Source organism: Sus scrofa, chromosome 13 (assembly GCF_000003025.6).
Source record: "Sus scrofa isolate TJ Tabasco breed Duroc chromosome 13, Sscrofa11.1, whole genome shotgun sequence".
NCBI classification, from domain to species: domain Eukaryota; kingdom Metazoa; phylum Chordata; class Mammalia; order Artiodactyla; family Suidae; genus Sus; species Sus scrofa.
This window is the reverse complement of record NC_010455.5, coordinates 131,536,995-132,661,136: the sequence shown is the minus strand read 5'-3', so window position 1 is coordinate 132,661,136 and position 1,124,142 is coordinate 131,536,995. Positions and strand designations below refer to the sequence as shown.

The window sequence follows — 1,124,142 nt, the reverse complement described above, 5'->3', positions numbered from 1 at the left end:
GAAAGCAGAGGCTGATAGGGCCTCGGAATCTAAAGAGTCGTGCTTCTTACTTTTACATGGCAGATAAAAATCTTGTAGCACATCCTCCAGTCAGCACGTCTTTACAAGCAAGAGCTTTGAGGAGTTCCACCGTGGCCAACAGTTAGTGAACCCGACTAGCATCCATGAAGACACGGGTTCGATCCCTGGCCTCACTCAGTGGGTTAAGGATCCAGGGTTGCCATGACCTGTGGTGTAGGTTGCAGATGCGGCTCAGCTCCTACGTCGCTGTGGCTTTGGTGTAGGCCAGCAACTGTAGCTCCGATTGGATTCCTAGCCTGGGAACCTCCATATGCCGTGGTTACAGCCCTAAAAGACAAAAAGGCCAAAAAAACAAAAAAACAACCAAGCAAGAGCTTTGGAATTTCAGAGTCACTGCTCCTTAGCCAGGAGGCCTTGCTTCTCTAGTCATTTAATCTCTGGGTCTCAGTCCCGCCATGGGTAAAGTAGAACTCATAAAATGCTGCTCCCAGAGGGAGCTGTGAGGAAGGAATGCAAAATCCTGCCCCTCCTGAGTCTTATTGCACCTGTACTTTTCCTGAAGAGACTGCACTCTGGTCATCTATTCAACAGATTTTCCCACTTCTGGGACCCTGAGTCTACTCTAAAGAACAAAACATGGGAGGAAATAAACAGAGAGTCAGAGGGCACTTACCACGCTTCCTGATGCCTCCAATAATAGGATGTCAGAGCCCAAAGGCCCTGGGGACCATCTAGTCTTGTGGTCTCAGATATCAGTGGGCCTCAGACCCATCCAGAATCACCAGATGAACAATATAGGTTCCCACAGATGTCGTTAACCCCACAGCTGATCCGCTAGGCCTAGGGTAAACCCCCACATCAGGGTTTTGTACAAACTTTTGCAGGCGATCCTAACATAAGTTGTTTTGAGAATAGAGATCCCAGTCCTTCGTCCCATCTTACAGAGGAAGAAACTGAGACTCAAAGAGAAATGTCCTCTGACAAGGTCCCCACTTGTGGACCTGAACCCCAAGCCCAGGCCTCCTGACTCCCACTCCCCTGCACTGGCTGGAGCTGGGACAGGGGCTGCAAAGTGCTTCTTCCCAGATGGGTTACATGGTTTTTGTTGCCTGAGAGGGCCCTCCCTTGCCAATTGTAAGAGGGACAGCTTGTCACAGGAAAATACCAGAATCAGCATGGATACCCTGTTCTTTGCCAGAGAGGCTGCTGTGGCCTTAGCTGAGGAGGAAGCCCTGTGGGCAAAGCAAAGCCCTGTGGGTAAACAAAGCCCTGAGCCTGTCCTAGGCCTCAGGCCCAGCTGCCAGTTCTGGGCCTTCCAGTGCCCTGGGCGACCTAGGACAAGTCACTCCCCTCCCTGAGTCTCCATGGCATCCAATTGATAAAATGGAGCTAAATCTGCTTCCTGTTGTCCAGCCTGCCTGCCTCGTGGACCTCTGATGCTGGTGTGCTTTGTAAACTCCCAAGTGCTGCCCAAGCAGGAGGGATTTCAGCCACTGGAGATGTGACTGGAATTCTGATTTCCAGCCAGGGTCCCTTGAGGACGTGCTGGGCCCATCTTGGAAATAGCAGAGGAAGCTAAGAAGCTGCCAGCAACGCTCGTGGGAGATTCTCAGAGCCTTATGGGCGGGCTGGCAGGGAGAGCCCCTCTGCTCACACAGCGCTCCCGCGTTAGGGAACCTGCCCTGGCCGAGGACGCCCCTCGCTTCCAGGAGCGTGTGTTGGGAGTGGGGAAGTCACTGGATAGGGGCCTTCCTGCCTCTCGCCTGGTGCTGCCAGGACCCTCTGTCCATCTTAAAGCATCCTGGTTCAGGACTCCTAGGAAAAGGTAAGAACACGCCAGGGGTCCAAGAGAGGTGACACGCCACTCTTTCTTTCCATGCCTGCTTTGGCTCTTAGAGCAGATTCCAGAGGGGGGATTAGCTCATTCAGAGTATTTTTTCCTTCTCACCAGATCGCACCTTTCAGAACCATTTCCCCAGCCGGCAGGAGTCCCAGTTTACCTAGAGTTAACAGGATGCTAAGATTCTGCCACCATTCTGCCCAAAACCTGCTTTGTCACCTTGCTCAACCTCTTCACCTCCTTGAGCCTGTTTTTTCATTCATATATGAGGGAAATAGTACCCATCTCTCCCTCCATCATAGGTCTGCTGTGTCAGAGGAGGATGCCGTGGGGGAGGCTCTGTTGTCATTATCTTGTAGGAGAAGAAGACAGCGGAGGCCTGGACAGGGAGGGAGACCGGGAAGGCGCAGAAATGACCTTCAGTTCCCCTCGTGACACAGCAGAAACGAATCCCACTAGAAACCATGAGGTTGCGGGTTCGATCCCTGGCCTTGCTCAGTGGGTTAAGGATCCAGCGTTGCTGTGGCTGTGGCGTAGGCCGGCAGATGTAGCTCCAATTGGACCCCTAGCGTGGGAACCTCCATAAGCCATGGGTGCAGCCCTAACAAAAAGACAAAAAAAAAAAAAAAGAAATGACCTTCAGTTCCAGGAGGCAGGAAAGGGCTGAGGAATGATTTCATTCCTGTCTAAATCTGGGGCTGTCTCAGGGCAGCAGGTCCTTTGTTTTATGATGCTCTTATTCCCGGTGCTGGGCTCAGCCTGGCCACTCAGAGGAGAAGCCAGGTCAGACTCGGGGACCTCGTGGTGATGAAGCCTATGGAAAAGTTTTCAGTCAAAGACCTCATCAGAGAGTTCCTTGACACACAGTTGTGAGGTCACCTAGGCCAGTGCTTTTCAAATCTTTTTTTTTTTTTTTTTCAGCTGAAACCCTTCTTCACAAGATCTTAAAGCAAACCCCTTATTAGTTCCTTCTGAAGAATCATTGAGTCTCTAGGAAGCACCACTGATTTATTGTGCAGATCGAAGAAACAAAGCTCAGTGCAGGACTGGAATATGACCAAAGCCACACAATAAGTCAGTGGTTAAAACAAATAAATTTCTAAAACTACCTTGGGGAGTTCCTATTGTAGCTCAGTGGTTAACGAACCTGACTAGTATCTGTGAGGACAAGGGTTCGATCACTGGCCTTGCTCAGTGGGTTAAGGATTTGGTGTTGCTGTGGCTGTGGTGTAGGCCGGCAGCTACAGCTCTGATTCAACCCCTAGCCTGGGAACCTCCATATGCCGTGGGTGCGGCCCTAAAAGACAAAAAATAAAATAAAATAAAACCACCTTGAAGTCAGGTCTCTAACCCTCAGCACAGGTGTCTCCAGGTCAGTGAGGGATCAAACAAAAAAAGGAATTTCCTTCATTTCTAGGCCATTTACACACATGGAGGGAGGAGGCTCAGAATGGAGGTGTGGGGGGTAAATGAGGAAATGTGTGGACTCCGCTGTAATAAACAAATCTTAGTGGAGAGCAGGGAACTCATGGTCTCCTTTGAAAACAAAAATGTTTGGCCAAATGTTTCTGAGGCAGTGAGCCCCTTGTTGACATAAGCAGAAGCCGCCCCAGCAACTCTCCACAAGTGGAAATTCCTTCCAGCTGCCTTAGCTCTGCCTTCCCATTGCTGGCAGCCAGGTTTTGCCAGCGGCCACCATGAGACTGACCCACCCACGGAAGGGCCACAGGTGTCTCCCACAATGGTCACCTGGCACTTGCATGTGTCATCAGCCAGCAAGTGACTTTTTGGTGGACTTTTGGTGTTGGCTTCCTGCGGCGGGGAACTTACAGCCTAGGGGTGGGGAGCGGGCAGAGTGAGACACGCCAATCACTCCACCACGTTGTCGTTAGGCAGATGCTAGAACTAGGCACAGTCCACAGGGGGGAGGAGAGGCACAGGCTTGGTTGCTAAGAGTTTATGAGATCAAGGTCCCATGTGGCGCCTACGGAGCTGGGGCAGGGGGCCGCCCAGCCGAGGAGCGGGGAACGCCTCCCGGCTGCCTGGCCGGGAGGCACGGAAGTGCGGAGACGCTAAGTGCTGGGGCCAGTGCCGCGGGGTCACCCGGACGCCCCGCCTCCTGCTCCTCACCTGGAGCCTCCCCGGCTGGGGCGGGGCTTCGGCAGGACAGATGGCTGCTGCTTCCCTTCCTTTGGTCCGGGGGTGGGTGTCGCCACTAGAGTAAAGCAGAGATGCTTCCTGAAAGGAGCTGAGATCAAGCAGAAGGCCCCAGCCCTTCTTGGCGGCTCACCTGGAACAGGGACAGGCCATGGGGGGCGGGGGGCGTTAATCGCCGTATGCGGGAGCTTGCAGACAAGTTCTGATCCAACCCTTAATCCCAAGTGTCAGTTGACAGATGGCAGGGCGCCCTGCCTTCTAAACCCCAGCCACTCCTGGCCATGAGAGACTCAGAATATTCCAATAGGAATGGATCTTAGATACTAGAGCTCGAGTTTTGTGGCTGTTTTGTGGCTCCCACATGGTCGGGGACCATAGGTGAGGCCTCCAGGTTAGGGTGCAAGTCGCGGAGGGAGGGGGATTAGATCCCACCCCGCTTCCCACCCCTCTTTCATCTTTACTGCCTTGAGATTGTGCTGGAGAGGTCATTTAAAGGAGACACTGTAACAAACAGGGTGTGAGGTCGTCTTTCAAGTTCTCTCATTTTGACTTAGTTGTGGGTGACCTTGGGCAAATGAAAAACCTGTGTGTCTTGGGTTCTTCCGGAATAAGAATACTGCTGTCTCCTTAATAGGGTTGTAAGAATTAAGCATGCAGTGGGTTTAGAGCATGTTCTGCCTGGGTCACAGCGTGTTAGGAATGGTTATGATTGTTGTCATTACTGCTATTTTTAAATGAGGAGAGTGAGGCGGGAAATGGAGAAGGGACTTGCCCAGGTGACAAGGGAACTTGGTAGTAAAACAGCGAGCAGTACCAAGCTTTCCCATCCAGATGGGGTCCTTGATGACTTGGACATTTTGAGGTTGTTGTTTCTTGGAAATCTGTGAAGGTAAACGAAAGCCCATTTAGAGGAAGCCACTCTGTATGAGAGGCCTGGGGCACAACTCCATGATCGGGAGGATGTAAAGGAGGACGGGGGTGGAGGGAGAAGAGAGGAGCAGGAGGAAGTGGAAGAAGAGGGGGTCTAGGACCCTCTTAGCTCAGCCACTAAGCCACTAACAAGTTAGCTCAAGCTGCTCTATAGCAGGACACCAGACTTGGCAGCCTCTAAACAACCCTTCTGGAGGCTGGTAAGTCCACTGGTCACTGTGTCCTCACATGACAGAAGGGGCCAGGGAGCTTCCTGGAACCTCTTTTATCAGGGCACTAATGCCATTCCTGAGGACTCCGCCCTCATGACTTAAGCCCCTCCGAAAGGCCCCACCTCCCAATACCATCATCTTTAGGGGCTAGGATGTCAGCATATGAATTTGGGGGGCACACAAACATTCAGACCATAGCAGATGATCACACTGGGGATCCTCTTGAGGGAGACACCCTCATTTAGGTGGAGAAACTAGACCCCAAACATACCTCAATCTAAGAATTTTGTTTGGAGAATAAGGACGATAGTTTGGGATGCCCAGGGTTCCAACCTGACTTATGGTCAATTTCAGTGTGGTCACAGCCTCGTGAATCTCTCCTCTCAACCAAGCTGAGCCTGCTTAGCAGGGACTCTCCTTATAGCCTAAGGAACCCTCAGGGCTTAATAGCAGCAGTTAAAGAGAATCTGGTTCTGAATCCTGTCACTTTCTGACTGACTGGGCAAGCATTTAAACCTAAGCCTCAGTTTAATCATCTATAAAATTGGGATTATAAGTTTTGCCTCATAGTATCATCAGGAGGATCAAATGGGATAACACATATAAAGTGCTTAACCCTGGGCCCGGCACGTAGGAAGTGCTCAATAAATGTTTGTAACTATTATTATCTAATGTGGCTGCCTGTCCCCCCGTGTGCACAATGGCTTCTTCATCTTCTCTCTAGCTGCGGCCTACATCAGTTAGGACTGGTTTGCCTGCAAAGAAATAATCTCAAACTAATGGTAACGCGGAAAAGATGGAAGTTTATTTCCTCTCACATAAAATCCAAATAGGTGATGAAGGGTGGAAAGTGGCTCCCCAGTGTCTGGGATCCAGACACTATCTTCTAATGCCATACATGGCCTTGACCTCTTGGTCCAAGATGGCAGTTCCCACGTTCCAGGCAGCAGAATGAAGGAGCCTGAAGGCTGTTTATAAGCTATCTCTTAAGGATGATTCCTGAAAGCTGTTGTACTACCATGTCTGCTTATACACCATTGGCCAGAACATAGTCACATGACCACCTCTAGCTGCAAAGGAAGCTGGGACATGTAGTCTTTATTATGAGCAGCGAAACTTGGTGGATGGATATATCTCTATAGAAAGGGACATGTAGTCTTTATTATGCCGGCGAAACTTGGTGGATGGATATATCTCTATAGAAAGGGACATGTAGTCTTTATTATGCCCAGCGAAACCTGGTGGATGGATATATCTCTATAGAAAGGGAGAATGGATGTCAGAGACCTGTAGCTGTGTCTTCCCCAAACCTCTGGCTTGTCCAGGACAGCTGGGCAGCTGAGCACTTAAAAACAGGGACAGGAGCATGCTGCTTCTCCTCAGCTTTCCCCAGTGACTGCAACTGAGATGTGGAACAGGAACTCAGGTCTCCTGCCATGGGTCAGAGAAAGTCCTATCCTGTTTAACCACTTCCCCACCCCTCAACCCTGAAGGCAGGAAAAAACACTGGAGAGGCAGCTGACTGCCCCCTCCTGGCCAGGGAGAGAACATTGCGCAAAACAGGGCTTCAGAAGGACAGAGTGACCCAGCAAGCAGGTGGGCTTGGCACAGCCTAATGGAATGGCCCAGGGCAGGACACACACCTGAACATTGTGGTGAGGCTGGGCCCCCAAACAGTGCCAAAGTCAAAATGCCAAACTGGACAGACAGAAATGCACTGCAGCCTTCCACCCTGATAACACTCCAGTAGGCCACCTGGCCTCAGCCAGAGCTCAGGGAACACCTGTCCTTCTCCCTCCTAGCCCTTCTTTCACCCCACGAAGTTCTTTGAAAAAGGGAGGAAAGTTCACCAGCATCTCCCTTTGCTGGTCTTTTTTTTTTTTTTTTTTTGCCTTTTTTTTGGGGGCCACACTCACAGCATATGTAGGTTCCCAGGTTAGCCTATACCACAGCCAAAGCAATGCCAGATCCAAGCCACTTCTGTGACCTACATCACAGCTCACAGCAACACTGGATCCATAACCCACTGAGTGAGGCCAGGAACCTCACAACCTCAGGGTTCCTAGTCGGAGTCATTTCTACTGCAACACAGTGGGAATTCCATGCTAGTCCTTCTAAAGCAAGCTGCCAGGCCCTTTCTGCTTCAGGAATTTCCCTGCTAGCAGTTACTAAGGGATAGACAAACCCACAGTCACAAATGCCCTGGCTCTCCCTCATGTGTACAGTGGAGGAGCACAGACTAGGGGCGGGACACCAAGCTTCTAGGCCCAGATCTGTCACTAACTCAAGATGCAGTGTCCCCTATTCTTTCACTGCCCCTTTCCTGGCTGTGCCTTGGAGTCCCATCTTAGAAATAAGATTCCTGGGCTCTGCCCCAGACTCACTGGTCCTGTTTCTTAACCAGTTTCCCAAGAGATGCACATGCAGTTCGTTTGGGAACCAAGAGACTGGATAACTTTGAGGTCCAGCTTGGAATGATCTGGCTCTGACGGTTCTGAGGGTCAGGTCTGCCTGAACACTGCCCTCTGAGATCTCACACCCCTGCCCTTGATCATCCATTTTATACCCAGGGGCTGAACGTCTTCAAGCCTCCCCAAATTACGGCCCTTTTTTTTTTTTTTTGTTTTTGGTTTTTTTTTTTTGCCTTTTCTAGGGCAGCTTCCTGCGGCATATGGAGGTTCCCAGGCTAGGGGTCTAATCAGAGCTGTAGCCACCAGCCTACACCAGAGCCACAGCAACGTGGGATCCAAGCCGTGTCTGCAACCTACACCACAGCTCACGGCAACGCCGGATCCTTAACCCACTGAGTAAGGCCAGGGATCGAACCCTCATGGTTCCTAGTCAGATTCCTTAGCCACTGAGCCACGGCAGGCACTCCACGGCACTTTCCCTTCAAGAATTCTGTCCTTCCCAGATGCTGGGCCGGTCCCATGCTGTTCCCTTCAGTGCGAATGCCCTGCCGAGGGCCCTCCCTCCTGTGACTACCGGTCAAAATCCTCTTCACTCATCAAGGCTCCGATGAAACAAGACCGACCTCCATGTAGGGAGCATCTCTAATCTGCCCAATCTGAATGCTCTTCTCCCTCCCCAGGCTTCCCACAGTGTCCATGCCCTGTAGTACCGGATGTCCCCAGGTGATGGCTCTCTCCCTGGGTAGGTGCACAGCCCACCTGTCCCACAGGACTGGGAAGCCCTCAGGGGCTGAGAATGAAATCTTACTGCAGATCCCCTGAAGCCTGACTATAAAGAGCCCTTAACCTTCAGAACTGGAATGCCAAAGGAGAAAAGATGGAGAGGCAGCAGGACCTGGCTAAAATATAACTGAGAGGGAACAGGAAGAATCCAAACACAGATAGCCGGGGGTGGGAGAAACAGGTCCATCCTCCCATCCCCCCACAGCCAAACGAATGGTCTGATTCCTGACCCACCCTGGACAGTTTCAAGGGTTCATGCTGCAGAAAATACCTCCTTCTTTGCCTGGGATGCACTGTTATCCAGGCTTTGAGCTGACAGCCCTTCCGGCCAGTAATTCCTTAATCCACTTGGCATCCTCTTCAGGGATTTCCAGAAAGGAGGTGATACAGGGCTGTAGAATTTGTTCTGCTTTTAGCACCCAGAAAGAGGCACCAGGAGGAGGAAATTACTTTCTCTGCCCCAGGCCCTGGAAGGAGCAGGGTGGGCAGGAAAGTGGGCTCTGGCTGCTAGGGTTCAATTTTGAGTATTTCCTGATTTTTGTCTCTGCCTTTGGAACATTAAGGTCTATTCATTTCTCAGAAAGGTTGGAGTGGGTTGGCTGGGAATGGGAAAGGGATATTTAGGCCCTGGCTACACTGACCGGGACACCTTCTAAGTCCCTCCCTTAGGCAGGCGTTGCACTAGGTAACCTTTTTACGCTCACCTAACAACAGTGCAAGGGATCCATTGTTATCCCCATTTTAAACATACAGAAACTGAGGCTAGGAGAGACTAGATCACTTGGTAGTATTACACAATCAGAAGGTTGCAGAACAGGATTCAAAGTCAGGTCTGTCTGGCTCCAGAACTTGTATTCTTTCTACCCCACCTTGTCCAGAATGCAGAACAAAAGTTCCAGCAAAGCTTGTTTCTTTCCCATCCTATGGCTGCAGGCTCTCTGAGGCTCTTCCATCTCTAACACAGCATCACTGGTGGGCTCCTTTCCCTAGGAGTGGCCCACTCAGGGACCCCCAGATCTGCCCCTTCTTTCTCTGCTGCAGAAAAGCAAGAGCCTCCCCCCAAATACCTTTGTGTGTGTGTGTGTGTTCTGTTGCATCCTTTTACTGTGCACTTAACCTCCCAGAAAGTCAGCCCCCAAAGCCGAAAACTCCAATTTGTCACATTCCTCAAAGTGGCGTCCACTCCTCCCTGTCTGAGCCTCTGGTCTGCTTCTACCTTCAGCCTTCGGACCACGTGCCCAGCCCCCGGCATCGCAGAGCCCCCGCGTACCCCCCATCATTCTGCAAGTGGTCGTAGCACTGTTTGCTTGGCCACTGCATGTTGCTGGCAGCTGGGCCATGCCCAGCAGTGATTTTCCAGAGACATTCCGTTTTTATTTTTCCTTTGAGGAAGTCAAGGGGATTCTGCAAGTAGGGAAAGACCCCTTCACATCTGGGGGAGACAGCGAGCTGGGACCCTGAGGCTAGAAAGGAAGGGAGACAATTTTGGTTGGGTGAAGATTGAAAATGACTATTTTTCTTCATTTCTGAGACAATAAAGTATTGTATTTGTCCTCTAAAACCTGCTACCTGTCACCCTGGGTTCAAGTTTCCTAGGAGAGCAATGAGCTGCCTGGCACAAAGCAGGAACTCAAATAATAAAGGGGGAAAAAAAAAATAAAGGGGGCAGAGGGAGAGGGAGCAGAAGCTATTAAGTACAGAAGCCGCTGCTGCGCCTCTGAATGCGAGGACGCTCAAGACACTGGTATTTTCCTCCACAACTGCTCCTCCAGTCCCATCAACACCCCTGAAATCACACCACGCCTTCTGCCAGTTTCTTCCACTGGAACAAGTCTGTCCATCCTGCCAGGCTGCAGCAAACTTGATGGTACCCTTCATAATGTCACAGACCTCTCACCAATCACTAGTGGCTTGCCGCTCCTCACCTGTTTCCTTGAAGGGACCCTCGAATCTCCATAAAGTGTGGGTTTTCTCATCCAGCACCATGGCTTTTCCTTGTGTCTTCAGGCAAGTCCCGCACTACCTTGTACACCTTCGGTCAGACATTATGAGCCAAAACCTTTGGCCACAACACAACGCAAGTAGGAGAGAAAGAGAGGCCCCAACAGAGTAAACGACCCAGTAATGGAACAGACATGGCCCAGCAGAGCACTCGCTGGCTGTAAGCACACCAGCCAGTCAGTGCCCAGTGCCGCTCTGCAGTCCGCCAAGCCCGTTTCCACAGGCTTGGAGCAAGCTTTAGCAGCACGGAGACCCTGGGAACAGTGGGCGCTTCCTCCCGAAACCCGGGTGGCTACAGCTGAAGCTGAGAAGAGCAATCAGCCCACTGCTATTTTTGAAGGCACCAGTGTGGTTACTCAGCGAGCTGTAATTAAGCTCATCTATAATTTGATAAGTGGGAGCAGCCTCACATTTTATAGAGTAATTAAGTTTCACCAAGAGAGCAGTGCAGGGAGTTTCTGGGTCCTGGTATCCCCTGAGGTTGGTCCACATTCACACTGTCTCCTCTAACATATGCACATCAATGCTGAGGCCAGAATGGTCTCGGTCCGGCCCTGGGAATTCTTCCTGGCCTTGTGCTCTCCACCGCAGGTTCCCCATTAGAGCCCAGGCTGCTGGCAGATCCAGACACAATAGACATACCTGGGACGAAAGGCTCAACCTCACTTTCTCCACTGCTTTCTGCAAAACTGTGGACTGGAAGAAAGTTGAGGGTTTTTTTTTTTTTTTTTTTTTGGCTTTTTAGGGCTACTCCCACAGCACTTGGAGATTCCCAGGCTAGGGGTCTAATCGGAGCTACAGCTGTTGGCCTACGCCACGGCCACAGCCATGCCAGATCTGAGCCGAGTCTTCAACCTACACCACAATTCACTGCAACGCTGGATCCTTAACCCACTGAGCAAGGCCAGGGATTGAACCATCTACCTCATGGTTCCTAGCCAGAGTTGTTAACCACTGAGCCTACAACCTCATGGTTCCTCATTGGATTTGTTTCGCTGTACCATGATGGGAACTCCGAAAGTTGAGTTTAATGTTCCCTGCCATCACTCCTTCACAGGCTACATGGCCAGCCTCTGGCTAAGTGGTCCAGCCCAGCTCCAGGGCCCTGATGGACAGACAGAGGCAGCCTGGGGGTAAGGGAGAGGGGCCTAGGGATGGAGGCCAGGACTGGATTTCTGTCTTGGCTCTCCCACTTCCTGGCTCTGTGATCTTGGGCAAAGCACCCAGCCCCTGAGGCTCAGTTTCCTCATTTTAAAGTAGGAATAGTAGCCCTGCCTAACTCATAAGCTGTTGATGAGGATCAGATAAGACATGACTCAGGTAGACAATTGTGAGGGGCACGTGTGGGTAAGAAATTTTCATCAGCTCAACAGATGTATTTAAAACCTGTCCCAAGTTTGGTGCTGCTCGAGGGGGTTTAGGTGACCATTCACCTTGGTATGTGTCATCAAAAATGAGATGGGTAAACCCAACTGAAACTCTGTTCAGACAGCGAGGAGTGTGGAAGCTGTGTCAGATGAGGGACCTGGGCTCTCGAACCTGACTTGGCCATTTCCAATCCAGTGTTCTGTGAAGCTCTGGGTCAGAGCCAAGTGTCAAAGGACTTAGGTCAGAGATGGTAGATTTTAGCTCAGTCTTGGGTAAATTTTCCCTATCCAAGGAAACGCCACCTTAGGAAGTAAGGAGATTCCTGCCCCTGGAGGGCTTCGAAGCCTGGCCCCTGTCTAGAAGCTGGGGGTCAAGCTTGATGTTGCCTGAGTCCCTCTTCCTTCTCTGAGGTCCTAGGGGTTCTGGCAGCCCTCCCAGCTCTAATCACAGGCCCTGGACCCTGCCCAGTAGGTACGCACCCTATTCCTCCGAAGCCACAAACCTCACAAACCACCTTCCTTGTACCTACGCACACCAGGAAGGTCTTAGATGCTCTAGGTTTCTTGTTTGTTGTTTGTTCTACACCACAGCCCCATAGCCCTTCTTGTCCCACATCCTTATCTGAGGATTCTCAGGCCTTGTGCTCCTACAACCCTCCAGTCCTTGGAGGGCAGCTCCAGAATCTGTTTCTGTTCAAGGTTAAGGTGTTGGTAGTCTTCGAGCATGTCTTCAGAAATACCCAGGATGGGGCAGTGTGAGCCCAGGCAGATTTCCTCTGGGAGGGATGTGGATGGGCTCTTCTGGCACATCCCCTCCCAGGGAGCAGCACCCAGAGCCCAGGGGGAGGGAAGAGGGAGATGGGGGAGGGCAGAAGGAGGTGGGGGCAGGGGCAGGGGCAGGGGGAGGTGGCTCGTGGGGTAGCACTCCATGGTTGTACTGTGCATATGCCTACAGATCTCTCTCACTGTTACATAATCGAGGTATTTTTTTCCCTCCTTATTTTAGATCCTGGTGCCATCTGCCCTGCTTTTCATGCATTACTAGCTGGAGGTTAGGTCTGACTTGGCCACCCAGTTCTACCCCTTCCTGGGTGAGAGACTTGGGGTGGTCTATTTCCTTGTGTGTAAAATGTCTTACTCCCAGGGCTGCTGTGAGAACCCGGGGAGAGGAGGAGTTGGGCGGGCTGCCTACTGGGCCCAGGCCTGCACAGATGTGCCGGTTGTTCTCTGGCAGTCGGGGCCTGGTGCTACCCAAGCCGAGGGAGCCTCTGCTTGCTCATGTCTGCACCTGCACCAGAACCACTTGGCACAGCTTTGCAGGGCCAGGCCATTTGAAATGCAGGAAGTAAGCAGGTCTCACAAGAGGAGAGTCTGGCAGTCCCCCATCATGGGGAGCAGAGGCACACGTGGCAGGCAGGGCCAGGCTAGCCAGTCACCTGCTCTCCCAGCCCTTGGCCTCAGGGAAAGGGGGACGGGGGTGGGAAGGGGCTGTAACAAGGTGCTGGCAGGAGCAGCTCTCAAAAAGCCCTCACCCAGCCTCCAGCCATCAGGGGAAGGGCCGTTCGGGCTGAAGCACCAGCCCATGGGTCCCCATAGACAGAGATACTACTGGACAAAGTTTCAGGGTCTAGCCCCGCCCAGCCCCCCTCCTCCCTTCCCCAAGTTCCAGGCTTTGCCTCAGACCCAGAGCAGCCTGCTCAAGGTTACACCCTGCAGAGGTGGCAGAGTGGCCCCAATTCGGCCTTCTCCTGGCACCAAGCTCCACATTTAAGCCAGCAAGCTCTTAGAAGAGCGGAAAAGTTGTCACTGAGGAGGTTTGTGTCTTTGTGCCTGGACTGTTTCTGAGTTGGAGATCACGAACCCTTTCAACACTTTGAGACCTCAGGCTCTGGTGGCTGGGAGCTCCCAAATCAGCAGCTGGGGCCTCTCCTGCAGCGAAGGAGGCAGAGCGCCCTCTTGCGGCAGGCGTGGCCATCCAGGACAAGGCGGAAGTCCTGATTTGAACCGTAGGGCTGGAACTCAGGACCCTCTGCTACCTGGAGAAGGGTGTTGCCTGGTTTTGGTCCAGACATACAGGCTCCGGGCAATTGCAGGGATACTAGCCTTCAAACCCAAGCCCAGGAAGTGATAACACAGACACTGCTTAGTGCCCTGGTTTTATTAAAATTAAGGCCATAATAGGAAGGTGAGCTATCAATAAGGCCACCCTGAGAGTCACAGAACAGGTGTGTGTGTGTGTGTGTGTGTGTGAGAGAGAGAGAGAGAGAGAGACAGACAGATGGGGTACCTGGACCCGCCCCTGGGGGAGAAGATGCCACAGTGCCCATCCTATGTATCACGGCTTCTATCAAGGATGCCCCTTCAACATGGGTCCCACGCCAGGTAGAATCAAGCAGACACAAACCAGAAACAAATCACCTCTTAGTCAATGAGCTGCTCCACACAAGTGTGTCCTAAGACAGGCTGGAGAAATCTCAAATGGAGATCTCCAGAATGTCACCACCCCCTCCTCACAGTCAGCTCTGAATCACTGGCTGCAGGCTGCACCCAGCAGCACCACAGACATGCAAAGAGATGCAGGGCGGGCACATGATGGTATGTACGGCTCATGTGAGGCTACAGAGCTCATCAGAGGATCCTTGGATAACTGGGCCCAGAGCAGCCCTGCGACATAAAATGTGAAGCCTTTTGGAGTTCCCATTGTGGCTCAGCAGGTTAAGGACCTGATGTTGTCTCTGTGAGGATGCAGGTTCAATCCCTGACCTCGCCCAGGGAGTTAAGGATCCCCAGCTTCTGCAAGCTGTGGTGTAGGTCACAGACGCAGCTTGAATCGGGTGTGGCTGTGGCTGGCAGCTGCAGCTCCAATTTGACCCCTCGCCTGGGAACTTCCATGTGCTACAGCTACAGCCCTAAAAAGAAAAAAAAATTCGTGGAGCCTTCCTAAGAAGAGGCAGGAATACACAATTTGGACCTTTATATTTTATATAAAGCAGTATAAAAAAACCGACCTATAAAGCAACGAAAGGGTAATTCATGTATCCTCTGTGGGCCAAAACTTCATCATGTACAAAAGAAAAAAAATTTTTTTTGTCATTTTTACTCATGAGGCTGGTTTAAGGATCAAGTGAGACAAATTTTTTGAACTGATGTTCTGTCTTAAAAATGTAAAGGATTTGGGGAGTTCCCGTCGTGGCGCAGTGGTTAACGAATCTGACTAGGAACCATGAGGTTGCGGGTTCAGTCCCTGGCCTTGCTCAGTGGGTTAAGGATCTGGCGTTGCCGTGAGCTGTGGTGTAGGTTGCAGACGTGGCTAGGATCCCGAGTTGCTGTGGCTGTGGTGTAGGCCGGGGGCTACAGCTCCGATTAGACCCCTAGCCTGGGAACCTCCATATGCCACGGGAAGCAGCCCTAGAAAAGGCAAAAAGACAAAAAAAAAAAAAAAAAAAAAAAAAAAAAAAGTAAAGGATTTGGCTTCTAGTTTACAATAAATCTGTTGTTAATTTAACGACATCTCACAAAAAATCTTTGTATAAAATCAACCTCAGAAATTTCTGACAGATGCACCATGTTTGCCCTGAGGTTTGAGGGTCCTGCCCACCACTCTGCACCCCGATCGAGAAGGTCCAGCCAACTTACTGGGCACATGAGTTGGGCTAGGTGACCAGCTTGGGTTAATGGTCAAACTGGCCATAGGTCCTCCTGGGATGGGGATAATCCACAAATGGGTAACCAAGAGGTGAGGACATAAGCTCCTCCCCCTCCCTCCCTTCTTCCTCTCCCCGCACCCAGGGCTCCCCAGCAGAGGCCAGTGTGACACTCCTCAGTGTATGTAGATCCTGTCGGAGATGGCTCCAGGCAAGTGGGTCATGATCTGCATTCGCACCCACCAGTAGTAGTCCATGGGGTGGTAGCGAGTGTAGGGGGTGGTGGAGGTCAGGGCGTGGGTGACAGCATTGATGACGGGAGACGTGTCCGTGGAGCCGCTGTTGCAGAAGTTCTCCATCCTGGCGACCATCTCATCAAAGTACTTCCTGCCGTAGTCTTGACGCACCGCCTCGGGCACCTGCTCCCACATCTTAGTGGCGATGGCCCGGATGCGCTCAGGGCTGTAGAGGCTGGTGGCGACGATGAAGTTGCCGGGCTCCACCACGCTGACCTTCACTCCCAGAGGGTGCATCTCGTAGCGCAGGCAGTCAGAGAAAGCCTCCACCCCGAACTTGGTGATGCAGTAGGGGGAGCGGCTCACATTGGCCAAGCGGCCCATTATGCTGCTGATGTTGACCACGCGGCCTGCGGAGGGAGACAGCAAGCCCCTGCTCAGGACGCACCGCATGAGGACGAGGGCCTGGCACATTTCCCAAGGTCTGGCTGGAACCTGGCTTCCAACCCCTGACACTTGCTTTGCTGTCTGCCAGGCTGGGGCTTGGCCTTCTGAACCATCAGGGACAGGGGGCCTTCTCATTTATAGTCAAGGCCACCTCGGGTCCATACAGCAGCATCCGCAGGCCGGATATTTCCTGGATAGCCAGCTGCACCCGGGCAGCACAGGGAAGGAGAAGCATGAGAAGCAGCCCTGCATAGCAGGAGGCCACAGTATAACTGGGCAGCACAGCTAAGCTATTGTCAGTAACCCCGAATTGTTATCACTTGGCTGCTAAGCCAGTAGGGGCACGGTGCCCAACTTGACTTCAGGGCTAAAGCATGTGGGTATAGTCTCAGGCACAGAGCCGGGAGGAGACCTGGGGGTGTTAGGAGCTGACCACAGCCTCTCCCAGCCCTGGGACAGTGGGTGGAGGAAGAGTCCATCCAGCCCTCAGAGTAAGCCCGGGTGGACTTGAGACCTGATGGCCTTGGATGTGCATGCAGGAAGCTAAGGCACAGCCCCATTCTGGGCACTGTGGGGAGGTACCTTTCAGAAACCTCTAAGTCAGAAGTCAGTGAAGGGTTGGGGTTTTCTTCTAAAACCATACTGCTGCTCTCTGGGTTCATCCTGTCATGGCTGGGACCTTGGGATAGAGCCCACGAAACTCCCCCTTTTAGCCAAAATTAATTGTAGGGAGAAAAATTTGAGTCAGTTTCTTCTTAGGTGGTTTGCTGACATTTGGCTACCGAGCATAGTTCGGGTGTTTTGTCTGTTTTTGCAATTTCTAATCTTGCTTATTATTATTTATCATTTTTACTTACTACCACAATTGTCTATTTTTTTTTTCCATCATACTGTTTTCCATAGCGGCTGCACCAACTTACATTCCCACCAACAGTGGAGGAGGGTTCCCTTTCCTCCACACCCTCTCCAGCATTTGATATTTGTAGACTTATGGCTGGCCATTCTGACCAGTGCGAGATGGAAGCTCATAGTAGTTTTGATGTGCATTCCTCTGAAACTTAGTGATGTTGAGCATCTTTTTATGTGACTGTTGGTCATCCACACATCTTCCTTGGAGAAATGCCTATTTAGGTCTTCTGCCCATCTTTCAATTGTTTGTTTTGTTGTTTTTGAGTTGTATGAGGTGTTTATATATATATATATATATTGGAAATTAAGCCTTTGTCAGTCACATCACTTGCAAATATTTTCTCCCATTCTTACCACGTCTTTTCATCTTATTTATGGTTTCCTTTGCTGTGCAAAAGCTTGTAAGTTTGATTCGGACCCATCTGTTTATTTTTGCTTTTATGTCTATTGCCTTGGAAGACTCACCCAAGATGACACTGGTACCATTTATGTCAGAGAATGTTCTGCCTATGATCTCTTTTAAGAGTTTTATGGTGTCATGTCTTATATTTAAGTCTTTAAGCCATTTTGAGCCTTTTTTTGTGTGCATGGTATAAGGGTGTGTACTAACTTCATTGATTTATATGCAGCTGTCCAACCTTCCCAGCACCACTTGCTGCAGGAGGCTGTCTTTTCCCCATTGTGTAACCTTGCCTCCTTTGTCAAAGATTAACTGACCATAGGTGTGTGTGTGGGGGTTATTTCTGGGCTCTCTATTCTGTTCCATTGATCCATACATCTGTTTCTGTGTCAATACCACACTGTTTTGATTACTGTAGCTTTGTGTATTATCCAAAGCCTGGGAGGATTATGCCTCCTGCTTTATTCTTTTTCCTCAGGATTCTTTGGTCATTCTGGGTCTTTTACGGTTCTGTATAAATTTTAGGATTATTTGTTCTAGTTCTGTAAAAAAAATATGTCATGGGTAATTTGATAGGGATGACATTAAATTTGTAGATTGCGTAGTATGGCCATTTTAACATATTAATTCTTCCAATCCAAGAGCATGAGATATCTTTCCATTTCCTTGAATCATCTTTAATTTCCTTTATTAATGTTGTATCGTTAGCATATAAGTCTTTCACCTCCTTGATCAGGTTTATTCCTAAATATTTAAATTTTTGGTGTGATTTTGAAAGGTTTTTTTTTACATTCTCTTTCTAATATTTCATTGTTAGTATAAAGAAATGATATGCCAAAAGTTACTTAAACACACCCTTGATGATACCTGCTGTGTACACACAGCTCTATGGTTATTTGTCCTGATTAATTTCCCAGATTGGGATTACTGCTGTAATCTTTTAGTCTTTGATGCAGACTGCTGACCTCTTGCCTGTTCTACTTTCTGAAAACCACCCACCCCTTTCCACCCAGCTGTCCAGAGCACCTCTGCTCGCCACCATCCACAGGCCCCTTGTGGACCCTGGGGGTCATGTGCTCAGCCAGTGAGGGTGGTGGATATCGGGTCTGCTGAGACCTATTTCCATTCCCAAAATGAAAAGGTAGAGCAGGTCCGAGGGTAGGAAGAAGTTGTCTTTCTAACTCACCTTTGGCCCTCCGGATGAGAGGGAGAAAGGATTTTGTCACCCGCACCGTGCCCCAGAGGTTCACTTCTGCCACCTCCTTGTAGGTCTCCATGCTGGTGAATTCCACGTCCCCGAACGTTGAGATGCCTGCATTGTTAACCAGGCCCCACAAGCCTGGACAGGAGGAGAAAGAACTGCTGTCATCACAGGGCTCGACCTCAGGGATCACCCATCAGCCCGCAGCCCATTTCCCTCCCTGTTTTTATTCCTTTTCCCCATCACTGGCCAACGTCTTGTCCAAGGCTCTCGGGACACATTCTAGAGTCACTCGGGAAAAGGGGAGATAGAGAGGCCTAAAGAGCTGGCTGTGAGCCTCCCTTCAGTCTAGAGTGTCCAATCCTCATCTCACTTCCACCTGCAGTGGTTCTCTGACCGAACATGACCCAGCCCTGTTGGGGGCCCTCAGCCTGGAGCTCCACCTTCTCTCACTTACTCCACCCTATTCCCTCCAGTCAGGTCCCACACCCTGCACCTGGGCACCTGCATATTCATTCCTGTCTCTGAGCCTTCTCTCACACACTCCCTCTTGTAAGAAACCAGGACAACCTCAGGAGTCTTCCAGACCAAGCCCGTCTCCAGAGGACCAGAGAGAGGACCCAGTGGCACAGAGCAAGTTAGAACCTCAGCCAAGCCTTGATGTTGGGTCAGGCCCCCACGGTGGCTCCACCCTGAGACCCTCCTAACAATGACTCCATTCTCTGATCTCCCCTTTTGTGAACCACGCACACACTGGGTATCATGTGGTGAGCCCCAGGGACCTAGCAAGCTGTTCATCAATATCCCACAAGAATATAGTTTTGCTGGCCGAAAACACCCCTCAGCCCTGTGTGGTTCCTCAGAGCTCAGTACAGGGTCAGAGCAAACACACACTCTTTGAATATACTTGTATTAGGGAGCCATTGACCAAAGCCACCGGCCTTGGCCTGACACTATAGTAACCGCTCGCATGAGCTGTCTCACTACAAGAGGTCCTGACAAGGAACTCGGTGCTGCTGCTGAAAACTGACTGGGAGAATCTGGGAGGGACCAAAAGAAGAGGGGAGGCACCAGCCCATAATATGTTCTGCCAGCCTCCCAGAAGCCCTCCCCTGGGAATCCATCTTGACTGAGAGATGCATGTGCTGCTACAAAGAGCCCAGAGTCAGACCAAACATGGGCAGGAACAGGATATTTGGCTGGAGACAACCCAGAAACTAACCCCCCCTCTGGAAAACCTGAGACTGTGAGGCATGTGGCAGAGCAGTTCTCCTGGGTTCCCTTACCCTGCTGATCTCTGTCCAGGCACCCCTGGACACATGCTTTGTCAGTGCATGTGTTGCCTCGGACAGCTCATTTCTGAGTGTTAGATAAGACAGCTCTCTTGGGCCATGGAAGGGGTCCCCCGTCCTGCAACACTGGGGTGACTGTTCCCTGAAAGACCAGTTAAAGGACAGCTGGCTTTTGTAGACTCCGAGAACACGGGTGCTGGAAGGATCCTTGGAGTTCACTGAGTCAGACAAGTACTCTCACAGCTAGAAAACAGAGGACCTGAAGGGGAAGCCTGGCTTCAGTGTGACCAAGAAGGCGGAGGCAGAGCTGAACTGGGGGATGAGGCAATGAGGAGGCAGCCTCGTGCTGCAGGGCCCTCTCTGAGTTCTGCTTTTGGGGTGCAAGGACTGGATGCGCTGGAGCCTTAGGGTATAAGGGCCCTGTGTCTTTGCAGAAGAAACCCTCAGGGTTTAATCTCCCATGACCATGAGAGGGCTCCTTCCCAAGGGGCAGCTGCAGAGCAGAGCTGCCCTCCTGGGGGCTGTACCAGCTGTGGGAACTCTGGCCCCACTTCGCTTCTCCAGTTAGTCTGTGTAAATGACAGAGTAATTGGTCTCTAGCTGCTTTCCTTCCGTGTTACCCAAATTAAAGCCTTGCCAACTGACCTCTGGTGCCTTCTCCTTCAATTATGGAGAATTAAGGACATTTATTAGGGAAAGGAAATTGCCGGTTAACAAAGAGCTCGTGACATTCTTCCTCCCACTCCCCGTGGCGGCCAAGCTGAAGCCTCCATGCTCAGTCCTCGTGGGTGACCTCACAGTGACGCAGCCTCTGTACCACTCACCCCCCTGCAGGCTTTCCCCCAGGAGGCTTCCCCGTTCTCCTCTTCCCAGGAACAGCAGGAACTCCCCCGTTGTCAAGGCTGACACTTTACCCACCACCTCCCAAACCATCAGCCAGCCAGCCTTCTCTCTCTCTCTCATTTTTTTTTTTCTTGTCTTTTTGCCATTTTTCTGGGCCGATCCTGCAGCATATGGAGGTTCCCAGGCTAGGGGTCGAATAGTTGCTGTAGCCACCGGCCTAAGCCACAGCCACAGCCATGCGGGATCTGAGCCGTGTCTGCAACTTACACCACAGCTCATGGCAACGCTGGATCCTTAACCCACTGAGCAAGGCCAGGGATCGAACTTGCAACCTCATGGTTCCTAGTCGGATTCGTTAACCACTGCGCCACAACAGGAACTCCCATCCTTCTCTCTCTTTTAGGCAACTTGCACACTTCCTTGCCTCTGGCTCCCTCCCTTCAACATTGTTCACATAAAGGCTCAATAAATGTTTCTCAGGTGAATGAATGTCTATAAAGCCCATGTCCCCATGTCCTAAAGAAGCTTCTCTTAACCATGCTGCCCCCTCAGGCCACTGTCCTCTCTTTCCCTCCGCAGCCAGGCTCCTGAGAACACAAGCTATACTCTCCAGTTTCCCACTCCCCTGCCATTCTGAGTCCCAGACCCATGCTGCTCCACAGGGTCCAGGGGGTCACAGGCTAAGGACACCTCCCTCACCCCCCACCCTCACCATCTCACTGGCTTCAGCCTGCCCCTGTGTGAGTTCTACTCATGGCTCCCTGTCCCCCAATGTCCTGTCTTGATCCACCTTCCCTCATAGGATACTCAATGCTTAGGCAGCCTTGTCTTCTTTGTGTACATGGAAATTTCCAGCTGCTTTGTGTTTGATTCATATGGGACAGTACCATACAACATAACACATACAGTCCTTTTATCCACCTAAAAATTAATTTATCTGATATCGACATTGATAAAAGTTTGACTGAACTTGAGCGGCAGAAGCACAGTCCCTTCCTGTGCTGCTGGATTACAGCTCTGCTGACTTGATAAGCAGCAACAGTCTGTGGACCCAGGAAGTCCCTGGAGTCCTCCCAACAGTCTGAATAAACTCACGACATTCCCACTGGTCTGGGTGGCAGCTATTTTCCTGCAACGGCCTCATCACCACCTCTGAGGGCCTATTCCCATGTACATCTCAGGAGACATGGCTCGCTCCTAACCCCACCTCCTCCTCCTGATGGTCACCTTCACCTGATTGTCCCAAAGGTCCCCAACTCAGCCTAACCCACACACCAAGTGCGCAGCAGACTGAGCCTGCTCCTATTTTTTCCTAATAGTTTCACTGTCATCTTCGAGCCCTCCCCTTCATTGCTCCTCCATCTGAGTCATAAATACTGTTAATGTCACTGAGAAAGAGCGAAAGGACAGCTGCTGAGCCCTAAACTACATACTTTGAATCCATTCATTGACCTGATCCTCACAACCAACCTATCAAGGAGACACTAAATTGCCCCATATCTGGATGAGGTGACTGAGGCACAGAGAGCTTAAGCACTTTGCTCAATGTCACCCAGCTAACAGGAAGACAGGATGGCATTAGGACGCGGGTCAGTGTGAAGACACAGCCCTTGTGTTTAATGCAATGCTGCTGCTGGCTTCCTTTGCTGTATCACTAGAATCAGTGTCTTCTTTCCTAATGCACAGCATGAGTCTAGGTCCTGGCTGCCTCCCTCCTGTGTTATTGGAGAAGCACCCCCAGGTTTCCCTGATGCAATCTTTCCTGATCCAACCCCCTCCACCAGACTCTCCTCCTCTGTCAGGCACTCCCTGTTCCTGGGCTTCCCTTCCTGAGCGAGGAATGCGAGTCCTTCTTTCCCATGCTTCTCACTGGCTCCCCACCATGGACTCTGCCCTCTGGGAGCCTGAACAGCCAGCCACCCTCTGCCATCATGGCCTCTCCTGCCTCCACTGCTTCCTGGCTCCCCTCAGCTCCCCTGCCCCTCAGCCTGAGAGCAGCCTTTGTGGACCTGCTCCTGCTGTGGTTGGATGGAGGTGTGAGACTCACAAATGGGTAAGCAGAGGCCCACGTGGGACAAGGTACAAGCCCAAGCTCACACTTATAGTAAGAGGCTAAGCCCAGGGTAACTCCAGTCGTCTCACTCCCAGACCAAGCAGGCCCCAGATGTAGAGTCTTCTCTATCCATGGCATAGCGTCCCCAGGGCTCATAACTGTCCCCAGTGCATGAAGCCACCACTTGGACTTGGCTGGTGCCCAACCTCAAACTTCTCCTACCAGCTCCTGTCCTGTCGGGTGCTCGGCACACTACCAAGTACACAGTAGGCACTCAATAAATGCTTACAAGGTAAGGGGTGGTTTTAAGATCAGGCAATGCCCACAGACTGCTGATTGGTCCACTCACTTGGCCCTTCCCAGAGGTGGGGGAAGTGAGGGCTGGTCACAGGCTCTGGATGTCCAGTCCCTCAGAACCCTGCTGGGGAGCAAAGGGGCTGGTGGCAGAGGGCTCACCAGCTCTAATCTGACAGTCCCCTTCATCTCAGTGCCACAGCTGGCTCCCCTGGCTTTGGCAGCAACTATTCCATGGAGCCAGGGTGAACAGTATCAAACTTGTATCAAAATGTGCCCTCCATGGCTGGGGCAGTGGGGGTGAGGGGAATGGACTTGTCTCCTAGAAGGTTCCTGCCAGGATGGATGGGTGGAGTAAGAGCCAAAAGCAGCCACCGGCTTAGGAAGGCATCTGGTCTGAAAGCTCAGGGAGGGCACCACCTGGAGGTCAAAAACAGTATTGCCTGAGAAGGGGGGAATGTGTTCTGTTTTACCACGAAAAAGGTGGTCCTGGGGGTGAGGGGGGTGGGCAGGAAGAGAAGGAAAGGGAGAGACCTGAGCAACCACACATCTGACAGATTTGTTCCTTTTTCAGACCTAAAAGCTTCAAATCTTTTTCCAAAAAATGCAGTGTTGGTTAAGTAAGGTCTTGAATGGCTTAACAACCCTCACTGCAATGCATCATATGGAAAAAAGCAGCCGGGAAAGGTTTGTGCCTCAGGGTGGTGCTGGGGTTTGAGCCCAATCGAAGGGCAGGGGGTGAGGTGAGTGCCTCCCCCTGTGGCCCAAGTCTGCTCTGCCTTGCCCAGTTAGGCTAACTGGCCAGACCAACACAGGCACTAGAGGTGGTTCTGCCCCGGTGGCAGAGGACAAGGAGGACCAGGGCCCCGAGCAGCCCTCAGCCCTGGTGCAGCCTGGTTCTGTGCTCAGGTCTATACTGATGATTCCTTTCCTTGGCCATTTTAATCACTACAAACCCGCAGGCGGTAATGGAGTGGCTTTATGGCGCTGACTGCAGCTGTCTTCCGGCCTGAAGTTTATGAAGGCAGCACAGGGAAGGCGGGTGGGAGGGGACAAAGCAGGCTGTACCTTCCAAGCTGGTAATCATCCCAGTGGGACCCAGCCTGCCTTTTCTTAATGGCGCAGGAGCCCTGGCTCTGCCTGTTAATTACTAAACAGATGTTCAGTGAGTTTAGAAACCCACAGGCCTTTCCTCAGAGAGCAGAGGGGCCTGGGAATGGCCTGCTGTGATGGTAGGGGTGGCACTGGGCTGACAAGGTGATGCATTGATGACAGCTTCTCTGATAGCCACACAGCAGAGCACAGGAGCCCCTGGGAGATGACTGATAAATGCTCAGCAGAGTGGGGAGCACAGGCCCTGGTCACCCCACCCTCTTTCCTCCTTCCTACCAGCCACTGAAGTCACCATTCCAGAGACCTACCCCCACCCCATTCTATGGGCGAGCAGAGAACTGAGTGAAGCATGCCCTTTTTGCCTGGGCTGTCAAGAAGCTTAAAGGTAAATGTCTTGGATGAAGCAAGGGGCCTCTGTTGTACAACACAGCCCCTCCCACCAAGGTGCTCCATGAGCCGAACTGAGAGGGTACTTGCGGGGAGCCGAGAAAATGCAGGGACTCAAAACAAGGACCTTGCCTGATGGCAAAAAAAAAAAACAAAAACTGAAGGCAGGTTCCTAACCAAGAAAAGGAGCTCACCTGAACGGTACAAGCCGAAGGTGGGCTTCTGGTCAGGAAAAAAGCTCACCTGAACGGTGCATGCCGAAGGTGGGCCTCTGGTCAGGATAAAAGCCTGCCTGAATGGTACAAGCCGAGGGTAGGCCTCAGGTTACACGGCTCTCACTTTGATGTTGATGGGGAAGAATTGGGGCTTTCCTGGGAAAATAATTTCCATGTTTGCACCAGAGAACATGGATTGTTTCTCAGGTGACCTAGTCTTTCCTGCTGTTTTATTTGTTATTCAGTTTTCCTCAGTCTTTCCTGATTATTTACTTATTATTCTTATTTTCCATTCTTATTTTCCTGTGGTGATTTGTGATTTAACAAAGTTACAACAATAATATAATAAGAATTTCATCCTGAAGGACTTTCCCCTATTTTAATCCAACTTAGTTAAAACATAGTGTTTATCTATTAACTAGTTATACAGTAACTTTAGAGTTAGGATCTTAATGAGGTTCATAAAAGTTAGGCATATATTATCCAAAAAACTAGCTGTGAGTTTTGTCTTTGATTTCAAAAGCTTTTAAGTGATAGCTAGTTTAGTTAAGTTGGTTTATATTTACTTACACTGTCTCCCTGCCATAACGCTTTGAAAATATGCACCAGTCTACAAACAAGGTTTGTGAATGCCAAATTCTTGTGTCTAGGGCCTCTTCAAAGTACTCACTAAGTTCAGTTAAGATAGAGACCTTCAAACAGGATGTATAGCTGCTACACCACGTAATAGTTAACCGATGTACTTTTAACACTGGGATGTAATCTGTAGTGAAAAACTGTCTATATAATCAATCACTGTTGCCAATAAACTTTGAGCAGTCCAGCGCCCTGAAAGATGGGACAAAGAGGCTGTCTCTGTTGCAAAAGCCGACATCCCTCCATCTTCTTCGGGAAAGTGTACACTCCCTGGCCGCTGGAGCTGGCCTCCGGCAACAGGCACTTAAGTTCTTATGTTACAGAATTTTCTGCAAGCATGTGACCTTGTTGACGGCAGACCCCCAAACTTTCTGTTCCCTTAGCTTCTGGGGCACTGTACCCAACCACTCTGACATTATCCTTCCCTCCTCTGGCCTCTAGTTGCTTTTATTCCCCAGGAGTCCCTCCTCTCCTCTCTCCCACAGCGAATCTCACTTCCAACCTTGGACACTGATCTCCAGCCCACACACTCCCCAGGGGGCCATGGGCACTTCAGCAACTCCCATCTCTCGACCTCCAGTGAGGGTACCAGGGGGCCAGGACAGAGACCTCTTGCCTCTCCCTCATCCGTATATGCATCCGTCGCCAAGTCTGGCCAGCCCTGTCTTCTCAATACTCCTTGAATCGGATTCCTCCTCTTTCTCAAAGCCCATTGCCCTTGGGTTACACTCAGGCTCTCCCTTTAAATCCACCCTCCACACTGCACCACAGGCCCCAGAGCGAGCCTTTGCAAGTCTGACCAGGTCGCTCCCCACAGCAAATCCCCTTCAGTGGCTCCCACTGCTCTCAGGAGAGTGGCTACCCTCCTGTGCCTGACCCTAAGGCCCTGGATGCCCTCCCTCCCTCAGCTCATGTGCTGCCAACACATGCACCAGACCCGAGCCCTGACTTGCCCCCAGCACAGCCTGTGTGCTTCCCACCATTGTTCATGCTCTCCAGCCTCCTAGAAGGCCCCTCCAGTGCGCTGCTGATCTGCCCTAATTAACCCATTCCCCTGGGCCACCCCAACACCAGGCCACATCCCTCTGTCCTGTGCTGCTCCCCAAGAAGGGATGTGGAAATAATCTGGGTCAGCTCCCCCATGCACGTGAGATCTTTGGGGTCCAGGGCTGTGTCTTGGCCATCTTTGTGTTCCCATCATCAGCCCGCCACCTGGCCCAGAGCAGGCACTCATGAGCATTGGCTGGAGTAAGCTATGTGGCCTCATTGCAACATGATGTTTAACCCACGTCCTGCTACCAAGCAGGAGGGAGAGCTCAAACGATAGAGGAAGCCATCTCTCGGCAGGATGTTAGCGAATGGAGGGTGGTGTTTGGGGAGAGCCCCCTCAGAAAGGCCCAGGCCCTACCCTCGCTGCCCCTGGGTGCTCCTACCTTTCTCAGGGTCCTGCAAGCTCGAGCGGATGGTCTCCACCACTTTCTCTACTTCTTCACTTTTGCAGACATTGAGCTGGACGGTTCTTAATCGATCACTCTTCAAGCTGTCCAGTTCCTTGACCCCGTCATGCCCTTTGTCCTGGGGAGGAAAGAGGAGCTGCCTTGCCCGCCTCCTTTCCACCCTATCTCTGGAATGAGGACCAGGGCCAAGGCGGGGAGGTGCCCCAAGTCCCAGCCAAAGCCTGGGGCTTACTCTCAGACATGGGTGATGATCTCCGGAGGCCCAAGAGGCCTGCTCCACCAGCAGGTGATTCTAGCCAATCCCTAAGCACTGATGACACATCAAGCACCAAACTAAGTGCCACAGACACAAGCCCCCAAAGCCTCACTGGCAGGATGTTTCTCTGAGCAGAGGTTACAAAACTCAGTGCTTATCCAGGCCAAGCATGGGGGTATCAGACAATGGGGAGGTGGGGCCTCAGGAATGGAGCACAGCCCTTGCCTCTCACCCCTGCCGGCTATTGTCCATGTGGGTAAGTAAGCTTAGGTAGTTCCCGGCACAGTGGAAATGAACCCAACTAGTAACCATGAGGTTGCAGGTTCAATCCCTGGCCTCGCTCGGTGGGTTAAGGATCCGGCATTGCCATGAGCTGTGGTGTAGGTCTCAGACATGACAGATCCCAAGTTGCTGTGGCCCTGGCGTAGGCCGGCAGCTGTAGCTCTGATTGGACCCCTAACCTGGGAACCTCCATATGCCACAGGTACGGCCCTAAAAAGCCAAAAAAAAAAAAAAAAGTAAGCTTAGGGTTGCCAGATGCTTAGATTTTTAAGCTAGTAATTAGGATCTCCTTATATCTTAAGTGTTGACAACTTATGCTTTAAAAAAAAATACTACTACGTGGGCCAAAACACACCCACAGCCACATGTGACCAGCAGGCTGCCAGTTTGTCACCAAGGGCCAGTCACCACCAGGTTGGTCAGAGTCCAACTCTAATTTCAGTTCAGTCACTATTAGGCGCTGGGCACTCAGGTGTCTCCCTTAACAGGTGCTCAGTTTTCCCAGCTACAGTTGAAAAGAAGGGCATCATTACCTGTTGTGACCTGCTCAGGTTTATGCAATGAGGAAATCACTTTTTTAAAAAACCTGTTTATGATAAAACGCTGTGCAAATTCAGGTATTATTAACAGGAGAAAAGTGTCACTCGCTCAGCAAACATTTCTCGGGCCTCTCTCATGTTCCAGCACTGTGCTGGGAACAAAGATGCAAAAATAGATAACTCAGCCTCTGTTCTCAAAGAGTCACATTTTGAGGAAGGGGGCAGATGAGCAAGCAAACAATACAGGGCAACATTGCTGTCTGAGAGCTTGAGGGAGGTGGGAGGCTGCACAGCAGGTGGGGCGGGCAGGGAAGGCCCTCCAAAGGCAGTGCCAGCTGATGACATTAACCAGAGGGGCCCCCAGGGACCGGGGACCAGACACTTCAGAAAGAGGGGCACCAGGGACCTGCTGCAAGCCATTGCAGTGGTGGGACAGGAGGCTGGAGAGGTGGACAGGGGTCTGTTTGGGGGGCAGTGGGGAGCTGCTGGAGGATTTACAGAAAGTAGACATCATGCATTGTTCACTGTGCTTCAGGCAGTGCTAAGCACTGGACAGGCCTTATCTCATTAGTCCTCGCATCCTGAGCGGGCTGTACTGCCGTACTTCCTCTAGTCTGTGATATGTATTTTTTTCACCATAGGGATGAGCTACAATCGATGTAAAAATTAAAACACGGTCGGTCATAATTTAATGGGTAGTGACTTTTCTCCGTGATGCATGGAACAGTGATGCATCTCACAAGAGGACAGGAATAGCAGCCAGAGGATGAAATGCCTACTCTCAGCCAAGGGCTTGCCTAGGGCACATCTGCTACTGAAACAAACATCCCCAACAAGGCCAGCGTGGGCAGCATGAGGATGGTCAGCACACGTCAGCAGGGGAAAGTTCTCTGCAGGTTGGGCTGAGTGTTGTAAGCGGTTTGAACCAGGAGGACCCTAACCCCGGGCCTAGAGAATTTACATCATACAATGTCAGAGGGACGTAGGAAAAAATGGTGAAGGGGTTTGGGTCAAATGGAACCAGTGGTGGTGGAGACAGTCACTCTGGAAATAAGGCTCTGGAGAACAGGATGATGAGGGGGCTGACTTGTCCTACGCAGCTCGGAAAACAGGACCAGGGCCGAGATGTCAGATTTGGAGTTTCTGCTCTGGTGCAACAAGTTAAGGATCCAGGGTTGCCACAGCTGTGGTGTAGTTCAAAGCTGTGCCTCGGAGTCGATCCCTGGCTCTGGGAACCTCCAAGTGGGGCACAGCGCTTGAGGCACTAGCCTGCCATGTTCCCTCTTTGCCTGGCAGTTAAAGCTCCTTTTTCTGTCTCCCCCACCTCTGTTTCTGAGTTTCTATTTGGCATCAGTGCACAGAGGCAGCCGATGTTTCGCCAACAGCAGCCAAGAGCCTTCTCACAGAGGAAACTGGGGGTTAATCTCCCTGCCCACAGCTTCAGGCTCAGCATTCAGGCCCCCGGGAGAACTACCCCATCCCACCCCACTCCCCCGCCACCGCCACTTCTCCTGACAGATCTCCCCAGGAGTCCTCATCCACCTCTAAGCTGTCTGCATGACCTCCTGTCCTGCTCCCAACAGTAGGGACAGTGATGGTCAGTTTGCCTCCACTTGTTCAAAAGAAACCTGTCCCAACCCCCCTCAGCCCACAGCCTGCAGACCCCGGAAGCCCCCCGCTTCCAGATTCACCCATCCTGGGGCCAAGGCTGCACTGCCCAGGCCACCTCGCTTCACTGCCTCCAGGGTTTCTGTCCTTGTTCACGTCTTTCTTGCTGCTCAAGGACAAGCGTTTGGTCCTACTGTGTTGGTACCTACGTAACTGGTTTACTCATAAACTCACTTCTTGGAGTTCCCGTCGTGGCGCAGTGGTTGACGAATCCGACTAGGAACCATGAGCTTGCGGGTCCGGTCCCTGCCCTTGCTCAGTGGGTTAAGGATCTGGCGTTGCCGTGAGCTGTAGTGTAGGTTGCAGACGCGGCTCGGATCCTTCGTTGCTGTGGCTCTGGCGTAGGCTGGTGGCTACAGCTCCGATTCGACCCCTAGCCTGGGAACCTCCATATGCCGCGGGAGCGGCCCAAGAAATAGCAAAAAGACAAAAAAAAAAAAAAAAAAAAAAAAAAAAACAACTCACTTCTTCCACTATCCCTTTAAACTTCATCGTGGCTATTCTTTCCACCCCTAGATGAAATATCAGGCAAGTCTCTTAGCTTCCCCACTCATTCTCAGATAAGAAAACCTCTTTGTTTTGGCATAGAGCCCAGTTCAACCTACTCATCAGATAAGTCACATCTGCAACCTATACCACAGCTCACACTGGATCACATTTTGGCATTTGTGCATGTGTGCCCTTCACCATTAGAGGGAGTAGCTCTGGTATAGCTTTGGAGGGAGCAGTTTAGCAGATTTGAGTAAATTCTAAAATCTGCACACCTTCCCACCTAACACTTGCACATCCAGAATTACTAATGAAAGCCTGCAAAGACAGGTGCAAGACTATTCACTGTGGCTTTGTTTATAATAACAAAAGTAAGAAATAAAGTGCACACATGAATTCTAGTTACTTTGGGGCAAGAGACTGAAATGAAAAGATTTCTCTTTTTACATCATATACTTCTGTATTGTTTGAATCTATTATGAGTTTGTATTACTCTCGTAATTCCCAAGAAGTAAAAGTTAAAAGGACTAACTAACTCTGATCTGGAAATATGTTCAGATCATGGTAATACAAATTACTATTTATATCTGTTTATATTATAGAAATTTTTACACTGAACAGATATTGTTTTACAGACATTAAACCTAGTTTAAAAAATTCCTTCCCAGGGTTCCTAGGGCCTTAAAAATAAAGAAAAATGTCTCATCCACTGAGCAGAGACAGCAATTTATCCTGAATATCCATTCTTCCCTTCCTCTATAGCAGTAAAATACCTGACTTAAAGCAGGGTTCATATTGTCTCAGAGTACAGACTACATTTTCCAGCTTCCCTAGCAGCCAGGTAAGCCATGTGACTAAGTTTTGGCCAATAGAATGAGAGCACAGGTGCTATAAGTGCACCTTCTGGGTCATGCCTTTAAAGACCAATAAGAGAAACACTCACGGTAGGAGAACTACAAACTAAACATATATGGAGGTACATTTCTCACCTATCAAACTAGCAAAAATCAAAAGTTTGAAGCACATTCTGTTGGTGAAATTATGTAGAAACAAGTATTCACCTACATTATTGGTGGGAATGTAAAATTACATGATAGGAAATTGAAATGATGACATATTTCATTAACCCTTTGACTTAAGTGTAATCTCACTCCTAGGAATTTACCCTGAAGACAAACCTCCAACAATACAAAACTATGCATTCACAGGGTTATTCATAGAGGCAACAATTGTAATTGCAAGATATTGGAAAACAACCTAAATGCTCCTACATATATAGGAAACTGGTAGAGCACTATGATGCTGTTTAAAAGAGTGAGGGAGATCTCTGTGAACCCATATGGAGTGGTTTCCAAAATATACTGGTAAGGGTTTTTTTAGGTACAAAAGGGGTACATACAATATATAAACATTTATGTAAGAAGCAGGAAATGAAAGAATGGAATAGAAAAGAGAGGAGGTGGGAGAGTTCCCATTGTGGCTCAGCAGGTTAAGAACCCAACTACCATCCATGAGGATGAGGGACCCATCCCTGGCCTCACTCAGAGGGTTAAGGATCTGGCATGGCCGCAAGTTGTGGTATAAGCTACAGACACAGCTGCATCAGGCATTGCTGTGGTTGTGGGGTAGGCCTGCAGCTGCAGCTCTGATTCCACCCCTGGCATGAACTTCTATATGCCACAGCTGTGGCCATAAAAAGAAAAAGAACAAACAGATAGGAGGTTGGAGAACAGTACTACTTTGAGGTTACTCTTTACATAATTTTGACTTTAGATTGTTGTTAATGTTTTACATTTTCTAAAATTAAATTAAATCAGTAAGAATGAGAGGAACAAAATACAGAGAAATACATAAACCAAACTATTTTCAAATTAATAACAACAATTTAAAAAAGAATTAATCCAAGTAATTTTAAACACAGTGTTTTGCATACCTTTGGTCAACAGATAAAAAATACTTTAATGAACTCTTGAGCTCTACTGCGGTGGCCACAATAAACTTCCTTGCAGGACAACCTGCTGTGGGAGCAGCTGACAGAAGGTCTCTGGCTGCTGTACCTTCAAATCCACTGTAGCATGAATGCCATGGTCACAGTCATGCGTGCCTGGGCTTCTCTCAGCCAATCGCCAAACACGGAAGGACCTTTGCTTGAGGACTCCCCATCATCCCAGCTGAGACTCTCTAACTGGACTGCAGTCTGCACTCCACCTAACTTATCCTCTTCCTTCTAATTTCTTTCCACAGACCTGCATTACAATCTAATGGATTTCTCCACTTTTCCTGCTCCATTCCCCTTTGGCCATTACAAGCATTTCTCAAATCAATCCCTTGCACATCCGATCCTATTCCAGCATCTGCTTTTGCAGGATCCAAGCTGACACAACAACCTAGTAGGTTTGCTGTTTTTAATGGTATGAATATAGCAATTCTGAACCAAATGTGTGTGTATTGTAGGATTAACCAAATTAGTAAATATACCTATATGGTTGAGAATCAAAGTTCCAACTACAGGAAAAGATGAAACAAATATGGAATACAGGAAGCAAGAAGAATGTTGTTATATTGAATTGGAATAGGTCAGTATAACCTCATGAATTTGTGTGTGCGTGTGTGTGTGTGATATTCATAGGAAACATATAGGAGATAGGCAAATATAAATACAGTGTGTGCACATATATGTGTGTGAGATTATATTTATGTCTTCTAACTTTGCCCACTCAGAGAAACAAGAAGCATCAATGCCTCATAGCAATGAGCTCCTCTAATGCCCAGATGTTGGTTTCTAAATTCCATTAAAAGGAACTAGGTAAAATACATGCCTACACAGAGTCATGTACATAATGTTCATAGCAGCAATAGTCATAATGGCCAAAAAAATCCAAACATTTTTATCCAAATATCCATCAATTAGTGAATAAAATTTTTAATATAGCAAATCCATACAATAAAATACTACCCAGCAGTAAAAAGGAATGAACTACTGATACATTCTACAACTGGTGAATCTCAAACATTATGATAAGTGAAAGAAACCTGACACAAAAGACTATCCACTCTATGATTCCATTTATATGACTAGTCCAGAAAAGGCAAATCCAAAGAGACAGAAATCAGAAGCTACCTCAGCCTAGAGGTAGGTGTGGGTAGGCATGCAAATTGTCAAGAAAGAAATTTCTGAAAGTTGGAAATGTTCTGAAAGTGAATTGTGATAATGGTTGCACAACTCTCTAAATTGGGGAAACTGTCCCCTAATTACTTTTGCAGCTTCATTTCCCAGTGCTTCCTTTCATGCACCCTAAGTTCCACTTGACGAGACTCAGAGGAGCCTCATGCTTCCAAGCTTATGCCCAGGTTAAGTCTTCTGTCTGACAGCTTGTTGCTCTGTCTCCACCCCTGACAGCATTATTCACTCTCCACAGCCCAGAACAAATGTCACTCCTCTGTCATGCCAGAGTCAATCCCTTCTTTCTATGCATTCTCATTATTCTTTGCACGACCCTGAGAACACTCTCCACTCTAATTCCTCCAGCTGTGTCTCTGTATGGCTGTCCCATCACCACTGAATAGTGCTCCCTGGGGGAGGGATCAGGTCTTACTCTTCTTCAGCACTTAGCAAAGTGTCCACACATAATTAGCACTTGGCAAATGAATGAATAAATGAATGAATGAATGGAGCTATGAAGAACAAGAGAGATGAAGTGAATGGAAAAGAAATCAGCTGTTTTAAGCAACAGATGAACCAGTTGTTAGGAAAGCAATTTAAAAACAAACACTGGGCAGTTCTGATAGTGAATACTCAGCTTGGAATAAGATTCTGGGAAGATGACAGAGTAGGAAGTACCAGGAATCTGTCTCCCTACCTAGACAGTAAATGCATGGGCAGAATCTGTCAAATGCAACCACTCTGGAACTCTCGAATCTGTTGAAGGCTTCCAGCTTCCAGGGGAATGCTTAGATGGTAAATTGTGGCTATCTGAGCAATTTCACCACTTCTATTCAACACGTTACTAGAAGTTATAGAGCAATTAGGCAAGAAAAAGAAATGAAATACATCCAAATTGTAAAGGAAGAAGTAAAACTATCCGCTTGCAGGTGATGTGATCTTACATGAAGAAAACCCTAAAGATTCCACAAAAATAAAACCGTTAGAACAAAGGAATTAAGCAAAGTAGCAGGATGAAAATCAATACAAAAAATCAGTTGCATTTCTATATGCACAAACAATACAAAATCTGAAAAAGATATTACAAAAATAATTCTGTTGATAACAGCATCAAAAAAGGCTAAAATACTTAGAAATTAACTTAACCAAGAAGGTGAAAGACTTGTACAATGAAAACTACAAAACACTTCTAAAAGAAATTAAAGGTGATAGAAATAAATGGAAACACATCCTGTCTACATGGATCGGATGACTTAATATTGTTAAAATATCAATACTATGCAATCTACAGATTTTATCCAATACCTGTCAAAAACTTAATGATTTTTTTAAAAAAGGAAAACCATCTTAAAACTCATATGGAAGCTGAAGGGACCCCAAATAGCCAAGACAATCTTAAAAAAGAATGAAACTAGAAAACTCAGACTTACTGATTTTGAAATTACTACAGAGCTACAGTAATCAAAATAGTCTACTACTGGCATAAAGATAGACATATGGGCCAATGGATTAGACTAGAGAGCCCAGAAATAAACTGTCATATAAATGGTCAAATGACTTTTGACAAGGCTGCTTTAACCACTCATGTGGAAAAGACAGTTTTTTCAGCAAATGGTGCTGGGAACACTGGATATCCTCGTGTAAAAGAATGAGTTGGACCCTTACTTAACACCATACACAAATTAATTCAAAAGGGATCAAGGACCTACATGTAAGACCCCAAAAATAAAATTCTTAGAAGAAAACAAAGGGCAAAAGCTTCACAACATTGGATTTGGCAATGATTTCTTGCATATGCCACTAAAGATACAGGTAACAAAATTTAAAATAGGCAAATGGACTTCAAAATTTTTTCTTAATTCTGTACATCAAAAGACACTATCCACAGAGTAAAAAGGCAACCCCCAGAGTGGGAGAAAATATTTGCAAGTCACATATGTGATAAGGATCTAATATCCAGAATATATAGAAATATACATATATAGTTACAAGAGAAAAGTCTATAACATATATTATAAATATATAATATAGTCTATATACAGAAAACCAGAATGTATGTACAAAACTCAATAGCAACAAAAGCAACAACAAAACTTATTCAAAAAATGGGCAAAGGATTTCAACAGATATTTCTCCAAAGAAGATATATGAATGGCGAATAAGCACATGAAACAATAGCCGTGTATAGAAGAATATGATGATGAAGATGATTCATCTCTTACCTTCATCAAGCAGCCAGCAAATACAAGGAAGCCTTTTGAATGCAGATGCTTGGCCAGTGAGAACCCAAATCCAGAGTCACAGCCTGTGACCAGGACAGCTTTGCTGCCAACCTGTTTCCAAAGGTGAGACCCCATGTTAGGAATGGAGGATCCTGAGGGCTGAGTGACTGTCCTCCCCCAGGCAGTGACAATTAGGGCTTCCTAAGTGGGCCAGGCCCGCCCTCCCCACCTGACTCTCACTGTTGGAGAAGCACCATGGTATCGTAGAAACGCCTGGACTCAGAATCAGGAGACCAGATTCTAACCCTGACTCTGCCATCAATGTTACAGTGTTGCTTGAGGACACTAATTCCTCTTTCTGGACCTCAGTTTCCTCATCTAGAATCTCCATTATCACCATCGCCATCATCACTGCCATCTTCACCGTCAAGTATTGAGTATTTACCATATTCAAGGCATTATTTTTATTTAATTCTCACAATAACCCCATATAGTAAGTATGATTATTATACCATGTTACAAGTGAAGAAACAGACTGTTTTGGTTTTTTTTTTTTTTTGGTTTTTTTTGTTTGTTTGTTTTTTGTGTGTTTGCTTTTTAGGGCTGTACCCATGGCATATGGTTTCCAGGCTAGGGGTCGAATCAGAGCTGTGATCGCCTGCCTGCACCACAGCCACAGCAATGCAGGATCCAAGCCACGTCTGCAACCTACACCGCAGCTCAAGGCAACGCTGGATCCTTAACCCACTGAGCAAAGTGAGGGATCAAACCCCCGTCTTCAAAGATACTAGTCAGGGTCATTAACCACTGAACCATGACAGGAACTCCAGAAACAGACATTTTTTAAACGCCCATTAGTGACAGAGCTGGAATTGAAAACCAGGACTGAGACCTCCCATAGTCCCATAGTCCAAACTCTTAACCCCTCGTCTCACTTGATTGGGGAAGGGGGTTGTTCAGTGAGCGAGAGAGTGGCTCCAAGTGCCCTGGCAACACTGCAGCCCTGCTCTGAGGGTGGTTCCAGGCCTGGGAGCTGAGAGGAGGGTTCTGACCACGTGGCTGGTTCCCAGGTGGCCAGGCTGCCACTCACCGGGTTCACCGAATCAGCATAAGTCCGACGGCTGCCAGGGACAAAGGAGGGAGAGTAAAACAGCAGCGAGCCTCTGCAAGAAGAAAGACAGCCATGAACAGAGGCCGTGGTCACACCAGACCTTGTCCCCGGGGTGGAAGCACCTTCGCAGACCCTCAGTCACCAGTGAGCACCACACTACACCCACCCCAGTCCTCTGAGGACAACCTGCTGGTACTACTGAGGAGAAGGGCCTATTTCCTCCAGGGTTACTAGTCTGGGAGAAAGTTTGCCAGCAGTCGCAGTGGCCATTTTCACCACTGTGTAGGAAAAGCCTCCTAGCAACAGACCTTTGTTAACAAAGCCTTCTGCAAAGTCAACGTCTTAACACTTAGGTTTCATATGGCTTCCTGATAGTTTTTTATTTCGAAATAATTCTAGATTCACATGCAGTTAAGAAATAATACAGAGAGGGAGTTTCCTTGTGGCTCAGCAAAAACGAATGCAACTAGGATCCGTGAGGACTGGGGTTCAATCTGTGGCCTCGCTCAGTGGGTTAAGGATCTGGTGTTGCTGTGAGCTGTGGTGTAGGTCACAGACACAGCTGGGATCTGGCTTTGCTGTGGCGGTGGTGTAGGCCCGCAGCTGTAGCTCTGATTCAACCCCAAGCCTGGGAACTTCTACATGCCGCGGGTACGGCCCTAAAAAGCAAAAAAAAAAAAAAAAAAAAAAAAAAAGAAAAAAGAAATAATACAGAGAGATGCCCTGTACCTTTTACCTAGTGGCTCCTAATGGCAACATCTTGCAAAACTCTAGTACAATATCATAACCAGGATACTGACAAATGCAGTGAAAATGCGAACCATTCCATCACCACAAGGAGCCTTCCTTTTATAGCCACTCCCACTCCCTTCCCACTCCACATTCTTTTTAACCACTGTCTGTTCTCCACCTCTATAATTTTGTCATTTCAAGAATGGAATCATATAGTATGTAACCTTTTGGGATTGCTTTTTTCATGCAACTTAAGTCTCTGGAAATACACTGATTGTTGCATTTATCATAAATGTTTCTTTTTACTGCTAAGTTGTATTCCTTGGGATCATGTACCACCTTTAATTCACCTACTGAAGGTCATCAGGGTTGTTTCCAGTTCGGGACTATTGACAAATAAAGCTTCTAGGAACATTCCTGCACAGGTCTTTGTGTGAACCTGTTTTTCTCTTGGGTAAATGCCCAGGAGAGCAATTGCTGGGTCACATGGCAGTTGCATGTTTAGTTTTTCAGAAACTTTCCAAGTGTTTCTCAGAGTGGCTGTGGCATTCTACATTCCCAGCAGCAATGTTGAGTGACCCTGTTCCTCCATATCCCTGCCAGCAGTTGGTGTATCTCTATTTTTTTATTTGAATGATAACTGTGTAAAGATAGCCATTGTGGTCTTAATTTGCATTTCTCTAATGGCTAAAGATGTAGGATATCTTTTCCAAGTGCTTATTTGCTGTCAGTATGATAGAGTTAGTTTCTTCAGTCCCCATCTTGCCCTTGCTGTAGCAAAGTACTGGAAGGGCAGAGAGGTCACAAATTTGTTAAAGTGAAAATACATTTTCAAAGAGAGAGAGAGTGAGTGAGAACTCACGTGTGCGCAGGTTAAAAGAGGGCCTGACTCATTTTACAATTGCTCTTATACTACCCCCTCTACAGGCAATTTGAGTGGAGACCCAGTTTCTCCTGCTCCAGCCCCCTGTGTAAGGGCTGAGTGCTGTTTGATCTTGTATGGGACATATTTGATCTGGTTGGTTTCCAGCAGGATACGTTATTTGCATGGGGAACAGGTTGCAGAGAGGTGGGGTGAGGAATGGGCCACATTCCTTCCTTACCAGGCTGGTGGAGGGGGGGAAAGGGGCATTACAATGAGACACGACCAGAGGCTTTTGGGTTTAATCTCCTTGAAGGGGACTTGAAGCCTATAACAAGGATATCCACTTTGGTAAAATGTCTCTTTGACATCTTTTGTGCATATTCTAACCTGATTGTTCTTTTACTATTGAACTTTTGGAGTTCTTTCTATATGTTCCAGATGCTAGTCTTGTGCTGCACAAAAATAATTTCTCCTCCTCTGTGATTTGTCTTTTCATCCTCTCTAGAGGTCTTTCATAGAGATAAAGTAATTCATTTTCATGAAATCTGACTATTCAATTTTTCCTTTACAGATCATGCTTTTGTGTCAAGTTTCAGAACTCATTGCCTATGCCCCAAACCAAAGATTTTCTCCTGTTTTTTTCTACAAGTTTTAGAGTCTTGTGTTTTACAAGTGAAGTCCGTGATCCATTATAAGTAAACTTTTGTATAAAATGTGAGACTTATTAAAGTTGGTCGATTTTGGTTTTGCCTATGACTCTCCATGCTCAAGCACCATTTTGTTTTCCTCCATTGAATTGCTTTTGCCCCTTTGCTGAATATTAGTTGGCATACCTTTGTGGGTCTATTTCTGGATTCTCTGTTTCACTGAGCTCTGCACTCTCACTTTATCTTTCTTTTTCGAAATTTTTTTTGCTATTCTATTTCCTTTGCCTTTTCATATAAATTTAGAATAATCTTTATAAAAATCTGATGAGGATTTTGATAGAAATTCTGTTAAGCTTGTATATCAATTTGAGGAAAGTCAACATCTTTACTTTTTTGAGTCCTTCAATCTCTGAACATAGGGTGGGTCTCCATTTATTTAGATCTTTGATTTTTTTTTCCTCAGCATTGTAAAGGTTTCAAAGTACAAATCCTGTATATTTTGTTGTATTTATACCTAAGTAACTCATTCTTGCGAGCAATTGTAAATGGTATTGTTTCAGATTTTGATATCTACAAATTCGTTGCTAGGATATATAGATACACTGATTTGTGTTATCTCGTGTTCCGTGTCCTGATGAATGAATTAGTTCTAGGAGTGTTTGTGGATCCCTTGGGGTTTTCTATATAGTCGATCATGTAATTTACAAATAAGAAGAGTTTTATTTCTTCTTTCACAATCTGTAGGATTTTTATTTCCTTTTCTTGCCTTATTGTACTTACTTATTGCACTATGGCGAATCAGGGCTGAGAGCAACATTCTTGCCTTGCTCCCCATCTTGGAGGAAGGCATTAAGTCTTTCACCGGGAAATATGTCAGCTACAGGGTTTTTGTAGATGCTCTTTATCAAGTTTAGAAAGCTCCCTTCCTTGCCTACTTTTCTGAAGGTTTTTATCATACATGGGTGTTAAATTTTGCTTTTTCTGCATTGATAGAGCCTTGTGATTCTTCTTCTTTGGCTTTCGATTTGGTGGGTGAACTGATTTTCAACAATGAACAATCTTTTAAAATTGACAGAACATTGTAAATCAACTATTCTTTAATTTTAAAACATTTTTTAAAAGAAGGGTTAAAAAAACCCACCTTAAAAAAAAAAAAAGTGGACCATCTTTGCATCCCTGGAACAAATCCAATTTTTCATGGTTTGTAATTCTTTTTATATTTTTTGATGAATTCTATTGGAAAATATTTTAAGAATTTTTGCATCTATATTCATGAAGGATATTGGTCTGTATGGTTTTTTGTTTTGTTTTGTTTTGTTTTTTGTACTGTCTTGGTCTGATGTTGGAATGAGGGTAATAACAGCTTCATTAAAATAAATTGGAAGGAGTTACTGCTGGGAACTGATGGGAGTTTCAGCTTCCCAGTGGGTCTACACCCATACCTCCCAGTACCTCATTCCTGCTCCCCACTCTAAGGGAGAGTGTGCTTTCATTACTGCTAAGAGGTGGAGATGGTCCTGACAGTCCTCTCTCTTCACTAGATATCCTCAAACACTGCCCTACCCCACCCCAAGAAGGCTGAGTGCCTTAGTACCAAGGGGTGAGAATGTACGACCTGGCGCCTACTTGGCTTTCTCTGACGCTACCCTAGGTGGGAGCATTGGTCACAAGTGAACAGAATTATATGGTCTGTATGAACAAACCTAGTTAAATGATCCTATTTAGGAGTTCCCGTTGTGGCGCAGTGGAAACGAATCCGAACTCTGAAGTTGTGAGTTCGATCCCTGGCCTTGCTCCGTGGATTAAGGATCCAGCATTACTGTGAGCTGTGGTGTAGGTTGCAGACGCGGCTTGGATCTGGCGTTGCTGTGGCTGTGGTGTAGGCTGGCAGCTGTAGCTCTGATTAGACCCCTAGCCTGGGAACCTCCATATGCTGCAGGTGCAGCCCTAAAAAAGACAATAAATAAATAAATAAATACTGACCTTATTTAAAAATAACTGTATGACTTTTTGCTCTACAAAAAAGGACTAGGTGTCCCTGGCAGAACTAGATTATATGTGCTTGTCCCAGTCATCCCCTTTGCATACTTTAATACTTTTAAATATAACTAAAAGGTCACAGAAAGAAAAAAATTTTATTCCAAACTGACTTATTTCCAGATTTTTTTCTAACCCACCTCCCCATCCTCAAATGTATCCACTCAAACTTGACTCTCTCAGGGTGTATTATATCAGGAACTACTGCTCATACCCAGCTGTCAGTGGCATAATTCTGCTTCTCCAGAGAGCATAAGGCTCCACCCTCCACACCCAATCCCCAAGAGTCAGAACCCCTGGCACTGCTGGGAAGCACCAGCTGACACAGGCGGGCCCTCCTGGGCACCACCTGGCTTCTCAGTCTCCTTCTTTTCCACTGCTGGGACTGCCTCTTCCTGCTCTTATTTCTCCTCTCATTTTTCAGCTTCTGCAGGTGCCAGGGGATCCCTGGCTTGGGGATACTTCTCCATTCACAGGGGACTCAGGCCTGGGAAGGCCTTAGCAGCTCAGTTATAAGCACCTGGGGAGTTTGTCAAAATGCAGGCTCCTGGGTCCCTGCCTGACATTCCGATTCAGTAGGAAGAGGTGGCCCTGGAAATCTGCAGGATTAAGCAGCACCTCAGATAATTCCAGCACAGCAGGACCTGGGAAAGGTTGATGTAGGTGCATTGCGCTCTTCTCAGGTTCTCCCCACTGGCTGTTTACTAGAATCACTTGGGATTGCAGCATGACTATGTGCTTACATTATGAAAAAGAGTTCTTACCACTTAGAGACAGCCAGCTAAGTATTTACACATCAAACACGATGTCCAGGATTTGCTTTGAAATAATCCAGGGGAGGGACGTGGGTGGGGACATAGATGAAACAAGATTGGCCATGAGCGGATAACTGTTGATGCTCAAGTCTGCCAGGGATCAATACACTACTTTCTACTTTTGCGTATCTTTGAAATTCTTTCCAAAATAGTTTAAGAAGAATAACCAGGGAAGCTTTTTAAACTACTCCCATGGTTGGCTTCATTCCTAATGAATGAAATCCAAGTCCCCAAGGGTAGGGCACAGGGATTTTTTTCTTCCCCGCTGTGCTCTAGGTGATTCTAACCTGCAAACAGACAAGTTCCCTGGTGCCCCAGCAGGTTAGGGATCTGGTATCGTCACTGCCGTGGCTTGGGTTCAGTCCCTGACCTGGGAATTTCCACATGCCACAGGTGCAACCAAATAAATAAATAACCTGAAATCCGAGTTCATAACTGCTGTCTTAGAAAAAAAAAAAAAAAAGCACTTTTTCCCTATGGGGTTTCCTTTACAAGCCTCTTGACTGCCAAAGTCTTAACATCTCTGGGGGCAAAATCAGCTCTAGGCCACAGCTCAGCTGGGCCAAGGCAAACACTGCTGTTTGTCACCATTATTTATTCTTTGCATCTGTCTCACTCTCAAAATTTTGTCTAGAGGAGCAATGTGCCCATCTCCTTCCACACAATCACCTACCATGATCACATGACCTCCTCCTGGCCTGTAAGTTACAGAGTCTGCAGGGATTGCTGGGAGAGCTTTGCTTTCCTGATGCAAGTGCAGTTCCTCCCTTCCTCTATGTTGCTTTGCCTCCTGCCTCGACTGAGGCTGGAGGTGAAGGAACATCATGGCATCCTGGGGTGAGAGCCACTATCAGGATGACAGAGCAGAAAGATACAAGAGTCCTGGGTCCACGGATGCTTAGCCAGCCCCAGCCTTCCGGAGGTCTCTGCCCTTCTTAGTGTGACACAGTCCTGATACACTGGCTGATCAAGGCCAGGGTAATGCCCCTGAGGGGTTAAGTCCAAGCCCCATAATAAGAAATTGTGTCCATTTCCCTGGAGGGTCCCCTCTCCCCAGAAGAGTCTTACAGTGGCAGCAAACTACTGGTCAATCAAACCACTTACGCCAACAGCTATGTCAGTCTCACAGGTGATACAAGTTAAATGCAAGATTGTCAGTAGACCTGCTGAGGGATGAATCTCAAAGAGGTGGCCACCAGGTTCAGAGGAGGAGAGCTTGCTGATTTCTATCCTAACCTGGAAGTGCAATCAGATGGGGTGGAGAAGGTGAGATCTGGCTCTTTCCCAAGGGCCTGTGGAAGAACCAGCTGGTTCCCAGAGCACTGGCATCCAGGAACTTACCAGGCCACATTTGAGATGCCACCCCATGCTGGCCAAGGCCTTAATGCTCTCTTCTCCATCCTTCCAGTCTGGGTCTTTATCTCTTTCGTTCCTTTCATCACGAATCAGCAACAATAACCAGTAGCCCAGCTTTCTGCTAAAAGGAGTCAGGAGTCAATTTGACAGGCTGAGTCTAACAAGATGGGTTTAGGAGGGACAAATGTCAGTGACCCAAGTGCAGCTGGGGGGAAATGCTGCCTCACACAGCAGCATCTGTGAAAATAAGTTTAGTCCGAACCGTTACAAGTGACATAGCTGCCAAAAGAAGCTAAGTGAGACTAGGCTGGACAGGAATAAGGGAGGCAAGAGACCCTCCCCAATCTACCCAGGGCAGGCTGCCCTGAAGTATTACATAGTATGTCTGGGCTGGCAGAGCTGAGCACTGGGGCTGAGCCAGCTCAGGTGTGTAACCAGAATCTGGGAGATAGTGTCCTAGAAGGGGCGGGGGTCAGGGGGAATGCATCAGTAAGTCAACCTGCCCCAGAGGGGAGCCAGAGCCTTCTGGCAAAGCCAGAAATCCCAAATCTGAGGGCTGTGCAAAGCCAGTAAGCAGATGTCAGAGCAGGGACCACCTGGCCACTCATGGGGAGGTTTCATATGGACAGATGCTGGGTGACTTGCTGTTCTGAGGTGTCTGGGATGGGGGGTGGGGGTGGGGTTCTGTTTAGAGCACCACATCTAAAGAAGGAGCATAGGCCAAGTGGACATCATTCAGGTGGAAGACCTAGATTCTGAGCAGAGAAACCATGGGAAGTGAGCAAGGAACATACACACAGATGCAATAAGAGAGGTCAGGTGGAGGTACTGGGGTGGCATGGGGTCCCCAGGGATAAGAGATTAACTTGTTCAGTACCAATACAGAATGCAGACCAGGAACAAGGGGCGGCATCTCCAGAGGAAAGATCTCTGCTCCATATGAAGAAGGACTTTATAATATCACTGCCCAAAGACAAGAGGCCTGATGTGAGAGGTACCAACTGCCCCAGGGCTGGAGACAGTTAAATAGGGGCTAAAAGGTCACCTTTTAAGGATGCGATCACAGGATCTACCCATAGGTGGTGACTGGAGTATGAAGCCCTTTCCAAGTGAGATTCAAGCAAAATGATCAGGCCACCGAAAGATCATCTGTCTGATCCAGGAAGAGTGATCACCCAGCAGACCATTCTCCTCACACACTGGATCTCCTTCCCTGACCTCTGCCGACACCTTTGCCCGAAGGACAGCTAAAATTACTCTGACTCAGCTCTGCCCCAATCACCCTGTCCCCACCCTCCCTCAGCCTAACCAGGTTATCTCTAAAATCCTTCCAGGAGATTCAGAATCCCCCATGATTCAACAATTTTTAAAAATTAAAGGGAAGTGAGGCATTAGTCAAGCTCTGGCTCATTTGAGGGGTTTCCCTCTAATTTTTCTTCCCTTTAATTTTTAAAAATTGTTGAATATTTCATGTAACTTACTGAATACTGTACTTAAGTGAAAAACTGAACGTTTGTATGGATAGATTGGCTGTATCACTCCCTTTACTTTGAAGATAAAATCTTTGTAAAAGTATTTTAACTTCCTTCTGGATTATTTTCTCCTCTATAAAAAGTCTCCAGAAATCTCGAAGAGTAACTTTTGACACCGACTGTTACCACATCTATCACTCACTGGAAAAAAAAAAAAAAAAGAAAGAAAGAAAAAATTGCAGCAAACCATCTTCCTTCAAAAGCCCTTCAACAACAGAACCAAGCTCCAGTCCGTCTTCGATGGGATGCTGCCTCTACAGCAGGAGCTATTTTTTTAAACTTTTCTTATATGCTGTCCTCCAGTAGGTGAAGCCCCATCTCCAATCAAGTTTCTGTATCTTGTGGAAATGTTTTTAAGCGAATGCTGCTAAAAACCTAAATGCATGTTCTTTTGATGTATTTACTGGCATGGAAAGTAATCATCCATTTTCTAGCTGCTGGGTCTTTGACTTTACATCTGCCACTTGATTTCTCTCCTCTCAAATACAAAAGAAAGAAAAAGAGCATTATTTTTTCCTTGCTCTGGCTACAAAAGAAGAAAATGAGGCAGCAGAGCACACCAAATCCCCTTGGAAAATGCAATGTCCAGAAGCTCTCAAAGAAGAAGAGCTGCTTGTTTAATGTGGACTTCCTGCTTTCTCTAAATCACACTGTTCAGTGAAGTCTTGTGACATTTTAGTTAACAGCTTTCATTGCTTTCATGTGCAAGATTTTAAAAGTGCCATTATCCAGGTAATCAGAGTAATGAGATCTGTGCCTCCTGATTCAATGCTCCAAGAAGGACATGACCTCGCCCAGGGCGGGGGTGGGGGTGGGGGGTGTAATTCTTCCAAACACACAAATCTGAGTTTAAACACCAGGATATCACACAATCTGCACTGAGAGACATTCTTCCATGGTGTCAAGGTCATCAGTGACAGACAGAGGAACCGCCCTCATAGGAAGAGAATAAGGAGACAGGACAACTAAATGCACTGGGACCCTGGTTTGTATCCTGGACCAGGAAAAGGTCTATTTGTGGTCCACCTGGTGGAATGTGAGTCAATTCTGTAGGTTAGTTAATAGCATTATATCAGTGGTAATTTCCTGTTTTTAATGATTGCACTATGGTTTTGTAAGATGTTAATATTTGCGGAAGTTAGGCAAAGGGGATATAAGAAAACTATTTGTACTTTTGTACTATTTTTGCAACTTTTGTATAAGTGTAGAGTTATTTCAAAATGAAAAGGTTAAAAGGTATCTGATGAAAGATATTCTTCTGTGCCCTGTGTGCCATGGGAAGGTCTCTGTCTTCCTATGACAACTTGGAGTGTCCTTTGCTGGTAGATGGCAGGTATTGAAAGATACCTTTGAGAGTCAGGCCTTATTATGTGTGAAGAGCTCTGCTGGGCCCAGAAAGTGTAGCCTCAAAGCCACCTCCAACCTTCATTTTCTTACCTTGCTCCATTTTCTCTCTCAGAGAAATTCAGGGTTTTCCTTGGGAGCTGCGACAGGGGTCTGGAGAGGCGGGCGGTCAGCATTGTGGCCATAAGAGGCAGAGTGGTCAGGCTCCTCCTGGTGGGTTCGGAAACATAAAATGTACCTTCAGTATTGCCTTGCTGCTTTTAGGGGTTTAGGCTGGCGTGGCCGTTTTCCTTCCAGGTTGTGAAAGTAAAATCGGGCTCTGCCTGTTTGACTCCGGTCCAGTCTGACACCAGACTTCCACCCTCCTCTCAAGCTACAGCCTTCGCGTGATGGAAAAAGTCAGGAGGCTGGGAGTTCCCGTCGTGGCTCAGTAGTTAACGAACCCAACTAGTATCCGTGAGGACATGGGTTCGATCCCTGACCTTGCTCAGTGGGTTAAAGATCTTGTGTTGCTGTGAGCCGTGTTGTAGGTCGCAGATGTGGCTCGGATCCCGTGTTGCTGCAGCTGTGGGCTGTGGTATAGGCCGGCAGCTGTAGCTCCAATTAGACCCCTAGCCTGGGAACGTCCATATGCTGTGGGTGTGGCCCTAAAAACCAAAAAAAAAAAAAAAAAAAAAAAAAGTCAGGAGGCTGGCACAGAAATCTGAGTTCTGGTTCAGGCTGTGCCACCGACTCACGGGGCAACCCTGGATGAGTCATCACCCATTTTGTAGCATAAGGAGGTTGGACCAGACCAGTGTCCCTCAAACCAGGCTATGCAGTAACCACTGGCACACTTGGGGACCAGCCCCTCAGGGGTTCCAGCTCCATGAGTCCCACTCTCTTGTCTGTGTTCCCTGTATCCAGCAAAGCATCCATCTCAATCTGTTCACATGTCCCCAGAGAGCTTTTCCAGCCCCAGCCCATGTATCCTTTGATTCAGCTCTCCACCTCACCTCACCCCAATGCATAGGGTCCAGCTCTGGAGCTGAATTCCACAGCATGGAGGCTGGAGCTACGAAATGAGACACGCTCTAGTCAACCTAAATTAACACACACACACAGAGACACACACATATACACACGGAGACTCTCCCACCACCCTATCATTCCCTTTCCAGGTTAAAACAACCTTATTGCAACAAGGCCATGTATCACTTGGTGTCAACTTAAGGCTATTCAGCATGGTGACTAATTTATGCATTATGAATTGTTGATCGGTGTAGACATTAGTTGCCTTCCTATTCTGGTTAATTCTGCTCTGGTGATCCCTCCTGGCCTAAGAAAAGAAAGGGAGGTGGGGAGGAAGTGAGCAAGGCAATCACAGCTGGGGAGCTGTGACTCTTTTCCTGGGGAGCCACCCCAGTCTCTCTTTGCACACCTGCCTGCTTGTGGTTTGTTATGCAGCTCCTATCAGTAACAACTATCTGCCCAGAGGCAGCTCCTCCTCTGCCCTTTGGCCACCTCTCCTAATTTCACTGATAACCAGCCGTCTGGGCCAATGGGGCTGTGATAAGTTCAATAACCAGCCAACTACTGCAGTGTTTACTTCAAGAGGCAGGTGGGGCTGTCTCCTCTGTTTAATCCTCAGTAGAGGAAAACAAATAGGGCTCTTTTGTCTTTTGTGATCCTTCCTGGACCGTGCACTAGGCTCTCACTTCCACTCCAGCTTACTCGCCACGGTCCAGTCTCAGCGCTGCAGCCAGAAAAACCTTTCTAACACCAGTCAGGTTATGTGAGTCCATTGCCTAAAAGCCTCCTCTCCATGCCTTTTATTTATTTTTTTTTCAATTTTTTTTTCTTAGAGTGACTCAGGGGTCGTATGGAAGTTCCCAGGCTAGGGGTCAAATCGGAGCTGTAGCCCTTAGCCTACGCCACACGGATCTGAGAAACAAGGGATCTAAGCCACATCTGCAACCTATACCATCACTCATGGCAAAGCCAGATCCTTAACCCACTGAGCAAGGCCACGGGTTGAACCCGCATTCTCATGGATACTAGCTAGTCGGGTTTGTGACCACCGAGCCACGAGGGGAACTCCTCCATGCCTTTCAAAGCGAGCCTCTGCCTCCCTTCTTCCTGTGTTTTGGTTCCACCCTTCCCTGTGCTCACTGGCTCCCTGCGCTGTGGCCACGCTGACCTTCCAACCAACATATGCCACACTCTTTCTCACCTCAGGGCCCTGGACCTTGATCTTCCTCACTCTAGATGGTTGGTCCTGCAGACCTGGACCAGTTCGACTTCAGAGAGGCTACCCCAACCCCCATGCAACACACAGGGCTTGTTCTCCTAAAGATCACCCTTCAATTCAGAATCCTCTTGTTTTATTACTTTACCTTCCCCTTCTAGATCCTAAGCTCATTGAGGCCAGGCACCTTGTCCAAATGCTCACCACTGAATCCCCCATGCCTGGAAGAAACCTGACTCCAAGGGGCATTCAGTGAGTCTCTGCTAAGTGGGGGTGAGCTGTGTACTCGAACCCCACCTCCATCCCCACACACAGACTGACCCTTCCATGGAGGGCCCCGGCCCAGGCTGGGCTCAGCTTCTTTAAGTGGGGCTCCCCCATCTCACTCAAGCATGGACTAGCTGGCTGAGTGCAGACATCTCCACCTCCTCTCCCCAGGACTGGAGTCTGAGGTCTCCAGCACTGGGTGATTTTAAATCCAGTTGTCTATAATTCAAGCCCTTTCCATCCCTTCGGCTTAATGCCTGTGGCAGAGAATGCCTCAGTTTTATCTCCAAATAGAGGGCTGCTTTCAATTTTATTTTCCTTTGAGTCAGCAATATCTAAAAGCACTGGAGTCAAAATTGCTTAAAGTACATAAAAACTCAGCCCCTTTAATAATGCACGATTGACAATGCACAAAATGCTAGAATTTTAGATCTCTTCTTCTTCTCCCTTTTTCCGGCTCTTAAATATGTTGCTTATTTTCACCCCCAATACAGTGCCACAGGCAGTGGAATTCCTGCACACTCTTCAGGGGTGCCTGCTATCTTAAGTCTTGTGCTGGGCTTTAGTCTCTGTAAATATTAGCTTCTCAAACTTGTAATGCCATTCACTTGCCTTTGGGTCTGGAAACAGAAATCATTGTGGGAGGTGGGTGCTCCCAGTGGATAAGCAGAGCCTCTCTGGGGGCAGGGACCATCTCTTTGACCTTGAACTCAATTAGCTGCTCCAGGGCTACCAACTTCATAACATGTGTCAAACATGCATTCCATTCATCCAGAATCTTCTAACACTGGGAATACTTAGGTCCACTCTCAAGGATACCTCCTCTCTACTGTCAGTGCGTAACCCATAGAAAGCACCCCCTCTCTAAGAAAAAAACCTGTGTGCACCTGGCTGCACTCCTGGGTCAGAGTCAAGGTCTCCCCCGCAAGTGGCAAACATTCCCAGTATTGACATCCTCAGAAGAAGCAGGGCATCAGCAGTAAACAGAAATTCAGGAGGCGAGACTTTGGCAGGAAAGAGAACACTTGAATTACAACCAAGTGGGAGGGGGAGGTCCTGTTCGATGGAGGAGGGCAAGCTGGGTTTAGGCAAAGAACCAACCCGTGTAGGGACCCTACACTGAGGCGCTTAAAGCCAGTAAGACTCCAAGGTCTGACAATAGGCAACCTGTTTCCAACACACGCTACTTGGCTGTTTTATTTGGCCAGCCTAGGGTTCTAAAGGGCAATGTAACCATGGAGCTATGTTATGCTTGAACTCAATACAAAAAGTTTACACTGACTATTTTAAGCCTACCCATGTCGTCTCTTTGAACCACCTGGACACTGTGGACATCTGAGTTTGCGATCTCTTACCAGATAGATGTTTATTATCCTTTGGCTATTTCCCTTCTGATCACTTAGCACAATCTTGCCTAAAGTTTCAGCTGAGCTCAGCTATGTGTGCCAACTGTACAGTTAATGAGGGCTTCCTTGAGGCCATGCAAAAAGGAAAACTGAAAAATTCCTTAGATAACTATGCCTTAAATAACTATTCTAGAACAAAAGTCTAAAAGCATTATACAGCAATATCAAATGATACAGAATGATGTTCTTACTACCATTCTTCATAAACACACAAGTAACTTTTATACAGCTGCCTTTAATAATGCCCTTCCAGGAGTTCCCGTTATGGCACAGTGGTTAACGAATCGAACTAGGAACCATGAGGTTGTGGGTTTGATCCCTGGCCTTGCTCAGTGGGTTAAGGATCCGATGTTGCCATAAGCTGTGGTGTAGTTTGCAGACATGGCTCAGATCCTGCGTTGCTGTGGCTGTGGTATAGGCCGGTGGCTACATCTCTGATTAGACCCCTGGCCTGGGAACCTCCATATGCCGTGGGAATGGCCCTAGAAAAGGGAAAAAAAATTAATAATAATAATAATAATGCCCTTCCATAAAAGCCAAGGATTTAACTTTATAGCCCAGTTCAGCAGAGGCGAACCAAAAGCAGATACCTGGATTAGTCCAACAGACACTCTAGCCACCAGATTAGTCTTAGGTGAAAGCCAGTTCTCCTCAGAGAACATATCACACTTTGTCGTGGCCATCTTTGGGCATCTGTCTTTATAAATATATACAATGATTGCTTTGGTTTCATTATAGCTGGAAGGGTATCTGTCTTGCTCAGCCCATCCCTGTCCTCTCTGACCTGCCTCTTGCCCACAGGATTTGGCCTCTGCAGCTGTGGTTGCCCACCTCTGGCCATGAAGACTGGGTCAGGGAGAGATACCTGTCCCCAGAGGAGCCCACCATTCTGTCCCCTGGCACTGTGAAAGAATGTAAATCAGCCTCTGTGGGGCAGAGACATGTCAACTGGCTGCTGGAGTGGGGAAGGGGCAGCTATGTGACATGCAGCCTGGAGCCAATGACAGAAATGGAGAAAGCCAATCTGCAGAGAGAGAAAGAGAGAAGAGTCAGGCACACGTGTAGCAAGAACCAGAAGATGGAGGTGGAGAGAGAGAGGGGAAAAAAAGAAAAGAGTCTCCTGCAGGCAGATCTGCTCTTGAGACCCAGCTGCCTTCCTGCTCTCACAAGTAAAGTGTGAGCTGTCTTTATTTTCTGTGTTGATTTAAGCAAACTTCAAGTTCTGTCAGTTGCAGCCAAAACAAATAGTGGTGAAAACACACTGAAACCAAGTTCTTTGTCCAGATCATTACCATGAATTCTTAAGCTTGCCCAATATTCTGAGAATGCCACGCTGCCAATCTCGTAATGACAAGAGGAACACAAGCCTCCCCATCACACTTCTTCCCCAAGATAAAATGTCACCAGAGCTATCAAAATGGCCATAATTCCAGCTGCCAGATTTAGCCGGCATCCTGTGCCTCAGAGAACAGGGCTTGCCTACCAAGTTCAAGTCAGACCACTAAAAATGCAATCTCAGGGACCCCTTCTTGGTCTCTTCTCAACACTATGCTGAGCTCTCATAGCTTTAAATATAGTTTAGATGCTGTTATCTCCTAAATGTTCATCTCCAACTGGCTTCTCCTCTGAGAAGTTAGGTTTCCAACTGCCCACCCAACATCTCCGTTCGAATGTTTACTAGGTATCTCAAATATAACCTGTCCAAAACTGAACCTGTGCTGAGATAAGGCCTGGAATATCTGTTCCCCTAGGTCTTCCTCATTCTTGACTCCTTTCTTGTGCACTTCACAGCCAAGCTGTCAGCAAATCCTGGCCCCACCTTCACAATATCTCCAGCATCCTTTTCTCCCATATTTGCCTAAGCCTTCATCCCTTCTTGCCTGGATCATGGCAATGGCCTCCCAACTAGGTGCCCTGCTTCCACTCTAGCCCCTCTTCAGACTCTGCTCAACACTGCCCGCATGATCCAGATCACATCACTCCTGCTCCAAATTCTTGCTCAGAGTAAAAGTCAAAATCACTACAGACTGCCTACAGTCTGGCCTTCTTGCTGTACTTGGAACATGACAGGTAAGCTCCTGCCACAGGGTCTTTGCCTGCCTTTTCTCTCCACCTGAAATGTTCTTCCTCTCACTATCCACAGGGCCCATTCTCTCAATTCAATCTTTTACTCAAATGGTTTCTCAGTGAGACATTCCCGGAGCCACACCATTGATCCCAACACCATCCTGACATTTTCATCCCCTGTCCCTGCTTCCTTTTTTTTCCTCCTTAACAATTTGCCACATTACAACATCATACATACTGTGCGTATTTATTATCTTTCAGGCATTAGAATGTAAATTCTGAGAGCAGGAGTTTTTGTCTATTTTGTCACCATTGTATCCCCAATACTTAACAGTGTCCTGTACACAGTAGGCACATCATATTTGAATGAATTAAGAGAGTTTTCAGCAGAAGAATACCATATGAGCCTTACATTTTAATATGATAACTCTCACTGGGTTAAGCACAGGCTAAAGATGGACAAAAGCAAAAGCAGGGAGACCATTTAGAAGCTGTGCATTAATTCAGGACCATAAGGTACGGCCATGCAGGTTGCATACTGCACAACTCCAGTGAAAGGTGAAAAGGTACTCCCTGGAAATATATAAAAGAGCTGCCATCCCTGGTGGAAACCATGGAGGTGATTAGATGTGGTCAGAGTCTGGCTGTGTTTTGAAGGCAAAGCCCACAGTGATTTACTGACAAATAAATGTAGGCTATGAAAGAAGGAGCAAAGATATTTCCAAGACTTCAGGGGCAAATGCAAAAAATGACATTAGTACAACTGACAGAATAAGAACAGATAAGTGCTTACCACCTTCCAAATCAATGTACAACCCAGGCAGTCCCTACAAATCATATCTCCAACTATACTTTCCTCATGTATTGGTTATACCATTTCTCAATAAGCCCTGCACTTCCCAAGTCTTGTGCCTTGCTCATTCAGCACTGAATCTGAGGTCCCCTTCATCCACCAAATCCTGTTTCAAATAACACCTCCTTCAAGATACCATTCCTAATCCCCTAAGTCAAAAATCAGTCCCTTGCATGGATAAACAATGAAGTCTTACTATATAGCACAGGGTACTATATTCAATATCCTGTGATAAAGCATAATGGAAAATAATATAAAAAAGCATATATATCTATATATATATATATGATTCACTTTGCTGTACAGCAGAAATTAACACATTATAAATGAAATATACTTCAATTGAAATAAAAATCTCAGGAGTTCCCATTGTGGCTCAAAGGAAATGACTCTGACTAGTACCCATAAGGGCACAGGTTTGCTCCCTGGCCTCGCTCAGTGGGTTAAGGATTTGGCATTGCTGTGAGCTGTGGTGTAGGTTGCAGACGCGGCTCGGATCTGGCGTTGCTGTGGCTGTGGTGTAGGCCAGCGGCTACAGCTCAGATTGGACCCCTAGCCTGGGACCTCCATATGCTGTGGGTGAGGCCCTAAAAAGTCAAAAAAAACAAAACAAAGAAACAAAAAAAAAAAAAACAAACCACTTCTTGCCTGTATTCGCCTGTCACTTCTTCCTTCTGTGCCTCTGAAATAGCAGTTAACTTAGGCTGGGTAGTATTAGAGGTATTTCTGTTTATAAACAGCCCATGTCAACCTGGAACGTCAGTGCCCCACAAATAGCACCCACGTAATGTTTCACTGCCCTCTGCCTCCTCCAAAATAACAACTCTGGTATCTGTCAGGAGGCAGACACTGTAAATGTGTATTGAGAGATTTAAAAGCTATACACATTTCAAAGGTCAGCTGCTTCTCCCGCCCGCCTCGGGGGGATATACCCCGTGCAGGGTCAAGCTCAAATACTCTGGTACAAAGTAGGCCATTCGATGCGTCAGAAAGGATTCTGGCAGCCGGAAACCCGCTGTAATGAAACGTATGCCTCTGCAAACCCTCACAGGGTTAGACCGTGACCCTGCATCACCTGACTCTGGACAGACTTAGACTGGAAAAAAAACACGCAGAGCTCAACGGCCTGCGCAGCGCCAAGCCCTCACTCAGTAGGGCGCGGCTGGGAGGCGTGCAGCCGGCGTCTCCGGCGAGCCCTAGCGCGCTGGCAGAACGCAGAACTCCCGAGACGCGCAGGCGCCAAGGGCCCGCGCCGTGTGCAGCACCGCCAGTCGCAGGGCCGCTGTCCCTTACAGCCTACCAGAGGCTGGGAGCTGAGGGGGCCCGGCCAGAGTCGGGCTCCCATTGGCTGAGACGGCACCGCCCAAACAAAGCCCGAACCCTTGCAGGCCCGAGCCCACCACTCCACCCTACCCCCTGCATTCCCCACCTGTCCCCGCGGGGGACCTTGCTCAGTTTCTCCGTCCGTGCGGTCCTCTATATCAACAGCCGGCTCAGCTCGTGCTCAAGAAAGCTGGACCAGCAGTCTGCCGCTGTCCAGTATCTTTCCCGAGGGCACAGCGGGAGGGGAGGAAGCACACCCTCACCAAGTCCTCGAGAACGGAGCCTTGTAGAGGACGCGGAAGGAATGTGGACAAAACCGGGAAGATTTGGTGAAGAAGGAAGCAGTGACTAGTACAGGGGCCAGAAGTCAGTACTGCTCGGCTCAGCCTCTGACTACAATGTTACCTTGGGCGGGTTTTTCTCCCGCCTTGGGGCAGAGTTGTTCTTTTGTAAAAGACAAAAGGCAGGGAAGGTAGTGCCTAGGGTTTCGCCTGGGAACCTGGGGACTGCTAATTCAACTGAGCCTCCTGCCAGGCACATTATTCCGAAAAATAAACGTCAGGCTGAGCTCCCTGAGCATGGGCAGAAGGCCCAGGAGGGCGGCGGACAAGGATCACTTGGAGAGCATACTGTCTGGGCGGGATCCGTACATCTTTCCACCCTTATCCCGGCCGCGGCTGCAGGGCCAAGCCTACAAGACTTAGTGCCTCCTTCCCCACCCACATCCCAGCGACCCCGCACAAATCCAAACCGACCAGAGGGCGCCTGCGCATCACTCCCGAGCTGCAGAGACGCGGACCCCTCCTCTTACCACAAACCAAAGGAGGGTGGGGGTTGCAGTACTAAGGGCTCAGCTGGTGCGTTCGCAGTAACCCGGCTTTCGGAGGGACTAGCGTTCCCCTCTTGTACCACCGAGTGAGGTCGCTACCGCAGTTTTCTTCTCAAAATCCCCTCCACCGTCTCCCGCTCCTGCGGCTTCCAGCCTCCCCTACACGAACACGACTGCAAACCGTGGGTTTGCCGGTTAGGGCTGTGCAGGGCGGAGCCCAAAGGCGGGCGTCGCTGGGGCGGGGAGCGCTCCCGTGCCGCCTCCTTACCTTTGCCGCATCCGGCCTGGCCCCCCTCCCGTATAGGGTACCCCCAGTCCCTAGGCGCCCACCCCGGGATTAACCCCCTGCCACCCATCCGTTTTAGCCCTAAATCGCGCTCAAATCTCCTCCACAGCCATCCCGATTCTGGAATCGGCGATGAAAGATTTCAACGCCAGGCGTTGCGGGTACGGCTAGGTGAAGGTACCGCTCCAGGAAGTGAGAAAACCTGGTGAGGCTGAGGCTCCTTTCAGGTCCTGTGTCTATTTGCTGTCTTTAGAGCTCATTAGGGTTGGTTGATTTTTAAATTTGTCTTTAGATCAGATGAAAATTTTTTCCCCTATGGTTTTAAAAAATAATGGCCCAGCTTCCAGAGTTTAAACAATAGAACACCAGAGGCCAATCCACCACAGATCAGGATCCCCTGCCAAGTTTCCAGGATGAGAAACAGGCCAAGGAGAAGGAATCTATCAGGACAGTTAAGTGGCAGCTCTATGTTTAGGTCAAATGACAGAGGGGGCCTGAATGGAAAGGGACAAGGCAGATGAAAACAGGAAGGAAATAAGGCCGGGGTGGAGCTTTAACGAAGCCTGTCAGCTGTTATGTGAGCTTCTAGAGGGCTGAGACTGTGTCTTCCTTCTTCCACCTGGTCTCCCCCTGCCCATCTCCTGGCACTTAAGAATTTTGAAGACTGGGAGAGCCATGTAGGTAGGATGAACTCGGTTCTCTGTACCCATTTCACACACTCAAGCTTGTTTCAGTGCTGTGTTTCAGAATAGTCACTGGTATGGCATGCCACAGCCACAACACAAATGATTAGACTGGGTCACCAGGTTACACCTGGAGGGTTATGCATTGCCAGAAAAGCAGTTAACTAAAGAAAGAGTTAATATTTCCATTAGGGAAACCATAGATCCTGACTTTAGACTGAGAATTAATGGAAATGAAGCTCAATTTATGGAAGACCAGGACAGAATTGTTCACCAGTCTATGGTGATATCAGACTCCACCTGTGGCTGACCGCACACCTTCCCAGCCTATCTTCTTCCAGCTTTGCTGTGGCTACCAGCTGCATACCGGTGTGACAGCCTGAAAGCACCTTTTCTCAGCTATACCTGGTTATCTTCCTCTCTGGGTACTTCTCAGTCACTGCAGCCTGGGCCCCCTGCAGAAAGCCACAGCCCATTCTGCCACATGCAAAAACCTGGAAGTGCAAAGAATTAACACTTCTGGGACAGCCCTAGACCAAGGCAGACAGACGCTGGTAGAGAAACAGTCCACTGCTCCGTTCTTCCATTGGGCAGTTCTAAGGTACATTCTGTATAGCACCTAAGATGATAGAGCCCTGGGTGCCCACGGTAGTGCCCAGCTTGATCAGCTCAATAACACAACCTTGGATTGCCTTTCTCTTTCCTTCCTGTTAGAGTAGAAAATCAAAGAAGAGGTAGGAGGCTGCATCACTGAGACTTCAAGTGAGTTTTATTGACCAACAGACTGGCCAGGAGCACTGAGAGAGAACTACGGCTCCCCTGGTGCTTAGGGAGCAGTTAGTTATATAGGAAAAGGGGTAGTTTGTATTTTGAGCACAGGTTTGTTCTTGGACTAAGTCAATATTCAAGGGTTAGGGGGGAGGCAATCTCCTTAGGAATATTGGTTAAGGTTTGGGGCAGGGGGTAGAGGGAAGTTGTAAAGAAACATCCCATGACAAATGACTATTTAACCAGTCTCCAAGGCAGCTCCTTGTTGGGGGAGGGATCAGCCTTCTAGATTGTAAGTCTGATTAGAGTTTTGGTGGCGCCTAGCAAGTCACGTCCGATTCTCCACCCAAGACTTCCTTAACTGTTTGACCCTTTCCAGTCCTCCACTCCTATTCCTTGGGATTTGTTCCCAAAATAAAGTACCTCTACACAAGTTCTTGCTCAGAGTCTGTTTCTTGGGGGGGAACCCAGACTAAGCCAATGGTTATCTCAAAAGAAGCCTCTCGGCCCACCTTTCAGGGTCATTCTCAGCAGACTTATCCCAAGTCTGCTAATGAGCAATCCATTTGTTTGAGCTTTTGCACTTTTTATTCTCCAGTTGCCCCACCCTCTAGGGTACCATTAATAAGCTCTCAGACGCAGGCAGGAAGTATCAGAGACTCGCAGGAGAACGGGGCCAGCTGAAGGGCTGGGTCTAGGTTAGGGTTGGACACAACAATTCTCAGCCCCACCTTAAACCTTTTCCCTCCTTCCAAGGTGGGTCTTGGCTGCCAACTTTTTTTTTTTTTTTCAGGTTTATTCATGTATTTACTCTCTAGAAAAGCTGTTGGAGGAAATGCCTGTTAGCACATGAGAATGCACTTTACATTCAGTTTACTTCCAGCAATAATTCAGCATTTTTGGAAATTCATAAATTATTTTTTAGGGCTACACCCGCATATGGAGGTTGCCAGGTTAAGGGTTCAATTGGAGCTGCAGCCGCCGGCCTAGGCCACAGCCACAGCTATGCAGGATCCAAGCCTTGTCTGGGACTTACACCACAGCTCACAGCAACATTGAATCCCCAACCCACTGAGCGAGGCCAGGGATCAAACCTGCATCCTCATGGATACTAGTCAGATTCATTCCCACTGAGCCACCATGGGAACTCCAGAAATTCATAAATTGAAGGCATTATAGATGACAGAATTTTCCAAGTTATAACTCTATGTAAATACAAAACATACTACACTAGGGAAATTTTTCAATATCATGCAAGATAAGGATGTCCCCTTTTAACCCTATTCTTCAACTTTATAGTAGAGATCCTATTGGCTGCTAACTTGAAACTAGAGAAACTCTGGAGTGGGGTTGAACGAGGAAGCAGAGACTGTGTAACCCAGGTCACTGCCAACATAGCATGTGCCAAGATAATGTCTCCTTCCTGCCCTCCCCTCCCCCTGCCTCCCCTGTAAAACAGTTCCTCTGCCCAGATACAAGGTCTCAGGACAGGGTCTTTGGCACCTAGCACATTTCATCTCATTTCCATGTCAAGAGGGTGCTGCTGCAAATTACCGAGCTAGGTTTGGGGAGAAAGAGCCCTTAGTCAGCCTAAGAAGGGAAATGAGACATGTACTTAAGCTAAAGGAACTATTAGAAGCCCTGTAAGTCTGCTAAAAGAGAGACATGTAAGTGTAGTGGGGGTTCTGGTGAGGCTTCAGGACAAGTTTTGGAGGAGGGTGGCATCCTAAAAGACTCTCCATTGGAAAGAAACCCTCAAAAGACACCCCCTCCCCAGAGAGACACAAGGTTTGCTCCTGTCCCTATGTCAGCTCCTAACTACCTCCTTGAATCTCAGCTCAAGCCAATCATCCTCCTAGGCCCCAGCCCTCCCCTGCTAGAACTGGCCCTGCCGCATCTCTGAGTTGAAACTGACAATATTAACAGCCTGAACCTGGCCAGAACACAGATGGACTTGAAACCTACATTTTAAATTAGCACTCACCCGATGTCTGGACTTACCAAAGTTCAGGTTCTTTATGCCTCCACGCAGAAGGATTTCAGAGAGAGACAAAGTGATTGGCAAGAAATAGATTTATTAGGATAGGACACTTGCGAGAGAGGCAAGCGGACAAGAAAGGAGACTCTGCCCCGAGGATCCGGTGGGCTACACTTTCATCATCCAAGGGGAGTGGGGGTGGGGAGTGGGGGAAGACCGCCTCTTCCTCTTTCTTGCAGCAGTAGCTCCTCCTTGGTATCCGGTGAGGTGTGTATTCAAATCAGCAGAAGGGTGGTCCTCAAATTCTTGCCCTTGGTCTGAATCTGAAAGCAGGCCTGATCCCATCACGCCTCCAATAGCCGAGCAAGCCTGCCTTGTGCTGATGGCTTTCCTGAGCAGTTATTAGTTTACAGTGATCTCCCAACGTTCCCTAAGTTTCTCTCTTTAACTATGGTCCTATATCAGGACTTCTACAACTACCTGTGCCTACTCCATTCCTATCAGAATGACCCTGCTGTTCTCTGCCTCCCGCATTGTCGAATGCCAGGTGGTGCAGGTTAAATCCCTTAGCCAGCCACCTGGAAGCCCTCCAGGAGTCCACAAGTGCTGTGCTAAGTTCTAGAGGCTTACAACACCATTTACTATCCCAAACCCCTCAGGGCTTCTGTTTGATGCAACTGAATTTTCTTTAAAAAAAAAATTTTTTTTTTTTAGCTAAAAATCATACTCTTAATCAGCAAAATTTTAGAAGTGTCAGGTAGCTTTTTCAATAATTGATAGTGAAGGAAAGAAAAAGCCCAATGTATTATTTTAAACAAAGCTGTGCTAACTCAGAATCTAGTGTACTGAAGAGCCCTGGAGCCTGTAGTGACTATGACACTGAATTCTGCCCATGGATGAGCATTGGAGGGCCCCAAATTCTCCCTGCAGTGAATGAGCAAGTAAAACAAAGGCTTGGACCTTATGGGGGAGAAAGAGGGGTGTAGCAGGAATCCACATCCCCACTCCCTTTCTGTCTCTTGACTCTAATGTATTTAATTAAAATGATTGTTTAAGCCACAGAGTTGTGCGTGTGTATGTGTTGTTTCTTTTTGTGTGTGTATATTGCGGGCGGAAGGGGCAGTTTGGAAATTTAACCAAAGTTCTTCTGAGATAACTGGTATCTTTGAAAGGGTAAAGTATAGGGAAATTAAAATATCTGCATCCCGACCTCTGCCCATCCACCCCAAGCTACAGAACCGCATGAAACACCTTCCTTCCTGCCGCTTAGCTCGATCTAGCCCTTAGATCCCAGGCATTGCACTTTGTGCTGGGAAAGCAGTGCTAACCCAGGGCAGGGTCCCTGTCTTCAGTAATACGACTTAGTTAATGACCGTTCACTGTGTACCAGATACCATGCCAAGTGCCTTATGTGCATTATTTCACTTAATCTCTGCTGCAATCCTAAAAGTGACTAAAGATTATACCCATTTTCCACCTGAGGAAGTTGAGGCCTAGCGAGGTCAAATAATTGCCCACAGCAACAAGGCTGGGAAATGGCAGAGACAGATCCCATGCAAGTTTGTCCACTCCAAAGACTACCAACTGTCCTAAGGTTGCTACTCTGGAAAAAAAAAAAAATGATGAAAATCCCAGTTTATAAGGCTATTTGGACAACAGAATTATTTTATAACCAGTTGAGCATTGTTTCTGTGAGTAATCTGAACAGAAGCTGGAATTGCTCTGTTATACTGAAATTCCTTTCAATACCCATGCCAAGGTCTGATGCCCTCAACTAGGAAACGTAATTATAGGTCCTAATTGACAATAAGAACTTTGAAAGACAAAAATATGGGACAAAATCCTCAACCCTGAAATCTGACTTAATTCTGAACTACAAATTCTATTTTTCAAGGAATAGTTAATATGTTACAATAAACTGTTTTAAAAACCAGGATGCAAAACTATATGCTTAATATATATCCTACTGTATATAAAATAGGTAAGTAACAAGGTCCTACTGTATAGCACAGGGAAATCTACTCAATACTCTAATCACCTACATGAAAAAAATTTGAAAAAGAATGGATATATGTATACATATAACTGATTCACTTTGCTGGACACCTGAAACTAACACACTGTAAGTCAACTATACTCCAACAAAATTTTTTTTAAAACAACATATGCTTATTTCAATTAATCTTTTCATTTTTCCCAATGAATACGTATTATTTATATTTTATGTTATTGCTTCCAGGGACAGAGCTATTTTATTTTATTTTATTTGTCTTTTTAGGGCCACACCCACAGCATGTAGAAGTTGCCGGGCTAGGGGTCTAATCGGAGCTGTGGCCGCTGGCCTACACCACAGCCCCAGCAACGCCAGATGCGAGCCATGTCTGTGACCTACACCGCAGTCCATGGCAATGCCAGATCCTTAACCCACTGAGCAAGGCCAGGGATCGAATTGGCAATGTCACGGTTCCTAGTTGGATTTGTTTCTGCTGCACCACAATGGGAACTCCCCAGAGCTGACTATTTTAAAAGGGAAATCAAATTACAAAGTTGTTGCCTCCCATTTTGGGTTGTTAGTACCTCTTTCCAAAGGCCTATTTGTTCCTCTCCAAACCCCTCCCTCACACCAGGCTCTTCCCAAGCCTTGAAGGCTTTCCTTCTGCTAATAGTCCTCACGCTCAGCATTCTCTCACCTTGACCAGCTGTGGCAAGTCTTCTTCAGCAATAGTGGCTCAAAGGATTCTCTCTAGGCAAGTCACAAGCCATATACACCTGGAATCCTCTTTTTTTTTTTTTCTTTTTAGGGCCACACCTGCAGCATATGGAAGTTCCTGCAGCTTGTGGCAACATCAGATCCTTAACCTACTGAGCCAGGTATTGAACCTGCATCCTTAGGGAGACTATGTCAGGTTCTTAACTCACTGAGTCACAATGGGAACTCCCACCTGGAAGCCTCTTAACTCTCAGTTGATAGGGTGTAACAGACACCCCTGAAAACGTCTTCCAGGCTTTATGTGTATAATTTTAATGCTTGTCTTTAGCTGGGAAGGGAAATTCTCACATTCATATGATAAGCAAGGCCAACTAATGATAAAATACAATATTTAGAGTTCTGGATGTTTGTGTGCTGGTCATTGAACAGGTAAAGTTCAGCTTTACAACTGTTTGTTTTAAGCTTAAAATGTCTGTGAGTTTGGCCCTCCTTCAAGCAGAGGGTCAAGGTAGGTGCTGTTGCTTAGGGATACATTGAAAAAAAAAAAGATGCCAAAGGGCAGCTCTCCCTGCCAGGCATGTGTGGGCATACATGAGCTTAGGAACAGACCTAAACAGAGTAAGAAATATCCAGAGATTGCCCTGAGCATGACCCAGAATCTGGACCCGATCAAGATTGTGAGATGGTTTTGGACAGGGTCAGCTGCAAGAAAATGGGACCAAAACATACCCACCCCTGAAACCTCCCAGTGAAGGTGAGGAAGAGCACTGTCTGGAATCCAGAAGACCCCTTGAGAGCATCCCTTAGTATTACCAGACCCTGTGACTCAAGTCAGTGGAAAATTACAACAGCTGAATTCAGGCAGCACAACTAATGGTCTAGAGCCTTCCTAAATGAAGGTTTGGGTCACCCCACCAGGTAAAGAACCACGAACTGCTGCGGGCAAAGGGAAGATGGAACGGGCAGTGGAAAAATGTAATTAGAAATACCAGCTACTGGGAGTTCCGGTCCTGGCACAGTGGTTAACGAATCCGACTAAGAACCATAAGGTTGCAGGTTCGATCCCTGGACTTGCTCAGCGGGTTAAGGATCCGGAGTTGCCGTGAGCTGTGGTGTAGGCTGCAGACGCAGCTCAGATCTGGTGTCGCTGTGGCTCTGGCGTAGGCTGGCAGCTACAGCTCCGATTCGACCCCTAGCCTGGGAACCTCCATATGCTGTGGGAGCGGCCCAAGAAATGGCAAAAAAATACAAAAAAAAGAAAAAAAAAAAAAGAAAAAGAAAGGAAGAAAGAAATACCAGCTACAACCATGTGACCAGTTACAGAACAAGGACTGTAACTGTCTTGAGAATTTCTTCCTTATTTTTTATAAAGGTGGGTGATGTCTTTCTTTTCTCTCTTCTCCTCTTAACATGTAACATAAGATGCTTTGACTCTACATCATATGCCATACTATTGCTAAGGTCACATCACAGCGTTTAAATTATGGGATATCAAGGAGAAGAGTGAACATCACCCAAAGGCCTATTTGTTCCTCTCCAAACCCCTCCCTCACACCAGGCTCTTCCCAAGTCTTGAAGGCTTTCCTTCTGCTAATAGTCCTCACGCTCAGCATTCTCTCACCTTGACCAGCTGTGGCAAGTCTTCTTCAGCAATAGTGGCTCAAAGGATTCTCTCTAGGCAAGTCACAAGCCATATACACCTGGAATCCTTTGCATCCTCTTTCGGGGAAAGGGTTAGTGCATTGCTAGTTGTATACAGGATAGTTGTATCTGTAGGTCGAATTACGACCTTGTTATTGCCTTTATGGGGAGAATAAATATGGTTGAAGGAGATGTGTACGGGTGCCAAGTTGACAAGGGGTGAACTATGACGGTTAATTTTATGTGTCAACTTTGCTAGGCCAAATTGCCCAGATATTTGGTCAAACATTATCCTGAATGTCTCTATGAAGTTGTTTTGAACGAGATTAACACTTAAATTGGTGGACTTCGAGTAAAGCAAATTACCCTCCATAATGTGGATGGGCCTCAGCCAACCAAAGAAAGGTGTCCATAGAGAAAGACTGACCTCCCCAGAAGGAGAAGGCATTCTGCTGGCCGACCACCTCCGGACTTGATACAAGGTACAGACCTTGGTACACAAGGTACAGACCTCTTTCCCTGGGTCTGTACCTTGCCAGCCTAACCTAGATTTTGGACTCCAGGTCAAGCCTCCGCAAATGTGTGAACTATTCCTTAAAATCAGTCTCCGTCTCTCTCTTTCCATCCATATAAGCTGTTGATTTATTCCTCAGGACAACACTGACTAATAGACCCACTCAGAGTAGTCTGCTTCCCTGATTGGACCCTAATACGGCATTGAAATAGATTCTTCTAGGGAGTTCTCTGATGGCCTAGCAGGTTGAGGCTCCTGCGTTCTCACCGCTGTGGCTCTGGTTGTTGCTGTGCAGTGTAGGTTTAATCCCTGGCCCAGGAATTCCCACATACTGCCTGTGTGGCAAGAAAGAAAAACAAAACAAAAAACAAACAAACAAAAAAAACTGAGAGAACCTGAAATAAACGTTGCAACTCTCATTTAAAAAAAGAAAAGAGGGAGTTCCCGTCGTGGCGCAGTGGTTAACGAATCTGACTAGGAACCATGAGGTTGCGGGTTCGGTCCCTGCCCTTGCTCAGTGGGTTAATGATCCCGCGTTGCCGTGAACTGTGGTGTAGGTTGCAGACGCGGCTCGGATCCCGCGTTGCTGTGGCTCTGGCATAGGCCGGTGGCTACAGCTCCGATTCGACCCCTAGCCTGGGAACCTCCGTATGCCGCGGGAGCGGCCCAAGAAATAGCAACAACAAAAAAGACAAAAAATAATAATAATAAAATAAAATAAAATAAAAATAAAAAAAGAAAAGAAAAGAAATAGGTCCTTCTAGGAGTTCCCATTGTGGTTCAGCAGTACTAGTATCCATGAGGATGTGGGTTCAATCCCTGGCCTTACTCAGTGCGTTAAGGATCAGGCATCACCCCAAGCTGTAGCGCAGGTCACAGAGGCAGCTTGGATCCTGAGTTGCTGTGGCTATGGCGTAGGTCAGAGGCTACAGCTCCAATTAGACCCCTAGCCTGGGAAGGTCCATATGCCTCACCTTCAGCCCTAAAAAAGAAAGAAAGAAATAGCTCTTCTATTCTGTAATTGGTCCCTCTTTCTGTCTGAGAGGGCAGGACTCAACAGGAGCAGGGAGGGTCCTTACTCACGGGCCTGGGGCACAGCCCAGAGGGGGGCAAGTTGGTCCCAGGCCAAGCTGGGACATGGCAAAGCTTGCTTTTCACCCTCTCCATCCCCTGAGGTCTCTGCGGTGGTCACTGCCTTCCAGGGGCTCACAGTCCAGAGAGGGGGACACACAGGTCTGCAGCTTGCTCCACTCCAGAGCAGCAGGGGCCAGACAATGTAAACAGGCAAAACTGTGATGCTCTGGGAGGATGGAAGAGGGAGCTATTCCTTCAGGTTGGGGCCAAGGAACGGGCTTCATGGAGGAGGTGACTGCCTTGGATCTCAGACTATCACACATATAGGATATTTTTCCTCCAAACTTTTATTTTGAAGGAGTTTAAACATGCAAAAAAGCTGAAGGAAGAGGGAGTTCCCATTGTAGCGCAGTGGAAATGAATCCGACTAGTATCCATGAGAATAAGGGTTCGATCTCTGGCCTCAATCAGTGGGTCTGGGAACCAGCGTTGCCGTGAGCTATGGTGTAGGTTGCAGAACCCGTTTAGATCTGGCATTGCTGTGGCTATGATGTAGGCCAGCAGCCGCAGCTCTGATTCTACCCCTAGGCTGGGAACTTCCATGTGCCATGGGTACAGCCCTAAATGACAAAAAAAAAAAAAAAAAAAAAAATGAGGGAAGAATATAATGAGCATCCACATAGCCACAACCTAGATTCACCAACTGTTTGTCATGTTCCAATTTATACACACACACACACACACACACACACACACACACACTTTGCTGAGTCGTTTGAAAATATTTTGCTGACATCAAAACACAAATATTTCAGCCTATAGCTCAAAATACAAGACAAGACAATTCTCCTAAACCATCATGATACTGTTGTCACAAGTCAAGAAATTTAACATTGATAATAATATGATTTAATAGTCCATATTCAAATTTCATCAATTATCCCAATAATATCCTTTACAGATTTAGAGTTTTTTCCCCTTAAGATTCCAGTCAAGAATCATGACTCATATTTGGTTGTCATGTCTCTTTAGTTTCCTTTATCCAGAACAGTACCCTGCCTTTTCTTTTGGGGGAGGGAGGGTCTTTCATGACATTGACAGTTTGATGATTCTAGGCTAGCAGTTTTGTAAAATATCTCCAAAGCTGGATTTGTTTGATCATCTTCTCATGATTGGATCCAGGCTAAATATTTTTGGTAGGCATACTCTACAAGTGATTCTACCTACTACATAGGACAGACTGAGATGGGGAAAGATACCCCAGACATAGGGAACAGCAAAAATGTTGTCCCTTAGGGGTGAAAAAAACCAACATGTCTAGGAATAGCTGTGGCCCCAGGTAGCTGCACTGTGATATGTGCCACATGGGAAGAGGGCAGGAGAAGGGTAAGTGGTGGGAGGATGGCCAGGGAAGTTTGGTCCATGTCCACTGGCCTTTGTTCAGAGGACACTGGGGAATCACAGCCTCTGGAGGCATACTAGCTTTTGAAAAGCGTCTCAAAGACCCAAAAGCCTTCAAGACCTAAATAAATGAGTTTCAAATGGTAGAATGTTGTCCCCAGAAGAGATTTTTCAACAATGGGGCTTTCCCAAGCACCCAGTACACAACATATTATAAACTGGGGAAAAAAAAGAAAGAAAATCTCATATTAAAAAAAAAATCTCATCTAGGAGTTCCTGTCATGGTTCATCAGAAACGAATTTGACTAGCATCCATGAGGATGCAGGTTCGATCCCTGGTCTTAGTCAATGGATTAAGGATCCAGCATTGCCCATGAGCTGCAGTGTAGGTCACAGACGTGGCTCGGATCTTGTGGCTGTGGTGAAGGCCAGCAGCTACAGCTCTGATTCAACCCCTAGCCTGGGAACCTCCATATGCTGCAAGTGTGGCCCTAAATAGACCAAAAAAAAAAAAAAAATCCTCATATAATTACTTTTCATGTCATTCCTCTTTCTTTCACTATTATCTATAGTCTGTCATTAGCTGTTTGCCTCAGAGAGGTTTCCTTCAGCCCCTCCTACCCTTTCCTCTCCCTTCTCTCTCCTTCCCAGTCACCCAAGCCCAAAACCTAAGATTCCCACAGGCGCCCCCCCACCACATCCAGTCTGCAGGGCCCAGCCCTCTGTGGGCCAGGGGAGGGTGGGGGAAGGCAGTGGGGGAGAAACTGACCAACCGATTCTAAATGAGGAAATATGCAAAATTAAGCAGGATAATTTTGAAATAGGTCTCATAAGATCAAAACATATTACAAAGCTAAGCTAGTGAGAAAAGTATGATGCTGGTGCATAAATGATATGCATGTTAATGGAACAAATAATAAGAAACAGAACCACAAATTAATGGAAATTTAACAAACAATAAGATGGTATTGCCAATCAAAAAAAGATGAATTATTTAAAGACACAGGGACAATTATCTACGTATATACCATACACAAAAAAAATTAAAGTAGGAGTTCCCTTGTGGTGCAGTGGATTAAGGATCTGCATTGCTGTGAGCTGCAGGATAGGTCACAGACTCGTCTCTCAGATCCTGCACTGCTGTGGCTGTGGTGTAAGCCAGCAGCTGTAGCTCTGATTCCACCCCTAGCCTGAGAACTTCCATATGCCACAGGTGTGGACCTAAAAAAAAAAAAAAAAATCTAAAAATGAAAACTAAAACTATAAAAAGAAAATATGAGGCTATTTCTATAATTTTATGTTGGAAAGGATTTGCTAAACCCCAACACACTACCCAGGAGACATAAAGAAAAAGACTAAAAAAGCAGACTACTTAAAAAGTTAAGCTTTTGTACAAGCAGAGCCACCATTCAAATCACTGGCTGAGAGAAAACATCTGTAACATATTTAACAGACAAAGGTTAAAAATCCACAATACATAAAGAAAAATATACAAAGGGCAAATAACTCACAAAAAAGAAAATCAAACGGCATAAGAAATATGTTCCAATATGATAATGAATCATAATTTTTAAAATGCAAGTCAAAATATATATATTTTTATAAATCACATTGGTGAAAATTAAAAGCCTAGAGAGACACGGGGAAGCAGCACCTTCATACACTGCTGGCAGGTGTGAAAGTTGCAATCTTTTTTTTTTTTTTTGGGGGGTCTTTTGTCTTTTGGGGGCCATACCCACAGCATATGGAGGTTCCCAGGCTAAGGGTTGAATCAGAGTTGTAGCTGCCAGCCTACGCCACAACCACAGCCACAGCAATGTAGGATCTAAGCCACGTCTGCGACCCTACACCACAGCTCATGGCAACACCTGATCCTTAACCCACTGAGCGAGGCCAGGGATTGAACCTTCATCTTCGCGGTTACTAGTCGGATTCGATTACCACTGACCCATGATGGGATCTCCGAAATCCTTTTTAAAATCTATTGGGCAGCATGCATGATATCCCCTGACTCAGCAATTCCATTCTAGGACTCTGTTCTACAAAAAATATTAACATACTTCATAAAGATGAGTGTACATGGATACCTGATGCAACATTATTTGTAACCTGATGCAACATTATTTGTAACAGATAAAAAGGGAAGTAAATAATCTAATAATGGAATTTTGAATCAACTATGTACCACCTATTCCCAAAACACCGTCTTCCCAGAATGGCTGCTTTTCTGAGATCACCCTTCCTTGCCTCCTAGCCTTCTCCATCCCCTGAAACACCCTGAAACATGATTCTTTTTGTTGTTGTTGCTTTTTAGGGCTGCACCCACAGCATCTGGAAGTTCCCAGGCTAGGGGTTGAATCGGAGCTGTAGGTGCCAGCCTACACCACAGCCGCAGCAACACCAGATCCAAGCCACATCTGCGACCTACAGTGCAGCTCACAGCAACACCAGATCCTTAACCCACTGAGCAAGGCCAGGGATCGAACCCGAGTCCTCACAGATAATAGTCGGGTTCGTTACTGCTGAGCCAGAAAGAGAACTCCCGAAACATGATTCTTGTTAGAGCAAGTCTGCTTTCCTGGCCACAAGTCATCGATTTATGTGTTCTCCTCTCCTGATCCACAGCAGCCGAACAGAGCCTTTCGCTAAACTGTTGAAACTGGAAGAAAGAGAGCCAGTCTAGGGATGTAAGATATTAAGCTCGGGAGGTGGCTGGGGCGTTCCCAGAAGCTGCACTTCTGCCCTGGGAACCCGACAAAGACAGCTGGTCAGGTCATAGGAAGTGTTAACAGAGACACAGAGGAGCCCTGCAAATAGAGGAGGTGAGAGAGTCCTGCCCTGGCTGCAGATGTCCCTCTTTCTCACGAGCTTCCTGAGATACCCTCTTATTACTCTTATGCTCAATTCTCCTTCTTGCTTAAACTAGTTCTAACGTCCATTCAGTCACAACCAAACAAGAACTAGGATGACTTCCCACCGTGGAAGAGCCATTAAAAAGACTGACATCAAATATATGTAAAGACAGGATACAATGTAACATGAAAAAAAGAATCAAGGTAAGAGTTCCCATCATGGCTCAGCAATAATCCCACTAGCATCCATGAGGATTCGGGTTTGATCCCTGGCCTCCATCAGTGGGTTAAAGATCCAGTGTTGCTGTGAGCTGTGGTGTAGGTAACAGACCCGGCTTGGATCCTGCATTGCTGGGGCTGTGGTGCAGGCCAGCAGCTGCAGCTCTGATTTGACCCCTAGGCTGGGAACCTCCATATGCCTCAGGTGTGTAATTTTAAGAGAACTATTTCTGTAATATACAAAATTACAAATCTTTACTTGGGCATGGAAAAGAACGTGGAATACTAGACACCAAACTCCTAATAGTTATTATTTCTAAGGGATTAAAAAGGCAGAGGGGGTGAGGAACTTTTACTTTTTGCTTTACTTCCAACTTGTTTCAATTTTTTACGCTAAGAATATATTGTTCTTTTATGCTTTAAATAAGCGTTTTACTTTGAATTAGATGTACAGAAAAGTTGCTAAGATAGTGTGTAGAATTCCCATATGCTTCCACCGAATTTCCCTAATGTTAATATTTTATGTAACCCAAGTTTATTTGTCAAAACTAAGAAACTAATATTATTGGCACATCACTATTAACTAAACTCCAGGCTTTATTTGGATTTCACCAGTTTTCCTCGCAAAGGTTCTTTTTTGGTCTCAGGATCTGATCTAAGATACCACATTGCATTTAGATGTCATGTCTCCTAGTTTCCTCTAATCTACAATAGCTTCTCAGTCTTACTTTAATTTTCAGGACCTTGATAGTTTTAAAGAGTTCTGTGGACTGCTCCTCAATTTTTATCTGATGTCTTTCTCATGACTCAAAAAGGGTTTTTAGTTTTGGGGGAGAATATCACAGGGTGAAGTGTTTTCCTCATCACATCACATCAAGAGAAATATTATCAACATAACTTCCCATTAAAGAGGTCAACCTAATCACTTGGTTAAGGCAGTGACTGCCAGGTTACCACACAGGAAAGTTCCTATTTTTCCCTTTCCATATTATTTTTTGGAGGCAAGTCACTAAGTCCAGCTAACACTCAAGGGGGAAGGAATAAAGCCCCAAATCCAGGTGTATTTCTGTTTTAATTAAAATGACTTTTTGGAGTTCCCATCGTGGCGCAGTGGTTAACGAATCCGACTAAGAACCATGAGGTTGCGGGTTCGGTCCCTGGCCTTGCTCAGTGGGTTAAGGATCCGGTGTTGCCGTGAGCTGTGGTACAGGTCGCAGACATGGCTCAGATCCCGTGTTGCTGTGGCTCTGGCGTAGGCCGGTGGCTACAGCTCCGATTAGACCCCTAGCCTGGGAACCTCCATATGCCGCAGGAGCGGCCCAAGAAATGGCAAAAAGACAAAAAAAAAAAAAAAAAAAAAGACTTAGAGCCATTCCTGTGACATATGGAAGTTCCCAGGCTAGGGGTCAAATTGGAACTGTAGCTGCCGACCTACACCACAGTCACGTGGGATTCTGAGTAGCATCTGCCACCTATACCGTAACTCACAGCAACGCCAAATCCTTAACCCACTGAGTGAGGCCAGGGATCAAACCTGCATCCTCATGGATACTAGTTGGGTTTGTAACCCGCTGAGCCACAACAGGAACTCCTGCAATTAAAAAGACTTTTGAGAGCAGGGGTGCTGCCCTACAGTGTTCGGTTCTTGTTTCTGTCTTTCTTCTTTTCTTTTTTTGCTTTTTAGGCCCACACCCTTGGCATATGGGAGCTCCCAGGCTTGGGTTCAAATTGGAGCTGTAGCCACTGGCCTATACCACAGCCACAGCAACGTGGGATCCTTAATCCACTGAGCAAGGCCAGGGATCGAACCTGTAACCTCATGGTTAATAATTTCCACTGCGCCACAACGGAACTCCCTCTTTCTTTTTTTTCTTTTCTTCTTCTTCTTCTTCTTCTTCTTCTTTTTTTTTTTTTACAATTGTTCCAATATTTATTTATGCATTCTACAAATATATATTGAGCCCTACTATGGGAAGTATTAGCTCCTGATCAAGACACTGGAGACACTGCAAAGGAGTATTTTTATGGAGCATACATTACCAATAATGAATGCACAAGAGGTTAAAAGACAAATAAAAGCCTACAGGATCCCAGGAGGTGGGGTGTGCAGGGCACAGTCTCAAAATCAGGTGAGAGAAAGGAGAAGCAGAGGGTAATGCAATCCTAGAGACGCAGCCAATGTCTACAGTGCAAATGACAAGTCTTACCACATATATGAACAGGCAAGCTGGACTTATATGAAGGGGCTGAGCCAACTGGATAGCATATGAGAGGACACCATAAGCAATTTCAGGCACAGAATGGGCACTTCATAGATATTTGTTAAATAAATAGATGAAGGAATAACTACATTAAACAGGCACATTCCCCCTTGCTCACTTCAGCACTAAAAAATCCACCAAGACCTTCCAAGGTAATCAGAGGGAGAAGAATTTCAACACCGGAGAATGTGGCTGCCCCTTCCAGCTCCAAATCCTGCCTCCCCTTAGGTACGCCCAAAGCTGCTCCCCTTTCCGTGTACACTCAGGAATGGGCACAGACCTTTTCCCTAATTTCATCAGGGTCAGGGGTGCAGAGTTTTCTGAAACCAGGATGATATGTTTGCCCTGTCTTGGCTTGAGGCTCAGAACAAACTGAAGGGAACATTAGGAAACAGGCCGCCTGATTCCAGAAGTGATAGCAATGTTCACTCAAGGGTTACTGTGATCACAGCCAATGTGGAGGAGTCCCTGGGAACAGCCACGCAACCTGTGCCCATCTTTACTCCATCGTCTCCTTTTTTTAATTTTTTTTTTTTTAGGGCCATATCTGTGGCATATGGAAGTTCCCAGGCTAGGGGTTGAATCAGAGCTGCAGGTGCTAGCCTATGCCACAACCACAGCAACGGGATCCAAGCCACATCTGTGACCTACACAGCAACTTGTGGCAATGCCAGATCCTTAACCCACTGAGTGAGGCCAGGGATCGAACCCACATCCTCATGGGATACTAGTCGGGTTCATTACCGCTAAGCCACAATGGAAACTCCTACTCTATCTTCTGACATCTCCCTAGCATTTCTGCTCCCTGGGGTTCAATGGGGCAAAAAGCAAGTTCACCACCTCCTCTTCCTCCTGAGGGCAGAGAACCAACAAGGAGGCTTGAAAATGGTGGAGCCCCCTTTTCCTGTTCTGTTCTTTGCTACTCTCAGGGTGCTCTGAGGGGTGGGATCATCAAGGGCAGCCTGTGTCAAAATGACAAAGCTGTGGAGAACTCCTGCTCTAGAATCGAAAAAGAAACTAGTGACGTAGCAGGCCTGAAAACTTCTCAAAGTCAATAAAGCAGCATCCAGTTTCGGCCACGCTCTTGCCATGTGACCTTACAACTTCTCCTCCCTGGCCCTTGTCAGTCTGAGTACATAGATTGACAAGGCGGGCTTGGGTTATACGGGAGGTTGCTTAGAGGTCTCATGGTCCATCACTTTGATCCAGTGCAATGCCCTCCTGACCCCTCCATGAATTTTGCTGACCTTTCAAGTTCCCAAGACCTGTGATCCAGGGCGCACAAGCTGGAGACAAGGCGGAGAGCCAGGAAAGGGCCCAGTACCCTTTCCAACAGTAGTACCAACACTTATAAGAAACCGCAATGAACTGAACTGGCTAGAGGTGGAGCCCTCTACCAAACTGAGAAAGAATTTAGCTGTATGTTGAGTTGACGGTTTAATTAAATATTATCATCCAACAGTGTATCACTGAACATCTTAGGTAAATAATACCCCCTCAAATAACAATAAGCCTCTGCCAGCAATGAGTGACTTACCATGTGTACAATCATAATTGCCTTGCTTCTCTTCTGGAAGAAATTAATCTGAATGTGACACTAAGTTTGGACCAGAAAAAGTAAGAAATTCAATTTAATGGGTTTAATTAATTAAAATAAAGCTTTAGAAGATGCCTCTAAAATCAAGGGTTGAAAAAATTTGGATTCCATGCAGTTGCAGATATTTATTCCCTTAATAAAATTACCATGTAAAAATATATCATTTTCATGTACCTCCTAAAGGCTCAATGGCATTTAAAGCAGTAGCAACCTCAAACCTTTGAGGGTATTTAGAACCTCACCTTCCTGACCACTGCTCTCTCTCTCTCTCAAATCCTTTAGATACTCGGAGCAGACCTGTTTAGGTCTTTGAAATCCAGGACAAAAGGTGCCTTAGAAAGGCAGTGAACTGTTTAAAGATCCAAGTCAACCAATGATGGGCCCATGGCAGGACAACTGGCAGAGATTTAGGCCTTGGTAGCTTCTTCTGCAAGATGCACCTGTGCTTCCTGCCACCACCAAGCCTCCTGGCCTCTGTACCATGTAACCTGTCCTGCTCACTGCTGAGCCTTGAGCATGGTTCAGGGCATTTGTCCAGAGCCATGCACCTTGACCACGACCAAGTCCATGCTGACTGGTCTGGACTTTCCTGCTGTGTCTTATTTTCCTGTTTTGGGAAAACAGGAAATCTCGCATGCTCTTTATATCTAATGCTGACACCCTTTCTCTTAACTTTGCTGCTATTCTACCCCACTTCTTTTTGTTGTTCAGTGATCCCCTGGGGCATTACTGGGGAAGAGGGACGTCTTATTTGGGAGAAGTCTCTGAAACAGAGGGATTCAGCAGTGGAGCATCCTTCCAGTGGGAGGTGCAGAGATAATGGAACAGAAATGGGCCCTCAAACTTCCTTTTGCCACTAAGCATCTGTGCCTTGCAGAACATCCACATTCCCCTGGCCCCAACACATCCAGATCAAATACCAATCTTGAGCATTGTCAGGGAGACTGAGACATCCTGCCCTGGGTGAATGCAGAGCCACCTGTCTTTCCATTTCTCCCACCTCTGTCCTCTTTCCAAGGTCCTGCTGCCTTTCATTTTGAGTCCACAAATACGAATCAGCATATTCCACCTCTCACTCCAAAAATTGCCCTTCATTCATTCAACAACAAAAAATTTGAGTAATTAACTATTTGTTCTAGACACTGGGGTTATATCTGGGAAGAAAGCACATAAAAATCTCTGCTCTTGGAGTTCCCATCATGGCTCAGCAGTTAGCGAACCCGACTAGCATCCAAGAGGACACAGGTTCAATCCCTGGCCTCACTCAGTGGATTAAGGATCTGGTATTGCTGTGAGCTGTGGTGTAGGTCACAGACATGGTTTGGATCCCCCATTGCTGTGGCTGTGGCATAGGCCGGCGGCCACAGTCCCGATTGGACTCCTAGCCTGGGAACCTCCATATGCTGCAGGTGTGGCCCTAAAAAAGACAAAATGACCAAAAAAAAAAAAAAAAAATCCCTGCTCTCACTGAGCTTAAACTCTAGTGAGGGCCAAAGAAAATAAAGAAGATAAACAAGTTTTAGTACTGTCAAGGGTGGTAAGTGCCAAGGATAAACATAAAGTAAGAAAAGAAGAGAGGTCGCTGCCAGAGAGGAAGGGATGGAGGTATCACTTAAAATAGCTTCATTTCAGGAGTTCCTGTTGTGGCTCAGGGGTAATGAACCTGACTAGTATCCATGAGGACACAGGTTCGATCCCTGGTCTCACTCAGTGGGTGGGGGATCCGGTGATGCTGTGAGCTGTGATATAGGTCACAGATGCGGCTCAGATCTGGTGTTGCTGTGGCTGTGGTGTAGGCTGGCAGCTGCAGCTCCTATTTGACCCCTAGCCTGGGAACTTCCATATGCCACACCTCCCCACCCCCCCAAAAAAAGCTTAATTTCTAAGGTAATTTTTTTCTCTTTTTTTCTATTCATTGACTTCTATCATTATTAAAATGTACTTGATTTACAATGTTTCTTCAAGTTCTGTTATACAGCAAAGTGACCCAATCACACACATTTCCCTGTGCTGTACAGTAGGGCCCCACTGCCCATTCATTCCAAATATAACAGTTTGCATTCAAAAATCCCCCAAATGCTCCCACTCCCTCCCCTTTCCCCAACCCTGGGAACCTGCTCTCCTTGGCCATGATCTGTTTCTGTTTTTTCATATAGGAGCATCTGTTCCTCAAACGTAATATCTGAACAAAGACTTGAAGGAGCCGAAGTACCAGTCCAGAGAGATATTTGGGGAATAGGAGTTGATCCAAGGTTGGCGGTCCATTTTGAGACCTTTTTTAAGGAAAAAAAAAAAATGTATACAAAATTTGGTGCCAGGCCTTAGGGGTGCCTGTGAAACAGAAGGGTAGGAAGCCTACGCTTGATTAGCTCAAGTGTTCCTCTACCTGGCTCCTCAGAACTGCGTCTGCGCAGGGACCATCAAGCGCAGAGGGAGGCGTGAGCATGCGCAGTGAGTTCAGGCACATAAGGAGGCCCGGGGATCCCGAGCCAAGCCAAGGAGGATGAGAAGCGGGTGAGGTGGGCGTGCAGCCAGAGGGAGCTGGGGACCAGATTGCAGGGGCTGCTGGACTTTTGGCTTTATTGGTTGGATGGGAGCCACTGGTTTTGAGACGCGGAGTAACATGACCCGTCCTGGATTTTGAAAGAATTCCTCTGACCACTATTTGAGGACAGAAGAATGGAAGCAGGGAAATCAGGCAGTTGGAATAATTTAGGAGAGACGTGATGGTGGCTGGGACACGCTGGTAGCAGTAGTGTGAGGAGTGGCCTGATTCTGAATGTGTTTTGAAGAGTAAAGTCTGCAGGATTTGCTACCAGATCAGATGTAAGGGTAAGAGATAGATGTCAGAGATGACTCTGAAGATTTAGTCTGATAACTGGAAGGATGTAGTTCCATTAACATGGATGAGGGGGAAATTTGAGAGCAGATTTTAGGTGGAATATTAGAGTTCAGTTTTGAACATGTTCACACTGAGATGCTTACACACACAAAGAGAGAGATGGAATCTGGAACACAGTCTGCAAAAAATAAATCCCTGGAGCTAGACTAGATGATTAAGGGAGCAGATGTGGAGAGAGAAAAGAAGTAGGTCTAGGGAGTTCCCGTCGTGGCGCAGTGGTTAACGAATCCGATTAGGAACATGAGGTTTCGGGTTCGGTCCCTGCCCTTGCTCAGTGGGTTAAGGATCTGGCGTTGCCGTGAGCTGTGGTGTAGGTTGCAGACGCGGCTCGGATCCCGCATTGCTGTGGCTCTGGCATAGGCCGGTGGCTACAGCTCGGATTAGACCCCTATCCAAGGAACCTCCACATGCCACGGGAGCGGCCCAAGAAATAGCAAAAAAAAAAGACAAAAAAAAAAAAAGAAGTAGGTCTAGATCTGAACCCGGAGCTCCTCTGATATTTACAAGTCAGGGAGGGAGTTCCTGTTGTGGCTTACTGGTAAGGAACCTGAGTATCCATGAGTGACATGGGTTCGATCCCTGGCCTCACTCAGTGTAAGAATCCTGTGTTGCCATGAGCTGTGGTGTAGGTTGGACGAGGCTCAGATCCTGAGTTGCTGTGGCTGTGGTGTAGGCCAGCAGTTATAGCTCTGATTTGAACTCTAGACTGGGAACTTCCATATGCTTCGGGTGCTGCCCTAAAAAGGCCAAAAAAAAAAAGTCAGAGAAGAGAGAAGGAACCAGTGGAGGAGACAAAGAAGGAGCAGGCATGAGGTAGGAGAAGAACCAAGAAAGAGTGATGGCCTGCCTGCAGGCCGGGTGAGTGAAATGTCTTAAAGAGGCAGCAGTGATCAAGTGCTTCGAAGGCTGCTGATGGGCCAAAATGTGAGACCTGGAAATTGACCACTGAATGTAATAGCAAGTGGAGGCCACTGGTGATCTTACCAAGAGGAGAAGGCATATCAGTGAGAATCCAGACCTTCCTAGAGTGAAAATCAAGCCCCCATTAAATCTTCAGCCTGATACATCTGGCTGTACCGCCTTTAGCCCCATTAGGCAGTTCCCGCCATCTGGTCTGGTCCCTGGGACCTTTCCATCATCACCCAGGACTTTCGGGCTTTTTTTTGCCTCCAGGTTCTTTCCAACCCTGCAAACAGAACTCAGACACCTGGACCAGCACTTCACTTACTGGATGCCACTCATCTCCCAGAGAGCTAGGACTCTGTAATTCCCTTTGTGGAAAAAAGAGACAGAAAAAACAAGAGTGACAAGGAGAGAAAAAGAAGTAAACCTGAGAAAACTGAGTTGCCCATTTTGTCCTTGATGGCAGGAAGTAAGCACTGCCTTCACATCACGAGTTAATTATTACAAGACCGGATCAATGACCACAGGACAGTGTAAGTTGGTAGGAAGATAACTAAAACATATTTATCTGTTTACAAAAGTACTTTTTTTTTTTTTTCTTTTTAGGGCCACACACTCAGCACATGGAAGTTCCCAAGCTAGGGGTTCAATCAGAGCCACAGCTACACCACAGCCATAGCAACACAGAATTGGAGCTGCATCTGCAGCCTACACCACAGCTCACAGCAACAAGGAATCCCTCATCCTCTGAGTGAGGCCAGGGATCAAACCCACATCCTCATGGATACTCTTCGGATTCGTTTATGTTTCGCCACAATGGGAACTTCCAAGTTTTTTTTTTTTTTTCCCAAGTAAAAATAGGTAACTAAACTAATGTGCCCCATTTCTAGAAAGTAAACTTAGCACGGTTTACTTTCAAGTGATATAATTCACATATAAGAACCATACAGTGGTTTATTTTAATATCTCCCCTCCTGACCTTTCTGCTGTTGTTGTTTACATTTTTCTCTACAGATGTTACAAAGCCTACGGTTGTCCTTTTTTTTTTTTTTCCCCGACACACCTGCAGCATATGGAAGTTCCCAGCCTTCGTGGAATCGCAGCTGCAGCTGCAGGCCTACACCACAGCCACAGCAATGCTCAGGTCCAAGGCATATCTGCGACCTACGACACAGCTCACAGCAACACCAGATCCCCTTGTGCAGCTGCAACCCTGCTGGAGGAGCAGAAGCTCAGCTCTGACCTGGGAGACCCTAAGGTGGTACATGGCTGGCAGAGTGGCTGCCAGCTCAAGAGAATGCCATTGCTGCTCTCAAGACACAGCCTGACCCCCAAACCCTGATCTTCAGAACCTTCCCTGCCCTGAATGCTCAAGGCCCTGTGAGCCGCTGCTTCTCGGTCCTGCTTTGTGCTTGTGCGGCGCCCCCTGCTGGGTCCTGGGTGTCCACTTCTCCCTACTGATCCCAGTGCCGTCGGTTTCCTAAGCCCCAGCAGGGCAGCCAGCCCCGCCACTACCTCACTCCCGCTTGACCTTCAGTCTTTGCAGGCACTAAGACCACCACCCGCTCCCAGGAGCTGATGGGAAGTTCTCCATCTGAGGTGGAAAGGTGGCTAAGAGGCAGAGTTCTGCCCTTTCCATGGGCACCACTTTCTCTAGCCCTCCCTGCCTTGCCTTAGGAGTAGTTTCCATGGTGACAGGGTCTGATGTATAGTATTCAGTATAAATATTTTGTAAATAAAGTGTTTTGTGGCAAAAAGAAAGAGTAAGATAGGATTTAGAAAAACATAAATAGAATGTAAACAGCGACCATTAAAAAGAGAGATGGGTTCTCTTGTGGCACAGCGGGTTAGGGATCCAGTGCTGTCACTGCAGTGGCTGGGGTCACTACTGTGGCACAGGTTCCATCCCTGGCCCAGGAACTTCCACATGCTGTGGGTGTGGAGAGAAGAAAATAGAGAAAAGAAGAAAAATGATAAGATATATTTGAAAGCACAAAATGTTTAAACACTGGCAGAAAAGAAAAGAAAAAGAAAAATACCCTAAACAAAATCAAAAAATAAATGACAAAAAGAGAGAACACATATGCAGCAAAGGTGACAGCTCATTAGCTTAATACACAAGAGAACATTTATAAAAAAGATTAAAAGAAAAGGAAGAAAGGAGCAAAGATGAAAAGGGAGTGCATAGAGAAAAAATGGCTAAGAAACATGTAAATGTGCTCAACATTACTAATTTTAAAGCCATACCTATCCCAGTTACATATGCCATTTTTTTCCTGCAGCAGATGGGCAGAGGTTAAAAACTTAGAAATGACCCACCCTGAACATTTGCAGGATTAAAGCAACAATACAAATGCATACCCACATATCATATTATTGAATACTTAAAGGTTATCAATCAAGCAAGCTATTAAATAAAATGTGTTCTTTTTCTTACCTTAACAAATACATCTCAATCACAGTCTGAAAGGCCAGGTTCAAGTCCAGACTTCTCACACTGCCCAGACTTCTGCACCAGAGACAGCTCCTAGCCCTTAGTCCATAGCCTGCCCCTTTGTTTCCCACCCCAGCTCCATCCTCTACTGTGAGATGCCTTATGCCTGGGGCGGGGGGAGTGCGCGCACATGCGCACATGCATGTGTGCACATCCAGCCCACACATCCAAGCTCCATGTCCACTTCATGTCCACCTTAGGGCCTAGGAATGAGTGTACAAGTCATACACATTCTGGAAGATGGATCTGGGAAGAGGCCTATGCAGATCCCAGAGGTAGGCTTAGGACTGTGTGGGAGGGAAATTCTAGAGTCTCATGTACCCAGAGGATGGTTAAGAAGGGGAGGGGTGCAGGCTCTAGATGGGCACATCCCCTTGACCCCATAGAGCCTATGCCATGTGGGAAGGGCACAGCCTGAGGAGAGCCAGAATGGAGCTTTCTACAGCTTGGGTCTGAAGCCAGGGATCCCTCTGGCCCTGGCCTCCGGGAGGTACTAGATGTAGGGCAATAGGCAGGTTTATACAAGAACTGCTTCAAATAAATTTTGCGGAGAGAACAATTTGGCAGTATCCTCCAAAATTCAAACTGGCAGTTCCACTTCTAGTAATGAATCATCTAGAGTTATTTGCGGACGTGCCCAATGGCATACGCATAATTATATTCACTATAACACTATAAAATAAAAAAGTTGCAAACGATATAAATATCCACCAAACAGTGAATGGGTAATTAAATCATGGCACACTCATACCATGAAATATATTCGGCAGCCATTAAATAGGTTAGGCTGCTATGGAAGATCTTCAATATATAGTTTGAAGTGAGAAAAGCAAACTAAGGATCTGTCGTGTAATATGACCAACCCTGTGTGTGTGTGTGTGTGTGTGTGTGTGTGTGTGTGTTATGTGTACATTTGCCAAAAATTTTTCTAGAAAGAATTACAGGAAATACTATGAGTGATTACTTCTGATTAGTAAGAGCAAGGGTTGATGCGGGCCAGGTTTTATTTACACTGCTGTCCATCTGTCTCAATTTGTCAGTGCATTTCGTCCTTTCATAATTAATTTAAAAATGGTACTCTGGGAGTTCCCATCGTGGCTCAGTGGTTAAAGAATCCGACTAGGAACCACGAGGTTTCAGGCTCCATCCCTTGCCTCGCTCAGTGGGTTAAGGATCTGACCTTGCCACGAGCTGTGGTGTAGGTCGCAGATGCAGCTTGGATCCCGAGTTGCTGTGGCTATGGTGTAGACCAGCAGCTACAGCTCTGATTAGACTCCTAGCCTGGGAACCTCCACATGCTGCAGGTGCAGCCCTGAAAAAGACAATAAATAAATAAATAAATAAAAATGGTACCCTGTACAATTTCTCACATGTGTCCAATAACAACCTTGCCTCAGTCAATGACAGCAAATGAGAGTCCACCCCAGGGTGACCCAACCAAGAATCTCTCTCCAGTCAAGTGGGAGTTTGTTCAGCCATTTGCTGCCAGTTGTTTCTCATTCTTCATTTTCAGGGTGGCAGGAACCCTACAGACACCCTGGAGAAAATCTGTCCCACACCAAAATGTGTTTCCTTCATGGGTTTTTCTAGAAGGCTGCAACTGGGCAGTGGGCCAGCAGTCCCTCTGATGCTGGTTCATGCACAGGGCCCTGCAGGCTTAGGGACAAGCTCTGGCCCTGACCTGGCCTAATCTCACCAATGTGGGCACTGGATCAGAGGGTTTTTCTGTTACTAGGAAAACAACTCAGAGTTCCCATCATGGTTCAGTGGTTAACAAATCCGACTAGGAACCCTGAGGTCACCGGTTCCATCCCTGGCCTCGCTCAGTGGATTAAGGATCCAGCGTTGCTGTGAGCTGTGGTGTAGGTTGCAGATGAGGCTTGGATCCCTCATTGCTATGGTTGTGGTGTAGGCTGGCAGCTGTAGCTCTGATTGGACCCCTAGCCTGGGAACCTTCATATGCCACAGGTGTGGCCCTGGAAAAGACAAAAAAACAAAAAAAGAAAGAAAGAAAGAAAGAAAGAAAGAAAGAAAGAAAGAAAGAAAGAAAGAAAGAAAGAAAGAAAGACACAAAGTCACCCTTTCCCAGCAGTGAGTATAATATCAACCCCACCAACTTCTGAGAGAGGCCCAAAGAGATGATCTCTACCAGGCATGAAGTCCTCCATGGCGGGGAGAGGTGATTATTGGTCTGGGAGCTCCTGGATCTCAGGGACCAGAGTGGATTAATAGTACTCCTGATGCCTGGCATAGTGCCAGGCACACAGGTGTCGCTGGACAAGTGTTTGCTGAATTGACATGGGATCTGTCCCCACTCCTGCCATATCACACCTCCTCTGCAAAGAGCTGGCTGTTCCTGAGCTTCATTCCTTTGGGTCTGGAACACTCCTCTCCTAAAGGTGGTCTGAGCTCTTGCAGAAGCTGCACTGTGCCTCTGGCAAAGCTCACCAAGGGAACTCTTGACAAGTTTCTCGCTTTAATACAGCTTATTCTAGAACATCTAGAAAAGGAACATCACTGGTCAAATAAGATAAAAATTATATTTCCCTCCACTTTCCTGCTTCAGCATAAGCTCCTGTGGGACAAACTCCTCTTGGATCTTCTGGTCTTGCATTATATATTCATCCCAGGTGCCTATTTTCATCAGTTTTTTTTTTTTTTTTAGGGCCACACCCATGGCATATGGAGGTTCCCAGGCCAGGGGTCAAATCAGAGCTGCAGTCATTGGCCCACACCAGACCCGGGGTCCAACGCAGGGTCCAAGCCGCAGCTGCAACCTACACCACAGCTCACGGCAATGCCAGATCCTTAACCCACTGAGAGAGGCCAGGGATCAAACCCGCATCCTCACGGACACTAGTCAGGTTCATTAACCACTGAGCCACGAAGGCAACTCCATTCCTCAGTCTTTTTATTGCTTCACCACCATCTGCTGGGGCTACTCAGGCATTTCCACTCTAGCATTCAGCATTGGCTATTGCTGTCTCCAGGCTTCTAGGAGCCACCCTAGAGTGTGCCTCCTCCCGTGGGGTCCCTGCTAGGATGTTAAATCCGTCATCCTGAGACAGTGCCCCTAAGTCAGCCCTTGCTTAGCTCATCTTACATCCCCACCCACTGGTTCAAGCAACCAGCTGTGTTGGCTTAAGACCCTAAGGCCTGTTTAGTAATGAACTTCCTTGTATTTGCTCTGCCTCCTCACTCCCCTTTCGCCTTCACTCGTACCTTCTTGGAACTCAGTCCCTTCCCCCAATAGAGATAATTGTCCAGGCTTTGCCTCAGACTCCATTTTCTGCAGAAACTGGACTCAGGCCAGGATCTTCATGTTTTAACCTGTTCTGAGAAGAGGAAAGGTTTTCCTTCTGGCCCTTGAACTGGGCGTGCCCAGAGCAAGTCCCTCTAGCTTTGGGATGAAAGCAGAAAACCCACCTTTTATGGAAAGATACAGAAGGTAAGGAAGGGTAACATAAAGGCTAAATAGACATTGAACAGGTTCAAATTTAGTCCCTCCCTGAAATGGCACAGCATTTTTTCATTGAAAACAGCTTGGGATGGCAGTTAGCTGAGACATCCCCAGACAGCAGAGGGCAGCAAAGGAGCAGGAGAGAGAATACCAGATGCATCCCCTGTTCACAAGCTATGGTGTATTTCTCCTTTTACTGTGGTCCATGAGGCTCCAGATCCTGACAAGAATGTGGTGTATCCGTGTGTCAGGGAGGATGGAGAGGTGGGGGAGGGACTAGGGGAACCTGTTTCAGAATTTTTAAAAAGGCTTTAGTGTTTAGAAGAGCCACACTGCAAGAAAGAAGGAGGGGAGTGTTCTTTAGGCAAGAACACTCCCAGAGGGTTCTAGGTCCAGCTCTGTCATCAGTCTGTGGCTAACTTTGGCAAGGCACTGCCTCTGCCCAGATCAAAGTCCGTCCTTTCCTGCTACTTTAACATTCTATGACTGCGATTTGGTACCTAGCATGGAGAGAAGACAGGACCCCAGGCAGGTTAGGGGAGCCAGAAAGGGAAGTGAGGGGAGGTCGTATTAACTTAGGAACCATTAAAATCCTTAGACTGGAGTTCCCATCGTGGCTCAGTGGTTAACGAATCCAACTAGGAACCATGAGGTTGTGGGTTTGATCCCTGGCCTCGATCAGTGGGTTAAGGATCTGGCGTTGCCGTGAGCTGTGGTGTAGGTCACAAACGACGTGACTCGGATCTGGCATGGCTGTGGCTGTGCCATAGGCCAGTGGCTACAGCTCCAATTCTACTCTTAGTCTGGGAACCTCCATATGCCACAGGTACGGCCCTAAAAAGACAGACAGAAAGGAAGAAAGTCCGTCCAGATTACACTTTCACTTAGCGTAAGATCCCCCTCATTCTACATCAAGGTCCTTGAGGTCAGAAGAATGAAGAAAAATACAAGCAGGACAAATGAGAAGGTGCCCAAGCCCTGCAAAAAAGGCAGGAAAACAGCAGTTACTAGAAGTGAATGCTAGAAAGATGGTTCTCAACCCTGGCTGCACATTGGAACCACCCAGGGAGCTTTAAAAAAATGCTGCTGCCTGGGTACCACTCCCAGAGATTCTGATTTAATTGTTCTAGGCTACGGCCCAGCTGTCAGAAATGTTAAAAGCTTCAAGGTGATTCTAATGTCAGCTCAAGGCTGAGACCTAGTATTCTGGAGGAAAGAGTCGTCTCTCTTTTTTTTTTTTTTTTTGCTTTTCAGGGCCAAAAAACATGGCATATGGAGGTTCCCAGGCTAGGAGTCCAATCAGAGCTACAGCTGCTGGCCTACACCACAGCCACAGCAACACAGGATCCTTAACCCACTGAGCAAGGCCAGGGATCAAACCCACAACCTCATGGTTCCTAGTGGGATTAATTTCTACAGTGCCACTTATCCAGCCTCCCTGCTCTTAAGAGTCTTCCCAGAGTTGTGGTCCAGCCGGTTAAAAATCTGACTAGTATCAGTGAGGATGCGAGTTTAATCCCTGGGCCCAGTCAGTGGGTTAAGGGATATGCGTTGCTGTGGCTTCGACCTAGGCTGGCAGCTGTAGCTCCAATTCGACCCCTAGCCTGGGAACCTCCATATGCCGCAAATGCAGCTCTACAAAGGGGGAAGAAACAAAGGGAGTCTTCTGTTCTTGTCACTTATTAGCTAAGACGGCTTGCTCCAGAGCCCAGGTGTGTTGTGTAGAAGTCAGCTCTGGGGCACACCCTCCTGCTTATCTGCGCAGGGACTCGGCCCCATCCTCGGGCTTCCAGCTGTCCTCTGCCTCACTGAGTAGGAAAAAAATCCCACTCTCCTGGCAGCATGTTGCACACAAAACAAAGCTCAGGACAGAGTGTCTTGAATAGTCCAGAAAGCTCCACCAGGAAAAAAGACTTGGAAGAAGGCAATTTGAGATGCATGCGGCCAGACTTTTTTTCATTTCCTTTTCAGTTTACATGTAGTCAAGAAAAGCCCTCCGTGGTAAAGGTCGAGGGTTCTTTCCTTGTTGATAAGTCCACACGCACTAGACTGGCCTGTTGTGGGACAGCGTGAGCAGGTAAAACTGTTAGGCTCATTATGGCCTTGAAAAGTGAATCAATATTCCTTGAGGTTCGTTCAGATAGACTCTTTTTTTTTTTTTTTTTTTTGGTCTTTCTGCCGCTCCCGCAGCATATGGAGGTTCCCAGGCTAGGGGTCTAATCAGAGCTGTAGCCGCCAGCCTACACAGGAGCCACAGCAACTCAGGATCCGAGCCACGTCTGCAACCTACACCATAGCTCACGGCAACGCTGGATCCTTAACCCACTGAGCAAGGCCAGGGATCGAACCCACAACCTCATGGTTCCTAGTCGGATTCGTTAACCACTGCGCCATGATGGGAACTCCCAAATAGATTCTTTCTACTGAGACCCATTTGGAAATGTGAAAAGCTCTTTTAGAAGTGAAATGCAGTTTCTACAGAATTCTACATTCTAGATGACCATAGCTTTCACTTCCTGGAGACCTGATTAAACTTTCTAAAAAGTGGGGTCCTTTAAAATGTATTCCAACTGAAAATTAGCCATAGATATCAGAGGCTGAAGAGAGAAAGGTTTTTTTCTTTAAAAGACTATAGTGCTCTCAAATCTGGCACATATGACGTGCTGGGTAAAGGTAGTTTTTTGTTATTAGCTACACAATCCATCAAACAGAGGGCATATGACATCTTCATTTTTGAGCAAATCCAGGTGTGATGGCCACATTTGGAAAAGCAGTGGTTATTATGAGTTTGAAAAGAACAGTCTGCGTGGGGGGTGAGGAGAGCAGCAAGGGGAATAGTTGCCATATTTTATTTCTCTTCTCTTGGAAGCCAGGCAGGGCCCTGGGAACAGCCCGGAGCAGTGGTTCTCATACCTTAGTGTGCAACAGAATCACCCCCAGTTTCTCATTCAGTGGGTCTGGGGTGGGGCCTGAGAATGGGTATATCTAACCAGTTTCTGGGTGATGCCGATGCCACTGGTCTAAGACCACACTTTGAGATCCACTGGCCAGGAGAAGAAGCTGAAAAGAAGGTGGTGCCATTATGCTGAAAAACCCACTGCTGGGATTAGGGCTATGTCCCTGGAAATCAGACCCGGAACAGCCTGTTTCTGAACTGGCAGAAAATAGATGCCTTGTTCTTTTTAGCCAGGAATGACTCAAACACCACAAGAAGCCTTTTATTTGGCTAAAAGAAAATTATATTAATAACATGTCTCTATGATAATGACTTAAACACCATTTCTAGCTTCTGTGTCTGGGCTGTCACGCCCACTACTGTCCAAAGGACTCCAGCTTCATCTTCCCACCCCCAACTCCAGGCTGCACTGGTGGCCTCACGGAACCTCAGAATGTCTTGGTGAAGAGGTTTTATTTATTTTTTATTTTTATTTTTTTGTCTTTTTGCTATTTCTTGGGCTGCTCCCTCGGCATATGGAGGTTCCCAGACTAGGGGTCGAGTCGGAGCTGCAGCCACCAGCCTACGCCAGAGCCACAGCAACACAGGATCCTAGCCGCGTCTGCAACCTACACCACAGCTCACGGCAACGCTGGATCGTCAACCCACTGAGCAAGGGCAGGGACTGAACCTGCAACCCCATGGTTCCTAGTCAGATTTGTTAACCACTGCGCCACGACGGGAACTCCAAGAGGTTTTATTAACCCTAAGAGTTAAACAGAAGTCTTTTCCCATTTTTTAAAAATTATAGTTGATTTACAAATTTGTGCCAGTTTCTGCTGTATAGCAAAGTGACCCAATCATACGTATATATACATTCCTTTTCTTATATTATCTTCCATCATGGTCCAGCCCAAGAGACAGGATATATAGTTCCCTGTGCTATACAGGAGGACCTCATTGCTTATCCATTCTAAATGAAATAGTTTGCATCTGCTAACCCTAAAGTCCCAGTCCATTCCACTCTGTCCCTCCCGGCCCCTCAGCAACCACAAGTCTATTCTGTATGTCTGTGAGTCTTTAAACAGGAGTCTTAATTCCTGTTTTGCCACCAACTAGCCACATCACTTCTCTCTCTCTCTCTGAGCCTAGACCTCCCCATCAATAAAAGGAGTGTTGTCAACAAGATAATAAAAATGAAAATGACAGTGTTTTGATAGTCATGGTTTACTTGGTATTTGCATACATATTAGCTGCAGCACTAATGGTTAGCTCAGTTAACCCTTGTGAAATAATTTTTATTCCCTCCCCATTTTTCACAAAGAAAGACAGAGAACTAGAAAGGCACCATCATTTTGAGGATCAATGTAAAAAAATGGCCACATAGAAAATTCTGCAAAAATTGGCACTGAAGACATAGTCTCTTATGTTACTCAGTGTCTCTTATATACAATATGTGAAGAATTCCTCCTAAAATTTAGTGCCTGATAAATATATCCCTCCAGAACACATAATATACATCATTTTATAAAACAGAATTAACCTCCTAACGCTTCATGTTTTCCTTTTGTTTCAGCTGCCAGGAAGCTTAGCACTAATTATACCAAGATTATAATAACCATTCCTCAAATTTCTGGTAACATTATCTCTCACATCCTCTAATTCCTAATACCTAAATGTTTTCTTACAGAGATAATCTGTGATTAGGATGACGGTGTAATTTACCATCTAAATGGGGCTGTTTTCAGAATGAAAGAGAACACCATGAATAATTATATCAGGGTGACAGATGTAAACCAGGACCATTCCAGGCGAACAGGGCTGGGTGATCACTGTACCTATGATTGGAAGTAGATATGACAAAAATTATATACAAATCATGGGACCTCAATTTGACCTTGTAGATGTGGCAGTTTGGGGTCTCGTTGAATGCAATAAAGTCACACAGAGCTGAAGATGGATTATAATTCAGAAGAAACAACAGCCACAAAAAGATTCTGAATGTATTTGTAAAACTGAGACAGAGAATGGAGCCTCCTCCCTTCAAGCATCCTTGTACCATTTCACTTCCCAAAGCCTCAGCCACCTAAGCCCTGTGGGCATCATGTCCCATGGTCCTATGGCCTAGGGCAACTTGGCAATTCCTTATAGGATGGGCTGAAATCAAGCAGTCTTTTTAAAAGGGAAAGGGGAAGTGCTACCGAATAGTGTAGCACTTAACTGAAGATTGAGAAAAAGTGTGGGTTTTCCATCTCAAAGAATGAAGTGGTGTTGATGAAGGTGGTAGGGCCCTGAAAAGTCACAGTCACCAGGCAGTTTCAAAGGGCATGCCACCCACCATTTGCCTGCTCACACATGCTCTGCCCCACCTCCCTGCAGAAGACTGACCCATTGGCCATGGCAGGATCTGGGAGGAACAGATGGAGGCCATCCAAGGGTTGGTTCTTCTGACCAGGTGCCCTTGTTCACACCCAGACACACTGCTAGATACCCCTCCCACCTTCCCCTTCTCAGAGGTGCAACTGAGTGGGGACCGATGGGGCCTTCCCCCAAAAGACGTTTCTCCCCTCCCCCCACCACAATGTCCTTTGCCTCCTCTTGTCTTCAGGAAAACTAGCCTCCCAGGCCCTTCCCAAGTTCCAAAGAATCAATTTAATCAGAGAAGTGAGAAAATGCAACAAGAAAGGAAAACATTCAAGCAAGACAAAAAAGTAATAATTTAGCCATTAAACAGCCAAGGACTTTTAGTTACTCCTCAAGGGCTGTAGATAATACTATGGGCCATATCCTTTGAGCTATTTTGGATACTGAAACCTCCACCCGGTGGAAGAAGTTAACAGGATGCCGCCCACAAGCACCTAGACCCCAGACCAGTTAAACCAGCAGTTGATGATGTTGACTCCTAATTACATCCCCACCAACCAATCAGAAGTGTGTCCCTGAGCTGATCACAGCACACCACAACTTCCTCTCTCACCCTGTCTTTAAAAATCTTTCCCTGTGAAAGCCATGGGGGAGTTTGGGGTTTTTTTTTTGTCTTTGGGTTTTTTTTTTTTTCCTTCATCTTTTATCTTTTCCAGGGCCGCACCCACAGCTTATGGAGGTTCCCAGGCTAGGGATTTAATCCGAGCTGTAGCCACCGGCCTAGCCAGAACCACAGCAACGCGGGAGCTGAGCTGTGTCTGCAACCTACACCACAGCTCACAGCAACGCCGGATCTTTAAGCCCCTGAGCAAGGCCAGGGATCGAACCCGCAACCTCATGGTTACTAGTCCAGTTTGTTAACCACTGAGCCACTACAGGAACTCCCAGTTTGGGTCTTTTAAGCACTTGCTGGTGAACTCCTTGTCCTTGGTGCCCTGTGATAAATGCTGTGCTTTCCTTTACCACAACCAGGGGTCAGTAGATTGGCTTTACTGAGCACAGGTGAGCCAACTCATATTTGGCTCAGTAACAGGGACAGGTGTGCTTGTTTTGGCCCGGTGAGTCACGGGTGAGGGGTGGGCTAAGTCTTGGGTGTTTCCAGAGGAAAACCAAGGACAGATGTGTTCGGGTGCATGATCAGGCCTCAGAGGCCAAGTGTGGTCAGGCTTCCTGGAACTCAGCAGTCTCCTCCTCGCCTCTCTAATACACCCAGTTAAGCTCTGCTCCTCTTAGTTTCCAATAGGACTGGTCCTAGGAGCCTCATCCCGGCGGCAGGAAGCCATTGCGTCTTTTCCAAGAACCAACACTAGAGGGCGCCCTTCTCCAGCGTCAGGCAAATTTCACGGGGAAGGAGATCTCCAGCTTCTGCCTAAATTGCACGGTGGGAGGCCGGCCCACTCTCCCGCCCACCTTCCACGTGGAAGGGCCTTACCCGGCCAGAAGAGGAGGCTGAGCCACAAACCTCTGAGGAGAGGCAGCGCCGGGCTGGACGGTGAGAAGTGCGGCGATGAGGGAAAAGACCCATCTTCAGAGTCCTTTCTCGGGTCCTTGGGTGGAGTGTTCCCTGGTGGGGAGGAACCTGTCTGCCGGGTGTCCAATGCCTTGGGATGTGAGGAGCTGCCAGGGCTGGGAAAGATCAAATCCAGATAGAAATACTTTTCACAAGGGATGAAACTTCAGGGAGCAAGAAAAGCTTGTGCAACCTGGAGAGTATGCAAGACAAAGCGTGTGTGTGTGTGTGTGTGTGTGTGTGTGTGTGTGTGTGTGTGTGTGTCTCTGTGTGTCTGGTGTGCGCGGTATGTGCGCGCACGTGCCCCCACGTTATAAGGCGCCACCCACGCCCTTTTTATTTTTTATTTATTTTATTTTGTGTCTTTTTAGGGCCACACCTGCAGCATATGGAGGTTCCCAAGCTTGGGGTCCAATCAGAGCCACAGCCGGCAACCTACACCACAGCCACAGCGACTCCAAATCCCCAGCGGCGTCTGTGACCTGCACCACAGATCCCCGCAACGCCGCATCCCCAACCCACTGAGCGAGGCGAGGGATGGAACCCTGCGTCCTCATGGAGCTAGTCGGGTTCGCCAACCGCTGAGCCACAACAGGAAATCCTCCACACCCTTTTTAAAATTGTCCTGTTAAAAAAGGACACTGATGGACACTGTATAAGAGAAGCCCAGGCGTCTTGTAAGAGCAGCTTTGGGCCCGGGCTCATCCCCTTGTTCGTCTGTGGTTCTCTCTCCCTTGTATTCTTCTTGGCCAAGATTTTCTCACAGAGCCCTGGTTTTCTGTGTTAAAAAGGAGGATGGCCTCCAACAGGTAGATGCACAATCTTTAGTTTTCTGGTCACAACCATTTTCAGCTGGAAGCCAGGAGGCCTCGTTCTGCGTGCAGGTAGGAACACGGTGGTTCAAGGAGGTGCAATGTCTTGCCGAGACCAGACTAGACCCCTTGGAGGCTCACTCACTGCCCCTGGCTGCCTCTTCTCACCTCAGAACTACTTGCCATCCTCAGTAAAGAACTCACAGCTGAAAAGAAAACTGCTGGGGCCAGAAAGTTTTTAACTTGGCAAGGACCTCAAAACAAAAACAAAACGGAAAACGCACAGGCGCAAGCATACCTCAGCGCTGTGAGCAGACCTTCAGTCCCTGAGGCAGCACCAAACTAACACCCATCAGCCCTCTGGCTTGGGCCTTTGGGATGGACATGGAGGTCAGCTGCTTGCCTCTACAGCACCCCAGACTTTTCTTTAAAAAAAAAAGTTTATTGGGGTATTGTTGATTGACAATGTTGTGTTAGCTTCAGGTTTATGGCAAAGTGAGTCAGATATATAGATATATCGATATAGATATAGCTATATCTATATATATATCTCCATTTTTTCCATATAGGTTATTATAGAATATTGCATAGACCTCCCTGGGTAGACAGTAGCTCCTTATAAGTTATCTGTTTTACATAGAGTAGTGTGTATGTGTTAATCCCATTCTCCCAGTGTATCCCACCCACACCCCCAGCCCCCTGCCAGGTTTCCCCTTTGGGAACCCTAAGTTTGATTTTTTTTTTTTTTGGTCTTTTTAGGGCTGCACCCACAGCATATGGAGTTTCTCAGGCTAGGGGTGGAATGGGAGCTGTAGCTGCCAGCTTACACCACAACCACAGCAATATGGGATCTGAGCTGCGTCTGCGACCTACAGCACAGCTCACAGCAATGCCGGATCCTTAATCCACTGAGCAAGGCCAAGAATCGAACCTGTGTCCTCATGGATGCTAGCCAAATTTGTTTCTGCTGAGCCACCATGGAACCTCCCCTTAAGTTTGATTTTGAAATCTGTGAGTTTGTTTCTGTTTTATAAATAAGTTCCTTTGTATCATTTTTATTAGACTCCATATAAGTGATATATGATATTTGCCTTTGTCTGACTTCACTTAGTATGATAATCACTAGGTCCATCCATGTTGCTGCAAAAGGCATTATTTCATTCTTCTTTATGGCTAATAGTCCATTGTATATACACACCACATTTTCTTAGTCCATTTCTCTGTTGATGGACATTTAGGTTGCTTCCATGTCTTGCTATTGTAAATAGTGCTGCAATGAACATTGGGGTACATATCTTTTCAAATTATGGTTTTCTCTGGATATATGCCCAGGAGCGGGATTGCCAGGTCATATGGTAGTTCTGCATTTAGTTTTTTGAGGAACCTCCACACTGTTCTCCATAGTTGTTGCACCAACTTACATTCCCACCAACAGCGTAGGGGGGTTCCTTTTCTCTACACCCTCTCCAGCATTTATCGTTTGTAGCCTTTTTGATGATGGCCATGCTGACTGGTGTGAGGCGAGACCTCACTGTAGTTTTGATTTGCATTTCTCTAGTAATTCGTGATGTTGAATATCTGTCCATGTATATCACCCCAAGATTTTCTTCATCCAGACCAAATGATAGAGCCCAGCTGCGGTGGTTATGCACCACTAGTGCTCTGTGTATCCCAAGTGAAATGCAGCCGTTTGTGTCTTCAGTTGGAGAACAGATAGGAGATGGCTGCACATAAAGCCCAAGGTAGCCTGGCAGGTCCACAAATACAGCACATGGCAGCCCCTCCTCTTCCTATTGGGAGGAAGAGTGCAATCCATTGCCTACCTGTGACGTGACCTAACAGTCCTCCCTCCACAGACTGGCATCCTTGGGGGCTATAGATCATGCTGATTTTGGCATACAGCGAAGCTCAATGTCATGGCAGAACCCAAGTTTAATGTAAATGTTGAATTGACTCACCCCGCTGAGCAGTAGCCCTCTCTACAGCCAGAGTGTGGGCAGCTTGAGGACAGGAAGTGTGGCCGTTCATCTTAGATGAGTCTCCGCACAAGCCTGGACACAAGGATGATGGGTGCCTAGGGAGTACCCTTCCAATCCTACCTCCAAGCCAACTGTCTTACTTCCCTGCTGAATTGAATTAAGCCTCAGCTACTTCTCTTGGAAGAAATTGTTACTCTGGAACACAGGGCTAGGATCCTTGGATGTAATCAGTCAACATTTTGAAACACAATAACAAGTAAAAGGCATCTGTTTGTTATTTTTTTAATTAACTCCTGAAGAAAGGACCCTTTACTAGCAATTTTGATAGTCTACCAAGAGTGCACCATTGTTGTCATATTTCTCTGTCTCTCTCTCAAGAATCAACATTTTTTTTTCCCCAAGAGAGTGCCTTCCTCAGAGTGTTTCACCACCCGTGAGAAGCTGGATGGTGCCAGAAGGGAGGTAAATCTTCTGAGAACGGGCTGTTATTCCACTCTTCTTGACCTTGAAGCTCATCTTCATGGAATAAGACACTGAGATTTTTATGTGTTTTCCTTGCTGGTGGATAGATTTTTTTTTTTTTTCCCTATCGCCAGAATGTTCCCAAGCCCCAGCTTGTGCTTTAAAGAAAGTCATGTTAACATAAGAGTCATATTTTTGTTTTCTGTCCCCCACACCCACCTGACTAAGGATCTCAGCCCACCCCTCCAGGGTCCCCCACCTCCCCCAGTCATTTTGGGGAACCCCCCAAGTGCCTCGACCTCCTCAGGGTCAGCCCCCTCACCCACTTCTTTCCTGCCACCATTCACACTCCCGCCCCAGGGCTTCATGGCTTTCTGGTTTCATCGCCCCATTCAGATCCCACAAAGTACTCACCAGGCATGCCTACTCTGCTAAATCAATTCTGTACCAAAATAAATATAACCCCCAAGTGACCCCTTTCTCAGGACTATGCCTTGGGAAAAGTTTTAACAATTTAACAATTTAAGATTAAATATAATCTTAACTGAATAAGATTATATATGGGGAACCCAGAAAACGAGTTAAATGTGGAGAAGATAGAACCTAGTGTAAATTTTCTTTTTTCCTTTTTGGTCATTTTTTGCCCCCTTCTCCCCCCACCCCCCTGCATATGGAGCTCCCGGGCCAGGGGTCAGATCAAAGCCACAGTCTTGACCTAAGTCTCAGATATGGCAACACCAGATCCCTAACCCACTGTGCTGGGCCAGGGATGAAAACCACCTCCCAGCGGCTTCCGAGACACCGCAGATCCCATCCATTGTGCCACAGCAGGAGCTCCTCTTTTTTTTTTTTTTCTTTCTATTACGATTGATCAAATGTTTCATTTTCTTCTAAGACCTCTTAGTATGAGAGGATCATTTGATGATGAAGTGATAAATAAGTGATCCTATGCATGACATCTGCATGATAACCAGACCTCATTTCCCCCGGGCAACAGAGCTCTCCATCCTCATCCCAGGCCCCTTTCAGTCCCTTTGAACCATTTATCATAGATTTACAATCTGCTGGCTGCTGCTCTTCAAAATTCTCATTCTGGTCACAGTTATTACTTCTGCAACATGTTTATCAAGTTGAAGTTTACATGGCAATTAAACCTGCAGAGAATGCTTAGATTTGGTGCAGTTGCAAGGGGAAAAACCCTCTCTCTTTCTCCTGTTATTTCCACCCTTCACCTGCTCAAAAGAGGGTTTGCATCTCTGGGGTGGATTGTGGTTAATGCAAACCCAATCATTTATTTTCTCTGCCTCAGAAATCTTTATCTTTTGTCAAGAACCTTTTCTAGGAGAAGATTGACACTGATGATTGTTTCTCTTCACCACTGGTGGGAAGGGCATGGCTGTCACCCACCTGCCAGTGTCTGAGTCACCCTGATTCAGAGGCAGGAGGCGCCCCTGTGTCTCTCTGTTCTTAATTCTCAGACCCAGCAGGCTGCTATCCCAAAGGAACTGATAGAGCCTTGGGGTTGGTGATGATATGCATGCATCTGCATTAGAGGCATTTGCCTTCAGGGAAACACAAAGACCCCTCTCCTTCTTTTTGGCCACCCCAAGGCATATGGAGTTCCTGAGCCAAGGATCAGATCTGAGCCTCAAGTGCAACCTAAGCCACAGCCGTGGCAACTCGGAATCTTTAACCCACTGTGCGCACTGGGGATTGAAGCTGGGTCCTAGTGCTCCCAAGACACAGCCAATCCCGTTTTGCCACAGCAGGAACTCTGCGACCCCTCTCCTCTTAAGGTGCTCTCCCCCAAACCTTTCCTTACAAAGGGGACCATCTGGGCCAGCCATTTCTAACCGAGAATAATGTCATGCCGTGATAATAGAAGTATTCATCACTAATGTTCATCAAGCACTGACTAGGAAATTCCCCCATGGCAGCACAGGTTGTGACTGTGGCTTGGGTTCGATCCCTGGCCTGGGAACTTCTAAATGCCTCGGGTGTGGCCAAAAAAGAAAAAGATAAAAGCACTTTGTATGTGCCAAAAGTGCTGCATTAAACATAGTATGTGTATTATTACTAATGATGGCCTTTCTGACCGGTATGAGGTAGTATCTCATTGTAGTTTTGATTCACATTTCTCTAAAAATGAGTGATGTCGTACATCTTTTCATGGGCCTGTTGGTCATCTTTATGTCTTCTTTGGAAAAACGTCCATTAGTTCTTCTGCCCATTTTTCAATTGAGTTGTTTGGTTTTTTGTTGTTCAGTTGCATGAGCTCTTTGTATATTTTGGACATTAACTCTTTGTTGGTCTTATTGTTTGCAAATATTTCCTCCCATTGTGTAAGTTGTCTTTTCATTTTGTTTATGGTTTCTTTTTCTGTGCAGAAGGCTGTGAGTTTGATTAGCTCCTATCAGTTTATTTTGCTTTTATTTCTATTGCCTTGGGAGACCTAATAAAAAACTGGTGCAGGGAGTTCCCATTGTGGCGCAGTAGAAACAAATCCGACTAGGAACCATGAGGTTGCAGATTTGATCCTTGACCTCGCTCAGTGGGTTAAGGATCTGGCATTGCTGTGAGCTGTGGTGTAGGTTGCAGATGTGGCTTGGATCCTGCGTTGCTGTGGCTTTGGTGTAGGCCGGCGGCTACAGCTCCAATTAGACCCCTACCCTGGGAAACTCCATACGCTGCGGGTGCATCCCTAAAAAGACAAAAAGACAACAACAACAAAAAAATTGGGTACAATTTATGTTAGAGAATGTTTTGCCTGTGTTCTCTTCCAGGAGTTTTATGGTGTCGTGTCTTATGTTTAAGTGTATAAGCCATTTTGGGTTTATTTGGGGGCCTGGTGTGAGGGTGTGTCCTAACTTCATTGATTTACATGCAGTTGTCTCGCTTGCTGGAGAGATTATCTTTTTTTCATTGTATATTCTCGCCTCCTTTGTCTAAGATTAATTGACCATTGGCATGTGGGTGAGACTGTCTTGATTGCGGTTGCTTTATAGTAAGTCTTGAGGTTGGATGGTGTCCATCCTCTGACTTTGTTCTGAGTATGGGTAGGGTTCTGATAGGGAGGAATGGAGGTGAGGGCACTCAGGAGAGGGAACTGAGCAAAGGTTCAGTAGGGGGAAAGGGGAGATGCACTGGATGATAGTGGGTAGTTACTGTTGTCTGTACCCTAGTTTTGTAAATGTAGTAAGATTATGTTTTCTAGAAAATAAATGCTTCCAAACACAGATGGGATTGTTGTTTCCCATGGGGATTTGAGTACCAGGACCTGCAGAGGAAGAGGGAAAGGAGATCCTAGAAGCACTTTGACTGGCTGTCAAGGGCATTTGCCAGTCAGGGGGCCCGGATTTAATGTTGTGACCTTTAGTTGATAACGTGTCTCACTTTCAGCTTGATATAAGCACAGACAGAGAGAGAGCCCCCAAAGTGTTTTCCTGGGAAGTCAGTGATATTTGGGGAAAGGCCCCGAATTGGAGTCAGGAGACCTGAGTTCTAGCTTGGGCTCTGCCATTTCTGGCCTCATGGTGGGTACAGTTCTCTTCCCCCTTGTGCCCCAGCCCCTTTGTTTCTATAGTGAGGTAATGATAGGTGCCCTTTCAGCCTCCCAGGGGGGAGAGAGTGAGGAGCAGTTAGGTAACATGTATGCAAGCATTTTGTAAACACTGAAGCACTGCCCAGGGGTAAACAATGATGAGGGAGCAAATGCTTGAAGGAAAGACATTGTCAGGCAGGAGCACATGGTCACCTTTTTCACTTTTCCACTTCCCTTCCCACATAACACAGCCTGCACCTCACCAGTGGGTTTTCATAAATAATTAGCATCAATGAGGATACTCCACATATAGACCAAGCCCTGCCCACAGTTTGCCATCATATAGTTGTTAAGTTCCTTGAAGGCAAAGGACCTCCAATTTTCTGTATGCCCATGGTTCCTAGCACAGTGTCTTGCATATATGAGCCATTCAGTGAGTGCGACGTTGCTTTTTTCATTTGTTTGTTTTTTAGAGCTGCACCCACGGCACGTAGAAGTTCACAGGCTAGGGGTCAAATCGAAGCTTCAGCTGCCAGCCTATACCACAGCCACAGCAACACAGGATCCAAGCCACATCTACAACCTACACCACAGCTCATGGCAACACCGGATCCCCAACCCACTGATCGAGGCCAGGGATCAAACTCTCATCCTCATGGATACCAGTTGGAGTCGTTTCTGCTGTGCCACAGCAGGAACTCCCAATGTTGCTTTTTAAAAACAAAACATAATGGGCTTGATAGGTGTTTATATGATAATGTTAGCTGGCCATGAGCCTAGCATGAATCAGATGGTTAAACAAGTAAATGTGCAATGACTAGCAAAGGAAGAGATGCACACATGCCATGACTCAACCATTCCCGTCACAGCTACTGACCCTAGAGAGACTCCCGCACAGGCGCACAAGGAGTCAACAGTGTTGGCAGTGTTCATGCAACATTGTCTGTATTGGAAAGTTGGAAACAACCTAAATGACCATCGCCAGGGCATGAATAAACACATTGTAAAAAATTCAACTGATTGCTAAATGGTAGTAAAAATGAATCAAATCTGAAAAGTTATAGAAAAATACATATAGTGTCACAATTTATTTGAGGTTGGAAACTTCATGTAAAACAATGCTATATAGGCATCCTCACTGTGGTTCAGCAGTAACAAATCCGACTATCATCCATGAGGATGGGAGTTTGATCTCTGGCCTCACTCAGTGTGTTAAGGATCTGGCATTGCCATGAGCTGCAATGTAGGTTGCAGATGCAGGTTGGATCTGGCGTTGCTGTTGCTACAGCTCTGATTTGACCCCTAGCCTAGGAACTTACATATGCCATGGTGCAGCCCCCCCCCCAAAAAAAGACACCCTCCCCCCAAAAAAACAATGCTATGTATTATTTTCTGATTCATGCATTCGATTGTACACAAGCATGCATAGGAAAGATTAACAGGGAGTTCTGATAATGGCTTCTCCAGGGTAGAGTGGGAAAGGAACGTGAGAGGGGAACCTAGGGGGCATCAGTTGTAGCTATAATATCTCAAGCACATGTGGCTGAAAAGATGACTTTTTTTTTTTTTTTTTTTTTTTTGGTCTTTTTAGGGCCACACCCGAGGCATATGGAGATTCCCAGGCTAGGTGTTGAATCAGAGCTGTAGCTGCTGGCCTACACCACAGCCACGGCAATCCTTAACCCACTGAGCAAGGCCAGGGTCCTTAACCTTCTGAGCAAGGCCAGGGATCGAACCTGCATCCTCATGGATGCTAGTCAGATTCGTTTCTGCTGATCCATAACAGGAACTTCTGAAAAGGTGACTTTAAAAATCTGAAGCAAATGTGGCATCATATTAGATGGCCAAAGCAGAGGGGTGGGTGATTAGGTGATTATTTTACCCAATGCTTTTTATATATCTGATATATTTCCCAATTTGGAAAGTCATTTGTCAACAAAGGTTGGGAGAGCTTTGGATGAAGCTTAGACTGCATTACTAAAAGCCATGTGCCCTAGAGGAGAAATGCGATCAGTTTCTCAACGCTGCCACATGGTGGCACCGCACTCCCCAGGGAGCACTGACAAGCCAGATCTCAAGGAGGGGGGGAGTAAGGGAGGGGAGGGGGTGTGGGGTAGGATGCCTGAGGGCCTGGGAAACTTACAGAGTGAGGAAAGTTAAAGGAACAGGAAATGTTTAACTTGGGAGAGAGAGGATTCAAAGGGACATAGGACCACAGCCTACAAATAACTCAAGTGGAGCAGGCAGCCCACACAGATGGAAATGGGATAGAAGCTGGGAGGGAATATCCCAGCTCATCCTCAGAGCCACTGCTGCCGGACACTGGACCCCGCTGCTGCCGGGTGACATCTGAGCACGTTTGTCCCACATGATAAGGTGAAAGAGCCCATATTCCATGCTTTGGGGATGCTGCAGAGAGGAGTCCTGCTCCGTGTCAGAGGCTGACCAGCTAACCTACAAGGTCCTTTCTAGTGCTGAGAACTGTACAGGTTCAAATTTATATGAGCCTATCTGTAGTTTTAAAACTGTAACAGCATTTATTTTTCATGTTGACATTCCAAAAGGTAGCAATAGCAAATAGTATTCTATCATTGTTTGTCACCTCTTCTGAGAGTTTCTATTCCTTTTTTCTTTCTTTCCTACTATTTTTCTCTGCATGTGTCTCTGTTGCTGATTGATTTGTCCCCTGTGTTTATGTGTCTGTCTGCATCTCTGGTGTCTTTGTCTTTCCTTTCTGGTTCTCTGTCATTTTCTCTTTGTTTCCCACTCCTCACCCATCAACACTCAACCTTCCTCTAGCTTATTTTTTTTCTGGTAGCATTATCTTGTGTATCTATATTTTAATCAGTTTTATTGAGATACAATATACACATGTAATAAAATTCACTCATTTTCAGTTGTCAAATGTATCCATTTGGGAGGCCACCACCAGCCCAAGACAGAGCATTTCATGTTTCCTGCTGCCCTCTGCAGTGAGTCCCTTCCCCCACCCCCTGGCACTTGGCGACCACTGATTTGCTTGCTGTCACTATTGTTTTGCCTGTTCGAGAATGTCATATAAATGAAACAACAGGTAGTTTTTGCACTTGGCTTCTTTCACTTAGCATAATGTTTCTGAGATTCATCTGTTCTGGTGGGTGTCTGTATTTCATTCCTTTTTGATTGAGTAGTTTTCCACCCTATGGATTTATCACTCTTTGTAGTATTCAGCACATTCATCTAGTCACCAGATGATGGATATTAGGGTTGTTTACAATATGGGTCGATAAGAATAAAGCTGCTGTGAACATTCATGTAGCAAGTCTTTATGTGAATGTATGTTTCTCTTGGGTAAATACCTAGGAGTGGAATTGCTGGGTCATATGGCCTATGTGTGTTTAACCTTAGATGAAACTGTGAAACTGCTTTCCAAAGTGGCTACACTATTTTGCATTCCCACCAGCAATGTCTAAGACATTCCATTGCTCCACATGCTAACACTTGGTATGGCAAGTCTTTTTAATTTTAACCATTCTAGTGGGTAAATGGTAATATCTCATTACTTTGTTTTGTCTTTTTAGGGCCATACCCATGGCATATGGAGGTTCCCAGGCTAGGTGTCCAATCAGAGCTATAGCCACTGCCTATGCCACAGCCACAGCAACATCAGATCCGAGCCACATCTGTGACCTACACCACAGCTCACGGCAATGCCAGATCCTTAACCCACTGAGCGAGGCCAGGGATTGAACCTGTGTCCTCCTGGATGCTAGTCAGATTCATTTCCACTGAGCCACCATGAGAACTCCTCATTGCAATTTTAATTGTATTTTCCTAGTAACTAATGACATTTTTTCATGTGCTTATCAGTCTTTCATGTAACTTCTGAGGAAGTGTTTGTTTATTCTTTTGTCTATTTCTTTACTATAGTTGTTCTTTATATATTTAGTGTATAAGACCTTCATCAGATATATTTGCTGGTATTTACTTCCTAGTCTGCGGCTTGTCTTTCATTTTCTTAACAACGTTTTTTTGAAGAGCAAATTTTTAAAATTTGATGAAATCCAATTGATAATTTCTCTTTTATGGCTCATATTTTTTGTGTCCTAAAAAATTGACCTAACCCAGGGTCTCAAAGATTTTGGCTTAGGTTTTCTTCTAGAAATTTGGCTTAGGTTTTCTTCTAGGAATTCAGCCTAGGAATTCTAAGATTTGATTGGACTAAATCCTGACTCTCTCACATGGACGCATGGGCCTCCCTCCACAGGAATTGGGAATTTCAGGTTTCCCATAAGCCACAGCCCACAACACCTGGTGATACTCCTCTTTCTAAATCTGCCAATCTAATCCATGTAAAGTGATGTTGCTTTGTCATTTTAATTTGTCCTGCTCTGCTGACTTATTTAAGTCAGTGTACCTTTTATCAGTGTGACTCCCAGTTGATTTTTTTTTTCTCGTGTGTCCTCAATTGAAAGTGTTTCCCAGGCCCTTTTATAGAGCTTCCCACAGGTATCATTTGGTCCTTCTGCCTTGTTTACTGTCATAGCTGATGGCAATCAGAGGTAACCAGAGGCAAACTAATTCTTTCCTGCAGTCATTAGCTCACACGGTGAATGGTGTCATGAACATGCAGGTGCCTGAATTTCAGGACGAAGCTTCTGTCAGCAGGGCTTTTGCTGCCATAGCATTTGTTTTACTTTTAAATGCCACAAGTAACTAAGTAGCCAGACTTTTTTTTTAGTCATCATACTGGGGGCTCTGTACTCAAGAAGGGAACCCATTCCTTTCTCAAGATGTTTGCTGCTTACTAATAACATCAAAAAATCATCTGTGAGAAAGACAGATGTGGCTACATGAATTATCTGGTTTAGAGTCCAAGGCTATATCTTGAATATGCGTGATTCTGTGAGGAGGGTCAGGCCTATGCTGTGGAAAAAAATTGGCTCAAAGTAGAATTTGGAAAACAAATCATATTCTGCCCAAACATTCTCACAGTAACAAGCCAAATAAAAAATGCTATTAACTTCTTCTAAGTACACTAACATTTCTAGACAGCATTTTAAGTATCATTCTAAAATGCCAGTGCTTATAGCACTGCAGGCTGACTGCACAAGTTATGCAGGGTCAAGATCAAGCTACATAAACCCCTCTAGGGGTGGCTTCTTCCAAGATCAAAAGTGTAGTCAGATTTCCTTTTGACAGTCTCTGGGACTCCTGTCACACAACGTCTCAGAAACTGTCGCCAAGTATGGGCCATCAATTTCTCTGGTCATCTGTCAATGGCATTTTCACCCTGGATATTTTCTAGTTCTACCTACATTTTCACAGTATGGTCTCCTTCTCCTTCTCCTTCTGGTCAGGTCTCCTCCCCTGCACAGATGGCCACATTTTGCTACTAGATCAACTACTTGTAGCAAGGACAACCTAATGCTTTAAGAAGCAAAAAGGTGCCTCTCTACACCTCACCCCCATGGATGCACATCACCTCAGCTATGGATACGTTGAGAGGAAAGGGCTGTTTTGGTTTCAGAAGAATAATTCATTGGCCTCCATCCGTGTTTAGTAGCCGAAAGGAAGTGTGTGTCCAGGGCTACCATATACGGTTGTATGGCTTGTGCACTGCACATAAAGGTCCAATAGAGCTGATGAATGGGGACTGAAATCCAAGTTGTGTGTCCTGACTTAGAGCTGGCTCTTCCCAAAAAGGGTTGCACAAAGGTGCCCAGAGGCCCCCACAGGATCGGTGTTGATCCCAAAGGGCAAGACCCAGAGCTTAGGGAAGGATGAGAACATGCTAAAGTTGTGGTTCTCTTGCACCCTGTAGAAATGAAAATGCTTAGGAGGCTGCCAGAAAGATTGCACATGAGTGCCTTCAGATCCTGGGGGAAAAGGGCTGCATCCATGGTTTTCAATGGAGCAAGGCGGGGTTGCCCCAAATGGACACTCAGCAACATCTCAAGGTGGTTTTGATTGCCATGATTGGGTGTGGCTACTGGTGGTCAGAGGCCAGAGATGCTGCTAAATATCCTGCAGAACTTACAGGACATTCTCCCACATTAGAACAATCTGACCCAAAAGATCATTAAGGCTGATGTTGAGAAACCCTGGGCAACGTCAAGAGAAGAGGAATGGGTTTCCTCCGTCGGTGGATTGTCGGTAATAATGTGGTTCTTTTAACCTATATTTAAGCATGGCCAGTTCCTCCTCCACCCCAATTCTATCCCATCCCATCCTCATTTCCTTCCCACCCGTGCCCCTGGGGCCGTGGGAAAACACAATACTCAAAAGAAACTCCCACATAATGATCGTGCGAGTGTCCATGTGCACAGGTCTGCGTGTATGAGAGACACCGAGGCACACAGAGAAGCAGAAAAATTCACTTAGAGGAGTTCCCGTCGTGGCGCAGTGGTTAACAAATCCAACTAGGAACCATGAGGTTGCGGGTTTGATCCCTGCCCTTACTCAGTGGGTTAACGATCCGGCGTTGCCGTGAGCTGTGGTGTAGGTCCCAGACGCGGCTAGGATCCCGAGTTGCTGTGGCTCTGGCGTAGGCCGGTGGCTACAGCTCCAATTCAACCCCTAGCCTGGGAACCTCCATATGCCGCGGGAGCGGCCCAAGAAATAGCAACAACAACAACAAAAAAGACAAAAGACAAAAAAAAAAAAAAAAAAAAAGACACTTAGAAAGACAGGAAGAGGAGTTCCCGTTGTGGCTTAGTGGGTTAAAAACCAGACGTAGTGTCCTTGAGGATGTGGATTTGATCCGTGGCCTTGCTTAGTGGGTTGAGGATCTGGCGTTGCTGTGGCTGTGGTGTAGGCTGGCAGCTGTAGGTCCAATTCAACCCCTAGCCTGAGAACTTCCAAGTGCCTCTGTTGTGGCCAAGAAAGACAGACAGACAGACAGAAAGAGGTGTGTAGAGAAAGATAGTGAGGGAGTCAGGTGAGAGGTAGTTGGAATGAGAGGACTGACCTCCAATTTTTTTTTTTTTTCAACAACTCCTACCTCCATTATGCCAGAGCCTAAAAATTCAGTGATAACAAGACCAGGTCCCTGCATGCCACAATCTCTCCAGGAGACAAAGGCCACCAGCTGTCACATGTGTGGAAAGTGGAAAGCTCACGGTGAGTCATAAACAAAGCTGGAGGGGAGATGGAGAGGGGGTGGAATTTCTGCTGGGGGTGGGGGCGCGGGGACACCTCAGGGGAAGGTGACCGTTGAGGTGAATGGGGAGGAGAAGCATTTGTGGGAGGAACAGAAGGAGAAGTGAGGATTCTGGGGTGGGTTTGGGACATGGCAGAGGGCTGGGAGGTGAGGATGCAGGGCAGACCCAGGCAATGGAGGGCAGAGGGGAAATGAGGTTGAAAGGGCAGGTATGACCCCTGTGATCCCCCAGGGCAGGATTAGACCTTGGATCCATGCTTAAAGTTGTAGACCTGAATGATGCCTGGAGTTTCTTGTGTAATAGTTCCTCACCTCTTTCAAGCCTTTGCTCGGGTCTTGCCCTTTCAGTGAGGTCCACCCTGACAACCCTATGAAAAGTCTCACCCCACCTCCCCAGCATCCCCAGCCCTCCATCCTTTCTGTACTACTCACCACCAGGTAACACGCCATGTATAAATCATTTATTAATTTTTTTATTTTTGTATTTCCTAGGGCCACTCCCATGGCATATGGAGGTTCCCAGGCCGGGGGTCTAATCGGAGCTATAGCTGCCGGCCCACACCACAGCCACAGCAACGTGGGATCTGAGCTGCATCTGCGACCTACACCACAGCTCACCGCAATGCGGGATCCTTAACCCACTGAACGAGGTCAGGGATCGAACCCACAACCTCATGGGTCCTAGCTGGATTCGTTAACCACTGAGCCACAACAGGAACTATTCATTTATTGATTTAATGTTTGTATTCCTTGACTAGACTATAAGCTTCATGAGAGCAGGGATTTTCTTTTGTTTACTAGTATGCGTAGTAAATGCTCCACAAATATTTGCTGAATGAATGAATGAACATGGGAGCTGGAAGCATACCTCCAGCCAGCAGCCCCTTCCCAGAACTTTATCTTTCTGACAGTTGCTCCTCAAGCAGTATAATAGTTTTCCAGTGTTGTGTAACAAATTACCACAAACTTACGGATTTGTTTAAAAATCCTGTGGCATGTGAAATTTTCCAGGCCAGCAATTGAACCCACATCACTGCAATGACCCAAGCCGCAGTAGTGAAAATGCTGCATTCTTTTTTTTTTTTTGTCTTTTTGCCATTTCTTGGGTCGCTCCCGCGGCATATGGAGGTTCCCAGGCTAGGGGTCCAATGGGAGCTGTAGCCACTGGCCTACACCAGAGCCACAGCAACATGGGATCCGAGCCACGTCTGCAACCTACACCACAGCTCAGGGCAATGCTGGATCTTAACGAATTCCTAGTCAGATTCGTTAACCACTGAGCCACGATGGGAACTCCAAATGCTGCATTCTAATCTGCTGTGCCACAAACTTAACCTGCTGAACTCCAGACTGAGGGACTTAAAGCAACGCATGTGTTTTATCTCACAGTTTCTGTAGGTCAAGAGTCTCAGCAAAGTTTGCCTGGGTCCACTATTAGGGTCTCATGAAGCTGTGACCAAGGAGGTAGCTGGGACTGGGTCTCATCTGAGGCTCTGCCGGGGAAGGGTCCGTGTCCAAGCTCCCTCAGGTTGTTGGCAGAGCTCACTTCCTGAGTTACAAGATAAAGAGCTTTGGTTTCTCACTGCCTTTTGGCTAGAGGCTGTCCTCAGCTCCCGGAGCCCTCCTGCAGTTCCTTGCCCCGTGGGACTCCCCAGCGTGGCCACTTGCTTCTTCAAAACTGGCAAGGGAGGAGTTCCTGTTGTGGCGCAGCAAAACCAAATCCAACTAGTAACCATGATATTGCAGGTTCAATCCCTGGCCTTGCTCAGTGGGTTAGGGATCTGGCGTGGCTGTGGCATAGGCCAGTGGCTGCAGCTCTGATATGACCCTAGCCTGGGAACCTCCATTTGCCACAGATGCAACCCTAAAAAGAAGAAGAAGAAGAAAAAAAAAAAACTGGCACAGGAGACAGAGACTCTAGCGAGATGACACTACAATTTTATGTAACAAAATAATGTAATCATGTATAATCACCCACATTCCTGTCACCTCTGCCACATGATAGAACTAAGCAAGTCACAGGTTCAATCCACACTCAGCAGAAGGGGGTTGATCATACAAGGGCATGAACACCAGGAGGTAGCATCTGTGGGGCCATTTTAAGAGAAAGTTCACCACAGGAGGTGACAACTGGAAGTGATACTTCTGCTTTGAATGCAGGCAATCCCTTGGTCTTAGGCACACCTCAACCTCTGTGCCATATTAAGGTTATTTCCATATGTGTCTGTCTCTCCCATGAGATTTTGGGCAAGAATTGCTCCCAATCCTCTTTAGAGTCAGCTTTGAGCACAGAGCCTGGCACATAGTAAGCAAGCACTTTGGAATGAATGGGTAGAAGGATGGATGGATGGGTGGTTGGGTGGCTGGCTGGATGGGTGGATGGATAATGGATGGATTTAGGATGGATGGATGCATGAACGGAAGAAAGGCAGAAAAGAAGGGGACATGTGGTAATAAAACAAGGTGAAGGCAGAGCATCTGGACAGAAGGCGTGTGGCCCTCACCTGACAGCAGGCCACACACTGTCAAGTGAGGAGATATAAGTATCAAGGGATGGATCTGCCTATAGATCCAGCCTCATTCCTGGAACTGCCACTTGGAGTCTTCCTATCTGGGCAGCCAGGAGAGCAGAAGCAGACAGCCCCCCTTTCCCAGATATTCTGTTTTCTCTTCAGGAAATAGGAGTAGAAAAAAATCATGAGGGATGTCCAAGTGTTCCATGTGTGAAGACACCAGTGACATCCTGCAGCTCTTTGTGACTTTGCCAGGTCTGGAGGTAATTTCCTAAGAAATAAACTGAAGGAAGAAAGCATTACTTTGTAATCCTCTCTGAGGCTCAAGGGAAAGGCTCTTGATAACAAAGGATTTTATTTTATTTTATTTTATTTTTAGGGCCGCACATGGGGCATATGGAGGTTCCCAGACTAGGGGTCGAATTGGAGCTACAGCTGCCGGCCTACACCACAGCCACAGCAATGCCAGAGCCGAGCCACATCTGCCACCTACACCACAGCTCACAGCAACACCGGATCCTTAACCCACTGAGCGAGGCTAGGGATCAAACCCACAACCTCATGGTTCCTAGTTGGATTTGTTTCTGCTGCGCCAGGACGAGACTCCTGATTTTTAAAGTGCTTCATGCAATAAACATTGTGTTTTGAGTGGAACATCTTTGAGCTCCCTCTACAGTAACAGATGGTAAATCCAGACCTTGGCCTCTGATCCAAGAAGAAAGCCACAGGCACTGCTGGTGCTGGAGGTGGGGTCTCAGGCTGCAATTCTGCTGTCAGAACTGTGAGCTGGCTGCCCCTGGGTGGGCTCACCTCATGATGCTTAGTGTTTTCCACCTGTAATGCCTCTTGGGAGGAAAGACTATGACACATGTTCTGTGATTTTTTTTTTTTTTTTTTTTTTTTTTGTTCACCTGATCCGTGACACGTAATTTGTTTTATGTCAGGTAAAGGCCATTAATAGCCAAGGTGAGTGAATGGAGACAAGGTCACACCGGAGGCTGTACCATTTATGTCTTTGCCAATCAGGGCCAAACAGTAAGGCTAAGGTGGCAACTGAGCCTTTGCATGGGTCCATGCTTGTAAAAACCTGTGTGAGAGAAATCTGTGAAATGTTTGGGGCTCCGTCTCCCAGGGGTTGATACACCACAGAAACTCTGCATATTCTGACCCATGTAAAGAGAGTGTCACATTCCAGGTCAAGGCACTAACATTTTTTTTTCTTTTTTTAAATCTAAAATGGAATGTAATGCCATCTAGGAAAAGGTAGATATTTATGGGTATTTTGAATTTATTTATGTATTTATTATTTTTTTAAATTTATTTTTGTCCTTTTTTGCCATTTCTAGGGCCACTACCGCGGCATGTGGAGGTTCCCAGGCTAGGGGTCCAATCGGAGCTGTAGCCACCGGCCTACGTCACAGCTACAGCAACTCAGGATCTGAGCTTCATCTGCAACCTACACCACAGCTCACAGCAACACCGGATCCTTAACCCACGGAGCAAGGCCAGGGATCGAACCCGCAACGTTATGGTTCCTTGTTGGATTTGTTAACCACTGAGCCACGATGGGAACTCCCATATTTTGAATTTAGAAGTAATGGGATATATGGAAAGATATATAGAGACTGAATCAAGTGGTAACCTCAAGGACCCTAACTTTTAAATAAACATTTTAGCCTGGATTTCTCTTCCTGGGTTTTCTTTATAACCTATCAGCCCAGCACCACCAAGCTCGAGGAGCTTAAAGCAAATCTGGAAGAGCTGATGAATAACAGTGGGGTCTTGGAGTTCCTGTTGTGGCTCAGTGGTTAATGAATCCGACTAGGATCCATGAGGTTGTGGGTTTGATCCCTGGCCTTGCTCAGTGGGTTAAGGATCCACTGTTGCCGTGAGCTATGGTGTAGGTTGCAGACGCGGCTCGGGTCCTGAGTTGCTGTCGTTCTGGTGTAGGCCGGCAGCTACAGCTCCAATTAGACCCCTAGCCTGGAAACCTCCATATGCTGTGGGAGCAGCCCTAGAAAAGGCAAAAAAAAAAAAAAAAAAAAAAAACCAGTGGAGTCTTATTTGCTAAAATTGCCCTGAGAGCAAAACAGTAAGGAGACCTCAAAATTTCCCAACACAGTGTTCATCCTTGTTTTGAAAGCAGTGTCCTCATTTGAGAAGAAAGGGGCTTTAATCTGTGCCTCATCACATGGGCTCATCTCCTGGCTCCATGTTTGAGTTCTTCCTCACATCTGTAGAATTCCAAACAGGAGGAACATCGTTCCCCTGGATCTACAATCAGGAACTTGACCTGGAAGCATCATGAGAAACATTAGAAGACAACTAGTTCCCTGCTGGGGTGTCTGAGCCCTGAGTCCACACATTAGGCCCCGACCTTTAAAAAGCTCTAAAAGCTGATGTGGCGCCGGTGGGAAGCTTTCATATAAAGGCATCCGTTAAGTACCCATTCTCCTGCTGGATACACAGCACGTCACTTAGCATGCGGAAGGGACACAGAAGGATTAGCGTCATGGCTCTTACACTCTGGTGACAGATGTGACTTATTCCAGGGCCAGGGGACTGACTCTTAACTGGGGAGCATTTCCCATTCAGGTAGCACCAGGTGTTCACAGCCTGTCTGAGTGGATTGATCCTGGTTTCCTGGGTGGCTTCAAAGAAAATACAGAGCCATCACCTCACTCATTTCCCCAGAAGGGGCTGGTCTGGCAGGTTTTCTCTGTAGAAAAATGTGCATCACATCACACACACACACACACACACACACACACAAACATACCCAGTTGTTCATCCCAAGCAAGTCCTGCATGTTCTCTCAGGGTCCACCTTGTGTCCCATCCTCCCCCCGACTCCTGCCTTAATGGAGGGGTTTTTGATGGCACAGCCTGGGCTCACTCTCAGTAGCTCATGCTTAGTAAATCGTCTCTGTTAGAATGAAAGACTTGCTTTCCATGTGGTCCCCCCCTTTCAACATCAGATCAAGAGGAAAGAAAAAGGTGGGACTCACCATCTCCTCTTCTCCCACTGAATCACTTATGACTCTTTCCTCCTCTTAGTTTTCCATCTCTACTCATATTTCCTCTTAAAACATTTAATCTCAGTGGAGTATTTTCCGAATGAATGAACACTTCTGACAAAAACTGCTTTCTTAATGCATAACCCCTTGACCTTCCAATATTTAAAAATGCATTTGGATACAAAGGCTTTCCCCATCTATTTTACCTGGAGCAGGTTCTAACCTCCTGCTAACCCTGGCCCACTTTCTTCTACTTACGCAGCCCCATTCATTCATTAAAAATTGAGTTTGTTTGTTTATTTGAATTTTGGTCTGTCCTCCGTTGGACTGTAAGCTTCACGAGGACGGAGACCACGTCTCTTCTGCTCTCCAAGGTACCCCCAGCACCCAGCAGCGCGTTGGCCATAAAGGAGAATCTCGTTGAAATACCTGTTGAATGGATAAAAAAATAAAATGGAATGTTCATGATAAGTGATATAGCATTTAGCTAATTAAACTTAAGGTTAACAAATTTAAATACATTCCCTTAGCTAATTAAAAGTGAAAAGGGGGAGTTCCCATCGTGGCTCAGTGGTTAACGAATCCGACTAGGAACCATGAGGTTGCAGGTTCGGTCCCTGGCCTTGCTCAGTGGGTTAAGGATCCAGCATTGCTGTGAGCTGTGGTGTAGGTCACAGATGCGGCTCAGATCCCGAGTTGCTGTGGACTGGCGTAGGCCGGCGGCTACAGCTCCAATTCAACCCCTAGCCTGGGAACCTCCATATGCCACAGGAGTGGCCCAAGAAATGGTAAAAAGGACCCCCCCCCCAAAAAAAAAGTGAAAGGGGGAGTTCCCGTGGTGGTTCAGTGAAAACGAATCTGATTAGTATCCATGAGCACACAGGCTGGATCCCTGGCCTCGCTCAGTGTGTTAAGCATTGGGTGTTGCTGTGAGCTGTGGTATAGGTGGCAGACACAGCTCGGATCTGATGTGACTGTGGCTGTGGCTGTGGTGTAGGCCAGCAGCTACAGCTCCGATTGGACCTCTAGCCTGGGAACCTCCATATGCTGCAGGTGCAGCCCTAAAAAGACAAAAAGACAAAAAAAAATTAGTGCAATTTGTTAGACATGCAAGTTTCTTGTGACCCACCCGGTCCAAAAACATACAGGAAAGGAAAATGTAATGCAGCCTAACCCAGTTAACACATTACAAAGCCACTATAGTAGACACTATTTATAGAACGAATGCTTGAATGAATGAATGAATGAATGATTGGTTGAACGAGCTGGCATAGCTGCAAGAGGCATTTGGCCATCTGGACTCACCAGCATGAGTGCACCATAAGGGATGGCATTTTTGCCTGTTTCATTCATTGTTGAATCCTCAGTACCTAGAGTGGTGCCTGGCCCATGTGGGTGCTTAGGACAATTTTGTGGTATGAATATTGAAGGGGTCTGGCCCCAAATCAAAGGGACTTTTATGGAGTCATTAGAAGACACAACTGGGAGTTCCTGTTGTGGCTCAGCGGGTTAAGAACCCAACTAGTATCCAAGAGGATGTGGGCTCAGTCTCTGGCCTCACTCACTGGGTTAAGGATCTGGTGTTTCAGTGAGCTATGGTGTAGGTCGAAGATGAGGCTCAGATCCCGCGTTGCTGTGGCTGTGATGTAGGCTGGCAGCTCCAATTGGACCTCTAGCCTGGGAATTTCCTTATGCCACGGTTGTGGCCCTAAAAAAAAAAAAGAGTTAAAAAGACACAACTGAATGAAGAGTTTTCTTTGGTACAGAGCGTGGGAAATGCATGAGGAGCCACTTTATACATTTGGCGTAGATGGGCATGAAGTGAAACAAAGGAAAAAACACATTTCCTTCTCTTACAATATATCTCAAGAGAGTACACTATAAAACCATTATAGTAACAATGAGCAAATATCATAAATAATAAACTAATTACAGAGAAGCTTGGCGACTGAGAGCCAAGCATCCTGGCTAAGGGGAAAATAAGGGGAAAGGAAAAATGAGTTAGAAGCATTTTATTCACAGCCTTCCTCCAGGTCCATGTGAGAAACTGCACAGCAAAGTCAATCCTAGAAGGGGCCTTGACCCAACAGGCCATGGATACCCCAGGGCCAGAGCCATTCAGTTAAAACCAGGCTGTACCCTGAGACAGCTTCCTAGTACTTAGTCCTGGGACGGTTCAAGGTTTAGCTCAAATGTTCCACTCCTCTGTTGGAAGGTCTCTGTCAGAAGGTCTCTCATTAACTCTTGACAAAACTGCAGCATCTTGTCTGCATTTTTGTCTCCTTACCCCTCCTACAGATTTCATTTTTGTTTCAAAATATATATGCCTCTCTATGACTCTTCTACAACTCTGTCTCTATATATCAGAAGTACCAAATGTTAACCATGGTTCTCTGGCTGGTGGAATTACTTTTCTTCTTTGTGCTTTCTTGCGTTTTCCACTTTTTCTGAACATGAATTGCTTCTATAATCACACACCCAAAACAATTACAAAAGTGCTTGTAATTGGTACTGAATTTCACCAGATGTAGCACCTTGGGGAAGTTTATTCTCAGCCAAATGGTTTTCAACTTGAATTAGACTTTCTTTGATCTGCATGCCTCATATAAACTAAGAGACTCTATATTTGTCCATCAAAATGCAATAAATAAAATAAAACAAAAGATCGCTTTCCATTTATTACATATGGCATCTGTAAATTGCATATCTAAATGTTAAAGATGTCAAGGAGCCAATGCCACCAAGATCCAAGATAGCAGCCAGCAGGAGGCTGATGAGGGAGCTTGAAGAAATCCTCAAATGTGGGATGAAAAAATTCCTTTACATTCAGGCTGATGAAGCTAATTTATTGACTTGACAAGGACTTATTGTTCCTGACACCCCTCCATATGATAAGGAGATCTTTGGAGTTGAAATCAGTGTTCCAGCAGAGTACGCATTCAAACCACCCAAGATCACATTTAAAACGAAGGTCTCTCACCTGAACATCAATGAAAAGGGGCAGATCTGGAGTTCCCATCATGGCTCAGTGGTTAACGAATCTGACTAGGAATCATGAGGTTTCGGGTTCGATCCCTGGCCTCACTCAGCGGGTTGGGGATCCAGCGTTGCTGTGAGCTGTGGTGTAGGTCACAGATGCGGCTCAGATCCCGAGTTGCTGTGGCTCTGGCGTAGGCCGGCGGCTACAGCTCCAATTCAACCTCTAGCCTGGGAACCTCCATATGCCGTGGGAGCGGCCCTAGAAAAGGCAAAAAGACAAAAAACAAAAAAAAGGGGGGGGGCAGATCTGTCCACTGGTAATTAGTGCTGAAAATTGGAAGCCCACAACCAAAACCCACCAAGTCATCCAGTCCCTCATAGCACTGGTGGATGACCCCCAGTCTGAGCGCCCCTTTGGGCTGACCCAGCAGAAGATTATTCTAAAGGACTGTAAAAAATTCTGTGAGAACGCTGAAGAGTTTATAAAGAAAGAATGGGAGAAGTTGACCTGTGGATTAAAATTTGCCGCGATTGATTCCTGCATGTGAGCATAATCTCTCAGCACATTCAGACAACCTGCCCACAAAACAGGACTCTGTGGAAAATTGATCTGTACCACGGCCTGGCATCCACTTATGGCAGTTGCTAATTTTCTACAGTTTTCTTAAACAAAAGTGGTCTAGGTAACCTATAAAGAAAGGGTTAAAAAGTTAAGATCTTAAAAAAAGGAAGGAAAGAAAAGATATCAATAAATGGTGTCGATATACAAGAAAAATGCGGTTACCATTGTGTCATGGATCTAAATTAGTATAAGGGAAAGAAAAAAAAAGGGGGGGAAAGAAAAAAAACTGAACTGAATATTTGGCTTTAAATTAAAGGGCGTATCTGAGGACTAAGCTTTATGACTCATCCCTGTTTTCATAGCTGGATAAAATCCACTGACAATAAAAAGTATAAAAGTTTCTCCATCCACATTTCTTCAAACAAATCACTAGAGGTGTCCTCACTAAAGTAGATATGGAAGATTCAGGGAGTTCCCGTCGTGGCTCAGTGGGTAACGAACCCAACTAGGAGCCATGAGGTTACGGATTCGATCCCTAGCCTTGCTCAGTGGGTTAAGGATGCAGTGTTGCTGTGAGCTATGGTGTAGGTCGCAGATGCGGCTCAGATCCCACATTGCTGTGGCTGTGGTGTAGGCCGGTGGCTTCAGCTCCAATTTGACCCTCATCCTGGGAACCTCCAAATGCTGCAAGTGCAGCCCTAAAAAGACAAAAAAGACAATAAATAAAGTGGATATGGAAGATTCAAATCATTCTAGACTTTGGAAAGATAAATTTTATATTTCCTCCTGTCCTAATTCTTGGGAGAAATGAGTCACTAAGAGGAAAGCTCATTTCTGTCCCCAAGTCATAGCCCTGGTCTTCCTCTGCCTCTCTGCTTCTCAATGGTTCAGCCAAGCAAGGCTCAGGGCCCTCTTGAGGGGTGAAAGCTTGGAGTGGGGACAAGCTCACTGCCTTCTTCTGTCATTTGTGTCCAAGCAAAAGCAGGTGCAATAAGCATCAAGGGCAGCTTTGGGCAGAGCATGAAGGATGGAGATGGAGGGAGAGTCATAAGAGGGCCGGGCTGCCAGAAGCATGAGGAGGGGGATGAGCAGCCCTCGTGGACAGACGGGAAGAATTGGGGGAACACTCTGTCTGTGTCTTCGTTCTGAGTTTGGTTTGCACTAGATGAGAGAGTGACTTTTTTTCCCACAAGGAAAGCCTGTCCAAAATTAGCCAGATACGGGAATTCCCTCATGGTGCAGTAGGTCAAGGATCCAGCCTTGTCACTGCTGTGGCTCTGGTTACTGCTGTGGCATGGGATGGATCCCTGGCCCAGGAACTTCTGCATTCCACAGGTATAGCCAAAAACCAAACCAAAACAAAACAAAATCAGCCAGGTATTTTGTTCTACCCTTTCTAGATCAGCTCAGGACTCTCACTAACTTCCCAAACCTGGTCTGATCTGACCACCAGAGGCTTATCATAAAAAGTCTGCCCTTCTCCTGGAGTCCATGGACCTCAGCTCTAAGCCACATGCTTAGTCATATACCTACAATAAACCCTCCTTCTCAAATAATCACTTCTGCAATTTGGTGGAAGAACCAACCAGACCACTTGGGTCCTGCAAAGAAACTAACTCATGGAATCCTGGAATGTTTCATTCTCAACCAGTTCTTTTGTGCTGGAGAAACAGACTTTATATTCACCAAGTGTCCCCTAGACTGAGCGCTAAACAAGTTCATAGGGGTAAGACATGAGAACAACACCCAGAGGAAATTCTTCTGGTGTCAGAACAAACTCCGTGAGCACAAAATGTACTTGCAGTTCAACCCCATCTCTTCTGTCTCATGGTGGGTTACTACAGTTCATCAGGAAAAGAGTTTGGAATTTGCAAAATCTCCAAATCCAGCCTCAGGGAGTCTCTGCCTCTTGGCTTTCTCACTGCTCTTTCATGACCGTAAGAGAGCTTTAATAATCACACTGTGGGTTGCACAACTGTTATTATACCCATAAGAGAGACATAATGCAGAAAAGCAGAATCTGTGTTTGCATGTCCTGTTTCAGATAAACAATCTCATCTGAAGAGAATAGCAGATGCTATGGACCCATGATGCTAGTCCTCTCCTGGTGCTGAGGCTGGAGGGCCTGCAGCAAATGGTTGCAAAACAGAAGCATCTCCACATGCCCTCCTTTCTCACCTTGTAGCCTTTATCTCTGGCTCTCCTCCCCCATGGTGGGTGCATATGTGGAAAAGAGAGGGGGACCCAATGAGTCCTGGTGCTTGTTAGAAGGCCCACAGGCCCTGATGAGAGCTGACAGTTTGGAATCTATGTAGAGTGTAGACTTAAAGACTCAGATAGAGTTATGCAAGGGTCCAAGGATTTTCTTTCTTTCTTTCTTTCTTTTTTTTTTTTTTTGTCTTTTGTCTTTTTAGGGCCGCACCCGCGGCATATAGAGGCTCCCAGGCTAGGGTTCTAATCCGAGCTGTAGCTGCTGGTCTATGCCAGAGCCACAGCAATGCCAGATCCGAGCCGCATCTGTGACCTACACCACAGCCCACAGCAACGCCGGATCCTTAACCCACTGAGCAAGGCCAGTGACTGAACCCGCAACCTCATGGTTCCTAGTCGGATTCGTTTCCACTGCGCCACAATGGGAACTCCAGTCTAAGGATTTTAATGGTTCCTAAGTTAATACGACCTCCCCTCACTTCCCTTTCTGGCTCCCCTAACCTGCCTGGGGTCCTGTCTTCTCTCCATGCTAGGTACCAAATCGCAGTCATAGAATGTTAAAGTAGCAGGAAAGGACGGACTTTGATCTGGGCAGAGGCAGTGCCTTGCCAAAGTTAGCCACAGACTGATGACAGAGCTGGGCCTAGAACCCTCCGGTCTTGATTCACAGACCTCTGCTCTTTCCAGAAGCCCCAACATGCAGGGGATTCTTTCACTGAGCTGTTATGGAGAGTCTCACAGATTCTTGGCTATAAATAATAATGACCTGTCAAGATACCAAAACCACAGTAAGACAAAGCAGGAGCAACCTTCGCTGGCTATGACCTCATTGAGGGCTGACTACAAACTCCCTCATCCTGAGAGTCTCAGGGATCTGAGTGGGGTCCAGTGTCAGAAAGAATAAATTCGGTCACATGAATCCTTCCTTCTCTCTGCTGTTCTGCCCAGGGACCAGTCATAGCATGCCTCATCTCTACCATGTTTTGCTGCAGGTCTCTGTAAAATTATAGACGCTAAGGAAAGGAGGGGGCCTTAAAGAGCATACAGAATAACGCACATCTGTGTGCCTGGAAGATCATGTGTTCGAAGCAGCTGCAGATTTGAAGGCAGCCAACTGTGCCTGTGCCCACTGATCCTGGTGGGACTTGAAAATTTGGCAGGCAGCTGGTTGGTTCATCTGAACAGGTAGCAGTATATTTCAAGCCAGAATATTGACTATGGCACTTGCCTTATTCTATTTGGCAGCCTACATGGCAGGACTCCTAAGAGGAAAATAGAAATTCCCCTCCACTTATCCAATTTTCCTATCTAAAGTCCTGAGGGTATCCCTGTGCTCTGCAGGATGTCCTAATGTAGCCATTTATCCCCTGGGCCATTTCCTTGGCCCATGCTGTCCCTGGACCAGAGACGCGCTTCCTCCCAACCCAACACAGATGCTGTGGGAGGCCTGGTACAGCGACCTGGGCTGGGCTGACTCCGCCACTCCATCTGCTCACAGGAACAGTGCTTCCTTTGTACCATTGTTTGGTGGTTTTTATGTTTGGGTTTTTTTTTTTTTTTTTTTTTCACTTTTCCTTGTCCCCAGTTTCAAACCCAGTCCCTCAGGGTCTCAGCTGAAGCCATCCCTGCCCATGCACATCCCCACACCAGAATTTGTACTTCTTCCCCAAGCAGGCCCTGGGTAGCTTTTCAAATGACCGTCCTGAGGTGGGAGGGTCCTAGGAAATCCAGTCACTTCCCCTCAAATGGAGGCACTGGGCTTCTGGAAAATTCCACAGCCCTGAGCCCTGGCAGGTGAAAGAAAAGGGGAAATGATGAATTAGGTTGATGCCTACATCTTTAGGTCATCTGTGGGGTTCTTTTGAGTGAGTTAGGGTGAATCGCAAGTCAGTGAAATTCTCAAGCCCGAGTCGTTTACTCTGACAACATGAAGATCATCTCAGGCCAAACTGTAGAGAAAAAAAGGCAAAAGTGTGTGTTCCTGCCTTAGGATTGTGAGGCGGGACCCTCCTTCGGTCCCAACAGACTTTCTTTCAACCCCCCTCCTTGGCCCTTTTAGGAAAGTCACAGGCCTTCTGGTCATGATTGAAATTTCCCAATTTGAAGCAGATTTGATGAGCCAGATCCTTCACATGTTTTTCTTTTAAAAGCTGAGTTTGTTTTTCTAAATTTTTGTTATTCCAACTACCTCAAAGCAGCCCAGTCTAAAGACACAGAATGTACCAGGAAGGCAGACACTGGATCATTAAAGGCAAGTGTATATAAGGCATGTTTACCTGAGAGTTCATGATGCCAAATATAAAAGGATTCCTAGCTGACAGGTCAACAGGCATTTTTCCCTGGCGACCAGGGGTCCCCTGTGGTCCCAAGGTACCCAGGGTGGTGTTGCCACTAGGGAAGGAGAGAGTGAGTGAAACAGAAATTTAGGAGGCTGGGAGTTTCCATCGTGGCTCAGCAGTTAACGCATCTGACCATGAGGATGCAGGTTCGATCCCTGGCCTTGCTCAGTGAGTTAAAGATCCGGCATTGCCCTGAGCTGTGGTGTAGGTCACAGACGCGGCTCGGATCCTGTGTTGCTGTAGCTCTGGCGTAGGTTGGCAGCAACAGTGCCAATTCGACCCCTAGCCTGGGAACCTCCATATGCCACGTGTGTGGCCCTAAAAAGACAAAAGACAAAAAAAAAAAAAAAAAGATATTTAGAAGGCTGGATGGAGACAATTTGGAAACTGAAAGTATGTAGGTGTGGAAGGAAAGTGACTCAAAAGTGAAAATCATGTAAAGACAATATCTACTTCACAAGGTTGCTGTAAAGACACAGAGTCCCTGGAATAGTATTTGAGCACCATTGGGTAGATTCTTTTGTTTTTTAAAATTTTCTTGCTAATGTATTTTTTACATTTTTAAAATTAAAGTATAGCTGATTTACAATGCTGTGCCAATTTCTACTGTACAGCAGTGTGACCCCGTCATACTTATATATACATTCCTTTTATTCTCTTATCTTCCATCATCGTCTGTACCAAGAGATTGGATGTGGTCCCCTTTGCTATACAGTAGGACTTCATTGGGATAGATAGTTAATAGAAACAGCTTCTCTCCTCTTCATTGTCTCTCTCCACTTTCATTAAAGGTAAAACCTTCCCATCTGGAAACCTCAAAGGGCCCACCCCAAGAAGGCTCTGCCAGTGGTGTCTTTATCTGAATCTCATGACTAGAGGTCATGGACACACCCCTGCCCCTACTGGTCCCCACTGAACAGATAGAAATAAAAATATCTCTCCAGAGCCGCATCAGGAAAATCCTGAAAGGCATTCTCTTCCAGTCAGAATGTTTTCTTTGTTCCTCTGAGACAAAACCAACATCTCTGTAAGGGACAAAGAGGCAGCCTGACTCGTAAGCCATGCAGATACTATGGGGTTGAGTGATGGCTGTACAGTGGTAGCTGGAGCAGAGCCCTTGAGATTTCAGGACTTGTTGTGATGTATGTTGTAACAACCTGCAGGAGATCTTTTTAAAAACCAAACACACGTATTTCTGAATGTCAGGTTCACATTCAGTCTCAGACCTTTCCAAACACACTCATCCTATGCTCTCCTGATATGTCTTCAGGGCCTTCAGGGAACTGGGACATGTGGACCGGACATGTGTCTGGCCACATTTCTGATTCTTTTCCCCCAAATAGTTTCATCCTCTCATTTATTCAACAAACATTTACCAGGCTCCTACCTTGTGCCAGGCACTGTGCTAGAAGCTGGAGCTTCAAAGAAATATGGCCACATCCCTTCCCACACACAGCCTTGTAGGGAAGACAGACAAACCACAGACTAGAGTGTTAGGTGATGTGTTGCAAGAGTTGGTGCAAGCAGCCCTGGGAGCACAGAGGAGGCCACAGAACCCAACCAGGGTTTCAGGGAGGACCTCCTAAAGGACCACAAGAGTTGGCCAGGTGAAGAGGGCAGGGAGACCTTCCAGGTAAAGGAGCATCAAGTGGCATAACCAAAGAAAAGCAAGGCTGTGGCTCAGTGATTCTCACTTCCCTGCACATAGAGATCATTGGCAGAGCTTTTAACAGTTACTGAGGAATATTTGGAGGTGGGGCCCAGAAAATCAGTCTTATGAAAAGCACCCCAGTATATATAACCAGAGTTAAGGATCACTGGTATAAGGAGGAGTCACTAACACAAGTTGTTTGGAAAAGAAAAACACAAAAAATACTATAATAGGTCACTCCATCAATAATTCTAAAACAGTGGCTCTTAGACCTCTGTGCAAAGGATGCCAGACCAAGGGATGATTTGATCTAGTCTCAGGTCTGTAACAGGTGGACCATACAGCCCCCACTCAAATCCAGAAACCAATGAAAATCTGTGGTTCTGAGTCACCTCCTCTCCCCCATACCCATTCCTCTGCACGCCCACTTGCCCCCTCCAGGAGATATAGCCCATGCAAAACCACTTGCCCTTCTTAATGGAGTGTGCTGTGGTTTTCAAAGCCTGTAATACTCTGCTCATCGCTGTAATGAGAATCTACTTATAAATACTAGTTTCAGAAAATTTAAAAGGAGGCTTCCAGGCCAAACACAGAACTCTAGACACAGTACAACAATACCACTTCTGACAAAGTAAATAATGAGTTAATGATCAAACATGGCCATTTTCTTAGAGACTTAAATGAAAGTATAGAAATCCTATTCTCCCAAGTGGGGCATGGCTCAGTCTGGGAGGGAAAGGGACTACCTTGGACCAAGAGACTGGCCAATGGCTCCCATTTACAAGAAGAATTCACAGGTGGGTGTGGATCCCAGTTCAGCTGGTCACTGCACCATGCCAGGCAAGATATTTAACCTCTGTGAGCCTCCTCTCTGCTCCACAAAATGGGCTGTAATCACATCTACGTGTTGTGGTTGCTCTTGGCTTAAAGGGGATAATATATGTAGAGTACCCAGCATAACAAGTGTCCAGTATCCAAGAGCTGGCTCCTCCGTCAGGGGTAACTCTTAACCAGGATGTCTTCTGGCATCACTTTATTATCAGGTACTGTGTTACAGGAGAGAAGGAACGCAGGAGGTAGAAGGATGGGCCAGGGTGTGGTTGTCCTCCTGCTGCCACACTCTCCCTCCCTCTAGCTTCTCTTTTGGGGCAGCACGTGGCCCCTGGGACAGCTCAATCTGCAGGCTGCTTCTGCCTCTTGGGGTGCAACGCCTGAGTGTGTGGATGGTTCAGCCCCTCTCCCCAGATGAGGATAGCATGTGAGAGCCTGAAGCCTAGGTCTCTCCTCTGCCACCTGGGCCCCCGCCTGTGTGTGATGCTTCATCACTTCCTTTACTGGCCCCTCAGACCAGCTTTAGGAAACCACCCTTCGCTCCTCCGCACTCAGCTGGACCTTGTGAAAAGAAACTCCTCTCCTGGAAGGTAGGTTAATAGCAAGTATGTCAAATCAAGAAGAGACCCCAGAGATCCTCTGGCAGGGTTTTGTGCCTTGGACCCATTGGCAGTTTGGCAAAACTGTCCATAAACGCATAAAACAAAACAGGATCACAAAGAATTCAATTTTATTGAAATATAATTCTACCAACTTCCCATGGAGATCCATGGAGTCCGTATCATAAACACCCACCAGTCAAACCCCAGACTAAAAGCCTGGGAAACTCTCCAGGGTCACCCAGCTAAGAACTTAGAGAGCCAAGGCAAGTCCCCCATCTCCTGATTCTTGGACCTGAGCTCTGTCCTCTGATCTATTTATTATCTTAGAAAGTTTAGGGGAAAAAAGAGAGAGTGAGAGAGATCTTATTACTTCCACATTAAAAAATCCTGAACTTTGGTCACATTGGAAGACATGGAGGTGGCCCTGAGTGCCCTGTGTATATTCCTAAGAACTGGCCTCACTTTATACTGGATTATAAAACTGGACAAAGATTGTTTTCCCAGCAAACATCTGGAAAGGCTTAAGACCATAATAACTTGACTGAGAATTCATTTAGTGCATAGGTAACTGGTAGCAGATGTCCCAGCTCCTGGAATATGTTGGACGACAGTGTTGGATTGTGGACAAGATAGATATGTTCAATTCCTCTGCTTTCAGGCGGGCTTCATCAAGGAGTCCAGGACACTAGCGGAGAAAACTCAGCCCTCCCGCTTGCCTCAACATTTCTCTGGAATTAATAAGCAGTTGGTATCATCCTTCTCTGCTAAGAAGTTTGGAAAGTATTAACTTCCCAGCCAATCTCCTTGTGAACCCTTTCACCCATTTCTGTTGCTGGGGCCATAGAACATGATGGTTACATGTATGGGTTTGGAGTCACACATTTGATGTTAAATTCTCGCTTCATTACTTTACAAAGGTTGCATGACCCCCTCTTCCCACCTCGGTTTTTTCATCTCTCTACTGGGAACAGTACTAATGTATGCCTTGCAGGATGTGTAACAATCAGCACTAATATATGGAAAGCACTGACACAGACCTGGTGTTGCAGTGTTCGGTTGTCAGGAGCTTTATGACAATGAGTGCTCCACCTTCCCCACTATGGCCCTTAATGAATGAAGCCGGTGTGAAGGCAGGTGTCATTAGCAGAGTGACTCTATTCAAAGAAGCCCATTCACCATAGTCAGGGCAGACCTGTTTAGTTTCTTCAACAGATCTCAGCAAGAGGAGTGACTCAACCACAGTCACACAAAGAGAAACCCCCAAATCTTACCACCAAATTGACACACCTCTCCGCCTCTGTTTTCCTCCCCTCGGCCTACCCTCCTGTTTCTATGGACCCAGAACCCTTGCTCCTCTCAGAAGCCAGCCTCTCCACCTGTGCTCTGGATCCCAGGCCCCCCTCCTTCTCAGGATTGCTCTTGTCTCTCCTGCATGGTCAATATTCCTCCTCTACAGGATCATCCCCAGGCACATGCTCTGAGCGTCTCCCTCAACCTCCATGTCTCCTTTCAGCTGCTAACTCGTTTCTCTACTATCCTTCAGCTTCACTAGAGAGTTGCTGTCTCCATATCTCTTTGTCAACACACTCACATTACCATAGAGACAGCCGTTGTCAGAGTCACCACTGACCTCCACTTACTAAACCTGGGGAGTTCTTATCTTCTTTGAATTTTCAGCAAAAGTTGATTACCTCCTCCTTCTTAAAGGAAACATTTTCTTCCCTTGGCTCTGTGATAGCCCATTTCCCTCTTTTTCTTCTGTCTGCATGATTGGCTCCTTCTCCTCCTCTCAGTCTCTCTAGGTTAGAGGGTAGCAGGGATCTGCCCTGAACATCCTTTTCTCCCATTACTGTGTGCTCTCCTTTTGTAACTCCATCCAACCCAATGGCTCCGAGGACCATCTATGTGCTCACGATTCCAAAATCTCTACCTCCAGCCCTGGCTTTTCCCCAGATCTTGACTTGAATACCCAGTTATCCTCTTCACATTTTCACACAGATATCTAACAGGCAACTCAGACATAATTTATCCATGAAGAACTCGAGTTTTCCTCCCAAACTGGCTCCTTCCACAGGCTTCCTAGCTTTAGTTATTAGCATGAGTACTCACCTGGTTGTTCAACCTGTAAATCTAAGAGTCAGTCTATATTCCTTTCTTTCTTTATATTCAATGTACACGCAAGTCTCGTCCGCTTTATCTCCAAAGCATATCCCAAATTAATTCACTTCTCTCCATTTTCATTACAATCACTCTGGTCTAAGCCACTGTGACCTGAGTGACTACAATAGCTTCCCAGCTCAAGCCTCTGCAAACATTCTATAATCCAGTCTTGACAGGGCATTCTGAATGATGTTGTCACACTCTTGCTGAGAACCCTCCAATGCCTTCCCATTGTTCTTGAAATACAATCCAGATTCCTCAAAGCAAGATGTAACATGGCTTCTCCTACTGCTCCAAACTCATCTTGAGCCACTTTCCTCCTCACTCTCTCCACTCCAGCCACACTGGTCTTTCTGTTCCTTGAAAATGTGAAATCTGTCCCCACCCTAGGACTTTTGCACTGGCCATTCTTCCTGGAATGCTCTTCCCCAAGATCCTCGATGACTCTTTCCTTTTGATCATTCACATCCTCAGCTGAAAGTCAGTACTCAGAGAGGTCCTTCCTGACCACAAAACTGAAGTAGCCCACCAGTCACTCCCTGTCACATCACCCTAGTCTCTTGGATAAGTTTTCCTGTCTGTGTGTCTGACTCTCTTCTGCGTGGTAAACTCCTCAAGAGCTTGGACCTTGTCTTCCTTCTTCATTCACCATTACATCTGCAGAACTTAGAGCAGTGTTGAACGTGGCAGTGCTCAATATATATTGTTGCAAGAGTAAACCAATAGATAAATGGATTAGTAACAAGGCTAGGATCAGAGCCCAGGACTCCTGCCGTCCAGTTCCGTGTTCCTCCCCCCATGCCATGTCAAGTTGTAATTCTTACTGGTTTGATTGCTTTCATGCTGTCTACCAGATGATTGGCATCCTTCAACTCTCAACTGGTTCAAAGCTCCTGGAGATAAAGGAAATGGCCACAAGGGAGCAGGAAGGAGAGAAAAGAGGGCATCTGAATAAATCAGAAAGTACATGGTACTCCCCACAAATAATGAGACTTAGTCAATCACCCAATAACTTTCAGTAAACACCTATTCTGTGCCAGGCATTATGCAATTTACCAGGGACAAAAAGACACACCGACTCTGAAGGACCTGACAATCTCCAGAAGGAGACGGTGGGCTTTGTGGCGATGCCCAACATGGTGTGATGGGCCTGAAAACAAAGTAGCACGTGCTGTGGGAACACAAAGCAGAAATGCTGGGGGCTGCATGGCGTGGGCAAGAAATCAGGAAGACCACCAGCCAGTGGAATTTTTGAACTGAGTCTTAAAGAATGAATATGTGTTATCAAAAGCTCTTAGTCTGAAGTTTCACCTGACAAGTACTGTTGTGTTTCCCCTTCATTTTATTTTATTTTTTTTTAATTTTTTTGTCTTTTTAGGGCCACACCCATGGCATATGGAGGTTCCCAGGCTAGGGGTCAAATCAGAGCTGTAGCCGCCAGCCTACATACACCACAGCCACAGCAACACCAAATCCGAGCTGCATCTGAGATCTTCACCACAGCTCACGGCACCACCGGATCCTTAACCTACTGAGCAAGGCAGGGGTGGAACCCATGTCTTTATGGATGCTAGTCAGGTTCATTTCCACTGAGCCACAGTGGAAATTCCACCCCTTAATTTTAACTGACAAAAGAAAAACTCACTTTAGAAGGGCATACAGAATGACTCTGACAGTTGAAAGAACCACTTATTAATAAAGAGAGAAATTTCTATTAGGGAAACTTTTTTAGAGACGGAATAGTTCTTTATTCCTTGCTATAAAAAATCCACCAAACAATTTCATCTTCCCTGAGGGTCTTAAAGTGAAAACACTGAGGCAATTACCTATATGATGAAAAATCACCCAACTGCAGAACTACTTCCCTATAAAACCACAGGCCGTCTCCTTGAAGAAATGTGCTGTCAGGTAAAAGCAAGGTTTCCCATCAGGTGAAATAATGAAGTGGATCTGTGTGTACTGATACAGAGAGATTATTGCCTGAAAACAAGCAAGTTTCAGAACACTGGATATTGCTATTATTGTTATTATGTTGGGATCCGTTTAGGAATACCTAGAAGAATAAATGCAGGAGTCCTCACTGTGGTGCATCAGGTTAAGGGTCCAGCATTATCTCTTTTGCAGTGTACGTTCAATCCTGGGCCTGCTGCAGTGGGTTAAGGATCCAACATTGCTGCAGCTGTGGTATAGGTAGCAGCAATGGCTTGGATTCAATCCCTGGCCCGGGAAATTCCACATGCTGCAGGTGTGGCTGAGAAAAAAAGAATAAATGCAAATGTAACAATCTCTGAGATGTGGGATTATGAGATACACTTTCTGAGGCCTACATTTTGGTACTATTTTCATTGTTTACAACAAAGGTGCACCATTTTGGAATTAAAAAATAAGGACTTGCTCCCCGGCCTTGCTCAGTGGGTTAAGGATCCGGCATTGCCGTGAGCTGTGGTGTAGGTTGCAGACACGGCTCGGATCCCACATTGCTGTGGCTCTGGCATAGGCCGGTGGCTATGGCTCCAATTAGACCCCTAGCTTGGGAACTTCCATATGCTGCGGCAGCGGCCCAAGAAATGGCAAAAAGACAAAAAAATTAAAAAATAAGGACTTGTTTAGAACACAGTTCCTATTCATTTTATGATGCTTAAGAACTTGTACTTGGCTCTACATTCCAGAAACATCTAAAGAGAGGATTTCTCTAAATTATATAATTTTCCAACATTTATAGGAAAAAATAAACCAAGACCCAGGAAGGTAAAGTGATGTTTTTTCTCATGCTATGACTCCTAGGCTAGTACCTTCAGCTCTAGAGTTCTTGATTTAATGCTGATGATTCCAATATACAAATAGATCAATCTTAACTTACACATTTGGAAATTTAGCAGCATTGCTTTGTGGAAAACCATGCAACTATTTAGAATAATAGTTACAGGCTGGCACTTTCCCTGGAAAACGGTTCAAATAGAAGTCGCTTGAATACTATCTCTATCTCTTTTTGCATGTCTTAGAAGACTCAGTGAATTCTTTGAATAGCTAGGTCCTTTCCATTCAGTTTACAAGTGGTTATTGAGCACTTATTCCATGTTCTGGCCACTAAGGGTATAGTCGTAAGTCAATGAGACAAATCCTCTGCTCTTGCGGACCTTAGATCCCAGTGGGGAAAACAATAAGCAAGAAAAAGCATAAATAAAGGATATAATATCAAGAAACAACATGGAAAGGATATAAGGAAGCATGTAAAAGGATAGTGCTATTTTCGAAAGGTCAGAAAGGCCTTTTAAAGGAAGTGACATTAGATCAGGGACCTGGAGGTAGAGAGGGAGCCAGGCAGAGGTCTGGGGGAAAAGCGTTACAGGAATACAGCAAGAGTCAGTGGTCTGAACTGGAATAAGAATTCCTTCTTTCCCTGAAAAGGTAAAAAATATCGCAAAAAAAGAGCTCTCAGTTTGGTATGTGAAGGTTCTGGTATGTGACGGTGTGGTTTGTTGTTACGTTCATAAGGTCTAGTGCTGAAAATTTCACTCTATGGCTTACAAATGTGAGCGTGAGTTTTATTTAGGAATATAAGTCTACTAGAAAAGTACTGTCTTATTTATATGCCACTAAAGATGCCTCCTGCCTTTCACAAAGGCATAGGCTCCAACTCCTGAGAATCATTTCAAAACTGTTCATTCCACAGAGATCAGGCCCAAGCAAAAGTGCCCCTGGGCTGAAATCTGTATCCCTACACACACACACACACACACTCTCCCACCCTGGGCTGAAATCTGTATCCCTACACACACACACACTCCCCCACCCCAAGCAAAGCAAGGCTGCCTAGAGTATGTCTCTAGGAGGGTCATCTGAGGCACAGAGAGGGGAGCTGCAGAAGATGCCTTTGGCATTCAGCTTGAGCCCTGACTGTTAGAGAGCTGGTATCTTCCCTACACACCCAGCTCGGGTGGAGACAGAAATGACAGTCTCTCCTTCACAGTGAAGAGGCTGTGGCTCAGAGACGTGGGTGGCTTGCCCAGGACCACGGAGACCACCAACACTAATTCCTAACCTTTGCTCTGTTGCCTGCGTCCCATTCCAGGCCAGGGACCACATGGGTGGATTTCATGCTCCGTTTTCAGGAAGTAGGATTGTTGATTTTTCATTTACACAAAAATGAAAAATAAATAGCAGATGTTTGAAAACATGTTGCAAGTCCTCTTACTGGAACTTAAAAGTGCGTTCTGACTGAGAAAATTTGGTTTGAAAATGCACAGAGCCAAAAAAGATGTTTTGAATGAAACACACTTTGTCTTTCTCTCTCTCTCTCTCACACACACACAAATATCTCCTTGTTTCGTCTTCAGGGAGCAGCTGTGAAGGAAACTGGGGGAGGGAGTTGAACATAACATCCCATCTTTGTGTTTCATACAGAGCTCAGCTTTTAGGCCAGCCTTCCTGAACTGTAGGGGGTGTGGCATGCATTAAAATTAAACATCAGTGACCCTGAGGAAGCTTATAAAATAGCTTAGGAGAAGCCAGTCACCAACAGAAGGCATCTCACCTTGGATGATTCTGCATGTGGAAACTTCTTTCATCTTGATTTAAAAAAGGTATGTACTGTAGTCTTAATTTTCACTTACGATAAATAATGCTTAAAATAGAGAGAGTCTTGACTTTTCATTGCCCCCCTTTCAGCTAAAAATAATAACTAACATGACTGATGGCCTTTGCAGACTTGGTCTCATTTTTTCCAAAAACAACCTTATAAGGGAAATGTTGTCAGTGGCGTTTTTCAGGGGAAGAAACCAAAGTCCAGATATCCTAAGCAACAGGCCTAAGGTAAGATCACCCACAAATGCCAGAGCTGGGGTACCAACATGGTGTTGACTCACCTCAAAGTCTTCAGCTTGCCTTATGCACCCCCCTCTATACTATACAAGACAATGAGGAATTTTTCCATACACCAATACCACGCTAGGTGAATTCTCAGGGGGCCGTTATCTGGTGTGCATTGCAGTAAAACTGACCCAAAAGTGCTTTGGAATGCATTGGGTGAATAGAAAATGCATGTCATATTAATATTAATCGAATTAACTATTAAATTAAAAATTAATATTAATAGAACATGCAAAAATACTTTCTTCAGAAGATATGTTTTCTTGTTAGATTTCGTAGTGAAATGGTTTTTAAGACCCATTTACTTGTGGGAATGCATCTCATTTTATTATGTGTAATCTACAAAGCTCATCCTTAAGGTTCTGTGGTTCCTGGAGACCCAGGTGGATGCTGACACACAGATGTGTAGACTTGTAGGAGACCTGGCCTGAGTTCTGGCTTCACAGCCTACCAGGAGGCAATTTTACTGAGGTCACAGAGAATGTCAGTGTAGGACCCTTCCAGCGAGGGTGTTGGAGAGATTCAGGCGTCTGTGAAATACTGAGGCCAGGGCTTCTCCCTGAAGAAGCTCAATGAGTATGAGCAGTGATTCATAGAGTCAATTTTGGCCCAGTGTGGATGCACCAGAACCTTAGTAGAATTATGTTTTAATAATTTAATATTTGGTTAAAATAAAATTGAAGTTACGTCTATTTTTTAAGTGTGTGAGCTCACCTCATTAGGACCATCTTCCCACTAGTATGAGAAGATGATACAAAAATAAACCATATACACCCAAGTTCAGAGATATATGTTAATAATGTGATTTACCTTCAGAAGGTGGTCAGTAAGTTTTGGGTGAGTTAGAATGTAAGGGGCGCTAAAAAACATTACAGCTGATAACAGCCCTTTCTCTCACACTCAAAAATTGAATCCTAGGAATAAAAGGACTGCAATAAAGAGGCATCTTTGAGAGAGATGCAAGCAAGGGCAATTAGTTGTGCTCTGAAAACCTCCTACAGAGCCCAAGAACATGTTTCAGCCCACAAGAGAACATTTTATAACAAGGTATTTGTCAGAGTAAGACATTGGGGAACTGACTTTTGGTGTAACTGTCACATGGTGAGACAAGACTCATCTGGTACAAAGGTAGGTGTTTGCTGAAGCCACTGAAGGTGGTGCACAGAGGAAAACACGGCTCAGAGGTGCAGTAGAAGGAAGAGCTGGAGATGGGACCCGAGCCCCAGCCCTCTGCCCCTTCTGGGCCTCAGCTTCCCCATCTGTACACCGGAGAGGAGGGTTTGGGTAAAGGACTTCTAAGGTTCTGTCCAGTTTGAGGGGCCCTATGGAATATGCATAATGTGTGGCCTTCATTTGAGGTTAGAACTCCTGGGCAAGGTACTGAGCGTGGAGCCTCCTTGGGCCCAAGGGTAGAACTGTAGTGGTTCTGAGAACATCTTAGAAATAGATGCAAATTTTTATGGGTTCAGCCTGGGTTTTGGCAAATCCATCATCCCTCGCGGAGGTTAAAAGACAACTAAGTGTTGTTTACCTGGTGGTAGGGGCTGATGGAGAGTGGAGCCTCAAAGACTAGGAAAGTGGTCCCTCAAGGAGGGGACCCAGAGACCACTCCTCCAACACCCACGCCCCCAGACCCTGAATCTGCTTTTACTCATTATATAACTGTTCTTTTGAAAAACAGGCAACAAAACCTCCAGAAGAAAAGCTATTGATTAGTAAAGGTTATTTTGAGGTTCAGAGATTCCTAAGAAAGTGGCTATAATTATTCCTGTTATGACACATCCTTTTAAATACTCAAATCTGAGAACATCTTGCTTTGAGTCGGTCCTCTTCATCCCAGGGAGAAAGGCAAAGAGCTGGAAATAACTCTTGTGCAGCTCCAGGCAAGGAGTCACAAGGAAGAGAACAGACTGAGAGCAAGTCAGTGAAAGAGGTATGGAGCAGCCCAGGCTCCCACCCTGCAGCCCCCACCCCTGCCCACTGCCCCTCCCCAGAGCAGCTTCCACACCCAAGGACACTGGGCTCAAATGCTTGTGGGCACAGTCACAAGTCAGCTGCTGGTCCCTCTCTGATTAAATGTATATCATCTATGAAAAATACCCACAAAAGAAAGAAGGAAGGAAGGAAGGAAAAAAGAAAAGGAAAGAAATTTGGGGGGTTCCCGTTGTGGCTCAGCGGGAACGAATCCAACTGGGAACGATGAGGTTTCAGGTTCAATCCCTGGCCTCACTCGGGGTTAAGGATCTGGCATTGCTGTGAGCTGTGGTGTAGGTTGCAGCAGATCGGATCTGGTGTTGCTGTGGCTGTGGCCTAGGCCAATGGCAACAGCTCAGGTTCGACCCCTAGCCTGGGAACCTCCATATGCTGCCGGTGGGGCCCTAAAAAAAAAAGACAAAAAAAAAAAAAAAAAAAAAAAAAAAAAAGGGAAACAATAATTTGTTTCTGCTTTTCGTAGTAATAATAACTAGCATTTATTGGGCATTTTCTCTGTGTCAGACACTGCTCTAAATGTTCTTAATATTTTCTCATTTCTTCTCATGGAACTTCATGAGGTTGGATGATTATTATTCCCACTTAACAGCCAAGGAAACTAAAGCACCCAATGGACACAGTTATCCTTAGTATGTGCAGAGCCAGAGTTCAAACCCAGTCACGGGGACCCAGGGAGCATGGTGCTTCCTGTGCAAGTTTCCAGGCCTGCTCTTGGGTTGATACACAGCCCAGCAAAATGGGGACAGGGTGGAGAGGTGGAGAGAGGGAGGCATTTCTCTGATGAATCACACAGGTCACTAAATGTAGCGCATGGGTTGTTTTCCATTTGTTTTTTCCCACACTGTTCACTTGGTGGCTTCAGTGTCCCCGTTGCCTACTGCACCCCCTCCCCCACCATGCACACATGGTTTCTGTTCTTTCCACAAGTATCTACTGCGCCTGGCACTGCAAGGTTCTGTGGCTGAGTCCAGGGAGAATCAGACAGATATTCATCTTTGGAAAAAGCACAATTTGGTGTGTGGGGTCAGGGGCAGCTCACAAAATAAATCCAACAAACGCTAATACCAGGCAGAGTGTGTTCTAACGGAGGTACAGAAAGTTGTAGAGAGGCTCCTGGGGACACTGATGGTTCAGGGGGCCTGCAGGATGGTTCCGGAGGCAGAGGAGGGGGCTGCTCATGGAGGGACTGGCCAGCCCCGACATCTTCCTCTGGGAACTCAGTGTCCTCAGAACGCCTCCAGCTGCTTTGTTGTCCCCACGCCAGGTCCATCTCCAGCCACCCAGCCCCAAGATGGTGCCAACGCTGCTGCTGCTTCCCGCCCTGGCTGGCCTCCTTGGAGTGGCTGAGGGACAAGCCTTCCACCTCGGGAAATGCCCGAATCCTCCAGTGCAGGAGAATTTTGACGTCAATAAGGTGCGATAAAAGGCAAACTCCCACTTGTTTTGCTGTCTCTTGTTTAAATAAGCATCCTACCAGGTTCAGTTTAATGATTCCGCTTTGTTGGCCACCACAAGCCTTGGGGTAGGTACTTACTGGGGGCTCCCCCAGAGAAGACCCCGCCCGAGATGAGAGCTGGGGAGCAGAGAGGTTTTGGAAGCATGAGCGGGCATGCGGGGAAACCGAGACAGAGAAACAGGAAAGCAGTTTAGGGTGAGTTGAGAAGCAGATTGCTCTGGTAACAGCCAAGGTCAGTCCTGCTAGGGATCCTCTGCGGAAATGCATAGAATGTGCCTGAATGCCCACGGAGGCAAGTGGGCAAAGGGGGCTCCCACGGCACCGGCCAAGCGTCTGACAGAGGAGACACAGGGGCTCGAGGTGGGAGGCTGGCCCTGTGTATGGGAACTGCCCACCATGACGGAGGTGAGCCCAGAGCTGGGCTAAGAGGGCGTGGAACAGGGCATCTACAGCAGCTCCTGCAGATGAAGATGTTGAATGCAACCTATCTGCTCAAGTCACACAGCCGCAAATGTCAGGTAGGATTCAAAACTAGGCTTCCAGGAGTTCCTGTCGTGGCTCAGTGGTTAACGAATCCGACTAGGAACCATGAGGTTGCAGGTTCGATCCCTGGCCTTGTTCAGTGGGTTAAAGGATCCGGCGTTGCCGTGAGCTGTGGTGTAGGTTGCAGATGCAGTTTGGATCTGGCATTGCTGTGGCTCTGGCTCTGGCCAATGGCTACAGCTCCGATTCGACCCCTAGCCTGGGAACCTCCATATGCTGCAGGACCGGCCCTAGAAAAGGCAAAAAGACCAAAAAAACAACAACCTAGGCTTCCCTGTAGGGCAAGACCCCTGTGGGTTACTCAGACAGGGCCTAGAAGAGGACAGAACTCTTCCAAGGGGCTTTCTTGTTACCTACATTAAACAGTTAGCAATATAATTAGCTCACCCATATACAGCTCTTCTTCCTCAAATCAGGCCCAGCCTTAACTTTATATGACTAGGAGTGGGGTGGGGCACTGAGCAGCAAAAAGAGGCAGCCTGACTTAGAGGCTCCCATTGCTCCTAACTCATGCCTAGAATTTCCCCATTAAGACATATTCTTTCTCTCTCTCTATTTTTTTTTTTTTTTTTTTTTTTTTTTTTTTGTCTTTTTAGTGCTGCACCGAAGGCATATGGAGGTTCCCAGGCTAGGGGTCCAATTGGAGCTATAGCTGCTAGCCCACACCACAGTCACAGCAACGTGGGATCCAAGCCGCGTCTGCGACCTACACCGCAGCTCACAGCAATGCTGGATCCTTAACCCACTGAGCAAGGCCAGGGATCGAACCCGCATCCTCAGGGATGCTAGTCAGATTTGTTTCCACTGAGCCATGATGGGAACTGCAAGATGTATTCTCTTTCTGGAAAGTTTGGCTCTCTTTTAAGAAGCAACATGTTATAAGTAATATTGAAGTTGTCATCAGTTATTCACATGCCAGTGTGAATGTGTGTTGTGAGCTCTTGGGGATGGATTAGGTAGGGAGCTTAAAACCTGACAGGGTGGGGAAGGAGCACCATCAATGTAGAACTGACACAGGTGAGGTAAGAAGGGGAGATATGGTACCCTGGAGTCTACACTGACTTACTCCATTAATTCTAAGGGCTGATCCCTTTATTTAGGTAACCTGGAGGTCCACAGGAGGCTTTCCAGAAAAACTCCGGGAAACTGGAGCTACGTTTCAGTTTTAGGGTAAAAGTCTCAAGACACTTTGGATATTATAGTTGATCTGCATTTACAAAAGTCCTTTAAGGAGTAATTCAGAATTTTTAAAACAGGAGTTCTTGTCATGGCTCAGTGGTTAATGAGCCTGACTAGCACACATGAGGATGCAGGTTCGATCCCTGGCCTTGCTCAGTGGGTTAAGGATCCAGTGTTGCGGTAAGCTGTGGTGTAGGTTGCAGTCATGGCTCAGATCCCGTGTTGCTGTGTCTGCAGTGTAGGCTGGTGGCTATAGCTCCAATTGGACCCCTAGCCTGGGAGCCTCCATATGCTGTGGGTATGGGCCTTTAAAAAAAAAGATTTTTTAAAACAGTTCTATTGAGATATAATTCAAATACTACGTAACTCACCTGTTTATAGTTGTTTTCACTTTCAAAGGTTTTTAGTATATTCAGAGAGTTCTGAAACTGTCATCAAAATCAATTTTAGGACTTTTTTTTTTTTTTTTTTTGTCTTTTCCAGGGCCACACCCGAGGTATGTGGAGGTTCCCAGGCTAGGGGTCAAATCAGAGCTGTAGCCGCCGGCCTATGCCAGAGCCACAGCAATGCCGGATCCAAGATGCATCTGTGACCTACACCACAGCTCAGGGCAATGCCGGATCCTTAACCCACTGAGCGAGGCCAGGAATCAAACCCGAAACCTCATGGTTCCTAGTCAGATTCGTTAACCACTGAGCCACAATGGGAACTCCAGTTTTAGGACATTTTCTATAAATCTGAATATCATTCCAGAAAGAAACCCTATGCTCATTAACAGTCAATCTTCATTTCTCCCCAATCTTCCCTGCTCCAGGCAACCAACTTTCTGTCTCTATGAATTTGCCTATTCTGGACATTTCATAGAAATGGAATCCTACAATATGTGGTCTTTTGTGATTGATTCCTTTTACTCAGCATAATGTTTCCAAGGTTCATCCATGTTATGGTGTGTATCAGTATTGCATTCCTTTTCATTGCTGAAGAATATTTTACTGTGTGGATTATGCCACATTTTATTTATCTGTTCATCATTTGGATTATTTCCACTTTTAAAAAAAATTTATTTGTAATGATTTTTATTTTTTCCATTATAGCTGGTTTACAGTGTTCTGTCAATTTTCTACTGTACAGCAAGGTGACCCAGTTACACATACAAGTATACATTCTTTTTTCTCATATCACCATGCTCCATCATAAGTGACTAGACTTAGTTCCCAGTGCTACACAGCAGGATCTCATTGCTAATCCATTCCAAAGCAATAGTCTGCATTTATTAACCCCAAGTTCCCAATTCCTCCCACTCCCTCCCCCTCCCCCTTGGCAACCACAATTCTATTCTCCAAGTCCATGATTTTCCTTTCTGTGGAAAGGTTCATTTGTGCTGTATATTAGATTCCAGATATAAGTGATATCATATGGTGTTTGTCTTTCTCTTTCTGACTTACTTCACTTAGTATGAGAGTCTCTAGTCCTATCCATGTTGCTGCAAATGGCATTATTTTGTTCTTTTTTATGGCTGAGTAGTATTCCATTGTGTATATATGCCACATCTTCTTAATCCAATCATCTGTTGATGGACATTTAGGTTGTTTCCACGTCTTGACTGTTGTGAATAGTGCTGCAATGAACATGCGGGTGCATGTGTCTTTTTCAAGGAAAGTTTTGTCCAGATACATCCCAAGAGTAGGACTGCTGGGTCACATGGTAGTTGTATGTATAGTTTTCTAAGGTACCTTCATACTGTTTTCCATAGTGGTTGTACCAATTTACATTCCCACCAACAGTGCAGGAGGGTTCCCTTTTCTCCACACCCTCTCCAGCATTTGTTATTTGTGGACTTAATAATGATGGCCATTCTGACTGGTTCGAGGTGGTACCTCATGGTAGTTTTGATTTGCATTTCTCTAATAATCAGGGATGTTGAGCATTTTTTCATGTGCTTGTTGGCTGTCTGTATATCTTCCTTGGAGAAATGTCTATCCAGGTCTTTTGCCGATTTTTCAATTGGGTTTTTGGCTTTTTTGCTGTTAAGTTGTTTAAGTTGTTTGTATATTTTAGAGATTAAGCCCTTGTCTGTTGCTATTTCCACTTTTTGACTCTTAAGAATAATGCTGCTATAAGCATTCATATACAAGGTTTTGTGTGTTTGTTTTTGTGGAGTTTTTTGTAGACATATATTTTCAGTTCTCTGGGATATATGCTTAGGAGAAGAATTGCTAGGTCATGTCATAACTGCATGTTTAAACTTTTGAGAAACTGCCAGCCTATTTTTCAAGAGTCAAACCATTTTGCATTCCCACTGATAGTGTATCATTCTGATTTCTCTGTATTTGACCACACTTTTTACTGTCATCTTTTTGATTGTAGCCATTTTTAGTAGGTATGAAGTGGCATCTCGTTGTGGTTTTGATTTGCATTTCCTTAACAGTTAAGGATGTTGAACATCTTTTATATGCTTCTTGTCTATTTCTATATCTTCTTTGGAGAAATATCTTTTCAAGTCCTTTGCCCATCTTTTAACTGGGCAGTTTATCTTTTAAGTATTGAGATGTGAGTTCTATATATATTTTTAGATACAAGTCCCTTATCAAATACAAGATTTGAAAATATTTTATTCCATTCTAAAGATTGTCTTTTCACTTTATTGATGTGTCCTTTGAAGCATGAAACTTTTTAATATTTATGAAGTCCAGTTTATCTGTCTTTTTGTTGTTGTTGCTTGTGCTTTTGGTGTCATATCTAAAAAAATTTTCTGCCTAATCTAAGGTTATAAAGATTTACTCTTATATTTTCTTCTAAGTGATTTATAGCTGTAATTCTCACATTTCGTTCTTTGACCCATTTTAAGTTAAGGTTTTTTGTTTGTTTGTTTGTTTGTTTCTTATGTTTTGGGGGCCACACTTGCAGCATATGGAGGGTCCCAGGCTAGGTCAAATCAGAGCTACAGCTGCCAACCACAGCCACAGCCATAGCAATGTGGGATCCACAGCAACCTACACCTCAGCTCATAGCAACGCCAGATCTGTAACCCACTGAGTGAGGCCAGGGATCAAACCCGCAGCCTCATGATTCCTAGTCAGATTCATTTCCGATGCACCATGATGGGAACACCTAAGTTAGGTTTTGTATATAGTGTGACATAGGAGTTAAACTTCATTCTTTGTCATGTGATGATCCAGTTGTTCCAGAACTATTTATTGAGAAGATTATTCTTTCCTTATCAAATAGGCTTGACATCCTTGTTGAAAATCAATTGACCATATGTGTAAGAGTTCATTTTCAGACTCTCAATTCTACTGAACTATGTGTCTGTCCTTATACCAGCATTATACAGTCTTGATTATTGTAGTTTTCTAGTAACTTTTAAAATCAAAATACCTGAGTCCTTCAGATTTGTTCTTCCGGCTATTCTGGCTACTCTGATTTCTTCTAGTTGTCCTTTGGATTTTTATATAAATTTTAGGATTGATTTGTCAATTTCTGCAAAAAAGCCAGTTGGAATTTTGGTAGAGACTGTATTGAATCTGTATGTCAATTCAGAGGGTGTTGCCTTCTTAACAACTCTGTCTTCTAATCCATGAACAGAGGATATCTTTCCATTTACTTAGGTCTCCTTTAATTCATTTCAACAATGCTTTGTAGTTTTTGGAATATGTTTTATGTTTCTTTGGTTAAATTTATTCATAAGAATTGTATTCTTTGGATGCTATTGTAAATAGAAGTTTCTTAGTTTGCAAATTGGTCATTCTGCATATTGAAATACATTTGTTTCCTCTATATTAATCTTGTATCCTTTAACCTTGCTGAATTCATTTATTAGTTTAATAGTTTTGTATGTGTATTTGTGTGTATTCTTTAGGGTTTTCTATGTACAAAATCCTGTCATCTGGAAATAGAGATAGTTTTACATCTTCCTTTCCATGATTATTTTAAAATATTGCATTCTCCTTAAATAGAGAAAACGAGACCCAAAAAGACAAAAGGATCCTCATAAAATAATATAATATCATGAGGGAATATGACTTGAAAAGCAATCTTCCACCTCTGAGTTTCCTTTTTTCTGGAAAATCATGCTTCCTCAGTTTTCACTGTGGAGCACTAAAGTCACTTTAACAATAATAGAACTATTTTAAATGCATTGTATATAAAGGAGCTTTTTCTGATGATGCCTTTGCAACGAGTTGAACTCTAACCTTATTCTTTGGTGCTTTAAAAAAAATAAGTCCAGATGAAAACTATTACATTCAGAATGGATAAGCCATAAGATCCTACTCTATAGCATAGGAGTCTATATCCTGTGTCCTGGGCTAGACCATGATGGAAAAGCATATTTTTTAAAAAGAATGTATATATAAATATACACTTTGCTGTACAGCAGAAATTGGCACAACATTATAAATCAACCATACTTTATAAAAATTTTACGAAAGAAAAAACATTTTTAAATAAGTCCAGGAGTTTACTGTGGTGCAGTGGGATTGGCCACATCTTGGGAGCCCTGGGATGCAGGTTCAATCCCCAGCCCAGCTCATTGTGCTGGGGATCCAGTGTTGCTGTAGTTGCAGCTTAGGTTGTAACTGCAGGTGGGATCTGATCCCTGGCCCGGGGACTCCATGTGCTGTAAGGCAGCCAAAAAAGAAAAAGAAAGAATAAGCCCAGTGATTTCAGTCGAAAGCTATGCTTTAATGAATGAGTGGAAAACTTATGTCATAAAGGTGGGCATATATTCTAGCAGAGAGCCATGTGACCGAAGCAATACTGCCCCCTGTTTGCAGTATGTTCTCATTTCAAATTCTGACTTTTTCAAAGTAACTGCATCTCCTTGATTTTGTTTGGTTGAGTAATGTATTTTCAAATTTCTAAATGATTTCAGTTAATACTTTGACTACATAAATATATTCACATCATTCAAAATTCTGAAGATGCAAAAGAACATGCAGTGAAAACTTTCCTCTCCACCTCTATATCCCAGCCTCAGTTTTCCTCCCCAGTAACCAGTAAAAACAGCTCATAGTGTATTTTTAATGTATATGTGTATAAACAAGTACTTGTATAAAAGCAGTAGGCAGCATGATGTCCATGCCCTATCCCCCAGAATCTGCAGATATGTTTCTTTACATGGAAGAGGTATTTTGAAGATGTTATTAAAGTTATGGACCTTAGTATATACACTGTTTTGCACCTGGCTCTTTTCCATTAAATATATCTTGGAGATAATTGCATGTATCTCTCTCTCACTTTTTTTTTTTTTTTTTTTGTGGTCTTTAGGGCTGCATCCGTGACATATGGAAATCCTCAGGCTATGGATCGAATTGGAGCTATTGTTGCCAGCCTACGTCACAGCCACGACAACTCAGGATCTGAGCCGCACCTGTGAGCTACACCACAGCTCACGTCAACTCCAGATCCTTAACCCACTGAGTGAGGCCAGGGATCAAACCCACATCTTCAGGGATACTAGTGGGGTTTGTTACTACTGAGCCATGATGGGAATTCCTGCATATCTTTCTTTTAAAAGAGGATGAATGGATGTGCCATCATTTATTTACCCAGTTCCCTACTAATGCTCATTTAGGCTGTTTCCTGTCTTTTGTTATTACAAATAGTACTGCAATGAATAACCATATACGTACATCATTATCAGATACCTTCTCAGAAGTAAAATTGCTGGGCTGGAGTAGAGTATGCATGGTTTTAGTTTTGCTAGATATTGCCTAATTGCCCTCATGAAGGTGGTAGATTGGACCACCATGCAGGGCAGTGTGTGGCAGCAGGAGTGTGCGCTTGTCTCCCCTCACCCTCACCCTTGTTGGGGACATGGCTCGGATCATCAGTGTCAGAAAATGAGACACATGAACACGGGGAGATCTTGACAAGGCTCTTTACTTCTGCAGAAGGGCCCGGGTACTCAAAAAGGGCACACAAAGAAGAAAAGACCCTCCCTATTTATCCCTAATGCAGGTGATGTACCTGTCCCCTTCCCATTGGTCAGGTCAGAGGGCACATGCTTCTGGGTTGGCTAATTTGAAACAAATTGTTACTGGGAGAAGGGGTGGGGGGTTCTTAGGTGGTTCAGCCCAAACCATGGAGTAACCAAGATTTCCTTTGATGGAAAAGACATTATGTTACTTTCCACACCCTCACCACTGCTCACTTCTTTAAAAGTGGACACTGCAGGGAAGATATGACCCAAGAGCAAACCCCCAGGGGAAGAATAATACAGGTCTTCTAAATCCCGATCACCTGCCAAAAGCCTTGGTGACCAACTCCTTCTGTGGTGGTGGTGGTGGGGGGGCGTCTAGCTAGGAGGAAAATTCAATCAACTCTGGAGCCCCCGCTCCCTACAGTAAACATATCTGACTTGGCACACGATTTGAAGATGCGTTGTTGAATCATGAAATATTTGAGGTGGCACCTTACATCATCTAAACCCATCCCTTCTTTTTACAGAGTTTAGAATTTCACATAGATTTTGACTGAAAGGGACACCAAGAGCTAAATAAGGAGCACTTTAGGAATAGACTGTGGCATTCGACCATTGCCTACACATCCAATTCACTTGTTCTCATTTGAATCAATATCTTACTCAGTGGCTGCTGGGAACAATGCAGCCCATTTAGTCTGGTTTCCCCAGGAAAGGGCTCTGCTCTGAAAGACAACAATGGGGAAGAGTTTGCAGGTCCCCAGAGAGCCACAAGGTTTGCTCTGCTTGTCGTTGTCTCTGCAGTATCTTGGAAGATGGTATGAAATTGAGAAGATCCCAGTGAGCTTTGAGAAGGGAAGTTGCATCCAAGCCAACTACTCACTAAAGGAAAACGGAAACATCAAAGTGATAAACAAGGAGTTGAGGTGAGTGGCCATGGTTTCAAAATTAGTGCACGTCCCAGAGGCAGCCCCACAGAGAGCTGTCCTGAGGTGACTGGTGTCTTTGCCATGTGGGGAGGTTGCAGACATCGCTGGGTCTGAGCTGCCTGCTCACCATAGGTCCTGAGAGGAAAGCTTTGGCAAATAGGATGATAGGGACTAGGAGTCACTCATTCACTTGTGAGCCCCTTATTGTGTCCCAGACCCTATGAGGGGACCTAGGGATTCAATGGTAATGCAAACTGCAAGGTTCCTGCCCTCATTGCAGAATAGACCCTCTGGTAGCCGAGGACAGCAGGGATCCTCTCGTCTGACCTCCAAACCAAGAGAGAAGCCCTTTCTATCGCATCTGCTAATTGAGGACATTTAGCTTAGCTTGAAGCCCTCCAGAAACTGGGAGCTCATCGTTTTCCATGACAGTTTATCTCATCTCTGGACAGTTTTAACTGTTAGAAAACTCCTTTTCTTGTTAAGCAAGAATCAAATATGTATCTCGTTACACTTTAGGTTGTGTGAACGGGAGAGCCTACAGAAATATACTTATCTGCTATTGACGGCTTCTCACAGGTTGATATGTGATCCAAAAATTCGTACTTTAGAAAGCATACTTTTATTTTATTTTATTTTATTTCATTTTATTTCATTTTATTTTTGCTCTTTTTGCCTTTTCTAGGGCCGCTTCCTGCAGCATATGGAGGTTCCCAAGCTAGGGGTCTAATTGGAGTTGTAGCCGCCGGCCTACACCACAGCCACAGCAACGCAGGATCCGAGCCGCGTCTGCAACCTACACCACAGCTCATGGCAACGCCAGATCCTTAGCCCACGGAGCAAGGCCAGGGACCGAACCTGCAACCTCATGGTACCTAGTCAGATTCGTTAACCACTACGCCACTACAGGAACTCCTAGAAAGCAAACTTTTAAAAAGAGCCCTAGCAAGAACTCCGACCCACCTGCCATCAACAAAGATGAAAGTAACAATAAACAATGGTAGCTAATATTAATAGGCATTCTCTGTGGGCAAGCTTCAGTTCTGTATGTGTATGTATATAGGTGTAGGTATGCATGTATATATATATATATATATATATATATATATTTATGTGTGTATATGTAAATGAACATAGATATTTATTGAATCCCCATAGCAACCTGAGGTAGGTACTATTATTAACCCCATTTTTATGGATGAGGAAACTGAGGTAAAGGAATTTGCCCAAGGGTCATACAGTTTATACACAATGAAGCTGCAAGTTTCAAAACCAGGGAGAAGTGAAATGGAGAAGAGACTAGAAGACATGTGAAAGAGGCTGAGAAGGAAAGCTTGCCATTCCTGTTCCCTAGTTTGTCTAAGAACTCTGTTCAACTCCAAGAAAACAACTACAACTCAGCCTGGAAGTTACTCAGGCTCAGAGAGGCTTTGTGTGGCCATCCTACTGCCTGTTAAGCATCCTGTGAGCCAAAACACAGAAGTTTGACCCTCTGATCTTGCATAAGCCAAAGCAACAAAGTAAGAATCTTGAGGAGCTCTAAAGGAAACTCCTGCTCATTTCAGAGCCCAGTAAGGGCTGCAGGAATTGAGATGCAGACCCCTAGAAGATCTTGCAGGAATTTTGTAGGCCCCAAAGTTGCAATGACTTTATTTTAAATATTTGTTCCATTCTAAGGCCAAGAGTCAGACAATGAAACAAATTCCCAAACCCATGAGATGCCCCTAGCTCTCCTTCCGAGTTGGCCAGGAGTCTCTTTAACTGTATCCCAAATGTTAGGTCACTCTGCCTCTAAGGTCACTCCTACTTAAGAGCAAGGGCACATGGAAGGTTTGTTTAGTTCAGGAAAATGGTATAGTTTCTCCTCCCAGATGTGCTGCGGAACAAGCAGGGGACATGGCAGGGAATCTAAGCAAAGTACCCTTAGGTAGTGTTAGAATGTGAGGGCCAACACAGGTGGCAGAGGCTAGGGGCTGAAGGACTCAAGCTTTGGAGTTAGGCTGCCCAGTTTCAAAGCCTCATTCTACCACTTACTAATGATTTGATGGTAGGTTGGTTATGACAATTTTCTAAACCTCAGTTTCTTCCTCTGTAATATGGCAATAATTATAGTCCCTCCTTCCATAAGGCCGTGTGAGGGTTAACTAAGGTAACACATGTACAGCACATAAAACAGTGTTTGGTATGTAGTAATCACTGAATATTACCTATTATGGCTAATCCACTTCTACTGTTGAAAATGCAAATGCGTATTTCCTATGAAGAAATTGTGAGTTTATGATCAGACACCAGTGTTTTGAAAACTGTTCTGGAGCCAAACATAAATGAAGGTGGAAAGGGGAAACGTCTTTTGGGAGGCACCTGGTTCGTTGCTAAGCAATTGCATGCAGATAGAATGAGATAGGTTGAGATCCAGGTGAGAGAGCAGGGCATGGTTTCCAGCTCTACTCAGTAATAAACAGAACCTGTAATCCAGGAGCATCAGAGAACACTTCCCATGCCCCCTAACCTGCTACTTATTGTCTGGTTTCTAGGACATCTATCCCCACTAACCATAGCTGACTTTACTGACTTCCTAACACAGGCCATGGCTTTAGTTTTAGATTGTCTGCCCCTCAGAGGGCTGGTGAATGGGCAGCTCCTCTGTTGGCCTGCTAGGAAGAGCACCCTGAATCCTGAGCGCCCTGCTTCACAGCCTCAATCCTTAGCCCTTTCCGCTTGCCCCTATGTCCACGGGGTCTTAGGAAATTATCCAGAAATGAGACTAGCTCCCTTCAAAAGAGTAAAATATTTCATCCATGCAAGCAAAGCACATCACTTTTAAGACACACCACCACTGGGAGTTTCCTGGTGGCTCAGCAGGTTAAGGATCTGGTGTTGTCACTGCTGTGGCGTGGGTTCAGTCACTGGCCTGGGAACTTCTGTATGCTGTAGGCTTGGCCAAAGAAAAAAATTAGACACACCACCGTTTTATATACCACTGAGAAAGAAATGACACTAACATTTGTAAGGTGGCATTAATTGTAAGATGCATATTCACATTTAATGGCTCTGAGATCTGGATGCCTTGGAGAATCCCTGAAGTGAAGTAAATGTTTCCTCACTGCCTGCTTTGAGGAAACCTGGCCTAAGTCAAAACCTCCCACCCTCAATCAGGAGTTCTCTTCTGGCACAGCACGTTAAGGATCTAATGTTATCACTGCAACAGCTCGGGTCGCTGCAGTGGTACAGGTTCGATCCTGGGCCGGGAACTTCCATATGACATGGACGTGGCCAAAACAAAACAAAATACCTCCCACTCTCAATCAGAAGCTTGCTGAACTGGAATAGGTCTCACTGCTCAGGCACATGAACCCCTTTATGGGACAGATGATGTCACATGATCTTACTGAGGTCCAAAGAGGGGGAAAGTTTGCATATCTCCAGACTTCATGTTTTGCAAGATTTTCAGTAATCTAATCAGTCCTTATTTTTCCCTTTGGCCCCTTCTCATTTTTAAAGAAGTGAGTCTTCTCTCTGTGTTAGGTTGTTTCATCTGCTTGCTTTTGCCTTCCTTTTCCTCCCTCTTGATTTGGAGGCCGGGAGCAGGAAATGGCCTTGCAGGCCACTGCACACACTCCAAAAAACAATGTTGACATGCCAGGGCCTCACATATGATCCAGTCCTGGGACACTGCAATTGTTGCTTCCTATCACCCCAAAGCTGCCTGCCTTCCCTTCCCAAGACAGGAAGAAAGCAAAGGGGAGGGAATGGAACTAAGACCCAGCCAGCCTTCAAGAAGCCCCTGACCAGAAATTGTAATGTTGGCCACCATGGTCATTCGTGTCACAAATCTTGCCTTTTGCTGATTTTGGGCTTTTAATGAGTTCAGGTTTTTGTTTTTTGTTTTTTTTCAACTCATTGCAGAGCTGACGGAACTGTGAATCAAATTGAAGGTGAAGCCACCCCAGATAACATCACTGAGCCTGCCAAGTTGGGAGTTAAGTTTTTCTGGTGTAAGTATACCGGTCCCTCAGGAGGTTATCAGGGACAGGACATATCCCAGCTGAAGGCTAGCGCCCTGGGTCAGAGCACTCCTGTCACATCTGAGTGTCACCCATAGTGAATCAACGCATACTTATTTGTTCAGCGCCTACTACCTGCCGTGTGCTGGACTAGGCACTGGAGATATAAAAATGAGCAAGACAGAGCTGGCCCTTGTCCCTACGAGGCTTACGTGTCAGTGTGGATACCAAGAAACACCCAGGGATTTACTATAAAACTACAGTAAGTGTGTCCATAGAGGAAGCGCAGATTGAAGCACATTAGACCTGAAAACCCAATCTCCCCTTATTTCCCAGAGGAAACGAATCACTGAAAAGTTTGTAGTTATTAGCAGAATAGCTAGCATTGCGAAAGCTTGGAGGCAGCAATAAGAGAGAAGGTAGGTTGGAGTCCTGGCTCTGTCTGCCACTTTCTAGCCACATTGTTGGGGTCTGATGGGGGTCCATCTTCCACTTAACTTGAACAAGCTGTGCAGTGAGGTTTCCTAGGTGTTGGGAGGTGGAGTTATTGAATAAGATCCTCTGAATGGAAGGGGAACTTTGAGACCAAAAAATGAAGGCAGCTTCATAAAGTACAATTATGAAATCTATTGTGGGTACCTTAGATGCAGGCAGAATCAGGTGAATAAGAGGCATTCGCAGCTGCACCGCACATCATGAAAGGGGTACAGGGGACTTAAAGGGCAAGGCTAAAAGTGGAGTCTGATTACGAGGGAGAAGCACATCCACACTAATTGGAACTGAGGGTTTTTCCCCCACCCCACCCCCATCCCACCCCCAGGGTCTCATGACCATGAACCATCTGTGTCAGCAAGTCATTCTTCCAGTTTTCATTATCAGATGAAGTGTAAATGTTGATGGGGAAGTTATCTGGCTTGGGTGCATTCCTTGTGAGTAGATTTCAGCTCAGTCATGCAGTCAGGGAGAGGTGTGGGGGCCTAAGAAGGAGCTGACAAAATGGAGTCAGCGTGGTTCAGCCATACATTTGTCTTGGACCCTGACTGTGGATGTCAGATTCACAGAGGAAGTTTCTGGATTCAGATGGAGAAAGTAAATCCTCCATCTTTCTTCTCAAGGACCCTTTTAATGTTGAGTTTTTGGTACTATACAGATATCAATGGATGAATCTTTATAGCTCTTTGAGAGGAAGTGTTTGTAACCTGTTACCCCCTGAATTACTATAGTCTTAAGCCTGGAAGGATTTTCGAAGGTCAGGTGAGAAGAAAAACAAACAAACCAACTTAGCCGCTTCGTCCTCCCTTAGGCAAGTTCTAGAGGAAAGTGGGTGGCACAGACTTGGAAAGCCTGAGGCCCCCGACCTTACATTCTTGATTCTGCTTCGCTAAGTGGTGGCTTCATGTGCACTAGCGTTAAGGGCCGCCTGTCAACCCAGAGGGTCCAACCAAACCCACAGCTACTATGGGCTTCCAGGCACCAACCTGCAATCAGGGAGTGGGGATCCAGAATGATGGCTCTGAACTCTGGCTGCACATTCAAATCACTGGGGAGCTTTCTAAAGTACCCACACCTTCCAGTTCAGAATCTAGGAGTTAGGGGTTGGGGAGGTGGGTTTACTGTTTTTCAAAATTCCCATGTGATTCCCACACGAAGCCAGAATTGAGAACCACTGATGCAGAAGAACTAGGACCCCAGAGCCTAGCTCCCAGGATCCTGAAGAAGGTGTCTCTTGCCTGGTCCCTCCTAACACTGCCCTCCTCTGGTTCTCAGTGATGCCATCAGCTCCATACTGGGTCCTGGCCACCGACTATGAGAACTACGCCCTTGTGTACTCCTGTACCACAATCATCTGGCTTTTTCACCTGGATCATGTTTGGATCTTGGGAAGAAACCCTTATCTCCCTCCAGAAACAGTGACCTATCTCAAAGATATCCTGACCTCTAATGACATTGACATTGAGAAAATGACTATCACAGATCAGGTGAACTGCCCCGAGTACCTGCAATGAGGCTTTAAAGGGAGGCTCCATGTTCTTTCTTTTGCTTTGCGTCCCCCCACCCCGCCCCCGCCCCCAGCCACCCCTCACAAGGACACACCAACCCACCACGACAGATCTCTGCAAATACCAGAAGGGAAATGTGACAGCAGAAGCTAGTGGTGAGGAATTCAAGGCAAGTTGACCCAAACACTTAGCCGTGCACCACCGTGTTACTTTGCAAGCCTGATAATAAAATTGCTGCCGACCTGCTGTTCTCACAGTAGATTCCAAATTGGACTAATTATTATGGGGTTTTAATTATAAGCTTTTGTTTGAAAATCCTTAAGCAGTTGTGTTGAAAAAAAAAAAAAAAAAAAAAAAAAAAAGCTAAGCACTGAACAATTTAAAGGTAACAGTCCCGTTGCTGGAAAGGGAAAGCTGATGGCCAAGACACATTCCAGGTGACCTGAATCCAGGTGTCCCCACCCTGCAGTAGGCATTCCTTGAGGGGAATCATTTGAAGTTTTTGAGTCTCTGACAGTCAATTTCCTGGAAGCATTTACTTTCTCATCAGGAAATCTGCAGAGTCAGGCTGAAGAATGAGCCATCTTGGGTCTGTGCAAGGAGGAAGAGAATCCATAAGGGAGAAGCTGTGGGAATATTTTTAAGAAAATAAAATTTTCCCGGATTTACTGGGACCCAGTTGCATTCCAGGCACTGAAAAATACAGAATCCCTGTCCTCCCAGAGAAACTCACAGACTAGAGAGGGAGACTGACAAGTAAAGATGCAATTTGGGAGTTCTCATTGTGGCTCAGTGGAAAAGAATCCAACTAAGAACCATGAGGTTGTGGGTTCGATCCCTGACCTTGCTCAGTAGGTTAAGGATCCAGCATTGCTGTGAGCTGTGGTGTAGGTCGAAGACCCGGCTTGGATCTGGCATTGCTGTGGCTGTGGCGTAGGCCAGCAGCCTTAGCTCCGATTTGAACCCTAGCCTGGGAACCTCCATATGCCACTGGTGCAGCCCTAAAAAGCAAAAGAAAAAAAAAAAGAAAAGAAAAGACACAATTTGAATCCAAGCTTAGGGATGCAAAGGTGGAGGCATGTGAAGGGAGCTGTGGGAGCTTTGAGAAGGTTTCCACCCCTGCAAGGCACAGGTACCTACAGGGTTGTACATGCACGCCTTGGTGTGTTCCAGCTTCATGGGGTCAGGAACCTCCTGCAGTTTGTTGTTTTGTTTTGTTTTTCTCATGTTGGCTATTAAAATCAGAACAGCCTCAGAATTATCATCCTGCAATTGCTCTTAGCTCACATACCATTTGTAATTGACGAATGTTTTGGGAAATGAATAGAAAATGAAGCCAGTTGATTACATTTTTGCATTTTCAGCATGAATATAAAATATTAATTTCCCCGAGCACTTGAGACTCTTTAATGCTTTATAGTAAAGGCTACAAAAAGTCAGAGAAAACTGCATATGTATAATTTTCATTTTACTAAATAAACATGACCTCAAATTTTGGAATTCGAAATTCCTAAAGGCTGGGGTTCCTGTCGTGGCTCAGTGGTTAACGAACCTGACTAGCAACCAAGAGGATACAGATTCGAGCCCTGGCCTCGATGCAGTGTTGCCGTGAGCTGTGGTGTAGGTCGCAGATGCAGCTAGGATCCCAAGTTGCTGTGGTTGTGGTGTAGGCTGGCAGCCTCAGCTCTGGTTGGACCCCTAGCCTGGGAACCTCCATATGCATGGGTGTGGGCCAAAAATACAAAAAAAAAAAAAAAAAAAAAAAAAAGAGAGAGAGAGAAAAAGAAAAAAAATTCCTAAAGGCTGAAAACCACTAGACAAAAAGGCAGGGAGGAGAAGGTAGATGTTGAAGGAGAACCTCTTCCCACAGGTTGGCCTGCTGTTGCACCCAGCGCTCTACCACACCGCCCGCCCTAGCAGAGGACACCGGGCTCCTCTTCTAAAATACATTTCTTTCCAAGAGCGTTAAGATGCCTATCTACCTCTTTCTCATGCTACAAGATAAGTTTTGATTGTGTTCCTCTTAACAGTTGTCTGGTAGCATCTAAGACAATGAACATGGAGTTCCCTTCATGGCTCAGTGGAAACAAACCTGACTAGCATCCATGAGGATGCAGGTTCGATCCCTGGCCTCACTCAGTGGGTTAGGGATCCGGCGTTGCTGTGAGCTGTGGTGTAGGTTGCAGACGAGGCTCCGATCCTGCATTGCTGTGACTGTGGCGGAGGCCAGCGGCTGTAGCTCAGATTTGCCCCCTAGCCTGGGAACCTCCATATGCCTTGGGTGCAGCACTAAAAAGACAAAAAAAAAAAAAAAGAGAGAGAGAGAGAGAGAGAATGTGTCTTAATGGGGAAATTCTAGGCATGAATTAGGAGCAATGGGAGCCTCTAAGTCAGGCTGCCTCTTGAAGGGAAGGGTAAGTAAACAGCAAAATAGAGACAGAAGTAAATACCCCTGTGCCCATAAATAAATGAACCCCATGGCCCCATCCTCAGCTCCACCAGTCATCAACATAGCACCAATTTTCTTTCTTTCTTTCTTTTTTTTTTTTTTTTTTTTTTTTTTTTGTCTTTTTAAGGCCGCACCTGTGGCATATGGAGGTTCCCAGGCTAGGGGTCGAATCGGAGCTGTAGCCACCAGCCTACACCACAGCCACAACAATGCCAAATCCGAGCCGCATCTTTGACCTACACCACAGCTTACAGCAACGCCGGATCCTTAACCCACTGAGCAAAGCCAGGGATGGAACCCGCAACCTCATGGTTCCTAGTTGGATTCATTAACCACTGAGCTACAAAGGGAACTCCACCAATCTTCCTTCAGCTATCACCCACCCACCCACCTACTCACCCCCTTTTTTTTTCCTAGAGTGGTTTTGAGACAAATCCTAAATAGCATCTTATTATTTTGCCTGTTGACGATCTAAGGATAAATCTGTAGCAAGTACAGACACTTTTTAAACAAACAAACAAAAAAAAATGCAAGTTTATGTTTTATATCCTGAAGGTGCTCAGAGAATGTCATTTAATCTATGTAATTAAAAAAAATTATTATCCAGATGAAAGGGAAGATACATGTACAAAAATGTCATCATACTTTTATTCGTAGCAGCCCCCAAACTGAAAGGAGCTAAACTAAAACTAACAGCAGAGGGGAGTTCCCGTCGTGGCTCAGTGGTTAACAAATCCAGCTAGGAACCATGAGGTTGGAGGTTCGATCCCTGGCCTTGCTCAGTGGGTTAAGGATCTGGTGTTGCTGTGAGCTGTGGTATAGATTGCAGACGAGGCTCGGATCCTGCGTTGCTGTGGCTGTGGCGTAGACCAGTGGCTACAGCTCCAATTAGACCCTAGCCTGGGAACCTCCATATGCCACAGGAGTGGCCCAAGAAATGGCAAAAAGACAAAAATAAATAAATAAATAAACAAATGATGCTTGGTTATAATCCACCTTCTTCCAGAAACTGCCTCATGCATAGAAGACACTATAATACATTGGTTAATGGAAAATGTAGATATAAAAAAATAAATAAAACTAACAGCAGAGGAATGGGATCATAAATTATGGAACAGCCCCTTGATGTAATGTGGTGTACTCATTAAAATTCGTGGATATGGGGAGTTCCCTGGTGGCCTAGTGGTTAAGGATCCAGCATTGTCACTGATGTGGCCGGGGTTCAATACTAGGCCTGGGAACTTCTGCATACTTTGAGCACGGTCGAAAAAATTCATGGTTGGAGTTCCCGTCGTGGCGCAGTGGTTAACGAATCCGACTAGGAACCATGAGATTGCGGGTTCCATCCCTGGCCTTGCTCAGTGGGTTAAGGATCTGGTGTTGCCATGAGCTGTGTTGAAGGTTGCAGACTCAGCTCAGATCCACATTGCTGTGGCTCTGGCTCTGGCCAGTGGTTACAGCTCCGATTCGACCCCTAGCCTGGGAACCTGCATATGCCGCAGGAGTGGCCCTAGAAAAGGCAAAAAGACAAAAAAAAAAAAAAAAAAAATTCATGGTTATAAAGACTGCAAGGCCACTTGGGAGCTGATACCTGCCCGTCCACATTCACCCCTTATGAGGGGAGGAGGTTGCAGCGGGGAAGGGCAGAAGGAAGAGGAGGGGTCCCTGCTTGTGACCTTGCTGCTGAGATAGGGTCTGGAACACCATCTCCCCAGCCACATCTGATCGGACCAAGGTGTGTCCACCTGAACTAGTGACAGCTAATCCATAGGCTGAACAGAAACTTCTGATTTTTGTGGCCTACCTGGACAGAAAAGATAAATTAGGCCAATCTAATCAGAATTTGACTTTAAAGGATCTAGAGAGAGGATAATGGAAAACTCTGCAAGTCATGAGGTCATGTAGTTTGGGGTGGCCATTTTTTAGCAATGCACAACTGAAGTTATGAGACTGCAGATCAGAAATGCAAAGATAGGAGTTCCTGTCTCAGCAGTAACAAACCCAACTAGTACGCATGAGGATGCAGGTTCGATCCCTGGCCTTGCTCAGTGGGTTAAGGATCCGGCGTTGTCCTAAGTTGTGGTGTAGGTCGCAGATGCAGCTCAGATGCACCATTTCTGTGGCTATGGTGTAGGTTGGTAGCTACAGCTCTGATTAGACACCTAGCCCAGGAATTTCCATATGCCACTGGTGTGGCCCTAAAGGATGAAGGAAGGAAGGAAGGAAGGAAGGAAGGAAAGAAGGAAGGAAGGAAGGAAGGAAGGAAGGAAAGAAAGAAAGAAAGAAAGAAAGAAAGAAAGAAAGAAAGAAAGAAAGAAAGAAAGAAAGAAAGAAAGAAAGAAAGAAATGCAAAGATAAGCTCAGACTCTACCCAAGGCCCCAATAGAGCAGCTTTAGTAGCTGACAGCTATCTGAATCCTGGCTCCAATTCCTGTAGAGCTTAGCTGGCTTAGGTTCCTATCCTTGAATTTCTGTGAGATTAGGCTCACACACGCCTACACACACACACACACACACACACCTTTTTTCTGAGGTAATGTAACTGAGTAAATGTTCCTTGCAACCTAAAATATCCCCAAGACAAAAGCGTTCACAATATAATATTGAGTGAAAAAAGAAGGCAACATAAGTTGTAGTTACATAAAACGATGGCATAAAATCAAGGACTAGAAATGAAAGAAATATGCTAGAATGGGAGAATTACAGAGAGATTTTTCCTTTTTTATTTTTGGTGCTGGTGTTTGTAGTGTAGGCCCTAAAACTTTAGACCCTAAAACTGCCTCCTAGTTTAGCCTGACCCTCTGGCAAGTTGAGTGCCAAGCCCCAAAGAAATCAGCTTCTTCCAATAATAAAGGTCTCTGGCTTCGAGACCTTTCTGGATTCCCATCCTACTGCACTCCCATCACATCTGAGATGATGGCTTGATTTGTGAATATAGGACATGTTATTAAAACAATTTTTATTTAGTACCAACAAGGTCCTCTGTACACCTGCTTCTAGGAGACATGAAGGGAGAGAAGTCTTTGAGAAAGTTTTTATTTTCACAGTGGGCTAAACATCATGTTCTTTTATTTTAAAAATTCCTCCAAAGCAATCATTTTCACCTTGATAATTAGGAGCGACTATAACCTTTTTAAATATCTGTTAAATATGGTCAACTTTTATGCTAAAATCAATATTTTGACTAAATGCCAAATACAAGACAAAAATAGGTTTATCAAATCTAAGATTCTCCAGTAGAATAAAGCAATCTTAACTAGTTGGTGGTGCTAGAGGCAGTGTGCTGGAAAGCTCTGGAAGGGGACCCGGCCCTAGTCCCTGCTTCAGACCGTCAGCCCAGCTTCCCCCTCCTTCTCCCCCGCCCCACCCCCACCCCCACCCCCACCCCCCACCTCGCCCAGCCTGTCTCCGCACCTGCAGGCCTTCAAAGAACTGAACCAAATGAGGTACCTCTAAGGACTCTTCCAGGTCAAACATTTATAGTTCTGTACATCATATTTTGGGAGATTTTTTTGTTTATTTTTTGTCTTTTGTCCTTTTAGGGCTGCACTAGCGATATAGGGAGGTTCCCAGGCTAGAGATCAAATCAGAGTTGTGGCTGCCAGCCTACGCCACAGCCACAGCAACATGGGATTCAAACTGCGTCTGCCACCTACACCACAGCTCACGGCAACGCTGGATCCTTAACCCACTGAGCAAGGCCAGGGATGGAACCCCCAACCTCATGGTTCCTAGTCAGATTCGTTTCCGCTGCGCCACTAGAGGAACTCCAATCATATTTTCATACATGATTAATAAAGTTAACGGTGTATGTGTACCTTTATAGAGAAAAGAAGCCCAACACTTTGAATTGTTTTGTGTCTCCTAACCCTTAGCAATGTTCACACACACACACACACACATACACAGACATACACGTTACACATTACTCTTTTTTAATTGATACATATATCTTTTTCATACTATACAGTATTTGCATACATTTGTCTATAGGGATATAAACACACATTACTCACATAACGTGTTATGTTCTATAAATGCATTAGGAGTATTATATTTAACTCTCTTGAATTAGGCTGCTAATTATAATTCAAGTATAAAGATGCCAATCTGAAGTTAACTTTTTTTTTTTTCCTATTTTAGGGCCACACCGTGGCATGTGGAGGTTCCCAGGCTAGGGGTCTAATCGGAGCTACAGCTGCCAGCCTATGCCACAGCCACAGCAATGAGGGATCCCAGCTGCTTCTTCGACCTACACCACAGCTCACAGCAATGCCAGATCCTTAACCCACTGAGCAAAGCCAGGGATCGAACCCCATCCTCATGGATATTAGTCAGGTTCATTAATCGCTGAGCCACAAAGGGAACTCCCTGAAGTCAACTCTTAAGCCTCTTCAGTGACCCCAGAGACCCAGGGAGCAATAGCTCATTGAATTATTATTATTATTATTATTATTATTTTTTGTCTTTTTGCTATTTCTTGGGCCGCTCCCGCGGCATGTGGAGATTCCCAAGCTAGGGGTCTAATTGGAGCTGTAGCCACCGGCCTACGCCAGAGCTACAGCAACGCGGGATCCGAGCCGCTTCTGAACCTACACCACAGCTCACGGCAAGGCCGGATCGTTAACCCACTGAGCAAGCGCAGGGACCGAACCCGCAACCTCATGGTTCCTAGTCGGATTCATTAACCACTGAGCCACGACAGGAACTCCTGAATTATTATTTTTTTAACCTTGCAATTTATTTTATTTTACTTTATTTTTTATAAAGATTTTAATTTTTTCCATCATAGCCGGTTTACACTGTTCTGTCAATTTTCTACTGTACAGCAAGGTGACCCAGTTACACATACAAGTATACATTCTTTTTTCTCATATTACCATGCTCCATCATAAGTGACTAGACTTAGTTCCCAAAGCTATACAGCAGGATCTCCTTGCTTATCCATTCCGAAGGCAATAGTTTGCATCTATTAACCCCAAATTCCCAATCCATGCCACTCCCTCCCCCTACCCCTTAGCAACCACAAGTCTGTTCTCCATATCCATGATTTTCTTTTCTGTGGAAAGTTTCATTGATTATGAAGTGACCCTTCAATGAGCAAGGTTCGAAGGGGATTTGAGACAAGCAAGAAGCCAAAGCTCGACACACATGGTCAGATGTGCAAACGTTTATACCCAAATCTCTTCACCCAAGCTTGCTGAAGCCCTACGATGCCTCTGGATACCTGCAAAGAGGTAGGTGCTCGGCTTCTCATTTTCCACGCCCCTCGATCTACATGCACCCTCCTGGCCTGACATCTCAGTCTCCCAGTGGCCCCTCAGCCCAGCTTTCCTGTCTCTCTTCTCTTTGCCCCTTCTCAGGCACCCAGTCTACTGGCTCTCAACCAGAGCAAGCCACAATTTCCTGAGAGAATACAGGCATCCCTTGGGAAGAGAAAGTGGGCAAAAGAGAGCAAATTTTACAAAAACATTCCCCCAAGCAATTCAGATTTGCTTTCATGCCTCAACTGAGAGCTCTTGCTCTGTCAGAACTAACTACTTACCTACCCCTGTGTCTCCCATCTCAGCCCTTTTGGTATACATCATTCCCCTTTCTGAAATCTCCTGCTGTCAAAATCCAACCCACCATGTGTGCATCAATACTTTTGCAGAGCAACTTGGCGATAGCTAGCAAAGTGGAGGAGGACACGACCTTTGGCCTAGTAAATCTTATTCTCTAGTAAATATCCTAGAAATACTGCTGCCCATGAGTACGAGGAGACATGCAAAAATGTTCACTGCACCCCTGCCTGAAAAACTGAGAAACTGAGAACAACTTCAATGTCCACCAATGGAAGAATTTATTTTAAAATTATGGTACCGACACACACAAACACATACACACACAGAGAGAGGAATAGTATGCAACAGTGCAAATGAACTAGAGCTACATGTATCAACACATATCATTTATAAAATATATATTAACATATGTATAAATTTAAATATGCAGAAGGAGAAAAGCAAAAAGCAATGTGCAGAAGGATAGAGTATGATACTATATATATAATGGCATATCATTTCAGAATATATACAAATGCAAGAAAAGTATAATGAAGTTCAGAGAACATTAAGCAACAAATTCCAGGTTACCTCCAGAGGGTGCAGAGAGGGGATTACAATAGGGTAGAGCAACACAAGTAGCTTCCATTACATTGGTAATTGTACTAGTTTCCTATGGCTACTGTAACAAATTGCTACAAAATTAGTTTAAGACAACAGAAATTTATTCTCTCACAGTTCTGAAAGCCAGAAGTCCAAAATATGAAGATGTGAGCAGTGCCATGCTCCCTCTCAAGGCAACTCTGTTCCCTAACCTCTTCCAGCTTTGCAACCTCTGGCATTCCATGGTTTGTAGCCACATCACTCCAATTTTCAAATCTCTTTCTGCTCTGTTGTCACAGGACCTTCTGGTGCAGACAAGGGTGTGTGTGTGTGTGAAATCTCCCCCTGCCTCCCTCTTTGGACACTTGTAATGGCATTTGGGGTCCATCTGGATAATCTAGGATAATCTCCCCATAGCAAGACCTTTAACTTTTGTTTGTTTGTTTGTTTGTTTGTTTTGTTTTTAGGGCTATACCTGAAGCATATGGAACTTCCCAGGCTAGGGGTCCAATTGGAGCTGCAGCTGCCAGCCTATGCCACAGCCACAGAAATGAGGGATCTGAGCCATGTTGGGATCTGTGGGATCTGCGGGATCTGCGACCTACATCACAGTTCACAGCAACACCAGGTCCTTAACCCACTGAGCAAAGCCAGGGATCAAATCTGCATCCTCATGGATACTGGTTGGGTTTGCTACTGCTGAGCCGCAACGGGAACTCCACAAAACCCTTAACTTAATCACATCTGTAAAGATCCCTTTTTCCAGATTTAACATTTACAGGTTTCAGGGATTCGGACCTAATATGGTTGGGAGGGGGTGCATTTTCAGCTACCATAGCAATGTTTTATTCTTAAGCTGAATGGTGGGAAACAGCAAACTTGGGCTTATGACTCTCGACCTTGATTACGGTTATCCGTGCCTGTGCCTGACATCAGACACAGACCATGAACCCCCGATGGAAGCAAAGGTCTCCAGGAGGCTGAAGATCGGTTGTAATGGGAGTAACTCAGCGAGAAGCTTAGAAGACTAGGAGTCATGCTCTAAGAGTAGGGTGTATGAATTTCATGTTAGGGGCAGGGCAGTTCTTGCTAAGAAACCCAGGGTATGACACCTATAAACTGACTCTTGCCATTTTTAGAATTTTTGTGAGTCTCTTTTAAGATGTTAAATTAAAGTGTTTAAAGAGTGAGCCCTCCTCCAAAAATTAAGTCTTAGAGTCCTACAGGCTAAGAAAGAAAGAAAAAAAAGAGAGAAAGAGAGAGAGAGAGAGAAAGAGAGAGAGAGGGAAAGAGGGAAAGAGGGAAAGAAGGAAAGAAAGAAAGGAAGGAAGGAAGGAAGAAAAGAAAGGTGCGGGGAGCCGAGAAGATGCAGGGACTCAAAAAAAGGACCTTGCCTGATGGCAGAAAAACCTGAAGGCAGGTTCCTAACCAAGAAAGGGAGCTCATCTGAACTGTACAAGCCGAAGGTAGGCTTCTGGTCAGGATGAAAGCCTGCCTGCATGGTACAAGCCGAGGGCAGGCCTCAGGTTAACGCAGCTCTCATTTTGATGTTGATGGGGAAGAATTGGGGCTTTCCTGGGGAAACAATTTCCATGTTTGTGCTGGAGAACATGGATTGTTTCTCAGGTGACCTAGTCTTTCCTGCTGTTTTATTTGTTATTCAGTTTTCCTCAGTCTTTCCTGATTATTTACTTATTATTATTTTCCATTCTTATTTTCCTGTGGTGATTTGTGATTTAACAAAGTTACAACAATAATATAATAAGAATTTCATCCTGAAAAACTTTCCCCTATTTTAATCCAACTTAGTTAAAACATAGTGTTTATCTATTAACTAGTTATACAGTAACTTTAGAGTTAGGATCTTAATGAGGTTCATAGAAGTTAGGCATATATTATCCAAAAAACTAGCTGTGAGTTTTGTCTTTGATTTTAAAAGTTTTAAGTGATAGCTAGTTTAGTTAAGTTGGTTTATATTTACTTACACTGTCTCCCTGCCATAACGCTTTGAAGATAAGCACCAGTCTACAAACAAGGTTTGTGAATGCCAAATTCTTGTGTCTATGGCCACTTCAAAGTACTCACTAAGCTTAGTTAAGATAGAGACCTTCAAACAGGATGCATGGCTGCTACACCACGTAATAGTTAACCGATGTACTTTTAACACTGGGATGTAATCTGTAGTGAAAAACTGTCTATATAATCAATCACTGTTGCCAATAAATTTTGAGCAGTCCAGCACCCTGAAAGAAGGGACAAAGAGGCTGTCTCTGTTGCAAAAGCCGTCATCCGTCCATCTTCTTCGGGAAAGTGTACACTCCCTGGCCGCCGGAGCTGGCCTCCAGCAACAGAAAGGAAAGAAAAGAAAGAGAAAGAAAGAAGAAAAAAGAAAGAAAAAATGAAGGAAGGAAGAGGAAGAGAAACCTCTCAAAATCTGAGTGGACTAGATGCTAACTTCTAGCAGTGGAATTTCGGGCATCAAGGACAGGTCGAGGAGAAAAAAAATCCAGTCATATTACATGGGCAGCCATCAGCTCCACTTGCTTGTAATCCAAGCCTTTTGTCTCCAATCCTTCCCAGGACAAAAGAACTACCTGTGCTCTGTGAGTCTGCTCTGTTGAGGTGACAAATGGACTCAGGAGCTCCCTGGCCAGAATGCGCAGTACTGGAAAAAGCAGGGGGCCACTCCTTTGTCAGCAGAGTTCAGCTGTGACTAAGCACATGTTCATTCTTTGCCAGCAGCCTGGTCAGAACAGGACTGGTGAGGTCAAAGCCTGTTCCACGGAGTCAGAGCACTCCTTCCATCTGCCCTCCCTAAACAGGGGAGTGGTTGGTAATGACCAGGACCAACTCTAGTAGAGGATGCTATGGAAATCTTCAAAACTGAGGCTGACATGGCTGTCATTCTTGCTTGGGGCATTGTGTCAACAAAGCATTTTGCGCATGGGAAACAGTCCAGATGGGTCATTTTTGCACCTATGAGTTACTAATATAAATAACCTCTCTACCTTGCAGGCTTAGAAGCTAAGGCTGTTGGCATTTCATTTGGCATTCATTTCTCAGCTCAGATGGCATCTCTGCAGGCATGTACCTAAAGGGATGGCCCCAATTACCATCCATCCCATTATACTTTTTTCTTTCTTAGCACTTTTCACAATCTGTGATTATCCTGTTTACTCATTTGCTTTTATATTTATTGTCTATTTATCCCAAAATGTAGGCTCTCTGAAGATAGGAGCCTTGCTGTTTTATACATTCTTAGATTCTCAGAGTTTAGGATAATGCCTGACACTCAAGAAATTTTTATTGAATGAATGGGTGAACAAATGAATGAATAGATTCAGAGGCTGAATAAATGCCCTAGGATACAGAAAGAATCAGTCATGGAAGTGAAAACAGAGCCCAAATAAATAAATTTGCTACTTTCATATTCATGTTCATTTTCCAAATGGGGAAACAGGTGCCAGCAAAGTGAAATGACTTGAACAAAACTCTGTGGCTAGTTATGGTTATGACTTGTACACTAATGTCTATCAGAGAAAGAATTTACTCATAGGATAATGTGGGGGGTTTCCCTCATTCTGTTTCCCCACCTCCCCAAAAAAAACCAACAAAACACTTGGGAAAAAATTGTTTTTGTCTCTGTGAGACCAAAAAAAACCAAAAAAACCACAACAACAAAAACCTGTGGTACAAAGTCAGTATTACATTTGGTGAGTCAATAACTCTACATAGGAGGATATAGTCAAGGAATAATGACTAAGGGGGTAACTTTGGCTAGGCTTGGTGATACTCTGTGTTAGGAAAGATGAGTGAGAGGAGGACATCCTGCTCCCCAGGACTACCAGACACATGAGATGTCAACAAGGTCTTGGACTCAGACTCTGGTTATTTTTAGCATTAGGAATATGATTTCATATGGCTAAGAGGCAACTCTACCTGGATGCAGGGGACTGACTGATTTCATGAGACTTCCCGGCGTCTAGAGCCATCTGGACAAGGACAGTACAGGAAGCAGGAAGAATAGGAGCTTTTAATGCCCCTCCTCCCATGAAGACTCTGCTGCATCCTTCTGATTTGAGGGACAAATGCAGATTGTGTGTGCTTAATGCATCAATTGAGAGACCAATTAATTTCTTTCTAAGTGTGAATGCTTTATCTATGTCCAGTTCTCATTTTCCCTTTGGGTGTTATAGAACGTATATCCTAGTTCATTCATTTATCCTTACTTTTTCGTCTTTGAAAATGTCTCCCGTTCTGAAACTTGTTTTGATTTATAATGGAAAAGTATCACTGTCATTGAAAAGAGAAAGAATTTTTTTTTCACTTCAAACAAATAAAAGCCCTGAGGTATCATAGCTTCTCATAAGTTCACTGCCAACTGACAGCAAAAGAGTTACCCATAGTAAAGGGAGACTCTAGAAAGATAAGATTTCCCAAAAAACAGTCTTTCTTGGGAGAATCTTTCTTAGCTCTCAAACCTCATCATTAAACTGATGTTGTTTATTAATTATGTCTAGTATTGTGACAACCACTTCAATCACCATCTTAAAGAAAGGCATCTCTCTTTAAAGTCACAAAGAACAGCCAATGGGTAGCTTCCTGAGAGATAATTTTCCATATAGAATGATGGTAACCCTAAATGCTAAATACAAAACTGAAAAAACAAATTGCAAAGCAGTTTAAAATGAAAAAATGTATTATTTTAGAACAATAAAAGAAAGCTAAAAGGAAACTCTTCAAGTAGTAGAGCACCTCTGTTTAAACAGGATCCAGAGAACATCCAAGAAGACATTAGAGGAGGCCAGCAATTTCAACAGGATCAAGCAACAATATGATAGTTTTCTGCCTGAGGGACAAAGACTGGTAACCTGTGCGATCTTTCAGTTCTCTGCTCTGAGGACTGGTTTGACTCATTATCTGAACTATGCCTAAGAATGCCAACAGCTCACATGATAGCTTTGGCAGGAAGGCAGTTCTTCTGTCCTTAAAATTACTGCCTCCAAAGATAAATGCATCGTGTCAACTCTAAATCTCCTTCACTCCTAGCTATTGGTTGGTCAGCTGATCTTTCCCATTAGATGATGAGGACCTTAGGGCAGGAAAAATGTCATTCATTTTTGTAGCCCCCACGTCTAGTACAGAGAAAGGAAGTTAACATACTAGTAGGTGTGGTGCCTGCCTCAAAAGTCAATCCCCTTTAAAGTACTTTTACATTTTTATCTGTTCTACCCTTTCTTTCTTTTTTTTTTTTTTTTTTTTTTTTGGTATTTGAAAGACTTTTTAAAGTAGTTTGACCAAAAGCACTTGGGAATTTTTACTCCAAATTAGCTTATAATAGATTTGCAACATGTTAAAAAGGATGGCATGTTAGTTCCTTTGTGCCTGTTATTTTTCTTTTATTTGCTATAAATCAAGATCTTAAAATGGCTAAATAATATTTTGGATTCTGAAGCACTAATTATAAATCCCACAAATTATGAAAGCTAACTTGGGAGTTCCTGTTGTGGCTCAATGGGTTATGAACCCAACTAGTATCCATGAGGACTCGGGTTTGATCCCTGGCCTTGCTAATTGGGATCCAACGTTGCTGTGAGCTATGGTGTAGGTCAAAGACCTGGCTCAAATTCCACATTGTTGTGGCTGTGGCGTGGGCCGGCAGCTGCAGCTCCAATTCAGCCCCTATCCTGAGAATTTCCATATGCCAAGATGAGGCCCTAAAAAGCATTAATTAATTAATTAAAGCTAACTTGTGGGAGTTCTCTGGTGGCTCAGCAGGTTAAGGATCTGGCATTGTAACTTCTGTGGCACAGGTCTGACCTCTGGCTTAGGAACTTCTGCATGCCATGGGTATGGCAGGAAAAAAAATTGTGCCAAATATTGAGTGACTGAGAAAGCAAGTTATTTTAAGTATTTACAATTGGGAGTTCCTGTCGTAGTGCAGCAGAAATGAATCCAACTAGGAACCTTGAGGTCGTGGGTTCGATCCCTGGCCTCTGTCAGTGGGTTAAGGATCTGGCATTGCCATGAGCTACGGTGTAGGTCGCAGACACCCCTTGGATCTGGTGTGGCTGTGGCGTAGGCTGGCAGCTACAACTCCGATTAGATCCCTAGCCTGGGAACCTCCATATGCCTCGGTGCGGCCCTAAAAAGACAAAAAGTAAATTTTTTTTAAAAAAAATCAAGTATTTACAATTGGGATCAACTTACAGACAAGTCTTTGAGTCTCCATATAGTCTCCACATCTCATCCACAACAGTGCTGTAAGTGCCCTATCCCCGTCTCATTCAGGCTCTGCTGCTCAGCTTCCATCATGAGTAAAGCCAACATTACCCATTTGAAGGGGGTTGCCTTAGAGTCCACATCTGACGTCTGGAAATCTAGCAATTCTATCAAGAGAAAGTAAAGCAAAAAGGCCAAAAATTAGGGCCTCCCCATAAAAAGCACAGGAAGCCTCCAGAGATGCCAAAAGGGCAGTACATTTGTTAGGTACACTGCTATTAGGAGAACTGACCTGGAGTCCACTCACGTTCTCACAATCTAGAGGGGAAGATAGACAAGAAAATCAACCATTACAAAGTGGGATTCAGAGGCCGCACAGGATTAGGCGCTGCAATTGAGGTTAGAATTGGGCACTATGGGAGCACCAAGGAAGCTCACCTGATGCCAGTCTAAAGAGTCAGGGAAGGTTTCTCTCAGGATCAAATCCTGATCTGCATTTGGAAGTGCAAGATGAAGTTAGCCAGAAATAGAAGGGTGAGGAGGCGGCATCCAAGACAGAAGAAAGACTGTCACACAAAAGAACTCAAAGGATTCGGTAGCATCCAGGGTCCAGGATCTATAGAGGGGCTAGGTAGGTGGCCAAAGTCAGACCACCCACAACCTCATAAACCATGACAAGGAGTGCATCTGAAAGTGGAGGGGGGGGGTGATCGAAGGATTGAAATTTAGGAAGTAATTTAATTTGCATTTAATAAATAAAATCAGAATACCAACTTATTAATTGGCAGTGAAAAAGGTCCCTGAAGAGTAAAGGTCCCCCGCCTTCAGTTGGTTGCGGGGGTGCCAGGGTCTGACGAGGAAGGGGCTGGTGAAATTCAGGCAGCAGCCACCTCAACCATGACCAAGTGGGCATCCACCTACCACCTGTCCAGACACCTTCCCCCCAGGGAAGGGTGCTGTCCTGAGCTGAGCGATGGCTCTGGCAGCAAAGGAAGGTGCAGGGGAGCGTGAACGTGGGAGCATCCACGAGGTGGCTGTTGCGCTAATGTGTGATGACAATGGCCTGAACTAAGGCAGTGGGGATGGGAAGGACAAGGCAGATGTAGGAGATTCTGAGGCAGCGGAGTCCGGTGAGCTTAAGGACTAGCTGGGTGGAGGAAGTTATGAGGGAGTAGGAATCTAAGACAAATGGTTACCAGGAGCCAAAGAGGGAGAGCAAATATGTGAAGACGTGTTTGTGTGGGAAGATAACTGGATTCATGACCTGCTTCCCACCACATTTCAGGATTATCTCTTGCCACAGATGAGCCTAGATCCTTCACACCTGCCAGACTGGACCACTTGTAATTTCCCAACGGTGCCTTGGTACCTTTGTACGCATCGCTCCGGATGACATGACACTGTCGTCCTCTCCTGCTCTACCTGGATGACTCCAATTTATCAGCTCACCAGTGCTGTCCAACCAGCCTTCACTGGCCCTTCTCTTGCTTTCCTTCCCACCCAACTGTTATAGGTTGAATTATACCCCCGACCCCAAAGATGTGTGAACATCCTAATCCTCAGTACCTGTGAATGTGACTTTATTTGAAAATAGAGTCTTCGTGTAGCCATTCTCACTGTGGCAAAGCAGGTTAAGGATCCGGCATTATCTCTGGCTGCACGGGTTAGATCCCCAACCCCACACAGCTGTGGCCCATATTTGCTCCCTGACCCGGGAACTTCTACCTGCCATGGTACAGCCAAAAGAAAAAGAAAAAAAGGGGGGGAAAAAAAAGGAAAATAGGGACTTTGCATGTTTAATCAAATTGAGATGAGGCTATTAGGGTGGACCCTAATCCAACATGACTGCTGTCTTTATAAGAAGAAAGTGCCATATGAAGACAGAAACATGCGAGGAGAACCCCATGTGACCACAGAGGCAGAATGATGCAGGGGCCATTAGGGAAGGCCAAGGTTTAACAGCCAGCACCAGAAGCTCTTCCTTGGAGGAGCCAACGAAGGATTCCACCCAGAGTCTCAGAGGGAGCATGGCTGACACCTTGATTTCAGACTTCTAGTCTCTGGAGCTATGAGGTATTAACTTCTGCTATTTTAAGCTACTTGGTGATACTTTGTTATAGCGGCCACAGAAAACTAATACACCAACCATTACCATGTACCCATGGTTTCATGTTTATATGCTGTATGTTCACTCAGGCATTTGCCATCTAGTCTGCTGAGTGTTTGTCTTATATTTATTCTTTAAATTATGACCTTATCTTCAAGGAAAAGGATCATGTCTTACACATCTTTGTGCATATAGCCCACTGGCACAGTGAATGTTTAATAATAACTTTTTTTTTAATTTTACGATTTATTTTTTCCTCTATAGTTGATTTACAGTGTTGTCAATTTATACTGTAGAGCAAAGTGACCCAGCCACTAATATTCTAAATATTCTTATGTTTCCTATATGAGAGAAAAATGAGCCAAAGTCTTGATGAAATGTTGAGACTGGCAGGAACTTATGAGGTGACAGCAACTGAAAGGGGCAGACTGGGATACATAGTAGCTGATAGGAGCCTTAAGAAGCAGTTTTTACCTTGGGATGTGAATCAGGGTAGGGGGAGTGATGATTGTAGACATAGCCTTGAGAGTCAAGGGGAAAGGCCCACCCCTTCCCAGCCCTGGGCTCCAGGGCACAATGGTGAACTGCCAGCCATGATTTCTAAGAGCTGCATGGGTGAGAAAAACCAGAATTCTCATAAGGTGAGGAATGCAGGCAACACTCTGGGAAGTCCTCTGCAATGTCGGGCTGATCCTTGGCCTGTGTGCCATCGCAACAGCCCACTTGGTAAGGACCCACTCTTCTGAGCCTCCAGAATGCTCCCCATCACTTGTCCATCCTTGGGTCCCCCCATTGAGCCCAGAAACTAAAGGAGAAACACTCAGTACAGCAGAGGCCTCCGTGAAATATATGAACCCACACCTGAGTGATGGCCACTTTTCTTTCTGCTGGGTTGGGGCCAGCCCATGCCCTTTTGGTTACTGAATATTCTGAATGGTATGTTTGGAGGAATGGAGGCTGGAGCGCCAGCAGAAAGGGCTGAGGAGGACTGAGATGCCTGATGATGGCAGTAAGGAAAAAGGTCGCATGTCCGGGAGGCTGAGCGTGAGAGGGTAGGGAGGCCTAGTGAGTGGAACTGGCCTTAGGTGTGAAAGTGCTGATCCGTCGAGCCACTTGAACTCTCTGAAAGCTGCCTGAGCTAGAAGAGAAGCACAGTTTCAGGTGTGGCCCTGAAAAGAAAAAAAAAAGTATGCTAACTTGATTAATCAGAAAATTTTATTCCTGCCCACTCTGTATAAGTTTTCTTTATTTCTATGTCCATCTATGGAGCGAGATGAAACGTGAAACAAAAGCAGTTAATGTTTCATGTGTTCTGTTTAACCCTGAAAGAGTTGGAGGGAATTTATCCTGCAGCCTTAATCTGTTGTTTCCTATTTAGAGGGATTTAGCAAGATCAAAGTGAGTTTCAGCTACGGTCATCCAGGAAGGCCCCCAATCCTGCCCTGCAGCCATTTTAGTATAGAATCAAATATGCTTCTGGACTCTCTTCTGGGATGTGGCAAATAGAATTCATTGCCTTTGACAAGTACCTCTGAGTAGTGTATTAAGAATGTTGGAGTGTTAGGGATACAGTGGACTTTCAAACAATTAAGATTAAAATTAATGTTTGCTAAGGCCTATCTCAGACACAGTTGGGTTTCCAAGTAGGCAAACCATTCATGACAGGCAATTAGAAAGAACATTCTAGTTAGTTGCTAAGAATACAACAGCACAGGTGCCAGAGTTAAAAAACAAAAAATTCTAGGGACAAAACTAGTATTCACTTTGGCTTCATTTTTTGTTCAATTCAGTTCAAGAGGCTGGCTAGAAAACCTCATATATGAGAAAATATGAGGAGCAAATTCCTTAGGGCCCTAGAATGTTCTTGATAGGAGATAGTAAAAAGAAAAAGAGATTATTGGAAACCTTCAGCATTTCTTCCTTTGTTTCATAGATGAGTATACATGCACTGAAACCACCCACCCACATGGCACCCTGCTGCTGGTTTCCCAAGCCTGAGTTTTTCTCGAAGTCTCTCCTAACCTGCTTTCCCCCCGCGACCAAAACAGCTAGACCTCAGTTGCTCCTGCGAGAGCTTTGTGGTTCTAGTGAAGGTTCTCCCCACCTGCCTTAGCCACAGGAGAAGGCAGAGGGTCTGGACTCTTATCCAGAGCACAGGCCCACTTCATAAGAACGCCTGATGGCACAGGTTAGACTTACCCTTCAGGAGAACAGCAACACTGCTCTCACACAACACAGACCCAAAGCACAGAGAGACCCCATTAAAACTGGATGTGTATGTGTGAAAATTTTTTTTTTAGAAAGGGTTCTGAACCCAAGATGAAGAGGGAATGGCTGTTTTAGTTCAATTTATGAAACCAAGCAACCTGTGGTAACTTGAAAAGGACCTGATGCATAACAAGCCCTTCAGTGAAGATTTTTGACAGACTGTTGTTGACAGACACTGCTACTCCCCACCTTTAATGCCTCCTCTGCTTTGTTCAGCAGCCTTTCTTTCCTTTTTTTTTTTTTTTTTTTTTTTTTTTTTTTTTTTTTTTTTGTCTTTTTGCCTTTTCTTGAGCCGCTCCAGCGGCATATGGAGGCTCCCAGGCTTGGGGTCTAATTGGAGCTGTAGCCGCCAGCCTATGCCAGAGCCACAGCAACGCAGGATCCGAGCCATGTCTGCGACCTACACCACAGCTCACGGCAATACCGGATCCTTAACCCACTGAGCGAGGCCGGGGATCGAACCCACAACCTCAAGGTTCCTAGTCAGATTCATTAACCACTGAGCCATGACGGGAACTCCTCAGCAGGCTTTCTTATTTCTCCTGTTTCTTCTTCCAGGGTTACAGCTGGTTAATAACTCACCCTGCCACGTAGAAAAAGATATACAAGCTGATAGTTTTCCAAGAAGATGATGTGTTTAAGGGAACCATTGATTGGGAAAGGATTTCAGAGGTGCTTATTTATTCACTGATTTGACCAACACTAATCAGGGGCTTTTCATGGAAAGACACAGCATTCATTCATTTTATGCTGTTGGGGAGCTGAGAAGAGAAATGCACCAGCTGCCAAAGAGGCCACCGTGGGACAGACAGACAGAGAGAATTATGATACCATGATACAAACAGTTCCTCAGGATCCCAGTGGAGGAAAAGACTAACTCTGCCTGAGTGGAGTGGGAAGGAGATGACCTTTGAACTGGGGTAATTCCAGGGCACAAATAGGGGACAGCACTTCACACAAACTAGAAAAGCGTGAAACAGGAGTTCCTGTCATGGCTCAGTGGAAACCAACTAGGAACCGTGAGGTTGCGGGTTGGATCCCTGGCCTCACTCAGTGGGTTAATGATCTGGTGTTGCCATGAGCTGTGGTGTAGGTTGCAGACACGGCTTGGATCCTGCGTTTCTGTGGCTGTGGTGTAGGCCAGCAGCTGTAACTCTGATTTAACCCCTAGCCTGGGAACCTTCATATGCCACAGGTGCAGCCCTAAAAAAAGCAAAAAGCAAAAAAAAAAAAAAAAAAAAAGCATGAAAAAAGTGAAAGAGGAACATGGGGTGGTCTTTTTATCAAACCAGATTTGTCTTGCCTGATGCACAGCAAGCTAAAACACAGAGACCCTGACACTTGCAGCAGAGCGGCTTTATTTGCAAAGCAACCAAGAGAGAACAAGTCTCAAATCTGCCTCCCAAATGCATGGGGCTCAGGGTATTTATGGGATAAAACAGCAGGGTACCTTGAACTGTGGGGAGCATAGGCTAAGGTGATTGAAAGAAGGTACAGTAACTGTCATTCTACGAAGGTGTAAAAAAGCCACAGGCTCCTGTGAGGTCAAAAATGGAGGCTCTTAGCAGGATCTGAAGGTAGACGTTTTCAGCTCTCTGATGTCAAAAGGTCACCAAATGGACACTCCCGCATGTCCATTTGGAGGGTTGGTGGTCCTATCCAGTCTCAACTAGCTCAGCTCAAACTAGACACAGCTGACTCCAAGTTCCTGGAAAACTACCCAGGCAAACATTGTATTAAGCTTTTGCTCCTTGGAGGTCATGCAAGTCTTAAAATGACCTTGATTAGTGAAGGCAGGTGAAACAGATTTGACTCACAGCCCATGGTTTCTCTCTGGGACCTTGAGAATGCTATGGGACTGGCCTGATGAACATGGGAAGAGAGAAAGTGGATGTGAAAAGACAGGGAGCCTAGAATAACAGATGGGGCCATATTGTGAAGGCCCAAGGTGTCTGAAATTTATCCTGGGCAGGGAGCAGTCACTGAAGACTAAGATCCTTGAGTAAAAGATGAAAAGGCAGGAAGGGTCTAGTTAACTGTTTGCTTCGTACCTAACATCGCATCTGACAAAGCAGAGTTGATTTTATAAATTAAGCTTCATTACATAACTCTGGTTTGGTTTTTTTTTTTTTTTTTTTTCAGTACAAGAGCAGTATGAAGACAAATGGACAGTGAGAAAAAATGAGATTGTTCCCTAGGCCAATCTAGAGATTGTTACAGTCAAATGAAAATAGTAAGATTAGGAGTTCCCATCGTGGCACAGTGGTTAACGAATCCGACTAGGAACCATGAGGTTGCGGGTTCAATCCCTGGCCTTGCTCAGTGGGTTAAGGTGTTGCCGTGAGCTGTGGTGTAAGTTGCAGACGTGGCTCGGATCCCCGAGTTGCTGTGGCTGTGGCGTAGGCTGGCAGCTGTAGCTCCGATTAGACCCTTGGCCTAGGAACTTCCATATGCTATAGGTGTGGCCCTAAAAAGGAAAGAAAAAAAAAGAAAGTAAGAAATCTTCCTATTGTAAACAATTGGTATATAGTCTTCAAAATCCGTTTAGTGTTTTCCATAAAGTACCACAGCACATGTACTCTGAATCAGTTTATACTCCTTATTCCATCATGGGTTCATAGAATAGTGAAATGCAATATGCAATAGAATCTGGCAATATTACAATGAAATTACAATATATAGCATTTGCTTACTTACTACTTGCAATAATTTACAAACTAGACCAGTTGACACTTATGGAAAATTTACAGTCACAAAAAGCTGAGAGATTTTTTGGCAGGCACAAGATAAATTTGTAGTTTAGCCAAGAAAATAATTCACATTTACTACTTATGATTCCAAGACTCTTCACACTATTTATCCTGCCTTCTTTCCATTTTTTGACTGATAGATTTTGAAAAGAGTGCTTCTCTAGATTTCATCAATTTAACTAGTTTTTAAAGGGTCAAGAAACATCTAGGAAATAAACCTTTGTATACCTGACAGGAGTACCTATGCTCTGTGGGTCTTCTCAGAAATGTATTTTGGCAGTGTTTTTGGGGGGAGGGTAAGGAATCTTTTTTGGTATGTGTCTTTGAAGAGAAACAGTGGAGAGTTGCAAATCAAAGCCATTTTTCAAACAGAAAATGATTAATCTTTGTCCTTGGCTTTCTCTCTCTCTTTTTAATACGTTTGTATTTTTGTTTAAATAATCTGTCCCCTGCTACCATGAATTGCCACCTCGTACTATAAAATCTGTGATTTTTCTTGTTCTATGGAGGGATTACCTAAAAAGGGAAAGAACAATGGCTATTCTTGGCAAGCCAAGAGTTGCTGCTGATTCAGTGGTCATTAAGTTCTAAGCTTTGGGTATTTTTTAATACAAATTTTATTGGAGTATAGGTGACTTACAATGTTGTGTTGGTTTCAGGTATACAGCAAAGTGAATCAAAGTGAATCATACATACACATATATGCCCATTCTTTTTCAGATTCTTTCCCCATATAGGCTAGCAGAGTATTGAATAGTTTCCCCAGAGCTATATAGTAGGTCCTGGTTACCAATGGATTTTGTGTATAGTGGTGTGTATATGCCAATCTCAAACTCCCAATCCCTCCCCTCAAGGTTTCCCCTTTGGTAAGCATAAGTTTGGTTTCAAAATCTTTGAACCTGTTTGAGTCTTTTGAGTCTGTTTCTGTTTTGCAACCTTTGGGTATTTTTCCAGAGATTGGGGGCGGGCACTATAACTTCTCTGCTCAGTAAGCCCTGGCTGATGACTTAGGTGGACCAGCCACGGAAGCCATTTCTCGCCTGTTCTTGGTGAGCAACCAAGTGATATTGCCTACTCCAAAGAGCAGAGAGCCAACTGGCTCAGCCACATAAGGAGATACAACTGATGTCTCTTCTCTTCCTCTCTACACATAGCATTGAATCAGGCAGCCATGATGAAGTCTTAAAAAGGAGAGCAGAAATACAAATAATTCTTAAACTTGTATATATTTTTAATATTATGATTTGCCTTGAGCTCAATATCTACCTCCAGAAACTGAAACCGGAATGGAAGATTCCATCCACAATCCATCTCTTGGCAGCCAAACCCTCAACACACAGGAAATATAATACAAATTCAGCCAAATTCAATGCTTGGGCTGTTTGGTTCAAACGACTTCCTGTAAGAGAGGATCTCAGCAGAGGTATAGGAGAGGAGCTGTGTTTAGAAGCATTTGGAAATCTTCTTTGGGCAACACTAAGTTATAAAGTGACTCAATTCTTCTTTTTGGTCTTTTTAGGGCTGCACCCATGGCATATGAAAATTCCCAGGCTAGCGGTCAAATTGGAGCTGCAGCTGCCAGCCTACACCACAGCCACAGCAACGCCAGATCCAAGTCGCATCTGTGACCTGCACCACAGCTTACAGCAATGCTGGATCCTTAACCCACTGAGTGGAGCCAGGGATTGAACCCACATCCTCATGGATACTAGTCCACCTTGTTACTGCTGAGTCACGGCAGGAACTCCCTCAATTATTCTAAAATGCAAAGAAAAGATGTACTGGCACTCATAATCTTGCAGTCAAACTAATATTTCATTCATTTTTTTACATATGAAGACAGTCCTCTTCATCTACATTCACTTTTAGTGGGGCTGGGAGTGGAGAAATAATATGAGGCAAAAGTTTGACTTTTGATAATGGAAATTTTTTTTCAAAATTCTTCAGAGAACTCTATACCACTCCCTGTTCTGATGCTTTTTATTTTATTAACTGTAACAAAACACATTATGTCATACTCTGCTAGCGCCTTTCATTAGCGCCTCAAAGCAAGGCAGTGCTTAATTGAAAGCCAAGTCACAGTTAGGTCCAGGGAGATGACTGCTGGCCCCAAGCAGGAACCAAGCAAATCTGCCCAGTAATTTACAACATGAAAGGAAGTTTTGTGTATTCTCTTGAAAACAGGATTACCGCCACTGAACTGGGCTCCTGCTGACAAGGCAGAAGAGGCAATGCAGGTGTTGGAAACTTGGATGGAAAGAACTCAGGAAGGGAGACGGCCGTCCAGCTTCCCCCTCAAAGAGAACCCTCTCTCTCTCCCAGGAGCTTGGCAGGGACTGCCAGGGTATGACATCAGAACCACTGGGCAGTGGAAGACCTGTGGCTAGGAACAGAAGTGGGGCCAGGAGGGGGAGGAGCCAAGGGGGGCTGTGAAGGCCTCTGCCTGGGGAGATCCTTGGAGAATACCTGCAGTGCTGACTAGCAAAGCTGTCGCCTTCCTGCACTTCCTGCTCACTTCCCCCTCCATTGTCTCCATTCAGCAATCTTGCCTTTCCTGAGGCCTTGTTCCATACCAGGAACTCAGCTACAAACCGGGGGCCAGGCAATAAAAACAGAGTCGTTTTCAGGAACCCTGCAATCGTTCCTGAGGAGCAGAGTTCTAAAGCAATGAGCTGAGTGTTGCTCAAGGCACAGACCCTGTGTTAAGGGAGAGGACATTTGGGGTGAAGGAGTAGGAGATTTTTGTGAGATCGCTGCCATGGGGGGAAGTTAAAGTACCTCCACCTTCTCTTCTCCCACCCCCTACATCAAAGGCCAGACCAGGCTAGGAAACAGGTGTCAGTTCAATCTAAGGAAGAACTTTCTGAGTCAGAGCTGCCCAAAGATAAAATGAGTTGTGTTGTGGGGTAGTGAGCTCCTGGCCACTGAAGTTGTTGGAGAAGAGACTGGTTAGCTACCTGGTAGGATTGACAAGGTCCCTTCCCAAAATGGTAGTCTGTGAATCCACCGGGGCTGGTCCACCGGAGGTGGCAATTCTGGATGGACTAGTCTGCTCTGCTCTGGCCTGTCATGAGGATTATGAGGCAGCCTGACCAAGGAAGGGGTGATGGGAAAGAGCCTGGTGATGAGGGGGTTGGGGACTAAGGGTAGGAGCTGGGGGTGGGGGTGGGGAGGTGGGTGGGTATATAAAGCTGCCATCACAGAACCACACGTTGGGTGGTTTTAAACAATAGAAATGTAATGTCTCTCAGTCTGGAGACTAGCAGTCCAAGATCAAGGTGTCAGCAGGATTGGTTCCTTCTGAGAGCACTAAAGGAAGTCTTTTCCATGCTTTTGCCACCTTTGGCTAGCCCCAGGTGGCCCTTGGCTTGTAGATGCATCACCCCAATCCTCTGTCTTCACATGGCCTTCTTCCTATAGGGACATCAGTCATTTTAGATTAGGGGCCCACCTTACTCCAGTACAGCCTCATCTTAACCAATTAGATCTCCATGGAGTACCCTTTGTGGCTCAGTGGAAATGAATATGACTAGTACCCATGAGGATGCAGGTTTGATCCCTGACCTTGCTCAGAGGGTTAAGGATCTGGCATTGCAGTGAGCTATGGTAGAGGTCGCAGACACAGCTTGGATCCCGTGTGGCTGTGGCTGTGGCGTAGGCCAGCAGTTGCATCTCCTATTCAGCCCCTAGCCTGGGAACTTCCACATGCCATGGATGTGGCCCTAAAAAGACCAGAAAAAAAAAAAAAATATATATATATACATTGACACTATTTCTAAACAAGTTTACATTCTGAGGTACTGAGTGTCAGAGATTTAACATAGCTTAATTTTAGGGAGACATGATGCAACCCATAACAGAAGGCGACTTGCTTAAATCTCTGAGACCTCCACATTTCCCACCTGTACAACTTCAGTGTGAGTGCTGCATGCAGAGAGCCTGGGTGGCTGGAGTAAACACCCCCTCCCCCCGACCCCAGCTTGACTTTAGATACAGCCTAGTTCTGAGATTGTTCCCAGAGCTTCAAATTCCTGTCCTTTTCAAGAATCCACTTCTCCTTACTAGAGCCACAGCACCCGCAACCAGGAAACCAACACATCCTGACACCCTAGAGCCTGAGGTCTCTTCGCTTTCATCAAAGTCTTCCCTGGTATCTTTCATTCACACTCAGGCAGAGAGAACTTGGGGAGAGTGTGTGCCAGAGAGTTGTTGCCTCTGCCCTCTTTTTCCTCATTTGGGACTCATCTTATTAAGAGCTAGATAGTTCCTAAGGCTTCTGGCCTATTTCAGCCAGTGTTAGACAGCTGGTTATGCTACAAAGAGTTCCCAAGATGTGGGGGGAGACAGGTTATAAACCACAATTCTAGGAATTCCTGCCATAGATACCTTCCATGGGATTACCAACAAAGAGGGAGAAGGTGGTAAAATGGGGAAATATCAGACTAGAAGAAGTTTCAAGTTCTATGACGACACTTTAAAGATAGGTTGTGTGACAGCAGTGGTCAGGTCACTTCCTCTATCCTTCAGCTTTTCCAATGGTAAGAAGAAGTTGGATTATTTCAAAGCTGATGTTCTATGACTTCACAAAAGTCAATACGATCTCACAATACGTCTCTAAGGACCAATCCAATGCTGATATTTCATGAGTTTATAATGGAGGGTTCAGTTTTTTATGCTAGTTAAACGGAAAGAAACTCCATTTCTCTCAAAGTCAATATTTTGGGAGAATGATGTCACTTTCGAGCCTCAATTTTCAGATCTATAAAATACAGAAATAAAACAATATGAACCTCATGAACTGGTGGGAGCGAGGGAGCTTCAGAGAGATGCACAACTCTGTAACGACTCACGCCAGAAACCTCTCCAAGGTTCTTTGAAACAGCTCCTGGGTTCAACTCCGCGGAAGGGGCGAGCCCACCCAGCAGACCAGAGAGGGCGGGGCGAGGAGGTTGGCATTGTTCTGGCCCCGCCCCCGCCCCGCCCTAGATATCGCGAGAGGGCGGGCCCGCTTGGCTTCGGCGTCGGCGTCGCTCCGGCGCTGTGGCGCTAGGCCGCCTTCATTCCGCGGGCCACGGATAAAGTGCCGGTGGACAAGGGCGCGCGAAGGGCCGCCAGCCACGCGGGGTCGGCGAGACGCCTGAGCGTCCGAGTCGTGTCGTGACAACGATTCTGGTGGGTGTCTCCGCGACAGCAGGTGCAGCCGCTTCAGCCCCAAGCGGGCTCGGCGGCTGCCTGGCGAGTCTCTGCTCGCGCCCAGCCTTTTCCTTCCTGGACCCAACGCTAAGCAGCGACGCTGAGCCGACCGCCGGAGCGGCGGGCAATGGCGGCCTCGACGGCCTCGCACCGGCCCATCAAGGGGATCTTGAAGAACAAGAGTTCTACGACTTCCTCTATGGTGGCCTCGGCCGAACAGCCCGGCAGGAGTGTTGACGAAGAGCTGAGGTGAGAGCCGCGAGGGACGGCCGCTGGTCGTCCGGGGCAGCCTGGGAAACCCCTCCTTCCCGGCCCGGGCGGCCTCGCCCTCCCCCTGCTGCCGTTGCCGACCCGCAGACCGACCCCGGACCTAGAGTTCGAGTGCGGGCCGGCAGGCGGGGCGGCCCCGTAGGTACGGCCCCGGCGCTGCTCGGGTCTCCCTCCGCCGGCTGGGCAGATGGGTGGAGTGATTTTGAAGTAGGCAGGAGTTGTGGCATTTACTGGGTTTTTCTTTCTCTTTTTTAAAGTATGGACCCATATATAATATTTTTAAAACGTATGTCATGATCTTTGAGCTTTTGGAAACTGGGAATATTAAAGAATCAAACGGAAATTTCAAAGCTTCACCTGTTAGGCATTTATTATTTCTTCACCTCCTAATCGAGTGTCTGAAAGTCCTCAGTAATCAAAAAGTGTGTTTCTTGGCTTGGGTACCCTTTAAGATCTAGTCTCAAGCTAATAAGAGACTCTCCGAAAAAGAGATAATTTCTCCATTTTCCTAATTGCTCTTCTTCCGCAGTCATTCCTTTTTAGGTGAACATTATCAAAAGCATCATGCTACATGCACTCTCTTGGGTCCTGGTTTGTCATTATCTCCGCACTAAAAGAAACCGAAATTTTGCTAGTCCTTGATCTGTATTTAATGGAAAGCTACTTATTGTTAACTGTTTTGCATCGGCAACAAGAGCTTGAGCACTTTCTAGTCTTTGTTCCTCTTGAAAGACATTTAAGCTCGGAACAGTTCTGAAAGTACCAACTTAAAATGATCCAGTGATAGTTTAGTTGCTCTTACATACTTAACACACACGTGTGTGAAAACATGTTGACTCATAGCATTGTATGTAATAGTAAATAATTGAGAACAACCCAAGGTCCATTAAGAAGGACTGGTGAAATATTAATTACGGTACATTAGTATAATGGAAAAAAAAGACCAGCCTTTTAAAAAGAATATAATAGGTGTTAATGCGAAGAGAAAGCTATCCTAGGTGCAGTCAATGGATAACACTGAGTTAGAAGTCCTGGGGGGCTTGGGTGTTTTAAGATAGGAAATTCATAAGGACTCCACATTCTGGAAATGAGCCTTAAGAAAAGTTATTGTTGAAATCTGTGAAGTCATAAAGCTAAAATGAGGATGTTCATGAAAACTTAGAATAGTGGAACTAGGGCACACCTGTTTGAAAGGATCATTTTAGGGCTATAAAAGGAACTACAGCTTAGTGATGGTAAATTTATGGGGATTTGTGTTACCTCGAAGAAATCATTAGGTAGGATCACAGCTCAGAATCATGGCCTTTGGGGGCTTGAAAGAACCTTAATTTGTTTAGCAACTAACTCCCCTACTCCCACCCTCTTGGACTCTCTTATATTCTCCACTTGATTTTCCAACCTCTGGGGTAAGCCACTTCAAATGTTGTAGCTCATGGGATTAGGAAAACAGTGTCGCCAAAAGAAAACAACCTCATCAGCACACAGCTATATCAGGAGGACCAAGATAGTCTTAAAAACAAAAATTATGGAAGGCTTTTCTGTGACTTCAGGATATTCAGCATAGGAATATGATTCTCACTGGCATCTAAGTTATTTAGCTATTCTCCAGTGTGAGCTTCTTTTTGTTTGGCTACCATGTAGCTTGTTATTTTCTTCTATCTTCCTGTGCTTCCTTATCTTCTACTTACTCTCAGCCTTAGCCTGCTGTAATTTCCGGTGGCCCCACTCTGTGTGTTGGCCTCTTTTATGTAATTGACTGGGATTTATCTCCAGATCCTTCTTCCTTGAAAGCCACTATGCTACACTGACTCACCTAAACAGGGCAGCTCCTTTTGCAGTAGCTGCTAGCAGGGCAGGTTCACTTAAAAGGGGCCTTTTTCCAAAGACGGTTGACTTAGATTCACTTGACTAAATAAGAAGGTTACAGTCTTTTCTTCAAAGGAAGCTACCAAACCCTAATTCTTTGAGGTTTATGATGTTTGGTTCTAAGTAGTAAAAGGGGGTGGGTTTTTTCATGATAGGTGTTATATGACTGTAAAGAAACTAATTCTTTTGGTAATAGAGTATACATTAGCATTTATGTCACAGCTCATGCAAACAATATTAGTGACTTTATGAGCGCCTCTTTGAACAGAAACACAGTAAAGTTGAACAAATTTGAAACACATTTTTTGTAGCATTTAATTGAATTACACACAGTATTTTCCCTTTCCATAAAAAGGACTGAAAAGAAATAGCACTTTAAATTACAATGCACTTAAAATTCAGAAACTAATAATAATGTTGGAACCAGAGTATAAGGCAAAAAAATCTCATATTAATGTGGAAACGATTAGGGATCTAAGTCAATTCTTACTATTCTCAATAGGTACATTCTATAAAGTCATCACAAACACTGAATTAGTGAATACTGAACTGTTGCTTCTGGGGGAAAACAGACTTAGTTTCCTGCAAGCTTCTGGTCACAGCGTTTTCATCAACCAATCAATCTATAACCTTTTAAAATTTCTGTTTCTGTTTAAAGATATCTAATAAATATATCGTTGATTCATTCATTTGAACACCTGGCCAGCAGCACTATTAAGTTTATCTAACATATTTTTTCCATGAGACACATAATAGCCTTCTTGGGCTTAGGAACACTAGATAGCACTTAAACACCATCCTCGGCAGCCATTTTGAACAGCCAGTTCACCCAAAAAGCAAAACACATGGTTCTAAATAGACACTTGTTACAGTAAGAGCTAAAACAAAAGGTAAAGTATCGCCCTGTTTAACCTAAGCTGGGAACCTGTGCATAGGGCCACTCAGATATGTCTGAAAGAGACCGAGAAAGCTCCTCAAGTTCTGACTTTGGAGTTAGAGATAAATTTTAGCACAAGTTCCCATTGTGGCTTAGCAAGTTAAGAACCCAGCTAGTATCCACGAGGATTCGAGATCGATCCCTGGCTTTGCTCAGTGCGTTAAGGATCTAGCATTACCCCACGCTGTGGTGTAGGTCACAGATGTGGCTGGGATCCTGTGTTGCTGTGGCTATGGCCAGCAGCTGCAGCTCTGGGAACTGCAAGCCTGGGAATTTACACATGCCCTAAAAAGCAAAAAAAAAAATTAGCAAGCAGACAAATTTGCAAATACACAATCTGCGAATAACCATACCTTTTATCGGTGCCTTTATCATGTAAAATACACTGGTGGCTTCCCTTTTCTGCACAAACCACTCCCCTACCACCCAACACCCCATCAGTTGAGAGAGGATATTATTTAACAGAACATTATATTTAACATAGAAAGGTATTACTAAGGGATTTTTCTTTAAGTCATGAGTTATGTTATTCCAGTGGTCTCTAAACTTTTTGATTGTGTGTCTTTTTAGTAGGAAGAAATTGAAATATGTTCCAAATATGTTCATTAATGTTTTATATACATATACTATTACTGTTAGATAATACATCTCAAGGTTCAGTATACACTTAATGCCATATTTTGAATAGTCTTTAGAATTTTTTAAATACAGTTCTTGTCAAACCATCTTTTTTTTTAATGTCTTAGTGCTGTTATTTTTTTTCTCTTTATACTTTGCATTGGTACTGTTATCTTCAATGATTGGTTTCTTCAGGTACCACTTTTTTTTTTTTTTTTTGTCTTTTTTGTTGTTGTTGTTGTTGTTGTTGATGTTGTTGCTATTTCTTGGGCCGCTCCCGCGGCGTATGGAGGTTCCCAGGCTAGGGGTTGAATCGGAGCTGTAGCCACCGGCCTACGCCAGAGGCACAGCAACGCGGGATCCGAGCCGCGTCTGCAACCTGCACCACAGCTCACGGCAACGTCGGATCGTTAACCCACTGAGCAAGGGCAGGGACCGAACCCGCAACCTCATGGTTCCTAGTCGGATTCGTTAACATTAACCACTCCGCCACGACGGGAACTCCAGGTACCACTTTTTGAGGGCTAGTTCAATTAAAACTGGATAGAATCTGTAATCCATATTATTAGGCATTGACAATCTCAGTATATTCCAGCACACTGCTCAACTAATTAGCTTTTTTTTTTTAAAGGGCCTCACCTGTGGAAGTTCCCAGGCCAGGGCTTGAATCCAAGCTGCAGCTGCAGCTGCCAGCCTACGCCATAGCCATAGCAACGTGGGATCCAAGCTGCATCTTTGACCTACACCACAGCTCACAGCAACGCCAGATGCTTAAAGCACTGATCGAGGCCAGGGATTGAACCCGTATCCTCATAGATACTAGTTGGCTTCGTTACTGCAGAGCCACAATGGGAATGCCCATTGCCCACTGTCATCCCTATGATTGTGGAATTCCCATTCCTTCTGGATATTTTGAATATAGTGAACAATGTGTGAAGGTCAGACATAACAGATCTAATGAGTAGATATGTGTATTTCATCAAAAACAAGATACTGTTGATTCTGAGATGCACCATGATTTATGTAGCACCAAGGAAAAAAAAAATACTGCCTGTAAGACACCATCCATTTTAAGATATATTCTGTTTTCAGAAATATTAAAGTGAGAAAAATGTGTGCTTGGAATTGTTGAAATATGATAGTAAGTGTCACTAAAGCCTATTTTATGAGAAGTGTTAAAGGTTTGTGATTAATCTGGGGCCACATTGCCTAGGTTCAGAGCCTGTTTGCTGCTACTTTTTTTTTTTTGGGGTCTTTTAGGGCTGAACCCGCAGCATATAGAGGTTCCCAGGCTAGGGGTCGAATCTGAGCTACAACTGCCAGCCTTCACCACAGCTGGCATCTGCAGCCTACACTACAGCTCATGGCAACACCAGATCCTTAACCCACTGTGCGAGGCCTGGGATGGAACCTTCGTCCTTATGGATACTAGTCAGATTCATTTCTGCTGAGCCAGGACAGGAACTCCCCTGTTTGCTACTTATTAATTCTGTGACTTACCATGAGTTATTCATGATATCCCTACCTAGTTTAATTATTAAATGAGTTACTAAATGTAAAGTGTTTAATCCAGTACCTCACCCTCAAGTGTAGTCTTATTCAAATAAAAATATAGGGATCTAATTTTCTCCACATCTTAGGGGGTCGTTTTACACAGCATGCTTTGGAGTCACTATATTCAATTCAAATTTTGTAGTAGTTTTAGGTAATATAGGCAAATTCTGCTTGGAAAAATTGTGCTTGAATTAATTTCCTTTAATTTAATTTAATTTAATTTTATTTTATTATTTTTTTTTTTTTGTCTTTTTTTTGCTATTTCTTGGGCCGCTCCCGCGGCATATGGAGGTTCCCAGGCTAGGGGTCAAATCGGAGCTGTAGCCACTGGCCTACGCCAGAGCCACAGCAACGCGGGATCCGAGCCGCGTCTGCAACCTACACCACAGCTCACGGCAATGCCGGATCATTAACCCACTGAGCAGGGGCAGGGACCGAACCCGCAACCTCACGGTTCCTAGTCGGATTCGTTAACCACTGCACCATGACGGGAACTCCCTTCAATTTTATATAAGCATGCTTCAGCTTTATCTTTTTCTGCCTATAAGGGGATTTGGAAAAATGTCACGGGTTCACTGAACAAAAATTTCCAAAAGTGACCTTTTCTTTACTAATTGCTTTTATTGTTAAGTCTTAATTAACTGTTAAGCACTTTAATTGTTCAAGCTTCAAATTCTTGTAGTTTGTCAACCTATGTAAGTTGAATCTTCATTTAAGAAAGAACCATTTCTTGAAATGTGTGGTTAAAGTTTAACACATTGAAGCAAAATCTTGCATCCCACTCCAGGCTTGGCTAAAATTGTAAAAAAGAGCAGTTCACAAGCAATAAGAAGTATGAGCAGGCCTTTGAGAAATCATAGGGGCTATCAAAGCAAAAGTGAGAAGCTGTAACTTTTTCTGGTGCAGATCTAGGCTGCTGGGATAGGGCGGGAAACCATCACCCGAGAGAGAGCGGGAAGCTGAAACCAGCACGTGCTTTCACCCTTACAGCAGATGTTCATGTAAGTGGCAGTGCCCCTGTTTTTTGTAGGTGGAAGTAATGACCCAAGGAAAATTCACACAAACAAATTGTGATAGTATTGGTATTAAACTTAAATTCACTCCTAGGGTTTTGTTACTCAGCTGATGTGTTAATTCTACCTAAACTTAAGATATGCTAATTTCCATATCCGTTGCCCTCTGCTCAGTTTCTTCTACTTCATTGCGGTCCTCCTAAGAATTCCTAGCATTCTTTGCAGTCTATGCCCTTATTTAAATTCATGGTTTTACGGGATACTTATCTTCTTTGGATCTTGGCAATTGTAAGGATTTCTTTTTCTCTTAGTATTGTGTTGAGGAAGTGGACTGAAGCTTTGGGTATATAAAATATTAATTCTGTTTAGAGTGGGGGATTAAATGGCAAGCTAACTAGGAAAAAAATGGGTTATATATAATGTTTTATGTAACATGGTTTTTACCATACGTATGTATATCTTTGAGTTATATGTAATGTAACTTAAACCTTCTAATAAATTTGAGTTTTTTACATTTATGTAGAGAAAAAGAACTCAAATTAATGAGGATGTTTCTAATAGATAAAGGATGTCAGCATAATTCATATAAGGAAAGTAAAATAACAAGCATTTTTCGTATTATTTACTAGGTAGTGAGCAGAGAAACACAGAACAGGTTTAAATTCCACCTTATACCTGCTCAGGTGGAAAAAACACACAGATACACACCCAGTCCTGGCAAAGTTTTGGTAGTTATTTGGGAACATTACAAATTCTTTTTAAAAAGCTATGTGGTGACATGGAGTGAACTATAAAGCTCTTGATAAATTTAACCCAGATATGCTTGTCCTAGCAAATTGTCCTAAAAACATCATTGACTAGACTATGCACAAGTAGAAGTTCCTGTCATGGCTCCATGGAAAGGAATCTGACTAGCATCCACGAGGACGCAGGTTCAATCCTTGCCTCACTCGGGTTAAAGATCTGGCCTTGCCATGAGCTGTGGTGTAGGCCGGCAGCTACAGCTCCAGTTTGACCCCCTAGCCTGGGTACTTCCACATGCCTTGGGTGTGACCCTAAAAGACAAAAAAAAAAAAAGAATATGCACAAACATTCATTTCTGCTTTATTTATTTATTTATTTATTTATTTTTGCTTTTTAGGGCCACACCTGCGGCATATGAAAGTTCTTAGGCTAGGGGTCAAATCAGAGCTGCAGCTGCTGGCCTGTGCCACAGCCACAGCAACATGAGATCCGAGCTAGCCTACATAACAGCTCAGGGCAACGCTGGATCCTCAACCCACTGAGTGAGGCCAGGGATTGAACCCGAAACCTCATGGCTACTAGTCTGGTTCATTACTGCTGAATGAACTCTCCATTTCTGCTTTACTTTAAATAGGAAAACAATTGATTCAATCTAAAAAACTAACATTAAAAAAAACTAACATTAGGTGTTAGATATTTAGATTGAATATTATGCACATAGTATTAAAGAAGTGAAGACTAGAAAATACAAGCAGCTTATGATAAAATACATTTATTGATAGCTTCTGTATCAGTAGATGTATTTTTATATATACTAATAGCTTGTGTGTTTTTTTTCATATGTGTTATACAGAGTGGAAAGAACATACAGAAATCAAAATTATTAATGGGTTAAAGTGCTTTGATTGTGATTATTAAATTTTATCTCCAATTTTAAGAAAATAGCCTCTCTGGAGTTCCCACTGTGGTTCAGTGGGTTAAAAATCCAGCTGCATCAGCTTGGGTCACTGTGGAGGTGCGGTTTGATCCCTGGCCTGGTGCAGTGCATTAAAGATCTGGCATTGCTACAGCTGCAGCATACATCACAACCGTGGCTTGGATTCAGTCACTGACCCAGGAACTTCCGTATGCTGTGGTGCAGCCATAAAAGTGAAAAATAAATAAATAAATAAATAAATCATTTCTTCTTGTATCCTACAGTTCTTTTTCTTCCATAATTATCTCACAAAACAGATTAACAAGGGTGTTGGGGACAGGGACTACCCTTTTAACTCCAATGGGCTATCTTCATTCTTCTATCTTGATGATGAATTGTCATTTTTAATTCAATGTTGTTAACATCATTTAGGAAATATATTTGTTTTACTTTAAGATTAGGAAGCACCTGAAGTTCCCGTTGTGGCACAGTGGTTAACGAATCCGACTAGGAACCACGAGGTTGTGGGTTCAATCCCTGGCCTTGCTCAGTGGGTTAAGGATCTGGCATTGCCGTGAGCTGTGGTGTAGGTTGCAGACGCGGCTCGGATCCCACGTTGCTGTGGCTCTGGCGTATGCCGGCGGCTACAGCTGCAGTTAGACCCCTAGCTTGGGAACCTCCATATGCCGCAGGAGTGGCCCTAGAAAAGGCAAAAAGGCAAAAAGACCAAAAAAAAAAAGATTAGGAAGTACCCAACAAAATCATTTATTTTATATATATTTATTTCTTAAATTTTATTGTGAAGTTTCTGTTGTGGCTCAGCTGGTTAAGAACCTGACATGGTGTCTATGAGGATTGCGGGTTTGATCCCTGGCCTCACTCAGTGGTGCAAGAATCTGTTGTTGCTGCAAGCTGTGGTATGGCAAAAGAAAAAAATATTTTATTGTGATATAGTATACATATAGAAAAGTGTGTTAAATGTAATTTTAAAGCTAAAGGGATAATTCTAAAACAAAGGCCTCTGTAAGTACCATCCTAGTGAAGAAAGGAGTGTTTCCATCACCTCAGAAATGTCTCCTGCTCTTTCTAGTCACAGTCTCCTTCCCTGTAACATAATCACTGTCCTGACTTTTTTTTTCTTAACAGCCTCCCCTGTGGCATATGCTAATGCCCAGGCTAGGGATTTTATTGGAGCTGCAGGCGTATGCCACAGCCACGGCAACACTGGATCCTTAACCTACTGAGTGAGGCCAGGGATTGAACCCACATCCTCACAGACAACATCAGGTCCTTAACCCGCTGAGCCACAAAGGGAACTCCTGTCCTGACTTTTATGGTAATCCCCTAAGTATATATCCCTACACGCTTGAGTTTTTATCTGCCTTTGAAGTTTATATAGAGATGTGCTAGTTATCTTTTAATATCTTTTTTTGAAATTTTATTTATTTTTTACAGAATAAAATACATATATTTAAACACAATTACATTCACACAGATTATTATATCATGACTCTTAAGAAAGAGATTAAGTGACTCCCTCTGGAGAAGTGGAATGGAAAATATGCTGAGACAAATATGAAATTTATTCTATACTTTATCCCATTTTGTATGGCTTTCATCTTTACTATTTAATATTATCTATTAATTTCAATTTTTCTTTAAAAATTAGCATTATATTAAAATTGTCTATATTATGCAACTAAAGTTTATAAAGAAGAAAGCCTTTACCATTAAATATTTTACATAGCATGATAAAAAGAATAACTTAAATAATAATAAAAATAATACAGCCTCTGAAAATAAGTAAAATATAAAATGCATAAATTGGTTAAAAAATAGTGTAAATATATAAATATGTCCTCACAATTTGTTACATCTTATTGATTCTTATTGATTCTTCAATATAGGCATTACACCATTCTAGGTGATGTGATGAACAAGACGTTATAGACTTTACATTGTACCATGGAGGGAAATGGTTATTAATAATACAATTGTAGAACTGTATTATTTAATTGTACAGTGGCATTTTTTAATTATAATTATCATAAATTCTTTGATGGAGAGGAAATCAGAATCAGATCTAAGAAGACTTCAGCATTCCAAGAATGATGTCAAATGACCCCCTTCATGGTGGATTATGCACTTATTTACTATGAGATATATTTCTTCTCCAGAGTTTCCTTGTTTGTGTATCAATTGTAGATTTTTGGTGTGCAGTTATTCTGAAGTTTTGATATGAGTCTATATGTATATGAGATTGTTTTAAGTTGTTGTTCTCTTAATTGCAAGTTCATCTCCAGTGTCCTGCATTTGTACCCACCTCTTCTCATGATTTCTGATTTTGGTGGTATAATTGTGCATGGATGATTTCGTATCTTTACTATATATATACCTTTACTGGTGAGCCTTGTCATTTGTGGAATTTTTGTTTCCTGTTGCTCTCTTTTCTTTTCTGCCTAGAGAAGTTCCTTTAGTATTTGTTGTAAGGCTGGTTTAGTGTTGCTGAATTCTCTCAGCTTTTGCTTATCTTTGAAGGTTTTGACTTCTCCTTCAAATCTGAATGAGAGCCTTACTGGGTAGAGTAATCTTGGTTGGAGGTTTTTTCCTTTCATCACATGAAGTATATCATGCCACTCCCTTCTGGCCTGTAGAGTTTCTGCTGAAAAATCTGCTGATAACCTTATCAGGGTTCCCTTGTATGTTACTTGTTTCTTTTCCCTAGCTGTTTTCAAGATTTTCTCTTTGTCTTTAATTTTGGTCAGTTTGATTAATGTGTGTCTCAGTGTATTCCTCCTTGGGTTTATTTTATATGGTACTCATTGTGCTTCCTGGATTTTAGTGAGTGGTTCCTTTCCTATGTTAGGGAAGTTTTTGGCTGTTATCTCTTGGAATATTTTTTCTGTCTCCTTCTCTCTCTCTTCTCCTTCTGGCACCCCTATATTACAGATGTTGGAGCTTTTAACATTGTCCCAGAGTTCTCTGAGACTCTCTTCATTTGTTTTCAATCTTTTTTCTCTTTTCTGTTCTGCATCCGTAATTTCTTCTAATCTGTCCTCCACCTCGCTTATTCGTTCTTCTGCCTCCTGTATTCTGCTGTTAGCTGCTTCTAGTGAGTTTTTTTATTTCAGTTATTGTATTTTGCATCTCTTCTTGTTTAAGTTTTTTTTTTTTTTTTTTTTGCCACTTCTTGGGCCGCTCCCACGGCATATGGAGGTTCCCAGGCTAGGGGTCAAATCGGAGCTGTAGCCACTGGCCTACGCCAGAGCCACAGCAACACGGGATCCGAGCCACATATGCAACCTACACCACAGCTCACAGCAACGCTGGATCCTTAACCCACTGAGCAAGGGCAGGGATCGAACCCACAACCTCATGGTTCCTAGTTGGATTCGTTAACCACTGCTCCACGACAGGAACTCCCCTTGTTTAAGTTTTATATCTTGTATCTCTTTGCTCAGTGTTTCCTGTAAGTTATCCATCTTTGCCTCCAGTTTATTTTTGATGTCTTGCATCATCTTCAGGATCAACAATCTAAAGTCTTTTTCCTGGAGGCTGATTTTCTGGGGTTATGGTCCTCTGTCTTTCAATTTTTATAGGTTTTTGGTGTGGTGACCTTTTTACTGATAATAGAGTTGTAGCCTCTCTTACTTCTGGTGTCTGCCCCCCTTGTGGCTGAATTCAGTGTGGGGGCTTGCTGTAGGCTTCCTGATGGAAGGGGCTGATGCCTGGTAGGTGGAGCTGATTCTAATCCCTCTGGTGGGTGGGGCTTAGTCTCTGGATGGGATTAGAGGTGGCTGTGTGCCTGAGGGGTCTTTAGGCAGCCTGTTTACTGAGGGGCGGGGCTGTGATCCCACCGGGATTGTTGTTTGCCCTGGGGCTTCTCAGGGCTGACTGATGGGTGGGGCCACATTATCCCAAAATGTCCACCTCCAGAGAAAGGCAGCTGCTGAATATTCCTGAGAGCTTTGCTTTCAATGTCTGTCCCTCACAACAAGCCACATTCACCCCTGTTTTCCCAGGATGTCGTCCAAGAGCTGCAGTCAGGTTTGACCCAGATTCCTATGGAGACCTTGCTCTGCCCTGGGATTCAGTGCACGTGAAAGTCCATGTGTGCCTTTTAAGAATGGGGTCTCTGTTTCCCCCAGTCCTGTGGAGCTCCTGTGCACAAGCCCCACTGGCCTTCAATGCCATATGCTCTGGGGGCTCCTTCTCCCAGTGCCCGATCCCCACAGTTGAGGGTTTGTCGTGGGGCTCAGAACTCTCACTCCTGTAGGTGAGTCTCTGTGAACCAGTTAGTTTTCAGTCTGTGGAGCTTCCCACCCCGGAGGTATGGGGTTGTTTATATCGTGAAGTCAAGTCGCCCCTCCTACCTTGTGATGTGGCCTCCTCTTTTTCTTCTGGAGTAGGGTATCTTTTTTAAGGTTTCTGGTCCATTTGGGTGGAGATTGCTCAGCCTTTAGTTGTGAATTTTGTTGTTTTTAGGATAGAAGTTGAGCTCCAGTCCTTCTATTCGCCATCTTAATCCTCTCTCCCCTCTTTTAATATCTTTAATAGGAAATCTTATTAGGACTATTTGTTAATACAGCTTTTATGAAATTTTTACCTGTGCTTTTGTTTCTGATTCAGACTTAATTCTGGCTTCTCATTTCAGAGGCATTGCCAATACTTCTCTTAAAACTTGTCTGTGTCTTTAATTATCCTAATCAGAAGCTTCCTGATCATTTCTGCTATCTGAAATCTTTAGAAGTATATCTCTTTTCACTGTCGGTTTCCTCACATAGGATATGACCATGGGTAGACCTAATCATTTACTTTCTAAATTTATAGAAATTAGTAGAAAATAGAAGTATTTAGCAAAATACCTGAAACTGTAGATTTAATCAAATAGAATACTGATTGCTTCTTAGAAAAACTCATTCTATAGAAAATTATAAATTTTTCAAAATCATTTAAATTTTGAATCTTGCAGAGCAATCGCAGAAAGCATTCAGTACAAAAGCAATTTAAACATCTTTTCAGAATGCCCTATCTCAAACCATTCTCCCCATTGCTAAGTGATATATAGTTTTAGGACTTTTAATAAAACTTTAGATTTAAAAATCATAAAAACTCCATTTTATTATAATTTACATGTAGAGTAAATATCACCCAAGAGAGAATGTGTGTTGAACTTGACTGTAGTAACAGTAATGAAGCATAACAATATATACTGACAAAATTTAAGTTTGATTAGTTGGAAATTCAGATGAGTACCATGCCGAATGAATAAAACAGTTGTTTAAAGAAGAAATTTTATTTCTGTTCTATAAATTGAGTCATTATTTTTAGCTTCTCATAAGCTCTTAAGATTTTGACTTTTTCCTGAAGACATTAAATAAGCCATTAACAGAAAAAATAGTGTTTGAGTGAGTCCACTTATATGAGATAGCTAGAGTGGTCATAGATACAGAAAATGGAATGGTTGTTGCTGAGAAGTGGGAGTAGCAGATTAGTGTTCAATGGGCACAGAGTTTTAGTTGGGGAAGATGAAAAAGTTACAGAGATGGATATTGGTGATGGTTGCACAGTAATATAAGTGTATTTAGTGTCACAGCTATACATTTAAAAATTGTTAAAATGGTGAATTTTATGGTATGTATATTTTATAGCAATAAAAATATGAAGGAAAAAGGTGCTTAGTCTTAAATGGGGACACTGTGGGCCCTTTTGGGTAGAAAGCAAGAGAACATAAAGTCAGGCTCACCTGCCACGAGTGGGCACATACGATTTTTAAGGTGACTCAACATGGAGAAGAGATAATGATATTAAATTTTTAAGTATGTCATTCTTCAGGAGCATTTCAGGATCTGAGAATTGGTAGATTTAGAAATTGAAGATATCTGCATTAAAACTTCACCAATGTGGAGCAGATATGGAGAGAATGATTTGAATCTGTGTAAAATCAACATTAATTCTTTTGAAAGTAGTTTTATTTTCAAGTATATAACCAAGTTATACATTGTATATGTAACAGAATATTGTTGACTGGCAGAGAGGTCTTTGATGTGCTTTTAAATGAGTAGATAAACGTTTAATTATGGAGCACCGTAATAGTTGTATAAGTATTTTGTTAAATGGATATTGATGGATGTTCATAAAGCACTTACAAAGCATTTCTGTTTCTCTTAAGTAAATTTATCCCAGGTGATCTGAATACATCATTTCTCAGCAAACAATTATTTTTCTAGATTAAAAAAATCTAAGCTATAATTATGTGTACAACCTAAGTCTTTATTAATGGTATTTGAATTTAATGAGGTTTTCCTGATTCTTTTGATTGTTGTGAACACTGCTAAAAAAAATTAGGCCAAGGAAAATACTTCTGTTGTGTTTTTTTAATCAAACTATTAAAATTTTATAGTTGATCCCAAATCCTTAACTACTGCAATCAGGCAATGTGTCAATTCCATTTTTTGCTGTATTCTATAGGCCAGATGAAGATTAAATGCATAATATTTTTTGAATGCCTGGTGAAGAATCTGAATACCCCTCCTTATCCATAGGTTCCACATCCTCAGATACAAACAACCATGGATAAAAAAAATTTCAGAAAGTCTCAAAAAACAAAGCTTGAATTTGCTGTGTGCTGGCAACTACTTGTATAGCATTTATGTTGTATTTACAGCTACTTACATGCCATTTACATTGTATTAGGTATTATAAGTAATCTAGAGATAATTTATACAGGAGGATATGTGGAGGTTATATGCATATACTATGCCATTTTATAGAAAAGATTTGAGCATCCTTGGATTTTGGTATCTTCGCAGGTCCTGGAACCAATCCCCTGAGGATACCGAGGGAAAACTGTGATGTGTTTTAATGTGTGGGCACTAAGTATGCTATAAAGTATTTACTGACATTTTATTATAGTTATAGCTTTTACGCAAGTCAGTTTCTATTCCAAGAACATAGATGTAAAAATAGAAGTCAGATAGAAATTGAAATACGAGATTTGGATGTTTGTGAATTTTAGGTGTGTACATGTTTTTAATCTTTCACTACATTGAGGAAATTTTTTTTCTCTTTCTTTTAGTAAAAAATCCCAGAAGTGGGATGAAATGAACATCCTGGCGACATATCATCCAGCAGACAAAGACTATGGTTTAATGAAAATAGATGAACCTAGCACTCCTTACCATAGGTAATATTTTGTAGAAACCTTTCCTTTTTTGACTTGTTTCCATTTTGCATTTGACATGAGCTTCTGTATAACAGATGATTTGAATCTTTGTTTTTAATAGAAAGGAAAATGAAAATTGGGCTTGTTTGCTTTCTAAGTAGGTATCAGGGGCTTATGGATTCTCTTTGCAAAAAAAAAAAAAAAGTAACTACATATATGGTAACTCATTTTTAACCTTTTCAAAGGTCCTGGATATTTCTATGGTTTCATGTCTTTTTTTTTTGGCTGCATTAGCAGCATGTGGAAGTTCCCAGGCCAGGCATCCAACCTGTGCCACAGCAGATCCTTAACCTGCTGAGCCACCAAGGAACTTTCCCATGTTCTTATTAACTCACATGATATTATAGTTCATATAATTGCATTGTAATGGTTGGCAGTTTTGAGTCTTCCACAATTTCTTTTTGGCTGAGTCCACAGTGTGGAAGTTCCCAGGCCAGGAATTGAACCTGTGCCATAGCAACCTGAGCCACAGCAGTGACAGTGTTGGATGGATCCTTAACCTGTTGCACCACAAGAGAACTCCCACAGTTTTTTTTAATGCATTGAAAAATGATAGTGTGTGGCAGTAGTTACTATGAAGACAAAAATAATGCACCAATAAATACGAGAGGATGGAGATTCTAAATAAGAAGAAATAACCTAATTCAGATCATGTCCTAGACTGTGTTGAAAAAATACAGATTTTCAAGACCGAAAAATCTTATATTTGTCATTGAAGTAAGACAATATAAATACAGAAATTACTATTAGGTAAAGAAATTCTGTTTTAAGTCAACAGAGGAAACTTTGGAAGGTAATGAATTAACTTCATCGTAGCAAAAACAGTAAAAACAAGAATAAACGTGAAGATCTTGACAAGGGGAGGCGTTCCTGTTATGGCTCAGCAGGTTAAGAACCCAGCTAGTATCCATGTAGATACAGGTTCAATCCCTGGCCTTGCTCAGTGAGTTAAGGATCTGGCATTGCTCCAAGCTGTGTTGTAGGTTGCAGATGTGGCTCAGATTTGGCATTGCTGTGGCTGTGGTATAGGCTGCAGCCACAGCTCCAATTCAGTTCAAAACCCCTAGCCCAGAACCTTATGTATGCCATGTACTAGTGGAAAAAAAAAAAAAGCTACAAAAAAGAAAAAAAAGGAAAGAAAGAAAAAGAATATGACAAGGGGAGTAAGAAATAATGAAATAGGTGATATAGATACTGAAACTCAGTACTAATAAAACTTGAGGGAAGAAATAGATACAGCATTTATGTAAATGATTTTTTTTTTCTTTTTAGGGTGGCACTGCGGCGTATGGAGATTCCCAGGCTCAGGGTTGAATTGGAGCTGCAGCGGCTGGGCCCAGCCCCAGCCACAGCACTGGGATACTAGCCGCATCTGTGACCTACATACATCACAGCTCAAAGCAGCGCCACATCCTTAACCCACTGATGGAGGCCAGGAATTGAACCTGCTTCCTCATGAATACTAGTTGGGTTCATTACCACTGAGCCATGACAAGAACTCTGAAAATGATTCTTATTTTTCTTCTAAGTCATGGATATATACTTTAAAACATATCCTAAAACTTCTGTTATACCAGAAGCCAAAGTCAGTGCTTGCTTTCTTTTCAGTAAAGGTAGTAGACATCCTTATCTGTGTTGGTTGGAGATAACCATCCTAAAAAAATTAAGATCAAATATGATTCAAAAAAGTACCTGTTGCCATTATTTTAAACTGTTTATATTTTAAAATAAATATAACAATTTTTGCATTTATGTGGGGAGCAGATTTTTCATTAGAAGGCAGATTGGGAAAGCTAAATAGCTTTTAAACTTCCTCAGGCCTTAGGATCTAATTTTGTTATTTTACCTAACCTGTGTCTACATAGATTATTTGTCTCTTACCTTCAGGTTGATGTACAAATACACATTCTAAAACCATACAAGGGTTTTTTTTGCATTATTTATTCCCTCCCATTGGATAGACTAATTGAAGTGTGTTTCCCCTACCCCCCCCCCGATTATTCAGGTTTTCAGTATTTATGTATTTTTTCTTTTTTAATCATAGAAGACCTTTTTATTTTTTTTGTTTGTTTGTTTATTTATTTGTCTTTTTGCCTTTTCTTGAGCCGCTCCAGCGGCATATGGAGATTCCCAGGCTAGGGGTCTAATAGGAGCTGTAGCCGCCGGCCTACACCAGAGCCACAGCAACGTGGGATCCGAGCTGTGTCTGCAACCTACACCACAGCTCACGGCAACGCCAGATCCTTAACCCGCTGAGCAAGGGCAGGGACCGAACCCGCAACCTCATGGTTCCTGGTCGGATTCGTTAACCACTGAGCCATGACGGGAACTCCTAGAAGGCCTTTTTAAAATTGATGCTTTACTTTTAAATATTTGCATTGAATAGAAACTATTTAAAATTAAACTTCAAAGATGATGGTAGAGTCATAAATATATTGATAATTTTAGTCAGTAGAATTTTGTTTCTCTACCTCTTTTTTCTACTTGAAAAATTGTAGTTCAGGTATTAATTTATAATATGCTTGTCATCCTAGTATGGTGGGTGATGATGAAGATGCATTGAGTGACTCAGAAACCACTGAAGCCCTGTCCCCAGATATCTTAGCTAAGAAGTAAGTATTGATGATTATAAAGCATTTCCCTCATGCTGTTTTTAATTGTGCAGAGTTAAAGGCATCTTACTTTACTTGTATAAGTGTACATAAAAACAATGTGCTAAAATGAAGTTTATATAGATTTTTCATTGCAACTTTTATAGTCTTATTTCTAGGTTAAGATCAAGGTATGTAGAGGGCAGAACCTGGCACACAAATTCCCTATGTCATTTCCCCAGCAGGGGGAAGGTGTTGTTTGTTGGTTTTAATATCCTCCCACCCGGGTTTTTAAGATGGAAGTGAGAAAGGCAAAAATAAGTTGAAGAAGAAAACTATTCCTTTTCTGTTCATTGATTCTGCTACTTTCCACTCTTCCTGTTGTTTATTGGTTTCTATACCCATTCCAACTCTTTTTTTTTCTTCATCAGGTTAAAGCCAGCATATTCATGATATATAGGTGTTTTTATGAGACTCAAAAATTGAATAAGACCCACAACTAATAAGCTTATCATTGTGTTGATTTCTTTGTAAATTATTGTTGTACATAGATTAATTGCTGCTGAAGGCGCAGAGCCGAAGTACCGGGTTCATGAACAAGAAAGTAGTGGAGATGAGGATACTGACCTCTCACCTGAAGAACAAGGTAGGTTATTCTTTTACTGTTCTTAGCATTATGCTAATAATTTTTGCTAAAATAAATCCATTATTTGAAAGATTATCAAGTGATTTTCCTTTTGAGGAAGTGGATGGTGGGATATTAGGGAGCAACATTTTTATAATTCAGATTCTGTTTGTGTGGGTTTATTGTATAATAAGTTTTGTCCCCCTGGTTTCAAGAAAATTAATTATATTGGAGTTCCTTGGTGGCTTAGCTAGTTAAGGATCCAGCATTGTCACTGCTATGGCATGGGTTACACTCTGTTGTGTAAGCATAGCCAAAAAAAAAGAGAAAACTGTAGGTATTCATTTCTTTGTACCAAGCATTTACTCTATACCAGGAAGATGCTTAGTGAATATTTATTTAAATGTTTAGAGTCATTTAGTGTTTGGATGATCTTAAAGCGGATAGCAGTGAGACCTAATTTCCCATTTGCTTATGCTTTTTCTATATTAAGACAGTGGTGACACCAAATAAATCAAGATGGTCAGACTTGGAGTAAATTTTTTTATTAGGTCCCATTGAACAAAACAGTAGTGTCATAGGAAAGGAGATAAAGATAACCCTCTAAACAACGATAGAAGAGGCTCTTTTAGCCATTATGGGGCATACATAGTTAAGGCATTGCTACCTATTCATTGTTTCTGTTTTTACAAGTAATAATGGTTATCTGCAGAGGTAAGGAAAGAAGGAAGATATTTTACCTTCTTGCTTTTTTTGAGCATTTTGAACCGTGTGAACGTATAATCTCAAGAATTAGGAGTTCCTGTTGTGACTCAGAGGGTTAAGGACCTGATGTTGTCTCTGTGAGGATGCAGGTTTGATCCCTGGCCTTGCTCAGTGGGTTAAGGATCTGTCATTGTCACAAGCTGTAGCATAGGTTGCACGTGTGGCTGTGGCATAGGCTGCAGCTACAGCTCCAGTTTGACCCCAGCCTGGGAACTTCCATATGCCACAGGTGCGGCTATAAAAAGAAAAAGGAAAAAATGGCAATTAAAAATTGTCCAAGCCTATGTATAGGAAAAAAGATGCAATAAAAACACCCTCACAAAAAGGAAAAAGAAAACAGACATTCGTGTACTTGAAGCTTTGAAACATCAGAACTACCTGTACTGTAAAAGAAGTTTAGAAACCTTAGAACTAAGATTCTGAATATTTGCTGGTTTACTGTCAGGGTCTTTGTCATGTGTAGCTGCAGAGGTACAATTTGCTATTCTTTCCTCTTTAGAATATAGTTTATTGAATAAACTGAGAAATTTTACATATAGCATGATCTCAGATTGTATTATATAGATCTTCTACCCTCGGTGACTTCCTTATTTTCCCCAAATATACCCCAAAAGGGCTTTGAAAAGGGTTTCAGATAGAAATTGTTTCTAGAGTTTAATTCATTATTCTCTAAAAACGTGCTCTATTTGCGAATGGGGATTTTTTTTTTTTGTATTTTTAAGTTCATTGATTTTTAAGTATAGTTGATTTACCGTGTTGTGATGATTTCTTTTGTACAACAAAGTAATTCAGTTATACATATACACACAGCCGTTCTTTTTCAGATTCTTTTCAAGAACAGGGAATTTTTTTTAACTTCTTTCTCTGTCTTCATTAGGTATTTTTCCCTCAAATTTTAGTTCCATGAATTAGCCAGCAGGGGGAGCTGTTACACTAGTCGGAGTTTTCATTAGTTCCGTGCCCACTAGTAGAGCTCCTGATACAGGTGTTTGTTGTTTTTAAACAAATTGCATGTTTGAGCATCCTTGTTTATTGACAGAAATTCTTAGAAGATTTTATCTTGTAAGTAGCAGCATAACAAAATACTGACTATGGAGTCAGTATAAGTTATGTCACTTCAGATATATCACTTAACCTAATTGCTTGATTTCTCTCTCAGTTTCCTCATTTTTAAATTTCGGGGCTATAAAAATATTTAGAATCATTGTTGAGCATTATGAGATAAAGAATTAAAAGCACCTTAGCACTGATTCTGGCATATTATAAATACTCAATAAACATTAACTTTTAATAACTTAAAATAATTGGTATATTCTCCATCATATTATTTTGTATAACAGTACAAGAAAGTATAAAAAAGATAATTCACTTGTCAAGTTCACATGGGTAGTTGGTTATTATTAGAACTGAGCCTGAAACCTGAGTTTTTGGACTCTATGCAAGAAGGTTGAGACCACTTGTGTTAACAGCTTTCTACAAAATGAATCCATTGCATATTTTTAAGTTATATAATATATTTTTAGTATTAAAAAACTAAAATACAGCTATAACAAACAAAACCAAATTTAATATCACTGAGAATTAAAAACAAGTAATTTTCTTAGGCTATAAGTATAATTGACAAAAGAAACATATTGTAATAACTCCTAGGAATAAGAAGCTGCAAATTAAAAGTACCATGGTGCTTTTCTTTACTTTCAGATCAACAAAAATTAAAAAGAATGAAAATTTCCCTTTTGGTGTGACTATGGAGAAATAAGTTATTCATATATGGTTGCTGGGCCTGAAAAATGTTTTGACTTTTCCAGAGGGCAATATAGCAACTATATAGCAATCAAAGCCAAAAACTTTAAAATGACACCCTTTGATCTAGAAATTCAATTTCTTAGGGTTTATTTCAGTATTTCTCAAACATTTTTGACCAAGTCCCACTCAATATACACGCATAAATAAAATTACAAAAATTAAAATTTCATGAAACAGGACTGTACTATTTGTAATACATTCCACTTTATGTCATTTCTTTAACATGCTGGTTATGACTTACTAAAGGGTTATAAGGCACATTTTGAAAAGCAGTAACCAGTTGTTGAGAAACTAATAGAACAAAGCACAAAAGCGTATATACAGTTGACCTTTGAGCACCCTGGGTTCGAAGTGTGTAGGTCCACTTACACATGGATTTTTTTTTTTTCTTTTTCACTGAACACCTCCAACAGCACTATATGATTTGTAGTATCTGGTTGAATACACAGATTTAGAACTGTGAATATGAAGGGCCAACTGTAGAGTGGATTTCAACTGTGAGGAGGGTAGGTGCTCCTAACTCCTACATTGTTCAACGTTCAACTGTATATTACATCATAAAACTATGAAAATGCAAAGAGGGAAACTGGAAACCTTTGACAAAGATAGGGGATTTTATAACTCATTACTTTGTAACCTTTTTTTTTTTTTAATACCCTTTTATTTTTATTTTATTTTATTTTATTTTTTTTGTCTTTTTGCCATTTCTTGGGCCGCTCCCGCGGCATATGGAGGTTCCTAAGCTAGGGGTCAAATTGGAGTTGTAGCCACTGGCCTACGCCAGAGCCACAGCAACGCGGGATCCGAGCCACATAGGCAGCCTACACCACAGCTCACGGCAACACCAGATCCTTAACCCCCTGAGCAAGGCCAGGGATCGAATCCGAAACTTCATGGTTCCTAGTGGGATTTGTTAATCACTGCGCCACAACGCGAACTCCATGTAACCTTTTAAAAATTATATCAATCTGCTATGTATGTGGCAGAATTTTACTATATCTTTATATATTTTATTGTGTAAACTCTAGATCATTTTAAGAGTGGGAGGGTCACTATTATAATTCCATCAGACAGTAGATATAAACCGAGATTTCCAGGGACATGGTCATTTTAACTATATAGTAAGTGAGAAAACAGCATACACAACAACATAAGATTGATTTTTAGAAAAAAATCTCTAGTCATAAAATATTAATGATAATTTCTGAGTAAGGAAATTGAATGTTTTAAGTTTCTACCATTTTTTCAGTTGTGTTAGTTTGTTTTGGTTTGGTTTGGTTTTTGGTTTTTTTGGCTGCACCCAAAGCATATGGAAGATCCCAGGCCAGGGATCGAATCTGAGCTGCGGCTGCAACCTATGCCACAGCTGTAGCAATACCAGGTCCTTAAAATCCACTGTGCCACAGCAGCAACTCCTCTACCATTTTTTAAAAGTTTCATTAAAAAGAGCGTGTATTTTTTGTAATGACAAAAAGTCTTACCTTTTTAGTAAATATATCTGGTATCAGAGACATGTAGAAACTTTTTTTTTTTTTAGGTCCGCACTTGCAGCATGTGAAAGTTCCCAGGCTAGGGGTTGACTTGGAACTGTAGCCACCAGTCTACACCACAGCCACAGCAATGCTGGATCCTTAACCTACTGAGTGAGGCCAGAGATCAGATCCGAATCCTCATGGAATACTAGTTGCGTTCATTGCTGCTGAGCCACAATGGGAACTCCTTTTTGGCTCTTTTTTAATATTGGCTTTTGCATTATCTGGAAGTCATCACTAAAAATTTAGTGATGAAGATTTGTTTTTTTTATTTTAATTTTACTTCCTTCTACAATATGGTACTCTGAAAGAGTAAAGCAAATCACAAAATTAACTTATAAATCGGGATGAAGACAGGTGCCTGGCAAGATCTTGGTAGTTTGAAACAAATGTTTATGAGATGATGATATGGATGTTGATCTTGGAACTTTCCTTCCCCCAGCCCAAATAGAGGCTGAAAAGTGACTTGATAGGTAGTGACAGTATGACTGTAAATGCTTGTTTTTAAAACATAAATAAGTATAGATGATAATAAAAGCTTAGAAATATTGAGAAAGTACTTTGAATAGCCGTATTCTGAGAAATTTCTCTATGCCTTTTTGGCCCTTTTTTTGGCTGCACTTGCAGCATGTGGATGGTCCCAGGCCAGGGATCAACCCCATGCCACAGCAGCAACCATGTGCATGTACATACATGCAGGCTTTATATATTGTGATATTATAGTTTGCCTTTTTTTCCATTCAACTCTATCTGGAGAATTTTCCTGTATTTTTAAGTTTTCTTCACAAATATAACTACCAATGGCTCTTACTTCTAGTCTCCCATTAGGATGTACTTGAACCATCTAAGGCAAAGGTTGGTAAACCTTTTTCTATAAAGGGCCAAATAGTAAATATTTTAGGTTTTGTGGGCCATTATGTTCTCTATTGCATCTATTCAACTCTACCATTGAGCACAAAAGCAGCCTTAAGACCTATTTTTTGTATCTTGTAGAAAAAAAGCGACAGTTTGAAATGAAAAGGAAACTTCACTACAATGAAGGACTGAATATTAAATTAGCTAGACAATTAATTTCAAAAGACCTACATGATGATGAGGAGGATGAAGAAATGTCAGAGACTGCAGCTGGAGAAAGCATGAATACAGAAGAATCAAATCAAGGTTAGATGTTTTAAAATTATCATTGAGACTCTTGTGATCCTTTGTGCCTAAATAATGTACTTTATTTTGCTTGAAACTTTTAAGAACCCTAGAAAATTTTGCTAAAATTTAGTTTTTATGCCAAGAGTTTCAAAAGTTTCAGTGCCTTTTGGCCAGTTTCAAAATAATAAGGTTTTTGTGCTCAAGAGTTGATTTAAGACCCTACGTTAATGTTATATGTCTATGTTGTTTGGTTTACTTGGCTTTAAGCAATGATGTTTTGTCTTCATATTAAGCTGTACTTTGTTTTTAATGTTTCAGATCATATTTTATCTGTCATAACAATGTAAATTAAGGTTTAAACTTTTTAAAGAAACGTGTTTGTAGTATGAAAGATTTGTTTTACCTTCCCTTTAGGTATAAGTACATCGTATTTCTCCGGTGTTGATTCTGTTGACTGTTAGGTAGACAGGTTACTTGGTCGATTTTGTTTGCTTTGTTTTTAAGTCTCAGACAGCCAGCCCCTGCAGCCTACCAGTCCTTGATCAGTCATAGGAAATTGATTTTATTTATTTGTTTTTAATAAGCTGTTATTCTGGCATTGGATACAGGTGGAGCTTCTATACCACGAACACAATTTTTTTTGCCCATCTACATACCCTGGGCTATAAACTAATGCTTTTTAGGAGAGATGTAACTCACTTTTATATGTTGTGGCTTGGATGGTTAAGTCTTATGAAAGTAAATAATTATTATTGTTGTGGTAAACACATATGAAATATAAGTGATTTTATGGTAGAACCTGATGACTGTCTTATTATGTCAGGATTACAATATTTTTTGTTATTCCATGTTATGCTTTTGCCTTTCAGTTTGTTTCATATAGCACTTCCATTTTTTTCACTGTAGTCTGTTTAGCTTATATTTAACTTGAAGAAACTTTATCTTGAGTAATTATTATTACATGTTTCTCTTCTCTTTCTTTAAATTTATTATCCCTTTTTAGGTGACCTGTCTCCTAGTTGGTCCTTGTTTCCCTACTGTATATAGCTCGGTAACTTCTTTGGATGTATTCAAAGTAAAATGTTTGATTATAACTTTTCATCAATTTCTACTCAGACTTAAGAGTGACTTTTAGCACTGGGAATACCATTCATTTGCCACTGGAAAGGGGATTTCTTTTTAAGCCACAGCTTTTGAAAAATGATTCTGGCTTTTGTCTATATCTCTGCCTGTAAAAACATTAGATTTCACAGATTTAATGCATAAATACATTTTTTTCGTTTAAGTATAATAATATATGGTTAAAATTTACATTAGCTCAATGCCTGATTTTTTTTTTTTTTCTTCAGTGGAGATGAAGTGCTCCTTACAGGTGGAATGTATCCTATTTAGCTTCAATAAAGTCCACAAAGGAGTTCCCATTGTGGTTCAGCAGTAATGAACCCAACTAGTATCCATGAGGACATGGGTTCGATCCCTGCCCTTACTCAGTGGGTTAAGGATCCAGTGTTGCTGTGAGCTGTGGTATAGGTCGCAGATGCAGCTAGGATCTGGTGTTGCTGTGGCTGTGTGTAGGCCAGCAGCTATAGCTCCAATTTGACCCCTAGCCTGGGAACTTCTATATGCCACAGGTGCAGCCCCCCCCCCCTCAAAAAAAGGTCCACAGAGGATCCAGTGTTGTCACTGCAGTAGGTGGGTCACTGCTGTGGCATGGGTTTGACCCCTGGCCTAGGAACTTATACATGCCGTGGGCAGGGCCAGAAAAAGTCCACAGAGACAGAAAAGACTACATAATAGAGCATAGGGAAGAAAGTCCCTTATTTACATTCTGACTTTTTTGGAACCTTAAAATTTTTTTGCCAGGTTTTGAAATCTCCAGGTTCTATAGAACCCATTACTTAGCTCCCAGGCTAGGGATGGTACCAGAGCTGCAAATGCTGGCCTATGCCACAGCAGCAGCACTGTGGGATCTGATTCATATGTTCAGCTTACACCATAGTTCACGGCTATGCCAGATCCTTAACTCACTGAGTGAGACCAGGGATTGAAACCATGTCCTCATGGATCATGGGTGCTAGTCAGGTTTGTTACCGCTGAGCCATTACAGAAACTCTGGAACCCATTACTTTTTCATCATTGTCTTTCTCTTCTCTCCTATACTCGTGCCCGGCCTTACCTTTTTTTGTTTTTTTTATAAAAAGAAATGTGGTATGTTTAGACTCTGAGGAATATTTTATAATTTTGATATCATAAATGCAAATCTTTTCATAGCTTTGGATTTTTGAGTTGTAAAAAACTCATAGCTATCCACCTGTGATTTATTCACAGAAGTGTTCAATCTGAAACCTATTTGTTCTACCACTAAGTAGATGCACCTCTTCAGAATTTTTAGAGGGTATACAGATTCTGTCATATCATACTAGTTAGTCTGCATGGAATATACCTTACCTATTTTTTAGATCTTTCTATTTATCATCCATGGCAGTGGGAGGGAACTTTAGCTCAGGTAGTTGTTTTGGCAGTACTCAGCAAATTATGTTGCCGTTTTGTTTTTGTTTTTATCTTTGCAGGATCTGCAAGTGACCAACTGCAAAACAAATCACAGAGTTCATAGAAGAGATTTGCTCAACACTGTAATTGCCACATACAAACCCTGTTACTATAATATACTGCTTCTTGTTCTCTACAATTCATGACTTAAGTACCAAAATGCATACCAGTTATTATATATTGCCAATAATTAAATAACTTTAGAGACTAATTAGACTGAAAATGCCTAATTGATACATATATTCTTGTGCCTAATACTTCACCACAAATACAGTATAGTGTCATCAGTGCAGTCCAAAACTATATTACTTTTGTAAGAACACTGGCTAATTTGTATCAGATATGTAGCTTTTTATGTTTTAGAAGTTATCTTGGGTGGTGAGGGGATCTAATTTATTTTCTTCACTTCTAGATGTGATAGCTCTTATAAAAAGTTGAGTTTTATTAAAAATCAAAATCCATTTGGAACAACCGATCATACGCTGATAGATATTCAGTTTGAAAAGTATTTTAACACATGCCCTTCTGTTTAATTGAAAAGGATTATAAGAGTTACAGTTGCATTTCTGGCATACTGTCTTTAAAGTTCCTGTTGAGTTTCTTTTATGTTTAAAGGAAAGGATTAAACTTTATCTCATCAAAACTAGCTGTTTCCAAAAATAAATTATCAGGTTAAACTTGCTCTAACGTCTGCTCTTACTTTTTGTGTACACTCCATGGGCAGACTTCAGATCAGTTTTTAAATACATATGATATAGTCTCCACATTCCCTTTGTATACCTGTCTAAATCTCCCGCCTTTGTTTCTTACTCCTTTCCACATATACGCACACAATCCTTTACCTTTATAAAGGGTCATAAAGATTGTCATGATTTTAGTAACTTTTCCTTCTCTCACATATCCTGTCATTTGCTACAACAATGAAATCTTATTTTGACTATCAATGCCTATTGGTTTTTCTAATACATGGAGAAAATAGATTGAATAGCAGCAGTACTATAGATGGGAAATACAATTCAACTGTGGATTTCTACAGTTCTCTGATTTACAGCTTGCTAGTTAAAGTGCTATTATTAGTTTATTGTTTGACTTAATTAGACCTTAGAAAAACAACTGAGAGTTTTTATTTTTTGCATGATGAGAGAATTGTGTGTAACCAGTGATGATAGTTCCTAAATGTATAGACAGAAGTAATTCTGAACACATTTTAATTTAAAAACTTTAAATAGTCCCTGCTTTAAGGGAAAATGATAATGTATACTATGACAAATGTACTTTATTCTTTTAACACAGTAAGATTTGGACTTTTTCCCCTGAAATGAAGTGCAGTTCCTATATATCTTGGTTTAGTGATGGTTTCATTTCCAGTCAATTATTTGTGTCTTAATTTTTTTGTTAGCACCAAAAGAATTCATTATATGAACAGACTTTTAAAATAACTTCTGTATATTGTGTATATGAATTGGCTTTTATTCAACAGCTTATCTTCCACTTGCAAGTTTATGGAAATATCAATATGTCAAAATAAATAAAAAGTGGGAGAATCCTTTGCTGTTAGAAGAATGTTTTTATTTTGAATGTCTTTTTTTTTAAACGGGATCCAATCAGTACTTCTGAACTGCAGGTACAGTATTCTAAAACATGTTAGCTAGTAATACCACTGATTTATAAAGAAAGCAGTGTTTATCTCTGCTTTCTGAATTTAGAATGTTGAGGTATTCTTACCTGTTTAAACCTATTTGGGTGTATTTAAGCTCATAAATGTGTATGTTCATGCACACAGACCTCTGTTTCTAGTTTTCTCATTTCAAGTTCTTAGACTGTATCCACATGCTCTTTAGTTGTAGAAATAGCTGCTGTACATTGAAGGAAAGGTAAGACCTTTAACAACTGATCCTTTTGGTGTACAAACTCTTTCTTGAAAAATCACAGGTGAACTCTCATTTCTGCTTTCAGGAGGTAGGTAGTTATCTTAGAGGAATAAGACATGACGTATAGCATGCTCAGTAGGATTTTAGATGGTCACATGAAACTGTTTTCATTATCATGAGTTCTTAATTGACATGGTATTGAACTGTACCCAAAAAGATGAACTTTGGAGTTCCCATCGTGGCTCAGTGGTTAACGAATCTGACTAGGAACCATGAGGTTGTGGGTTTGATCCCTGGCCTCGATCAGTGAGTTAAGGATCTGGTGTTGCCGTGAGCTGTGGTGTAGGTCACAGACGCAGCTCGGATCTGGCATGGCTGTGGCTGTGGCGTAGGCCGGTGGCTATAGCTCCGATTAGACCCCTAGCCTGGGAACTTCCGTATTCCGTGGGTGCGGCCCTAAAAGGGACAAAAGACAAAAAAAAAAAAAAAAAAGAACTTTTATGACTCAAGTTAGGTTTTTCTGTGGAAAAAGCTGTCAATGTTCAATTCTAGCCAAAGTCGACTTAACTTTTAAATCAGTATCATTTTTCTGCTTAACTCTTCCGGTGTCATCTTTTCTGTTTATTCATTTTTCAATCTGAAACTCAGCAGTGATGCTCTTTATAACCTGCATATAAGGGTATTAAAGTGATTGTAAAAATAATTTTAAATTGAAGATTAAAGGAAAGTGCCGCTTTTCCTTAGACTTTTTGTTTTGTTTACACTTTTTTCCTTTTAAATTAGTACACTAACCATATTGTAATAAAATTCAGTCATATGACAGTTGCTTGTGTGTGGATTTTATTTTCTTGCTACCCAGCTACCTCAGGAGTATCTCATGGGCTAAGTGTTCTGGATACCAGGGGGGATCTTGGACTCCATTGTGGAAGAGTAGTTTTTATAGTTGCCCGGCCTTGTGTTAGGTGTCTATTATATAATCCTCAAAACAACTATCTAATCAGCACTTTGGAAGTGAGGAAAATGCTCTTGGCCAAGTTCTTCAATGTCTCATCCATGCCTTTTTAGATGTAGAAATTCCCGCATTTTTGAAGTTGCACTTGACAGGCAAACTTTATTCGGATTATGGTACACATCACATGCTTTAGGAGAAACATTTTTCAGGTGTTTAGTTTGAGTATTTTTTAGTTTAATCTTAAAAAAATTGTTAATTTTATTTGGGCTTTATATACCATTTAGGAAAAATCACAAAAGCACAATTATGCAGTGGCTGGAGATGTCTAAAACATGTGATATGGTTGTGTTCCACAAGTTTGTTTCTAAACAGGATGTTTTAACTTGAGACATGATTTTTTAAATAAAAATCTGTGTTATAAAGAAAGAACTGAACTAGCTTGTATGTACCTAAGGCAGCATTTCCCAGTGTGTTCGATGAAACCCTCAATCCTACCTGTTCCATGGAAAAGATTATAAAAATACATACATAGCATATCCTATTAAAGAGTCTGAGACATTCTGCATAAAGAACCTGTCTAAAACTTGGTTTAACCTAGCATTTTTCAACCATTTCACAACCAGCCCAGTCCCCTTTTCCCTCCAGTAGCACCCTAAATATGAGTAGGGGAATAGGCTGGGGTCTGTAATATATGAAAGCTGAACTTCTCCTAAAATAAGAAAACAGCTTACCATTGAAAGAGGAAAAACATGGTAGCAACAACTGTACATTATAGATTGTGTAAAATTTGCCAATCATAAGACTTTAATTTTCGGTAATTTATGCAAGAAACTGAAATACATACCCAGGGCACATAAGGGTATGGCTGATGTGGTTTGTTATAAGCTGCTGTGGTTTAGTATTGATAACAACTATTGCTCAAAGACTTGCTGCTCTAAGCAAATTTCCAAAATGTCTGTCCTCCCCATTAGCTCACATAACTGATTGACAAGAGCACATCTGTTATTGGGAAAATCAAAGAACAGATAGTAAGTGTTCCCCACGCCTTGGTTACTGCCCCAGTGTTTAGTGGGAGATGTTGGGGGTTTGGGGCTCCTACACTTTAAATTTGGGATTGACTCATCTAAGTTTATTTGAGGAATTATTTGGGGGAGGTAATGCTGAGAGGTGGTAAGTGAGGGTGGATTTGGCAAGTGTATAGTCATGATTTTATCTCAATTGCCCAACCTGAAATTTTTTTCGGTAAGTCTGCCAAGTGAGTGTTTAGCATTTCAGTCCATTAATGGAATTGGAAGAAAACTATAAATTTTTGTTCTCTGTTTAATTCTTTTGGATTGATGGCATTGTTTTGACTAGAAATAGAAGAGGATTGTGCAGGCTGATCTTAGGCATCTTAATATTATTTGACCTCACTTTTTAGGCAAAGGAATTATAAGCAACTTTGCAGTATATCTTAATCTTAATAAAACAGTTCAGCCTGAAAAAGTGTTAACCAGTAATGCACCTAACAAGTATAGGAAGAAGAAAGTTTAGTTATGTTCTTGTCCAGTTTTACTCTGGTATCTGCAGTGTCTCTTACATAAAGCAGTTACTTAAAAGAATATATTTTCATCTTCCTTTCTAAGAGATGCCTGTGTGAAAAATTAGGCACTTTATCGTAGGGCATCATGCCAAAGTAATTGGGAAATATGGGCAGAAGACTTGCCCTGCCTTTAAACATTTTTAAAGTTACATGAACCTAAAGAGCATATCTTTGGGGGAAGAAGGAAGGAGTAAGCTACATGCTTCTCTAGTCGTTCTGAGAAGGCCTTTCTGGTAGGAAAGCCTGGGCTAATTCTAATTAACAAAACTGTTATTTAGCGGATTTTTATGTAATTTTCCTGAAAAAAACCAATGTAAGTTCTCCAGTGACCCATGACAAAATTGTTACTAAGCAAGATATTCTGCAGAAATAAATATCATGTGACCATTTTTAAAACAAATCCAAAATGTTGGATTTCAAAAGTTGAAGCAGATTTGTGGATTGTTGCCAATATAGCCTCTGCTACCATTTTAGTAATCCCTAAATCAGGTTATTGGGAGAAGGGTTGGGTGAGAGGGTCTGTGTCAAGACCACATTATGGGAGCGCCGCTGTAGTTTGAAACATTCAGGAAATGTGCTCTGGTTCAGTGCTAACTTTGAAAGGCAAAGTGGTCCCTGCTTCCACAAGTGGGAGTATGTTGAGTTTTTTATGGTAAATCACAACATATAGAATTCCACCTAGGAATTTTTTAAGCAGCCCTGGTTTGGGGGTGGGGGGATTAGCCAGACTGCAAAGTGAATTGGACCCAGAATAGTAATCTCTATTCTAAGTTTCAGGCACTGTTCTGAAGACCTAGACTGGAATCATCTGAAATTTTAGTCTGGATGAGACACATTAATAAATGTAAAGTTGAAAGATGTTTATTTTTGAGATGATTTTTTTTTTTTTTTTGGATCTTTGCCCCACCCACAGTATATGGAGGTTCCCAGGCTGTAGCTGCTGGCCTACAACACAGCCACAGCAACTCGGGATCCGAGCCACATCTCCGACCTACAGCACAGCTCACGGCAACGCCAGATCCTTAACCCACTGAGCAAGTCCAGGGATCAAACCTACATCCTCATGGTTGCTAGTCAGATTCGTTTCTGCTGAGTCCCTACGGGAACTCCCTAGACAATTGTTAAATATTAAGGCCAACTGTTTGCCCAGGAATTTGCTGGGCAATGTACATAAAAAGGTAAAATAAAAGTTGGTTCTTAGAAAAAAAGGTAAGGTATTACTGTGACCAAAATCAAAAGATAGAAGAACAGAGGGTTCAGATGTCTATTGGTTACATCATGTATCTCACACATATCAAACATTTCTAAACTGAGCTCTTTTATTTTTCCTCCAGTTCTTAGTGGCATTCTGCCCATATCAGTTAACTTAGCACCATATTATTTCTCAACTTTGATTCATTTTCTCAAATATGCAAAAACAGTCTATTAGTAAACTCTTTTGATTCTACCTCCATGATAAATCTCTCCCCTTCCCTAATCCTCACTGCAGTATCTTAGTCAAACAACCATCATACTTGACCTGTAACTACCACAACCTCCTAAGTGATTTCATACTTCCTAAGTGATTCTATCCCTTTCCAGTCCATTTTCTACAACAGCAAGTATTGCTGCCCTACTTAAAGTCCTTCAGTGATTTCTCCACCATCTTCTATGAATGAGTCCTGATTTCTTAGAACAGCTTAACAAGACTGTCCTGACCCTTAAATACCTCTTCAGACCTTCTTGTGCCACTTTTCTGCTAAATTATTAGGCATACTTTTCCTTTTTTTCAGTTTCTCCAGTTCACTAAGTTTTTCCCTTTTTTTTAGGGCCTAGGCACTAGAAGGTTACTCTCCCTGAAATGCTCTTCATATGGCTTTTTTCATTATTTAGGTTCAGATATAACTTCTCCGGAGGTGCCATTCCCTGACTATCTTATCTAAAAAATGTTTTTCCTATGATTCTTAGACTCTTGTTTCTTTGTCTGGTTGGTTTGCTTGGTTGTTGCCTGACTTCCTCATTGGTAGGATCTTTCTTACTCTCGTATTCTCAGAGCTTGGTATGGGTCAATTCAGTAGAAGCCTCAGTAAATGTTTGCTGAATGTACAAAAGGAAGACAGTTGTTTATAATGTGATTTACCTTCTCCCCGTTACTCTTTAGCATTTTCATATACTTAACGTTTGAATATTAGAAGTGGAAAGGGTTTTATCAACTAGTCTAATGGTCATTGTTTTTCAGAGAAGTCAACCAAAGCAAAGAGAAGTCAAGATTACCCAGCTGGTTTTTGGCAGAGGAGAGGCTGGAATCTAATTCCTCTGACTATTTACACAATAAATCTCTCCTTGGATTGACCAACTGTGTGCTGTCTTGTCTTAAATGGAGGGAGTTAAGAATTAACTCATATGGCGTTTTCTTCATGGCTCAGTGGAAACGAATCTGACTAGTATCCCTGAGGATATAGGTTTGATCCCTGGCCTTGCTCAGTGGGTTAAGGATCTGGCGTTGCCATGAGCTGTGGTGTAGGTTGCAGATACAGCTTGGATCTGTCATTGCTGTGGCTGTGATGCAGGCTGGCAGCTGTAGCTTGGATTCAACCCCTAGCCTGGGACTCTCCATATGCCACTGGTGCGGCCCTAAAACACCCAAAAAACACAAAAAAAGAATTAACTCATTATTCAGGATTATCTGAAAATGAGTTCTTCCATTCGAGTAAAATTTCTCAAAACTGTATTCAAACTATGACTTCTCTTTTTTTGTTATAGTTAACATACACTATTATGCTATTTTCAGGTGTATGGCTTAGTGATTCGTTATTTTTATACACCATGAAATGATCACCATAATAAGGCCAGTTACCATCCATCACCATTCAAAGCTGTTACAATGTTATTGACCTTGTTCCTTAGGTATACAAGATATCTCTGTGACTTATTTTATAGCTACAAGTTTGCACCTATAAGCATGTTGGAAGTAGATCTTGCTAAAGGATGGTGCATCTTGCAATATTCAGATACCAAAGACCCCAGACATCATCTTTATTTACCGACCCTGGTTTGTTCTTATCAACATTGCTTATTATACCGTGTGAAAGACAGTCTTGCCCTCAAGAGCGCATTGAAAGGATTTTTCCCAATCCTTAACATGCTGATCTCTTACAAAAGTAAGACATCTGAGGGTAGTTACCAACTTCTGGATGTGGCCTTTGTGGCTGATTTCCTTGATGCCAAGAGGCTTGTCACTTCCAGCTTCCTGTCTTTGTTTCTGGCTGTAATTGCCAAAAAGCTCACAATGGGTGAATAGTTTGCTACTATAATACTCCCTACTTGCTTTAGGAAGGTCTTTAACATTTCTGAAAAGATAATCAGTTGCCGGGTTCTCTGGTCCAACCAGAACATGAGTCCAAAAAGTTACAAATTTTGAGAACCAGACTTTAAATACTTAGCTTTCTCTTCTGCCCTAATTCTGGAAAATTATATTACGTGTGTTGACAAGATTCTCCTGAAGAATTAAAATGGAAGGGCATGTTTTGCCTTATTCTTCTTGAAAGCTATTTTTCTCAATTATCTAAATGCAAGTGAGTAAAACTGAGAGGACTTTTCAGTTACGTTAAATGATGAGGAGTTCCCTTTGAGGTGCAATGGAAACAAATCTGACTAGGAACCATGAGGTTGCAGGTTCAATCCTGCCCTCGCTCAGTGAGTTAAGGATCCAGTGTTGTCGTGAGCTGTAGGTCACAGATGAGGCTTGGATCTGACGTTGCTCTGGCTGTGGCAAAGGCCGGCAGCTGTACCTCCGATTAGACCCCTAGCCTGGGAAACTTCATATGCCACCGGTTCAGCCCTAAAAAGAAAAAAGACAAACAAAAACAAAAACAAAATAAATGATGGAAAGGTCATTTGCTGAATTTACATAGTCAGAGGGTACCAAGAAAAGATAGAAGAGTAGGAGTTCCCGTCGTGCACAGTGGTTAACGAATCTGACTAGGAACCACGAGGTTGCGGGTTTGATCCCTGGCCTTGCTCAGTGGGTTAAGGATCCGGCATTGCCCTGAGCTGTGGTGTAGGTTGCAGACACAGCTTGGATCTGGCATTGCTGTGGCTCTGGAGTAGGCTAGTGGCTACAGCTCCAATTCGATTCCTAGCCTGGGAACCTCCATATGCCCTGAGAGTGTCCGAAGAAATGGCAAAAAGACAAAAAAAAAAAAAAAAAGTGTGGAACCTATCTTGTATATTTCAGATACTCTACTACATATATTACATGAATTAACTTATTTCGTCCTCCAAACAATGGCTAACAGGATAAAGTCTTCATTAAATTTAGGGTCACCTAGAGTATGTTTATCTTGGTGAGAATTGATTTCATTGGCCTCATGAAGGTGGAAGCCACATCGCAAGGGGCTGAGGAGTGAGTACAAGGTGTGGAAACGGATATTGCATGTGTAGGCAACTTGTTCAAGAACTTGAGTTGTGAAAGGGAAGATGAAGAAGTGGTACAGAGATTTGTATATTTATATTTTAGAAAATGTTTAAACTCAGGAGATGAGAACGTTCATCCTTTGCATATAGGTAAAAGCACATATTATCAGATAAAGTTTCAAATAACGTTTGAAAAAGAAACCTATGAAAGTACCTGATGAATTACCCTGCCTTGCTATTCTTTGAAATAGTTACCTCCCTATCTATGCACGTTATAATGTACACATAATGTTCATTCAGCATCTCATTGCGGTGTCATCTCAGCCTGTTCTTTTAATGCAGTGCCTACAGCACATCGTTTTCTGCAGTGTAGGTTTATGAGATCTATATTAATATCTTCCATTATTTTCATTTGCCTTCAAAAGATCATCTATTTTAAAACCATTAATTAGTCTGTAAACAGATGGCACAACAATTAAGGAATCTTTTTTAGAGCCAGAGGCTTTAGTTTATATTGTTAGAACACCAAGCTTTATGGTTTTTTGTTCACACATTAACAAAAGTTATTGCATCCAAAATTTAGTTAGAAAAATTTAAATAGCTACTGATGGCAAAAAAAAAAAAAAAAAAAAAAAAAAGGCTGCTGAGAAAAACATTACATTTAAAATTACCATCCTTTATCTTGTGTTAAATGAAATTTTGGACAGTAAAAACGGCAGGTCTTAGAGAAGGGGGATATTCCAATGCCCTAAAACAAAACACTTGAGCACAGACCTAGACAGCTTGGAACTAATTTTGGAACTCAGCAGTCAAAGCAAAATTCTTCCAAAGGATATCTGAGAAAAAAACAAGTTTACATTCTTTTGTTTAAACTCAATGTGTACAAAAACTAAACTCATAAAACCTCCCTACCAAACAATGCCATCTTTGTGGAGCAGTGTCTGCCTGTCACCCAATGCTCTGCAAGGCCCTCTTTGATGCCCTCCCTGCCCTCACCCTTACATCTTGTAAGTTATAAGCTCTGTCAATGTTACCTTCAAAATAGCACTTGAATCTGTCCTTTTTAAAAAACATCTTTGTAACTCCTTTCAGTCTGATCCTTCATTACCCACCCTCCAGCTAGTCTCATTCCTTCAGTCCCTCCTTTGTCACCCTTTCTAGTATACATCCATTCTATTCCTGGATGTTAATTTCCTTTTTAAGACAAATGTAGTCATATCTTAAAATATTCCAGGTTCCGAAGACCCTGGTTCCCTACAGCTTACAGGATAAAAATCACAACTTATTTCGCCCTTAGGTCCTTTATGCTCTGCCGCTGGTCCATCTTTCCAGCCCTATTTCTTTCTCCCCTCTGTCTGTCCCCTGGGTTTGTGTGAAACTGGACTGCTCTTTTTTACAGCAGCACAGCTCTTGCGTTCTCACCTTTTTCTTTTCTCTATCAACTCTCTGTCATTCTCACCTCTTCTGTCTCTTGGGTCAAGACTCACCTCTTTCATTAAGATTTTTCGTATGTCATTTTTTCCTTTGGGTCCCTATTACATAATGCATGTTTTTCCCTTCCCACATTCTGCTCTGTGTTATAATTATTTGTGTATCTGTCTTCTCTTCCCTTGACCTAATTACATCTTTCCTATATTTTCTAACACATGGGAAGGTGCATGACAGATGTTTAATTATTCTTGAGTCTTGAGGTATATTGACTAGTGAAGCATTAGCATGTGATTCCAATCTGTAATGATGGAGCCCTAGGGTCGGTTTACAAGATGATGTAGGCAGAAGGACCAAGAGGAAACGTGGCATAGGTTCCAGTGCCTTGGACCTATTTCTTTATCGGATGTAAGAAAACATTCCAGCGGCACGACTCTTAATTCCTCTATAGATCTGGGCACCAAGCAAACTTGCTGGATTGTGAAGGTATCTATATGCAGATCCCAACACATCAGGCTCTCCCAGACACATCTCTTCAGCTTAGTTTGAGCTTTTATTCACCCTGTGCAAGGCCTTACAATATTCAAAGGAGATAAAGATTGGCGATGACATGGTCCCTCTCTCACAGGACTAGAGTAGATTTGGCTTGAACAGCTGTCTGCTTCTAAATCCTGGTTAGCAGAAAAACATAGTGATATTTTATATTTCTCAGTGACATGTGGGTCCAAGGAGATAAAAATGTTAATTTCAGCAGATGTGCCGGTTTTACTCAGGGAGAAGGTGTCAGAATACTGCACCATCACCAAAAATAGCTTCTTGAAGGCACTGGGTGCCTGAATTTAGAAAGATTAAAAATAAAAACAAAAACATTTTGGAGTTCCTGTTGTGGCTCAGTGGTTGACGAGTCCCACTAGGGACCATGAGGTTGCAGGTTTGATCCCTGGCCTTGCTCAGTGGGTTAAGGATCCGGCATTGCCGTGAGCTGTGATGTAGATCACAGATGTGGCTCAGATCCCGCGTTGCTGTGGCTCCCACGTAGGCTGGTGGCTACAGCTCCGATTAGACCCCTAGCCTGTGAACCTCCATATGCCGCAGGAGTGGCCCTAGCAAAGGAAAAAAAAAAAGACAAAACATTTTAACATACTTTTCAAATGGTGGTAAAATATGCTATGCTTTATACAAGGACATGTTCAGTGTGCTTATTTATTAGGACAGTTTCTTGCATAACCCAAATGATAAACATCTCTGCCAAGTTTTTATAAATTCCCAGAGATTTTTCATCTGCCTCTTGCAAGTTATTTACTGATATGGGAAGACTTGTTTAACAGCATTTTGTTATCCACATGCATCTTAATCCAGTTTTGAAGAGAATTTTTATTTTGGCTGCTATTCAGTTCCAAGAGAACAAATTAAGTAAGGTGGGTGACTGTAGCTGGTTGGCAGCTGGGTTTTAGAATAGCTTTGTTCTTAATCTAGTGTGCTTCAATTACACATTACTCCAATTTCCTTCTTAGATTCAAACAACAAAAATAAGATTTTGCTGGAGTTCTTATTGTGGCCCAATGGGTTAAGGATCTGACTTAAGCAGCTCAGTTCACTGAAGAGGTGGGGGTTCAATCCCCAGCTCAGCACAGTGGGTTAAGGATCTGGCATTACCACAACTGTGGCTCAGATTTGATCTCTGGCCCAGAAACCTGCATATGTCGGGGTCTGCCCAAAAAGAGAAGAAGAAGAAGAAGAAAAGATATTGCTAAATACTGTGAAAGTAAGGGAGAAGTTACTAAAATATGGAATAAGGTGATTTTGTGGACATGGAATCCCATTACACTGTGGAAAATAGATGACGCCTTTTAATTATCACACAAGGACGGCAGAAATGGCATGACTGTGATACTACTACATGTATTTGGTTTTACTGAGATCGAAATCACTTTTCCTAAAAGGTAACAAATACAATGAAATTTCAATATGACGTAGGTCATAAAGTGCCTCCCATAACTAACATGAGATCCTCTGTAGATCTGAAAACAGGGGTTACCAACAATATTGACAAAGTCTGTGCCTTGGGTTATTAGCTAACCTGACAACTGTAATCCTTATACATTATGTAACATCTGTATTGATTTTTCTTTATTTGTCAGGTTCTTGAAGCATCTTATAAAGAATATTGTGTTGATACAGACTATAATATATCTTAGAAGATCAGAGACTGTCTTTCATAGAAAATATGTACATCAAGAGACTTTTGGTGCAAAGAAACAAAATCCTTAAGCAAATGGGAATTTATGGCTCTCATAACTCTAAAGTCCAGAGGTAGATAGATCTGACTTTAGAGGTGGCTCTGTTTCCAACTTTTTTTTGGCCATGCCTGAGGCATGCGGAAGTTTCCAGGCCAGGGATGAAACCTCTGCCACAGCTGTAACCAGAATCAACAGTTGTGACACTGCCAGATCCTTAACCTGCTGAGCCACAAGGGAACTCTTCCACCTTTGACTCTGCTTCTCTCTGTGCTGGCCTCACCCTCTCTACCTGGTGGTCGAGTTGGCTGTTGCTGCCTTAGAGCCTCTCACTCACAGAGACCTGAGATGCCAGAGAGAGAGCATCCTTCCACTAAGCTCAGCAAAAATCCCCTGGAGAACTATGATTTGACCCAATCTGGAGCTTGTGCTGCTCCTTCCTGGAACAGTCACCCTGTATGTACATGGTGGGAATGGAGATGGCAAGAGGGCAGATGGAGGACTCCTGGCAAACCTGGATCTCATCTTCACTCCTCACCCAGACTGAGGGACCAAAAAGAATCACTAGGGAGAGGGAGGGCTGGTCCCCCAAGGAAGGAGCCACAGGCAGATGAAGGCTTGTAGTGTGCTCATTCAAACCCTGTATATTTAAGCACATTCAGAATATTGGGGGAGGCTAATTTCATGTATTGCCTAAACTCTATAATATTTTATTTAAAAGAACATTTATGTAAACATTTATATGCATTTAGTTTTTCTGTTTAAAAATGTTTTTTCTTTACAGGTGAATTTTCTGCTTAGAAAATAAATTGCAGTTTCTGAATTAGTGAAGTCTACCTTAATGAACACAACTGGTTGTCCAACTTGGTAACTGATAGTAATAATGACTAACATTTACTGAGCAGTTTAGTTCTAGAAATTATTCTGTTATATATGTAATGTTTCATTTAATCTCCGAAACAACCCTAATGTGGTAGGTAGTGTTACTGCTACTCTTTTACAAATGAGGAAATGAGGCACTGAGAAAGTACATACCCTGTCCAGGGCCACACACAGTAAATGGTGCACCCAAGAGGCCAACCCAGGCCATTTCTAGAGCCCGGGCTCTTCTTAACAAATGTACTATATTGCTGCCTACGTCCATGTTACACCTCTGTTGCCTATTGTTTGTGTTGGTCTTTGCATATTTTTGCTTTCATTATCTTCTTACCGAATGCGTCATAAAATCCCAGTTCTCTGCCATGGCCTGCAAAGCTATGCCTAACCTGGCTTCTTCCACCTCTCTAGCATCAGCTACCACCATCCCCCCTGCTCACTCTTGGCTATTCCTCAGAGAGAAACACCACTCATTCTGACTTCAGGATTTTTTTTTTTTTCTGTCTTTTTGCCTTTTCTAGGGCCCCTCCCACAGCATATGGAGGTTCCCAGGCTAAGGGTCTAATCGGACGTGTAGCCACCGGTCTACACCAGATCCACAGCAATGCGGGATCCGAGACACGTCTGTGACCTACACCACAGCTCACAGCAACACCAGATCCTTAACCCATTGAACAAGGCTAGGGATTGAACCCGCAACCTCATGGTTCCTAGTTGGATTCATTAACCACTGAGCCACGACGGGAACTCCCTGACTTCAGGATCTAAACAAATTCTTTTCCCTCTGCCTGGACTGCCCTTTCCCCAGATTATTGCCTAGCTTGCTTTCTTTTCATTCAAGTCTCTGATGTTACCTCCTCTCTGCTCACTCTATAACCCCACCTTATTTTATTTTTCTTCATGGCATGTAATCGCTCTTGCAGTTACCTACTATTTGTTCCTGGGTTTGTCAATCCTCCTTTCCACTAGAATGCAAACCCCATGAGGGCAAAGATTTTTGTCTATTTTGTTCACGATGTGTTCCTGGTATCTAGGGCAGTGCCAGGCATACGTAGTAGGTGTTCTCTGTTTATTGAATGAACAAATCTAGTTTCTCCCAAGACTCTAAGAGATAGATAAGGGAGAAAATATATCCTTTTTATAGTTGAAATGATCTCCGAAAGATGAAATAAATGCCTCAAGTGTATTGGCTATTGATTGGATGGGACTAAAGTGAGACTAAAATCCCTCCCTCTTGACTCTCGATCTGGACAGCTTTCACTGTGCCCCCATGGTCTGCCTGATGTCATCTGTTTTTCTCTTCTCTGCATCCAGACTGGTTACAAAACATTTCTGAAATTACTGTCTACATAACTCATCACAGTAACCAAACCACAGCTAAGATGGATTATAGTTTGAGAATTCTTAAGTTAGTGGCCCTAACTTTTGTTGTTTCTTGACTTGGTTTTTCTACCGTTAACACTTTGAAATATCTGTAAATCTGTGTCCTTTTCTCCATCTCCTGTTCCATATGTGGTTAGAATATTTAGCAAAACCCAACGTTCGCATAACTTGAGTGAATTATTTCATTTATTCCATATGGACTTGAATTCCACTCTTGTGTTTACTGATATACGTCATTTCATCTCTCTGGGTCTCAGTTTCCTCCTTTAGTAAATGAGGATAATAATAGGACTTACCTCATCAGGCTGTTCTGTGGATGAAATGAGGTTATGTAAAGTGCCTGACATGTAGTAACAGCTCAAGAAATAGATTCTGAGCTGTGTCGCTATGTTCTATGCAGTCATTGTTGTGAGAATACAATGAACAAGCCAAATCTGCTCCCGTCTCCCTCAGAACTTTCAGTCTAACAGGGAAGATAGTTAAAGAAATAAACACAACACATGTGAAGTACTTTGGGGGGGGTGCAAGGGTGTCAACCTTGGAGTTACCCTTGACTCCTCTCCTCTCATACCCCCACATTCAATCCATCAGCAAATTATGTCAGCTCTACCTCCATAAAACATCCAGAATTTGGCCTCATCTTGCCACCTCTTACTGCTGGCACCTTGACCCAAGCCTTGATCGGCTCTCACCTGCATCAATCTAATAACCTCCTACTTGGTCTCCCTGCTTCCACCCTTGTCTCCTCCAGTTTGTTCCCCATAGAGCACCCAGGCTGGTCCTGGTAAAACTTGAGTGAGAGCATGTCATTTGTGTAGGCAGAATAATGCCATCTCCAAAGTTGTCTATGCTCTAATCCCTGGAACCTATGTCTATATTGCCTTATTTGACCAAGGGAATCTGCAGATGTGATTAAGGACCTTGAGATGTAGAGATTATTCTGGATTATTCAAGTGATCCCAGCCTAGTTGCATGAATCCTTAGAAGTGGATAACCTGGAGTTCCCATTGTGGTTCAGCGGAAACGAATCTGAGTAGTATCCATGAGGATGCAGGTTCAATCCCTGGCCTCGCTCAGTGGGTTAAGGACCCAGTGTTGCTGTGAGCTGTAGTAGGTTGCAGATGCGGCTCAGATCCTGAATTGCTGTGGCTGTGGTGTAGGCTGGCAGCTGTAGCTCTGATTCAATTCCCAGCATGGGAACCTCCATATGCTACGGGTGTGGCCCTAAAAAGACCCCCCCAAAAAAAGAAAAAGTGGGTAATCTTTCCTGTCTGTGGCCAGAGGGAGACATGGCTACAGGAGAATGGTCCCAGAAATGTATATTACCAGCTTTGAAGATGGAGGAATAGGACCTTCCACAGAGGGCTAACTGTACTCCTATTTTCAGAAAGTTTTACTATGTACGTAATTAAAAACGGGCTAGGTCAGAGATCTCATTGTGGCTTAGCGGGTTAAGAACACGACTAGTATCCATGAGGATGTGTGTTCGATCCCTGGCCTCGCTCAATGGATTAAAGACCCAGGGTGCCAAAAGCTACAGCTCAGATCTGGCGTTGCTGTGGCGGTGGCTGTGGCTGGTAGTTGTAGCTCCAATTCGACCCCTAGCCCGAGAACTTCCATATGCTGAGGGTGGGGCTTTAAAAAGAAAAAAAAAACAAAAAACAAAAAACCATGAGCTAGATGGTTCAGAATGCAAGATTTTGCTTATGGGGCTCTTCAAACTGCAGATTGTGACTCACAAGTGGGTCATAGACCAATATGGTGGGTCTAAAGCAGCTTGTAAAAAACAATAACAGACAAGAAAACAGAACATAGCATTTGGGAAGGGCAATACTTCGTGTGTCTTGCCATTTCTGTTTCAATCACACGTACGTCTACATTCCACTCGCACTCCTTGGTCACGAAGTTAAATATATATCTGACCATGGATCCTGGTTTCGCAAGTTTGAGCCACCCTGCAGCAGAGGACCTGTTCTAACTCTCGTTCTGCAGGCTAGCTGTGTCACCTGGGGTGAGTCCTTTCCAGGATCCCTAAGGTTTTTATGGCTCTGTAAGAGCATGACGCTTCATACAGGAGGTCCTCCCTGTTGGTCGTGTGGCCAAATGTCTTGCTGTGACCTACAGTGAGCTAAAAGGCAAAACCCAAGCACTCCTTAAGGGACAGCCCCAAGGAAGCAGTTGGCAAAGCAGAGCAGCTGCAGGCGGCTGATTTCAGATCCCAAAGTACCTTGTGTTTCCAAGTTAGGCAGTGGGCGGAAAGATGGGGAAGTGTGAATTGCTTATCTCCATAGTGCCACCCACCTCGGCTGCCTTCACGAGTCCCATCGACAAGCTGCCGACAGCTCTGTGGCAATGCCCCGGCTCACCCTGGCCCCTTTAAGCTGCCAATTATGGGATCAGCTGAAGAGAACAGTGAGGGCTGGTATGTCCATCAGGAGACCAAGGGGGCTCTGAGTGCCCGATAGTCATCTCTGTGGAATTTCTTTGCCAGAAGTTGCTTGGCAGACCAGCTGTTCCCTGGGCGGAGGGGAGGGTTGGCTCTGGCTAATTATGTGTATGTAGCAACTTAACCAACGCCAGTGGTGATACACATTCCCTTTGTCAGTGGCCGCAGGCCCCTGGCACTAGCCCACCTCTTAGTTTTGCTCTAACAAGTTTTCTGAGTCTCTGAGAGAGGTAGGAAAGCCAGAGTCAGAGCTCAGAGGAACTGCAGCCCTGGGGACTGGGGCCAGGGGAGTTAGATGTTCTCTGTTCTTTGAACGTAGTGATGTAGTGACCAGGTAGAAGCCAGAGTTCACCGAAACAGTATTACACTTAAGGCTCTGAGGGCCCAGGGTGGGCATGGGGTGGTTAACCCCTCGTACCCCTGACCTCTGCCACTTCTCTAACAGTTTATTCCTTGTTCTCAACATTTTACTAGCTTGAAACATCATCCTTCCCTCTTGCATTTCCAGAGTGCACACATCTGGCGATTTGAATGTGTAGTTGTGGATTTATAGCATTTGGGCAAGCAGCTGTTTTGGTGCAAAAGGCCATTAGGAACGTCAACACTACAATGTTTTAAAAAAGAATGCTTCCCTCTAGTGAAACAAGACCTCTTTTAAAAAGTTTTTTGTTTTTTGTTTTTTTTTTTTTTTTGTCTTTTTAGGGCTGCACCCATGACATATGGAGGTTCCCAGGCTAGGGGTTGAATCAGAGCTGTAGCTGCCTGCCTACACCAGAGCCACAGCAACTCGGGATCTGAGCCATGACTGCGACCTACACCACAGTTCATGGCCATGCAGGATCCTTAACCCACTGAGGGAGGCCAGGGATGGAACCGCATCCTCGGGGATACTAGTCAGATTCGTTTCCTCTGAGCCATGATGGGAACTCCTAAAAAGACTTTTTTTGAGGTCAGTATTGTACTGCAGATCTGTACCATGATATTGGACAGTGCGTTCAAAGGAACTAACAAAGAGGTAAAATTTGTGAGCTCTTCCTCCCTCTTTTTCTTTTTTTAAAACAACAAGCCACCTTTTCGTTAGGAGGGATTAAGGAGTGAGGTAGATAGCTTTTCTAGTAAGGGGCATATTTGGCTCTATTCCTACTGTTGATAAAAATTGAAAAAAAAAGTTTTTAATTTCAGCCATGCAGGTCAAAACCTTGGTTTTCTCTATCAGTGCCAACTTTAGCACATGAAGGAAGAAGAGGAAGAAGACAAATTTATTTCTGTTGCCTTCTACATCCCTAGCACCTCCGCCAAGAGGCAGTTACAGGGAAAAGCCAGATCTTCAGAAGAAAAGCAGTACATGTTCCTCTGAAGGCTGTGGGTGGCACAACACTCGTGTGCCCCTGGCATCAACTGCAGTGAGAAAGGAGGCCTACTCTTCACTGCATACCCCTTTGTACATGCGCAAACATTTAAAATATTTTTATCATAGGAGTTCCAGTCATGGCCCAGCGGAAACGAATCTAACTAGCATTCATGAGGACGCAGGTTCGATCCCTGGCCTCACTCAGTGGGTTAAGTTTCTCGCGTTGCCGTGAGCTGTGGTGTAGCTCGCAGATTCAGCTTGGAACTGGCATGGTTGTGGTGGTGATGTAGGCCGGCAGCCGTAGCTCTGATTCAACCCCTAGCCTGGGAATCTCCATATACATCGGGTGCGGCCCTTAAAAGACAGTAAAATAAAATAAAATATTCATATCATAAACAACATCAGAAAACTAAAGTCAGAGTAACTGCCGTGGTGCAATGGGACTGGCCGCATCTCTGGAGCACTGCGACGCAGGTTTGATCTCCAGCTCCAGCCCAGCGCTCAGGTCACCCCTACAGCTTGGATCCGATCACTGGCCTGGGAACTCCATGTACCACAGGGCAGCCAAAAGAGAAAAAAAAAAGCAAAAAAACCCATAACATCCCCTAATATTTGGATTAAAACTTCATTTTCATAATTCTTGAAAAGAACAAAAGTAAAGAAAACAGGGACTGTGTTTTGAGGCACAAGGCACACTGAAGGGAAGTACCATGTCCTTGTGATAATACCACATCCTCATGTGTAAGCACTTTTAAAGTCATGAATTCAGCACTACAGAGAGGGTTTAGTGGAATTGCACGTTAGTTGGCTAACAGGTGGTAGGAACAGAAATTAAATTTGTATACATTTCTCTTGGAATGCAGGAAAATGTTTGTCTTTGCTGACATACTGGTGTAAGTTCTTTCCTCATTTGATTAGAAAAACATAAAAGTATCTATATCTATATATCTATATCTATATTTTCAAACCTGTCCACAAAAAAAAAGCCTAGGTTCTTAGCATAACTTTTTATTCTCTTCCCTGTAGTCTTCATTTTTTTAAAAGAAAACTCATTTTCACTGCCGTAGTATTTAATATTTTTTAAATTTGAGAGACATGCAGGATATAAATCATTAAAATGAAACAATTAAAATCCGAAACACTTCAGAGTCCACTTTTCTTGGAATAAAAGGTCTGAAGATTTTTTTTTCAGATTATAAAAGCAATATGTATATTTAGAAAAGGAGGAGAGATGACAAAGGAGTAAAGCAAAACAAATAATCATTGCAAACCTTGGATTTATTTCCGTCTCACTCTCTTCCCCCCTCCACCCAAGAATAACTCACATTACATAGTATTCTACTGTATGGATATATTATAATTTATTTAACCCATCTATTAATAAAAATGTAAGATACATCGCTTTTTTTCTCTAGAAACAACATTGTAGTAAACATGGCCATGTACATATCTCCTAGCCTTTTCCAAGATAAATTCAGAAGGTACACATATTTAGCTTTGAGACATAGTGCCAAATAGTCCTTCGGGAACGTTTTGTGTTCCTACAGTGTTTGAGAACCTCTATCCACACAGTCTCACCAATGTTTACTTAATGTTTCCTCCTTATACATGTTTCCTGATTCCGGTTTTTTTTTTTTTTTTTTTTTTTTTTGGTCTTTTTGTCTTTCTAGGGCATATGGAGGTTCCCGGGCTAGGGGTCTAATCGGAGCCGTAGCCACTGGCCTACACCACTGGCCTACACCACAGCCACAGCAACGCAGGATCCGAGCCAGTCTGCAACCTACACCACAGCTCACGGCGACGCTGGATCCTTAACCCACTGAGCAAGGCCAGGGATCGAACCCGTGTCTTCATGGATGGTAGTCAGGTTCATTAACTGCTGAGCCATGACAGGAACTCCTCCTGTTTCCTTTTTGAAGGTAGTTTATCTTCTCATGCACCAGAACTTTCAAAACTATGGGGCATAGCCGGCCATACTTCTTTTGAAGAACAGGTATTTTCTTACCTGTTGTGTGTGGCCAAGGGAAGCCTGCAGGGCTTGGATTTTCCCACCTCCTTCTGCAATAAGGAAAGCCCATCTCTTGCAGGTGTGCTAGTCACTTATTTACTATTAAATATTAAGTGGCCCTCAACCATCCTCTTGGCTCTGTGCCATGTGATAGGGGCACAGTGGAAGGCAGAACAGAAACCTCTGCTCTCAGGGAGTTTAATTCTAATGGGTTGTTTTCCAAGGCATTCTTTCCATCTCTACTATCTGAGAGGAGAAGAAAAGTATAGTTTTCTAATTTGCATATGTTTGATTTCTGAATTCAGTAATTTCTTTGTTCATTTGTGTTTCTTCCATTTTTTAATATGACCAATCTTGGGTTTTGTTTGTTTGTTTGCTTGTCAGGGTTAGGCACGTTCATCTTTTGCCATTGTAGTGGACACCAGTGCCCCTCTTTATCCCTGATGACTGGCCCCTGACTGCGTTCAGGTGCTGGGTGACCTTGGGAAATGGAGCTGGACTTGGTGCCTGGGTTTTTTAGGAACAGTGTGCTGAGCCTCGGCTCTGGCACAGAATCCCCGTGCAGTCTGATAAGTGCACAGATTACTCTCACTGCACCTCTGTTTCTTCACCTGTAAAGGAAAGGGGCTGGACCAGACAATTTATTTTCAGGTTCCTCTTCCTTCTATGACTTGAGACTAAGTCTGGGGTGGCTGCTTCTCACTGGCAAAGCCTGGGTCCCAATCTCTCCATCTCTGTGTGAAGAGGGCTAGGAAAGAAAATGAAAGCCATCTTCCAGCTTTGCTGGTGGCAGGTTGACTCTGCTGTGTCAAGGGAGGATTCTCCAGACATTTGGGGTATTCAAAGACAGAGTGACTGCATTCGTTTGCTAGGGTTGCCATCACAAAACACCACAGGCTGGGTGGCTTAAGCCACAGATATTCATTTTCTCACACTTCTGGAAGTTGGATGTCCAAAAGCAGGTTTCTCCCGAGGCCTCTCTCCCCGCCTTGCAGGCAGCAGCCTTCTCATTGTGCCCTCGCTTGGCCTTTTTTCTGCGTGCCTGCATCCCCGGTATCCTTTCCTCTTTTTACAGGGACATCAGCCATACTCTATGAGGGTCTCATCCTTATGACCTTACTTAACCCTAATTACCCCCCCCCCCCAAAGGCCCTATCTCCAATACAGTGCTATTCTGAGGTCCTCAGGGTTAGGGCTTCAACATATAAATTTGGGGGGAACACTGTTCAGCCAATAAGAAGTAAGGAGCCCAGTCAGGATGCTATTTAGAATAATTCTGGCAAGGGATATTGAAGGCCTGAACCAAGGCAATGATACTGCGGTTTGGAAGGTGGGCACAAATTCAAGAGCTATTGCACAGGAAAAAGTTAATAGATCTGAGGATCAATTAAATGAGGTGGTTATGAGAGAGGAAGCCTTTCAGGAAAGCACACAGAGATAGACCATAGCCAGAGCAAGCAGTTTGGAAGCAAGTGCTTAGAAACTTTGGTGTTTTGGGGAGTTGTCATGTGGCTCAGCAGAAACGAATCTGACTAGCATCCGTGAGGATGCAGGTTCCAGCCCTTGACCTCATTCAGTGGGTTAAGGATTCGGCATGGCCATGAACCGTGGTGTAGTTCGAAAACTCAGCTCAGATCTGGCACTGCTGTGGCTGTGGTGTAGGCTGATGGCTACAGCTCTGATTCGACCCCTAGCCTGGGAACCTCCATGTGCCACGGGGGCAGCCCTAAAAAGAAAGAAAGAAAGAAAAGAGGAGGTCTCATTGTGGCACGGTGGAAACAAATCCGACTAGAAACCATGAGGTTGCAGGTTCGATCCCTGGCCTCGCTCAGTGGGTTAAGAATCCGGTGTTGCCGTGAGCTGTGGCATAGGTTGCAGACTCAGCTCAGATCCTGCGTGGCTGTGGCTGTGGTGTAGGCCGGCGGCTACAGCTCCAATTAGACCCCTAGCCTTGCTGCAGGTGCAGCCCTAAAAAAAAAGACAAAAAGACAAAAAGAAAAGAAACTTTGGTGTTTTCGATCTATGGGGATTGTAGTTGGCAGAGAGTAAGTCTTCTTACTATGCAATAAAGGCAGGAAGGTGGGAAGGGGGTGGAAAGAAGGACAGCAGCAGAGGGTACAGGTGGTACTGAAGCATAGACCCAACAGGACCTGTACCAGGTCCTGGAGGTACAAAATGAACATTAGGTAGCGTTTATTGAGTTTCAGTTATGAAGGTCGCGCATCAGAATTGTCTGTAGGGCTTATGCTCCAGCCCCACCACTGGAAAATCTACTTTAGTAGGTAGGGCCCACACATTCAAACAAACACAGAACAACTCTAAAGGACTCTGTTATATAACCAGGATGAAAAGCTACCAATGAATCAGGCATTGTTAGGCCCTTTGATGTATATCTTATTTCTCATAATCACCCTAACATAAAAGTATCATTATCTGAGCTCGTAATCTGGTGGGGAAATACATGTGCACAAATAATCATGGGAATTTGAATAAAGAAAAGATCATTTAGGGGTTCCTGATGTGGCATGATGGGGTGAGAATCCAACTTTAGTGGCTTGGTCAATGCAGGGGGAGGTGGGTTAGATCTCTAGATCAGCAAAGTGGGTTAAAGGATCTGGTGTTGCTGCAGCTGCGGCTCAGATTCAATCTCTGGCCCAGGAATGCCTCATGCCACAGGTGTGCCCATTAAAAAAAAAAAAAGACAAAAAGACAAAAAATAAAAATAAATTTTTAAAAAAGATAATTTTGGGAGAAAAATACATCCATTTATTCAGCATTTATCAGACACTTAGTGCCAGGCACTGGGCAAGTTTCTCGAGCTACAAAAAAGAAAAGAATATAATATCACCACACCCAGAAGTTCCAGGTCTGAAGAGAACAGGGGTAAAAAAATCTCAAATTGCATTACTGAGCTGAACTCTGTGCTAATGGAGTTTGCATGCAACAGGTGACAGAACAAGCAGAGCACAAAGAAGTCATGTCACATGACGGGGAAGCACCTGAGGAGATTCCATTTAAGCCAACTTTCAAATAATCAATTGGCGCTCACCTGGCACACAGAGGGAAGGCCCACTCAGGCAGAGGAAACATAACATACCAAGATGGGGCTGAGAAAAAAACACATGGAAGCAGCTGGAAGAATTCCTTTGTGGATGGCTGAAACTGTTTGGAGTAGAGAGATGGGCAGCAAAGAAGGTAGGAAAGGTTGGCGAATTGAAGGGACCTTACTTATGAAATTAAAGAATTTGGAGCTTATCCTACACATCTGTGGTTTTCAAATTATACCCAGTAGAACTGTGAGTACTCCTTGGAGCCCCCTGGTTGGTCATCTGGAAATAGGTGGCAGGAGGCTGGGTCTCCCTCTCTAGCTCAGGATCAGATCTGAGCTGAAATTGCAACCTACACGGCAGCTACTGCAATGATTCTTTAACCCACTGTGCCAGGTGGGGATTGAACTTGCATTCTGGTGCTGCAGATATGCCACAGATCCTCTTGCACCACATTGGGAACTCCTGGGCCTCCCTTTCCTGATTCAGCCATGATAAAACCAGCTCTGCTTTTGTCCATTTAATAGTGGGCACTGGTGAAGGACTTTTTTCTTTTCTTTCTTTCTTTCTTCTTTTTTTTTTTTTTTTTTTTTTGTCTTTTTAGGCCTCCACCCGCAGTACATGAAGTTTCTCTGGCTAGAGAATGAATCGGAGCTGTGGCCTACACCACAGCCACAGCAATGCGGGATCTGAGCTGTGTCTGTGACCTACACCAGAGCTCACGGCAATCCCGGATCCTTAACTCACTGAGTGAGGCCAGGGATGGAACCCCCATCTTCGTGGATATTAGTCGGTTTCCTTAACCACTGAACCATGATGGGAACTCGGGCTTTTTCTTTTAAACAAAAGAACCCATGATTAAGGAAAGTTTAAAAACCATAGCTTTAGGTTATGATAAACCATTGAAGAGTTTTAAGCAGGAGAGTGCTAGGAATTTCCAAGGTGAAAACAGCTGCCAACCGTATGTATCAAGATATCAAGAAAAATGGGAGTTCCCGTCGTGGCTCAGTGGTTAACGAATTTGACTAGGAACCATGAGGTTGCGGGTTCGATCCCTGGCCTTCCTCCGTGGGTTAAGGATCTGGCGTTGCCATGAGCTCTGGTGTAGGTTGCAGACTCAGCTCAGATCCCACATTGCTGTGGCTCTGGTGTAGGCCGGTGGCTACAGCTCCAATTGGACCCCTAGCCTGGGAACCTCCATACGCCGAGGGAGCGGACCAAGAAATGGCAAAAAGACAAAAAAAAAAAAAAAAAAAAAAAGATATCAGGAAAAATAAGCACTGAAGTTCTCCTGGCTTGGCAATGGACAAGTGACTTTGTTGAAAACAGGTGATGGGGTGGACTGGGCATGGGAACAGAGTGCAGTGGACAGTGGAATGAACTGGAGGAGAAAATGCAGTGACTACACTATTAAGATTCTTAGAGGAGTTCCCGTCATGGCTCAGTGGTAATGAACCTGACTAGTGTTCATGAGGACACAGGTTTGATCCCTGGCCTCACTCAGTGGGTTAAGGATCCGGCATTGCCCTGAGTTGTGGCATAAGCTGGTGACTACAGCTCCAATTCGACCCCTAGCCTTGGAACTTCCATATGCCCTAGGTGTGGCCCTAAAAAGAAAAAAAAAAAAAAAAGAATTCTTAGAAAGCAATGAAGGGGTGTTCCCATTGTGGCTCAGTGGATTAAGAATCCGAGTAATATCCATAAGGATGTGGGTTCCATCCCTGGCCTTGCTCAGTGGATTAAGGATCCGGCCTTGGCATAAGCTGTGGTATAGGTTGCAGAAGTGGCTCAGAACCAGCGTTGCTGTGGCTGCGGTGTAGGCTGGCAGCTGCAGCTCTAATTTGACCCTTAGCCAAATGTGGGTTTATCCAACCCATGTGTCCCCCTTTTTGCTAACCATCTCCTATCCACATGGTCACAGAGGCAAGCTTCTGGAAGCTATGTTTGTATATGGCTGTCCCCTTGGCTGTGGTCAATTGGCCCTTGATGGGTACATCATCCAAGCTGGGCCAATACTTCCTCCAAGATATTTAGATATTGGGTCAAGAGAGAAAACCCTTTCTCTGCTGTTGCTTGGTTAGTCTCAGGAGCTGGGCCTGGACAGTCAGATGAAGTGAGCTTCGGGTGTACAGAAGAACAAAGCAGATGTATGGGAAGGCTGGGTTGGGGGGTGGAATATTCAGCCTTTACAGGCTCTAGTTCCAACTACTTCTCATGGTCTACGGAAAGCCTGCCATCCCCATTCGGGATGAAATCATCCTATTTTACCACGAACTCTTTATTTTTGCCGTACTCAAATAATTTTTCTTATAACAAAAATGATCCTCTCTGATACAGAGGATATATGCTTCTATTTATCTGTTCTTCAAAAAGAAAAGAAAGGTCAGTTGAGAGAAGGGGTGAGGATAACAAGAAAGACCATTTCCCAGAGGAGCTTGGAAGGGGTGAGGTCTGGAGCACAACGAAGAGATATGCTTTCCTCTGAGACAGGTAAGTGAGACGTAAGGCAGATGAGAATGGAGATGAGTTTGTAGGGCAGGGTTGGAAAGAGTATTCCTGCCTAATGACTCCTATGTTCTTTGTGATGGGGCAGAATTATCTACATATCATGAAGGGGTGGGCCACAGCTTGGGTGACAAAGTTTGGGAATAGCCATTGTGTTAGGACACCAAGGATCTGCAGCAGATAAATAATACAAAGACAGTTAAAAATCCTAAGGAGCACCCAGGTCTTGTGATACAGTAATGGAGTGATACAGAGTTGTAGCCCTATAAGCCTGCAGCCCTTGCCTAGCTAACCCCCTTGAAAATACAAACTGGATCACATCATACTCCACCGCTAAAACTTTTCCAATGACTCCTATTGCTTTAAAAGATAAATTGTCTCCAGTATTGCTCAATTAGGGAAGTGGCATCATGAAGGAAATCTCTGGATGCTGGATGTGTGAAATAGCCAGAGAATAAACCTAGGGAGAGGTATGGGGCATGGTCAAAAAAAAAAAATATATTGGAGTTCCTGTCATGGCTCAGCAGAAACAATCTGACTAGCATCTATAAGGACGCAGATTCAATCCCTGACCTCGCTCAGTGGGTTAAGCATCTGGCGTTGCCGTGTGCTGTGGTGTAGTTTGCAGACATGGCTCAGATCTGGCGTGGCTGTGGCTGTGGTGTAGGCAGGCAGCTACAGCTCCGCTCTGATTCCACCCCTAGCCTGGAAACCTCCATATGCTGTGGGTGTGGCCCTAAAAAACAGACCAAAAAAAAAAAAAAAAAAAACCTTGTTCACTGTAAATCAACTATAATTAAAACACACACAAAAATTAAAAAAAAATTGTTGAAGTGATGGAGAAAGACATCTCCATCCACTGTTGGTGGATACCAACAGCCTGAAAGAGAGTCTGGGGGTGTGAAGTGAATATGTGTGAGTGAGACAGCAGGAAAACTGAAGGTTGAGCTTGTGCATAGAATGTTCCGGGTGAGACAAAATTTAACGTGGGAACATTTAAAGACTTTCTGGAGTGACAGATTTTGAGACAAAGAGATAACTTTTCTTCTCTCTGTGTGAATGGCACCACCTTCCACCAGTCACCCAAACCTGAAACTGGAGTCATCCTAGGAGTTTGGTCTTTATTTCATCCCTCATATTCAGTTGGCTCCCAGAACCTAAACATCTCTTGACTGCACTCTCCTTGACTGAAAACCTCAAAGTTGCTGAGCCTTTGTCCTGAAAGCCCTGCTCTCCCTTAAAATTCTAATCAGATCTCACTCCCAGGCTTAAGTTCTTCCAATGGCTTCCCATTGCCCTAAGATACAAATTCCTTCATGTGGCAGACAAGGTCCTTAGTATCTGGTCACTGTTTACCTCTGTGCTTTAGTCACATAGTTCTCTGTGATTAAAGGTCCTTGGAAAGATCTTCCTCGTCTTCTTTTGGATCTTACTTGTTCAAGATTCCTCATATCTGCAGAGGTATGAGAAACCGTATTTCCTTCCCTAGGTGAAATGACCATCAGAGTAGGAGTAGCCCCTGTGCATGCTCCTAGTCCAGAACACATCCCATGTTCCCAGCTCCAGTCTGACAGCCCTAGATGGGAAATGCTGTTTATTTCACCTGTAAACCTTACCATAGGGTTTGGCCAGAGCACATGCTCAGTGGATGTTACTGAACAAAGAAAGAATGAGCGGATGTTGAAATCACCTGAGCTGAGGATAGGAGTTGGGGTGGAGGGCTGTGAGTCAGAGGTCAAAGTCTTAGATGAGAGTTTACTAGCTGTATTTTATGGGACCTGACCGTTGACACCTTCTTTTAGCGAAACTGCCTTGTCCAGCAGTCAGCTGTCCTGCATTCCCCATCCTGACCCTATTCCTGTACAAATGACTAAGTTGAATGATCCTGGTCTTCTGTTGGCTCCCCAGAGACCTGTGTGACCTGTCATGAAAAGATGACCTGGGTTCATCAGATTTTCTCCTGGGATCTGGGAACTGGGAAACAGATTAAAATGATAAGCTTGGGGAATGTAGGTGGAAAGGCTACATCAAGAATTGTCGAGAAATACATAGCAGAAGTTGCAGTGGCCCTGAAACCTTTTTGTGACCTGTGCAATGTTTTCTAGTATTTTGAATGAGTTACCAATATTTGAAAATTGGAAGGTTTCATATTGCAATCTGGCTATTTGGCTTCTTTTATAAAATTTGAAGGTCTGGTATGGCAAAAACTGACTGAAGCTGAGTGGAACACAGGGCCTCCTCCCCCACGCCATATGCTTACACGTGGCCAGTTTCACTCATTTACATTATCTGCTTGGCCCCCGTAGCTATCTGACAACCAACTTGTTGAAGCCCTAATGAGGGCTTGCATGAAAGCCAGGTTCATAGGGGAACAGAACCCCTAAGGGAATAGAGAGGAAACTTGGTGGGAATTGAGGAATAGGTGAGAAAGAGAGCAGATACAGCTGCTAAGAGAGGGAAACCAGTGCTCAGAGATGCCTGGGTTCCTGGGCCTCCCAGTTCCAGTAACTCATGGTTACCCTCATCATAGCTCCCTTTACTTGAGATAATTTTCAGTGCAATTAGCCAGGCTAATGCAGGGAGTTACTAGAAAATTGGTGGATAACAGCAATGAGGAAAGGAAGACAGCAGTTTAGTTAGATGATAGTAACCTCGATGAAAAAAATTCTTACATGAAGGTGGAATATAAATTGTGTTTGCTGTCAAGAGTTAGACTCTTGCTGACTATGTATCCTGGCCCAGAAGGATCAGGGAGCGGGTACTGAACAAGCTCTGCTTGAGGGGGTGTATAGTCAGAAGTATTCTCAGAGGAAATCAGAAGCATTCTGGGAAGGGCTATGAATATGCAGGATTCCAGAGGGTTTGGAGGAAGAAACGGATCTGGGGAGAAGAATTTGGAAGAGATTTAAGTTTCGATCATTTACATCCTTTAAGAGTGTAGACTGGGCCTGGTAACAAACTTTCACTGTGTGTTGAGAAGAGAGGTCTATATTTCAGCAAGCAGAGAAGGCTTCCTAAAAGAGATGGCATTTGAGCTGCATTTTACAGAAGAGAGGAAAAAAGGAAGTGCTTCACGAGCAGACAGGGCCACAACTGCAAAGGTCGAATTCTAAAGGGAGAGTGGGCAGTTGTAGTCAGAGTCTGGCATCATGTGGCTTGAGACTCTTAGCAGGTTATTTCTAGATCTTGAGGTTTCCATTATTATAATAAATAATATTATTATAGTTCTTCTACTCTAAGACTCAGTATTCCTATCCTATCTTATTTTTAATATTTCTCAATTTAGGACCTATCTTAAATAGGCTCCAAAGGCTTGCTTTACCAGAGGGCAAAGGAAGATTGTGACAGTGTTATCACTGAGTATATGTAAACTGAGCCATCCACAGAAAGATGTTCATTTGATAATTAGCTTAGTTGAGTTATTTGCACTGATGGTGTCATGCAGTTGAATTTTAATTTGAATCTCAAAGTGTCATTTTAGGTGTCTTTACATTGTGTTCAATCATTGTAACAATGTTGTGTGTGTGTGTGTATATATATGATATATGTAGTATATAATAATCTGTATTATTGTATATATAGATTAGTTGTCATGCATTAGGAATACAATTTAATGTAGAAATGGCTAACTCCCTAAACTTGACATAGAAGTTACAAATCTTGAAAAGGTTGTCTTGACCAACTGAAGTGTCTGAGGACATTGAAGGTTTAACTGTCAATAGTTTCTAGTTGTTAAGAGAAGCTGTGTAGATTCTAGGAATATGGAATTCAATTAAAAAAAAAGAAACCAAGTTCATAACCCAAGAAGAAACATAACGCTTGTATGTTATTTGAAATGTCTCAAAATTATGCTGTTAATTTCTAAAGGAGATCAAGATATAACCATAGGTTTTGAAAAGAGCATGCCATCATGCAATACTTAGCCACATTGTCAAAAGCGTTATATAATATATGACTTCAGGCAGTGGAAGTGAGAAGACTTAACCTTTGGTTATTGTACTGAAGAAGAAAGTGGTCCAATTATGATAACAGCCAACATTTACTGAATGATTACTATGTGGCACTGTGCCTTTAGTGTTTATATCTATTCGGCCTCAGGACAACTCTATGAGATTCGTGGTATTACCTTCATTTTGCAGTGGAAAAGCTAGCAGACAAATCCAGGAAGTCTACCTCCAGAGCCACTATGCTGTTTGAGCACCCTCCCTGTGTATATTTATGGATATGCTTTTTAGGTTGGGTTTAAAAGTATATACTTAAAGAAAATATCTCCATGGTACTTCTTAAAATTGATGACATCTAAGAATCAGAAGTATGAGGTTGTGGGATTATTGTTAGGATCAGATGATGAATATCTGATTTTTCTAGCAGTGGCTCGTAGAAAAATCGTGGATCAGAGGGCAGGTGCTGCAGGTTGGAGTAAGTGAGTCTGCAATTCTCACAACCCTATCATCTTGGAACTGGCAAAGGCTACTGAGAAAGGCGTCAGTAAGGAGGAATGTCTTCTGTGGTTTTGAAAGTGGTTCCTCCACACGAAACGCCCTACCTTTCATACCTGTCTAAATCCTTCTGATCTTTTCATGACTACTCCAAATAACCAGAACCTTCAAAAGTAGTCTCTGATTATATGAAAATATATACATGGGTGATACTTCCAAATTATTAAGTGATGAAGCCAGTAAGTGAGAGATGTATTTTACCGAGGGAGTTACCCTCGCGCCTCTCCTGGCCTCAGTTTCTCTAAAGTGACAGGAAGTAGTGGCCCAGCCAACCTCTTCCTTTTATAATTTATACTCTTAACCTTTTCAGATTTCTGCCAAAGCTGCCTTAAAAAGCGACTCTCCTTCCTCAGACCTGCAGGAGGCGGCCCCTCCGCGTCAGCAGCTCAGCAGGGCGGGGCTGGAAAAGCTGGAGAAGAGGCGGGGGCTCCGGGGGAAGCTCGGCGCGCAGCCACGTGACTTCCTTCCCTAGGAGCCTCAGCCGCCGGCCTCCCAGCAACCGGTGCGTCCCGCCTAACGACGCCTGGCCCTCCGGGACGTAAGTGGCCAGAAGGCTCCCACGGTCGCGCTGCTCATTGGCTCGCGTTGCCGTCGCTCAGGCGCGTTGCCCGAGCGCCCGCAGGCGGTGCTACCGGAAGCCCCGCCTACTGGCCGCCTGTTCGTGGCTGGCTGGCGGAGGCTGTCACTCCCAGGCGGTTTCCCTGAAGACCGGGCTCTGCTGGGGGCGGGAGGAAGAGGGGCCGGACTGGGGCCTGAAGAGCCTTCGCTGAAGCCGCCGTTTTCGCGGCTGCTATGATCAGCGGACTAGGCGCCCTCCGCAGTTCCGCGCAGCGCTAGTCGCGGCCGTGCGCTCGCCGTCGCCGTCTGGGTCCCCAGTGCGGCCGCTCCGGCGGCTCCCTCGGCTCTTCCAAGGCTAGGCGAGGCGGAGGCAGGATGAAGATGACTGTGGATTTCGAGGAGTGTCTGAAGGACTCTCCCCGCTTCAGGTAACCAGCGCGGCCGCCCAGCTCTGGGCCGACGTCACCCGGAGCTGCCTTCCCCAGCGGTGGGGGCGTGAAAGCCGACCCGCGAAACGCTCAGTGGGGCCATTCAGTCCGCGCCCTCCGACGGGGCGGCCGGCCGTTGCGGCCGCTCCCGATCCTGGTTTGTGTGTGTGTGTGTGGGGGGGGCGGTGTGCGGCGGCGGCACTACAGCCCCGACAGTCCCTTAGCAAGGGGCGAGGCTGGTCCAGGAGGGGGACGTCTCCTCTTTATCCCCCTTCCTCGCCCTCTGGCCGGGGCGGAGCACCGGAGAGGCCGAGAGCACCGCCTCGGAGGAACTGGGGTGCAACCGCGTCCCCGAAGACTCGTGCCCTTTGCTGGTGCGCGCTCTCGTCCCCTTCCTCTTGCCTCTCATCCTTTCCCCTTCCTTCCGCTCCTTTTTCGTTTCCACCCCACCCCAACCCCTCTTTGAGGGAGCTTGCTGGGCACCCTCCTGCAGTTCACTTAGTTCCTCTTTGCGCTTTTCCGCTCCCCTTACCCCGGGGAGTAGGGAGTGGGGGTCAGTTGGGGACCTCGACTTCTGCTGCTGGCGTGTCCCCTGCCTGGGGGACCCTTAGGAAGGCGCTGGCGGTTGATTTGCACGGGAGTCCAAGGGTGGGAGTGCTTTGACCAACGGCATTCTATCGACCGCGGTCCGAGACTATAGGCTTTTTTTTTTCCCACTTAAGCTCTTTGAAGGTGGCACCGCTGCCGAGAGGTGCTGGGCTCTGAAGGGTGAAGACTAGGAGAAAGAGTGCATATCTGTTTTGAAAACGGAAGTAGGAGGACCCTGAAGATTGTATTTCTGTTCCTCTTCCAGCAGCGTCGGCCCGAGAGGGCCGGGATCACACTCGGATGCTCCCTGTGCATCTGTCACAGAAACTGACGTGGTGGCACTCTGATTCACTTGGGCTGGCCTCCCTCCCTTGAGAGGCGGCGGTCCTGAGTGAGAGTGTCTACAGCACGGGCTCTTTCGGTTTCGTGCATCGTAGGAAACTCAAGAATTGTTTTGGAGAATGGAGTTTTACTAGGTTGTCTTTTACAGCGCTTTCGTAGGATTGTCCTTAGGCCTTAAAAATAAGGCCTTCAAACTTCCGTTAGATTGTGACATGTCTTGAAAGCGTCCCTTGAACATTGATGTGTGTGTGTGTGCCCGCTGATCTCTGGGCCAAGCCTCGGTAGTAAATTCCTGCATCCTCTCCCTGGGAACTAGCTGTTCTCATCGTTATCGCTGTTAATTTGATTTGCCATTTTCTTTTCTGTGAAAAGGAAACTATTGTGAAGCTAAGGAACTCGTATGTCTAAGAGAATGGCCTTTGTTTTTCGTTTTTTAATGTTAATATTATTTGAGATTAGGGCTATTGCTTGTAAAAAGATGCACCTGGTTTGATTGCTGTTGTTGGCATTGTAAAAACTTGTATGTTGGACGTGATTTGACTGGACTCAGAGGAGTTACAAATGGATTGTTTAGGACAGCTTTGCAGTTTAGATTCCAGGACTGTGTGGCCAAGGAAGTAATTTTTGAAGTGTACCTTAGGAAGTTTTGCTTTTTTTGGTGAAATTTTTATTAATATGACCCATCTATTACTGGGTAATGATATAATCGCAGCATATTTTTGTTTGGAGAGTGTGGCTTTGTACTCTGTTTCACATGTTAAATTTCATGAAAAGAAAAAAGTTGAGAGAAGTGATTTGGAAATGCTTCTAACCACTGGTGTTGGTCACAAATCACGTGCTATCCTTGTTTTTGAAATAAAGGAATCATTGAATATAAAATAAGAGGAAAAGATACTGATTAAGTTGTATGGAATATTATAGTGAATGTTACACTTGAGTATAATATCTCTTTTCTGTTAATTAAGATGTTAGGGATTTTTTCAAGAGTTGTTTCCAGTATTCCGTTTACCTTTGGCTGCAAATTGGGAAGAGAAACCAAGATTCAGGAGACTCCAGTATCTTGTGTACATTTGTGGGACTAGATTAGTTTTGCATCAGCGGCAAGAATGCCAAGAAATAAAAATCTTCATTATTCATGTTCTTAATTTTTAAAATTTCCCTATAACCTCATTACAGGGTATAGGTTTCTATTGCATTTGAGAATAATATTTCAGAAGTCTTTTTATTCACTGCCTTTGTGTAAGAGAAACTTTTATGAGCATTGTGCATGTTTGTGAGTGATACATTGAAATGTTTGTATCAAAAGAGAAGATTTGTGAGGGCTGGGCTTTTTTATTCCTTGTAGTGTCCTGATCTATTTGCTGTTTTTAAAACTAATTCCTATTTTTATTCTCCTTCACAAATGAATCTTGTGGCATTTAAGTCTGGCATGTGGACATAACTGCTTTGAGTATTGTGGAATTAATGTAAATGGCAGTTCTTGCTGAAGAAAAATTTTGCCAGTTTAAGCTTTAAACATTAATTTTCCTGTTGTATTGTTAAGGAAAAGAAGAGGAGGTCTGGTTGAAATAGGGAGAAAAGGATGTTGCAGTTGCAACATTGTCTCTAGTAATTTGAATCAAGTCAGTGGTTACTTTTACATTCCTGTGAACATTTCGTTTTGTTTTTAGATTGGAAAGCACATATCATTGTGTAATTTGGGGCTCTCAGTTTTTTAAAAACCAGTCTAAAGGTCAAAATCTTGTTCATTTAAAATCTACAGGAAAGTAAATGTGTCCAAGAGTACTTTTTTTTAAGTAAGGAATTTTCCATTTTGACCAACATTTGTTTGGGCCCTAAATTGTGTGTGTAGTTGCTCTTTAACATTTTATAAAATTTAATAAAAATTGTGCTTTTCCTATATATAAACATTTGGTTCACTCAGGAAGAGAATATTTTGTTTGAAACAAAAAGTTGAATAAATTAGTGCTTTTTGAATTGTGAAAGATTTTTGCTCTAATTCAATCAGATAAAAAATTGAGTCTTTATCTGATGCATTTATTTTTTTTAATCCTTAAACAATGTTTATCTTGCATCATTTGAAGGTTTTTTTTGTTTGTAGATTGTATTTTAGCTGTGGTCCTTGTTCAGTAACTTAGGATAAACATCTTAAAAGATGTTTTAGTGTGAAAGGTTTTAATGGGTGAGAGACATTGTAATAAAAAATATATATTTTAAAATATATACTTTAAAAATATATACTTATATTCAGGAACACACCATATAGATATAATGTTTTGCTATTAAGCTGGTGCCAATCCTGGCTGGTTTTCCACTTTACCTTCCTGCCATCTTTAGAACATGTATATACTCTTAATAACTAGTGCTGTATATAGGAAAAATATAGTGGGCAAGAGATGAAGCAAAATGTGTTTTTATCTCAGAAGTGGTACAATGGAATTATAAAATAGTCTTTGGAGTTCCTGTCGTGGTGCAGTGGAAGTGAATCCAAGTAGGAACCGTGAGGTTGCGGGTTCGATCCCTGGCCTTGCTCAGTGGGTTAAGGATCCTGTATTGCCATGAGCTGTGGTATAGGTCGAAAATGCTGCTCGGATCTTGTGTTGCTGTGGTGTAGGCCAGCAGCTGCACCTCTGATTTGATCCCTAGCCTATGAACCTCCATATGCCTCGGGTACGGCCCTAAAAAGACAAAGATCAAAAAAAAAAAAAAAGTCTTTTCTTGAACCAAAATATAGGAACCCAGCTATTTCTTATTGCAGCTTTTAATTAATCATTTAATGTAGTATCAACTTAAGTTGAAACAGGAAGAACAAATCTTTATAACATGCCAGACCTCATACCAGATGCTTTTATAGCTTCAGGTTATCTCATTTAACTTTAAAATATATTATGAGGAGTTCCCAATGTGGCGCAATGATGGTGGTATCTCTGGAGCACTGGGATACAGGTTTGATCCCCTGTCCAGCTCAGTGGGCTAAGGATCTGGGATTGCCACAGCTGTGGCATAGGTCGCAACTGCATCTCAGATCTGATCCCTGGCCCAGGATCTCCACATGCCCCAGTGCAGCCAAAAAAGAAAAACAATATATATATGTAGGAATTATTATCTTCATTTAAAAATTGTTAAAAAAAATCCTTAACCTACTCTGCTACCAGGGAACTCCTAAATCAACTTGCTTGACGGTGGAGTTTGAAGTGGTGGACTTGGAAGTGAATTCACTCTTGTACTCCTTCTCTCAAGCCATAGGCTTTAATTGCATTAATTTAATGTTGCATCAAGTTTATGTATGGTGTCTTTTATCATACAGAAATTTAAAAACTGACTTTTGTGTATTGCCTAGAAAAATCTTCCCATTGTCATTATTATAGGTTATGCTTCTACTATTTTATAGCAATTTTTTTTTTTTTTGTCTTTTTTTGTTGTTGTTGTTTTTATTGTTGCTATTTCTTGGGCCGCTCCCGCGGCATATGGAGGTTCCCAGGCTAGGGGTCGAATCGGAGCTGTAGCCACCAGCCTACGCCAGAGCCACAGCAACGCGGGATCCGAGCCGCGTCTGCAACCTACACCACAGCTCACGGCAACGCCGGATCGCCAACCCACCGAGCAAGGGCAGGGACCGAACCCACAACCTCATGGTTCCTAGTCGGATTCGTTAACCACTGCGCCACGACGGGAACTCCTATTTTATAGCAATTTTTAGTTTCATGTAATGCAGCTAGGTTTAGTTTTGACTGTGGGAGGTAATCTTATTTTATTTTCTTCCAAATAGAAGCCCTTGTTTTAATACTTTTTATTGAATAATCCATTCTTTCCCCATTGATTTAAAATTATACACATACATGCATCTATCTTTATCTATCTATCTATCTATCCATCCATCCATCCATATGAACATGGGTCTTTTTCGGGATTCTCTTCTTTTTTTACCAATGTATTTGTCTGTTCTACAAATACTGTTAATATATTAGTTGTAAAACTTTATGGAGTTTCTGTCACGGTGCAGCGGAAATGAATTCAACTAGGAACCATGAGGTGGGGGTTTGTTCCCTGGCCTTGCTCAGAGGGTTAAGGATCTGGCATTGCCATGAGCTGTGGTGTAGGTTGCAGACCGAGGCTCGGATCTGCTGTTGCTGTGGCCGTGGTGTAGGCTGGCAGCTGTAGCTCTGATTAGACCCCTAGCGTGGGAACCTCCATATATCGAGGCTGTGGTCCTAAGAAGCAAAAAAAAAAAAAAAAAGAAGAAAACTTTATAATTTGTTATGATATCTGATGGGGTAAGTTTTCCTTTTTTTTGAAAACTTAATGGCTGTTCTTAAATATTTTGTCTTTACAGTAGCTTCTTCAATATCTACAATATGTCTTTCTATGTATTTTGGCCTTATTTATTTATAACTTTTTATTTAAGATTTCAATGACAAACCAACTGTATGTTGTTTATAAAAGATATTAGATTCAAGGACCCAAATCAATTGAAAGTAAAAGGATAGAAAAAGATGAACAGTGCAAGCAGTACCTAAAAAAAGCGTTGGAATGGCTGTACTAATATCTGATAAAATAGATTTTAAGACAAAAATTACTAAATATAAAGGACATTTTATAAAGATAAAAGGGTCATTCCATCAGGAAGACCTAGACTTATAAACATGCACTTAGCAGAGCTTTAAAATACATGAAGCAATTGACAGAATTGAAGGGAGAACTAGAAAATCCAATAGTAATAGAGACAAATGCTTTTAGTAATGGATTAGAACAACTAGGCAGATGGTCAACAAGAAATAGAAGATGTGAACAATACTATAAACAATAAGACTCAATACATATTTACAGAAAACTTCACCACAGCAATAGCAGAATTCATATTCCAGTATACATAAAAATATTTTCTAGCACAGACTGTACATTAAGGCATTAAATAAGCGCCAATAAATTTAAAAGTATTGAAATAATACAAAATTTGTTCTTTGGCCACAGTGGAATGAAATTAGAAGTTAATAACAGAGGAAAATCTGAAAAATTCGCAATACATAGAAATGAAGCAAAACATTCCTAAATAACCAGTGGGTCAAAGAAGAAATCACAAGGGAGTAAGGAAATACTTTCAGACAAATGAGAACAAAAATACAGCATAGTGAACTTCCAGAATGCAGCTAAAGCAGTGCTTAGAGGGAAATTTATATCTGTAAACACCTGTATTAAAAAAATATCATGAGTTCCCATCATGGCTCATTGGTTTAAGTGGCCTATTATATACATGAGGATTCGGGTTTGATCCCTGGCCTTGCTCAGTGGGTTAACGATCAGGCATTGCCGTAGACAATGGCTATAGTCACAGATGAGGCTCGGATCTGGTGTTGCTATGGCTGTGGCATTGCCCAGAAGCTGCAGCTCTGATTTCAACTTCTAGCCTGGGAACTTCCATGTGCCACAGGTGTGGCCCTAAAAAGAAAAGACAAAGCAAAACTCAAATCAGTGATATAACCTTACATCTTGAGAAACTATAAGAAGAGCAAACTAATCTCAAAGCAGGAAAGGGAGGAAATAAAAAAGACTAGAGCAGAAGTAAATGAAAATGGAGAATAGAACAACAATAGAGGAAAATCAATGAAACCCAAAATTGGTTGTTCATAAGGATCAACAAAAGTGACGGCCTTTATTTAGAACAGGAAAATACAAGAAGACTCAAATTTCTAGACTCTGGACTGAAGTAGAGGACATCACTGCTATCTTACAAAAATAAGAGAAATTATAAGAGAAAACTGTGTATAATTCTCAGATAATACATTAGTTAAGCTAGATGAAATCGACATATTCTTAGAAAGATACAACTACTAAAAATGACTTAAGAAGAAATAGAAAATCTGAAAAGACATGAAAAAATAGATTGAATTAGTAATCAAAAAACTTCCCCAAGAGAGAAGTCCAGGCCAAAATGGCTTCACTGATGAATTCTATCAAATGTTTAAAGATGAATTAACAATCCTTCTAAGAAATAGAAGAGGAAGTGTCGCTTTCCAACTCTTAACTCTGAGGCCAGTATTACTCTGCTATCAAAATGAGACAAAGATATCACTAGAAAACTATAGGCCAGTATTGTTACGAATACAGCTACAGAAATCCTCAACAAAATAATTAAGCAAATATAGCAACATATAGGAAGTATTGTATACCATGACCAAGTGGGAGTGCAAAAATCAATCAGTGTAATGAACCATATTAATAGAACAAAGAATAAAAAACACAGTCTTGTTAATGGATGCAGAGAATGCATTTGACAAAAATGCAACCCACTTTGATGATGAAAATACTCAATAAACTAGGAATAAAGAATTTCCTCAACCTGTTAAAGGACATCTATAAAACATTCTCAGTTAGTATCATACTTACTTTTGAAAGACCAAAATTTTTCTTTAAGATTAGGAGAAAAAAGTCTTTTTCTGTTTCTGTTCAACAGTGTAGTGGAGGTTGTAGCCAGTGCAGTTAAGCAAGAAAGAAAAGTAAAGGCATCCATATAAGAAAAGAAGTAGTAAATCCGTCTTTACTTTTAGATTATATACAGTTGCTTCTTGGTATCCATGGGAATTGGTTCCAGTGCAATATCAGTTTGATATCCCTGCAGATATCAAAATCTGTGGATGCTCAAGTTCTTTATATAGAGTAGTGTAGTATATATGATCAGCCCTCTGTACCTGTGTGTTCTGCATCCAAGGACATGGAGGAATGACTATCTTGTATGTAGAAAATCTTAAGGAATGCACAAAAATCAATTAGATCTAATAAGCTCAACAGAGCCACAGGGTGCAAAACCATTGTCAGGACACCACAGTTTATTTATCCATTCACCTACCAAAGGACATCTTGATTGCTTCTAGGTTTTGGCAGGTATGAATGAAGCAGCTATATATATCTGTGTGCAGGTTTTTTTTTTTTTTTTTCTTTTCTTTCTTTTTCTTTTTCTTTTTAGGGTCATGCCTGCAGTATATGGAAGTTCCCAGGCTAGGGGTCGAATTGGAGCTACAGCTGTGGGCCACAGCCACAGCAATGCCAGATCTGAGTTTCGTCTGTGACCGCCACCACAGCTCCTGGCAGCACAGCACACTGAACTGCTACGCCACAGCCCAGGGATTGAATGAACCTGCATCCTCATGGATACTAGTCAGGCTTGTTGCCGCTGCCACAGTGGGAACTACGGGTGGAGGTTTTTGTGTGGACATAAGTTTTCCACTCATTTGGGTAAGTACCAAGGAGCACAATTGCTTGGTTGTATGGTGAATGTTATAAGAGTATGTTTAGTTTTGTAAGAAATGCCCAAACTATCTTCCAAACTGGCTGTGCCAGTTGCATTCTCAAGAGGAATGAATGAGAATTCCTGTTGCTCTACTTTCTTACCAGAGTTTGATCAGTATTGTGGAGTTTTGCCATTCTTTTTTTTTTTTTTTGTCTTTTTTTGCCATTTCTTGGGCCACTCCCGAGGCATATGGAGGTTCTTCTCAGGGTAGGTAGGGGTTGAATCAGAGATGCAGCCGCTGGCCTATGCCAGAGCCAAGGCAACTTGGGATCTGAGCCACGTCTGCAACCTACACCACAGCTCACGGCAACGCTGGATCCTTAATCCACTGAGCAAGGCAAGGGATCGAACCTGCAACCTCATGGTTCCTAGTCAGATTCATTAACCACTGAGCCACGAAGGGAACTCCGAGTTTGGCCATTCTATTAGGTATGTAGTGGTTATCTCACTGTTTTAATTTGCATTTCTCTGATCATCTATGATATGGAGCATCTTTTTATATGCTTATTTGCCATCTGTATATCTTCTTTGGCAAGGTATCTTGTAAGATCTTTGGTCCATTTTTTATTTGGGTTGTTTGTTTTCTTGCTGAGTTTTAAGAGTTCTTTGTATATTTTGGATAACAGTACTTTATTACATATATATTTTAGGAGTTTTTTCTCTCAGTCTGTGGTTTGTCTTTATTTTCTTGATTCCAGTATTTTTGATATGGGAATTGTGTCCTTCCTATATATATTTGTTGTTGTTGTTGTTGTTGTTGCTATTTCTTGGGCCGCTCCCGCGGCATATGGAGGTTCCCAGGCTAGGGGTCGAATCGGAGCTGTAGCCACCGGCCTGCTACGCCAGAGCCACAGCAACTGAGCAAGGGCAGGGACCGAACCCGCAACCTCATGGTTCCTAGTCGGATTCTTCAACCACTGCGCCACGACGGGAACTCCTGTCCTTCCTATATTGAGTTTACTTTCTTTTTTTTTTTTTTTTTTTGTCTTTTTAGAGCTGCACACGCGGCATATGGAAGCTCCCACGCTAGAGGTCCAATCAGAGCTGTAGCCACTGGCCTACACCGCAGCCGTAGCCATGGGGTATCCAAGCCACGTCAGTGACCTGCACCGTAGCTCATGGCAACGCTGGATCCTTAACCCACTGAGCGAGGCCAGGCATGGAACCAGAGTCCTCATGGATACTAGTCAGGTTCGTTAACTGCTGAGCCACAATGGGAACTCCTTGAGTTTATTGATTTGTATTATTATGTATATATTTAGCTTTTTAGGACCACACTCTTGGCATATGGAAGTTCCCAGGCTAGGGCTCAAATTGGAGCTGTATCTGCTGGCCTACACCATAGCCACAGCAATGTGGGATCCAGGCCGTATCTGTGACCTATACTGCAGCTCGCAGCAATGCCAGATCCTTAACCCACTGAGTGAGGCCTTCGTCCTCACGGATAATAGAATTGTTGCCGCTGAGCCACGACAGGAACCCCCCTTGATTTTCATATCGTTGTTTTTTTTCTATTTACTTATTTTGGCAGAGTGCAATTTGCACTATCCTCCCTCAGAAAGATGCATTTTTTATTCTTTTAGATCTTACCTGTCTGAAAATATAGGATTTTAGAATGAAACCATTTTATCTCAGATTTGCAGGCATTGCTTTTTAATTTCTGGTTTTGTGTTGCTGTTGACATATGGTGTTATTTTTATGTCTTGATTCATTCTTTGTCCCTGAGGTATTTTTAGTTTTTTCTTTAATATTGGTATTTTGAAATTTCATAACAATGCGCCTTTGGGTAGGTCTTTTAAATTAATTGTTGTGGACACTTTTTTTTTTTTTTTTGTCTTTTTAGGGCTGCGCCTGCAGCATATGGACGTTCCCAGGCTAGGGGACAAATCAGAGCTGTAGCTGCTGGCCTACACCACAGCCACAGCAACTTGGGATCCGAGCTGGGTCTGCAATCTACACCAGAGTTTATGGCAATGCTGGATCCTCAACCCACTGAGTAAGGCCAGGGATTGAACCTGCATCCTCATGGATACTAGTCAGATTCGTTTCCGCTGAGCCATGATGGGAACTTTGACACTTTTAATCTAAAAACTCACATCTTTTAGTTCTGAGAAATCGTATTATTTCTTTAATAAATTTTCCCCTTTTTTTAATGTTATTTTTATATTTATATTTTGAATGAATCCTCTAATTTTCTTTTTTCTCTCCTTTTCTATTTCTTTGCTTTTTTGGCCTCCTCTCTGGATGATATATCCTACTTATTTTCCAATCCTAGTTCTCAAGAATTCTTTCTTACTTTCTGAATATCCCTCCCCCCCACTTTTTTCAGATGGCCATACCTGCGGCATATGGAAGTTCCCAGACTGGGGGTTGAAGAGGGGCTGCAGCTGCTGGCCTACACCACAACCACAGCAATATAGGATCTGAGCCATGTCTGCAACCTACACCATAGCTTGTGGCAAGATGGCATCCTTGACCCACTGACTGACGCCAGGGCTCAAACCTACATCCTTCAGGACACTATGTCAGGTTTTTAACCTGCTGAGCAACAGCAGGGACTCCTGAATATTCCTTTTAATGTCAACTCATTCTTTAAGAGCTTTCCTTTTCCTTATACATCTGAAAAAATTAGTCATATTAAAAATTTTTATCTCTGAATTATTTCTCTTTCCTCCAAGGTTTTTGTTTGCCTTTTTTTTTTTTTTTTTTGGTTGGTGTTTGCTTTGATCTCTGATTTTCTTTTAGGAAGTTTTCCTCAAGTGTTTTCTATTGATCCTTAACTCTGTTCTTTTTTTCCCACTCTTTAGGGCTGCACTCGCGGCACATGGAGGTTCCCATGCTAGGGGTCAAATCTTAGCTACAGCTGCCAACCTACACCACAACCACAGATGCAGGGTCCAAGCCACGTCTGCGACACAGCTTAGGGCAATGCCAGATCCTTAACCTGCTGACCGAGGCCAGGGATTGAACCTGCAGCCTCATGGTTCCTGGTTGGATTCGTTTCCACTGCACCACAATGGGAATTCCTTTAACTCTGTTCATATTAAAGAATGAGGCACATAAAAAGTCACTGAGGAGTTCCTGCTGTGGCACAGCAGAAACAAAATGCAGCAGTCTCTGAAGCACCTTGGGTTGCTGCAGTGTCTTGGGTTCAGTCCCTGGCTGGGTACAGTGGGTTAAGGATCCAGTGTTGCCACAGCTGTGGCTTGGATTCAGTCTCTGGCCTGGGAACTTCCATATGCTATGGGGCAGCCAAAAAAAAAAAAAGGTTATTCAAAGTGTGGTATATTTCATTATGGCTTGTTGACTGGTGGGTTTCACTAGAGGATAGTATTTTCATTAGGACCACTCCAAAATGTCAGTGTCTTTAGGTCTTATTTTCCTGATATGTCCTTAAAGAGCCATCTTCTGCCTGCTAGATTGAACCTTAGTATTGGATTTCAGGGAGCTGAGCTAGGGAAGGCCTGGAGAAGGGCTGTGGGGTGAGATTTCCCACTGGAGTTTCTCAGGGGTTTTTTCACTTTGTTTTGTTTTGTTTTTTTTTGTCTTTTTAGGGCCGCACCTGTGGCATATGGAAGTTCCCAGGGTAGGGGTCGAATCAGTGCTGCAGCTGCCGGCCTACACCACAGCCACAGCAGTGTTGGATCCGAGATGAGTCTGTGCTGCAGCCTCTAGCATTGTCAGATCCTTAGCCCCTGAGCAACGCCAGTGATCGAACTTGCATCCTCATGGATACTCATGGATACTAGTTAAGTTTCTTACACTGAGCCACAACAGGAACTGCATTCACCGAGTTTTACGTAGTATTTTTGATTTAATTCTGTTAACCTTTACGGAAATACAGCTCTCGTCTTTTGTCTCTGGGGGAGGGGTGGTCATGTCTGCTTGGTGGAGTGGAGTGAGTATCTGAAGAGTCTAGTTGCTCCTTATGAATATAACATTTCAGCTAATCCTGTTTTTACCCTCTGACCCCTCCTACCTCCATCCCTGTATTTAGAGACATGTGACATCTTCATGTCTCCAACCATTTTGGGATTCTATGTTGTGAATCATCTTGCTTGAAGTTGGCTGAGTTGGATTTTGGCTTTTTCTGGTCCAAGTTACTGTTCTTTTTATTTGCCAGAACTGTGTTGCTACTGTTATTGCCTCTCTTCTTTTCTTTGTGCATTAGCCCCCCCCATCATTTTAGTTGGATTTTTTGAGAAAATGGAGATAAATGGGTGTATATGGTTTGTGATTACCTGTAGGTTTCTGTGCTTTCAGTAGGCAAAGCGTAATTTTCACTGGGAAACAACACTGTTAGGGTAGTGAGTATGAGTGAACCCAAGAATGTAGGCTCTGAAGGTTGATTACCAGTTTGACTTCTTTTTCACTTACTGGTTGTGAGACCTTGGGTAGGTTTCTTAATTTTTCTTAGTCTCAGTAGGAACAATACTGCCATAATGAGAATTCAGAATGCTTTTCGAAGAAGTAGGTGGGGAGTACCCACTTAGTAATGCTAATCCTTCCTCTTGTTTCTTTAAAAAGAAGCTTGAATGATTTAGTTAGGGATGCTGGCATCCCGAAGTGGAAACAAACTATTGGTTGGAAGAATCTAAAATTCATGAAAGATTAGGCATGTTATTGGTAAATATGAAAAATGATCTATGTTGTGGATTATGAAACAGTAAAAGTAAATGGACAAACTTCACTTTGTTGAAGGGGAGCAGTAAAGGTCTTTAAAAAGGGCCATATGTAGATTTTATGGATAGAGTATTTCAAAAGGTAGAGTGAGCAAAAGAATAATAGAAGGAAAAAAAACAACCAAGAACATAATGTCTTAAGGATTTAAATCTAGTGATGGCAGAGCAAAAGATAAGTGAACTGAAAGGTTATAGAAGAAAACTACTGTGAGAAAATGTATGTGTTTGAGATTACAAGAAGTCTTTCTCCATTGAATTGTATCTTCAGGAATTTGGAGGTTAGACAGACGAGAAGCAGTGCAAATTAAACCTCTATAAAGATTTAGGTAAATGAAGGAATTTATTCTAATCTTATAGTAATGTGTACCTGAAATATGTTAGGATTCTTTATTGAAATATAGTTTTTTTCCTTAAAGTTTTTATATTTTCTGTGATGCCACAAATATATATTTAAATATAAGTTTTTTCACTGCTTAAAAAGTTACAGTTCAGGGAGTTCCCTTGTGATGCAGTGGATTAAGGATCTGGTGTTGTCACAGCAGCTCCTTGGTTCACTGCTGTGTTGAGAGTTGAGGCCAGGGAACTTCCACATGCCTTGGTGTGGTCAAAAAGAAAAAGGTTACAGTTCAATACTGAATTGTAAAAATGGTAAATTAGTTTAACTAAAGGCAGGCAATGGAGAATGGGCACTAGGACACTAGGACACAAGGATTTAACTTTTTTTTTTTTCTCCATTTTTGGTCACCCTGAGGTATAGGGAGTTCCCTAGCCAGGGATCAGATCTGAGCTGCAGTTGTGACCTAGGCTGCAGCTGCCTCAACACAGATCCTCAACCTACTGTGCCTGGCCAGGGATTGAACCCACATCCCAGTGCTTTCAAGACTCCAGTGATCCTGTTGCACCACAGCAGGAACTCCCTAACTTAGTATGTATTTTAGGGTCACTTTTAGACAAAGATGTGAGCAGAGTATGTGTGCTTTTTAAATTGATTCATACAAAATTAAAGTTGATGGAACTAATGATTTTGATTTTTTAGTTCTAGCCAGATATTCATTTTTTTAAAATGAAAATTTTTTGGGCAATATTTTAAATGATTTTTACTTTTTCCATTATAGTTGGCTTCAGACATGTTCATTTTTAAACAGATAAACCTTTTTGTGTTGATTCTTTTTTTAAAACATATTTTTTAATAGTAGTATGTTTTACTTTGATTTTCAGTTTTCTGTTCAAAGGAGACCATTATATATAGTAAGTTAAAAATTCATCTCTGGATTTTTAAATCAAAGTATTTAAACTAATATAATAATAAAGAGACTAGATTTTATTAGTTTTGGTCAGGTAATGTTTTATGTGAATAAAATAAAGATATTTCCTAGCACATTTATCGTTTTATTTGAAGACCTTTTTTTGACGTTTCTTCGAGTTTTATCTGCTGGCTAAGTGCCATCTCCATTTGTCTGAAAAAGCCTTTGTTTTTCTTTGATGTTTGAAGGCTGTTTTCCCAAAGCATAGAATAATTGTTTTTTTTGTTGTTGTTGTTTTGGAGCACAATGTCATTTCATTGTCTTTTGTTTATGTTATCATTTATTTTACAAGTTTGTTCATTTTATTGTTGCTCTTTTAAGGATTATGTGTCTGTTTTCCTCTGGCTGTTTTTAAGATTCTTTTTCTTTGACTGGTTTTCAAGCAGTTTTACCATGATATATGTTGGTGTGGTTCCTGCTGTATTCATCCTGCTTGGGGCTTGTAGGGTTTCTTAATATGTGGGGTTTGTAGACTATCTTTCATCATTTGTAAAATCTCTGGCTATTATATCTAAATATTGCCTCTGCTGCAGTTCTTCTCTTTGGGACTCAATTCCATATGTGTTACACTTTTTTTTTGCTGTGTTCTGTATGTCTCTTGTTCTTTTCTGAAATGTTATGCTTCATAGAGAAACAGGACATTTTTTATTGACTTGTATTTCATCATCTGCTGTTTATAAGCGACTATTAAACCTATTTGTGGCATTCTTCAGTTGTGCTTTTTCACTTTTGGAAATTTTATTTGATTTTCTTTTTTATAGATTCTTGTTCTCTGGTCAAAATTGGTAAATTTTCATCTGTTTTGTGCAGGCTTTTTTTCAAATTTGTGACTATATTGCCACTTTTAAGTCCCTGTCTAATAAAACCAGTTTGTAGATCATCTCTATTTGTTTCATATTTTATTGTTGTTATTTAGTTCTTTCTTTTGGTGGACGTAGTTTTTAATTTTTTTTTCTTTTTAGGGCTGCAGCCATGGCATATGGAAGTTCCTAGGCTAGGGGTCAAATTGGAGCTGCAGTTGCCAGCCTGTGATACAGCCACGGCAACACGGGATCTGAGCCGTGTCTGTGACCTGCGCCACAGCTCGCGGCAGCGCTGGATCCTTAACCCACTGAGCGAGGCCAGGGGTCAAACTTGCGCCCTCATGGATACTAGTCAGATTAGTTTCTGCTGAGCTATGATGGGAACTCCAGAACTCCTGGTTTTTGATTTAATGCTGTACATTGTATATGAAAAATTGTAGATGCTCTGAATGATACTATCTTTCTTCAGAGAGGGTTCACTCTTTCCTTTACGTAGACAGGGTAGCAGATGGTCATCCTGGTCCAATCACTGAATAAGCTTTGTTAGTTCTCTATTGCTGCTCTAATAAATTACCCTAAATTTTGTGGCTTAAAACAACACAAACTTATTATCTTACAGTTCTGGCTGTCAGTTTCAACACAGGTCTCACTCAGCTAAAGTCAAAGTGTTGGCAGGACTGCATTCCTTTCTAGACGATCTTAGGAAGAATCTTTATTTTTTGACTTTTCTAGTTTCAAGGGGCTGCCCATATTTCTTGAATCATAACCCCCTTCTGTCTTCAAAGCCAGCAATGATTGTGACACTCTCTCACTCTCTGCTTCCGTCTTTCACTTAAAAGGACTCTGTGGTAATATTGGGCTTACCCAGATAATTCCAGGATAAGAAATTTGGATTTTATGATTAGTGCAATAGGAAGCCATTAGAAATCAATGGTGAGAAGTGATAAGGCTTATATTTTTAGACTATTTTGACTTGCTGTTTGGAAAATGAATTGTCTCTGGGTGGACAGAGGTATTGTTTGCTGATTAGGGGAAGGCAAGGAAAGAACAGGTTTTTGGTAAAAAAATCAAGAGTTCAGTTTTTTGTTTTGTTAAGTTTGAGGTACTTAGTAGACACCCAGGTAGAGCTGTTAAGTAGAATTGGCACAGAACTGTAGCCTTGTAATTTTACTTTACAAACTGATATGATCTTATTCCATACTCCCATATAGATTATAAACTCTTTGGGACAGGGACTACCAGTGTCTCTTTTCTTTCACTCTTTGCATAATTCCTTGCACACAATAGTTAGGCTACACACTGTTTTTGCCAAAAATTACATTCATATAATAGTCATACATTCTCCATTTTCACATATCATACTGTTTTTATTTTAGAAATATTTCTATTATTGTACTGTTGATGAATTTGTAAAGCTGTTAAGTAATACATGACAGCTGCCAGGACTTGTTTAACTTCTCTTTCACAACTTCGTAATTAAATCAAACCAAAATCCTTAGGTACTCATGGGTAGTTGCTGTGATTCTTGAGAGCCTAGTCTGTTTCTAGGCTACCAGAATATTTATACATGTGGTTTATGAGGAAATAGTTAATTTTACAAATTGAACTATTCAGAGAAATAATGCTTATTGCAGTTGTATAGAAAAAAATATCATATGCTGTCACCTTGATAAACTCTTAATTTTTCATTTGGATGTCTGCTTAGACTATCTATAACAGTCTTTAAGAAATTGTCATTACTGTATAACCTGAATTAGAATGAGATATTTGAAAGAAGTAATTAAGGCTCCCTAAGTAATTATAAAAGTTGTTCTTAGGATGATGCTCTTAGTAATAGTGAGATCATTGGAATAAGCATTTTTCTTTAAGATAAGCTTTGAAGTGAATGTTGACTTGAAAGTAAATGATCTGAAAATTTTTATCAGTTTTTACTTTAAGTCATGTTTTGGTTATTTATTGCTCTATAACAAACCAGTCTAAAATTTAGTGACTTAATATGACCATTTTATTTTGCTCATGATTCATGGGTCAGAAGTTTGGAAAGGTCTTGGCTAGAAGGTTCACCTCTGATGCATGTTATAACTAGATGGTTGAGGCTGGAAGATCCAGTTCCAGCATGGCTTCTTCATTCTGATGCCCTGGTGCTTTGTGGTCATGTCCTTTCTTCACATGTCATCTCATCCTTGTGGGCAGTTAAGCTACCAAACCATTAAGGGCTAAGACTGGAACAGGTTTAGCATTATTTCTGCTGTGTCCTGTTGGGGCAGTCACAGGAGTCATCCAGATTCAAGGGAATGGAGAAATAGACTTTGTATCTTGATGGGGGAATGAATGGCAGGGTCATGTTCCAGATGATTGTGTGTGGCCATCTTTGGAAAATATAATCTGTTATGCATTATGTCCAAAAGTGCCTTGGCAGTGATGATGAGGAAAATTATAAAAGTGCAATAAGATTGCATATTTAGAGCTAAAGTGAGCTATTTTTGTCTGTCAAATTGACTGTTTTAAGAGTTTCCATTTCTAGGAAAGTTATAGGGAAACAGTCCTTATACTGTTGGAAGAGTGTGGTTTGGTAGTGCTTTTGTGAAAGAGAAAGGAATAAAATATCTCTGAATTTAAAAATACGTATGATTTGAGGAGTTCCCATCGTGGCTTAGCAGAAACAAATCTGACTAGCATCCATGAAGACATAGGTTCGATCCCTGGCCTCCCTCAGTGGGTTAAGGATGTGGCGTTGCTGTGAGCTGTGGTGTAGGTCACAGATGTGGCTGGGATCCTGCATTGCTGTGGCTGTGGGGTAGGCCAGCAGCTGTAGCTCTGATTGGATCCCTAGCCTGGGAACCTCCATATGCCTTGGATGCAGCCCTAAAAAGACAAAAACAAACCCTAAAACACTTTTTGTGGGATCCCAGCCGGGTCTGCCACATGTACCACAGCTCACGGCACAGCCAGATCCTTAACCCACTGAGTGAGGCCAGGGATCGAATGTTTATCCTCATGGATGCTAGTCAGGTTTGTTTCTGCTGAGCCACAATGGGAACTCGACTCAGCTTTTTTATATCTAGGAATTTCTCCTAAGGAATAATAGGAAGTATGTGCAAAGTTATATGAACAAGGATATTTTTCAGATACATTTATCTGGTTATTTATAAGAAAAATTGTGCAAGTAGAATGTTGGTTAAGTAGAACACTATTCAGCTATTAAAATATAATGATAACTGGAGTTCCCATTGTGGCTCAGCAGTAACAAATCCAACTAGTATCCGTGAGGATGTGGATTTGATCCCTGGCCCCACTCGGAGGGTTAAGGATCCAGTGTTGAGCTGTGGTGTAGGTTGCAAGCCATGGATCTGGTGGTGTCGTGGCTGTGGTATAGGCTGGGAGTTGCAGCTCTCATTTGACCGCTAGCCTGGGAACTTCCATATGCCGAGGGTGCAGCCTTAAAAAAAAAGATAACTAACACTTAAAAGTACTTTATGTTTACTAGGACCATTCTTTGTAGTTTATACAACTTGTGAAGTCATGTAGGCCTCACTCTTAGAAGGGCCCTGGGCTTGGTTTAATGCTCTACTGTCACTTTTTTGAAATTATTTATTTAAAAAAAAAAAGTCTCGGAGTTCCCATTGTGGCTCAGTGGTTAATGAATCTGACTAGGAACCATGAGGTTGCGGGTTTGATCCCTGGCCTCGCTCAGTGAGTTAAGGATCTGGCATTGCCGTGAGCTGTGGTCTAGGTCGTAGATGCAACTTGTATCCCGAGTTGCTGTGGCTGTGGTGTAGGCCGGCAGCTGCAGCTCCGATTGGACCCCTAGCCTGGAAACTTCCATATGCCGCGGGTGCGGCCCTAGAAAACACACACAAAAGAAGTCTTGTTTATTTTTTTTCCAGTGGTCTCTGAGAATTATGCTGTCATTTCTTCTTGTGAACTAGGTTTTTGCTTTTTTAAAGTTGAAAAAACCCAAAAGATAATTTCATGACACAGTGAAAGTTATACAAAACTTAAATTTCAGTGTTCATAAAGAATGTTTTATTGAAACACAGCCGTGCTTATTCATTTACGTATTATCAATGGTAGGTGTTTTTTGGTTTTTTTTTTTGTTTGTTTTTTGTTTTTTTTTTTCTACAACAGCAGAATTGAGTAATTGGAACAGGGACTATATGGCCCTCAAAGCTTAATATTTATTATTATCTATATGGTAAATTTGCCAATACTTGTTCTAATTTGCTTGATGCTTGGTTTATATAAACCACTTCTCTACTCTGCCTTTCATAAGAGAATGAGATACAGACCTCAATTTATGGGGATAATGTCCTGTTATATTATGTGAAAAGAAAAAGAATTTAGAGTAAAATTTAGAATGTGTAATATGACACTGTGTATGTCAAAGGGCTAGATATTAAAAAGTCTGAAAAGCCATTAACTTATTTTATCTCTGGGAAGTGGGAATATGCTTGTCAGCCATTATTTTTGAAGTTTTGTTTACAAAAATAAGTGCTGTTAGTAAAAAAACATTATGGGGAAAAAAAGCAATACATTCTTCGACTTTCCCCTCTGCCCCCTACAACTTTTTATTTTAAAAATGTTCAAACTTACTGAAATGTTGAAAGGATGTACAGCAGATACCTAACTCTTCTAGATTCACCAGTTGTTAACATTTTGGCACATTTTCTTCCTCTATCTGCATTTCTCTCTCTCACATACACATACACACGTTTTTACAGGTTGCGTGTACATATTTTTAAAAAAACACTTGAAAGCTCAGCATGCATCTTCTAAAAACAAGGACATTCTCCTTAATAGTCACATTTATAACACTAACAGTAATTACACATTTGAATTTTCCCAGTTGTGCCAGTATGTCTTTCATAAGTAGGTTTTTTTTTTCTTTGATTCAGCATCCAATTAAGGTTCATGCAGTGGATTGCTTTTTGATTACTTTTAGCCGACTGTACATTCTGTATTCATCATCTCTCACTGGAGCAACTTAGCATTAAGAAAATACTAGATTACTATGGTGCTAGGTGAGGTCTCATTCATACCTGAGGCCTTGATTTGGGTAAGGGCCAAATTGTGCAAGACTTTGTGTATATCATGTAAAGGATTTTGGTGGATCGTCATAGAAGTATTGTAGGAAGCTTTTATAAAGATATGACATGTTCAAATTTGTATAATATATAAAACTAACTTTTGAGGGAAAATATTTTAGTATATTACAATTTGCTACAAAATGATATACATAGCCTTGAACAAAAGTGTAAATACATTTTTGAGATAATCCGGGAAAGCCAAACATGAAGTGATTATTGGTTATTATTAAGGAATTATTGTTATCATGTGTGATAGTGATAAAGAGGTTCTATTAAAATTCTTTTAATCTGTTCAAGGTCAATAAAATAATATAACATCTGGTGTTTTTTTTGAAGTGCATCAGCAGAAAAGTAGCATAGGATTACATGAAACAAGAATGACAAGTTTTGGGAGTTCGTCTTGTGGCTCAGTGGGAACAAATCTGACATCCATGAGGACGCGGGTTCGATCCCTGGCCTTGCTCAGTGGGTTAAGGATCTGGTGTTACCGTGAGCTGTGGTGTAGGTTGCAGATTGTGGCTTAGATCTGGCATGGCTGTGGCTGTGGCATAGGCCAGTGGCTACAGCTCCGATTGGACTCCTAGCCTGGGAACCTTCATATGCTGCAGGTGCAACCCTAAAAAGACCAAAAAAAAAAAAAAAAAAAGAATGACAAGTTTTGGTAATTATTGAAACTAGGTGATGGGTAAGTGAGAGTGTATCATATATTCCCTCTATTATGTGTGTTTGATTTCATTAAAAATGAAAAAGATATAACCACTGATACTTCATTTTGGACTTAAAAAATGAACTCTAGTAGTTCCCATTGTGGCGTAGCAGAAACAAATCTGATGAGGAACCATTAGGTTGCAGGTTCGATCCCTGGCCTTGCTCAGTGGGTTAAGGATCCGGCGTTGCCATGAGCTGTGGTGTAGGTGGCAGATGTGGCTGGGATCTGGCGCTGCTGTGGCTGTGGTTGTGGCTGGCAGCTGCAGCTCTGATTGGACCTCTAGCCTGGGAACCTCCATATGCTGTGGGTGCGGCCCTAAAAAAAACAACCTTTAGAGCGCTGACTTGTATGTGGAAGTTGTCTGGTATACAAAACTTTTATTACTTTCCAGAGGAGTTCTTTAGTATCAAATAAACATACCAAAGAGACACTTTTTTTTTTTTTTTTTTTTTCCCTGCCATTTCTTGGGCCACTCCCGCGGCATATGGAGGTTCCCAGGCTAGGGGTGGAATCGGAGCTGTAGCCACCAGCCTACACCACAGCCACAGCAATGCGGGATCCGAGCCTTGTCTGCGACCTACACCAGGCCTCACGGCAACGCCAGATCCTTAACCCACTGAGCAAGGCCAGGGATGGAACCCGAAACCTCACGGTTCCTAGTCAGATTCCTTAACCACTGAGCCACGATGGGAACTCCACCAAAGAGACACTTCTAAACACTTGATTAGGAAAATAATTCTGGAGTTCCCTGGTGTTTCCTGAATTGTCACTGCTGTGGCTTGGGTTGCTGCTATGGCATGCGTTCCATCCCTGGCCTGGGAACTTCTGCATGCTGTGGGTATGGCCAAAAAAAAGAAAAGTATTTCTTAGTAAAAATAATTTATTATGTTTCTGAATCTCTTGAAAAGAATTCAGCATTTTAAGGTATTAAGAAATAATTTTGCTCTTACCATATTTGTTTAAAAAGTGCAGTCTTTTTAAGAATGACAGAAAGCTAGCTATGACAATAGAAAAAGTCTGTACAAATTACAAACTGTTGAATTCAAGCCACAACTCACAATTGTAGAACACTGTTGTGGAGATTTCTTATCAATCAGCTATTGTGTTAAGTTCTTTGTAATCTTTCCTATGATTACAGCACTAACACATTACTAGTACTGCTTTTCTATGATTCCAAAAGATGTCAACAATGGCATCTTTTTTGATTTGAATCCAGCAGCTGTATTCTGGCCACCAGTTCAAGTTGTAGTCATTGAAGTAAGGATATGACAATGTTATGAAGGTAGAGTTTGATTCTAAAAAAGTAAACAGATTTCACCGTCTATATTAGCAATGTATTAGTTTTCTCTTTATTTTAATGTCTTATTGAGATCGATGCAGTCAGATAAGCAATTTTAAACCAGAGGGACACATCAAAATCACCTGGGGAGCTTTACCCAAAATACCTTTGTTTGGACACTGCTCCAGGCCTATTGAATCAGAATTTTCCGGGAGAAAATAGGCATGGATAGTTTGAAATAGGCATAGATACTTTGAAAATGCCTTTTTAGGTGATTTTGATGTGAACCTTTACTCAAAGACTGCTGCTTTAAGAGCGTCAGAATTCTTCTTTAACATATGTAAACAGATAATAAAACGGTGATTTTCAGTCTTGTCTTTTTAACCTAATGATTATGATGGCATGATTCTCTACTGGCTGTCTCTAAGTTCATTCCTTATTCTTGCGGTAGTTCTTAATGACCTGATAGCCATTAAAGTGTTTCTAGCAAGCAGGTGATGTGATAGCATTTATAACAGTTAGTAACAGTTTATTAATATTATTACTAACATTATTAGTAACAGTTATTTTGTCACACCTCGTATTGTTCTCAGTAACATCCCAGGGTAGACAACTTCATTGTAGTTTTTCCCTAGATAACCTATTCTCTGCCCAACCCAACAGTACCTATTATTATATTAATAATAATTTTCCTGAGATATTAATTTCATCATTTTTACTTTTATACATAAAAATGCTGTGTCTCTACACTGCCTTTGAGGTAAACTTTGCTGAGGCCTTCTTATTTATCTCTCTTGTATGTCTTCTACTCTAATTTTTTCTTTTCTTGCCACATAAAAACTGCTATAGAGACCACTTCAGACTTCTATATGCAGTGCCCTTTTCTTTAAAAAAAAATTATGAAGCTCTATTTTTTTCTCATCCAAGTTTTAAAAACAATTTATATGAATTGGAAAAATAATATGAGTTGGAAAAACATTCAAAATTAATTCTAAGTGCTAACAACTTAGTGTATATGCTTTCAGACATCTTGCTCTATTTATGCTAACACTCATTTTTCTTGCATGAATGAGATCAGATCATATTCAATCTGTTGCACTTGGCTTTTTTTTTTTCATTTAATGTAATATTCATATTTCTTTGTCAGTACATAGAGATCTGCCTTACTCTTTAAATAGCTCTTACTAATTCTTGAATGGTAATTTGAATATCCCCTGATGAGTTTTTTATTTTCAGTTTATTTTTCCCGTGAGCTTCCTTCTTTACTCCTGGTGTTGTCTTACTCTATTTGTAGCATAAATACCTAAAGGGATCATAATAAGTTGTATAAAAGAGGATATACACTTAAACTTTTAGAAGCTACTGCACATTTTTCTCCAGTAAAAGAAGAAAAATGATGGAGGAATAATTCAAGAAAATATTAATGCTGTCTCTTCTGTTTATGTACATGCATATCATCTTAAAGAAGTAACTTTCTAAATAGATTTTATACATCAGGAGTGGATGTTTAATTCTGTCAAATGCCTTTTATTATCTGAGATGGTCTTAGTTTGGACTGCCATATCAGATTATCATAGACTGGCTGGCTTGGATAACAAACATTTATTTCTCACAGTTCTGGAGATTGTAAGTCCAAGTCAGCGCTGGCATGTTTGAGTTCTTGATGAAGGCCTTTTTCCTGGTGTATAGAGAGAATTCTGATCTCTTCATCTCTTTATAAGGGGGTAATCCCATCATTCCCCTTATAACCTAATCTCATTCTCACTACTTCCCCAAAACCCTACCTCCAAATATCTGGAGATTGGGATTTCAGTATATAAATTTTTTGGGGGAAACCAACATTCAGTCTTTAGTAGAGATAATCATGTTGCTTTTCTTCTTTGACCTGTTAATAGTGAATTAATTTAGTGGATTTCCTAATATTTAAATATTATTACAGTACTATAAGTAATCTTCATTTGGTCAGCATTTTTATAAACACAGATGGATCTTATTAAATTTTATTTATGATTTTTCATTAATATTCAGAATTTATAACGAGCCATTGTTCTGTTTTAGGTTTTGGTAATATAGTAGTCTCCCCTTATCAGCAGGGTATATGTTCCAAGACCCCCAGTAGGTGCCTGAAACCTAGGGTAGTACTGAATTGCCTATGTACTGTTTTGTTTGTTTGCTTGTTTTTGTTTTTTAAGGCCACACATGTGGCATATGGGAATTCCCAGGCTAGGGGTTGAGTTGGAGCTGTAGCTGTCAGCCTATGCCACAGCCTCAGCAACTTGGGATCCAAGCTGTGTCTACAACCTTTAGCCACTGTCTATGGCAAAACTGGATCCTTAACCCACTGAGCAAGGCTAGGGATGGAACATGCATCGTCATGGATACTAGTCAGGTTCATTACCACTGAGCCACAACAGGAACTCCCTATACTGTTTTTTCTTATACGTGTACACCTGCGATAAATTTTGATTTATAAATTAGGCACTGTAAGTGATTAGCAACAATTTATAACAAGATACTGTAATAAAAGTTATGTGAATGTCGTCTCTCTAAATATCTTATTGTAATGTACTCACCCTTTTTGTGATGATATGAGATGATAAAATGCCTTCAGATGAGATGAATTCAGATGAATGACTTTGATATTGTGACAAAGCATTAGGCTGCTGTTGATATTCTGATTATTTGTCAGCAGGAGGGTCATCTGCTTCAGATGATCCTGGATCATCAGGCCATGATGATGTCAATGGTTGAGGATCCAGGGCAGGTTGGAGCAGGGTGGCTGAAGCATTGCTCAGGATAGTGTGCAGTTTAAAATTTGTGAATTGTTTATTGGTGGAACTTGCCATTTGATATCTTTGGCCTGTGGTTGACCGTGGGCAACTCAAACTGTGGAAAGTGAAATCATGGATAAGGGGGGACTACTATAGTGTTATGTTAACTTTTTTAAATGAAGAAAAACAAAGAACAAAAAACAGCAACCCAGCAAGTACCCATTTCTTTCTTCATTCTCTGGTGTAATTTGGCCTTCAAATTATTTGTTCTTAAAGTTGTTACATAATTCACTTAGATATGGGACCTTTCTGACTGTCACTCTTTGGCAGTTTTTTCTTACCCAGAAGTATCTGTTATGGGTTAAATTATGCTCTCCCCCCCCCGCCCCCCGGATGTATGTTGAAGTTCTAACCCCAGTATCCCAGAATGTGACCTTATTTGGAAATAAGGTCATAGCAGGTATAATTAAGTAAAGAGGAAGTCATGCTTGAGAAGGGTGGAGTTTTTAATCCATTATAACTGGTGTTCGTATAAGAAGGCAGAAGGTAATGTGTGAAGGAAGACAGATATACAGGGAGAAGACCCTCATGTAATGACAGAGGCAAAGATTGGGGTGATGCTGCTGCAAGTCAAGAATTGACCACCACCAGAATCTAGATAGAGGCAAGGAAAGATCCTCTTGTACAGGTTTTCAGAGGCAGCATGACCCTCCCAATACCTTAAACTATACAGTTGTGAGAGAATAAACCTATTGCTCTAAGGTACTCAGTTTTTTGTAATTTGTTATGGGAACCCTAGGAAACTAATATACTATGTATTTCACTCAGGCTTTCAATTTAAAAAAAAATTTATTTACTATAGTTGATTTACAATATAGTATACCTTATAGTTTCAGGTATACAGCTTTAGATTCTTTCCAATTATAGCTAAATAGAAGATATTGAATATAGTTCCATGTGATACACAGTAAATTGTTGTTGTTTATTTTATATATAGTGGTATGTATCTTTTAATGTGATATTCCCAATTTATCTCACCCCCTACTCTCCCCCCTTTGGTAACCATAATTTTGTTTTCTATGTCTTTGAGTCTGTTTTTGTTTTGTAAATAAGTTGATTTGTATTATTATTTTTTAGATTCCACATATAAGTGGTATCATAGAATATTTGTCTTTCTCTGCCTGACTTACTTCATTTAGTATGATAATGTCTAGGTCCATCCATGTTGCTACAAATGGCAATATTTCTTTTTTATGACTGAGTAATACTCCTTTGGGTCACATCTTCTTTATCCATTCATTTATTGAATGGCCATTTCGGTTGCCTCTATATCTTGACTATTGTGAATAATGCTGCAATGAATGTTGATGTGCGTGTATCTTTTTTTTTCTTTCTGCACTTGTAGCATGTGGAAGTTGCTGGGCCAGGGATCAAACCCACACCACAGCTATAACCAGAGCTACGGCAGTGACAATGCAGGAACCTTAACTGGCTGAGTCACAAGGGAACTCTTGCATGTGTCTTTTTGAATTAAATTTTTCATCTTTTCTGGATATATGCCCAGAAGTGGATTGCTGGATTATATGGTAACTTTTAATTTTTTAAGGAACCTGCATGCTATTTTCCATAGTGGCCGTACCAGCTTACATTCCCATCAGCAGCGTAGGAAAGTTCCCTTTTGTGCACATCCTCTGGCATATGGAGTTCCCAGGCCAGGGATCAGATCTGAGCCACAGTTGTGACCTGCGCCACAGCTCTGTGGTAGTGCTGGATACTTAACCCACTGTACTGGGCCAGGGATTGAATCTGCGTCCCAGTGCTCCAGAGACACCACTGATCCTGATGTGAATTTTTTTTATCATTATTTATCATATATTGTTACTGTGTAGTTTTGATTTTCTCTTTGAGTCTGTACTCTTTAGGAGGAAAATTAAAAATACCTAAGATTGGATTTTTTTTTTTTTTACTTCTGCTTTTTGAGTTTTCATTACATACTGGTTAATGAGTACGATTAGTTGTATTTTTGCTTTATGAAACTTATGAATTTTCTTTGTGGCTTAATCAGTTTTTTAAAGTGATCCATAAATGTTTAAATGGAAGATGTATACTCTTTTTTGTAGAGTACAAATCTTGGTTGATAGCTGTTATGTCTATTGAATCATATTAATAATCTTACATAGTTTCTATCAGAGGTTATAAACTGGCTAACATGGTTTTATTTGGCCCACAGACATATATTTGCTTGTCATGCATTGTGTTGGTCTACATAATGTTAAAAATTAAAATTGATTAAAAGTACCAACATTTAAAAATTTGGAGATTTCATATACACATGTAGATTTTTGGTTTCTTCAGAGGTCTTATTTCAGCTCCTCAAATAGCTCATACTCTGTCCTGCCTCCTCTAGGCTTTGAATAGACTGGATTGTTTGTTCCCTTTGGCTGGAAGACTTTTTCCACTCCCCTTTCCTAGCTTATTGTTCATCCTTTCTTAGTGTCAATCTCAGAAGTCTTCCTTCACCTCTCACGACGAGCTTAAGAAAGATATAGGATAGCAAATAAGCTTATGAAAAGATGCTCAGCTTCATTAGGGAAAGACAGATTATTAATACCCACTGAGATGCCACTGCACACTTTGTATAATGGCTCAAATGATACAGACCAATCATACCAAGTATTGGCAGGTATGTAGAACAACTAAAATTCTCACACACTCTAGTGGATATGTAAAATGACAAAACCACCCTGAAAAGCAATTTGGTAGTTTCTTAAAAGGTTAACGTACTATGATGCAACTCTTTCACTTCTAAGCATTTATCTATGGGAAAAGAAAACATAGATCCGAAAAACAGACTTGAGCATGAATGTTTATAGCACCTTTATTTGTATTAGCTGAAAATTAGAAACAACCCAAATATCCATCAATAAGTGAGTGGATAAACTGGTATATCCTTAAATTATTACTCAGTAACAAAAAGGAATGAACTATTGATACATCCAACAACTTGAATGCATCTCAGAATAGGCATGCTGATTAAAAGAGCCCAGGTCAAAGAGTACATGTTATATTAATTTATTTAAGTTCTTGGAAATTTTGGAGGGGGAGGGAGTGGGATAGACTTGGAATTTGGGGTTGACAGATGCAAACTATTGCCTTTGGAATGGATAAACAATGAGATCCTGCTGTATATAGCACTGGGAACTGTATCTAGTCACTTACGATGGAGCAAGATAATATGAGAAAAAGAATGTATGTATGTGTGACTGGGTCACCTTGCTGTACAGTAGAAAATTGACAGAACACTGTAAACCAGTTATGATGGAAAAAATAAAAATCATTAAAAAATAAGGTCAAAAAAAATAAAACTATGGAATGTCCTTAGGGAGGGGAGGGGCAGGAGGCAGAAATTACAGAGGGGCATGAGGAAGTTTTGGGGGTGATAGATATGTTTATTATATTGATTGTGGTGATGGTTTCATAGATGTGTGTGTATAGATCAAATTGTACATTTAAAATGTGTGTACTGTCTGTTATACCTCAATAAATCTGTTTAAAAAAGAAACTAACCTAGAGAATGTTATTACTGTTACTTCCTAATTTGTCATTGTGGATCTCTAACTGCTTTTCTCTTGTCACACAAAGGCCAGTGCTTCTTGTTATACTGGTTATTTACAGTATTTCTGTCCTTAGCATCCGGTGGATAGTTTAGCCTCTGCAAAGTTTTCCTCATTCTAGGATATAAAACAAGCCCAAGACAACTCTTAAGTGCCTTTTCAAGTGGTTCACATTTTTTACATGGGAAACACTCACCTTGGCCTGTAATCAGCAACAGTGCTACTGCAATTGTAGTCTCCTATTCTAATGGATCTAATTAAATGCTAGTTTTTAGATTTCTCAGGTAGAAGTCAGATAAAACCAGTCCACAGAGTCCCTAAGCTCCAAAAGACAGACACCCACTTTTCAGAATGGTATCCCTAAAACCCTCCTTGTTAGGTGAGAGGTAGGGGAAAACACCAGTCCATCCCTCTCTTGATTTGAAAGTGTTATTGATAGCTTACTCTAAATCTCTCCTCCCAGTTTCCATCTCCTCTTTAGATCTCTTCAGATCCTCCCTACCTCCACCCTTTTAAAAAATATCTGTAGGAGGGTGATCAGCTAAGTATTGTGAGACTACATTTTTTTTTTTTTTTTTTTTTTTTTTTTGCCACTTCCTTTGCAGATCTTGTCTGTGTGGTCTAGCACTTCTTTTTGGATAGTGGAAATAAGTACTTGGTAGATAAGACTCAGCTAAGACTGAGACAGTGGTTTATTTGGGTATCATGTTATAGCTTGTTAATAGGACTTTTCTGAACTCTGTTTTAATTTAAAAATCTATACTTAAGATTCTGAAATTGTGGGAGCTCCACTATTCATTTTGTCCAGATTTCATAGTATTGGATGTATACTGTGGTATGGAATTGCAGCCATTCCCTAGTTTTGTAGTAGGCGAAGTTTTGTATAATAATTATTTACTTGTTTTTTGTCTGCACCCATGGCATATAGAAGTTCCCAGGCCAGGGATCGAATCTCCGCTGCAGCTGTGACGTTCCCCACAGCTGTGGCAACACAGAATCCTTAACCCACTGTTCCACAGCGGGAACTGCATAATTTTTTACTTTTTGTTAATGTTTGTAAACATCAGGGAAAGAAATAATCATGCTCTTACAACTTTATTTTTAAAGTGGTCAACTCTCCTTGTTAAAACAGTCATCTCTTCATTCCCTCACCGACTTCCATCTTCACTAAATTTCTGTAGAATGTATTTCTTTGTAATAATTATTCTTAATATTTATTGTTTTATTCTTTTTTATTTATTTCCTTTCAGGTGCTTTAGTGGAATTCATTTGTTTTCTATATTTTTGAAACAATTCTGTATTTCTGTATTGAATTTCTAATTTCTTTATTTTTGGAACAATTAGAATGGGTTATCTTTGATCTCCCCTGATTCAGAGATTTTAGGATTCTCAGAGCCCCTTTGGGAGAAGTCAGGTCGTTATATTATTTGGAGTTTTGTTTTTTTCTTTTTCTTTTGGCTGCCCCACAGCACATGGAGTTACCCAGGCCAGGGATCAGATCAGAGCTGCAGTTGTGACCTAAGCTGCAATTGCAACAATGCTGGATCCTTAACTCACTGGGCCAGGCTGAGAATTGAACCTGTATCCCAGTGCTCCTGAGATGCTGCTGATCCTGTTGCATCACAGTGGGAACTCCTATTTGGGTTTTATAGGTAATGAATAAGTCATATTTGAAGTGACTGGCCAATATAACATAGCAAATTAATGACAATAAGGATTAGAACGCAGATTATACACACTCCATTTTGTTGTCCGGGTTGTCTGGAAATTTTAAGATTTGATTTCTGCTAAGGAATGTGTACCCCCTACCTCTGCCTCCCATAATTAGTTATTACTGCTAGAATAATAGGTAATGTGGGAATGGGGACTACATTTAGTAAAAGTCTCATTTATTAATCGTTTTATTCTCTCCTTTGTCATGCAGTAGGGAGTTATCAAAGTAATTGATCAGAAATGACTGTTGTACTGAAAAATTTACTTACGCCACAGGCTAATTGCTTAATTTTATGTTTTTTCCTGCTCTTTTTTTTATTTGTTGTAACAGTATAGGCTGCAAAAATATAATTCGAATAATGAAAAAGGAGATTTTCAGTACATTGCCTGTGTTAAGAGGTAGTATGTCCTCTGACATAGACCTGACTGTGGGGTCAAGTGAAACATTAAGGACATAAAAGAATGTTGTCAGAGTAAACAGGAAGAAAAGCAATAGGATGCAATGCTGTCTTTTTGCCCAGCCTATGCTAGTGCTAGTCAGCCTTTAACAGTCTTAATCACCAGGAAGCCATTGGTATAGTAAGATTTATTGTGATCAATATAATTAGGAGGCCATTTATTTTGATCTTGAGTCTTGACAACATAACCAAATGCCTAAGAGAAGGAAGAGCACCATAGTCACCCTCTTTATGAAGGTGAAATCATTCTGAGTGGTTCACCACTAAAAAGATTTTCATGGTTTTTCTATCATATCTTATTCCAGACTTAGTGAGATTCCTCTTAAACAAGGATATGGTTTTGTGGCATGACAATAAGTCCTCCCCCCACCCCCTGGAAAACAAATACATGTTAGTTTGTGAGACACATTTATTTTTATTTTTATTTTATTTTATTATTATTTTTTTGTCTTTTAGGGCTGCACCTGAGGCATATGGAGGTTCCCAGGCCAGGGGTCCATTCAGAGCTGTAGCTCCTGGCCTACACCACAGCCACAGCAAAGAGGGATCTGAGCTGCGTCTGTGACCTATACCACAGCTCACGGCAAAGCTGGATCCTTAACCCACTGAGTGAGGGCAGGGATGGAATCCTCAATCCTCGCTCTCATGGATGCTAGTCGGTTTTGTTAATCACTGAGTCACAACGGGAGCTCCTGTGAGACACATTCAACAGTTACGTGGTTAAGTCACATTTTTAGATTGAAAGCTATGTCAGATGGATTCTGAGTAGAACAGCATTCTATTCCTTGTACATCCATCGATGGTCCTCTTCTCCCAAGTTATGGCTGTGTAATTCCTTTCTGCTGCTTATTTCTCTGATCTTTTTTGAGAAATTTAGCTTGTTGAATATAGCCAGAGATAAATCTGTTTTCTCTCTTTCTTAGCTTTTGCATTATAAAATAAGATTATTCTGTTTTTAACACCCTCAAAAAAAAAAAAAAAGTAAGCTACAAAAGTGAAACGCTTGAAAAAAGTAACGTACAGAACAGTGTACACTGCTCTTAAAGGAATGGCTAGGTAGTATACATTGTAGAACAGTGTCTGGAATCATGTGTAAATGTTACTCTGAATCTCATACATTTTCTGATCATAATTTTTTTCAGCTTATAATGTTTAGATTTGATTAGTATAAGGCAGATATAATGAAAAACGAATAAAACAATTCAAAAAGGGGAGTTCCCATCAGAGCTCAGTGGTTAATGAACCCGACTAGTAACCATGAGGTTGCAGGTTCAATCCCTGGCCTCACTCATTGGGTTAAGGATCCAGCATTGCTGTGAGCTGTGGTGTAGGTCGAAGACGTGGCTTGGATCCCGAGTTGCTGTGGCTGTGGCGTAGTCTGGCAGCTAGAGCTCCGATTTGACCCCTAGCCTGGGAACCTCCATATGCCATGGGTGCAGCCCTAAAAAAAAAGACAAAAAGATAAAACAAACACAAACAGAAAATTCAAAAAGGACTTTGAACATGTTTATGCATTAAAGTTAGGACCTTTCCTGTATCCAGATTAAGCAGATTGAAGTAAAGACAGGTTTGGGGAGATCTCACTCAAGTTAATGAAAAAAAATACATAAAATGAATAGAAATGAAGTCAACAAAAAATATGTGGGACTTTATACAACAACGAAAAACTTGATGACAGAAAGGGAAAATATGACTAAGGAATCATATCTGTTGCTTGAAGACTCAACATTGTAAAAGTATAAATTTTTCCTATAAATTTAAATTTCTAGATTTAAATAAATTTAAATGTAAGAACGAATGTTTGTGACTAGCCAAGAAAATTTTGGAAAATAAGAGCAATATTAGAGTACCAAGATTAAAATAGTGATGTGTTTTGAACTGACAGATGAAAAGGAACAGAATTTTTAAAAGTTCTGATACAAACTCAAATGTATATAAGAGTTTAGAGTATGATTAAGGTGATATTTTAAATTTATGCAAAATAGTTATCTGAGAAATAAAGAGAAACAACTGGCTCACTACTTGGCAAAAAACAAGGTAGGGTACATATAATTCTCCAGAATAAATTTAGGTGGAGTGGTGATTTTGCAGTTAAAATTGAAGTTGTGAATGTACTAATGGAAAATATAGATGAGATATATATTAATTTATGATCAGGACAGTTTTTCTAAGCATGACACAAAAGACAAAAGCCTTAAATAGATTTGACTATATAAAAATACTAACTTCCCCTCCATAAATGGAAGATGGGAAAATATTTGGAATATGTGAAGTAAGTTTCAACTCCTTTATATTTAGGGAGTTCTTTGAAGTGTCTTGCAGGAGCTACTGGATTGGTGAACACAGGGCTGTTTAGGAGAGAGTGGCATGCTGTGCCCCTTCCCACATATCTTGCCCATTCTCTTCTGTCTAGCTGTTCCTGAGTTGAATATATTTCTACTGGGTCATAGGAATGCCTCTGCTAATCTGTATTCTCTTTAGATTAGACCTGATACAGATGTATTTAACTGGACTCAAGAATGTGGTTGGAAATGCAAGTAATCTGTAATTAAAAATTGGAAACATAACACCTAGCTTGGATATCTGAAAATGTCTCTGTCAACTTCTGATCTGTGAGAGTAGACTCTAATGTAACAGTTCTTCCCTGTCTTCTCATCCAAGGCCATTCAAATACGTTCAGAATAATATCCTGGGGGAAAAAAAGTCTTTTTTCAGTTCCATTTATGTGAAGTGTCCAGAATAGACCAGTCTGTGGAGATGGAAAGTAGATCAGTGGTTGCCCAGGCCAGGGAGCAGGGGAAGCAGGAATGGGAAGTGACTGCTAATGAGCATGGGGTTTCTTTTGGGGTGATGAAAAATATTCTAAAATTAGTGTTGATGGGTACACAACTCTGTGAATATACTAAAAAAAGATTGATTTGTACATTTAAATATTTTTTTGGCAGTGTACATGATGTGAAGAAGTTCCTGGGTCAGGGATGGAACCTACCCCACAGCAGTGACCTGAGCCACAGCAGTGACAGTGTGGAGTCCTTAACCACTAGACCACCAGGAAACTCCTAATTGTATATTTTAAATGATTATGATATTTGAATTATATCTCAGTAAAGCTGTTAAAGTTTTTAATTGCAAATGTGCGTCAGTAGAAAATAGGCTAGTATCAACTCAGCCATAAAAAAAAGAATGAGATAATGTCATTTTTAGCAACACGGGTGGACCTAGAAATTATCATATTAATTGAAATAAGTCAGAGAAAGAAAAATACCATATCACTTACATGTGAAATCTAAAAGAACGATAGAAAGGAACCTTTTTACAAAATGAAAGTAGGCTCACAGACATAGAAGACAAATTTATGGTTACCAAAGGGGATATTGGGAGGGGGAGATAAATTGGGAGTTTGGGATTAACACACACACACTACTATATATAAAATAAACAGCAAAGACCTACTACTATATAGGCCAGGAAACTATTCAATATCTTATAATGGAAAAAAATCTGAATATATGTATGTATATATAACTGAATCACTTTACTGTACCCCTGAAATTAATACAGTATTGTAAATTAGGAGTTCCCATTGTGGCTCAGCAGGTTAAGGACCAGCATAGTCTCTTTGAGGACACACGTTCGATTCCTAGCCTCTCTCAGTGGGTTAAGGATCTGGCATTGCTGTAAGCTGTGGTGTAAGTTGCAGCTGCAGCTTGGATGTTATGTTGCTGTGGCTGTGGTGTAGGCCTCAGCTGCAGCTCCTATTTGACCCCTAGACTGGGAACAGGTTTCAGACCTAAATAGAAAAAAAAAAAACCCAAACACAATATTGTAAATTAACTGTACTTCAGCTAAAAGTGGTTAAAAAAATAAAATAGGCTAATATCATAAATAGAAAAGAAATTGCAGGTGGCTAGGAAACCTAAAAGTTACTCACTTTTTAAAATTAAATAAATGGTAATAAGTCTGCATTAAGATAGCATTATTTAAAGTCTTTCAATTGACAAAGATTTGAGTATACGCATATATAGTTGGTAGGAATGTAAATTGATTAGACTTTGTGGGAGGCTGTGTATCACTGTGTAACAACAACAACAAAAGCCTTTAAAATATTTATACTCATAAAACATTTATTTTAGCAATTCTACTTTTAGAAATTTCCTTGAGGCTTTTTTCACTTAATAGTCTATTGCAAGTATCTCCATGTTACATAATGTTTTCAGTATTTTGAATAGCCCTGTGTGTGTGTGTGAGAATATTCCCTGCAAACATTTTTACAGGAATGAATGTCCCCCCCCCTCCTTTTTCTTTTGCTATACCTGCAACATATGGAAGTTCCTGGATCAGGGATCAAATCTGAGTTGCAGCTGTGACCTATGTCACAGTTGCAGCAACTTGGGATCCTTAACCTACTGCACTGGCCAGGGATTGAACCTGCCCCTCAGCAGTGACCTGAGCTGCTACAGAGACAACTTGGATCTTTAACCCACTGTGTCACAGTGGGAACTCCAGGAATGAATGTTCTTATCTAAACTTCTTGCTTATCTCTTTGATTGTTGAGAGTTTATTAAAAAGAATCTTTAAGATGGGTTTCAGGCAGACTAAGCAACCACCCAAGAGCAAGTTAATTGCAAATTGCATGAAATTGCAGTTTCTTGCTTTTTAAAGAAAGTTAATCCTTTAAACTAGGTTTTGGAGCTTTTTGCTGGTGAGGAGATTCAGTTTCTAACTCATGGAGCAAATGGATGCTTAAATTACAGTGTGTTAAGTGACACAATTGAATTGAATCTTAAGAGCAGATAAGAAAGATCTCTATTGTGCATGGGCAAGTAAAACTTCCTAAAATTAGGAATCTTTCAACTGACAGATGAAGGACAAATGGGGAATTACCAAGGTGAAGAGTTTAAGAAGGAGAAGGGCTTCAGGCAGAGAGCTGCCAGTGCCATCATGTAGAATGGTGAGGATGGAGACACAAGTAAGGGCCACATTATGGGCCTTTTGAATCACATTAAGGATAGTAGCGAACCATCGAAAAATATTAGGTAGGAGGTTGATGTATCTTGATCACATTTTTGCTTTTGGGGGCCAAAGGTACTGAATATGGAAGTTCACAGGCTGGTGGTCAAATCACAGCTATAGCTGCTGGCCTACACCACAGCCACAGCAATGCCAGAACCTTCACCCACTGAGCGAGGCCAGCGATCAAACCTGTGTTCTCATGGATACTAGTCAGATTCGTTTCTGCTGAGCCACGATGGGGACTCTTAGTTTATTTATTTGCACAGTTTTCATGGTGTTTTGAAATCCATTGTAAGAAAATACTTAATTGTACTTATCCCGTTTTCTGTGGATAGACATTTGTTACCTATCTTTCTCAGTGCTATGTTCATAATTAGTGTTACTGTGGAGTTCCTGTGCATGTCTCTGCACATGTGAGAGCTGGGGGTGAAACTACCAGGTGGAATTTTACCTGATGTTGACAGATTGCTTTATAGAGGGGTTTTATCAGTATATACTCCTTCTAGTTATGCATGAGCCTGTCTGTTTCATATCCTCTCCTATTGTTAGGTATTGTCAGACTTTAACATTTTTGCCAGTCTGATGGTTGTGAAATAGTATCTCATGATTTTAAATTTGTTTCTTAACTGCCTGTGAGGTGGAGCATCTCTTTTGTGTCAGTTGTCCACTCATGATTTCTGTTTGTGTTTTGCCCTACTGTTTGACCTTTTCTTTCTGATTTGTGGAATTTTTGAACAGATGTACTAATCTGTTATCAGTGAAAATCTCTCCTTCCAATCTGTGGATTTTCACTTTTTAATTTTTTAAAACTCTAAAACTTTATCTTCTGTGACTTGAGACTTTTAAAAATTTACTGCTTCATTTACCGCTTATTTCGAATGTATATATCTATATTATTTTTTAAAGAAAGTTACTTTTATATTTTATACATAGAAAATTTATCAAATCCATGGTATTGAATGGTCGTATATTCGAAAATATTTTAAAGTTATAAATGCTGGAGTTTCTGTTGTGGCGAAGCAGAAACGAATCCGACTAGGAACCATGAGGTTGTGGCTTCAATCCCTGGCCTTGCTCAGTGGATTAAGGATCCGGCATTGCTGTCAGCTTTGGTGTAGGCTGGCAGTTGTAGCTCAGATTCGACCCCCTAGACTGGGAACCCCCATATGCCATGGGTGCGGCCCTAAAAAGCAAAACCAAAACAAAATAAGAGTTATAAATGCTGATGATACAGACATCAGCAAATGCATTTTTAAATAAACTTTATTTTTTAGACTAGTTTTGGGTTCACAGCAAACTTGAGCAGAAAGTACAGAGAGCTCCCATAACCCCCTGCCTCCATATACCTCCCCCACTGTTGACATCAGGCACCAGAGAGGTACCTCTGTCACAATCAAAAAACCTACACTGATACATCATTATTGCCCAAACCTGTAGATTACATTAGGGTTCACTCTCAGTGTTGTTCGCTCCGTGGGTTTTGACAAATGCACCCACCATGATAGTGATATACAGAATAGTTTTGCTGCCCTGAATATTCTCTCTGCTCTGCTGATTCATCCCTCCCTCCCCCTTAATCCCTGTCAACCACTAATCTTTTTAATGTCTCCATAGTTTTGTCTTTTCCAGAATGTCATATTGTTGAAATCATACAGTATGTAACCTTTTCACAGTGACTTCTTTCACTTAGTAATATGCACTTAAGTTTCATGTCTTTTCCTGGTTTGGTATCTCATTCCTTTTTAGCACTGAATAATGTTCCATCATTTGGATATACTGCAGTTTATTTTTCCATTCACCTACTGAAGGACATCTTCGTTGCTTCCAGGTTTTGGCAGTTATGAATAAAGCTGCTGTATACATCAGTGTGCAGGTTTTTGTGTGGACTTAAGGTTTCTGCTCATTTGGGTAAATACCAAGGAGCACAGTTGCTGGATTGTATGCTGTGTATTCTAAGAGTATGCTTAGTTTTATGAAAACAAACTCCTGAACTGGCTCCTAAAGTGGCTTTGCCAATTGCATTCCTGAGAATAGTGATTGATAGTTCCTGTGCTGTACCTTTCACCGGATTTGGTGTTGTTAGTATTCTGGAGTTTGGCCATTGTAATAGGTGTGTAGTTGTATCTTGCTGTTGTTTTTTAAAAATTAAGTAATTAATTGAGGTATAATCGATTTACACTATTATATAAGTATCAAGTGTACAACACAGTGACTCATGATTTTTAAAGATTGTATTCTATTTATAGTTACTTCAAATATTGGCTGTATTCCTTGTGCTATACAGTATATCCTTGTAGCTTATTTATTTTATATATAGTAGTTTGTATCTCTTAATCTCTTACCCTGATCTTGTTCTCCTCTCCCCATTATTGTTTTAATTTGCATTTCTCTCATCACATACGATATGGCGCATCTTTTCAAATGTTTATTTGTCACCCGTATATCTTATTTAGTGGGATGTCCAGATCTTAGGCTCTTTTTTTTTGCTGCATACACACCCACAGTACATGGAAGTTCCTGGGCCAAGGATTGAACCCATGCCTCAGCAGCAACCTGAGCCACTGTAATGATAAATGCTGGATCCTTAACCCACTGTGCCACAAGGGAACCCCCTTTAAGGCCCATTTTTTTTTTTTTTTTTTTTTTTTGTCTTTTTGAGGGTGGCACCTGCGGCATACGGAGGTTCCTAGGCTAGGGGTTTAATCAGAGCTGTAGCTGCTGGCCTGCACCACAGCCATAGCAACACCAGATCTGAGCTGCACCTGCGACCACAGCTCACAGCAACATCGGCTCCTTAATCCACTGAGTAAGGCCAGGGATCGAAGCCGCGACCTCATGTTTCCTTGTCGGATTCTTTTCCGCTGAGCCACGATGGGAACTCCTAAGGCCCATTTTTTAAATTGGGCTGTTTGTTTGCTCATTGTTGAGTTTTAAGAGTTCTTTGTATATTTTGAATAACAGTCTTTTACCAGTTGTATATTTTGCACATATTTTCTCTCAGCTTATGGTTTGTCTTTTTATTCTTTTAAGCGGTATTTACTTTTTTTTTGAAATACATGAACCCAATATTTTTTATTGATTGGGGGGTTAAAATATAGAACGATGATAATATTCTCTGGGTTTTCTTTTATACAGTATAGTTGATTTACAGTGTTGTGTCAGTTTCTGCTGTGTAGCATAGTGACCTAGTCATACGTATATATTCATTCTTTTTCTCATACTATCTTCCATCATATTCTACCCCAAGAGACTGGATATAGTTCCTTGTGCTGTACAGTAAGACCTCATTGCTTATGTATTCTAAATGTAATATTTTGCATCTACCAACCCCAAACTCTCCACCCCCCCCCCCCCCCACCGTATGATCCAGCAGTCTCACTCCTGGCTATATATCTGGACCAAACTTTCATTCGAAAAGATACATGCATCTTTGTGTTCATTGCAGCACTGTTCACAATAGCCAAGACATGGAAACAACTTAAATGTCCACTGACAGATAAATGGATTAAGAAGATGTGTTACATATGTGTAATGGAATACTGCTCAGCCATAAAAAGAATAATGCCATTTGCAGCAACATGAATGCAGCTAGAGATTCTCATATTAAGTGAAGTAAGTCAGAAAGAGAAAGACAGATATCTAAGTTATCACTTACATGTGTAATCTAAAATATGGCACAAATGAACCTCTTTACAAAACAGAAACAGATCCTGGGCATGGAAAGCCATATTTACTTTTACTTAGACATCAGGCATTCTTGTTTGTGGACTATACTTTCTAATTAATTGATTTGTGTCCTAAGATAGTAAATCAAGTGGTGGTGTTACCCACCAAATAAGGTAAAATCAGTAAAATTTTAAATCAATAAATAGTTCCAATCAGTAAATTTTTTTTTTTTTTTTTTTTTTTTTTTCCTTTTCTAGGGCCACTCCTGCGGCATATGGAGGTTCCCAGGCTAGGGGTCTAATCAGAGCTGTTGCTGCTGGCCTACACCACAGCAGCAGCAATGCAGGATCCGTAATGCACTGAGCAAGGCCAGGGATTGAACCCTCATCCTCATGGTTCCTAGTCAGATTCGTTAACCACTGAGGCATGACGGGAACTCCAATCAATAAAATTTTAAGTTGATTAATACTTCACTAGAAATTTAAATCAATAAATAGTTATGAAAAGAACAAAGTTTTAGTGCTTTAAGGTCTAAGTTTATGCAGAACTCCCCTCTATGGAATATAATAAAACATTTATTCAGCTATTTTCTTCACTATTTATATGGTTGAAGCAATTTCTTTCCATTCTTCAGTATATTTCAGCCATGAATATTTTTTTCTTAAATATTTAAATTTGAAACCCCCTTCCACCACTGTATTTTTTATCCTGTTTTTTCAAAAAAGTGCTTATACTACCTGTTATTTGTATATATTTGTTTATATTTAACAAATATTGTTTGTTGTCTTACCCTCACTTAGATTTCTTTATTGTCTTAAGCCCACTAGATTCCATGAGAGTTGAGATTTATTTTGTTTATTACTGTATCCTAAGTCCTATATATAGTTTCTGATAGCCAGTAAATGCTAAGGAAATATTTTTTGAATGAATAAAAAAATCTTATATTTTAATATGCAAAGCTTTGATATTGTCCAGTGGCATGGCTGTAAATACTATGTGCCATGATTCTAAATTTGTACCCTTAGCTCAGAATTCTAAAATCCAAACTTTCATATTTATTCACTTATTTGATATCACTACTTTGTACATCTAATCAGTATTTCCGAGTCAGGTCCAAAACAGCTCCAGATCTTTTCTCCCCATACCTGCTCTGCTCATAGTCTTCTCCATCTCAGTTGGTTGCAACTCTGACCTTTTGGCTGCTCCAGCCAAAAACTTTTGATCCATCTTTGATTACACATCTGCCTGCTCACTGGTGTACCTGTGCATGCATGCACTCACACTCTACGTCCAGTCTGTGAAGGAGTCCTCTTTAGTTTAAGCCACCTTCCAAATCCTGTATTATTGTACATTCTAGAGAATTTTACTATTAAAAAAAAAATCCCGTTTCTCTCAACTTGAAATTATAGGACTTGCAATGGTTCAATAAAGGTAGTATAGGCTCTTCATTATGTGCGGAAATAACTGACTTTTTTGTTGTTTCATTGTAAATCTATTTTTGAGGTATGTGTGGTTATATTTGTACTTTTTTCTTTTATTTTTCTTTAAAGACTTTTTTTTTTTTTTTTGGTCTTTTTAGGGCTGCACCTGCAGTATATGGAAGTTCCCAGGGTAGGGATTGAATTGGGGCTGTAGCTGCTGGCCTATATCACAGCTCCAGGTAACACTGGATCCTTAACCCACTGAGCGAGGGCCAGGGATCGAACCCACATCCTCATGGATCCTAGTCGGGTTCATTACTACTGACCCACGACAAGAACTCCTATTTTCTCTAAAGACCTTTAAAGTTACACTTATATGAGGCTGGAAGAGTAATGGCAGATTGGAATCATTGAAGCCTGTAATTTGTAATTGTAGTTGTAAAGGGAATCGGAAGGTTACGCATAAATACATGTGTACTGAGATACAGGTTAAATCATCATAAGTGGCCCTGGGCCCTAGATTACATAATTGTTTTAAAAGCTGCATCTTTCCATATGTCCAGTAAACAGATGTTTTACTTGCTAACAACTGAACTAGGGATATATAGCTAAAGGAACCATAGACTCTGCTCAAGGCATCTCTCTTGAGGCATCTAGACCAATAGATGAATTATCATCTAGCGTGCCAGTGCACTATTTGAAATGAGCATAGGGTGCTTTGTGGAGGAGGTGGTGGTATCGAGGTGCTTATTTCACTGGGGAGTAGAAGGGGTCAGTGTCACAGGTTTCCTGTCCAAAGATGGTTTTGGTGTGAACATTGTAGAACTCTGAGCCTGTTTATTAGGCTCTTGAATTTATATTTTTCTGCATCCTGTTTATAGATCTTGTAAAATTGCATGGATTTAATGGAGATAAAATACTCTGTGAAGTGCTTTTCTAAACACAGCTGCTCTACTTTGATTAAACAGTTTTGACATTCAGAAGTTTGCTAAGATTTCTTCCTTTTCAATTCTGTGATTCTGGGGTTGTTGCTTATTTCCTCTTAATATTTTTTCTTTTTTTAAATTTAATGTACATTATATTGGTTCAAAGGGTGTGTAGGAGACAGTTTACAAATAATCTTGAAGCAATTCTGTACAATATTCTGTGTTGGCAATTCCATACAGCCACGGCCTTCTCTAAGAGGTCCTTTTTAAAAAATTTATTATTATTATTATTATTTTTTGTCTTTTTGCCATTTCTTGGGCTGCTCCCATGGCATATGGAGGTTCCCAGGCTAGGGGTCGAATCAGAGCTGTAGCCGCCAGCCTATGCCAGAGCCACAGCAACGCGGGATCCGAGCCACGTATGCAACCTACACCACAGCTCATGGCAATGCTGGCCGGTTTCTTAACCCACTGAGCGAGGCCAAGGATTGAACCTGCAACCTCATGGTTCCTAGTCAGATTCATTAACCACGGTGCCACGACAGGAACCCTGAGAAGTCCTTTTTCACTGATCTTTTTTGTTATTTTTATAATTTTATATTAATTGTAGAATTAATTGTATTAGTAAATTAATGTATAGTTGATTTACAGTGTTGTGTCAGTTTCTGCTCTGTAGAAAAGTGACCCAGTTATACATACATATACACTCTCTCATATTGTCGTCCATCATATTTTAATCATGAGAGATTGGATATAATTCTCTGTGCTATAGAGTAGGACCTCATTGCTTATCCATTCTAAATGTAATATTTTGCATCTGCTAAGAGTGTTTTTTCTGTTTACTATTTCATATTACTGTTTGATAGTCTTCTCTTAACGTAACAAATGCTGTATCATGCACAGAGTTTCCACCCAAATTGTAAAACACAGAGAAGATGTAAGGCAAAATTGTTTTTATTGTGTATTAAAGTGGATTTTTTTTTGTTAATGGAGGAGACTGGGAAATTTATAGATGTGATTTGTCTCGTAGCCTATAATATGTCACAGAGGGAACCTTGAAAGGCCCAGTAGGTAGTTACCTTACTTACCTGCTCTGATTTGCAGGATGTCTTGTATCTTAAGTACCATTTCTAGTTCTTAAAAAGGGTGAAGGGGGGACAGTCATAAACAAAAGAATATGGAAGGTCTCTGATCATAAGAGTTGACAATTTTATCTGAGCCTGGCCCTAGATGTCTCTACCATTTTGCTGCTTTCTCTCGTTGTGAGTCTGCTGATAGTCCCATCTTACTTGAAGTCCTTAGTCATCTTGACAGTATTATCAGTCACAGTGTTCTTTTCTCACAGAAATCTCCTCCCCCCCCACCTCCCCGTTATGAACCTTGAAGTTTACAGAGCTTTGTCTCCTTAAAGTTATCACTTGTGGCACTCCACTAATGTAATAAGTGTTGCGGTTTAACTGCTTTGGTTGAACATTTGATTTTAATCCTTTAAACAGTAATGGTCACTACCTTATTTTCCTATACGTCAGCACCTACTACAGTAATAAGAACTCTTGGGACTGGATTGACTTTATAAAAAGTCAACTTAATTTTTTTTTTTTTTTTTTTGGAAGTACACCTGCCTGAGTTTGTTGTGATTTCAAGACAGAAATACTCTTCAGCTTTTTTTTTTTTTTCTTTTTTTCTGGGCCAAGCTGAAGGCAATATTCTTTGTTTGTAGTTGTTTTTTTCCTTAATCTTTTTTTCTCATGAAAGTGACCTTACCCTTCTTTAGAAGACTAGTGCTTTCATTCTAGCTTTACATCCTCTACTGTGAAAATTGAAAGGGACTGTTAACCAGTCATATGTTATTTACTGATCCTAACGTAATAGATGGACCATCTCTTCTTCTACCACCTTCTTTTATGGCACACTAGAATGGTGTTAACTCCTGCTGTAATTATAGTGCCATTTCACCTGTGCTAACTCCTTGGACAAGAAATTCAACCTGTTGGAGGAGGGTGAAATGGAAATAGAGCATTCTGAACTAGTACTGTTTTTTGTGTGTGTGATAAAAAATATCATTTCTTATCTGATCAAAATAAAGCATTATCAGTATTTCCTGAGAAAAGTTTCCTGGAAATAGTGAGTATTTGCCATTGCATATGATAAAAATACAAGGTTGTGTATAGTTCCTCTCTGCTCTGCAGAGCAAATTCTGGAAGTGATTATTGAAATCATACTCCTGTTAAAGAAAGAATCTGGAGCCCTAGGAACAGAAGATCCTTGTACTTTTCCTCCTTCTCCTACCCCCTGTTCTCTGTGTAGGATGATCTGGATAATATTTTACGAGTGTTACCTTTTTCTTTTTTTTATGATGGGCTTTGACTCATAAAGTTATTGACATTATTGACATCTGAGTAATGACTTGAGAGTGTTGTATTCATTCACTTGGACCTGGTGCCTTACATCTAGACCTTGGACTGTGGTTTGGTTGCCTTTTCAATTACTCTCTTCTCTGGCCTCAATGGTTTTACCTTTGCTGCTGTTATCAACAGGGGAGAACTTGAGAGGAGAGGAAGTACATGTCCCTTTAACTACCCTCTGAGAATGGCAGAATAATGTTTACAATCTTTAAAAATGAAATATAATGAAGCTCACCCGGAAGACACATGTTTGAACAGAAGATACAGTTTTTACCCTAAAATGTTAAGCTGAAAAAAAGAAACTTTAAAAAAATCCTACTATTTTCACCTTTATTTATTATCTTGTCTTTTAAGAAGTATGTAGAGGAGGCTTTTGAAAGGGATGAGTGAAACTTAATACTATAAATTTTGTTGAGGTTTTAATGGCTTACTTATATGTTTTTCCTTTTTATCTGACTCTGTTGAAAGCATGAGTGAGGGCCTAGAGGAAATCCTGCTTGGGAGAAGATAATCAAATCCAGGTTCTAGCTTTCCTTTGAATGTTTATTCCAGAATAAAAGAATGTGAAGATGTGGAAGTGGTATTAAAAATGATCCAGACTATCCTTCACTTTTTATGGGATGAGAGAACTGAGGTCTAGAGAGATTCAGTGATCTTTCAGGGACTTATTTGGTAGAATTAGACTAAAATTTGGCTTCCATGTCTTTTCTATTACAGACTTGAATTTGCCATGGATCTTGCCAGGTTAGCTTAAGTTGACAAATCTGAGTGAATAGGAGCAGTTACAATATTTTCTATGTAATATTTGGAGAATGTCCTTTTTTTTTTTTTTTTTTTTTGGTCTTTTTGGGGCTGTACTCACGGCATATGGAGGTTCCCAGGCTAGGGGTCTAATCAGAGCTGTAGTAGCTGGCCTAAGCCAGAGCCACAGCAACACAAGATCTGAGCCACATCTGGGACCTACACCACAGCTCATGGCAATGCTCTGGATCCTTGACTCGCTGAGTGAGGCCAGGGATCGAACCTGCAGCCTCATGGTTCCTAGTCAGATTCATTTCTGCTGTGCCACGATGGGAACTCCTAAAAAATGTCCTTTTAATTTCACTGAAACTTCTCAAAAATAAAGACAGTTTTTTTTTGTTTGTTTGTTTGTTTGTTTTTTAAATAAAGGTGGCTTATTGGAGTTCTCTTGTGAAGCATTAGGTTAAGGATCTAGCGTTGTCACTGCAACAGCTTGGATTTAGTCCCTGGCCTGGAAACTTCTACATGCTATGGGCACAGCCAAAAAAAAAAAGTGGCTTATTGTTATTGTGAAATAAATGCATATTCAGGGTCTTAACTCCACCTGGTACTGATTGCAGTGTTGATTTTCTTCTGTTTGTGAGCGCTTAGAGGAGTCAGATAGAACTGACCTTGATAACCTTGGAAGAGATTTTCGGATAATATTTTATCATATTATAAAGAGCAGTGGCCTAGATTGAAGTTATGGAGAAGTTAGGAGAAGATGACATTGTGTGTTAACATATGATTTTTGTAAAAGGGCAAAAGTATTGAAGTAGTTTCTCTTAAAGCAATTTGGACTTGCTGTTTTATTTGCTGATCATAGGCCTACTGTAATTTTTTTGTTCCTTTTTAAAAACCACTTCAAATTCTTGTTGGAACTATGTGGTAGCTTAATCTTTTTTTTTTTTTTTTTTGTCTTTTGTCTTTTGTCTTTTTAGGACCAGACCTGCAGCATATGGAGGTTCCCAGGCTAGGGGTCTAATCGGAGCTGTTGCCACCAGCCTATACCACAGTCACAGCAACGTGGGATCCAAGCCGCGTCTGCAGCCTACACCACAGCTCATGGCAACGCCGGATCCTTAACATGCTGAGCAAGGCCAGGGATTGAACCCACAACCTCCTGGTTCCTAGTTGGATTTGTTTCCACTGCTCCATGACGGAAACTCTGTGATAGCTTACTCTTAATACTGCTTTCTTTCCCTTTGGCCCCATAAAATGAAAATGAAAAGAGATTGTGTTTTCTTTAACAATATAGATAATTATAGCTGATATTCACGGGTTACTTACTGAGTGTCAGGCACTGTGCTAAGGTTTTTTAATATATAAAATGTAATTCTCATACATCTCTATGGGAGATATGGTTTTTATTGTCTGCATTTTATAGGTGAAATTGAAACACAAAAAACCTGTTCACTGTTACATAACTAGTAAATAGTAAAATATGGATTCAAACAAGGCAGTCTTTTAAAACTCCATTCCATTGCCTCTCAACATAAAAAAGTGTTACAGATACCCAATTATAAAGGACTCAGAACTTACTGAACAAGATAAGGGGAGGCCATTCATATTACAAAATGATCTAATTAGGGATTTCTCTTAAAAAGTAAGTTTCCAGGGTGTGCAATCTCTGTGTTCTCTGCTCAAAAACCCAGAAGGAGCCTTCTCATAATATGGGGAGTTTTGGTCATCTAGTTTTCCCACCTTTTGAGTTATAGAGCTGTTCTTGGGTCAGTGAGCTACCTGTGATCCTGCTGTTTTCCTTTCTTTGCAAAGATTAACCCAGCATTGCCCAGAATAGATAAAGCCATTGAACTGAGAGAGTTGGTTGGGGGTGGTAGGTCATAGAGATGTATGGGCAACTACTCTGAGTATCTAACTGGTTATTCAATTTATATGCAACTTTTAAGAATATATCTCTTATATAAAACAAAGACATAGATGTTAGTTTCAAAATGCATACATTATAGTTTGAGTATTTGATCTCTTTTATAATTCTTTAGGAGGTGGTTATGGCTCAAATCCGTCTTTAATTATTTGAGGGTATTTATGTACTTAATAAATGAGCTTGAATATGCTGTTAGTTGCATTTTAGATTGCAGCATCATGTGACCTAGTCTTAGATTATCAACTCTATTTTAAGAATATTGCCAGAATTGAGGTGGAAGCTTTTTTTTTTTGGTTCTCAAATGGGTGGGTAGAATAATTCTTTATCATATTTCCTGTTTTTTTCAAATAATTTTCTTTTATAAATGCTCATGCTGCACATACTATTTAGTTATTTTTATGGATAATCTTGTAAAATACAGTGGCTTAAAAAATTTATTTTCTACACCAGGGATATGCAATTATCTGGGTGGGGAAGAGTTCTATTTTTGTGCTTTTCATAGAGATTTACTTATTTCAGAGCCCAAAGTAACCACCATGTGATTAGAAATGTCTCAGTGTTAATACTTGTGCTACATTTTTTCCTATTCTAGTTTCATGTTTTTATTTTTAGTTAACTATTTTGTGAGTTGATCGTTAAAACTGATGCATGAATAGATGAAAGAATGAAGTTGTTACTATTAAAAATGAAGTTACTCTTTCCCTGAAATCTGGGCCTATTAGGGTACAGCCAACTAGAGCTGAGTCCTAAAAATTATTTTCTTGTATATAGTTCATATATATGAAAAAGCATTTTCATCCATGTTCTTGTATTTGATATTCATAGTAAGGAGTCAGTAAACGTTTCCATAAAGGACCAAATCATAGTAAATATTTTAAGCTGTGTGAGCCGTATGGTCTCTCTTTCAGCCACTCAACTCTTCCATTAGAGCGTGACAGCTTATATAGACAGTATGTAAATGGATGAGCTTGACTGTGTTTCCATAAAACTTTATTTATAGACATTGGAATTTGAATTTAATATGATTTTCATGTGTCATTAAATATTCTTCTTTTGATTTTTTCTAACCATTTAAAAATGCAAAAACAATATTTAGTTCATGGACTGTGTGAGAATAGGTTTTGGGCCAGACTTGACTGAGAGGCTGTCATTTGCTGACCCCTGCTCATAATCCTTTGAGACTTTGCTGACTGCCTTCTGTTTTTTTCCCCCTTTATTTTAACATTTTATGTTTTTCTCATTTTGCTACTTAATCGTAAGTTTTCTTTCATTGTTAATGTATGTTTAATGTTTTAATTTTAATAATCTTAAAAAAATCCAGTCATTATTATTACATTTTAAGCTATGGAGGGTAGGATCTGTAATACTGTCTTCTTTAATGCCTTGTACATTTATAAAAATCATATGCTCAATAAATATTTGAGAGAGTTAGAAAGGAGTAATATTATCTTTCAGTAGTTGGATTGTTGTGTAGATTGCTTACTGACTCATTTATGAATTAAACGTGTTCCAGGATGGTTCTCTTGCATTAATGAGTGGAAGTAATAGGCAAAACTCATCTCAGAAAGCAGGGAAGAGAAAGGAAAGAATAAAGCTCTTATTGATTGTATTCTTTGTGTTGTAGTATGTATATATTATGGTCAGTGATATGGAGAATCCCTTATTTAACCTTTACAACTCTTTAAAATAGGTATTTCTTTACTCACTTTACTGGTGAGAAAAACTTAGGTAAAATACTTTAGAGTTAGGTAAGTGAGTGGTGGAGCAGAATTTGAACTGAGGCCGTGATCTTTTCCATATACTTTTCTTTATGTACTAAGGAATATTCAGCAATTAATCAGGCTGCTGTAAACACTAGCTACTTACTTACCGCTACAGGTATTCACACACATCTTAGATGACTAAGAACAGAGATTTTTTTTTCTTTTAAGAAGGTGAAATGTTGAAGAACCTACATCATAAAATTTCAGATTCTTTGAATGTGTGATTACAAAGGGCTTTATTTTAAAATGACAGGCAAATACACATTTTCCTGCTTATTTCTCTTACATCTATTTAAAGATAGGTGTTTAAAAGCATTTGTTTCACAAATTAGTAGAGTTGCACAATGAAATAAGATTGAGTAATGTACATGCAGTTTCTATCAAACTGTATGCTTAGTAGAAACCAATGATTAAATCAGATCTTAAGCTGGTCTTCAACTAATTTTCTAAGTTGAAGATTGAGTCAAGCTAAATTAAATGAAAATGAAAGTATAACTGAAGAAAGATTTTGGCAGGGTCAGTCATTGTGGAGTTTCTTTTTTTTTTTTTTCTTCTTTTGTCTTTTGTTGTTGTTGCTATTTCTTGGGGTGCTCCCTCGGCATATGGAGGTTCCCAGGCTAGGGGTGGAATCGGAGCTGTAGCGACCGGCCTACGCCAGAGCCACAGCAACGCGGGATCCCAGCCGCGTCTGCAACCTACACCACAGCTCACGGCAACGCCGGATCGTTAACCCACTGAGCAAGGGCAGGGACCGAACCCGCAACCTCATGGTTCCTAATCGGTTTCGTTAACCACTGCGCCACGACGGGAACTCCTATTGTGGAGTTTCTTTCTTGACTCAGCAAACATTTTAAGTATCTGTACTGCTATTGGAAGCTCAAAGTAGTGAGAGAAGAGAATAGTGATAAGATGTGCATGAGATGCTGTACACAGTCCACCTTAGTGGGTAGGGGAAAAGGTTCCAAGAAGATCTATCTCCTGGGAAGGTGATAGCTGAACTTACTACTATTCCTTCTTTATTAGCTTTAAAGATTATTTAAAAACACATAGTCATTGAAAATATTAAAACAATTCAGGAGTTCCCGTTGTGGTGCAGCAGAAACAAATCTGACTAGTCTCTGTTTGATACAGGTCTGATCCCTGGCCTCACTCAGTGGTTCAGGGATCCTGGTTGCCGTGAGCTGTGGTGTAGGTTACAGACGCGACTTGGATTTGTTGTTGCTGTGGCTGCAGCTACAGCTCTGCTCTGATTCGACCCCAGCCAGGGAACTTCCATATGCTTTGGGTGCAGCCCTAAAAAGCAAAAAAAAAAAAAAAAAAAAAAAAAAAAAAAAAAAAATCCAGAAGTATAAGATAAAAAAGTATAAATCCTTATTTTCACTTTCTTCTCTCCAATACCCATTCTTCAGATATAAAATTGGCAGGTTGGTAAATATGCTTCCAGATTTTTTCTTAAAAATATTTTTTTAAATTACAGTTGATTTACAGTGTTCTGTCAAATTCTGCTGTATAGCAAAGTAACCCAGTTATACATATATATACATTATTTTTTTCATGTTATCCTCCATCATGTTCCACCACAAGTGGTCAGATACAGTTCTTTGAGATATACAGCAGAAGCTCATTGCTCATCCATTCCAAATGCAATAGCTTGCATCTACTAACACCAAACTCCCAGTCCCTCCCAGTCCCTCCCCCTCCCTCTTGGCAACCACAGGTCTGTTCTCCATGTCCATGAGTTTGTTTCTTTTCTGTTGATAGGTTCATTTGTGCCATATATTAGATTCCAGATACAAGTATATCATACGATATTTGTTTTTCTCTTTCTAACTTACTTCACTTAGTATGAGTCTCTAGTTCCATCCATTTTACTGCACATGGCATTATTTTGTTCTTTTTTTTTGTGGTGAAGTAGTATTCCATTGTGTGCATGCACATCTTCTTAATCCATTCATCTCTCCATGGATATTTAAGTTGTTTCCATGTCTTGACTATTATGAATAGTGCTGCATTGAACATAGGGGTGCATATATATATCTTTTTCAGTGAATGTTTCGTATGGATATATGCAAGGTTTTTTTCCTTAATGCATGTACCAAAAGGCTTCCTCCCCCCAAAATTTTGGCTCACACTCTATATAATTTCATAACTTTCTTTTCCCTCTATGGGATAGTCTATAATGGATATGTTTCCATCTCGGTATATATAGATCAATCTCATTTTAAAATCTGCTGTCTCACATAATGGGATAATTTATTTACATTACTTTCTATTTTTGGATATGTAGGTTTCCAACCTATTTTCAAACAATGAAAATCATTGTACGAATATGTTTTCTTTTGTGAATTAAGTTTTAAGTAATGAGTAGCATATAGGCAGTTGAAGAGAGTGAGGATTAATGTGAAGGGGAAATATTTTCTAGGTTAAGGGAACAATGTATAATTTGAAAAACACTGCTGAAGAAAATGACAAATTTTAGTTAGGGGAGAAACTTTTCTGTTTCTATGAAGTGTAATACCTCATATTTTCTTGAACCGTATACTAGAATATGTCATTTTGTGAAATAGGCATCTCGTTACTGAATAATTTATAATTCATAATTTTCTTACTTTGAAGATTAAAAACCATTTTTTCAATAACTGTTACCAGGTAGAGAAGTAGAACCACAAGCAGATAAAAATGATTGAGAGGTAACATGGACGTTAAGTGGGTAGTTTTAGGAATAGAGCTTATATCTCAGCTGTTTTCCTCTTCTTAACTCTAATTGGGAATTTCTTCAGAGTTCAACATAGCTTTTTGGATGACTAGTCACCCACTATTATGCAACTGAACAAATTTAGCTTGATTCAAAAAATATGTATTACAGAGTTGCTAGCTTATCAAGTAGTTATCTGAAAATGGAATAGAGAGATGGCTTAAAGTAGGTGAATGGCATTTTTCACTCATAAGTATAAAAACATATTATCTTTAAAGTTTTAGTTGCTACTGTTTTTGTTCCAAATTTTCAGTTTTGGAATGTTGCATTACAGGGGTCATATCAAGTACAATTTAGTGTTAGAATTTTATTATTCCCTTGACAAGGAAGAGCGTCTGCCAATTTAAAAAATACATGGGAGGAGTTCCCATCGTGGCTCAGCAGAAACGAATCTGACTAGCAACCATGAGGGCACAGCTTCAATCCCTGGCCTTGCTCAGCTGGTAAAGGATCCAGTGTTGCTGTGAGCTGTGGTGTAGGTTGCAGATGTGGCTCGGATCTGGTGTTGCTGTGGCCGTGGTGTAGGCTGGCAGCTACAGCTCTGATTTGACCCCAATCTGGGAACCTCCGTATGTGCTGTGGATGCAGCCCTAAAAAGCAAAACCAACCAGCCAACCAACCAAACAAAAATACATTGGAGGAGTTCCCGTTGTGGCTCAGGGAAAACGAACCTGACTGGTATCCATGAGGATTCAGGTTCCATCCCTGACCTTGCTCAGTGGGTTAAGGATCCAGTGTTGCTGTGTGGTCTGATTAGACCCTTAGCCTGGGAACTTCCATATGCCATAGGAGTGGCCTGTGTGTGTGTGTGTGTGTGTGTGTGTGTGAGAGAGAGAGAGAGAGAGAGAGAGAGAGAGAGAGAGAGATATGAGTAAAGTAAGTAATTTTCTTTCTTTTTTTTATTACTCAATGAATTTATTACATTTGTAGTTGTACAATGATCACCACAATCCAATTTTATAGGATTGCCATCCCACAATCCCAACTCATCCCCCCACCCCCTGAACTGTGTCCTTTGGAAACCATAAGTTTTTCAAAGTCTGTGAGTCAGTATCTGTTCTGCAAAGAAGTTCATTCTGTCCTTTTTTCAGATTGTGCATGTCAGTGAAAGCATTTGATGTTGGAGTCTCATTGTCTGACTGACTTCACTTAGCATGATAATTTCTAGGTCCATCCATGCTGCTAAAATTGCTGGTATTTCATTCCTTTTAATGGCTGAGTAATATTCCTTTGTGTGTATGTATCACATCTTCTTGATCCACTCCTCTGTCGATGGGCAGTTAGGTTGTTTCCATGTCTTGGCTATTGCAAACAGTGCTGCAATGAACATCGGAGTACATGTGTCTTTTTGAGTCATGGTTTTCTCTGGATAGATGCCCAGGAGTGGGATTTCTTGGTCAAATGGTAGTTCTAAGTTTAGTTTTCTGAGGAATCTCCATACTGCTTTCCACAGTGGTTGTGCCAATTTACAATCCGACCAACAGTGTACTAGTGTTCCTTTTTCTCCACACCCTCTTCAGCACTTATTGTTTGTAGATTTATGGATGATGGCCATTCTGGTTGGTGTTAGGTGGTACCTCATGGTGGTTTTGATTTGCATTTCTCTAATAATGAGTGATGTTGAACATCTTTTCATGTGTTTTTTGGCCATCTGTATGTCTTCTTTGGAGAACTGTCTGTTTAGATCTTCTGCTCATTTTTTGAGTGGTCTTTAAAACAAACAAACAAAACATTTGAAACAAAATGGTGTGTTAAAGAAGGGCAGTAACATCTTTCTGAACTATTTCTAAAAGTAGAAGCCTTTCTTTTTGGTTGCCAGGGATTCTTTGCTGTTTAGTTACCTTTGCTTTATTCTTTGTAAGGCTCAACTTTTTAAAATTTCGTACTCGTTTTAAAAAACATATGCTAGTTTTAATTACTATTATTAGTTTGAATAATGTGAATGCTTTGATTAAATTAGCCTAATTTAGTGTCCTCTCATTACTTTAAACAACAATTGTATTATCTGTTGTATTACATGATTATGAAGAATTCATACCTCATCTTAAGGTAGTTAGTACTCTGTGTGAAGTGTAATTGTTAAGCATTCATATCTGTATTTTTCATTTGGAGTTATTTTTCGTGAATAAAGTATACATTTCAACACAAAATAATTTTATGTTTCATTTTTCTAGGGCTGCTTTGGAAGAAGTAGAAGGAGATGTGGCCGAATTGGAACTGAAACTGGATAAGGTAAATTTTACCTTAACTTTTTAAAACATTAGTTCTTGTTTTCCATAATGTGTGCCTATGATACCAGATAGTTCATGTGAGTTCTTTTATCTCCATAAGGGTAAGTGCTGATATTATCCTGATTTTATAGATGAGGAAACTGAGTAGTTTGTTGTTAATCTAAGTGCCAGAGCAAGAATTTGAACCATGTCTTACTAGACATTTTTTGTATTGTTGCAAGTTTATTTCCTTCCCCATCAAAAAGATTGCAGTCTGTCTTTTTTGATGCTTAGTGGATTTCACATATAACCTGGCCACTGTTTTTTATACTTTTGGGTGTGGTCATGTTCAAGTATAAAATTTTAAATAATCTATTTTTTTAAGCTAATGGCAGAAATGCGGTATACAAATTCAGTAATTGATATTAAATGGTCATATTCTATGTAAGGATAAATGTACATTGATTCCTATTTTCTGTACTAATTATTGATAATTTTTTTTTTTTTTGCCTCTACCCAAGAAATGTCATCTGCTGTGTAGTGGGGAGAAATATGAGAATGAGTAAGACATTGCTTCTGATCTTAAGTGAAATGTCTCTCTTAAAATTTCTGGAGATAAATCAGATGCATATACTTGAGATAACTTTTCTGAAAATAATTTGCTATTTGTGTAATTATTATTGTAAATTAAATTGTTATGTAAAGCAGTACTTCTCAAACTTTACTGTGCAGGAATACATGGGGCTTTTGTGAAAATATAGATCCATCCAGAATCAGTAAGTCTTGATATCTGAGATTCTGTATTTCCAACCAGATTTTAGGTGGTAGCAATGCTATTGTTCCATAGATTGCACTTTGAATAACCAGGATATAAGATATATTAAGTAGACTGATGGTTTTCAAATGTTTTAAATCATGAAATGTATGTATATAATATGAATAGTATAAAAACTAAAGTAGTAGAATTAGTTATATATGTAAAACAAAATAATTTTAGAAAATGTTTAGTAGTAAATTATTTTTTTACAGCACTCTGTAGTTTTCAAAGCACTTTGATATACATAATGTTTTGGGATTTTTACAATATTCTGTGAGATAGGTAAGACAAGTGGATTATTCTCATTTTGTAGATGAGGATACCAAAGCCCAGGAAGTGAAGAGGACTTATTTCAGATCACAGAGTTAGAAAAAGCAGATCCAGGGTTAGAACCCATCCGTTTTATTCTTAGCTCAGTGTCCTTCTTGTGCACCACTGTACTTCTGGATCCATGTTGAGGGAGCCCATGCCACATGGAAATTTTCCGAGCAACACTAGCAAGCTTCCAGTCAAGTGTTCTTTACAAACTAATGTTACAGTTTTTGGTAAGGATTTCATTTTCAAAAACTTTATTTTCTATTTAAAATTATATATGTGAGAGCATTGTTGTTGTTGTTGTTGTTATTTTACCCCAGGTATTACATTTATTTTTAAGGACTCTGTGAAACAAAGTTTTTAAATCCTTAAGGCAGGCGGCAGAAGATGTAGTTCTGATTTTCTGGTAGATTTATGGGAGAATATGTAGAAAGGCAAGGCTTTTTAAAGAATCACAGAGTGGTATAATAACGATATCTATTCTCTTAGGGTAAAACTGCATCTAAATCAAACAAAACACTTTGCATTGGGGACCTCAAAATTTAAAATGTCAAAACAGAATCCACTGGCAGCATTTTTGTTAATGATTTTGCTTTTATGAGCTGCTGAGCAGCTCCCTCATCCCCCTCTCCCCCTTTATAATTTGGTTAGAGTTGGGAGACTGGTAGAATCTTAAAACCAAAAGATTCAAATGTAAAGCAAGTTATCAAAGTATTGATGTTCAGTACTTAGAACTCTGAACCCTTTCTAGAGTCTGTATTACCTGAAGGGCTCCTACTAAGGGCATCAAGGAAACTTTGACGTCTTTTAAAATACCATCTTCTACCCAAATAGATTTCCATAGTTACTTTTCTGTTTCTCTAGTTTAAGATCTTGATCCTTTGCATAATGTACCTTTCCTCAGTTCTTAAGCTGTTATTGATAATTTTTACTTTAGCATTATGAGGAGTTACAATTAGAGAAGAGAGCCTGAGAGGAGCAGGAAATAGTTGTTGAAGGTGGTGGCATTGAAGGGACCAGTGGAGGGGAGGGGTTGCTTAAGACTAATTTAGTGACTTCATAACTTTTTGCAGGGCAAGTTGTACCTGTAATATCATTGCAAATCATGCTAGAAACAGGTTTAACTAGCTTGATGGCTTAGCTTATATTTATTTTGCTTATAATGTATGCCATTAGTAGTTATACTCTTTGTGTGAATAATGCCCCATGAATTGATGGCATTGTTTTACTTGGTCCAATTGTTTATTCATTCTGCCTGGTATTCTGTCATTGGCAGCATCATAGAGCATCATAGTTACCATCTAGATAAGTTTCTGTATCTATTATATCTTCTTACTGAAGTGCTTCCTCCTTGTTTGCTAAGCAGACACCGGCCCCCCCCCCCTTTTTTTGGTCTCTTTAGGGCCACACTCAAAGCACATGGAAGTTCCCAGTCGGGATCGAATCAGAGCTGCAGCTGCTGGCCTACGCCACAGCCACAGCAACAGCAGCGCTGGATCCAAGCTTCATCTGTGACCTACAACACTGCTTATGGCAACGCAGGATCGTTAACCCACTAAGCGATGCCAGTGGGATCGAACCTGCATCCTCATGGATGCTAGTCAGGTTCTTTACCCCTAAGGCACGATAGGAACTCCAAGCATGTACCCTTTAAATCACAACTCAAATACTATCAAGCTTAGGTTCTTTTTTATGTATTACATAAATTTTTTTTTTTGCATTTTTATGTTTCTTACATTTTAAAATTATATTTCAATTTAAATTATTACAATACTATTATAATTTTTGGTTTGAAGCATAGTTTAGTAATTAAAAAGCACAAAGCCTGGAGCAAGTCTGCCCATATTTGAATCAAGCTTTACCACTCACTATGCCTTATGGCCTTGGTCAAGTTCCTAAACCTTCCTATGTCTCAGTTTCTTCATCTTCAAAATGGGCAAAATAAGAGTGTTTATCTCATAGAGTTATTATGTGAATAAAATGTGTTAATACATGTTAAGTACTTTCTACATGGTAAGTTCTAAATGGATGTTGGATGGTGGTATCTTTTCATTAGAGCTCCTTGAAGATAGATTGTTGTTAAAGTGAAAAGATTCTTATTTTACTCTTAGGTAAAAATCTTCCCTCTTTGTAGGCTTATATTATTCAGTTATATCTGTCATCACTGTCATAAGGACTTTGACAACTGGCAAAGTATCTGTCACCAAGTCAGTCCTTGCCCCTGAATAGCTGCTGTGTATGTGCAGTTTAGCTATATGACAATTTCATTTTCTTAGCAACTCCTGTGACAGTGACCTCTGTTCCAACTCTGAACAGAAAGTAAGTATCTTACTTTCTGAAGTGAGTCTCCAGTCTTTCCAGTTTGCATCTTCACTCCTCCTGCTTCTGTTTTTCAGGCTTATCTAGATCTCTAGTCTTTCAGTCTGTCCACTTCCAATATTTCAGATCCCTTTTATAATCACTTCCCTTTCAGTGTCCTTTTTAAAAAATACTTTTTTATTGAGTTAAAATTCACCTAACATAAAATTGATCTTTTTAAATTGTACAGTTTGGTGGTTTTTAGTATATTTGCAGTGTATGCCACCCTTACCACTGCTTTGTTCCAGAACATTTCCATTACCTTAAAAAGAAAATCTGTACCTGTTAGCAGTCACTTCCAGTTTCCTTCTCCCTACATCCTCTGGCAACCAGTGATTTACTTTCTGTCTCTGTAAATTTGCCTCTTCTGGACATTTCATATAAATGGAATCATGCAATATTTGACCTTTTGTAACTGGCTTCTTTCACTTAGTGTAATGTTTTTAAGGTTCATCTGTCTATGTAACATCTTCCAGTATTTCCATTTTATGGCTATTGTATGGATGTACTGTATTTTGTTTACCCATTCATTGATTGATGGACATTTGGGCTGTTTCCACTTTTTGGCTATTATGTATAGTACTGCTATGAACTCTTTCAGTCAACTCTTAATTTTATACATTATTTTATTACATTAATGGAGACCTTCATTTCCCTTCTAGAATACCTACTCTGCAAAATTCTGACTGTATTTGTCTAACCATCTGTATTCTCTGTGTCATATCTGAGCTATAAAGCCCTGCAGGAGAAATTACACAATTATTTGGTGAAACTAAATTGGTGGAGCTAAACATTTCTGGAGTTGTTGATGCAAAGTAATTTTTCTAAGAGTCAATCCGGTTACCTTACTTACTATCTTTAGCAGCTCTTATACTTAACTGTTTCCTCAAGACTTACCACCTTGCTCTTCATTCTTAGTAGAGAACCTTGACTCTTCCTTCCTTTTGGTGGGAACACCTTTATTTCTTGTTTTTATTCAGAAACTTAACAGAATGTGTCCTTATTCCATTTTTACCCCCATTTGAGTGGTAGAAGTATCCCATTCCTATGCAATTCCAAATTCTAACTCCTCAGGACTTTGCTTTGTCTCTCTCCTTTCCTTTCTCTACCAACTCTTTAGGTAGACAGACATGTTTGTTTCTCTTGAATGAAAACAAAACAAAATCTCATCTCTGAAAGGAGTTGCAAATCTTTACCAAGTAGTTACCATGTGCCAGTAACAGTTTGTGCTAAGATCTTGTGTCTAATCTTGACTCTTTTATAGTAACCTTATATGGTTTGGTACCATTGTTAATATATCATACAAAGAAACTGAAGCTTCTTGATGTTAAGGTCACTCAGAATCACTTAGAGTGTTAAGTATGTCAGCAGAATTTGAACCTAAGCCAAGTGAACCTCTGTTTTTGTTTGTTTGTTTTTTCTTTTTGCCTTTCCTAGGGCTGCTCCCAGGCTAGGGGTCAATCGGAGCTGTAGCCACCAGCCTACACCACAGCAACCTGGGATCCGAGCCACGTCTGCAACCTACACCACAGCTCACGGCAACGCTGGATCCCCAACCCACTGAGCAAGGCCAGGGATCGAACCTGCAACCTCATAGTCAGATTCGTTAACCACTGAGCCACCACGGGAACTCCAATGTGATACATTTCTAAAAGTGAAGTTGCTACCTTAGAGGGAATAGTGTTTAAAATTTTGATAGTCTTGCTAAGTTGCCTTCCATAGAGATTGTACCAGTTTGCATTCCTACCGACAATGTGTGAGAGTGCCTAGTTCCCCATACCTATGTACTCTAACACAGCATGTTATTACACTTTTTGAGTTTTGCTGTTCTGTAAAAAATAGTAATTTACCTTTCTTTTATAGTGAGTGAGATTGAATTTCTCACACTTTAGGTGTATTTGAATTTCTTTTCTGGAAATTACCTGTACATGTCTGTCAGCCAGTTTTTTTCTAGTGCTGATTGGATTTTCAAAAATGAATTGTAGGGAGTTCCCGTCATGGCTCAGTGGAAACAAATCTGACTAGTAACCATGAGGATACAGGTTCGATCCCTGGCCTCACCCAGTGGGTTAAGGATCCCGTGTTTCCGTGAGCTTTGTTGTAGGTTGCAGACGTGTAGGTTCTGATCTGGCATTACTTTGGCTGTGGTGCAGGCCCATTAGAGCTGCAGCTCTAATTCGACTCCTAGCCTGGGAACTTCCATGTGCTGCAAGTGCAGCCCTAAAAAGACAAAGAAAAAAAAAGAAAAAATGAATTGTATACCCTTTCTTATAGTAGGGAAATCAGTCCCTTGTGATTTGTTGCTGGTATTGTTTTCTGATATTGTTATTTGACTAAATTTTTTTGATTAAGTTTTTTTTTTCCTCTTTAAATGTTTTGTTGCTGTGTATTTTAATTGATCAGTTTCTTCTATGGCTTTTGAATTTTGCATCCTCCTCAGAAAGACTTCCTACTTCGAGATTACAAAGAATATTACTTCCTGTTTTCTCGAGTTTTTTTTTTTTTTTTTTGCCTTGTGGCATGTGGAATTCATGGATCAGGGATTAGATCTGAGCCACAGTTGTGACCTATGCTGCTGCTGTGGCAGTGCTGGATGCTTTAACCCATTGTGCTGGGCTGGGGATCGAACCTGTGTCCTGGTGCTACAGAGACAATGCTGATCCCATTGCTCCACAATGGGAACTCTTGGTTTTCTGATTTAATATATTTGTTTAAATTTGTATTCCATGTGAAATTAATTTTAAGTTCTGGAATACAACTTAGTTTCCTTTTTTTCCCTTTAGACAGCTAGCCAGGGTCCTATATCATTTATTTTTTACCCCTACTGGCTAGAGTGTTATTTTAATCAACTATTGCATATTTGTATCATTCTTGACTCTGTATTCTCTTCCACTGACTAATTTGTCTATTCACATCCATTATCAGACTTTTAATTACTGCACCTTTATATTTTAATAACATATGGGGTAAAGTCCCCACCTCATTATTACTCTTTTTCAAATTTTTTCCGGCTCTTCTTGCGTGTTGGTTACTCCATATGAATTTTAGAATTAGCTTCTTTGTTTGTTTGGTGGAACACTGGTCCTATGAGAATGTTTCTTGAAATGTTTCATCAAATACTTTTGAGAAATGCTGCTTATTATTCTCTCTTTCTAGAATTCACAGTACACATTTATATTTCAAAAGCTCTTAAAAGTTTAGTAATAAAGGAATCTATTTGAATTTACAAACTGAGTTTCCCAGACTTATGTGATCACAGAATCCTTATTTTGGTACAGAATGTTCCTGTGGGATAATCTGTAGAATATATAATGGGGATTCCGTCATGCTCATGGTTAACGAATCCGATAGAGATGAGTGGGTTCGGTTGCCTTGTCAGGGTGACGATCGGCGTTGCGTGAGTGGTGTAGTCGTAGCGGCTCGATCCGCGTTGCTGTGCTCTGGTAGGTGGGCTACGTCGATAGATAGCTGGAACTCCATATGCCAGGCCAAGAAATACAACAACAAAAAAAAAAAAAAAATATATAATAAAATGTCTATCGTTATGTTTTTTTTTTTTTTTGGTCTTTTTGCCTTTTCTTGGGCTGCTCCCATGGCATATGGAGGTTCCCAGGCTAGGGGTCTAATTGGAGCTGTAGTCACTGGCCTACTCCAGAGCTATAGCAACGTGGGATCCAAGCCACGTCTGTGACCCACATCACAGCTCGTGGCAACGCCAGATCCTTAACCCACTGAGCAAGGCCAGGGATCAAACGTGCAACCTCATGGTTCCTAGTCAGATTCGTTAACCACTGCGCCATGATGGGAACTCCTGTCATTATGTCTTCTTCATCTACAGTCCATAATGCACTGTAATCTGGCCACAGCCCTGTTAGAACAATTCTTGCTAGAGATGCTGGTAACTCTTTTTCACCAAACTCAAAAGACCTTTTTTTTAAAAGGCTTTTAAAAAGTTTAAAAAGTTATAAAGTTTTAAAAAGTTGTTCTTTATGGATTTTCAGTCTATTCATCCTTTTTTTGTGTGTGTGTCTTTAGAGCCACACCCATGGCATATGAAGGTTCCCACAGCCACAGCAATGCCAGATCCGAGCCATATCTGTGACCTGCCTACACCAGAGCTCACGGCAATGCCAGATCCTAACCCACTGAGCAAGGCCAGGGATCTAACCTGCATCTTCATGGGTGGTCGTCAGATTTGTTTTTACTGAGCTTCGATAGAAACTCCTCATCCATCTCTTGATAATTTGTTTTTTCTTGACTTTGATGATATTAATCTCTTGGTTTTCCTCCTACCTTTCCTTCTTCCTCTTTGGTCTCCTTTGTGGTCACACTCTGACCTCTGCTTTTTGTCTAGGCTATGGTGCTGTAGCACTGACACTGTCTATTTGCTGATGACTCATGTGTTTGTATTTACAGCATCCTTCTCTTTTTTGAGCTTTAAAAATCATTTTTACTTGGGTTTGATAGACTTTCCACTTAGCTTGTTTTACAGACCCATCTAGTTCAGGCCTACTTCACAGACCCAAAGCTGTTAAAACAAGTCTCTGATGGACAATACAGCGTCTTTGGGCAAATTAGCATCTTGCAGCACATGTAGTCTTCAGCAAGCAGGGCTCAGGCTGAATTTCAGCCCCTACTTTTTCCTTTTGGTAGGACACTGTCTGCATAACTGTACAAGGGTTCTCCACTAAGTTTTTTTTTTTTTTTTTTTTTTGGTCTTTTTGTCTTTGTTGTTGTTGTTGCTATTTCTTGGGCCGCTCCCTCGGCATATGGAGGTTCCCAGGCTAGGGGTCCAATCGGAGCTGTAGCCACCGGCCTACGCCAGAGCCACAGCAACGCGGGATCCGAGCCGCGTCTGCAACCTACACCAGAGCTCACGGCAACGCCGGATCGTTAACCCACTGAGCAAGGGCAGGGACCGAACCCGCAACCTCATGGTTCCTAGTCGGATTCGTTAACCACTGTGCCACAACAGGAACTCCCCTCCACTAAGTTTTAAATTTGTCTCTCCTCTTTTCTATCTGCACACTACCTTACTTTAGTCTCTCATTGTTTTTGGTCTAATCTCCATATCTTTATTCTTTCTACTTTAGTTTTTGTTCTTCTAGGACATCGTTCTAAAATGAAACTCTGGTCAACTCATCCATTTAATATCTATTATTTCCCATTTTCTTTGATATAAAATGAGAACACCTTAGCATTGCACACAAGGCTTTTCTTGATCTGGTCCTTGTATATATATTTTCACACTGCACCAAGCAACTTAGTGTCTCTGGTTTGCCCTGCCCTCTAAGCTTCTAGGCATGATTTTCCTAGAGTAGTGTCTTCTTAATACTCTCTTCTGATTGCCTAATTGCTGTTGGTCTTCAAGACTTTTTTCGAGTGTTACCTTTTCCGAGAATCCTTCCTGGATCCCCATAGTCCTGGTTAGTAGATGTTCTTCGTTTGTTCCTTCTTTTTTTTTTTTTTTTCTTTTTTTCTAGGGCTGTACCTGCGGCATATGGAGGTTCCCAGGCTAGGGGTCCAATCGGAGCTGTAGCTGCCAGCCTATGCCGGAGCCACAGCAACGCAGGATCCAAGCTGCATCTGCAACCTACACCACAGCTCACGGCAACGCTGGGTCTTTAACCCACTGAGCAAGGGCAGGGATCAAACCCGCAACCTCATGGTTCCTAGTTGGATTCGTTAACCACTGCGCCATGACGGGAACTCCTCATTTGTTCTTTCTTACGTGCTTTTGATGAGCATAGCAGTTGTGTTTGTGCTGTAAAGAATTTATCTGCTTGTCTAATGGTTTCAATTAGAACAGAGTTAATATTTTTTATTTCTGTTCCTCAGGGTCCCTGAGTAATAGCTTTAAATTATACTTCTGAGATCCTTTAGGTGTTTTCTCAAGTTTTTCTGTGCTCTTTATCCTCTTCTTGGTGGTCCCTCTTCTACCCTCACGTTAGCCTTTCCTCCTTCATCTAGAGCAGCTCCATTTTGTCTTTTTTTATATTTGACCTTCACCCATGATTTTGTTTACTTACAGAATATGTTCTGTGTCTGAGTTAAAGAAAAAAAAGAAAGGAAGGAATAGAAAAAAGAGAGAAGAAATGAAAGGGAAAAAGAGAAAGATGAAAGAGAGAAAGAAAAAGGGAAGATGTGGGGGAGGGGGAAAGACAGGGAGGGAGGAAGGGAGAGAGAGAATCTCAGTCCTAAGATTTAGCACAGTGCCCACAATGGTAGGTACTGGAGAAATATGTTTAATTAATCAATTCTCCTTTGATAGTCTGATATTAAAATAACCAGCATGACTAACCCACCATGCCAGTTTACTTCCCTTTCCTCTGACATACCACAGTTTGTTTTTTAAAGATCTTTTTTCATACTTCTTGCTCTGCCTAAAGGTTCCTTTTCTTCCTTCTAAGAGGTGCTTACTACATTTTTATGGAGTTAATTTGTGGATTGAATTTCGCTTGATAAAATGATTGGTTGTTGTTATCAGACAGCCTCTGCTTCCTGAAAGGTCAGCTTTTTTGGTACAACTCTCAATTTTCAATTAAGTCTCTGGGGTTTTCTGATGAATTATGATTTATCTTAACTAGGCTGACTCATGTGGTTATTGCTAACACTTGTTCAACTAAGTAATTTGTAAAATTATTTTCAATGATATAATGTTTTTCTTTTTCAGCTTGTGAAACTTTGTATTGCAATGATTGATACTGGAAAAGCCTTTTGTGTTGCAAATAAACAGTTCATGAATGGGATTCGGGACCTGGCACAGTATTCTAGCAATGATGCTGTAGTTGAGGTTAGTATTATTAAAAGTAGTTAAAATGATAAAGGCAACAAGATAGAATTATGCATCCATTTACCTAACAGTGGTCCTTAAAATTAGAAGAGCTATCACTGGTTGGTACTGTCTTATAAAATCCTGTTTTCTAGGACTGTTAGAAGTTGATGGTTGATTTGCATTGTGAATGTGTTTACTGTACTTGCCATCAGGTGAGCTGAAGCATCCACAGGAGGACCTGGGCAGAGGGAGCAGGGTTATACCTATTAGTAGCTGCTTCTAGGGAGAAGCAGAGAGCATTAGCTTAAGACTAGTATCTAACTGTACATATGGGGAGGTGGGGGCTGCATAGAAAAGTTCTGGTCACCTGGCTATGCTGTGTTAGCTATCCCATGTGGTATTATGACATTTCTTTTATGAGGAATGGTAACTGGTGAAGAAGAAATGGGTATGGTTTGATGGTTATTTGATCTGTAGATGCCTAAATGGGCATGGTCTTGATACACTCAATTTTATCTTTAGGTTTATATATCCCACTTCAGTTTGTTAGTGTAGTAGTATTGATAGGTTTAGTGTAACAGTATTGATAGGGCAGTCTAATTCTTTGCTTGTTCTAGGGTTTTATGTTACTATATGTAGATCTCTATAGAGTGTGCCTGTGAGATAGTGAGATTGTTTTGAGAGATAAATGTTAATGTTTATAATGTGATTTGATCTTTCTGTCAGAAATGCTGAGGTAACATTTATAGCCTATTTTAGTGGCTCTTAAATGACTTGGCTTTCTTTTTTCTTTTTTTTAAATGTTTATCGAAAGATAGTTGATTTACAATGTTGTGTTACTTTAAAATGACTTGGTTTTCTTTTGGTTTCTTTCTCATAGACAAGTTTGACCAAGTTTTCTGACAGTCTTCAAGAAATGATAAATTTTCACACAGTAAGTGTCAGTAAGTAGGTGTTATTATGACCAGGTTCATGTTTTAGCACTTTTTCTTTAGTGGCAGTCTTTTATAAAATTACTTAAGTAGGAGTTCAATGACTTTGATTTGTCAACAGACTTTTTAGCTGGGTGGATCTAAAATGTGTGTGTGTGTGTGAGAGAGAGAGAGAGAGAGAGAGAGAAAGGAGAGAGAGAGAAAGTTATTTATAATCTTCCATTCTGTAATAGTGAACCTTAATGTCAGTGAAGTATACACCCATAACAGTTAATTTTTTCCCTTAAGTTGTGCTTTTGTAAGTTTTTAAGCAATTATTTTAAGAATGAAGACATACAAGTCATCATTCTAAATTTAGCTATTTCTTTTGTGATATAAATATATCCCCTTTGTGTAATCAGTTACCAGTGTTAAAGGCTGCTGTATTTTTTGAGCTATTTAAATGTGTGTTTAAGATTTGAGGGCAAATCTTCAAGAATAAAGGATATATATTTTGGAATGTCATGATATTCCTTTATACATTTTGTAAATTTTATTAAAAATATGGTACCTTGTAAGCTATATACTTGTAATTTTTAATGTGTATGGCTGTCATGTAATACTTCAGTGCTTCAAAAGTTGTTAACAGCTATTCATAACAGGAATATCAACACTTATATTCTTTGTAAAATATGCTAATTTTCTGTTCTTAGTTAAGTTGATTTTCTTAATTTTTTTGCCAACATATTAAGGATGAAGTTATCTGATAATACTTATTTTAATTGTGGTTTGCATTTTAACAGCAAAATTATCATGAACAAGTATTTGCTTCAGCTTTTGCTTTCAGTTCTCTTGGGTATATATCTAGGTGTGGAATTGCTGGGTAATATGGTAATTCTGTTTCTCTTTTTGAAGAACCATCAAAATGTTTTCCACAGAGGCTATACCATTTTACATTTCTACCAGCAATGTATGAGTGTTCCAGTTTTTCACATCCTTGTGAACGCTTGTTACTTTTCTTTCTTTTTAAAAATTATTATAGCCATCCTAGTAGGTGTGAAGTGGTATCTCATTGTGGGTTTTTTTTTTTTTCTTTCTACTTTTTTGGCCACCCTGCGGCGTATGGAGTTCCTGGACCAGGGATCCTATCTAAGCTACAGTTGCCACAATGCCAGATCCTTAACCAACTCCGCTGGGCTGGGGAGTGAACCCGTGCCCTGGTGCTGCAGAGATGCCATGGATCCCATTGCCCCACAGCAGGAACTCCTTCATTGTGCTTTTGATTTGCATTTCTGTAATGCACTGGAATGTCTTTTCATCTGCTTATTGTCCATTTTGTATTTTCTTCTGACATTGTTACTCTTGTTGTTCATTCAAGTCCTTTGCCCACTTTTAAGTTGATTTTTAAAAATTGAATTCCTTATATATTCTGAATATTAAACCCTTATCAGATATGTGATATATAAATAATTTTTCTCATTCTGCAAATTGTCTTTTCACTTGTTTGATAATGTCCTTTGATGTATAAAAGTTTTAATTTTTTAATTGATGTATAGTTAATGTTGTGTTAGTTTCAAGTGTACAGCAAAGTGATTGTTAAACTTTTCAGATTCTTTTCCATTATAGGTTATGATAAGATATTGAGTGTAGTTCCCTGTGCTGTACAGTAGGTCCTTGTTGTTTTCCTGTTTTGTATTTAACCGAGTGTATATGTTAATCTCAAATTCCTAATTTATCTCCCCTCCCTGCACCCCTGCTATCCCCTTTGGTAACCATAAGTTTGTTTTCTATGTCTGTGAGTCCATTTCTTCTGCTTTATAACTAAATTTATTTGTATCATTTACAATTTTTTATTTTTTTATTCTTTAAAGTTTTATTGAAGTATAGTTGATTTACAAGGTTGTGATAATTTCTGCTGTACAACAAAGTGATTTTCAGTTATACGTATGCACACAATCCATTCTCTTATCAGATTATTTTCCCACATAGATTATCACAGAATATTGGGTAGAATTCTTTGTGCTATACAGCAGGTTATATTGGCCAATCATTCCATATACCTTAGTGTGCATATGCCACTCCCAAACTTCCAGTCCATACCCCCCCCCATCTCCTTTGGTAACCATACATTTTATAAAGTCTGTGAGTCTGCTTCTGATCTGAAAATAAGTTCATTTGTATCCTTTTTTTTTATAACGATTCCACATATAAGTGATATTATATGATATTTATCTTTATCTGACTTCCATTAATTTGTCTGGTAATCTCTAGGTCCGTCCATGTTGCTGCATATATCATTATTTTGTTCTTTTCTGTGGCTGAGTACTATTCCATTTTATCTATCTATCTGTCTATCTATATCATATCTTCTTTATCCATTCTTCTTTCAGTGGACATTTAGGTTGCTTCCATATTTTGGCTGTTGTAAATAGTGCTGCTATAAACTTTGGTGTGCATGTATTTTTTTGAATTAGAGTTTTCTCTGCATATGTGCCCAGGAGTGGGATTGTAGGATCACATAGTAACTCTATTTTTAGTTCTTTGTTTTGTTTATTTTCATTTTTATTTCCATGTGTGTAGGAGAAAGATCCAAAAAGATACTGGTGTGATTTATGTCGAAGAGCGTTCTGCCTGTGTTTTCCTCTAGGAATTTTATAGTATTGTTCTTACATTTAGGTCTGTAATCCATTTTGAGTTTGTTTTTGTGTAAGGTGTTAGAGAATGTTTTTTTTTTTTTTTTTTTTTTGTCTTTTTGCCATTTCTTGGGCCACTCCTGCGGCATATGGAGGTTCCCAGGCTAGGGGTTGAATTGGAGCTGTAGCTGCCAGCCTACGCCAGAGCCACAGCAATGCGGGATCTGAGCTGCGTCTGCGACCCACACCACAGCTCACAGCAACACCGGATCATCAACCCACTGAGCAAGGGCAGGGATTGAACCCGCAACCCCATGGTTCCTAGTCGGATTCGTTAACCACTGTGCCACGATGGGAACTCCGAGAACGTTCTAATTTCATTCTTCTGTATGTAGTTGTCCAGTTTTCCCAGCACTACTTATTGAAGAGACTGCCTTTTCCCCACTATATATTCTTGCCTCCTTTGTTGTAGATTAATGGACCACAAGTGCTTGGGTTTATTTCTGGTCTTTCTATCCTGATCCATTGATCTGTGTTTTTGTGCCAGTTCTATACTGTTTTGATTACTGTAGCTTTGTAGTATATTGTGAAATCAGGGAGTGTGATTCCTCCAGTTGTATTCTTCTTTCTCAGGATTGTTTTGGATATTCAGGTTCTTTTGTGTTTTAACACAAATTACAAAATTTTTTGTTTCTAGTTCTGTGAAAAATACCATTGGTAATTTGATAGGGATTACATTAAATCTGTAGATTGTCTTGGGTATTATAGTCATTTGAACAGTATTGATTTTTCCAATCCAAGAACATGGTGTCATCTGCAGTTTCTTTCATCAGTATCTTACAGTTTTCAGATTGCAGGTCTTTTGCCTTCTTAGGTAGGATTATTCCCAGGTATTTTATTCTTTTTGGTGCAATGGCTAATAGGATTGTGTTCTTAATTTCTCTTTCTGATCTTTCATTGTTAGTGTATAGAAATATAAGAGGTTTTTGCATATTAATTTTATATCCTTCAACTTTACTGAATTCATTGATGAGCTCTGATAGTTTTCTGGTATTTAGGATTTTCTATGTTTGTATAGTCATCTGCAGTGACAGTTTTGCTTCTTTTCCAATTTGGATTCCTTCTATTTCTTTTTCTTCTCTGATCGCTTTGGTTAGGACTTCCAAAACCGTATTGAATAAAAGTGAGAGTGGGCTTCCTTTTCTTGTCGTTGATCTTAGAAGAAATGCTTGAACCTTTTCACTAATGTAAGCTGTGGGTTTGTCATATGTAGCCTTTATTATTTTGAGGTAGGTTCCCTCTATGCCCACTTTCTGGAGGATTTTATCGTAAATGGATTTTGAATTTTATCAGAAGCTTTTTCTGTATCTCTTGAGATTATCATATATTTTATTCTTCAGTTTGTTAATGTATATATCCTTCTTCTTGTATTGATCCTTTGATCATTATGTAATGTTTGTCTTTGTCTTTTGTAATAGTCTTTATTTTAAAATCTGTTTTTTCTGAAAAGAGTATTGCTACTCTGGCTTTCTTTTGATTTCATTTTTGTGGGATACCTTTTTCCATCTCCTTACTTTGAGGTGTGTCTCTAAATCTGAAGTGAGTCTCTTGTAGCATGCAAATATGTAGGTCTTACTTTTGTTTCCATTCAGCAAGTCTGTATCTTTTGGTCTGAGTATTTAGTCCATTCACGTTTAAGGTATTATCAATGTGTATGTTCCTATGGCCATTTGTTAATTATTTTGGATTTGTTTTTGTAGGTGTTTTATTTTCCCTTTTCTTCTTTTGTTCTCTTCTTTTGTGATTTGATTACTATCTTTAGTGTTAGGTTTGGATTCCCTTTTTTGTATATGCCTTAGAGATATTTGTTTTGCAGTTATCATGAAGTTTTTGTATAGGAGGCTATATTTTTACATGCTAGTTTTAAGTTTCTGATTTCTTAATTTTAAATGCATTTGGATCCCCTGCTTTTGCAGTCTCCTCCCCTCACAATTACTGTTTTTGATATTATATTTTACATCAAATAGTTTTGCATATCCCTTAGCTGCTTATTGCGGATACAAATGATTTTACTACTTTTGTCTTTTAACTTTCCTCCTAACTTTGTGCATGGATATTTCCTACTTTTTTGTATGTTTGCCTTTACCAGTGAACTTTTCCATTACATAATTTTCTTGTTTCTAGCTGGCTTTTCCTTTCTGCCTAGAGAAGTTCCTTTAGCATATGTTGTAAAGCTGGTTTGGTAGTGCTTGATTCTTTTAGCTTTTGCTTGTCTGTAAAGGTTTTGAATTCTTTATCAGACCTGAACAAGAGCCTTGCCAGATAGAACATTTTGTTTGTAGATTTTTCTCTTTCATCCTTTAAGTATATTGTTCACTCCCTTATGGTCTGCAGAGTTTCTGCTGAAAAATAAATTGATGGTATTGTAGGAGTTCCCTTGTATGTTATTTGTTGTTTTTCCCTTGTTGCTTTTAGCATTCTCTCTTTAATTTTTTCATTTTGATTACACTATGTTGTGGTGTATTCCTCTGTGAGTTAATCCTGTTTTGGTCTCTGTGCTTCCTGGACTTAAGTGACTGTTTCCTTCCCCACTTTAGAGAAATTTTCAGTTCTAATGTCTTCAACTATTTTCTTTCTTTCTTTTTTTGGTCTTCAGCTATTTTATTAGGGCCTGTCTCTTCTCTCTGAAACCCCTATGATGCAAATATTTGCATATTTGATGTTGTCCCAGAAGTCTCTTAAACTGCTCTTTATTTTCATTCTTTTTTCTTTTCTTTTTCCATTGGCAGTGATTTCCACTACTATTGTCTTTCAACTCACTGACCCATTCTTTTGCCTCATTTAATCTTTTGTTGACTGCTTCTAGTGTATTTTCAGTTTTGTTATTGTGTTCTTTAATTCTGTTTGGTTGTTCTTTATCTTTTCTAATTCTTTGTTAAAAACTTCTGATTTCTCACTCTGTGCATCCATTCTCCTCCAGGGTTCTTTGATCATTTTTATGATCATTACCCTGATCTCTTTTTCAGTAGATTGCCTGACTTTGTTTCACTTAGTAGTCCTTTTGGGGTTTTAATATGTTCTATCATCTGAAAAATATTCCTTGGTTGCCTCATTTTGTCTAAACTGCTGTTTGTGGAGTTCCCACTGTGATGCAGCAGGTTCGATGGTATCTTGGGAGTGTGCTGGGACACAGGTTCTATCCCTGGCCTGGCACTGTGGATTAAGGATTCAGCATTGCTGCAGCTGTGGCCTGGGTCTCAGTTACATCTCAGATCTGATCCCTGGCCTGGGAACTCCATATGCCTCAAGGTGGCCAAAATAAATAAATAAATAAATTTCTATTTGTATTTTTATGTAGTAGCTTATGTATGTAGTTATGTTCCTCAACCTTGGAGAAGTGGCCCTCTGTAGGAGACATCCTGTAATCTCAGCACTGTACTCCCCTCTTGTCACCCAGAGGCTGGTTCCAGGGAAGTGTCTGGCCTGCATTTGCAGACCTGGTCTTCAGTCTTTAAGACTCTAGTTTTCTTGCTTGCCATGTCTGTCCCCTGGTGGGTGAGGCTGCTCTAGAGGTTTGTGTAGGCTTCCTGATGGGAAGGGCCAGTGCTTGCCCCCTGGAGGGTGGAGCTCAGTTGCAGTGCTCTGGTGGGCAGGGCTATATCTAGGGGTGTATCTAGAGAAGACGGTGGGCTTGCGAAGTCTTTAGGCAGCCTGTATCCTGATGAGTGGAACTGTGTCCCAATTCATTGTTTGCCCTGAAGCATCCCAGCACTGAAGCCTGTAGGCTTTTGGGCGCAGCCAGGTCTTGGTGCCAAAATGTCAGCCTCCAGGAGACCTCATGCAGATGAATGCTCCCTGAGTCTCTGTCCCCACGGTGGGCCACAGCTGCTTCCTGCCTCCTGAGGAGATCCTCCAAAACCAGCAGGTAGGGTATGGCCCAGCCTCCTGGCAAATTACTGCTTTTATGCTTAGTCACAACATGTGTGAGACTTTGTGTGTGCCCTTTAAGAGAGAGGTCTCTATTTTCCCCAATACTGTGGCGCTCCTTTAATCAAGCCCCACTGGCTTTCAAACCAAATGCCGTGGGGCTCCTCTTCCTGAGGACTCCCCAGGCTGGAGAGCCTGGTGTGGGGCTTAGTACTCTCACCCCTGTGGGACAACCTCTGTGATATAATTATTTTCTAGTTTGTAGGTCACCCACAGTGGGGGGTGGGACAGAATTTATGAGATTTGATTATATCATGAGGCCATCCCTTTTACCTGTCTTGTGGTTCTGTCTTTATTTGTAGAGGATTTTTTCTGGTAGGTTCCAGTCTTTTTCAGCAGTGGTGGTTTGCAGATTGTTGTGATTTTGGTGTGCTCCTCAAAGGTGGTGAACTTAGAACTCTTTTACTCTGCCATTTTGGCTGCTCTCTAAAAATTTTCATTTTAATGAATCCCATTTATCATTTTTTCCCCCCTGATATTCCTGCTTTTGGAGTTTTATCCAAGAATCCATTGCTAAATCCCAGATCATGCCAATTTATCCTTTTTTTTTTTTTTTCTTCTAAGAGTTTTGTGATTTTAAGCTGTAATGCTTTGCGTCAATTTTTTTTTTTTTTCTTTTTGGGGCCGCACTTGCGGCATATGGAAATTCCCAGGTTAGGGGTGGAATCGGAGCTTCAGCTGCCGGCCTACCCCAGAGCCATAATAACGCGGGATCTGAGCCATGTCTATGACCTACACCACAGCTCACAGCAACACTGGATCCTCAACCCACTGATCGAGGGATTGAACCCGCATCCTCATGAATCCTAGTCGGATTTGTTAACCACTGAACCAGGAAGGGAACTCCTACACCAATTTGTTTTTAATGACCTCTTATTCTCTTTTGGCTTTGTGTGAATTTGGATGCTACTGTATAGTATGTTTGATTTCTCATTAAATCAAGGGATTTGACCTTTTGTTTCCTTTTTCTTTCTTTCTTTTTTTTTTTTTTTTTCTTTTTAGGGCTGCACTTGCGGCATATGGAGGTTCCCAGGCTAGGAGTCCAATCGGAGCTATAGCTGCTGGCCTGTACTGCAAGCCACAGCAATACCAGATCTGAGCCAAGTCTGCAACCTACACCACACCTCATGGCAACACCCGATCTTTAACCCACTGATCGAGGCCAGGGATTGAACCCGCAACCTATTGGTTCCTAGTTGGATTCATTTTTGCTGCGCCACGATGGAAACTCCAATTTGATCTTTTGGATTCACACTTCTTAAAAAATGTAATATAAGTATTAAGAGTTTGTTCAAAATTACTGATTATAAATTAATGTAATAATGTAATATAGTATCCTTTGTAATAGTCCTAGTCTCTAATATTTTCTTTAGATTATTGACTTATTGCTTTATATAAGAATGTCTTGCTTTTGTTATAGTTTTATATTGAAAAGTTACGATTAAGATAAACTTTTGCTAAATAAATAGTTTAAATGTATGTTGTAATTTTTCTTGCTAAGAAATCTTAACCTTGGAGGATTTTATAAATTATTCTCTTAGAGTAAATTGAGTCTTTAAATATTAGGTTTGTTTGAAACCAGCTTTTAGGGAGTGGCCAAGATGGCAGAGTGGAAGAATTCTGTGTAAGCAGAGTTTGCTTAAAGAGGATAGAGATTGGTCTTTTTAGTGCTAGTGCAGCTAGCTTCCTGACCTGATTCCAATATTTTTTTTTTTTTCTAAAATTGAAAGCGAATAATATTTTTTTATTTTAACAGTGTGAAAAGAATATAGTATTGTGATAGAAACAACTTCGATTGAGTTAGGGCTCCACTGTTATTAGCTGTATTTTGGTTAATTTGTTTAGTCAGTTTAGTATTCTATAAAAAGTGAATTTGCCATGCCAGTATGTAAGGGTGTTGTGATGAAGAACAAAATATGTGCAGATGTCACCCTAGAGAGTGTTATTTCTTCCTTTACCATGTTGGTTGGTATCCATTTGGGAATGTAGGAACCACATAGGCTATTTCTTATAGAAAGATTTTAATACAGTGAATGATTACAGTGTATTGTAAGGGTTAGAGGAATGAAAAAAAGCCATGATGATGCCACCTAGAGATTAGTCAATGTAGTAGGAGCGGATGTCTCTAGGGTTACAGGGAACACGGGTGAAAGTGGTGGTACCAGAGCCCCTCCCCGCTGCACTGTTGAGAACTCTTCCATTGTTCCTGAGCCAGGAAGCTAGAGCTTGCCTTTTTGTTGCTGCTGCAAGAGCCACAGAGCCTGCAGTCCCATTGACATGCCCCGATTGGTCACTGAAGCTGCTGAAAGTTGGAGTAGCTCAGTTGCTCACTGATGGCTCTTTCAGCACAGAAGCAGGAAAACAGGTGGCCTCTCCTTACCTCCTGACTTGGAATTTAATGTCAGCTCCCATTTGCAGAACCTAACCTCTTATCCTGAAGTGGGTTTGGGAAATATACTTTGCAGATTTTAGTTCCTGGTAGTACAGAAGTGATGTAATGGTGAAAGCCAATAAACAACCAGCACTCCAACCATGAAGGCTGTGATTTTGAAAACTTTTTAGTAGGCAAATTATTATACAACCTTGAGTTGATTTTTCTTGTTTGTTTATCAGTTGAAGATTTTTGGTTTGCAGTTACTCTGAAGTTGTAATATAAGAGTCTATATATATACGAGATTGTTTTAAGTTGTTGGTCTCTTAATTGCAAGTGCATCTCCAGTGTCCTGCATTTGTACCCTCCTCTTCTCACGATTTCTGATTTTGGTGGCATAATTGTGTGTGGATGATTTCATATCTTTAATGTGTATATGTCTCTACTGATGAGCCTTGTCATTTGTGGTATTTTTGTTTCTGGTTGCAGCCTTTTCTTTTCTGCCTAGAGAAGTTCCTTTAGTATTTGTTGTAAGGCTGGTTTAGTGTTGCTGAATTCTCTCAGCTTTTGCTTATCTGTGAAGGTTTTGACTTCTCTCAAATCTGAATGAGGGCCTTACTGGGTGAAGTAATCTTGGTTGGAGGTTTTTTGCTTTCATCACATTAAGTACATAATGCCACTCCCTTGTACAACCTTAACAGTTTTTATCTTTGAAACTTTTTTCTGTGTCTTTTTTTTTCTGCATACTTCGTATCCCACACATTACCAAAATATGCCCAAATCAAACTATAGTTTCTCTGTCACCTTCAAGTCTAAACTACTACCACTTTTTGTTTAGCACTATGCAACTTGTATCTGTTTCTCTTCCTGCCCTTTTATAATGAGTTCTGTAACAGCAGCCAGAATGAACTTATAAAAACACAAATTAATTCACAGTATTCCCCTGCTCTAGCTTCCTATCACACTCAAAATAAAATCCTAACCAAGTCCTGTATGATGAGCCTTTTATTGATAACTTCTTGATCTCATCTCTACTCTCTGCTTGGCTGTACCCACTTGGGCTCTTTATTGTTCTTTGAATATGCCAAAGTCATTCTCATTTTAGGGCCTTTGCATTTGCTATCTGTTCTGTGCAGAATGTTCTTCCTCCACATCTATGTGTGACTTTTTACTTAGTATATTCTTTCTCTGTCTGTAGATCTCCTCACTTTATTTAGATCACTGCCTCTGAGAGAAGCCTTCCTTCACCACTGTATGGGCACTTTCTATCAGTTTACTCTGCCTTTTATGTGTGCGTGCACCCCCCCCCCCCCCGCCACATACACGCATCATATATATGTATATGGTCTGGTTCTTAAATATATGTAGTTATGTAATTATTGTTCTTCTCTATGTTCTATGATTTCAGGCACTTTGTTATATTCATCTCTGCTTCTACCACTTAGGAAGAAATTACTCATGGCAGGGTTGAGGAGATAGGTTATGAACTTATGACAGCTCTTGTATGTTGTTTTATTGTCTTTAAATGAATAAAGATTTGTTAAATCAGTGACAGCTCAGTGAACAAATAGTTAAAAGTATTTAATATTCCTTTAATTTTTCTTTTACTCTTTTGTGTACATGATCTCAGATTTTGACTATACAATTTATGTTGCTTTAGAAAGATATTTGCAGGTTGAGAGGAGATTGCTGTTTGCTTGCCTTTCTGTCTGGAGGTCTAAAGGCTATAGGTTGCTAAGCTTGTGTGTATTTACATGTATACTGGTATGTGTATATACAGAGAGAATTCTTTGTTACCTAGAGGTCTGGTGCCTTTCTAATTTTATCCTATATTCCTTTTATAGCATCTCAGAAATTTTCCTAGTAATAGCTACATATATATGAAACTAGAAGACCTTGATTTACTTTCTTTTAATTTTCTTTCCTTTGACAGTTTTTTAGGCTGTCTACTTTACCTGGGTTTTTTGTTTCTTGTTAAAAATATTTTTCTCTTAAATTTTCCCAGTAGAAGTATCCTCTGTGTACATGAATCAAGATTCTTATTTTTGTGGCAAAGGTTCTTTCCCCATCATAATGCTATATACCTCACTCAACTAGATTAAAGATAGGAAGGGCATATATATTCTTTGCTGTTATATCCCCAGTACTTGCATAATTCTTATCCTGGGAAGTCATTTAATTTTTCTAAGCTTTATGTTCCACCTCTGTAAAATAAAGAGGCTCTACTAGATGACTTTTAGTTATAAAATTCTAAGATTATAAAGTATTAATTATTATAAAATTTAAATATGATCTCAGAGCCCTTTGTTAAAATATGGGAAAAACCTAGTTTTATAGAAAATATTTTAGTAGCATTCTTCACAGTGATATTTTAATTACATAGCATTACAGGATAAAAGAGGCTTTATAGGATAAGACAAACTGCTTTCTAAAAGATAATAAAAGATAATAAAACTGAAATTTGCTTTACATGCCATAGCAGAACTCATAGCACTTGAGTTTCAGTGTATCAGTTTGTATCAGGATAAAAGGGTGGATGTTCTAGAGATGGCATTTATGAATAACTTTGTGGGCTTAAATAAATGTTTGAAATAATAGAACCATTTGGGTCATTAGCCAAGATTAAACATAGATTAGGTTTAGATTATCCAGTCATTTTAAAAATATTTTTTTTGGATTCTTTTGTGATTTATTTCCTTTGTAAAAATGGATAGTACTGTTCCTTATTCCTTATAGAATGAGAATTTTGTAGGGTTGTTTTTAATTCATATGTTTTTATAAGATACCAACTCATGACTTTTCCAGAGCACGTCATATATGCTACATTCTGTTACATACTAGAGTTGGTTTGATTACTTACTTGTTTTCCTGAAACTTAGAGCTCTGTTACTGTAACGTCACTGATCACTCTTTTGAATTCTAATTTGCTTTTGGTATAAGTAACATGGAATATTTATTTGATTATTTGCTGAATGAAGTTTTAAAGTTGAATTGGGAGTTCCTCTTGTGGCTTACAGTAATGAACCCAACTAGTATCCATGAAGATGCAGGTTCGATCCCTGGCCTCACTCAGTGGGTTAAGGATCCAGTGTTGCTGTGAGGTGTGGTGTAGGTCACAGATGTGGCTGGGATCCCGCATTGCTGTGGTTCTGGTGTAGGCCAGCAGTGTAGCTCCAATTCAACCCCTTGCCTGGGACTTACCATATGCCACGGGTGTGGCCCTAAAAAGACAAAATAAATAAATAAAGTTGAATTGTTGCATAAAATTCTATGAACATGTGTAGCCTTTTTCTTTTTTATAATTTTGGTTTTGCATATTATAGCTTCCTATTCATTTGCTCAACAAATGGTTTAAGTTAATAAGAATATGGTAGTTTAGTATTTCCCAGCTGTTTCTTATCTCATGTCACAGGTAGAAATTGATGGTTGTATTTTTATGGGACGCTGTAAAAACTGTAGGGGAATGTAAAGATGTCATGTCCTATCTGGTGTGGGTAAAAAATGTTTAAATTTATTTTTTATGGAATTATAGTAAATATAAATAAATATTTAATAATTTCTTTTTAATAAAATTATGTCAAAATACAATATATAGTGTTAGGGAAGGTATTATATATTGAATTATATAATACTTTAATATATTTAAAAAATATCTTAATGAGAAATTTGCACTAGCTTCTGTGAACATTGAAAAAAAGTCTCATGAATGAAATGGTTCAAGAAATTTTTTTTTCTTTTTGTCTTTTTAGGGCTGCACACACGGCATAATGGAGATTCCCAGGCTAGGGGTCAAATCGGTGCTGTTGCTGCCGGCCTACGCCGCAGCCACGGCAACACCAGATCCGAGCCGTGTCTGCGACCTACACCACAGCTCACAGCAACGTTGGATCCTTAACCCACTGAGCAAGGCCAGGGATTGAACCTGAATCCTCATGGATGCTAGTTAGATTCGTTAACCGCTGAGCCATGATGGGAATTCCGGTTTCAAGAAATTCCTTTTTTTTTTTTTTTTTTTTCATTTTTCTATTTGTTTTAATATTTTTTTTAATTTTCCCACTGTACAGCAAAGGGGTCAGGTTATCCTTATATGTATACATTACAATTACATTTTTTCCCTCACCCTTTCTTCTGTTGCAACATGAGTATCTAGACATAGTTCTCAATGCTATTCAGCAGGATCTCCTTGTAAATCTATTCTAAGTTGTTCAAGAAATTCTTGGTCAAGATTTAAAAATTGATGATCTTGGAGGATCCGCCATTGCCATGAGCTATGGTGTAGGTCTTAGATGTGGCTCTGATCTGGCATTGCTCTGGCTGTGGTGTAGGCTGATAGCTATAGCTCCTATTTGACCCCTAGCCTGGAAACCTCTGTATGCTGCAGGTGTGGCCCTAAAAAGACCAAAAAAAAAAAAAAAAAAAAAAAAAAATCGATGATCTTTTTAAATTCTTGGCAATTGTCAATGATGACAACTTTGTCAATGTAGGTAGACATATTAGTGAAAATCAGGTGAGCATTTGTTTGCACTTTCCTTCTGATTGATGGGAGCTCGTTATCACTTATACTTAGAATTTAAATAATTCCATGTCTTTATATTATACTTTATTTATTTTTTTATTTATTTATTCTTTTGCTGTGTCTTTGGGCCGCTCCCGTGGCACATGGAAGTTCCCAGGCTAGGGGTCGAATTGGAGCTGTAGCCACTGCCTACGCCAGACCACAGCAACGCTGATCTGAGCCCTCTGCACCTACACCACAGCTCACGCAACGCCGATCGTTACCACTGAGCAAGGCAGGACGACCGCCTCATGGTTCCTAGTCGGATTCGTTAACCACTGTGCCACGATGGGAACTCCTATATTATACTTTAAAGGAGCAATCATTTATTTAGTGGAAGTGCTCTTACTTTTCTTTCACTGATACATGTAATGCTTAAATTTTTCTGGGATTAATTGAATGGATTTTGGATTTTGAATAAAATAATAATGAAACTTTTCTGTAGGTATATGTAGAAGTTGCTCTACCTATTACCCCTTCTACCCACTCCCCTAGCCCTCCCCTGGCTGCACCTGTGGTATATGGAAATTTCAGGGCCAGTGATAGAATCCAAGCCACAGTCATGACTTATGCCATAACTGTGGCAATGCTGGATCCTTAACTCACTGCACCACAGCGAGAATTCCTCTACCCACTTTTAATAATGCTCTTTATAATGTAAAAAAAAAAAAAGAAAAATAATGCTCTTGGTAGATTCAGATTATAGCACTGACTTTCCAGTGACTCATTCTCAGCCTCTTGTTACCAACATTCTGAATCCATAAAGATTATTTGTACTTGTTAATTGTCAAAAATATCAGGGATTTGGAATTCCCATTGTGGCTCAGCAGTAGCGAACGTGATCCATGAGGATTCAGGTTCCATCCCTAGCCTTGGTCAGTGGGTTAAAGGATCTGGCTTTGCTGCAAGCTGTGGCGTAGGTCTCAGATGAAGCTCAGATCTAAGTGTTGCGGTGGCTCTGGCGTTAGCTGGTGGCTACGGCTCTGATTCCACCCCTAGCCTGGGAACCTTCATATGCCGTGGGTGTGGGCCTTAAAAAGACAAGAAAAATTTACAAGGATTGCTTGAAATGAGATCATCAGATTGCAGAACTTCAGTTAGGTAAGCCATCTTTTAAAGTTAGTAACTAGCACAAAACACACCTGCAAATTGAAAGTTGTATGTCTGAAACCTTTTGAATGCTACTTATAAGTCATAAACTTGGACAAAAATTCTTCTGTTGGACAGTTGTTTTGTACGAAACAGCAGAGCATGATGTCCTCATATCATTTCTATACAGCTGATAACTTTTTATTTTTGTGATTCATTCATTTTATTTTTTTATTGATTTAATTTTTTTATATTATATTTCACATTTCTATGTCTGGATCGAATCGGAGCTGTAGCCACTGGCCTACGCCAGAGCCACAGCAACGCAGGATCCGAGCCACGTCTGTGACCTACACCACAGCTCACGGCAATGCCGGATCCTTAACCCACTGAGCAAGGGCAGGGACTGAACCCGCAACCTCATGGTTCCTAGTTGGATTCGTTAACCACTGCGCCACGATGGGAACTCCCCTAAATGAATTTTTAATGCAGATTTACATCTTGCTGTCTTTGTGGCTGCACTGTCAGTATGCAGAATTGCAATGTTTCCAAATTTATCTTCTCTATTTGTTTTACATTTTTCTTTTAGCATTTGAGTATTTCATCTCTAGAAGTTTGTTTTGATACTATGACAAACAGTTAGTGTTCTTCCAAGTAATCTCCTATTCAGAAAGTTTAACTGTTGCTGTTAATTTAAGCACAGTTATTAACATGTAGAATCATTATTCAGCTATGAATACTTTTGATGCAGCTGTCTTCTGGGTTAGTAATTATTGCTGTGTTTGTTTATCTGGCATGTCACCAAACGCATCTGTTAATTCTGTATTTGAATGTGGCATGTTTTCTATTTCTTTTGCTTCTTTGGAAATTACAAAGTTCTGACATTTTCCTTGTAGGCTGGAATATTATGCAATTTTGCAATTGTATGAGATACTCTAGGTCTTTAATTGGCTAACCTTTGAACCATATTTTTAATCTGATATTGTTATAACTAATCTCATAAAAGAATTTTGTTTATATTTTGTGTTTGCAGAATTTTAGATTACAGATGTTTTTCATTATGAAATGGATATTTTGTGTCAAAGTCCTGTGTGATTCGCATCTGCCATTGCTTTTTTAAATAACTTTCCTATAAAAATATATTTTAGTTGCAGAATCTTGGAACATTGTGTTTGTCTTCTGAATGTAATGACTTTCCAGCATCATTTAATTAAAAAGTTGTCCATTATGGTGGGAAAAAAAAATCAGTAAAAAAGAATTATATTTAAACGTGAAATTAAATAGGATTTTTTTTAAAGGTCACACCCATGGTATATGGAACTTCCTGAGCCAGAGTTTGAATCCAAGCCACAGCAGCAGCCTTCACTGCAGTTGTGGCCGCACTAGATCCTTGAACCCACTTCACCAGTGCGGGAATGGAACTTCCACTTCTACAGCCACCTGAGTGCTGCAGTTGGACTCTTAACCCACTGCACCACAGTGGGAATTCCAAAATAAGATATGTTTTAAGGTTCAAAAATTGGTAATTTGTAAAATTTTCTGAATTCTTAAAATGTTATAAATTAGATCATATTGCAAGGTTATAAAATTTGGCATTTTAGTAAAATAGAAAATATTCATTTTAGTTACTTCAAGATATGTTACACTCATGTATGATCACAAAACAAATTTTCAAAATGTTTTTGAATCTGCAAAAGCATACAATCCCATTTAAAATGATTTAATTATGTACAATTAATTTCATTTTCAAAATGTTTATTTTTTTATTTTTTATTTTTTAAAATTAATGAAATTTTATTACATTTATAGGTGTACAACGATCATCACAACCAAATTTTGTAGCATTTCCATCTCAAATCCTCAGTGCATCTTTAAAAATAATTTAAAGTAAAACAATGAAGTTTCATCAAGAGTCAGACTTTGGCTAATTAACATTAAAAGTCAAGAAGTAAGAGCTCCCCCACTCCCCCAATCAATTAATTTAATAGGAATACCTCATAGCAAATAATGATGATGCTAAGAAAGCAATCGTGTATTTTACTAGTAAGAAAAATGTAAAAAATAAGAAATAAGAGCAGTAATTGTGAGAAATAAGCCAAAGAAAGATGCGGTATTTGACATGGGGTACAAAACATAGAAGTGATGACAAACAAATTGTGACTAAAAGAGTTTTGGATGATTTCAAATGGTAATGGCAAAGGAAAAGTACAGTTTTGCCAAAGTAATGCTTATTGCATTTAGTCCCTTAGCAAAGCAAGTCATACAACTGATATTAAAATATAATTTCAGCAGTTGTTAATTTCTGAATGCTTAAAATCACTATAAAAACTTTCAAACATCAATACCTTGTGCATGACTATTGATATCTTCTCAGTTTTCTCTGTTTAACAGCCATTGCTAAATTTAGTGACTTCAAACAGCCACCATCATTTATTTGGGTAGAGCTTGGAGGGGCTTGTCTCTGCTCCTGTTGGGGTTTGCTGAGTGGCTTGTCTATGGCTGGAGGATCTAGCCGCAGCTAGATGGCTAGAGTGTGTTGCTGCAGCTGGGGTGGCTAGAATGGCTGGGGTTGGTCAGGCTTCTCCAGCCTGCTGGAGTATCTCATCCTCTAGGATTTTCCTCTTACAGTGTGGCCTCTGTCTTCAGCAGGGTAGTCAGACTTCTTAATGTGATAGCTGACCTTCAAGAGGGTGAACTTATTGGGTGTAAGACTTCTTAAAGCCTAGGCTTAGAAGTCACACAGGATCACTTCTGCTGCATCTTTTTGGTCAGAGCAACACTTGGGGCCTCCCCAGATTTAGAGTAAAAGGAAATAAACTCCACCTCTTGAGGGGATAGTGGCATGCACATGGAGGGATGAGAGGAATTGTTGGTGGCCATCCATATAGACATTCTACCATATCTTTCAGCACACCTGTAATGTGTGCCATGACCCAAGCATTGAGAACCTTTATAGTAGTAAATTGGTCCTTGTCCTTAGAGATTTTTTTTTTTTTTTTGTCTTTTGTCTTTTTTTGTTGTTGTTGCTATTTCTTGGGCCGCTTCTGCGGCATATGGAGGTTCCCAGGCTAGGGGTTGAATCGGAGCTGCAGCCACCGGCCTACGCCAGAGCCACAGCAATGCGGGATCCAAGCCGCGTCTGCAACCTACACCACAGCTCACGGCAACGCTGGATCGTTAACCCACTGAGCAAGGGCAGGGACCGAACCCGGAACCTCATGGTTCCTAGTCGGATTCGTTAACCACTGCGCCATGACGGGAACTCCTGTCCTTAGAGATTTTTTTTATGTCCTTTGGAGTATGGCATTAGAGTTAAAAAAAATCTCCCTAGGTAATTCTGACATTAAAATTTGAGAACCACTGCTTTAGATCAGTGATTCTTAAATTGTGGTCCCTGGACCAGTAGCATTAGCATAATCTTGTTAGAAGGTCAGATTTTTAGAGCCCATCCAGATCTACTGAATCATAAGCTCTGAGGCTGAAAGCCAGCAATCTGTATTTGAGTACACCTTGCAGGTGATTTTGATATATTCTAAAACATGAGAACCACTGTTTGAGAATAGGAGTTGGCAAACTACAGCTTGCAGGCCATTTTCAGCCCACTGCCCCCCCCATTTCCCTTTTCATACAAATTTTTATTAGAACACAGATAGCTCATTTGTTTCTGTATTGTCTTTGGTTACTTTGGCACAGTGGCATAGTTGAGTAGTTGTGACAGAGACCACATGGCCCATAAGCCTAAAATACTATCTAGCTCTTTACAGAAAAAAAATATGCTGACCTCTGTTCTCAAGACTATTATTGCCCATTTCCAAGGAGTGTATCTGCTGTAATACTAACTGGAAAGAGGCCCTTTTCTGCTTTAGCGAAAGTGATTTAGTGATTTAGTTGCCTTGATGAATTCTTCTTAGTGAAGTGGTGGATGAACCAAGGCTATAATCCAGACTAGTTAGAATTTCTGGGAGTAAGAACCAGGCTTCAGTAATTTTCAGAGCTCTCCAAATCATTCCAGTGTGCAGCCCAGTTTAAGAAACAATGCATTGCTTCCCCCAGACACGCCACTTGGAAATCTTGATAAATGCAGATTCTGATTCTTTAAGTCCGGGGTGGGTGTGGAGATTCTTCATGTCCAAGAAGCATTCAGGTGATGTGGATAATGCTGGTTCACACCTGGGGAACTTTAAAAATACTGATTCCTGAGTCTCATTGTTCTCTCTAGTTATCTTAGCATCAGAGTATTTAAAAGTTCCCCAGGTTATAGTGCTGCCCAACCAATTGAGAACCCTTGAGTCAGAGCAGTTGGTCTCAATCTTTGAGTAACAGAATCACCTAGTGAACTCATTAGAAAAATACAGGGGAATTCTATCCTTCTTTAGCAAACTTGGACTTTTGTATTTTCTGTTAGTTTTGCAAGTAATTTTGATTCACACCCAAGGCAGTTAAGAACCACTACCATAGAGGAATGAAGAAAGGGAGAAAGAAGAGTTTAAATAAATGTATAGGTTAGGACAGGCAGAGGTGTAGAAAAAAACAGAAACAAAGAATAAATATTCACTTGTATACTGGGACCTGTTTCTGATGATAGCAAAAAAGAGTCTTCTTAGTTTTAGGCCTATTTATTATAGGCCTCATGAAATTAACTAAAACAGTGAATCCATCGTGTCAACAGCCACAGCCTTGTGCCCTTCTGTAGATTCTGGAAAGGTCAGGAATGATTGTATTACGTAAAACTGTAAGAAGAGACTGCTGTGGTAGCTCAGTAATATTTACATGGACCACAAAGACTTTAAACTACAAAATTTCTACTCTCAGCCAATGAGACTTAAGTGGTAAGAACTGGAAATAGTTCAGTGCTATCTATGGATGTGTAGCCTTTTCTACTAAACTTCCTAGCGTATGTGCCATCTGTGTAGTGTATCTCAGCTTTCATTCTTTCTTTATCACAGCAGAGAGAGTGTTGCTTTAACTGGGTGCAAACATGAATGGGGAATAACCTGAGTGTAAGGCATTGGTTTTAATCAGCCATAAATTTATGCACTTTAGTAAGATCCTTATATAACTAACAGGTCAAATGACATTGTTGATTATTTGTCATACACATGTTTCTAGGAATAATGCTATTCATTTCCAGAAAACCGAACCTTAGCTTTTGTGTTGGTAGCTTTTTCCGACGCGCCCTCCCACCCCCAGTCTGTCATTGTGGCTTTATTATACATCCCAGGTTTTTGTGGTATATACGTGGAAGAGAAGACCTGAGATGCACTTGATTCTGAGGATGAAACAAACATTTTTTTTTTTTAAGTCTAAAGCCTAGATAAAGTCATGGATGGGTGTTTGCTGAGCACTTTGGGTGAGATCTGGATCAGAAACCCCATCTAGTCAAGATAGTAGAACTTTACACAAGGAAAATGGGAAAAATTTAGGCAAGAGTCTTGCAAAACTTCCTCTGGTACCTAACTTCCAGGGACATTGACAAGGCTGCTTTTATTTCAGTCCTTGCTTCTTCAGTCTTACAGCTTTTTACTTTCACACATCAAAAGAAATGTTGTGAATTCTCTCTTAGTGGGTTATAGATTAGTGACCTGGGATATGAGACTGAGGCAGCTCAATGCAGTAGTTCACCAGAGAAAAGAAAGTTAGTTGGGTAGTTTGTAATTGGCAAATGGGAGACAGTTTTTACTCACTTGCCTTTGCATTAGCAGCATATTTTTCACTCTAATGGAGGTGTTTAAAATAGGTAGGCTAGTAGTTCTCCTTGTGGCTCAGTGGGTTAAGAACCTGACTAGTATCCATGAGGATGCAGTTCCATTCCTGGCCTTGCTCAGTGGGTTAAGGACTTGGCTTTGCAGCAAGCTGTGGTGTAGGTTACAGATGTACCTCAGATTCAGTGTAATTGTGGCTGTGGTGTAGGCTGGCAGCTGCAGCTTCAATTTGAAACCTAGCCAGGGAATTTCCGTATGCCACAGGGAGGTGCCATAAACAGAAAAAAAATAGGTAGGCTAGATTATTGACAATCTCCTGAAATACTTCTCATTCTGTCTAAATATATGCAAAGGTTAGGTAATGCTGTATTTTGAAGAATTTAGATAGTAATGTTTTTATAGCTTTTAAACAACAGTAATAATACATAGAAAAATATTGTTTTTCTGGAATATATTGATTTTTCTAAACTGAAGAATAATTGATATAAACTGCCTATTAAAATGTGCCATTTCATAAATGTTGACATATGTATACCTCCGTAAATATGTCACCCTCAGTTAATTTAATGAACGTACCAATTATGCCTCAAAAACTTTCTTATGCCACTTTATAATTCATTCTCTAATTTGCCACCTTCTCATTCCTAGTCAGTCACTGATCTACTGTCTCATTATTAATTAGTTTGTATTTTCTAGATTTACATGTAAATGTATTTTTTTTTAGGTCTGATTTCTTTCAATGTACTTATTTTGAGAATCATGGTCTGTATATCAATAGTTTATTCCTTTTTTTAATGCTTAATGGTATTGTATTATATAGGTATATCACAATTTATTTATCCATTCATCTGTTAATGGATGTATTAGTTACCTATTGCTATATAACAGATTACCCCAAAACATAGTAACACAAGGAAATTTACTCAGTACTCTGTTATAACCTATATGGGAAAAGAATCTGAAAAGGAATGGATATATGTATATGAATTTACTTTGCATATGCCTGAAATTAACACAACTTTGTAAGTCAGCTGTATTCTAATAAAATTTAAACCCAACCAAAAAAAACCCCAAATGACAGTAAATATTTACCATCTCATAGTTTCCAGGCCTCAAATTTTTCTAGAGACTAAGCTGGGTGGTTTTGGCCCAGAGTCGTTATTTATTTATTTATTTATTTATTTATTTTTTGGCTTTTTATGGCTGCACCTGTGGCATATGGAAGTTCCCAGGCTAGGGGAGCTGTAGCCGCCAGACTTTGCCACAGCAACTTGGGATCTGAGCTGCATGTGTAATCTATACCACAGCTCACAGCAATGCCAGATCCCCAACCTCCTGAGTGAGGCCAGGAATCCAACCCATGTCCTCATGTATACTAGTCAGGTTTGTTCTGCTGAGCCACAATGGGAACTTCTGGCTCAGAGTCTTCAATTAGATTTCTGGTCAGATATCGGCTGGAGCTTCAGTCATTTGAAGGCTTCATTGGTGCCGGAGAATCCAGTTCCAAGATAGGGCCGTGCATACGGCTGTTGCCTCCAGGCCTTGGTTCCTCACAAAGAGCCTCTTTTTTTTAAATTAAAAAAAAATTTTTTTTTAGGGCTGCGCCTGTGGCATGTGGAAGTTCCGAGGCTAGGGGTTGAATCAGAGCTGCAGCTGCCAGCCTACACCACAGCCACAGCAACGTGGGATTTGAGCTGCGTCTGTGACCACACCACAGCTCACGGCAACAACCGATCTTTAACCCACTGAATGAATCCAGAGATCGAACCTGCATTCTCATGAATACTAGTCAGGTCTGTAACCCGCTGAGACACATCAGAAGCTCCACAAGGAGCATCTTTGCAGGGTTGCTTGAGTCGTTTTAACTACTTGGAATCTGCTTACTCCCAAAACAAGTGATCCAAGTATAAGGGCAAAGAAAAAGATGCAGTACTTTTCATGACTTTAGTTACTCTTTGTTACTTCTTCCATATTACCCTTTGTAAGAAATAAGTCGCTCTTAAGGAGAAAAGAATTAGGCTCCACTTTTGAAGGGAAGAATGTCAAAGAATTTGTGGGCATATTTTAAAGCTAATACAATGAACATTTGAGTTTTTTCTCCTGGTTTTGGCTATTACAAATAAAGCTGCTTATAAAAACATAACATAGGAATTCCCATTGTGGCTCAGCGGTAACGAACCTGACCTAGTATCCATGAAGACGCAGGTTGGATCCCTGGCCCTGCTCTGTGGGTTAAGGATCTGGCATTGCCGTGAGCTGTGGTGTAGGTCACAGATGCGGCTCGGATCTCGTGTTGCTGTGGCTCTGGCGTAGGCCAGCAGCTGTAGCTCCAATTCAACCTCTATCATGTGTAGTAGAAGTGATGAGAGCTGACATCCTTGCCTTGTTCCTGATCGCAGAGAGATCAGTAAATATGATTTTACTAGTGATCTTTCATTAGTAACTATGTCAGCCCTAGGTTTTTCTGTGTGCCTTAAGGATAAAGGAAATTCCCCACTATTCCTAGATTCTTGAAAATTTTTATTAGGAATGGATGTTGGATTTTGTCAAATGCTTTTTAACATCTGTTGAGATGGTCGTACGGTTCTTCTGTTTTAGCTTGTTAACATAGTAAATTGGTGGATTTTTGAATGTTAACTTAGTCTTGTAATTGGTCATGATATGTTGTCCTTTTTATGTGTTGTATGTCATTGTAAGAATTTACATGTGTTAATGAGAGATACTGGTTTGTAGCTTTCTTTTCCTGCAATGTCTTTGTCTAGTTTTGTCCCTCCTAAGAATTTTCTCTTTGAATAGATTTTCTGATAGAAAAGATTTTAAGGGGAAAAGTTTGAGTAGAATTATTTTTTTCTTAAATATTTGGTAGAATTTACCAGTGAGGATATCTTTGTGGAGGGGTTTTTCCCTTTTATTTATTTAATTTGGGAGTGACTTTTTCTGATATTTTATTAGAAGTTGAAATAGCTACTATAAATCTTCATATAGTCATTTTGTTATTGATACATTTTAAAATAATTTATAAAGAATAGTATATTTTACTCCTAAACATATTCCCATACATAAATTAAGAATTTTAATATTTTTAAAAGTTAAAAAAATTTCTTGAGGTAGAATTCAAATATAGTTAAGTTCATGCCTTAAGTATACCATTCAATGAATTTTGACAAATGCATACACTTGCATAACCTAAGTCCCTTTTAAGACCGAGATTGTTACCACTACCTAGAAAATTCTCCCATACCTTATTTTTAGAGAGTCCCAACTCACACCCTAGAGCAAGTACTGTTCTGATTTTTTTGCTTCTTCTATAACTTCATGTAAATAAAATCATATAGTATTTGTGTGTGTGTGACTTCTTTCACTTGGCATACAATTTTTTGGAATTGATCTATACTGTTACATTATCGCTAGTCTCTCCTTTTAATACCTTGTTGTGTTACTTAATTTTACACGAGGTCAGAGAACATGTTCTATATGATGTCACACTGTTGTTTTGTCCCCTGTTACACAGTCTGTTTTCCTAAATGTTAATTTTCCTGAGAATGGAATTTTCTTTTGGTTGGTTTTATGTTTATCTGTCGTTTTAGTAAACCTCATTAGTCATGGTATTTGTTTCTTCTTTTGTTTTTCAAAGTATAATTCTTTTTTTTTAATATTTTATTTTATTTTATTTTTTTTTTTGTCCTTTTGCTGTTTCTTGGGCCGCTCCCGCGGCATAGGGAGGTTCCCAGGCTAGGGGTCCAATCGGAGCTGTAGCCACTGGCCTACACCAGAGCCACAGCAACGCGGGATCCGAGCCGTGTCTGCAACCTACACCACAGCTCACGGCAACGCCGGATCGTTAACCCACTGAGCAAGGGCAGGGACCGAACCCGCAACCTCATGGTTCCTAGTCGGATTCGTTAACCACTGCGCCACGACAGGAACTCCTCAAAGTATAATTCTTCTAGCTTTACAAAGTTTGGTTTTACATAGGTAAATTCTGGAGTGTTTTCCATTTCTCTTTCATAGAGGTTTAACATTTACGATGGCATTTTCTAGTATTATAAATATTTTCAAGCATACAGCAAAGCTGGATTGTACAGTATACATCCCTCTATACATCATGTAGATTCTACCATTATTTCTGTACTTGCTTTGTCATGTGCCTGTACATCTATCCATCAAGCTATGGTAGCATTTTAACTATTCTTTAAAAAACATTTTATACTTTGATTTAGACAAGGAAGTCTATGTGAAAATAAATTCTCCTGGATATTATCTCTTTTTTTTTTATTACTCAAATGAATTTAATCACATCTGTAGTTGTATAATGATCATAACAATCTGATTTCACAAGATTTCCATCCCACAGCCCAAGCACATCCCCCCACCCCCCAAACTGTCTCCTCCAGAGACCATAAGTTCTTCATTGTCTGTGAATCAGCATCTGTTCTGCAAATAAGTTCAATCTGTCCTTTTTTCAGATTCCACATGTCAGTGAAAGCATTTGACGATGGTGTCTCATTGTATGGCTGACTTCACTTAGCATGATAATTTCTAGGTCCATCCATGTTACTAAAAATGCTGGTATTTTGTTCTTTTTAATGGCTGAGTAATATTCCATTGTGTATATGTACCACATCTTCTTGATCCACTCCTCTGTCAATGGACATTTAGGTTGTTTCCATGTTTTGGCTTTTGCAAATAGTGCTGCAGTGAACATCGGAGTACATGTGCCTTTGTGAGCCATGGTTTTCTCTGGATAGATGCCCAGGAGTGGGATTGCTGGATCAAATGGTAGTTCTATGTTTAGTTTTCTGAGGCATCTCCATACTGCTTTCCACAGTGGTTGCACAAATTTGCAGTCCCACCAACAGTGTACCAGAGTTCCTTTTTCTCCACACCCTCTCCAGCACTTATTGTTTGTAGACTTATGGATGATGGCCATTCTGGTTGGTGTAAGGTGGTACCTCATCGTGGTTTTGATTTGCATTTCTCTAATAATGAGTGATGTTGAACATCTTTTCATGTGTTTTTTGGCCATCTGTATGTCTTCTTTGGAGAACTGTCTATTTAGATCTTCTGCCCATTTTTGGATGGGGTTGTTTGTTTTTTTGGTACGCAGCTTATTAATTCTTTTAAAAATCTTCATATCTGTTCTCTTGTTCTTCATATTTTAAAGTTACTTTATTATTTTTTCCTTCACTTTGTTGGGTATAATTGAAATACAGCGCTATATAAGTTTTAGGTATATAGCTATAATGATTTGATTTATGTACACGTGAAATGATTACTGCAGTAAGTTTAGTGAATATCTATTATATAGATACAATATTAAAGAAAGAAGAATTTTTTTTTCTGGTGATGAGAACTCTTATATAGCAGTGTGAATTGTATTTATTGTATACATTACATCCCTAGTACTTATTTATCTTATAAGTGGAAGTTTGTTCCTTTTGACTGCCTTTATCCAGTTCTCCTTGTCCCCATCCTCTGCTAGCTACAAATATGATCTCTTTTTCTATGAGTTTGTTTTTGAGGTATAATTGGTTTATAACACGTTAGTTTCTGGTATACATCATAGTGATTCAATATTTGTATACATTTCAAAATATCCACTATGATAATTCAATTTGTCATCTGTCATTGTACAAAGATATTATTATGTAATTATTAGCAGTATTCCCCAGACCATATGAATTGACTCATTTATTTTGTAACTGAATGTTTGAACCTCTTAATCTCCCTCACCTTTTTCTCTCCTCCCCCCACCCTTCTCCCTTGTGGTTCCCACCTGTTTGTTCTTTGTATCTCTAACTCTGTTTCCCTTTATTATGTTTGTTCGTTTGTTTTGTTTTTTAGATCTCTCATATCAGTGAAATCATATAGTATTTGTCTTTTTCTGTGTTACTCATTTCACATAGCATAATAACCCCTAGGTTCATGCACGGTGTCACAAATGTCAAATATTGGAAGTCCTTGCCACAGCAGTCAGACAAAAAGAAATAAAAGGAATCCAGATTAGAAAGGGAGATGTAAAACCGTCAATGTTTGCAGATGACATGATATTATATAGAAAATCTTAAAGATGCCATCAAAAAACTATTGGAGGAGTTCCCGTCATGGCGCAGTGGTTAACGAATCCGACTAGGAACCATGAGGTTGCAGGTTCGGTCCCTGCCCTTGCTCAGTGGGTTAACGATCCGGCATTGCCGTGAGCTGTGGTGTAGGTTGCAGACGTGGCTCGGATACTGCGTTGCTGTGGCTCTGGCATAGGCTGGCAGCTACAGCTCCGATTCGACCCCTAGCCTGGGAATCTCCATATGCCGCAGGAGCGGCCCAAAGAAATAGCAAAAAAAAAAAACCAAACAAAAAAAAAAAACTATTGGAACTTGTCAGTGAATTCAGTAAAGTTGCAGGATATAAAACTGATACGCAGAAATCTTTTGCATTTCTATACACTAACAATGAAGTAATCAAACAATTCCACTTATGGTTGCATCCTAAAGAATCAAATACCTGGGAATAAATCTAATCAAGGAAGTAAAAGACATACGCTTGAAAAATTATAAGACACTGATGAAGGAAATTGAAGACAACAAAAGTAGATGGAGATATATCCTTTGCTCACAGATTTGAAGAAGTAATATTTTAAAAATTACTATACTACCTGAGGCATTGCAGAGATTCAGTGTAATCCATATTAAAATACCGATGACATTTTTCAAAGAACTAGAAAAAATACTTCTAAAATTTGTGTGGAAATACAAAAGACCTCAAATAGCCAAAACAATCTTAAGAAAGAAAAACAAAGCTGGAGGTATCATGTGCCCTGATTTCAAAATGTATTGCAAAGCTACTATTAATCAAAACAGTATGGTACTGGCATAAAAACAGACGCATAGCTCAGTGAAACAGAATAGAGAGCCTAGGAATGAACCCACATTTATATGGGCAATTAATTTGTGACAAAGGAAGTAAGACTACATAATGGGGGAAAGGTAGCCTCTTCAATAAATGGTTTTAGGAAAACTGGACAGCTGTATGCAAAAGAATCAAGTGATTACTTTCTCACACAATACAGAAATAAACGCAAAATGGATTAAAGACTTAACTCTAAGATCTGACACATTATAAAACTTCTGAAAGAAAAATAGGCAGTATGTTCTTTATTCATTTGTTTTTGGGCCACACCTATGGCATGTGGAAGTTCTCAGGCCAGGACTTAAACCCTTGCCACCGCAGTGACTCAAGCCACTGCAGTGACAGAGCTGTATCCTTAACCCACTGAATCACAAAAGAACTCTGGCAGTATGCTCTTTGACATCTGTCTTAGCAATATGTTTTTTTAGATGTGTCTCCACAGGTAAGGGAAACAAGCAAAAATGAACAAATGGGACTACATCAAACCAAAAATACTTTTATACAGTGAAGGAAACCATCAACAAAGTGAAAGGCAGAGCCTACTAAATGGGAGAAGATGTTTGCAATGTCATATCCAACAAGGGGCTACTATGTAAAATATACAAGGAACTCATACAACTCAACATCAAAGCAACAACAACAAAAAAACCCCAGTCTAATTAAAAAATAGAGGACCCGAGTAGACATTTTCCTAAAGAAGATATACAGATGGTCAGCAGGCACATGGAAAGATGCTTGCCATATCAAAACCACAATAAGATACCACCTCACACTTGTCAGAATGGCATTTATCAAAAAGATAACAATAAGTGTTGGTGAGGATATGGAGAGAGGGAGACCCTTGTGTGCTATTGATGGGAATTAAGTAACCATATGCAAGCTGTGAGAAATGAAGTTTTATTCTTGTCTTTAATCTTAGCAACCATTTAAGTTAAAGGGCCATATGATACTTGAATTCAGAATGTAAAACATTTAAATCCACAGATCTTTCCAAATGATAAACCTCTCACCAAGGTATAAGGCAGGTCTAGACTTGTTTTCACTTGTTGTGTTTAATGTATTGGAGTTAAGAAATTTCTGTGGTGGCTAGAGTAGAATTTGTACTTCTCATTTAAGTTGTCTTCCAAAGCCTGAATTAGGATCAAGGAAATAAATTGCTCTACTGATTGAGCATTGTATTTAAATATTAATGTAGATTTGAATTCATTTCTAAATAGAACTAATTTTGTTTTTTAAGCAGAGGATATTGGCTTAAAAATCAGTTGGTTTCTTTTAAAAATATTTATTTCTTATGTAGTCTTCCCTAAGAAATATAAGTGTTATTAGGATTGGAATGTTGTGGGAGGAATATAGTATTTTCAGAACTAAATGAAAATTAGTTTCTTTATTTCTTATTTTTCTAATTGTTTAATGTTCCTTCTTTTAGATCCTATTTGACCAAACTCAGAGATCAATTAAGGCACAGCTTCAGAACTTTGTTAAAGAGTAAGTCAATTGCAGTGAATACAACAGAAAAGCAACTAGTTAATTATCACATCTGGGAGCTGGTATCTTTTGAGAGAACTTATGAACCATGACTTACTGAAAATATTGAAATTATTGTTTATTTTTTTGCTTTGTGAAATTTTTGTTGCATTTCTTTCCAAATTACTTTGTAAAAGAATCATACTTTATGCCTTTCAATGAATCATTATACTATGAACCTTGTGTTCAGAATATATAGCTCAAATTGTTATAGATAAAACATTTTTCTCCTTTTTATGGTCACACCTGCGGCATATGGAAGTTTCTGGGCCAGGTTGAATCGAAGCTGAAGCTTATGCCACAGTCACAGCAACACTAGATCTGAGCTGCATCTGTTACCTGCCCTGCTGTTTGCAGCAACACCAGATCCTTGTCCCACTGAGCCAGGCCAGTGATCAAAACTCACATCCTCACAGAGATATCAGGTCCTTAACCCACTGAGCCATGACAGGAACTCCAAAACATTAAAAAAAAATGTAAATAAATAAGTGGTTGAAATACTATCAGTTATTATAGTTGTCTCACTATGCTATTTTCTTTAAAGAGAAGATAATAGAATATATAAGAGTGAGTAATGAAGTGCATAATAAGTAATGAAAGTGAACCTTTTTTGTCACATTCATCACATTTGGTATGTACACTAAAATGAATCTAGAAATAATCTAGGAAAGTTTTCCTTTTTCACCTTAATAATTCAGTTTTTCTCTATTAACTCCTGCCTGAGAATATATTAAATTATAAAGTTGATTATGATATAGTATTCAGATATTATAAGCTGTAAATAGTGGCAGATCTTATGAACATAATGCATTGATGTTTTAGTTGGTTAGAATTTGTTGTCCTGGGGGTGATGTCTTGCAGATTGTTTATAAATTACTTTATAATATACTAATATTGAGAATGTCCTTATAGACTGTATACATGAAAATTTATGGTTTCTTAGAAAGAGTTTAAAGTCTCTGCTAGGCGTACTTTATTATTATTATTTTAAAATCTTTTGTCTTCAAGTTATTTTGCCTTGATAGAAAAAATAAAAGCAGAGGGATGTTAGGTATTTACCTAAGATCATTGATGAATTGAGGTTTCAGACTTTCAGGCTATTGAAATGGATACAGTTGCCCTTTATTGGTACATAATTCTTTTAGAGAGCATTATGTGTGTGTTTATTAAGAATATATTCGTGTCCTTTGGCCCACTGATTTTCTTCAACAAGAAATGAATATTATTTCTTAAAGTGTGGTCTATAGGCTACCACAACAATATAATCAAGGATGTGTCTTAAGGAAACCCCTCAGGTTTCTAGGATTTATCCCAAAGACATGAAGAGTTATAATCTTTGGGAGAAGACCCTTGGAATTTACATTTTAAACAAGTTCTCTATGGTATATAAAACTGTTGAAAAATCATTAAATATTAAATATTTAAATATTGGTTCATGTCCCTGAATTTGTCTTTAGAAAAATAACTAACTTAGCTTTTTATGTTTCTGTAATGTTAATTTGATAATTTATTTTTTACCTCAAATTGTATAGATTTAAGTAAGGAAGTGTCAGCTGACTATATCAGGAATAATATGTACTTAGAAATCAATATATATGTTAGTTGGAAGAGCTATTGAGGGTCATTGCACAGTGAATCAAATAAGTAGAGGAACATAAGAATTAAATTTTAAATGTTACTTGGCTAAAGTTTTTGATTAAGAAAGTTTTATGAAAGTTTCACTATGTTAATATTTTAGAGATCTTAGAAAATTCAAAGATGCCAAGAAGCAGTTTGAAAAAGTCAGTGAAGAAAAAGAAAATGCATTAGTAAAAAATGCTCAAGTACAAAGAAACAAACAGCATGAAGTTGAAGAAGCCACAAACATTCTGACAGCAACAAGAAAATGTTTTCGACACATTGCCCTTGATTACGTACTGCAGGTATAGTTATTATATTTTTTCAAAAAATGCTTACTGAATATGTCATTGCTTTTGAGCAATTGGACTGGAGGGACTAAGTAATACTATTTCTTTGAGTTCAAGATTGAACCATGACCTTTTGTGAAAAATTTTCATGTGTCTGTGTGTCATCTGTATGCACATATATGTTTGCAGATGTATGTACCTTTGGTTCTGATTTCTTTCCCTGTTCACTTAACATGGTATTTTTTCCCCTTTCTGTGTTTTGTGAAAAGCATTATTAATTACTGTATTTGCTTCCGTGGAGATGCTGTGTCAATTAAGATCCAGTTATTAGATGTAGTGTTGCCAGTTTTTACTGGCAGTAGTGGAAATAGCATTTTCAATGATTATAAATGATAACGTTTTTGTATACAGATCTTTTGCCTCATCTCTGGTTATTTCCTTCTCTCTCTCTTTTTTTTCTTTTAGGGTTACAGGTGTGGAATATGGAAGTTCCCAGACTAGGGGTCGAATTGCAGCTGAAGCCGCTGGCCTATGCTACAGCTACAGCAACGCCAGATCCAAGCCGTATCTGTGACCTACACCACAGCTCACGGCATCACCGGATCCTTGATCTACTGAGTGAGGCCAGGGATTGAACCCGCATCCTCATGGATACTAGTCAGATTTGTTTCTGCTGCGCCACAACCAGAACTCCCTGACTGTTTCTTTAGAGTAGATTCTTAGACATATGAAGGCTCACGATATTGCCAAATGAAAAAATCTTTCTAGAAACAGTGTACTCAAACTTGCATTAGGTGCTGCTTTTGAAAAGTAGAGACCAGTATTTGGTAAGTTGCCATATGATCTGGGACAGGGGAATCCCCCATAGATTGTTGACTTAACAGTGGTCACAGAGTATTTCTTAAAAAAATACTGAAGTAACCATATGCAAATTAGTTTTTAAAAACTATTCAGATAGTTTTGCAGAAGAAGTTGACTTTTAAGATTTTTTTCTATTAAGTTTCTAGTCAGTAAGTGGGAAGTTAAATTTTTGAAAATGAAATGCACTCCATTTATTAATGAAAGGCTTCTGGAGTGGAGTGGTCTCTTAGCTACCTCACCTTTCTAGCACTTCTGCAGTAGTATGAGTACTGAGTTTGCCTACCCCATTCTACTGAAATGGCTCATGTTAAGGTCTTATTCATGAAATACATTTTGCTTTTTAACCGACTTCACTATTGTGTTCCACTGAAATGGTAGACCATACTCTTTCTTGAAACATAACTTTCGTCTCCATGTATCTTAGACCACTTTTAGGTTTCTTAGCTACTATTTCTTTTCAGCTTCCACCTTGGGTTTCTATCTTTTGTCTGCCTTTTCAATCTCTTTTTAGGGTTTCATCTTTGGTTTTGTTGTTTTCTGATTTTATGATTTCTCTTACAGTTTCATTATGCCCTTTGCTTGAATTACTGCCATATATAGGTGAAAAAAAGCTGTTTTCCTCAGAAGTACTTCACTCTTTTTGTGTTGGAAATGGAAATGTCTTCTTCTCAAATGGCTTCTTATGGCTGTTACCTAACTGAGTGGTGTCACCCTCTTAATAATAGAAGTTCAAAGTTGGAGAATCACGTCATATATTCTGCTTTGTTCTCAGCTTCTATATCTGTCAGTCAGAATTGCCTTGAAAAGTTCTGTGTACCTCTTAAATCTGTTGTTCCTCACTCTTTTGCAGCCCCAACACAGTTCTTGTCTGGAGTATTAAGATGTTCTTATAAAAAGATTGATCTTTCTTGCCTTGCTTTTACCCACCCATTAGCAGTTCTTTCTCTGTTCTGTGATCAGAGTTACTCAAACTTCTCCAGGCGGAATGAATCATTCTTGCTTCTGCTTCTTCTGTGCTGCCATAATGTTGTTATACACATTGCTGTTAGAACACTTATTGTAATTATTTACTTACATGTCCTAGATGATATCCCTTTCCTCTACACCAATGATTAGAAAATAGGTAATGTTTTTTGAAAGAATGTACAGCTTAATTTAAAATTTTATTTGGGGAGGGTGAAATTAGCTAAAATAGTCATTATTACCCAACTTACACACTATAAACTATCCATTTCCTTTGGTGTCCATTCATCAGTTTCAAGTTAGGACCTTACCTCTCATAACTATTAGCTCATTTGATTCTTCTAATGAGAACTGTTGTATTATTTTATTATATGGCGAAAGTATCTATTTAGGAGAATAGTAAGTAATAAATATTCAAATTTATAGTTTGTTATGCTTTACTAGAAATATTTGAATATACTTTTGTTTTTTCAAATATATGCTATTTTTCACTTCTAAACAGGCATTTTAAACATTTTCCTAAGGTTTTCTTTAGGACATTTGAAAGTTAATATATTTATTCCTTAAAACTGAATGGGGAGTTCCCGTTGTGGTTCAGTGGAAACGAATCTGACTAGTATCCCTGAGGATGCAGGTTTGATCCCTGGCCTTGCTCAGTGGGTTAAGGATCCGGCGTTTCTGTGTGCTGTGGTGTAGGTCACAGACGCGACCTGTATCTGGCATTGCTGTGGTAGGTCAGTGGCTACAGGTCTGATTTGACCCCTAGCGTTGGGAACCTCTGTGTGCCTCAGGTGCAGCCCTAAAAAGGCAAAAAAATCCCCCAAAACCAAAAAACCCCGCACAACTGAATAGACCTTGAAACAGATATGCAGAAGAAACTAGTGCTTAATTAAGCAAAGTTATTTAAATTTTTATTTTTTTTAATTCAATGAGTTTTTTTACATTTGTAGTTGTATAGCAATCATCACAACCCAACTTTATAGCATTTCTGTCCCAACCCCCCCCAGTCCAGCCCCCCAAATTGTCTCCTTGAAAACCATAAGTTTTTTAAATTCTGTGAGTCAGTATCTGTGTCCACTGTATCCTTTTTTTAGATTCCACATATAGGTGAGAGCATATGATGTTGGTGTTTCACTGTCTGACTAACGTCACTTAGCATGATAATTTCTGGGTCCATCCATGTTGCTGCAAATGCAATTATTTCTTTCCTTTTTTATGGCTGTGTAATATTCCATTGTGTATATGTACCACATCCTCTTTATCCACTCCTCTGTCAGTGGACATTTGGGTTGTTTCCATGTCTTGGCTATTGTATTTAGTGCTGCATGTATCTTTGGAGTACATGTATCTTTTTGCGTTGTGGTTTTCTCTGGATAGATGCCCAGGAGTGGGATTGTTGGATCAAATGGTAATTCTATTTTTAGTTTTTTGAGGAATCTCCATACTGTTTTCCATAGTGGTTGTATCAATTTACATTTCTACCAACAGCGTAATAGGGTTCCTTTTCTCCACACCCTCTCCAGCACTTATTGTTTGTAGACTTATGGATGATGGCCATTCTGGCTGGCGTAAGGTGGTACTTCATAGTGGTTTTGATTTGCATTTTTCTAATAATTGGTGATGTTGAGCATTTTTTCATGTGCCTGTTGGCTATCTGTATATCTTCTTTGGCGAATTAGATCTGCCCATTTTTTGATGGGGTTGTTTGTTTTTTTGGTATTGAGATGTAGGAGGTATTTATAAACTTTAGAGATTAATCCCATGTCAGTCGTTTTCCTTTGCAAGTATTTTCTCCCATTCTTTGGGTTGTCTTTTTGTTTTGTTTAGGGTTTTCCTTTGTTGTACAGAAGCTTATAAGTTTAATTAGGTCCCATTTGCTTATTTTTGTTTTTATTGTCATTACTCTGGGAGGTGGATCAGAGAAGATATTGCTGTGGTTTATGTCAGAGGGTTTGGTCTATGTTTTCCTCTAAGAGTTTTTCTAATTTCATTCTTTTACATGTAGTTGTCCAGTTTTAGATTTTTCTTCATTTGTTTTTATTTTCTGATCAGTGCTTTAAAATTATCCTATTAGGAGTTCCCGTCGTGGCGCAGTGGTTAACGAATCCGACTAGGAACCATGAGGTTGTGGGTTCGATCCCTGCCCTTGCTCAGTGGGTTAACGATCCGGCGTTGCCGTGAGCTGTGATGTAGGTTGCAGACGCGGCTTGGATCTGGCGTTGCTGTGGCTCTGGCGTAGGCAGGTGGCTACAGCTCCGATTAGACCCCTAGCCTGGGAACCTCCATATGCTGCGGGAGCAGCCCAAGAAATAGCAACAACAACAACAACAACAAAGACAAAAAGACAAAATAAATAAATAAATAAATAAATAAATAAAATAAAATTATCCTATTAAAAAACAGGCAGAGTATTCAGTGGGAAGGACGTACTCTAAAGGCAGATATTCTATAATCTTTTGACAGTTTTTAGAAAAAAGTGAATAGTTCTTTTTGTATGTAAACATTTTATTCATTAAGTGTATATGTAAGAACGGACAAAAATAAAATGATTTTCTAAAATGAATTTCTAGAGTTGGGAGAGATAGTACAAAAGGCAACTTTCATAATTTAGTGATCTTTCAATAGTTTAGTCTAATTAAAATATTTGTTTAAAGTCCATTAATTTATTTAACAAATGCTTATTGAGTACTTAACATAGACAATTTGGGATGTAGAACTGGGAGTAAGGCAAAACCTTGCTCTCATGGAACATATGTTTTAGCTGGGGAAAAGACATAAATATATAAGAAAGTATAAGATAGTCATGAAAACTACAAAGAAAATACATAGGGTTGATATACTAAAGAGTGCTTAAAGGCCTACTTTTAAAAAAAGTTTTATTTATTTATTTATTGGGTGACACCTGTGGCATATGGAAGTTTCTAGGCTATGGGTCAAATTGGAGCTGTAGCCTCCGGCCTACACCACAGCCACAGCAACACGGGATCCTTAACCCACTGAGTGAGGCCAGGGATCGAAACAGCATCCTCATGGATCCTAGTTAGGTTCGTTACCACTGAGCCACAATGGGAACTCCCTTAAAGGCCTACTTTAGACTTTTGTGAAGAAGTGCTATTTAAGCTGGTACTTGATAGATAAGAGCCTGTGCCCATCTGGGCATAAAAACCATGGCATGAAGACAGAACATATATAGAATGTAGGCATTGAGGTGGGAGTAGTTTTGGGTTGTGGTTGGAGCGCGGGAAGAGGGAAGGTTGGAGTTCCCGTTGTGGTGCAGCGGAAACGAATCCGACTAGGAGCCATGAGGTTGCAGGTTCAATCCCTGGCCTTGCTCAGTGGGTTAAGGATCCAGCATTGCCATGAGCTGTGGTGTATGTAGGTCACAGACGCAGCTCGGATCTGGCATTGCTGTGGCTGTGGTGTAGGCCAGTGGCTACAGCTCCAATTAGACCCCTAGCCTGGGAACCTCCATATGCTGTGGGTGCGGCCCTGAAAAGACAAAAACAAAAAAACAAAAAAAACAAAGGGGGAAGTTAGTAGAAAATTGGGTTGGAGAGGTAATCAGGAGCCTCATCACAAAGGGCCTTGGAGGTTGTAGTAGGGAGTTGGGAGATTTCAAGGTAGATGTAATATGATCTTATTTATTGTTTAAAAAGATCACTGTGGTTGCTATGTGAAGAATGGAGTAAGGAGTCCAGAGTAGAAACAGACTGGTTCATAGATTGTCGCAACACTCAGGAAAAGATGTGGAGATTGGTGGTAATGGTGAAAAGTAATAAGTATTTGTATTAAAGATAAGTATTGAAGGATCTTCTTTTTTTTTGTGTGTGTGTTTTTTAGGGCTGCACACACAGTATATGGAGGTTCCCAGGCTAGGGGTTGAATCAGAGCTGCAGCTGCCGGCCTACACCACAGCCACAGCAATGTGGGATCTGAGCTACGTCTGTGATGTACACCACATCATGGTAGTGCTGGATTTCCAACCCACTGAGCAAGGCCAGAGATTGAACCCAAATCCACATGGATACTAGTCAGATTCGTTTCCCCTGTGCCACAACGGGAATCCCTGAAGGGTCTTTTTTTTTTTTTTTTTTTTTTTTTTCCCGTCTTTTCTAGGGCCGCACCCATGGCATATGGAGGTTCCCAGGCTGGGGTCTAATCAGAGCTGTAGCCGCCGGCCTATGCCAGGGCCACAGCAACGCGGGATCCGAGCTGAGCCTGCAACCTACACCACAGCTCACCGCAACACTGGATCCTTAACCCACTGAGCAAGGCCAGGGATTGAACTCGCAACCTCATGGTTCCTAGTTGGATTCGTTAACCACTGAGCCATGATGGGAATTCCTCCCTGAAGGATCTTAATGACTGGTTAAATAAGGAGGGTGGAGAAAAGATGGAATTATAAGAAATTCAAGTATTTATCAAGGTAATGGTTTAATCAGTACAATTTTATGGTTTTAAACATGGCCAGTTTTTCCTTTGAGTTGAAAAATGGAATGAATTTTGTTGGTATGTTTTTCTTAACTGTTTTTGCAAAAAGGTTAAAATTTTTGTTTTTGTTTACTTTTCTGGAAAAGTATTAAAGTGTTAGAATAAGCAAATTTTACAATGTTTCATTCTGGGTTAGTTTTTAGAATAATGCTTAAGTGATTAATCAAGTGTATTTTCCCTCAGATTAATGTTCTTCAATCAAAAAGGAGATCTGAAATCCTAAAATCAGTAAGATATTTATTGTAATGATGGTTTAAATATTTTAGTATGGCATTAAATGTATGTATTTAAGTATTTTAAAATAGCACCTTATATGTGTGTGTATGTGTGTATATATGTATATTTATTGACTTATTTATTTATTCCAGGTTCATAATTAATCTTCTTAATGTTTTTGTATTTCTTATGTGTCCCTTAGCTGCTTTTTTGTCTCCTTTATGTTACAGTTATTTATATGTGTCTCATCCTCTAATACACTGTAAGCTCCTTAAATCAGAATTTCAGTATTTGAGATTGAGGGCACACATAAATAGTATCATTTTACAGAGTTTTTCCCTTAGGATTGTTGATAATGTATTAGCCTTTTGGAATGAAGTTAGAAAACAAACAAGATGAAATGTGAGGATCACTTTTATTCCCTGAGCCTTTACACAATCATGGCAACAATGATTTTTTAATTTTTTTGTCTTAAAGCTAACAAGGAAGTGGGCAGAAGATGGTAGTGGTATGGACATTACATTCTTTCATATTTTGAGAACCTTAACAATAATTTCTCCTCTCTGATTTTATTCACTAAAGTTTTTTTTTTCTTCTTTTCTCAAAGGGTCTCCTGAAATTGCTTTTGATCCTTGTCCCCACCTAGCTTTTTCCTAAATTCTCTGATAATACTTATGTTATTTCTTATCAGATAAGTACATTATACTTCCTTTTTACCTCCACATCCTTTCTAGATTGAGAGTAATGTGTGTTAATGGCAGAAAATGGGAAAATAAAATGTATGAAGAAAGAACGAAAATATTTATAAATGCTACTACCAAGAGAGAACCATTGTTAATATCTTGGTGTAGTCTGTGTGTGTGTGTGTGTGTGTGTGTGTGTGTGCATGCATGCCTGTTTGTGTGTGTACATGAATGTGTATATATACCTTTTAAAATTACATTTAATTTTTGAAACAAAATAGGTATCATTACCGTATACTGTTTTATAATTTTCTTTTTTCACTAATACACTCCAGAATCATCATGTGCCACCAAACATTTTTTTTTTTAATTTAACAGTGACTTTTGTGCAGGTAGGATTCTACCATATGAAAATAGTAGAAGTAGGCACACTTTTTTTTGAAGGGTTGGATAGTACGTGTTAGGTTTTGTGAGCCATATGGTCTGTGTTGTGCCTGTGCTATTGTAATGAGAAGGCAGTCATAGGCAATATGTAAATGAATGGCATGACTGTGTTCCAATAAAACTTTTTTTAGGAGCATGGAAATTTGAATTTTCTATAATTTTCACATGTTATGAATTACATGTCTTCTTTTCATTTTCTTTAACCATTAAAAAATGCAAAAATCATTGTTAGCTCATAGGCAATCTAAAAAGTTTGGAGGGTGGGTAGTTTGTAGGTTATAGTTTGTTGACTTTGAATATACCTTATATTAATTACTTATTGATGGGTTTTTAAGTAATCTCCCTGTTTTTGACATAAAGGATAACATTATGAGGTCATTCTAATGAATAATATGATTATGTCTTTAGAATAGAGTAAGATGAGATTACTTAGTCAAAGGATTTAAGCATTTATTAAGTTTTTAAAATATATTGTCAGATTTTAAAATATATAAAATATATTTTAAAATGTACTGTTGAATTTTCACGGATAGTGTGTGAGAATGAACGTTTTCCCACATTTTACCAACATTGGGTGTTAATTCCCTCTACTCTAACTGTAATTTGGTAGATAGGAAGTATCATCTCATTGTTAAATTTTGGATTTCTTTGGTAGAAATGAGTATGAACATCTCCTCCCCCCTCCCCCCCTGTTTTTGTTTCCTTCATCTCATTTTCTGTTGGTGTATTCATGTTTTTCATATTCATTTGTAACATCTCATGTCTATTAAGACTATTAACCCTTCGTCATTTGTTTTTTTCCTAGCTTATCTTAACTTTTAATATGCTTATTATGTGTTTTGATGTGTAGGCATATTTAAAATTTTTATGTAGTTGTAGCTATTAGTTTCCCCACTCTTTTAAAAAAATAATTGTTGGGTTTTTTAAAAGTCATGGTCACAAAGCTGTACAACTGCTGTTGACTGATTCCATAATAATATTTTAGTGAACTGTCATTGTGTTTTTTTCATTGGTTTTTCTCTTCCAAAAAAATTTCTTTTGAATGATTCTTGAGTATTAAGGACCTTACGACCTGTTTTAGATTTCAGGGAATTAAACAGATGTCTCTTCTTGATAAAATTGTATGGATGTTTGAAGGATTCTTTCAGTGTTGTGATTGAATTATTTTAGTTCTTTCTCATGTAAAAACTTAACTAGTAAAAATAAAAGTGATTTTTCTCTCATGAAGAGATAAAATATAGAAAAACTTAGTAAAAAATCTTAACTCATTAACAATAGTTATGGATTTTTGGAATGAATACAGCAAAATCTCCATATTGACAAAAATCTCTTGCCTCATTTTATTTTGGTAGCTTGAGAAAAAAAAATTGTCCTACTTTGTGTTGTGCTTAGTGATCTGGCAGGTTGTAAAGTGTTTGTGATTGTTTTGTTTTGAAAAGCTTTGTGGAGTTCCAGTTGTGGCTCAGTGGTAACGAACCCGACTGGTATTCATGAAGTTGTGGGTTCGCTCCCTGGCCCTGCTCATTGCGTTAAGGATCCACTGTTGCAGTGAGCTTCGGTGTAGGTTGCTGGTGTGCCTTGGATCTGTTGTTGCTGTGGCTGTGGTGTAGGCCGGCAGCTGCAGCTCTGATTCTACCCTTAGCCTGGGAACTTCCATATGCCATGGGTGTAGCCCTAAAAAGAAAAAAAAAAGAGGGAGAAAGCTTCATATGTCCCCTCCTAGTTTTTTAATATTTTATTTGTAATTTTAGGTATTGCCAGTGTGTTTGGTTGAAAGACACACAAATATTTTATAATGTACCTTGGGAGATGTTGAAGCTATTGAAAACTTGATTCTTTGCATTATTGCAATATGAATTTTGATCATTTGGATATATTCTAAACAACTGTAATTTGGGACATTGTTAATTTTAATCCACTCAGAAATTTCTTTTGTATAAAATTCTTATATTTGCAAATATTTTTAAAGTATTCTCAGTTTAATTTTAAATAGATTTAATATTTCAGGCTCTTATAGAGTCATTTTTAAAGAGTAAATAGGATCAGAATTTTAAAAAAAATTTAGAATATTTATCTAAGAACTGACTTTTAAAATCCTAACCTTCGTTTCCTCCTTTTAGATGCTATCCTTTATGTATGCACATTTGGCCTTCTTTCATCAAGGATATGATCTATTTAGTGAACTTGGGCCCTACATGAAGGATCTTGGTGCACAGGTAATGTTCTCTATTTCTTGATTCTGTGTTATATACCAATATATGTGTTTTTTTCAGTTGAGATGTAATTGACCTGTATTTATTTCAGGTATACAACATAATGATTCAGTATATGTATATACTGCAAAATGATTACCCCAGTAAGTCCGGTTAACATCCATCACCTAACATAGTTATAACTTTTTCTTTCTTCTGGTGAGAACTTTTAAGATCTACTCCTTAGCAACTTTCAGATATACAATATATTATTAACTATAGACACCATGCTGTATATTACATCCCCAGGATTTGTCTATGTTATAACTGGAAGTTTCATATCTTTTGACCTTCCTCACTCATTTTGCCCACTCTCTAACCTCCACCTCTAACCATCTCCAATCTTTTCTGTGAATCAGGGATTTTTTCTTTTTTTTTCCTTTGGATTCCACATATCAATGAGATCATACCAAAGTTATCTTTCTCTTTCTGACTTAGTGTAATGCCCTCAGACTCCATCCATGTTGTTGCAAAAGACAAAATTTCCCCTTTTTATGACTGAATAATATTCCTGTGTGTGTGTGTGTGTGTGTGTGTGTGTGTGTGTGGTTTTTTTTTTTTGTTTTTTTGTGGTGTGTGTGTATGTGTGTACGGCACATTTTAAAATCCATTCATCTGCTGATGGACGATTAAGTTACTTCCATATCTTGGCTAAATAATGCTGCAGTGAACATGTGGTACAGATATCTTTTCGAGTTAGTGGCTTCAGTTCCTTCAGATCAGTAACTAGAAGTGGCATTTCTGGATCATGTAGTAGTTCTATTTTTAATTAAAATTTTTTAAAATTGTAGTTGATTTACATTTTCTGTCAGTTTCTCCTATACAGCATAGTGACCCAGACATACATCCATATCCTCTCTCTTTCTCAAATTATCTTTCATCATGTTCCATCACAAGTGGTTGGACAAAGTTCTCTGTGTTATACAGCAGGACCTCATTGTCTATCCATTCTAAATGTCACAGTTTGCATCTGTTAACTCTCAACTCCTAGTCAGTCCCACTCCCTCCCTCTCTGCCACTGGCAACCACAAGTCTACTGTCCATGTACGTGAGTCTGTGTTCTGTAGATAGGTTTATCTACAGAGGAATCTCCATACTGTTTTATCATGATGGCTGCACCAGTTTCATTCTAACCAGCAGTGCTCAAGGTTTCCTTTTCTCCATGTCCTTGACACTCATCTCTTGTCTTTTTGCTGACAGCTATTCTGACAGGTACGAGGTGATATCTCATTGTGGTTTTGATTTGCATGCCCTTCATGATTAGTGACATTTGGCCACCTGTTAGCCATATGTATGCCTTCTGCGGGAAAATGTCTTTTTTTTGGTTTTTTGGTTTGGTGGTTGCTATTTGGTAGGTTGCCTTTTCATTTTATGGATGGTTTCTTTTGCTGTACAGAAGCTTTTTGGTTTGATGTAGTCTGACTTACCTATTTTTGCTTTTGTTGCCTTTGTTCCAGTATATGTATTTTTAAAGAAATTTAACATATTGGGAAATTTGACATTTCATGGAATATGTTGATAGGACATCCAACCCAGATTTGGAAAAAGGCAAGACCTTCTCATGCTCTAGGTATTCCCCACATCTTATCGAACATTAGATTCCACCCTCATCCTACATTAAATATAAATTATCAAAAAAAAATTGGTTTGTAATTGGCTAATTTCAATAACTGCATATGATGACATTTATTAACTTCAGTTTTGCAGTTTTTAACCTTCCCGGGTCTCAGGTAATTTTGCAGGTCCTTGAAAAGCATCTAAAACCCCAATGCCTATAGTGCCTAGTGGGTAAAATGGCTTGGTTGGAAGTGGCCATTTAGGATATTCTTTCAGTAATTCAGTTATGAGATGATGACATCTAAAACTAGGGTCATGGCAGTAGGGTTGGAGATAAATAGATATACTTGGGGTATATTTAGGATATAGCTAATTGGAGGATGGAGGAACATGATGAATTCAGGTTTAAATGTGTTGATTTTTGAGGATAGGACATCTAAGTGGATGCATCTGGAGCTCAGGAAAAAGCTAGACTAAAGGAGGTAATAATTGCTAATGTAATTGCTAACATATAATTGAAACCCTAAGAGTGGATGGATTGACCCAAGTGGAGTTAATAGGTATTTCAGAACTGTGGAGCCATTTTAGAAAAACATAAGTGCCCAAACCTAATAATTTTGATTTATGTAAGTGAAGGTCAAGGTCTACTAGCATGGAATAAAAAGAGAATCTAGCTCAGTACAGAGCCCTAAAAATGACCTACTCTTAAGAGATGGCTGGTTAAGAAGGGCTTGATGAGAACATAGATGAGAGAGGACTTGGAAAACCAGGAGACCGTGATAGCACAGGACAAGGAAGGAGTGTCTCAATAAGATAGGGGTGGTTGTCAGTACAAATATTGGAAAAAAGTTCAAGTAAATCTAAGACTGAGAACTATCTCTTGGGTTTAGCAGCAAGAAGCTTATGTGTTACTTCTGTGAGAGTTGAGGGTCCAATTACAGTGGGTGGATGAATAGGAAATGGGCAAGTGGAGAACAGGGAAAAGTTTTCAAGAAGGCGAAGGAGAGAGAGAAAAGTGGTAGCTAGAGAGGAATAAGCGTTGGAAAAAGGTTTTATTTAAGATACTATTTTATGTATTAAATTTCCACAGATTTAAAAGCAGATAGGAGTGGGAGAAGTTGAAAAGCAGAGAAGTGGTAAAATCGTAGATGGTAGGAGTGGAAGGGATTCAGAACATAGGTAGAGGATTGGGGTCACCTGGCTAGTTAGAGGAGCCTATTAAACTCGTGATGTCCAACCCTAATAGAAATATGAGAAACATCCTCCTGGGCTCCAGACTCTCTCTTCCCGATAGAGTACCCAGAATCTGGGAGAGAAGACTAGCAGTCTTCACATCTATGTCCTCCAACACTCCACCATGTTGAGAAATTTATTTTTCTTTATGCTTCTCCCCCAGCAGAGGGAGGGGAATCTTCATTTCTGCTGCAATAGCAGCGGGGTGGGATACAGCAGAGAGATTTACTTACCGATTTGACAGTTTTACTACCAGCACTTGCATTGAAGTACTGGTGTAGAAGAAGGTACATGCATGCAAGTTTATAAATACTAATTTGAACCTTGGCAGCTGCCTTCTACTGCATTTCAATCTGAATGTATGAAAAACATCAGTATGCCATTCAATTAAAGGCTATGAAACTGTGGTATGGTGGTTATTCCACTCATTCAGTATAAGAAGCTGTTGAGGATAAACATTTTTCTAGTGCACCATGTACTGGAATTACCCATTAAATCAGTGTGATATGTCGTTAAGGTATGTTTGCATTAGATCCTAAAGTGGAGTAGTATAGTTGATATCTAAAAAAACACTTTGTAATAGTGATACTTCTATTTCAGTTCTTTTTCTTTTAGTTCTTTATAATTGTTCAGTGATATTAAGATTCTCTGGCTAGTACTAGATTCCTGTAGGGAAAAAAATACCATTTGTGATAGTGAATAAAGGACCACATAGTATTTTAAGAAGGCCTTTTTCAATTTAATTTCTAAAGGATATCAGTTAAAACATTTGGACGCTTAATAGTTTGTTTCTCCATATTCTGTTGATATTTACATTTTTATTCATTTATCACACATTAGAGGTTGATGGCTCTTCAGAGTTGAAATGACATCTTGATCTAGAAGATAATAGTATATTTTATAACTTCATCGTTTGTCATTCCAGAAAGAGGAGTTCAGAAAGCCAGAGCTTTTGTTATAATACTGGAAATCGTATAATTTTCTTCTGATGGAAAGGAACAAGAAAGAAATGGGGAAGTTCCTTTTGTGGCAGAATGGGTTAAAAACCCGACATAGTGTCTGTGAGGATGTGGGTTTGATCCCTGGCCTTGCTCATTGGGTTAAAGATCTGGCATTGCTGCAAGCTGTGGCGTAGGTTGCAGATGTGGCCGGGATCTAATGTTGCCATGGCTGTGGCATAGGCTTGCAGCTGCAGCTCTGATTTGACCTGTGGCCCAGGAACTTCTGTATGCCTCAGGTGTGGCCATAAAAGGAAAAATATAAAGAAAAAGAAAAAAAAAAAAAGAAATGGGATTTTATGATTTCATAATTTTTGGTTTTTTAAAAAAAAGAACCTTAAAAATTGCTGATTTTATTTCTTGGCTTAATGAATGATTACTATTTTATTATTATTACTATTAGTAATTTTTGTTTAGCCTTTTCTTTTATCTGTTGAATTATTTTTTTACTTTTTATATTTGATTATAACATTAGGAAGCTAACTTGAAAACATACGCATCTTGAGTGGTTGGAAGTGTCTGTGAGAACTTGTGAGAGCTGGCACACACTAGCTTAGTGGCTACTTTTTGTTGTTTGGGGGAAAAGTCACCAGTGTATCTTCTTTCTGTTTTTGTTGGTGACACTCAGAATTGCTGAGTAGATCAGCAGGCAGCCATCTAGAGGCATTCTCCTTATTCAAGGAGTGAGTGTATTATCACTATTGTGCCCTTGACAAGGCCTTCTGTCACATTTGCTTGGCACCGTGATTGTTCATAGAAACATTTTCCCTGGTAGAGTTATAGACCTTCTCAAAGAGGATATGATACCAGAGGGAAAAAAAAAAAAAGAACTTCCATTTTTAGCCAAAGTGCCTTTATAGGTAAACCTAAATTGACTGGCTTATTTTGAATATGATTTTTAAAAAAATAATCATGTCTTTAACTTTTAAGTCTGTACAATTTTCTCCTTTTATAGTTGGATCGACTGGTTGTGGATGCAGCAAAGGAGAAAAGGGAAATGGAGCAAAAACATTCCACAATTCAACAAAAGGTACTTGAGGAGAGAAGTTAAAAGAGATTAATTGCTGTATTACACAATTGTTTGATTATTGGTTTCAGCAAGTTATTTTTGTGTTGAAACAAATCCTTTGAGTTGCTTTAATAATTAAATTGTATAGATAAATTCCTCCGTTTTTTGTGAAACATAAAATGTTTTTCCAGTGTTCAGGTATGTATTTTATTGTTCTTTTATATCAAAATATTTGATAGTCATGCTCTTGCACCAGTTTATAACAACCTCAGTATGTTAGGGCCTTAGGGCCCTAACTGATTAAAAGACTACTTATAGTTTCAATTAGGATATCAGCAACACGTACCCCTGTAAAAGTATGTGTGTGTGTGTTTGAGAGCGGGAGAAAAGGGGTGTGTGTTTGAGAGAGAGAGTGCAGGGGTGTGTGTTTGGTGCTAGACGTTTCCAGCTGCAGTCACTCTAGGCAGCACTTACCCTCTCAAGTCATGCTGAAATTTCACTTGTATTTCTTTTTTTTTTTTTTTTGTCCTTTTTTGCTATTTCCTTGGGCCGCTCCCACAGCATATGGAGGTTCCCAGGCTAGGGGTCGAATCAGAGCTGTAGCCATCAGCCTACACCAGAGCCACAGCAATGCTGGATCTGAGCCGCGTCTGCAACCTACACCACAGCTCACGGCAACGCCGGATCGTTAACCCACTGAGCAAGGGCAGGGACCGAACCCGCAACTTCATGGTTCCTAGTCAGATTCGTTAACCACTGCGCCACGACGGGAAATCCTCACTTGCCTAAGCCTAGCTACACTGATGTTTGAAAAAATACATTTTTAAAAGTGAAAATATAAGTGTGAAACCCGTTTTTATTTCTGTGTGCTAAAAGCTTTGAATATGCCATACCTGGAATTTAGGCTAATAATATTTTATCTCTATATAGTCATTGAATTTGTGTGTGTGTATGTGTAGTAATCTGAAAATAAAGGGAGAGAATTGGGGGTTAAATGTAATAATACTAGTATGTAAAAAGATGCCTTCTAAACTTACCTCATAGAGGAGATACCATGATCATGAAGGTTGTTTTCCCAGGATTATCCGTCAAGGAAGCTTAACCATGTCATTCCTGAGATTTCCCCAAATGTAGGAAACTTAACTGTGTAATATTTTGGTAGTGGGCAACAATAGTCATAACTTTCCTCTAAAAGGACAAAGAAAAAAGATGCCTTCTAGGATTTCCTGTTGTGGCACAGCAGAAACGAATCCGACTAGGAACCATGAGGTTGCAGGTTTGATCCCTGGTCTCGCTCAGTGGGTTAAGGATCTGGTGCTGCCGTGAGCTGTGGTGTAGGTCACAGACGTTGCTCTGATCTGGCATGGCTGTGGCTGTGGTGTAGGCCGGCTGCTACAGCTCCAATCAGACCCTAGCCTGGGGACCTCCATATGCCACGGGTGTGGCTCTAAAAAGCAAAAAAAAAAAAAAAAAGAAAAAAGCCTTCTAGCATTGTTTTAAGAAATCTGTTCCCTTTGTATTAAGCAGTCAAATCAACTTTAGTTATGGCTTATTTATTTAGAATTTAAAATATCAGTCTAAAATATCATTTAAAACAGATTTGGCATAGATGATATTACCAGAAAAAAAGTGAGAGTGAAATCAGTAAAAAAGGAAAATGTTACTGGTGATGTTATTAATACTCAAAGAGAAACATTATTTTAAAAGGGTAAGATTTTATACCAGATCACATTCAATTCATTACTTCTGACTACAGTCAGGTAAGACGTACCTCCATGATTTATTTTTTGTTTTGGTCTTTTTAGGGTCATACCTGTAGCATATGGAGGTTTCCAGGCTAGAGGTTAAATTGGAGCTATAGCCTCTGGCCTACGCCACAGCTACAGCATTGCCAGATCTGAGCTGCATCTGTGACCTACACCACAGCTTACACCATGGCTCACAGCAACGCAGAATCTTTAACCCACTGAGTGAGGCCAGGGATCCAACCTGTGTCCTTATGGACACTAGTCAAATTTGTTTCCACTGAGCCACAAGGGTAACTCCTGATTTGTGTTTTTTTTTTTTTTTTTTTTTTCCTGATTTGTTTTATTTAAAGTTAGAATCACTTTTCTGAGTTCCTGTTGTGGCTCAGCGGGTTACAAACCTGACTAATATCCATGAGGATGCTGGTTTGATCCTTGGCCTTGCTCATTGGGTTAAGGATCCAGCATTGCTGTGAACTGTGCTGTGGGTCTCAGATGCAGCCTGGATCCTGAGTTGCTGTGGCTGTGCCGTAGGCAGCTGCAGCTTAGATTCAACCTCTAGCCTGGGAATGTCCATTGGCAGATAATGTGGCCTTAAATAAAAAAGCAAAAAACGTGAGAATCACTTTTGGTTGGATGACTTGTTTTAATGATATTACCATGGAAAGATTTTTAAAATTTGTTCGAATCATTTTTAGTTAAAATGAGAGGTGATGATTTTAGAAACATGTGACTGTTTGTTTAAATTGAATTATTTAGTGAATATTATGCATCTTTTAGTTTCTTATCCTATTATATGCACAGCTTAATGTCCAAAAGTAGTAGATTATTAAATCTGATTAATTTAAGTAACTGTCAAATTATTGTTTTCCTTTGAGAAAGTAATGCTATTTTTTTGCTCATTATGAATACTTAACCTTTTTTGTTTTTATTTTTGCCCCTAAATGCTGACACAAGGCTGCATTACAGGTAAAAAAAAAAAAAAAAAAAAAAAGGAAAAGAAAAAGACCCATCAATTCAAAATTAAAGTGTATCTAATGTAATTATTGAGATTTTTCAAGAATTGAAATTAATCAGTTGAAGAAACAATGATGCCCTGCATATCCATGTACATGCCTTTGGATGTATGCACATATTTCTGATAGATTTATACCCAGGAGTAAAACTACTGGGTCAGAGGGTGATATATGTTGAGCATTAGTAGATAATGCCAAATTATTTTTCAAAATATTACGCCATTCCCAGTAAGCAGCACTGTGTGAGAGTTCTCAGTGTTCCTTGCCACCTTGTCATATAGTGAGAGTTTTAAACTTTTGGCTAATTTTTGTGGGTAGGTATTGACATCTCATTGTGGCTTTAATTTATGCTTTAGTCACAAATGACCTTCCATATAGGGGCACTTAGATATCTTGTTTGTTAAATATCTATTTGTCTTTCTCTTGTTTTTCTATCAGGTTGCCTAACTACCTGTTGATCCTATCTTCAAATGTTCTAAATATTAGATCCCTCTTGGGAGATAGACACTTTTAATTTTCACATAGTTGTAAAAATGTCTTTTCTGTTTGGTACTTTTTGTGTCCTTCCCAGCTCATATTATGATGATATATATCCTGTATAATTTTTTTTTTTTTTTGCCACACTTGCGGCATGTGGAAGTTCCTGGGCCAGGGATCCAACCTGAATCACAGCAGTGGCCCAAGCTCTACAGTGACAGTGCCAGATCTTTAGCCCACTGAACCACCAGGGAGCTCCTCCTCTATTATCTTCTAAATGTTTATAGATTGGCCTTTTATATCTAGATCTTTAATCAATCTGTAATTGGGTTTTTTTTTGTGTGTGTAATATGAAGTAGAGATCCAGTTTCATTTTATTTTCACATTGGTTGCTAAATGACCTGGAATCAGTTATTAAAAAGTGTGTTTTGTAGTTCTCTGGTGGCCCAGTGGGTTAAGAATCTGGCGTTGTCACTGCTGTGGCTCTGGTTACTGTTGTGTCACAGGTATCTCCCTGGCTGGAAACTTCCACATGCCGTAGGTATGTCCAAAAAAAAAATTGTTTTTGCCCTGATACTAAATGCTGTATTCTGCTATACATCACATTTCCATATATAAGAGGTTTGTTTCAGGCTCTCTATTCTGATTTATTGGTCTTTTTGTCTTAATTATGCCAATATTATGCTATCTTAATTATTTTCAGTTTATAGGTTATCTTGATATCTGCAAGGCAAGCCCTTCTACCTTCTCTTCTTCCAAAGTAAATCACCAGAGTTCTCTGTTTTCATATAAATTTCAGGAGCAGCTTTCCACATTGCATAAAAATAGCTTTTGAGATTTTATTTGGGATCACATTGGATCTCTGAGTCAATTTGGAAAAGAATCGCTATCTTTATTTTATAATATCCTCTAGTCCATGAGCTTAAAATATTTCTTTGTTTTATTTAATGTCCTTCATAAAGCTTGATAATTTTCTGGTACATCTTTTCTAAGATTTATTTCTAGATGCTTATTCTGCAAGTGTTATTATAAATATTTTTTAAAAAATTACTTTTCTTATGTTTACTTTTGTCATATGTTAGAATAAAATTGGATTTTTCTGTATTGATTTTGTAGTCTGTAGTCTTGTTAAGCTCTCTTTAATACTCATTTATCTCTGGATTCTTTTGGATGTTATGTATACAGTGTCACATCAATTTGCAAATAATTTTTTCCTTTACTTTTTGTTTGTTATCTTGCTGGCTAGGACTTCCAAAATAATCTTGAGTCAAAGTGGTAATAGTGGTTCTTCTTGTTTTGCTTACAAGTTCAAAAGAGAAAGCTTCTATGAGAGTCCTCTCACTGGCCAGTCTTGGTCTTGCCTTCTATTCCTTGGGCCCCACACCAAGCTTCAAGTTCTCCTGTGAGGCAAATGCCCTTAAAGTGAAACTTGGCTTCCTTGCTCTGTTTACATTCATGGCTTCCAGTTTTCACTTATTCTTTTGCCTTTGAGTATTCTTTCTAATTTGTCAGCTCACCAGTGTATTTAAATTATAATATATGTTTTATTCAACATTATTAGTTGCTTTCATTATGAAAGTCTATCTCATTTTAAGTACTATAAAATATTAATTATATTAATAGTAATTATATTTAAGATTATATCAAGAATATAGTTGAAAATTATAATACTTATAATACACTGCAATTTCAAAGAAGTCTTATTTTATATTTTAAGTGGCTTTGGAATTATTAAAAAACTGCTGTTACAGTTGCTATCTTTAGAATGTTGCCAAACTCAATTACTTCTATTGCTGCCTTAATTCTGTCTACCTGATTAAATAAATTTTAAATGAAGGAATTAAAGTTTTGCTGATTGTTTTCCCAAAAGTTAAGGTAGAAAGAAACATAGCAATTTATTTACAGATTGTTTCATTTGATTATTTTGGATTATTATGTCTTTTATGGTTAAATTTTGACAGATGTCAGCAGTTTTTTTTTTTATATATAATGATTTTTATTTTTTCCATTATAGCTGGTTTACAGTGTTCTGTCATTTTTCTCCTGCACAGCAAGTTGACACATACATGTATACATTCTTTTTTTCACATTATCATGCTCCATCACAAGTGACCAGATATAGTTCCCGGTGCTATACAGCAGGAAGCAGTTTTGTTTTTAATTCTTAAGTTAGTCTGTTTCCTTTTCTCACTGTCATAAACAGAGATTTGTAAAGTCCTTAGATTATTCTCACTCTGCTTCCCTTCCAGTGCAGGGCCCCCACATCCCAGCATTCTTAGCATGTGATCTCTGCCACATTGGCATGCCAGTCTCTGCCAGAATCATTTTCAAGACAGAAAGTCTACTGCTGTCTAATAGGATGGCATTCTAAGTTTGATCATTGCTCCAGAAGTAATTTTGAAAGTTTCGAGACTGATTTTTAATTTGGGGATTGCAGCAATATTGTAGTTTTATTGAAATTACTTTGGAAGTTCACCAGGAAGTATTTTAAATATAGGATTTATTTTAAAACTCATTGAATCCTTGGAGGAAAATTGATAGTTTGAATTGCATGCATGTGAAGACTAGGATGATTAGAATGACAGTAGTAGATGACAGTGTCATTCTATAGTCCTCATAGAAAGGTGAGCTTGGAATGCCCACTCAACACTGTGGTGCCTCTCCTTTGCAAAAATAAAGTTTGTTTTAGGAAAAAAATGCGTTTATCTTTTTCTGAACTCCAAATAGTGGAGTTATTATTCCTACCTGATTAAAAAAACAACCATAACTTATTTAGACAATAGTGGTAAATTTAAATAATGACAATTAAATATACCCAATTACTTTTTCATAAAAATTGTTAGCAGGCATATCACCATAAAATGTTGGGATTAATTGAAAACATTTTAAGTGTAATACCTGTAGAATATCAAGTTGTTTTCTTTGTCTATTTGTATAAATTTTTTTTGTGCTTTTAACCACAATGTATGTACAATTTATTATACAAGTTATTCTATAAAATTTACATTGCTTTTTCTCTTTTAATGTGTATTCTCTATAATCATCTTTGTTTTTACACATCATAATAATTATTGCATAATAGTCCACTGAATCGAAATACATTATTATGTTGAAGCATTTTTCTGTTAATGAACATTTAGGTCTCCTCCTTTATGAATATTGTTGATAATAACTGTCTTAATATGTAAAGCTTTTCTACTGTATGAGCTGTTTTCTTAGGATAGATTTGTTGTCTAGGGAACTTAGTAAAAATTATATGAACTTTTTAATATGTTATTTTGTCTAGGATTTCTCCAGTGATGATTCTAAGTTAGAATATAATGTAGATGCTGCAAATGGCATTGTTATGGAAGGATATCTGTTCAAACGAGCCAGCAATGCCTTCAAAACTTGGAACAGGTAATATATTTCAAATCCAGTCTTGCTCTTTCCATATTCTCAGTTTTCTGACTTACCCTGTGGTTTGGCAACTCTTTCCTTCTTAATTCTCAAAATTCACAGCCCATAGTAACTTTCCTGAACCCAGTGCATTGAAGATACGATGCCCTTCTAGAAAATGGGCTTTAAAAGCAAGTGAAAAATAATAGAAACAAGTGGAAAATAACAGTAGTAATTCTAAATTCTAAAATTTAAGCAAAGTTTAAACCAGGAAGCAAGGAGAATTTTTGTAATGCTTTGTCTGTAGTGACTCGATGGTTAAAATGAGTACATTTTTAAATGTGAGCTACCACCCAAATTTATTGTGAATGAAATAGATCGGATCGCAAATTTTATGTAGAGTATAATGGATGAATGAGACAAGTGAGCTTTTTTTCCCCTTTGGGTTCTTCCCCTATATGATGTTTATACACATTTTTACTTGATGTTAGCTTGTGAATCTTTAAGCAGCTGATCCTGATCTTTTGATCTTTGCAATAACTTTAACCAGGAATTTTAGGAAGTGGGATTGTTCTTTTTTTTTTTTGTCTTTTTTTTTGTCTTTTGTCTTTTTTGTTGTTGTTGTTGCTATTTCTTGGGCCGCTCCGGTGGCATATGGAGGTTCCCAGGCTAGGGATCGAATCGGAGCTGTAGCCACCGGCCTACGCCAGAGCCACAGCAACGCGGGATCCGAGCTGCGTCTGCAACCTACACCACAGCTCACGGCAACGCCGGATCGTTAACCCACTGAGCAAGGGCAGGGACCGAACCCGCAACCTCATGGTTCCTAGTCGGATTCGTTAACCACTGCGCCACGACGGGAACTCCGGGAAGTGTATGTGGCAGCTGGTGCTCCTTTATTCTAAACTTGATGGCTATCAAAACCTTGGAATTTTTTTCTAACTTTTTAAAAACATTTTTACTTTCTAGGGCCACTCCTGTGACATATGGAAGTCTGCAAGCTAGGGGCCTAATTGGAGCTACAGCTGCTGGCTTACACACAGCCACAGCAATGCCAGATCTGAGCCGCGTCTGTGATCTACACCACAGCTCATGGCATCGCAGGATCCTTTCCCACTAAGCAGGCCCAGTGATAGAACCTGTATCCTCATGGATACTAGTCGGGTGTGTTTCTGCTGAGCCACAATGGGAACTTCCACAATTTTTTTTTGAAACTATTTTTATGAATATTAATCCAGTGAATGTCTTTTGAATAGTGTATAGAATATTTTATTGTATCTTCTGATGTATTAATAAAGTAAAATAATTTCAGACATTAAGGCAAAAAAAAAGAGATTGGATTGTCTCAGGATCATCCTTCTGAATGACAGTGATTAGTCTTTTATTCAAGGATGCCTCTGTTCTTGCAAAAAAAAGAAGAGTAGTCAGAAAAATTTTGTAATAATTGAGAATAATATTTATTGGATTCTGGTTAATTGATTTACTATTTATTGGTTGAATGTGTATATTTTATTTGCTACTTGAACAGGATATGAATTCACTTAATGATAGAGAAGATTGTTTTCTTTTAAAAAAATGGACATTAGCAAAATAAATAGAGTGTTCTTGGTAAGTTTAATTTAGTGTATGTTTTTATTAATTTAAATGGAAACGATTATGCTTAAAAATTTAATGTATTGAAATGGGTTCTTAGTGCACTTATATTGATTTCTTGGTGATGAGGTAATGTAGAAAAAACATTCACTGATATTTTTCAAATATCAGTGATTCATTGAGTATTTCTCTAGCATTTGATATTGTCAGATGTTTAAATGGTACATGGTGTGTTGTATTTGAAATAATTATTCTTTACCTGAGAATGAACATAAACTGATAAGAATAAGATTATATTTGATATTAAGTCCCTTTGAGTTAGTAAAACTTTAAAAATAATACACAATATAAAAGGATCAACTAAGTTGGTATGGTTAAGAAGTAATGTTTTAGCTGTTATAAAGTGAACGTGAAAGATTAAAATTCTACTTTTTAAGCTGTAAAAATGAAGCCAATAATCTTTTAAGCCTATCCTGACAGATTTCTATAGCCGGAGTAGGAAATTAAAATAAAAAATAGTGTGATGGTCAAATTTTTATAATAAAGATTTCTCACCCAGTATGGTTTCATGAGATAATGTTAGAATTGAATTTTAACCTTCAGATTTCCAAACAACCTTCCTAAAGTTTTTTGTTTTTTTTTGTCTTTTGTGTTTTTTAGGACCTCACCTCGGCATGTGGAGCTTCTCAGGCTAGGAGTCTAATCGGAGCCGTAGCTGCCGGCCTACACCACAGCCACAGCAATGCAAGACCGAGCCACGTCTGCGACCTACACCACAGCTCACAGCAACGCCAGATCCTTAAGCCACTGAGCGAGGCCAGGGATTGAACACGCAACCTCATGGTTCCTAGTCAGATAATTAACCACTGAGCCATGACAGGAATTCCCCTTAAAGTGTAACACAGTGAAAATACAGTAAATCTGTAGAAACCATACCATTATGTTAAGAAGAAATGAAATGAACTTCCATCAGAAATGCTCTCACAGTTCAAAATGAAGCACAGTTAAGTGTTAGTGGAAAATTGCATTCCCATCTAGGACAACAGAAAAAAATTAATTCTGATTTAAGCATGGACCTTTTCATTTCTTATTATATATTTGATGAATTCTATTAATTGGTATAGACATTAAAATGTAACTAAAATCACATAGAGAATAACTATAAAATTCTCAATTGTAGTTATGTTACCTACCACTTGCAGAGTAAGACAGACAATTACTTTGGAAATGAGACCATTTTTTACAGGAGATGCCACCTCTCTATGTAGTGTGATGGCAGATATTGACTAGAATCATAGATTGTAGTTACCCTGATTTTTAGTAAAGAAACGGAGGTGCAGGGAGATAGTTGTTCATTCAAGGTCACACAGCTGGTTTGTGGTAAAATTGAGCCTCAAAACCTGGCTAATTAAAAGACTTAATATGGGGAGTTCCCGTCGTGGCTCACTGGTTAATGAATCCGACTAAGGACCATGAGGTTGCAGGTTTGATCCCTGCCCTTGCTCAGTGGGTTAAGGATCTGGCGTTGCCGTGAGCTGTGGTGTAGGTCGCAGATGCGCTCGGTTCCCATGTTGCTGTGACTCTGGCATAGGCTGGTAGCTGCAGCTCCGATTGTACCCCTAGCCTGCGAACCTCCCATATGCCGTGGGAGCGGCCAAGAAACGGCAAAAAGACAAAAAAAAACCCAAAAAAAACAAACAATATGAAATTCCAAACAATCTATATTTTGGTAACACAAAATATAACTTCGCTATAAAAAATAAGCTTAAAAACTTTTTTTAAAAAACCTTCCTAATCCATTTGCATTATTAGGAATTAAATTGTGGGTAGCAAATTGATTTTATTTTCATATGCTTTTTTAAAGAACATTTTAATGGAACACTAGTAAAAAGCAGACTTGTAAGGAATATGGCATATAAACATTACACAAAGCTCTTTTCAAAAACAGAAGTCAAAACCTTGAAGCAAAAGTCTTCAGTATTTTCTAGGTTATAGGTTAGTAACTTTATAGTTACTATAGTACTATAAGTACTATAAGTAATCTATTAAATGTTATTTAGGATTCCCTCTGCTTTTCAATTTGAAATGTATCTTAATTTTTTATATGAGATTTTCAAAAAACTAATCTTAAGAATCCTTCTTTTTTGGCCACCCAGGCATATGGAGTTTCTTAGCTAGGGATCAGATCCCAGCTACAGCTGCCACCAGCAGCTGCAGCAATGCTGGATCACTAACCCACTGTGCAGGGCCGGGGATAGAACCTGCTTTCCAGCAGTCCAAAACGCCACCAACCCCATTGCACCACTCCTAATATTTTAGGAAATATTTGCAAGTAATTTCTCTTTACCTGTATATGATTTCAGAGTCTGCCCTACTTGATTCTCTATCCAGCTTGATTTAATATATTCTACCAGCCTTTGAATAAAAGACTGAGTGTTTGTGATTTTTATGCCTTAACTTTAAAAATCCCAGAATCTGGAGTTCCCATTGTGATGCTGCAGAAAGAACCTGGTATCTTTTCTAGTATCCTCGAAGATGGGGGTTTGATCCCTTGCCTTGCTCAGTGTTTCAAGGATCCACTGTTGCTGTGAGCTGTGGTGTAGGTCACAGACACACTCAGATCCCACATTGCTGTGGCTGTGGTGTAGGCTGGCAGCTGCAGCTCCGATTCTATTCCTAGCCTGGGAACTTCCATGTACTGTGGGTGCGGCCCTAAAAAAGCAAAAATAAGTAAATAAATAAAAAATCCAGGAGTCTGAGTTTCCATTGTGGCTCAGCTGGTTAAGGACCTGACATTGTCTCTGAGGATGAGGGTTCAATCCCTGGCCTCACTCTGTATGTTAAGGATTTGGTGTTGCCTCACAGATGTGGCTTGGATCCAGTGTTGCCATGGCTCTGGGATAGGCCCCAGCTGCAACTCTGATTTGACCCCCTGGTCCAGGAACTTCCATATACCGCATATGCAGTTGTAAAAAAAAAAAAAAAAAAAAAAAAACCCAGGAATTCAACTATTCAGATACAAAGTTTTTTTTTCTGCCCACTGTTGAAGTATTTTTTTTTTTTAAATATTGTGGATAATTTTAGGGAATAAATTTTCTCATAGTCACCATGAGATAGTAATTATATATACATTTTGTTGTTTATAGTTTTATGGAATAGTGGTATATAATATCTTCAAAAATCAACTTTTAAAAAAGATCTCATTCCTGAAGGAAATGTGAATTAGACTAGGAATTCCCAGATGGTTTTAAAACCTGACACTGTACTTCATAAAATCTAAGTATATCTTGAAAGCATCATTCTATAATCTAAAATTTAACTGAAAAGATTTTATTTTATGTGATATAATTAAAATAGTGTAGGGAGCGAAACATTTCATGTCTCATGTGAATTGTTGAGCTTGTTTCTGATTGGTTTCAGATTTCCGGTTTGTGATGTTTCTTAAGATTTTTATATGTTTTTTGTATTATATATATATAATATATATATTTTGAAGATATGATATATACAAAATAATCTTTTCCTATCAGGCCATCTTCTCAGTGTGGCAGCTTCACTTCAGGCTCAAGTCGGTGCTAGATGGATTGCTAATACCTATATTTCTTTTCTGCTTTATGATAAATTTAGAAAAACTGAAGGAGCAAGGAAAACAATTAAATATTAACATTATTTAGTTATGAACTGTTAAAACTAATAAAGAGGTTGAATAATTATGTGCTCAGTTTTTGTTGACCTAGAAAATACAGCTAAATGCCTAAAACGTATTATTATACAATATCTGAAAGCAATGAATTCTGTATACTGCTAGAACAGATAGAAATTTTAATGTCTGTGGGCTTTTTAGTTTAAGAAATGTATGCATAGATTAAAGATAAACTACTTACATGTGGCCAAAAAGTCTGCTATCATTTGATGAAAAGAGAGTAAGCAGGTGGGGGGAATTTTTCCGTATGAAACATTCTCATTTGTTTCAGGTTTATATAGATATTTCTGTAGTGATTATTTCCATTAATTTTTTAGGATGAGAAAAGGTGCTATCTATATTTCATAGCTATGATCGTAGTGGCAGAAAATGATAGAGTGTACTTAGTGCTATCAGAGCCTTCTGTACCATAATGCCTGAAGAAAATTGTGAATATTTTTGGAATATTAGCGATTCAGACCCCTAAGAGTTGGAATTAATTATATAAATGCCTGTACATATAATATGTGAGCGAAATACAACAGATATTTTTGATTATTTCATTAGGTTATGAGCTTAAGCTGGTTCCTTTAATTCTTGCTTTATTTTCATATCATGCTAGTCTTTTGCTTATTTTGCACATTTGCGTTTTCATTCTTTTACCACCTTTCCCTTATGTTTTAATCCTGCCCCATTTTTTCACATGACAGGAAAAAGCCCGATCATACCAGGTACCAAATGGCTTCCTTCCCCTCACCCCTACCTTACTCCAGTTTCCTCTTTGGCACGAGAAAGCTCATAATTAACCTGCATTTATTTGGATTACTTGCAATGGATATAAAGTCTCTTGTGTTTTAAATCGGGAAGAAAATGTGAACATCTGATTTTAGGAATGGAATTGTACCTTTTTATTGCTTATCTCCTCAATTTGTTTTAATCTGGAAAAGAACATGTGATATGTTTATAGTTATCCAAAGCAGATATAGATTGAGTAATGCAAATATCTTTATATATATATATATTTTAAAGGGAAATAGGATAATAAATGTTTTTTAAAAATTTTAAATAGTAACGAGGGGTTAGTCCCTTTGTTAATAACCCTATTAATTATGTTTAAAGGAAACATTGTCAGTTCCTAGATTTTGTTGTTTTACTATTTTGATGTTTTTCTCTATGAAAAATTAAAATGAATTTTAAACAAAGAGGCATGTTCAAGCTTTTAACTTTGTTAAAGTCTCACCATTTGGCACCTATATGAAAGTGTACATGAATCCATCATCTGTATAGTTTTAGTGATAAAGTTTCTACAGATTTAGAGGTTTTAACTTTTTTTTTTTTTTTTTTTTTTGCTTTTTAAGCCTGCCCCTGCAGCATATAGAAGTTCCCAGGCTAGGGGTTGAATTGGAGCTACAGCTGTCAGCCTATGCCACAGCCATAGCAGTGCGGGATCTGAGCTGCATCTGTGACCTCTATCACAGCTTATGGCAATGCCAGATCCTTAACCCACTGAGTGAGGCTAGGGATCGAACCCCCAACCTCATGGTTCCTAGTTAGATTTGTTAACTGCTGAGCCACAAAAGGAACTCCTTAACATGTTCTTGATTTCAAATGCGTCTTGGAACTAGTGATTGAAAATTGTAAAAGATACTTGAGTTATTTTTAAATGTATTCCCCTCCCCCAAATTTTTGGAAGTGCTCACTGATATTTAAAAATTAATGTAATATTTTGGTATGAAATGTTTATTGAGTTATCTCAATTTGAGATAGAAAGTGATGTCTTACCTTTCTTAAAACCAAGAAATTTTCCTTCTAAAAACTTTGTTTTGATTTTGTGATCACTTTCTGAATCTCATAGAATATAGTGTAGTTGTCAGCACAATAGTTTCCAACATTTGTCTTTTTATTATTTAATTACCTTTTAAATTATCTTCAAATTGAAAGTAGCATGAGCTTGAAAAATTAAGTACTTTTCTGTAGTCCATATATGATGAACCTTTCATTTTCCCTTTTATTAGAAGTGTTATTAGCAACTAGGATTATTCTATAGGAGCAGTTAAAAATTACATTTCATTTTACTTGCCTGATTAAAGTCTTGGTCAGTGTACGTGAGTATAGCTAGCTCTTTTTCCTTTTTTGCTTTTTAGGGCCATACCTGCAACATGTGAAAGTTTCCAGGCTAGGGTCAAATCGGAGCTGTGTCTGCCAGCTTGCACCACAGCAGTGCCAGATCTGCACTGCGTGTGGGCCTACACAACAGCTCATCACAGCAGCTGGATCTTAACCCACTGAGGGAGGCCAGGGATGGAACCCACAGCCTCATGGATACTAGTCAGGTTAATTACTACTGAGCCATATGGGAACTCCCATCTTTTTTCTTTTTTTAGTTACAGAGGAGGGGGTATAGTATCATAAGACATACAGATCTTAGTTATTAAAATTTTTTCTGCCTAGGATACATTGTGATTTTTTTGTTTGTTTTCTTAGGAGGTGTCAAGTAAAGATGAATTTATAGTGTCTTGAGTACACAAAAGCTGGTGAAGTGGGAATGCCATCTAGAAACAGATCGATGTCAGGGGAGTTAGATTTCAGAAGTATAAGTGATCTACGAAGTTAATAATAAGAGGAAATGGTCTCTAACAAAAAAACATAAATTTTTTTAGTATTTTATTCTTATATTTAGAGGCTGTTATTCTAAGATTTATCAGGTCAAACAAAAATTATTTTTTCAAGACCTCAGAAGCATGAAAAGTTTACATGGATGTTTTTCCATTGTTCAATAAAATTCTTTGTAGTTTTTCATCAAATTATATAATTACTATATATGAAATATAAGAATTTTTGTTAATATAGTTTATTTCAAGTGATTTTTAAAAACACTTTAATCAACATCAGAGATTGTTTCCATTGCATGTCATCCCATATGGCAGGGCTCACCATTTTGTATGTTTGTAGGTATTTCCTTTAACACTTCTAACCAACCATGTGTCTCAAAGCAAAGAAACCCGGAAGTTCTTCCTTTTCTAGCCTGCCTCTTGATGATTTGCATTTAGAGGCAACCCACTTGGTTTTATCTAGATGCTTATTTAACAGATCTCTGTTTTAATAGTAAAGGTGATGCCTGTTTAAATAGCAAGAAAATCTAACAATCTGTCTAGTTTAAAAACAAAAGCATCTAATCATTTTCTCAGCTTTGGAGAATTAATTTTTTAAAACAAATTCTAAATATGTCTAAATATAATTTTTAGTGCTTTGTGTTAGTTTCAAATGAAAAGGTAGAATCTCTATCTGCTAATAGATTAATTACTAATGTTTATACAGTAGAAATCATCTCACATGAAACTAATTTTAAAATAATGACTCAAATATTGTTTTACCTTTCATGCTTGATGAGAATTTTTGCTTCCTTTTATGAATGGCTTTTGGCTGTGATTTTTTTTTTTTTTTTTGTAAGCCTTTAGGTCCTTTTACTGTTTTGATAAATTAGAATTAGTAAATATGCCGAACATAGCATAGTTGTTTCTTCTAAAGAAGATTGCAAGTAAAGAGTTTGTCAGTTAACTTAGAATAATGAGCAGAACAATATAAATAGTTGGGTGAATCATTTTTGGTAATAACTTCAATTATTCTGCTTAGAAGTATTTTATATGAAAGTAAGTCCAAGTAAATTGGCGACTATCTCCTGTTTGATATTAATTCTAAAAGAATGATTAATTTTTTGTTTTGCTTAACCAATCAAATGCTTGCCAGATTAGCTGTGGAAACGTTGAAAACAAAGCACCCTTTATTTCAGTCTTTTATTGTATGCAAATGGATGGTCTTATTTATAATATAAATTTATTTCTACTTTATAACAAAAAATTTTAAAGCAAATGGTTTTGGGGAGAAGATTTATTTTTGAGGAAGATCAAAACTAAATTTTTATTTTAAAACAATTTATTTGGTAATAGCATAAAGGATAACAACTCTTGTTGGGATATAAATTTCTGACATAAAAATGAATCAAAATACAGTAATCTTACTGTCCTACTCTGTGGTTTTAAAATTGTTTAAAATTGTTATTTACCTTCAGTAGTTATTTCATTGATATCATCAGTTTATATAAAGCAAGCCAAAACAATGCATTTCTAAAAACATAATTACTCTAAACTGATTTTCTAGTGCTTTCCCAAATATTTCATTTCTAACAACTGAAATAAATTATATTTGTGAAAACTTAATCTATTTTGTATTTATTTAGACGCTGGTTTTCAATACAGAACAATCAGTTGGTTTACCAGAAAAAGTTTAAGGTAGGTGCTTTGTTAAGTAATTAAATGAAAACCCATTGAGTCCTCAGTTTTACTTTTTTCTTCTTTTTTTTTTTTTTTTTGTCTTTTGAGGGCCACACCTGCGGCATATGGAGGTTCCCGGGCTAGGGGTCCAATCGGAGCTGTTGCCTCTGGTCTCTGCCAGAGCCACAGCAACACCAGATCTGAGCCGCATCTGCGACCTACACCACAGCTCACGGCAACGCCAGATCCTTAACCCACTGAGCAAGGCCAGGGATCAAACCCGCAACCTCACGGTTCCTAGTCGGATTCGTTTCCGCAGCACCACGATGAGAACTCCCCCAGTTTTAATTTTTTAACCTGCTCCTCTTGGTAATAAATTGCAGTCCATAAATATTCTGTGCAACATTACTGTTTATTAGTTTTATGTTTGAGTATGTATAAGAGGACTCGAAAGTCAAAAGTATCAACATTGATTCCTGAATTGTTAATTCCTAGCTTTCAGATGAATTTTTCTGTGTCCCAGGATTATTATTTTTATTCCATCACGTTTTTCTTTGTCCAGGTGTATAGCAGGAATTCCTTAGTATTGATTTGATGCTAAAGGAAAGGATGCCCTTTCAGAAATATCACCTTAGGGCCAAAAGCAGTAATATAGAAAGGTTAAAAATGACATTAAAATATAAGCTTGAAGTGATTCAAGTAGAAACCTCTAAGTTTGTTGATATTTCTTTTATGTATTTGTTTTCCTGAACCTTATTTTAAGGGTGAATTATATTTATTTAGTGGAAGGTCATATTGAGATTATATGTGATTTGAGAATGTAAAAATATAATTAGAGAAAAAGAACTATTAGTTAACTCTAGCTTTTATGAATGATACATTCAACAGTCAGTCTGAAATATCTACTTTAATCTTGCGATGTGAAATTTTTTTTGCTAGGTTCTTTGTGGCAGGTTTATTTCACACCAAGTTCTTTATTTTTTTTTATTTTATTTTTTTTCTGCCTTTTTTCTAGGGCCGCTCCTGCGGCATATGGAAGTTCCCAGGCTAGGAACAACGCAGCAGTATCCGAGCCATGTCTGCAACCTACACCACAGCTCACGGCAACGCCAGATCCTCAACCCACTGAGCAAGTGCAGGGATCGAACCTGCAACCTCATGGTTCCTAGTTGGATTTGTTAACCACTACACCACGACGGGAACTCCCAAGTTCTTTAACTAAATATTTTTTTTCCCTACTCTGATAAACTTTGTTTTGAGTTTATATTTTTATTAAATATTAAAGTGATAAAAAATTTCTTATTTTCTTAAGTATTTTAAGAAGCATGTATATAGTCTTCTTATTTTTCTTATAGTCATTTAAACTTGACTCGTGAAAGGCCTCTCTTTTGGAGGAAAGTAGCTTTTACTGTATGTGAGTGGGGACCAGAAGAGAAATGGATATGAAAAAAAGTAGAAGAAAGTTAACAAGAGGCTAATATTTATTGAGCACCTGCTAATTAACTACCAAGTGTTGGACTAAGCTCTTTATAGAAACTATCTCATTTAATTTTTATAGAGCAGTTTTATGAGGCAGATAAAATTAACAGTACAGAATTACCTTTATTTATATCTATATTGATAACTCCTATTTCTAATCTAAAATAAGATACAAACTTTTGAAATTAGACCGTTTATTCCACATGCTGTTTTTAAGTGTGTTTTTATTGATAGTGGTTGATAAATGTGGGAGTTTCATTTCCTTATTGTAGGATAATCCCACTGTGGTGGTGGAGGACCTAAGGCTCTGCACAGTGAAACATTGTGAAGACATAGAACGGCGATTCTGCTTTGAGGTGGTCTCTCCAACAAAGTGAGTAGTTCTAAAGAATTTGAGAATGGCTTTTATGTTTCTATAGTTCTATCTTAAAGAACTTTCCCCAAATACAGAAAGATTTGTGTTTCACTTGTGATTATCTGAGCTAAAGCAGGAAAAATTGTTCTAAAAGTAAATTTTAATAATTAATGATTGTACAAATTAAGTCAGATATTTATGTAACTTCTACCCTGGTTCATATTCTTTAAATTCTGTAAAGATTATTGATGTGGCCATATGAAAATATTTTTGCTGTCATCGTAATGAACTGAAGTTATATATCAGCGCAATCTCTCTGATAAATGTCATTTCATATTTCATCCCATTTGAAAAATTAGTCTTATTTTATATGTTAAATTTAAAGTTTTATATATAGATACAAAGTTTCAAATATATATGTAAAGTTTTATATTTATATTATATATATATATATATATATGTGCACACATACATACATACTGATCTTTGATATCTTTATGAACTTACTCTGTCCTAAAGTTAGTTGAAATAAAACCAAGAGAAATTACTTTGGTGAAAAAATTAGTAAATAGCAAACTGAACAAAAAAAGTAAACCTTCTTCTTGTTTTGTGAGTTAATTTAATGTCTGAGAAAACAATGTTATTTCCTTTTAGAAGCTGTATGCTTCAGGCAGATTCTGAGAAACTACGCCAGGCATGGATCAAGGCTGTTCAGACCAGTATTGCTACTGCTTATAGAGAGAAGGGTGATGAATCAGAGGTTAGTAAACAATATTGCAATACCAAATGATATACTGTCAAGATTTTTAATTTTAATTGCAACATTGCAGGATTGTAACATTCTTTTTTATATATAAGATGATTATTTTGTAATTGAAATAGATTGTTTAAAATTATAGACTCACTTTTTCTTTTATTCTCTTATTTTATTCCAGTATTTCAATATACATTTAATCCAATATTTGAATGTGTCCCAGATTGACATAAGGTATTCTGATGTAAATATTTTTCCCCAAATATTTTATCATTCTAATAAAATAGTGAATATGAGAGGGATTTAAAATTAAAACTGGGTAAAAAACAATATAGGAAAGCTCATATTTTTAGTTAAAATTTTCCTAGAGAAGATAAGCTCAGCATGGAGTCTTGCCTCATACATCATCTGGCTTCAGCTACCTAGTGAGTTTACAGACTTTTGAGCAAGGCCGGGAGTGAGTCTTGAGCAATGGAACTCACCCCTTTCTCCACTAGCTTCCTGAAAATGTGGCATTTAAGTCTGTGCATGTCTGAAAAAATCTTTATTCTGTTCTCACATTTGTTTGATAGTTTGGTTGAGTGTGGACTTTTTAGGTTGGAAATAATTAACCTTAAGAATTTTAATAGCAGTGTTTTTCTAGTTTCTAGAGTGGCTGTTGGAGTCTGTCTTGTAACTGATCTTTAACGTTCCTCCTCTCCAATATCTTTGTTTTCTTTTTCTGGAATTTCTGGACTGGTCTAATGATTTTCTTATTTTTTTTTTTTTTTTTTGTTTTTTTTGCTCTGCATTCTGGAAGATTTTATTCATCTTCCAAGCCTTCCATTGAATATTTCAGTTCTGCTAGCACATGTTTAATGTGCAAGGGTTCCTTTTTGCTTGCTGAATGTTTATACACAAACACCTGTTCTTTTCTTATGCCTGCAGTGTTAGAGTTAATGGTTCTTAATCTTGACTGCATATTATGATAACACAGGGAGCTTTAAAAAAAAAAAAAAAATCCCAGCACTTAGGTCCCTTCCCAGAACAACTGAATAGAGTTGAGACCCAGACATCAGTATCTTAAAAAGCTTCCTGGGTGATTTCTGCTTACAGGCAGTATTGAAAACCATTTTATTAGAGGCTTTCCTTGGTTATCTGGTAATCTGTTCATGGTAGCAAATTAAGGACTAACCTTTTCGGAAGCTCTGAGAATGTAGTTAACTCTGTTCTTTGACTTTGTTGACTGTGAGCGTCACCAAAATCTGGACCATTTGTTGAGGAACAACCAGAGAGGTAGGGTCTTTAGAGTCTTTTCAGCTAAGATTCACCAGAGAAGACTCACCAGTCTCCTATTTAGGGGTAAGAGGCTTGCTGGGAGCTAATTGCTGGGCATCTCAGTATTCAGTGTGTATATGTCCATTTAATCCATTGCCTTTCAGGAAAACCCGATCCAGTCACTCTCTGTTTTACTTTCTCAGAGGATAACACCCTGGTCACTTGCTTGTCTTTGTAGAGAGTAGTCCTAATAGTAATTTCCACACCTAATAGTAATTTATTAATATCATCTATCACCAGTCTATATTCAGATGTCTTCAGTTGTCCTAAAAATGTCTTTACAACCATTGTACAAAGTAGGATCTTTTTATGACTGGGCATTGCATCTGGTCTTAGGCCCCTTATCTTTCAGTCTGGAACAGCCTTTTTTTTTTCAATGATGATGAAGACTTGCTGAAAAGATTAGGTTAGTTGTTCCTTTAGATTCCTTCTCATAAGAGTACAACATAGGTGATGTGTATATTTCATGTTGCAATAGGAGATACACAGTATTTAGTTATCCAGCCATTGCTAATGCTAAGATCTTTTGTGTGAAGATGAAACAGACACATTGGATCAGGGAGATGAGAATATGATCCCCCTATAGTGGTATTAAATATCCTTTCTTATTCCCAATCTACTTGGTTACTTGGTGTAACAAATCTACTTTGTGTTACTTTGACCCTATAAAATCTACATCTCCATCAACCACTAATCTAGTGGTTTTATAACTGAATTTGTAATTTCATTAGGAATTACAAAATGATGATTTTTCTAATTCTGTCATCCCATCTGCATTTATTAACCTTCAGTCTTATGTGAAATACAGGTTTTTCTTCATCAACTAGATCTATTTAATAAAATGCTTAATTTTTTTGCTTTTAATTACCACATTTGGTTGATTTATTAGCTATCTTAAGTGGGGACAGTATATGATTTTGGGGATATCATTATGAACTCATGAATTTTGTAAATACAGTGGGTTCCAATGAATTGCAGTAATTACTCTTTTTTCATGTTCAGATTATCACAACTTTGTCTAATAAGAGCTCTGGGTAATGGCTTTTAAAACATTCTCTAATTTTTAGCAGAGTTTTGAGAGGAAACAAATTAAGGTGTGTATCCACATCATCTTGATGAATAAGCTAGTGGTATTACTGAAATACTAGTGTTAGCCATCATACACCAGAAGTAATAAGGATTATGGGAAAAATAGGGATAGGGCCAACCTAAAAGTCTGTGTAAATTTGTAACATGAATACTTTTAGGAACTTAGAATCTCAATAAAAATATAAGCATATTTAAATTCCTAATAAGTGAACACTGTAGTTTAGAATATAGATGAGACTTAACTTTAAGAACTGGTGAAGATGGCTTGGAAGGGTGCAGAAGGTCTGAGGCTTTGGTGACATACGCAAAATACATGAAGATCAGAGAGTATGGTGCAATAAATGCTTTTCAGTCAGAGCACGTGGTCAAAATGAGCTAAGAAGAATAGGGGGATGGGTGTCATGTTCAGTCCTGTGTTTCTTGAGGTGGCCAGCCTAGGTTTTGCTCTGGTAGTGTACTTTGCTTTCAGCGCCTATAAGCTAATGTCTTCGCATTAGCTTAAAAGAGGAAGAATTGGAAATGAACCAACATGATTTCTGCATTATATTGATGTCTTTTCCCTACATGATGATTGCTTATGAGCTAATTCACATTATCAGACACATCCTGGTAAAGCAGATTGTATTTATTTTTTTCAATGTTAAAATAATCTCAAACTTATAGAGAAGCTCCAAGTATAACACAATTTTTTCTCCTGAACTATTTCAGAGTAAGCTGCTAACATATGCCCCATCACCCATTATTACTTTAGTAAGTACTTCCCACAACTAGGACATTCTCCTCTATTTACCATAGTAAAGTCATCAAAATCATGAAATGACCATTGATACATGGCTACCATTTGGTTATTGAATATCATTAAATTTTAATAGTTGTCCCAGTAATGTTCTTTACAGTGAAAAGATCCAGTCCGGGAGCACAGGTCACTTTTAATTGTTATGACTCTTCAGTTTCCTTCAGGAATAATCCCTCAGTTTTACTTTGACTTTCTTAACCTTGATTATTTTGAAGATTACAAGATCCCCCCCCGCCACCTCTTTTTCTTTTTCTTTTCCTTTTTGGCTGCGCCCACAGCATGAGGAAGTTCCCGTACCAGGGATTGAAACAGTACCACAACAGTGCCAGTACCAGATCCTTAACCCACTGCATCACCAGGGAATTCCCTTAAGATTACAAACTTTTGTAGAATGTCCCTTGTGAGTTTGTTTGATGTTTACTCACAAGGTTATGCATTTTTGGCAGGAATATTATATAAATGATGCTGTGTTCTTTCCATTGCATTCTCTCGGCGGCACATGATTTTGATTTGTCTTATTATTGGTGATGTTAACTTTGGTCATGTGATTTCAGGTGGTGTCTGTTAGACTTCTCTACTGTAAAGTTCTCTATGTAATAGTATGGGGAGAACTATTGAGATTGTTCCTCATTGCACTTTGAATTTTTAAATTATATTAGTATAGGCCCTTATTTTATTCAATGTATTATAATTCCTTACTATCATTATTTGTTTTGTTGTTCAAATTGACCAAAGTTTGGCTAGTGGAGCCCTGGCTCTGTATCCTTTGGCATATTCCTAATTATCTTTGAGTTTTCTAACTTTCTAGCATGATGAGATATTCCCAGTTCATCTTCTTGTACTTTCTCTGCACTAACCTTGAAGTCAGTTTCTTCAGAGTGCCCTAGTGTTTTTTTTTTTTGTTTGTTTTTGTTTTTTTGTTTTTTTGTTTTTGGTGGAGAAAAGTTTTTAGAAACCAAGAAAAGGGAATATACATGATATATGTGTGTATGTGCACTTACACATTTATATCTATAGTCCTTTGGGGGGGGTTGCACCCATGCATATGGAAGTTCCTGGTCCAGGAATCAGACCTGCACCACAGCAATGACCTGAGCTGCTACAGCAACAATACTGGACACTTAACCCACTTTGTCACAGGGGAACTCCATACATCTGTGTGTGTGTGTGTATTTATATTGAAACCACTAGTATGCCTGTTGATATCTTGCATAAGAAATCTGACTCCTATTTATTTTTTAGCAGGTTTACTTAAATGGTCAGTCCCCCTGTATGTGACCAGTACCCTTTCTGCTGCATTACTCCTCCCACCCCCCCACTCCCCAGGGCCCTAACACCTCACTCTAGGTGGCACTACCACTTGGTAGTTCCTTTCCATCCTCAGGCTCTCATTTCCTTTGTTGGGCTGTCTTGCTCTACAGATATCCTTCTTACCCTGCTTGGGAACCAACACCTGCATGAGGTCATGCTCATTTGAGCATATGCTCCTCTCCCAGTGCAATCCACCTAGAGTATTGTATCCCCCACTTTCTTTGCTTAGCTCTACCTACTAGCTATTGGGTTGAGTTTTTAAGAAGAGCAAGACTATGGCTAAATTATATTTCTGTTGATTCCATACTAAAATACTGGCTTGTTAAAAGTTGCAATGTTTTTAAACTGGGAGACTTTTTAGACAATATCTTTAATTGCTTAGAATCCCCAAACTATATCTTTGTATTTTATCATTATTGGCATAGAGTTTTCTGTGTATTTAAAAAATTAGCTTTCTTGGAGTTCTCACTGTGTTGCAATAGGATCAGCGGCATCCCTGCAGCATCAGGGTGCAGGTTTGATCTTCGGCCCAGCACAGTGGACTAAAGGATCTGACATTGCCATAGGTTCCACTGTGGACTGGATCTGATCTCTGACCTGGGAAATCCATATGCCATGGGGTGACCAAAAAATAAAAAAGAAATAAAATAAAATGGTCAATTTGAAAAAACTTAGCTTTTCCTTATTTGCTACCTTTTGCTTTTCTCCCATTTTCCTAATTGCCTATGGGATTTTAGACATTTTGCATTCCCTTGTTGATTTCCTTGTAATTATAATTATGTAATTGATCTATTCTTTAGTAAAAGGCCATACCATTTCCAGTAATTCACTGCAATAATTGAAACACTTTGCCTGCAGTTCAGTAAATACCTTTGAAAATACTTGGTATATGATAATATTAATTTTATTCTTGAGTCTTAATAGTCTCATGTTTACTTTTTCTGTCTCTCATCCTGCCATGTTAAATTCATGTTTCCTTTTCTCTTTGCCACTATATTCTGTACATACATTCATTATGTTGAGTTATTTTTCAGTATTAATATGTTTCTTCCTATACGACTAAAGGCCAGTTGATGGAGGAAGCTATATCTTTTCATCCTGGAATCCCCAGTACTTAGAACAGTGCCTAACTTAAGCCCATAATAGGCCTTCAGTTTATTGATTAGAAGCTTTTGTTTGGAGTATGTATTGTTCAATGTAGTATTACAGTCTTCTTTTTTTTTTTCTTAAATAATTCTTAATTCTTTTAGAAGCTGGATAAGAAATCATCTCCATCCACAGGAAGCCTGGATTCTGGAACTGAGTCAAAAGATAAATTATTGAAAGGAGAAAGTGCACTGCAGCGAGTCCAGTGTATCCCTGGCAATGCCAGCTGTTGTGACTGTGGTCTGGCAGACCCACGGTGGGCCAGCATCAACCTGGGCATCACCCTGTGTATCGAGTGTTCTGGGATTCACCGGTGGGTAGGCATGCCCAGGGTGAGAAACTTCTTCTGATAAACACACATTGTAAATTACTGTGTCCTCTTGGTTAGGGAACCTTGTCCACTTGCGTAATTTGACTGCCAGTTGCTGTCTTGTACCTTTTGCAAAGTGGATAAAATTCTGCCTTGTGAAGTCTTTTTGAGGACTTTGATTCACTATTCATTATTAACCAGAAAGTCTGTCCCTATTTATATATGTGTTGAGGGCTATATTGGAGACTTTGTCACGCTAAAAGGGAAAAATAAGTTGCATAATATGCAAATAGAGACTTAATAGTTTTATATATTAATGCAGTCTTTTTTTCCTCCCACTTAGGAGTCTTGGAGTTCATTTTTCAAAAGTACGATCTTTAACTTTGGATACCTGGGAGCCTGAGCTTTTAAAGGTAAAATAAATATTTGCTTAAAAATATTTTATGTTTTCACGTAAAAGTCAAGATTTTTGAATCTTGGTTCACAAATGTATGAGTTTCTCAGTGCTCACAGTCAACTAAATTGTAGTGTAACAATCTGATACTATTTTGGCAAATCTGGTCTTTTCATATTGGTTATTTTGTATTGCTAAGCTTATATAGCACTCTTAACTCTCTCAATTCACTTTTTAGGGAAACAGCATCCCTGCATTTTTATGTTTTCTCAGAAATTACCTTAGATTCTGTACTTTAATTTTAATTTTTTGTAATTATATCAATTCTTGCTAAAAATATGCAAGACATTGCTCTAGTGAGCTCCATAATGGATTGGCATAGCATATTATTATCATTGCATTATTTTACCAAAGGCCCATTTGCAAATTTATATTTGTCATGGGTAGTGGTCATCAAACTAAGATATCCTTTTTTCCCTGTTCAAGAATTCATGTCCACGAAAATGTCATAAATAATTTTAAGTCACAACTGGATTTTCAATAAGATTTATAAAATTTATATTGATTAATAGTGTACTCTTTTAATTCCACCATTTAGTTTACCATATTGCAAAAAAACATGTATTACTTTAAATGTTGCAGTGTATTCTGCATTTACTTCTGTCTGAAAATTGTGTTCTTAATGTGCTTCAGTTTTTATTTCAATTCATAAATAAACTGATGATCCAGTCAGTTATTGCAAACTAAAAAGTTTGCTTTGTAGAATTATTGTGTAAACGTCTAAATGAAAGTGCTAAGTTGGCTTCTGTGCTAGAGCCCCAGTTTAGATGGCTTCTATCAATTGTTACGAATTCAGTGGAAAAGAAAGTGGGAGGTGAGGGTACAAATCTAATTTCTGCATCAACTCTGTGGACTCAATTTAGAATCTTTGGTTGACACACAAATGTACAGTACATTAAAAAATACTGAAACTTAAAAAATATTTTGAAATACTTGTAAATAAAGTATTAGGAGAAAATAGGTTTGGGATGGCATAGACATAGTATTGTCTATGGAATGGATGGTCAAGGGGGACCTGCTGTATAATGCAGGGAACTCTACCGAGTGTCCTGTGATAACCTATATGGGAAAGGAATCTGAAAAAGAATGGATGTGTGTATGTTTATAACTGAATCATTTTGTTGTACAGCAGAAATTATCACAATATTGTAACTCAACTATACTTCAATAAAACATTTAAAGATGGGGAAAAAAGGAGATGATAGTTTCATTTCTGAGTTGTTTAAAACTTAACCTGTCTGGACTTAGGCTTCCTTTTTCAGTTAATTTAGCAGACGTTGTGAATAATATGTAGCCTTCTGCTAGCCATAGTGGAAGGATAGAAATTCTGGTGGAATATGGGTGAGGAGAAACCCTTTCTTGAGGAGGGTAAACTTCAGGAGGAGGTTTTCTGGTGAAGAATGGCAAAAGAGTGATATTGCTCTTAGTCCTTGTCTCATTTGGCTTTCACTTTAAATATCTTTGTGACATGAGCATTTGAAGACATGTAAAAAGAATTAAGTAGCTGTATTTGCTTAAAGATCTTTATAGTATTTTTAGGAATTTATAGCTTTTTTTTTTCTCCTGTCCAACAGCTTATGTGTGAGTTGGGGAATGATGTTATAAATAGAGTTTATGAAGCTAATGTGGAAAAAATGGGAGTAAAGAAACCACAACCAGGACAAAGGTATTACCTCAGTTGTGCTAATGTGTCCCCTCATTTTCCCCCTAATTAGAAATACAGCTATTACTGTATTTCACCATAATGATATGTAATATTGAGACAGACTATTCCGAAGAGATCATTACCGCTTCTGTTAAAATGTGGCTGTCTCTTTTTGGATAGGTTAATTAGTTAATTATATTCTATTAATTAGATAATCAGTTATAATTTCCCGATGAGAATCTTAAAAATTAAAGCTCAAATAGGAATGATAAAAACTCTTAGCAGTTAAAGTCGACAAAGTTCTGTTGGTGGCAGACCTTTAAAAAGAGATAAACTGTTCATTCATGTTCACAAGGATCAAGTTTCCACTACCTACAAGGAATAGTTTCACATTGTTTGACTTAGTTCAAATATTTCTTGGTTACATATTTCATACTGGCATTGTTATATTGAAGAGTTAAAGGTGAAAAGGTAGCTTCTTATAGGGAAGAGTATTTATTTAACTGCTGTATGTGAAATTTTACTTCCCAGTTCTATACAGAGAATTCATTGAACGAAGCGGCATAGAGTACTTCAAGGTGGATAATTAGTTTTTGTTGATGTTATTTTTCATCTTTATGATTCTTTTTTTTTTTTTTTTTTTTTCTTTTTAAGGTGCACCAGTGGCATATGGAAGTTCCCAAGCTAGGGGTCGCAGCTGTAGGCGAGACAGCAATGCAAGATCCCAGCTGTGTCTGCAACCTACACCACAGCTCGTGGCAACGCCAGATCCTTGACCCACTGAGTGAGGCCAGGAATCGAACCCACATCCTCATGGATACTAGTTGGGTTCATTAACCGGTGAGCCATGATGGGACTCCCTGTGATCCTTTATATTAGGTATTAATATTTTATTTGCCATAATCCTAATTTGGCTTTATGATAATTAATACTTTTAAAAAGTTATTGCTCTCTAAACCAATTCCAGTTAAATTAGATTCTTATTTTTTTTGCTAATACATGGCTGTTTGTTATTTCGGACCTTGAGATAGCCTATTTTAGCCAAAGACCTAAGCATTTTAAAAGGATATAAGTAAGAAAAGATACAGAACAAATTGGACATTTTATAATTGTATCATAGATCAAAAGTTTAAAATGTGGAGTTCCCATCATGGCACATCGGAAACAGATCCAACTAGCATCCACGAGGACGCAGGTTTGATCCCTGGTCTCGCTCAGTGGGTTAAGGATCAGGAGTTGCCATGAGCTGTAGTGTAGGTCGAAGACATGGCTTGGATCTGGCGTTGCTGTGGCCGTGACATAGGCTGGCAGCTGTAGCACCCATTTGACCCCTAGCCTGGGAACCTCCATATGCCGTGGGTACAGCCCTAAAAAGACAAAAGACAAAAAAAAAAAAAAAAAAAAAGTTTCAAATGTGATACATTTTTGGTTTCCCCACTTAGTTTAGAAATGCTCTATTGTTTTAAAGTAGTTGTCTGATGAAAAATTATGGTCATGAATAGTAGTAGTTCAGTATGTGACATTATTTATTGGAGTAAAAATGGAATTAAAATTAATTTCTGTAGATTTTAATAGGTTCTTGGTAATGCTTTTCATTCTGTAAAAAAATTGAAATGAATGATAGAAATTAAGAGAATATGAGAGGGCCATGTTAATACTTGTGATTTTTCAATTAGTTTATTATTTGTATTTCATTTAAATGCGAAATCACAGTTCATTAAATATTTGGAAGGAATATGTTGCATAATGTAACAAATTCAGTTTTAACTAGTATTACATATAGTGATTTTCTTTGAAAAATTCAATATGTAATAGCTTCGTTTCAGTATTAACCATGTTAAGAGATTAAGCAGAACATCCTGACATTTTTATATATACCAACCAGACAGGAGAAAGAGGCATATATCAGAGCAAAATACGTGGAGAGGAAATTTGTGGATAAATATTCTATATCATCGTCACCTCCTGAGCAGGAAAAAAAGATTGTCTCTAAAAGTAGTGAAGAAAAGAGGCTGAGCATTTCTAAACTTGGACCAAGTGAACAAGTCAGAGCATTTCCCCAAAGTTCAGGTATTGCAGTCAACTTGTTGTCTATATGATATTTTCTTAAGCTGAAGTCACTTTGTTAATCTCTGAATTAGTAGGTCTTATAGATTTTTTTTAAATGGTAAAAAAAATCTGTTTACTTCTACATATCCTAAGGAAAATTGGCTTTCTCTGTCTTTAAAACAGTTGAATTTAAATAGCGTCTTGGTAATTCACATTTCTAAGTACAGTTGACCCTTGAACAGCTCAGGTTGGGGCATTGACTCAGTTAAAAGTTCACATATAACTTGTTCACATATAACTTGTTCACATATAACTTGTAGTTGGCCCGTTGTACATGCGATTCCTTGTATCTGCTCTGCAGGTCCTCTGTATCCTTAGTTCCACATCCCTGGATTCAGCCAGCCCCGGATTGTGTGATAGTGTAGTATTTACTATTGAAAAAATCCGTGTCTAGGTGGACCCACGTAGTTTAAACCTGTGTTTGTTCAAGGGTCAACTGTGTGTATATGCTCAGGAATAAAACTGCTTAAAATGCAAGGGGAGATGGGAAATATAAATCTATCATGCAAAAAGCCCTAAATATCTGATTAACCACCTAATATCCTTCCTATTTTTCCCTCCTAAATTTTTCCCAATAACGTTTTTTCCTGCCCTTTTCCCTTCTTATGGCCTGCTTTGTGCTTTGCTAACTTGCATGTCCCCAGTGGTTGCTGTAAATAGCGACGAGGCCAGGCGGGAGTCTCTGTTCTGTCCTGATGAGCTAGATTCACTCTTCTCCTACTTTGATACTTCTTCAAAACTACGTAGTAGTAAGTACTACTCTTGTGGAGCATTCCAAGTCTGTGCCGGTGGTCATTGTGCGGTGTGGCCATTTCTCTAGCTGTTACCCATTGTCTCAGAATTCCACATTACTTAGAGTGATACAATAAATTAAGCTCTTTCCTACCCCTGACACATTATGGGGTAATGAGATATGTAACGACTCTGAAAATAAGTTTATTTTCAGGATTCATGATTAATTCATATTTTGATAAGTGAAGCATTCCATAAGCTTAAAATTGTGATAAATTTATTCCGCTGGTGGTGGCTGAGTTCACGTTGATGTATCAGAGCTCATTTTAAAACCTCGTTGTTTGTGGGACATTTTTTCCTTAATGGTGTGAACTTTAATCACTAGCTGTTTTTCTCTAAAACAGTCAAAAGTAATGACAGTGGAATCCAGCAGAGCTCTGATGATGGAAGAGAATCTTTACCCTCCACGGTGTCAACGAATAGTTTATATGAGCCTGGTGAGTTTGAGTGAAAGTCAATGTTAATTGGTATTGTTGGCTGAAAAATGCATGTGGTAAATGCCAAGTTTGATTAAATAGTTTCTAAAGGAAGTGGTGAGTCTTTTAGAAGGTACTAAGGGGCAATTATAATTCTGCTAAATGAGAAAGCAGCTATTTCTTTTGAAATTTAGAAGTCCTCTCCTAGCTGTACATTCTTCTAAGCCTCATGATAAGTGCTAAAAGTGACTTGTCAATAGCTAAGGATAATGTTTAATCCACCTGAACTGCACGTCTTATTACCTTTATCTTTTTTTTTTTTTTTTTTTGTGGCTGTCTTTTCTTAGGAAAAAGATCAGAAAATCCCCCTCACCTGCCCTCCGAAATAGGTTTTTCTTCTGACCTGTGCTTTCTTCCTATATTCTCTCCTTTATGATTTCAGTGATTTTTGGTCTTGCACAATGTGCGGGGTCATTCTTTAAATTATTTGGACTGCTTGTACTGCAAATTGTGATGGTATTAGACCATCCTAGGAATAAAGTAAAGTAGTGAAATTCTGTAGGAATTTCTTACTGCCTCTTACTGCCTCTTCTGAGTCCTTAAGTCCTGGCTTACAGTAATATACCTAATTTTAATTTAATACCTACCCATCAGATACTGGCAAGAGCTTTGTTTACCACAAAGACCTGGTGAACTAGTTGATATCTTTATTAAGAGAAGTTCACTGGGGAGTTATTCGTCTACAGGAAAGAAGATAACTTTGTGAAAATTTCCATTATCTCATTTTGTTAAACTAGCAGTTTCTTATGTCCCAACTTTCATAATGTGATGCAAGTAAGAATTCATTTAAAAATTTTTATTTATTTATTTATTTATTGTATGTACATTCTTTTTATTTTTATTTTTTATATATAGTGATTTTTTTTTTTCCATTATAGCTGGTTTACAGTATTCTGTCAATTTTCTACTGTACAGCATGGTGACCAAGAATTCATTTTTTAAAGACGTTATACAGTATGCATAAAATTTATTCATTGTAACCGTTTCCAGTGTGCTGTTCTGTGGCATTACATCTGTTCGCATTGTTATGCTGCCATCACCACCATCCATCCGCAGAACTCTTCCTCTTACAAAACTGAGATTCTGTACCTATGAAACAATGACTTCCCATTCTCTCCCTCCCTGCCAAGAGCTCATTTTTTATTGCTGTATTTGTATTTGCTTTTCAGAGGGAGAAAGGCAAGATTCTTCTGTGTTTCTCGACTCTAAGCATCTTAATCCAGGACTCCAGCTTTATAGGGCGTCGTATGAAAAAAATCTTCCTAAAATGGCTGAAGCTTTGGCTCATGGCGCTGATGTGAACTGGGCTAATTCCGAGGAAAACAAAGCAACACCACTTATTCAGGCTGTATTAGGGGTATGAGTTTGTAAATTCAGGATTTCAGTGGTAGTATAAAAAAATCATAGTTCATTCTGAGCATAGCATTAGCATTATCTTTTGCTTTAAGAGGTGGGTTGGAAAATAGAAGCAGCAATTAGTAGTAACTTCTGAATACCACTGTGTGTAAGCTTAATTTCCTTTTCTTAAAGAATTTTAGTATTGAAAGTATGGGCTTTGCTAGATCACAGACTACAAATTGAATTCCAATTAGAAGTTGTTCTTGGGGGGAGTTCCCTGGTAGCTCAGCAGGTTAAGGATCCAGCATTGTCATTGTTGTGGCTTAGGTCATTGCTGTGGCCTGGGTTTGATCACTGGTTTGGGAACTTCTGCATGCCATGGGTGCCCCCCCCCCAAAAAAAAAGCAGTAGTAGTTGTTTTGGGGAAAAAATAATTTATCATTTCTCTTTTTTCTGGGGGGGTATTTTCTCTTTGAGGGAAAATGCAATAGAAAGGCTATTAAAGTTTTTGATAGAAATATATTTTTGTTCACTTTTTGTACATCACTATTTTTTTCACTATTTTTTTTTTTTTTTTTTTTTCCTCTAAGGGCTCTTTGGTGACATGCGAGTTTCTCCTACAGAATGGTGCTAATGTGAACCAAAGAGATGTGCAAGGGCGGGGACCACTGCACCACGCCACCGTCTTAGGGCACACGGGGTAAACTGTAGTGCTTATATGTTTAAATAGATTTTATCTGAAAAAAAGTTTTTGCTTTTTCTCAGGTCAAGATCATTAGGTAGAGTTGTAAAGTACTTTCCTGTGACTTATAGTGTCACAATGGAACTTGAAATTTTAAAAAATTTCATTCTGAGAAAAAGATACTTTTACTTCTCAGATAAGAAAAGTGCCAAGCTTATTTTGAACTTTACTGGTTCTTTATATAGGTCTGTTTTTATATTTAAAACTGTTACTGAAATTGTGGGGATTTCATCAGACAGCTTAAGTCTATGTGTGTATTTATGCATGTACAGATAAATTATATACATAGCACACACATTTTGGGAGAATTTTGTAAGTTGATAAATTTTGGTTTTCCCATGGGGTAAAGTCAAATTCTAAAGTAAATTCTTATTCTGTGCTATTGATATTGTCGTTTCTGGAACAATATTCACATTCACAAAATAGTGAAGCTATAAAAGTGGGCTTCTGCTAGAGGATACAAATAAAAATGTTGGCCTTATATGAAAAGTTTGTGTCATAGGTGATTGTTTTTCAGTAAACCTCTCAAGATCTCCAGTTCTCATTATCTGGACAAGCAAGAAGCTGTCATTTTTTATGTTTATTTTATCTCATCTTCTATTTTTATCATAGCTAATTTTCTTTGCCTATATTAGCAAAGGAATTCATTTCAATAACTTTATCATAAAACTTTTTCTGTACTTAAAAATGGTTGTATTTAATTCATCCTGTGTATTTTCTTCTTTGTAATAATTATTCCCATTTGACATCATAGACTCCATTTATTCATTCTTTAATTTTTTTTCATTTTTGTTGGGTTTTTTTGAGTTATGGGTATTTGTGGAATACAGTGGCGAGATTGCCTCCCATTCTTTGTGGTTGAATTATCATTAATATATTATGCTGTTAACATTACCTTGATTTCCTTCTTTCTCAGATCACGACCTTGAATGATTTTTGTCTTATTTAAGTGTATAGGTATCTGTGTACATACATCTTTTTATATTTTTCCAGGGTAGGGACCATAATTTATATATCCTGCTATGCTATGTATTATCAGGTTAAATATGAAAATACCTTGAGATTTATAAAATGTTGATCATGACAGATTTTTATTATTAAAGTTAGTATTCAATAAAGCTTATAGAATGAATCAAGAATTCCTAATAAAATGTTATTTCTATAAGTGTTACTTTTTTTTTTTCAGGTGAATACTAATTTTTTTCTTATTAGCAATATCTCTAAAATACTGTTTCCTTAAACAGGCAGGTATGTTTATTCCTAAAACGAGGTGCCAATCAACATGCCACTGATGAAGAAGGGAAGGACCCTTTGAGTATAGCTGTAGAAGCAGCCAACGCAGATATAGTGACCTTGTAAGTCTTTTCTTCTCACTTGATTATTGTCCATACAGTGCATTACTTGTACAGAGTTTTGTGCATAGGTGTGAAATTTAAACTTGGTTATTCACTAAAAGCCACACTACTTCTCTGACCATGCTAAATGTATTTATTAAGCACTTTGCATACATGAACTTACTTGCCCCCCTCAACCCTACGAGGAAGGTTTTATTATTATCAGCTTCATTATATAAGGAAGCCACACCACAGATAATTTGAGAAACTAGTAAGTAGTGAAGCTAGGGTTTGAAATCAAGAATCTTGGCTCTAAAACCCGTGTAATAGCTACTTCTCTTATTCTTCCTGGTCAGTAAGAATAGAAAACCAGAGACTTTACTGAGCTGGATTCTGTAACTCTTAGTACAGTACTAGGGTGGGAATTGGATTGATACGGTAACCAGTAATTATACTACTACCAAACGAATTAGAGGATTATAAACAGGGAAGCCAACTGCATTGATGTTAGTAACTTTTGCAGTTGTACTGCCTTTGGTCACCACTGCTTAGGAGACCTGTTAGGGCTTATTTTTTGAAAGAATTATTCACATGAGTACTCTATTCTGAGATAAACATTGTTCTTGAATGTTTGGATACAATTTAATATGATCTCTTAAAGAAAGAATCTTGAAGTCTTAATTTGATTGTCATCTTAGATCACAGTTCTTTGTGACACTTGGAATCTAGGAATGTGATTGTCACCTACACTTTACTGTCAGGTAGGAGTCTCAAGCTTAAGTTGTATGAAGGAAGCCTGGGACTGTTGATTCTTTGTTTCTCTTTGTAAACCACTGAAATTCATGTGGATGAATTCATTTGTAAGTGACTGAAATTCATGTGGATGAATTCATGAATTCGCTTTCAAAGAGAAACTCCCTTGACTATCTTGAACTGAGCTCCCACTGGGAATTCTTTTTTTTTTCTTTTCTTTTTATGGACACACTTACTGCATATGGAAGTTCCTGAGCTAGGGTTTGAATCAGAACTGCAGCTGCCGGCCTATGCAGCACTGGATCTGACCACATCTGTGACCTATCCTGGATCCTTAGCCCATTGAGTGAGGCCAGGGATCAAACCTGTGTCTTCATAGAGACTATGTTCGGCTCCTTAACCAGCTGAGCCACAGTGGGAACTCCCCCACTGAGAATTCTTGACTTGCCATATATCCCCTCTCTCTGACCCCTGCCAGATTGAAACAAAACAAAACAAAAAAGCAAAACGTATTTCTTTGTACTCAGCTTCTTTTTCTCACTGGAGGGATTATTGTTATTGTGGAGGTAATTGTAGGAAAATAAAGAACTATTAAAACATTATAGACTTAAAATTGGAGAAGGGTAAGTTATTAAAGAAAAGATGAGTGGTGTGGAGAAGTTAACCTTGGCTGCAGCTTCCCAGCCAATTCTTATAGTAATAGCCCTTCCTCCTCAAAAATATGTTCCCACATTGTCTAAATTTTCTCATTTTGTTTTGTATGAGGACGCCAGTTTCATTTAAAATTCTTTTTAAATAGTCATCCTCTCTGAAAAGTCCAAATACGAAAGGGAGACTTATGTTGCTATTATTAATTCACACAATAGTTAAAAAAGAAATTGACAAGGAATTGTATTTTGAAGATAGGAAAAGACCATGTCAGTTACCAGAGAGAGGACGTTAGAAGAGGGGGTAAAAATCTGGGAAGGCCATGAGTATTTGCTGGCCTGACGGACAGGCCAGACGTTCTGAGTAGCAGAGGGGCATCACAGGCATCATTTGCCTCTTCCAAAATGTTACTTATGTTTAGTAAGAAAATGGGAAGAAATTCTTGTTTTCTTAATCCAATGCTGCATGTCTTCCTGCTACCAAGAAATGTAACCCAAAAAAGAATGTATAGTCAGTATGTAACTATGGGAAAATCTTGGTAACCTATGGTCATTTAGTATAATGTCTATATGTCAGAATATATCCCTAGAATTTATAGGTAAGACATACTGTTTGTATGTCTGGAACTACCTTACTTCAGTGTACACTAAGTGTACTTCAGTGTGAGTTCTAGAATGAACTTATGACAGGCTACTGCTTCCATGCTACAGAAGCAAAATTTCAGCAGTTGGCAGTTACGAGTTTGACAGTTGCTTTAGAAGCCAGGAATTCTCCGTGTCTGAAGGAAGTAAGCTGCCAGTGGTGCTGCAGGGAACCTGCTTAAGTGGAGCTGAGATGTAATTTTTTGAAGTCTTTTATTGTCTTCTCTCATGAGAATTACATAAAATACACAGTTGTTGCTTTTTTTGTGTATCCTTTTTCAGCCGCAGCCATGGTATATGGAAATTCCAGGGCTAGGGATTGAATCCATGCTCCATCTGCCATCTGTGCTGCAGCTGCAGCAACACCAGATCCTTAACCCACTGCTTTGGGCCGGGGATCAAACTGGCAATGCCACAGAGACAGGCTGGATCATTAATCCATTGTGCCATAGTGGGAACTCCAAAATACAGTTATTTTTGTATTTCAGATTGCTAAGAATGATAAGAGCCCTTTTATTTCATTGGTAGATACTAGTAAGAGAAAAAATATATCAGTACATGTCCTAGCTATTTATACAATTCATTAGCTTATGAATATTTATATTGTATAACTTTATCTGAAAATCCTTTTATTTAATTTTAGGTTACGTTTAGCAAGAATGAATGAAGAGATGCGGGAATCAGAAGGACTTTATGGACAGCCAGGTCAATATTCTACTAATAACCATACTGAAATGCAGTATAAGAAATGTATCCAAGAATTTATCAGTTTACAGTTGGAAGAGTCATAGTTCTTTAGCAAGCTAACCTAATACTATAGAGTTTTTATAAATTACTTATAAAATGTGAGTTGTTAGTTATGTACTGTAATTACTGAAATCTTGAGAGTGGCTCACTCTCAAGCCTTTAAAAATCTGTAACTATTCCTCCTACAGTACACATTTCCTTGCTGTATTTAATTCTGGCTGCTGACTTCTTTATCTGCTGTACAGATGTCTTCCACATACATTCCAGTAAAGTGAATGGAATGATACTGTATCTTTCTACACTTACAGCAGCACAACAGTCATTTTCTTTTTGGCTGTCAAGTGAATATAACAAAATTGTTTTCTTTTTGTCATTCAGGGAATTTCTATAAATTGTGTTCAGGGAAAAAACCAAATCACTATGTGTTGACGTATAAAAAGTCAGTATGGAAAATACCTAGAAAAAGTTTATTGAAGTAAGAGTTCTATATTTGACTTAAAAATGAGTTGGAGGTTTAGAAATAAAATTTACCAGTAGGTTAAGAAGTTCATAATGAGAATAGTTTATAAGGTATAGGGAAGAGGTCTCATTTTATCTTGTAGCTTTGCCCCAAGCAGTTGTACAATATCTGTTGGATAAATGGAAGTATTTAGAACAATAATTTGTGAACTTGATGGCAAAGTAGACTTATTAGAGAAATCTCAACTCAAGATCAGCTCACATCTCCTTTTGAGCAATTTTTAATCTTTGAGTTGAGATGTTAAAAATAGCAAGAAATGTTGCTGATCAGATTTTTCTTTGATGAATACATCCTAATTAGACATTCTTCACAAGACTATAATAATTAGATCTCCGGTTTCATGAATTTGAGTATATGAATTACTGATTTATCTGTTTTAAATTCATATACATGCTGGTTAAAAATTTTAGGAATTCATGACTGAAATAATTGAGACTGTTCAGTTTTCAGTGAGTATATTTGACTTTTTTCAATGAATATTATTTTAAAAGTGGCTTGTGATTTCATCTATTTTTCCTGTTTAAGTATGTTTTGAGATTTTTGTACTTTATGCTAGTATCAGCCATTTACTTTTATTTTAACCAGATTAATATGTAATTAATATAAATATGGGGCCATTCCTTTCTCAGAAGACTGTATTTATTACTTAGTTTTGGTCTAATTTAATAGGGAACAAGTAAGACCTTTGAGAATAGAGGCACTTCAGCTAGATACTTCTAATCTAGGGTGTCCCACTTTAATCCTATGGATCAAATAATACTACTGACTCATGATGTACCAAGATGTAAGAGTGCTGATTAAGGGTGAAGTCTCAGCATTAATTCTGAATTTCACCCATTTGTTTTAAACTTGAATGTTAGATTTTAAATAAGTTATAATTTTGTAATAGATATACTTAACTGATAGTATTACTAGGCCATTTTTGAGGCCTTTGTGTTTAAGCACTTTAAAATGAAAATTATTCAAAGAACATGACCTGATATGCGAGATAAGAGTGAACGTCAAGATTTTAAGTTAATTTATTTCCCCCCCTGACATTTTAAACATATGCGTCTGGTCAGCTGCTCTCTCCTTAAGGTGTTTGCCGATGAAGTTGCACCCAGCTGAATAGTCAGAAGGTCACTGGTCGACTTTGCCCTGGAGCTGGGCAGGTCCTTTATGTTCTTGCAGCTTCTAGTTCCACCCAAACTGCTTGGGCTTCTGCCCCCATTTAGGAGCATTTCACTGTCATTTTATGTATTAGTTTATGAGTGTATACTTTCCATTCATCAGTAGAAAGATTTTTCCAATTTATGGGAATGAATTTTTTTAAAGCCTCATTTAGAAAAACAAGCTTTCCTACTACCCTCAAGTTTTAGTTTAGAAAAGATTAAAAAATAGAAGTCTAGAGATGGTATATCACTAGAATAAAATGAGATTCTGCTTTGATAATAATTAGGTTTTAAATTCATTTAGAGGGCCTCACATTTGAAGCAGAACAATTTTATACAGGTTACATGATGAAATGGCTTAGCAGTTGTTCTCTGGTTCCTTTTCCTTTATAAGTTTTTGGAGGGTAGATGTTTTTGCTCAGGCAACAGGTCCTTTTTCCCCTCTCTGCTTATCACTGTAAATTGCTCTGTCATAGATTTTGGTTGGTTGTCTTATCCAGATCTTTTTTTTTTTGTTACCTAACAGTAGAAGGGAAACCTCAGAATTCTGGGTAGTTTTAAAATGCAAGTGGAGTTCTGTGCTGCAGTGGATTAAGGATCCAGCATGGTCACTGCAGTGGCTTGGGTCACTGCTATGGCTCAGGTTCAATCCCTGGCCTAGGAATTTCCACATGTTGTGTTTGGCCAAAAAAAAAAAAAAAAAAAAAAAACAGGTATTTTCATTATGAAGAGCCCTACCATTTAAAATATTCAGATATAATCTTCAGATATCATGAACCTCTTTTTAGGAAATCCCACTTTTGAACTATCAACAATCCTAAGGTCCTGAGACTCCCTATTTCTTTGCAAGGTGATGTAAGAGCACATATTTCCTAAACAGAAGATGTATTCCCCTTTCAGTTCCCACAACTCTTAGGAGGATTGGGTAGGTGGGTGCAGTATCACACGCTGCTCTCCACTGTTGGAAACCAGGTTGGTGCTTCCCAGTTTCTGGCTCTGTGACTACTCTTTTTTTTTTTTTTTTTTAATTTTATAATGATTTTTATTTTTTCCATTATAGCTGGTTTATAGTGTTCTGTCAATTTTCTACTATACAGCAAGGTGACCCAGTCACACATACATGTATACATTCTTTTTTTTTCACATCATCATGCTCCATCATAAGTGACTAGATATAGTTCCCAGTACTATGTAGCAGGATCTCATTGCTTATCCATTCCAAAGGCAATAGTTTGCATCTGTTAACCCCAAATTCCCAATCCATCCCACCCCCTCTCTCTCCCCCTTGCAACCACAGGTCAGTTCTCTATGTCCATGATTTTCTTATCTGTGGAAAGGTTCATTTGTGCCATATATTAGATTCCAGATATAAGTGATATCATATGCTGTTTGTCTATGACTCTTCTTGATTGTTGGCAGAGTTTCTTAGCCAATGAAAATCACCTCTTTAGTGAACCACTGGTTATGTGAGCATGTTGCTGGCAAAGACTGATGGTTGATCTAATCAGTTATAAAAATGAAGCTGTAATCAACCCAGAAAGAGCAGGATCATACACTGATCACCTAGGGGTGGGGTCATACATGCTGCCGAATCTTGCAGGGGAGTACATTTAAGAGAAAATCAGCAAAATCTTGGATCATAACTGCTGTTGCAGTGCTTATTCTGAATACCAAAAATCAAAAACCTTTTTAAACTATCAGTGGAAATTTAGCAGTCCATTTTTAAAAACTCACATCTGTCCAGGCATATAGGAAAGTTAACCTTCTGAAGAGAAACAGAATGTGATTAAGTAATTTAAAGAATATAACTTAGTATTACAAATATTGGGTGGTTAGTTGTTTACTGTTGATAATAAAGTGTTAAATGTACTTATATGAACTTTCCAGGGCAACATATTCTGGGTTGTGGTTTATGTATTCTAGTGTAGAACAAGTTATATTTGCTGTGGGAAACATTTCAAGTGATTAAAATTGTATTTAAAAAATCACATTGAAGTTCAATTTGTGTTAACTATATTAAATATCTTAGTCACTATTGTTATTGTAATGTATGCTTTTTGACTATATTTTGAGGTCTAAGAAAGGTATTATATTAATTAATGTTTGGTTAGAAACTGAATGTTAACAAAAAGTTTTGTGTATGTGTGTGAAGGTGAGACTTCTTTTTGTATTGTATTAACTCTTCTAAATGTGTTCAGTAAGTGAAACCAATGATTAGTGTAGCACCAACACTTTCCTTCAAGGAAGCATTTAATTCAGTGAATAAAAAGTCTTATAATTTATTTTGCATGGTACAATGGTACTACTAAAATGTACTTGTGGACTGGATACTAGATAATTTAAAAACAAAAAACTGGAGAACCACAAAAAGAAAAAAATCCCATAGCTTGTTATGCAAAATATGCATTGCTAATAGTAGAAGCCATATATTGCCATTGTACTGTTGTAATACTTAAGAATGCTCATCTGGTGCTATCTGTAAACTATTTGGCATTAGTGTCTGCTAGATCCTTCTTCCTACTTTTTCTCGAATGTATAATGTGTGCCTTTTAAGTTACTTCTGGTGTTGAATGGTACAATCAGTGTGGTATTTTTGTATTATAATCTGCACTTTACACTTTCTTGGAAAGTAAAATTCCAGACTCTCCAGTTCGAATAGTATTTTTAAAATATTTATAATGTTTACAATAAATATTTTAAATATTTTAATTCAACATCTAAGAATAAGAAAAATTTTAAATATTTTGTATGGTTTGTTAATTGATATTTTCATGTTTGTCTCTTCTTAGTTTATTTTATATCTTTTAGATTGGCTAAAAACGGGAATAGATTGTAGTTTATCTTTTAATGTAGGGTAAACTTTTATGAAATCATGGGTATATTTGGATTGTCTCACCAGTTGTTCCAGCATATCAACCTTTATTTTTATTGTTTTAGTAACAATGATATGAGTTAGATCTTACTCTTAGCCTACCTATTATGATTCTCTTCTTACTGTATTTTTTTCTTTTTAAAGTAGATTGATTCAGGTCATGAGAAAATTTCCAGGGCTAAATGAAAACTATCTAGAGATTTTAATAACTTGCTTTTTACATTGACTAAATATTAAAAGCATTAAAATTTTTATTGAAAATCCTGGGTTATTCTGTTAGACCTTTTTACTAGATCTTTATCCCTCTCCACCCATTTTTTTTTTTGATTCTCCAGCTTTTGGTATGACATCTGTTGCCTCAAAAAAAAAAAAAATCTCGCTTTTTAAAAGCTGACAAAACTTACTGCACTATTAGCAACAACTATAGCAATGAGTTTGTAACAAGATGGATGCAAGGTATTTTATGGGAAATAATTATAAAACCATGTTGCACCAATAATCACCTAAAACAGTATTTGAGAGTCTAAATCTTGAAAACAGAACTATGCCAAACATAAACAAATTAATGTGTTTTACAGGAATCATTCATGATGAATGATTCATTTTGAAAATAAGATTTTATTTTATGCAAATCTATTGTCTGAGGAGTTAATCTGTATGTGTGTATATAGTTTTTCATCACAAGAAGAATAGTATTTAATCTGCTATAATATCAGTATCTATACACTTCTCTGCAAGCATATTTGTACGTACATACACATGTATTACTCTAACAAATGTCTGGTGTTTATTATGCTTCTCTCATAGCATCCCTGCTCGTATGACTTACCCTTAACAAAAACACTTCTGACTAAACTATGATTTTAAAGTCATTTTCTAGGCTTTATTATTTTATAAGCTTAGTAAACACTGGATTAGGTGCATTAGTTTTAGTTAAGTGTTGAAATTTGAGTACAGGCTTACTTTTTCATATGTGTTTAAAATACCTTTAATGAAAAAATATTAAAATAGGAGGCTTTTTTCTTTCTACCTGGTCTTGTCTTTCTAATAACTTGCATCCATCAGAAACATTAGTATTTGTTTTTGGTCTTTTCTTTGACCTTGATCAAGGGAAATATTTATTTAAAATATGCCTGGTTTATTATACTTCATTCAGAATGACTTTTATTTCTCATGTGTTAATAAATGTATTTCTTCACATTGCTTTAAAACACTTGCATCTTGCTCTTTTCTAACTCTGAACTTTCCTCTGTGGCTGCATCTGAGGTGCTTTTTTCAGGTATAGTTTTATTTTTTCTTTCACTATATACTTTCCCAGAACTTACGTTTAGTTGGTCTTATTTCTTCCAAAAATGCTCATCTGAATAAAATTTTAATGTAATGAATTATAAAATAGTTACTAATCATAAAAATGAATGTTGTTTATTAGTACTTTCATTGTATACATTTTAAAAGTCTCCTTATTTTACTTTCATGCAGGTGATGAAACTTACCAGGACATTTTTCGTGATTTCTCCCAAATGGCGTCCAATAATCCAGAGAAACTAAACCGTTTCCAGCAAGATTCACAGAAATTTTGAATTTTTTTAAGAAGGGGAAAATAGTAAATCTGGTTACTCCCTAAAGTATACATCTGAAAACTCACAGATTTTTACTGTTTCAGTGTCTACTTAATTTTAGTAGATACTGAGTGGTTTGAAAAAAAGGTGCCCATTCATTGATATTTTTATAAATCAAAACATAGAGCTCAAATAGTTGGGAGAGGAACCTACCTTAAGACTTGGCTTATTTTTTTTTTAATATCTGTTTAAAGGTCTATTTTTTACAGATAAAAGTTGAATCTAGACTTAGCCCATCTCTAGGTTGCAAGATGGTAAGAGTTTAGACAGATCTCTTTTTGCCAGTGGGTGATAGCATTGATTTTTTTGTTGTTGTTCTGAGCACTGTGCCCAGGGTCGTTCCTTCAAGTACGTTTGCATCACATGGGAGCCTGATGTCCTATATGGCTGAAGAGTATGTCTTTGCTATAGCTCCCTGATGTTGGTGGCTCAGAAATAGCTTTTTTGCTTTTTGGTAGCCTAGCTATCATATACATATTATGTAATTTAACTGTTAGAGCTAGAGAATATGTGTCCCCTACTTGTTCGTAAATGCAGTACTCAGTTATTGTCCAGTGCTTTAACATACGTATAATGACTGTACAGATTGACATAACTCAGTTCTTTAGATTTATTCCATTTTATGAAGCAAAAAGAAGCCCTTAACATTTTTTTTTTTTTTTTTAATTACCAGAAGACTCTCATAGAAGTTGTAGTTCTCTATTGTTGGGTTGATTCCTTAAAATCTTGACAAACTTATTGATGTAATAAAACTGTGTTTCAAAGGTTACTTGAATGTTGCAAAATTATGCTTTCATCAGATTATAACCATCAAAGGAAATGTTGATTTATAAGATAATGTGGAACATTTTTATATTTGAAATTTGTCCTTTTCAAGATAGATTTTTGTTACTGCTCCTAGTGAAAGGAAAATCTCCATAAAAGGAGGGGGGAAAAAACCTGTTTTTTAGTTTATCCTAAAATATATGGCAATAAATTGCTTTTTAATCTTTCTAACTTCTACCCTGTGTACTCATACACAGTATATACTCTTTTAAATTATAGCATCTATATTGCTTTAGTATTTAGTTACATGAGTCATAGACCCTTGAGTTTTAAAGTATTATGGATATACTAATTTTCCATGTTTATATTACAGATTAGTCCGATTGACACAGCTTGTCAGAAGTATAAAATAATTTGCCTTATGGTTTCTTTCTAATATTGTCAGCAATTAAGTTTAATTGTCTTTTCCATGTTACGTGTAATATTACTGATACTCAGTTTCTAAATAAGAGAGATTTTAAAACTTGAGTTATCAGATAAGTGGAGAAATTATATTGGATGAATAATAAATTTTCCAACATTTTCCAATGAGAAGTAGTAGAATTTTCTAAGTTGATTGACCTTCAAATCAGAATTTGTCTACACATCAGTTATACTAAAAATTCACATCACAAAAAGGTTCCATATTTGGCCAAATTGCCTGCATGTGATGCTTAGTTAATAATAATCACTGTGCATTAGATCAGGATAAAAATATATTTAAGGATTATTTCTAAGGCAGTGCTAACTGTCAAAGCCTTGTATGTTAACTACAACAATAACAGAAACATTAAATCTTTGCTGATTCACCTCAGTCACAGATCACCTGACTGCAAAAGTTGGATTTGTAGCATTTTTATTAGTGTACCTTGAAATTAATTGTCTGAAAGCTCAAGGATAAGGAAATCTGTTGAGAAAAGAAAGAAAGAAGGAGAAAAGGGAAGAAAAGGAAAAGCCCCACTTTTCCTTTGTGGTGTCTCTTTCCTGTTTTGACCCTAGGACTTCAGCTGACCTTTACCTGAGGCAGTTTTTCTTTTGGATCCAGCCTTTGGTCTTCAGGGCACTTTTGGGATCTCTAGTTGTGAAAGCAGTTCTTTATGACACTCTTAACATCTGTGGCTTCAGTCATGAGTTGTTAATGTGGCAGTAATTAGTGTCTACTTAAATTTAGTAATTAGAGATGTACTCACAGTTCACTAAAGATGATCAACATCATGGTTCTAAATATCTTCAGAGAAAGTGAAATCTTTAAGAGTACAAGGGTACCTGTACATACAAAAATACATTGCTGTGGCTTGATTTCTTGAAGGTGCCAAGACTCAACTTGCATTAAATTTGGCAGAAATGATTCAGTAGTATAACAGCAAGGCTTTAAAGTAAATTAATGGTTACAAGTAGTTACAGAGTAGCTTGGTTCTTAACCAAGGTGAATTTAGCTGTGTCAACTAATAGCTTTTCTATAGTATGTAACAAATCTGAGTTTTCTATGCTGTGAATTATTAAATACAATATGATATATTATAGTGTAAAGAATGTTAGTCATACTCTTGGGCTTCATAAGTAAGTTCATTTGTGCTTTGTTTTCTTACTCTAACTGATCAGCTGGTATTAGTTTAGGATTCCTTATCATTCCATCAACTCATTATAATTAGCTCATTAACTTAAAAATTAGATTAATCTCAAAATAAGAATAGCAGTACTATGAGGAATTCATAAAATGCAATTTCATGTTAGAACTAGACTAAAGGTAATTGCATGGTTATTTGCAATTTTTCATTATAACACTTACATGTTTACGATTTCTAAGGTTTTACCTTTGGTACAGTCCTTAGGAATTTAGAAGTTTCCAGGGATTCACTACATTACAGTGTTCGCCTAATTGATACTGGTCTTCACTGTGGATTTTAATGAACTTTAGTGTTTACTTTCTAAAACATAGATTGCACTTGGAATGTTACTTTGGTTCTTCATGAATGCATTTTGTGAAAAAAAAATGATACTTTCACAGTTGGAGCAACTTGTTTGTGACGTGTTAAGCAATATTTAAAAAATATAATTTTACACATGTAAAGTGTAGTCATAATAAGCCAAATTGTATTTAAGACTAAATTTACTGTCCATTTTGAATAAGACATTCCCACATTACTTTTATATCGTCAGATTAACTCTTCTGTTTGATAGCACTTTCCCCTGTGGACATGAGCTGGAAAAATGATATATTTTTATAGGATTGTTTGTCCAGAATGACTTCAGATATGCATGATATAGTGGAAAGAGCACTGACTAGTAATTTCTACGCTTTTTGGATTCAGAGCTCCTCACAAAAAGAAAAAATGAGGGGGCGGGACAAGGTGAAACTATAACAACATCCCTTTGTGTACTGTTCCGCTGCTCACAGCGTACTCTGGCATTACTTTCTCTCTCAGGATTCTCACGGTAGGACTTCTGAGATCTTAATCAAGGAGTGCCAGCGTTGTCTCTGCCAGCAGAGGGGGTCTCTGCTTTGTCCATTGATGGCATAGCTGACACCAGAACCCCTGTACGGCTGACTACTAGTCAGAGGCACTTTACTCGTATCATGGAATGATTTGAAATCTTTGTAAAGCAGCAAAATCTGATAATGACTGCCAGCTTTCCTTGTATACTCCAAGTATTCCGGAGAACCTGGATATAAGATTACTTTGAAGGAATAGATTAGGATTTGAAGACATTACAGTGTAGGGAATTTTATATTTGTGCAGTAACAAACATTAATCAAGGCAAAACGTTGTAAAAGTAGTTTTAATTCACCTTAGGTTTTATTAGTGTCTTAATGCTTCTAAATGAAGACAACTAAAAGGGGCACCAATTTTGTTTGGCTAAATCCTGACATCTAAAAATACAGATTTGTGGGCATCTTTTTCTATTCACATAAATTTATTGACTAAAATGAGAAGGGGGGGAAGCAAGGTTCGATTAAATAAAATTTTCTCTGCATTGGTCTTTTCCCTATCTTATCTAGATTTTCTTATTTTTCCTCACCATGCCTCCCACTTTTTGGGTGTTAATTTTAAACAGGGAAAGCTCGCTACATTACAAAGGATGTTGGCACCACTTATTTTACACAAAGGCTAAAGGTTGACTTTTGGAAATGATGAGCTACTTTTCCATATGTGTTTACTTGTGCTTTGTGATATTTCTGGATCATTCCAGTCATAAAGACTTATTACATGTAATATTTCTTGCTACTTGTGAAAAGGTGTATTTTTAAAGAATGTATAACCAACAATCCATTTACTTTTTATTAGTATGTAGAGAATTTATTTGTATCTAATTCATGAATGTAGTTTTACTATAGGATGTCATTGTAAATGGAGCAAAGTACATTATCTTTATAGTTATTCTAAAATGTACATTATGTAAGAATTGTAAATATTACACCTGATTAAATACTTTGTATACTGAGAAATTATGTCATCAATAAAATCTCACCTCTGGCACAGTTCTTCTATGCTCAGACTTCTACTTTGTTGTGAACTACAGTTGTAAACATACTTGCTAACAACTATCATGTTTAAGATCCTGAATTCATGTCCAGCCCTATCAGATTGGTCCAGATTGCTTCAATCATCAAGTTCATTTTTATCTTTTAAATATTTTTTTTCTGCCTGATTATGACTCCCAGTTCATTAGCCAAAGACCACAAAAGGCTTTCTTGGCCCTCGTTCTTATTTTTTTCCATTATGATTGAATATCTGTTGAAGTTTCTAATCTAGGCAACACATTCACACTTGATCCTTTTAGCAAGCAAACAAAAACATGTTTTTGCATGAATTGAAATTAAAGGAACAAACCTGGAAGTGAACCGCCTGCTTTTGCCTTTTCTTTAAAAGTTAATCAAAAGCCTAGACATAAAACTCTCCTTTGTAATTTGCTTTATTCCACTTCGTTTCATTCTCAGAATGGTTCTTTGATGAAGAGAACCCAAACTGATAGTGCTTTAAATGAAAAAATTAAAATTGGACAAAATCAAGAGTTCAGCTTATCTGCTGACCTGTCACATTTTGAGAGCTCCCAGGCCATGCATCTCGTCAATACTGTTTTGAACAAGGCAGATTATAGAACATGCTAATCAGTTTAGGGAGTGCCGTTCCTAGTACTGAGGAGGAACTGTTACTTCTTGGTATATGTATCCTTCTAGACCTTTGGGCATATGTATTTATATACAATGGGATGATACTGTTTTGCTACCTGCTGCTTTTTTTTTTTTTTTTTTCCTTTTCTTTTTTTGTAGGGCTGCACCTACAGCATATGGAAGGAGTTCCCAGGCTAGGAGTTGAATCAAAACTGCAGCAGCTGGCCTACACCACAGCCACAGCAACACAGGATCTGAGCCGCGTCTGCGACCTACACCACAGCTCATGGCAACGCCGGATCCTTAACCCACTGAGCAAGGCCAGGGATTGAACCCGCAACCTCATGGATACTAGTCAGGTTCATTACCACTGAGTCACAACAGGAACTCCTGCCTACTTTTGTTAATAATGAGGAACAATTTTCTAAGTCCTTAAGTAACCTGCATCACTTTGGGGAGAATTTGAAAAAATATTTTTATGAAAAATTTCGAGCAATAAAAAAGTAGAGATAATAACCTTGGTAGCATTAGCTCATGGCTAACATTGTTTTATCTATATTCCCACCCATTTTTCTCTTCCCTGTTTTTTTTTTTTTTTTTAAACCAAATGCCAGACTTTTCAACAAGTTGTCAAGTATGTATCTCTAAAAGAAGGACTCCTAAGAATCACCTCCTTAAACTCTGAAACTATATACTCGGTATTCAAACTTGCCCAGTGTCTTAAATTGTTCTTTGAAAAAAGGTTTTTCAAATCGGAATTCACGTAAGTTCCATTCGCTGCAATTGGCTAATACATCTCTTGAGTCTCTATAGGTTCTTCCTCCACTTATCACTTAAAAAAAAAGTCGGATTCGTTTCCACTGCACCATGGCAGGAACTCTGGATATATTACTTTTAATGACAGTACTTATTTTAGTTTCACTTTAGTGATGAACATTTGGTTCCAATAGCAACATAAGCCTAGGTCTGCATTACCCTTACGCCTGAATATTTTGAGTACATTCTTTATTGTTTCCTTAGGATGAATTCCTAGAAGTGAAAATGCTGGTTCATAATGTATGGGTATATCTTTCAGGCTCATTCAGTGAATCAGGCACTGTTTTAGGTACTGGGAATATTATGGGTGAAAAAGTAGACATACTATCTGTTCTCTTGGAGTCTTTTCTTCTTGCAGTGGAGAAAGATGGGACCGGGTAGTTCATAGATGGCCCTATGGGATCCTTGAGGATGGTGCCTCAACTGGACACTGGATGGGCTGTGTTTAGAGACCACTTCTCTGGGCAGTGACCTCTAAGACAAGGTCCGAAGCAGGACAGGTTGGCGGGGTGAATATCCAGGACAGTGCTTTTCAAACTTTGGCTTGTAAAAGAATCACCATCAAGGTCCAGGCTCATGGATAATAATAGGGCCCTTGTGTTTTAACTAAGCTTCCCATTGCTTCTAATGTCACAGCAATGCAGGATCCCAGCTGTATCTGCGAACTACACCACTGGACAAGGCCAGGGATCGAACCCGAGTCCTCATGTAGACTAGTTGGGTTCACTAACCACTGAGCCATGATGGGAACTCCTCTGTAAAATTTATTTTGTTGTTCACTTTTATTCATAAATTCCAGGAGTAGTGATCTTACAAAGGTTTGAAAAATAAAATATTTGTTGAATGGATTATAAAATAAGTGGCAGGGAAAAAAACCCACCTTATTGATGGTGTGTGTGTGGGGGGTGACTAAAAGGCACAAGTCCAGAATTATCTCTCCCTTATAAATGAACAATAGTTAGAATGTAATAATACAGCAGTAGCACTCTGCTTTGGGGATTCTGTGGTACATGTAATAAAGTCTTAGTAGAGATTTGGGATTTAGTATTGTAAATACTCTAGAGAAGCTATGATTGCTAAATTATATTTTGCACTTGTTGGATCTCTAGACTTCGTTTTAGAATTTGGTGTTTAGGGAGTTCCCATCATGGCACAGTGGAAACAAATCCAACTAGGAACCAGGGGGTTGTGGGTTCAATCCTTGGCCTTACTGGTAGGTTAAGGATCCGGGGTTTCTGTGAACTGTGGTGTAAATCGCAGATTCTGCTTGGATCTGGTGTTGCTGTGGCTGTGGAGCTACATAGCTGGGAGCTACATAGGCTGGCAGCTACAGCTCCGATTGGACCCCTAGCGTGGAAATGGTAAGACTTGGGTAAGGATCCTGGCTCCATTATTTGTTAGTCAACTACATTTGGGGAGTTAGTTTCTCTAAATCTCATGTTCCTCAATTGTCAAGTGCAAATAACACTGCTTCTTAATGTTGTGAGGATTAAATGAACTAAAGTAAAACCCTGTTATTCAAGCAAGTTCACTCTGCTATTGCGGTCCCCACTCTGCCCCGCAAGGTGAGTAGTATGTTGAGTTTGTTGCCAAGACTGCTTCGGAAGTCCAGTATTATTCAGATAAATGTTGCTCCAGTTGAAAAGAACAAGAGTTAAAAATGAGATGAATTGTGTTCTGGGAACCCAGTTGAGAAATAATGGGATGTTACAATAAATGGGCGGAGGGAATTTGTGTGTGCCTGTGTTTTCACCTGCACCTCTTTCAAGCATGCAGACCCTTGTGCATGTTTACTTATGTAGTTGGCAGTGTCCAACTATACTGTCAAAACTGCCACTGTGTGACCTTGGACGAGTGACCTCAGCTGTGCCTCAGTTAGGAATTTCCTGGAGTTCCTGTTGTGGTTCAGTGGGTTAAGGACTTGATGTTGTTTCTGTGAGGATGCAGGTTTGATCTCTGGTCTTGCTCAGTGGGTTAAGGATCCCACCTTCCTGCAAGCTGTGGTCACTGCTGTGCTGCTGTTTCCATCTCTGGCCCCAGAGCTTCCACATGCTACAGGTGTAGCCAAAAGGAAAAAGAATTTGCAAAATTACCTGTTACATATTAAGTCTTTTTTAAAATGTTTAAGTTTTTGTTTTGTGTTTTGTGTGTGTGTGTGTGTGTGTGTGTGTGTGTGTGTGTGTGTGTGTGTGTTTAAGGAGTATCACGATCTTTGGTATTACTCCCCTTCAGAGCTCTGGGCTCCTCTAAATTTTGGGCATTTGGGCCCCCCTGGTGGCCACACCTTTAAATTGCTTCCAGTGGGCCTCAGAGTTGCAAGTGAGGTGGGCAGGCGATTTACACCTTGGTTGTCATTCCACCTTCACTGAGAATGGGGAAGGAGTGGCCAGTGTAAATTCTTTAGCCCCAGCTAAACTCCAAGGTGTGAAAGGAGTCAGAGAGAGGACTTGAGGCCTTCAAGAAATTAGAGGAATAACGGTATAAGAGAAAAATGTTTTTTGCCCAATTTAGTCTTTTGAGTAGCCGAGGGCTTAGCTTTGGTTTCTAGCGTCTGGGGCTGGGCACTTAAGAGGGCCATTTTTCACAGACGGTATAGCCAGCTGGCCTCTCTGTCTTGGTCCTCACCAGATCCTCTGACCACCTGGGGGATGGGGGTCGGGGGTCGGGAGTGAATCCCGTGAACTCGCGGCACATCTCGGCTGTAATCCTTCCGAGCCTAGGACCCAGCGGCTGCAGGACAGCCCTGGCCCCGCCTCTCGAGCATCAGCGCTCGTGGATTGGCCCTCGGCAGCAAGGCTCCGCCCCCGCCATGGCTGCCGCCCGCCGACTGAGCTACTAAGTGGCTGCCGGGGTATTGGTCTCCGCTGCAGTTTCCCGGCTGCTCTGTGTCGGCGGGCTGGTGGCGCATGGGTCTCCTCCGAGGCGTGCCCCCATGCGCTCGGGCCATGGCACGCCTGGGCGCTGTGCGCTCCCACTATTGTGCGCTGCTCCTGGCCGCGGCGCTTGCGGTCTGTGCCTTTTACTACCTCGGCTCCGGCCGGGAGACCTTCTCCAGCGCCACCAAGAGGCTGAAGGAGGCCCGCGCCGGGGCCCCAGCCGTGCCCTCGCCGCCGGTGCTGGAGGTGGCGCGGGGCTCCGTGGCGCCAGCCCTGGGTGCTAAGGCCAAGAGCCTGGAGAGCGGCGGGGCTGGGCCGGTGGACTACCACCTGCTGATGATGTTCACCAAGGCGGAACACAATGCCGCGCTGCAGGCCAAGGCTCGCATCGCGCTCCGCTCCCTGCTGCGCCTTGCTAAGTTCGAGGCGAATGAGGTGCTTAACCTGCACTTCGTGAGCGAGGAGGCCAGCCGCGAGGTGGCCAAGGCCCTGCTGCGAGAGCTGCTGCCGCCCGCCGCCGGCTTCAAGTGCAAGGTGAGCAGGGGCCTCAGCTGGAGGCTCCGGGCGGGTGGCTCTGTCAGTGCGCGCGCCCCACCAGGCTCAGGGGGTCGGGAGGGAGGCGACTTCGCTGCGCTGCCTACTGTCAACGCCAACTCGCACCCTCTCCCCGAAGTGGACTGGAGGCATCGTCGGGGGCGTGTCCGGGTGGGTGCCTCGGCGTTAGCTGACTACCCTGACCTGGTATCCCCCTTTAACTGTGGCCCCCTTGAGAATCGGCACGCCCCTTCCTTACTAGCGTTGCAGGGTTCACTGGTGAGTGCCTTCCAGTCTGCCCCTCTTTTTAATCTCCTCCAGTCTTTGGCTTTTGAGGATGGAACAGGTCATTTGAAGCACCAGTATTCTTCTGCTGCAGAATCTGATAGACAGGGTCGTAGGCCTCTTGAATTCTTGAAGTTACAGTGGCATTTCTCATAGCTCCAAGGTATCTCAGTCGGAACTGGTCAAGCTCCAGTGTGAACCACCTCATCTCCTTTATGTGTCCCTTCTCCCCCACCCTCTAGGGTCATGAGCTCATTTAGAGAAGCAGAGGGTTCTTCCCAGGGAGGAAGAGAACGCTCCAGGAGGTACAGATAAGATCTGGGGAGAGCAGGGCAGAGCTAGTCATTGGACCAACCTGCCTCCTCATCCTCTGGCTTCACCACCTGGCTCTGCTCGGGGATTCCTAGCTTAGTGTCAATGGCCTCAGTTAAATTGCTTGCCTCCTTTTAACCTCATGGTTGCACAGAGGGGACTGATTTTGGAATAGGAATAGTAGGTGATCTTAAAAGATGGAGCCTGATGGTGGGGGGAGGGGTGGTGAGGGGAGCTGATGCCAGCATCCTGCAGGCCTCCAGGTCTCTTGTTTGTTGACTACAGAATCGATTTCTGGGTGGTGGGCCTGGCTCTCCACTCCAACCTACATTTTTGTCCTTCCTCTGCATGTACCTTAGATCTTAATTGTACTGAATGAGCCTTTATACAAGCTCTCTTCTCCACCCAGAATGTCCTTCCTTCTCTCCTGGGCCTTTGGCCACTCTTTGCTTTCAACTCCCCCAGGAATGTCCATAGACTTAGGGACAATCTGTGCCCAGCCCTTGACAGATCTCTATTCCAGCTTCCCCTGCCCAGAAGAAATGAGCCCTCCAGGAACACCCACCGTAGTCAGAGAGTCCATGATATAGAAATCCAGGTCCTGGAACTTGTGGCTGGAGGGGCCCCAGAGACCCACTGTCTCTGTTGGGGTTTTTCAGCCTGGGGCTCAGTTTCCCTAATTGCAGTCTCTGGGGGTGGCCCTTAGGATTCTAATGTTTGAGAGATTCTGTGCTAGTCCCAGGGAGCAAACCAAGGGCCCTTGATCATAGGGCCAGTCTGTGCAAAACTGGGATTTGACTGGCTCTCCAGACATCAGCTCGAAGACTGTCATTGTCATCGCTTCACTTTCTGAGTCAGAGTTTGTAACTCCCGCCTACTGTACCACATTGCCAGGGCTCTACTGTCTCCTTGAGCTCCAGCTACAGTGTCTTGTCACATACCCTCTGCTGTCCGGCCTACCTGCCCCTTCTTCCGTCGTTCCACTGGCAGGGTACCCTTACTCTCTGCATCACTGAGAGTTGCCCATCTTCAGATGCCAGCCCCCCCCTTGGAGCCTTCCAAAGAATCCCCATCTGAAAGACACGTCTGCCTCTTCCTTGCATACCTCCCTGTGCTGTGACTACAAGACGTCTTATCTCCCATCCCTATGCTGGCCATGCAGCAGAGGCACGGAGACTACTGGTCCAGGGCAGGTCCAGCCTCAGGACCAGGGTTCCCTTCTTGGAGTTTGTGTTTCATGCTCTGACTCCCTTCCTCTGCTGGGCCCAGTTCTGACAGCCACAGCCATTGCCCAAGGCCTGAGGCAGCTGCAGATGGCCACAGGGAATTGACACCACCCCTGCTGAGGCACCAGGAATGGGGCTATGTTCATATAAGGACTCATCACTTCTAGCTAAAATGACTCCTATTCCTTTTGGATTGTTTTTTTGTGAACCTATTCTCTGTTTGTGACAGAGGATGCTCTTTTTTCTTTAAATGTGTTGTCCTAAAAGATTCGCCTCATTTTATTTGTCATTGAATTCTTCCTTGGGTTTGGAATATTCCTGAAAGGAATGCTTCTCTTGGAACCACTTCACACCTACCTTTCCCTCTGCTTGGAGACTGCCTCCATCCCTGCTCCCCATCCTTGACTAGTACTCTGCTTTCAGGTCTCAGTGTAAATGTTATGTCCTTGGTCAACCTTTCCTTGGCCCCCATTGTGCCCTCTCATCACACCAAGGACTTCTCCTTACAGTGACATGACTGTATCACTTCTCATGGTTGTCATTATATAGGTATTGAATGAATTAGGTATCTACCTTGCTAGACTGTAAACTCCTTAAGGACTTGGACCCTGACTTCCTTTAAGGGTCAGCCCCGCACTGAACATCACGTCTCACACGTGGGAGTGCATCTTATACTGAGAAGTATTTTTTTCAGTGTTAATTAGGAGGAAGGAACTAATTGACTCTGAGCTGGAAGGGATCTTCAAGAATGTACGGCGCGGCACCCCAGGTGAGGAGACTTATCTAAGGCCCCATGGGGAGTTACTGACCTGGCTGGGGCTGGACCCAAGTCCTGGGCCACTGTTTTTCCCTTTGTACCATGTTCTCCCTTTAAGGAGCACATCTCTCTTGTAAGAGAAGGTGAGAGAACAATCCACTCCTCGGGAGAGTTACTCTAAAGTGTGTTAGAACTCCTTGGGAAGAGGGAGGCAGCTCCTGGCTCAGCCAGCTGTCTGTGAACAGCCTGGGAGCTCTTCCTCCTCAGGGAGGGATCTGGGGCTCTGCTCTGCAGGGGAAAGGGCAGGGCAGGACAGCAGGGAGCCGGCCTAGGACTCAGCTCACACTCGGGAGTTCTCTTCTCTGGCCATTTTCAAATGCCACTGAAATGGTTGCAGAAATCCATCACAGAACATTACTAGTGACTTTAGGTTACATTTTGGTTATTGCGTATTAGCTAAAAAGCCATTCTCTTAACCAGAAAAATCTCGTTTTGATTATAATTGAAAGTCTTTCTAAATCTACTGGTTTGTTCTCTCCTAACAGTATGGAAATATATTATTTGCTCACATATTTAATAAACCTGTTATGTTCAAGGTACTGGCTTAGGAGCTGCTCATTTAATAGGTCTATGGAGTAACTGCATCAGACTCTCCTGGGAATGCTTACAAGTACAGAATCATGGCCCCTGCCCCAGCTTATGGGTCAGAATCATCTCCTGGTGGGGCTTAGGCTGTATGAGGCTGTAAACTTGTACGAGGCTGTGGCAGCAGGCGTAGGGGGGCCCTGCTGTGAGGGATTTAGGAAGGCCCGGTGCTCTCCTGCCCTCTTTCAGTCCCAGCTCTGATGTCCTCTCCTCTGAGCAGCCTTACCTGTGAGCACAATGCCTGGCACATAGTAGGCCTTCAGGAAGCATTTGCCTTTCATCCGGACTGTGCTGGCTCTGCTGGACTGAGGAAGGCTACCTCATGCCTCATTCCCACTCAGAACCCCTGCTCCTGGGCTCGCTGTCACTCCACGTCATGCCAGCTCTCCAGCCCCACAGCAGCTGGCTTCAGTGTCCCTGTCCAGCCTTTCCGCCCTAAGCTGCAGAAGGCACCGTCCCTTCTCTTGGAGCTTTGCTCGCTTTGCTTCCAGCCATCTGTTTCCCCATTCTGTCCATCAAGTGGGATCCCACACATCTAAAACTTAGGTCCAGACCTGTTTCATTTATAAGGCTTCCTAGCTGTATTATGTTTGATAGAATATGCTATGGGGACCCCAATTAGTGGTAGTTTAAGCACGATGGAGCTTTATTTCCCATTTGAACAGAGTCCAGAGGTAGGTATTCCCGGTCCGGCATAGGAGCTTCGCGACATCCTCAGGGTCCTAGGCTCCTTACACCTCTGTTTCACCATCCCCATGGGCTGGCCCTTGTCCTCAGGGGCCAGGATGGCTGCTGGAGCTTGAGCCATCACATCTGTGTTGTGGCAGCAGGATGGAAGAAGAACCACAGAAACTTACCCAGTTAAAAATAGGAGTTCCGTTCATAAGGAGAGAAGAGCAGGTTTGGGGTGGGCAACCTGTTATCTCTGCCCAGCACTCTGTGGATGCTGAAACCAACGTGAATGACTGAGCATCTGCCATGTGGGACCCTGAATTCACAACTGCAGGGGGCACATATGGGGCAGGCAGAGCCCCTGCCATCCAGGAACCCATGTCACTTAGCCTCACACCCACGCATGGCCTGTCCTGTGGCTAAAACTGCTGGGTTGGGCAGGAGATGGTTCCGAGGGAAAGAGACACCCAGAGTTTAAGCCAGTGGCCAGTTACTGGGTGACGTGGGTCACCCTGCTCGCCTCTCATGGCCTCCGAGGCCTCCTCTGAAATGAGATTGAGCAGCTACCTCGCAGGGCGGTGAGCATCAAATGCCTGCACTGTAAGGTGTGTAGCCCAGTGTTGCTGTGCCCGTTGTCAGGTGTCCAGTCTCACAACACAGTTCTACTCTGCTGACTCCTGGGGATTCAGCACTGAAGGGACCCTGTGGCCATCTCCCTCCTTTTCAAGGTGGCCAGCCCCCTGCAGAGGCCTGGGGGGCTTACCCAGCTCTGTGGGGACACCATCAGGGTACAGCAGGACTGCTTCTTGTGCTGTTGCCTTGTTATCACTCATCTTAACCACCCAGCAAAGCCTTCCCCGAACCCCTTTTCTAAAGCAACCGCCACCCCAGCCCTCATTGTCTTTCCCATCACCTTGTCTGCAGCACGTGTGAATCTGTTCATTCATTCAGAAGAGGTTAGTGGTGCTTACCCTCTGCCAGGCGCTGTTCTAGGTGCCCGTGAGGATTGGGAAGAGAACCAGGTCCCTGCCCTCGTGCGGCTTATGTGCTGGGACTTTTTGGGGGTGGTGGGGGGGAGGTCGACTTTAAACAGATCAACAGGTCCACGTAGAGTGAGTTGGATTGTGATGAGTTGTAGAGAGCAAACTAAAGCTGGGTAAGGACACAGGGAGTGGTTGTGTGTCGGGGTGGGGAGTGGTGGGCTGTTTTGTACAGATGGTCAGGGAAGGCCCCACGGACATGGGGACAGCTGAGCAGCGGCTGAGGGAAGTGAGAGTGAGAGCTATTTGGACATCAAGAAGCAAGTTTGCAGAAGTCACTACCCTGTTTCCTACTTTGCATCTGCCTCTCCTCCTAGAGTATCATCTCCATGAGGGCAGGGCGTTCCTCACCTTCTTGCTCTGCTGAAGTGGGCAGGCACCCCAGAAACACCACCCTTGTTTCTGGCCTCAGCTGGGAGTGACAGACACAGGGGCAGGTGCCTCCCAACCTGGAACAGAGACCAGACAGATTTCTGGAGGGACAGACAGCTCTGGACAGCTGCTGGCTGCCCTGCGGGAGGGGCAGGCTCTCTGAGGCTAATTCCAGGGGAGGTGGCAGGGGGGCAGACCTGCCTCCCAAACTCGATCATCATGTCAGTTTCTCTTCCTGCCTTAGGGAGGTGGTGGTGGGTAGTGTGGGGTGGGGAAGGAGATGGGAAGGGGGCAGGAGGTAGGGGGTGCTGGTCTAGTGGGGTGTCCTCCAGGTGGAAGGCATGAAACAGAGGAAACAGGTGTTCCCCCTTCCTCCATCACCGTTATATTTTTTGTACAGTTCCTGGCATCTTCTGGGCTCTCGGTAATATTTTATAGTCGACTGCCTAGTAGCTTATATTAATTAAACACAAGAAGTCATAGAAGAGTTCTGGGTGATCTGGCCTTGTTCACCCAACTTTAGCATCCTCAGTGAAGGAGGCTGGGTTGTTCCATCTCCACATGACAAGTTAGAAATAAGAGGGAGGCTGTGTGCTTTCCACACTTAAAAGTAGCCATTGTGGGGGTTCCTGTTGTGGCTCAGCAGATTAAGCATCTGACTAGTATCTATGAAGATGTGGGTTCAATCCCTGGCCTCACTCACTGGGTTAAAGGAGCGGGCATTGCCACAAGCTATGGTGAAGGTGGCAGTTGCGGCTTGGATCCTGTGGTGTGGTGGCTGTGGGGTAGGCCAGCAGCTGCAGCTCCAATTCCACCCCTAGCCTGGGAACTTCCATATGCCGCCATTGCAGCCCTAAAAAAGAAAAAAAAAAAAAAGTAGCTGTTGGATTCCAGGATGAGTGTGTGCTGAGGACTGGGGGTGACGAGACACATGAAAGCGCTGCACACTGTGAGGGAATTCCCAGTTTTCTTTTACTCTAAGAGCAAAACTGTTGGGAGTTGCCATTGTGGCTCAACAGGTTAAGAACCTGACATAGTGTCTGAGAGGATGCAGGATTGATCCCTGGCCTTGCTCCGTGGGTTAAGGATCTGGCGTTGCTGTGAGCTGTGGTGTAGGTCACAGATGCAGCTCAGATCTGATGTTAGGTGTGGCTGTGGTGTAGGTGGGCAGCTGCAGCTCTGATTCGACCCCTAGCCCAGGAACCTCCATATGCTGCAGAAGCAGCCTTAAAAAGAAAAAAAGAAAAAAAGAAAAAAAAAAAAAAAAGGGAAAAGGAAAAAAGACCAAAACTGTGAGTGGCTTTGAAAAGGTGAATCCCTCAGCTCACAGCTGGTGCGTGAAAGAAGCCTGGAGGGTAAAGACCTGGCTGCTGGCTGCCACCTCTTCATTGTTGTTGTGGATGAAGCTAATGAACAGCAGGTGACCTTGCAATGCAGCTTCTCCAGCTTGTCACAGCAGCAGTTACCATGACCAGAAGAAAACTTTTGAGCAAATTAGGACAATCTGGGAAAGAGATGTTGAAAGAAAGTGTCCCGTAATAAGAGGTTCTTTGAAAAGATCAGCTGACATTTGATACTATAGAATTTAGAGAGCAGTGGTATTTTACCAAATGCAGTGGAACTCTTTTAAATGATAAGATTTTCATGAAACACCTGTAGTACTTTGGGTACCAGTGCATGTGTCTCACGGAAAGCTTTCATCATGGATCTATAGGGGAAAAACTCTGTATAGTGTTATTGTATCTTGTCCAATATATTCTGGATAATTTCACAAGTATGTGTTGAAATTTCAAGGCTAAGCCCATAACATAAGGTCAGCGATCATCATGTAGAGGAAATACACTGATACCAGGGTGATTTGCAAATGCCTTGGGGCCTTCAGCGCACAGATGAAATGTGCCAGCTTGGGCTAACAGTCATTCTTCATGATTAACCTGACTGTTGTCTGTTCCAATAGGTCATTTTTTGAAGACAGATAATTACATGTCCTTGCAATAAAAAAACCCTGAACTATATTTCACATGCCACTAAAATTTACCCTTTTAAAATATACATGAGGACAAAACTGGAAAACTTTGAGATCTCCCTTATTATATCATGGTCACAGGTCATGGAAAATACAGTTCTATCATGATGTCATTAGAATCAGAAGTATGTATTATTAGCTTTGTAGATAGGAAGAGATACTGTTTAATATTTTTAAAATGCACAATTCAGTGGTTTTTTAATATATTCACAAGATTGTTTAGTTATAACCACTAATTCTAGAACATGGCATCACCCCATGAAGAAACCCCATGCCCATCAGCAGTCCCTTCCCTCTTTCCTCTCAGCCCTCTCTGCTTTCTGTCTCTATAAATTTGCCTTTTCTGAATATTGCATGTAAATGGATCTTTTGTATCTGGCTTCTTTCAATTAGTGTAATTTTTTTTTTTGTCTTTTTTTTGCTATTTCTTGGGCGCTCCAGCGGCATATGGAAGTTCCCAGGCTAGGGGTCTAATCGGAGCTGGAGCCACCGGCCTATGCCAGAGCCACAGCAACGCAGGATCCAAGCTGCGTCTGCAACTTCACCACAGCTCACAGCAACGCTGGATCCTTAACCCACTGAGCAAGGGCAGGGATCGAACCCGCAACCTCATGGTTCCTAGTCGGATTCGTTAACCACTGCGCCACAATGGGAACTCCTTTTTTTTTTTTTAAAGGGCTGCACCTGCAGCATATGGAAGTTTCCAGACTAGGGGCTGAATTGGAGCTGCAGCTGCTGGCCTATGCCATAGCCACAGCAACTCGAGGTCCGAGCCGTGTCTGTGACCTACACTACAGTTCACGGCAATGCTGGATTCTTAACCCACTGAGCGAGGCCAGGGATTGAACCCGCATTCTCATGGATGCCAGTTGGGTTCATTGCTGCTAAGCCACAATGGGAACTCCTCAGTGTAATGTTTTTAAGGTTCATGTGATAGCATGACTTTGTATGGTTGAATAATATTCCGCTGTACGGTGATTTACTTTTTATTTATTCATTTGTTAGTCAACAGACATTTGAGTTCCCACATTTTGGCTTATCAGTAATTGGCTGTGGACATTCACTTACACTGGATACATGTTTTCACATCTCTTGGGTACACACCTAGGAGTGGAATGATTGGTCATATGGTGACTGTTTAACTTTTTGAGGCATCACCCCATGAAGAAACCCCATGCCCATCAGCAGTCCCCTCCCTCTTTCCTCTCAGCCCTCTCTGCTTTCTGTCTCTATAAATTTGCCTTCATGGGGTGAGGCACTGTTTAACTTTTTGTCAGACTGTTTTCCAAAGGAGCTGTAATATTTTCCGTTCCCATCAGCAATGTGTGAGTGTTCCAATTGCTCCGTGTCCTTGTCAGCACTTATCATTGTCTGCCTTTTGGATTCTAGCTATGTGAGTGGGTAGGAGGTTTGATTTGCATTTCCCCAATAACTAGTGAGGAGATGACTACATATTGATACGGACAGCTGAATAAGTGTATTTGGTATTTTTCTCATATATTTACTGAAACGCATTTCACATGAAAAACCCTTTCTCTTGACTCTCCCCTCCCCGTCCTAAAGGGTGTTGTAACATCTCTGGAATTGCTTGTATTCTGAAGCACATGGAGATTTCTGATAACGTTATGCCTAAAGTCACCGAGGTGTTACTAGTATGAAGACTTGATTAGGAGAATTGTAACATTTGTTCAGCGCTTTAGAGCCTATGGAAGTGGTTTCAGGAACATCTCCCTTAAGCATCCCTGTGACCTGTGAAGGAGCCCCAGAGCTGAGAGCTCCAGTGACTTACTTGTGCTCCCACCCTAGGCCCTGGGGGGTGGGGGTGTGTGAGGGGGGGCTGGACTGTGTAACATACTTTGAGGAGTAGGAGGCAGGACAAGACAGGCAGCCACTGAGGGGCAGGTGTAGCCCACCTTGCAGTCTGTATCGTCCCCCTGCCCAGATGCCCCACATCAGTACATTCAGTCTGAATAAAGATGGTGCTTGCTGCCATCCAGCTTTGAAGAGTCTCTCGGAATCATCAAACACTGTCCTCCCCGTGAGCGGACAGATCCTGGGGAAGAGGAGGGGCAAGGATTTATCCAGAGGTTCTCACAGCTGTGGTTAGAATGAATTCAGGCCTTTCACTCTTCTCTTTGAGTGTCACTGTTTTCAGAGTCCCCTGGCTCTTCTGGAAGGGTGGGTGAGACCCAGTGGAGCCTCTTCTCCCTGGGTCCCCAAGGATGCCTCTGGCTGGGATGGGCAGGGGAGGCACCACTCTGACCATCAGGGGGCCGTCCCTCTGTGGGTCCTTTGGGGCCAGCTTGCCAGCTGTGCAGTGTCTCCGATGGACCAGGGAGTTAGGATTGGGGGAGCTCTATTCCTCCCGGGGAAACTACATGGTTTGTCTTCCGCTTGAGGGTTCCCGCAGGAGGGAGCTTCAGGGCTAGAATCAGCGCCCGGGCCTCCTGGGCCAGGAGCAGACAGAGGAGGAGCTGCAGGAGTGCAGCCCATACTGGACCTCAGGCCTCCTGGCTGGTCACCACATTGTCCCAGGGACCCGGTAGGGGGAGAGCTTGCCCTCCTGCTCCCAGGCTGGGTCACCTCCCCTGCCTGTCGAGCCGAGTGCGGCGCTCAGAGCAGCCACTGGAGGGCGCTGCTGCACCGCGTTTGCTCAACCGGAGCCCCAATCCCGGCAGCCCCAAGGCCGGGAACCCAGAACCAGAGCTGCTTCTCCCTCCAGGAAAGCCTGGGGCACAAGCAGAGCTGTTTTTGTTCAGTCTCCATGAGCATTCCCCTCTCTCCCCTTCGTGTTTTAGAAAGGAAGCTGATATGAAAGGGGATCTGCCTGGCAATCGTGGGCTGTCTTTTCCTTCCTGCATCGAGTGTAAACCTGCTCTGATGAGGCCCTTTGAGAAAGGCGGATGGAAAACAAACTGGGATGGTTGGATCCTGGATGGAGAAGCCTTCAGTGCTTCTCTGCAGCACAGAGGGAAGAGTGTGGATGAAGGGCGGGGTGTGTCTGGGCATCCTTAGCTGTCCTCACCCCTCTTTGGTCCCTGCCCTGTGACTCTAGCTGGGCCCTGCCCACGGGCCTCACTGCTTCCCAGGGCCCATCTTTACTCTATCTGGGGTCCATCTAGCACGTGCCCTGCGTCCAGGTGAAGGGAGGCAGGCTTCTGCTTAAGAGGGGGAACTGTGCTTATTGCAGCTTGAAGGTGGAGCCCCTCCCACCCACTCTTGAGCTCCCCGTTGCGCCACAGGATTTCAGATCTCTCCGAAGCTCCATGTATCTTGCTTCTTGGTGGGCGAGAGGACAGCACGGTGGGGAGGCTTCAGTGACCCAGGTCCTGGGCCTGGCAGGCCCCTAGCTGCCTGACTGCCTGATCCTATGCATCCTCAGCTGTCAGATGGGCTGCAATCCCCACCTCAGGCCGTGTGGCAGTGGTGAGAGGCCTCGGCAGAGAGGAGGAGCCAGGCTGTAACTGGGAGGAGCCAAGGGAAGCCTCCTGCCCCTGTGGCCACAGCAGACTCCCAGGCTACCACAGGGCCCCTCCCAGCTTCCCTTCCTCACACCCTTTCTGGTTGCAAGCTCTTGCCTTTGGCCTTGAGGCTGCTCACACTTGCCTGAGGGCTGCACTGGGCGGTCAGGCTGGCTGGTCAGGATGGTCAGGCCGGGCCCCAGGAGGCAGCTCTGTGTGCTCCCATTGCTGTTTCAGGTACCTGTTCTGAGCAGCTGAGCCAGGCCCTGTCAGCTGGCACAAAGCCTGCTGTTAGCTTAATGTCTTTTAAATTAAAGCCATTTGTTTTATTTATTGGGGTAATTACTGTTAAGCAGCCCCATTAAGTGATCTGCCTGCTGGTGGGATGTGTGCTGCTGAGAGCCTGACCTCTTCGCCCTGCATTGGTGTTGATCTGGCCACAGCCTGGGCGCACATCTCTCTCCCTTCCTCTTCCTCTCCCGCTGGAGCGCACCACCCCTCCAGCCACCAGCGGGGTTCCATCACCAATGGGAGGCGCGAGGGCAGGAGGGCAGTCTGTGACATTTGGGAACAGTGTAGCTCAGGATGTAAACCTTCTGAGCTGAGCCTCCGACCCCTCACACATGACCTTACTAGAGGGGCTGTAAGGCAAAAATGAGGCAACATTGGGGCTCTAGCACATGACAGGTGGCTAGTGTTGGCTGCCACTAGTGGTACCTGAGTAAGTGTTGGGGGAGGAGCCTTCTCTCATCATTTTAGAAGGCACGACGCTTGTTGATTCAGTTGGAGCACAGCAAAGTTAGCTTGAAGATGTTTATTTCAGGGTGTTTTAGTCTGTTGAGGCTGTTATGACAAAATACCACAGATGGGGAGGCTAATAAACAACAGAAATTTCTCTCTTGGGGGTCTGGAGGCTGGTCAAGGTGCCAGCCTGGTGGGGTTCTGCCAAAGGCCTTTTCCCGATTGCAGACTGCCAACTTCTCACTGTGTCCTCATGAGGTGGGAGGGCCTAGGGGGCTCTCTGGAGCCTCATGTATCAGGGCACTAATCTCTTTCGTGAGGGCCCCACCCTCATGACCTACACACCTCCTGAAGGCCCCACCTCCTCATGTCATCACGTTGGGGGTTAGGATGTCAGCATATGAATTGGGGGGGGAGACACATTTAGACTGGAGCACAGGGTGTCCTCACGTTCTTTCAAGTCTTCCTCAGTTCCCTTAACTAGAGTCTCTCCTCTGACCCTCCCCAGGCCCCCATTCCCTCAGCAACACACGGTTTGCCTCTCTCTGAAGGTACTGCGTGCTGTGGCTGCAGTTGGTGCTCAGGTGTGTCCATGCTTCCTCTCTCCTGCTGGAAGGAAGAGGGCCTGGTCATCTCTCCCTTCTCCCCTGGGCCTAGCACATGCCTGGCTCTGGGCAGAGGCTCAGCAAAGGCTATCTTGCCTTGGCCTGTGCTCTGGAGCACATGCTGCTGTTTCTTGTCAGGATGGTGAAGGTGGGCTATGCTTTGCAGTCTTTGTGTAGGCAACATGGAAGATCCTGCTGCATCCTCTCTATGAAGGTTCCTTTCTAGAAATTCCAATGCTAGAATTTTCTAGAAGGTTCCAGTTCAAACTTGTTTATAGTAAACAGAGCACTTTTCATGTTTTGTTTACCTCTTTTTTAAAAAAATTATTTTTATTTTTTCCATTACAGTTGGTTTACAGTGTTCTGTCAACTTTCTACTGTAGAGCAAAGTGACCCATCACACATACATATATATTCTTTTTTTCACATTATCCTACATCCATGCTCCATTGTAAGTGACTAGATGCAGTTCCCAGTGCTATACAGCAGGATTGTTTACCTCTTTTTAATGGTGTTTGTTTTCTTGGTCTGATTGCATACAGCAATTGTTCATAATCTTTTGGGATATTTAGCAAAGTATAAATCATAAGTGATTTTAAAAAGCCAGACTATGGGGGAGACCTCCCATCCCCCAGAGCTTGCTCACTTCCCCTGTTCCCACCCAGCCCTCTGGGGGGTGGTGTCTTGGGTCTTGCCCTCTGTGGCTCACACCCCACCAATGGCTGTGAGGGGGCCCTGTTCTTACCAGATCTTCATGGCAGTCCAGGACGTGGGCTCTGTGAGACCTGCCCAGACGGTCAGACTCCTTGAGTCCTGGTCACTGGATTCTGGAGGGGCTTCGTTATCTCTGGCAGGTGGACGGGTGGCCTGGCCATTGTCTGACAGCCCGTGCAGGATCAGGCAGAGTGCAAGCTTTGCTCTGGGCACCACTCTCTGGGGGGGCAGGAAGACAGAGGGCAGTGGATTCCTGGTGTGCCTGGGGCTAGCCCTTGGGGATGGAGGGGGCTGTCTGTGAGGACAGAGGGGGCTGTCTGTGGGGGTCAGGGAGCTTTGGGGAGGTGGTGCCATCATAAGTTGGTAGGATGTGACCCTCCCAGTCTTGAAGAGGAGGAGGGGCAGCCGGGGCAACAGGCTGGCCTTGTTTCCTATACCTGGCAGGAGAGGCATGACCAGAAATTGAGGGGATGGGCTGGGCCACTTGGCTGGTGGGCATTGCTGGGACATAGCCTGGATTGTCCGGACCCCAGAGTAGGCAGAGGGAGCCGGAGAGCCTGTGCAGCCTGGCTACAGTAGGCAGCGGCTGCCTGGAGCTGTGGGAGCCTCTTCATGCCTCTGGGGCTTTGCTCAGGTGCTTCCTCTCCTGAACACCCATCCTCCCTTCTTGATCTGGTTGACACGTTTTGCCCTTCAAAATTAAGCTCTGGTGGGTGCCAATTATGTGGGGAGGCCACTCCACCCTGGGTTAGTTTAGTCCTTTCCTTAGGAGGCCTGCTGTGCAGAAGTCAGCCAGTCTGCAGGCTCCGGGGACAGGGCTGTCATGTCCTGTATCTCAGGGCGTAGTGTCACCCGGGGCCTGGCATAGGGGCAGACCCAGCACGAGCTTGTGCAAGCGGAGCAGGTGGGCAGTGCAGTGTACATGCTTGCTCCTGAGAGCCTGCTCTCACACGTTAGGATGTGGATGGCAGCTTTGGGAATCCTTGCCATCTACAGAGGCCTCTTGATTGAAGTGAAGGCTTCCTTGCACCTTGTAACATAGACTCTCCAGACAGCAAGTCGTCCAGCCTGAAACCAGCCTGAAACTAGATTGGAGACTTCCTCCTGGGTTCCAGAACCATCTCCTGGATATAGCTTGCAGATCCTGATGCTGATCTGGGGGAGTGGGGAGGGGCTTGGCTTGTGTTCCTGTCGTAGGTGTTTCATTCTCCCCCGCCCTTTAGGGGTAGGGAGGATGGGGCTGCTTTGGCCCCTTGATCTGCCTGGAGCCCCTGCTGGTGAGCAGCTTGGGGCTGCGGTTCAGCCTCTTGGGTGCGCAGCCCGGCCCTGCCCATCGGCACCTTCTCGGCTGCAGTGTGGTGGGCAGAGTGATCTGGGGTTCCAGGGCTCTCCCTGGCCCTGGCTTTCATTGCAAAGCCTTTCAAGTTCTCTCATCTGTAAGATGGGCAGGGGGTTCTAGCCCTGAGTCGTAGTCCATAGCTCTTCTACCAGCATGTTGACACTGGACATGGGAAGTGGTAAAACAAACGTCCTTTCCAGACTTTTCCTGAGTCAGAGGTAGGAGGCCAGGGGTGGGGGGTCGGGGGGCTTGAAGCCGCTGTTTGTGTCTTTCTGGGAGGGTCCTCCCAGACCCTCCTTGCCGACTCTGCCCTCCCCCTGGGAGATACTGGTTCATTTCGCGGCCCCGGCCCCCAGCCAGGCTGCACCTCAGGGAGGCAGTGGGGCGTTTGGAGGCAGCCCGGCTCTCAGCTGTTCCCAGCGTCTCCATGATGCTGGGTTCTATGTCTGTTCTTTTATTGAAACTTGGCCATTCCTCCTTTGAGGAGGGAGGGATTCTTCCCTAGGAAGAGGTCTCCCAGGTGAAGATTTTGGTTCCAGAGGTGGTTCAGAGCTTGCTTAGGGCCATGCAGCCCTGAGGTGGCGGAACGTGGATGAGAGCTGGTCTTTCTGACTCGTAGGCACCCTGTCCTGATGTCTGTGCTGTCTGTTGTTTTGGTGGGTCCTTCCAGGCCCTGCAAACAGGGAATCAGGAGGGCTGGGGTCCCCCAGGAGGGTGCCCGCTGCTCGCTAGGGCCTCACACACACAGCCTCTTCCCCTTGTCAGCTGGTGGCAGGACCACACATTGTGTGAGAAGGGCAGGGGAACCTCAGTGGGCCTAGGGCGGAGCTCATTCCTCCTTCAGGTTCTGCCCTAGAACCAGCCGGGAGCCACCGTTTAGGATGTGGGATCTTAGAGGACTGTCACGTTTGGAGCCCTGCCTCCCTCAAGTGGCAGTGGGTCACAAGAGGTCAGAACGAGGAAACTGGAAAGGCCATGGGGTTCTGTCCCCTGTTACCCATGAGGAAGCTGGCCCAGAGAGGGAAAGTGACTCGGGCAAGGCCACACAGCTAGTCAGCGGACAGGGGTTTAGGCAGGTCCCCACTGCCCACACTGCCTGCCTGCCGTCCATGTCATTTGCTCTCAGGCCAGCTCTGGCAGTGCTGGTCTCTGTGTGCTTCATTGTCTTCTGCCTTTGTTCTTAGCCTGACACATTTTTCAGATCTCACCCACCTGTGACTGCCCTGCAGTCGCCTGTGTTTTGTGTGCATTGAATGGTCTTGCTTCCCGCCCCGCTGAGCAGCGGTTCTAGAATCCAGCTGATTGGGCCTCCTCAGGTGCAGGCCCCAGAGCTGCCCGAAAGGCCCTCACTGCCCCTTTGCCAGGCATTGCTCAGCCCGAATGGGGGCTCATCAGGCCTTAGTGTGTGTGTGTGTGTGTGTGTGTGTGTGTGTGTGTGGTGGGGGTATAAGGAATCCCACTGCTGTCTCCTGCTTGGGTCTGCACCCCTTCAGACCCAGTCCTGCTGTGTCTGTTACAAGGCTGTTTGGGTGCCTGCTCCCCATCATGGGAGCTGATACACATGACTCACAGTAGGTGCTCTGGGAAACTTTTCCTGCTGTACCGTCCAGCTCACCCCACCTGGAGAATCTACTCTGTCTGGAGACCCTTTGCCTGACCTATGCCTCCGTCCTCCTCTGCTCTGTCTGCAGTGGGAGTGAAGCTGCCCAATGGGAGGCCTTGGGGGCAGGGTCCGATTGGGCTCCCTGTGCAGCCTAGTGCAGCAGTGGGCCTGCACCTCTCCAGTGAGCATGGTGTTGGCTACAGATGGGCCTGTGCAGACTCCCAGTCCACCTGGTCCCTCTAAGAGGCACAGTATCATCACCCATCTCAAAATGTGGGGATGAAGTGACGTAATGTGTCTAAAGGAGCTGTGTGTGCACAGCACTGCTGAGGACTTGAGGCTGGGCTGCCCCATCCTCTGTGAAGGCTGTCCTGGCCTGCCTCCTGCCCCCAGAATGGCACCTCATGGCTCATCCTGTGTCCCAGGTCACATCCTGGTGCCGGTGACTGGGCCCCAGCCGGGGATGTGTGAGCCAGCTGCGTGGGTGCTCAGGTGTGTCTTATAAAAGAGCAAATTTGGCACAGAGGTGGCCTGGCTGCCCACCTTCTTCCATTCAGTGTACATACTGAGTAGGAGTGAGAGGATGACTGAGCCCTGGGGGTTGTCTGAGCAGCCTTGCATCCCAGGGTCCCCAGCTCTCTCATAGGAGAGAAGGAGAAGGAATGGGCTTTCTGCTCAGGAACAGAGCTCCCAGGGTGGGGGTGGGAGGAGACCTCGATGTGGGAATACCCTGGAGGGAGGGGCACCTGTACCCCGTGCTTGGCAAGATGCTTGTGATTTCGGCTGCTGCTGATCTGTTAAGGTGAGTTTAATCTGCAGTCCGTGTAGGGAGAGACTCTGGTCTTGGGTCCCCAGGATGGGGCACTGCTGGCGCCTGAGTCATGGCCAAAGTCTCAGGTCCCTGATCGTCCTCCCAGTCTGTGGCTCAGTCAGCCAGGCATGGGCAGTGGACAGGGTATGGGCTGCCCAGCTCCAGGCTTCCCAGTCTTGGGAGCACTGGTCACCTCGGCTGGCTAGTGGCTCCTTTTGTCAGTGACAACTGGACTGTTACACAGTGGGGTGAGCAGTGCTCCAAGAGGAAGTGAGACGGTGGGGAGGTCCGTTGTGTTTACTTGCTCTGCTTCCGACTCCCCAAGCAGCTTTGCTTTGATCGGAAACGTGAGCAACCGAAGTTCGTCACCGAAACGGCTCTCAGAGAGTTGCAGGACTTTGAGAGCAAATGCAGAACGAAGACATTTCTCTTTCCTTAAAGGGAGAGCTCTGTCTCAAGCCCCGGGCTCTGGAAGAGGAAATATGACCTTGCTGTTCAACCTCCTAGTTTCTGGAGCTGTTGACTTCGGCCCTGCCCTGTGACATGTGCAGCATCTGGAGTTGATTTATGGAAATCTGTGGGGATCTGTGAGAGCCTGGAAAGAATGAAAGGGAGTTCTTGCTGCCCTGTGAGAGTATTCAGCTCTGATCCCTGGGCCTTGGGGGGGTATGAGGGGGAAGGGCCCCGAGAAAGGTGGGCAGGTGGGAGCAGTGACAGCCCCCACTTTGTGACCCACTTCAACCAGGAGTATAAAATTATAGATCAGATGGAACATTCTTATTTCTCCAGGTTCCCTTTGGTCCTTGTCCCCTGGCCGGGTACCTCTGGGGTGGCAGGGACAGGGTTTCTCATGGTGGCGCATCTCAGAAACACCCACCCATCTTTCTGTCTCATCTTGTCCTTACTGTTAATGTGGCTGCAGCGTAAATGACTGTCCTATTTCTTTTGTAAGCCATTCTGCAGTCTTCTAATGAATAACGCCACAGAGAACATCTGTGTTTTCCTTCTTTTCAATTTTTCCTGGGAACCCTTCCTTGACTCTTCACAAGGAACACTTTCCATTCCTAAAGGGTCCTCCATCTAAAAATTAATATCAGAAAATCAGGACTCAGGAGTTCCCATTGTGGCTCAGTGGTTAATGAACCCGACTAGCATCCATGAGGACGTGGGTTCGATCCCTGGCCTTGCTCAGTGGGTTAAGGATCCAGGGTTGCTGTGAGCTGTGGTGTAGGTCACAAACGAGGCTTGGCTCCCTGCGTTGCTGTGGCTGTGGTATAGGCCAGCAGCTGTAGCTCTGATTCAACCCCTAGCCTGGAAACTTCCACATGCCCAAGTATAGCCCTAAAAAAGCCAAAAAAAAAAAAAAAATTAAGCAACAAGGATTTATTGTATACCATAGATTAACTAGATTCAGTATCTTGTAATAACTTATAATGGAAAATAATCTGAAAAATATCTATAACTGAATTACTTTGCTGTAGACCTGAAGCTAACACAATATTCTAAATCAACTATACTTCAATAAAATTTTTTAGTATTTTGTTTTTTGTATATTATGAAGCATCAAAAAATCCAGAAAAAAATGTAATAGGTACCTTTTTTCCTACTATATACGTTAAATAGGGGCTAACATTTTGCTCTCTTTGCTTAGATTCTTTTTTTATTTTTTATTTTTTTACTTAAAAAATTTTTTTTATTACTCACATGAATTTATCACATCTATAGCTGTATAATGATCATCACTGTCCAATTTCACAGGATTTCCATCCCACAACCCAGGCACATCCCCCCACCCCCCTAGATTCTTTTTTTAAAATAAAAATAGATGCAGCTCAAGCCCACCCTGTTTCCCCCCCCCCCCACCGTGGTGTCCACTGTCACATACAAGAAGGTGATGTGCTTTGTGGGATTTGTGTTTTTGTATTTTTACCAGATATATGTCTGTTCATGGACATACACACATATACACACATATAAAATATACATTTGATTGCTTTATCTTAAACAGTTATGTAAACGCTCTTGTTATATACCCTTTCGATACTTTTTTTTTCCCACTGGACATTATGGTTTTGAGATGTATCTGTGTTGATATGTGCAGGTACCATTTGGCCTCAGTAACAACCTGAGCCACTGCAGTGACAATGCCAGATCCTTAACCCACTGAGCCACAGGAGAACTCCTTGTGTGACCATTTTAACTGCCACATCAGATTTCATCGAGGGGAGACCTCAGCAGATTCATTTTCCCTCTGAGGGATGAGCAGGTTGCCTCTGTGTTTTTTTGTCCTCGTAAGCATCACTGCAGTGAACCTCCAGGTGCGCATCTGCGTACTTATAGTACGTGAGTTCCTCCAGACTCCACCCCTGTAAGGACCTTTCCACCTGGCCGGGGGTGGAGTGGGGTGGGGGGTGGTCCATGCGTCTCTCCAAGAGCCTGCTAAGCTCTTCCCCAGGATGGCGGTCCCCGCCCACTGCTCATTCTGTGAGCACTTAGTGTAGACTCCCTTTTCTGGGTGTGGGTCCAGCTGCCTTTGGAAGGGAGGTGGAAACTTGAGGGCAGCTTTGGGAATGGGAAAGAAGGGCTGCTGGAGGCAGGCCTGAGTGCCCCTCTGTGCTGCCGCAGGATTTCTGGTCGTGTCGAGACTTAGACCAATCTTCCTAATATTTTCCGCTTCTCTGTGGTTGTGGGTGGAGAGGAGGGTGCCCCCAGCTGCAGGTGGCTGCCCTTGTCCGGGAGGCACCGTGCCTGGTTTTGGGGCTGGCGCCTCAAGTGACTACCCATGTAACCTGGGGAGAGCCCCGTCCCCCTTACTGGGCCTCACTCTCCGTCTCTGAGACGTGAGGGATGGAATCTGTGACTCTTAGGGCCTCTTGGCTCGCCCACATTGCTCGCCCATTTTGGCTTTTGCAGTTAGCAGAGGGGCTCCCCCTCCTAGCCCTGCCTGCTAGGCCTGAGCCTTGGTCAGCTGGCAAGTCGGCTGGAGGTCAGGGGCTGCCTTGTTGGGCAGCGGAGGCCTGGTGCTCCTCGTGACCTGCCTGTCCCCTCAGTGGAATGGTCTGTGCTCTCATACAGTTTGAGGGAGGGGCCTCAGATCCCAGGGGCTTAAGGACAAAGCAGATGACAGGGGCTGCTGCTGGCCCCCGGAGATGCCCAGGAAAGCCAGGGGCAGAGGAACACTGCTTTCTTTCTAAGGCCCGTGTGAGCCCAGGCTGTACTGCTGCCGTGTGAAACCTTCCTGGAGCCAGTGTTTACTGCCTAGGTGCCCCTGCCAGCCTGGTGCACACTGGCTGTGTTGGGGGTCAGAGGGGAAGTCACAACCCCCGCCCTTGTGCCACTTACCTTCTGGCAGGAAGCCTGTAAATGAGCCAATAATACTTCTCGGCTTTGCTGCCTGGCACACCATGATGTAGGGGCTCAAAAAGAGTTAGGGTTCATGTCATCTTTGTTGTTCTTTGGGAAGCAGGTGAGCAAATGGTGCATCCTCGGAGGTGAGTTAGGAGTTAGCGGGATGAGAAGCTTGGGGTGCGGGGCAGTCACGATCTTCAGTCAGACAAGTGGGGGCTCCGTCTCTGAGAAGGTGGCATTGGAGCAGAGGCCTGCGGGGTGAAGGAGCTGGCCAGGCAGCTGCTGACAGAGAGCCTTTGGGCAACAGGTGCCTGGCTTGTTCGAGGAGCAGCGGACTCCCCTGGGGGACATGGTGGGAAGGGGCAGGGCTAGCGGGAGGAGGGCGGGTCCAGGCCAGGCCCAGTGAGGGTTCGGATCTTGATGGAGTGATGGAAGGGCTGCTTCTGGGTTTTGAGCAGAGAAGGGTCACTCTGGCTGCTGGGTAGAGGACAGAATGAAGGGGAGCCCCGTTAGGAAGCCAGTGTCTTAGCCCAGGGGAGCGAGGATGCTCGTCTGAGAGGGGGAAGCTGGGGGTGGGTGTGGGTGTGGGGGAACTGCTGGGCCCACCAGGAGAAGGGTTCTCTACCCTAGAGGTTATTGAGACACGACTTGTGGCCATGAGAGGGCTGTAGACGACGTGTGTGTCTTTGGCAGAACCGGGGTGTAGTGTACACACTTAGCAGGGCATTGCGAGGGTGTGAAATAAGAAAAGTGGAGCAAGGGTGGCCCACAGTGCTTATGTGGGGTCTGGACTCAGAGAGGCCTGGGCTTGAATCGCCATCCACCAAGTCACCTGGGCCAGGCAATGACACCGCTCCAAGTCCCCTCTTCCTCAAGGGCCCGGCGTTGACGAGAAGTGATGGACGTGTGGCTGTCCACATTGCTGGCTGACCCCTGTTTCATTTTGCTCCACTGTAGTCCTGCCACAAGCAGGTGCCCATGCTTCGAGTGGCAGGGCTCAGAGAGGTGCTGGGACTGGGACGTGGCCTGGGGACTGTCTTAGCCTGAAGATCCAGGCGGGGACTCAGTGGACAGGCTGTGGACGGGAGTCCGGAGATCCGGTCCTGACGTCACTGTGTGACCCTGGGGAAGGCAGGGACTCAGCCTCTGGACACCTCCCGGCTGCCCGTGTTGTGCTCGGCATTTTAAACACATCCTTGTGCCCTCAAAAGGAAGTGATGGACACGAGCAGTGCCCCCAGAGTTGAGCCATTGACTGCTTCCGTCATGCTTTTTGCCAAGATCCTAGAACTGCCGGCAGCATTGACGGCTTACTATGTACTCTAAACTGACTCACCTCTTCTTCTTAGCCTCTCCCTAGGTAATGCTTATGAAATCATAATTCTACCGTGTTTTTACTCATTTTTCTAATGTTTTATATCTCAAACTATGTCCATGTGTGTTAAAATAAAGCGGTTGGTCTGTGTGCCTCTTGGGAGCCCCTTTTATTCCCCTCCAGAGGTGTGTACCACATCTCAGGGGTCACAGGATGAGGAGGTTTCAGGAAACCCAGGAGAGCAGGCAGCCTCGGAAAATAACGGACACTGTCCTGGAGTCCGGCTGGTCTGAGCTCAGCCGGGCGCTCCAGGGGTCATGGGCGCCCTACTTCGGGTGCCCACTGTGTCCCCCATCCTCGGGAGCTAGAAGGGGAGGGGGCTAGTGTGGACCGAGGAGGGGGTGCGGGAGGCCTGGCGGAGACTGCCTTCCCACCTGCCCAGTGAAGCAGGAAGCTGGCTGAGTGCCTCCCTTTGGGTGTCACCCGTGTAAATCAGCAGTGTTCTTTGGGAGATCATAGATCATGAGAGATGCTCCCACAAATCAACAAGGCATCTGGGGGAGAACGCCTGACAGGCCGATAGCCACCCGGCTCCCGGGCTCACAATACGGTCCTGACACTGCCTGGTCGGCACTGTCCTCCCATCTCCTCTCCCTTCCTGGCTGCTTTTCTCTCGCTCACACCTTTGCTTTTCTGTGGTGGTAGAAAACAGTATATTGTAGAAAACTGGATCCTATTGTCAGAAAAATTCAGTATTAAATGAAACAACCCAAACCTCAACATTGATAGAAGAGGTGAGTTAAGGAATGATGATAGGAGTGCCCGTCATGGCTCAGTGAATGAATCCGACTAGGAACCATAAGGTTGTGGGTTCGACCCCTGGTCTTGTGCAGTGGGTTAAGGATCTGGTGGGGCTGTGGCTGTGGTGCAGGCCTGTGGCTACAGCTCCAATTAGACCCCTAGCCTGGGAACTTCCATATGCCATGGGTGTGGCCCTAAAAAGACAAAAGAAAAAAAAAGGAATGATGATACCCACTACACAGGTTGTTTGAAATCATTGAACAGATTTTTCAGTGAGTGCTGGAGGAGGTGGGGAGCCACTGGGGGCACTTGCTTTTAAGGATGACTGCTCAGCATCGAGAGAAGGGCCCTGGGAGCAGCAGGCAGGGCCGCGGGTGTTGGTGGCTATGGCCTTGGGGCTGGGGGCTGTGGGCATTGGATGGACTGTGCTGTAGAAATCATAGATTTCTGCTCCCGGAACCCCACAGCTATGTTGCAGACGTCTGCAAGGGCACATGGCCTGTCTGAGGGTGCTGTCAGCTGGTCACGGACACGTGCAGACTCTGGAAGATAGCACAGACTCTTTTTTTTTGCCCCCACGTTTCCTTTGGAGTCACTTATGGCTCGTCAGCCCTGGAGGGGCATCTGGGTCCGATCCTCTGTCTCTCTCCCCGCCTTTCAGCGTGTTTGTCTTCTCTTGGATCCTCTTTCACCCTCCAGGGACATGCTCTGTCCTGGTGATTGGCTGTAGTTCTGGTGGTCGTCCTGGAAATTCATGTGGAAGGCCCCGGTGTGTGAAGGTCTAAGAGCAGAGTACCCGCAAGTCAGACCAACCTTTTTATGGCTTATACCCCGTCTGTGCCTTGCTGTGCTCACAGGTCTTCCTCTCTTTCTCTTCTTACCCAAGACCCTGTCACTCTTGGGGGGGGAGGTGGAGCTCAGGGCAAGGGGGAAGCGAAGTTGGCGCTGCCAGCTGGGTGCACAGAGGAGGCTCCTCTCCTCCGGACACGGTGGCCTGCGCTTCCTGGACTCCTTGTTGGGGGCTCCTGAGGCAGCAGGCAGTTTAGGTCTCAGGGGGAGAAGGGGCTTATCATCGCCATTTATTCTCTCTCTGTCACTGGCAAGCAAATGAAACCAGGTTTTAACATGCGTGGGGATGGAGGCAGAGCTGGAGAGAAGGACCCGGCACATGTGTGCGCTTGTAGAAGTCCCGTCCCCTGCCCTCACCTGTGCCCCCTCAGCCTTCTTCTTTGGACTCACTGGGGACTTGCCCAGGGCTGCACTGCCTGTGGTGTCCGGACCTGAACCTGTCTGGTTCCCTGAGTCCCACTGGCACTGGGTTAAATGGGGCCCTCTGTCACCCTCCTTTTCAAAGTGTCTGGGGGCCACCTACAGTGGTGTCCCTGGGGGTGGCTTTTATTTATTATTAATATTTTTTTTTGTATTTTGTCTTATTAGGGCTGCACCCATGGCATATGGAGGTTCCCAGGCTAGGGGTCCAATTGTAGCTGCAGCTGCTGGCCTACACCACAGCCACAGCAATGGCAGATCTGAGCCATGTCTGCGACCTACACCACAGCTTACGGCAATGCCAGATCCTTAACCCGCTAAGCGAGGCCAAGGATCGAACCTGTGTCCTCATGGATACTAGCTGAGCTATGATGGGAACTCCCTGGGGGTGGCTTTAAATGAAGAGTCCTGAGCCTCACCTGGGACCCTGACTTGGGATGTCTGGGGTCAGGACCCAGGAGTCTGCATCTTCTCCAGGCTCCCCAGGGCGGGCCTGCACACATGAAGATGGACCTCGGATCTAGACCCCCCCTCCAGGCAGTGTATCTGGAGCTCATGGACTTGGTAGACACACGCCCCTGTTGAAGCTGTTCAGCCCTCAGTCACTCACTGTCCAGGGGTCCTTTTCCACAGGTGCCAGGCCTGTTCCTCTTCTGTCCTGTTTCTTCCTCATCCTGTCCTACCCTGGCCATATGGAGGTGTGTGTGTGGGGGGGGGTGCAGACAAGGATGCCCTGTTGTGGGTAAGGCGGGAGGGGCTGCAGCTTTTGAGCTGTTAGTAAACTGGGTCATGAGAATGGGGTTGGAAATTACTTTGGAAATTAGACGGGCAGGCTTCTTTTTTCCCCTTCAGCTGCTGGTGGTTCTGCCTGACAAAATGGAATTATATCCAGGACATCTTGCAGATGATGAACAACAAGTGAAGTCGCATGGAGGGGGGCAACCTGTGGATTTATATTTTTCTTTTCTCATAAAAACTGCACATCAGTGATGGTTTTAGTTTTTTCGTTCCCCAAATTTATAGCGTTTTTCACTTATCCTGGGAGATCTTTGTTTGCAAAGGGCACTGAAAGTGTTGAAAGAGGACAGTGTGCAGCCGCGGATAACTGATAGTATTTTAGGGCTTGATAGTGATTAAAAAAAAAAGAGTTCAATTTATCTCTCTGTTGCTCCACCTACCTTTCAATCAATCATCTGTCTATAGCTCCATCCAGAAAAGCTTCATTTAAGGAGATGATATTTTTTAGTAATGTCATAACCTTTAATAACCTTTGATATTATTTCTGACAAAATTTAAAAATAGGGCATAGGTGGAAACAGCTTACAGGTTGGGTACCAAATTTACTAGGCAGCAGCTCTCCTTCTGACAAAGTGAGGTATTGCAGGCAGCCCCGCTGGACATTCTAACCAGCAGATTAAACAGAAAACCCATATTCCTGAAGGTTTAGAGTGAGTCCCATGGGCAAGAAACTCCTCTCCTTTGGCTGAAGAGCCAGGATGGAGGTGGGGGAGCTCACGATGCGCCCCAGGGGGGTCCTGAGGTCAAGAAGGAGCCTCAGGTCCTCAGGGCCTGCAGGGCCACTGCCCTGTCTCCTGTGAGTTGTGGTGTAGGTTGCAGATGCGGCTCTGATTCGACCCTAGCCTGGGAGCTTCCATATGCCCCAAGTGTGGCCCTAAAAAAAAAAAAAAAAAAAAAATAGCAGGGACTGGCTGTGTGTGTTGGGGGGGGCGGTTGGGGGAGGAGCTACTTTTTTGATCAGGGAAGTTCTCAGGAGGTGGCATTTGAACTAGAAGGACCTAGGTACTTGATGATTCTGGGGGAGAGTGTTCTGAAGAGGCAACAGCTGGTGCAAAGGCCCTGCGGTGTAGGTGTGTTTGGCATGTTTGTGGGATTGAAAGACTGCCAGTCTATTAGCAGATTTTTCTATGAGAAAACAAACTCCTCCCCACCCCAGGAAGTCATTTTTCCTCCAGCTCTTGTTGGAATTGATTACTAGGATCACACAAATGAGGAATGTTTTGTGGGTGCCGACCAGCCTGTGGTGGGGCTCACTCTGTCCCCAGCCAGTCAGAACACTGCAGAGCTAGGCACTTCCTGTAATTTCTGTATCATATCTTGGGCTATTTATTGCAGAGCGTATTCTTTGATCAAATCTCAGCATTCTTATATGGGACAGGCACTCATACTCTCGTGGAATGGGGTGATAAGGTCATTTGTCCTTAATTGAGCTCCTGCTATGTTCCCCATAAAAGTCTGTGAGGCGGGCACCATGATTCTCTCCCATTTTATAGACAAAGTGGTTTCAGTATTTTGACCAGTATTGCCAGGTGACAAAAAGGCGGTTTTAGCATCTGAACCCAGAACTGCCCACCCCAGCCTGGGCCTGACTGCCCAGCACAGGTGTGATTCTAGCTCAAACTGGTGCCCGCAGAGCCGGGCAATCGCTCCATGGAAGGTGAATCTGCCCACCCACTGGTGGCTGTTGCCCTTGGCACTTTCTTGCTGCATCCAGATGTTGCCTCCAAAGCCTTCCTACCCAGTGGCCCGGGCCGTCCCTCGGGAAAACCAGACACCTATTTGCTGTTCCTCTGCAGCACGGGCATTCCTGCATGTGGCTGGTGCACTGGGAATGTTGCATCTCAGCAGGCGCCCCAGAGCTTTGTGTGGTCACTCTTCCCTCACTGGCTTTTCTATGACAGCTGAATCCATTGAGGTGACGTGACTGTCCCTTGGCACTGTGTCCATGGCCAGAGGAGCTGCTGCTTTTCAAGAAGCCACTGGTGTTTCTTAGAAACCTTTGCATCTCCCTGTGTGCAGGGCCACCACCTCCTTCCTTGGCTCCAAGAGCTTGGTGTGGCCTGACTTCCAGTGGGCATGCCAAGTGATAGATGAGTTTTCTCCATCGGGTTCAGCTCCGGCGTGGCATGGCCTGTGTCCCCAGTGCATGTTTGGGGGAGCAGTGGTCTGGCTCTTCAGGCCTGTCTGTCCCTGCCTGGCACCAGGCTCTGCTGTCCCGGGTGCTTTGGCCTCCTGTGTGGGACATGTCGAGCAGGTGCTGTGCCTGGTGGATGAGACGCAAGCTCCCCATCCCCGCCTCCCCAACCCGCTTTGCAAGAGAGGTGAGTTTTTCCAGTCTCTTCGTCGACACAGTGCCCTCTCAACTACATGCTTTATTTTGAACCATGACGTATAGCTTGAGACCACCTTAGCCTGAAACTGCTTTAGTCATGACTGAACTTGGGAGCTTCTAGACTTTACTTGGCAGAATTCATGAAACCTAATAGGAGGCAAAGAAATTGAACACAAATGTAGCCACTGTTTCTGGGATTTCCATCTCATAGTTATAAGTGGGGAATATTTTAATTTAAGAGAATCTTTCTTTTAAAGAGGCTACAAATATTTGATTATAGGCTAATGAAAACACCAACCACCTAAGTGATATGAACATGGGTTGGGATAGATACCATTTCCAACAACAACATCCTACACAAAGTTTTTAGGAACTGTATCCAAAACATCTTAAATGGATGATAAGAATGATGTGTTCTGGAAAACTGCTCTGAATGACGGAACTTGACCCCAAGGTCAATAAAGACATTGGTGTTGAGGAAGCACATGAAGGATTTGACAAAAATTGTTTTTTTTTTTTTGTAAGCTGTTTTTTTTTGGGGGGGTGGGGGAATAATAATAAGATTTTTTATTTAAAATGTGTAGATAAATGAGTTAATAAAAGCTGGTAATGATTGGGCTTTTAAATCTACATCCCTAAAATATGTATCTAGTGAACCATTATTTTGGATCTTCTCAGTGGTCAGTTGTCTTCATTACGGGGAGTCACCTTGTGGTCCTGGGTTTCTAGGGTGTATGGTACTTCTTCCTGCAGCCCATGAAGTGGGGGTTTGAAAAGGAGGAACGGAGTGAGGGGTGGCATATTCCCTGCCCCTCTTCTTCTCTCTCTCTCTCTCTCTTTTTGTCTTTTTAGGGCAGCACCTACGGCATATGGAAGTTCCTATGATAGGGGTCCAATCAGAGATACGGCTGCCGGCCTACACCACAGCCACAGCAACGCCAGATCCGAGCCGTGTCTGCAAGCTAAGCCACAGCTCAAGGCAACACCATTTCCTTAACCCACTGAGTGAGGCCAGGGATCCAACCCACATCCTCATGGATACAAGTGGGGTTCATAGTCCACTGAGCCATAGCAGGAACACCCCTCTTTTTCTCTTTCCATCGTCTTGCTTCGCTTTGCCCTGCAAGGCACAGCCCCTGCCTGGGCTGGGTGGGGGCTTCAGAGAGTGCCAGACTCCAACCTTCCCTCTCAGGAGACCACAGTTTGCAAACCTGTTTTAGACGCTGAAGGGCCTGGATGTTTTGATTCACCCTTGCAGTGTCTTGGTTTGTTTGCTTCTTGCTGCAGAAAGTATATTCCATGGAACATATTAATCTATCTTTAAGTAGATTTATTATGTGAAATAGTCATTGGAGCGGACTCCACCGTACAGCCTTTGGAACAGCATACCAGGTGGTACTGTTTGTCCTCATAAATCTATTAATGCTGATGGGAGGTAACTGCCTCCTGTGAAGCTTTGGGGTGAGATGGGGGCCTGGGTAGAGGAGGAAGCTGCCTGCGGCTCTCTCCCCCTCATGGCTTGGCTGCGGCAGTCCCTGCTCTGTGTGTGTGTGTGTGTGTGTGGGTGGGTGTGGGTGGGTGGGTGTGTGTGTGTGTGTGGTTGTACATATCCATTCTTTCTCTTCCTTTTTGATGACTACAGAGGCTTTCATTTCTGAGGGCCCTCTTGTCAGCTGCCAGCTTCTCATCAAATTCCAAGCTTCCAGCAGTGGTTGGAAGTATAATGAGGCTCAGAGGGAAGAGCTGCCTCATGAGTAAAGACTGATCTGTGAGCAGAGGGAATTCAGGGGACCGAGGAGGGGGCAGGATGCTAACACTGAGGAAGAAGCAAAGCGTGGCAACCCCTGGGCTGGGTGTCTTATCTGCTTGTCCCATGTGGTCCCTAACAGCCACCCGGGAAGGAGGTGTCATCGTTCTTGTGTTATCCATGAAGAAATGGAGGCTCAGTGGATGTTCTGAGAGGTCTGGTAACTTGTGCAAAATGCAGCTCATTTAGTTCAGCCAGTCTATCCTGATGGCCTGGGCCTGGGTGCAGGGCACGGTCATAGCCCCTGGCTTCTAGGAGTGCCCCATGCAGCAGCCGCAGAAACAGGACCTGCAGAGGAGTCAGGCAGGGAGGTGGTGCCTCCTTCCCTGTGACCTGGGGGGCACAGGATGGCGTGACAAATTGTGGGAGGTGGTGGGAAGGCTGTAGTGGGCATCTGAGCAAAGTTGGAAGACTGAATGGGAGTTTACCAGGCAGGTGCGGGCTGGGAGAGGGAGTTCCAGATGGTGCCAAAAGCAGGTACAAAATACGTGAGGACAGAGGCCACCAAGCTGTGGCCAGCGGGGCGGGGGAGGGGGGACGACCTGGCTCAGTTCTGCTTAATCCCCAGGAGAGGGGAGTGGAGGGTTAGCCAGAGCCACTAGGGCAGGGCCTTGCTGGGGCATTTGGACTGTAACCCAGGCTCTGAGGACCCACTGGAGGCGGTCACGGAGAGAGAGAACCAAATTTGTATATTTGGAAAATTATTGTAGGGGCACAAAAGAGGCTGGTTTGGAGGGGGTGGGCAGGAGTGGGAACCCGTGAGGTTTGTGATGCTGAGCGGCCAGGATGTCAGGTGAGTGGGGCGGGGGGTGGGGTGTGCCAGGCAGAAGCCATCACTTGGTGCCTGTGTTGAGAAACAGCAGAACCGTCTGGAGGCTCCATCCCAGGCTGACAGGCCACAAACAAGAAGTCAAAGTCAAAGAAAAAAGCAGTCAGTGAAAGGATAAAGGGAAATAGTGCATTAGAAGAGAAATGTCAAGAAGTTGTAAAAAGATCTTTTATGAAGAGAGAAAAAAATTGGAGTTACAGTTAGGGAATGATGAGAAATAACACAATATAAACTTTTTTAAAAAAAGTTTAATAGTGTTTTCGAAACTTAAATGGATCTGAGGGTAAAAGCAAATACTTGAGTTAAAACAAAAGCAGGTTTCTGGGCAAAAGCAGAACCCAAAGCAGGGAGAAGCTGAGGGGGTGGCTGGCTGCTGCGGGGCTGTGAGAAGTGCTTATTCTAACCATCTGATGGCTGTCGCCTCTGGGAGTGCAGGCTGGACGGGTGACACTGCAGGTGACATGGGGTCACTGGGCCTGGGAGAAACTGACAGAAAGGGCAGAATAAGTGACAAAACAGATCTTCCCTGTGTGGCTGTGTGGGGACTTCTTGGGCGCCGCCTACACCGGTCATTTCTCCTGCAGGCAGGGCCACAGACAGCGTGGCCTCTCCTTTCATTGTCAGTGCCCTCTTCAGGCAGGTTCTTGGCCCTACAGTTGGGGCGGTGGCCGCCTCACGGGTTTGTCCCGTCCTGTTAGCGGCCAGGGAAGAGGGAGGTGGAAGGTCATCACCAGATCTCTTGTGGGGGTTAAAGGAGGAGGAACATCTGGGCTTCTGTCCTGAGTCTGGTTTCCTGTTGTTCTGCAGGGTCCACAGAACAACAGGAAAACTTGTAGGACGTAGGTGAGCGGAGGGCCCCGCAGGCTGGTATCTTGTATGAGGCTGCGGCTCCGTGTGGGACAGGCTGGTAATCTGGAATAATGTCAAACAAGGAAAACCAGCTCGTTGGGGTCTCTTAGCTCCTCTCATCCCTGGTCGTGCTGATGTGTTCCTCGGTCGGTCACCGTTAAGGAAAGAGGAAGCATGTGTAGTGGAAAGAGCGTGGGACTGGGAGTTTGGAGAGCAGGGGTCAAGTTCTGGGTCTGGCACTATGTGACCTCTCTGAGCACCTGCTTTCTCATTTGTGACTTGGAGCTGTAATATCGTGATGGCTGCTTGCTGAAGTCCAGGCTGTTGTGGGGCATCTGCACACATGTGAGAGCATGTCATAGACTCCAGAGATCTGTTCAATAGCTGGTGACATCGATAGACTCTAAGTGTTTTTAGGAAAGCGGTGCCTGGTTTTTCCTGATGCCTCTGCCAGGCCCTCCAAAGTGTCTGAGACATTCAAGAAATGCTGGTTGAGTCAATGAATGAGTTTACTGTAGCACTAGGCACGTTCTGGTCCCGTTTTCTAGTGCCAGAACCTCTCACTGTTGCTTTGTTGGACAAGGGGGGCGGTGGAGTCTGCTGAACATGTGTAGTGGCTTCCAGGTGATGCTGGAGCCAGTGCCAGCCCCCCTGACTTTCTGAGGGTCCTGATTTCAGGACCTGACCTTTAACCTGGTTTTCAGTCACTGGGCACAGAGCTCTCTCCATGGCGGCCCAGTTTGAAGTTCACAAGCAGCAGACTGGGGGCTGCTCTCATGCCCCTCCTGGCTCCTGCTCCTCTTCCACTACTTGCATGCCTGCCTGCACACCCTCCCTCGTCCCTGTCTCTGTATCCAGCCTTTGCTGCCTCTTTGTTGCTCCCTGTGGCCTTAGCTCCTAGGGTTTCTGAGTCCCCTGCTCCTGGGCCCCCTGCTCGTAGGTTCTAGAGAGGCAGCGTCTGCCCCCTCTGCGGCCTGAATGTACTGGGTGCCTGGGTGGGGTGTGCTCACTCTTGCTGTCTCCCGCGCCCTCCTGCAGGTCGTCTTCCACGACGTCGGCGTGCTGACGGACAAGCTCTTCCCCGTCGTGGAGGCCATGCAGAAACACTTCAGTGCCGGCTCTGGGACCTACTACAGCGACTCCATCTTCTTCCTCTCGGTGGCCATGCATCAGATCATGCCCAAAGGTAACCTGACTGTGCCGCAGTAGTCCCCGGGGTGTGGCTTTGTGTCTGTTTCCTGGCCCCAGTACTGCTGGTGCCCTATATCAGAGAAGAGCTGCCCTCCAACACAAGGGAGAGGGTGAGGGGGCCGGCCAAGGCTTCTGTGTGCAGAGCTTCCCCCACAGAGACTCCAGGGCAGGGCCTTGGGCCGCACAGCTCCTGGGGCCCAATCACAAGGACGTGGTGTGAGTTGTGTGGTGCAGAGTCTCTGGATCAGGGCATCTGGGCTCCAGCCCTGACTTTGCTCCTTGCATGCATGCCCTGTGGGACTCAGTTTGCTCCTCTGTAACTGGCAGGTTGAACTAGCTGACCCTCCATCCCAGTCTGTGGTCTTCTTCTTTCTGGTTTGAACCTATACTTATCTGATTTTTAAAATGTCAAATCTAGATGTGAGAGATGCAAATTATGACTGAGTAAGACTTATTTGGAGACTCTGATGCACAATAAAGTATTTTCTGGTCCCTCCAGGGCAGAAGAGATAGGATTGTCTGGTCTGTGTTAAGTCAGCCTTATGTGGAAGTGCTGGCAGGTTATCCTTGGACTGGAATGATAGGGGTGGGGGGGTGGAGCTCCCATTTGTGGGGTGTCCCACCCTTCTGGGTTCTTCTCTTCCAAATGGCTCTTGATTGATTCTGGAGCCCTGGATATTGCTCTACCCCTATTTCTGGGTATGGTGAACTGAGAATTTTGGGGTGGGGCGGGGAGTTTTGAGGTCTTTGGGTAGCAGCTATCCAAACTGTGACTAGTTGACTTTCTAGCAGTCCTCAGATCAAGCAGAACCTGATGGCCCACGGGATAGCCAGGCCACTTGGTGGAGGCCGCTGCTTGGGCCCAGCAGACAGAGCGGAAGGGCAGTTGGGAGCAGTGCTATTTGAAGGGGTCAGTGAAGCTGGTCCCAGCTCGGCCGCTAACCCCTATGTGCCTTTGCTGAGGCCTCAGCACCTAAACCCACCTAAAAATAGGGAGGCTGATCTGGTGAAGAGTCCAGAGTTATAGGAATGTCCATATAGGTTTCTGTAGTTCGGGGGAGCAGAGGGAAGAGGGCTTCTACCTCTCTGTCCCACCGCCACCTCACTCCTAGCGCTCCGTCTTGACACTGTGCAGATCAGGCCTGCCTGCACAGGAGCAGGATGCTATTTGGTCAAAAGGTATTGCAGTTAAACTGGCCCTTTGAAATATCTTGACTAGATGGGCCTTAAGGGCCTGGCCAGTCCGTGTTGCCCGGCATACATGACTGACCCTGAATGAAGCTCTGTGACAGAAGAAGTGGAAAAGGACAGCAGAGGACCTGGGAGGAGGCTTGCCTGACCTTCCTTTCCCTCCTCCCTCCCCATGCCCTCCCTCTCTCCCTCGTTCCCTCCCTGCCTCATCAGCTGATGGCTCTCTGCCCATAATGTGCTAAACTCTAACCCAGGTTTTGCTTTGGGGCACACAGAGGGAGGGGATTATCAGGACGGAGAAGATGCTTTGGCCTTGCAGTGCTGGAGAGGATGAGGCAGTGACCTGTAAGTGCAAACGACAAGAGTTAGGGACCCCAGGCTGAAGCCTCTCTGGTCCCTCACTCTGCTTTGTCCCATAGCCTGGCCTTGGCTCCGGGCCGTGTCTGTGGAAGAGAGGCTTTGGCCCGAGCTTCACTGTCCAGACAGGAGACCAGATCATAGGTGTCCCTCCCAGTGGTCCAGGGGCTCCGAGGGGCCAGGGTCAGGAAGTGGGGAAGAAGCTGCCTGAGATGTGCCGACCCAAACATGAACGCTTCTCCTGCTTCTCTAGGTGGTTTGATTTGCTGTCAGAGATTCTTTTTTACATCTGCCCAGAAAAAAAAGCGCGTTATTAGAAGTTGATAAAGTTTGATAATTGTACAATGAAAGGAGCAGTCCTGGGGTTCCCCGCGGAGTTTGGGTGTTTGTGTGAGCAGTCTGGCCACTATGCACTTGGCAGTGTGGCGAAGCTCCCAGGGGCAGGCCCTTGGGATTGCCTACACTTCTGGGGAGGGCGCTTTGTTTCCTAAACCGTGAGTGCTGTCCTGGGTTTGTCATGGCTCTTTAGTGCTGCCGTGTTTTGTATTCATTGTTTTAAATTATAGACACTGCTGTTGTTTTGTGCCTTGTTGATGGTTTTGTTCTTGTGTAATTGCTGCATTCTTGCTATTTTGGTTTATTTTGTCTCTTTCACAGTGTTCTTATTCCTCCGGGAAAGTGAGAATGGGGTGTGGGTGGATCGTAAACCCTTGGTTTCACCCAGAAGGCCGGGTCAGAGAAGCCTCTGCTCCCCGACTTAGGTCTCAGGAGGCCCTGTCTGGTGTTTGCCCTAGAAATCCAGGTTATTTCTGTGCCCCAAAGCCTTCTTCCCTACCCTTTTGGAAGCATAAGTGTCACCCTTCTGTACCCAAACTACCTTTTACAATGTATTCTTCTTTTTCTATTTTAAAAGTAAAACTCATTCCACGGAGTTCCTGTTGTGGCTCAGTGGTTAACGAATCCGACTAGGAACCATGAGGTTGTGGGTTCGATCCCTGGCCTTTCTCAGTGGGTTAAGGATCCGGTGTTGCCATGAGCTGTGGTGTAGGTTGCAGACACAGCTCGGATCCTGAGTTGCTGTGGCTCTAGCATAGGCTAGTGGCTACAGCTCCGATTAGACCCCCAGCCTGGGACCCTTCATATGCTGTAGGAGTGGCCCAAGAAATGGCAAAAAGATGAAAAAATAAAAATAAAAGCAAAACTCATTCCTAAAAAAAAAAAAAAAAAAAAAATCGGAAAATTACATTAAAAGAGAAAAGAAGTTATCCCTTGGAGTTCCCGTCATAGCTCAGCGGAAACAAATCTGACTAGTATTCATGAGGACACAGGTTCGATCCCTGGCCTCTCTCAGTGGGTTAAGGATCCGGCGTTGCTGTGAGCTGTGGTGTAAGTCTCAGACTTGGCTCAGATCCTGAATTGCTGTGGCTGTGGTGTAGACCGGCAGCTACAGCTCTGATTCGACCCCTGGCCTGGGAACCTCCACATGCTGCGGATGCAGCCCTAAAAGGACCAAACCCCCCCCCCAAAAAAAAACCAAAAAAAACCCAAAAACCAAAAAAGAAGTTATCCCTTTACGACTACATAAACATCACCACTGTTAGTTCTCTGATCATCTTCTAGTACTTCCTATCATGGAGCTTTGTTGAAAAATCTAGGCAAAGTAGGAGTTAGTTATACTATATATTTTAAGCTTTCTGCATCTTTTTTTAATATATCAAAACATGAAATTGAACTTTCATTTAAGTGAAAAAATGAAAGAAATGGTACAAGTAAATCTGTTTCATGACTTTTCAGCTAATGCCACTCATCACCATTTTCTGTGTAATCAGTCTTTGAAAATTTTTTGAATGGATGCATTGAGTAGATGAACCTTAGTTCACTTCATCATTTCTGTGTCCTCAGCTGTCTGTTTTTCCCTACAGTCATCAATTATGCTGCTGAATAGCCTCACGCATGACGATTATTTTCCTTGCTTAGGATTATTTCCTTAGGCTAGCTCCTCACAGAAGAAATTTGTGGGCCAAAGGTGACCCTTACAAAGCCAGCCTGTGTCACCTGCCCTCGCCCTGGTGTCTTGGCCTGCACATGAGAGGTTCTGTACAATTTTCTAAGCCCATGGTGTCTGACCTCTTGGAGGGACTTGAGGCAGTCACATAAGAGCTCTAGGACAGTTGCTGTCCCCACTTGACAGGAGAGGAAGCGAGGAGCTGAGGGCAGGCCCCTTCTCCGAGTCCTAGTTCTCCCTGAAGAAGTCCTAAGGCTTTGGCCTGAGCTCATTTTGATGGTGAAACTTGGGTGCCAGCCTCTCATCCTCTCATACCCGCCGAGCCCCCTGAGGCTTCCAAGGCCTGAGCTCCCTCCTCTTCCTGGCCCCTCCGCTTCAGCCCTGCCTAGGGGGTCTGGCTGGGCCAGGTGGGTGATGGCGAACCCTGTGCTTTACCCTGACTGTACCCACCCCGGGTGCAGTGCTGCTCAGGCCACATCTGCAGAGAGAAAAGAGAGGCTTTGCTGGTGGAATACGCTGGCTCTGATTTTAGTCAGACTTTGTTTTTCCTTCCTTTGCTTGTTGGAGGGGTCGCGTGCTGCTGGCTGGTCCTGCCACTCACATGTGCCTGCCCATGCATTCTACACAGACATGCAGCCTCTCTCTGCGCCTCACTCACACCCACAGGGCTTTTATCTCCTCCTGCCAGAGGTGTTGGGTTTGTCGCCATTGGAAGCATCTTATGCAATGGAAAAGAAAATATTTTTTGTCCAACTGGAGTTCGAGAGAGCAAAGTGCAGCTTCTCTCTCCTATGCCACATGGCTCCAAGGAGCTGTTGGCTCTGGCTTAGAAACACGGGTCATAAAAACAGCCCTGACCGAGACTGAACCATGATTCCTGGTCCATGGTTGTGGTGGGGTTCCTCTTGGTAGGGAAGCAGGTGCCCAGACAGTCAGCAGAGGGTGAGCCTGGCCACAAGCCCCAGGAGACTTTTCTGGAAGGCCCTGCTGTCCTGTGGTCAATGCTTTGTTAATAGACATCCTTTGCCAGGGGTCTGGTGTTTGCATGACATGGTGCTGGGCTCTCTGGGTGTCCCAGAGATGTTTGTTGGGTTGCTGCTTCTTGGGCTCATGGTGGTGGGGGGTAGGTGGCATAGTCTAGCAATTAGGCAGAAAGTCATGAAGACCACAAGGGAGATCCATACAGGGCTGAGCATTCAGAAAAGGATGAGTCCCAGGCATCTGGCAGGAAGGAGGGGGGCTTCATGGAGGAGGTGGTACTTGAGGTGGGCTTTGAAAGGTGGGTGAGAGAGTTCCCGTCGTGGCTCTGTGGTTAATGAATCTGACTAGGAACCATGAGGTTATGGGTTCGATCTCTGGCCTTGCTCAGTGGGTTAAGGATCCGGTGTTGCCTTGAGCTGTGGTGTAGATTGCAGAGGTGGCTTGGATCCTGCGTTGCTGTGGTTCTGGTGTAGGCCGGCAGCTGCAGCTCCGATTCAATCCCTAGCCTGGGAACCTCCATATGCCGTGGAAGTGGCCTGAGCAAAGGCAAAAAGCCAAAAAAAAAAAAAGAAAGGTGGGTGAAATATCATTGTGTGGAAACAGGCAGGAGCAGTTCAGGCAGCTGGGGAGAGGGTGCCACCTTTTTGGAGAAACCCTGAGGGCACGTGTCCAGAAATGGTGAGAAGAGAAGTTGGGCGAGAGAGGTTGGCTTGTGCTATGGGAGCTTGGATGCCAGGCTTAGGGGCTGGCTCTGAACACTGAGCCTTTGTGAGCATTTTGACAGGGAGGAGCTTGACCAGATCCATGTTTAGGATGTGTCTGAGACTGGGAGTGGATTACAAGAGGAAATGTTGGGGTCTGGGGCATATCTTTACCATATCTTAGCTGGACAGGCTGTAAGAGATCCACAGGCGGACTCCATGGCCTCAAACAGCAACTGATCTGAAGTGTGCAGGTGTGTGTGTGCATGTGCACGTGTGAACCAAGCATGTCACATACGGAAGGTGAACTGCAGGACCGGGTGAGACCTGACAGGCACCCACAGCTTTTGCACAGCCTCCCTCTTGCCACCAGAGCCCAGGGACTGTAGATGTTACGCTGGCTACCGCGGGAACAGCTGTGAACTAATTTCAGCTTTTAGCAACTCTGTGGCTTAAGAACAAGAGGAAGTGAAGAACTTACCAGAGTGGGCAGAGCAGACAGTCTTCTACTCTGAGCTCATAAGCCCCTGTAAAAACCAGTGCAGGCATTCCTGTTGTGGAACTTCTTGCTAGTCAGTCCTTTGCACTTGAGTGTGAATTAGTCCCCAGTCTGATTGCTTTCCTGTAACACTGAGTGGAGATAGATGGCCCAAGGGGCTGAGGTGAATAATATGTTAAATAATGACAAATAAATGAGGTTAAGGGAAAGGTGGAAGGAAGGAGAAAAAACAAATTTTGGAGCCCTGTGTTCTCCTGGGGTCTTCTGGAGATAGGCTCAGGCTAATCCAGAGAAACTCCTGAGTCCAGGCAGAAGGAGGTTGGGAGGGAGGCCAGTTGCCTGATTAGACCTTGACGAGGTCTCAGTCCTGGGAAGGTCAAAGAAACTGCCCTCCTCGTCTAGTATGTTCCCTTTGGGGCCCCACGTGTCTGGCCACTGGGCCCTGGAACTCAGGCCTGAGTGATGAAGCTTGGCTGTAGTCACACTGTTCATCGACCTGGCTTCTGTGGGCTGGTCTGGTCCCTGACCCTGGTGTCTGTTGGGGTGGGAATGTAGAAACTTCCAGTTGCTTGACTTCTTGTTGAGCCTTGGGCAAAACTAGCTCCATGGGAGATGGGGGTTTATACATCTTGGGCCCCAGTGGGGCCTTGGCAGCTGCTCACTGGGTCTGTGCCCGTCATGGTGTCCTGTCTCCAGGGGCCCTGGGTTTTGGTGGGTTTCCCTGCCTGCAGTTGAGGAGTAAGTTCTGCATAATCCTTTGTCTGCACAGAGGAGGGTGGCTTGGAATTGCAGCAGTCTCTCCTGGCTTGGCCTGTGGTGGCGGCATTGATGCCTCTGGGCTCAGGATTCCAAGGTTGCTGGCTGTGGGCTGTGCCTGCGGCACTGGTGTCTGGTCTGCTCTGTGTGTCAGAGCAGGTGGGGTCACCCATGGAGTGTGGGGACTGTCACTCTGGCTCTGCTTGGGCCATGCCGAGGAGGGGGCATTTGAAGTGAGGAAGAGGGTGTCCTGCGCTTATCTAGGGACAAGATCTTCAGTCCTAACCTTTCATCTTTATAGAGGATTCTCATGTCCACCTGTAAGTGTGTGAGGGGCGCGGTACAGCAGGCACCATGATCCTATTTTTCAGATAAACGAATTGAGGCACAGAGAAGGGCAGAGACTTTCCTGGGGTCACAGAGCCTGACTGAGGCCCTCTGATTCCCAGCGGTGTGCACAGGGACATCCTTCCACATCCCTCCACGTTCCTGGCTTGAGCTAGAGGCCGGGCCGGCCGTGCTGCTCACGTGTCCAGTCTCACCCTTCAGGCCTGGCCTCTCAGACGCGTGGGAAGTTCATATTTGCGGAAGCTTCTCTCTGTCTGCTTCAGGGTCAGTCAACCAGAATCGGAGGGCCAGCTCAGCCTCAGCCCTATTCCTGGGCTTTGGGGTTCTTTTTTTTTTTTTTTTTTTGTCTTTTGTCTTTTTTTTGTCTGTTGTTGTTGTTGTTGCTGTTGTTGCTATTTCTTGGGCCGCTCCCGCAGCATATGGAGGTTCCCAGGCTAGGGGTCGAATCGGAGCTGTAGCCACTGGCCTACGCCAGAGCCGCAGCAACTCGGGATCCGAGCCGCGTCTGCGACCTACACCACAGCTCACGGCAACGCCAGATCGTTAACCCACTGAGCAAGGGCAGGGACCGAACCCGCAACCTCATGGTTCCTAGTCGGATTCGTTAACCACTGCGCCACGACGGGAACTCCGGCTTTGGGGTTCTTAAAGAAAATTCAGTTTTGCTTGTTTCTTCTTTCCAGCATTAGTTTTCTGATCTGTGAAGTGGGGGTAGTTTTACTTTTTTTTTTTTTTTTTTTTTTTTTAAATTTTGGTTCCAGACTATTGTGGGGTGAGGAAAGTGTGGGAAAATACCGAATGAACTGTGAGTTGGGGCTGCTATTATCATTATTATTATTATTACTTCATTTTGATGATTCTTCGGGTCAGATGCCCCTAAAGCAGTGGTTCCCAAGGCTAACCACTGAGGGGGCCTCCTGCCCCCACCCCAACTGTCCAGTCACCAATGGCTCTCTCTCCCATTTGCCCCCAGGAGAAAAGCAGTGCTCACTTAGGGGGAATGGACTGTGCTGGATGGGGTGCACTGGCCAGAGAGGTGGGGTCTGGCCGGTTGTCACCTCTAGGCTGGCACAGGGCATTGTGTTATCCTCTACTGTGTGACCACGTAATTCATAAGAGGTTGGAGCAGGGATTGCTGAAGGTGGTTGAGGAGATCTATTATTTATTTCAAGCCTCCTAACAATTCTGTGACTTAAACAGGAGTTAGAGGTTGCAGTTTTACAGGTGGACCTTATGAGGCCCAGTGAAATGAGGGGATTTGGTCAAAGTGACCTAGTGACTAAGAGGCAGAACCCAGATGAGGACCTCAGCCTGTCCGACTCCAGTTCTCTCCTGGCCTCAGTTTCCCCAGCTCTTCAAAGAGGGTGTCAGGTCCCATCATCTCCCCAGTCCTTTCCAGCCAGGCATTCGCTCCCCTAAACACGTACTAGGAGTGTACTGCTGTGGAGGGGTGTGTGTGTGTGTGTGTGTGTGTGTGTGTGTGTGTGTGTGTGTGTGTCCCATCATCTCCCCAGTCCTTTCCAGCCAGGCATTTGCTCCCCCTAAACACATACTAGGAGTGTACTGCTGTGGAGGGTGTGTGTGTGTGTGTGTGTGTGTGTGTGTGTGTGTGTGTGTATGTGTATCTTCTTCACTCCAACTTATCAGACTCCCGCTCTGGTCTTCAGCCTTTGCATCTTCTCCATGTCTGTTGCAATCTGTAGTTGTAGGTAGTCACGTAAAAAAAATAATAATAAACTGTATTTTTTAGAACAGGCTTAGATTTATAGAAAAATGTGAAGATAGTACAGAGTTCTCATACATCTCAACCCAGTTTCCCCTAATATTAACATATTACATTAGTGTGGTGTATTAATAAACGTAATAAACCGATATTGATAGATTATTATCATCTAAAGGCCACACTATACAGATGCCCTTAGTTTTGTTTCAGGTTCTTTTTCTTTATGTTTTGTAAATTTTTTTTTTTTTTTTTGGTCTTTTGTCTTTTTAGGGCCGCACCCTCAGCATATGGAGGTTCCCAGGCTAGGGGTCTAATCAGAGCTGTAGCCGCCGGCCTACACCACAGCTCACAGCAACGCTGGATCCTTAACCCACTGAGCGAGGCCAGGGATCGAACCTGCAACCTCATGGTTCCTAGTTGGATTCATTTCCACTGCGCCACAATGGGAACTCCAGTTTCAAGTTCTTTTTCTCTCCCAGGACCCATCCAGGACACCGCATTACATTTGGTTGTCATGTCTCCGTAGGCTTCCCTTGGCAGTGACATTTTCTCCAGCTTGCCTTGCTCTCAAACATAGCAGTACTGAACAGATATTTTGTAGAGGGTTTGTCAGTTTGAATTTGTCTGATGTTTTTGTCATCATTAGACTGGAGTTAGGAGTTTTAGGGAGGAAGTGATGTTTTTCTTACATTGTATCAATGATGCATCGCTTTATCTCAGGGGTGCATGATTTATCACTGTTGATGTGGACCTTGATCAGCTATGGTATTTGTCGGATTTCTCCACTGTAAAGTTTCTCTCTCTCTCTCTTTTTTTTTTTTTTTTTGTCTTTTTGCTATTTCTTGGGCCGCTCCTGCGGCATATGGAGATTCCCAGGCTAGGGGTCCAATCGGAGCTGTAGCTACCAGCCTACACCAGAGCCACAGCAACGTGGGATCCGAGCCGCATCTGCAACCTACACCACAGCTCACGGCAACGCCGGATCGTTAACCCACTGAGCAAGGGCAGGGACCGAACCCAAAACCTTATGGTTCCTAGTCGTATTCGTTAACCACTGCGCCACGACGGGAACTCCTCTCTTTTTTTTTTAAGGGCTGCACCTGAGACATATGGAGGTTCCCACGCTAGAGGTGGAATCAGAGCTGTAGCCACCGGCCTACACCACAGCCACAGCAAGATGGGCTCCAAGCCGAATCTGAGACCTACACCACAAGATCTGCAACGCGGATCCTTAGTCCACTGAGCGAGGCCAGGGATCAAACCTGCATCCTCGTGGATGCTAGTCAGATTCGTTTCCGCTGAGCCCCGATGATATTGCCTAAAGTTTCTCTTATTTCCCCCGCCCATGCTTAAAAAATGTAGATGGTCACTTTTCAAAAGATGAGTGTTTACTGCTGGGGCCTCATCTTGCACATTGTGCTGGTCGTATCTGCCCCACGCCCGCAATGCCACTCGTCATGGTCTGTGGCAGCCCAGACATTTCGAAAGACTGCTTTACCATTCAAAAGGTAGGCTCTGTTTTGCTATATGTGAACTTCTCTTGACATCCAGGCCCAGAGTCTGCAGAGAACCCTGAGCTAGGCAGGTCTGGAGCAGCCTGAAAGGGGAGTCTGTGTCATAGGGAATAGGAGTTCAGGCTCTGGGTTGGACAGAACTGGGTGCAAATTGCCTCTTAGACTCACTAGATTTGTGACCATGGTAAGTTACTTTAACAAGGCTATGCGGTCTTTGTCTTTCTCTGTCTGACTTATTTCACTTAGTGTAATGCCCTCCAAGTCCATCCATGTTGCTGCAGATGGCAAAAAAAATTCAAATACTGTATAACTTATATGTGGAATCTAAAAAATACAACATATAGCGAATATAACAAAAAAGGAGCAGACTCATAGAGAACAAAGTAGTGGTTACCGGTGGGGAGAGGGACAGGGGGAGGGGCAAAATAAGGGTGGAGGAGTAAGCGGCACAAACTGTTAGGTATAAAATAAGCTACATGGGCAGTTCCTATTGTGACTCAGGGGAAACAAACCCACCTAACATCCATGGGGACGTGGGTTTGATCCCTTGCTCCACTCAGTGGGTTAAAGGATCCAGCATTGCTGTGAGCTGTGGGGTAGGTTGCAGACATGGCTCGGATCTGGCATTGCTGCGGCTGTGGTGTAGGCTGGCAGTGGCATCTCCAATTCGACCCCTAGCTTGAGAACCTCCATATGCTATGGGTATGGCCCTAAAAGCCAAAAAAAAAAAAAAAAAAAACCATAAAATAAGCTACATGGATATATTGTATAACACAGGGAATATAGCAAATATTTTATATGATAACTATAAATGGAGTATAATCTTTAAAAATTGTGAATCACTGTATTATATATACTAAATTGTGTAACATATAATATTGTACAGTAACTATACTTCAATTAAAATAAATAAATAAAAAGGCTGTGTGATATAGTAGCTAAGAACTTGGGCCTGGAGCCAGAGTGCCTGGGTTCTTGGCAGCCCCCTCATTGACCTGCTGTGTGACTCTGGCCGAGTTATTGTACCTGCCTAGGCCTCAGTTTCCTCATCTATAAAATCAAGATTATAGCTCCCATCCTATGGGGTTGGTGTGAGAACTTGATGAATTAATAGATGTGGTGGGCTTAGAACGGTGCCTGGTATATGATAAAGTGTCAGCTTGTCTCCTCTCTGGATCGGTTTCCTTATCTGGAAACGGGGGCTGATGAAGTACGTGAGAGGATTAACGAGATGCTACCTCCAACAGCCCTCAGCACGGTGCCTGGCACATGGTGAGTGCCTGGTAATTATAGCAGCATGAGTCATGCCTCCAAACGCAGCACCAAAGGGTATGGGGCTGGAGTTACGCTCAGTCTCTCAGGCCAGCCACCTTTACCTTGGAAAGAGCTTCTGATGAGGGAGAAGGAGATTTTCTGGAGGATCCCGGGCAAGTCGAGTGACCTCTTATCTCCCAGGTGCAGATTGCCATCTCTGGCCTGCCTTCCTCTCAGGATTACCATGAGCGAGAGATGGAGTAATGCAGCTTAAGCTGCTCCTTCCCCCACCCCAAGGCCTGTTCCACCACCTCCCAGAATCAGAGCGCCTGAAATCAGTGCAATGACAGCACTTACTATAACCAACTGCCCCATCCTGCTCATGCTTCCTAAGCAGACCTGTGTGTATAACATTCAGGCAAATGCAAAATGCTGTAAACGCCCTAAAAATGTAGGACTCGGGACCTCTGCCCCAGAGTCACCTCCTAGAAGCCTCACGTCATGTTTGCTGCTGTGGAACAGAATGACAACGATGACTGGTGATGAGTGGGGGGGTGACCCCATCCTGTGCCCAGTCCCCTTCTCCTGACATCATGGGTGCCATCACCCCTAAGCATCCTTATTTCAGCAGTCTGTCCCTTGGGCCTTGCTGTCCTGAGTCTGGAGGCAGAAGCCTGGACTCCTGTGAGGACTTTCTTGGATCCACTTGGAGTCGCTGGTGCTGGATGAGAAAGGCAGGTGCATCTCAGCCCAGGTTACAGGCCCAAGTGAGAAAGAATGGAGTCAGGGCTAGAAAGCCTGTAGGCTGCGGACAAACCCAAGTGGGAAAATCCAGACTGGCAACTCTTATTTATTCATTTGTGCTTCGTAACTGAGGGCAGTGTGTAGCCTTTTGCAGAAAGCCTTTAAAGTTTTCCATCTTTTTTTTTCCCCCCTTAAATGAAATTGGACAGAGGTAGTAAAAGCTTTATTCAGTTTGGACTTCTTTGTTCTGTGCTTTTTGTGTTTTTACTCACTCCTGTGGGGGGTCTTTAATGTTCTCCACTGTTGTCTCATGGCAGTTTCATAAAAGAGAAGGCTTTTAAGGCTGGTTTGTGGAACTTCGTAACTTCATTCAGTGTGAACCCAAATCAGGAAGCTAGTCTATAATCAATGTGGAATCATCCATCAGCGAGGCAGACCTGTATCTAGTGGGAGGGGTCCTGCAGTGGAATGGACGTGGCTCTGGAACCTGGGGTGCGGTGGAGAAGGGGTGGGGATCCTGGGGTGACCTCTTCTTACCCCTGCCTCATCAGCTTTGCTCTCAGGAGAAAGCAGAAACAAGGGGCCCCCTAAACTCACAGATGGTTTAATCGGTTTTCCAGGCTCCAAAATCCTTAACGGGAAACGTGGCCACCAGCCTGTGCTGGTACCCACAGCTATCCCATGGCCTCTGCTTATTTCAGGGCTGAAGAGGTCTGAGGCGTGGTGTACTGTGGATGTGGGCTCAGCAGGCCTGGGAGTGAGTTTTTGCTCTGTCCGCACTGTTCTGGCTGTGGGCTGTAGGACAGAGGGACAGCTTCCCCCGCTGCCCTGATTCTTCCAGGGGATGGTGAAATAGGATCTGATTCTAGGACCCTGTTTGCTAGTGGGCACGGTCACTGTGCCAAAGGTCACATCCTTGAGGGTGTCTTCCCTTCCATCTGGAGTTTTCTTCTCGTTCCCGAAAAGGTGGAAACAGGGCTGCCTCAGCCTGGCGAGTGGGACACCCCTCCTTCTCTCTCCTGCACCCCTCAGGCTGACTTGGGCTGGAGGGGAGTGGGGTTCTGCTGAGACTGGGCCTCACCACAGTCTGGTTTTCTGGAGAGTTCTGCCTCAAAGCCCAGCTAATGCGGACTTGATGCTTGACTTCCCCAGCTGCCCTTACTGCTGGGGTGTCTAAATGTGTCAGAAGCCTCTTCAGGAGTAGGGTCACTGGGCTGCTCTGAGTTCTCTGAGCTCCTCAATTTTTTTTTTCCAGCTCGAATCTTTGGATTTCTTTTCTTTACTTCTGGAATTATTCTGGAAAAAGGCAGCATCTAGGACTGCCAAACCCCGCCTAACTCCTAACAGAGGCTCTGGGTGAACAACTGCATGTCTCTCCCTCTTTGTTGAGAAAGTGGGGACAACTGATTGTACAAATGTCATCGGGTTGGATGGGGACAGAGATGGCATGACTAATAACAGGTTATTAGCACTTTTCCTCTCAGAGGGTCCAGCGCATAGCAGCACGCCAAAGCCTCTGATAAATACCGATAAATAAAAAAAAGAAGTTTAACTCAGTGCTTTTCAAACATAACTTCTCATCGAACCCCTTTCTGAGGAATCCTTATTGACATTCTGAGACAGGGCTGTGTCACAGAACTCACTGTCAGCCATGCTGCCCTGGAACTAGCTTAATGAATAAGCCGAGGTGTGTGTGGCTCTCTCTGTGGGGGCTTGGGGGTCAGGAAGCCTCAGCCCTCAGGGAGAGGCGCTTGCTTTTCAGCCAGTCCTTCCTCTTCCCCCTGCAGCTGCCCAGGCTCTAATTATTCACTGTTTTGTTGCCTCTCCCACGACCACTTCCTGAGCAGATCTGCAGTTGCTTTGGGGATGCCTGAAGTTGGCCTCAGACCCAGAAGGGTTAGGAAGACTTTCTCTGGATCATGAAGCATGGTGGGGACCACGGGGAACAGGACTGCTTAACGGGTGTGTCTGGTGTCCCTGTGCAAGCAGGGTGCCCTGGGGGCCTTGACAACCTGGAGTGGTTTCAGAGGAGGCTGACCCTGCGTGGTCCCAAACGGACCCTTGAGGGAACAGGGCCTCTGCATCAGAGAAGACTCAGTGGGAGAGAGGAGGCAGGCCTGTTCTGTGTGGGAATTTCCAGCTCTGTGTCCACCTTTCTGTGAGCCCCGGGGGCAGGTCCTCACCTTCACCCTGAGGGCTTGGATGAGGTCCAGGGAGGAGACTGGTCATTTATGGCCATGGTCTGCCATCTGTTTGGCCACGTTAGCCTCCTTACAGGGGCGTTGAGTGGCAGTGGCTGGGAACTGCCTGGTCTCGTCTCGTAGCCCTGGGTTCCATGTCATGTCGCCTGCGATGCTATGGGCTGAAGCCCTCTTTAGAGCTGTGCCCGTCAGCTCTGCTCCTCCTGCAGCTGCATCACTGCATTGCTTCCCTGCCCCTGTGCCCAGACCACCCTCCCCCAGGGATCCCCAGTGGAGCCCCTTCACCTCCTTTTCTCACTTCCCCTGTTAGGCATCTCTGAGCATCCAGCGGAACAGTGGGCTCATCCCCTCTGGAGCATCTGCCGTGACCCCTACTCTACCCGATAGAAAATGTATTTTACTTTTTTCTTTCCTTTTTAAAAATTTTAAAATTTATTTTATTTATTTATTTTTTTTGCTTTCTTTTAGAGCCGCACCCACAGCATGTGGAGGTTCCCAGGCTAGGGTCTAATTGGAGCTGTAGCTGCCAACCTACACCAGAGCCACAGCAACGCCAGGTCCGAGCCATGTCTGTGACCTACACCACAACTCACGGCAATGCCGGATTCTTGACCCACTGAGCGAGGCCAGGGATTGAAGCCGCAACCTCATGGTTCCTAGTTGGATTCGTTTCCACTGCACCATGACGGGAACTCCCACTTTTTTCTTTGATCATCTGTCTCCTGCACCCAAATGTAGGCTCCTTGAGAGCAGGACGTCTTATGTGTTTTGTTCATTGCTGTGCTCCCAGTGCCTAGAACAATACCATGCACATAGTAGGTGTTCAGTAAATATCTGTTGAATGAATCTAAATAGCGTAAATGAATCTGTTTTTGTCAGGTGTATATCTTTCCCTTGCCTATTTTGCTGGTCACCTCAGTGCACCAGAGGCGACTCACTGCCTCAGCACTTTTTCTTTTCTTTTAATTTTTTTTATTGAAGTATAGTTGGTTCACAGTGTTTCTTTGGTTTCTGTTGTACAGCAAAGTGACCCAATCACACCCAGTTCCCTGTGCTGTGCAGTAGGGTCCCCATTACCCATTCATTCCAAATATAACAGTTTGCATCCAAAACCCCCAAACTGCTTGTCCATCCCACTCCCTCCCTGCTTCTCCCTGGGAAGCACAAATCTGCTCTCCTTGGCCATGCCTGGCTTTTCTTAAGCATGTTTAGAACTGCCTGGAGGTAGAGTCCAGCAGCTCTGATCCATTGCATAGAAACAGGGTATTCATGTGGATTCATCTCCACCAGGAGCTTGGGTTTTCTGGACAGCACTTCCTGGTGGGTCCTTAAGCCGTTTCTTTTTTTTTTTTTTTTTTTTTTAAGGGCCGCACCGAGGCATATAGAAGTTCCCAGGCCAGGGGTCGAATCGGAGCTGTAGCCGCTGACCTATACCACAGCCATAGCAACAGCAACGTGGGATCTAAGCCGTATCTGTGACCTACACCACAGCTCATAGCAATGCCAGATCCCCGACTCACTGAGTGAGGCCAGGAATCCAACGCACATCCTCATGGTTCCTAGTCAGATTTGTTTCCACTGTGCCGCAATGGGAACTCTGGGTCCCCAAGCCTTGAGGAAACACAGCCAACTCTGATTCCTGGGGCAGCCAGCAGTGCCCTGACTGCCAGTGTTCATGAGGCACAGGAGTTCTCCTGTGGCAGAAAGCAAGAGGAAAAACAGATATTCAGGAACTTGCCTGAGTGGAAACATCTGAGTAAACACTGAACAAAGGTTATGAACATGTATCGCGTGATTGCAGTGAAAACTGTTTTCTGGCAGCTCCCATGGAGCAGTCTTGAGGCATTTTGTCTTCTTATTCTGAAGCAGGACAACTGAGCAGATTTCTCGCAAAATGCTAAAAATAATATTGTGACAGGGACCACTTTCTATTAACTTAATGCCAGAGGCTGCTGGTAAGCTAATGAAAATAGTTGCCAAATTGATTGAACAGTAATACTTCCATTTTGGTCCCCCCATTAGATTCTGTCGCTTAACTTTTCAAGATCCTCTTTTAAATTCTTGGCCACCCGTCAAAGGCATTAGCCATCATTTATTGCTGTCAAGAGGTCAAACAGTGTTTATTCTCGGCATCTCGTCACCGGTGAAGGGTCTGCCCTCTCCTGCCTTATGTGGGGTGCTGGCTGGTGCTGCTGCCCTGGCCTCTGGCAGCTCCCCTTCTCCTTGGGGAGGGAGTCCAAGCGGGTGGGTATTCACAGAGCCAGAGGTCAGAGGTCAGCAGTCCAGGGCCTAGACTTAGGGAGATAGTGGGGGATTCTCTGCATGGAGAATGGACCAGATATTCTCACTTCTGTCAGAGTTCAGAGGGGGATCTTTGTCATGGAGGGTGCGGTGGGTCTGTGTCAGCCTCGGAGGCTGAGGGGTTGAGAGTGGTGAGGAGAAGGACGGGCGTTCTGGGCAAGGGAAGTGCTGGGCAACCTGGGTCTCAGCCTGGGCGGAGGCCAGCGTGCCCTGGGAATGCTGCCTCCTCTTCAGGTGGCATCAGATCCCAAATCCATCAGCCAGTGGACCCAACAAGCACCTCCGGCCTTGATGTTAAGTACGTGTCTTCTTGTCCCTGTCTCTGTGCATTCAGTTTCTCTACACAAGCCATGTGTGTAATTGGCGAGGACCAGGTCCTACCGGTTGAGCATCTTGCATCGAATCTCAGGCCTGTTCTTCCTTCCTTTCCCCCACCCACTTACTTTGGCTCCTGGACTGAGCCTTTGTTTGGAATGTTCCTGGCTGTGCTGGGCCTTCCCGAGAGAGCGCTGCAGGGATCCATGCTTTGGCTGCTCCTGTCGGCCCTTCCTCTCCCCTCCATCCCCCCCCAGCATAGTTTCTTGCTGCTCCCCAACAGCCGTCCTGTTTGCCAGCAGAGTAGCTGCCTGAAATTGGTCTCGGCTTCCTGCATCCTGGCCTTGCTCGGCTCTTCCTTCGGCCGGGAGCGCCTCCCCCATGTACGCAGTCACTGCATGGCCTATCAGAAGGGCCCCCAGAGGGCAGGCTCCCCGAGCACACAGGGTGTCAGCAGGGCCTCTGCTGGACCTTAGAGAGTCCTTGGTCAGGTGTAATGAGACATGATGTGAACTGAAACTTTTTGTAAAATCTGAAAGCCCTTGGTGGATGGGTAGCGTGATTCCCATCACGTATGGATAAGAACTCTCAGGAGGCCAGTGATTCCACTGAGTGAATGGGATCACCTTGTGGGTGTGGAGTTCTGATGATAAAAGAGCTCTCCCAGGGAGCTGTCACAGGTAGTTCTAAAGGCAGCCTTAATCCTTGGTTTTTTGTCTTCTGTCTCACACCAGCTTCTTGCCTTGCTTCAGGACTGACTTTTTTTTTTGTCTTTTCTAGGGCCGCACCCACCGCCTATGGAGGTTCCCAGGCTAGGGGTCTAATTGGAGCTGTAGCCGCCGGCCTACGCCACAGCCACAGCAACTCTGGATCCAAGTCGAGTCTGCAACCTACACCAGAGCTCACGGCAACGATGGATCCTCAACCCACTGAGCGAGGCCAGGGATTGAACCCACAGCGTCATGGTTCTTAGTTGGATTTGTTAACCACTGTGCCACGACGGGAACTCCAGGACTGACTTCTTAACCAGGTTTAGTTGCTTCCTGCCCTAATCTCGCTCCCATCTAAAGCTCTGGGACATAACTTCTCTGAGAGGTGACTGAGCGTGTGGGGTACAGGGAGTGATGGTTTCCTTTTGCACTGAATTGGGGTAGTCAGGTTCAATATTGATTTTTTTTTTTAATGGCCACACTCAAGGCATATGGAAGTTCCCAGGCCAGGGATAGAATCCGAGCTGCAGCTATGATTATGTTGCAGGTGCAGCAATGCTAGATCCTTTAATCTACTACACTGGGCTGGGGACTGAACCCACACTTCCACTGGGGCAGTCAGATTCTTAACCCACTGCGCAACAGTGGGAACTCCTCAAGATTGATTTTTTTTTTTTAAAGCATTGCCTATCACAGAAGATGGTTTGTCTATTCTAGTCACTAATCACAGAACTGTGAAATTTAGGGGAACTAGAAGTGCTTGAGACAGGAGTGAACTTTTGACCGTGAGCTGACTCGGTGGCTAACCTCCAGTAAACTCCCCCAGGCAAGCCTTCTGACCGGGGGTCCTGGCCCTTGTCTGATGACCTCTAAGGAGCCCTAGGTGCTCTCCCGCCTTCTCCTTCTTTTCTTCCTCTTCTCCTTTCCTATGAGAAATGGAGACTCACGCAAATCAGCACGGGATGAGGGATTATTATGGGATGAGCTAGAACAAGAGAGTCTGGGAACAGGGGCAGCTCTGGGCATTCGGGGGATTCTTTCCCTTTCTCTCTCTCTAACGGCATCTCTGTTTCTGTCTGTACTTCTCCATTTTCTTTTCTCTACACTGCTTTTTAAGAAGGTGTTTTTTTCTGTTCCTGAGGAACTGAAGCTTTCGTGGGCTTCTGTTTGTTATGACTTTCCCATATCAGGCATCACCTCTTGGTATTTTTTATCTCAGATCCTGAAAGAGAGTCTCCTGGCCCACAGGGCATGAGGTGTTGATTTTTTTTTTTTTATTACTCAAGTGAATTTATCACATCTGTAGTTGTATAATGATCATAATCTAATTTCACAGGATTTCCATCCCACAGCCCAAGCACATCCCCCCACCCCCCAAACTGTCTCCTCTGGAGGCCATAAGTTTTTCAATGTCTGTGAGTCAGCATCTGTTCTGCAAAGAAGTACAGTCTGTCCTTTTTCAGATTCCACATGTCAGTGAAAGCATTTGATGTTGGTGTCTCATTGTCTGACTGACTTCACTTGGCATGATAGTTTCTAGGTCCATCCATGTTGCTAAAAATGCTGGTATTTCGTTCCTTTTAATGGCTGAGTAATATTCCATTGTGTATATGTACCACATCTTCTTGATCCACTCCTCTGTGATGGACATTTAGATTGTTTCCATGTTTTGGCTTTTGTAAATAGTGCTGTAGTGAACATCAGAGTACATGTGTCTTTGAGAGTCATGGTTTTCTCTGGATAGATGCCCAGGAGTGGGATTGCTGGATCAAATGGTAGTTCTATGTTTAGTTTTCTGAGGCATCTCCATACTGCTTTCCACAGTGGTTGCACCAATTTACAATCCCACCAATAGTATACTAGGGTTCCCTTTTCTCCACACCCTCTCCAGCACTTATTGTTTATAGACTTATGGATGATGGCCATTCTGGCTGGTGTAAGGTGGTACCTCATGGTGGTTTTGATTTGCATTTCTCTAATAATGAGTGATGTTGAACATCTTTTCATGTGTTTTTTGGCCATCCGTATGTCTTCTTTGGAGAACTGTCTATTTAGATCTTCTGCTCATTTTTTGATGGGGTTGTTTATTTTTTTGGTATGGAGCTGCAGAAGGTGTTTATAAATTTTGGAGATTAATCCCTTGTCAGTTGATTCACCTACAAAGATTTTCCCATTCTGTGGGTTGTCTTTTTGTGTTATTTGGGGTTTCCTTTGCTGTGCAGAAACTTTGAAGTTTGATTAGGTCCCATTTGTTTATTTTGTTATTATTGTCAATACTCAAAGAGGTGGATCTGAAAAGATGTTGCTGTCGTTTATGTCAGAGAGTGTTTGGCCTGTGTTTTCCTCTAAGAGTTTTATAGTGTCTGGTCTTATATCTAGGTCTTTAATCCATTTGGAGTTTATTTTTGTGTATGGTGTTAGGGAGTGTTCTAATTTCATTCTTTTCCATGTGGCTGTCCAGTTTTCCCAGCACCACTTATTGAACAATCTATCCTTTCTCCATTGTATATTCTTGCCTCCTTTGTCATAGATGAGTTGGCTGTAGGTGCATGGGTTGAATTCTGGGCTTTCTATCCTGTTCCACTGATCTATATTTCTGTCTTTGTGCCAGTACCATACGGTTTTGATGACTGTTTCTTTGTAGTATAGTCTGAAGTCAGGGAGCCTGATTCCTCCAGCTCCATTTTTCTTTTCAGGATGTCTTTGGCTATTCTGGGTCTTTTGTGCTTCCAAACAAACTTTAAAATATTTTGTTCGAGTTCTGTGAAAAATGTCCTTGGTAATTTGATAGGGATTGCATTGAATATGTATATTACCTTAGGTAGTATAGTCATTTTGATAATATTAACTCTTCCAATCCATGAGCATGGGGTGTTGATTTTTTTGTTATTGGTCCAGTCAGCTGGGATCAGAGCAGGTGGGGTCATGTGGTCCCAAACCTAGCCACCTGGGCCTGCCTCTCAGCAAGGCTGAGGGGGACAGGTGTGTGACTGCTGCTCTCAGAGCAGCCATGGGCATGGGGGGAGGGAAAGGAAAAGACATGCATCAGATGTGGGGTTTGCCCTCATGACTTCATTTTCTTCTTCTTTTTTTGGTCTTTTCTAGGGCCACATCCACAGCACATGGAGGTTCCCAGGCTAGGGGTCTAATCGCAGCTGTAGCCACAGCAACACAGGATCCAAGCCTCATCCTTGACTCACACCACAGGTCACGGTAATGCCAGATCCTTAACCCACTGAGCGAGGCCAGGGATCAAACCTGCAACCTCATGGTTTCTGGTGGGATTCGTTTCGCTGTGTCACAACGGGAATGCCAATATTTTCTTCTTCTACTAAAGTATTGTTGATTTACAGTGTTGTGCCAATTTCTGCTGTGCAGCAAAGTGACCCAGTCATACATATATAAACATTCCCTTTTTTATATTATCTCCTGTCATGGGCTATGCCAAGGGACTGGATATACAGTATCCCTGTGCCGTACAGCAGAGCCTCATTACATATCTATTCTAAATGTAATTGTGTGCATCTACTAACCCCAGTCTCCCAGTCCATCTCACTCCCTCCCTTCCTCCCTCTTGGCAATCCCTTTTGTCATTTTAAGAATGTTATATGAATGGAATCATAATGTAACCTGTTGAAATTGCCTTTTTTTCTCTCAACGTAATTCTTTCACATTGTTGCGTGTATCATATGCATTCTTTTTTTTTTTGTCTTTTTAGGGTTGCTCCTGTGGCATATGGAGGTTCCCAGGCTAGGGGTCAAATCAGAGCTGTAGCCACTGGCCTACACCACAGCCACAGCAACGCCAGATCCTAGCCACGTCTGCAACCTATACCATAGCTCATGGCAACACCGGATCCCTAACCTGGCATTGAGCGAGGCCAGGGATCGAACCTGGGTTCTCACGGATACCAGTCAGATTCATTTCCGCTGAGCCACGATGGGAACTCCAAACGCATTCCTTTTTATTGCTGACTAGTATTCCACGCTATAGATATACCCCAGTTTGTTTCACCATTCATTCATTGAAGGACATCTGGGTTGTTTCCAGTTTTTGGTTATTTTGAAGTAAGCTGCTGTGACATTTATGTGCAAGTTTTTGTGCAAACTTAAATGGTTATTCCTCTGGAATAAATGCTTAAAAGAACAGGAGCTGGGTCTTATAGTAGTTTCATGATTAGTTTCATAAGAAATTGCCAAGCTTTCCCCGAGTGGCTATGCCATTTTACACACCTGCCAGCGATGTGCATGTTTTCTCTATAGGTCCATCTATAGGTCTGCTTTCCTTTTGCCTCTATTTTCTTCCCTACCAGTTGGAGATAGAAAACTGTGTTTTGATATGTTGCATAATTGAGATGATACATGTGAAACTGCTTTATAAACTGTCCCTAACTGGGATTATTGGTGCTTCTCTCTTGTGGGGTGTCTGAAAATGGCATTGTAGCACCTTTGGGCAGTACGGTAGTTGTTGACTATCTGCTCCTGCGTTTCTCAGCCTGGCTGGATTCTGCAGGGCAGCTGGGTCACCAGGGTAGCCACAGGTCAAATGTCTTGGCTTTTAAAGGACCTGGGGGCCAGGAGTGAGATAGTCAGGTTGCCTGAGCAACCGGTGAGACCGTAGTCCCTGCCCACCACCCTGGCACGCTCCAGGCCACCGCCCCAGCTGCTGCAACTGGTCCTCCAGTCACCTCCTCATTCTTCCTTGTCCCAGCTGGCAGTTCTGCCGACCAGAATACGGAGATGCTTGGGTGTGTTGAGTGTGTGTGTGTGTGTGTGTGTGTGTGTGTGTGTGTGTGTGTGTGTGTATACTGACATTTTAGCCACACGTCCACACCAGATTTGCTTGAGATCATGGCAGTTTTCTAGCACAACATGTACAGCAAATTTCAGAGTTTATTAGAAATAAACATGTGAGGCTTTTTCAAAGCACTTCCTCGTCCCTCCCCTGTGCTGTGTCTGCTACGACTGTAATTTCCTCAGTGTTGTCAGCCTTCCCCCTCCCTTGCTGAGCTGTTGCCTGATGTCCCTGACGTTACGGGCAGCCTCTGTTCCAGGAGCTGACCTAACTGAATGTCCCCAGGTTCCTGGGTGATCTCAGACAAGAAGCACAGCAGTTACCGAGCCTCCAGCCCCATCGGCATTAAGAAGGCCAGGCCTGGCGTCCCACAGCAGGGGGCTGAGAGGGATTAGTAATAGACTTGTGGAAAAACACTACGTTAGAGGAACCGTTCTGGAGAGACACTAACACCACAGAGAGGATGGATCTGTCAGGCTGTTTGCATCTTATGCTAAATGCCAAGCAATTGCTAGATCTCGTGCTGTGTGTTCTAGAAAATGAGATTTCAGTTTCGTTAGACTCGCCGCTTTGGTGGGTTTTCTCTAGTGCTAGCCTGCTCCCCTTTTGCATTGCTGTCCACCCCTGGCCTGGGGTTGGGGTTGTGTCTGCTACTCTCTTGAAGGACATGTGGGCCCAAAATGGTTTTCCCTGAGGTGCAGGAGTGGGAACAAGTCACTGAGTTCACTAATGGTGGTGAGGGTGGGGAGTGGGGGGCCCTGGCATGGGTGTTCCTGTTGAAGTGTCACAGAGCTGTGAACATGAATTGCAGCCAGAGGGCAGTTAGGTTTCTTTGGGGCTGGAACCTGCTCGCCGTTTTTATCTCCTTGTCCCTGACACATTACCCTTCCTTTGGGGGTGGAGCTCAAAGAGTCAGACCTCTTGCCTTGGTGGCATTGTGTCCCTCTTCTTTGGGCCCCTGTGACTCCCAGTGGCCTTTCTGTGGGTGGTCACTCTCCTGGTAGCAAGCTTGGTGGCCCTGAGAGCCCAGGGGCATGCTGTTTATCACACAGTCCCTTTCACTCACCTCTTACTTTCTATAACACTTTCATTAACGCCTGCCCCAGACTCGATCCTGTGGGAAGTGCTCAGATGCAGCCTCCCTGGCTCTTGGCCCCACAGAGCTTATAGGCTGTTTAGAAAGAGACCCCATTCCTAGCAACCTACCCCGCCTCCATATTCTTTTCTTTTTTCTTTCTTTTTGGGTCTTTTTAGGGACACACCCATTGCACATGGAGGTTCCCAGGCTAGGGGTCAAATCGGAGCAGCAGATGCTGTCCTACACCACAGGCCCAGCAATGAGGGATCCGAGCCACATCTGCAACATATACCATAGCTCACGGCAACACTGGATCCTTAACCCACTGAGCGAGGCCTGGGATCGAACCTGCATCCTCATGAATACTAATCAGATTTGTTTCCATTGAGCCACAAAGGGAACTCCTCTGTATTCTTGCTGCGGTCTCTTTGGGTCAGATCCCTGTGGTCTGTTGTTATTGTAACAACAGAGGCCATGATTAAGAGAAGGCTCACCTTGTGCCAGTCAGGTGTGGAATGCCTTTCTATTTTATCTTATCTCCCATTAGCCCAGAGAGGTGCAGCTCCCGACTTTACAGCCTAGAGGGATCAGGTGAATTGCCCCAAGACACAGCCCTGATGGGAGAGCTGGACAGAAGGTGGACTGCCAGCCTCCAGGGCCTGCTCTTTACCAGTAAAAGGGAGGTTGGCTGATCCACAAACCTGGCAGAAACTTAGCTGAATCTCTCCCTGGCCACCTTTATATTCATTTTTAAGGACAGTGAACAGTACACAGCCTCAAATAACCAAGCACAGAGAAAGCAAGGTACAATGAGTGAGAACGAGCAAAAACAAGAGACAGCAGAAGTAGACCCTCTGAGACTTCAGATATTGGAATTATCCGATACAGATCATAAAAAAGTCTAATCTCTTTAGAAAAACAAAAGACAAGCCTGAAAATACCTGCAGGAAGCTATAAAAAATGACCTGACACATTTGAAAAACAACCGAAATGAACTTTTTAGAAATAAAGAATTCAGTAATCAAAACAAAAAATTATGGGCGGTCAATTAGAAAAAATCTTAAAAATGAAGATTTTTAAAGGTAACCAGTGCATGGATTCCTTTGTTCCTTCTTAACTACCTCAATTCCACTCCCTTCTTCAAGGGTAAGCACTGTAAATAGATCGGTAGGTTTCATTTTAGGCCTTTTTCCATGCTCTTATGAACACACATGTCAACACACAACAAAAGTGTTTTTTTAAAAATATAAATGAGGAGTTCCCGTCGTGGCTCAGAGGTTAACGAATCCTACTAGGCACCATGGGGTTGCGGGTTCGATCCCTGGCCTCCCTCAGTGGGTTAAGGATACGGCGTTGCCGTGAGCTGTGGTGTAGGTCACAGACGTGGCTCAGATCCCGTGTTGCTGTGGCTGTGGCGTAGGCTGGCAGCTGCAGCTCTGATTTGACCCCTAGCCTGGGAACGTCCATATGCCGCAGGAGCGGCCCAAGAAATGGAAAAAAAAAAAAAAAAATTAAAAATATAAATGAGATTAAACTCTACATTTTGACTTGCAACTTGCTTCTCCCCCCTTAATAACATGATAGACATTTGGATATCAGTGCATATAGATTTACCACATTGATGAAATTAATTTAAAATTTTTGTTGTCTTATTTTTCAACCACCTCCCCATGGTAGAAAATTCAGAAAACACAAAAGGATATACAGAAAAACTAAGTCTTCTTACCCTTATTCCTGCCACCAAGTTCTCAACTTCCTGGAAAATTTCTGTACATTATTTCTTTTTGTCACTTTAACAGCATGTCTTGCTGATATATTCAGGTCAGTGTGTTTAGGGGTGCCTCATTCTTTTATAGTTACAGAATATTTTATTATATAGGATTTAATTGACTTAACTGGTCCCTTGTTGACGTACCTTTAGATTATTTCCAAATGTTATGATTAAAAACAGTGCTGCAGTTACTACCTTGTTCACAAGGATTTTACACATGTGCAGGGTTTAGGGATGAATTTTTATTTATTTATTTATTGTCTTTTTAGGGCCACACCCAAAGCATATGGAGGTTCCCAGGCTAGGGGTCTAATCGGAGCTGTAGCCACCAGCCTATGCCTGAGCCACAGCAACACCAGATCCGAGTTGTGTCTGCAACCTACACCACAGCTCATGGCAACGTGGATCCTTAACCCACTGAGCAAGGCCAGGGATCAAATCTGCAACCTCATGGTTCCTAGTCAGATTCGTTTCTGCTGAGCCACGACAGGAACTCCCTGTTGGATGAATTCTTAAAAGTGAAATTGTTGAATCAAAGGTGTTTGCATTTAAAAATTTGATAGATATGGACAGATTGCCCTCCATCATGTTTATATCAATTTCTAAACCCACCAGCAATGAATGAGATTATCTGTTTCCCCATACCCCGCCCTGAAAGTAAGCAAATTATTGGATCTTTGCCAGTTTTATAGGTGAAAAATTATATCTAATGGAATATTAATTTTTCTTGTTCTTATTTTGGGTGAATTGGATCTCCTTTAATATGGTAAGAATCACTGAATTTCCTTTTCTTTGAACTATTTATATTTTTAGCCAATTTTTCTATTGGGTTGTTGGCTTTTTCTTACTGATTCCAAGAATCTCTTTATTCATTAAGGCAATTAGTATTTTTGGGCCTGATATACATTGAGTTTTTTTTTTCTTGCTTTTTAGGGCTGCACTCACAGCACATGGAAGTTTCCAGGCTAGGGGTCCAATCGGAGCTATAGCTGCCAGCCTACGCCACAGCCATAGCCACAGCCACAGCTGATCTGAGTCTTGTCTGTGACCTACACCACAGCTCATGGCAATGCCGGATCCTTAACCCACTGAGCGAGGCCAGGGGTCAAACCCACATCCTCAGGAATATTTGTTGGATTCGTTTCCACTGCAACACAATGGGAACTCCTTGAAAATATATTTTTTTTTAAAGTTTGTTCTCTTTGACTCTTTTTTTCCCCTACAAAGACTGAAAAAAAATTGTGTTGTCAGATGTGCCAGTCTTTTGTGATTTTTAGATTTTTTTGTCACACCTAGAAAAGTCTTCTTCACCTCAGGATTATAAAAAACATTTCGTGATTTCTGATGAAGCAGTCTGTAAATTGTAGTGTGTCAATAGGAAAACAAACTATTATTATCCTTAAGAATTGTCCTGACCTACTTTCTTCTCTAAATTCATTTAAAGTAACTCTTTTTTCAAGGTGACCCAAGTGGGTGACTCAGAACACAGAAGGTTGGCACTAGGGATCTGATAGTCTTAGGATAGCCTTTTAGCTCAGGCTTGTGGATGCCAGATCAACAGTCTTCTCAGGATTCCTAGATTTTCCTCTTTGGGGGCCATTGGTAGAGATGGCAGGCTCTACATATGGGAATATGTATATAGAAATTTACAGGATGGCGGGGGGACCAGTGTGCTCTAAAGCCCTTGCCTAAGGCCTCCTCTTCCCAGAACAGAGCTTGGATGGGCACTTCATAGCATCTGCTTCTAGATTCTCTTTGTCTTTTGATTGACAGCCCACATCTTAAGACTTAGCAGTGTATTCTGTCAGTATTGCCAACTTTTTTGGGACCTAGTTGGTCTCCTTAAGATGACCTTGCAATCTCTGCCCTATTCCATTATGTGTCAATTTTAGGATTCATTCTAAACACTATGTTTAGTTCTTTTGTTTTTTTGGTCTGAGAAGTCTCTCTGTAGCCCTTTGTGCTGACACCTGGAACAAAGTGAGATTCAACACCCTAGAAACTTGTTCCAAGTAGGAAATTGACCTCATCCAGTTCCTTTATACTCTTGGCTCTTAGCTCTCAGTTACCTGTGCGGCTGGAGGAAAGGAGCAGAAAGGTCGCTAAGTTCCAAACTCAGAGTTAATCAGAATGCCGAGACGTTGGGGCCCTCTGGGCTCAGGATATGATGCCTTTATCCCTTGGCCAGCCAGGTTCTCTGAGGGTGAGACGGTCCCTGGGACATCATCAGCCCAGTAGGGGCTTGGGTTTGGGGGGTGAGCCAGGATGGGTCTTCTACCTGAGATGGCCCAAAGTGTGACAAGCCGTGGAAGTCAAGCCAGGTTCCTTGTGAGAGGGATGCTTGAGACTCCAGTACAATTTCTGAATCCAAAAGGGCAGAAATGGGATCCTCAACAAGGAACAGCCACGACAAGACTTGGGGTAAAGTGAGTGTGGAACTGGGGAGGAGGCTCTGGGAGGGCTGGTGCTTCCTTCTGTTGGCATGTGCTCTGAGAGTGTGTTAGGATGGCTTAGAGACCGAGGACCGAGATGGACCTGCAGGGGTAGGTAGCTGGATAGAATGTCCCAGAGCAGCTGGGTTAATGTGTGTGCTGGGCCTCCCAGGATATACAGAGCGCCTCTCTCTGCAGGGACTGGGGACCCTGCCCAAATAATCCTGACCTTGTCCAGCTGATGATTTGAAAGGCCGTAGATTCGACACCCTTTTCAAAGAGGAACCCCGAAGTTGGGTAGTCTCTTATAAGATGCTGGAAGGGATGCTTGTGATCAGCCCTGCCATTTGGCTCCTAACAAGAGGGTGGAGTGAATCACCTAGAGAGTGTTTTCAAAATCTGTTGCTTGGGATCCAGCACTTAGGGATTTTTTTTTTTTTTTAAGATGAATTTTATATCCAGTGAAAAATGGAGATTCTTGACTCAGTAGGTCTGGGGTTAGATCTAGATGGATTATTTCCAAAAAGTACCCTGGCTAAGTCTAATGTTCATTTCCAGTTGAGAACCTGGGTTCACTTTACCCCTGAATTTTACCAATGGAGAGACTGAGGCCCAGAGAGGTGGCTGGTGGTGGAACACAAGAGCACATTGGATTCAGGGGCTCATATTGGGCCAGGGGCAAAAGCCTAGATTTCCTTCTTGTGGTCCAGGGCTCTTTCTACCGAGTGACTGTTATCCTTAAATGGGTAGCCGATGAAGTCAGAATAGAACACGGCTCTTCGACCCTCTCTTCCCAGCCCAGTCTAAAGTCACAGTGTAGTCCCAGATCCCTGCTCTCCAGAGCCCAGGAGGGGGTCCACATGAGCCAGCTGATTGTAGGTCAGTGAGCACTGGTCACCAAACCTTTTGCCTGGGGGGAGCCAAGATGTAAGGCCTAGAGGCAAGTCCCGTGTCCTGGTGCAGGTCTCCTGGTAAGCCCTGAGCGAAGCAGTTTCCAGGCTTGATTCCAGAGGAGTTATGGCATTCCACTACTGCTAGTGAACTGTGCTATGCACTTGGATGAATTATCTCATGTGATCCACCCTTGGGAGGGGGTAGTCATTTATTTCATTTTACGGATAAGGAAGCAGGTTTAGTAACAAGGCCAGGGTTACCCAGCTGGCCGGACTGGAGCTGGAGTTCAAGCCCAGGCAGAATGACTCCAGCCCTGGGCTCCCACCCTGACTACTCTTGCAGATCAGATGCCTTCCAGAGCGCTGGCTATGAAAGAAATCTGTAGAGCAGTGTTCTCTAAACTGCATGTTCCTGGGAAGACCCTTACAGGAAATGGGAAAAGCAGTGATGGAAAAATATGTGGAGAAAGAGCATTTGATCCCTCCTTGGAGACTGATAGTGAGCTTCATACCGGAGACTTGGAGATCGGCGACGAGGAAATGTGGCGACAAGGAAATCTCTAGCTTTGATTAACTGGCAGTTCCCCAACTGATTCACCCATGGAGCCCTTTTTTTTTCCATATCACCCTACATGGCTTTCAGGCCGCTGTTCCTCAAACACCAGTTTGGGAAACACCATCATGAAAGTTAAGTCCAGTTCTCTCATTTTTAGTGAATACAGAAGGGAAGGACTTATCTAACATCCAACATGTGTGTGTCACAGGGCTGAGGGTGTCTGTGTCCTGAGCCTTGTCACGATGGCCATCTTCATGGGGACCCCTGAGGGGAGGCGATGGATGATAACTCCAGAGAGGCCCTTTAGATCAGACCTCTATAAAGGTGGTGGAATGTTTTGATGGAAATGGTTCGTTCTGTCTGTAGATACACAGAGACACAGAGGTTGTATTTTGAGGGACTCTAGATAAAATTCAAAATTCCACTTTCTTTCCCCTATGGATAAAATCCCACCTCCTCTCTCCCAAGGTAGTGATGCGACCCCTGAGCCAGAGGCTAAGGGAACAGACTGGTTGCTTAATCTGGATTCCTCCTCTGGTCCTGCCAGTGGGGCCTCTTCCGTGGGCCCCGTGTTTCCTCCCCAACACTGGAGCCCTGGCCCAGTGGAAGCATCCACACATCCCACCTCTTCACTCACACTGCAGATTAGTTTCAGTCCCTGGTAATAGAGTTGATCAAAATTTATTTCCAAGAGGCAAGGCGCTATCCATTGATGTTTAGAGAGGTTTGTTTTCTGCAGTGTGCTTGGCAAAATGCCTACCAGTATTTACTCATTAACTTGAGAATTGGTTTTTGTGCTCCCATCTGAGGACTCTGCAGCTTTAATCTGAATTTTCTGTAGTCATCAATGCTCTCAGTGGGGAGCGGAGGGGGTATTTTGCTCCCTGTGACAGAGAAGTCACTTCCCAAACTGGCTCTCAAGAACTGTGGGTGCCCTGTCCTTGCAAACACCATGGAACTTTCCTCTGACCACAGAGGCGTTCAGGTTAAAGGTTTTGTTGTGTGTTGCATGGTGGTTAAGAGCCCTGGAACAACATGGCCTGGGTCTGAAGGCAGCTCTGCCATAAGCGACTGAAAATAATAGTCTCTGCTTGTGGAGATGATTGAGTTAATATACAAAATGTGCTTGGGGATCCTGGGCACATACCAAGTGCTGGGTGAGGCTTAATGTTCCTGCCCTTGTTGGAGTGGCTTCACTCGGGACCTCCCGACAGCCCAGATCTTTGGACACCCAGGCCCTGGGCTCTCTGTCCTCGACCCTCTTTACTTACCACGGAGTCACTGGGGCCTGGAACTCCCTCCTTAGGCCCAGGACCTTCCCAGGCTGAAAGGCCTGGGCGGCTTGCTCCTGATTGGCTCTTTCTAAAACTCTGGCGAGTGGGAGGAGTAATGCTACATTGCTTGGCTCCTCATCCTTTTCATGAGTCACCTGTGCCAATTCTGACCGCCTACATTTTGCATCCCTCCCTTCCCAAGCCTACTTCTGGGCTGTTTTCCTCAAGGATTACTCCACCATCAGGAAAGGCAACTTATTTTTTTCTAATCCAAGCCAGACAGAATTGGGTGAGCCTGACATATACTGTCTCTCTCTAAGCCCCAGTTGAATGGTTATTGGATTATCTGCCATTATGAATTAGTCTCACTTTGGCTAGTCTGATTTTATGGATGAGTGAGAGCCGGGGGTGAGGTCCGTGATTAGCCCAGGAGCCAAGCCCAGCTCTGGGTGACTTCTCTCTCCAACTTGAATGGAAGGTAATGGGTGGGCGGGGCTGGTGTCTGCTCCCCCACCAGTTTGGGGCCTGCAGGTCCTTGGAGGGAAGCCTCTGGGTTTGCTTTTCTCTAAGCTCCCCATCTGGGTTAGGGGAGTGTGTGGAGAGGCCCAGTGAGCAGAGCATTTCTAGAGAGGGAGCGTGATTGCCTGTGTCAAGTGCTGATGATGGGTTAGTGTGAGGAGGGCTGGCTTTAGCAACGTGAAGGTCATCTGTGACCTTGACGAGCAGCCTCACTGGAGCAGTGGCGAGTGTGAGCCTGAGTGAAGTGGATATATAACCGTTTCCCTTTTTATAGGACATTTAATTTCTTTAGATTGTTTCAGTTTTTGTCATTTTATGTTATGATGCTTGTGAATATTTTTAGGTATATAGTTTTTCTTTTCGAATATTGTTTCATCACTGAACCGAAGGACTAAAACTTTTTTTGTTGTTGTTGTTGTCTTTTTGCCTTTTCTAGGGCCGCTCCCGCAGCACATGGAGATTCCCAGGCTATGGGTCTAATCGGAGCTCTAGCCTCTGGTCTACACCACAGCCACAGCAACGCGGGATCCGAGCCGTGTCTGTGACCTACACCACAGCTTATGGCAACACCAGATCCTTAACCCACTGAGCAACGCCGGGGATTGAACCCACAACCTCATGGTTCCCAGTCGGATTCGTTAACCACTGAGCCACGACGGGAACTCCTAAAACATTTTTAATATTATACCACTAATATTTGACTCTCAGTCTGTCTTTTGCAGATTCCCCAAAACAATTTGTAATAGCATTGCATTTTTGCTATAAATATTTCTGGTAGAAATAGAGACTGGCTCCTATTATTTTAAGTTAAAAGCCAGTTGAGCCACGGAAACTCTTTGCCAATTCAGTGCGGAGGTGCGGAAAATAATTGCCTCAATGCATATTGATTTTTTTCAATCCAAGGTGGTTATGCTCTGAGATAACTTACCAACAATGGCTTTTTAAAAGGACATATCCGTCCCAAAGCAAAGAATTTCCCTTCGACTAGTTGCTCTGCCTGTCTTGAAATCTGCTACTTCTTTATACAACATTTCCGTGAAGTGACAATTAATGACTTGAAATTATAGCCAACTTAGTCTCATCTCATTCTAATATTCCTCATTACCTTGGTATTTTAGTTTCTGCAAAGCATTTTATAATTATCTCTTTTTCCTGTCTGATATGACTCTTAAATTTTGTTTTACATAATCTGGGCCCCAACTCTTAATATGGTGATGAAATGATGACAAAATTCCAAGCAAGTTATTTATTCGGCTTTCGAAAGAGAGAGAAAGCTGGGGCCTCATTCCTCTTTCATGTTTGCCTCACGGGTCTGACTCACCCACGTGGTCTCTCCCTCTGGGTGTTTTTTCCCCCTAAGATGCTTAGCTGAAAGGTTAAAGGAACCATCCCCAGACCTCTATGAGCACACCTGCTGCCCTAGGGGGAGTGTTTGTATATATATAGGGTTGCTGGTCCAGTGGAAATGCTGGAGGGGATGCAGGGGAAGGCAGGGCCTGGGTGGGCTGTGGGGGGGGGGGGTGGCGCAAGGTCCGTGGGTGAGGTCAGGAAGCACCCAGCCCTGCCCAGCGGCCCCCCTGATGGGTTGTTGGCCAGTGTTCAGTGGCTAGAGCTGTGCTGTCTGAATCAGTAGCCACTGGCCACATGTGGCTATATAAATTTAAATTAATTTAAAGTAAATGAAGTTAAAAGGTCAATTCCTCGAGCACACTGGTCGGTCGTATTTGATGTGTTCAGCAGCCACATGTGATGGGTAGCGACTGCATTGAACAGCGCAGAATCGGAAGCTTCCCATCATTGTAGACATTTCTATGAGCCTGCGCCGATCTAGACGGCGTGACAGCACCCCCCTTCCCTCACCCGCTTTGAGAGGCCAACATTTAGGGTTCTTTTTGCTCAGACCCCTCCTACAGAGGATGGAGTTCAGCTTCCTGAACAAGTGAAGTTGACAGTGATCTGGGGAAGGAGGCTGCGACCTCAGGACAGAGTCCCCCGACGCACACCTGAGGCACCCCCAGTGAGGAGGCAAAGGGACTGTGCCTTGGAGGTCAGGGCAAGTCCCAGGCCCACGGAAGCACCCTGGATAGCTTGGTGGAGAGCCTGCAGCTGTGGCTGGGTGGCTGAAGTCCTGCCCACCAGGGGGTTTAGCTGGGATGTGGGGGAAGGCCGAGCTCCCAGGGCAGCACTGCCCACCTCTCAGAGCTGTTCCAGAGAGCTCTGTGAGCGGGGTTGGTGGGGCGGGCAGAGGGAGTGTTTCAAGAGCCGAGCAAATGGGACACAAAGGCTTGTCATTCCTGAATCTCTTTCATTTATAATATACTAGGAGTGGCCTCTGCCCAGGCATCCGAGTGATTCCAAGAACAAAGGAACAAATAAGAAAAAGACGGCTTTTTTTTTTTTTTCTTTCCCAAAGCTAAAAGTGACTCTATCCAATGGACTTTTCAGTAGGACTCCTTTTAGCTTTCTCAAAGCTGCTGGGGAAGGAGTCCACAGTGGCCACCCCTGGGGGTGCTCAGGGCCACCTTCTAGAGCACTTCAAAGGCGTGCCTATGGTATGAGTAATAGTAATAGTGATAGTGAGATTGAGGGTGTTATTGAGTAATAACAGTAATGCCAGTACAGTTGACCCTTGAACGACGCAGGGGCTGGGGTACCAACCCTCCCTGCAGTGAAAATCTACTATAACTTTACTATCAGCCCTCTGTCCCTGTGGTTCCACATTTGCGTGTTCAGCCAACCTCAGATCGTGTCATGCTGTAGTGTGTATTTCTTGAAATCCTGTGTAAGTGGAACTGCACAGTTCAAACCTGAATTGTTGAAGAGTCCACTGTAGTGAATACAGGCATAACTCATTTTATGGTGTGTCCTGTTACTGTGCTTGCAGTTTTCTTTTCTTTTTTTTTTTTTTTTAAATAAATGGAAGCTTTGTGGCAGCCATGCATCCGGAAAGTCCACTGGCACCATTTTTCCAACACTGTTTGCTCATTTCGTGTCTCTATGTCTTATTTTGATAATTCTTACAATATTTCAAACTTTTTCGTTATTATTATGTTAGTCATTGTGATCTGTGATCAGTGATCTCTGACGTTACTATTGTATTTGTTTGGGGGCACATGAACGGCACCTGCATAAGATGGTGAACTTGATAAATGTTGAGTATGTTCTCACTGCTGCACTGACAGGCCCTTCCTGCATTTCTCTCCTCCCTCTACTTGGGCCTCCCTGTTCCCTGAGGTACAATGATATTGAAATTAGGCCAATTAATAACCCTACAGTGGCCTCTCAGTGTTTAAGTGCAAGGGAGAATTGCACATCTCTCACTTTAAATCAAAAGCTAGAAAAGATTAAGCTGGGAGTTCCCATTGTGGTGCAGTGGAAATGAATCCGACTGGGAACCATGAGGTTGCGGGTTTGATCCCTGGTCTCGCTCAGTGGGTTAAGAATCTGGCATTGCCATGAGCTGTGGTGTAGGTCGCAGACATGGCTCAGATTCTACATTGCTGTAGCTGTGGTTTAGGCTGGCAGCTGCAGCTCCAATTTGACCCCTGGCCTGGGAACCTGCATATGCTGCAGGTGCAGCCCTAAAAATGAAAAGAAAAGAAAAGATTAAGCTTAGTGAGGAGGGCCTGTCCAAAGCTGAGACAGGCCAAAAGCTAGGCCCCTTGCACCAGTCAGCTGAATTGTGAATGCAGAGGAAAAGCCCTTGAAGGGAATTAAAGTGCTACTCTAGTGAACCTACCTACGAATAATAAGAAATTGAAACAGGCTTGCTGCTGATATGGAGAAAGTTTTAGTGGTCTGGATAGGAGATCAAACCAGCCAGATATTCCCTTAAATTAAAGCCTCACCCAGAGCAAGGCTCCAACTCTCCTCAGTTGTACCAAGGCTGAGTGAGGTGAGGAAGCTGCAGAAGGCAAGTCTGAAGCTACTAGAGCTTGGTTTATAAAGTTTAAGGAAAGAAGCTGTGTCCATAACATGCAAGTGCAAGGGGGAGCAGCAAGGACTGATGTAGAAACTGCTGCAAGTTATCCAGAAGATCCAGCTAAGATAAGTAATGAAGATGACTACACGGAACAACAGATTTTCAGTGGAAGTGAAACAGCTTCATATTGGAAGAAGATGCCGTCTAAGACTTTCATAGCTAGAGAGGAGAAAATGCCCGGCTTCACAACTTCAAAGGACAGGCTGCCTCTCTTGTTAGGGGCTAATGCAGCTGGTGAGCCAATGCTCACTTACTATTCTGAAAGTCCCAGGGCCCTTAAGAATTATGCTAAATTGATTCTGCCTGTGCCCTAGAAATGGAACACCAAGGTCTGGATGATGGCACATCTGTTTATAACACGGTTTGCTGAATATTTTAAGCACTCCATGGAGACCTACTCCTCAGAATAAAAGATCCCTTTCTAAATATTACTGCTCATAGACAACACACCTGTTCACCCGAGAGCTCTGATGAAGATGTACAATGAGATTAATATTGTTTTCATGCCTGTTAACACAGCATCCATTCTGTAGCCCCTGGATCAAGCAATTATTTATTTATTTATTTATTATTATTATTATTTTTGCTGCACCCATGGCACGTGGAAGTTCCTGGGTCAGGGATCAAACCTGTGCCATAACAGAGACCCAAGCCACAGCAGTGACAATGCCGGATCCTTAACCCTTTAGGCCAGGGCACTCTGATCAAGGAGGAATTTTGACCTTCAAGTCTTATGATTTGAGAACTACATGTTTAAGGCCATAGCTGCCATAGATGGATCCTCTAAGGGATCTGGACAAAGTCGACTGAAACCTTCTGGAAAGGTCTCACCATTCTAAATGCCATAAAGAACATTCATGATTCACAGGAAGAGGTTATCAACATTAGCAGGAGTTGGGAAGACGTTGAGTCTCACCCTCACAGATGACACTGAGGGGTTCAAGACTTCAGTGAAGGAAATAACTGCAGATGTGGTAGAAATAGCAAGAGAAATGGAATTGGCAGTGGAGCCTGAAGATGTGCTGTCTCGTGATAAAACTTGAATGGATGAGGAGTTGTTTCTGCTAGATGAGCAAAGAAGTCATTTCTTGAGATGGAATCTACTTCTGTTGAAGATGCTGTGAAGATTGTTGAAATAACAACAAAGGGTGTCGAATATTAATCAACTGAATTGGTAAAGCAGGGGTAGGGTTTAAGAGGACTGACTCCAGTTTTGAAAGAAGTTTTCCTGTGGGTAAAATGTTATCAAAGAACATTGCATGCTCCAGATAAATTGTTCATGGATATAAGGGTCCATTGATGGACAGACTTCATTGTTGTCTCGTTTGAAGAAATTGCCACAGCCACCCTGGCCTTTAGCATTCACCATCCTGATCAGTTAGCAGCCATTCAGACCCTCCACCCAGCAAAACATTATGACTTGCTGAAGACTAAGATGGTAGTTAGCATTTTTTTTAGCAACAAAGTATTTTAAAATTATAGTACGTACATTTTTTTAGACATAATGCTATTGCATACCTAATAGACTACAGCATAGCATAAACTTTTATATGCACTGAAAAACCAAAAAACATTTGTGACTTGCCTTACTGTAACATTTGCTTTATTGCAGTGGTTTGGAACTGAACCTGTAATATCTCTGAGGTATGCCTGTATTTGCATAATGCTTACTAAGATCCAGGAAGCGCTGTAAGTGATTGATGTAAATTCTTTTAAGAGAACATTTGTGAGAACGGCAGCAACTTTTGCCTTTGGAGGGTGCCCAATGAGAAAGGCCTAACACTACAGCATTTAACAGCATCAAAAACCAATGTAATAGCAGATGCTATATTTTATGGTTTAAAACTTTGCTTTATATACATTTCTTTTTTTCCAAACATTTTTGTTGAGATACAATTTACATACCATAAAATTCACTCATTGTAAATTCACAATTCAATGATTTTGGTAAATTTATAGTTATGCAACTATCATCGCAACTCAGTTTTAGAACCTTTCCATCACTTGGAAAAGTTACCTTGTGCTTGTTTGCAGTTAATCCCTGCTCCCACTTTTAGCTATAGGCCATCACTGATCTTTCTTTCTCTATAAATTTGACTTATATGAAAATTACTTATGAATGGAATCATACAGTATGTAGTATTTGGCATCTGGGTGCTTAGCATATCTTTTTGGGGTTTATTCACTTCTAAGTGTTAAATTGTATTCCATTGTATGGATATACTACATTTTGTTCATGTATTCACAGACTGATAGACATGTGGGTTGTTTCCATTTTGGAGTAATTTGAATAATTTTACGAACATTCATGTTTATGTTTTTGTGGGAACATATGTTTTCATTTTTCTTCAGTTGATTCTTAGGTGCAATGGACTGAATGTTTGTGTCTGCCCATAATTCATATGTTGAAATTCTAATCCCCAAATGTGGTAGCATTTGGAGGTGAGACCTCTGGGAGGTGATTGGTTCTGGTAGTTTTTCTGTGCAGATTCTTTGGGATATTTTTTTTCCTTTTTTCTTTTTTCTTTTTTTTTTTTTTTTTTTTTTTTTGGGCATACCAAAGGATGTGGAAGTTTCTGGGCCAGGGATCAAACCTGAGCTGCAGCTGCCATCTACACCACAGCTGCAGCAACACCAGCTCCATTAGCCCAAGGATGGAACCTGTGCTGTCACAGAGACAATGATGGATTCTTAACCTGCTGTGCCTCAGCAGGAACTCCCTCCCAGGGATTTTTAACATGCAGGATCATGGCATCTGTGAATAAAGACAATTTTAATTCCTCCTCTCTAATCAGGAGAGCTTTAATTAATTAGATGATGATGATGATGATGGATATTTTTGTCTTATTGCACTAGCTAGAACTTCCAGCACAGAGTTGAATATAAGTGGCAAAAGCAGTGCCCTGTTTCCAGTCCCAGAAAGAAAGCAGTATGTTTTGCATGTATGACCTAATAAATCCTTCAGTCATAAGATGGGTGAAAAAAATTCTCTCACCATTTGTGTATTATGATTGTCTGTAGTTTTTTTTTTTTAATTGTGTAGTTGCTCTTAATCAAGTAGAATAAATTCCCTTATATTTCTAGCTTATTGGAGTTTTTTATTTTGTCTTTTGAGATGATCCATGGTCTTTGTCTTTTATTCTGTTAATATGGTGCATTACATTAATTAATTTTGGATGGTACACCACCCTGGCATTCCTGGGTTAAGTCCCCACTTGGTTATCCTACATAATCCTTTTTATATGTTGGTAGGTAGTGTTGACTAATATTTTGTTAAGAATTAAAATTTTCTTTTCTTGTGATGTCTTTGGTTTCATAGAATATGTTGGGAACTGTTTCTTCCTCCTATTTTCTGAAGGATTTTGTGAGGGATTGGTATCATTTCTTTAAAGATTTGATATGATTTACCTTTGAGATCATCTGGGCCTGAGCATTTCTTTGTGGGAGGATTTTTAAATTTCCTGTTATAGATCCATTCAGATCACCTATTTCTTTTCTGATCGGTTTTGATCATTTATGTCTTTCTATACATTTCTGTTTTATCTAAATTTTCTGCTTTGTTGGTATAAAATTCTTCTGTAAGATTGGTGGTGGTGTCCCTTCTTTCATCACACATTTTGTAGAATTTCTCTTCCCTCTTTCTCTCTTTCATTCTCTGTCTCTCTCTCTCAGCAGTCTAGTCAGGTATTTGTCAAAAAAAATTTTTTTTTTTGGTCTTTTTTGAGGGCCGCACAGGCAGCATGTGGAGGTTCCCAGGCTAGGGGTCTAATTGGAGCTGTAGCTGCTGCCTTGCGCCACAGCCATAGCAGTGCCAGATCCGAGCCGAGACTGTGACCTACACCGCAGCTCACGGCAATGCTGGATCCTTAACCCCCTCTGAGTGAGGCCAGGGATTGAACCTGCAACCTCATGGTTCCTAGTCAGATTCATTTCCGCTGCGCCACAATAGGAACTCCCGGATTTGTCAGTTTTTTGATCTTTAAGAAACGGCTTTCGGTTTCTTATTTTCTCTAGAGTTTTCCCTTCTCTTTAATTGATTTCTGCCCTAATATTTTTGATTTCTTTTCTTCTGATTGCTTTAGTTTTTGCTTGTTCTTTGGTTTCTAGTTTCTTAAGGTGAAGGTTAAGTTATTTGTTTGAGACCCTTCTTTTATGACATAGGCATTTAAAGCTATACATTCTTCTCTAAGCATTGCTTTGGCTGTATCCCACATATTTTGATATGCTGTTTTCATTTTCATTGAGTTCAAAATATTTTCTAATTTCCCTTATGTCTTTTTTTGACCAGTAGGTTATTTAAAAGTATGTAATTTTTTGGAGGTGTTTTTGGGTGTCTTCCTGCTGTTGATTTCTAATTTTATTTTTTTTTTTTTTTTTTTTTTTTTTTTTTTTTTTTTTTTTTTTTAATTTTATTTTCCCACTGTACAGCAAGGGGGTCAGGTTATCCTTACATGTATACATTACAATTACAGTTTTTCCCCCACCATTTCTTCTGTTGCAACATGAGTATCTAGACATAGTTATCAATGCTATTCAGCGGGATCTCCTTGTAAATCTATTCTAAGTTGTGTCTGATAAGCCCAAGCTCCCGATCCCTCCCACTCCCTCCCCCTCCCATCAGGCAACCACAAGTCTCTTCTCCAAGTCCATGATTGATTTTCTTTTCTGAGGAGATGTTCATTTGTGCTGGATATTAGATTCCAGTTATAAGTGATGTCATATGGTATTTGTCTTTGTCTTTCTGGCTCATTTCACTCAGTATGAGATTCTCTAGTTCCATCCATGTTGCTGCAAATGGCATTATGTCATCCTTTTTTATGGCTGAGTAGTATTCCATCGTGTATATATACCACATCTTCCGAATCCAATCCTCTGTCGATGGACATTTGGATTGTTTCCATGTCCTGGCTATTGTGAATAGTGCTGCAATGAACATGCGGGTGCATGTGTCTCTTTTAAGTAGAGCTTTGTCCGGATAGATGCCCAAGAGTGGGATTGCAGGGTCATATGGAAGTTCTATGTATAGATTTCTAAGGTATCTCCAAACTGTTCTCCATAGTGGCTGTACCAGTTTACATTCCCACCAACAGTGCAGGAGGGTTCCCTTTTCTCCACAGCCCCTCCAGCACTTGTTATTTGTGGATTTATTAATGATGGCCATTCTGACTGGTGTGAGGTGGTATCTCATGGTAGTTTTGATTTGCATTTCTCTTATAATCAGCGATGTTGAGCATTTTTTCATGTGTTTGTTGGCCATCTGTATATCTTCCTTGGAGAAATGTCTATTCAGGTCTTTTGCCCATTTTTCCATTGATTGATTGGTTTTTTTGCTGTTGAGTTGTATAAGTTGCTTGTATATTCTAGAGATTAAGCCCTTGTCAGTTGCATCATTTGAAACTATTTTCTCCCATTCTGTAAGTTGTCTTTTTGTTTTCTTTTGGGTTTCCTTTGCTGTGCAAAAGCTTTTCAGTTTGATGAGGTCCCATGGGTTTATTTTTGCTCTAATTTCTATTGCTTTGGGAGACTGACCTGAGAAAATATTCATGATGTTGATGTCAGAGAGTGTTTTGCCTATGTTTTCTTCTAGGAGTTTGATGGTGTCCTGTCGTATATTTAAGTCTTTCAGCCATTTGGAGTTTATTTTTGTGCATGGTGTGAGGGTGTGTTCTAGTTTCATTGCTTTGCATACAGCTGTCCAGGTTTCCCAGCAATACTTGCTGAATAGACTTTCCTTTTCCCATTTGATGTTCTTGCCTCCCTTGTCAAAGATTAATTGACCATAGGTGTCAGGGTTAATTTCCAGATTCTCTATTCTGTTCCATTGGTCTGTCTGTCTGTTTTGATACCAGTACCACACTGTTTTGATGACTGTGGCTTTGTAGTATTTCTTGAAGTCTGGGAGAGTGATGCCTCCTGCTTGGTTTTTGTTTCTCAGGATTGCTTTGGCGATTCTCGGTCTTTTGTGGTTCCATATAAATGTTTGGATTGTTTGTTCTAGTTCTGTGAAAAATGTCATGGGTAATTTGATAGGGATTGCATTGAATCTGTAGATTGCTTTGGGTAGGATGGCCATTTTCACAATATTGATTTTTCCAATCCAGGAACATGGAATATCTTTCCATTTTTTTACATCTTCTTTGATTTCTTTGATTAAGGTTTTATAGTTCTCGGCATATAGGTCCTTTACCTCTTTGGTTAGGTGTATTCCGAGGTATTTGATTTTGTGAGGTACAATTTTAAAAGGTATCGTATTTTTGTATTCCTTTTCTAATGCTTCATTGCTGGTATACAGAAATGCAACTGACTTCTGAATGTTAATCTTATATCCTGCCACTTTGCTGAATTTATTAATCAGTTCAAGGAGTTTTGGGGTTGAGTCCTTAGGGTTTTCTAGGTATAGAATCATGTCATCTGCATACAGTGACAGTTTGATCTCTTCTCTTCCTATATGGATGCCTTTGATTTCTTTTGTTTGTCTAATTGCTGTGGCTAAGACTTCCAAAACGATGTTGAAGAGCAGTGGTGAGAGTGGGCATCCCTGTCTTGTTCCAGATTTGAGTGAGAAGGCTTTCAGTTTTTCCCCATTGAGGATTATATTTGCTGTGGGTTTATCATAAATGGCTTTGATTATATTCAGGAATGTTCCCTCTATACCCACTTTGGCGAGGGTCTTGATCATGAATGGATGTTGAACTTTGTCAAATGCTTTTTCTGCATCTATTGAGATGATCATATGATTTTTGACCTTTTTTTTGTTAATGTGGTGTATGATGTTGATTGATTTGCGTATGTTGAACCATCCTTGAGAACCTGGGATGAACCCAACCTGGTCATGGTGTATAATTTTTTTGATATGTTGTTGGATTCGGTTGGCTAAGATTTTGTTGAGAATTTTTGCATCTATATTCATCAATGATATTGGGCGATAGTTTTCTTTTTTGGTGGTATCTCTGCCTGGTTTTGGAATGAGGGTGATGGTGGCCTCATAGAATGTCTTTGGGAGTATTCCTTCTTCTTCAACCTTTTGAAAGAGTTTAAGGAGGATGGGCACCAATTCCTCTTTATATGTTTGATAGAATTCACCTGTGAAGCCATCTGGTCCTGGGCTTTTATTTGTAGGGAGTGATTTTATGACCTCTTCAATTTCATTTCTGGTGATTGGTCTGTTCAGTTGGTCTGTTTCTGCTTGATTCAGTTTTGGCAGGCTGTAAGATTCTAGAAAATTGTCCATTTCTTCCAGATTGTCAAACTTATTGCCATATAGTTGTTCATAGTATTCTCTTATGGTTTTTTGTATTTCTGCTGTATCCGTTGTGATTTCTCCTTTTTCATTTATAATTTTGGTGATTTGGGTTCTTTCTCTCCTCTTTTTAGTGAGTCTGGCCAGGGGTTTATCAATTTTGTTCACCTTTTCAAAGAACCAGCTCTTGGTTTTATTAATTTTCTCTATTGTTTTTTGAGTCTCTATTTTATTGATTTCTTCTTTGATCTTTACAATTTCCTTCCTTCTGCTGACTTTAGGACTTCTTTGTTCTTCTTTTTCTAATTCATTTAGGTGGAGGGTTAAGTTGTCAATTTGGGATCTTTCTTCTTTTTTGAGAAAGGCCTGTATTGCTATAAATTTCCCTCTGAGCACTGCTTTCGCAGCATCCCATAGATTTTGAGAGGTTGTGTCTTCATTATCATTTGTTTCAAGATAGTTTTTAATTTCCTTCTTGATTTCCTCATTGACCCATTGGTTTTTTAGTAGCATGTTGTTTAGTCTCCATGGAGTAGGTTTTTTCTCTTTCCTTTTCCCATGGTTGATTTCTAATTTCATGGCATTGTGGTCAGAGAAGATACTTGAGATAATTTCTATGCTCCTAAATTTATTGAGATTCGCTTTATGTCCCAATATGTGGTCAATTCTTGAGAATGTTCCATGAGCATTTGAGAAGAATGTGTATTCTGATTTTTTTGGATGTAGTGTCCTGAAGATATCAATTAAGTCTAACTTTTCTATTGTTTCCTTTAGGATCTCTGTTGCTTTATTGGTTTTCTGTCTAGAGGATCTGTCCATTGATGTGAGGGGGGTATTTAGGTCTCCTACTATGATTGTATTCTCATCAATATCTCCCTTTATGTCTGTTAATATTTGTTGTATGTATCTGGGTGCTCCTATGTTTGGGGCATATATGTTGATGATAGTAACATCCTCTCCTTGGATGGATCCCTTAATCATTAAATAGTGTCCTTCTTTGTCTTTCTTTATGTCTTTTGTTTTAAAGTCTATTTTGTCTGATATGAGCGTTGCAACTCCTGCTTTTCTGTCATGTCTATTGGCATGAAATACTTTTCCCCAGCCTTTCACTTTCAATCTATATGTATCTTTTGTCCTAAGGTGAGTTTCTTGTAGGCAGCATATTGAAGGTTTTTGCCGTTTTATCCACTCAGCCATTCTGTGTCTTTTGATTGGGGCATTCAGTCCATTGACATTTAAGGTGATAATTGATAGATGATTATTTATTGCCATTTGATCCTCGTGTTCCAGTTGATTCTATGGTTCTCCATTCTTCCTTTCTTTTTTTTTTTTTTTTTTTTTTTTTTTTTTTTTTTTTTTGGTTGGATGGTCTCCTGTTATTATCTGCTTGAGTGTTTTTTTTTTCATTTTTTGCAAATGCAATATTTGGTTTTGGCTTGTGGTTGCCCTGTTTTTTAAGTATGCTAACCCCTTCCCATAATTGTGTGTTTTAGCCTGATGGTCCTGTAAGTTCAAACACTTCATTATTATATTAAAATTAAGAAGAGAGACATACATACAAACAAAAAGGATTATTTACCTCCTAACATCCCTTGCCCACATTTTATGGTTTTGATGACTCTTTTATTTTTTTCTTTTTAATTTTATTTTGTTTGAAGCATGTTCATGATTAAATCTGTATGCTGGCTTATTTGAATGACTGCTCTCTGATTGTATCTTCCTCTGTCCTAGTTCTTCCTCTTCTTCTTCTTCTTTTTTTTTTTTTTTTTTTCTTTTTTCTTCCCTTTCCTTCCTTTCTTTTGGTTTAGAGAAGCCCTTTCAATATTTCCTTTAACCTGGGTTTTGTGTTGCTGTATTCTTTAAGTTTTTGTTTGTTGGGAAAAATTTTTATTTCCCCTTCTATTTTAAATGATATTCTTGCTGGATAAAGTATTCTAGGTTGCATATTTTTTCCTTTGAGCACTTTAAATATCTCTTGCCATTCCCTCCTGGCCTGTAGTGTTTCTGTAGAGAAATCAGCTGATATTCTTATGGGGGTTCCCTTGTAGGTAACATTCTGTTTTTCTCTTGCTGCCTTTAGGATCCTCTCTTTATCACTAACTTTTGCCATTTTTATTATGATGTGTCTTGGTGTGGGTCTGTTTGGGTTCAGTTTGTTTGGGGCCCTCTGTGCTTCTTGTATCTTGAATCCAGTATCCTTTAGATTTGGGAAGTTTCCAGCGATAATTTCTTCAAATATATTTTCCATTCCCTTATCTTTTTCTACTCCTTCTGGAATTCCTATTATGCGTAGATTGGCTCGTTTTATATTATCCCATAGGTCTCTTATATTGCTTTCCAGTTTTTTGATTCGGTTTTCTGTCTGTTGACCAGATTGAGTGATTTCCATTATTCTATCTTCCATATCACTGATTCGTTCTTCTGCATTATTCATTCTGGTTTTTACTGCCCCTAGTTCAGTTTGCATCTCTGCAAATGAATGTTCTAGTTTTTCTTGGCTCCTCCTTATATTTTCTAGCTCCTTTCTGAGGGTATCTGCATTGCTGTTCATATCTTCTCTTAATTCCTTCAGTATTTTCACTATTTCTCTTTTGAACTCCAGGTCTGTCAGACTGCAGAGATCAGTTTCATTGTTGACTGTTTTAGGTGAGTTCTCCTGTTGGTTTGACTGGGGGTGGTTTCTCAGCTTCTTCATCTTGCTTGTTGTCTTCTTTCTCCTGAGGGAGTTGTACTCTCCGTTATCGGGTAGTGTTTGCCTTGTCACTGCCGTGGAATATTTCCTGAGGGCTGTCGTTGTTGGTCAATCTTTTTTTGAGGCAGTGTGGCTTTTCTGGAGTGTTGATGGGACTAACAGTGTTTCTTTGAAGCAAAGGAGGACTTCCTGAGGGCAGACAGGACTGGGAGGTCCACCCCACGATGGTAGCAGATTTCACTTGGTTCTCAGCACCCCCTGGGGTCTTGGGCGGGTAGCAGGGCCCTTGGAGACTCAAGAGGTTCCTCCCCAGGGCAGCCCGATTCAGAAAGACCGTCTGAGATCTTTTCCCGATTCCGCCAGGCTTGTTGCAGCTTTTCTGGGCTGCAGGGGGTCCTGCCTGGAGCTGGCAGTCCTATGCAGCTGGTCCACTAGGTCTCAGCACCCCTTGGGGTCTTGGGCGAGTAGCAGGGCCTTTGGAGACTCAAGAGGCTCCTCCCCAGAACAGCCCGATTCAGAAAGACCGTCTGAGATCTTTTCCCAATTCGGCCAGGCTTGTTGCAGCTTTTCTGGGCTGCAGGGGTCCTGCCTGGAGCTGGCAGTCCTATGCAGCTGGTCCACTAGGTCTCAGCACCCCTTGGGGTCTTGGGCGGGTAGCAGGGCCCTTGGAGACTCAAGAGGCTCCTCCCCAGGGCAGCCCGATTCAGAAAGACCGTTTGAGATCTTTTCCTGATTCGGCCAGGCTTGTTGCACCTTTTCTGGGCTGCAGGGGGTCCTGCCTGGAGCTGGCAGTCCTATGCAGCTGGTCCACTAGGTCTCAGCACCCCCTGGGGTCTTGGGCGGGTAGCAGGGCCCTTGGAGGCTCAAGAGGCTCCTCCCCAGGACAGCCCGACTCAGAAAGACCGTCTGAGATCTTTTCCCGATTCCGCCAGGCTTGTTGCAGCTTTTCTGGGCTGCAGGGGGTCCTGCCTGGAGCTGGCAGTCCTATGCAGCTGGTCCACTAGGTCTCAGCACCCCTTGGGGTCTTGGGCGGGTAGCAGGGCCCTTGGAGACTCAAGAGGCTCCTCCCCAGGACAGCCCGACTCAGAAAGACCGTCTGAGATCTTTTCCCGATTCGGCCAGGCTTGTTGCAGCTTTTCTGGGCTGCAGGGGGTCCTGCCTGGAGCTGGCAGTCCTATGCAGCTGGTCCCCTAGGTCTTAGCACCCCCTGGGGTCTTGGGCGTGTAGCAAGGCCCTTGGAGACTCAAGAGGCTCCTCCCCGGGGGAGCCCGTCTCAGAAAAACCGTCGGAGAATTAGGTCGATCTATTCACGGCCTGGCTAGGCTTGTTCTAGCTTTTCTGGGCTGCAGGCCTTTTCTAGGGGGCTGGTGGTGTTTGGTGCTGCTCTGTGGAAGTGTAGCCCCTCCAAAGGGCAAGCAGGCCTGTGCAGGGAGAGCCCCTGCGGTGGTAGGCTTCAGGCAATTGTTGAGGCCAGCCCTCCTGGATGGCAGGCAGCCCCAGGTTTGGCGAGAGCGTAGGGGGTGGCGGGGGTGGGGGGAGGGAATGCACTGGGAAGCACAGCTTTCTGCTAGCTAGCGGGCCTGTAAGCTTGCTGTGGCGTGGGGGGTATTCTATGGGGACCCACCCCTTCTTCTCTCCCCTCCCCAGCACGGGCGCAGACCAGGCTCTTCTCCCAGGTTCCCTCTGAGGCGGCTTTCCACTTCCCCGCCCCTAGAGTATTGCTCCCTTCCTCTGCGACAGCTTTGTTTTCTAGTCTCCCAGGCAGTCTCTGCCCCGTCAAATGGTTTAGAGACCTCCCAAGCAGTTTCCGCTCTTCCCCGCCCCCCTAGCCCGGGGACTAATCTCTGGAGCCGAGGTCTCGGTGCCCAGCCCCCACCCAGGCGGCGCCCCCCGGCCCTTTCTTGGGGACTAACCTTCGGAGGCGAGGTCTCGGTGCCCAGCCCCAACCCAGGCGTCCCCCGGCCCCCTCTCGGGGACCAACCTTCAGAGCTGAGGTCTTGGTGCCCAGCCCCCACCCAGGCGTCCCCCGGCCCTTTCCCGGGGACTAACCTCTGGAGCCGAGGATTCGGTGCCCAGCCCCCACCCAGGCGTCTCAATTTTTGGTGACTGTGCCCGTAGTTCAGATGGTCCGTTGGGTTCTTGATCGTTTTTCCGTACTCCGACTTACTGCTACACTCTTCTCTGCATCTGGAGATTCCTCCGGTTCGTTTGATCTTTCCCCCGGTAGGAGACTTTCCAGGGTGCGGGATCCCTTTCTCCTCCGCAGTTCCCTTTCGGGAGCGCCCGTCCCGCTCGGATTCACCTTCTCTCACTCTCCTCTTTTCTCCCGTTCTGCCCAATAATGTCACGAACTTCTTGCCGTTATTGGAGTTTAGGTTCCTCTGCCAGCGATTGGTTGTTGTTCTGTGCGAGTCATTTCTTCTGTAGATGTGCTTTTTTTGTTGTGTTTGTGGGAGAGGGCGAGCGTGTCCCCCTACTCCTCCGCCATCTTGTCCTCCCGCCGATTTCTAATTTTAAACAGAGAACATACTTGATATGATTTCAAACCTTTTAAGTTTATTTAGGCTTGTTTTATGGGCTAGCATACAATCTGTCCCAGGGAGTCTTTCATGTGTTTTCAGTGTGCTGAATCTGTATATTATATGTTCTGCAATCATTAGATGGAGTGACATATATATATTAGATGAAGTTAGTTGATTGTGTTGTTCAAGTCTTCTATATTCTTGCTAATATTCTGTGTAGTTGCTCTATCAGTTATCAAGAATGGAGTATTTAAATTTCCAACTATAATTGTTAAAATTCTCTATTTCTCTTCTCAGTTCTCTTAGTAGTTGCTTCATGTATTTTGGGGGATCTGTTTTATTATTGTCTATTTATTTATTTATTTATTTATTTTTGTCTTTTTTATTTATGGGCCACATCAGTGGCATATGGAGGTTCCCAGGCTAGGGGTCAAATCGGAGCTGTAGCCACCGGCCTACACCACAGCCACAGCAACGCGGGATTCCAGCCGCGTCTGCAACCTACACCACAGCTCATGGCAATGCCGGATCCTTAACCCACTGAGCAAGGCCAGGGATTGAACCTGCATCCTCATGGATGCTAGTCGGGTTCATTAACCAGTGAGCCACAATGGGAACTCTGGAGGATCTAGTTTTAGGTACATATGCATGTATAATTGTTACATCTTCTTGGTGTATTGACCCTTTTATTATTTAGAACTGTCCCTCTTTTTTCTCTAATAATAATGCTTGTGTTACAGTCTGGTTTTGTTTCTTATTAATTTGGCCACTCTAGTTTTCTTATTTTTTTTCACGATGTAGTTTTTTTCCCATTTTGCTTTTAACCTGTTTTTGTCTTTGAATCTTTAAAGTGTTTCATTTATAGATAGCACATAGTTGGATTCTGCTTTTTATCCAGTCTGGCAATCCTTGCCTTTGTTTAGAATACCTAGATTATTTATGTTTAATATAATTAATTGATATGGTTAGATTTACATTTGCTATTACAATATTTGTTTTCTATATATTGGCTACATTTTCTGTACCTGTATTTTTCCTTGATTTCCTTCTTTTATGTTAAATAAATATATTTTAGTGTATTTCAATTCTTCTGTTGGTATTTTCACTGTATTTTTTGAGTTATTTTCTTCATGGTTGCTCCAGGGCTTACAAGGTGCACTTTAAGTTAACACTATCTACTTTAGATTAATAGGAACTTAATTCCTATAAAACAGAACATTTAGGAATTTCCCATCATGGCTCAGTGGTAACAAGCCTGACTAGTATCCGTGAGGATGTGGTTTCAATCCCTGGCCTCACTCAGTGGGTTCAGGATCTGGCATTGCTGTGAGCTGTGGTGTAGGTTGCAAATGCTGCTTGGACAGGTATTGCTATAGCTGTGGTGTAGGCTGGCAGCTGTAGCTCCAATTCAACCCGTAGGCTGGGAACTTCCATATGCTGCGATGCAGCCCTAAAAAAAAAAAAAAGAAAGAAAGAAAGAAAGAAGGAAAGAAAGAAAAATTATTCCAGTGAAGTTCCATTCTCTCTCCCTTCCTTTGTGCTATTATTGTCATATTTATTACATGTATATATGTTATAATCCCAATAATACAGTGTTAAATATTACTTCATGAAATATTATGTTTCTTTTTTTCTTATTCTTTTTTTTGCCATGCCCACGGCATGAAGACATTCCCAGGCCAGGGATCAAACCCATGCCATAGCAGCGATCCAAACCACAGCAGGATCCTTAACCCACTGAACCCCTGGGAGACCCCTATGTTTCTTTTTTAAGTTAAGAGAAGAAATGAAAAAAATAGGTAATATACATATTTAGTGCTAACATATATATTTTTAAAACATTCCTGGTGCTTTTCATCTTTTCCTGTAGATTCAGATGACCATCTGACAGAATTTCCTTTTAGCCTAAGGACTTCCTTTAATATTTCTTAATATGGCTTGTCTGTGAATGATGAGTCCTCTGTGTCTTTATCTGGAACTGTCTTTATCTTGTTTTCACTTTAGAGGAATTGTTTTGCCAGACAATTTTCTTTTGCTGCCTTCAAGGTTTTGCCTTTCTCTTTCTTTTTCAAGAGTTTGATTACGCTTTGTCTAGGTATAGATTTCTTTGTATTTATCCTGCTTGGTGTTTGTTGATCTTCTTGCATGTGTAGATTAATGTTTTTCATCCAGTTTCAGACATTTTCAGTCATTTCTCCTACAAACATTTTTTCTTTGCTCTTCCCTTGTCTATTCCTAAAACTCTCCTTGCATGTTTATGGTATATTTGATGTTGTCCCACAAATCCTTGAGACTCAGGTTCATTTTTCTGCAGTATTTTCTATCTATTCTTCAGATTGAGTAATTTCTATTTCATTATATTCAAGTACATTGATTCTTTTGCTTTCTTGAATCTTCTGGTGAGCTCCTCTCGTAGCTTTTCATTTCAGATATTGAACTCTTTTACTCTAGAATTTTCATTTGGTTCTTAAAAATTTTTTGTCCTTAATGGATTTCCCATTGTGGCACAGTGGAAACAAATCCAATTAGGAACCATGAGGTTGCAGGTTTGATCCCTGGCCTCACGCAGTGGGTTAAGGATCTGGTGTTGCTATGAGCTGTGATATAGGTCGCAGATGTGGCTCGGATCTGGCATTGCTATGGCTCTGGTGTAGGCTGGCAGCTATAACTTTGATTAGACCCCTAGCCTGGGAACCTCCATATGCAGCAGGTGTGGCCCTTAAAAAAAAGCAAAAAAAAATTTTTATCCTTATTGAAAATCTTTGTTGACTCATTATCATATTTTTCTTATAATTCTTTAAACATGTTTTTCTTTAGTTTGTTGGACATATTTATAATAATCTGCTTTGAATTTTTTGTCTGCTAAATCCAACATCTGGGTACGTTAAAAAATAATTTCTATTAACTGTTGTATTTCCTGAGTATAGGTCACACTTTTCTGTTTCTTTGTATGTCTGACAATTTTTTGTTGAAAACTTAACATTTTGATTATATATTTAGCAACTCTGGTTTCTGATATTTTTCCCTAGTGGTTGTTATTTCTATGTAATTTTTTTTTCTCTCTTGAGTAATTGCCTGGAGTAAATCTGTGAAATTCATATATATCTATATCTACCTATCTATATCTATATGTATCTATATCTATATTTATCGTTTTAGGGCTGCACCAGCAGCATATGGAAATTCCCAGGCTAGGGGTGGAATCAGAGCTGTTGCTGCCGGCCTACACCACAGCCACAGCAATGCAGGATCTGAGCCATATCTTTGACCTACCACTGCAGCTCATAGCAACGCCAGATCCTTAATCCACTGAGTGAGGCCAGGAACCAAACTTGTGTCCTTATGGATACTAGTCAGGTTCATTACCACTGAGCCATGATGGGAACTCCTGTGTGTGTGTGTGTGTGTGTGTGTGTGTGTGTGTGTATACATATATACTTTTTAAAAAAAAAATTAATTTCCTAATTTTAAAGCCTGGATCACTAGAGGTTGCCCCTATGTTTGTGTAGCTTAGTGGGCAAGTCATGTATGTTTTAGATCTCTGTTTCCTGTGTAAAATGGGAATAATGGTTCGTGGGGGTTTGAATTACCTAATCAGTGTGAAGTATCAGCCTAGTGATTCCTATATAGTTAGTGCTCAATGTGTGTGAGTATAATTATTATTTACTATTGCTGTGTGAGGAAAGTAAGGCTCAGAGAGATGAAGTGACTCAAGATGACACATATGGTGAAAGCTAGAGCAGGGCTTGAACTTGGGCCAGGCTGATGCTTTTCTATCAGGCTGACACCTCCTGATTCTGAGATGTTTCTGTCATGTTAAATCATAAAATGTTTAAGTGCTTGATGGGGTGAGGATTGCAAAATATTTTGCCCCTTTAACCCCAAGATTCTGTGATTCTGAGATAGTGCACAATGGACAGAAATGGGAGCAAGTAATTTTAGCTGTCAAACCTTGAGCCGGGTGGGCCCCTGTGATCACCTAGCGCTGGCAATCAGGGCCTCAAGATGCCTGAGGATCTAAAGTCGGGGAGACCACGTCTACCCAGGAGGCATCTTTGGCCCTTAGTCTGGAAAGTGTCTGGCAGAGCTCACTTCACCGGTCCTTTGCAGCAGTCTGGATTTCTGGAGAGCTCCCTGGGGCCAGCGTACCTTACGTCACTGTCTGCCCAGCTTAGGAAATGAGAGGAAACTGCAGAAGAGAGTTTGCAGATCAGATCTAGCTGTGGCTGGAATGCCTGTCTCTGTGGTCCCGCTGACCCGCAGCCCTCTCCAGCCAGCACAGGGGATTGTTTGGGCTCCCTTCCTGGATTTCCTTCCTCAAGGAGTAAAGGGCAATTCCTACATTTGTAGCTAGCTGGCTAGAGACTACTTCTATGAACTCTGCCTTTGGGAGGCACGCTAATTTAATGCTGTCCCTTCGACTTTTTTCCTGTTAGAAGCGGTAGCTCTGGGATCAAACCTTTTCTAGAGTCAGGGGTTTGCTCCTGCATCTAAATTTAGAACCAAGGAAAGTCATTGAGGCCTTACTTGAACTCATGTCCTTGGGATGCGTTGAGTACCACAGTGACTTTCTTTAGTAGGGCCTTTGTCAGAGAGAAAGAATTTGTCTTTAAAAAAAAAAAAAAATTGGAGGGGTAAAAGGTTGACAGTAAACAAGGACACGTCTTTGAAGTGTTTAGTGTGAAAGGGAAGTTTTGACTATTTCCTGGCATTCGTCTAACTCATAAGGGCACAACTTTGTTAATGATGCCCAGGCATGTCCATTAGCACCAAGTCTCCCCACGATATTAAGAGCATGTTCCCTGGAATGCAGCTTGCATTCATCAATTCTGGCTACACATGAAAGGTTCCAGCCAGCTGGGATTCTCCCTCAGTTTGCGTGCAATTAGAATTAGAGGAGTCTAGGGGAATCGTTTCCAGAGGTGGAATCGCCTTTCTTTTGCCTTCTCTGTGCTGTCGCTCTCGAGTTCAGAGTAAACCTTAGGTGGAGACACTGGGGGAGATTGCCAATGATGAACTGCATCCTTATGGTTCCTCAGAGTGCTGCAGAGATAATTTGAAATTTCCTGAAAAAATGGCGTGGGATAATGCCTGTGGAGAAGATATTGAGAGAAGGGATTCTGTAGAGGAAGTTGGGAGAATGAGAAGCAAAGCTTCAGCTAGTATTGCCAGTAAGAGGACTCGGGTAGATGGAGGGGCGGTCGCCAGACTTCATTCCTTCACTCATTCAGCAAAGATCTATTAAATTCCTACTGCGAGCCAAATCCTACCCTAAGTACCGGGGATGCAGAGGTTAGAAAAACAGATGTGGCCTCTGTCCTCATGGAACCTACAGTAAAGAGCCATTAATGAGAGAATGGAGCAAATGGTTAATTAATTGGGATAAGGGCAGTGGAGGGGAGCTGCAGGGGCTGTGTTAGTGGGGATTTGGGGTGTGTGTGCTGGGGGCTATTAAGAAGGGCCTCCCTGAGAGGGTGATGTTTAAGGTGAGACTGATTGGATGGATAGTTGGGACTGAGCTGGGCCAGGAAGCAGAGCAGGAGGTGTATAGCCCAAGAGCCTGGTGGACATAAAGGCTTTGGGGGTGGAAGGAGCTTGATGTGTCTTAGACTCAGCGACCTAACTGGTGTTGTGGAGCCCAGTGAACTGCAGACCAGGGCTGGAGGGGTGGGCGGGGCCGGGATTGAGAGCTGGGGACTTGATCCTGGGGACTGTGGGGTTTATAACCATCGATGGAGTTTCAAGCAAGGTTTAAAGTGGTTTGCCTTCTCATCTAGTGCCTTATTTAAGTGCTTTTTCATGCATTCTTCTGTGGCATGGATTGGAGTGTGGCCTGGATTTGAGGATCCCCATGGAGCACATCAAAGCCCAGTGGAGAGTTCTGTTTGTGGCATGTGGTCTGGGAGCCAGCGTTGGGAGGTTTTGAAGAGGAGGATGACATAGTCTGGGGAGCAGCTCTGCGGTGGCTTTCAAGTTCTGGGGAAACATAGTATGTCCCAGAAGGCAGCTGAGGAAGCCGGTCCAAGCATTTAGGAGGGAAGTGGCTTGGGATTTGTAAGTGAGGGGGGAGGTTTAGCACTCCGGGCAGGTGTCAGAGGGATGCTGGAGCTGGAAAGTTCTAGTCTGAAGTCTTCAGAGCTGGAGTGCTCAGGAGAGAGACGGCCTTCATAGGAAAATGAATACGGGTTACAGATCTGACTGAGGAGGGGAGGGAAGAGTGGCAGGAGGGGCTTCTGGCCTTGTGGTGAGAGGAAAGGTGGATATCCAGGTGCAGAGGCGGCCTATGAGGCCCCCCCCCCGCCGTGAGAGAAAAAGGGTTAGGGCTCACTTTCAGCATTCAGGAAGGACCTGATGGAAGAAGTGAAGCCACTGTCCCTCTGTGTCCCTCAGCATCTGGAGGGTACTGGTAACTCCACGACCTCAGAGCAGAGGGCTAGAATCATTTGGGCCACAGCTCTAAAGTCAGAAAGCTGACATTCATAAATCAGCACAAATTGAGCTCATTACATAGTCATTCAGGGACTTTCAGTGAAAAAACAAAAGCAGATCAAAAACCCCTCCAGACCAGAGCCTCGTTCTGGAAGCAGGACCCAAACAAAGATCCCAGCAGCTGGCTTTCTGCTCAGGTGTGTCTGTCCTCCGGGTGCTGGTTCTGGGGAAGGTCCCCTCCAGCCGTCATTCTTCCCGGTTCCCTGCAGATGTGCTCAGAGTTTTGAGTTCCACTCATCACATTATCCTGATGGGACATTCCCCCACCAAACTGCTTTTTCCGTTCTTAAGTCTTCTGAGCTCTGAGACTGTGAGCCATCCAAAACCCTGCCTTTTCTCTATTTCTCAGAACAGTTCTTTCTTCTCAGTACTCTAGTGCATTCCCCTTTCCTTCCTTTCCCCCCTTTTCTCGCCTTCTTTTTCTTTAACTGAAGTGAGGCTGTATGTGGAGCTGTCACTGCCCAGCAGAAGGGTAGCCAGAAAGGGACACCAAGCCCTTCTTGCTACGACTTCTGATTTGTACAACCTGTAAAATGAGCTGTATGAAACACGGAGCGTTTGGAAGTGAAGTCAGTCAGACAATGAGACACCAACATCAGATGCTTTCACTGACATGTGGAATTTTAAAAAAGGACACAATGAACTTCTTTGCAGAATAGATACTGACTCACAGACTTGGAAATACATATAGTTTCCAAAGGTGACAGTTTGGGGGGTGGGGGGGATGCTCTGGGGTTGTGGGATGGAAATCCTATAAAATTGGATTGTGGTGATCATTGTACAATGATAAATGTAATAGATTCATTGAGTAATTTAAAAAAAAGAGAAAGGGACTAAAAAAATATGGAGCATTTGGGAAAATGAAACTGAAGGAATTGTTTAAGATACAAGAATAAACTATAAATCTCTCTCTTTTTTTGTCTGCACCCATGGCATGCAGAAGTTCCTGGGCCAGGTATTAAACCCACACCACAACAGTGACTCCAGCCACAGCAGTGACAACGCCAGATCCTTAGCCTGCTGTGCCACCAGGGAACTCCTATAAAACTCTTCTTTATAGTGTAGTCTATTTTCTTGGTAAAGATAAGAGTGATTGGCATGAGGGGGGAACTTCAGATTTTTTTTTTCCCTTAACTAAAGTAAAGACATGTCCTTCAGGACTGGTCATTTCCCCAGAATATTTTCCTTCTCCTCCTCTCTAGATGATAGACTGAGAAGATCTAACAGAGATCTTCATTCTGGAATTTAGGATGGTGCTTCTCTCTTAAAATGAGATGCCTCACAGGAGGGCCTAGGGCCATCAAGTGGATCTCAGAGCTCTTTGCCCCTGGAAAGTCTTAGGCCTTTAGCCCTTTTCTGGCTGTTCAACCTTCACTAGTTCCCTTCAAGCCTTGGGATTTTGAGGGCTGGGATCTGAGTTGGTTTCAAATTACCCCTTTCCTGGAACTGGAGTAACAATTGGGTTCTGGGCCATTTCACTTCCTTCTTGTTCACAACCATAGCAGAGCCGTGACCCCAGTCTGGAGGGACTTGAGTCCTCTGGATTCCTGGAAATGGCTTGACTGTCTTTGACGGTTGCTGCAGATGAAAGCTGGTTTCTCCGAGGGCCCCACAGCAGGCCCATCCCAGTCTGAATCCCAAGAGTTCAGTGGGAGGTGGACAGTGGGTGGAATGGAGGGAAGTATTTACAGTTCCCAAACCCGAACTTCAGCCCAGCTTTGCTACCCACTGGTTGTGTGAGTTTCCTTCTTTTTGTCATGCCTGAGCCTCAGTTTCTTGATTTGTAAAATGAGTGTAATAACAGATATCCCACAGGGTCTTAGAGAATATTAAGGAGATTGGAGTTCCCTGTGGCTCAGCAGGTTAAGGATCCAGCATTGTCACTGCTGTGGCTCGTGTCCAATCCCTGGCCCAGGATCTTGCCCATGCACAGGTGTGGCCAAAAAAAAAAAAAAGAAAAAAGAAAGGACATGAAGTAAATAAAAATGTAATGTAAGCTTTAATAACATTATTAATTTTTCCTGTTTTGTCTAGATTGGGGAGTTCTTTTATCCTCAGTACATGCTTTAGCACCAGACACATTACAAAACTCTCAGTAAACCTTTGCATGTTTAGGGAGTTGTTTTGGCAGCCCCAACTTAATGGTTCACATTCTGACCTTTTATAGGGAGGTAGTTGTTGTTATTGTTGGGAGAAAAAATAGACTTCACATAAAGGGATGAAAAATGTAAGGTCTTTTGTTCCTTTTTTTAATTTCCTTCCTTCCACCAAGACTTTTCGTATTATCTTCACCTCTTGATGGGGAAAGCAGACCTTGGCTTATTGCTAGATTTCCAGGAGGAGGAAGGAGAATGAAAAACAAGCAGGATGTTTTCTCCTCTGCAGAACTGTTTACAAGCTTTGGCCGTGGGAGTAACACACCCCAGGGTCTGGCTCTGTGGCCTTAGGCTTGGCCACTTGCATACAGGGCTGACTGATTTATTTGGAAAGTGATGTGAGACTTAGAATCTTTACAATGGAGATGCTTTGTTCCAGTCCCTTGTAGAGTAAAAGCTGCTATTGCTTTAGATGAACAGGTTGCTTTATGTATTTGTCATTGTCAGATAGTAGCAGCATTAGCAGTAGCAGTAGCTGACATTAATTGAGCAATTACCAGATGCTGGCCGCTGTTTTAGGTGCTTTATGAGTGCTAATCCATAATCCATGTAGCCACCATGTGAAATCAGAAAATAGGTACTATAGTTTTCTCATCTTAAAAGTGAAAAAAATCCAGCACAGAAAGGTAGGTGACTTGTCCACAAACACACTCCCGGTTGAGTGGCTGACACAGTGTTGGGGAAGATGACAACTAAGAATCAGGGGATTTGGATTAACGAATTAACGTGCTCTTCACTGTGTCTGGCACAGGCAGGACCTGAACCAATGGCAGCTTTTAGTCACATTGGTCTAGAAGTAGCCTGGAGGGGAAGTGGGGTGTCTCTTGAGATAGAAAGTATGTTTGGTTCCCATTGTGGCTCAGCGGAAACGAATCTGACTGGGAACCATGAGGTTTCGGGTTCGATCCCTGGCCCTGCTCAGTGGGTTAAGGATCTGGCATTGCTTTTGCTGTGGCTGTAGTGTAGGATGGCGGCTACAGCTCTAATTCGACTCCTAGCCTCCATATGCCACAAGTGCTGCCCTAAAAATACCAAAAAAAGAAAAAAAAAAAAGTGTGTTTGTAGTAGCATATGTCACTGGAGGTCTTACGGGAACAGGGCCATCAAAAAAAATACTCCAACTCCTTTGGAACTAACCTCAGAATTGAGCCTAAGAGCTTAACGAATGTCTGTGAATGAATTAGACAGTTCATTCATCTCTGCCTCATTTATCCATATATAGCACGTTGGGCAGGGGTATGGCCCATGGAGGAAAGCCTTGCTGATTCAAACCCTCTGCCAGATACCGCCTGTGACACATAACTGCTCTGCGTCCAGATTTCCTCCTTTACGAAGGGAGGATAATGATAATATACCTATCTCCATGGTTGTTGTGACAACCAATTGAGTGTATATAACAGGAAGACCTTAAAATAGTATCTGGCCCATGGTAAGCATTCAGACAACAATAATTTACTATTATTGTTGATATTTATTACCAGCTTCCTACTTAATCCCTTGCCTTATTCCTCAGAATGTTGCAGATGCTCACTAAAAGAACACAGAGTTAAAAAAAAATAAAGATAATATGAGAAAAATGATATTTATATAATTGGGTCCCTTTGCTGTCCTGCAGAAATTGGCATAACATTGTAAATCAACTATAATTAAAAAACTAAAAAAAAAAAAAAATCAAACAGAGACTCAGGGCCAGGGAGTAAACGTATAGAAAATGAAAGCTTAGGTCTCATAGACAAAGATGTCAAGACATAGTTGCGGAAGCAGCTCTTCAGCTCACAGCCAGTGCAGCGGGGGAGACTGTGCCCCTTCATCAGTGAGGAGGAAGCAAACTCTCCTGAGCATTGACTTCTGAAATAAATGACATGTTTATTCTCTTTTATTAGAGAAAATGAGCCCTAAGTTCTAAACACTGGCTTTGTTCACTGTCCATCAGACACATGGGAAACCTTTACCCGAAATCTTTTGTTAACACTTAATTCTTTGGAATCATTTGGGCGTTTTCTATTTTGGTTTATGGTCCACACTCATTGGCCCAGCAGGGACGAACCACATCACTTACTTTTTTACAGCTAAAGGTCTTATACCACCTTGCCTTTGAAAAGCTCTTATGAACAAAATCCCATGGTAGCGATAGGGTTCTGAGGAGCGCCCTTGTCGCCGCTGCTCCCGGCGAGCGGATGTGCGGTTGTGGGGTGAGGAGCAGTGGATGCCTTTCCAGTCTGCTGGGGCGTGTGCGGAGCCGTCAGGCCGTGAGCTGGGTCACGTTTGCAGTGGCGCTGGCTGCCCGGGTCACTGCTGCCGCCTGGTCCTCTTGGCCAGACGGGGCCACATCGTGCTCTGGGGCTGGGAGGGGCCACGGGGACTGTCCCCAGAGGCTGACCCTTATCTGTTTGTTTGCCTGTTTCCAAGGGCTACAGAGCCAGGAAGAGGAATACAGCTCCTGTAGAAAGAAAAAGGAACAGGAAATTGTTCAAAAGGGAATGATGAAATGAGAAAGGCAACAGGAAACGGCTCGGGAGTCAGGGGAGGCATCAACCGAAGGAAAAATAAGTTTTGAGGACCAGGTGGGCCGGAGGGATAAAGCAGCCCCAAACCTTGGGGACGCCTTCCTTGTTGGCCCCGACCAGCCAGGTCTCCAGGACGGAAGTGACCTCCCTGGGTTCTGAGGGTCTGTGCCACCCCTTGCTCTGGCTTCAGCACAGACCTGGGCTTCTGGAGCTAGAAATGAGCCTGTGCCCATGGGAGCCAGACCCTCCCAGTGTGCTCGTGTCCATCTGCCCCCCCCCCCGCCCCTCCTCTGCTCCTGTCCTTCCTCTGCAAGGTCAAGAGTGTTCTCCCAGGGACCCTGGGGCCCCAGGTCACTCCCTGGTGCTGCTCAGAGATCTCTGTCCCACCCCAGTGGCTCCTTTACTCCACTTTATCCTGGTCCCATTCTGTCCTGGTGAGCGACTGCCCATGTGTGAGGGGGTCAAAGCAGGAGTGGGGGTGAGGTGGTGCGTGGGGAGCACAGTGTTCTCAGAGGAGCGAACACCCGTCACTCAGCTTGGAGGGTGCAGACGCAGGGCTTCTTGGGTCAGAGGCCACACTTAGGACGTCATTTGGTGAAGGTGGCTTGCTTTAACATTTGTGCCACATCTTTATAACTGAGTGGGATTTGGGATGTCGCCTTTTAGTGTTTCTCTTCCAGGAAGGAGGAAATAGAGTCCCCAGTTAGAAACCTGCTTTCCTCTGAGTATGTCAAGCTGGTTTGTTTTGTTTCTGGGGATCGATGATCAATTTGTAACCTAATAATATCCTCTCAGAGGTTTGTATCTCGGGGCCATTTCTCACCACCCCCACCTATTCCCATGAGCACACACACAGAGATCTCTTGAGCGTAATGATTCTTTGGCTGGGATTCAGGTTCGGTTTAAATAGGACGTGACTGCAAACCAGTCCGTGAACTTCCATATCCTCTTTCTGGTCAGACTATTGAACATTGCAGTTTTTAGTGGCGATAAGGGAGTAGCTTCGTTGGGTGAGAGAATTTCAAGGTTGGAAAAAACTGGAAGGTTTGATCCCTTCATCTGTTTCTGTCTCTCCCGTGGTGTCTCCAGGGCCAGAGGCTGTGCAGTGCATCCTGCTTGGGCTCCTGATGACAGGGAGCTGCCACGGCCGCCGCCAGAAGCAGCCTCTTTCATCTGCAGACATGTTTTGGTTTTAGAAAGTTCTTTCTTACATTGTCCAAAGCCTGCTTTTATCTGTTGATGCTTATACCAACTCTTGACCTCAGTGAAGAAGCCTAGTTCCTTTCCTTCAGAAATTCAAAGGCAGCTTTCAATCAGGGGAAACAGCCCTGGTTTCCTCGTGTGTTCCCCACGGGAAACACTTCTAGACTGTTCACGAGCCAGATGCCTGCTTCTGAGGATGCCCCTGTTGGTCTCTGTCCTCTTCAAATATGGATCTGAACACAGTACTTCAGAGATGGGCACCATGAGAGGGACAGATGCAAACTGGACTACAGAGCAAGGCAATGTCCTTGTACACTTCTGCTGATGGAGCCGCACGGGGCTTCTTAGTGGTTGGCTGCTAGAGATGCAGTGCATCAAGGCACAGCAAGTCACTGTGTACCCCCTTTGCTGTGGCCACCCCTCCTCCAAGAATGGACCCCCCTCAATTTGAGACTGCATAATGAGACCTCCTGAGGGGAGCAGGGTGGCTTCCTAAACTGGTCCGAACGTGACTTGGGAGAGTGAGGAAGGAGGCGGCATGGGGTTTCTGTGGTGCTTGTGGGGTGCAATGGGGTGAGGGTTTGAACATTCTGCTAGTTCCAAGGGCTTTCTCATCAGCTGGCCCAGGTGTGGAGCAGAAGGGCAAGAGGAGGCATTGAGGCTTGAAAGCTGTCAGCAGTGAAGTATCAAAAACTGGAGTCACACGACCATTCTTTGTCTGCTTCCTGAACTCAACAAACCTGTTGGGTCTGCTTCTTTATTTTCTAAGTCCTTGGTGGGAATATTTAACAGAGTGAGTTTGAAGAGAGCACCCTGAATTCATACACATGAACTCATCGTGCATTTGAGGTTCTCCTTCAGATCTGGTTCCCTGGGCTGGGGATAAAAGGAAGGGGAGACATAGCACAGTGGATTGACACACAGATGCCTCATGAATATTACGAGCATAAGGTAGAATTGTGTAAACAATTAATGTAAAGGAGCAAGTATTTCTGCACGGATGGCCAGGGAGGTCTGCAGAGGATAAGGAGTTTGGCCGGAGGACACCTGCTCAAGCCTGAGGAAGGGGCAGAGCTGTCACAAGCAGGGAACTCCTGGCTGGTCATGCTGGTGTGACCGTCCAGAGAGAGGAGGTGGCATGTGGTCCCTGACATGCTAGAGAGGGGGCGTCAGCTGTGAGGGGCTTGCGAGCTCCTTCCCCGTTGGTTCTAAGTCATTGGCTGTGTCCTACATCTAAAATCACATTTCTAGCAAGCCCTGTAGGCATGTATTCTGTGAGGTAAGGAGTGTTGCTATGGGAACAGTGACTCTTGCATCTTTGTACTGAGCTATTCACATTGTCACTTCCGGCCCCAAACTTCTGCCTGCTGCGTGTTCAAAGTCCCTAGGTGAGCATAAGGAGGCAGTGCACGCAGGCTGCTCTGAGAAATACACACTGATGTCACTCTGCTCAGTTCTCCAGCCTCCTCAAAGTCAGCACTTCTCCAAAGGTGAGGACTGGGGAGCTGAGGGGGCATAATAGATGTGGTAAATGAATCAAGTTACACCAGCCAATCAGAGAGGTGGCGCCCGCTGGTGGTTTGTAAATATAGATTATTGAGTTTGCGACTGAGACCCGGAACTGGATTTATATTCACGATCTGCTTGTCTTCTCACTTCATCCAGGTATTCTTAGATCAGGCAGGTGGAGGATGAGCCCAAAGGTATTAGAGTTACCTGGAGGAGATTTAAACATTTTATATAGCCCCCCTCTGCCTATGATTAAGTAATGCACCCCAGAATGGGGCAGGGGTGCCTCTTCTCCCTTTTAGTATGTGGGCAGATAAAAGATTGTGCTTTCTCACCATATCCATGGCCTGATCTCAGCTATGGCCTGTACACGGTACCCTGAACAATGATGACTCCTGCAGTAGGAAGACTACGCTAGACAGGCTGCAGTAACAAACACGCCCTGGGAGCTCAGCGATGTAATAGGCATGTGTTATTCTCCCAAGCACATTGCACTTTGGATATAGCAGCTCTCTAGGGCAACTTCCTTTCAAGCAACAACCTCGGGATCCAGACCACTTCCATCCTGTCGCCACAACCCCTGGAACACAGGCTTACAGAAGAAGAGGATGGGGCTATGCAGTGACTTTCACAGAAGATAAAACAGGCATCACTTCTGCCACAGTTTGTGAGCCAGGAACTAGTCAGAGGGCCACCCACCTGCAAGGAGCTAGGGAACAGGATGTGGATGAGCACTGGTAATAGTCTGACCACCATGTCCATCTGAGATCTGTTTTAAAAAGTCTTAGGGGAGTTGCCGTCATGGCTCAGCGGTTAACGAATCTGACTAGGAACCATGATGTTGAGGGTTCAATCCATGGCCTTGCTCAGTGGGTTAAGGGTCCGGCGTTGCCCTGAGCTGTGGTATAGGTCACAGATACAGCTTGGATCCCGCAGTGATGTGGTTGTGGTGTAGGCCAGCAGCTACAGCTCCGATTCGACCGCTAGTCTGGGAACCTCCATATGCTGTGGAAGCGGCCCAAGAAATGGCAAAAAGACCAAAAAAAAAAAAAAAAAAAAAAGCCTTAGTTAACACTGGCCCTGGAAATCCCCGTCGGAATAGCGCATAGGTACATCAGAGTCAACATGCAACCCGGAACTGATGGTCTTCCTCTCCTCAACTTTGCCCTTCTTATCTTGGCAAATGATAGACTGTCTGAGCTGGAAACAAAGGACTTGTCTTTGATTTCCCTTCCTGCCTCATTCCCCGTAAGATTGTCACAAAGTCTCACCAGTTCTCCTTATACCTCTCTTTCTTTTTTGGCCAACTCATAGCATGTGGAATTCCCAGGCCAGGGATCAGATCTGAGCCACAATTGCTACCTAAACCACAGGTGTGGCAACGCGGGATCCTTAATCCACTGTGCCAGGCCAGGGATCGAACCTGTGTCCCAGTGCCCCAAGGCACCACTAATCCCATTGCACCACAGTAGGAGCTCTACCTCTCTTCTCCTCTCGTCTCTTCTCTTCTTTTCTCTCCCCTTCCCTTCTTTTTTGACCATCCCACAGCCTATGGAGTTCCTGGGCCAGGGATCTGTTCCAAGCTGTAGTTGTGACCTATGCTACAGCTGTGGTAAGGCTGGATCCATAACCCACTGTGCCAGGCAGGGAATTGAACCTGTGTCCCAACATTTCAGAGATAGCCCTGATCCCATTGTGTCATAGCGGGAACTCCTCTTTTTTTTTTAGCTGTTAAATGATTTTTGTTTGGCAACAGGCAAAATTATATGTGCAACTTTCTTTTTTTTTCTTCCAGTTTAATTGAGGTATAATTGACGCACAGCTCTAGATAAGCTTGAGTGCAGCATGATGACTTAACTTATATATATCATGAAATGCCTCCCACATAACCTCTTGATAGCTTCTGCCCCTGTTCCTGTCCATAGGGCTGGTGCCCTGTCAATGCATATTGCATGGCCACCCCAGTTGTAAAAAAATTTGAAATACTTACAGTCTGGTTGGTGAATTGACATCCCCCCAGCCCTCAGCAACACTGGCTTGTGGACTCCAGGATCCTTCTCCAGGGCTCCAGGCAGCTTCTTTTCCCATTGGTTCATTTTCTCTTGTGCTTCATCAACCAGTAGGTCCTCTTGTTACCTATGAGGTCTTGCCACTTGTCCTCTAAGGACGTGGCTTGAGCATTACCTGCTGGATGTCTTTTCCTGACCTTCCTCCCCAGCAGAATTTGTGGTCCATCTCTGTGGCTCTTAGGATAGCCCTGATGGCTCTGAGGAATGACTGCTTAATAGTCACCTCCATGAGACACTGAGCTCCTTAAGTGGGCAGCTCCCTCCCAAGTGAGTCCGGTTCTTGGAGGGTCTTGTCTCTCCTCCTTTTCAAAACGGTAGTTAGTGAATGTGCCAAGCACTGTGCTGCGTGCTAACATTATAAACCCTTGTGGAGCCTATGGTCCCCCTGGAGAGGCCAACCCTAAATAAGTAAACAATTAAATGTATAATTGCAAATTGTAAAAAGTCCTTAGAGGACAAACGATGGGGTGCCTGGAGTAAGAGAGTCTGGGAAAGTCATTGGACTTGGTCTGTGGGGATCCTCATTTCATGAGGGAAATGGAAGGCTCATCCGCTTTTGAAGGTCCTGGTATTTGAGACAGAGGTGGAGTGGGGACCGCGAGGGTTTCCCAGCTGCCGTGAGATGTGTTTTTCTTCGGTTTTGATTTTTTTAAAATTATTTATTTATTTGTTTGTTTGTTTGTTTTTTGGCCACACCTGTGGCATGTGGATGTTCCCAGGCCAGGAATCAAACCCATGCCACAGCAGTGACCCGGGCCACAACAGTGATAACACCAGATTCTTTACTGGGCCACCAGGGAACGCTCAGATGTGGTTTTAAAGAAGCTGATGGCTGGGATGATCCACAGCCTGCATTAAAAAAAATCACCAGAGCAGAATCCGTGGACATGGGTCCTCCTTGGGCTGTGGGCTTGCTGTTGGCTTCCTGTCCTGCTGCCAGATGGGTGACTCTGACCCCTGCAAAGTGAGGGAGCCAAAGGCTATGTCAGCAGCGTCCCTGCTGACATGGGTTCTGTGATCCACTCACTGCCTGTGGAAGACACGCCGGGAGGGACACCTGGACCCTTTCCTTCAGGGAGGGAAGGTCTGGTAGACAATAGGAGGGCCCTGTGGCCAGAGGGGGCGCAGGTGCCCCCTAGACGGTGAGCAGGTGCTGAGTGGGGGTGGGGCAGTGCCTGCCTTCTAAATGGAAGTTCACTTCCTCCAGGGCGATTCCTTTAGAGTTTGCTTCTCTGGAGCCTGTCCTTTAGCCTGAGCTGTTTGACAGCTGTGCTGGGGATGGTGGGAAGAAGGAAATGGGGAGAAATAGGAAGCTCACTGGCCATTTGAAAACCAGGCAGGAAGATGAGAGAGCTTTGAAATGATGCTTTTAATCATTGATAAAATAGGATCCAATTAATAAAAATACAGTTTGTCTTAGGCACATATCAAGTGTGTCCCGGGAACTGTTCTTCTGCCAAGTCTCCTAAAACTCAGAATGCCATTTGGCGTCAGGTGCCACCTAGGTCAGCTGCCTCCCTGGCATGTGTGCCGTGATGGTGACTGCAGAGTTAGAACCAGCAGGGGCCCGAGGGACCGCCTGGGCCTAGCCCCTGGTTCTATGGAGAGGACGTGGACCCAGGTCACAGCGGGATGGACTACATGTGCCTGGGACCCTGTGATCGACACCGGCTTCCTGGTCTCACCAGGAAACCACAGGGGCTGCCCAGGTTTGTGCTGTTAGGAATGCCGCCTCTGGCTCAGGAGGCCCCTCTTCCTTCCATCCAGCAGTGGGGCCTGAGGCGGGCAGGGCAGGGGCTGGCTTGGGCAGTTTCCTCATCTCCGGAGTCAGTGAAGAACAGCATAGGGAGGTTTGCTCTGATGCGAAGCAGTTGGCTTCAGCCTAGCTGGAGAGACCCCTGCTTTTTACCTCCCTTTGGAGCCCCAGCCCTTTGTGGCCACCAGGGGCCATATGTGGCCCCACCTCCTCGCTGGCAGGACCATGCCACTGTGCTGGGGCAGGGCTCCCCACTGGGCAGCCAGAGAGCAGAGGAGTGTGTTTATTAGGGGACTCAGGCAATTTCTTGGTGTTCGGAGGGGGGTTTGGGGTTCGCAGCCCCGGGTATAGGAACCTCCACTTTGCTCCCCATCATCCTGGGTGGGCTCCAGTTGGCCAGGCCCAGAAAAGCCTGCATTCACGTGGCCGCAGCAGCACTCTGTTCTGAGCCATAGCCTTTTTTTTTTTTTTAATCTTTTTAGGGCTGAACCCGCAGCTTACGGAGATTCCCAGGCGAGGGTTCAAATCGGAGCTGTAGCCGCTGGCCTACACCATAGCCACAGCAACGCCAGATCTGAGCCGCCTCTGTGATCTGCATCACAGCTCATGGCAACGCTGGATCCTTAACCCGCTGAATGAGGCAAGGGATCGAACCTGTGTCCATGGATACTAGTCAGATTAGTCTCCACTGAGCCATGACGGGAACTCCTGAGCCATAGTTTTAAAGCAGAGCCTCATCCTCTCTGGTCTCTCCTTTGGCAGCTGCCCTCTCACCATCCCCTTGCTCAGTCTGCCCTGGGAGAGCTGTCCAGCCTGCAGGCCTGACCCTCTCAGTCTGGTGATCAGTAGCTTCCCTGGCTCCCTGGCTCCCGGCCAAAGTGTGTCACTGGGATCCTCTGCAATGTGCCCCCAGACTGCCTCTGCAGCTCATCTGCCCCCCTGCCCTGTACACGCCTTCACTCCAGCCCAGTTGGCTGGCTTTCTGCTCTCCCCTGAAGTCTTGCAGGCTCCCAGCCTTCTGTCATGCGTGTCCCACATAGGAAGATGGGTTCATATCTGCCTTTCAAAGCCTGCTGTGGACTGGATTATATCCCCCGGATTGCTGTGTTGAAGCTCAGCTCCCAATGTGATGGTATTTGGAGATGGGGCCTTCGAAAGGTTGCTGGGGTTAAATGATGTCATGGGGTGAGCCCTGTCCTTACTGAAAAGGGGGTGATAGCAGAGTGCTGTCCCCCTCTGAGCGAGCACAGAGGAAGGGCCCTGTGAGGACACAGTGAGAAGGCCGCATCTGCAATCAGGAGAGAGAGCTCTCACAAAAAACTGAATTCGCCAGGACCTTGATCATGGGCTCCAACCTCCCGAACTGTGAGAAAATCACTGGCTGAAGTTTAAGCCACCCAGATGGTGGCCTTTTGTTACAGCATTCAGAGCAGACTAAGACCCCGTCTTCACTAAAGCTGCCTCCTCTCTGCACCCACAGCACTGGCTCTCCCTTCCTGGACACTTATCCTAGGCTTCCCGGGATTATCATTGTCAATAATTGCAGGAGTTCCTGTGGTGGCACAGCAGAAATGAACCTGACTAATATCCACAAGGACACAGGTTTGATCCCTGGCCTCACTCAGTGGGCCAGGGTCTGGCATTGCCGTGAGCTGTGGTGTAGGTCACAGATGCAGCTTAGATCTGGCATGGCTGTGGCTGTGGTGTAGGCCGGCAGCTGTAGCTCTGATTCAGCCCGTAGCCTGGGAACTTCCATATGCTGTGGGTGTGGCCCTATAAAGCAAAACAAAAACAAAAAACTTAATCTCCACCCCTAGACTCTCAGTAGTTTGAGAGACGGGACGATGTTTTGCTTCTCCTAATCAGAGTGCCAGGTACTAAATATTTATTCAGCCAATAACTGAATGAATTAAACACACACACACACACTCAGTCCCTGCTCCTTGCCAGTTGGCTGTTAGGCTGCGTAGAGTCCTTTTGTGGCCGCTTTTCACTTCTCTCCGCTCCTGGTGATCATTTGATCTGCTCTCTGCTGGGTACTCAACCTGTGCGTGAGGGAGGGGCCCACAGTGTTATCTCCCCACCCTCCTCCTGGCCTGGTTGGCCTGGTTGTGCAGCTTGTCCCAGCTCAGTTGCTGGGAGAAAAGGAGTTGTTTTGGTGATAGCACAAAGGGGAGTCAAGGCCAGGCCCAGACCCAGACCATGATGACAAGGAAAGCGAGAGTACACGTGTCCCTAAGCCTTCCTGGTATTGTCTTCCTCCAGAAATAGCTGCCCCGTTCTCTGTCTTTGGACCCCAGCCTCACAAAGGTTAGAGGATGGAGAGAAGCAGCTCCCTGAAGGGGCTGGGGTGGGGTTGAATCTCTCAAGTTCAGCCAGGGTGCCCGAAGTCCCTGTGCTGCCTGAGAGTGACACGGAAGCAGAGCCCTTGCCTGTCATTTCCCTGATAACATCTGCTGTGGCGAGAACAGTGCCTGGCATAAAGCTGGGGGGTAGTAAGTATTTGTTGACCGATAGGAAGAATGCAGAATTACTCATCACGAACAGGGAGGCATCTGGTGTCTTCGAACTGTGTGTAGCGCACACCAACCATGTTGTGTGTGTGGCTAGTGGGACGGTCCCTTGGAGGGGCGGTTGTGGTGCTTCCCCAGGGCCAGGAGAGGGCAGGGCTGTGCTCATGCCCGGCAGTGCCTAGCAATTGACTTCCTAGGGGAGTGTTTTCCTCCTGAGCTGTTTTACTTCTAGCGACATTGAGTTTCCTTTTTTTTTTGTCTTTTTGGGGCTATACCTGTGGCATATGGAGGTTCCCAGACTAGGGGTTGAATCAGAGCTATAGCTGCCAGCCTACACCACAGCCACAGCAACTCGAGATCCGAACCACGTCTGCAGCCTACACCACAGCTCATGGCAACCCACTGAGTGAGGCCAGGGATCAAGTCCTCATGGATACTATTCGGGTTCATTAACTTCTGAGCCACAACGGATGAGTTTCCATTTTTATTACAGCATCTGAAGCTTCTCATTAGATGCAGAAGGCAAATTTGGTGCAGTTTCAGATTTCTCTTTTGAAAAGGAGAAAGCTCCGTTCTTGGACGGAAAATCCCAGCTCTGTCTGAGCTAGAAGTGTTTTTGATAGTTAGGAAGATCTGAAGTCATAGAGACCTTGTTTATATTCAAGGAATTAAAGCTACAAGCCTCATGACTATACTTCAGATAGAAGTGGAGGTGAAAATCTTTTAAGAAGAAAATAAGGCGTCCACAGAAAAGGAACATTCTTTTTTCCTTGTGGTATGTGTTTCTTCATTTCTATAACCACATAGTCACGCCTGGCTTTATAATCGAAATCAGCTGGAAATAATTCTAAGATTGTTCAACTCTTTCATCACTGGCAGTTCCCAAACTCTGTACCTGGCTGTTTATCACCAAGGACTCTAATGATGTCACAGCATACTGTTAGATGAATTTCAAAGGTGACTTGATCTCCTAATGTTGGACTGGAATATTCAGAAAGCCTATTTGCCCTGACCTAGCATCGCGGTGGCCAGACCATGGAGTCCTGTGGGAATCCTCCTGCCTGGGTAGAGAAGAGGAGGGCCGGGCCATGGCCTCCCTGATTAATCAGAGCAGTGGAGCCTTCGAGGAGAGGCAAGGCACCGATCACTGGCCACCCTCCTGCCAAGAAAAGGTTAAAGTGTCATATGTTTCCATAGGAATGCTGAAGTTTTTCCTTCATGCAGGCATGCAGGAAATTAAACCACAAGAAAGGCCAAGTTGAATTTCTTAATCTACCCCAAACAATGAAATTTGAAGTGTGGGTTTATGGTTGGAAAGTGACTGGGTAAAAATAGCACCAACTGACTCAACAAATCTGCTGCCTCAGGCTCCCAGAGCCACTGGTGCGTGCGGACTCTGCTGACAGACCCCTGTTCTTCGGTCAGCGCTTGCCCTCCCTTGGGAAGGCGGGTGGCCAGGAGAACTCGGGCCCACTTGTGTCGTCATCTACCTGGGTTTCCTGCTTTCTGCATTCTCAATGCTGTGAGTCTCCAGTCCAGGCTCAGCAGTGTCCCTTGGTGGACGTGACTCGGAGGGAAGCCCCCTGTCTGCTTTGGGTGTTGGGTGGAGATGGTCTCTGTGCCTGGGGCAGTGGCAGCTTTTTTGCTTTCAGCTGTCCTTGTCCACACAAGGTTTGCACGGTCACTCCCCTGGCAGGGGGGACTGCTCTGCCTCGGGCTACCTTGCTTGCTGCAGAGGGTTGACTGAACTTCTCTGTGATCTCGTGTCCTCTTGAATCTCTAAGGCTGACCTTTCCGTTCTGGGTTCCTGGAGGGCAAATTGGCCTCTGAGAGACTCATCCCAATAAACGTGAGGATTTTTCTAAGCTGTTTAGATACCCAAAGCACCTGCCATTTGCCTTGGACTTCCAAGATGTGCTTGGCAAGAGAAGATGGGGAAAATGTAGCACAAATTCAATTAGATAAGTAACAGGAAAAAGAACCAGATGAGAGTAACTCCAAGCTCAGCTTATCGTTTGCTTTTTCTTTGAAAAAATGCATTTGGAAACCCAGAAAACCACCTTGTGGTGAAGTAGGAGGCAGGCAGCTGTTTCTAGATGGACTTGACTTAGGAAAGCGATTATAAATATGGGTAACTCTGGCCCCTTTGAGAAGAATCTTGAAGAAACTTGAGGTTATGGCAAAATGCCTTAAATCTGATCTACTTTGCCAGAAAATGAATATTTTTATGAGGTAGTTAATTAATCCCTTTAGGAATGTTTTTAATTGAAAAGCAATACATGTCCATTTTGAAAAGATGGACAAGTATTTAAAAATAGGTATTTTCTTCTACTTGCGTGTGTGTATATACTATAGATATATACACACATATAAATATATATTTGACATACTGATAACATGATCACAATATTACATATTTTAATATATTCATGTATTTCTGTGAAAACAAAACTGCATACATATATACTGTAGGATATTTAGAATAGCATAAAGAAGACATTTAAGGTAAACTGTAATTTCACTATGGAATGAGCATATGTGGTAGTTGGTCTCCATAGATGACCTCCTAAGGAGCCATCCCTCCCAGCGTTCACACCTGTGTGCCATCCCCTCTCCCCTCTCCAAGGCTCTGTGGCTTGTTTTTGCTGGATAGGATACAGTGGAAGTGATGCAGCTTGACTTCTGAGGCTCAGTTACCAGGAGCACTATGCAGTTTCAGCCCGGGTCTCTGGGAACACTTGTTCTTGGCAAGCTCTCTTTTGGAATCCAGCTGCCTTGCTGGCAGAAGCCAAAGCCCTGGGGGAACCCACATGAAAGTGTTCTGGTTGACAGCCCCAGCTGAGCTCTCTGCTGATAGCCAGCATCAACTGCTAGCCATATGTGTGATGTGGCTGTCCAGCCTGGCTGAGTCTTTGGAAGACTGTAGCCTCTGCTGCCATTTTCCAGTGTCCACAAAGGCAGCCCCAGGTGAGGACCACCCAGCTGAGCCTCCCTGACCCACAGAACCGTGAAGGATAAAAACTGCTGTTTTAAGCCTCTAAGTTTTTTTTTAATGATTTCATTTTTTCCATTATAGTTTATTTACAGTGTTCTGTCAATTTCTACTGTACAGCAAAGTGACCCAGTCATACATGCATATATATATATATATATACACATTATCTTTTTCTCACATTATACTCCATCATGTTCCATCACATGTGACTAGATATAGTTCCCTGTGCTATACAGTAGGATCTTGTTTCTTACCCACTCCAAATGCAATAGTTTGTATCTGTTAACCCCAAACTCCCAGTCCATCCTATTCCCTCCTCCTCCCCATTGGTAACAACTTTGTTCTCCAAATCCATGAAATTCTTTTCTATGAAAAGGTTTATTTACGCCTTATATTAGATTCCAGATATATGTGATATCATATGGTATTTGTTTTTCTCTTTCTGACTTCACTTAGTATGAGAGTCTCTAGTTCCATCCATGTTGCTGCAAATGGCATTATTTTGTCCTTTTTTATGGCTGAGTAGTATTCCACTGTGTATGTATACTGCTTCTTCATGTACTAATCTGTCAGTGGACATTTAGGTTGTTTCCATGTCGTGGCTATTGTGAATAGTGCTGCAATGAACTGGTGCATGTATCTTTTTCAGTGAAAGTTTTGTCCAGATATATGCTGAGGAGTGGGATTGCTGGGTCATATGGTAGTTCTATATTTAGTTTTCTGAGGTATCTCTATACTGTTTCATAGTGGTTGTACCAATTTACATTCCCACCAACAATGTAGGAGGGTTCCCTTTTCTCCACATCCCCTCCACCATTTGTTATTTGTTGACTTGTTAATGATGGCCGTTCTGACAGGTGTGAGATGGTACCTCATAGTAGTTTTGGTTTGCATTTCTCTAATAATTCGTGATGTTGAGCATTTTTTCTTGTGCCTGTTGGCCATCTGTATATCTTCTTTGGATAAATGTCTGTTCAGGTCTTCTGTCCATTTTTCAATTGGGTTGTTGGCTCTTTTGCTGTTGAGTTGTATAAATTGTTTGTATATTTTAGAGATTAAGCCCTTGTTAGTTGCATTGTTTGAAACCATTCTCTCCCATTCTGTAGGTTGTCTTTTAGGGTTTTTTTTTTTTTTTTATGGTTTCCTTTGCTGTGCAAAAGCTTGTCAGTTTGATTAGGCCCCATTTGTTTACTTTTGCTTTTATTTCTGTTGCCTTGGGAGACTGACCTAAGAAAACATTTGTAAGGTTGATGTCAGAGATTGTTTTGCCTATGTTCTCTTCTAGGAGTTTGATGGTGTCTTGTCTTATGTTTAAGTCTTTAAGCCATTTTAGGTTTATTTTTATGCATGGTGTGAGGGCATGTTCCGGTTTCATTGATTTACATGCAACTATCCAGGTTTCCCAGCAGCACATGCTGAAAAGACTTTTTCCCATTTTATATTCTTGCCTCCTTTGTCGAAGATTAATTGACTATATGTGTCTGGGTTTATTTCTCGGTTCTCTATTCTGTTTCATTGGTCTGTATGTCTGTTTCGGTACCAGTACCACACTGTCTTCATTACTGTGGCTCTGTACTATTGCCTGAAGTCTGGGAGAGTTATGCCTCCTGCTTGGTTTTTGGTCTTCCTCAGGATTGTTTTGGCAATTCTGGGTCTTTTATGGTTCCATATAAATTTTTGGATTGTTTGTTCTAGTTCTGTGAAAAATATCATTGGTAATTTGATAGAGACTGAATTGAATCTGTAGATTGCTTTGGGCAGTATGGCCATTTTTACGATATTCATTCTTCCAACCCCAGAGCATGGAATAGCTTTCCATTTCTTTGAATCCCCTTTAATTTCCTTGATTAATGTTTCATAGTTCTCAGCATCTAAGTCTTGCACCTCCTTGGTCAGGTTTATTCATAGGTATTTAATTTTTTTAAATTAAAATTTAATTAAAATTGTGCAATTTTAAAAGGTATTTTTATATTCCTTTTCTAATATTTCATTGTTAGTATACAGAAATGAACCTGATTTCTGAGTGTTAATCTTGTATCCTGCTACTTTGCTGAATTTGTTGATCAGTTCAAGTAGTTTTGGGGTTGAGTCCTTGGGGTATTTCTATATATGGTATCATGTCCTCTGCATACAGTGACAGTTTTACCTCTTCTCTTCCTATTTGGATGCCTTTTATTTCTTTTGTTTTGTCTGATTGCTGTGGCAAGTTCTTCCAATACTATGTTGAATAAAAGTGGTGAGAGTGGGCATCCTTGTCTTGTTCCAGATTTTAGTGGGAAAGCTTTCAGCTTTTCTCCATTGAGTATTATATTTGCTGTAGGTTTGTCATAAATGGCTTTGATTATGTCAAGGTATGTTCCCTCTATACCCACTTTGGTAAGAGTTTTTATCATGAGTGGATGTTGGACTTCGTCAAATGCTTTTTCTGCATCTATTGAAATGATCATGTGGTTTTTGACTTTTCTTTTGTTAATGCGGTGTATGATGTTGATTGATTTGCATATTTTGAACCATCCTGGTGAACTTGGGATGAATCCCACTTGGTCGTGGTGTATGATCTTTTTTATGTGTTGTTAGATTTGGTTGGCTAAAATTGTGTCGAAAATTTTTGCGTCTTGGTTTTGATGTAGTTTGTTATACAGCTACAGAAAACTGGCATGGGGTGTGGGCTAATTTCAAAGTAAACCCATTCAAAGGGAGCATGATGAGGCCAAAGAGCTCAGCCTCTAGGACCAGAAAGGCCTAAGGTATATTCTTGTTCTGTCACTCTCTAACCATGTGAACTTAGGTGGGTTTTGGCTGCTATAAACCTTCATTTTCCACATTTGTTAAATGGGAATTGGGAGATTTAAAAGTATCCCAGTGTCTTGCACTTAGTAGGTGCTAAGTAAGTGTTAGTTTCTTTCTTTCTTTTTTTTTTTTTTTTTGTCTTTTTGCCATTTCCCAGGCTATGGGTCTAATTGGAGCTGAGCTGCCAGCCTACACCACAGCCACAGCAACGTGGGATCTGCGCCACATCTGCGACCCACACCACAGCTCACGACAACGCCGGATCGTTAACCCACTGAGCAAGGGCAGGGATCGAACCTGAAACCTCATGGTTCCTAGTCAGATTCGTTAACCACTGCGTCACGACGGGAACTCCTAAGTGTTAGTTTCCATATGGTCACATTGAATAGTCATGGAGAACTGTGATAAGGAATCATTGACAACAGCAGTGGCAGCAGCAGAAAATACACAATGAAAATGCTGCTATATTTGCATGTTTTGCGGCTCTAAATGATCTCATTCTTTTTTGAACCTCTGCCACACTTAGCAGAGTACTGGGCACACAGTAGGGACCTCATGGCTTGCTTGACTTGGCATGGCTGAGGTCAACATGGTGAGGCATATTTTTTGTGCCTGATATACCAGTGGTACTCTGAGGACAAGCTGCTAGGTTATGAGTGAGGGAGAAAAGGCCACCATCTCTGTTCAGAGTCACAAGGAGGCAGGGCTGGGAGGGGTTTCAGAGAACATCTACTCTGATGCTCTCATCTTCAGTCTGAGAAGATGGATGTCCAGGGGGAAGTGGCTTGTCCAAGGCTGGACCTAGTGGCAGAGTCAGGCCCGTGAGCCAGGGATTTAAGCCAGTGCCCTGTCAGCTCTCACTTGGCCAGAGTTCCTAGGTTCACATTGCATTAAATAATGCAGAGCATGTTGTATGCTGTTTTTAAAAAGGGGGGCTCAAAATTAACGTCTCCCAATAGTGGGAGAAGTTGACGTGCTACGCCTCCTGACATGATGGACTGAGATGGAAGTTCCCAGGCTAGGGGTCAAATTGGAGCTATAGCTGCCAGCCTATGCCACAGCCACAGCAGTGCAGGATCCAAGCCATGTCTGTGACCTACACCACCGCTCACGGCAATGCTGGATCCTTAATCCACTGAGCGAGGCCAGGGATCCAACCTGCATCCTCATGGATACCAGTCGGATTCATTTCCACTGCACCGCAATGGGAACTCTTCTGTGCTTTTCTTGACAAAGATGCGTAACCTGAATCTAATCAGAAGGAAATATTAGCAAACCCAACTGAGGAAGATTTTACTAAATAATTGGCTGTGTTCCTCAAATTGTCCCAGGTCCCGGAAGAAGAGGAAGGACTGAGGAGCTATTTCAGGGTGAAGAGACGTGACAACCATATGCCATCCTGGACCAGATATTTTGTTTTTGGTTTTGGAGAGTTGACAACTTTTGAATGAGATTGTAAATTAAATGGTAGTGATGTATTACTGTTAATTTCCTGAGTTTGATGGTTGTTCTGTTATTGTAAGAGTGTCCTTGCCGTAGAATGTACATACTGAAATATTTAGAGGTTAATTTTTTCTTCTCTTTCATTTGCAATTATGTCAGTTTGGCATTATATTTTATGTCTTTAATTTAAAAATTACAACAAATGACTTAATTTTATTTAATTAAAAACTAGAAACTAAAGTAATTAAATGGAATTAAAATTTAATTAAAATAGGGAAATGAATCAATCAGTGCTTAAGTACAATTTGGTAGGATCTTTTTAGTTGTTGTGTCTGTGATGGGAACAGGTTATAAAGAGAGTTTCAAATGCAAATTGGAGTCTGGGCTCATAGCACAGGACCAGTATTTGACTTCTCCATGCTCTTGGATAATTCTTATTAGATTCATATAGGAGGGGCTCTCTCTTTCTCTCTCTCTTTTTTTGTCTTTTTAGGGCCACACCCACAACATATGGACATTCCTAGGCTATGGGCTGAATTGTAGCTATAGCTGCCAGCCTGTACCACAGCCACAGCAGCGCTAGATTGGAGCTGCGTCTGCGACCTATACCACAGCTCGCTGGCAATGCCAGATCCTTAACCTACTGAGTAAGGCCAGGGATCGAACCTGTGTCCTTATGGATACTAGCTGGGTTCGTTACCTCTAAGCCACGATGGGAACTCTGTAGGAGGGGCTCTCTTAACCAAGGTTAAGGTTAACTGGGATGAAAACAGTGAAATGTGGGCTCTATCTTCAGTGGGAGAAAACTATAAAATGGGGACAATAAAGCCTACTTGTAAGGATTAAATGAGGTAAAATATGTAAAAATGACCCAACCCAGTACTTAGTTCCTAAGCATATGGGAGCCTCACCATTTTACAGTTGACGATGGTTCATCATTTTTTTAATTGAAATATAATTGATTTACAATATTATATTAGTTTATGATCTACAGCAAAGTGATTCTCTCTCTAGTTTTGTTCTTTCTTTTTTGTATTCTTTTCCATTATGGTTTATTGCAGGATATTGAAATAATTCCCTGTGCTGTGTAGTAAGCTCTTATTGGTTATATATTTTATACATAGTAGTGTGTATATGTTAATCCAAAACCCCAGTTCATCCCTTCTTTGCCCCCTTTATCTTTTGGTGGCCATAGTTTGTCTTCTATGTCTCTGAGTCCACTGCTCTTTTGTAAATAATTTCATTCGTATCATATTTTAGATTCCACATATAAGTGTTGTCATACAATATTTCTCTGATTTACTTCACTTAGTGTGATAATATTTAGGTCCGTCCATGTTGCTGCAAATGGCATTATTTCATTTTTTTAATGGCTCAATTATATATTCTGTCATGTATATGTACCACATCTTCTTTATCCATTCATCTCTTGATGGACATTTAACTTGTTTCCCTTTTTTGGCTGCTCTGAACACTGATGTGTATGTATCTTTTCAAATTATAGTTTGTCTGGCTGGAAGCCCAGAACTGGGATTGCTAGGTAATATGGCAACTCTATTTTCAGTTTTCTGAGAAACACCCATACTGTTCTCCCCAGTGGCTGCACCAATTTCCATTCCCACCAGCAGTGTAGGAGGGTTCCCTTTCTCCCACCCTCTCCAACATTTATTATTTGTAGACTTTGGTGATGGCCATTCTGACTAGTGTGAAGTGGTACCTCATGTAGTTTTGATTTGCATTTCTCTAATAACTAATGATATTGAACATCTTTTCATGTGCCTATTGACCGTCTGCATTTCTTCTTTCCAGAAATATCTATTTAGTTAGGTATTCTGACCATTGTTTGGTTGGGTTGTATTTTTTTATTATTGAATTGTATGAGCTATTTGCATATTTGGAAATTAATCCTTTATCAGTTGCATTATTTGTAAGTATTTTCTCCTAGTCCATAGGTTGTCTTTTCGTTTTGTTCATGGTTTCCATCTTTTGTTTGTTTGTTTTAATGTAGCCTAAAAGGAGTTCCCCTGCGGCTCAGTGGTAACAAACCTGACTAGTATCCATGAGGACCCAGGTTTGATCCCTGGCCCCACTCAGTGGGTTAATGATCCAGTGTTGCCTTGAGCTGTAGTGTAGGCTGTAGACATGGCTTGGATCTAGCGTTGCCATGGCTGTGGTGTAGGCTGGCAGCTGTAGCTCTGATTAGACTCCTAGCCTTGGAACTTCCATATACTGCAGGTGCAGCCCTAAAAAGACAAAAATAAATAAATAAATGTCCATAAAATTAAAATAATATGACATCTTTTCAGAAGGCCTGGCTCAGGAGGCAGGAAACCTGGAGAGCCGTGGGACCTTTGGCAAGTCAGTTTGCAAACTGTCGCAGAGGGACAAGTGTTCCTCCTGAAAACACTAAAACTTTTAATCTTTTAGAAAGGAAAACAGAATTTCTTTTCTTCCTGCTATAAAAAGGTAACGGGATGGGTAGTTATTCACCGAAAAATCTCAGGGAGATATTTCTGGGTTTGTAAAGTGGAGAAACTGGTTTTTGTCGTTGCAGTTTGCCTTAACGTGGATTTCTGGGCACAAAGAATGATGTGGGGGCCTTTCCTTCCTCAACTCTTCCATGGTCCTGGGGTGAAGTCATGTGCTCGCATGTGCCGAGGGGGGCTTCCACCCTCAGGGGAGAAGCTGGCTGTTCTCTGCCTGATCTACTCACCTTCCTGGTGTAAGCATCAGGTGGTGCCTGTCCCCCTCTTGCAGGTCCTCCTGCTCTATCAGCTATAGAGGAGGCTGAGGGCTGCTGGAAATGCTGGTGGACTGCAAGACTCCTTGTCAGAAGGATGCATCTGCCTGGTGAAAGGCACTCTGGCAGCTCAGCCCCAGCAAAAGAGTGACCGATCCATTGCTTACGTCGTGAAGAACCGCTGCCAAAATACAGAAATTTCTTTTATTAGTGAAATGAAAGTGACCAAGGTACTGGGACCTTGAGAACAGTACTGCCTGTGCTGGCTTTGGTGCTGTTGTCAGAGCCCTCGGGTCAGCATCTGCTCTAGCATACAGTCAGGCCATGTGCAGGAAATGTGATTTCAGTGTTGGAGTGGAACGAAGCCACTCAAGAGGTTCACCACCGGAGACAGTGTTAGGAGATGTCACCCATCCTGGTCGTGGTGGTGGGGGGTTGGGGGGGTTGGCAAGCGAGGCATCCTGCTCACAGAACTCCCATGGGCATTACAAAGACAGTTTGGGGGTGTGTCCCAGCTCACTGGGGTCTGGCTATTTCTGGCTTGGCTCACCTTACTAGTGACCAGGCCAGGATTTAGAGACCTGTTGGGACACAGGGCAAGGAGCCAGGCCGGGAGGAAAGCGTGAGGCGGGTGATGAAGGACAAGAGTCCTTCAGGATGGCAGCTTGGGGCTGGTAGGTGCACATCTCAGTGGTGGACCAGCTAGGAGCAGACGAGGGTTGAGCAACCATCTAGGAGGTGAGCAGACAGGAGTCCTGGCAGGAACCACGCTAGTGGCGCCACTGGAACAAGGGAACTTTGTGAACAAGGAAAAGGGGTCTGGACGTGGGTCAGATGATGTGGATTTAGTGCCTGTGTTGACAGTATTGACCATGTGAACTCAGCAAAATTTAATCTCTCTGGGCCTCGATTTTTTCATTTGCAAAGTGGGTGGAATTAATACTGCCTGCTGGGAACTACTGCTAGTTGCTGCTCTGTTCTCTCCTTTTCCATTTTTAACTGAATCCCATTTATTTGGGAGCAGTGTCATGCCCAGTAAATGAATACATTTTACAGCTTTCCTTGCAGCTAGGTGTGGCCATGGGACTAAATTTTATCTGATGTGATGTAAATAAACTTTTTTTTCCCATTTTTTTTATTACTCAAATGAATTTATCACATCTGTAGTTGTATAATGATCATAACAATCTGATTTCACAGGATTTCCATCCCACAGCCCAGGCACATTCCCTCAGCCCCCAAACTGTCTCCTCTGGAGACCATAAGTTTTTCAATGTCTGTGAGTCAGCATCTGTTCTGCAAAGAACTTCAGTCTGTCCTTTTTTCAGATTCCACATGTCAGTGAAAGCATTTGATGTTGGTGTCTCATTGTCTGACTGACTTCACTTAGCATGATAATTTCTAGGTCCATCCATGTTGCTAAAAATGCTGGTATTTCATTCCTTTTAATGGCTGAGTAATATTCCATTGTGTATATGTACCACATCTTCTTGATCCACTCCTCTGTCGATGGACATTTAGGTTGTTTTCATGTCTTGGCTGTTGTAAATAGTGCTGCAGTGAACATTGGAGTACGTGTGTCTTTGCGAGTTGTGGACAGATGCCCAGGAGTGGGATTGCTGGATCAAATGGTAGTTCTATGTTTAGTTTTCTGAGGCATCTCCATACTGCTTTCCACAGTGGTTTCGCCAATTTACAATCCCACCAACAGTATACTAGGGTTCCTTTTTCTCCACACCCTCTCCAGCACTTATTGTTTGTAGAAATTCTCAATGGTGAAAAGCTGAAAGAGTTCCCACTGAGATCAGGAACAAGACAAGGATGTCTGCTCTCACCACTACTCTTCAACATAGTTCTGGAAGTCCTAGCCACAGCAATCAGAGAAGTAAAAGAAATAAAAGAATCAAAATTGGATGTAAATAAACTGTTAAAGGCTTCCAGGAAGGTTGCTTAAAGGGTCTGCCTTATTGCAGGGGGCAAGGGCAGAGGGGCTTTCCCCTTCCTCCTCTCTGTTGCCTGGAAAGCAGCCCTGTTGGCTGGAGCATCACTAGCTGTCTTGAACAGGACAGAAACCAGATCTAGGATAGAAGAACAAGAAGGTAGATGAAGCCTTGATAGCGTCACAAAGCAGCCATACCATTAACTGGATGGCTTAGCTATGGTCTTATGTGTATTTAAACTATTGTTATTTCAGGTCTTCTGTTATATGCAGTTGGACCCAGCCCACACAGATGTACCTGCCCCCTGGCGTTGTTGGAAAGATTAAAAGGGCTAAAGCACAGGAAAGAGTTTTGTGAGCTGGGAATACCCTTTGAACATTGCCATGTGCTGTAAGATATAAGGAATCAGGAAAACATAAGGAATTATTGTCATTGTCATCTGAGTAGATCAGAGGGGGAGAGCTGGCCAGATCCAGGAGCAGGAGTGTGTGTCAGGGTGAGTGTGGTGATGGGGAACCACAGGGCAAAGGGATGAAACTTTGCTTTCCTAATTCTGCCTGGAATCCATGGGTATGGGGTCAGTTCAAATGCCAGTGCAGAGGGAGAGAGGAGGTGGAAGGTGTAGAGAGAGAGGCCGGATGAGATTAGAATCAGGAGCTACCATACTTCCAATAATGAGCCTCACAATGAGGAATTTGCCAAGTTGAGCTTTGTCTGTTTGGGCAGACCAGTGGTAGCTGTTGTATCACTATTTCCAGAAAACACCTATTAATTCTTCCCAAAGAGGATTGCTTTCTGCAGCCGCCATCCTCAGGAGTCTGTGAAAAAAGCCTGCTGGTAAAGAGCAGAGACCAGGTTCAGTCTCAGTGTTGGGGGATAAAGTCAGGTGTGGTTCTGCCCCAAACGGGGAGGAGAGCTTACACATAGCAGACACCAGAGAGCTGTAAGCTGTGGAGAGGCCAGCAGGGACCACAGACACCCATACCATAGAAATGAACGGATGGGGGACATTCTGCTTTTCAAATCTAAAATTCAATTTCCCCTGCATATTGAACTTCATAAAGAAGTGCCTGAGCTATAATTTCACATTGGCAGTAGAAATGAGAGGGAAATTGAGACCGGGTGTTATATTTGTTGTCATCTTATATATGGCCCTAAAGTTTTTCAGCCAAGTTCAAAATAAATTCTGTCCTCTCCTAAAGGATGTGATTTATAGCAAGTCACAGAAGGTGCCTAGGGTGAGGGAGGAGACCCAGGTTACCCTGCTGCTGAAGCCAAAAGCATGTCTTTTCATAATACTTTATTTTGTCCACAAAACAGGAGCTGAAAGTTGTAAAAAATGTTATGGCTGAGCCATAGCTAACACGCCATGCTTAATTTTGAGAGGGGTGAGTAGGGTTCATAGAAGGAATTTGCTGTCTAGCTAATACATAAAACTGACTGTGGTCATTAATTTCAACCTCTTGGCCCCAAAGCCTTTCACCAGAGCTGCTAACAGGTTGTATAAATCACTCATATGAACTCCATTTCCTCTCCCTTTCCCTCCTCCCTCCGGAGAGGGGCTGGCCGCTAATGTGGAAAGCGGAGATTAGCCCAGAGGACTTCCTGACTGAGCAGAGCCTGCTGACCTGCGTGCTGCTTGCATCCTGGCCATCCTGGGACCCGGAAGGCAGGGAAGCAGGGCGCTGAGGAGCAAGCATGGGTTTCAGAATTTCCTGTCGACTTACTTTTGTGGCCTGAAACCTCTTTTTCCTGCAGTGTCTCCAGTGACCCTTGCTCAATGCAAGGGAACCCCAGTAGCTTCAAGTTCCTTGAGGGTGGGGGTCTTGAGGGAGGTGGCTGTGGGCAGTGGGAAACGCCTTCTCTGTCCATAGAAACCACAGTCACTGCCCACGATGCTCTGGAGCAGTATGGTATTTGCGCTCTTGACATGGCAGCATTTCTTGTCTTCTTTAAAGATAGTGGAATTTGGCATTCCCGCTGTGGCACAGTGGGATTGGCAGCGTCTCTGCAGTGCCAGGACCAGGTTCCATCCCCGGGCCAGCACAGTGAGTTAAAGGATCTGGCTGCAGCTGTGGCGTAGGTCGAAACTGGCTTGGATCTGATCCCTGGCTCAGGAAGTCCATATTCCGTGGGGCGGCCAAAAAAGAAAAAAGAAAAAAAAAAAGCAGAATTTGAAAAGGGGCTTCAGGGGTGTCTGAAGGGTTTTCTCAGAAGCCTGTATAAGGCAAATCTGTGCTTGCTCTCAACTCCGCGCTTCCTCGCCAGGTCATCCCTGACAAGTCAGCAAAACCTCTCTGAGCCTCAGCTTCCTCAGTTGAAGATGGGACGTCCTAACACCCACGCGGCAGAGCCGCTGGTGGAGGGTCATGAGCTGAGTCAGTAACTGTTAAGCCCTGGCACGGGCCTGGCACACTCCCGCTCTCCCTGCTCCGAGGGAGGGAGCACCCGGTTGACCAGGCTGGAGGAGCCCCAAGAATCTGAGCCCTTGGACCCTTGGCAGTTTGCACTGTGTTCCTTCGTGCCAGCAATTCCCACCGTTAGCCAGCTGTTCCGCAGCTGGGCCTTACATGGCCAAGGGACTGGAGAAGGGGCTCTGAAGGAGGGGGAGAAGCCCAGCTGGGAGGCGACCCAAGCTCCCTGTTGGATGTCAGAACCACCCCAGCCCATTCCATCCTCGGACCCCCTCAAGGACACTGCTTGGGTCTGTGCGCCGCCCTGGCGGGCCCTCCGTCACGCACAGCCTGAGACCCTCCAGTGGGAAGAGCCAGGCTGGTGTGGTGCGTTGGGGACTGTCTCTTCCCAGTCAGGAGCCTCTGACCCTTAGAGGAAGTCTCTACCCTTCGCAGCTGCCCTTTAACTCCTGGAGGCCAGAGGTGCTGCTGGGCAGCAATTAACAAGCTCCAGAGGATGATAAAGCAGGTGGCGAATTGCTGCAGTTTTGCCAAGCAGACAAAGAGAAACGAACTCCGTTTCCAAGCAGCTGCTTCCAGGTCCTCACAGGCTCAGGACGCCCTGCATAGTTTGGGGTTGTCATAATTTCCCTCCCTTCCCAAACCCCCTCCCAGTTAGTGGAAAGCTTGGGCTGATGTTCTGAGGTGAGAGCCCTCTGATGTGTTATAAATATTTATCTCCGGGAAGCTCTGATGCAGAAAGGGAGAGAAGGAGCTTGCATTGTTCATCTGCCCCTTGCAGAAGTCCTGTCTGCTGCCCAGGGTGGTGGACCCAGCGCTTACCTAAGCACATCTTATCTTTTCATCATTTCCTGACCAATTTTGTTGTGTGTTGTTTTGTGTGTGTTAAGATGTGTCTATTGTTTCTGGGGATAGGAGAAGGGAGGGGAGAGGAAAAGGAGGTTTTCTTTTTTTTTTTTTTAAATCCTTTTGTTTGTTTGAGGGTATCATTAATTACTCACTCTGGGTTGTAATTCCATCCATGGTCAGATGACATGCCTTGTGGCCAGTTTAATTGGAAGCTGATGATGAGCGGTCTCAAGCCTGTTTCCACCAGGGAGTGTTACTTGGGAACCTCCCAGCTGGTTCTAAGGCCATGGATGTTGCCTTCTGCAGTGTGCTTGTGCAGAGATCGGCCTTACAGCCCACCATGCTGGTGCTCAGGGCCTCAGATGCAGCAGCAGAGGTGGGCTTCCTGAACCCCCGAGAACAATCACCTCCTCACTTCTGTCCAGGGCAAGGGTCTGAGGATGGTTATGGGGTCTCGAAGGTCTTGAAAGTGCATCTTGAGCCAGTGCTTGGGATCTTGTCCTTTTTTGCTAGAACCGAGGGGCACCCTTCTGTTAGCCTGAAACTGGAGCACGAGAGGATGAAGCAAGCGTACCTGTCCCCTTGTAAAGATGGTACCACATTTTTTACTTTATCCCCTGGAGTTGAAGGTCAGGAGGAAGTATGTCTCAGACCAGCAAGCCTGCCCAATGTTTCCCAGTCTGAGTGGACATACAGCCGTGGATCCTATCTTGTGGTCACACGTTCATCAGTCCTATGTGACCCCTGAACCACCTTCTGTACCTCGTAGGCCGTAATTCTTCCACTTCCTAAAATAGCCCAGATCGTCTTGCCTGATCTCTTGCCAGACTACCACCCTCCATGGAAACCAGTGTTTAAAACTCCGACCGCTGACCTGTGAGGTTGGAATGCCGGAAGCTCTTCCAGTTTCCATCATCTACCAAAGAGGCCGGGACAGCCAGCATCAGGGGGCTGAACTCATCTGAGGAGGCTGGCCAGCCACAATTATGTTCCTCAGACACTGGGTGCACACGCAGGCCTTTTCCTAACACTCGAGCCAAGCTTCCTTTACCTGAGAAAATGACCAAGGCACAGACTGAGGTTAAGTCCTTGTTGTTGTGATGTAAGCACATGTGTGAGAAGATTTTGAGTCGGAGGGGCTGCTTAGAATGTCCCTCCCCTAACTAGTTGGATGTAGCAGGAAACACATTCTCAGGAATGCCCAGATCTACCTAGAACAGAGGACGCTGGGCTGTGGGGCAGTCAGTGGTTGACCTCTGGTTGCTGTGGCTTCACACTAGGCCCTGAGCCATGTCTCTATGGGTGACTTTTGGATGCTACATCAGGTTCCTGCCTCCCTTTGAAGTTAGCAGAGCTCAAGGTATGTTCTTAGAGGAATGTAAAGATTCCTTTTGACATCCCTGCCTGGTGATATGTGAAGAGATGGAGAGCCTTTTTCTCCTTCCCAAAAGCTGGCTATAAGGTGGGTGACTCATGAAGGTCTCTTTCTTTTTTTGGCTACTACTTAGTAATCTTCAGGTCTTCATGTTCATGGGATGAAATGCTGATCCTCCATGAGCTAGTCGTGCTGGGTGCCTGGCAAGTCTTGTCACAACGCTTTGGGCCATTAGACAATGTCATCTGCTCCCTCAGCATTCATGGCCCGTGCTGGGAGTGGGTGGTTAACATGAGTGTGTTGGCTAGGGACCCAGAAGATCTGAGTTCTGGGATCAGTTTTGCCACTCAGCTTGACTGTATGATCCCTGACATGTCCCTCGTCTTCTTTGGTCCTCAGTTTTCCCCATCTCTGCAACGGATATATTGTCCTTAGTTATTATCAGATTCTCTTTTCGAATTCGTTACCCTCAATTATTCTGTCCTCTATGTTTTTGCTATCTTCTCATTGGATTTTGACACAGTGGGCATTCAACCAGCCTTAGATGCTAGCCATTCTTTTGAATTTTGTAGATGACTAGGCCTCCTTTTTCTTAGACATTCTTCCGCATGCTTTTTAGATTTCATCTCTTTGCTTTGGGAGCCATTATCTTATTCATTTATTCCTTACATTTCAGTGGTCCTTCTGCTCTCATCACAGTGGTCCTCCATCCAGCATCCTCTCCAGGCCATCCCTGTGGCGGCCACGTCTACATGTCAGTCTTGTTTCATCCTTGGAACGGCCTTTGAGCATTACGTGTAAAACCCTTGGTGTATAGTTCCCACAGAGAGATGACTGTATCAAGGACCAGAAACCAGAGGAAGGGGCCCTTTAAAAAGATCCCATCCTAATGAATTCCAGCATTCCTGGTAAGCATCTTCCTCTTTTCGGCAGCAACGTTTACAACTTGGCATCTTATTTCACAATTGCATAAAAGGATAACCATCTGGACAGATGCCTGCAGGATAGTACAGGCTGTGTTGGGAGCTGTCAGACTCCCTGCATAGAAGGGAGTGTCCTCTTGCCTCTGCCTGAGAGGTGACAACTGGGTCAGTCCTTTCACATCATGTAAAGGAGTCACTTCATGCTGTCTTCTTCCTTCCTAACCAGTGAACCTAGTTTGGTGAAGTCTCTTTTGAAAAAAGTGTTACCAATTTTAAGCAAACCCTTCCTGAAAGGTGCTTTACAAATGAGGAGTTATAAAAAAAAAAAATTGTAAAGCATCTCAAATTCCTGTGTCTAGGGCTATGTGTGACCTTCCCAAGTTCACTCCCAGCCAGTCCCTAAAGGGCAGGGGAAATGCTCAGATTTATTGAAGGGCTCCACCCAAATGCAGGAACTGGATCTCCTCAAAGACATGGCCCTCTGCCCAGGGCCTGTCTGGCAGGGCCGAGAAGGAGGCATTTGGGCTGCTCCTGGCAGGCTAGGTAGGATTTACATGGGCTTGCAAGACCAAAGCCTACACACAGCACATGGTAGGCTTTCAAGGAAAATGACAGACAGACCGAATGGCCCCTCTATCAGGAGTTCCTTTAATTAGAATGAAATTACCACTTTTATATACAGGACTTCCTCCTGATTCCCCTTTGGCCAGGTTGTCCCTCTGCTTTTTGACTGTCAAGGTCTTTGGCACTTCTGTGCTCCTAGGCCCCCCATGTGGGTAGCACTGGAGCTCAACTCTGCCTCCCTGGAGCTCCTCTCCCATCAGAAGCAGAATCAGGGTCTACTGGGAAGAGCGTGCTGGGCCTTCCAGTCAAGCAGACCTGGGTTCAGATCCCAGCTCTGACACTTGTTGGTTATGAGGCCGTGGGCAATTGTTTTTAACCTTTTTAAGCCTCCATTTGTTTGTTTCTCTTTTTTAATGAGGAAAATTTTTATTTTGATATCCAGCATCTTGTAGAAACTAATATTCTCAATGAAATATTCACTTATTCATTGAAAAAAATGTAATGGCCTAGGAGTTCCCACTGTGGCACAGTGGGTTATGAATCTGACTGCAGCAGCCTGAATTGCTGTGGAGGCATGGGTTCAATCCCACAGTGGGTTAAAGAATCCAGTGTTGCCCCAGCTGCAGCATAGGTTGCAGCTGCAGCTCAGATTTAGTCCCTGTCCCAGGAAACTTCCCTATGCCATGGGTATGACCATAAAAAAAAAAAAAAAAAAAAGTAATGGCCTAGCTATGGCAACCACTATTCTGGCAATGGAGGCCTTCACTGTTAGAATTGACATCCTCTTTGAGGCAGAGACACATACAGCGAGTGCTCACCCTGCGTGGTCCTGATAGGCATGAATTTCGGTTAGACAGTTTAGCTCAATACCATCAGTCCCCGCAACACATGGTTCAAATTTAAGTTACCACCATTTACTGTGCACAGTTGCATAAAGTACACACTCTGCTGCTAGCTCTACTTCAGTCCACAAATCATCTTGTAACAGACTAAGCCTCTCTTCATCTGAACATGGGATGACTCCACTTTACTTGTTGGGCGGTGAAGAGAAATAAACTCTTGCCTGTGTCATAATAGTGGACACATAAGAACCACTCGGAGAAAGGATGCTTCCATGTGGCCATCGCAGATGTTATTGGAAGTACTCCCAGGGCCTGGAAGATGAGAGCTCCCCCTCTTTCATAACCCTGACGATGCCACGAAACCACCACTGTACATCCTTGAGGCCTCCCATCTCAGGCCAAACACCCTTGTGCTCGCCCCCTGCATCCCCAAGATGATGTGGTTTCTCTGCTTGGGATGGTGGTGCCATCCTGTCCCTGCTTACGAGGGCTCCGCTCTGCCTCATGTCAGAGCTGCCTGAGGCCCTGGGTGTGGTGCTCGGGACACCAGAGATGGACCAATAGAAAGAAGGGAAATGACTGCAGGTGGTTTAGTGTGTGTGGTGGGGCCGCCTCATCATGACTGGTAATGACTGCAACTAATCAGAGCTGTAGCCATTGGCCTACGCCAGAGCCACAGCAATGCGGGATCTGAGCTGCATCTGTGACCTACACCACAGCTCACGGCAACACCGGATCCTTAACCTGCTGAGCGAGGCCAGGGATCAAACCCACAGCCTCATGGTTCCTAGTTGGGTTCATTAACCACTGCGCCACGACGGGAACTCCCATCATGACTTGTAATGACTGCAACCTGTGCCTGGACATTGTCTCCTGGGACACAGTGTCTGTCTGTCTTTAAGGTCACCATCAGGTTCCTTCCCTCTATTCCCAGGGCCACCTCTTGGGAGCAGCAGATGCCCTGAGACTCTGCCCTGTGCCCTGTCTCTCTTCTCCTTCCTGGTTTAGGGCAGCTTTCTGAGAGACAGCCAGGTCACCACGAGGGCTCCCCGACCTCCAGGCTCTCAGGTTATCACCCTTCCTCCTTTCTCGGTGGTTGTGATTGTTGTCTTCCGTGCAGAAGGGAAAGCAGCAATTTTGCTCACATTTATGTGTGGGGTGGGCAATGTGAAGGCTGGCAGCTGGGGCCCCGCTGGCCTGGGCACCCATTCTCCTCCACTCCTCTTCCCACAGGGACCCCGGAAGCCACCTGCTTCCCTCTCACTTGCCTCTGGCCTGGGCAGCTGGATTCTCGCTTACTGGCACTTATTTATTTACTTATTTTTTGCAGAAAACTGATATAGGATGTCAGCTAATGATTTGTTTCTGTGTCACCAAGGAAAACAGAACAGGAACAAATGAGTCAGTTTTTCTTGAATCATAAGCTGTGATTTCTTCATAAACGAATCTAGAGAAAGGTTGTAGAATTCCACAGATGTTCCTGAGTGTTTACTGAATGCCAGGCCCCGCACTATGAGTGGATGGAGGCCAAGATGCCAGAGATGGGGTCCCTGGCTTCAGGGGGCTTCTGTGGGCAGCTGGTCCTGACAGCATTGTGCTCTGTGTGCTGGGTCCACATGAAATGCTGGTGGGGAGCCGAGGGGGGAGCCCAGCCTTCTGGGTGGATGACATGGTATTTCACTGCTCCTTGCCTGCCCCAGTCCCCCTCTTTGTTAAGTCTTCCTTGACTGCCTCAAATTCTAGTGAGTCCCCTACTCTCCAGACCCTGGGTTCCTGTGGTGCCCATAGCTCAGATGAATAAGATGTTCCCACTTGTCATCTAGGATCACAGGCTCACCAGGCACAAGTCTCAGCCGCACATTTTTTTTTTTTTTTTTTTTTTTTTGCTTTTTTAGGGCTGCACCCATGGCATATGAAAGTTCCCAGGCTAGGGGTCCAATCGGAGCTATAGCTGCCGGCCTACACCACAGCCACAGCAATGCCAGATCCGAGCCGTGTCTGTGACCTACACCACAGTTCATGGCAATGCCAGATCCTTAGCCCACTGAGTGAGCCTAGGGATCGAACCTGCAATCTCATCGTTTCTAGTTGGATTCATTTCTGCTGCGCCACGACCAGAACTGCCTCAGCTACACTTTAACAAATGAAACAACTGAGGTTTAGAGAAGGAAGCAATTTCCCTCGAGTCACAGAATCAGTCAGCAGCAAAATCGGAATCTGTACCACATGCTCTGATGCCCAGGCCAGGGCTTCTCTGAGTACCGAGTACTTACCCTCCTTCACCACTGAGCCCCGAGCCGCCCCTCTTCCGCTTCACATCAGCTCTGGGTGCCCCGCTGTTTCTAGTCGCCTGTGTGTTTCTCCCTGAGGGCAGGGCCCCATCCTCCTGTTGTTGGGTCCCCTGATGGCACTGCCAGCCCAGGAGCTCAGACAGGCTGGTTGGGTGAAGAATGGAGAACCAACTCAACATTCTCTCCTCCCTTCTCACCCCTGACTCATCTGGAGGCAGAGGAAGCAAACAACTCTTCGGAGCCGGTAACTGTGAGACTCAGTCTGCCTAATTATAGCTCAGTTAGTCTTTCAGACAGTGGATTAAATATACCTAACAGCATCTGAGGTCTCTTAGCTGGATCTCTCTGGGTCAGCATCCCAGCTCCACGTATATCTAGGTTTGCAGAAATATTAACAAGAACCTGAAGTGACAGCAGTTTTTACTCCCCTTCTCTGTGGGTCATTTACTACCTGCCTCCCCCAACACCTGTATGCTTTGAATTTTAAGTATGGTGTGCAGGTACCGTATCATCTAAATCAGATACTTTTGAGAAGAAATGGTGCTCTCCTGACAAGGACAGTGGCCTAAACTGGGCGACCTGGTTGCCTAGCTTTATAGAAAACACGTGTCTGCATTTGGAAGTAAAGCTACCGGGCCAGTGTTTTCCACGAAGGCTTTTTGTGAATGGGAGGGAGGTTGCTGGTCGATGAAGGGCCTTTGTTTCCAGCAGTGTCTCTGCATTATTTGGTGCCAGCAAGCATAATCTAGAACGCTTTTCTGCACCCTCCTCCTTATCTTCTATCATTGACTGAGCCTCTGAGGATGTGTGTCTATGTCATTGTTGTCCTTTTCTTTCCTCCAGAGATCCTGCGGATAATTCAGCTGGACCTAGACCTAAAGTACAAGACCAACATCCGGGAATTGTTTGAGGAGTTTGACAACTTCCTGCCAGGTGCTGTCATTGGCATAGCAAGGGAGATGCAGCCCGTGTACAGGTATGTGGCAGCAGCTGGCGGGCAGCCTCAGGACACTGCTCCCCCCAGCCACCTCTCCTTCATCCCTGGTTAACTGGGATTGGGAGTCTGCAGTCTTGCCCTGAATATCTCAGGGCCACATTTGTGCTTACTGCTTACGGCTACTAGTATGGGAAGTGGGCTTGCACCAAAATGGTCCATGTTACCTCATTCATGTCGGGGAGTTTGTGACATTTTTTTCTTGTGGAAAGGCCAGCCATTTGGGTTGTTGGTTCTGGATCAACTCAGGATTTTAAAATCTGGGGCTTTGCCTTAACAGAAGAGGTATGAAGATATAGCTTTAACTTGGGAGCTCCTGTCTTGGCTCAGTGGAAGCGAATCCAACTAGTATCCATGAGGACGTGGGTTCAATCCCTGGCTCCCCTCAGTGGGTTAAGGATCCAGCACTGCTGTGAGCTGTGGTGTAGGTCACAGATGCGGCTTGGATCCTGCATTGCTGTGGCTGTGGTGTACGCCAGCGGCTGTACTTCCGATTGGACTCCTAGCCTGGGAACCATCATATGCCACAAGTGTGGCCCTAAAAAAAAAAAAAAAAAGATATAGCTTTAACTTGCCAGTCTGGTGATGAATGAGGTTTCCTTGGCCTCTAAGTCACCAGTAATGCACAGACACTGCTGGAAACAAAGGTCCTCCCTGTATAAGCGGAGGGGATTTGTCAACATCTCCCAGGGAGGGTCCCAGGGAGGGGGAGACAGCACAGCCTCCAGACACAGACTGGCATCGCCTAGTGAAGAGTGTGTTCTCTTGTGAAGCAGTGTTTCCTTGTCAGGTGTGCAGTGCAGAGAAATGGCAGCCCCTGAGAATTAAGAGCACCATTCGGGAAGGTTCGTTGCGGTCTTGTTTGTAGCAGCCAGGGCTGAAAACAACGTAAATGCTCAGAGAGCAGAATGGGTAAATAAAATATATTTATCCAATTCAGGCCGATATTAAGGTAAAAACGAGCAGACGGCAGCTCTGTGCACTGATAGGCAGAACGAAACTGTACACTTTAGGGACATATACACAAGTGGTAAACATTATAAGGAAAAGCAAGGAAATGATGATTCCCAAAAGCCAGCATGACAGTTACCTGTGGAGCTGGTGGAGGAGTGGTGGGGAGGCGGACGTGGGTGGGGGTTGCCTCCGGGGGCTGCAGTGCTTTCATGCTCGCCTTGAGGTGCTGTACATATATTTGCATGTACTACTTTATGTGTAATATTTGTCTCATATTTTTTATTTTTTTGTCTTTTTGCCATTTCTTGGGCCGCTCCTGCGGCATATGGAGGTTCCCAGGCTAGGGGTCCAATTGGAGCTGTAGCCGCCAGCCTACTCCACAGCCACAGCCACGCGGGATCTGAGCCACGTCTGTGACCTACACCACAGCTCACAGCAACGCCGGATCCTTAACCCACTGAGCAGGGCCAGGGACCGAACCCTCAACCTCATGGTTCCTAGTCGGATTCGTTAACCACTGAGACACGACAGGAACTCCTCTTATATTTTTTAACAATTAGAAAAGGAAAGGAAAAGAGAAGCACCTATGGGTCTTTGCTAAAAACGAGGCCCATGGTGCTGGGTGCAGAGTCCCACGTTGCTGGCTCTTCCTCCTCTAGGCAGAGCTGTGGCTCACCCAGGGCCTGGAGCTGGGATTTCCCTCCCCGCCGGGGCCTGCTGCACTGGATTCTCATTGCGGCCCTTCATGCTGGCTCCCGGTGCTGGGAGCCGGGCCCACTCTTTAAAAGCTGCAGGGCACAGGCAGCTGGTGATTCCAGAACATGATTTCCTCTAAGATCAAGGAGAGTGACAGCCTCAGCTTGGTTGTAGATCCCGTAACAGGAAATTCCTGCAAGGCGCCTGAATGAGCTGATAACTCCTGGGCCTGGTGAGCTGTTCTCCCTCCGTAAGCCTCTCACAGGATGGAGCATCACAAAGTGGAGCCCTTGACTCTGCTGTGGGTGGGGAAGGGGGAGACTTTGGGTACACACCTGCCCTTGTAGTCAGAGCAGCCTTCCCACCTCATCCCCCACTCTCATACAAGGCGAATCTTACGTCTGAGGCTCTAGATGTGACACGAGGAGGAGATGGGAGGAGCAATGAACTGGGAGTCCTACGTGTTGGTCCCAGCTCAGCCACCAAGCCTGGGGCTGTGGCTCCCCCCGGCTGAGAGTGGGAACAGGTGGGCTCCAGGCCTCCATCCTGCAGCCCTGGCCCTCGCTGGTTCCGCGTTGTCTTTCTTTCTTTCTTCTTTTTTTTTTTTTCTTTTTGCTATTTCTTTGGGCCGCTCCCGTGGCATATGGAGGTTCCCAGGCTAGGGGTCGAATTGGAGCTGTAGCCACTGGCCTACGCCAGAGCCACAGCAACGTGGGATCCGAGCCGCGTCTGCAACCTACACCACAGCTCACGGCAACGCCGGATCGTTAACCCTCTGAGCAAGGGCAGGGACCGAACCTGCAACCTCATGCTTCCTAGTCGGATTTGTTAACCACTGCGCCACGACGGGAACTCCCGCGTTGTCTTTCTTCATCCCGGGCGGCTTGTTGGCTGGGGAACTCCTCTCTGCTCTGTAGGGCCTGTGCCCCTGGATTGTTAAACCAAGCTAACTGTTAGGTGCAGTTAGAGCTATGAGGCTGCAGACCCTGGTGTGAAATCCTCTTATGGAACACACATGGAAAGATGACCACACTTAATTTAAATGGGATTGGAATATATTTTCTATAGAAACCGATTTTATAAACGGTAATACTTCGAATCTATTCCATGGGCCTGTTCAAAAGAAATCTGGGAAAGATTTTAGACCCAAAATGAAATTGAGTTTTCCTTACCTTCAGAATCTTTAATTATCATTCTGTACAAGGAGACAGATGAGCTCCCTGCGACAGGGCTCCTTGAGTCCAAAAACTGCTGTGTCTGTAGGGCTCGTGGGCTTGGAAGCAACAGAAATGAAAAGTCCTTGACAGGCTCTTCCCCCTTCCATTCTCCTCCAGCTGAAATGTTTCTAAAGGTCTCTGATAATTACGGTCTGCAAATGACTGCCCTGTGCTAATCTGCGCCCCACCGGCTCTGGGTAATTACCTTTGGATAGTTGCCGCCTGTCTCGTGCTGGGGCTGGGAATGGTTCGGTGCTGGCTGGGGCCGACAGGAATGGAGTGTGGTTTTTTTGCCGACTTCCATGAGAAAACTGGAGACTCCAGTGGCCCAAACAATCAAGTGTTAGTGGCTGCCAGTTTGGAGCCTGTGTCTGGGTGTGGCTGGGGTGGGGGGCGGAGATGCAGGCAGGCGAGTGAGTGAACAGAGACAGAACAAGGGCAGGCAGAGCCAGGCGCTGTCGTGGGCAGTCTCAGCCCCATCCCTGTGGCCTTGGCGGTCCCGTCAGAGCTGGTGGTGAATCCCTGAGGCCATCTGCCCACCTCTGTGGCACTCGCCGCTCCCCAAGCAACTGGCAGCAGGGACCCCGCTGCTACGTGGTCTCCCTGAGTGTCCACTGTGAGGCGGGCAAGGATTTTTATCATAAAAAGGATCTGCTAGCATCTGTGAAAAGAAAGGAAAATTTAGAAACCAAACCGCACAAAAGCAAAAATCGACTGATTAACGGCACATTCTGATCTGGAAATTCACGACGCAGAAATAAATTTGGACCGCCCCAGCTGTGTTATTTTTATCATCACTTGTCCGACAGTTACTATACTTCAAAAAGGGCGCGTATTAAGTCATTTTTATGGCTATTTCCCTTTGATTGTGTGCCATGAATGTTAGAAGCTTGCGGGGAGGGGGCAGAAAGTATTTCCCACTGTCCTTTTGACAAACAGCTTTTTAAAAAACAATCCCCCCACCCCCACGCCCGCCCTTCCCCAAACATAACACCAAATCAGCTGTGCTTTCAGGAAACTGATGGCTCGTGGGATGCTAGCATAGTGATAGTGGAGCTTTTTTCACTTGGGTCCCTGTAGGATTCTTTTGCGTCAAATATTGCATGAGCGACCTTCCTCGTCTGAAAACTGGGGGCGGTGGTCGAATGGGGGGAATGTCGTCCTTCCAGTGTTGACACTGCGTCTTCGTCAGGGAACTGTGCTTAGTCGGGCAATGTGGTTAGCCAGGATAAAGGGCCAAAAGGAGAGAAGGGTCTAGTGCTTTCTCTGAAAACAGAATGCTTTCCATAAAGAGACAACTCCATTTTGCAAATATGGGTTAGTCCAGGATGCCATTTGGCATTTACTTCCTTGTAAATGTATTGGAAAAGTAAAGGACACTGTTGGATTTGCTTTGTGTACAACCTATGAAAGTTATAAAGGTGTATCAGCAGGCAAAGCAGCCCTATATAAAATTTTTTTTTTTTTTTTGTCTTTTAGGGCTGCACCTGTGGCCTATGGTGGTTCCCAGGCTAGGGGTCCAGGCGGAATTGTAGCCACTGGCCTACGCCACAGCCACAGCAACCTGGGATCCAAGCTGCATCTGTGACCTACACCACAGCTCACGGCAGTGCGGGATCCTTAATCCACTGAACGAGGCCAGGGATCAAACCTGCATCCTCACGGATCCTAGTCGGGTTTGCTAACTGCTGCGCCGTGACGGGAACTCCAAGCAGCCCTATATAGAAGTAGTGCTCAAGTTATACCCAGAAGCCATGAATTATAAACCTGCCTTTCATGAATTAACCCATGTGACACTTTGCAAGTCAGATGATTCTCTGCACTTCTCTGTTTTCAGCTATAAGTAGGGATAAATAGATCTAATACACAGAATTACTGGAAAACATAAATGAAATAATGCACATGAGTGTTCCTGGTGTAAGAGAGACCCTCAGTAAGGAGTATGTCCGTCCTCCCTTATTATCACAACTCCATCTGTGTTTTCCTTTCCAGCTGATCTGTGGTTCTGTGGCCCTCCTACTCTAGTCCACCCCCAACCACAGAGAGTTGCCGCTTAAAATACAGGACACTCTGTTAAACGGAATTTCAGATAAACAACAAATATTTGTTTTCTGTAAGTGTAGCCCAAATTGCACGGGGATATACCTATACAAATAAGTATTCTTTGTGTGAAATTTAATTTCTTGCGTATCCTGTTTTTTTTTTGTTTTCTGGTTGTTTTTGTTTTGTTTTGTTTTGCTAAGTCTGGCAGCTCTACCCCTCCCTTTGAAGTTGAAGAAAGTGATTTGGCTTTTCCATGAGATGCCTGAGTGAGCAGGAACAAAGGGTATGGACGTGGAGTCTGTGAGGGAGATGAGTGTGAGAGAGCAAGTGTGTGGTTGGCAGTCCCTCAAAGTCTCTGTGAGGCACCAGGTCTCCAGGTCTGGGGTTCACCCACCCCTCTGCAGGAGCCAGTCACCTGGGAGGTCACTGGGGTTAGGAAGCCTGGCAGTGGCTTAGCTTCTGGCCACAGGGCTCCAGCTGAGCCTGGAGAGAGAGAGCGAGAGAGAGAGAGAGCGAGAGAGAGAGAGAGAGAGAGAGAGCGAGCGAGCGAGAATGTGTGTGTGTGTGTGTGTGTGTGTGTGTGTGTGTATTGAGGAGCTGGGGTCTTGGCCATTGGTCACAGTCACTCTGTCTTGAGCTGGCCACCTGAGGAGCTGCTGAATGGCAGCTTTGTTGGCTGGCGGGGGCCGTGGGCTTCCGGTTCATTCTCTCTTGGCTCCTCAGGCTGGCTCTTTGCTGGTTTGAGCCCAAACCCACGGTGAGGTGGAAGCAGCAGGCGAATCCTGTTAGCTGCTGATAACACACCACCAGGCAGGAATTTGCTTTTGTGGTAAATATTTTAATAGTGTCCACTCTTTTACCTTTTTTAGGTCCCATGATTTTTATTGACAGCGTTTGTGCTAGCCTAGCCTCTTTCCAGATGCTTGGAATGGAAATGTCCAGCTTATCTGCAGGGCAGCCTTTTTCTACTCCTGGGACTGGTGAAGGGCTCTCAGGGGTATTGGGAAGGCGTTGAGGACTAGCTCAGAAGTGGGGGGAGTAAGTAGACTGACACCACCTCTAGTGCTCGTGGCTGTGTGACCTTGGACAGGTTTCTAGACCTTTCTGAGCCTCAGTTTCTTTAGCTCAGACCTGGAGATTCCAGCACTGTACAATACCATGCATGGCAGAATTGATTGAGGACTAAATTGGACATGGGTCCAGCACAGGGTAGCACCCCCTTTTGGTGGTGGCAATTTCATCTAGTCCCACTCAGCCACTTATTAGTTCTTTGACCCTTAACCTCTGAGTTTGAGGCTTTTTTGTTTTTGTTTTTTGGCTACACCCACAGCATGCCCAAGTCCCCCGGGGTCAAGGATCAAACCCGGCACCACAGCAGTGATGACACTAAATCCTTAACTGCTAGCCCAACAAGGAACCCCTTCAATTTCTTTATGATATGTAAAATTGGACCAACTGATAACTTACTAAGTAGTACTGATATTTTGGCTTCTCAGCATCTGAACCCCCTTCCTATGTTTGAGGAACTTCTTGCCAAATAGGCCTGCTTCCCTTTATGGAAGACATAAGGGCTGGAAGCTCTCTTTCCTGGACTCCTTGCAGCTAGGGGTGTTCTCTCCCTGCCCCCCTGAGGAGAGCACCATGAGAATTTAATATCCATGCAGGCTGGGTTTTATACTTTTGCTATATACCCTAAGCAATATCAGGCATTTGTGAAACAAAAACTGACAGTGTTACAAGGAGAAAACAAGGAGTCTGCATTAGTGGAGTGACATTTTCTCATGCTTCTATCAGAGGCCAGGAGCTCAAAGAGGGGGGAGAGACGCATAAAGACTGAGCAGAGGAGGAAGGAAAGAGGAGGGGCTGGGAGAGGGAGGAGGACAAACCGAGCCTGAAGCAGGCTCCGGCCCCCGTTTCATACCCAGCACCCTGGCTGGGGGCCTGGGGTATCTCAGGGCCCCACAGAGGGCGAACTTCTGGCCACTTGCTGCTTTTGGTGGCTGGTGGCTGTAACCTTGATCACCAGGGTGGTTTCTGTTCTGTCTTCTGGTCCAGGGAGATGTGCGTCTCATCTTTCACCCCTACTGCTTCCCTGCCCCTGCCACTTTCCTTGCATTAAAAATATTATATAAGAGTAATACATTTTCATTAAAAATGCAAACGGTATACAAGGATTATTATTTTCCCAGAAATTGTCTGCAGATTTATCGGTGGTATGCGTGTGTGTGCCCGTGGGTGCTTGCTTTGTAAATACCCTTGTGCATCTTTTTTTGTTCACTACACAGTGTATGTGGCTGTCCTTCTACCTCAGTATTCCTTTATTAAACATTGCTAGTCACCCAAGAGAATTTTTTTTTTTTTTTTACTTTTTATTTTGCAAAACTTCTAACAGACTAAAGCAGACAGAATCATGTCTTATTCATGGAGCTTCAATAATTATCAACTCTTAGCCAACCTTGTTTCATCTCTACCCGCATCCCCCACCGGAGCTGCCCCCATAATTTTGCCCCATTATTTGTCTGCCCGAGACGGCACACTGTTCCATTGGTAAATGTCATTTGTAATCTGTTGTGTTCAAAAGTTATTCTATGTGCCGTTGCTGGGTTCAAAGCCGAGGAGGTTGTGTGGACTCATGGTGTCATTTTGTCTTTAAGCTCCTCTGTCTGAAATCAGTTGGCATGACGGAGGAAAAGAGACAGATATGCTCTAACATCTAGCCACGCGGCATTTTCCATCCCTCTCCAGATCGTCTTATGTCAGGATGTTAATGTAACACTCGTGTCTGGAAGGTTTTACGGCGGATATAAATTCAGGTCCATTGTTCACTAGGCCTGAAGCTCTGCTTTTTAAGAGAACCCTGCCAACACCATCATTTCAGGATGAGTAAGCCTAGGACTTGGAGATGAAAGGTAGTAGATTTTCTTCTTCCTGCTGACACCTCAGGATGAACTTCTTGGCTCTTGTTCTTGTGTTTTTTTAAAAAAATTAACCAAGATTGAAACTGTCAGTTTCCATTAGAGTTAAATGTGAATAGAGAAGAGCCTGCCAGCTTGTTAAACAGTGACTGATAAAGCAGCCCAGTATTCCTCTGCCCCCGGGGTGTGAGCAGATGGGGCCGACTGCTTTCGCAGAGCCCAGGTGACCAGGAGGCAGTGGTGAAGCCCCTGCAGAAATCACTGATAAAAGGGGGGAGAGATACCTGCCCTGTGGTAGAGATAAAAATATCTATTAGGAGGTTGTTATTTCGAAATAATACCACTGGGAAAATGTATTTTAAAAGGAAAAAGCTGCACACAGAAGAACCTGAGTGGAACTGTGTGACTGTTAATATAATTGTTCCCTCTCTGATGGCTGTGCCTCCTGGGGAAGCTGCAAACATCCCAAGGTCATCTGAAGGCCAAGGGAGTCAGGGAGGCCCCTGAAAGTTGAGCATTTAGGCTAAGATGAGGTCCTGGTGACCATGTGAAGGGTTGCCCTTCTCTGAAAACAACTCATTGCAGCTCTTCGGTCACCCTGTGCATCATGAGCCCTCTGGCTCTACTGAATCAATAAACAAGATCCATCGCAGGGTACCTAGCACAGATGTCACTGAAAGAACGAGTGAGGAAATGACTGAGCAGATGTGGTGGCACCAAGTGGCATGCTCTCTTTAGGGTGTGTGAACCGAGTGCCATGCACATAGTAGATGCTGGCTGAATACACGAAGGAACAGTTGTTTAATCAGAGGATGCTTCCTCAGTGGTGTGCAAGCCAGCTATTAAGTAAGGGTCCATGGTCTCGTTGCTGCTATTCTTACAGAAATGGCTTTCACATTTTTTTTTTTTAAAGACAATCCACAGGAAACATTGTTATTCTCAATTTTTATTGGGCTCATTGCGTGTGAACCACAGGATTAGGTGCTTGGAGGAATTACGAGGCGGAACACATGGTTCCTGCTTTCAAGGAAATTATGAGAGGAAGATGGGGCGGATGAAATTCAGTAAAGACACCAACGCCAAAGATGCAAACACCAAGTCAGTGCTGCTGTTCAGAGGTTTCGTTGGGATGGGACGCTTTGCCGCAGGGAGGAGGAACTTCGCTGTGTGGCCCACATCATCCTCAGTTAAATATTGTGCCTTCAGAATTGGAGGATGTGTGTGTGTGTGTGTGTGTGTGTGTGTGTGTGTGTGTGTGTGTGTGTGATGCTTCTGTCTTTCCTCTGAAAGGTCCCTTGGAAAGGTGGTGGGATTTACAGGCCTAGCCTCCAGGAAGCACGCTTAAGCTGGTCCTGGCTCTGGGCACAATTAGCAAACTCACCCAGTGGGCTTTTGCCATGGGTGTGGCTGAGCAGGAGAGAGAAACTAGATACATCCTCCAGAAGCTGGCAGCCTGGTTGGCAGGACCACCTCCCTGGATGGCTCTACTGGGGGGTGGGCCGGGGCAGGTGCTCCAACTGAGGCCCAACCAAGGATGACAGGCCCAGAAGGACTGTCCTTTTTTGCAGTACTACAGCTTGTTTCTTTTGCGGGATAAACATCTCATTGAGAGAACCTCATTTGTAATCTAGGCAACGAAAAAGACTTATCTATAAGCATCTTCCTGGGGGAAAAAAGGCAAAATAGCATAGTTGAATCACAGTGACATATGTACAAGAGGGACTTTCTATGACAAACAGTGTGTGAAAAGGGCTGAGTTAAGCATGACCGGCTCCATGTGAGGGGAATTTCAATACAGCTCCACAGCCACCCCAGGCACACATTTCAGCCACATGACTGCATTTCTGCAGGTGATTAAGTGAAATGGATGTTTAGTCCCTAGGCCCTCTGCCTCTAGGTTAGCTGCAGAATTGATATTGCAGAAATATCAAGCTTTTAAAGTGGACTTGTGTTTGAAATGAACGCCTTACCTCCTACTCCTGCATCGGGTGACTTCTTTAACCAAGCCATTTACCGTTGCTTGTCGGGCATGCCTGTGATCTTCTGTCTGGAGGTGGCAGAATTGGTCCCCCCCCCATTAAGGAACTGCCATAGAAGCAAGTTGATCTTGGGACCCAGACATCCTAGGCATCCCCATCTTCGAGACTTTTCTGTCACTCTTCGTAAAAGAGAAGAAGCTTATTTAGAAGTCAGAATTGCTTTTTATATAATAATTTTCCTGGACATTTGCTATGTTCCTGCCTCTGTAGGTAAGCACTCCTTATGAGGTTTGATGGTCCTGATGTGTTTTCAGGAACACGAGGTCATGGAGATGCTCATGGGGCCTCCTTACTGTCAGGCAGCATGGAGTGGGTGCCAGTGCATTTGGCCTTGGCCCTCACTGTAGGGAAACACTGCCTCCCTTAATAAGATGAGGCCCAGTGTCTGCATCGAGTATAAGCAAGGGACACCTTTCCCTAACTGCTAAGACCATCATATCCTGCTTGATCCAAGAATCATGAACTAGGAACTGTAAAGAAGGCAATATAATTCTAGCTCTCTAACTTGGCTCAACAGTGAGGAAGATTTTAATGTTCCTAATAATGTAACTGTGGTTCATTGGTATTCAACTCTCGGAGAGCCTAGAAGAAGACAGTGTCTAAGCAAGGTAAAGGCAAAAAGATGAAGCATATTTTTTAGCAGGAACAACCAAAGCAGAGGATGGGCATCTGCAGTTCTTCCGCCTGCTTCTTCCTGCCAAGGGGTCAGCAGGGTGTGGGAAGGGTACGACGTGACCTTGTTTCTTCAGCCCACCTCTCTGCTCACACCTCACACACCTCCTTTCAGCTCCTGTCAAAGGTTCGAGGCATCATAAAGATGATCAAGCAATACATTCTGTATGAAAGGAGTAGAGAGAGACTTTGAGGCCTGGTTGATGCAGAAGGCACTGAAACAACCAGCCAGAACCTGGGAGAGAGGTGCAGGTAAATGGAATAGCTGGACTGCATGTGATTAGCTGCAAGTTCAGGTCCCCACCAGCCCCACGCATAGGCCAGAGCAGAGGAGCCCCCGTCTCCAGGCCACCTGCCCTGGGACACTCAGGATCCGAGGGAGATGAGTGGTTTTTAAATTAAAAACTATAAAATGAGAGAACATCTGGTTAGGCTCTCAAAAGAAAAGGGGAACATCCTGCGAATATAACATCTTGTAACAAGCACAAGAATCTTTGTGATTCAGAAACTCAGGATCCAGCCTATAGCAGTTTAATTTTAGGTAAAGGCCTCCAGGAAGTAATATGCGTTTTTGAAGATTAAAAATGGATTGTGACTGAGAAGGAAGGAGAGCAGTTGACTGAAAAGCCATCTATGCCCTGGTTCTTAACTGGTGTTTTTAATGTTCTTATTTATTTTGCATGAATATGGGCCTGATGTTTGGATTTTTTTTTTTTTTAAGAGAAGCCAGAAATCTGTGTTATTGATATAAAAGCTCCTGATTTTAAAATAGTGATAATTAAGCAAACAGTCTGCTGGACAAAACAAGACAAAATGGTGCATCAGATTCAACCCGAGAACTACCAGTTTGAGGCTGTGACTCTAAAAGTTCACGGAGGAAAAAAACTGACCAAATGCCTCCTACTTGGCCTGGACTTTCTGAAGGCTTTGGTTGGCTGACCCTTGGAGACTCATGGTAACAGTTTTGGGGTCTCAAACGTTATTTTTCTCAAAAGTTTTCTCCCATTACTTGAAGCACTTGATTTTTATTGGTATTTTAAAATTCCATCAAATGGTTTCCCAACTAACCTCATGCTTTAATCATAAAATGCCAAGGCCAAACGTAATTCTTGACCAAAAATGTAATTTGGGACGAAAATAAAAAGATCCCCAGACTTACCGTTTATTAGAGTGGGCAACTGCTTCCACTTTAATGTGTGTGAGAACGACCCTCAGTGTCTGAGGGTGCTTTTAGGAGGTTGAAGGTCTAGACGGGAAGGGGAGGAGCAGAAACGCCCAAGGCAAGAGGGAAGAAGATGGGGCTGGAGTCGCGTGGCAGCTGTAAGTTTGCTGCTTCTCATCCACCAACCTGTCTGTTTGGTGCTTCCTGATGAGCAAACCAGGGCAAAGCGTAGCCTATGGCGACCCCAGCCCACGCCCCACCCCCCACACACGCCCCCGCCTCCCAGCCTTGCCCTCTGCGCAGGCCCGGAAGTGAGGACACTGGGGCGTGGCCTTCTTGCTGGCCCTTCTGGAAATCCTCCTCCCTGGTCTTAGAGTCACAGACAGGTAGCTAATGAATTGGTTTCCCTTTCTGTACAATTTATCAAATGTCCCTTTTTTTTTCCCCGCCAAGTTGACGAACAGAAGTCTTAGAGCCAAGATTGGGTACACTTCTCTGTAGGATGCCTCCCAGCATCTTTGCTGGCTAAGATAAATCCTTCTGGAACAAAGCGGGGGGTCGAATGTAAAGAGAAGGAGGGAAGGAGGCTGGCTGCACTCTGCATTCGACTCCCCTTTCTAGACCTGCCTGCCTATTGTGATTCAAGTGAGAAATGGTCCTGGAGGAAGTACGACTTGTGTAGGGTGGCCATTTAACTTCACCATCAATTTTTGGTGAAACTAGAACATTTTGAGAGGGAAAAGGGGATGCTGTTAACAACCACGCCGGGCCCATCCTGGGCCACCCGAGGGTGTGTAATCACCCTAAGCTCGAGGTGACAGAGTGGGAAGGGTGGAGGGAAAAGGACTGGGTCGGGGATGAGGCAGGGGAAGGAAGCTGTGAGAGGCTGAGGTATTGAGGGTCGGAAATACTGCTGAGGTTGGCAGTGTGTCTGGATCCATCATCTTAAGAACCAGGAGTGGAAGCATGGGCCGGTCTCGGGCCAGAGTTTGGCTTATGCGTGGACTTGCAAGTTGGAGAGTGAAAGCAGCCTGTCTCAGTGAATACATCTTACCAGGCCTGCCCCACACTGGTTTCCCATTGTTAATGCGGGAGCTTGATTGGCCCTGGATTGAATGGGAAGATGGGCCTTTCTCTGTTGGGTTGGCTCACACGCCATAGAAAATAACTTGAGAACCAACCACTGAGCTTTGGCCATAATTCTCCATGGAAGGAATCAGGGGAAAGAAGTGAAGGGGAGGTGATTGCCTCTCAAAAGTGTAAATGCTTTGTTTTCACCATTGCTTTTTGGCTGGTCTCAAAAATCCCCAAGAGCCACTTTGAGTGTGCACTCAGTGCAGGCAGAATTTCACCAAGGCTGCACCCTGTCAGGCTGTGCAGCTGGGTGGCCTAAAGATAAGGGGCTTGTCTCCCCAGACAGGGGTGGAGGGCCCAGGAAATGTGGCCACATGCCTCCTGGACAGTGCATTATGTCTGGAGCAGAATTTCCAGAAGCTGGGAGGGGCCCTTGTCTGGCAGAAACCGGCCGGGGCTATGGGTAATGGTAGCGCAGCCCAGCACAGCCCAGCACAGCCCAGCACAGCCCATCTCCAGGAGGGGAATAGAATGGAAACTAGATACCACTGTGGATTTCCCTAGGCCTGGCCTGGGTTCATCCAAGATGAAGGCCTTAGGCAGTGAACCAGAGCTGGGCATTTCAGTGGTTGGGTACATTTTGGGGAGGTGGCCTTTGTCCTCTCATCTCAGGACATCCCAACTTATCCATGCTAACTTGGTGACTTAACAGCTGAGCTGAGGATTTCACAGGTATTGCTGAGGGTCTGCCCTATGCCAGGCTCAGTGGACAGGCTACTCCCCCTGCATCCGCTTCCCCTCTTCCCCAGCAATGTACAGTCTGGACAACTGGCCCTGCTGGCAGCTGAGGGGCCGGGCACCCTGTGAAAGAGTCTGTGGCTGCATTCCTAGAACTCAGAGGTACCTCCAGACCTCACTTCATTCTTGCTGCTAGTTCTGACACTCAAGGTCCTGGTTCCCTGCTTACCACGTCATATCATGTTCTGCCTCTTAGACATTCCTTAGCCAGACTGGCCACTTGGCTTTCACTGTCATTTCATGCTAGACACAGTCCCTTGGCTCATTGACAGCTTTGTCTTGAGCAGCCAAGACAACCTACCCCTTCCCTGTCTCCCTGGCCCCGAATTAACCAATGACCTCACTCTTAATGCTTTCTTGCGTACCTACTATAATGCTAGTCTCAAGTCCAAATGCAGCCCTCTGCCCAGGGATGTTCTTAGTCTGCCCCACCCTCCACCCTTACCTTCCCTCTCTCCCACCCCCTCTCTGTGCCTTTTGTTTCAGTCGCACTGAACCCCTGCTGTCTCCCAGACAGGTGCTCACCTGCATGTGTGGCCTTTGGGGATGCCCTTCCCTCTGGCTAGGATGCGCTCCCTCTGTCCTGCTCTCCAGTTTACCCCACTTGTCCTTCAAGGGCCGCGTGAGAAGCCACCACTTCCAGAGAGCCCCCGGAGGGCATTCTTGCTCCCGGCCGTAACTCCCACCCCTTACCACCCACCGACTGCCCTGAGATCATTTAACAGGTCATAACTCGGAAGCCAGGTGCTTCCCGTGTGTGCACGCGCGCATGGCTGCCCCGACAAGGCTGTGACCCCTTTGAGGACAGGGCCTTGACTAATAAAACATTGCCACCCTTTCTTCCAGGCTCACAAATACAGTTTGGAAGCCTTGAACTTTACAGTTCCTCCAGCCATCATGCGACTCTGGTTCTCTAAAAACATCTTGGAGTTTTAAGGCTTGGTTATCATTTTCAAATAGTGGCATGCAGGATCCAGAGGAAGCAGAGGGGACTGAACTTTAGCCATGGGGATAAAAATCCAATCACTTAGTTTTGGGGAAGATACATGCTGTCGTTGCATTGTGAAGATAGGCTAGAATGTTGGGAAATTATCCGACTGTGAAATCTGATGGACCCAGGTAGATATCTGGTTCCACAAAGCCATATTACTTTGCATAATATATTTAAACGTTTTAAAACCTCATCTTCCTTTTTTTTATATAATGATTTTTATTTCTTCCCTTATAGCTGGTTTACAGTGTTCTGTCAATTATGTACTGTACAGCAAGGTGACCCAGTTATACATACATGTATACATTCTTTTTTCTCACATTATCATGCTCCATCATACATCATAAGTGACTAGACTACACAGCAGGTTCTCATTGCTCATCCATTCCAAAGGCAATAGTCTGCATCTGTTAACCCCAAGCTCCCAATCCATCCCACTCCCTCTCTCTTGGCAACCACAAGTCTATTCTCCAAGTCCATGATTTTCTTCTCTGTGGAAAGGTTCATTTGTGCCATATATTAGATTCCAGATATGTGATATCATGTGGTATTTGTCTTTCTCTTTCTGACTTACTTCACTCAGTATGAGAGTCTCTAGTTCCATCCATGTTGCTGCAAATGACATTATTTCATTCTTTTTTATGGCTGAGTAGTATTCCATTGTGTATATATACCACATCTTTCTAATCCAATCATCTGTCGATGGACATTTGGGTTGTTTCCAGCTCTTGACTATTGTGAATAGTGCTGCAATGAACATGTGGGTGCATGTGTCTTTTTCAAGGAAAATTTTGTCCGAATATATGCCTAAGAGTGGGATTGCTGGGTCATATGGTAGTTCTATGTTAGTTTTCTGAGGTATCTCCATATTGTTTTCCATAGTGGTTGTACCAATTTACATTCCCACCAACAGTGTAGAAGGATTCCCTTTTCTCCACACCCCCTCCACCATTTGTTATTTGTGGACTTATTAATGATGGCCGTTCTGACTGGTGTGAGGTGGTATCTCATGGTAGTTTTGATTTGCATTTCTCTAATGATCAGTGATATTGAGCGTTTTTTCATGTGCTTGTTGGCCATCTGTACATCTTCCTTGGAGAAATGTCTATTCAGGTCTTTTGCCCATTTTTCAATTGGGTTGTTGGCTATTTTGCTGTTGAGTTGTGTAAGTTGTTTGTATATTTTGGAGATTAAGCCCTTGTCCGTTGCATCATTTGCAACTATTTTCTCCCATTCTGTAAGTTGTCTTTTTGTTTTCTTTTTGGTTTCCTTTGCCATGCAAAAGCTTGTCAGTTTGATTAGGTCCCTTGAAAACCTCATCTTCCTTATCTATGAAATGGGGATACACTCAGCATATTAGTTATAAGTGATTTCTGCTCCCTGCTCCATGGCATATATGACAAATGTGACTCACATGTCACAATGCAGGCAGAAGGATGTGTGTAGGAAAAGCTTGCCTGCTGATTCTGATGCTGGAGTTTCTGCCTTCTCTTTCCCTGTTTGAGCATCACTTGCCTAATCCTGTGGGTGCTCCATGAACAGTTAAAAATGAACTGATGTCATATATACATCACACAATGCCAGGTGTAGAGGTGCTCAGTGAGTGTCCCCCTCCCCGTCCTACACAATTCAGACCTTCCCTTGGTGCTAATCAGTGGTGGGCAATGTTCCCAGAACTCAGAGGGGCTGCTGTAGAGCCTGAGGTGGGGCCACCTTTTGAAGCCAGAAGGACTTTGTCCCAGCTTGGAAAGGCAGCATGCTGTGCAGGAAGAGGCTGCATCCTGCCTGACACGAAGCTGCCACTGGTGCTTCTCTCTTCACAGTCTTTGAGGTTCCAGGCCAGTTGCATGCTCTTGGCCATGATGAAGAACATGACTTTGCTTTTCTGTTCCAAGAGCCAGAAGACCAGTGGGGAAAGCCCAGTGGCAAAGGTGCAGAAACTGGCTAGATTGGAGCTGACCTTGAGCAGCAGCTATGTTTTGGAAATTGCAAAGGGAAAACAGCTCACAGCATATAGTGGCAAGGGTTTTTGAAGAACCTGTCTTAAAGCATTTCAGCTTCTTCTTGTAATGTGCCCATCCCTGTGTGTCACTCTACCCCTTTGCCCCCAAAGAAGAGTCGCACTTCACTCTCTCTCTCACTCCACTGTCTCAGGGTCCTTTATCTGTCCCAGCTTTACCAAGCTGGCTGACGCCAGCAAATTCTCCACGGTTCATGGGTACCTTGGCCTCCTGTAAATGTGTGGGGTGACCCCGGGGGCCCTCAGCTAAGCCTGAGCTTGTGGACAGCCTCAGAGGGTATGACCAGGTTGAAATCTATCCACCTCCATTTATGTATGTATGTATGTATGTATGTATGTATGTATGTATGTATCTTTTTAGGGCCACACCTGTAGCATATGGAAGTTCCCAGGCTAAGGGTCAAACTGGAGCTGCAGCTGCTGCCTGACACCACAGCCACAGCAACGCCAGATCCAAGACCCATCTCCAACCTACACCACAGCTCACAGCAACGCCAGATCCTTAACCCACTGAGTGAGACCAGGGATTGAACCTGTGTCCTCATGGATACTAGTCAGATTTGTTTCTGCTGAGACAGAAATTGATGGGAATTCCTATCCACCTTCATTTAGACACCTGTCATTCTCAGTGTGAGAACCTGTCTTTGGAGCCAGGCTCTTATGATGGAGGTATTAGCATCCCATGCCACTTTTGTTCTAAAGACAAAGAATAAGCCATTTACTTTCTTTTCTTTACATTTATTTTTATTTTTATTTTATTTTTTATGGCTGTACCCACAGCATATGGAAGTTCCTGGGCCAGGGATTGAATCAAACCTGTGCCTTTGCAGCCACCCGAGCTGTTGAGTCAGGTTCTTAACCCATTGTGCCATAGTGGGAACTTCCAAGCTGTTTACTTTCTTGAGCCTCCTCTTGGTCCTTTCTTGCCCAAGCCCTTGGACAGGCGGGCCATCACCTTACCGGCAACTCAGGTGTGTTCTGTGAGCTGTGAGCTTCTCGCTGTGCTTCTTTGCTCCTGCCAGTGGTCAGAACAGCACTGCAGTCCCTTAGGCTCCAACAGAGCTCAACTGTTTCCACATTGGTTTCACATTTGCTCCTCATACTAATTTAGCGAAGTAGGAAGCAGAGAGTTTTATCCCTGCTTCGCAGAAGAGACTGATTTGGGGGGAGGTTAGATATGCCCAGGGTCACTCTGTCACTTGGTCAGGACTAGAGCCCAGGCCCCTGGCCTCAGTGCCCTGCTGTTGCTCTCTGTGCCTAAGGTCCTAGGTGGATGGTTCCTGGATTCTGCCCTTGATTTCCTGAATTATAAGGCAGCAGATCTGGGGAGTTTCCGTCATGGCTCAGTGGAAACAAATCTGACTAGCATCCATGAGGACTCAGGTTTAATCCCTGGCCTCACTTGGTGGGTTAAAAATCCAGTGTTGCCATGAGCTGTGGTGTAGGTTGCAGATGCAGCTCAGATCTGGCATCGCTGTGGCTGTGGTATAGGCCAGCAGCTGTAGCTCCGATTGGTCCCCTAGCTTGGGAACCTCCATATGCCATGGGGTGTGGCCCTAAAATTAAAGAAAAGAAATAAGGCAGTAGATCTGGAGAGGTTTTCCCGTCTCATGCCCAGCTACCTCGCAGCCTGAGTCCCCTTCTTTGGGATTTACAGCATATACAGTCGCCCCCACCCCAACTGCCTGTATCCTCAGGTTCCACATTCATCATTCAACCTACCATGGATCAAAAACAAAAAAAATTCCCAGAAGCAAACTTGAATTTGCCACACACTGGCAACTGTTTACATAGATTCTACATTGTATTTACAACTATTTACATAGCACTGACAGTGTGTTAGGTATTATAAGTAATCTAGGGATGATTTAAAGTGTGTGGGAGGATGTATATAAGTTATATGCAAATACTGCTGCATTTTATGTAAAGAACTCGAGCATCCACAGATTTTGGTCTTCTTGGGGGGTCCTGGCATCAGTCCCCCACAGATACCCAGGAAAGGCTGTACTGACTTGCACGTTAAAGACAGTCACAGCCTTTCCATGAAAACATTGAAAGAGCACTCAAATCCTTCCTTCGAGGTTGAGCCCCCTGACCTCTGTCCCCAATTTGGCAAAAGCTGGATTTCTGTCCCAGCTTGTATGGGTTCCCCCTGGCAAAAGCAGTTACATCACTTTTCCTCACAGCACAGTGACATCCCTGTCTGTGATGAAGGTGTAATTAGACTTGGTGATGGCTCTTCTCGGTCTGTTTCTGGGACTTTTGGCTTTGGGGCATCCCAGTGGTATAGGTTTTAGTAGGATTTGTGTTCAGTCAGTCCACTCATGGGTTGTATACCCGAGAGGGAATGTGTTTGGCTCTTAGAGGACTTGGGCTTCATTTCTAGATGTCTGCAGCTTGACTTGGATTGAATTTCTCTTACTGTTAAGGAAGCATTAGTACATTTTCCTTTCTTCCCTCTTTCCTTCTTCCATCCATCCATCCGTCTAGTCCTCTTCCCCATCGAAGATGACAGAAGAGATTTCCTAGGGCGTCTTTGAATCTGATGAGTTTCAACATCTACCCCCTAACTTACAGAAACCCCATCCTGCTACTTACTGCAAAAGCAGCCTGTTTCTATTCTAGTGTCTGTCCTCCGGTCTCACCCTCCTGGAGCTGAGCCTGGGGATCATGCGCAGAACCGGACTGGGGTTCCAGGGAGGTCTGGAGGTGCTCAACGTGTCACCAGCTCTTGGAAATTGAACCTACCTACACTTTGCCTCTTCCCTCCCATCTCCTGCTGCCTCTTTGCTGTCATTGCAGTGCGTAACGAGCCTGCCTCATCCTGCTGAATGATTGTTGGATGAGAAGCTGGAGAGACAGCCTTGGGGTGGCTTGAGCCAAGTCCCTTCCTCTCTGTCGGTGCTGGTTTCCTCTCTAAACTGAGAAGGATGAATTGAAATGTCTTTCCTACTTCTAGCAGACAATTAGAAATTCTGTTAAAATAATTACAGGTCTCAGGCATAGGGGAAACATCTGAGGGCATCTTTTCTTGTGTGTACCTTCCCCTTGAGAGTCCCTGACTTATCAAGTTTCAGCTTGATTACCTCCCATAATGGGGAACTTGCCACTTCCAAAGCAGCCCATTATTTTATTTTTGGCCAAGTTGAAATTCATTAGCATGTTTTTCTGTATATTAATTAAAAAAAAAACCCAAAACCTGCTTCCCTGCGGTTTCTACCCATTGTCACTTCTGAACTCTGGGGCCATATGGAGGTGTGTGTGTGTGTGTGTTTGTGTTTGTACACGCTACCCCACAAAAGTCATTTGGATAGCAGAGAAGTTCTCATTTCCTCCTAGTCGTCTTTTGTGTGGCCAATAGCCCTTCCCTGCCACACACACCCTTCTCCCTCCCCCAAGGAAGGACCTTCTACATCTGGACATCAGCAAGTTGGAAATAGGGGTGGAAAAGCCTTCCATCTTGCCCCAGGCACCCAGAGGCAGGAAGGATGCCTCTCTGGAGCAAGGCTCTGTGGGCACACATTTCTCACCAGGGAAGCTAGGCTCCCAGCCTGTAGCTTTCCCTGAGTCCCACCCTGCCTTCCGGGGGCTGACTGTCTGCTCCTGGGACACAAATGTCTGTGCAGACTGCATGCAGAACCCTCTTCCTCGGGCCTTCCCTGGGCCTCTGCCCTGTGCACACAGCTCAGAGGCGTAACGACAATAGGCATCATGCTCTTGTTTTGGGTCCAAGGGACCATCAAGGTTTCCAGGACATCTGGAGCTATTTGAAGAAGAAAGGGGCAAAAGAGAGAAAGCTTTGGGACAGCCAGGGTCCAGAAGAAATGTTTGAACGTATTGGGTGCTGCCCAGAGGACCCAGGGCTACACGGGCTGCCCCAGGCGTGGCTGCACGGATGGACCGCCTTCTTTGCTTTCCCCTCCTCACTTGTCTCCTCCCATCTCCATTTTAAGGAAAAAAATAGATTCTTGGTGATGTGTCCTTTCTCCTGACGGGTGGGCTGGCCTGGCCATCTTGAGCCAGAGAACCACAGTAAGGCGGGTGTTAGAGGATTCAGGCAGTGACGGGCACATGCCGGGATGCTTTTCCAAACAATGCTGTCCCAAAGCGCCACTTTTTCTTCCTGCTGTCTGGGCAGGCCCTGAACCTCCTGGGGTCCCCGCCAGGTGAGGCTGGTCTATTTTCACAGCTGTGAGCTCCAAGGGCCTCTTCCTGGCAGCTGGACGTCATGGCTGGGGACATCAGCTTTGGGGGATTTCTCTAGGGCCACACTGAGACCGTACAGCTTCTATTATCACCTAAAAACTAGCTTAAATTTTATATTGGGATAAAAGTGAATGGAACCCCTAGTTATTTCTGATACACATCCAGGCTGATCTCTAGAGGTTTTGAAATCTTGAGCTTCGCACAGAGGGGTTCTGGTGGGAAGCCGTAGTTCTGCCCTCACATTCAGGGCTCTGAGTGTCTAGCCTGCAGGAGGTTCTGGGGGAGCGGGGCTCCCAGCCTCTCAGGTTAGGAAAGCCGGGTCACTTCCTTCTTCCCTCTCTGAACTGGGCTGAAGGGGATGCTAATGAGACAGCAGAATGGAGAGGTTAAGGGTACAGGCTGGGCTGGGATTGAAATCTGGTTCTGCCCCTCATTGCCTACATGACCTCGAACTGGCCGTTTGACCTCACTGTGCCTGGGGCATGGTCTGTAAAATAGGACCTTCGTGGTGGGTAGGGGTGGACCTGGGAGGACTGAACAAGTTAACATTTGTCTATTGCCTAGAACAACGCCTGGAACAAGTGCTCTGTGAATATTTGTAACAAGTAAAGCAGTGGTGCCAAAATATGCAAAGCAGCATGGTGACTATTCACCAAGACTATACCTTTGAGAGGTTTTAACCACCAGATCATCCCCCTGTGGTGGTTATTCCAACAGAGGTGATTAAAATATGGAACGCTGTCATTCCAAAATCAGAGGCTGAAGACCTGATTTTCTTGGTACAGACATGTTCCTTTAGAGCCCAGTAGATGCTGTCACATACGGAACAATTTCTCCAGACAGTCTCTGGTCACCTTTGCCTGCTGTCCTTCTAGAAATCTTGGGCACCTATTGGATGTGCCAGCATTTTTTCTTCTTCCCACTTGGGAGAAAGGTCCCACCTTTCTCCCCCCCCCACGGAGCTGGCAGAACTGTCCACCTGCAGATGTAGCTGCTGTGACTCAGATGTCATTTAGGAAACATTCATTTTCCATTCCTCTTCAGTGCTTCACAGCCTGGCCACCACCTTTCTGTTTAGCAGGACGTGCATTTCAAGCTTCAGCTGTCTCTGTCTGCCCATTTCATGCTCCTTGATCTGCCTGATTCCTGTCTGCACCATCCTCATTCCATGAGGCTGCTGAGACCATGCTGGTGTGTACACCTGCCCGCTACCTCCGCCCAAAAGGTCTTTCTGCATGAGATGGTGTGAGATTCTATCTCACTGGAACTCAGTTAACGGGAAGATTTGGTTTACAGAATGTAGCTACTTCTGCCCTTGATAACTAGAAAATCCAGTTCATCTGAATATATGGTTTTGGGAGTTTTCCTGTTGTGGCTCAGCGGTAACAAAATGAGGATCTGGGTTTGATCCTTGGCCCCACTCGGTGGGTTAAGAATCTGGTGTTGCTGTGAGCTGTGGTGTAGGTTGCAGACGGGGCTTGGATCTGGCATGGCTGTGGCTGTGGCATAGGCTGGCAGCTATGGCTCTGATTCAACCCCTTGCCTGGGAACCTCCATATGCTTGGGTGTGGCCTGGAAAAGAAAAAAGAAAAAAAGAATATATAGTTTTGATGGAGAATTAGTGTGGAATTAGGCAAACTGAAGTCCGTCTTCCTTCACCTTCCTTGGTGGTAAAATAAGAAGCATATTGTATGTCTCATGGAGTTGTTTGAAGATCTGCAGAAACCTTAAAGCCCTATGTCCATCTCTGAAAAATTATTTTATTACTAGATTTCAAGTGTCCAGCTTCATGGGGTCTCCTGAATGGTGGGCATCAGCTATGAACCTCCAAGTCAGTGACCACTAGAAACGTGGCATCACCCCTGGGCTCTTTGGCTCTGACTTGGTGCCTCAGGAAGGCTATCCATCATCTCCTTGGCCAAGGCAAAGGTCATTTGTGCCTCTAAAACTTTATTTTCCTCTGTTGTAGTTTAAATTAAGGGTGAACAGAAATATGCTTTATAATAGCAATAATAACTCATACTTAGCGTGTGTCATGCGTCAAGCGCCGTTCCCAGTGCTCGGATGTCTCATTATCCCACTTCCGTGACGTCAGCACTGTTTCTCTCCCACTTTATAGGTGAAGGAGTAAAGGCCCTGAAAGGACAAGTGCATGCCCAGCATGTTACAGCCTGTCACGTGGAGCCTGGCTTCCGACCTTGGCACTGCCCCATCACTGTGCTGTCCTTATTCCCTGGGTGTGCAGGTTGGCATTGATGGGTCCCAGGGGTGCCCCTTTAGGTGGTGGTCCCACTCTGAGGAAGGAGTGCCCCAGAAAATGACTCGGTATTCCGAGCTGCTGCGAGAACCTCAGTCTGTGTCCCAGGGGCTCTGCGTGTGAGAAGGAAGCATTGTATCCAACGCTCCTGGGTCTGTTTAAACAGGGATCAAGGGCAGGAGCTGGCAGTGTGCCTGGTGTTCTGGGTTTTAGGCCATCCCGTTAGTAACCTATAGGGGAGGCCACTCCTTTCCCTGGGGCCTCAGTGTTGAGCCCTGGGCTTGCGGACACTCTGATCCTGGAGGGTGTGGTTGTCAGGGGCCCGTGTAGTTGTTTAATACCTTTCCCTTAAAGTAGAAATAAGAATGAAGCCTCCTGCTGGTGTTTGGGGCCTGCTCTGTCCAGGCAGCACTGGGCGCTGGGGACGCAGAAAGGAGCTGGACCCAGGCCGGCTGCCCCCAGGGGTGCTGAGGTTGAGGACTGGAGGGGCCGGGGTGGGAACTGGTCCTGGGGCTGACACTCTAGAAAGGCCATTTTCAGCAGAAGGAGCATCCAGAGTGAGGGCAGGGGCCAGAAAGGGTAGGGCTGGCTTTAGGACTGAAGGACAGGGGCTGGGGCACAGGGGCAGGAGGGAAGGAAAGTTGAAGGCAGCAGGTTTTCAAAAACTCAAGTGTTTGCGACTGTGCTCGTCCCCTCTGCGGGCTGGTCCAGGGGCCGTGTCATGTGTGTGTTCGCCCCTTTCCAGCCCATCCCTGACCCCATTCACAGCGAGGCCCAGGGTGCAGACATGGCCCCACAGCAGTAGCAGGCAGGCCCTCGGCCCTCTGCCTCCAGCTCACCAGCCTGGCTCCAGCCTCAGTCCCTGTGTCTGAGCTCCTGTTGCCTCAGCTCTGTTGGGATCCTCAGTTCTTTAGGAGTGAGGCCCAGCTGGGCTCCCTGTGGTCTTGCTGCCTGGCTTCCAGCATCTTCCTGATGGCCCTCCCAGATGCTAACCAGCTGCCTGGCCTTCTTTGTGGCCATGTCTACTCCCTGAGCCCTTTAGGGGAGAACCAGGAGTGACTGTATCCCCATTTTACAGAATTTGCCCAAAGTCACAAAGGTAGAAAATGGAGGTGCCAGACTCAAGCATAATCCAGTATTCTTTTTACTACATTGTAACACTGTAATCTTTGCAGTGAAAATAGCCTGTTATGTCCTGTGGCTAGAATTTCGTCATCTCCTGCCTGCTCTGCCAGGCTAGCGCTGCCCTACAGCTCATGCTCAGAGAGCAGTCTTCTCAGAAGGAGATTCTCACCTCCCAGCTTGAAGCGTCACTGCATGGCTGACTTGTAACCACGTGGAGGAAAGAGAGTAGGAAAAGTGTCTTTCAGGTGGAGTGGAGCTTTCTGGAGATGCATTTTCCTGCTGCAGCAATTCCCAGCCATTCTTCCTGACTGCTGATTTGTGCATTCTGCTGCACTTGCAGAAACAGCTGTGCAATAGCTCGCCAAACACTCTATGTCTAGTTTGCTCCGGGACAGGTAGCTGCAAAGCCAGGGCCTGCCGTTGCTTGCATGGTGCCAATAAGAATGCAGAGCTAGGACTGAAAAATGCACCTGCATTTTAGATGACCATGTCAAAGTCTTGTGCCGACAGTGACCTGTGTGTCCCTTTCATGGGCATGTTTGGAAATGAATGGGGTTGGCCAAGAGGGTGAAAGAGACCTTCTCCAGCTGCTTCAGGTTCTGATCTAGGGTGACTGACCACGATGGGGGGATGGTCTTTGGCAATTAGGATGCTTGTGCAGAGAGAGGCTGCTGGTCCCAGCAAAGGAAGAGGAACAGGCAGGTGGAACAGGTCAGCGGAAGGGAGAACATGTTTGTGGTGCGTTTCTGCGGGCAGGCTGCAGGGGAGGGGGCCGGATGGGATGGTATCACGGAGAGGGAGGCGCCTGACTGGTGCTATTTGCACACCTCGCAGGCTGCCTTCCTTCCTTGTGGCTTATAGTTGGTGGGACAGCCCCTTCTGATCTGATCTGGCTTCAACCTGATCTTTTAGCCCATTTCCCTCCCCGCCCTCCCCCTGCCATGAAGCCGTGTGCTTTGTGAGCTGTGTGTGGGTCTGAGTGCATCTCTTCAGATTCTCAAAGGCCCTGGTCTGAGTCCAGCCCCTTGGGATCGCCTGTTGCCTCTGTCCTCCTTCTCCTCCAAGGCTTTGCATGTGCCTGTCCTCAGCCTGGCATGCCCTTCCCTGGCTCCAGCTGTTGAAACCCTACGTGTTTTGTAAGCTGACCTCAAGCAGAGCTGCTTCCATGAAGTGTTCCCTGACCCTCGCAGCCCCTCAGGTGGACGCACGTCTCCCTTTCCATCTGCTCCTGAAGCTCTTTACTCACGGCTGTAGCGTCACCGCAGCTCGACTGTCAAATTTTTGAAAGCAAGCAAGTTCTCCCCTCACTCATCCCTCTATCTTTCACCCCCAGCCCAGGCCCATCTTGCAGTTTCCAAAAGACAGCAGGCTGCACAGTCCCCTGTCCATTGAGTTGAATCGTTGTCCCTTCCAAGTCAGTTCCAGAGTCATCCCTAAAGGTGTGGGGGGCCACTGGAGCTGTAGCCCATGTTCCTCAGTGAGGGATCCAGAGATCTACCAGGAAGTCCCGGGAAAAGTGCCTCATACTGAGTATTTGCTGAGCCCGGCACAAAGGCCAAGAGCTGTGCAAATGGCCAAAAAGCCGATGAGAAGATGCTGGACGTCATTAGTCTTCAGGGACATGCAAATCAGCACCACACTGAGATGCCACTACACACCCACCAGAATGACTATAGTACAAAGATAGGCACGAACAAGCGTTGGTGAGGTGGTGGGAAAATCGGAACCTTCACAGACAGCCTGTGGGAACCTAAAATGGTGCAGTTGCTTTGGAACCCAGCCTGGCTATTCCTCAGAAAGTGGAACATAGTTACCACATAAACCAGCCATTCTGTTCCTAGATATATGTCCAAGAAATTGAAAGTATATGCCCACTCAAAAAGTTGTGCATGAGTGCTCCTAGCTGTACTGTTTATGAGGGGCACAAGGTGGAGACAGCCCAGATGCCCATCAGCTGGTGCGTGGATAAATCAAATGTGGTATATCCATATAAGGGAATATTATTTGGCCATTAAAAGAAAGGAACTATTGACACATGCTATGACATAGATGCAATGAAAACGTTATGCTGGTAGTTCCCGTTGTGGTTTAGTGGGTTAAGGACCTGACATAGTGTCCATGAGGATGCAGCTTTGATTCCTGGCCTCCCTCAGTGGGTTAAGGATACGGAGTTCCTGCATGCTTCCGCATAGGTTGTGGATGCAGCTTGGATCCTTCATTGCTGTGGCTGTGGCTGTGGCCTCAGCTGCAGCTCCCATTCAACGCCTAGCCCGGGAACTTCCATGGGCCACAGGTGTGGCCCATGGGGAAAAAAAAAAAAAATGAAATGAAAACATTATGCTGAATGAAAGAAGCTGGTCACAGAAACCCACATGTTGTCTGCTTCCATGTATCTGAAATGTCCAGAAATAGGATGACACGTTTGCTTAGGGCTGGGTTTGCAGTTGAGTTTGGGAGGTTTGTGGGAGTGATGGCTACTTTAGTACAGGAACTCTTTTTGAGGTGATGAAAATGGCTTACGTGGATTGTGATAATAGCTGCACCACTCTGTAAATATACTGAAGACCATTGGATTTTATACTTTAAATGGGTAAATTGTATGCTATGGGAATTATGTGCCGATAAAATCTTGCTCCAAAAAAATCAGGGTGGGAGTAGATATACTGCTGTAATTTACGTGTAGACGTCAATGTATGTGCTAAACTTGTTTTTGTCTCGGAAGGAGACATCTTTTAATGCTCTCCTTGTCTGCCTGGAGCCTACCACCTTTCCCCCACGCAATATTTTTTCCGGAATGGAACATGCATAAGTACTGACAGATCTGTATAAAGTCGTTTTTTAAAGATGAAAAATTTTATTTCATTTTTATGATTGAGCTGCCCTTTTTCTTTGCAAGAGAATTGAAATGACTCAGATTGCATTTGGATGTCTTGGTTGGCCCCTGGGACGACAGAGCTCTACTCATCTTTCAAGGCTGGTGACTGCTCTCACTCACTCGTTCAGCTGTTCGGTCGGCCCTCCATTCTTTCCCTGCAAACGTGTGTTGTGTGCCAGTGTTTTAGGATCTGAAGAGACAGAAATCAAAGTCTCCCCCACCAAGAAGCTTATAGTGCAGTGGGAGAGACATTCACCCAAGCCACAAGGGATCAGTATTGTGACAGTAGGCTCTGTGAACACATCAGAGAGGCCCCTGAGCTCAACTAGGGATAATCCGGGAAGGCATCAGGAAAAAGGGAATTGTCGGGAGACAAGGAGGAGTTGGCCCGGATGAAAGGATATTTTAGGTAAAGAGAGCTGCATGGGCAGTGGCCAGGGTGCTTCAGGGAACTGTGGAGCTCAGTCCAAGGTGGGCAGGGTCAGGGTCAGACATGGAGTGCCTCAGAAACCATGCAAAGGTTTTTTGTTCTTTGTCCCGTAGGGAATGGGGAAGCTTGGTTTCATTTTCATTTTAGGAAGGTCCAGTTGGCTGCATGATGGAGATTACGATGGAAATTACATCAGAGAGGAGTGAAAGCATGGATTCCTGGGATGGGGGTGAGATTTAGGGGGGGAAGCTGGGTGGGAGGGTGAGAGCACCATGGGGTCAGGGATGTTCCCTGAGATGATGCTTGGACATCCTGGTACGTGATGGTGCCCATTTGTGAGCTAGGAGGCAATGGGGGACATGTAGGCTTTGGTAGGTCCTTTGCCTCCTGGGGCAGCACTGGCTCTGAGCTCTCCATGCTTACATAGGCAGCCCTGGGCCACATGTGTCCCCGAATCAGCCGGAAGCCAGCGGTGTGACCCCTTGCGCAGTCACAGGTCCCAGTCCCCGTGGTCCTGGGCTCCTGGCACACCAAGCTCTCTCACTTCTCTGGACTCAGGGTTCACTCACTGTCTGTAATGAGGAGGTGGGTTTACTGATCTTTCTGCTCCCTTCCAGCTCTGATAGTCTATCATTCTGTTGGATGGGAGATTACACATTTGCACAATCACCTCTTTTGATGATTTACCTAATCATTTCAGAGACACTTCAAATTCATTTCTGACCATCCATCCACTCTGAGAGAATTGCCAAAACTTAGATTTTGATCTTTCCGTTCCTGCCTTCCCAAGGCCTCTCTTCCAAGCGCTCATCTCTGAACATTCAGATTTACTGGGGAGCTGTGTTGGTGAAAGCTTTTCCCAAGGACGCTTCCAAAAGGTGATGCCCATGCCAGGTAGTTCAGGTTCCTCCCACCGTCACCTCTTAGGGCCTCTTCCTTTAATTTCTTAGCCTAGTTCTTTTGTCTTTTTAGGGCCGCACCCACGACATATGGAGGTTCCCAGGCTAGGGGTTGAATTGGAGCTGTAGCCGCCAACCTACACCACAGCCACAGCAATGCCAGATCCGAGCCATGTCTGCGACCTACACCACCGCTCATGGCAATGCTGGATCCTTGACCCGCTGAGCGAGGTCAGGGATCAAGCCTGCAACCTCATGGTTCCTAGTTGGATTCGTTAACCACTGCGCCACAATGGGAACACTGGGAACTCTTTTTTTATTTACTTATTTTTATTTTTTTTCTTGGCCCCGTTCTAAAAGTCCACCAGAAGAACATTCTCTAAAATGGACCAGGTATGGGTTGCTATTCTCGAGTTGCAGAATGGTACCTACGAAGATGAAAGGACTCTTTCTCTCTGCTTCTCCATGAGAGTGTTTTGGTCCCTGTGCTTTACAGCATCACAATTACATCGCAACCAGGCAAGAAAATCAAATCACCTCCTGCCAGATTCTAGTGTTTTTCCACTAGGCGACCAGGGCAGGAGGAGGGCTTCTCCCGCCTCCGCCCAGCTGACAGACACGTGGCCTGGCTGTTGACTATTTTCTCCAGGGAGGGGATGGTGGACAGGCTGAGGGAAGGAGCCAGACTTCTTCAGGGCTGTCTGTTGTTCTGTGTCACCTCTTTCTCAAGAAGGGACAATCTGTTCCTGCACACTTCTTTCCCTGGCAGTCACTTTGTCCTTTGGGGTCTTTGCCAAAACTGTCCCAGTATCCGGGAAGGTCAGAGGTGGACGGTCTAGTCCAAATCCATGAGCTCCTTCCTAGAGAACAGGGGTTGTGTCTTCATCACCTTTATATGTCCAGCACTGGACATGGTGCTGAGCACATAGAATCTCCACGAACGTTCACTGAGTGAATGAAGAAATGGCAGAATAACTGATTCGGTTTACGAATGAGGAGGCAACTCTGCCCTTCCTTGACCAGGGGCATGAGATTCTATTAGCGCCCATTGGACTGTGCCCAAGGCACAGGCGATGTCTCGGCCACATCGGCACCCATGGGCCGGCCCAGCGCAGGGTGGGAGTGGGTGGATACACAAATACCCGCACTGCTGCAGAGCTGGCGTGGCTTCTTCTTCCAGCCCAAGAAGAAGCCTTGGCGGTGGTCTTGGTGGTGGGCCCTTACCCTGTCTCAGGCTGACAAGGGAGCTGGGTGTCTCAACCACCTAAGTGAATTAGGAGTGGGACACAACCCATTAAAAAAGAGAAGGAGAACTGCATCAGCTTGCTCAGGGAAGGTCTGCAATGAAGAGAAATTTAAAAATAACCCTACAGAGTGTGTATGTGATGTGGCTGTTTGTCACTGTTGACATTTTTCATTTGCTGACTGCAGAGCAATAATTCCTAGATGTGGTTTTGTGGTCTTTCCTGCTCTCTTACTCTGTGATCTCAAGGGTTGTCAAGAACTTGCCAAAAGTTGCTCGACTCAGAATTTTAATTCACGTATTTTTATTGATTTACTTATACCTTAGGCCCCATCAACTTGCAAAGATTTTTTTTTTTTTTTTGGCTGCACCCACTGCACATGGAAGTTCCTGGGCCAAGGATGGAATCTGAGCTGGAGCTGCCACCTACCCTACAGCTGTGGCAATGCTGGATCCTTAACCCACTGAGCCAGGCCAGGGATCAAACCCATGCTGCCACAGAGAATGATGGATCATTAACCCGCTGTACCATGGCGGGAATTCCAACTTGCAAGGATTTTTTTTTTTTTTTTTTTTTTTTGTCTTTTTGCCATTTCTTGGGCCGCTCCTGCGGCATATGGAGGTTCCCCGGCTGGGGGTCTAATCAGAGCTGTAGCTGCCAGCCTACACCAGAGCCACAGCAATGCAGGATCCGAGCCGCATCTGCAAACTAGACCACAGCTCACTGCAACTCCAGATCCTTAACCCACTGAGCAAGGCCAGGGACTGAACCCGCAATCTCATGGTTCTTAGTCGGATTCATTAACCACTGCGCCACGATGGGAACTCCCAACTTGCAAGGATTTTTAAGGTGGCATCTGATAAAGGTGTCTAGGGAATGTTTAAGTAGAAAAATAAAAGGTTTTAAAACGTGTAGAAAGAGGGAATAAAAAGTAGGATACTTAATTGCTTTGATTGAGGAGTCAGTGAGCACTTAGCTTCTTGGAGACCAAGAAAAAATGGTGAAATTCATGATAACATTTTGCAGCAGAAGCCGGTGGAGTCAGACGCCCTCTGCCCTCTCAGATTTCAGCTGTGGTTGTAGTGATTGGACTCAGAGCTTAGACTCACTCTGAGGCATCCATAGGGCGTGGGACCTGGGGACGAAGGGGCCAACCTCTTGCCCGCTTGGAGAGCAGTTCTAGGAGGCCCCTGGACACTTCTCTGTGTCCTGGCTGGACCAGCTGCTGTGCCTCCAGCTGGAGTCTAGAAAACGCACCCTTAGGTTGGTTTCACAGTGTTCCTTGCCTGCCGGGCCCCTCTTGGACCCCACTACCCTGGTTCCTGGGCAGACACTGTTTTCCTCTGGGTGTCTCCCCTTCAGGGGGCTCAGGGGTCATGTGTACAGTAAACACCACCCTTAGTTTAGCTCCAGGGCTCCAGCGATTGTGGTGAACACTCAAGGATCTATAGCCCCCATGTTTCCATTTCCATCCTCTCCTGTTTTCGCCGTCACTTTTCAGAAGAGACTGTTTTGTGACAAGGATCAAGGAAAGGACTCCTGGACAGGACTCTCCTTTGTCTTGCCCAGAACTACCCTCTGCCCACTTTTCCCGGCAGCGGGCACTGTCATCTGATCAGGCTCCCCTGTCGTGGAAGACGGGGGTGTGGGGACCGAGGCCTCTGGGGTTCTCCTCACGACAGGCTCGGCCCCTGCTTCTAGATTGGCACTGTCAGGGCCTTGCAGGCTGATCCTACTCCTGGCCGCGGATTCTGCTTGTGGACATTTCAGCTTTTTCAGCTTATTTCATTTCTGTTGGAAAGCAATGAGCTGGTTGAGCTAGTTTTGTACCCGGAAGCCTGGGGGCACCCAGGGCCACAGGGGATAAACTGAGCTTGGTTTCCAATGCGGGATCACTCCCCACCCTAGGAGATCTGAAGCAGGTGGCCAGCCTGAAGGATGACTGTTACAGACCTGCTCTGCTCACCCTGTCCTTGAAGCTGCCCTGGCACCCCTCCTGGTTAGGACCCTGCTGTTTCATGGCACTTTCTAAGAGACCTGCCTTGGGTGGCACCCTAATTCCTGAGGCCCCCAGAGGAAGGAGATGGGGGTGAAAGGAATCAGCTCCAGGCTTTCCCCACCTTTACTGCATCCCTTACGTTCTGGGGGCTGTTCTAGGCAAAGGGAGGAGTGGAGGCTACACGCATCCTTTTTCAGGCCCCCAGTTATCAGTGCCGCTTTCTGTCAACATCAGGCTCTTTGTCCTGTTCTTAGCAGAAGAGTTTCTCTTGTATCTCTGGTAACTTTTTTCCTTGTTCTGTGGTTCTGTGGTCACTTCTTTTCTTTCTTCCTAGGCCAGAGCTTCTGGAGGGTGGAGAGTAAATAAGCCTTTCATCTTTTATTTTTTTTTAATTTTTTTTTCATCTTTTTGTCTTTTCTAGGGCTGCACCCACATCATATAGAGGTTCCCAGGCTAGGGGTCCAATTGGAGCTATAGCCGCCAGCCTACACCACAGACACAGCAACGCCAGATCCAAGCCTCATCTGCGGCCCACACCACAGCCCATGGATCCTTAACCCACTGAGCAAGGTGAGGGATCGAACCCACAACCTCACGGTTCTGAGTCAGATTCATTAACCACTGTGCCACGACGGAACTCCCCTTTCATGTTTTCTTTCTCCTTGTGAGTAACTGCATAGTAAATATGTAATAAATGAATGGATACTGGGTTGGCTTGAAAGAAGTTGGGATGCCTTTTATTCCTGCTGTATTTGTTTCCCCCCAACATGTGTCAAATAACTCTCAGCCTTCTTGCTCACAGTGCATCAGTGTTAGGAAATATAGGTGTGTCTTGCATCCATGAAAAATGGTTCCCCTGCTGGCTCGGACTCCAGCTTTTCTGGAACCAGCCCCTTTTCACACTCTGATCGGCTCTAGTGGAGCCTGGCTGACCACAACTAGCAGAGGCAGCCCTACCGTGCTGACAGTCAGTACCCGTTGTTCCACGGGGCTTTAGCATCTGGAAGCAAAAGGACTCATTGTCGAGGTGTCTTGGGCTCTTGGAAGGAGATATTAAGGCTCGTATTCATTAGTCTATCAGTCCACAAATATTTACCGAGTGCTGTCTGCTCGCCAGGCCCTGTGCCGGGGCCAGGATGCATTCATGAACAAAACAGACATGGTCCCTACCCCATGGAGCCCACGCTCTAGCAGGGGAGACATAGAAACATTACGCAAATGATTAACAGGAAAAAAGTGTTACTCTGTGCCGAGCCAGAAGGTCTCAGCGCTCTCTCACGCTGTCATTGCAAACCATCGCCTTCCAGGTTGTTCCTCCAGTTTGGATTCATACCCATCGGCTTCCCAGAAGCATTTCAGTCCCCAGCTATCTTGTCAGCTCCTGGAGAAAGTCTTGGCACTTTCCCTATAGCAGCTGCCAAGCACCTGGGACATTACCATTTAGCATGAGGTTCCCTGTGTGACCACTCTGGTCCTCAGTCTCTTCATCTGTACAATGAGGGCTCTGTGGTCCAGGGCAACGCTTCTCAAGGTGCCCTCCAGAACATGTCCTGGAGAAAAGGGTTTCATGATGAGATACGTTTGGGGAGTTGAATATTTTATGTAAATATATGTATTCCCCCACCTCTCGATTCATAGAGGATATTAAGGACTCTGAGAAGTTCTGTATACACAATCTGGCCTGGCTCTGTTGAGTGTAACCTTTCTTAAACTTTGGACCCAGATCCTTATTTTCCCGAGGCTTTGAGACTCCACAGAGGCTGCTGGTCCAGAGACCTGGAAGGCCCCTTCCGCTCTAGCCCTCTCTAGGTAGGGCTCTGGTGACGCTCTGGGCTGGAGGACAGAAGCTGGTGTGGGGCATCGGTCCAGAGCCTGGAGCATGCCACAGCACCCCTTCCTTTGGGACTGTCTTGCCTGTGTCCAAGGAGACGGCTGACCACATTTCCTGCAGCAGATTCTGGAGACATTTTAAGATACTCACTCTTGGTGGCACTGCCTCGGAATCCACAATCCTTCTTAATTGGCCTCAGAACCATCCGCTCGCCAAACCATCTGTCATGGGAAACCTGAGCAGTAGTCAGGGTTTCATTAATAATTCAGCTGACAGCTCCTTCAGACTCAGGCCTTCTAGCCCTTGGGACTTACTTTTCTTCTACCTCCAGAGATGTTCCAGGGAGAGTTCTCTGTTAGGGTGCAGGTGTTAATGGCTCAGGCAGCAGTACCTCCATGCTCTCCCAGAATCCCCAAAGCCTCATCAATCAGAAGAGGGAAGATCGATACAGGTTAATCCCACTCTAATTATTCCAGCCAGCTCGGAGGGATGGGCTTGCTGACGGGAGGCTCGGGGAGTGGATGCCAAGGGCAGGCGTCAGGCAAGCCCTTGTGCTGGGGTGATGGTGGAAGGGGCTTATGCACTGTAATAGACTCCTTCTATCTATAGCTTCTCCAGCCATTCAGTAAAAACTTACATAGCATCTTTTTTTTTTTTTTTTGCAAGTTAGAGATACCTAAAAATATTGGTTGAATTCGTTCTAGCTGATTAGATCTGCATCGCATTCCCATTTAGTAGAATGATAGACTGTCACAGCTGAATGGGAACATAGAAATCATCTCCTCCAGCTCCTTCATTTTTCAGTGTAGGAAGATGAGACTGGAGGAGAGTGACAGTCAAGGTTACCCAGCTGGTTCGTGCAGAACCTGCCCCGTCCCCAGGCCTCCTGGCTCATAGCCCCTTGTCCTCTCCAGCATGTCACACACACCCCCTGCCCTGGGCTCAGTGAGCACAGTGTTCTTCTTGGAGTGCGGCGAGCGGTCCCAGGCACCGTGATCTTGGGACACCAGATGCTCTTTTCCTTCTCAGGCGCTGTGACGCCAAGGATAGCACATCCGTCCTGGCTGTCATGCTGATGGGGCTAAGAGGCAGCTTTGTTATGTCCTATCAATAAGGTATTAAGAAAAAAAGAGCCGGGCTCTCTTCCCTTCTTCTCTCAGCTTCCCTGCTCATTTGTGGTGACTAGTGCTGGCTGTCACCTCAAGTCCCCTCTTCCCTCGGAGAGACTCGCCTCCAGTGGAGTCACGGAGGCCTGGGAATCAGCCCTTCGCATCCTCCTGTGGGCTCCCCCAGGCCTGGCTGGGGTGTTCAGGCTCTGGCTACTTCCTGGCTAGACACTGAGCTGGATTTTCCACCTCCCCCTGGAGCCCGGAGAGAAAGGGGGGAGGGGGAGCTCAGAGAGCCTACCTTCGCCATCTGCATGGGGGGAGGGTGACAGAAGAGGGCCCTGGGATCCTGAGTTTCTCATGGAGTCTCAGGGCTGAGGTGCCCTTGGACATGACTGGGTCCCGCACCCACTCTTTATAGATGAGGACCTGGAGGCCCTTATTTAAGGTTGAAGGGCCAGTTGATGGCAGAGCTGGGGTAAAGCCCAGGCTGCTGGATGCCCTCTCCATGTTTTTCCTGTTGTTTCAGCTACAGGCCTTCAGCCTTTCTAGTTTGGGATGTCCTTTTCCAGGGTAGGGCCAGCGTGTCTCAGCCCAAGCCCTAATGGTTAGAAAGTAGAGAGCAGGTGTGGGGAGCAGAGAGTGCTCTGTTGTGGCCGATGGGGATTTTATAGTGAGGTGGAGGGAGGAGCTGGCAGAGTTGGCAGGGGCTGTTCAGCAGAGGGACGCATGCCCAGAGGGGCTGTGCTCTGCGGGCAGAGCAGAGCTGGCATGAGCCAGGGCTCCCGGGGCCTCTCTGCACCCCTTCCACATAGGGACCCAGACTTCCTTTACTTCCTCTCTGCACTAGAGGGAGCCCCTTCTCTCCTAACTTTTTTTTTTTTTTTTTTTTTTTGGAATTTTAATCTGGGACAGTACTTGGCCAAGTTTCTGCCTGGAAGATTTAGGGAGCTGCCCCCAAGACTGGGCCTGGTTGGCCTGAGGGGAGGGCTGACCACATCTCAGGTGGGAAGACAGACAGACGCCTGGCTGGCTTGGCAGCTTCAGACCCCCTGGGTGACTCCAAGGCCCCCAGGAAGCTCAGTGAGGCTTTGAGTAAGTGCAGTGTCTCCAAGGGCAGTGTGTCAGCTGAGTTAAGGATGCTGTGGGTGCAGGTGTTTGAACTGCCGAGAGGGATTCAAGGAGGCGGCAGAGGCAGCCAGACCTAGCCCATGCCCCTCCTCTCCCGCTCCAACCTTGACCACCTCCAAGCCACAACTCACACAGTCCTGTCAGTGAGCACAGAACAGGGTGCATTGCCAGGCCCTGTGGCAGGTGAGGGTTCCGGGAAACAGGTCCTGGGGTCCTGGCTCCACGGAAGCTCAGGTGAGGGAGGGGCACGGGGTGCAGGAACTATGCTGGCTCAGAGCTTCTTCCCTCCAGGATCCGGCATAGTGGATACTCAGTGACTGAGCCACAGAGAAGGGACGTCTCAAGTGAAATTAGAATAATGGAAACAGGTGCTGAGCTTTTGCTTTTGAGCAACATTGGAGCATTTTTCATGGACCTGGACTCATCTGAAGAGAACGCCAAAGGGGTGATAGTAATGCCGACAATGGTAATAATATCATGAGAGCATAACAGCAATGGAGCGATTCTTGTACTCAACCTGCCACTGCTGATGGAAATGTTTATTAGGGCGCATACTGTGCCAGGCACTGTGCTAAGCACTTTATGTGGAACCTTCGTTAATCCTCATGGCAATTTTATAAAAATCATTATTGACATTACCCCCATTTTCCAGATGAGAACGCTGAGGCAGATTTTTTTGTGGGGGATAAAAAGCAGCTTTGTTGAAGCTTTCATTCACATACCATACAATTCATCCATTTCAGATACAATTCAGTATTTTAAAATATATCTGTAGAGTTGTGCAGATATCATCACAACCTGATTTTTTTATGATTTTTACTTTTTCTATTATAGTCGATTTACAAGGTTCTGTCAATTTCTGCTGTACAGCAGAGGCACAGATTGTTGACACGCTCGCTCATGGTCAGCCTCCGAGCCAGGAGGTGGTGGCGCCAGGATTCTAGGCACGGTCTGAGGCTCTTTACCCGGCTATCCTCTGTGGTCCATGGGGGGCATCTGGGCAGCAGAGGGGCGCCAGTGGTGTTTGGAAAGAGGACACCCCACGAGGTTGGGAAGCAACAGCAGCAGTGCAGGAGAGGTGGGGCCCTTGCTGGACATCTCAGCTCTTCTCTTCTTTGAGCACATGGTCCCCTTCCTGGGGCCTTGATGGAGGCCTTAGCAAACAGGGTAGAAACCTAAGCTTTTCATTTGCAGAGAGCAAAGAGAGACCACGTGAGTTTTGACTGGAATCCGATCTGGAGAAAGGGCAGCTGTGCCCCAGTCATCCCGCAGGAATCCTGCAGAGCCAGTGGGGTCTTCCCTCCAGGGGGAGCACGGGGACAGTGCTGGGGGCGCCCCCCCCAACCCCGGCCCAGACCCTCCTGCCCGCCTTTCCCTCCTTCAGCCAGAAACCCTCAGCCTTGTTGTTTCAACTGCACAGCGCAGGTTACCAGCTATTGTTCTTGGAAGCTTTTCTGTGATCTTAGGACCTTTGAGAAAAGAACAAACAGCTACAAAAACACAGGGTAGTTAAAAAATGTTTGCGATTTTTGTGCTGCATGGAACAAAAGAGGCATTCAGGAGACTCAGCATTGTTCCGGGGGAGCGGGACGGCCCCCTTCTCCCTTGGGAGCATCCCACTGCCAGCTGTGGAATGTCTTAGACCGTAGTCTCGCGGTGTTGGGCTTCTCCTCCATACGGGGTCTGGCCTGGGGTCGCTCTTGCACTTGGAATCACCTTTAATGCTCACTCGGTTTCCATCTAATGCAGTCTTTCCTCTCATTGGGAAAAGTGGCTCCATATTATCACCCAGTCGGTCCCCTTAGTTTCGTACTAGTTACCAGCTACCCCGTCTCTTTCTGAATGCCTTCGACAGCCTATCCTCAGCAGGGATAATAAAGTCATATTTATTTATATAGCAACACAGTGTACATAGTAATTTCCTTTATTGTTTCATTATACAGGAATCACCTCTATTTTATCAAAGGTAGAATTGAGGTTCGAAGCAGGGATATTGCTCAGCTAGTAACTAGCGGAGCCCGATGAACGCAGTGCTCTTAGAACCCTACTAAGATGCCGCCTTCAAGAAACTAAATTTGGAAGGCCTATGGCCTCCGCTTCCTGGGGAATCCTAAAACACTGTGGACCCACTGTTGTCTTTGAGGCTCTCAAACCCTGGGCCCAGGACTCTCTCATTCTGAGCTGGTGCATTTCCCCCATGGCGGCCCAGGGACCCCCAGCCCTGCAGCAGGGGGCTGTAAGGAGCCAAGGTGCTCCTGGGCCTTCTCCGGGGCCACACGCTTTAATCACCTCTTCCTGTGCCTCCTGCTGCTTCCACGCCTGGTTTAATCTGCGCAGCCTTCCCTGTGTAAGTCAAGGCCAGACGAGCTCAGCAGGGGGCATCTGGGGCTGAGCGTGGACACCGCCATTTGGACGTGGAGGGTCTTTGCCTGCATCCTCTCCAAATCCCCAGGCTTCTCTGGAAGAGTAACGGCTTGACCTGCCATCAGGAAATTCCTGAGACGCATACTCAACACCAGTCTGAGGAACTGGGGCTGTTTAGTCAAGATAAGAGAGAGCCCGTGGGGGCACGATCCCTGTCTTCATGTCAGAGGAAATACGCTTGTTCCTTGTGGCTCCAGGGGGCAGGGCTTTGAGCAGAGAGTGGATGCTTGGATGCGGTGAGGTTCAGCACCATGTGAAAAAGACCTCACTACTCGGAGTTTTCAGAAAGAAAAAAAAAAAAAAAGAGAGTATGTGATCCGGGGCAGCGTGCATTTTCTCTCCCTGGAAATTCCTGTTCCTCTGAGGAGGAGGCTATGACGTGGGCTTCAGGGAACGGCAGCTCCAGCCCTAAGTGGTGAATGAGATAACCATTTCCCTTTACACCTATTGGCCTGTGATGGCACCGTCCACGGTGTCCTTTAGAACCAAGCTGCCCTCAAGGACCAAGTCGACCCAGGACAGGGCTCTGGAGGCACTCCAATGGCTGAAGAGGATCAGGGACAAAGGAGGCCACCGACCTCTCTCCCTATGAGGGACCCGTGCTTTTGGTCTTAGCCTTATTTCTCTGGGTGCGGAGCGGGTGGTGGGGGCGGTAGCGGTGGTGGTGACCACAAGGGCCTATGAGTGGTTTCTATAGAGACGATGAGCTGAGTTGGCGCACGGCTGGGCTGTCCTGATTGCTGGCTCTCCTGGTGGGGTCTTGAGAGAGGAGAGGATATGTTACAGCTCATTTCCACATTCTCACCTTGCAGACCGTGGGAGAAGTTTGCTGGAAAGAGCAGCGTGGCGGAAGGGCGGGGCTGCCCTTCCAGCAGCCTTGTGAGTTGGAAGTATGGATGGAGGGGGGCAAGGACTCCCCAGATTGTGACCTTTTCATGATTCATCATTCTTCAGTGCAGGAACGTGTGTGTGTGTGTGTGTGTGTGTGTGTGTGTGTGTGTGTGTGTGTGTGAGAGAGAGAGACAGAGAGAGAGAGAGAGCGTGAGAGAGACAAACACACGTGGACAGACAGACGGACAGAGGAGAGATGCTCCAGTTTTGTTTTCTCTGTTCCCTTTGTCTCCCTGTCTGAGCTCCACACCAAATAACTCATTTTATTTTATTTTTATTTCCCCAATACATTCTTTTTTTTCCTAATGTTCAGCATGGCGACCCAGTTACACATACATGTATACATTGTTTTTTCTCACATTTATCATGCTCCATCATAAGTGACCAGACATAGCTCTCAGTGCTGCACAGCAGGATCTCATTGCTCATCCATTCCAAAGGCAATAATCTGCGTCTATTAACCCCAAGCTCCCAATCCACCCCACTCCCTCCCCTTCCCCCTTGGCAACCACAGAATCTTTCCAGACTTTTACCTATGCTTATCAAAATTATATAGTTACACACACCAACACATATGTGTTAAGATTTTTTTAAGTAATTGTTTTCTAAAAATGGGATATTAATCACAGTCACTGCACACTGCTTTTCTTATTCATCAGTACTTTATAGAAAATCCCTCCAAGCCAGCTGGTATACCACTTACTTCATTTTTTTATTCTTTAGAGCGGATGGTCTTTATTTTATTAAACCATTCTTATGTTGACGGGCATTCACTTTGTCTCCAGTTTTTAAATTTACAATAACTACCTCCATAAACATCCATAGACTGCTTCCATAAACTTCCTCGTGTATGTCTGTATATCCTTATGGACTACTGCTTTTATTTCCCAGAGGTAGATTCCCAGGAGTAAGAGTGCTGAGCTGAAGGGTGGAGTGTTTTTATTTTTGATAGATATTTCCAGACTGTGTTCCAAAAGGACTACTGCAGTTCTCATTTCCATTAGGGGTTGGTGGGGGTACCTGATCCCCCATCCCCACAGCATTAATTGTTACTTCCTTGTTAATGTCAGCCCTCTGATGGCTAGACAGTAATATCTTACTGTTACCCTGATTTTCATTTCTCTGACTCCTGTTGAGTCTGAGCATCCTTACACACGTGTATCTGCTCTTTGCATTGCTCTGCCATGAATTGCCTCCTAGGATCCCAGGGGAAGGGACCAACAAGACTCCGGTGAGGCGGCAAGCAAGGGTGTATTTCCACAAGAGCTTTCACTGGGTCCTGGGTAACTGATGGCTCTCTCTCCCCCACCCATCCCCTTCCTTTCCCCTCCTCATCTCTCCCCCCACCCCATCTCTCTTCCCCCCTCCCCCTTCCTTCTCTGCATCTCTCCCCCTCTTCTCCTCCCCATCTCTCTCCCCCCAATTCCTTCTCCTCTCCATCTCTCTCCCCCCCTTCTCCTCCTCTCTCCCCCACTTCTCCTCCCCATCCTCTCCCACTGGCATAGGTTTTAAAGTCCACAGACATGAGAAATTCAATCACATTCTCCCAAAGGTCCCGGGGCAGGGCAAGGGTAAGCAGAAAATGAAGCTGTAAGCAGGTGAGAGCTGGCAGGCTGGTGGGTGGTTAGTTGCCCTTGTCCCTTGTGTGGCCCTGGGCTGGTTCCTTCGCTTCAGCCTGTCTCTCTTGACCCTGGCTGCAGGCTTCGCTTTTCCAGCTGTCACATTGAACTTCCCACATCAGACCTCGTCACCCTTTAGGTAACTGAGCCCCAGTCCTGGTACTGACACACTTAGCTCACACTTCCACCATCTCCCTCCACTCAGACATGCCCCCCAGGCCCCCCTGCCCTCCATCTCAGCTCCAAGATGAGCACGTCAGGGCCCTCCTCCAGAGCTGCCCTGGAGACTGACTAGCCCACCCTTGGAGTCTCATGGTGCCCTTTAAATAACGATGCTCACAGGAGCACTTCTATTCTGGTTCCCTGGCATTTGAGCTTGCTTGGTTATATCCAGATGGTTTATCCACCAGGGGTCAGCACTGGAAACAGGAACCACGCAGGTATTCCAGGTATTATAAGCAGAAGGGGTTTAACAGTGGGAACTTGCGTGCTTACAGTGTTGATGGAGGGGCTGAAGGGCAGGTTCTAGACAGGGCCTTTTGAGTGACTCCTAGATCATACAGCTGCCAGTCCCACAGCTATTTCTGGACTCTCCAGGGGGTGAAGGACCTCGACCCTAAGGTGAGGTCCAGGGATTAGAGTTTGGACAAGAAGCTGCCTCCACCGCCCTGCTTTTTGGATACCCAGGAAGCTGCAGCATGATGCCTCGGTTTAGAGCAACGAGGAGCAGTGACAGCCAGGAGCTGCGTCCCCTCCCTCCACGTCTCCCTCACTCTTGCTTCACAGATCCTGACTTAGATGCACGGCTCCCAGTAGGAGTTTCCCTGGATCTGAGCTCCTGATAGGAAGGTGAAGGAGAGGCTTAGGGGGGACTAACCACACATCTGCCTCAGACAGGTTGGATTTTGACGGGGGAAGTGGGTGGGGCATTCTGCACTCACACCACAGAATTCAGCATTCTGAATTTTAGTCCGAGGCCTGTGTGACTGGCCTGGTGGGCTCCAGCCAGACTGGATGTTCGTGTCCCCCCGCCCCCAGCCTCAGGGAACTCGGGCCCAGAGGCCAGACTCGCCCACCCCCACCCCCCAGGTTCTTCCCAGACTGCGCAGCAGTGCTCCCTGCAGGTGGCGGCCCCTCCGTGGAGTAAGTTCCTCCCTTCCAGTGGACATGGTTCCACTGCGCCAGCAAGGGGACTTCCCTCACATCTCAGCTGTTCTAAGCATATCAGGCATTGCTGCCCGCCTGAGTGCTCCCAAAGCTTTATACTTTTATTTTTACCTAGTTTTCCCTGATTCCAGAGTGACAAGCTTGATAGAGATGCAGGCAATATGACTGTACAAAGTCGTGTCGGCTTCAGCAGGAGATGCTCTTTTGTTTGGGGTCATTAGGATTTCGTGTCCAATCCTGGTCTTCGTTATTCAGCATGTTAAAGGGATGTTCTCCCGGCGCTGTAATGACAAGAACATTTTCTTTCTCATGACATGGTGGTGTGACATGATGCCTGTGGGCTTTGGAGGGGAAATGTGTTTTAGGTGTCAGGGAAGTGACAATGATTGGGTCTCAGGGGGCCGTGGGAGAGCTCTGAGTTTGGGGGTGTGAAAGCTGAAAGCAGCTTGTGGCTGCAGAACTGGCGGCACATTTAGTGTCTGGAGGTAAAGATTGGCTTGTCATAGGAAGTGGAATTCAGGGGCGATCATGGACCCGGGCAGAGGCCTCTGGGCCTCCTCTCAGATCCCGGCACAGCACCTTATGCAGAGGAGGTGCTCAAAACTGTTTATTTATTTCCTGGAAGGAGATAGTAAGAGGTTGAATGCATGTAAGCAGGAGCTAGGAGGCTGGTGAGTCCCAGCGTTTTCCAGGTCTGCAGGCAGTAGATGTCCCCCAGGCCTAGGCCCTCTGTTTGGGGGAAAACAGACCAGGGCTCCAGGGTGTTCAGGGCTCCAGGATGCGGAGAAAGTGGCCACCCCCTGCAGCTCTCCCAGAGAGCCTTTAGAAAGGGGCACAGATTTATAGGAGAAGTTGCCAGCGTGATGGAGCAGAATCCAGAGGTGCTTCTCCAGCGTATTCTCATGGTTCTTCCAGAACTAAATCTTGGGATGCGTTCTGAATTTTAGTCCAAGGCCTGTGTGACTGGACTGGTGGGCTCCAGCCAGACTGGATGCTCTTGTCCGCCCCACCCCCCGACCCCGGCCCGATGTGTGCCAGGCGTTCACCTTCTCATCGTTGCTTGTGCCGCTTCCTGGGGGCCTTCTCCTCTCCTGTCCCCACCTTGAGAAGCCCTCTTTGTCTTTCCCGGCCACACCTTCCTCATTGCATTTCGTGAGCATCAGCCACGGGAACGCCCTCTCGCCCGATCTGAACACCCAGAGAAGCTTCTCTTCCCTTCCTGCTGGCCCTTGCCCCTCTCTGCCCCCTGGTTCATTCTGTGGATGCCCTGCAAGCCTCCCCCCTCCACAGCCCAGCTCTGCTTCCCAGGTTCTGGCTCAGAGTTGGTGTCGACACTCGTTTGTGGAATAAATAATTAAAAAGTGAAGTGAAACATCCATTAAACAGAGGGGAAATCCCAAACCAGTTGCGGAGAAAGGATTCTGACCAAAAACAGCAGCGTCTTTGTTAGGAGAGTAAATCCTCAGAGTTGTCATCCCAAAACAAAAATGTTCTTTTCTGTTTCTTTAATGTTATTTCTATAGGAGATGGTGGATGTTCACTAAATTCAGTGTGCGAATCATTTCATGATGTGTACAAGTCAAATCATTATGCTGTACACTTAAATTTATACAGCGCTGTAGGTCAACTATATCACAATAAAACTGGAAGGAAATAAATAAGAAAAATGAGTAAACAAACACTTTAGTGGGAAAAAAAAAAAAAAGGGACAGTGCAGTAGTGTGGTTAGGCCAACAGGTGCTAGATCCACACTGCCTGGGTTTGGTCCTGACTCGGCCACTTAATAGCTCTGTGACCTTAGGCAAGCCCTTAACCTCTCTGTGCCTTGGTTTTCTCATCTGTTAAGCAAGGATAAGGCTAATACCCACCTCACAGGGCTGTTGTGAGAATTCAAATATTATGAAGTGTATAAAGTTCTTTGACTAGTGCCTGGGGTATATGAAGTGTTAATATACCCACCTTTCCCCAAATAAACTTTTGAAACTTTCTTACTTGCTTGTCAGAAGATGGTGCCAGATCCTGGGGGTTTTCTGGGCACCCACTGGATCTGCACCTCTGTTTAAATCCCATGCTCGGGGCCAAATCAGAGACATTCCCCTGAGAGGGCTCGCTCCATCCATCCCATGGAAGAGAAGAAGGGTAGGAAGTTTCCCCGACGGAGGACTGGCTACGGCCAGGCTCTGTGCGAGGGCTGCTTATACAAAATGCTGTTTAATCTTTACAACAGCCTTTAGATGTGTATTAATATTCCCATCTTGCAGGAAGCTGAAGCCCCAAGAACTCAGCTAGTGAGTGGCATGGCTTGCAGCTGAAAAGCAGATCAGACTTGAAAACCTGTGTTCTCCTGGCTGCCTCCAGCGGCTGGGCCATGGAGGAGTGTGTGCGTGGTCCCAACAGGGGCAGAGTGGGCTTGTTGGCCCTGCCCCAAGTGCCTCACAGGATAGCCCTGCAGGTGTCAGGAGGGGGAGGAGTGGATGGCTTCCAGCGCCTAGAAGACCCACAAGCATCCATTAAAGTGTTGCCCACTGTTGAGCTGTGATAGTTCACAGAATCTGACCTGGATTCCTTGGATTTGCCAAGAGGTCAGAGGTATCAACAGCCTTATTTCTGTTTTCTAGTCTTTGAATTTTCTTCTTGGTTAGAAAAGATCCTGTTGGTTTTAAAAATAAATATACTCTGGAGTTCCCATTGTGGTGCAGCAAAAACGAATCCGACTAGGAACCATGAGGTGGCAGGTTCGATTCCTAGCCTCGCTTAGTGGGTTCAGGATCCGGCGTTGCCGAGAGCAGTGGTGTAGGTCGCAGACACGGCTCGGATCCAGCATTGCTGTGGCTCTGGTGTAGGACGGCGGCTACAGCTCTGATTAGACCCCTAGTCTGGGAACCTCCATGTGCCGTGGGTGCGGCCCTAAAAAGGCAAAAGACAAAAATAAAAAAATATATATATTCTCATTTTTTTCCTCACTTCAGCTGATGTGATATACCAGTTTACTGATTGATATCAGCACCTCATCATTTGCACATTTATGCAGCCACAGTAATGCCAAGTAAACTGTAGAAGGAATGAGTTCCTCTGCCATTTACACCCATCTCAATGTACACTTTGCACATAGAACCTGCATGTGCTATTTGAAGCAAGCTTTCATCACTGGGCTGAGCAAATAATGTTTAATATTTACATGGTTTTCTCCTGTGGGAGGCAAGGAATAAGGACACCTTACCTCTATTTTAAATCTTTAAGGAGTTCCCTTTATGGCGCAGTGGTTAATGAATCGGACTAGGAACCATGAGGTTGCAGGTTTGATCCCTGGCCTTGTACCCCCAGCCTGGGAACATGCGTGTGCCACGGGAGCGGCCCTAGAAAAGACCAAAAAATAAATAAATAAATAAATAAATCTTTAAATTGAGTTTGTAGTTCTGAAACTGTTTTGTTGTAACAGGTAAAATAGCCCCAAGCGTCTCTGAGGATGGCATATATTCAAAGCCCATCTTTGGCTTGAAGGCAGCAGAATTCCATGGGACAATATATGATTCAAGAGTCATTGCTGGTGGTGGTGGGCTGGGGACCAGTGGCAGAGATGGCACCATGGGGTCAACCTTGGCCACAATTAGCATGTCCCTTACCTGCTGCTTACAGATGGCCACATGACGGGTACACCTCCCTCATAAGAAACACTGACACCACCCCACACTGCCCTGGAGAAGTGTCCTGGCAGAGGGAGGACCTACAGCCAAGCCAGTCAGCCCAGCCCCGTCCCCTCCTTTCCTGCCCTCCCTCTCCCCTTCCCTCCCCACTCTCTTACTCTCTCCCTTCCCATCATCTGCCATTCCCCCCCCCCATATATTTCTCTCCCTCTCACTTACTGTTATGGGTTGAACTGTGTCCCTATGTTGAAGTCCTAAGCCCAGTGCCCCAGGATGTGACCTCATTTGGAAACAGGGTCAGTACATGTGATTAGTTAAGGTGGGATCGTGAGGACGGGCCCTAATGCAATGTTTGATGTCCTTATTAAAAGGGGAATTTGGGACCCAGACATACTTGCCCTGGGAGAGCACCATGTGGGGAAGAAGGCAGAGATCGAGCTTCACTTCCACCAGCTAAGGACACCAAAGATCACTAACAAACCACCCAAGCTAGGGAGAGGCAGAGAGCAGATGGGGTCTCCCAGGCCTGGGAGGGACAACCCTGCCCACACATTGATCTAGGACTTCTGGCCTCTAAAACTGGTGCAACAATATATTTCTGCTGTTTAAGATACCCAGTTTGTGGTACTTAGTTCCAGCAGCCCTAGCAAACTTACACACACACACACACACACACACACACACACACACACCCCCTCCTGGCTTGGGAAGCCCTGGCCTGGTTATTATCACTGTCTCACAGCCTACTGCTTTTTTTGGGGGTGGGGGTGGGGGGGTGGGGGGTGGTCAGGTGAACAGGAATTCTGCAGGGGTGTTGGCCTCTCATGTAGATGCACCATGCGTGTATCTTCCTTTTTAATATTGTGCTCTTGTTCAAGAATGGAGATCTGCAAAACAAAACAAACAGACAAAAAACAAAGAAAGGATATGATCTGATGTAGTGAGCATGCATTTTTGGGGGTAGATAGACTAGGATGATTTAAACTCCGGATTGTGTCATTTTCTGGTTATTTTACTTCTCTGAGACTTTGTCGCCTTATTGATATATTGGAAATAATAATAATGCCTTTGGGGTTGTTAGGAGAACTAAAGAAAATGCAAGTAAAACTCAGAGCATAATGCTTGATTTATAAGATGAGAGCTGCCTTAATTGTTGTTATTGATGAACATTTTGTGGGAAATGACTCTGAACAGTAGCATGTTGTAAAGGTCAATCCTGGGGTTTGCTTTGCTGAAATACCGGAGTTCTAGTTTGTGTCTGGTTGGGACTGTTGCATGTTACTCTTTCTTTCTGGTTTGTAGTGTTTTCCAGCTTTTAAACTTTGAACATATATTTTACAGACAAGAAATTGATTTTTTTTAAAAATGGAGAAATATTTTTATTAAGTCTCATGAATAAACATTAATAAACAGCCATTTGATAACAGTTGAAGGTTGTTGAGAAAGGTTCCACTTATGCCTCATTTGGGGATTTTTTTTTTCTGTCTTGCTCAGAGTGCATGTTTTGGTAAACGTAGTGGTTTGCATTTCTAATTAATCTTTATGCCTGGATGATTTTAATATGCAGTTATATTTAGTAAAGAAAAACAAGGGTGGATGGAAGGAGCAGCATGCTGTGGCTGGCCAGGCTGGGACCAGCACTGGAGCCTGCAACCCAGGGCCGCCCCTGTAGGCCAGTGGAGGAGGGGCTGAGCGCCACCCACCCCTGTGGGGGGGCGAGGACCGGTTGCTGCCACCAGATGAGTGGGGGGGGGAGGCTTTCCCCTTCAAACGGGGCATAGTTCGATTTTGCGACAGGTGCACTGCGATGGAGTAGGTACCCAGGTAGGGCTGTTTTTGTTTGCTGTGTGGTTGTGGCAGGCAGGCAGCGGGGAGTGGAAGAAGGGCCCTGCCGCACAGGAAGCGTGCTTGGAGGGCGACTGGAGCATTCAAAACGTGAGGTGCCTCATCCATTCCAAAGGCAATAGTTTACATCCATTAACCCCAAGCTCCCAAACCAATGAGATCCTGCTGTGTAGCCCTGGGAACTATGTCTAGTCACTTATGATGGAGCATGATAATGTGAGAAAACAGAATGTGTACATGTATGTGTAACTGGGTCACCATGCTGTACAGCAGAAAAAAAAAATCGTATTGGGAAAATAATTTAAAATATATATATACATAAAGATGAACAAACAAACAAAAAGGTGCCACATCTACCACCTGGCTCCTGAGGCCGCGAGGGTTAAAGCAGACTGAGCTGGATCATCAGATCCACTCACAGTGGGAATCCTGGGAGGGATAACGGTGGAGGGTGGGTTTAATTTTGCCCCTGGCACTTTGTGGCCCCCTCACTTCTTTCTGAAAGGAGTTCGGAGGCAGTTTTTAAATCTTGCGGAAACGAAGCTGTAAATGGAAGGTGAAAGGTCGTTCTAGGCAAAACAAAACAAATGTGCTCTTTCCACAAGGCACAGGGTTTTATTTTTATTTTCTAATCCTGTTAGCAACAGAAAAAGACTCTGAGGAGCCCCTGATTTTATTACCACCGGGAGCACTTGATCTGTCGTTGGTGGGCACCCTGGCCAGATATCCAGGGCTCGGTCGTCTTCTTCCCCGGGGTGGGGGGCTGGTCTGGGAACTCAGCCACCGCGGCCTAGGAGCGGGGAGTGCTGATGGTCCCTTCTGTCTCCTGTCTGGGTAGAGGGGTGTCCATCATGTCCACTACCGAGGGGTACTGGCTTACATCCTGAGGCAGAGGTGGCAGGGGGAAGACGGTGGTGAAAGGAAAGTGCGAAGAGAAGGTGGCGCGGGTTAATCGGATTGGGTGGCTCCTCGCAGAGCTGCGCTGCTGAGAGGCCCCCAGACCCTTCCGCGTGGGTGCAGTTTCACGCTTCACCAGCAGGGGTCGCTCCTGGGTCACGCCCAGGGCTGCGTGCAGGTGGGAGAACTTTTTGGGCCTCCTCCCCTACAACAGCTTAGAATCACTGAGCTCTGGAACGTTCCAGCTGATGAGATTTGACACCATCTTGAGGCGCTGAGAGAGGAAGTGGCTAGTCCCTTGAGAGAGGGTGTATTTGGGTCCCAACTGCGGCAGAAACTTGCGGGCTAGGGTGGGGGTGAGACCAAAACAAGAGCATCTCTGATGATGAACATTAGTGAATGAAGGTATATATGTGGCTTCCACAAAGAGATGTTATTATTTTTCTCAGTGATAATATGAAGTAACTTTATTGTTTGATCCCCACTTTATTAATGATAACGAGTTGGTCACATTGGCTTAAAGAGCCCACGTTTAATTTATAGCATCTTTTTCATAGCAACAGTTAAATGCTACTAGGCAGTGAAATGCTGCCTGAAATGAGAAATTCACATACTTACTAATATGTATTATTTCCAGAGAAAGGTCGGCATTAAGCTTACTAAGAGGTAATGATATTCGGGTAAGAAAAGGTAGGAAAACAGGAGGTGTGACTTTAGTGCTGGTGGTTGGCAGTGTCACCAGGAAAGGAGAAGTCGAGGCTTTGCAGCCTCACAATGCAGACAGTGGCTTAACACCTGCAGAGGTGCTGATGCCTGTGGATAATGCTCACCCTCTGACCCCAGTGTCTGAACCAGGGCTCCAGGTCATTGCTCTGAGGCCTGTGTGTAGAGTCGGAGCCTACACTTGACTGGAGCTTCTGGGATGAATTGTGGTTTCTGAAGGAATCTGAGCTGCTGACACCTCAGAGCAGCGCAGTGAGCAAAAAGTGACCCTAGACGCCCACACCTACAGGGCCTTTAGAGCAACTTAAGTGCTTAATTTCCTCTGCCTGCTTCTTTTTATGAAAAATGTAAATAAACCACTCTTGAGCCATTAACCTTTGAAAGCTGTGTGTTAAAGAATGATTTCTTGTTATTATATCGTTTGCTCTCCCTTCTAACAGACACATGCTTCTTTTTTTTTAAGAGTAGAAATTTAAATAGTCTTAATAGAGCCCAGATAATTTTGCAGGTGAGCCTCTCACCTGTGTACTTCTTGTGGTATTTTGCCAGTGGACCTAGATCAAATAAAATAATATGGTATCTTGGAGTTCCTGTCGTTCCTCAGTGGTTAACAAACCCAACTAGTATCCATGAGGATGTGGGTTTGATCCCTGGCCTTGCTTATTGGGTTAAGGATCCAGCATTGCCATCAGCTGTGGTGTAGGTCGCAGACATGGCTCGGATCCTGTATTGCTGTGGCTGTGGTGTAGGCCGGCAGCAACAGCTCCGATTCGACCTCTAGCCCGGGAACCTCCATATGCTGTGGGTGCAACCCTAAAAAGACAGAAAAAAAGAAATAATATAGTATCTAGAAATGCCTGCGCTTCTCAAACTTTGAAAACCACTTATGCTGGGGGTGCTGCAAATCACCGGATAAATGTTCTGCATCTTCCAAATGAGTCAGTTTTACTTAAAGATTTGGTAGGGGGAAAATTGGCACATTCAGACATATTTGGGTATGTTATAGAATAGAATATTAAAGTTTTGTAGATCTTTTAGGAAGAAGTTTCAGTAGTCCCGGTATGTTTATGGTGTTATCATTTTATTATTATAATATTTTAGCTTTATGCACTAGACGTATGAGACAAAAATGAGTGTTCAGTTATATACTTGGGAAGATGAGGAGAGGAGTACCACCTTACCAGCGGTTCCCCAAAGTCATTGTGGCCACGTCACAATCACGCCCTTAAAATACGGGTTCCCAAGCCTTCTCCCGGAGGGTTTCTGATTCAGTTGGTCTAGGGTGGCGCCTCCAAATCTGCATGTTGGACATAAACCCCCAAAGTGATTCTGGTCTGTAACGAGACTTGGGAACCTAAGAACAAGTTTATTCTGACTATAGGCACTGGGAAAGGGGCTGCAAACTAGTATCCCCCAAACCAGGCAGAAGAGTGGTTTTATTTTTGCGTGTGTGTGTGTTTTTTTTTCCTGTAGCATTTTTAAAACTATGTATTCGTTGTCACTATTTAAAATCAGGATATTTTATAGCTTTTCTTTAAAACTCAGACATCAGGGAATACTACGCTTGCCTTCTCTCCAAGTCCCACGGCCAGAGCTGTGCAGTGGCCGTCGTTTGGATGGCCCATACTTCTCAGGTCTCCCCAGCACCTCCACCACATGCACCACCCCAGCTTCACTCAGCCACATCACTACCTGGCCCTCTGGGCACTGGAGTTTTGATCCTGCTCAGTGGACACGTGGTTCTGCATAATGTTCTTTAATCATAACGAACAGCTGAGTCACAGGCATCCTGGTCCAGTGAACAGCCGGAGTCTGCCGCTGCCTCCGCTGCCCCTGCCCCATCCTGGCCCCAAGGGAACAGCTCACCTCTGTTCTCACCTGGGAAGTGAGTCCTTTTAGTGAGAAGGACTTCAGCTGAGAAGTTATTGGGATTCACAATCCTCCTGCTTGGTACTTCTCCTTGTCTTGTGGTCACTTCCCTGTGCTGCTTTTGCTGTTTCGAGAGGCCCATTTTTCTCTCACAGGACCTACCCTCCCACAAAACACACACGCATATGGATCCCTTGTGGCCATCATCATGGGAGCGTGGTCCCAGAGTGCTCCCGCTCACCGTCAGTTTCACCGCCGTGAACGCCCCTTTTCCCTTCACCACTGGTCCTATTCTAAACTCCGGGTCATTCTGTTTCATATATAAAAAGGAGCCCAGGAGTTCCTGTCATGCCTCAGCAGAAATGAATCCGACGGGTAACCACAAGGTTGCGGGTTCGATCCTTGGCCTTGCTCAGTGGGTTAAAGATCTAGCATTCCCTTGAGCTGTGGTGTAGGTCCAAGGTGAGGCTTAGATCCTGCGTTGCTGTGGCCATGGCCATGGCTGTGGCTGGCAGCCGTAGCTCCAAACTAGACCCCTAGCCTGGGAACCTCCATATCCCCATATCCTCTATATGCAGCGGATGCGGCCCTAAAAAGCAAAAAAAAAAAGGAGCCCAAATGCCATGAGGAGACAGTTTTTATTTATATTTTATTTTTTTCTTTTTAGGACCACACCTGTGACATACGGAAGTTCCCAGGGGTCATATCGGAGCTACACCAGGTCCAAGCCTCATCTGCAACCTATACCACAGCTCACAGCAGTGCCGGATCTTCAACCCACTGAGTGAGGCCAGGGATCGAACCCACATCCTCGTGGGCGCTAGTTGGGTTCATTATTGCTAAGCCACAGTGGGAACTCTCGGAGACAGTTTTTATAGGCGATTGTGTTCAGAATTCCACACAACAGACATGAAGCTATGACCCATTAGAGCGTGGTACTCCTGTGCCCTTGTTGGGACGGGGTGTCCCACCCAGCATATGGTTTGGCAGGAACGGGAAGTGCGATAGGCGGGTCCTAGCCCTGCTCAGCAATCAGAGGCATGACCCCCACTCCTGTTGTCTTCTGAGAGACCACAGGGGTTCTCTTTTATTCCATGAGGTCAAAGGCTGCCATTTGGATTGCTCACTTGAGAGGACTGCATTGTTTCTGTCATTTTTTGTTCTAGTGTCCCAGGCCCTGAGTCACAATTCTCTTGCCTAGCAGCTTGCCCCTTGCTGGATCCCAGAGGTCTAGACCACAGGGCATCACCTCTTCCCACAATTATCTGAGTAGGTAAAAGTGCAGAGATGGTGAACGGCAATAACCTTTAAAAGGCTTTGAAAGGCAAATAACATTTTCCTTTTAAAATCGAACCCCTCTGCCTTACCTAGATTGATTCTTTCTGGGCCCTGAGCATGGATGACTTATCACTCCAGAAGTGAGGAGTACGCTGCTACATGGAGATGCGTTTCTGCCCTTCTTTTTTTCTTGCCACCAGATGGCTGGCATTAAGAGGCCCAGTCTCATGGCCCCGAATCCCAGTCTCTGGTCCTGAGCAAGTCACCATTTCCGTGTAGGATTTCCAGCCTTACCTTCGTCTGCTGCCTGGGGCACCAATGGTCACTACCTTCAGCCCCTGTCCTCCCCATCAGGCACCGACATTTCACTCTTAGAGATATAAAAAGTAGCTAAATCAGAAAACATTCTAGCTTCACTCTTGGAAAACATTCTAACTTCACTCTTGGAAAAACCAGACCTGCCAGGCATCCTTTCTGACACGTCCCAGTTTCATCTACTTCATCTTAATTAAGGGCCAGGTGCTCTCATTTTCATTCAAAACATGTTAATCAGAGAAACATGCGGAACCACCCTGTTTTAGCCACATCTCACTGAAATGTATAGTGTACAAAAAAATCCCTCGGGCTAATGAATGTTTGTAAATATTTACTTAAAGCAAATGAAAATTGCGTGTATTTCTAGAGAAATTCATAAAAGAGGGGAGGGAGTGGTTTTTGCAAAAGGAGCTGTGTTGACCTGTTTCACCATGGCGATGCCCTTGGTGCGTAGATGCTAACCTGCCAGGGAGACACTGTGGGTTTATCCCAATGGGTGAGGGCGGGGGATGGGGGGGACTGTGTTTATTCTGTGCTGTAAATTAATTAGGTAGATTATGTTCAGTCTGGTGGTGCACATCCAGGCTCTAAAAGGGTAGTACAGCCCTGGCAAGTGGCCCAGTAGCCTCTGAGATAACAAGGTTTATTGGTTGCGGCCTCACTGTCATGAGCTGTGAGGTGCTTTGTGGCCGCCCTACCGAGGCTGGGCATGGCTGGAACAGCTCCCAAACGCCTTCACAAACACCAGCCCCAGCCTTGGCTGCGTGGGGCCCAGCTGTTTTGAAAAGGCAGATTTTTGTCCTTACTCTTTGTTGGTGAAATATCCCCGTCTAGAAAAATTCACTTCAGTCAATGGAGACAGTCCTTCCTGCCTGCCAGGCACTGGGCTAGGCAGTGGGGATTCGGATATAAAAAAGACGCAGGCCCTGTGCGCCGAGGACTCCCAGCTGAATGGGACAGAGAGGCGCACAGAGTGATTATAGACACCACAGCCACGGATGTGACCAAGGCTGGGAGGCGGGAGGAGAGAAGTACACCGAGGACGCCGCCTCTGGGCTGGGTTTGAATGAAGAGACGTCTCTGGTAGACTTGGGGGGTAAGGACGCTGTGCCCAAGAGGAACAGCAGCACGGCGGGTGGTCATGGCAGGTGGCACATGCGGGGACTCCAGCAGCTCCGGGCTGGGTGTGCACACGGGGCAGGGCTGGGGAGCAGAGGAGGATGTGGTGGGGCAGGGGCTGGATCGTGGGGTCCACGTGTTGTGCCGAGGAGCTGCAGTTCCTTCTCTAGGCAGTGAGGGCGTGATGTCACCCTAATGTCAACGTAGACGACTCTGTAGACCTCTGCCTTCCAGGAGAGGGGTCACACCCCAACCCCATCCTAGCCAAATCATGCTGTCTTGTTATCTGGCTGGTCAAGATGCCGAGCTGTGACGCACTTCCATGTATGCGAACAGGTCGCACTTTCTGAGCAAAACCCCAAGCCGGTTGCTGACCCAAGATTCAGATATGAGTAGGAAACCAGCCCTGTCCACCTGTCCATCAGATGTCCATAGGCTAGGCGGGGAAGGGAGGATGAGTGGGGCTGGACCACTTGTTGTAGAGTGATTATAGCCTGTTGTATGAAGCAGTGGAAGCAAAAGCGATGGGGAGATTCATTCCAAATTCTCCTGGAACCTGCAAGTTCTAGATTCTACCAGACTTTTCTTCTGAACAGTTATTATGGTACTTTATTTAATCTGGCTTCGTTTTTTTGAGTGTAGATAGGGAGACTTTTTTTTGCCCCCCCTTTTCTGAGCCTAGTGATAAACAGATCCCAAATATTACACTTGAAAAACAATTTTTTCTTAAGAGCCTCTATACTGAACAGGATTTCAAATATAATTAGTGCATTTAATTCTTTATCTTGTAGTTCTGTCTTTGCTTAGTTTTACAGGGAAAGGGGCTTGTGGGCCAGTTTATTATTATTATTTTTAAATGGACTTTCCTTCTGACGACTTGGCACATGCAGACTGACAGTTCAATGGTGGCCTTGCTGGGGTGACAGGTGCTTCAACGGTGTGTGTGTGTGTATGCAGACTAGCCTCTGTGGTCGCAAGGCGGGGTGGTGATGGGGGCAGAGCACCGTCTGTCCAGCTACTGCCCTTAGTATCCCCACCCCTGCACCAGGGCCTGCTTCATACGTGTGAAATAGAACAGGTTTATCTCTTTAACTCTCTGCGGTTTATTGTTTCATCTCCCGGGAAGGGAGAAGGAGAGGAAAAAAAATAGTCCTCCTTTAGCAGAAAGCGGGTGTTGTTTGAGAGCCTGACCTCTGTCCCCTGTGTCCTCTGTTCTCTCGGAACATTCCACGTTAATTACACAGTCCACCACTGCCACGGCTTTTCCTTTGGCATCTGCAGCTTTGGAAACCAGATGGATTGTGATTGCAGAGCTGGAAGCAGTGAGAGAGAGAAAGCCACCGCCCTGCAGGGCCGACGGCCTGGAGGCAGCTTGGAGATGGGCAGCCTGAGGGAGAGGCCCAGGGTGGGGTCCCATGAGCTGCGGGTGTTGGGGCTACAGGCAGGAGTGACGCTGCAGGCAACAATCCCCTGCCAATTCTGTCACCAGACACCAGGGCTCCGGTGCTCAGATGCGAAGGGAAAGAATGCATCTTCCCTGGCACCTGGGCTCAGCAACCGGCCAGCCCAGCCCAGTGAGAGGGCAACTCCCAGGGCCTTGCCAAGGTTTGGGCGTGTGTGTGTGTGTGTGTGTGTGTGTGTGTGTGTGAGAATATCGGTAACAAAATCTGCCACATTAACGTTTGTGTAGTCATTGGCATTAATTCCATTCTCAGGGTTGTGCAACCATCACCACTATCTATTTCTGGAATATTTTCATAACCCCAAACAGAAACTCTGTACTGGTTAAGCAATAGCTCCTCACTCCCCTTCCCTCCGCCCCTCGGACCCTCTAGTCCACTTTCTGTCTCTGTGAATTTGCCTGTTCTAGGTGGTTCAGATGCGTGGACTCCCAATATTTGTCTCCTACGCCATTCTTTGTCACCTCCAGGCCCTGGAGCACCCTGTCTGTCCCTCCGCTGCCCCCATGCTGGGCTCCGGGCCTCTCGGTCCTTCCTCCTCATTCTTTGCTGAGGCTGTGCTCCCCACAGGGCCTTTCTTTTTTGAAATCGAAGTACAGCTGATTGACGATATTATATTAGGTTCAGGTGTCTGGCATAGTGATTCAGTATTTTTGCAGATTATACTCCATCATTGGCTATTACAAGATAATGGCTATAATTCCCTGTGCTGTGTACCATATCCTTGCTGCTGATCTCTCTTTCCCTGGGCCCTTTTTGATTCCCCTCAACCAGCCTGCTCTTTCTCTGTCTGGAACATTTGGTTTGAAGCGCCCTTTCAGGTCACGCAGACTGCTCTGTGGGAGCTTATCCGTGTAAGGGTCTTTTCTGCATCTGGGCTCCCCCGATGAACCAGGAGCCCCTGGAGGGGGCGGCAGGACTGGGCAGCGTGGATCTCGGGGCTGTGCTTGTCTAGGTGGGATGTTCCTTGGGGGTTTGTCCCCTGAGGTGTGGTGAGGATGGTATCATTAGAGGGGCTCTGCCTGCCTTTGAACCCAGGCTTCACTTACTCGGTGAGTGGCTTTGCTAAATTCCTTAATGTCTGTAAGGTGCAGGTTCCTCACCTATAAAATGAAGATAATAATAGTGCCTAAGTCACAAGCTCACGACGAGTAAATGAATTCAAGTTAGTGAAGCACCTAGAACATGCTGACATGCGCTGTGTCATACGTGTTGGCCATGATTGTTGTCACCTACGTCACAAAGTCATGAGGAGAAAGTGAGATCATTCATATAAGTTGTTTTAAAAGCGGCTGGCATCTAAAAAGCATTTAGTAAATGTCAGGGACCATTTTGTGTGTGTGCGCATGCGTGCAAGTCTATGTGTATATGTATTTTTACACCAAAGCCAGCTTAGCTCTGAGACCCATCCCGGGGGCTGCCTCTAACTTGAAGTTGCCACTCTTCTGATAAAAGGGGATTGAACCACCTCGGGGGCAGATAAAAACACACCTGCCAGCATCTCCTGTTCTTTTGAAGACAAGAACAGAGAACATGGAAGCGCCAGAAGGTGGATGCTAAGGGAAGGGCTCAGGAGTGTGGTGAGGTGTCAATCAGTACAGCCTCAACCAGGAGGTGTCATCCGAGTTCATAGCAGTCTTAGCCTTTTAGCCTTAAAAAAAATTTTTTTGGAAACAAATCATGCGAATTTGCATTCCTTCTAAACCTCAGGCAAAAGATCCTCACACTCCATCTCCGTTTGGAAGACCGAGTGGGCTTTACCATTCATGCGAGTGCATATAGTTTCAATCAAGCATCTCATTTCTTTAAACCCACAAAAGAAAAGTTATCTTCGGTGGAAACCAAGCTTTAAAAACTGTCTCTGCGCTCTGATTTTAATTGCCGGTTAAGAGAGACCTAAACCCTGCTTGTTAAATAGCTGTGTGAGTTGTTAGCAGGGCATGGAGGAGGGCTGGGGTTAGAAATGGCCTCCTTGCAAATTTCTCTCTCTTCCCGAAGAAAAGAGGACACAGAACTAGCTGGGAAATTGAACCTCAGCTTCCCCAAGGCAGAAGAAACGTGTGTGTACATGTGTGCATGTACACGTGTGTGCATGTATGTTGGGGGGGGCACTCTGGGAACAGAGCATGGTTTCCGGGGCTCACAGGGCCACGTGTGTCCCTTCGCACTGGATGTGGGCTGGTACCATGCCAGGGGGATCCTCCAGTCCCAGCAGGTACCCTCTACAACTATGTTGAAATGACATGATTTTTTCTTTTTCTAAATTGAAGTATGGTTGTTTTACAATATCATCTTTGTTTCGGGTGTACAGCATACTTTTCAGATTCTTTTCCATTACAGGTTATTACGAGATAGTGAATATAGCTCCCCATGCTTTACAGTAAATCCCTATCACCTATCCATTTTATTTAGAGTAGTTTGTATCTGTTAATCCCATACCCTTAATGTATTCCTCCTTCCCCTCCCTTTCCCCTTTGGTAATCATACATTTTCTATGTCTAGGAGTCTCTCATTTTTTTTTTCATTTTTTAAATTAGTTGATTTACAGTATTGTGCCAATTTCTGTTGTACAGCACAGACCCCCAGTCATACATAAATATACGCAGTCTCTTCTGTTATCTTCCATCATGTACTATCACAAGAGACTGGATATAGTTCCCTGTGCTGTACAGCGGGACCTCATTGCTTATCCATTCTAAATGTAATAGTTTGCATCTACTAACCCCAAATTCCCCATCCATCACACTCCTTCTCTCTTCCTCCTTGGCAACCACAAGTCTGTTGTGTCTGTGAATCTGCTTCTGTTTTATAGATAGGCTCACGTGTGCCACATTTTAGATTCCACATATAAGTGATGTCATACAATATGTCTTTCTCTGACTTATTTTACTTAGTATGATAATCTCTAGGTCCATCCATGTTGCTGCAAATGGCGGTATTCTTTTTATGGCTGAGTAATAGTTCATTGCATATCTACCACATCTTCTTAAGCAAGTTGTTGATGGACACTTCGAGTTGTTTCCATGTCTTGCCTATTTAAATAATGCAGCTGTGAACTTCGGGGTGCAAGTATCTTTTTGAATTAGTTTTCATCTTTTCCACATATATATGCCCAGGAGTGGGACTGCTGGCTCATAGGGTAGCTCTCTGATTAGTTTTTTCAAGGAATCTGCATACTCTTTTCCACAGGGGGTGTGCCAATTTACATTCCTACCAACAATGTAAGAGGGTTTCCTTTTCTTCACACTCCCTCTGGCATTTATTATTTGTAGACTTTTTGATGATGGCCATTCTGACCAATGTGAGGTGGTAACTCACTGTAGTTTTGGTTTGTGTTTCTCTAATCATTAGTGATGTTGAGCATTGTTTCCTGTGCCTATTGGCCATCTGTGTCTTCTTCCAAGAATTGTCTATTTAGGCCATGTGCCCACTGTTGGATTGGGTTTTTTTTTTTTTAATTGAGTTATGTGAGCTGAAACAGCATAATTTTCTGATTAAGATCAAAGGCGCTTGCTTTTGTATATGTGTTGGGGGCAGGGCTAGAGTACAGACTGATTATCGATAAACGCTTGCTGCAATCGTTGGCTTTAGTCTAATTCCTCTTCTTGCCTTTGCCTTAAATCTTGGAAGCAGCACTGAGGAGTTCCTGTTGTGGCTCAGCGAAAATGAATCTGACTAGTATCTATGAGGATGCAGGTTCAATCCCTGGCCTCTCTCAGTGGGTTAAGGGTCCAGCATTGCTGTGAGCTGTGGTGTAGGTCGCAGACGTGGCTCGGATCTGGCGTTGCTGTGGCTGTGGTGTAGGCCAGCAGCTATAGCTCAGATTTGACCCCTAGCCCGGGAACCTCCATTATGCCGTGGGTGTGGGCCTAAAAATCATGTACTGAGCTCCATTCTTGGAGCCCCTAGCCTTTCCCTCGGCCCAATCAAAACCTCTGAAGCTGCTTGAGAACCTTAGGCCAGGAAAAGGGATGGGGAGGAGGGGTTCTGCTGCATGGTCCTTTTCCCAGCCAGACTGAGGAATGCAGCTTCTAAAGCACCTAGCTTTCTTCTATTGAGCTGCTGGCCTGTGTAGTGAGAATCAGTAAGTGGGGACATGCAGTCCCCTCCAGTGGTCGCTGCCCTGGCCCGCAGGGCAGGAGGCAGAGGGGCTTGGTTGGGCCCTTACCCAGGGCTCTCCAGGCGGCCTGACCCCTGCAGGTCCTTGCTCTGTATGGCTCCTCCTATGTGTTAGCTGGGTCCTTGTCCACACAAATAACAAAGTCACTTAAGGGATCGCCCATCACCATGGTCTGAACAACCCCCTTCCTCAGCATCAGGTACACAGCACTCCGAGCAGGCTGTGGAGACCCCTGGCCTGGGAGATGGGCTTCTGGGCCCTCCCACTCCCCTCCCTGATCACATAGGGCACAGGTTATGTGCCAGATCCAGGACTAACAGCAGAAGAAGAGGAAGACCTCTCAGCCATCACCTGCCGTGCTCCGCGGTCTTCAGGTGTTACTTCATTTAATTCTCTGGCAGTACCTCTCCTGTGAGGTATCATGTTCCTGCTTACAGGGAGAAAGCTGAAGCAGAAGGCAGAGAGGCTGCACTTGCATGCCCCAGCGGCCTCTGGCTGTCGGTTCTGCATTACTTCGTGTCACCCTCAGGGTGGTCACTGGAGGTGCGATGCTTGGTTCTGGTGGAGCTGGTGCCAGGGCGCAGCTTGACTGGCCCAAGTCTCTTTCCTCTTTCTGCTCACTCCCTAAAGTGTGGCCTTTGTACCACAGTAGCAGCATCACCTGGGAGCTTGTCAGAGATACAGTGTCCCACTCCTCTCCCCTGCTGAACCCCAGCTGCATGTTAACTGGCTCTCCAGACACACATTTTGTGGGCACAATAATGTCTGCTCCTATGGACGAGCAGACGGCCTACATACTGAAGATTCAGCACCCGCACAGGTCTAGAGGCCGCATGCATCCAGGGGCTGCGGGAGTAGGGAGGCAACTCAGAGTTGGCTCCTTGAGTCCTTTGTACCTGGATGGCACTCAGAGAGGAGGGCAGAGGCCGGAAGGGCTTCGTTGGGAAGAGTTTCCTGACCTCCCGCGAGGAGTCCAGCTCTGAACCAGGTGAGGAGCAGCCTGTGTCGGCAGCCCTGCGCAAGTGTCTGGGCAGAGCGGCAAGAGGCCTGGCGGGGCCTGCATGCGTGTGGGCAGGTGTCTGGGTCTTGGAGAAGGGGGCGCTGGGAGGAGGGGAGGGGAGCGTAGAGGACGCAGGCGGACACAGGGGTGTGGGCAGGGTGCCAGCGCTGGGCTCCGTGGGGCCCAGCCCAGTTCTGCTGCGTGCGTTCATTCCTCTCCTCCGCCTCCTTCCCAAGGTGTGTCTACAGCCCAGGTTTCTTCTCGCTTTTCGTCAGGCTCAGACCTAGTCGGGAACCTGTCACCACCCCAACTCTCCTGCCCCAAGCAGAAGGGCCCTGCAGGTTCCACATGGGGCACACGGCAGGGCCGCTTAGCGCCTCCGCTGGTGGTACGAGGATTTGCAGGATGAGGGCCCCCACTGAGTGTGCGAGTGAAAAGCAGGGCCTGATTCTTTTGGGCTGGTTCAGGGGGTCAGGACACTTATTCCTCGAGCAGCAGTCAGGCAGCCTGAAGGGCTGTGGGGAGACAGGCAGGGAGAGGGCGGCCAGGAGCCCTAAAGGAGGAAAGGCCGCCCCCTGGATGGCCAGAGAATTCCAGAAGAATGGCTCTGGGAGTGGCTTCCAGCAGACTGCTGCTGTCTTCAGAGGATTCCTAATTACTCTCCACCATGGGTAGTGGCTTGGCCTAGCATCTCATTTGAAGGCCAACTTTGATCTCTTTTTAAATTCCACTCTTCACATTCACTCAAGTCTCAGGTGGCTGTTCTGGTTAAGCCAAGGCCCTCCACCCCCACCCCAGAAAGAGCTGAGAGGTCACAGGCCCTGTGTGCCCTGGAGCCGGGTTCTCTCCACTTGCTCTTCCAGCCCTGGGAGCCCCCGGCATGCCTGTGGGCACCTGACGGTGGGGAGAGAGCAGGAAGGTAGTTCCCATGTTTTTCTGCCTTCAGAGGGAGCACCCCAGGCTCGCAGAGATCCTGGTGAACCTGACGAACCATCTAGAAGACATGGAAAAGAGACCTGAGCAGAACGAGGAGGTGGCTCAGGGGCACACTCCAGTTTGAAGAGAAAAACAGCCCCCAGGAAGGCAGCAGGATGCACCAGGAAGACAGAGGAAGCCCACCGGCCCTGGGAGACACTGAAGGTGGCAGAGGCCCAGAGGGAGCAGGGGAAAAAAGGCAGGTTTGCTCCAAGTCATTTGGAAAGAAGTCAGCGTGTAAATGGCCCACCCAGGCCAGTGTCTCACAGCCGACCCTTCCCCATCCCACCAGCCTGGTCCTGTGTTCGGAGAGATGCACAAAGGCAGTGAGCGTGGTGCCTGCACTGAGGCGGGTGTGGGTGGCACAGAGCCACATAGATCTGAGCTGGGAGGGTCTCCTTGTTGTGCAGGTAGGAAAATGAGGCTTGACAGGGGAGTGACATGGCTGGCGTCCCTGTGTGAGTTGACGATGATTAAATAGCTGTTGCCATTTATGCTGTACCCAGGCATGGAGCTCCACCCTTCTTCAGTCCTTCTGTCCATTCACCCGTCCTCAGGTCCTGTTCTGCACCTGCTGACCATCTCCTGAATCCCCCTCTTCCCTCCATCCCTGCCACCACCATGCTGCCCCCACCCGGGTCACTCCACCTATCTTGCTGCTTCCAGCCCTGCCTCCTCCACCCCAGGCCTGACCTTGCTCCTACACAAGCTGCCTTGCTTTGACCCTTTTTTACTCCCAGCATCAAGGTCAGCCTCCCTGACCTTCCTCACAGAACCCTTCCTGGTCTGACCCCGGCCTGCCACCCATCTCACCCCAGCCGAGCTGGACCACGCTCTGTTCCCCAGGCCAGACACACCCTCGCTGCCCACCTGTATTCTCTACCCGCCTGACTCTTCACGTCTGGGCTCACATGCCCATTTCTCCAGGATGCCTACCTTGAATCCCTCAAGACTAGGAGAGCCTCGCTTCAGGGGTCCCAAAGCTCTCCCTTGCTATGCTCTTCTGTCTCTTGTCGCCCAGAGTTGTGATGGCCTCTTGGCTGGTCTGCATCCTCACCAGATGCGAAGCTCCAGGAGGGCAGGAGTCGTAATCGTCTTGCAGGTTCAGTGTTGTCTCCCAGGGCCTAGAATGGGGTCTTGCACACAGTAGGTTTTCAGTCTGTCTTCAGTAAATGTGCCAGGCGCTCCTCTGGCGCTTTGCATACCCTCCTTAGCTGATTTAAGCCTCAAGGAGATCTCAGTCTCTCAGGTATAACAGGTGACCACACCAGAAAGTTAAAGTAGAACGGGCTGGAGGCCCCGCCTCTGGGAAGGGACAGCCCTGAGTTTGCAGCCCAGGCCTGATTCCACAGCCGCTGCTTGGAATCCCTGTGCTAGTTGACTGTGGGCTCGGCTGGACCCTGGCAAGTTGAGAGACGGATGGGGTGGGACCTAGTCCCAGCCAGCGAGGCCCAGGCAATGCCTGAGCTTCCAGGCCACTTTGGAGGAGTTATGTTCTGAACCAGACTGTTCAGATACCCCACTAGGAGTGTCGCTTTTTGAGTCAGCCTAGCGCACCTGTTATCTGAGCTGGCCTGTCAGGAGGACAGACTATGTTGTGGATTTTCTTCTTCTCTCCTTTAAAAGGGAGAAAGCAGCGAAGACGACGAGGTGGAGTGCCAGACTAGGAGGGTTCAGGGCACAGTGTGCAGGCAGCTGTGTCAGGATGCTGGCAGCCGGGGCCAAGCTGGATGTCTGGAGGTCAGGTTTAAGGGTACACTATAAAGAGGACCTCTAATGCTGCCGCCCCCTGCATTGGGCCCTGGGCAGCCCTTGGGTGAGGAGAGGCTTAAACAGTAGAACGATATTTCTGCATCTCAGGGCACCATGGAGCTGCAAGAGGCGGCAGCACTGAAGGGGTGGCTGCCCCTGGGGCTGCGGAGGTGGCTGGCCTGGCCAGCAGTCCAAGGCCTCTTTCCTGTGCTGAGTGCAGGGGTTGTGCCATCCACCAAAGGGCAAGGCTCTGAGGGGCCTGAGAGCATGAATTAGACCCTGGGCCAGCCACTGGTGGAACGGTCAGAATGAGCCCAGGATAGGAGTGGTTTCCCTTCCTGTCCTGGACTCTGCCAGGCTGTCCCCACATACAGACTGTAGCTCAGAAACACCCACCACAGCCCCAGGCAGGGCAGGGCTCTCAGGGTGTGAGGGGTGCATGGAGGGCACACCAGCTCCATTTCTGACTTCACTACAGGGCCAGGGATGAGGACGGGACTCTGACACTGGTGCCACGTCACTGTCCCCTGCAGAGAGGCTGGTAAGGGGTGGAGCTTTGGGCCAAACCGATAGATTCTGTCTCCAAAGCACACACCCCTTCTGGAAACCATCCTGCGGGGACCCCCACGGAGCCTCCTTTTGTCCTTAACTTGAACTTCCAAATGACAACAGTTTCCTTGCCCACTTGCCCTCACAGGAGGACTTAGAATGCATGAATAATGTAGGTCCCACAGGGCGAGCCCTTTGTTTTAGAGGTGACGTCCACATGAAGACACTGTGGCCACGCAGAGAAGCATGGACTCTGGAGGGCTTCTATGTTTTGAGAGATCTGGGGAGTGGCTGCCTCTGTGGCCTCCCTTTCTTACCTTGTGCTCCTGTGGCTGGCAGGAGGCCTGTCTCAGGAGGGTCAGAAAGACCTTCTGCTGAGAGCCAATGTGGGCTGTCCCCAGCCTCGTGACTGGTTGTCCCATCCAAAGGGGACCCTGCGGGACGGCGGTCTCTGTGCAAATTCTCTTTGCGGCCTCAGTGCCCTCGCATTCTAGGGCACCAGGATTCGCTTTCCTAGGCTGATGGGGTCCTGGGATCATGTGTAGAGAGCATGCTTGGGTGGTTGAACTCTCCAGATGATGGCGCGCTAAGAACAGGCAGCAAGGATTGACCTAAGTATTCTAGGGAAAGAACTGGATGTACTATGTCCCTTAAAAAAAAAAAAAAAAAAAAAAAAAAAAAAAAAAAAAAGATTTTCTTTAGTCAAAATCTGGAAGCAAAAGCAGAGGCTTGCTGGGGCGGCAGGGCCCACGGGCAGCTTGGTGGTGCCTGGGCTGGCCATGTGAGCGGTTATGTCCTAGCTGGGTAACGCTGTGCAAGCTGCTTCCCCTCTCGGTGTTGCTGGGTGATCTCCACAGGATTGGGGTGCCAGGGCCATGACTGGAACCAGGCTTCCTTACCCCAGCCTGCTCTGTGGTTGGACTGGCCTGATGTAATTCAGACCCCCCATCCCCAGTCTTGGTGTGTGGACCCCCCCCCATCCTGTCTCACCACTCCACCAGCCAGACCTCCTGTGACAACCAGAGCACTGAGAAGCCCTTCTCAGAGTTCTTCCTCCCTCCGGCTCTGAACTTGAGAAGTGCACATTGAGCAGGCGGGCAGGAACATCCCCGTCTCCCCAGAATTCCTTTCCGCCAGTCATTTCAGCATAAACCCGTGGAACCCCAGTGGAAACGGGGGTCATAGCAGGAGAAGAGAAAGTGAGGGCCTCTGAAGCAATGAGAAGTGCGATGAGAGCGCACATTGAGAGGCCAACCCATAGGCTCCACCTATGCACGGGCCCCCCTGTGGGGAGCACAGTGCTAAGCAGAGAGGGCACTTCCTCCTGCCCCTGCAACCTCACCCCCAGGCTTAGCCTTGTAGGAGGGCTGTGTGACCACCAGCCCATGACTTAACTTCTCTGAGCCTTCATGTTCTTATCTGTGAAACAGAAAGAGTACCGACCATAGATATTGTCATGAGGAACTGAGTGCAGGTAAAGCTGAGTAAGAGCTGCAGCGAGTGGCGGCAGCTCTTCTCCCCCGACCCCCTCATTATTGCAGGCACAGTGTTTGGTCCACACTATGCTCTGAACAGCTGTTTACTGAAGACGTAGGGATATGGGGGTCCTCCCTTCTGAGAAGGAGTTGATGAGTTCAGAAGCCTCCGGTGCTGGGGAAACTGGAGGAGAGGCCCTAGGGGTCATCTTGGTGGGGGAGAGGTGGGTACAGAGCTACCTGCATGGGGCTGAGGCCAGATGTCTGGGACCTGCACAGAGGGAGCTGGCTTCAGCACGTGTGTGTGTAGTGTGCCTTGTGGCTGAGGGCAAAATTGGAAGGGTCTTGCTTCAGAGGCCCTCACTTTCTCTTCTCCTGCTCTGACCCCTGTTTCCACCGGGGTTCCACTGTAATGACTGTGGAAGGGAGTTCTGGGGAGATGGGAATGTTCCTGCCCCGCCTGCTCCAGCTCGGGTGCTCAGACAGCACTCCAGGGGGAGAGGGGAGATGGGCAGCTTTCTGCAGCATCCAGTGATTCCACCAGGAAAGGAGGGAGGGAGGCAAGAAGCTAAGAACAGTCTACCCCCAGTTCCTGAGACCTGCATCTATGAGCGCCCACAAAGAACATAAGAGGACTCGGCAGAAGCCAATACATACACCGATTGCCCCCGACCCCTGACACAGGGTGTGCGCTGCTGCAGGGCTTATGACTGAGAAGCACCCAGGAGCCCAATACTCGACAACAGTGGGGCTTTGCTGGCGCATGGAAATGGGTTTTGAAACAATCGACAAAAACCCAGGTTGTAGCCACATGCTGGTGCTGCACGCAGAGAGAGATTGATAGTGGTGTCTGGTGATGGCTACACTCCTTGAACTTCACCCCCAAAGTTTCATGCACAGTGACCCCTAGTCCTGGCGTGGAACCCCAGGCTTGGGAAAGGGAAAGGATCCTAGACCTGATTAATCCACTTGACAGACACAGGAACTGAGGTCCCAGGAGGGAAGTAACTTGCCCAAGGTCATCCTGCTTGGGGGTCAGAGCCAAGTGAACCAGATTCAGTGCCCCAGCTTGCCACAGACCAGGCCAGGGAAGCATGCATTTGCCACCGAGAAGTCACACCGCTGCTCACGGAACGTGATCCGTGTCCTCGGCTTCCGTATCTCCTCTGATGGGATTGAGCGTTTCACCTTCAATGCCTCATTAAGATTCAACCACCTTGTTTCTGTAATGAGAAGCCTGAAGCACAGAGAGCTCTAGCGCCTCGTCCAGGGTAGTAAGCGGAGGTCCAGGATTTGAACACAGACTGTCTGCCCCAGAACCTGCGTTCTTAGCCTGATTGTACATTGGAACCGTTTTTAAGTCAGTGGACAAGTCATAGATACCTGCATCCCCCTCCCCTCAACCTGACTGCTAATCCCTGGGGATGGAAGCTGGCAGAACCGGGCCCACCCTTCTGGCACCAAAAGCTCTCTGCTTCCAGAAAGCATCTCCCCAACAGTGCCACCCAGGACCGTGACAAAGTGAGAAGGCGCAGCGAAGAATTCGCATAAACTTGGCAAGTGGCCATGCCACTTATTTCCCGGCCATTCGCAGCATTAAAATGGTATCCGTGCTTACTCGTGTGGTTTTCATTCCTTTAGAAAATTATTAGAGTCATTAGAAAGTCTTTCTGAGTATGACCCTCAGGCCAGCAGCATGAGCATTACCTGGGAGCTTGTCAGAAGTGCAGCATCTGAGTGGGAACCTGCACTTTAACAAGTCCCAGGTGTGGTCTGCTGCCAGGGACAGGATTCCAAGGGGCAGAGCCTGTCTGGCCGATCGCCGTCCCCCCACGGTGCCTTGTGATCCTCATTGTTTGCATCCATGTGCTGACCACTCACTTTACTGTTGACCACGACCCATGCCATAAGTGTGTAGGATGGGGATGGGGACGGGGACAGGGGCAGGCAAAGGTGGAGGTCAGCCGGATGAAGTGGGAGGGCTCACAGACTGCTCTGGGCTTGAGAAGTAACGCACTTTCCTGTAGCTTGGTTGCCTCTGTGCAGGGTCCACCGCACCCAGGTAGTGGGCACTGGGCTGGCTGGAGCTGGATTCTGGACACAAGGTGAAATTCCCCCCGTGCCCCTCCCCATCGCCCTTCCTGCACATGCCTGTGTTCAGCTCACTGTCCCAGAAAAGCACCCCAGCGTGTGTCCTGGGCACTTCTCTCCCATGTCCCCTAGTGCCGCGGGGCTGTTGGGAGCAATGAGCCAGTTCTGAAGGTGACTCTCAGCCTCTCTCTTCCCCCTGATCAAAGTCCTTCCCTTCAGCCCAGCGTCAGGGAAGGGGCAGATTGTGGAGCTGAGCTGGGCCCCTGCACGGGGGTCATGAGCAACCCGGCCTGCTGGCTGTGGGCCCTGCAGTCTCCTGCTTGGGTCCCAGGGTTCCCCCCAGATTTGAGCTGTTCCTTAGCAGCAACACACAAGCCCCTGTACTTGGAGGCCAGGGGCTCTTCCAGGACCAGCTCTGGGAAGGACACTGTTGGGTCAGGTTACCATCTGGGGCTCTTCGTGGCTCACCTTTCTCACCCCTGCATCCCATCCCAGGTGTGGAGTCCTGGGCTCGCAGAGCCAGCTTTTCTCCTTTGCCTCCTCTGTCCTCCCCCACTCAGGGAGACCTGGCTCCTCCCTCCTGTGAAGGCCTCCTGGCCCCAGCTCACAGGGCCCAGGGCCCTCTCCCCTGTCTACCTCTCTGAACTATTGTTCCACCACTTTCATTCGGCTTCCTCCTCTTTTAAATTTCTGCCATCCGATTTTACAGACTCTTATTCCTTTGTTCATTCATTCCTTCTTTAATCCATTCCTCTGAAACGTAGTGGTTCCCATGGGCCTTCTGTGACTCAAATGCCCATGCCAGGCTCTCAAGACATAAAAATGAACAAGACATTCCAGTCATCAATCCAGGGCTTCCTGCCTCCATGCACGCCCTCACTACTCTTTCATTCAAATTGGATTGATGAATTGCTTTTCCCAGGGGCCCTCATAAACAGTTTCTCTTTCTCAAGCCCTTCTTTGCACCCCAGCCCCTCTCTCTCACCCCCCTCAACCTTTCAAGATTGAGCATTCATCAAAAAGGAGTTTTTTCAATATTCCTAATTCCTGCCTCAGAACCACTGCACCTTCTTTCTTCTGTCCCTTCCCTAGTCTCAGATGCATCCAAGATGTCCCTCTTGGCATATGCTTCTGCCTGGCTCTTCTGACCTTAGGCAAATGTCTTATGTCTTTCTTTCACACTCATCTGTAAATTGGAGCTAAGAGTACCTACCCCATGGGTTTGTTACAAATATTGAGTTAATACATTTAAGGACTTAACACAGGGCCTGACCCATAGTAAGTGCTCACTAAACACTAGCCACTATCATGATTATCATTCCTCAAAGGCCACCCTCCCATTCACCCTGGGTTTTTCCTGTTCATTCGGGCACACGGGCCCCTTTCCCTCAGCGTGTACACACACTTGGTTCCCTCTCTGTAAATACACTTCCCTCTGCCCTCCCTTTGCTGCAGGTGCTGCTGCCTGCCCTGCCTGTACCCCCTGTGCTTGCGCCCCCCAGGCCAAGTGTCCAGCCTCTTAGTCTCTATCACTCACCCTTCAAAGGTCCCCGAGAGCTCCCGTAGCATTTCCAGGTCTTCCTCCTCCATGGCTTTCAGCACCGTCGGGTTGCAGGCAGGCAGTGAGGAGCTGTTGAGCCTGGGTCGGGAGCCAGGAGACACATCATCTAGGGCACAGGGAGAGATGGACCCCACAGACTCCCAGGGGGCCGAGGGCAGGTTCCGTGGGGGTGGCGGAGGGCAGGAACGAGTGGTCCCAGGGGCTCTGTCTCTGCTCCCTATGCCTGGAGCAGGGCGCCTTCTGGTGGCGAGATGTATGGAGGGGGAACCAAGTGGGTGGCTCAGGTGGGACTTGAAGGACCCTGAGGCTAAGGTGAGGATGTCATCATGGTCATTGAAATTACTGAGGGTACCCCTAGGGATGGGGCGGAGAAGGGGGCATGGATGGTGGGCAGAGCTGGTAACAAGCAAGGGGGTGAGGAGGCAGCTAGACTGATGGGTGGTGGGAGGGCAGCTCCGTAGCAGGAGGCAGTGTGCGTTCCTGGGGGAGGGTTGGGAGCCTGGCTGGGGTGTCATTCTGTCCCCATCCATGTCTGTTCAAATGGGAAGTTGATATCAGTAAGAGGGTTTGGGGGGTGTGTGTCAACATCAGGGGAGAGGCCCACTGGATTGGATGGGGATGAGGGGTGGGGGAGGGAGGCTGGGGGCATTTTTGGGTGCCTGGGGGACCAGGGGTTGGAGTGGGCACAGTGGGTCTGTAGGTCCATCTCACAGCAGATAGACAGCCCCATGGCCTAGTTGGTACCAGCCGCTTAGGCCGTCCTTGGTGGGGACAGGTGGCTGGCCTACCCCAAGGTCCTACATCTTTCCTTGCTCTTCTTCTTCCATTCCGTAAATGTCAGAACTCTCCAGAATTCTGTCCTGCCCACTTTGCACTGTGCTCGTGATGTGTTGCCAGCCCCTTGCTGGACTTCTCCACACTGCTACTCTCTCTGGCGTCTACTGAAGCCTGGACTGGTCACTCCGATCTTCCTCCTAGTCTTGCAGTGATGTTAGCACCTCCACCATCCCCGTAGTACCCTAGGCCTGAAGCCCATCAGAGCTCCATCTGCCTGGCTGAACCCTCCAATGCCTTTTCCCCATCATCTCTGCCCAAGTCTCTCCCCCGGTTCCTCCACCCTCCAGGGCTGCCCAGTTCCGCATGTCCATCCACACTCCAGAACTATTTGTCAGACTGAGGGATGCTGAATCCCCCAGCCTCGCCTACCTAGTCACAGCTCTGGGGCAGCAGGCACGGGAGGAAGCCAAGACATCAGGCAGGCTGGGGGCTCCAGCCAGGACGATGCTTTACAGAAGGGCATCCCACCCCTCCTGAGGGCACAGGGAGCAGCCTGCACCCCAGTGGTGCCTCAGGCCCACAGACAGTCCCCCAGAGGCTCCTGAGCAAAGAAGGGCTGTGTGCCTTTGGAGGGCAGTCCTGTGGCAGATAGAGGCCTTGATGGCAGGGGTGTTCATGCTCCATGATTCCAGCGCCCTGCCAGGTTTCGCAGAACCCCACAGAAGTGGGCAGGTCATAGCAGGTACTGCTTTGGGAGAGATACACATGATGTGTGTCACTTTTATCATTCCAGACTCTTTGGAGCAGGAAGCCATGTTGAAACATAACCCTGCAGAAGGCTGGATGAGGGCCCGTCCTCGGGGCACCACCAGACCCGGGGAAGAGCATGGGTGGGGAGGGACGTCTGCCTTCTGGGGCCGAGCACCATGGTGCCAGCCAGGGCCACTCCTCAGGGGCCTGGCGCTGGGCAGGGTTTGGCATGCGTTTGCTCCTAGAGTCCAGGACAGCCACAAGGGGTGTCTCACCCTCAGTCCCACTTTTGCTCAACAAACCAAGGTCCTGAGAGGCCCCGTGGCTCATACAGCCAGTCTTAGCCCAGACCCGGGGTTCCAGGCGCAGCCCCCCTCCACTTCAGGACTGCCACTGACGGTGTATTCACACCCGACTCTCAGCTCCTCACTGCCATGTCCTAAGGATAGGGGTGCTGTACTCACCTCCGTGTTGGTTGGGTCTAGTAGGTGCTCCATTAAATAATCTGAGTGATTGCTGATTGACTTCTCCGTTCAGTGTGCTCTCAACACACATTCCTGCTTGTCTCACGAAGACCTAGGGACACGGCAGAGGGGAGTTTGAGGCACCTCTCTGCTGCCTGACCAGTCCTACTGCCCGTAACCTGTGTGACTTTGAGAAAGTATCTTACCCTCTCTGACCAGCAGGGTCAGAGACCTACCTGCCTAGGCTTTGCTAGCAAGTGATCCCAGCAAGGATCAGTTGTGACTCTTGGCGGTAAGAAATGCCCAGGGCAGTGGGCAATTTTACAGCCTCAATGCCCCCCCCCCCACAGTCCATACCCTCTCCAGTTTGATACCCAAGCAGTGGTTCCCCTAGAGAACTGAAGGGTCAACACCTGTCCTGCCCAACCACAGCCTCAGCTCAAGGCAGGACAGAGAGACGGTGCCACTGCTCTACAATCAACCCCCGGAACTGTCACCCCACAGGATGGGGCTGGCTGGAACACTAGGCTGCCGCCGAACCTGGCTCCGCATCCTGGCCCTTCCTCTCAGAGCACTGGAAAGCAGAGTCCCTTCCAAGTCAAACAAGAGCTGATTGGGCCTGGTACACCACACAGGCACAAGGGAAGCAGGGCTTCCTGATTCCGGCCTTTTTGCTGATTAGATGCATCCAGATGGCGAGCTTCCTCCAGGGGAGGCTGGCCTCGCTTGCCTCTTAGTGACTTGCCCTCAGCGTGAAGACCTTGAGCCACAGTGGAATGTGCCCTGTGCGAGGCCGTCCTTGAGACTTACACTGGAACCTTCTTGGCCTGAGAGCCTGTGGCTAGAACTCAGCCTGAGTTGGCACAGGCCTCTCAAACCTTCCTAGAGGGTGTGTGCAGACTGCCCAGATCCAGTGTGTGTTCCCATCCTTGCTTCTCCCCACTTGGATGTGAACGTGGGGAACTGAGCCTTAGGAGCTGAGAAAGGCCAACCTAGGAAGAAAAAATCAGGAAGAAACAGGGAGGCAAAAGGGTCAGTATTTGGGGGGCTCTTTTCTGGAGAACGAGAGCTTTGGGTCTCTGGCCGAGAGACCTGTTAGATGACCTTAGCGGTGATCATCAGGGGAAAGGCCTGAGGGAGGAGAGGATGCTGCTTTTCAAAATGACTTCAAATATCCCCCCTTCCTGTAAAGATGGCTTTTCCTCATAACAACTAGTCCACTAGCTTTTAGGTCTTTTTAAAGACTACTTTTTTTTTTTTTTTTTTTTTTTTTTGCTTTTTAGGGCCGCATCCACGGCGTATGGAGGTTCCCAGGCTAGGGGTCCAATGGGAGCTGTAGCTGCCGGCCTACACCACAGCCACAGCAACACCAGATCTGAGCCGCGTCTGTGACCTACACCACAGCTCACGGCAATGCCGGATCCTTAACCCACTGAGCAAGGCCAGGGACCGAACCCACAACCTCATGGTTTCTAGTTGGGTTCGTTTCTTCTGCGCCATGATGGGCACTCTCTTTAAAGACTATTAATAAAACATATTTGATAGAAAAAATTTAGAAAATGCATCACCCATAATTAGAATGTGCTTGAAGGTTCTTCAGTTGCCCTTTCCCAGTAAGCCTTGTTGACTTCTGGAAGGACTCGCTATGTACATGGACCATCTATCTGCTCGGGGGCTTATCTCACAGTTAAGGTTATTTCTAAAGGGGCAGGAACCTTATCCCCTCTGGCAGGGTCACCAGGTGACCGTGGGGGATGGGACCAAGATTCTGCAAGGCCTGAATGCAGACAGGCAACACAACATGGCTGGGCTGTGCGCATGGACGTTAATCTGAGAAACTTCTGGAAACTGCAGGACTCAGAACCAGATTCCTTCATTCAGAGAGGTTTCCTGCAGCCTCAGCATGTGCCCCTGGCAGTGCCCTGTGAGTATATATGGTTGGCCCAGGCCCTGGGAGGAAGGCAGGGGTCTGGGGTGCTCTCTGATCCATCCCGCAGTCAGTGAAGCACCAGCAGCGGCTGCATCACCTGATGGCTTGGTCCCTAGCGCCCGTGGCCTTGGGGTGTGCCAGCCAAATTCAAAACAAGATTGAAATCCAAGTGTTGTTCCTTGCAACACTAGCCCGTGGTGGCATCTGAGGCCGTCAAAGATGAAAGGGGCCTCGAAGATCAGAAGCCCTGGATATGAGTCGGGGCCCTGCCCCTGACAATTGAGAGCCTCTGTTCCTTCCCATTGAACTGCAGGCTATAGTGCCCCTGCGGTGCCAGAGAGGAACGAGGCAGAGAATGTGAGAGGAATTTGCAGCCCTCGTGTGCAGCGGCGGATGAGGAACTGGGGACCCCACCTCGGTAGGTGGGTCCACATTTGACCAGAGCCCCTTATGTGAGTGCTCATCCCTTCCACGTGCCTGTATCACTCTCATCCCCAAGGCTGGCGCGGTTTCTCTGCAGGACCCAGCTGACGTGGAGGCCAGAGGAACCCACCATTCCCCTAAGCAGCTGCTCTGTTTTGCTGGGTTCATCGCAGGTAGTAGGCACACTTTAAACAAGAGCAGGAATTTTGTTCTTAGACAATGACTGGTTCATCTTCAGGCTGTGTTCCTGCTTCAGCAGACACTCTGGGCAGCTTGCATTTCCAATTTCCTGTCCCTCCCTGGCTTCTCCTTACAAATCATAATATGTTGATGTCCCAGACCTGCTTCTTTCTGGCTGTTATAAGATGCTTCTTTGTGCTGATGGAGTGGCGGTGTGAGGCAGCATATTCCCGAAGAGCCACCTGGGTCATTGTCTCTGCCGGGAAGGATGTTCTGTCCATCTCCCTGCCTATGGCTCCGCCCTCCTGAGCCCAGCAGTTTCAGTGCCAGGTCACTCTGGTGTAGACAAGATGATGTGGGGGAGCTTCCCTGCTGAGGTTGGTAAGGGCACCCCAGGGCTGCTGAGGGCCCCTCACCTCCCCAGCTTTCAGGAGAAGCCCTTCTGAACCCTTTTAAAACCTCTGAGCACCCTCCCATGGGTCCCTTTTCCTCACGCACCCCTAAAGTAGATCTGGCAATGGTGGCTCTAGGGCTCAGAGAAGCAGCAGGTTTTTTTTTTTCAGCAGCAGGAGCTCTGTGTCCTGACATTTTCCTGTCCCTGGTGTCAGACAACATTGATGGCCACGTAGCCTGAGCTGTACTGACCCCTCCCTTGGTCCTCGTCATCACTCACGGTTCCTGAGGTGCTGCTGTGCCAGGCGCTGAGGAAGGAGAGGTGATGGTGGTCCTGGGAAAAGTCACAGAACAAAGGGCGGCAGACCTCACCCTCACAGCCCATGCCACCAGCCCGTGCCACTTTCCCCCGCCCTGTCCTCTGGGAAGGGAAGAGACAGAGCTGTGGGGGGAAGTACCGCAGGACGAGGGGGCTGGATGGCATGTGAGATGTCCAGGGGCTCCGGGCACAGAGACTCTGCTTCTCTGCTGCCATCTTCTCCTTTCCTTCAGGTCTCCTCCTGGAGGGTGAATCCAGTGCCTTGGCGATAAAATAACCCTCCCCTTAAAACAGGCAGAGATACAAGCCCTATACCTAAGGTGACATATAACTTATAATCTGACCAAACGTTTCAATGGATGACCAGCTGTGCAGATTTGCCAGGACCCAGGAGCTTCTCAGGACATGGGACAGTTGGTCCCTCTGCTTTTGAAAATAAAAAGGGAACATGACTATTCATTCAATTTGCAATATGTTCTGATTCCCCTTATGATTTCCTTTTGGCCAATGGATTGTTTAAAGGTGCCTTGCTTGATTTTCAGCTATTTGGAAATTTTCTAGATTTTTTTTTTTTTTTAAGTTTCCAGTGCAAGTCCATTTTGGTTAGGGAACATTCCTTATATGATTTTAAAACTTTTTCCATTTATTGAGACTTGCTTTGTTATCCAGCATACATGGTCTATCTTGGTGAATGTTCCATTTACCAGACAAAAAACAGGTGTTCTGCTGTTGTTGGGTAGCAAGTTCTACAAATGTTGCCTAGGCCAAGTTGGTTGATCTTCTACAAATGTTGCCTAGGCCAAGTTGGTTCAGATCTTCAATATCCTTTTTCTACTTGGTCAGTTACTGAGAGGGTTATTAAAATTTCCAACTAGAATAGTAAAATAAAGAACAAAACAAACAACCCCCCCCCAAAAAAAACCCTCCCCTGGTTGGAGGGTCCCTCCTTTACCATGCTGTGGTGGCCCAGGTCTATTGGTAGAATTTTGGTTGGTTTGCAACCTGTTCCTCAAATTAACCATTAGGAAGAAACATGGTTAAATGAACTAGCAGTTGTCAAACTGCATTCTTACCCCGCTATGATCCCATCACTGCAGGCTTTAGTGGCTGGAAAGATCCAGCATCTCTGTTTGCTCTTTGGAAGCTTATTTTTGCCAAGGTTGTTATCACCAAGTAGGCGCCAGAGCTCTGCTCCTCTCCCAGTCCAATTATGGTGAAATTTAGACAATGAACCTGTGTGTTCCATCTGTAAGAATGTCCAAATGGAATGCACTGCCCCTGGCCATGAGCACACTTTCGGCCCCTTTGTGATATGCAAGACCTCAAGGAAGGCGTCTCGATTCCCAGACCTGGGAAAATGTGTTAGAAGTGGAAAATGGACGGGGATAGCCAGGCCTCTGGTTTTCTTTCCACTGCGCCACCGTCACTTCACCACCTAGCTCCTGCCCTGAGATTGGTTGGGGAGCTGCTCCGTGCGAGGCCAGAGGGTGGCATTACCAGGCTTGGAACAGAGCTGATTTTGCCATGATGCATTTCCCAATTTACTGACTAGGGAAGGGGTAAAGCTGGTAAAGTAGGTGGGAACCCTCCCCCGCCTGCCCCTGCCTGGAACAAAAGGCTCTCAGTCATTCCTCTTTCCTCCAGGCCGCAGGCCCCTCTGCTGTGACTGCATTATCTCAGGGGGTGTGCAGCCTGGGGCTCTCTCTGCCCACCCAGTGCAGGAACTTGATAGGGAGGATGGGGGAGAACCGAGTGGCTAGTGCTCTAATCTTCTCATCCCTGGGGAGGGTTCTGGATCCGACTTCCCTTCTCCAAATGGAAGCATTTGGACCGAGGACCTAAAAGGTGGCCCCCTGGCTCTAGCATCCGTGAGCTGTGGGCCTAGGCTGGATTTCTAAATCTGCCTAGAGAGAAATTGAAATCAATCGAGCTGACCTTCTCTCTAAAACAACCGTAATTCTACCTGACTGTCCTGCAGCTGCTTTTTGCAGTTTCAGAAATGCAAGGCATGGGGGTCTTTAGGAAAAGTGACTTATTTTCAAGCAAAAAGAAACCGATTTTGATTCAGCCTGCGTTTAGCTCCCTGTGTCTTTATCCCATCACCACCTAGATTGTTGTACCTTCAGACTAGATGCTGGAGCTGGATGCTGGGTTGAGTTGCTGCTTGTGCTGGTTGCTGGTTGTGTGACTTTGGGGAAGTTCCCAAGCCTCTCTGACACCTCGCGTGTGCGGTGACGTATTGTCTCAGAGGGGACGGTGCCTGCCGTTCCCCGAGTCTGTACAAATGTGAGCAATGGTGACAATGATGTCATCCCGTGGTGGCCGAGGGTGGCAGGCAGAGCATGAGCCTTGGCCTCGGGAGACTCAGACTGGCTCTCCTCTTGCTGGCGCAATGATCCATCCAGCTTCTGAACCTCAGGATGTCTCCGTTCCCCTGAAACTGGAGCGAAAACGGAGCCTCCCTGCAGGGTGCTCCTGAAGACCCAGGGAAAGGGCTGGCAGGCTGCTCCCCCCCACAGCAAGCTAAGTCTCTTCTCTTTCCCCTTCCCAGGCACACGTTCTGGCAGTTCCGCCACGAGAACCCCAAGACCCGGGTCGGGGGCCCTCCCCCCGACGGGCTCCCCGGCTTCAACAGCGGGGTGATGCTGCTCAACCTGGAGGCCATGCGCCAGTCCCCGCTGTACAGCCGCCTGCTGGAGCCGGCGCAGGTGCAGCAGCTGGCCGCCAAGTACCGCTTCCGGGGTCACCTCGGGGACCAGGACTTCTTCACCATGATCGGCATGGAGCATCCTGAGCTCTTCCATGTGCTGGACTGTACCTGGAACCGGCAGCTCTGCACCTGGTGGAGGGACCACGGCTACAGCGACGTCTTTGATGCCTACTTCCGCTGCGAGGGCCACGTCAAGATCTACCATGGGAACTGCAACACACCCATCCCAGAGGCCTAGGCACCTCTCATCCGCTGGGTCCTCGGGCTCTGGGGAAGGAGAGGGGCAGGGTGCCCCGACAGGCCTGGAGTGCTGTCCCAACTCCTACAGAGACACCACAAGGATGTCCTTGTGACCAGGTGCTGCAGCTCTCCCACTGCGGGTCATTGTCCTGAGGCCACCTAGTGACGACTGGCCTGTACCCCACTGGTGCTTGGGACCCTTTTGTGGCCAGGGGGCCAAGTGTCGTGAAGGATGAACACATAGCCCTGGCCTGGTGGGCTAGGAAGCCTTTGAAAAGAAGGAAGAAAACGGTCCCCCTTGCCTTCAGCCCCCAAAGCATGGAAGTCCTTTTAAGAACTGGGCTTTCCTGGACCAAAAATCAATTTATTTTCAATCAACAGGTGAGAGAGAAAGAGTACTGCTGTAGCTCCCAATGCCCCCTCTGAATACGTGAGCCAGGGTTTTAACAACCGGCCCAGAGTTGAAGCATCCAAACGAATGCCAGCCTTCCACGTGCACACCCTGGGAGGCTGTGTGCTTCTTGCCACGGTGCTCACGTCACCCGGCACAGGTGTAAAGATCACCTCCTCTCTGGGGAGGGCCTTCAGCACCAATTGTGGCCCACAGAGGAAACCTGGACTCATTATTTTAGCCTTCATAGCATTTCTCTCGCATTTCGCTCCCAATTGCATTACAGAAGCTCATTATCCCTGACTCACCCGTGCCAGCGCCAGGTGACCAGACTCTGCTCAGAAATCAAACTCGCCATCAAAGAACAGAGATGGGCCATTCCCAAGGGTGCCTGGATTGGGAAGACCCATTCCAAAAAGGAGCCCAGCAGCACCTGTGCAGCTTGGAAGGGGTCTCGCTCTTAGGCTTACAAGCATTCTAGTCTCTTGATTTAGCAGAATCACCCTTGTGACTTTGTTGCACCAGGTCAGACTCTATACCTTAGAAGAAATTAGGCTGTCATTTCTTTCTTTGTGGCAGCACTCACAGCATGTGGAAGGTTCCTGGGCCAGGGATCAAACCCACACCACAGCAGCCACCCAAACCGCTGTAGTGACAATACCGGATCTTTAGCCGGCTGTGTCACAGGAGAACTCCGGGCTGTCATTTCCTGATTTCTGCTTTTAATGAGTTCTCCTGTAAGCGGACTGCAAACATGGTCCATTCTGTATCATCTAGCCATGGTCCTCGGGGGAAAATGTTGTTGAACTTTCATCTTATTTCAATTGCATTTACTTTTTTTTTTTCTCTCCAGGAGTGGGAATAATAATCTTTGAGAATGCAGTGGTTTATACTGTTTGCTCTCTGATCAGTTTTCTACTACCTGAAGGTTCTGAATCAAGAGTGTGGTCACTGTCATTCAACGTCTCCCTCCCCACAGGATTAAGCTGGGGTGCTCACAGCGGGTCCCCCAGGCCTAAGGGGGAGCATGTCTGGGAAGGCAGCGGGGAGGCCAGCAGTGTTGTATTGGACTCAAAATAGAGAATCATTTCGTTCGAACTTGTGCGCAGGCCTATCTGCTCCTGGGAGCAAAACCCACCACCTCATCCCTGCTCATCAAGCATAGCCCTGACAGTCTGGTCACCTCATCGTCTGATGAAGCGGAGCACACATTTCTAACTCAGCTCTCGCAGAGCTGGTCTGTCTTCTTAGGTGCCTGATTCCCTGTTCTTAGCTACCAATTACTGAATGCCTGCTGCGTGCCCAGCATTGTATTAGGAGTGTGAGAACATGCACTATCACTGATGCTCATAAAAATCTCATGAAGCTCATTCAGAATTTCTAAAATTTGTTGTAAGAAAATAACGAGATTTGTGGACAGAGGGTCCTTGTTTATCCCAGCCTTTTTTATAGTAGAAAGAAATTGAGAGCAATTTAAACTGCTGAATAGGGGAGTGGATAAATAACCTATGTTAATCCATACAATGGAGTACTTTAGGCATTGAAAATCATATTTTTAAAAAATAATGCTTTGGAAAATGCTTACAATGTGCTACTGAGAATGCAAAATACAGAGTTACATGGACAGTATGATCCTAGTGTTAGTCTTTAAATTACATATATATGTGTATGGTGTTTGTAAATATTTAAAGAGCTTGTTCTGCTATGTTTCATTCGTTCAACTCCTAAATTAATCATGCGTTTCAAACACCATATTAAAAAAGCCATCTATTTGGGCAGTTCTTGTTGTGGCTCACTGAGTTACCCAACTAGCATCCATGAGGATGTGGGTTCAATCCCTGGCCTCGGTCAGAGGGTTAAGGATCGGGCGTTGCCGTGAGCTGTGGTATAGGTCACAGACATGGCTTGGATCTGATGTGGCTGTGGTGTCAGCCGGTAGCTGTAGCTCCAATTCGACCCCTAACCTGGGAACCTCCATATGCCACAAGTACAATCCAAAAAAAGGGGGGGGGGAGTGAGTGAAACACTAGAGTATTTAGACTTACAACAGCAAATATATTTTTCCAACAATTTCAACCATTTCAACAACATTAAAGTGTTTCTATAGCTATGAGTGTATTTTTTCATTGTGAGGAGAAGGCAGTCAGCTGATTGATCACAATGGGCAAAAGCCAAACAAAATCTCGTTTACCTTTGAGATCACCCACTCACGAGTGTCGCCCCTCTCTGTCATGAGTAGCCTTGACCTCACACCTTCATGGTGAAGAGCGAAGAACTAACCCTGCCAGACTAACAAAGCCATCATGTGCTCCTCTGCTTTATCACGAGCAACGTTCTGACAAATCCTGGCAGCCTGGTTCCTGATAAGGATCCTGTTCTGATCCATGCAGTGCAAACATAACGAATTGTGTTTAATTTGTCTTGTAAGTAGAGCATATGCCTTAAGGATGATCAGAAGTCTGAAAAGAGACACTTCCTGGAATAAGGTGCTTTTTAAAATCTCCACCTGTATTTATGTTTATATTTTCCATAGTGAAAACTCTTCCATAATAAACAATACAGGCTATAAAATTCTAGCCACCCACCTTCCTCCCAGTTCCCTCTAAGTATCATCCTGGCCACGTGACAGCTCATGCTTGGCCATGGTTACCATTATCCATAAGAAAACATCATCGTGGTTCCGTAGGCTCTGGGTTTTTGGCTTTCCTTATGGATGCCCTAGCTCTCCAAATAAAAGGGACCTAATAATAAATAACATCTCCAGACTCTGCTTTCTTTTCTGATACCGTCATCTTTTGTGTGTACACCAATGATAGTGGCCTTTGCAAGGTGTGTGGGCTTGTTGAAGAGATTTATTCTTGTATATGTGTCGAAACCAAACGACGGCATCCCCTTTCCCATAACATCACTTCACGCCAAAGAGTGATGTGTTGGTTCCACAGGCCAAGCCTAGGCCCCCTGCCCCCCTGGGGCTCATGGGCTAAGGAAACAATTACATCTATGACTTGTCATCTGCTTTGACCAAAGGCCAAACCTCCGCTCATTCTAAGACCTCCTGGCTGATCTCAGCACGGAGACCCTAGGTGGGGCGGCATGGAGTTTGGCAGGGTGAGCAGTGATTTCTGAGCAAGCAGGGGTGCCATCGCAAGAACCTAGGCCCTGAGACAGGCCTGGCTTTGAGTCCACATTCTGCCCTCGCTACCCTGGCAATCTTGGACAAGCAAGGTCACTTCTTTCCTTATTTCTAGACCCAGCTAATGAGAACTCCCTCAAAAAGTGCTGTTGGAAGAAAAGAGATGTGTAAGGGTTTGTAGGCTGAGAAATAATACATAGATGCAAGTGAATTCTTAAGAGTTATTACTTAAAACACCCTTTCTAGAAAATAAATGAGCCATGGTGGTGGGGGGGGACATTAAGCGTCATCACTAAACTGAGTAGATGACCAGATGCTTGCTTGTAGGATGATTTTTGTTGGTGACTCCACTCTGCAGAGGCCTAGATGGGCCCAGGAGCTCTCAGGTCCTTGGATAAACCCCCTCCCTCTCTGGGCCCAGTTTCCTCATCTGTGAAAACAAGGGGGCAAGGGGCATGGCCTCAATCTCTGAGCAGCACCTGCCCTGGCTCAGTTGGAAGTAATGTTTGCATCCATTGGGGTTCACACGTGCACATGGCAGGGGGTTGAAATCAAAGGCAGAAACTGCAGACCCCAACGCACCCGTTGCCAACTTGGAATTGACCGTTCACACTGCAACTCACTCAAAAGGCACTGAGAGCACACTCCCCCCTCCCAATCCGGAGAGGCCAAGTGAGGAGCACAGACACACTGGAGAACTGGGGGTGGTATTAAAATCCAGAGAGAGCCGACTGCTGTCCACGAGCCCCAGCCCCTCTGCTTGGGACTGACTTTAGCTATGGCAGCTAAAATCTTGTCTGAGCCTTCGGCTTATGTGACCGGCTCCCACAGGGCCTCCCAGGTAGAGCTGCTCTACAGAGGGACCCACGCCCCATGGGTCTTTCCCTGGGGAGGCCCGAGCCTTGAGTCCTTGGCCAGGGACCCCATGGAAATGCCCTGCAGGACACTCTTTGAGTGGACTGGCCAGCCATTCCCAGAGGTGCTTGCAAAGATCAAAAACCTTCCTGGAGTGAAGGCTTCCTTACCTGGGACTGGCTAGGCTCCCAGGGTATGTACAGGCATACCGCAAATCTGAAGATGTGTCTGCTCCACTCATTCTGCAGCCTCACCGAGCACCCCGCATTCTCAGAGCCTCAGAAATTCTGCTGCCTCCTCGCCAGACCCTCTTCCCTGATAGGACGTGCTCCAGGCCTCCCCTGAGCCCTGCTCTCTGCACACAGGTCCGAACAAGACCATGGAGCACTGAGTCTGGGGTGTTTCTGATCCTAGTGTAGAGTTCCCTCTTGGTACCAAGATTGAGTCAATAAGAAACAGATAATTTTTGAGAACTATGTCTAGATACTCATGTTGCAACAGAACAAAGGGTGGGGAAAAAATGTAATTGCAATGTATACATGTAAGGATAACTTGATCCCCTTGCTGTACAGTGGGAAAATAAAAAAAAAAATGAAAAAAAAAAGAAACAGATAATTTGAACAGACTGATTACTACCAGTGAAATAGAATCTGTAATAAAAAAACAAATAAACAAAAAACAAACTTCCTACAACCAAAAGTCTAGGACCCGATAGCTTTGCTGCAAAATTCTACCAAACATACAAGAACTTATATCTATCCTTCTCAATCTCTTCCAAAAGACTGAAGAGGAGAGGACCCTCCCAAAGCCATTCTATGAAGCCATCATTACCTTGATATAAAACCAGACAGAGACACCACAAAAAGAAAATTATGGACCAATATCTTTGATGAATATAGATGCAAAAATTCTCAATAAAATATGAGTAAACCAAAGCCAACAATACATAAAAGGATCATATACCATGATCAAATTGGAGTCATTCTAGGGTTATAAGGATGGTTCAACACAATCAATCAATCTACAGCACATCAACAAAAGGAAAGACAAAAACCACACTCAAGCTGCCCTGGGTAGAACCTGGTGTTCCTGCATTACAGCATCCTGCCCTCTCAGGAAGGCCTCCCCTCTCTCACCCCAGGCAGCCAGGAAGCTCCAACCCTATCACCCTCATCCAGCCTGGGCCTGGCACTTCCCAAAGCACAGAATGCCTTTACCCAAAGCCCAAATCTATACTAAGAGTTTCCACTAGATGTGTGTGGAATTTCCAAGCTTGAAGGATGCTGTCAGAGATGCAGATAATCCTTTTTTGTTAGCAACAGTCTGAGCCATAAAGTGGCAGGGATGTAGATAATCTTCCAAGGCTAAGTCAACATATGCTTTGAAAAATGTAAGTTCTTCACAGTCACAGACAGGCAGCTTCAACGTCAATTTGAGTCCATCTCATCTTGTCCCTCCTTTCAGGAAAGCTAACCTGATCTCTAATCCAGGAAGCCATGACAACCCTTCTCTCCAGCATCCCTCTGGGGGCTTTTGTGGCCCCTGCTCTCCTGCCTATCTTTCCTGGCCCAGCCTCTTTCCCCAGGGACCCTGGGATACCCCCTTCCACCCTGTGTGCTTTGAAACTTCTCAGCCAGGGCTCCCACCATGTCACCCCATGTCCAAACCACTGTGTACTCTGATCTCATACCACTCCCCACCTCTCCTTACAGGGATTTTGCTGCCCCGAGGAAGGGAGCTCTGAGGTGGAGGTTTATGTGCAGGAAGCTTCCTGGGGGGATTCCGTGGGAAAGGAGGGGGAAAGAACTGGGCAGGGAGAAGCTGAGCTGTGAGGCAGTCGTGATAAAGGCCTCAGCCAGCCCCACAGAGAGCTGCCAGGTTGGGGTGGCCTTGCAGAGGAGCCCTGGTTGAAGCCTGGCAGTGAGGCCTTCAACTCTGTCAAGTCACTGGGCACAGGCTTCCCCAGGGTAGGCTTATCTGTGCAGCACACCAGAGTGTCCACTCTGGAAGCCCTGGCCATGCAGCCAAGCTGTTCACAACCCACCCCCCTCCTGCATCTTCCTCCTTGGCTTTCCTCTGAACTAATCTTTGTTCTTTCTTTCAAAGTCCTTCAAAGCAGAAGGCCTCTCCTGCTTCAGCTCTACCCTATTCCAGGTTTCTTGGCCATCTCCCTGAGCAGGAGCCCAGACTTGTAGTATAGGCTGCTACCTCTCCATGGTGACACCACCCCCACTGTTACAGCCCAGATTGCCCCACGGTGTCAGGCCAGTTCTGCTGGCAACACTAGGGAAGATAGTATGCTGTCTGTAGGAAGCAAGGACTACTCTTCCGTTCCTTCCCTCTAGACTCTGATCCCTGCAGGATCCCAGGGACCCACCTGCCTCTACACTTTCCAAGATCTGTACATGGCCCAGAGTCCATGGACAGGCTGGAGGCAAGCCACTTGGCACAAACAGCAAGACCTGGGACAACTTGACGGGTGGGATGCTCTCCAGAGATCAATAACCAAACACCAGGAAGAAACTGCCCTTCCCAGGGGTGATGTCTGAGTTATGAGCCTCTGCCAGAATTTCCTCCTGCTCACTGTGGGGAAAGGAAGGAGGAATTCTGCACATAGAGTATGGGCTTTGGAGGAGGTGGGCCCAAGCTTATATCCTAGCTGTGACACTGTTGATTTATGTATGTCATGGATGTTTACCAAGCCCCAGCGATGGGTTAGATTCTTGGGTCACTGTAGTAGAGAGCGTGGGTCAATCCTGCTCTAGCAGAAGTTCCTATACAGTGAGGTAGTCTCATTGCTACAGGTTAAGTACACTGAGCGGGGGCTGCATGTGCACCTAGAGGGGTACCCTAGGGTCCAGACTGATGGTAAGAGATGTGCTCTATAGATATAACAAGAACCCCAACCCCTGGTGAGAGAGCATGGCTCTGTGGCCTTCAGGAACATACTTTACTTCTCTAAGCTTCCCAGTTATAGCCATCTGATGGCTATCATCCTCACAAAAGAAATAATGTAAGTATCAAAGTCTCTGATCCCTATTCATGGACTAGAGTTCCAACTCATTACTACGATAAATACAGGGAGCTACCATTTTCTTGGTATAAGAAAATTCCTTAAGTTCTGAGAATAAGTAGGGGCTAAGGACACTATCCTATCCAGGGCTGGGTGGGACTTAAGACTGCAAAGATTCACAGCCTTGCTGTGCCATGGCCACCAACTTGCTTTGCAAGTTACATCCCATCTCTAGAACTTACTTGACTGCTTTGTAACAGAACAGAGCTGAACCAGAATCTGTCATTCAAGGCCACATTTAAAATCCAAGTTGGGGTAGAGGGGATCAAGATGGCAAAGGAGTAAGACATGGTGTTCACCTTATCCCACAAATGCATTAAAAAAATATATACATGGAGAACAATTAGCAGAGAACATCTACTGAATGCTGGCGGAAGACCTTAAACCTCCGAAAAGGGCAAGAAACCCTCCACATAACTGGGTAGAACAAAAGGAAAAAAGAGGAAGAGAGTTAGAAAGAAAAAGGAATCAACACAGGACCAGAACTCCTGAGAGAGATCTGTGAAAGAGGCAAAGAACACACACCTTGGGAAACCACCTAACTGACAGAAAGATCAGCTGATACGGAGGGACCTCAAAGCCACAGAGAAAAGTGCAGCAGCTGAACTGAGGAGGGAAAAGCAGAGAGAGAATCACAAAGACCATTGGTACCACTGCCCCTGGACACCCCAGCTCAGGTGCTTGGGTGTGGGCTAGGTGCTGAGACTCAGGCTCTGGAGGTCAGTTCTGGGAGAGGACCAGGGTTGGCAGTGTGGAAACAGCCTGAGGGAGCTAGGGAGTGGTGCAGCAAGGGTTGGGGAGCAGAGTGCCACAGCCAAGGGAACCCATGAGGAGGTATGGACTGGCAGGAGAAGCAAGGCACCATTGTTGAGGAGGGCAAGAGGAGGAAGGGTAGACCATCATAGGAATATATTTCCCTGCACATTCACAGACTCTCAGAAGTTGGGAATATGGGCAGCAAGGAGCCTCTTGTGTGGGCTACAGGTGACTGCTCCTACTGTGCTGGCTACAGGTGGCAGCACCTCCTGCATGGGCTAAGTGTGGTCTAAAGGCAGCACACACAAACCATCTTAGTTACCTCTGATTCCAGAGGTGGGTGTGGCCTGCCACCACTAGGGGTCCATGAATAGTCACAAACTGCAGCCCCAGTCACCTCAGAGGTCAGCACAGAGGAGGGCACTGCAATCAAGCACCACTTATTGTTGCTCTCATTCCCCTGGGAATGCACATTCCCTGCTACTGCCAAATGCTCCAGGTGCCACCCAAACCTGCCTGAGGCTCACTGGCACTTCCCAGGGCCCTGCAACTAGGAGCAGCCCACACCACCTTCCCAGAGGTTCTTGCTACTGCCAAGGGTCCAGCAACCAGGCACTGGCTACTAGCCCTGCCCACTATCTCCATCTCCTTGGAAACACATGCAGCACCACATCAAGGGGATAACAGCCTGCACACACTGAGGAAAGAGACAGAAAGCATCCAAAACCCTCATGCCAGGAATAAACAGCACTAACAAAACAACTAGGGGGGCTCTAGCATGTAAACATCCCTCCAAAACTACAGTAGTTGGTTTCCCTAAACTCATAGAATAAGAAAAATATAAGCAAAATGAAACAGCTCAGGAAACATTCCTAGTTAGAAGAATAGGAGAATTCACCTGAAGGAGCAAACAATGAAATAGACCTCTGCAGTCTAACAGACACTGAGTTCAAAAAGGAGATAGTGAAAATACTGAAGGAATTAAGGGTGAGTAAGAACGAATTAAGAGCAGATATGAACAGTAATGCAGATAACTTTAGAAAGGAAATAAAAAATATAAGGGGGAGCCAAGAAAAAATAGAAAATTCATTTGCAGAGATTCAAACTGAGTTTAATGCACTGCAGAGCAGAATGAATAAAGCAGAGGAATGATTTAGTGACTTGGAAGATAGAATAATGGAAATCACTCAATCAGGACAGCAGACAAAAAACCAAATGAAAAAAACATAAAAGCAATATAAGAGATCTATGGAATAATATAAATCAGGCCAATCCATGCATAATAGGGATTACAGAAGAAGAAAAAGAAATGAGGATTGAAAATATATTTGAAGAAATTACGGCTGAAAACTTTCCAAATATAAAGGGAACAGATATAAAGATATAGGAAGCACAGAAGGCCCCAAACAATGGCCTAAATGCAAATAGATACACACCAAGACATATCATAATATAAATGGGAAAAGGTGAAGATCCAGAGAGGATTCTCAAGGCAGTAAGAGAAAAAGAGTTAATAATAAGGGAAGCCCCATAAGGCTATCAGCTGCTTTCTCTACAGAAACATTACAGGCCAGAAGAAAGTGACAAGATACACTCAAAGTTCTAGAAGGGAAAAATTCAGAGCCTACAATTCTCTACCCAGCAAGAATATCACTTAAAATAGAGGAGAAATAAAGAATTTCTCCAAAAACAAAAACTAAAAGAGTACAGCAATACTAAACCAATTCCAAAGGAAAAACTGAAAGGGCGCCTCTAAATAAAAGAACTAAGAAGAAACAGGATGCTGGAAATCACGATTGGAAAGTAATCAGTAAAATAAGCCAGTATACAGAGCTAAAGGAAAAAAAAAAAAAAAAAACCTACTGTAAAAGTGATGAGACAGGATTAAGACGGTGGAATAGAAGGACTGGAGCTCAACTTCTCTCATAAAAGCAACAAAATTACAACCAAATGCTGAGCAATCTTCAACCAAATGGACTGGAAACTTTCAAAAAGATATCCTACTCCAGAAGACAAAGAGGAGGTCACATCAAGAGGTAGTAGGGGCAGGAGTTCCCGTCGTGGCACAGTGGTTAACGAATCTGACTAGGAACCTTGAGGTTGCAGGTTCGGTCCCTGCCCCTGCTCAGTGGGTTAACGATCCGGCGTTGCCATGAGCTGTGGTGTAGGTTGCAGACGCGGCTCGGATCCCACGTTGTTGTGGCTCTGGTGTAGGCCAGTGGCTACAGCTCCGATTCGACCCCTAGCCTGGAAACCTCCATATGCCGCAGGAGCGGCCCAAAGAAATAGCAAAAAGACAAAAAAAAAAAAAAAAAAAAAAAAGAGGTAGTAGGGGCAATTATGCAATATAAGCAACCCCATACCTCCTGGGTGGGAAGCCCCCCAGACTGGAAAGTAACTGGATCACAGAAACTCACCTACAGGAGTGAAAGTTCTGAGCCCCGTGCCTGGGGCTCTGGCATTGGGAGAAAGAGCCCCTGGAACATCTGGCATTGAAGGCCAGTGGGGCTTGTGTGCAGGAGCTCCAAGGGACTGGGGGAAACGGAGACCCCATTCTTAAAAGGCACACACAGAATTTCATGTGCATTGGGTCCTGGGGCAAAGCAAAGTCTCAATAGGAATCTGGGTCAAACCTGACTGCAGTTCTTGGAGGACCTCCTGGGAAAACAGGGGTGAATGTGGCTTGTTGTGGGGAAAGAGCATTGGAAGGAAATATCATGGGAATATTCATCAGCATACGTTTCTCTGGAGGTGGCCATTACAGGAAAATCTAGCCCCATCCATCAGAGCTGAGAAGCCCCAGGGCAAACAACAATCCAGGTGGGATCATAGCCCCACCCATCAGTAAACAGGCTGCTTAAAGACGCCCCAGGCACAGAGCCTCTAATCTCACCTAGAGACAAAGCCCCACCCACCAGAGGAATAGGAATCAGATCCACCTACCAGTGGGCAGGCACCAGTCCCTCCCATCAGGAAGCCTACAGCAAGCCCCAATACCAACATCAGTCACAGGGGGGGCAGACACCAGAAGTAAAGAGGCCATAACTCTATTATCTGTAAAAAGGTCACCAGGCCAAAAAACTATAAAAATGAAAAGATAGAGAACTATAACTCAGATAAGGGAGAAAGAAAAAAACCCAGAAAAACAGCTAATCAGGAGACTCTCAGCCTCCAGGAAGAAGACTTTAGACTGTTGGTGCTGAAAATGATGAGAGACATTGGAAATAAACTGGAGGCAAAGATGGATAATTTACAGGAAACACTGAGCAAAGAAAATACAAGATATAAAACTTAAACAAGAAGAGATGCAAAACACAGTAACTGAAATAGAAAATTCATTAGAAACAGCCAATAGCAGAATACAGGAGGCAGAAGAATGAATAAGTGAGGTGGAGAACAGATGAGTGGAAATCATGGATGTGGAACAGAAAATAGAAAAAAGATTGAAAATGAATGAAGAGACTCTCAGAGAACTCTGGGACAATGTTAAACACACCAACATCCGTAATATAGGGGTGCCAGAAGGAGAAGAGAGAAAGGGACAGAAAAAATATTCAAAGAGATAAGAGCCAAAAACTTCCCTAACATGGGAAAGGAACCACTTGCTCAAATCCAGGAAGTGCAATGAGTACCATATAAAATAAACCCAAGGAGGAATACCCTGAGACACATATTAATCAAACTGACCAAAATTAAAGACAAAGAGAAAATATTGAAAGCAGCTAGGGAAAAGAAACAGAAGACATACAAGGGAACCCAGATAAGCTTATCAGCACACTTTTCAGCAGAAACTCTGCAGGCCAGAAGGGAGTGGCATGATATACTTAACGTGATGAAAGTGAGAAACCTCCAACCAAGATTACTTTACACAGCAAGGCTCTCAGATTTGGAGAAAACAAAAGCTTCACAGATAAGCAAAAGCAAAGAGAATTCAGCAACACTAAACCAGCTTTACAACAAATACTAAAGAAACTTCTCTAGGTAGAAAAGGCCATGACCAGGAAAAAAAAAAAAAAAAAACCAAAAATGACAAGGCTCACCAGTAAAGGTATATATAGAGTAAAGATACGAAATCATCCATGCACAATTATGCCACCAAAATCAGAAATTGTGAGAAGACGAGGGTACAAATGCAGGATACTGGAGATGCACTTGCAATTAAGAGACCAACAACTTAGAACAATCTCGTATATACATATATATATACACACACACATATATATACATACTTGTATATCAAAACTTCAGAGTAACTGCAAACCAAAAATCTACAATTGATACACAAACAAATAAGAAAAATCAACTCAAATACAACACTAAAGATAGTCATCAAACCAGAAGAGGAGAGTATAAGAAGAGAAGAAAAAAGAGCAACAAAAACAAATGCAAAGCAATTAATAAAATGGCAATAAGAACATATATATCAATAATTGCCTTAATTTTTTTTTTGGTCTTTTTGCTATTTCTTTGGGCTGCATCTGTGGCGTATGGAGGTTCCCAGGCTAGGGGTCTAATCTGAGCTGTAGCTACCGGCCTACGCTAGAGCCACAGCAATGCAGGATCCAAGCCACGTCTGCAACCTACACCACAACTCACGGCAACGCTGGATCGTTAACCCACTGAGCAAGGGCAGGGACTGAACCCACAACCTCATGGTTCCTAGTCGGATTCGTTAACCAATGCGCCACGACGGGAACTCCTGCCTTAAATGTTAATAAACTACACGTCCCAACCAAAAGACACAGACTGGCTGAATGGATACAAAAACAAGACCCAGATATATGCTGTCTTCAAGAGACCCACTTCACTTCTAGGAACACATACAAATTGAAAGTGAGAGGATGGAAAAAATATTCCATGCAAACAGGAATCAAAAGAAAGATGGAGTGGCAATACTCATTATCAGACAAAATAGACCTTAAAATGAAGACTATTTTAAGAGACAAGGAAGGTCACTACATAGTGATCAAAAGGTCAATCCAAGGAATTCCCATTGTGGTGCAGCGATTAACAAATCTGACTAGGAACCATGAGGTTGCAGGTTTGATTGCTGGCCTTGCTCAGTGGGTTAAGGATCCAGCATTGCCATGAGCTGTGGTGTAGGTTGCAGATGCGGCTCGGATCCTGTGTTGCTGCGGCTCTGGCATAGGCTGGCAGCTACAGCTCCGATTTGACCCCTAGCCTGGGAACCTCCACATGCCGCAGGAGTGGCCCAAGAAATGGGAAAAAGACAAAAAAAAAAAAAAAATCAATCCAAGAAGAAGATACATCAATTTTAAATATCTATACACCCAACATAGGTTCACCACAATATATAAGGCATCTTCTAACAACCTTAAAAGGACAAATCGACAAAAACACAATCATAGTAGGGGACTTTAACACCCCACTTACAGCAATGGACAGATCATCCAGACAGAAAATCAATAAGGAAACACAGGCCCTGAATGAATCATTAGACCAGATGGACTTAATAGATATTTATAGGACATTCCATCTGAAAGCAACAGAATAACATTCTTCTCAAGTGCACACGGAATATTCTCTATGATTGATCACATCCTGGGCTACAAATCCAACCTCGGTAACTTTAAGAAAACTGAAATCATATCAAGCATCTTTTCTGACCACAATACTATACAACTGGAAATCAACAAGAAAAAAAATGCAAAAAACACAAACACATGGAGACTAAACAACATGCTGCTAAACAGCCAATGGATCACTGAAGAAAACAAAGAGGAAATTAAAAAATACCTAGAAGCAAATGACAGCAAAGATATGACACTCCAAAAGCCAGGGGATGCAACAAAAGCAGTTCTAAGAGGAAAATTTATAGCAATACAAGCCCACCTCAGGAAACAAAAAGCTCAAATAAGCAAGCTAACTTTACATCTAAAGCAGCTTAAGAGAGAACAGACAAGACCTAAAGTTAGTAGAAGGAAAGAAATCATCAAGATCAGAGCAGAAATCAATGAAATAGAAACAAAGAAAACCATAGAAAAGATCAATGAAACAAAAAGCTGGTTCTTTGAAAAGATGAACAAAATTGAAAAACCCATAGCCAGACTTAATAAAAAAAAAAGACAGAGGACTCAAATCAGTCAAATTAGAAATGAAAAAGGAGAAGTAACAATGGACATCACAGAAATACAAAGGATCATAAGAGACAACTTTATGCCAATAAAATGGAAAACCTAGAAGAAATGGACAAATTCTTAGAGAAGTACAATCTTCCAAGACTAAACCAAGACGAAATAGGAAAGATGAAAGGACGAATCACAAGTACTGAAATTCAAACTGTTATTAAAAAACTTCCAACAATCAAAAGTCCATGACCAGATGGCTTCACAGGCGAATTCTATCAAACATTTAGAGAAGAGCTAACACCTCTCCTACTGAAACTCTTCCAATAAATTGCAGAGGAAGAGACATTCCCAAATTCATCCTATGAGGCCACCACCACCCTGATACCAAAACCAGACAGAGATACCACAAAAAAAGAAAACTACAGGCCAATTTCACTGATGAACATCGATGCAAAGATCCTCAACAAAATACTAGCAAACCAAATCCAACAATACATTAAAAGGATTGTACATCATGATCAAGTGGGATTTATCCCAGGGATGCAAGGATTCTTCAATATCCACAAATCCATCAGTGTGATACACCACATTAACAAACTGAGGAATAAAACCCATATGATCCTCTCAATAGATGCAGAAAAAGCCTTTGACAAAATGCAACACCCATCTCTGATAAAAACCCTTCAGAAAGTGGGCATAGGGGGAACCTACCTCAATATAATAAAGGCCATATATGACAAACCCAGGGCTAACATCATTCTCAATGGTGAAAAGCTGAAGGAATTCCTGCTGAGACCAGGAACAAGACAAGGATGTCTGCTGTCACCACTACTATTCAACATAGTTTTGGAAGTCCTAGCCACAGCCATCAGAGAAGTAAAACAAATAAAAGGAATCCAAATTGGAAAGTAAGTAAAACTATCACTATTTGCAGAAAACTGTTAGAGCTCATCAATGACTTTGGCAAATTTGCAGGATACAAAATTAATACACAGAAACTGATGGCATTTCTATATACAAACAATGAAAGATAAGAAAGAGAAATTAGCAAAACAATCCTGTTTACCATCACATCCAAAAGAATAAAATACCTAGGAGTAAACCTACCTAAAGAGACAAAAGACTTGTACTCTGAAAACTATAAGGAACTGATCAAAGAAATCAAAGGACACAAATAGATGGAAAGACATACCATGCTCATGGTTTGGAAGAGTCAATATCATCAAATAACTATACTACCCAAGGCAGTCTACAGATTCAATACAATCCCTATCAAATTACCAAGGACATTTTTCATGGAACTCGAACAAAATATTTTAAAGTTTGACTGGAAGCACAAAAGACCCAGAATAGCCAAAGACATCCTGAAAAAGAAAAATGGAGCTGGAGGAATCAGGCTCCCTGACTTCAGACTATACTACAAAGAAACAGTCATCAAAACCATATGTGCTGGCAGAAATATAGATCAGTGGAACAGGATAGAAAGCCCAGAATTAACCCATGCACCTACAGTCAACTAATCTTTGACCAAGGAGGCAAGAATATACAATGGAGAAAAGACGGCCTGTTCAATAAGTGGTGCTGGGAAAACTGGACATCCACATGGATAAGAATGAAATTAGAAAACTTCCTAACACCATACAAACAACAAACTCAAAATGGATTAAAGACCTAGATATAAGACCAGACACTATAAAACTTAGAGGAAAACATAGGCCAAACACTCTCTGACATAAATGACGGCAACATCTTCTCAGATCCACCTCTTAGAGTAATGACAGTAAAAACCAAAATAAACAAATGGAACCTAATGAAACTTAAAAGTTTCTGCACAGCAAAGGAAACCCTAAACAAAACGACAACCCTCAGTATGGGAGAAAATCTTTGCAAATGAATTGACTGACAAGGGATGAATTTCCAAAATTTGTAAACACCTTCTGCAGCTCCATACCAAAAAAAACAAACCACCCCATCAAAAAATGGGCAGAAGATCTGAACAGACAATTCTCCAAAGAAGACATACAGATGGCCAAAAAAACACATGAAAAAATGTTCAACATCACTCATCATTAGAGAAATGCACATCAAAACCACCATGAGGTACCACCTTACACCAGCCAGAATGGCCATCAGCAAAAAGTCTACAAACAATAAGTGCTGGAGAGGGCGTGGAGAAAAAGGAACCCTATTACACTGTTGGTGGGATTGTAAATTGGCGCAACCACTGTGGAAAACAATATGGAGATGCCTCAGAAAACTAAAAATGGAACTACCATTTGATCCAGCAATCCCACTCCTGGGCATATATCCTAAGAAAACCACAACTCGCAAAGAGACATGTACTCCAGTGCTCATTACAGCACTATTTGCAACAGTCAAGACATGGAAACAACCTAAACCATTGATAGAGGAGTGGATGAAGAAGATGTGGTACATATACACAGTGGAATATTACTCAGCCATTAAAAGGAATGAAATACCAGCATTTTTAGCAACATGGATGGACCTAGAAATTATCATGCTGAGTGAAGTCAGTCAGACAATGAGACACCAACATCCAATGCTTTCACTGACATGTGGAATCTAAAAAAAGGACAGAATGAACTTCTTTGCAGAAGAGATACTGACTCACAGACTTTGAAAAACTTATGGCTTCCAAAGGAGAGAGGTTGGGGTGGGGTGGGGGGATGCTCTGGGTGTTTGGCATGGAAATGCTATAAAATTGGGTTGTGATGATTATTGTACAACTATAAATGTAATAAATTCATTGAGTAATAAAAAAACTTGAAAAAAACGATAATAGCAAAAGGATATACATGATGATGTTAAAAAATCAATATCATAAATGAAAGAAAATCTAGACTTTTTTTTAGAATGTGTTTGAGCCTATTTGACTACAAGGCTAAATCAAGCAGATACAGGACAGGGTTAAAATACTTTAAAAACAGGGCAACTGCAAGTCAAAACCAAACATTACATTCACAAAAAGTAAAGGACACAAGCATAAAATAAATGGAAATCATCCAACCAAAAAAAGAAAGGAATGAAGGAAAAAACATAGAATCAACTGGAAAACAGAATCAACTAGAAAACAAGGTTTAAAATGGCCATAAACACATATTTATCAATAATTACCTTAAATGTCAATGGAATTATGCTCTCATCAAAAGAAAGAGCGGCAGACTGGATAAAATACAAGAGCCTAAAATATGTTGCCTACAAGAGACTCACCTTAGGGCAAAGGACACATACAATTTGAAAGTGAGAGGAAAAAGATATTATATGTAAATGGAAAAGACAGGAAAGCAGGAGTTGCAAAACTACTATCAGGCAAAATAGATTTTAAAACAAAGGCCATAAAGAAAGACAAAGAAGGACACTAATGATAAAAGGATCAGTTCCAAAAGAGGATATTATACTCATCAATATATAGGTCCCTAATATAGGAGCACTCAAATACGTACAACAAATGCTAAGAGACATAAAAGGAGAAATTGATAGGAATACAATGAAAGTTAGGAGACTTTAACACCCCACTCAGATCAATGGACAGATCTTTTTCTTAGGCAGAAAATCACTAAGTCAACAGAGATCCTAAGTGACACAATAGAAAAGTTAGACTTAACTGATATTTTCAGGACACTACATCCCAAAAAATCAGGATGTAAATTCTTTTCAAGTGCACATGGAACATTCTCAAGGAGTGACCATCAACTGGGGCTGAAAACTTTTCCAAAATCTAAAGGAAACTAACATGAACAAATTTAAAAGTGCAGAAATCATTTCAAGTATTCTTTTTGACCGCAATGGTGTGAAACTAGAAATCAACCACAGGAAAAGAGGAAAAAATGACTACATGGAGAGTAAACAACATGCTACTGAAAAAACAATGGCGCAATGAGGAAATCAAAGGCAAAATTAGCAAATACCTTAGACAAATGATAATGAAAACACAACCATTCAAAAATCCATGAGAGTATGCAAAAGCAGTGCTTAGAGGAAAGTTCATAATGATACATACCTCCCTCAAAAAAGGAAAATATCAAATTGACAACCCATAATCTAAAACAATTAGAAAAACAAACAAAACCTAAATCATCAGAAGGAAGGAAATTATCAAGACCAGAGAGGAAATCAATAAAATAGAGATTCAAAAAATAATAGAAAAAAAATCAATAAAAGAACTGGTTCTCTGAAAGGGTAAACAAAATCTACAAACCTCTGGCCAGACTCACCAAGAAGAGGAGAGAAAGAATGCAAATAAACAAAATAAGAAATGAGGGGAGTCCCAAAGTCGTTAATGAACTTGACGAGTATCCATGAGGACGTGGGTTTGATCTCACTCAGTGGGTTAAGGATCTGGTGTTGCTGTGAGCTGTGGTGTAGGTTGCAGACACAGCTCAAAATCCTGCATTGCTGTGGCTGTGGGGTAGGCCAGCAGCTAAAGCTCTGATTCAACGCCTAGCCTGGGAAACTCCATATGCTGTGGGTGCAGCCCTAAAAAGATTACACACACACACACACACACACACACACACACACACACACACACGAAATGAAAGAGGAGAAATCTCAATGGATACTGCAGAAATACAAAGAAATCATTAAGAGAATACCATGAACAATTATACGCCAAATTTGACAACCTAGAAGAAATGGACAACTTTCTAGAGACATACAGCCACCAAAACTGAATCAAGAAGAAATAGATGAACTGAACAGACCAGTCGCTAAGAATGAAATTGAGTATGTAATAAAAACACTGCCTACAAACACAAGTCCAGGACCAGATGGCTTCACAAATTCTACCAAACATACAAAGAAGAAATTATATCCATCCTCCTTACATTTTTCCAAAATGTTGAAGGAATAATCCCAAAGACATTCTATGAAGCCACCATCACTTAATAACACAACCAAAGATACTACCAAAAAAGAAAATTACAGGCAAATATCTTTGATAAATATAGATGCAAAAATTAGGTAACCAAATTCAAAAAATATACAAAGATCATATACCACAAAGTGGGATTCATCCTAAGTTCACAAGGATTGTTCAACATCTGCAAATCAATCAACATCATATACCACATTAACAAAAGAAAAGTGAAAAACCACATGAACTTCTCAATTAATGCAGAAAAAGCATTTGACAAAATCCAAAATCCATCCATGATAAAAACTCTTACCATGTGTCTTTTTTTTTTTTTTTTTTTTGTCTTTTGTCTTTTTAGGGCCATACCTGTGGCATATGGAGGTTCCCAGGCTAGGGGTCTAATCCAAGCTATAGCCGCCGGCCTACGCCAGAGCCACAGCAACACCAGATCCGAGCTGCATCTGCGACCTACACCACAGCTCATGGCAACGCCGGATCCTTAAGCCACTGAGCAATGTCAGGGATCGAACCTGCAACCTCATCATTCCTAGTCGGATTCCTTAACCACTGAGCCACGATTGCAACTCCCACCATGTGTCTTTAAGGAAAGTTTTGTCCAGATATATGCCCAAGAGTGAGATTTCTGGATCATATGGTAGTTCTGTGTACTGATTTCTAAGGTACCTCCATACTGTTCCCCATAGTGGTTGTACCAGCTTACATTCCCACCAACAGTGTAGGAGGGTTCCCTTTTCTCCACACCCCCTCCACCATTTGTTATTTGTGGACTTATTAATGACTGACTGGTGTGAGGGTATCTCATGGTAGTTTTGATTTGCATTTCTCTAATGATCAGGAATGATGAGCATTTTTTCATGTGCTTGCTGGCCATCTGTACATCTTCTTTGGAGAAATGTCTATTCAGGTCTTTTGCCCATTTTTCACTTAGGTTGTTGGCTTTTTTGCTGTTGAGTTGTATGAGTAGCTTGTATATTCTAGAGATTAAGCCCTTGTCCGTTGCATCATTTGAAGCTATTTTCTCCCATTCTGTAAGTTGTCTTTTTGTTTTCTTTTTGGTTTCCTTTGCTGTGCAAAAGCTTGTCAGTTTGATTAGGTCCCATGGGTTTATTTTTGCTTTTATTTCTGCTGCTTTGAGAGACTGACCTGAGAAAATATTTGTGAGGTTGATGTCAGAATGTTTTGCCTATGTTCTCTTCCAGGAGTTTGATGGTGTCTTGTGTTATATTTAAGTCTTTAAGCCAATTTTGAGCTTTATTTTCGTGCATGGTGTGAAGGTGTGTGATTTGCATGCAGCTGTCCAGGTTTCCCAGCAATTCTTGCTGAATAGACTGTCTTTTTCCCATTTTATGTTCTTGCCTCCTTTGTCAAAGATTAATTGACCACAGATGTCAGGGTTTATTTCTGCGTTCTCTATTCTGTCTCATTGGTCTGTGTGTCTCTTTTGGTACCAGTACCACACTATCTTGATGACTGTGGCTTTGTAATATTGCTTGAGGTCTGGGAGAGTTATGCTTCCTGCTTGGTTTTTGTTTCTCAGGATTGCTTTGCCAATTCTGGGTCTCTTGTGGTTCTATATAAATTTTTGGATTGCTTGTTTTAGCTCTGTGAAAAATGTCATTGGTAATTTGATAGGGATTACATTGAATAGGGATTGCATTGACTCTGTAGATTGCTTTGTGTAGTATGGCCATTTCTACAGTATTAGTTTTTCCAATCCAGTAACATGGACTATCTTTCCATTTCTCTACATCTTCTTTAATTTCCTTGATTAATGTTTTATAGTTCTCAGCATATAGGTCCTTTCGCCTCCTTGGTCAGGTGTATTCCCAGGTATTTGATTTTTTGGGGTGCAATTTAAAAAGGTATTGTGTTTTTGTATTCCTTTTCTAAAGTCTCATTGCTAGTACACAGAAATGCTACTGCTTTCTGAATGTTAATCTTATATCCTACTACTTTGCTGAATTTGTTGATCAGTTTAAGTAGTTTTTGGGTTGAGTCCTTAGGGTTTTCTATCTATAGTAGCACCTGCATGTTCACTGAAGCTCTATTCACAATAGCCAAGACATGGAAACAACCCAAATGTCCAATAACAGATGACTGGATTAGGAAGATGTGGTATATATACACAATGAAATACTACTCAGCCATAAAAAAGAACAAAATAATGCTATTTGCAGCAACATGGATGGAACTAGCGAGTCTCATACTAAGTGAAGTAAGTCAGAAAGAGAGAGACAAATACTATAGGATATCACATATCTGGAATCTAATATATGGCACAATTGAACCTTTCCACACAAAAGAAAATCATGGACTTGGAGAATACACTTGTGGTTGCCCAGGGAGAGGAGGAGGAAGTGGGAGGGATTGAGAGCTTGGGGTTAACAGAGGCAAACCATTGCTTTTGGAATGGATTAATGATGAGATCTTGCTGTGTAGCACTGAGAACTATGACTAGATACTTATAATGCAGCACAACAATGGGAGAAAAAATTATGTATACATGTATGTGTAACTGGGTCCTCATGCTGTACAGTGGGAAAAAAAGTGTGTTGGGGAAATAAAAAATTCAAAAAAAGGTAAAGGAATGGTGCGTATCCAATTTTTTGTCATATTTTAAACTCTGGGTCCTCTGATGTTCACATGTGCTGACAGGTGAGAAAATCTCTCCTTCCATGTTGAGCATTTGAATATGGGATATTGAATCTTTGTTCAGGAATTATGTTCAAAATTAACTTCTAAATGCAGATCCATCAAATGCATGATTAATTTAGACTACAAATATTATCTTTGTCATTATAAATCTTTATTCAGAAAAAAAAAATCTTACCAAAGTGGGTATAGAGGGAACATACTTTAACATAATCAAAGCCATTTATGACAAACCCACAGAAAATATAAGACTCAATGGAAAAAAGCTGAAAGCCTTCCTACTAAAATCTGGAACAAGACAAGGATGCCCACTCTCAGCACTTTTATTCAACATAGTATTGGAAGGCCTAGCCACAGCAATCAGACAAACAAAAGAAGTAAAAGATATCCAAATTGGAAGAGAAGAGGTAAAATTGTCACTCTATGCAGATGACATGATACTATGTATGGAAAACCCTATTGATTCCACACAAAAAAATATTCAATTGACCAATGAATTCAGCAAAGTAGCAGGATACAAGATTAACATTCAGAAATAGGTTGCATGCCTGTGCAATCAAATATTAGAAAAGGAATGTAAAAATATAATAGCTTTTTAAATTGCACCCCAAAAATTAAATACCTGGGAATAAACTTGGTGAAGGAGGTAAAAGACTTAAGATGCTGAGAACTATAAAATATTAATCAATGAAATTAAAGAGGATTTGAAGAAAACGGAAAGATATTCCATGCTCCTGGGTTGCAAGAATTAGTATCATATCATACTACTCAAAGAAATCTACAGATTCAATGCATTCCCTATCAAATTACCCATGACATTTTTCACAGAACTAGAACAATCCAAAAATTTATATGGAGCCATAAAAGACCCAGAATTTCCAAAACAATCCTGATGAAGAACAAAAACCAAGCAGGAGGCGTAACTCTCTCAAACTCCAGGCAATATTACAGAGCCACAGTAATGGTAACCAAAACAGATATACAGACCAATGGAACAGAATAGAGAACCCAGAAGTAAACCCAGACACCAATGGTCAATTATTTTTTGACAAAGGAGGCAAGAGTATAAAATGGGGAATAAAACAGTCTTTTTCAGCAAGTGGTGCTGGAAAAACTGGACAGGCACATGCAAGTCAATGAAACTAGAACACACCCTCACACCATGTACAAAAATAAACTCAAAATTGCTTAAAGACTTAAGCATAAGACAAGACACCACTAAACTCCTAGAAGAGAACATAGGCAAAACATTCTCTGACATCAACCTCCCAAATATTTTCTCAGGTTAGTATCCCAAGGCAACAGAAATAAAAGCAGTGGGACCTAATCAAACTGACAAGCTTTTGCACAGCAAAGGAAACAATAAAAAAAACAAACAAAAGGACAACTTACAGAATGGGAGAAAAGAGTTTCAAATGATACAACTGACAAGGACTTAATCTCTAAAATACACAAACATCTTATACAACTCCACAGCAAAAAAAGACAACAACCCAATGGAACAATGGGCAAAAGACCTAAATATACATTTCTCCAAAGAAGATGTACAGATGGCCAACAAGCACATGAAAAAATGTTCGACATCACTAATTATTAAATGCAAATCAAAACTACTATGAGATACCACCTCACACCAGTCAGAATGGCCACCATTAATAAGTCCACAAATAGCAAATGCTGGAGGGGGTGTTTAGAAAAGGGATCCCTCCTACACTGCTGGTGGGAATGTAAATTGGTAAAACCACTATGAAAACAGTATGGAGGTACCTCAGAAAACAAAATATAGAACTACCATATCCCCCAGCAATCCCACTCTTGGGCGTATATCCAAAAAAACTTGCCGTGAAAAAGACACATTCACACATATGTTCATTGCAGCACTATTCACAATAGCCAAGACATGGAAACAAGCTAAATGTCCATTGACAGAGGAGTGGATCAAGAAGATGTGGTATATATACACAATGGAATACTACTCATCTATGAAAAAATAATGTCACTGGCAGCCACATGGATGGAATTGGAGACTCTTATACTAAGTGAAATTAAGTAAGAAAGAGGAAGACAAATACCATATGGTATCACTTATATGTGGAATCTAATATACAGCACAAATGAGCCTTTCTACAGAAAAAAAAAACCTCATGGACATGGAGAACACACTTGTGGTTGCCAAAGGGGTGGGAATGGGATGGACTGGGAGTTTGGGGTTAGTAGGTACAAATTATAGCATTTGGAATGGATAAACAATGAGATCCTGCTGTATAGCACAGGGAACTGTATCTGGTCATTTTTAAAAAAATTATGTATCTAGGAGTTCCTGTTGTGGCTCAGTGGTTAACAAATCCGACTAGGGACCATGAGGTTGCAGGTTCAATCCCTGGCCTTGCTCAGTGGGTTAAGGATCTGGCATTGCTATGAGCTGTGGTGTAGGTTGCAGACATGGCTTGGATCCCGTGTTGCTGTGGCTGTGGTGTAGGCCAGTGGCTACAACTCCAATTAGACCCCTAGCCTAGGAACCTCCATATGTCGCAAGAGCGGCCCAAGAAATGGAAAAAAGACAAAAAAAAAATTACGTATCTAGTCATTTGTGGTAGAACATGATGGACGGTAGATTTGAGAAAAAGAATGTATGTGTATGTGGGGGGGCACTTTACTGTACAGCAGAAATTGACAGGTTATAAATAAATCCAAGTTGTGACCAGGGATCAAGATGGTGGGATAAGAGTACATGGATCTCACTTTCTCCTACCAATGCATCAAAACTATATCTACATGTGGGACAATTCTCATAGAAAATCAATTGGAAATTGGAAGAAGATCTCTTATACAACCAAAGCTGCAAGAAAGAACTCCACATGATCAGGTAAGAGGGGAAAAAAATCAGGAATGGGCCAGCACCCTGGGAGGAATATGTATAGCTTACCCTGGCAAGCTACTTTGCCCACTTAGAAGTCTGCCAGGATAGACAAAGGGGCTGAAGGGCCTGGGTGCTGCTCACCATGAGTGTGCATGGGTTAGGTTGCTAACAGTAAAGGTGGAGAGAGACTAGTGTTGACAGCTGCAGCCTTGCTGCACTTCCAGTCCAGAGTGTGTACCAGGCAGGGCTTCTAGTACATGTAACTACTAGGTTCTGAATCTTGGGTGTATAGGCCCTGGGAGAGGCTGCATGGAGATAGCCCAGAGGGCCTAGGGTATGGTCTATGCATAACCTCCAAGCCCATAATCAGTGTGCATATGGTTGTGGTCGGGTCTGGCTGAGAAGACTTTATTGGTGCACACAACTGGTGGTGCCACAGAAATTTGTATCTTAGGTGGATAGTCCCTGGGGAGAAGTTCTTGTGGTTCAGAGTGCTCCAGCTCTTTCCATCCTGCACTGCAGTTTAGAGGTGGATCTGCAGCAGACAGTTTCTAAAAGAGTGACACAGAGGCAGCCCAAGTCTCAGGCAGCAGCACAACCACCTTGATTCCTGCAGCCACAGCATGCTGGCCCCCTACACTAGCACACTCAACACCATGGCCTAGCATTAGGTCTGGGACAAACACAATAGAGAAAGGTGCATAACCTTGGGAGGCTGCTAAGCAGAACCATGGACACCTGCGTAGGCAGCACATGTTTGCTGTGACCACATGGGCCTCACTTGCTTCAGCACTCACCTCTTTTGGGACAGAGCAGGCACTCAAGGGAAACACAGTCATATCAAACCCAAACCTCAAGATGTCTATTCAAACTGGAGAGCAGACCCCATAGCTGACAAGTCTGTGACAGCCATGGAACAAAAAGGAGTCCCTGCCCAACATTCACTGAAGGTTCTGGTCACCACAATACTGATCACACCCACTATCAAAGTGACAACAGTTAGCACACTCTGAGGAAAGACATGGCATGCATCCATACCAATAAAAGGTCCTCATACAAAAAATACTAGACTCACAGTCTAGACAGGGATAGTTCCACATAGAAACATCACTTCAAGACCACAGTGGATAACTGTTTCCCCTAAAGCCATAGTCAGAGAAATTTAAGTAAAATGAAAAAGTAGAGGAACTACTTCCAATCAAAAGAACAAGAAAAATCCCCTGAAAGAATGAATGAAACAGACCATATCAGTCTACTAGAGCCCAAGTTCAAAAAGGAGACCTTAAAAATGCTCAAGGACTTAAGATAGTAAATAGAAATTCAGATAACTGCAACAGGAATTAGAAACTATAAAGAGGAACCAATAAAAATTAGATTTTTATCTTGGCAACTGAGTTGTATATCTAAAAGCAATGAATAACAGACTACATAATGCAGAAGAACAAGTAAGTGATCTGGAAGTCAGAATAATGGAAATCACCCCATCAGAATAGCATACAGAAAAACAAATGGAAGATAATGAAAGCAACCTACAAAATCCATAGGGTAATATAAAGCATGCAAACTGATGCATAATAGGGGTTTCAGAAGAAAAGAGAGGAGAGGGTCAAAAATATAGTAGATGAAATTATGGCTGAAAACGTCCCTAACCTAAAGAAGAAACAGATATCTAGGTACAGGAAGCACAGAGAGACCCAAACAAGATGAATCCAATCAGACCCATACCAAAACATATCATAATTAAAACAGCAAAATATACAAAGAGAGGATTCTAAAGGCAGCAAGAGAAAAACAAGGAGCCATTTACAAGAGAATTTCCATAAGGCTATTAGCTGATTTCTATACATCAACTTTGTAGGCCAGAAGGAATGGCATGATACATTCAGTCTTGAAAGGGAAAAACCTGCCACCTACAATGCTCTTACACAGCAAGATTTATCATTTAGAAAAGAAAAATAATCTCTCAGACAAGCAAAAACAAAAGAATTCAGCAATACTAAACCTACCCTGAAACAAATACTGAAATTCTAAGAGAAGAATCTGCAAGAGAAAAATCACAATAGAAAAGGAAAATATATAAAAAATATTGAAGATCAACCTCAATAAGTCAGTATATAGATTAAAAAACAATTTTTTGATAAAAATGATTATAATTACAATTAACAAAAGAAATAAGCATGAAAATGCAAAATAGGACATCAAAAATCACAAACTATAGGAGAAAGAAGTATAAACATGCAGATCTTTTAGAATATGTTTCACATTGTCAGTTTAAAGCAAAGAGATATAGGTATGGGTTAACACACTTGAAAACCAAGGTTATCACAAATCAGAAAAATACCAGTAGGTTCACAAAAACCAAAAAAGAAAGGAACTCAGGATAATACAAAAGAAAAACATCAAGGAGAGTTCCCATCATGGCTTAGTTGTTAACGAACCCAACTAGTATTCATGAGGACATGGGTTTGATCCCTAGCCTCACTCAGTGGGTTAAGGATCTGGCATTACCATGAGCTGTGGTGTAGGCTGCAGATGTGGCTCAGATCCAGTGTTGCAGGCTGGAAGCTACAGCTCCATTTTGACTCCTAGCCTGGGAACCTCCATATGCTACAAGTGTGGCTCTAAAATGGCAAAAAAAATAAAACAAATAAATCAAACTACAAAAGGAGAAACAAAGAGTATAAAAATCAACTGAGAAACAAGGTTTAATGTGGCAATAAACACATACCTGTTAATAATTGCTCATAGACTTAATATCCCAATAAAAAGGTAACAGTGAAGGTTGGATTAAAAAAACAAAAACATATAACATGTTACCTACAAGTGATTCACTTCAGGGCAAAAGACACACATAGATTAAAAGTGAGAATGGAAAAAGGTATTTCATGCAAATGGAAATGACATGAAAGCAGGGGTAACAATACTATTATCAGACAAAATAGACTTTAAAACACAAGTCCATAAAGAAAGACAAGGGACACTATACAATGACAAAGGGGTCAATACAAGAAGAATATATTACACTCTTCAGCATATACGCACCCAATACAGCAGCATGTAAACATGTAACAAATACTAACAGACATAAAAGAATAAATTGACAGGAATACAGTAATAGCAGACAACTTTAATACCTCCTCTGGCATCAATGGAAAGGTCATCTGTAGAGAAAAATCAGTAATGCAAAGGAGATCCTAAACGACGCAATAGAACGTTGGACATAACTGACATCTACAGGACACTATATCCAAAAAAAAATTTTAAGCATACCCATGAAACATTCTCAAAGATTGATCATGTACTAGGACATAAAACAAGCCTCAATAAATTTAAGAGGATAGAAATTATTTCAAGCACATTTTCTGACCACAACAGTATGAAATTATAAATAAAGCACAGAAAGAAAAAAATGGGTAAAAAATAAGCATAAGAAGACTAAACAACAAGCTACTAAAAATTCAATGGGTCTATGATGAAATTAAAGAAGAAATCAGAAAGTACCTCAAGATGAATGACAATGAAAACACAACCCTACAAAATCTATGGGATGAAGCAAAAGCCATTCAAAAGAGGGCAGTTCATAACCATATAGGACTTCCTCAAGAAAAAAAATTTCAAATAAACAATGTAACATACCACTCAAAATAATTAGAATAAGAATAATATGTAAAACCAAAGCCAGCAGAAGGAAAAAAATAATAAAGATCAGAGAGGGAATAAATATAGATCCAAAAACAGAAAAGATGAATAAAACCAAGAGCTGTTTCTTTGAAGGGGTTAAAAAAAAAAAAAAAAAGACAAACATCTAGCCAGGCTCATCAAGAAGAGAGGACCGAGATGAAAAAAAAAAATGAAATTAAAGAGGAGGAATCATGACAGATACCACAGAAATACAAAAAAAGTCATGAGAGAATATTATGAACAGTTATATGCTAAAAAATTGGACAATCTAGGAGAAAGGTACAAGTTTCTAGAAACATATAGCCTGGAAAAACTGAGTCAAGAGGAAATAGATAATTTGAACAGACTGATCACCAGAAGTGAAGTAGAAGAATCTATAATTAAAAAATAAAAAACTTTCTGCAAGCAAAAGTCCAGACTGGGTGGGCTTCACTGGAAAATTCTACTCAACATATGAAGAATGTATACTTATCTTTCTCAAACTCCTCCAAAAGACTGAAGAGGAAGAAACACTCCCAAAGTCATCCTATGAAGTCACCAACACTCTGATACAAAACCAAAGACACTACAAAAAGAGGACATCACAGGCTAATATCTTTGATGAATATAGATGTAAAAATGAGCAAACTGAATACAACAATACATTAAAAAATCATACAGCATGATCAAGTGGAATTTATCCCAGGGATGCGAAGATTTTTCAGTACCTGCAAATCAGTGTAATACACCACATTAACAAACTGAATAAAAAACCATCTGATCATCTCAATAGATCCATAAAAAGCTTTTGACAAAATTTCAACACCCATTTATGATTTTAAAAACTCTCCAGAAAGTGGAAATAGAGGGAACCTACCTCAACATAATAAAGGCCACATATGACAAACACATAGCTAACATTCATACTCAATGGAGAAAGACTGAAACCATTTCTTCTAATATAGGAACAAAACAAGGATGTCTACTCTTGCCACTTTTATTTAACATACTTTTGGAAGTCCTAGCTATGGCAATCAGAGAAGAAAAATAAAAGGAGTCCAAATTGGAAAAGTAAAACTCACTATTTGCAGATGACATACTATACATAGAAAAGACTTAAGATGCTACCAGAAAACTACTAGAACTCACCAATGAATTAAAGTTGTAGGATACAAAATTGGTACACAGAAATCTCTTGCATTCCTATACATTAGCAATGAAAGCTCAGAAAAAGAAATTAAGGAAACAATCCCATTTACTATTGCATTGAAAACAATACCTAGGAATAAACCTACCTAAGGAGCCAAAAAGACCTTTACTCTGAAAACTATAAGATGCTGTTGAAAGAAATCAAAGATGACTCAAATGGAAAGGTATGTCACATTTTTGGATTGGAAGATTCAATATCATTAAGATGACTATACTACCCAAGGCAATCCACAAATTCAGTGTAACCCCTATTAACTTACCAATGGCATTTTTCAAAGAACTAGAACCAAAAAAATCTCAAAATTTGTATGGAAAAATCAAAGATCCCAAAGAGCCAAAGCAATCTTCAGAAAGAATAACAGAGCTGGAGGAATCAGACTCTCTAGTTTCCAACTATAAAGCTACAGTAATCAAAATATATGGTACTGGCACAAAAGACAGAAATATAGGTGAAACAGGATCAAGGCCCAGAAATAAACACACACATCTATGGTCAATTAATCTATGACAAAGGAGTCAAGAACATAAAATGGAGCAAAGACAATCTCTTCAATAAGAGGTGCTGGTAAAACTGGAAAACTACATGTGAAAGAATGAAATTAGAATGTTCTCTAGCACCATACACAGAAACAAACTCAAAATGGCTTAAAGACCTAAATTTTAGTGCAGATACTATAAAATTCTTAGAGGAAAACATAGGTAGAACACTCTTTGACATAAATCATATCAATACCTTTCCTGACCCACCTCTTAGTAACGAAAATACAGAAATAAACAAATGGGGCCTAATTAAACTTAAAAGGCTTTTGCAGAGCAAAATAAACTATCAACAAAATGAAAAGACAGGAGTTCCCATCGTGGTGCAGTGGAAACGAATCCAACTAGGAACCATGAGGTTGTGGTTAGATCCCTGGTCTTGCTCAGTGGGTTAAGGATCCAGCATTGACATGAGCTGTGGTGTAGGTTGCAGACGCGGCTCAGATCTGGCATTGCTGTGGCTCTGGCATAGGCTGGTAGCTACAGCTCCGATTAGATCCCTAGCCTGGGAACCTCCATATACCGCAGGTGCAGCCCTAAAAAGACAAAAAGACAAAAAAACCAAAACCCAAAAAACAACCAAAAAAACCCCCCAAAAAAACAAAATGAAAAGACAACTCACAGAATGGGAGAAAATCTTTGCAAATGAAGCAACCAACAAGTGATTAAGCTCCAAAATGAACATCTCAAACAGCTTTACATAAAACAAACAACCCCCCCCAAAAAACCAAGCAAACCAGCTAAAAAAATGGTCAGAAGATATAAACAGACATTTCTCCAAAGAAGACATAAAGATGGCCAAAAAGCATATGAAAAGATGCTCAACGTCACTAATTATTAGAGAAATGCTATCACCTCACACCAGTTGGAATGGCCATCATCAAAAAGTCTACAAACAATAAATGCTGGAGAGAGTGTGGAGAAAAGAGAATTCTCCTATACTGTTGGTGGGAATGTAAGTTGGTGCAACCAGTATGGAGAACAGTATGAAGGTTTCTTAAAAAACTAAATATAGAACTACCACATGTTCTAGAAATCCCACTCCTGGGCATATATCTAGAGAAAACCGTAATTTGAAAACATACCTGTATCCCATTGTTCATTGCATTGTTATTTACAATAGCCAAGACATGGAAGCAACCTAAATGGCCATTAGCAGAGGACTGAATAAACACGATGTGGTACATATAGATAATGGAATATTACTAATCCATAAAAGAGCATGAAATAATGCCATCTGCAGCAACATGGATGGACCTAGAAATTATATTAAGTGAAGTCAGAGAAAGGTATCAGATAAAATCACTGATGTACGGAATGTAATGGAAATGATACAATAGGACTTACAAAACAGAAACAGACTTAAAGATTTTGAAACCCAACTTATGTTTTCCAAAGGGGAACGTTGCGGGGGGGATAAATTAGGGGGTTGGGATTGATATGTAAACACTACTGTATATAAAATAGATGGATAACAAAGACCTACCTGATAGGACAGGAAAATTTACTCAATACTGTGCAATAACATATGGGAAAAGAATCTGAAAAGGAATGGATATATGAGTATGTATAACCAATTTACTTTGCTGTATGCCTGAAATTTAATATAACTTTGTAAGTCAACTATACTCCAATAAAAATTTTAAAATGTATGAGCAAACTGAATATAAAAATACATAAATGAGATCATAGATCATGGTCAAGCTGGATTCATTCCAGGGTCAACAGGATGGTTCAACATAATGCAAATCGATTGATGTGATACACCACATTAACAAAAGAAAAGACAAAAAGCATGTGATCATCTCAATAGACACAGAGCAAGCATCTGATAAAATTCAATATACATTCATGATAAAAACTCTCACCATAGTGGGCATTAAGGGACTATATCTCAATGAAATAAAAGACATCTACAATAAACCCATAGCCAACATAATATTCAGTGAAAAGTTAAAAGCCTTCCTGCTAAATTCAAGAAAATGACAAGGATGTCCACTCTAGCCACATCTATTCAACATACTATTGGAAGTCCTACCCACAATAGTCAGAAAAGAAAAGTAAATTAAAAGTATATAAATGTGGAAGGGAAAAGGTAAAAACTCACTATTTGCAGATGACATGGTACTCTATATATAGGGAACCCTAAAGGCTTAGAACTAATGAATTCAGCAAGGTTAACAGAATACAGGATTAGTACACAGAAATCTGTTGCCTTTCTTTACACTAGCCATGAAATTATCAGAAAGAGAAAGTTAAAAAAACCTATTTAAAATCTCATGAAAAAAATAAAACCATAGGAATAAACTTCACCAAAGAGATGAAAGACTTATCACTATGAAACATTGATAAAGGAAACTGAAGATGATTCAAAGAAATGGAAAGATCTCCCATGCTCTTGCACTGGAAGAATATTGTTAAAATGGCCATACTACCGAAAGCAATCTACAGATTTAATGTGATCCCAATCAAAATACCTACAGCATTTTTCACAGAACTAGAATAGTTCTAAAATTTACATGGACCCACAAAAGACCTGGAATTGCAAAGGAAATCCTGAGAAAAATAGAATAAATCTGGAGGAATAATCCCCCCATGCTTCAGATAATACTACCAACATATAGTTATCAAAACACACTAATATTGGCACAAAAACAGACATATAGACCAATGGAACCGACTAGAGAGGCCAAAAATAAACACACATCTCTGCAGTCAATCTACAATAGAGGAGGCAAGAATATACAATGAAGAAAAGACAAGTCTCTTCAGCAAGTGATATTGGGAAAGCTGTTCAAATAAATTAGAACACTTTTTCACACCATATGCAAAAGCAAGCTCAAAATGGTTCAAAGACCTATATATAAGGCATGACACCATAAAAGTCCTAGAAGAGAACATAGGCAAAACACTCTCAGACAATGAGACATAAACTGTAGCATTATTTTCTTAGATCATTATTCTATTATTGCAGATAATTATTCTATTATTGCCTTAGTCTCCCAAGGCAAAAGAAATAAACAAATGGAACCTAATCAAACTGAAAAGCTTTTACAAAGAAAAGGAAACCACCAAGAGAACAAAAAGAAAATATTTTCAAATGATGCAACTGACAAGGGGTGAATATCCAAAATATACAAACAACTCATACAACTCAATATCAAAACACAAACAATCCAATCAAAAAATGGGCAGAAGACCTAAACAGACAATTTTCCAAAAAGACAAGACACATAGCCAACAGGCACATGAAAAGACATTTAACATTGCTGATTGTTAGAAAAATTCAAATCAGAACCACAGTGAGCTATTACATCACACCAGTCAGAATGGCAATCATTAAAATGTCTGCAAATAATAAAATGCTGGAGAAGGTGTGGAGAAAAGTGAACCCTTCTACACTGTTAGTGGGAATGTAAATTGGCACAGCCATGGTGGAAAAGAGAGATTCCTTAAAAACCTTAAAGTAGAAGTACCATATGATCCAGCAATCCCACTCCTGGGCATATATATCCAGAATAGACAAAAACTCTAATTTGAAAAGATACATGCATTCCAATGTTCATTGTAGCACTGTTTACAATAGCCAAGACATGGAAGCAACCTAAATGTCTATTGAAAGAGTAATGGATAGAGATGTGGTACATATATAATTGATATTACTCAATCATAAAAAAGAATGAAATAATACATTTGCAGTAACATGGATGGACCTAGAGATTATCATATTAAATGAAGTCATACAAAGAAAATATGATATCACTTATATGTGACATCTAAAAAGATGAAACCAATGAACTTATTTACAAAGCAGAAACAGACTCAAGAACTTATGGTTACCCAAGGGGAAAGCTTGGGGGAGGGATAAATTAGGAGTTTGGGATTAATGTATACACACCACTCTATATAAAATAGATAAATCAACAAGGACCTACTATATAGCAATGAGAACTATATTCAATATCTTGTAATAACCTATAGTGGAAAATAATCTGAAAAAATATATATAACTGAATCATTTTGCTGTACACCTGAAACCAACATGTTATTATAAGTCAACTACACTTCAATTAAAAAGTAACAACAAAAAATCCCCAAATCCCCACAATGAGGTATCACCTCAGACCAGTCAGAATACCTAGCATCAAAATATCTATAAATAATAAATGCTGCAGAGGGTACGGAGAAAAAATGAACCCTCCTACACTGTTACTGGGACAGTAAGTTGATGTAGCCACTATAGAAAACACTATGGGTATTCTTCAAAAAACTAAAAATAGAGTTAATGTATGATCCAGCAATCCCACTCCTGGGCATACATCCAGATGAAATACTAATTTGAACAGATACATGCACCCCAAATATTATAGCACTATTTACAAATAGCCAAGACATGGAAACAATCCAAGTGTCCATCAATAGGTTATTGGTTTAAGGAGATACTGCATATTTATACAATGGAATATTATTTAGCCATAAAAAGAATCAAATATTGCCCTTTGCAACAACATGGATGGACCTAGAGAATATCATACTAGTGAAGTGAGTCAAAGACAAATATTATGTGTGGAATCTAAGTCAACTTATTTAAGAAACAGAAATAGGAGTTCCCGTCGTGGCGCAGTGGTTAACGAATCTGACTAGGAACCATGAGATTGCGGATTCGGTCCCTGCCCTTGCTCAGTGGGTTGACGATCCGGCGTTGCCGTGAGCTGTGGTGTAGGTTGCAGACATGGCTTGGATCCCGCGTTGCTGTGGCTCTGGCATAGGCCAGTGGCTACAGCTCCGATTCGACCCCTAGCCTGGGAACCTCCATATGCCACGGGAGTGGCCCAAAGAAATAGCAAAGAGACAAAAAAAAAAAAAAAAAAAAAAAAAAGAAACAGAAATATACCTACCGACATAGAAAACAGACTTATGGTTACTGAAGGAGTAAAGGAAGGAAACAGGATAAATTAGATTAGTATAGGATTAACAGGTACAAACAGATATACCCAAAATAGATAAGAAAGATTTACTATTACAGGGAATTATATTCAATATTTTGTAATAACCTAGAGTCTAAAATAAACTGAAAAAATATAACTGAAGCACTTTGTTGAGCACTTGAAATCAGCACAGTATTGTAAATCTAATATACTTCAATGCAAATGGGGTTTGTAGATGCAAACTATTACATTTGGAACAGATGGGTAATGGGATCCTACCATACAGCACAGGGAACTATGCCCAGTCTCCTGGGTTAGAACACGATGGAAGATAGTATTAAAAAAAAGAAGAAAAAAGAAAAAAGAATGTATGTGTATGTGCGGTTGGGTCACTTTGCTATACAGCAGAAACTGAAGGAACACTATCAATCAACTATACCTTTTGTATGTGTATGTCTTTTTAGGACACCCATGGCATATGGAAGCTCCCAGGCTTAGGGTCAAATTGGAGCTGTAGCTGCTGGCCTACACCACAACCACATCAATGCCAGATCTGAGCCACATCAGAGGCTTACACCACAGTTCACAGCAACACCAGATCCTTAACCCTCTTAGCGAGGCCAGGGATCGAACCACTTCCTTATGGATACTAGTCAAATCTTAACCTGCTGAGCCAACATGGGAACTCCAACTATACCTTGATTAGCAACAACAACAACAAAACCCACATCTCCCCTCCCCCCAAAGAAGAGTATATTCAATTGTAACCCCCCAAAAAGATTATATTCGGCTGCAAACAAAACAAAAAACGAGTTGATTATTCAGCCCTTGCTAACGTGATGACTTTATATCCTCTTATGTACTTTACTGCATGTGGTATTGTTTGCTTGTTTAGAAGAAATAGCTATTCTTTTATTAAGACTTAGGTAGAATAGACAACAGTTTAAAAAAATAATTTTAGAAAAAGAAAAGTAAAATCCAAGTTGGCATCCTCATGTTCTAGGGAGTCACCAAGGGGACAGGAGAGGCGCCCCAGGAATAGTCTGGTTGACTGTCCTTGAACTATCCAGTGGAGAAGTGTGAAACCTGTGATTGCACCCGCTTGGTACCAAATGACAAGAAAATGCAAAATGTATGAAGTGCAGAGAGTGGCTTCCTGCCTCAAGTCTATGGGATGTGTCTTTGTGGTAAAAACTTGCTTTCATCCACATGAACTTTCAATAGCCTGTGAAAATGAAGGAGCAAATGGGTTGGTCCTTGTGCTTCCCCAAACAAGCCCAGCCCAGAGTCTCATGTGGCCCTGTCCAGAGCCCCCTTCCTGCTCCTTGCTCAATCTCATTTTCCCCACCTCCTGCTCCTCCATGACAGCATAGCTCCTCCAGCTCAGAGCTGGAGGAAGCCTTCTCTGAACTCCTAGCTGAGGTTAGAAATCCCTTCTCTGTCACCCAGACGCTTGTGCACCCCTCTGCAACAAAAAATGTGGAGAATTTCACATGTCAAGGGTTTCTTGTAACAGAAAGCAGTCACACTGAAAAGTGAGCTCCATCTCTTGCATAGCAGGTGTGAAGGAGGTCCAGGAACCTCTGGCTAACAACATCCTATAGTCCTCAGCCTGGCTTGCAGAGGGAAACAGGAGTCCAGGGGTCCCTGGGGATGCAGCTGTGAGGCCGGGACTATAGAGGAAAAAGACAGAAGAGCTAGGATTTGTTTTAAGAGAAGAGTCACAAGTGAGGGATTTGGAGCACGGGGGGCGGGGGGCATACAGAGATGTGGGAAGAGTTTTCCAGAAAGTCTAAGATTCAGAGACACTGGTGGCAGGGGGTTATGAATAGGATCACCTTTCCCCTTTTTCGCAAAACAGAGATATTCATTGACCTCACTCTTGTATTTAGTTTTGGTTGCTGGACTACATGCTGTTGACTATGACTGGGTTACATTGGGTCCCAGGGTTTGTTGCCCAGACATCACTGTAATCATGGTGCCTCTCCAATTTTCCAACTCTGCCTGTAGTCTATGCACTTCTGTAAGACAGGAACCCTGGCATCCTTGTGCCTCCAGCAGCTAAATCAGTGCCTGGCATTTGGTGGGTGCTTATCCAAACTTCAGTTATTTGAGTGCATGAGTAAGTGAAACTCATGCTCACACCTTGAGCATAGAAGAGAAATGGCATGAGTGGATTTGGGAGTAAGAGAAACGAGTGAAGAGAGGCCTAAAATTCCTCATGTCATAGAATCCCACTAGGGGCCAAAGGAGAGGGGACAGGAAAGTATTGAGCAGCTGCGAGGACACGGCATTAGAGCTGAATTGGGGGAGATGAGTAGAAGCCCAGAAGTCAACAGTCATGACAGGAAATCTCCCTGTGTCCCCATTTAATGACTATCCTGTACTCACATTGGTCCTTTCATCAAACTTAATGAAATCCTGGGATCTGACATTCTCTCTGGTGATAGTTTTGCCTATAAAACTCCCAGAATCTGATTGAGGATGCCCTCGAATGTTCTATTAGCCCTGCTCAGTGAGACTGAGAGGGATGACCCTCAGGTGAAGGTAGAGTGGAAAAGAGATGCTTACAGAGGCAGTGAGCTCCACGTCACTGAAGGTATGCTAGCAGAGGCTGTGAAACCTCTCGAATAGACATGAGATAAAAATTAAGCCACAGGTGGGAGCTTATGCGGCTTGACCTGTGCGTCCCAGATAACCCTGAAATTCTCGGATTTCCAAGCCCTTTCCCACAACAAAACTCCACTGAGAAACATTTACTCTCGACACTTGAGCATTTTCAGGGTTCGAGTTCTAGGGGTTCTGCCTACTTCTAGGAAGGAGGTTCCTCTAAAGACTATAGGACAAGGATCTTATGAAAACCCCTTCCATACTCGCTTCAGTCTTCCTTTTCCCAGTTTCTATGTGGGAACTTCCTACAAGCAGTACTATACAAAGCCAAGCTGAACATCCCACAGGCAAGCAGAGACCTGCATAGAGAGAGATGGCTCAGGGAAGGGGCATCAGGCTGGGCCTGGCCTGAAAGGTAGTGAAATGGCACTTGATGGAAACTCATCCTCCTGCAAGGATTTTAACTGTGGACCCAGCCCAAGTGCTGGTCAGCCCCCAGATTAAGCTACATACATGGGCTAAAACCTTGAGAAGGGAGGGCGATTAATAAAAGCAGCATTAAAGAGTAAAAGATGATATCCTTTTTTAAAAAATTACAGTGGCATTTTAAAAAGGAAGATTAATGATCTTAGCAAAATGAAGAAAGAACAATCCTGACCCAATCAAGATAACATTTTCCAGTGCCAAATTGTGCTTGCTGTGATTTCTGTTTCATTAAAAAGTCATTAACAAGCACTATTGGTGACAGGAGACAAAAATGGAGCAGAAGGAGTTGAGCTCACCCCCCCCCCCACAAAAAACACCAAAATCACAATTAACTGAACAACCATCGACAAAAAAGGCTAGAACCTACTAAAAAAAGATATCCTACATCCAAAGACAAAGAAGAAGCCACAAGAAGACAGTAGGAGGGGTGATCTCATGATCTAATCAAGGCTCATGCACAATGGGTGGGTGACCCACAACCTGGAAAATGGGAGAAAGAGTTATGAGCCCCTTGTCAGGTTCCCCAGCCTGGGGTCCAGCCACCAGGAGAAGCCTCCAGTGCATTTGGCTGTGAAGGCCAATGAGGCTTGTGTGCATTGGCTCCACAGGACAGGGGGAAACAGAAATGCCACTCTTCAAAAGTCTTCACATACACTGGGACCCAGAGCAAAGTATGTCTCTATAGGAGCCTGGGCCTAAGTCTAGACCTCTGCTAGGGTCTCCTGGGGAGGCAGGTATCAGCTGTGGCCCTCTGTGGGGGCAAGACCACTAGTGGCAGAAGCCCCAGGGAATATCCATCAGTGTGAGGTACCCTGAAGGTTGCTCTTTTGGCACTGAGACCTGGCCCTACCCAACAGCCTGCAGTATCCAAGGCTAGGACATCTCAGGACAACAACCAACCGGGTGGGGACACAGACTCCCTCATCAGCAGACAGACTGCCTAAAGTCATCCTGAACCCACAGCCACCTCTAAACACACCCCTTGACACAGCCTGGTCCACCAGAGGGATAAGGCCCAGCTCCACCCACCAGCAGGCAGGCACCAGTCCCTCCCACAAGGAAGCCTGCACAAGTCCCTGGAACAACCTTATGGGGCAGACACTAGAAGCAAGAGGAACTACAGTCCTGCAGCCTGTGGAATGGAGACCACAAACACAAAGTGAGACAAAACAAGATGGCAGAGAAATATGTTCCAGACAAAGGAACAAGATAAAACCCCCAAGGTGGGATCAAAATGGTGGAAGAGTAGGATGTGGCACTCACCTTCTCCCACAAACACAAAAACCTTCCACTTGTAGGACAGTTTTCACTGAACATCTATTGAACACTGGCAGAAGACCTCAAACTTCCCAAAAGCACAAGAAACCCTCCACTTAACTGGGTAGAACAAAACAAAAAGAGAGAAAAGGAATAAGGATGGGACCAGAACTCCTGAGAGGAGGTTGTGAAAGATGAAGGGAATATGCACCCTGGGAGGCCACCTAACTGATGGGGAGATCAACCACTACAGAGGGGGAGACTCACAGCCTTGGAGAAAAGCGCAACAGCTAATCTGAGGAGGGCAAAGCAGAGAGAGAGCCGCCCAGACAAGCATTACTCACAACCAGGTACACTAAAACCTGAGACACTCGAGGCAGGGGGCTGGGCACTGAGGATCAGGTTTCTGAGGTCAGTTCTGGGGTAAGGACTAGGTTTGGATGTGTGGAAACAGCCTGAGGGACCTAGGGAGCAGGATATCATAGCTGAGGGAGCATAGGAGGATGTCTGGACCTGCTAGAGAAGCAAGGCACCATTGTTGGGGAGTGTGAGAAGAGGGGGGAGTGGATCACCATAGGAACTCTTTCCCCTTCACATGCATGGGCTTTCAGGAGGTGGGACATCTCTTGTGTGGGTTATGGGGGTGGAGTGTAAACCACTACAGCCATCTTGGACTCCTGAGGTGGGCTTGACCCACTACCACTAAGAGTCCCATGAAGAGGCACTGCCTGTGGCCCCAGCCCCCCCTTAGGGGTCGCTACCACAGAGAGCAGTGCAACCAATCTCCACCCACTGCCCCCACCTCCTTGCAAGCACAAGTGGGCCATATACATTCACATTACCTATCAAGGGGATAACAGCCTGCATACACTGGCAAAAGAGAAAGCAAGCATCCAAACCAAAATCAGCCCTCACACCAAAAAAAACAAACAAACAAAAAAGTAAGCCCTCACAAGCTGTTCAGGGATGCTCCTGCATGTAAATAGCTCTACAAGACTACAGTAGGTATTTATTTTCCCTAAACCCACAAAGTAAGAGAAATATAAGCAAAATGAAGAAACACAAGGAACCATTCCCAGTTAAAAGAACAGGAGAATTTCCTGAAGAAGCAAACAATGAAAAAGACCTCTGCGGTCTAAAAGATACTGAGTTCAAGAAGGAGGTAATGAAAATACTGAACAAATTAAGAACAGATACCAATGGTAACACAGATTCTTTTTAAAAGGAACTAGAAAATATAAGGAAGGGCCAAGAAAAATTAGAAAATTCATCTGCAGAGACAAAAATTGAGTTCAAGGCATTGAATGGTACAGTGAATAATGCAGAGAAATGAGTAAGTGTCTTGAAAGATAGAATAATGGAAAGCACCCAATCAGGACAGTAGACAGAAAGCCAAAAGAAAAAAACACAAAGCAATAAAAGATCTATGGGATAACAGAAAGTGTGCCAATCTATGCATAATAAGGATTTCAGCTGGAGGGGGGGGAAAGGATTGAAAATATATTTGAAGAACTCATGGCTGAAAATTATCCAAATCTTAAGGAAACAGATATCAAGACAGGAAGCACAGACGGCCCCAAACAAGTTGAACCCAAACAGACCCACACCAAAACATTGTAATAAAAATGGCCAAAGATAAAGTTAAGGAAAGGATTCTAAAAGTAGCAAGAGAAAACAAAATAATTATAAGGAAACCTCCATCAGACTCTCAGATGACTTCTCTACAGATATGCTACAGGCTAGAAGAGAGTGGCAAGATATACTCAAAGTTCTAAAAGGAAAAAGTTTACGACCTAGAATATGCTACCCAGCAAGATTATCATTTAAAATAGGAGAAAGAAATAATTTCTCAGGCAAACAAACACTAAAAGAACAAAACCACCCTAAAAAGAAATATTGAAAGTTCTCCTCTAAATAGGAAAAAAGTAAGAAGATATAGGATGATGGAAATCACAGTGAGAAAGTAATCACTTAAAAAAGCCAGTATACAGATTAAAAAAAAACTATTTGTGAAAGCAATGATAGAAACAAGGAACAGCAAAAGGATAAACAAAATCATAAAAGGTGGGGAAGGAGAGTAGGAAAATTTAGACCTTTTTCTTTAGAATGTATTTGATCCTAAATGACTATCAGTCTAAAGCAAACAGATACAGGAAGGGGTTAACATACTTGAAAAACAGGGCAACCACAAATCAAAAACAACACATTTACAAAAACCAGAAAATAAGGTAAAATGAAATTATCCAACCAAAAAAAATTGAAAAAGAAACAAAGGAGAAACATACAATCAATTGGAAAACAAGATTTAAAATAGAATACATATTTATCAATAATTTTACTTTAAATGTCAATAGACCAAATGCTCCAATCAAAAGACAGAGCGGCAGACTGGATAAAAAAACAAGAGCCTAGAATATTCTGCCCATAAGAGACCCCCCTTAGGGTAAAGAACATATATAAATTGAAAGTGAGAAGATGGAAAAAGATATTTCATGTGAATGCAAATGATAGGAAAGCATGTGTTGCAATACTCATATCAGACAAAAGAAGACTTTAAAACAGAGGCCATAAAGAAAGATACAGGACACTAATGATAAAAGGATTCGTGAAGAGCATATTATACACATCAACATATGTGTCCCTAAAATAGTATTTATGTATTTGCATGCTTCCAACAGACATAAAAGAAGAAATTGATGGGACTACAATAACAGTAGACTTTAACAACCCACTCATAACAATGGACAGATCTAACAGAAAAAAAAATCAATATAGCAACAGAGATACTAAATGACACTATAGAACAGACCTAAATGATATTTTCAAGACATTACATCCAAATAACCAAGAATACACATTATTTAAGTACACATGAAACATTCTAAAGGATTAGCCACATACTGGGGCACAAAACTAACCTCAACAAATTTATGATTATTTGAAGCATCTTCTCTGGCCAAAATGGCATGAAACTAGAAATCAACCACAGACAAAAAATGAGAAAAAACCAACCACATGGAGATTAAACATGCTGCTAAATAACCAATAGGTCAACAAGGAAATCAAAAAGGAAATTAAAAAATACCTTGAGACAAATGACAATGAAAACACAACCATACAAAATCTATGGGATGCCGCAAAAGCAGTTATTAGAGGGATGTTCATATCAATAAGGCCTTCCTCAAACAAGAAGAATCTCAAATCAACAACCTTACCTACTGCCTGAAAGAATTAGAAAAACAAAACCTAAAGTCAGCAGAATGAAGGCAATCAAAGATCAGAGAGGAAATCAATCAAACATAGATTTTAAAAAACAATAGAAAAACCCCAAGATCTGGTTCTCTGAAATGGTAAAGAAAAGTGACAGACCTCTGGCCAGACTCACCAAGTAGAAGAGAGAACTCAAGTAAACAAAAAACACAATGAAAAAGGAGAAATCTCAACTGATACTGCAGAAATACAAAAAAAACATAAGAAAATACTCTGAAAGATTATATGTCAACAAATTTGACAACCTAGAAGAAATCAGCAACTTCCTAGAAACATACAGCCTACCAAAACTGAATCAAGAAAAAAAAATAGATAATTTGAATAGACTAATCACTGCAAATAAAATTGAACATGTAATAAAAACACTTCCTACAAACACAAGTCCAGGACCAGATGGCTTCACAGGCAAATTCTACCAAACATACAAAGAGGAAATTTTACCCACCCTTCTTAAACTTTTCCAAAAGATTGAAGAACATTCCCAAAGACATTCTATGAAACTATCTTCATCCTAATACAACCAAAGATACCACTAAAAAAGAAAATTATAGGACTATATCTTTAATCAATATAGATATAAAAATCCTCAACAAAATTTTAGCCAACAGAATCCAATAATACATAAAAAAGATCATACAACATGACTGAGTGGGATTCATCCCTAGATCATGAGATTGGTTCAACATATGCAAATAAATGTCATATACCACATTAACAAAAGTAAAAACAAAACAAAACAAAACAATCATTTCAACAGAGGCAAAAAAGCATTTGACAAACTCCAATATCCATTCACGGTAAAAACGCTTACCAAAGAGGATATAGAGGGAATATATTGTAACATAATAAAAGCCATTTATGACAAACCCATAGCCAATATAATACTCAGAGAAAAGCTGAAAACCTTCCCACTAAAATCTGGAAAAGACAAGGTGTCCACTCTCACCACTTTTATTCAACATAGTATTGGAAGTTCTAGCCATTGATATATAAAATATATATAATATGAATGTATAATATATACAAATTGGAAGAAGTAAAATTATCATTATATGCATATGCCATGATACTATATATAGAAAACTTTAATGATTCCACACAAAAACTTTGGAACGGATAAAGGAATTCACCAAAATAACAAAGTACAAGATTAACACTGTATTAATCTTGCTTGCGTTTCTGTATGCTAACAATGAAATATCAGAAAAGGAATATAAAAAATACCTTTAAAATCACACCCCCAAAATTAAATACCTAGGAATAAACCTGACCAAGAAGGTGAAAAACTTAGATGCTGAGAACTATAAAACATTAAGGAAGTTAAAGAGAATTCAAAGAAATGGAAAGATATCACATGCTCCTGGATGGGAAGAATATTGTTAAAATGGCCATACTACCCAAAACAATCTATAGATTTAATGTGATCCCTACCAAATTACCCATGACATTTTTCACAGAACTAGAACAAATAATCCAAAAATTTATATGGAACCATATAAGACACAGAATTGCCAAAGCAACCTTGAGGAAAAAAAGCAAAGCAAGATGTATAATTCTCACAGAGTTCAGACAATATTACAAAGCTACAGTAATCAAGACAGTGTGGTACTAGTAAAAAAACAGACATGCAGACCAATGGAACAGAGTAGATATCCCAGAAATAAACCCACACACCTATGGCCAATTAATCTTCAACAAAGTAGGCAAGAATATAAAATGGGAAAAGACAATCTCTTCAGCAGGTAGTGCTAAGAAAACTGGACAATTGCATGTAAATCAGTGACACTAGAAACACCCTCAGGCCATGCACAGCAATAAACTCAAAATGGCTTAAAGACTTAAAACACAAGACTCCATGAAACTCCTAGAAAGGAACATAAGCAAAATATTTCTCTGATATCAACCATACAAATGTTTTCTTACATCAGTCTCCCAAGGCAATAGAAATGAAAACAAAAACAAATGGGACCTAATCAAACTTAAGTTATTGCACAGCAAAGGAAACCATTTTTAAAAAAGGCAAAAAGCCAACCTACAGAATGGGAGAAAATAGTTCCAAATGATGAAGCTGACAAGGGCTTAACCTCAAATACATACAAACAACTTATACAAATCAAAAACAACCCAATTAAAAAATGGGCAGAAGACCTAAATAGACATTTCTCCAATGAAGACAGAGAAGGCCAATAGCCACATGAAAAAATGCTCAATATCAGTGATTATTAGATAAATGCAAATCAAAACTACAATAAGGTACCACCTCACACCTGTCAGAATGGTCATCATTAACAAGTCAACAAATACCAAATGCTGGAGAAGGTGTGGTGAAAAGGGAACTCTCCTACATTGCTGAATGTAAACTGGTACAACCACTATGGAAAACAGTATGGCGGCTCCTCAGAAAACTAAATATAGAGCTACCATATGATTCAGCATTTCCAGTCCTGGGCATATATCTGGACAAAACTGCAGTTCAAAAAAATACATGCACGTATATGTTCATAGAAGCACTATTCACAATAGCTAGGAAATGGAAGCAACCTAAATATCAACCAACAAATGGTCTAGGAAGACTTGGTATATATATGCAATAGAATACTACTTAGCCATATAAAAGAATAATACCATTTGCAGCAACATGGATGCAACTAGACACTAAAATACTAAGTCAAAACATACCATATGGCATCACTTATAAGTGGAATCTAAAATATATCATAAATGAAGATATCTGCAAATCAGAAACAGACTCACAGACACAGGAACAGACTTTTGATTGACAAGGTGGAAGGAGGAGGGAGTGGTGTTAACTGGGAGTTTCAGGTTGGTAAATGCAAAATATTATATTTATAATGAATAAGCAAAAAGCTTGCCTTGTATAGCAAAGAGAACTGTATCCAGTGTCTTAGGATAGATCATGATGGAATACAAAAAAAAAAATAATGTATATATATGTATGACTGGGTCACCTTGCTGTACATCAGAAATTGGCACAAAAATATAAATCAACACACTTTAATTTTTAATAAGGAAACATGGACTCCTATGTTCATAGCAGAAGTATTCACAGTAGCCATGACATGGAAGCAACCTAAATGTCAATGGACAGATGAATTGGTGTACATATATACAATGGAATACTACTTAGCCATAACAAAGAAGTAATGTCATTTGAAGCAACATGGATGAAACTAGAGATAATCCTAATAACTGAAATAAGTCAAAAAGAAGGACAAATATCATGATATCACTTATGTGGAATCTAAAATATGGCACTAATGAACTTATCTACTAAGCAGAAACTCTCAGAGAAAAGACTTGTGTTTGCAAGGTAGAGTAGAGAGGGATTGGGATGGACTGGGATTTTGTGGTTAGTAGATACAAATTACTGCATTTAGAATGGATAAGCAATGAAGTCTTACTGTATAGCACAGGAAACTGTGTCCAGTCATTTCAGATAGACCATGATGGAAGATAAGAAAGGTAGCCATGTATATATAGGTATGACTGGGTCACTTTGCTGTACAGTAGAAATAGGCACAACATTGTAAATCATCTATAATTTAAAAAATATACATGCCACTGTATGTTCATAGCAGCACTATTCACAAACCAAGACATGGAAGCAATCTACAAGTCCCTCAACAGATGAAAGGGTTAGGATGTGGTATATATATACAATGGAATCCTACTTAGCCATAAAAAAGAATGAAATAATGACATCACATCTGCAGCAACATGGATGCAACTAGAGATGATGACACTAAGTGAAGTCAGTCAGAAAGAGAAAGAAATACTACAGAATATCACTCATATGTGGAATCCAAAATAGGCACAAATGAACTTTTCTGCACAACAGAAATGGACTCCCAAACATACAGAACAGCCATGTGGTTGCCAAGGGGGTGGGTGGAGGAGGGAGTGGGATGGACTGGGAATTTGGGGTTAGTAGATGCAAACTATTCCATTTAGAATGATCAGGAATGAGGCCCTACTGTACAGGCAGGTTGCCATGAAATTAGAAATCAACCATGGGAAAAGCAAAGAGAAAAAACCTACTCCATGGAGACTAAACAACATGCTACTAAAAAACCAATGGGTCAATGAGGAAATCAAGAAGGAAATTAAAAACTACCTTGAAACAAATGATAATGAAGACACAACCTCTCAAAATCTATGGGATGCTGCGAAAGCAGTGCTCAGAAGGAAATTTATAGCAATCCAGGCCTTTCTCAAAACAGAAGAAAGATCCCAAATTGACAACTTAACCCTCCACCTAAACGAATTAGAAAAAGAAGAACAAAAAAGTCCTAAAGTCAGCAGAAGGAAGGAAATTATAAAGATCAAAGAAGAAATCAATAAAATAGAGACTCAAAAAACAATAGAGAAAATTAATAAAACCAAGAGCTGGTTCTTTGAAAAGGTGAACAAAATTGACAAACCCCTGGCCAGACTCACTAAAAAGAGGAGAGAAAGAACCCAAATAACCAAAATTATAAATGAAAAAGGAGAAATCACAACAGATACAGCAGAAATACAAAAAACCATAAGAGAATACTATGAACAACTATACGGCAACAAGTTTGACAATCTGGAAGAAATGGACAATTTTCTAGAATCTTACAGCCTGCCAAAACTGAATCAAGCAGAAACAGACCAACTGAACAGACCGATCACTAGAAATGAAATTGAAGAGGTCATAAAATCACTCCCTACAAATAAAAGTCCAGGACCAGATGGCTTCACAGGTGAATTTTATCAAACATATAAAGAGGAATTGGTGCCCATCCTCCTTAAACTCTTTCAAAAGGTTGAAGAAGAAGGAATACTCCCAAAGACATTCTATGAGGCCACCATCACCCTCATTCCAAAACCAGACAGAGATACCACCAAAAAAGAAAACTATCGGCCAATATCATTGATGAATATAGATGCAAAAATTCTCAACAAAATCTTAGCCAACCGAATCCAACAACATACCAAAAAAAAAATTATACACCATGACCAGGTTGGGTTCATCCCAGGTTCACAAGGATGGTTCAACATACGCAAATCAATCAGCATCATACACCACATTAACAAAAAAAAAGTCAAAAATCATATGATCATCTCAATAGATGCAGAAAAAGCATTTGACAAAGTTCAACATCCATTCATGATCAAGACCCTCGCCAAAGTGGGTATAGAGGGAACATTCCTGAATATAATCAAAGCCATTTATGATAAACCCACAGCAAATATAATACTCAATGGGGAAAAACTGAAAGCCTTCTCACTCAAATCTGGAACAAGACAGGGATGCCCACTCTCACCACTGCTCTTCAACATAGTTTTGGAAGTCTTAGCCACAGCAATTAGACAAACAAAAGAAATAAAAGGCATCCATATAGGAAGAGAAGAGATCAAACTGTCACTGTATGCAGATGACATGATACTACACCTAGAAAACCCTAAGGACTTAACCCCAAAACTCCTTGAACTGATTAATAAATTCAGCAAAGTGGCAGGATATAAGATTAACATTCAGAAGTCAGTTGCATTTCTGTATACCAGCAATGAAACATTAGAAAAGGAATACAAAAATACGATACCTTTTAAAATTGTGCCTCACAAAATCAAATACCTCGGAATACACCTGACCAAGGAGGTAAAGGACCTATATGCCGAGAACTATAAAACTTTAATCAAAGAAATCAAAGAAGATGTAAAGAAATGGAAAGATATTCCATGTTCCTGGATTGGAAAAATCAATATTGTGAAAATGGCCATACTACCCAAAGCAATCTACAGATTCAATGCAATCCCTATCAAATTACCCATGACATTGTTCACAGAACTAGAACAAACAATCCAAACATTTATATGGAACCACAAAAGACCCAGAATCGCCAAAGCAATCCTGAGAAACAAAAACCAAGCAGGAGGCATAACTCTCCCAGACTTCAAGAAATACTACAAAGCCACAGTCATCAAAACAGTGTGGTACTGGTATCAAAACAGACAGACAGACCAATGGAACAGAATAGAGAATCCGGAAATAAACCCTGACACCTATGGTCAATTAATCTTTGACAAGGGAGGCAAGAACATAAAATGGGAAAAGGAAAGTCTATTCAGCAAGCATTGCTGGGAAACCTGGACAGCTGCATGCAAAGCAATGAAACTAGAACACACCCTCACACCATGCACAAAAATAAACTCCAAATGGCTGAAAGACTTAAATATAACACAAGACACCATCAAACTCCTAGAAGAAAACATAGGCAAAACACTCTCTGACATCAACATCATGAATATTTTCTCAGGTCAGTCTCCCAAAGCAATAGAAATTAGAGCAAAAATAAACCCATGGGACCTCATCAAACTGAAAAGCTTTTGCACAGCAAAGGAAACCAAAAAGAAAACAAAAAGACAACTTACAGAATGGGAGAAAATAGTTTCAAATGATGCAACTGACAAGGGCTTAATCTCTAGAATATATAAACAATTTAAACAACCCAACAGCAAAAAAGCCAATCAATCAATGGAAAAATGGGCAAAAGACCTGAATAGACATTTCTCCAAAGAAGATATACAGATGGCCAACAAACACATGAAAAAATGCTCAACATCGCTGATTATAAGAGAAATGCAAATCAAAACTACCATGAGATACCACCTCACACCAGTCAGAACCGCCATCATTAATAAATCCACAAATAACAAGTGCTGGAGGGGCTGTGGAGAAAAGGGAACCCTCCTGCACTGCTGGTGGGAATAGAAACTGGTACAGCCACTATGGAGAACAGTTTGGAGATACCTTAGAAATCTATACATAGAACTTCCATATGACCCTGCAATCCCACTCTTGGGCATCTATCCAGACAAAGCTCTACTTAAAAGGGACACATGCACCCGCATGTTCATTGCAGCACTATTCACAATAGCCAGGACATGGAAACAATCCAAATGTCCATCGACAGATGATTGGATTCGGAAGAAGTGGTATATATACACAATGGAATACTACTCAGCCACAAAAAAGGATGACATAATGCCATTTGCAGCAACATGGATGGAACTAGAGACTCTCATACTGAGTGAAATGAGCCAGAAAGACAAAGGCAAATACCATATGATATCACTTATAACTGGAATCTAATATCCAGCACAAATGAACATCTCCTCAGAAAAGAACATCATGGACTTGGAGAAGAGACTTGTGGTTGCCTGATGGGAGGGGGAGGGAGTGGGAGGGATCGGGAGCTTGGGCTTATCAGACACAACCTAGAATAGATTTACAAGGAGATCCTGCTGAATAGCATTGAGAACTATGTCTAGATACTCATATTGCAACAGAAGAAAGGGTGGGGGAAAAACTGTAATTGTAATGTATACATGTAAGGATAACCTGACCCCCTTGCTATACAGTGGGAAAATAAAAAAAAAATTAAAACAACATTGTATGTCAACTATACTAATAAAAAAATACATGTGCCCATATGTTCATAGCAGCATTATTCACAATAGCCAAGACATGGAAGCAACCTAAATGTCCATTGATAGATAAGTGGATTAAGATGTGGCACATGGGAGTTCCCATTGTGGCTCAGTGGAAACGAATCTGACTAGTATCCATGAAGACACAGGTTCTATCCCTGGCATCACTCAGTGGGTTAGGGATCTGGCATTGCTGTGAGCTGTGGTGTAGGTCGAAAATGTGGCTCGGAACTGGCATTGTTGTGGCTATGGGATAGGCTGGCAGATACAGCTCCAACTGGACCCCTAGCCTAGGAACTTCCATATGCCATGGGTGTGGCCCTAAAAAGACAAAAAAAAAAAAAAAAAGATACGGCACACATAGGAATACTACTTATACAATGGAATACTACTTAGTCATATAAAAAAATGAAATGTCATTTCCAACAACATGGATACAACTAATGATTATCATACTAAGTGAAATAAGTAGAGAGTTAAGACAAGTACCATATGATATCACTTTTATGTGGAATGTAAAATATGGCGCAAATGAACCAATATACAAAACAGGAATAGACTCCCAGACATAAAGAGACTTGTTACTGAGGGGGAGGCAGAGGGATTGATTGGGAGTTTGTAATTAGCAGCTTCAAACTATCACATTTAGAACAGATAAGCAATGAAGTCTTAATATATAGCACATGGAACTATATCCAGTCTCTTGGGATAGATCATGATGGAAGATAAGAAAGGGAATGTGTATATATATGCATGACTGGGTTACTCTGCTGTAGAGCAAATATTGGCACAAACTTGCAAATCAACTATACTTTAATTAAAAATAACAAGATACATGCACTCCTACATGCATAGCAGCAGCATTCACAATAGCCAAGACATGGGAACAATCTAAATGTCCATTGACAGATGAATGGATTAAGAAGATGTGGTACATAAACAAAATGTAATACTACTCAGCCATAAGAACAAAATAATGCCATTTGCAGCAACATGGATAGAAACAAACTCTCATACTAAGTGAAGTATGTCAGAAAGAGAAAGACAAATACCATATATCATCTCATATCTGGAATCTAACATATGGCACAAATGAACCCTTCCACAGAAAAGAAACTCATGGACTTGGAGAACAGACAGTGGTTGCCGAGGGGGAGGGCATGAGATGGACTGGGAGTTTGGTGTTAGTAGATGCAAACTAGAGCATTTAGAGTGGCTAAGCAATGACTTGCTGCTGTATAGCACAGAACTATATGTAATCACTTGTGATGGAATATGATAGAAGATAATGTGAGAAAGTTATATATAATTATCTATAACTGGGTCACTTTATAGCAGAAATTGACAGAACATTGTAAATCAATTATAATAAATTTTTCTTTTGAAAACAAAATTGACAAACCTTTGCTAGACTAAGAGGAGGACTCGAATTAATAAAATTAGAAAAAGTGACAACTGACACCACAGAAATACAAAAGATCATAAGAGCAACAATATGACAATAAAATGGACAACCTAGAAGAAATGGACAGATTCTTACAAAGGTACAACCTACCAAGACTGAACACAGAATAGAAAACATCCACAAATACTGAGATGGAAAATGTGATTTAAAACTGTCAAAAGCAAAACAAAACAAAACAAAATAAACATCCAGGATCTGATGGCTTCACAGGAGAATTCTATCAAAAGTTTAAAGAGTTAACACCTAATCTTCTGAAACTTTTCCAAAAAATTGCAGAGGAAGGAATTTCTATTCATTGCCAAGCTCATTATATGAAGCCACCATCACCCTGATATCAAAATTAGACAAAGATATCACAAAAAAGAAAATTACAGGCTAATATCACTGATAACTATAGATGCAAAAATCCTCAACAAAACAAACTGAATCCAACTGTATATTAAAAGGATCACATACCATGAGAAAGAGGGATTTATCCTGGGGATGCAAAGATTCTTTATTATCTTCAAATCATTTAGTGTGATATACCACATCAACAAACAGAAAAATAAGAACCATATAATCATCTCAGTAGATGCAGAAAAACCTTCTGACAAAATCAACACCCATTTCTGTGGAAAAACTCTTCAGAAAGTAGGCATAGAGAGAACATACCTCAAAATAATAATAGCCATAAATGATAAACCCACAGCCAACATCGTTCCCAATGGTGAAAAACTGAAACCATTTCCATGAAGATCAGGAACAAGATAAGGATGCCCACTTTCACCACTATTATCCAAAACTATATTGGAAGTCCTAGCCACAGCAATCAGAGAAGAAAAAAAATAAAAGGAATCTAAATTAGAAAAATGGAGTAAAACTATTACTGTTTACAGATGACATGATACTATACCCTGGCGAAATCCTAAAGACACTACCAGAAAACTGTTAGAGCTCATCAATGAATTTGGTAAAGTTGCAGGATCCAAAATTAATATACAGAAATCAATTGCATTTCTATACACTAGCCATGAAAGATCAGAAAAAGAAATTAGGGAAACCATCCTATTCACCATCATATCAAAAATAATAAAACAATTAGAAATAAACCAATTATTTTATTAATTAGGAATAATAGTTAATACAATAATAGGAATAAACCTAAAGGAGACCAAAGACTTATACTCTAAAAACTATTAAGACACTGATGAAGAAATTCAAATATGACACAATGGAAAGACACACATGATTTTGGATTGGAAGAATCAATATTGTGAAAGTGACTGTATTATCCAAGGCAATCTACAGATTCAATGCAATCCCTACTAAATTATCAATGATATTCTTTACAGAACCAGAACATTTTAAAATTTGCATGAAAACACAAAAGACCCTCAATAGCCAAAGCAATATTGAAAAACAGAGGAGAATCAGGCTCCCTGATTTCAGACTATACAACAAAGCTGCAGTTATCAAAATATATGGTATTGGCACAAAACAGGATAGAAAGCTCAGAAATAAACCCAAGCACCTATGGTTACCTAACCTATGACAAAGGTGACAAGAACATACAGTAGAGAAAAAATAGTCTCTTCAATAAGTGGTGCTGGGAAAACTGGACAGCTACATGTGAAAGAATGAAATTAGAATATTCTCTGACACCTAACACAAAACCAAAATCAAAATGAATTAAATACCTAAATTTAAGGCCAATACTATAAAACTCCTAGAAGAACACACAGGCAGAATGCTGACATAAATCATAGCAACATCTTGTTTTATCTACTTCATAATGACAATAAAAATAAGCCAGTGGGACCTAATTAAACTCAAAAGCCTTTACACAGCAAAGGAAAGCACTAAAAAAAAAAAAAAAAATGAAAAGTCTACCCACAGAATGGGAGAAAATCTTTGCATACAATGCAACTGACAAGGGCTTAATCTCCAAAACATACTAACAACTCAACAGAAAAAAACAACCCAATCAAAACATGGGCAGAAGACCTAAGCAGACATTTCTCCAAAGAAGATATACAGATAGCTAACAGGCACATGAAAAAATGCTCAACATCACTATTTATTAGAGAAATGCAAAACAAAACTACAATGAGGTACCTCTTCACACTAGTCATAATGGCTATCATTAACTATTAAACAAATACCAAATGCTGGAGAGGGTATGGATAAAGGGGAACCCTCCTACACTGGTGGTGGGAATGTAAATTGGTATGACCACTGTGGAAAACCACATGGAGATACCTCAGAAGACTAAATATAGACTACTATAGGATCCAGCAATCCCACTCTCCTCAGCATCTATCTAGAGAAAACCATAATTCAAAAAGATATATGCACCCTAATATTCACTGCAGCACTATTCACAATAGCCAAGACATGAAAGTAACCTAAATGTCCATTGACAGAGGAATGGGATAAAGATGTGGTACATATATACAATGGAATATTACTTAGCCATAAAAAGGAAATAACGCTACTTGCAGCAACACAGGCAAACCTAGAAATTATCATACTAAGTAAAGTCAGACAAAGACAAATATCATAATGTCACTTATATATGGAATCTAAAAAAAGATACAAATGAACTTATTTACAAAACAGAAACATTCACAAACTTTGAAAACAATTTGCAGTTATTAAATGGGAAAGGTGGGGAGAGGGATAATTAGGATTTTGAGATTAACATAAATACACTACTATATAAAATAGATATGATCAACAAGGACCTGCTGCATTGCGCAGGGAACTCTATTCAGTATTCTGCAATAACCTATATGGGAAAAGAATCTTAAAAACAATGGATATATATATATATTTGTGTGTATATATACATATATATATAACTGAATCACTTTTGTATACCTGAAATTAACACATTGTAAATCAACTATACTCCAATATAAATTAAAAATTAAATTGAAAAAAGATCTGATATAATCATGGAAGGTGGGTATATTGAGCAAACACATCATAAAACAGTAGGACAGATGTCAGTAAATTTCTTTTTTTTTTTGTCTTTTTAGGCCCACACTCACAGCATATGGAGGTTCCCAGGCTAGGAGTCTAGTCAGAGCTGTTGTTGCTGGCTTATGTCAGAGCCACAGCAATGACAGATCTGAGCCATGCCTGTGACCTACACCACAGCTCATGGCAATGCTGGATCCTTAACCCATTGAGTGAGGCCAGAGATCAAACCCTCAGCTTCATGGTTCCTAGTCAGATTCGCTTCCGCTGCACCATGACAGGAACTCTGACGTCAGTAAATTTCTTGCAAAGAGTTTCAAAATGCTATTTTGCCTGTTTATATAAATTGGTTATATTTCAATATTTTCACTTTTAGTAACTTCAAGTTTCAATTAAGTCCACACCTAGAGAAAGGAACCCAAAACAATTTTTTTCCCTTAGTATAAAAGTGTAAATTTTTAAAAAGATGGTCTGGATAATCATATCTCACAAACAATAGGGATAAGAAAGTATCAATCTCCATAAATACTTGCAGGTGCTTCATGATACTACCGACTCAAATATTTTGACAATTGATTTTGAAGTACTCATATTCATATGTACAGTAAAAATATGATCAGAGAAATAAAATTGTTTCTGTAGAAGAGTATTACAACAACAAACGAGCACTATCATTGCTCTGTACTATGGTTGAATGAGTGCAGTCCAGGAAGTCTTTGGTCAGAGATGGGCTTAAGCTCTCTCTGGGTTCAACTTGCTGTGCCTGGGCCACTGCATTGCTCAGCCCAGTCGAGGTAGTGCAGGAGCCCTGTCGGCCTGAGGTCTGAAGCATATAACTAGAAATGCCAGCCAGCTGCTTCCTGCTGTATAAATGACGGTGGGGGCTTTCCCCTCTAAAATAAGGCATTCTACCCAGTTACCCTCACCCATTTATAGCCCTCTTTTCACTTCTGGTTCTTTTAGGGATAAGAGAGAACAGTAGGGGAAGTAGTTGCAGGTGACAGCCTTTCTGTATGTGTTCACAGTACTTCATGAGGGTTCCTAAACAAGCACTTACAAAGGGCCTTCACTTTCACAACCTCACTCAGTCTTACAGCAGTGTACCAACCACCTCCCTGCCCCCACCCCTGCCATCAAAGACGGAACAGAGACAATTATCCACATGGTACACAAAGGGTAAACCGAGGCTCAGAGAGGTCGAGTTAATTGTTTATGCTTGCCTAGCTTGAAAATCATAAAACTAGTATGATAGGAAAGGACTCCTGGCTCTCAACTCTTATATCAGTTCCTACTGTATATCAAACACTGCTCTAAGCACTAGGATATAGTAGTGATCAAGATAGACATGGTCCCTGCCCTCATGGAACTTATCTTCTAATGGGAAGAAACAGGTAACAAAGATGTAAACCAATAAACAAGCCGGATCATCTTACACAGAGATGAGTGGATAGTGATTCAGTAGCTACTGGAGTGGGAGATGCTCTTTAGGATGAATGCTCAGGGAAGTCCTCTCTGAGTTGTTGACATCTGAACCAAGAACTGAACAAGGAGGAGGAGGGTTTGTGAAACCTTGGGGAAGAGGATGCCAGGCAGAGGAAACAGCAAGAGCAAAGGCACCAAGGAAGAAAAAAGCCAGGGAATTCCTGTCATGGTGCAGTGGAAACAACTAGGAACCATGAGGTTGTGGGTTCAATCCCTGGCCTTGCTCAGTGGGTTAAGGATCCAGTGTTGCCATGAGCTGTGGTGTAGGTCGCAGACATGGCTCAGATCTGGCATTGCTGTGGCTCTGGCATAGGCTGGCAGCAACAGCTCTGATTGGACCCTTAGCCTGGGAACTTCCATATGCCATGGGTGTGGCCCTAAAAAGATAAAAGACAAAAATGAATAAACTCACTTAAAAGAAAAAAGCAACACTTGTTGAGGGACTGTTAGAAGGCCAGAGTGGCTGAGGACAGAGAAGAGGGCCAGGGGAGGAGGTAGGGTAAGAGTTAGAGGTCATATCAGGAGGGCCTCATTAGCCACAGGGAGGAGTAGTAGGGTTTTTATCTGAAGTGTGATGGGAAGACACTGGAGAATTTCAAACAGCGAAATGACATGATCTGGTTGTTATATAGAAATTGTAGGTGGGCAAGAGTGTCACAAGGAAGACCGATAAGGAGGAGATACAATAGTTTAGGCAGAAGGTGATAGAAAGGTGTAGGCTTGGGTTGGTGACTGGTTAAGGAGGAACAAGAAAGGAAAGAGAAGGTTTTACTTTGAAGAGAAAGCAGCCAGGTCTTGCCATGAAAGAGGCCCACAGTCAGGCTGGGATGAATACAAGAGGGGAATTACAGCTTTCTCTTGTGTTTTTGGCTCAAGCAATTGGCCTTTATTAAGACAGAAGACTTAGAAGTAGTCTTGAAGTAGTTCTTTTTTTAGGGGAGAAGAAATAGTGTCTTACTGATGACAAATGGGAGATGTTTATTAAAGCAACCAAGTGTAGATCTCAAACATACTGACAGAGTTCAGGGGAGAGGCTGGTTATGGGCTATTCTTCTGAGTCAGATTTGTGGTTTCAAGATGCTAGGTGAGGACATATCACACCCTTCCTTCTCCTCTTTAAAATTGCCTCCAAAACAAAACAAAAACCTAAAATAAAACTCCAAGTCTGGTGAAGTGAGGAGATGTCTGTAACTCCAAACAACAATATATGAAGATGGGAAGTAGATAGAGAAATAAGAAATAAACTTAGCAGAAAGGAGAAGCCCCAACCTAAGTGAAGGCGGAGGATACTGGCAGGAAGGGAGCTGGTCTACCTTGCAGAACCCCTGTAGGGAACAGGAGTTAGAGGTACTAGACAGGAATGATGGGAGTGAGGCCAGGGAAATGGAGGCTGAAAACTGGGCAGGGGTAGGGGCAGGGAGTGTCTGAAAATCTGTGTAAGGAGAAGTAGTCCTTACCCAGATCCTCACTAGAAAGTACCCTTTCTCCAATCTGGTAGGAAACTGGAACTTTATTCTCTGGATAATGAATCAGGGAGGCCTGAGAGCAGGGAGCAGGGATGAAGCCCTAGGAACAACAAACTAAGCTCCTTCCCAGAAGCTAGCATCTATCCTTGGGCAGACAGGAAGAGGAGGAGCTTTCTAGTCTCTGGAGAAACTGAAGTGCCCACGAATACCTGTAGCTACTGACTCTGCGGACACAACGTGAAAATACCAGTGATCACCTAATCACCCCACAAGGAAGCTCTCCAGTCTCCTAATCTTACTCGTGCCCAAAGTTTCCTATAACATTTGGCCACAAAGGCACTGTCGAGTTCCAGCAAATATTTGAGGAAAGCATCTACACAAAATACAAGAGACCAAGACAATCAGAAGAAGAAAAACAAACAAACAAACAAAAAACCAAAAAACAAACAAAAAATACCCAGAAGAAGCAAATAGTACCTAAGAGATTTTTTTAAATGTCAAAATAAAATCCTCAGAAAGATGAGATTGTTTTAAATCCATGAGACAGAAATAGAAACTACATTAAAAAAAAAAAAAACAAAAAACAGCCAGAGATCACAATATATTCTTGGAAATCAGAAATGCTAGCTAAAATAAAAAAATTTAATTACAGGGTTGGATGATAAATTTAGGGAAATTTCCAGGAACTAGTGGTGGGGGGAACAAAGGTGGAAAACAGTGAAGATGTTCTTAAAATCAGCAGATCCAGTAGGAGTTCTAAGAAGAGAAATCAGAGAAAGTAATAAAGAGGATATTACCAAAAGAATAGTATAAGATATGTAAGAAAATATAAGAAAATAACTAGGGGACATAATGCTCACTCCAAAGAATGCAAGAAGTCCTAAATCAGTGCAATCAACATGAAATTTAAGAGTGCTAGAGATAGGAGTTCCTGCTATAGGTTAAGGATCTGGCATTGCTGCAGTTACAGCACACGTCACAGGTGTGGCTCAGATTCAATCCCTGGTACAAGAATTCCATATGCCACAGATGAGGCCATAATAAGAAAATTAAAAAAAAAATTTAAACAGTGCCAGAGATAAAAATACTAAAAAATTCTAGTCAAGTGTGAGGCTGGAACAAAGATGTTTTCCAACACACAAAATCTCAGAATATTTTCCTCCCACATGTTTCACAGGAGGCTTTTAGAAGAAAAGCTCCACCACAATGATGGAGAGAATCAAGAAAGGATCATTCATGGGATTGAGGCAAGAGGGCCAATTAAGGTTAAAGGGAACACTCACCTGTACAGCATGCCTGGAGAACAGAGTATAGTATAGTTTTGAGGAGGCAGTCAAAGGGGGATTGTGGGGGTACAACTGATAAATTTAGTGACATATTTGACTAAAAATTTATATTGATAGGCCTTAGATGGTATAGGAAGATATAGCCAGATGGTAAAAGAGAACTAAAACTTTTTAGGCTGGAGTTATTTTCATTTAATTAAAGAAAGAAAATACATACACTTGGCCCATCAATGAATATTATTAACATAATTGTATAAATAAGATATTACTGCACATTTCTCTAAAACTCACATGTAAGGAGAGGGGGGAAGGGATGTAAAATTCAAATCATTATTGTAAGAAGTTAAAAGATATTATATAAAATTGATCATTAGAAAAGAGCAAGATGCATATTGTTTAGAAATATGGAGGGAAATACTAGAAGGAAAGTAAAGGCCTTTACAGAGACCATTTCTGAGGAGTATGAAGAAGGGTAGGGAAGATATCACTGGTTTTTAGAAATAAGATTGGGAGTTCCCATTGTGGCTCAGTGGTAATGAACCCAACTAGTATGCATGAGGATGCAGGCTTAATTATTTACCTCATTCAGTGGGTTAAAGATCTGGTGTTGGTGAGAGTGAGAGAGAGAGAGTGAGAATTCCTGTCATGGCACAGTGGAAATGAATCCGACTAAGAACCATGAGGTTGCAGGTTCAATCCCTGGCCTCACTCAGTGGGTTAAGGATCCGGCATTGCCATGAGCTGTGGTGTAGGTCACAGACATGCCTTGGATCCTGCATTGCTATGGCTTAGGCTGGCAGCTGTAGCTCTGATTGGCCCCTAGCCTGGGAAACTCCATATGCTGCTGGTGTGGCCCTGAAAAAAATAAATCATCAATAAAACCAAGAGCTGGCTCTTCGAAAAGGTAAACAAAACTGACAAACCTCTGACTGGACCCACCAAGAGGAGAGAAAAAAACCCAAATAAACAGAATAAGAAATGAAAAAGGAGAAATCTCAATGAATACTGTGGAAATACAAAAAAACCGTAAGAGAAAACTATGAACAATTGTATGTCAACAAATTTGATAACCTAGAAGAGATGGACAATTTTCTAGAGACTTTACAGCCTGCCAAAACTGAATCAAGAAGAATCAGATCAACTGAATAGACCGAGCACTAGAAATGAAATTGAATATATAACAAAAACACTCTCTACAAACACAAGTCCAGGACCAGAGGCTTCACAGGTGAATTCTACCAAACATACAAAGAGGAACTTACTCACATCTCAAACTTTTCCAGAAGGTTGAAGGAATACTCCCAAAGACATTCAATGATGCCACCATCAACCTAATACCAAAGCCAGACAAACGTACTACCAAAAAAGAAAATTACAGGCCAATATCTTTGATGAAAATAGATGCAAAAATTAACAAAATTTTAGCCAACTGAATCCAACAATATATAAAAAAGATCATATACCACGACCAAGGTTCACAACAAGTATGGTTCAACGTATGCAAAAATCAGTATCATACACGGTCACACGGTTAGAGAGTGACAGAACAAGAATATACCTTAAGCCTTTCTGGTCCTAGAGGCTGAGCTCTTTGGCCTCATCATGCTCCCTTTGAGGGAGCCCACACCCCATGCCAGTTTTCTGTAGCTGTATAACAAACTACATCAAAACCGAGATGCAAAAATTCTCGACACAATTTTAGCCAACCAAATCTAACAACACATAAAAAAGATCATACACCACGACCAAGTGGGATTCATCCCAAGTTCACCAGGATGGTTCAAAATATGCAAATCAATCAACATCATACACCGCATTAACAAAAGAAAAGTCAAAAAACCACATGATCATTTCAATAGATGCAGAAAAAGCATTTGACAAAGTCCAACATTCATTCATGATAAAAACTCTTACCAAGGTATTGAGGGAACATAACTTAATGTAATAAAAGCCATTTATGACAAACCCACAGCAAATATAATACTCAATGGAGAAAAGCTGAAAAGCCTTCCCACTAAAATAGGGAACAAGACAAGGATGCCCACTCTCACCACTTTTATTCAACATAATATTGGAAGGCCTAGCCACAGCAATCAGACAAACAAAAGAAATAAAGTGTATCCAAATTGGAAGAGAAGAGGTAAAATTGTCACTCTATGCAGATTACATGATACCATATATGGAAAATCTTAAGGACTCCACACAAAAACTACTTGAATTGCTCAACGAATTTAGCAAAGTAGCAGGATACAAGATTAACATTCGGAAATCATTGACAGAACACTGTAAACCAGATATAATGGAAAAAATAAAAGTCATTATGAAAAAAAATAAAAACATTTGGAAATTTCTTGCATTTCTGTATACTAACAATGAAATATTAGAAAAGGAATATAAAAAACGTAACTTTTAAAATCATACCCCCCAAAAATTAAATACTTTGGAATAAACCTGACCAAAGAGGTGAAAGACTTAGATGCTGAGAACTATGAAACATTTAATCAAGGAAATTAAAGAAGATTCAAAGAAATGGAAAGATTATTCCAAGCTCCTGGGTTGCAAGAATTAATATCATAAAAATGGCCACACTACCCAAAGCAACCTACAGATCAATGCAATCCCTATCAAGTTACCCATGACATTTTTTGCAGAACTAAAACAATCCAAAAATTTATATGGAACCACAAAAGACACAGAATTGCCAAAACAATCCTGAGGAAGACCAAAAACCAAGCAGGAGGCATAACTCTCCCAGACTTCATGCAATATCACAAAACTACAGTAATCAAGACAGTGTGGTACGTGTACCAAAACAGACGTACAGACCAATGGAACAGAATAGAGAACCCAGAAATAAACCCAGGCACCTATGGTCAATTAATCTTTGACAAAGGAGGCCAAGAATATACAATGGGAAAAAGATAGTCTCTTGAGCAAGTGGTGCTGGGAAAACTGGACAGCCATATGCAAATCAATGAAACTGCAACACACACTCACACTACGCAAAAAAATAAACTCAAAATGGCTTAAAGACTTAAAGACAAGACACCATCAAAATCCTAGAAGAGAACATAGGTAAAACATTCTGACACCAATAGTGCAAATGTTAGTTTAGTCTCCCAAGGCAACAGAAATAAAAGCAAAAGTAAACAAATGGGACCTAATCAAACTGACAAACTTTTGCACAGCAAAGGAAACCATAAAAAAAAAAAACCCTAAAAGACAACCTATAGAATGGGAGAAAATAGTTTCAAATGATGCAAATGACAAGGGCTTAATCTCTAAAATATAAAAACAACTTATACAACTCAACAGCAAAAAAACCCAACAACCCAACTGAAAAATGGGCAAAAGACCTGAAAGGACATTTATCCAAAGAAGATGTACAGATGGCCAACAAGCTCATGAAAAAAATGCTCAACGTCGCTGATTATGAGAGAAATGCAAATCAAAACTACCAGGTACCACCTCATACCAGTTAGATTGGCCATCACGAATAATTCCACAAATAATAAATGCTGGAAAGGGTGTCGAGAAAAGGGAACCCTCTTACACTGTTGGTGGGAATGAATATTGGTACAACCGCTACAGAAAACACGCATGGAGATAACTCAGAAAACTAAATATAGAACTACCATAGGATCTAGCAATCTCACTCCTGGGCATATATCCAGATAAAACTTTCCTTGAAAAAGTTACATACACCTGCATGTTCATTGCAGCAGTATTCACAATAGCCAAGACATGGAAACAAGCTAAATGCCTATCAATAGATAAACAGATTAAGAAGATATGGTACATACACACAATGGAATATTACCATTCAGCCAAGAAAACCCACAAAATAATGTCATTTGCAGCAACATGGATGGAACTAGAGACTCTCACACTAAGTGAACTAAGCCAGAAAGAGACAGATACCATATGATATCACTTAAATCTGGAATCTAATATATGACACAAATGAACCTTTCCACAGAAAAGGAACTTGGAGAACAGATTTGTGGTTGCCAAGGGGGAGGGGGAGGGCATGAGATGGACGGGGAATCTGGGGTTAATAGACACAAACTATTGCATTTGGAGTGGATAAGCAATGAGATTCTACTGTATAACACAGAGAACTGTATCTAGCCACTTGTGATGGAGCAGGATGGAGGATAATGTGAGAAAATGAATGTGTATATATGTGTGTGTGTGTGTGTGTGTGTGTGTGTGTGTGTGTGTGTGTGAGAGAGAGAGACTGGGTCACTTTGCTGTACAGTAGAAAACTGACAGAACACTATAAACCAACTATAATAGAAAAAATAAAAATTAAAAAATACAAGAACAAAATCTACATGATCATTTCAATAGATGCATAAAAAGCATTTGACAAAAATCCAACATCCATTCATGGTAAGAACTCTTACCAAAGCGGGTATAGAGGGGAACATAATAAAAGCCATTTATGACAAACCTATACCAATATAATACTCAATGGAGAAAAGCTGAAAGCCTTCCTACTAAAATCTGGAAGAGACAGGATGCCCACTTTCACTGCTTTTATTCAACATAGTACTGGAAGTCCTAGCCACTGCAATTAGCCAATGAACATAAAATGTACCCAAATTGGAAAAGAAGAGGTAAAACTTGCCACTCTTTGCGGATGACATGATACTATATGCTGAAAACCCTAAGGGCTCTACCCAAAAATTACTCAAACTGATAAACTAGTTCAATAAAATAGCCAGACACAAGATTAACATTCAGAAATTGGCTGCATTTCTGAATATTAACAATGGAATATTAGAAGAGGAATATTTAAAAATATCTTTTAAAACTGCACCCCCCAAAAATAAAATACCTAAGAATAAGCCTAACCAAGAGGTGAAAAGACCTATATACTGTAAACAATAAAACATTAAATCAAGGAAATTAAAGAGGATTCAAAGAATTGGAGAGATATTCCATGCTCCTGGATTGGAAGAATATTGTTAAAAGATCATACTACCCAAAACAATCTATAGATTTAATGCAATCACCTATCAAATTACCCATGATGTTTTTCACACAGAACTGTAACAATCCAAAAATTCAAATGGAAACATAAAAGACCTAGCATTATCAAAGCTTTCCTGAGGGAAAAAAACAAAACAGAAGGATAACTTTCCCAGACTTCAGACAATATTAAAAAGCCAGAGTAATCAAGACATTGTGGTACTGGTACAAAAAACAGACATGTGGACCAATGGAACTAAATAGAGAGCCTAGAAATAAATCCAGACACCTACAGTCAATTAACATTCAACAAAGGGGGCAAGAATTTAAAATGGGGAAAAAACAGTCTTTTCAGAAAGTGGTGCTAGGAAAAATAGATGGCTGCATGTAAATCAATGAAACTACAACATACCCTCACACCATGCACAAAAATAGACTAAAAATGGCTTAAAGACTTAAGAAACCATAAAACTCCCAGAAGAGAACATAGGCAAAACATTCTCTGACATCAGCTGTATAAATGTTTTCTTAGGTCAGTCTCCCAAGGCAATATACATAGAAGCAAAAACTTAAGTTTTTTCACAGCAAAGGAAATGATAAAATGAAAAGATAACCTATGGAATGGGAGAAAATAGTTGCTAACAATGCAACTGACAAGGGTTTAATCTCCAATATATACAAACAACTCATACAACTAAACAACAACAAAAACAACCCAATCAAAAAACAGGCAGAAGACCTAATTAAACATTTCTCCAAATAAGACATATGGATGGCCAACATATCCTCAACATCACTAACAGAGAAATGTGAATGAAAACTACAATGAAATACTGCCTTGCACTGATCAGAATGGACATCATTAATAAGTACACAAATAACAATGCTGGAGAGGGTATGGAGAAAAGGGAACCTTCCTACACTGTTGGTGGGAATGTAAATTAGTACAACCACTATGGAAAACATGAGATAACTCAGAAAACTAAATTTAGAACTACCCTAGGACCCAGAAATCCCACTCTTTGGCATATACCCAGACAAAACTAGAATTCAAAAAGATACATGCACCTGAATGTTCATAGCAGCACTATACACAATAGCCAAGACATGACAACACCTGAACGTCCATCAACAGATAATGGATTAAGGAGATGTGGTACATATACAAAATGGACTACTACTCAGTCATAAAAAAGAACAAAATAATGCCATTTGCAGCAATGTGGATGGAACTAGAGACTCTCATACTAAGTGAAGTTAAGTCAGAGAAAGACAAATACCATATGATATCATTTATATGTGGAATCTAAAATGTGACACAAATGAACCTATCTACAGAAGAAAGACTCACAGACATGGAGAATAGATTTTTGCTGCCAAGGGGGAGGTAGTGGGATGGACTGGGAGTCTGGAGTTAGCAGATACAAACTACTACATTTAGAATGGATAAACAATGAGGTGCTACTATATATCATAGGGAACTATATCCAATCTCTTGTGATAGAACATGATAGAAGATAATGAGAAAAAATGTGTATATATTTACATACACAACTGGGTCATTTTGCTGTACAGCAGAATTTGACAGAACATTGTAAATCAACAAAAAAAAAAATACAGATAAAGCCCTGCCCCCAAAAAGAAAAAGAATGTGTATACATGTATGACTGGGTCACTGCTGTACAGCAGATATTGACACAATACTGTAAATCAACTATAACTGAAAAATTTTAAAAAACCATTAGGTTGAAGTTATTCTGGTACATGAATGAAATAGAATTAAAGATGGCTTTTTAAACTATATAATTCACACTCACCAAAATCAGACTGGTCTTCTCTCCCCCAGCACAGATTTAAAACTTATTGGCTGTCATATCACTAGCAATCCCTTTTTAACACCTGCCCCCAGTAAAAACAAAATGAACAAAACTACTTTATCTCCTGTGCCTCAAATTTACTTTGTGCTGGAGCTGGCTCATACCAGCTTGCAAGAGTTTGATTGTTAATTTGTCAAGAGTTGTGCAATCTGGTTCTGTGGTATTGTGATTTGTTATAAGAAATAAATAGTTCAGTTTCTAGAACTTTCTAAGCTTCTAAAACCCTTAAGTGATAGATAAAGGTATCTTTTGTTGTTAGCGAGGTGACTTTTGAGATGCCCCTAGGTGACTGAAGGATGGGGGATGATTGCCAGGGGAAATAACCCATGACTGGAGGTTGGAACTTTCAAGCCACGTCTCCCCCCTCAACCTCCTGGGGAAAAGGTGAGGGAAGATAGGCTGGAGGTTGAATCAGTTGCCAATGATTTAATCAATCATGCCTCTGTTTGAAACCTCCACAAAATACCAGAAAGATGGGGTTTGGCAAGCTTCCCGGTGGAACACATGGAGCTTCAGGTAGAATGGCATACCTCACCTTATTAGGGCCTGAGATCCCTTCCCACAGTACCTTGTCCTATGCAGCTTTTCCATCTGGTTGGTCTTGAGTTACAACCTTTCAAACTGGTTATCTAGTAAGTGAAATGTTTATCTGAATTCTGTGAACCACACTAGCAAATTAATCAAACCCAAGAAAGGTGATCATGGGAACCTCTGATTTACAGCTGATTTGTCACAAGCATGGGTAACAAATCTGGACTTGTGACTGGTATTGGAACTTGGGCTTGTGGGGGAAGTCCTGTGGGACTGAGCCCTTAACCTGAGGGATCTGATGCTACCTCTGGATAGAGTGTCCAAACTGAGTTACATTGTACAACACCCAGGTGGTATCTGGAGAACTGCTAGTTGGCAAAGTGATCCCTCCCCACCACATCACACACATACACCCTTGCATTGGAATGAGTGATCAGAACCACCTTTTAGGTTGTTAGATGCAACCATCATTTAAGATTAAACTATATAAACTTCAATTAAATTATCTTAAAAGCAAAAATAACCAATACTCAAAACTTACCACCTTATAATTATTTTATACCATTTTACAATTATCTATGCTATTGAAGTTATCTGTATCTGTGTGGTGGAAATATCATCTAAAAACAGGCCATTGTGCATCTTTCCCCACTCTGCCTTGGTGACATTGTTTTGGTAGCTTGAATTCAACCACAGTGGGAATATTTATGTCATAGAAATTGGCCAGATTCAATGCAATCCATATCAAATTATCAAGGACAGTCTTCACAGAACCAAACGAAGTATTTTAAAATTTTTATAAAAACAAAAAATACCCCAAATAGCCAATGCAACACTGAAAAAGAAAAATGGAAACGGAAGAAAGCAGGCTCTCTGACTTCAGACAATACTACAAAGCTACAGTTATCCAAACAATATGGTACTGGCACAAAAACAGAAATATAGATCAATGGAACAGGATAGAAAGCCCAGAAATAAACCCAAGCACGTATGGTCAACTATCAATGACAAAGGTGGCAAGAACATACAGTGGAAAAAAGGTGGTCTCTTCAGTAAGTAGTGCTGGGAAAATTGGACAGCTACATGTAAAAGAATGAAATTAGAACACTCTCTAACACCATACACAAAAATAAACTCAAAATGGATTAAAGACCTAAATATAAGGCCAGATACTATAAAACTCCTAAAGGAAAACACAAGCAGAATGCTCTCTGACATAAAATCACAGCAACTTCTTGTTTGATCCACCTCCTGGAATATGGTCAATAGAAACAAACAAACAAACAAACAAACAAAAAAAAACCAATGGGACCTAATTAAACTCAAAAGCTTTTGCATAGCAAAGGAAACCTAAAACAAAACAAAACGACAGCTCTAGAATGGGAGAAAATCTTTGCAAACAATGCAACAGACAAAGACTTCATCTCCAAAATACACAAACTCACAGAACAGCAAAACAAAACAAAAAACAAATTCAAAAATGGGCAGAAGAGCTAAATAAATATTTTTCCAAAGAAGATAATACAGGTGACCAACAGGCACATGAAAAAAATGCTCAGCATTACTAATTACTAGACAAATGCAAATCAAAACTACAATGAAATACTACCTCACACTGGTCACAGTGGCCATCGTTAACAAGTCCATAAATACCAATCGCTGGAGAGGGTGTAGAGAAGTGGGAACCCTCCTTCACTGTTGGTGGGAATGTAAACTGGAACAATCGCTAGGAAAATAGTATAGAGGTAGCTCAGAAAACTAAATATAGAACTACCATAGGATCTAGCAATCTCACTCTGGGCATGTACCTGGACAAAACTTTCCTTGAAAAGGATACATGCACTCGTATGTTCATTACAGCACAATTCACAATAGCCAAGACATGGAAACAACCTAAATGTCCATCCACAGATAAATGGATTAAGAAGATGTGGTACATATACACAATGGAATACTACTCAGCCATAAAAAATGAAATGCCATTTGCAGCAACATAGTTGGAAACAGAGACCTTCATACTAAGTGAAGTCAGAAAAAGACAAATACCATATGATATCACTTATATGAGGGATCTAAAATATGGCACAAATGAACCTATCTACAGACAGATTATGGCCATGGAGACCAGACTTGTGGTTGCTGGGGGGAGGGGAGAGGAGTGGGAAGGATGGAGAGTTTGGGGTTGGAACAGCTACATTTGGAATGGATGGGCAATGTACAGCACAGGGAACTGTGTATGACTGAACCACACTGCTGTACAACAGAAACTGAAGAAACATTGTCAATGAACTAGAATATATATAAAAAAAGAAACTGTCAAACACCACGAACCAGGGTTTTTGCCTCATACTGCCAGTGATTAAACATACCAGAACATCACTGCTTATACAATTCTTTGCATATTCCCCTTGGATTCCAGTTGGATGAATGGATAGATTGCTTGTTGACTGGTTTTATGGCTGTCTGCTAGATAATTGGCTGGGTAGTTGGAAGGCCCCTCTCTTTCTGACAGTCACTGGAGCCTAAAGACCACAGTCCCAGTGCAGGATCAGCAGAGCATGAGGAAGGCCTGGCTCTAGCTGCTAAACGTCTCTCCTTAGCTAAAATGGATCATCCCTCTGCTCAGTCTTGCCTAAGCCTGGATAAGGAAGAGCTTGCCTGGAGAAGTGGGCTATCTCTACCATTTTGCCAGAAGGAAAGCCTTCTGTGCAGAGGGAAGAGGATACCTTTTATTCTCTTCATGCCTTTAAGTGGCTTTGGTCCCCTGCCAACTGCACATACACACCCAGCACTAGAGGTTGACAGCACCACTCCTCACTGATACACTGCTTATTTTCATAGAGCCTTGATTGACAGCTAGGCTGAGGGAAGAGTTAGATACACATCTCAGATCATAAAGAAATTACTGGTAAGAAACTCAGGCAGATATTGGTACCAGGGAATATGAAGAGACCAGCATTAACTAACAATGATGGGTGAATGGCAGCAGGCTGTTGTATAACCTGATTCCACTGGAGAAGCAAAGCGGGGCCCCTCTGACTCACCAGTACCTGCCCCCACTGCCATCCCAGCTCCCTCAAGAATGTCAGGAAATACCTCCTACCATTTTCCCATTTTCCAGGGCTTCTTGAAATGGTGGAGGGCTGGGTTTTCATCTCTGCTCTGTTTCTCTGTGATCCTGAATATGTTAATTCATCTCTCTGGGCCTTCCACCTGTTAAAATAATGGAATGAACTTAGATCAGCATATCTCAGAACATGTTAATGGCTATTAAAAAAAAAAAAGATTTTGTGGTCAGAAGTCAAAAGGTTTCTTAGGCAAATGTTTGCAAAACCCCATATCCACCCTGAATCCCTTTCTCAGAGATTTGCAATCCTCTCTTGCACAAATTAAAGGCTCTGAGAAGTTCTGCAGGAGAGAACTATGTCTATTTTTCCTCTAAGACATCTCAAATCTATTTCACCACAGAATCCTTTTTAAAGAATTGCTGTTGTAGAGTATCTTCAAGGATGGGTAACAACCGTTTGCAGATAAGGCCCCTGCAGTATGACCTGCCTGATTCCAGGGGTCATTGTGATTGGTCCATATTTATTTCCAAGTCACCAGCCATAGGGTAAGGTGAAACAGGATGGAACAAACATTGTGGGCCTCATCAGCCCCAGGTGCTCTACATCACTCACGTTATTTAAATCTAATGAAAAACTCTGAAAGGAGAGCAGCTCACACCAATTTAACAGATGAAGACTATGAGGCTTAATGATGTTACATTACTAACTCAAATCCTCCCAGTTGGCCAGCAGCAGAGCTGAGCAGCAGCCTGTCTGCTTCTTAGGCCCCTGCCCTTCCCTCCCCGCCATGGGTCTCCCAGGAGGGAGGGTGGGCTCAGCCTGGGTTCTTTCTTTCTGGGAAAGAGCTGCAGCAGTTGCCATTGCTTTCTGGGCCTGAATAAACCCTCCCCCTACACACAGAGCTCCCCTGACTCAGCCTCCCAGAGCAGCTGTGCCTGCAGGGCTGCTTGGGCTCTGTCCCTGTCTCTGTGCTGTGGCTGCTCTGTGGCCTGGCTGCCACCAAGTATTTGGTCTTTCTGGGTGTCTGCCTTGTGTCCAGCACCTCATTTCCCTCAGGAAGTCTCCTGTTCTCCTGGGGCCCTCTCTGTGCCCCCTCCCCTTTCTCCTTCCTGGCACTCTCACAGGTACCCTTAGAGACAGATTTGTGCTTTCTCTACCTCAGGACTGAGGGACTCAGGAGCCCTGGCTTCTGGCTCTGGGGATATTGTGGGCAGCCTGAGGTCAGCCCAGCACTTCGTTGAGTGTGTCAGTGAGTTTCAGAGACCCTGCTCCCAGACCCTCTACATCCCCACCCCAACTCCACCCCGCCTCAGAAATAGGGACATTCCTGGGAGATGGGAGGGTGAGAAAAGGGAAGCTTGGTAGATAGAAAAATATTGGCATCAGACAGGCCCTGACCCTCCAGCGGAACCACTCTGAGCCTCACCTGGGAGACGGAGATCCTGGGTGGGTCTGAGAATGAAACAGGATGATGCATGCAGAGTTCTTAACGCCCAGCTCTGCATGCAGTGTGAGTGATGCGCAGTGGGGAGGGTGAGGAAGATGGTACTGCTGAAGACGAGAGGCTCAACCGCATAGCGAGCCCTCTGAGGCTGTGGCTTGGAGGGGAGGCTCGCTTGGAAGTGGACTCCAAGGTGAAGCTCAGCGTCCGGGGTGTGTACTAGGGAGCGCTGTTAGCATCCACACCTGTGGGCGCAAAGGGCGGAAGCAGGATCGCATAAAGGAAGAAGCTGAGGCTTCAGCTGATTCCAGAGGCCCTGGAGTGCGGGTGGCGGGGTGACGAGCCAGAGATTTATACCCCTGGGTTGATCGCTCACCCACTGTGGGACACCCAGGAGCGAGCGAGACCTTGCTGCAGGCGGCTTTCTTCAGCCCCACCCCGCCCACCCCGCCCACCCCGCCCACAGGCCGGGAGTGGAGACGGACTTCCGGCGGTGCTCCCAGCAGCCGGGAAGATGAGTCACTCTTTCCAAGGAGGTTTCCGCAGTGCATCAGGGTGCCCACCCCAGAAGTCCTCGAGTGTAGTGGTTCTCAAACTCAAATCACCTGGAGGCTGTGTTAAATCATTGCTGGAACCCCAAGTTCTGGAGTATCTCTTTCAGTGGGTCCTAAGCCGGCCTAAGAATTTGTTCCCAGGTGGAGGTGGGACCACATTATCTCAATGTTCTAGTCGAATCCCTTCATACCCTACAGGTGGGGTATCTCTTGGGAACTAAGTGAATACCCTATTCCCCAGCGACCTCTCTCCCAATGGTTTTAGGCTCTGTGGACTTGCTGGTGTCAATTTTTCTATAAATGGCACTCGCACATCTATGAAGAATGGTGGGCAGGTGGGGGCCCAGAAGGCCCATGGGCTTGTGGAAGAGAACATGACACTGCTCAGTGGTTGCGAAGGGTGGTTTGTTAAGTCTCTAATTCCTTCTAGTTTTGTTAGTTGGCATTCTTCTAGAAAGAGATAACTTTCTCTTTACCGTTTAGGCCAGTGGGTCTATGCTTGAACTACCTAGGAGCTTTTAAAAATGACTAGAGCCCACCCCCATCCCCCAAATTCTGTTTTAATTGATCTAGTTGGGGCTTGAGCATCCATAGCTTTTTAAAGCTCCCAGGTGATTCTGCTGTGTAGTCAGGGCCTAGAGCCTGCCCTGGGTTCTGGGCCACCATGGAAGAGTTGGAGGCAGGGGAGCAAAGACCCACTGAGGGTTCAGAAGGGGCCTTCTCACTGCAGAGGGGAAGGTGCTTGGGAGTGGGGAGTAGGGCTGGGGGCGGGGAGTGGAGTGAGAATGATGCTGTAATAATCCTGTGGAAACACCGTGAAGGGCAAATCGAAGGAATAAAGGTCATGTGTGAAAGCACTTAGATGTTGCAGTCCCAGGGGCTGTCTCTGAGGATGTTGTGGGCTGGAGTTCATAAAAAGTGAATCTCTTTCACGCACCTGGCATGGCCTGCGTTTCAAGCGTTTCACATCCTTCACATCTCACACTTAGAAGCATCTGGGAGGACAGAGAAGGGCTGAGGATGAGGGTGAGGTATGTGCCCTCCCTTCCGCTTTGCTCTCCAGCCCCTGAGATCTGAACGGCTGCCTGCCCCTCACTTGGCAAGTGGCTGTAAGACACAAGAGGGAACATGATCCTTTCGGCTTATGATTCTCATTAGTTTTGAGACTACCTCTGGGGTTGGCTTTATGCTGCTCTTTATTTAAATGGCACTCGCACATCTATGAAGAATGGTGGGCAGGTGGGGGCCCAGAAGGAAGAGAACATGACACTGCTCAGCACCCTGGCAGAGTGTGACCAGACAGGTTGGTGGCTGCTGGGGCTGAGCAGACTCCAGGGCAGCTCAGGAAAGCCCATCGGGGGTGACAGGGTCTGGCTTTGCAGAAGGGGCCCTTCTTGGGCATCTGAAAGCAGCTTTTTTAAAGGGCTGCAGCTAGAATCGTTGGCATGCTGACCCTGGGTTGTTTCGTCTATCTTTCCTTAGCTCTGCAAACCCCTCAGGAAAGGCCTGGCCTGGGCCCAGCCTGTCATCACTCTCTTTCGCTCCTCTGTGGCCCTGCACTGAGTACAGCAGCAGGGAACACCAGGGGTTTGTGGGCTGGTGAGCAGATGAGACCAACTACTCTCTCCAGGTTTATCCACTGCAAGCTGCATGTGCAGGGTGGGGGTGGGGAGGCCTTTGGGACTTCAGCTTTGGTGCCATATGACCTTAGGTGGGTCACCTTCCCTTTCTGGGTTTCAGGCTCCCCAACTTTTAAAAAGGGCAATATTTGTCTCTGTCCTCCAAGAATTTTTGGGCAGATCCAAGCTGTTGGCCTTGGAACCCAGTGAAGAGCCTGGTTGAATGTGGGGGAGAAGAGTTATTTCCATCATGAGGGAGAATCCTCAGGTCCCTCCCTCCCCACAGGAGCTTTGCAAATCTGGGGCAGTGTTTTTCTCCTTATAGCTGGGTGGCTAGATTTCATTGTCTTTCTCCTCCTGCAGCTCTCCATCTCTTTCAAAAGATGAACCTGCCTGCCACTCAACTCTGGAGCAGTGCTGTGAGGTTCAATGGAATAATACTTGCAAAAATCATCTGGCTATGAAACCAGCTCCTTTCTTTGCCTTCTCGGGGCTCCTCAGGCCTGCCTCTCCACTCCCAGAGGAGGCTGGGGTCCTTTCTGGGCCCCCAGTTTCAGAAGTCCCCTCCTCCCCCATCCTGTCCTCTTGCTGCCCCAGCTCTGGGTCCCCGGCAGTTTGTCCTGGGTCCTCTGACACCCCAGAGCAGGCCCCTTTGTGGACTGCCAAGCCCTGGCCACCTGGCCCTCTGAAGGCCAAAGATTTATCCAAAAGGACCAAGCTTTTTTCTTGCATTTTTTCTCCCTTTCTTGGAGAATGTCAAACAGAGAAAGGCAGTTTAGAAGAAATCAATATCCTCAGATGGAGGAGAACCTGCTGCATTAAAAGCAAATCAATTCGGCACAAATTTACCCGGCACCCGCTGTGGGTGGGGCCCTCAGCCCTGGAGGGAATCAGAGTTGAATCAGCCCCCGCTGGGCCACAGAGAAGCTCACTGGCAGGAGGGAAGATGGACACAGGCATTAATAATTTTTATTTAACCTGAAGAGTGTGGCCAAACCAGAAAGCCATTTACCCCTTTGAGCTGCCACTTCCTTACCTGCGGTATGCAGGTAATATCTAGCTAGGGCTGTTGTGCAGAAAACAGGAGGCGAATTTTTAGACATGTATGTGAAAGGGCTCTGCAAGTAGCAACCTACTATCCATGCTTTTCTATCCATAATGACCAGTGTTATAATGGTGGTCTAGGAGAAGGAGAGATCGACTTGGACTTGGGGGGGCTATGGCCATGTTTCTTGGAGGAGGCTGGATGTGCACCTTGCGAAATGGTGTGATACTAAGTTTGATATTAAGTTAATACCAGAGTAATGAGATAGCAAATGGCATAAGCATAACACAAGGCTCTTTCCTTTTCACAGAACAATCCCAAGGTAGGTGGCCCAGGGCCGGTATAGCAGCCCCATGGAGTCAAGAACCCACAGTGACCTTCTGTCTCATCGCTTTTCTATATATTGCTTCAGACCCAAGATTACCTCATGGCCCCAAATGGCTGCTCCCATTCCAGCCATTAAATCCACATTCCAGACACTAAGAAGGAGGGAAATAAAAGGAGAAAGGTGCATCCCTTCAAGAAAATGTCCTGGCCTAGATCTTAGTCACATGGCCATATCTACTGCAAGAAATGCTGGAAAATGTAGTCTTTATTCTGAGCAGCTATATCCGTAGCTAAATATCCCATGGAACAGGGGAGAACAGATATTAGAACCAACAAGCCTCAGCTGCTACAGGTAGGCAGGCCTCTGGTTGTCTGCAGACTTTGTCTCCAGCCCTCATTTCTGTCTGCTTTTAGGAGACCTCCTGCTGCACCTCCCTCCCATCTGGTATCCAGAAGAATGAACTCAAAGGGCTTGGCCAGCTGGCTCTGAATTCTGACCTCCCTGCGAAAGCATAGAAGGTTACTTACACTGTTTCAGCTGCTCCAGAAAGAGCTCTACCAGGGGGATGGGGATGAGGGTTGTGTGCTGTTATCTGTACAACCTTGGGGGCATGAACCCACTGATCTGAAGAAGATTTGTCCCCAACAGAAGAGGCCCTCTCTCCGAGGCACCTCTGAGGCCCCAGAGGAGAAGGCGGGCTGAGGAGCTGAGAAAGATGCACCCCCTTCTCTCCCCAGAGGTGGGAGGGAGACTCTGTCCCTGACCCCCTTCGACTCTTCCCAAGTGGACAGGGCTGGCCTGTCCAGACCCTGGGCCCCTCCACCTGAAAAGGAGAAGCCTGGGGAGGAGCTGGGCAAGTTGCTAAGAGAAGCTGCCTGGAGAATTCCACCTCTGCCTGCCTCGGGGTGTCCAGGCTTCTGGAACACGGGGTGTCCTGTGAGACTCTTGGTGTTCATGTTCCTGCCCAGCACTGCCTGGCTTCCTACAAAGGCCTCCTCTCCCAGCTCAGGGCCTTGCCCTGGCCCTGTGCCTGCCTTGTCCCCGTCCTTCTGCAGTCTGGTGAAAAAGCTCATCCTATTTTCACTTACACTGATCCTTGGCCTGGAATGCACCCTCCTCCCTGCCTGGCCTCAGGCCAGCCCCTCCTCCAAAGCCCCCTGTGTCCTCTTGCCTCAGTGCCCTGCTTCTACTGCACTTGGCTGTGACCATTTCCTACCACCCCCACCACGCGACAAAGTGAATCCCCTTTGCGCTCAACTCACACCTCTCCTAATGGCACCACTTTTGGTCTCAGGTGTAGGTATTTGGTTCCTGTCCTGAGTTCTCCCCTAAACTGAGACCCTTGAGGTAGAGGGGCCATCTCTGTGTCTCTCCCCAGTTAGGACCTGGCCCAGAGTAGGTGCTCAGTGGTGTGTGCGGAGGGAACGCTGCTGGGCACAGGTTAACCCATCTCCCCACTGCCCCCTGAGTAAGAGGAGTTTGCTCATGGTAACATGGTGGTGGGTCCCCAGAACTATCAGGACTTTAAGGCTATATGGGTAGATTTAAAAGACTTGGTCGGGGAGCTCCCCCTGTGGCTCAGTAGTAATGAATTGGACTAGTATCCCTGGGGATGTGGGTTCAATCCCTGGCCTTGCTCAGTGCGTTAAAGATCTGGTACGTGAGCTGTGGTGTAGGTCGCAGACGCGGCTCAGATCCCGCATTGCTGTGGCTGTGGTGTAGGCCAGCAGGTGTAGCTCCAATTTGATCCTTAACCTGGAAACTTTCATATGCCACAGATGTGGCCCTAAAAAGACACACACAAAACAATCGGCTTGGTGGGCAGGCTGGACACTCACTGCATGGGACATATACTCTAGTTCCAAACAGCCTGGTTTCAAACAAACTCACGGGAACAAGTTGTCTTTGGTGAATTTGGGGACTCATGGCATTTCCCAGACCCCAGAGCCCTGTCTGAATCAGCCGAAGATGGGAAGGACATAAAGACTCCTGAAGTGGGAAGAAGCAGATGTGACATGGAAAGTCCTCCAGCCCCTTGTCCTTGTTCTTTGAAACCATAAAGGCCTGAAACCTTCTCCCCACTCCATCTCTTCTGCACTAATGAAAGCCTAGAAATTCCACAGTGGTTGGGATTGAAGCTGTCAATTTCGCTGTGTCCTAAACAGACTTCTCTGAACCTTGAAGGTCAAAGTTGCATCACTTCCTGGATGGGAAAGAAAATGATCAATCATCAGCTCCAATCACTCTTCCATTCTCTTTTAACCTATGCAATGAACCCCGTCTGATTCAGTGTGGACACTGCGAGGTGTGTCTGTGCAGGTGCACCGAAAAGTCCCTGCCTGATCCCTGTCTCTGCTGATCTTCACTCAGACCTATTTATCCAGCGCTGCTATTGCTGATATGTACCTGTTAAACACTTTAGTTTCAGGAGAAAAAGTGTATCCAGGACTGTTGTTATACTCTCCTACCCTCATGCTGAAGGTAATTCAAGATGGAAAGTGACCATTCTGAGGAACTTTCTCTAGGACTAAAATTTTAGATTTTGTTCAGCTATTTGTTTTAGCATCTCAACTTTTTTTGGATGATATAGCTGATACCTGAGAACATATGCAGTGTTTTAGCTTTTTACCATATCTACTTTGCATACAGAAGAGCATACTTAAGTGTGCAGCTGGATGCATCTTTGCAAATAGTACATACCTGGGTAACCACTTCCTCATTTTTAAAGTCCTCATTAATACAAATAAGATTCCATCAGGAGAGGAAGCCTCAGCTGGGGCTCCAGATCAGAGCTGTATTTAGACTTACCAGCTAGAAGGTAGGTTTAACCTTCAGAAACCACCCATGTAAGGGCCCTTGTCTCTGCTTCCCAGTGGGCCTGAGGTGGTCCCTGAGTTATCATATTGTATTCAATTTTTAAACACTGAAGTATAGTTGATTTACAATATTGTACTAGTTTCAGGTGCACAGCAAATTGATGCAGATTACATATACCTGGCAGGTTATTTTCCATTATAGGTTATTACAAGATATAAATACATTTCCCTGTGTTATGCAGTAAATCTTTGTTGCTTATTTATGTTTAGTAGTTTACATATATATTAATCTCATACTCCTAATTTATTTCTCCCCCTGCCTTTCCCCTTTAGTAATCATAAATTTGTTTTCTGTGAGTCTATTTCTGTTTTGGTGTATAGATTCATTTATATTATTTTTTAGATTCCACATCTAGGTGATATAATAGTTGTCTTTGACTTACTTCACACAAATTAACTTATTTGCTTAAGAACATAGCTGAGTGCAGTGTTTTTAGGAATTTTACATTGAAATTATCAATTTATTTTAAGTTTACCCTTTGGAGTGGTCTTCAGCTGGACCATGTGGGGCAACTTCTTTGGAACCCCTGTTTCCTGCAGTGTCTGATAGGTGATTTTCCAGAGCTCAAGAATCACACAGGGAACCGCATTGTCGGTTCTAAAGGCCCAGTTAGAGTATAACTGAATCACTGATTTACCAAAGTGTCCAGAATTGCCTTCACTTACTCTGACCTGGGCAATTTTGGAGGAAAATGGATTTGGGATGTAAATGTTCTGTGATGACCACATGGTCCTGGGACATAAGCCCCTCAGGCTCCTTGAACGCAGAGATTCAGGAACCAGCGGCCAAGTTCGCCAAACAGATGAGGTCCCCTTCCCACCCCGAGAGGTGCCCCACTCACCAAGGGATCCTAGGGTGCTGGCAACCCCTGGTCCTGGCTGCCAGAAGACCAACCCTGCTACCTTCTACCACACTTGTGTCACAGGGAAATTCCAGGCTTCTCCAGAGACCATTTCAATGGCTTGGAATCCTGCTCTTTGACCTGTCTGGGCTGGTGCAGGCCTGGGAGGAAAGGAAAGTAAATCAAGAGAAATCCATTTGATCACAGGCAGGATGTTTATCTTTCAACAGGAAACTTGCTAAGGAAGAAGAGAAGGGGTTTGGAATGAGAGTGCTGTGTGAGCCTTGGCCTGTCCATGCCTTTGCTCATCAAGGGTAGTGCCTGCTGTGACCCATGAAGGCTCACTGGGAGTGGCATCATGGCCATGCTAAGCCCCAGCCCTGCCCTTCCCGCCAAGGTCCCTCCAGGGGTGCACCTCCCTCTGGACTATAGAGGGCAGCTGAAGGGCCCAGCCTGGCTCCCTGGGGCTTTCCAAGCAGAGGAGAGAATGAGTCTTCACTGAAGCCAATAAGCCAGCCTCCCTCCAGGATTCAAGTCTTCTCCACAGCTGGGGAGGCAGTGCTGGGGCGAGGAGTACGATTGGGAAGCCAAATTCAGGTGTTCCCTGTGGGGGTGTCATCTGGCCATTCAGGATCTGGAAAGAGAGAGGGTGCCTGTATCCTTCTGGTTTGAGTCTTGAGAATCATTTGCCTGGGACACTTGTCACTCCCCCTTTATATCTTTACATCTCTATCCTTGTCTGACTCTGGCCAGAAACCCTGTGTTGGCTTTAGATGCTAAAGATCATGGAGGGGCCCAGAAATCCTTTCCCAAAGCTTGCAGAAATCCAGTGGCTGTGGTCAAAAGCCCATTTGCTAATCAGCTGGTGAAAGGTCATGGCCTTTCAAGCCCTGCCCAGTAGATGGTGTCTACCCTGCAGTCCCAAGGGCACCTTAAATGACCACATGGAAAATTAACTTGGCACTTGCCCCCTCCCCACTTCCTGCCCCACTCTACCCTCTCCTTCCTTCTGCTGGACACCTGAGAAGTCCAACTTAGTCCATATCCCCCAATCCTCCTAACATTTAAAATCAAAATCTAGGAGTTCCCATCATGAATCAGCAGTTAGTGAGCCCAACTAACATCCATGAGGATGTGGGTTCAATCCCTGGCCTCGCTCAGTGGGTTAAGGATCTGGCGTTGCTGTGAGCTGTGTTGTATGTTGCAGATGCAGCTCAGATCCTGCATTGCTGTGGTTGTAGTGAGGCCAGTGGCTACAAGTCGAATTAGACCCCTAGCCTTGGAATCTCCATATGCCGTGGGTGTGGCCCTAAAAAGACAAAAAGACTAAAAAAAAAAAAAGTAAAATAAAATCAGAATCTAGGAAATTATCCGATGTCCCAAAGATGTGTTTTGTGACAAACCCCATTTCACTTGATTTGGTTAAACTGATTTCTTTTCATTCATTCAATAATTCATTCATTCATTCTCTCCAGACACTTCTAAAGTGCTGGGTACTGTGCTGGAGCTAAAGTCACAGAGGGGAGGAAGATTCAGGTGAGGCTTGCAGGGACAGTGTCCTGGACAACTGCCATGCACCCAGGAGGCAGGAAGAGCACTGTGCACTGGACTGGAGTGCAGCCCTCAGTGGGCTCCACACTTATCACGCTCCTGTTCATCAAAAATCTGCATAGTTCACAACAGGAAATATAGGGCACAAAATAATGGTCATTGTCAATAACTGAGAATCAAAAGGTAGGAAAAGGGAATAAAATGGGCTCTGTAGGCATCATGTATTTTCAGAAAATGGAGTTCATTCACTCAGGAGGCTTGATGGATAACTGAAGTGGATCAACTAGAAAGAACATACAGAGAACAGAAGCCTCGTGGAACCCCTCTATGAAGTAGACAAGGCCCTGTGTTGGCACATCACATGTTATCAGCAGCTATAATTCTCAGAACAACCCCCTGCAGCAGGTACTCTGCACCTTCCCATTTTTTGGATAAAGAAACAAGGTCAGAGGAATTACATGGCTGGCCCACAGACACAGGACTAGAGCTGGGATTCAAACACAGGTCTGTCCAACTCTAGTGTTTCTGTTAATTACAGCACAGAAAGGATTCCTTGTTTCCACCAGCTTCTTTTTAATCCAGACTAGGCATTCGTGTACCGGCTAACCTAGCCTTTGAGTGCAGGGACATATATTTAGCACCTACAAAGTGCAAAATTAGCTGTTATGTGTTTGTTGGTATTCTGGGAACAGACTGTTGACAATTACCACCCAGGCTTTATCTCACGTACTGTGTTGAAATCTCTGCCCATATTTACCTTGCCCACATAATGGCTCTGGAAATGGAATGGACTGGAAGTCAGGTGACTGGAGATTTAATCCTGGGTTTGTAGGGGATTATCAGCGTAACCTTGGAGAAGTCACTTTTCTCTGGTTTCAATTTCCCTGTTTGAAAATGAAAAAGAATGCAACCATTCTACTTTTAAGACTAGGAGAGAAGTACAGGTGCATTAAGAAGCATGCCTATGGATGTTCATGGCAGTGCTGCATGTAATTGTGAAAAAATGAAGACTGCTACTGTCATGCGGTCCATGATGGCCCTCAATGATCCCCCCTCCTGGTATTGCCCTGGGTATAGTCCTCTCCCATTGAACCAGGGTTGTTATGCATGACCAACAGCCACTACATGGCAGAATGATAGCATGCTATTCTTGAGCTCAGGCTATAAAAGGATGGCAACTTCCATCCTGGGTTCACTCCCTCTTTCTCATCACTAGGGAAGCTGCCTTGTTGTGAGCAGCTTTGTGAAAGCTCCATGCAAAGAAGGACTGAATCTTCTTCCCAACACCCATGTATGCGAGACACTTTACACTGCAATTTTTATCCCCAGCCAAGTCTCCAGTTGACTATAGTCCTGGCCCACAGCTCAACTGCAACCTCACAAGAGACCCTAATTCAGAACTACCAGCATAAGCTGTTCTCAGACCCCTGGCCTCAGAAACTGTGTGAGATGATATATGTGTGTTGTTTTAAGCTGCTAAATTGGGGAGCAATTTGCTACATGGCAATAAAAACTAATACACTCACTATAGAATGTTATATAGCAGTTAAAAAATAGATTAGATTTCTGTGTGCTGATATGGAAAGATTTCTAAGGTATATTTATAAGAAAATAATAACTACAGAAAAATATACAGAGCTGTATCCCTTTTACATAAAACACTATCACCCCTCACTATATTTTTGTGCATTTACAAAATAGTAGTCATCAAAATATACCAACTACTAACCTTGGTTTACCTCTTAGTAAGGGGGCCAGAGGAGGATGCAAAAGAGGACTTTCATTTTTTTATTCAATATATCTCAATTTTATTTTAGATTTTTACCGTGATAATGTGTTCATGTATTACTTAAATACAATTATTTATTTATTTATTTATTTATTTATTTATTTATTTATTTATTTATTGTCTTTTTGCCTTTTCTAGAGCCGCTCCTGCAGCATATGGAGGTTCCCAGTCTAGGGGTCGAATTGGAGCTGTAGCTACCGGCCTACGCCAGAGCCACAGCAATGCGGGATCCGAGCCACGTCTGTGACCCACATCACAGCTCACGGCAATGCCGGATCCTTAACCCACTGAGCAAGGCCAGGGGTCGAACCCACAACCTCATGGTTCCTAGTCGGATTTGTTAACCGCTGCGCAACAACGGCAACTCCTATACAATTTTTAAAAATTCTTCTTTAAACAGAGGGATTGGACTGCATGATCAATGAGGTCTCTTTCAACTCTAGTATTTTAGAGTTCTATTAAAATAGTCACTGAACACAAATTAAAAGAAGGGGTAACATTTATTACCTCTTTGTTGTCAAGCATTATGAAGTTTGATAAATTAATTTTTGGCAAAAATGTCAGGAAAACTGGTACTCTTATATACCACTTCTGGACAACTAAAGTGAGAATCATTTGGGAAAGCTGGTTAGGATGTGAATAAGATAATGTAAACTAGAATGAAACATGCAGACTCCACACCCTTGGAAGTCTAGCATTTCTACTTCTATATATTCATTCTTTTACATAGAATCATTCTGGAAACCAGATGGTATTGTGATTATTGACATAAACACTATATTTCAAGGAGCATTCTGTCACACATGTAAGGATGTACATGGCAGAAAGGCATGTAAGAGCAAATACTAAGATATAAGCTAAATGTCCATAAATAAATGTTAGTGTATTTTCATACTATGAAATACTATGAAACCATTAAAATGAATGAGTTACACTTATATGTCACAATGTGGATAAATCTATGATATATCAAGTGAAAAGATATACTGCAGAATGTTACATAGATGATACCATTTAAAACCATAAACACAAAAACCATCTTGTCTCCTAAGTTTCAATGAAAAATCATAGAAAAATGTCTGTAATGGTATAAGCCAAAGTCATAAGGCTAAGTGTCTGTATCTCTGGAGAAGAAGAAGAGACTACAATTGAGGGATAACTAAAAGAGACTTAACCTTTGTCTGCAATGTTCTGATGTGATTAAATAGTTATAAAGCACTAGTAAGAACTATAAAGAAGTATTTAAATATTCATGTGTCATTAAAAATTAAATTAGAAATACTCACTTGCTCATACCAAGAACTCTGCCTGGATAAGAAGGAATTCTGAGCAATTTATTTAAGAGCAATAATCTCATCTCTGACTGGGTGCACATCAGAATCACCTGGAGCTTTAGGAAAAAATGTTAGCCCTGCCCACACCCAGCAACTCTGGTATAATTAGGGGATGGCTCTATACTTGCTGATTTTCAAAGGCTTCCTAGGTTATTCTAGTGGACAGTCAGGGCTGAGAACCCCTGGTTTAGAGCAGCAGGCTCTGGAAAACTGACAAAGACAATAGGACACGGAGGAGAGATAATGATGTGGTCTCATGGATTAGATACTGGAATAAGAAAAAGATATTAGTAAAATCCAAATAAATCCATAATTTAGTTAATAGTGTGTACCAACATTAACCTCTCAGTTTTGATAAATGTACCCTAGTTAGGTAAGACATGAACATGAGGGAAGATGGGTGAAGGGTGTAGGGAATCTCTCCGTAGTAACTCTACAACTCTTCTGTGAATCTAAAACTATTTCAAAATAAAAAAGTGTTACATATCTTGGATAACTGTTCTGGTAATATTTAAATTCTTGCTCAATTTAAAAAAATAATTCAGGGGCAGAGATCAAGATGGTAGAGTAGGATTATGGAGCTCACCTTTCCCCACAAACACATCAATTATATATCTCGACATAGAACAATTCTCACAGAAAACTGAAATATTGCAGAATAGCTCTTATACAACAAAAGCTGCAAGAAAGATCCCTACATAACCAGGTAGGATAAAAAAAAAAGGAATTGGGGTAGAACTTGCACCCTGGGAAGAAGCTATGAAACAGGAAATGTTGTATTGCCCTGAAAATCCCCTTTGTGGGATGGGAGGTCTACTGGGAGAGATAGGGTGCTGGAATGGTCTGAGAGGCACGTGCAGATTCTGAGTTGATAGCAATCAGGGGCAGAGAGACTGGCACTGAAGGCTACCATGTCACCATGCTTCCTAGACAAAAATGCATGCCTGCTAGTATGCAGTGGCTAGGTACAGAAACTCAGGCTTCAATCAATAGACCCTGGAAGAGGACTCAGTTTAGCTGCATGGAGACAGCCAAAGAGCCAGGACTATGGTCTGAAATATCATTGTTAATGCAAGCAAGATAGGTCATGGGTCTGCCATAGGAGCCCCATTATCAGTGCACACAGAGTGTGATGTGGGTCTGCCATAAGAACCCCACTGTCAGCATGCTTGTGGTGGGGCTTGGCTATGGCCATGGCAGACTTTGTGAGGGTTCACATGCTAGGGGCAGGGCTGACATTGGAGCTGGATCTGGGGGCAGGTCCAGGAACAGTGGACTTTGTGGGCACATCCAGAGGATGGTGGGATACTGAGTCCAGCACTGCAGGGCCATATGAGATCCTGAAAGAGGGATGGTATGGTATAACAAAACACACAAGACTTTTTTAGAAAGTGGGAGACCAGGAGGCACTCTGTTTTTCAGAACAAAGGCTTTAGCCCTCATGACTTTTATTAGGGAAGGTGATGTAGGTTAATGAGCAAAATTGGGTGCAGGCAATGACAAAGCCATCTCTTAGTAAATAACAAAAGAAACCACTAGCAACTAGTTACAGGTGCATACCTCTAGGGCATACTGCAGCTGCTCATGGTTAAAGCATAACTCCCTTGTCTTGTCTTTGAAGGAGACCCTGTACCTTAGAACTCTGCACCAGCATTCCTTAGCTTGTTGTGCTTCTGCACGTGCATCAAATTTGCCTTCTGCAGAGTTTGGCAGTTCAGTGGTTCCCAATGGTGGGAAACATTATAGAATTGCATGTCCCTTAGGACAGCCCCTGGGAAGAAACATACAATGGTTCCTTTTCCAGCCCCATTTGCCTCACACTGCAGCTTGGAGCCAGATCTAGGGGCTTCTACTCCAACAACTGGGGAGCAGACCCTGGCCATGACAGGGTTATGAAATCACAAAGCAAATAGGAGGCCCCACTCTAAATTCAGTGCATGCTTTGGTCACCACAATGCCAAAATACCTACTATCAAGGGGACAACAGCCCACACATGCTGAGAAAAGGCATAGCTGGCATGTATAACAAAAACAGCCCTCACTCTAAAAGTACTGAACCCACACAGTCTACACAGGAATGTTTCCACATAAAAATAGCCCTTCAAGACCAAAGTAGATAACTTCTTATCCTAAATTCATAGAATCAGCGAAAAAGCAGAGAAACTACTCCCCATTAAAAATAAGAAGAAAAATCCCTTGAAAGAACAAACAATGAAACAGAACTGACCACTCTACCAGACCCTGAGTTCAGAAAGGAGGTAACAAAAATGCTAAAGGAATTAAGAAAGATTATTGATGGAAATGCAGATCACTGTAACAAGGAACTAGAAACTATAAAGAGGAACCAATCAAAATTAGAAAACTCAATTTCTGAGATAAAACCAATCTGAAAGCAATGAACAGCAGATTAAATAATGCATAAGAATGAATAAGTGATCTGGAAGACAGGATAATGGAAATTATCCAATCAGAACAACAGACAGAAAGACAAATGAAAAAAAAATGAAAGCAACATACAAGATTATGGAGTATAAAGTGTTCCAACTAACACATGATAGAGGTTCAGAAGGAGAAAAAAGAGAAAAAGGGATGAAAATATATTTGAAAAAAATATGGCTAAAAGCTTCTCAAACCTAAAGAAGGAAACGATATCCAGGTATAGGAAGCACAGAGGGTCCCAAACAAAATCGACACAGACAAAACCACACCAAGCATATAATTAAAATGGCAAAAGTTAAAGAGAGGATTCTAAAGGCAGTGAGAGAAAAATCAATACAAGGGAACCCACATAAGGCTATCAGCTGATTTCTCTACAGAAACTGCCAATCAGAAGAGAGTGGTATGATATATTCAAAGTCTTGAAAGGGAAAAACTTACAACCTAGGATATTCTATCCAGCAAGATTATCATTTAGAATAGAAGTAGAAATTAAGAATTTCTCAAATAATAAAAGACTAAAAGAATGCAGCAATACTAAACTTAAAATAAAGGAAATATTGAAAAATCATCCCAAAATAGAAAAGAAACCAGAATCTATAGGAAAGGGGAAAAAAAATAGGAAAGTCAAATAAATAAAAGTATTGAATTGCAGCTAAATAAGCTAATAGGTAGATTGAAAACAATAAATTTTGTAAAAAAATTATAACTACAATGGAGAATAAAAGGATAAAATGAAGATGTAAAATAGAATATCAAAATCACAAAATATGGGGGAGGAAATAAAAAAATAGATCTTTTAGGATGTGTTTGAACTTACATTACTATCAGTCTAAAGCAAGCAAATGTAGTTATGGGTTATTATTCTTGAAAACCAGGGTAACTACAAATTAAAAAACGCAATAGATTCACAAAAACCAAAAAGAAAGGAACTTGAGCATAATACAAAAGAAAATCATCAAACCACAAAAGTAAAAACAAAAACAAGAAGAAAGGAACTAAGAACTACAAAATCAACTGGAAAATAAGATTTACAATGGCAATAAATACATACTTACCAATAATTACTTTAAATGTCAACAGGCTAAATGCCCCAATCAGAAGACATAGAGTGACAGATTGGTTAAGAAGAACCTACAATAGCATGCCTACAAAAGACTTACTGTAGGTTAAAAGATATACATAAATTGAAAGTGAGGGGATGGAAAAATATACTTTATGCAATGGAAATGAAAATAATGTAGCTGTAGCAAGGCTGATATCAGACAAAAGAGACTTTAAAACAAAGTCCATAAAGGAAGACAAAGAAGCACACTATATAATGATAAAAGCATCAATACAAGAAGAGGATATTATACTTAGTAACATATATGGACCCAAAATAGGAGCACATAAATATATGAAACAAATACTAACAGGCATAAAGGGACAAATTGACAGACATACAATAATGGTAGAAGACTTTAACATCCCACTGACATCAATAGACAGATCTTCCAGATATAAAGTCTATAACAATTAGAGATTCCAGATGACACAATAGAACAGTTGGATATAATTGATATCTACAGGACACTCCATCCAAAAAACCCAGGATGCACATTCTTTTCAAGCATGTGAGGAACATTCTCTAGGACAGACCATATAATAGGTCACAAAACAAGCTTCAAGAAATTTAAGAGGACAGATATTATTTCAAACCTCTTTCATATCACAGTGGTATGAAACGTGAAATCAACCACAAAAAGAAAAATGGGGGGAAAAAAACACTGGGAGACTAAACAACAAGGAAATCAGAAAATACCTTGAGAAAAATGACAATGAAAAAGCTACCTTACAAAATCGATGGGATGGAGCAAAAGCAGTTCTAAGAAGGAAGTTTATAGCAATACAGGCCTTCCTCAAGAACATGAAAAATCTCAAATAAACAATTTAACCTACAACCTAAAAGAATTAGGAAAAGAACAAAAAAAATCCAAAGTCAGCAGAAGGAAGGAGGTAATAAAAAATAGAGAGGAAATGAATAAAACAGAGATTAAAAACAATAGAAAATAAAAATCAAGATTTGGCTTTTAAAAATCTAAACAGAATCAACAAACCTCTAGGCTCACTGAGAAGAAAAAATAAACAATATAAGAAATAGGAACTCCCGTTGTGGCTCAGTGGTTAATGAATCTGACTAGGAACCATGAGGTTGCAGGTTCAATCCCTGGCCTTATTCAGTGGGTTAAGGATCCGGGGTTACTGTGAGCTGTGGTATAGGTTGCAGATGTGGCTTGGATCTTGCATTGCTGTGGCTCTGGCATAGGCTGGTGGCTACAGCTCTGATTAGACTCCTGGCCTGGGAACCTCCATATGCCATGGGAGTGGCCCTAGAAAAGGCAAAAAGACAAAAAATAAAAAAAATAAAAATAAAAAAATAAAATAAAATAAGAAAAGAGGAGAAATTATAAATATTACTGCAGAAATACAATCACACTCACTAATGTTTGCATTGTAGGGATCCCAGAAGGAGATGGGAAAGAAAATGGGTCTTAGAAAATATTTGGAGACATAATAGCTGAAAACTACCCTATCCTGGAGAAGGAAACAGTCACCCAATTTCAGGAAGCAAAGAGAGTCCCATACAAGAATAACCCATAGAGAAATGCATTAGGACTTGAAATTAAATGACAAAAAATTAAAACTAAAGAGAAAATATTAAAAGCAGAAAGAGAATTCAACACTCTCACACCAGACTCAGAAGGCAGATGTAAAGTGATAACCATCTTCCTGGTGCTTCACCAGTTTTCTGCTGGAAAGTGGCGTCATGGAGATGTTGGTTTTTCTAAGGCAGTTTCCCAATGACTAACCACTAGTTTCATGAGAATTTGAGGCAGATGGGGTAGCGGTGGCAAGCAACAGCTTCCTGACCCTGAGATAAAAGTTCCAGGAAACAAATTTAGTGGATTCTCTACTTTCCTGATTGTGTCATCTTCCATTATAGGCCAGTTTGGGGGTGTGATTCTGAGATCTGTTCCTTAAGGACCAGTCAGGAGCTGATGTCTTCAGCCCTTCCAGCAATTTTATTGAGTCCTTCTTGGCAAAATAATATAAGCCGACATCTACAGCTAGATGGACCTTTTGAACCCTTCCAAGGGCTTGGTTGGCAGTGTAAATTAAACCACAGAATACAAAATCACATTTAAGGGGGTCTGCTGTACCCTGTAACCTATGAGGGATAGCTATGGAGGGCTCCAACCAAGATGTCAGAGCAGTAGGTTGTGGAACCCCCCCCAATGAATATATCAAAAATACATTCACAAATGGAACTGTTCTCACAGCTATTGAGCACTAGCAGAAGACCTCAGACACCTGAAAGTACCAGAAAGATCTTTACAAAATTAGGTAGGATGAAAGGAAGAAAAAGAAGATGCAGGATGGGGCCTGTACCCCTGGGAAGGAGCTGAAGGGGAGGAGAGGTTCCCACATCCTGGAAAGCCCCTAACTGGTGGGGAGATCATCTGGGACAAAAAAGGAGCTTCAGAGGCTCAGAGGAGAGCACAACAACCAGTTTACAGCAGGTAGAACAGAAAGAGGTCTATGCCGACACTACACTCCAGCCTGAGATGCACATCTGCTGGTATAGGAGAGGCTGTGTGCTGAAACTCAGGGTTTAGAGGATAGACCCAGGGAAGAGGAATGGTGTTGGCTCTGTGGAGATAGCCTTAGGAGCTGGAATGTGGTATGGCTACAATTGGGAGTGTTGCCAAAAGAATCCTGGGCCTACCATAGAAGTGAAGCACTATTGTTAAGTGGTGCTGAGGGTGGGGCTGCCACAGCAGCTTCCTTCTGCATGAGCCAACCCCTGCCTCTGCAAGCTTCTGGAGAGCATGCCCAGAGGCCAAATGGGCTGGCTCCTACAACCCAGCTGCAACCTTGGCTGGCCCCTGTACCAACTGCTGCCTTAGCTGGCCCTGGGAGCAGAAACCAGAAGGTTCCCATACTCAGAGATGGGGCTGAAAACACAACTGATCCACAGGGGCCCCATAACTTAGGAAGCAGGACTGAAATCCCTTCCTGCATCCAAGCAAGGCATGGATTTACACCTCCACAACCAGCTTTGTAAATTTAGTGCCTGTGGGACATACAAATGGACAAAAAGTGTTCCAATGGCTGGGGAGGGTCTGACCTTAGCAGCTGTGGGCTATGTGGTTGTATGAACGTGGGGGCTGTGCTGGGCCAGGATCTAGGCTGCCTCCGTAGCTCCCACAGTGGGTATGTGTGTGACTATAGAAGTCCTGGGACCTGACTTCAGTGGATCTGCACTGGTGGCCTTCTGAAGACAACACTTGAGAGAGACCAGGATTAATTGCAGGCATTCCCACAGTTGAGGAGGGGTCAAAAGCAGTACCAACCATAGTGTGTTTTGTGAGCTTGCGCAATGGTGACAGGTTACTCAACAGAGCATATTCTTTGGTGAACAGCACTGGGAGAGGAATAATCAGTGGCTCTTCTCCCAGAAGGAGAACTCCAATCCCACCTACCTTGTACCACAGCTCAGAAATGCAGCTCAGAAGTGGGTCTGGGGACTTCTACTCCAAGAACTAGGGAGAAGATCCTGCCCCTGACAGGGCAGTAACAACAACAGAGCAAAGAGGAGACCCTGCTCAATATCCAGTGCAGACTCCATCACCACAACACCAGTCACACCTCCTATGAAGAGGATAATGGCCAGTATACATTGAGGAAAGAGGTGGCAGTCATTCATACTAAAAACACTTGCACCCAAAATATTAAACCCAAATGGGATACACAGGATGATTCTCACATAAAATAGCTCTCCAAGACCATAGCAGATAATTATTTCTCCTAAGCCCACAGAGTAAGATAAATATAAGTAAAATAAAGAAGCAGAGGGATCACTTTCAATTAAAAGATCAAAAGAATTCCTCTGAGAGAATGCCATATAATATCACTTATATCTGGAATCTAATACATAGCACAAATGAACCTTTCCACAGAAAATAAATTCACGGACTTGGAGAACAGACTTGTGGTTGCCAAGGGTGAGGGGGAGGGATTGGAATGGACTGAGAGTTTGGGGTTAATAGATGTAAACTATTGCATTTGGAATGGATAAGCAATGAGATCCTGCTATATAGCAGAGGGAAGTATTATATAGTCACTTGCGATGCAACATAATGGAGGATAACGTGAGAAAAAGAATGTATATCTGTGTATGTATATATATATATATATATACACACACACATATATATGTATGTATATGTATGCGTGTGAGAGAGAGAGGGAGAGAGTGGGTCACTTTACTGTACAGTAGAAAACTGACAGAACACTGTAAACCAACTATAATGGAAAAAATAAAAATCATATAAAAATTAAAAAAACAAGAACAAACAATGAAACATCTCTTCAGTCTAATAGACACCAAGTTCAAAAAGGAGATAATGAAAATGCTATTAATTTTGAAATTCTATTAATTAATTAAGAAATTAAGAATTAAATTAAGAAATTATAAAATTAAGAATTAAGAAATGCTGTTTACAAAAATGTAGATTACTGTAAAAAGACTAGAAACTGTAAAGAAGAGCCAAAAAATTTAGAAAATTTATTTTCAGAGACTAAAGCTGAACTAAAGGAATGAATAGCAGAAAGAACAGTGCAAAAGAATGAATAAGTGATCTGGAAGACAGAATGGTGGAAAATACCCAATTAGAAGAGCATACAGAAATCCAAATTTAAAAATGAAAACACTATAAGAGACTTAGGGATAATATAAAGCATGCCAATTTACACATAACAGGAGTCCAGGAGAAGAGAATGGAGATTTAAATGTATTTGAAGAAATTATGGCTGAAAACTTCCCAAATCTAAAGAGGAAACTGATGTCCCAGGCAGAGAAGGCACAGAGGGTCCCAAACAAGATAAATCCAAACATACCTACACAAGATATATTATAATAAAAATGGCAAAATTTAAAGATTAAGAGAGGATTCAAAAGGAGGCAAGAAAAAAAAAAAGGTTAATTACAAGGGAACCCCCATAATACTATCAGCTGGTTTCTCTAGATAAATGCTACAGGCCAGAAGGGAGTGGCAAGATATATTTAAAGTCTTGAAAGGGAAAATCTGCAACAGAGGATACTCTGTCCAGCAAGATTATCATTTAGAATAGGAGAGATGAGGAATTTTTCTCAGACAAGCAAAAACTAAAATAATAAAGCCATACTAAACCTGTCCTAAAGAATATATTGAAAGGTTACCTCTAAATAGAAATGAAATAAGGACCTATAAGAAAGAGAAAAATCTCAACTGGAAAGTAAATCACTTAAATAAGCCAGTACACAGGGTTTAAAAAAATTTTTTTTTAAATTGTGTTAAAGTGATGGTAACCACCATAAAGAGTAAAATGGTGAACATTCAGCTGTAAAAGAGGATATCAAAATCATAAAATGTTGGGGAAGGAAGTAGGAAATTTAGATCTTTTTCCTAGAATGTGTTTGAGCCTATATAACTACAAGTCTAAAGCAAGCAGATATAGGAAGGTGTTAATATACCTGAAAAACAGGGCAACCACAAGTCAAAAACATACAATAGATCACAAAAAAAAAAAAGATGAGAACATAAGCATAATGCAAAAGAAAATTATCAAAACACAAAAGGAAAAGAAAGGGACAAAGAAAACATATGAAATTAACAGGAAAACAGGTTTAAAATAGCAATAAATACATGTTTATCAATAATTATCTTAAATGTCAATGGATTGAATGCTCCAATCAAAAGACACAGAGTGGCAGATTTAATAACAAAACAAGAGCCTATACTATGCTTCCAAAGAGACCCACTTTAGAGCAAGGGACATGTAGATTGAAAGTGAGAGGATGGGAAAATGATATTTCATGTGAACAGAAATGACAAGAAAGTGGTGTTGGGCAGTATTCAGACAAAATAGACTTTAAAACAAAGTGTATAAAGAGAGATAAAGGACACCATATAATAATAAATGGATCAATACAAGGAGAGGATATTACACTCATCAACATGTATGCACCCAATATTGGAACACCCATACATATAAAAAATACAGACATAAAAGGAGAAATTGACAGAATATAATAATCATAGGAGACTTTAACACCCCCACTCACATCAATGGACAGATCTTTGTCGCAGAAAAGCAGTAAGGAGACAGAGATCCTAAATGATACACTAGAATAGACTTCATTGCAATCTTCAGGACATTACAGCCAAAAAAAGCAGAATATACATTATTTTCATAAGAACATGACATTCTCTAGGACAGATCACATACCAGGATATAAAACAAGCCTCAACAAATTTCAGGGTATGGAAATTACTTCAAGCATCTTTTTTGAGCACAATGGCATGAAACTAGGAATCAACCACAGAAAAAGAAACGAAGAAAAAACTTACATGGAGACCAAACAAAATGCTACACAAAAACCAAAGGGTCAATAAGGAAATAAAGAAAGAAATTTTAAAAAATACCTTGAGGCAAATGACAATGAAAACACAGCCAAACCTTATGGGATGCAGGAGTTCCCTGGTGGCTCAGCAGATTAAGGCTATGATATAGTCACTAATGTTGCTCTGGTTACTACTGTGGCATGGGCCCAATTCCTGGCCCAGGAAATTCTGCATGTTGTGGGTGCAGCAAAAACAAAACAAAACAAAACAAAACAACAACAAAACAATTCTATGGGATGTAGCAAAAGAGGTTCTTAGAGAGGAGTTCATAGTGATAGAGGTCTCCTTTAAAAAACAAGAAAAATCTCAAATAAACAACCTAATCCACCACCTAAAAGCATTTTTAAAAAGAGAACAAAACCAAAACTCAGCAGAATAAAGGAGATAATAAAGATCAGAAAGGAAATACATAAAATAGAGATTAAGGAAATAATAGGAAAAAAATCAATAAAACCAAGAGCCCATTCTTTGAAAGGGTAAACAAAATTGACAAATTTCTGGCTGGTTTCACAAAAAAGAAAAGAGAGAAGACTCAAAGAAAATAATAAGTGAAAGAGGAGAAATCACAACTGACACTGCAGAAATACAAAAAAACACATGAAAATACTATGAAAAATTACATGCCAACAAATTTGACAACTAGAAGAAATGGACAACTTTCTAGAAACATATAGCCCACTAAAATTTAATCAAGAAGAAATGTATAACTTGAACAGACTGACCACTAGAAGTGAAATAGAAAGTGTAAAACTTAAAACAAAACAAAACAAAAAACAACTCCTTACTAACAAAAGTCCAGGACCAGATAACTTCACTGGGGAATTCCACCAAACACACAAACAAGAACTATACTGATCATTCTTAAACCATTCCAAAAGATTGAAGAAGAAGGATCACTCTCAAAGACATTCTATGAAGCCACCATCACCCTGATACCAAAACCAGACAAAGACACTACCAAAAAATAAAATTACAGGGCAACATAATTTGATGAATATAGATGTAAAAATTCTCAACAAAATATTGGCAAACTGACTCCAACAACACATAAAAAAGGTCATACACCATGACCAAGTTGGATTCATCCCAGGGTCACAAGGATGGTTCAACATGTGCAAATCAATCAATGTGATACACCTCATTAATAAAAGTCAAAAACCACATGATTATCTCAATAGATACATAAAGTGCATCTGATAAAATTCAATATCCATTCATAGTAAAAACCCTTATGAAAGTGGGTATAGAGAGAACATATCTTAACATACTAAAAGCCATTTATGACAAAACCTCAGCTAATATAATACTCAATGGTGAAAAGCTGAAAGCCTTCCTGCTAAGATCTGGAACAAGATGCACTTTCACCACTGCTCTTCGACATAGTATTGGAAGTCGTAGCCACAGCAACCAGAACAAAAAAAAAAAAAAGGAATAAAAGGTATTCAAATTGGTAGAGAAGAGGTATGCAGATGATATGATACTATATATATAGAAAATACTAAGGACTCTGCACAAAAACTGCTAGAACTGATAAACAAATTCAGCAAAGTAGCAGGACACAAGATTAACATACAGAATTCAGTTGCATTCCTTTATACACTAACCATGAAATATCAGAAAAAGAATGTAAAAAAAAATCACTTTTTAAAAATTGCATAAAAATATTTAGGAATAAACCTCACCAAGGTGAAAGACCTATACATTAAGAACTATAAAACATTATTAAAGGGAGTTAGGAGTTCCCATTGTGGTGCAGTGGTTAACGAATCCAACTAGTAACAATGAGGTTGCGGGTTTGATCCCTAGCCTTGCTCAGTGGGTTAAGGATCCAGCGTTGCTGTGTGCTGTGGTGTAGGTCGCAGACATGGCTCAGATCTGGCACTGCTGTGGCTCTGGTGTAGGCTGCTGGCTACAGCTCCAATTAGACCCCGAGCCTGGGAACCTTCACATGCCACGTGTGTGGCCCTAGAAAAAGCAAAAAGACATAAATGAATGAATGAATGAATGAATGGAGTTAAAGAGGATTCAAAGAAATGGAAATATATCCCATGCTCTTGAATTGGAAGAATTAATATCATTAAATGGCCATATTATCCAAAGCAATCTACAGATTTAGTACAATCCCTCTCAAATTACCCATGGTGTTTTTCACAGAATTAGAATAATCCTAAAATTTATATGGAACTAGAGAAGACCCAGATTTTTGTCAAAACAATCCTAAGAAAAAACAGCAAGCAGGAGGCATAATCCTCCCAGACTTCAGACAATACTACAAAGATACAGTAATCAAAATAGCATGGTATTGGCACATAAACATACACACAGACTATTGGAACAGAGTAGAGAGCAGAACAGAAATAAACTCACACATCTATGGACAATTACACCTTGACAAAAAAGGCAAGAATATACTATGAATAAAAGACAGTCTCTCTCTCTTACTTTTTCCTTTTTTTTGAGGGCTGCCCCCATGGCATATGGAACTTCCCAGGCTAGGGGTTGAATCAGAGCTATGGCTGTCAGCCTACACCACAGCAACCCCAGATCCACCGAGTCTGCAACCTACACCACAGCTCACAGCAATGCTGGATCCTTAACCTACTGAGCAAGGCCAGGGATCAAACCTGCATCTTCATGGATCCTAGTCAGGTTCATTAACCACTAAGCCACAAAGGGAACTCCTGAAAAGACAGTCTCTTCAGCAAGCAGTGTTGGGAAAGTTAGACAGCTACATATAAATCAGTAAGGTTAGAACACATCTTCATACCATACACAAAAATAAACTCAAAATGGCTCAAAGACTTCAATGTAAGACACCATAAAACTCTTATAAGAAAATACAGGCAAAACATTCTCTGACATAAATCATACCACTGTCTTCTTAGGTCAGTCTCCCAAGGCAATAGAAATAAAAGTAAAAACAAAAAAATAGGTCCTAATCATAAGCTTTCTCAGAGCAAAGGAAACCATAAACAAAATGAAAAGACAAGTACAGACTGGGAGAAAACATTTGCAAGTGATGTGACCAAAAAGGGCTTAATTTCCAAAATATACAAACAGCTCATACAATTCAATAACAAAAACCAAGAAACCTACTTGAAAAATGGGCACAAGACCTAAATAGACATTTAACTAAAGAAGACATACAGATGGCCAACAGACTCACAAAAAGATGCTCAACATTGCCAATGATTAGAGAAATGCAAGCCAAAACCACAATGAGGTACCACTTCATACCAGTCAGAATGGCCATCATTAAAAAGTCTACAAATAATAAATTCTGGAGAGGGTATGGAGAAAAGGGAACTCTCTACATTGTTGATGGGAATGTAAATTGGTGCAACCACTATGGAAAACAGTGTGGAAGTTCCTCAAAAAACTAAAAACTGAGCTGCCATATGTTCTAGCAATCCCACTTGTGGGCATATACCCAGACAAAACTATAATTTGAAAAGACACATGCACCCTATGTTCATAGCAGCCCTATTTACAATGGCCAGGACATGGAAACAACCTAAATGTCCATCCACAGATGAACGGATAAAAGGTAATATTTATAGACAACCAGATACTGCTGAGCCATAAAAAAAAGAATGAAATTTTGCCATTTGTAGCAATGTGGATTGTCTTGGAGGGTATTATGCTAAGTGCAGTAAGTCAGAGAGATAAAGACAAATATTGTCTGATATCGCTTGTATGTGGACTCTAAAAAATATAACAAATTGGTAAATATAACAAAAAGAGGAGTTCCCATTGAGGTGCAGTGGTTAACGAATCCAACTAGGAACCATGAGGTTGCGGGTTCTATCCCTAGCCTTGCTCAGTGGGTGAAGGATCGGGAGTGGCTGTGAGCTGTGGTGTAGGTTGCAGACGTAGCTTGGATCCTGCGTTGCTGTGGCTCTGGCGTAGGCCGGCAGCTACAGCTCCGATTAGACCCCTAGCCTTGGAATCTCCATATGTCGAGGGAGCAGCCCTAGAAAAGGCAAAAAGACAAAAAAAAAAAAAAAAAAGAAAGAAAGAAACATGCAGATATAGAGAAAAATCTAGTGGTTACTAAAAGGAGAGAGGAAACATAGGGGTAGGGAGTTAAGAGACACAGACTCTTATGAATAAAATAAGCTCCAACTATATACTACACAACATGGGGAATATAGCCAAAGTTTTATGATCACTCTAAAAGAAGTATAAGTTTTAAAAACTGTGAGTCACTATATTCTATACCTGTAAGTTATAAAAATATTGTCCATCAACTATGCTTCAATAAAAAAATTTTAAAAAGAAAAAAACTTTAGTTGTATAAAAAAGTCTTTCATATATTTGTGTTCTTGAGTGTTGTACTTTAAAATGTTGGGGGTAGATTTCCCCAGATCTGGTGCTCATAAGGTTTCTAGGTAAGAACAGAGTTTGATCTAGAACCTCAGAACCTCCCCTCCAGCTGGAGCCCCAGAATTCTTACTAGAGAGGAGCCTCAGAGGAATCATACCCTTTCCTTTGGGGTTGCAGGCTTTCAGCAATGAAAAGGTGTTAAACAATGTTCATATTCTCCAGAGAACATTTTCCTCAAGGTTCACAGGCTAAATTTCTCAGGAGTAAGAACTGTCCATGAAGCCCGCTGGCTGTTCCATAATGAGATGGCAATAGAGGGAGTTTCTGCTCTCCACTCTAGGATTGGCGGCATCCCTAGAGTGCTGGGATGCAGTTTCCTTAACCCAGCACAGTGGGCTAAGGATCTGGCATTGCCACAGGTGCAGCATAGGTGGCAACTGTGCCTTTAACCTGATCCCTGGCCTGGGAATTCAATATACTGCGGGGCGGCCAAAAACAAACAAACAAACAACCCAAAAAACAGAGATGGCAGGAGAAGAAAGGTCTTTTCCACAAGAGGGAAAAACCCCAGAGCCTTTGAACTGAGAGAATCTGAACACTCTTGGGTCTGATGAACTCTTTGCATAGAATGGGAGAACAAAGGCCAGAGAAATGGGAAGGCCAAGCCACGCCTGCTGGGAGTAAGGCTAAGGCAGCCTTCAGATCTAGTTCTCTTGACCTGCAAATATAGGGCCCTTCCTGTTACTTCACCCATGTTCCTGTACTTGACAAGCAGGTGTTTGTATGGGAGGATCTAGTGTCTGGGCTGAAGAGCACCCAGAACTTAAATTGTGGTTACTTATAACTCCCTCTGTTTCTGCCAAGTTAAATTTCTCCTTTTCAATTAGTTGTAAGAGATGGGCTCTGGGAGAGGGCGCCAATATGCCAGCTGCTAACACCTCACAGAATGCAATCATCTGATCAAATTAATAAACTCTGGACCTACCTTCACCAGAATGCTGGACCCTGTTCCTGCTGGCACTCTTGGCTGATAAGGCTGTTCCTCCATTTTTTCTGGAGGGCCAGGGCCTCACTCAGTTGACTTGGGTGTTTAGCTGAGATGAATGGGCCATGTTGCCACAACATTTCTCCAGAATTTATGCCATCCCTCTCCCCAAGCCTGACGGCCCACTCAGAGGCCTGAGATTGGCCTGCCCAACTCAGAACATCTTATTCAGGGTTTGTTTGAGTGAAAATGGCCTTGGAGAAAAGCAATTGCTTCTAAGAGCATTCTCAGTAAAGTGCCTCTGATTGATCTTGCTTGAGGAGGGACAGTAATGATCCTGGCCTGTGGGTTTGAGGGGGATGTTCTGGGGAGATGGGAGCAGCAGTTCTCAGCCTGGCTGCGCAGCGCAATCACCACCCCATCCCCCATCCCCTGCCACACTGGGATCTAACTGATTTGAGGGCCCAGACATGGGTATTTTTAGAAGTGACACAATTGGCTTTAATAAACAGCTAGGATTGGGGACTCCTGGGCTGGAGAGAAAGGGAGAAAGAACATGAAGGCCAGTGGATGAGATGGGTCATGTTTGCTAAGCCAAGAAACCTTCTAGAGACGGGAGTGACTGGCCCATTGGTTTGCACATTCTTGGCAAATTAAAGTCAAGTTTCAGTTGAGCAAAAATCTGTGGGTCACCTAGTCTGTGCTGGGTGTGGAAGGAGACTGGGATGGAAAGAGTCATCTCTCCCAGCCACTCAACCAGCTGTCACCTGGAGCAGGAGAGGAGGAGGCCAAGTCCCACCCACAGCTCCTGTGGAGGAGATGGGGGAGGCGGTGCCCAGCTCCTACCATGGTCTCTTTCCACCACGTCCTCCTACATATGGCTATAAACCTGAAGTGTTGGGTGACTGTCTCCTCTGAACAGCCTTCCCTTAGAGGGGCACTCTAGTACAGTAGGTGATCATATAGGCTCTGGAAGCAAACTGCCTGGGTTACCTGAAGCTCCAGTGCTTCCTAGCTGTGTGACTCAGGGCCCATGACATAAACTCTCTGTGCTTCAGTTTCCTCATCTGTCAAGTGGGGATAATGAAAGCATCAACTCCACAGAGCTGGAATGGCTAAATGAGTCAGTATCTGGCCCTCCACACATGCTCATTCAAGCTTAGCTCTTGTTAGGCCTGCAGGCTCACCAATCATGCCTCTTGGTTGGAAGGAAGGGAAGTTTCTCTACAGAACAACCCTGTCTTCCTGGTGCATAGGCAATTCCAGGGTAGCATACCTACCACCTGTACTCACTTCTTTCCTGTACCCCCAACTACCTGATCTCAGATGCACCTGTGTAACTGAGCATGCCCTGGTGGGGTCTTTCCAGGACAGACCAGCCCCCCCCACCACCACCATGTCCTCTGCCTGCCTCTTGTTTGTAGGAAAACTTTAGCCTCCTAGGCCTTCTCTGAGTTCCAAAGAATAAATTTAATCAGAGAAGTGAGAAAATGAAGAAACAAAGGAAAACAGACAAGAAAGACAAAATAATAGTTTAGCCATTAAAGTCAAGGACCTTTAGTTCCTCCTTAAGAGCAGTAGTTATTATTCTGAAGCCATAGCCTTTAAGCTATTTTGCAGACACTGAAACCCCCACCAGGTGGAAGACGTTAACTGTATGCCGCCCACAAGCAAGTAGACCCCAGACACGTAGGAACCAGAAGGTTAATGATGTTAACTCCCAATTATATCACCACCAACCAATCAGAAGAATGTCTACAAGCTGATCACACACCCAGAAACTCTCTACCTCACTCCATCTTCAAAAAACCTTTCCCTGAAAGCCATCGGGGAGTTTAGGCCTTTTGTCCATTATCTTCCTGGACTCCTTGTTCGGCACCCTGCAATAAGGGTTTCTCTTTCCTTCACCACAACCCAGTGTCAGTAGATGGGCTTTCAGTGATAAGGTGAACAGACCCAAGTTTGGTTCAGTAACACCTGGGCTTAGCTCCATCTACAACTTGCACAGGTCACTTTACCTGTGCTCAGCTCTCACCTGGACCTGGGTCCCCTCTGTGCTTGGTTCTTGTCTGAGCCAGTCCCGCTGTTCCCACAGATTCACCTGTTACCACCTTGAGCTTGTGTTGGGGAAGCATCAAGGGCAGGTATGTGAGGGTGAACTGACTTCAGCGGGAAGGAATCACATATTCCTGTGGCTGAAAAAGAAATGTCATTGATGAGCTGGGATGGTGAAACATTCACCATGTCAATGGAGAAATTTCAGTGAAGGGCCTCTGAAAAGCAGCAAAGAAAACCACTGCAGAAGCAGGTGAGCGGGAACTTTCCTACTCTCCTTGCCTCATCTCTTTCTCCCATGGTGCCTACCCCGGGAAGGGCAGGAACCACAATTAGCAAGAGGGGGAGGAAGAGTAGAAGCAGTAAAGGGGAGAGAGGGAGAAGCTCAGCCTTCCTGTTATAGTCTGAATTGTGTCCCTCCCCAAACTCACGTGCTCAAGCTCCAACCCCCAGTACCTGAGAATAACCTGAGAATATGACCGTGTTTGGAGATAAGACTGTGAATGATGTGATTAAGTTAAAGTGAGGGTGTAGGATGAATCCTAGTACAAGGTGATTGGTGTCTTGATGAGAAGAGGACATGTGGACACACAAGGAGACACCAGGAGTAGAAATGCAAAGAAAGACCATAGGAGGACACAGCGAGAAAGGCCATTTGCAAGCCAAGGAGAGAGGCCTCAGGAGAAACCAAACCTGCAGAAACCTTGACCTGTGAATTCCTACCTCTAGAACTGTAAGAGAGTAAATTTCTGTTGTTTAAGCCACCCAGTCTGGGATGTTTTGCCATAGCCGTCCTGGCAAACTAATGTATTTCCCCAGCGAGATGCTTTCTAAGGACTCTGTCGTTTAATATCCTGCAATTTCTTTGGTACCCTCACTGAGAATTTTTTAAAATTGTCTCTGGCCCCTGAGGAAGTTCTGAAAGGGAGAGCCTGGTGCTGGGATTGGGGTGCTGAGTTCTGGGGTATGTTGCTAGCCATCTCCCATGCAAGCTCAGGGCACAGGAAGGATGGTGAAGTAGGTGATTCCCTGCAAGTGTAGCTCAGCCTGCCCTCTCATTTCACAGCTGCTCTGCTGAGCGAACTCCCCAAGTTAAGCAGTGATGTAGTTCACAGCCAATGGTGAGCAGAGAGGGCACCCCGCCAGGTTGTCCAGGCAGATCCTGCCTTCCTCACCATGAATAAAGGGTCAGACCAGCCTCTAAAAGTATGTATTACTGACAGGCTTTACCACGTAGTGAGTTCAAGTCATTTCAGCTGAGTGCTGGCTGCATGTTGAATCCTCTGTTTGGAACATGCTTGCTAGGAGCTTACCAAGAGATCTGGCCCAACCTCCATCCCCAGCCCTTCTTCTCCACACCAGAGCACCTCGTGTACCTGTGTTAGTCAGGGTTCTTTTAGTTGCAAGTGGCAAAAAACCAATTCAAATCAACATAAACAAATAGGAAGGAATTTATTAATTCACACAACTAGAAAGTTCTAAAGGATGCATATGGCTTAAGGATTCAAGGGTTTAAGTGACAATATCAGTAATATGGCTCTTTATTCTCTCTCCTGATAGCCTGTTTTCCTCTTTGCTGGCTTCATTCTCAGATAGACTTTCCCTACATTAAGTAATTGCCTAGCAAATCTTTTATCAGAAGGACCCCAGTAAGATCTGGCCAAGATTCTGATTGGCTCTTCTTAGGTCATGTGCCCATTTCTACACTAAACATTATTATCAAAGGGGGGAGTGTATACAGGCCTGTATCATATGCACAGCCTTGAGTAGGGGAAGGAGTTGTCCATGTGGAATGGGCTCCCTACTTTTAGGAAAGTTTCTGTGAGTAGAAGAGAAGGAGAAAGGATTCAGGGCAAACAAAACTTATAGCTGGCACAGTCTGCTGCAGAGCTAAATAGAACAGAATTGTTACTATTGCCAGAGCCCCTCCTTATATTTCCCCATCACCTTGACTCAGGCCTTCCTCCAGCCTGTACTGAAAAAAAATTAACATAAAACATGATGGTTATGATCAAACACTACTGCCATCCAGAAAAGCAAGCTCAGTAAGTTCCAAAAAGTAGAACTACTACAGACTTTCTTTGATCCCAATGCAATACAAGTAAAAATGGATAAAACCAGAAGTAAAAATCCCTATTATTTAAAATTTTTAAAATAATAAGAACCAAATTTTGTTCTTCTGGTTTCTGGTCCAACATTTAAGGAGCTTGGAAGTTGCCACTCACTCCTAATGACAAGTAAAAGGCTGAACAAACTGAAATATTAACAACTCTTTTTAGATCTGTCAGAGAAGGGAGGTCACAGGGCAAAACACTGCCCCCCAAATTGAAGAAACAAATAATCACCACTTACTAGTGTAGAAACCTCTGTGGGAACCAGTACTAAGTTAGGAAAACATGAACTATAATCAATGATTGCTGAAGGCTTAATGTGGATAACTCTGTGATTTAGAAACTTCCACTCTGTGAGAGATACAAAAGAATGAGAAGACAAGCCATAGCCTAGGAGAGCATTTTGCAAAAGCCATATCTCATAAAAGACTGTTACCAAAAGTATGCAAAGAACACTTCAAATTCAATGATAAGGAAACAAACAACTTGATTTAAGAAATTCACAAAAGACCTAAAGTGACACCTCACCAAAAGAAATATACAGATGGTAAATAAGCAGTCTGTGCTATTTTGTTATAGCAACCCTTTCTGACTAAAATATCCACACAAAAAATGCAAAACAAATGTTTATTACAGCTTTATTCATAATTTCTAAAACTTGGAAACAACCATGGTGTCCTTAAGTAGGTGAATGGGTAAACAAATTGTGGTACATCCATACAATAGAATATTATTCAGCACTAAAAAGAAATACTAGGTCCCTAAAAGACATGAATAAATCTTAAATGCATCTCGCTAAGTGAAAGAAGTCAATCTAAAAGTGCTACATAACCAAATGATTCTAACTGTATGATATTCTGGAAAGAGCATAACTATGGAGGTAGGAAAAAGATTTGTGATAGGGTTGGCTAAGGTTCATCTTTTTTATCTTGAAGCAACTCATATTTATTAATTTCATTATCATTTTTCTAATCTAAAGATTCACTAATCTTTATTTATTTATTTGGTTTTTGCTTTTTAAGGCCACGCCCATGGCATATGGAGGTTCCCAGGCTAGGGGTCGATTCAGAGCTGTAGCTGCCGGCCGATGCCATAGCCACAGCAATGCCATATCTGAAACATGTCTGTGACCTATACCATAGCTCATGACTATGCTGAATCCTTAACCCACTGAGTGAGGTTAGGGATTTAACCTGCGTCCTCATGGATGCTAGTCAGATTTGTTTCCACTAAGCCGCTATGGGAACTTCAAGATTCACTAATCTTTAATGTATTTATTTATTCACTTATACCTGGATAAGAAAGTAATATTCTCAGATACAGAACTAACTAAAAGGGTTGTGTGATGTTTCTTCCCTCCATTCTATGCAAATAATTTTGAAAATCTGGGTGAAATAGATTGTTTTATAAGGGAATGTAAGTTCCCACAAATTACCCCCAAATAGATAGAAGATATAAACAGAAAAAGTAATAAAGAACAGGAGAAAATATTGTCAAATGACTACAACAATATCAGGAGACCCAGATGGCATCACAAAAGAATTACATGAAAATCTAAAAGGATGATAATAATAATGCTAGTTGTTACTCTGTAACATAGGAAAGGTTTTTATGACATATAACACTGATACCAAAACCAAAAAAAGTACACACAAAAAGAAGAAAACTGCAAACAAACTCCACTTTGATTATCAATGCAAAGAAATCCCAAATGAAGTATTAGCCAAAAGAATACACTAGCAAATTAAAGCCATTTCAAATAAGTGATGAAATTATGGATTACTTAATAAATAGAATTGGTACAATCATTAGCTGTCTGGAAATGATTAACTTGGATCTATACCTCATATTTTGCATCAAAATAATTCCACATGAATCAAATATTTAAATATAAAAATACTGTAAGATACCATGAGATTTTTTTTTCATTTTTCAAAATAGAGAAAGTCTTTCTCAATACAACTGCCAATGCAAAATCCATAAGAAGCTTATAAATTTAAGTACATAATTTTTTTAAAAAAACAGTTCAGTATGGAAAGAAGCACCATAAACAAAGTCTGAAAAAAGGTTGGAAAAATAGCAAATTATATCATAAATAAAAGCCTCTTAATATTTAAGAACCCCTACAAATCCACAAGAAAAAGACCCACAGCCCAGTAGAAAAACAGGCAAAGGTTATGAATAGACAATTCACAGAAGAGAAAATACAGATAGTTTTTAAACAAATGAAAAGGTGTTCAACATCACTTATAAAATGAAATGCAATTAAACTATGATGAGATTACCATCTTTGCCTGTCAGACTGGCAAAGATAAGACAACCAGATAACACGGTGAGGTAGTGAGGATGGGAAGGAATAGGCTCTGTTACACTCTTACTAGAGGGGGTGTAAATGGGTACAATTTTCCGAAGAACTCTAACAAATATCTTGCAAAAAATGACACAACCCTTTGATCCAGAAAATTGACTTTTATGAGTTTATCCTGCAGATCTGCACATCTACAAGATGACTCATGTTTAAGAGCATTGATTGCAACATTTTGTCATTGTAAATGACTATAAATGACCTAAATAACTGTCAGTAGAGGATTGAGTTAATAAATTGTGGAACAAGTACATGAAGAACACTATCAGCTATGATTAAGGCAGAGCAGAAGAATATATGGGAATGCTGCACTCCTTTTAACCTCTCTGTAAATCTGAAACTCTTCTAAAGGAAAAACAATAACAAAGAAAACCCTACAACCTGTGGATCACCCATGCCAGGGGCTGTGCTATAAAGGAAGTAAAAGAACTATTACTATCCTCAAAGAACTTGAATATGAATAAAGCCCAGTTCAATTCAAAAGACTGATTGTAGCTAGATAGTACAGTTCTTTATAACAAAGAGAGAGACAGTCCAACAGATACAAGGCAGCTTTGCATATCTGATATGGAACAATCTCCAAGAAGAGAACAACATGTACAGTATGCTACATTGCTACATTCTTTTTTTTGAAGAAAAACATATATTTGCTTATAAATGCATAGGGTATCTCTAAAATTATATTTAAGAAACTGTTAATGGAATTCTTCTGTGGCACAGCAGGTTAAGGATCTAGTGCTCTCACTGTAGCACCTTGAGTGGATGCTATGGTGTGGGTTTAATCCCTGGCCCAGAAACTTCCACGTGGATATGTGGCCAAAAAAAAAAAAAAAAAAAAAAAAAAAAAAAAAAAAAAAAGATTGCCTCTAGGGAGGGAACCTGGCTAATATGATGCAAAGACTATTCTGTTTTACTTTAAATTGTTCTATATATTTTATATTTTACACCCTGTCATGAATTATCAGATTTAAAAAAATTAATAATGCAATTCATGGAGGGAGGATAGTCAGGGAATGCTTCCTAGGAGAAGAGGCATCAGGTGGGTCTTAAAGGATGATGTTGATAATGGCCAAAATGTCCAGGGCAAAGGGACTGCACGAACAAAGGAATGGAAATGGGAAGCTAGAGGAGGGAGCTGGAGAGAATCACATGATAGTTTCACTGAAACAAAATCTTTAATAAAGTGACAGCTAAGAAAATATCTCTATATTTCTATGTGGGATGATAGGGCCCAGTGAGTAAAAATCAGTCAAACACTGTACTGTTTACCAGCTCTGCGACCTTGGGATTTACATACCTTCTGTAAAGTATACATAATGGTAGAAATTTTTAGGGTTTTATGAAGACTATATAGGTAAGATCAAGGGCTCAGTCCAGGCCTTTCAGCAGGAGGTACTCAGTGAGTCTCAGTTCTTCTATGACTAGAGGGCTCCTAGGGCTGGATTTATGCTGTGGGCAATGAGAAGTTAGTACAGATTTTTTGTCAGTAGAGTAACATCACCAGAGCTGAAATTTAGGAAAAGTACCTAGTCACCTGTGTGGGGTGAACTGCAACGGCATGAGATGGGAGTAAAAGAGACCAGGGAGGAGGCTGCTGACATAGTCTAAAGGAGAAAAGGAAGAGGAAAGAGAAGAGGAAGGTCTGAACTAGGCAGGTGCCACAATTAGGGAAGGACAGACTTGGTAACATAAGAAAATTAACAGAGAAGAAGGTATATTGAAGAAAATTTGGGGTTTTAAATTTAAGTAACACAGAGGTTTATGACACCTCTAAAGAAATATAAATCCTGAAGAAATGAGCAGGATTGATAGAGAGATAACTTTTTGGATGTGTTTTAACATGTGAAGAAATCCAGGTAGAGATAATCAGTATGAAGCTACAGATATGGGAAACTCCAGGAAAATGCTGAGATAAGGTATAATACTGAAATTGATGTTAAAGAGGACTTTTATTTTCAAAAGAGAGAAGGCCAGCTTGAATTAGATTAGGCAAAGAGTCTATTTATGCGTGGATCTGCAAAGTCTAAGGAATGCAAGCATGGCTGGATCCAGGGGCTCAAACAATAGCCTCAGGTCTTAGGCACTTATCTTTCTGCCCTCATATGCTATGCTTGGCTTTATTTTCTTACAACCTCTCACATGAGACAGCAAGATAACCACTGGAAGCTCTATTAACTCCAAGAGAAAGGTTTTTTTCTCTTATAAATTTTGCAGAAAAGTTCTGGGTAAGGCTATATTTGGCTTGGATTAGATCACTCCTACTAGAGAAAAAGCAGAAAAATCAGCAAAGAGTGGTGTCAAGGGAACTCCTAAGGAGGAGTAATCATTGATGTCAAGTTCTAAGAGAAAAACTTGTTAAGGAATGAATAAACTTTAATTTATGTATATTGGACAGCCACATGTAAATCATGAAACTGGAACACACCCTCACAGCATACACTAAAATAAACTCAAAATGGCTTAAAGACTTAAATGTAAGACAAGACACCATCAAATTCCTAGAAGAGAACATGGGCAAAACATTCTCTGATATCAACCTTACAAATGTTTTCTTAGGTCTGTATCCCAAGGCAACAGAAATAAAAGCAAAAATAAACAAATGGGACCTAATTAAATTAACAAGCTTTTGCACAGCAAAGGAAACCATAAAAAAAAATGACCATCTACAGAATGGGAGACAATATTTTTAAACAATGCAACTGACAAGGGCTTAATCTCTAAAATATACAATGTATACAACTCAACAGCAAGAAAAGAAAAAAAAAAAAAACCACCCCAACAACCCAATTGAAAAATGGGCAAAAGGTCTGAATAGACATTTCTCCAAAGAAGATATACAGATGGCCAATAAGCACATGAAAAGATGCTCCAAATCACTGATTATGAGAGAAATGCAAATCGAAACTACTATGAGGTACCACCCCACACCTGTCAGAATGGCCATCATTAATAAGTCAACAAATACTAAATGCTGTAGAAGGTGTGGAGAAAAGGGAACCTTCATACACTGTTGATGGGAATGTCAATTGGTACAACCACTATGGAAAACTGTATGGCAGTACCTCAGAAAACTAAATATAGACTACCATATGACCCGGCAATCCCACTCTTGGGCATATATCCAGACAAAACTTTCCTTGAAAAAGACACACACATCTGTATGTTCAGTGCAGCAATCTTCACAACAGCCAAGACATGGAAACAACCTAAATGTCCATTGATAAATAAATGGATTAAAAAGATGTGGTATACACAATGGAATATTACTCAGCCATAAAAAGAATAAAATAATGCCATTTGCAGCAACATGGGTGGAACTAGAGACTCTCATACTAAATGAAGTATGTCAGAGAGAGAAAGACAAATACCATATGATATCACTTATATATGGAATCTAACATATGGCACAAATTAACCCTTCCACAGAAAAGAAACTCATGGACTTGGAGAACAGACTTGTGGTTGCCAAGGAGGGGGAGGGAAGGGGATGGACTGGGAGTCTGGGATTAATAGTTGCAAACTATTGCATTTGGAGTGGATAAGCAATGGGATCCTACTGAATAGCATAGGGAACAATATTTAGTCACTTGTGGTGGAGCGTGATGGAGGATTGTGTGAGAAAAGAATGTATATATCTGTGTGTGTGTGTGTGTGTGTGTGTGCATGCATTTGTGTGACTGGGTCACTTTGCTGTTTAGTAGAAAAATGACAGAACACTGTAAATCAAGTATAATGGAAAAATATAAATAATTAAGAAAATAGAGAGAAATGAAAATGAAAACATGACAATCCCAAACCCACATGACACAACAAAAGTAATTCTAAGAGGGAAATTCATAGCAATACAAGCTGACCTTAGGAAATAAGAAACATCTCAAATAACCAAACTAACATTATACCTATAGAAACTAGATGAAGAAGAATAAACAATACTTAAAGCTAGTAGAAGGAAGAGTTTCTGCTGTGGCACGGTGGGTTAGGAATCCAACTGCAGTGGCTCAGGTTGCTGTGGAGGTACAGGTTTGATCCTTGGCCCAGTGCAGTGGGCTAAAGGATCCAGTGTTTCTGAAGCTGCACTGAGGTTCACAGCTGGGCCTCAGACTCAGTCCCTGACCCTGGAACTTCCATATGCTGGGGGTGTGTCCATAAAAAAAAAGAAAGCTAGTAGAAGGGAAGATATAGAGATCAGTGATGAAATAGAGAATAATATAACAATAGAAAAGATCAATGAAACTAAAAGGTAGTTCTTTGAAAAGTAAAACAAAATTGATAAACCTTTAGCCTGATTCATTAAGGAAAAAAAAAGGAGAGGGCTCAAATCAGAAATGAAAAGGAGAAGTTATAACAAACAGAATAGAAATACAAAGAATAACAAGAGACTACTACAAGAAACTATTTGCCAATAAAATGGACAACCTAGAAAAAATAAACAGTTTCTTAGAAAAGTACAATCTCCCAAGACAGAACCAGGAAGGAATAGAAAATATTAACAGATCGATTACAAGTACTGAAATTAAAATTGTAATTTAAAAAACTCCTAATAAGGAGTTTCCATTGTGGCTCAGAGGAAACAAATCTAATATCCATGAGAATGCAGTTTTGATCCCTGGCCTCACTCAGTGGGTTAAAGATCTGATGCTGCCATGAGCTGCTGTGTAGGCCACAGACATAGCTTGGATCTGGCATTGCTGTGACTGTGGTGTAGGCCAATGGCTACAGGTCCAATTTGACCCCTAGCCTGGGAACCTCTATATGTCACATGTATGGCCCTAAAAAGACAAAAAAACTCCCAACAAACAAAAGTCCAGAACCAGATTGCTTCACAGGTGAATTCTGTCATATATTTAGAGAAGAGGTAACACCCATCCTTCTGAAATTATTCCAAAAAACTGCAGAAGAAGAAATATTTCTGAATGCATTCTATGAGGCCAACATCACTCTGATACCAAAACCAGACAAATGTATCACAAAAAGAAAGAAAATTATAGGCCAGTATCACCAATAAATATAGACACAAAAATCCTAAACAAAGCACTAGCAAACTAAATCCAACCATACATTAAAAGAATCATATACAATGATCAAATGGGATTTATTCCAGGGATGCAAGGATTTTTCAATGTCTTCAAATCAATCAATGAGATACACCATATTAACAAATTGAAGGATAAAAACCATATAATGATATCAACAGTTGCAGGAAAAGCTTTTGACAAAATTCAGCACCAATTTATGGTAAAAACTCTCCAAAAAGCAGGTACAGATGGAACATCATAAAGGCCATATATGACAAACTCACAGCTAACATCATACTCAACAGTAAAAAGTTGAAAGTATTTCCTTTAAGATAAGGAAAGGAAAAGGACCCCCACTCTTGCCACTTTTATTCAACAGAGTTTTAGAAGTCATAGCCACAGCAATAAGACAAGAAAAAGAAATAAAAGATATCCAAATTTTAAAGGAAGAAGTAAAATTGTCACTGTTTACAGGTGACATTATTTCTATATATAGAAAATCCTAAAGATAACACCAGAAATAAATTAGAGCTCATCAATGAATGTGGTAAAGTTGCAGCATAAAAAAATTAATATTCAGAAATCTGTAGCATTGCTATACACTAACAACATATTAGCAGAAAGAGAAATTAAGGAAACAATCCCATTTACCATAGCATGAAAAAAAATAAAATATCTAGGAATGAACTTACCTAAGAAGGCAAAGTACCTGTACTCAAACAACTATAAGACACTGATGAAAGAAATTGACACAAACATATAGAATTGTATGTTGTATTTTTGGATTGAAAGAATCAATATTGTTAAAATGGAAATCTATACATTCAGTGCAATCCTTATCAAAATACCCATGGCATTTTTTCACACAAATAGAACAAATAATTTAAAATTTTTATGGAAACAAATAGCTAAAACAATCTTGAGAAAGAAGAACAGGGCTTGGATAATCATGCTCTCATAATTCAGAGTATACTACAAAACTACAGTAATCAAAACAGCACTGTATGGGCATAAAAACAGACACATATATCAATGAAACAGGATAGAGGGCCCAGAAATAAATCCATGCACTTATGGCCAATTAATCCACAACAAAAGGGGCAAGAATATACAATGAGAAAAGACAATCTCTTCAATAAGTGGTTCTGGGAAAATTCAACAGCTACATGTAAAAGAATGAATTAAAACATTCTCTAACACCAAAATAAAAAAAAACCCTCAAAATGGATTAAAGATTTAATGTAATATTGGATATTATAAAACTCCTAGAGAAAAACATAGGCAGAACACAGTTTGACATAAACCACAGAAATTTTTTGATCTGTCTCCTAAAGAAAATGAAATAAAAGCAAAAATAAACAAATAGGACTTAATTAAATTTGAAATTGTTTGCACAGCAAAGGAAACCATCCACAAAATAAAAAGCCAACCTACTGAATTGGAGAAGATATTTTCAAATAATAGAACTGACAAGGAATTAATATCCAACAGATATAAACTGCTCTTACAACTCTACATTAAAAAACAAGAAGCCTGATCAAAAATGGACAAAACACATTTTTACAAAGAGGAAACTCAGATTGCCAACAGGTACATGAAAAGATGCTCAACATCAATAATCATCAGGGAAATGCAAATCAATAACCACGTGAAGATATCACCACACACTTGTCAGAGTAGTTGTCTTCAAAAAGAACACAAATAACAAATGTTGGCAAGAATGTGGAAAAAAGGAAATCATTGTACACTGTTGGTGGGAATGTAAATTGGTGCAGCCACTGTATAAAAGTATGAAGATTTCTCAAAACACTAAAAATAAAACTACCAAATAACCCAGCAATTCCACTACTGGGTATATATCCACCCAAAATAAGAACACTAATTTGAAAAGATACATAGACCCCAATGTTCATTGCAGCATTATTCACAATTGCCAAGATATGGAAATGACTTAAGTATCCATCAGCAGATGAACAGATAAAGAAAAAGTATTGTGTGTGTGTATGCACACATAATGGAATACTTTTCAGCATAATAAAAATGAAATTTTACCATTTGCGGTAACATGGATTGAATTGGAGGGTATTGTGCTAAGTAAATAAGTCAGAGAGAGAGAGAGTCTATATGATACAACTTACATGTGGAATCTTAAAAAAATGTAACAAACTAGTAAATATAACAAAAAAGAAACAGAGTGACAAATATAGAGAACAAACTGATGGTTACAGGTGGGGAGAGGGGAGGTGGGATGGGCAATATAGGAGTAGGGGAGGAAGAGTTACAAACTATTATCTAAAAATAACCTATAAGGATTATTTTTAATAATCCTTGTGTACAACACAAGAAATATAGCCAATATTTTATAACTATAATAGAGTATAATTAAAAATTGTGAATAACTATACCATATACCTGTAATTTACATAATGTAAAGCAGTTATACTTCTTTTTTTTTTTTTTTTTTTTTTTTTTTGTCTTTTGTTGTTGTTGTTGCTATTTCTTGGGCCGCTCCCGCGGCATATGGAGGTTCCCAGGCCAGGGGTCGAATCGGAGCTGTAGCCACCGGCCTACGCCAGAGGCACAGCAACGCAGGATCCGAGCCGCGTCTGCAACCTACACCACAGCTCACGGCAACGCCGGATCGTTAACCCACTGAGCAAGGGCAGGGACCGAACCTGCAACCTCATGGTTCCTAGTCGGATTCATTAACCACTGCGCCACGACGGGAACTCCAAGCAGTTATACTTCAATAAAAAATATCAAATATGTAAAAAAAACCCAATACTTATTATCACACTTTCTGTGGACCTGTAATCTGGGTGCAACTTAGCTGAGCCCCTTATCTCAGAGTCACTTGCAAGGCTCTAATCAAGGTTTTGGCTGAAGCTGTGATCTCATATGAAGGCTTGGCTTGAGAAGAATCCACTTCAAGCTCATTCACATGGCAATGGGCAGTATTCCATTCTTCATTGGGTGTTGGTCAGAGGCTGCCCTCATGTTTTTTGTCATGTGGGCCGTACAACATATCATTTGACTTTCATAAGAGTGAGCAAATAGGAGAGAGAGAGAAAGAGTAAAAGCCATGGGAGAGAGAGAGAAAGTAAAAGCCGTAGTCTTTTACAACCTTAATTTGAAAGTGATATCACATCACTTTTCCTATTCATTAGAATCAAGTCACTAGGCACAGTCCATACTATAGAAGAAGGGATTATATAAGGGCATGAATACCAGGTGACAAGGATCATTGGGAGTCTTGTCAGAAGCTGCCTACCACACTGAATCATTAGGAAATACATAATACATTTGAAAAGGTAGAAACCTTCACCTTTGAGGCCACATTTTCTAGAAACAAAGCAATATGGCCAGAAAACAAATAATTTGTAAAGTAAAATAGCAAGAAACTATGTATCAAATCCAGGGGATACAATCAAAATTATACTTGGAGGAATTTCATAGCATTAATTGATAGTGATATTTGACAAAAAATAATTAAAATAAATGGACCCCACCTTCAATTTAGGAGGCTAATTATCCTCTATTCTCAACAAATAGACAATAGAAGCAGCAAGAACAAATGCAAAAATCTGAAACCTGAAAATAATAAAATTAATAAATAATCCAAGTGCTCATTTGAAAAATAAAATAAAATAGGCAAATCTCTAATAGAGTTAACCAAGAAAATAAAGGAAGACTTACATCTAACATTAGATTTGACAAAGGGAATATAACATCATGAGCAGGGACATTGTTTTCAAATAAAAGAGAACATTGTGCACTATATTCACAGATAGATTCAAAAATCTTTGGAAGAGAAACAGAATGATTATAGAAAAAGAATCCAGAGAGCCATGCAGATTTCAAAGAACAGCTCTGTGGGTGAATTCTGTTCAATTCAATTCAATTCACATGCCATTTATTCCAGAGTTTGGAAAAATATCCCATTTAATTCTACAAAGAAAGCATCACCCTGATACCCAAATTTTCTTAGACAAAGCTCTCTCTTTAGACCTTTGGTTTTCTGTCCTACTTGTTCTCTGAATACAGTGACTTTTCCCAGTCCTGTGCTGCTGGAGGAGAAGGATACTATAGACTCAGCAGTGACAGTCTGTTCTCTCTTCAGAATCCCTGTCTGTTCTGGGGCTCAGGCAGGAGAATCTGGAAGGTTCAGACAAAAGCTAAGGATTTTGGCTGCCTGGAGTACCTTCTCTCACCTTCTTTAAAAGGAGTGTGATTGACTGTGGCTTAGCTGGGCCCTGTGAGATGCTCCAACTCTGCTGGAGAGTTGGGAAAACCACATACAGATTCTTGACTCTGGTCAGAAAAACTTGAGATCTCATAAGAAAAGGTGTCTTTCAAATAGCCTGGAGGGAAGAGTAGAGAAAATTGAAACTGAGAAAAAGAGAAAGCAAAAAAGCAAAAATAATAAGTATTTTTCTCCAGGTATTTTGAGATTTAACTGACATATAACATTGTGTATATTTAAGGTATACCACGTGTTGATTTGATATATATAATGTTACAAAATGGTTACTACCACAGCTTTAGCTAACACCTCCATCATGTCACATAATTACCATTGCTTTTCTGTGGTGAGAACATTTAAGATCTACTCTCTTAGTAGCTTTCAAGTATACGATACATCACTATGTTGTATATTAGATCCTCTGAACTGGAAAATTGTACTCTTTGACCAGTATCTCCCCATTTCCCCCACCCTTCAGCCCCTGGTAACTGTACTCTTTGTTTCTATGAGTTTGGCTTTTTTAGATTCCACATATATGTGATATTACACAGAACTTGTCTTTCTCTTTCTGGCTTATTTCACTTAGCATAATGCCCTCAGGTTTCATCCGCATCATCACAAATGGAAGGATTTCTTTATTTCTCATGGCTGATTAATATTCCACCGTGTATGTATATACCACATCTCTTTTAGCCACTGACTCACTGATGCACACTTAGGTTGTTTCCATATCTTGGCTATTGTGAATAATGCTGCAATAAGTATGGAAGTGCAGATATCCCTCTGAGATCCTGTTTTTATTTCCTTTGGATATATATACAGAAGTAGGATTATGGGATCAAGTGGTAGTTCTATTTTTAATTTTTTGAGGAACCTCCAGTTTTCCATAATGGGCATACCAATGTATGTTCCTACCAACAGTGCACAAGTGTTTTCTTTTCCCCAAATCCTTGTCAACACTTGTTACCACTTGTCTTTTTGATAAGTAATTTCAATAGGTGTGAGATGATGTCTTGTGGTTTTGATTTACAGCTCCCTGATGACTAGTAAGATTAAGCACCTTGTCATGTACCTATTGTCCACTTTATGTCTTCTTTGGAAAGTTTTATATTCAGTTCTTCAGCCCCCTTTTTAATCAGATTGTTTATTTCCTGTTAAGTTGCATGAGTTCTTGATATAGTTTGGATATTAACCCCTTACCAGATATATGATTTACAAATATTTATGTTCTTCTACTCCAGAGGTTGCCTTTTTATTTTGTTGATTCTTTTGCTGTGCAGAAGCTTTTTAGCTCAATGTAGTCTTTTCACTTTTGCTCTTTTTGCTTATGCTTTTGGTGTTTTATCCAAAAAGTCATTACCAAGACCAATATCAAGAAAATTTTCCCCTGTTTTCTTCCAGGAGATTTATGGGTTCAGCTCATATGTCTAAGTCTTTGACCACTTCAAGTTATTTTTTGTGAATGGTGTTAGGGGTCCAATTTTATTCTTCTATATATGGTTATCTAGTTTTCCCAACACCATTTATTGAAGAGACTGTCTTTTCCCTCTGAGTATTCTTGGCTAATTTTTCAAATATTAGTTGACTGTATGTTTATTTCTATGCTTTCTATTCTGTTCCATTGGTCTATGTGTCTATTTTTATGACAGTACTATATTGTTTGATTACTATAGCTTCATAGAATAATTTTAAATCAGGATGTGTAGTGATAGCAAATTAGTTCTTTTTTCTCAGTTTTTTTTGTTTTTGGTTTTGTTTTGTTTTTTTTTTTTTTGCTATTTGGGGTCTTTCATTGTCACATAGATATTTTAGAATTGTTTTTTTCTATTTCTGTAAAAAATGCCACTGGAATTTTGATAGGTATTGCATTCAATCTATAGATGGCTTTGGCTGCTATAGATATTTCAGCAATATTAATTCTTCTGATCACTGAACATGAGATAGATTTCCATTTGTTTGTGCCTTCAATTTCTTTCATAAAAGTCTTGTAGTTTTTAGTATACAAATATTTCATTTCCCTGGCTTAATTTATTCCTAAGCATTTTGTTGTTTTGATGGTATTGTGAGTGGGATTGCTTTCTTTGTTTCTTTTATTTTTTAGATGTTTCATTGTTAGTCTTAGAAATGCAACTGATTTCTGTGTGTTGATTTTGTATCCTGAAACTTTCCTGTATTCAGTGAAACCAAATTCACTGAATACATCATTTTTTGATGGCGTCTTTAGGATTTTTTTTTCTATATAAGATTATATCACCTGCAAAGAAAGACAATTTAACTTTTTCTTCTCTGATTTGGATGTTTTTATAAATACTAGTATTAAAATGGATCTTATGGCTTTGTTCTAAGCGTCTTAGAAGCCAGTATAAAAAACAAAACATGGAACATTATATAAAAGATGCAAACATATTTTCTTAGAGAAGACAATTTTGCTGGCACTAAATTCTAAAATTATTTTTACCAAGTGTTTATATAAGGAAAGTAGAGACATATATTAGACTAATTCTTCAATAAAGATTCCATAGTAAATGTAGGAAATTAATTCTGGCTCTTTCTTGCAATGACTGTCCAGAAAAGCCCAGAAAAAAAATTAAAGCACAGACCAATAAAGGAGATTCTTCAAGAGGCTGAGTCTCTGCAACCCAAGCAGGAAAAGCCAAGACAATGTTTGGTCATTGGGAGAGTGAGCATTTTCTGTAGAGTGTTGGGCAAAAGCCATTTTTAGAAGTTAAGATACAATTTGGAAGCAAGGAAATAGGGACAGCAGGCAATCTGTAGTCAAGGAAGTTGATGAAGGTGTGGTGAAAACCTTCTAGTGAATTTTTAGTTATTTTGGAACTTTTCTTACTCCCTTAGAGTTAGAAGAGGGTTATTACTTCTCCTGCTACCAAGTAGAGGAGGCCTTGTACTGAGAAAGGGGAGACATAAGATTAAAACGGCCTACTTTTCTGTGTCCCTGCATGGAAGACAGTTGCTCTGGAAAGTCACTTTGACCTGTAGGAACTTTGCCTGAGTAAGGAAAAAGAAACCTAACCTTTGCTATGTTAGATTTGGGGCTGTTGGTTACAGCAGAGTAACCTAGTCTGTCTTAACCTAATACAAGAAGGATGAGGCAAGAGGAATGAGAAGGGAAGCATGGTGAAGAAAGTCTATTTTTAACTATAGAGAAGGCCTTAATGAATTTATAGGCTAAGGAAAATGACCCATAAGAGGTGGAGAAGCTGGAGCTATAGGAAAGAGAGGACCTGACTGGCCATTCGAGTTTAACACATGACAGCACTTGTATGATTTCCAGGAAGAGAGGGAGGTTTGCAGTGTCCAAATGGTGACATAAGAGGCTTTGGAACTCACCTCTTCCCTTGGATACACTGAATCTACAGCTGCACATGGAAAAACCGCTTCTGAAAGAAATCCAGAAACTACCTGAACAACTCCTATACATTGGACCAATGAGAAAATACCTTCATCTAAGTAGGTAGGAAAGGCTGAGACACACTCTCACCATAAACCCTGCCCTTGCACAGAAAGAAGAAGGTTTATGTTGGGTCAAGAAGAGAGATACATCTCCCTTGAGCACAAAGGGAAGGAAACTATGAGCAATGAGAAAGAGTTGGAAGTAAGGAAGCTAACAGCTTTTGTCTGGTAGTCTTGATTTCCTCTATAAATGAAGAAATGAGGATGACCAGTAAGAGGCAGGATGTGGTGGTGGGACAATATTTCAAATAAAGGGGAAAGGTTTGGGAACCCCCAAGAGGTGACTCACTGGGTGGTGAGGAAGCAAAGGTGCCTGCTACAGCAGCTCAGCATGAATTTGTGGAAAACCTAGTTTTTGAAAAGCTGTGACTTTCCTTAGGAAATCTCTGTCTCCTCATAGTGGGCAAAGGATAGTCCCATTAGTTTTCCTGGGGGAAAGGCAAGTTCCCCACCGCTGAAGCTACTGAAGCAGAGCTTGTATAACCAATTGGTAGGAATACTGTGAAGGGGACTCCTGAATTGGATGGGGTAAATAACCTTCATGTTCTCTATCAACCTTGAGATTTTATGATTCTATAATCTAGGTATTGTATTAACTTAATAAAAATCAAATTACTTCCAGCCTATGCAAATTACAGTGACCTGCCTATCAGCTTCCCTAAGGGAATGGATTAAAAATGCTGTGCACTTAGACTAGATTATGCGATTCTTGCACTCCCTTTCCAGGTCAGTTCTCCTAAGTATCAGGTTATTATGATGGAGCAGATGTACCATTGTGCTAACTGATAAGTTAGCAAAGTATTCATCTCTCTTGAGCAGGTATGATAGAATGGTTGGAAATGGAGTATCATCTTGATAAATATTCTTTTTGCTTGCTGGTGACTTTTGGAATTTTCTGTTCCTAAAATCAGAATTTCCTCTGCTGGTTCTGGGTTATCAAAGTTTTGTTCTCTTTAAAGGATTTGATTTAGTGCTTATAACTTGGAATCAGCTTTGTAAAGGAGGCAGGTGAGAGTGGAGAAGTTAGAAAAAACAAAGGCTGCACCAAAGTTACAATGCTCGCTTCATATTGGGACAGAGTTATATATTCCCAGCCTAGATCAAGGGATCTTTTGAACAAAGGTTCAATATATAAATCATAAAAAACTACTGAATATCTTGCAATTCTATTCTAGTTATTTTAGAACTGTAGTGATTTTTATTCTCTTCTCTAGACTTATCCAAATTTTCTAAGTTTCATAAAATGTGCACATAAAATGAGTTTATTACTTTTACAAATACTTTGACATTTGTTGAGGCTTTCTTTATAGCTCAGTTTGTGGTTAGGTCTCATTGATCCTACATATATGTTTGAAAAGAATACATGTTATGAAGGAGGACAATATTGTCTTCATCAATTAGATAAAGCTTGGGCAGTTTGTGGTTAGGTCTCATTGATCCTACATATATGTTTGAAAAGAATACATGTTATGAAGGAGGACAATATTGTCTTCATCAATTAGATAAAGCTTGTTAATTTCTAGTCATTTCAAGTATCCCCCCCAACCACTTCTATCACCATAACAATCCATTCAATGACCAGCAGCAGGTGCATTTTCAGGAGGAATGGGAGACGTCAGCTTGTCAACATGACCTCCAGCCCTAATCTGAAGATCTTTATCCGAGGAAGTCTCTTTTTAGCTTCTGGTCAGTTTGTACCATCTTGTGATGCAAATCACCTGCCCAACACTGAAATATTTCTACACAGAATTGGGCTTTATGCTACTCTTTGGCATAGGAAATATTGTTTGAGTATCCCTCACACTCAGCATCAGTAGATTAGAGGAATATCAACATTAGCTACATCCTACACGTCAGGATAGAAGTAGAGGGAAAATGTTATGAGATCAGAGCAAGTGCAGATCATCACCCTGCCCACAGATAATAAAATGACATGGATAAATAGCTTCATAGGGCCTAATGGTTAAGAACAAAGGGGCAGAAATAGTAATAAAAACTCCAAACATCACTAAAAACTACAAAACTTTGATGAAAGAAATTGAAGACACAAACAAATGGAAAGCTATCTCATGTTCAGTGATCAGAAGAATTAATATTGCTGAAATATCTATAGTAGCCAAAGCCATCTATAGATTGAATGCAATACCTATCAAAATTCCAGTGGCATTTTTTACAGAAATAGAAAAAAACAATTCTAAAATATCTATGTGACAATGAAAGAGCCCAAATAGCAATAACAACAACAAAACCAAAAACAAAAAAAACTGAGAAAAAAGAACTAATTTGCTATCACTACACATCCTGATTTAAAACTATTCTATGAAGCTATAGTCAGAAAGAACTCTTTGCTTCTGGTTAATGTCACCCCACAAACGTAGTGACAAGTATGTTGGTTAAACTCTCTGACCTCATGTTTCAACTGAAAATATTGTGATTTAAAGTGAGAACCTGTTTATTGACACCATCCTTGGCTATTTACAAAATGGATATTAAAGATTTTGATTTCAGAGTTCCCATGTGGCACAGCGGAAATAAATCTGACTAGGAACCATAAGGTTGCCAGTTCAATCCCTGGCCTTGCTCAGTGGGTTAAGGATCCAGTGTTGCTGTGAACTGTGGTGTAGGTTGCAGACACAGCTTGGATCTGGCATTGCTGTGACTCTGGTGTAGGCCGGCAGCTACAGCTCCGATTAGACCCCTAGCCTGGGAACTTCCATTTGCTGCAGGTGCGGCCCTAGAAAAGACAGAAAAACGAATTAAAAAAAAGTCCATACTTAGATGATTCTTTAAGCCACGTAGAAGGAGAACCAGGTAGCAAAATGGAAAGAGAAAAGGACTGTTGCAGAATCCTAGCCTGACTAGAAGTACTGTAACAGCAGCTGAAATTTAGCTCTTCAAGATTTTGACTATCTGTATGATTCTTCACCAGTCCACAATACCATGATTCTTATATGGAATAATTAATTGCACTTACCAAACAGATCCTGTGGTAGATGGACGGTAAACACTGTTGATGTGAAACACTGTAAAGCCCAGGGAGAAAACAGATTGTAGGAAAATAATTGGAAATACATAAATTCTTCTGCCATGAGCTCCTGGATACATCACAACAAAAAATGACTGTAAATTAATATCCAAGTGTACAAGTAAGAAAGGAAAGTCACCAAGCACAAGAAATGAAGAGGGGAATAAAGCTTTAGAGGAAAGTGCTGCTGCTGCTGACTCCAGGGTGGAGAAGCGGTAGCTGCATGAGTGACTAGCGTGGAGGGAGGCATGGTTGTCACACTGTTGTCAGCTTCAGGAACCTGGAGGGCTTGGGCTTTCATGTCCATTTGGGAGCAGGAAATGAAATTTTGGGCCACATAAGGCAGAGCGTTAGAATGAGACCCCTGCTTATAGCTGACCTTTAGGAGGACAACACCCTCAGGGGAAGTATAGATTAGAAAGAAACCTGTCCACTGGCTTAGCAAGATGACAAGAAAGCATGTCTGTCTCTGCTTGGGTTCAGTGTGAAAAATCCTCCCCTGAGGAAATCAAAACCCAGGGTTTGTGTCTCACATAGATTTAAGTCTGAATTTATACCACTCAGAAGCTAGGAAACTCTCAAGCAAAAAACCTTAATAAAAAGTGGGTCCCAGGCTGCTGATACTTTTGATTTGCCTGGAGAAGTAAATACAACACCACCTTGGAGGGACTATTCCATAATCTGGGATGAAAGGAATTTCATGGAACACACAAAGCAATTAAAATCATAGTAGCATTATTTATAATAGTCCACCTAAATGTCCATCACCTGATGAGTGAACAAAATGTGTTATGTCCATACAATGGAATATTATTTGGCAATGAAAAAAAATGAGTACTGGTACATACAACAACATGGATAAACCTCAAAACTACTATACTAAATGAAAGAAGCCAGTCATGGAGTTCCCATCATGGCGCAGTGGTTAACGAATCTGACTAGGAACCATGAGGTTGCGGGTTCAATCCCTGCCCTTGCTCAGTGGGTTAACAATCCGGCATTGCCATGAGCTGTGGTATAGTTTGCAGATGCGGCTCGGATCCTGCATTGCTGTGGCTCTGGCACAGGCTGGCAGCTACAGCTCTGATTAGACCCCTAGCCTGGGAACCTCCATATGCCATGGGAGCAGCCCAAGAAATGGCAAAAAGACAAAAAAAAAAAAAAAAAAAAAAGAAAAAAAGAAAGAAAGAAAGAAGCCAGTCACAAAAGACCACATATTGCACAATTCCATTTATATGAGATGTAAAGAGTAGATAAACCCATGGAGACAGAAAGTAGACTGATGGCTGCCTAGGACTGAGGGTGGGAGGGGAGGCATGTTAAGAGAATGGTATGTATAGGGTTCCTTTTACATTAATAAAATATCCCCAAATTGGCTATAATAATAGTTGTACAACTTTATGAATATACCAAAAATTGAATTATATACTTTGAATGGGTTAATAAATATGTTATGTGAATTATATCATATATAGCTTCGTTTAAAAAAAAAAGGAGCTTGGAGTTTCCGTCGTGGTTCAGTGGTTAATGAATCCGACTAGGAACCATGAGGTTGTGGGTTTGATCCCTGGCCTCGCTCAGTGGGTTAAGGATCCCGTGTTGCCGTGAGCTGTGGAGTAGGTCGCAGATGCAGATTGGATCTGGCGTTGCTGTGGCTCTGGCGTAGGCTGGTGGTAACAGCTCCAATTAGACCCCTAGCTTGGGAAACTCCACATGCCGCAGGTGTGGCCCTAGAAAAGACAGAAAGACCAAAAAAAAAAAAAAAAAGTAGCCTGAAAATGAGTGAGCTAGGTCTAAAAGTCAAGAAATCAGAAAAAGTACAAAAAGAGTAAACTTTAAGAAAATAGAAGGAAGAATAATGGTGGAAGCATAAACAAATGAAATAGCAATAGGGAATCTTTGCAAAAAATAATATGGCATGACTGCTAGAGAAAACATGAGAGAGAGCTAAGTAATCCAGGAACATCAGGAATGGAAAGGGGGTCATCATTGTGGATGCTGCAGATATTGCAAAGATAATGAATGGGTTTTATGAAGAAATTTATGTCCAGAGGAAAAGGATCAAGATGGTAGAGGAGGAGTTCCCATCGTGGCGCAGTGGTTAACGAATCCGACTAGGAACCATGAGGTTGCAGGTTCGATCCCTGCCCTTGCTCAGTGGGTTAACAATCCGGCATTGCTGTGAACTGTGGTGTAGGTTGCAGACGCGGCTTGGGTCCTGCGTTGCTGTGGCTTTGGCATAGGCCGCCGGCAGCTACAGCTTGGATCCGACCCCTAGCCTGGGAACCTCCATATGCCATGGGAGCAGCCCAAGAAATAGCAAAAAGACCAAAAAAAAAAAAAAAAAAAGATGGTAGAGGAATAAGGCATTGTGCTCATCTTTTCCCACAAACACATAAAAAAACACACAGATCATCTACTGAATGCTTGCAGAAGAATGTAAACCTCCCAAAAGGGCAAGAAACCCTCCAAAGAACTGGATAGAACTAAAGAAAAAAGAAAGAGAGAGAGAGAGAGAGAAAAGGAATCAAGATGGGACTGAGAAGGAGCTGTGAAAGAGAAAAGGATCCCACACACTGGGAAGCCACCTATCCAATGGGGACATCAGCTCAGACAGAGGGACCTCAAAGGTGGAGAAAAATGCAGCAGCTGGACTGAGGAGGGCAAAGCAGAGTGAGAGCTACACAAATCACCTGTGCAATGCTCCAGGCAGTGCCCACACATGCTTGATCATTGTCACTTCCGAGGACCCTGCAACTAGGAGCAGCCTGTGCAGCAACTCCTGCATGGGTTAAGCAGGATGGAGTGCTTCTTTCAGAGTCTATGAGTAGCAGGGGCAAATCACCATAGTTATCTCTGATTCCAGAGGTAGGCATGGCCTGCCACCAGTAGGGGCCTCTAAATAAGCACCACTTGCAGCCCCAATCACTTCAGAAGGTACCAAAGAGTAGGGCATTGTGATCAACAACACCTGTTGATACTCTCACTCCATGGGAAAGCACACACCCTGCCACTGCCACTGCCAAATGCTCCAGGAACCACCTAAATCTGCCCAAGGCTCATTTCCACTTCCCAGGGCCCTACAACTAGGAGTAACCTGCCCTACCTTCCTGCAGGTTCTAGCTACTGTCAAGAGCCCAGCAACCAGGCACTGACTTCTAGCCCTGCCCATGGCCTCCTTCTCCCTGGAAACACACTCAGCACCCTATCAAGGGATATATTGCTCACACTGAAGAAAGAGAGAGAGCAAATGTCCAAACTCCCATGCCAAAAATAAATAGTAACCACCCACAAAATACAAAGGGGTGCTCTTGGATTGAAATAGCCCTCAATACTACAGTAGTTGGTTTCCCTAAATTCACAGAATAAGAAAAATATAAGCAAAATGAAGAAGCTCAGGAACCACTCCCAGTTAAAAGAACAGGAGAATTCACCTGAAGCACCAAACAATGAAACAGATCTCTGCAGTCTAACAGACACTAAATTCAAAAGGGAGATGGGGAAAACAATGAAGGAATTAAGGGTGAATACAAAGGAATTAAGAGTGGACATAAACAGTAATGCAGATTACTTTAGAAAGGAACTGGAGGAGTTCCCGTTGTGGCGCAGTGGTTAACGAATCCGACTAGGAACCATGAGGTTGTAGGTTCGGTCCCTGCCCTTGCTCAGCGGGTTAAGGATCCGGCGTTGCCGTGAGCTGTGGTGTAGGTTGCAGACGCAGCTCGGATCCCACATTGCTGTGGCTCTGGCCTAGGCCAGTGGCTACAGCTCGATTCGACCCCTAGCCTGGGAACCTCCATATGCCACGGCAGCAGCCCAAGAAATAGCAAAAAAGACAAAAAATTAAAAAAAAATAAAAATAAAAAGTTTCTTTATTAAAAAAAAAAAAAGAAAGGAACTGGAAAATATAAGGAGGAACCAAGAAAAGTTAGAAAATTCATTTGCAGAGAAGCAAACTGAGTTAAAGGCACTAAAGAGAGAATGAATAATGCAGAGGAATGAATGAATGACTTGGAAGACAGAATAATGTAAATCACCCAATCAAAACAGCAGACAGAAAACCAAATGAAAAAACATGAAAGCAATATAAAAAATCTATGGGATAATATAAAGTAGGCCAATCTATGCATAATAGGGATTCCAGAAGGAGAAGAAAAAGAAAAGGGGATTGAAAATATATTTGAAGTGATTATGGCTGAAAACTTTCCAAATCTAAAGGAAACAGATATCAAGAAACAGGAATCGCAGAGGACCCAAACAAGTTGAACCCAAACAGGCCCACACAAAAGATATTATAGTAAAAATGGCAAAAGTTAAAGATAAGGAGAGGATTCTAAAGACAGCAAGAGAAAAACAAAGTGTTGATTATAAGGGAACCCCCGTAAGGCTATCAGCTGCTTTATTTACAGAAACAGCACAGGCCAGAAGAGAGTGGCAAGATATAGTCAAAGTTCTAAAAGGGAAAATCTTGCAGCCTAGAATGCTCTATCCAGCAAGAATATCATTTAAAATACAAGGAGAAATAAAGAATTTCTCCAACAAACAAAAACTGAAAGAGTATAGCAATACTAAACATGTTCTAAAAGAAATACTGAAAGGGCTTCTCTAAATAAAAAAGAAGTAAGAATAAATAGGAAGGAGGAAATCACAACTGGAAAGCAATCACTTAAATAAGCCAGTATATAGATCTAAAAGGGGGAAAAAAACCTATTGTAAAAGCGATGATAAAAACAAGGAGCAGCAAAAGGACAAACACGAGGATGTTTAAAAAAAGACTTCAAAATCATAGAATGTGGGGAAGGAAAGTAACAAAATCTAGAATTTTTTTTTTAAAGAATGTGTTTCAGCCCATTATGACTATCAGGCTAAAGCAAGCAGATATAGGAAGGGGTTAACATACTTGAAAAACAGGGCAACCACAAATCAAAACCAAATATTGCATTAACAAAAACTAAAAAGGACACGAGCATAAAATAAAAGGAAATCATCCAATCAAAGAAAGAAAGGATAAACACAGAATCATCTGGAAAACAAGGTTTAAAATGGCAATAAAGGAGTTCCCGTCGTGGCGCAGTGGTTAACGAATCCGACTAGGAACCATGAGGTTGCGGATTCGGTCCCTGCCCTTGCTCAGTGGGTTAACGATCCGGTGTTGCTGTGAATTGTGGTGTAGGTTGCAGACGCGGCTTGGATCCCTCGTTGCTGTGGCTCTGGCATAGGCCGGTGGCTACGGCTCCGATTCAACCCCTAGCCTGGGAACCTCCATATGCCACGGGAGCGGCCCAAGAAATAGCAACAACAACAACAACAGCAAAAGACAAAAGACAAAAAAATAAATAAATAAATTAAAAAAAATAAAATGGCAATAAATACATATTTATCAACAATTATCTTAAATGTCAATGGACTGAATGCTCCAATCAAAAGACACAGAGTGGAAGACTGGATAAAAAAGCAAGAGCCTACAATATGCTGTCTACAAGAGACTCACCTTAGGGCAAAGGACACATATAGAATGAAAGTGAGGGAATGGGAAAAGATATTTCATGACAATGGACAAGACAGGAAAGCAGGAGTTGCAATACTCATATCAGACAAAATAGACTTCAAAATGAAGGCCATAAAAGAGACAAGGACACTATTTAATGATAAAAGGATCCATTCAAGAAGAGAATATTACAATCATCAATATATATGCCTCTTAAATGGGAGCACCCAGATACATGCAACAAATACTAACAGACATAAAAGGAGAAATTGATGGGAATACAATAATTGTAGGAGACTTTAGAACCCCACTCACATCAATGGACAGATCCTCTAGACAGAAAATCAATAAGGCAACAGAGACCCTAAATGACACAATAGAAAAGTTAGACTTCATTGACATCTTTAGGACATTAAATCCAAAACAATCAGAATATATATTCTTTTCAAGTGCACATGGAGCATTCTCAAGGATGGATCACATACTGGGGCACAAAAGTAACCTCAGCAAATTTAAGAGTATAGAGATTATTTCAAGTATCTTCTCTGACCACAATGACATGAAACTAGAAATCAACCACAGGAAAAGAAGTGAGAAAAAACTAACTACATGGAGATTAAACAACATGCTACTAAAAAACCAATAGGTCAATGAGAAAATCCAAAATCAAACTAAAAAATGCTGTGAGACAAATGATAATGAAGACACAACCATTCAAAATCTATGAGATTCTTCAAAAGCAGTGCTGAGAGGGAAAATTATAGCAATACAGGCCTTCCTCAAAAAAGAAGAAAAATCTCAAATTGACAACTTAACCTACCACCTAAATGAAATAGAAAAAGAAAAACAAACAAAACCTAAAGTCAGAAGGAAAGGAAACCTAAAGAAGGAAGGAAATCATAAAGATCAGAAAAGAAATCAATAAAAGAGACTCAAAAAACAACAGGAAAAAAAAACAATAAAACCAAGAACAGGGTCTTTGAAAGATTAAACAAAATTGACAAACCTGTGCAGACTCACCAAGAAGAGGAGAGAAAAAACCCAAATAAACAGAATTAGAAGTGAAAAAGAAGAAATCTCAACAGATACTGCACAAATACAAAAAACCATAAGAGAATCCTATGAACAATTATACGCCAATAAATTTGACAACCTAGAAGAAATGGACAACTTTCTAGAGACTTACAGCCCACCAAAACTGAATCAAGAAGAAAAAGACCAACTGAACAGACTGATTGCTAGAAATGAAATTGAATATATAATAAAAACACTCCCTACAAACAAAAGTCCAGGACCAGATGACTTCACAGGTGAATTCCACTAAACACACAAAGAGGAACTTATAACCATATTTCTTAAAATTTTCCAAAAGGTTGAAGAAGAAGGAATACTCCCAAAGACATTCTATGAAGCCACCATCACTCTAATACCAAAACCAAAGATACTACCAAAAAAGAAAAATAGAGTACAATATCTTTGATGAATATAGATGCAAAAATTCTCAGCAAAAGTTTAGCCAACTGAATCCAACAACATATCAAAAAAATCATACACCATCCCAAGTTCACAAGGATGGTTCAAAATATGCAAATCAATCAAAGTCATACACCACATTAACAAAAGAAAATCAAAAACCACATGATCATTTTAATAGATGCAGAAAAAGCATTTGACAAAGTCCAACATTAATTCATGATAAAAACCCTATGGGAATATACCTTAGCATAATCAAAACCATTTATGACAAACCCTCAGCAAATATAACACTCAATGGAGAAAAGCTGAAAGCCTTCTCACTAAAATCTGGAGCAAGACAAGGATGCCCACTTTCACCACTTTTATTCAACATAGTATTGGAAGGCCTAGCCATAGCAATCAGACAAATGAAAGAAATATAATGTATCCAAATTGGAAGAGAAGAGGTAAAATTGTCATTCTATGCAGCTGACATGATACTATATATAGAAAATCCTAAGGACTCTGTATGAAAACTACTCAAACTGATCAATGAATTCAGCAAAGTAGCAGGATACAAGATTAACATTCAGAAATTGGTGGCATTTCTATATACTAACAATGGAATATTAGAAAAAGAATACAAAAAATAACTTTTAAAATCACACCCCCCAAAATTAAATACCTAGGAACAAACCTGACCAAGGAGGTGAAAGCCTTAGATGCTGAGAACTATGAAACATTTAATCAAGGAAATTAAAGAGGATTCAAAGAAATGGAAAGATACTCCATGCTCCTGGGTTAGAAGAATTAATATCATAAAAATGGCCATACTACCCAAAGCAATCTCCAAATTCAATGCAATCCCTATCAAATTACCCATGATATTTTTCACAGAACTAGAACAAGTAATCCAGAAATGTATATGAAACCACAAAAGACCCAGAATTGACAAAGCAATCCTGAGGAACAAAAACCAAGCAGAAGCCATAACTCTCCCAGACTTCAGGCAATATTCAAAGCTACAGTAATCACAACAGCATGGTACTGGTACCAAAACAGACAGACAGACCAATGGAACAAAATAGAGAACCCAGAAATAAACCCAGACACCTATGGTCAGTTAATCTTCAACAAAGGAGGGAAGAATAAAAAGTGGGAAAAAGATAGTCTCTTGAGCAAGTGGTGCTGGGAAAACTGCATAGCCATACATAAATCAATGAAACTGGAACATACTCTCACACCATGCACAAAAATAAACTCAAAATGGCTTAAAGACTTAAACATAAGGCAAGATACACTAAAACTCCTAGAAGAGACCATAAGCAAAACATTTTGACATCAACTGTACAAATATTTTCTTATGTCATTCTCCCAAGGCAACAGAAATAAAAGCAAAAGTAAACAAATGGGACCTAATCAAATTGACAAGATTTTGCACAGCAAAGGAAACCATTAAAAAAAAAGACCTCCTATGGAATGGGAGAAAATAGTTTCAAATGATGCAACTGACAAGGGCTTAATTTCTAAAATATACAAACAACTTATACAACTCAGCAAAAAGACCAACAACCGAATCGAAAAATGGACAAAAGACATGAATAGACATTTTTCCAAAAAAAATATACAGATAGCCAACAAGCACATGAAAAAATGCTCAGCATCACTGATTATGAGAGAAATGCAAATCAAAACTTCTATGAGGTACCACCTCACACCAGTCAGAATGGCCATCATTAACAAGTCAACAAATAACAAATGCTGGAGAGGGTGTGGAGAAAAGGAACCTTCCTATACTGTTGATGGGAATGTCAAGTGGTACAACCACTACGGAAAAAAGTATATCAGTATCTCAGAAAACTAAATATAGAACACCATGTGACCCAGAAACCTCACTCTTGGGCATATATCCAGACAAAATTTTCATTGAAAAAGATACATACACCTATATGTTCATCGTGGCACTATTCACAATACTCAAGACATGGAAACAACCTAAATGTTCATCTACAGATGATTGGACTAGGAAGATGTGTGTGTATATATACACAATGGAATACTACTCAGCCATAGAAAAGAACAAACCAATGCCATTTGCAGTAATATGGATGAACTAGAGAGTCTCTTACTAAATGACATGTCAGAAAGAAAAAGACAATTACCATATGATATTACTTACATCTGGAATCTCATATATGGCACAAATGAACTTTTCCACAGAAAAGAAACTCATGGACTTGGGGAACAGACTTGTGGTTGCCAAGGGGAAAGGAAGGGAGTGGGTTGGACTGGGAATTTGGGGTTAGTAGATGCAAACTACTGCATTTGGAGTGGATAAGCAATGAGATCCTGCTGTATAGCACAGGGAACTATATCTAGCACTTGTGATGGAACACGATGGAGGATAATGTAAGAAAAAGAATATATGACTGGGTCACTTGCTGTACAGTGGAAACTTACAGAACACTATAAATCAACTATAACAGAAAAAATAAAAATCATAAAATTAAAAAAAAGAAAAAAAATTTATGTCCATAAATCAAAGAAAAGACAAATTCACCCCCAAAATTATATGTTATTTGAGAAATAACAGGTCTCTGGCTTTTTTAAAAGGATCAGTTTAATGTATGGAGAGGAGGATGCAGGAGTAATGGAAAAATAATAAATTCGGATGAGGTGTAGAGTCAGGGAAGAGCAGTGGTCCATCAGGCAAACCGGGACAGACCCCCATGGAGGGAGCTGATTGGCTTTGAGGGTCACCAGTTGGAGGGGTATTTGAGGCTAGTAGTGAGCACAGAGGAACAGTGCAGGTCTCCAGTGGCCACTTTCCCAGAGCCACATGCTGCTCCAGGGCTTCCCATCTCTCATTCAGTGAGGAGGGCCCTTCCTCCATTTCCACACTGGGTCGCCATCTGCTCTGCTACCATTTGTTCTGTATCTTAACATGGGTTCTTCTTCTGGTCGGGGTTTTTGATTTCCTTCCCTGTCAAGTGAGAGAATTTGTCAAGAAGATGTCTCTGCTTCTCTCCAACTCCAGAGTTCTCTAAGTTTGAGTTGTCCTATCTTCTAGTAGGTGCAAGAGATGTAAGATGGAAATGTTTGGCAGTTTGGCAGGTCAGCAGGTCCTTCACAAATCCAAGTTACAGAGCAAGATCTGGGGTGGTGGTTCTCACTCTGTTCCAGGGAACCCTATGGTTCCAATAATGATTCTAAGGGATCTCTGAGGGGGGAAGATGAGCTTTGGGGCTTAGGCCTCCTACCAGAGTGTCCTCCTGTGAAGCTTTGCCAGAGTTGTTTTATATTCTTGTGAAAGTTCATTTGCAAAAAAGCTCAACTCTAAGCAATTCTGAAGATCCCTCCACTATCTAAGCTGCAGCAAGAAAACAGCCATAATTTTGGTCATTGATGTTTGAAGGGGAGTCTCTGCTGAGGCTCAAGTCTTAGGGGGACATGTGCTATGGGCTAGCACAAGGGTCTCTTATCCACCATGGATTGCAGAACTCAGGACTGACCTGACTTTGTGTTTGCTATGAGGCCATCAGAGCACTTGATATATTATCGATTGGCCGTGCATTGTTCAAAGGGCCTCAGAAAAATATGAGCCAGCATTTGATGTGGCTTCTGCAGAAGGTGCTGAGTTTGCTGGGCATCTGCAAGGTGGATGCTGACTATGGGCTCAATCCCATATGAGGTTTATGGTGAGAAAGACATGGGAGCGGGAGGCCAGCAAGGAAGGCACTTGTTGAACACAAAGGAAGAAAAAGCCAGCTCCTGAGTCCACTTGGTGAGAAAAGGGAGCTAAATAACTAGAGGACAATCAGTGGCATTGGGGCAAGGGGAGGGATTACAGAAGGAAAAGGAGCTATTTGTCAAGGGGCCTGGGGAAGTTGTCAGATGGAAGAAGGAAGGGTTACAATTGTGTGGCTCTTAGGGGTGGAACCAGGAGCTGTGAGTGGAAATTAAAGGGGTCACATCTAACGCTGTGAAGCCACTTCTGACAGTAAGACCTACCTGAGGACCTCCCTCCTCCCTCCTGAAGTCATGAGTGCCCTCCAATGCAGGTGCTCAGAAGCAGGACAATTCTTCTTGGGGATACTGAAGAGAGAATGGGTGATGGGGGGATGGAGTGGGTGGCAGGATTTGTGAGGTCCCTGTGGCCCCTTCTAGCTCTTCCAGCTTCTGGCTAGGAGCCGCATTTTTAGGTGCTGACCCGGGTGCAATCAAGGTTCAGAGAAAGAACTCAGCACAGTCTGGAGTGGTCAACGGGGGCTTCCTTAGGCCCTTGAACTCAACATTGAAAATATCAGCTGTGCTCAGGGCAGCATAGTGAGGAAATTACAGCACCTACACTGCACTATGATCACAGGCTTGGGTATGAGATACCATCAGGAGACGAGACTGGGCACTGAGGGCTGATGTAACCCATAACTGGAGCCATCACATGGGCCTGGTTAGCTTGGCTCTGTACCTTCTGAGCAGGGCTTGGAGTGAAAAGCACATTTATGAAATGCCCCCATTCATTTCCTGCCAAAGATCCTATCTGAAGCCAGGGTTCTTGCCTCCTGGAGAAGTAACTGTTTCTCACAAAGCCATCCCTGTCCCTAAAGATGCCGAGGGAACAGTAAGGGAGGAACAGTTTTTATTTGGCAATGCAAACTGGTATGTTTGCCCTCTATTTTCTTAAGTAATACTTCTTTGCTGGTTGAAACATCTAGTGTGAGAGATTGGGCCAACTTAACACTGCATCATTTCCTATCCCATACTTTGGTTGATCTGAGAGAAAAGCACTGAAAAGCTGTGAAAATGATCTGAGTCACTGTAGATGCTGTAGCCACAGGCCACTGTAGATGCTGTAGAAAGCAGCTAGATTCCCATACTGCAGATACAAGGCCGTCTGAGATGGTTTAGCCTGCTGTAGCCGGGTGCTCCAGCTGAAAGAGACTGCAACATCTAAGGAGAATGGAAACAGGGTGTCAAGGAATAACCTGACTTCTACAAGGCAGCCTTGCAGGTAACCACCATGTTTACCAGCCCATGAAAATGGGTAATGGTATTTAGCACTGCTTTCCCTATCTATCCTATTAAACACAGGAAGATCAAAAAACCCCACAGTCATTATAATAGGATAATCTGCATTGTCCTTGGCCTGGACCTGTGGCAATTCTTCTCTGTGAAAATCTGGCTGAAATGCTGTGTGTTCTGAGAAGGCTCAGAAGTAAGAGCTTTGATCCATAAGCTGGTGTGACCCTGAGCTTTGTGAGATGGGTGATAGCTGACCTGACCATGGCCCAGCCAGCCCTAGATTGGGTAGAGCCCCAGATGAGGGACACATAGGCTGACCTCTTGCTTCTTGGAGCCTGTGCACATGGGGGAGGGACTTAGTTGGCTGACCTGGGCCATGGCCCCTGGGGACTGCCTGGGGTATTGACATAGGAGTGGGCTTGGGGGGAGGATGAGCATTCTGAAATGAGCTCACCGTTCGCTAGAGGACAGCAGCCCTCCTCCAGAACCATCGCTCTGAGAACAGGGAGGCCAGTTTTGCTTCTTTGGCTGCTTCTTTGGCTTTCCTTTCAGCCTGAGCTCTTCCTCTGCTCCCATCTCTCCCCCCTCAGATTTCACTGTCCCTCACCTACCTGCCATTCGCTACCTTCCTTAGGGAAGGGCGAGTGTCTGGATCTGCCAGGCTGCCTGAGGGAGGGGACGCCGTTCTTGCTTCACCTCCATGATGCCCCTGCTAAACACAGGGGCTCAGCAGATGCCTGGTGCCTCAGCTCAGGGAGGAGGCCCTGTGTTGCCGCCAACTTTGGCACATGGCAGGGGCTCCATACATGTTCACTTAATAAAGGCCCGAGGTTCCAGAGGATGGGAAGTACCTCACTCTTCTCCATCTCTCGGCAGCATTGCAGGACCTGGCCTTCCGAAGGTACTCTGGGACTCTGACTCTCTTAGCCCTTGATTCCCCAGGTCCTTCATCTCAGGATGAAGCCAGGCTTGGGGAACCTTCTGCAACTGCTTTTGATCTTTCCAGTAGGTCCCTAGGCATATAGAAAGGAGGCTGTCTCTTCAGGTCTATGAAGTGGAGACTTCTTCCTCAAGCATGCTGTGGGGAGTTGGCTCTGATGTCAGGCCCTGCATGTGTGCATGTGAGCGGGCACTCTTGCTTCTCTCAACTGACAGGGAGGCTCCCAGCACAGAGCCCAGATGACCGGGCCCGAGCTCTCCCTCTGCCCATGTTTCCCTCCCTCTGGAGGGGAATGGATCTCCAGATCAGCCAGCTGGTGTCAGAGGGAGGAAGGCTGGGGCCACATTGTCAAGAGTGGGTGCCAGGAGTCAGAGCCACGAGTAGCCACCCAGCTGAGCCACAGGGTGAAGGGGTTGGCTCCCAGACAGAAGCCTGCTGCTGGGAGCTTGCAGCTGGCAAATCGAGCTGTGGGCAGCCCAGCCCTGATCTGGGAAGGGAGTCTTTGGACTAATCACCTGTTGGAGGAGTCCCCTGTCATGCAGGAACAGGTCCCTCTTAGTACCTCTACTGGTTCCATCGTCGTTGGCTGGGGGCTGCCACTTTCCTATTTCTCCTGTGTGTCTCCTGAGGGCTGAGGATTCTCGCCTTCCCTGGTCAGGCCTGCACTGTGGTCTAAGGGGTCCCTGGCTCTCTCCCCTTTATCCTTCAAGACCATTTTTCCATAAATTTCTCATATGTCTAAATGTGGGTATCTGCTTTTCAGAGGATCTGAACCATCACATGCATGGGGTATATTCCTCTGTGTCTGGCTTCCTTCTGCATCATCTGTTGACAAGAGCCACCAGCTCACAGTGCAGGAAGGGCATTACTTTGGATCCAGCCAGGGTCCTCTTCCCCATGATAAGAGGCCTTATGGCTTCAGGTGGCCTCCTGGGTCACATCTCACCAGAGCCAGGGCCCCTGACAGCATCTCCGATGGGTAGTCACCTGGATCCTGCTCGAGCATCTCCGGGGAGAGGCTCCTCCCTCCTCTGTGAGTCCATTGGAGGGCAATTCAATTTGCTAGGAAATTCTTCCCTGTGTGCCTGTCTCCCCGCTCCAGGGGTACAGCTGACACAGACCGTTTGCTCATTTCTTTTTTCTCTGAAGGAGTGTTACCTGAGGCCTGCCATTGGAGGCCCGTGTGAAATCTCACCTCAGACAGGGTAGGGGGCGGGGGGTGGGGGTGGGGTGTAGAGTGGGGAGTGCCGGAGGCCCAGCCCAGGGCCTTTCCTCTGTGCAGGGGTGTTGGCAGAGGCAACCCCTGATGTGGGGTGGCGGGAGGTGATGGGTGAAGAGAAGTGCCTCCATCAAGGTTTCGGCAGCAGCAGTCTGAGTGCCCTGGCTTATTCTTTGGGCATAAAGCACCCTCCTTTTGCTAAAGGGGGATTAAAAACCTGTGGTCATCTGTCTCACCGGCCTGGTTTTATGTTCCAGTTCTAATTCACGAAGGTTGTGTGATCTTGAGACTTCATTCAATCTCTCTGTGTCTTGATCTCCTCATTTAAAATAGGATAATAATACTACCTCCCAGATCTCTTTGAGGATTAAATAATTTAATGTTTGGTGGAAGACAATTTTTAGCTAACTGGCATCTATGCAGTGGCCCCAGCACACAGTTATGAACTGCTGGTCCTGAATGTGAGTTTGGACCCCCATGTGTGTGATAGGTTGAATGGTGACCCCTAAAAAGACATGTCCTTGTCCTAATCCCTAGAACCTGTGATTGTGACCTTATGTGGAAAAAAGGGTCTTTACAAATGTAATTAAATTAAAGATCTTGGAATGAGATCATCCTAGATTATCTGGGAGGACTGTAAATCAATAATGTGTCCTTACAAGAGACAGAAGATGTCCTCACCCAGACCACAACAGCTCATAGAAGGAGCTGCAAAGGTTTTGGGCTGATTAAATCTGGAGCTGAAATGATTTGCCATCTTAACGATGCAATCCTTCCTGCCAGAGCAGATGGTACAAAGGCTTGCTTTTCATATCCGTGTCCTTGTAACAGGAAAAACCACATTTTGGAAGTAAAGAGAGTTGTCACATGAACGAAACATTATGCAGTGTCTTGTATGTGTGAAGAAAAAAAGAAAGAATAGCTCTATGGATGTTGACAGAAGTCTGCCTTTGGAGAAAGATCCCATTCATGCCCAGAGCATCAAGACTGCTCTCCTGCCAGTCTTCTCCCTTCTTTCCTTCAAAACATATTTATGAAACTTCAGGATTATGCCAGGCACTGCAGTAAATGTTGAGGACATAGCTGTGAACACGTAAAACAGCCTTTCTCCTGCCTGGGCCTGCAGCCAAGGAGGGGAGACAGGCCTTAACTGAAACACAGACACATCATTTTGAATGGTGATAGTGGTAAGTGCTATGAATTTGCCTTGGTGCCCTTGTCAAAATTCAATGACCGTACGTACACATGTGGCTCTATTTCTGGGTTCTCTATTCTGCCCATGGATCTGAGTCTCTTCTTTTGCTAATACCACACTGTCATCTGCTGCAGGCAGCCTTGAAAGTTGGGGTGCACAGGCCCCAAATGTACTCTTTTCCAAAATTGCTTTGTCTCCCCTGGTTCTGTTTTTTCCCTATCTAAATTTTAGCATCTACTTTTTCAATTCAATTAGCCATACATGTCAAGTGTTAGGAAGGAAAATCCGTGGAGGAAAGATTTTTCACAAGCAAAGTTTTAGCAGTCAAAGTTTTAGCCTCCACTATTAGGTCAAAGGCAGCTTCTTTTTTGCTTTTGAGGTTTCCCACAGGGGACTGAGGTTCTATGATCCTTTCCAAATGCTTTGAGGTAGCTGATGGTTGGATGTAGGTCAGAACTCCAGAGCTGCCCAAACCATCCTTTGTGTATTTTTGCTTCTTTGCCTCATCTTTTATAACCAAATAAGTGAAGCTGGAGACATGATGCTTGCCTCTAAAACAGAATGTCGAGGAGGGTCAGGAGAAAGAGGCCATCTGGTGGCCAAGGACTTAGACCAGACCACAGGATGTGACCTGCAGGCTGACAGGTTCACAGTCCCTGAGCCCCTCCCACGTGAGCCAAAGTGCAGAGCTGGAGTGTTCCATTTAGGGTTTAGGGGACTGCAGGCCGTCCTGTCTGGTTAATTCAAACATGAGAGAAGGGGCCAGGCAGGGAGCTTGCCTCTTGCCCAGGGAGCCCTAATGGTCCTGGCCAAGCAGGGAGCCAGCAGATGCCTCCTCGCTCTGTGTTGTTATCAGCAGCAGCATCTGCCTGGCTCAGTTCAGGCTGCGCGCTGCTTGCTGCTGGGAGGTGGGCAGGCAGGCAGAGCCTGCAGGCTGCATGTTGCCCTCACTGGCTCTCAACTGTCAGGAGACAGGCAGGAAGAGACATGGAAGTGGAAGCTCAGGCTGTCTGGGGCCTCCCAGTGAGAGAGAAATGAGAGGCGGGACCAGCGCAAAGCTACCAAGTTGTCCAGTAGACTCACCCCAAAGCCCAGTCCTCTGTCCCTCATGGAGGCAGGGAGGCCCTGAGACCTGGAGGACAAGATTCCTGCCCTTCAGAGTCTCATGCTTTGCTGAGGGAAGGAGAGGGGGCCTTCCCAGACAGAGATCTAAAAATGTCCACGTGACAAAGAAATCTGAAAATGCTCCACATGTACAAAGCGGCAAAGAGGGGCAAGGGCACTGGACTCAGGACTGAGACGGCCTCTTATCTCACCTCAGCCACTGCCTGTTTCCATGGCCTTGGGCAGCCACATGATTTCTCTAAGTCGATTTTCCTTCACTGCAAAATGGGATAGTCATTCTGCCAGTCTTTCAGGCTAGTTGAAAATTAAAATAAATGGTAGACAGAGGATTGGGTAGAGAGAGTCCTAATGATAGACATTAATACAGTGTTTACTGTGAGCCCAGCATCAGCCCAGGCCCTCTAGATACACGAACTCACTGAATCCCCACATCGCACCTCACGAGAGAGGTGCTGTGATTAGGTCCATGATGCAGAGGAGGAAAAGGAGGTTCTGAAAGGTAATGGAACTTACTGAAGATCAGGTGGTGGGGCTGGGATTTCACACGGGTCTCTCTGCCTCCAGAACCCTTGCTCTGAAATACGGCACTCTTACATCTTTGATGAAAATTCTCTGGGAACTACAGCGCATTGTACAAACCTAAAAGTTATTCAGTTAGTTTTTCTCTCACATCCTCATTTGGAAACTGAAGCTGTGTGGCGAAGGTTGGATTAGATCAGATGCTCTGCTCCTTGGAGAGCCAGCAGCAGGTAAAGCAGCAGGAAAGGAGGCCTCCCATTGGCAAAGCTCTTGAGAGCCTGGGCAAAGCGCACTGAGGGGCAGAGAGAGAACACAGCCCCATGAAAGGAGGGCCTCAGGGTGGAGTCTGGTGACCAGAGGCAGCTCCTCTGGTGGCTTGGGGGGTGTAGTTTGCCTCCCAAAGCGTGCCTGAGCCTCACCCCTGCAGGAACAGCCCTGCCAGATGATAGAGGCTTGGAGGAACCTTGATCTGGGAATACACAGCAGGGAGAAAAGAGGCTGGAAATGGACACACATGGGAGTAACTGGTGACAAGATGCAGGGCTGTTTGGGGGCAGAAGGGGCTCTAGGGGTCTCCTAGTCAGACCCTCTTAAGCCTGAGGCTGGGGGATTTAGAAGGGCCTGGAATAACCCCTGGTGGGTAGTTTACCCTAAATTACCTCCTTCTACGATCTGTATCATGGGCCTGAGTTTCCACGCTCAGAGCTTTCCACCTTTGAGTTAAACATTGCCCTGTTTTGCAACTACTTTGAAGATGCAAGCTTACCTGGGACCATGGAGTCACCAGGAAATGAGTAGGAGAGAGCCTGGACCCAGTGAGTAGCAGGAAGAGGGCACCAGGCTAGGAGAAGATGAAGAAAGATGTGGCAAGCAGGAAATTAGCAAGAGGGCATTTTGTCAACTCTCTGGTTTCACCTACAGCTGGTCCTCAGAGAGCCAGTCTCCATGGAGAACTGGGCTTACCAGGGACCTCTGGTTAATCTCTGCATTTATCAGTTAGGAGGACTTTGCTGCTGTCACACATGTGCCCCCCAAAATTTAGGGCTCTAATACCATATGAATGTCTTATGGCACAGAATCTTCAAATTTCTTCTTAGGCACAGTCTACAGCAGGGTGGGGCCCTCGGCTCTGCATAACCATTCAGGGTCCCAATATCCTCCCCTCCTCACTGCTCAGGGGCCTCTGAGTGGGGAGAGAATGAGAGTGATTATGGCAGCTGGGACATTTTTATGCGCCAGGCTTGTCATTGGCCTTCATGTCTTCCACCCACATCAACCAGATCTCAGCCACCGGGCTCTACCTGATTATAAGGGGAGGTCCTCTAGCTGTGTGCCCAGGAGGAAGAGGCAAACAGTTGTTTCTGCCCACACTGGGACCCCTCTCCTTTCTTTCAGAAATGGATCAGAGCAAAGTTTGGGTCACCGGGAAGGTTCCATGGAGGAGGCTGTGCTGGCTCTGGCCTGGAAAGATGGGAGACTTCTCCTTGAGATGGGGTGGGGGCTGTGTGCAGAGGTGCAGAGATGACCCATATGCCTAGACTCTGTCCTCCCACCCATGTGCAACCCACAGGTGCAGGAGGACAGGGCCGATCCCACCAGCTAACTCAGGAGGGAGCAGTGTAATTTGGGAGGACTAAGGAGGGTAGTTTACCCCAAATATCTCGGGCCACCTGATCTGCACAAATAAGCACACATCTCATCTCTTCTCATGAGGACAAAAGGTGGTTATTTTGTGAGTCAGGAAGGTGCTTTTATAGCCAGTAATTACATAGTCATTGGGGGAAATGTAATAAAAATCATCCCTCTCTTCATTTACTTAAATGTGATTTTTCAGTAGCCATTATGTAATTACTGGTATTTTTCAGTAGCATTATTAAGAATAAACGGGCCACTATCTCTCCATCACCATACAGATTCAAATGTGAGAAGTGCCTCATTAGACAGGGACAGTGGGGAGAAAAGGGGCCATTATCTTGCAGGAGACTCTGGCAAGGCTCAAGGCACATTTGTCAGGTGGTTTGGAACACATGGTACCAAAACCAAGGGCTGGTGCTGACAGAATGGTTTGCAGCTGTCTTCTGTGTTCAGCCCACTTCTCTACACCTGCCCTCACACCTCTGGACACAAAGTATCTCAGAGAATGTATCTCCTGCCCTTGGCTAATGGCAGACCTGCCTGCCATCTGAAGCCCCGGGCAGGGCCCTTAGAAAGAAACAAACTGAGTGTATATTTTAAAACTTGTCCTGCTGTGTCCTTTTCCCCAGCTCTCCCCACCCCTAGATGACTGGGATGGAGATCGATATTCTTTTTCCCAGAATATCCCTTCAAATGGCAGAGTTTGTTTCAAAAGAGCAGATCTGGGACCACTTAAAACTGCCCATTCCCAGCATATGCACAGCTGTTCCTGAGGATCTTAAATGATTCACAAGGAATACAAGAAACACTGTGGGGCTTGGAGAGAGGAACACTGTGTACTTCTGCTCAGGTTGTGCACTGCCCAACTCTGGGGGCAGAGGTGCCACTCACCAGACTCCAGTGCATACCCATCACCCAACTGTAGGTGGGTGGTCCTGCTACAGAATCCTGGACATAGCTAAGAGGACAGGAGGCAGCTAGGAATCCCCTGGTGGTGCTGCCAGGCTCTCATTCCAGTGAATCAAACATGTTCCAGACTTCTTGTCAATTGCTAACATAAAGGCAATTGCATTTGCGTGGCAGGACATGGGAGCCATCAGCTAGGCCTTATGTTCTGGGCAAAGACATACCTTGCACTGCTCCTTAGTCAAAAGTCGCTCCTTCCCTATAATCCAAAGGGGTGAATGTATTGCACAAATGAACCTATCTGATAAACAGAGGCAGACTCAGACATGCAGAGCAGATTTATGGTTGCCAAGGTGGTGGTGGTGGGGAATGGGATAGACTGGGAGTTGGGGTTAGAAGATGTAAACCATTGCATTTAGAATGGAAAAGCAGGTGGGATCAAGATGATGGAGGAGTAAGATGTGATGCTCACCTTCAAACACATTAAAAACAATCTACATGTAGAACGATTCACATAGAACATCTACTGAACACTGACAGAAGACCTTAAATCTTCAAAAAGGGCAAGAGGAGTTCCCGTCATGGTTCAGTAGAAACAAATCTGACTAGCATCCCTGAGGACACAGGTTCAATCCCTGGCCTTGCTCAGTGGGCTAAGGATCTGGCATTTCCTTGAGCTGTGGTGTAGATTGCATACATGACTCAGATCCTGTGTTGCCGTGGCTGTGGCCAGCAGTTGTAGCTCCAATTCAACCCCTAGGCTGGGAACCTCCGTGTGCTGTGATGCGGCCCTTAAAAAAAAAAAAAAAAAAAAAGGAGAGGGGAAGAAACCCTCCACATAACTGGGCAGAAAAAAAAGGAGGAAAAAAAGAGAGAAGAGGAAAAAAAAGAATCAGGATGGGGCCAGCACTCCTGAGAGGGAGCTGTGAAAGAGGAAAGGAACCCGTACCCTGGGAGTCCACCTAACTGATCAGGAGATTAGCCAAGACAAGTGGAAACCTCAACACCTGGGAGAAAAACACAGTAGCCAAACAGAGGAGGGCAAAATAAAGAGAGAGCCATACAGACCATCAGTACCACCTCCTGAGACACCATAGCCTGAGACACTCGAGAGAGTGCTGGGTGCTGAGACTCAGGTTTCAGAGGTCAGTTTTGGGGAGAGGACTAGAGATGGCTATGTGGAAACAGCCTGAGGGGCTACAAAGCTGAGGCTGAGAAGCTGAGTGCCACAGCTGATAGAACACTGCAGGAGAACTGGGCCCATAGGAGAAGCAAGGTGCCATTGTTGGGGAGAGCAAAAGGGGGAGGGGTGGAACCACCATAGGATTATCTTTCTCTGAGTATGTGAGGGATCTTGGGTGGTGGGGAACCTCTTGCACGGGCTATAGGTGGTGGGGGCAAACCACACACAGCAGCCATCTCAGACTCCAGATGTGAGTGTGGCCTGCCAACAGTAGGGGTCCATGAACAGGTACTACCTGCAGGCCCAGGCACCTCAGGGATTGTCTCAGAGGAGGGTACTGCAACCAAGCACCACCCATTGTTACTCTCACTCCCCTGGGAATGTATACACACTGCTGTTGCCACTGCCAAAGGCTCTGGGCATTGCCTACACCAGCCTGAATGTCACTGCCACTTCCCTAGGCCAGCAACCAGGAAAAGCCTGCATTGCCTCCCTGCCAGTCCTCACTCTGTCAAGGGCCCAGCATCCAGGCACTAGCTACAAGCTTTGCCCACTACCTCCATCTCCCTGAAGCACATATAGGCTATACAACAGTACACACCTCATAAAGAGGATAACAGCCTGCACACCTGAGGAAAGAGACAGAAAGCATCCAAGCCAAAAGCAGCCCCCCCCACACACAAATAATAAGCCCTCACAAACTACCCAGAGGCACTCTTACATATAAATAGCCCTCCAAGACTATAGTATTTGGTTTCCCTAAACTCATAGAAGTAGAAAAATACAAGGAAAATGAAGAAGTTCAGGAACCATTCCCAGTTAAAGGAACAGAATTCACCTGAAGCACCAAACAATGAAAACAGTGTCAGTTTAACAGATTCTGAGTTCAAAAAGGAGATGATGAAAATTCTGAAGGAATTAAGAGTGGATATGAATAGTAATGTAGATTGCTTTTAAAAGGAACTAGAAAATATGAGGAGCCAAGAAAAATTAGAAAATTCATTTGCGGAGATGCAAACTGAGTTAAAGGTATTGAAGAGTAGAATGAATAATGCAGAGTAATGACTAAGCGACTTGGAAGATAGAATATTGGAAATCACCCAATCAGCAGATAGAAAACCAAATGAAGAAACATGAAAACAATATAAGAGATCTATGGGATAATATAAAGTGGGCCAATCTATGCATAATAGCAATTCCAGAAGGAGAAGAAAAAGAAAAGGGGATTGAAAATACATTTGAAGAAATTATGGCAGAAAATTTTACAGATATAAAGGAAACAGATATCAAGATACAGGAAGGAGAGAGGGCCCCAAACAAGTTGAACCCAAACAGACCCACGCCAAGACATATTATAATAAAAATGGCAAAAGTTAAAAAAGTTAAAGATAAGGAGATGATTCTAAAGGCAGCAAGAGAAAAAGAAAGAGTTAATTATAAGGAAACTCATACAAGGCTATCAGCTGATTTCTCTACAGAAACACTACAGGCCAGAAGAGCGTGACAAGATATAGTCAAAATTCTAAGATGGAAAAATGTGCAATCTGGAATACTCTAAACAGCAGGAATATCATTAAAAATAGAATAAAGAATTTCTCCAAAAGTTATTGCACAGCAAAGGAAACAACTTTAAAAAAAAGTCTAAAAGACAACCTACAGAACGGGATAAAATAGTGGCAAATGATGCAACTGACAAGTGCTTAACCTCAAACATATACAAACAACTCATACAACTCAACAACACAAAACAAACAACCCAATTAAAAAATGAGCAGAAGACCTACACAGACAGTTCTCCAAAGACAACAAATGGATGACCAACAGGCATATGAAAAAATGCTCAACATCACTAATTATTAGAGAAATGCAAATCAAGACTACAATTTGGCGCCACCTCATACGTGTCAGAATGGCTATTATTAATAGTCTACAAATAACAAATGCTGGAGAGGGTGTGGAGGAAAGGGTCTGTTGGTGGGAACATAAATTAGTACCAACACTACAGAAAATAGTATGGAGGTGCCTCAGAAAACTAAAAATAGACCTACAATGTAATCCAGCAATCCTACTCCTGGGCATATATCCAGACAAAACTATAATTCAAAAAGATACATGAACCCCTATGTGCATTGCAGCACTATTCACGTAGCCAAGACATGGAAACAAGATAAATGTCCCTAAGATGGGTATATATGCACAATGGAATACTGCTCATCCATAAAAAAGAACAAAGTAATGCCATTTGAAGCAACAAGGATGGAACTAGAGATTTTTATACTAAGTGAAATAATTCAGAAAGAGAAAGCCAAATACCATATGATATCACTTATATCTGGAATCTAATATATGGCACGAATGAACCTTTCCACATAAAAGAAACTCATGGACTTGGAGAACAGGCTTGTGATTGCCAAGGGGAGAGGAGGGAGTGAGATGTACCAGGAATTTGTGAGTTAGTAGATGCAGATTATTACACTTAGAATGGATAAGCAATGTTGTCCTGCTATATGGTACAGGGAACTATATCCAGTCTCTTTGATAGAGCATGATGGAAGATAATATGAGAAAAAGAACACACACACACACACACACACACGTCACTTTTCTGTATAGCAGAAATTGACAGAACATTGTAAATCAACTATAATACAAAATTTTTTGAAGAAAGACCATATTCGCCACATACTGAAACATATATTATTTGCAACCTTTTAAACTTAAGATGAAAATTTGGGATGGCAATTTAAAAATATGAAAAGAGGTGTATTTTTTACAAAATTCTTTTAGATGTGCAACAAGCAAAAAATTTTTGAAGGACACTGTTCTAGTTTTGACAACAAAAAACAGAACTGCTAACTCATAATATATGTTTATCTTCTTCTTTACAGAATGATACCAGGCTCAATGGATACACATATCAGCCTCTCAGCATTTTGACATAAGGTTTTTTTTCCCTGTATCCTCACTTGGATTTGGAATTTTCAGATTTTAACACCCCCCTCTTTTTAAACCAATATATATGCACATACATTGGTGTCTCACTGTGTTTTAATTTGGATTTCCCTGGTTACTAATTAGATTATATTTTCATATGTTTATCACCATATCGATTTCCTTTTCAGCAGAGTGCCTATTCAGTCTCTTGTCCATATTTTTTTCTTTTGAGTAGTTTGTGCTTTTCTAATTGCTTTGGAATAATTCTTAACATATTTTGGTCACTATTTTTCAGTTAATTGTATAGAAGATAACTTTGAGTTCATGATTCATATTTATTCTTCTTATTATTTTTTAATAGTTATTGCCCCAATAGAATTTTTTTTAAACTGTACAACATGGTGACCCAGTTACACATACATGTACACATTCTATTTTCGCATATTATCATGCTCCATCATAAGTGACTAGACATAGTCCCAGGGCCACACAGCAGGATCTCACTGCTAATCCATTCCAAAGGCAATAGTTTGTATCAATTAACCCCAAGCTCCCCAACCACCCCACTCCCTCCTCCTCCTCCTTGGCAACCACAAGTCTATTCTCCAAGTCCATGATTTTATTTCTGTGCCATAAATTAGATTCCAGATATAAGTGATATCATATGGTATTTGTCTTTCTCTTTCTGAATTACTTTACTCAGTATGAGAATCTCTAGTTCCATCCATGTTGCTGCAAATGGCATTATTTTGTTCTTTTTTATGGCTAAGTAGTATTCCATTGTGTATATATATCACATCTTCCTAATCTAATCGTCTGTCGGCAGACATTTGGGTTGTTTCCATGTCTGGGCTATTATGAATAGAGCTGCAATGAACATATATGTGCAATGACTCGTATTTTTATTCTCTTTATAGTATTATGTGATAGATAAATTTTCAGTGATTTCTTTGCATCTTAAATCTTTCTCTACTTCAAAATCATAAAAGTTATTTTGTCATGTAAAAAAAAAGGAATGGATAAGCAATGAGGTCCTGCTATAGCACATGGAACTATATCCCACCTCTTGGGATAGACCAGGATGGAAGATAATCTAAGAAAAGGAATGTATATTTATGTGTGACTGGGTGACTTTTCTATACAGCATAAATCAGCACATGGTCAACCAACTACACTTTAATTTTTAAAAAATGACAGGAAAAAAAAGAAGTGAATGGATGGGATTGTCTTCTCCTTTGGGAGGTGAGGACTCCGGGATACTGGAGGGAAAACCCTCCTGAGAAATACAAATCTGAGGATCTCAGGGAAAGGAGAGTATTTGAGTGTTTGGGCCTATAGGACCAGTGGGAGGGAAAAGTGCAGCCTTTGAAGCAAGAGCCAGGTTTAGAGCCTGTACACCAAGCTTGGTGCTCAACTCTCAGGCTGAACAGGTTTGGTCAACCAGGTTGGTGCTGAGAGATGATTCTTTCACTCAACCATCTCATATCCATCAAGCCTTTTCCTCACAGTGCCGCAGGCACTGTTCCAATGCATTCTGTCAACTCAGTTAGTCCTCATGAGGACAAGTACGGTATTTCTGTGCTCCCCATTTTACTTTATTAAACATTTTTTTGAACTTAAAACAATTGAATGTGATCCTCATTTGAGAGATGAGGAAACAGATGCATAGATTGATTTGCCTAAGATCACACAGTTTTTTTGTTTGTTTGTTTGTTTGTTTTTGTTTTTTTTTGTGGTGATCTGGGATTTGAACCCAGTCTCTCTGGCCCAAAGGCTCATTTCCAACCATGATGCTCATCTGTGTTCAAGGTTAAGTGAAAACAGGAAATGAGACTGGAAGAGGTGGATGTGAGACGATAGATGGATCTGTCCCAAATATCCTTATCTAGCCATCTTTTGACTCCTCACTATCTTTCCCTCCCTCTTTTCTCTTCCACCTCCTCTCATGCTTTTATATCATACCCTCCCTTCCAACAAGGCTAATCCTTAGGCCCCTTTCTCTGGGCAGGGGGGCTATTCCCAGGTCCCCACTTTTTCCTGTCCATCCACACTAGGTCTCCCTTTCAAATTTGATGCCAATTTCACTGTCTTTAAGAAGCCTGCACAGGCTCACTTCAATCATTTGTTTCATCAATAACTCTTGAGCAGCTACTTTGCATCAGGGACCATTCTAAGCCACAGGATGCAGAAATGGAGGAGCCAAGGGCCTTACCCTTAAATTACTCACTTTCTAGCTGGGGAGACAGTGAATATTCAGAGCAGTGGATAGAATAGACACTAGGGGTCTATTCTAGAAGAGACTAGGGGTCCCTGGAACATCAGCTCTCAAGCTTAATGTACCAGTGAATCACCTGGGGAGCTGGTTAAAAGGTCCAAGTGGGGACTGATGTTCTGCCTTCCCAACAAGCTCCCAGGTGATTTGGCTGCTGCTGAGGACTACACTTTATATAGCAAGACGCCCGAGGATTTCAGAAGCTATGATAGGAACATATGCCTGATGCTGGGGATAGGGGACTCAAAGAGGAACTGAGAGTCTGGGAAGGGGCTGAGGCTGGAGCCAATCTGACAAAAGACAACACTCTCAGAAGTGTTGGTCAGAATCTATTCCGGAATAATAGATATTCTGTCTACTCCTGCCTTGGCTTGCTCTCAGAGGTTGCTGGCTTCTGGAAAGTGTAGGTTGGGTTAGGAGTTGGGCTGAGATCTCTTCCAGCTATGACATTTTTAGGAGTCTGTGATTCTTACCCAAACTAGCAAAATAGTTCCAGGAATTTTGGTGGGCCAGTCCTGGAGCTTGGTAGACAGAAGGGACCTTAGAAAGGACATAATTCAACCCCTTCATTTGGCACACGAGAAAACAGATCCCAAGATGGGGAGTAATTTTCCAAGATCACATGGTGGGTCAGGCCCAGACCCCAGACCCCAGCTCACAACCGCCAGGTCTGGGGTCCTTCCCTTATACAGTTTCTGGGAGTGGGCAGGTGGGGTGGGAGGTGAAGGGTATTCCCATTTCATGACGTTTCATGCAAAATCCCCCCCACCCCATGGAGTTGCCCCACCTTCCATGATCCCGAGCCATTTAGCATGAAACAAAAAAATGAAATAAATGACTCACCTGGGAGGAGTGACCTGAGTCCTTCTGGGAGGAGCTGGCGACAATCACAGCGAAGTGTTCCCAGCCTGCCCATGGGGTTCTCACAAGGGAAATCACAGAGTCCTCGTGATAATCACCACAAGGACTTCAGTGCAGAGTCTCTCAGTCTCAAGCGATCCACGTGAGCTGTACAGCTTCCCAGGTGTTTAAATGCAACAAAGAAGCAGCTGGAACCTGTTTGGCCACCAAGTGCATTAGCTGAGGGTGTGCCTGCCTTTGGTGCTGGGACCTGTGGGCTGGAGAGATGCAGACGAGCACGTGCGCGTGCATCCACACACACCAGCTCACGGGCTTCCATGAGCACTCACGCACATGCAGGTCTCGTGCACACAATCGAGCATACCTGCACACACACCTCAATATTCTGGAAAGCTCAGGAAGCCAGCAAAGGCACTGGGCACAGTGGTGCCACCACAAATGCCCTTTTGGAACTCTGAAAAGCAAACTAGTGCAGCCTGCAAGCTGAAACCCTATCCCCCTTGAACAATAAGTCCCACCCTTCCCCCCAGAGGATTAACCAGGTTCTCCTCACTCACTGTTTTAATTAATACCAGGCACAGCTGGCGGATGGCTGAGCCTGAGGCTGCATGAAGGCTGAATTTCCAATATGTCAACAAGCTTGGATAGCTGTTGTGATGATCAGGATGCTTTGGTTAAATAAACAGACGCAGCAAGAAATGCTAATAAGCGAAAGCGGGTCAGGTGCTTATCTGTAGCGAGGTAACTGCTTTCCCACTCCCGCTTTTGGCCACTGTCCAGGCCAGCCCTGCTGTGTCAGAGATTAGAAGGCCCTGCCCCTTGCCCTTCTCAGCTCATCTAGCCAGGAGGCCAGCCACCTGCTGACTCCCTCCTCACCCATCAGGCAAGCCCCCCACCCCCACCCCAGTCATCCTCTCTCCTGACATCACCCTTTCTAACCCCTCTCTCCTGTAGGTAAATTCTGCAGACATCTGCCAAACTGATAGGGGTTGAGGGGAGGGATGAGACCCTGGAGGATTGAAACCTGTGGGCTGAGGCTTTTGCCCTCAAAAAGCCCCCATCAAGTTGGAGAAACAGACCTAACCTCCAGAAACTCAAATTCTGCTTGTGGGCTGAGAGCTGGGTGATTGAACATGGCGCTGATCCCATGCTATGGGAGAGAGGAAGGTTAAGTCTCCTGGAAAAGTTGGGAAGACTTGGCTTTGGTGTGTTTGAGCAGGTCTTGGAGGATGAGAGAAATGTCAGAAGAGAAACTTCCTTGGGAGCAGAGAGGCAAAGGCACACACCTGTCTGCACATGGGCACATCAGGGGGCTGATAGGAGCCAGGCTGGGGGCTTGGTCGTGGGAAGGGGGAGAAGGTTCTCTACTGAAGCCACAGGAGAAGGGGGAAATCACATAGAGGCTTTAAGGGCATTCAGGGGAGTATGAGCCTTACTTTGAGGGGCAGCTGGGAGCCAAGACAGGCTGATCCATCTATACCAATGCCATCTCATGATGGGCCTCCTGTGGTCTCCTAGCTGGGGCAGTGCCACATGGAGGGTGGAGCAGATGTAGACCAAGGGACAGCTGGGTCTCATAACGTTAATACTAGACTGGCACTGCAGCTGGATGGCCTTTAGCCCAGGGGTCCCCTGCTGCATATGCGGCTCTTTCCTTTGCCTCTATAGGAATTTATATGAAAATGATGGAGAAGTTCTGCCTCGAATCAGTGTTGTTTGTTAAACTCAAGAACTTGTCTGGGAATCCCCGGTATCCTTTGTTGGGCCCTCAATTGAGAAGTACTGTTCTAGTTACTCTGCTATTGTCCACTTGGCTTACATAGGCCACCAGAGAACTTCAGTTGTGAACTGCAGTTTTTGGATCCAGGTCAAATTGTATTATGCATAATTCACTGGCTGACACTGGGAGACCTTATAGGAAGGCTAATGTGTTTCCTGAAAAATACACTGTTGAGGATTTACTAATAAACATGAAAGAGTACTCTCTTTATGAAGACCTAAGGGATCTAATTTCTCTCAGACCTTAGAACCAGGAAGTTGACCTTTTCCTCAACAACTGGTTTATCCTCACTATGCTCTTAGTCTTGTAATTGATTGTATCTCTCTCCTTGCATTAGCTGCCTGGAAGCTCAGAAGAAAATTTTGGCTCACTCTATCAAAGTGGATAGGGCCCAACTTACTATTCTTTCCCTTCCAATTTCCTCACTGAAGTTTTTAAAATTCAGGCCAATTTGTTTTTGTAAGCCACCAAGAATCATATGACCATGATGTCAGGACAACAAAAAAATTAATAGTCATGGGCATGAAACTGGGAAGAATTTTAGAGAAAATCTGGTCCTGCCCCTTAAATTATAGAGAATACAATTAAGACTCTGAGAGGAAGTTCCCATCATGGCTCAGTGGTAGCGAACCTGACTAATATCCATTAGGACACAGGTTCGATCCCTAGCCCTGCTCAGTGGGTTAAGGATCCGGTGTTCCATGAGCTATGGTATAGGTCACAGAGGAGACTTGGATCCCATGTTGCTGTGCCTGTGGGCATAGGCTGGCAGCCACAGCTCCGATTCGATCCTTAGCCTGGGAACTTCTGTATGCCATGGGTGCAGCCCTGAAAAAGCAAAACAGAGAGCAAGAGAGAGAAGACTCTGAGAGGAGTGAAGTGTCAGGTGCCTTAGTAAACTAGGGGTCGGGAGTGGGGGCTGGACCTAACCCAGATGCCTGTCCTAACTACTTTTCTTTCTACTGTGTCACTGAACCACCAAGTCCAGAAGAGGATTTTTTCCCACCCCTTTCCACGCAGTATCACAAAACCATCTCTGAAATAATCAACCCATCTTGCTGCTCTGGCTTCCCCCTAGGGACTCTCTTAGCATCACCAATTGGGTTAACATGCCCCAAACACTCTCTATCCGGAGCTGAGGGAAGCTGTCATCTTCTGCATCGTAGGGGGCAGAATGTGGGCATTTAAAAAATAAGTTGTTTTAAAGAAAATCATTCTGAAATGAATGCTAGACCCTGAAGTGAGCTAGCTATCTGTGCTGATTAGGAATCAAAGTTGTGGATGCCCCGTTTCACTGTCTCTGGAGGGAAAGAAATGGGAGGGAAAGATGCTTTATAACAATCCTTGAGAAATTGAAAGAGAGATAGGAATGACAGCTTCTGTCTTCTGTGACCCCAGACAGCAGTGAATCAGCCCCTCTGCATCATTTGTAAACTCTAAAGAGCAGCATTACCATAAATTCACGAGGGGTTGTGGCAGGAAGGGGAGCAGATCTCTAGCCTGAGAAGTGGGCAGTCAGTGTTAGTGGAAGGTATCTCTTTTCTTCATAGCACAAATTAGACTCTGTCTGCCTACAAACCCAGCGAACAGCCAGTCTTCCACCCGGGTTCTCTGGGACTGTCTCTGAGGTCTTCAATCTCTAGGCAGTAGACTCTGGGCTTCACTGACTTTTGATGGTGGCTGATGAAATGTGCTCTTTGTCCTCTTGCTGAGGCAGAGACAAGACTCTGTGGACCTCGCAGGCTAGGAGGTTGGGATGTGGGTGACCACCCAAATCTTGAATGGGCCTGGGCTCATATCTGGGATCCCAACTCCAGGCAGCCCCATCCTCTCAGCATGAAAATCTGGGGTGGGCTTTGAGGATTTGGACAATCTGGATGATCCTAGAAAGCACTCCTCTGCTTCCTCTAGCTCTCAACTGAGTCCTTGCATCCTTGAGGAGCCTTCTCTGACCTCCTGATCAGTTCTCATCATACCATCAGTCTCTCCTTCTTGGTACTTGTGATGCCTTTACGTTTACATTAATTTGCACAATTTTCATTTAATGTCTCTCTTCCAAGGAAGTATGTACTCCACGAGGACAGGTCAAGTGATAGTTGTCACTTGCCATGTGCCAAGCCCAGTGTCTGGCCCATGGCTACAGTTTGGATCATGAATAAGTGAAGAAATGAATGAACTTCTGGACCTAAGTGTTTACTGTCTTTGATCTCTAGAATTAGTCCTGGTGCCCCATGGGGCTGGGCTGGGCAGGGGACAGAAGCTTCCTCTATCATTAACCTTTGGCAGGGATGTTCCCACGCAAGTAGGCTTAGGATGTGATGGCTGTAGTTACAGGCGAAGAATGTGAGCCTCAGCCTGGAAAGTGGTCCTGGGAGAGGACTGGAGGTTGAGATCAGAGTCAAAGGCACAGGGCACTGACCAGGGAGGTATCTGAGCAGCCAGACACCCTGACACTCTGGTCTAGGTTTCCATTTCACAGACATGATGGTGAAGCAAGTGGGATCCACTTTGTTTGTACGTATGTTTTTAAACCTCTGGTTTTCATATTATAAAATTAATGAAAGAAGGAATCCGAGCAGACAATAAGTATATGAACACCTCTTTAATAATCACGAAAATGCAAATTTAAACAAAAATGAGATACCATTTCCACTCATCAGCTTGACAAAAAGAAAATGGGCTGACAGTGCCAGTGTTGGGGAAGAGGCGAGGAGGCCCTCACAGGTCAGTGGGGGGCAATAAAAGGGGAAACTGCTTTGAGAGCTATTTGGGATTGTCTGGTGAACCCGAAAATGTACAGACCCTGGCAGCCAGTGACCATTTCTAGATACATGTTCTAGTCTAGAGCAGTGGTTCTCAAACTGTAGCTTGCACTGAACCACCTGGAATTTTAGATTTGCTAAAATAGATTGCCCAGTGCCAGGGTTTCTTGTTCAGGTGGAACCTGAGAATTTGCATTTCTACTAAGTTCTCAGGAGATATTGGTGCTGCTTTGTCCTGGGAGCACACTTTGAGAACTGCAGTTCTACTTAAATTCTTGCTTACGTGCCCAGGAAGACATGCCCAGGGATGTTTATTGTATCATATCTTATAGTGAAAATTAGGAAAAACAAAAAACAAAAACCAAAGTCCATCAGGGGAAGGCTGGAGAAAGATATTGTGGGGTATTACACAATGGATTATTATACAGCAGTTAAGTAAACCAAACAAATATGTTTATTTCAACACAGATATCTCTAGAAGGATGTACATTGCAGAGTATTGTATATAGTATAATATCACTTTATTGGTAGTTTAAAAACAATGTAAAAAAATTCCAATTCTACATATATACATTCCTGTATAATACAGGAACTAAAACATGGGCTAAACGCACTTCTAATCTATAAAAGCTGTGGAGTTCCTGTCGTGTCTCAGGAACCCAACATCATGTCTGTCCATGGGGATGCAGGTTCGATCCCTGGCCTTGTTCAGTGGGTTAAGGATCCGGCATTGCCATGAGCTGCAGTGCAGGTCACAGATGTAGCTCGGATCCATGTTGCTGTGGCTGTGGCTGTGGCTGCAGCTACAGCTGCAGCTCTGATATGACCCCTAGCCTGGGAACTTCCACATGCCGAAGTTGTGGCAGTTAAAAAAATTTTAAGAAGCTATGGTCTCTGGAGAGGATGGGGGACTAGGACTGGGGAAAGGGGACACAGGGGCTTCTATCTAGTCTGTTCTTTCATTCCCTAAAAAAAGAAGCTCTAAATCAACTATGATCTTTTTATTATGGGGCAGGTATATGGTTTTTAATATTTTTTGTGCTTTTCTATATTCTTTAAGTGGATTTTGAAACAGAGTAATATATGTTCATTGCAGAAAATTAGAGAATGTAGAAAATGATAAAGACAGAAATTAAGGAGTTCCTGTTGTGGCTCAGTGGTTAAGGAATCTGACTAGCATCCGTGAAGACACAGGTTGGATCCCTGGCCTTGCTCAGTGGGTTAAGGATCCAGCGTTGCAGTGAGATCTGGTGTAGGTCGAAGATGTGGCTCGGATCCTGTATTGCTGTGGCTGTGGCATAGGCCAGCGGCTACAGATCCGATTCTACCCCTAGCCTGGGAACCTCTATATATCATGGGTGCAGCCCTTAAAAAAAAAAAAAATACAGAAATTTACAAATCCATTGTAAATTTTTTGAAATTCTTTCCAATTTGATTCACTTACAAAAAAGAAAACAGGGACCATGCACACTATTGACTTGTTTGCATCCTGGCTTAATAAGATATTGTAAATAGTTTCCCATTCATTAAATTGTTTGGGGTAACATCCTTTTAGTTAGCTACATAATAATCCATCCTTGGGTAGCATTTTTATTTAAGCAACCCCTTATTGGTCACTCAGGTTTCTAGGTTTTCACTGTTATAAATAACAAGGTGATGAATAGCCTAATACATCCGGTTTTGTCCAGGTTGCTTCCTTCTCTGCCTGGGGGCAGCAGTGTCCCTGAGTTTGGGGGTCACAAGGTGGGTGACACTGTCTGTCCCACTGGGCCTGGGGTAGGGTGGCTTGGGATATTAGTGACACAGATCTGTGGAGGGAGGTGGCCTTGGACACCAGTTAAGTTCCTGGAGCCCTGGAAGTCCAGAACCTGCAGGGCTCCCCCTCCCCCTCCATTCATTCACTGCAGGACCTGTGTGGCCCTGGGGCAGGAACATGAGGCAATTAGAGATGAGTAGGCCTGGTCTAGATGGGAGGTGCAGGCATGGCCACAAATAGAATAGTTTAAGGTATCACCTGGAAGAGAACCCAAAGGGGCTGCAGGAGTCCTGAGGAGGGTGTGGTTGGTTCTGTGCAGTGAAGACAGTTGGGGAATTTTCAGGAAGGAGGTTACACACACACTAGGTGTTTGGTTTAATAAAAAAAAAAAGAAGAAGAAGAAGAAATTTTTTTTTATTACTCGCTTTATTGAGTTGTGTTTTACGTATCATGAGATTCAACCATTTCAAGCATAGAATTCAATGAGTTTTAGTAACTTTACCAAGTGGCACAACCATCACCATGTATCAGTTTTAGGACGTTTTCAGCCCCTCAAAAAAGATCCCTCACACCATTAACATCCCCATTCCTAGGCAACCACTAATCCAATTTCTAACTCTGAATTTGCAGTAAAGGATGGAAACTGGACCTTAACTTGTGGTAACTGCAAGGAAAATGTAAAACCTGGGTACACAGGTGGTTTCCCTCTTTATAGCAGAAGAGCAACTCCCTAGCTTCTCACTTTGCCATCAGGGGTGAAATTCTGAACTTGGAAGCTTCAAACAGTCAAGACCTCTTCACGCCCTAGAAGCCTGATTTCTGTGCTTGGTCAGCAAAGTCCTTCTTTCCTTGTGCCTTTTGGCTAGCCAGCTATCTGCTCTTCCCAAAGTCCCCAAGCTCAGGAGTTCCCGTCGTGGCTCAATGGTTAACGAACCCGACTAGGAACCATGAGGTTGCAAGTTCGATCCCTGGCCTCGCTGGGTGGGTTAAGGATCCGGTGTTGCCATGACCTGTGGTGTAGGTCGCAGATGCTGCTCGGATCCCACGTTGCTGTGGCTCTGCATAGGCCAGTGGCTACAGCTCCTATTCAACCCCTAGCCTGGGAACCTCCATATGCTGGGAGTGCGGCCCTAGAAAAGACAATAAGACAAAAGACAAAAAAAAAAAAAAAAAAAAAAGTCCCCAAGCTCACTCAAGGTGGACACAGCACTGTCCCTGGCTTTGAAAACACTTTTGGCTGTGGATTTCCTGGCCTGGCGGTCACGGACAAGCTGGCTAGAGGTCTCAGGGAGCTCCACACGGTGCGCAGAGTCATCTTAGCACAGTGAGGGTCTCTACCCTCTTGATATCATCTTCCCTGGTCCCATTGTATGGGGGTCCTCCTGATCTCTGCTCATCTTGAGCCCAAACATTTTTCACCCTGAGAAGGAGGGAAATGCAAGCAGTTCATTTGTGTTCAGTCTGTCCGCCGTGTTATAATCAGCTGTGCCTTGAGATGCTCTGTGTGAGTTTCTTTGAAATAACTTCTTTTCCCCTAATTTCAATACTAATGCCATCTCAATGCAGAAGAGTAACACAAAAATCAGTCCCTTCCATGACCTCACCTGAAGATAACCCCTGTTGCATTTGGGTGTGTGTACTTCCTGTCTTTTTTCCCCACTTGCCTGGCATTTTGTCAGCTTCCATTAATCCCCATGGAGGTGGGGAAGTGTTTAGAATGATCGGGACCCAGCCTGGCTCTTCCTGGTCTGGAAGCCCTGGCCTCGGGCTCCCATCCTGGATTATACATGGGCTGCTTCTGGCACTTTGAACTAGTTGTTTAACCTTGATCTTAGTTTTTCCCTCTGACAACGAGCCACATGCTTGACTCTGGGCAGAGAATCCCTCTGCCTGGGGCATTATCTGCTGTGTAAAGAAAGGCAGTCAACTTGGAGCTATTAATAGTTCTAAATTCTCTAAAGAATATCTGGGCAGCAGGTTGCAACACATCTGAGATAATTCAATTTTTACAGAAGCTATTTCCATTAATCATTTATTAATGGCTCTCCCAACTGAGGCAATTAAGTAGACCCAAGATTAAAAAGAGCCCATATTCATTTCATATCTGTCTAATTACCCTGAAGTTCACGGATCCTGGAAGAATGTGAAAAATGGACTACAGTTTTGTTTTTTCTTTTTTTGTACTTTGCATTTCTGTCTGTGTTTGGCTTCAGCCCCCAAATGGGGCAGACTCTGGGGTGTGTGTGCATGCATGCGTTCGTTTGTGTGTACGTGTAACACCCAGTGGTCCAGGCTCAGAGGGGAGGGGCACTGATTGTGAAGCCTGAGGAAGCCTGTGGGGTTGAGGCAGGAGCCAGGGCAGCGCTGCTTGAGGAACAGGTAGCCAAAGAGCCAACCGAGCCTGTCTTCTGCGATGTGAGGGTTAGAGGTAGGGAAATAGAGCAGCAGTTCCTGGACTTGTCCAAGACAAGGCTGAAGAGCAGGGGACAGCAGGATGGACCGGATGTCACAGGGCACCTCCCAGCTGAAGGCAGTGTTAGGTACTTGAGCTTTGTACTCTCGTTAATCCTTCTCAAACTCTGTGGGTTAGATAGCAATAGCCACACTTTGACATAAGGAAAATGGGGCTCTGAGAGGCTCCAAGTCACACCACTGACAGCAGCAGAGCCAAGGCTGGAGTCCAGGTGCTCTGAACGCAGTGTCTTGGCTCTTCCCCTGAACCACACAGGCATTGTCATGCAGCCTAGCCTGGCACATGCAGAGATTCTGCCAAGGAAGCAGAAAAAGCCAAACAGTGTGTATTTTCCACTGCCATGGGAATATAGCACTCCATTTTTTTTTTTTTCAGGGACTAGAGATTGTAATTAAAGAATTCCCAGGGAGTCCAGCAGAGCTGAGAAAGGGGAATTCTTACCCAATGTCCTTCTCTGGGAAGGTCCTGAAGATGTGAACTGATTCCTGCTTTCCAACCCCCTTCCCAGAAACCCTTGGGTCCCGGGGGTTATTTTCAGCCTGTGTGACCTTGGACACCTGTCTATTGCTTCCAGCCTGGAGCAAAGGGTGGAGGCAGAAGGTGGAAACCAAGGGTGTAGGATGTGAGTTTGGGGCAGCTGGACCTAGAAATGTAGGTAGGGCTCCATGGGAACTGGATTGAGGATTTAAATGGTCTCTTGGTGCCTGTGGCTAGGTCAGTGGTGTTCAAAGTGAGGGGTGCAAACCCCTGCAGGTAAAGGATACAGCCATGGAGACTCGAGCATTGCTGGTTTAGAAGGACTACCAAGTCCAGATGCTTGGCTTCTCTGGTACTCTTTCCTAAAGCTGATCTCCTTGGGAGGCACTGGGCTTCACGCTAACCCTTCTCCTACCACAAGTCTGATTTGCCCTTGCCTATTAAAGCATATGAGACCTCCTGGGCTATAAAGAAAATGGAGCCCACTTTTAAGGATTAATCAAGCCACCCCAAGCCCTCAGGGCACAAAGCCTTTCAAGGTCCTACACACATTTCTGTTAAAGGGTGAAGCCTGGCCTTAGAATTGGAATTGGGGCCCAGGTTGGGATATTCTGAGTCCAGACGCGTAGAAGAGTGCAGCAGTGGACGTAATAACAACTTTTATTTAAGAACTTTAACCCTTCTAGCCCCCAAATAGAACTCTAAGCTTTCCAGGATGGTCACGTTTTTCAAAATACCCTGAAAAAAAAAAGACAGATAAATTTGTATGGGATGTCTTTCATATCTGTGTGCATTATTCAATAAAGTTATTTTTATCAAATCACATCATAAATTATTTATTCCAGGTGCAGACAATCTTCATCTTCTTTCATCTTTTAAAATGTTATTTTCTACCTCTCATTTAAAGTATGCTGGCTGTGGGCCAATTATTTTTTAGTGTGATTTATCTTTTCTTTTCATGAAATACATGGGACAATTTTAACTTTCATTTTTTTTTACACTCTTTTTCAAATACTCTTTCCCATTACGGTGTTCGTAGGACATTGAATATAGTTCTCTGGGCTCTACAGTAGGCCCTTGCTATTTATTCCCTCCATGAATAATAGCTCACATCTGCTAACCCCAACCTCCCATTCACCTCCCCCGGCACCTCGACAACCACAAGTCTGTTCTCTATGTCTGTGAGTCTGTTTCTGCTTTGAAGATAAGTTCATTTGTGTCATATTTTAGATTCCTCATATAAGTGATAGCATATGGTATTTGTCTTTCTGACCGACTTCACTTAGTATGATAATTTCTAGTTGCATCCATGTTGCCCTTTGTAAAAATAAATGGTATTATTTTGTTCTCTCTTTATGGATGAGTAGTAATCCATTATATATAATTACATAGAACAATTTGATCATAATGTCCAAGGAAATGAATGGAATTAGTTTTTTAACGTATTCCCAAAAACCAACACCGGACTTCAAAGAAAAAGTATGCTTTTTATCAAACTCCTAGCTTGCTAAAAAACTTACAACTGTGGCTCCACAGTACAACATTATTTATAAATATTACAAATTAAGTAATCAGTAATCATATATTGAGCTATGATTTTGTTTTTATAATGTAAATAGATTAAATAATTATACTGGGTCAAAATCATGTAAATCTTGACCTATTTTTAGAATCTTATCTTATGAGATTTCTTCCAAAATTTATTTTCCAAGAGATTGTATGGTATTCCTTAAAATGCTTATTACTTTTCTGATAAAAAGTAAGCCTGATTTGGTTGACAGATTTAACAGTAAGTACTGGATGACAAGTTGTATGAGAACTATTTTTCATAGGTTGGTGAATGAAATCTGCAGTATCTAGGTATTGTGAAAAGCGCCACCTCTGGCTTCTAGTTCCTCACCTCTGAGATGAATTGGGCGTGAGGAGGCCAAGATCTATGAGCTACAGATCTATGAGTTTTCCTCCACAGTGCCGACCTGTTGGGTTTCTGCGATGATCAGATTTGAAATTGAGACCCAGGCAAAGGTGAGTCAAGCCATGAAGAGGATTCATAGCAGAGAAGGAATGACAGTTTCTGCTTCTTGAGCCCCTGAAGACCTACTCTTTTCTACTGACTCTGATGTTTTCTTTTTCTTCTCTCCTTTTTTAAAAACTTTCCTTAGAAGCAACATAGCAGACCTCTCACATCTTATTGATAAGAGTTAGGTCCCCTGCTTCTCCATCATTTATTTGTTTGGGGGTGGACATGTGATCTACTTCTGGCTAATCCCTGTGTCACACAGAAGTTCCTAGGCTAGGGGCTGAACTGGAGCTGCAGCTGCCAACCTAGACCACAGCCATGGCACCACCAGATCTGAGCTGCCTCTGTGACCTACACCGCAGCTTGCCGCAACGCTGGATGCTTAACCCACTGAGTGAGGCCAGGGATGGAACCCACATCCTCATGGACACTATGCTGGGTTTTTAACCTGTTGAGCCATAACGGGAACTCCCTGAATCTTATGTTTAATCAGCAGGGTGATTGCAGATGCAAGGCTGACTTGGCAAACCCAGGAGCTGCCGTTTCTGCGATACCGGCTCGTAGGGCTCTCAAATGACTTCCCGGCCCAGCAAGTCCCAGACTCAGCACTCCTGGCAACTCTGTACCCCGCAGTGGGCACTGTACCCCCTGTTGCCTGGGGGTGGGAGTGGGGCACTGACTGAGGGGCCTGCCAGGTCATAGCAGTGCCTAAGGATGAGGGAGGGAGTTGGAGACAGTGACTGGAGGAAGCAGGCAGGGCAGGAGGTATGCCTTTTCCTGCTGTGTGTCACTTGGGGAAGCAAAACCCCAGAGAAGCTAAATGACTCATCCCCATCATGCAGCTGGTTTTGGGCCAGACCTAGAGTGCTGGCTTTGATTGCTGGCCTGGGATTTTTTCCATCATCCCACTGCCTGCCGGGTATGGACCGGGTTGGTAAATCAGTGCCATTTAACTGTGTTTCTGTTTTGAGTTTCTTGAGCAGAGAAGAAATTAGCAAATCAGCGCAAAGAAGCTCCTGCTCTTGGAAACCCCATACAAATGATCACAGCTGGAGAGGATGGCCCTGCAAGCCTGACCCCAGGGCCCTCAGCTGCCCTGTCCCTCCTCCAAGGACCTTGCAGGATACCCTGTCAGATTGACATTGAGGGGTGGCGGCTGCAAGGCCCTTGAATTCTGTGAGGTTTCTGTTCCATCAGACTCCTGACATTCTGAGAGGAGACCTGGGCTCTGTTTCTGACCTGGAGGGTCACCAGCTGCATGATCCAGAGAGGAGCCTCGTTTCCTTATCAGGGGCCGGGAGTGGGGGTGGGTGGACTCAGAGGTCTCTAAGGCCCCTGTGACCCTGGTCCTGTAGGAAGGGGAAAGGTCTTCTGGAATAGAATTGTTTTTATCTCAGCAAGCGCTGAAGTCCGACATTTCCAAATGAAGCCTGATGAGAGAAAGAAGGAATACTAATACAATCCTATGATTACATAACATGTATTATCTATATATTTTCCCACATACACAGGAGGGAGAAAAACCATTATACTCAGGACCCTGGGGGGTGGAAATTGGGCTGTATTCTTGATTCTTCTGCTACTTGGTTTCCTCTTAGATTTTGCTTCTTCAACTTGGTCCCGCTCAGCTACGGTCGATTGAACAACTAGGCACTTTCATAAACAGGAGCTCCATCAGCTCCTTTTATGCTCTGGTTAGTTTTTCTCTCTAGAGCTTCTTTGCGTCTGTCCAGAGGAACCTGTGAGCTGTCTTCCCATGTCTGTGGTGGGGTGGAGACGTTGCAGGGGGGTTGCCGGACCTGGTAGGGAATTTGACTACATGAGGTCCTGACTCACCTTGATGCCAGACAACTCAGTTCTGAGGAGTTTCGCCTCAGCCATATTAGTCAGGGCTCTTGCAGGTAAACGTGACAGAAACCCAGCTCACACTCGCTTACACACAAAGGAAAACCGTGGGCTCAGGAAACTGGGCAAGATGAGTGGAGTGGACAAGGGGCACCTCTGGATTGAGGACTCAGCGATGTGGTCAGGTCTCTCACCAACACTCAATCACTTTTCTCTCTTTGTGAGTTGTCTTCATTTTTTTTTTTTTTCTACCACAAATAGAAATATTTGGCATGGGGTGGAGGGTGGGGGAAAGAGGAGAGGCAAGGCTGCAGACAAGCCAATTGAATCTACTTCAGTTAGTGGCCCTAGAGGAGAGAGACCTTGCTGTCTACAAGTCCCAGGGGAAGGTTCTCATCAGCTGTCTTAGGCCACATGCCCATATCTGGGACCAACACCATATCCAGGCCAGGTTAGGGCAACAGGGTACTGCCATTGGCAGTCAAATAGAATTCTATAGAAACAGGTCAGGTGGGAAGAGCGGTTAGTAAATGAGGGGGCAATGTTATCAGATGGGGGGGATCAGATACTGTGAGAGATCAAAGCAATAGGAAGCCATTAAAGATATGGTAACAGTCAGTGTCCAGTAACCAGAATAGAGAAAATGTAATAGAAAGAACCAGTTATTAACTAGATAACCCAAGGGTAAAAGGAGACCTCTAAGGTGGGACAGAGGTACAAACTTTAGGAAGCAGCCACTTTCCCCTGGCTGAGGGAGCAAAGGGAACATTTAGAAGCACAGGGAGGAGCCCTGCAGAGCTGGAACTCAGTCTTGGGAGGAGGGAGGGGCCTGTGCCTGGGCCCAGACTCCCAGCAGGGGCGCCAGCTGGCTGTGGACAGTGTCCTTGGGGGGCAGGGTGGGGTGAAACAGGTTCTACAGGAGCTGGAAAAGCTGCAAACTGGAGTCAGCTGCTGCTCCAGTTTGGCCCGGTCTTGGGCCAAGGGAAAAATTGTGCTGGGATGGTGCTCACAGAGACAGGAAGCCCACAGGAAGCAGACGGGGAACAAACAGGAAAGAGCGAGCAGGCTCTCCCGCCTCCAGCCTGTAGACTCCCTCTTGCGCCCCCTATCAGCAGAGCTAACAGCGCCAGCCTGCAAAGCCAAGGGTGAGTATGGAATCCCAGCTCCAGCCCAGCACAGACACAGTGACTTGGTAATTGACCCTGATGTCTTACTGCAGGGGTTCTGGTTGGTGTGGCCTTCAGAGCAGCAGTCTGTCTCCCTCAGGAGGCTGTGGACTTCTGGAGGTCAGGGGCATGACTGATCTATCTGTGTCCTTCTCAGGGTCTGGTACCCTGCCTGGGGGGATCCTGCCCTACTGTGTTCATAATGCTGAAATGTACCGCAGGAGGTCAAGGGGCCAGTGGGTCCTGGGGCAGCTCCAGCCCTGCCTGTCCAGCCTTTACAGTTCCTGTCTGTCTTCCCTCGGACTGTGATTCTAGGCTCTCCCTGGAGTCCTGTGAAGCAGGGATGGGGCATTGAACACTGACTGTGAACACCCCGGGGCAGGCTCTGTGCAGCCTGGTTGGTATGCCCACAACCCTCTTCTCATCCTCACTCACTTTCTGATGAGGTCCCAGCTCCACTTCTAACAAGGTTTGTGGCTTTGGGCAAGTTATTGGACCATCCTGAGCCCCAGTTTCCCCAGAAAGCCCCCTTCAGTCCTTTAATCTCTTCACTAAGAGACAAGCTTGGTCCTCTCCATCCCATGTCCAGCTTCCTTCCTCCAATCCCCCTTCCCCATCATCCTGCTTCTTAAAGGACTGACAATTTCACATCGTATTTAGGCTTTGAAAAGCAGTCAAGACTAGCAAGACAGAGATCTGTGTAGCTCAGAGGAAAGTAAACATTCAGGACAACTGGGACTTGCTGAGCAGGGCTGTGGGACAGCTGCAGGATGAAGCAAGCCCCTGTGGTGTGGCGTGGGGAGCAAAGGAGGAGAGAAGGCAGGAGGGAAAGGGGCTCTGCGTCTACCCTAAGGAAGCAGGAGAATAGGGGGCTCCCAGTGAATTCCAGATCCCTTGAGTGTTTGAGCCCGACCTCTCAGGTGAAGGCCTGAGCCTCCCAGCCTCCAGCTGCTTCCACAGGGGCAACAGTCCCCATGGGGGTAAAGGGCCCATAAAGACTTGGTGTGGCCATGTAGGCAATGGGATTAGGCCAGTGACCGATACAGAGAAAACACGCCAATGACAAAGGGTAGCTCTAGCTGCATTAGAGCCCTGACCACATTCTGGCCTGTGTTAAAGGTTTCTGTGTGTAAGCTTCTCTTTCTCACTAACCTCAAGTTCTTTAAGGTAGAGGCTGTGTCCAATTTTTCTCTGGTGATGTTCTGCCCAAAGAATATGGGGAAGAGGGGTATATCTGGAGACCAAGGTCAAGGCTGGGTGAGGATTAGGAGGGCCTCCTGTGGCAGCGTGGCCCTAGATCACGGCTGTGAGCTGAGGCAGAGGCGTGAGTGGTGGAAGATGGGACATTTCCCAGTGAGGGGCCCTGGCAGGCAGGCAGACAGGATCAAAGCACAGCACCCTCTTTCCCAGCCAGAAGAGAGTTCACCAAAGACCCTGGCACTCCAAGGGGAGGCTAATTGGGTCCTGAGGGCTGACAAGGGTTCCAGGACCCTCTTGGCATCCTTCCGGCCAAAGAGCACCTGCTTCCTTAGGAATTTAATTTCCCTTTATTGAATGCAGCTCTCAGATGAGGCATAGTTTGGGCCATTTCTTTTCATTCTTTTCTTTTTTTTGAAATGAGCCACTCTTGTGAGAAGATTCCAGCACCTGGCACCTTTGAAATACTGGGGTGGGATGGGAATTGACATTTTCCAGAGCAGGTCCTCAGCACAGTTATCACCTGTCTCCCTCCATCTGCTCAGCTGCTCATCTATCTGCCCTGCTCAGCGCTGGCAGAAAGGTTTGCTTACCAGCCAGTCCTGGACAGTCTTTCCTTGGTGGGGGGCTGGTGGGTGGAGAGATGTCTGGTTCCAGACTGCTGACACTTTTTCCTGTGGCCCAGACACACAGCAGGAGGTGGACATACCATCTTTTCCTTCCACCTGAACTTGAAAAATGACTCAGGAGTTGGCCTGTGTTTGCGTCTGAATCCTGGCTCTGTGGCACCCTGGGCAAGTCAGTTCACCTCTCCATTCCTCAGTTTTCTCTTCTGTAAATTAACTACCCCAGAGAGTTATTGTGAGGCTTAAATCAGATAATCAGGGTGAGAAGTTTAGCACAGGACCTGGCCCATGGTGTGTATGATGGAAGTAGAGTTTATATTAGGAGGAGCGCATATTCATTTCCTGTGGCCACTGTAACATACTACCATAAACTGGGTGGCTTAGAACAACGGAAACTTATCCTGTCACAGCTCTGGAGTATAGAAGTCCAAAATCAAGGTACCAGCAGGGCCATGCTGCCTCCAGAGGCGCTAGGGGAGAATCCATTCCTTGCCTCTTCCAGCTTCCGGTGGTTGCCAGCATTCCCTGGTTTGTGGGTCCCTCACTCCAGTCTTTAAGGCTGGCATCTTCAAGTCTCTCTCCCTGATCTGTCTTTACCTGGCCTTCTCTTCTATGTACAGCATCAAAACTCCTTCCACCTCTCTAATAAGGAGATGCAATCCATTTAGGGCCTGTCCAGGTAATTCAGGATAGTTTCCCCTTCTCAAGACTTTTCATTTAGTCATGTTTGCAAAGACTCTTTTTTTCCCCCCACTATGAGGTAACATTCACGGGCCCTGGAGATCAGGATCTTTGGGGGCCCACTTTTCGGCCTACCAAAGAGGGCCGGGCTGGAGAGTGGGGGAGAGACTTGATGCCATTGGTCATTGTCCTAGGACGGGCTCCCTAGAAGCAGACCCTGGATGAGGACCCACGTGCACAAGGTTTATTAGGGAAGTTCTCCTGGGAGAAACAGGGAAGAGTGGGAGAAGCAGATCAGAGAGGGGAAAGGTGCTAAGCACTGTGAAATTTGAAGACTCAGCTGCAGGCTACTCCCACAGGGAGCTTTAAAAAGAAAAATCCCTGAAATTTGAATCTCAATTTTATCATTATCCAATCCTATTTCCTTCCTTACCTTTCCCTAGGAAATTATTGTCATAAATTTGATGTTCCTTCTTGTCCACCTTAAAAATGTTAATAACATATATGTGTGCCCATGAGCAATGTAAAGTCTTATCTTCTGTATTTAAAAAAAATATATAGTAATATAAAGAAATTTTATTGATTTTATATAGCTTTCTACCCCTTTTTGTTCGTTTGTTTTTGCTTTATGTGTCTTTCTGCTGTTTGTTTTTGCTTTTTAGAGCTGCACCCATGGCATATGGAAGTTCCCAGACTAGGGTCAAATGGGAGCTGTAGGTGCCGGCCTACACCACAGCCACAGCAACACCAGATCTGAGCCGCACCTGCAACCTACACCACAGCTCACGGCAATGCTGAATCTCTAATCCACTGAGCAAGGCCAGGGATCGAACCTGTACCCTCATGGATACTAGTTGGGTTTGGAAACTGCTGAGCTACAATGGGAACTCCTGCCCCTTTGCTTTTTTCACTCAGTGTAGGCTTTGGGGGAATCTGTCCATATTGAGACATAAAGATTTAGTTCATTCATTTTAACTGCTGCTAATTAATATATATCACTCTTATTTTATTCATTATTTCCTTGATGGAAATTTATTTGCTAATTTTTTAATTTGGAAATTTAGGATGTTTACTTCATTATTACAACAGTGCTGAGCTGTCTCCTTACCCACATAGAAGAATTTTTCTAGGGTTGATACCTCAGGAATTTGCTAGGTCATATCATGTGTGTATTTTTCACTTAAGATGAAAACTGCAAAGCCGTCCTCTAGAGGCTGTGCTAATTTATCCCCTGACATGCAGCGTATATGTTCCTATTCCCTCACATTCTCAAATAGATTAGTATTGGACCTTTGATTTTTTTCAAGGCATGAGGAATGAAATGGTATCATAATGCTTTAATTTGTTTTCCATGAGTTCTTAGGAAGCTGAGCATTTTTTCAGGTGTTCATTGGCCCTTTGCGTTTCCTCTTCTGCGATTACCTCTTCATATCTCTTACCCTGCTTTCGGTTGGGCTGAATGTCTTTTTTCTCACTGAGATGTAGAAAGAAGGTCTTTATATACTCTCAAAATACTTTTTGGCTGTTGTATTTTCAGTTTCTAATGTCACTTCCTCGTGACAAGATATTTTGATTTTGATAGAAACTAATCTATTAATTTTTAAACAGTTTCTCCTTTTTATGTCTTGTAAGCTTTCTCTTACCTGCTGTCATTGAGATACATACGTACGTCTGGGTCACTGTGCTGTACAGCAGAAATTGACACAATGCTATAAATCAACCTCTAAGGCATATGCAGGGTGGGTTCAACCCCTATCATCTCTTTGAATCTCCTCTTCATTTGAGCATCCACATAGCTTTGGATCTTGGTTTTAGGTTGACCATTTTAATTTATGGTGTTTTACCTAGTATTTCCATGTGTTTGGTGCAAGATGGGAACTTGACACATTCCTGAAGGACTTCGATACCTAGAAAAGATTGTGCCATTTGCAAATAAGCAGCATGTACCATTCTAGAGGGCCAGCACTGCCCTGCTCTCTCAATCTAGGTGCTCGGTCTTTATCTTGCCCCAACTTCCCCCAAGATTCTGCCTCTGATGTCTTTGAAGTGCACTCTGCCCCAGGGGGCGGGGTCCTTCCTGCAGCTGGTGAGGACCTGATGGCCCTGGAGCATTGCTGCTGGCAGTGTCCGCCTGTGCTCAGTGACAATACAAACCCCTGGGGCTTGACTCAGCCCACGAGACATCCGCATTGGCATCTGTTTCAAGTGCATGCAAGGCGCCCAACAATTTGGGCGAGTAATAGCATTGAATTTGGCAAAGTTAGAAGCTGTGTCACTGAAAATAGCTCCCGGAGGTAACTCGACTTCTGCTTTAATTAGCCACTTTGGCTGGCGAAATGAGCTAAAGTTACCACGATCCAAAATGGATTAAGTTAAAAGTGAAGTGGTTAGAAAGTTACAGATCCTTCTCTATGCCACTGAAGATGAGCTTTCCAAGTCTCATGTAAAGAGAAAGGGAATCATTTAAAAAACCATTAGAAAATATGTAACTGATATATTATTTCCTCAAAATGTTGAAGCACGTTTAAAAATGTAGAGCAATATGACATTACGGTTTTTGTAAAACACAAAGAGACAGAGTCAGTTATAAAGGAGGCATTTCCCAGGAAGAGAAACATCATCTTTGGTCAGGCTTCTCAGTGGCAACAATAGAAAGCTGTTTTGCTCATTTAAACCAAAAAGAGACTTTAGAGCTTAGAAAATAGTCCATGAGTTCCCACTGTGGCTCAGCGGTAACGAACCCAACTAGTATCCATGAGGATTCGGGTTCTAACCCTGGGTTAACGATCCAGCATTGCTGTGGCTGTGGCATAGGCTGGCAGCTGCAGCTCCTATTTCACCCCTAGCCTGGGAACCTCTATATGCTGTGAGTTTGGCCCTGAACAAGAAAAGAAAATATCTCAGAACAGAGAAGGCTAGCAGTGCTCAGTTTCATACCCGAACTGCAGCCCAGAACCAGACTGGGGAGGATGCTGTTGTCACATCTGCTGGGAAATACAAGGCATCAGCTGGAATCCCTTCCACCCCGGGATGCCAAGCGCTTGTTACTGTTGGCTCCACCACTCCTGCTGCTGTCCCCTCCCTCAGGACTGGCATCACAACCACAGATTCTGCCATCCCTGGAATGCTTTTTCTGTTGACCCTATTGTTTTTTAACATCAGATCCTGGCTCATATCTGGGGCAGTGGAATCTGATTGGCTGAGTCTAACCATGTACTCCTGTCCTTGTTACAAGGGAGGCTGGAAAAACACAAATCTAGCCTTCTTGGCTCCACGGTGGGAGGAGGGCTCTGCTTCCTATCATGACTCATAAGGTGGTAAATTCACAAGCATGGGGGAAGGGTTTCAGATGCTGGGCTGTCAAAACAACAGCGATTACCAGACAAATGTTCTCTACAATTAGTTCCTGCCTGGAAAATGACATTTTAAAAGAAAAATACCTGGAAAGCATGTGAAAAGTTGACCCAGGATGACTGATTTGTCAAAAGATCAAAGGAATGTTTACCAAAAAAGGTTGAGTGGAAAATAACAACATCAAAGCAGGAGGAAATACAACTCATAAAAAAAAAAAAATCCAGATCAAGAGTAGGCAAAGGACTTGAATAGACATTTCTCCAAAAAGATAGACAGGCGGTCAATAAGCACATGAAAATGTGGCCAATGTCATTAGCCACCAGGGAAATGAAAATCTAAACCACAATGAGATACCAGTTTGCACCCACTGGGATGGCTTTAATCAAAAAGACAGATCATAACAAGCGTTGGTGAGAATGTGAAGAAATTGGAACTCTTATACACCACTCTACCACATTACATAGGTGGGAATGTAAAACTGGAGTCATTTTGGAAAACAGTCTAGCAATTCCTCAAATGGTCAAATGCAGAGTTACCGCATGACCCAGCAATTCTATTCCTAGGTATACATCCAAGAGAAATGCAAATGTACATCCACAGGAAAACCCATGTATGAATGTTTAGAGCATCATTATTCATAAAAGGTAGAGGATAGAAAAAATCTGAATGTCTTTCCACTGCTGAATGAATAAGCAAAATAAAATATGTCTATAGAATGGAATGTTAGTCAAGCGTAAAAAGGAATGAAGTGCTGACAATGCTACAACATGAATGTACCTTAAAAACATTATGCTAAGTAGTTCCTGTCATGGCTCAGCGGTTAATGAACCCGACTAGCATCCATGAGGACGCAGGTTTGGCGGGTTAAGGATCCCGCATTGCTGTGAGCTGCGGCATAGGTCGCAGATGCAGCTCGGATTGCTGTGGCTGTGGTGTAGGTGAGCAGCTACAGCTCTGAGTGGACCCCTAGCCCAGGAACCTCCGTATGCCATGGGTGCGGTCCTAAAACACCAAAAAACAAACAAACAAACAAAAAACTTTATACTGAGAGAAGCCAGTCACAAAAGACCACACATGATATTATTCCAGCCCAGAATAGGCAAATCTACAATAGAGCTAGTAGATTGTGGTTGCTTAGGGCTGAAATTGGGGGTTAGAGCTTGGAAAGTGATAGCTTAAGTGTTCAAGTTTTTTTATGATGAAATTGTTCTAAAATTGTGGTGTTAGTTGCACATATCTGTAAATATACTAAAAACCATCAAGTCATACACTTTTAAGGAGTGAATTGTGTGGTAGGGGAATTATATCACAATAAAGCTGTTATTAAAGAAAAAGATTTGCTTATTATAGAGAAGGAGAAAGAAAGGGAAAAATGATAATTTACTTAGTGTTAACATTGGGGGATATTTCTTTTCCCTCTTTTTCTAGGCAAATTTTTTGTTTGTTTGTTTGTTTTGTTTTGTATTTTGTCCTTTTAGGGCCACACCCGTGGCATATGGAGGTTCCCAGGCTAGGGGTCCAATCGGAGCTGCAGTCACCGGCGTACGCCAAAGCCACAGCAACACGGGATCCGAGCCACGTCTGCAACCTACACCACAGCTCACGGCAACGCCGCATCGTTAACCCACTGAGCAAGGGCAGGGACCGAACCCGCAACCTCAAGGTTCCTAGTCGGATTTGTTAACCACCGCGCCACGACGGGAACTCCAAAGACATTGTTTTAAGAGAAGGAAATCCCATGCCCCCCTCCCTCAGGCCCTAAACTGGGTGCTCTCCTCCGTGATTCCCTGCTTTTTTCTTGGAGATGGCTTTGCCCTGTAACATGTGCAGTCAATACTAGTGTTTTTGTCTGTCTGGGCCCTGAGTTGATTGCTGTTTTGTACTATTCAAAATGACATGTTGGATTTTTTTCAATAACTATTTTTTAAATTGAAGTGTATATAATTTACAATGTCGTCTTAGCTTCAGGTGTACAGCAAAGTGATTCACTTATACATATATCCATTCTTTCTCCGATTCTTTTCATCATAGGTTATTACAAGACATTGAAGACAGTTGTGCTCTACAGTAGGTCCTTGTTGTTTGTCTATTTTATACAGAGTAGTGTGTAAATATTAATCCCAAGCTCCTAATTTATCCCCCCCTCATATCCCCTCTGGTGACCATACATAGAAAACAGACCTAGTGTATTTTTAAAGCATACATATATAAATAGCACAGGAGAAGAGGCAACAGCAACAGAATTTGGAAGCTGAGAAACTGCTAGACAAGTGGTAACTGACTCAGCAGATACATTAAAACTGAATACAAGCCAGTAAGGGGGAAAGTTGAGAAACAACCCAATTTGGGGAGTCTGTGTAGTACTTAGGAACACAGCACCTGGTTCTATAAACGAGAGCAAATTCGCTTTCAAAAGAGGAGGATTGGTGGCAAGTCAACTTAAAAAGCAGATAGATCCCAAGACCACCTCCCCCGACTCCAAGTAGACACATGTTCTGTGCCCCTTCTGAAGACTGCTGCTCTATCTCTGGAAAGGGTAACACAGGGGGTACTGGACTGGGCCTAGCTGATGGCAAGGGTGCCAAATTGAAAGTAGGAGGAGTATGTGAAAGTTTAGAGACACTTAGCTCCTAAAACATGGGCAGTTAGGTGAATACACTCCAGGCAGGAGGTTGATGAATTTTCTCCAGGACTGGCTGACAGAAAATCCCTAAAGATAATTATATCAGGAACTCTCCATGAAATGGCTGGGCCAGTTTAACTTACAGTGAGGACCATAGCCAACAAGCCACACATACACTCAGAACTCTGTATCAGCATTTTTCTGCTTCACCCTTAGATACGATCAACAGGCAAGGACTGTTTAATCTTCCCCATAGAGGGAATATTACTGAGCCACAAAGAAGAATGAAATAATGTCATTTGCAGCTACATGGGTGGACCTAGAGGTTATCATACTAAGCAAAGCTAAGTCAAAAAGAGATAAACACCACATGGTATCACCTGTATGTGGAATCTAAAATATGGCGCAAATGAACTTATTTATGAAACAGAAACAGACTCACAAACATAGAGAACAGACTTGCAGACTTGTGGTTGCCATGGGTGTAGGGAAGGTATGGATTGGGAGTTTGGGATTAGGAGGTTCAAACTAGTATATATAGAATAGATAAACTACAAAGTCCTATGATATAGCATTGGCAACTATATTCAATATCTTGTAATGAAGCATAATGGAAAAGAAAAAAAATAACAAATTAATCGTCCCATTGAGAAGCATGGTATGTTTCACCTTAATGTATCCAGGATATTTACGACCCTTTGTGGGGTTTTATATCCTATTGATGGTGTGTACATTAATTATTAAGTTCATTTCTCCTATGTTTATTGTCAAATATGAAATGGACTTTTTCTCCAAGTATTTCCTAACTGATTGTTGGCTATGTATGTACCAAAGTTATTACTTTTTGTGCTTACTTTGTACCCACTACTTTATTGAACTTTCTTATTAATCCCCCAAATTTTCAGCTGCATCTTGGATTTTGTGGGTCAACAATTTCACCACATGAAAATTATGTTAACTTGTCTCCTTTTCCTTTTCTATAGCTACATTTCTTTTTTATGGTTTCATCTGCCTTGGCAGCCAGTTTTAAAAGAGTGCTGATTAACAGTGGTGATACTAGACATTCTTGTCTGTCCTTGATTAATAAGTTTGCTTCTAAGGGTCTTGCCATTAGGTATTGTCCTTAAGTTGGTTTAAGAAAGATATTCTTTATCATATAAAGGAAATGTTCTTTTTTGTTTCTTTTTCAGGAATTGATTGAATTTTATAAAATGTCTTAACAGTACTTGTTGATATGTGCATATAGTTTTTCCTTTGACTTATTGAGACACTACTGAATAAACAAAATTAGTGCCATTCCTTGAGTCAATCAGTTAGACATAGCAGCAGGAACACGAGAGGACATAGGCCTTCTGGGTGAATGGCCATCCTCAGCAGGCAGCTCCCTTGCAGGCACTCCCCCATACCCCCCTGCCTGGATACTTTCACCACCTCCAGTAGTCTCCAAAGTTCCCCCCAAGATGGGAGAGTCATTTTAATCTCTTGCCATTTAAAATGTGGCCCATGGACCAGAAGCTTCAGCATCACCAGGGAGCTTATTCAAAATGCAGAATCCCAGACCCCAGCCCAGACCTACTGAATCAGGAGGTGACATTTATTTAATGAGACCTCCCAGGAGATGTGTGTGACCATGAAAGTTTTAGGAACACTGTTCCCCATACAGCAGTGGCTTTTCCTACTTGTGATTTTGCTAATAGGATAGCCCTCTAGTTCCAGCCAAGAGCTGTTGAGAGAAGTTCTAGGGTATTCCTCCATGTAAATATAAGACACAGAGAGACAGAGGTAGACAGAGAACAGGCCTGGGATGAGCACACATGTGCATGAAACTTTTCAGTATCCCTGAGCAATCTGCACCCCTGTGAGAGCCAACCTTTCAGGTGCATGGGTCGGGAAAGGGAGCACCCCCTGAGGTAGTACGGGGAGGAGAGGGGAGGGGAGGAGAGGAAAGCTTTTCCTAGGAAGGCCACTTGATAGTTTGCTTTGACCAGCTGCAGATGGTAAATCCTAAAGGGCCTGAATCTTTGGGGGAGGGGATGCTGCCGGTTAATTATCTGCAGATTTGATGGTTAGCAGCTGCTGGAGAAAGGATTTCCTCTGGTTTTCTTGGGACACTGAATGTGGTTAAGAAGACGTAGGATTAAGACTGTGAGCATGAGCGCACGCACGTATGTGTGTTCTTTGGAAAGTGCCCCAGCCTCTCTACATTTGTTTCCTTGTTTGTAGGACAGAGACAGACATCCCTGCCTATAACCTGGGCATTGGGTGGTAGTGGTGGTGGGAGGGGGAAGAGGTTGGGTAGTGAAGACCAGTTAGAAAGTCCTGTGGATCACTGTGAGCTCCATAAAGGTGGTGGTCAATCAAAGGTGCCCTTGACATGAATCACAGCCACAAGATGCTGTCATCATCCTCTGACACAGACTTCCCATGCTTCTCCAGAAAATTGCAAATGGAACGAGGGAAAATGGAACTGGCAGAGCAGAGAGCACACCTGTCTTTTCAACTGACACTCCAGGTTCATATTAAAAAAAAAAAAAAACATGCTTCAGAACATCTTTTTGGAATATAGATTGGGTCAACTTCAAAGAAGCTTGCATATCAAAAGCATTTTGCTATTAAATTTTATAAGTGAGACTAGAAACAATCATTTAAGACAGTGCTAGAAAGAGTGACTTGATGGCACAGCTCTGAGGGTACCAGAGAATGGAAAGATCAAAGAGTGATTGATCAGATGCATTACAGACAGGGGAAGAACAGAGACATAGGAGAAACATTCCCGCTGAAGAATCTCAGACCTAGGAAAGAATCTTTGAAAAAGTAGATGAGGAAGGGAAAAATATGTATTGAGCCTCTGCCACTAGCCAGGCACTGTACTAGGGGCTCTATAGCAACACTGCTCTGACTTTAAAGTGCTCATGTATTAGTTACAGGACAGAGTTGAGCTTCAAATTCAGATCCGTTAGACTCTGGAAGTCACACCCAAATACACCACTCTCTCTTATGATCTCCCATAAAGCAGTGCTCTTCAAACTTCAATTATCAATCACTGATGATGTTGTTTAACTGCGGATTCTGATTCAGAACATCTGAATTCAGAAGCTTGGGACTCACCTCATCTGGGGTGAGTCCCAAGCTTCTGTAGTTCTAAAAAGTTCCCAGGTGATGCTGCTATTATTGATTCATGGATCACAGTTAAAAAGCAAGACCTTAGATGTAGTTTATTCTAATTATTTGCAACTGTAAATGCATATAAGCTTTACCCAGGGGTCCCCAGACCCAGGATATTTTGAGAAGTTCTCTAGTTCATTCTAATGTTCCACTAGAATTAAGAATTGCTGATCTATTCTGCTGGTTCTGAATCAAAGTGTGGGGATAGAGATGGTTTGCAGGTGGGGGGTAGGATATGACTTGGAACAGAATCGTCTATGGAGTTTTTTCAAAATGTTTATCTCTTTGTGGATATGTATAGTTTCCAAAACACACATGCCCTTCTGTTCTGAGATTCAAATGTGTTTCCTGAATGCACACCCTTCTGGCTACCTCCTCTTGATGATTTCAGGATACTGGAAGTCATAAATGAGGACCAACTGGCCCTGGAAGAATTAAACATAATTCAAGAAACAATTAAGAATATTTTAAAAATTGTAATCAGCATTCAGAGAGATCAAGAGAGTGCTGCATCCATAAGAATGAGGAACTTGATAATGAAATTCAAAATTCAATGGGGTAAGCTGAATAATATAATGGACAAGAGTGAAAACCAAACCAAATTGGAAATTTGAAAAGGAAATCTCCAGTTTACAGAGCAAAAGTACATAGAAAGAAAATAGAGAAAAGTCAAGAGACATGGAAGATAAATCAGAAGGTTCATAATCTGCCCAAGAACAGTTTTAATAGAAAAATATACATTTAAAAATACGGAGAAAAAGCATTTCCTGAACTGAAAAAAGTAGGAGTTTTCAGATTGAAACAGTCCACAGTATGTCAAGAAGTATTTATTAACCAAAGACCATGGTCTAGACATGTTCTGATGGAGTGGCAGACTCTAAGGATAAAAACAAAAAGTATAAAAGCTAGAGTTCCCATCATGGTGCCTCGGAAATGACTCCAACTAGGAACCATGAGGTTGCAGGTTCAATCACTGGCCTTGCTCAGTGGGTTAAGAATCCAGCATTGCTGTAAGTTGTGGTGTAGGTCACAGATGCAACTTGGATCTGGCATTGCTGTGGTTATGGCGTAGGTTGGCAGCTACAGGTCTGATTAGACCCCTAGCCTGGGAATCTCCATATGCCATGGGTGCTGCCCTAAAAAGACAAAAGAAAAAAGACAAAAAAGTATAAAAGCTTACAGAGCAAGGAAAAGTGGTACCCTGAAAAGTAACAGGACTGACATGAGATTTCTTCTCAATAGCTATACTGGATGCTAGAAGTCTATGATGCAATGTCCTCAAATTTCTGAGGAAAAATCATTTTTTAGTTTATAAAATAGAGTTTTACACCTAGCTAAACTGTCAACAAGAGGATGGCACACCATATAGTCTTTTTTAAGGTATGGAAGAAATTATAATGTTATCATATTTGTTTCCTATGCCTGCTGTAACAAATTACCACAAACTTGGTGGCTTAAAAAGACAGAAGTATATCCTTTCATCATCCTGGAGTACAGATGAAATGAGTATCATTGGACTGAGATCAAGTTGTTGGCAGGGCTGCACTCCCCTGGTTGTAGGAGAAAAGTTTCCTTGCCTCTTCCAACTTCTTTTTTTTTTTTTTTGTCTTTTTGTCTTTTTTTTTTTTTTTTTTTAGGGCTGCACCTGTGGCATATGGAGGTTCCCAGGCCAGGGGTCGAATCAGAGCTGTAGCTGCTGCCCAGCAACAAACACCACAGCTCACAGCAACACTGGATCCTTAACCCACAGAGCGAGGCCAGGGATCGAACCCGAAATCTCATGGTTCCTAGTTGGATACCTTTCCACTGTGCCACAGTGGGAACTCCACCTCTTCCAGCTTCTGATGGTAGCTGGCACATCTTGGTTTGTGGCTGCATCACTCTAGCCTTTAAGATGAGCATCTTCTTCTCTCTCTCTTTCATCTTCATATCTACTTCTGCTCTAAGTATGTGTGAGAAATTTCCATCTGTTTGTCTTACAGGGACACCTAGGATTGCATTTAGGGCCCTTTGGATAATCTCCCCATCTCAAAATCCTTAACTTAGTTACATCTGCCAAGATCCCTATTTTGCCATGGAAGGTAACATTTACATTTCTGGGAAGTAGGATATACACATTTTTTGTAGCAGCCATATTTCAGCCTACCACAATTTACCAATCACACACCCTCAATGAAAACAAATTTTGAGGAAATATTCCAGCAAAACTGAAAAAGGAATTAAAACGAAGATTACATGAGAGCCAAGAAAAAGTGCAGCTGAAACTGATCCAGAAGATGTGAAGAAAGCTGAAAGGGAATGATGCATCTCTGCTAGATTCTTTGCTTCATAGAAAAGCCTCCTTAGAGTGTCCGAGGGTCCATGACGGTGAATACATTTTCTTCTCTGTAGATCCAGGCTTCAGTGAATAGGGTTGAGGCATCACAATGCTGTTTATTGACTTTCAGCCTTTAGAATGATCTTATGGACAAAATGTGGAACACTCTTATAGTTAAAGAACAGAGTACAAATGTTATAAACCTTGAAATTGTAAACATATATATAATTAAATACATCTGCATTAAAACTGAGCATTAGAGAGAGGTAGAAAAAAAGAGGTTCACTACTTTTCTCAACTTTCATAGGAAGGAGTTAATGAATGTTGCATTAAGTGAATAAGTCAATGCTGATTTTTAGGTAGATTACTGATAGTAATAAGAGTACCCACTGGAAGAACACAAAAGAGTAATATAATTAATCAAATTAGGAAGTTAAAACCATACAGAAATGGGGGATGGGGTAAATGTGCTGAACTCCTAATCCTGCATAGAGGAACAATCAAGAGATGCCATCTAAAGATAAGCCAAAGGAGTTCCCATCCTGGCTCAGCTGTAATGAACCTGACTAATATCCGTGAGGACATGGGTTCGATCCCTGGCCTTGTTCAGTGGTTAAGGATCCAGTGTTGTTGAGAGCTGCAGTGTAGGTCTCAGATGCAGCTAGGACCTCATGTTTCTGTGGCTGTGGTGTAGGCTGGCTGCTATAGCTCCTATTCAGCCCCTAGCCTGGGAACTTCCATATGCCACAGGAACCACCATAAAAGCAAAAAAAAAAAAAAAAGATAAGCCAAAAAATCAAGATCAGGTTGTGCTTTTTAAAATTTTAATAGAAATTACCACAAGAAATAAAAATAGAAACTTTCATGAGAAGTTTCTTCTGGGGAGTGGTACTGTGTTTAGAAGAGAAGAGACTTTTACTTTTTGCTTTATTCTCTTTTGCTATTTTGAACACTTTACACAATGTACCGCCTTACACAAGCCAGAATGGCCATCATCAAAAAGTCTACAAACAATAAGTGCTGGAGAGGGTGTGGAGAAAAAGGAACCCTACTACACTGTTGGTGGAATTGTAAATTGGTGCAACCACTGTGGAAAACAGTATGGAAAGGCCTTAGGAAACTAAACATAGAACTACCATTTGACCCAGAAATCCCACTCCTGGGCATCTATCCAGAGAAAACCATGACTCGAAAAGACACATGTACTCCAATGTTCATTGCAGCACTATTTGCAACAGCCAAGACATGGAAACAACCTAAATGTCCATCAACAGAGGAGTGGATCAAGAAGATGTAGTGCATATACACAATGGAATATTACTCAGCCATTAAAAGAAACGAAGTCCTGGTGTTTTTAGCAACATGGATGGACCTAGAAATTATCATGCTAAGTGTAGTCAGTCAGACAATGAGACCCCAACATCAAATGCTATCACTGATATGTGGAATCTGAAAAAAGGACAGAATGAACTTCTTTGCAAAAGAGATACTGACTCACAGACTTTGAAAAACTTTTGGTTTCCAAAGGAGACAGTTCAGGGGGTGGGGGATGCATTGGGGTTGTGGGATAGAAATCCTATAAAATTGGATTGTGATGATCATTGTACAACTATAAATGCAATAAATTCACTGAAAAAAAAATCAGTGGGTGCAGTGCCTGGCATTTGGTATGTATTGAATAAATTGTGGATGTCATTACAGAGGGCATTGGATGGTGTGTGAGAGAGAATAAGCCAGGTCACCTATGAGGTCCTTCCACCCTAAGATTCCCAGGCCTTTGGAAGCAGTGACTGAACCTGGGTACTTAGCTCAGAGTCCTATCTGAAAGCCAGAGGATCCCAAGTCCTGAGTCTTCCCTTCCATTTCTACTATGGGGACCACAAGGTCAGGTCTAGGGTGGCCTCTTTCCCACTTTGCCAGCTGGAGGCTGAGGGATATCCAGATCACACTGAGAGTCAGAGGTCAAACAGAAGAGGCCATCTGCTAGGAGGGTGGCAACATGATGTGGGGTACCCCTCCCAAGAGTGTTGGGAGGCTTGGAAAATTACTGTATATTAAGACCTTTGATACTCTTGCGGCAAAGCACCCCCCCCCCAAGGGGCCAGCCATCATATAGCAGCTTTCCCATTGGGCCCCTGGAGATATACAGGCTTCCATCTCACCTGTGCCACTCCTGCCGTGCACCCAGCGTGCAGCATGGAAGGTGCCCTGGGCCGTGACTCGGCAGTGCATTCCCAGCCACGGGCGTCATGGCACCGCCCTGATGGATTCTCCAGCCCAGACATTCAGGCAGACGCTGTGTGCAGACGCCAAGCTCTCCCAGGGCCATGACCACGAGCCATTTATAAAAGCAGCTTCCACATAATCACGCCACTGTCCCTGCAAGGACATGACCTGCCACAGAGCCAGAAAGCTACACCCTGAACTTCAACCCCACAGCAAACGTCACAGACGAGGAGATGATGTGATAGCCTGTTTTCCTTCTAAAGCATGTAGCTGTGAGTAGTTGCTTTCCCACAGAGCCCTTCTCTTTCATACCAGAAAGCAATGATGTCCTCCTGATGGCAAAGCCCTTGGTGCCAGGACCACGTGCTCAGGTGGGGCCCAGCCCGCTCTCAGAAGGCTTGGGTTTGGTCATGCCTGGCAAGGGCAAGCCAAAAGCACATCACCACAGGGGGCTTCAGAGGGATCCAGGGAGCATGGATGTCCTCCTCTAAACCAATCAACTTATAAGCAAAAGCTTTTTAAGGAAGCCTCAACAGAATCCTGGTAACAGTGTCCCCTGACTTGCTGGGAGCCAGAGGTGGTTCAGCAGATGCCGGGAGAGCCTGATGACCACTTGGAAGGGGGAGGAGGTGGAAAGGTCCCCCCTCTTGTTGTAGCAAAGGATTGGAATGGCGGATGTTTTACAAATTTATTAAAGTGAAAGTACATTTTCAGAGAAAGAGAGAGAAAGCTCATGAGTGCACGGGTTAAAAAAAAAAGAGAGCTTGGCTCCCTCTGTACATGAGTGGAGACCCAATTTCTTCTACACCAGCCCCTTATGCCTTGCTAAGGGCTGAGTGTTGTTTGATCTTGTATGGGGCATATTTGATCTTCTGATTGGTCTCAGGCAGGATGCCTTATTTGCATGGGGAACAGGTTATGTAGAGGCAAGGTGAGGAATTGACCACATTCCTTCTCAGGTAGGGAGTAAGCAGCCCAGGCTGGTTAAGGTGAGGGAAGGGGCATTACAATGAGACAAGCCCAAAGGCTTTTGGATTTAATCTCCTTGAAGGGGACTTGAAGCCTATAACAGGAAGAAAAAAGCTAGGAGACTTTCTGGTTGTCCCTTTTTCTTTTCTTTCTTTCCTTCTTTCTTTCTTTCTTCCTTTTTCTTTCTTTCTTTTTTTTAAGGGCCACACCCATGGCATATGGAAGTTCCTGTAACTAGGGGTCAAATTGGAGCTGCAGCCGCAGCTACCAGCCTACATCACAGCCACAGCAACACGGGATTGAAGCTGTGTCTGCAACCTACACCACAGCTCATGGCAACCCCAGATCCTTAACCCACTGAGCGAGGCCAGGGATCAAACCTGCATCCTCATGGACATTAAGTCTGGTTCTTGACCAAGCCCCTGAGCCACAACAGGAACTCCCCCTCCCCCTCTTCTTGATTCTCCTTCAACACTGAATATTGCTTGGGCAGATCAAGTTGCAATTGGCCCGGTCCTCCCCACTCTGGCTGGAAGATCACTGATGCTCCCCTGGGGAGCTGCAACGTCCTGCTGAGAGGTCAGGGATGCAAGTCAACATGTCCAGGGAAGGCTCATGGTCCTGGAGACCAGATGCAGACTAAGCCATCTATGGGAGGAGCCAGCTGAGCCCTGGAGCAGCCAGGGGAGGAATGGTGTCCGCAGTAGAGAGGCAGCCTGCTGTCTTCTGGGCAGGTCAGGCCACATCCAGTGGTCAAGTAAGGCCCTAAGCATCACCACATAGGAGGGACAGTGAAACACTGGGCTGATGGTGAGGGCCATCTGAGGAAGGTAGAGGCTCCAGGGTGGAGGCGGGTGAGAAAAGACGTCAGTGCTGTCCTCCGGGCCTAGAAAAACACCCTGGAGAAGAGCCAGCTGCAGCATGCTCTGAGGCTCTGTGGGAGGGGTGGGGCGCTGGGTGGGGGAGAGTTACAAGCAACCAGAATACAGCTCACTATTACGTACTTTATTTTCCCAGGCTTATCAAGGATGCTGTACATGGCTTTGGAAGGTTATGATCAAGCTGTACCTAGAGATGCTCAACAGAATACAGAGCTTCTTGTCAAGGATGCGGTGGAAGAGATTCAAACACCATCGAATAGTGATTAGACCAAACATGCTCAACTGTCCCTTTTTAATCCTGAGACTCTCTGATTGTATCATTAAAACAGACCTTATGAAATGGGCACAACTCATGAAAATGGGACCCTCTTCTCCCCTCCCTCTGTGGGATAATAATGTTTAAAGACTCCTCTCCTCACCAAAGGGTCTTTCTTCCTTCCTTCCCTTTGTCATCCCTCCCACCCCGGGGCCTTGATTGTACAAAGCCACTCAGGACTGATGTTGCCTGTTCCAGGGTCCTTGTCAGCCTGAGCAAGGCCATGGGACAGCTGTTGGGCACGTGTCCCAAACTGGGGAGCCAGAAACAACATCTTTAATTGATTTCTCTGTAACAAGCCATGTCCCCTCTGACACCATACTCCTTTGAAGCCCTCCTTGTTTTGAAATATTTTCACATTCAGTTTCCTTTCCCATCTTAAAAAAATGAGAAAATAAAAATGTATTCATTGTCCATCCCAACATTACTCTTCCTTATCAGTTTCAGTTGGAATGTTCCATACCAGCCCCAGTTCTGTCTTACAGTGTCCTGGGAATCAGCACGCCTCTCCTCTTTTGATTCAGTAATCCGCATTTCCCAATAAAGTGGAGGCCTGAATGGAGATGGAAAAATGGAGAGTCAGAGCTCTCAAGCCCCGAGGAAGCAGTGAACTTGAGGGTGGGTCCAGGAGGTAAAGGAGCCAGTGTTGGCCATTCCAGGATTCTGCAAAGCAGGTCACTTTCATCTAGGCTTCGGAGGCAGGACTAACAAACGTCCTGATGGGATGGTGGGCGCTCTAAGGGATGTGCCTGCAATTCATACTCTTTTGATCCGCAGCAAACTGCCACCAGAGGCTCCAAGATTGTTGCTGCTGAAGTAATGGGGACCACAGCAAGGAGCCTGGGTGTGGCTGGAGGAGGAGTTGATGCCCACGGGGTGTGATTCCTCAGACAAAGGGGATGTGTGCCAGCCATGGGCTGAGCCCCAGAACCAGTGTGGGGGTATAGGGAAAGGGGATTTGGGGAAAGTATCTGATTCTAGCATTGGGCTGAAAACCCTGGGATTTGGCTACTTTGACCCATGGCGCACCACCAACACCACTGACCACTCTGCTACCACCTTATTTTGGGCCTTTACCTTTCTTCCCCTTGATTGAGAACACCCTCCTAATGGGTCTCCTTGCCTTCAGACTGGGCCCACTGCCCTCTCTGCAACCCCTTCAGCTCCCGATCCACTCTCTACACCTATCTGATCTGATCACGCCCAGGCTTCCAAGGTTCTGATGTGCCCCATCTCCTTCAAGGAGACTCAGGACACATTCTTTGCCTTTTTCGTTTGTGTTTTCTGTCTTTTTTTTTTTTTTTTTTTCTTTTACCACCACACCTGCGACATATGGAAGTTCCCAGATTGGGGTAGAATTGGAGCTATAGCCACTGGCCTATATCATGGCCACGGTAATGCCAGATCTTTAACCTACTGAGTGAGACCAGGGATTGAACTCCCATCCTCATGGATACTAGTTGGGTTCTTAACACCATGAGCCACAAGGAGACTGCCAGGACACGTTCTTTGAATGAATGGATGAATAAGCTAATGAGTAAGGAGGGTGGACTCTGTGTACATTGAAGCACTCGATGTATGCTTTGGGGGTGGGGGAAGGGTTGGGGCCTCAGGCATTAGGGAGTCAGATGATCCTTTAAGGCAGGAAAGTACACAGTCAAAGCTCTCCAAAGGCAGAGGTTGGAGGGAGTCCAGAGACCTGGGTTCTGACCCTAGTCCCTATGATGTGGGGCAGAGGTCAGCCCCCGCTCTTTCACTAGGAGAAGTGAAGCCCAGCGCACTTCTCCTAGGAGTGTGGCATGGCATCACTCACACACTCCTTCCTGAGTAGCTCTCTGAGCCGCAAGAATAAGGAGGGATATTGGTGGTGAGTGTAATGAGAATCCAGGCCAAACAAGAGAGGTTAAAGAACTCAATCACCACTGCAGGTGGCACACACTCGTGCAGGAGCACCACAAACCCCTGGAGGCTCTGAGGCTTGGGTAGGAAAGTATAGACCATAAATTGATTTTTGTTGATTCACTGTGTTTAGCTGAGAAGATTCACTGGGTTTTCATTACTCAGATTAAAAAAAAATTTTTTTTTTGTCTTTTCATTTGGACATTGGATGGTGTCTAGGGATAATACTTTCATTATATTAAACTATCCCCAAGTTTGGGGATTGTTATAGGAATGGCAGATCCCCATTAATATGGTGATTGATTTTATATCGGGAGGTAGAAGAAGAGAGCTTAAATGGAAAGACAGTTTCCTAGAAGAAGTGGGGATTTTAACAATAGTTTTACTGAGGTATAACTGACAAATAAAATTGTAGTATATTTAAAGTGTACAACATGATGGCTTGATATATGTACTTTGTGAAGATTCCCACTATCCTTTCACATTAATTAACACTTCTATTATGAAGAGGGTTTTTTTCCCACAGCCCCAAGGCCCTGAATTTCTGACACTTTCTCTTTCATTCCATTTCATCTTGCAAACTAGCCAGTTCTTTCCTGAGCTTATCTTTTTCTCGTAATAACTTGCTGAATGCAGCCAATAAGAAGAAACACGCAGTGGGAATATTCTCATTTCCATCCTCTTCCTCTTTTTAAAATTTTTTTATTTTTATGTTCACACCCATGAGATATGGAAGTTCCCTGCCCAGGGATTGAATCAATTCTGCAGCAGTGACCCATGCTGTAGCTGTGCTAACAGTGGATCTTTTAACCAGCTGTGCCAGGCCAAGGAATGAGCCTGTGCCTCTGCAGCAACTTGAACCACTGCAATTGGATTTTTAACCCACTGTTCCACAGCAGGAATGCCTGTCCTCTTCCTCTTAAGCATGTATTTTTGACTTTCAAGTTATCTCAGGCAACAGTTTTTACCAAATGTTTTTTTCTGAACATAACGAGGATCTCTTGTCACCTAAACCACTACATCTCTTTTCTCTTTCCTCAGTCAAGATTTATCTTTTAATTTTTCTTATGGGAGTTCCCTACTTCAAGAAACACATTAGTCAAAGATGCTAATTTCTGAAACAAACAGCAGTCAAATCTCAGTGAACATGCAACTGATACAAAATAAGTTTGTTCTCAGAAGAAAGTTGACTCAGGGTGGGCATGGGAGTAAAGAGAGCTCTGCTCCATGTTGTCACTCAGGAACCCATGCTCCTTACATTGTGGGGCTCAGATATGCCTTAGGGCACTGGACCCCTTCACTGGATTATGGAATCTAGTTTGCAGGTGGGGGAAGAGAGATCATGAAGAAGTTCATGAAAAGTCTTTAGGGCAAGCCTGCAAGTGCCTATCCATTGGCAAGAACTATGTACATGGCCCCGTTAGATGTAAGAGCTTTTGGGTATTTTAAGTCTACTGGTAGTCCAGGAAGAAAAGGAGAAACAGATATTGGTGCCCAGGAGCATTCTCTGCAGGTTCCCTCTCCTCATGCTACGGGCGTGATGGACACAGAGATACACCCCCACTTCTCCCTTTAATGAAGTACTTCAGAGAGGGCTAGCTGCTGACAGCCTCCAACTGCTGGCCTCTTTAGGAATCACCTTAGTTGCAAGATGCCACCTCACCCAACGTCACTGTCCTTTCTGAGGTGGCCCTCATCCAATGACTGGTAAAGACAGGGGTATAACAGCCAGGTCATTCTGACCCCAGGCAGGAGAGCTTTGATGCGGGTACTTTGGCTCCAGATCCTTGTGAGTTTGGCAGACACTGTTCTTGGGTCTGCTTTGTAGCTAGACTTCTCCTTTGGTCCAGTTAGGCTTTCCCTTCCTCTCCATAGCTATCAATCATAAGGGCACTTCCTAGTAAACATGCTGCAGACAAATCCCATCTCAGGGTTGGCTTCCTTCAAGAGCAAATCTCCATCAGTGGGTGTACGTGGTAACTCTATCAGGGCTCTTTTCAATTTGTGTACTGTTCTGTTGTTTCCTACCATGGCCCCAGCCCTCATAACAGTTCCAGACACACAGTGTGTGCTCACTAAAATATATGTTTAAGTGAATGTCTGTACAGCTGTCATTCTGCTTTGCCAAACCCCCTGCCTAGAGGACAAGGTCCATATGATTGTCTTCTCTGTGTCATCAGCTCCCTGATAAGTGCCTGACACTGAATCATAACTCAAAAACTTTTTTTTTTATGAATACATAGAGAGTGTGACTCATCAAAGAATGGCGGGAAAGATCCTCTTAGACCAAAGATCAGCCCAGAATTTCTATGTAGGAAAGACTAGGGGTGAAACACCAGTAGAGAGTTTGAATGTCCAATGATCTATCTTTAGCTGATATTTGCCAAATGGGTGTTCTTTTTAATTAGTGTATATTTGTTTGAGGTAAACAATGGAGATCATTGGGGAATAAAGCCTGCTCAAACCTCCTTGGGCTGTGCCTTCAGTCCCACTGAAGGCTGGAAGCCTGTGGAAGTGGGGGGAGGAGAGAGCACCCTCTCCACACTCATTCCCTGAGCACCTATAGGCCTGACAGCAGGGGCTGTAAAGAGAGTGGGCTCCAGAGGCTGTGGGTCTCTTCCTGAGGACACTTGCAAGAAAACTGAGGAGACAAGACAAATTCATCATGAAAAATTAAATACCCCTGGGATTGAAACAAGACAATACAAATAGATGGGATATGGGCCCTGTTAGAGGTCACCTCAGAGGCCAAGAAGAAAGTCGGCAGAAGGCTGCTGCTCTGAATTGAGGCAATTTGTTATCTGCTCGGTTTTCAGCACCATAGACCCATAAATAGAGCTGGATGTCAAAGGAGAAAAGGGGATAAATAAAAGTTATAGATGAAGTTGAAATAAATAGAATAGGTGATTGATGAGAGAGAGACCAGCAGACCAAAAGGCGTGGGAGAAGACAGATGGATGAGAAAGTGGGGGAAATGAGGGAGAGAGAGAGGGAGGCGAGAAGAGGACAGAGTGAAAGAAACTTTTGAGCTGGACCTCAGGCTGCGTTCCCTCCATCCGTTCAGACCAGCGCTGTTCCTCACATATGTTCCCAGAGGGCAGAGGCATGGACCCTCTGATGGTCCTGTGGCCCTCAGAGCTCCCCTCTTCCTCAGAACCCGGGCTCCTGCCTCCCAAGAGCCCCGCAGCCTCCAGATCTCAGGTCTGAGAGCCTGGAGTCACTGAGCTCAGACACTGCCCCTCTCTGTCCTGCTTGAATCTTCCTCTTCTGCCTTCCTTCCTCTAGCTCTTATCCTACCCGTGCTCTGCAATCCTGAAATCCCTGCTGGGAAATCAAGCAGCCAGATCCTGCTCTGCCTCTGGTGCGGTTGGTGAGGATGTCATGTCCAAGAGTAAAAGCAGGACACGATGGGCCCAAGTCCTCTTCTAGAGGGGAACTCACATGGTGGGTGATGGGGGGAAGGTATACAGGAAAGTGAAAATGCTCTATACACAAAAAGACAAAATAACGTGTTAATGGGGTCGGAGTTTTCTTCCCCGATTGCTCTCAAAACAGTAACCCTCAAATAAGAATGGTGGTAAATAGGTATTTCTTTCTTCAGATGGAAACTAGCACAAAGTCCTAAAACAGATTATCCAGAGAGCTTGAGTACTGTGCAAGCCAAATTCAATGAAGGGTTGAGAAGCACATTTTCAGGGAGAACAGAGAGAGGTCTGGAGTGGAGCCAGGAGAGACCCCAGGGACTGGACTAGGAGAAACCTAACTGCCCCTCTCCCTCCCTGGCCTTTCAAATGAAGGGATTGGACCCATCCTCTTCAGAGTCCATCCTGTTTTGCTGTCTTAGCCCAGAACAAAAGAAGGGGATAAAAATAGTGATTCCAGCCGGAGTCTTCAAGGGTGATGGCTTTGATGGGTATCAAATGGGCACTTTATGCCGGTGTTGCCAGTTCATTAGCATGATGTTGACAACCCAGTGTGGATAAAGTTCTGGTTGTCCCCAAGTCCAAACTGGGGGACAGAGAGGGCTAGGCAAACAGAAGAGAGGTGGAGAGATGGAAATACAGATAGACCAGAGGGAAAGGGTGGCCATGCAAAGAACAGGCAATTTTTCACCAAACTCCTTCCCCTGGACAGGACCACAGGCACATGGGAGGCGTGTCCCAGTGCTAGGATCCCCCACCACCTCCAGATGAGGACCTCCACCTAGCAATTGTAGTTCTAGTGTTAGTTCATTTAATTGGAATATACATATTTACAGAAAGCTACACAAAACTCTAACACTTACGAATGAATTTGTATTACAACAGCATTTACATTAATTTGAAAAAATAGTAGTGCTTTTGTATCTAAGAAATATTTATTTAGACCTCAGGCAGAGTGCTTAGCCCTCAATATATAGTGAGGAAGACGTGGTTAATAAAATAATCACAGAGATAACTAGGGTTGCAACAGTGTCAAGGGCTGCTGAGGAGCAGAACACAGGGCACCGTGTGTGTGTGTGTGTGTGTGTGTGTGTGTGTGTGTGTGTGTGACTGGGAGGGGGGACTTGCCCGAGTCTTGGAAGGCAGGGAAAACCTCCCCAAGGAAACCCTATGAAGCTGAAAACCAGAGTAAGAGAAGGAAGAGTTAATTAGATGAAGAGGTGAGGGGATTCTGCAGAGAGGGGACGGCATGCCCAAAAGCCTTGGGTCAGCATCCTCTACGCTCCTGTCTTCCCTGAACTGTTAACTGTGACCTGGTGGAGGGAGGATCTGCTTCTGGTTGTCTCTAAGCTCAGTCTGGGGCCTCGTTCTTGCAGGCGCTCACTAAATCCTTAAACTGAATTCAACTGAATTCTCACACCCTGTTTAGATGCACCCAGCCATTCAGGCCACTGTTGACACAAGAGCAGCCTGCCCCTGCCCTCCTGAACTTGAGTACCCAGACCTCTCAATGACTGCACCAACGTGAGCCACGTTTCAAGTGGTTTGTGCAATGTTAGCCCCTTTGGCCTATAGTGGATGCTGTCTGTGGGCTGGCATCAATATTTGTCAGGTGTTGCCACAGGCAGAGCTGTAGCAGGGGCGGAGTGGCCAGCACTCTTTAGATGCTGCCCTTGCAAATGGTGACCAAATGGTGCTTAATCAAGCCCAGAGAAGCTTGTGCTGGGAGCAGACTCTCTGATCTCCAACTGACACTGCCTCTCCTGGGGTCAGAGACAGAGCATTAGAGCCCCAGAGATGCCAGAGAGGCACCAGAGTCAGTCTGGTCCCGCCACAAATGAGAACCCTCTTGTTACTAAGCATCTGCATCGGAGGCTGAGGACGCAGGGCCGCTGTCTGCCATAGAGGCCTGCACAAGCCTATCAGTTCAGTAGGGCCACTTAAAAAAAACACAGCTTATTTTTCCCTTGACTGTGAAGCAGGGAGCAGGTTGGAGCTGGTTCTTCCTGGGTCCTGAGCCCTCTGGGGATGCTGCCAGGTCAGCTGTCCCCAACCACGTGGAGCCTAGGGTAGGCAGGGCCCCCCTCACTCTGGAGGGGGTGGGGAGGCATTGTGATGGGATGGGGGATGAAGAGCATGGCCTGGGGTTCACACAGGAGTTCCAGAGTCCCAACATGGATAGAACTAGAGACCCTCTACTGAGTGAAGTCAGTCAGAAAGAGAAAGAAAAATACCGTATGATATCACTTATATCTGGAATCTAATGTATGGCACAAATGAATTTTTCCGCAGAAAAGAAAATCATAGACGTGAAGAACAGATTTGTGGTTGCCAAGAGGGGGGGAGAGGGAGTGGGGTGGACTGGGAATTTGGGGTTAATAGATGCAAACTATTGCCTTTGGAATGGATAAGCAATGAGATGCTGCTGTATAGCACTGGGAATCGTATCTAGTCACTTGCAAAGGAGAATTATAATGTGAGAAAAAAAGAATGTACATATGAAAGTGTGACTGGGTCACCTTGCTGTACAGTAGAAAATTGACAGAACACTGTAATCCAGCTATGATGGAAAAAAATAAAAATCATTAAAAAAAAATTCCAGAGTCCTGCAGGCCTAGACCTGATATCGGTGTGTTCTGCCCTGTCACCTGATAGCACCAAGTGACCCAGGACTATGATCAAGACAAGGGGATGATACTTGAACTCACCAGGCCACCCAACAGATAGCCTTTGCTCTGCCCACCCGGGGGAGCCTGACCTTCCAGCCACTCCCTCTGACCTACTGGAGAGCCCCAGTTTGTAGCCTGGCATTCCAGCTCTGCTGCTGATAGAACACCATCCCTCACCAACTTCCTTCAGGCACCTATATCCCAGCCAAGATGCAAGGCTGCCCCTTTGCTCCTGCAACCTGGAGAACCATCCATCCCGGCCCCATCCAATTCTGCCAGCCCAAATTTCACTTTCTCCTCAAGGCCTCCTGGGATCTTTATTGTTACAAGGAATGTGTCCTCCTTCTCAGCTCTTAAGTGGCGTTGCTTACTCCCTGCCCTGTCTCACGGCTACATGGGCACTTGTCTGACCCACCCTGTTCTCTGAGAACAGGAAGACTGTGTCATCACCCATCTGGCCTCTTGCCTCTGTCTCCCCTGAGCCCGGCACCAGTCCAGTGTCGACCACCAGCTGCTGCTGGAGTGAGTACTGGAGCTCAGCCTGGGTGCTCAGCTGGCCCAGAGAGCCCGCTGGCAGTCAGGAAGCCTGCTAAGCTGCCCTGCAATCATGAAGTCCCACTCATCTCCTAGAGAAGATAGAACTTCTTGCCTGGAAGAGAGCAGAGCCAGGGGTGATACTCAACACTGCCTGGGCTGTTAGCCCTCCTCAGCAGTCATCATTAATCCCTGAAGAGGCTGTGCTGAGGTCATTTTTCAGCAAAAATATGTCACCCAGATCAAGGCTGGTTCTTGGCAGAGGCAGCAACTACAGAAACCAAGGGCATTTGTCTGGAAGGGAGGCATAGGAACTCTTCACTGCTGCTTCTCCCTGGGGACTGGCAGCTCTGAGTTCCTGCCTTCACCTTCTCTTGCCTTCCTGTTTGCCTTGAAACATCCCCCTTGTGGGCAGATGCTGGACCTCAAACTGTCCTCTTAAAGTCTAATGGGGAAGCAGGGAACAGCACCGAGGAGGGGGAGCAGCCAGCCTGGAGGATGCAGCAGAAAGCTGGGGGTGGGGGGCGGGGGCAGGGCTCTTCATCCTTTCCACTTCTAAAGTCACTCTTTTCCCTACCAATTCCCAGAGCATCTGAGGGACATGTGCACCCATGATATTGATAGACTTTCCTGCCATGAACTCTTCTAAGCTCTGCACACCATCAGCTCATTTAAATCCTCCCAACAATGTTGGGAGTTAGTTTCTCTTTTCACCGCCATTTAATAATCAGGAAATCAAAGGCACAGAGAGGTTAAGTAATTGATCTAAGATCACATAGTTAATAAGTAGGATTTGAATCCAGGACCGTCAGTTCCAAAGTCAGCATTTATTCTGCTCTTGCTGCCCAGGCTTCAAAATGCCACTGACACCAGCTGGAAAGACACATGTTCAACCTTCAACAAGTCACCTCACCCTCCTGGACCTGCTTTCTCATCAGTAGAGAGGAGAAGATATTGGTAAGTCATTGCAGTGAGATTTCATTAAGGGAACTGTGCAAAGCATGTGGAAGAGGAGTGGGAGACAGAATAGTTGCATGAAAACATATTCACGCATAGGGGCAGGTACCAGACCCCACAAGTGCAGAGATTTTCCCAGAGGCCACAGTGATAAAGTAAAGTCTGATGGCAGGGCCATGGCCAGGGTCAGGATATTGGTGCTGGCACCCTGACAGATGAGGCCTTGGCTTGTTTGACTGATGATGTCAATGGGAATTCCTCCTAGTCTCCCAGGACTTGGCGTTCAATTACTTATAAGAACCAAATTAGGCAATCAAGTGAGGGCGTCTGAATTTCTTTAGCATTTCTGAGGAGAAAGAATTGCTCTTAGGAATGAAGCTCACAGCCCCCTGTAGCTTTTTTTTTTTTTTTTAATTCTAGTTGATTTACAATGTTCTGTCAATTTCTGCTGTACAGCCAAGTGACCCAGACATATGTATACATTCTTTTTCTCACATTATCCTCCATAGTGTTCCATCACATGTGATTGGATATAGTTCTCTGTGCTATACAGCATCTCATTGCTTATCCACTCTAAATGCAACAGTTTGCATCTACTAACCCCAAACTCCCTATCTTTTACCTGGCATTTCATGTTTTACACAACTTCTCACTGCAAACCCAGCTGCCAGGGCTTTTTTGTCCAACATCCTTGTCCCGGACGTGGAATTTCGTTTTTAATTCCCGGATGAGGCAGCCAGCTGCATGCACCAACGACAGGTAGGGGTTCAACTGGAAAAGCATCTGACCTTGTCGGGCATTGTCCTCTTGCCTGTGAGACTCAGAGTTGGTTTCGGTTGGTAGAAATGTTTCCTTAGCCTGAATGAGCAAACAGACACAGGCTGACTGACTTGCAGCTCTTCTAGGTGATTCCTTGGTTCAAAAAACAAGGAGTCCCATACTCTAAACTCTCAGGGCAAAGACTGATGCCTGGAAAGTTTAGAGCATGTCACTTCTTGTTTTGGGGGTTTAAAAAAATTGTTTTTATTAAATTATATTTGATTTGCAATGTTCCTTCAATTTCTGCTGTACAGCAAAGAGACTCAGTCATATGTGTATATATATATTCATATACATATTCTTTTTTCCATGCTATCTTCCATCATGTCCTAATCCAAGAGATTGGACATAGTTTCCTGTGCTGTACAGTAGGACCTCAGTGCTTATCTATTCCAAATGTAGCAGTTTGCTTCTATGCATCCCAAACTCCCCATCTGTCCCCCTCCCTCCCTGTTTTTTTGGAATCGTGGGAGCTTTGGGCCAGAGGAGACCCCACACTTTATGGGGTTTGAATCCTGTTCCCTTTTCTATCTTTTCCTTGTGAGTGGTTGTCAAATTTCTCCTTGGATGCCCTCACTGGTGGAGAACTTGCTACATCTCCAGGCCAGCTCAGAGGGAGAGAGGGCAGCTCTTCCATGTTTTCACAGCCAGACTCTAACTGCTCTAGCAGAAACCCCTACCATGGAAATCAGAACTTGGGAACTAGAATCACCTGCTTAGCAAATCCTGAGCTAGGGACTCAGCAATAAGGCCGTACATGTCCCTCCATGAGGGACTCTTGGAGATGACCTGGTCTGACTGCCTTTTTTTAAAGAGGTGGAAGCAACTTCCCTAGGCAGGTTCATTGTTGGCAGGGTTCGCCTCTCCCTACACTGACAGCTAAGTGGTTGAGTCCTTACTGCATTCCAGGAATATTGATGAATGCTTGCAGCAGCAAGATTTCATTCAGCCGCTATTACACACCGCTAAGATGGGAATTATTCATCTATCAGATGAAGTGACCGAGATTCAAAGAGGCAAAATATGTTGTCCAAAATCACAGCAGATGATTAATGGCTGAGCCAGGACTTGAACCCAGGCTTGTCTGAATTCAAAGCCCTTGTTCTCAGCTGTCAGTGCTATGCCCAGCTTCATGGAAGATAAAATGTTGGGTTTTCTTCTGTGGATGAAATTGAGTGGGTCTTATTATTAAGGATTTCAAGCTTTACAGTAGGCTCTGAGTTCATGTAAAATGCTAAGGTCGGGTCTATGCAAATAAGAATATTAGGGGAAAATATACCATCAAATAATAGAAATCTGGTTTAATCAATCATTTGCAGCTTGTCTAGCCAGTTTCTTCCTAGCTGGTTTGCATGTGGACTTACAGTCCGAAGGCCCGAAGGGTACCTGTTAGTCTCATCAGGAGAGTAATTTGTTTTATTTCCTGACTCATAGCATCTCCAGGTGAGATCATAAGAAGTTGGAGATAACTAATATTTCCTTTAGAAGCACAGAGCTCCCAAAAGGTTTTTTTAAAATTGGAGCAAGAAATTACTATTTAGCTGGAAAAGACATTAACATGATATTATTTAAAACAACGGAAAGAACTTTTTAGCCATTATTTAAAATTAATTTTCCCTCAGGTAAAAACTTCTGTTAAATCAAAGCTCAACTTGAGATTTAACTGTGAGAATTGCTCTGCTGTGGAGAGACAGCCTTTGGGTAGTTGAGGTTCTCGGCGCTGACTTATTTTAGAGTGTCCCAAGGCACTGATTGAAACTCTTCTGTCCTTTCCTGTCTGCTCCCAGAAAAGGCAGAGGGGAAGCTGACAAAGCCTCTACATTTCCATTTGCTCTTGCAAATACAATCTGCCAAGTTGGAAGGTAGGCTGTCTTATTAGCCTGGAAGCCATTTGGCCAAATACTTCTTCACCTTGCCCGGAAGTCAGACTGCCCTTTGCTGTCGCCTTTTCTGCTGCATTCTGATGGGGCTGCCTTCCAAGAGTAGAGGATCTCTGGAACACAGAAAACAGAATCCCCTCTTTGCCCCCTCTGACCACCTTGGAGACAGCCTTGCACCAAAGCTCCTTGTCACTTTGCACATGGGGCTGGTGCTGCTGGGTTGAGGGCAGCATAGCTCTGACCAAGTCGTTTTAAGGCCATTTTGGCCATTTGGAAACAGAGATTCAACAAGTTGGTGAATGACATATTTTATGCTGCTCTTGAGCTAAAGCGATTCCCCCAACCCCCCATCTTGGGGGAAAACGTCCACTATCCTTTGCACCCAGGATGGTTTTCTGCTCCTTCTCACAGGTAGAGGTTTTCATCTTATACCCTCTCCCTACTTCTAATGGCTTGCCTGGGGTGACAAGATTTGCCCTTCCCTGCCAGTAGTTTAAAGCCATAGGGCAGAAGGTTCTGGATAGAGCTTTCTGTTTTTTTCCTGTAGCATCAGCTTCCCAACCTTCATGACTTAACTACCAAGGGGGCTTTCTTGTCTATGGTCCCAGCTGCCCCATATTTCATTTCTTTTTGCTTTTTAGGGCTGCACCTGCAACATATGGAATCTCCCAGGGATCAAATAGGAGCTGCAGCTGTCGGCCTACACCCAGCTGTGTCTGTGACCTACACCATAGCTCATGGCAACACCACATCCTTCACCCGCTGAGTGGGGCCAGGGATTGAACCCACATCCTCATGGATCTAGTTGGGTTCATAACCCGCTGAGCTACAATGGGAATTCCCTGCCCCATCCTTCTTGAGAGCACCTGATGCAGGGTCTTGGAGAAGAATCTAGATGGGAACTCCTCTTGTGTTTGTAGTTGTTCTTGGACCCACAATGCCCATGCTAGCCCATGCTCAATCTCCAGTAAGTTACTTGCAATTTGAGCAGAATTCTCACACCTGGTATGTCTTCCTCCCATGATATACCTCGGATGCACCAAGGTCCATTAAACATCTCTTCTCTGAAGTCCCCATCTTTTCTTCAATTTCAGGCTACATGGTTCCCCTGAAATCTCAGCTCTTTGATGGGTTCAAGAAAAGTTATAATTTTGAGGTTTGGCTGGCTTTTTGCTGTTTGTAGGGCAGGGGTAATATTCTTTTCAGCTTCTCAGCACAACTCAGTGGTCTCAGCCCCTCTGGAGCTTTAGGTTCCTGCTCCTCCCTCATCAGCATATTCCTTGGGTCAGAGGCTATGTCTAGTTATTGATGGTACTCTCCATCCTTGCCATGAAGTGAGCATCACTAAGTGTTTGTGGAGGGAAATGGGCTCTGAAAGTGGCAGATAGTGAGGCAGCCGGAGTTTTTGGCAAAGGGAGGAGGCTCAGGAAGGACCAAGGCTCTTGCAAAATTGTACTTGGGAAATTTTGTGCCCCAGATTCCTGTATCTGTGCCCATTTACACTTAGCCTTCCTCATCACACCCTTCTCCAAAATTAGGGTCTACTTAGATGCCTGAACGCTCAGAACAGAATACATGCCTCTTACTCAGATCCTCTTCCAAAGTGTAGAGAACCCGGAGAATTCTGAAGTATTCATTCACCAAAGCATGTATCAAGATCCTTCTTTGTGCCAGGCACTTTTAGATGCCTCTCGATCCTGAGTCCATGCTTGAGGCTCTAAGTGATTCCACCTGAGTCTCCATGTGCATCGGTATAATGTAACTCCTGTGATCAACAGCCTCAACATTGCAGAGCCTTAGTGCAAAGACATTCATAGTCCAATAGAGAGAGGCATTGCTGGGCAGCCTTCCATGATCCTGGCTTTTTCTACCTTGAACTCTTCTTTCTGCTAGAGCTTCTTCATTCAGCTGGCAGATGATTAATGAGACCACAGAGAAAACACCCTTCTTAACCATAACCATGCAGAAGTCAAATATGTTCATTCTATTTTCAACTTGTTGATGACAGTTAGTCACATCGTCTGCTCAGATGCAAGGGAGACTGAGAAATATCATCTAACAGAGACTATATTTGCTTTGTAGCAACCATTCTATACTCTAGAAGGGGAACATAAATTTTGGGTGATGTTTGCCATGTCTGCCACAGTTTTAGAGAGAGTAGATGGACAATGATGCTGATCAATTGATTCCAGCAAGGATTAAATCTTGAAACGTCTCCACAGAAGTAGTTCACAACCATTCTGAGCTAGGCAATATTGGGACTATGACCTTGGAAGGTTTAGAGTGTGAGATGGGGAGATTTGGGGTGTGGGCAGGAAGATACCTGAGGCGTCAGCTGAGGAGACTGGGGAATAAGAGCTGACCACTTCCTAGACTTTGACTGGGGCATGTGCTAGTTTGCCATATGAGGTGCAAGTTCTTCTACCTGGAATTAGAGATTCTTCATGATCTTGCCCTGAGAAACTTAACTAGGCGCCTTCCACTACTCCTCTGCTTATCCTCTATGCTTGGATTACATTGTACCCTGCCATCCTCCTTACAGACCAAATAGATATTCATTCATTCATCCTTTGTTAAACACTGCCACTCTCTAGGAAGGAGCACAAGAATGAATAAGTTGTCTTGTGCTCTGACTTTTTCAAAATGAGCCTCTGCTGGGAACTTGAAATGCTGATACCAGATAACTTCCTTCCTTGGGGAACTATCTCTTCATCGTCCTGCCTTTCTCTGAGTCAATACTTACTGTAGACTCTCTGGTCTGGTTCTGGCACCTACATGATGCAACAGCCTCTTCCACATCTTTCCCACAATAGCCATTTAGTGTTGGCTAGATGTATGCCAAGGTCAGAGGCTTCACTACCTCCTGAGACACCTGATAGAAAGAACTAAGCCCTGTTTCCCTTTGAGTGCTACCTTAGGGCCACAGAGTACAAATTGCCCCTTTGTCCACAGGGGAGATCTTCAAAGATTGATTGGGTCTTCCTTTTTGAAAGGCTTCTCACCAGACAGCATCTTCTTGCTCTGAGACCTCACTCGGATCCAGTTTTTTCAAGTACACATTAGAGGTCTTCCAGTTCCCTGGTCCCCAAATCACTTGCCCATTGCTGTCCTCATATGCATCTGTTCATGGATCCCTGACCATGTGCCAACTAATAGCAATGCATGGCATTAAACATAGGCTGACTCTATCAGATAAATCCAACATTGAGTAGGAGAAGACGGTGCAAGATGCCTTACAGAGACTTTGTCCTCCCTCTTTTGAGAAACTTCAGAACAATCTTGCACACATTTGGGCATATTCAGAGATGGGCTTGCAAAAAGTTAAATTAAGTGTTCTAGAAGTTTTAAATTTACTTTCTTCTCTTTTACTTATCAGTTTGAGCATTCTCCAAATGACATTCTTTTGGGGGGAAAATAGTCTGAAACTTCATGAAATATATGTTTAAGCTATAGTAGGTAATAAAAATATGGCATCTGCATAGTCAATTATAATTTCCATGAGAAGATGGGTGTGAGCAGAGTTCTAGAAGCCTTTTGCTTTGCCTTTGTGTCTCTCTTGAGTAATTTCCTCTCACATCCTTCTGTCCCTAGGCCTAGAAACCTGGTAAATAAGCAAGCCCCGGAGAAATCCAGAGAGCCAGCAACATCCTGGAAATTTGAGGCCATGAGGTTAAGCACAAAAATGCTCTCTTTCCAGGAAGGAATGATTGAATCAGAGCAATGACCTTGGCATCCAATTAGTCCTTGTCCAACTTTTCCCACTCTTTTCCTCTCTGCCCCCTCCCCTTGTGCCCTCAGCTGGGGAGAGGGGGCTGGGACTGCACCCAGCTCTCTTGCATAAGCCATTCCTGTCTTTGGCATGTGCCCCAGGACTTTCTGCATCCACAAAGCAGGGCTGAGTCAAGCTTCCTCTCCAGCTCCGAGAAGAATGCCTGTCAGGAAGCTCAATTATTTCGAGAATGTGAAATACAGTATTTTAATGGAGTCATTTTCCATGTCGCTGTAGAAAAAGGATGTTGCATTTGTTGTTGGTCTATCTGCAAATGAGTCTTATTCACACCAGAGAGCTTTCCTGATTTCGACACAACCAACTCTGGGTACTTTTCTCTGCCACCAAGAGATTTTGGCTGTGGCTTTCTCTCCACAGGTGCAGTGCACTGAGACGGGCTGTTGAAATGTAGGAGGTGTTCTTAGGAAAAGGGACTGACTTTGGAACTAATCCTGTGATTACAGTGCCAACCTTAAAGCAAAACATCAAGCAGGGCGTTGGCATTTATTTCTAGATACTGTGCCTGGTCCTAAAATGAAACCATGATGCTAGCAGCAGGGCAGGAGAAACCAGTGCCTCTTGTGCTATTTGGCTGCTAACCATATGGATAAATTTTCCAACATTTTACTTTTGGTTGATGTTCTTCCCATAATAAACACCAAACCAGTCAGTACCAATAGACGGTTTTTGGCAATAGAGTCAAATTCCATTAGTCAAATGCCTCACTTTTCTTTATTTAGGATGGTCTGTTGGAGCCTCTTCTTTGTTGGAATAGTTTTATATGTATCACAGTAAAGATGATGAAAATAAATAATTAAAATAACAAAGTTGAAAGTATAAGTCATATTGCTGGGCTACGGAGCTCCAAATGCTTCACTACTCTCACACACACACACACACACACACACACACACACAATCCTTGTGTAGCAGTCATTTTCCAGATAAAACTGAGCTACACAAACATACTTTGGGTATGTGTGATTTCACTTAAAACACGCGCCCTGGATCAGAGACCTATTGCAAAATCCAGTCAATTCAGGGAAATGAATAATCCTTACTCTTGGATCACTTTGAGAGGGTTCAGGCTTATTCAAAGCCAGAAAAAGAAATGTTTTTTAGAACCAAAGCTTCCTGTGCTGTGTGGAGCTCTAGTATGACTTCACTGAGGGGAAGTAAAGGCAGAGGAAGGGAATGTCCTGGGAAGAGGCCAAGTGACCAGACCAAGGCTTAGAGATCTCTGAGATGCACCTACGTAGGTCTGGCCTGCCCTGCTCAGCAGTTTGCCTGCCCCTCCCCCTGGGGGGCGGGGAGTGGAGGAGAGAAGGGCAAGTGTCCTTGTTTGGATGTATGTTTTGCGGATGAGGGATAGGTTGTTAACATTTTTTTGACTTTGAAAATGCTCTTGACTGCCTGCTGCACCAAACTTGCTTTACTAGCTTAGAAGACAAATATGACTACATCTGTTCGCAATGTTCCTGCCAACCACTGTTGCCACCCCCACAGCCAAATTCACGGGAAGTCCTGTCCCTTTCCTGGTAACAACCAGGAATTCTCAAGTGCTTTCAGAGTAGAAAGAAGGACAAACCACCAGGGTTCTGCCTGAGAAGATCCCTCTGCTCCTCCCCAGGCTTACATGCCCACCACCAATGAAAAGGTGCTGGGAGGGGGATGGAGTCTCTACACCTAGGGGAGAGCAAGGATCCATTGCTTTCCCAACCCTACACCCAAGTTTCCCGCCCAGGAGGAGGTTGGAAAAAAGGGGATAGAGCTACTCGGTTCTTTCCTGCTAGCTGGTCCCAGACCCAATCAGCTCAGGCCAAGTTTATAAACATGTGGCTCTTCCAAAGGATGAAGTCAAGGATGCTTTGGGGCTCTTCCTCCCAGGAGATTCCTTGACTCTCCAAGTTTACCAGCCCCTTCCTAGAGGAGGGCAGTGGGATGAAATCTCCACATCTGTGAATAATTCTAGGTTTAACCCCTCCCTACTGCCAAGTTGAATTATATGTCCATGGTACAAAGGTTTTGCAAGACACAAGGAGGCTGTGATATTTAATTGTGTCATTTGCTAGAGAGCTTGAGACTTGAGGCAGGAACTAGGAAGTCTCAACATGTATTCCTAAGAAGTCTACTTCCACCTGAGACGTCTGCCCCAAGTAGAGAAGACACCTGGTAGTAATAATAGTAGTTTTGGGATCTGCCCACTTAAGCATGTGGGACTAATTCAGAGTATATATAATCTAATTTTTAAATAGTGTATATAATTATTTTGAATTCAAATAAACTGTTCTGATTGCTATATTTTTCCCCTAACATCTTGTTTTAAGATTCTCAGTCCTACAGAAAATTTTCAAGAACAGTACAATGCCATACACTTATGATCTGTGTACTTTTCTGTAATACTTCAGTAAAAGAAGACTAAGACTAGCACAGTGAACACATATATATCCTTCAACTAGATTCACCAGCTTTAATGTTTTGCCTAATTTTATCTCTGTCTCTCTGCACACACACACATTCATTTATATATTAAAATATGTATGGGGTGTTCCTTGCTGGCTCAGTGGGTTGGCATCGTTACTGCTGTGACTCTGGTTGCTGCTGTGGCCCGGGTTCAATCCCTGGACTGGAATTTTCTGCACGCTGCAGGTGCAACCAAAAACCAAAATGTGTAAGTGTGCATATGTATATAGCTTTCAGGTTGTGAGAGTATATTGCAGACACCACAATTCTTCACTCCTTAATACTGTGTATCTGCAAATAGAATCTTCTCCTCCATAACCACATTCACTTTGAAGAAACTTAACAAGGATACAAAACTATTATCAGAGATGTAGTTATTATTCAAGTTCTCCCAATTGCCATTATAGCTGGATTTTAAAATATCTAGGATACACTAAAAACAAGCCCCACAACTTAAAAAAAATCTTTTAAGGCTGACATTTTTGAGGACTTTAGATTAGTTGTTTTGCAGACTTGAATGTTTTGAACTTTTCTGATTGTTTTCACGTGATTTATGTTAAGCATTTTTCAGCAGGGACAATATATAGATGATGTTGTTTGCTTCCATTGCATCTCATGAGGGGCAGCACAAGACACCTCTGTTCCTTTATAGGGGATCTTAAGGTTTGATTGTTCAGTTAAGGTAATGGCAGCCAGATTTCTCCTCTGTGATTACTATATATCTCAACTGAAAAGAGTATGTTGAGAGAACATTCTAAATAACTAAAAAATAATAATACTTTTAGCTACTGGCTAATGTAATGGTCTATTTTATCTCTTCTTTTCCCATTAGTTTCCTGATAGGATTCCGTGGCCATCCAAAACCCTGCTGAAAGGCACTGGTCCGTTTGTAGGGCTTCCTACCTTTGGAAACCAGCTGGTTGCTTGTCCACAATGACTCTCATTGGATGAAAGATCCTCACTCCCCTCATCAGTTCAAAGATGTTCTCTGACTAAACTCGGCCAGTCTGCCAGACTGGAGGGAGCCTCTGCTGACTTTTCCTATCTCTCTCTGGGAGGGAGCTGTCAGAAGGAATCTCTTTTTAAGGATCATACATGAACACAAATGATTCGATCAAAATAGAGCTCATCTTCCCCAACTAATCTCACAAACATGGGACAACATTAAACCCAACTAAAAACACACAGACAAGACAGGGGAGTTTCAAAATGAAGGAGATTATAATGTAGAAAAAGACTGGAAGTTAGGAGAGTTGGTTCAAGTGCCAACTTGATTTATAAGCTATGTGCTTTTAGGCAACTCCTTTGCCTCTCTGAATGTCAGGGTTATTAGCTCCAGAAATAATTTATTTTATGTCTGTCTGTTAATGTGCCAGATAGGAGAAACTTGATGAATTTTCATAGGAATTGGATGGCCATTTAGGGTATATAATAACATTTGCTTTGGGTGGCCCTGAGGGATGCCTCAAAGAAGTAAATAAGTGTATCAGTCAGAATAGTCCCAGTTATGCTTTGCTAACAAGTTATTCCCAAATCTCAGAGACTTACAACCAGAATTTCTTTCTTTATTATATTGTTTGCCTGTTATTGGCTTTCTGTGACGCCAGGTTAGTAGCAGTGGTGAAACACTGATTTAATGATGGTTAAAGGTCCTCTAAAAATCCTCCAGGGTGGGAGTGGGGGTCCAGCAGTCTGTTATGGAGGGATTTCAATACTTATTTCATGAATGTCACAGGCTTATTGTGGGGACTGAGTGGGATGTCACATGTGACAAGACTGGGTTATACATGTGAGATTTGATTGTGTCCACTAGACTTGGAGCTCCCAGGGGGTGGGGAATAGAGTTTATTCATTTTTTTAATTCCTAATGCTCAGCCCATAGTAGCATATAGTAGAATCTGAATAAATGTTGATAGAATGAATGACGGAATGAGGACATTACAAGGAAATTTAGTTCAGGTAAGAAAAAATTTCCAAATTGATGTTTGAAAGTGATGGATAAATTCTTCTTATGAAGTTGGCATAACCTTGCTTGACAAGAGTTATCAAGGAAGAAAAGTTATAAACCAATGCCTCCTAGGAAAACGAATGTAATAGCCCCAAAGAAGGAGCTCCTTTTACAGCAATGGAGTAGCTTGTGCTGGACCTCCCAGAGGCAAAAATTGTAAATTCTGAATAAAATATACAGAGCAACGAGCTGAAGGCAAGAGCAGACAGAAACCAGAGGGGAATGGACATTTAGAAAAAAGGGATGGCACAGGGTGAGCACCCTTTTTAAAATGGTTTTTTTACTATGGAAAGAAAGGAAGAGTATTGGAGAAGATATAAATAAAGGCAAGATAAAATCTTTAATTTTTCTTATTCTTAATTAATATAAAAGATAACCATTTGTTTAAGTATTAATAATAATGTATTGGTGGAAATGTAGCTTATTGATGAGTGAAATGAAGGATAGTAATGTCATAGGAATGGGAGAGAATTGGAATCAAGGTACCTACACTATGTGTAACATGGTATAGCGTTATTTTAAAAATGCATTTAGGAATTCCCATCACAGCACAGCAGAAACAAATCTAAGAACCATGAAGTTTCGGGTTTGATCTCTGGCCTCGCTCAGTGGGTTGCGGTGAGATGTGGTGTAGGTTGCAGATGCGGCTTGGATCTGGCATTGCTGTGGCTGTGGAGTAGGCTGGCAGCTACAGCTCTGATTAGACCCCCCCTAGCCTGGGAACCTCCATATGGGCATGGCCCTAAAAAGGCAAAAGACACACACACACACAAAAAAAAAGCATTTAGATTAGTTTTAAAATGTGTGTTGGAAACCCTAGGGAACCTACTAAAAATTTTAATAAAGTATATTTTTACGATAAGAGAGGAGATAAAATGAAATCATATTAAATGTTCATTCACAGCCAGGAAAGTTAGAAAAAAAAGGAGGAAAAATAATGAACAGAAAATAGTTACAAATATGGTAGATATTAATCCAACCGTATCAATAATGGCTTTCACTGTGAATGGTCTAAATAAACCAATTAAAATATATATTGTCAGGTTGAATAAAAAACAAGACTTAACTATATGCTACTTACAAGAAACCCACTTTAAATGTAAAGATTCCGATTAATTAAGCATGAAAGGATAGAGGAAGATATGCTAAGACAAATCAAAAGAAAACAGGAATGACTATATTAATTTCAAACACATCTTACTTTGGAATACAGAAAATTATCAAAGATAAAGAAGGACAGTACAGAGTGATAATGGGACCAATTTTCCAAGAAAACATAACAATTCTAAATGGATATGCAACTAACAAAACATGAAAATACGTGAGTTAAAAATAGATATAACTCAAGGAGAAGTGGACAAAATTTACTATTATATTTGGAGACTTCAATGCACCTCTTTCAGGAATTGATAAATCAAGCAGTCAGAAAATCAGTAAGAATATAGTTGAACAGAATGGCATTATCAATCAACTTGATCTTATCGACATTTCAAAAATACTCCATCCAAAACCAGCAGAGTACACATTCTTCTCAAGCTTACAGGAACATTTACAAAGATAGATCATATTCTGAGCCATAAAACATACCTTAATAAATTTAAGAGAATATAAATCATATAACTTGTATTCTCAGTCCACAATAGAATTAAGCTAAAAATCGATAATAGAAAGATAGCTGGGAAGTCTCCAACTATTTGGATATTAAACAACACACTTCTGAATAACACATGGGCCAATGAAGCAGTCTCAAGAGAATTATTTTTAGCTAAATTAAAATAAAAATACAATTAACCAAAATTTGTGGGATGCGGCAAAAACAGCATTTACAGGAAAATGTATAGCATTGAATGCATATATTAGAAAAGAAGAAAGATTCAAAATCAATGCTCTAATCTTCTACTTTAGGAAAATAAATAGTAAAAATTAGGGCAGAACTCTATCAAATGAAAACAGAAAAAACAGAGAAAAGTCAATGAAATAAAAAGGAGTTTTTTGGTTTCTTTTTTTTTTTTTAAGATCAATAAAACCAACAAAACTCTAGGCTGACTATCCAGGAAGAAAAGAGAAAAGACACAAAATACCAGTATAGAAATAAAAGAAGGCTCATCTACTGGTCCTATGGACATTAAAGGGTGATAAAGGAACACTATAAGTAGCCCTAAACCCACAAATTTAATAACTTAGATGAAATTAACTGATTCCTTGAGAGATACAGATACCAATACTCACACCAGGAGAAACAGATAATCTGAATAGGCCTATACCTATTAAGGAAATTGAATAAAAAACTAATAAACTTCCAAAAAAGAAAGCATCAAGGTCATACAACTTTATTAGCAAATTCAACCACACACTTAAGGAAGAAATTATACCAGTTTTCCACCATGTCTTTCAGAAAATATGAATTCACTAATTGTAACAAAGATGTTATTAATAAAGAAAACTGGGTGTGAGGTATACAAGAATTCTCTGTACTATCTTTACAATTTTTCTGTAAATAGAAAACTGTTCTAAAATAAAATAAAAAGTCTTTTTCAGATAAAGGAAAACTGGGATAATTCATTGCCAGCAAACCTGCACTCCAAGCAATACTAAAGAAAGGCCTAAAGGAAAATAGTACCAGATGTTAGATCAGATCTTCAGGAAGATATAAAAAGTATCAGAAGTGGTAACCTTGTGCGTGTATATTTTTTAAACAATTTTTTTTCCTCTTCATTTCTTTAAAATACATCTTAGAGTTTAAAGCAAAAGTTACAGCGCTGCATTGTAGGGTTTACAGAGTATGTAAGTGTAATACTTGTCAGAACTGTAGCATAAAAGATGGAAGTTAAAATGAGTTTGGAGTTAGAAGGTTCTTATTAAGTGAAATGATTCCAAGGAAACTGAAAAGCCAAGGATACACATTGAGGTATCCAGAGCAACTGCTTAAAAACGATGCAAAGAGGTATAGCTAAAAAGCCAATAGAAAAATTAAAATAAAATTCTAGAGAATATTCAATTAATCCAAAGTGAGGGAGAAAGAACAGAAGAGCAAATATCAAATGATACAAACAAGAAACAAAATACTAGACCTAAATACAAACATATCAGTAATGACATTGATAACAGATACCATCCTGTCATTGATAATGACAAGATGAACTGCACATCCCAATTAAGAGGCAGAGATTATTGGAATGGATTTTACAATTACATGATGTCTAAAAGAGATATTTTTAAAATATAATGACATAGACATTGAATATGAAAGAATAGAAAAATCATGCAAATAGAAAACATAAAAAATTGAAGTGGCTATTTTAATATCAAACAAAATAAACCTCTATTACCACACATAAAGAAATGCTTCATCATGATAAGAGGGGGAGGGCCACAGGAAAATATAACCATCACAAATATGCATGCATCCAGTAACAGAGCTTCAAAATGTATGAAGCAAAAACTGACAGAATTAGAGGGAGAAAAAGACAATTCTAATGAAAGATGCTGATAATAGAGGAAACTGAGAGTGGGAAATATAGTGGTCCCCCCAAATATAAATCACCGTGGCACTTATCTAACCATATATGGGCAAGAGCTCTACAAGGAATATTAAAAAATGATGAGAGAAATTAAAGATAAATAAATAGAGAGATGGAGAGATACACCATGGTTAAGAATTAGAAGACTCAAGAGTTCCCGTCGTGGCTCAGTGGTTAAGGAACCATGAAGTTTTGGGTTTGATCCCTGGCCTTGCTCAGTGGGTTAAGGATCTGGTGTTGCCATGGGCTCGGATCTGGTGTTGCTGTGGTTGTGGCGTAGGCCGGTGGCTACAGCTCCAATTCGATCCCTAGCCTGGGAGCCTCCATATGCCTTGGGCACGGCCCTAAAGAGACAAAAAAAAAAAAAAAAAAAAAAAATTAAAAGACTCAGTGTTGTTAAGATGACTATTCTCCCCAAAATGACTCACAGATTTATAACAATCTCAGTCAAATTCAAGTGGACTTTTTGAAAACACAAACTGGCAAGCTGCTTTTAGAATTTATTTGGAAATACAGAGGACCTAGGAACACCAAAGCTTTTTTTTTAAGGTAGAGAAATTTTTAGACCATCCCATTTAATAACTTACCATAAACCATTGTAATGAAGGCAGAGTCAAGTAGGTGAAAAGCTACACATGGACAACAATGGGGAAACAGAACTACATGTATATGATCACTTGATATTTCTACAAAGCAGCCAAGGAAGTCCAACAGGGAAAAGAAACGTCTTCTCAACAAGTAGTGTTCAATCAAATGGGCGTCTCTACAGAAAATAGTGGACGTTAAGCCCTTAGAGCCCACCGTGTGGAATGGAATAATGAACAAGGCATGGACCATAGCCCTAACTATCAAACTTAAAAATGTAAGACCTCTAGAGGAAAATATAGGAGCCAATAACTTTTAACCTTGGAGTAAGCAAAGATTTCTTAGAACCAAGAAATCTTGAGAATCATAAAAGAAGAAATAACTACTCAAATAATTGAATTTCTTCACAATTAAAGACTTTTGCTCTTTGAAAGACACATTAAGAAAATAATAGGGAGTTCCCATCGTGGCGCAGTGGTTAACGAATCCGACTAGGAACCATGAGGTTGCGGGTTTGATCCCTGCCCTTGCTCAGTGGGTTAATGATCTGCGTTGCCGTGAGCTGTGGTGTAGGTCGCAGACGCGGCTCGGATCCCGCGTTGCTGTGGCTCTGGCGTAGATTGGCGGCTACAGCTCTGATTAGACCCCTAGCCTGGGAACCTCCCATATGCCGCAGGAGCGGCTCAAGAAATGGCAAAAAGACAAAAAAAAAGAAAATAATAAGGTAAGCCACAGACTCGGTGAACTTTCTTTTTGCAAGTACTCCCTATTTCCTTAGAAAGATCTGGTGGGCCGCACCGCCAGCATATGGAAGTTCCCAGGCCAGGGGTTGAATCAGAGCTGCAGCTACCAGTCTGCACCACAGCCGCGGCAACATTGGATCCGTAACCCACGAAGCAGGGCCAAGGATCGAACAATGGGGAGAGCTATTAGGGATACAGCTGTGTAAATTTTTCCCTTGAGTAGTTAGGGTTGCTGCAACTCACTGAGTGGTACAGAGAAAGGGCAGTGGGGTGGCCTGAGGGTGACCACAGCCACAGTCTGTCTAGAATCTGTGTGTCGTGTGGAAAGAAACACTCTCCCTGGATTCTGGCTCAAGTAATGCTCTGTTCCCCTGACCCAGGAGATGAAGGAGGTGGCAGTGAGTGTCTCTAAGGTGAAGGGATTGATTCAGAATAAGACCTAAGACCAGGGGAACTGCCTCTGAAATAATGATCAGTCACCCCTGAATGGAAGTGGCCTCAGCTGGCACAGCTGGTTGTGCTAACTCAAACTTGAACAGAGATAGCCAAGCCCCCTTTAGTTTAAGGAGTCAATATAATGTGTCTGGGTTCGGGACTTGTCAACCCTTTAAAACGATGCTAAATAACAAACAAACAAACAAAAAAGCAAAGTCTGCTCCTGCTGCCCCCTTCCCCAAAGCAAGCATCGGTGGGATTCTCTGGCTGCTGTGGGAGGGTCTGAAGGAGCACTTGGGAGACTTCCAGGCCTCTCCTGACCCCAGGGAAGCAGTTGGGCTCCCCACGGCCCAGGGAGAAAGGACCTTCCTGGCTTCCAGGTAGGCAGGGGACTGCTCCTTTGACTTACCGGTTCAGGCACAGATGGAGAAGGGAAGCACAAGGGTATAAAGTTCACACTCTGAAATTACATCCAAGCAGAAAATGAGGCAGCTGGACAGTTGTTCTAGGCACAAAAGGCCCAGTGGTTCCCATTTGAAGAGAGAAAAAAAGAAATTGTCACCATTTCTCATGTGCTCAGCAGCTCTCAGTTCTTTTTTTTTTTTTTTTTTTTTTTTCCTTTTAAAATTTTTTCATTATGGCCGCCCCCATAGCATATGGAAGTTCCCAGGCCAGAGACTGAATCCAACTGCTTGACCCACTGCACCAGGCCAGGGATCAAACCCAGGCCTCTGCAGCAACCCAAGTAGCTGCAGTTGGATTCTTAACCCACCGTGCCACAGCAGAAACTCTCACTAGCTCTTAGTTGTTAAACTGTTGCCTGTGGGACCCCATCTGAGCCTGACATCTGGACAGAACACTGATGTAGAGGTTGGCAGATGTTATTCTACCAAGAGTGGCTGTGGGGCCCAAACTGGGTTCTTATCTGTAGGTTCTGGGTCATGAGGGCTGCCTCACATGAAGCAACAGATGACCATCCAGTCAGCAAATGCTTACTCAAGGTCTGGCAGTTTCTACCAGCACCTGAGAGAAAGCAGAACAGGATTCCTGCCCCTGAGGAATGCCAGGCTCGGGGTAAAGCCCCTTCCATGTTCTTAGCCATCAATACCTTCTCTCCACTCTCTCTTTAGGTATCTGCTTTAGCTGAAGAATTGCTACCCCAGGGAGCCTCCCCTACCCCCAATAAGCTGAATTAGATCCTCTATTAAAGACCCCCGTAGCACCCTTTATTTTTTCATCATGATAATTAGCAGACCTGTTATTACCTGTCCAATGAACTCCCCACAGGACCATAACCCTCAAGAAGGCAAAGAGTGTCACAAGCACTTTTTACTAAACAGTACCTGGCACAGAAGAAGCAGTCAAGAAAAATTTGTTAAACTGAAGTAATTCGTGCAAATGTGAAATGGTATAAACCTTATCTTTACAGACCGGGGACTGTGTGCCCAAAGAAAAGATGAAGCTTATGGTGGCCACATGGCATGATGGCAATGATGAGATCAGGACACAGCATCCCACCCACCATCCAATAAGAATGGGACTAGAACACAGCATCCCACCCTGCCCCCCATCCAATAAGGATGGAACTAGGGAGTTCCTGTTGTGGCTCAGCAGAAACAAATCCAACTGGTATCCATGAGGTTGAGGGTTCAATCCCTGGCTGGATCAGTGAGCTGTAGTGTAGGTCGAAGACATGGCTCGGATCTTATGTTGCTGTGGCCATGGTGTAGGCCAGCAGCTGTAGCTCCAATTCGACCTCTGGCCTGGGAACCTCCCTATGCCATGAACGTGGCCCTAGAAAAGAAAAGAAAAAAAAAGAAAAGAAAAAAAAAAGAAAAGAAAAGAAAGAATGGGACTAAGACACAGCATCCCACCGCACACCCCATCCAATAAGAATGGGACTAGGACATAGCATCCCACCCCACTCTCATCCAATAAGGATGGGACTAGGACACAGCATCCCACCCTACTCCCACCCCCTTCCAATAAGAATGGGACAGGACACAGCATCCCACCCCCAACCAATGTGCTTCTAGGAGCAGGAGGGGCTGCCATGTGTCTTCTTCATTCCAGTAGGGAAACCTGGCTTGGAGGACCAGGGGAAATGAGAGGAGGGTGCCTAATTTGTCCAGCTCTCCTAATGGTCTCCACTGTACACTCAGCCGCCACACTATTAGGCTATCCTCCCCTGACACTAGCAGTTTCTTAGCAAAATCCAGAAGTGTGGAAAGGTTAGCACTATCCCGTGCTGCAATGCCAGGCCCCAGCCAGCCTCCTGTCTGTGAGGCCTGCGTATTTGCCAATGACCTACTTGAACTGTATGCCGTTCAAGGTCTTTGGTGAAGGCATGATGTTCAGTGCATATTTGTAGCACCCTTGGTAGTGACTCCTGGTTTGATGTACAATGAATACATATTACAGAATTATCATGGGGTAGATTTATTGGAGGTGGGACATAACCAAGTTTTATGAAAAATAATTACCGCCATCAAGCTGATATAATTACTAGTACTGGTTTTGCCAGGGCTGCTATCCAATTTTATTTATAGGCAATTTTTCTGATCTAGTTTAAACTACACCCTGAGAATAATTGGTCTGTTTTAATTCATTTTCAGACTGCTCCTCTGCTGCCCCAGCTGGCCTGGGAGGATGAGCTGAGCACATATGCAGTGGCTGTTGTTGTGGCCGTTCTGGATGCTTGGAAGGGAGGGCTGGCCAGAGAGCCCCTTGCCCTTCTGCAAGGAGGAGGGGGCCACTATGGGTGGGTCCTGTCAGAATCCTGCCCTGGTTGTCTTTCTCTTGAATAAATGATTATATCCTTTGGGATGTAGGATCCAGGGGAGAAACTGACTATAGACTATAGGATTGTAAGGGCAACAGAATAGAAAGAAAATAAGTCTGAGAGTTACGCAGAGCTACTCTGTTCCATTTCTGTTTCCACCACTTGTATCCAGGTGACCTTTACTTACAGGGTCTTAGTTTCTGTCTTTGTAAAGAAGGGGTGTCTAGGGAGTTCCTGTTGTGGTGCAGTGGTAACCTGACTACTATCCATGAGGACGCGGGTTCAATCCCTGGCCTCACTCAGGGGGTTAAGGATCTGGCATTGCCATAAGCTGTGGCGTAGGTCACAGACTCAGCTCAGATCCTGTGTTGCAGTGGCTGTGGTGTGGGCCAGCAGCTACAGCTCCAATTCGACCCCTAGTCTGAGGATTTCTGTATGCTGTGGGTGCAGCCCTAAAAGGCCAAAAAAAAAAAAAAGATGTTGGACTTGGAGAGTTGTTGAGAGGATATGGGATGATTGAACCAGCCCATTCCAAGCATGGCACCACCAGCAGGTAGACAATTAAATGTTCCTGGGTGGTGGAGGATGGAGTTGGGGAGGTTAACCTCCTTAAGTGCCAGAGCTAGAGGGGGACCATGGGAAACAGGGTAGCTATCATCTCACAGATCCTGTAGGGGAGCAGCCTTAGCTCTGAGGTCACATTCTGTCACAGCTGAGAGGGTCAGGGTGAGCGCCTGACCTGAGGGCAGCAGACCTGTATGCTGAGCGGCTTTTCTAGGGGGGAGCTTAGCCTGAAAGCCTAGTCTGAACAAGATAGATAGGCAATTAGCTGAGCCAAGTGGATTTCCTCTGAATGGTCTGTGAGGGGCAGAAGCCAGAAGGCATCCAAGGAGAAGCAGAGGGAGAGGAACCAGCTAAGGTTAAGGGTGGAGCACAGAGCTGCTGCAGGTCCTGTTAACCCACAAAGGGCTTCCTGGACGACGAATGTGCCTCAGGTACATAGCTTTACGCCAGGCTCCACAGAGGCCGGCTTTGTGGCTGTTTCTGGATTCCTTGCTGATTCTGACTTCCTTACAGCCACTGCTTTCCGACGACAACCCTCATCAATTGAGATAACCCATGTGGGTCTCTGTCCCTTGCAACAAGAAGCCAGCATGTCACCCGAGACAGGTGAGACAATGTCCTGCCCTGCAGCCCCACTCACCAGCATGTCACACACCCAGGACACCAGAGAAACCCCAGCATCAGTCACTGGACTCATGGCCCAGGTCACCTGACTCCTAATTCACTGAGAAGAAGGGGCCAAATTTGGGTTCCTCCAAGAGCTGACAGGCATGGTTTTGTGGGGAAGTGGTCGAAGGCAGGGTGAGGAAAGGGGTCACAAAAGCAGTCATTTCTGGCACTAGGTCCAGTTTTCTTCAAAATGCCATGTTTGCCAGAGTGTATCTTCCCCTCCCCACAGCTACTCACGCAGTGTTTGTGGTGACTTCTTTCCTGGTATTCTTTTTTTTTGTCTTTTTAGGGCCACCCCCCGCAGCATATGGAGGTTCCCAGGCTAGGGGTCGAATCAGAGCTGTAGCCGCTGGCCTACACCACAGCCACAGCAACGTAGGATCTGAGCCGCGTCTGCGACCTACAGCCCAGCTGACAGCAACGCCGGATCCTTAACCCACTGATCGAGGCCAGGGATCCAACCCGCAACCTCATGGTTCCTAGTTGGATTCGTTAACCACTGAGCCACAACGGGAACTCCTTTCCTGGTATTCCTAATAATGCTGGCCTCCCCCTCTGTGACAGCTCACACCACGATGGGGATGGGGCAGGGGGAGAGCATTGTGTAGCTGTCTTTCGGCTCGTGTATGGTTTTGGATATGTATCTGAGAGTGTGTGAGCACCCCTATATCTTCAGAGAAAACCTGTGGGGTCCTGGAGCACTGAGAGCCTGTCTCATGCTTCCTTTCTCTAGTGAACACTGGGAACTTCAGCTGAGATCCCAAGGCATCCACAAAGCCCCACTCTGGGTATCCCCAAGGCACGCTCACCCCCTTCAAAGACAATTTAAACCATTACAGGAGTTCCCGCTGTGGTGCAGCAGGTTAAGGATCCAGCTCTGAGATGATGCGGGTTCAATCCCCAGCCCCAGGCCCAGCAAGTGGGTTAAGGATCAGATGTTGCTACAGCTGTGGCGTAGCTCACAACTGCAGCTCAGATGCAATTCCTGGCCCAGGAACTTACATATGCAACAACAAAAAACTTTACAAATCTCTTAACAACCCTTCACCACCACTTCCTGCCTTGCTCTCAACAAATGACCCCGACTTTTACTTCACTGTAGAACAGAGACCATTCCATGGAAACAACAAAACTTCCTAACCACAGCTATAATTTTTTTTTTCAGATGAGAAAGGAAACAGTTTCACTATTGAATACGTGTTTTGGTTTTTTTTTGTTTTTTTTTTTTTTTTTTGGCTTCATTGAGGTATAATTAATTTTAAAAAGGTAATATATTTAAAGTGTACATTATGATGATTTGATATATGTATACATTGTGAAAGAATGCCTCCCATCTAGTTAACTAACTCATTCATCACCTCACCTATTTGTCTTTTGGTGTGTGTGAGAGAGAGAGAGAGAGAAAGAACGTTTAAGTTCTATTCTCTTAGCAAATTTCAACAATACTGTACAATGCTATCAATGATAGTTACCATGTTGTACAGTAGATCTAAAGACCTTATTCCTCTTATAGCTGAACTTTTGTACCCTTTGACCAATTTCTTCCTATTCCCCCAGCCCACAGCTCCTGGCAACCATTTTTCCACTCTGTTTCTATGAGTTTGACTTTTCCTTAGATTGTACATATAAAGGATACCACAAAGTATTTGTCTTTGTCTAGTTTATTCCACAGCTAATTTTTTTTTTTTTTTTTTTTTTTTTTTTTTTTTTTGCTTTTTAGGGCCACACCTGTGGCTTATGGAAGCTCCCAGGCTAGGGATCGAATTGGAGCTATAGCCACTGGCCTACACCAGAGCCACAGCAATGCTGGATCCTTAACCCACTGAGTGAGGCCAGGGATCAAACCCACATCCTCATGGACACTAGTTGGATTCATTTCTGCTGCACCACAACAGGAACTCCTCCACAGCTAAATATTTGTGTTTGTATCCAGTTCTTTCCTGCTTCCGTTTTACTTCTGTGAGAGAAAAATCCAAATGTTCTGGATCCTAACCATGACTTTCTTTTTTCTTTCAACCACTATTCTTAAAGGCCTAAGAATGGTACTTTCACCATTTCCAAATTCCTGAAAGACATTAGTCTTTGAGAATTGGGAATGAAAAATTAGAATTTCTGGGAATCCCAGGAATTACTAAAATCACAAGTTATTGTAAAAATATTTTGCAAAATTCTCCATACTCTTTACTCATTATGGTTATCTAAAAGGTTTTATTTAATAAATAGGACTACTAAGTTTGGTAGCCTTTGTAAAATATTTGTCCTTGATAATATATAGAGAGCATTTACACTTTGCTAATATTTGTGAAGAAGTGTTGCTTATAGCATATATTCCAACACTGAAAAACACCAGTGAATATCATTGGGTAGTATTTGAATAATACTGAATCTCCTAGCAAGGATAACAGCACCTCACAGAATTGTGTGGAAATTGTTGGTTTAAGGACTGACTTGCTTCCAAAACTCTCTTCCTTGGAATACCATTCATAAAGTTTGTATTGCTTACTGTACATAGAAATATAAATATTTATTGTTTTTAGAGCAGTGACTCACCATTAGCAACAGAAAAGCCCAGAAATGCACATTTATAGCAAGGCAATAGCCACAAGCAAGACTGACCAGTTGAGACTATGATCACTTCTCTCTTACAGGCTCCTGAAGCCTTCATCAACCTTAGCCTTCAGGTCCATGGGCCAGTATTTCCTGCTCTTGCCTTAGACTTGATGTCAGTGGATGCTCTTGAAGAGTAATGTCTCTTATGTTAATTTTCAATCTTTAATTCTCACAAAAGAATTATAATCCCTTTTCCCAGTTTCTTGACTTATTTTTCTTGATATTCAGGATTTGGAAACATAAATTCCTAAAATTGCAGAGAGGTAATTCCTGCATTCCTGGAACCACTAATATTGGGCCATGTGGTAGGTGCCATAGTTGTAAGTAAGGGCTTCAATGTGAGGATGTGACAGACCCTGAATATGAAGTCTGGTTATATTGCTTACTATCTATGTGACCTTGTGCAAATTATTTAACATCTCTGAGTCTCTGTTTCCTAATTAGTAAACTTAATTCATGGAGTTGTTTTGAGATTATATGTGTTTTTAAAGCCTTTAGCAATCTCTGGCACACAACATGTGAAAATATATATTGCTGGAGTTCCTGTCATGGCTCAGCAGTTAACAAACTCAACTAGCAACCATGAGGATGTGCATTCCATCCCTGGCTCACTCATTGGGTTGGGGATCTGGTGTTGTCGTGAGCTGCGATGTAGGCCAGTGGCTGCAGCTCCGATTCGACCCCTAGCCTGGGACCCTCCATATGCCACAGGTGGGACCTCCCAAAAAAAGATAAAAAGAGAAAAGAAAATATATATTATAGCTATTAAGACACAAATCCTGGAGTTCCCATTGTGGCTCAGTGGGTTAAGAACTTGGCGTTGTCTCTGTGAGGATGAAGGTTAAAGCCTCACTCAGTGGGTTAAGGATCCATTGTTGCCACAGATGCAGTTCGGATCCAGTGTTGCCCTGGCTATGGTGTAGGCCTCAGCTGCAGCTCCAATTCAACTCCTAGCCCAGGAACTTCTATATGCTGTGGGAATTAAAAAAAAAAAAAAAAAAGATAGAAATCCTGATGAAGAAATGCATGATCGGTACCAGAACTGTCCAAGAGAAATAGTAGAACATGAAACACAGACATAAGTTTACAGTTTCTGGTAGCCATATAAGGAAAGTAAAAATAAACAGATGAAATTAATTTTAATAATATATTTAACCCACTATATCCAAAGTATTATCATTTCAGCAAGCATCCAATATAAAAATAATCAATGATATATTTTACATACTTTTTAAAAAAAAACAAGTCATCAAAATCAAGTGAGTTTTTTAGAGTATATCTTAATTTGGGCACTAAATTGTTACTAGATAAATTTTATCTATAATTATATTTCATAACATTTACGATTGAAAAAGTAAATTTGTACACTCAAGTTGTTCCAAGCATACTTAAAATTTTTATGGTAACTGAATAAAGTATCAAAAGGTAATTTTTCTTTAATATTTATATCCATGTCACCAACTTTATCTTTTTCAGAAGAAACACTTTAACTTTGAAGCAAAAAGCATATTAGTTGCAACAGTACTACTGTTCAAATTCAGTAAATTGACTAACTAGAGTCAACTAAGTATCATTAGCATAGAGTTCAAAGACACTGTGTAAATTGAAAAGCAATTCTATACTTGCTGATACAACAAAGCAGTCTTCAAATTTTCTTGTATTTTTGGCAGCAAATTTAAAAGATACCATTACATACAATTAAAATCTTCTTCATGCTGGAGTTCTCCCTCTGGTGCAACAGGATTGGCGGCATCTCTGGAGTGACAGGACATAGGTTAGATTTCCTGCCTGGCACAGCAGATTAAAGGATCTGATGATCCCTGGCCCGAGGAATCCATATGCTGTGGAGTGGCACCCCCCAAAATCTTCTGCATGTGAATTCATGTTAGAAAATGTAAAAAAGCATTATGGTTAATTTTTATTATAAATAGTTTCTATTTCAGCATAAATTCTCATATCTGTCTAGCTAGGTCATGAAAAGCTATTTCTTTCCTGGGGACTTCAAATTTTGCTCATTCATATGCAGTATGATATGCCATATTTTGTCCATGATTATTTTTATTTTTTGGGTATGTGCACAGCATATGGAAGTTCCCAGGCCAGGGAATGAACCCACAACACAGCAATGACCCAAGCTGCTGCAGTGACAACACAGGATCCTTAACCCACTGTGCCATAAGAGAACTCCATGTCTATGATTATTTAATACTTGGCAAGCATTATTCTTATTTCAAGAAAATTTGAATTGGAGGTCTTTGTTAAAAAAAAAAAAAACCATTAAACCCACAAGTACTGTCAAAGAACCCAAGATTATTAAATTTATTATCTTTGTTTATAATATTTCCATAAATTGGCAATAACTTATACTTTTTCATGTGTATTCTGAAAATTAAGACAATAATATCAATGATAGTTACATAATTCTTCAGAAGTTGACAAAAAAATACTTTCATGAGGAAAACATACTTTTGTTTCAGAATTCCAATAAAATCTAGATTTTTAAATCTAATATAATTGGGAGATGGGATTAAGATAGCAGAATAGTAGGACTAGAGCTCAACTACTCTCCTATAAACAAGAAAATTTACAACCAAATGCTTAGCAATCTTCAACCAAATGGACTGGAAACTTTCAAAAAGATATCCTACTCCAGAAGACAAAGAGGAGGCCACATCAAGAGGTAGGAGGGGAGATTACACAATATAAGCAAGCCCCTATTTCCCAGGTGGGAAGCCACACAGACTGGAAAGTAACTGTATCATAGAGACTCACCTACAGGAGTGAGAGTTCTGAGCCCCACATTGACCCCCCATGTGTGGGGATCTGGCACTGGGAGAAAGAGTCCCTGGAGCATCTGGCATTGAAAGCCAGTGTGGCTTGTGCACAGGAGCTCAATGGGATTGGGGGAAACAGAGACCCTATTCCTTTTTTGTTTTTTGTTTTTTTGTGTGTGTTTGTTTTCTTTTTTTGGCTTTTTGCCATTTCTTGGGCCGATCCCGTGGCATATGGAGGTTCCCAGGCTAGGGGTCTAATCAGAGCTGTAGCTGCCAGCCTATGCCAGAGCCACAGCAATGCAGGATCCGAGCTGCGTCTGCAAGCTACAGCCATGTCTGCAAGCTACACCACAGCTCACGGCAACGCCAGATAGTTAACCCACTGAGCAAGGGCAGGGATCGAACCCACAACCTCATGGTTCCTAGTCGGATTTGTTAACCACTGTGCCACAACGGGAACTCCAGAGACCCTATTCTTAAAAGGTGCACACAGACTTTCATGTGCACTGGGTCCCAGGGCAAAGCAAAGTGTGCATAGGAATCTGGGCCAGACCTGACTGCAGTTCTTGGAGGACCTCCTGGGTAAACAAGGGTGAATGTGGCTGGCTGTGAGGGAAGGACATTGGAAGCAAAGCTCTTGGGAATATTCATCAGCATGCCTTTCTCTGGAGGTGGCCATTTTGGGAAAATCTGGCTCCACCCATAAGTGCTGAGAAGCCCCAGGCCGAACAACAATCCAGGTGGGATTAACAGCCCCACCCACCAGTAAACAGGCTGCCTAAAGACCCCCAGGCACACAGCAGCCTCTAATTCCATTCAGAGACAAAGCCCCACCCACCAGGGTGATAGGAATCAGCTCCACCTACCAATGGGCAGGCGTCAGTCCCTCCCATCAGGAAGCCTACAGCAAGCCCCAATACCAACTTCAGCCACAAAGGGGGCAGATACCAGAAGAGAGGCTACAACTCTATTATCTGTAAAAAGGTCACTGCACCAAAAACCTATAAAAATGAAGAGACAGAGAAGTATAACTCAGATGAGGGAGAAAGAAAAAAAACCTAGAAAAACAGGTAAGTGATCAGGAGATTCTCAGCCTCCAGGAAAAAGACTTTAGACTGTTGATGCTGAAGATGATGCAAGACATTGGAAATAAACTGGAGGCAAAGATGGATAATTTACAGGAAACACTGAGCAAAGAAAATACAAGATATAAAACTTAAGCAAGAAGAGATGCAAAATACAATAACTGAAATAAAAAATTCATTAGAAGCAACCAATAGCAGAATACAGGAGGCAGAAGAATGAATAGTGAGGTGGAGGACAGATTAGTGCAAATCACAGATGCAGAATAGAAAAGAGAAAAAAGATTGAAAACAAATGAAGAGACTGTCAGAGAACTCTGGGACAATGTTAAACGCACCAGCATCCGTAATATAGGGGTGCCAGAAGGAGAAGATGAGAGAGAAAGGGACAGAAAAAATATTCAGAGATAATTCCCTCCCCCTAACATGGGAAAGGAAACACTCACTTAAATCTAGGAAGTGCAATGAGTACCATATAAAATAAACCCAAGGAGGAACACCCTGAGACACATATTAATCAAACTGACCAAAATTAAAGACAAAGAGAAAATCTTGAAAGCAGCTAGGGAAAAGAAACAAATAACATACAAAGGAACCCCGATAAGGTTATCGGCAGACTTTTCAACAGAAACTCTGCAGGCCAGAAGGGAGGTATGATATATTCAATGTGATGAAAGGAAAAAACCTACAACCAAGATTAATTTACCCAGCAAGGCTCTCATTCAAATTTGAAGGAGAAATCAAAAGCTTCACAGATAAGCCAAAGCTAAGAGAATTCAGAAACACTAAACCAGCTTTACAACAAATACTAAAGGAATTTCTCTAGGCAGAAAAGAAAAGGCTGCAACCAGAAACAAAAATACCAAAAATGACAAGGCTCACCAGTAAATGTATATATACAGTAAAGATACAGAATCATACATGCACAATTATGCCAACAAAATCAGATATCATGAGAAGAGGGTAAAAATGCAGAACAATGGAGATGTACTTGCAATTAAGAAAGCAACAACTTAAAACAATCTCACATATATATATATATAAGAGAGAGAGAGATAGAGAGAGTCATATCAAAACTTCAGAATAACTGCAAACCAAAAATCTACAATTGATACAAACACAAATAAGAAAAACCAACTCAAATACAACTCTAAAGACAGTCATCAAACCAGAAGAGGAGAGAAGAATAGAAGAAAAAAAGCAACAAAAACAAATGCAAAGCAATTAATAAAATGGCAATAAGAACATGCATATCAATAATTACCTTAAATGTTAATGGACAACCTCCCCAACCAAAAGACAGACTGGCTGAATGGATACAAAAACAAGACCCACATATACGGTGTCTTCAAGAGACCAATTTCACTCCTAAGGACACATACAAATTAAAAGTGAGATGATGGAAGAAAATATTCCATGCAAGCAAAGATCAAAAGAAAGCTGGAGCAGCAATACTCATATCAGACAAAATAAACCTTAAAATGAAGAATATTTTAAGAGACAAGGAAGGTCACTACATAATGATCAAAGGATCAATCCAATAAGAAGATATAACAATTTTAAATATCTACACACACAACCTAGGTTCACCACAATGTATAAGGCAACTGCTAACAACCTTAATAGGACAAATTGACAATAATGCAATAATAGTGGGGGACTTTAACACCCCGCTTACATCAATGGACAGATCGTCCAGGCAGAAAATCAATAGGAAACTCAGGCCCTGAATGAAGCATTAGACCAGATGGACTTAATAGATATTTATAGGACATTCTATCCAAAAGCAACAGAATACACATTCTTCTCAAGTTCACATGGAACATTCTCTACGATTGATCACATCCTCGGCTACAAATCCAACCTCGGTAACTTTAAGAAAATTGAAATCATATCAAGCATGCTTTCCCGATTACAACTGAAAATCAACAACAAGAAAAAAACTGCAAAAAACACAAACACGTGGAGACTAAACAACATGCTACTAAACAACCAATGGATCACTGAAGAAAACAAAGAGGAAATTAAAAAATACCTAGGAGCAAATGACAACAAAGATACAACACTTCAAAACCTATGGGATGCAGCAAAAGCCATTCTAATAGGAAAGCTTATAGCAATATGAGCCCACCTCAGGAAACAAGAAAAAGCTCACATAAACAAGGTAACTTTAACATCTAAAACAGCTCAAGAGAGAGCAGCCAAGACCTAAACTTAGTAGAAGGAAAGAAATCATCAAGATCAGAGCAGAAATCAATGAAATAGAAACAAAGAAAACCATAGAAAAGATCAAAGAAATGAAAAGCTGGTTCTTTGAAAAGATCAACGAAATTGATAAACCCTTAGCCAGACTTATCAAGAAAAAAAGAGAGAGGACTCAAATCAGTCAAATTAGAAATGAAAAAGGAGAAGTAACAATGGACATCACAGAAATACAAAAGATCATAAAAGACTACTCTATGCAACTATATGCCAATAAAACAGAAAACCTAGAAGAAATGGACAAATTCTTAGAGAAGTACAATCTTCCAAGACTAAACCAAGATGAAATAGAAAAGATGAAAGGACCAATCACAAGAACTGAAATTGAAACTGTGATTAAAAAACTCCCAACAAACAGAAGTTCAGGCCAGATGGCTTCATAGGCGAATTCTATCAAACATTTAGAGAAGAGCTAATGCCTATCCTTCTGAAACTATTCCAATAAGTCACAGAGGAAGGGACACTTCCAAACTCATTCTATGAGGCCACCATCACCCTGATACCAAAACCAGACAAAGATACCACAAAAAAAGAAAACTACAGGCCCCTTTCGCTGATGAACATCGATGCAAAAATCCTCAACAAAATACTAGCAAACCGAATCCAACAATACATTAAAATGATTGTACATCACGATCAAGGGGGATTTATCCCAGGAATGCAAGGATTCTTCAATATCCACAAATCCATCAGTGTGATACACCACATTAACAAACTGAGGAATAAAACCCATATGATCCTCTCAATAGATGCAGAAAAAACCTTTGACAAAATGCAACACCCATCTCTGATAAAAACCCTTCAGAAAGTGGGCATAGAGGGAACCTACCTCAATATAATAAAGGCCATATATGACAAACCTACAGCTAACATCATTCCTCAATGGCGAAAAGCTGAAGGAATTCCTGCTGAGACCAGGAACAAGACAAGGCTGTCTGCTCTCACCCTACACTTCAACATAGTTTTGGAAGTCCTAGCCACGGCAATCAGAGAAGTAAAACAAATAAAAGGAATCCAAATTGGAAAGGAAGAAGTAAAACTATCACTATTTGCAGATGACATGATACTATACCTAAAGAATCCTAAAGAGTCTACCAGAAAACTGTCAGAGCTTATCAATGAATTTGGCAAAGTTGCAGGTTACAAAATTAATAGACAGAAATTGATGGCATTTCTATATACTAACAATGTAAGATCAGAGAGAGAAATTAGGGAAGCAATCGTGTTTACTGTCGCATCCAAAAGAATAAAATACCTAGGAGTAAACTTACCTAAAGAGACAAAAGACCTGTACTCTGAAAACTATAAGGAACTGATGAAAGCAACCAGAGATGACACAAATAGATGGAAAGACATACCATGCTCTTGGATTGGAAGAGTCAATATCATCAAAATGACTATACTACCCAAGAGAATCTACAGATTCAATACAATCCCTATCAAATTGCCAAGGACATTTTTCATGGAACTCGAACAAAATATTTTAAAGTTTGCTTGGAAGCACAAAAGACCCAGAATAGCCAAAGCCATCCTGAAAAAGAAAAATGGAGCTGGAGGAATCAGGCTCCCTGACTTCAGACTATACTACAAAGAAACAGTCATCGAAACTCTATGGTACAAAGACAGACATATAAATCAGTGTAACAGGATAGAAAGCCCAGAATTAAACCCATGCATCTGCAGCCAACTCATCTATGACCAAGGAGGCAAGAATATACAATGGAGAAAAGACAGCTTGTTCAATAAGTGGTGCTGGGAAAACTGGACAGCCACATGGAAAAGAATGAAATTAGAACACTCCCTAACATCATACACAAAAATAAACTCAAAATGAATTAAAGACCTAGATAAAAGACCAGATACTATAAAACTCTTAGAGGAAAACATAGGCCAAACACTCTCTGACATAAACGATAGCAACATCTTCTCAGATCTACCTCTTAGAGTAATGATAGTAAAAACCAAAATAAACAAATGGGACTTAATTAAACTCAAAAGTTTCTGCACAGCAAAGGAAACCCTCAACAAAGTGAAAATACAACCGTCAGAATGGGAGAAAATCTTTGCAAATGAATTGACTGACAAGGGGTTAATCTCCAAAATTTATAAACACCTCCTACCACTCAATACCAAACAAACAACCAACCCCATCAAAAAATGGGCAGAAAATCTAAACAGACAATTCTCCAAAGAAGACATACAGATGGCTAAAAAACACATGAAAAGATGTTCAACATCACTCATCATTAGAGAAATGCAAATCAAAACCACTGTAAGGTATCATCTTATACCAGCCAGAATGGCCATCATCAAAAAGTCTACAAACAATAAGTGTTGGAGAGGGTGTGGAGAAAAAGGAACCCTACTACACTGTTGGTGGAATTGTAAATTGGTGCAACCACTGTGGAAAACAGTATGGAGAGGCCTCAGGAAACTAAACATAGAACTACCATTTGACCCAGCAATCCCACTCCTGGGCATCTATCCAGAGAAAACCATGACTCGAAAAGACACATGTACTCCAATGTTCATTGCAGCACTATTTGCAACAGCCAAGACATGGAAACAACCTAAATGTCCATCAACAGAGGAGTGGATCAAGAAGATGTAGTGCATATACACAATGGAATATTACTCAGCCATTAAAAGGAACAAAATCCTGGTGTTTTTAGCAACATGGATGGACCTAGAAATTATCATGCTAAGTGTAGTCAGTCAGACAATGAGACCCCAACATCAAATGCTATCACTGATATGTGGAATCTGAAAAAAGGACAGAATGAACTTCTTTGCAGAAGAGATACTGACTCACAGACTTTGAAAAACTTTTGGTTTCCAAAGGAGAGAGGCTGGGGTATGAGGGGATGTGCTGGGGGTGTGGGATGGAAATCCTATAAAACTGGATTGTGATGATCATTATACAACTATAAATGTAATAAATTCATTGAGTAATTTAAAAAATACTATGTATAAAATAAATAAGCAACAAGGATGTATTTTATAAAAATAAATTTAACATATTTGAAGCACTATCCATCATGATAGAAACTAATTTTTCATACTTAGCAGAAATTCTTATTTGACAGAAATAAATGAAAAAAAATTATGTCATGAATTTGGCTTTGTTGACCATAAACTGGTGATATTTCTTCATAAATTTGGACACATTTTGAGATAAAATATATACAAATACTAATTGGTTGGAATCTCTTATATTGTATGACTCATCTAAAGCTTTATAAAGAAAATTACAATTTAAAAATGTTGATTAGTTGATTTTGGATGTTATTGAAAGGTTTTGCATTCTATTAACAATTGTTTGGTGGCTTAATTGAGGATCTCTCACAATTAGTAAAATGTCTTTTTTCTTCATAATTTTCTGTCAAATTTCCATGTCTTAAATAGTAAAAGTAAATGTTTACCATCATTCCCCTAAATTTTTTTGTGTTTGCAAAAATCCAGATGATTTCATAGTTGACCAAAGTTATAGCTCAGATACCATTAAAAATACTTTTGATTTTTTGTTGAGTATTTAATTCTCATTACAAGTGACTCATTTCATTGATTCTTTTTTGGTTGCTAACAGGAAACTTATCGAATTCATTATTATTTGCTGACAAGCTCTCTTAGTCATGTCTACTTTGCTATATCTGTGAAAACATTTATACAACCAACAGCTTTTTTGTTTTGCCCTGCTGCAGTAAATGGTAAATGCTATGCTCTGTCTCTATCACCATCTTTTTTAAATGATTTTTATTTTTTCCATTATAGTTGGTTTACAGTATACTGTCGATTTTCTACTGTACAGCAAAGTGACCCAGTCACACATGCATAATACATTCTTTTTCTCACATTATCCTCCATCATGCTCCATCGTAAGTGACTAGATATAGTTCCCAGTGCTATATGGCAGGATCTCATTGATTATCCATTCCAAAGGCAATAGTTTGCTCTATTGCCATCTTATTTCTGCTTCTCTCTTAATGTTGATTTCCTTCTTTAAATAACATTACTCCACTTATGTGGGAACCTGTTCACTGGAAACTCACTTTTGGGGAAATAAAGGACTAATCTCTATCAACTTCTGTTAGAAAACTTCCAGGGAAGGATTCTGATTGGCTTGGGGGGAAGATGGGATGCTTTGATTGGTCCAGTGTGTGCCATTTACCTACTCTCAAGACCAAACAGGTGGGGTCTGTCACCAGAAGAAGGGATAGAAGCCCAAAGGAGTCACCCTTAATTAACCCAGGGTTCATTCAGACTGGTTATTTCTTGGAGGAGATGTTCCCTTATCTGAGTCAAATCATGAATTATAGGTAACCAGTCTAAATGGAGGAAAAAGGAGGGGAGTGGAAGAAAGACATTCCAGGGAGGGGGAAATATGAGGAAAAGCACAGGGGTAAGAAAGAGCATGATGTATAATCCCCTGTACTAGACTGTAAGAATTTTGAAGGCAGTGACTGTCTTATTCATCCTTTTCTCCATCCATCTGCTTGACTTATGTGAGATGCTCCCTACCTGTCCATTAACTAAATGAATGAATAATAAATAGTCAGCGGGAGTTCCCGTCATGGCTCAGTGGGAAACATGAGGTTGCCTGTTCGACCCCTGGCCTCGCTCAGTGGGTTAAGGATCCGGCATTGCCATGAGCTGTGGTATAAGTCTCAGAGGTGGCTCGGATCTGGTGTTGCTGTGGCTGTGGTGTAGGCCAGTGGCTACAGCTCCAATTCAACCCCTAGCCTGGGAACCTCCATATGCCTCTAGTGCGGCCCTAAAAAAGACCAAAAAATAAATAAATAAATAATAAACAGTCAGCAACATTTCATAGTTTGACAGTGCCACCAGGCAAGGGTTGAAGTGACTCCTCTATGCCGTCTGAGAGCACAATCTGGGGCTCCATGTAAACTCCACTGAATGTCAGAAAATAACTTGCTTTTCACTTTTTTCTGGGAAAATAACAATTATAAAAACCCACAAAAGAGGTTTGGCCACCAAGGCTTTTGTTTGTCATCATCAAGCCTTGCTATTCAGTTGCATTGTAAGGTATCAGGTCAAACTTTCCCTATGAGAATGAATCACATTTCATTACACTCCAAAATGCAAAGACACAAGTATGACCATTTCAATAAATTCCAGGTACAAAATAATCTGAATTAATGACAAATGGAGGTGTGTTTTTAACATTTAAAATTTTTTATCCAAGTTTCACAAATATATACTTTTAAAGAATCAAATTATTCTGGAGTTCCCTGGTGACTCAACAGGTTAAGGACCTGGCATTGTCAGTGCAGTGGCTTGGGTTCAATACCTGGCCTGGGAACTTCCACATACTGTGCACATGGCAAAAAAATCCTGCTCATATGGTTATACTGTCATTTAACTTAGATCCATATTCATTGTTTACATTATTCTGACTCTGTAAATACTATTTATGGCTGAACCATGTGGTGTACTATGGTTTCTCTTCCTTTCTTGTCCAACTTTTGGCTTACCCTGGAGGTAATAATTGCCTTTTTTTTTTCACTTGCTAAGTTTTCTATGTACTCAACACCAAGTTAATCTCTCTCCTGAATGTATATTTTTCTCTCAACAAATGCAGTAAATTTAAGCACAATAAGCATTCTAGCAATTTTATTTTCTTGACAAAGTTGCTTGTGACCTGATCCAATCTGGGATCTTCCTTCATCATCACCTCAAGGAGTTCTTTCACCTCTCTCTAGAATTGGATCCTCTTTGTTTTAGATCCTACATTCTCTTCTCACTTTACTAAATCATTTTGGTGGAGCATATCCTCTAGTTTTCCAAGAAAGAGTACATAGAAATAATTTCTTGGAGTTCCCGTCGTGGCGCAGTGGTTAACGAATCCAACCAGGAACCACGAGGTTGCGGGTTCGGTCCCTGCCCTTGCTCAGTGTGTCAAGGATCCGGCGTTACCGTGAGCTGTGGTGTAGGTTGCAGACGTGGCTCGGATCCTGCATTGCTGTGGCTCTGGCGTAAGCCGGTGGCTACAGCTCCGATTCAACCCCTAGCCTGGGAACCTCCATATGCCACGGGAGCAGCCCAAGAAATAGCAAAAAGACCAAAAAAAAAAAAAAAATCAAAAAAAAAAAGAAAGAATTTCTTGTTTTTGTCCTTGTACATTTGAAAAAAGACAAAATTTGAATACATTTCTAGTTTATTCTCACACTTGATGTAGAATTTTAGGTGGGGAAATATTATTGCCCAATTTTGAAGGCACTGTTTCATTGTCATGTTGTTTCCAGTTTAGTTGTTGTGAAATTCTAGCATTTTGATTCTGATTATTGTTTCTTTGAGTGAAATCAATCCCTCCCTTACCTCCCAAAACTTGCAGGATCTTCTAAAATTTCACAATGATTTGTCTGCCGTGAGTCTTGTTTTATCCATTTTACTGGGCATTTTTCAATTGGAAATTTATGCCTTTCAATTCTAGGGAAATTTCTCAAGCTGTTTATTTGGTGGTTTCTTCTCTATTTTTCTTTCTGGAACTCCTATTATTTGGATATTGGATCTCCACAATTTGTCCTCTATTTTTTTTTTTAAGATTTTCTTCCTTATTTTCTCTGCTTTGCTTTTTTGTTCTACTTTTGGGAACATTTCTTCACCTTAATTTTCTAATATTTCTATTGAGTTTTTTGTTTGTGCTTTCATATTTTTAGTTTGCAATGGCTTTTATAGTGTTCTCACAGGATCCTATTTCTGTTTCACAGAATGCAATATCTTATCTCTGCAAGGCTATTATGATAGTTTTTTTAAATTTATCCTCTTTGCATAGTTTCTTCCATCCAAGTTTCTTTTTTCTTTCTGTTTGTTCTGGCCTCTTTTACATTAGAGACTTTCCACCAGTGTCTGGCAATCATTTGCTGTTTATGTGTACTTAAAAATGGGACCTTAACAACACATTGGAAGTTGCAGGGGGCAGGGGCCTTATCCACTGTGGTTTTTGGTGGACAGTGATCTGGACAGGGACCCATAATTTCAATACCTTATCTTTTCTCTTGAGCTGTTTATCTGCTGCAGAGAGTAATACTCTTCCCTCTCCTATCTGAACTATATAATCTGGTTTCCAGTATTCAGGATACTGGGTGGAAGAAGAAAGTTGGTGCTCTCAACAGATAACATCTGTGCTTTCATTTAGTGTCTGTTTTCTGTATGATACCTCTGTCCTCAGTATATTCTCTCAATGCAGACCATTTATTGAGAATCAGCCTCCAGTCTTCTACAAAGGGAAGTTTCCTCTCTGTGAAGTACAGGAAGAAAACCAGAAACCTAACCATCCCTTATACAGTTCTTAACCAGTCCTCACATTTTAGCCCTCTGTTACCCCCATTTCCAGGGGGTACCTGAAGCCATCAATTCCGGAGCCATTTGACAGTTCTTCAATATAAAATCAGAATATTTCCTGGCTTTCCGTAGGCTTCCTTAGAATTCAGCTTCCTCAGGTCTGCTGCATCAGATCCTGCTCATCCATCTGCTTACTAGCCTCTGAAATATTGTTACTCATGACTCCTTTCCCACTTTCTTTGTTCTCATGAGGGTATGACTTGTTTAACTTATAATTTTTAAAATGATGTTTGAGGTGGAAGGGAGATCAATCTATATGTTCAACCCATCATTAGTCCTGGAGTTCTGGTCATTTTTCACTTTAAAAAATTTCACCAAGTAGTTCTAAATAGCAAGCTGCTCTGATGCATTTAAAATAATTTTTGGTTAGTAAATCCATATTTCACAGTTTTCAGAAACTGTTATTTTTCTGGAAAGCAAGGTGACTCCCTTGATAGAAACAATTCGTCATCAGTGAGGAGAAAACGCAGACCTACTTCTGTGGAATTTCAGGTGTCTATCCTTTGAAAGATTTTTATTTACATGAGCAGCAGTAAAAGTTTGGTCTCTGGATGAAGAAATGACATTTGTTTCAGAAAAGGAGCTTAGAAAATGACTGGTATGTCCTTGTGGTGATCATGGCAGTGGCTCCCCTGTGGCACTGTTCTAAGCCAGCCATTGCTTTAGGAATAGGCATGTGACCCAAGTGCAACAAAGGCATTGCCTGGAGGTCTGCTGGGAGTCTTCTGGTAGAGGTTTTCTTGCTTCTGAAAAAAGAGGCACAAGGAAGAGACAGCTTCTGCTGTTGCTCCAGATGCTGCTGTTTCTGGGTATTACGCCTGGGATTGCCACAGTCATCTAGCGAGGAAGTCTTGTATCCAACTGAAACTGAGGACTGCAAAGTAGATGAATGAAACAAATGGACTCCTTGCTGCCTTGCTGAGCTGCTGACTGACCCGAGCTTGGGCTTCCCCTTCCTCTGAACTTTAAGTTTGTAGGAAATGATATCTGCCTTTATTCCTTAAACCAATCTGAGCTGGATTCTGCGTTTTCTCAGCTAAAAACATCCTAACTCCATATGCCGCCAATACACAAGCCACACTCTAAGTCAGGAGAGCATTTATTTTTCAAAAATTATGTAGAAATATAAAATGATTTATAGGCTCTGTTTAGATCATAAAAATAGATTCAGGAAGAATGAGTTTAATATCTGTACTGATAGGAATCAAGTGCCCGAAGGTTACTTTTTGTACACTGTTTCTTTCATTGTTCTAAGTCCCCCTTCCTTCCTTTTTTTTTTTTTTTCTTTTTTTTCTTTTTAGGACTGCACCTGAGGCATATGGAAGTTTCTAGGCTAGGGGTCAAGTCAGAGCTACCAGCTGCCTGCCACAGCCACAGCAATGTGGGATCCAAGCCACACCACAGCTCACAGCAATGCTAGATCCTTAATCCACTGAGCAAAACCAGGGATCAAACATCCATCCTCATGGATACTAGTGTTTGTAACCCACTGGGCTGCAATGGGAACTCCTGAGTCTCACTTTCTATCAAACAAAAATTTGGACTTTTTTCTCCATTTTCTTGGGTCCCATTAAATATAAAATAGAGCAGAAAATAAAATTGCAGTGAAATGAATCTTCAGAATTAAGTGGAGTATATAATTCCATTATTTCAATTGCTTTTATCCATCCTTTGAGGTTCTCCTTTGAAGGGGACTTTTACAGTAGACTGCTCTGAAAGTTATTTGAGTTTCAATGCTGCGGATTATCCATTAAAAGAGCAAAGTTATTATTTTTTATAATAAGCAGATTTAGCAGAGAATATCTTGAGAGGGGGCTGGGGCCAAGATTAGGTGAGTAAATGTTTTACTATTAACACCAGGCCCTATTGTGTAATGGCTAAGAATACAGGCTTTGAGGGTCAAGAGAGTGGGTTCAAATCCTGGCTTTACCATTTTCTAGCTGTGTGGCTGCAGATAAGTGACTTAGCTTCTCTGAGCTTCCAATTCATCATCTATAAAATGAGAGTAATAATAATACTTACCTCACAGGGTTGATAGGAAGATTTAATGAAGAAACACATGTTTTTAAAAATACTTAGAACAGTGCCTGATACACAGAAAGTACTCAATAAAAATTGGCTGCTATTATTATTATCATTATCATCATTAGTCAGGATTATTCTATCCAATATTTATTGAGGACCCATAAGAGCTCTCCCCTCAGTGTTAGAGTCACAGGTACCCAGCTGGTTAGGTCAAGGAGAGAGGTACAAAGAGATGCTTTCAAAGCCCTGGCTTATGCTGACTGCTTCACACTCCCCTGCACCTCAAGGCTTCCCATCCCTCCTTTTCTCATTCTCCCCCAACATGTCCATGGTCACTTTATCCTGGCCCCCCGGCCTTGCCCTGGGCCCTGAGAGAAGTGTTCCACTCAGTTGGGATCTGTTTCATCCTTCTTCTGCGTGAAGACACGGCTCCCAACCCAACTACTTCCCACTCTGAGACCTCTCCCAGCTCATTCCTCGAAATATGACTCTACTCCATTTTATTCAAGGCTCTTTTGTTACCAAGTCACTCAAACAATCCTGGACAAAGGGGTGGGAGACTTGGGAGTCCTTGGAGGGCCACGAAATCCTTAACACTTTCTGCAAGGGGCTGCTTTAGGTCCTGGGCACTGGAGGGCATGCAGAGGTAACACACACGCCAATGACCATCAGTTGGCCTGGAAATAAAGGCCCTGTGAGAGTGGAGGTGAGGTCTTTGGGAGAACAGAGGAAAAAGAATTTCTGAGTTGGTGAATCAAGAAAGGCTTCCTACTAGAGGACATGATAATTAAGCGGCATCCAAGGATGAAGGGCTTAGACATGCCGCAGTACCAAGGTTTCAGAAGGGGAGGAGAGAGCATGGGCAATGCCACAATGTCCTTTTCTTTCCAGAAGATGGCATGGTTGGGGAATACTGTGAGCAGACCATGTTATGTCATTCATTATCTCATTCATTTGTTTATTCACTTCTGGATGCTCATTACATGGCATAGAGACATTTCCATCCTTAATTTAACTTGGATTACTGCCCTTCGTGTCTCTTCTCTTCCCTTTGGGTGAATGTCCCTCCTGCATAGCTTCCCAGAGTCCATAGGTTAATCATCAAAAATGTAAGACTTTTTGACTCTGAAAGTCTGGACTCTGTGACTATCCCTTCCCCCTGGGCTGTTCCCTGTCTCTTTACTGCCTATTTTATTTTATTTATTTCTTTTATTGTCTTTTCTAGGGCCGCACCCTTGGCATATGGAGGTTCCCAGGCTAGGGGTTGAATCAGAGCTACAGCTGCCAGCCTACACCACAGCCACAGCAATGTAGGATCTGAGCCGCGTCTGCGACCTACAGCCCAGCTCACGGCAACGCCAGATCCTCAACCCACTGAGTGAGGCCAGGGATCAAACCCGCAACCTCATGTTTCCTAGTTGGATTCGTTAACCACTGAGCCATGACGGGAACTCCTTTACTGCCTATTTAGAGTAAGGAGAGGACTTGGTCTTCTTTAAGGTCTAGCTCAAAGACTACCTCCCATGAGAAGGAAAAAAGGAAATGGCTTTCACTGAATAGCTTCTCTGTGCAGGCACCTTCTAGGCCTTCCCCCCAACACCCCCTTATTTAATCCTCACCATTGTCATGGTGGGGGCTTCATCCAGGCTATTCACTCAGGCTCTATTAATGGATCACTCTGTGATGTCAACCCCAAAGTCGGTTTCTCCTTGGTGTCCATCCCTTCACTCATGATGGGAGCAGCCACAAGAACCTATAGTTCATAGCCCTGGTTCACTGAGTCCCAAGTTTGCTGCAGAATCTGGCCGATTTGGGAGTCCAGCCATCATCTTCCTGAGGATGTGCTATAGTGACTCATGACCAGCCCCATGGGAGAATAATCCAGAATTGACTTGCCAAAATTCAACAATAGCAGCATTTTAATCATCTCCTAGGAGTGACGGATGTCACTGCCTCCAGGGGAAGAGGAGGTGTTCCACCCAGCTGCATCCTACACAAGGCCTCCCTTCCTCTCAGGTGGGTGACAGTGTTGGCAGGATGGGGCGGAGGGGTGGGTGAAAGGTAGTGTCACTTGTTCACAATCAGAGAACTTGAAAGGATGCTGCAGTTTGAGGATCCTCTAAGCCATGGACCCTAGTGTGTAAAATAGAGGATTGAAGTACATGATTCCCAAGTCTCCTTGCAGTGCACAGGCTCCAGGGTTCTAAACATTCCAGAGCACCTGTGCTACCCTTGAGGTTTTATGCTTTTGAAGCATGAGTGTGAACCTGGAAATTAAGGTTATGGAGCCCTAAAAGGAGAAGAAATTCTTCCAGTTTATTTCTCATCAGCTGTTGTCAAAGCCACCCTTGTGTCCTGATCCTTGTCATCCTTTTTTTATTTGCTAGTCATTTTTCATGATCAGATGTTCAATCCAGGAACTGGGACTTCTGGGAAAAGAGAACCCAGTCAGATCTTTACCTTCTGCAGGGCCCTTGCTTTCATATCCTGGGCTCCTCAGAAGACATCAGCTATTAAAGATATGGAATGCAATGATGGCTGGAGAAGCCACAGTGATCCAGGGCAAGATGCCATACTGATGACTTGTTACCGCTTTGAAGACAGTTCTCAGACCAGCATCTCCAATGTCAACCTCTCTCCACAGCTACTGGGTACCTGTGGGTATCTCATATTCAGTATGCTCACTGAACTCAAAGTCCTACCCTAAAAACTTGCCCTCCTTCTGCACCTTACACTTTAACACCACCAGAGGGATAATTTGCATTCCTCCCCGTCCCCCTCATCTCTCTGGCTTTCCTACCATCTGATCTTTAATTCTATTTGGAATAAATTTCAATAAGTGTGAGTCTGAAGGGGACTAGACATTCTCACCTTTGCCCTATAGTGATGGGGGCATGCTCATGTGACTAGTGACTGGGTCATGCTCACATGACTTAGACATGGTCATTCACACCATGCAAAAGGGATTTTAGTTCCTGAGAATGACAATGGTCTAGTGATTACTCACAGCAGGAGTGGAGGAGGGTAGTGTCACAAGTGTCTAATCATAGGAATGCTTTGGCTTGGACCTGACCAGGCTGATCTTGTTGTTTGACCCAGGTTCCAGCCCCTCTTGGTCCTGCCTGTTTTCTGAAACCGGTTCTCCAGACTTCCCATTGATTTGGAGAGCTCTAATAAACATAATTTAATATTTTGTTTCTTCTTAGAGATCTGGAATCAGTTTCTGTTGTTGGCAACTAAGTCCTGGCTGGTACCCTCTCTGTTTCCCAGTTCTCCAAATCAGGAAGCTGGAAATCCTTTTTTGACTGTCCCTTTATGGTTCACACACCACTGGTCACAGATCCACTTTTCCTGCCCTTCTATGACCCCACAGTCATCCTTAACCAGGCCTTCATTACATTCGCCTACCTGCTGCCCCTGGGTTGATGGCTTCTCTGGCCTCCGGGCTCTTCTTAACCGTAAGCACCCACTTTCGATTAAACCTCAGAATCCAGGTTCAGGCTGCATCTTCCACCAGGGCTTTTGGCATAGGAGGAAAAAGAGACAGTTAGAGAAAAGAAAGGTGTTCAGCAACACTGAGTGGAGAGGGAGGAGAGAAAGCAGGTGCCACGAAACAGGTGTAACTTGGTTGTCCTTGTAATAGCACAGCCTGCCAGGGATCCTGAGATGAGACCAAATTTTCCCCCTCATTGGTACTTTACCCTGTTTTCTAAATGCACATCGGTGTAAAGTATTAATTACATTTTAAATGGACATAACTTAGATGCAGTTTTATCTTGCTTTTCTAGTAGCCAAGTTCCTTGAGGATACATTAATTGATTTTAAATCCAAATCAGCCCAATGCACTTGGACAGTTTGCTGGGTAATGGAAATTAGCAATGACTTCCGTAAAGGAAATGTGTAATGTCAACTCCTTTATTTTGGCACATTTGTATCACTGTGGATGAGGTAACCCTTATTATGGGTGGAGAAGGCCCAGAAGCACCAAGCTCTTTATTTATTCAGTAAATATATATTGAGCATCTTCTTTATGTAAAGGACTGTGTAAGGCACTGGGCATCCAATGGTAAATGAGAGACACTTGGTCCCCTAATGAAGCTTACATCTGAACAGCATTGATCCTAGAAAGCCTGTGGAGTTGGTCTGCAGAACCTTCTCCCTGGCATCCCCATCTAAGGTTGCCAAGTTGAGCAAATAAAAATACAGGACACCGAGTTAAATCTGAATTTCAGATAAATAATGAGTCATTTTTTAGTCTAAGTATTGTCCCCTAAAATACTTATGTTCAACTGAATTGAGCGTTTCTATTTTATTTGGCAATCTACCACCCTGACTCCCAAGCCAGCAAGTTGCCCTGTGCCCCCGTGAGCCCTGACACCTGCTCTGAAGCAGCACCTTCCCCAGTGTAAGAGTGCAGACTCAACCAGCTCTCTTCCAAAATAGACTCGTCACAAGGAGAATTCCAGCTGTGTCTGCTCTCAGCTAGCTGTCCCCAGGAAAGAATTCATTTCAGACATTTTGACAGCATTGACCCCAAGCAAGGAACAACATGTTCTAAGTAGGATACAGAAGTGAGTAATACACAGCCACCACCCTAAGGAACCTGAAGACTAGCAGGACAGGAGAGTAAGCTATTCATATAATTGTGACACAATGTGGAAGATGAACAATGACTCGGGTGTCAAGAGGAGGCAGGGAGGAAGAGATCATATTTCCTTTGCAGGGTAGGAGTCTTGAGGGCATCATGGAGGAGGTGGCCTTTACAGTGAACTAGACCAATGACAAACCCACCAAATCACTTGACAGCTTGGATATGGTCATTATAAACTCCTAGCAGTGCCCACAATCAGTCACAGTTGCCATCCCACATGATGTCTTTTCATCATCCTTGACCTCTGAGTATGCCTAATGCTACTGAGGGGGACCTTCTGGAAACGGCCTGCTAGGTGGAGCAGTCAGTACAGATTCAAGTCATGAGAAAGTGCCTGTGTGTTTAGAGAACTCTGAGAAGTCTCAGGTAGCCAAAGTCTAGGGCTCTGTGTAGGTGTGTGGCTGGAGAGTTCATCCCCAAGGTATGTCAAGGTCAGGGTTTGGAAGTCTAGGATCACAAGGAGCTGACAGTTCCCCTGGAAAGCTGGGTTTGGGCAGTGGGCATCTGCTCTTCCCCAAGAAGGGCCTCCCCACCCAAGAGCCTGCCTGAGCACAGTTCCTACTCCCAAGCAGCCAGTGGACACTGGCTGTGCGGAAGGAGGGAATGTCAATCACATTCTTGGTAAATATTTAGACACCTGAGGTTTTGAACAGATAACACTTCAGAGCCTGCTTTATGCTTGTATAGCATTTAATAAGGGAGAGGAAAAACTTCTCATTCATTGCTTCCTGGTTAATATGAGGGAGCTTTCTCCAGCCAGGCAAACATTTACAGCAGCAGTGGCTAAGCCCGGCCCTGATAATGGGCCAAAGGTGGCCAGAGAAGGAAGCCAAATGCTCCTAGTGCCTACTTGCAGAGGAAACAGCAAACACAATGACCCACAGGGTCTGTGGGCTCTCAGCATTGGAGGGATGCTTTGGTCTGTGATAGTGCCACAGGGATTAATTTACACACTCAACACATTGCATGTAGACTGTCCCAGTGCTAAGGTCTTGGGAGACTGAAATGCTGATGGCTGGTTAATGAATTTTCCCCCAGCAAGTCAGTCGGACAGGCTCTAGCTGCCCCCCACCCACCCCGCCCAACAGTTGGTTTATTACTGGGTCTGGGCTCCCTGGCCAGGGAGTGTTTTTGTGAAATTAAAGTGATGTTGCTAAGTGGGTACACATAACCACCTCCCTCTCCTCCTTCTGCTTGACAGCCCCTGCACTGAAGGAATAGTGCATGAGAGTGTGTTTGTGTTCCTCCAAAACTTAATTAAAGCTGCCAGCAGCATGGAGTCAGCCTGCACCCAGGGTTCAAGTGAGGCAGGGGCAGGCTCTGGGGCCCCCGCTGGGTCCACCACCCTGGTGGACCCCTGCCCTTCAGACCCCTTGGGACCAGGGAAGGAAAGCAGATGGTACTCTGCTGGGGCCACTGAGGTCAGAGCTGCAGGACCCCATCCTTGCCCCTCTGGCTTGTGCCTATTCCTCCCTATAGGGTGATCCAGCCCTCACATGCCCTTTTCTGAGCCTGCCTCCTGTTGCATCTTGACCTCCCTGGGTGTTTTCACTTTCCCCAGCCTCCATCTCGAGGTTTTGGAGACTGGACTCTAACTTGACTCTGTTTTCACCAAGCGTGGGGGACCCTGTTGGAAGGGCCCAGGTCGTGCTTCCCCTGGATGGGGCCCAATGTGGCGTCCTCCCCTTCCCTCTCCTCCCCCTCCCTCTCCCCCTCTCCTCCTCCCTCCACCAGGCAGGCTGAGCTAGAAACCACAGGAAGGGGCTGGGTTGCCTTTGGCTGCTGAGGCTGAAAGCTGGAGGTGGGGGACTCAGGAAACCCAGGCTTGATTCCAAAGTGAATTGGAAAGATCCCCAATGGCCAGGGGATACCTTAGATACATGAGGCTCTAAAAACCTCTGAGTGGCAAAGGACTTTTTTTAGTTTCCGTTAAACTTCAAAACTTCTGCTTTGAAGCACACTCCTACCGATGAGGAATAATACGTCTTTATATTAATTCTCGTAAATAGAATGCATGGTCAGGGGAGGAATCAAAAAACTGTAAAACAGGATAAAAGGCAAAGGAAAGGCCCCTTCATCAGCCCTGATCCCACATTCTCACTCCCCAGAGGTAAATTGTGAGCAGTTTCCTGGGGCAGTTAGGTTTCAAAGAAACACAATTCAGGATTGAAGCTGCAGACTCTGGGTGGTGTGTTTGGAATGCAAAGGAGGAGTGTGCGTGTGTACATGTGGGAGTGTGGGCGTATGTGTGTGTGCGTGTGTGCGCACAGGCCGTGGGTTACTAACACAGGCTCTGCTGTCAATAGCCTGGGTTCAGATTCCAGCTCCTCTGCTCCCAGCTGTGTGGCAGGTTGGGCCATTTGCTTCACTTTTTAGCACCTCGGTTTTATTATTTGTAACTTGTAAATCATGATAATATTCGTCCTACCCAGTTGTAGAGATTAGAGGATTTTTCAGCTCATGAAACGTCTATGAACCTGCAAAAGGCGCTATGAAAACTGCTCATCTGCGCCTCAGTCCCACCTCCTTCCTGAACCAACGATAATTCCAGTAAGTCCTCCAGCGTGTGTACCGCCGTAGAGTTTACAATCCAGGGCACAGACTTTCCCAGGATGCAGACACATGATCCCCAAAGAGATGAAGAAACCCGGGAGCAGCCACTTGGCTCAGGTCTAGAGCTGTATGTGCCAGATTTGGGCCCAAACCCCAAACAGCGTGGTTTTCGGCTGCTCCCATGGGGACCTCAGTGGCTGTCTGAGACGTGAGCACAGGAGCATGTGACGCTGGGCTGAGGAAGGGCTCCTTCCTGCAGATCCCCTGTCACCCCTCCAACTCCCTCCAGGAATCCGGCCTCGTGATTTTGATGTGACCACTGGGACAGCCATCAGGCCTCTTGTCCTGGGCTCAAGCCACAGGTCTCAGGGGCAGAAGCATCTTTGGTCAAGTGTCTGTCTTCTTCCCTCCCCTTCTCCTTGATGAGTGTTTATCATTTTAAGCAATTTAATCACTTATCGTCTGGTATCTTTACAAAGGTATTGCTTTTTTCCGTATCATGAAAGTGGTGCCTATGACGTATTGAAAGCATAAACAAGCAAACAGAAAGTGAGACTAAATATCACAGCAGAATTGTTTTCTGCCTTCAAGGAGTGTCTTCTCTGGCTCCCAACTTGCCCAGTGATGCCCACCAAAAGCAAGGACTCTTCAGCCAAGGATTTGTGTCAGCCCCTCTGAGCTTCAGCAACAAGCTGATATCGTATGAAACTTCCCGAGTCACAGGATCACTGATTACAATGATTTTGAGCTGCAAATTTCTGATGTAATTAGATGACACCATGATGTAATAATTTTTAAAGCTGCTGCTTTTTAAATTTCTTTTTACATTTTAATTTATTCTTTTATACATGTGCCTCTTACTTGAAAAATGAAGTTAAGAACTCCACCCCTCAGGTGGAATTTGACAAAGTGCTCGGAAAAATCAATTTGGTCCGCGGATGTGAAAGTGCCTCCCTGCCTCGGCTCTGACTCTTTGATATACTATCACTGGGTTGTTTGAGCAAGAAAATAAACTTGTTGTAGGGTTTCTACAAACTGTTATCTTGCGTCATGGAACTCAAAGACCAGTGGGGCAAGAGGAGCAGGTAACATGCGGTTACCATGGGGGACACTGAGTGTTATTATAAAGATGTTTACCAAGGGTGATGGGAGCACCAGGATGGGGCACTGCCTCTTCCTGCAGAGGAAAGAAGGCCTGGAGATGCTTTACCAGGGAGCTGGACATTGAGCAGGAACTTGAATGACCTTTAGGGGTTGGGAGCACCAGGATGGGGCACTGCCTCTTCCTGCAGAGGAAAGAAGGCCTGGAGATGCTTTACCAGGGAGCTGGACATTGAGCAGGAACTTGAATGACCTTTAGGGGTTGGTTAGGCAGAGAAAGGATGGCGGGAAGAAAGATGCGGCAGGTAGGTAGGTGTGGCCAGGACCCTAAGGGGTGGGGGAGGTGGAAGGGGTAGGGTGTGAGCCAGAGTGGGGTGGGGTCCGAGGGATCAAGAGGGATCAAGAGATGAGACTTGCAGGTTAAGGATCTGACGTTGCCTCTATGAGGACACGGGTTCAATCCCTGGTCTCACTCAGTAGGTCAAGGATCTGGTGTTGCCTCGAGTCACAGACGCGGCTGGGATCTGGCATTGCTGTGGCTGTGGTGTAGGCTGGCAGCTGTAGCTCCGAGTTGACCCCTAGCTCCGGAACTTCCACGTGCTGTAGGTGCAGCCCTAAAAAGGAAAAAAAAAAAAAAAAAGACGAGGCTGAAAGAGGTGATTGTGAAGGAACTTGCTGCCATGCTGAAGATGTGGGTCATGATGAATTTGGACCTCGGGACCCCTACCCTCTGTTTGTTTTCGAATCCCTGGGTCTGATGCAGGCAGGATGGAGGAAGAAGGGCTCAGCCTCAGGAACCCCCAGGGGACGTGCTGGGCAAGTCAGCTTGGGGAGGACGGGAGGCTGCGTCCCTCTCACTTGCACTTTTACCCCTTCCTTTCAGGGTTTCTTCGGAAAGTTCCTGTTTCTCTTACCAAGTGTCTGTCTTCAGCCAAGTCACTTATGAATATTGAAACACACACACGCACACACACATACACAGCAAAGCAAAGCAAAGGGAAACAATTAGTTGACTGGTTTTTTTCCTTCACTGTTTTAATGTGGAACTTGGGACTGTAGGAAAATACTACTTAGAAGACAAGGAAAAATCGAAGGGGAGCAGGTAGTAAACAGGAAAAACAAGGAAGTAAAATTGAATCTCCTCAGAGGCGTGAGCTAACTTTTGGCCTTTTAGAGGATTTTCCGCTCCTCTCTGATGAGGGGTTATGGAAGCAGAGAGGAGAGACCTGACTCTCTCACTAGTTACGTGCATCTTTCTTGGACAAATTAGGGCCATCTGGGTTCTGTCAAGGTGAGAAATGCTTTCAGCAGCTGTGAAAGCCGTCACACTCTCAGAGCCCATAAGTGAGCGCAAGGGAGAATGGAGCCAGGCCTCCCTCTGCTCAGCCCCTCTCCCAGCCTGGCTCCCCTCCCCCTCCCACCCCTCACAACCCAGCCAGTCAGGAAGGAACCAGAAGTCGTGGAAACAGCTGGTCCTGCTCAGCTGCAGTTGCCCCAACCAGCTGATCCTCGCTCTCTGAGCTGTTGAACCTGTCTGGGCTGCAAGGGCTGGAGGCGAGGGGCAGAAGGCTTTTTCCTGGGACGTGGCGCTTGTTGGATGCAGGAGAGACCCAGGGTCCTGGCAGTGCCAGCTCCCCTGACCGCCAGCATCTGTGGCTACAGTCAGAGCTCTGGAGGTGACTCACTCAATCCTGGCTTCCCCAGGGCATGAGGTGTAGTAATGGGGTGTGGGACTGGGACAGTGGAAGAGCATTGAGATACCACCTCTCCTGCAGGCTTGTCAGTCGGGATGAGAGGTCAAGAAACTGGGCAGGCCCACTTGCTTCTGGTCACTGCTAAGTTTTTCTCTAAATGCAACTTTATTCCTAATGTTTAGAAAGAGATACAGATAGGAGGAAGAAAACAGGTCTCGACTGGTATGACCAGATGCCCCCAAGTCTCAGGCCCTGGGAAGGCAAAAATGAATAGGACATGTCTCTCCAAGAGCTCTGTGTTCTTAATTAGAACTTCTTGTTTTTGCCGTGCCCACAGCACATGGTAGTTCCCAGTTCAGGAATCAAACCCGTGCCACAGCAGCCACCAGACACAAAGCAGTAACAATATCAGATCCTTAACCTGCTGTGCCACCAGGGAACTCCTTCATCAGCACTTTATCCCTCTCCCTATCCCTCCCTGGAAGCCAAGGGGAGGTGCCTCTCTCACCCAGCAAAGGCTGAGGCTGCTCAAATCCCAGCATCCTAACTTTTTTAAAAATCTTTTTAGGGCTGTACCCATGGCATATGGAAGTTCCCAGGCTAGGGGTCAAATCAGAGCTATAGCTGCCAGGCTACGTCACAGCCACAGCAGTGCAGGATCTGTGCTGCGTCTGCTATTTACCCCCAGATTTTGGAGGGAAAACATTGCTGGTTACCTTTTCTTCCACTGCCTGAGTCACCACCACCCACAGTCAGACCCAGGCTAGGTGAGCACCCTGACTTGGGAAAGTGGAACCCCTTCTGGGGACCCTGTTCTCCCAGCTTTGCTTCCACCCTTTCCCTCTCTTTGTGAAACACCTGCTCACACCTTGCTGCCTTTCTCTTGGCCTCCTGGTCCCTCATATACCCCCTCTTTCCACAGTCTCCTTGCTTCTTTTTGTCAAGCTCAGAATGGTGACACAGATCCCTGAGTGCTGGGCTGGATAACGAGACCTGTGCTCTCACCCTGGGGCTCCCCCCTCCCTCCCTCCCTGCCCTCATTCATCCTCCTCACCTCGTGGACACCCACTCTTTGCCAGGCACCTTGGTGGATGCTGGGGACAAACGGTGTCTCAGACAGAACCGGGTCCCACTCTCACACAGTCCAATCACCCCCTACAATGTGTGGGACCTTGAGCGAGTCCACAGCTCTGGATCCATTTCCTTCCTTCCACGCCTTCCTCTGACACCCAGGAAGTCTCCATCCTGTGATTTCTTGTGGTTGAATGGTTGAATGGCTGGTTGAGACCTGAACACCACAGGGGCGAGGCTGGGCAATTTGAGTTGCAACTCAAGGATGCTCAGACTCAGTGCCCACCCCTCCTGTAACTCCTGTAACTATACAATACCACTCCCTCAAGACGAATTTATTCATGTTCTCTTAAAGCATCACCAAAAGGAAGTCCCAAACATTTACCTAAGAGCCATGCACTTGGCCTCATTTGCTCAACTGGCCAAATCCCCAAACTTCCTCCCTCTATGGACACCAACCCTGCTATGGAATCTAAACTGATCCCTGCCCCACCCAAGGCAGGGTCTCTCCCAGGACAGTATTCTCAGGGGGACCCCTCACTCAAGCTCATCTTAGAAAAGTGAGGCTGTTTTCTGAAATCTGTGTTCTCCCATAGACAGCCCCCCTAGCAGAAAGAATCAGCAGCTTGCCTCCCATGGCATGTTCCATATTGGTCAGGACAGCCCACCAGTCAATCCAGAAGGTCCATCAGGAGAGATTTAGCCCCTGGAAGGGGTTCTTCCAGGCTTATCACGAACCTGTGTTTGCATGGTTAGCACTCTGCTTTTATTTATACCGTATGTTATAAATCATTTAAAAATAGCAACATTCCATAAAGATGTATGTACTCACTTCATAAGAAAATGAAATAAGCTGTCCATAGGAAAAATTATTACCTTAACACTTTGATGGTTGACGGGGGGCAGGAGGGCAGAGGGAGTTGGACATTTGGCTGGTGATCCTCAAAACCACCTTCCCGGGTGAGCAGCACCTGGAAGACCCCGGATGCTGGAGGCCCCAAGGCATAGCTCCAAGAGCCTGAGGAGTGAGTGCTGTCACCGCTCTGGGCTTCAATTTCCTCGTCTGTAAAGCTGAGGTCAAAGTTCCCTCCCACTTATGACTCTTGAGACTCAAATCAAATAACATAACGGATGCAATCCTCCTTTTGTGAGGAGCCAAGCTCTGTGTAAATGGAGGATGGCGTCACTGTTGCTTTGATTGCAACCTGGTCACCCACAGGAAATGAAATATGGTGGAACCCCTGGCAACACTACAGAGCAGGTTTCTCCCCAAATTCCCATCAGAAGTTCCTCCCCCTGTGCTCCATCTCCACCCATCTGGCCGCTCGTGTTTGTGGGCTCACGGCACACGGTGGCATAGTTCCTGGCTTCAGACGTCCCTTGGAATCTGCTGTGCCAAATCCAGTTTGTTCTGACTCCTCTCTCAACATGAATGTGAGTTTGCATGTGTCAATGAATTAGGTGACAGTGGGGGCTGGGCAGGCCCGGGCTTGTTCATTATAATTCCTAGCTGTGACTCATCCAGAGTTCAAGCCTCATTAAAGCTCAGGTCTAAACCCTCCTGGCAGCATGGGAACTCATCAGTTCAGAAATTTTCACCAAAGGCTTGGTATCCCAAAGGCGTCTGCAGGGACAGCCACAGACACCCCATCACCTGAGGCAGCATGTGATTTAAGGGTCCTGGCAGTCAGTCTGGTTCCTGCTGCCCCAGGTACTTACTCCAGAGGGTTCGGGAGCTGGAAAGGGGTTGAGAATGCCACCATGCCCCCTTTCATTTTAGAGATGGGAGTCAGATGCCTGGGGAGAGAAGTGATTGGACCTGGGGCAGGAGATAAGCTTGTGGTTGTGAGAATCTAACCCACCAGTCTCTGCCCAGTTGAATAGCAGCCACCCCTTCCCCAAAAAATCTCATGTCCACTCAGTACCTGTGAATGTGACTTTATTTGAAAATTGAGTCTGTGTAGGTGTCACGAGTTAAACTGAGGTCATTCTGAATCAGACCAGGGCCTAAATCCCACGCTGTCCTCATAAGAAGGCCAGGTGAAGACTGACACGCAGGGAGGATGCAGGCGATGGTGGAGCAGAGCTGGGTGATGCAGCTGCCAGCCAGGGATGCTGGAGAGGGTGCCCCCACTCAAGGCTGGAAGAAGCAGGAAGGAATCTCCTCTAGTGCCTCCGGGGCAGTGGGGCCCTGCTGACACTCTGGTTTCAGACTTCTGGCCTCCAGAACTTGGGGAGAATGCATTTTCGTGATTTTAAGCCACCCAGTTTGTGATGCTTTTTTCCGGCAGCCCTGGGGACCAAACCCACAGGCCAGGGATCTCTCTGCTGTTTCCTGCAGAAGCACAACCAGCCCTCACTGCACACAGGGCTGAGGGCTGGGCTGAGCTATTTTCATGAATCGTCTCATTTAATCCTCATCCCAAGCACAAGAATATATTACGGAATTCCTGTCATGGCTCAGCAGTAACAAACCTGACTAGTATCCATGAGGGTGCGAGTTAGATCCCTGGCCTTGTTCAGTGGGTTAAGGATCAGGCGTTGCCATGAGCTGTGGTGTGGGTCGCAGATGCGGCTCAGATCCCGCATTGCTGTGGCTGTGGTGTAGGCCGGCAGCTGTAGCTCAGATTCGACCTCTAGCCTGGGAACGTCCATATGCCACTAGTGTGGCCCTAAAAAGACCAAAAAAAAAAAAAGGTAAGAATATATTACAATTCTCAAAGCAGCTCTGTGAAATAGGGCCCTTTTCTTTCTTTTTCTTTCATTGTAGTTTTGAGGAGGAAGTAATCCCATGACACAAAAACATAAAAGCAACTAAAAGGTATGATCCACAGTGAAAAGTATCCTTCCAGCCTACCCTGTACCCCACCTCGCACCACTCTGTTCTCCTCTCTGAGGGTAGCCATGGTTACCAGGTTCTTCAGAGCTATGCTATGGGTAAACCTGCAGGTCCACTAAAACCTTCTCCCTCCCCCACACCTTTCTAAAACACAGATTATAATACACTCTGCTGATGGCTCTGTGTCTCCCTCTTCACTCATTAATACATCTTGGTGCTTCCATCCTCATCTCAGCAACGCTGGACCCAGATGAGCATCCCAACTTCTGGAAGTGCCCACTCCCTGTGCCCCCTTTCTGTCCTGGTCTTCCTTTTGCCTTATTGGTCATCCTTGGCAGGCTCCTTTGCTGGCCGCTCTTTGTCTTCCCTACTTTAAATGCTGGTGACCTTCTAGCCCATTTCTCATCCCCCTCCTCCCTCTCTCTCTAAGCCATTTTTCTCCTAAAGCATGATACATGTAAATGCTATAGACTGAATGTTTGTGATCCCCCAAATTCACAGATTGAAATCCTAACCCCCATGTGAAGGTAGCAGGTGGTGGGGCCTTTGGGAGGTGCTCACATCATGAGGCTAGAGTTCCCATAAGGGGGATTAGTACCTTTGTAAAAGGGACCCCAGAGAGCCCTCTTGCCCCTTCCACAATGTGAGGACATGGTGAGAAGAGAGTCGTCCTGATCCAGGAGGCAGGTGTTCACAAGACATCAGATCTGCTGGTGCCTTGCCCTTGGACTTCCCAGCCTCCAGAAAGGTGAAAAATGTTTGTTGTCTAAGTCACCCAATCTATAGCAGTCTTATTCATCCGGAATGGTCTAAGATAGTAAGTAAGCTCACACTTACTTGGAAGCTGCTGGCCCCTCACATCTTGATCTCCAGGTTGGACCTCTGCTGAATCCAGTCTGCCAAGTTATTACATCCTCATCTGGCCATCTCATCGATATTTCAAAATTTATGTAATCAGAAGTCATTTTTTTTTTAGGCTGCACCTGTGGCATACGGAAGTTCCTAGGTTAGGGATGGAATCGGAGCTGCAGCTGTTGGCCTACACCACAGCCACAGCAATGCCAGATCCAAGTCGCATCTGTGATCTATGCCACAGTTTTGGGTTTGGATCTAGAATGCTAGATCCTAACCCAGTGAGCCAGGCCAGGTATCGAACCCACATTCTCGCAGACACTATGTTGGGTTCTTAACCTGCTGAGCCGCAACAAGAATTCCTCAGTCAGAAGTCTTGATCCCCTCCATCTGTCCTCCTCCATATAAGTAAGTGGTACCCACTTTCCCTCACTGGCTCTGGCAGATCACCCCACTAACCTTCCCCCCCACACACACACACACACGTGCACACATGCTCACTCCATCCCCAGTCCACTCACAAGCCCTGGGGATTCTACCTTCTGAAAATATTCCTCTCTGTCTACCTCTTCCCACCTCTCCCACCATCAATGTGTCTCTAGGGACTCCTGCAGCAGCCTCCTGCCCAGTCTCTTCAGTTCCATTCTTCACCCCCACCCCATCTCCACACAAGCAGCCAGCGTGGTATCTTAACACTTCTGTGACTGCCCACTGCCTTAGAATACAATCCAAATTCCTTCCCAACTACCAAGCCCTAAGATGGACTCCAGCCTATCTCTCCTGCCTCACCAGATGCTGGTCTCCTTTCAGTTTCCTCTTCTTCCTCTCCGTTTTTTGTTTGTTTGTTTGTTTTTGTTTTTTGTTTTTTTGCTTTTTAGGGCCACATGTGCAGCATATGGAATTTCCCAGGCTAGGGGTCAAATTGGAGCTGAAGCCACTAGCCTACACCACAGCCACAGCAACAATGGTTCCTTCACCCATGGAGTGGGGCCAGGTCTTGAAACCAGCCTCGTGGGTACTAGTCGGATTCGTTTCTGCTGTACTACGATGGGAACTCCTCCTTGCAGTTTCTTGACTGGGCTCTTTCTGGCCCAAGAACTTTTGCATGTGTGCCCTTTACTTAATAAGCTCTGCTCTGGTTGTCTCTTATTCCTCTGGGGTTCAATGGAAGTGTCGCCCCTCAATGAGACCCTTCTTGATTGGCCTGTTATTCTGCATCTCAGCTCATGATTTCTTTCTTTTCTAACACTTATGGCCATGATGGTGATTATATTGACATAAATTTGATTTTTGACTCTACCTTCTCCACATGTAAACTCCACCATGGCAGGAATCTATCTGCCATTTGCCGTTTGCCATTGAGTCTGTCTATCTCATTTGCCATTGTATCCCTAGAGTCTAGTGCCCTGCATAGCACATAGTAGGCTATCAATGAAGTACATTAAATGAATAAACAAATCCCCCCTTTTTTTAACAGATGGAAAAGGGTTGGATGATTGGGGTGGCTGAATTACTTGGCTAAGGCCACACAGCAAGTATGTAATAGAGCCAGGCTTTGACACCCAGGCAATCTGAGTCTAGAGATGGAGTTTAGATATGGGAAGCTGTGAAGGGAGGTGAGTTGTCACTGTGGATATTCAGATGTCATCTACCTGCAGAGAAGGAATTGAATCCCACATGCTTTTTCTTCTCTTGGGGGGGCAACATGATAAGCTCTAGTTTTTAGTACTAGGTGGGAGTAAGGAGGTGGGGTTGGGGAGGTGGGGTTGGGGAGATGGTGAGGTTTAAGGACCTTAGATTTTGTCAGGCCTGCAGATGGGGCAGGAGAAACACCTGTCCCCAGACTTCCCACCCTGTCATTGCAGAGGGAACCAGACCTCCCCAAAGGCCATGCCTCCCCATCAGTAGTGTCAGTTACACCCATCAGGAAGATCAGGGAACTGGGGCTGTCACCCTGATGATAATTTACAGCCTTCTTTTAGATCCTGTTGCCTCTGCTGTGAATAAGAGAGGCTATTTCAGAACTGTGGGCTAATAGAGAAAAAGGTTTCATCACTTTTGCAGAAATCTTGAAGCTTTTAAATATTCAGCCCTTATCACCAGAGATATGTGCAAAAAATATGGGCTAGTTATGCCAGGGCACACTCAGCAGGGCCTGGGAATCAGAGTCCACTCTGTGTCCCATTGTCTCTGCGAGCCCCCCCTCCAAACATCTGTTGACCAAATATTTACTTTTCCATCACTATATGAATTGCCTTCCTCCCCTTTGAGGTCCCAAACCACTACATCCCACATCTTTCTTTTTTTTTTCATTTTTTAAAGTTTTATTGAAGTGTAGTTGATTTACAATGTGATGGTGTTTCTGATATACAACAAAGTGATTCAGTTATACATATATGCACATCCATTCTCTTTCAGATTCTTTTCCTACACAGATTATCACAGAATACTGGGTGGAGTTCTCTGTGTCATACAGCAGGTCCCCATTGGACAATCATTCCAGATACCTCAGTGTGCATCTGCCAATCCCAACCCCCCAGTCCATCCCTCTCCCACTCCCACCTGTCTTCTTTGGTAACCAAAAGTTTGTTTTCAAAGTCTGTGAGTCTGTTTCTGTTCTGCAAGTAAGTTCATTTGTATCCTTTTTTTAGATTCCACATATAAGTGATATATGATGTTTGTCTTTCACTGCCTGACTTCACTTAATATGATAATCTCTAGGTCCATCCATGTTGCTACAAATGACATGATTTCATTCTTTTTTCTAGCTGAGTAATATTCCATTGTAAACATACCATATCTTCTTTATCCATTCTTCTGTCAATGGACATTTAGGTTGCCTCCAGGTCTTGGATATTGTAAATAGTGCCACAAAGAACACCATGGTGCAGCAACATCTTTATTTTTTTTTAAATTTTTTGTCTTTTTGCCTTTTCTAGGGCCGCTCCCGTGGCACATGGAGGTTCCCAGACTAGGGGCCAAATAGGAGCTGTTGCTGCTGTCCTACGCCAGAGCCACAGCAATGCGGGACCCGAGCTGCATCTGCGACCTACACCACAGCTCACGGCGATGCTGGATCCTTAGCCCACTGAGCAAGGCCAGGGACCAAACCCGCAACCTCATGATTCCTAGTCGGATTCATTAACCACTGCACTACTACGGGAACTCCAACATCTTTATTTTTTAACTGACATATAGTTGCTATACAATGTTGTGTAGGTTGCAGGTGTACAAAATGGTGATTCACAATCTTTAAATGTTATACCCCATTTATGGTTATTATAAACTGTTGACTCTATTCCCCATGTTGCACAATACATCCGTGTAGCTTATTTTGTACAGAGTAGTTTGTAACTTCTTAATCCCCTAGCCCTAGATTGCCCCTCCCCACTCCCACCCCCCACCCCCACCCCCCACCCCCGGTGGCCCCTGGCTTGTTCTCTGCGTCTGTGAGTCTGCTTTTTTTTTTGTTATATTCACTAGTTTCTCAGTTCCTCTTTTGTCTTCAGCCGAAAATGGAATTTAAGGTAAGGGATTTCGCCGTTTTGCTGAGATACTCAGTTTTCCTGAGTCTCTGCCAAGTATCCCTGTTATTCAACTTTTGTTTGACTTTTCTCCTCTAAATAAATAAATAAATAGGCAGCTCCTTCCTTCTGGTTGAAAAAGTTCTACTTTTGTTAAGCAATTTCACTGTGAGAGGGAGCCATTGAAGGTGAGCCGCAGGGACTGGGAAAACCGGGGGTCCGCCCTTCAGCTGCATCTGGAGGAAGGTGAACTGGTACTCCGTTCCTCCAGCAGGGGTGGCTGACCACGGAGACATTTCTCTCAACCCAGCAGAGAAAAAGTGCATTGTGTGCGAGGGAATTGCATGTTCTTCCTTCCTTTCTTCCCTGGGCTTGTACGGAGACTTTTCATAAGCACATCCCTTCTTCACTAAAGACCAGGAGGAGTAAGGGGTGAGGACAAGGGAGTATAGCTGTTCCTACACCTTTTTTTGGTTTCCTTAAAAAAAAATTTTTTTGAAACATGAAATTCACATGGAAAACTGCACCTCTGAGAAGTCTCCCAAATGAGATTAGTATTCACCAAATTTTCACGCTTCACATTGACTTCCATGAGAGAAGCCTATTTCCCCAGTGAGTTTGGACTTGGCCACATGATTGGCTTTGGCCAATGGAATGTGGGCAGCAGTCAAAGGACATGGGTTCCTAGCCTAGACCTTAAGAGACCTGTATATTTTCTTTCACCCATCTTGGGATCCTGCCTTTCACCTTAAAAGAACATACCTCGGAGAGCTGCCAGTTAAAGGAGGAAGCGAGTCGTGTGGAGTGGCCCTGCCCTCATCCAGCAGCTTAGAGCCAAAGCCAGCCCAGCCCAACCCAGAACTCTACCCACAAGAAGTCAGCAGGAAGTAAATACTTATTGCCTGCCACTGGGTATGGGGGTGGTTTGTTGTGGCAATAGCCGGCCTTTATAATAACTACACAGCTCAATAAATTTTTACCAAGTGAATATACCTTTGCAGCAGCACATAGATCAGTAAATAGGATATCACACCTGAGAAGTCCAGTCTTCCTGATAACCCAGGCTTGTTCCTACACCCTTCTCCAAGTAACCACTAACCTGACTTCTAATAGCCTAGAAGAATTTTGTCTGATTTCTTACTTTCCATAAAGGAAACATGCGGAATATACTCATTAGTGTCTGCCTGCTGTCATTCAATACCATGTTTGTAGGCTTGATCCCTCTATTGTTGCACGTGGTAGTAGTTCACACATTCCCATGGTTATGTTGTGAGTATACTATAATTTATTTTCCCATTCTATTGTTACAGGTATCTGGGAGGTTTTCTGATTTCAGCTGTTCTGAATAGCTATCGATATTCCTGTACATGTCTTTTGGTGAACATGTATACATTCTATACTAGGAGAGAACTTATATATAAAATATGTGTATATTCAGCTCTAGTAGATACCACCAAACTATTTTCCAAAGATCATGTGCCAATTTAACTACTGGCAGCTATGAGAGTTCTGGTTGCTCCACATCCTTGCCAATATGAGGTATTTCCCATCTTTTAAAATTTGGTGATTCTTATGGGTGTGTTGCTGGATTGCATATAGATTTTAATTTGCATTTCCCTGATGAGTAATAACAAGCCATTTTTCATTAAGTTTATTGGCCATTTGGATATTCTGTTTCTGTGAAGTGTCTCTTTGAGCCTTTTGCGTATTTTCTTCTGGGCTTTCTCTTTCTTACAGATTTACAAAAGTTTTTTTTTATATATTCTGGATATTAGTTCTATCTGTGTTACAAATATCTTCTTCCACTCTGTAGGCTGCCTTTTTACTTTCTCCATGGTATGTTTTTCATGAGCAGAAGTTCTTGATTTTAATATGCCATTGACTCTTGATCAACACGGGCTTGAACTGCATGGGTTCACTTACAACAGGTAGTGCTGTGTTTACAACCCATGGTTGATCAGATCCTTGGAAGAGGAATGGAGGACTGCCCGGCTCTGCAGCATACACAGATTTTGGTATCTATGGTGGGTTCTGGAACCGATCCCCCGTGGATACTGAGAAAAGACTCTCATCCAGTTTCTCGATTTGACTCTTTACGGTTAGTGACATTTTTTCCCCATGTAAGAGATTGTTACCTATTCCAAGGGAATGAAGATGTTCTCCTGTGTTTTCTTCTGAAAGCTTATTGATCAACTGGGATTGATTTATGTGTGTGGTAAGAGGTAGGCGTTAAAATATGTCTTTTTTCCTCTATGAATAGCCAATTGACCCAGAAGCATTTCATTGAAAGAGCCATCTTCTCCCCTCTGCACTGCAGTGTTGCTGTTTGTTTCTTATTTGAGAACTGAAAAAAAAAAAAAAAAAAAAAGCCATTGTTTAGAAACCTGCTTTCAAGCTAGATGAACTAGATTTGTACGCTAGCTTTCATACCCTAGCTGTGGATTTGGGATGAGTTATTTCCTGTCTCTGAGTCTCAGTTTCCTCATCTGTATTTGAGAGAAAGGAAGCTTTTCATCTCAGAGTCTCACAGACATCAAATGGGAAAATGCACCCAAAAAGCCCTTAGTACAGCACCTGGGAGTGAAGGCTCAATAAAAGTCTGCTGTGCCTTGTCCCACCGTGATGATCATTTTCCTGATGTTAGCACAACTAAGTCAAATGGGATTTTTCAGATCTGGGAGACAACTCTGCGGTCTGTGCTCACTTGTTTCCTTACCTCTGGCTTTATATCCCTCGATGCTCCCTAACCAGCGCAGTGCTCCCCGCCCTAGAACCCTTACTATTTCCAGCCTTTGCTTTCCTGGGCCCTCTGTGAAATCAGCAACCTCCCCACATTATTTATTACCTCCCCCCACATCTGTCTTTGAAGCCATAGACCCAGCTTCCCTAGTGAGCTGGCATCCCTGACCATACTTTTCTGGTTTGTTTGTGACACTCAGCCAGCTGCTGGCCTGTCCAGCCGAGAACCAAAAAGATGCTTTTTTAGGACAACATCCTGTCTTTGTGAAATTGCTTTGTAGAGAAACAGCTGTGAAAGAAGGCCGCTTGGCCCAGTTCTCTGGCAGCCAAGTTTTAACTCAATGCAAAGCACAGATAAAATAAACATCAGACATTTCACACATCAATCTGGTTAGAGTTTTGTGACCTTGCTGGTTAAAAATGTCTTGGCACTTCCCGTGGGCAAGTGAAATTAACACTCTTGGGGAAACTGAATGAAGAGGCTAGATTGGAAATAAGCTCCCTGGGGTTTGGCTTCTGTCTATGGAAATCTCAGCGGTTTATTTGTGTTTTAGGAAGCTGCAAATGTCCCCATTTTTGATTTTCGAGATCGGGTTAAATTTTTTCAGGGTCTGACCTTAAAATATAGTTTCCTGTGCTATATAGTAAGTCCTTGTTGGTCAACTATTTTATATCTAGTAGTGTGTATATGTTAATCCTAAACCCCTAATTTATCCCTACCTCACTTTCCCCTCTGGTAACCATAAGTTTGTTTTCTATGTCTATGGGTCTAGTTCTGCTTTGTATATAAGTTCACTTGTATCTTTTTTTTTTAATTCCACATATATGTGATATTATATGATATTTATCTTTCTCTGCCTGACTTACTTCACTTAGCGTGGTAATCACTAGGTCCATCCATGTTGCTGCAAATGGCATTATTTCACTCTTTTTTATGATTGAATAATTTCTCATTGTACCACAGCTTCCTTATCCATTCATCTGTCGATGTACTCTTAGGTTGACACCATGTCTTGGCTACTGTAAATAGTGCTACAGTGAACATTGGGGTGCATATATTTTTTTGACTTATGGCTTTCTCTGGCTATATGTCTAGGAGTGGGATTACAGGATTGTAGGATCATATGGTAGCACAGGGAACTATACTCAATATTTTGTAATAACCTATAAGGGAAAAGAATCTGAAAGTTTTTATATGTGTGTGTGTGTGCATATATATATACATAATATAAAACTGAATCTCTTTGGTGTACACCTGAAACTAACACAACATTGTAAATCTACTATATTTCAATGTAAAAAAAAAGATATTTTTATTTCAAAAACAAAGAACAAAAACAAATTGACTAATTAAATGGTCTGATCTTCCACTACCTGAACAGAAGACATTGCTCAAGCCGGGGTGTATGCCTTCCTGGTGTATCATTCACTTACTTGGTCCACTCACAGATAGGATACCTTATTACACTCAGTCCTCTGCTAGGGGCACAAGCTAAAAAGATAAATAGTCTACCTTTCAAAATTCTTTTATTTAGATGGTAACATTTAATTCACAACATTTTATATTATAGGGCAGATATTTCCAGAAGAAAAGCTGGTGTTATCTTTAAACATTTCTGCCATGCCTGTGTTTGTATCCAACTTAACAAGACAAGTGCCTTGGCCCATGACCTCTGGGGCAACTCTCCCCAGGTGCTGATTGCATAGCACATCCCCGATGAGAAGGGCTTCTCAGTTTGGCTTGATTGTGATGTTTTCTACTTTGCATCCCACCAGAGAGCATCTATTTAGTCCCTATATTTATTTTAATCAAAATCATGTATATATAAGTTGGTGTCCAATATCTGCTGGGTCTAGTTACCTGAAATCTTAAATAAGACGCAAACTTCTTTTAGATTAACCTGGCGATATTTAGAAATCATATCACTTTCAATGGAGTGAGCGTTTTGGGGGAACTTTTCATCAGATGTCAAAACCAGTCCCTCCTGCTCTCGTCATTTCAGGAAAAAATATGTATGTATATTTATATACATATAAAAAATAAGTATATATATTTATATATGTAAAAATAAGTATATATAGTTATATACATATGTATAGATAGTGTGTGTGTGTATATATATATATACTATTTCAAATTGTAAAGATTCTCATGTTGTGATTACACTACCATGGCATCAAATCATCAGTTAATACATGAAATAGAATTTTGTGTTTTCAAAAATATTTTTGCCAAGTCTGGTTCTTCAAGTCACAAACTATCTTTTTACAAGTTCTTTTGAGACCAGCAGTTTCCAAGCTTTTTTGAAAGAGTATCTATCAATAAGAAAAAATTTGAGGATCCCTTCCCAATACATTTTGTTTGCTCATTTACCACTTATACTCACAAAGAGAATGTGGAATAAAGACCCCCCCACACCTCATTCTAAAGAAAGCTGCAAAAGATATTCAGGTAGGACTTTGACAGCAAGACTTGTCTTGAGTTCATCAAACCCTGGCCTAGACGTTTCAAAGGAGTTCATTGATGTCAGGAAATTCATGAAAGTAGAGAAGTCTTTTGCTTTTTCCTCTGCTCCCTGTGGAGGGAAAGGGAGGCACTTACTCCAGGCCAAGAGAGGGGACTTAAGAGAACTGCTAAAAGAATTAGAGGTGTCTGCAAAAAAGGGGACTATGGAACCCACTCTCTGCCTGCTGCTTGCTGAGCTCCTGAGGGGAATCGTATCACAAGAAGGCATTGTGAGAGCAGTTCCTCGAGTGAGACAAAGAGCATCCCAAGAAGCACATAATGCCTGGAGGCCACCAGACACCCAGGGGAGTGTGCAGGGAGGAGGCTGACTGGGGCTGCCTGTGATGCAGGACAAGAAAAGAGGCCAAGGTGGGAGCAGCCTGCACTGACACTGACTGGCTGGGCCAGGATGCATGAGGCGCCACGGGCCAAGGGGATGGTTCAAAGGACTCTCAGCTATGACGTATATGGAGGGACATCTTCCAAGATGCTGGCCTCTGGAGCTGAGGAAATTCCAACCCTAAAAAGCTGGAGATTTACAGAAGGGAGGTTTGCAAGAGGTCACTCAGAGAGCACATTGCTAAATGACAGGGACAGTGAGTGTAGTGGGTGTGCCTTCATGGTGCTGGGGCGGGGGGGGGGCGTGTAGGGCATGGACATCACCAAATAACACCCAGACACATGCCATGAAACAGACAGGAGTTGGTGGATGGCTACCCAGACAGAAGGCACCAGCAGTCAGATTAAAGGAGCATAAACTAATAGAACTACCATATATGATCCGGCCGTCCCACTCCTGGGCATCTATCTGGAGAAAATCATCATTTGAAAAGATACATGTACCCCAGTGTTCGTAGCAGCACTATTTTCAAGACATGGAAGCAACTTAAATGTTCATGAACAGAGGAATGGATACAGAAGATATGGTACAGGAGTTCCCGTTGTGGCACAGCGGGAACGAATCTGACTAGTATCCATGAGCAAGAATGTTTGATCCCTGGCCTCGCTTAGTGGGTCAGGGACATACAGTTGCCATAAGCTGTGGCATAGGTTACAGACGTGGCTCAGATCCCAAGTTGCTGTGACTGTGGTGTAGGCTGGCAGCTACAGCTCCAATTTGACCCCTAACCTCCATATGCCGCAGATATGGCCCTAAAAATTAAAAGCAAACAAACAAACAAAAAGATATGATACATATATATATATATATATAATGGAATATTACTCAGCCATAAAAAGAATGAAATAATGCCATTTGCAGCAACATAGATGGACCTAGAGATTATTTCTTCATGCTAAGAGAAATAAGTCAGGCAGAGAATGACAAATATCATATAAGATCATTAATATGTGGACGCTAACAAAAATGATACGAAAGAACTTATTCACAGAACAGAAACAGACTCAAAGATTTTGAAACCAAACTTATGCTTACCAAAGGGGAAACCTTAGAAAAAGGATAAATAAGGAGGCTGGGATACACACGACATATACAAAATTGATAAATAACAGGGACCTATTGTATAGCACAGGGAACTCTACTCAATATTCTGTAATAACCTACACGGGAAAAGGATCTGAACAAGAATGGATATATGTATATGTATAACTGAGTCACTTTGCTGGATACTTGAAGTTAACATTGTAAGTCAACTATACTCCAATAAAAATTTTTAAAAGAGGAAAAAATAGCATAAACAATCATGCAAGACCTGGATGCTTTTCCTTTGATGCCCCCTCCATTGCTCCCAAGCTGGAGGAGCTGCCAATGGGCAGGGAACACACGGAGGAAGAGTGAAAGAACATCCCGTTTCCTGTTGCAAGTCCTCAAGCCGGGAATTAGCCCTGAGACAGGGGAGAGAACGATTATTTCATCGGATGTGAGTTTGAAGTTTAAGACGTTCAGTTTGGCCTGAACTTTTTAGTCCCCGAAAATGAGACCGTTCAAATTGCTGAAAATGACCAAAAAGCTAGCTTCCTGCCTGAGATGTTGTCAAAGATGGAAAAGGAGATTGAAGAAGGCACGTTTTTGAAAGTAACTGTGGAAGAAAAATAAAGCTGTTTCCTGCTTGTATTTACTGAGATTAGACCACTCAATAAACCAGCCATAGGGAGTTCCCATCCTGACGCAGTGGTTAACGAATCCAACTAGGAACCATGAGGTTGTGGGTTTGATCCCTGGCCTCGCTCAGTGGGTCAAGGATCCAGCGTTACCGTGAGCTGTGGTGTAGGTCACAGACACGGCTTGGATCCTGCATTGCTGTGGCTCTGGCATTGGCCGGAGGCTGCAGGTCCTATTCAACCCCTAGCCTGGGAACCTCCATATGCCACGGGAGTGACCCAAGAAATGGCAAAAAGGCAAAAAAAAAAAAAAAAAAAAAAAAAAAAAAAACAACCAGCTATATCAGAAAAACTGGAATTTCTTTTCCTTTTTTCTTTCTTTCTTTCTTTCTTTCTTTCTTTCTTTCTTTCTTTCTTTCTTTTCTTTCTTTCTCTCTTTCTCTTTCTTTCTTTTTTTCTTCCTTTTTCTTCAGGTAAAAATAAATGCAGAAAGAAGTCCTAATATTTCCCTCTTGCACTCTAGTACATCATCTCCCGCTACCCCTGGCCTGAGCAGCTACACTGGAGGCCAGTGCCCCACCCTTGGTCCATGGTCATCTTGGCCCACACAGCTCAGAGCAAAGCTCAGGTAATGCATCATACATTTCTAAGCCCACCAAGGCTGATCACTCACTCATCCATCCATTCATTCATCCATTCACCCATCTCCTGCCTGCTCCCAAACATCAGGCTGTGTGCACATCTTGGAGATTTCATTGCTGAATAAAACAGACAAGATCTCTGCCCTTCAGAAGTTTACAATTGAGTAATAGAAAACATATAATAAATACGTAAGTATGTATTTACAAAATGTGGTTAGTATAATATCAGTGGCAGAAAAAGAAAAAAAAAAAACCCAAATAACAACAACAACAACAACAAAAACCCTAGAGTACAGTAAAGAAGAATTGTGTGTGTGTGTGTGTGTGTATTGTTAGGGGGCAATCCACTGGCAAATCCCCCCATAACCACTCTAGCAGCTGAAAATTACCCAAAGAAAGCCCAGAAATTACTATGCATTAGGCTGGGCATTTTCATTTGATCTTATTTTATTTTTTTCTTTTTAGGGCTGCACTCACGGCATGTGGAGGTCCCCAGACTAGGGGTCAAATCAGAGCTGTAGCTGCCAGCCTACGCCACAGCCACGCCGGATTTGAGCCGCATCTGCGACCTACACCACAGCTCACAGCAACACCGGATCCTTAACCCCATGAGCGAGGCCCGCTTCCTCATGGATCCTAGTCGGGTTCATTAACCGCTGAGCCACGAAGGGAACTCCGGCATTTTCATTTTAGAAGAGTGTGTTCCTGGAAGGGAAATGAGGTCAAAGAGAATGTGTGTTTGCGTGTGTATTTACTTAAAAGATAATTTTGTCTAACAAACATTTGCTGAGACTCTGCTTTGAGTAAGGAAGAATGAAAGGCAGTGCCATGGAGAGAGATTTACTAGTTAAGCCTGGGCCAGGAATCTCTGGGTATTGAGGGATATCTGATCATCTCAGCCATTTATAACAGGGAAGTGCTGAGCTTGCTGTTGGCTGCCTAGCCTTGACATGTCCGGGCTAGGAGCAGACTCCATGAAGAAGGAAGAATGCTGAGAAAGCTGTCACCAGGAGTTAGATTTCTCCTTGAGATGAGCCACCATCTGACATGAAGCCCCAGCTTTAGACTCCTGTCTTCTTGGCTCTTTTGCTTTCCAACTCTTGGTCTAAGGCATGAACAATAGTATTGCATTCCTTCAACAATAGTATTGTATCCCTCCTCCTGGACAGGAGACTTCTTAGATGAATTTATACATGATGTCATTTAAATCTCAGCACAACCTCATGACGAGGGCATTGGCACCTGCAATTTACAGATGAGGAAGCTGGGAGTCATGCTAGTCAAGTCCTTTACCCATATTCCATGTAGATCCAGGTTTCTGATGCATATTGGTCCCCATGCAATCCTGTGCTCTCTCCTCCATCCCACCATGCCTCCAACTAGACCCTAGATTTTGAGCATCTTGAGGCTGAGACCTTGTCTCATTCATTCCTGTAGCCCCCAGAGCCCAGAATTGTGAGGAATACAGCCATTCATCCATCCATCCATCCAACACATTTATTGAGCCCTAATTAACTGCCAGGACCTGTGCCCTGTGGTCATTAAATATCTGAGAAATGAAAGAGGGAAGGGAGGAAAAAGGAGAGAAAAGTGGATGTATAGTGGGGCTCAAGAGAGACAGCCACAGGACCTGGGCTGTGCGGGAGGAAGGGCAGCCTGGAGGGCTGGGCGGAGCCCTGGCTGGGTATCACCCCTGGCTCTGGCCCTAATCTGCTTTGTCCTTACCTCTCTGGGCTTCAATTTTCACAGAAATTTCCAGTGCTCCTCAGGTGCCTTTATGACAGGTAATTCTAAAGTCTTTGTAAACTGAGCAACCCATGGGGCCTGACCATTCCTTTCATTGGTGTGGTCTTTCCATGATTTGACTGTGTTCTTCTCAGGAGGAAGAACTTTTTTCCTAAGGAGTGATTCAGAGGGGAAGCCGGAATTGAGAACCACCTGTTCACATGTTTGTCTTCCCATTAACTGTAGAGGCTAGAAGCCAGGTATCCAAAGCTCCAAGGCTTCTAGCCCTGTGTCTGACCTGTAGGAAATCTGAGAAATGGGTTTTTATTATTGTTATTTCTAATGAACTAATTATGAACAACAATAGAAAGTAAATGGAAAACTTAGAAGAAAAAGGGGGAGAAGTAGCAGCAACCTATGCTGAACATTTCAATATTGAAGGATTATTATATTATCTTCATCTAATCTCTCTGGGCCTCGATGTCCCAGCTGTAAAAGATAGAAAATATATAAATCCTGGTAAACCAGCTCGATAAGTAAATAAGTGAACAAAAAGCCCTAATTTGTAACATTTGCCAATTTCCCTAGTGTAAATACTCTCATCATGGTCAGTTTTCACTTGTGGTCTAATGACGGCCCAGGAAATTCCTCTACCTTTAGCAGTCATCCTCCCAAGCCTGTACCAGCCAGCTCCAGCAGAGCATGCAGGGGAAGAAACGATTTGAACCCCTCCGATGGTGGAGTGGTGCCTGCCTCATGGGAAGTATTAGATAAATATCAGCTATTGTCATGATCATTATTTTTTTTTTCTTTTTAGGGCTGCAGCTGAGGCCTACAGAAGTTCCTAGGCCAAGGGTCAGATTGGAGCTGCAGCTGCTGGCACATGCTACAGCCATAACCACAGCAAGGCCGGATCTGAGCTGTATCTGCTACCTACACTGCAACTTACGGCAACACCAGATTCCAACTCCTGATTAAGGCCAGGGATTGAACCTGCATCCTTGGGTTTGTAACCCACTGAGCCACAATGGGAACTCCCATTATAGTTACTAATACTGTTACTTTCTTTATTCCTGTTTTGCAAGCAGACAATTTTTTTTTCCTCTTCCAGGACTCTAAAGGGAATAGGATTTTTTTTTTTTCAGTGTTTTAAGTCTGGAACCTGGTAGCTCCCAGTACCTACGCAGTGTTCTCATGCAATCTTCTTACCATCGGAGGTCATTTAACAGAAACGAATAACATGTTATTAGAGGTCACTGTTTAGGAAGCACTTTCATGGCTTTTTCTCCTCTTTTGATACCAACTGCCACCCAGTGAGGAAGGGAAGGATTCCCATTTTGCAGATGAAGAATTGTGGTTCAAGAGAGTGGGACTGAGCAGAGTCACACAGCAGAGTCAGCTCTCAAAAAAGCCCAGGGGAGTTCCTGTTCTGGTGCAGCAGAAACGAATCCATAGTATACACAAGGGTGAGGGTTCGATCCCTGGCCTCAATCAGTGGGTTAAGGATCCCGCATTGCTGGGAGCTGTGGTTTAGGTCACAGATGCAGCTTGGATCCTGAGTTGCTGTGGCTGTGGTGTAGGCTGGCAGCTGTAGCTCCAATGGGACCCCAACCTGGGAATTTCCATATGCCACAGGTGCGTCCTTAAAAAGCAAAAAAAAAAAAAAAAAAAAAAAAAAAAAAAAAAAAAGAAAGAAAAAGAAAAAGAAAAAAAGAAAAGAAAAAGAAAAGCAAGCAAACAAGCAAGCAAGCCCAGGGCCCTTTCCGCCTATCATAACTGCACTGGTGTGGGACCCACGGTTTCCCTGACCAGGAATGCAACTTGAACTGGGAGAGAAGGAGGGAAGAAAGGAGGAAGGTGGACGGTCTCATCCACTTGAAGCAGAAGCGCACAGCGCTCCCGGCATCCAGAGCCTGAGAGGAACATAGTAATTCAGTGCAGATGCCTTCAGGGAGCACTTTTTGCAAAGGCATCTCCAAAGGGAAAGATTACTCATTCATGGTGGGGTGAAAGTGGACCCATCGCTAGCTTTTAATTTGAGCTTGAGTTACTGAGATAATTAAGTCTGGCAGTGAGAGTATTAGCCGTGTGGAGCAAGAAACCCTGTTCCCTGGAAGACACCAAATGCAGTTTAATAGGATGGGTCTGTGGGAGTACGTATTAAGGACAGGCTGGGGAGGACTCCTGTGATACTAAGGAGATTGGTGCCTGCTAAGTTGAGTGGCTAAGAGGGCTCCCCAGATGCAATTCTTGGGCTGCAACCTCTCCTTACTGAAGAGGCAATAGCTGTGTCTCTTGAGGATGGAAGGTACTCCATGCTGTACTCTGGAGATTAGCGAGAAGAGGCAGTATCAGGAGGAGGGCACACATGACGTGTTGCCTCTGTCATTTGTCCTGCAATGTGCCACCTGCTCAGAGGGGGCTCACCAAGAGGGAGGGGGTTTGGAGGTGATTCTCCTACATTTTCTCCCCAAAGTTCTCTGGTGACTTGGTGCTTACAAGAGGACTTGGGGAGAGTCAGGCTCCCTGTAGCTGTGCATAGAGCAAAGTGTCCACATGGAGAACAGGTGCAGGACCCCTGGGTCCTGCCAGGGTGATCCATGGAGAGATAGCTGCAGATTTTCATCTCAAGGTAACCCCAAACAAATGCATCAGCATCTATCAACTGTGTAAACAACAGTAGGAGAGAACCTACCGGGTTGGATACCAAATATTTTTTAACTCATACAGTTTTATTAATATTATTAAATCAATAATCACCAATAATTTGCTTCCAGACCCTTGTTACTATGTTTCACATTGACCAGAAAAAACCAAGCTGATACCCAGGAGAAAAGTGAGTTCCAGAAAGCCTGTGGGTCCCAGGTGGCTTTGGGAGGAACTGCTGGACCTAGAGTCATGAAGGATGCTGTTTCACTGCCCCATGCTGTGGGCTCCACTCTCCAGACCTGATCTGTCCGGGTAACACTCCTCCAGTACCTATGCTCTGGGATGCTCCCCTCTTGGGGTGAGCATGGTCCACTTTAGCAAGTTCCTTTTATGTCCAGAGCCCAAAGGCGAGGGGACCAGCATTGCTGAGCAGGTCCTAAGTGACAGTCTCAGTGCTGATTGCTTCCTCTACATTACCTCATTAAATCGCTAGAACCAGCAATATGGGGTGTTCATTCTTACCCACTCTTTCCAGGAGAAGCAAGATGCCCAGGGTGGTTGACCTGGGAGGCAGTAGGAGATGGTGGATGGGGCTCTAACTCTGCCTTCCTGGCTCCTCCAAGCCCAGTGTTACAAGCATGGGCAGCTTGGCTTGGATCAGCACAGGACTGGTCCTTCCTTGATCCAGGAAGAACCCTTCCACTAATGTAGGCCATGCAAATTAATTTTGGCATATCATATTATTGGCCCATAATGAGGAGAACTAAGATTAAATACTCATTATGTGCCACACCTTCTGTTAAGCCCATATCGAAGGTAGCTTGATAAAATGGAAGAAACATCAGCCTGGGAAAGAGAAAGCCTTGGATTCAAATCCTAAGCTGTATTGGTGATATAGTATCGAGCATGGCTGCCTTCCAAACCCTACTTGTGAGCTGTGCAACTTACGTAATTTTTCTGAATCTCAATATTCTCATCTGTAAGTGAGTATGATAATAACATGGACTCTTCTTCACAAAATTGTGAAAATTAACTGAGGTAACTGATGTGAAAGCATAAATGTTAGCATCCTCTCATATTCGTCATAAACCTAAACCAAATGCCCATACCCCAGCCCTTTAATAGTCCAGTCTCCAACTTTGTTGGACTTCAGACCTTTATATCAATAGATTTCAGAGCACTTCTTCACCCTCTTTTTGAACAAGAGTTCATTTGCCACTCCTGGAGGCCAGCTCCTTTCACTATTTCCCCCAAATCTTCTCCAGTGCTTTAGCAACCTTATTAAGTCATTGAGTAATCTAGGAATGCATTCCATACTCACTCATGGGATGTAATAAAGACTCTAAGAGTGGCAGAGAGGGGAATATTTCATTTGCCCCTTTGTCCTCTATTATTCAGCACCTGCCACAGAGGACTTAGCACCTGTGGGAGGTACCATGGAAGATGAGGATGTGAAAGGCACCATCTCTGTCTCCACGGAGCACACATTTTAGGAAATAACTAGACAGGGAGGCAGAGAGCATTACACACCTAGGAAGCACCTGGGGGAAGGAGAGACATCTTTAGGCTTGGGTACCACAGAGGAAGACAGATTAGGACAACTTCCCTAACCTTTCTGGAATGTGAACAACTTTGTTAACCTTTCGACCAGGCTTTGAGGAGTAGACATGGTTTAGGAGGGGATCTGGAAAGATAAAGGTCAGTTGGGGGTTCATGGAGCTGTACATAGGACATGACAAGAGGTCCTGTCTGGTTGGAGCTTAAAGTTATGTCAGAGAAAAACAAGAGATAGTTTGGCTGGAGCAGAGTATAGAAATCTTAAACATTGTACTCTTTGTAACATCAGTGAAGAGCCACTGACTCAGGGTTTTCAAAAGAGGAGTGACATGATCCCCAACCTAGAGATGTTCTGTCAATCAGACAGAGGAAATAGGAACCAGAGAGAGGGATGTTGATGCAAAAGTCAATAGCCAGATGAGAGATAAAAAGGCAAGCATTGGCATAGGGGTAGGAAGCAGGAAGGCAGGAAGGCAGGAAAGGCCACAGGAGCTGTTCAGGTTGAGCAGCTGATGGAAGGACCCTTTAGGTTCCTATCCAGGTCTACCAGTCCCCACACATGGGGCCTTAACCTTTCTGAGCCTCAGTTCTCATAGCTGAGAAGGAAAACCCTTGGACCAGAAGGTGATTTCCAAATGTCCTGCAGCCCTGGTCACCTCTGACTCTCTGTCTGACGTTTTTGTCATTGCTCTTCAGGCTTGCTGGCCAACTGTCGGACAGGGGAAGACCCCCAAGCCATGTCCCAATCACCTTGTCAACAGCCAGTAATTTTTCTTTTGTCAGGCCTTGCAAAGACTCCTCATAAATGAAGTTAAATCTGTTGGATTTAACTTCGCAAAGCTTCCCAAACCAAATGATCCTAATACCAAAAACAATCAATGGAGCAAAATAATAATGTCAAGAATACACAAGAATGTTCTTTTTGTTATAGAGGAGGCATTTCAAGTGCATGAAGAAAGGATAAGTTCACCCAGCAGACCTGGAACCAATGGCTCTTTAGGAAAAAATAACATTCCATCCCTACCTCACTCTTTGGACCAATATTACTTCCAAATGGCTTCAAGAGTGAAATAAAATATTCTTGGAAAATAAAATTGAACCCCTTCAGTCATCTTGAGGTAGGGAAGTTTCTCTTAGCATGACACCAAGGCAGTTACAATAAAAGAAGAGATTAATAGATTTGACCATATAAATATTTAAAAATTCTGCATCCCAAAGATACCAAAGCCATTCCACAGGGTTGCATCAGTCCTTTTAGGAAGAGCAGGAAAACCATGTCTGATTATCTCAACATGGCATGGCCGAACCCATTACTGAAGGAAGTGAAGAAAACTAATTTCAGGGGAAAGTTCAGAAGAGAAGGAAGACGGCACCGCAGGCTGGAATGGGGGCTTCAGGGAGAGGATGCTGGGAGCCAAAGGCAAGAGGATCCTGGTCTCCCACTCCTGGGGCAGGGCTCCCCCCACCTGCCTTAAAGAGGAGTTTAAAGGTCCTGTTGGTCTCCCGTGCCCCCCACCTCCCATAGGACTAAACAAAGCCCCTGCAAGGTCTGCCCTTTCTAGACCTTAGACTTCATGGCTGTCTAGGTGACAGGAATAAGGAGCTTCACCTCCTTCTATTCGGGATCCTTGGCCCCTCCTGGGAGCTGTGGGAGCTTGTCTTTCCTGTTCTGTCTCCACCACCTGAGTATCACAAGGGAGAGATTTAGTGTCATGCTGTGTCCACGGCCACTGGCTGCATGCCAGGCCTCAGTGCCCACAAGAAACATGATTCCACCTGCTCTAGGGAACAACGGCACCACATGCCTCATGGCTCACAGATGAGCGGCTGGAAGTCTCTGAGGATGGATCATTGCTCGTCAGAGCCAGCAGATTCCTTCTTGGCTGACTCTCCTCGGGGAGGCTGAGAAGGAGTCCAGCACTGCCAGCAGAGAAGCAGCTCCTTTTTGGTCCCCTCTCCAACCACAGGCTGCTGGCCTCTAGTGAGCAGTGGTTGGGATGGGTTGCTGGGACACTGCACTACCCTTAGCAGCAGATCATATGTCATATGGAGAGTTTTAGAAAGACAGGCAATATGGAGAGTGGGGGTGGGGGGGGAGAGAATTCAAGTTGTATCCAAAGGTGCAATTTACATGTGCTTGGGTCTCCTAGCAAACTGGGACTCACTGAATAAGGCCCCTCCAGGAAGTTGCGGGAGCTTGAATAAGGGTGAGGGTGCAGTGGTGGTGAGGGTGGCAGGGTGTCCTGGGATTGCCTCCAGATTAGGATAGACAAGAAGATACCTGAAAGAGATGTTTCAATGCATATAGGCAAGCTTGGGGTTGAGGGAAGAACCATGGGACCCTTCAAATCTCTTCTCACCTTGACTTTAGGGAACTCTGTTTAAGTTTTTATCCTCTTGTTCCTTAGGAAATTTTTCATAAAATATCACATTCCCATAGTCAGAGAACTAAGATGCCCCTTTCCTGGCCTCAGTGCAAGAGGATTCCACGCAGTTCCTGGGGCACTTAGTACATTTCCTCTCCTTCAGGGGTTCCCCACCTTGGCTGCACCTGGACTCACCTGGGGAGTTTTAACAAATGTTGATGCCGGGGCTCCATCTCCAGAGGCCTCAATGCTCTGGGTTGGGGGTGTGGCTTGGCCATTGAACATGTGCACTCTATCTAGTTTTGGATCAACAAGCAAGAGCCCAGGCATTTTGAAGGAGCAATCTAGGGCAGACTTGAGCTGCAGAACCGCCATCACCTTACCCCCACTGATTAAGAAAATTCAGAGGAAAATCTTCCTGTTGAAAGCTTAGGGTGAACAGGTTCACTTTTGATGGGTGAATGTAAAAGGAAAAGGGTTTAATTTACCTAGATTTTCCTCTTGCCCATATGAGAGAGTTCTGAAACCATCTAAAATGAATCGGATTCCAGAAGCAGAGGCTGCTGAAATGTGGGTACTAGGGGAGAGTAGTTTACACTGAAAACCAGGAGGCCCAGTGCTGGCTTGTCTCTTGAGCAATTTCTGGTTTTCACAAATATGTCTGCAATAGCCTTGAGCCCATCTGTCCTCACTGTTCTGACTGCCCCTGTCTGAATCCAGGCCCCGCCTCTTCCTGCTGCAGAATCGCAGCCTCCTAACTGACCTCTGTACCACCAGCCTTTTCCTTCTCCAAATCCTCTGCCTCATGCCCAAGACATCTTTCTAGAGTGAGCATGTCATGCTCCTGCTTAAACATCCTGCCATGTCTACTTCCTTATTGCCCTGAAATAAAACTTAACTCCTTGGTACAACTCATCAAGTCACGCATGATCTAGCACATACCTACCTCTCTGGTTTCACCTCAGATTTCTCTTTAATCCCCCACCTGCCATGCCCTCCATGCCACAAGGAAATAGAACGACTTGTGTTGTGCCCTTTTATGTCCTGGGTCTTTGTTCAGAGGGGGTCTGTCTTTCTGGAACATCCTCTTCACCCCCTTCTTCTCTTGGCTGAGTCCCACTGGTTTTTCGAGAAGCTTCCTTGAAGCCCCTGGCCCAGGTTAAGAGGCCTCGCTCTGTTCCTGAAATCCCCCAGGTATGCAGCTCAGTTACTACTCACCACACTGTATTCTGATCCCCTGTTTATTTGTCTGCTCTAGACTGTTATCTCTTCAGCACCATCCCAGCACCCAATCCACAGCCTAATACAAGAAAATAAACCTTTGTCCTAAGTGGCACCTGTTTTCCTATGTGTTAATAAAATCTTGTTGAAGAATAAAGAGTAATTGCACTTTCTGGCTAAACATGAGATGGAAGCAAACAGCACGGGAAGGCTTAAGGATGGCATTGTGACCTTGGCCAGTGCCCATTCCACTGCCAAGATGAGTCACTTGGAGGGCAGAGTCACTTGTGAGCTGGGTTTTCCCACACTTGACATGATCTGAATTTTGTAGCAGGTGTGATGAGCTGTCATTCCCCATTCTATTTGAGTGTGGGTCTGGAGAAACATCAGCCAGTCCAGAAAGCTGAGGCGGGTTCCATGCACTTTTCCTTTAGAGCTGAAGAGCTGGCAGGGGGTCCAAGTGCTGAAGAAAGGCTCCAGGACCCAGGTTGGGAGACCTATTTCTAGCCCCAGATCTGCCACCAACTCCCCGTGTGACCTTGGACAAACTGCTTCCTCACCCTGGCTTCATTTTCACCGTCTATAGTTGGTCTAGACCAGAAGCTCTAACTTTTGGGTGTCTAGTCTATCAGAAATCCTCAAAGATAGTCTGTGTCTGTGATTTCCAAAGGCCTGATGGAAACTTACAAAGGGCTGACCTGATGAAAGAATCAATTTCTGGAGTTCCCACTGGCTCAGGGGGTTAAGGACCCAACATTGTCTCTGTGAGGATAGGGGTTCTATCCCTGGCCTCCCTCAAGGTTAAGGATCCAGCATTGCCACAAGCTGCAGCATAGGTTTCAGATATCGCTTGAAGGGCATTGCTGTGTCTGTGGCATAGGCGGGCAGCTGCAGCTCCAATTTGACACCTAGCCTGAGAACTTCCATATACCACAGGTGTGGCCCTAAAAAGAGGAAGAAGAAGAAGGAGAAGGAGAAGGAGAAGGAGAAGGAGGGGAAGGGAAAGAGGAAGAAGGAGAAGGAGAAGAAGAAACCAAATTCCATTGCTTTTGACTAGCATTGCACAGATTGCATATATTGAGACACCCATGACAATTATAAACCTTATCAGCAGTTGTACATATTCTTACTAAATATTGGGGAAATAAATTTATGTAACAATATATTTAGTTTGATTAGCATAAAATCCTTCTAAATGAGAGGCAAGAATGAAGGCTATCTTTTGAAACATTGGGGGTTTGCAGGAGCCAGCATTCTCTAGCTCTGAGAGTCTAAGATGAGCTAAGGAACACAGGCCCCCTCCACCCCACCCCCACTCCCTCCTCCACAGTACACAGCACTACCTGCCCCTGGGATCAGCTGCACACTTACTCACTTCAGACAAGAGCAGACAAGAGCAGGGGCCCACCTGTGTGCTCAGAAAAAGGTGGAGAACTTGGTGAGTTGAGATTTGGATCCTTGCTTGCCCAGAGAATCTCTCAAAAACCACTGACAACTCACTTTTATCCTCATTGCTTCCTTTTCTACAAAATAATGTCCATTTCTAGCTATCCTAGAGAAAACTTTTAACCCTTGGATAGGGAATGAAGAGAGGCAGGTGGTGAAACCAGAATTACAATTCGCTGATGTGGATCCACCACACGTGCACTTTGCACACACACACACACACACACACACACATACTCATGGTCTCCTACAAGGTATATATATCTCTGACCTTCCTGGGCCTCTCTTTGTGTCCCCTCCTTCTTGCTTGAGTAAAAGTAGGCACTTGGGGTGTCAGGAGAAGAAACTGCTAGATTTAGAGCCTGAGACCCTAGAAAGCCTTTGAGCATCATCCCACCCACCCCAGACACCAGAAAAAGCTCGGCCTCAGGGTGGGACCAATGACCTGATTCCCTGATGCTCAAGGGGGAACATATAGGAGGGCCCTGAATTTGGCAGAGGGAGAAGGATGCTCTGAGACATTTCACCCAAACTCCCTCTCACAAAACTAAAAATGACCCTTCAGATCCAGGGTGAGACTACGAGGATGAATAAGACCAAGTTGGGCCATTCAAATCTCTTGGTGTGGGAGTTCCCATTGTGGCTCAGTGGTAATGAACCTGACTAGCATCCATGAGGATGTAGGTTTGATCCCTAGCATTGTTCAGTCGGTTAAGGATCTGGCGTTTCCATGAGCTGTGGTATAGGTTGCAGACAAGGCTCGGATCCCTAGTTGCTATGTGGTGTAGGTGGGCAGCTACAGCTCCAATCCCACGCATAGCCTGGGAGCTTTCTTATGCTGTAGGTGTGGCCCTAAAAACCATTTATAGGTATTTATAGGAGTTTGGCATAAGAAGTAGCTCAGCTGCCATTACCATCATCACCATCATCAGCATCACACAGAGCGAGGAGCAGCTGCTCATTGGCCTGTAATATACAAAAACGGCCTCCACATCCATTATCTTATTTGAGCCCACGATCACCATGTAAAGCGGGCACAGCAGGGATTAATTCCTGCTCCTCATCCATTTAAAGGATGAGAAAACTGCAACTTCCAGAAGAGGAGGGACCTGTCCTCCAGCCACCCAACAGTCAGGAGCAGAGACAGGACTAGAACCCAGGCCTCCCAGCGTCCGTCCAGGGTCCTTTCCCTGCAGACTTCTGCCTTCCCCAAAGCACTTTGGGAAATGGTGGGAACAGGGAGGGAGCCCCCAGAGGTGGACCAAGCCCCCGGTCATACTGAGGACAGACGAGCAAGGACCCTGTGCCCTGACGGAGGTCTGTAAACCCCTCTGGGGTCACTGGTGGTCCTCGTCCCTCCCTGAGAAGCAAGAGAGGTTCTAGTTGGCTTGCTTTTTTTATTGCAATGGAGCTGAATCTTCAAACTGAGTTTGTCAGAAAAATTGATGCAAATTAAAGATGAGCCCTCAGCTCTCCATAGCCCGTTGAGTTAAGAGGCCTCGGGGAGGTGTTCAGGAGCTGTCTCTCCCGGTGAGGTCCAGCCCTCCTTCACTGGCTCCCAAGTCTCCTTCTCTGTAATCTGAGGAGCATTCCTCACAATGAGCATCCCCCACTTTCCTCAGCAAGACCCCTCTGGGTACTTTCTTCTCCTGAAGCCTCTCTTGGGCTCTTTCCCCGCTCCTTTATTTATTTATTTATTCACTTATTTATTTACTTATTTATTTAGGCTTCACCCACGACATGTGAAATTTCTCAGGCCAGGGATCGAACCCGCACCACAGCAGTGACAATGCTGTATCCTTAAATGCTAGGCCATCAGGGAACTCCTTTCCTCTCACCTTTAAATCAGCCCAACCTAGTCTCAGAAATGTGCTAAAAGCCCCTAGAAGTCCATCTGCAAACCTGGAGTCTCCAGTTCCAGAGAGCCAGGCCTTCAGCTGACCTCTCAGACACAAAGTGCCTACATCTGCTCCTTGCTTCTCCAGCCCTCCGCCTGCAGCCTGCTGGGCTCCTGTCCTGCAGATTCCATGGCTCGCACTCTCAGAAGAGGAGGTTCCAGCCTCTCCACTTTGTATGTGGAAGGACTTCCTTCTCATTGCTGCTCCTCCCACCCCAGGAAAGCATTCCATCCCTTTTGGCTTTTAACCTTGTCAGCAATATACATCATGAATCTTTGACTCCAAAGTGACTCTTGATTCGCTGATCAGAGTTTTTAACAAGACTGCCCCAGCTCATCCATGTTGGCCTTTGGGTTATTACTGTATCAATACCTTCACTTTTTTTATGGCCACACCTGCAGCAAATGGAAGTTCCCAGGCTAGGGGTGGAATTAGAGCTGTAACTCCCAGCCTACACCACAGCCACAGCCACTGCAACACCGGATCCAAACCACATCTGCAACCTACACCACTGTTTATGGCAACACTGGATCCTTAGCCCACTGAACAAAGCCGATCAAAGCTGCAGCCTCACAGACACTATGTCAGGTTCTGAGCCCACTGAGCCACAATGGGAACTCCTGTATTAATATTTTATTATGGGTTTCTGAATTCCTCAGGGCCTAGAACAGAGATTGCTCCAAACCTCCATGTTGACTGAGTTGAGGGGAATCTCTCAGTGAATGATGGGGTCAGGCTTTCCAGGGCAGCCTTCTAAGCAGGGTTCTCCTTAGGTGGGTGGGGCTAGGGTGGGGAGGGCAGCTCCACCAGCGTGAGACCACCCAGGTGTGTGCACTTGAAAGGAAGCCTCACCGTCAGCATCTTCAGAGGCCTCCTGGCATATCGGTCATGACATAGTTCATACTGGACTTCACAGGGTTTAGAAAAGAGGAAGGCGATGTGTCTCACAGCTGGCCACCCCTCCAAGTACTCCTGAGGGACAGACTCGAGTCTAAGCCCCACTCGAGCAGGGAGGGGAGGCTCTTCTGGACTGGTGGTCAGGCCAGAGCACCTGGCTCCTTCGGAAAGACCTTGGAAGGGAATTAACACGCTGCCTTAATCTTCCTTGACTCACCTCCTCCATCTTTCCCTCAGACGCTCCAAGGCCAGAATTTGTGCTTTGGACCAGCAGTGAGTTGCTGGGATGAATCATGCTTACCTCAAACCTTCAGCAGGTAGTAAAATGGACTTCTTTTGAGTGATGTAAAAGCACATAGGATGAGGCTGGGGGAAATTCTGGAGCTGTGATGCTCTAGGAAGGAGAGAAGACATTCTGCTGTCAACACAAGGACGTCTTCCAGGCTGGTATGAACTAAGCACTTGCTCTTACTTCCTGCTTGTCCCCGAGCTTAGAAGCCTGCCAAAATGAAGCTGTTTTCATCTGTTAGTTGTTGTCCTTTGGAAAGTTACCACTGATGGGATTTAAGATGATGTCACGAAGACTCTGAGACTTTAAATTTCCTTTTGCTTTGTATTTTCATTGCGTAGGTGGTTAAGGGTCTTTATGTGGACCTATCTACATGATACATCCACATCTAATTCACTTTGAGGAAGAATTTTGTACCAATTTTAAAAACCAATAGAATAGAATCGCAGGGGAGGCACGGGGTGAAATTAATCAAATGCTGTGATACTGAATTTGACTACAGGTCAGACCTCATTACTGCAGGTTCAGCTTTGGCCTAAACTCTTTATCACAAGAAGATTTTGGACTCCAAACACAAGTCCTCTCCTGTGAAGCAATGAGTAATTCAACACTATTAAAAAATAGGACCACAAAAGCGTGGAGGCGTTTCATCTGTTACCTCAAATACTCTTTGGAATAAGGTGAAGGAAGAAGACAGGAAGGTGGGCAGGAGGTGAAAGGAAGGATTCTAGTGAGTTTCTTGCAATTCATTTGTAAGAAATCTGGCCTATTAACACTTCCTAGTGCCCTCCGAAGGGAGGATTCCGGAAAACAAGATTAAGAAGTGCTCCACTATTAACCCCAAATGCCCAGTCCCTCCCACTTGACTGGGAATTTGGGGTTAATAGATGCAAACTACTGCCTTTGGAATGGATAAGCAATGAGATCCTGCTGTATAGCACTGGGACCTATATATAGTTACTTATGATGGAGCATGATAATGTGAGAAAAAAGAATGTATACATGTATGTGTGACTGGGTCACTTTGCTGTATAGTAGAAAATTGACAAAACACTGCAAACCAGCTATAATGGAAAAAAATAAAAATCAATTAAAAAAAAAAAAAGGCGTTCCTGTCATGGCTCAGTGGTTAACGAATCCAACTAGGAACCATGAGGTTGCGGGTTCCATCCCTGGCCTTGCTCAGTGGGTTAAGGATCCGGCATTGCCGTGAGCTGTGGTGTAGGTCACAGACGAGGCTCGGATCTGACGTTGCTGTGGCTCTGGCGTAGGTCAGCTGTTGTAGCTCTGATTCAACCCCTAGCCTGGAAACCTCCATATGCTGCAGGAGTGGCCCTGGAAAAGGCAAAAAGACAAATAAATAAATAAATAAATACAAATTTAAAAAATTAAAAAATTAAAAAGAAGTGCTTCACTAGAACCAAAGCCTCATCAGGAATCCTTCAGGAATTCCCCCACTATCAGTTTCCCCTTTTTACCATTGAGATGTCCCATTACCTAATCAGCCCACATTCTGGTCCTAAAAACGCTGCCCCAAAGGTCTTGAAGCAAAGTTTTCATTTGTGTTACCAGGTCTCAGTCTCTTTGCTTTACACCTGTCTATATGTAAAGAAAAAAAGGTAAAGAAAACTGAAATAGCAGCTGACCTTCTGTTTTTCTACCAAACCAGAAGCCACACATTCTCTTCAGAGTCTCGAGATCTCCTTTGCCGTGATTTGAGCAAGCGTGTGCTCAGGCACATGTGACACTTGCCAATGATTTCTGCACCACTGGAGAGACGCAGGTGAGCCACAGATAGGACAGCAGCCTCCAACGAGATCCCTGCTTCAGCTCCTCGATTCTGGGACTTTTGAACCATCTTGCCCAACTCTATCTTCATAAGTACAAGAAGAAGTCTCCTCAAGAGCTATATGCTGAGCTGGAGGATGTCATGGCAGGGCTGCAAGGGGACAGGAGAGAGCTTGAGTTTTTGCCAAGCCCAGGAAGGGAGGTTCCAAGTTCGTAGACACCAGCTTCCCCAGCTCAGAGCTCAGAGAGTGGCTCCTAGGAAAGTTAAACCAAAATCCACACAAGCTGAGTTTGCTCTTGGCTATACTTCCTTCTATCCTACTCAACTCAATCCACCCAGCTCACCTCCTGTCTTGGCCAGGCCCTGGGGGTGGGAGCAGGACTGGCTGAGGGGATACAGAGATGAATTGGACCCAGCCTGCACTCACCAGGACCTGCAGTCTGGTTATGAGTGATGCTGTAGAAGGCAGTAAATTGTGAGTGCTGGCCAACAAGGAATCAAGATGGTCTTGCCATGCTGATGGGGAGATGCAAAGGGGTATCATTGGTACAACCTGTGTCTGTTGAATGCTGCCTTGGAGCCAGATCCTGGGCTGGGTGCTGATGGCGGGGAGAGTGGAGAAGGAACAATACAAGCCTAGGGAGTTTATGGTCCAGGGCATTGAGAAGGTATATACAGGGAGTTCCCCTCGTGGCGCAGCGGAAGTGAATCCAACTAGGAACCATGAGGTTGCGGGTTCGATCCCTGGTCTTGCTCAGTGGGTTAAGGATCCAGCGTTGCTGTGAGCTGTGATGTAGGTCACAGATGTGGCTCGGATTCCGCATTGCTGTGGCTGTGGTGCAGGCCAGCGGCTACAGCTCCGATTCAACCCCTAGCCTGGGAACCTCCATACACCACAGGTGCAGCCCTAAAAGACAAAAGACAAAAAAAAAAAAAAAAGGAAGAAGAAGAAGAAGAGGAAGAAGGTATATATACATCTAGCCAAATTCCAGAAGCAGTCTGATAGGAGCTACAAAGCAGTGCCAAGTCCCTGAGAAGGCACGAATTCACATCTGGGTGAGAGTCACATGATTGACAGGACGGCAGTAGGAGGAGGTACCATCTGAGATGGTCTTGGAAATGTACAGGGCTTGACATAGCAATAAGGTGCTTGGTCTCTGGGGGCATTTTGTTCCCAGGGACTTTAATGGGAGGGGTCAGAAGAGCCATGCTCGCCAGGCTCCTGGGGAGGGGTCCTCAGCCCACTGCCAGCCTGAAGGTGGTGGTGCCATTCCAGTGGCATGAGTGCTGCTTCCTTTCCACCATCCCTGGCCCTCAGGCTGGGAGCAGGAGACTGGGTTCTCATCCTGGCCCATTCTGGCATTCAGGGAGGCCAAGGACCTTCTTAGGGTCACAGTTCCCCATGTAGACCCCAGGGGAACTGGGATGGTTAAGGGCATCATTGTTGGGGAAGGATGGGCCCACAGAGCTGTCTCCATCCCTCTACCCATCCCAGGGGAGAAATGCTGCGGGGCTGAGCTAGTGGATTCCACCAGGAGGATGGATGCCCCATCCCTTAGGTTCACGTGTGTGTGTGTGTGTGTGTGTGTGTGTGTGTGTGTGTGTGTGTGTTAGGAAACTTACTGGAATGGCCCTCCTTAACCTTTTAGAATTCCTTTAGACTGACACTTGCTCCCGCCATCTCCCTCCCTGACCCACACCTTCCACCCCCAATCTAGGCACATGCCAGTTTGCCAGCATTACACAATGAGCCAGGGCCCAGCTAGCTCTCTGGAAACTGGCGAGCTGCCAGGCTCAGCTGGGCTCACCCCATGAGCAGAGCTTCACGCTCTCCTCCTGCATTGGTGAGCCTGTGAACACATATTTCCATATGTCAAGAGGCAGCATGCGGCTCATGAAGGAATCATTGAGGTGCAGTCCTGAAAGGCAAATAGACTAAGGCTTCCACAAAACTCTTGCAGAAACCAACAAGAAGACTGATGGACTGCCAGTCAGGGAGGGCTCACCCCTTTGCTCACTGGCCCATTCCAAGTCTACAATGTTTTCTTACAGGAAGTTCTTCCTTGGATGGAGTTAGGGCTCATGATTTTGACCTCTGGCAAAACCAAAGCCTCTTTCAGTGTCACACCTCCCTCTCTTCTGGGCTCCTCTCTGCCAGTTCCTGTAAGCTGCTTCTTAGAGGCAGGGACACTCCGGCTGGGATCTCTCTGAAGGGTGTTTCTTGGCTCTGTTACACTGCCTGCTTCTGCAGTCTTTGAAATGTCCAGCACGGTCTTTCCAAGGTCAAAAGGACATCCGGCCTATGCTGGGCACTGTAGGGGGATACAAAGAATGCGACACACAAGGACCCAGTGCTCTGATGGCTTGCAGTCCAAGAAAGGAGCCATCATCCACGTGCAAATAAGTGCCTGAAAAGAGGTGTGGAAAAAGCACTGGAGAGTACGGCAGGAATTCAGAGTCACATCCAGCCTGGTGATGGTGGTGTCTGCGGGGAGCGGGGAGGAGGGAGATGGGAACAAGAATCAGGAAAGCTGTCTGGAAGAAGGTGGCTTTGAACTGGGTTAAGAAGGATGTAGCTGATTTGGGCAGGGAAAGAGGGGGGATGATCCAGAGAAGAGTGAGCAGGAAGATGAAAAGGCCGGGGCAGGTACACACAAGACGGTGAAGATGCCATTTGGGCAGCTGTGGGCGTTATGATGGGGAATAAGCGGGGTTGATGTTGGGAGATAAGTGAGACCCACCCTCAGGGGTTTGAACACTGTGTGATAAAACTTAGACCTGAGAGCTGCACATTTTCTGTTTGTCTCTCCAGATCTAGTCTCCACTCCATCGTGGTAGATGAATACAAAAGCCACCATCAGTTATCCCCGTCCCTGTATCCACGTCCCCTTGCCACGCACCTTTCACCACTCTCCTGCTCTGATTCTCAGCTCAGTTACGTGACGTGTTTGCTCAGTGGGATGTTAGCAGTTGTGCATAAGAAGAAGCTCAAAAAGGACTTGCCCCTGGGGGTTTGTCCTCTCTTGCTGCTCTTGGCCTCCTGCCACCATGTGGATGAGCATGCAGGAGGACCAGAGGTCACGTGGAGGCACACTGACCGCAGAGGCACAGATAAGCCCCAGCAGGGATCAGCAGACCTGCCCAGCTCAGCCCAGGCCAAACAGTTAACCTGAGGAATTGTGAGCTAAATAAACAGTGGTTGTTTAAGCTTCTAGGTTTTGGGGTGGTTGGTTATGCAGCAAAAGCCAACTGCTGCAGGAACACAGCCAGCTTTGAGAGACCCAGCCTGGGAAGTCCCGGGATATACAGAGCATATGGGAGAAATGTGAATCATTGTGGCTGGAGCATAGACCACGGCAGGTTGCTAAAATATAGCCATCCCTTCTTCCCCCCACCCCACCCCCACTCCACCCCTCAAGAGGTAGAATCTATTTTGCAGCTCTTTGAATCAGGATGGCCATGAGACTTGTTTGGGCCAAACATGCAGAAGCAAATGCAAGCGCATCATGTTAGATACTCCAAGGAAAAATTAACCACAGCACTAGCCAGCTTGCAAGGCTAAGTCACCATTTTTCCCCACCAGCCCAGACACAGGACCAGAGCTGCCCCTCCCCCAGGGGTGCAGCCCCTCCTCTCTCCCGGAGCAGCAAAAATTGCTTGGAGCCGAAAGACACTGGCATTCCACACCAGAGGCTGTCAACTGACAAGACACGCCATCTGGGGGACTTTGGGAGACTCGGGTTTGATTCTTTCTGAAAAGATGACAAAATCCAGATAGCGAGACTTGGTGACATGTGAGGGGATAGTGCAGGATGCATGCCTGCATTCACCTCTTGGTTAGGACAATTCTTTATCGTGTGGGACTGTCCTAGGCATCGCAGGCTGATTGGCACTCTGACCCCAGCCCACTAAATGCAAAGAGCACCTCCCAGTCACTGTGACAATAAAAAATGCCTGCTCCCATAACAATCACTTGCAGAGTGGGAGCAGAGGGACAATACAGCCCCAGGTTGAGAAACTCTACTGGGGAGAAAAGGGAGAGAGAATTAGGGGAGAAGGAAGATCTTTGTGGGCAATTGCCAAAGCCCAAGGCATGCACTGATAGGACAACCACATTCTCCAGAGATTTGGTGGCTCTGGAGTCCATCTGGGGGATGGTGGAAGGTGGCCCCGGACAGGAAGCTGGGGGCCAGCAGTGCGCGGAGGGCGGTAAACAGCAGACTGAGCATGTTAGACCTCGCCTTGGGCAGTGGGAGGTCCCCGAGTGACAGTGGTGACGGCTAAGCTGCTCCCCACCGGAGGCCACCAGTGCATCCTTTTCAGCAGGAAATCTCTAAAGGGAGACCCAGGGAAAAAGCCGTGCTGCCAGAACTTCCTGGAGGGACTCCCTGAAAGGAAGGCGTGCTTGGGAAAGTCAGGGGCTGTTTCTCAGACATCTGTGCTCCTAGTTTCAGACCATTTCCCTCAGGGTAGATGGCAGCTTTGGGCCAGAGCCTGAGAGCTTTGGGGGCTGACCTGTCCCAAAATGTGAATTGGGATTCAGTCTGGCATTGAATGATGTTTCCAGCCTCAGCTCCACGGTGCCCTCCCCACAGTGGGCTAGCATGCACCCACCATGGCCGCAACCTACCCCCCACACACACACCCATCCATTGGGTGATCCAGTGACCCCCTGCTGCTCTAGGATCCTCCTGCAGCAGCCCCCACCCCCGCCCCCTGCAGGCAGATCCCTGTGAGAGCCAAGCACTTTTTCCCTGCTCTTCTCCCTACCCCCCCAACCCTGCTCCAGCCCCCCGCAGTAACCCTGGCGCTCCCGGAGGGGATCTCACCCCCGCAACAGGGCCCGTGCCCAGCTCAGTGTCTGGGGACAAGGGGGTGTGGAGGTGCCTGTTGAATGAATGAAATTCTTTTCTCTGAAATGCCTTTAAAGTTGCTTTTTTTTTTCTGTAACCAGGGGCAGTGGCTGGAACGGTTGGAATGTGGCCTTCGTTTTCCCCTGGTTTTACTCCTCTGAGCATTGGCCAGACTCCCTTGTCATTTCTGGTCCCAGGGGGATTTCACATTTTAAATTCCCTCGGAGGTAGGATGATTCCAGGGCATCTTTTCTCTCCATCCTGCCCTGATACCTCTTCCTTCCTCACCAGAACGTTCTAGGACCATCAGGCACCAGTGAACCAAACTTCTGATCACTCTCCCAGTAGTCATTTGATGGCACCTCTTTTTTCCCTGAAGCCCAACCAAACAAGATTTTCACCTCAGCACCTTCCTTCTCGTGGGAGCTGAAGTTCTCACTGTGTCACGATGCCAGCCAGGTTTCCTTGACCTGCTGCTTCCCAGGCCCCTCACTGAGATGGGAGCTTTTGAACATGCAACTAACATCATCTGTGACCTACACAGAAATGCTGGATCCTTAGCCCACTGAGAAAGGCCAGGGATTGAACCCTCGTCCTCATGGAGACTAGTCAGGTTCGTTACTGCTGAGCCACAATGGGAACGCCTACAAACATTTAGATTTAAAGCCCATTATTGAGCATGCTCTTGCAGGCACCAACCATAGTCACTTTCACATCCCTGTGGCAGGTCCTCCATTGGCTGCGGGTGAGGTGACGACAGTGCAGGCTGAGGCTGAGCCACCTAAGCTGTGACCCTGAGGGTTCCAGGAGTCTCCTTTGGGCCCTAGCTGAGGCTTCCATCCTGGGCTGCCTGCTGGGAGGATGGGGGAGGCTGAGAGAGCCAGGCAACCCAAATGTGTTCTTATACCGTGAGATCCCTAGCCCCAGACCTCCACTCTGTCCGCAAGCTGACTTGGGTCCCCCACAGAGCAAGACTTGGGGTTACCTACCTCAGGATCTTAGCCAGAGCCCCATTTGGAAGCCCAGGAGGTATGGACATTCACCAACATGCTATGATTTGAACCTACTCAGTCTCCATAGAGATCCCTCCCAGGATCTACCAGCCCTGGAACACCCATTCCTACAGAGCAGCCCAGACACCTCATTCTGTCTTTAGCAGCCCCCATGGTCTAGCCCCCACGGTCTAGCCCCCACCCACCTTTCCACTGTCCACCTCCTGGCACTCGTCTCATAGATTTGCTCCTGTCATGTAGAATAGGCAGAAATTTTCCTCATATTCCCCAGGCCTTTCCACCTCCAGCCCTTTGCTTCTGCACTTTTCTCTGCTAACAAGGCTATCCTGGTTATCTGGTAACCTAACAACAGCACCACAAACTTAATGGCTTAAGACATTAACCCTCTCATCATTGCTGTGGGCTTATCTCAAGGTTCAATGAGAGAAGAATCCACTGCCCAGTTTTTGTAGCTGTTGGCAAGATTCAGGCCCCTGAAGGTGGATGGACCGAGGGCCTCAGCTTCTTCTTGGCTGTTGACCAAAGGCTGCCCTCATTCTTCGAGGGATTTTGGCCAGAACCTGCCCTCAGTTTCTTCCCACATGGGCTTCCACTAAAGGATCACTTGCTTCTTCTAAGCCAGCAAAGGAGAGGGTTTTCTAATCAGATGGGCATTCCAATTACATCATGCAATCATGGAAGTGAGCTCAGCCATCTTTGTGTATGCTATGGCTCAAGAAACAAGTCACAGGTCCTGCCCACCCTCAAGGGGAGGGGATGGCACAGGCATGAGCATCAGGAAGAGAAGATCATGGGGCCACCTCAGCATCTGCCCACCACACAGGCCCTTCTACCCCCTCTAAGGGCCTGAGCCTAAAGAGGAATTCATGGATGCTTCCTTTAACCATCCCAACAAGAATTCTCTATCTTTTCTGAGCTCCCACGTGGTTTTGCTTGACTTATCCTCTGGTGTTTCATTCATCCATTCAGGATTTTAATAACTCCATTTTGAGGATTTACTATATGCCTGATGCTAGAGGAAGTGCAGATAATGGTTAAGTCTGCAAGTTCTGGAATCAGAGGCTCTCGGTCCATATCCTGTGTCTGCAGCTTTATTCTGGGCCTCAGTTTACTCACCTGTAAATACTATTAGCAGGTGGTAGAGTTTTAAAGTTTAAATGAAATCACCATGTCCAAAGCTTAACTTGGAGCTGGGCTCATAGAAAGAGATCAGGAATGGTTAAATCTTATTTTAGGTGCCGTGGTGATTTCCTAGGATGTCATCCTGCCATAACAGAGCCCACATAGCCTTGTCATATGTGTTTCTATGTGTGCCTTACCTCTCAGCAGGCTGTCTGTAACTTCCCTGAGGACACGTCCCAGTCTTAGTGCTCTCTGCCACCTCGATGCCACTTAGCACAGGGTCTGGGTTACTGGAGGCTTCAGTAACTGGCTATGGGTGTAGACAATCTCTAAGCCACGCCCACTGGCAGCGCATCCTGTCAACACAGCCAATCTGCCACCAGCCCTCACTTCCCCTGCCCTGCGCACCTGCAACCCTGGTCTGCCCACTTCCACGTTTGTCACCTGCAGTGTGTTCAGATGCAGAATTATGAAACTGATATGAAATAACGGCAGACTGAGTGTTCTGCTTTCCTCCTTCCCCTACTTGCTGTTTGGCAAATGCAGGTGGCTAGTGTGTCCTGTGGAAGAATTTCTCTGCAGGGGAGCTGGGAGCCAGGGCTGGGAGTGAGTGGGCAGAGGGAGAAAGGGAGTGGCTGAGAGGCAAGAGGAGCCAAGCCTCTGAAACCACATTGGCCTTTCACTTTTTGCTTGCCCAGAATCTAACCCCTCCTTTCCTGTTTTGCAAGAATCCTTGTTCTGTGGGTCTTATGGGGGAGACAGGGCTCTGTCTCACCAGAGAAAATCAAAGTCCCAGCCACCCTCTCTCCACGTCCTGGCCTTACGGGCCTGGACCGCTAAGGTAGACTGTGGCTTCAGGTTGCCAGCTTGGGTTATCTCAGGATAACCCTGGTTATCTCAGGATTCCTAGACACAGAAAGAGAGAAATCCACGAGGCATATTTCCACCCCATTTTGGCCTCTGCAATGTCTGTCCACCTTGGGGTTTTGAAGGACCTGGTTCAGAGAAGAATCGAAGAGGGTGTGTCCTCTGCAGCAGCATTTTTTTCAGCTCATGTTCACTTCTCATCACCTCTTACTTATTCCTTTTTTTTTTTTTTTTTTTTTTGTAAGGAAGTTGAGGAAGAGAATAAAACTGCAATTAGCTGCCTGCATTTACTGTCTGGGCTCACACCCAGCTCGTCAGGACTGTGTTCACAGCATTCCCAAGCCAAATGTCTCACCAGGGCCTAATTGCAGCCTCTAAGACAGGGAGTGGGAGAGCGAAAATGGGCCATAAGAAAGTCTGAAAAGCAGTTTTTTTAAAAAAGAAGTGGCTACTTATAAAAATTAGGATTCTCAAACTGGAAAGAACCCTGGAAATTGAATCAAAGAGCTGGCATCAACCTCAGGAGGTGTCTGGTCAGAAATCCCTGCTATGGAGTTGCCATTGTGGTTAAGAACTCGACATGGTAACTGTGAAGATGTGGATTTGATCCCTGGCCTTGCTCAGTGAGGTAAGGATCTGACGTTGCCACAAGTTGGGGCCTAGTTCGCAAGATACGCCTCGGATCTTGTGTTGCTGTGGCTGTGGAGTAGGCCAGCAGCTGCAGCTCCAATTTGACTCCTAGCCTGGGAACCTCCATATGCCATGGGTGTGCCCCCCCAAAAGAAATCCCTGCTACAGCAGACTGTGTACTTTGCTTATCCAGCAGCTCTCCTTCTTCCTTGCTCATAGTACCCCAGTTTTGTTCAGGTACTGAGTACCCATGTGTTTCATGGACACGCCCCATACGCGTTGACCAATTTAAGCTAGTTCAGTCAATTCCTTTCCTATTTCCAGAGACTGGGGACTCCACCCCTGCCAGTGAGGTATAAACAGAAGGCCATGAGGGCTTCTGAGAAAATATTCTCTATCTATAAAAAGAACCTCTACACTTGCTCCTTCCCATATTTGGATGTATATGTACGAGGAACCATTACTCCCAATGGTGCTGCCATCTTGGACCATGAGGGAACTCCCAAGAGAAGCCCAGAGATGCTGCCCCAGAGCCCTGACACACTCCATGGGCTGCATCATCACCTTATTATATTAGATAACAGGACTTCTTATTACAATGGATAACAAATTTATCATTGTTTAAGCAACTTTTATTTATTTATTTATTTAGTCTTTTTATGGCCACACTTGAAGCATATGGAAGTTCCCAGGCCAGGAGTCGAATCAGAGCTGCAGCTGCAGGCCAATGCCACAGCCACAGCAATGCAGGATCCTAGCCACAGCTGCAATCTACACCACAGCTCACAGCAACACTGAATACTTAACCCACTGAGCAGGGCCAGAGATCAAACCTGCAGCCTCATGGATACTAGTTGGGTTTGTTACCGTTGAGCCACAATGGGAACACCTGTTAAGCAATTTTTAATATGTGATGCTGTTAGTTACAGCCTCAAGCCTCCTAACTGACAGGCTTACCCACACTACTTTCATGGGCCTCTGCCAGGACCTCCAGGAATAGGGCACTCACTACCTTCCCACCTCAAGAAGAGGTTATTAGCATGTTGCCTCTGATATGGAATTGAAATCACACCCTGGTACCTGACCCCATAATGGATACTGGTTTCTGCCCTCTGGAATCAGAGAGAGTAAGCCATCATCCTCTTTCCTGAGCCTTCTCTGCAGGCCTTAGAGGACAGCTTCTATGTCTATCTATGTCCTAGATTTTGCAATCTTTTCAGGTCACTGAGAGACACTATATCCAAGGCTGGCTCAGACTCCTCAACTCATCATCCTATGGGCGACATAACCAAGGCTGCGAGAGCACAGAGACCCTGCTCAAGGTCACCCAGAAAGCTGGAAGCAGAGCCTCTCAATAATGATAGGCAGATGGTGAAAATGTCGTGGAAATAGTATAGACAATAAGAGTTACTGACCATTTTTAACTGAGGAAGGATCAGGCAGCCTCATGGAGGGAGGGAGCACTTGAGCTTGATCTTAAACTAGAAGTAGTACTTGTAAATAAAGAGGATCAAGAGAGAAGAATCCATAAGTAAATACAAGAATGACCTCGGCAACAATGTCAACATTCCCCACCTGAGTAGGTGTCTGGCAAAGAGCTGGGTACCTTGTGAGATAGCCATCTGTCTTAACTCTTAGAAAGTTCTTTCTTAGGCTAAACAGAAGCCTGCTTCTCTATCTCTCATTCCTTGGTCCTAATTCTGACTTCCAGATCCCTAGAGAACAGAGCAGTTGCCCCATCCCCACAGCAGATCTTTGCAGTGGGGGAGGTCCCAGACTTTCCATTTCTCCAGGCTGATTACCCCAGTCCTCCTGGTCGTTTCTTACAGAACATTTCATCATAGTCTTGGTCATTAACACTGGGATGCGTCCCAATTTGTTAATGTTCCCTCAAGTTTGTTGCCCAGAACCCAACCTAACACTCCAGGGTGGCCTTCCCAATAAGAATGGAAACCATCCACACCCCACAGCTTATGGTCTGTGTTATTCATTCTGCTATCGTCATCAACATAACTTTATGAGACATTTTAGAAGACTCTTCATCAACAAATCTAAAACATTCTTTACCAGCAAGGTAAAAGTTGCAAATCACTTTATTGTTCATTGCAAGAACTTCCTAAAAGATTTAGCAGCTCATTATTACAAAACATCTAATGACAGTTTACACCCTTTTGAATCCCTTGCCTCAAAGTCTTTGCCTTGCTGTATCCATCAATCCTAAACTGTTATGTCATGAGCCTTGCCCAGCCCTAATCAAGCACTACCTGTCTGCCTCAGTTGAAAGACTCATCTTAAACCGGATTTCAAAATCCCTACAAGTAGCCTGACTTTGTTGGATTTCCTTCCGGACTCTGCTAAGACTCTATTGAAGTAGCACTCTCCCTCACTGCAATAAAAATAAATTCAGTGTTTTCTCAAGGGCGGGTTGTCTTAGGGGGCCAGCATTCTACACCAGCAAACTATAGGAAAAGAAGGACCCTCGCCTCCCTGACTGATCCTAGCTCCTTATGGACCATCACCTCCCAAGTCCTCACCATAGACTCTGAAGAAGCTTCTCAGAGCCATCTCTTTCCAGGCTCTCCCATCTTCTTGAAACTTGGGTTTTTTTCACTGGAGCTTGAGAAAGGAACCATTAAATCTCTTAACCAGAGTTCCCATTATGGCTCAATGGTAATGAACCCGACTAGTATCCATGGAGATGCAGGTTCAATCCCTAGCCTTGCTCAGGGGGTTAAGGATCTGGAGTTAAGTGAGCTGTGGAGTAGGTCGTAGATACGGTTCGTATCCTATGGTTGTGGCGTAGACTGGCAGCTGCAGCTCCAATTTGACCCCTAGCCTGAGAACCTCCATTTGCCATGGGTGTGGCCCTAAAAAAAACTGCTTGCCCTACTCCACCAGTCACACATCCCCCACCTCCACACCTTCATTTCACTCAATTGCTTTTGCTCTCTCTCTCAACAGACAGTTAAAGGAATACAGAAATATCAGTAGACATATAAACAGGGGCCTCCTTTAGCATGTTCTCTTAGCATTTTCTCACTCAGTTCTGAGCTTCAACAAGCCCACCCCCATAACGGTCACTCTCAGTTTTTAAGCACATGCTTAATTGCCTTTTATTTTTCTTGGGGAGATTTCAGTCCACATTCCATTGGATTATCTGTGGGGTAATTAGTTTTATAAATGAATGTATCTGAGAAATGGACTCCAAAGGCCTGCCGCCTGATGTATGACCTTGCACTGGGTGACTTGAGCAAGTCCCTCCCCTTTGTCACCCCTGTTCCCTGCTCTATCAGGGAGGGGGCTGGGCTAGATGATCTCCAAGGGCCCTATACTCCCCCAAGATCCTGCAGTTCTGATTCCATGCCCAAAGGAGAAGGCATTTGGAGGAAAACATTATTTTTGTTTTTAATTATAAAAACAAAACATGCTTGTAAAAGAAATTATGCAAAACCTAAAATATCATTGTTCCTTCCTTCTCCCATCAATTCTCCTGGAGAGTCTTTGCCAAGCACACTCAAAGCACACTTCTTTGATGATGTTGACCCCAATGACCCCTAATTCACTGGGATAACTAAGGACTATTCTGAGAAGAAATTGTGTTCTTAGAGTTTCTCTTTTTTTCCTGGAGAAAAATTACAGAATTTTTGGGTTCTTTTAGGAGGGCTTGCTGCCTGAGACCTCACCTATGTCCTTGTCAGAAAACAGGACACAGCCACTTGCAGCAACACTGCTGGACCCCTAGAAATTATCAAACTAAGTAAAGTAAGGCAGACAGAGAAAGACAAATACCAGATGATATCACCTGTAAGTGGACTCTTAAAAAAATGATGTAAATGAGCTTGTTTACAAAATGTAGATAGATGCACAGACATAGAAAACAAACTTATGGTTACCAAATGGGATAGCGAGGCCAGGGCAGGGGCAGAGAAATAATTAGGAGTTTGGGATTAACATATACATACTACTATAGATAAAATAGATAAACAACAAGGACCTATGGTATATCACAAGGACATATATTCACTGTCTTGTAATAACTTATAATGGAAAAGAATCTGAAAAATCACTTTGCTGTACACCTGGGAAAAACACAACCTTGTAAATTAACTATACTTCAGTTTTTAAAAATGGTTTTCGAAAAGAAAGAAAAGAAAATGGGATCCAGAATCCTGCCTTAACCCAAGACTTGGATTTGCAGGAACTTCGGGAATCAGTGACCAGGGCACTGACTTTCCCTCAGCAGCCGTGGCTGGATATTCAGGCCCAGGACTAGAGCCTAGGACAGTAATATTAGCCTCAGCACTTTGCTCTTCCCACAAAACAAGAACATTACTTTCTTGGGTGTCTAAAGTTTTCATCACAGGAGTTGGGATCCATGGAGGAGAAATGAGACAACACAAATTAATGGAGACTAACATAGAGATGCATTTTTTGTTGTTGTTGTTATCCTGTCTCTGGGAAAGCAGCTTATTAGGGAAAGAAGGATTGAGGGCGCTGACTCCTGAAGGTCCAGCCACAAGCATCCTTTCTTTGCCCTTAGCTCACTCCCAGCCCTGAGGGCCATTAGACCTGAGAGAGGAGAAGTAAATAGAAGCCAGCATGGCCCCAGGAGGGAGATCTGGACAAGGCCATGCAGATGTGGGTGTGAGGTGTGGCTCAGTGGTGAGGAAGAGGTAGGTGCTGTGAGAGGCATGCATGCAAGGGGGACAAACAGGACTATTCATCAGGCAGAGGGAGCGGGGGAGGAGGACTGGGCCATGGGCTGCTGCTTAAATAAGGATCAGATTGAGGGACAGTTAGTGGAACTTGACCCATGAGAGAGCATCACCGGTCCTGGTCCTCCCTCCCAAAGGGACTTGTGAAAGCTCAATGGAAGTTACAGAACCAGAGGACAAAAGAGCCCAGGACGTTAAGATCCTTGTCATAATACTATTCACTCATTCATTTGTCCACTCACTCTACAAATGTTTACCAAGCCCTTTCTATGTCTCAGGCACTGTGCTAGGCCCTGGGGATATCATGGTAAATAAGACAGATGTGGTTCCTGTTCTTTAGAAGGCTTCAGTTTAGTGAAGCAGTCAGATATTGAATTAATTTCCAAGTGAATCATCAAGCAGAAGGAGTAGGGGGGAGGGGAGGGGCTTGGACGTGAGCAAGGTCAGAGAGTGGCCAGCATGGCAGACTAGAGGGCATAAGGAACAGGTGCTTGCAAAGAGCTAAACCATGTGGGATGGGGTTGAGTAAGGTTGGTGGCCTGATCCTGGGGAGAGACGAAGGTCCCAGGGTCGGGGCTGGAGCTTCTAGAGAGTCTTACAGGTACATCTGGCTGGGCTGGTACTGGATTGAATGCATGGGGCATGGAGAAGGGGCAGTTGTCTATGACCCCTGGGCTTAAGGCTTGTAGGGGCTGAATGAGGTGCGGTGGGAGTGGGGAGCAGTGACATGAGAGGTGCCTCACATGGTCTCCTCAGATCTAGGCCACACGATCATGTGACCTTTGATTCTGAGATGGAGATCAGAGGCTCTTTGGGATGAAAGTACTTCCTCTCTACAAAGCTACTAGAAAGGGACTAGCAATGTCTCTGCATTCCTTGCAGATCAATTCATTCTCAGTGTTTCCTTCTCAACGATGGAATACTACTTAGCCATAAAAAAAGAATAAAATAGGAGTTCCCATTGTGGCGCAGTGGAAATGAATCCAACTAGTATCCATAAGGATTGCAGTTTGACCCCTGGCCTCACTCAGTGTGTCAGGGATCGATCCAGCGTTGTCATGAGCTGTGGGGTAGGTCGCAGATGTGACTCAGATCCTGCATTGCTGTGGCTGTGGCATAGGCTGGTAGCTGTAGCTCCAATTCCGCCCCTAGCCTGGCAACTTCCATATGCTGCACGTGTGGCCCTTTAAAGACAACGAAGAAGAAGAATGAAAGACTAAAACAATGCCATTTGCAGCAACATGGATGGAACTAGAGATTTTCATACTAAGTGAAGTAAGCCAGAAAGAGAAAGACAAAAACCATTTGATATCACTTATATGTGGAACCTAAAATATGACACAGATGTTCTACAGAACAGAAGCAGACTCACAGACAGGGATAGCAGACTTGTGTTTACCAAGCAGCAGAGGAAAGGAATGGGATGAACTGGAGTTCAGAGTTAATGGATGCAAATTTTTACATTTAGAATGAATAAACAATGAGGTCCTGCTGTATAGCACAGGGAACTATGTCCAATCACTTATGATGAAACATGATGGAAGATAACATGAGAAAGAAAGTATATATAGATGTATGATTGGACCACTTTGCTGTACAGCAGAAATTGACAAAACAATGTAAATCAACTATAATAAAAAAATTTTTAATTAAAAAAAATGAGTTTGATGACCCAAATTAGGGATTGGAATTTGGAGGTGCGTACTCAGGAGCACTTCCTTAAAAGGAAGGTGGATGAAGTCACCGAGAAGCCAGGGCCCCAGAAATGAGAGGAAGTGGGACAGTGCAAAGCATCTCAATAACTCTCTGGGAAAATCCACTCCTTCTATCATCTCACTGGCAGTGTTCAGTTTTCTATGTGCTCAATTTCCTCATCTGTCAAATGGAGTCAGTCATCTCACAGGACTATTGAGAGAAAGAAGTTAGACTGGGTGCATGTTAGAGCCCAAAGCACTGCTCTGAAGTGTAGCAGGTACTTGGTAAGTGTTAGCATCCTCTCTTTGCTTTTGGCCTCAACCAGCCCCTGTGGAATGGAGCATACTATGGACGGACCTGGCTCACCATGGGGAGTGAGGCAAGTATGCTGAAGCTCTCGATGACCTGCACAGTACCATGCAAACAGAAGTATAATTACCATCAGGATGATGGTGATTCATGGTGATAATTATGATGAAATGTGACCTAGGGGGTCAGTAGGCTTATAAATAGCAGGGAGAGCTGGGATTCCCTGTGTAACAACGATGGGTGGGAAAAGTGTGCCTGGTAAGAAGAGCGTGGATGTGGTTGGAAGGACTTAGGATTGAATCTTGACTCTGCCACTACTAGCTGTGTGACCTCTGAAACTTCTTGACCTCTCTGCATCTTATCTTCTCATCCAAACCATATGGATGATGCCATCTAGCTCATAGGATTGTCCCCAGCAAGTGCACTGACACACAGAGCTCCTGGTACCGAACAGGCAGAAGAACACAGTGTCGAGTCCAGGTAAAGGAGGAATTTAACCTAATGGTACCTCAGGTTCCTCAACTGTGAAATACAGATATTAATAGTACCTGCTTCCTTGGTTTTGATGACTAAGTCATATAATGTAAGGAAAATATATACAACAGTACCTCATCAATAATCATTATTAGCAAAATAGGTGCCCTGGAGAACTGGCTCTGTCCCCATTCCAGGTCCCCTCTAACTTCACCTGTGGTCCTTACCTGAGGAAGAAGTCTCCTTTAGAGCAGGAGGGTCCTGGATTCCACAGAGGGTTTTGTACCATCTCATAGTCCTGTATGGAGCAGCCTGGAAGTCATTTGGGGAGTATGGCTGGACTCACAGTCTTTTGGTTACCTTGGAACTATGATGCTTTTACAAGAGAGGCCTACCCTTCTCTTCTAGGGAGTAGAGATAGCTCCTGTACTAGTCAGGGTTCTGTAGAGAAGCAGAATCAGCAGGATATGTTTGTTGTTTGTTTGTTTTAAGGAATTACCCCTCTCACCCAGTTTTGAAGGCTTAGTAAACCCAAACTCCAGCAGGCTGGAGACTTGGAAGAGTTGCAGTTTGAGTCCAAAGGGCAGTCCACTGGAACAGTTGCTGGTGCTCCAGGGAGGTCAGTCTTTGTTCTAGGCCTTCGACTGATTGGATGAGCCCACCCACATTACGGAGGGCAATCTGCTTTCCTCAAAGTTCACCAACGTAAACAGTCATCTCATCCAAACAACATCTAACATCCAGAATAATGTTTGACTAAAGATCTGGGCACCATGACCCAGCCAAGGTGACAGACACATAAAATTAACCATTGTAGTTCCTTTCTTTCACTTTTCTTCTTTGTGAAAACTTCTGGGAGTTTCCATTGTGGCGCAGGAGAAACGAATCTGACTAGGGACCATGAGGTTGCGGGTTCTATCCCTGGCCTCGCTCAGTGGGTTAAGGATCTGGCATTGGCATGAACTGTGGTGTAGGTCACCTACGCAGCTCAAATCCCGTGTTGCTGTGGCTGTGTCATACGCCGGTAACTGTAGCTCTTATTCTACCCCTAACCTGGGAACTTAAATATGCCACAGGTGCAGCCCTAAAAAGCCAAAAAAAAGAAAAAAGAAAAAAGAAAAAAGAAAAGAAAAAAGGAAAAAAAAAAAAAGAAAGCTTCTGGGTTCAAACTAAGGCTTTGGGAGAAACAAGAACATCTTTAACTTCCCATGGGCCCAGAACAGACCCTAGGGCTGGGTAGGCCTCACCCACTTCCCTTGAGATGACAATATCAGTCTAGAGATTGGCAACTATAACTAGAGATGGAGAAGCAGACCAGAGAGGGGAAGTAACTTACCTCAGGTCACATAGCAAAGCCAGCCCTACAGCCTTGGGCTCCCAACCAGCCCTACATTCTCAGAGTGGATGTTGACTCCACTCTCCTAACCCCCAAATGCTGGGGAGAGAAGATCTTTGATGTCTACAGAGGCCTCTGGCTGCTCAATGCCTGTCTCTGAAAGATCGGCTCTTCGCAAAGAGAATCCTTCCAGCCTTTTATTTCAGGCATATTCTTTTTCCCCCAAATGTATTGCATTCTGCTGAGCTGGACTGGGTTGAGATCAATGACATTAAGATGCACGGAGGAGAAGTTAGTGATTTTTTTCCCCCTTCAGATATCAGGAGGCTTCCTGAAGCTTGTGGTCAGATAAGCTGCTTTGTCTCCTCTGCCGAAAGTTCTTCAGGAGAATCACAGAATCTTGGAGTAGGAAGGAGCTTCTAGAGGAGTTTGCTTTAGCCACTTCCTTTGCTTTGCAGATAAAGGCACCAGGGACCCAGGATAGGGAAATAATATGCCCCAGACATCAGGAAACCCAGCTAACCAGATGCTCATATACTGTTCTCTTCACTCACATTATAAAGGGAAGTGTAAGAAAAACAAAACCAAACCTGACATTACTAAATGACTTGTTCTGTGTGTTACACCCACCACTGCCTTAAATTTGTGGCTTTTTTCTCTTCTTTTTTTTAAGGGATTGGCAAGGTGGCAACACGTTATTAGGCTGGGATGGCCAGGAAGCAGGGCAGAGTAAGCAGATGCATGCCCAGTGCCCATGGAGAGAGGGCTCCAGCACCCCCCACCCAGTACTCCCCACCCAGGGCTGGGCCATGGAGGGGACAGCACAGGTCCGGAAGCACTGTGAGCCTGCTGGTACACGAGCAGTCTCAGGGCCAGGGTGTCCACAGCCACCTCCAGCCCTGGCTGCTGGGTGCTCTTCAGGATTTGGTCCTGGGAAGAGGTAGCCCAGGGCTGGCTGAGGCAGAGGAGTGGAGAGACAGAGTCTACTGGAAGCCTTCCATGGTCCAAGTGAGACGCAATGGGGGCGGGGCTCTACAGTTGCAGGGTAGGTGGGGAGGATGAAGGCGTTTAATGGGATCCAAAGACAATTCTGAGAGAGAACTGAGGGCACAGTGACTGCTTAGATGTGAGCTATGGGAATGTTGGAGCTCAGGGCTCCTGTCTCAATTGCTCCATGGATAGACTGCTACCCGGGACCAGGGAGTTTTAGAGGATGAGCAAATGAGCTTTGGATACGTTAAGAGAGGAATGTGTGGGATGTCCAGAGGAGAGAGCGTGGAGGCAGTGGGATGTGTGGACCTGATGCTCAGAGCAGAGGATTGAGCTTGAGATGTGGGATTCCACCCGAGTGCTCTGGAAGCCAAACCCGTGAGAGGGAGCATCCACCGGAAGAGCTCACAGCCAAGTAAAAGCAGAGCCAGCGCAACTCCTGAATGAGAGCTGGTTGCACAAAGCCGTGTCCCTAAAGGAGGGTGATCAGGGCTCATAGACACCTCCTTAGAGAGAGTTTCTGCCCCATCTTCTCACAGTCATCTCCTCCTCTGACCAGCATCCTGTATGTCTGCTGATAGGACGGGGTCTCTCTCTGCCCGGGAAGTAACGCCCCCAGGTTTGTGAGAGCAGCACATTCCTCTGCTACTTTCTGTCTTGCTAAAAAATTCCCTCGGAGTAGGGACAGCTTGAACAAGGAGAACACAGGTGTGACTGATACCTCAGTCTCCCCACCACCCAAAGGTTTCCAGGCCAGGCAGAGCATCTGCTGAGTTCTCTGACCCCGTTCCACCCCCACCCCAGGCAGACCCAGAGCCTCCCAGAAGGGAGAGCACAGCCCTATCCCACAGAGAGGCTAAGTGGCTTTCTCTGGTGCCCTGAGTGCAGCATTAAGAACCAGTGTCAGTAATTTGTCACCTTGAGTTCTTTCCAGCTGCTTGGTAATTCATGTTAAATCCCCCATGAGTATGTGTGCTGCTTCCTGGCAGGTTTCAGAAAATAGAGGTCAAGAGAAAATGAAAGCATTTCTGAGATTCCTCAGATCAGGTGGCTTAACAACTTTTAAAAAAATTTTTTTAAATAACTCACTCTAGGTTAGCAGAAATTCCATTCAGAAGGACTCTGGCATAGCAGCATGAGTTGAATTATACATTATTCATTCAGCGCCAGCTATGAATTATACATTATTTATTCAGTAACTACGAACCCGGCAGGTGATTGCTAAACTAAACTTCCTGGCACACACACATACACACACAGAGCTCAGAAACAAGGGAGCAACAGCAGCCTCTTCTCAGGGTGGCCCTTGCAAGGAGGAAGACTAAGAATGCTGCTGGTAAGGGTCTCTGTTTGATCTAAATGGAAACTTGGGTGCACCCCATGTGCCAAATACAGTGCTAGGCACTCACCATGTGTGATGACATTTGTCCACTACAACCCATGAGGTATCATTATCTCCCTTTTACACTTAGCAGATGGGGACTTTGAGGGTGGTAGCAACCCACCTAAAGCCTTGAGCCCAAGTCTCCAATTCAAAATCCAGAGCTCTTTTCAAAACTGCACTAGAAGAAGCTGATGGCTATTGTGGTAGCTCATCTCCAACATGGTCCCAGGGAACTACTCTTGGGGGTGACACCCTTGAGTAGGTGCCTCCCATGCTGATTCTTGGATGGCCCCCTGTAACCAAATGATTGTGGCAGATGCTCTGTGATCTCTGAGGCTAGGTCATAAGAAGCCTTCCAGCTTCTTGATCTCTTAGAATGTTTGTTCTGGTAGATGCCAGTTGCCATGTAAGAAATCTGACTTCCCTGAGACTGCCATGCTGTGAGGAAGCCCAAGCTAACCACATGAAGAGGCTACCAGGCGACAGAGAGATGCTCAGTCTGCACCCAGCTGTTCAGGCCATCTCAGGGGAGGACAAAACATGCAAGCAAAGAAGCCGTTTTGAATGTTCCCACTCAGTTGAGTCTTCAGATGACTTTAGTCTCTCAGCTGGCCCCTGACTGCAACCACCTGCAGAACCTCAGGTAAGAATGGCTCAGGTGAGCCCAGGCAACCCTCAGAATCATGGGAAATCATACATTTTTGTTTTAAATGACTCTTTTCTAATGGTTTGTTGCACAGTGATAACTGAAACCGTTGGGCTTCGGGACTATTTTGTCTATTATAGTCATTATGACCAATTTTTATTAACCACTACTAAGCACTCTAATTTATTATTCCAATTGATTTTCACAAGAACCCTATGAGGCAGTGTTTATTATTATTCACTTAAGCTGTTTGACATATGAGAACTGTTCAGAGATCTTAAGTAATCTCTGTGGCCAGAGATTGCTAACAGATTGTTAACTGTTCAGAGATGTTAAGTAATCTATGTGGCCAGGGCCACACATCAAGTAAGTTGAAAGGCCAGGATTCAAACCCCAACCGTCCAACTCTGGACGTTATGCTATCACACAAAGCTGACGCTGTGACTCGATGCCGGTGTCCCAGAGGACTGACCCCTAATGGATGAGCTCAGATCCGAGGGTTTGCCTTAAAAAGTCTCACTTTGCCTATACAGATTGCTCTGGAAGGTCTAGAGCAGCCATCTGGGTTCATGCTGAGTCTTTCAGGGACAAGCAAGCCAGGGTTTTCTGAATTCATTCACGTGGAGAAACAAATGGTCCTGACCTTTTCTTTCTAAGATATTTTTCAAGGGAGGTCAGTGCTGCCAGCAGGGTCTAGATTGATGGCATCAGAGGCTGAGAAGTAGAGCCTCCGCCCTGCATTGCTTCATGTGGTACCTTGGGTCAGATCAGCCAGAGACGCCCTGGGGCTCAAAATGTCATGTCAATTGCGATTCAGAACAGACTTCCTCCCTTTTGTTCCCACTTTTATTGCTTTTCTCAGCTGGGGACCCCTAGAGCTGCTTTAGATTCCCTGTCCTCGGAGCAAAAGAGATGGGAAGGGCAGGAATCATGCCACAGGAAGTAAGGTTAGGGCTGGAGGACCACGCCTCTGCTTGAGGACCTGTGCACCAACACTGCTGGGGCCCCACGGCTGGGCCCAGGGCAGGGACCAGGGTGGAGTGATACAGGCCCATGCTCCCCCATGACGTGGCCCTCTGTGAGCAGCTGGGCATTGGAGACTGTGGCCCTGATTGATGGTGGCAGCTCTTGTTCAGGGTCGAGGTACTGAAAAGGGCTGATCTGCGTGCACCTCTGGTTTTCAGCTCCATTTCCTCCAGCCGGACCTCTCTGTGCTGCCTGCCCCCCACGCTCGCAGCGCTAGCCTCAGAGCGCATCCTGATGCCGGCACAGGGGAGAGGGACCTGGATCAGGAATGGCACTGGGACACCATGAGAGACACAACAGCTCCTCACTCACGGGAATAAACATGAGCATGGTGGGAAAGTCCTCCACATTCCAGCCTCCAGAGAGCTGCCAGCCTACCCACTGCCTCTCCATCCCCTCCCGGTTCTGCCCTGCTCGCCCTCTGCCTGCACAGCCTTCATCATGGTGGGGAAAGTCGCCATTCTCCACTCCCTCTGTCATGATGCTCCCAAACTTCAGTCCCTTAAATTCCTTTGTACCATTTTTCCCATATCCACATTCCACCTGTACTGTTATTTACTTACTAGTTTTCTTTCAACCGATTCTTCCTTTATAATTTTTCTTCTTTTTAGGGCTGTACCCACAGCATATGGAAGTTCCCAGGCTAGAGGTCAAATCGGAGCTGCTGCGCCAGCCTATCCCACAGCCACAGCCACACCAGATCCAAGCCACATTTGCAACCTATACTATAGCTCATGGCAACACTGGATCCTTAACCCACTGAGCGAGGCCAGAGATCAAACTGGCATCCTCACAGAGACGATGTTGGTTCTTAACCTGCTGAGCCACAGTGGGGACTCCTCTTCCTTTACGCTTACATGCGTTGATTTTAAAAGTCAAAATATATGATGGGAAACCATTATCACTTGCCATAAATGGAAGATGCTCGCACCCATGAATTCCAAAAAACCCAAAGAGTGTCATTAAATTTTAGCAAAATATTGTAGTCTGCCAAGATCTAGGCTGGAGATTTGTCCTGTGTTTATTAAAAGGAATGTTACTCTCTGTTAAAAATGTAACATTAGAGACTGCCCTTAAACTAAAAAAGCTGAAGAGAATGAAAAAGGGCAAAGTTGCCTTACTCTGCAATTTAATGCTATTCAGTGTTGTCCCTATATCACCCTAAAATCTTTTCTCCTCCCACCCATGGCCTGTATTTCATGCTTTGATAGTTCCTTGTCCTGCCCAATCCTGCTGAGTTTTTAAAGATGACTGAAAGGTCTTACCACTCCTGCCTGTATCTTTCTCTTCTTTCTCTAAATATATATAGTAACAGATATCATTTGATAGTGATCAGGTACCATTTATTAGGACAGTTTTTTTTTAATGGTCACACCAGCAGCATATGGAAGTTCCTGGGCCGGGGATTGAATCCAAGCCACAGCAGCTACCAGAGCCACTGCAGTCAGGTTCTTAACCCTCAGTGCCACAAGGGGAGCTCCTATTATGACAGTTCTTATAACCCAATTGTCACCTAATTGTTTTGGGGCTCTGTGTTCTATTTTTACAGGGTCTCACCCTCCTAGAAGGCAGTAACTGTGAACTCGTGTGTGTGCGCGCGCGTGTGTGTGTGTGTGTGTGTGTGTGTGTGTGGTCCATGTGTCTGTGGGGAAGAGGCGGGTGTGAAAGGAGAGTGATGGGGATTTCATACAGTATCTTTCAAGTTACTGAGCACAAAGGTGATGTTTGATGTAGCCATGCTGTTTTAAATGCAACTCCATCACTCCTATTTATAACTGTGTGGCTCTGACATTGATTTTTTTCCATCATATCAAATAATATGTATAAAAATAACAAAATAATTTCCCAGCTCAGCATACTTATTTCATTACATGTTTATTTATTACAACACAGGTCTAGCATAACAAAAACCTTGCAATATCACCTCCATTTTCTATAAAGGCTGAGTTGTCTGCAGCTGGAATTATTTACATTAGAGAGGGAAAGCATTAGAGATTTATTAACTAACTTTATCTTTTACTCTTTTACTTATTCATTCAGCAAAACTTGACAGAGCATCAACCACATAACAAACACTAGGGGAATAAAAATGAAGAAAAAGTTGTGTTTCTGATTCAGAGACACTCATAATTTAGAAAGAGAGATGACACAAAAAGCAGTCATTACAATTCAACACAAATGCACTAATGCAGGCATCCACCATGGGCTATGGGAACTGGAGAGAGATTTCGATTCTGACTAGGAGAGCTGGAAAAGGTAACACAAAAGCGATGACCTTTGAATGAAGCTTTGAAAATGAGTCAGAGGGCATCCAGGCCAAAGAATGAGCGGAAGTAAGGGCATGGCACCTTGCATCTTGGGTGTTTTAAAAGTGGCAGTGACTAGAGGTGGTTAGACCCTGAAGTATCTGGAGAGGGGACAGGAGGTAAAACTGGAATGAGAGCTTGGGGTCAAACTTCGAGGTCTCTATGTGCCTGGCGGTGGGGAGCGTTGAAGGTCTTTAAGTAGGAATATATAACAGAGATAGCTTGTTACCTCTTGCAGTATTTATTCTCCCCTTCCCTCTTTTTTTACAGAACTCTGCTGTTTTGCTGGGCTGATTAATTTCCAAACCAAAAGATGATATTCCTCAGTTTCCCATGAAATGGGAGGCAGCCACAAAAACATGTTTTGACAAAAAGATATAAGCTGAATGTTGTATGGAACTTCTAGGAAGGCTACTGCAAGAGAGATGAGTTAGGGTATGAGTTAAACCCCATTTCTCCTTCTGCATGTTATCTTCTCTTGTCTTGCAACTTGGGTGTGATGGTTGGAGTTTCAGCAACATTTTTGGACTACAAAGTCACCTTGATGATGAAAACCAAAATTGAAAATAGTAGAGTAGAAAGAAGAGCCACCAGCCTCGTGTGTTGTTTTGTCTTTTAGGTGAGAAACGAAGACATTTTCATGTTGTTGAAATTATTATAAAATATCTAAATACATACATAGACACACACACACATAATGGATAAAAAATAAGGTGCTACTATATAGCACATGGAACTGTATTCAATATCCTGTAATAAACCATAATGAAAAAGAATATATAGGCATTCCCGTCGTGGCTCAGTGGTTAACGGGTCCAACTAAGAACCATGAGGTTGCGGGTTTGATCCCTGGCCTCGCTCAGTGGGTTAAGGATCCAGCGTTGCCGTGAGCTGTGGTGTAGGTCGCAGACGCGGCTCGGATCCCAAGTTGCTGTGGCTCTGGTGTAGGCCAGTGGCTACAGCTCCAATTGGACCCCTAGCCTGGGAACCTCCATACGCCATGGGAGCAGCCCTAGAAAAGGCAAAAAGACAAAAAAAAAAAAAAAAGAATATATAAATGTATAACAGAGTCACTTTGCTATTCAGCAGAAATTAATACAACATTGTAAACCAACTATACCTCAATATAATTTTTTAAAGATTATTGCTATTTGCGAGTTTTAAGTATCTAAACATACTTAATTCTCTCTGACTTAAAGACCATGTCTAATGATTCCAGTATTTGGATCTGTTTCTGTATGGTTTTTCCCCTTGGTTTCATCATTTGGTCTTGCTTTCTGGTATCCCTGGCCATTCCTGATTGCAAACCAAACATGGTATAGAACTGTCCTATTTTTAAAAGCAGCTACCAGCCACATAGAGCTATTTGAATTAGAATTAAATTAAATCAAGAACTCAGTTCTTCAGCTGTATATATCACATTCCAAGTGCTCAAGAGCCGCATAGCGCTAGTGGCTGCTATATTGGTCAGTGCAGATAACAGAACATTCCCATCAACGCACGAAGTAGATACTGCTGGTATGGAGATCATTTGATGGTTTGGAGGATATACTTTCCTCCAGTGAGGAAACTCTGGTTTCTTTTTTTTTTTTGTCTTTTTGCTATTTCTTTGGGCCACTTCCACAGCATATGGAGGTTCCCAGGCTAGGGGTCGAATCGGAGCTGTAGCCACCGGCCTACACCAGAGCCACAGCAACACGGGATCCGAGTCGCGTCTGCAACCTACACCACAGCTCACGGCAACGCCGGATCGTTAACCCACTGAGCAAGGGCAGGGACCGAACCCGCAACCTCATGGTTCCTAGTCGGATTCGTTAACCACTGCGCCATGACGGGAACTCCGAAACTCTGGTTTCTGACAGCAGTGTGGCTAGGTACTCCTTTGGTTTGATAGCCCCTCCACTCCGTCTTTGGTCTCTCTGGCCCCATGAGATTGTTGAACGCTCTGCTCAGCTTCTCAAACTCCAGACTGCTGCTTACGAAAGGACAAATGCCTCGGAGTTCCCGTCGTGGCTCAGCGGTTAACGAATCCGACTAGGAACCATGAGGTTTCAGGTTCGATCCCTGGCTTCACTCAGTGGGTTAAGGATCTGGCATTGCCGTGAGCTGTGGTGTAGGTCACAGGCATGTTTTGGATCTGGAATTGCTGTGGCTCTGGAGTAGGCCGGTGGCAACAGCTCTGATTAGACCCCTAGCCTGGGAACCTCCATATACCGCAGGTATGGCCCTAAAAAGCAAAAATAAAATAAAAAAATAAAAAATAAAACAAGAGGGGTAATTAAAGCACAGGAAGAAAAAGTGGGGGGAAGTGGTCCAGTGGTCAGTTATCTAAATCAACCAAAGACTTTGTGGGGGGTACCCCGATGGCTTGTAGAAGGTTCCCTGGCCAAGGATGGAATCCGTACCACAGCAGTGACAACGTCAGATCTTTAACCACTAGGCCACCAGGGAACCTTTAAATCAACCAAAGATTTTTTTTTTTTTTTTTATTTTGACAGCTGCACCTGGGGCATGTGGAAGTTCCCTAGCCATGGGTAGAATCAGAGCTACCAGCCTACAGCAGAGCCACAGCTTACATCAATGCTGGATCCTTAACCCACTGAGCCAGCCCAAGGATCTAACCTGCATCCTCACGGAGACTACAACAGGCCCTCAACCCAATGAGCCACAATGGGAACTCCTCAGCCAAAGATTTTTAAACAAAGGAACGTCAAGGGAGGCAGCCTGGCCCTTTACCCAGTGAGGCTGTCTATTGGAGACTGCCATCTCTGAAGTGGAGGCCTCGACAATCAACATGTAAGTCAGGACTCACACTGCACAGGGTATCCCTAAGGCAGCATGGCCTTCAAAGCCCAGCAGACCACAGGGGGAGCAGGGAGAATGCCTGACACCTGGGCTTCTGCTGTCCAGAGGTGAGCACAAGTCAGATCCTGCAGCATCCTCCTGGCCAAGTTCAGGCATTTGGGCTTTACTCTGGGGGCGCTCGGGGTCAGAACATTATGTGATGTGATGTGCACATTCCAAAACAGACTCCAAATGGAAAGAGATGGGAGAGAAGAGATTGTACGAAATGATTTAGGATCTGCTGGTTAGTCTCCACGTGAGAGAAGATGCAGATTTGCTCAGGAGAGGGTGGAAGGGAGGCAGGGGGGTGGGGAGAGCTGGCAGACATTTCAGAGGCACAAAGAATAGAACGTGGGCAAGATCTGCGTGACTGCTAGGTGTTCCTCCTTAAAGCAGGTCCCCAGGAAGAACCACGGGAGGTGGAGGAAAGGCGATGAGCTCTGTGTGGACATGGTGGCTTGAGGTATCTATGGGCACTTCAAGGCAGTGGGACGGACTATGAGTCTAAGGATCAAGGGCAAGTGCCAGGGGAGAGATTTGGAATCTGGAGTCCCTGGTCCGAGCTAGCTTCTGTCTGCATCACCCCTCCTCTAGACTCCCTGGAGGTGGCCTGGTATCTGCCTATGGGCTGCCCCTGACCCCCTGAGGTTAGACTTCTCACCATCTTCTTCTAGGACCTCCCTAGATGACCCATCCTGCCCTGTGGGCTGGCCATGCCTGTGGGCCCCAGTCTTCACAGTCTGTCTCACCCTGCCTGCTAGGAACTGGAGTTCTGACAGGGGTGGCCCCAGCCAGCTTAGTCCTCCAGCTGAGCCAAGAGCTCACCGTCTAAAGGGGCTTCTGTCTTCTCAGAGCTGACTGCGTGGGCCCTCATGAGAGCCACCCCAGAAGGCACTTGGAATCCCTTCTCTGGGCCTCAGTTTCCAGTTCTGAGAGCGACTGGGTGGGAAGAGACAGTATTTAATTGTCACAAGCATAGTCTCTCTCCACCCTGGCCTGCAGTCTCTCTAAAAAACATAAAGAGGTGCTGCCTCTCTAGGGCTGGCTGTGACGTCACAGAGCTGGCTCTAGTCACGACTCCAACAGCCCTGCTGAAATGATTCTCTTCGGAAATGTTCTTGCGAGAAGTGATTTCTGTGCCCACATGAAGCACATTTGTTCTCATGCAGCAGGAAGGGGCCATTTAGTGAATTACTTCTTTCTCTAACCACTCGGTGCCCTGGGAGAGTTCATTCATTTCACAGAGGCAAGCAATTTACTCCTGTAGTTTCACCATGAGCTGTGCCAGGCCTCCAAAGCTCTGGAAAATTCCCCAAGTCTCCTCCCACAAATGGCTGCTATTGCTCAGCAGGCTGAACAGAATCTTTCAAGGTTCTCTGGCTGGTGGCTTGTTCCTGACGAACATTCATGAAACACCTCTAGGTGCAAAACACTGCGTGAGACTCCTGGGAGATATAGAAGACGGTGTGTCACTCCCCTAAAGACTCTCAGATAGGGAGTTCCGGTGTGGCTCTGTGGGTTATGAACCCAACTAGTATCCATGAGGATGCAGGTTCGATCCCTGGCCTCTCTCAGTGGGTTAAGGATCTGGCGTTGCCATGAGCTGTGGTGTAGGTCACAGACATGGCTTGGATTCCGTGTTGCTGTGGCTGTGACGTAGGCTGGTGGCTACAGCTCCAGTTTGACCCCTAGCCTGGGAACCTCCATATGCTGAGGGTGTGGCCCTAAGAAGACAAAAACAAACAAACCTGGGAGACAGAACCAGGCGTGGAGTCTGGAGACCATCCACGAAGCCCTGGACCAGCCCTGTTATCCTCCATCTCTCCAGCTGAGCAATGAGGAACTTGGTCATTCATGTCTACATCCCCCTCTCTGCCTTCCAAAGGCTGCACAGAAAGCAGCCAGCAATTGCAGTGTTTGATGGAAGGTTAAAGGGCCTAGCTGGCTCCCCCAAAGCCACCTCTTTGCTGCACCTCAATACACAGAGCAAATGATTTCCCTTCTGTACCTTTGCTTCCTGCACCTGCAATGGCTCTTTCCCCATTCTGCCATGCCCAGCTACTCTTCCCTTCAGCGTCCCCTGACTCCTGTGGGTATTGGTCTGGCAAGATTTTAAGGCCTTCAAACCTTTGAGCTCTAATTAGAGCTTTGTGTCTTTGAGATCCCATTATTTGCAGACTGCAAGCTATAGGGCAGGGTCAGCTCATAGGTGACAGAACAGTATTATGCACTATATGCATGTGTAAAAAAGTTGAGTGAAAAATTAAGACCCAGAAGAATTGTGTTTCCTGTTGTTAGAATTTTAAAAACTTCACATATAATAAAAATAAACAAAATTGCTTATATAACAAAGCTTTTTAAAATCAAGAAAATAATAAGCAAATAGTTGACTTAGCAGGGGGAGGAAGAGGGATGGGACGGCAAAGAAACACACAGGCAGATATGCTACTGTCAAAGCTCTGGCTCTTTGAAGTGGTTCATCAGTGTTAACTACATCATAAAGAGATGATAATCAATTCACTGACTAATTAAAAAAAAAGGCCATTACTTCATGAGAGTATGTCAGGAACCAAGACTATAATAAGAAAAAGAAGACAGAGAAAAATGAAACCAATGCCAAGGAATAAGAGATGAGACTCCAGTGCTGGGAACCAGGGTTCTGTCTGATGACAACTCGGGATTCTCAGCCTCCTGGGTTTGGATCAGGGTATTTGTGGGGGACATTGACCCATTAGGTACAGAGTCCTTGGAAGAAATGCCATGGACTCTTAGTTGTGGCAGTTCTCTCCATGGATTGACGTCATCAAGGGCTGTCATCCTGAAGGTCTGGGAATGATTGGTTTCTTCCTATCTCATGTGTTTCATCCTTTGGGGAACAATATTGTCTGGAAATGCTTATCTTGCCCTGCAGTAATACACCCATTGATTGATATGAACCAGCACTCAGCGGTCACATGCTTTTGTTGGGGAGACAGCCTGAGGCTTCTCAGCAGGGTGAAGTGCCTCAGAGGGATGCCCTATTCACTTGCCACACAAAGGGCATACTCACCTCCACATCGGCTCTCTGCTGTCCCAGCCGGCTGGCAGTACCTCCGTACCCAGGCAGGGCATGGATGAAAGGGCAGAGTGGAGTGGAATGAGGAAGTCTGACGTCAGGGCCCTACTCTTTCTGCTTGGGCATCTTGGCTTCACTACAGGGTCTTTGGTCCCCTCAAATGATCACCTTCCCGCCTAAGCTGGCTTGGTTGCCAAGCTTCCTCTATAAAGAAGGGACTAAGTTGCTACTTGTGGTCTGGTCCAGGCAAGATAGATCAGGATGGGAGCACAGATTTCCCATCTGCCTCTGTATGCTGGGGCTTGGAATGGCGTTGTCTAGGAAGCAGCTGTAATTGTGTAATGACAGGTGAAATACTCGCTCTCTTCAGCAGGATGAGAAGATGGTGAGCTGTTATTGTTATTATTTTTGCTTTACCAAAAGAGAGAGTCATAAAGCCCCAGGGCCACTTGGCTAATAGACACATAATTCACCAGGAGCTCTCTAATGCATCATGTAACAGGCATGCGAGCAAGCTCTCTGCTCTCCTCCTAGCCCTGGTCTGGCTGAACAATTGGGGCCAAAACCAATGCAATGTGGACTGTCCCCCAATGGTCCAGATGTTTGCATCAGGCATCAAGCCCTCCCCCACCGCCGCCTCTTGAGGCCTGTGTTGCACCACCTTGACCCTCAGAACCTCTTGCACTAGTGAATCTGAATTTGTCACCAAGAGGAAAATTGTCCACTCCAGAAGTTAAAACCCTGTTGCTAATCATTTGCCTGACCTGTCATCACGGCAGGAACTGCAAAGAGAGGACCAGTCCTCCCCACCCTGACTCTTCTCCCTCATAATAATGCATATAATTTTTATATGTAAGACCCAGCCACATGGGTTTACTTGGTCTCTAAAAAAAAAAAAAATCTTTAAACTTTGGCAGCATACTGTGTCCACAATAGCCAGATTCTCCTTCCCAACTTCCTATCTTAACATTCTGTTCCTTCTTCAAGCCCCAAGTTGAATACTGCCTCCTCTTTGGAACCTGTCTTATTTCTCCTGGTTGGAATTAATTCTTCTCCTTCTGCACTTCCCCCTCTCATGGCATCTAAACTGTATGCCGTGGGTAGTGAGTACATTGGTTTGCTGATAAGTCCCTGATGGGCAGGGAATGAGATGCTGAGAGGTCAGACACATGAAGCAGTAGCAGAGTGAGACCCTGGCAGGTGCTAAAGGGACAGTAGCTCCTCTTTCTTGCACAGCACCTTGGAACAGAGGGGACTTCAGAGTATAGCTGGCTATTCGTGGGACTGAGAGAAGGTCAAAATGACAGATAAGCCCAAGCAATAAGGAAAAGGATACAAGTTTTCTAAGACTTCTGAAATATTTGTTCTGAGTGGAAAAAGATAAGAAATGAATTCAATTTATTTATAATACAATTTGGAGGGGGTTGTTTCCAATTTAGTTTCATCAAGTACAGGAAATGAATCAAATGGTGTGGTTTGAGTTTCTTAATTTTGAATATTTGAAATCGTCCCATCTGTTGTCCTCTGCCAGCCTATGCAGTATCTGACCCACACGTTCTGCCAGAAGAATGAGAGAAGGTGGCCACGTCTTTAATTACAATGAACCCCACATGTCGGGTTTCCTCTTTGGCTTAAAGTGAGTGCGGGAATCATCATTTACCCTTGCAAGATTTTGTTAGATAGAATTTTTGCTGTCATATTTCTAATAATGGGATGCAGCCTCCAAATCCAGCTGAGCTATTAGACGATTCTATGGCAAAAAACACAAGTTGCAATTATTTTTGTTTCCTTCTTCAGAGAGTCTCAATCTTACTGTTTATCTTCAGATGGAATGATGTAAGGGGAATGAGCTCAGACCAGCTCAAGGTGGGTTGGCAATGGTTGCTGCCCCTGCCACTAGCACCCCCATCAGCACCCCCATTTAATGAGCACCGGCTCACTGTCAGTCTCTACACTGCATGCAAATTCTGCAAAATAAGTAATGTTTCCTTTGTTTTAAGATAAGGGAAATGAGGCCGCCAAAGGGCAAGCAGTTTCAGCTTAAGGCTGAAGTTAGGTTTCAAAATCAAACCTATAGCCTTTGATGTGTGTCTCATTCCCAGCACTTCCCAGCCCAGACCTCCTCCTGCCCTGAAGCCAGGCTGACTTTTGGGCGGAAGCACGTGGCAGCTGGGTGTGGGCATCGCTTGCCTTAACTGCATCTGGAGATTGTGCTCCAGAGTTTATGGAGCACTGGGGCTCCTCTTCTTTGAAACTCTTCTGCTTTTTTGACGTTATGAGAAGAGTTTCCTCTCCTGCCCACCCCCAACTTAAGGACTTAAATACCAATCAGGACAACATCTCCTGTAGCTTGAGCCCTGGATTCCTTTTTTTTTTTTTTTTTAATTTTTATTTATTTATTTATTTTGTCTTTTTAGGGCCACACCCGCAGCATATGCAAGTTCCCAAGCTAGGGGTCCAATCAGAGCTGCGACCGGCCTACACCAGAGTAATAGCAACACCCGATCCCTGGCCCACTGAGTGAGGCCAGGGATTGAACCTGCATCCTCATGGATACCAGTCAGGTTGGTTCCCTCCGTGACACCACAGGAACCCCGAGCTCTGGTTTCTTTCTGAATCTCGGCATTGAGTGGAAAGCACTGCGTTGAGTGCCCGCAGATTCACGGGCGGTTTACCTGGAGCAAGTTACTCAGTGTCTCTGAGCTTCAGTGTCCTTAAAATGAGGCTAATCAAATGACAAAAATGATGTGTTGAGTGGTCATGTCTAGAATAACACACAGAACATACTAAGCACGCCCTAAAAGGTATATTAATTAATTGAGTAAATAAGCATAACGACAGTCCCCTCGAGGGTTGGTGTTTATCCTGAGAGATGCAATAAAGACCAAAGGGCTCTGTCAGTGCAGCACCCAAGATACATACCTGGGACGATTCCAGATGGCCTCACGGAGGTGATGCTGACCCCTGGAGCAGGTAGTGATTTGTCCAGGGTGCCTTTTGCTTAGTGGGGAGCAGATGTGCTGCCTTCCCCTGCAGCCCTACAGCCCTCAGTGCCCTGCCCCGGGGCAGGAAGTTCTAGACAGCAGGAGCCCAGCACCTCCAAGGACAGAGAAGATGAAACCAGCCTTCAGGGTGGGGCGGGGGGGGGGAACGGTCTCCAATCTTTCACTTTGGTGGTCGCCGCCTAGACCTAACTTTAAAGGACTGCAGTGGACAGAGGCTCCAGCCTATTTAAATAACCCAGATCTTGTATCCGGAGAGACCCAAAAGTAGTTAAAACCCAGCTAATATTTGTCAGTCCCAGAAGCACCTCCAGTGTTCACTCCAGCGACCGGGAAGGCAGCCGTTCAGGGGAGTGGGTGATTGATGGGTGTAATATGCTCCAGCAGCTCCAGGCTGAGCCTTTATCGCATTAGCTCCCACGCCCTGGAGCGGGATGCGTGATTCAATCCGCTGCACGTGGCGGATGGGCCTGCTTGGACACGAGGGCGCCTCTCTCCAGACACTTTCTCAGGGCCAAGGAGAAGATCACGAGGAAGGACACAGGGTGCTAAAGGGAGGGCAGGAGACTTAGGCTGGAGGGCTGCCACTCATGCTGACACCGGTGCCATGGGGCTGGAGGACCACAGGCAAATGGTCATTTCTGTAAAAAAATCAAGCATCCCTACCTGAAAAGAGTGAAGTGGTTATTGTGATGGTGATGTGGGACTGCAGGTATTTTTACTACCTTTTTCAGATAAATAAGGCTCACATTCTTTCTATCATTAAAAGAATGAAAATGGATCATTCTTTTTAGGATATAATCTCCCAACGGATGAAAAACCCTCCAAAGTTTTCAATGGTGACACCGGTAGAGAGAAGTCAGGCTTCAGATGGTTAAGAGGACTCTTAGCAATTGCAAACATGCCTGTAATCTTCAGAGATATAAGATATTTTAAAAATTTCTTTAAATAAATGTTAAGCCAGAATCTTTTTTTTTTTTTTTTCCTTTTAGTGCCACACCCTTGCCATATGGAAGTTTCCAGGCTAGGGGTCAAATCATAGCTACAGCAGCCAGCCTACACCACAGCCACCGCAACTCGGGATCCCCTACACACTGAGCAAGGCCAGGGATTGAACCTCATCCTTATGGATACTAGTCAGATTTAGTATCTGCACCACAATGGGAACTCCCAGAATCATTTTTTAAAACTAGAGCATCCCTTCTCCTGGTCAGACCCATTTGTTCCATTTAAGATGCAGTGGGTGAGGCAGTCAGGAACAAGTAGCTTCATGGATTGAACCTGCTCGTTTTTGCTTAAAACTTGTCTGCTTTCATGCTTCTGGCTTGTTTTTCTTTGGAGTTTTTGAAGTTACTATGCTCTGCTCATTTATTGTTCTCAAAGCCTTGGGCTCACTCAGACAAAGAGAACTTGGACCAGTGGAGAGAACATTTGATTAGGAACTCAGAGACCAAACCAGCTCTGTGATCTTGGGAAATTTCACTCTTCCAAGGACTATCTAGGGCCTTCATTATGTGCAGGGGATCCAACCAGATGCCACAGATGATGCCAAGATGTACGAAACAGCCTCTGCCCCAAGGTGCTTACAACCCCCTCCTGAGTCTCTGTTTCTTTATCTGAAAACTGAGAATCAGGGGAAGTGCCCAACTTTCCCCACCAGATCAAGTGTGAAAGCAGTGAGCTCAGTGCCTGGCACACGGAAGGGGCTCAGCCCACCTGACAATGACCTTGGAAGCGACCACTTTTCTCTTATCCCTGTATATGAAGTGTCTAATTAAACAAAGTGTCATCAAAATCTGTTAACTTGCTGTTTTTATTTAAAAGCAAGACATTATTTATAACGCCATGTGGTTATCCAAGGATATGGACTTAAAGAACCAACCCATCTTTGTCTGAGGAAGTTGGCAAGGAGGGCAGACAGGGGCAAGTGGCTCCCTCATTCAGCAGGTACAGAGTACTGCCTGCCAGTAGGAGTCTGCTTTTATGCCATTAAAAATAAATAATTCCCCCAAAGTGAAGAAGAAATGTAGTCTGCAATTATCCTAAGGAAAAAAATCTCGGTCAGAGAAAGACCCCCTGAGAAAAATCACCACCACCTGGCAACCCCTCTTCATCAACTGGGAGGGAAAGGAGAGATCTAAAACCGTGCAGTGAGTATAGTGGGTGGGCCATAGCTCGGATTTTCCACCATGACAAATCGAAGTGGGAGAGCAGATGGCAGGTCCTCAGAGCAGCACCCTCCACTGAAGAAGAGGAACTCCCTGGATTCAGAGGCTCAGCTTGGTTGGCATCAAATGAAAAAGCAAAGCCCAGGAAACAGGTGCTTCCCCTATAAATCGCTGTTACCCTTTCATGTGCAGGGTCCCTCAGGATTACTCTGGCTGACCCATCCTGCTGGAACATCACAGGTCAGTTCAGGGAGAGGCTGAGGACCACCAATGCACAGCCACCAGAGAGGGACATATCGATCTGTCCTCAAAGGATTGACAGCCCTGGTGGGAGAGGGGACTCAGGGCTGCAAGAAGCCAGGAGAAGATGGTTCTTTGAGATACTAGTCTGCCATCTTCTTGGTCTGCTGGCTTTCTGATTAAAGTCATTATTCCTTGCCCCAACAACTTGTCTCCAGATTTATTGGCCTGTTGTGCAGTGAGCAGAGTGATCTTGAACTCAGTGTCAATAGCTGTCATGGTTGGGAAGAAATGAGAACTTGACGTGGCCCAGGGATGAATCATGAATTTGAGGTTTCTGCACCTGTGGAAGAGACCACTCCTCCCTACTGAAGGTTACTATCCTCCTTTGCTTAAAAATGTTGTAACAGGAGTTCCTGTCATGCGCAGTGGTTAACGAATCCGACTAGGAACCATGAGGTTGCAAGTTCGATCCCTGCCCTTGCTCAGTGGGTTAAGGATCCGGCATGGCCGTGAGTTGTGGTGTGGGTCGCAGACACGGCTCGGATCCCGCATTGCTGTGGCTCTGGCGTAGGCTGGCAGCTACAGCTCCAATTCGACCCCTAGCCTGGGAACCTCCATATGCCGCGGGAGCGGCCCAAGGAATGCCAAAAAGACAAAAAAAATAAAAATAAAAATAAAAAGTTGTAACAGCCTTTGCTTTGCAAGATAACAAGTCTCCACTCCTCTTCCTTCCCACCCCAGGATCTAGTCCCACTTCTTCTCCTGGTCACCAGAACATCTATCAACTCACCAAATACACGCACGCACACACACACACACACACACACACACACACACACAAACTTGGGGGAAAGTGCAGAGCCTATTAAGGGGAGAATAGGACTACATGACAAAGGAAGCACACAGCCTCACCAGCATGTCCCAACAGAAGCCTAGAGAACATGCTGTGGGGTGGATTCCAAGGTTGCCAGAGCAACAGGGACAGAATGTAAAGCTGGTTAAGGAAGAATTTATTGCTATGGGAGCGCTCTGCACTGATGTCGGCCTTAACACCCTGGCAAGAGCCCCAGGAGATGGTGCTAATACGTTGTGTGCTCTGTCTTAGAAAGCTAGAAAAAAAGTGGAAGTGGAAATTCTAAAACTGCAGTGAAGGAAGAGATCCAAGGGCTTTGGGCCTGTTAGATTGGCTGTATCGCATGACTCCAGAAGGCCCACCAGTTGACCACACTCCATGAGAGGGTCTAGAAGACCCTCCATTTACCAAGGCAGTGAGAATGGTTATCGGCACCAGCATCGTTGAGAAGCTCAGGGGTCCCCCCAGGCCAGGGCTGATGGTAGGAGATGCTGCTACTGAACCAGGCTCCCTAGTAGCAATGGGAATAACAGAATCCTAATGTGACAGATCAGCGGACAGTACTTGAGACTATCAGCAGTGGGGAAGTACAGTTATCTCAACAAACAATGAGGACGGAGTGATAATCAAGGGGCTTAATCCATAGAGCCGTGCAGATACAGTTAGTAGAATACTGCTGTTTTGGAGTTCCCATTGTGACTCAGCAGGTTAAGAACCCTGCTAGTATCCATAAGGATGCACATTCAAGCCCTGGCCTCACTCAGTGGATTGGGTATCTGGCGTTGCTGTGAGCAGCTCTGATTCACCCCCTAGCCTGGGAACCTCCAGATGCCGCCAGTATTGCTCTAATAAAGGCCAAAAAAAAAAAAAGAATATGGCTTTTTTAAGTGCAGGATATGGGTGGCAAACCAGGGTTTTAATTAATCTGCACAATAAAAAGAAATCAAAGATGGATGAGACAGAGGGCAGCTGCCCCAATAAAAAAGCCATGATCCTCGCTTGGAGCCACATTAAATTAAATATGGGAAAAGTATTCATGGCTATAGGCCAAAATGCTAGTATGATCAGCCTTGAGAATAATCAAAAATGGGTGCCTGGAATGAGGGGGAGATGGAAGGGATGGAAAGAGGAGGGAAGTTCTGGCATCACTACCAGTCACAGTGAGAAGACATAGTCCCCATCGTGGCATAACAAGAAACAGAGGTTCGGAGTTCCCACTGTGGCTCATCGGGTTAAGAACCCAACTAGTATCCATGAGGATTCAGGTTCAATCCCTGGCCTCACTCAGGTGGGGGATCCAGCGTTGCCCTGAGCTATGGTGTAGGCCAGCGGCTGCAGCTCCAATTTGACCTCTACTCTGGGAACTTCCATATGCCACAGGTGCAGCCCTAAAAAGAAGCGGAAAAAAAAAATTGAGCTTCAAATATACTCATTAAACTTACCAGTAAGAGACTAAATCCAGTGCGGCAGATATACTGGGAGGGGGCAGTGGGGTGGTAGAGGAAGTAAGTGAGCTAAATCTCTCTCCATCTGTCAAGGCAATAAACAATGTCTAAAGTTAATGATTGAAGAATTAATCATACAAGCTGCTTAGTTAGAAGCTGAAGGTAACTACTAGGAAGCTAATTAAAAACAATACAGCTTCCCCCAACCAAATGGGTATCAATGGTTGTCTTTGGGTTGTGGAACTGGCTGGAGAGAGGCGAAGAAGAGGCTTGGCCTGTTGTTTTACTTACTCTTGCGTATTCTTATTTTTAATCAAGCATGTGTATCACTTAGGGCATCTTTAAATAATAGTGTAGAAGAGAAAAAACAGACAATTCTCATACTGTCAAGTCTGCAACCAAAAATGGAATGCTCACAAGGAATCTGTTACATGTTAAGTTGTCCTCCATAAGACTGAACTGGCTAGTAAGGGCTAGGCAGAGAACTGCAAAGCATTTGGCTTCAAATTCCAAAAGAAAGAGCAGTTTAGGATTGCGGCGTCTCTGCCACTCCAATGAATACGTATCAGGTAAGCACTGCTTCAAGTCCGTTCTTGGAGTGTGAAGACCAGGCAAGAGTTGCTGAGATGGAATTGGCCCTTGAGTCAACTGGTCCAGTCCCAGTTTGTGGCAGGTTCATGGTCAATGCCTTGGCCTCCAAAGAGGACACTGTTTACATGAAAGGACCCTGGGAGCTGTCAAAGTCATAGGATCTCTTTCCTCCATCTTCAGGAAGTACTTTAGTGATGATTCCGTCACTAAAGTACAGGCACAGACGCAAGTCAGGCAGCCCCTGCTGGGTGGGTATCCTTCATCTTTCTGCCTCTTGCAGGTTATGTGACCCCCACCCCCCTCCATCCAGCCAGTTGCTTGGCGTCATCAAGCCTCAGTTTCCTCACTGGTAAAACAAGGCTAATAAACCTCCTCCCAGAGAAGCTGAGAGAATACAGAAAACACAGGATGTTTGGGGTTAGTACACACAAACTATTGCTTTTAGAGTGGATAAGCAATGAGGTCCTGCTGTACAGCACAGGGAACTATATCCAGTCACCTGTGATGGAACATGATGGAGGATAATGTGAGAAAAAGAAGGTATGTATATATATGTCTGACTGGGTCCCTTTGCTGTACAGCAGAAATTGACAGAACCTTGTAACTCAACTATGAAAAAAATTTTTGTACAGCATCTCGCCTGCCACAGTGGGACAGATGGAGGGGAGGGTGGAGAGGGCAGAGATCTCCCATCACCCAGCCTCAGGAGGGCCCGAGGGCAGATTTGCAGGCCTCTGGGTTGGAGAACACCACCGAGCCCGTGAGGAGAGGCTCTGTGCAGCTGGGAGGGCAGAGGGGCTGAAAGGGCAAAGAAAAGCGGCCATCTGATGGTGTCTCTGTAACCAGACAGCAGCCTGTCAGTTACCTGGCTGGGATGCCTCACAACTTCATAAATAATCAAAGGGCACTGAATCATAGAAAGTCATAGAGAACAGCTTCCCTGTGCTAATTTTATTTCCCAGGGCAGCCCAGCTTGACGCTCCATCTGTTTTCAGCGTGACCCTGATTTCTACCTAATTTCTCAGTTGGATTTCTAGCAGAGAAAGGATAAGGGCTTTGCTCATAAGACCTCAATGTGGTTACTTTTTACAGCAATCCTTTAGTTTTCAGGGGAAAGCGTGAGGTATACGGACAGACCCACTTGTTATTGCAGTCCCCTCGGAATATACAGCCCAGCTGTTCATGCTCTCCAAGTCTCAGGGTCTCCGTCTGGTAAATGACACCTCCTCTGCCAGACCACTGAAGACACATAGGAAATGTCTATCTGTCCTCTGAACAGCTGAAGGGATTTGACATCAGGTATATTATTTTTGTTATCATCGTACTGACACTGACAACTGGCAAACTCTTTCAAGTTGCTTATCTTGGTGGTTTTTCTATAGACTTAATTTCACAGACCAGTAAGATTTCAAAATGCAAGGAACCAATATAGGGTTGACACCTTAAATTTTGCTGAATAAGGTCATTAAAGGCAAACTACTATCCATTAGCAACATACTTTCATTTTTTTTTAATAAAAGGGATATTTAACATACACACAGAGAGAACAAATGACATAATATTAGAATAAAGGACATCCTTTTTTTTTTTATTTTGCTTTTTAGGACCGCACCTGCAGCATACAGAGGTTCCCAGGCTAGGGGTCTAATCAGAGTGACAGCTGCTGGCCACAGCCACAGCAAGGCCAGATCCTAGCCGTGTCTGCGACCTACAACACAGCTCATGGCAATGCCAGATCCTTAACCCACTGACCGAGGCCAGGGATCGAACCCACAACCTCATGGTTCCTAGTCAGATTCATTTTTGCTTCACCGCAATGGGAACTCCCAAGGACATTCTTTTTAAATTGATGATAATTTGCTTTGGGAAACCTGCGATGTTAACATTTTTCTCACTTCTTCATGGGTTGGTGAGAACTTTGTTGTAAACTGACTCCATAGATCTGTAGCCAATAATCACGAGCTCAGTTCTTTTGATCCTCAAAACAACAAACAAGGAAGATGAGGAAAGGACCGAAGTATTATTTCCATTTCCCAGGGGAGCGAACTGAGTCAAAGAGAGGGGAACTAACTTCTGAGGCTTCTTAGAGCTCTAAGTAGCTGTTCTTTTACTGCCATCATTTTCATCATCATCAAAACCCTTAATGCAGTGTTTCCTAAGTGCCAGGCATTGTCCTAAGCGCTTTACAAGCATCACCTCATCTCATCCTCACAGCAGCCATTCGACTGAAGGCACCAGTATCCCTGTTGGGTAATGGGTAAAGTGCAGGTTAGAAAGGTGGAGTCATGTGATCATCTATGTGGAAGTAGCTTGTCCAGTGTCACACAGCTAGTACCGGGCAGAGCCAAGATTCAAACCCAAGTTTAGGCAGCCCTAAAGCTGCTGCATTTTATAGCTTCTCTCTCTACAAGGTCATGAGCTAGAAGAGGGATATTCGCTCCCAATCCCAAATCTTCTGACTCTTGGCCCACTGCTCTTCCCCCAAAGGAAAGATCTGAAGAACCTGCAGAAAGTAGAGGTCTCTGTCTCTTCCTGCAGCTCCCATCTGTCCCTATACACCGACACTTGGCTCCATTGCCATGAATAGCGGGAACCCGGAGATGGGAGTGAGAAGCTGAGTAAAGAAGCCAGAGTAATTGCCCCTGACATTGGCTGTCAGATTTCATTATCAGCAATGAACCCAGGGCTCTTGCCTCTTCTGTTTAGGAAGCATTCATCCAGGCAAGGCAAAGCAGCTCTTGGCATTCTACTACTCTTTAAGGATTAAGACTCAAGCAGATTCAGCGGAGGCGGAACTCTCTAATGCTCCTCGATGGAATCTGTTTTATTTCCCAAATGAGGAGTCAAAGTGTACCCCTGTGCTCTGGATGGATGGGCAGTTCCCTTCTGGTAAGTAAAGGATGATGTACAGAGAGTAGGTTATTCGTAACCTTCTAGTTAGCTGAATGCTAATTTGATGCAGCATCTCCCTGAGAGCCAAGCAGTGCAAGACTCTGCCCTTCACCCCGCACCAGATGCCCCCATGAGGGCCTCCTACAGCCCCAGGGTGAGGGTCCCCAGGCTGAGGGATGCCCAGAAAGAGCCCATGAACCCCCTTCTAGACCTTGCACCATGTTCATGGGACCACAGGGTCCCTGTTCACATAGTCTTGAGCCACTTCCAGGGCCCGAACTGGCACTTTTTTTTTTCGTCTTTTGTCCTCTTAGGACTGCACCCATGGCACATGGAGGTTCCCAGACTAGGGGTCTAAGCAGAGCTGTTGCTGCCGGCCTATGCCAGAGCCACAGCAAAGCTAGATCCAAACCGCATCTGCGACCTATACCACAACTCATGGCAACGCCGGATCCTTAACCCACTGAGCGAGGCCAGGGATCGAACCCGCAACCTCATGGTTCCTGGTTGGATACATTTCTGCTGCGCCACCATGGGAACTCATGAACTGGCTTCTTACCAAATCTGCAGAGGTCAGGGTGTGTCAGGTGTGAAAAGAGAAGCATAGTTTTAAAGACAGTCTGTGGGAAACATCATATGATCTCATTTACATGGGGAATCTTAAAAAAGGATACAAATGAACTTATGCAGGAACTAATGCAGGACAGAAATAGACTCAAGACTTTGAGACACTTACAAAAAGGGACAGGTAGAGGTTGGGGGAATAGATGGATGGGGGGTTTGGGACTGGCCTACGCACACTGAGGTGTACGGAATGACGGGCCAACGGGGGCCTGCTGGACAGCACAGAGCCCTCTACACAATATTCTGTGATCAGCTATGTGGGAAAAGAATCCGAGAATGGATGTGCGTGTATAACTGACGCACTCCGTTGCACAGCAGAAATTATCACAACCTCGTACCTCAACTCTACTTCAATAAAATCTTTAAAAAATGAAAAATAAATAAATAGCCTCTGTCTGTGGGTTGAATACTATGTTCCGTACTCCTCCCCCCATCACACAGAGGGAGGGGGCTTACACCCTCCTACTCCCAGCCCTTCTCTACCTGTGCCAACAGGAGAATGGAGATGGAGTCTTTAAATAAATGTAACAGAATGAACTTGACTTTAGTGTCACTAGACTCAATGGAGGGTAGTGGGAGTGACACATAGTCTGCAAACAAGAGGTTTCAGTGAAATCTGTACGAGGACCAGTGAGATCCTACCCCTTTCCTCGGTCAGGCATATGCCCTCCAGAAAGGAGCCAGACTCTGTGTCACTGGAGAAACTGAACAGATGGCAAGAACAGACCCCGAGAAACTGGCACCTTGGGGGGCCCTCAGTGAAGGGGCTCGCCTGTTCTCTGATCATGCTGCAGCAACACTCCCCAGGCAAGAAGCTAGTGTTACAATCACTCACCTGAAACTCCTCCCCATTCTTTCACCCTCCTGCCTCCATAGCACTGACAACCACATGCCCCTCTGTCATCTTTGCAGTCCTCTGAAGTTCTGGAAAGCTTGCTGTCCTCCTCAGCAAGAGGACAATTGTGTGCTTTGTGCTTTTCCTAAAGCTCCATCCCTTGCACCCAATGACCTCATCTCATTGGTCTTTAATAGAAGCCACAAGAGTGCAACACCCTCCTAGCCTCACAACCCTGCAAAGTTGAAACCACACCTATATCCTCACCAGCTTCTTCCCTCCGCCGTGATGGACAAGGTACCCTGCCTCCTGCCTGAGGCCCTCTCCTCCTGATGGCCTCCCTCCTGCTCTCGGACTCCTCTCCTACAGCGATCTCCTCTCTCAACACATCCTCAGCTCTTCCTGTCTGCTTGACCACCCCTCCAACAAGCAATCCCCCACCTCCCAGTGCCACCTGTGCCCTCTTCCATTCCTGCCCAACTATTGCCCCATTTCTCTTCCTCTTCACAACAAGACGTAGTGAAACATTGGCCACACCCAGTATGCCCTTTCTCACCTTCGTCCACTCTGGAACTTACTTTTTCAGTCTGGAACTTATCATCATCTTCATCACTCTGGAACTTACTATCCGGACCTTCCTTGCATTGGTTATGGCCCCTGATACTCTGCACTGAGGTCCACTTTGTTATGTCAATGTCTGGTTTTGACTGTCAAGGGCAATCGATCTCCAGCAGGGGTTGTTGTCTGGGAATATTCCATGTGCCTAAGTTGATGAAGCGATGGCTCAGGGTGGTCGTGCCCTTGCCTCTGCTAGGGACATTGGGGTTCTGTGGCTCTGAACTGGCTTTGATATCAATGTCTTGGTCTTGGGTTTCTGCCCATTCCGGACATGTGTGTGGTGTGGCACAAGCTTAGTTTTCCAATTTCTTCAAGTGTCTTTCTCAGCAGATCTCCAGCTTCCTCACTGTGGACCCAGAGCCGTGAGTGCAGTTTCTCCAGTTCATTTCAGGGGCAGCCGCCTCTTTATTTACCTTCTCCTCCATTCACATGCCCGTCACTAGACTCCAGGAGAGATGGTTGTTCCTTTGAGATTGGACGGGAACAGGAGTGACCCTTAGAGCACAGGAGCATGTGCTAAAAAATTCTGTGTGGCACTGATCAGTTTTTCCAGGAAAATAGAGTAGAAGAATGGAAAGAGTAAAACCAAATCTATGTTGTTACACTAAATATGTTTCTAAATTAGGCTAATTTTATGATTAAAAAAGAAATAATTATTTAATTTCTCATTACCAGCTTTCTTCCTCTCTCCCCTCCCTTCCCCCTAAATCCCCCCCGACCCCGCCCTCTGCTTCCTTCCTTCTCTTTTTTCTTTCTCTTTGCTCTTCCTCAGGCTTAGTGGTGTAACAGTAAACCATCTTGATTGACATTATTTTTCCTCTGACCAACCCCCTTCTTTTCTAAAATCTTGAGGGCATATTTATAATTCATACAGATCAGTTTCTACAATCATTTCACTTTTTCCTACATTTCCTTCCTCCCCTCCCTCCCTTCTTTTTTTTGGGGGGGGATCTTTTTTTAGGGCCACACCTGCGGCATATGGAGGTTCCCAAGTTAGGGGTTGAATCAGAGCTGTAGCTGCTGGCCTACACCACAGCGACAGAATGCCAGATCCTAGCCGTGTCTGTGACCTACACCACAGCTCACAGCAATGCCAGATCCTTAACCCACTGAGCAAGGACAGGGACCAAACCAGCAACCTCATGGCTACTAGTCAGATTTGTTTCCACTGAGCCACAACAGGAACGCTCCTTTTTTTTTTTTTTTTTTTAATAATGCAGAATAACCCCAAGCAAATGAATAACAAGCCAAATAAACTATTTATTTATTTATTTTGAGATGGGGGAAAAAGCACTGCTTATGACAGTGGCTTTCCTGTGTCCCTTTTCACACACCTCATTAGCCAGGGGATGGCTGGGGGGTTCTCCTTCGGTTTTCACCACAGTATACACTTTGGCTATATTTTAAGAGCCTCCAAAGATGAAAATGGCCTGAATTATTCTTTTTTTCTTTCTTTTATTTTGGTAGGCAAATTTTACTCAAAGTTTTCCAGAAGATATTTACATTAAAAATTGTGAGAAACTTGCCACTAAAAATAAATGTCATAACCAATGTGCTTAGAATACTGTTTAGTACTTGTTTACATATATTAAGCACTTACTATCTTTGTTATTAAACCATTTAAAAATCTTATTAAAACAATATTTAGGCTAAACTTAAACACTTAGGATTCTGTATTTCCTTATATGCATTAACATGAGCATTAAATCTCTTACGGCAAGTTAGAAGTTTCATTTAAATCTCCGTGACATATTATAGAATATGTTTGTTTTAAAGAAAAAGAATAGTGATTTAGGCTACCTCCTTGGCTCTTTCTGGTGTAGCAATATCTAAAAGAAAATGAGGTTGTTTGAACTTTTCGGTCTTTTGGATTCCAAATGAACTTAAAACTTCATTTATTGATATAACTCTAGTGTATCCCAAATTAATCAAAACCCAACTTTCAGTTATTGGAATTAAATAAAACCTTTACCATATAGGTAAATTTGCTCTTTTTTTTTTTTTCCCCAGGGCTGCACCTGCAGCATATGGAGGTTCCCAGGCTAGGGTTTGATTTGGAGCTGTAGCCGCCGGCCTACACCACAGCCACACAGCAACACAGGATCCGAGCTGAGTCTGCAACCTACACCACAGCTCATGGCAGCACCAGATCCTTAACCAACGGGGGTGGGGGCAGGGTACGAACCTGCTTCCTCATGGATATTAGTGGGGTTCAGAGCCATGGGAACGTCTTCCTTGAGGTATTATTCTTAAGGGTGAATTTCCCATAAAGTAATCAGCTTTGTAATGAAAAGTCTCTTGCCCTCAGTGCCTGTGTGTTCAGCACCCTGAGCTATACCCCTCCATGGATCAAAACACATCGGATTTCAGGGGACATGGCTACATCCCCTCCTCCACGCACTGTTTGAGAAAGACTCCATTTCCCCCAGCACCCTGCCCCATTTAATTTTCTCCTCAGGAAATAATCCCGCCTCCCTCTTCATCCATGTGTCATGGATTCTTCCCCAGGGATGAAGTAGGAGACCTGTTTAAAGGAGGAAGCTACAGAGAATTCTGACTCTTTGAAAGCCTTTCCTGAAAGGTTCCTTGGAGAAGTGGGTCATGGAAACTGTGGTGGGAGTTTCCCACCTGGCCAGTGTGAGGCGCCCAAGGACACACCCCCAGGTGTGTGGGGAGTAGACACCGCCACCTCCCTGGTCACAGAGAACGACCGCTTTTAAACCAAAGGTGAAGGATCCGACCTGTGTGCCCAACTATCCCATTTTCTGGTTTTATCCGTGAGAGCATGGACGCCCAAGAGGGAACCTGACCACAGGGTCAGGCAGTGACTCAGGGGCACAGCTTCTAGGCTTCTCCCAGCACCTCTCACGTGTCTAATTTGCATTCCTTCCCGATTCCTGCCCCAAGACCACCCAGAACATCTTGTTGTCCCCCCATATCGGACAGAATGTGTGGAAACAAAATGTGGTTTCGTTTGCTTGCTGTGCACCTGCACATCTCCTTCTCCTCCAGAAAGTCTTTTTAGGAAGGAGGGGGAGGGTGGATTACAAAATCAAACAAGCAATTATCAGGTATTACAACTCCCCACAGTGTGGTAATCCTTAAGCTATGTGTCTTGGGATGAAAGAGAAGAATGTAGGAAACCCAGAATTCTGTGGGTGGAGCTGGGGGTGAAATCATAGCTCCCTAAACACCATTTTAAGGAATGTATTCAAAAACTTGGTTTACAAACAGATTAAATTAAGGGGATTGATTATTTACATACCTAAGTGTGCCTTTAAAAATCGACAGGGCCTTGTGCTGGGAACCTGGACCAGACTTCCACTTACCAACTAATTACATAACCTTGGTAAGCCCTGCATTTCTCATTAGATATAAAGCTATTTATATCTTTCTCATATGGTCAAAGCCAGGATGTTGGGTTGTAACTCAGCACCGTGCGGGCCCCGGTCACTTTTAGTGAGCTAAGGTCATAGGTAGATAGGGACACAGAAGGAGAACAGTGCAGACAGTCCATCCTTGAGAGTCTTGGGAACCCTGTCTAAACAACACAAAGAGACAGCATAGGAGGCCGGATTGGGCTTCAACTCTCGCCGGTAGGAACGATCACACCGGCTAATTAACAGCAAAGACTGGGAGGATCCTGACAATATTGCCACAGCCTCTGCTTGAATCTCCCAGCACGGGGAACTCACCACCTCCCCAGCAGCCTGTACCATGATTCTTGCTTTTAGGGACTTAAAAAACACACCACCTTCTCTCTCTCTCTGGGCTCTCAAGGAGTAAGCCTGCTTCTGGACCACACGGAGGATGGCCATTCAGCTATCTGAAGATAGTTCCCATGTCTCCCTTTATTGATTGATTGATTGATTGATTTGATTTGATTTTTTTTCTTTTTTTTTTTTTAAGGATGCACCCATGGCATATGGAGGTTCCCAGGCCAGGGGTTGAATTGGAGCTACAGCTGCCGGCCTACACCATAGCCACAGCAACACGGGATCCAAGCTGCTTCTTTGACCTCCACCACAGCTCACAGCAACGCCGGATCCCCAACCCTCTGAGAGAGGCCGGGATCGAACCCACAACCTCGTGGTTACCAGTTGGATTCATTTTTGCTGCGCCACAATGGGAGCTCCCCCGTGCCTCCATTTAGACTTCTTCATCCCAGGATCCCCCTTCCTCCAGCTGCTCCTGATGGAACTTCATTTCGAACGTGAACGAAATAGGAGCTGGGTGTTCCCCTGCCTGGCATCTGTTATGACTCTGGCAAAACTGCCGTGATGCATAAGCGCCCATCTTGATGACATCATCTCCGCTGAAGAGTGGGCCTCTGTTGACACGTTACCTGTTGGTTCTACATCCCCAGTCAAGGGTCGCAGCTATAGGATTTAGCCAGTGTCAGGAAGGCCTGGGTTCTGACAGATTGTTCCAGCACATTCCAGACAGGAGGAGAAGTAGGAACTAGAAAGACCTTCCACCGCTTCCTTCCTTCTTCTCTCCCTCTGTCCTTCCCTCCCTCTCTGTGGTCACTTGGGACTCCCCCAGCTCCCTTCTGAGGGGGGACCAGGCTCCCTGTTCTTGCCTCCTCAGACAAGCCCTGGAGCTTCATCTTGATTTCCTTTCCTCTTGATGCAGCCACTTTACCCCTGAGATTCTGTCCTCCTCCAGCCCGGCTCCTGCCCCCACCATCTTTTATCCACCTGTCTCCATGCAAACACTCAGGCTCTGAGGCCTAAAGATTGTCACTGGTCAGGACCTCAGAAACCATTGGCATGATTATACTCTGTAGGATGACAGGTCATAACTAGACCTCCCTTGGTGATCATTTTGAACTCCACAAAATAGCAAATCGCCATGTTGCAAAAAAAAAAAAAAAAAATGCCAGAAAGATCTCACAGTTCTAGGAACATCTGTTCCCAGATGCCCTTCTGAGACAGAAAATTGTAATCTCATTGGGCTTCCATCCTTCTTTTCCAAGGGAGAGAATCTTGCCTGGTCATTCGAGCAGTCAGGCCAGAGGCAGGAACACGGCAACCTCAGGGCCTGGGAACATTCTGTGCTGCAGGGTGGCTGGCCAGTGTCAGGGTTCCATGGCCACACAAAGCAGGGAGTAGAATGGAGTGGGGGACTCAAGTGGCCTCAGTAGCACCAGTGTATCTTGAGCCAGTGGCCTGAACTCTCTAAGAAATTCACCCTGTGCTGACCTGGCTCAAGTTCAAATATCTTACATGCCATTGTACAGTGTGGTGTGTGTGTGTGTGTGTGTGTGTGTGTAGTGGGGGGTGTGGGTGTGGTGGTGGGGTATCCAGGCATATACATGGCTCCTCTCAATGACCTTCACAGACAGAAAGGAAAGTGTCTCTTTTCTCAACCAAAGTCTTCCACGTTAAGATTTAAAAAATCCAATATCCCACGATAGCTATCATCCCTGTGCTTACTATTTTTGTCTGGAATTAAGAAGTTTTTTGGCTTAAAGAGAGCAATTTGTGTGTTAGAAAAATTTTGGATATATTTAAATAAAATATGCTGAATTTGGCTTTTAAAAAATGTTTTTGCAATATGCCCTAACATTTGTTAGGAGAAACAAGAGTTGGAAGCTTGAAAATATTAGCCTGCCTGCTTTGCTGGACATTCTTTTACAGCTCTTATAAACTAGGAAATAACACTGCAAGTTGAAATTGAGTCACTGCTTCTGCCATATGTTTCGTGAGCAAACTGGGAAAGAGGATGAGCCCTGGAAAGACGCCTCTTCCTGTTATCTTCCCAGAAGCCATTTAGTGTTGAAAGAAAAAGTGAGCCTCGTGGAGCATAAATTCCATATCGTGATGGCGAACTTCCTTCCCTTTAACCATATGTCAGAAGCACTTGCATTCCAGAATTCAAAAACCACCTGTGATCTTTCCTAAACCAGAACAGATGTATCCAGGAAACGTGGCTGGGCCAGGCCCTGTGTCCACGGATGGCTTCTTTCCAGTACGTGGGCGAATGGCACAGAGGGCGGCCAGAGGCCCGTGGAAAGACCTTGGCAAGCACACAGGCTGAGTGTGGGCCTATGGCCTCCCTGTGGCAAGCAGGCACCGTGGGGAATATGTATAGAACATACACGTATATGTATTGATTTTTAGCACACATTTATGCTTGTGTGCATGCATGAATTCACACAACCAGAGTGTATTAAGACCTACCATAAGTTATTACCAAGGACCTCAGGCAAATTCTAAGTCCTTGCTTTCAAGACATTCCCAGACCACTTAACAGTTGATGATTAAAAAAAAACAACAACAACAACAAAAAACACCCTGGGGTCAAGGAGTGGGCAGAAGGGGAGACTCATCTGCATCAAGGCAGTGCTGGCATCTCCAGCTAGAGTGGGGGTGCAGGGAGAACATGAAGGGGAACACGAGAAAGCACAGGGGGAGGAGGCATGGAAGGAGGGGAGCAGCAGCGTCTGCCCACCTGTCAATACTCCTCGTGGGGCAGGCACAGGTGCTGGGACCTATGGAGGCAGGTGCCGCCCAGACAGGAGAGCCACCCTCCTCCTCAGGTTCATCTGTCCACTGGCCCTCAGCCATCTCAGAACTGCCCTCTAGTCACCACGCTCTGCCCTCTCATTCAGGGAGTGGTCAGCTTGCCCTCCGGGCAAAGCTGTCCCATCTTGCCTGCTCCCTCTGTTTCCCTCTAGCTATTCCCTCTGCTTTGGTGCAGAGCCACGTTTCTTGACAGAGTCGCCCACCTGGGTGGTCTTCACTGTCCCCTCCACTCTGCCTGAGTCTGGTCCCATCTGCCTCTGCAATCCCCACCCTCACCAGGTCCATCCTTAGACACCCTCCAGCCCTTACACTGCCCGGCCCTCTGGAGCATCTAATGCTGCTCACAGGGCCCCCACCTGGGACCCGCCCTCCTTGGGCTGGTGAGATGATGCTCTCTCCTGAGGCTTCTTCCTGGAGGCCAGGCTGATCCCAGGGTCTCTGTCTTCCTTCCTGCCCCACCCCCATGTACACCACTGGCCTGTCCATCTGCCATCTGTCCAGACCATCTCTGCTCCATCATCACAACTCCATAGCCGTGTTTCTCAACCCTGGCTAGTTACAAGGTGCACCCGGGAACTTTTAAAATACACTGATGCCTCAGGGAGCATATTTAATACCTTATAATAATCTATAAAGGAAATGAATCTAATATATATGTATACAAATATATATATGAATCACTTTGCTATACACCTGAAACTAATACAACATTGTAAATCAACTATATTTAAAAAAATTTTTTAAAGACACCAACAAGTGCTGGTGAGGATGTGGAGAAGTTGGAACCCTCGTGCATTGCTGATAGGATTAAAAACTGATGCAGCCACTCTGGAAAACAGTCTGCCTCAAAATGTTAAACACAGAATTTACCCTATGACCTAGCAATTCCACCCCTGGAATATAGATAGTCAAGAGCAGTGAAAATATATGCCAAAAAAAACTTGTACATGAGTGGCTGTAGTGATATTCATATCAGCCAAAAGCTGGAAATATTCAAAATGTCCATCAACAGATGAATGCATAAAGAAAATGTGGCATAGCCATACAATAATAAAATAAATAAAAAGTAAAAAAATTAAATAATAAATAAAAATAAATAAGTAATGATATGTACCTTAAAACATTATGCTAAGTGCAGAAGCCAATTACAAAAAGCCACGTGCTACACGATTCACTTTATGTGAAATGTCCAGAGTAGGCAAAATTATAGACACAGAGAGTAGATTAGTGGTGACCTGGAACTGGGAGTTTTGCAGGGAAATGGGAAGCGACTACTAATAGGTACAGGGTTTCTTTTCAGGATGATGAATATATTTTAAAATAGATAATGATGATAGTTACATATATTCATAAATATTGAATGTACCCTATAAATGAATGAATTAAATGATTTGCGAATAAATCTTTTATTTTAAAAATGTTTTCTGAAATATGCATATGTATACATATATATCTATAATAAATACAGTTATATACTTGCATTGGTACGTGTATACATATATGTGTGTGTGTGTGTGTGTGTGTGTATACACACATACCGATGCCAAGGCCCATATCTGCAGTAACTGAATCAGTAATTGAATTCTGGAAGCAGGCCCCAGATACCAGTATCTTTCCTTTTCTTCTCATTTAAGCTCTCCCGTTGGTTTCAGTGAGAGTGAGAATGAGACCCACTGCTCTACAGATTTTATCAACTCCCCACCCCCTTCCAAACTGATACATCCATGCCTAATTTCTCCTCTGAGCTCCCAATTATATATCTGACATCCTGCTTCATGTGGCCGCTTGGATGTCCCAGTGGCTCCTTACCACAGCAGACTCAAACCAAGCCTGCCCTTCCCCTCCACCTACTCCTCCTCTGTGTCCCCTGCTCCCCGAAAGGCACCGGCCTGCTCCCAGTCACCCAGAGTTGACCCTGGGCAGACCTCAGACTCATTCCTCCTGTCTTCACACATCCAATGGGTCACTAAGCCCTGTGACTAATTTTCAGCCTACCTTTTAATTACTTTTAAGTACCTCTAGGATCAGATTCTGCTTTTTCATCCTCTCTGACTCCACCTATCTCTGTCCAGGCCCTGATTCTGTCTCACCTGAACTATTTTAACAACCTCCATCTGGCCTCCTTCTCCCCAGCCTTGCTCCCCTCCAGTCCTCCACACAGCCAGCACAAGGACGCCTCCAAAACCCCCATGCAATCATGCTGTTCTCTGCTGAGAACCTCCAGTGACTCCCGCCGCCCTCCAGACAGCCCTGTGCCTCCACCCTGACCCTGCTGATGGACCAGCCTCACGGTCATTGCCTCCTGGCCACACCGGATCTGACCTGCATTTCCCTTCCACACACTCCCAGTGCCTCCCGCCTGACCCAGGCTGCTCCTCCCCCATCTGGCTCTTCTATTTGCCACTCAGCCTTCAGACACCCATAGGGATGACCTCACTCCTGAAGCTTTTCATGACGTCTGCCACCACCCTGTGCCCAACATGTACTTAGGAATTGTGTCCTGTCGCTGTCACCTCCCCGAGACAGGGGTGACATTTACCTCTGAGCCTAGCACAGGGTGGGCCTGGCCTGGCATGGGTATTCAGGGAATGGGTATTCAAATGAATGAATGAATGAGTGAAAGGATAGTGAGAAGTCTTATTCTAGGGGAGGTGGGTGTGGCGCTGTGTAGCCGTCTGAGAAGGGAACGCTGAGCCTATCCTGTGCTGGCCACGGTCATCCCACCTTCAGATACACCCAAGAATTTGTTTTGCATTCTATACCCTAACAGGGATGTTGCAAGAGCACAAATAATCCTTTATTTTCCTAATCTGAGAAATGGGGATAGTAATATCCAATTAGCAGGAGTGCCATGAGGATCAGGGAAGGAATAGATATGAATATGCTTTCAAAATTATAAATGATCATTTGAACATGAGGGATGAACGTCCACTGCCCTGGCTTGGCAGAAGCCTCTGTGTCAGGGGTTCAGAGACTGTCCAGTGTGGAAAGGTTGACACAGCTGACATAATGGTGGCCCTGTCTGCCTGGCAGTGTCCCCGGAGAAGGCAAGGCTGTACTTGCAGGGTGGCCTTGCACCGTCAGCTATCCCTGTGGTCAGAGAGGAGGATGTGGGGGTTTAAGTCCAGCTCCTTAACTGACCCAAGGCCCCACCTGGCCATAAACTTGGAGTTTGCATGCAGGCAGTGAGGAGTTCTCTCTCCACCTGTGGTTAGCAGCCTGCAGGGCCTTAAAAATAGTGCTGGGAAGATATTTTTAGTACATCATCCTGAGGCGTGGCTGGAGCCTGTGGCCTCCTGTGACGCATGAAAATTGTTTTGGCTCTGTTCGGGAGTGATTCAGACAGCTGGTTTTGGACTTCGGGGGCGTAAAAATAAAAACAAGGTGGGGGAGGCTGGGTTCCAGCCACAGGGAACCCCTGCCCCCACAACATCTGAATAATTGCTCTTGAGAAAGTTGAAGCCAAGCCTTGGTTCTCTGGAGATTTCACAGATGACCGTTCCGGCAGGAAGGTTTCAGGTCGGTGAGCGGGGACAAAGAGCAGAATGAGCCCATGTTACAGGTCAGAGACTGAGGCTGTGAACAGGTGCTTGACTTGCCCCAAATCTTCCGATATTTACGTGGAGGGACCTCATCTGGATCCAGGTCTAATTCCCAAGCCCCTGCTGTCTTGCCAATTTCCCTACTGAAAGAAGGCTTCAAAGTCTACAAAGCACTTCCATAAACATCATCTCTTTGATCCTCTGTCAGGTAGATTATGATTCTTATTTACAGGGGAGGGACCGAGGCTCAGAAAGCAAAGTGACTCGCTCCCATCTCACACCCGATGAGCCCTCAAGACACACCAGGGCCCCCAGAGGACAAGTTCCTGGCACGTGGGGGGCTAAGGAGAACGACCAGTGGCCTTGTGCAGGAAGGGGGCTATGGACACAAACTCTGCGACACCTGACAGGCCTGGGTCCATGCTCGTGGGAGCCTCCAGGAGACAGGGAAGCAAATGCAGAGGGACCCAGAGCCTCTGTGGAAAAGGCGGGAGGATGAACTAAGGGCTTGACACTGGCTGGGGGACCTGCTGCTCCCAGAGGAGCCTGGTGGGCAGCGCTCAGGTAAACAGTGAGCACTGAGAGGGAGCCTGAGCCGGTCGGTGGTGGCCCAGTCACTTCCACTCCCACTACAGCCCTGCACGTGGCTGCCAGGGCTGTCACCTTGGTCACTGAGAGAATGAGCATGTCCAATTGGCTCTAGATGTCATGTGAGGAATGGCTAATAAAAACCACCAGCCTGTGGGGATGCATTTCACTCTCTGGGATCAGCAACACAAGTGGACAAGAGAACATGCATCTGCAGCGCCTCGTCGTGTTGACTCAAAACAACACGGAAGCAGGAGAAACCACATGAAATCCTGCCATGCAGACCTACTTAAAGCTTGGAGACCATCACTCACCCCAGACATGTCTTGCACTTGTAAGAATGTGTACAATTCTACACAAATGAGAAAATTCCATGCTGTACTATCTGCTCTCTTTTGACTTACATTAACTAGTCAATCATATATCAATAAATACAAATCTGTATCATTTAAACGACTGTACCCCATTCCATGGTACAAGTGCACCTTCCTTTAGTATTCTTCTAACTGCGATTCACATTGTACTTCATGTCTACACCATCTTTCACAATCCTTAAATCGTGCACCTCAATCAAAATGCACAAAAATTGGAGTTCCTGTCATGGCGCAGTGGTTAACGAATCCGACTGGGGACCATGAGGTTGTGGGTTCAATCCCTGGCCTTGCTCAGTGGCTTGAGCATCCGGTGTTGCCGTGAGCTGTGATGTAGTTCGCAGACGCGGCTCGGATCTGGTTGGAGACGCAGCTCGGGTCCCGCATTGCTGTGGCTCTGGTGTAGGTCAGTGGCTACAGCTCCGATTAGACCCCTAGCCTGGGAACCTCCATATGCCGCGGGAGCGGCCCTAGAAAAGGCAAAAAGACAAAAAAAAAATGCACAAAAATAAACACTTTGCTTAACAGAGCCTCCTACCCACTGCCCTCCACTCCAGCCCAGGATTCTGTGGCCCCCAGCCTTGAGCTCTGGAGGATTTTATCAACTTTCTAGACATTTTATGCTCATTGATGGAATCTGAAACCTCTTGCAGCTATTCTCAAGCTCTGATTCTGAGTCATCCTTTCACTGCCCATCTTTGAAATTCAGCAAACATACCAGCCCTGCAGGAAAAAGATGGTGAAGTCTTCATAGAGAAGCCTCAGGATGCCAATTAGGAGGAACTAAAGGCTGGAGTTCTTCAATCCCACGGAGAAGTCAGTAAGAAGTGTTGACAATTGCTCTTTGAGAACAAAGTCCCGTTGTGACCAAGGTAGCCTTTGTTTCTATTTTTGTCTTTATGCTTATTTATGGATTTTTAAGAGAGTCCTCCTGGATATGACGGTCTTCTGACATCCCTTCTAGGCAAACTAGAGGAATAAGAGTAATTCTCAAAGAAAACAGGGATGAATCAGCACTGTGGACCACAAAAGGTTGACAAGCCCCTCTGAGATGTGGATTCCAGGGTTTTATATGGAGGAAAACAGAAGTTCTCTGCTGAGAGAAGGGACTTGCCCCAAAATATAAGGAACTCAGAATTCATGACACCGGGCTAGGTTTTTTCTTACTGTGTTACCTGCTGTATCAAGATCATCCTCAATGTTAAAGCCTAGGAGTTACCCATCCCAGCAAATCTCTTTAAGAATAAGTTAATTCAAAAAACACTTATTGAGTTCTTCCCTATTATATGCTGGGAACTGTGCTAGCTACTGGGGATATAATAATGAACAGGAGAGAATCTGAGCTTAAAGGTCTTACCTTCTGGCAAGGGGAACAGTCTACTAAGCAGGCAATTAGCGTATCTTATGGTAATGGCCCTACAGAGGGTTATCAGAAGGTTCTGAAAACAACAGCAAGCTCTCCTAGTCCACCTGCTGGGAAAGAAGTGGTGGTGGTGGAGGGTGTTGAGTGTTCTGCCCTGGTACCCTCAGGTCATGACTAACCAGGGTCTTCAAGACTGACTAGAAATTAAGGAAGGGAGGACTGGGAGCTCCAAGAGTAGTGCAGCATGTTCAAAGACCTGAAGCAAGTGCAAGCATGAGATTCAAGTATTTGAAGCATGACTACAAGAGTTAAGGAATAAGGATGTAGCTAGAGTTAACAGGGGTCAAGATGGGAGTATTCCGTGGAGAAGGTCAAAGAGGCTTAGATCTTCTCTTGAGGTCTAGGGAGGCCATGGAGGGGCAATGGTGGCCGGTCGATCTGTGGTTTCAAAGATAGCTCTGGGTTGCTGTGTGGAGAAGAAATTAAAGGCGAACCAGGGTGGCATCAGGAAGGCTGGTCGGTGAGCCATGAAGCGTCTGGACAGGGGGTGATGGTGGCAGGGGGTGAAGAGAAGAGGATGTACCAAGAGATATTTAAGAAAAAGAGTCAAAATGACTTTGTGAGTTATTGGAAATCCATGTTCATTAGAGAAGCTCTAATTCCTTGCCAATGATATTTAAAATCCTTCAATTACTAACTCAGATGTCTTGGTTCACTTAGAAATCTAACACAAAAAAATGTGCATGCCAGCTCCTGGCTGGTTCTGGCCATACCTGATGCCCTGGTCTCACTTCCTTCAGGCCATGGACTCTTGGGGCTCTGCATGTGTGAACATCTACATAATTAATTTCCCTCCCAGAGTACATCAGGAAGTCTTACAGGGAGATAACTAGTAATGAGATTGCAACAGATTGGAGAGAATTCCAGATAGATACAGAGAGAGAGCCATACATTATATATAAATTTTATATAGACAGAGATGTATGTCTATGTATATATTTTTCAAATATATAAATACATATAAATTTCCCCTCGGTAATTTATACATGAGCCCTTTCACAGGAAAACTCCTAAAGAATGAGTTCTAACAGTGGTCTGCTTCCCATCCTGAAAAACTCCTGTGGTGTCAGTAGGACAAGCCTGAGGCTAAATCAGCACCACAACCCTCCATCAGATGGGGGATGTGCAGACGGAGAAGGAGGGGCCTGGCAGGCACTTCCAGTTAAGCCAGAAAAAACAAAGAATGAAGCAAGATATCTATAAATCAGGGCAGGGTGTTTTTGAGATAAGTGAACAAATTGTAAACAGATGATAAGAACTTGACGGAGCTGAGGTTAAGGACCCCTAAGGGCACCCACCTGATAGGCTATTTAAAAAAGAAAGGACTGTTCTTAGAAACAGGAAATTCCGGAGTTCCCGTTGTGGTTAACGAATCCAACTAGGAACCATGAGGTTGCGGGTTCAGCCCCTGCCCTTGCTCAGTGGGTTAAGGATCAGGCGTTGCTGTGAGCTGTAGTGTAGGTTGCAGATGCGGCTCGGATCCCGCATTGCGATGGCTGTGGTGTAGGCCGGTGGCTACGGCTCTGATTAGACCCCTAGCCTGGGAACCTCCATATGCCTCGGGAGCAGCCCCAGAAAAAGACAAAAAAAAAAGACGAAAAAAAGAAACAGGAAATTCCTGGGTGACACAGCACATGCGCAGTACTCTGAAAGTGAAGGCAGAGGGTCAGAAGCCGTCGTCTGTGCTCCCAGCATGTTGCCTGCTTGGCACAGGGGTCGCACTAAATATGAATGAATGAATGATGAATGATTACTTCATGGAATAAATACTTCATATTTACAAGTATTGATAAGTCAAATACTGACTTTGACCTAATGGCGCTTGTTGAAAGCCTTACAGGGGCAAGTGCCAGTACAGGTATGTATTCTTTTGACAGGGCAAGGTGTGCCAGACAGAATCCCTTAGTGCTGTAGGGATCTATCCATGAGCTACTGCGGTGTCTTCTAAGCTTTTGGAGAGCAGGGATTCTGGACAAGCAATCCAAGAAGAGCTAAAGGAAACCCAGCCTCCCTGCTTTCCTGGATCCTGGAAGGAAGACCTCCTGAAATGGACCCCTTTGGGCATCCCACGCTCCTATCAAGACACCAAGGAAAGTGCAGTGCCCTCCTAGAGGGAGATACATTGTGTCCGACGATGGCTGTGAGTGAGTGAGCTAGAGGATGTGGGGTTCGTGTGTGTGTATGTCTGTGTGTGCGTGCGCACACGAGGGGTTGAGACTGTGATTTATGAATACATTAAAGTGTATACATACATGTATGTCTATTGGGATTTTGATTAAAATTTCCTTTCTTGAGCTCTTCTGTTGGAAAAGATAGCCATCATTTAATGGTAACCAGCAGCACCTTTTCCAACCGACAAAAGAGATACACCTAATTAGTCATAGGTTTGAAGAGCAGATCTTCTTGCCTCTTGGAAGTGTGTGAAAATATTAAAAATTTATCTAAATGAAGACCCCAAAAGGCTGGTTTGGGGTTTATTGCAGAGGATTTTTGGCTTCTTTCCAGCTTCTCAATTGAGTTGTATATAGACATGGATGACATTAGCCCATCAGATAAGCAAGATGTTACTGTGATAGAAAAATAATGCAGGAACATAGAAAGTGCTCAGCATATAAGTATAAATGAAGGGAATGAAGTTAATGAAGGAGTGAGGGGGAATCATACAGTATTTAAAAGGCAAATCATCTTGCTTAGGAGGACACACGTGGATTGAAGTATTCAAGGAAGGCTCGTTCATGCATGCACGCATTCATTCTTTTTTTAAAACTTCATTTAATAGGAGTTCTCATCATGGCTCAGCAGTTACAAACCCAACTAGTATCCATGAAGATGTGGGTTCGATCCCTGGCCCTGCTTATTGGGATCCAGCATTGCTGCGAGCTGTGGTGTAGGTCACATACTCAGCTCAGATCTGGTGTTGCTGTGTCTGTGGCCTAGACCAGCGGCCACAGCTCTGATTCAACCCCTAGCCTGGGAACCTCCCTCTGCTGCAGATGTGGCCTTAAAAAAAAAAAAAAAGGCAAAAATATAAATAAAATAAAACTTCATTTAATGGACTTTGATGTCTGCCATGTGTCAGGTACTAGACTGGGAGCTGGCTAAACAGTAGTAGAAAAACATATCTGGTCTTTGTGCTCATGGAACTTACAGTCTAGTGGAGAGGCAAGAACGCAGATGAATAAAAAGGACATAATAAAAAGTACTATGAAGATAAAGGACAGTAGACATGAGAGAATAACAGGGAAAACCCACCTTGGACTGGACATCCTCTTGGGAAAGCTGCCACTTAAGCTGATGCCTAAACAATGAGAAGGATTCCGTCACATGCAAAGCCTGGAGAAGGGCATTCAGGCAGAAAGAACAGCATCTGTAGTGACTTAAGGCAGGGAAGGACTTGGCATTGGAAGAAACTGAAAAGAGAGGACAGTGTACCCAAGAGCTGGAGGGAAGAGAGACAGGAGATGAAGAGGGAAAGAGAAGAGGGGCCAGGTCACATAGGGCCTGGGAGATCATGGGAAGGAGTCTGGATTACATTCTTTTTTTTTGCCTTTTTGCCTTTTCTAGGGCTGCTTCCTGCAGCATGTGGAGGTTCCCAGGCTAGGGGTCCAATCGGAGCTGTAGCCGCCCGCTGTCTTACACCACAGCCACAGAAACGCCAGATCCGAGCCGCATCTGCAACCTACACCACAGCTCACAGCAAGGCCGGATCCTTAACCCACTGAGCAAGGCCAGGGATCAAACCCGCAACCTCATGGTTCTTAGTCAGATTTGTTAACCACTGAGCCACGACGGGAACTCCTGGATTACATTCTGATGGCAATAGAAAGTCACCGATGGGTTTGACTCCGAGTAAAAGCATCATGGGGTTTAGGTTTTTCAGCAGTCTGGCTGCTCTGTGAGGAATGGATTGGATAAGACAGGAGTGGAGGGAGTGAGAACAGAGCGACCGTCGTGATGATCTAGAAAGGAGGAGGTGGAGGGGGTGGAGCAGGAGGCAAGTGGACTCCACAGGTATTTCATAGTTTTATTTTCAATTTCATTTTTATTATATTTTAGTTTTAATTTAATTTTATTTATTAAACTATAGTTATGTACAATATTGTGTTAATTTCAGGTGTACAGCTTCAGATTCTTTTCCATTATAGGTTATTACAAGATATTGAGTGTAGTTCCCTGTGCTATACAGTAAATTCCTATTGTTTGTTTTATATATAATGGTATGTATCTATTAATCCCATACTCCTAATTTATCCCCCCCCCTTCCTCTTTCCCCTTAGGTAGTCATAAGTTTGTTTTCTATGTCTATGAGTCTATTTCTGCTTCAGAAATAAGTTGCTTTGTATTATTGTTTTAGATTTCACATAGAAGTCATATCATATAATATTTGTCTTCCTTTGCCTGACTTATTTGATTTAGTATGATAATCTCTAGGTCCATCTATGTTGCGCAAGTGGCATTTTTTCATTCTTTTTTATGGCTGAGTGGTATTCCACTGTATACATGTACTACATCTTCTTTATCCATTCATCTGTTTATGGACATTTAGGTTACTTCCGTGTCTTGGCTATTGCAAATACTGTTGCTATGAACATTGGGGAGCATGTGCCTTTTTAGTTTAGAGTTTTTGTCTTTTCCAGATATATGCCCAGGATTGGGATTGCTGGATCATACAGTAACTAATTTTTTAAGGAACCTCCATACTGTTTTCCATAGTGGCTGTACCAATTTTCATTCCCAACAACAGTAGGGGGGTTCCTTTTTCTCCACACCCTCTCTAGCATCTATGATTTTTAGACATTTTAATGGTCATTCTGACTACTACTTCATTGTAATTTTAGGTATTTTGAAGACAGAATGGACAGGACAGGGGCTGGTTGGACACAGGGATTAGAAAGAGGACAAGGTTAAAAGAGTATTTCAGGTTTGGACAACTGTTCTTCATTTGTTTAAATAAGGGAAAAAAGTAACAAGACATAACATTAGGGGAAAATGAGGAGTAGGATAAATTCTACAGATATTGAGTAAGTCTTACACTGTACCAAATACTGCAGCAGATGAGAAAAAATTTCATGAGGACTGAGTTCTTCTCATCTGCTTCAGGTTGCTGGAATTATTGTCCTGTCTTTTGGGTTACTGGACCAATAAGGTAAATAGAGCAATTGCTCATACCTCGGAAAAATAAATCATATCCTGAAAGATAATGATTAAATTAAAAATAAGATGGGTTGTTATTTTAAATTAGGATTTTTCTGCCTATCAGAAATCTTTGGGGGAAAGATTGTCACATGATGAATTTGGAAGCCCAAGTAATGGAAGAAGATACAATTAACCAGGTAAAGAACATCATTTTCCACAACAGGAGTCTCAAGCAAACTGGGAATAAAACATAACAGGCAAAGAAAATGGAAAGATGATCTCAAAGACAAAAAGCATTCTCAGGACTTGAAAGTGTATGAGGAAGAGACTCAGTAGCAGTAGAACCTGGGCTAAGAAAAGCCTTGTTGGCTCAGTCCTGAAGGAAAGGGGACAGACCATTGTCTTCTGTTAAAAGGGAGGGAATGAAAAGATGGTGGGCACACTGGCAGAAGGCATCCAAGGTGACCATGAGTCTGCAGGTGGCCCTGCTGCCTTCCTCTGCCCCAAGGAAGGAAGGCAGAGCCCCTTAGTCACTGGGGTCCCACAAAGAGTCAAAGAACTCCAATGCTTCCTGCACTGCCCACCACAGCCTCACCCTTTCTCCCCTCCTGCCCTACAGAACCAACCTCCACCCAGAGCCTTCTCCTTGTAGGCTGGCTTCTCTCTCATTCCTTGGCTGAAAGGCCTTCCTTTCCACTGTTGTCATAGTCATGATCAACAATATTGACTTAGCATGAGGGTACACAGTTGTATGAGCAGCAGTGTGACCACAGCAACCCACAGCCCTTTGGAATTACTGTATAAAAAAGAGCTCTCCCAGCAATGAACTGGGAGAATTAACAGCAATTAACCAAGAAAACTTCCATCAGAGAATGAAAAAATGGAACTGATTGACAGAAAGTCTAACCCAAAGTGGCAGCTTAGGCTAAGGAGAGAAGCTGGGTACACCTGGAGGAGCTGAGGGAACAAGAAGTCAGGAACCTCAGTTTTCCAAACCATGAGGTAGTGAACTCTGCCAATCAGTTGAGCACAGAAGTAGATTCTCCCCTGGCTGAGCCTCCAGACTGGCTGACACCTTGAACACAGCCTTGCGAGAACTTGAGCAGAGGACCCAGACTCCTGATCCATGGAAACTGTGTATTCTTTTTTTTTTTTTTTGTTATTGCTCAATGAATTTATTACACTTATAGTTGTACAATGATCATCAGAATCCAATTTTATAGGATTTCCATCCCACACCCCCCAGTGCATCCCTCCATCCCCCAAACTGTCTCCTTTGGAAACCATAAATTTTTCAGTCTGTGAGTCGGTATCTCTTCTGCAAAGTTCATTCTGTCCTTTTTTCAGATTCCACATATCAGTGATAGCATTTGATGTTGATGTCTCATTGTCTGACTGACTACACTTAGCATGATAATTTCTAGGTCCATCCATGTTGCTAAAAATGCCATTATTCTGTTCCTTTTAATGGCTGAGTGATAGTCCATTGTGTCTATGTACCACATCTTCTTTATCCACTCCCCTGTAATGGACATTTAGGCTGCTTCCATATCTTGGCTGTTGCAAATATGCTGCAATGAACATTGGAGTACATGTGTCTTTTCGAGTCATGGTTTTCTCTGGATAGATGCCCAGGAGTGGGATTGCTGGATCAAATGGTAGTTCTATGTTTAGTTTTCTGAGGCATCTCCATACTGCTTTCCACAGTGGTTGTACCAATTTACAATTCCACCAACAGTGTAATAGGGTTCCTTTTTCTCCACACCCTCTCCAGCACTTATTGTTTGTAGACTTTTTGCTGATGGCCATTCTGGCTGGTGTAAAGTGGTACCTCATAGTGGTTTTGATTTGCATTTCTCTAATGATGAGTGAGGTTGAACATCTTTTCATGTGTTTTTTGGCCATCCGTATGTCTGCTTTGGAGAATTGTCTGTTTAGATCTTCTGCCCATTTTTTGATGGGGTTGGTTGTTTGTTTGGTATTGAGTGGTAGGAGGTGTTTATAAATTTTGGAGATTAACCCCTTGTCAGTCAATTCATTTGCAAAGATTTTCTCCCATTCTGTCGGTTGTCTTTTCATTTTGTTGAGGGTTTCCTTTGCTGTGCAGAAACTTTTGAGTTTAATTAAGTCCCATTTGTTTATTTTGGTTTTTACTGTCATTACTCTAAGAGGTAGATCTGAGAAGATGTTGCTGTTGTTTATGTCAGAGAGTGTTTGGCATATGTTTTCCTCTAAGAGTTTTTGAATATCTGGTCTTTTATCTAGGTCTTTAATTCATTTTGAGTTTATTTTTGTGTGTGATGTTAGGGAGTGTTCTAATTTCATTCTTTTCCATGTGGCTGTCCAGTTTTCCCAGCACCACTTATTGAACAAGCTGTCTTTTCTCCATTGTATATTCTTGCCTCCTTGGTCATAGATGAGTTGGCTGTAGATGCATGGGTTTAATTCTGGGCTTTCTATCCTGTTACACTGATCTATATGTCTGTCTTTGTACCATAGAGTTTTGATGACTGTTTCTTTGTAGTATAGTCTGAAGTGAGGGAGCCTGATTCCTCCAGCTCCATTTTTCTTTTTCAGGATGGCTTTGGCTATTCTGGGTCTTTTGTGCTTCCAAGCAAACTTTAAAATATTTTGTTTGAGTTCTGTGAAAAATGTCCTTGGTAATTTGATAGGGATTGTATTGAATCTGTAGATTCTCTTGGGTAGTATAGTCATTTTGATGATATTGACTCTTCCAATCCAAGAGCATGGTATGTCTTTCCATCTATTTGTGTCATCTTTGATTTCTTTCATCAGTATCTTATAATTTTCAGAGTACAAGTCTTTTGTCTCTTTAGGTAGGTTTACTCCTAGGTATTGTATTTTTTTTTTTTTGTCTTTTTGCCTTTTCTTGAGCTGCTCCTGCAGTATATGGAGGTTCCCAGGCTAGGGGTCTAATCAGAGCTGTAGCCATGGCCTACACCAGAGCCACAGCAATGCGGGATCCAAGCCGCATCTGCAAGCTACACCACAGCTCATGGCAACACCAGATCCTTAACCCACTGAGCAAGGCCAGGGATCGAACCCACAACCTCATGGATCCTAGTCGGATTCGTTAACCACTGGGCCATGACGGGAACTCCGGTATTTTATTCTTTTGGATGCGATGGTAAGTGGGAGTGCTTCCCTAATTTCTCTTTCTGATCTTTCGTTGTTAGTATAAAGAAATGCAGTCAATTTCTGTGTATTAATTTTGTATCCTGCGACTTTGCCAAATTCATTGATAAGCTCTAACAGTTTTCTGGTAGAGTCTTTAGGATATTCTAGGTATAGTATCATGTCATCTGCAAATAGTGATAGTTTTCAGAAACTGTGTATTCTTTTAAGTTGTTAATGTGTGGTTATTTGTTACACAGTGATAGATAATGAATACCACTTCCTAGATGTTGGGAAAACTAAATGAAGTCCTGCTCATAAAGCTTATAGCACAGAGTCTGACACATAATGGGGCCTTAGTAATGGTGGCTATTATTAACGTCACCATCACACCTTTGTGGTACCAGAGACAAGGCGGGGAAAATTGTGCTCTTGTTCTTTTGGGAAGGGTCTCACAAGAAGGCCGACTTCAAGGCGAGTTATAGAGAAGGACTTAGATAAAGAAGAGGATGGGGGAGGTGGGAGAATGGAGGTGGGGATGAGAGATATTATCCAGGGGACAGTACGGACGTAGAACTTATATGGCAGTGACTGTTTCCTTCCTTCATTTGTACATTTAATGTTATTTCTAGCAACTGTGGAAACAATTGTCAATAGGCAAAATTTTTGTATCAGTTTAAAAGGACACACACAAACCATGTAATGCACAGAGGAGGAGAATGTTCTAAGAGCCCTCAGACCCAGAAGGAGTGACTGATAGGTTTCTGTACAATAGGTTTGGCTCTAGTGGGAGATCCATATGTGGGAAAGGTGAGAGGTCGTGGAAGAGTAGGGGAAGGTCACTTGGGTCACCAGTCTCCTGTAGCACACCTTTGTGTGAACTAGAAACAATGTCCCTCTGAAAGGACCACTTAGGACAAGGCATGCCTTTGAATAGCCCCTTGGCATTAGGGTTGTCAAACAGAAGGTGCTTTGTGCAAGAGAGGAAAAGAAAGCCTTCCTGTGGAGAGGCAAGATGGAATGAAGTTCCATGACATGGAGCAGGGTTGGGTAAAGGGAGTGTAGGCTGGATTTCAGCCGCTTGCCCCACTCAGCCAGGTGCCTATGCACAGGGCACACACTGCCAAGCTGTGTGCCAGGACCCTCCTAGGCCAAAAAGGGGAAGGCTCTGGGTCCAGGGGTCTGTCCCCTGCAGTCCCACTCCCAGAGCTGACAGCAGCCATCTACTGGCCAGTACTCAGGCACAGTTCTGCAGAGCATTGTCAGATGTCCTGCTTTGATACACATTTAAATTCATGTACTTATCATGACAATGCTATGAGGTAGGTACTTGCTATGGTCTAAAGGTTTGAGCACCCCCTCCCAAATTCATATGTTGAAATATTAACACCCAAGGTGACTGTATGAGGAAGTGGGACTTTGGGGAGGTGATTAATTCATGAGGGTGGAGCCCCCATGAGTGGAATTAGGGCCCTGATAAAACAAACCCCCGAGAGCCCTCTTGCCCCCCTACCATCTGAAGACACAGCAAGAAGACAGCCATCTATGAACCAGGAAGTAAGTTTTTACCAGACACTGACTCGCCAGCACCATGATCTTGGACTTTCCAGTCTCCAGAACTGTGAAGAATAAACTTCTGTTGTTTATAAGCCACTCAGTATCTGGAATTTTGTTATAGCGGCCCAAACTAAGACAGTTCTGTTATCACCCCATTACGAGGATAAGAAAAGGAGATACAGAGAGGTAAGTGGAAAGGCAGGATTCCAACCCAGGCAATCTGGCTTCTGAGCCCCTGCTTCTAACCATGCATGCGGCCTCTCCACATGACATAGAGACACGGTGCTATCTTGTGGAGGTTAGAGCCTAGCAGCTGCTAGAAGACCTCTTCACAAGGGCTTGAGGACCATGCCTGAATGCCAGCACCTCAGTGTCCTTCTTACAGGGCCCAGATCCCTCTGACGGGCAGGATAGCCCATGCAGTGCTGCTTGAGCAGCTGTCAGGGTATCATAGTGTGGGTGATAAGAGCCTACAGACAAAGAATTGTAGGGTCTTGCACCTGGTCACATAGGAAATGTCACTCCCATCCCACTAGAGCTGCCAGAAAGTGAGCTAATCCAGTGTTAATCAGTGTCCACTCCCCATCCATTACCAGGCCCTGCCTTCAGCTACTGGAGTCTCTTGGTTCCAAGCACTGGGATTCCTAGAGTTTTAGTTAAAGAAGGCAACGCCTATGTGGAGGATCCTTTCCATTCTGATGAGTAACAGATTTGTCCTGCTTGATAAGGGAGTGTGTTCACTATCTGAGTATATAACCCCCTACCTTTTTAACAGAGATTCACAGCACAAAAGGCATTTTTGTGAAAATCATGTCATTTGGTGCTCAAAACATACGCTGTATGACACGTATCATGCTCATTTCATGGATGAGGACACTGAGACTGAGAGACATCAAATGGCTGGACTGAAAGACCAGCTATCAAACATCGAAGGAACCAAACCCTGCTCTTCCGTCTTCAAATCCAGGACTCTTCCCTTTATACCATAGCATCCCAGTGTAAAGTGAAAAGTCAATAGCATCTATGGTTTTTAATCACATGTGATTGGAATTCCCATTGTGGCTCAGCAGGTTAAGAACCCAACATGGTGTCCACGAGGATGTGGGTTCAATCCCTGGCCTCGCTCAGTAGGTAAAGAATCTGGTGTTGCTGTAGCTGTGGCATCTGATTGCAGAGGGGATCTGGTGCTGCGGTGGCTGTAGCATAAGTCAGCAGCTGCACCTTGACCTCTAGCCTGGGAACTTCCATATGCCACAGGTGTGGCTATTTAAAAAATTTAAATTAAAAAAAATATGATGAACAGCCAGACAAGAAATTTCTATCATTGCCATTGGCTCCCAGTCCTGAAGCATCTCCCAGTGCATCAGTATGCTTTGCTGTGGTTTTGAGGACAAACACAACATGCCAGATTGGCTAAGGAAGCTGAGAGAGGTACGGTGTGTGTGTTGCTAAGATACAATGCATCCCCTTTGGGATTGCCAAGACTCCCTGTGCTCCCTGAGTACCGCAATCTGATGAGCAGCGCTGAGGGGAAGGAGCATAGGTTCTATCTAGCATAGGTTCTCTATCTAGCCTGGGACTGTGACCTTGGAGCCCTGAGTTCAGTCCTGCTCTCAACTTACTAATGTGTTCTAGGCAAGTCATGTACCTTCTCTGGGACTCACCTTCCTCATCTGTAAAATGGAGTAAAACTCTGTGTCCTGACTGTCTCACAGGGCTGTCATGGGAATCAGATGTGATAATGGACATTAAAGGAGTGTATTTGTCTACTAAGAAAGGTGGATATGAGTGAGGCATCACATCCCAGCCACTTGGAATCTTTCCCAAATCAAAGTCATTTGCTGATCCTAGAAAAATGAGTGACAATTCTTGGACCCCACCCCCCACCCCACTCCAGCTGATGAGATCTCCCACCAGTTTACCTGAATAATATCCTATGACTTGGAGTCTTCCTGCCAGCCTCACTCAAAATATTGTCAATAGACCACAGATCCATTGAATAGCTGGCTTCCTTTTGAGGGAGGCTATCCCACTGAGAGATGTGGAAAGGAATATGGAGCCACTTCTACGAGGATACCTAGTGAATTCATGTGTAGTAGCAGCTCTGCTGGAACCCAAAGTAATCTTTCCACCATTTCCAACTCAACTTGTCTAGTTGGCTTCCAACTTCACTTCTAGCCCTAAGTCTCCGAATCTATGAAGCTGGTTCACTCCACTACTGTTGCCAATGCAATTTACCTCTCTAAATGCCATTTTCCCATCTACAAAAACCAAATTGCGTTTCCTTCCCACCAGCTGCAGCGTGCTGCTGCGCAGTTTAATTAGACAGTCACTCTAAACCCGATGATCTCCTTGGAGGACGCCTGCCTCACTCAATCACTCAGTTGTAATGAGATCATTGCTGGAACTGGCAGCTCACACAGCCTCAGAATTCAAGCAAAGAACACCAGACTGCTTTACAGAAAAGCTCCTTAAGCTTCAGGTGCCCTGGGGGGTGGCTGCTGCCCAGCTGATGTCAACCTTCCCACCAGCAGCCTCTCCAAGATGCAACAATCACAGCTAGCCTTGCCAGCATCTCATAAACTTCTCCCCACGTAAGTTCTCTTGGGCTCTCTGCTGCTCTTCCTTAGAAATCAAACTTCTACAACCACCATGGAAAACAATATGGAGGTACCTCAGAAAACTAAATATAGAAATGCTATATGATCCAACAATCTTGCTCCTGGGCATTTTTCCAGACAAAACTTTGATTGAAGAACATACAATTACCCCTATTTTCATTGTAACACTATTCACAATAGCCAAGACATGGGAACAACCTGAATGTCCATCCACAGAAAAATAGATTAAGAAAATGTGGTACATATTCACAATGGAATAATACTCAGCCATAGAAAAGAACAAAGTAATGCCATTTGCAGCAACATGAATGGAACTAGATACTCTCATACTAAGTGAAGTAAGTCAGAAAGAGACAAATATCATGTGATATCACTTATATCTGGAATCTAATATATGGCACAAATGAACCTATCTACAGAAAAGAAACAAACTCTTGGATGTAGAGAACAGACTTGTAGTTGCCAAGGAGGAGGGAGTGGGATGAACTGGGAGTTTGGGGTTAGTAGCTGCAAACTATTGTTCTTAGAGTGGATAAGCAATGAGATCCTGCTGTATAGAACAATGAACTATATCTAGTCACTTGTGATGGAACATGATGGAGGATAATTGAGAAAAAGAATGTGTATATATATGTGTATATAAAACTGGGTCACTTTGCTATACTGCAGAAATTGAAAGAACACTGTAAATCAACAATAATTAAAAAAATATTTTTAAGACAAATCTTCATGGACAGAGCCTGGAGAAGAAGAGGAGGAAGACTGGAGTTCATGACATACCATTTCTGGTCTAGCTGGTCTTTAGCCTACCAGAAGTGAGAAACTTTGAGAGCTGAAGAGTTAGTACTGCAGTTCTCAACGTGTGTGCTAGGGATCCCTGGAGTTCCCAAGACCCTTTCAGGGGTTCCTTGAGGTCAAAACTATGCTCCTTATGGTACAGAAAAAGTTATTTGCCTTTCCTCCCCATCTTGGTATTTGCAGTGATGATGCAAAAGCAACAGTGAGTAAAACTGCTGGTCCCTTAACACAAACCAAGGTAGCAACACTACACTATACGGATAATCATTTTACCCTTCACTATCAAGCATTCATGATAAAAAAAATAATAATAAATAAATGTTTTAAAAGTCGGTTTCACTCAAGATGGTCCTTGATGAAACAAGAAAGTATTAACTTTATTAAATCTCAACCCTTGAGTAACGCATTGCTTTAAAATTCTGCGTGATGAACTAAATACACGTGAACACTTCTACCTTAAGTGGATATACGATGCTCATCTCAAAGAAAAATCATTCATGTAACTGAGTAGTGAGCTGTACCAGTCACTTTTTCAGAAAACATGTTTTAACTGGAAAGAAGCAACTGACAAACTATGGTTATTCAGACTCGGGTTTTGGCAGATATTTTCTCAAAAATGAAACTGATGAGTCTTCCTGAAAGGAAAGCAATTGACATTATTTGTTGCCAATGGCAAAATCTGCACTTTCAAGTGAGAATTCAAATTTTGAAAACGTTATGCCTGCCATTGTAAGTCTGACAACTTCCTAATACATCATGACTTTTCCAATGATATTCCAATAGTGATATTAATGAATGTGATTTTTTAAATAGTGAATAATGAAATGTGGCAACATTTGGAAAATGTGTATAACTCAGCAAACCAATATGCTTCAAATGACCAATGCCCAGTGTTTGAAAAAAAAAAAGATACTTTTAAATTGCAAAACAAAAAAACTTTAATGTAGAAGAGTACAAAAGAATCATTGATACAGTTTCAGATTTCACATCATAACTGAGCTTTTTAAGAAACTACTACTTCCTAAGTTTGTGTGTAGTATCAAAAAAAGAATATCCATCATTATCTAAGAAGGCCATGAAAATACTCCTCCCTTTTAAACTACATATATGCATAAGGCCAGATTTTTCTCATATATGTCATAGTATAACATAGCACAAAAGGACATAGTCCAACAGACTCCAGCTTAAACTATTAAGCCAAATTTTCTTTTTTTAGGGCAACACCCACTGCATATGGAGGTTCCCAGGGTAGGGGTTGTATTGGAGCTATAACCTCTGGCCTAAGCCACAGCCACAGCCACAGCCACAGCAACGCCAGATCCGAGCCTCATCTGCAACCTATACCACAGCTCACAGCAAAGCCAGATCCCCAACCCACTGAGCGGGGCCAGGGATCGAACCTGCATCCTCATGGATACTAGCCAGATTCATTTCCACTAAACCATGACGAAAATCTATTAAGCCAAATATTAAAGCAACTTGCAAAAAATATAAAGCAATGCCATTCTTCTCAGTAATTTGTTTTTGTTGTTTGGAGAAATATAATTAGTTTTTATTTTTTATATTTTTAATTGTATATAAATATATATGCATCATGATGTAAATGAATTCTTTCAACTCTTAGTTTTGCCAAATATAGTCAACCACCAAATTACAGCAATATATCCCGAGGGTGTTTTGAGGTAACAAAGTATTCACTTTTGTGTCATTTATCCTGAAGTTATTGTTTCTCAGGAGACAATTGGAGTCTGAGTGCTCTAATGTATTTTTGATATGATGAAGCAAAAGAGCTTTCTTTTATAAATGTTATCATATTAAACTTTACATCCAGTAAATAAGGATGCAAATAACTTTGTTATCAAAAGATTTGATAATTTGTATTATCAGATACCCAACCTTGAAAGCTAAGAGGTAAAAAAAAAAACAAAAACATGTTCTCAGGTCCCATATATTACCTATTTAGTAATTGGGGGCAGGATTTGGTAATCTGTATTTTTTTGTTTTTAAAATAAATTTTATTGGAGAATAGTTGACTTAGAAAGTTGTGTTAATTTTAAGCGTACAACAAAGTAAATCAGATATATATATATATATATATATATCCATTCTTTTTCAGATTTTTTTCCCATATGGGTTATTACATAGTATTGAGTGAATTACCCTGTGCTATACATAGTAGGTCCTTGTTACCTATCTATTTTATATATAGTAGTGTGTCTATCCCAACCCTCTAATTTGTCTCTCCTGCCCCATGTTTTCCCTTTGGCAACCATAAATTTGGTTTTAAAATGTTTGAGTCTGGAGTTCCCGTCGTGGCACAGCAGAAATGAATCCAACTAGGAACCATGAGGTTTCGGGTTCAATCCCTGGCCTCACTCAGTGGGTTAAGGATCCGGCATTGCTGTGAGCTGTGGTGTAGGTCACAGATGCGGCTTGGATCTGGTGTTGCTGTGGCTCTGGTGTAGGCCCTCAGCTACAGCTCTGATTAGCCCCTAGTGTGGGAACTTCCATATGCCGCAGGTGTAGCCCTAAAAAGACAGAAAGACAAAAAAAATTTTTAAAAATAAAATCTTTGAGTCTATTTCTATTTTGTAAGTTCTTTTGTATCACTTTTTGTCCACATATTGGTGATCTCATATGATACTTGTCTTTGACTTACTTCACTTACTATGATAATTTCTAGGTCCATCCACGTTGCCACAAATGGCATTATTTCATTCTTTTTTACGGCTAAGTAATATTCCATTTTATATATGTACCACACCTTTTTTATGGTCACACCCACAGCATATGGACATCCCCAGGCTAGGGATTGAATCAGAGCCACAGCTACAGTCTAGGCTGCAGTTGCTACAGTTCCAGATCCTTTAACCCACTGCAACGGGCTGGAGATTGAACACTTGCCATTTCTCTATTGATGGACATTTAGGTTGCTCCCATGTCTTGGCTATTGTAAACAGTGCAGTGATATATTTTGGGGTACATGCATCTTTTTGAATTATGGTTTTCTCTAGATATATGCCCAGGAGTGGGATTGCTGGATCATATGGTAGTTCTATATTTAGCTTTATGAGGAACCTCCATACTGTACTCCATAGTGGTTGCACCAGCTTACATTCCCAGCAACAGTGTAGGAGGGTTCCCTTTTCTCCACACCCTCTCCAGCATTTATTGTTTGTAGACTTTTTGATGATGGCGATTCTGACTGGCATGGGGTGATACCTCACTGTAGTTTTGATTTGCATTTCTCTAATCATTAGCTATGTTGAGCATCTTTTCATGTGTTTTTGGCCATCTGTCTGTCTTCCTTGGAGAAATGTCTATTCAGATCTCCTGCCCATTTTTTGATTGGGTTGTTTGGGTTTTTTTTTTTTTTTGATATTGAGCTGCATGAGTTGTTGGTATATTTTGGAGATTAATCCTTTGTCAGTCATTTTATTTGCAAATATTTTCTCCCATTCTGTGGGTTGTCTTTTCGTTTTGTTTCTGGTTTCCTTTGCTGTGCAAAAGCTTTTAAGTTTAATTAGGTCCAATTGGTTCATTTTTGCTTTTATTTTCATTACTCTAGGAGGTGGGTCAAGAAAGATATTGCTGAAATTTATGTCAAAGAGTAACACGGTATATATTGATAGACATAACTTACAGAAATAATAGCTCTTTGGAGTCTTCAGTAATTTTTAACAATATAAAGGAGTCATGAGATCCAATAATTTGAGAACCCATAGATTATTATATTCTGTAGTTTTAGGATCCTGGACCTGCAGAAGACTATCTGTGGTCAAGAATTAGATGGAAGCCTTCCACTGCTGGCAAGAGCCGATGAGGGCCAGAACTAAAGCAGTGCCAGAAGGACTGGCCAGAGGTGCAATGTGTATTATTTTGTATCTTATTTTGGTTTGATGGCAACACTGATGTCTCTAGGACCATAGCCCTGGTGTAGACCTGGTCCCCTCTGAAGGAATGGTCATTTCCAACACCAGTTATTATTGAGGATAAAATGGGTGCCCCGACAAGAAGCAGAAATGGAGCACATCTTGCTCTGGCTGCCTGGTTAGAGCCTTGTGGAGTCAAGGGAATTGGGCACATATTCTGCTTGGCAAGTGCTGAAATAATGCCATTACAGGGATACATAAGAGGATGCCATGATGAGGTAGGATCTGCAGGCTTCCAAGAGAAATTCCAGGGTGTCTTTTGTCACGTTATGTCCTGCGTTCACTTTCTTCTTGTTATCAATGATTCTTTGGTGAAACAAATCTTGTCAAACCGTCCAGCTTTGTCTCTGCTGGAGCAAAGTAAGGGCAGAAGCATATGTTTATGCAGGGAGAATAACAAGCCCTTTCCCAGGTCACTGTGGATGGGAGTGATGGTTAGAGAGGACATCTCAGGAGGGGGAATCTTGTGAATCAGAAAAATGGCTTCTCCACCCAGCCACAGCTAGACAAAATGAATGGAAGGAGCTGAAGGCAGCTGGTGAGTGACTCCCACACCTCTTCTACTTGGAGTTTGAGATGCCCATTAGGCATCCCCGATGGAAGTGCCCGGAAGACAGAAAGTTGCAAAGTCTGGAGTGGGGGTGTCAACTTGAGAATCATCCACCTCTTATAATTAATGGTTTTCAGGCTTTGGAGTGATTCAGTGTCACCTATGGAGAATTTCAAAAAGGAAAATGCTGGCCCAGACCAACTCAATCAGAATCTCCAGGGGTGATTCTGATGCCCACCATAGGGTGGGAGTGGGGGGAGGGGGGAGGGTGGGTTCATGAAGGTGGAGGAGATACTAAGATCTCCCAGGAAAAGGAGAAAGAGCGAGTTCAAAATGCAGCCCCAAACCCCAAAACATCTCACTGTTGAGCACCAGAAATCCGCACTTCCTGTCAGTAAAGAATGTGTTTGATTAAATTCTAATGAGTGTTCAGCTACTGGCCCACTCCAGCACATGGAGTACGTGAATCACTCATCCTTAGGCAGTACAAGAGTCCTCTGCTAATGTTTGGAGCCTTAAATGTACCCACTTAAGTTTCCCATATATCAGGCTAAATTAGGGATCCCAGAAGCTGCACACGGATCTGGCCATAAACAGGAGAAAAGCTGGGGACCATACGGGACAACCCTCAGCCTCCCTAGATGCAGCTGCGGAGAGTGGACAGTTTCTCCTAGGAACAATAGCTTTTGCCTGCAGCCCTGGACTGAATGAAATTAACATCTCTGAAACACATCCAGGGAACAGACTGTTCTCTATAGTTGCTCTTCTAGAAAAGGAGGGGGGAAAGGTGAGTAAAACCATTTTCCTTTTTCTTTCTTTCTTTCTGTTTCTTTTTTCTATTTTCTTTCTTTCTTTCTTTCTTCTTTCTTTCTTTCTTTCCTTTTCTTTTTTTTTTTTAAGCATGCAAGAAAAGTCTTTATTACAGAAAAGCAAACAGCTCCCAGGACAGCTAGGAGGGGGAGAAGAGCCCCTCCCCTATTGTCCTATAGGGGTTTTTATCCCTTAAAGATGGGGGGATGTCATGATGGAGTTCCCATCATGACTCAGTGGTTAACGAATCCAACTGGGAACCATGAGGTTGAGGGTTCAATCCCTGGCCTCGCTCAGTGGGTTAAGGATCCAGCGTTGCTGTGAGCTGTGGTGTAGGTTGAAGATGCAGCTCGGATCTGGCATTGCTGTGGCTCTGGCATAGGCCAGTGGCTACAGCTCCGGTTAGATCCCTAGCCTGGGAACCTCCACACGCTATGGGTGCAGCCCTAGAAAAGACAGAAAGACAAAAAAAAAAGTTGGGGGTACCAACATGGGGTCCAGAAAGATGTGGTTTTCTCCCATTGGCCTTGCCCAGTTACCTTTATCAGTCCTCGTCCATTACAGGTCTTATTACGGGTCTTAGGGATGAAAATGTCCCATAAGTCTCATGGTTTCTTTGCCCTTCCCTTCCCATAGACTGAGTCACAGGGGCTTAGAGAGTCTTGTCCATCTGGGCATGGGTATACTCCCTACAGTAAACAAGACCTGTGGGGATGTTACTCCCTGGAGCCCTTAAGCCACAAATGTTAATCCATAGCTATATCAAAGAATGCATCAAAGCCCATGCTCCTATACTGACTACCTGAGGTTAATATTCTGCCTCAATCCCCCCTCTAGAGTTGGAGACTCTAACTGCGGGGGTGGGGGGGGGATGACGACCACTCTAGCTGCTTCCTGCTGAAAAGAGGCATTGTTAGGGGAAAGCAGATAGGTCTTCACTCGTGGGATGGTCAAGTGGGCTTCAGTACATTACACTGGGCACCCCTTCCATCACCATTTGAAGGTCGATAGCTTTTAATTGGGATGTAATGAAGCAAGAAATACAATTAATTATACGGGGTCTGATTAAAAGGATCAAGATCACTATGATGACTATGGTGAGCAGATATTTCCACCAGAAGGAGGAGGTCAACCAGTTCCAGAGGGCAGCTCCAAAAACTGGAGCTGGATCAGACGTCTTAATGAATCTACTGCCGGAGATCTCACAGGGAATCAGACGCGTTCTTGTGAACACTGGTGTATTGGATCAGATCCCAGACAAGCCCCCAAAAGATGATGCCAGAAAGATGTTAGTGAGAATCTGGGTTCTTGTTCACGCAGTGGAAGCATGAACTTCATGAACACACAGGCAGCAAGCAAGCAAAGTCTTTATTACAGGAAAGCCAGCAGCTCCCAGGACAGCTGGGAGGAGGGAGAAGAGCCCCTGTTTTCTTTTTTTTTTTTTTAAACAACCTTCTCTAGGTCACACAGTAGGAGCTAGATATCTTAACCAGGATTTCAAACTTCTTCTTTTAAATGCCATTATTTTGTTCCCCTTATGGAACATAGGTTTGGGACAATATTGCCTGTTTCAATGCAACAATTATTAACAGGTTTTCCCATGAACTGATGAATTAATGAACGTAAATATATAAGTTGCATATCAGCTTTGCCTATGTTTGCTGGAGCACTAGGGTTCCAGGTGACCCATAGCAGGAACATTTATATATACTGTGGGCCCCCCAAACTGAGCATTGATAAGGCACAAACTCCTTGCCATGGGGACTTGCAGAAATGCACTGCAGGACTTCTCAGTGCTACCTGGGAGAGAGGGAAACTCCTGCTCAGTGTTGGTAATAGAGATGCCTCAGGTGAGCTTCTGAACCAAAGATAAGATGGCAGTGGTCCAAGCACATATTCTGAAACCTGTAGAGTTATATTGGCTGCAAGCAAGCCAGATTAACCTGTTGGCTGAGTGATTCCCCGCAAGTGTGGTCCAGGCACCACAGGCATCAGAATCATTAGGGGAGAGAGTTCCCATTGTCGCACAGCAGAAACAAATTCCACTAGTATCCATAAGGATGTGGGTTCAACCCCTGGCCTCACTCAGTAGGTCCAGGATCTATCGTTGCTGTGAGCTGTGGTGAAGGTTGCAGACGCAGCTCAGATCCCGTGTGGCTGTGACTGTGGTGTAGGCCAGTGGCTAGAGCTCCAATTCCACCCCTAGACTGGGAATCTCCATATGCTGCAGGTGCAGTCCTAAAAAGCAAAAGAAAAAAAAAAAAAAGAATCACCAGAGGAAATTGTTAAAATGCTTATTCCTCAACATCACCCCAGACTGAAATAGACTCTCAGAGACGGGCTCTACCACCTGCACTTTAAACGTTTCCAGGTAATTCTGAGGCACCTTCCCCTTGAGAGCTACAGACAAGTACTCTGTACTGCCAGCCATCCCAGGGCAGGTTGCTTTGTGAACAAAGATGGTCAATCCTGGGGAAACAGCTGAGTCAGCCCCACAGCCCCTCTTCGTTATGACGTTCATCACATGCCCTCACAGCCTGAGTCTTATTCCGCCCTCACTAGCTCAGGGAGGTTGCAAAGGAGGGCAGCACCAGGGAGGGTCTCAGCTCTTCTGTCACCCGCATTTCCTCCCTTTGAGGATTTCTCCCTCACAACTCACACTCCTCATCCACACTTGGGCCAAACAGACCACATGAAAATGTTCTACCCTGTATCCTCCCCACTCTGGCTAGGGAATACATTCCCACCCCCACCAGTGGAGTAGACAGCACCACCCACAAATTGGAGGGGCTTGGACCAGGAGAAGGTAGACATCCAGAGAGGGGAGGGGCTACTGCACAAGGGTGGACAGGGCGAGATGCCCCGGCACTACTCAAGCCTAGACTCCCTCCCCTTCCCCGACTCTGGAGGGAGAGACACACACTTTTCCAACACCAGACCCTCAGCTCTGACTCCGTGAGCCCAGCTCACCTGCCCTCCCCCCACCTCCGGCCTCCATGGGAGCTTCAGAGACAAGGGCTGACCTTCTGCCCGAGCTGCCCTAACTCAGGGCCACCCAGCCCGCATTCCTCTCTTGGGGAATCTGAGCTTCAGAGAGAGGATAGAATGAGCAGGACGCTGGTGTTAAGGCAGATGGGAACACCGAGGACCCTTTGATGGACTCTCTGCCCCTTGCTGGCACCAGAGGGACAGTCCCTATGGGCAGGCTGCTATTTCCTTCTAGACTAGGGCAGTTCAGTAGTGACAGTGCAGAGGGGGGTGTGTTCCCCCTGGCTCCTGGAGCCCACGACCCTCTCCCCACCACACCTTGTCCCCAGCTGATGCCACTCACCTCCCACCTATGAGTTCCAGGACACAGCCCTGCTATAAGAAACCCAAGGCCAAGTCATCCAGAAACCCTGGAACCTCTCTGTGGGGGTTCTCACATCTCCCCTTTCCCTGCTTTAGCCGGGAAAGGGGTCGAGAACCTCAGGCTCCCCTTCTGCCTTGAGTGGGAGCCATCTGCCCCAATAATACATGTGGTAAGATGCCTAACAGTTACCCTGCCTCCTTGGTCAGTCTCGCTGCTGTGGCTCTGAGGGGCAAGGCACAAGCAGTAGGGGCTCTGTCACTGAAGCCAGGAGCTCAGTTCCCTTGCTGGCCCCCACTCACAGGTAGAAACTTTCCTTTCCCTGCCCTCCCCAGCATCCTAATTTGTAAGCAGAGTCCAAATCGTACCTAATCCTTGGGGCCATTGTGAGATCTGATAATAGATATTGAAGAAAATGCTTAGAAGACAGTAAAGCAGGCTGTGTTTAAATGTATCTTTCTTTCATTTTTGATGATGATTTAAGCATTTTTCCTACTTATAAAAGTCATATATATAGTGTATATATGTCATATAAGTGTATATTATTTATAAAAAGTCATATATATGTCATGCTTATATGACTTTTATAAGCCGTATATATGTGTGTGCATGCATATAGAGTATACATATAGCAAAAATCTTGGAAAGAACAGGAGAGAATAAGGAAATAATTATCCACAAGCCTACCCCCTGAGCACCCCAAGTCACTTTTGGTTTATTTCTTTCTTCTTTTTTTAAACAATTTTTTTTCTTTTTACAGTTGCCTCTGTGGCATATGGAAGTTCCTGGGCCAGGGGTTGAATCAGAGCTGCAGCTTCAAACTACATCACAGCTTGCAGCATCACTGGATCCTTAACTCACTGAGCGAGGCCAGGGATCAAACCTGCATCCTCAGAAAGACAACATCAGGTCCTTAACACGCTGAGCCACAGCAGGGACTCTTTTTTAAACAACTTTTAATTCAATGTAACATAATCATTTTCCCATGGTATCAAAAAATCTTCTTAGACGGAGTTCCCACTGTGGTGCCAGAGGATCCATGGCATCTCTGCAGCACCTGGGACACAGGTTCAATCCCCATCCTAGCACAATGGGTTAAGAATCCATTGTTGCCACAGGTGTGATGTAGGTCGGCTTGGATCAGATCCCTGGCCTGGGAACTCCATATGCTGCAGGGCAGCCAAAGGGGGAAAAATCTTCTTATATATGATGTGTAATAGCAGTGGACATTTTTAAGTATAAAATGCTTTGAGATACTTTTACAGGATAACTGCCCAGAGTCAGATCACTGGGTTAAAGGGTATGAATATTTTATGACCTCTGATGCATATGTAGTAGCTATTGTTATCCCTTTTTCCCCAGGGCTGGAAACTGTAACTTAAAAATTGAAAGCATGTGTCCTAGCTTATACAGCTCATCCCCAGCAAGGCTACGACCAAAGCACAGGGCAAGCGGTCCACATTCTGTGATCTGTACTCATCAGCACAGCACAGGAGAGAAGGCTTCAACTGTCCTACAGAGCATCTGACCATTGCACTGATGAGGACAAAACGCCCTGGGGGTAATCGAATATGGACCAAGGGCTGATGCACAGAAAGATCAGCCTGGGGGCTGGGGCATGTGGGTTCTACTGGGGGCTTTTCTGCTAACTCATCACCTGGAGCAAGTCCTTTTGGCCTCAGCTTCAGCCGTGCAAGAGGAAGAGCTTGGACTGGGTCTAATACACTGCCCCCTGCCCAGATACATCACTACCAAAACAAAACCGGAAACATTTTGGTTTTGTTTTTGCATAAAAAGACCCAAGATAATCCATTTGCTCCAGCTCAGTGTAACTGTTTGCTCTGTTGGCCGTAAAACTGATCCAGCTGGATACCAAAGCCAGCAGGTTGGGGTTAATGAGACAGCCAGCTCCGGAAAACATGCCTCAAGCCGGAATCTTCCAGCAAGAGGCAGAAAAATGCAGTCCTTTCAAGATCAAGTCGGATGGTGGGAAACAAGGCTCGGCACTGGGTCTCAGCTCCAGGCTCCACCGTCAGCACTGTAAAAAGATCCCATCAGTTCCAGTCCTTGGGATGGAGGACATCAGCACCAGTGGTCCAGGATTCCTGGCTACTGCCTGTCCCTGTGTGTGCACAGGTGCGTGCACAAGTGTGCTGATGGGCAGCCACCCAGGATGCTCAGAGTGTAAAGAATGGTGCTCTGGATTGTCTTCCCAAATGACCAAGAACTTGGAATGCCACATCAGCAGTTGTGAAATCAAGGCCAAGGGAACAAGGTGAGTGGGCAGCTGTTTGTCGGATGCTAACATGCAGAGTGCAGCTTCCCAGGACTCAGAGATGACTGCCTCAGTTCTGAGTGCAGGTCAAGTCCCGAGATCTGTGGGAAATGACGCTCCACCTGCATCTCTGTCCCATTCCCAATACAGGGCTATTATAAAATGTATAACTGTTATAGACTATACATAAGAACTATGTATCCTAAGGTACATAGATATTCCTCAACATTTCTGGGCATGGAGGAAGATGAGGCAGGGGAATGGTGAGTCCAGGGAAGAAACACAGGAAGAGGCTGGATGCTCTGGGTGAAAATGCTCACGTGGAGTGTCAGGAAGACAAGTCACTGACACAGAACAAGCCGCATGACGTGTCACTTGCACAAATAAAGGCACTTATACAGAAAAGAACACACCTCTTGCAAGAACATATGCAAATAAAAATATAAATGTAAGTGCAATAAAATGGTGGTCTATGGGTTAAGAAAGGGAATACAGGGTGGGGATAACCTCCTTTCATCCAATGATGACTGTACCATGAAATGAGGAACAGCCTTAGCTCAGCCTTCTTGACTTAAGGTCCAAAATTTTAGAGGGAGTTCCCTGGTGGCCTAGAGGTTAAGGATCTGGCACTGTCATGGCTGTGGTGCAGGTTCTAACTTAGGCCTGGAAATTTCCGAGGGCTGTGGGCGTGGCCAAAAAATTGTTTTAAAGAAAAGGAAGAAAAAGAGACCCAAGTAAGCCAAACCCAGGAAATGTCAGTAAGCATGGCTTGGAAGAGTTTGTTTTTAGGAAAGGAGGAGAAAGGTGATTTGAACCCCCAGGGGTCAGAGTTCAGGCCACCCTTAGTTCTCAGCCCTGGACTCACCTTGGGGCCACCAGGAGAGCTTTTAGAAAAGACTGGACACCTGCCTTAGTTGTCTTGGGGTGAGCCCAGGCTTGATAGGGAAAAAGACCCGGGTGGAGCAGCCAGGACTGAGAGGATGGTGCTGAAGCATCCCTACCATGCCTTGGGGCTCCAGCATTCAGGACACACAGGAAGGGAGGGCTTGCCCATGGCTGGAAGAAGAAGCATTTTCAGAAAGGAAGGCTCAGCTGTGGCCTGAGAAGAGAGGTGATCACATTGAGCAAGGCTCTGTTTTAGAAGGTGGGGTAGGAGTTCCCCTCATGGCTCAGTGGTTAACGAATCCAACTAGGAACCATGAGGTTGCGGGTTCGATCCCTGCCCTTGCTCAGTGGGTTAACGATCCGGCATTGCCATGAGCTATGGTGTAGGTTGCAGACACGGCTCAGATCCTGCGTTGCTGTGGCTCTGGTGTAGGCCAGTGGCTACAGCTCCGATTAGACCCCTAGCCTGGGAACCTCCATATGTCATGGGAGCGGCCCAAGAAAAAGGCAAAAAGACAAAAAACAAAAAACAAACAAAAAAAAAAACGGGGGGGGGTAGAGGAGAAACCAGAGGGGGGAGGGGTGTCCAGGGGAAGCCTGGGGTGGGGGAGGGGAGATGGCAGGATCAGAGGCTGCAGTAGGGAGCAGGGCCAGGGCGACACCTGCAGCTGACCCCGTCATGTTACAGAAAATACGAAGATCGTGAAAAGAAAGTGACTTATCCAGGAGTTTCCATTGTGGCACTCAGGAAACGAATCCAACTAGGAACCATGAGGTTGCTGGGTCAATCCCTGGCCTCGCCCAGTGGGTTAAGGATCTGGCGTTGCCGTGAGCTGTGGTGTAGGTCACAGATGCGGCTCAGATCCCGAGTTGCTATGGCTGTGGTGTAAGCCAGCACCTACAGCTCCAATTAGACCCTTAGCCTGGGAACCTCCATATGCCCCAAATGCGACACTAAAAAGCAAGAAAAGGAAGAAAGAAGGAAGGCAGGAAGGCAGGCAGGAAGGAAGGAAGGAAAGAGAGAGAGAGAGAGAGAAAGAAAGAAAGAAAGAAAGAAAGAAAGAAAGAAAGAAAGAGAGAGAGAGAGAGAGAGAGAGAGAGAGAAAGAAAGAAAGAAAGAAAGAAAGAAAGAAAGAAAGAAAGAAAGAAAGAAAGAAAGAAAGAAAGAAAGAAAGAAAGAAAGGAAGGAAGGAAGGAAGAAAGAAAGGAAGAAAGAAAGAAATTACGAACGAGACTTATCCAGAGATTGGGGGTCCAACACAGGTACCCCATCCCACTGCTCCTTCCAGGGGTCTTCCCACTGCCCACCTCCACTCAGGGCTCCTCCCACTGCTGCGGCCAAGTGTCCCCCATCTTCCCCTGTCTGACCGAGCCCCATCACAGAAGCAGGGGAGACGATGCCCCAGAGGGAGCTGGCAGGTGAGTTGAGCTTCCTGAGAAAATATAAAGGAGAGTTCAGGGAGAAATCTGACGCATTATCATTGTTTCTTCCTTTCTCCTTCTCCAGTAATGGTTTTCCCTCATCACCCTCGGAATCCGAGTCTCTTCTTCTTCATCCCTTCATTCTGGAAGCTCCCTTGTGGTCAGTGCTTTCAATGTTGCCAGCCAGACTTGGCGACTGTCCTAACAATTCTTGCTTTCCAGGAGCTCTAGTGGTCCGTTTGGCCACCCTAGTGAAAAGGGTGAGGGTCTGAGGGGGGCGACCGAGAACATTTGGTTTCAACCAGACCTCATGGAGTGGTTATGTCCCCACCATGCAAAATGTTTTCACCTTTGCTCAGTTTTTACTGACAAGAAAAGTTAAGGCAAAGAGAAGTTATATACATTTCCCAAGTGCTGTACAAGCTCCTAGAAAGAGACTGACTCTTAGTCATTTGTGCTGTGCGGAGGCCCAGCGCAGCAGCAGCACATGGCAGGTAAATGCTCGTCAAGTGCTTGCTGAAGGCACTGGCCTGACTGAGACCTGCCCCAGGCCTTCTGACTTACAGCTCAGCATTGGAACCCCAGGCACGGACTAACCCAGCCCCTGCAGGCCATCCTGGCAACACTTGGCCCTGGCCGGCTCTGCTGCATACAGCCCTGACCTCGCACAGCGCTGGGCCCACCAGTGGGGCTTGGTCAGCCTTCACGGCACAGCCCTCATAGCTCTGTTCCCAGCTACCTTGGCCCTAAGAGTCAACGTTCTGTCAGGATGTGTTGGCAGAGAGCCTGTTACCACAGTGGCTCTAATGAAGTATCCCAGAGGAAGTCAGGGCTGAGAGGGAAATTAAAAGTCATTTAGTTTTACAGACTCAAGACAAAGAGAACAGACTTGAGGTTGCCAAGGAGGAGGGACTGGGGGAGGGATGGAGTGGGAGGTTGGGATTAGCAGATGGAAGCTATTCTACATGGAGGAGGTAACCAATAAGGTCCTACCGTAGAGCCCAGAGAACTATATTCAATGTCCTATGATAAACCATAAGGGAAAAGAATTTTTTTTTTTTTTTTTTTTGCTTTTTAGGGAGGGCCACACCTGAGATATATGGAGGTTCCCATGCCAGGGGTTGAATCGGAGCTACAGCTGCTGGCCTATGCCGCAGCCACAGCAACACCAGATCTGAGCTGCATCTGTGACCTACACCACAGCTCACGGCAATGCCGGATCCTTAACCCACTGAGCGAATCCAGGGATCGAACCTGTGTCCTCATGGATGCTAGTCAGGTTCATTAACTGCTGAGCCATGAAGGGACCTCCTGGAAAAGAATGTTTTTAAAAAGAGTGTCTATATATGCATAACTGAATCACTTGGCTGTACAGCAGAAATTAACACAACATTGTAAATCAACTACACTTCAATCTTTAAAAAAGTTTTTTAAAAAGTCATCCAGATTTAATGCCCACTTTGCTCCCTGCCTCTTCACCTCCAAACCTACTCACACACGCTGCTTCTCTCCCCTCAAACGCACATACATTCTCCCACTGGTTGGCTGGGCATGAAAGATACGTTTCTTGTTCACAAATATTTACTTACTTGTTATTGCTAATGAAGAAAGGCCACACAGAGAGGCCATGCAGAAGTGTTCTAGCAACAGTCCAGCTAAAGATCCAGTTGACAGCACGAATCACTAGACGAGCAAGTAGAGATGACTCCGTAGAACATACTCCAACAGGAGTTTCCATTGTGGAGCAGCGGAAATGACTCCAACTAGCATCCATAAGGACGCAAGTTCGATCTCTGGCCTCGCTCACTGGGTTAAGGGTCCAGCTTTGCCATGATCTGTGGCGTAGGTTGCAGATGTGGCTCGGATCTGGCGTTGCTGTGGCTGTGGTGTAGGCCAGTGGCTACAGTTCTGATTGGACCCCTAGCCTGGGAACCTCCATATGCCTCAGGTGCGGCCCTTAAGAAAAAAAAAAGAATATACTCCAATAGAGTTAAAGCACTGTTGGAGCTCAGGGAGAGAAGGATGGATTATTAATAGTGGGGACATAGGGAAGGCTCTGTTGAGGAGGCAGCAAGTGAGATGGGTCATCGAGAATAGCTCGGTTCTGGGCTTGCCTGTGGGTCTAATGAGGAGTTAGCCTAGACAAGCTATGACTTGACCACTGTCACGGTGGACCTAGGACGCCAGGCTAACTGCAGTCAACCAGAGAAGTGCATGTTCTCAGGAGCCCCAGGGTGCCCAGCAGGGTGGTGCAGGGGATGAATCCTCAGTCACTGGGTGCTGTTTCCTTGCTCCAGGGACTTTGAACAAGGCATCCAGACTCTGACCAGCTTCCTCGTCTATCAGGGAAGGGCAGGAGACAGGAAGGGAACTGGGGTACCTACCGTAGGAAGGATTAGCTGGTGCTTTGCTGGGTGTGGGGGATGCTGGCTTGACCTGCTGCCACGTATTTGTTTTAGGGCCTGGGCTAGCGCGTCTCACTGAGTCTCGGTTTCCTCCCCTGTAAAGAGGGATGGCGATCTCTGCACCACCTGACGTGTTTTCATCCGTGAAAACAGAGAGGTGACTGCCATGATGATCACTGGGACCAGCTGCTCAGGGTGCCTGGCACTGCCCTGAGCATGTCTGTCTGCCCCATCCTTTAAAGGCTTCTCACTGAAGTGCATGTTTCTTCCAGCGACTCTCGCTGCATAACAAACCAACCCCCAAGGTCATCTTGGGAGTGGCATAAAATAGCCACTATCTTTGCAGGCGGTGAGTTACGAATTTATTTATTTATTTATTTACTTACTTACTTATTTATTATTTATTTTTTTATTTTTTTAAGCCTGCACTCACAGTGCATGGAAGTTCCCAGGCTAGGGGTCGAATCAGAGCTGCAGCTACAGCCTACTCCACAGCCACAGAATGCCAGATCTGAGCCTGGTCTGTGACCTACACCACAGCTCACGGCAACACCAGATCCTTAACCCACTGAGTGAGGCCAGGGATCGAATCTGCAACCTCATGGTTCCTAGTTGGATTCATTTCCCCTGCACCACAATGGGAACTCTGAGAGAAATTTAAACAGGATCAGCCAAGGTAGTTTGGCCTCTGCTCCAGAATATCCGGGGACTTACCTGAGAAGACATGGGGGTAGGGGTGGGGGCCATGGTGTTACTCAACAGCTGGGGTCTGAAAGTATCTGGAATTATCTTCACTAACATGTCTAGAGATTGATGTTGGCCATCAGGGGGGTCTTCGGCTGGGTGGTTGCCAGAACATCTATGCATGGCCTCTCTGTGAATCTTACAACCCAGGCTAATTTGGGCCTTTTCCGAGCATGGTGGCCAGGTTCTATGAGAAAGTCCCCCAAAAGAGAAAAATGGAAGGGCATGGAATCTTTATGACTTAGCTCAAAATTCACCTGACGCCCTCTCTGTCATACTCCAGGGGTTGAAGCACTCACAAAGCTCTGTCCGGGTTCAAGAGGAATGGGTGCCCCTCAGGGAGAGGGGTGCCAAGGACACATTTTAAGAAGAGCAAGCCAGCTGAACAATGCAGTCATCTTTGAAAAATACAACATACAGCAACATCCCTCACCTTGGCATGCAGAGCCTGTGCCATAGCCTCTCAACAGCATCTCCTGTCACCTCTTAGCACGAACCCCCACTCCAGGCAGACCAGCTACCCACAACATGCCATATCCATCCCAGCCTGCGAGGCTGGGCAAACATAGTTCCTGGGGTCTTCTTTATTGCTCTCGAGTGAAAACTCCTTCTCCCTTAGAATTAATGAAAATCCTACCATGCTGAGAATGACTGGTTCCTGAAAAACATCTACCAAGCTGGAATCACTGCACACATACTTACAAAATGCAAGTTCTTTATCTCACCCAGACAGAAATAATGACTCTAATAAATTAAAGTCAGCTTGTTTTAAACCAACAACTGGTGTGGCTGACAATAGAAGTGTAAATATGGTTATGGCTAATGAATTTTTCAGCCCTGCTCCATTTCAGCTCATTAGACTTATGACTAATAAAGAGCTGGCCAGCATCGCTTACTAATTGCTGCCAATTAAGTCAGGGGCCAGGCCCTGCCTCCGGCACAGACCCCAGCCCCTGGGAGTTCTGGGCATCTAATAGAACTCAGGAAACCCTTGGTGGCTGCTTGATAGGAAAACAGAAGCATACAAGGCAGCCAAAGCGTGCAGTTCTCTACATCCTAGCTGGAGTAGTGCATCCCCACCGAGCATGACTGCCAACCACCAAGGCTACCAGTTGCCTTTTAAGAAGCTTTTGCATCCTTTCCTCACTCACAATCTGTCAAGGCAGAGAGGGAAGGTATTGTTGTCCCCATTTTTCTGATGAGGAAGCTGTGACTCACAGAGGTGAAGGAACATCTGCAGAATCAATGGCTCCCATGTAAAAGCAAGGACTTGATGCTAAGTGTTTTCATTCTTCAGTCCAGAGTCTTTTCCACTGTGCTGCCTCCAGTTCAACTGGCTCGTTCACTCATTCAGTTATGCATTCCTTGACTTAGTTGCCAAGTGGTTATTAAGCACATACTTTGCACACCTCACAGCGTAGGTCCTGGGGCAACAGCGGTGAGCAAAGCAACATCTCTGCTTTCATCAACCGTGTGATCCAGAAGAAGAGACAGCAGTCAGTACCTAAGCAGTTATCCAAATAAAAGAATTTAACAGAATGGCAAGTGCTATTAAAAAACAAATAGAACAGAGGAATGGAATAGAGAATGGCCAGGCTTGTTGGGGCAGGGAAGTAAAGAGGGGGCTCTTTAGCTGGGAGTGTCAGGGAAGGCTTCCCTGCGAAGGTGATGCTAGAGCTGGGACCATAGTGATGACAGGAAGCCAGCCATTTAAAGATCTGGAGCATAAAGAGTTTCAGGAAGTGGTTACGGCAGATGCAAAGGCCCTGAGGCAGGACTAGAAACAGGCTGGTCATGTTAGAGTGACAGAAAGGAAAACTGGGCTGAGCAATGGGGAAAATGAAAGGGACCAGAAGATGTAGGGCCTTGTAGGCCAAAACATAGTCTGTGCCAAGCAGTATAATACACGCTGCCATGCAGAGGTGAAAAAAAGGGCATAACCCTTCCAGGAAGAGCCAGCACAAGCCTCCATGAGCCTCTAATGCTTGATGTCACTACTGCTCCTGCCCTCTGCATCAAGACAACTGTAGATCCACTCTAATCCTTTTGCTGTCAGGGTTGTCTGAGGGGTGTAGCTTGCATGGAAAGATTAATTCGGGATTCCCAGGAATTCTGGTGGGTTCAATCTGTAACCTGCCAGTCCCTTCAAGCCTTTGCCTGCAGATGCTGGAATTGGAGGAGGAAATGCCTGGAATTCCATGACTGCTTCCCATGATTCCACCACCTTTTCTTACCATGTCCAGCCTGAAGTCAGAGCCACCCTGGCCAGCCTGAAAGGAGGACGTCAAGAAGCAAAACAGCATCTCAGCTGCCCAAGTCCCTTTGCAGCATCAGGGGGACAGACACACTGAGGAGGATACACCCTGCTGGACTCTTCATGGGTGTAGTTGTCTCCCAAATCGAAAACAGATTCTCCTGAAATACAGGAAGCAGGGACAGGAGCCAAGCCTGCTCAGGTAAGAACAACAGCTTATTCTGTGTGCTCTTCTGTTAGATGCTTTACCTGGGACCCAACAGCAGGTCATCTCCAAGTCGTGATAAGGATGGACAGTTAAGAGGCCGGGCAATCAGTCTTTTCTAATGATGCCCTTTCCTTCTTTCATCCTCCACTCTGGCCCAGTCACCCTTTCCCTCTGCCTCTGACTCCATCTCTGTCTCTGTATCTCTCTCTCTTACACACACACTTTCCCAGTTTCATTCCATCCCCTCTTGGTTGCTGTGAGTTTGCACTGCCCCTCCCCCAACCCTGCATCAAACCAAAGACTGTGTTTACTCACAGGCCGACCTTCAGGAAAACAGACATCCTGGATTTGCTTCCTAAACTTCCTCTTATGCATAAAGAACAATTGTCCTTTCAGAGCCAGGACTGAGACCTAATATTTGTCCCATGCATGGCCACATTACATGGCTACCACGAACATGGACAGCCTGTCAGCAGCCTTGCTCGTCCCTTGGGACCTGAAGTCACAGCCACTTCCGCTCTGGCTGGACACATCCAGCTGAGCTCACAAGTTTTGTGTTCGCTGAGGAGCTTGTGTCAACCCCGTGAGGTCACCAGCCTGCCCAAAGGCAGCTCTCGCCCCGGCACTCGTTTATGAAGGAGCCGGCTGTGGGCACTGTGGCCAGCCCAGGGGGACAGACAGGCAGAATGTTGTGGCGAGACTTCATGCAGTGCGATGCAGCAATGAGAAGTCCCTGACCAGACACACAATGGGATGGATGGTTCTTAAAACCACAGTGCCGAATAAAAAGTCAGAAGCAGAATGAGACAGCGAAAACCCAAACTCATTTACATACATTAAATCAACAGGCCTTCCAAGCAATTCACCAGCAATGCACCTTATACAAGAATACATACACACAGAACAAAAGACGTCGAGCATATTAGAATACGTGGCTTAGAGATGGGGAAACAGGACTACATAAGGAAAATAGAGAGGGGATTTGTAGGGACCAATGATGACAACGTGTCATGAACTGGAGAGTGTGATTAACATAATCCTCTCCACTAGAAGTCAAAAAAAAAAAAAAAAATCAAAAGGAAGGACACAGAAATCTTGGATTTGGCCCAGGCGAAGATTCCCAACTTCAGCTGCCACCTCTCACTCACCTCAAACAGGAGGGACTGGCTCCTCACACAGTGCTACCTCCTCATCTTGGACGCTGCTGCTCTCCGCATGGCAAGGTCCGCCCCACCCTTTGGCGCCTGCCCCCACATCCACACGCCTCCTCCAGAGATTCTCTGAGCAGCTCCGCCCTTCCTCTGCACCACACGGCAGGCCTGATCCGCGTACCTGGGACCATGTCCTTATCAGTAGGCAGAAGTGGTTCCAATAGAGCTCTTTTCAGCTGGGGTAGGGGATGGCGGTGGGCGTGGGGTGCAGCCATGGCATGCTCTGCCTTTGCCTTCTACATGCCTGGATTGCAAGCCATGCTTTCAAAGACTCCCTGGAAAGAATCTACTGGGGAGGAGCCCTTTCTCTCCAGAGAGCTGCAACGCTTTTCCAGGAAACTCATCACAAAGAAGAGGCACACACATGTTTGGTGAATGGCTAAGTAACAAAATTACTTCCACAAGCCCTTGTATACAGTTAAGCCCTAGGCCCTCCTCCCATGTTCAAGACATCTCTCTGGGGTCTCTTTTCCTTCCTCCTGCATGCCCATCTTACTTCTCCCCTTTAAAACTACCTCCATCCCTCTAGCATTGCCACAAGCTGCAGTATAGATTGAGGATGTGGCTCAGATCAGGCGTGGCTGTGGCGTAGAGCAGCAGCTGCAGCTCCTATTTGACCCCTAGCTTGGGAACTTCTATATGCCACAGGTGCAGCCCTAAAAAAGGAAAAAAGAAAGAAAAAACTACCTCCATCCCCTTATCCTCTGGGCCTCCTCTAAAATCAAGCCTGACCGTAAAAGCCCCTTTATTCCTGATATTGACACCAGGCACTCAATCAGAACCCACCAAGGTCCTACAGATATAAAGATGCTGGATTGGAAATGTAGTGAAATCTCCTTTCCCGGCTTCAGCATGTGTGCAGTCAATAAACAAACATTTTAAAACACGGGTTATATGTTCGGGGCTGGTTTTAGCCCTGAGGATTGACAAAGATTCCCTTCTTGACTTCTTTGCTTGTCTCCGCATTGTCCAATTTTGGCAAGAATCCTACTGGGTCAGTTTAGCCAGAATCCCTCCTCTTCCATATCTTATCATTCCTGACGTCTAGTCAGGGTCCTCACTGTGATATTGTGATTTACAACAGGAAATATGCATTTGCTCTTGCTCCCCATTTCTGACACAGGGCACCCCAAATCCTTGAAATGTCCTAAGTGATAAGAGGTGTCTGAATGCTCATAACAAACCGCTTTCAACTGCATTTGAGTTGATGTTAATGAGGTGACTTTTGGAGTCACCTAAGGATGGAGGCTGATTGCCAGGGGAACCGACTCTGGGATTGAAGGCATTGGAGCATCCAGGGGAGGGAAGAGGGGCTAGAGGTTGAATCAATCACCAATAGCCAAAGATTTAATCAATCTTGCCTCTGTAGTGAAGCCTCCATAAAGACCCAAAAGGACAGGATTCCAAGAGCTTCTAAAGCACGTGGAGGTGCTGGGAGGGTGGTGCCTGGAGAGGGCATGGAAGCTCTGCTATCTTTCCCTGGGCCTTGTCCTGTGCTTCTCTTCCACCTGGCTGTCACTGAGACACACCCTTTTACAGTAAACCAGAATGTACTAAATAAGATCTTTCTCTGAGTTCTGGGAGCTACTCTAGCAAAGGAAGGGAGTGGGAACCTCTGATTGATTGCCAGTCAGTCGGAAGCACGGGTGATGCCCTGGACTTGTGTTTGGCACCTGAGTCAAGGCAGTCTTGTGGGACTGAGCCCTTCGCCTGGGAACCTGATGCCATCTCGAGGTAGATGGTGTCAGAACGGAGTCCAACCGTAGGACACCCAGCTGGTGGGAGAATTGCTTGGTGGTGGGAGTGCCACACACTGGAGCCGGTGATCAGAATTAGACTCACCCTCCACCGCCCCCCCACCCCACCCCTGCTGATATCTGATCACCCTGGTCTCCTTCAGCAAGAATTCCATTGAGGCAGCTCAACCCCCCTTTTGCCCAATGTTTCCTCTTAGTAATTTTCCATCCGTAGATCCCACCCTGCTCCCTGGCTGTAAACCCCCTTGTGCTCTTGCTGTATTTGGAGTTGAACTCAATTTTCCTGCCCCACTGCAATGGGACTTCCACCTACCATGTTGGTCTCTCTGAATAAAGTCTGCTTTCTCGTTCTTGAAAAGAGGTCACTGGATCATTTTTTTTCTTGAACAGGATAAGCTGGTTAGTAAAAGCGAGCAGGGCCTGCCCTCAAGGGGCAGATTGATAATGTACTATTTCCCACCCGAGAAGGCCGCCTCTATCTACTCTCAAAAGATGAGCTGTGAATTTCGGCAAATTGCGTTTCCATTCTCCTGGGGCCTGTGCAGTGCTGGCAGCGGAGGGGAGTGGCTGGCTGGATACCAGCTGCCTAGTGAGGCCCTGCCAGGATGGGTACAGAAGGGCCAGCGTTTCTATTCCCAGAGCCTGGCTCCCAACCAGGATGGCATCTGCTCAGAGCTTGGAGCCCAGTACCCGCTAATTGTCTTGTGGCCCTGCGGCGATTTCAACCTATCAATTGAATCTTTCTTAAAAAGCTACTCTTGTGTGTATTGGTTTTCTGCCCTGAATGGAGCCACTAGAATTTTCCTTCAGGATGGAAGAGCTCAGAGAACCAGATCTGGATGTCTCTCTTGTGCCAGGACCTAAGTGAGAGGGGCTGGTGACACACTGAGGAAAAGCAGGCCCAGTGCCCACCCCCTTCCACTCACCACCCAGCTGCTTTTCTGAATGACGCCAGCCCCTCTGAGCCCTTGGAAAGATGCTTGGCCCCTCACCCCAGTCAGATGTCACTACCTTGCTATGTGGCCACAGCCAAATCCCTTCCCTCTCTAGGCTGATAGTCTCTCTGTGTCTCTAACAAGTGAAATCATAGATGCAAAGGACTTTTTTTTTTTTTTTTTTGTCTTTTTAGGGCTGCATCTGCAGTATATGGAAGTTCCCAGGCTAGGGGTCAAATTGGAGCTAATGCTGCCAACCTACACCACAGCCACAGCAACACAGGATCCAAGCCACATCTGCAACTCACACCACAACTCATGGCAACAATGGATCCTTAACCCACATCCTTATGGATACTAACTAGTCTGTTCATTTCCCCTGTACCACAATGGGAACTCCTGAAGGAACTTTTTAGGTTTTGTAAAAATATAAGGCCCTGTAGGGACTCTTTGTACTTCCCAATTTTGCTATGAACCTAAAACATATCTAAAAAGTACAGTCTATTAAAAAACAAACAAGCAAACAAAAATTTTAGGCCCTGTTGTGAACCCCAGGCAGGGAGTAAAGCCCTAAGTCCTAGTAAAAGCTCTGTACCTTTCTGTGTGGCTTTGGGAAGTATGGAAACCTCTCTGAGCCGTGTTCCCCTGGTCTACCCACTGTGGCTACTATGAAAATCAAATAAACTCACCGGTTTTTAAATACTGCGTTAATTATAAAATCTTGTTCCTCTGTGAGCGCTTCTTGTGAATATTTGTCACTTACTGAAGAGTGGCCAGGGTCAAGGGTGAGAAGACACTGGGCAGGCCAGGCTAGCTGGCGCTGGCTGCTCCCCGAAGCCCCTTTTCCTCCTAGAGCCAAAGAGGCAGGTAAACCCGTGAGATGCTTTGGCAAGTCTAATTGTTCAGACCCTAAAAATGAGGCCGGGGGCCAAGCAGGAAAAGTTCTCCAGACAGAAATGAGAATGAAGGAATGAACTTTGATAAAGCATCTTCTGAGGGCCAAGCAGAGACAACGGAGACTCAGTCCTTGCTTTCCATGAGCCCAGAGTTTGGGGCAGGGCAGGGCGCTGCTGGTGGTCAGAAGAGGGCTAAAGACCTTTCAGGTTCAGAATTTGGGAAATAAGGAAATATCAGAGAGGCTTTAGAAAGAGGTGATACTTGAGTTCCAGGCAGATAGTAAATGCTCAATAACTACTAGTTTCCATATTGTTCAAGAAAGCACATAATAGCAGTTCCCATCGTGGTGCAGCGGAAAAGAATCTGACTAGGAACCATGAGGTTTCAGGTTCAACCCTTGGCCTCACTCAGTGGGTTAAGGATCCGGTGTTGCCCTGAGCTGTGATGTAGGTTGCAGACAAGGCTCAGATCTGGCATTGCTGTGGCTCTGGCTTAGGCGGCAGCTACAGCTCCAATTAGCCTGGGAACCTCCACATGCCGTGGGTGTGGCCCTAAGACAAAAGACGAAGAATAAAAAATTTTAAAAAAAGAAAGCATATAATAAATGCCTTCTAATTGACTGATTAGAAAAATTACGTTAGGAGTTCCCATTGTGGCTCAATGGGTTAAGAACCCCACACAGTAGCCACGAGGATTCGGGTTCCATCCCTGGCCTCACTCAGTGGGTTAATGATCTGGCATTTCTGTGAGCTGTGGTGTAGGTCCCAGAAGTAGCTGAGATCCACAGTTGCTGGGCTGTGGTGCAGGCTGGCTGCTGCAGCTCCAATTCAACCCCTAGCCTGGGAACTTCCATATGCTGCAGGTGTGGCCCTTAAAAAAAAAAAAGAAGAAGAAGAAGAAGAAAGAAAAGAACAATCATGTTAAAATCTGAATGGATAAGCAAACATTTCCATTATAAGCAGGTCAAAGGTGAAAGTATTTCAGGGCTGAGGCGCTGTCCTCCTTAAACATAATGACAATAAGATGAACTGTGACCATTTTCTCAAACCGGTCTTGTCTTTGAGTCCTATTTACTTTGGGTGAAACAACCAATAACTGTGTATCCACCTGGGTTGCCTCCAAGTTTATGATTACAATAAAATCAGTCTCTTTTCAAGTCACTTAGTGGCAGGCCATGCTGTCCATCCCACCCCGCCCATGCTGAAGCATCTTTGTAAAATGCTTTAAGGGATATAGACAAAAGAAGCTTGTCTTCTTGTTATGACGGAGGAGGATCAAGGCTCTGGGGCTGCTCCAAGTGAGAAAGGAAAGAGACCCAACTGCTGTGCATCATGCAGCCATGATTCATGAAATTCCTCGACTCACCTCCCCAGCCAAGTTTCCAATCCGACTTTTTCCTCAGATGTTGAAACATCAATGAGCCCTGATGATCGGCCAGGAGGACATCGTCTCTCAAATCTGCCTGTTCCTCTCCATGTCCAGTCCCACCACTCTGGCCCAAGCCACAGTTATGGATCTTCTAGAGCTCAATAACCTTGATAGTCTCAGATCTGCAGCCACCAGAAGAATCTTTTTATTTTTTAACTTTTTATTCAAGTATAGCTGATTTATCATATTGTATCAGTTTCAAGTGTATAACATAGTGATTCAATATTTTTATAGATTATACTCCTAATATAAAGTATTAAAGGAATACTTTAATGTAAAGTATTAAAGTAAAAATATTTTATTTTTAAAGTTACTTTAAAATATTGGCTACATTCCCTGTGCTTACATTATGTCCTTGTAGCTTGTTTTTCTATACATAGCAGTTTCTCTTAATGCCCTACCCCTACCTTATCTCTCCCCACTTCCCTCTCCCCACTGGTAACCACTGGTTTGACCTCTATATCTGTGATTCTGTTTCTGTTGTGTTATATACAGCCATTTGTTTTATTTTCTAGATACCACATATATGTGATAACATACAGTATTTTTATTTCTCTAACTTATTTCACTAAGCATAATACCCTCCAGGTCCACCCATGTTGGTGCAAATGACAGAATGTCATTCTTTTTTATGGCTGAGTAATATTCCAGTCTGTGTGTATGCATGTTTCATATCTTCTTTATCCATTCATCTGTTGATGGATGCTTAGGTTGCTTCCATATCTTCACTATTGTAAATAACACTGCTCTGAACATGGGGTACATGTATCTCTTCAAAGTAGTGTTTTGTTTTCTTTGGATGTAGGGTGTAGCCACTATGGAAAACAGTATGGAGGTTCCTCAAAAAACTGAAAATAGAACTATCATATATTCCAGCAATTCCACTCTTGGGTACACATCCAGAGAGATCTTTTTTGGTGTTTTTAGACCACACCAGTGGCATATGGAAGTTCCCAGGATAGGGGTCAAATTGGGGCTGCAGCTGCCAGCCTATGCCACAGCCACAGCATCTTGGGATCTGAGTCCTACTTGTGACCTATGCCAGAGCTCACGGAAACGCCAGATCCTTAACTCACTGAGCAAGGCCAGGAATCGAACTTGCATCTTCATGGATACTAATCAGATTTGTTTCCTCTGTGCCACAATGGGAACTCCTCTTTTTTTTTCCAGAGGAGTCTTTTTAAAATGCAAATATAATAGTATTTTAGCCCCTCTGTCTTTCAATCAATCCTATGACCTTAAGCAAATCCCTTCCCCCATGGGACTAGGACTACTTAGAAAGATACTCCTCAGTTTGGGCTATTTACTCGGTCCACGGTTTTCTCTTGCTGAGTGTACTGATTTCAGACTCCTCCTCCCTCAAACAGACTTTGTCTTTTTGTCTTTTTAAGGCCGCTCCCCCCTCCCCGCAGCATATGGAGGTTCCCAGGCTAGGGGTCTAATCGGAGCAGTAGCCGCCCGCCGTCTTACACCACAGACACAGCAATGCAGGATCTGAGCCGCATCTGCGACCTACACCACAGCTCACGGCAACACCAGATCCTTAACCCACTGAGCGAGGCCAGGGATGGAACCTGCAACCTCATGGTTTCTAGTCAGATTCTTTTCCGCTGCACCACGATGGGAACTCCCAAACAGACTTTGGAACTAGCAGTGACATGGCAGAAGTGGAGGGGAGAAAAAAAATCCCCCTAAAGAAACCAATTCTCGTGCTCCCTTTGTTGTCAGAATATTTGTGCTTGAAAGTGAATTTCACAACCATAGCCAAGGGAATATTTTGTCATCTGCAGTTTAATCCTTGGTTCCATTACTTAAACCGGTGACTTAAACTTTCCACTTCCTCTCAAGACAGCCAGAAAGTGGGCATGACCCACCGCAGCATGTTCCAAAGGCATGATATGAGTCTATAGGTTAACAATTCAACATAGGCAAGTCTTTACAATAAATCATTTACAACCGCTGATGTCATATCAAAGAATAAATTAGGATATATTGTGTACATGAGCTTGTGGAATCCCCTTTCTGCCCTAGGATGTATTTCTTCTCCATTTAATTTGTATTCCTTCTAACTTCCATTCTTAGAGCTCTAGAATTAGAATATCGAATCTTCTTTTGCTCAGAACACAAAGTAATAATTATCCCCACGTTGTTTCCACAGTAGCAGCCCGTGCCTCATAGCCGTACTCTGTATTTCCAAACATCATTTAAATGCAGCAGAGAGAAAATAGAGCAATTCAAGAGGATCAGATAGGAACCTGATTCCAGCCATTCCCTGAACAAGATATTTTCTCTCAACAATTCAGAGGCTCTCGAAATTTGCACTTTCCCATACAGTACGCTTCGTGTGCCCATGGAACAGGCTTTTGGTTGGGAATTCATTGCATGGGCCTTCATTCTTATTGAACCTACCCGCCAAGAGACCTGGTGGTGTGCCAGGGACCACCGCCTCTGGGGCTGACACTCAGGGTCAAGGACTTCTTAGTGACTCAGAATCTGAGAACCTGACATTCGCGGCAATGTCCCTGCTTAAAAGTCGTCTTTGCTGTGAACACTGCAAGAGAAGCCATTGCTGTGCAGAGCAAGGCCGGTGGGTGACGGCTCTTCCAGTGTCACTTCAAGGGTGCCTTCTTTGCATTAGTGCACATCGAACAAGCTTGAGAATAAGATCATAGCCCCCTGGCCTGGCCCTCGACTGTGAGCATCCTTGAGGACATGAATTGAACCCAGCACCTGCCATGTAATTATCCGTACTTCACAGGATCAGTCCTTATTTAGGTGATCCTCAGGCATTTAAGATGAGTGCCATCTTGCAAATTCGTGCTGTGGCTCAGCCAGTTAAGAATCTGACCAGTATCCATGAGGATGCAGGTTCGATCCCTGATCTTGATCATTGGGTTAAGGAGCTGGTGTTGCCACAAGCTGCAGTGGAGGTCACAGTTGTGGCTAGGATTCCATGTCGCTGTGGCCGCAGCATAGGCACCAGACACAGCTGTGATTTGCCCCCTGGCCCAGGAACTTCCATATGCCTCTGATGCAGCCCTAAAAAGAAAAATAAAATGGTAAGTCCCACCTTATTAGGCTCATAAAAGCTCTTCTAAATTAATTTGTTCCAGGTAACTTGCATAGAAAGCCTGGACACAAAGGAAAATTAAAATAGCCCCAAAGTGATAGTGTTTTCCATATTATTGTGAAAGTGATAGCCATTTAGATTTTAATCAGAGGAGTAACTGAAATTCTTAACATCTCCACTGTGCACCAGGGAAAACCAAGAATAGTTTCTCAAACAGGTTGGAAATCTCTGCTGCAAAACTTCCATAAGACCACTGTGGGGATAACAATGAAACTATGATATTGCCACACTTAGTCTCCTCCTGACACATACCAAACACTGACCTTCATTTCTCAGGCCTGAGTCGTTCCTGACAGTGTACAAACAGCTTTGCCACGTGTGGACACTAAGATAGAGCCAGGTGACATAGGCAGGTCATGCAGTTAATTAATGTGCTGGCTCTTAGCTGCCATCTGAGGTGACTCTATTACCAACGTGATTGATATTCATGTTCCCAGTGGTAAAAGGAGATTGTTAGAGGGAAAAGAAGCACATGTGAAAATTTTTCTTTTTCTTTTTCGCCTGCACCCAAGATCCCAGGCTTCGGCATACACCACAACTATGGCAAGGCTGGATCCTTAACTCACTGCACCACCAAGGAAAAGCTTCTTCTCCTTCCTCTCCCTCCTCCCCCTCCTTCCCTTCCTCCTTCTCCTTCTTCTTCTCTGTCTCTCTGTCTTTGTCTTTGTCCCTGTCTCTGTCTCTCTCCTTCTCTCCCCCAGACACATGCACAAGATCATTCAGTCCATGGAGGGAGTTTGGGAGCATAGAGATAAGCCAGCAGATTTTTAGGTGCTTTTCACATTCCCCTTTCAGTGAACTTAAGTAAAACAGCTGTCTTCCTCGGCACATGGCCCAGAGAGTCACCTGCTAATTCTGCAGATCTAGCAGCGGCTCTTTAGTTAATGCCAAGTGCAGAGAAGCTAGACTGGCAGGAAATCTGTATTCCCACAGAGATGGATCACTTGGTGATACACTGAATTTCCATCTGGAAAATAAGAGGAGGTGAACATTTAAAACCGCAAATTTGTTCTCTTTACGTGGCACCCTCCTCCATCTACGGCCATACCACCCTGAACTCGCCCAATTTCATCTTTTTATTTTTTATTGGCCACACCCATAGCATGTGGAAATTCCCTGACCAGGGTTTGAATCCTAGCCAAAGCTGCAAAACCCTGGATCCTTTAACTCACTGCACCAAGTGGGGATCAAACCCACACCTCTGCAGTGACCCAAGCCACGGCAGTCGGATTCTTAATCTTAACAGACTGCACCACAAAGGGAACTCCTGTTCTTTTTATAAAATAATAACAAAACAAAAAATGAAGAGCTATGCCCTAATAGCATCTGTCATTTCAAAATCCTTTCAACATTTTTCAAAAACTCTAAAAGTAAAAGCCGCAGACACAGTTACCCAACCACCTGCTACCATGAAACCCTGTCAACAGAGAAGAAGGTGAAGGACGGTCCATCAAAGAAGATGCAGAGGGACCAGTTAGAAGCTAAACCAAACCTCATGGCTGCATGATAGCCTCCACGCTATCCAGTACCCTCCAAACCCCGATTCTCCCTGACCTGCTCTCCCTCTCTCACCCATCTCTTTCTTAGCTAAGTTGATTATCTAAGCTGATTTCAGTGAGAAAGAAATTCCCCCTCTTTCCAAGGTGGAGGGTAGGGGAGAAATGCCCCCACAAATACAAGACTGACTTTGTTAGCTTGTGATGATTGTGAGAAGACTATGAACATTCCCAGATGAATGATCAATAAAACAGGAAGACAACAATAAAAACCTTAGAAGTTCCCGTCGTGGCTCAGAGGTTAACGAATCCGACTAGGAACGATGAGGTTGCGGGTTCGATCCCTGGCCCTTCTCAGTGGGTTAAGGATCCGGCGTTGCCGTGAGCTGTGGTGTAGGTTGCAGATGAGGCTCAGATGCCACATTGCTGTGGCTCTGGCGTAGGCTGGTGGCTACAGCTCTGATTCAACCCCTAGCCTGGGAACCTCCATATGCCATGGGAGTGGCCCAAGAAATGGCAAAAAGACGGAAAAAAAAATTTAAAAATAAAAACCTTAATCAAAGGGAAGTATCAAGTAACAAGCATTTTTGGTGTACCTGAGTATTAGTTCAACCAAGGACAGAGCACCACAGCTTCACAGGCCCACACTGAAGCCCCAGCTCATCCATTTAATATGTGCCCTTGGGTCAGTTACTTCATTGTTCTAAGCATGTTTCTTCATCTTTAAAATGGGGATAATAGGAGTTCCCATTGTGGCTCAGTGGGTTAGGGACCTGATGTTGACTCTGTGAGGATGCAAGTTCAATCCTTGGCCTGGCCCAGGGGGTTAAGGATCCAATGTTGCTGCAGGTATGACTGTAAAAATTAATTAATTAATTAATTAAAAATAAAATAAAATGGGGATAATAATAGTACCTACCTCAAAATGTGGTTGGGAGGACTAAATGAGATCATTTATAAGAGCAATCAGTACATGGCACAGTATAAGTCCCTAGGACATGTTGATGATGCTCATTTATCTTTTTATTATCTTTTTTGAGATATCACATGGGATATGGGACAGGAACAGGAAAAGGATATTTATAAAGATTCCTGGAATAATGAAACCCATGTTCTAGCTCCTCTGAAATGGGTTCAATTAGTTTCTGAACATCCAGTTTCACTATCCCAGAGGCTTCTGGGAAGAGCTGGAGGAGCAAGGGTGGGGGCCCCTCTGTAGCTTTCAAATCGAGCTGTTTTATCAACACAATGGCCATAAGCAATGACCTGCAGGGAAAGCTGCATGTACATTAAGCGCACATCCGTCTGTTGAGTTGCCCTCTTTTAGTCACATGGCCTGAGACAGAAAACTGGACTCTCTGCACTTGAGAGGAGCCCTAGGACCTGAGAAAGAAAGTGCTTCCCTGCACCAAACAGCAATAGCTTCCCAGGAAGGCGCTCACCCCTCTTGCCTCCCAAGAATTTACAAGCAGCGTTCAGATCCCCCCTCTGCCACTTCCTGTGGAAACCCCAGCAAGTTACTCACCCTCTCTGAGCTCATGTTCCCATCTGAAAAGGAAAATTGATATTACCTGTCTTGAAGGGTTGTTGTAAGGATTAGAGATAACTTAAGATATAAACATATGACACACATCAACATATGACACAATCTGTCCAGCAATTTATGGATACTTGATAAACACTAGAGTTTGTTAGACAAATTGCAATGGCATGTCATCATTCCTGGGTCAGGGAGGAGAGTTCCCTCATGGGAATACTAAGAAGTGTTTGACCAACATGAACCTTGATTCATACTGGCCCAAAGATGAGGAGACCTGGGGAAAGTCACAGCCTGAGTTTTGGGCTCCTTGTATGAAAAAGAAGGGGCTGGACTAATCTTCTCAGAAGCCAGAATACAGGGTCTAGAGCTCTGCTCCTGGGCTTGTTGAGGAATGAGAACATGATCAAAAGCACGTGTAACACTTGAATACATGACCTAGCCATCCTGCTCTCGAGTATATATCTAGCAGAAAAGTGTAAACGTGTTCAACAGCATGTGCAAGAACATTCACTGCAGGGATACTTGTAAAAGCCAAAAACAGCCCAAATGTCCAGCAGCAGTAGAATGGATAAATAATTGTCCTATGCTCACACAATGGAACACCACACAGCCACACAGATGGAAACTACTGCTGCACACACAAAGTGTATGGGTCACAGAAAGAAAATAGCCAAGACATGGAAACAACCTAAATGTCCACTGACAGGGGAGTGGATAAAGAAGGTATGGTACATATACACAATGGAATATTACTCATCCATTAAAAGGAACGGAATAATGGCGTTTTTAACAACATGGATGGACCTAGAAATTATCATGCTAAGTGAGGTCAGTCAGACAATGAGACACCAACATCAAATGCTATCACTGACATGTGGAATCTGAAAAAAGGACACAATGAACTTCTTTGCAGAAGAGATACTGACTCACAGATTTTTGAAAAACTTATGGTTTCCAAAGGAGACAGTTTGGGGGATGGAGGGATGCTCTGGGGTTGTGGGATGGAAATCCTATAAAATTGGATTGTGATGATCATTGTACAACTATAAATGTAATAAATTCATTGAGAAACTAAAAAAAAGAAAATGCTGAGCAAAAGAAATCAGACATTCAAAATTATATACTACTTGGAGTTCCCATTGTGGCTCAGTGGGTTAAGACCCCAACGTAGTGTCCATGAGGATCCAGGTTCGATCTCTGGCCTTATTCAGTGGATTAAGGATCCAGAGTTGCCACAAGCTGCAGCAAAGGTCATGGATGTAGCTCAGATCTGGCGTTACTGAGATGTAGGCCAGCAGCTGCAGCTCCAGTTCAACCCCTAGCCTGGAAACTTCCATATATCACAGATGGGGCCCTAAAAAGCAAAAGCAAACAAACAAACAAACTTACTGTTCAATTCCATTTATATGAAGTTCAAAAACAGAAAAAACAAAACCACGATGTTAGAAATCAAGCTAGTGGTTAGCTTTGAGTAATGAGATGGTACAAGGGAAGTTTCTAGAGGGCTGGTAAGGCTCTATTTTTTGATGACGGTAGATCTGCTTTGAAAACGCATATACTTTAGCTAAACACTTATAATTTGTGTGTATACATATATGTATACATGTTATAGTTCAATAAAAATATACGTTGAAGTTCCCTGATAGTTTAGCAGCTAAGGAGCCAACATTGTCGCTGCTGTGGCACAGGTTCAATCCCTGGCCCAGGAACTTCCACATGCCTCAGGCATAGCACCCCCCCCCAAAAAAAGTTTACATCAAAAGCATGCATAGAACCCTTTTCAGTTGCCAGGCTCCCCAATTTTTATTTCCTCCTCCATATCAGACACTGTCCTGGGGGGAGGGGTGGGGGAAGTGACTGCATACAGAGGCAAGTATGAAGACAAAGCGCCTGTGATCAAAGAGATCACAGCTTTGAGAGAAGACAGATGGTTAAACAAAAAATTACAATGCAATAAAGGGCTATGATGCAGATTCGAGCCAAAAATATGGGAACTTGGAGGGACAGAGGAGGCGACGTTTGACCTGGGTCTTGAAGAGCACTCCAGGCAGAGACAACCATGTTTGTAAGTACAGACAGAGAAGGGGATTAAGAAGGGTCAAGGGTAGGAGTTCTCGTTGTGGCTCAGCGGTTAACGAATCCAACTAGAAACCATGAGGTTGCGGGTTCGATCCCTTGGTTAAGGATCCGGTGTTGCCATGAGCTGTGGTGTAGGTCACAGATGTGGCTCGGATCCGGCTGCTGTGGCTCTGGCATAGGCCGGCAGCTACAGCTCCAATTAGACCTCTAGCCTGGGAACCTCCATATGCTGTGGGAGCGGCCCTGGAAAAGGCAAAAAGACAAAATAAATAAACAAATAAACAAACAAACAAACAAATTGAATTTAAAAAAAAAAAAAAAAGGTCAAGGTTTGATGAGGAGAAAGGTACACCCTGTATCCCAGGCTGAGCTTAATGGACTCTAAGGTGTAAGGCACAATCGGGAGCTAAGGAAAGGTTTTAAGCGTTGAGAACTTGCAAGAGTATGTCCCATCACATCAACTTTTTGTCTTCCAGTCATGTGGATGAACTGTCCTCTCCTAGCAAAGACAAGCACCTCTGCACCGAGACGCAACTCCATGCCTCTCATCTACTCAGGAACACAGCTCCAGCAATGGCCCTCTCTCCCCTGCATCACCAACTTGTTCTCTCTATGGGGCCTTTGACACTTGCACACAAGACACTTGCACACAAACGTGCAACTATTTCTCCCATTCTAAGAGAAAGGATGTGCTCAGCCTCATTTTCCCACCAGCCGTCACTGCACTTCTTTCTCTTTTTGGCAAAACACCTAAAAACACTGTTAATGCTTGCAGCTTCCTCTTTCTATCCTTCCATTATCTGTCAAACACACTTCAACCGAGTTTTCACTTCCAGAACTCCCTCAAAACAATAATCTCCACATTGCTCTACCCAATGGGCAGTTCTCCAGCCTGCACCTTACTCGACCTCTCAGCATCATCTGACCTAGTTTATGATGACGCCTCCCCCTCGAAGCCCCTTCTTTATTTGGCTACCAGGGCACACTGCTGGCTTTCTTCCTGCTTAACACCCTGCTCTTTCTCCATCTTTGCTGGTTTCTCCTCATCTCTGGATCTCTTTATCTTGATGTTATTCCAAAGCTCAGTCTTTGGACCCCTTCTCTGTCTGAGTGCATTATCCTGGTGATCCCATTCAGCTCCAAGATTTTAAATGCCATTGATGAACTGATGACTCCCATATATATATCTACGGCCCATATCTCCCCCTCTGGATTTTCAGACACATCTATCCAACTGTCCACTTGGCATCTCCACTTGGATATTTAAGAGGCATCCCGTATATAACTTACCTCAAACTGACCTCATGATTTGTTCCCAAAACCCACACCTCCTCCAATCGTCATTGTCATCTCAAGAATGACAACTCCATCTTTTCAGGTCCTCAGGTCAAAATGGTCATCCTGGCTCTTCTCTCATGCAATGCATCCAAGCTATCAGCATAATGGTGCGGAATGATGGGAAATAAGAGAGAATGGAGCAGAAATGTCATGTGTATCGTTTTAAAGGATGGCAGAGTACAAGCTTGAACATCAAGGTTGGAGGTTGACCATTGTTCTTCAAAACAGAGTGTTGCCTCTTGTGCTATACTCTTCTTTTCTTTTCTTTTTTTTGTCTTTTTTTTTTTTTTTTGTCTTTTTGCCATTTCTTGGGCCGCTGTCGCAGCATATGGAGGTTCCCAGGCTAGGGGTCGAATCGGAGCTGTAGCCACCGGCCTACGCCAGAGCCACAGCAACGAAGGATCTGAGCCGCGTTTGCGACCTTCACCACAGCTCACAGCAACACTGGATCGCTAACCCATTGAGCAAGGGCAGGGATCGAACCCGCAACCTCATGGTTCCTAGTTGGATTCGTTAACCACTGCGCCACGATGGGAACTCCATCTTGCGCTATATTCTTAAACACCTCATTAAACAGCAAAGTTCTTTATTATGGATGACTAAAAATAGAATAATTGGAGTAGAGAGCAATTGTTCAGATTTAGATGGAAAGGAATGGTCAAACCTCAGCTGGTTTCAAACTAAATGCTTCACTTTATTCGGGAACTTCTCAACTGAGGCTCTTAGACAAAGGTCAACCAGCTTTATACCACACACTAAATTTCCCATGTGGCCATATAGTTGTTTAGAAAATAAGCAGGACTGGATTTCCCACTGTGGTGCAGTGGAAATGAATTTGACTAGTACCCATGAGGTTTGGTCCCTGGCCTCACTCAGTGGGTTGGGGATCCAGTGTTGCCGTGAGCTGTGGTGTAGGTTGCAGACTCGGCTCGGATCCTGCGTTGCTGTGGCTCTGGCGTAGGCCGGTGGCTACAGCTCCGATTCATCCCCTAGCTTGGGAACCTCCATATGCCGCGGGAGCGGCCCAAGAAATAGCAACAACAACAACAACAAAAAAAGACAAAAGGCAGAAAAGAAAAGAAAAGAAAAGAAAAGAAAAGAAAAGGAAGGAAACAAGCAGGACTTCCTATGACTTGCATAAGGCCTATTGGCCAAACAATGGCTGTTGTCTTTCAAAAAAGGACCTAAGATGATCATAGCAAATGCTTGGCATCCATGCTTCTGTTCCCTCCTCTCTGTGCCCTAAGAAATTGCTAACCTAACTTGGTTCTCTCTCCCTCTGAATGTGGATTTGGCTTCAGAATCATTTTTGAGCTCCAGTAGCCCAAGAGCTCACTACCAACTGATCTATCCATTTTGACAAAAAAGTTTAAGCCTAATGGCCTCCCTTGTCTGGTCCTTTCCAAGTATGTGTATAGTCACATATACTGCTCAAAAACAAAAAGAGATGACAGCAGTCATGCTACGCCATGAAAGGTTCAACTCAAACCCATCGACCTCCAGGGAAATGGGTTTTTCCATCCCACACTAATTCCTCCCTTGAACTGTTTGCATAGCACCTATTAGTTCATGTGAGGATGGACGATTCCCACCTTCTACCAAGGTATGTTTCTAAAAATCATGTAAGTGGATTATATTTTCTTATAACAATGGAATAATTGGTGGTTGTGTTTCTAATGAAGAACTTGGCAGCAAATAAATCACAAAGATGATCAGCAGCACGTCATACAAAGTTATCCAACAACAGCCTTCTATGATTAATTAAAGTGTGAAATCTTTAAGACCCTTAAAATGGGCTAAGTGTATACATGGATTAGTCAGTGTTCATAAAGCACTCATGTACTGCATAAGAATACTCAACTCTCCTGAATCATCAGTTTAGCCCATCTAAAATGAATATAGGAACTTCAGTAAATGGTAATTAAATTTTTAATTGAAAGAATTGGGTTTGCCTTCTTAGGAATTAAGAAGGCTTTGGGGAATAATTTAGATGATCTAGATTTCTTTGGAGAAGAAGAGAAGCTGCCAAAGGAAAGCTGAACCTCGGCTTTCTCTTTTTCTTAAAGAGATGACATTGGCTAATGTTTCTTAAAGCCTGCTCTGAGCCAGGCATTGTGCTGACAACTCCAGCAAAACCAAATGATTCAAAATCATTCCATTAACAAAGCTGCACCTGTGTGACCATTCTTTACAAAATAGTTGTTGCTCTGTTTAAATAGTTGAGGACTGGGAGTTCCCATTATGGCTCAGCAGTAATGAACCTGACTAGCAACCATGAGGATATAGGTTCGATCCCTAGCCTTGCTCAGTGGGTAAAGGATCCAGTGTTCTGTGAGCTGTGGTGTAGGTCACAGACAAGGCTCAGATTCAGCATTGACTGCTATGGCTGTGGCATAAGCCACTAGCTGCAGCTCTGATTCAGTCCCTAACCTGGGAACTTCCATGTGCCACAGGAGCAGCCCTAAAAAGCAAAAATAAATAAATAGCCTTACTATGGAGTTTGATGTCATCCTAGATGTTGCTTTTTATCTTATTCTCTTTCTTTAATATATATATTTTAATTATTTTACTAGTTTTCCTTAATTTACATAATCATTGGAAAGTTTCACCCCAATAGCTAGAATCTACAGGTATTTCTGCCAGTACTTCTCAACCCTAACTGCACTTCAGAATCACCCAAGGGAGCTTTTTAAAATCCTGATGCCCAGTGGCACCCCAGACTGGTTAAATCAGAATCTCTGGGGTGGGATCCAGCCATCAGTATTATTTTAAAGTTTTCTGGTGCTTCCAATGTTCCCTGGTCAAACACCATGTCAGGCTCTCTTCTCTAAATGACACTAGACAGGTATCCTCTTTTGCCACTCAGTAAGTACATGCACATGCCCAAAGCAGACCTCCCAGTGCTACTGGATTTAGTCAGCTCAGTTCGCTGGGAGGAGCATGTATTTCTTTAAAATAAATTGGCTTCTGGTCCCCTGTCATCAGTTAATATGGTAATCGGGTGACTAGAGAAAGCCTTTGTAAATGTTGCCTATTTCTGTTTGGGTTACTTTTTCTCACCATTCGATGAAATGGGAGACTGTATGTAGAACACTTTCCCAGATCAAAACCTCCGTCTAAGGGTCTCTGAGAAAGAAGTTTTGGAATGAAGGTCAGCTCAACTTCCCTTATTTATTACTTTTGTAGACTGTTTTTTTGTGTTTTGTTTTGTTTTGTTTTGTTTTAGGGCCACACCCAAGGAGGCATATGGAAATTCCCAAGCTAGGGATTGAATCAGAGATGCAGCTGCTGGTCTATGCCACAGCCACAGCAATGCGGGATCCAAGCTGCGTCTGACCTACACCACAGCTCACAGCAACGTGGGATCCCTGACTCACTGAACAGAGCCAGGGATCAAACCTGAATCCTCATGGATACTAGTCAGATAGTTTTCCGCTGTGCCACAATGGTAATTCCTGGAGGGCTGTTTTAACAAAGTGCCACAGAGTAGGTGGTTTAAACCCGCAGAAATTTATTCCCTCACAGTTGTGGAGACTACAAGTTCAAAATCAAGAGGTCAGCAGGGACATGCTCTCTCTGAAGGCTCTAGGGAAGAATCCTTCCATACCTCTTCCTAGTTTCTGGCCACTAGCCATCCTTGTCATTCCTTGACTAATATCTGCCTCACCACATTGTCTACCCATCATCACATTCCGTTTCTCTGTGTCTCTGTCTCCTTCTAAGGACCCCAGTCATTAGCACATGACCCAACCTCATCTTAACTTAATCACATCCCCAAAGACCCTCTTCCTGAATAAGATCACATTCATGGGTTCCAGGAGGACATAAACGTGTGGTGATTCTACAGAACCCAGTTCACCTCACATACTACTTGTGGGTATTCTTGTTCTTCATTCCCAGGAGGCAAGCAGTAGAAATATTTATTGCAGCCTACCTGTAAGTCTAGGTAGATACTTAATCCTTCTCTAGAGTATCAGAAAGAAAGCCATCTGCCCATGGTCAAAGGAAAACAATTTGGCTAAGTAGGTTGGCCTTTTACATGTTTTCAAGATAGAGAGATGAAAAGGGCAGGTATTATGTGTGGAGGATTTTTTTTTTTCAGGTTTTAGTCCACATTTTTAGCCATTTTTCCAGTTCTATGCCTGTTTAGAAATAGGAAATATATAATATTTAAAGTGCTATCAATTCATTTTTGTTTCCTAATGAGGTTAGAAAGACTATGTAACAAATGAACACACATACACACACACACACACACACACACAGGAATTGCAAACTTCTCTTATTGCTCAAATGTAATGTTGTAACTATTCATTTAGTGGGCCCCAGGAAACTCAAAGAGGGGCCCAGGCTGCTAGATTTTGTAGGAATTCCTATAAGACAAGCATTTAACACCAGTTGCTTCTACTTCATCAGCACTTTTCTCTTACAAAACCTGAGGCGGATTTTAGCCAGATCTATTGTTTTTATTGCTCTTCAGCCCCAGGCCCCAGGTGTATTTGCAAAATTAAACTGTGTTAGGCTTTGAGGAATGAGAAGAGGCATTTAGGAAACCCTCAAAGTCCCAGAGGTTCCTGGGCTGACCTAGAATTCTGGGTTTGGGAATTTACTATACTCCCTCTCCCACTTCTTCCTGTCACTTGAGCTGTCACCTTGGAGATGTCACAGCCCATATGTGCTTCCTTCTGTGAAATGAGGCTCATGATCATTGGCTATGAAATATCAGGGGAGCTGGCCAAGTAGCCAGGAGATATTAACTTATTCTCACCTGCAAGTTGCATCAGCTCTGTGCTCAGAAGGGCAGAGGCTGTAGCAGCTCAGGAATGGAAAATAGAGCAGTAAAGAGTGAAAGAACAAGAATGCAGGCTCTGGAGTTCGACTGGCTAGGCTCAAATCTTGGATCCATCTGGTTGGGGGTGGGGGGAAGAGCAAGATACTTAACTAGTCTAAGCCTATTTGCTCATTTGTAAAAAAGAGGATAATGACAGCTGCTACTTCCTGGAATTGTGTGGAAGTAATGTGACAGTGAATGTAGCATAGTGCCCAGCATATAATAAGCACTTAGCAAATTCTAGCTCTTATTAACTTAAGCATCAATTCTACTGAAAGTTCACAAATGCCTGGATCAGTGTCTTGAGACGTCATGTTCACGCTTAATGGGAAGGAATGACCTGATAGATTAGTGATGTCTGCCCTTGATGCAGAAAAGGAGAGCAGGTCTACTGCAGCCCCACATTTGCCATTCCTGTGAGGACATGTCAAATTCATCTCTGCCCATGAACCTTTTCCAGGACCCTCTACATGAGATATACTCAGCAAATGTGTAGAGAAATAATTACTTGGTTAGTGCTTCTTGCCATCATGGTGTAAATTACATGGGAATAAAGTGAGTTCAGAGCCTGAGACAAAAATCTCTCTCCCCAAAATAGTTTTTGATATCTCCCTTTAGTGGTTCAAGCAATCACCTGGACTTGCACAGAGTCTTACCAGCAGGAAAATCCTTGCTTTGAAAAGGACTGGGCTGGTGTGCAACAATGAAATAAAAACCTGGAAAACCGTGGGCTAATGTTGAATAACTGGAGGCAGAATGCTATAGAGGAAGAAGCCACGGCCAGTCCCAGCTCCTCCAACAACCCAGCCCACATTCAGCCCTTCTCTGGTCCTCAGCTCCCTTAGCTGTGCAACAAGGATGATGATCTTAACCAGGGGTGTTGTGAGACTCAATGGCATAAGCCATAAGAACATGCTCTACAAAAAGCTGTTATCCAAGACAAGGAAGTGAAGTGTGAAATCCCACTTCCTATCAAGAACCTAACCAAATACCAAAAAATATATAGTCAGGTATATTCGATCTGTTGGTATTTTCCCCAAATTTCAGCCAACCCTTGTTGGTACTACTGTCTCCTTCTCTGTCTATCCTGATCCTGGGATGAGTATTAAGGTGTAAGTGAGGCTACCCTTTATGTCCCACGGCAAGTTCTTAGCCAAGGTCTGTGGAGCCTCCCAGGAGGTCACCACCTTACTTTGCCAGAAGATAGTTTTCAGCCACGCTGTTCGTTCAAAGCTAACTGCTGCCAATGTTACGTATGTGGCTCCAGATACCCAACCCAAGCCTCTAGAGAAGTAGGAAGCAAAGCCAAGAATTCCAAGGACTGGCCCACCAAGTCACACCATTTTCCATTGCTGTGGCCACAGCTGTGACTTTGGCTAAGTCACTTCCACTGTTCAGATCTTCCTCACAGCCTGAGGTCTGTGCCTGGAGTTGGAGAAGCAGTCTAAGAGAGAACGGGGGCTGCCCAGGTTTGCTGCATCATACACGGCTGGGAAGTCCAACGAGCCAGGAGGAGCCATAGAGGGAAGGACACGGGCTAAGGAGGAAGATTCCTAAAGGACCCCCAAGTCCACAGTGCCTGCAAAGGCCAAACACCAGGTCTGCTTAAAATTATCCACCACAGTGTAACATTGGTGTCTGAGGAGTAGATGAGCCAAAAATAAGCAGGAAACATCACTTGAATACAGAGTCTTCACAGTGGGCTTAACTTAGCTGGGTTTGCTGTTGGCTATTTATTCCAGATCTGTGGCAAAGGAAAAGTATTCAGACAAGCAGCTGAGTCCCAGGGCAAGCAGAGCAGAAGTACGTATCAGCTCTGGGAGGAAAACACAATTGGCCCTTCAGGACAGGCTGGGGGCTATTTCTGTTCTGCCTCCCATACAAGTTATCCAAGGTAAAAGTTAAGGAAAACCTTCATGAAGAACCCGTAAGTTATTTTTATTTTTGTTTTATTTACTTATGTAAATGTTTTTCAACAAATAGTTTGGGAAATGGAAAAAAGTGAAGGTGTGGTGGGTTTTTTCCCCACTAATGAAGGTTATGAAGATAGCGGCTTGCAGGGACCAGTCTTAAAATGGACTTGAGGATGACCTGCCAGGGTGGGGTGGGGAGGAAAAGAAAAGGCAGTGCCTGCCCCACCCCACCCCCACCCCAGACCAAGTGAATTGTGTTCTCCGGGGGTGGGGCTGGAGCTTGGGGTAGGGGATTATTGTTGAGCTATTTTGGTTTTGGGGGCTCTTAGCTCCTTAAGGGTTTCTGAGGTTCTACAAGGTTGAGAAAGTCTTATCGGGGCTAGAGGCTGGGGTTCAGGCTATTCTGTAGCAGCCTGAGCACCCAGAGGTAACCTGGAGAAAGGGGGTCGTGAGAAGAGAGAAGCAGAGGAAAGAAGAGGGGGAAGTAGCTTGGTGGGAAGAAAGAGACGATCAGAACGTGAGAGGCCTGCCAACATTAATTGCTAACTTTGCCCTAAGGAAAAGTTAATGCGTTGTGTCTTGTGCAGACACTGTGCTTGGAGCCTTGACAAGTGAGACATTATGCAATCGTGACATCATGCCAACCGGGTGAGGCAAGCATCCATGCTCCATTTACCAGGGGAAGAAAGGGAGGTCCGGAGGGTGACATGGTTTGCCTAAAGTCATCCGGCTGCTTGCTGGCTGAGCTGGGATTCCACAGCAAGTAGGTCTCCAGATTCCAAGATCAGATAAGGAAGCCCAGACTGGATTCTTTTGGAATGCTGGCACTGACCTAGACTGAACCCATTTTTATGAGGAATAAAGAAGATGGGGCAGACAGATTAATAAGGGCAAGAAACCAGGACATTGGAGACCCATGCGCTATCGTGGAGGAAGCCTAAAGGAGATAAAATAATCAAGATCTCCTGGAGGAGTTCCCGTCGTGACACAGTGGTTAATGAATCCAACCAGGAACCATGAGGTTGCAGGTTCTGTCCCTGCCCTTGCTCAGTGGGTTAACGATCCGGCGTTGCCATGAGCTTTGGTGTAGGTTGCAGACTCGGCTCTGATCCCGCGTTGATGTGGCTCTGGCATAGGCCGGCAGCTACAGCTCCGATTCGACCCCTAGCCTGGGAACCTCCATATGCCGTGGGAGCAGCCCAAGAAATGGCAAAAAGACAAAAAAAAAAAAAAAAAAGATTCCAGACCTCCAAGATTCCCCATCCCTTGGCAGGAGGTGGGCATGAACTTGTGCTGTTCTTACACAAGTGTCAGGAGGACAAAGGCTGGAGCCCCCCAGGGAGGTGCAGGCAGGCATGCAGCACACCTGTGCAAGGGTAGTCAGGGGCTGAGGCTAGTGATTTCCAGCAGACAGTAGATCCGAGACGAACTGCCAGATGGGACATGAAAACAGGATAGGGAAAGAGGCTCCCCAATGTGACTACACCTAGACTTGCATCTATCTCGTGTTCAGAACATCCTGGGTTGGTGCCCTACTTTCTATTCCTTACTTTATTTTTTCTTCATTATGAAATAGTTCCAAAGAGCAGAGAGTATAGAAAATGATATAACTTGTGTGCATAACCAGGCTTTGTCAAATCCTAATATTCTTCTCCATGCTTCCTTCAGATATATATTTTTAAAAGACAAAACTTCACAAATATCCTTTTTTTTTCTTTTTAGGGCTGCACCTGTGGCATATGGAAGTTCCCGGGCTAGGGGTCTAGTCAGGAGCTGCAGCTGCCGACTATGTCACAGCCACAGCAGTGCTGGATTCCAGCCACATCTGTGAACTACACAACCGCTTACAGTAGGGCCAGGTCCTTAACACACTGAGTGAGGCCAGGGATCAAACCCACATCCTCACAGAGACAACATCAGGTTCTTAACCTGCTGAGCCACAATGGGAACTCCCCACAAATATCTGTGAAGCCTCCATATGCCACTCCCTGATTTTTTTCCTTTGTCTATTCCCAGGGGAAAATACTCTCTGGAATTTGATGTTTATTTTTCCCATGCATGACTTTCACTACACGTGGACATCCATAAATAATGGTATTGTCACATATTTTTAACTTAATGGACTCATAAAAGTAAATGATATAAATTAATATAGTATTAATAAATTATAATATGTTTTATACAATATAATAAGTAATCCATTAAATGTGATATTCATATAGATGCTTTGTTTTTGCTGACATTCTGAATCAGGGATTCATCCGTGTTAATGCTAACTCATTCACTTTGATGTTGAATAGTATTTCATTGTATAAAAACATTACAACATATATCCATTCTCCTTCAGATGGAAGGCAGTTTGTCCACTTCTCTCCCCAGTGTTCCAATTTTTGACTATGGCAAACAACGGTATAATGAGTTTTCATGTATATGTGTGGCTTTGTCCAGGCTGTATACCCAGGAGTGAGTTACTGGGCTGGGGACTGTGTGTCCTTCACCAAACGTCTCAATCTCCTCTGCATCTCCTTGCCCACACCTTGCTATCATGGATATTTCTGCAGACAGGAGCACTCCTGGAATCAAGGATGAGATCAGGAAATGCTACCCACAGAAACAGAAACTGCTACATGTAAGCTCTCAGTGCATATGTGAGTACCCCCGCACTGAGTGGGGCTGGGTGTGCTTGTCAGTGAGTCGGAGCCTCTGGCCTGGATGCTCTCCAGGAGCTAAGAAAATCACACTGCTCCACGGAGACCTGAAGCCTGCAGTGAGCCTACCAGCGATGTTCTGGGGCCAACCTCAAACACATACACTACCCTGTCTTTGTTTTTTCGGTCTTTTGTCTTTTTTAGGGCCACACCTGTGGCATATGGAGGTTCCCAGGCCAGGGGTCTAATCAGAGGTACAGCCACCGGCCTACACCACAGCCAAAGCAATCCCAGATCCTTAACCCACTGAGTGAGGCCAGGGATGGAACCTACAATCTCATGGTTCCTAGTCAGATTTGTTTTTGCTGCACCAGGAAGGGAACTCTTTTTTTCTTTTTTTGTCTTTTTTCTTTTTAAGTACTTAACTTCATTTTCCTCTGACTATCAAAGTGATATATACTCAAAATAAACTTTAATATATTTTATGTTAATCACCCAAAATATCCATTCTGAGACACTTGCTATTTTAACATTTAACATTATAGCCTATTTAACTTGTCTTTTTTTTCTTAGTGTTTTCCCCTTACATAAATACCTTACTGTGTTCTAATTTTAACCTAATATTATATAATCTTCCATGTTATCATAAACATCATTTTAATGAGTTCAGATTCTTCTTTCCCATAGTTTTCTATTATCCACTTTAGATATTTACCTGCTTAACCCCTCTGGTATCTGGGGGGGATTAGTTCCAAGAGCCCCTGTATGTACCAAAATCCTGGGATGCTCAAGTCCCTTATACAACATGCTAGAGTATAATGGATACAGCTGGTCCTCCCTACCTGCAGTTGCGAAGCCCACCCGTAAGGAGGTCTGACTGTATATTTATTGAGAACAATCCAAATGTAAGTGGACTCACACAATTCAAACCCCTGTTGTTTAAGGGTCAATTCTATATTGAATATTCTTCCCATTATTCCTAATTCCTGTTTTTAAACACAGAGGCCATCTTTGGCCATCTGTGATGACTTTTCAGATTCATAAGAGAGGATCTCGGAAGTATAATTTTTAAAAGGGCAAAGGGCATTTTTAAAGCTCTAAGTATCACTCATTCTAGAAAGACACCCATGTTACGGGCCCACTGACAGTGTTCAGAATGCCCGGCTGGCCCCCCTTTACCCATGCTGATTGCAAGAGCTTATTATACTGGAGCTCAGATGTGGAAGGAAGGGAACGTTTAAATGGAAGCATGCCTGGCCACAGACTGTCCGGTGTGGTGGAGTAGAATGGTTGGCATCCTCCCAAGCAGTGTGTACCAAGCTGCTTTCCTTCCATGAGAACTAACAAGACAGCAAAATGGGTGAATCATGCTGTGGGAAGGTCAGACTCCAAAACCAGGTCTCTTCTATATAGCAGACAGTTGAAATAGGTCACTGGGACAGCAGAAGATCTATTATTTAAATATCCTTTGGTTGAAAGCAACAGCAACTAAAAGACTCTGGCTAGTTTAGGCAAAATAAAAAGGAATTTGTTGGAAGGATACTGGGAATAAAGGACTGTGTCTACTGTTGGGCCTGTTGTGGTCTGTACAACTCAGGCAGTGTGGAATCATTCCCGTTGTCATCTCTATGAATGGTACTTCCTAGAGTTGTGCAGTGCACTGCCTACACAACTGTATGTAGCAGCCCAGCTGGAATATCTCATAAGACAGTGTTTCTCAAGCTATCTGTGCTGAAGGGCCAGGTTTTTATTATTATTATTCTTCATTGTAGATCAATACTTTGGTAAATTAAACAAATCTGAATTACTAGAAAAATAAAATGCCACTTGCTATCTGGCCAGTATCAATTACTATAAAAGTTACTAAGCTCTCAGTTTCTGAATTTATTTCACGGTGCACAGGTCATGCACAATTTGGGAAACAGCACTCTTCCACAAACACAATTGTTTACTCTCCGAGCAGTACTGACGTAGATCACCCCAACTGCACAAGAGTGGAAATGGAATGAGAAGCTCAGAACCAGAACCAAGTAGTCAGCTACATCTGGACTTTCCATCTCCCATGTTTTCCCCTCTGCCTGTTAGTACCACTAAACCCCACCACAGGAGAGCATTCTCTGGAGAGTAGACAACAGAAAAAACAACTCTTCACATTTTATGTCTTCTTGCCTCAGCCACCAGGGAAAGAATTATTGGTCCCAAATCCAACTTCGGAAATGAGATTTAGTGGCCCAGCCCAGGCCTGGTGCTCACTTCTATGGCTAGGAGGTATGTCACTTGTGGTCAAGAAAATGATAGCTCCCTTGAGGACAATGTGAATGGGGCTGGGAGCAGTTTTCAGAAGAGACATAAGATATATAGAAACAGGCCAATGTGGATGTGCCACATTGTTATAACAGTAGGTTTCCAATTATTAGTTTTTCCTATATTTGTATTCCTGTCTGTATTCTCTGAAATATATTTTCCCCAAAAATGGGTTGATGTCAAGTAAACGTGGGAAAAACTTTATATTGTACCACCCTCATAGAGAATCATAAAGCTTATTAGCACATTAAAGGCTCTGAGAAGTCCTTCGGATTAAACACTGACCTGATTTGATCACTGAAACACTTTTTAGTGGAATATCCAGTAACACTCATGGGATTAATGTTCCAAAAACATGTTTTGGGAAAACCTTCTAGGTGATAGATGTTCTCCAAAGAGATATGACTCAAATCCTTTTAAAAAAGAAAACAGGAAGAGTTCCTGCTGTGGCACAGCAAAAAAAAATCCAACTAGTATTCTTGAGGACAAGGGTTCAATCCCTGTCCCTACTCCATGGGTCAAGGATCTGGCAATGCTGTGAGCTGTGGTATAGGTCACAGATGCTGCCTGGATCTGGCATTGCTCTGGCTGTGGCCTACCGGCAGCTGTAGCTCTCATTGGACCCTTATCCTGGGAACTTCCATAGGCTGCAGGTGCGTCCCTAAAAAAAAAAAAAAGAAAAGAAAAGAAAGAAAGAAAGAAAACATGAGTTTCCCATGTGTCTCAGCTATGGTTCAGGCTGCAACTGTGGCATGGGTTCGATCCCTGGCCCAGGAACTTCCACACGCCATGGTTGCAGAAAAAAAAATTTAAACAAACCAGAGAGCTGGATATTTCCTGAAACTGGTAAATTATTTGCCAAGAGTCATTTTATACCCTAAGTTAAACACCATCAAAGCTACCTGTTTCTAGGCTCAGAGTTTTGTATATTCAATCCTATTAACATGGGGTACATCTCTGCAACTCCAAACCTTCCCACTCTAGAACATTCCTTTCCAAAGGCCTTTTCACAGGTTGTTCCGAACCCTTTTCATGTGATGTCTGGTACCTGCCCCCTTTGAGGTAAGGTGTCTCTTTGTGCTATTATGTGGTTGGCCACTGTGGTTTGCAAACACAACTTAATAGCACAGGGCATCTGCTCTACCCTGGGTGCTCATGTAATCAAAAGGCCCACTGGGGTGAGCAATATACCGGAGAGCAGTGTTAACAGCACCCACATCTGGGGAAGCTTGAAGGTGGGGCTGACATTAATAAGTATAATGATGGCCTTCTCCTCGCTAATGAGAGATTAGAATCCTATACCAGGTCATCCATCTGGATTACAGGCACAGCTAAAGGACAGAGAAAACTGCCCAGACAATCAGGATCAGAGGGCATAATATAGGTTGGCCACCAAGTCTGGAAACAGGCAAATATATAATAAATGGTTTATGGATCTCCCATGATACTGCATGATAAAATAGTATCTACATTTCCAGACTTCGTGGCCACTCCTTGACAAAGCTAGGATTTATATCAAGCAGTCACTACTAAGTGGCAGGAAGCACCCTTCTACATATTTCCCCTGAATTAACTAATTTAATTTTCACAACATCCCTTTGAAGCAAGCGTTGTCATCATTTCGATGGGAATAGGTGCAGAGACAGCAGCACGAAGGGATGGCGTATCTGGCCCTAGGCCTTGCTGTTGGTGAGAGGTGGAGCTGAGCTTTGAGCCCACGAAGCCTCACTCTAGAGCCCATCCTTGTACCCACTGCACTACAGTTGCCTACCCTGGAGGCCTAAATCCCTATGCTTTGTGAAGCCTCACTCTAGAGCCCATCCTTGTACCCACTGCACTACAGTTGCCTACCCTGGAGGCCTAAATCCCTATGCTTTGCGAATAGCCATCAATAAGCTAGGATGTAGGGTTCTCTCTTGCTTTTTCTAGTTTTGCGGTTTTTTAAAAAACCAAAGATGGCTTACGAATAGTCACTGGAGCTAGCATTTGTAGTGTTCTTTGCAGTTTTGTCCTCATCACACCCCATGATGGCAAACCAGGCAGGACCAATTGTCCCACTTTATAGATAAGGAAGTTGAGCCTTTAACAGGATCCCTACCTACCAACAGCAGAACCATGTCCTCTGATTCTAAGAGTCTCCTGGTTTTAACTCATTTCCTGTGTTGGGTTCCATGGTAACCAACATGCAAGATGGTTCCCTGTGATCCCTGCCTCTGGTGCTAACCTCTTCCATGCTGAATAGACTCACTTGTGTAACCGCTAGGATACTGTGAAAGATGATGATGACTTTTCTTTTTTTTTTTTTTTGTCTTTTTAGGGCTGCGCCCACGGCATATGGAGGTTCCCAGGCTAGGGGCTGAATCAGAGCTGCAGGTGCTGGCCTACACCACAGCCACAGCAACATGGGATCTGAGCCACATGTGCGATCTACGCCACAGCTCACACTATTGCTGGATCCTTAACCCACTTAGCGAGGCAAGGGATGGAACCCAAGTCCTCAAGGATACTATTCGGGTTCATTAACCACTGAGACACGATGGGAACACCAACTATTAATCACTCAGGAGGGAGTCAGCCACCTTGTTGTGAGCGGCAGCCCCCCAGAGAGGCCCTGAAGGGAAACTGCCGCCTTCTGCCCACAGCAGCAGGAATGTGCCAGCCATGTGAGTCAGCCCCTATGGAAGCAGGTCCCCCAGCACCAATCAGAGGACTGCAGTGCCAGCCCACATCTTGAGTGCAGTTTCACCAGAGTCCCATGATGGTTAATTGTCTATGTGCATTTGACTGGCCCTGGGGTGTCCAGACTGAACACAATTTCTAGATATGTCTATGAGGGTACTTCCAGATGAGATTAGCATTTGGATCCATGGACCCAGTAGGGCTGATCACCCTTCCCAGTGTGGGTGGGCATCATCCAATATGTTGGGGGCTGGAATAAGACAAGTGGTGGAGGAAGGAGGAATTCATCTCTTTTCTTCCTACTTGATCATCTCATATTCTCCTGCCCTCAGACTTGGATTTACACCATTGGCTTCCCTGAACCTCAGGCCTTCAGACTCAGACTGAATTACAGCACCAGCTCTCCTGGGCACCAGGTTGTAGACAGCAGATCATGGGGCTTCTTAGCATCCATACCATGTGAGCCAATTTCTCATAATAAATTGTATATATAATATACATGTTAAGTATCAAATAATTTATATATAATATAATTTATAATTTATCTATATAAACTATTGTATACATTTTATATAGTATGTACAATAGGTTATATATTATATTCTATTTAATATATACTATATGTATCATAATTTACATATAATAATAATTATAATTTGTATATCTATATAAACTATTGTATATATTTTATGTACTATATGTAATATAGGATATCAATAGTTTATTATATACTATTAAATATGTAGTATATAGTATACATTATTATATAATTTATATATTATGTATAAACTACATACATAGCTATATAATGTTACACATATAACTATGTTATATATTGTTTTATATATATGTATATATATACACACACACGCACATACATATAAAACTATTGGTTCTGTTTCTCCGGAAAACCATGACTAATACAGACCCCAAGCCAAATCCACCCAACTAAATTACTCTTGAATTGCTAACTCACAAAAACTGTGAGATAATAAATGTTTTTTGTTGTCTTAAGCCAAATTTTAACTGGTTTGGGGGGGTTGTTTTTTGTGTTTTTGGAGGGTTTTTTGTTTTGGGAGGGGTTTGCTTTTTAGGGCTGCACTTGCAGCATAGGAAAGTTCCCAGGCTAGGGGTTGAATCGGAGCTGCAGCTGCCGGTCTACACCACAGTTACAACAACGTGGGATCTGAGGTGTGTCTGTGACCTATACCACAGCTCACAGCAACACTGGATCCCCAACCCAATGATCAAAGCCAGGGATCGAACCCACATCCTCATGGATACTAGTCAGGTGCATTACCACTGAGCCATGACGGGAAATCCTGATTTTTTTTTTTTTTTAAGTTAGTGGGAAATGTATTTTGCAGCTATAGGTAACTAATATGACTTCCAGCTCCAAAGTGCTAATCCTGGTGAAAGTCATTAACTAGCTGTGAACTTGAGAAAATCTTTGGGGCACTTCCTGGTGCTCCCCTGCTAAAGATAATGTGGGAAAATTTCTGATTCATTCTTAAGGTAACTAATGAGCTGTCACAATGGAATTCAGAGGATGCTCCGTGTAAAGAGGAACTCCTGGCCCAAAGAGGCTAGTTCACGGCAAAAGTGCATTACGTACCTGTAAGAATTTAAGGATTTCATCAGTGCATCTGATCTATTAGCTCATAAAGTTCCACTTGAAGACCCTACTGGCAACAGTCCATCCATGTTCACCAAGCATCTCTTAAGTTCCTTTCATCTGTGCCAGACAAAGGTGGGCTTTGCTCACACTGAGCACACACCAAAAACGTCTTCCCTTACCCCCTACTAACAACAAACCTATCCCTTGCCCAACGCTCTCATCTCAAATGTCTCTGAAACCTGCCAAGGCCACTTCCTCTGACTGCCCTCTGTACCATCCGCAGCAGAAGTGCAGCAGTGGGGTGTTGCTAAATGGTTAGCAGCCGGCTCTCTGAGGAGAAAAGGTCCTGATATGCAGACTTTTTTGATTTCTGTGGTGTGAATGCTTCTCCCTCAGCTGATTTAAAGCTCCCAACATGAGGGAGTTCCGTTGTGGCTCAGGGGTAACAAACCCGACTGGTATCCATGAGGATGCGGCTTCGATCCCTGGCCTCACTCAATGAGTTAAGGATCTGGCGCTGCTATGGCTGTGACATAGGCCAGCTGCTACAGCTCTGATTTGACCCCTAGCCTGGAACTTCCAAATGCCGCATGTGCAGCCCAAAAAAGACCCCCCTCCCCCCAAAAAAAGGCTCCCAATATGTCATCCCTGTGTGCAGAGCTGAGAAAAATGTCCACGGTCAGTCTCCTCAACCAGCGCCAGCAGGCTCCAGCACACCCCTGCATTTGGGACACCTCACTCTCCCTTATTCTTGTGCTCTTGATTATTTCAATGTCCCTAGGACCTGCCCTCCTCCCCGATGCCCAGCGCCTCTCCCTCAGCCCAGGTCTTCATCATCTCCTGCCTGGACTGTTGCAAGGGCCTCTTCCCTGTTCCATCCACCCCCAGGCCCTCCTCCCTCCCTCCCCTGCATCAGGAGTGAGCCCTCTACACCTTCCTCGCTCAGCACCATGCTGCCCAGCCTTCAGATCCCTCACACCCGTGGTTTTCAATGCAAAGGTCAAAGCTGTCACAAGCTCTTTTTTTTTTTTGCCTTTTCTAGGGCCGCTCCTGCAGCATATGGAGATTCCCAGGCTAGGGGTCTAATCAGAGCTGTAGCCACCGGCCTACGCCACAGCCACAGCAACGCCAGATCTGAGCCACATCTGCAACCTATACCACAGCTCACGGCAACGCCGGATCGTTAACCCACTGAGCAAGGCCAGGGATCGAACCCACAACCTTATGGTTCCTAGTCGGATTCGTTAACCACTGAGCCACGAGGGGAACTCCTGTCGCAAGCTCTTCATGACCTGACGCCCATCCATGTCTCCATCTTCACACACACTCTGAACCCCGAGGCACTTCTCTGCTGGACCATGATACTCTTCATGCCCTCCTGGATATTTCTCCAGTCTAAAATGCCCTGGCGCCAGTCACAATCCCTCTCCTCCTCCCACTGGGCTCATCAACACTGTCTTCTTCCTCCAGCCCCTCTTGGCCCACATTCCCATGGGCTTTTATTGAGAACTCAGTGGGGAACTTACTATGGGGAATCGTGGCTGGTTCTGTGTACCTCTGCCTTTCTCTCCCTGCAGGAGCCTCAAGCGAGTCTCCTATTCTGCCTCCCTAGCGCTGCATCCCTGGCTGATGGGACAGCCTGTTTGGATCTGGAGACGGGAGGGTGGTGTTAGGAGGCAACGGGGTAAGGCAGTGGGACTGTGCAGAGCCAAGGACCTCTCCCATCCCAAAGCCTGGCAAGGCTCCTGGCAGAGAGGAGTACAGGTGGCTGGCTCGGGGGAGGGTGGAGGGAGAGGCGTGAAAACTAGGAGCCCTTGCAGAGCCCTCTGTGGTGGCTGAGGCTCCCGGAACTCCACTTCCACCTGTTTTCTGGGACTGAATGCCCCACCCTGCAGAGTTAAAATCCCATCTCTTAAATTCTAAGTCTGTTACATTGCTTTCCGTCGAGTAATTATGGACTCAAAACCACCACATGGCCGAAGTTAAAGGCTCTGACCCAGGCCCTGCCGGGAGGCTGGAGGGCAGCCCCTCCCCTTTCCATCAAAACATTCAAAAGTAAGTCCCAGATCAAGCAGTCAATGTCTCAGAGTGCGGGTAGTTTCCTTAAAATAATTGCAAGAAAATATCCCTAGCAAGTTAGCTCTGCTCCAGTTACTCAGAGACTTGGCGAGGCTTTTTCCTCCAGTGGATTTTTCCATTTGAAAAGGAAAGTCAGTGACCAGATGATCACTAATTTCTCTGACACTACAGTCCTAAGCCAGTTCCCCATCTCTGTGCCTCGATCCCATCATCTATAAAATGGGGATAACATCTACCCATCTCAGAGGGCTAGCGAAGGGCATAACCTAATGGATATAAAAATACTCTCTTGTGCTATAGCTATAAAATATTAGTTGTTATGATTAATGAAAGTGATTAAGTGTGCCAAAAGTCTTTTATAAACGTTCCTGGGTGATCTGAATAGATTTTGACATGATGGCAAATGTGAATTCAGGAGAAAAGCAAGAATACATGAAAGGCAAGACCTCCAAATGGGGACCCTTCACGCAGGTGGGTAAACTCACCTCTGAGCTGAGCTAAGGACAGTCATTTCAGGCCAGACCTGTGGTTTTCATGATGGCTTTTTTATTCCGCAAGATCTATCTCCACAAAGGATTGGCCATGACAATCCAGGCATGTCTGTTTTTTCTAAGGCTTGTCCTGAATGTTCAGTCAGTCCTTTAACAGATGTGCTGAAGAGAATTAAAGTAACTCATGCCTGTTTGCCTTTCCCAGGTGGAGCATAACTAGATCACTATGGTATCTCAAAACATCTTCGCTCCACCATATTTATTATCATTATTATTCAGCCCTTCAAAAACAAGGTCAGGTCCGCATTCTCAAGGACACCATAATGATTTGCTAATTAGACTTTTATGGTGCTTGGAGACCCAGGGTAGGCTGCTAAACAGAGTGTGCCCATGATCTTCAAGATCAAAGTGAGACATGGCTTACCTCGGAGTCTTGACCTTGTCCATGTTGCTCCACAGCTTTCATCTGAAAATGATGGCTGACCACTCCTCCAAGCCCCAACTGAAGAAGGCCACTCCCTTTATTTTTGTTCAGCAGACTAGCAGAGAAGCTCTAGTTGGTAAATACACCTGTCAGTGAATAGTCACTTGACCCAAGACCCCCTGCGGTCCCCCTGCTTGGGTCACTCTGGCTGCCCAGTCCCTCCCTAAATGCCCCTCACCATACACGTGATATTGAGAGTGCAGTTTCTGTTCATTCCAGCTGATGCACAGAGTAAAAGATTGACTCCTAAGCAACTCACTTTTTCATCAACATTCAGTCACTTGATCTACAAAGGTGGACAAACATTGGTGGCCTATTCACAGCTGATGGTCTATCTTGCAACGGTGTAAAAACCCCTGCAGGGAGTTGCCGTTGTGGTTTAACGGGTTAAGAATGGGACATAGTATCTGTGAGGGTATGGGTTCAATCGCTGGCCTCGCTCAGTGGGTTAAGGATCCGGCCTTGCCGCAAGCTGCTTCATGTGTCACAGATGTGGCTCAGATCCTGCTTTGTTGTGGCTGTGGTGTAGGGCAGCAGCTGCAGCTCCAACTTGACCCCTGGCCTGGGAACTTCCATATGCCACAAGTGTGGACTTAGAAAGAAAAAAAAAAATGTAATTAAAAATAAAAACTCCTGCCGATGGAAGAGATTGAGGAAGAAAGAATAATTTACTCTCCCGCAAAAGCAAGAGTTAACCAAGACTCCAGATCCACTGACCAGCAAGTCAGAAACATCCTCTTGGTATCTGAAAGGCACCCCATTAGAAAATAGGCATAAGGAGTTCCCACTGTGGCACGATGGGTTAAGGATCCAGCATTGCCACAGCTGTGGTGTAGGGCACAGCTACAGCCCGGATTCCATCCCTGGCCTGGGAACTTCCATATGCTGCTGGTGCAGTGAAAAAAACAGAAAGAGAAAGAAAATAGGCATGAAAGCAAAATCCAATGGTGCCATTGTAAACGGATATAATATCATTATTATTATTACTGTAAATTCTCTGATATTTGTAAATTAATTTACAAATTAAAAAGTACTTTTCTCATGATTGATATTCTGCTCATATAGCCATACTGACTGATAAAACATTGAATTATTTCCATATCTGTTGGTAAATAGCCACAGACCCAAGCCTCCATGCAGTACAGCTTCTTGGGTCATCTTGACTGCCAGGCCCTTCCTCTGGAACCCCTACACACACACACACACACACACACACACACACACACACACACACCTGTCCACGATCCAGCAATCAAAGAATTAGCACCCGGCCTAACAGGGGCTGTCAGGACCTATTCTAGGCCAGCGCTATGGCCTGTGTCCATTCAGATGGGTGGGTGAACACGGCATACTGGTTAACTTTTTTAACTTTTTATCTGTAAGTTAATTTACAAATATCAAATATTTTACAACAATAATAATAATAATGATATTATATCCCTTTGCAACAGCACCCCTGGACTTTGCTTTCATGCCAATTTTCTTTCTTTCTTTCTTTCTTTCTTTCTTTTTAAACAACCCTCCCTGCCTCTCTGCACTGAGGACTTTAGGATGGAACAGCCTGCAGGGTTGCTGAGTTGTACACCCCGCACTCTGGCTCTGTGGTAGCCTCATTGTGGGAATACAAGTCCAGTGGCCTCAGAAAGCCACAGGGCAAATGCTGAGTGCCTGGTCAAGCCCTTCCTTAACTGGGAGGGAGGAGTGGGAAATGTCCTCGGTGACTAGCACTTAAATGTGGCCTCCTTCCCTTCGGCTGTGCCCCAAAGCCCCAGGTTGGGTGCCTCTTAAAAAACCAGAAGTAATAACACACAACAGCCACATGGGCAAGTCCCCAACCTGCCGTCTGCATCAGTTTCCCTCTGTTCAAGCCAATGGAGAGAGATAATAACCTACCAAAGGCTTAATTAACATCTGGGCCCTGCTGCTGGGAGAGTCCCAAACCAATGTCTCCCTGTAATTGCAAACCTTTATTTATTTGGGCACTTTGATGACAGCTACATAATGGGAACTATGGCCCCAACCCCACCCATGGCCTTATACTTGCCAGCTGCCAACTTCCCCTCCCCACCCCACCCCACCCCTCCCTCTTACTTTCCTGCCTGTCTGCCCACCCATCCCCCAGGATCCCTGGCCCATAACCCCCCTGCCCCAAGTCAGTCTGTGCTTATAGAACACTTGGAATCTGGAGACCTGGGGCCCAGTCCCAGATCTGCCCATCACCGACTCCACCACCAGGAGATTCATGCACCTGAAGTGCCTAGCACTTTGCCTTGAATGCAGTAGGGGCTAAACACTTGTGGTGGCCTTCCTTTCTATGCAATTCCACTTTTTTTCTTTTCTTTCTCTTTTCTTTTTTCTTTTATTTATTTATTTAGTCTTTTTAGGGTCACACGCACAGCGTATGGAAGCCTCCAGGCTAGGGGTAGAATCAGAGCTGCAGCTGCAGCTGCTGACCTACACCACAGCCACAGCAATGCCAGATCTGAGCCACCTCTGAGACCTATACCACAGCTCACAGCAACACCAGATCCTTTAACCCACCGATCGAGGCCAGGGATGGAACCTGCATCCTCTTGAATACTAGTCACGTGCCACTGAGCCACAACAAGAACTCTCTACTCTATTCCACTCTTTAACCCCCAGCTCTCTCACCTGAAAATTGAGTTATTGATGCCTCCCTTCCTGCCTCCCTGAGTAGTCAGCATCAGAACCACATCAGAAGAGAAAATGGCTAAGAGCATCCTTTGTAAGGTACAAGGTACCACCTACACTGGAGCACGGCCTCCTCAGAAGGCGGGAGGGTTGGAGTGCCAGAGGGATCACTGACCACAGGGGCCTCCCAGGGGGACAGTCCATGGTGGGGCCACTCCGGTCTAGGGACCAGCTATCAGTAATGCAGATCCTGAGGAAATACTAGATCTCCATCCTCCAGAAGTCTGGGGGAAGTGGAACTTCTAGGAAGCAACTAGAGAAGGATAGAGCAGGCTCAGCTGCCACATGGCCAGAATCTGTCTCCAGCACACTCCCCAATCGGAGCCTGCCCTCCAGGTTCCTCCAGGAGGACAGCAAGGAAAAGTCCTCACTTTTGTATCATGCTTTTCCATAAAAATTGGCTTATATTTGTAATTTCCTTTGAATTGCACAGTGCCATGCATTATCCTTATGTACAAATTTACCAGACCTCAGAGGATTGTGCCTCTTTGTGCAATGTCACATAGGGACCCTTACAGAATGGGGTGCAAACCCAAGCCTCCAAGTTGCAATCCTGTGCTTCTCCCTGAGTGGTCATTCCCTCTGTAAGACACAGGGCTGGTTGCCTTTGTTTTCTTTTTTTTCCACCCTCCCTCCCTCCTTTCCTTACTTCTTTTTTTTTTTTTTCTCTTGATAATGATACACTTTTTTCAACTATGTACTAATTTATCGCTAAGCTTATCAAAGCATAATAACTAATAAAGTGATACCATATTCCATTAACACCCATACCAATAAATTTCCCAGATAATCCTGTTAGGTACCCTAAGCCTTTTTTAAAAATACTATTTTGAATTAAAATATTTCCAAAATGCACTAAATACAGTTCTTTATCCTTAAAATTAGATTAGTTTAGATAGAACATTGTAAATCAACTATAATTTTAAAAGTTTAAATAAATAAAATTAGCTTATTATAAATATAGCATGCTAACAAAATGAAAAAAAACCCAACCAGTCCAGTATCATATAAAGTAAAAGTCCCCCTCCCCTGCCTTCCCTCAGGTCAGTATGCAATAAAGGCACTTCTGAGTTGGGACAGTAGAACCTCTATTGGGGGGTGGGAGGTGGCACTCAGGGCCTCTTCCCACAGCCTAGGGTGACCAGTGTCTCTCCAGGTGGTGCTCTCACTTCCTGGTGGGAGGACCTGAGGCCCTGGTAGGAGAGAAAAACCCAGGCATCTCCCCACCAGGTGGCTGGATTTGACCATGGAAGAATTAGCCAACTCCCTCTCTGCAGCCTCACTGGGCAGTGTGACAAATCTTAGAAAAATTTTCAAGAATCACAATTGTTGGAAGTTCCTGTTGTGGCTAAGTGGTGATCCATGAGGATGAGGGTTTGATCCCTGGCCCTGCTCAGTGGGTTGGGGATCCAGCATTGCCATAAGCTATGGTGTGGGTGGCAGACACAGCTTGGACCTGGAGTGGCTGTGGCTGTGGTGTAGGCTGGTGGCTGCAGCTCTGATTAAATCCCTAGCCTGGGACCTTCCATGTGCCACAAGTATGGCCCTAAAAAGCAAAAAAAAATTAAAAATTAAAAAAGAACTGTCCATCCAAGGGCTGGGATTTCCCAAGAGGCAGAGAGATCTCAGGAATTCACAGACCCCCCAGAGAGGGACAGTCCCCTTCAAAATTTCCTTCTAACGCGGGGCTAATGTTTGCAGCAGCTATTTCTGAAAAATTACTTGATCTCTGGGTTCTGAGCTCTTTAAAATAGCTCTTAGGACCAAGTGCAGACTGAATGATGAAAGTTTTCACAAACTCTTATAAATAACAATTGTCCCCAGATCCTCCTAAAGTCTCAGCTCATATAAACCTGGGCCTGTCATCATAAGGTAAAGACGCTCTATTGCAGAGACTATTTCTCTTCCACAAGCCCTTTTCCTTTCCTTTTGAGCACACTGCTGGACTACATTTCCCAGCTGCCCTCGAGATTACATGTAAACAGGAACTGGATTCTGGCCAATGGAACATGCTGAGAAGTTGTGTGTGTCAGTTCTAGGCCTGCCCATTACAACCTCCAAATGATCATGCACTTTTTCTCTGTCTACTGGAAGACATTCTCTGGCAGGAAGCAGATGATCCAGAGAGAATTCAAAGGCACTAGGATAGGGGTCAGTAACTTTTTTCTGTAAAGGGCCAGGTGGCAAATGTTCTAGACTTGTGAGCTATACAGTCTGTTGCAACCACTCAACTCTGCTGTTGCAGTACAAAACAGCCACAGGCAGTATGTGAATGCATGAGCATGACTGCATTCCAGTAAAACTTCATATGCAAAAACAGCCAGCAGGTCCAATTTGGCCCACAAGTCCTGCTTCAGAAGATGGTAGAGCCACAATGGAGACAGAGTCTGGGCCCCTGAATGACTGCTTGACAACCACACTGAATCCTAGATAGGTGAGAAATAAAATTTCCTTATGTTAAGCCAGTAAGAGCATGGGATTTATAAAGCAGTTATTTTTTGTTTGTTTGTTTGTTTTTGGCCATGCCTATATGGAAGTTCTTGAGCCATGGATCAAACCCACATCACAGCAGTAATTCAAGCTGCTTCAGCAACAACACCAGATCATTAACCCACTACACTGCAAAGAGAACTCCAAAGCAACTAGCATTATTTACGCTATTTAATTATACTCACCATATTCTAATTCTTCTACTTGTCAAGTTCATGAATCAGGAAATGGACCAGTGTGGAAGAAAACCCATTCTTCTGAAATGGCCTTTATAAGTACAGGACTGAAGAGAGAGGTTGCAGGTAGGATATTTTCATATACACCCTCCAATCCCTCACCCCTCAAAATAAAAATAAATAAATAAATATTAAAAAAAAAAATGGGAGTTCCCATCATGGCTCAGTGGTTAACGAACCCGACTAGGAACCACAAGGTTCTGGCTTCAATCCCTGGCCTCACTGAGTGGGTTAAGGATCCAGCGTTGCCATGAGCAAAATACAAAAAGACAAAAAAAAATTGTTTTTTTAAATGTTGGAATTCCCATTGTGGCTCAGCGGATTAAGAACACAACTGGTATCCATGAAGATGCAGGTTCAATCTCACCCTACTCAGTGGGTTAAGGATCCTGCGTTGCCATGAACTGTGCTATATGTGGCAGAGGAGGCTTGAATCCTGTATGCTGTGGCTGTGGTGTAGGCCAGCAGCAGCAGCTCTGATTTTTTTTTTTTTTTTTTTTTTTTTTTGTCTTTTTGCCTTTTCTAGGGCCGCTCCCATGGCATATGGAGATTCCCAGGCTAGCGGTCTAATCGGAGCTGTAGCCACCGGCCTACGCCAGAGCCACAGCAACGCGGGATCCGAGCCATGTCTGCAACCTACACCACAGCTCACGGCAACGTCGGATCCTTAACCCACTGAGCAGGGCCAGGGATCGAACCCACAACCTCATGGTTCCTAGCTGGATTCGTTAACCACTGAGCCACGACACGAACTCCACTGCAGCTCTGATTTGACCCCCAGCCTGGGAGCTTCCATATGCCACAGGCACAGCCCTTAAAAAAAAAGGCAGAAAAAAATTTTTCTTAAATCTCTGAAGGACTGTGATTTGTCCAGAACCTAGATAAGGCAAAGTTCTATAATGCAGGCAGAGCCTCTGAGAAGACCACCTGAGTGGCTGAAAAGGATGATCATCTCTCCTGTGAAGCCCTCTGTGACCATCTCTCCCTCTCTTGGGTGGGCTGGGGTGGGTCAGCTGCCTCTCCTCTGTTTTCCCTCAATACTTTACACATAAACTGACTCTACCTCTTGGATTGTTACAGTTATTACATGTTTGGATCTCTTGCACTAGATTACAAGCTCCATGAGGACAAGAACTTCTTGTTTCCCTAGGTCCAGCTCATCTCCACTCCAGCTCACAAGAGGTACCTTATAAGTGGTTCTTCAGTGAAGGAGTGAATGGATACAGACATGCATGGGTTAAGGTCAAAATTGTCTAGGTCATAGGTAGGAAAACATAATCATCCAAACTTTTGAGAGAGAAAGGTGGTGCTACCGTAATTACGTGAGGACATCGGGCATAAACGGGGACAGTCCTGAGCAACCCCGAGTCTCCAGTTACCCCAGCAGAGGCTTTGGTGGACCATGGTCTCCAGCAATACAGAGCATTCCTCAAGGAAATTGGTGATTTCTAGTAAAGACCCTTGAAGATTAAAGACAAAGAAAAAGGCAAACTCTGAGCACAACGGAAAGGAAAGGGTGATGGGGTTTGAAGTTTTTCTTGGCAGAAATCTGGGAAGAACAGCACAGCTCTCTCATTGCGCTGTGAGTTGTCACTGATAATTTCACACAAATGCCAACCACAACAGCTTGAGTTTACAGTACAGCTCAGCTTCGCCCTAGAGCACAGTCCCAGACATATCCACAGGAACACATGCACACACACACACACACACACACACACACACACACACACACACACTCACGAGTTCCACCGGAGACAAGAGGATCCTAAGCATTCCTGTGTATCTTCTGTCTATATAGCATGCCTCCAAGGAAAACCTCAGAACTTCCCCATCTCTAGAAAATAGTCTTCACTTTAATAGAAATGTGTCCATTTCATGGACATCTATTTGAGAGGCAGATGAAATCAGGATTGTAAATATCTGTGGAAAGGTTGGGGAAGGAGTGTGCATGTGTCTGTCTGTCTGTCTGTCTGAGTATAGACCAGCAATCACGCTAAAAATACTGATCTGGGCTCATCATCACAAGCTGACAAAATGAATCCCATTACAGGGAACAAATAAAAATCCAACCAGAGAACACAGGCAGTTGCCACACTCTCCTGCCACTGCTGATGGAGGAGACAGGGCTGGAGGTGGAGCCGCATAGTTCAGGTGGACATCTAGAGCTTTGGATGGAAAGTTAGCCCATACTCTTTCCACGTAAAGTGTGCCATTTAAACACCCACCAACTGTTTCCTTTTCTTAATAGATCACTTCCTAGTTTTTGCCTGTTTTCCCTCCCTGGGCCATGGAATATATTTCATGGAAAATATCCCTTCCCAGGAGCCCCACTGAGGCTCACCCATCCCAACTGTGTTATTTCAACCGAATATCCCAGCAGCCACCACTCCCTTCCTGGACTGCGCTTTATGTAAAGAGCACTGACTCAACCAACATTTCAATGGAGCCTCCACACAACATGAAAGATCATTAGCTCAGCCATTATCTCCATTTCACAGAGAGAACTGCCCACAAAAGGAAATCTGCCCAAGGTTAAAGAGCTGATGTGGGAAAACCAAGGTTAGAACCAAGTCTCAAGTCCACTTCTCTTTCAGCTATACCCACAGCCTCGCTCATAGGAATGCTGCTCCCCAACACCACCCTAGCCCCCAGTTCCACATTTGTCAGTCAATATTAGATATTTGCCAAGAACTGAGTCAAAGGGATGAAGTGGCACAGGAACAGCGTAAGACTAAAACCTCTTTGGATTTCATGAGTGTGAATACATATAAAAGGGTCTGACCAGTCATGGGCTCTGTGAGCTTCCTTTATCAGCAATGACTGCTACAGATGTAAAAGGAACGGCCCCACATACCTTGGCATCACTGTACATCTCATTTGGACAAGAAGCACGGTTTTGTGCAGGCACAAGCAGAAGCACCTCTACTGGAGCTCTAAAGAGCTGATCTCTACTGAAAATCAGGTGGTGTTTGCGGTTTTCCCTGGGAATCAAGGACACTGAGGACAAAGTGGCATGCAAAGGCTATGACAGCCTTATCTGCAGAGGAAGACTTGGGAGAGCAACTGTGGATAAGGAACTGCTGATGGTTTTGTAGATCTTTAGATGGTGCCATTTGCAAGCCCTGAGCTGGCACACAGAACTGAGAGTGTGCCAGTGCAGGACCCAGTGGCCCTACCCACCCTTCCTCCTTGAACTCATATGACCTTGGAAACATCACTTTCTCTGTGTATGAGTTCAGCTGCAGGAATGCAATCTTCAGGAATGTGGCTTAAGATGCTAGAACATATGTAATGTTAGGAGAGGTATTCCCTGCCCTAAAATATTTCTTCCCGCCCATTCTAGCCTCCTCCCATCAAAGCACCTGAAATTCTCATTATTCAGCCTTTTATATCTCAAAGGCTTTTAATATTCAAGAGTTCCCTATTAAAATGTCAGTTTCTTGATAAGACCATTTAGGTAAGAGCTTGGGACTCACTGTAGGCTGGGGAACAATAACTTAAGGAGGCAAAAGTGTGCACGTTACCACTTCGGGAAGGGAGGAGGGCTCTGCCCTTCACATGCACATGGTTGGCCCATGTCACAAAGGAAGTGGGGCTCCTCTGTGTTACTACTGAGGGTTCTTGAAAGTCATCCTGAAAAGAAATTGGGAGAAAGTAGAAGCTTGAATTCTAATTGTGGCTCTGCTCTAAGCTCCCTGCAATAACTGGACAAGTCCTTTCCCTTCTCTGAGCCTCAGTGTCCTCATCTATAAAAGGAAAGGACTGGTCTAGAGAAGTGCTGAAGCTCTCCTCAGGGAGGGTAGATGACCTTGGCCTTGGGGTGAGCTGGACCTCTTGAGCCATTCACTGTTGGCTAATCCCGGAACAGAAGGGAGGGAGAATCCCTGATAGGAGGCAAAGAAAAAATTCTTCTGGGAGAAGGATTCCAGGATTGGAACGGATCCTGGGGCAGGGAAGAAAAAGGGGGTGGGGAAGCATATCCCAGGATGCCAACTCCCGCTTACTCTCAGAGTTGTTGCTGTGGGTCCTTGTCTCCATTATTAAAAAAACAAAGTGCCATGCCACCAGGTAGCCTCAGTCGTTAATCAGACACCTGGGCTCTGCCAGATTTCCTTGGATGTGTCTGCGTTACTTCCAAACTAACTTATCCCAACCTAAAAGATACAGGGAAAAGAGTATAGGACGTGGAGTCAGGAGATCTGACTTCTGGCCCCAGGTTGCTGAGTGGTCTTAGGCAAGTTACTCTCTATTTCCTACCCTGGCCCTCAGATTCATTATCAGCCTGCTTTGTAGGACACCTCATGGCCTCCAGGTTTTGAGGTAGTGTGAAAGGGATGCCTAATAGGCAATTCCTGCTCTGACCCAACCTAGGAAATGTCACCTCCAAATTAGACTCTGGTGAAGGTCCAGGCTATAATGAGTCCTAAAGATGTCCTCAGATCCCCAGAAAGTTTCTAGCCCAATTCAGAGGTTTCTTCTATTCTCACCCACTAGGAGAAGGCAAAAACACACTTGACCTTAACCTCTGTTCCTTCTTTAGTTCAGAACATTAGTTTTGCTCCTATCTGATCCAACCCATCCATTTTACCTATGAGGATCCTGAGGCTAGAGAGGGGAAGTGACCAGGTCAATGCAGACAGAGTCCAGATCACTTCAAGGCCTGAGTCCAAGGCTCTTTCTATCAGCTTTCTGCCATGCCACTTTATGTGAGCCTTTATTGGGGTCGAATTATAGGGATTTGGGAAATAACTTTGGTGACTGCAATTCAAAGCCATGTTCAAGTTAACCTTCCTTCTCCCTTCACCCTAGGAAGGTCAGGGAAGTTCTAGGAAAATCTTGAGAACTGAATCTATCTCATGTAGAGATAAGGAGTCAATTTAATCCCAATCTTCCTTCCTCTCCAAACATATAACCTTAAAATATCAGCTCCTCCATCTCGGTGATGAGGGCTTTATCAGCCCTGTTCTAGCCTCAAGTAGAATCCTCCCTTTTCTCTTTCTTTAGCATTTCCTAAGCACCTACTAAGTGGTGAGTCCTGTGCTAAGTTTGGTGAGTCAGAGATGCTTAAAGTCACATGCCTCTCCTTGGAGAACTCAGCCAACCAGGATGGATACAGGTGATTAATAAACAGGGTGCAGTGGGAAAGAGCCCTCCTATCCTCAAATACACCTGCTCTTCTAGATTGAGGTCTTGCCAGACCAGATCTGAAGGGTGGAAGAAAAAGGAAATCAAGTTTTTCTGGGGGCTGTCACCACACCCACTAGCAGCATCCTTGCCAGAAAGACAGACACCTGACCCCTCTACCTCCAGTATCACACAGCTAATAGACACTCATGCATGCTTGGTGGTGGGAGTGGCATGTTGATGAATGGCACACAAGTTTATCATCTAGCATCTACCATGTGTAATGTGTAGGGGCACATAAAAAAAGGAGAAACAAAGAACAATTCAACTGCCAGTTTCTGCCATTCCAAAGCTGAAAATCTGGAAGAACGTGAAAAGAGCACAGGTTTAGGAGTTTGGACCCCTGGGTCTTGGTGTCTCCGTGTATAACCTTGGGCAGGACATCACTTTCTGTGCTTCATTTGTTCATTTATAAATGGGGGCAAGGGCCAGAGCATGTCCTGGAATTGCAGGGTTGGTGCTGACTATGTTTTTAGTTTGTTTTTCCCTTCAAGTTTGGGCTTTCTTTTCTTTGTTGTGATTAAAATCTGAGCTAGGTTTGTGAGAAGGAGGAGAGAAATGAATCCAGGGTCTCATAAGAAGCTGGGTAAAAGAAGAAGCCTGAGGGGAATAATGTGTTACAGGAGGAAGTAGGGTTGGAGAGAGATAGAGAGACAGGAAAGGAGGCCATCTGAAGGGCTGCTCTTTCTGGAGGTCAAAAACAAGGGCCTTTGCTGGTGCCACTGAACAGCCCTATAGAAGTGAAGGGATGGGGTTTCACCTCCAGGGCCACTTAGCCATTCAAACCACCAAAGTGATGGTTAGTCAAAGCTGTTCAAATTGGGTCACTCCAGAGCTGGGGCTGGTGAGAGTGGTTCCAAACACATTGTGGATGGGTGACATGGATATGCCAGCAGGAGCAGAAAAGGCCCCAGCTAACAATAAAGCCAGATCCGGATGTGGCCAAGCACATGGAACACTCTCCAGGATAGATCACATGCTGGGTCACAAAGCAAGCCTGGGTAGATTTAAGAAAACAGAAATTATATCAAGCATCTTTTGCAACAACAACACTGTGAGGTTAGAAATCAACTACAAGAAAAAATCTGCAAAAAAAACATGAACACGTGGAGCCTAAATGATATGCTACTTAACAACCAATGAATCACTGAAGAAACCAAAGAGGAAATCAAAAAATACCTAGAGATAAAAAATACCTAGAGTATAGAAAAGTCTGGTGCCAAGCGTGCAGAGCACCCTGACCCTGGTGGCCTGCCTCCTGCCCACCTGGAGCCCAAAGTAGTTTCCCATACATCAGCCAAGGCTCCTGCCCCGGCAGTCCACACACATTTCTGGTTCCGTCATGCATCACTTACCAGCAGATGCCAGGGCCACTGATGCATACCACACAGAGGAAAGAGTTCTGTTCATTACTTGACTAAATCCTGTTAAAAATGAGGGCAATAAGCTCCTAATAGAATCATTATGTTTCTCATGGTGACTCTCATGAGGTTTTTTCATCTCCAGTGTAGTGCCGCGGATGGATTTCACAACCAGTTCTCTCTCTGTTCACAAGCAGAACTCTTAAAAGTGGCTCTGTCCCTGGAAGGGCATTGTGCTCTCTTGGTATAACAGAGCCTTTCTAATTTGTTTAAAACCTACTCTTCTGCTGACTGTGGTGCAATGAGAGGGAGGTTTTCTTTGGGGAGGAGCATGCATATAGATAGAGCTGGTGTTCTTTGAAATTGTAATAGTTGAGAGAGTACGTAATACTATTGTTTATTTTACACCATCCTACTCCTCCCTCCTTCCTCAACACACACCACAAATTGTACAAAGGAATATGGGATGTTGGTGCCAAGAGAGGCTGAGGAACACCTCCTCCTCCGTGAACACACACGGCCAGCCCTGCAACCATCTCTCTTGCAGCAGAAGTCAGTCCGTTTTTCATGCAGTCAGTACTGCAATGCTGGACACGGAGGATTACCGAGGCTGGGGAAGAATGTGGCAAGCATCTCACTACATTTAAAGCACCATCAGGTTGTAAAGGAGAAATGCAAGCTTCACCTTGTAAAACTAAATTTGATGAGTACACCAGACCTCGGGTGCTTTTCTGGAATGTGTGTTTCCTCTGCTTTGTTTTGCTTTTGTCACACCACTCTTTTCCCTTTGAGTGTTAGGACTAAATTGGTTTTCAGGTTTAGGGTTTTTCATTCAAAACATCTCTCCTTACGCCAGTGATATCCTCCCTGGAAGACTGAGATGTAAGAAGAGGTGAATCATGTATCACCTTTGCATCTCTTCTAGAATTACATCAGCCAGAGCCCTGGGGTGCAGTGGGGATAAAAGCCAAAAAGGAGAGGAGAGGAGAGGAAGGAGGGAAGGCGAGGGCATCAGGGGGGAGGGAAAGAGGGAGCTGGTTCTTTTGCTGGTTCTTTCTTTTCTTCCTCCTCTTTCCTCAGCCCCTAAGCCCCCTTTCCCTGTTAATAAATCAGATGACAGGGGAAATCAGGCTTTAAGGAGACAGTTACTTTATATTTATTGATTGTGTTGCTGTAAAGGTCATTTGTCTGAACTCTCTTGACTAATCACCATATCCCAGTCGGTCACAGACAAAAGCCACTTCAGCATTCTCACTGGACACATCAGTTGAATTAAGAAGGAAGACATGCAGGAGTTCCCTGATGGCACAGCAGGTTAAGGAGCTGGTCACTGCAGCAACTCCGGACACTGCTGTGGCATGGGTTCAACCCTGGCCTGGGAACTTCCACATGTCATGGGCATGGCCAAAAAAAAGGAAGACATGCAGACCCTGCCCCACTCCCAAGTATTAGCCAAGTGATCTTCACCCTGTCTGATGTTCTCATCAGTTTCAAACAAGAGAGGAACTTGGCAGTGTGTGGAAATAAATTGAAATGTAAAATCTAATCATGCAAAATAGTGATGGCTCCCACAGCAGACTTTCCCTGCCCGCTCTCTACCTGGGGGTTTGAAAATATCATTCAATACTGTGACATGTTTGAGAAAGGGTTGGGACTCCCAACCCAACCAAAAATATAACAGAATAGAAATAAAAGATGGATCTTAATCTAATGCCACAAGAAGTGACTATGAATATTCTAAAATTTCCCATCCACCCACCCTTTGCTTTTCTAAGGATCATCTGATGCATGACCCATTCCTATTAATTTCTAGAAAATCTTCCCCATCTCCTTCCCCCAGCCTTCCCCCACCCACCTCACTTTCCTCTCTGGTTCCAATGAATTACAGATTCCTTAGGATCACTAGGTCTAGTTACTCAGAACATATTTATGATAAAAACAAAGCCAAGAGCCTCCGGACACCAGGGAAGGCCAGGAGGGCGATCTGTTTCTGCAGCACAGGAAAGGGGGCCCACAGGGGCAAAGGGAAAAAAATAATTTGCAGAAGGCATAGTTTTTGCAGCTCTTGTTACAGCTTCCAGCTGATCGGGTGTAGCCAAACTAGAGACATCTGTTTGGCATTTACAACAGAAACAAACACACAGAAAGCATGAAAACGCTAAGACACACAAACAGCCCAAGCTCTAACAGTCCTTCTCGGCCTTGACCTCCACACCATTCTCCCACTGGGTCATGTTGGGCTGTCAAAGGAAAGGAAACAGGCTCTTCCACCTGCCCCCCCCCCCCCGCCCCGAGCCCACCTGCATCATGACTCACTCAGGCCGTGACTGGAACTTCTCCACTTGCCTCTCTCCTTTATTTTCCTCCCAGGAAAAAGCAGAGATGGTCTCACTCCTCTAAGAGCCCCTCCTCTCCCTCCCCACCCCTCACCAGGACTTTCGTTAGGTCTCTAATTCTCATCTCTAAAGCTCCTTGAGCTGTTAGGAAAGGAAAAGATGAACCACAGAAGGAGGTGGTAAAACCTCAGAAGACGTTGAAACTCACCCCGCCCTAAATAACCTCACAAGGTCTGGGAATGAGGCACAGAATTTGCCCAACATCTCCAAGAATGAACTCAAAAGTGGCCAGGAAGAGTCCGAGCTCACACAACTTAATAAGCAAAGAATAGGGCCCAGAGTTGCAGAGGACCAGAAAGCCCACAGACCACACATAAAGTGGGTTCCTGTTCCCCCATCACCTCCAAGCCCCACCATGGCCAAAGACCGTCCTCCCACCCCCTCCCAGCCGTGGGCATACGCTCTCCCGCCCACCAGGCCAAGCATTTGCTGAAGCAGCTCTGGACACTCACCTGTCTGTTCAATTTTCCTCTTTATTCTTTCCCCACTGGCGTGCAAACAGAACCAGGGCAGTGCTACTCTTAAAAAATAACAAAATGTTTTATACACATTTCCGTATATACAACTGAACAACATTTTACATGTCCCTTTTGCACAGCAAAAGATATAAACATTCAACTCTGAAAACACAGTTATGTACAAAAAAAAAGTCAAAAATACTTCACGACAGTGCAAAAATATTTTACACAGTATCATGGAGTGTGATCTTTTGAGTAGGAAGGTGTGTGTGTTTCTAAAGGAAAACTCCTTTTTTAGATATTCGATGTCTTTAACTGTAAACAAAATGCAACTTTCTTTCTTCCCCCCTCCTCTCCCCACCAGTTATTTGAGGAATTTGGCAAAATTTCAAGGGTCTGAATCTGAGGTAAACAACCCAAGCGTTCGCACCAAGAAGACGAGGGGCAAGGAGGTGGCATCAAAGCCTCAAACATTGTGAGAACAAATTCTTTTTTTTTTTTTTTTTCAAATGACTTGTCAATGACAGCGCTAGGCCGCTCCCAGTTGGGGGGTGGGGGAGGAAGTTAACCCCTCCTCCTGAGGCCCCAGCTGCCCCACAAACAGGAAACTGGCCGGCAGGCACCTCACGCCTGCGGGGCTTTGCTAACACCAGCGGCCCTTCCTTTCTCCAGACCCCAGAGGCCTGCCTCTCTCCCCTGCCTTGTTAGGGTTTCTCTCCCCCATATCTCCACGTGCAATCTGAGCCCCGCTTCAAACAGAGCCAAAAGTATGAGGGGCGGGTCTGGGCCTCAAGTGTCCCGTTTCCCCTTTCCTGGGGGTGGGGGGCGGTAAGGAGACGATGGAGAGGGTAGGGGGCCAAAGGGGCGCGCACAGTGCATGGTTAGGAGTTCAGCCCGAGAGGGGCTCATCTGGGCTGCCGCAGTCGGTGGACTGGTCCTCGGTGGTGGCAGTAGTGGCGTCCGGGCCCCCGCCTTCGATGGAGCTCTCGCTGCCGGTGCTCTCGCCCGACAGCAGGCGCGTCACCCGCAGGTCCGCCTGCAGGCTGCGCACGTCGTTGCCGAAGCTGAGTTCGCCCAGGTCGTTAATAAGCTGCGAGAGCTCGGCCTTCATGTCGGAGGCACTGCCCAGTAGCAGAGGCGGCGGCCCAGCCTCAGGGCCTGGCGAGACCCCGCCCTCCCCCAGCGCCTCCTCGCGGCTGCTTTCCAGCGTTTCCAGCAAGTCCCCGCATTCGAAGTGCATGGCCACCACGAGCTCCTGCGGCGCCTCTGCCTCTTGCTCTGCCGGGCCTCCCTCCCCGGCTCGATCCTCTTCCTCCTCATTCAGGCAGCCGTCCGTGTGCTCCTCCTCCTCTTCCTCCTGCAGCTCCTGCTCCTGCTCCTGCTGTTCGCCAAGCAGGTCCTCGGTGATGGAGCCGAGCTTGGGCGCGCTGCGGCTGCGCTCCACTGGCGGTTTGTAGCAGCAGGGTCCGTGCAGGAGCAGCTTGCGCAGCGGCACCAGGGGGATGGTGTGCGCGCCCACCAGCTCCTGCTGCTGGTGACGCGCGTCGTCCCGCCGCTTGAGCCGTTTAAATTCCGCCAGAGCGTTGGCGGACGTCTGGTAGAGCAGCAGGGCCATGGCCTGCGCCTTCTCGGGCTTGGACACCAGCACCGCGTGGCAGCGTAGCATTACTGCCTTGTGCTTGAGCTCGTGCCGGTACACCCAGGCGAAGACCTTGGGCAGTCGCGCGTCCGCCACGCAGTAGGTAACACGATGCAGCAGGTAGAGGTGGCCTGGGCGGCGCAGCGCGCGCTCCTCGGCGTGCACCATGCGGATACCCTGCGCACTCACAGTCAGCTTCATCTTGGTGCCCTGACGGCCCGCCTCGCTCTTGCTCCAGATCTTGCCCACCGCTAGGTCAGTGCAGCCGTCGCCGCGCGCCTGGATGGTGGTGGCATTGCCCAGGTAGAGCACGGTGTAAGTAGGGTCCTCGCTGGTGATATGCAGCTTCTTGCGCTTGGAGCGGAACATGCTTCCCACCCTGCTGAGCGCGCCTTCGGGGCAAGCCCGAGCCAGCGAGCTGAGCGCCGAGTAGTGCAGGCTCACCGCGTAGCCCTTGGGCTTGGACGCCTGCCGTGGCGGCGCCTCGGCCAGCAGCTCGAACTTATGCTTCTTCCACGGCAGCATCTCCGGAGGGCGCCCCCGCGCAGCTGGCGGCGGTGGCGGCGGAGCGCCGGGTGGAAGCCCGGCTGAGCCACCCGCCCCGGCCGGGCTGGGCCCGGGCAAGACCGAAAAATAAAACTCTGCTGGGAGTGGCCGGGTCGGAGGGAGTGGGGGCGGGGGCGTGTATAGCGCTCCGGAACCCCGCCGAAAGAGGTAGGGAAAGAATTTTTAAAAAGAAGAAAAGGTTTAACTGCGGGAGTTGGGGGGAGGGGGGACGAACACAGATTTACCCCAGCCTGGGCAGGACGAGGGCAAAGAGTCTTAGGCAAGCCAAATGAGAGAAAGACAGCACGAGAGTGGAGCGGAAAATGTCTTTAGGAAAAAAAAGAGAGAGAGAGAGATACGCGCGTGCAAATAAATGAGAGAGCCCCAGCAAGAGCAGCCGGGATGGTGCGAGAATACGCAGGAACTCCTCGGCGAAGGTGAAAAGGGCCCCCCTCTCACATTCACACACTCAACCCCCAGGGCTAGGGCCAGAAACCGCGGAAACAACCGCGAGTGTGCCCAGGAGCCAGTGCTCCCCACCCCAAGGGGTGCTGGAGGCAAAAAGCCCCTCGGCCGAGCGGGTCCCAGAATCAGCTGCTTGCCCCAAGTGCACTCAGATGGTGGGTCCGGCTGGCCCCAGCGGGCCCCGCGCAGCAGTCCTTCGGTGGGTCACTGCATCTTCGCTCCGGCAGGACGCCGGGGACTCCGGCTCCGCCGGCTCACTGTCCGGGCTGGCTCGGCCGGGGCAGCGCGGGGCTCCGAGGGCAGGGCACGCGCATAGCCCGCTCCGGGGACGGTCGCTACCTCATTTCTTCCCTCCGGAGAGTGTCCAACTCCGCTCCCGGGATCTCTTCGCTCGGCTGCCCGCCTTTGCAGCGCGCCCCCTCCGGTGCCACGAGCAGTAGCCGCCTCGCCAGCCTCACATCCTTGCCGTCCGAGAGGAAGATCTCGGGTAAATATAGGCCGGCACAAACCATTCGCCGCGCGGGGACAGGGGAGGAGCAGCGAAGAGGCTCCGTTTCGGACTCCGACGCCCCACGGGTTCCTGGTCTCTTAAAGGGACCTGGTTGCAGCCCTTGGACGAGGGAAAGGGGAGACCGGTCCAATCTGGCCATTACAACCCAAATTTACCTGCGTCTCTTTTATCTGCGAAAATCGCCAAGACCTGGGGTTACCCCGCAGGAAAAGCAACCTGAATTCTGACACTCCACCCCTAGGCTGAATCGCAACTCACTGAGTAAATGTGTGTCTCCATCGAAACTTCTGGGGAAGGTGGTGCAAGATGGGATTTAGGCTATAATTCGATATGCCCAAAGGTAGGGGAAATAGTGATTCCGCGTGTGACTGCTGAGAATGACTGGGTGACGTTTAATTTTTTTTTTTCAGAATTGTATTTTATTAAAATAAAGAGGGGCAAGGAAACCACTGAGACTTATCTCTCACTATGGAGGAACCCTTTCTCCACAGGTACAGAGCAGACAGTGAACAGTGAGATGAGTGGTAGTTGACGATTAGAAGTAATACTATAGTATAGATCTGACAAATAAGGTCTTACCACTCCTAACCCCCAGCAATGCTCCTTCCATCAGCCTCAGAGTAGAGCGGGTTATAGAGATGTATACCATTTCTAAGTAATGCTTGGGTCTGGTTGGAATTCATTTTACTTTGTCAGGCCAGTCATTCGGTTTTATTACATCCTTGTCACATTATGGATAAGAATTCCTAGTAAAAATTCAAAGGACTTTTTAAATTTGTGTCAAATAATGCCCGGCCGCCCTACACCAAGAATGATTAGCATTAATCATTCTTTTCTCTAGTGCCATCTGGACAATGTCGCTTTAATCATCTGACCGGCCTGACCCTTGGCTAGTAACTCATTTCTGGGCCCTTAAAACAACCGGATTGCCTCTATGTTCTGCTCAATCAAAGCAAGACCACTTCTAGCTGGAATGGGTCATAAGTGTCTGGATGACTCTGCCTCAAATTCCCAAGCTCATCCCAGAGGAGGGCAGTGGACCCTCCTGCTCCCCAGACCCCATACCCTGGAGATCTGGATGTCTTGGCTTCCAAGTCAGGTCCTGGTTTCAGAACCAGCATAGCTCTTCAATGTAGATGAAATTCTCTGGCCATCTACCCTTTTAACCTTTCTTTGAACTCTAACCCAATTTTCTCAGCGTCATTGGTGCTGAGTTTCAATATAACTAACTTTCCTGAGTACCTTTTGGTGCTAGTCCCAGAGCTGAGAGCAGACTCAATTCCTGTCTCCAACAACCTCCCAGTCCAATGAAGGATGTAAACTTCACCCAGCTCTGGGCTCCTGCTGGAATGCAGGTTCTATGAGAGCCCCTTGTTGCCCCCAGTGCCTGGCATCACTTAATTTTTGAATGAATGAATGAAACATGCATGTGCACAGGAATTCAGAGTGAACAAAATGCCCTGAGAAGGACCCAAAGTATTCTGAGAAACGGGGAGAAAAAAGTTCTTTGTGACTAGGAAAATCAGAGAAAGTTCCACGGAGATGGTGATGTTTAAAGGATGAACAGGATTGTGTCAAGCAGGGAAGAATTGAAGGGCTTTCCAGATATAGAGAGTAGCAAAATTAGAGACCATAAAAATGCATGCCCATGTGCAGGTTAGGGTGGTGTTTAATGATTGCGACAATGAAAGAAGAAAATTTCCTGATCAAACAAGAAAGTCTCCTATTCATGCATTTGGGGCCCTCCTAGTCCCTGAGGGAAGGACTGGCCTTTTCATGGCTGACTGGCCCCAAAGTGTCATTAGACCAGAGCTATAATGCTTTGCTCCTGAGCTGCACTGAGGGTTAATGGAGGCAGGGTGTTGGAATGAGCTGGTTAGGACTCTAATAAGCCATTGAAACCCAAGTGAATTTCTCTTCTACTTGCATTTCTGGAATATCTTGCAGGGGCAATGAAGTAGATGGCATGTGCTCCAAACAAAAAATTCCAATAAAAAACACCAAATGAACCTGTGCTAAGTGACCTTTAGCTGGTCCGTAGTCTAAGTGCCTGAACTCTATTAACACAAACATCATGTTCAAGCAGTTAGCATTTCCAAATTACCCAGAGGTCCAAGGTCAGAAGGGTTTGGAGACAAGATGAGGAACCAGGGGTGGGAGCTAAGGCTGGTCTCAGCCTCTGCAAGAAGCACCTCCTTGGGCTTCATGAGGTAACAGGGAAACCAGTGGACCACCGCGCCAGGGAGGACTCCAATGATCGACAGAGCTTTCCAATGGCAGCCAGAGTGTCAGTCCCAGAGGTACAGGCCTGCAGAGGTGTTATTGGACTACCTTCTTAATAAGAACGTTTTCAACCTCTGGAGGACAGAAAAGTTCCAGGCAAATGTGGACATTCCAGCACGTGAGTCACACTCTGTGCAGATCTGAGACACAAAGCAGTTCCAGAATAGACCTCAGCAAAGCCTGCTGGAAAAGGCTTAGAAACTGCATGGGACTGAAGACTGCCCTTGTTTTATGACACTGCGCCATCTACTGGCGCCAGGCAGAAGTGACCCTTGGTGAGATGGTTTCTCACAGAATCAGATAAGGGAGCAGTTTAAAAATGCAGTCAAGCCACAGCTGGAAAGAAATCCAGCCTCTAAGTAACATGCAAGAGCTGGCCTTTTAACTCGCAGGAGACTTTCAGGCTGGCTTTCTCCCACCTTATTTCTCCCAGAACACTTCCTCTTGGTCCCCCTCCTGCTATGTCCCACTGAATGAACATTGACTTCAGAGAGGGCAAATGACATATCTGGAATCTCCAAAGTCATGGAGTTCCCGTCATGGTGCAGTGGTTAACGAATCCAACTAGGAACCATGAGGTTGCGGGTTCAATCCCTGGCCTTGCTCAGTGGGTTAAGGATCCGACGTCGAGGTGAGCTGTGGTGTAGGTAGAAGACATGGTTCGGATCCTGCGTTGCTGTGGCTGTGGCATAGGCCGGCGGCTGCAGCTCCAATTCAACCCCCTAGCCTGGGAACTTCCATATGCTGCAGGAGTGGCCCTAGAAAAGGCAAAAAAAAAAAAAAAAAAAAAAAAAAAGACAGTCATTCAACAAATATTTGTTGAGCATCTGTGGCAGATGTGATGTAGTTGCTGTGGATACTGCACCAAAGCAGACAGACAAGTCTTGGCCCTCATGGGATTTATATCCTATGAGGAGGTAGATAATAAACAGACAAATAACTAATAAAATATCAGTTACTGGCAAGTGTCTAAAGAAAAGAAAGCAATATTAGGAGTGGAAAGTAGCTGGTTTAGACAGAGAAGCCATCTCTGGGCAGAGACCTGGATGAGATGGAGCCAGCTGGGCAAAGATACAGACAGAGAACTTTCCACCCACCTATGCTGGCCAATATTGTACTTGGTCCATACTGACATGTGATACAAGCATGAAATACATGCTGGGATTTTTTTTTTGAAGAAGAAGAAAGTATTTATTTATTTACTGGCCACTCCCACAGCATGTGGAAATTCTCTGGCCAGGGATCAAAGCCACACCACCGCAGTGACCCAAGCCACAGCAGTGACAACACCAGATCCTTAACCCACTGAGCCATCAGGGAACTCCTGGATTTTAAAGACTTAGTAAGATAAAAAGAATATAGACTATCTCCATAAGTTTGTCATAAATATATATTGAATGAGAATATTTTGGCTGTATTGAGTAAATACATACAGTATTAAAATTAAATTTGCCTGTTTCCTTTTACTTCTTTAATGTAGCTGCTACATATGGACAGCTTTGTGTTAGGCAAAGAGCTAGCGTGAAGGCCCCATGGTGAGATGACTCCAGTGGGTTCAAGATTTCTCCAACTTTGAAATTCCACATGTGATCACAGCCTCTTATTCTTCCAGCCCTCTTCATTCCTGACTCCTCCCACATCAGTTATTTAACCCCCTTGAGACCTCCAGGGTGGTCCCTCGTGGTCAGTGTTTTCACTGTTGCAGCCGTGGTTCAGTCCCTGGTCTGGGAACTAAGATCCCACATCAAGCCACTGCATACCAGAGCCAAAAAATAAAAAATTAAAAAAAAACTAATTTTAAAAAAGGACCTCCAGGATGTACATCAGCATTCCTCAGAGCAGACTCACCCACCATTCTGTAGCCCATCAGAATTCCCTGGGCCAATCCCTGGATCCCAACCCTACATCGGAATTTCTAGCTTTGGGTGCTGGGAGTATACATGATTTAATAGATGCTAAAATTTGGGAACCCCTGCACTAGCCCACTTCATTTTCCACCCCCGATAACAATCACCTCCTTCCCAGCCTCTTATCCTTGCCTTCCTCCCATGAGCATCAGGTCCGCAGTTTCTGTGCGCCACATCCACCCTATCCCTGGACCACTACCACATTCTCTCTGCTCTGCTTCTGCAGCTGAAGTGCTGAGTAGAAGCCCTTAGCTGTTCAGGCAGTGCCTCAACACATTCTGACCTGTCCTATAGAAGGTAGAATAATGACCCCTAGAAAGATGTCAATGCCCTAATCCCCAGAACCTGTGCCTATGTTACAGTACATAGCAAAGGGGAAGGAAGATTGTAGATGAAATTAAGTTGCTAAACTGCTAACCTTAAAAGGGGGAAATATCCTGAATTATCCAGATGGGCTCATTGTAATCACCAGGGTCCTTAAAAGTGAAAGTGGAGTGGAGTTCCCATTGTGGCTCAGTAGAAAGGAATTTGACTAGCATCCATGAGGATGCAGGTTCCATCCTTGGCCTTGCTCAGTGGGTTAAGGATCCGGCATTGCTGTGAGCTGTGGTATAGGTCGCAGCTGTGGCTTGGATCCTGAGTTGCTGTGGCTGTGGTATAGGCTGGCAGCTGCAGCTCCGATTCAACCCCTAGCCTGGGAACCTCCATATGCTATGCGTGCAGCCCTAAATAGACCCCCCCCAAAAAAAAGTGAAAGTGGAAACCTCAAAAACATTATGCTGTGTGAAAGAAGACACAAACTAAATGAGTCCATTTACATGAACGATGCAGCATGGTGCATCCATAATCACAGAAGACAAACTGGTGGTTGTCAAGGGCTGGAGTGATGAAGGAATAGGAGCAAGTGACTATGGGGTTTGCTTTTGGGGTAATGATAATGTTTTGGAACTAGATGGAGGTAGTGGTTGCACTATTGTGAGTATACTAAATCCCACTTAATTATTCCCTTTACAGAGTTAATTTATGTTATATGCATCTCAGCTCTATTTTTCCTTAAAAATGAAAGGAGGCAGAAGAGAGGGTCAGAGTGATGTGATATGAGAAGGACTCAACTCTCCCTCCCTGGCTCTGAAGCTGGAAAAAGGGGCCATTGTCCAAAGGACGCAGGCGGCCTCTAGAAAGTGGGAAAAGCAAGGACAAATTCTCCCCTAGAGTTTCCAGAAAAGAGGCTCTGTGAGATCTATGTTGGACTTTTTTTTTTTTTTTTTTTTTTGTCTTTTGTCTTTTTAGGGCCACACGCATGGCATATGGAGGTTCCAAGGCTAGGGGTCAAATCAGAGCTGTAGCCGACAATGTACACCACAGCCACAGCAACGCAGGATCTGTGCTGCATCTATGACCACAGCTCACGGCAACGACAGATCCTTAACCCACTGAGCGAGGCCAGGGATTGAACCCTCAACCTTATGGTTTCTAGTTGGGTTCATTTCCGCTGCACCACAACAGGAACTCCCGACCTATGTTGGACTTGTAACCAGCAGAAATTGTACATTAACATTGATTTAAGCCAAAATTGTGGTAATTTGTTATAGCAGCAAAACACCTCCCATCCGGCTGTCCATTCCTCCTGCCTCTTCTCTCAATGAGTACCCTGAAACTTCACCACTTTCCGAAGCCATGCACTCCCCGTCAGAACCACCGAGTAGAGGACCTGCTGCTTCCAAAAGGAAAAAAAAAAAACCTAAGGCAATTAGAGTAACATTAACTGTATGCCAACTGCAACCGCAATTAACCCAGTCATTTAGCTGCATCTGCGCCTGTTCCTGCCTTTTTACTCCAGCCTCAAAATTCTCTCTCTGCCTGCCCCCCTCAAATTCATCCTTCACTCTGTCGCCACCTAACCACAAATCTGACCTTGTACTTCTTCCCACTATAACCATGCACCAGCTTCCCTGTAACCACAGGTTACAGTCCCAGCTCTTCAGCATAACACATGAGAGTGTTCAGGTCTGGCACCTGCCCTCCCCTGCAGCCCATTTGTCACCTCTCTTGACCTTGTAGTTTATGCTCAGTGATGGAGAATAGTTTATGCTTCTCCCATGTTCATGGGACGGTGTCTTGTCCTCCTGTCATTGCTTATGTCCCATGGCTCCTCCTACTATGTCCCCTGGCTGACCCTGCCTCATTTTTAAAGAGCCAGCTCAGGTCCCATCCTCTCTAGGAAAATGTTCTGGGATCTGTAACTCCTTCTCCATGCCCCCTCATGGGTACCTCTCCTCCATGCTCACCCGCTTGCAATATTGCTGTCTTTAACTCTCTGCCTCCCTCAGTAGATCAGGAGCTCCTTGACAGAAGTAACAGTGTTTAATTCATCTTTCTGTCCCCAGATCCTAGCCCAAGGCTTGCCCCCAAGTCAGTATAACTGTGTATGGAATGGACATAAACCATGTGTTTATTTTCACAGCAATTGGACTGTCATAAGCACAGACGGTCAGAACTGGATGGGCCCTTCAAGATAAACCAGTCAACCGCCTGGTTTTACAGACAGAAGACTGACGCCCTGAGAGTATAGGTGCCAGCCTTACAGTTACTTACTGGCCAAGGTTAGGACCCATGTGGCCTGAATCTCAATTCAGGAAAGGGCCTTCAACTAAACATAACGCCAGAGGCCTTTCAGCACATACATGTGAGGCACACATATTCTGCACGCTCTCCCTTCCATGAAGGGCTGCGTCTGGGGGCTCACGGGTTCAATAGTAGATGGGGCAGAAGCTGCCCTCATCAGCCAAACACATGTCTCCCTGTGATGCACTGAGCTGCCACTCACTGAGCCCCTTAATAAAAAGGCCCCTTGCTATTGGCCTTCACGCCACCAAAGACATTCAAGACCAGCATGGCTCTGACGCAATCCACACAGTGGTTCTGTGGTCTCCCCCGAGATGGAGCTCTCGCTCAAATCCATGGAAGTCTGGTGGCCCACTGGGCTCCTCTGCTCTGCCCTGTGACCCTCACCCTCACTGGGATTTTCACGTCTAAAATGATGAGATGTCGCAGTTCTTACGTCTCAGGAGATCGCAAAAGAAGTACAAGTACAATGAAGGTGTGTCATAAATCCTTGGAAATTTTCAAAGTGGGGGCAGAGAGGATATTACACAATTGGTGTTTTAGTTTGTCTCTTGGTTTTGAACTTGTCTCTGGGCATGTGGGCCTGTCACATCTTAGCTGGGCTGTGCAAATGCGCTGGCAGAGGAACAGCTCTTCAATCACAGATATTAACTTCGCTGGCCTCTCCTCACTGAATGCCGAGGGGAGGCACACATTCTCATCCCTAAGGAGGTTACAATCCAGTATTCATTGATTCAGAGATGAGTTCTGGTATGTTGCAGGGGATGGAACATCGGTGCAAATACGTTTGATCTGAGATGGTGGAGGGCTGAGCTAAACACAAAGTGCTCTGGGAGTTCAGCGGGGAAAAGAATATTCCAAACAGTGAGAGACCGGGGCCCTCTTCATGGAGAGGGTGGGCTGCAGGCTTCACTGAGGGATGGGCAGGTTGTTCTGGACAGAGGCAGGAGCGAAAAGTCCAGAGGGAGGAAAGGGTTCAGGGTTCATGTGGATGGTATTAGCGTCGAACGCTAAGACGGGGCAAAAGCAGGGAACTCGAGCATATCGAGAACCTACTACACGTAGTCACTGCACTGATGCTTCAGATCCATCCAGATGTTTCACTCTCTTGAGAGTGTTGGGAGGTCCATGACAGCCCCTTCATTTTACAGAAGAGGGAAAGCACTGAGTGAGGCTTGGGGGAGTTAAGAAACCTGTATGATATCACCTATATGTAGAATCTAAAACATAAGATAAATGAATGCATATCCAAAAGAGAAACAGACTCACAGAAAATAAAAGTAGCAGAGAGGAAAGGGCAGAGGAACAAATTAGGGGTGTGGGATTAACAGATACAAACTACAAACTAAAAAAAAAGGAGTTCTCGTCGTGGTGCAGTGGTTAACGAATCTGACTAGGAACCATGAGGTTGCAGGTTCGGTCCCTGGCCTTGCTCAGTGGGTTAAGGCTCTGGCTTTGCCATGAGCTGTGGTGTAGGTCGCAGACGCAGCTCGGATCCAGCGTTGCCGTAGCTGTGGTATAGGCCGGCGGCTACAGCTCCAATTAGACCCCTAGCCTGGGAACCTCTATATGCCGAGGGAAGCGGCCCTAGAAAAGTTAAAAAGACAAAAAAAAAAAAAGATTAAAAAAGAGATAAGCAATGAGAATATACTGTATGAGGCAGTTGCTTGTTGGCCTATTAGTTAAGGACTCAGTATTGTCATTGCTGTGGTGCGGGTTTGATCCCTGGTCTGGGAGCTTCTGCATGCCAGGGACAAGGCTGAAAAAAAAGAATAGACTGTTTGGCACAAGGAATTACAGCCATTTTTTTGTAATAACTTATAATGGAGTATAATCTGCAAAAATACTGGATCACTATGCTGGACACCTGAACTACTACAATATAATGTATCAACTATACGTCAGTTCTTTAAAAAGAAAGAAAGAAAATAAATCTACCTAATCTCTCCAAAGCCTATGCACTTTGTGTTGAGTCAGGCCAGGGCCTAACTCTGGAAGACCTTGAATAGCAGGTAGAGGCATCACACAAGCTGGGCGAGTCACTTGGGGCATTGGAGTAGGTACCTGCCGTGATCAGAGCCAGAGTTCAGACACCCACGTCCCAGCTCTGACTCACTGAGGGCCCCAGGGCAAGATGCTACCTCTTTCTGGGCCCTCACCTTCCTGCTTGTGAGCTGAGCAAATCCCCCTCCAGTTCTAAGACCATAGGAAGCTGTGTTGGATTTCTAGGGCTGCCATAATAATTGACCATAAGCAGGTGTGGCTTAAAACAGCAGATACTCTCTTTTTATTTTGTGTTTTCCCAGGCTAGGGGTGGAATCAGAGCTGCTGAGTTCCTCTGTCTGGCTGATCACCATCAAAAGGTAAGCTCATGGGGGCAGGGAGTTTGTCTAATGCAGAATTCCCAGAGCCTAGTGATGAATGAATGGATGGATGGATGGATGGAAGGATGGCTGAATAGGAGAAACCTAGCATTTTTCATCTGCAGACTCTAGAGCTGGTGATTACTAATTCTACTTAGAAACTTCTTTACTTTGTATTACTTCACTGAACTTTATAAGGTCTCAATGTCTACAACTAAAAGTTCAGAAAAAAATGGCAGTGCTGCTTCTCACTTTACTGTTGTGAGGGGAAAAAATAATTGCAAAGTCCTCTGTAAATAAAAGACCCAGATATTTCACATATAACTATAAGAATTGGGAAAAAAATTCATAGGTTCAGATACAGTATACGTAAGAACTTGTGGCCACCAAAGCAAGAGATCTTGTACACATTTCATTGCACACACAATGGCTTGCACAAGCAGGCAATCGATGTTTGATTGAAATGACTCAATTATTTACAATAACCACAAATAAAGGGCTGCTGAACTATTGCAACTCACTCATGTGTGAGAATTGACCTGTTTTCAACAGGGATAAATTGAGAATCGCAGATAGTTGAAGGGAGTTTCCCTATTGATTCAATGATTCCACAGAGACTGCCAGACTTCTATTTTCACAACTCTCGGCCTTATGCAAACTGCTTTAATGGCCTTGTGGTGGAAGGTGGTGTTGAGAATGGGAGAGAGGGAGGGGCAGGGCTACAAGCTTGCTTTGAAACCATTTTTCTGCCACTGACACATTGTTGGCCAAGGGGTAAAGAGAAACCCACCCACTCACGCCTCTCCCTCCCTGGAGAGATGTGGAGCCCGGAGGCACAACAGTATTGAGTTGGACAGCAGAAAACCCTTCCAATTTTTGTGCCTGGGTGTGGGTTTGGGGGAGCTTGGAACTACATTTGTTGAATCACAATAAATCAAGCATTATGCAACTTCATGAATGAGGAAAACTCTGTGTTGCTATTTGGAAATTGAATACAAGGCTTCCAATCCCCAAATCAATGCAACTTCTTCCAGGGGTCAGCTCTTCCGAGACCCTTGGCTTCGACAGAAGGTCTCAGCTACGTGGGGAACTGGGAGGATCTGACCAGTCCTCCAGACACAAGTATTTCCACTGTCATGACAAAGTAATGAGGGGTGTTTGGCTGAGCTGTGCTGCTCCCTGACTCGTGTGGGCGGGATTGCTTCTGGAGTCAGAGGGCAGGGACCAGGATGATTCATCTTTGCAACCCCCTCACTCAGGCACCAGCCAACACCTTCCCCACCCTTCATCACCACCATCATCACTCCCCTCTTCATCACACTTTTTTCCTCTGAATCTGGATCCCATGATCTTGTCTCATCAGCACCTTCAATTCCCCTCTTCCTTGCCCTTCTCACTGAACTAGCCTCATAATCCCTCTACATGGACCAGCTATACATCTGATTCTCATCTGCATTGTCTTGTTGTTGGGGAAAAATTGTTCAGTTATGAACATAGGTACCGCCATAAAATACTAAGCAATGACCTTGCAACATTAGCTCATTTGCTACCTCTGCAGGACAGGAATTATTATTGTGCCCATTAATCAGATAAGAAAACTGAGACTTAGTTCTTTTTCAGTGGTAGATTTGAGGAGCATCTCGAGGGAAATAGAATTATTTATGCCTTACTTATTTGTGACACTAATAACTTTTAGACACTAAAAGACTAGTGTCTGTTATTATTTTTTTTTTTAATGGCCTCACCTGTGGCACGTGGAAGTTCCTGGGCTAGGAGTGAAATTGGAGCTGCAGCCACAGGCTTACACCACAGCCACAGCAACATCAGACCTGAGCCGCTTCTGCGACCTACACCACAGCTCTCGGCAACGCCAGATCCTTTAACCCACTGAGCAAGGCCAGGGATGAAACCCACATCCTTATGGATACTAGTTGGCTTCTTAACCCACTGAGTCACAATGGGAACTCCATGGCTACTTTTTTTTTTTTCCTTTTAGGGCCGCACATGCGGCATGTAGAAGTTCCCAGGCTAGGGATCGCATTGGAGCTACAGCTGCCAGCCTATATACCACACCACAGCAATGTCAGATCCAATCTGCAACCTACACCACAGGTCATGGCAACACCAGATCCCCAACCCACTGAGGGAGGCCAGGGATTGAACCAGCATCTTAACAGATACTAGTTGGATTCGTTTCCACTGGGCCACAATGAGAACTCCCGTAGCTGCTATTTTAATTTTACAATGTCAGTGTCTTTTTGACCCCATCTGTCTTGATTAAATTATAACTTTGGTCAAGATTTTTTGGAGCCCACAGTAAGAATAACAACAGAAGCCCAAAGCGTGTTTTTTTTTTTCCCTAAGTCTCTGAAGGTGACAAAATCTGGAAAAGGAAATGAAAGCTAAGTCATAAGTTTCTGACTGACATCTAAGAAGGAGAGAGCAGGGGTCTTTATATCATATATTATTATTATTATTATGACTAGACTATACAATGCATTGAATCTTACTTTATGAGTTAGTTTTATGTTTAAATACTTAATTCCAAGACAATGACAGAAATTGCTAATTCTCTTCCATGGGTCTTCTCCGTATCTTACTTGTGGAGATTACATTCAGGTTTTTTAAAGATATACTGTTCCTAGGTTGGGAAATGGGAGAAACCATGTTTTGATGCATTTCTTCTCTCACCTGCGAGCACTGCCTTCCCAAAGCCTTGCCAACTGCTACATGAACTGTCGACAGTCCTTTGGGGGTTTCTCAGAGTTCACTCCAATTCAGCAGAAGTCATTAGTGAGGGGTAGCATACAGTGGGGCTTAGCAAGGATGCAGAGATGAGGGGAGAATGTTGTCCCAGCTCTGTCTGACCCAAACTTGCTGGGACTGACTTTACCCAGTCCACTTCAGGGCTTTCATCTGCACCAGAAGGAAGTGGGCTTCTCTTGCTATTCAGAGTGGCCTTCCACCAGACCAGCATCATCAGCATCACCTTAAAGAGTAGAGTGCCCGCCCCACCCTAGACCTTATCAATCAGAACCGGCACTAATAAGATCCCAAGGGGGCTTCACATGCACATCAAAGTTTGAGAAGAACTGGCCTCTAAAATTCTTGCTAACAGCCCTCGTTCTCCCCTTTCCCCAGGAATGAATAAAATAATGAGACTTGGGTTTGATGCCTGACCCCGAATATTTTCCCTGGCTTGCCAAGCTTCTTCGTCTCTGAGCATCACAACATTGAGGTAATTTTGATTGATGAGGATGGAACTAAATGCCCAGCACCCACACATCTCTAACCGGACTTTTTATATTCTCATCATAGGGAAACCTAACGATAAAATGAGGAACAAAAGTCAGGTGGCAAAGAGTGGAACCCAGCCACAGTTTTCACTTTATATTAATTTACAGGAAAATTTAAATACAATTCTAGGTTTAACTTTTAAACTTTTTTAAAAAGTTACTTGAAAAAAGCATTTAGGTCAAATCCCTTTGGCTTTCCTTGCAACTTTGACAAGCTCTTTCCATTCTGAACTCCCATCCGGGCAGGGACTCTTCTCTCCAAATCGCGGTTCAGAAAAGCTAAGTAAACAAAAAGCTATTTAGTTGCTGGGCGTGAAGGCGGCGAGGCCACACCTTAGAACACGGACAGAAATCTAGCGCCAGGAAGCAACGCCCCCTAGCGCAGCGGGGGGACCCTTCACCCGGGTCCCCTCCTCCTTTGACGAAACAGCCGGGAGGCGGAGCTAGTACCGCGAATATGAACGGCCGCTTTTTTCCACGTCTCCTAGTTTCACACCGGACACTAAAGACCGACGCACAAACTTGGAAGGTACCATCCTTTTGATTTAATCAACGTATCAAAATATGAGATATTGGTAGGAATATACATAGAAATTTAAGTCCCAAGACCACTTTATATTTTTTTCTGTCATAGTGGTAAATAAGTGGCAATTTGAGACAAATTATTATGTTTCCCTTCAACTTCGGGCCTTAATTACTTGGGCTCGCTCATACATCACTTCCGGAGATCGCGCACCTAAATACCGAAAAAACCAGGCGTGGGTCCGGCAAAGAAGGTTGGCGTCCCGGCTGCGCTCTAATGGGTCGGAGGAGAGCGCCAGATGCTGGGTCCCTCGGCCGGGCCCTTATCCGTCAGCAAGTTCAGCGGAGCCGTAGCCATCGTCACACCGACGCCTGGGTAAGACGGACCCTGCCATCTTTTTTAGTCTTTCTGTCTAGTTATGAGAGTGTGAACCCTGCGAAGCTTGGGGTCAGAGGTCACAGTGTAATTTTCCAGAGGAAACGCCAAAGTACTGTTTTGAAGGATGAGTACTGTCGTCCTCCGGTAACTTCAGGTAAACGCCCCCCTCTGCCCCAGCGGCTACCAAAATGCGCAAATACTCAAGTCCCTTAGAGTCGACCAGGCCGTAGTAGCTAGGCACCAGAGGTGGCGTCTAGTGTGATGAGGTTGGAGTGAGATCTTGAATGCCAGGGTAAGAGTTTGGTTTTTGCCCTGTAAACTTTGGAAGCCTGCACAGAAAAGTCGCAAAAACTGCTTTTTGTATTCATTTGTTCAAAGAATTGACCCTGCAAGAGCTGCTGGTTGGTGCCAGAAGTACAAAATAACTGCTTCGCCCCTTTTATTCCCTAGGGGCTTCACTCATAGATGAACGATCTATCTTCAAAATTTGGCGGGCTTAATAGTTCCCTGGGCCTGGGAACGATCATACTTTGGGGATCCTTGAAAACGGGATGAAGCTTGACTTGTGTTCGTCATCTTGGCATTCATTCTCCCACTTATTTGAGAACTCGCTAAGTTCTCAGTAAGAATCTTTGGGGAGTCAAAAATGCCCCTAATTATCCACGTGCACATCACACTAACTTCCATCTGTAATCTGCAGAGTAAACAGCATACAGAGCTCATCAATATGCTCTGGATTTTAGCATATTTATGAGAGAGTCAGAGTTACTCTGGAGTTTATTTATTTTTGCTTGTTTTATTTTTTTGCTTTTTAGGGCTGCACCTGCAGCATATGGAGGTGCCCAGGCTAGGGGTTCAATCAGAGCTGCAGCTGCCAGGATCCAAGCCCCATCTGTGACCTACAGCACAGCTCATGGCATCGCTGCATCCTTAACCCCCTGAGCAAAGCCAGGGAACGATCCACATCTTCGTGGACACTAGTCAGGTTCATTACCTCTTACCCATGCCGGGAACTCCTCGATTTTAGATTACGGATAATTTTAATTGATTTTGAAGCAACTTGTTAATGTACCATTTAAAAAGTAATGGGAAATTCGATAATGAATTCTCATCCTTAGTTCCGGTTTTTGTTGATTCCTTGGTCTTGGACAAACCGCCTAACCTTCTAACCTTCAGTTTTTTCATTTCTTTGTACCTGTACAGAGCATATAGCTTAGGATGGTGTTTATCTTATCACACTGTGGTTTGTGTTTGGAATTCAGTTCAATGGGTGGAAAGTAGGCAGATTTTTCCTGCAGAAGAGAATTAAAGAAAATTCCAGAGTGTATTGTATGTAATAAGGTAACTGTTTCAGGATTCTTTGGTTTCCATTTTACCATACTGAATGGTATACAATTGTATCACTAAGTGTATCACAGTATTTGGGTCACTGTGTGAAATGTATTTCTTGCTGTGGGTCTCCGTCAAAAAAATTTAACTAACAGTGGTTGCCAGGACCAGAGAATACAGGTTCAGATTCTCATCTCTACCACTTACTAGCTTGCAACTATAGGCAAGTTATTTTATCGAATTTTATCCTGTTTCCTTATCTGTAGACTAGAGATAAAATTTATTGCAAAAGATTTTGAAAATGAAATGAGAAAATAAATGGAAAGTAACTATTATGAGGTAAGAAAGTACTCATTTAAATGTTAACTGTTAGTACTGACTCTCAGGGGGCTGACACCACCCTCAAGACCTAGAACAGTTCCTTGGGAGTATTAGAGCCTTTGGATGTCAGGAGCAGAAGGGAGCAGCTGTATTTATCACCCTGTGTTTTATTCATAGTTGCACACAAGTGAACTCAATGATGGCTATGATTGGGGTCGTCTCAATCTTCAGTCAGTAACTGAACAGAGCTCCCTGGATGACTTCCTTGCAACTGCAGAACTTGCAGGAACAGAGTTTGTAGCTGGTAAGTTTTTTAATAGCTGAGGGCATAGGGCACATTTCTGTTTTTACTGACTAGATAAAAAGAAGTCTACTTGGAAGTGTTTTGTGGATCCTACTAAACTCATAAAGGAGCTGTCTTTAATCCAAAGGCAGACATCCCAGGAACAGTGTGGAAAGGTCTAGTTGCACTCAACTGGGAAGTATGGAATGTGCCAAGTTTTAAAATATAGCTCTGAAGAACAGTCCAGGGGAGTTCCCTGGTGGCCTCGAAGTTTAGGATTCGGCATTGTCACTGCTGTGGCTCAGGTTCAGTCCCTGGCCGGGGAGATTTTCTATGCCATGGGTGCTGCCAGAAAGAGGCCCCGGTCTTCATGTCATCCATCATCATATCAAGTTCAAGCACTCAGAATCTAAGGAAAGAGATCAGTCAACATTATACTAGACAAGACCAGCATTTTCCAGAAAATATTTTCTGATACCATTGTTGGAAGCAAAATCCTAGACCTGCTGCTGTTACTTAGGCAATTTGAACAGTATTTTACAGTACTTGTCAACATATGGTAGTAAATTTTTCCATGCATATGATTTGTTTTAGTCACTGCATTCCCTTATTGTTGTTTTTGTTGTTTTGATATGTGTCTTCTAAGCACTTAGAAAACGACTTGGCACAGAGATAACATTATAAATGACTATTTCTATTTCACCTTTGTTTTTTCTTTTTGGCTGCCCCATGGCATATGGAGTTCCCAGGCCAGGGATCCAAGCCAAGCCACAGCTGTGGCAATAACCAATCCTTTTACCCACTGTGCCAGGCCGGGATCAAACCTGCATCCTGCTGCTACAGAGATGCCACTGATGCCATTGTGCCACAGCAGGAACTCCTATTATAAATGTTAGATGGTTAAGCAAGTTCATTCATTTGTTCAAAATGCTTTTACTGAGCCCCAGCTACTCTCAGGAATTGTACTGACTACTTCAAGTATGGTGTTGAATAAGGCAAATTTTGTTTTTGCAAAATTTTGTTTTAGGTGCCTTAAAAGAAGTCTGTAGCAGAGAATGATGTCATCAAAGATGGAGTTAGTATTTGTCTCTATCTGAAGGAAAACTGGGACTTACTCCGGGGCTGAGTCTTAAATGATGAGTAGATGTTAGGACAGATGAGATGACACAGGAAGTTATACACGCAGGCAGAGGACTCAAGCTAGGATCTGAGCAGCAGCCTACTTTGTTCAGAAAATGGTTAGAAGTTTCGCCTTGCTGGTGTTTAAAGTACCTGGGGACAAGCTGTAAAGAACAAACACTGGGGAGGAGGGCAAGGGCCAGGTGCTGGGGAGAGTAAGGGCTTTTAAGGAGAGATGTAAGCAAGTATAAAACATTTTTTTAAAGATCACTGATGGGTTGGGGGAAGAAAGACCAGTTAGGAGACTGTTGCTCTAGTCCAGCAAGAGAATCAGGCCAGAACTGCAATAGGAGTTGTAGAATGGAGAAAAGAATAAGAACAATATTGTTAGTGGGCTATAATAAACCAGACTTTGGTGGAGGGGGTGCAGTGAGTGAGGAAGAGTAAGGAGCATCTTTTTGTTCGCTAATGAGCACCTTTAAATAGCTCCAGGATAGGGATTGGTGTTCAGACCACTGTAAGCATATTTAGAAGGTGGGGACTTTCAGCCCCACCACTGGCCAATGACTTGATCAGTCATGCCAACGTAAGGAAAATTTCCATAGCCTTTTAAAAATACAGAAAAATTCTTGAAATTAATTTCATACCTTTTCTCCTGAAGAAGTGATAGAATTTTGTCTCAATCCTTTATGGCCTTCAGTTCGCACTTTCCTACTGGACACAGGGACAGGGATTCTTAACCTGAGGGCTGCAAGTTCAGCTGCCCTTCAGATTGCAGGCACAACTGTACGTGTGTGTGTGTGTGTGTGTGTGTGTGTGTGTATACGTGTGTACAGGTAGTGCCTTTTTGGATAGTGTGATGGCCCATGGATTTTAAGCAGGTTCTCATGGGGAAAAGCTGACCTTACAAGGGAGAGCAAAACAATGAAAAATATTAAGTGCTCACTGGAAACTCTTTACTTTTAAAAGTTGGACACAGGCAGTACTCACTTATATTCAGCAAATAATCAAAAGGCGTGGGAGTTCCCATCGTGGCGCAGTGGTTAACGAATCCGACTAGGAACCATGAGGTTGCGGGTTCAGTCCCTGCCCTTGCTCAGTGGGTTAAGGATCCGGTGTTGCTGTGAGCTGTGGTGTAGGTCGCAGACTCGGATCCCGAGTTGCTGTGGCTCTGGCGTAGGCTGGTGGCTACAGCTCTGATTAGACCCCTAGCCTGGGAACCTCCATATGCCGCGGCAGCAGCCCAAGAAATAGCAAAAAAGACAAAAAAAATGATAATCAAAAGGCGTGTGATACTGTGATATAATAAGAAGTACATTTATATTTGGTCTTCACGTCCAGTTCCTTGATTCAAGAGCTTCTAAAACCCTTGTAATTTCTTGAGTGAAGGGGTGAGAGGAGCATCTTTTGTTATTCACAATAAGTCCCTTTCAGCCTTACTTGAGTTTATGCTAATGAGGTGACTGATGGGGCCCCTAGGTAACTTCTTGGGGGGGTGGTGCTGGTTGCCACAGGAACCAGCCCTTTGATTAGAGGATTGGAACTTTCAAAAAACCACCCCCAAACTCTGGGGGTAGGAGACGTCCTGGAGATGGAGTTAATCACCGGTGGTCAGTGATTTAATCAATGAGGCCTGTGTAATTGGGCTTCTGTAAAAACCCACTCAGAGACTTAGCATCTGAAGTGGGGCAGTGTCTTGACAGTGTAAGAAAAGAATAGAATTGAATTGAATTGTGGGACACCCAGTTGGTGTCTGGAGAGTTGAAGAACTGGTTGTTGGTGTGGGAAAACCCACACATTCTATGACTTGTGTTGGTCATAAAAAGTTAAGAGACAGGCAGCTGCACTGGTGTGTGATTACCTCCAGCAGCACTCAGGCATCGCTACTGAAATGAGAACGGATACCCAGGTTTCTCTAAGGTTGGAGATTTGGGAGTGCTTGCAGTGGGCTAAGAAATTTGATGTCTGGTCAGAGTGATGGAGTGGATATGCCATGTGGCTTTTTACCCAAGTAGGGAAAGAAGTGAAGGTGAGTAAAAGGGGATCAGGCAGCTAGAAGCATTTACAGAGGTTGGACTCCAGGTGACTGGACCACAGTATTGGTGATCTCATGAGAGAGGCAGACTTTGGTCTTTGCGTAAAGGTCAAAAGGAGCATTTTGGGAGTCCCTGCTGTGGTGCAGCAGGTTAAGGATCCGGTATAGGTCACAGCTGCAGCTCAGAGTGGATCCCTGGTCCAGGAACTCCTGTATGCCATGAGTGTGGCCAAAAAAATAAATAAAAGGAACATTGCTAAAGATGTCCTGTTATCTTTGAATAGGACCTCCCCTAGGCATTTTGGTAAAAAGCTTAGCTGGCTTCTCTGGTGCTTGTCTCAGTGGAATCACTTGCCCAGGAGACTAGGTGTCTGGGTGTGGTGCATTAGAGAAGCCTGGAGCAACTTGGGGGGGGCGGGTAGAGCCCTAGGGCAGATGTCACTGTATTTCATACAGAGACTGAGTATTTTTTTACTCCTTTGGAGTCTTATACAGCATAGTTGTGGATGTTCATAAACATTTTATATAAATTACAGCATTTGTAGAAGTTCAGCAGTTCTAACAGGAGTAAGTCTCCTTGCTGAATCTTTGCTTCACTCCCATTGGCTTACAGTTATTCTCTACATGTAAAATGAGGAGATTGGTTATAATGAATGTTTATAATCCCTTCCCACTCTTACTCTTTCTGTTTCCGTGAAATGCATTTAGCATGTGGAGTTTTATAAAATCAGTAATTAAATGTGGTTGAGGAGTTCCCATTGTGGCTCAGCGGAAACAAACTCAGCTAGTATCTATGAGGATGCCATTTCGATCCCTGGCCTCGCTCAGTGGGTTAAAGGATCTGGCGTGGCCGTAAGCTTCCTTGTGGGTCATGGACACAGCTCAGATCCTGAATTGCTATGGCTGCAGCTCCGATTCGACCCCAAGCCTGGGAACTTCCATATGTCACAGGTGTGACCTTAAAAAGCAAAAAAAAAAAAAAAAAAGTGGTTGACCTTTTGAAAGTTTTAGTAAAAATCTTTCCTTATATTCTTTTTTTTTTTTTGGAAGAAAACTTCCTTTAGAAATTATAATTTATTGAAGGCTAGTAGAATCTATTCAAATCAAGAAAGTTTAAATTGTTTTACGTGCTCATATTTTTAGTTTTCTAAGTATAGACTAACATTCACTCAATAATGCCTCTTAAGTAACAGTACTTTTTTTTTTCTCTAACAGAGAAGCTTAATATTAAGTTTGTGCCTCCTGAAGCTAGAACCGGACTACTGTCTTTTGAGGAGAACCAGAGAATTAAAAAACTCCACGAAGAAAACAAACAGTTTTTGTGTATACCAAGGAGGTGAGTTGCATAAGAATAGGCATAATAAGGAGTTCCCTTAGTGGTGCAGCAGAAATGAATCTGACTAGGAACCATGAAGTTGAGGGTTTGATCCTTGGCCTTCCTCAGTGGGTTAAGGATCTGGTGTTGCTGTGAGCTGTGGTGTAGGTTGCAAACGCAGCTTGGATCTAATGTTGCTACGGCTGTGGCGAAGACCAGCAGCTGTAATTCCGATTGGACCCCCAGCCTGGGAACCTCCACATGCTGAGAGTATGGCCCTGAAAAGCACAAAAAAGAAAAACAAAAAAGGCATAACAAGGCTACTAAATATGAAGTTTTTTATTTGGTAGTCACTTTTTTTCTGCTTTTCTCAGCAGTCATTATTAAATCCAAATATTGTTTTATTTTGATAACTCATGTAGAAGTTTTTTTCTTTTATGATTGTTTCAGACCAAAGTGGGACCAAAAAACTAGCCCAGAAGAACTCAAACAGGCAGAGAAAGACAACTTTCTAGAATGGAGGCGTCAGCTTGTCCGGTGAGTGTTAGTCTACACAAAGATTCTCCTTAAAATTCTGAGTTAGGCATTTTGGTGTTCTTGCATTGCTGTTTGCATTTTAAAGCCTTTATTCTTTTAAAAGGAAGATGGTAGATTTCATTTTATAAGTGCAAACTGTGTATGTGTAAACAGCATTGCTTTGTGCATGTGTCCTTGCCCAAAGATAGTGAATTGATTGTTCTATTCCTGGCCTTTTCTCCTTTTCATACTCCTCTCTAGCCACTAGTCACCCTGGAGCTGATCCCTGCTCTCTGGAACATTCTTCCAGGAAGAGATGTCAGGGAGAAATGTCACTTTGTGTGCTAGATAAACCCTCAGAGCTTAAAAGGCTTAAATATAAAATTTGAATTTGATTTACATATTGACTAAGTAGAAAGTATGTAAAAATCATTTGATAGTTAATATTTGTGTCCTTACTTTTTAATACAATGACTTTGGGTGTTTACACTACTTGAGACCTACTATTACAGTCTGGCAGAGATTTACTGTTATAAATGTCTCATTCTGAAACCAGATTGGAAGAGGAACAAAACCTGATATTGACTCCATTTGAAAGGAATTTGGACTTTTGGCGTCAGCTCTGGAGGGTGATTGAGAGAAGGTAGGTTACTGTTCTCTTTTTTTTATAAGGCTGATGTGGTGGTGGTGTTACCTTAGAGTCGGATGTTGTATATATGTGATTATGGGCCCAGAAGGGAGGACAGAATCCCTACCAAGAATTATTATAAAAATTGCAAGTATAATACTACATTTCTTTTAAAATTTGGGAGTTTTTTCCTTATTAAATACATTGATAAGCTTGTAAGAATGGTGGCTTTTCTGTGAGATGAGTCCTGAAGCATCCATAATTATTTCAGCAAATGTATATGAATTCCTATTGGTAGTATAGAAGGTGTCTGCTTGCAAAGAGAAAATATGTTATGGGGGAGGCTAAGCACCAGGGGCATACGGATGAAATGCAGCCCTTACACTAAGGTGACTCAGCTCCTAGTAAAATACAAAGTGGAGTGTGACTCCTACAGATAGAAGGGTGGCAGGCTGATTTAGAGCAGTTAATAAGATTAGGGGAAACTAAGGTGTGATCTCTTTTAGTTGGACTTTGATAAGTTGAGAATGGATGGAAGATTTTGGTCTTCTCCATGTCCTGATTCTTAGAAGTTGATGAATCAGCTCTCCAATCTCACCTCTTTGTCGTAGCTAAAAGGTTTTTATTTTTATGAAAGAGTATATGAATTATTTATTCTTATAAATGAACCTTATATTTGGAATGATGTTTTTAACAAGGAGCCTATAGGTTTTTTTTCCTTTTTTTGGCCACACTCACAGCATGCAGAAGTTCCTGGGCCAGGGATCAAACCCAAGCCACAGCAGTGACAATGCCAAATCTGTAACCGCTGGACCACCATATTTTTAAATCCATAAAATATCCCCAGTTAGAACATTAGGAAGCAGGACACTTTAACTGGCATTCTCAGGAAAGAATATTAGCACAGTTAGCATCATTACCAAAAAAAGGACTTGGATTAAATTTGTAGTTACTGACATTTCTTTTTAGGGTGAGGAAGATGTTCTGGAATTAGATAGTTGTGATGGTTGTGTAACTGTGGATATACTAAAAAACCTCTGAATTGTACACTTTTAAAAGGATGGATTTTATTTTTTTTAAAAAAGGATGGATTTTATGATATGTGAATTATATTTTTTTAAATAAAAAGTCATTTATGTGCCTCTCCTTGCAGCTTCCTCCCTCAGAGCATAGAGAGCTGTTGGCCTAGGATGTGAGGAGGTCAGAGTAGCAGGGCAAATCTCTAAGCCTGAGAAAGGGGGGAGCTTGCTGCTGATTGCAGAGCTCTATGCAGACTTGAATGGGGTTTGGGAAGACACAGTGTGATTCTCATGGGGACCAGAGTGAACTAATCTCTTTCAGTGCCTCATTAGCAGTTAGAGTGTGTACTGCTGAAAAGGTCTGGTTTTTTTTGGTGGGGGAGGGGGGCAGGGGGTTTCAGGGCCACTCCCATGCATGTGGAGAGTCCCAGGCTAGGGGTCTAATCCGAGCTACAGCTGCCAGCCTACACCACAGCCACAGCAACTCGGGATCCAAGCTGCTTCTGCAGCCCACACCACAGCTCACGGCAATGCCAGATCCTTAACCCACTGAGCAAGGCCAGGGATGGAACCCGAACCTCAGTTCCTAGTTGGATGGGAACTCCAAAAATGTCTGTTTTCTTATTTCCAAAGAGAAATGGTAACAATGTGAAATACTGAAACCTCAACCTGGAGGGAATGCCCCTCTCTGCACACTTAAGTAATTTATTTTTTTTAATTCCAGATTTTCTCCTACTTCCCTTACTGTCTGTCTCTCCTCTGCATTCCTTTTTTTCTGTTTATTCTGGTTTATGACCTTTATGTGAGAGGCCTTCTGCAGATGTCAAGTGATATTTGTCTTTTTGTATTTAAGCATAAAATGTTACAAAGCTGACTGACAGGACTTTTGTTTGGGTGGAGTTTGCCAACTGTTTGAACTTCACTGTACAGTGACTAAGCAGGGATCAGTTTTATTTTTTGAAATAGCCCAAGGTGTTAGTGTCTAGGGCTGTTTTCCTTAGGATCAGCCAGTTTTTTAAAGAGGAGCGATCTGCCAAGAATGGGGGCTAAAGGCCGTGGTGTAATACCAAGGGGCTGGGCGTGTTCACCGTTTGGGATGTAGGCTTATGTTTAATCCCCTCTTCAGTATGACACCTCTTTCCCACCTTCTCCTGTCCTTGAGGCCCCAGTTCTGGAGCATCTGAGGTTCATTTTCTCCAGTAACCCCTGGCCTTCTGCTCTTGGAGTACCCGGTTGAGGTGCTGTGGGTTGGAACGTGGCTGCCTGGCTGAATGGCACAGGGGGTGGACCTAATAGCTCCCTGTTCAACATTATTTCAGTCCGATACCTCACCCTTGCCCTTTCAAAAAACGGGATCTGATGCTCCTGATCGTGAGCTTTCCCAGAGCTCTGGGGCATAAATGGGCCTGCTTCTCACTGGGCTGACGTTTCTTAGTTGCTGTTCTTTCTTTCTCTTTTTCCTAATGCATTCCAGTCTTTACTTTCATTTTTTGTAGCTTTTGTGAGGGAACCATAGGTGTTCTTCCATGTTTAGCAAGAAGGCCCTTCCTAACACCTGCAGCATGTGGAATTCCCAGGCTAGGGGTCAGATAACTGCCAGCCTATGCCATAGCCACGGCAACACAGGATCTGAGCCACTGGATCCTTCACCCACTGAGCGAGGCCAGGTATCGAACCTGCGTCCTCGTGGATACTAGTCAGATTTGTTTCCTCTACACCACAACAGGAACTCCCCTTTCCCTTGCTCTTTATACCCCTAATTAAGCAATTTGTCTCACCAGAGTGAGCCTTTATTTTTTGAAATTTCTAGCTTCAATTGTATTACAGCACCACTTGCTCTGTTACTTTCATCATGCAATGTTTCTCTGTATTTTTATAAGAGAACATTTCTGACTCAAGGAATACCTTGTATATCACATGGAAGTGGATCTTAGTTACATACAAATATCTATCAATAAAGTGACTACTGCTGTGCCTTTTAACAGGAAATATTTATTGATAGGATACAGAAGTACAGCAGATGTCCCCTGTTTGGTAACAGACTAGCTACGCCATCTGCCTCTAATTTCAGGAGCAGTTATTAGAAGAGATTTGATGTGTAACATGTCAGTGAAATACAAGAAACTGCCGAGGCACTGAGGCAGAGAGCTATGTTCCAGTAAGACAAGGCACTTCCATAGTGCAGCATCACCCTTGCCCTTCCCGGGACACAGCTGGCCCTTCACTCTGCATCCTAATGGAGCACACAAGGACTGCTGTCTTACCAGGTCTTTTCTTACTGCTATGTCTAAACCAGCCACTCTTTCTTCATGTTTGGTGGGTGGACATAATATTTGTGGACCTTGTGGTTTTAGTTATTTATTTTTAGGGCCTCACCTGCAGCACATGGAAGTTCCCAGGCTAGGGGTCAGATCGAAGCTGCAGCTGCCGACCTATGCCACGGCTTGCGGCAACACCCAACCCTTAACCCACTGAGCGAGTCCAGGGACCAAACCCACATCCTCATGGCTGCTAGTTGGGTTCTTAACCCACTGAGCCACACTGGGAACTCCTTGGACCCTGTAGTTTTAGTTCATTAGGCTTTGTCCATTTTTGGCAGTCATTTTTGCATTTACTGTTAAATCCGCGCAGTTTGAAAGCAGCAGATGCCATCTTGAAGAAGGACATGCTAGGACCCACTTAGCTAGAGAATGTAAAAGCAATTTGTCATAAATCAGTAAGTCTATGAGTTTCTTTGAGTCACAAGATTATGCTAGAAAGGAACTATTCTGAAGGAAGATGTACCTTGTCAAAAGCCCTGCCCTATATGCTAACCTTTATTCACTGTATTTCCTTGGTGTTCAGCATAGTTGGATAGGCATTACCTCAGGAAAGCTAACTAGGTATGGATTTGGGGGAGACTGCTGGAAGGTGGTAGTACCACTGCTTGTTTCCTTCCAGGGCAGTCAGAGCTGCCTGTGAAGCATCCTTCCTCGCCACAGGGGATCCTGCAGAAGAAGCGAGGTGTTTATTCTCAGTGCTGGGCTGCTGAGGTCTCTACTGCATCTGGGAGGGACTGGAGGGCCTTGCTGTCAGTCACGGAAAGTTTTCAAATGCTACATCTGCTTATAAGTGATGGAAGGAGTTGGACTCATTCCTGCTTCACTGTATCAATTTCAGTGGATGTTTTGCTGTTCTGTATTTTTGCCATTGAAACACATTCTTGGAAATTGGCAGATGATAATTTGCTAGATACACACTTTCTCTTATCAGCCCTGGGTTTAAATAAGATAGAGGCTTTAATAGTGGCAGCTGTGAGCAGGTGCTATATTAGGGGTTTTTTTTGAGGCCTTAACAAGTGTAGACTAGGTACTGAGTATACAGTAGACCTCAACTTGGATTGAAGCCTTTGAAATACCGTTGTCTCTCCAGGAGAATTTACTAGAAGATACAGTTAAAAGTGTTAGCAATAAAGCATCCTCAGAGCCTCTCTAGGCTGTACGAAGAATGGGAGAATGTTTTGATTATGAGCATGGCTTCTGGTCCAGAGTGTCGAGTTCCTATTCCAGGTCCATCACTTAGTAGCTGGTGACCTTGAACAAGCCATTTAACTGTTCTAAGCTTCAGTTTCCTCATGTAAACTGGGACTAATTGTACCTTTTAAAAGTTAAGTATATCAGTGCCTCATATATGGAAAGTGTTTGCTGCGATTACTCCATAGTCACTGTTTATCTTGCATTTGTTTTTCAGTGATATCGTGGTCCAGATAGTAGATGCTCGAAATCCACTCCTGTTTAGGTGTGAAGATTTGGTAAGTAAAGTGTGACATGATTCACGCTTAAGTCCTTGGGCAGCACCGGGACAGCACCCCGACAGTAGTGGCTCTAGGCAGACTTTTTGAGCTCTCCTCTAGCTTTGTTTAATCAGGCATCCTGCTCCTCGCCAGATCAGGAGCTTGCATTGTGGGGCCCTTTAGACAGATGTTTTCTCTGCTCAGATAATTGTTTCCATCTGCAAGAAGCCACCAACACTTGAACTTTCTAGCTTTTGGTTAAAAAGCCACTCTGTTAATAGGCATTTGCCAGTGTTTCTCATTTTTTAAGAGACCAGTCAAAATAGCATTTTGCTCACTTTAGCATTTGCCTGATCCCTTTCCTTATCCATCCAAGTTTTTTCTTCTCACACCATAGTTATTACCCTCGGTGGTATTTTACAAGTGAACTAAGTTTGTAAAACACCACAGGGGGTAGTAATTAAGGTGTGAGGATCACATGAAATAATGTTAACACAGGCTTTGATTTAATAAGACACTGAACGCACATAAAGTATTCCCATTTCTGTTCGAGGACCATAGTAGGAATAGTCCTGATTACTTTGAAATCCATCAGTGAATAATAAAAATCTTAGTGGGGAGACTTACTAATTCAGCTTTTGTACTTTTGGGGTATTTCTTAGTGGGGAGCTAAATACTTGGGAATTAATTTAATCACTGGGTCTTGTTTTCCTTTTGGACTTCAAAACTATTTTTTACATTAAAAGGTGAGATTATTATTGGCTATCATCACTTGGCTTGAAAATAGTCCCCATTGGCTGACAGATCTACTAGTTATGTGGTTCTTTAACTTTGTTTAAAAGAAACAGTTTAGGGAGTTCCCGTCGTGGCTCAGAGGAAATGAATCTGACTAGGAACCATGAGGTTTTGGGTTCGATCCCTGGCCTCGCTCAGTTGGGTTAAGGATCCGGCGTTGCCATGAGCCGAGGTGTAGGTCGCAGACGCAGCTTGGATCTGGTGTGGCTGTGGCTGTGGCGTAGGCCAGCAGCTACAGCTCTGATTTGACCCCTACCTGGCCTGGGAACTTCCATATGTTGCGGATGCAGCCCTAAAAAGCCAAAAAAGAAAGAAAGAAAAGACTTAGCATTATTAAAGAGAGGTACTATATAATTTGAAGAAATAAGAACCTATAATACAGGGCAGGAGAGTATTTCTTTTGACCCTTTCCAGTTTTTTATGTGACGAGTATTTCAATATGTGACCTAACTTCAAAGCTTGCTGAAAAGATCCATAGAATGTACCATGATTAAAAGTCTTTAGAAAAGATTTAAAACTGTGAGTAATAACCTTAAGTCAGAGCTGGACGTCTTCAATATTACTTGCCTAATTTTTTTTCCTTTTGGAGAGAGATCTAAATATCTTTGTCTGGCCTAGGAGTGTTATGTGAAGTCACTCGATGACAACAAGGAGAATGTCATTCTGATAAATAAGGCAGACTTACTGACGGCCGAGCAGCGGAGTGCCTGGGCCGAATTCTTCGAAAAGGAAAATGTGAAGGTCATTTTCTGGTCAGCTCTTGCGGAAGCCATTCAAGTGACTGGTGACTCTAAGGTAACCTGGGCGGTTTTTTCAGGGTGGGTTTCAGTTTCTGGTCAATGTGCTGTGTTTGTTTTTTTCGTATCATGGATTCGTGGGGGTTTATTTATTTATTTATTTTTTCCATAAGTGCTGATAGGATGACTTACAGAAAAATGAGTCACAGGGTTGCTTTCTCTGGTTGTCAAATAGTCTGCTATCCCAAGGCTCTATGTTACACACCAATATTAGCTATAATTCTTCATTTTTTTTAAATTTTAGGTGGACAATTGTATATCAAGTTTCATAATGACCTTGTAATTGCTTTTAAGACAGAAACAACTAAATGTAGTAACTTCTCTGGATTCGATTAGATCTTTTATTTTATTGAAGTATAGTTGATTTACAATGCTATGGTATTTCTTTTTGATGTACAGCAGAGTGATTCAGTTATACATACATATATATACACACATTCTTTTCCATTGTGGTTTATCCTAGAGCACTGAATAAAGTTCTCTGTGCTCTACAGTAGGACCTTGCTGTTTATCCCCTCTAGAATCTCCTTTTTTTTTCTTGGTCCTTTTAGGGCCACACCTACAGCATAATGGAGATTCCCAGGCTAGGGGTCAAATAGGAGCTGCCACTGCCAGCCTACACCACAGCCATAGCCACGCAGGATCCGAGCCACATCTGCAACCTACACCACAGCTCACGGCAACGCCAGATCCTTAACCCACTGAGCAAGGCCAGGGACTGAACCCAAGTCCTCGTGGACCCTAGTCGGGTTCATGAACCACTGAGCCACAATAGGAACTCCTGGAATCTCTTTTGACTTTGTTTTGGAAACAAAGAAATAAAATAATCCTAATTAAGATATAGCATGTTGTTTTCTCTATCTCTTAACCCACATTTTACAGAAACAGTTTGAGGGTTATTTTCGAGTAAAAATTAACAATAACCACCTATGAAAAAAATTAGTAATAGAATGTTAGAGCTGAAAGAGAGGTAAAGTAATATCTAATATCTTTTCCTATTCACCTCCTTTCCTTTTATTTCTGTTTATCAGCCATTAATTGACTGGTGTGCCGAGCTTGGTCTATGAATTTAGCCATCCCCTTAGTGAGCTCACGAGTTAGTGAGATCTAACTCTGGGAGGAAGACTCTCTGTGACTTCTCTAAATGGCAGAGACCAGGTGTCTCATTCCTCCTGTCTCCGGGGGAGAACGTCCACTGAAACTAAGCTTCCCCAGCTTTGGTCTCAGGCCTTTTCCTTTGTCCCCATGTTCTCTCTTCTGCAGAGGTTGCTTTGTGCGTGTGTGTGTTTTTGTCTTTTGAGGGCCTCACCTGTGGCATATGGAGGTTCCCAGGCTAGGGGTCTAATTGGAGCTATAGCCGCCGGCCTATGCCAAAGCCATGGCAATGCGGGATCCAAGCTGCATCTGCGACCTACACCACAGCTCAGGGCAACACCGGATCCTTAACCCATTGAGAGAGGCCAGGGATCAAACCTGCAACCTCATGGTTCCTAGTTGGATTCGTTTCTGCTGCACCATGACAGGAACTGCAGAAGTTGTGTTTTTTGCTTTCCCATTCCTCATGGAACATAGTCTCTGGAGCACTCACTGCCCAGAGTGCGAAGCTGCCTGTGTCAGGATAACCCCTGAAATGGGTGGCAGCTGATTGAGTACATTATTCCAGGTGTGGTTTGCCCAGGGCATGTGCTCTGATTTCTTGTGATCAGGATACTCCCAGTAATACAGAGTTTTTGTTAATTCACCCCTTTCAAAGGAGCTTATGCTCTTGGCTCATTGAATCTGTGAACAACCGCACCCTGAGATAATTAAAAGACTTCTAAGGAGATCGTCCAATCTTACACGTGAGGAATGTTTTTCATTTTGTTTTTAGTTCAGCATAGGACAGTACTATTCCTCTTAACTGTCAGTGATTTGGGAACTGGGTAGAGTTTATTTTGAATATGCCATTTGCTTTTCTCTTCTTCTAGCTGTGAACCATCTGCACATTTCATGTTTGCCTTTCTATATATTCTTTCCAGCGTTGATAACATGGAGTAGATTGGGGCCAAGGCTAGAACTCCATGAGCTTACGTGGACGTACCACGCACTCAGTACCAAGCATTTTAATATGATGAATACAGATGTATTTGAAAGGATGTAACAATAATTATTCCAATAGTTCGGTTGTTAGTAAAAAAAAAAAAAAAAACTAACCCATAGGGAACTTACTCTGAGTACCTTCTATGTTTCATTCATTTTATCTTCTCCATAATGAGTGTGAGTGCTTGTTATCCTCAGGCAGCCCGGCTTCATAGCTTGTCCTTTTCACCATTACTTGTTGCAAATCTCTCCTGGAGGTCAATGTCTTGGTGAAGTTTTTTTAATGTTTTTTACTAGATATCACTCAGCCCTCATGCACTAACCCCATAACCATCAAAAATGGGAAAGGGATTAGTGGCTACATTTGCAGCATTCCCTGAACTATCAGCCCAGTACTAGATTCCAAAAGCAAGTGGAATTTGTTTGCATGATCTGCTCACAGGAAACTTTTGCTGCCTCCGTTGCTGACCAGCTCACCAGCTAACTTGTTTCACTGTCAGACTCTGGGTTAACAGTGTCTGGTTTGTGAAAGCTATTCATTCTTCCTTTTTAAAAACTGAACCCCTTTTATTCCTCCCAAATCTCGTGCAATCCCCGTTATTCATGATTTCTCAAGTCGAGATACCAGCTACTCTTGTGGTGTCACATCTGTCATCACAGCTGTCATTTGAGTATCAAACATGAACTTGTTAAAAATAGATATTCAGTGTTTTCTCACTTATCTGAAGTTTGGTTCTTCCTCTACAGTTGTGTAAGCATTCTTATTTTAAAAAACAGAACTTTTTTTTTTTTTTAATTGAGTACCTTGGTTTTCTCTTGGTCATATGTTAAATTGCACTGTATTCCCCAAAAAATTGACTTTTCCCTTTTTATTTTGACTTTATCTTGCAAAGTCCTTTGGTTGCCTTTTACCATTTTTCCTGAACCTAAGCCACACCCAGCCTTAGTTTTCCTAACACACATCTATGTTCAGTTCACGTTCTTGTGTTCTGCCCCATATTTTTAAATGATTCAGAAGAGCACACCACTGTGTGCTTCTTTACACTCATTGTTCATTTATCATAGAAATTCCTAGAGTTTCCATTGTGGCTCAGTGGGTTAAGGATCTGGCATTGCTGTGAGCTGTGGTAAAGGTCAAAGAACTGGCTCAGATCCCACATTGTTGTTGCTGTGGTGTAGGCTGGCAGCTGCAGCTCCAATTCAGCCCCTAGCCCAGAAACTTCTATAAGCTGCAGGTGCGGCCCTAAAAAGCAAAAAAAAAAAAAAAAAAAGAAAAGAAAAAAGAAAGAAAAGAAAGGAAGAAAAGAAATTGCTTCCAATTCCATGTTTCTGTTTGAGTTGCTAGGCATGACAATGAAATCATACCTTTTTCCCATGACATTTTTTTTAACTATCTCTTTCCTAAAATATAGGATACCTATTTAACTGAATTCATCATGTCCTCTTCTGTGGTGGCTATTCATTCTAACACTAGATTATTTGAAAGTGATAGAAGGTTTGCATCACTTCTGAATTCCAACCAGTTCACACTTGTTGATACAAATTGGTAATACTCTAAATTGCCTTATTTCTGCTTAGTTATCAGTAGGAATTCAGAAGGATTAACACACCCATGAATTATAAGTGATTTTTTACCTTTCTGCTTCCAAAGGAAATCATTGGTTGGTGAATAATTTCTACACACAGAATTGAGTTTTGTTGCCCTCACATTTCACACACAGGGAGCTATGCTCCAAGGTGCTATGATTTGTTAAAGGCAGTTATAGGTGTCCTCTTGCGGTACAATGCATTAACGATCCAGCATTGTCACTGCTGTGATGCAAGTTCAGTCCCTGGCCCGGGAAGTTCCACGTGCCACAGATGTAGCCAAAAAGAAAAAGACAACAATGAAAACGGAAGTGAAAGCAATAAATAATACTTTATAATATTTCTTAAAAGACAGTTATATAAAAGGATAGCAGTTTCTCTCACTATAGAACCACTGTCCTTGAAAACACAAAGGTAAAATGAAGCTCTTTACATTTTATTCCCCTCTTGCTTTGTGCAGAGAAGAGAATGGTAAATGTTTTATTGTTAATGAAAAATGCTTTGTTTTATTCTACAACCCATTACAAAATAATGTACTGCCAAGGAATTTGGCTCGACAAAGACTTTTCGAAGCCTTTCTTTTAATAGATGAAAGAATTATCTATTAGAAAAGTAATGCAGGAGTTCCCTTGTGACTCAGTGGGTTAAGGATCCAGCATCATTACAGTGGCTGGGTTCACTGCTGTGGCATGGGTTCAGTCCCTGGCCAGAGAAATTCCACATGCCGTAGGCATAGCCAAAAAAAAAAAAAAAGAAGCACACATGTTCTTTGTACAAAGTTCAAATAATACAAAAATGTACAAAGGGAAGGTCCACCTTTCAGAGTCACCGCTGTTGAAAGTTTGGTTGTGTCCTCGAGTTGAAAGGCTTGTGTCGTCTCTTCCCTCTATTCACCTTTTCTGTTCTCATTCATAACATTCTCTTGTCTTCTGTTCATCTTAGATAACCGACCTTGAGCAGAGTGAGGGGCGTAGTTGTTACACAGTACTGACCTGTTGTGGTTTCTGTTATTTCATCAGGCAGAAGTGAATGGAGACCCTGGAGAAGCCATCACAACTGAGGTTGAAAACTCCAGTTGCGACGAGACCAAACTTCCACACAGTGAGACTGAACACCTTCCGAGTAGTGAAGCTGCCAGCAGTGACGAGGGTGACAGTGAGTATGAGGACTGTCGGGAGGAGGAGGAAGACTGGCAGACGTGTTCAGAAGAGGGCAGCGACCCGGACGAGGAGGCCCGTGGCCAGGACTGGAAGGAAAGCTGTGCTATAGATTCTGAGGCCCAAGAAAGGAAAACCCCGCAGAAGAGGCAGATACACAATTTTAGCCACCTGGTATCCAAACAAGAATTACTGGAGATCTTTAAGCAGCTACACTCTGGAAAGAAGGTGAAGGATGGACAGCTGACTGTTGGGCTGGTAAGGTGACCTATGTGACAGGACTGTTACATGAGGGTCTGTATTCCCCCTTCTTTGGTAGCTGCATGGGAGCCCCAGAGACCAGTCAGTCACGTTCGGGCATCATAGGGAACATTGAGGCCCTCCTGTAGCCCACGGGCATCGTGGCAGCAGGCTGTGTGACGGGCAGGGGTGACTCAAAGAGAAGTTTTCTCAAGGCTTATATTGATTACACCCCCTTTCTGTTAATTGTCTTCTACAGTCTGGTCCCAGTTCCTCCCTAACCTGTCACCTGACTTACAAGAGCTCCTAGGATGAGAACTCATAAGGTTGCCTTCAGGCCTCTGGCCCAGTGTTCTTACCTTTAGACGGGCTTTGTAGATAAGGTGGGCTTTGTCGATATGGCAGGCTTTTGGCGTCCTGGATCCTTGCCACTTTCTACTGTAGACGCTCCTTCGGTCTCTTCTAGGTGGGCTACCCGAACGTTGGTAAGAGTTCAACGATCAACACCATCATGGGCAACAAGAAAGTATCTGTGTCTGCACACCCGGCCACACCAAGCATTTTCAGGTATTTCACAGCATCGCCTCTGTGCTTCCTTCTCAGCCCATTCCTCCCTGTGGGTGTTTTCTGAAGTTCTTTGCCACTTGTGTGCCGCTCGCTCTTCTTCTCCTTCCTCTGCTGCATGCCCTGCATGGACCTCTTACTTGTCTTTCAGACTCTCTATGTGGAACCTGGCCTGTGCTTATGTGACTGCCCCGGCCTGGTGATGCCATCCTTTGTCTCTACCAAAGCCGAGATGATCTGCAGTGGGATCCTCCCGATTGACCAGATGAGAGATCACGTCCCAGCCATATCACTAATATCCTTTGTGCTGCGCCAGAATGTGGTTGTTACCTGTGTATTAGAGCTTAAGAAAAAATCTGGGTAAGAGACAGGAGAGGAAAAAATAATCACTCCTTACATAGGTGAAACAGACTGCGCTTTATCTCTGAATTAGGATCATCTCACAAACCTGCAGTGTATTCAGGTAAAAATGTGTCATCCTCAAGGTCTGTTTCAGAGGTAATATTTGAAGAGGATTTATTTGGAAGTGATGATTGGGGTATGAGGCTTTGTTTAAAAGAGGGGGGTAGGAGTTCCCGTCATGGTTCAGTGGTTGAAGAATCCAACTAGGAACGATGGGGTTGCGGGTTCGATCCCTGGCCTCACTCAGTGGGTTAGGGATCCGGTGTTGCCATGAGCTGTGGTGTAGGCTGCAGATGAGGCTCGGGGCCCGCGTTGCTGTGGCTGTGGTGACTCAAAGAGAAGTTTTCCCAAGGCTTATATTGGCTTATATTGGTTCGACCCCTAGCCTGGGAACCTCCATATGCCGCAGGAGCGGCCCAAGAAATCACAAAAAGACGAAAAAAAAAAAAAAAGAGAGAGAGAGGGGAGAAGTCTTTTTAAGTTAATGAAAAATCATACTTCTCCTTTGGGGAGGTGAAAAGGTTGCATTCTTAGAAGCATGTATCAGATGCCATTGGGAAGAGGAGGGGGTCCTTCAAAGGAACGGATTCCTTGACAAGCTTACGTTTGCCAGAATATTCCAAGACGTGTTTTAGAAGCTACATACGGCATTGACATCATAAAGCCTAGAGAGGATGAAGATCCCCATCGACCGCCAACATCAGAAGAATTCTTGACAGCTTATGGATGTGAGTTGTGATTTATTTTAAAAACATGAACAAAAAATAACAAGAGAGTTATTGAGAGAAGTACCCGGCAAGAATACGGATTCAGAATTTTTCCTTAGCATTTATCATGTCATTTTCCAGCATTGATATTTTTGTTGTCCCGTTGGTCTTGCCCACAAAGCGGCCTCCAGGTAGCTGGCTCGGTGGTGGTTTCGAGGCCCAACAGTGAAGAAGGGAGAGCCAGCTGCTGCCCGAGTGATACTTTATTTCAGTGTTAAGTGCTTTTTACAGTTAGAGGAGGAGACGCTCTGAATCCTTTGCTCTTCCCCAGGTCTTCATCGTAGAAACGAGTGCCTAGGAGGCACATCTTCTGTGCTCTCCTGGGCTCAGGGCCCTTCCATAGAGGGCCTAGGACCCAAGTGTAGACACAGGGGTTCTGATCTAAGGCTATGTTGGCTTCTTCTGGAGTCTTCTTCCAAAAGGATATTGGGAAGAAATTGAATATGCATATCAGAGCCGGGTAGGAGAGTTGAGGGGAGAGTGACAGGAAAGCCCTGAGAGACTGGGGAAGACTGGAGCTTGGTTCCCCTTCCATCAGTCCCTTGTTTTTGTTTTTTTGTTTTGCTTTTTTGTCCCTCTTAGTTTGGTTGGGTTTGGTGTTTTATTTGGGGAAAACTGTTTTCCTGTAATGCCTTTGTTTAAAAAAGAGAAAACTTTGGATTTTTCATCTGCCTGAATGTATTTTTGTGTGTACTGTGACCTAGAATTTCAGACTATTTACTTCTAATCTGAAAGAACCAACACGCAGCTAGTACAGGAAGGGGCTGAATTTTGAACCTGTCCAAGCCCATGTTCTTACCCACTGTGCTCTGCTCCTCCCTTCTAATCGAGTTAGTATCAAAGGGATCTTTGTTGTATGTTTGGGAAACTGTAGATATATCATTAAGCAATTTGCTCTGTCACTTGTGGTTTTGCTAATAATATTGACAATATACACTGCACTCTGCAAGTAGCCTCCTTGAATCAATATTTAGAATCAAGAGATGGAAGAAATAACTGGAGTAGAGACGGGTTGCCTGTCACAGTGTGATGCTAGGTAGTTGTCAAACATTCAGATATAGCAGTATAGTCTCTTCTCCTGGATTATCTGATTTTGTAATGCTAACCAAAATAATTTCTACATCATTAATTGATTTTTTTTTAAGGTAGAGTAAGAATGCACAGTGTAGTAACAGAAAAGACTAAACTTCTATCACCTCAGTTATTTGTTGCGATGTTTTCTAACCTAGGTTTTGCAAAATTCCTTTCTCCTCACAGACATGCGAGGATTCATGACCGCACATGGACAGCCAGACCAACCTCGATCTGCACGGTACATCTTGAAGGATTACGTCAATGTGAGTCACCCTTCCTTGTTTCTCCTGAATCAGTCGGTCTTCTTTCTCCACAACCTGTGTTTAGGGTGATGGCAACCAGCTGAGTTATTATGGAGATATTTTCTCATTGATTTGTTATAACTGGAGTTAGAGTCTCTTTTCTTTTGATGGATTTGGTTGTGAGAATTTCCTTTTATCCCCGCCTCTTGTCAATACGTCATCATCAGAGCATGGAAATAAAAGAGAACAGCCATTGTCTCTTTTCTCTCTCCCTCTTTTTATTTTAATTTAGGAAGAAAATGGTTCATAGAATATTTATATGGATAAATGAGTCATTTACCATTTGTAAAACTGGAGAATGGGCAAGATGAGTTTAAAAAAACCAGTTTGGAGTTCCCATTGTGGCTCAGTGGAAACAAACCCAACTAGTATCCATGAGGAAGTGGGTTCGATCCCTGGCCTCACTCATTGGGTTGGTGATCTGGCATTGCCACGAGCTGTGGTGTAGGTCGTAGACCCGGCTCAGATCTGGTGTTGCTGTGGCTATGGTGTAGACTGGCAGCTGCAGCTTGATTTGACCCCTAGCCTCAGAACTTCTGTATGCCACATGCCCGCTCACCCCTCCCCCCAAAAAAAGTTTTTAGCGTGTTTATGGTGGAAAGAGATAGATTTGCACCCTGTGGACCACTGTGGCAGGCCCAGTGAGTACAGCCACACTGTCCAACTGTGTCCTGGCTTTTTTTCGTTTGTTTGTTTTTTGGCCAAACCTGTGGCACGTGGAAGTTCCCAGGCCAGGGTTCGACCCCTCTGAACCCATGCCCCAGCCCACGGCTTTTGTTTTGAGAAATGTTCTTTTCAAGTATAATCCTATCCATGTACTGAAGCATACGTTAAATAAGGTAAGGGGTGGGGGGCACAGAGAAGAAAGATTGCATTCTAGTGTGGGGCTGTGGGAAGAGCCAGGCCTCTAGAACACCAAGGACCATCATCTGGGTATTAGGACTCTTTGGTTACAGTTGACCAAAAATTCAATTCACTGAGCTTAATCGGAAGGCAGAAAGGTCCATGCGAGTGTGCCCCGTGGAGAGCCCTCTGGACTTCACACAGCTGGCCCTGAGGATGCGCCGTTACCATTCGTGTTGTCTTTGCAGGGCAAACTCCTGTACTGTCACCCTCCTCCTGGGAGAGATCCCGTGACCTTTCAGCATCAATACCAGCGACTCCTAGAGAACAAAACGAATGGTGGGGAAGTAAAAATGCCACCAGGCAGAAATAAAAAAGCAAATCAGATTGAAAATGTAGTGGACAAAACTTTTTTCCATCAAGTAAGTTTTAAAAGTTTTTCGTGTACTTTTGATCCAAGACATTTTGTCTAACAGCTTTATTGAAATCCCATTCACATACCATAAAATTCACCTTTTTAAATTTCACTAGTTTATAGTATATTCAGAGTTGTGTAACCATAACCATTATCTAATTTTAGAACATTTTTATCATTCCAGAAAGACTGTACCCTTTAGCATTCACTCTGCATTGCCCTCTCCCCCTAGCCCCTGCCAACCACTGATCTACCTTCTCTATGTAAAGATTTGTCTATTCGTATAAATAGAGTCATCCAGTATGTAGTCCCTTGTGACTGGCTTCTTTAACTTAGACGAATGGCTTTAAGGTTCATCCATGTATCAGTATTTTATTTTATTCTTTTGTATTGCCAAATAATGTCCCATTGAGTGGCTAGACTACATTTTGTTTATCTGTCTATCAGTTGGTGTACACTTGGGTCGTTTCCACTTTTTGCCAATTATGAATAATGCTACTGTGAACATTCATGTGTGGGTTTTCGTGTGGACATATACTTCATTTCTCTCTTAGAAGTGAGATTGCTGGGTCTCGTGGGAACTCCATGTGAAGTTTGGTTGAGTACTGCCAAACTTTCCAATAGCGGCTGCACCATAGTACACCCCCACCAGCAGTGTTTGAGGGTTCTAATTTCTCTGCATTCTAGCCAAGCTATAGAAAAGAAGTGATATTTAAGCTGGACTTTGAGGAGCAAATAAAAATGTGTCCCTTGGGAGTTCCTTTCGTGGCTCAGTGGTTAACGAGCCTGACTAAGAACCATGAGGTTGCGGGTTTGATCCCTGGCCTCTCTCAGTGGGTTAAGGATCCGGCATTGCCATGAGCTATGGTGTAGGTCGCAGACGCAGCTTGGATCCCGTGTTGCTGTGGCTCTGGCATAGGCCGGTGGCTACAGCTCCAATTAGACACCTAGCCTGGGAACCTCCATATGCCATGGGAGCAGCCCTAGAAAAGGCAAAAAGACCAAAAAAAAAGGTGTCCCTTGGATGAAATGATGAAGGCCAACTTTCCAGGCAAGAGTAGCATAGACAGAGGCAAAAAGATATGGGAGTTTGGGTTCTTCCAGTAAAGGGCCCATGATATAAGTCCTTATATTCCATATACGGGAACATGAACTTGATTCCCCAGGCTACAGCGGGCCGTCGGAGATCAGTGAGGACAGGACTAGAGTGGTGCAGATTGGAGAGCTCTGCTGGAGGTGTGGACACTGGATTCAGGTAGTCCTGAGTGTCTCAGGAAGGCTGATGAATACCTCCCGTGAGAGCAGGAGGGATGGAAAAGACGGGAAGGGTATGCAGAGTTCTAGGGACTGGAATCCACAGACTTAGAGCCTGACGTTATGTGACAGATGAGGAAGGCAGCATGTTCCATCTTCGGGCTGGGCAGATTCTGAACCACTAGCGGAAAAGAATGGAGAGTCAGCTCTTAACTAACTGTGGGTTGTGACAGATTGAATTTTGATATCAAGAGAGAATTCCAGAAAAAAAGTTGGTATTACCAGTCTAGTTATACATGGTATTTGAAGCTATGGGACTAAACAAAGTTGAGGACAAAGAAAATGAATTGAAGATAAAAACTGAGTAACTTGTCATTTAAGGAATGGGGAGAAGGAGAACCAGTGAGAGATAGAAGTCCACTATCTTGGATCTTCCATAATCCTCCAAAGGAGACTGCTGACAATGCAAATAATATTTTCTTTTATTTCCTAGGAAAATGTAAGAGCTTTGACCAAAGGAGTCCAGGCTGTGATGGGCTACAAGCCTGGGAGTGGCCTGGTGATGGCAGCAACTGTGAGCTCTGAGAGGGGGGCTGGGAAGCCTTGGAAAAAACATGGCAACAGAAATAAAAAAGAGAAAAGTCGTAGACTCTATAAGCACCTGGATACGTGAACTTGGGCTTCAGCTGAGATGGCATCTGCACTGTGCATCCATGGTGCTATAGGGCGGGCCCTGCCCTTGTGATGCACAAGCACATCTGGCAGCCAGTTCAAGACAGAGGGACTCCTCAGAGCACCAGCTCCGACTAGCAAAGTCATCTCAGAGCCCCAGAAACCTGCTTCTGAAGAAGGCTGAATCTAAGATGAATGAATAATGTGTATTTACTTGTGTAAGCCCATACACAAATGCATAGTAATTTGTAACTGGGGGTTTTTTTGAAAAAATATTAAAATTAAATTGCCACTTAGACTTTTTATTGGTTCATGTACATACACTGCTATTTGGACATTTCACGTTCTTTAAACAATTTTTTTTTTTTGTCTTTTCCAGGGCCGCACCCGCAGCATGTGGAGGTTCCCAGGCTAGGGGTCTGATCGGAGCTGTTGCTGCTGGCCTACGCCAGAGCCACAGCAATGCCACATCTGAGCCATGTCTGTGACTTACACCACAGCTCACAGCAACACCAGATCCTTAACCCACTGAGTGAGGCCAGGGATCGAACCTGAAGCCTCATTGTTCCTAGTTGGATTTGTTTTTGCTGAGCTACGACGTGAATTCCCACGACTGGAATTTTAGATGGATTTTTGAGTACATTATTAGATTTGTGATTCTCAAGTTCATACACATAACCCAGCACATACCCCTGATGTAGCAGAAGGCATATTAGATCTTGGAATGGGGGCTAGTGTAGGTGATTTTTTCAAAGGCCTGAAGAGCATGATACTCTACGGCAAATCACTGCCAACATGAGTCTCTACCCCAGAAGGGATCATGTGAGTTTCTGTAGTTAAAACCACAGGGAATAAGAAAAGAGGCCGCTAAGTGGCTAGTTCTTGTTTTAGGCATAGGGGTCCTTGAGTCCTTAGTGGTTAGGATCATCAAGGGGAAGAAGAGAGCTGGAGTTCCCTGTGACCTAATGTTTAAGGATCCTGTATTGTCGCTACAGCAGCTTGGGTTGATGTTTTAGCAAAGGTTAGACCCCTGGCCTGGGAACTTCTGCATGCCAAGGGTGAGGCGGAAAAAAAAAGAGTAAGAAGAGAGCAGTTGACCTTTTGCTAACACCCTTCTTTATAATATGCAATGGCTGCTTCAGTCTTGTCCTTCTTTACTGATGAAAGTATTTCCTTAACTCAGATGCTTTGTTTTATGTCATAGATATTTCTGGATATCTATTAGAAGTTATGGATGCTTTCTCCAAAAAAAATGTACATTCCCATATAAACAGTTGTGTGAGATACATCAGAAAATTCACAGACCCTTGAAGTTCATGACTTCACAATTTTTTTTTTTTTTTGTCTTTTTGCCTTTTCTAGGGCTGCTTCTGCGACATATGGAGGTTCCTAGGCTAGGGGTCTAATCAGAGCTATAGCTGCCGGCCTACGCCACAGCCACAGCAACTTGGGATCTAAGCCACATCTGCAACCTACACCACAGCAACGCCAGATCTTTAACCCACTGAGCAAAGCCAGGGATTGAACCACAACCTCATGGTTCCTAGTCGGATTTGTTAACCACTGAGCCGCGACGGGAACTCCTCATGACTGAACAATTAAGCCTTCCCTTTAACTTACCATAATATGACATACTTGAAAATGTGCTGTATCTGAGGAATAAAGAACTCATTAAATTGTTCATTAGTTTAACAAATATTCATTGACCAGCTCCCATGTGGAAGGAAGGACAATCCAGAAAATGACAGCAGCAGGAGGCAGACTCTGAGACAGGAAGCAGCACTGCAGGATGGAGTTAGCAAGAGCCAGGTCACATGGGCCTTGGAGCTTGCGAAGGGGTTCTGGCTGTTTTCCTCCAAAGCTGTGGGTAAGCCTAGGAAGGGGTGTTACACAGGTGAAGAACGGGGCATATTCTAATTCTTCATCTACGTATCAGGTGAAAAGTGATTCTAGATCTAGGCTGTGGTAGACTTACGGGAGGCAGAGCTGAAGATGTTTTAAAATTGTGTCCTTCCATCTGGAACATCCTGCTTGCAGTCATTCCCTGTATCTGAGAGAAGCAAGGCAGCCTAAAAATAAAAAGATCATGGAGTTCCCTGGCGCCTAGTAGTTAAGGACTTGACATTGTCACTGCTGTGGTTCAGATTTGATCCCTGGCCTGGGAACATCTGTATGCCACAGGCATAGCCAAAAAAATAATTTAAAAAATAAAAAAAAAAGCTCATGATAGAAAAGGAATAAGCATTGACATCTGAAAACACCTTGTTCTTACTGTAGGACAGCACTTTGTTTCATACCAAATGGACAAAGCATGCACTTATTTAGATTTTTACTTCAATGATAGTATAGTAGCTAAAACATGAGGCTTTTTAGAAAAAGTCTCATCATGTATTATACTTTCATGCTTTTTGTTTTACTGAGATAAAATTCACATACCTAGCAAGACCAATTTAAGGTGTACAATTCAAATGATTTTTAGGATAGAGGTGTGCAACCATCACCACAATCCACTCTACATTTTTGTCACCCCAAAAAAACCCAGGACCCGTTGGCCATTGTCCCCTACCCAAGCAACCACTAATCTACTTTATGAATAGATTTGCCTATTCTACACATTTCATAGAAATGGTATCATACATTGTATGATCTTTTGTGCCTGGCTTTCACTTAGCCTAACAGCTTGGAGTTTCATCCATGTTTATAGCATGTATCAGCACTTCATTCCTTTTTACTGCCAAATAATATTCTGTTGAATGGATATACCACATTTTGTTTATCCATTTATCAGTAAATAGACATTTAAGTTGGAGTTCCTGTCGTGGTGCAACAGAAAAAAATTCGACTAGGAACCATGAGACTGCAGGTTCAATCCCTGGTCTTGCTCAGTGGGTTAAGGATCCGGCATTGCCGTGAGCTGTGGCATAGGTCGCAGATGCGGTGGTTCCCCATTGCTATGGCTTAGGCTGACAGCTGTAGCTCTGATTCGACCCCTAGCCTGGGAACCTCCATATGCTGCAGGTGCGGCCCCATAATGAAAAAAAAAAAAAATAGACATTTGAGTTAACATTTTGGCTGTTATGACCAATGCTGCTGTGTACATTTGTTCTTGTGTGGACATACATTTTCAGTCCTCTTGAGAATATATCTAGAAATGGGATTGCTGGCTCATTGAAATTGCTATATATTTAACCTTTTCAGCAACAACTAGACTTGTTTTCCAAAGTGACTACACCATTTTACATTTCCCACCAACAGTGTAAAAGTGTTCTATTTTCTCTATATCCTTGTTATCACTTGTTCACTGTTCGATGTTTAGCCATGCTAATAGGTATGATGTGGCATCTCATCATGGTTTTCACTTGCATTTGCTTGAAACTAATAATGTTGAGCGTCTTTTCATGTGCTTAGCCACTTATACATCTTACTTGGAGAAGTACCTACTCAGATCTTTCGCCCATTTTTTAATTGGGTTATTGGTCTTTTCATTACAAGAGTGCTTTGCACATTCTAGATACAAGTCCCTTAGCGGATACAATTTGCAACTATTTTCTACCATTCAGTGGTAGTTTATTTTTCTTGGCAGTGTCCTTTGAAGCACATTTTTAATTTCAATGAAGTCCACATCTGTTTACTCTTTGGTTGCTTGTGCTTTGGGTGTTATTTTTAAGAAGCTATTGCCAAATGCAAGCTTACTAAGATTTAACCTTTGATTTTCTCTAAGCATTTTATCATTTTAGCTCTTTAGGTTTCTGGTTCATTTTGAGTTAATTTTTGTATATACGGTGTGAGTCAGGAAATGGATTGACTTCATTCTTTTGCATGTGGATCTCCAGTACTCCCAACACCATTTGTTGAAAAACTTAGTCTTCACCCACTGAATTGTTCTGGCACCTTTGTGGGAAAATGGAACAGTGAGAAAATCAGTAAGCGTGAGGGTTTATTTCTGGATGTATACCTTTGACCGTTCACATTCATGAGTATGGAACAGTTGTGAAGAGGCTGGCAAGAGATGGATATCTGTGTAGACGCCCCACCCACTCCACATCCCTAAGCCTAACTGGAGTTCACCTGCAGCCCTAGGGAACAGATCCTGTGCCAGCTCACAGCTTTCTGCCACAAGCCCTGTGTTTCTGCTTTCCACCAGAAGACTTGCTCTTGCACCCCAGAAGCTTACTCAGCCTGCACACTGGGCAGTCTAGAAGGGCTGGGGGGTTAACACCCTGGGGTAACCAACCCCCAATCAGTGAGGAATGGGGGCTGGTTGATAAGTATACCCCAGCTTCCCTGTCACCCATTCTACGTGATCCTCACAAAATCCTTGGTGTAACTGTGTCCCACTTGCCCATGGCTAAAACCATCTCATTAATTCACCTTCCCTTGTTTTTCTTGCTTCCCTGACTTTCTTTCTTCCCTTCCTCACTGTTTTGTTTTGTTTTGTTTTTAATTTTCAGGGCTGCACCTGCAGCATATGGAAGTTGCAGGCTAGGGGTCAAATCAGAGTTGTAGCTGCCGGCCTACACCACAGCCACAACCATGCCAGATCTGATCCACATCTGTGACCTCATGGCAATGGTGGATCCTTAATCCACAGAGAGGGGCCAGGGATCGAACCTGCATCTTCATGGATGGGTTCATTACTCCTGAGCCACAATGGGAACTCCTCCCCTTCCTCACTTCTGCTTCATGGAATTACCTCCCAAATAAACTAACTGAACTTAAGTCTTTAAATTATTTAGAGTCTGAAGAACCCAAACTAGGATGCCCTGAAAGGGCATTTCTATTTTCACCCTTGCTTCTGCCCAGAATATATCTTGTTCAGTATCTTTGCAATATTTTAAAAGTATGTCCATCCTTGTTGTAGAGGTTATTACTTTAGATTTACAAAGTGCAGTCATTTTTACTATCACTTCACTGTTTTGAATTTTTTCCAATATTTTATTACAAGGAATATACCATCTTGTAAAAGTAGGACCTGCTATACATCTGCCATCTGTTTACTTTTCAGGAAATCAGAAGGAAGTTGAGTTCTTATCGTGGCTCAGCGGTAATGAACCTGACTAGTATCCATGAGGATGTGGGTTTGATCCCTGGCCTCACTCAGTGGGTTAAGATCCACCATTGCTGTGAGCTGTGGTGTAGATCACAGACTTGGCTCGGATCCAGCATTGCTGTGGCTGTGGTGTAGGCTGGCAGCTGCAGCTCCAATTCGACCCCTAGCCTGGGAAACTCCATATGCCATGGATGCAGCATTAAAAAGAAAAAAAAAATTCACTCAAATAACTGTTCATAAAAGAATCAGAACTATATATTTTTTTAGATTTTTGGAATGTATGTTAAGAATTGTGTACAAATTGAAACGTCCATGTACTGATCCTCAAAACAACCAATAAACATCTCAATTATGAAAAAAGGGGGGGCTTTTCTTAGCATTCTCTGGTGGCTCAGCAGGTTAAGCATTGTCACTGCTGTGGCTCGGGTCACTACTGTGGCAAGAGTTCAATCCCCAGCCAGGGAAATTCCACATGTCTCGGGTGCAGCCAAAGAAGCAGGGGTGAGGAGGCTTTCCTTGATGTAATATTTCAACATCTGTCAGTTCCATTAGCCCTTGCATAGCTTCTGAGCATCATGAGGAAGTGACTTTCAACAACTGAATGTTATTGGAGTTCCCATTTTGGCTCATCAGTAACGAACCTGACTAGTATGCATGAGGATTCGGGTTTGATCCCTGGCCTCATTCAGTGGGTTAAGGATCAGGCATTGCCTTGAGCAGTGGTATAGGTCACAGATCCAGCTCAGATCTGGCATTGCTGTGGCTGTGATGTAGGCCAGAAGCTACAACTCCAATTTAACCCCTAGCCTGGGAACCTCCATATGCCGAGGGTGCAGCCCTAAAAAAGCAAAAAATAAAAATAATGAATTAAATAAAAATGTTATTGTTGGGGCGAAAATGTTATTGAGGAGTAGCCACAAGCGCCTCCTCTAAATAATGCATTTTATAAGAACATTGGCAGGAGGCAGTGTGTCCTCAGAAAAGAAAAGCTGTTGAGCTGTGGGTCTGGTCCCCACCTACCAATTCCCCCAGGCAGCTGGGCTTTATGACCCGATCAACTGCTCTGACTGGCCTGTCCTTCTTCAGAACAGTGCCCGTGGGCGCAGTGCCTCTGCCAACAGGACAGGCTTATGAGCTTGGAGAGAGGATGTGTATTATGATCCTCTTTGTTTTTCTTTCTGGAAAACCCTGGACCATGGCCAAAAACATTCACTTCTGGGCCATGCAGGAATCTGGTAAAGGAACTGAGTCACTTCCTGAGGGCAGATCAGGTGGACAGCCCTATGCAAGGTACTGGGAGAATTGGGGAGAGGTCCTAAGGCAGGGAGGGAGCTGATTAGAATACACCCTCCTGAGTGTTTCCTACAGGATTAAGTCCTGGTTCCCTCAGGTCCAGCTAATTGCCTCTCTCTCGCCCACCTCCTACTCTCCATGCAGTACTTCTGCCGTGGCCAGTGCCCACAGGCCAGCTCTTCCTGCCTGAGAAGCGCTTTTGCAGGACGGGTGCCATGGTCTTGTGGCTAAAAGCAAGCATTCTCCAAAGCCAAAGCCCAGCTCATGCATTTCTTAAAAGCCTTCACCAACATGCCCCCACATACAATGTTCGATGTCACCAGAGCATTTTCAATATGTTCTTAAGTACATACCACCTTTCTTTGGCTTGTTTAAAAATCAATATTTTCATTCAGTAAATATTTTCCTTACTATGTGCCAGGCACTGAGCTAGGAAGACAGATAGGAATTAAATAACTCTGGTTACAAGGCACTCACAGCCTGGTAAAAAGATAGCATTCATTGTACTTGAAAGATGCCCTAACAGAGGAGGAGGGTAGGCACTTGGGCTCGTTCCCCCACCCTAGAACCAGGATGCTGAATCACCTGTGCAGGAAAGACTGCTGGTGAGCAGCTTTGGGAAGGAAAATCACAAGACTCATTTTAGACGTGCTCAAATAAGACGTGCAAGACAGTGTTAGAGGGATGCCGTCAGCACCCAGGGGGAATCAAAGCAGAGATGACCATTTGTCAGCACAGAGGACATACACCAGCAGAGCCCTCAAAGAACCAGAAAGCAGACGTTTCAGACTCAGGTATTTGCTGTCTATAGACTATGAGAGGAGTTCCCATCTTGGCTCAGTGGAAACGAATCTGACTAGTATTTATGAGGACACGGGTTCGATCCCTGGCCTCGCTCAGTGGGTTAAGGACCCAGCGTTATTGCCATGAGCTGTGGTGTAGGTCAAAGATGCGACTCGGATCTGGCATTGCTGTGGCTGTGGTGCAGGCAGGGGCCAAAGCTCTGATTCGACATCTAGCCTGGGAACTTCCAAATGCTTAGGGTGCAGCCCTAAAAAAAGCAAATAATAATAATAATAATGTAGACTATGAGAAACATAGTTTACATATATTTTTCCTTTTAATCTAACCCTTTAATCTTCTTAGTTGGCACCCATTTTATACCACTACATCCTAATCATTTTAGTATTTGAACTTTGACCCCTTTTGTTTAGTAACATATTTCAATTTTTATCTTTCTTTTCTGGATTGCTTATTTAACATTGCTCTCTTCTGCTGGACTATAAGTTCCACAAAGGAAGAAGGGACCACATCTGTTTTTCTCAGCAGTGTGTCCCCAGCTTGTAGCGCAATGCCTGACAAACAGTGTTTCATTTCTCCTGCATGTGGTCATAACTTTTTTTTTTTTTGTCTTTTCAGGCCCCCACCTGAAAAGGTTCTCAGGCCAGGGGTCAAATCAGAGCTGTAGCTACCGGCCTATACCACAGCCACAGCAACGCAGGATCCTTAACCCACTGAGCAGGCCAGGATCAAACCTGCGCCTTCATGGATGCTAGTCAGATTCATTAACCGCTGAGCCACAACAGGAACTCCTGTCATAACTTTTAAAAATGAATGAACCAGGAGTTCCCGTTGTGGCTCAGCGGAAACAAATCTGACTAGCATCCATGAGGATGCAGGTTCAAAGCCAGGCTCAGTGGGTTAAGGATCTGGCATTGCCGTGAGCTGTGGTATAGGTTGCAGACATGGCTTGGATCTAGCATTGCTGTGGCTGTGGTGTAGGTTGGCAGCTATAGCTCTGATTTAACCCCTAGCCTGGGAACCTCCCTATGCCATGAGTGTGGCCCTAAAAGACAAAAAAAAAAAAAAAAAAAAAAAAAGAATGAACCATAGGGGGAAAGAAAAGAATGAATCAGTAAAATAGTGTAGCTATGGAGCTATGGAAAAAATTCCAGTAGTACTTCAAAGTACCTTAAAACCTGAAACACAGAGTTACCATAGGACACAGCAATTCCATTCCTAGGTATACACCCAAGAAAACCGAAAACCTACATCTACACAAAAACTTGTAAACAAATTCCACAGCAACATTCATAATGGCCAGAATGTAGAAACAATCCAAATGTTCATCAATTGATGAACAGGTAAGTAAAATGTGGTATACCCATACAAAGGATTTTTTTTAGTCATAAAAGGAAATGACATGCAGGAGTTCCCTGGTGGCTCAGCAGGTTAAGGATCCAGCATTGTTGGAGTTTCTGTCATGGCTTAGTGGTTAACTAATCCAACTAGGAACCATGAGGTTGCGGGTTCAATCCCTGGCCTCGTTCAGTGGGTTAAAGATCTGCTGTTGGCCATGAGCTGCGGTGTAGGTTGCAGAAGTGGCTCAGATCCCGAGTTGCTGCGGCTGTGACATAGGCTGTTGGCTACAGCTCCAATTAGACCCCTAGCATGGGAACCTCCATGCCGCGGCCCTAGAAAAGGCAAAAAAAAAAAGGATCCAGCATTGTCACTATTGGGGCTCTGGTCGCTGCTGTGGTGTGAGTTTGGTCCCTGGCCTGGGAACTTCTGCATGTCACGGGCACAGCCAAAAAAAAAAAAAAAAAAAAGAAGAAGAAGAAAAGAGAAAGAAATGACATGCTGCAACATGAATGAACCTTAAAAGCACTATGCTAAGTGAAAGAAGTCAAGAGTCAAGTCATAAAAAGGTCACCTTTTGGATGATTCCATTTATAAGGCATGTCCAGCATAAGCAATTCCATAGAGACAGAGGTAGATGTGTGGTTGTGTAAGACTGGGAGTGCTCGGAGAGTATCCATTAGTGAGCACGAGGTTTTTTAACAGGCAAAGAAAGTTTCCAAAACTAGACAGTGATGGTGGTTGCACAGCTGTGGATATACTGAAAACCACTGAACCTCACTCTCTAAAAGGGTGGATTTTGGAGCTCCTGCTGTGGCAGAACGAGTTAAGGATCCTGCTGTGGCATAGGTCCGCAGCTGTGGCTCAGATTTGATCCCTGGCCCATATGCCACAAGTGCAGCTAAACAAAAAGAGGGGCAGTGAATTTTACAGTATATGAATGAGATTTCAGTAAAGCTATTTTTTAATGAAAAAAATATATAAACGTGTCCTTTAAGAAAAGTTATTAAAATTAACAAGCAAAATTTTAAATTGAAATAATGGTTTGTTCTCAAGAAAAATAACGGTGTACTTGAATTGAGTGACAGTGTGCCTGGGTGGGAGGGACAGACCTCAAGGATCACGGCGTCTCCCTGGCTGCAGGACTACATCTCCAGAGCCCTGCTTGGGCAGCTGAATGGGGGCAGAGGGTGCAGCTATAGTCTCAAAAAAGCGGGTGAGAGAGGATGTAGGGGAGCGCATTTGATTCCTCCTTCCTGGCCTCCCAGCGCCCTCTTTGTCTTGTGGCATTTTAACCAGTGAACCAAGCCCCGCTCATCTGGGAATCCTCAGCGCCCAAGCTGCTCCCCGGGCGCGAGGTATTTATTGTTTGGCTCAGATCATGTAGTGGAATAATGAACGGGCACGGTGCCTCACAATGAGCGGGCAGGTCACTGTATTCCGCTCTGGCCGCTGGCTTTGGCGGTTGGTGACAGCGAAGGAGTCTAGGGCACTCGCAGGGCCTCTGTCCGGGGGGCGGGGCCGCAGCCTTTGTGCCGAGGCTGCTCCCAGATCCCGCCGCTAGGGGGCGGCCTCCCGCCCGCGGACCCCCGACAATAGCGCCAGGGGTAGGGAGCTGCGCGGGCCCGGAAACTTTTCCTTTCGTCTCCGCCGCCGCCGGCTCCCGGGACGGGAACTGGACACGCCCATCGCTAGCCCGCGGTCTGTGCGCTCGGCCTGGGGCCGCCACGGCAGAGCCGAACCAAAGAAGGGGGCGTGGGGTGGCAGCGCCGAGGACTGCGGGCGGCCGAGGAGGCTGCGCGCGGGTTCCTGGCCACGCGAAGGCGCGGGCACTGGGCGGGGTGGAGCCGAGCCAGCCATGGGGGAGGCGCCCAGCCCCGCGCCCGCGCTCTGGAACTGGGACTACCTGGACCGCTGCTTCGCCCGCCACCGCGTCTGCATCTCCTTCGGCCTGTGGATCTGCTCCTCCTCCTGCTGGATCGCCGCCCACGCGCTGTAATGGCAACCGGGACCGGGAGGCGCCGAGGAGGGGGCCGGGGAGGCCGCGGGGGTAGACTGGGGCGCTGCACCCTGCTAACTTGGAAACCTAGAGGGAAGGGGCCACATAGGGAGGATGCCGGAGGCAGCACAATTCCGGGATCAAAATGAACATTTTGCCGTAGACTGAAGTCAGATACTTCTTTCCTGAGTCCACGCACAGGGAAGCTGGGCTGGGAGCCAGCAGAAGGAGGCTGGGTGGTGCAGTGGACGGAGACTGGGTTCTATTGTCAGCTTTTCCTCCACTGACTGGCGGTGTGAGCTGGGCCAGCCGTAAAATCCCTGGGCCTCTTTTTCCTCATGCAAACGGGGATAGTAACTCACAGGACGGCTGAGAGGATTTAGTGAGTTAGTCCTGGTAAAGGTTTTAGTAAGTGCTCATTAGACAGCATTATTATAGCTCCAGCTCTGCCACCAACCCTTGGCAGAGGGCAAGGACCTCGGACAAGTTTCTCAATATTTCTGGCCTCAGTTTGTCCAAGGTTGTCTTAGCTGAGAAGGGGGTGCGACTATCTGACACTGGCCACAGACTTTGCCCTGGTCTGTCCAACACCTGCAGTGGTTTGGCCAGATGGTTATGGTAACTGAGCTTCTAAGGGTGAGGTCTGGCTAAGGATGGCCTCCAGGTCTTCTGCCACCCTGTCCAAGCTCCAGGGACAGTGCCACCCACGTATTCCCTGGCAGGGGAGGACTAGCCCTGGCTCACCTTGGGCATTAACTTACCTTTTGCCATACGCCTCAGTTTTTTCCTTTCAGATAGGAGCATTGAAATGAATTTTTTTTTGTCTGGCCGGTCAAGGAATGATTGGGAACTTTTGAGAACCCAGTAGCCTTCTGTCCTCACCCATTAGTCCCAAGGCTAGACGGTTCTAATGATATGGAGTGAGACCACCTTGTGGTTAAAGGAGATGGAACCAGAGCTGCAATCATGCCTCTGTTTCTCCATAGAAATGCAGCAGGGAAACATCTAGAACAAACTATTTCTTTTTTGGTCTTTTGTTAGGGCTGCACCCGCGGCATATGGAAATTCCCAGGCTAAGGGTCAAATCAGGGCTGTAGCCGATGGCCTACACCACAGCCATAGCAATGCAGGATCCGAGCCACGTCTGCAACCTACACCACGGCTCATGGCAATGCTGGATCCTTAACCCACTGAGCAAGGCCACGGATCGAACCTGCATCCCCATGGATACTAGTCAGATACATTTCCCTAGTCACGACGGAAATCCTAGAACAAAGTCTTTCTGATCAGTGATGCTGACAGAGAGCTGTCTGGCTCCTTCCAGCCTGTGCAACCATCCTGCGCTTGTTCCTGGGTGTCTGTGGGTGGAAAGCAGGCAGTAAGGGAGAGAAGCCAGCAGTTGGGGGTGCTAGAGAGTGGTCAGCCCAAAGTGACATGACATCTTGGGGGAGCTTTGCTCTTCTGGTGTGTGAAGAACATGCCCCCCCAAATGAAATCAACTTGGACGTGGCTGGCAGAAGAAGCCACGCCCCCTCACTGCACAGATGGATGAGGAGGATTTCATTTTAATTTCAAAGAAACAAGTTGCCTTTTTAATTTAGGCAATTAACTCTGCTCTGCAATTAAACTGCAGTGATTGGGTGACTTTTATAACCCTCCGGTTTCCTTTCAACAAATAAAAGCTGACAGCTAATTTGTCAACACTGGGTGGTGGGTGTTGAGGCAAACTTGAGGCAGCCAGGTTTGTAGGAGGAAAGGAATTCCTCACTTGAGGTCTGGCCCCTGCCATGGGCTTCTTTCTTTTTCCATCTGTAAACTGTGGTCAAAAACACCTGCTGAGGAGTTCCCGTTGTGGCGCAGCGGAAACGAATCTGACTAGGAACCATGAGGTTGCGGATTCGACCCCTGGCCTTGCTCAGTGGGTTAAGGATCTGGCGTAGGCTGGCGGCTACAGCTCCTATTCAATCCCTAGGCTGGGAACCTCCATATGCCGAGGATGCAGCCCTAAAGATAAAAAAAAAAAAAAAGACATGTGCTGAATATCTGGGGAAGAAAATGATTCACAAGGACGAAAAGTCACAATTACCCATTCAGATACCTGCTTTGGGAACCCAAACTCACATCTCTGTGTTCTGTCTATACCTTTGTCTGTCCCACAGGCTTCTCTATCTGAGATGTGGGAGGAAACCCGGCCAGGACCAGTCGGCTCTGTGTGCTGCGTGCTGCCTCCTGACCAGCCTGTGTGACACCATAGGTGCGATTCTGGCCAAACAGCTCACAATCCAGGTGTGTTGTGCTCACAGGTGCCAGCGGCAGGCAAGGCACATTTTCAGCTCAGAGCCTGTGCCCTTGCTGGTCTTTCTGCTCCTCCAATACCCACATGGTTCGATGCTTACCTCCTTTCATATCTTTGCTCAAAAATCACCTTCTTGGGAATTCCCATTGTGGCTCAGCAGTGATGAACGCGACTAGTATCCACAAGGACACAGGTTTGATTCCTGGCCCTGCTCAGTGGGTTAAGGATCCAGCATTGCCGTGAGCTATGGTGTAGGTCACAGACGTTGCTCAGGTCTGGTGTTGCTGTGGCTGTGGTGTAGGCCGGCAGCTGTAGCTCCAATTCGACCCCTAGCCTTGGAACCTCCATATGCTGAGGATGCAGCCCTAAAAAAAAAAAAAGACGAAAAAAACTCTATCACCTTTTGACAAACCCTCCCTGACACCTGTTTCTTTTTCGGTTTTTTAATCTTTTTTTTTTTTTTTTTGAACACTTGTTTAAAATTGTGCCCGGCCTCTACTAGGTGCTCCAGACCCTCTCATCCTGTTTTTCCCCTAATATATCATCAACTTATTTATGTTTATTGCTTAATGCATGTTAACCCCTACAAGAATATCAGCTCCATAAAGGCAAACATTTTTGAGTCACTACTGTATCCGCATCACTTAAAACAGCAGCTGACACATAGTAGATGCCCAATAAACAGGGATTGTTGCTATTACAGTTTTTAGAGCCTGGGGCCCAGCCCCAGCTCATGCAGGGGTGTCTGAATCCTTTCCTAGATGGTGATGTGGGCTTTGGAGCAAGTGAGAAGCAGTTTCAAGTCTTTTCCAAAGTCTAGGCCTGCAAACAGATCTGTGTAGAAGGGGCCTGTCCTGAAACGCACATGCTAAGGAGAATCCGTGATCCTGGCCTTGTGCTGCCCAGTGAAGGAAGACAGCCCCGTGGATAGACACAGATTTGGGGAGCTCTAGACCTGCTTTGAGCAGCAGTCTCACAGAAGCAAATCATCTTTCATTTCAGGAGCCCATTCTCATTAACTGATAGAAGGAAATGAGGCTCAGCTCAAGCGCAATAATAATAGCTGATATTTATTAAATATTTAACTATGTATTTGGCAGTAAGGGCTTTTCCTGTATTAACTCATTTAATCCTCAAATCATCCTATGACATGGGCGCTTTCATTATCCCTGTTTTACACAGATGGAAACTGAGGCAGAGAGAGGTTCAATAACCTCTCTAAAGTCATCCTCTAGGGGTTCCCATTGTGGCTCAGTGGGTTAAGAACCTGACATAGCATCTGTGAGGATGAGGGTTCCATCCCTGGCCTTGCTCAGTGGGTTAAAGTTAAGGATCCGGTGTTGCCATGAGCTAGCCTGGGAACCTCCATATGCCACAGGTTCGGCCCTAAAAAAAAGGACAAAAGACAAAAAAAAAAAAAAAAAAAAAAAAGCACTAAGTCCAGTGGACCCTTGAACAACATGGGTTTGAACTGTGTGTCCATTTACGTGTGGGTTTTTTCAGTAAATACACACTACAGCACTACATGATCCATGGATGCGAAACCATGGCTACAGAGGCCCAACTGTAAAGTTATGCTCAGAATTTCCACTGCAAGAGAAATGGCACCCCAACCCCCACATTGTTTAGGTGTCAACAATACTGTCAGTAGCTGGTGCATTTGTGGGTAGGTGTATTTTATTTTCTCCCAGTGGCTGGCCTATGCACTTTCCATGTATTGGCTCATATAATCTATTTAATAAGGAGGGAGGTGCTGTTATTATTCCTGCTTTACAGATGAGGAAACTGAGGCCCAGAGAGGTTCAGTGGCCAGGCCACAGTTGCACAACAGAGACCACACCGTACAGTGGAGGGCTTGGGGGACTGGGTTCTTGTCCCATCTCTGTGACGGGTGTCTGCATAATGGGATGGGTCACTTAAGCACCCCATCTCCTCATCAGTCACATGGAGCTGATAATCAGCCTTTCTTGCTTGGAGGTTGTCCTGGCAGCCCAACATCAGTGGAACACATGTGGTGGAAGAGATCCAGAATGAGACATGCTGTAGTTGCTGAAAGATGTCTGAACACTTAGGCTGTCTTTCCTTTGCTCCTAGGTCTTCACAGGAGCCTACCTGGCAGCTATTGACCTGGTGAATTTTGTGTCCATTCTCTTCCCAGTCTGCGGCTCTGGATTCAAGTCTAATTCAGGTGAGTGTGCTGCTGTCTGTTCCTGTCTTCATCCATCCATTCATTTCATTTTTCAGCGCACCATAGGCTCCTGCCAGGCATAGATAGTGGGCGAGCTCCCTGGCCTCAGCCAGCCCTGGGAGACAGAGCCTTAAATGGTAATTCCTGCTGCTCGTGAGGGGGGTGTGGGCACATGGTGGGCCACCAGAGGAGCGGAGAGGGTGCAGGCATCAGGGAAGAATGTGACTTTGGAATTGGGACCCCAGGGAAAGGCATTCCAGGTGGAAAGCAGCACAGCAGAGGCCAGGAAGAGGGAGCCTGCAGGGCTTCAGGGATGAGCCGTGATACTCACTGTGCCTGTCTCGGGGCTCCAAGCAAAGTCCCACCACTTCCGGAAATGGGTGCCCAGAATGGACCTGGGCCGCCTCGGGCAGAACGGGGGCTGGAAGTGACTCAGATGGAGTGAGTAGCCTTGAGTATGTGGAATTGGGATGTTCCTGAGAAGGGGCAGCTGCATGCTCAGACCTTTGTCCCAAAAGGAAATGCTTGCCTCAGGGAGTAACATACGACGCCCTCGGCTGCTCGATGTTACCCAGAGGAGGAGGGTGCTTCTTAGAGCTGTCTCGCTCTGTGCCAGGCGGGCTCTGGTGTAGATTATACAACTGCCAGGGCACAGTGGCTGCCCTCAGGGCTCCAGTCTAGGACGAGCGACACTGTGCACACAGATGCATGCGATACAGGAAAGTGTTGCCCTGCCTCTCCACTATGAGAGGACTGAGAATGGGGAAGAGCACTGGGAGGGGGTGGGGGTGGGGGCTGGGATATAGGATGGGGGATTGGGATGCACAACCACATGCCCTTAAAGGGTGGGGAGGGTCTGGCTTATGGAGCCATGTGGGCGTCCGTCCTGCCCTCAGGGCTGGGCCAGTGCCAGTTCTTCCCACGCGGTTCTCTGTTAAGTTCCAGATCCCGGGCACCCTGTGGGATTTTGGTGTCTTGCAGGTGGGGGCTCCCGGGAGAGGAAGAGGAGGCAGCGGCTCAGGGCCAGTGTGTTTGCCCTGGTCCTGCCGCTGAGCCTGGGCCCAGGCTGGGCAGTGTGGGCCGTGGTCCCGAAGGCTTCAGGCCCCATCCCCGGGCCGCAGCGGAGGCTCCTGGGAAGCCTGATACAGGTGAGGCCAAGCCTGCTCAGAGGCATGTGATGTGGGGGAATGCAGGCCCCTCCCCTCCTTACGGTCCCAACAGATGCCCTGGGGATGGGAGGTCAGGGTTAGGCCTTGTTGGGAAGAACCTTCTAGAAGCAGAAGAGGATGGGCCTGGGGCGCACGGGCATCTCCTCAGGTGCTGAGGGCATCACTGTTCCCTCAGGACAACACTGAAATCCTCGGCTACCTGCTGGGCATCATCGCAGCCTTCGGCTCCTGGGCTTCCCGGATGCCTGCACTCTCCAGAATCGTGAGGCTGGGGCTGGGAGTCTGGGTCCCCCTGGCAGGTCGTAGGGCATCTGGGAGCCTCCTCCCAGCTCCAGGTCACTGGGTAGAGAGGTGGTGTCACTGTGTGTTTGTGTGTACATGTGCACACGTGCACACGGACAGGGGACAGCAGTGGGCAGGCGACCCCAGGCCTCAGGGGGGTTCCTGAGGCTGATGGGGAGAGTGTCCTGTGTTCTTTCCATTTATTTTTATTTTTATTTTATTTTTTATTATTCAACGAATTTATCACATTGTAGTTGTATAATGATTATCACAACCCAATTTCACAGGATTTCCATCCCACAGCCCAAGCACATCCCCCCTCCACCCCCCTCTTTCCATTTCTTGTAGCAAATGAAAAGCAGGAGCTCAGAAAAGAGCCCCTGAGTTTGGATGGACAGGCTTCCCATTAAGGAATGACAAGGTTTTAGATTTTTAAGAATCAGTCGGCTCCTGGGGTCTGTGTATCCGAGATGGTTGGCAGATATTTTCTAGGCATCTGGGGTGAGGGAAGCCCTGCATTGGCCGGTCCCATGGGGGAAACAGACGTGACTCGAGATGCCCTGTCTGCTCTCGGAGAGCTCACCGTCTCACAGAAGACACAGAAATGGAAAGCAGGATCTTTGAATGCTCTAAGAAAGATAATCAGATGTTTGGGGTTTTGGAAGAGGGAAAGAAGCCTCGTACGTTATTCAAATGGGTGAGGGTGGAAACTGTTCCCCCTGCGAGGCGCTGGGTGCTGGGGAGGGTTAGGCTGGCAAGGAAGGCAGGGCGGGGTCTGAGGGGGCAGAGGCGAGGGGAAGGCACTGGGGGCAGAGGGGAGCACAGGAAAGGCCCCCCGAGGCAGGCGAGCACCTGCAGACGAGCCACGTATTATGGACGCGTGAAAATGGCCAGGCCTGACCCTGGAAATGTGGCAGCCCATCCTTCAGTCCTAAAACAATCACTTGCTGGAGGTCCCTCGTAGCTCAGGGGGTTAAGGATCCAGTGTTGCCACTGCTGTGGCTCAGGTTCAATCCCTGGCCAGGAACTTCTGCATGCCATGGGTGCAGCCAAAAAACAGTCACTTGCCCAAGAGCACTGCAGTTTAATAGCAATTCCAGAAGAACAGGACTTAGGGGTGGCACTTAGGACTGACTTAGTTGATCATTTGTACGAGCTGCAGCCAGAAACCGCACAGGACACAGGGCCACATCAACTAAGGTACTATCTCCAGATGAGGGGAGGGGAGAAAGGGGCGCACAGCACTCCATTCAGCCACCCCTGGGATTCGTCTCCAGAGTGGCCAGGGGGCTGGGAAGTCGAGTCACAGGAAGACCTTTGAAGGAGCTGTTGCAGCGCTCTGACCACCTGTGTGACTGTCTCCATGGCTGCCCTAACAAAGTAGCACACACTTTGAAAAACAAACATACTGTCTGACCAGGGGTCTGCTATCAAAGTGTCAGCAGGGCCACGCTCCCTCTGAAGGCACTAGGGAAAGATGTGTTCCAGTCCCCTCTCCAAGCTCTGGTAGCTCCTAGGCTGGTGGCAACACAGCTCCACAATTTGGGTGGGGTTCTCCCTGTGTGTCTGTCTTCACAGGCCCTCCCTCCATAGGCTCCTGTGTCTGACTTTCCCCTTTTTATAAGGACACAGTTGGGAGTTCCCATTGTGGCTTAGAGGGTTAAGAACCTGACTTGACTGGTCTCAGTGAGGATATGGGCTCAATCCCTGCCTCGCTCAGTGGGTTATGGATCCAGCATTGCCTATGGGGTAGGTCGCAGATGCAGTTTGAATCCTGCATGGCTGTGGCTGTGGCCTAGGCCAGGCAGCTGTACCTCCGATTTGAGCCCTAGCCTGGGAACGTCCCTCCGTGTGCCACAGGTGTGGCCTTAAAAAGGACACAGTCATTTTGGATTACGGCCCACCCTAATGATCTCAGTTTAACCTCATCATCTACAAAGACTCTGTTTCCAAATAGGGGCTCATCACTAGCTCTGAGGGTTGAGACTCCAGCATCTTTCGGGGCGATACAATTCAACCCATAAAACCATCCCCTAACATAGCCCTAGGCCAGCCCCACCTCTGCGTCCCTCCCTCTGCTCCATTTTCTTCATAGCTTTAATCACAGCCTGAAATTAGCTCCTTTAGTTATTTACCAGGGTGCTGCTTGGTCCCCCAGCAGAGCATCAGCCCTGGGAGAGCAGGGGCGTCTCTGTTCTATTTCCCACTGTGTTCCAGGTGCTTGGGGTCTGCCCGTGGTAGGTGCCAGCAGACACTTCTTTTAAAAAAAAAAAATTATTTTTAATTAATTAATTTGTTTTTAGGACCTTACCCGTGGCACATGGAGGTTCCCAGGCTATGGGTCGAATCAGAGCTATAGCTGTCGGTCTATGCCAAAGCCACAGCAATGACAGATCCAAGCCACTCTGCAACCTACACCACAGCTCACAGCAATGTTGGATCCTTAACCCACTGAGCAAGGCCAGGGATCGAACCCGCATCCGCATGGTTACTTGTTTCCGCTGAGCCATGATGGGAACTCCTGGCAGACATGTCTTAATGAGTGACTGTATATGGCCTAGAAAGAAAGGAAGCTTATCGATGCAGGAAACAGAGGGCTATCTTGGGGCAGAAAGAACAGCCTTGTTCTTTGCAATCTCGGAGAACAGAACCAGGCCTGAGGCTGAAACCAATAACCAAGAGGTTCCTGGACAGGCTGTTTCCCATCCAGTGCAAGGACGACCTCCATGGGTGAGACATTTGGCCCAGGGCCTGGTGTGTTGAGAGTATGCAGTATAATTACTCCTGCCTTATGAGGTAGTGGGCTCCTTGTCACTAGAGGCATTCAAGCCTGATGGCCCCTTGGCAAGAAGATAGAATGAGATTGCACTGGGGCTGAGCTGGGCAATTCTGGAGGAGCTGCCAGCCCTGAATGTCTCTGGTCCCATGGATAAGAGCCCAGAGCTGGATTCCCTCATTAGGGAGAAAGCCAGTAGAGATGGGGTGCTATGGGGAGCTGATCCAGAACAGCTTCCGACCCTGGATCCCCCAGGAGTCACTCCTAATTTACCCCTGGTGGGGACGCTGAGGAGCAGCCTGGCTGGGTGGTTTTGGTGGGAGAAGTTTCCATTTTTCCAGGAACTCCAAGAGTCCTTGAATGAAACAAGGGGTGTGAAGCATTGTGCTGACAACACCAGGAATCATGGTTGCTACAGGTGCACCTGAGGCATGGCCACTTCCAGCCCCCAGCATGGATTTGCCAGGTCGTCAGCCTTCTATCCTGACCTGCTGGACAGGCCCACGTGTGCTGGAGAAAATCCTGCCACGTCTGGAGTCACCAGGCCAGTTTCAGCCTTTAAGTGGTGATGCCTGTAGCACCTACTATGTATCCAGCCAATAGAACCCTCTAGGTGCTGGTACAGACCCTGAGAAGAGCTTGAGTTGTGAGTCAGGGGGCACCAGGCACAGGGTGGCACGGGAGTGAGAGCACAGGGCTCCCCCAGCTTGGCCTCATCCAGAGGCAAAAGGCCCAGGTCCCAGCCTGGCCCTGCAAGTCACCTCCCCAATGTCCTCTGTAAAATGGGGGTAGATGGGCTAGAGGACCCCAAAGACTTCTCGCCCTAGCGGTGCTGCCTGGACTGTGTGAGGTGGAGAGGCCCAGTGGGAAGGGGTGTTGCTCCAGCAGCCCAGGTGAAACCATCCTCCCTGACCGGGAGCCGTCTATTCAGGGGGTGCAGTCTACAAACAGGGAGGCCCGGGAACAAAACTTGAAGAAATGCAGAGGGAGATGTGATTGAGAGTTTAAATTAAAGTGGAGAAAATAGGAGTTCCCATTGTGGCTCAGTGGATTAAGAATCCAACTAGGATCCATGAGGATGTGGATTCAATCCCTGGCCTCGCTCAGTGGGTTAAGGATCCGACATTGCTGTGAGCTGTGGTGTAGGTTGCAGAGAGGCTTGGATCGGTCATTGCTGTGGCTGTGGGGTAGGCTGGCGGCCACAGCTCTGATTCGACCCCTAGCCTAGGAACCTCCACATGCCACGGATGTGGCCCTAAAAAAAAAAAAAAAAAAAAAAAAAAAGATGTTGCATATGTTTTCTTTTTAAAAAACCAATATTTCCATTACTCATTCTCCAAAAATATCCCCTTGGCCCCCAAATCTCTGGAGTGTTATCTTGAATTCTCCTGACTTTTCTGTCTGGCCTAGTTCAGAATCGGTGGTCCCAGGAAGAGAAGGGTCAGGCCTGGAATCTCCATAATTCTATCTCCCTCACACTCTCTCTGCTCACATTCACGAGCTCCTGCCAGGACACTGAGATGACAAGGACCTTAGCTCTGCTCCCGGGAACCCTCTGTCTGTTGGGCAGATAGATGTGTAAGGCACTAAGTCCTGATCAGAGTGAAAGGCACTCGTAGAGGGATATGTCTGATGCGAGGGACCCAGAAGAGGGAGTTAGTTGCTCCTCTTAGGGTAGAGGTGGTAAATGGTGATTTGCCAGGGTTAAGTTTAAGCTGGGTTCTGAGGGATGAATAGGAGTTCACCAGACAAAGGAAGCAGCTTGATGCCTGACAGAAGTAGCACTCTTGGGTACTGGCCATAGGCAGAGGGCTTGTCCTCTGATCCTCTTTGTCACTAAGGAGCCTGGGCTTAGAATCAGCTCTCTGGGAGCTGGGGGGTGGCAGTGTTCCTCCCGGCCCAGCCCCCTCCTCTCTCTGCCCAGTGCCGGGGTAAGACATTTCCCTCCATCCACCTGTGGACCCGGCTCCTGTCGGCGCTGGCTGGCCTCCTCTACGCCTCGGCCATCGTGGCCCATGACCGGCAGCCTGAGTACCTGCTGCGGGCCACGCCCTGGTTCCTGACCTCCCTGGGCCGTGCGGCGCTGGACCTTGCTGTATCCACCCCAGGCCCCGGGGCTCGGTGCCTGTGTCTCATCTCCTCCCTGCCCCTCCAGGCCTTCCCCCCCTCTTGCTAGAAGGCATTCATTCCCGATAGCCAGGGTGGTGGTTCGAACCCCGGGGTAGGCGGGCACAATTTCCATGTGCAATTTGTGGACTTGTTTTGTTTCTTCCATAAGAAGAAATCTCTCTTGACTGGAGCTCTGTGAAACAGCGGAGGGGATGGTGAAACTTCTGGCCCAGAAGAGCCAGGCTCCAGGCTCAGTGCTGCTCCCCACCTGGGCTGTCCTGCCTCCGTGAACCCCTTCCCCCCTTTGCCTTCTCCTTTCTCACAGGCTGGGAGGAGCTTGGCAGGCGGACCTGCTGTTCAGAGATGAACATGGCTTTCTGTTCTCTTTGGTGCTGGAGCCCAGGGGGATGGAGGGGCGGGAGCTGGGGAAACAGAGAAAAGCTGACAAGGGCTGTCCTTCCTCTGATCACTGAGCCCCCTTCTGATCCCAGGGGGGTGTTGCCTGATATGCTGACACCCCAGTGACCTTGATGTGAAGGCCTCAAGGGCAAGCTAAGCTCAGACAGTGGCGGGTGGACAGTGGGTAACAGCTGTGCTGTGTAGGGAGGGGGTGGTGGTGAAGAACCTGTGGATTTTTTTTTTTTCTCTTTTTTTCTTTTTTAGGCCACGCCCATGGCATATGGAGATTCCCAGACTAGGGGTCTAATCGGAGCTGTAGCCACCGGCCTACACCACAGCCACAGCAATGCCAGATCCGAGCTTAGTCTGGGGTTTACACCACAGCTTATGGCAACGCTGGATCCTTAACCCGCTGAGTGAGGCCAGTGATCAAACCTGCACCTTCATCGTTCGTAGTTGGATTCATTTCCACTGCGCCATGACAGGAACTCTGAAGAACCTGTGGCTTTAGCATAAATAGTCCAGAAATGGATTTTCTCACGCACCGTTTGAGTTTGTTTGGGCCGCTGTATGTAACATCTTGTCACAAACTTGATGGCTTAAACAAAGGGTATTTATTCTCTCAGCAGTGGAGGCTGGAAGCCTGAAATCCAGGCAGGGGCCTCTGTCTCCAGAGGCTCTGGGGAGAATCTTTTCCTGCCTCTTCCAGCTTCTGGTGGCTCCTGGTGTACTTGACTCCTGGCAGCATCAATTTAATTTGTCTCCATCTTCACCCGGCCTTCTTCCATTTCTGGATCTCTGTGTGTCTTCTCTTCTTACGAGGTTTCTGCCATGGGGTTTGGGGTGCACCTAATCCATTACAACTCATTATATCAGCAAAGGCCCTGTTTCCCAAAAAGGTGACATTCTGAGCTTCCCGATGGATATGAATTTGGGGAGGACATTATTCAATGCACTGTGAACGCTGCCCCTGTAATCAAAGGAAGGTGTCTTTCAAAATCCTTTTGTTTATCAAATGTTTACTAAGTGCTTGTTAGACGTGGTGTCTGGCTGGGCGCTGGGCCCTGAAGAGGGCGGGGGATGAGAACTAGAGAGAGTGGGACCCAGCCCTGTCCTCAGATGTGCTTGAGTCTGTTGTGTGACCGACCTGGCAGGATGATCTGGGGAGGGAGAGAGCCAGCCCAGGGCGGAGCCCTCGGGGGAGGGGGGAAGGCAGCGCCGGGCAGCTGAAGTTCTCTGCTCTCTTGGACCTTAACTCCACTTCTCAGATCATTTTCCTTTCCTGGGTGATGAAGAGCAAGATGAGGCAGGCCTTGGGATTTGCCTCTGAAACCAGAGAGAGCCCTGACACCCAAGCCCTTTTGACCTGTGCAGAGAAGGAGGAAGAAAACCAGGAGGCAAGGACCGAGGCGAGGTCTCACTGCTGGCCAGCTGCGGGCGGGCTCAGCAGTGTTTGTGTATGGTGTGGGCAGAGGTGGCCAGCTTCACCAGGGCTGGGCCTGGAAATCTGGGGGACCCTCTGAGCTTGACCAGTCAGTCGCTTTTTAAATTTATTTGTTTATTTTTATTTTTACTTTCTTTTTTAGGGCCATGCCTGTGGCATATGGAAGTTCCCAGAATAGGGGTCAAATTGGAGCTGCAGTTGGCTGGTCTATACCACAGTCACAGCAATGCCAGATCTGATCTGAATCTTCAACCAATGCTGCAGCTTACTGCAACACCAGATCTTTAACCCACTGGGAGAAGGCAGGCTTGAACCCATATCCTCACGGCTACTAGTCGGGTTCTTAACCCTCTGAACCACAACAGACACTCCTTTTTTTTTTTTTTTTTTTTTTTTTATGGCCACACCTGTGGCATATGGAGGTTCCCTGGCTAGGGGTCGAATCAAAGCTACAGCTTCTGGCCTACACCACGGCCACAGCAATGCAGGATCCAAGCCACATCTGCAACCTATACCACAGCTTACAGCAATGCCAGATCCTTAACCCACTGAGCGGGGCCAGGGGTCAAACCCACAACCTCATTGGGGAACTCCTTTTATTTATTTATATATTTATTGCTTTTTTAAGAATTTATTTTTTATTTTTATTTTGGAGGGTCTCTTTAAAAAACTATAATTATGACCAACACTAAGGGCACCCTGAATAAAGAGTATCCTCCATTTTCCAAGGTACAAAATATTTTTTAAGTTCTTTTGATCACTGAATGAACTTGCATTTTCCCCCCGTTTTTGGCCACAGCCACAGCATATGGAAGTTCCCAGGCCAGGGACTGAATCCAAGCTGAAGCTGCAAGCTACTCCACAGCTACAGCAATGCCAGATCTTTAACCCACTAAGCCACAGGGCTAAGTCCTGAATATATATGTATTCAGGAACTCCCTGAATATATTTTTAACAACTTAGATAAAGCAGTCCCACTTAAGCTATTTAGTAATTTACATATGTATATTTAAGGTCATATAAATTAATGTAAGTTTAAAAGTAATGTGCTTTTAGAGTTCCCTTCGTGATGCAGTGGTTAACAAATCTGACTAGCAACCATGAGGACACAGGTTCGATCCCTGGGCTTGCTCAGTGGGTTAAGGATCTGGCATTGCCATGAGCTGTGGTGTAGGTCTAAGATGTGGCTCGGAACCTGCACTGCTGTGGCTGTAGTGTAGGCTGGCAGCAACAGCTCTGATTAGATCCCTAACCTGGGAACCTCCATAAGCTGAGGATGTGGCCCTAAAAAGCAAGAAGAAAAAGAAAAAAAAGTAATGTATTTTGCCCTCATTTCATAAAAACTTACATTCCTACTTTTGCCTGCCTCTTTGATATCCATAGCATCACTATCACAGGTTTTTTTTTTTTTTTAAGTTGGTATTGCTAAAAAGCTGATTTTTTTTTTTTTTTGGTCTGTCTTTTTAGGGCTGCACCCGAAGCATATGGAGGTTCCCAGGCTATGGATCCAATTGGAGCTGTAGCTGATGACCTACACCACAGCCACAGCAATGAGGGATCTGAGCCGCGTCTGTGACCTACACCACAGCGCAAGGCAACGCTGGATCCTTAACCCACTGAACAAGACCAGGGATGGAACCCGCAACTTCATGGTTCCTAGTTGGATTCGCTTCTGCTGCACCACAATGGGAACTCCTGCAACCAAGGATTTTTAACAAAGACAAATTGCCTCAGCATAGCTCTGCTTACTTACAGGAGTCACTTGATTAAATCAGAAAAAGATGGCGATATACATTTACTGGTATGACGTAATTATAAAGGATGGATGTTATTGTAAACACCACTTTAAAAATCAGCTTTTTGGAGTTCTCCTGCGGTGCAGTGGGTTAAGGATCCAGCATTGTCACTCCAGCGGCCTGGGTTGCTGCTGTGGCTCCGGGTTTGATTCCTAGCCTGGGAAGTTTGACATGCCTCAGGGTGTGGCCAAAAAAAAAAGAGAGAGACTACCTGTGAGTTGGATCCACTTCTCCAAATGTTCTAGTCTTAACTGTGTAATCTGGTTGAGTTAATGAAATAGAAAATCAAAGTAAAGAGGCTGATAGAGGGAGTTCCCTTCGTGGCTCAGTGGTTAATGAACTGGACTAGGATCCATGAGGATGTGGGTTTGATCCCTGGCCTCGCTCAGTGGGTTAAGGATCTGGCGTTGCCCTGAGCTGTGGTGTAGGTCACAGACGAGGCTCAGATCCCATGTTGCTGTGGCTGTGGCGTAGGCCGGCGGCTGCTGCTCCAATTCAACCCCTAGCCTGGGAACCTCTGATTCAACCCCTAGCAGGTCGGCCCTAAAAAGGAAAAAAAAAAAAAAAAAAAGAAAAAAAGTGATACAGGTGCTTGGACCAAAGATCCAAGTTTCCATGAAGGCTCTAATGAGATCTTATTTTCACTCCATTCTAGAAACTTACGTGAAATTATATCCCAATAAGGAGCTAAAATATTTAAAGAGAACCCTGTGTGTATAGTATTATGAAGAGAGAAAGTAGAGCCTTCTGGATCTCTTTAGCAGTCTTTCTAACAGAGCTTCTAAAAGTGTGATCCCTGGACCAGCATCATCTGAAAATTTGTTAGAAATTCACATTCTAGGCTCAACCCAGCTCAATCAAATCCTAAACTCAGGGTGTTTTCATAAGTCCTCTGGGTGCTTCTGATGCACAGTAAAATTCAAGAACCACTTTTTTTTTGCTTTTTTAGGGCTGCACCTGCGGCATATGGAAGTTCCCAGCCTAGGGGTCTAATCAGAGCTATAGCCACAGCCACAGCAACTTGGGATCCGAGCCATGCCTATGACCTACACCACAGCTCACGGCAACGCCAGATCCTTAACCCACTGAGCGAGGCCAGGGATCGAACCCGCATCCTCATGGATCCTAGTCGGGTTCATTAACCGCCAAGCCACAAAAGGAACCACTTCCTTCCAAAAATATTTATTTAGCACCCACTTAAGTAATTCCCAAACTTTGTCATACTTCAGAATCATTGGGGGGGAGGGTGTTTAAACTCAGCAGGTCACATCCATACCAATTAAGTCGGAATGTCTGGATGGGGGGCAGGTGAGAGCTAAGCACCACCTATTTCGTTTTTTAAGAAGCTCAGGCAAGGAGTTCCCTGGTGGTTTAGTGTGTTAAGGATCCAGTGTTGTCACTGCTGGCTCAAGTCACAGATAAGGTGCAGTTTCCATCTCTGGCCTCCTGCCATAAGCTCGACAAAAAAAAAAAAAAAGAAAGAAACCCAGGAAATTCCACTGTGTAGCTAAGTTTGGGAACCACCCACCTTCTGTGACCTCAGAGAGACATAAAATATCTTTTAGGAAGCAGAAACTGAGATGTGCCATAGAAGAACAGAAAAAATACTGTAGGGGTTCTTTTGAAGAAAATGGGACCTTGTTTTATTTATTTATTTATTTTGTCTTTTTGCCTTTTCTTGAGCTGCTCCCGCGGCATATGGAGGTTCCCAGGCTAGGGGTCGAATCAGAGCTGTAGCCGCCGGCCTACACCACAGCCACAGCAACGCAGGATCCGAGCCTTATCTGCGACCCACACCACAGCTCACGGCAACGCCAGATCCTTAACCACTGAGCATGGGCAGGGTTGCAACCTCATGGTTCCTAGTCGGATTCGTTAACCACTGTGCCATGATGGGAACTCCTGGGACCTTGTTTTAGAAAATGTTTCCTGACTTTAAGAATTCCCCTTTCTGTCTCTCCACCTCCACTCAAAGAATTCAGATTGGGTACCTCTCACCACCCTACCGCACTGCAAACCACTCAAGAAGATGGCAGCCATCAGTCGCTACATGGAGCTGACCATTGAGCCAGTGCAGCAGGTGAGTGGCCATGGGCCAAATCTGGGTGTTCAGAAGGGTGGGAGGTAGTCATGGAAGGCTTCCTGGAGGAGGTGACACTTAACTGCCAGAGGATTAGGATAAGTCAAGGAAGCATTAAAAAAAGGAAGGTTTTTTTTGTTTTTTGGTTTTTTGTCTTTTTAGAGCTGCACCTGCGGCATATGGAGGTTCCCAGGCTAGGGGTCGAACTGGAGCTGGAGCTGCTGGCCTACACCACAGCCACAGCAACATGGGATCCAAGCTGCGTCTGCAACCTACACCACAGCTCACAGCAATGCGGGATCCTTAGCCCACTGATCGAGGCCCGGGATTGAACCTGCATCCTCATGGATACCGGTCAGGTTCATTAACCACTGAGTCACAACAGGAACTCCGGAAGGACTTCTTGAAAGCCTTGATGGGGGACAGAGGGTGTCAGATGGAGGGGAGTTCTGGGGATAAAAAGGTGAAGAGGAGGCAAGGGTGAGATAGTCACAGTGCAGAAGCTGACCATCATCCTGAGGCTGGTGAGAGTCCAGGAGGCTTCAGGACTAGAGACTCAAGGTCAGGTGTGTATTTTATTTTATATTTATTTTATTTTATTTTTTAGGGCCGCAGGTATGGCATATGAAGGTTCCCAGGCTAGAGGTCGAATTGGAACTACAGCTGCCGGCCTACACCACAGCCACAGCAATGCCAGATCCTCTGATCCACATCTTTGACCCTACAGCACAGCTCACAGCAATGCTGGATCTTAAGCCACTGAGTGAGGCCAGGGATCAAACCAGCATCCTCATGGATGTTAGTTGGGTTCATTTCCACTGAGCAACAATGGGGACTCCCAGAGGTGCATTTTAGAGCCATCGCTCAGGCAGTGTTGGGGTGAGGAGCAGACTAGGGAGAGGAGACTAGAAGCAAGGGAGTCAGTGAGGGACAGTTTTAAGTCCAGGAGAGAGGTAGTGTGGCTGAAGCAGATGGAGAAGCAGAGCTGCAGGTAGAGCAGTGGGGGCAGTGAGACTGTGGGGTTGGAGAGACCTCGGGCTCTAGATGCCTCTGGCCTGCATGTGGGTCCCCAGGAGGAAGAGCCTTGGAGAGGAGAGGGAAAGAGGTGACAAGATGTCCATTCCATGTTCCACACCCCACTAAGTCTGTTCCTGTCGAGGCTACAGTGACCTCCCTATTGCTAAATCCTGGGGTCATTTCTGTCCTTGTTGAGGTTTAACTCAGTTGACCACTAGCTTCTTCTGATTTGGGCTGTCCTGGTTTTTCCCCTGCACAGGTCTTTTCCCTGTCACTCCTGCTGGCTCACTGGTCTTTTTCCCTGTCACTTCTGCAGCTCCTCCTGGCGAGCGCACTTCAAGGTTGCAGTACCGCAGCTTCGCCCCAAGAGGGCTCCCTCTCCGTGTACACTCTTCCCGTTCCACAGCCCTACCTGCCCGCTCTGGCTCGTTTTCCCCGCCTGTGTCTCCATCCTTTTCCTCTCCCACAGCTCCAGTCTTAGCTGCCTCCTCATCGTCACCACATGGCATCTCATACATTCCGTGCCCGATACGGGTTTCTGGATTCCGGCTCCTGTCACCATCTTCCCCTTGTCAGTGAGCGACACCATTGCCCGTGCAGTGGCTCAAACCCGGAGCCCCTCTTCCCCTCACGTCATGCCCGTGCCCATTTCATCCATTTGTGAGCCTTGTAAATACTTTTAAAGTAGATCCAGGAGCCTCCTAACTGGTTGTCCTCTCACTGGTATTCTTGTCCCACCCCCTCCCATTTGCAACCGGAAGGGTCTCTTACATGTAAATTACATCTTGTTCCTCTTTGGCTTAAAACACTGCTCTGGCTTCCCAGCTCACGCAAAATAAAATCGAATCTCCTAACACAGACTTCCAGGACCTTCCCAGCCCCAGGCTTGCCCCCTCGCTGACCACCTCCTATTCTCCCCCTCTTTGCTCCTCTCTGGCTGCACAGAATTTCTCTCCATTCCTCTGCCCACTCTCTTCCTCCTGATTTTTTTTTTAAACATGGCTGCTTTTTTCTTGTTTTTAGGATTTCAGTTAAAATATTACCTTCTCCAAAGGCCTTCTCCCCCACCCATTCAAAAGTTGCCTCCACCCCTCTGCAGTATCACTTTATTAACTTTTAAAATATCTTGCAAAGCACTTTATCATGATCTTTTGTTTTGTTTCCTGCTGGGATATAAACTTTGTCTCGTCTGTCTTGTTTGCCTAGATCTGGTGTGTCCGGTCTCGGGCTCTTTAAACAGGTGTGTTTGGAACAGAGTTCAGTGGTAATGGCCCTGCTGAGTTGCCCTTGGGACATGCTGGCGCTCAGAGTTTGGCAGAGAGTTAGGTTTTACTCCTTGTTGTTTCTTGGAAATGGGTGCAAATAACCTGTGTGTGATATAATCGAAGTTCAGGGAGATTCAGAACAGCGCTTTCACAATGAAGCACCCACTTCGGCCATTAAAGCTCTTCTTCCGACAGGAGGGTGGGTGATGGGAAGCCCTGGAGAAGGCCCAGGGAGCCCTGGCAACAGCTGGGCAAAGCTTGGCCCTAGAAATTTTTTTTTTTTCTTTTCTTTTTTTTTGTTTTTGTCTTTTGTCTTCTGTCCTTTTTTTAGGGGCGTACCTGCGGCACATGGAGTTTCCCAAGCTAGGGGTCTAATCAAAGCTGTAGCTGCCGGCCTACGCCAGAGCCACAGCAACGCCAGATCTGAGCTGTGTCTGCGACCTACACCACAGCTCACGGCCACGCTGGATCCTTAACCCACGGAGCAAGGCTAGGGATCGAACCTGCAACCTCGTGGTTCCTAGTCGGATTTGTTTCCACTGGGCCACGACGGGAACTCCTAGAAATTTTTAAATCATGGAACTTCTGAAAAGTAATAGTGCAAAAATTACATTCATTCGAATCTTTCCAGTACCTGAATCTTGTGTGGATGCCTGCTTGGTTCTTTTCCACTGAGGCCCTCCAGCAAAGTACTTCCACTTGGCCTCTTCCTTCTGTATCCACCAGAGGGCGCGAGAGGACTCCAAACAGCTCCCAGCAGGAAGCCTGGAGCCCCACCCTCTAGCTTGGGCAGAAGTCACCTTGCTGGACTCCAGGGCCGTCATTCCCATAGTAGTCTTTTTACTGAGGACTAACTACTTGCCAGACTCTAAGTAAATAATAACAGCCCACCCTTCCATGAGGCTTATTGTACTGGTCACAGTGCTCTACATAGGTTAACTCATTTAACCCCAACAGTCAACCCTTGAGGTGTTATGCTCATTTTACAGAGAAGGAAAATGGAACCCAGAGAAGTTAAGTGACTTGCTCAAGGCCACACGGTTTGTTGGTGGTAGAACTAGGATTCAGACCTGCCTCTACGTGAGTCTGTGCCTTTGTCCACAATGCTATTCTGCTTCTTACTTGGCACTCGGTAAATGGTGGTTTTTTAAAATTATTATCAACACGAATTCTTATAACAACCTGAAGTTGATGTTATTATTATTTCTATTACTATTGCTTATAAATAATAATAATAATTATTATTATTATTATAAAAGGTGGCACAAAGAGGGTTAACTCACTTGCCCCAAATCCCATAGTTAAAAAATCACAGGGAGTTCCCATTGTGGCACAGCAGAAACAAATCTGACTAGTACATGAGGGTTAGATTCCCTGGCTTCGCTCAGTGGGTTAAGGATCTGACGTTGTGAGCTGTGTCATAGGTTGCAGACATGGCTCAGATCATGTGTTGCTGTGGCTGTGGTGTAGGCCAGCAGCTGTAGCTCTGATTCGACCCCTAGCCTGAGAATTTCTTATATGCTGCAGGTGAGGCCCTAAAAAGCAAAAAAATAAAACAAATAAAAGGTACTTAGGAAATATCCATTAAAAAAAAAAAAAAATCACTGAAGGATTTCCCTTGTGGCTCAGCAGGTTAAGAGCCTGACTTAGTGTCTGTGAGGATTTGGGTTCAATCCCTGGCCTTGCTCAGTGGGTTAAGGATACTGAGTTGCTGCAAGCTACGGCATAGGTCACAAATGCAGCTAGGATCTGGCGTGACTGCAGCTGTGGTGTAGGCCAGCAGCTGCAGCTCCAATTTGACTCAGCCTGGGAACTTATGCTGCAGGTGCAGCCCTCAAAAGAAAAGAAAACCACAGAAATAAGTTTCAGACTAAGCCAGTTTGATCCTGGGACCTGAGCTTTTTTTTTTTACAGAAAGGACATGTCCTTTATGCTTCCATTTCATGCCTGCCACGTTAGCACAGTTTTGTTTTGTTTTGTTTTTCCATGAAGATGTGCTGATGGGCATGTTGTGGTGAAATTGATACCCTGCTGTCATGTGCCTTGATACATATTCTGTTTGGACCACCATCTAGAAGTGGGCAAAAGAACCAGATCCATGCTCACTCTCCCCAGCATCCCCTCCTGAGCACTGGTCTAAGGAGAGATTTTCCAAGAGATGCAGCTGGGATCAGGCTGATCCTGAGGGGCCAAGAGCATGGGGTCCTATGAGTCGACACTTAAAACATTTGAAAATTCCCTTTGCTCTGTTGACTCAGGTTTGGTCAGGCCTGGGGAATGTATGGACTCTTCCGTTATTGCCCGAGCAGACTCTGCTGCTCTGCCTCCCCCATCCAGAAAGCTGCTTCTGTCTCTTGTGTGGACTTGCCTCCCTTCCAGCCGACTCATGGGGAACCATGCACTTGACCCATCCAGGGCTGGAGCCCTGTGCATTTTGGGATCCAGTGAGCAACTGTTCTTCTCTTGTGTCCAGGATGTTTACTAAATCTGAGCCCCGTGACAGCACTTCAGAGGAGGCAAGGCAGGGATTCCCCCTCCCCCTTCTGTGGATTAGGAAACTGAGACTCAGGATAGATTTCTTGCCAAGGTCACATGGTTTGTTGGTGGAAGATACATTCCAAAAGGCCTGTTGTTCCCCCTGTGCTGTGTCAGTGGGATGATCACCCAGCTCTGAAACCCCAGCCCAGGGCTTGGAGGATTTCTGAGGAAGTGCCAGTAAGGCCTGTGGGAAGAAGCTGTCTTCTGAGATAGATACCTAGATAGATAGATAGATAGATACATAATCTCACAAGTTCCTTCCTCCCTTAAGCCTTCCTAGCTCACTTTTATATGCTCTTGGTGGGCGTGTTGGTTAAGCCTCTATGGAGTGCACTTCTGGTGATAGCTATCCAAGTTACAAGTGCCTATCTTCTTTTTCTTTTACTTTTTTTTCTTTCTTTTTTTTTTTTTTTTTTTTTTTTTTGCTTTTTAGGGCTGCACTCACAGCATATGGAAGTTCCCATGCCAGGGATTGAATCAGAGCTGCAGCTGCCGGCCTATACCACAGACACATGGGATCCTTAACCCACTGAGGGAGGCCAGGGATCAAACCCATGTTTTCGTGGTTACTAGTCGGGTTCATTACTGCTTAGCCATAACGGGAACTCCACAAGTGCAATACCTTCTGATCCAGCAATTCCACTTCTAGGAATTTATCCTTTAAAACCCTGAAATGTTGAAGGTACAATATAATTTTCTGCAGTCGGTATTGACTATAAAAGCAAGAAACTTGCAGTTAGGGCCCTTATTAACAACAGAAAGAAAATTAAAAATAAAACAAAAGCAAGAAACTGGAAATACCCTAAACATCCAACAGCAAGGGACTGGTTAAAAAGCTTGTGAACACCTATGCAGTGCTCCCCAACAAACAAAAAAACCTGGAGTTCCCCCTTGTGGCTCAGCGGGTTAAGAACCTGGCATAGGGTCCGTGGGGATGTGGGTTCAATCCCTGGTTTCGCTCAGTGAGTTAAAGGATCTGGTGTTGCCCTGAGCAGCGGTGTAGGTCGCAGATGTGGCTGGGATCAGGTTTTCCTGTGACTGAGGTGTAAACCGACGGCTGCAGCTCGGATTCGACCCCTAGCCCGGGAACTTCCACGTGCTGCCACTTGCACAGATAGGCACATACATTTGCTCGTGTGTGCACAGAATATCCGGAAGGACACATACTGAGCGCCGGCTGCCTCTGGGAGAGCCGGTGGCTGGGGAGCAGGGAGGAGACGGCGCCGCGCGCCACACCCTTCTGTGCCCTTTGAATCCTGGAGGATGTGAATGCTCTGGGGGGGCGAAAATAAAGATGCCAACTGCCCACCTGCCCTTCCCCTCACACTTTGCAGGCAAGCTGCAGCGCCACCAGGCTGCCGGGTGATGGACAGACGAGCGCGGGAGCAACGACCCTGCAGGAGCCCCCCTCGTTCCCTCCGGTTCAGGTCATCCGGGCCCGCGTGTCCTCCAGCAGCTCCTCCCAGGTCTCCTCCATCAACTCCGACCTCGAGGTACGTCGTGTCCGCAGCGGGTGCGCGGTCCTCCTTCACCCCCACCTGCCTCCGCGGTGCTGCCCTGCTGTTCTGTCGACGCCAACGTCACACCCGCTAAATAGCAAATAAGCCTGTGCCCGAGGACTTTCCCACGCTGTCTGCGTGGAGGCGGAGTTTCAAGTAGTCAAATGAGTCAGGGAAACACTGCACGTTGAATCACTTGGCACATTCAAGCCTTGCAGGAATAAGTGCTGAATAACACACTTTTAAAAAGTCTGGGTGTTTCCCAAACCCATTGGACGCTTTTCCGACCCCCACGGAGGACCAGCTGCTTCCATGGTGCCGTGGGGTCCATATCCTGGAGCTCACAGCAGGCATCGTGCCTGGCACTTTCATAAGCTTTGCCGCATTTTGAATTTTTGGATCTGCAAACAAAACCCATGTGGAGTTCCCACTGTGGCTTATCAAACCTGACTAGTATCCATGAGGATCCTGGCCCCTCTCAGTGGGATAAGGATCTGGAGTGGCTGTGGCATAGGCCGGCAGCTGCAGCTCTGAATCGACCCCTAGCCTGGGAACTTCCATATGCCCATGTGCAGCCCTAAAAAGAAAAAGGAAAAAAAAAAAAAATCCATCACGGGTATAACTCTCAGGTCTGCTGTCCTGTCGCTCCAAGCCCCTGCAGCTATAGCTCCCAGCCCCCTTTGGAAGGAGGTTTCCCCTTGTCTGTGGCCAGTGAGAACAGGGACAGCCTTGTGGATGGGCTGTGTCACTAGGGGGAGGAACCTGCCTTCCTTCTAGACTTACCTGGGTTCCCACCGTCTTGGTGTTTAAGTGCCCTTTTATGAATTGGTGATAAAAGGAGTTGGGAGCTGGGGTTGAGGTTTTAGTTTTGGTCTTCATGGCCTTCTTTGGCAAAGTACTTAATCCACTGTCCTGAGTCAGCCTCTCAAATTTGTTCAACCCCTAATGGACTCTGCAGTCTGAAAGACTCAGGGCCCCTGGTCTGTAGGGCAGAGTCCAGATCCCTTAATGTGGGATCCAGGTCTCACACACCTGCCCCAGCCATGGGCCCCTCCTCCACCCTCCCCTCCATGTCCTCCTTGGCCATGGACTGTTCCCCCATTCCCAGGGCTCCGGGCCTTTCTGCCTGGCATTTTCTCTGATCCAATTTCCACATGTCAAAGTCCTACTAAGATGCCACCTGCTGTGTGAACTTAACCCCCCACCCTACACACACACACACACACAAACACACACACACACACTCACACACTCACACACACACCAGAGATGAAAGGCTTCTTCCCTTGAATCTCCCTTGAGTGCCCAGAGCCTGTACCCCACTCACACACCTTCGTGGGTTGCCACATAGCCTAGAGGTCTGTAAAGGCCTGTCTTGCCCGCCAGGCACAAGCTTTTAGGATGAGGTCTGGACCGACTTCATCTTTATCTCTTGATCCTGGAACAAACAGAGCTGGTCATTGAGAGCTGGATTTTGAGGGAGGAATTCTGCTCTAGACCACGGACCATTTGGGGTCTGTGGATCTCTGAGTCCCTCCTTCGGTGTTGGCTGTGCTTATTTCTTGGATCTGGTCTCAGAATGTGTCAGACACACAAGGCGCATGGCTTGGCAGCCCAGAGGCAGCAGTCTGGACAGAGTCAAGGGTTAAAGGGAGAGAGGGAGCTTGACAGCAAATGGTCTTCAGGGAAGGGGAGGGACAGTTGATGGGAATGGGGTTCTGAGGGCAGAAAATAGACTCACTCTGTGGAAGCTCTCGACGGAGACAAGGATTGGACTGTGACCTTGAAAAATTTGGAAATTTTTCATTGTGGCTGGTTTGGACCATTTGTGTGTTTGGCAGTCCTTTTTCTTCTAGTATCTCTCTCTTTTTAGACATTTACTTGTTTAACTATATAAATTCCAAGGGGGACAGGGTCACGCTCAAAAATGAGGCAAATGGAAATGAATGCTTTTGCCCTTGTTAAACAATGAATATAGGAGTTCCCTTTGTGGTTCCGTCGTTAACAAATCTGAGTAGGAACCATTCGGACGCAGGTTCGATCCCTGGCCACGTTCAGCGGGTTAAGGATCTGGTGCTGCCGTGAGCTGAGGTGTAGGTCACAGATGCAAGTCTGATCGTGTATTGCTGCGGCTGTGGTGTAGGCTGGCGGCTGTAACTCCAATTCGACCCCTAGCCTGGGAACTTCCACATGCCGTGAGTGCGGCCCTAAAAAGAAAAAAAAGAAAAACAAGGAATGTAGTTTTAGAAGCTCTGCTGCGGAGTTCCCATCGTGGCGCAGTGGTTAACGAATCCGACTAGGAACCATGAGGTTGCGGGTTCGATCCCTGCCCTTGCTCAGTGGGTTAATGATCCGGCGTTGGCGTGAGCTGTGGTGTAGGTTGCAGACGCGGCTCGGATCCCGCGTTGCTGTGGCTCTGGCGTAGGCTGGTGGCTACAGCTCCGATTCAACCCCTAGCCTGGGAACCTCCATATGCCGCAGGAGCGGCCCAAGAAATAGCAACAACAACAACAACAAAAAAAGACAAAAGACAAAAAAAAAAAAAAGAAGAAGAAGCTCTGCTGCCCTGCCCCCCCCATAAACCCCAGCTCCCCCCACTGCAGTCCTCCTGCTTTGTTTCCTAAGACACACATACACTGCACATGACAAATCACTGCATCCTGAACAGAAATAACTTATAGTCTGACTAAACATAGACACCAACAGATCAAAGAGGATTAGAAAACTCCCACTACGGATTAGTTAATCATATGAGCAGGAGACAGTGTGGCTTTCAGGCATGTGACCCATTACCCATTCTGGTAATCTATATTTTCCCTTCTTAAAAGTAATAATATTGGGGGAGTGCCCGTCGTGGCACTGTGGAAACGAATCCGATTCAGAACCATGAGGTTGTGGGTTCGATCCCTGGCCTCACTCAGTGGGTTGAGGATCTGGCATTGCTGTGAACTGTGGTGTAGGTCACAGGCACAGCTTGGATCTGACGTTTCTGTGGCTGTGGTGTAGGCCAGCAGCTATGGCTCCGATTAGACCTCTAGCCTGGGTACTTCCATATGCCACAGCGACCCTAAAAAAAGGCAAAAAAAAAAAGTTATAATGTTGGGTGTTCCCTGGTGGCCTATCAATTAAGGATTCAGCATTGTCACCGCTGTGGCGCAGGTTTGATCCCTGGTCCTGGGAACTAACATACGCTGCGAGTGCAGCCAGAAAAAAAAGAAAAAAGTAATATATGTTTATTGTAGAAAATTTAGAAAAGAAGAAAATTCACCCACCTGTTTGGACACTCATTATCTGGGTGGGGGGGACTTGAAAGGAAAATGCAGGAAGACAGGTGCAGCTGGCCCAAAGCACCCCATGGAGTGGGAGGTACCTGGTAAATGGGTCACAGTTGAGCCTACTGTCACCTTGCTCCTCCAGACCACACCCCAAGGCACTGAAGCTGCCAACCCCAGATCATCCTCTCCTCTGCTGGGTGACTTTTGCTCCCAGCGTTTGCACAGTTCAGATATGTCATAACATGGGGCTGAGACACCCGGGGCCTGTCTCCACGCTGGCTGCGGTGGGCAATGATCCTCGACCACCTCGAATTGTCTGTGTCTGTTACCAACCAGCCAGGCTTCTGCTTGACCTCAGGTCCATAAGTGAACACACGGGCACTCAGGAGCCACTCTGGCGCTGAGGTGATCTGTTTATCTCTTCTGTGGCCCCTTAGGACTTCGTGACGTAACTCTTAGAGGGTGGTTTTGTGTCTTTATCCTTGGGGCACATGCTGGTGGGTCGGAACACCCACTTCCAGCAGCGCTGGGGGAGGGGGGAGAGGAGGGTGGTCCCTCGACACAATATACACTGTATCCATGGCACTCAGCTCACCAAACGAGTTTAAATCCATAGCTCACGGTGACTACACATGTGTCAAGGAGCCAAGCGTAGTGTGGTCTACACTTTACAAGCTCTGTTTGGTATAATCCCCATAACAGCCACAAGGCAGGTCCCATCATGCTTGTTCCCCAGAAGAGGAGCCTGGGACTCTGAGTTTCAGGACCCGGCCCTAGAAAACTTCATCCGCATGGTCATCATCTTTGTCATTGTCATTATAACTGGCAGGCCTGGGAAATCGAACCCAGATCTGTCTGGGTCTGAACCCCTGTTGTCACCCACTAGGCCCCATGGCCTCCAGAGGCAGGCAGGACTGCGCTTATGATCGCTCATTCCCATTTGACAGCTAAGGAAACTGAGTCTCGGTCAGGGCTCTCTGCACTCACTGCCCGTGTTCTCAGGCAGGGCCCTGTTTCAGGGACAGGGGGTAACACTGGGATTTACAGGCAGCTCCAGTGACGCAGAGCACACACGCGAAGGGGTGGGGCAGAGACAGATGAAATGTGGAGGAAGAACTGGATTATTTTCACCTTCCCTCAAGTGTCCACTGCATGGGCTGGTCAGAGCACCAGATGAATGGCACTGAAGCCTGTGTGACCCATGACTCTACAGAGAGGCCATTTGCATGGGCTGTGCGGATTTCTGGACTTCAGCCATACAACACTAGGCAGCCCCGCTCCTGGCTCAGCCATCAGAGGGTGTCCTGAACAGATGGGGAGGAAGGGGTCCTTGGTCTGTGGTCTGCAGGTGGGAGACAGAGGCCCAGAGGGAGCAGGGCCTTCCCCAGTGGCCTCCTCATGTGCCTGGGCAGCCAGCATCTGCTTTATGAAGTTAGGGTCCAGTTGCCCTCAGTGCTGAAACTACTCCTGTGCCTTTTTAAAGCATTCCTGAGTAGGGTTGGTCGATTTAAAAGGCAAAAAAAAATACGGGCTGACCAGTGAATTTGAATTTCAGATGAACACACCTATACCAAAGCGTGATCTTTTATCCGGAATTCAGATGTCACTGGGCATCCTGTGTTTTATCTGCTACCCTGCTCTTGAATCCCACTTGATCATGCCATATTTCCAGCCCTTCCCTGGACCACTTCTTCAGTTCTTCTGTGCAACATATGAATTAAAGTTTCATCCCCCCAGATCAGGAACATACACTGTTCCTGTCAATTATATATTACTAAAAACTGGGAGACGGTGATTTAAAAAAAAAAAAAAAAATCAGGAGTTCCCATCGTGACTCGGCAGGTAACAAACCTAACTAGGGTCCATGAGGACACAGGTTTGATTCCTGGCCCTGCTCAGTGGGTTAAGAATCCAGCGTTGCCGTGAGCTGTGGTGTAGGTTGCAGACTCAACTCGAATCCCGCGTTGCTGTGGCTTCGGCATAGGCTGGGCAGCTACAGCTCCGATTAGACCCCAGCCTGGGAACCTCCATATGCCGTAGGTACAGCCCTAAAAATACAAAAAAAAAAAAAAAAAAAAAAAAAAAAAAAAGATGTGGTACAACAGTAGTTGGTGGTGACTCAAGTTTGCAAAGTCCATTGCATCTTCTTGAGGAAAAGGGGAAAGAGTCTTTAGGTGCCTAGGCATGAACTGGACAGGGTGGGCATGGGGGGGGGAGGAACTGGGGAGATGCTTGTCAGGCTGCATTTTGACTGCCCCCATCCCCTCCTCCTGCAGCAGCCAGCACATCCTGCCCAGTGTCAGGGTAAGGAACTCGCATGGGGGCCACTGACTGAGGGCCAGGCTTTAGTGCCCCTTCCCAGACCTCTGCAGTTTCAAGATGGGACCTCTGCCCTTTGCCCCAGAGCCTGCCAGGGACAAGGCTCTGCCAGTACGGCTTTGGACACCTCTCTGCCTGACTCTAGGCCCACCTCCAGCTCTGGCTCAGAATGGGACTTGTCCAAACCCCAGAGCAGGGTCCCGTCCTGGGACTAGCACAGTCATCAGTGGACAGCAAAAGGCATTCAATAGTTTTTATAATCTTAACTCAGACACATATCTACACACACACACTTCACATAACAAACATTTGCTCTGTGTACTTCATGCCAGCCCTGCCAGGTCCTGAAGACTCAGAGTTGAGTTAAACCGCAGCCCTCTGGAGCTCCTGCTGTGGAGAAGTGGGCTAAGAATCCAACTGCAGCAGCTCAGGCCACTGCGGAGGTGTGGGTTCAATCCCCTGCCTGGTGCAGTGGATTAATAAAGGGTCTGGTGTGGCTGCGGCTTCAGTACAGGTCACAGTTGCAGCTTGGATTCTATCTCTGGCCTGGGAACTTCTGTATGCCACAGGTGCAACCATAAAAAGTAAATAAATAAATAAAATCAGACATTAAAAAAAAAAACAAACAAAAACAGTAGCCCTTAAGGAGCTCAGAAAACCCAAACAAAAGCAAATAATCAGAAGTTGTTCAACATAGAAAATTTAAAAGAATTGAACAGTAGGGGCTTTGTTTTTAACGTGACAGTAATGCCAAATCCTGTGTACTGTTCAGACTGGCAGCTATTCAATGGAACAGTCACAGATCAGTGTAATAGACATTTGCAGATTCATAGCTCTGTGAATACACACACACACATGCACACGTGTCTCCCAGGCACTGTGGGAGGTGTTGGAGGAATAAGCATAGACGGCGATGCCCCCACTTCAGGAACCTGAGTCAGACATATTTGAGGCTTGGGATGGAACCAACTGTGCAGTAAAGTCTGATTAAAAATGAATCTTGACTGGTAGCAAATACCCCATCGTTTCAAGGTGAGGATTTTATTTGCATCTCTCTTTCTTTGTTTTATGGCTTTGAGTTGACTCATCTCAGCCATGTGGTTAATAAACGGAAGCTTTATTATTATTATTACGGCTAATAATAATTGCTAATAATAGTAATCTAAAAATCTTTATAAATGATCATTTTTTTCAAGGACCTGTAGCTCCTTTGTAATTATCACAATTATCCTATTGACCGTTTAACTAAATTGTAGCCGCTAATAGCTGCTGCCTTTTTGCTTTGCTGAAGTCAGCTGTTCCCTTGCCTCCTGGCTCCCTGAGCGGACTGGGCTGGCACTGAGCTCTGCTCTGCTCTGTGATGGTGGTAAAATCTATGCAACACTTTTTTTAAAAAAAAAATCTCTCTTTTTATTCTGCAGCAGAAGTATTGGGAAGCCCTAAACTCGGAGCAGGTATGGACAATCATGCTCTCACTTTATTCCAGAAGGGACTTCCTGTGGCTTGACCTCAGTTCCTGTTTTTGTGAGCCCTCTTTGGATGGCTGGACCCATGCCAGATTCCGTTAGGGAAAAAAAGAATGTGAAAATGAGAGTAGAGTCTGAAAGAAAAGGTATTTTCTGGGCTCTCCCAGTGCAGAGTTCTTTCTGCTTTGTCCAAACCATCTAGCAGGGACTCAGAGAAGATGCAGAACCCAAGGCACACGGCTTGGAAGAATGGCGAGGCCCTAAAGGTAGTGGCCCCTAGAGTGGCTGAGAGAGTTAAGCTCAGCTCCCCCCGCCCCCAGCACCCCCACACACACCTCCCTTTGGGACCTTGGGGAACAGCTGGCTGCGGTCTCCATGCCACCCTCACCTCCCAGTCATAAATGAGCACATCCTGTCCCCTCCCAAGATGTTTTTTTCTCATAAGAGAGCAAATTATCTTTTGCTCAGATTCTCTGAATACCTGGATTCCAGGGATGTTTTTAGTACTTAAAACGATGTTTTAAAACACATTCTTCTGGAATTCAGAAGGAAGAGATTTCAAATGTTTTTGGAAGCGCAACCCACTTTAGAGAGTGCATCTGATCAGAGTGGTGAGCTGTTTGCTGGCCGGCCGCTGAATTGGTCGTGAGAAGCAAGGCTCACTCTAAAGAGGCCATTTTAGGAGTGGGAGCAGTTCTGAAACATCAGGGCGGCTAAGAATCATGCCTGGAGCTTGTTCAAATGCCAAGCCTTAGGTCCCAACCCACAGATAGGGTCTAGGGTGGGTCGCCAGCATCAGCCTTTTTAATGAGCACCCAGGGCCTTCCTGGTGAGGCTGATCCAGACCTGAGATCTAGAACATGGCTCTCAACTGGAAAACAGAATTCATCAAAAAGCACACTGTCATTCTCAGAGAACAGAACAGGCCTCCACTTCCACATCTGGGCACCTGGGTCTTGGAGGCTGAGGGGCCCAGAAGCTCTTTGACTTGGGATTCCTGATAATGAAAACGTCAGACACATCAGAAGGAATTCACTTGGAGGTGTACCCCAAGTCTGCAACCACAAAAAGATGAGAAGTTAGCCCTGGATGTGCCAGGCACAGCCCCAGGCACATACAAGAGGCTGAGCTGCACCAACCACATCAGCTCAGTTCCTGGCCTTCAGGGTTAGATGCTGGTTTTGTTGTTATTGTTTTGTTTGGGCAGGCCCATGGCATGTGGAAGTTCCTGGGCCAGGGATCAAACCTAGCCACAGCAGTGGGAACACCAAATGCTTAACCCACTGAGCCACATGGGAACTCCAACGTATGCTGTTTGTCACGACCAAGTAGTAGAACTCGATTTAGTTATTATCAGTAGATCACTAATTGAATTAGGCTCTCTCTTTCTGTACAAAAGACAGCTACAGTTTGTGTGGTATAATTTGCAGGGGGGTGGGCCTTATCTGTCAGTGGCTCCGGGAGCCTTGAAAACCTTGTCCTGGCCCTCTAAGCACTGGACTGGTTGATTCAGCTCAGGTTTGAGCAGCTGGCAGGGCATTTTCTTGGAGTACATGTCCATGCATGGCTCTATTTTCTTGCCCAAATAGATTGTCTGGCCCGGGCTGACACATCCTGCATGGCCTTTGCTTGTTTCCTGGGCCTTTTGATACTGTCAAGTACAGCTTATGACTCAGAATCATCAGTCGCAGAAACTGAGAAATGAGAGATCGTGTTATCTAGTTGCTGATTCAGCCTCCCATCTTCTGCATGGAAAATCAAGATCCTGAGAAGAGCAAGCAAGTTAGTGGCAGAAGGAGGACTTGAGCCTGAGCCCCACTTGCCTCTGTGGCTGGAATCACTAAGGATGCCATTGCTCTTGGCCCACAAGCAGAGTTCTTTCTCTGTCAAATTAGAGCAATAGGAGGACTTTGCAAACAGCTTCAACAGTGCTGGTGTGCCCACCTGGTTTTTTATTTATTTAATTTTTTTTGCTTTTTTTAGGGCTGTACCCTTGGCATATGGAGGCTCCCAGGCCAGGGGTCAAATTGGAGCCGAAGCAGTTGGCCTACGCCACAGCCTCAGCAATGCCAGATCCGAGCTGCATCTGCGACCTACACCACAGCTCACAGAAACGGTGGATCCTTAACCCACTGAGTGAGGCCAGGGATCAAACCCATATCCTCATAGATACTAGTGGGATTTGTTTCCACTGCGCCATGACGGGAACTCCCCACCTGGTTTTTTTTAAGCTTTTACTTCTACCCCTGCAAATTTCAAGTCCCCATACTTGTCTGAGTCAGAATGATGAAATATTCACTGGCAGTGATCACTCTCTGGATTAGATTTTTGGGTTTTTTTTTTTTTTTTTGGTCTTTTTGCCTTTTCTAGGGCTGCTTCCTGCGGCATATGGAGGTTCCCAGGCTAGGGGTCTAATCAGAGCTGTAGCCACCGGCCTAGGCCACAGCCACAGCAATGCTGGATCTGAGCCACGTCTGCAACCTACACGGCAACGCCGGATCCTTAACCCACTGAGCAAGGCCAGGGATCGAACCCGCAACCTCATGGTTCCTAGTCGGATTCGTTAACCACTGTGCCATGACGGGAACTCCCAGTGTTTGTTTTTGACAAGGCTGCTGACCTCAGGTTTAGAGGAAACACCATGTTGAGGGCAAGGGCAGACCAGTGCCCTGCACTTCAGGAGCTCTGTCATCTACCTGAGAGGATGAGGCAGACACCTAGAGAAAGGGCAGGGCTGCCCATGCTCAGCTGCAGACCAGTGGTACAGGCAGGATAAAGGGAAGGGGGATGGGAGCTCCCAAGTTAAGGAACTAGGTTAAGGATCTGGCATCACTGCTATGGCATAGGTTTGATCCCTGCTCCAGGAACTTCAGCATGCTGTGGGCACAGCCAAAAAATAAAAAGAGAGAAGCGAGTGAGAGCTCGATAGGCATAAGCAGCAGTCAGGGTAGGCTTCTTGGAAGAGGAGGACCTTACCTAGGCCATAAAGAATGGGTTGAATTTGTCTGGTCTTCTCCAGGAATGCGTTCGGCACAGAGGTGGGCATTCTTAGGATAAAGGGACTTGGTGATACAAGGGGAAAGAGAGTGGCAGGGGAGGTTGGCTAGCAGGTTCAGTTTGGCTCTCCATTTAATTCCTTGATTTAAAGTTATCTTTACCTGTTATGTCCTGGAAACACTGGCCTGGTTCACCTGTCCTCACTTGTCTCTTCTTGTCTGCTGGGCCATGAGGACCAGGATTGCAGCTGTTGTTGGGGGAATTGTTAAGAGACGGGAAGGGTCTGTTCCACCAAGGTACGTCTTGTGTCTTTTCTCCGCAGTGGGACCCTGAAGATGTGAACCCTGGAGGGAACAAAGACAACACGGAGATACCCAGATCCCAGGTGCACAGCTGGTCTGTGAAACCCGTGGACTTGACCTCTGATGAGTAACCCTTTCTGGAGCCAGCTCAGCATCTCAGAGCCCACGGTCAAGCATTCGTCAGGAACTGAGCAAGGATCAACCTGCAGTGACAGCCATGGCAGGAATATAAGCTTCTGCCAAGGCTGCCCATGCAAGTGAGGAACTACAAGCTGTCATGGAGCTTGGCTGATCTGTACCATGGCTCAGAATAGAGCTAAGACCCTGGGCCCTATGGACAGACCTGGACATGCCCAGAGTTTGTTTTGAAGATTAGAAGTTCACAAACCACTCTGCCTTTGAAATATAATCTAAAGGACTTTGGACCCTCTTTTCCTGTTCCCTTTGACTCAACCGTATTCTGAATATCTGCTTGGAATGAGCCATCTGAAAAAAACAGAGAGTATGTTTGGATCTCAGCAAAGCACTATTCCGCAAGACCTGGCAAAGCCCAGAGAAGGGTGGGCCCATCTTCTGGAGGTCTAGTACACCAATCACAGGTACTGATGGGACCTGGCTCCTGCCCTCCAGTCACCCACTTGAGGTTTCTGCTGGAAGTTCAGAGAGAACACTTTGATCGATCAAGTGTTTGCAAGATCACTGGTGTTGTAACGGCAAGCAAAGCAGATTGCTGTAGGTATCAGACCTTGCTCCATCCTGGCAAGGGGTGTGCTGGGTCAGGATTTGCCGGTGAAGTGGACTGTCTGCTTTGGGAGGTAACTGAAAGCAGGCAAAGGGTAAGAGGCATGCGGGGAGGTGTTCAATTCAAGCACTGAAATCCCCTTTCAGGATTATTTTGGAGCGAGGTGGGAGGAACACTGGAATGCATAAATCCTGATTGATCGAACTGAGGCATCTCAACCGTGGAGCACAGAGATATGTCTGTGCCACAGAAGTCGATGACAAGGGGATCTGGGAAGAAGGCCAAGAACGTGCAGCTGTGCTCCAGGCTGGCCTCTGGCAGCCTGTATGACTCAGCTGCAGCTGCCCAGCTGCTCCTAAGGGGTAGTGTAAGTGCCAGCATGAAAGAGAGGGTGCCTCAGGGAAGTAGATTGGTTCCACAGGTCTCTGAAGATTCCAATCCCCTGTGGGACCTCTGACCTAGAAGTGAACCTAAAGCCATCCTATTCATCCAACTGCTTTGGACCCTGGTTATTTTGTACAGGAATTTGCTAAATTCTGTTCTGTGTTGTGATTTTTTTTTTTTTTGCCACACCCACAACATTTGGAAGTTCCTGGACCAAGGATCTATCCAGCATCACAGCAGTGACCTGAGCTACAGCAGTGATGCCAGATCCTTAACCCACTGAGCCACCAGGAAACTCCAACTTTGTGATCTTAATCACTAAAGCTGTACTTCAAGGGAAGATGAAACTTTGCTGGGGGCAGGGGGTGGCCACTGGGAGAGCATTCCAGCAGACAAAACCACACAGAGGATTGGAAGCAGGGAAGGGTGGAATCTAGCCAAGGAAAGAGGAATCTGATGTGGCCAGAATGGGTGTAAGGGGTGGGTGAAGAGGCTGGAAAGGAACCTGGGAGTTGTGTTTTTTGGGGGTATTTTTTTCTTTTGTCTTTTCTAGGGCCGCTCCCGCGGCATATGGAGGTTCCCAAGCTAGGGGTCTAATCAGAGCCATAGCCACCGGCCTACACCAGAGCCACAGCATTGCTGGATCTGAGCTGTGTCTGTGACCTACACCACAGCTCACAGCAACACCGGATCCTTAACCCACTCAGCGAGGCCAGGGATCGAACCTACCAGCTCATGGTTCCTAGTCGGATTCATTAACCACTGAGCCACGATGGGAACTCCATGGGAGTTGGTACTTAATTCTGTAGTTGGCTAGCAGCTCCTGGAAGATCCCAGAGTAGGAAGATGACTGACATGTCTCAGGTAGGTCACAACTGATTGATGAGTCATACATCCCTATGGCCGCAGCTTTTCAGGAAGCAGAAATGTAGACTCATGGATACAGTACACACTTGGGGAACATGTTTAATCTGATTGGTAACAGTAGGGCAGGAGGCGGGTTCATCTTTGGAAAGGCAGAAGGGCTGGGAAAAGGTTGACACCCCTGGAGTTTGCCTTTAGCAGCCCCCACCCCACCCCAAGGAGAGGCCAGCTCATGTTCCCTGGGGCACCGGAAATTGGTTGGGTCCTGATGGAGAGGGTCATTCATTCAAGAACATCAAGTGATCTTGCTGACTTTGAGCATTACAAACCACTGAAGTTCCAGATGTTGACTGTCTCCCTAGCTCCTACTGTCCTAGCCTCTTCCTTCACAAAGGAAGTTCTTATTATGATTGTCCCAGCTTGTCTCAAAACGGAATCTCAGAGTTCCTATCCGTAGCACAGTGATTAATGAATCCGACTAGGAACCATGAGGTTGCAGGTTCGATTCCTGGCCTTGCCCAGTGGGTTAATGATCCGGCGTTGCCGTGAGCTGTGGTGTAGGTCACAGAGGCGGCTCGGATTCCGCGTTGCTGTGGCTCTGGCGTAGGCTGGGAGCTGCAGCTCTGATTCGACCCCTAGCCTGGGAACCTCCTCCATGTGCCGTGGGAGCGGCCATAGTAAAAGTCAAAAAGACCAAACAAAAAACAAAAAAAAAACTGAATCTCAAGTGTCTTCATCCAGAGTGAACCATTAAACTGAGCATGCTGGAAACAAAGTTTGGCCTCATTGGTCAATGAGAATCTGTTAAGCAAAGCTCTGGAACCCTGGACCCTTTGTGAAGAGGTGCTAACAAAATGCCTTTCTGCTCGTAGGCTTGCTCCTGCCCTGGGCCTCCATTGCAGCTTCATCCCTAGCTGTTAGATCGGGAGGAAAAAGAGGGTTCCTTGCCCTGAAGCCTCACGGAGCAGTTCAGGGCGTTATCTACACTAGGGAGAAGCTGGGGAACATCTTCTCCTGCCCACTCACCTGGCGACGAGAGATGGTATAAAAACCGTAGTTGTCCTGCCTGTTATTTGCAGGGCTTGGAGCTTGTTACCTAACTCTTGTGAACTCCTGGGCAGGCAGAGTAATATTTATCTAGAAAGCTTGTTGTGAAGATTAAGTAAATTTACATATATGAAATGCATAGCACAATACCTCACTAAAAGTAGACATTGATGAGGAATTAATTTCCTTCCTCCCCGGAAGTTCTGGCCCCATAAGCAGATAACCAAAGAATCAGACCCACAGATGAAATGGACTTCAAAAGACTGAAAATTCCTGACAGCAATCCCAGTAAGTGATTACCTAGCCCCTGCTTAAGTTACTAAAAAAAGAGGAAAAAAAAATTTTTTTTAACCCATATTACTCTTCCAAAGAAGTGTAATTTAGGGAGAGCTCTGTCACTAAGATTTTCTTAAAATCCTGCCTAGATCCTGAAGAACCAATCACCTACTATTCAGCATGATGAAGTTTTTTTTGTTTGTTTTTTTATCTTTTTAGGGCCACACACGTGGCATATGGAAGTTACCAGGCTAGGGGTCGAATTGGAGCTATAGCTGCTGGCCTACACCACAGCCACAGCAGCTCAGGTCTGCAACCTACACCACAGCTCACAGCAATGCCAGATCCTCGACCCACTGAGTGAGGCCAGGGACCGAACCTGTGTTCTCATGGATACTAGTCGGGTTAGTCAGGTTCATTGCCACTGAGCCATGACAGAAACTCCTGATGAAGATATTTATGAACAATCATCTGATGCCACACTCACATGGTAATTGTTTCGATGGGGTATAAACTCCTCCAGAGCAAAGAGAGGCATTGGGCCAAATAGCCTGGCTGGGCTCCAGTTCCTAGGTCTGATTCATTGTGATCCTTCTCAAGTCATTTCCCTCTCTGCTCACAGTTTTCTCATTGGTAAAATCAAAGGACAGAATTTTTTCTTGTTTTCCCTTTTATGAATATGCCAGTGAATTTCTGTTTCCCATGGAAGATCGACATCTTCATAAACTCAAGAAAGAGACATAATTATCGTAGGAGAAATTTCAGACACACTTCACAAATAGGTTTCATTATTTAACATACTTCTGTTTGAATTTCACTATCCATTTAAGATAAAATTCCCCTTTTACGAAGAACCCAAGCTTTGCTGTAATATGAAGAGATCACAGGAGTTCCCATCGTGGCTCAGTGGTTAACAAATCCCACTAGGAACCATGAGGTTTCTGGTTCAATCCCTGGCCTCGCTCAGTGGGTTAAGGATTCGGTGTTGCCGTGAGCTGTGGTATAGCTCCAGACACAGCTCAGATCTGGTGTTGCTGTGGCTGTGGCATAGGCCGGCAGCTGTAGCTCTGATTAGATCCCTAGCCTGGGAACCTCCATATGCTGCAGGTGCGGCCCTAGAAAAGGCAAAAAGACCAAAAAAAAAAAAAAAAAAAAAATCACAGCATTTGGCAGAATTTTTGCAGTTTCCTTCCAATACGAAAATCAAAAGCTGTGACATATGACTCTTGTCCACAGTGACAGAAAAAGAATTTGTAAAATTCTTTTTAAGTCGTTAAGTAAAAGAAGAATAGAGGAGTCTTAGGAGTGTTTCAAGACTGTGCAGTGCCACCTGCAAGATTCTCTCCACTTCTTTTTCTGTCTCTTCTTGACCATCCCCCTCCACATTTTCCAACTGTGAGGGTGGTTGCTCTACTGTCTTCCACTTTTCATTGGTTTCTTTTACCCCTGCTGTTCAAGTCGATGCTTCAGCAGAAGAGGCCCTGCCTTGAATGAACCCAAGATTTGGTGCAATGGTGACGAACAAAGATCCTGTCAAGAGGTTTACGTGTGTATTATTCCAAAGGGCATCATCAGGCGAGAGAGACAGTCTTAGAATTCAAGGAATGGTGCTAAAGCAAGTGACTTAGGGCACATCTGATTTGCTTTTTCTTTACCTAACTCAAAAGCCAAATGGGGCACCAGTCATGCAGGAACACTTCATTGGACAGGGCTGTCAACTGAAAAAATACACCCTGAAAGTTGAGAGTTAAGTTTTATTTGGGGTGAAATTAGGACTTCAGCCCGGGAGACAGCATCTCAGGAAGCGCCCAGAAACTGCTCCTGCTCTGAGGAGGCCAGGTGGGGATGCTAGGATATATGTGTTTTGCAGCAAAGCAAAAGTAGTAAGAACAAAAGATTTACAGATAACCAGGAGTTCCTGTTGTGATGCAGCAGAAATGAATCCGACTAGGAACCTGAGGTTTCGGGTTCGATCCCTGGCCTTGCTCTGCGGGTTAAGGATCTGGCGTTGCCACGAGCTGTGGTGTAGGTCACAGACAGGGCTCAGCTCAGATCCTGTGTGCTGTGGCTGTGTATCAGAGCAGCTGTAGCTCTGATTCGACCCCTAGTCTGGGAACGTCCATAAGCTGCAGGTACAGCCCTAAAAAGCCAAAAAAAAAAAAAATTTTTTTGCAGAAAACTAGTTTCTACTGGAAGATGTAACGGTCTAGGCTTACTTGAATCTCTCCTTTGATGTGTACCTCAGCTGTGGGCCAGTCTTCTTTGTTTCTTGCCTGAGTTTCCCCAGGCTCCCTGGCCCACCCTTGGGAGTGGCTGTTCTCACAAATGACCACATCTTTTGTTTTGCGCACTTAACTACAGCCCAGGAGGTAGTAGAGCTATCTGAAATACTCCCCCAAAGAGGAATGAGGGAATATCAAAATAAAAGTCATAAAGGTGAAGGGGGAGCTGCATGCAGCTATGCACACATTTTACAGAAGTTTGCTGCTGGTCTTGTGAAGGTTGCGACTTGTCACAGACATCAGTCATCATTGAAGGATTTTAGTGTTTTTTTATATGTACACGAGGAGGTGCAAGAATTGAGCTCATAGGATCTTCTAAAAACATCTAACTCTTAAGACCTGTTCTTCCAGTTTTCCTAGAGCACAGAGTGCCTCCCTCCTGGTCTCTATCCTGAGCTCCACTCAGGGGTGCTGTGGGTGGGCAGCTGCAGTGGCTCATATTTTACTCCCTGTGGAGGCTGATGGCAAGTGCCACACTTCAGTTCACAAGACACTTCATTCAATAGCGCATTAACTTTGGTGCCTCAGTTAATCTGTCGCCTGGAGAACTATATACCCATCCAATTCCACTGGGAGTTTTCCAACAGCTGTCGATATTAGTGGCAGAGGGCCTGGCTCCTCTCTTCCTAGTCCTCGGGGTCTGCAGCTGCGACTGCAGCGGGGCTTAGTCCCTGTTGGGGATCAGGGGTGCTCCCTTTTCCCCTTCCACCGGTCTCCAACACCACCACCGTCCTGGTGAGCAGTAAGTGGTCTCCTTGAGCTAAGACAGGGAGAGAGGCCAGTGCTGGGAAAGTCAGAACTGAATCCCGGTTCCCACAGGCTACCTTGTGCTCGAAAAAGCTGCCAAACCAGAGTAGCCCCGCGGTCCCTCCAAACCACCGCCCGGGGACTTCCGGGAAGAGAGGCAAAGCTTAGCTCTGCGCATGCGCACTGAGCAGCCGCGGCCTCACGCGAGTCCCGTGCCCCAGCGCCCTGGAGCACCGCTGCTGGCGGGTCCTTCCTCGCCGCCTCCGCCCCCGGCCCCCGGGGAATGCAGGGGGCCGGCTCCAGGGATGCGGTTTTGTAAGGGAGTGATCACAAGCTTATTTTACTGTACCTAGTGTGTTTGAGACCGTTCAGCCTCCTTTTGGTGTACTGTAAAGCATCCTCTTTGTTTTTAAATATATTTAGGACGTTTTTTGAAATAGAGTGCAGGTACACGGTTTTTAAAAAGAGAATCATATAGAAACAGAAGGTTTGTGAAGGAAACCAACAGTGCCCTGCTCCTCCCTTCCGCCCCAACGGTCCTGCTTCTCACACAAGCACTTTTTTTTTTTTTTTTTTGTCTTTTTGCCGTTTCTAGGGCCGCTCCCAAGGCATATGGGGGATCCCAGGCTAGGGGTCTAATGGGAGCTGTAGCCACCGGCAGACACCACAGCCACAGCAACGCGGCATCCAAGCCGGGTTTTCGACATACACCACAGTTCACGGCAATGCCGGATCCTTAAACCCACTGAGCAAGGCCAGAGGTGGAACCTGCAACCTCATGGTTCCTAGTCGGATTCCTTAACCACTGAGCCACGACGGGCACTCCCACTTCTTTTGTTGTTTGTTTTGTTTTGTTTTTTTGTTTTTTTTGTTTGTTTGTTTTGAGGCTACCGGTTTTAACTGTTGTGTATGTTCTAGTGTTGTTCTCCATTGGATTTGATTTCAAAGTGGTTTCCAGCTTGTAAGTCCTAAAATTACACTTTTTTTTTCTTAGATTATCTCCAACTTCCACTAAGTACAGTCTAATGAGACATGGCAGCCAGGACAGGGCAACTGGTGTATTGAGAACTGTTGGTCAAAACTGTCTTCAGGAGTTCCCACTGTGGCCCATGGTGTTAAGGATTTGGCCTTGTCTGTGTAGAAGCTCCGGTTGCTGCTGAGGCCCGGGTTCCATACCTGACCGGGGAACTTCCAAATGCCTTGAGTTTGGCAAAACAAGCAAACAACACTCTCTTTACATCCTGCTGTGGAATCCTTCTCACTAGGACCCCTTCGCTAAGCTATTCCTGAGCTAGCTTCCAGCTTCTGAGCTCAGCCTGCTCAAGCTCACACTTCTGCTTTCTGGGCAACCTGGCAAGTCCCACTTCTTTGCTCAGAACTTGACTTTGACCTCCATCCTTCTACCTCTGCTGCAGGTGTCCTGTATTCCGGGTGTCTCCAGGCTTCCCAAGGCAGCCTGATCACGTGTGAAAAGAGCCATCCCTTAAGTCTTTACTTTTGACTAGCAGTTGTACTTTGGAATATATATGTCCTAAATTTTTGATGTGTGTGATACCTGTTCAAATATAGGCTCCTAGGCCCCACCCCAGTGATTTCCTAGAAATGGGCAGGGCCTGGGAATCTTTAACAAGCTCCTCAAATGATTCTTTGAGACTATTGCCCTAAGGAAATTACTTTTAAAGTTGACCTAGTTGCATAAGATGTTCTCATAAAACTGTTTAGAATAGCACACACACGCAAAAGTAATAAAACCCCAAAACCCCACTGTTGGGAAATATTAAACATTATCCTTTCATGAAGAAAGCTGTTTTGCTATTGAACCTAAAAGTTCACAGACCCATTGATGGGAGAACAGACTTGAACTACCTTGAAGTCATCTAGTTCAGAGCCTAAGAGACTTTCTCATTCTCACAACATGATTTCCCAGTTCTAACACAATAAGAAAAACTTATAAAAGACAATGTCAATGTAACAGAAGTAGAATATGTTGGGCTTCAAGGCCTCTTCAAGGAGATTGAACTCAATCAAAGCCTCTGGCCAAGACAAGAATTACCAGGCCCTTATCTCGTCTCATTGTAATGCTCCTTACCCCACCTTGAGCCACCTGGCCTACTCCTTCCTTCTCCCTACTAGGACAGGTTTGTAGCCCATCCCTCACCACCCCTCCATATGGCCTTATGCGCCCCCAACCTCCCAGCAAGTGTCTCCTAAGACCCGTCTTTTCTCAACCACTCAACAGGTCAGCAGGTGTTATCTTGAGACCTGTCCTCTCCGTGGGTTATAAGAACAGCCATAACCATGTGCTTGGTGTCCATGGTCCCCGATTATCAGGAAGTCATCCCGCTGTGCTGGCAGCATCTCTCATCTTAAACTCTTTTTTCTCTTTGGGGTCGGCTCTCCCTGACTGTCAGGAAGGCGTCCTGCTTTGCTTGCATCATCTCTTACCTCAACAAAATCTACCTTCTCTGCACCTCACCATGCTTAATAAACTCTTCTTTCTGTTCACCCCTATACGAGTCTGGAAATTCTTCTTCCAACCCACGTGTACAGACCACAACAGAGTACAAGACAGTGTGTATGCCACTATTAGCAGTTATTTTTCAAACATTGTTTACTGACAACATCAGATGAATTTTACCAGGAAACTCCACTGTAAAGGGGTTATGTGGATTCTTGTAGCAGCAGTTTCTTGACTGTGGAAACAGTTAAATTCACCCCTCCAATTAAAAAATATCTCCCCCTAGCAGTTCCTGTGGTGGCTCAGCAGTAACAAACCCCACTAGTATCCATGAAAGAGCAGGTTCAATCCCTGGCCTCACTCAGTGGGTCAGGGATCCTGTGTTGCTGTAAGCTTTGGTGTAGGCCACAGACATGGCTCAGCCCTGGTATTGCTGTGGCTCTGGCTGTGGCTGGCAGCTGTAGCTCTGATTCAAGTCCTAGCCTGGGAACTTACATATACTGCAGGTGCGGCCCTAAAAAGCTGTGTGTGTGTGTGTGTGTGTGTGTGTGTGTGTGTGTAATCTTCCCTAAATTCCTTTTCCTTTCAAGTTTGCAGCATAAAACTTTAGCTCCAAGAGAGGCAGCTGCTGTAGTTCCAGCTCCTTGCCAATCACATCTTTCAAGACCAAAGAAAGGTAAATGGAGGCCAGATAGCAATGACTCTCAAGCCAGAGAAAGTAGGTAGGAGAGAGCCTCCGAGAACATATGACCAACAAGTTGCTGTTTAAAAGCAAGGCAGGAAAATTAAAAGGACAGAATTTTTTTAGACTTCTTAGTATGAATAAGATATGAAAAAGAAAACATGTAATTAACTTTGACATGGTGTATTTATGAATTATACTTTTTAATACTTTGGGTGCTTCAAGGAGCCCTCTTTGATTTACTAGATGGAATGCTGTCCCATCATTGAATAAAGACAATCAGATCTTTAAAAAATATAGCTTTGTTGGAGTTCCCGTTGTGGCTCAGTAGGTTAAGAACCTGACTGTTATCCATGAGGATGTGGGTTCCATCCCTGACCTCGATCAGTGGGCTAAGTATCCAGCATTGCTGTGAGTTGTGATGTAGGTTGCAGACACAGCTCGGATCTGGCATTGTTGGAACCTCCATATGCTGCAGGTGCAGCCCTAAAAAGACAAGAGACCGAAAAAAAAAAAAAAGAGAATATTCACAGGATCTCAAAGTACCACCTATCAATGAACATTCAATCAACAATCAAGCTACAAACAAAAACAGGAATTTTTTTTTTAATGCCTTTTTAGCCACATCTGTGGCATATGGAGGTTCCCAGGCTAGGGGTCAAATTGGAGCTATAGCCACCGACCTACACCACAGCCACAGCCATGCCAGATCTGAGCTGCATCTGCGACCTACACCACAGCTCACAGCAACACCGGATCCTTTACCCACAGAGCAAGGCCAAGGATCAAACCCAAAACCTCATGGTTCCCAGTCAGATTCGTTTCCACTGCACCACGATGGAAACTCTGAAAAACAGGAATTTTATTTGAGTCAAACTGAGTATTATAACCCAAGAAACAGACTCTAAGAAAGGCTTGAACCTTTTGCTCCTGTTAGAAGTCAAAGGCACAGTCATATACCTTCTCAAGACAAACAATTGTACATGAAAAGGACATACTGATATTTTACATAAAGTTCTCTTAGGTTACTATTTTTTTGAAAAATGTCGTGTTGGGAGTTCCTGTTGTGGCTCAGTGGTTAACGAATCCGACTAGGAACCAAGAGGTTTTGGGTTCGATCCCTGGCCTTGCTCAGTGGGTTAAGGATCCAGTGTTGCCGTGAACTCTGGTGTAGGTCGCAGACGCGGCTCGGATCCCTAATTGCTGTGGCTGTGGCGTAGGCCATTGCTACAGCTCCAATTAGACCCCTAGCCTGGGAATCTCCATATGCCTTGGGTGTGGCCCTAGAAAAAGACAAAAAAGACAAAACAAATAAACAAACAAACAAAGGTCCTGTTGGAGTTCCCGATGTAGTACAATGGGATGAGCATTGTCTCTGGAGCTCTGGGACCCAGGTTTGATCCCCAGCCTGGCCCAGTGGGTTAAGGATCTGGCATTGCCTCAGCTGCAGCTTAGGTCACAGCGGCATCTGGGATCTGATCCCTGGCCTGGGAACTCCATATGCCTTGGGGCAGCCATAAAAGAAAAAGAAAAAAAAAAAAAAGTCATGAAAAACAAAACAAATAAAAAGGCTAGAGAATTGTACTAGTTTAAAGGCGCCTAAAGGGAGGGATAGAACACTACCTGAGTTTATTGGGACATTTGGGGACATGGGCATATATACAGGATGTTCATGAACATTATTATTTCATTTTCTTGAGAGTGATAATAGTATTTCGGTTGTATAGGAGAAAGCCCTATCCTTAGGATAGACCTACCAGGTATTTATGAGAGAAGCATCGTGACTCGGCAATTTTTAAATGGTCAGACAGAAAAAAGAAGTATATTTTTTTCAGGTATATGTGTGTATGGAGAGAAAAAGATCAAACGTCACTAACTGAGATCAACTGATAAGTCCAGGCAAATAGTATGAGCCTGTTCCTTATATTATTCTTGCAAATTTCTTTTAGATTTGAAGCTTGTCAGGGTAAAATTTGCAGGAGGAAATACAGGAGTGAAGACCCTCACAGTAGTTCCTGTTGTGGCTCAGCAGAAATGAATCTGACTAGTATCCATGAGAATACTAAGGATCCGGCATCGCCATGGATGGTGGTGTAGGTTGCAGACATGGCTCGGATCTGGTGTTGCCGTGGCTGCAGCTTTGATTCAACCCCTAGCCTGGGACCCTCCCTATGCCGCAGGTGCGGCCCTAAAAAGGCACACACACAAAGACTCTCACAGTCGTCTTCACCAGCAGGTGGCTCTGGGTCACCCTTTCTGGTAGAGGACCCTGAAGTCAGAGGGCTTTGACATGGAAACAGCTGGATTGCTAGGGATTGCTTTTCAAGCAGCTTCCCCTGTGCAGCTGGCTTCTGAGCCGGCTAATTGTGGGATGATGTCAGGCCACAAAGGGTGGACAGATTCCAGTTTGTCTGGTACTGAGAAAAAAATAGACCCTGTATCTTAGACAGCCCTGATAAGGCGCCTCTGTGGATATGACTAATGGTCAGACCCAGGGGATGAACCAGGGCTGAGAGAGCTGGACAATGGGAGGCCGGGAGCGCCGTGACAAGGAAATTCTTCCCCTGAATTGCCTTTTCCTATTGAGATAAGATAGTATGCAATAAAGCGCCAGGCTCAGAAGTGTGGCCACCAGTCCCAGCGGCAGCCACTGGAGCTGTCAGCACCTGGGTGGTCTCTCAAGGGCTTGCTCTGGCCTGCCATGCTAGGGGCAGAGTCAATGACCTCAGACCTAGTAGGCCTGGAGGAGAGTCCTGATCCCACCACTCACTAGCCCTGAGACTGATTCTATTATTCTTTTTTTTTTTTTTTTTTTGCTTTTTAGGGCCACTCCTGTGGCATATGGAAGTTCCCAGCCTAGGGGCTGAATTGTAGCTGCAGCTGCCAGCCTATGCCACAGTCATAGCAACTTGGGATCTGAGCTGCATCTGTGACATACACCACAGTTCACTGCAATGCCGGATCCTTAACCCACTGAGCAAGGCCAGGGATCGAACCTACATCCTCATGGATCCTAGTCTGGTTCATTAACCACTGAGCCACGAAGGGAACTCATCGATTCTGTTATTCTTGTTCACACACACGAAAAATTTACTTCCCTCCTACTTGCCTTATTGATGGGTTGCAAAAACTGAAAACAAACTGTGAAAGTGTTTTTTGACTCCCAAAGGCCATCGAGATAAGTTGCTGTCACGACTTCCTAGGCATGAAGCAATTGGTTTTGCAGCTCTCCCCCCGCCCCACCCCCACCACCCCTCAGGCCCAACTCACCCAGATGTCTTATAGGTACATTTTTATTATGAGGTTGTATGAGCAAAACCCATCACACCTCTGAGCAGGCACGACGGGGATGCTTTGAGATGCTCCACTTTCTCCCGGACAAGGAGAGAGTGTTACCCCTTTGATATACCTTAACTGGGAAATAGATCCCCACAGGCAAGCAGTGACTCACCCACACCAACTTGAGTGAGTGAGTCAGTGTCCCAGCTGAGCAAACACGGGTGGCCCTGTGCTGGAGTGCCATAAAGGAGGAGAATCGGGGCTTCGATTCAGTCCAGGATGTCAGCCCTGGCATCTCAGGGGGTGGAGGAGAGCTGACTGAGCGGAAAGTGGGGGCAATGCCCCTGATTGGTCTTCAGGAGAGGACTGAGCTAGTGAGCATATGCTGCAGAGAAGGAGTTTAATTCAGTGCAAGGGAGAGCTTCCCTTTGGCCCTGTCCCAGCTGCAGGGATGGCAGGGAGTTCCTGGTATTTAAGTTATTCCACATGGCTCCATCACCCCTCCTCTGAGACACTTTGAGGAAGATGCACCTTTGACCAGAGTTGGATCAGAGGATATTCCAAGGCTCTTCCAACCTTAAGAATCTGAGCTACTTCTGTCTACAATGAATTCAGATGAACCCATCCTCTACCTACTAGTCGTATGACCTTGGACGTGTTCATTAGCTTCCTTTTCTTTTTCTTTTTTCATGGCTGTGCCTGCAGCCTATGAAAGCTTCCAGGCTAGGAGTCAAATTGGAACTGCAGCTTCCAGCCTATGCCACAGCTTATGTCACAGCCACAGCCACTCCAGATCCAAACCACATCTGCAACCCATGCCACAGCTTGCACAACGCAGGGTCCTTAACCCACTGACTGAGGCCAGGGATTGAACCCACATCCTCACAGACACTATGTCGGTTCTTAACCTGTTGAGCCACAACGGGAACTCCTTGCTGGCTTTCTGATCCTTAGTTTTCTCAGATGTAAAATGAATTATTAACATCTACCCTACTTTTAGGGTTGTTAGAAGCATCAACACAGGTAAGAAATGATTCCTGGCAAAGTCATAAATATTCTCCTCTCTCTCTCAGTCCTCTGCCCACAGTTTCTGAGTGACTAGGAGAGGGCCTCGACCCATGACTCAGAGCAAATGTCCAAGTTCTCAAGGGGTCATGTCCTTTCTGGCTACCCATCCTTCCGTCTTTTTTTTTTTTTTTTTTTTTTTTTTTTTGTCTTTTTACCATTTCTTGGGCCGCTCTCTCGGCATATGGAGGTTCCCAGGCAAGGGGTCGAATCAGAGCTGTAGCCACCGGCCTACACCAGAGCCACAGCAACGTGGGATCCGAGCCACATCTGTGACCTACCCCACAGCTCACGGCAACGCCAGATCCTTAACCCACTGAGCAAGGGCAGGGACCAAACCCGCAACCTCATGGTTCCTAGTCGGATTTGTTAACCACTGCGCCACAAAGGGAACTCCCCCATCCTTCCGTCTTAACCCTTCTTGTCTTCCTTCCCCTGTGATCATTCAGTTAGCGTTTTCTGAGAGGGTGCTATGTCTCAGAGACAAGACATTTGAGCTGGTCTTTAAACAGGTCATTTTCCAAGTAGAGAAGGCTGGGGGATGGCAACTTCCTCATAAGCAGGAGGATTTGGAAACTAGAAACAGTTCCTGGAAACACTGCTACCTGGAGACTGGGGGCTGTAAAATATTACTATGAAAGAAAGGCAGTAATTCTCTCTCTCTCTCTTTTTTTAATTGGCCACACCCACAGCAAATGGAATTTCCTGGGCCAGAATTCAAACTGTTGCCACAGCAGTGACCTGAGCCATAGCAGTAACAACACCAGATCCTTAACCCACTGCACCACCAGGGAACTCCAAAGGCAGTAATTCTCAACCTCGACTGTACACCAGGATCAGCTGTGGTTTGTTTTGGGGGTTGTTTGCAGTTCACGTTTCCTGGCCCCACCCTTTGTGGACTCCCTTTCAGTAAATGGGGGGTGGGGTCACTGAAATTGGTCTGATCTGCTTTCACAAAATTGGAAGTAGAAATATTGTCCCACTTTTGTTTTTCCAGTTCCTCAGAAAAGACTGTACATGTTGTATTGCAGGAAGTCTGGTATCCCCCAGTCTAGATTCCCACCTCGCTTCAATTTTCTGCGAACCCTAAGGCTTAGGAGTTCCCCAGAGTGAAGGTGCTGAGGTGGGATTAGGTGGGATTAGTCTGGCCTCCATTCCCAGAGGGGAGAGAATGGACAGTGAGCAGCCCATCACTTATCTTCTCTGTACCTCACTTACCCCATCTATGAAATGGGAATAAAAACCTTTCCCAGCCTCCTAAGACAGCAGTGAGGACTAAAAGAACACAGAGAAGGTAATAGCACGCAGTCAGTCCTCAGTAAACAATGGCTTTTTTTTTTTTTGTCATTTTAGGGCCGCACCCGCAGCATATGGAGGTTCCCAGGCTAGGGGTCTAATAGGAGCTACAGCTGCCGGCCTACATCAATGCAGGATCCGAGCCGAATCTGCAACCTACACCACAGCTCACGGCAATGCTGGATCCTTAACCCACTGAGCGAGGCCAGGGATCAAACCCCCGTCCTCATGGATACTAGTTGGGTTTGATAACCACTGGGCCACGACGGGAACTCCAAACAATGGCTATTGTTATGGAGGCAGCCAGGCGCCTGGCAGGGGTGTGGGCTCTGGAGACAGACTGCCTGGTTCACAGCCTGCCAGCTACTCTCTGTCTAACCACCCTGCCTCAATTTCCTTTTCTATACAAAAGGAGTAATAATTACTGCTTCAAAGAAGTTATTATTATTTTTTTTTCATGGCTGCACCTGCAGCATATGGAAGTTCCCAGACTAGGGGTCGAATCAGAGCTGCAGCTGCTGGCCTACACCACAGTCCCAGCAACATCAGGTCTGAGCCACATCTATGATGCAACACCGGATCCTCAACCCACTGAGTGAGGCAAGGCCAGGGATCACACCTGCATCCTCATGGACACTACATCGCGTCCTTAACTTGCTGAGCAACAGCAGGGACTTGCCTCACACAATTGTTGCTAAATGAATGAATGAATGCTAGGCACATAGGTCCATGCTGGGCAAACCACACCACGGAAATATTAACAAGTATTATGACTTCTGCTGTGACCTCTTGCTGCCTGGTGGTGTCACTGTTGGACACTGGTCCTACCCCCTCCTCAGCTGGGGCCCACAGCCTTTCAGGACCAGCTGTGGCCCTTTGAGAAGGGACCACCACCTCCTCCTTTGCTAACAGTGGCCAGAGGAGACATGATCTCCTAAAATAGCAGTTTTCATCTACACAGCCTCATCCAAAGCCACTGGCCGGCCCTGAAATGCTGAATCAGATCCAGTTCCAGCCCCACCAGCTAGAGGAGCCAGAATCTCCTCTCTTGCTTCCTTCCCCAAAAGATGTACCCTAGGGTCCATGGTGTCTTGGAATATCTCAGAGTCTAAAGCACCCAAGTGCATCCCTTTCCCCAGGGAGGCTACGCTTTTAAAGGAAGTTCCCCTGTTGTGGCTCAGGGGAAACAAATCTGACTAGTAACCATGAGGTTTCGGGTTCGATCCCTGGTCTCCATCAGTGGGTTAAGGATCTGGCGATGCCGTGAGCTGTGGTGTAGGCTGCAGACTTGGCTTGGATCCTGTGTTGCTGTGGCTGTGGTGTAGGCTGGCAGCTGTAGCTCTGATTCAACTCCGAGCCTGGGAACCTCCGCATGCCATGGGTGTGGCCCTAAAAAGCAAAAATAAATAAACACACAAACAAATAAAGTTACCACGGTAAGTGGTGGGGTCCCCATGCCCCACTTTGCTCAGAGGGCTGTCTGTTCTCTGTGGCACCAAGTGATTGGCCCTCGTTAGAGAAGCTCCCTGAGAGATTAGCAGGTGCCAGCACGTACCCTTCTGGTGGAACCACTGGCAGGGATTCTGAAGCACTCTTTTCTTGTTAGAGAAGAGAGGATAAAACCCATACATCTAATCCCTGCGTGGAAACCATATTATGTGTAATTTAAAAAGAAAACCCAAAACACACACGCAATTCTAATATGTAGCCAGGATAGAGGATCGCTAAAGTAAGAAGACAGAGACCTACTGGTTATTACAACTCATCTGTACCAGTGGGAGGCCATGGGCTTATTCCCTGGAAACCCTCATGCCTCAGAACATTTTGGTCCTAGAATATAGGAGCTAAATCTGTCCCTAGAGATCAGTTAGTTCAATGATCCCCAAACTCAGGGTGCAGCAGAGTCACCAGAGTGTCTGCCTGGCACGCAGATTCTCAAGTCTCGAGAATTCAGGAGGTCTGGGGGTGGGGGGCGGGTGGAGAAGCGGCATGGAACCCCAAATCCTAGTGAGATGTTTCCGGGAGGATGCGGGCAAAGTCGGTGTGTGGGCGGGGGGGGGCGGGGGAGAGGCTGGCCACATAGTGGTGCCTAAGGAGGGGGTGATGAGAGGCAAGGTGTCCTCTCAGGGAGGCTCAGACGGGAGGGAGTTGTCCTCAGTGTGGTTCTCAAAGCGAAAGCTCAAATCTCTTGCCAACCAACACATCCCCTCTCTGCCTATGGGACATATTTTCAAATGGAAGAAAATGCATGGCCCAGGCAGGACCCCCAGGATCAGAACCTTCCATGGGAGCGGAGGTGAACCCCTGGGAATGCAAGCCGGGAAGACAATTGCTGCCCCAGGTCAGCAAGGAAAGCACTGGGCTCCGATGACCTCATGGCTCTTTTCTGTCGGCTGTGACTGGACACGCCCTTCCCCTCTGCTCACCCCCACCCACAGGCATATCAGACGCATGACCACGGGAGCACAGGGGAAAAGTGTTCCCCACCGATAACACACGTTCTCACGTGCCGCTGCCGCCAACCCTCATCTCCCTGAGGTCCCATGATGTCAGGCGGAGCAAGCCTGGGTGAGATCAGCACTAGCCCTTCTCTCCCTGGAGACACGGGAATTTTGGAAAAGTTGTATAAGGGCAAATGCCTGATGGTGCCTTGAATTTTTGTGTGTGAAAGCTTTAGCTCTGATGGCTCAAGTCACATTTGCCCTCTGGCTCCCTGTGCCTGCTTTTATTTTGCTGAGCAGCCTCATGGTGGGAAGTAAAGGAATAATCCCCTGTCTCCCCAGAGGGTTCAGCAAGGCAGCCAGTCTGGCCATGAGGTAGGTAACTGCCGAGTCAAACCGGGCTCAAATGCTACAGCCTCTAGAACCCACCCCTCAGAAGGCGTCTCCCCTCTTCTCCCTGCATTCCAGCTGTGACCCCAAGGTGTGTCCTTACACCTCCCCCATCCCGCGCCCTAAGAGCTCATTGATAAAGAACTAAAGTTGTAGAGTTCCCTTCATGGCTCAGTGGTTCACGAACCTGACTAGGATCCATGAGGTTGCAGGTTCGATCCCTGGCCTCGCTCAGTGGGTTTAGGATTTGGCGTTGCCGTGAGCTGTGGTGTAGGTCGCTGATGTGGCTCAGATCTGACATTGCTGTGGCATAGGCTGGCAGCTGTAGCTCTAATTCAACCCCTAGCCTGGGAACTTCCAGATGCCACACTGCAGCCTTAAAAAAGCCAAAAAAAAAAAAAAAAAAAAAGGTACTCAAGTTGTGGGGCCAGAGCCTCCGGGTATCACCATTACCATCAAAATGCCAGAGGATCACCAAGAAAAGTCCTTTCCCTCCACCATCAAGCCCTCGACCCTCTGACCGCTCCCCAACCTTCCCCAGCCTCCTACTTGACTAAATATTTGGGAGCTGAAACAATAGGCTTACTGAAGCGGTGGTGGGCTGTTACTGGAAAGTCATGTGATTGTCCGAATTGAACCCATTTGTCAAAGACCATTTTCCTTCCACTCATCGCCTCCCCCACGATAAGATAGGGTCCCCAGAGCACAATAATCCTTTCCTGAGATACAATGTAGAGGCTCCTGAGAAAAGAAACACAAGTCAGGCTAATTTTGGCTTTTCTGGGACTAAAGAAAAGCAGGAGGGCGGGCAGGCCCCGACCAGCTCAAGGAAGCCAGGGTGGGCCTTGCTGTGTCCCTCCAGGGTATCTGCTTAGATCACCAGGGGATTCGGAGAACAATGCTAGGGGTGGGGGTGGGGGCGGGGGGGGGGGGGATGGGAACAGAGTGCTGACCCTGGCCATGGTGGCCAAGCCTTGTCCTGGCTCCAAAGAGGTCTCTAAAGTGACAGCCCTTGGCTTCAGACCTGAATTTTTTTTTTTTTAAACTGTAAACTCCTCACCGCTCCCCCTCCCTCCAACTAAGTTGTTAATGAGTTAAGATTTGGGGATTCCTTACAGACCCAGCAGTGGTCTTTGTGTTCTTCAGGGCTCCGGAAAGGCCCTAAAGTTGTTTAGAATGTTGGTAATCACTGGCACTTTTTTTTTCCCCGGTTCTTTTAGGGCCCCACCCATGGCATATGGAGGTTCCCAGACTAGGAGCTGAATTGGAGCTGTAGCTACTGGCCTACCTTCACCACAGCCACAGCAAGGCAGGATCTGAGCCATATCTGCAACCTATACCACAGCTTAAGGCAATGCTGAATCCTTAACCCACTGAGCGAGGCCAGGAATGGAACCCACACCCTCATGGATACTAGTCGGGTTCGTTACTGCTGAGCCACGATGGGATCTCCAAGAGTCTGCGTTTCTGACAAACTCCAAGTGATGCAGAGGCTGCTGGTCCTGGGATCACACATTCTGGTCATCAGAGCTTGATGGTAAGCAGTGATTCTCTCTAGCAAGCCTGGATCATGGACACAGCCTCCTAACTGATCTCTAGTCCACCCTCCCTGTGGCCACAGGGGTGACCTTAACGCACACCTGAATTTCCTTATGCGTTAGTCACACTCTTCCCCCCCCTTAAAACTTTCTGTGTGTCCCCCATCTCTGTGTTAAATAAAGACGCCTCTACACCCATAAGCAAGATGCTCCGTGATGCTTCATCCCATTTTTTCTCCCATTGCACCACTCCATGGGCAGCTAATTCCATCCAGGCTGGACTGTGTAAGAGCAAGGACCCTGGAGGTGTGTGTGTGGGGGGGTCCAGAACCAGATCTGAATCCTGTTCCTGCCATTGACTAACTTTGTGACCATCAGAACTCCAGTTTCTTCATATGTAAAATGGGAATAAAAATACCTACCTTGTATATAGAATGATTGGCCAATGGGGACAGCACAGAGAGCTCTACCCAGTATTCCGTGATAATCTATGTGGGAAAAGAATCTGAGAGAGAATGGATGTGTGTACACATCTGACTGGGTCATTTTGTTGTACAGCAGAATGATCACAAGCTTGTAAATTAACTATACTTCAATAAAATTTATTTATTATATTTATTTATTTATTTTTGTCTTTTTAGGGCCGCACCTGGTGGTTCCCAGGCTAGGGGTCCACCAGGTCTAATCGGACCTGTAGCCACCAGCCTACACCACAGCCACAGCCACACCAGATCCGAGCCAAGTCTGTGACCTACACCACAGCTCACAGCAACGCGGGATCCTTAACCCACTGAGTGAGGGCAGGGATTGAACCCAAAAAGTCATGGTTCCTAGTCGGATTTGTTTCTGCTGCGCCACAATGGGAACTTCTTAAATAAAATTAAAAAAAAAAAAAAGAAAAGAAAACCTACCTCGTGGAGTTATCATGAGAAGCAAATAAGACAGTATATGTAGGAGTTCCCGTTGTGGTTCAGTGGGTAACAAATCAACTAGTATCCATGAGGATGCCGGCTTGATCCCTGGCTCATTGGGTTAAGGATCTGGAGTTGCCATGAACTGTGGTGAAGGTCACAGAAGTGGCTCAGATCTGGCGTTGCTGTGGCTGTGGTGTAGGCTGGCAGGGGCAGCTCTGATTTGACCCCTAACCTGGGAACTTCCATATGCCGCAGGTGCAGCCCCCCCCCCCCGAAAAGATGATGTCTATAAGACATTTAGCACAGCGCCCCCACAGCAAATGCTCAATAAGCTCTTGTGACTTAATCATAATATGCCCAGAGGTTTAGTTGTCACATGGTTGTCTGCTTGGCCTATTCTCCAAGTTCCCCTTCTTTGCCTACATCGAATGCCACCTCTTCCTTAAATCCTTCCTGATTCCCGCCATCACCATTCAATTCTGCACCTAAATCACTGTGGGTGATTTCTTTCTGTCTACAACAATGCCCAGCCCACTTTGGGGCCCATATTAATAACAGTCACTAGTAAAATCTTCTGCAGCTGAATTGTGTTCTTCTTTCTTTCTGTTGTATACGTATAATGGATACCTGTAATATTTACTCCTTAGCTACGGTGAATATATACAATATGTACTATCCTATCATCGGAGAGGTTGGTTTGCTTATTTCTTTTTTTCCCCAATTAGTTTAATCCTCGGTAATATCTATTACTTCTGCCCTGACAAGTTACAGATCTCAAGAGAGTATGGGATTAGCGTGGGCATTATCTTATATTGACATCAATTCACTCAACAGATATTTGCGTTTATCTTCCATGTACCAGGCACAATAAAAGATTACAGCGAAGATCATTGCATTTGCTTGGCAACAGCACAGGTGCATGTAGCTTTCCTTATAGAGGCTCTGAGACAGCTTCTGCCACCCAAGAGGACAGGGAGTACCTGAGGCCTCCCTCTCTGAGCCTCACTGTGTGCCTTCAGGAGCCCCATAAATGTCAGGGTGCTTCATTGTAGATCCCTTAGGCAAGGATTGTTTGAAGTTATTTCCCAACTCAAAAGTGGTTTGGGGTGTTCCCGCTGTGGCTCATTGGGTTAAGAACCCAACATAGCATCCACGAGGATGCAGGTTCCATCCCTGGCCTGGTTCAGTGGCTTAAAGGATCCAGCTTAAGTTGCAGATGTGGCTCCAATCTGGTGTTGCTGTGGCTGTGTCTCAGGCCTCAGCTACAGCTCAGATTCAACCTCTAGCTGGGCAACTTCCATGTGTCATAGGAATGGCTTTAAAAAAGAGAAAAAAATAGTGCCTATGGCTAATTCCCTGAAAAATCAATTCTTTTCAGTATTTGCGTTCCCATCCAAGCCTCAATTCCCTAATAACAAATGCCCTCATTCAAAGAGACTTTACAGTTTACAAAGGTCTCTCACATAATGCTAATGAGCTTGATCTTTGTCACAACCGTGAGAGGTCCGAAGGGCAGGTTTCCAGATTCCTGTTCTGAAGCTGAAGTGCCAAAGATCGGGGGAATTGAGGGATCAACCCAAGGTCTTATAGGAAGTGAATCATATACTCAAAACCCATATCCAAACCTGCTGACTAGAGGTCCAGAAATCAATCCCTTCTTTTGTGACTGGATCCTGGGTCTCATAGCTAGGAAAAAGATGAAGCAGGATGGCAAAACAACCCCTCTGCTGCTTACTCTCAGTGTGTTTCCTGAAAGTGGGAAGGGGCCAGGTGAGGTCTAATGGCTGTGGGAGCGTGGGAGACATGAGGCTGGAGGCAGGGTAGCCCTTCCGAGTGTCAATTACCAGGAGAGGAAGCTTGAACTTAGAAGACTGGCCTTAGGGACTTCCCATTGTGGCTCAGCAGATGAAGAACCTGACTAGTATCCATGAGGATGTGGGTTTAATTCCCTGGCTTCGTTCAGTGGGTTAAGGATCCTGAGTTGCTGTGGCTGTGGAGTAGGCTGGCTGCTGCAGCTCCAATCTGATCCCTATCCTGGGAACTTCCATATCCCACAGATGCAGCCTTAAAAAGAAAAAGAAAAAAAAAAAGGAAAAAAAAAAGAAAAGAAAAAAAGAAGATTGGCTTTCGAACACCTCCTGACCTTTCTCCCCGGCTCTGAACTTTACAGGCCACCATCAGGTCTGAAGGAACCTCCTGGTCTATTAGGAAAGAGAACAGCCTCAGCCACATGGGCCCAGGCAGGGAGATAACCCCCTCCACAGGCATCCCTCTTGAATCCAAGAAAGACCCTGCAGGGCCCTCCGGGGAACAAAAGCGACTGAGTGTCCCCTGTTTCTTGCCTGTAGCAAATGGCTTTTGCCTCCTATGCCTTCCCTGAACTTGCAAGAATAGGCACAAGCAGTTACTAATTAGGGTAGTGAGGGAATCAAGAAACAAAGCAGAAGCAGTCAAACAGGAAAAGTAATGGCAGTCATTCAGCGATAAAAAAAGAGCCTGTGTTCCTCCTCAGGGGGTACACAGAACAATGTGACATATATCTTTGAGTTGTTCTGCAGTATCTGAAACACTCTCCCTGCCTCCCCAACCCCACCTCTGAGGATGGTGATTGTTGATTATGTACAGGGCACCCAGACTGACTGGAACCAGAGGTTGATGATTGTTTTTGGCTGTGGCATGCAGCAGCTTGATGTGGGATTTCAGTTCCCAGACCAGGGGTTGAACCCAGGTTACAGTGGTGAAAGCATTGAATCCTAACCACTAGACCACCAGGGAACTCCTCAGAAGGTTGATGATTAAGACCCCAGAACACCACTCTGTTACCACCAATCAATAGGAGAAGAAGTCATGCCCCCTGCAGCCCTCACCCCAAATGTTGCCTTTAAAAACCCTCCCCCGGGGAGTTCCCTGGTGGCTCAATGAGTTAAGGATCTGGCATTGTTTTTGCAGTTTGATGTTGTGACTGCACTGATTCGTGTTTGATCCCTGGCCCTGGAATTTCTGTAAGCCTTGAGTGCAGCCAAATAAAACCAAAAAAACAAAACAACAACAACAACAACAAAAAACAAAACCCAAACAAATGAAAAAAACAAATAAAACCAGCAAACAACCATAAAATCCCAAACCTTTCCCTGAAATCCATTGGGGAGTTTGAATCTTTTGCACATGAGCCACCATATTCCTTTCTTGCTGCCTTGCAAATAAACACTGCTCCTTCCTTCACCACAACCCAGTGTCAATAAATTGGCTTTGCTGCCCGGTGGGCGAGCAGACCCAAGTTAGACAAGGGAGTGGAAAGGGGAGCAGACTTTCTTGGTAGATGTGACTTTCTGTGGCTACTACCCATCAGTTGTCCCTCACATTTTATCAAAGCTATAGTTGGGAATGAAGGGTCCAGCTTCATAGCAGTATCTGTGATGAGTGAGTTGGCCCAGAGAAAGGTGACTTTCAGTCACTCTCATTGTGTGGGCCAACTGTCTTTCCCATGTGGAAGTGCCCCACCACGGCTATATTTAGGACTGGGGATGATTTTCATCAGGGAAACCCAAGAGTTTCCATAGATGGGGAAGATAGCGATTTCTATCGTTCACTTCCAGGTACTTTGCAGGGTCACAAGCTTGGAGGTTCAGAACTGCCTCTGCTGCCAACGAACAGGGTGTCAGGTTCAGCCCTAGACCTGAGCTTCTCTCTTCTGAGAGCTGTAAGTCATCAAGGGTTAAATGATGTCAGCCTTGAAAACACATTTGAATCACCAGGGGAGCTTTTTAAAAAATACCTAGGAGTTCTTCATGGTGGGTCAGCAAGTTAAGAATCTTGACTAGTATCCATGAGATGTGGGTTCGACCCCTGGCCTCGCTCAATGGGTTAAGGATCTGGCGTTGCCACGGTCTGTGGTGTAGGTTGCAGATTTGACTCGGTTCCTGTGTTGCTGTTGCTGTGGGGTAGGCCAGCAGCTGTAGCTCTGATTAGAACCTTAGCCTGGGAACCTCCATGTGCCGCAGGTGCAGCCCTAAAAACCAAGAAAACAAAAACACAAAAACCTAGGAGTTCTTCGTGGCGGGTCAATGAGAATCTGACTAGTATCCATGAGGATGTGGGTTCGATTCCTGGCTCCACTCAGTGGGTTAAGGATCCTGTGTTTCCCTGAGCTGTGATGTAGGTTGCAGATGCAGCTTGGGTCTGGTATTGCTGTGGCTGCGGTGTAGGCCGGTGGCTACAGGTCTGATTCAACCCCTAGCCCGGGAACCTCCATAAGTTGAGGCTGTGGCCCTAAAAAGAAAAAAGAAAAAAAAAAACAAACTAAACTGGGCCCCAACCCTCCAATTCTTACTTCGTTGGTCTGGGTGAAGCAGGGGCAGTAGTACTGTTTATGGGTTGGTCCAGGTGTTCTATTTCCCAGAAAGGTGAAAAAACAGGATGGGTTAATTTCTGGGCTGTCCTGAAGAGCTGGACCGGAAGTCAGGTGTCCATCTGGTCCACATTCTACAACTCGCCATGTGGCCATGCCAGCCTATAGACTCAAGGCCATCAGAGACCTTGAGCCAAAAGCCAGAGCAGACAGGCTATACAGAGGCCACTGGTCATTCAGGCCCCCTGGGGAGCCTTGTGTTCCAGGTACACAGCAAGGTAGAGCAATCAGGCATTCAGGCATCCAGCCCCCAGGCCAGTGGCCCTATCTTAATGCCACACAGCACTGAAGGGAGCCAGGGGAATTGCTGGAGAGAAAATAATACTTTTGCCTAATTTTCCCCAGGTCTTTCATGTAATGGTGTTTTGGAGTTTTGTGAATATTTCCTCATTCCTCTTGCACTTGAAAACTAAGTGATCCTGAAATTCCCATCGTGGTACAGCGGAAACAAACCCAACTAGTATCCATGAGGACCCGGGTTCAATCCCTGGCCTCACTCAGTGGGTTAAGGATCTGGAGGTTGCCGTGAGCTGTGGTGTAGGTTGAAGGCGCGGCTCAGATCTGGCGTGGCTGTGGCTGTGGGGTAGGCTGGTGGCTACAGCTCCGATTAGACCATAGCCTGGGACCCTCCATATGCTGCGGGTGTGGCCCTAAAAAAAAGACAGGAAAAAAAAAAAAAAAAAAGGAAACTAACTTGTCCAAGTCTCAGAGAAATGGGTTATTATCCATAGATAAAAAAATTAGATGCAAAGGTCAAAACTTGCCCTGGTCACATAGCACGGTAACAGCAGAGGCTGTGTAATGGAAGCAGAATCCCTCTTTGTCCTGGAGGAAAATCCCTTCCTTTTCACGATGAACGTAGCTGTTCAGAAGCAGCAGGTCTTGCTGCAGCAGCTCCACGGACAACAAGGGCACACCTGCTGGAGGCGCGCCCATCCCTCTCGAGTCCCAGGAGGAAGAGAGCACACCCCAGGCAACCTTTCTCTCTCAGGTCAGCTCTGCGGCTGTGCCTTTGGCACCTCAGTATCTCTCACATGTTTATCAAGCCCTTTCACATCTTGTCTGCCCCGTTTTCCCCATTCAGGCACAAGCTTTCCCCCGAGGTCCTCTCTGCATCATTCCATCCGGAGCAGCAAAATGACAGGAAAGCTCCCACCAGGGGGTGGAGGAGGTGATGAGAAGGGAAAATGTTAGGCTTTCAATTGTCCCGTGGTCAGTAGAACAGCAGCCGAGGAGCTCGGCATGAAAACACACTGTGCCAGCGTGGAAACAGCCAGCTTCTGCATAGTGCTGCCCCAAACCACACGTACACATTGAGGGCATTTGGTTGATGGAGAGTGAGAAGACTGCTGTCATCCAAATCCACTCTGCCATGTAGAGTCCTTTTTAGCTTTGCTCCATGGGGAAGCTTTTTGGGGCCACACCTGCGGCATATAGAATTTCCCAGGCTAGGAGTCAAATCAGAGCTGCAGCTGCCAGCCTACACCGCAGCCACAGCAACACAGGATCCAAGCTGCATCTGTGACCCACACAGCAGCTCATGGCAACGCCAGATTCTTAACCCACTGAGTGGGACGAGGGATCGAACCTGAGTCCTCATGGATACTAGGTGGGCCATTACCACTGAGCCACAATGGGAACTCTGAGAAACATTTTTGAAGCCCTGCTGTTGTTTCCCTACCCCTTCCCACTCAGCTCTAAATTCATTAGCAGCTGCAGACAACCTGCACGGGGAAACTGCATCCCGTAGTTATATAGCCAGCAGGGAGTTTGTGCAGTCCAGCAGAGCTGCTTTGTGGGGCTTTGCTTTGATGTTCCCAGTGGACGGTTCCCTTTTGGGAAATTATAAACTTTCCACCTATGGAAGGTTATTTGGGCTGATGAAAAATATGAGACCAAGAACACCATCTATAGACCTCTGAGCTGGAATAGCCAAGACACTGAACCACCTTCATCAGTTGCTGGCCCTTTAGCTTCCTGTTGGCATTGCTCCCATCTGGCTTGAACTGAGAGGGGCGGCAACCAGCCTCCCAGGTGACCTCTTATGATCTCATCTCTTGATATTCACAACTGCGTGTTCCCTCACACAATGAAGAGGGCTGGATCTATGTGACCAATAGGATATTGCAGACCTGATGGTACAGGGCTTCCCAAGAGAGACTAGTAACAAAAATTTCAGCTCTCACCTTGGGCCTTTGACTTACTAACTTGGGGAAGTTGACCGCCATGTTGGAAGGACATTCAAGCAGCACTGCAGAGAGATTGTGTCGGAAGGAAGCAACTTCCAGAGTTAACTTGCCGGGCACTTGAATGAGCTAAGGCTGGAAGCAGATTCTTTAGTCCCAGTTAAGCCTTCAGATGATTCTCACTCCTTAGCATTTGAGTCTTCAGCCAAGACCCCAGACATCAGGGAATAGAGATAAGCTGTCCCTGCTGTGTCCTGTCTGAATTCCTGACCCACAAAAATAATGGGATAATAAGTGATCATTGTTGCTTTTTCACCAGTACATTGTGGGGGTGATTTGTAATGCAGCAATAGATGCCTCCAGCCTTGTTGTGTCTGGATTGGAGCCATCATAAAATTCTATCTGCAATGCCTATCCCACTTTAAAGGCAATCATTCAAAGCTGCCTTCTACTTCTACCTTCTAAATTGTATTCATGTAGGCCTGAGTATTCATGATTGAGGTGGGTTCTCCACCTGCAAGTATCAAGGAAGGCACAAATGCACCTTGAAAATGGAGGGGACCATACAAAGTCCACAAAAGGAGCCCCAACTTGAACAAGGAGTCAGCCCTTTCCACTCCTCCCACCAAGCCTCTCTTAGCTCCCAGGAATCTGAAAACCTCTGGCAGTGTAGCAAAGTCCTCCTCAAGGGACCTGGACTCCAATTCACTCAATAGATTCTTGGCCTGTAAAGTGGCTCAAGTCTGGGGATTGACCCAAGGGCCATGACTGTTTTGGTGATTTAAGATATACTACTGTTCGCTCAGACTAGAAGGTTTTTTTTTTTTTTTGCTTGCTTACTTGTTTGTCTTGGCCACGCTTGTGGCACGTGGAAGTTCCCAGGCCAGTGATTGAACCTGAGCTGCAGTAGAGGCAATGCCGAGTCCTTAACCACTAGGCCAACAGGAAGTTCCTCAACCTTGAAGTTTTATGTTTATACAGAGGCAAGAGTCTATGCTGATTTGTGGGCTGTAGACAATGGTTTCACTGAGTGGGCAGGGAATTGAAAGGAACATTATTGGAAGGTTAGTGGCAAGGAGGTCCCAGGAGGAGGTAAGCGTAAAGACCTCGCTGAATGGGTGAAAGATGTGCAGACATTTGTGTTCTATGCGAATGCTCACCAAAGGGTAACCTCAGCATAGGAATTAAATAATCAAGTAGGTGGGATGATCTACTCTATGGATATCAGTCCACTTCTTTCCTCAATCAGGCCTGTCATTGCCCACTGGGCTCATGCACAAAGTAGGCATGATGGCAGGGATGGAGGCTGTGCAGGGGCTCTGCTTCAGGGACTTCTACTCACCAGTATTGACCTTTCTATGACCACTGCTGAGCACCCAACTTGCCAGCAGCAGAGACCAGCCCTGAGACTCCTTTATGACTCTGCGGTGATCAGCAAGCCACTTGGTGGCGAACTGATTAGATTGGACTGTTTCCATCATGGATGGGTCAGTACTTTGTTCTTATTGAAATAGCCACTTAGGAGTTCCCATCTTGGTTCAGAGGTAATGAACCCGATTAGTATCCATGAGGATGTGAGTTTAATCCCTGGCCTCACTCAGTGGGTTAAGGATCTGGTGTTGCCATGAACAGTGGTGTAGGTCGCAGATGAAGCTGGGGTCTGGACTTGCTATGGCTGTGGCATAGGCCAACAGATGCAGCTGCAGCTCCAGTTAAAGCTCTAGCCTGAGAACTTCCATATACCCATAGCCCTGTGGCACTAAAAAATAGCAAAAAAAAAAAAAAAAAAAAAAAAAGGGAGCTCTCACTCTGGCGCAACAGGATTGGCAGTGTCTTGGAGCACTGGGTTCAGTCCCCAACCCAGCACAATGGGTTAAGGATCCAGCGTTGTCACAGCTTCGGCTTAGATCAAGACTGTGGCTAAAATTTGATCCTTGGCCCAGGAGCTCCATGTGCTGTGGGGTGGCCAAAAGTTAAAAAAAAGAGAGAGAGAAAAACTCATTTTATAGCCCATGAAGTACAGCAATGGGCCTATGCTCATGGAATTCATTAGCCTTACCACATTCCCCAGCATCCTGCCTCAGCTGGCCTAGTAGAATGTGGAATGGCCTTTTGCAAACTCATTTACAGGACCAGCTAGGTAGCAACATCTCATGGGGTTGGAGCAATGTCTTCTAGGGTGCTGTGTATCCTCTAAATCAGTATCCAATATACAGGGATTCCTGGGTTCAGGAATCAAGGGTAGAAATGGGAGTGGCTCCACTCACTAAGACTCTCAATGATCCACTAGAAAACTTTCTGTTGTCTTCCCTTGTGACCTTAATCTCTGCTGGTCTCGAGGTCTCAGTTCCAAAGGGAAGAATGGTTCCACATGGAAACACAACAATGATTCCACTGAACTGGAGGTTAAGGCTACCACCAGCCACTTTGGGCCCCTCGTGCCTCTTTATTAGCAGGCAAAGGAGAGGGTTACTGTCCTGAACAAAGAATGTGAACAATTCTAAGGACATTTGATACATTCACACATACAGTACTCCTTATAAGAAATAGAAAAAAGGAGTTCCCATCGTGGCTCAGTGGTCAACAAATCCAACTAGGAACCATGAGGTTTCAGGTTCGATCCCTGGCCTCCGATCAGTGGGTTAAGGATCCGGCGTTGCCAGGAGCTGTGGCGTAGGTTGCAGACGCAGCTTGGATCCCGAGTTGCTGTGGCTCTGGTGAAGGCCGGCAGCTACAGCTCCGATTAGACCCCTAGCCTAGGAACATCTGTATGCCACGGGTGAGGCCCTAGAAAAGGCAAAAAGACAAAAAAGAAAAAAAGAACTAGAAAAAAGAAATTAGCATATATATATATATATATATATATATGCATGTATATATATATATTTTTTTGTCTTTTTGTCTTTTCTGGGGCCATGCCTATGGCATATGGAGTATCCCAGGTTAGGGGTCTAATTGGAGCTATAGACACCGGCCTACACCACAGCCACAGCAACTCGGGATCTGAGCCATGTCTGCGACCTACACCACAGCTCACAGCAACGCCAGACCCTTAACCCACTGAGTGGGGCCAGGGATTGAACCCGCGTCCTCATGGATCCTAGCCGGGCTTGTTAACCACTGAGCCAAGATGAGAACTCCCCCAAGATAGATATTTGAAGATGTCATGGTCTACTTTATGTGTCAACTTGCCTAGACTATGGTGCCCAATAATTCAGTCAAACACTGATCTAGATGTTGCTGTGAAGGTATTTTGTAGATATGATTAAAGTCCTTAATCACTTGAGTTGAAGTAAAGGAGATTAAGCTAGATAATTAATTGGTTCAATCAGTTGAAAAGTCTTAAGACCTTCCCTGGAGAATCTACCTAAGCAAGCCTACCTTTCCTGATGGTCTGCCCAATGGATTTCAGCCTTGCCTAGCCAGCCGCCACAACCACATAAGCCACTTCCTTGCAATGAATCTCTTAATATATTAATCGATCTCTCCTACTTGTTATTCTCTAGTTGAATTCTAACTGATAGAGATATTAGAAACCCTCTCTCCAAAGCCCTCCCCATTTCCCACCTTCCCATTCAAGAGAGTAACCTAAGAATTGGTCAGGATCATGTGGGGCTAATTTTCTTAAGCTAAAGGAAGAGCACATTATTTTGAAAATACAGCACTGGGAAGGCAGAGGGACTTCTGTTCCTCTACAAAGTGAAAGATTAAAATTACGTTGACAGAAGGAATGTTAAGTACTTACGTAGACCCACTGAAGTTTAATTCATCATTGTCTTTCTCTTTTTAAATTGAGATATAATTGACTTACAACACTGTGTAAGTTCAAGTTGTACAGGTGTTTATTTGATGCATTTACATGTTGCAATATGACTACAACCTGTAGTGTTAGCTAACACCTCTATCAGGTTGCATAATTATTCTTTCTTTTTTGTGGTGAAAGCAATGAAGATCTAGTCTCTTAGCAACTTCATAATACAGTGTTGTTGACTGTAATCCCTATGCGTGCCTTAGATCTCCGTGATGTATTTATCTAAGAGTTGCAAGTTTGTAATCCTTATGGTGCAAGGTGCCCCTGATTTTTTCTTCTAACGTGTTTGGACGGAAGCAAACTGCACTGTGAATTGGGAATCCCTTTTATTCCGGGTGGCCTTTGTTTCCATTGTTGGATTTCAGAACCACCTCTTCTCTGTACCCAGTGGCAGAAAGTGGAGAGAGGAGAGAGGCTGGAGGCTGTATAGTGTAGACACAAAAGGTGGCTTGGACCTGGAGATTTCTGATCAAGAGTGTTGGTGACTCAAGAAAAAGGGGCAGGGAAAAAATTACATTCAAAGAAACATTTTAGGAGTTCCTGTTGTGGTTCAGTGGATTACAAGCCTGACTAGTATTCATGAGGATGTGGGTTTGATCCCTGGCCTTGCTCAGTGGATTAAGGATCCAGCGTTACTGTGAGCTGTGGTGCAGGTCGCAGACGCGGCTCTGATCCTGCGTGACTGGGGCTGTGGTGTAGGCCAGTGGGTGTGGCTCTGATTCGACCTGGAGCCTGGGACCCTCCATGTGCTGTAGGTGCAGCCCTAAAAAGCCAAAAAATAAACGAAAATTAAAAAAGAAAGAAAATGGGGTGGGGAGATGCAGGGACTCCAGGGGTTTTAAAAAAGAAAGAGGGACTATGAGAAGGGAGAGAAGGGCTGATGTTAGGAAGGGAAGGGTCATCCATGCGGCTGTAGGTCAGGGCAGTGAGGCTCCAGGCTTTTGTTCATGGTGAAATGACAGAGTTTGCTAAAAGGCTACACAAAAAGACATTAAAGATCCTGTCCACCTCTGACTGTCCGTGATGAGTTTTAACTCTGAGATTATAAAAGAATATCTCTTGGTCCTGGTCCCAGATATTCTGAAAGTTAGCTCAGTATCTACATCTTTCAAGAACTGTAGAATTATCTTGTTGGCTATAATTCAACAGAGTGCTCTGCTTGAGTCCTTCCCACACCACCCCTACTTGTATCTCCTTGTATCTCCTAACACCAACAGGGGCAAGAAACTCGCTTCCTCTCAAGGCAGCTCATTTCCCTTTCATTGGAAGGAGCACTTAAAAGGTGTTTCTTGGCAGCAGTAAAATCTGTCACCTTGTAACTTCCACCCAATATTTTGTGCACTGGGTCACTTTTCAAAGGGCATTGCTAAGGCACTATTCTTTTGTTCCCTTTACTGCCCCATTGGCAACCTCCATGAAGATGTTTCTTTTTTGTCTTTTTGGGGCCGCACCCACAGCATACGGAGGTTCCCACGCTAGGGGTCAAGTTGGAGCTACAGCTGCCGGCCTACACCACAGCCACAGCAACGCAGGATCCGAGCCGTGTCTGTGACCAAGCCACAGCTCTTGGCAACACCGTATCCTTAACCCACAGATCGAGGCCAGGGATCGAACCTGCAACCTCATGGTTCCTAGTTGGATTTGTTTCCGCTGCACCACAATGGGAACTCCCACTTTTTTTCTTTAGGGCCACATCTGTGGCATATGGAGTTCCCAGGCTAGGGGTCAAATTGGAGATACAGCTGTCGGCTGACACCACAGCCACAGCAACACAGAATCCGAGCCACACCTGTACCCTATGCTGCAACTTGTGGCTACACTGGACCCACAGGGCAAGGCCAGGGATTGAACCTGCATCCTCACGGACACTATGTCAGGTTCTTAAGCCCCTGAGCCACAACAAGAACTCCATCTCTCCCTTTTATATCCATGGAAAAAAGTAAGGCCCAGAGAGAGGCAACTAACTCAAGCTCACACAGCTAAAAATTGGAAGATCTGGGCAAGAACTCCCAACGTCTTTACTCGTTGTAAAATCTGCCCAGCAATATCTGGAAATGTACCAGGAAAAAAATATTGGAAACAATTAAACCTTGACAAATGACAGCTTCTTCAGACAGCAGTTTAAACACAAAGAAATATAAGGAACTCAACTGCTGAAACTCTCTGATAACATCAAGGAAAAGGAGTCATTTCACATAAATCTCAGCGATGATGTCATCTAAACACATAAGCAGTTAGTGGAAGTTCCAACTCATTATGAAGGAAATGATTATTATAAATAGTTTTGATCTGGAGATATGGTTTGGCGTCTTCAAATCATAGACGCCAATCATTCTTGAAATAGGAAGACCTCCCACAGAGGTCATCGGCTCCAGGTCACGCTGACCCTGCAAATATTGGGCAGGGTTCATGATACTCTCCACTCTGGGTCTCATGGTATCTTGCAGAAGCCAACATTCCAGAATTTTTCACATTAAAATATACAAAACTGAATGAAGTTTTTTCTTCCCATCTGAAAATAGCTCCCCCCTCAATGAACATGCTCATTGTAAAATTTCAAATAATACAGAGACTTATAAGAAAAGGCTTACCAGGAGCTCCCATTGTGGCACAGCAGAAGCGAATCCAACTAGGAACCATGAGGTTGCGGGTTCGATTCCTGGCTTTGCTCAGTGGGTTAAGGATCTGGTGTTGCCCTGAGCTGTGGTGTAGGTCCCAGATGCAGCTTGGATCCTGTGTTGCTGTGGCTGCGGTGTAGGCCGGCAGCTGTAGCTCCAATTAGACCCCTAGCCTGGGAACTTCCTTATGCTGCAGATGCAGCCCTAAAAAGGAAAAAAAAAAAAAAAAAAGAAAGAAAGAAAAGGCTTACCAGAAATCTCACCCCTCTAAGATAACTATTGCTAGCATATTGATATCATTTAATTATTTCTCCATGCACATATGTTTACACTGGCACATGCATTTTTTTTAATAAATTGGAATATAAGTGCAGTACTGTCACATTCTTCCTTTCACTTAACAGTGTATGTAGATCTATATTTTCATTTGAATGAAATGATAAACCTTAACATGATAGACCTTAATAAGCTGTATGATAAACCTTAGTATGATGAGCCAGATCCTGGCTGATGATTAGCTGTTTCCAGTTGTTGTTGTTGTTGTTTTTCACTAACTTGGGGGGTTATTTCCTGCTCCATGAAGAGAAGTCATCTTGGTCACCCTTGGAAGATTGTCATCTCTGAAAACTAAAAGTAGCTTGCAGAGTTCCCGTCGTGGCGCAGTGGTTAACGAATCCAACTAGGAACCATGAGGTTGCGGGTTTGATCCCCGCCCTTGCCCAGTGGGTTAAGGATCCGGTGTTGCTGTGAACTGTGGTATAGGTTGCAGACGTGGCTCGGATTTGGCGTTGCTGTGGCTGTGGTGTAGGCTGGCGGCTGCAGCTCTGATTTGACCCCTAGCCTGGGAACCTCCGTATGCCGTGGGAGCGGCCCTAGAAAAGGCAAAAAGACAGGAGTTCCCGTTGTGGCGCAGTGGTTAACGAATCCGACTAGGAACCATGAGTTTGCGGGTTCGGTCCCTGCCCTTGCTCAGTGGGTTGACGATCTGGCGTTGCCGTGAGCTATGGTGCAGGTTGCAGACGCGGCTCGGATCCTGCATTGCTGTGGCTCTGGCGTAGGCCAGTGGCTACAGTTCCGATTCGACCCCTAGCCTGGGAACCTCCATATGCCATGGAAGCGGCCCAAAGAAATAGCAAAAAAAAAAAAAAAAAAAAAAAAAAAGAAAGAAAAGGCAAAAAGACAAATAAATAAATAAATAAAATAAAATAAAAGTAGCCTGCTCCTCCAAAGTGGTGATAGGGTGATTGTAAGGCTAAGGCTCCCTGGAGAGTGAGTGGGTAGGTGGGCGGCACCACTGTCTGCCCTGGAAAAGGAGCCTAAAGGAGCCTTTGGTTTGCTGAAGAAGCTGCCATACTCCATGGGGACAGCCCAAGAAGGGCTCAGTGACTGGAACCCATCTGACCTTGGCTGACTTCCAGGTCAGCATGCAAACCTGCCCCGTCAGGGGCCATAGCAACAGCCAGAACTGAGGACCGAACAAGCCTCTGATCCAGGACTCAGCTTACCCAGGCCAGCTGCTGTTCTGGGACCAAGACGCCTCTCCTTGAGCAAAAGACCTAGCTGCCAGATTCCTTGGTCATGGGATGAGGCCAAAGCTTCATTCAGTTCTGGGCTTTGGGTAGAGATTACTTAGCCAACTGCTCCTCTGTCACCAACCCTTCCCCTCACCGTTATAATAAGAGACACCATCATCAATTAATTCCCATGGGGTGCTATAGGGGGTGGGGATGTTGGGGGGGTGGTATAGGATCCATCCACACCCTGGGCTCGGCATGCAAAACAGAAGTTCCACCACATCCAGCTGAGGAAGAGCGAAGACGACAATGCAATAATGAGTACTTTTCTACATATGACTTTACATATTTACCCAATCATCTCCTTAATACTAATAAAAATAAACTCCTCTAAGTGGAGTTGCTGGGTTTGTGGGAAAATGCTCAACACATCTTGCAGTGATGGTGGGCTGTGCCTGGGAAAGACCAGCTGGCCACCTGCTGAGAAGCTTCACAGGGTGGCAACATATTGAACTCGCCACGGTCCAGGGTCTGGCCTTGAAGGTTCAGAAACTTGATCCCATCAGGGCCCCAAAGTTAACTGGTCTCAGAAAGCTGACTCATTCAGAGGCAACTGGAGGGGAGAAAGCAGAATGCCAAGGGATTAATTTATAATGAGATGTATAAATGCCGGGTGGAGCGGGCATTTGGGTCAACCGCACCAGCCTAGTCTTTCTCACCATGGGAAGCCAGTGTGGGAAGTCAAATCACAATCAAAGGCTAATGGTGGCCCTAGAAAGAGTAAGGGGTTCGTTTGGGGTGATCTGCATGGTGGCCTAGGGCATCTGCTTCCCCTCCAGGGCAAGGGCGATATACACTCTGCAGGTGATGGTGGCTGCAAAGGAAAGTTAGGTGAGTTATAAGTACAGAAGCTGCTCTGTGGCTAAGGTGGACCCCAAGCCATTCTCCTTACAGACTCCCTTCTTCTATCTAAAGGTTTTTAGGGTCTTGGGGACTCACAGCTTTTCTTGTAGATAGAGAGGGTGCAGATGGGTCAAATGATGCCATAGGGCCCTATTTTTAATAGCCTACACATATCTCAATTTTTTTTTTTTTTGTCTTTTTGCCTTTTTCTAGCGCCGCTTCCCGTGGCATATGGAGGTTCCCAGACCTGGGGTCTAATCCGAGCTGTAGCTGCCAGCCTACACCACAGCCACAGCAATGCAGGATCCGAGCCTCGGCTGCGAACTACACTGCAGTTCACTGCAATGCCAGATCCTTAACGCACTGAGCAAGGCTAGGGATCGAACCTGCAACCTCACGGTTCCTAGTCGGATTCATTTCTGCTGCGCCACGACGGGAATTCCTCACTTTTCTTTCCAACTATTCCTTTATTTCCACATTCAGCAATGGTGATCGGGCACTGGTCAGATCCTGGGGAGATAGCAGTGGGTAATATAGACCAAACTCCTGCTCTTGTGGAACTCACATGCTAGCAGAGGAGAAAGGCAATAGATAATCAAATCAATAGATGATAATTTTTTTCAAACCACCACTAAATAAATAAGACAGTTGCTAATTGCAAAAGTCTATGTGCAAGATGTTAGATGGCAACATGTGCTATGAACAACAGTGAAGCTGGGGTGTTCTCTGGTGGCCTTATGGTTAAGGATTTGGCACTGTCGGGATTTCCCACTGTGGCTCAGCAGAAACGAATCTGATTAGTATCCATGAGGACAGGTTCGATCCCTGGCCTCCCTGAGTGGGTTAAGGATCCAGCATTGCTGTGAGCTGTGGTGTAGGTTGCAGATGCAGCTCAGATCCCGCATTGCTGTGGCTGTGGTGTAGCCGAGCGGCTACAGCTCCGATTTGACCCCTAGCCTGGGAACGTCCATATGCCACGGGTGTGGGCCTAAAAAGCGGGGGAAAAAAAAAAAAGATTTAGTGTTGTCACTGCTGTGACTCAGATTTGATCCCAAGCTGGGAACTTCCACATGCCCAGGGAGTGGCCAAAAAATAAAAATAAAATAATGAAGCAGGGCAAGGGGCTAAATAGTACTCAGCAGTAAGGAACTGACTAGTATCCATGAGGACATAGGTTTGATACTTGGCCTTGCTCAGTGGGTGAAGCATCCAGAGTTGCTATGAGCTGTGCTGTGGGTGGCAGACGTGGCTCAGATCCTGTGCTGTTGTGGCTGTGGTGTAGGCCAGCAGCTGCAGCTCCAATTTGACCTCTAGCCTGGGAACTTTATTATAAGCTGTGGGTGTGGCCCTAAAAAGACAAAAAAAAAAAAAAAATTCTAGAGTGAAGTGGGGGACAATGTGCACAGGGTGATGAGGGAAGGCCTTTTTGAAAAGGTGACATTTGAACAAAGACCAAACTGTACAGATATCTGGGAGAAGTATTCCAGGTGGAGGGAACAGCACATGCAAAGGCTTTGAGCCTTTGGAACAGCAAAGAGATCCACATGGCTGGAGTATATAAGCAAGGGGGAGGGGGAGGAGGAGGAGGAGAAGGGATCAGAGAGTAATGGAGCAGGACAATCAGCCCATGAAGGGCTCTGCGGAACCACATTGTAAAAACCGGGTTTGATTCTAAATGACATGGGGAGCCACCGAAGGGTCACATTCACCTTTTATAAGGGGTCTGGCTGCTAAGCGGCGAATCAACTGCTTATTCTAAGGTGTCAAAACTGAGCCATTGAGCATTAGGAAAGGAACCTTGGAGATCAAGTGTGGCCTGTAGACCAGAAGAACTGGCATCACCTGGAGCTTGTAGACATGAAGAAACTTAGACCCCAGCCCTGACCTCCTGAATCAGAATTTGCATGGAATAAGATCCTCCCCCTTCCCTGTGACCCATGATGACATGGAGGAGTTACAGGCACTGGTCTAGTCCAAGCCCCTCGTTTTACAAGTGATGAAACCAAGTGTCAGTCTGCAGAAGTGACTTGCTTACAGTCACATGGTTAGATTCATAGCAGCGCCAAGGCTAGGGCCTAGGGCTCTTCACTCTGGCAAGCCCACTTTCCACTGCCTCTCGTGGTCACAAGATTATAATCTCGTTCAAGAGCAAGTCCAGAGAAACAGGTAACAGACTAGGTTAATCTAACTCAGTTGATCACCTACACTGATTTTAAAAAAACCAAACAGGAGTTCCCATAGTGGCTCAGCAGAAACAAACCCAACTAATACCAATGAGGATGCAGGTTCGATCCCTGGACTCACTCAGTGGGTTAAGGATCTGGCATGGCCGTGAGCAATGGTGTAGGTCACAGATGTGGCTCGGTTCCTGAGTTGCTGTGGCTGTGGCATACACTGGCAGCTGTAGCTTTGATTTGACCCCTAGCCTGGGAACATCCATGTGCTATGGGTGTGGGCCTAAAAAGCTAGAAAAAACAACAACAACAACAACAAAAAAAACCCAAAAAATGCAACACAAAACAAAAAACTACCACGAGTGACCTCAGCCTTAGTTGCAATATTTTTCCCAATCTATCTCCCATCTTCTGCTGAGATTTGCTAGAAAAACCCAGGATGTTTAGGTGTGGTGTCCCCTGAAATGTTTCTTCCTTCAGGAGGGTGGGAAAAGCACAAATTTCATTGTCTTTTCAGTGGAAAAATCCTCCATGGCCTGAAGAAATTAAAAAAAAAAAATCTCAACATGGGTACCACCCAGGATCTTGGAGATTAGATGTACAAGCCCAGGTCATGTCCCAAAAGGGAAGAGTCAAGATAGGAAGGACTCTATTTTAAGGGATTGATAGGCTGAATGGCTGGAAGTTTCCACAATGGGAAAAAAAGGCGGGTTATCATCTCTGTCATTGCTATTATTGTTGTTAGTATCAAAAACTTGTAAATAGTGCTCTTAAATTATTGTCCCTTTAAAACAATAAAGGAGATAATGGAGACTTCTATGCACATTTGCAAACCCAGAGAGAATATGATTATTTATTAGCAGCTTTGCTTTCGGAGAAGTGGCCCAGGAATGACGGTTGGGATGCAGGCAATTCCAGGGGCAGGCCTGGGTGTGTTGTTTGAAGACTAAAGGGAGTCAGAGGGCCCTTAAAGAAATGGTTCAGGCAGAAGTTCCCACTGTGATTCAACGAGTTAAGAACCTTGCTAGTACCCATGAGGATGCAGATTCAATCTGTGGCCTCATTCGGTGGGTTAAGGATCTGGTGTTGCCATGAGCTGTGGTATAAGTTGTAGATATGTAGCTCCAGCTTGGATCTGGCATTGCTGTGACTGTGGTGTAGGCGGTAGCTGCAGCTCCGATTCGACCCCTAGCCTGGGAACTTCCATATGCCACAGGTGTGGCCCTAAAAAGGAAATAAAAAAGGAAGAAAGGAAGGAATGGTTTTGGCAGACTGGGAAGGGGACTTCCAGGGGAGAAGACCACTCTCTGTTTGAGCCAATCAGATGATGGGCGGCAGGAGAGGGTGAAGGAAGGAGGGGAGGGGTAGATGGGAGACACTGCAGAATTTGATGCCTGTGCCAGGGCAGAAAGGAAGGCTCCACGATGTCACTGAAAGATCAGGCCTGAGGGATTGGAGGGATCGGTGGGTTACCTGGAAAGTTCCTCAGGTTCCATATTAACCAGGCTCATGAACACTAGCTGCTGTCCACCCTCCTCCACACCTCAAAGCAAAGGCTTATTTACTTCTTGCTCCTATGGTAGGATGTGGGTGGGGCCGGGGAGGTGGCGTTTCCTCCCTGCTGCCCTCCAGAGACATGCGCGTCCTGGCTGGGCCCACCTGGTACCTGTACCATGTTGGAATCCTTTGCTTCCAGCCAATGGGCAGAAGAGGAAGGAAGGCTTTTTCTTCACCACCGTGATCTGGAATTGACCTGTAACTTTTCACTTGCTTCCGCTGGTGAGGATTAGTCACGTGGCCCCACTTCACTTCCAGGGGCTGGGAAATCTAGTGAGGCTGTGGTCCCAGGAAGCTGCGGGGCTGACCCTGTATATGGTGTGTGGTGTGTGGCTCTCAGTAGGGCTGGCCCATGGGCAGCGGGCTGCTCTGTTAGGGGTGAGGAGCTGTTGGTGACCCTAGAAGGGAGCTCCCTTTGGTGTCTCCTCCCTCCAATCCCATTCTGTCATCTTGTCTGGACTGTCCCTTGTTCCAGTTAGGTTTAGAGTCACCAAGGCAATCCTCTCTTGTAAATGACAGAGCCCTAGACTGCGTTGTTTATTGTGTGCAACCTTTTTTTTTTTTTTTGCTTTTTAGGGCTGCACCTGTGGCATATGGAGGTTCCAGGCTAGGGGTCAAATCAGAGCTACAGCTGCCAGCCTACATCACAGCCACAACAATGCTAGATCTGAGCTGCATCTGTGACCTACACCACAGCTTACGGCAACACCAGATCTTTAACCCACTGAGTGAGGTCAGGGATCGAACCTGCAACCTCATGGTTCCTAGTAGGATCCATTTCCGATGCGCCACAATGGGAACTCCTGTGGCTGTACAACGTTTAACGCTCCTTCTAACACGGATTTCATGACAATTCAGGAGCTTTGGATTCTCTCTCTGCCTCTCAGGTATTGTATCCTCTGATCCTCAGGGGAGCCCATTCTTCCTGGGCCTTAGTTTCCCTAACTGCAAAGGGAGTGGGTCAGCCTAGATGACCATCAGTGTTCTTGCAGACCAAGTCTACTTCCTCTTGGAACTAGCTTGAACCAGCCCACTCCCACCTCTCCTGAGCCCTTGGAAAGGAATGAGGCCTGAAAGACCTGGAGTTATTGCCGTGATCTTTGGCCCCAACTGATCCTGCCCCCAGATTGCATAATGAGCTCAGAGACTACCTCAGCTGAGTAACAGCTGGCAATTATCCCCAAAAAACAAGACCTGAGTGGGTAGAGGGAGCATCCCAAGGGTATGAGCTAGGACCAGAAGTCAGATTGTTTTTTTCTCTTTTATGGCTGCCCCTAGACATATGGAGTTCCCAGGCCAGGAATCAGATCCAAGCCACAGTTGTCACTTACATCACAGCTGTGGCAATGCCACATCCTTAACCCACTGCACTGGGTCAGGGATCGCACCTGCAACTCAGCTCTCCAGACACGGCTGATCCCATTGCATCAGAGCAGGAACTCTCAGAGGTCAGATTTTAAGGCAGCAAAGTGTTCCGCCTGCTGAGACCTCTGTAAGATCCAGGCAAGGCCTAGAGCCTCCCTAGATGTGAGACCAAGGATTTAGGTCAGGGTTCCAACAGGCAACAGATGCATACTCAAGGTGCTTAATGGAGAGGGAGTTCCTGTTGTGGCTCAGCGGGTTAAGAACCCTACCAGTATTGATAAGGATTCAATCCCTGGCCTCAATCAGTGGGTTAAGGATCTGGTACCACAAGCTGCAGCATAGGTTTCAGATTCAGCTCGGATCTGGTGTTGCTGTGGCTGTGGTATAGGTTGGCAGCTGCAGCTCTGATCTGACCCCTAGTTCCAAGAATTTCCATATGCCACAAGTTCGGCCCTAAAAAAAAAAAAATGCTTAGGAGTTCCCGTTGTAGCTCAGATCCATGAGGATGAGGGTTCGATCCCGGGCCTCAATCCATGGGTTAAGGATCTGGCATTGCTGTGAGCTGTGGTGTAGGTCGCAGACGCAACTCAGATTCCATGTTGCTGTGGCTGTGGCGTAGGCTGGCAGCTATAGCTCTGATTGGACCCCTAGCCTGGAAACCTCCATATGCACCTGTTGCAGCCCTAAAAAGACAAAAAACAAAACAAACAAACAAAAGTTTAATGGGGAAAGTCAGGAGAAGAGTTTAATGAAGGGACCATTTGTAGAAGTGTGGCCAGAATTAAGGGACTAATATAGAATGGTGAGGCCCCTGGGGACTAGGACCAGGCCTGAGTGGCAAGGAGAGGAGATGGCATAGGGCTGGGGGCTGTGGGAGCTATTGTCATGGGAGAGGAGCCACCACATAGGAAGCCAGAGCAGCTGGTGAATGTGACCATTGCCAGAGGCAAAGCACAGTAAAGCAGGGAGGGAGGCCGTGGCTGGAGCAGGGGATATTATGTCAACCTGGAATCTCTTGATGCTGTCTCCCATTGGCCCAGCTCAACAGGAAGCCAAAGAAATAGGGAGCCTGGTGATGCAGAGAAGCCAGAGGGCCCAGAGCAGGGCTGGGGATGGATGGCAGAGGCATGGAACACAACCAGGACCCAAGACTTACCCAGTCTTCTTCCTATCAAACTTTGAATGGTCTGGACTGGATGGTGCACTCCCAATAAAACCCCAGCTATGTGGGTGACAACAGCAATAACAATGAAGATGGCGGAGTTCCCTGGTGGCCTAGTGGATTAAGGATCCTGTGCTGTCACTGTTTCGACTCAGGTAGCTTGGGTTCCATCCCTGGCATGGGGACTTCCACATGCTGTGCGTGCAGCCAAAAATAATAATAATAATAATAATAATAATAATAATCATGAAGATGGTGACATCATCTCATTCATATAATACACTCTCCTGCTGAAATACCTGGGTACCTGACGCATCTTTTACAGCATCGAAGGAGCCAGGTTGACGTCTCAGCATCTCTCCTTTGAGATCGCTTTTAAATACAGATTTGGACCCTATTCTGCCTTTTCTTGAAGGAACACTAGCTGCTCTGTCAGTCCTGTGAGAGTTGGAAGACTGGGATAAATTTAGACCAGAGTTATTGCGCTAGAGCCAATATTTTAATACTTGATTTTTGACATGAACTTGCCCTCTCTGTCTTGCATAACCACATAATTCCCGTCCTCAGCTTGACCAGCTCTTCAGCCTCTCGCCCCCATGCTCACATGAATGTCCCGCCCCCGGCAGCTCTGAAGGGTTGGTGTGTACAATGAGCCTGGGTGTTGGGCTGTATTCAGTTCCCCCCACATCAGATACCATCACTGTCAAAACAAAGTCAGTTATGTGAAAACCCTCACCATGCCCCCTGCCTCCTTTTGGAATTCACTGTTCTGACGGCAAGTACAAAGCAGCAATTTATAAGCCTGAGTTGGTACAGAAAACAGGAGACAAAATCAAGCAAATGCATATGACACGGCAGAACATGAAACCCTGTGCTGTAAACAGGGAGACAGGGGTGGAATCAGGAACAAGACATTTTGAAATGAATATTCATGAGCTGTGAGGGCCAAGAAACTGGATCTCAGGTGTTTCTTTTATTTCTTTGGTAGCCACACTCTCTGTGGCATTACTGTCAACAGCTGATTTTCTTCTG

At 44.1% G+C, this 1,124,142-nt stretch overlaps 8 protein-coding genes and 4 long non-coding RNA genes across 34 annotated transcripts; 7 read left to right on the top strand and 5 right to left on the bottom strand.

Annotated features, from left to right (window-relative positions):
* BDH1 (3-hydroxybutyrate dehydrogenase 1) lies at nt 13,866-58,765 on the bottom strand. Of its 4 annotated transcripts, none has more exons than XM_021070089.1 (7): nt 58,618-58,765; nt 46,001-46,117; nt 36,559-36,631; nt 35,469-35,579; nt 26,826-26,967; nt 18,545-18,697; nt 13,866-16,012 (listed from the first exon to the last, which is right to left on the bottom strand). In XM_021070089.1, the coding sequence occupies exons 2-7, from the start codon at nt 46,090-46,092 to the stop codon at nt 15,543-15,545; spliced, it is 1,041 nt and encodes a 346-aa protein (XP_020925748.1). In that variant the 5' UTR covers nt 46,093-46,117; nt 58,618-58,765; the 3' UTR covers nt 13,866-15,542. The 4 variants fall into 4 exon arrangements, with proteins under 4 accessions (XP_020925748.1, XP_020925750.1, XP_020925747.1 ...); XM_021070091.1 differs by lacking the exon at nt 58,618-58,765 and adding an exon at nt 54,862-55,109; XM_021070088.1 differs by lacking the exon at nt 58,618-58,765 and adding an exon at nt 53,376-53,843.
* Nucleotides 98,543-146,591, top strand: APOD (apolipoprotein D). 3 transcript variants are annotated; one of them, XM_021070086.1, is made up of 7 exons: nt 98,543-98,661; nt 103,282-103,386; nt 126,695-126,873; nt 130,416-130,565; nt 139,057-139,178; nt 143,088-143,176; nt 144,953-146,591. In XM_021070086.1, the coding sequence occupies exons 4-7, from the start codon at nt 130,443-130,445 to the stop codon at nt 145,189-145,191; spliced, it is 573 nt and encodes a 190-aa protein (XP_020925745.1). In that variant the 5' UTR covers nt 98,543-98,661; nt 103,282-103,386; nt 126,695-126,873; nt 130,416-130,442; the 3' UTR covers nt 145,192-146,591. The 3 variants fall into 3 exon arrangements, with proteins under 3 accessions (XP_020925745.1, XP_020925746.1, XP_001926098.2); XM_021070087.1 differs by lacking the exons at nt 98,543-98,661; nt 103,282-103,386 and adding an exon at nt 125,594-125,698; XM_001926063.7 differs by lacking the exons at nt 98,543-98,661; nt 103,282-103,386 and having other exon boundaries at nt 126,669-126,873.
* PPP1R2 (protein phosphatase 1 regulatory inhibitor subunit 2) lies at nt 171,647-200,951 on the top strand. The gene is made up of 6 exons (XM_021070085.1): nt 171,647-172,569; nt 187,317-187,424; nt 189,998-190,075; nt 190,606-190,700; nt 195,776-195,943; nt 198,496-200,951. The coding sequence occupies exons 1-6, from the start codon at nt 172,448-172,450 to the stop codon at nt 198,537-198,539; spliced, it is 615 nt and encodes a 204-aa protein (XP_020925744.1). The 5' UTR covers nt 171,647-172,447; the 3' UTR covers nt 198,540-200,951.
* ACAP2 (ArfGAP with coiled-coil, ankyrin repeat and PH domains 2) lies at nt 229,695-386,908 on the top strand. Of its 10 annotated transcripts, none has more exons than XR_002337842.1 (26): nt 229,695-230,041; nt 283,468-283,525; nt 293,667-293,786; nt 294,649-294,702; nt 323,349-323,407; nt 325,185-325,368; nt 331,852-331,896; nt 335,132-335,227; nt 340,007-340,081; nt 342,763-342,774; nt 346,585-346,697; nt 352,662-352,682; nt 356,189-356,240; nt 357,974-358,074; nt 358,711-358,816; nt 364,574-364,782; nt 365,123-365,192; nt 366,808-366,899; nt 368,764-368,948; nt 369,632-369,736; nt 370,124-370,216; nt 371,425-371,612; nt 372,184-372,293; nt 373,580-373,690; nt 376,355-382,280; nt 382,481-386,908. XR_002337842.1 is itself a non-coding variant. In XM_021070077.1 (26 exons), exons 1-26 carry the CDS (start codon nt 229,989-229,991, stop codon nt 382,579-382,581), a joined length of 2,475 nt encoding a protein of 824 aa, XP_020925736.1. In that variant the 5' UTR covers nt 229,695-229,988; the 3' UTR covers nt 382,582-386,908. The 10 variants fall into 10 exon arrangements, 8 of the variants coding, with proteins under 8 accessions (XP_020925736.1, XP_020925737.1, XP_020925738.1 ...); XM_021070077.1 differs by having other exon boundaries at nt 376,355-376,416; XM_021070081.1 differs by having other exon boundaries at nt 229,733-230,041; nt 283,468-284,865; nt 376,355-376,416.
* On the top strand, nt 391,151-594,241 carry XXYLT1 (xyloside xylosyltransferase 1). Its single transcript, XM_021070076.1, has 4 exons — nt 391,151-391,764; nt 422,759-422,906; nt 512,476-512,608; nt 588,872-594,241. The coding sequence occupies exons 1-4, from the start codon at nt 391,261-391,263 to the stop codon at nt 589,266-589,268; spliced, it is 1,182 nt and encodes a 393-aa protein (XP_020925735.1). The 5' UTR covers nt 391,151-391,260; the 3' UTR covers nt 589,269-594,241.
* Nucleotides 572,349-660,073, bottom strand: LOC110256395. Of its 2 annotated transcripts, none has more exons than XR_002337839.1 (5): nt 659,955-660,073; nt 658,564-658,673; nt 583,076-583,187; nt 574,593-581,162; nt 572,349-573,675 (listed from the first exon to the last, which is right to left on the bottom strand). It is a non-coding gene; the product is annotated as an uncharacterized LOC110256395 (long non-coding RNA). The 2 variants fall into 2 exon arrangements; XR_002337840.1 differs by lacking the exon at nt 572,349-573,675 and having other exon boundaries at nt 573,677-576,606; nt 581,061-581,162.
* Nucleotides 661,476-665,037, top strand: LOC110256397. Its single transcript, XR_002337841.1, has 2 exons — nt 661,476-661,554; nt 663,929-665,037. It is a non-coding gene; the product is annotated as an uncharacterized LOC110256397 (long non-coding RNA).
* On the bottom strand, nt 667,430-737,072 carry LOC110256393. 4 transcript variants are annotated; one of them, XR_002337838.1, is made up of 4 exons: nt 736,548-737,072; nt 736,166-736,440; nt 720,384-721,322; nt 718,978-719,355 (listed from the first exon to the last, which is right to left on the bottom strand). It is a non-coding gene; the product is annotated as an uncharacterized LOC110256393 (long non-coding RNA). The 4 variants fall into 4 exon arrangements; XR_002337837.1 differs by lacking the exons at nt 718,978-719,355; nt 720,384-721,322 and adding exons at nt 667,430-667,867; nt 669,542-669,668 and having other exon boundaries at nt 736,166-737,069; XR_002337835.1 differs by having other exon boundaries at nt 736,166-737,072.
* Nucleotides 834,840-866,010, bottom strand: LOC110256392. 2 transcript variants are annotated; one of them, XR_002337832.1, is made up of 4 exons: nt 865,905-866,010; nt 858,577-858,869; nt 856,943-857,035; nt 834,840-837,279 (listed from the first exon to the last, which is right to left on the bottom strand). It is a non-coding gene; the product is annotated as an uncharacterized LOC110256392 (long non-coding RNA). The 2 variants fall into 2 exon arrangements; XR_002337833.1 differs by lacking the exon at nt 834,840-837,279 and adding an exon at nt 843,553-843,587.
* FAM43A (family with sequence similarity 43 member A) lies at nt 995,484-998,663 on the bottom strand. Its single transcript, XM_003132600.4, has one exon. It carries the CDS (start codon nt 997,650-997,652, stop codon nt 996,378-996,380), a length of 1,275 nt encoding a protein of 424 aa, XP_003132648.1. The 5' UTR covers nt 997,653-998,663; the 3' UTR covers nt 995,484-996,377.
* On the top strand, nt 1,007,207-1,037,607 carry LSG1 (large 60S subunit nuclear export GTPase 1). The gene is given in 16 exon segments (XM_021070074.1): nt 1,007,207-1,007,827; nt 1,010,969-1,012,021; nt 1,013,852-1,013,978; nt 1,018,327-1,018,447; nt 1,018,877-1,018,963; nt 1,019,499-1,019,585; nt 1,024,319-1,024,379; nt 1,025,775-1,025,951; nt 1,030,639-1,031,034; nt 1,031,483-1,031,552; nt 1,031,555-1,031,583; nt 1,031,732-1,031,875; nt 1,032,587-1,032,710; nt 1,034,007-1,034,086; nt 1,035,217-1,035,390; nt 1,037,131-1,037,607. Coding segments are annotated over 15 exon segments (1,956 nt in total). The 5' UTR covers nt 1,007,207-1,007,827; nt 1,010,969-1,011,922; the 3' UTR covers nt 1,037,311-1,037,607.
* Nucleotides 1,047,357-1,082,289, top strand: TMEM44 (transmembrane protein 44). Of its 4 annotated transcripts, XM_005670078.3 has the most exons (11): nt 1,047,357-1,047,786; nt 1,049,950-1,050,076; nt 1,052,181-1,052,274; nt 1,053,256-1,053,422; nt 1,053,619-1,053,705; nt 1,058,426-1,058,596; nt 1,060,278-1,060,406; nt 1,064,225-1,064,329; nt 1,070,484-1,070,642; nt 1,077,664-1,077,696; nt 1,081,028-1,082,289. In XM_005670078.3, the coding sequence occupies exons 1-11, from the start codon at nt 1,047,650-1,047,652 to the stop codon at nt 1,081,136-1,081,138; spliced, it is 1,320 nt and encodes a 439-aa protein (XP_005670135.2). In that variant the 5' UTR covers nt 1,047,357-1,047,649; the 3' UTR covers nt 1,081,139-1,082,289. The 4 variants fall into 4 exon arrangements, with proteins under 4 accessions (XP_005670135.2, XP_020925732.1, XP_020925731.1 ...); XM_021070073.1 differs by lacking the exon at nt 1,058,426-1,058,596; XM_021070072.1 differs by lacking the exon at nt 1,077,664-1,077,696.

Bases quoted from the DNA above. Each gene is read 5' to 3' on its own strand.
- BDH1 (XM_021070089.1), bottom strand. From the start codon at position 46,092: ATGGCCACAATGCTGACCGCCCGCCTCTCCAGACCCCTGTCGCAGCTC. The intron at 26,968-35,468 runs GTAAGAGATGAA...TTTCCTCCCCAG, and splicing joins TTGCTGGCTGCTTGATGAAG to GACAAAGGGCATGACGGGGT. The intron at 16,013-18,544 runs GTGAGTTAGAAA...CTCCCTCCGCAG, and splicing joins TCTCATCCGGAGGGCCAAAG to GCCGCGTGGTCAACATCAGC.
- APOD (XM_021070086.1), top strand. From the start codon at position 130,443: ATGGTGCCAACGCTGCTGCTGCTTCCCGCCCTGGCTGGCCTCCTTGGA. The intron at 130,566-139,056 runs GTGCGATAAAAG...TTGTCTCTGCAG, and splicing joins AGAATTTTGACGTCAATAAG to TATCTTGGAAGATGGTATGA. The intron at 143,177-144,952 runs GTAAGTATACCG...TCTGGTTCTCAG, and splicing joins GGGAGTTAAGTTTTTCTGGT to TGATGCCATCAGCTCCATAC.
- PPP1R2 (XM_021070085.1), top strand. From the start codon at position 172,448: ATGGCGGCCTCGACGGCCTCGCACCGGCCCATCAAGGGGATCTTGAAG. The intron at 190,076-190,605 runs GTAAGTATTGAT...TGTTGTACATAG, and splicing joins CCAGATATCTTAGCTAAGAA to ATTAATTGCTGCTGAAGGCG. The intron at 195,944-198,495 runs GTTAGATGTTTT...TTATCTTTGCAG, and splicing joins TACAGAAGAATCAAATCAAG to GATCTGCAAGTGACCAACTG.
- ACAP2 (XM_021070077.1), top strand. From the start codon at position 229,989: ATGAAGATGACTGTGGATTTCGAGGAGTGTCTGAAGGACTCTCCCCGC. The intron at 283,526-293,666 runs GTAAATTTTACC...TTTCTTTTTCAG, and splicing joins TGGAACTGAAACTGGATAAG to CTTGTGAAACTTTGTATTGC. The intron at 372,294-373,579 runs GTAAACTGTAGT...TTCCTTAAACAG, and splicing joins ACCGTCTTAGGGCACACGGG to GCAGGTATGTTTATTCCTAA.
- XXYLT1 (XM_021070076.1), top strand. From the start codon at position 391,261: ATGGGTCTCCTCCGAGGCGTGCCCCCATGCGCTCGGGCCATGGCACGC. The intron at 391,765-422,758 runs GTGAGCAGGGGC...GCCCTCCTGCAG, and splicing joins CCGCCGGCTTCAAGTGCAAG to GTCGTCTTCCACGACGTCGG. The intron at 512,609-588,871 runs GTATGTGGCAGC...TCCCCTTCCCAG, and splicing joins GAGATGCAGCCCGTGTACAG to GCACACGTTCTGGCAGTTCC.
- FAM43A (XM_003132600.4), bottom strand. From the start codon at position 997,652: ATGCTGCCGTGGAAGAAGCATAAGTTCGAGCTGCTGGCCGAGGCGCCG.
- TMEM44 (XM_005670078.3), top strand. From the start codon at position 1,047,650: ATGGGGGAGGCGCCCAGCCCCGCGCCCGCGCTCTGGAACTGGGACTAC. The intron at 1,047,787-1,049,949 runs GTAATGGCAACC...TCTGTCCCACAG, and splicing joins TGGATCGCCGCCCACGCGCT to GCTTCTCTATCTGAGATGTG. The intron at 1,050,077-1,052,180 runs GTGTGTTGTGCT...CTTTGCTCCTAG, and splicing joins CCAAACAGCTCACAATCCAG to GTCTTCACAGGAGCCTACCT.